The 1,153,433-nt window shown below is 44.3% G+C and overlaps 1 protein-coding gene and 3 long non-coding RNA genes across 7 annotated transcripts; 2 read left to right on the top strand and 2 right to left on the bottom strand.

Moving 5' to 3' along the window:
- Positions 1-212,293: 212,293 nt before the first annotated feature.
- On the bottom strand, positions 212,294-218,383 carry LOC142072914 (uncharacterized). Of its 2 annotated transcripts, none has more exons than XR_012669521.1 (3): positions 218,305-218,383; positions 216,642-216,814; positions 212,294-212,806 (listed from the first exon to the last, which is right to left on the bottom strand). It is a non-coding gene; the product is annotated as an uncharacterized LOC142072914 (long non-coding RNA). The 2 variants fall into 2 exon arrangements; XR_012669520.1 differs by lacking the exon at positions 212,294-212,806 and adding an exon at positions 214,886-214,984.
- A 132,766-nt stretch (positions 218,384-351,149) lies between these two features.
- Positions 351,150-583,181, top strand: LOC142072837 (uncharacterized). 2 transcript variants are annotated; one of them, XR_012669436.1, is made up of 5 exons: positions 351,150-351,439; positions 382,040-382,220; positions 518,348-518,432; positions 573,939-573,993; positions 582,716-583,181. It is a non-coding gene; the product is annotated as an uncharacterized LOC142072837 (long non-coding RNA). The 2 variants fall into 2 exon arrangements; XR_012669437.1 differs by lacking the exon at positions 351,150-351,439 and adding an exon at positions 381,789-381,872.
- Positions 469,440-483,521, top strand: LOC125640454 (uncharacterized). The gene is made up of 3 exons (XR_007357783.2): positions 469,440-469,909; positions 470,953-471,003; positions 482,961-483,521. It is a non-coding gene; the product is annotated as an uncharacterized LOC125640454 (long non-coding RNA).
- SORCS1 (sortilin related VPS10 domain containing receptor 1) lies at positions 530,707-954,616 on the bottom strand. 2 transcript variants are annotated; one of them, XM_048857873.2, is made up of 27 exons: positions 953,546-954,616; positions 820,842-820,909; positions 763,941-764,040; positions 688,267-688,425; positions 659,084-659,157; positions 632,922-632,986; positions 620,490-620,608; positions 617,910-617,999; positions 611,976-612,155; positions 608,414-608,560; positions 601,993-602,095; positions 601,643-601,719; positions 598,204-598,295; positions 596,789-596,896; positions 596,358-596,475; positions 594,702-594,832; positions 587,220-587,333; positions 585,233-585,404; positions 572,487-572,673; positions 565,988-566,121; positions 563,736-563,859; positions 559,922-560,034; positions 553,005-553,136; positions 540,020-540,119; positions 536,007-536,112; positions 535,728-535,888; positions 530,707-532,462 (listed from the first exon to the last, which is right to left on the bottom strand). In XM_048857873.2, exons 1-27 carry the CDS (start codon positions 954,164-954,166, stop codon positions 532,398-532,400), a joined length of 3,660 nt encoding a protein of 1,219 aa, XP_048713830.2. In that variant the 5' UTR covers positions 954,167-954,616; the 3' UTR covers positions 530,707-532,397. The 2 variants fall into 2 exon arrangements, with proteins under 2 accessions (XP_048713830.2, XP_048713831.2); XM_048857874.2 differs by lacking the exon at positions 535,728-535,888 and having other exon boundaries at positions 953,546-954,615.
- Positions 954,617-1,153,433: the final 198,817 nt, after the last annotated feature.

The raw sequence follows: 1,153,433 nt of genomic DNA, 5'->3' as shown, positions 1-1,153,433 counted from the left end.
CCTTCCGGGGAAAGATTTGATGAGCATTACATTCATGCACTGAGCACTTGACTGCCTTGTATATAATTTGCTGCTGGTCAGATTACCTGAGAGGAGCAGATTTGTTTGCAGTGCATGCAGCTTCAGGTATTTTACTGCTCACACACCTTTCAGCTTCGAGTGGAGCTGTGGGGGCTAGCGTTCGCACTGAGACATCTGGAAGGATATTCCAGTCCAGCTGTGGACTAATAATATTCTCCCCAGCCGGGTATATATCACCAAATGATGTTAACACCAAAAGACCAACATCTGCATCAGGTTAAAACGTGAGGCTGTCATTGTTTTCTGCCTGGCAACGGAAAGCAGCAAGAACCTCACCCAGATCTTTGCTGATTTAAAATACCCCAAGTCACACTGAGGTTGGCAAGCTGCCAGTGCCAGGTGATACGCTCCCGGCTTTAATATTTAAGAATAACTACATGGAGTCTGTTGACAGGCTGCAAACAGCGAGTGGGAATGGGGGAAAATGTCTGAAATCCCTGTTTCATTTACTCTGGAGTCTTCTGGGACCATATTGAAAGCAGTTATCTGTCTATCACGGTTTAAAATCCGCACAGCAACTTGCTACGGTAAGTAACATCTAACAGCTAGTTCACTAGGGTGTTGTGTGTGTCTAGAACTGTTGAAAGGTAAAACACAGGGAGACCGGATGGGGACTGCAAAAGACCATGGTGGAGCAGTTGATGGGGGATAACAAGAAGTGCCCTGGGCTAATGGCTGTAGGGACATTTGGGAGATTCATGCTTGGTTTCAGAAAGAAACTCACTGCTGCAGGATATTGTTGGAGGAAAAGGCTCAGGAGGGCACTGAATTTAAGACAAGAGTAATGACCTCAGTGACACTAATGAGGATGCAGATGACAACAGGTGTCAATCCTCATACATCAGGACCTGACTTGATCACCAGATTGGGTCAGGAGATATTTTCATAGAATAACAGAGTTGGAAGGGACCTCAGGAGATCATCTAGTCCAACCCCCTGCTCAAAGCAGGACCAATCCCCAATTTTTGCCCCAGATCCCGAAATGGCCCCCTCAAGGGTTGAACTCACAACCCTGGGTTTAGCAGGCCATTGCTCAAACCACTGAGCTATCCCTCCCCCCCAAAGCCTGACATTGCATAATCCATTGAGGGGAATATTGCCCATGGCACTGAAGGCTCCAGAATGGGCCTCTGTCAAGCACAGGATGGACTAGAGAGAATGGAACATTCCTCAGCTCTGTAGTAGCAAATATCTAGGGCCAATATTTTCAAAAGTGTCTAGTAATTTGGGGTACCTTAGCTTTTGGGGCCCAACCTGAGACCCAGTAAAGGAGCCTGATTTTCAGTAATTTCTGAAGATCAGGCTCCTTTGAGGAGTAAAAAGAGGACACCCAAAGTCACAGACACTTTTCAACCTCTGCTCCATAGATTGTGGGTGACGTGATGCAGGGGAGAAGAAGGGACAGCTGGGTTAGACAATCTTAGGCAAGTCACATCACCTCTCTGTGCTTCAAATTTTCCCTTCTGTAAAAGGGGGATAACACCTATCACACAAGTGTATTGTGTGGCTAATTCATTAATGATACAGCACTTTGAGATCATTGCATGAAAGATGTCCTACAGCATAAGAATCATTATCTCAAACAAACTGCTCTCTAGGAAATGTACTGGGCTGTACACCAGGGGCAATCAAAATTTCTACAACTACAGTGAAGCCTAGAACCAAGAGGCACCTGTTCCTGAAGTGCAGGCTCTTAGTCAGGCTAACGTAGAATAGCTATTAGTAGTCGAATAATCCCTAATACTACCTATCTCTTTTATAGCACATTTCATCCAGAAATCGCTAAACATTTTACAAAAGGGGGCAGGATCACTATCCCCATTTTACAGATGGAGTAACTGAGGCACAGGGAGAGAATTGACATGCCCAAGCTCAGTTGGGGCTTACGACACACAGTTGAGCAGTTCTGATTCAGTCCCGTAGAGGGCAGCAGTCACACAGCCTGTTGATTGTAGTCTTATGTTCTAATGTTTTAGCCGTTATTGTTTTGACTCAACTGTCTACCATTAACCTCTTTATTGCTATTTCCGTTCACTCTGAATGGTCTCTGCCTTTCAAAAAAATCACTATTAACTGTATGTAGAGGCTGGTTGACGCTTTTGCAATACTTGCTCTTTAGTATCTGACGCTGAGCTGGCAGCAGCTGTCTTTCAACTCCGTTGCCCTCCACTGCACAAAAGTCATTCAAAGGAAAACCTCAGAAGGATCAGCTCCCTCCCATTGGTATAGAAAGGGTGCCTGGTTGATTGATGATTCAGAGAGGTCAAGGGCATCAGCGTGTTGCTGTGGGGGATGTTATGTCACCCGTACAATACAGTGCTGTCAACAGCCCGACAGAGATGTGCTGAAGAGCGGGGTAGCTCCATTTCTAATCTGGTTGATATCAGTTAGGACAGGTGATGTATTGTTCTTTTAGCACCACTGTGACGGGCCTCATCCTTCATGCCTGGCACTACCTGAAAATCAGGTAGATAGATTCCACCCAGCCAGTGGTGTGAGTATCTGGGGAAAGCCAGTGTCCTCCAGCCTGCAAAATAGCATCTGATTTTATGATGGGGGGAAAAATATGCCAGGGCTCAGCAATGACGACGGCAGATTTATATACTGCACGAGCACCAGAAGGGCCCCGGAGCACCCTGAAAGCTTTCACAAGGGCTAGATTGTACCATTAAAGCACAGGGCCGATTCGGGGGTGGTGGGGAGCCGTATCGCCCCAGGGAGAGCTTTGGGGAGCACTCTGCCTCAGGCAGGAATGGTACTAGCTGGAGCCCTGCGGTAGCATGCATGTGGAGTGCGCTCTTTAGGCTACCCTTTAAGCTAGTGCAGAGAAGGGGCCTGGGGAACAGGGGACATCCCTGAGTCTCCGCTCTCTCTCTTACTGAGTGATGCAGAGGATGCTAGCAGGGAACTCAGGAGAGCTGTGATGCAGTGGCTCCATTTGCAGCTGTATGTGCCCTCTTCCCTCCTTTTGTACCCACGCAGAGGCCAGCTGCAATATGGCCCTCTAGATAATAATCGCTCTGACTACCACTGAAGTCAGCTTCCTCTGGGGGTGAAAGGCACCAGCTCTTTGACTGTGTGGCAATGCTACACAGCAGTAAGTGAAGAAGGCCCTTGTAGCCAACAGACGCAGGAAGGGACCTTCTGGAGTAGGTAAAATATAACCCAAACTGGAAGGGTGTCCGCACGCTGGGGCAAACTCTTCCAAATGTAGCATGCAGTCTTTAAAGACAACCGGGGACCAGATTGTCAGTTCCTTCTGTAAGGTGGAACTTCTGTTAAGACAGGGGTTTAGCACCAGGCTGGAACACTGGTCAGAAGGCCAGATTCTGATCTCAAGCACTGTGGATTTAGTGTGGATTTGCACCAGTGAAAGCAAGATCAGAATCTAACCTAGTGTGAAGCAGGGAGAATACCTGTGCCTCAATAAGAGAGAGAGTTCTCTGTGTCACTGTCACAAACAGCTACCTGCTTGGGGAAAAGGGATTTGCCCTCATCAAATATAGCTTGCTGATTGTGGAGAGTTTGTGTGTGTAGGGACCTCAAGATACAAGGCAATAGGGGACAATGTCCATGTATAATGTGCTGCTGTCACCTTGCATTGTGCTCATTGAAGTGCAAGGAGAGCTCTTCAATCTACATCTAAGAACGTAAGAATGGCCATACTGGGTCAGACCAAAGGTCCGTCTAGCCCAGTATTGTGTCTTCCAACAGTAGCCAGTGCCAGGTGCCCCAGAGGGAATGAACAGAACAGATAATCATCAAGTGATCCATTCCCTGTCACTCACTGCCAGCTTCTGGCAAACAGAGGCTAGGGAAACCGTCCCCACCCATCTTGTTTAATAGCCATTGATGGACCTGTCCTCCATGAACTTATCCAGCTCTCTTTTGAACCCTGTTAGAATCATGAAGAACACTCAGCATGCCAGCTCCTACAATGTAACCGATAAGTTGAGCTTTCCAGAAGCTGTCTGTGTCTTGCTTCTAGACCCTGGGACAAAGAGACCGACATTCATGGGGTTTCCTTTGTCTCCCTTAGGTAAGGAATGGTATCAAGGATTCACTGAGTTGAGTTATATTTACAAGGTGCTTGAGAGAGGTACAACTGCCACCCTATACAATGATACACTGCCTGACGTTCTCCTCTGCCTGAAGCCAGATTTCTATAAAAGGATGAAATTATGGCCCCTCTGCCGGAGGCTAAGAGGGCTGACCCTGAGGAAAGACAGCTAGAATGTCATGCACTTGTGATATGGGAGAACACAGTGGTCTTCTAATTCTGCACTGCAAAAGCACAGAGATGACCATGCTGTGAGGGATGGCGCTAGTGTGCAGACACCAATGCCTCCAGAGGGAATATTAGAGCTCCTTCTTTTGCTATGCTACAGGCACCATGTGCTGGAGGAAACACACACAGAGATCGGGGACTTGTGGTAAACTCAGTGCAATAATGGACAATCACCTCTGGGATTTTTTGTTTCCCTCCAGTGCTGGCCCCGTGTAGGCAAATTTGGTTATCACAATATTTCCATTATGATTATTATCATTAATATTACAGTTGTGCCTAGAGGACTCAGATGAGGTTGGTGCCCTGTTTTGCTAGGAGCTATACAAACATGTAGGAAGAGATAGTTCCAGCTATAGAGCTTGCAGTGTAAATAGAAAGGACAGAGACAAGGTGGGAGAAAGGAAATATTATTATCCCCATTTTACAGATGGGGAACTGAGGCACAGATAGATATGAAGTGACTTAGCCAAGGTCACCCAGGAAGCCTTCAGCAGAGCCAGGAACTGAATCCAGATCTCCTTAGTTCCAGGCCTGCATCACGAAGACATCCAGTCATAGATTGATGCAAGCGATACATCTGGGACACAATCAGATCAGCTAATGAAACTGTTGGAATGAAAATGTACATTTCATTTCTTTTGGACCAATCGGTTTTGCCCCAGTAAATAAGGGGTGACATCAACTCCTTCCTCATTTCTATGCCGAGGGAAAGGATTCTGAAGCAGCCAATCCCCACCCAGAGGTCGTACGCCCACCTCCTATTTGCTGGCAGTGCATCTCACTAGCAATGGAAAGAGAGGTACCCAATAATAAGGAATAAGTCACTGGTGGTTTCATGAAGGCCAACCTTTTGAAACTATTCTTTCCTCTTTTGATGGGAATAGAGTGAAGTGAGGCAGGAAATGAAATCAGCAAGGATTTCTGGAGAAATCGGGTCTCCTCGCTTCTGAAGCACACGTCCAATTGCCGTGATTATAATGCAGAGCTAGAAAGGGTCTTGTTAACCACAGTTAGACCTAGTGGTGGGTGAACTCCTCTTAGATGTTCAGGTTTGTTCTGGAGAAGAACACAAACAGTTGGGGTTGTGATCCAGAGCCAACTGCAGACTGTGGAAAGAATCACATTAGCTTTACTAAAAAGAACAGGAGTACTTATGGCACCTTAGAGACTAAAAAAATTATTTGAGCATAAGCTTTCATGAGCTACAGCTCACTTCATCGGAGGCATTCAGTGGAAAATACAGTGGGGAGATTTATATACATAGAGAACATGAAACAATGGGTGTTACCATACACACTGTAACGAGAGAGTGATCACTTAAGGTGAGCTATTACCAGCAGGAGAGCGGGGGTGGGGTGGGAGGAAACTTTTGCAGTGATAATCAAGGTGGGCCATTTCCAGCACGTCTGAGGAACAGTGGAGGGCGGGAATGAACATGGGGAAATAGTTTTACTTTGTGTAATGACCCATCCACTCTCAGTCTCTATTCAAGCCTAAATTAATTGTATCCAGTTTGCAAATTAATTCCAATTCAGCAGTCTCTCATTGGAGTCTGTTTTTGAAGTTTTTTTGTTGAAGAATTGTCACTTTTAGGTCTGTAATCGAGTGACCAAAGAGATTGAAGTGTTCTCCAACTGGTTTTTGAATGTTATAATTTTTGACATCTGATTTGTGTCCATTTATTCTTTTACGTAGAGACTGTCTGCTTCGGCCAATGTACATGGCAGAGGGGCATTGCTGGCACATGATGGCATATATCACATTGGTAGATGTGCAGGTGAACGAGCCTCTGATAGTGTGGCTGATGTGATTAGGCCCTATGATGGTGTCCTCTGAATAGATATGTGGACACAGTTGGCAACGGGCTTTGTTGCAAGGATAAGTTCCTGGGTTAGTGGTTCTGTTGTGTGGTATGTGGTTGCTGGTGAGTATTTGCTTCAGGTTGGGGGGCTGTCTTTCCACATATAGCAATTTTATAGCCCCTCAGCCTGAGCCCTGCATGCCCAAGTCACCAACCCTGGCCAGCTGCGGATGTTTTATTGCAGTGTAGACGTACCCTCAGTGAGAGGTGAATTGGGATGCAAAATGCCTTGAAGACCCAAATGTCTTTTCTAGAGAGATCAACAAAGTCAAAAGGTGAAAAGGGCCCAGAGAGCGGGCCAAATTCTGCTCTCATTTAGCATGTAATTCACCGTATACACACCAGGCCCTTACGCATCACTTTGTCCCTGTTTTCAGGGCTTACGAGGGACTCCACTGGTGCACGGATCTTGTGCTGGCTGGATAAATCCACAATGAAGTCCCCTGAGTAGCTCTGGATTTGTACCAGCGGGGTTGAGATCAGAATCAGACCCACCGTGCTCAGTGTCTCTGGAGCTAATGACTCCTCTCGTCTTTCTGCATTTGACTCTTGCATCCTCCCCTCTTCCGTGTCTTGTGGTTGCTAAGCAACCTTGCACAGAGTGGTGGGCGGAAGACCAGTTACATGCATCATTTTTGTCTTAAAGAGGCAACATCTCTGATGTATGTGAAGGTTCTGGTAGTAGTTAGTACCATTGCAACTAAGTCTCTCGCCCTCTCCCCCAGTTTTAGCTACTGCATATTTTAGAAGATGCTGGGAGTGGCTGGGGATGAATCAGAGTCTGACCCTGGTGGGGAAGGAATAAAGCAAAGTTTAAAGCCCATCTTATTTTTTTGTGCATTTGCAGCTGGCTCGGAACTGAAAGCATCAGCGGGGTCTCCCACGGTCTCTGAATTCATCATCTGATGAGCTGGAGGATATTAATGTTGGTTCTGCCCGGGGGGGCGGGTGTTATATCTGCCTTAGGGGAAAATAAATCAGACCTTTACCATAGATCTGATAGATCTCTTGCAACGATTGACATAGCCAGTGTATGTGAAGTATGGATCTGGATTAATTCTATAGGGTGACAGTAGTAGCCGCTCCACTGAGATAGAGCTTGCATTCAAAACCCTTATTTTAGCTTAAAACTTTCTTCCCTTCCCAGGATGATTTGCTTTGTGATTTACTGCCACGGAGGCCAACACTGATTATTGAACCAACCACCCTTAGGCATGATTCCCTATAGCTTGAGCTAAAGAAGCCGGCTCAATCTCAAAACTGTAATAGACCCATATTCTCTGAGGGTTGGGCACAGAGGAACACATACACACTCACTCACCAGTGGGGTTATGTTACAATTTCTGAGCCCAAAGGTAATTTTTTTTGAATATGGATGTTTCTGTTCCACACTTATTGAGCTGGGGCCAAGCCATAATATTCAGATGCAAGCTAGAATCTGGATTGAGTTCCAAAGTTATAGGCACACTGGTCTGATCCAGTATGGCAATTCTTATCTTCTGAATCTGATACCTGGCCAGTATCATGGAATTCTGTTCCCAGTTCTGCAACTCACTGCATGGGCTTGGGTGAGTCACTGTGTCTTTCTGTCTCAATTTGTAAATGAGGATCATACACATTGATCTACTTTGCAGGGGGGTTGTGAGGGTTCGTCAATGTCTGCACAAGGTTCAGATGTGCTTTGAACATAAAAGTGCTAGGGATTAACCTTTATGGGAGCTGCAGCCATTAGGAAATACAAGTCCAAAGAGTCCTAGTCCTGGCAAGACTTAATAAAGCTGTCTGAAGAGTAAACAAACTGACTCAGTAATATATTTGTGAATGAACAGATGACCTGTAATTCAGTTCTACTCATGGGATCATTCTGGGCATCGGACACTATTCAAATGACCAACTACTGGGCACTCTTGTAAATGTTCTGATGTTCCTGAATCCCAAGTTTCATGAACTTGCACCATGTTTGCATCAACTATTCATTAATTCCTGTTCATCATCCTCTTTTCAGGGAGTGGACACAGTACCCTGGGACCAATGACACACCATAAATAGTCAAAGTGAAGAGTTTGCAAGCAAGACATATGTTATTGGTCTGAAATAGTCCGTGAGTGCCCAGTATCATGACAGCTAATGGGCTGATTTGGGGAGAAAAAACTCAGATTGGCATTGAAAAGATACACTTTAATTAACTGTACTTACCATGCATCATAATTACTAAGTATGACCTTGGAACATGGAACCTTGCTTTGTTAGGAAGAGCAATATTCAGCAAAGCCTTCCTTTGCAGCAGCATCTCCCCTTAACTTTCCCACTTCTTCCCTGCGCAGCGATTTAAACAATTCTCAAGCTAAAGATATAACAAGCAAAGATAATGATAGAGCAGGTACACCCTGGATGAATCAAGAATGGGAGCCAATAAACAATTATGGGGTCGCAGCTGGGTGATTGAAAGAGAATGTTAGCAGTACTAAGAGTGAGGGAAAAACAGATCCTACTTCAGCTCAGCATGTAGCCCTACTGACTTCCAATGCAGAAGCTCCTTATTCACTAAAAGAAAAGGAGTACTTGTGGCACCTTAGAGACTAACCAATTTATTTGAGCATGAGCTTTCGTGAGCTACAGCTCACTTCATCAGATGTATACCGTGGAAACTGCAGCAGACTTTATATACACACAGAGAATATGAAACAATACCTCCTCCCACCCCACTGTCCTGCTGGTAATAGCTTATCTAAAGTGATCAACAGGTGGGCCATTTCCAGCACAAATCCAGGTTTTCTCACCCTCCACCCCCCCACACAAATTCACTCTCCTGCTGGTGCTAGCCCATCCAAAGTGACAACTCTTTACATAATCAAGTCGGGCTATTTCCTGCATAGATCCAGGTTTTCTCACATCCCCCCCACCCCCATACACACACAAACTCACTCTCCTGCTGGTAATAGCTCATCTAAACTGACCACTCTCCAAGTTTGTGTGGGGGGGTGGAGGGTGAGAAAACCTGGATTTGTGCTGGAAATGGCCCACCTGTTGATCACTTTAGATAAGCTATTACCAGCAGGACAGTGGGGTGGGAGGAGGTATTGTTTCATATTTTCTGTGTGTATATAAAGTCTGCTGCAGTTTCCACGGTATACATCTGATGAAGTGAGCTGTAGCTCACGAAAGCTCATGCTCAAATAAATTGGTTAGTCTCTAAGGTGCCACAAGTACTCCTTTTCTTTTTGCGAATACAGACTAACACGGCTGTTCCTCTGAAACCTGTCCTTATTCACTGTTTTGCTGGAATGCAGACTTCATAAATAAGGACAATCCTTCATTTCAGTTTTACTTACTTTGATGCCTTCTTGGATTCTGCACAGTATGCATCAGACTTTGCAGTAACACATGAAGCTGCAAGCACAGTCTTGTGCAACAGGGGGGCTGATCCAAACCCTATTGGGGGGGGGGGCTTGCATCAGGGCATAGCAATTGTTATTCCAGACGGTGCTAAAGCAAACTCCCCCTTGGTTTGAACAACTCTACATTTTGGATCTGGATTGGATTTTTTGCACCTTGCATCTTCCTTTTGTGTATGTATAAAAATAGACTTCAATACAGACTAACACAGCTGCTACTCTGAAAGGTGGAGATCGTTTACCTGGAAATTGATAGAAAATGCTTCACTGAGATCATAAAGAGTAGGAAAGGTTCGCAGATCTGCACAATGGCACCCTGTGTTTGGGATTAACTGGAAATGGGAAGATTCACTATAGATGCCCATTATCTTCACCTCACTGCAAACCATAGCAGGTTCTATATAGAACCTGTGTGTTACAGAAGCAATGACTGCAAAGAGTATCTATGTCTATACAATGCAGTGTGACTGCGGTAACTCAGCACACTGGGCTGCATTCTGAGGCCCTTCCCAGAGACCTTAGCCCGCTTCTTTTCAAACAGCATGGGAATGCCAACTGTCACTCAAATACCAAACATTCTCAACCGTTGCTCTCCTTTGGAATGGAAAGACCATGCTGTACCGTGGAAGTGAACTGTCTGGTCATCAGAAGAGACCCACGGCAGACCCCTCACTTTGGGGCAGGATGGGCCACTCTTTTTGCACAAGGACATCCACTGATGTCAATAGCATTCACTCAGAGTATGGTAGATGACCGAGCATGAGTAGGAGGGGGAGTACCTGCCCTCTGGTCTCTAGGCAAGACTTCTACCAAGTTAAAGGAGAATTTGCCTACTCCATGGAGACTTCAGGATTGCCCCACATATTGCCAAATGGACTGAGCCAGGGCTGGGATCTGGCCCCTTTTCCGCCTCTCAGTGTTGTGACCATTTAGGATAGCTGTCTCTTTTCTCTGGAAGAGGGATTTGCTCTCCAAGCTCTTGTGTTTCTCCCCCTACCCATCTGATCTCAGTGGTTTAATATCCTGAGGCAGCCATTAGAAGCTGGGGCATTCTGTCATGCTTGCCCTGGAGCAGTTCCCTCTATTGTATTTTAACTCCCCACCTCCTTAGCCGCCCCAGTAATGTTCACTTCCAAGTTGATTTTGGAACCCTCAGTGTTTGAATGGGTTTGAAATTGGCCTGCCACGAACGTCAAATTTCCCAGAACCTCAGACAAGGTTCCGCTAGAGTTCTGTTGTTTCAGTAGACAAAGGCTGGGAGGCAGAGGCTGCAGGGAAGGGTGTCTTACAGTGGAAGCCCAGGTCTATATCCACCTGTATATGGTGGCATTGCAGCTGAGATGCTAGAAGTTCACCACTGCCTAGTATCAACGTGGGTCTCTCCCACTACCTGGATTTGATTCGACATGCAAGTGGAGGGCTGACTCCAGGACACATGCGTAAAGAGGAAGGGGTTCTTGGAGGAGTTGTCTGGACAGAAAGCAAAGTGCTAATGCATCAGAACCGACGGGGTGGTGATCAGCCAGACCTGCTCTCTGTTTCACCAGCTCAGCTGGCTGATGACTCCTAGCGTCTACAGGATTCACAAAACCAAGATAAAACATGAGTTTTGATAAAAACCAATCTGGACACCATCAAACAGACAGTTCCAGTTTTAGGGATATGTGGTCACTCTGACCCTGAAATGACTCTGCTGACTTCTGTAGGGTTACTCTGGATTTCCCTTGGAAGAGCTGAGGTTGGAATCGGGTGTTTCATGAACTGTGATGTGGTGCATTTGCAAGGTTTCAGACATTGCTGCATATGAGGATGTGGGAGGGATGGGAAAGAGGAGGTTCTGTGCAGCAAAAATAAATACAGAGCTACAGACATCCTGCTGCGCCTCAAGGTTAATTGGTCGTTTAGTTTTAGATGCTGTCACAATAGATCAGCTATGTCCCACTGTAATCAGAATGAACACCTTCCAGTAGGCTTGTTATTTGACAATAGAAAGTAATTATTTTAATAATAATGGCTGAGGTAGGGAATGTTCCTTTGTGCACCGCAAGCAACCACAGCAGTGGCAGCGGGCGCCCTCTCGGGTTGCTAGATGACCTGTCTTCAAAGGGAAAGTCCTGGGTTTTTTTGCAATAGCCCATTCTATTGCAGACTCCCAGGTGACCTTGGGCAAGTTACTTAGGCCCAGGTCCTCAAAGGTATACAAGCACCTAGCTGCCACTGAGTTCAATGGAAGGTCTTGATTCAGGAGAGCCTGCAGGCACTTGCTTAACTTCAATCAGATGAGAGGCCTTCAGTGGCAGCACGGTTAAAAAAAAAGTGAACTTCAACTGCGGTCCTCCCTCTTGGTGAGGATAGGCAGTGCCTCATGGGAGAAGCAGTCTAGCTGGGGAGCCCAGCACACAGAGGAGAACTGGGACGTGACAAATAAACAACTGAACTAGAAGTTCCACGAGGCACTGTGACAACCTGTCAGAATTTAAATGTTTCCGTCTTCAGTCAAAGGAGTTTGGGTTTTTTGATGAAAAACTGAAATTTTCCATTGAAAGCATGATTGAAAAACAAACAAACAAACAAATCAAATTTCCCACAGAAAAACAGCTGTGACAGAAAACTGTGGATCAGTCCTCACTGGAGGAGGCATGAGGGGGACTAGTCTGGGGAAGAGAAGAAAGGCTAAGTGGGGAAGAGAAGGAGACTGGTAAAGATCAGGGGCCAGGACTAAGGGCTGGGCTACTAGGAAAGAACATATGGGGCCCATGGGGAAGGAGAAAAGAGATCATGTGCTAGAGGAGAAGCTGGCAAGCAGGAAAGGCCAAGGACAAAGCCACTGCATTCTCCATGCCCATGGAAATGATTCAGGAGTTCTGAGCATCTTACTCCTCCCCGCTCCCCCCTGCAGCTGTTTTTTTGGCAGTCACTCAGCTTCTCAGTTAAGATTTGTACATTATTGCATGGGCTGATAATGGTTTGCTAGAGAGACGGCCAACTTTCCTAGCGATTGCTCCAACCTGCCGGCAGAGTCCTAGTAGGTGGGAACGAGTTGTTTTCTTGCGAGCTGCTTTGATGGGTTTTTTGCTTCTCAAACTGAAATCATTTCAGGCAAGAGTGTTTTGTTCTTTTCTTTTCTTCTGTCTCAAGCTGTATCCCCTGCTATGCCCCTTCCCTTCACCCCCACTGGGCGTTAGTCCTTATGGATGCATCCTAGGCCCCTCTTTCCTTGATTATGGCTAGGCTGTGGATCAGGCCCTCTTCCCCTAGAGTTTCCCAATTAGCTAGAGGTCAGCTCAGAGATTTCTTCACTACATGTGCACACCTGGTTTCTTTCCATATAAAATGGGGCAGAGAGCTCCCAGCATGGAAGAAAGTCTAACAGCATCTACAGGAGACCCGCCAAAGCAGGCTGTGCTGGCCCAGGTATTCCAGTTCAGACCAGCCTCTGCCGTTGGGACAGCTGTGGACACTGCCAGTGGAAATGAAATCTCCTTTCCCCTGCTGGAAAAGCTGCTTTCCCTCTGTGGGAGTGAAGACTGCTTGAGGCACAGCTGGCATTGTGGGCAAGAAAGGTGCAAACTGTATCTCTTTGTGCCAGCACGGCAGGGGTCTAACTTCCATTGACTTCAGTAGGAATTAATTAGATGCCTAAACATAAGGACATCACAGCTGTCATACTGGGTCAAACCATCATCCATTTAGCCCAGTATCCTGTCTCTGACAGTGACCCATACCAGAGCTTTAGGAGGAATGTACTGAATAGGGCAATTGTGGAATAACCTATCCGTCTTCCCTACCTGACTTCTGGCAGTCAGAGGCTTAAGGTCACCGTGAGAATGGGGTTGTGTCCTTGCCATCTTGGCTAATAACACTACTGGACCATGAACTTATCTAGTTCTTTTTTGAACCCACTTGTACTATTGGCCATCACAACATCCCATGGCAATGAGTTCCACGGGTTAATTGTGCACTGTGTAAAAAAGCACTTCCTCTTGTTTGTATTAAACCTGCTGCCTATTAATGTCATTGAGTGACTCCTGGTTGTTGTGTTGTGTGAAAGGCTAAACAACACCTCTCTATTCACTTTTTCCACACCATTCATGGTTTTATAGACCTCAATCATATTGCCCCTTAATTGTCTCTTTTCCAAACGGAACAGCCTTAATCTTTTTAGCCTTTCCTCATATGGAACCTGTTCCAGACCCTCGATCATCTTTGCTGCCCTCTCTGGTCCTTTTCCAGTTCCACTAGATCATTTTGGAGATTGGGCAACCATAACTGAACACCATATTCAAGGTGTGGGCACACCATGGATTTATATAGTGGCATTATGATATTTTCTGTTTTATTTTCTTTCCCTTTCCTAAAAGTCCCTAACATACTTTTAGCCTTTTTGACCATTGAAGTTATCAGAGAACTATCTATGGTGACTCCAAATCTCTTTCTTGGGTGGTAACAGCTAATTTAGAACCCATTATTTTATATGTAAAATTGGGATTTTTCCCCCCCAATGTGCATTACTTTTAATTTATCCATGTTGCATTTCATCTGCCATTTTGTTACCCAGTCACCCAGTTTTGTGAGATCCCTCTGCAACTCCTCATAGTCAACTTTGGAGTTAATTATCTTGAATTTTTTTTTTATTTCTTGCAAACTTTTCCACTTCACTGTTCACCCTCTTTTCCAGATTATTAATGAATACATTGAGCAGCACATCTCCAAGTACAGATCCTTGTGGGATCCCAGTGCTCACCTCTCTTTTGTGAGAACTGATCACTTATTCCTGCTCTTTGATTCCTATCTTTCAACCAGTTACTGATCCATGAGAGACCTTCCCTCTTAGAGCCCCATGACTGCTTACTTTGCTTAAGATCCTTTGGCTCACTGCACTGTAACTGCCAGGATCTCCTCTGGAGCCCTTTTTAAAAAATTAGCTATTTTCCAGGCTTCTGGTACAGAGGCTGATTTCAGAGATAGGTTACAGACCAGAGTTAGTTGTTCTGCAAATTCATATTTGAGTTCCTTTAGAATTCTTGGGTAAATACCAGCTGGTCTTGGTGACTTATTACTGTTTAGATTTACTCTAAAACCTTTTCTCCATTGACACATCAGTTCGGTACAGTACTTCAGATTTGTCGCCCCCAAAAGACTGTCTCTGATGTGGATATTGCCCCTATATCCTCTGCAGTGAAGACCAATGTAAAGAATTCATTTAGCTTCTCTGCAACAGCCTTGCCTTCCTGGCATGCTCCTTTAACACCTTTGTTGTCCAGTGGTCCCACTACCTGTTAGGCAGGCTTCGTGCTTCTGATAAACTTTTAAAAAATACTGTTAAAATTTTGCATCATTAGCAATTGCTTCTCAAATTCTTTCTTGGCCTGCCTTCTTATACTTTTCCATTTTACATCTCTGAGGACCTGAGCTCTTGATCTTTGAGGATCACCTGGTTAGAAATTTCTAACCTAGCCAGAACGCTCCAGTACTCTGTATTTCTAATTCTCCTTTCAAGACCAGCCTGTGGTATCTTGAAACAGACAGACATTTCCACTGCAAAGAAGTGGGTAAGGGCAACTGAAAGGAGAAACCCAGGGAAGCAGGGCTCTCACTGTAATCACCGATCAGGCCTCTGTATAAAGCCATGAACAAGAGTCTGATCAAATGCAGGTACGGATAATCTCTAGGGGAAAGTCACCTGCCAAGGGAAGGGAATGCCTCATTAACAGCTCTTGCTGCTGTGCTCACAATCACAGGGTCAGAATACCTGAGCAGCAGGTCTGCTAATGCTGTCTCATCCCACTCCACTGCATCTCTGCTTTATGCTGCTTTTTGTTATCACAAAGAAACTTTGTTGCTCCGCAGAAAAAAGCAGAGGGACTCCAGTAAAGCACAGGCTACAGAGACTGCAAAGCGCTTATTTCTGCAATAGAAAGAAGCCTAAATGAGCAGTTATGGTGTGATTTTTTTGGAAGCACTTTTCTTGATGAAATCCAAGTGCAGCTAAATTAGTCTTATAATGATCATTGAGAGAAATGGGGGGCGGAGGGGCAACCAAGCAAGCACTTTAAAAGCAGAACAAAAAAACTTTTTGCAGAATTGGTAAAGAATATTGGGGTTTTAATCCCTCCACACTGGCCAGTGCACAGTTCTAGCGGTAGATTTTACTGGCTTAGGATGTTCTAATTCACCTCAGGCCCTGCTGATGGGAAAGTATGGACACACCCAGTGGAACAGAAACCTGCCTCACCATATAAGAAACAAAGGTGACCAACAAGTCAAAATAAAACGGGTTGTTCTGGGAGATGGTCCTGACATATTCCCTGCCCAAAAATGTTTCTGTTTTTTCCCCATTGGCATTTTGAACATTCCCCAACTACTCTTCATTCTGTGCTTTAGCATCTACTTACCTAACCCCCCATGACAGCTGGATCCAAGCACCTCACAGACATGAGCCCACTTTTCCTCAGACCACTCCTGTGAGGTAGAGAAATGTTAACTCCCCGCTTATACACTACTAGGGTGTAGGGGAGAGAATCAAACCCTTGCCCAGAGTAAATCGGTAGCAAGGGTGGGACTTGACCTCAGATTTCCTGAGTTCTAAGCCAATGCTTTAGACACACAACCATTGCTGGCCAGCCTACTTCAAGGGGCACGTATTGAAGCTTTTTCACTGCATCCCTTGGGAGCGTATTCCCCAGCCCAGTCGATAGGAATGTTTTTCTGATGACCAGTCTGACATTTTGGAAGAAGACCCCTTCTCCTCACCCCCTTTTCAAGTATGCAGAAGAGAGGTTATTTTCTAAGCCTTCAAATATATGCCCCAATGCAGGTTAAAGAGTCTCCACTCCAGAGCAGAGTGTGGGATATCTTTAAGAAGCCACCTAGAAGGACCACTCCATACACTTCATGTTCTGCATATCACACAGTTGAAGACAGTCACAGGACAGCTTCACTTATTTAATAAAATCATTCCTACATTCACCTGTCTGGTTCTTGTGAGCTCATCTGAAGCCACCCAGATCCCAACATGCCTGTACTAACATACCTGAAGGATCACACTCCACATGTACAAAGAGTGGCAGCCACTTCTGAGTTGGAACATAGTTGCCATATAACAGTGCGCAGCAATGTTCAAGAGGAATCATAGAATCATAGAATCATAGAATCATAGAATATCAGGGTTGGAAGGGACCCCTGAAGGTCATCTAGTCCAACCCCCTGCTCGAAGCAGGACCAATTCCCAGTTAAATCATCCCAGCCAGGGCTTTGTCAAGCCTGACCTTAAAAACCTCTAAGGAAGGAGATTCTACCACCTCCCTAGGTAACGCATTCCAGTGTTTCACCACCCTCTTAGTGAAAAAGTTTTTCCTAATATCCAATCTAAACCTCCCCCACTGCAACTTGAGACCATTACTCCTCGTTCTGTCATCTGCTACCATTGAGAACAGTCTAGATCCATCCTCTTTGGAACCCCCTTTCAGGTAGTTGAAAGCAGCTATCAAATCCCCCCTCATTCTTCTCTTCTGCAGGCTAAACAATCCCAGCTCCCTCAGCCTCTCCTCATAAGTCATGTGTTCTAGACCCCTAATCATTTTTGTTGCCCTGATTGATGCAGGACTGGATGGCGATAAAGCAGACACCATCGCCCAGTTTAAACAGTGGTGAGAATTTAGCAAAGGCACTGGAATTTGGCCAGGACACCTTGATAACTGTGAGAGTGAGAGCAATTTAGTGGCTATTGCAGCTAGGGTGCGATATGCAGACTTGACCTTAGGACTGCAGCTGTAAGAATTGAGAATCCAGGGCTTCCGCAACACTATTTGTCCACACATGGCACAGATTCACTGAAGCATTTCCTGTGAAATTTGTTGCAGCAAGAAGGTTTACTGGCTAATATTTATACGTCATTTAAGGCCTGTGTCCCCACATTTGTCTCCCCCCAGCAAACACACAGAGCAAACCGGGTTTTCATAACAGTTAATTCTTACTTGCTGCTGCTAATAAGGACTAAGCAAATGTTCTTAACTATTCTCTGAAAATAAATGTGCCAGCCTTACCAGAGGTCATTAGAATTCTATATACTGTATCTCAGTGGTAATTTATAATGTAATAGCTTTAATGAACAGGGCCAAATTGCTCTAAAATTCTTAAGAGTGTTCTTGAATCAGCCATTGCTCAGAGTCTCTCTCTGTACTTCCTCAAGCTATATGGAGAGACTAATAATAAATCATCCTGCATTTCTAAAGCATCCTTTTATCTTGAATTAGCCCAAAGTACTTTAAAAACCCTCTGTTTATACAGGAATAATTTCACCCACCACTGAAATGAAATGGAATCACCCCTGGAGTGGGACATGACAGCTGTTTAGCAGCAGATAATACAACAGGCTAGGCTAAGTGGATGATTCTGTGTCCAGTTGAAACTGGAGAATGGAATTTGGCCAGGACAGCAGGGCCAGCACCTCCTACTATTGCAAAAACTGCCCTGAGATCGCAAATGACTATGACTTGAAGAGTCCCCAGTTTTGGGTCTTACCACAAAGATGGTATGTTCCGAAGCAGTGGTCCCAAGCACCATAGCAGGTCTCCTATGTAGGTTTTGTCCACACTGTGGCTCGGAGTGAACCTCCCAGCCTGGGTTAACAGACGAGCACTAGTGGGGCTTGAGCTAGCATGCTAAAAGTAGCAGCATAGACATTGTGGCTCTGTGGAGGCGTGGGTTCGCCACCCGAGCTCAGACCCAGAGAGTTAGGTGGGCTTGAGCGTTCTGACTGCTGCCCAAGCTGCAATGTCCACAGTGCTAACTTGAGCCCAGCTCGTGTGAGTCTGTCAACCCAGACTGGGCAGCTTGTTCCCAGATGGGGTGCAGACATATCCCTAGACGTCACCCATCCAGGCTCCTGAGCTCATGGCCTGGGGTAAAGGAAAGGTCTCTCTTTCTTGGCATGGCAGGGGTGAGTTTCCTGGTCACCATTACGACAGCAATGGAGTTCTTTGCAGAGGACGCAATTTCAGCTGGAAGGAATGGATGGCTGAAGGTTATTGATGATGACTGCTTAGGCAGCTCAGTGATTTTTCAGTGGAAATGAGTCACGGCTTGGCAGCTCCAAGGAATAACCCCCCAAAATAATTAAGGAATTAAACTTACTGGAAGGGAACCTGGTGCAGAGTCAATTTTTATGTCTCTCCTTTCAGATTTAATATTCCTTTTCAGCACGAAATAAAGCACCATGAAGCTTCCATGCTCCAATGGCTATACACTGCTTTGTACCCACACTGCCTTGTCTTACATTGTGTTGGTTTCTCTTGTGCTTTCACAAGCCCTCAACAGTCAGGACCTGTTTTCTTGGTATGGATGCTCCTGCTATACATCCTATTGGGTTATCAGACTGACAGCAATCAGGAGCCAGAAGCATCTCAGTCCAAGTCTGAAACCCCCATGCATTGCTCAGACTCAGGGAGTTCCCAAGAAGCTGTGTTCCACAGGCCCCCTGGGGAAGATCCCAGGGTCTTGTAGCCTTGAAATTGGCTCCATTGTACTCTGGATCCCCCCACCATGGTTGCAGAGGTGGGGCAAGGGCTAATCCTCAGAAGACTCCAGCAGATGCAGTGAACAAGATGAAAATGGAGAGGTTAAGAGAAGCCTATTGAAAATGTAACAAGCTATGGGGAAGTACACGGAACATAGTTGCAACAGGTATTGAATCTGTCTTCATATCCAATCTCCCACCCTAGTCACCATAGTTCTTTCAATCAAATACATGCATTTTTATATTCATACTTTTCTTAAAAATTTTAGTTTTATAATCCAAAAAATAAATATTCACTTTCCCCAACTGCCCCTTGGTCCCATCATTAAGCAGTGGTCAATTTCTTGTGGGTATTATGTCAGAAGTGGGCCTTTTGAAGGTACTACAAAGAGAGGAGGGTGTCAGGCTATGCAAAATAGAATTGCACTCTCCTGTTTTGTGTAGCCCAAGGTAACAATAGGACAGCAAGGTTTGAAAGAACCTGAGGCATTGATGGATTTTGCTGAAAAGCATGGAGACCTGCATGGGTTCCTACTGCGAGGTACCCCCACAACAGGGGTGTTGGGTAGAGAAGAAATCTCAGCACTTTGCAAGGTTGGTATCAGGGCTGGGGCGTGGGCAGCTCAGTCTTGGGGTTAGTGTCAGGCATGGGCCATGGGGCTGGGAGCCAATTATCAGGCATCAGGCTGGGCTAGAATGCCAGAATTGAGAGGCAAACTGGAGGGCAGGGTTCAAGACTCAGTTACCAAGAGTCAGGATGAGAAGGCAGGAACAGATAAACACCAGATAAGCAGTCCATGGTGGGGTGAAGCGCAGTTGTTCAGACAACTTTCTGTTTCCTCCTCTGGCTTAAATAGGGGCTGCGGCCCAATCAGGAGCCTTGGAGCTCTCCAAATCTGAGCATAGCTTTGTGCCCCAGTTGGCTTCATGGACCCCAGTCCCAGCAGTTCACAGACAGTGGAGTGTGATGACTCCCAGGACCTCACCGGGGCCTGACACCTGGTGATTGTGGAATGTGGGCTGCAAAAACCCACCATCTCTTCCAGGGCAATTTGGAAGGTGATTCTATTTCAGCTGATCAAGACTGCAGGGTCCAGGGAAGTCATAGAACCAGTGTAGCTGTGAAAAGAGTCAAGTGTGCAACACAGTGGCATGAAGAACTCCAAAGGATAATTACTGGAAGGGAACTCAATTAGCCGGAACAAACAACTGATTTTTCAATTAAGGGAAAGCCTGTAAATCATTACAAAGCACTTGTCATACTGCATTTCTCTTCAATGCCATAGTAAGTGCCATCTTTATAAGCTAGGGAGTTAGGCCAGTATGGAATAGTCCTTTATTTTCCAACAGACATATTGATAATTATGATGACTTCCCTGCACTAGCTACTTACCTTGAACAAACACTCACTTCTGGACTCATTCGTTTCAGTAGGTGGTAGGTGTGTGGTAAAAAGAGGGGAATAATACAGGCAAGATTCTGCATTGAAGTATACTGGCTTGCATTCATTTGTGCCTTTGACCCTAAAGACCAGTTATTCCCAGTGAGGATCCCAAGCTCCTTTGGTATGTGGACTATAGAATGGGGATGGACAAATTCTTTTTTTTTTTTTTTGAATCCACTCAGTCTGCATGGGGTGGAAAACTTGATTTGCACTTCAATAATAAGGGGCGGGGGAACACCTTTGATTTAGGAGAAAGATAAGGAGAAAGAAGGACACGCAAAGAAAAAAAATCCAATTAAAAAAAAGAGGGCAAAAATGGAACAGGTGGACTGAAACAAAATGGAGAGAGATTGTTGGGGGGAAAGGAAGTGGAGAAGAGGAGAGAGAAAAATTATAAAGTAAAAAATTAATATAGCATATATTATAGGGTGAGCTGGTAGCTCTGTATATAGCTAAGGTTGCCTGACACGTCTTCTTATAACTGCTTTCAGTTGCTTAGAACTTTGCCCATTCTGGCTCGATCTTTCCATTCTGTGTGTCTCCCTCATGCTGAGCCTTTTTGGAAAGTTTCAGCAAAAATGGTGTTGTTGTTCCTGAAAACAACATTGTTCGGGCCACGTTAACAAAATCTTACAACTGTTTAACTGAGAACCTCTAGCACCCTCATAATTTGAAGCAATGGTCTGAAATTTGGTAGTGGGTCACCCTCATGTCAGGAATGTACTTTTGAAGTTCTTGTGGAAAAATGCTCAAATTTGGCCCACTGGTAAACTTTTGAAAAGTCTCAGTTTGCACATGCTCAGTAGAGACTTGTTAGTATGGCAGCTAAAATCTCGATCTGCACTGAGCATGCTCCAGCCCAGAGATACAGGGGCTGAGCAATATTTTCCTGGCAATTGCTCCTCCCAGCTGCCATGGTCCTTGCCAGGTCCAGGTCCGGGCACTGGAACTGAAAGTAGGGAAACTGTCTTCTCTTTGCCGCCAGTGATCCCCCAACTGGTGTCCAGGCAGCGTGGGGGGAAAAGCTGCCCAACATGAATGCAGATGGTATAAGACCTGAACCAGACTGGGGTGGTGGAGTGGGAATGGCTTGGGCAAAGGAGCCTGTGAGGTAGAGAATGGGACTGGGAGCTGTAGGGGAAGGGAGATTGAGATTGGCTGGGCAAGAGAACTTAGACTGGTGGAGGAGAAATGGCAATGAGGGATGGGGAGACATTCGGGAAGACAGAGATTAGACAAGAAGGTGAGGGGCGAGGGAATTCGTGGATTTAAACTATCTTTTCGATATCCCTTCCTCCAGCATAAGTCCAGAGACTCACTCATCCCTGCATAGAATGCAATAAAATACACCTGAATTATCCAGCCCATCCATTTGCATTAGTGCAGGATGGATTAAACCAATACATGTTTTAACACCACTGGAGAGGCTGACTCAGTGAATTCCTCCACTGGCTCATTGACCTCATTCTGTGAAATGGTTCCCAGTCTTTAACATACATTTTCCCTTTTGTAGACATGACCAACAGCTCCCTAGCTCACTTTTGTCCACCTGAAATTATTCTTCCCCTGACTTGACAATATTTTTCTATGTATTCATAGACAGGTATAATGTTCCCTCCCGATAATCCCACACCTTTGTCACCTTTCCTCTGAGCTGTGCATTTCTTTTCAACCTTTTCTGTACTGGGACAATTCAGACTGCAGCCTCCAACACCTGGGAGAGGTCACACGATGGTCGGTCCAGAATCGTGAGACTATTTTCCCTACAAACCACAGGAGCTCAGGCTAGTCAAGTCTGAAAGGGAGGAGAGTTTTACCCATGGCACCTTTCAGCCATGCAAGTAATAGTAAGCAGCGTGCTCTTGAAAGAGCAGCCGGTGATGGACCCTGCACAGCAGATCTGGTGCTCCTGAGAAATGTCATATTGATAACACTGAAGAAAGGTCCTCTGTTTATCCACTGAACAATACATGCAGCTGTTCTGCAAGCCTCCCTCATCCTACTCCCTGCCAGCGTATGTCTGCATCCCCTTCGAAAGACCACCTCTAAGAGTACGTTAATCTTCCACGATCCACTCAGTCCACTCAGTCCTTGGCCTGTTTGCTGAGGCTGTCAACAAGGGTGACAATGAGTGACAATTCTGGTGGCGGCCCTTGCAATGTGAACATCTGTCCACTTGGAACCGGACGCAGACCCACCAAACCATTTCCTGCAGGCTGCCAGGCAGCTTTGTATTCTGGGGGGCTACAGAATTGTTTATCTTCATTAAGCTAGTGTGCCTGAAACAAATAATAAATAGAGGAGAGTCTGGAAATGGCCGTAAAGAAAAGGAAATGTCCTGCAAGTAAACATAGCGTGAGCAGAGAGGGAGAGGGGAAAAGGATCATGAATGTGTTTTATTGTACACCAATACTTAGGCTCCTTTATGATGGCATCCAGGCATTTGAGTACACCCGGAGGGGTCCTAGCTATGTGGAATTAGCCCACTGGCACTTTCCTGAGCAACCGAATCAGGCCATTCCTCTGTAATGACACTATTATGCACAGATGTGCCAAGCCATCTGGATGTGTTAAAGTGAAGGTAGCTGGCACAGAGTGCGATCAGCAGGTTTGCTAACATCCCAGGTGTTGGCTGGGTTGGCACCCACACTCATGCCATTGTATTGTCAATATGTCCAGGAGCCACAGCTGTTTCTCACTGCATGCGTGGAGAAGGAGAGAGACTATTTCACACTGAAGTCAGGTTTCGAGGTTATACCCTTTCTTCTGCGTACATCCAATTCTAGAAGGATCCATGGGTCTTTTCCACTCTCATGTTTTAGATGTTCCTAGGCTACAAGGTCTAAAAATCCCCAAGGCCTTTACGAAGGCAGCTTTTTCCAAAACTCCACAATGTTCAGCCTTCAGAGGGCAGGCAGAGAACATGCAGCCAGGGAATTGTTGGCAGAAGTTTCTGAGTAACTGAACTGCAGTGAGAAACCAATCTCTATTTAATGAGCTTAATTTCCTGTGAGGACAAGAAAAGCGGAGGGCAGGATCTCTCATAGGGCTTGTCTACACAGAGAGTTATTCCAGAATAACTATCCCGGATTAACTCTCTGGGTGGACACTGATTCTGGAATAAAAGCATCCATACAAGAAGTTATTCAGGAGTAACTATTCCACTTTAAATTCTCACCTTACCTTATTACCAAATTAATTTTCCCATGAAGACAAGCCCGTTGTCCCAGTTAGTCGGACCTATCACACTATCTCTTGAACAGTCATTTTAATGCTGGATTTTCAATGGAACCTGAAGATGTTAGGTTCCCAGTTTACACTGGAATTCAAGGGATTTGGTTGCCTGATTTCCATAGGCTACTTTTAAAATCCCAGCAAAAATGAACAGAAGTAATTTATGAAAACAGGCATTTCCAGAGTGATCAAAAGAGAGTTTTAACTGTTTCCAAAGTGCCTTGCATTATATCAGACTCCAGAGTCAGCCAATGCTACAGGGAGCTTCTCACATGCTGACTGTGATAGGGTCTTCTGTGAGCAGCTTAGCAGCTAGATCACTGGGTTTTTTAATCTGTAATGCCAGAAGGGATTGTAGGGGGACCCAGACCCTCCCTCTCTACCAGGTCCCAGCCCAGGGCCTTGTGTAGATCAACCCCTAAACACAGAAGATGGGGTCTCCCTCCCACGAGAGAGTCAAGACCCACTTCCCTAGGCTACTTCCTACAAGTCTCCTCAGTTTGGGGGCATGGCCCTGCTAGTCCAGTGAATGCTGGGGTTTATTTGCAGCCTCCCCTTGGCAGGGGAGCCCTTACTTGCCTCAAGTGGCTGCGCTGGCTGGCAGGTCACTGATCCATCCCTTCAGCCAGGCAGGCAGAGAGCTCCTACCTCTCTGCCCGTCAGCCCCTAACTGAGCCTGGCTCCCTTCTTTTCTTCCCCTCCAGGCCTGGCATTGGCTGCAGGTATAGTAGGGGGTGGGGCCTAGCTGAACCCAAAGGTTTTCTTTAACCCCCGCTGTGCTGGACAGCGGTCTCTCTGCTCCCACACACTGACTTACAACCACTGTTGTTAATTTTCAAAAATGTGAAGACTTTTTCCTCCACTATATATATATATATATATAGTGGAGGAAAATGATAGATAGCTATATTGATCAGGAGAATTGTTACTGCTTCTTGACCAACTTCTAGAGAAACAAACGTCACACCATTTTTGACCCGCTCTAGTACTGAAATGCATGTGCATCTTTTGCCTGGCTGCAGGCAATAGCTCTCACTGGAGATTCATAAGTAAAAGCAGCAGGTCTTTGTATCAGCTAAAGCCTCTGAAGTTCTCCTGTGCCTGGTTCTACTAACAAAAGTTGAAAAACTGACTAGCAATAAATCTCTGCACTCCAGTCACAAGCAGAGACATCACTGACCTTAATTCACTAAAAACAAACACCTACCCCGCACCCCTTTCCCTAGCGTGGTCTATCAGTTTATGTAAGAGTCAAGAAAAGCCACCCAGTGCTTGATTTAATAGCTGTGCAATCTATACAAGCATAGTAGATAATATGCAGTGTTGTATCTGTGTTGGTCCCAGGATATTAGAGACAAGGCGGGTGAGGTAATATCTTCTATTGGACCAGCTTCTGTTAGTGAGAGAATCAAGCGGTCGAGTTACATGGAGCTCTTCTTCAGATCTGGGAAGAAGCTTGCCTCCTTCACCAACAGAAGTTGGTTCAATAAAAGATGTGACCTCATAGTACATAGTGGCAGATAAGGAGACATTCAAAATGTGGAGGACACAAAGAAAAGATATGCCGGCTGAGCCAAATGTCCTGGTATGTTCAAAGTGCCATACAGACGGTAACTAACCAATCCCAACTACACAAATAAGGGCCTTCCCAGTTTACAGATGGGAAAACCAAGACAGAAGTGAAGTGAGCTGCCCAAGAACATAGTGAGTCAGTAAAGTCAGGAATAAAACCCAGAATCCTGACTCATTCCTCCACATCACATTGCCTGATGAACAACCACAACTCCTGCAAATACTTGCAGTCGTTTACACATCATGTTAGCCTTCATGTGGCCAGGCTAAATATATTTCTCTCCTTATGAGTCAAAATATAAAATTATTCTTTTTTTGTTTTGGTGGCATGGAGCAGCTAGAGGTGCATGTGTGTGTGTGTGTGTGTGTGTGTGTTTGGAGTAGGCAACAGAGTGTCTGTAAGGCCAGAGGGAGTGATCAGGGACCCGGACCCTCCCTTCCTTCTGGGTCCAAGCTGGTAGTGAGATAGTAAAGGAAACATAAAAAAACACTTTAAATTCAGGTAGGAGCAGCAGCTCATTGTGCAAACCAGATCTGCTTCCTGTAGGAAAGTACCAGTGTTCATCCTGCAGCACTGGATACATTAGCAAGTGGATGGTGGGCTGTGGGGGAGGTGTTCCGGGTCCCGGGAGCAGCTAACAGCTGTCTGAGCCACATGCTGTCACATGTGCAATACTGCACCTTTTCCTTTTTAAGTATTGAACATCCATCGCTCGCACACATTCCCACTGTCAAAAGCGGGAAACAAAACCCCAGCGCAGAACAGCACTGTGAAGGCCCCCAGTCAAGTGATCAGAGAAGGCAGTGTCTTGTCTTGCCCAGGAGGGGCGGTACCTGCGAAGTCACAGTATAATTCACAGCTGTGTAAGCTGGGATTTCGTGGTTTGCATAAAATCACAAAGCTAGCCAATGGCAGGGCCACAGGACCTGGGATCCTGACTATTAGCCCCGCCTACTCTAACCACATAGATACTTCAGGCCACATCTTCAGCTGGTGTGCATAGCTCCACTGATTTCAGTGGAGCTCTGTTTACAGCAGCTGAGGATCTGGCCATTAGATTGTGAGCTCTTTTGGGCAGGCACGGTCTTTGAAGTATGCGTGTGCAGCACCTGGCACAGTGAGGACTCGATCCCTGATTGGGGCCCCTAGACACTACACAGTACAAATCATAGTAATAGACTTAGCTACAGCTGTGCAAATCTGGAGCGATGCCATCGGTTTTAGCAAAGCCCTTGCAATTTACACTGGTGTCACTGAAATCAGAATCTGGCCCACCGTTTTGCTATTATTTAACAAGAGGCAATCTAATAATAAAATCGAGGAAAGCTTCTAATACGCCATCTTCCCCAGACAGAATCTCAAATGTGGCTTGGGTTACAGCACCAGCTATGCAGGGGGGTAAGTTGTTCTTAATTTCTGAAGAAGCCCAGCTCCTGTAACTCGGCCTAGGGAGAGAAGGTTTTCCTAGGGGCTTTGTCAGCTCTCTGCATCTGTTTGGGGGCAATTCCTCAGAGTCGTTTATGTGAAGTGCAAAACGAATGTGTCTGTGCAAACCAGGAAATAATATTCTCCAGTACAGGTCTGAAAACAAAACATGAACAGAGCTCTGGGTAGAGCAATGGCAGGCACAGTGCCACCTTGTGGACATAAGGAGAACTCTCTCTAGTTCATAACAGTCTGCTATGCATGAATCCTCAGTTGAAGCTCTGGGATGTTACCCTGTTCAACTGGCCTTCAAATATACTGAACTATAACTAATGGGCTGCTCTTTGCCAAGCACCTGTCTATAAACAGCTTTCAGAACTGCAAGTCTCGGCTGAAGTAGCCTAATCCAGACATGACAGGAGGGACGTGTAATCAATCCATAGCTCCCTGGCAAAAGAAGAATCTCCTAAGGGCTGTTAAAGTAGAGATGGACCCGAGTCACAAAGGTCATGGCCCAGAGCTGAACTTTCCAAGCATTTGTGGTTATTCAGTTCCGGGTTTCAATGAAGCCCGTAATATAAATTGCAGTTTGAGGTGCAGACAGAGTATTGGGTCGTCTGGATTTGACATTGTTTTGAACAAGGACAGATCCAAGGAACTATGCTCCAGGAGAATAGATAGAACCGACAGCACTCTCTCCCACCCAGCTCAGCATTCCACCCCGTCCTTTATCTGCATCGTTTCCCACTCCAGTAGGGTGTCCCTTTTTTAGCTCAGTTATTTGCAGTGTGAAGAGACAAACAAGTGGGCAGAAACTCTTCAAACAGTGACCTCCATGTTCCCAAAGCTATTATAGTGTCTCCTGAGATGTGGAAAGCTAGCTGACCACCTCCTCTACTTATGCCCAGGTCATCTTGAGCTTGTGCCCATATCTAATGCACCCGAGAACACTGTGTATGTATAAAGGAAGGCATGATCACGGCCCCTAAGAGCTTATATCTAAATACATGTGTGTATCTACGCAAGATTGTATTGACTCTTGTTTTTAATGTAAGTGATTGGTGACTCTCCAAACTGGTGACTCTTTGGTGGTCCCCAAAGTTCAGATACTTCCTTAAAGCTTGCCCAGTATTGAAGGAATCCACCTTTGGTCTCCAAAACAGGTTGGGAATCTTCACAGATTTGATTCAGATTTGACAGAAAACAGATTTCTGGTGCTTTCTTATCCCAGTTTAATAGGAAAAGCTTCATAAACAAATCTTTCTTTCATAGTGTTTTGGTACCATTATTTGTAGACCTGAGCTCAAATCAGAATGCCGAGGCCTGAAAATGGTGTTGTGTATTCATCATGTTTGATTCAATTTGGTTGCTGTGGATTAAAATTTGGCTTCAGTTCATATTTTATCTGAAACCGATCAGCCATCCCAAGTGTAATTCCCTTGGAAATGGAACAATTAAATTTATCTTTCTTGTTTTTTAAACACCTTCTCTGTCATGCCCTTTATTTAAGGTTAGGCCATTTGTACTTCCAGAGCAGTTTGTGAGGTTTGGTCTGCCCCCTGTTATGTTTCACACCATACAAACAGAAATTAGATAAAAACATGCATACTCTTGCAGGAAGGTTGCAATGTAACACTACTTATTTCTTAGAATCTAGAACATCAAAGAATCCCCCAAAACAGAGCAAGACAAAACAGGCTGCTCTGAAAAAAAGACACCCCACCTTGCTTTAACCTGGCTTTTTTCAGACTGATCATCTGCTGACTGACTCAGACAACCCAGACCACATGGTTTCCTTCAGAGCCCCCTAGCCTGTAAGTGGGACCCAGACCTCCCCACCTCCCCCACACTTTTAAAGTGATAGCTTGCAATTCCAGTCCTCAGTACACCACACTCACACACACACACACAAAGACTTGCTATGAATGATAGGTTTGGCAATGAAGTGAGGAAACGAATAAAAAAAAACAACAACCAGTCATCAATGGCCTACCTGACTGATGGAGACACTGGAGTGACAGAGAAGTGCCACCAGCGATCTGCCACTTTAAAGCAGGGTTGTTCTTTTCTGTGAGAATGCTCAAGCTTTATTTCCCCATCTCTTCCCAGGCAAAGACCATTGACATCTCCTCTTTGATTCAGATGCACAGAGAGGGCATCACTGATGGAAAACAAAAGCAAGAGCGATAAGAAGGAGCCTGCGCTGCACAGGCAATGAGTCTGTAAATCAAAGTCAAAGTGCAAGTGTGCTGTGGCCACCTAGGTTAGAACAGTTTCCCCCAGCAGCTTGGGGAATGTTCACTCAGGCCCTGCACAGAGGATTCCCTGTGGGATGAATCCGCTAGGGGATGGGGAGGTCGCATTAGCAGATTGTGGCCGCAAGTGCCTTTATGCCCCAGCGAGGAAGTGGCTCTGCAATTAGTCAGCACATGTCCAAGAAATGTCTGGTGCTAGTCTGGGAGGGGCATGGTGGGAGGGCACGTCACCTTCAACAGCTTTTGCCAGATGGAATCCATCGCAGCCCCTGATCGATTTGTAAGTTGCTTCCTTGTGACATAGCCCACCTCCCCAGAGGAGTGGTGGTGAAACATCACCCTCCATCCTCTGGGGTGAATCCCAGCAGAAATGCAACGGGCCCCACTGGTGCAAGGAGGAGTAATTTGTGGTATCTCATAGCATCAGCCAGGACGGTGGAACAAGCCAGGATATCCGGAACAGAATCAATAAAGCCAGGAACAGCTGCAGGAGCTTAAATACAGTCTGGAAATCATCAAAATGCAACACCAAACTGAAGATTTATCAGAGTTGTATACTTTCAACACTACTTTATAGTGCAGAATCCTGGGGAGTAACAAAGTATGACGGGTACAAACTGTCTTCATTCCATACAACCTGCCTCAGAAAAATCCTCCCTATCTTTTGGCCCAGAACAATCTCAAACCAAGATCTATTGACACAGTGCAGCCAAGAGGATCTGAGCACCAGCACTGCCAGGTGGCGTTGGAGATGGATTGGCCATATGCTTTGGATGGAAATTGATTCCATTACCAGAATAGCAATAAGATGGACACCTGAAGGCAAGTGAAAATGTGGCCACCTGAAAACAACATGATGAAGAGCTGTGGAAGCTGAGCTGAATAACCTGGGGCACAGCTGGGGAACCATTGAAAAACTTGCCAGAAACAGAAGAAGTGGAAGAGCCTTGTCGCTGCCCTAAACACCAGAGGCATGATGGTTACTAACTTACTAATAGCATTGATGGATCAATAGCTGTAAAGCATTTTGAACATACAGCTCTATGCACATGCCCCAGACCTATGGAATGGGGTGGGAATCTTACACCTGTAACCCTAAAAGTATTCAAAATAGAGGAAAAGCCTATGCTGAGAAGGATGATCACAATGTATTTTCGGATACCCGCCCTGGCTCCACATGTTATCAGGAACCAGTTAAAAATCCTCTACAGCTGGAAATGGAAAAGTTAGAAGTGGGATTGTTAGAATTAGAGCTGTCAAGTGATTAAAAAAATTAATCTTGATTAATTGCACTCTTAAACAATAATAGAATACTATTTATTGAAATATTTTTGGATGTTTTCTACATTTTCAAATCTATTGATTTCAATCACAACACAGAATACAAAGTGTACACTGCTCACTTTATATTTATTTTTGATTACAAATATTTTCACAGTAAAAAACAAAAGAAATAGTATTTTTCAATGTATCTAATACAAGTAGTTTAGTGCAATCTCTTTATCATGAAAATTGAACTTACACATATAGAATTATGTACAAAAGATAACTGCATTCAAAAATAAAACTATGTAAAGCTTTAGAGCCTACAAATCCACTCAGTCCTACTTCAGCCAACTGCTCTAACAAATAAGTTTGGTTATAATTTTCAGGAGATAATGTTGCCTGCTTCTTGTTTACAAAATGTCACCTGAAAGTGAGAACAGGCATTCGCATGGCACTGTTGTAGCTGGGGTCACAAGATATTTACATGCTAGATGTGCTAAAGATTCATGTGTCCCTTTATGCATCAACCACCATTCCAGAGGGCGTGCATCCATGTTGATGACAGGGTTTGCGCAATAATGATCCAAAGCAGAGTGGACTGACGTATGTTCATTTTTGTCATATGAGTCAGATGCCACCAACAGAAGATTGATTTTCTTTTCTTTCATAGTTCGGGTTCTATAGTTTCAGCATCGGAGTGTTGCTCTTTTAAGACTTCTGAAAGGATGCTCCACACCCTGTCCCGATCAGATTTTGGAAGGCACTTCAGATTCTTAAATCTTGGGTTGAGTGCTGTAGCTATTTTTAGAAATCTCAGATTGGTACCTTCTTTGCGTTTTGTCAAATCTGCTGTGAAAGTGTTCTTAAAATGAAGAACATGTGCTGAGTCATCGTCCGAGTACTGCTATAACATGAAACATATGGCAGCATGTGGGTAAATCAGAACAGGAGACATACAGTTCTCCCCCTTGGGGTTCAATCACAAATATAATTAATGCACTATTTTTTTTTTAGCAAGCATCATCAGCATGGAAGCATGTCCTCTGGAATGATGGCCGAAGGATGAAGGGGCATAGAAATGTTTAGCATATCTGGCATGTAAATACCTTGCAATGCCAGCTACAAAAGTGCCATGTGAGTGCCTGTTCTCACTTTCTGGTGATCTGGTAAATAAGAAGCAGGTACCAGTATCTCCTGTAAATGTAAACAAAATTGTCGTAGCGATTGGCTGAACAAGAAGTAGGACTGAGTGGACTTGTAGGCTCTAAAGTTTTACACTGTTTGGGTTTTGAGTGCAGTTATGTAACAAAAAAATTCTACATTTCTAAGTTACACTTTCACAATAATGCACTTATATGAGGTGAATTAAAAATACTATTTCTTTTGTTTATCATTTTTACAGTGCAAATATTTGTAATTAAAAATAATATAAAGTGAGCACTGTACACTTTGTATTCTGTGTTGTAAGAGAAATCAATATATTTGAAAATGTAGAAAGACATTCAAAAATATTTAATACATTTCAATTGGCATTCTATTGTTTAACAGTGCAATTAATCGCGATTAATTTTTTAAATCGCAATTAATTTTTTGAGTTAATCACGTGAGTTAACTGAGACTAATCGACAGCCCTAGTTAGAATAATAGTCATGATTCATAGAGCTGATTAGGAAATGATTTTTGTTCCCATGTAAATATTGTTCAAATTTTGTTTTCATTGAAATTTTTCTTCAGAGTGTTTGGGTTCTCATTGAAAATCAACTGCAACTTTTTAATTGAAAAAATAAAAAGGCTAAAAGCCAGGACAGTTCAGTTTTTGGTTGCTGACCACCTAAAATTTTCCATATTTTTTTCCCAAATCTTGAAAAAATTACTTGAAGATAGACATTTCCCAGGGAAATGCAATCCAGAATTGCAACTGGCTCCAGTTACTAGTGCTTTGCACAAACTTATTCTCAACAATCTTCAAACAATTTTCAATTTTGCATACAAATTTGTCCAGTATTCAGTCACCTCTGGAGACAGTCGAATGACATTCTTCACCAAATATATAATCCAGGATTTTCCCCCCACTAATCATCAACTACATTATTTGTGGATATTTTTCTCATTATTCAACAAACTCTGCCCGGGAACATAGGACTGGGAAAGTCATCAAATCCAGTCCTCCTGTCATATAATCCCATTCATAAACATCAAGCTATATCTTAAAACCAGTTAAGATTTTGCCCCCGCTTCACCTGTTGGGAGGCTGATCCAGAACTTCTCTCCTCTGATGGTTAGAAACCTTCTTCTAATTGCCAGCCTAAATTTATTAATGGCCAGTTGATATCCTCGCTTAGAGGGCTTGGTTGGATTAAGGTCTCAAAAGTGTGTCAGGGCTAGATCCTCAGCTGGTGTATGACGTAGCTCCACTAATTTACACCCACCGAGGATCTGGGTGATAATTCATTAGAAGAATTGTAACAGCAAAATAAAGCAGCTGTCAGATTTCACCCCACATCGTGGCTTCTTCATTTACCAAGGGAAGCCCTGCACCTACAGTCACTTTGCCCCTCCACAAGTGGGACCAATTATTTGACCATGCATAGTGATGGGTTCCATTCATCAGAGCCTTCTTCTCTGCAAATCCTGCCAATTGAAAGTAGCTTTCCTGGATCTCTCTGCCCCATCCACTCTGCACTTCTTTTCCAACACAGCTTTCCTGCTTTTCTTGTGCCTTTCAGCTCCTGTCTCCCTGCATTTCTAGCCCTATGACTGAATGCTTTAATTTATTCACTAAGGAATGATTTTTACACTGCTCCTTTCTGTAATTCACACCATCCCCTGCCTGCTGTCTAGTATTATTTAATTCTGTAAATCTGTCTGGGATACAAGCCTCTATACACCACGTCATATTGTATTGGCTTCTTGCATCTTTAATAAAGTTGTTCTCAAATAATGTTTCAATAAGTGAAATGTACCTGCTGAGATGAGATGTGGCAAATCCACATAACTAGCAGCAGCACTTAATGAGACACAAGGAACAGAGAGAGAGAGAGGGTTTGGGAAAATCCCACCTTGGTTTGCACTTAGAGCTGGGGAGGGGTGGGGAATGACAACCCACCTAATATTCTCTGCATTCAGTGACTTCAACTCTCCCTGTTCTGTGCTTTCCGCCGACAAATGTCAAATGTAATTATTTGTAACACTTCTCCAGAAATGCATTAAGACTAATTCCACAAGAAACTCTCAAACCTCTAAGAAGTAGTGGCGAGAAAAACCCAGAAGGATTTTGTTTAGCACAAGTGAGATTTATGATACGAGATGTGTGTGTCCATGCTAAGGGTCTGGGCATTTAAATGTAGATATCGATCTTCCCCCCAAAGCGAATGCTAGCGAGGAGAGCAAGTGGAACTACTAAGGTATTACTGAGAGATGAAAACAAGGTGTGTGACAGGGTGAGACACAAAGTATTCAGGTTTGGCTCTACCAATCAAGCCTTCGTCACTGTGGAAGGGGAGAGAGAAGTCTGCTTAACTGTAATGGGAGGAGATGAATGTTTTATTTCTTGCAAGCATACGGTATTCTGTATCTGCTAAGAGCCTGATCCAAAATCCATTCAGGTCAAGGTGAGTATGTCCATTGGCTTCGGGGGGTTCTGGATCCAGTCCCAAAACAGTCATTCTTGCCGTTATAAAGACAGGCAGTACAACTGGCCCTTCCTACCCCACTACACCACAGCCAAGATACTGCCGCCAACATCAGGCTATAGACACAGTCCCAGCCAGTGTGTACACACCAGTACATGCAGAGAGTAACTCCATTGACTTGATTTGAATAGTATTCATCTCTGGAAAGGACAGACTTGAAGCTAAGTCACTAGGCTAAGACTCCAGTGAGCTGGGTTCAATGACTGGGTATGTCACGGGCTCCCTGTGTGAAGCCGGGCAAATCATTTCATTTCTGTGTGCTTTGTTTCCTGAATCTTTTTCATCTCCCACTCTAAGCTGCTTGGATTGTCAACTCCTTGGCAGGGACTGTCTCTCCTTTGGTGTCTGTACAGCCCCGAGCACCTGGCCTTGCTTGGGACCTCCACCTGTGAGCATAATAGAAATAAACAGCATTTATAATAATGGATGTACACAAGTGTAACTGAGAACAGAATCTAGGCCACAGAGACCAACAGATGCTGGTCAAGAAACTCAGGCCAGGCCTCCACGGAGGAAATTTGTGCTAGTGGTCACCACACGAATGTAGTTACCACTCCAGTACCAACCCAGAAGGTAGACGTGTTCCGCTGCAGGCAGCTGGGCTGAGACCAGCATGAATTAATCTGGCAACACAGCAAAGAGAACAGCACTGGCTTTCACATGGCTGCAGTGCCTCTTGCAGAGGTGTAACGCTATTAGAGAGAATGGATGGCCTAGTGGTTAGAGCGTTAGCCGGACACCTGAGTTCAAGTCACTGCTTTGCTGCAGACGTCTTGGGTGACCTTGGCAAATCAGTTAGGCACTCCGTTCCCCATCTGTAAAATGGGGGCTATAGCACTGCCATACCTCACAGGGATCTTGTGAGGATAAATGCATGAAATATTGTGAGGTGCTCAGATACTGTGGTAAGTATTTTAGATAGCTATAATGCACCACATGTCCTTTTGGGAGACAGAGGGCCAGTTGCCATGGCTGGACAGGACACAGGTATCACAGCAATTGAGAGTCTGACTAGAGCAGAAAAAGCTCATCCCCTTCACCTTTGTAATGGGGAAACCTGAACATATGGCTGAAGCCGGGCTTAGAAAAGCATGGTGAAATAAGCAAGTCATTGGTATGTGGACTGGGTTTCCTTCTTGTCTTAAAATAATGGGATTTTCACTCAGTCAGAACTGTCGGGGCTGAGGGAGAGGGGAGAGGAAAAGGCTGGAGCAGAGGTAGATTGCAGGTGTTTAATGCAGATTGCATTTTTTGATCCATAAGATGTTATCAAGCCCACCCACAAAGTGACACTCTGCCTTTCCTTCAGTTTTGCCCCATTACTTTTGGGATCTGGGGAGAGCTTGCATAATCTCAGCCAGCTGTGCCCTGTCAGCTGCCTTTGGGGTTGCTCTCCTGCAGGCTGTGTGTGTGTGGAGCTGCTCAATGTGTCTGGGTTGTGCTCAGATTGTTTCACACAGTCCCTCAGGAAGTTCAGCGCAGAGGATAATGCTGGGAGACAGCACAGATAACGTCAATGATCTGGAGGGAAACCTGGAACTGAGTCAGGTCTGTTTAATTACTGACCATTATAAAACACCCAACCTCATCACTCGCTTGACCTGAGAGTAACTTGGGAACTAGAAATGAGGAGAAGAGATCAATATTATACTTCTTGGGCTTTGAGCAATTCACTCCTGGGAATGCTCATTTCTAAAATACTGCCTGCAAGTAGAAGCAGCAGAGAGCTCTGTCACCCAGTATCAAACCGCTTGCCCTGGCTAAAAACAATCGGATGTTCTCCACATCTCTAAGCACTGGAGAGTGAGTGTTAGTTCTCCTGAAAAAGAGGGGCTAACTGCTCGCTCATGCCTGCCCTGTAACAGCTGCGACTGCCCGTGTTCTGGACCTCACTGCAGCTGTGCATTGCAACCCCAATCCTGATCCACATCTTCCATTCTGGTCCTAGACCTGGGCCCCCCAGACAGCGCTGACTTTAATCCCAAATTACAACACTAACTACTATCCCAGACCTGGTCCCTTCTGCAGCCCTGCTAATATGCCTCATTCCTACCCTTAGCTCCCAGTGCTATTCTAGTCCTGGCTCCCTCTGCAGACCTGTTAATGCACTTCCATCTATTCCAAGCTTGGAGCCCCTCACATCTGCAAATGCATCTCTGGTCCAGAACTGAAGTCCCCCTGTTAGTCCAGTTCTGAAACCACGCTCTGTTCTCCCGACAGCTCTGACCAGTACCCTAATCACTGGACCAGCTTTCCTCTCTGATACATCTTAGTCCATTGCTCTCCTGGGCTAGCATAATTGTACAGGCTAGTCTAGTTTGTATATATAAGCCTCATCTTTTCTTTTCTTTTTTTAGCCTCACCAACACATTTGCCTTAATACTATTCTGCAGTAGGGACTGCCACAGGTTAATTACACCAGGGTTATCATATTTCAGGTTCCCCAAAAGAGGACACTGCCAGAGGGGGGCGGGGAACTGGAGGGGAGTGTGTGCAGTTGAGGGTACTGGAGGGAGTACCTGCGGTGGGGGTACTCACTGGAGGGGTGGAGCAGTGTTATTCCTTGTCATGACGGCGGGGTGGCTGGCGGAAGTCCAGGATGCAGCAACAGCCACTAGTCAGTGCCTCCCTGTGGGACCCCTTCCCCAGGGTTTGGGAGCTGGGGCCTGGGTGAGAGAGATCCAGCAGCTTTGGCTGCAGGGGAATGGACCAATCAGCTGTGGATGCAGGGAAGGGACTAATTGGGAAGCGGACCAATCAGGGCTTTTTCTGAGCTGCAATGTAGGCTCTGCAAAAATCCTGGACATTTCCTGTTATTTGAAAAATCTGCCCGGCCAGAGAACAGACCTCAAAAAAGAGACGATGTCCAGGAAAACCTGGACGTATAGTAACCCTAATTAAACCTCTCATTCAAATGATTCCTTTGGATTCAATGGATTCAATGGATTCCTTTGGATTCAATGGTTACAATGGCTGGCAAAATAATACCATAATGGTCAAAGAACTGGGAAAATCAGAGTTAAATGGGAAAAAAAATAAAAGTGAATGGTTATCTTAAAAGTCTAATAAAAGCGCATTGCCAATATCTGCGTACTTAGATCTTCCCAAATCCCAAAGTCTTATGGGAGCATTACACATATGTAGGAGCCATCTTTTGTCGCTACTTGAAATCTGGAGTGAAATTAGATGGAAGGTGCAGTTTCCATCTGTTCCATTATCTCTTGACACAGGCATACGTACAGAATTTCCAGGATAAATTGGTGAGCCTTAATTAGCCAAAAGAAAACAGAAGCAAAGCCACGTAAATGTCTGTAATATGGATGGGACACTGGAATCTCAATGGAGTTTTTAAAGTATAAGTGTCAGGCATAAAAAAAATAAATACGTCACAATGCAAGTACCGCTGAAAGCTGAGTTTGTATTTGATCTCTCTCTCCCACACAGAGATGGAGAAGAAAAAAAATATTTCACCTCTAAGCACTGAGAGATGCAAACAAAGCAGATTCAAATATAAGAACAGCAAGACTAGACCAGGAATGTGTTAAATCCCAATGCTACTGCAGCCTATAGAGTCAGCTGTGCAGTTTAGGGACCTGTCTATGGGAATTTATGATTTCCAGTTTGATTTTATGAACTCTCTGTATGTTTATACCTTGATTGATGCATTTTCCCTGAGTCCTCTTAAGAGGAGTGGCAGCTGGGTATCTGTCTGTGAATGGAACAGTCATTAAGTTACATCAACAATTGACAGGTTTCAGAGTAGCAGCCGTGTTAGTCTGTATTCACAAAAAGAAAAGGAGTACTTGTGGCACCTTAGAGACTAACGCATTTATTTGAGCATAAGCTTTCGTGAGCTACAGCTCACTTCATCTGAATGCATCCGATGAAGTGAGCTGTAGCTCATGAAAGCTTATGCTCAAATAAATGTGTTAGTCTCTAAGGTGCCACAAGTACTCCTTTTCTATCAACAATTGAATAACCCTGCCCTAGAAGAACAATGGAGAGTAATCAAGAGTCATTAATTTGGGTGATCTTCCACTGAAATGGAAAAATCCTAGAATAATGAGCTGGTTGCAGCAGGGGGTGGGGAGGTGGGGCGTGGATGAGGACCAGTTTTCCCATTCTGGATTGCAGATGGGCTGTAACCAAGCAATGAATCACCTGACAAAGGTCTTGAAGCTGCTCAGAGACATCACCTGACAGGGGAAAATGGAACATTCAGAACATAAATAAAGTACAGTCAACCTGTGGAACTCGTTTCCAGGCAATGTTGTGAAGTCCAAAACTTTAAGTGCATTCAATAAAGAATTAAATAAGTTCCTGGATGACAGGTCCATCGATGGCTATTAGCCAAGGTGATCAGGGATGGAACCTCATGCTCTGGGTGTCCCTAAGCCTCTGAATGCCAGATGCTGGGACTGGATGACAGGGGATGGATTACTAGACAATTTCCCTGTTCTGTTCATTTCCTTTCAAGCATCTAGCATTGAACATGGTTGGAAGACAGGATACTGGCTAGATGGACCATTGGTCTGACTCATTATGGCTCTCTCATTGGCCATATAGATGAGAAAAAACAAGAATACAAAATGGGGCAGAAGAAGGAGAGTCCTGTGAACCTGATAGGACTAACACTCAAAGGACTCTCAGAGCGATTAGGACACAAGAGGGACCATTTTGTGTGCAGGTCTTTATTATTTCCCATAGATCCATATATATCTTGTACTTTGCTTATGAGTTGGTTTGGAAATTCCTTTACAAAGTTAGAGTGTGCCTTCCCCTTTAACTGTCATCATCTCCGAAGGCTTGGGAGGGCCAGCACTGATTTCAGGATGTAGGCAGTTGGACTGTGAAGTCTAATCTCTCAGAAAGGTATGCAAGATAGAGGATCTGCACCCTAAGTGTCAACTGTGCCCAGAGGTCCAGAAACAGTGCCTGGACTCTGTCCTAACTGAGCTAGCCTATGAGCATATGGGACCAAGGTTTGAGTTTATTTCAGCAGCTGGGTGAGTACCCATCTGGGGGATCTCAGCCAGGGTTGTAACACATTACATTAACCACCTGAAGTAACAGAGGACTTTAATTTTGCTCTATGGATCTGAAAAATATATGATAACCAGAGATGGAGCATCCGGATTAGGTTTAGTCTGGGATGTGGGCTCGTGTTCCTAGGATGGTTGCAGATTTGGATTCAACAGCTCTAAAATCTGAAGAGATTTTGAAGGAGGCTGATAGCTATAGGCTAATAAATAGAAGCAAATCCACATAACCTCCAGGGTATGGGAAGGACTTTCCGAAGGGGTTCTATTTGGACAGATGCTTTAGCCTGCTCTGGCCCCTACTTGCTTCTCTGGTGGCATACAGGGGTCTGAGATGCAGCTGACTGAGGGACAACTCCCTCAGTGCAGACACAGCTTCGGGCCATCTTTCTTCACAAGCCCAGGGTAGGAAGTGACCCCGCGCAGGCCAGTAGCGCACAGCACTATGAGAATTCTGGGCTGCACTGCAGCCCATAGGCAGTGTTGTGTGGGATGCTGTGAGTTAAAGCCGACGCTGCTCTGACTTAGACCAGAGGGCCGTTTTGGTCCACAGCTGTCCAAAACCCAGACAGCGTAAAGGTCGTGTAAAGCTACCTTTGTCTCCCCTCTTCTGGGCTACATCTCCTGGGGCACCACATAAACATGACCCCTTTTTTTAACAACTGCTTTCTATTTAACCTCTGGATATGTCATGGTGTCCTTCTGTTTGTTGTTCTTGCCTTAACTGAGTTCCTGACCCTGCGTTCAGAGCGGCTCCCCCTGCACAGGGACAAGGACCTGCACTACTGGAGACAATTCAATTTATTTCAGGTATTTATCCGATCTCCGTCACCATAGTATCTGAGCACTTTGCACTCTCTAATGCATCTATTTTCACACTATCCCTGTGAGGCAGGGCAGTGCTGTTATCTCTATTTTCCAACCAGGGAGTTGAGGCTCAGAGAAATGAAGTGTCTTGCCCAAGATCACAGGAGTCCGTGTCTGGAGTAAGGCCCTCAGCTGCACCTGCACAGTGCTTCTGGTGCCCTAACAAGCCAGTTAGGCTGCCTGCTGGACCACCCTGCTTCATTGGCCGAGGATGCCAGCAGGCCGGTTCTTAAACCTAGCAGCGGCAGCAGCTCGCTGGCTGCTCAGTGCCCATGCCCACGCACTCTTTGCCTCTCTGTGCTCATCTCTCCAACCCTTGCTCCTAATTTGCTCCTCTACTGCTCCAGCCCAGATCCTGCCCTGCAGCAGGCCTTGTTCCCATCATGTTCCAGTCTTGCTCCTGCCTTCCCTGACTCCCTGTAATCCAGTTCCGACCCTCAGCTTGGACTCCTGAGTCCGACTCTTCCTCAACCCCTGGATCTGGCACTCAGAGTCCAACCACTACGCCTGACTCCCACTCCAACCACTGGGCCTTACTGCCTATCACCCAGTCTGCTGACAGTCTGTAGGAGAGCAGAGACCTGAACCCTAGATTCCAACTAAACCATCTTACCTCTCAAATAGGTGTAGGATAAAGGACCTTAGATTGTAAACTCTTTGAGCCACGAACCCTTTGTTTCAAAAAGCCACACGCATACCCATGATGTGATATAAACCATCTCATACAATTTTTTCCATTTCAGTTTGAAATTGCAAAAGAGATTCTAGTTAGATTTTGACTCTTTTTAAACCTGAAACGCAGAACAGGTCTCCCAATCTGAACCACAAGCATAGTGTGGTTTTTGGATCGTGGGTGCTAGAACCCGCCACTCACAATTCAAAGGGTTTTAGACGTGAGGTTTCATTAGGCCCACGTATTTTTGGTTTTCACCTTAATGTTTATCTGAATTTATGCATATGCCTTGTTAGTATTGGCCAGCACCTGTGTGTAACAGATATTTGTGACATGCAACAAAAAGGAATACATCTATTTATAGTACAGCTGCATTTGGTGCTTTCTATTAATGGCTAAATATAGTTTTCATCTTCTTTAAAAAGCAACATTCACAATGGCTGTCAATACATATCCCAGCCACTGACTGCTGCGAGGCTAGCAGAGCTGGTCAGAGAAACTTTGACAGATCTATCGGAATGTGCTGTTCCATTGAAACTGAACACTTAACAAAATTGGGTTGATTTCACTGGAATTTCATTTCAGAGAAAAACTGGAGTGGGGGAGGAGGAATCTGACAATGTTGAAGCATCCTGTTTCAACATTTTCAGAACAAAACATTTCAATGTTTCATTTAGAAATACATTTTGGTTTTGAATTTTTTTGTATTTTATATAATACCAAAAATTGAATTTGAAAGGAAATTGTTTGCTGCAAGAAGTGATTTGATCTGCCTCTAAATAGTAATGAAACATTTTGATTATGTCAAAGCAAAATATTTTAGATTACCGCAAACAATTTTTTCCCTGAGTTTCCTTCGTAGAGAATTTCTAAATTTTCCTTTTTTATATTTGGAACGAAGCCAAGTTTTGAAATCTCAAAATCTTTTGTGAAATGGATCTCCTGTCTCCACATATCTCGAGTTATTATTGCAATTTCTTCTCCTCCATTCTCCTTTTTGGTAAGCATCTGATATGGCTGCTGGGAGTTTTTACCATTTACCTTACTTCATGGGCCATCTTTTAGTGAACACGTAAAAGATGCTTTATTTCATCTATTTACTCACAATGTCTCTGAGACTGCAAGACCAAGAGAATGCTGCAAGGCATTTTGTAGCCTGATCTAGTCAGCTGGAACTACTTTGCAGATGCACTGCCAGCTGACTAAATTGGCAATGTGATTTGACTGAAATGGGTTAAGCCTAATGATGTTGTCTAATGACCTTCTGACCCAGCCAGTGTCCCACATCACCAATGGCTTGCTGAGAGAGATGATTTGGTCTTCTGCATCTAACTAATAATTTCTAGAATCCAAAATGGCTCCTGATCTTGAAGATTACTCAGCAAAGTTTACAAGAAAGTAGCTTTGAAGTGCTAGCTCTGGGAGATGTGTCTCTGTTTCTCAATCATTCCATACCTATGCCTTTAAAAAACCCCATCAATAATGCTATGTGACAGGGTCAGGCCAGATGGCTACAGGAGAGTGATAGAAGGCAGATATATTAGCCCCAGGTTAAGTAGGTCCCCTTTCCCTGGGTAAGGTAACAGGGAAGGTTCCAGAACTATCAGGAACCTTCTGGAAACAATTAAGATAGACAGGCTGATTAGAACACCTGCAGCCAATCAAGAAGCTGCTAGAATCAATTAAGGCAGGCTAATCAGGGCACCTGTGTTTAAAAAGGAGTTCACTTCAGTTTGTGGTGCGTGTGTAAGGAGCTGGGAGCAAGAGGCGCTAGGAGCTGAGAGTAAGAATGCGTACTGTGGGAGGACTGAGGAGTACAAGCATTATCAGACACCAGGAGGAAGGTCCTGTGGTGAGGATAAAGAAGGTGTTGGGAGGAGGCCATGGGGAAGTAGCCCAGGGAGTTGTAGCTGTCACACAGCTGTTCCAGGAGGCACTCTAGACAGCTGCATTCCACAGGGCCCTGGGCTGGAACCCGGAGTAGACGGCGGGCCCGGGTTCCTCCCAAACCTCCCAACTCCTGATCAGACACAGGAGAAGTTGACCTGGAGTGTGGGTTCACGAAAACGGCCAAACTGAGGGCTGCTGTGAATCTCCGAGGCGAGCAAATCTGCCAATAAGCACAAGACCCACCAAGGTAGAGGAAGAACTTTGTCACAGCGATCAATATCAGGTTAAAAGAAATTCCCACAGTGAGCTTGTCTGTTCACAGACAGACCTCTATTATTAGTCTAAACACTCATCTGCCTTAGGCTTAGATCCTACCTTAAAATTTTATAGCAGTTGCTTTTCATCGTTTATTTTAAAGTCTTTTTTTGTTTGTTTGTTTTACCAGCTTTTCTCTGCTCTGTTAAAGGAGAGTTATTTGCACATGGACACCCAGAATACTATTTGTCTTCTGGGGCTCATCTGCAACCAGCAACGATGGCCCCAGCTTTGGGAACAAAATTAAAAGCTGGCAGGATGCAGCAAACTCCTTTCTGGTGAAGCCAGGACTATGGAATGTTTGCCCAAGGTTCACTAATTGCAAAACTTTCAATACGGCACATGCCCATGGGGAAGTGGTAAGGTCATTTGTCTGGCTTACTTCATTCTCACTGTACCATGGTTCTAAGCATGGATCTTTGGGAGCCGTGAGCTTGGGTTGGGTCAAGCATAGTTCCACTAAATATAAAATATTCCAAACGCACAGCAACCATTAGTCTGTAGTTTTCAGTCATCACCATTATTGACACAGATTGCAGCTTTGTGTGTGAACAACTCCAGTGCAGTCAGATCCTTTTCTGTCATGTTTTAATCCCTTTGGGCCAGAGAAATCTTGTCCCTCTGCTATATTATCCCATACAAAATAAACCAGTCCTACCCTTCCCAAGTCAAATACTTGAGCAAGAAAACTTACAACTCACTTTGCCCAAGCACTCACATGAATAAGCTTCCAGTCACTCCAGGAAGCACACACACATGGGGTATGTATGGAACTCATTGATCTCTGTGTGTTTTGCATCCTCTTCTGTGCCCCACCAACAAAGGATAGGAGACTGTTACATGCCCCAGCTGCAGGTGATTTTCTTTTCTCTCACGCTGCTCTTTTAGGTCAGGATGTCCCCAGCTCCATCCTCAGTAATGACCAAGATGGCAGGGCTCACACATGCACAGCCCAAAGCAAATTTCATTTTTAATTCCAAGCAAATAATTGTGGAAAATTGTTGGTATGCTCTCCAACTCTAATTTCCATAGGCCAGATTCGTGGCTGGTTTAAACTGGTATAGCTCCATCGCCGTCAGTCGAACTATGCTATTTTACATCAGCGGACAATCTGGCCACATCTCTTCATTGTGCTGAAGTAATCTATGTTGTTGAATGTCATCCTCTGGAAAGATCATTGTGTGTGTACAGGAGTCAGTTCAGGAACAATTTTGTCACTTTGACTCTCTGTTGTCCTGAAAAACAATCAGAGATGCAGAAAGCATCTCTTCCAGCAAAGATGGACGGGCAATAGAGAGGAGCTAGGGCCTTACTAATAAATCTAAAAGATGGCATCTTTTTCTGTAATATCTGTGTGTTTGCACTGGCTGGCGCGTGCTTTTAAAAGGTTTGGGGCACATGACATGTGTGTGTGTGTGTGTGTGTGTGTGTGTGTGTGAGAGAACTTTAGAGCCGGCCAACATTTAATTTTTTAAAACTATTTTTGTCAAAATTCTGATGGAAAAATTTTGATGAACTCTTTGCAAGCAAAAAGTCACATTTCTTATCAGTTCTAGTAAATTCCAGATGTGAAAAGGATGTGTATTGTGAATTTGACAGCTGAATAGATATAGTTTGGGGTTTGTTATGTATTGCTTAGGTAGCTACATACATTGTCTAATCAGGGAACAGAAAGAATACCATGTGGTTTATGTAACTAACAAGCGCAGTGCAGATTATCCAGTTGATTGTAATAGTCACAATTTACAATTTACAAGTATACAATTTACAAGTATTTTTAGCAGAAAACCAGTCTCAAATAATTTTTGAACGAGAAACAAATTTGAGAAGTTCCAGATCTCTTCATGGGCAATTTGAAATCACAGAAAAATGGCAAAATTCATGAGAGAAATTGCTGTGGGTTGGTTACATCAGACATGCCATGACCTGAAGGGGTAAGGAAGACTGAGCTATCATCTCATCCCTAGCAGTAATCTGCATATTCAGATGGAGGTGCCTCTTGGGTGGAGGAAACATGCTTGTTCTGTGCATAGAGAAATTCAGTCTTAAGAGCCATCCACCAGTGACTTGCATCCTACTCCCTGATTTTTCATTTTTTTGTCCTCTGTAATGTGTTAAATTCTGGGCTTTTTGACCTCTCCCACACTGGAGGGGTTGGGCCTTTCATAGATTTGTGGGTTCCACTCATCCAAACACATGCATAGTTCAAAATGGAGTGGCTGCTTTTGGTAATGACATTCATGGATATGCCGATTTAACAGGAGGTGGTATGTTCATCAGTCAAGCCTCCATGATAAGTAAGGGGCTCTGAGTTTGGATGGGCCCTTTCTGAATCTCTGCTGGCAGGGTACTACATACTTCCTCAGACAGAAAGCTGGTATGGTTCATGTTAACTCTGTCATCCCCCAACACTTGCTAATTCATGCTTACAAACTTTCCCCACCCATATTTCTGGAGCTAGGGGATTAACTTATCCTAGGAGTCCTGGAGTGCATCTCCATATCTGATGTGGGTAGATACCCAGTGTATCACGTTGAGGCACAGATACAGACCAGGCCCTTTCAAATTCTTCCTGTACATCAGGTATCTTTCTTTTCCACATAGAAGCTCCACATTCTTGAGTGTGTCATAGTGTGACCTCCTCTGGAACACACCCTTGTGGCCTCCAGGTGGCCCTTCAAGCAGCTCCTGCCTCAGTTTGCCCCTTCAAGGGGCCTCTTCAATAACTCACAAACCCTTTTGCCTATTCGCAGCCCCTTTCCAGTTCTGAGTTGGTAAATTAACAAAGATTCAAACTAGAGTTCTCAAGTCCATCCGGTCACCTCCTTACCAGGCCTCTCCCGGGCCTTTCCTGAAGCCTCCAAACTCCCAGCAGACTCTCTGTCCTGCTCTATCCCCCATTCTGGTCTCCCTGGAGATCCTCTTTCTGCAGCTTCCTGCTCCTCTTTCTAGGGGAGTCAGCTGATCCCTGCTCAGGTATGCCACCTGAGTAACTAGGGTTGGCTGGCCCTAGGCCTCTAACCCTTAAAGAGGCAAGACATCCTGTTACACTGTGGAATTTGCTGTGTCTGAGACTCTGCAGCACAGGAGGAATTTGAAAGGGCAGCACTGTTTTGGAACTCAGAACAAAATGCTCATGCTGTTAAGTCCAACGCAAAGAGATTTCCTGGCCAGCAAACATGCCCCATGCCTGTGATTTTCTAATGGGAGGCAGGAACATAGCACATCATGAAAACATCAGTAGCCAGCCTTTGAAGAGACTATTTATTCTCCCTCACTTTAGTCAATGCTCCTTTATGTCAGATTCGACCCTTGTCCCTCTTTGGATATGTCTACACTGCAATAAAGACTTGCATGATGGTCATGGTTGACGCAGGGGGCTCAGGGAGCTTGGGCTGCGGGGCTAATAATTGCAGTGTAAACATATGGGCTTGGGTGGGAGCCTGGGCTCTGAAACCGTGCCTGGGGTTGGGGGTCTCAGAGCCTGCCCAAATTGCAGTTTTTAGCCCTGCAGCCTGAGCTCTGCAAGCCTGAGTCAGTCGAACCTGGCTCTGAGACTTGGAGCCACGTTTTGGTGTGTGTTTTTATTGCAGGGTAGATGTGCCTTTAAAGGTCTCATTCTCCTAACACCCAAAGCCGTTGGAGTCTAAGTTGCTGATGCAGGAGAATGGAATGGAACATGGGCAAAACTTCCTAGATGTGAGCTGGCAGTCTGGGAGTTTAAAGCGAGAAATTCAGCTAGTCCAACTTTGTTAACAGTTCTGACCTGATATTTTCCCTCTCCTGCCTGAAGGAAAAATGCAGTCACCACCCACATGTTTATAGGGCACAAAATAACAACTTGGCCATGACATTTTCAGGTCAGAACTGTTCAATTGTTTATATTTAAGAGGTTAAGGGAGAAAGTGCCGCATGTATGTTTCCCCCCCCACCCCCATGCGGAGGATTTGATATCACTTCATTGCCTCCTATTGAAGGCAAGCTGCATTCTTCTGCCATTTGAGTGACAAAGCTGCCAAAATGGTGATGAATATTCCTTTCAAGGTTGATAAAATGATCTCTCAATATTGGCCACCGTCCAGGCACTGGGGACTCTTTGAATGCAATTTACACTATGTGAGGTTTTATTTATTTCAATTTTAAGTGAATTGAGCTTTTTCAGATAGAAAATGAAAATCTAGAATTGGCTCTGTATGAAACTGCCACATCGGAGAGGTAGAGAAAGCAGGAGCGGCTTAGCCAATCACAGATGCACTGGGTGTTTGGTTTAATACCATGGTATATTCTGCATGATGAAGCGGGGAAATCAATTCCATCTACAAAGAGTTGGGGGGAAGGGGGTTTAAGGGGTAAGGGTGAAAACCTTGATTCAATCTGGTGAAAGCATGATGCACAACTGAAGCCAGGTTCTCCACCGGTGTAATTCAGTAGAGCTACCCTGATTGACGCCAGTTGAGAATCTGGCCCAATCACGTCCTGCATCTCTCTCCTTTTCAATATATTAAGCTCTGAAACATGACACTTAAATGAGGCTATTACAAGTTCCATGTTGATTGTCTCTCAGTAGTTTCCAGGTCAAATTTGCTTATTTTACAGGGAAACATGATGTTATTCTTCCCCTAGCCCTGGAAACTCACCCTGGGATCTTAAAATTAAGTTGGTTCTTCCTGCCTTGCTCAACATCCCCAGTAATAAAGACAGTAAATGCCGTATGTTTCCTTGAGTTAGACCTTATTTTGGCTTGTGTGTTCTTTCCCCTTGTTCAGGGACATGCGGGGGGGGGGGGGAAGCAGGGGCATGCCCCCTCCATCAGTGGGGGCACAGAACTCCTCTGGGGCTGGGCCGAGGAGAGCCAGGGCGGGAAATGACAGTTCCTCCAGCCATGGGACCACACGGAGGAGATCCAGCTGTCTGGGAGAGAGTGAACTCCACTACCCTGAAGCTGTACCGGGGAGAACCAGGTCCTCCATCGCTGGGGAGAGTCTGCTTCTCCAGCCACAGGTCCCATGCACGCTCCGGCCCTTGTTCTTAATTGTGTTCAGTATCTGGTCACTATTAACCTTTTTAGTGAGGTCTGAAGCAAAACAGGCATTAAAGACTCACAGGAGCAATAATAAACGACTTGAGCCTTTTCCCATTGCAATCAATGGCAAAATCCCCCAGGAGGAGGATCAGGCCTGACAATTTTCCAGACCCATTTATTTGACAGAGACCAGCCCTTGAGATAAAAGAGGTCTTATGTTTACTAAGTTGGGATGGTTATGTGGCTCTTTTGCAACAACAGAAATATTTTGCTGATTAAAATCCCTTTTTTTCTACCGCTTGAAGGTAATGTAAGCCCTGCACATTGAGATCTTTTGGTTTTGCTCCCACTGTCCTAGGCATTTGCACATTGCACTCAGGCCTTTCACTGTTACTAATGGAGGGTTTTAGTATATTTAGAAATGCAGCAGCTCCCATCCCCACCGGGATGCCGCTGTCCCAGCGAGTCATTCCCACGTTAAAACTTCTGTGCTAGCTCTGCTCAATTTCAAATTGATCTGAAAGACTTTTTAAAGGAAAAGTGAACCTCAAAGACTGGGAGCTTTAGCCAGGCTCAAAAGCCAGGCTCCTAAGCCAGGCTCAAAAATTCATTGTAATTTGCATTCTTGGGTCTGATTCTCCTCTCTCTTGCACCAGGGGAATAGGATAAATCACATTATTAATTACTATTACTAATTATTCATATTACTGTAGCACCTTTTGTCATGGAGCATGACGCCATTGTGTTAGGTGCTGTACAAAGAACATCCTCCCTCTATTCTAGTCTGGTTCTTAGCACAGTCCCATTGGTGTTTTATCTGGGTATCTTTCCATAGTGCACTGACTGTCAGGAATCAGAGCCTGCAGCAGAGCCAATCTCTGGGCTACCTAATGAGCAGTAGGCATGTGATTGGCTGGAAGACTCAGCAGGCCAGCTCTTAAATCCAGCAGTAGCGGCAGTTCAGTGGCTGCTCAAAACTTGGGTGACCAGACAGCAAATGTGAGAAATCGGGACGGGGTTGTGGGGGTGATAGGAGCCTCTACAAGAAAAAGACCCCAAAATTGGGGCTATCCCTATAAAATCAGGACATCTGGTCACCCTACTCAAATCTGCAATAGCTCTCATGCTTGCCTTAGCCCCAGTCCTGCCCCACTGTAGGTAATCTTCTGACCCTTGGCTCTGGCTCTGACCCTGGGCACCATTTCCTGCTCTAACCACGAGGCGTGACTCCTGTTCTGACCACTAGTCATGACAGCCCATGCCCTGGTCATGTGCCATTAACCCCTAAACAGGCTGCAAACCCAGAAACATTTGAGTTCAATTTTCAAACCTTTGGGCTCAAAATGAGGCTCAGCATGTCCCGCCCCACTCCTCAAGTTCATAGTTTTGCAGATTTTAAGGCCCAGAGGGACTGTTATGATCATCTAGCTGACCTCTGCCCCTTTTCTGTTTTAACCCATCATCTTCTGCCTTGTATCCTTAGCTGTTTCCCATGACTGGGTTTGACTGGTGACTCAGTTTACCCAAGTTCTAATTTTACAACAGTGACAGCCAAGGTTTTCTGCCACTTGGCCCATTGAATTTGAAATCCTCATCCCATCGCTGTTAGGGCAGCCTCATTGGGCATTCAGAACTAACCTGACAAGGTTGTAACTAAGGGACTGACTGGACTGAAGCAGTGGCTTTTGCACTGATGATGCGCTCTGCCCCTGACAGTGACCCATCCCTGGGCAAATACACAAAGGGAGGAAGAGAGGGAGGTAAGAAGGGCCCCTCCAACCCCGCCCCTTGCACAGCGAGCAGCCAAAATGGGTATGTCTACATCGCACAGTAAGCCTAGGCTCTAACTCAGGTTTGAGCCTAAGCCCTGTTTTCCATCCACACACAAATCAGGCTGACTTGGGTCAGCAAGCACTCAGGACCCAGGACTCTGCTAAGTCAGATGGGTCAGAGCCCAAGTCTCATTGAGACTTAGGTCCAAGCCCTGTCATTTTGCCGTGTGGACACAGAACAAGCCACAGACCTGAGTCAGAAAGTCAGCACGGTGCAGTCTGGACACATTAGCATGGCTGTGAGACCCGGGTCCAGCAATTGTACTTCCTCTCTAGCTCAGGCCTGGGAACACCAAGCCCACAAGTCCAGGTCCCACACACCTGGGCTTAGTGTGCAGTATAGACATGCTCAGTGTGGTAGGGGAACTCACTCCCTGTCCCCTCACAGCACCTGTATGGATGCTAGATACCTGAAAGGGATGGGGTGGGGTGGTGGCTTACCTGTGGGAGAAGGCTGAGCAGAATTCCTCCTGGGGACTCTGTCTGCAATATGGTGCTGCCATTCAGCACCCCTGAGGGCACCAAGGGTCACAGCCTAGCTCTATATAGAGCTCTGTGTAGAGATCACTTGATCCACCAGGGAAAGGAACCTAGTTCTGGGATGGAATCTAGCACCTGCTGGACACTGGCCAGCAAACTCTGCATAGCTCACGCTGGAACACTAACACTTTTTGTCTCCCTCCGAGGGCCTAGTCCGTGATACGAGCCTGCTTCTGCATGGGGTGAAAGCCTGGCCCCGCTGAAGGCAACCGCCAAACTCTCATCCGAATCAGTGTTTCGTGCCTGGGAGGGAGGGGGGAGAAGTGGAGCGGGACGGCGCGCTCAGGGGAGCAGGCGGAGGCGAGCTGGGGCACATTTCGAGGGGCGGCATGGCCGGTGCCAGAGCACCGCCCCGGAAATGTGCCACCCCAAGCACCTGCTTGTTTTGCTGGTGCCTAGAGCCGGCCCTGGCCGTCGAGGCTCATGCTTTTAGATCCAGCGCTCCTGGGTTGAGTTCTTCCAGATGGGACAAAGTCACACCTGGAGAACAGGTTAGGAGAAGAAGGGAAGAAGAGTACCATGTCCAGCAGGGGAATGAAATACCACAAGACTGGGATTTGACTGGATTTGACCAGTTACGCCTGTGCTTTTCCCCATCGGCAGAGGGACAGCCCATCCACCAGCAGAGTGCCCCTGAGCAGCAGGCCGAGGCATCACTGCCACCCTGCTTCACAAGAGTGAATAGTTCATATCAATTCCGGCAGCACCCTGGGGTTCCCGGGGAGTTCTCTTCTCCCAGTCCTGACCTTTCTCGGTGTCTGAAATCTGAGAAGATCACAGCCCGAGGAAATACGGCTGCAGGCAGAAATGCACGTGGGCTGCTGGTCTGACGGTTCTTAAAATAGTGAGGGACAGCTTGTAAATCAATGAAGACAGTGGGACTCCGTGGGCGTGAGTAACGGGTGCTCACTGTGAGTGAGGGGCTCACACTCTGTCACTATTGTGTACTATTACACTCGCTGCTAAAGGCCACAACTGAGATCAGGACCCCACTGTGCTAGGCCCTGTACAAACACATAACAAGCAACAGATCTGATCCCTCAAAAGCTTATAGTCTAAATAGATGCTAGGCAGATGTATCATAAAACAACCACAAATCACTGGGCTCAGTGCATGAGTAACTGAGGGTTATTCTATGGCCTGCGGCATACAGGAGAGCAGACCTGGTGATGTAATGGTCCCTTCTGGCTTTAATCCACGCCTTGAATTTGAAAGAGGGCTCACTAAGGCACAGAGAGATGAAATCTGGGCATTGAAACCAGATCTTCTGAAACCTCAGTCAGCTCCTTTAACCACTGGCTCCTCTTTCCTGGCCCTAGCGATGTTTATACGCTTTTTGGAGCGGGGACGTTCTTTTCCCATGTGCTTGTATATCACTAAGCACAACGTGGCCCCAGGCTCATTTGTGCTTGCGGGGTGGAGCGGAAGCTCCCTGTGAATGTGGGGTGGAGGGATAGGACGGGGAGGGAGGGGAGCTATTGAGACTCGGGGGGGGGGGACCAGTTCCTGCCTGGGGAGGGAAATCCTAGTTGTTCCTCCTGTCATTCCTATGGCAATTCCTTGGCAGCTGGTGACCTGTGAGCCTCTCCCCCTTCCCTTGGCAGATGGCTTCCGTGTGCTAAGCTTCAAGTGCCTGTGTCCTGTTCTGTCCCCCCGCCCCACCCTGCCAGCTGGTACACGTGCTTCTGCCCCTCCCGGAACCCTCAGTGACTGGAAGGTGGGATCAGGCTGGGCCGGGGAGTCCTATCTGCCCCCCGGCGGCTGACCTGATTTTGCACCCTATGACAGCTGCTCCAGCTTCTTCTCCAGGTCCCGCTCTCACCTTCACCAGATGTTGTGGGGTTGGAAACATAGTTCCACCCCCTTGATATTGCCATTGGCAGGGTGCTGTTGGCCTTCTCCACCCCCACCTGGTTCCACCGCTCCTGGGGGCTCGTAAGCCCTTCTGACACACGAGGCATCAATGCTCTGTGTTTTACTGTGATTCTCATGAGAGCCAGGCCTTGAACTCCAAATGCCAGGCTAATACAGCCAACTCCTAAATTCACTGGATTACTTCCTCTTTCATATAACATGGTACAGTGAAGTCACGAGGAAGAGTTCTTTGTTATTTTTTAATGATACATGTACATGATGTCCCAGTTAAGCTTGACAGCTTATTAATTATGAAGTCTTTTCCCAAGGAGAACCTGAAACCATCACACAATGCACGTAACAGGACAACCCAGTTACAGTGCTGTGCAAGGTAAGTACACGGTAAAGCACGTCAATGCCGAATGTGACAGTGGTTTCAGTAGCTAGATACGATTTTCATAAAATATGCCCAGATCATTTTCTGAAATGTAGTTACAGGGGATGGACTAGTTGGGACCCGGAGGAGGCAGAAGGCCAAGCCTAAGCCAGCAACTTCACATACCCAGAGAAGGTGAAGAGTCGCAAAGAATCATTGCTTTTCGATGGTCCTTTCGTGGACTCATATGAAACGAATTTGTGGACTCAACTAAGTTCCCAGTGGATGTGAGTTATCCAGGTTGCGAATTCATCACCACCAACGTTAGCTCCCCTGCTGGCAATCTTGACCATGCTGGTGAGGCAGTTGGGTGGAGCAATGTGGGGTATGCTCACCCGACGTTTACCTACACTGCACTAGTTCTGTGACTATCAAAGGACATGAAGGGCAATTCCTTAGGTGCTAAAGGAGGCGCCCAACTCCCATGGGTTCTACCACATTCTCTTGGGCTGTCAAGGTAGCACCGTTCTGTGAGACACGAGTGAAACCAACCTACACCTTTGCTTTGCAAACATACATTAAACCCTCACAATTCCTCCCCAGGAGGCAGATCAGTATCACTAGACTAGTTTTATAGGGGGGCACCGAGCAGTGGACCCAGGGCAGTGTCTGCTCAGCCGGTGTATACTGTCATCACTCCAGGGACCTTAATGAAGCATTGGTGGTTTACACTAGCTGAGGCTCCATCGCAATGAATCAGTGTCAGAACCATGATCAGGATCACAACCCTGTCCCACCGCTCTGCTCTCACTACTGGTCAATGCTCCTTTAAAGACAGCCAGGGCCGGATTTCTAATTAGGCAAGTAGGCTCATGCCTAGGGGTGCTGGCATTCTAGGGTTGCCTAAAAGTGAAAAGTGGGTTCAAAGTTAAACAGTTAATACATACAGCTCCCCTACGATCAGCCAGGCTCCTGGCGTGGGTTGGCTGCCCAGCATGTGTGGCTGGAGCAGGGGGAGCATCTGAGTCAGGCCACCTGGGGGCGCTGTGAGCCACGGCCTGGTGGGGTGGTTGCTGAAGGAGCTGGGAGTATCCCAGCCCCTTCCCAATCTTGGCCGCCCCGCTGCCTCCACCCCATGCTGGGGAGGGAGTGGGAGGGACGTGGCTGACACCCCATTCACATGCATGGGCAGAGCCGGAAGGGCTGTGGAAGGAATGGAAGATACCCAGGGACCGCTCGCCATGGGAAGAGGTACAGTCCCCCATCTTGCACCCCACCTGGGGCAGGTGGGCTGTGTCCTGGCTCGGACTGGGAGCACCGTGAGTGGTGGAGGGTCTCATGCCTTCCCGGGAAGGGTATGTTTATATTTCTTTTCATTATTATTATTATTTTTTTTTTACAGAAAACATAAAGGTCAGCTGTAGGCCGAGGGTTGCTGAATGTGCTCTGCATAGGGCCCTGTAAGGTGTAAATCTGGCCCTCAGGACACCAGAGTCTCATGAGAGAGTTGAGGGTTAAGCTTGTTTATTTTGTTCCTTAAATTCTTTTAAAAACCTAGCCACTAATTATTATGGCTACTTTATCTTCCTCATGGCAGGGACCTGTGTGAACAAAGGAGAGGCGTGTTCCATACAGACAGAGCTCTCTGATTGCAAAACTGCTCCCAGAACACAGAAGTGAACAAACAAAGAAACATTCCGAGAACTGACCCCTACGGCCACACCAGTTTCAGCCTCATTTACCCTCCAGTTGTCTATTTCCAAAGCCATAATTAAAAGATTCAGGCCACTAAATTGCAGGAACACACACATCTGGGACACTATCATTTAGTGCAGAGCTTATAGGAGTAGACAGCACCAACTGTGCTCTTCACATCCAAAAACACAGCCCCAGACTCATGTCCCCTAGCTAAAACATAATAAGATAGCGTATGACCAGCTGGGGAGAACAGGCGAGGTTACATGACACAGAACAAAGCACTTGTGTGTGTAATTATAGTGGTTACTCACACATCTTGCATCCAGGCTGAAGTCAAAAGGTCTTAATTAGCCAAGCAGCAGCCTTCAAGATAACAGAACTTCTTGAAGACCTGTTCTTATTTCAAACAAACATTACTGCTGGTTGTTTGTACTGTTGGCTAATGAAATCAAGCAATTATCATGGCTAATGGCTCAGCTAACACCTTTGTCAGTTGGATTCTTCTGTTCATAACACCCATATTCTAAGCAAAGTTCATCATAGAGGCTTGAGATTTGCAATTAATCATTTGATGTGCCTTTTAGACTGAAATATCTATCCCAGAAGGTGCATATTTCTACAGCATTTGTAATGTATCTTTCTCAGTTTCTTGTCTCCAGGCATGTAGAAACAGGCCTACTCGTCACTGCTGACTATTGACAGTGCAAAGTTGATGTCAAGCTGTCTACAGCGACTCAAGAGCGTGAGTACTAGCCTCAGGGCAGACTATTAGGAAACAGAGCACAAACCCAAAATGGGTTGTGAGTTCTATACTTAGATTTCACCAACCAATTAAAACTCCTGAGGCACTAGGACAGCCTTAACATGGACTCACAGACATCCCTTGGGGTACTCCAATCTGTCTTGCCACCTTGGCGAGCCTATCTTTGTGATAGATGGTCCCTTACACCAAGAATCACAGCAATATTCAGGTTAATCCCAATCCCCCCAAACCAGTCACTTACCCCAGGTCAATTGCACTTTAGATCTCACACCAAAGACAACTGGCTTGTAGCCAATCCTATACTTTTGTAGCAGGCAAGCAGAGAGGAAGCTGCTGGACTGTAATCCTGTTCTATGTTCTTTACAGAATAAAGCCTTGTTCCTGGTGGTTTGTCTGAGAGGATCTGGTCTGAGGTGAACACACACTGACATACAACGCAGAGCACACAAAGGAGCCTCACGCCCAGTTTCTCAAAGTTGTGTAAAAAGTCTCAAGGCAGGCTTCCCCTCTCTGAAACAGCCTCATACTGGGGCCAGTGAACAGGGGAGGGGGAGCTATACATGACTTGTCTTCATGAGGGGGAAGAGTAGAACAACAAGGCCTTTTGTTCTCTTTAATGTTCCACAATAGTCCATCTGATATTGATAGACCTTTGCTGCTGGACAGGACATGACTCCTTCAGTTAGAGATTGGCATTTCACACTAGTTCATGTCTCTCTCCTCTCTGGTTACACACAGTTACAGAGGCTTACAATACCAACATTCAAATATGACCTTACAATGTGGATTACAGATATCTAAGTGAGATCAATGCATGCAGCAACTCACAGACATTCAACAAAGTCTAAACACATTCTCATCATTCGAATACCTGCTAACACACAGGTGAGCCAGATTGTCTTCTGCCATGTGTTTGTCAGTGTTCAGTTGAGGATATGGGGACCTTGGTATGAGCTGGCATCTGGTCTGCCAGCATCACAGTTGAATTCTCAGAGTTTTCTATCTAATTCTATCTAATAGGCAACAGTTTTTCTTATGCTCAAAGAAGGGATGAACCAGCCTTGACTCTGCTTCATGAATGAGCAGCAGACCCGAGTTAAGACACTGTGGTGACATGGGTTATTTATTGAGTTAGTGTGAGGCTAAGCAAGCTTTAGGTCAGCAATAAAGATCTATGATTCAAAACAATGAATATTCCATCCTGCAGCTTGGAGTGATAGCTCAAGGTAATTGTAATCCACTGGCCTGTATGTATTACGTGTCCCCACACAGTGCCCAGCTCACAGAGGATGTGGGGTTGTTGCAGCCACCCACGACAAAGCCTGGCTCTTTAAACTCAAAATGTAGCAGCTCATAATTTCAGCTTTAGAAGTCCCTGGTTCCGTCCTTAGTGTGGCCAAGATTTTGACCACTTCATGCTTCTATTTGACTCATAACTTCTTAGCCTATGGCCTAGTCTCCAAAGGGAAGTGTTGGTTGACCTTTGGTTGAGACATACAAAACAAGAGGAGACAGAGCACTAAGAAAGCTGCTGTGGGAGGTAATGCTGTGCCAGAGAGGGGAACAGACTAGATGAACTAATTTCCATGATTCAATTAAATGGCTCAGAAAGGTCTATTAGTTTCCCAGAGGAAGTGGTAGAAGCCCCATCATTCGAGTCACTGAAAAAGCATTGGATGGGACAGTCCTTCAGTGGTGGGGGTGGAGGACAAGTTGTCCCTATAGGTCGTTCCCATCTCTGATTCAATCTGCGGTAGCGTTTACAGACATAAGTCTCTTGCCTGCTATTGCAGCTACTGGATGATCTGGCCACTAGAACACTGCATATTACACAGGGGAGAGAGTGCCTTTTCCATTGTCACCTCCTGCCCCCAGCTTGAAGAGCCACAAATAATGCAGGATTAGTACTGCTGGCCATATTTTCATATTTGATCCTTCCTTACTAGAACAGCTGATCAGAATTTTTCCATCGGAAAATGCCAATTTGATGAAAGCAAAACATTTTGTGAAAAGGTGTCCCCTTTGTCAAAAAATTTGTTTTGAAACGAAAATGGGAAGAAAGCACTTCGGTAAGGTGGAAATGGGTTCACTCACCACTCTGGCGCCTTCTCGTGGTCGATACGGGAATTAGCTCAGGCAGCCAGTGCGCCTTGCTCTGGTGGTGCTCCGCCCATCACCGCTTCTGCTCCTGGACCCACGTCCCTCCAAGGACTGCAGTGTCCTCTTCAGTGACCTATCCCTTCGACTGTGCCACACTTGGTGCTCCCCCCTTCCGGGGGACGTCTCTGCAATCCCTGTCCAGCCACTTCTCTCAGTGGCCACTGCAGTCTACTGTCTAGCCACTTCCACATGGGGGATGGGACTCCAGGCCTGCCCACTACTCTAGGTCCCAGCCCAGGGACCCTGTAGAAGGCAGCTGCTTGCCGCGCCCCACTCCGACTCCTCAGTACATTTCCCTGGGACACTTCCTCATGGCCCCGGCACCCTCTTTGCCCTTGCTGCAGGGCCACAGCCTGCCAATCCCTGCAGCCCTCCAGGAGCTGCCTTTAGCTCCCTGGGTCTCTGCCTGCAGCACTGCGCTGTCCAGGGTCCTATCTGCCTTCAGCCTGCAAGGCAGCCAGTCCTCCTCCCTCCTCAAGCTCCAGGGTGTGAACCTGCTCTGCCCTGCAGCTCTTCTTATAGGGGTCTGCCAGGCCCTGATTGGCTGCTCCCCTGAGTCCTTCTCTGACTGGCTGCCTTCTGCACAGCCTCCCTAGGGCTCTATTAACCCCTTAGAGCCCAGTGTGGGGCAGGCACCCCATCAAAATGTTTCATTTGATTTGTTTATTATAACATTTTAAATTTAAAAGAAAATTAGAATGAAACATATGGATCAACCCAAAGTGGCTTGGCATTTTTCAGAAGTTCATTTTGCAAGTGTAAGCAGTGTCAGGATGAGCTCCACCCTGACATCTGGTGGTGAGGTGTGGCAAGTTGTGGAAAAGAACTTCAGGGGCCGATCTCATTTGCATAGGCACACCCACCCCGCCTAGAATGAGACCATAGCTGCCCAAATGGTCACTTTGGCTGCTGTGGGATCCCCAGTGTCTCTGTTATTGGGGCAGGAAGAATAAATTGTTATTACCCTGATTATGGGAACTGTGCTTGGAACTGTACGTGGCCTTTTGTTATGATGGAGGGATTCACCATCAACTAAGTAGCACTCGCTAGGCAAGGGTCATGGGTTCCAAAACTGTGTGAATGGAGAGAGGCTGGGGACAAGTACTAATACTTGGGGGCATGGGCCCCTTGGTGAGGGCCTTACATGCTAATTGCACTTCCTCCTCTCTCCACTGTGGAATATCAGAGCTAATTTTGATTTAATTAGAAGTCTAGTTATAGGCTGCTGAGCTCATTTTGGGCTGACAGTGCACCAGCACTGGGGCTCCCCTACTACAAGCTGAATTCACCTAAGAGCTGAAATCACTGAGTGTTGTGTTAAGTAGTGGGGGAGCCGGAAGATATATTGTGGAGCAGTTGGCGGGCCGGCTGGAGTGCCTTGCGGACCGGCTGGTGGAGCAGTTTGTGGATGGCAGGAGCTGCTTGTGGGCCGTGGAGCTGAGCAAAGGAGTTCGTGGGGTGGCTGGCGGAGCGGAGCGCAGCTGAGCGAAGGAGTTCGTGGGGCGGCTGGCTTCAGATCATGTAAGGTGCCTCTTACCCCCGTCCCATTTCCACCCAGGTTGGGAGGTAAAGCTCCGCAGATAAACTTTCGAACTCTGGGGCGGCCCTGACCAGGGACAGAGACTTTTGGGGCATTGGACTTTTGGGACTTTGAGTGATTTGGGGTTGCTGGACTCAAGAACCAAAGGGAAAAGGGCATGCCCCAATTTGCTTGGGGTGGGTTTTTGCTCATGGGTTTTGTTATGAATGCTGTTGGTGGTGTTTCCCAAACATAATGCCACATTGTTTCTCTCTGTTATTAAAAGGCTTTTGCTACACTCAGACTATGTGCTTGCGAGAGGGGAAGTATTGCCTCTTGGAGGCGCCCAGCGGGGGTGGTATATATTTGTCCCAGGTCACTGGGTGGGGGCTCGAGCCGGTTTGCATTGTGTTATTGGAATGGATCCCCTAGATATTGAACCCGGCCCTTGTTGCTGCCAACTCTGACGGGCAGAAGGGTTACACAAGAAATGTCACAACTTTGTTTTTGTTCCGTGCCGGAATGGAAAAAACTTCAGAACTGAGAAATTCCCTCCAAACCAAAAATTTAGTTCCCACACAGCTTTATTCACCAGCCCTAAGAGGCACTGGGTCCTGCCATTGGCTGTTTCGTTGATGACAACCTCTCTTATCTCTTGTTCACAAAGGACACAACCCTTTCTTGTCCTGGCTTTTCCATATTAATCACAATCCAGATCCTGGACTGACAAGGAAGACTAATCCAGGCCCTTACAGAGTTTAACAATCCAAACAGCCATGGGAAATAATACAAGAACCCAAAGACCATGCTGTGCATAACTTCAGATCCAGGGTTTCATCTCCTGAAGCCAGCAGGGGCTTCTTCCCTGTCTTCGCAAGATTACAAACCCCTCAGTGATCTAGAAGTAAAATGCTTCATTCACAAGATGCATGGCAGGAAAAGGCATTTCAGTATAATATTGTCTTGGTGGGGCTGTTCGAGTCACAATGACATTGGTTGTTGCTGAGACAAGCAAATCTTTCACTAGACCCAGATTTCAGAGTGAGAGTTTGGAGATATTTTCAGACAGGCCGGAGAAGCCTTAGAAAAGAAGGAGCAAGCAATGATCTCTTGGAGTGACACTTACTCTGACAACACTGGAAGCATACCCACTGGGAAGGTTGTTGCATGATATTAGTATACACAGAGGGGCAGGTACAGCCAAACAACACCATTCTAGAGATTTGAATGACAGTGCCCTTTTACACTTGCAGAAGCACTTTTTAAAACAACAACAACTCAATAGCACCAAAGGTCAGGTGAAGTCACTTGACTCAGGTCCACAATCACGAATGAAACTTGAAATGTCACTTGCTGAGCAGACTTTGATCCACACCCCTGTACCAGGTGCATATATATGTATGACATTGACACCCTGATGGGTGGACAACAAAGTTAACAAGAGACCTGCTGCTACTTTTAACTAGGAGTATTCTCCTTTCATTCATGTGAAAGCAAAAGGACAAGGGTGACCTTCCCGGTGTTGTTGTACAAAGTAATGGTGTCTGTTGTCCGCAGCACATGGATTCATCTCCTCTTGGCCTGGTTTACATTCATGGATGTGGCTTCTATCAAACACGGGTTGCCATTCCCTGTAGCAGTGAGGCAGAAGGCAATGGAAACTCCATGTACCCCAAAGAAACATTCTGAACCCATGGCTAGTGGCAGAAAATGTTGGATGTGCTTTTTTGTATGGGTATTCCCCCTACATTAACACTGTCATTTCAGTTCAGCGTTTAGGGGCTCAGTCCTGCAAGGTGCTAAGCTCAAGGGTGAGGGTGCCCAGTGCCTACTCCCAGGATAAATCTCGAAATGACTGAAGGCAAGGGTGCAAAGATAGAGACATGCTGCCAAAGTCCATTGTACCATTTACCTGATGGAAACTAGGTTAGCTCCACTGAAGGCAATGTCCATTGAAGGCAATGGAGCTCTGCCAGTTTACATCAGCTGAGCATAGGGCTCTTAACCATTTTTCAAATATTTTTTTTAAATCAGCACAAGGAGTCTCCCTCATGTTCCTTTTTTTCCTTTTTCTTTTCTTTCTTAAGGCAACCAGACAATTTATGAGGTTTAGCATATTACTAAGATATAAAGGTCACTTTGATATTGGTAGCCCTGCCGGCAATTTGAAGATGATTTTTGACATGTATTTCTACAGGCGTGTATATACATCTTGCATTTCTTGGAACAACTTTGCCATTCTCTATCCTGGTGAGTGTCATATTTTTGTAGCTTAAATCACAGTACGAGATCCCATTGTCTTTGGCAATCCAGCAAGAAACAAAGACAAAGAAATTATATTGTTAGAACAGAGAGCTGCAAATTGGCTGCTTTCTCCGTATGTCATCCCAAAAGCATTTTTAAAAAATTAATAGACGTTACTAAAGAGAGATTCCTCACAAAATATTTTAGTCTCTGCACATCATTTTACAGACGACATATGCCAAAAATGTACAGCATAGTCATTTACTGTGGCATATTAATTTGACACCCACAGGAATGTGTTTTGCAATGGACAGTATTCTTTTCTGAGGATTTTACAGTATTTTTATGAACGTTAATGATTTATCAAAGCTCTTCCTCCCCCTCTGAGATACAGAAGTATTTCAATCCCCATTGTACAGACAGGTAAATGGAGGCATGGACCGGTTAAATGAATTGCCACCGTCACGCAGGGAGTGAGTGGCAGAGTGGGGATGACAAAACAGGTCTTTTGGCTCCCAGTCCAATGTCCTACATAGAATCATAGAATATCAGGGTTGGAAGGGACCTCAGGAGGTCATCTTGTCCAACCCCCTGCTCAAAGCAGGACCAATCCCCAACTAAATCAACTACCTATTGGACCACATTGTATAACTCAATTGCTTATTAAAAATAGCCTAAATTTAGTTCCTTGTTGTAACTAGTCAACAACAGTCACTGCCAGAGACAAGTCCTCAAAGGGACAGGACATTATTTTGGTTTTGAAATGGACAATGGCAAGAAAGAGTTAATCCATGTTATGTATTTAGAGAGTTATGTTTGGCTTTAGGGCCATGACTGGTAAGTTTACACATTAGCTTTTTTCATCTGCATGCCACTCCAGTAGATAATGGGGAAAAGTGTCATGGTCTATGCATTTATTTTCATAAATACAAAAACCTGGGTGTATTTTGCTGTACACTTCCAGCTTCCCAGATTAAGCCAAGAAGGATATTGACAAATGTAGCATCGGGCAGCCCAGACAAGCTGTTCCCCTCAACCATTTCTGCTGGTGGAAAAACAACAAATGGAGACATTGCTCTGCAAAGATTGTAAAAGGTCAGCCTCCGGCTACCACAGGAAAGTTCATGGCTTAATAATTGCATCCTACACCACCCACCAGTAGTGGGGCAGATTCTCAGCTGATGTAAATCAGGGTTGTTCCATGGATTTCAGTAGAGCTACCGGGATAAATCCTCAGCTGGTGTGAGTCAGGGAAGCTCCATTGACTTACTTACTGGCCCAGATTCTCAGCTGATGTAGACCAGTGTAGCTCCATAGACTTTCGTGGAGGTTGTACGTCAGATCCTCCAGTGGTGTAAGTCAGAATAGCTCCATTCAAGTCAATGAAATGACATGAATCTACTACTGTTGAGAAGCTGGCTCATGGTGTATATCCAGTTCCTTAATATCCCTGCGATGAAGGTGCCTTCATCGCTCTCCTCTCATATCTGAGTGCAAATAATTTTTCCTATTGTCTAGCCTAAACTTTTCCTTACTCAGCTCCAGGCCATTGCTTCTTTTTCCCACCATCTTCTGAAGCTGTGAACAATTCATTTCCTTCATTTATGCTGTTGCCATGAAGGTATATATAGACTGTGATCATGTCTCCTCAAGTCCTCCACACCATATAGGTTTAGCTCCCTCAGTCTCTCCTCATGTGTCTTCTCCTCTAAGCTTTGTACCATTCTCGTTGCTCTTCCTTGTTTTGCAGAACTGAGTACAATGTTCAGTGTAGTCCATCTTATTTAGTGAAGAATTATTAAGTCCCTGGTGTCAGGCAACCAGGATGAGGGCAGTCTGTCCTAGTGGTCAGAGCAGGCATCAGAAACCAGGCATTGGAATCAGGGACTAGGCTCAGAGCCAGAGTCAGTAGCTGGAGCCAAGGGACACACCAGAGGTCAGGAACTGGAGCAAGGAGGGGTTCAAGGCAGGGGCAGGACCAAGGCAAGGTTGGGTGCAAGTCAGGAGCAGCAGGAACAAGGTAACACAGGAACAGTCACAAAGGTTGACATGAGCATTTGGCAGTCACTGAACTGCTGCTGCTGACTTAAGAACCAGCCTGCGGCTGTGACGGAACACACCCACATTCACACCCTAGACACTATTGTAATAATCTTTGCACAAAGTATGTCTTGTGAGGTGTCATTTGAAAACTCATAACTTACTGATCAATCATATCATGGTAAAACATGCATAGAAACTTTAATGTATAAAGTTTTACATTTCCCCTGTATGATGTTAAAAATACAGGTTCAGATTCAGACTCATGTAGCACCAACCTGACCGGTCTGGAACAGTGGAGTGTATGCTTGTCTTAATTTGCATTTAAGCAGTAAACAAAGTCATCAAGCAGAAAAGAGGAAGGGAGAAAACAAAGAAAGCTCACACAGGTGAAAAAATGCAGCAGGGAACACCCTTCCTTCAGCAGACTGCCTGTTTGCTGGTTCTCAGCTGGAAATGCTTCTCAAGAAGGGGACTGAAACTATAAAAAGGAGGGGCAAACAGCTCAAGTGACCCCTCTCTCTTTCTCCCTGCCCACCTCATTCTCTGCACCAGCTAACACAAAGGTAACAGTTGTTAGAGTCTGGAGGAGGGGGCCTGATCTGAAGAGTTTGGTCAGTAATGCTGCTAGAAACATGTGGTGAGAAATTTTGCTTGAATCTAATCTAATTTAAGTCAGGCACTAGAAAGTGTCTTATCTTTATTTTTCTTTTAACCGTTTCTGACTTTAATGCCTCATTACTTTGTACTCACTTCATTGCTGGTACTAGCCCTGTGGGAGCCCTAAGCAGCAATATTTTTGCTCCCGCCCCAGGCATTCTAAAAAAGTGAATAGGGGGCCCCCTTGAGCTTCTCCTGGCTCTAAGCAATTGCTTAGTCTGCTTATGCCTAGCGCCCGGCTCTGATTCACTTGACATCTATCTCTTTGTAGTTAATAAACTTGTTTTAATGTTTTAATTAATCCAGTGTGTTTAAGTTAAACTGTCTGGGTAACTATTTGAGATAACAAGCTCATGTATGTTATTCCCTTAAAGGACTTAATACATTTGAACCATTGTGTGAAGGGCTGGGCAGTACAAGACATACATTTTGGGGTGGAAATCTGGAACTGGGAGTGTGCTGGGGTCATTCTGCAGAAGTAACCCAGGCTGGTAAAAGCCAGCATGTAACCCAAGTGTGGCTGGCAGATTGCAGTTACACACTGACACTCAGGGTGTGGGTTGCATTCAGAAAGGCTGTTTGTGAGGAGCACATGTAGGAGCTACTACCAGAAAGGCATTGTTAAGCACCTAAGGTTGCAGGGCAGGGGTGACACAGTGCCCGCACTGGATTGTACCACGGTATGTCAAACTCATCCCTCCATTCAATTCGGTGGCATGGCCAATCAGGCTGCAGGCTAGCTATACAGGGGAGGCTTGCTGGAGACTAGCTCTCTTACAGGCCCTGATTCCTGACACCTGGTTTATCCAGTGATGCTAAATCTATGCTGTATTGATCACCAGAGCCTTTTTGTTTTTTGGTTATACAGATGAAATACACTGGCCTTTTCGCAATGTCATTACACTAAGGACTAATATTTAGTTGGTTAATTTCCTCTGCCTTGGTGTATAATTGTACCTTAATTATTAATACTTGTATGCACATTGAACATTTAAAGCACCCTGTAAGTGTTAACTGTGATATTCTGTAGCTCAGGAGAACACCCTACACCCCCATATTCATCCTTATAATATGTTTGTGTGGTATCTAATGCAAAGTTTGTCATGTTGGGTGTCTTTGGAAGGCTCGTAATGTACTGAGCATTGTTGTTATGGTAATGTTATAGTAATCGTTGTTATAGTAATCTTATAGTAATGTTATAGGTTGTAACTTCTTGTATATAGTTATGAGGCTGAAAATGTGTCCTCATGGCTTAAAGCAAGCCCAGGCAAAAACTCTCCAGAAGCATTGGGGCAGTTCACACCTCATCAGGGCATGTATAGGACAAACCCAGCCCAGCCTCACAGGAACAAAGGACACTGGCCTAGGCAACAACAAAGGACCTGTTGGACTCTCGAGTGAGTCACCCCCCTTTCTTTGGTCAGTTTGGGACTGTAATGAGGTAATGCTCACTTGACTCTGAAGGGTGGGGGACAAAACCAAGAGAGAAGAAAGGACATGGTAAAAGGGAGAGACGTTTGCCATGCTCTTCCTCTCTCTTCCACCTCCATCTACAGACATCACCACCAAGCGACTGAAGCACTGATCAAAGGGGAGAGCCTGGCTGAAGGGCAACCAGCCAGCCTGTGGTTAGAAGCATCTAAGTTTGTAAGAGCATTGAAAGTGTTAAGATAAGCTTAGAATGTGTTTTGCTTTTGTTTCATTTGACTTGTTGTGCTTTGACTTATAATCACTCAAAATCTATCTTTTATAGTTAATAAATTTGTTTTATTCTACCTGAAGCAGTGCGTCTGCTTTAAAGCATGTCAGAGATCCTGCTTGGGATACAACTGGACACTGCAAGACGGAGGTTCCTAGGGTTGTGTCTGGGACCGGAGATATTCGCTAGTGTTGTTTGGTTGCACAGTCCAACGAGCAGCTTACTTGCCAGAGGCTGTGCGTGAACAGCCCAGGAGTGGGGGTTCTCACAGCAGAGCAAGGTAAGGCTGGCTCCCAGAGTCAAGGATTGGAGTGACCTAGCAGATCACCGGTCCATATAACACCAGAGGGGAACATCACACTAACTATCAATTAATTATTTTATTATATGTATTATGTGTATAGTGCTGAAAGGACCAGGTTCTCAGTGATGGTAAATTTACATAGTTCCAGTGAAGCCACCAGAGCTACAATGATTTACATATGATGAAGTGTGATAAAGTGCAGGTTAATTTGGTCAATTACCCCAATAGGCTTCACCTTGGGGAGATCCAGGGCTTGAACTAATGATGAAGCCCAGCTGGGCAGGGATAGGCTGAGCTTGTACAAAGCCAGCAAGCTGAGAACAGAAAAAGGTTGAATTTAAAAGAGGAAGGGCATCAAATTTGGATTAATGAAAAAAGAGGAAGATTTTTCTGAATTGGGCCCTAGAGTTGAGGATTACAACATACTTCAAGGCCTGGATAGGACTACGGAAGCAGTTTTGTTTGGATATCTTTTGTTTGGATATCCAAATATCTTTTTTGAATAAATAGACATAAAGATGAACTTTGTGCACTCTGTGAGGTGGAAGAAACAATTCATCACCTTTTATGGGCATGTAAGGGCTTTGATGAAGAAAGAGAAAAGCTTTTTGAGGCATTCAAACAACTTAAGCTAAAAAAGAAATTGCATTATTAGCTAGTAAAAACATCAGGGAAATGGAATGTTATTTAAATAGTGCTGTTACATTACCTGAAAGTCACAGGGAAGAGTGTGAGGATATAAACCACTAAGTATTGAGGAATTATAGCTGGTGGCAGTGATAGACTATTATCAAGTCTGCTTTGCCAGAAAAAGGAGAAAAGAGGGCTGAAGGAGAAGTAATCTGCAGTCTCTCCCTGGGAGAAGGAAGGTGTGTTTGGGGCTATGAATTAAGTCATCTGCAATTACTCCCTAGGAGGATGGAGTCTGGACAGGAAAATCCAGAAGGGCCGGGAGGAGGGGGGGGAACAGGGGATAAAGCAGGAAGGTAAGGAGTCAAATGAAATAGCCACAGGATCTGGGAGCAAGCAAATCATAGTTGCTGGATATAGGGTACCTGGACTGGAACCTGGGGTAGTGGGTGGGCCCAGGTTCCCCTACCAGCTTCCAGGAAAATGGCATGGGACATGGCCTTGTACTGGAAAAGCATGAGGAAAATCAATCAAGTGGGAATTTCATACCCCAGAAGGGGAAGACAACATAGTGAGCTGACCAGAGGGCTGAGTCACGGTGAGTTCTGGGAGGGGGGTGTTCAGTGTGAGCAACCATTGCGGGTGGGGGGCAACAGACCTGAGTGGAGCTAATCCTCAAAGGGAGCCAACAGAAGGTGCCCAGTGGTGAGTATACCCTGTGATAAGAAGTCTTGCCCCATCTGGCCCTTACACTTTAAATAAAGGCTAGAGAAGTGGGGGACAGCAAGTGAGCGGCTCTGGGGATAGGGTTGCCAGGTATCTGGTTTTTGACCAGACCACCCAGTAAAAAAGGACCCTGGTGATTCCAGTCAGCATTGCTGATCATGCCATTAAAAGTTTGGTCGGTGGCACAGCAGGGCTAAGGCAGGCTTCCTGTCTGCTGTGGCTCCATGTGGCTCCCGGAAGCAGCGGCATGTCCCCCCTCTAGCTCCTACACTTAGGGGCAACCTGGGGATCCGCATGCTGCCCCCACCCCAAGTGCCAGCCCTGCAGCTCCCATTGGCCAGGAACTGCAGCCAATAAGAGCTGCGGGGGCAGGGCCTGCAGTCAGGGCAGTGCGCAGCGCCACCTGGACATGACTTGGTGTAGTAGCTGAAGGGGGGACATGCCACTGCTTCTGGGAGCTGCTTGAGGTAAGCACTGCCCAGAGACCATCACCCCTGACTGCCTCCCGCCCACCAAACACTTTGGTCCGAGGCCAGAGCACCCTCCTGCACCCCAAATCCCTCATCCCTCACCCACAGCCCCACACCAGAGCCTGCAACCCCCAGACGGAGCCCTCACTCCCTGCACCCCAACCCCCTTCCCCATCCTGGAGGCCCCCCACACCCTGGACCCGTCATTTCTGGCCCCATCCCAGAACCCGCACCCCCAGCCCAGAGCCCGTATCCCTCCCATACCCCAACTCCCTGCCTCAGCCTGGAGCCCCCGCCCATGCTCTGAACCCCTTGGCCCCACCCCCCCAGCCTGGAGCCCCCTCCTGCACCCCAAACCCCTCATCCCTGGCCCCACCCCAGAGCCTGCACCCCAGCCAGAGCTCTCACACTTCCCCAACCCCCTGAGCCAGACAGGAGAAAATAAGCGAGTGAGTGAGGGTGGGGACAGCAAGTGACAGAAGAAGGGAGGATGAAATGAGCAGGGGGCAGGGCCCTGGAGGAGGGGCAGGGCAAGGGTGTTTGGTTTTGTGCGAGTAGAAAGTTCACAAAGCTGCCCTGGGGAAAGAAGGATTTACAAATTCATGAGTTTGCTTTGATGAAGATGTCTCCAGACATCTTGCTGGTGGTGTTGCACTGATATGTGTTGTGGGGAAGGTTATTCTAATGGATGTCCTTATATTTTATGGACCTGCTGAACTGCATCTCACTCAGTCTGTCAGATCCCACAGTCTGATCTCTTTAGGGGACTTTGAGGCTTGGGTCGGTCCTCCTTGCCTCAAAAATCCACCTAAAATGATAAAATTTCACCATGCTGGCAAAGAAAACGCGGGTCCTTAGTCTAGTATCCAGTATTCACATCACAAAACACAGTCATTTTTACGTGCCTCCTTTTCCTAGCAGACTCAGAGAACTCAGGGAGTCCTCCTTTCATTCTGCAAGGTGGTCCCTACAAGGCAAAATTGGGACTCACAAGTAGGCAGCAAACTGCACCGGATGAAATATTGGCTCAAGAGGCAGAAGACATAAGTTCTATTCCTAGAATTACCTGTTGAGTGATTGCGGGCAACGCACTTGATGTCTTTGTGCCTTTGTTTTCCCTCCCACTCTTTGTCTATTTAGACTGTGAGCTATTCCAGACAGAAACTCTCTCTTACTATAAGTTTGTACAGTGCAAAGGACATTGGGGTCTTGCTCCATGTTTGAGCCCATAGGCACTGTCATAGTACAAATAATTAATAATAAAATATTCACAGACAGAGCTGGGTGACCCTTTTGGACCCAAACTTTTTTGGAGGTGAAAAATGCAAACCCAACGACACTGAAATGTTTTGTGAATTCATGCAGATTTCACCACATTGTTTCACTCTGAAGAAAATTGAAATATTTCATTTTGATATTTTGGAAGTGAAAGATTTTGAATTTTTTATTTGAAATCATGCATTTGGGAATTTCCTTTCATTTTATTTTTTAAAAAAACATAAAAAATTAAACAATTTTGTGGCAAATCATGTTTTTTTCAACCTGAAATTATTACTAAAATTATTATTTAAGTCACTGCCATGTTCAAAAATTTGATTTTTGGTTTGACTCAAATAATTTTTTTTTTAATTGCCGGTGACTGAAAAATCTGTTGTTCGCTCAGCTCTTTTCACAAATATGTTAGACAAGGAAATGAGGGATATATGTACCCAGACATCTTTTACCACCCTCTCGCATCTGATTCTGTGGTGATAAAATGTCTGAGTGAAAACTAAGTCCTATCTTTTAGCATTTCCTTATTGTTTTCTGGGATTCAAAGAATCTAAGGCAGTGAGATCTTAAGTCATGAAGCAACGACATACCTATTCCTCACGAAATACTCCTGTCTAGAAGAGCTGAATGTAGAAGGGGGGACAATGTAGAATAATGACCTAATCATGGTTCTTTTTCTTGGTATGTACTGTCATAACACTAATTCTGATGAACCACTCTGTTATTCATGTAGTTGTCAAAAGTACTTCTATAGAATTTCAGCTTCGATTCAATGTTAATTAACTAGGTCATTAACTTAAAGTGTAACTGCATGAAGATAATAGAATAGGTTATGACCCAGAAGGGGGAAGAAAAGACATCTCAGTTGCTGTGAAGGTATAAAAAAGCATTAAATGATCTTCTTTCAACTTTTTCTTCTCAAGCACTGTCAAGTTTCAAAACATGGGGCATTACTATATCTGTTAAAAATTCCATTTAACAGCCTGATATACATGGTTTGATCCTTTTTTCAACTACTCCCTCATACGTAATGGGTATCAAGTGCATGGATTCATTTCATTACACTGCCAAAGTGTAAAGGAGCCTTAGTTTAATTCAGAATCAGATCCGTAATTCTTTCTGAATTTTCAAAGTATGGACCAACTTGGATTTTTGTTAAAAAGCACCAGCTCCTCCAACTAACAGTTGCAGGTGTGAGAAGAAAAGTGTTGTCCACTGGTTGCAACATGAAGCTAAGGACCGTTGGATTCTAGTCCCAGTTATGGTCCTTAACTTCTCTGTTTATCAGGTCATCAAACGATATTTTAATCATCGAAGATGAGTGAATAATTCACGAAATAGGCCACATTTTCCCCTAGTGTAAATGTGCCAGTGTATCCGTTTGCACCAGCAAATAATTTGGCCCAATAAAATTAGCCTCTTCTTTGTGTGTAGATCACAATTTACTCCCTGAATTTTGTTACAGGTTTTCTGCTGTGTGGATCCATTGTGAACAGTTTACAGCACCAGATCCTCCATAGCCACAATTTGAGCTGGGTTGGTTTAATATTTATAAACTGGAGGAAGGCTGGAACGAACAACTGTGGATTTGACTTTCTCAGAGAGAGGAAGCATTCGGTGGGAGGTAAAGGATACAAAGGATTAGGGAATTTTAGCAGGTTTTAAAGCTTTTCCTTTTTGGGCCTGTAAAGGGGCGAGCCGCGGCTCGACCCTCTCCGGGGCGGCGGGGAGCCACACCGACTCCCTACACACAGTTGAGGTTTGGGGAATTAGTTCGGCCGCGGGAGTCTCCCTCGGCAGCCCTTGCGGGAACTGAAATAAGCACCGTAAGCCCGGGCCCCAGGGTGGGGCGGGGCAACAGTGAATCAGGCGCTCAGGCCCTCAGGCAGGGGCTGAGCAGTAGTAGTGCAATAGAAACAAGCCCAGGGCCTGGGTCAGGGCGTGGCAACAATGGGTCAGCCCTCAGGCCCCTCAGGCAGGGGTGAGTAGCAGCAGTGTGAATGTAGCCCTAAACCCAGGCCCCCAAAGGCCCTGGGAGAGGGGGAGATGGCCACCCACGAGTCGGGGGGCAGGGGGGACGCAGGCCCACCCACTCCACTGTGTCCCAGCCCGGGGCCCTAGCAGTGGCAGAAGACCGCAACACACTGACATAGGCACTGGCCGTGTTACAGCCAGACTAGGGTCGGCTGCCCCCGAGCTACTTCCTAACTCTCCCTCGGGTAGTACCTGGGTCCCGGTGGTGTCCTCTGGGGGGTCCAGCACCACGGGTTCCTCCGGGTAGCTGGCGCGGGACAGGCCCGGCAACTCCTCCGGGTAGCTGGCGTGGGGCAGGTCAGGCCAGTCCTTGGGTGCAACTAGGGCCACAGGGGCTTCTCAGTTGGGGGCTAGGACGGAGGCGTCTGGCCTCCCCGGCGGCTCTCTCTCCAGTGAGTTTGGAGGTTGAGCCTTTGTACTTCTGCGGCCCCGCTTGACCGTCTGAGGGGTGGGCTCAGAGTTCCCTCGCTCTGCCCACTCTGGCATCGGGAAGGGCTCGTCCCCCTCTGGGGTGGTGGGGAGCCACACCGCCTCACTACGGGGCCATATAGGCCCATGCAAAAGACATCACAACTAAAGAATTTAGGCTCCTGTAGGATTCATAGACTGAGTACAGGGTTTAAATTTTTCTCTTGACACATCTACACACAAAATAACCACATGTGTGTGCTTTGTCCTAGCTGAGAAGTGTACAGTCCAATCCTTGTCTTGTTCATGTAAATGTCTTTTTGCCTGGCTTCTGGTGAGAGGTTTGGGGAACCCCATGCTCCTGCGACATCAGTGTCCCATCCCATATAAAATGTGCCATGTGCATTTACTGGTCTGTAATCACTGGTGTCATTGACACAAAGTTAAAGCACCTGATCCTGTCTGTGAAGGGTGCAATCAGATATTTGTCTGGCTTGCTTACCAGCCTGTGTGTCAGGGCTCTAGAAAGGGGTTGGAGAATTCCTTTGCTAGGCTGTGTCAAGCTTTTCTCCCATCCCATATAAAATTTGGGACATGGTAAAGCATAAGGATAGGACACAGTGTAGGCATCACAAAGGGTCCTCCTAGGTCATCAAATCCAGTCCCCTGCTAACCCAGGCAACCCATCACATAATCCCATTCAGAAATTTACCAAGCTCCACGTTGAAATTTGTTAGATTGTTTGCCCGCACTGCTCCGACTGGAGGTTGTTCGAGAACCTCTTTCCTGTAATGATTAGAAGCTTTTCTTCTAATTGTCAGCCAGAGTTTATTCATGGCCAGTTGACACCCATTTGTCCTTGTTCCAACACTGTCCTTTTGCTTTGTTAGCTCTTCTCCCTGGAGTTTACCCCCCACACACACACCCCGTGTCCTTACAGAAAGCAATCAGATCACCATTTTGCTAGGCTAAACAACCCACGTTCTTTTATCTCCTCATAGAAGACAGGCTCTCTGTTCCCCTGAGCCCCCTAGCAGCACTTCTTTGCACCTGTCCCAATTTAAATTCCTCTGTCAGGAACATGGGTCATGAGAATTTGATTCAGTATTCCAAAAAAAACATCCCTCTGGTTTGAATACTATAAAATAGACCCTTTCTGGAACAAATACTCAAGTACATCATTTTAAAAATGGCTATGCATGAGCAAAGCTCAACCATGTGACGGAATAAATATGAAAGGGTCATGAGTCCACCCCAAAGAACCTCCATTTTAAAATGTGGGTGAATGCTCAGATTATTCTTTCCTGGGAAGTATCATTCCAGCTCTAATAACATGTGCTGTAACATCCTCCCAGGCTTGTGAGTGAGGCTCAGAAAATAAATGCTGTGAAATGCTTTGCCCTCCTCCCCCGGAAGGCACAACCTGTGTATAAAATAATAAGAAGAACTTAAACACACTGATTTCTTTAGAGATGAAAGACACTACCAAGACCATTAATTAGTAACCAAAAGATGTGATGCTAAGTCCCACCTTCAGTGATAGATAATGGACTGGATCAATTCAACTGATGTCCTCACCCCTGTAGAAAGGATTTAATGTTAAAAAACGATAAAGCTTTCTAAACAGCATGATCCCCTATCATCAATACCTATGACCATTACACAACTTGGCCACATCCTTAGCTGCTGTGTTAATCAGCGGAGCTCCAGTAAAGTCAATGGAGCTATGCAGATTTACACCAGCAAAGAATCCTGCTGTTTCTCCTGTTAGTTCCTATGCCCACTCTTGTATTAATTTAGATGGCAAATATGGGCCAAAGGTGTTATCAGAACCCAGAATATGTCCAAAATTAAACAGTGTTAAACAAGGTTTGGGGTTTGGTATATCAAAACCTCAATCTGCTTAGTACCCTGGTAAACACACCATTAAAAACTCTTTTAAACCTTTTGTTAAAGATACAGAAAAGAAGGGAAAACAATTAAAGTATTAAATAAGGTGTTCATTTTAACAACATCCCTTGTTCTCTTTAGATGGAGAGAGATTTAGAAGGGAAACCCTCCCTTGTTTGACAGTCTTAGATGGCAGCAAAGATGGCAGTAAGTGTCCTTTCAAGGGAAAGAGAAGACATATCTGAGATGGGTTGGAGCTGCTGCTGCTGCTGCTGCAGAAGTGCAATCCCATTTCATCCCAGGTGCTATTCGGGATTCAGCTAGAGCCGGGCAATGTCATCTGGATCCCTCTCTCCGGCCCAAGCTGGTCAAGGCATCTCTCAGGATTCGACCAAAGAAGGTCCAGGGTCCCAGGAGACAGTCAGGGTGGCAGCCATGATGATGAAGCTTGTTCCAGTAGCCTCTGTCTGTTCTTCCATTCTTTCCCCGCAAAAGTCTCTTTAAGGAGCCACAAATGGAAGGGTGGGTGAAATAGCCTATCCCCTCATTATTTTGTCCACCCATTGGGCCTTATTTCCAACACACCAATATTGGATTTCTGGACCCACATTTTCTCATTTACCAAGCATGAGATTAACACAATTCTGGAGGTATAGTAGTAAGCCTTTTTGTTTAGGCTAATTCAGTTTGTCTTATTTGTGTACCTTTTCCCATCAACATTTGTTGTGATATCTTACGGACTCTGAGCTGACAATTAGGGTACATTTGTCAGCCCAGTTATCACAACACCACCCCTGTGAGGTGTAAGAGGTCTTGCAGTGTTGCCACCTCTCACAATTTTATCAAGAGTCTCATGATATTTGGTAGTTTTTCTGAAGTTTCAGCTTCTGGAGTCATGTTATTTTTCTAAGAATCTCAGTTTTCATTTAAAAATACACTTTTAGTCCTTGTGGTTGTGGAGGAAAGCTTGAAAATGCCAACCTTAAAGGTTAAAAATCAGAAGGAAAATGAAAACCCCAAATACATTATTTTTTTTAAATTGCATGTTTTTAAGCCAATCTTATGATTTGAATGGGGGCATAATTAATTATTTTTGAACACTTTGGGGTGGCAATACTGGTATAATTAAACTCTGTATGTGATAGGGGAACTGAATCAGAGAGAGATTAAGCAACTAGACTGAGCCACAGATGTGTGAAGTGACCCAATGTAGGGATAAGACATGAGGAGTTGCTGGCTCTCTGTCTATCCAGCTACATCTATGGCTCCCCTTCCCTTAGTATGGGAACTGCACACACACTGTGAGTGGTGTTGTAGTCCAAACACTAAGGCAACCCTTCAATGGAAAATACAAGCTTGGTGCCCCGAACTGCTTTCTCTGCATCAGCCCCTCCTGTGGAAGAGCTGTTCTGTTAACTTAACAGCTGTGAATGGCACCTCAAATGAAGAAGAAGGTACATTTGTTATACGCTGATTTTATTTTCTCATTTTGCTGAGTCAGGCAATGCTTTGATGGAAGGGCCATCACTGCTAATGCCCCTGTCATTGCCTGCCAGGAAATGCCTGCCGTATCGGTTTGTTACCGCTTAGACATTGTCATAAAGTGCTGGGGAACGTAGCCTACGTTTTACTTATTGTGGATGTAGCCAATTCATAATCATATACTGCCTTCTGCCGTAGAGAGAAGCTGTGTTTGGGGTCCTGCTTTCTGTTGCCTTTCCTACATTTCCTCCCCACATGTGCAGCGTGGAGACATGCACCCCTCCGTGCTTTATACAATGTTCGCACTCAGGCTAATTAAAAAGGGCTTATCAGGGTGAGCTCACCATGACTGAAGGATCCTTTCTCCCCTAGCAGTGTTTGAACATTTGACTACTTGTCAATGTTCTTACTCTTTTTTTAAAAGGAGAGATTAAAAATGAAAGAAGGGGATTTGATATGCAGCTTGGGGACTACAGCTGTTTTGCTTATTTTTAAAACAGACTAAAGGGGCTGTATTCTGCTTTCATTTACACTGGTGTAAATCAGGAGTAATTCCACTGAACTTATTCCTGATTTACCTGCTGATTTAAAGAGTTACCACTGTGAAAATGAGTGCAGGATTTGTCTAGGCATTTAATCATCCGCAAGTGCAAATCAGCATAGCTCCATTGAAATCAGCGGAGCCACCCCCTGTAAATCAGGAGTCCTTTCAGCGGAGTTACTCCTGATTTAAAGCAGGCTAAATCAGAGCAGAATCTGCCCCCCTTAGTCTGTGTTTAAAAATAGGTGAAGTTACACCTGTTTGCACGATTTATGGATCTGGTCCCAGGATCTTTAAAAGCCACCAGGCTTGAGTCTCCTCTCACCTACCATCCCTCGTTTTTTCACCAGTGTAAGTGAAGAAACCTGTACAAGCCTCACAGGTGTTGAGAGCGGCACAGGAAAAGTGGCTACTTAGTTTTCAGAAGTCTATTTATTTTAACATCCCCTGTCAATTGTAATAATCCATCTGAGCACTAAGGATTATCTTGAGATAATTATCCTGGAGGGTTTTTGGTGCCCCAAGCCTTTTTTCTAAGCACTGGAAAGAACCTGCTGAGTCAGTTACGTATGGTATCTCTTAATAATGTCCTCCTCCTGGCACATCATTGTTTTAATTTATGTTTATTTCAAGAGGTTAAATTAAACAAGAGACGGGAGATAAATCCACATTATGAATGATAAGAAGTTAGGGCATACCTTGGAGAATGCCAGGTGGTTTGATGGGGAGGCATTCTAAAGGAACCCAATGCCACAAGAAAAGGAGTACTTGTGGCACCTTAGAGACTAACCAATTTATTTGAGCATGAGCTTTCGTGAGCTACAGCTCACTTCATCAGATGTATACCGTGGAAACTGCAGCAGACTTTATATACACACAGAGAATATGAAACAATACCTCCTCCCACTCCACTGTCCTGCTGGTAATAGCTTATCTAAAGTGATCAACAGGTGGGCCATTTCCAGCACAAATCCAGGTTTTCTCACCCTCCACCCCCCCCCCCCACAAATTCACTCTCCTGCTGGTGCTAGCCCATCCAAAGTGACAACTCTTTACATAATCAAGTCGGGCTATTTCCTGCATAGATCCAGGTTTTCTCACATCCCCCCCCACCCCCATACACACACAAACTCACTCTCCTGCTGGTAATAGCTCATCTAAACTGACCACTCTCCAAGCTTAAATCCAAGTTAAACCAGAACATCTGGGAGGGGGGGGTAGGAAAAAACAAGAGGAAACAGGCTACCTTGCATAATGACTTAGCCACTCCCAGTCTCTATTTAAGCCTAAATTAATAGTATCCAATTTGCAAATGAATTCCAATTCAGCAGTTTCTCGCTGGAGTCTGGGTTTGAATGCCACAGAGACAGAAGGAGGCCTGAAGAGTTGAACGCTACCACTGGGAGTGTGTGACATGGCCCCTGCTGTGCTAATCCACAGCTGATACAAGTTGTTACAGACCTCCCCTATAAAGGTTTGGCTCTTTAACTCAAACTGCAGCACCTTGTCCTTTTAGCTGCTAACTTCTCTGGTTCCATACCTGGTGTGGCAGCTAAAAAGACATCCATCAAGCAGGAGCTTGTCTGGAACATAAGAACAGCCATGCTGGGTCAGACCAAAGGTCCATCTAGCTCAGTATCCTGTCTTCTGACAGTGGCTGGTGCCAGGTGCTTCAGTGGGAATGAACAGAACAGGTGATTGATGATTGGCGATCCCTCGATTCGAGGATGATCTCTACCACAGATTTACATATGGGTCCTGAGATGACTCATGAGTCCGATCCTGGAACCACAAATCCACCTGCAGTAGGTACAGACATTTTTTGGCAGGCCAGCTGCCTGCTGGGAGAAAGTTATTTCTTTTTCCTTCCTTCTCTCTCTCTTTTCAGCTTTGAGGGCAAGGCGCTTCTCCTCAAAGTGGGCCACTGCCTGATGGAGGATATGGCGCAATTCGGGGCGGTTGACGGCTTGCTCCTCCCAGCTTGCGATGTCCACATCAGTTGTCTTAAAATACGCTTTCAGTTTGTCTTTGTAGCGTTTCCTCTGACCACCATGGGATCTCTGATCATGGGTGAGCTGAGAGTAGAGGACTTGTTTTGTGATAGCACAACTCTGGCATCCATGCACAATGTGCAGCCCAGCGAAGTTGGTGCATGAGCATCATTGCTTCAATGCTGGTGTTATTGGCTTCAGTGAGGATGCTGGCGTTAGTGCGGTGATCTTGCCACTTGATGCGAAGGATCTTCCGGAGGCAACGTTGGTGATACCTCTCCAAACTCTTGCGGTGCTGTTGATAGGTCACCCAGCTTTCACATCCATTGAGGAGTGTAGGAACAACAATTGTCTTATAGACCTGGATCTTGGTGTTCTGCCATAGGTCACAGTCCTTGAAACCGTGTCAGAGCAATTTCCCAAAGGAAGCACTTGCACACTGAATCCTCTGCTGGATCTCATTGTCGATTTTTGCATTTTGAGAAAGTTGGCTACCGAGGTAGGAAAAGTGTTCAACTGTCTCCAAAGACTGACACTTGATGGTGATTTGTGGTGGCTTGTGGAAGCACATTGCTGGAGCACTTTTGTCTTCTCAATATTGAGTGAAAGTCCTAGGCTTCAGTAAGCCTGTGCAAGAAAATCCAGTTTGGACTGAAGGTCACTCTCAGTGTTTGCGAGGATGACACAATCATCAGCATACTGAAGATCAGTAATGGACACCCTGAAGACTTTTGACTTTGAGCGGACACGTTGAAGATTAAAGAGCCATTCATCCATTCTATATTGAATGTCAACTCCACTGGGGAAGTGATCTTTAACAAGGACCAAAATGACTGATAAATAGATGGAAAACAGGGTTGGGGCAGTAAAGCATCCTTGCTTAACCTCAGTTTTGATGATGAAAGGTTCCGTCGCAAGGCTATTACAGAAAAACGTGTACAGAGAACCATGCTGGAATCTCAGTGCAGTTTTAGACCATCCCACGGAACAACCAACATGATCTTCATTGCCCGCCAAATCCAGGAAAAGTCTCGGGAGCAAAATCAGGACTTGTACATGGCTTTCATCGATTTGACAAAGGCTTTTGTCACGAAGCTCTGTGAAGGGTGCTGGCCAGATATGGCTGCTGTCCAAAATTTATTAAGGTCCTAAGATCAGATGACTGCCACAGAAAAGGTAATCATCACGTGGTCCATCCCCTGTTGAAATTCAAACTGCTATGTGCCTCTGATGCTAGAGATGAGCTTCCTTTGAGCAGAGGAAGTGTGTAACCCACTGGAAAGTGGGCATTAGGGGTTTCCCCTCTGTGCTGATCTGGAGAGGAGGAGTCCAGCGATAGAGCATTGGCAGCTCATGCTTTTAGTTCTAGGGGTTCCTGGTTCAGTCGTGACAGCATGTGCCACGTGTATTGGATCACTTTGCATTGCTGGGGGTGCTTGCACCAAGGTGTTGTGTCCATCAGCTTGTCAAGCCTGCAAACTTAATTTGGCTGTCACTAGACACCCCTCTGATAGTGAAACAAGCCCAATAGGGCCAGGGCAGCTGAGTGCTGAGAGAGAAGCTCTATTGGGTACATCCAGGCACTTTAGAAAATAGTGGTGGTAGCTCTCGGGATATCACTTTTCCCTTTTTTTGGTACTGAATCAAATAATGTCTTGAGGGGCACTGGGCTGCTGGAGTGCAGTCGTGTGGATGAGGCATGAAGCAGAAGCTGTCTTGTCCCTGTGTGGCTAATCAAGATCACAGGGCATGTTTCAGCAGAGAAGGGATATGATGCATGAGCTGGTGGCCAAATTCCAAGAAGTGCATCTGCATTGTTGTCCCAGCCACTTGGGGCAATTTGTGAGCATGGCTGCAAAGATGCAGGAATCTCACTCCGAGTCTCCCCCATGCACATGCGCACACTTCCCAGACAAGTCCTGTTGATCACATGGCTTCCCCCTCTGCATTCTGCCTACCTACATTGGGCCAGATCCTCTGCTGTTGTCAATTAATGCAGTTCTCATGACTTTATTAGCACTACACCAGTATATGCCAGCTGAGGATCCAGCCTACCATCTTTCAGTTGCTCTGTTAAAATTTAGTGAGGTCACATGGAGTTGTTAAACAGCTGCCACGTCTCATCCAGAGATTGCTGCATATCAGTGGTGGATGAAACGCTCCCTGTACATCAGTTTATCAAATTTGTAAAGCGCCTTGTGAGCCTTTCAAAGAAAAGGCTCTGCAGCTATATAAACATAAATGGATTATCACATAACTGGAAAATAATGTCTTATTAGAATATTAATAGTCCTTACTGTGTTTATATATATATATGTGTTTGTAGGACATAAAGAAAGATAAAACGTATGAGCCCATCTGATCAATTCAGTGTCAGTGCAGCATTATGCCTGTGTTTTTATAGTATATTTTCTTTTGTTTCCATAGTTGTTCCGACTTACTGATAGACTTCAAGGTCAGCAGGGACCATCACGATCATTTAGTCTGAGCTCCTTCTCATTGCAGGCTACAGAACCTCACCCACCCTCTCCTGCAATAGACCCAGAACCTCCGGCTGAGTTGCTGATGTCCTGAATTCTTGATTTAAAGACTTTAGGTTAAAGGCAATCCACCATTTACTCTAGTTCAAATCAGCAAGTGATCTGTGCCCCAAGCTGCTGAGGGAGGGGAAAAAAAAAATCCAAAACAAAACAGTGTCTCTGCCAATCTGACCTGGGGGAAAATTCCTTTCTGACCACAAATATGGGATCAGTTAGACCCTGAGCATGTGGGCAACACCCACCAGCCAGATACTTGGGAAAGAATTCTCTGTAGTAACTCGGAGCCCTCCCCATCAAGTGTCTCATCTCTGGCTGTTGTGGATATTTGCTAATAGCAGTTGCAGATAGGCCATATGCCATTGTAGGCAATTTCATCGTACTGTCCCTTCCATAAACTTATTCAGCTCTGTCTTCAAACAAGGTAGGTTTTTTGCCCCTACTACTCCGCAGGAGCTCACCAGGAACTTGATCCAAGGTATAATGAAATCATTCGAAAGATGGGACTTCAGTGGGCCCCAGATCATCTGCAGGAAATTAGCATTGCTCCTTTGATTTCAGTGGAACTACTCTGGTTTAAAAGCCAGCTAAAGTTCTGGATCCATCGAACTTTTCAATGGTGCCTGTGACGGGGGCCACTCCCCTTTTGTGAGTATCTCCTGTTGGTCAGGTGCAAATCTGCACTCTCTCTCTCTCTGCTCCCCATGCCCCTGTTAGCTGTTATAATCATCAGCTAGGTCTTCAGTGCCCCAGCCTTCCAGCCAGGTTACACATAGTCAATATGTGAACAAACAAACAAACCCCTTCCAGGGTAAAGGGTCCAGCAGGGCCTGTCCCTGTGCCCTTGGTAATGTCTGCTGCCCTGTCTCTGGGCTCAGTTCTCAGCCCCTTTTGGGCTAGGTTTAAGTCCCTCTTTGCCCTAGTATAGATCATTGCCCCCAGGTCTTTCTCCCGGGACACTCTAAGTCCTGCCCTTCACTTGGGCCTCAAAACAAGCCTTATCCCCTTCTTGGGGCATAGGCCACTTCCCCAGTGGGGAAGGATTCAGGGCTGCTCACTACTCCAGGTCCCAATCCAGGGACCCTACAAATAAGAGCCATGAGCTACTTTCTTTAATAATTACTACTGCTATTCCCTGGGCCACTTCCCACGTAGCCCCTTCCGCTTCACCCTGTCCTCAGGGCTGAAGTTCTTCCTCATGGAATGCCAATGTCACCATAACCCATCTTCTGGTTCTCCCTTTTGCTCCAGCAAGGAGCATCTTTCTTGCTTCTCTGGTCCTTGCCAGGAACTGATGTGCTTATTCCCTGAAGCTCTTTTTATCTGAGCCTGATGGGCTCTGATTGCCTGCTTCTCTGCAGCCTTTCTAGGCAAGCCTGGAGGACCCACCTTTATTGCACCTTTTCTTGGGTGGGGTGTACTAGGACCACAAGACCTCCAGCAGAGAGGGCGAAAAAGGGCCTGGTACACGCGGTCACAATGCCCATTCAGAATTACCAGCAGCTTCCAAAAGGATTGACTTTCAGTTTTCTTTTTATTTCACTGTTGTATGATGGGGAAACTACTTGCGTTGGAGAAGGAGAGAGGAGTTCGGGATGTGTCACGTTAGGCATTCTCACAGGCCCATTGAGCTTCCAACCTGAAGCCACTTCTAGGCGCTTAAATCCATATAATCTCCTACCCACCGGTACCACATCATTATTTAGCCACATACAAGATGAACAACTTCCCACGGGATGCTGAGGCTTCTCCATCATTTCAAGTCTTCAAACCAAGATTGAAGGTCTTTGTAAGAGATGTTCTTGCTCAGGCACAAGAACTGCATTGGGTGGGTGGGGGTGGAAATGCCACTGAGTTTTGATATTTTTGGAACGGAATGTTTCAATTTTGTTTCAAAATGACTTTTTGTTTCGAAACTTTTTCTTTGGTATGATACATTTTTAAATGAAAAAGCCCAAATTAGAATGAAACACTTTGATCCAAAACAGTATTTTGTTTTTCAGAAATTTCAAAATCTTGGTCTCGTTCTGTTGCAGAAAGGATTTGTTTTTAACTCACTGAATTTTCCACCAAAGAGAAAATCCAGGTCCTGCTCAGCTCTAATAGGAGCCCAGTAATGGCTGAACTTTCCACACCTACTGGTCCTGATGTTTTGCCCCTCTACAACACCTTTATGCCACTCCAGGAGAAAGGGTGCCAAACGGACCCCTGGGGAATTCACTTGGCATAGAGGGTGTTCCCTGGCAGTATAGAAATCCCTAGGCCACTTTCCAATGCAACCCATGGCATAGGAAGATGACAAAGAGGGAGTGGTACTGTTGGAAGGTTTCAGAGGAACAGCCGTGTTAGTCTGTATTCGCAAAAAGAAAAGGAGTACTTGTGGCACCTTAGAGACTAACCAATTTATTTGAGCATGAGCTTTCGTGAAGTGAGCTGTAGCTCACGAAAGCTCATGCTCAAATAAATTGGTTAGTCTCTAAGGTGCCACAAGTACTCCTTTTCTTTTTGTTGGAAGGTTGAGGCATAAGAGAGGTTTGCACTTGGGCTATTCTGGGCTACAGTCAGAGGCAGCCATGCAAGGCTGACTAGAGGAAAGGAGCCTGTGGGGCTGCTCTAGATTCTACTTGGACAGTAAACAAGGTCTCGGCAAGACCCATAATTTGGAGGGCATAATGGTGGCAGAAACCATCCTTTGCTCTCCCCAACCTAGGCTGCCCCTACTATGCTAGCTGTAAGATGCAACACAATCTGGCTCATGATGTTCCAATGGGTGCAAAGTTAGATGGAACAAGTTCTTCCATCTCAGGTAGAAAATCCCCATTGAAAAACCATCTTCCACCCTTCATTCCATTAATCCTTTCTCTCATGGTGCACTGGATGCTCTAAAGCCAGCCCGGGAACAGGTACAATTCAAAGGGACTCCAAATTTTGACCCTTCATTGCCACGCTCAGAGCTCATTGATGTTCATGAGCTACTGTCAGTGCATTAATATTCACTACAAGTCAGAGCTGTGAAATGACTTTAAAAGACTGAAAATTGGCCCTGCTAATGTACACTGATAATTCCAAAAATAACAGGTGGCTGCCTGAGATTTTCAGCAGCCTTTAAAAGATGACAAACAATGCTTAGTTCTTCTCCAGGAGCTGCTGAATTCCCATATCATCTTTTACAGGCATGTGTCCTTTCCTGTTAGTTAATATTTCATGGTCTGCTGGAACATTCATAAGATGTCACTTCGCTGTTTAGCAAAGGACAGAGGAGGATGAAAGCCATGAACAGTGAGGGATAATGGCACCTAAAAAGGTCAAATGATCTTGAAAATAATTGTTTAGCCTAGGTTAAGGACCACCTTTCCACATGCAGCCTCTAAACTTTGGAGGCGCCATTTTTCATGTCCAGTTTGGCTCCCAACTGCCTTAAATCACTTGTTATGATTGCACATATGGTCAGATTCCAAAATGTCCTATACCTGGAGGACCCTGCCATTAGAGATGGCACATGGGTGTCGATTCGAGTGGTAAGAAAGTAACAGAATGGAAGTCAAGACTACAGCTGGATGAATAATTGATTTTTTGGTTCAGTGGCAGTTCCTATAACTTGGGGGTGGGGGGAAATAGTTTGGATTGAACTAAATCTGAATTTTCGGTGAATTAAAAAAGTCCTTCTGGGTCTGTTCGAGGACGGTGATTTGAACCTGGGTCTTCATAGCCTAGCTGAATAGCCAAACCACTGGGCTAAAGGTTAAATGTAGGAAGGCAAAAAGAACCACCAGCATCTCCTCCTCTGTTTTGTGAATGGACAAAACTATGTTTGTCAAATTCACAAATAGCTTCAGGCTGCAAACTGCATTTTTCATCAAATCAACTATTAGCTGAAGAATTTCACAGAATTTACACCCCTCCCCCGCTAGTCAAAACACATGGATTCTATTTCTTGTTCTACCATCCCTTTCTGTATGAGTTTGGGCAAATGACAACTTCTCTGCCACTGTTTCACTGCTGCTCTATAACCTGTGTTATTTACACCAGTGCAAAGCGGGCGGTAATGCCACTATATCAAAACGCTTATGCTTTTGCACCTGCTTTATACTCACGTTGCACCGGTGCAAGTGACTATACAATAGTATGAAAATGGGTGAAATATTTGTTATTTGTATTGTAGTAGCACCAAAAAAAGCCTCAGCTGAGATTGAGTTTTTGTGCTAAGAGCTGTAAGGGCTTGTCTTGAGTGACGACATTACCTACGCCAACAGGAAGATTTCTCCTGTCGACGTAGGTCATCCACCTCCTTGAGGAGCAGTCGCTACATCAATAGTGGAATTCTCCCATTGACCTACCGCTGTCTACACTGGCGGTTAGGCTGGTTTCACGGCATCATTCAGGTGTGGTGGATTTTTCACACCTCTGAGCAACGTGATTATACTGACCTAATTTCCGAGCGTAGACCAGGCCTAAATAGACAGCACAGACTCAGTGCGTGAAGGGGAAAGAGGTAGAGAGAGAACATAAGAACGGCCATACTGGGTCAGACCAAAAGTCCATCTAGCCCAGTATCCTGTCTTCCAACAGTGGCCAATGCCTCGTGCCCCAGAGGCAATGAACAGAACAGGTATTCATCAAGTGATCCATCCCTTCACCCATTTCCAGCTTCTGGCAAACAGAGGCTAGGGACACCATCCCTGTCCATTTGGCTAATAGCCATAGCTATCCTCCATGAATTTATCTAGTTCTTTTTTGAACCCTGTTATAGTCTTGGCCTTCACAACATCCTCTGGCAAGGAGTTCCACAGATTGACTTGGCGTTATGAAAAAAGACTTCCTTTTGTTTGTTTTAAACCTGCTGCCTATTAATTTCATTTGGTGGCCCCTAGTTGTTGTGTTATGAGAAGAAGTAACTTCCTTAATTTACTTTCTCCACACCACTCCTGATTTTATAGACCTCTATCATATCCCCACCCCCCATTAGTCATCTCTTAGTCAAGCAGTGAAGTGACTTGTCCAAGGTCACATAAAAGAAAGATTAGAAGCCCTATCTGGCTATCCCTGTATTAAAAAAAATACCTCCTTAGATAAATTGTGCTATATATGTGTGAGCCCTCCCTCTTGCTGTGTTTCTGATAAGGAAAGGCATAGCCTAGATCAATGAAAGGGAACCTTAAAGACAGACTCATTACAGGGGATACAAGCAAATCTCTGCTAAATGACCATTTGATCAGTACAGAGCTTACCATTGTTTTAGAGCTAAGATTTCTTACTTCTGGCTCCATTTATCCTAGTCATATTGTACTTGATGGAGCTCTGAGGCTTGGTAGGATCAATAATTGCAGCTCAGATTCTACCAATCAAAACAGAATTGGTGTTCTTGGAAGTCCTTCATCACAGGCAATGATGTTTCTTTTCTGAGTCCATGCCTTGAATATAAAGATGGGCCTTCAATGGCAAAAGCAGAACTCTTTTTAAGGGCAGCAAAGTACACACACATGGCAGCCATGTGGACTTGTAATCAGCACGTAACACTCGTCTTTCATTTTAAAGGGGATAATCTTTGTCCACCGAAAAGGGGAAAGAGTCCTAAATAATTAATCCTCATAATTCATACAAACAGGTTTTCCTCACATGAGTGCTCGCATTGAGGTAAGTGAAAGGGTTCACGCGATTAAGGTTTTGCATGAGGAGGACCCTTGTGAAAACAAAGGAAGGTGTTATTTTGATTCACAGCCCACAAGGATATTTACTGTCTAGAAATTATTTATTTTTTTCTCTACCACATAAAGAATCTATGAATCTCATAGAGGCACTAAGGCCAAAAGGAACCATGAGATCATCTAGTCTGACTGCCTGTGTAATGCAGGCCAGAGTATTTCACCCATTTACCCCAAAACTTGAGTTTGGCTAAAATATATCAACCAAAATGGCACCTAGCCTTGATATGAAGACTTCATGAGATGGAGAATCCACCACTTCCTGTTCCAATGATTAATCACCCTCACTGGTAGAACTTTGTGCCTCATGTCTCATTTGAATTGGTCTGGCTTTAATTTCTAGCCATTGGTTCTTGTTATGCATTTGTTTGCAAGATTGAAGAGCCTGGTATGTCGCCGCTGTGAAGGTACTTGTACGGACACTGTCAAAATGGTAATCATCGAATATGCTGTCTATTTTTAAAAGCATAGCATTAGCTCAGTAGATGGGAATCTCATTGACCCCAGCCATTCTGACATTGTCACAGACTCCAGGGAAATCAGAGGTAGAGCTGGAAACAGAACCCAAATCTCCAATTCCTGGTCATATGCCATAATCTCTAGCTGAGCCACAAGACAAGACTTACCTACTGCAAAAAACACAATGTGGTTGAGTTCATAACTGACTGTAAGTAGAAGAATGGCCCAGCGGTTTGTGTATTAGCTGAGGACTTGAGAAACCCAACATCAATTCCCTGCTCCACCACAGACTGCATGTGACATCTTGCATGAGTCTCTTAACCTTTGTGTTCCTCTTGAGACATTTGAGGGTCAAGTACATCATGCTTGCTGGGGCCCCATCCCTGCTCATTTCATTGTATTTACACAGACATTGGGGGGGGGGGCTTCTGAGCTTGGGGCTCCAGTACAATTGCCCCCTCTTCCCTGGTTCCCCATCTGTAAAATGAGGATAATGCACTTTCTTTCCTCACAGGGATGTTGGGAGGATAAATACATTATTTATTAGGAGGTGCTTCAAATACTGTGGTGATCGGGGCCATATAAGTACCTAAGATAGATAGATAAGGTGTTTGTTATCCTTGCCCGAAAGGTGAATAGAAGGGCTGACAATGGTCTGAACTCCAGTGTGATGCGGGTATTTTAACCCTAATTCATATCATGTGGCTGGAGCAAGCAGAGTTGCTAACTCTTGTGACTTTCAATATTTGGTGTTTTCTTAAAACCCCTGCTGTTGGAATGATGTAATTACATGAGAATCACAATTTTAATTTAAACAAAAAGACATTTCCAGCCTCATGATTGCAGAGAAAACATGAGGGCCAAAGACTCAAAGACTAATAAAAAGAACCCCGCATGTATTATATTTTTACCCAGAAAAATCTCTTGAGTTTTTCAGGTCTGACTCATGGTTTTTGAACATTTGGGTTTGGTAATACTGGGCTAGGAACTAAAAATTAGTCTCTTACCCTTTGATTTGTCACATTGTAGTAAAGCAAAGTGGCCTCCCTCCAGTGCAGAGGGGGTTAACTTCCCTTGGGAGACACAGCTAACCCCCACCCTGCCCACCTCACATGAAGCGCAGGGGTGGGCAGGAAGTTTAAGAGTAAGGCCCAGCTAATCCATTGTGGGTGGACTGGGGAAGGAGGCAGATGTCTCTCCCAGAGAGCTGAGCCCTCATGGAGGTCCAGAAACCCACCACAGAGACAAGATCAAAAATCTACTGCCTGAGGAAACGGAAGACTCCAAGGAGAGGCTGGAGGAAGGGCCACCTGACCACGAGCCTGCGAGCCAGAGCCCAGCTGCGACAGAACAACATCTGCAGGAGCTGGTAGTAAGCAGCCCAAGGAAAGCGGACACTGGTCCAGTTGGGCTGCTTGAAACTGGTCCAGCTGAGTTAGCAACCACATGTTTCCCCGCTGACCCCCTACCAGGATCATCCACCAACATTAATGCCATGGGATTTTTACTATTATTTTAATTAGGGATTCTCTCCATACGAAAGTGATTTATTTATATAGACTAATATTTCTCTTTTCTGTTACCAAAACTATCCCTTAGGTTATTGGAAGAATTTTGAGAACCTAATTTAATTTTTACCATTTTTGCCTTTCACTCAGTTTACACAATGAAATCAGATTGATCAGCTTCACTTTTGATTTCTAGTCACTTTCATTTTCTCATTCTCCTGTTCTAGCTTGATTCCTTTTGTGCCTTGCTTTCTGTAACTCCATGGGGATGTTTTAAACTATACCAATAATTATAAAAAAAAAACCCTGACCTAATTTTTAAAAAAGCTACTAGTGAGTTTGGGGTGCCTAGTTCGAGACTCCTTAAAGAGGCCTGGTTTTCAGAGAGAGGGTGTACAACACCTTCTGAGAATCGTGTGCCTGTACGGTGCAGGAGGTTGAGCATACAAAGCCCATCAGGACTTTTGAAAGTGTAGGGTCCTGATTTTTCTGAATCATGTCTTCCTAGTCCCATTTGGCTTTTTAACATCCCAATCCCAGTTTTTGGTTTAAGAGAACTAGAACTACATTATTTAACTGCTTGGCAATGTCTCTTTAATGGAAAAAGATGTATTTGAAATAATTACTCATGGGAGAAAAACAGCCTCAAAAAAGCCCTAATGCAGAAGTTACTTCCAATTTTGTCTGAACTGCGTCTTACGCTATGCTCTATATAGCTGGATCACCAGGCGTGAAGGAGTGACGGCCTTCTCTAGAATTAGTGGGACTGTTTATTTATTGCTTTTCTGCATATTTGTTCGTCCAGATCATAGTTCTTGGGAACATATGTTTTTACCCGCCTCTTGGTTCCTGGTCAGGCCATTCTGGGACCGAACAAATGATAATTTTCTATTTCCCAGGATCATTTCATTTCTAATCAATTAGCGTTTGTTTCATAGCGATCTCAGCACCACTACCGTGTTCCTGCTTCAGAAGGCTTCCTTCTAGACATGTTTCAATTAGAACTGTGCATGCACTGAAGTGTGTATGTTTGCAAATTGGTCATGTTAAATAAGAATTACCAACTGCGCTAGATATCTGATCAGCTAATTATCTTAAAATAATCATCATACATTCTCTGCCAAGCCATACACCATGGGAGCTTTGTCACAGTGGTAGGTTGTTAGCATTCTGCTGGGAAGTCATCAAGCTCCTTTCTTCTGGGAATCTGAAAGCACTTTACAACCATTAATTAGCACAGCATCATAACACCCTTAGGATGTAGTTAGGTATTAAAATACCCATTCCAAAGATGGATACACTGAAACAGAGGGAGATTACTGACTTGGTACAGGGTCATACACTGAGCCACTGGCAGACCAAGAGAGAACCTATGGGTACCAATGCCCAGTTCCAGGTTAGTATCACTGGAGAACACTACCTCCTACTGCTCAAATATAAAACAACAGTGTCTAAAGATGCTTGATATTCTAGGCAAACTGAAGTCAGAATCAAATATTATTTATTTTACAATTACAGCTAGAATCACAAAACAAGATCAGGACCCTACTCTGCTAGACGTCGTATAAACATAGTAAGAGACAGATTTTGTACCAAAGAGCTGACAAATCTTAATGTACAAGACAGAAAAAAGGAAAACAGACAATGAGTAACTTGCCTGGTATAACATGGCAGGTTAGATGTACAGCTGGGAATAGAATCCAGGTCTTCTGAGTCCCCTGTTAGTACCCTAACCACTGGGCCCCACTGTCCTGAAACATCTCTTGGAATACAGAGCACAGCAAGAGAGATGCCATGGTGGACTTTGTTTAGTAAATAACGTTATTATTCTCAGTCAAGTTTGTCTTGAAATGATTTATAGGGCATTAAACAAGAAGTTATTCTAACAAAACACTACATCTGAGCACTTTTGAAGGCCCTTTTACTTCATCCAATCTATAAAATGGAAAATTTCCAAACATTTTACATTTCAACAGCCAGATCCTTCACTGGTGTAAATCTGCATAGCTCTGTTGACTTCACTTGCATTTCAATAGAGCTATGCTGAGTTACACCAGGTAAGGATCTGGCTCAATGGGTTAACATCTCCTGTTCCAATTTTTTCCTCTTTGCAGGTCATGCTGTGATCGTACCGACTGTGAGACCATCTTTTTCTTTAGAGAAATACACACACAAAGAGTTTAAAAAAAATAATCTAACCTCTATTTTCAATCTTCCCATATGCCAAAGAGGCAGTGGTCTGGAAAGCTGTGCTGTGTTACCACAGTGCAACGCTACTGACTTCTTTGCGGAGTTACTAAAAGAGGGAAACATCCATGTATCCATCCATCATTTTTGTTTTCAAAGACAGCTGCTACCTATAGAAATGGCTGGGCGGAAAAATCAAAGCTTTTTCATGAAAAATGTTGACATTTTCAACATAATTTCCATTCTGCAGGTTTTGAAAATGGTCAAACTTTTGTTCATTAATTCCTGCCCCCCGCCACCCCACAACTTTTTTTATACCAAATCCCCCCTCCCCCAAGAATTAGTTTGGGCATTTTTTTTTTGAGCAGGGAGTTAGTTTTCACTCCCGCTGCCACTTCTCTGCCATAATTATTTCTTCTTCTCTCCACATTTTACCACTGAAAAAGGAAGGGAAAGGGAAGGGGGGAAAGAGAGAAATGGAAAGAGAAGTGTGCTTCACTGAAAACAAAAACATTTTGAAAAACAAGCTTTTCTGAAAATTGGTTTTTTTTAAAAGGCCGTCTTTGGATTAGAAGACCTTTTGTTGGTAAAATTTCAACCGCCTCTGATTATCAGCGGGACGCCTAGGGACCTTTTGCAATGGCGTGACACAGGGTTTACCCACTACAGACTTTGGCTTGGTAACTTTTTTTTACTTGTAGGTGGAAAGCATAAGTTACTTAAAATATTAAGATTGCATATAGATTTTAGTTAAATTAAAACCATATGATTAGAACCTTGTCATAAGAAAATATTGACTGTTTGATTTCCAGTATTGTGTTGATGATTTAGGGCCTATATGGAAAAAAATGAATGAGGCATGGAAAGTTGGGTTATTTTTGGTACCATGGGATTGTTACTTACTAGATAGAGGATGGGTGTTGAATGAGACCAGAGTTAAGGTTGTCTGTGGAATCTTAATTTGAGAGTGGCTGATTCGTTTTAATTAGTGAAAGAAAGGATTTCATGAGCATGGATTTGGATAGAATAAAGAAGGGCAAATCTGGGAGGCCAGAGAGGACAAAGATTATGGCAATCAAGGCATAAGGCACTATCATATTTTTTGAAGACTTTGTATGCATGTTAAGTTGTATAACTATGAACCATATGCCCAGGATGCCTTGCGCTTATGTTGCGCTTTACTGTGGATATATACTAATAGGTAAACTATCGGTAACTCCTGTTCCATGCACATGTAGCTACCGTCAGAAACAAGATGTATATTCTTCTTAAGAGTGTGAGATATGAATTGTTGGGTACCTTTAGCACAGAACAGTTCATGTCACTGCAGTCTAATGCTATTTGTACGCTTTGGTCCACTAACACTTAGAATGTTATTGTACAGATGTCTTTGTACCTTGAAAAACAAGTATGAAACTAGATAAGGAAAAGGCAGCAAAGTGGATTAATTTTCTGAGGTAAACAAGTATACTATAACTACAAGTCAAATTAAATTCACACTTGGAAATGATGATTTACTTGGGGATTGGTCCTGCTTTGAGCAGGGGGTTGGACTAGACGACCTCCTGAGGTCCCTTCCAACCCTGATATTCTATGATTCTGTGACACAGGCAGATGATGTGCGCTGTAATTGAGGGAAAATAGTCCAGCTCATAACCTAGCCCTCATGGACCATGGGAAATTTAACTACACTCCTACCCCAAAAGAGGGGCCCCCCACCAGAATGTTGAGGCACATGAGTAGGGCAGGGTGGCAAAGGCTGTTTATCCCCAGCATTGCGGCTTCCTGTGCTCTACTTGTCCTGTGGATAGAGAATATCTCACTCTCCCAGACGGTCAGTCTGACAGACTCAAGGAAGGATTTTCACCCAGGTTTCCTGAAGTCAAAGGTTGCTGCACTAGTCTGCTGTGTTGCTTAGCCTCCGAGGGCCAGACTGGGTTTGTGCTGATTTACACCAGCTGAGGATCTGGCCCAATGTCTTTAGAGATTTACATTGACTTCTAGTTGTTACAAGGGCAGAGAATAATACCCTTAGTTTATTACATTGTATCTGCAATGATCCCTTAAAGTGCATCTAAAATGCAGTGTTTTGATGCATTTTGTTTTTTTCCCCTCAGATAAAATTTGGATTTTTATCTCTTTTTACTAAACTGTAAAACCTTAAATGAAGAGTAAACATTGCTCTATAACCAGACAGAGATTTTGGAGAGGAATCTAAGTGATCCTGAGGGAAAAAAAAAATCAATCATTCCAATTTAGTTTCAACATGGACCACCTTTATTGTATATTGATTTTCTACCTTCACAATCAACTGCACTCCAGAAAGTGAGATAGGACTCTGACCTGGGTCCTAGTTCCAGCATCATCAGCATTCAGAAAATCCATATTCTACAGCATCAGTGAAACAAATATTGCATAAAGACCGTCGCTGATGAAACTGACTGGGCTTAAAAAGGCTCATGATAAATCTTATTTCCCATTGAGATTTGTAAGAACGGGGCATTTTCTGCATATTCAATATAGGAGCATTACCATTCCATTTCTTGGCAAGACGCTGAACTGCTTAGCATTGTTGGAGCAGGAGGAGGTGACAGAAACAACAAAATGTAAACAAAAGAATGTTTCTCCACCACTTAAGGCCATTAAGGAACTTTTCCAGGGCTGAACTTGGGCGCGCCAGAAAGTTTGGGGGTGCAGCCAAGTCATGCATTAGGGATGGCACCACATGCTTCTTTGTACATAATGGGGCTCAACAAATAGGAGTTACCTAATAATAATGGTGCCTTGTGGTCATATGAAGCCTTTAATCCAGCGGAATATGTCACAGATCTAAGGGGTGAGGACCTCAGTGCTAGCGGGAGGAAGAGGACTGGGAAAGCCGACAGCAGTGCAAATATGTAGCTCAGGTCAGGGGTGATTAGGGGAAAAGGGGACTCCAAGGTTCATGGGGTAGCTGGAAAGACTGGACAAGCATGGGAAGTCGAAAGAGGTTGGAGGAGCCAGGGGATGATACTGTAGGGTTAGGGACTTAGTGCTAAGGGGGAACCAGGGTGGGTTGGGGAATGCTAGGAATGCACTTTGTGGTAGCCTTGGAAACGGGGCTGGTATCCCTCTGTATGGTCACCTGTGTGATGTGAGCAGACTCAATCGCAGAGTCTCACATGTCCCAAGCCTACTGAGCTTGGGCAGTGTCTAGTCCAGAGCTGTCCAAAAGAAATTCGATGCTAGCCACACTGCTAGCCACACTTGTGGTTTTGAATTTTTCTTATTAACCACATTATAAAAAAGCCACATTAAGCCACATTATAAAAAAGCCACATGCGTTAGCCACAATTCAATAGCCTATTAGCCACATGTGGCTCATGGTGAACGTATTGGACACCACTGGTCTAGTCTAAAGTTTGCAGCTCTGGGTCTCTGTGGGTATGCGTACACTGCAGTAACAGGCCTGTGGCTGGCCTGGGTCAGCTGACTAGGGCTCAGGCTGCAGGGGCTATACAATTTAGAAAAACTGGACATGCACAAGTCCACGGGGCCAGATGAGTTGCATCCGAGAGTGCTAAAGGAACTGGCGGCTGTGATTGCAGAGCCATTGGCCATTATCTTTGAAAACTCGTGGCGAACCGGGGAAGTCCCGGATGACTGGAAAAAGGCTAATGTAGTGCCAATCTTTAAAAAAGGGAAGAAGGAGGATCCTGGGAACTACAGGCCAGTCAGCCTCACTTCAGTCCCCGGAAAAATCATGGAGCAGGTCCTCAAAGAATCAATCCTGAAGCACTTACATGAGAGGAAAGTGATCAGGAACAGTCAGCATGGATTCACCAAGGGAAGGTCATGCCTGACGAATCTAATCGCCTTCTATGATGAGATTACTGGTTCTGTGGATGAAGGGAAAGCAGTGGATGTATTGTATCTTGACTTTAGCAAAGCTTTTGACACGGTCTCCCACAGTATTCTTGTCAGCAAGTTAAGGAAGTATGGGCTGGATGAATGCACCATAAGGTGGGTAGAAAGCTGGCTAGATTGTCGGGCTCAACGGGTAGTGATCAATGGCTCCATGTCTAGTTGGCAGCCGGTGTCAAGTGGAGTGCCCCAGGGGTCGGTCCTAGGGCCGGTTTTGTTCAATATCTTCATAAATGATCTGGAGGATGGTGTGGATTGCACTCTCAGCAAATTTGCGGATGATACTAAACTGGGAGGAGTGGTAGATACACTGGAGGGCAGGGATAGGATACAGAGGGACCTAGACAAATTGGAGGATTGGGCCAAAAGAAATCTGATGAGGTTCAATAAGGATAAGTGCAGGGTCCTGCACTTAGGACGGAAGAACCCAATGCACAGCTACAGACTAGGGACCGAATGGCTAGGCAGCAGTTCTGCGGAAAAGGACCTAGGGGTGACAGTGGACGAGAAGCTGGATATAAGCCAGCAGTGTGCCCTTGTTGCCAAGAAGGCCAATGGCATTTTGGGATGTATAAGTAGGGGCATAGCGAGCAGATCGAGGGACGTGATCGTCCCCCTCTATTCGACATTGGTGAGGCCTCATCTGGAGTACTGTGTCCAGTTTTGGGCCCCACACTACAAGAAGGATGTGGATAAATTGGAGAGAGTCCAGCGAAGGGCAACAAGAATGATTAGGGGTCTGGAACACATGACTTATGAGGAGAGGCTGAGGGAACTGGGATTGTTTAGTCTGCAGAAGAGAAGAATGAGGGGGGATTTGATAGCTGCTTTCAACTACCTGAGAGGTAGTTCCAGAGAGGATAGTTCTAGACTATTCTCAGTGGTGGAAGAGGACAGGACAAGGAGTAATGGTCTCAAGTTGCAGTGGGGGAGGTTCAGGTTGGATATTAGGAAAAACTTTTTCACTAGGAGGGTGGTGAAACACTGGAATGCATTGCCTAGGGAGGTGGTGGAATCTCGTTCCTTAGACATTTTTAAGGCCAGGCTTGACAAAGCCCTGGCTGGGATGATTTAATTGGGTATGGGTCCTGCTTTTGAGCAGGGGGTTGGACTAGATGACCTCCTGAGGTCCCTTCCAACCCTGATATTCTATGATTCTATGATTCTATGAATTTCAGTGTAGATGGTTGGGCTCAGGCTGGAGCCATGACTGTGAGACCCTGTGATAAGGAAGGGTCCCAGAGCCGGAGCTCCAGCCGGACCCCACACATCTACACTGCAATTTTATAGCCCCACAGCCCAAGCCCCATGAGCCTGAGTCAACTGATCAAGCGCAGAGACATGGATTTTTTATCACAGAGTAGACGTACCCTTAGGTACATGTCTGGGTGCAGACCTCTTGCCTGACACCCTTCCTTGGGACATGGGATGCTGCTATCCACCTGCCATAGACCCTGAAAACAGCGTCTGAGACCCCTCCTTCTAAACGCACTCAGTCAGAGCTCCATCCCTGCCGTGGTCACTCTGGGCTTCTTGTTTAACCCTTTCAGAGACACAAGAAAGCAAGGAACAGAGGCTCAGGAGAGGATATTCTTAACAGCACTGGCTTTGCATTCAAGCACTTGAGAGTTACAGATCATTGAAAATAACAGAAGACCTGAGGCACCCTCTCCCCTCATCTGAGCTCATCCCTTTCCTCCAGTCTGAACTTCGTCAGCATTTCAGACTGGGTAGAATCCCTCCTGCAAGTGCTTCTTACAATGGTTAGCCAACTCAGCACAGACAAAGCAGGGTCCCCCTCCTAAATACGCCCCCTGTCTCTGTGCCATGTACTCAAACGCCAAATCCACATTGTCACTTCCCATCCCAAATGGTCCTGCTTGCCTCTTCCCTCCCTTGCAGGCCTGAGGCCCGTGTATAGAGAGTCCATTGTTCCATGGAGATGGGACCAGTAGTTAACAATCATTCAGAGCCCCTCAGACGGAGGTCTTGATTGCTCTCCATTATGGTCTTTCAGTGAGGTGTCTAACACTTTTCCCAAGTAGGCCAGCACAACAGGCTGCCCCAGAGAACTTGTTCAGCCTCAATGCTAGCCCTTTGGCACATTGTACACCAGGCCATGTGTATGCTGCCTCTTTTGCTGATATAACTTATGTCACTCAGGGGTGTAACCCCCCCCCCCACACACACACACACATCTCTGAGCAACATAAGGTGTGCTGACACAAGAGCCAGTGTGGACAGCGCTATGGTGGTAGGAGAGCTACCGCCGCTCATGGAGGTGGTTTTATTATGTCGATGGGAGAGCTCTCTCCCATCGGCATAGAGCGGCTACACAAGCGATCTTACAGCGGTGCGGCTGTGACGCTTCAAGCTCTCCAGTGTAGGCATGGCCCAAGACTCCCGAAGCAGTCACAGATATATACACTTCACCTTGTTGCCGTAAGGAAGTCCTCTTCTGGGTAACAACAGAGGTGCTGAGGGATCTGGGGGGATTTTTTAGGTCTACACTACAAACGTACATCAGTATAACTACGTCTCTCAGGGGTGTGAAAAATCCACACCTGTGCGCGATGCAGTTATACCGACCTAACCCCCGGTTTAGACAGCGCTAGGTCCATGGGGGAGCTTCTCCTGTCAGTGTAGCTACTGCCTCTCGTGGAGGTGGATTAACTACGTTGACAGGAGAAGCTCTCCCGTCAGCATAGTAGTGTCTTCACTGAAGCACTACAGTGGTGCACGGCATCTTTAAGTGTAGACCTTCCCTTAGTGCCTGTCCACTGGGAAAGTGAGAGGGGAATTTGGGGAACTTGTTGGGCAGGAGGAAGGGCTGGTTGCTGCTTCTCTCCTAGTGACTGGGATCTGAACCAGGTCCAGAACTGAACCTCTGTGTGTTACACATCAGCCCCAGAGGCAAAATGGTGAGGACAGGTGGAGATCTAGCTACTTAAATCCAACCTGAGAAATTCAGTTTGAATTTGGGGCACCAGAGCCTTGTTCACCTTGTTCAACATCTACCAATGTGTTATATGCCATAATGTGCCAGCAATGCCCCTCTGCAATGCCCCTCTGTACATTGGCCAAACCAGACAGTCTCTACGTAAAAGAATAAATGGATACAAATCAGATGTCAAGAATTATAACATTCAAAAACCAGTCGGAGAACACTTCAATCTCTCTGGTCACTCGATTACAGACCTGAAAGTGGCAATTCTTCAAGAAAAAAAACTTCAGAAACAGACTCCAATGAGAGACTGCTGAATTGGAATTAATTTGCAAACTGGACACCATTAACTTATGCTTGAATAAAGATTGGGAGTGGATGTGTCATTACACAAAGTATTTCCCCATGTTTATTCCTCCTCCCCCCACTGTTCCTCAGAAGTTCTTGTCAACTGCTGGAAATGGCCCACCTTGATTATCACTACAAAAGTTTTTTTTTTTTCGCTCTCCTGCTGGTAATAGCTCACCTTACCTGATCACTCTCCTTACAGTGTGTATGGCAACACCCATTGTTTCATGTTCTCTGTGAATATAAAATCTCCTCCCTGTATTTTCAACTGCATGCATCCAATGAAGTGAGCTGTAGCTCACGAAAACTTATGCTCAAATAAATTTATTAGTCTCTAAGGTGCCTTTTCTTTTTGTGGATACAGACTAACACGGCTGCTACTCTGAAACAGTACTTTGTTCACCCAGTTGCTGGCAAAGGAGGGGGCCTTGCTATTAAACAGGGAGTCATTACAGAGAGCTAAATGGCAATTGACAAGGCATTCAGATCCCTGGGAAAGATTACAGTTAGTGAGGATGAAAGGGGGCATTTTTTAAAAAGCCTTGTTTAAATAATAAATTAATTTCATGTCAGCAGAGAAAGTTAAAAAGGAAAAAAAGAAAACCCACATCCCAACTTGGTTGTGTCTCCTGCCTTTAAACTACTGTAGTGTCTTCCTACATATGGCATGTCTTTGGGAAAACAACTTTCATTAATAAATTGTTCTATAGTTCAGTGGAAGGTCATTCAATTAAATACTCCCTGCTGAACACCGCAGCCCATGAAGGTTAATGTAGAAAGGAAAGTAGCAAAAGGAGGGGGGCTCAGGCAGCGAAGCTCTGATATCTGCCCCGGAGTCTCTTCCTTGTATTCTTTCTGCTATTTTTTGTTGGGAGGGGGTGGGTAAAACTGCTTACCTATTAGTTGTATATAGTTTTTCAGTCAGTGCTTGATTGATGCTCCCCAAACAGTTACAGTCTGTCTCTGGTTTAGGGCTATTCTTCATCAACCCAGATCTTTTATCCCAGTTTTTGTGTGCAAAGGGGGAAGGGCTGGGATGTCAGCCAAGCACAACCAGCTAGTAAACAGCTGGTACTAATGAGGCCTTTTAAACTATTAAGCTGGTGTCTCCTTTGATGGGGCTTGTGAATAAATCTTAAAGGATATAAGTCCTGCTAAGTAGGCACATTGGGAAAGACTTACATTTGACATGGACAATTTTTCTCCCCTTCTATCCAGCTAACTACAGTCTCAGTGCCTCCCATGCCGCTGATCAGGATCCTAAAGAAGCTGCCCAGCTAATGGAGAATGCCGAGGAAATAGCTTTCTTACAGCAGCCATGCAGGTGTTTCATTTTGTTTATTTAAACGGACAGAATAACTAAGTGACCCTTTATATGCTGCCTAAAGAAAGAGCTGAGTGGAGCACTTGTAGAACTGGTCAGACATCACTATCTTCTCATGGGTTCTTGTCCTTGCAACTCTTGGAGCAGGGAGAAGAATCCCTTTTGCTGAACAAACCTGTTTTGGCTGCCAATCCTGCAGAAGGGTTCTGATCCATTTGCAGACAGGCCCAAGAGCAGTGGTGTCGTGTGATCCAGAGGGAAACATGAACAAACAGATGCTGGCTATAAGAAATGATGATACATTCTCATGTGTGCCTTATTGGGTCTGTGAGCTGGGTAGTGGAGTCACAGTTTTGTATTTTATCTTGGGTATTTTTGAATGTTATGTAGTGCCCGTCTTTGGGGGCGTGGAGGGAATACAAATACAGTGGTATAGTATGTTTGTGCATATGGTTATTAATTGATCCAAACCAAATATCACTAAAACAAGCCAAAAAATATCTGCCTACAAGAAACGACTAAAGTTACTCCTTCCTCTGTGCTTTCCAGTGCATCCTGTCTTGGCAGTTTGCATTCCTTAAGGGGACAGATTGTGCACTCCAGTCCCACTGATTTCAATGGCACTTCATGCATAAGTTGGTGCTCGCCAGTGTGAATAAGGACCCCACAATCAGGGACTTGATTGTACATTTTTCAGGGTATGGATTGCCTTCATCTGGGGATACATTCTGCAACCCTTGCTCATGCAATAGAGTATCTTGCTTTGCAAACGGCCCCACTGAATCCATGGGCCGGACTCAATAATCCTTACATTAGTGAACATCATTCCCATACTGAAATCAATGGCACTGCCCTCATGAGTAAGTGCTCACCAAGATGAGTAAAATTTCACATCTGGCCTATTGGGACTACTAAGGGACTACTCCGTAAGGGTAGGAAGATTTGACTCCAAGAATCTTGTACAAAATTGGGGAAAGATACCTTGAGTAGGAAATCTTAGAAAATGGTAAAGATTTTCATTTCTGAACCACACATCCCAAACCTCCTCACCTGGAGTGAGGGCTCAGGCAAGGGAACTCTTATCATGCAGTTCCAGCCAGTATCAAAAACATACCATGTCTGGGGCATTTACTCAAGTGAGCAAATTGAAAATCTACTTACCCTAAACATTCATGTGAGTGACACGTCCCAAAAAGTCCCCACAGAAGGGGGATGAACAGGGGAAATGGAAAGTTGTTTTTAAATGTGCACAAGTATTCACTGAAATTATTTTGGAGTATCCATCCAGCTTGGAGTATATTTGACAACTGAGGTGGCTTCCGTAGGCTCCATCACAGCTTGTGTAGGAAAGCCACAGTATTGTGTTGCTTGTAGAATGGTCTGAAACAAAAAAACCCACACTTAACCCCCAAAAAACCCACACTTAACCCACAAAAGACCCAAACCACACTTAATATCTGGGATTGTTTAAATCCAGATTTAAATGTTTCATTCTCTAGATTTTTTGGTAACTATGCATGATTGGCCTCATCTAAAGAATTAAAAGACTTCAACGGGCTATTTTAGTGGAGGATAGACCTAACCTACAAAGCTTGAATCCAGCTCTGGATCCAAGGGTTTCCCAATGTCAGAGTGTTTTTCCCCCCCTGGAGTTTGGTTTGGTTCGTTCTCTTATTTCAAGGGAAAACTACTCATTGCCGATTCTCCTCTGATACCCCTGCAAATCGGGAGTAATTGAATTGAAGTAAAAAGAAAAGGAGTACTTGTGGCACCTTAGAGACTAACCAATTTATTTGAGCATGAGCTTTTGAATTGAAGTAAATAGAGTTACAAAGTGGAAAACTCGTGTGAAGTGAGAGGGGAATCTGGATCTCACTTATGATCAAGGAGAAAACATTCAAGTTTTCCCTAAGAAACAGAAATTGTCAAGAGTATGGGACAGATATTCCTAAAGCTCTGTGAAGTCCACAGAACAACACCAATTTACACCAGCAGGGGATGTGGTCCACTGTTGAGCAAAATCCTGCTGACTTTATTTGTAACCCGACACCACTGAAGTCATTTGGGACTCCTCACATAAGAATATGTGCAAGATTTGGTCCATATGAAGGCAAACCATGAGGCCTGGAAATATACACAGCATTCAAGGCTAAAGATGACAAAACCAATTTAAACCTTTAGACTACCCAAAAAACAAAGAAACAAAAACAAAAAAACCCACCACCAGGAACAAAAAACACCTGCTGCTCACTGGGTGCAACTTACAATAACAGGTCATTATCAGTCATTTCACACACACTGGAAAAACAACTTGAGGGTCAATATTTTAGGGTCAGAAGCTACGTGGAAAGGAAGCAATTAGCAAACAGCCAATAAAAATGCAAGGTGCACAAGAGTTTTAAGTGAGAAGGTGGTTTACTGACAAGGTGTCATGAAGGTCTCCAGGGCTCTGTTTGCAAGCCAACCAGTCTGGTATTGAGTTGCATCAAGGACCAAGAAGCCAAAGCTGGGATGTGATAATTGGTATCGTGCAGAGTGCCTGCTGTTCTGCTGAAGCAGTGACATTTGCGGCTGACTCCTGTAGAGGGACAGAGACAAATTGTCCTGGAATTAAGAACAACAGCAAACGCAGGGCACAAAAGTTTGTCAGTCTTTTCTGAACTCCACTTATTTCTGTTCTGTTACAAGTGTTAAAAGTTATTAATGAGCCTGATTCTCTTCCACCTTACAATGGCGGTACACTGGGACAGCTGCAGTGGAGTGACTTCTGATTCACACCAGGGGAAGTGAAAGGAGAATCAGGCCCGAGGTATTGCAAACCCAGCTTACACCGCATATGAGCGGAGGATAAGCCTTGACTATGTGGATTCTGGTTCAGTTTATCCATTCTATGCAGCTACAGCATCAGATCTTCATCTGGTGTAAATCTGGGTAACTCTACTGAATTTAGTGGAGTCCAGTATTTCTAAGGTGCCTGCCATTGTTGCACATTAGATGTAAAAACTATGAAAACTCACCTCATTCTAGGCCCTGATCTCATAGTTTGGTCTGTCAACTACCCTACTTTTAATACATTCTAAAAGAAATGAGACATAGCCCTTGAAGTACTACAATATTTAGATTTTTTTTATTCGAGTTTGAGCTACACAAGAACAATATTGGTTGAGGCAAGATCAATTGTGTTGTGATCACAAAGCTTATCACACACATCCTGGTCCAGCTGCAGACACTTGACCTTGAACAAGGTCAAAGGAGGAACAGCTACAGTTCATATATAGTAAACATTTTAATAGTCATGGGGGGCCATAATAGAAAGAAGGAAATAGACATAAAGAGATCAGTTCAATTCTACTTCCTCAGCAATTTGTTTAACTCACTGCATCGGCTTCCATGCTTCACATATAGGAAATTATTATTCTGCAGATGGTATGTTTGGAAAACAATATGAGTTTAATGTTGCATAATATTAAGCATCACTACTATCCCTAAAGGGAGAAATATTCTTTAGATATGGCAGAACACATCAAAGGTGAATCAGGAAGAATGGAGGGACTCAAAATGCTATAAGAACTTTGTTAATTTTCACCTAGAGCTAAAAGAACAGCTGCATTTTGCAAGTTTATGAATAAAGCAAGTTGAAGATTTCAGTAAAAACAAAATTTCAGTGCAAAATAAAAAGGAAATTTTGTTACAATTAAAAAAAAAAACCCACCACCTCCTCTTGCAACCAGTTCTATCTGCAAGTCACTGAACCAACAATACATAAGGATCTCCACCACCGAATATACATTGCTCATTTCAAGATTGATCCTGTAACTACTGAAAGGAATGGTGGGGTTAGGCATTAGCTTCTATGGGAACAAGATCAGGCCCTTGTTAGGACAGTTGTGTCTATTTGTATGTCTAAGATACTTCCACAGTGTCTATCACCATAGCATCTATAGAAGAATGCCTAGAGTGCCCCCTTACGAGTGGGCATCGCAGTTCTTTCCGGTGTCATGCCCCCTGCTCATGGTTGCTCCAGTGCCATGGTAGTTTTGCCTTTTGTCATTTCCCCTCTGACTCAGCCCTCCAGCCAGGCTGTGTTTTAGTCTTCACCCCTTCCAGGGTAACAGAAAGTCCAGGGGGAAGTAACCAAAAACACAACAGCCACGAATGTCTGATGCTTCTGGCCAGCCTGCTGCTCTCAGTTCTTGGCCCAGAGATTCACATACCTTTTCTCAGGGTTTCTAGTGGTCCATGTCACCTTCTAAAGGGCTTCACCTTTCCAGTGGCTGGTAGGAGAACCCAGGCCTACCCTCTACACTGGGTTCCAGTCCAGGGACCCTAGCTCAGGCAGTCAAGGTTCACTCCACTCAATTCTTTGCAGCCACCTCCCTGGAATACTTCTGACCAAACCCTTCTCCTGGGCTTTCTCCTCACAGTGCAAGAGCTTTCCTGTTCCCTACAGGCTCCTTTACTCCAGCTATTAGAAGAGTGGCTACAGAGCTTCTCCCTGCAGATGGCTTCTGCTCCAAACTTCCTCTGTTTGCAACACCACCCAGCCCTTTCCCAGCTGGGTTCCATCATCAATTCGATGTGGCACATCCTCCAGGTCCAATCAGACAAGGCAATTGAACTTTCTGACTCCTGTTAACCCTTTGGTTACTTGTGTGGGATAAACAACTCATCACAGTATCCAGATATCCAAAAGTATTCTGTGACCGCTAAATATTTTCCCCAATAAAAACGTACACATAAGAACGGCTATACTGGATCAGACCAATGGTCTATCTAGCCCAGTATCCTGTCTTCCAGCAGTGGCTAGTGCCAGATGTTTCAGAAGGAATGATCAGAACAGGGCAATTTTGAGTAATCTGTCCCATCATCCTATCCCAGTTTTTGGCAGGTGGAGGTTTAGGGACACCCGCATCATGGGGGTTGTGTCCCTGACCATTTTGGCTAATAGTCATTGATGAACCTATTCTCCATGAATTTATCTAATTCTTTTCTAACCCAGTTATATTTTTGGCCTTCACAACATCCCATGGAAATGAATTCCAAAGGTTGATTGTGCATTGTATAAAGAAGTGCTTCCTTTTGTTTGTTTGAAATCTGCTGCCTATTACTTTTATCGGGTGCCCTCTAGTTCTTGTGTAATGCGAAGGGGTAAATAACACTCCCCTACTCGCTTTCTCCACGCTGCTCAGGACTCTATCATCTCTCTCTTTAGTTATTGCTTTTCCAAGCTGAACTGTCCTAGTCTTTTTAATCTCTCTTCATCTGGAAGCTGCTCCAGACTCCTAATCATTGTTCTGGCCCCTCTCTGTACCTTTTCCAATTCTAACATAGATTTTTTGAGATGGGTTGACCAGAACTGCACACAGTATCGAAAGTGTGGGCGTACCATGGATTTATACAGTGGCATTATGATATTTTCTGTCTTATGATCTATCCTTTTCCTAATGGCTTTTAATTTGTTTTTCCAGAGAACAATCCACAAGGACTCCAAGATCTCTTTCTTGAGTGGCAGCAGCTAATTTAGATCCCATCATTTCCCATGTATAATTGAGATGATTTTTTCCAATGTTCATTACTTTGCACTTATTAACATTGAATTTCATCTGTCATCTTCTTTCCCAATAACTTAGTTTAGTGAGATCACTTTGTAACTCTTCGCAGTCACCTTTGGACTTAACTATTTTGATAAATTTTATATTGTCAGCAAATTTTGCTGCCTTTCTGTTCACCTCCTTTTCCAGATCATTTATGAATATGTTGAACAGCACAGGACCCAGTACAGATTACTGGGGGAATCCCACTATTTAGTTGTCTCCATTGTGAAAACTGACCATTTATTCCTATCCCTTTTTCCCTATCTTTTAACCAGTTACAGATCCAGGAGAGGACCTTCCTTCTTATTTAAGCTTACTTCGCTTAAGAGCCTTTGGTGAGGGATCTTGTCAAAGGCCTTCTGAAATTCCAAATACACTACATCAGCTGGATCACCCTTGTCTACACGCCTGTTGACACCCTCAAAGAATTCTAGTAGATTGGTGAGGCATGATTTTCCTTTACAAAAGCCGTGTTGACTCTTCCCCAACATATTGTGTTCATCTATGCGTCTGATAATTCTGTTCTTCACTATAGTTTCAACCATTTTTCCTAGTACTGAGGATAGGTTTACTAGCATGTAATTGCCAGGATTGACTCTGGAGCCTTTTTAAAAAAAACCTTAGTTGCATTAGCTACCCTCCAGTCTTCTGGTGCAGAGGCTGATTTAGGGGATAGGTTATGTACCAGTTAGTTATTCTGCAGTTGCATATTTGAGTTCCTTCATAACTCTTGGATGACTTCTTACTGTTTCATTTATCAATTTGTTTCAAAACCTCCTCGACAGCCACCTCACCTGGGACAGTTCCTCAAAATATCACTTCAAAAGAATGGCTGGGGTGTGAGGATCTCCCCCGCATCTTCTTTAGTGGAGACAAATGCAGAAAATTAATTTAGCTTCTCTGCAATGGCCTTGTCTTCCTTGAGTGCTCCCTTAGCCTTGATCGGCCAGTGGCTCCACTGCCTGTTTGGCAAGCTTCCTGCTTCTGATGCTTGTTTGTTTTTTTAAATGCAATATGTGTTTGCTGAAGTTTGGAGACTGACAGGTGTTGCTATAAGTGTGAAAGAAAGGTTTTCCCAAGACTTTCCTCTCAGATCGTGCTCTAGCAAATGCTTTTAATGCCTCACTTTCATGACCACAAAGCAATGGAGTGATACTGATTTACCCCAGCTGGGGGTCTGTCTGCTAAGACTCAAACCAATGCAATAGCTGACTTTACCATAACCTGCTGGAATCATTACTTCCTGCCTGTTTTCAGTGTGTTGAAGCTGAAACTGCAGTGCAAAAGCACCGTTTCTGGCAAGTAGCTCTAATGAGAGGCAGTAAAACAATACACTGTATTTCTGTAAGAGTTGACTAGAAGATTTGTTGATGTCACACTGAAACTGGATGCTCCATTCATTATTTATTGCTATGTTAACTTAATGGAAGATTTTTATCAGCCACACAATAAAAATGTTTAATTAATGGACATATGCAAGACTTAAGCAAAGATTTACATGTTTTATGGGCTTAGCAAACTCTCTTAGCTATCCAAAGCACAACCGCTTCCTCGTGAGTTTGCTTTAATTTACAATAGACTGGCACCACATAAATCAGTTCCTTATTATGGGGATCATTTTTTGAGAAGCTCAACATAGAACCTCTGCCAAAATAACTGGAACTGTGTCAGATTTCTCTATCGCACCCTACTTAAACTTTACAAAGCTCCTTTCCAAAATGTATGTTCCCTGCTGGCGGTTTACTGCATCTCAGAGTTTCTCCACTGAGACTAGAGTTGGTACAGCCAACTCCTATGGCAGTCTATCTGCAGTCCCCTTCATAAGAGAGGAAGTCTGGGGTGGAGCAGGTCTCCCAAGTGCTAAACTAAAGCCCTGAATTCCAGACCAGCCTTCCTCTTTTAGTGTTGAGATAAGGATGAAGAGTGGAGATGGAGGGGAAACTTACAAACAAATGGGAACCAGGGATGAAGGAAACGGAATGAAACTAGCTAAGAATAAGCCAGTCTGGGCAAAGAACCCATAATACAATTTGCATCATCAAGTGTACAAGTCACAGTGTCGTACTTGTCCTGGGGAGGTATAATCTACATGACTGATACCTGAACTGCTGAAGACCTTGGAGGCATTACAGCCTGGAGAGATATATTCACTAGGATGATCTAGCATTGAGCCGCTTCTGTCTTCAGTAGCAAGCACTCAGGTCTCCTGACCCACCTCTTATTTTCTCTAGCTCCCGTTGCTTTCTATAGCCTGCTTTCCAGGAGCTTGGCTCCTTCTGATTCAAATGAGAGTCTGACACGGCAAGGTGCTGCTGAGCATCTGCAATTCCTATCAAAGGCAGTGAGAGCTGAGGGCGATCAGTACTTTGCAGGATCCAACCCTATGGATCTGATCCAAAGCCCAGGACACTTAGTGGGAGTCCTTCCATTGACTTAATCTGGCGTATGTTAAGAGCTGTTTAAGGCTTACTGAATAAAAGTAAAAGAGGAGAGGAGAGGAGGGGGCAAAGAGGAAGTCGAGGGCTCAGAGGAAAAAGGGGAGCATGGAGAGAGTTTTCTCTTTCCCGCACCTATAAAGGGTTACAGGACAATTTTTGATCTCAGTCTCCTGGGCTTAAATCCAAGGAAACTCTGTCAAAGACACTAGTGATATTCTGCATTTACAGCTGGGAGGGCACCAGAGATCAGAGCCTGGCACAATGACAGTGAGACTTTGTATGTTTAGGTAAGTGGTGAGGTCCCAGGTGTGCAGTAGCAAGTGTTGGTGCATGAATGTGCCATCAACAAAATACCCCCAAGCAGCAAGTTAGGTGAGACATAGGTGAGAGGTTTTTCCCAGGAGTGGTGGGTGAAATTCAGTGGACTGCATTGTTCAGGAGGTCAGACTAGATGATCATAATGGTCCCTTCTGACCTAAATATCTATGAATCTATGAATGTGGCTTTGGACAATCAGCAACCAGAGTCATGCTCTATACCGAGGATTCATTTTGGAGCAACTAAATGCTTCTTGATCAGGTTAAGGTTCAAACCCCATGTTATACTTTCCAATAAATACATCTGTCCTTTGTTGTTGGATCATTTAAAATCAACCAGAAAGGAAATGAAGCATGAGACCACTTAGGGCCAGATTCTGAACTCCTTATTCCGATGGAATTGCACCTTATTTTCCAAGTAGCCCTGCTGACTTTGGTGAGCTGCTTGTGCAGAAAGATACTATTCAACTCGAGTAAGAGTATCCGAATCCAGTCTGTAAGTTGGGAGGAACCTCTCACATGCTATCTACTACATTCCTTTGCAATGTGCCAGAATTGCTTTTGATGGCTTTAAACCATCCCTGATTTTGTAAAATGTCTCTTAGACTTTAAGGATAGAAAGGATCACCATGATCACCTAGTCTGACCTCCTGCACATTGCAGGCAACAGAACCTCCCCTACCCACTCCTGTATAGACCCCCTAACCTCTGCCTGAGTTACTGAAGTCCTCAAATCATGATTAAAGGATTTCAGTTTACCCTGGAAAGTTAATATTACCCCATGTGAAGTGTCTTCCAGAATTCACTCCTTTTCTAAGGAGGCCACATTCTGACATATGACAGGTGTAATCACATATCTAGATCAGACCATTGGCCAATCTAGTCGTGGTATATGACTCCAGGGGGAAGCGTGCAATCCCCACGTACCCGGGACTTCAAAGAAAGCAGCACTGTCCACCTCAAAAATCCCTGGATCATTAACCTGCAACACTTTGGTTTAAAAAACTCCCAAGAGTCCACATGCTCCCTGGCTCGTGCTCAGAGTAAGATTCCCATTTCCATAAAAGATCATTCAGAAGATGAGTATTTATGTACAATATGTCGTTGAGTGGCAATATAGCTTCAGAGTGGCCACTGGGGAGCTTTGTTTGCAGCAGCTGTAACTTGATTATTAAGAAAATAAAATTCAATAAGTACGGAGACAAACAAAGCCAAAAAGCGTAGAGTTTCTTTATGCCCAGCAAGCCACTGGCAGCCTTCACAATGATGGATGGTCTTCTATGTCTAATTTGTTATATTTAACAAGTGGCATTTCATGCTCCGGCTTCATGAAAGAAAATTTTTTTATTTTCTTGTTAAAGAAAACAAATATTATATTAACACACAGTTGCTGTTTCTATGCATAACTAAGCAACAGGGGTGAAATCATGGCCCTATGGAAGCCGATGGCAAAACTTCTGTATATTTTAATAAAGCCAGGATTTCACTCTATGTTTATAATAGCTGGACTATAATGGAAATACAAGTTCAAATCCTGGCTGATGCAATTTGGCCTCTAGACTTCTAAATAGAGCCTAGTTATTTAGCAAATAAATTTAACTAGAGCTGGTCAAAAACCAATATTTTTGTACTTAAAAAAAGATTCTTGCTATGTTTCGCAATTTCAACCAGTGAATATGTTTCCTTGATTTCAAAATAGCCTTGGGCAGATTGTATTTTTCTCAGATTTCTTATTTCAAATGTAGACAATTCATTTCTTTCTTTCTTTTGCTAGTGCATTTGTGTTTTATGACTTGAGCATGAGCAGTTTGCTGTGAGTGTTTTGTACTCTGGATGCAGTGTCCCAGCAGTGAGATGAGTTAAGATTGGTTTAACTACCCGAGGGAGGAGCAGCAGTTGAGAAAGACAAAGCAGACAAGGAGGATCAGGGACTTTTAGGCATTTTGGGTGGGATTTTCAAAGAGCCTACAGCTTTTATTTCCCCAACTCTTATTGAATTTCTCATCATCTCCCTCCATTGCCTTTGGAAATCCCAGCCTAAAAAACGGAGCTGATCAGAAAATTGGATTTTTTTTCCCCCATAGAAAGTTTTGACTTTTCGGTAAAAAAATGAAAACCTTAAATATTTCAGCCCAAAACTAGACTGAAATATTGCGGCACCTCTGGGAAGTTGCAATTTGCATGCCTTATGCTTCCATGCTCCTTCATTGGTTAGTCTCCCAAGTTAGACTACATCTCCTGTGATGCACCATGGTCTCCCCTCATGAAGAGTAGAGGGGATGAGTCATGGCTGGCAATACATCTTCTAAAACAGTCTGGTCCTAACCTGTTTAGGGCCTTGAAGATTAGTATCAGGATGTTGGATTTCCTCTGGAAGTGAAGAGGGATTTAGTGGTGTGCCTGGAGCAGTGACATGTGATACACATTCGCTCTTGTTTAAAAAGCAGGCAGGTGTGTGCTGAATAAGTTATAGCTTTTGCGTGGTGCTCTCACACACGCCCAGATAGGAGATCTTTCATAGGTCTAGTCTGGTTGTGAAGATGGCAAGGTGTCAGGACTGAGGGCCTGCAGCTGCAGCTTCCCACTCGTCAGGCAGCCAATGAGTGCAGCTGGGCCACAGCAGAACCACCTGATTGGCTACAGCAATCAGGTAGCTCACTCTTAAGCGCAGCAGCTGCAGTGGATCAGTGGTTGTTCAATGCACTCATTCAGGGATTCTCTTGTTCCAGTCCCATGCCAGCCTCGCTCCTGCCTTGGAACCAGCACTGCTGCTGCCTTCTCTGACTCCAGGTAATCTGGTTCTGATCTCTGGCCCTGATTCCTGCTCTGACTCTGTCTCGACCCTTGGCTTGAGCATTCGGACTCTGACGAGGGTTCTGCCACTCAGCCTTGGCTCCTGGTTCTGACGCTGTCTTCAGTTTGGACCTTTAGCTCTGATCCCTGGTTCTGACTCTGCCTTGACCTTGGGCTCTGGCATTCTGACTCCACCACAAGGCCTGACACTTGCTCTGACCACTAGGTATGACTGCCTACAGCCTGTCTCCTGACACAAGGTCCTCATCTGAGAAGCACAGTCTATTCACTAGCTGACATTAGGAGAAGTGCAACATCTGGAGGCACCCAACCATGATCAGGACTCTGTGGCCCTAGGCAGTGTATAGACACATAGACATTGACAATCCTTTCCTCGGAGAGTTTACATTCTAAATACACAAGATAAAGGGTATGAGAAAGAAAGTATTCTATGCATTTTACAGATGGGTATTCAGGCATGGTGAAATGAAGTAACTTGCCCAAGGTCACATATGGCATTCATGGCAGAGCCAGGAATTGACTCCCAGATCACCTGAGCCCTGATCTAGGTTATTAATGCCAAGCCCATCCTGCCTCACTAACTGTACTGCAGAAGTGCAATATATTTATACTAATAATTGCATTGATCACATCACTTTCCTTTTGGTTGAAGAGGTTTTGGAGGGTTATGCTCAGGGTTGGAATGGCAAATACTTTAACCAGAAGAACTTCCCCTGCCCTTGGGATCCTATTCTCCTAGATATAGTGAACCCACCAGCTTATTATATTGAGAGCTGCAGAATTCTTCCCTCCTGCTGAGACCTGGTTACATCCAGCATATTCAAAGCTTCTGGACAGCGCTGACTGGAGGAAATGAAGAGGCCGATGTTCTTTTCATCTCAAGCAGCTTGGTCATTTGAATTCTGCTTTTGTAACCCAGGCCTGTGCAGTGTGGTGCAATGTCCCCTTCTAGTGGCATCTAATTCAGCTAGCAATTGATGAGTCTGCAGCAGCCTTGGCTAAGAGCCAGATGGCTTTTAGCTCATGCAGTAGAGGCTCATGCACTTAGCTCCAGAAGTTGCAGGTTCAATGCTGCTCACCGACAACCAGAGTCTGTTAGCATTACATCTTCAAGGCAACGGACATCAAGCTTTAAAAGCTTAATGATCTCCCCAACCACCAGAATGCCCTAGGAGGCCACTTCAGTCTGGCTCCCTGAGCTCCAGTCCAACTGCTGGCATTCATAGATTTCTTCAAAGGAAAACAGTGGAAATCTAATATGCTTGACTTTATAACCTCTTCTCCTTCAATATTCTCCCCCCCACACACACACCGCATGCCTCACCCACACAGCTATTTCTGAGAGATGTGTGTGGCAAAATAATTAGAGTTGAGTATCTCTAAGCTTGTGAATGGAAACCATTTGGCCAGATGCCTCAGAACAACCAGTTGCTGTTGCTATCCATCACTGAGCACACCAGCCTGGGCGCTTCCCAGGGGTTGAAGCCCCTGATGAGTTCAGCAATTACCTTGGAACAAAAGATTGGTAGAGGGTGTCCTTTTAAAAAGGAACTAATTTTGTTACTGGCCATGAAACAAATGAAACAAATAAATAAAATAAGAATAAATAAAATAAATAAAAATAATACATAAATAAAAATAAATAAATACATTAGAAAAATAAAATTAAAATAAAATAAATATCAATAATAAATAAAAATAAAAAATAGAAAGAATGAAATAAAATAAACTTTTTTGGCCGCACAGAACTGGAATGCTGACTTTGGCTGAAGGATCATGGTGAAGTTCGGAGCAGAAAGCAGCTAGGAAGCTTGCTTTATCTAAGCTGGTTTGCCCATCCCTTGTGTGACATGCTGGCTCAGAGCTTTAGAGTTTAAGGCCAGAAAAGACCATTATGATAATCTAGTCTGACCTCCTGTACAACACAGGCCAGAGAATTTCATCCAGTTTACTCCTGCATGGAGCCCAATAACGTGTGTGTGTTAGAGAGACAAGGTGGGTGAGGTATATCTTTTAATAGACCAACTTCTTTTGGTGAGCAAGACGAACTTTGGAGTGAATATTTGCCATTATTTCTGTACTTTGTGAGGCTGGCACAGAAGACAGAGATGAGGCAGGTCAGGGTTTGACTGATGGGAAGCAGAACAGAATTGGCAAATCTCTTCTTGTTTTTAAAAGATTTGAAGAAATGTCTGTTAGTCTTTCAAAGGACACTATCATTTTTAGACCTACTTAAATGCATCTGATGATGCACTGAAGCAGGAGTGAAAGCATTTCGTTGTTTAGTGTTGATGAAATGTGCCGACATTACAGCCCTGACAACCTTTATCTACAATGTAGGCACCAGATGGACAAACTTCCCAGGCATCACAGCACCCCACGAGTGACTGGGCAAATATATTTTTTCCCTTTTCAACAAAAACAAAACAGAATTCATTGTCACCCTGTATTATTTTAAATGTGTGTGATTTTTGTCAAACAAAGCAAAACCCGTTTTCAGCACCTGAAATTTTTGTTTTCCTTTTTTTTTTCTTCTGCAAGCTGAACATGGAGATTGTTTTATGTAGGAACACAGGCCCCGACCCAAACCCCAATGGCCTGTCTCTGACAATGGACAGTGCAAGAGATTTCAGCAAAAAATTCCATTTAATCAAAAAACATTTTTTTGTTTCCTTTGTTTTTTAAAGGGAAAAACATCTGTGTACATTTTTGGTCTAATTCCAACTACCCATTTGCCTCCTCTCTTAATTTCAGGAAATGGTTCTAGCAGTGAAAAGGAAATTTTCCCCATATGCTTCCACTCCTTAGTCTCAGCAGAATGTCAGCATACACTGGTTGTTATGGGATCTGCAACTGCACTGAGATCACTTGCATAGTTAATTGAAAGCCACCAAATAGCCGTCGGAAAACCTACTTTTGAGCATTGCAAGCCTGGGCTGGTTTCAGATTGAATGACTAGGGGATCAAGAACTGAATATGAAGCTTGCATCTTACCATGTCATCAATCTCCCATCTGACCTTTACTTAAAGTAATGATGAGTCAAGCATTCTGTAGGTTCTGCTGATCTGGTTTTTCCTAAACAAAGAGAACTTCAGTTAAAAAATTAAAAAACAGCCCAAACATCATAGCGCATCACAGTGGATCAGTTAATTGCAGGCAATATTTTCCAATCCCTCTGTAATCAGGGCAATACTGAGCAAGCCTATGGATAGATCATGACCTCTAGGGCCAGTCCTTGGACAAAGGAGGTGCACCTGCCCAGCATGGGGCTGTGAGTTTAATGCCAGCTTCAAGCTGGGAAAGCCTCATTAATTCATCTCGAAGGCCACAATGTAAATGAGGAACAGGCTCAGTCAGACGCTACAGGGTGCCGTCGCAGCTGTCTTCCCCCCCTCACAATCTGTTTCACAACAGAATGAGCGAAGCACAAGGCGAGCTAGTGTGCAAGCTGAATTATACATTCAAATTGCCTGTACTTAAAACCCCCTAAAAAAATCTTAATGGCTTAATTAAGTTAGAAACTTTGTCAAATGTCTCCTTAAATCCTAACATCAAGCTTTGTCTTTGTAAATCAGCAGGCAGCACAGCAAGGAGTTTAGAGTGTAACTAGAAAGATCTGCGCCCCTGGGGTTTGAAGGAAGGCAAGAAGTTTGAAGACATGGTGGAACATCCAACACTTCCTCTAGGAAGGTGAATTTCACTTGTAGATATATCACCTTGAGCTCTGATTGCTTTCCATCCTCATTCACGTTAAGCAGCATCAGGCCACCTCAGACTGGATGGAAGCCCTCAACGGGACACCTGCATGCCAAACAAAGTGATCCTGGTGAATCAAAAGGTAAGTGGTCTTCCATTGTGGAACCGATGTCCCAGGTGCAAAGTTGCAGGCTGCTGGAAGGGTCATCCTTCAGATTTGGCTCATTAAAGATCAAATGGAACTTTTAAAAAAGATATGGGAAGTGAGTCCAATCAAGTGTCCATGCAGGAATGTAGACACACTGTAACTCCTACAGTTCCCTGGATTTTCAATGGTTAAGGGGGAGAATTTGTGTTGAGTAGTCTTCACTTTTTGTTGTGGCATGAAGATTAAATGATATTAATTTGTGGCTGCCTTTTGTCCCAGCAACGGCTCATATGTGTGGTGAAAACATTAATTAAGGTGTATTGTGTTTTGGAGCGGGTCAGTAGGATTATTTTTTACCCACAAAAAATGCAATGAAAACAAACATTTGCATTTTTGTCAAAATTTTCTTAAATTTTTGTTTATGGCAGATCCCCTGCATCCCAAAAACTGATGCATTTTTTTTTTGCAGGGGGACAGGGGGGGTTTCAGCATTAGAAATATTGTTCTGAAAACCAAAACATTGTTTTCAGTTGACAAAACTGGGGGCAATATTTTCAAATAACAATCTGAACATTTTTTGTCGAAAATGCAGAAATAAAATAGCAAATTATTTGGTTTTTTCGGGGGGGAGCCATTTTTAATCAAAAAGCACTTCAGTGGAAAATTTCAACCAGCTTTAGTATGTTTATAGCATACATGCTGTGTGTGTTTGCATACATGTTTCTATAGGAATCAGTAATTTGTGATGTGTTACAGAGACATGTCAGTTATCATTTATAAGCCCAGTGATTGTGACGAAGCCTGTCCCAAAGGAGCCTGTTTACTTTAGAAACCCTAATGCAGCAGTCAGAATGGACACCTGTCCTAGGCAGTACTGTTGAACATTGCCTTATTCTCCGTAAGGCCCAGTGGAAGCAGGTAAGCCACCTGTGCACTGTGCTAGACGGTAATACTTTGCACTTCTACAAGGGAAGACTGCATCATGGTATTTTGTTCAGAGTCAAATTATCCCCCGAGTGTCTGTCTCTGACATATAGATGCATCGTTCTGAGCACAAGGCAAGGTTTCTGGCTTTCAAGTGGTGGGAGTAAGTTGGGAGTCTTAAGGCATGTCGACACCACAGTCATGGGATGTGATTGCAGCTCCGGTACACGTACATGAAGGAACTAGCTCAGGTATAAGAGGAGTCAAGCTGTGGCAGCACGGGCTGTACAAGCCCACCAATAACCCTGGTAATTACGAGGAGGGGTAATTACAATACCATGCATACTGCTGCAGCTTCACTCCTCCGGGACCTGAGCAAGCTAGATTAAAGCTAGTTGGGGTATGTCTGCCTGAGCTGCGGTCACACCCCATGACTGCAGCGTGGAGATGCTCTTAAAAGGGGCTAATCCTAACTTGTCTCTGCTCTATCCTTCAACCCCGACTATGCTATCTAAGTGATTTATCTTTCCCCACCTCCCACGGCTAGCTCCTAATCCCTTCATCAAGATGGCAGACAGGGGGATGTGGAAGAAGGGCAGGTATGGAACCAGGTGTGGCAGGCAGGCAATGAGAATAGGGTAGGAATCAAGGGGCTCTCTGCCTGCTTGGCAGAAGGGGAGGCCGGGTGGCATGGGAGGACTTTTCAGACAGGGTCACTTCAGGAGAAGAGGGGGGCAAGAATAGGCCTGGAAGGGGAGGACCCTAAAGGGGAAAGAGAAAGGTCTATCTACTGCTTGTTGGTTTGGAATCATTACTTGGACTTCTCATGGCCATTCAAACTCTAAGTTGCTTCTGAGAGAAGTTAAAACTTCCTCGTGGCTTCGGAGCCTGTCTAAAGCAATTAATTAGGGTGGCAGAGCCCAGGCTGGGAGAAGAGGCCCCTGGCAGTCAGCCAGATATGGCTCACTTATTCCGGTGAGATGGTTAATGGGATGCACCATCCGCTAATCCACACTCTCATCACATGTTAGCAAATCCAATGCCTTATGACAATGTGAAAGCCCCATAGTATTAATGACTTTCCAAAACGTCTCATTAGATCTTTGTAGCTTTGTAAATTAAGCAGGGCCGGGCCTGCCAGCAGAGGAGATGCTCCCCGTGCATGTGGATTGTGCATACTGTTTCCTCAGGAAGCCATGCCACTGAAGCTGGAGCTCTCCTGCAGTGGCTTTTTTTCTGCAGTCATTTCACCACATTGGAAATGCCCTGGTTTCAATAGTTGCTGTATCAAAGTTACACGCACTCTCCCCGCCCCGCCCCCGAGTGAAAGTATCTGCTCTGATACATTACTAACTACAATACCATAGAGAAAGATGAGAGAAGGAGAACAACCAGAGGGAGGGGACCATCTTGGCTGGTCACTTGCCATGATACAAGCACAAGCCAGAGTCAATAAAGCTTCATTCCCCGAGCACAGATACCCAACCCATGCTGATTTCCCTCACCCTCTCCATCTTCCCAGCCATCCAGTTCCATAATGCAGATCCCCCACTGTCCTCTTTACCCATCTGGTGAATGACCTGTATTTATTCCCCCTAACTGAGCATGATTCTAAATTTTCCCTGAGAGGTCAGGATGACTTCAGCATTCCAAACCCACATGGGGCCAGCACATCCCTGACTTGACTAGTACCGCTAAAGGTCCTCCAGAGTGCTTTGAATTGAACCTTCAAATCTGAACCAGCCTGTGTGGTTTTGGTTCCTGGCCTGCTCCAGACTGGTCAAGCTCGATGGCAGAAATGGGTTTCTAAGAGGGACTTGAATGTAGACAGGAGAGGGGCTCTGATGATGATCTCTGGGAGGTGGTGCTATGCATAGGGGATTGTGCAGAAAGAGGGATGGGGCAATTGTGTAAGCTCACAAAAAGCAGATGAGGGTTGCAGTGTAGGGCCACCAGGGAGGTGATGCAAAGCTCAGCAAGTGAGAACACAGAGGAAGGGTCAGGGTTGTTCATGTGTAGCCTATGCCAACACAGTGTGTCTTTTAGACCCTGTGTAGCCATTTGAGTCTGCTAATGCACCTGGTTCTTTAGCTCAAGTGGTAGTTTTATGCCCTTAGATTCAAAAGTTTCCTCTAGAGCTGTTGCCATGTTTCCCTATATTATTTCTAGATTGTAAGCCTTTCAGGGAAGGGACAGTGTATTTCATTTGTATGTAAAGCCACATGCCACCTTTACCATTGTATTAATAATAATAATAAATACAACACTATCACTCTCATATTAAGCAATGCCCCAGAGTTTCCTCATTCCCTAATAAGTGATGCTGTAATGTATTTCCTAACTGTGCACGAACTCCCACAAAAATGACCTGACACAAAAGCATGGTGAATTGCATGATGTTGCTGGATGACTTTTTGTCATAACGCTGCATTAGTTAATAGAGAGCTCACTGAGTTTAGAGCTAACTAATTCCGGTGCAGGTTCATTATTAATGTCCCCTTACCAAGGAGGTGAGCAATGTGACAAGTTAAATGGTGCTTTGCCTCGGCCGTGCTGCTAAATATAATGGAGAAATGCTCCAAGAAAAATGGAGGTGTGCTACTGAAAATGGTTTCTCCAGCCGCAAATCACCATGTGGAATGACCTCACCATCTCAGTCAACGCCAGGGGTGATGGAACCAGCCTGATTTAAAGGGAAACCTCACCATGGTATGAGAGATTTTCCAGTCGTGACATTTAATTAACAAAGAAGAGTAAATCACTAAAAACATTTTTAGTGCTAATCCTACCTTTTTTTGTAACAATTAAAGTGGAAACTGCCATCATGATACTCCATCAACGTGGATTATGACATGGCAATTCAATGCTCTTTTGAATTATTTAAGCGGTGGCCATGAAGTTCAGACTTAGATCTAAACGTTACATTTAGTGGGCTGGGGAGGTGGGTGGTTTGAAAGGTACATTTGGGTCTCGGTTTTGGTGTCTACTTTACATGGTAACGGCCAGCTGTGAAATTCACAACTGTATTTGAATTTTCACTGATTTTGAAAGGTGTTTAGATTGAGGGTTTTGCGGAAGGCCCGCCCCCTAATTCCAATACATGATAAAGGCGGAGACATTTAGAGCAGTATTACACCTAAAGAATAATAGAGCATGTCATATAGCAACTCAAAATTTGCCTTCTCGGGTCCAATCCTGCAGAGACTTACAAATGTGCTTAACTTTGAGCACACAAGTAGAGTAGTCCTATTGATTTCAATGGAAATTTGGGGGTATTCAGAGTTAAGCACATCTGCAAGTCCTTGCAGCATTGAGGCCTTGGATGTTAATTAAGTTATGAGCTGTGCTCCTCCTAGCAGCTGACCAGAGTCCTACTTCTGCTCACGGTCACAAGGCTGGTGAAACAATGAGAGAGATTTCTGAACCCAGGTTTTTAAAATATAAGAGAAACCTGTGTAAGAGATCAAGTATCAGAGGGGTAGCCATGTTAGTCTGTAGCCACAAAAACAACAAGAAGTCTGGTGGCACCTTAAAGATGAACAGATTTATTTGGGCAGAAGCTTTCATGGATAAAAAACCCACTTCTTCAGATGCATGGAGTGCAAGAGACCATCCTGTGGCATAAGAAACTGCCCCAAACATCTGGAGCACAGCAACTCTTTGTCAGAGCTTTAATTCGTCAGACCTTTCCCTGTATACTTTAATTCAGAATTAGTGAACTATCTATGGTATTATCCTTTGCTGGCAGGAGCTGGGGAAAGACTACATGACCTTCAGCTCGTGACTCAGAAGGAAACATTTACCTCATTGAAGTATTGATTTTCTCAGTTTGTCTTCGCATTTACCCTGGAGAACTGTGTCACCTTCCAGTCACAAAGCTCATCTAAGAGCGAAGAACAGCCTCCTCCATGTACACCAGATGACAGAAAAACTATACAGTCTGCTGTGGTCTTGGGCCAGAACCCTACTCATTCAGCTCCAGATAGGCCTCTTCCACTTGAACTAGTGGAGATCTCCTTTAATGTTTTTAACAAGTCTCTTATCTTTCTGGGGGAACATTGCTTACCCAGAACCAGCCTATTATGCATGCACAAAGAGCAAAATAAGTGGTTCCAGCATGCAGTGTGTAAGGCCCGTCCCTTTAAAATCCATCACTCTGTGGAAGGAGTAATGATAATACTTTGTGCTCCTGAGATCTCTAAGCACTTTACAGACATTGGTACAGGTGTGGTGGAACGGCAGGGACACAGGAAAGAGATGCAAGCTCACAGCTGCGGAGTGATGGCAGAACAGTGGGGCGGGGAGGGCAGCTCTGGGTTAGAAAAGCAGGGGTGGTGAATGGCAGGAATGCACTGGCAGCGTCAAATGGGGAAACAGTAGCACCTGGTCCCAAGTGACTGAGGGGTTATCCTCAGCTCAACGTACTCCTCCTCTTCAAGGCGCTCAGCAGGCGAAAGGCATATTTATGGTGTGAAAGCCTTTGGAAAAGCTGGGTTCTATACATAGCATCATAGGGCTGGGCTAAGGTTTCCTGTTTCCTGCTGTGTATGGTAACTCAGAATTTCTATTAACATGCTGTCCCTGTTAAGGAAAAGGCCTTGCTGACTCTGGCTGTGGTTTTCTCCCTAGTTTATATTCCCTAGTTTACATTCTGAATGACTGGAGAGCAGAGGGCTCTTCAGTCTATCAGACAAAGGCATAATGAGCTCTAATGGCTGGAAGCTGAAGCTAGACTAATTCAGAGTAGAGATAAGGCACTGATTGTGAGGGTGATTAACCATTGGGGCAATTACAAAGGTATAGTGTGGATTTTCCACCATTTGGAGCCTTTAAATGAAGATTGGATGTCTTTCTAAAAGCTGGTTTCAGAGGAACAGCCGTGTTAGTCTGTATTCGCAAAAAGAAAAGGAGGACTTGTGGCACCTTAGAGACTAACCAATTTATTTGAGCATGAGCTTTCGTGAGCTACAGCTCACTTCATCAGATGTATACCGTGGAAACTGCAGCAGACTTTATATACACACAGAGAATATGAAACAATACCTCCTCCCACCCCACTATCCTGCTGGTAATAGCTTATCTAAAGTGATCAACAGGTGGGCCATTTCCAGCACAAATCCAGGTTTTCTCACCCTCCACCCCCCCACACAAATTCACTCTCCTGCTGGTGCTAGCCCATCCAAAGTGACAACTCTTTACATAATCAAGTCGGGCTATTTCCTGCATAGATCTAAAAGCTCTAGCTCAATTACAAGATATGGGCTCGATGCAGGAATCACCGGGTGAAATTCTGAGATCTCTGTTATGCAGAAGGTCAGACTAGATGTTCACCAGGGTCCCTTCTGGCTTTAAAATCCATCTCTCTGTGGAAGGAGTCTAAGTGCCCATTGAAATCCATTTGGATTTGGGTACCTAAATTCCCTAGGCTTTTTGAGAATCCCAGTCTAAATTCACCCACTATATACAGTAGAGAAAACAGAGGAGTTCACAACTCCTGCAGGATACATTGTACACAATGCAACAGCTTCTGCTCTCACGTACATTGCTGTAAACCTGAAGTAACTGCACCAATTCACAGGGCTGTAGGCAAGAGCAGAATCTGGTCCAGTTGTTCCCGCAGTGACACATCTGGTGGTAATTCAGCTCCAGCAGCCAGGAAGCCAGTGTCTGGGTCACCAGCTTGTCTCATCTCTGCCAGCATGCCTGAAAAACAGCATGGTCATTTTTTCCTCTCATGGCTGCTCAGTGGCTAGGAATATCAGCCTTATCTCAGCATGCCAAGTTCTGTAGATGAATTTATGTTGGCAACACATATTTGTTACAAGAAATTGTCCTGTGTTCAGAAAGGCTCTGTCTTAAAACACAGCTGATGTGCTGGCTGGAGGGCATCAGATTTAGAAATCATATGGCACAGTGGCTTATCAGCCACCTTTCTGTTTTCATTCAGATTGAAATCTTTGCTTGAGCAAGGTCTTTCACACCTCCCGTTTGACAATGCTGACAATAAAGGAGTTTATCTTCCCAGGTGTGTCGATTTCACTGTTCACAGAAAGTAAGAGCCAGGTCTAGCACAGAGTACCTTAACGCAAGACCAGCAAGCATGCGAGATGGGTCCAGTTCATTGGACCAGAACTGGCTGTGACTAAGAGCTGGTGATACAGTGGGTCTGATTCTTCCATCAGCCAGTACCATGTGTAATTATTGACACTAGGGCACAGTGAGTGTAATAATAATAACAATCCCGGACTCTTAAACAGCACTTTTCACCAAAACACTGTACAAAGAAGGTCAGTATCCTTCTCCCCATTTTTACAGATGGGGAAACCAAGGCACAGAGCAGTGAAGTGACTTGGCCAAGGTCACCCAGCAGGCCAGTGGCAGAGCTAAGAATGAAGCCCAGCTCTCCTGGGTCCCAGTCTAGCTTTCGATCTACTAGGCTATGCTACCAAGCCCATCAGCTACAAATATAAAACGGAGGTTGGAATCAGAGCCACGGATCCACCTGTAGCAGTAGGATTTTATCAGATTTATTTGTCTGATTTAGAATGAAGGATAAAGAATGAGATAATAATGTAGCATGTATTAAATGTATTGGTGTATGATTTGATCGTACTCTGTCAGCCACCCTTTCTGAATGGCAGAAAGGAATGGCCAAATGGGCCATTTGGTAAAGATGCGTCAGCCAGAATCTGTGTCTGTGCTGATTTCAAAGGCAGTGACAGACCTTAGAGGGTCACCAGTTTGTTGTAGGTTTAGCATTTTAAAATAAGTAAAAGAATGCCATGATTGGTTTTCTTTTGCACTGCAATTTGATGTTCCTGTTCAAAATGTTCTGTGTACATTTATTTTGTTTTGTGTGTGAATGAGGAATGTGTGTGTTAAGAGATAAGTGTGAAGGCCATCACTGAGCCACATGGTCTACAGAGGAACCAGAAACAGACACAAGGGCACCAGGAGGCACCTATCAATCGTGACGAGATAGCTGTGATAAAGAATGAGAAGGACAATTTAAGAAAACCATCACATAACAATTGATTACAGCATGACATTGCAAAACTCATTGGTCCCAATGACGGAAAATCACTATATAACCAGGGTGCCTTGTCATGAAACTTTGGGTTTGTCCTGTCAAGACTTCCCCGGCGCATCGTGTCGTGACCAATGGAACCCGGCTCCTCCCTATCAGTGATCAACCTAGCTGGTCACTAGGTTGATCCAGACTCTGGACTGGTAACTATAACATCAACTGGTGGGACTGTGTGTGTGTGTGTGTGTGTGTGTGGTGTGATTGAATGCATATGCTAATTGTTGTATCTTCAATAAATGCGGCGTATTGCCTTTTCCCATATAAAAGATCCTGTGTGCTTCTTATAAGCATAACACCTCCCCAAAGTTTAAGACAGTTGAAATCTTGATCTGAAAGTTAAGGCATGACTCTGTGGGTATGTCTACAGTATAGAGACTGGGGTTCTCAAACTTTTTTTTGCTGGGCCCTCCCTTGAAAATATTTCAGGCTGTGATTACCCCCACCCCCCAAAAAGGGATGCCGCCCTCATAATGTGCTACCCTTACTTCTGCACTGCTGCTGCTGGTGATGCTACCTTCAGAGTTGGGCAAGTAGCCACCGCTCTCCAACCGCCCAGCTCTGAAGGTAGCCCTCCCGCCAGCAGCAGGGCAGAAGTAAGGGCGACCTGGTATGGGGTGGGATGTCACTTTTTGTAGATGTTTGGGGTAGGGCTGGAGCCTGGGCTCTGGGATCCTCCCTCCTCGTGGGGTCCCAGAGCTCAGGCTCCAACCTGAGCCCGAGCGTCTACAATGCAATTTTACAGCCCCACAGCTTGAGCCCTGTGAGCCTGGGTCAGAGGACACAGGCCAGCCCTGGGTGTTTAACTGCAGTGTACGTATACCCTGTGTCTCGCCAACGTGTCAAGAGGAAGTCTCTGATCGGGACCATCCTGAACTCTGGATGCAAGTCCCAAGGTAGGTGAGTTTCAGGTGCTTGGGGGTTTGTAACATCTGAACATCTCCCCTACCCTACTTTGAAACTCTGTGTGTGAAGTGACAGGCTTGCAGTGCTACCCAGACATCCCTGCTCCTGGGCACAGCATGAGAACGGATGAGAGCACCTAAGAAGGTAAAAGCCTGCATGCAGGAATGGAAGGTGCTATAGATTGGTGAATTAAGGAAGGCTCTCAATGCTGGCAGGTGCCCCATCTCCCTTACGGCTGCAGGTAAAGGGGTTAGTAGTCCCCTTTAGATCACAGATCCCTCTATTGTTTGCCCCTGAGCCCTGTCCTGGGCCTGAGTCCATATCCATTATAGATCTGCTGCAGCAGCTGTGTTGCTCATTTACCATGCAAAATGAGTCGCTGTACTGGGATTGGGAGAACATGGGGATGCTTTTCTCCCACCATTGCCTTCTAATTCCATTCCTGGCGTTAGAGCAGTCCCTAGCCCTGACCCCTGCCCTAACCCCATCCCCTTCCAGGTGAATCTCTCTTCGACTGGCGATCATGCATGGTACTTTACATTTGTAACACTGCTGCTGACTGCATGACACTTATCCTGGAGTGTGGTGTCTCTCTCTCTGGTTAGAGCACAGGATTTATGCAGTGCAAACAGATGGGCGAGGGATTAGTTGGGCTTCACTGATGCTTGTATTGCTGTGTAGCAGCACTGATTAAATTAACATTAAAGTGAAAGGGTATATAGGAAGGAATACAGAAAGAAAAAAAACGTGAGGAAGGTGAGGAAGTTATTTAGTACTCACTACAAAAATGCTGTGTGTTTGTTTGCACTTCTTTTCCAGCTGGGTCCTAACGTCCAGATCTGGCATGGATATTTCCTTGCATGAACTCGAGTAAGTCACTTAACCTCTCAAGTGTCCTAGTTTCCTGGACTTTACAATAGGGACACTAAAAACTTCATACTCTGTAATGATGCGCATTCACCACCAGGGCATCTCCTTGTGTCAGGGTACAATGCTGCAGTGTTTTTCATCTCCCCTGCTCTCTGGCAGCCATCTGTCTTTGTGCACCACTCAGCCCTCCACCTGAGAAGTGGCCAGACCAAACCTCTTCCAGGATAACCAGATATCCAGGTATAGTCCAAAGTCCCAAAGAATCACCCTATCCTCTGGACCCTTTGTGTCTCTGGCATTTCAGCCCTTCCCAGAAGCCAGTCTGCTCCTTAAGGCTTCTCCTCCCCGAATGAACGCTCTCAACCTATTTATAAGGCCCAGGTGTCTGAGTTATCCCCTGAACCTTTTAGCACCGCCCTCTCTGGCTGACAAGTAACTACCCAGTTACTGCCCAGCTGAAGTAAGGGTGACTAACAGTGCCTTTAACCCTTTCTTTCCTGTGATAGGGATGTCAGTATATTGCACCAAATTTGCAAAGCACGTTGACGCCCTGCAGTGAAAGGTGCTGTACAGATGTCTAGGTCCTGCTCACTGTCGTGTCGTACCTCCCAGTCATCATGCTGGACTCCATGCAGAGGTAACTGGGTGAAATTCTATGGCCTGGGTTACCCAGGAGATCAGACTAGATGATCTAATGGTCCCTTTTGGCCTTAAAATCTATGAAGTCATGAATGTCTAGCCCAGTGAGAGGAAGGGAAGCATTATGACCATTGTACAGATTTGGAATTGAGTCCCAGGGCAGGTGAAGAGGCTTGTCCAAGGTCACACAGCTATGGCTGGCCTGGAAATGGAGTCCAGGTCTTGTGTTGTAGTCCAGTGCTCTATCTACTCAATGCTGGGCCTCTACCTCTGGCTGCTGAGGCCTTGCAGCTGAGGATTTCTCCCTGCCATGGGGGGAAGATGCTCTGAACAGGTGTTGGGTTAAAGGTGGGGACAAGCAGAATGCCCAGAGTGCTGTAGACCCCTGGAGGTTAGGTACACCAGAGGACATTACAGCTGCCTGCCATTCCAGGAGCAGTCCGGGGAGTGGAAAGGTAGCTCCTAGAGCCCACCTTTCCCTTCCTTCTCCTCAGCTGCATTGAGAGTAAACTCAGTGCAGAGCAGAGCAATCATCTTTGTGATGCAGAACTATACCTCCTAGTGCAATGGATTGAAATGTCCGTGCTTTCAACCACAAGAGAACCAGAGATGTTATCTCCAAATCTGTCCAGCCAGTGGCTCAGCAACCCTCACCAAATGTTAATCAATTAATTAGTTTATAGCCATTGTTACAATGCTCATCACTTTAGTATCTGGGAGTCAAGTGGAAGTCTGGGGGACTCAGAACTCTGTGTGTGTGTGTTACAATGATATAAAACAGAGTACATCCAGGGTTCTAGTTACAATAACTTTTTGTGGCTGTTTTCTTTAAAGAGGATAATGGCTAGGGCTGAATGTCAAAAGGCTCAGAATTTGTCTTTAGGCGGGATACATATCCAAACTATCCAGATCTCTCGAGTCGGCAGTCTGACTGAGAATCCCCCAAACTGGCTGAGATGTCCTGCAGTTGTTGTTAACATGTAGCCAGAAACACACAAACAGCTTCGCTCATGGTATTTCAGCACTTCTGCTTCAACATAATACCCTGGAGGTTCCCAATCACGGAATAGTTCCTGTTCTGGAGTTGTTCTAGAAATGGGCCAAGGGTCACGAGATGGGGGAAGGGAGTTCATATTTATTTTTCCACACAAACATGTATCTGCTGAAACTAGGGATGGATAAACATCATGGAGCTGGAGGCTTTGGAAACATCACAATTTTGAGTTCAGAAAACTGCTCCTATTAGTGCTAGAATTATTGAATATTTGTATTACAGCAGCTCCAAGAGGCCCCAGCCAAGACTGGGACTCCATGTGCTACGTGCCGTTCACACATATAATGAAAAAAACCAGTGTCTGCACCCTAAAGAACCTAAACCCTAGGTGTATGATGAGAGATACCAGGTGACAGTTCTAGCCCAAGAACGCATTGAGCCAGACCCTCAGCTGGTATAAACTAACGTAGCTCCATTCATTCCCCTGGAGTTATGCTAGCAAAGAATCTGGGCCGTGCTGTCTGCCATAAGGGTGATTTCATAAAAGGTTAAGGTATAGATGGGCCCTGCTGCCCACCACAAAAAGTTTGCCAGGCACCAATGGGTGCCGGTTTCTAGATATAGATATTGGCTTAGTTTCTCTCATCCACTGAGCTCAGTGCAGAAAGGTGGGTGGCATCAGGGAATTAGTCACAGTTCCATGATTCTGACAGCTACAGAACAAGGTGTGCAGCTTTAGCTTATGGCTTTGGGACAGGGTCCTTAAGCAGTGTGGAACTGGGCCAGGCCCAACACTTCCCGGGGCGGGGAGGAAGACCCACATCTGGCACAGATGCACCAGCAGGGAGCTTTCCTACACTGGGGGTAAGTGCAGGGGAAGCCAGAGCTCAAAACAGAAGGATTCAATTTTCCATTTCAAAATGCCCGTGTTTCAATTTTTTTAAAAAAGATATATTACATGATGCAATACACAGTTTTCTTAAATAGTCAAAATTGGAACAAAACATTTGGATTGACCCAGAACAAAAAAATTAATTGGAATTTCATTCATTTATTGGAATCTCCACATTTTTTGTTTTCATTATCGTTAAGAATTTAAAAAAACCCTGAAACTGCAGATTCTCCGGTGAAACAAAAAATCCAGCTCCTCCTAGCTGTCGGGAGGAATTCTCTGCTGGCAATTTGCAGCCACAATCTGGACCTTTTACAACACTTCTGAGCAGCATAAAGAAGACCTCTCAGAAGAGAGGCAGGCCCATTGTATATATGTTGTATTTCCTCTCTTACCCTCTCTTCTCTCCTCTCCCCGCCCCCCCACCCCGTCTCTATATTTTCTCATTCTGCCCACTCTCTGATCCATTTTTCACTCTCTTGCCCCTTCTCTGACCCTTATGTGGTTTTATTCTTGCCCAGCCAAGAATCCAGATCACAGTAACCCATAATGCCCCGCAGTGAAGCCATCAATATAAGTTAGGAATGCAAGCAATATAGACCTTCAGCACTGTCATTCCCTGCAATCAGCCTCCAGTCTCTCTTCCCTTAATAATACCTGGATAAACCATTTCACTTCACTTTACAGATTTATAATCTCAAATCCAAGGCAATTTGGGCTTGATTAAATCCTATCCTCTATCAGGTCTTTTAAGTCACAGAAGTAACTTGGCTTCCCCCCTTCATTACAGTTCTGGTCCTTGGTTCTTAGCTCTAAGAATGAGCTTAGTCAAATACATTGTATGACAAAAATAGCTAATGAAAGGGCCGAGGTCGGACTCGTAACACTGACTCATAAAAGAGCTATTAACCCCAGGTTAGCCTTGCTCAGTGCCAATCTCACAGCCAATGTGTCTAAGTAGTCATAGGTGGAGGAACTAGGGTGCTACCGCACCTCCTGGCTTGAAGGGGTTTCCATTATATACAAAGTTTACAGTTTGGTTCAATGGCTCTCAGCACCATTACACTATACAAATTGTTCCAGCACCCCTGTAAGCAGTTAATATTGAGACACGGAGGTTAACGTTTCAGCAGAAGGTTCGCTGCATGCGGTTCAAATGAGAATGTCCAGACCCTGTTCCTGCCTTTGACGGATGGGGATGATATTTATAAGCTGGATGCAATTCCCTTTGCCCAGAGGGAGAGTAATACTTGTAATGGGAAGGCTCCAAAATCTTTATTAACTGCTGTTATTTCTTAGGGCTGGAGTGTGTCCTTTTCTCACTTGGCCAAAGCAGGGGCGACTGGCAATAAGACGCCATCGTGACCCTGCTCCCCTGAGTAAGACCCCCCCATAACTCTTCACTCTGGATACTGACCATAAGCTCAAATGGGTGAGGAAGAAGAAAAGAGGGGGCAGAGACTCTCACTGGTTTATCTGGCTGCGTGCAAAGGGTAAGATGCATTCTTCCAGGGGCTGCAATAACATTTCCTTCCTTGCAGCACGGGCAGAAGGAATTAAGCCACAGTTCCTTCCCGGGGCAGCATAGCTACATCTCACCCCTTACTAAGGGCAGAGGCTAAAGGCTCAATCTTAGCAGTAGGAATGATACAGCACCACACATTTGCCAGCGTAACGCCAGCAGACCCCGGTAGTCGGCAGGATCGAACCTGGGACCTTAATGCATGAGCCTCTACTGCATGAGCTAAAAGCCATGTGGCCCTTAGCTAAGGCGGTAACACACTCATTAATCTCTAAGGGGTCTTGGTGCCACTGGGGGGACAGAGCACCACACCCAGGAGGTGTGTGGGTTACTCCAGCACTCACACACTAGGGCTATGGGAGCCATATTAATATCTAGAAAGACAGAATCACAGCATTCTGAAAGACATGATGCCAGCTGGTGTAAATAGGTAAAGCTCCAGGGATTTCTGTGGAGCTATGCTGGGTTACACTCACTAAGAATCTGCCCCCGCTTCTCTTCCCTGACGCATTTAGGATCTAAATGAGACAAGCACAGGGACTGATGACAATAGGCAAAGGGAGGGAGGAGGGTTGCATCAAATAAAGAATGATGCAAAGAAAATATAGTGATAGACTCATGCAGCTCAATCTATTTAGCTTACCAATAAGAAGGTTAAGGGCAGACTTGATCACAGTCTGTAATTATCCACATAGGGGACAAATATTTAAAAGTGGGCTCTTCAATCTAGAGAAAGGTATAAGAGGATCCAAGGGCTGGAGGTTGAAACTAGACAATTTCAGACTGAAAATAAGGCATAAATTGTTAATGGTGAGAGTAATTAACCATAGGAACAATTTACCAGGTGTTGTGGTGGATTCTCCATCACTGGCCATTTTAAAATCAGGATTGGAGGTTTTTCTAAAAGATCTACTCAAGGAATTATTTTGGGGGAAGTTCTCTGGCCTGTGTTATGCAGGAGGTCATACCAGATGATCACAATGGTCTCTTCCAGCCTTGGAATCTATGAATCTATTTAGCATTAAAGAATATTGTGAACAAAGGGCAAAAGATGGCATAGCTAGCAGTAGAGAAGAGTCCGAGTCAGCTGAGAGAGTGTGACTGAAGGAGGGTTTAGAAGATGTCAAATGAGAATGATCTGTGCACAAGGAGAGGAAGTTTGTTCTAGATAGAGGGGCCAATACGAATACAGGCTTGAAGATCTAAATGGAGAAAGGGAGTGTTGAGGTGAGAAGAGTGAGCGGGATGGGCAAAAGGCAGAAGCAAGAGCTAAGCATCCAGAAAGAGTGGATAGATGGTCCAGTGAGTTAGGGTGTTAACAGGAGATCCATGTTCAATTTCTTCCTCCATCCCAGGCTTCCCGGGCAACCTTGGGTAAGCCACTTGGTTCCAGATTTCAAAAGTATTTAAGCGCTGCTGCACTCAGGTTTGCCACATCCAACTGATTTAGGAGCCTATATTTCATTTTCACAAGTGATTTAGGCACTTCAGAGCCTAAATTCCATTGATTGTCACTGAGATTGTGGATCCTAAGTGCATTTTAAAATGAGGTGTAGGCTCCGAAGTCGGTTAGGCATTGCCATGCTAAGCGCAGCAAGGCTTAAATACCTTGTGGCTCTCTGTCCTCCAGCTCCGCATGTGTAAAATGGTTCCCTACACCTAGCAGGGGTGTTGTGAGGCACTCGGCTATTATGGTCAGAGGGTCCATACAGGGACCTTGGGTGGGTGCATTGTCAATATGTCAGCACCATGATGGACCCCAGCACAAGGTGCCACAATTGGAAAGGTGTAAGTAAGTGGGAAACAATAGAACCATTCCCCCCCCTTTTTGTTGCAGGCTGCCGGCCGTTCTTGAGACAGCTGTTGTATTTGTTGTCTTTCTAAAGGAGATGGGAATGTGGATATAAGAGGAGGAGGAACAAGGGTGCAGGTTATGTTTGGGTAGAGCCACAAAACTGTGCAATAGTTTCCCAAGGGAAATAGTAGAAGTCCCGTCATACTGGGTCAATTAAAACTAGCCTGGATAAGGCTCCGGGGATTGTACTGAAAACTCGCCTGGACAAGGCACTAGATTGTTCATGAACAATCCTACACTGGCTGAGCTCTGGGACTGGGTGAGCCAATACGTCTCTTCCATCTCCAGTTACTGTGATCCTGTGTAATGTCCTGAGACAAAGAAAGGGAATGCTTTATCTAAACCAACCAACATAAAAGAAGATACCCCATGAAAAGCATAGGCAGGCACCAACCAACCAACCAACCAACCAAACAAACAAACAAAACCATTAGTAATTGCTGCTTTGCAGAGCAGAGCTCCAGGGTCCACAGACTTAATTATGCTAATCACACCATCAATCTTAATGCAGGGGAGAATGCGATCCTTCTCAGAACTTAAGCTATTGATGCCTCTGCAGAATTCCTGTTTTTCTCACATTTGCTAAGGTCATTGATCACATGGCATCGTTAAAAGGGTATTCGTTATGAGAGATAGCCCAAGCCGGTTCAGATACAGTCAAATGGCTAGGTAGCTGCCTTCTTTTCTTGCATTGTATTGACTGCCACCTGAGATCATTAGGACTTTTACTGAAGCACAGATCTCATGGAGGTGAAAAAGAGCAAGGGAGAGAAAACTTAAAAGGGCTGTGAACTCAATCTTCCCTCCTACTCCTTCTTATGTCACCTCCCACTCCCTTGGTAATTTTCCTACTTTAAGGTAATTTCAGGTATAAATGTGAAAGGGCCATCCTCCTACACAGTACCAGGGACTGAACTTGAGACTATGAGCCCCTCAAGGACTAAGTCCACTAGCTGGAAACAGATTTATAGCCTGTGTGGATCAGGTGCAGAGGAGATATACACATCCTTTGAACAGTGGATTATGTATGGACTCTGATCTATCTATATCTGCTGGTATTTCTCTCGCTCCTATGTTTTTCTGTCTGAGTTGTATGGCTACATTGCTTGTTACCTATAGATTTCTGGTTTGAAGGTAGATTGCATTCCTGTTGATCAAAATTAATTGCCAAATGATGGCTGTTGATGTGAGATGAGCTGATGAGCTTAGCAGCACCTGGCAGATAAGCATCCACATTCCCCAAAGAGTCATCCTGACTGCTCTTTAATTTTGGACTTATTCAAAGTCTGTCTCCTATGGGGTCTAAGCCGCAGGTTTGAAATACCTATAGAAGGCTCAGGGCTTTATAGCTATGGGGCAAATCCTGCTTCTAGTGACACAGTGACATCAGTGTGGTCTGCATGTATAACACACTTTGTCTCACACATATACATTTCTCATAACCTCAGTTTTCTCTGGACACTGCTATTTCATGTCATCCATTATCAGATGTGAAGCATCCGTCCAAGTTTAGAATTCTTCCCTTTAATGGTTAACAGATTTTCCCATATCTCTTCCAAAGGGAATTTTCAATAAACAAGACACATTGGATTTGCTTTTCTGATCAGCCACAAGAATTATCCAGTGTGGCCCAATGGATCTATCCTGATTCCCTGATCCAGTTTCTGATGCTTCGGTGGAAAGCAAAAAAATCCCCATTTTACATTTAGCCAGTTGCAGGGTAATTTCCTTCCTGGCCACCAAAATTGAAGTAACACCCTGAAGCATGGGCATGGATTGATTTGATCTTAGTGCACATAGCTACAGACATTATGAGTTTTCAGGAAATTACCCGGTCCTTTTATAAATCTAACTAGTATTTGACTCTATGGCCTTCTACAGCAGTAAATTCCATAAGTTAACTAAACACTACTTAAAGAAGTATCACTTTCCGTTTGTAATAGATTAATTGCTCTCATTGGAAAACATGGCCTCTTGTTCTTGAGTGATAGAACAGGATAATAAGGAAGGATTAACCAGTGTTTATGTCCTTGGTAGTTTGGAATACCTTAGTCAAATGCCGATCTGTCCCTCTTCTTTCACAGCAAATGGGATGTGGATTAGCTGGAGAAGAGAATTGGGTGACTGAACTTTATTATGTGATTTCCCCATAGAGATGACTGATCTACCTAGTAAGAGGCAAGTAGTCTTTCTTCCAGTACTAGCCCACTTTTAATAATCACACACATCTTGCTTCAGGAGATGGCACTGAAATAAAGGATGACTGGAAAGAGTAGGTTGTAAAAGCCTTTAATACAATGGTTCTTTTGCTAGTTATTCAGCAGTCTTTTTTTTTCGCATTAGTTAGACAGCGAGACGTTTCACGCTCCGTAGATAAAAGGATTTTTTTTAACACTATAGTAAGGGAACAAAACTATGATTAAACTATGATTTCCACCCTGGATAAAAGGACTTGCTTATATAAGGAAAGATAAATCTGAGTGGATTAAAATTGATCACTCTAAGGACATATTCTGCAAACAGACTTTTTAACAACTGGAAATGAGAATCTAATGAGGAGAAAGAACTCTGAAGGAATAAAATGGTCCAGATCAGTACAGCTGAGTCCTGGAGAGATGTGGTTCACATCAGGGAGGTTAGCACCTTGCCAATAGGCTGCAAGACAAATGGAGCAAGATATTGGACTTTAGAGGAGTTAAACGCAAAAAAATAAAATATTCACTTAGCTGGAGTTGTGTAACTTTGGTCAATTTACCGCAGTAGTGTAGATATAGCCTAAGTGACTTGCCCAAGGTCATCATGGAAAAAGCAGGTATTGAATGTATATTTTCAGAATTCCAGCCCAGGGCCTTAACCAAAAATCCTTCCAAGTACTCTTCATATAGCACGGACTATTGGATACTGAAGTCAATGGGAGCTGAGAGTGTTCAGGAATTTACATAAAGTGTTTACTGCCTCATGCTTGGAGAGGTTTAATGTATCACTGATTATGCAGTTCCCGTTTCAGTGCAGAATATGCTTAAATGACTGGGTTGGTTGCTGAGGAGATAAACTGCATTTTTCTGACTTTCATACACGTAAAGATCTCAACTACCACACATGCACTAATGTAGAGTTTGTTTGCCTTTTGGCATATTTACGCTGGGCCTGTTGACGTTAAGGTGGGTCAAAGAAGAACACGTTTCGAATCCTTGCTGCAGAACGAGAGGCTATTCCAAATACAGAGCAAATACAGAGCAAAATATGAGTCAACAGTGTAATACTCTTCCAAAAATAAAAAAGCAACAAACATAATTCCTGGGTGTATTAGCAGGCATGTTATAAGCAAGACACAAGAAATAATTCTTCTGCTCTGTTCAGCACTGATACGGCTACATCTGCACTCCTGTGTCCAGTTTTGGGCACCATACTTTGGGAAAGATGTGGACAAATTAGAGAAAGTCCAGAGGAGAGCAACAAAAAATGATTACAGGTCGAGAAAATATGACCTATGAGGAAAGACTGAAAAAAAAATGAGCTGGTTTAGGCTGGAGAAGAGACAACCAAGGGGGGCAGGATCACAGTTTTCAAATGTGTAAGAGATTGTTATAAAGAGGAGGGTGATACATTTTTCTCCTTAGCCACTGAGAAGAGAACAAGAAGTAATGGGCTTATATTGCAGCAAGGAAGATTTAGGTTAGGAAAAATGTCCTGGCTGTCAGGGTCATTAAGCCCTGGAACAAAAGACCGAGGGAGGTTGTGGAATCTCTGTCACTGGAGGTTTTTAAGGGCAGGTTAGACAAACACCTGTCAGGCATGATACTTAGTCCTGCCTTAGTGCAGAGGACTGGATTAGGTGACTGATGGTGTATTCACCCCCACGGTTTCCCTGAAATGGTTAAGGTAGACTGAGAAGGGGGCTAATTAACCCAAAAGGCCACAGCTGTGGGGACTCAAGTGGCTAAGCAATCCCCCAATTGAATGAGGAAGACCAGCTGAGGAGGAACTGGCTTGCCTGGGACTATAAGGGCAGGAAATTGGCAGCAGAAAGGGACTGCTGGGAGAAGTCTGCAGTTGCTCCCTGGGAGAAGGGAGGTGTATTTGGGCTGGCAAACCTACAGAGGTGGGGAAGCCAGGAAGGTAGGATGGGGCTCAGGGAAAGGCAGTAAGGCCTAGAAGAGAACAGAGCTTGACTGCTGGCTAGAGGATCCTTGAGCCAGAGCCCAGAGTAGAGGGTGGGTCTGTGTTCCTCTGCCAGCCACAGGGGGAGTGGCACTATGAGGTGGTGAGTGGGAGGACTGACACAGATTGCAGGGGAAGGACTTTGGTGCCCCAGAAGGGGAAAACGTGTATAGCGACCCGGCTGGAGGGCTGAGTCGTGAAGAGGAGGCAGCCGCTTGTGGAGCCAGAGGAGGGGCTGTGGTCTGTCAGAGAGAGATGAAGTGATGCCCTGCAATAGCAGGAAGGGGCGCTGACTTGGTGAGCTATCCCCCAGAGTGATCAGGAGAATGTGCCATCCTAGCGATGGGTGGAGCACCCCATCACAGTGACCTACGGAGGTCCCTTCCAAACCTACATTTCTGTGGTTCTATGATATCGGCGTGATCATGATCGCTGTCATTAAAGTCTCATTCTTAACAGCCTTTTGGGACTGTACACCCTCAATAGAGTGTGAAACTTGTGATCTGTAGTGACAATGCATGGGAGCAGAACAGACAGGTCTCCATGATCATCTATCATCTATTGATTTAACTGGGAATTGGTCCTGCTTCGAGCAGGGGGTTGGACTAGATGACCTTCTGGGGTCCCTTCCAACCCTTATATTCTATGATTCTATCCAGCTTCAAGGCAAGGGAGGGTGAGGTTTCTTATCTTCAGGTAGTGAATAAGTGAGAGATTTTCACTTAAAGGGAGAATATTTTCGGAAAAAAGCTACATATAACAAAGGGATCCCAATGGGATCTGCTTTTCAACCATAGCTATAGCATTGCTGGCCCAACACCCTCATAAATTCTCAGTTATGTAGAAGGATCCACATGTAATTATCTGAAACATTTACCATGGTAATTAAAGGCAATTACTTTTATTACAGCCTCAAACACAAACATTATCTATAACACATTCCCTCATTTCCCTATCGCTCATGCAATATAACTTGGTCACAGTAACTGCTGTACTTCACTGATATCCTACAATAATTTACTCTGTGTTGCTTCACACTATGGCAGTGGATGAATACATTTCCTGTGAAGTTGATGGCACTTCTTGGCTAGTTAGTTATAGAAAACTAGTCGTGTAATGGGGTCAGAACACCTCTGGGTAATTATGAACATGGCTTGGATCATTGCTGCTGAATTATCATCTCCTTAGAGATTCCAGGCACATCCATTGGAACACTGTGGAAGGAGTTCTGCTTGGAGCTGGGCAAATAGCGGATTGTTTTTCCCCCCCGTTTGCTGGCTGTCCTGAAGAACTGAAGGGAAATGCGGGGAGAAATCCTCTCAGATTGACCCCAAATTAAAATCGTTCAATTTTTTTTGGCAAACCAAAAAGTTTATCAATAAAATTGTTTTGGGTCAAATGAACCTAAATACTTTGGTTTTGAGATTTCTTGGGGAAAAAAAATAAAATTGAAGTAAATGCAAAATAGCCATTTTGAATCAAAATCAAATATTTCATTTAAAAAAAGTCATATTTTTTGTGAGGCAGGGGGAACCAAAACAATTTTTGAGAATTGGTCAGTTTTACTAATGTTTGTCATCCCAAATCTGCATATAAATATTTTTTTTGGTGAAAAAGTTTCAGTTGCAAAATTTTGCCATGCTTTTGTTCAGATACTAGTGACCAGTGTGATATAAGAACCTGAATAGAATACAAGGGTCCCTAGAAACGTTATCAAATAAACCACTTCTCATGAGATTACATTAGGGCATAGGAGGATAACTATTGATTATAAAGTTTTAATTTTCAGGCTTCTAGTTAAGTGTATCAACTTAAGGCAGGGAATGGGGACTGGGTTTGGAAAAGGGTACTCTAGGGTTCTATACCCTGCATTACTATTGACTTGTTATGTGATGCTGAACATGAGGCTGAACTTTCTGTGCCTCTGTGGACCCATCTTTAAAATGGGAATAATAGTTATTATTTATATTACAATAGCATCTCCTCAGGTCCAATCAGAGATTGGAGCCCCACTGTGCGAGGGACTGTGTGCGCACACACACACAGAGTAAGAGCTTGTCTCTGCCCCAAGTTGCTTACAGTCTAAGGCTATGTCTACACTACACACCCTTTAGCGATACAGCTGTGCTTCTACAGCCATGCCACTAAAAGGCACGGAATGTAGCTGCCGTTTTGAGAGAGCTCTCCCGCTGACAAAAAAACTTCCACCCCGATGAGCAGCATTAGCTTTGTTGTCAGGAGAGCTCTTCTGTTGACACCAGTGCTTGTCCTTGGTAAAACTTTTGGCATTCAAAGGAGGAGTGTTTTTTCACACCCCTGAACGACAAAAGTTTTACCGACGAAAGTCCAGTGTAGACAAAGCCTAACTAAACATACCTCAAAAGCAGTGTTGTGAGGCTTAGTGCAACGGGGTCTCTGCAGGGCCCTCCTGGCTCCTGCCCCCGCTAGGCTGAGAAAGTTGCACAGAGACCTTGGTGCAGTGCTCACCTGATGCTTTTATTTACAGGCTGTGTTCCCACCACCTTTCTACCATATACACGTAGTCCCCTTCTTACAGTCCACCGGCAAGAGAGAGGGGACAAGCTATCTCTCTCTACTTCCCCTGGCTGCCTTTCCTCTATTGCAGTTTCCCTCTTTCCAGCTCCTTCTCCTGGCTTCCTTGCCCTGGGGCTCTTATCCAACCCCAGCCTGATGAGGCAGCTGCTGTTCCAGCTTCCCCAATGAGAGCCAGGTGATCTACCCAGCTCCAATTCACCTCCCTTACTTGGAGCAGCAGTGACAGAGGGTTGGCTAAGCAGTTTTCTGCTTAGCACCCTGTCACACTTAGATAAGCACTCCTTGGATCAGGGAACTATATCAGAACAGAGATGTTATTTAACACAATTGTACACAGTAGCTCATCCTATTTTCAGTCCCTGAGATGGAACGAATGCATGAAAACAGGAACAATCTTTCCAAGCCTCAAAAATACCTAGAATTGAAGATATCAGCAGGCTATGGATCGGATGCCTGGTGTATTTAATACCCTGGACTGTCAGAGTTGCTGGTTAGCTTATGAATACAGGTAAGCTTAATGCCAGTGGGCAGAACTTCTGCTGGTATGAATTGTCATTGTTCCATTGTGAAGCTCCACTAATTTACTCCAGCGGAAGATCTGGCTAAATTTGCCTATTAAATGTCTTTTTAAGATTAAAATTTGCATAATCTCTCATTGTATTATGATTAGCAGTAATATGTCATCAAGTGGCCTTTCCCAGGTGCCCCCTCAAGGCAGCCCAGCCAGCAGCCCTCTGCTCATTTTCCCCTTTTGGTTTCTCAATAAACTTTAAAAAAAAGAAGGCTATCACAAGTCTAGTAACAACAGCCCTCCTTAGGGTCGGTTTATGGACTGTTCAAAATGCAACACAAAACTCTTCCCTCCAGCCTTAAATTGGGCACCACCCCCAGCTCCCCTGGTCTGAGTCTTCCCTACAGACTCCGAAACTTCCCCCTTCACTGCAGCCACATCCTGCTCCTTATAGGGAAGTGACCTGACCAATCCCAGGTGTGCCAGTAATCAGGGTTGGCTGGTCTCAGGCCTCTAGTCCTTAAGGGCAAGACATTCTGTTACACAGTAGTGGAATAGTAGCATGCAGAAGACCCAACCAACACAAAGGTCCATATTATTATTGTGCTAGGCACTGTACAAACATATAAGAAGAGACATCCCCTGCTCCCAATAGAATACAATCTAAACAGACAAGACAAACAGGGTGTGAGTAAGGAAATATTATCCCTATTTTACAGATGGGGATTTCAGCACATTGAAATTAAGTGATACACAGAGCATCTGTGGTCAAAGCAAGAATCAAACCCTGTCACTGTCCAATTCTTTCCTCTTTAAGGAAGGTTTTAGGATTGTGTTTTCCGCAGGTCTCAAAGACACTATCATTAATTACAGTTTTTTGGGGGGGGCGGTTATTCCCAGTCACCCACCCACCACGCACACTGTAAATCCGACATTGTATATCATCAGCAAACCAGTACTGCAGCATATCAAAATCGACAGTATTTCTAATGTGACAGACACATGCAGGAAGAATGGAACTGTCAGGAAAATGCCTCAAGAGGATAATAAACCTGTGTGAAAGAGGATAGCATGTATACCAGGTGATGGCGCCATGACGAGACATTGATTGTAAATCTGAATCACCATTTTCACAGCAATCACATTTCTCTCCACAATGAGCTTGTGGCATGGGTGTGTGTGAACACTCAGCTCCTGTAAGCATGTTTCGCTCAAGGAGACAAGTAGGGTGGTAACTGGAGAAAACAACCCCCAAGGGAAGATACTGCAGAAAGACAAGAGGAGGGGTCAATCAGAAGAGAAGGTGAAGAGAGATGAGCTGAGGCAGGGAGGGGACAAGTTATCCTGCCAAAATTGAGGTAGTAATAATCATAAGATGTGTATAAAATAACATTCACATCGAAGGACACCAAGGGGGTTCTGCGGGAGATGACTGAGGTGGGATTTTGACAAGGAAGAATGATTGTGAATAGATTATACCAGGGAAATTGTGACAGGGAATAGGGGATGTGCTCAGTGTGAATGCTAATTTGTACCCCTAAATGTGGAGTAGGTCCTGCATTTCTGAGAGGGTGTGTCAGAGGGACCAGTGTTATCACATACTGCCCCTCAGATATAGACACCGCACAAGTGACAACAAGCCATTAAACAGACAGAATGGGTCTACATGCGGAACAATGGAGTCAGAAGAGTCATATTCTCTGCCACACCATGGCTGGCCAACTGGATAAAAAACAAGCCTGTAACAAAGACTATAGAACAATATGGTAACTGGCCCTAGACACATCGGGGTTGGGGTCCAAGGGCTTTCAAGAGAATGGAAAAAACTTACTGCAAGAGACCCTCACAGAGGGTATAAACATACTGCAGTGTGTACCCCGTATCCAGGCTCCCATGTATATGGATCCATGGTTGCCAAGTCCTGTAAACATCCACACTGTAGCCACGTCCACACTGGCGCTGCTGTTATACATGACAAACTTAGACCAAACTAGGACCCAAGAGCTCGAGGATGTAAGTTGTTTCTGTTTTTTTCTGTAACTCAGGAGGGAAGTCTGTATAATTGAGCTTGCAGTGAAAGACAGGTTGAGATGAGACTCTGTGTGTGCAGGCCAATAGTTGTTCTGAAATCTCTTTCTCTAAAGCTTTGTTCCTGCTACTGAATAAAACAATTGGATTAAAGGAGTCTGTTGGTCACAGGTCCCCAAAGAGAGGTGCCAGCATCCCTGTCAGGGCTGCAGAGTGATAAGTGGACAGTCTAGACAAGGTGTTGTATGCGCATCCCAGTCTAAGAGTGGGAGAATTGCAAGATTCCACTCCCAAACAGGTAAGGGAAAGAGACCCAAAGCCTGCAGGGCTGCTCTCAAAGACCAAAAGGGGTCAGAGGTGTGGCTAGCTCTGTAATTATGACAGAAATTAAGTAAAATAAATCAATGGAACAGACAAGAAAACCATTATGGTTTGGAGGACGTGCATTTAGGCTGGGCAGGGCTGCATCTAGCTCCCTAAAGTACTCGTATGGCCCCATTGCTGTAGTATTTGAGCTCTGCACAATCTTTACTGTGTTCATCGTCACAACATTTGTTGGCACAGGGCAATGCTGTTTTCTGTAAAATGGAGATCTAGCTTACAGAGAAGCTAATTAATTTCCCCCGGTCCCATCGGCAGTGTGGCTTAGAACTGAACCAGTATATTCTCAGTCCTAGGCTAATGTCCCTAACTGCTGGAGCATCCTTCCTCTCCTCACACAGTCTCCCAATTAACCCTCCAGAAAATCCCTGAAAGTATTAATACAGCCCAAGCCTTGTGCTTCCCCTAGTCAGGGCGTTGTTTGGTCCCCAGCAACAGTGTGTTGGGTTGAAATTCACCATTTAGCAGGTGAGATTAACAAATGTGTATTAGTAAGACAGAACATCAGCAAGTAGGGATCAGTTACTTACACGTGGGAAGCTTATTGGGATGATACCACACATGCCTCCAGGACCAGTTTATTCACAGTTCCCCGATCTTTTGTTAGGCTGACTATATATAAGTGTTATCTTGTCCTATAGAATCATAGACTGGAAGGGACCTCGAGTGGTCATCTAGTCCAGTCCCCTGCACTCACGGCACTACATATGTAGTAGTTCCTCATTACCCTGTTCACTTTCCTCTCCCGTCATACAGGTTTTGTGTTAGCTTAAACCAGTCTTCCCTAGCTTTGTGGTTACATTATCTTCCCATGATTACTCAGCATCTTTCCTGTCCATGCACAATTGCACTTATGCTGAGATGTTAAACCATTGTCAGAGTTGCGTAAGAGTCAAAGTTCTATCCCCTACAGCAAGTCCTGTCAGACATAAATATAACTTTGCTCCCAACACAATGATGCTCTAGGTTGTGCCCAAGCTGCAGGAGACTCTATGGACAATTACAGGAGTGTATAAATAGCTCCTCACAGTGAGGAGGGGGATTATCCTTTAGAACAAGTTCAAGGGAAGCGGTGGATGCTCCATCTCTTGATGTCTTCACACCAAAACCAGATACCTCTCTGGAAGAGATGCTTTAGTCACACCCACATTATTGAGGTCAATACCGGGGTAACTGAGTGAAATTCAATGGCCTGTATTATATAGGAGGTCAGACTAAATGATCTAATGGTACCTTCTGGCCTTAAAAATCTACGACTGTATGGGAAGTCTGACCGAACCACCTCCCCTACCTTTCCGTGCGTCAATATCTATCCCACACTGGTGTATCCTGCTTAGCCCTGTTTTCCAATCAACCAGTCCACTTCCTCACACCATGAACAACTCTACAAACTAGCCCCGGGTTCGTTTAGTGGAGTCACTTTTAAAAATAATCAGAAATTAGATAAATATATCCAGGCCCCCTTTAGCAATGAAACTGCTGTAAACACCAAAGTCTTCAAACACGGATTAATGAATCTAATCATTCCCATAGTAAACACCATAAAGAATGAATGGCTCATTAGAGATGGGGCTCTGGAAGGAAATATTTAGCATGGTGAGGTTTCCTGGGGAACGCTGAAATCTTAAAGATCAAAAGTGACATCAAATACATTTAGCACCACTTACATTGTAACCATTTCTTTATTACAAAGCCATATTATTTCAATGAATAAATATGGGGGCATTTATGGGGAGAAAGCAGCATTTTGTATCACTACCTATTCTCTATAAATCCCCAAGAACAAAACCTCTTGTTGCCGTTGCTGCTGCCAAGCACCAAATGCTATCATTTTGGTCACAGCTAGAGTGCCAGAAACGATCCACATTTTGCCTTGACCCCATTCCTGCAATTGGTTCTGCTCAGATGGGTCCCTGGCTCTCTGTAGAACCACAATAGTTCAGCCCACGCAGTCACAGTTGCCGAATCAGCCTCGGCACCCGCCTAACTGTTAATTCACACTGATGTTTTCACTGGTCTTTGTGAATTTGTCCTGAGCAAGGTGAAATTATAGCATTTTCAGCAGCAGATTTTCACCACGAGGTGGGCAAAGCTGCCATTTCTAGCCAGGATTCCCACTTGTTGCACAGCAATGGCATAAGAGGATTCTGCCTACAAAAAAATGCCTATGAAAGTTACCGTTCTCAGCTACTCGGCCACACTGCCTCTCAGAATCAACTTGGCAAATCTATGTGCTTGCCTCTGTTGTCTGCTCAATGGGGCTATGCCTGCATTCTGACTTTCAGAAGGTGCTTTGAGAGCCACAGAAGAATGAGTGCATCCTTACCACACAGCACCGTGGGTGGTGAGAATGAGAAATGTTTTGCCCATTTCATAACCCCACAAAAATGATTTTTTTTTTCATTTTCACGGACAAGATGAGATTTTTCACCCATGGCATCTTCGAATTAACCTAGATTATATAGGGACGGGACTGTCACTTTAAATATGTGTGTATACATGCCTAATACAAGGGACTGATAGAGACTGGGGTCTCAAAGTGCTGTATAAAGAAGAAGAACTAGCCAGCTCTGCCCTTCATTGGCTGGGGCTTAGACCCATCTTATATGATGCTGCTGGAACTTAGTACTCTTGTGCAATTTTCATTAGCAGGAGCTGCTGTATTCAAGGGGATATTCATTGGTGGGTGTACCACCATCTCCCAGTGGATGGCTTAGGGAGGGTATATGGGACTCCATTGAAATTGAGCTGTTGGAGGTTGCCTGAGAGATGTACTGATGTTTTGGGGTCTGTGCTGGCCAGCTCAGGACCCCTTAACAGAATGGGGCTTATGAGTATCTTGGTTCCACTGTTTCTGAATGGATTCCATTACCAGGAGCTTGCAATCCAATTTCTATCGATGCGTCTTATACCGCTCCCTAACACCAGAGTATCTGAGTGCCTTCTATATAAAATCAATAGCAATAGCAAAGTCCACTGTGGACGTCATGGAGTCTCTGGCATTTCTCTTCTTATAGGATAATAATTTTGCCTGGGATAAGTGGTTTGTTTTTTGTTTGTTTGTTTTGGGTTTTGGGGGGGTGGAGTAGTAAGGTTTGGGGGGATAAAAGGGTATTTGAATTATGAGCATCACTTATGGGGGAAGGGCTTCCTCAAAGAAGAAGGCTTTGCAACTGTGACAGAGTGTCCTGAGCTAACAGATGAACCAAGTCTTTGCTCACTCAGGCACTAATCAGTTATGGAATCATAGAATCATAGAATATCAGGGTTGGAAGAGACCTCAGGAGGTCATCTAGTCAAATCCCTTGCTCAAAGCAGGACCAACACCAACTAAATCATCCCAGACAAGGCTTTGTCAAGCCGGGCCTTAAAAAACCTCTAAGGATGGAGATTTCACCACTTCCCTCGGTAACTCATTCCAGTTCCCCTGGAGAAGGCTGTTTGGGGATATGCAGCTAATTAGCTGATCAGGCCGGGAGGGCTGGTGAACCAGTCATTGGCTGAGGGGTATAAAAGAAGACACAGGAAGGAAGTGAGTGGGGAGGATTTTGGTTAACCGAGCTCTGGCCCTGTGGGGGAAGGTAAAGAACCAGTAAATACTTTGCTGAATAAGACTGTATTGGTATTGGGAATATAAATAAATTCACATGAAATTGCCATTTACTGGACAGAGTCTGAGAGTTTTCTGGGGCTTCAGAGGATGGGAGCGAGTGTGCCCAGTTACAGCAATGTTTACTACAAACTGGTCCGATTCTGGATTCGCCTGATTGCCTCTGGAAGTTTGTTCCATAGCCAGAGCCCCTTAATTGAAAATGCTTTATCCCCAGCTCTTATGTATTTTATTCTGGACTTTGAGACCTGCATTGTCCGAGGGGAGAGTTGCTGTCACCATGATTCATAGATCAAAATTTGGTCTTTGATGCAGCTGGAGCTTGATCCATTAATTGCTTTGAAAATTAAACTGTCATTGGAAGCTAACTGGAAGTCAGTGGACTTGTGCTCACAGCAAGATAAGCCATGGAAGAGGGGCACTGCCTCATTCTGTACCAGCTGGAGCCTGAGCATTGTCTTCACATTCAGCGTGGATACAGTGACTTTCAGCAATCCAGCTGAGTGGTGATGTATGAATAGCTTACTGTAGCCAGCTCTTCCTCTGGGAGAAAGGAAGGAAGATTCCTAGCAAGCTGAAGGTGAAGAAGGCACTTTTGGAAATTGTTGCTAATTGGTGATCTAAACATAGTGAGGTGTCAAACAGGACACTGAGACTTTGCTCCATTCTGATGTATGGGGGCTGCGAGACTTCAGTGGAAAGTGGAGATGGCCCGTTCTGACTAGCATAACTTTGTTCTGGGCTGGGTTCAGCTTGGGCCAGCTGTTCTTCATCCAAGAGCAGATTTCCTGTTGGCATTCTGACATTTTAACAGAGGCAGTGATTGCATCAGTTGAGAATGAGAAGTTTCAATAGCTTTTTTTCCAGTAGAAACCTGGGAGTGAATCAAACCTGGGGTTTATCACAGCTTATGGATGGGTGAAGTTTGTGTTTTGAATTAAAAATTCTGTGAAACTTTAAGCAGGCATCATGTAATTAAGCAGATGGCATTTAGCCAGGACACGGAGGCTAACACTTCTTGCTGGACCTCTGTATTGAACAGACTATTTCTGTTCTAAGACTTTTAGTGCCGGCAGAAGCTGGGGGGGGAAGGAGGGAGGGGAGTTTCTTACCACTTTCGTGCAGTCAAATAATGATGACCGGAATGCCGAGAAATGAGATCAAATGTATTCTGTGTTGCTACTGCTCTTTTACCAAAGTGCCTCTGATACTCCATGGCTAGAACAGCCCATCAGCTCCTATCAGAGGTTGAAAAAAACGTAATAGCTTGGGTGCTGTATAAACTGATAAGAAACACAAGCAAGGAGAAGGAAAGCCAGATAGAAATGTTGGGATCCAACGTTATTTCCAAAGGTTAGGAGAGAATGCATATTTCCCCTTTAAATGTCAATTTAATGTGAAAGACACTGAACCTCGAATAACATTTTGAAGTTAATGCAGAATTTCTGGAAGAAAGGTAATTGCTGATCTGGCAGCTGGGGATTTCATTTTCAGCTGATTGTGAGCATCAATACTGTTTTTGTTTTACAATGTAAATATATGCTTCTGTATAGACAGTAGAAGCGGGTAACAAATCATTTCTGACCAGGTGTTGTATCTCAGTTTATTGCGAGCTGCTTAAATCAAAGTGACATAGATCATTATCTGTCTAGGGGATTTTGTCGTCCCCATCACCAAATAGCTGAGCACTCACATTCATTAATACATTCACTTCCTTTGGGAGGTTCTATGTCATTTCTAGCAGCAAATGCAGCTTTTTGCTGTGATGAAAAAAATCCGGTAGAAAGCACCATTTTGTATCTGTGATTCAGGACATAATCCCGGGGTAAAATTCTCAAAAGTGACTTAGGAGCTGTGAAAGAGTGCACTCACCTCTGGCATGTCCCCTCACGACTGGGTGTGGCATATGACTCTTTCCTTGCTAGTGTCCTCTGCCAATGGCCTCCCTGGTCCTGAGGTGGTCTCTGTTCCCTTACTCTGCCTGTAACTTGGCCCTCCAGCCAGGTCATGATTACGTTCACCCCCTCTGGGGTAACAAGAAGTCCCACAAACCAAAATCCCAGACTTTGCATTGGGTCTGTAGCTCAGATCCATGGTCCTCAAGACCTTCCTTCAAGGCCAGGACTCACAGGGATCTCCCCTGGCATCCCCAGATCAAAAGGTAAAAATTAGAACCACTCCTGCTCTCCTCAGGCTTGACCTTTCACCCCTCTGTTCCTCTCTTGACCAGTTCTCAGAGGTCTTTCCCTGGAAGTCCAGTTCCTGCCCAGGTGCACCACAAGGACTTCCTGAGTCTGACTGGACTCCGTAGATACTTTATGGCTTAGTCCATCACCTCTCCCAATAGTTTTAAAGAGCTGCAGAATCTCTTTTTAAATTGGGCCCCCCTTTCCTTGTATTCTGGATAGGTGTTGCAAAGAAAACTCTTACTCCAAGGCTTCTGAGTTTTCCATATCAATATGTCCTTTACAAGTCCATAAGAGATGAGCTGTGATTTCCTGGATCTTATATGTCTTGCATAGTCCACCCTTGTATTTATGGATTAAATAGTAATCTATTTCTAATAAACAATGGCCTGTTAAAACTCTGAATAGTCACTTTGCCCTTCCTCTCAGAGCCTTTGACTATATCCACATTTTCAACTGTTGGGCATGCTTCATGGCATTTTTCCCCTTTCGTTTCATACGCTCACAGTTCCTGCCATTCCTTCATTGTCAGCTATCTCTACATATCTTGGGATCCATGCTATTACTGTGGTCACACCCAATTGCTCCAATTCATTTGTTAGCAGTAATATTTCATATATTTCTGCGGTCAGACTTGCAATTGTATAATACCATCCCTTTCTGCTCCAGGCGTCCTGCCTTTAAACTAACCAACTAGCTCCTCTCCCTGCTGGGACTCTGTGGCAGACTGCACCCTTGTATTCACACCCTATACACTATTGTAATAATGGTTGAACAAAATATGGCTTGTAAGTTATCATTTGAAAACTAAGAATGTGCTGGTCAGTAATATCAGAGTGAAATGTGTGTAGTAACACTGCATGTAAAGTTATGAACATAAGCTGAAATCACGACTGAAGTGCGTTTACCAAACAGATCTGGGGAGTGAGTAAACCTATTTCTTAAAGACAAAGGACATGTTGACGCCTCTAGCCAGGTGTCATCAAAGCTGATGGGCCATCACCTATCAAATAGACATTCTTTGGCAAAGAAGGGGGGCAGGAACAAATAGATGTATATCTTAGCAAACAGCATAAAACCTCTCCCCCACCATGTCTCCTTTCAGCTGGAAAGAACTTTATCAAGAGGTCACTGGTCAAACTGGACAGTCTCTACGTAAAAGAATAAATGGACACAAATCAGATGTCAAGAATTATAACATTCATAAACCAGTCGGAGAACACTTCAATCTCTCTGGTCACGCAATCACAGACATGAAGGTCGCTATCTTAAAACAAAAAAACTTCAAATCCAGACTCCAGCGAGAAACTGCTGAATTGGAATTCATTTGCAAATTGGATACTATTAATTTAGGCTTAAATAGAGACTGGGAGTGGCTAAGTCATTATGCAAGGTAGCCTGTTTCCTCTTGTTTTTTCCTACCCCCCCCCCCCCAGATGTTCTGGTTTAACTTGGATTTAAACTTGGAGAGTGGATTTAAACTTTGGATGAGCTATTACCAGCAGGAGAGTGAGTTTGTGTGTGTATGGGGGTGGGGGGGATGTGAGAGAACCTGGATTTGTGCAGGAAATAGCCCGACTTGATTATGTAAAGAGTTGTCACTTTGGATGGGCTAGCACCAGCAGGAGAGTGAATTTGTGTAGGGAGGTGGAGGGTGAGAAAACCTGGATCTGTGCTGGAAATGGCCCACCTGATGATCACTTTAGATAAGCTATTACCAGCAGGACAGTGGGGTGGGAGGAGGTATTGTTTCATATTCTCTGTATATATATAAAGTCTGCTGCAGTTTCCACGGTATGCATCCAATGAAGTGAGCTGTAGCTCACAAAAGCTCATGCTCAAATAAATTGGTTAGTCTCTAAGGTGCCACAAGTACTCCTTTTCTTTTTGCGAATACAGACTAACACGGCTGTTACTCTGAAACCTCTCAGGACAATGCATTTCAAAGGGTGACTGAACTGCAATAGTGATGGGCAAAAACATCCCAAGTTCTCTCCTTTACCCATCTCTCTTTTTTCTTCCTAAGATGACAAAAAGAAACAGCCTATGGACTTTGGGAGCAGATCCTGGCCCGAGAGTTTGGTCAGCAATGTACTGAAAACACATATTTCAGAGGAACAGCCGTGTTAGTGACATCTGATGAAGTGAGCTGTAGCTCACGAAAGCTCATGCTCAAATAAATTGGTTAGTCTCTAAGGTGCCACAAGTACTCCTTTTCTTTTTGAAAACACATAGTAAGGGACTTCACCTTAAATTAAGACTAGGGGCGTAATCCAGAACTGGGAGTGTATTGGAGTCACCCTGCAAGTAGTAACCAAGGCTGCAGGAAGCCAGAGTGTGGCTGGTGTTTGCTGACAGGCTGCTGGGGTCAGAGCTGCTGGACCACAGCTGTGGCTTTACACAGATACTCAGGGTGTGACCTGCACACTGTTTGGCTGCTTGTGAGGAGCCCAGGGTGGCAGCTACAGTAGCAAAGCATTGAGAAGCACCCCAGTTTGCAGGGCAAGTGGTGACAGCCTCTAACTGGTCTGGATTGCACCCCAGATTGTCATAGACTCATCTTCAATTGGATCTGGTCCATCCTCCAGGTGCAGCCACATAGCCAAACTGGCCTCTCAGGCCCACGTTAACCCTTGCAGTGCTTGTGTGGGGTGCACACCCCAACACAGGAACTTAAATCCCATTTTCAGCAGTGACTCAGGCACTTAGGAGCCAAAGTCCCACTGTCTGTAGGTATCTAAAGTCACTTTTGAAAACACAACTTAGGTTCCTAAGTCACTTAGGCACATATGGTTTTTTAAAAATTATTCTTGTGCTGCGGTCCCACCCAGTAAAATAGTTTATTATCCCCATTTTATTTATGGGGAACTGAGGCACAGTTAGATTAAGTGACATGCCCAAGGTCACAGAGGAAGTCCAGTATAATAATAATACCTATCTCATATATAGCAAATTTTCATCCATAGGTCTCAAAACCCTTTACAAAGGTGGTCAGGATCATCATTCTTACTGATGGGGAAACAGGCACACAGTGGCAAAGTGACTTGCCCCTGATCACCCAACAGGCAAGTGGAAGATCTTGGAACTGAACCCAAATCTCCCAGTCCAGTATTTTACCCACGAGACCATCCATACTTCCAGTGAATTTTATTGATCATGTCTACAGTGTGTCAGCATTCGCTACTATTCTAAAGTGTCCTCCCAGCATGCACTAGGATCAGGGTAAAACATGGGACTATTCTTCACAGAGAAGCCTTTGGTTCTTCTAAAATCATGCTTGTGGACCTGGAGGAGAAGTGATCAGCCACCATTCTGTAATATGCTGGGAAGTTCCTCTCTAAGGATACGAGCTGTCAATAGAGCCATCAAATCCACCTGCTTTCTTCACTCCTATTTATTACTGGCTAGAACTAGGCAGTTGATCAGAAGCTTCAGTGTGGCCTGCATAGAGTGGCATCAGACGTAACTCACTCATTGTAGGCCTGGGATGTCTATTCATGCACAGCGATGGAAAGGAAGTGCATAGTGAAGCCATGAATAAAGAGGGGTTGGAGGTGGGCCAGCGGTCTGCAATGGCATGATTGCAGATTTTCTCTCTCCTCCAAATGACCGGGAGCTGTAAGGGTGCAGGCAGCCTGCACCTGAAGCTTGGGGAAGAAATGTGTCACATGCACCAGTAGTGATCCATCCAGGCAGTTATGGTGTGACACTTAGAGTATGTCTACACAGCAGTTAAACACCTGTGGCTGGCCCGGTTCAGCTGACTTGGGCTCATGGGGTTCAGACTGTGGGGCTGTAAAATTGCTGAGTACCTATTCAGGCTCAGCCTGGTGCATAGGAGCCAAGACAACGTGATGGGAGAGGGTCTAACTCCAGCCCAAGCTTGAACATCTACCCTGCAATATTTAGCCCATCAGCCGGAGCCCCAAGAACCCAAGTCAGCTGACCTGGGCTAGCCATGCTTAGGTCTTTTATTCCAGTGTAGATGTACCTCACGGATTCTAAAAGGATATTTACTGGAGATGTGATCTTTTTTTAAGGGACAGAAGAAAGCATAAAGTGAATGAAGACTGAGAGGTTCTTACAAGACACAGAGGACTAACTGCAAAAGGGTAGTGGAAGTTGCTCATCAGCAGATTTACAAGGTCAGACGTTTGAACAGTTCTTCTGAACTGCTTTGCTTTGGGGACGTTACAAGAACAGAGTCCTTCTCAAGACTATCCCAGCTTTCAGTCAATGCAGAAATACAGTGATAGTCGATTTCTCCAGGTCTTTCTATTTTTGATCCAGATACAGAAAACAAGGAAACACCATAAAAGATTTGGGTTTTCATCAACTGTGAGCCACAAAGGTTGGAGTCTGACTGTTTTCGTCATCTAACCCCTCCCAGCAAAGCCAAGCTCCCTACTCAATACATAAATAACATGTCCAAGGTTTGAAATGATCTCCATGCAATTATGTGCTACAAGTGCCCTAATCCGGAGATCCACTGTGGAAACAAAGATTCTCTCATCTAAATCACAATATGGTTGGTGTGCCTGTGTATAGGGCTTCTCTGTCTGCCTAGGTAGCTGCTTGTTGCTGCAAAAGTCTAATATTCTTTTCATCCACTTGCATTATTGCAGCCATGTTAAGGGGCTAATACCCTTTTAATACTTAAGTCTGTTCAAAATGTGCTTGTGCATAATTCAGTGAGAAGTCTGTGCAAGCTTAAATATTCAAGCAGCCATTTTTCTGTTTAAAAAAATAATCAGCTGGTGGTATTCGTACAGCGTTGCTGGTACTGTAGATTCAGGATCATTTGAAATGCTATCTACAAACTCGTGACTGGCAGTAGGGAATTCAGAGACCAGAGCATTAAGCTGGCTGGCTGTGACCCTTGTCTCCTGCATAAATCCAGATGGTAGCTATCCGGAAATGAAAAATAAACTGTATGGACAGAATGGGTCCTGGACAGTGCTATTTGTGTCAGGGATATGACGAAAGCATCTACGCGTGTTTAAGGGTGAGGGGGAAGGCAGGTCAGGAAGGCTCAGAAGGGAAGAGAGATGCATAATGCATTGGTCGAATTTGGATGTATAATTGAACTGCGAACTGAAGTGAACTTTCTCCTTTCTTTCTGTAGTAATTTTAGGGCTCTGGAGAATGTCAGCCTTACTGAGTGAAGTCCTCCTCTTTATCCCCATAACAGGGACTGCACTAAGAGCTTGTTTCCGAGCCAACAGTGCTCCATCCCGACCATCGATAGAGACAGAAGCTCTCTTCCGTGCCCATCAATTCCTGAGCCTCTAGGCTGACATTTCTAACACGGGTGTCAGATTGAAGTGCTGGTGGCTGTTTGTGATATAGGCACTTGTACCCTGATAAGTACACTGAGACCATGGATTCATTTCATGAGAGCCTCCAACTAGCCACCAGTCACTACAACCTGGTCTGGATTTGAAACAGAAAACAAGGAGCGGAAAGCTTCCTATCTCCTTCTCAGTTCCCAGAACCAACCTGTCCCTGACACTGGTGCCAATTGGGGGTGGGGGAGAACGGGTGGATTTTGCACTTGCTGAAAGTTCCATGGTTCTTACAACCATGGGGTAGCCATGGACCGACCACTTTTAAACCGTGGTCCTGGACTAAATCAGTACAGTTTCTGCCAGAGCCGTCTGGTGTGGTGCTCTGGCTGCGTGGTCTCCATACCACCAAACTTTGACCAACCTACGCCTCCATCCAGACAGAGAGAGGGCCAGGCCAAATTGCAGTGAGTGGTGTTGCACTCAAATTTGGCTCAGCTGCTCCTCTGCCCAGACGAAAGGGCAACTGGGCCACGTGGTGTTGCGACCTGACACATTGGGAATCAGCTTCTCTATAGTGGAGCTCCAGGGAATCCACTGAGAACTCGACCCCTGAATGCATCAGCTCATGCACTGTGTGGATAAAAGAGAAGGGACACTCCCCAGCTGAGGGAGAGAACATAAGAATGGCCATACTGGGTCAGAACAAAGGTCTATCTAGCCTAGTGTCATGTCTTCTGTCAGTGGCCAATGCCAGGTGCCCCAGAGGGAATGAACAGAACAAGTAATCATCAAGTGACCCATCCCCTGTCGCCCATTCCCAGCTTCTGGCAAACAGAGGCTAGGGACACCATCCATCTCCATCCTAGCTAATAACCACTGATGGACCTATCCTCCATGAATTTATCTAGTTCTTTTTTGAACCCTGTTATAGTCTTGGCTTTCACAACATCCTCTGGCAAGGAGTTCCACAGGTTGACTGTGAGTTGTGTGAAGAAATACTTCATTTTGTTTGCTTTAAACCTGCTGCCTATTAATTTTATTTGGTGACCCCTACGTCTTGTGTTATGAGAAGGGAGGAGGAGGTTAGGGATGAGCGCAAATCGGCATGGCAACCCTGCTGGGGGGGCCAGGACTGGAATTTGCCTCCCCCCGCAATATTTGATTTGGTGCCATGGCCTTCTGAGCTGGATTTTCTTCTGTGTTGATAAAGATAATTTTAAGAATTGTTTTAGAAACAAATAATTTTCAACAAATCTGTATTTTGCCCCCGGATCACAGCAGGCACTGCTGCCTTCAGCAACCAGCTCTGAGAAGTATTGTGGGAGCAGCTGGTTGGCTTGGCTTCAGTAAAATCTACACACACACACACTCCTTTCTATCTCATACACGAGAAATTAATAAATACGACAAACAAATGAAGCTACTGGCTTGGAGAACAGAGTTCCTATTTCTATTTTTAAATATTGGAGCGGAGCTTAGATGCAACAGTGATGGGGATCATAGGTAGATAAGGACAAATAAATACATCTGCTCTATCCTGTGGAAATGCCATTCCCACAAAAGACCTTTCAACCCAATTGTAAACTGTGTTCTGCAGGGAGACTGGATGGTTTAGAAGGTTATTTAATAGGATGTATGGTTTATGACACCAGGATACTAGTTCTAATCTAATCCAGATTGGTATTAAGCCAAAATTGCCTCATTACCTGATGACCTAAAGATCTGTGAAATAAACTGGAGGTCACAGTTCAAGACCTAGCTGACAGGTGTCAACCGCACAAAGCCACCATCACACTTGTCACTCTATTAGCAGGCTCAGCAGAGTCATCAAGGTCTGAATAGGTATGGAGAATGAACTACCCTTTCAATGTAACGAATAGCATAAGGGAAGTCTGCACTCCTGTTTACTTGTGCTGCAGCTGGCTCCTTTGGTCAGTAAAAGACTTCGGTTCTGGGACTTTTTACAAGCAACAAATTTCATGTTTGTATGATAAAGACTATGGGCTTGATCAGTGAAGCCAATGGGAATCTTTCCACTGGCTTTGGTGGGCTTTGGAGGAGCCCTAAGCGATTCACACATCAAAAATCAGGAGGAGGAGGAAACTTGGGGCGACGCAAAATTAATTCCTTTAGCATGTGTTCAACTTCATGTAGCCTGCACTTCATGGTTTTGCATTGCTGATCTTAATAATTCACAGTGATAAATGGTAAGAACACCAAAATTTGAGTGGGACAGAGGTAAATTCAAGTCATAAATGATTGATGTAATGACCTTTATAATTTGATACATTTGAGAGGTATGCACTTAATCAGATACAGTTAGAATCTGAAGGATTTGAAGGGTATGCAGTGTAATTGCATTTTTAACCCAATAACACATCCAAGTCATAAATGGTGAATGCAGTCATTTTACACGCTCTCTCTCACACACACACACACACACGTGTGTGTGTATGTGTGTATATATATATATATATATGTAATGACAAAGTTCCTCCTCTACCTTGGTGGGTCTTGCACTTATTGGCAGATTTGCTCGACTTGGAGCTTCATGGCAGCCCTCAGTTTGGCTGTTTTCGTGAACCCACAGTCCAGGTCGACTCCTCCTGTGTCTGACCAGGAGTTGGGAGGATTTGGGGGGAACCCGGGCCCACCCTCTACTCCGGGTTCCAGCCCAGGGCCCTGTGGAATGCAGCTGTCTAGAGTGCCTCCTGGAACAGCTGTGTGACAGCTACAACTCCCTGGGCTACTTTCCCATGGCCTCCTCCCAACACCTTCTTTATCCTCACCATAGGACCTTCCTCCTGGTGTCTGATAATGCTTGTACTCCTCAATCCTCCAACAGTATGTGTTCTCACTCTCAGCTCCTAGTGCCTCTTGCTCCCAGCTCCTTACCCGCGCACCACAAACTGAAGAGAGCTCCTTTTTAAACCCAGGTGCCTTGATTAGCCTGCCTCAATTGATTCTAGCAGCTTCTTGCTTGGCTGCAGGTGTTCTAATCAGCCTGTCTGTCTTAATTGTTTCCAGAAGGTTCCTGATTGTTCTGGAACCTTCCCTGTTACCTTACCCAGGGAAAAGGGATCTACTTAACTTGGGGCTAATATATCTGCCTTCTATTACTCTCCTATAGCCATCTGGCCTGACCCTGTCACACTATATAGAGATCAATAAAATAAAATGATGCACGTGGAAAAAAAAAAAAAAAAAAAAAAAAAAAAAACCTTCCCTGTTACCTTACCCAGGGAAAAGGGACCTACTTAACCCGGGGCTAATATATTTGCCTTCAATTACTCTCCTGTAGCCATCTGGCCTGATATATATATAAATGTTTCTCTGGCCAATCAGGGAAGTGATTATCTATTGTTTTCTTTGACTGTAAGTGCCAGATGTCAGGGGAACATGTCCTCTGGATTCTATGCAATGCTGAGCGCACTGCTGATCCTTTATAAATATCAGTAACTGCCTTTCTTAACTATCAGTGTGTGTATTTTCTTATAAACTCATAGGAATTAGGGATGGAAAAGTTTTAAGATTATTTAGTTCCCCTCAGTTCCACCTATGCTAAATCATTCCTGGCATTCACTAGAGCTTGGTCCACCAGAATAGCTTATCCCTTGGGAAGATAAGACCCATAGCGACACACGGTATAAGCAAGGAAAATTTCCATAGAAGACCCTGCTGCAAAATTCAGCAGTGACATAAACAACAGTGTGAGGTGCTAGGGTTATATAACTTGGTCTCCTATGGCACTACTAAGAAACAAAACTAAATAAGAAACCCTATGAAAACCCGTGCTTACCATTGACTTGTCCGTGAGATCTCAGCCTGGATTTCTTAGACCGACGGTGTATCTTTCACCTTATTTATCTATTTTGCCTGCAGCAAGAAATCTGCTTGATAAAAATGTTTTATAGTTTCTGCAACAGGACACAACGCATAATAAGGATTTAATGCACGTGGCATGCATTGATTTGTTACCTTGCTGCATATGCAGAATGCTGACGGGAAGTCTGTGCTGTTGTATTTAGACAGGAATAAAAGGGGGCAGCCTCTGTTTCTTACTTAGTCTAACTGTTGAGAGGTACCTAGGTTAGATCCATTAAACGGTAAATTATGAAAGGTACAATGAGAATGAGGTAAGGCATTATGCTATCGCTGCAAAAACTTTATTGGAAGTGAGTTATCAAGATGTCTTCTCTACATACTTTATTAGATATGTATCAATGACAAATGTGTACTGCTGATAGACTTATAAATGAATCCAACTTGCACGTTCATTCTTATCTCTATGGAGATTAGCATATCTCATCAATATTTGTGTCCATGTAAATGTATGGGCTCATTAATAACTGCCAGGAGAAGAATTAAATCATGCTGTGTTTTGTTTTGTTTTTCCTTAGAGAAAGAATATTCCTGGAATTAATTAGTCAAGTTCCTATCAAGCTTCGGTCAAGTTCTTCCCATTCTGATGTGTGTGCGTAACAAGTCTGTGGTTGAAAGGATGGCTGGCAGAGTTGCTGATTGGTTTCCAAGGAGGGAGGGGAGCAGTTGGGGATTGTCTGATTTGCACATCCTCCTCTTGTCATGGATACTTTTTTAGCAAGCTTTCTGTCAAGCTGCCAATTCTCTCACTGTCCTCTCATTTCATGTAAATAAACTGCAGCTCAATTTAAAAATGAGGCAGGAAATGGGATTCCAATCACAGTGGGTTCTTGTTCCAGGCTTGTAAAGAGTGTGTGGTTTGGAAGGGCACTATTAAGACTACACAACATCCCTCATTTTGGCTTTAGAGCCTGTCATAAATATAAAGGGAAGGGTAAACACCTCTAAAATCCCTCCTGGCCAGAGGAAAAATCCTTTCACCTGTAAAGGGTTAAAAATCTAGGATAACCTCACTGGCACCTGACCAAAATGACCAATGAGGAGACAAGATACTTTAAAAAGCTGGAGGGAGGGAGAGACAAAGAGTCTGTCTATGTGATGCTTTTGCCGGGGACAGAACAGGAATGGAGTCTTAGAATTTAGTAAGTAATCTAGCTAGATATGCGTTAGATTATGATTTCTTTAAATGGCTGAGAAATTAAGCTGTGTTGAATAGAATGGATATTCCTGTCTGTGTGTCTTTTTGTAACTTAAGGTTTTGCCTAGAGGGATTCTCTATGTTTTTAATCTAATTACCCTGTAAGGTATTTACCATCCTGATTTTACAGAGGTGATTCTTTTATTGTTACTTCTTTTTTACTGTTTCTTCTATTAAAATTCTTCTTGTAAGACCTGAACGCTTTTTTCATTGTTCTTAAGATCCAAGGATTTGGGTCTGTGGTCATCTACGCAAATTGATGAGGATTTTTACCAAACCTTCCCCAGGAAGTGGGGTGCAAGGGTTGGGAGGATTTTGGGGGGGAAAGACATTTCCAAACAACGCTTTCCTAATAAAATAAACCCAGATAAACGTTTGGTGGTGGCAGGGGAAGTCCAAGGGCAAAGGGTAAAATAGTTTTTACCTTGGGGAAGTTTTAACCTAAGCTGGTAAAAGTAAGCTTAGGAGGTTTTCATGCAGGTCCCAACATCTGTACCCTAGAGTTCAGAGTGGGGAAGGAACCTTGACAGAGCCAAGGAAGTGTGTGTCTACACTGGGCTACTCCTGATTCAGTATCATCAACTGCTTGATGTGTGTTCTCCCATCTAACACCTGATCTGAGATGTCCTCTGCAGGGCCCCCTCTCTCCTCTTCATGTTCCCCATGGGAATGGAGGAAACTCAGAGGGTTTGTGCTTTGGTTAAGCAGATCCAGGTCCTATTGGTTAGGGGAAGCTGAACAGAAACATTCTGAGGACCTGCAGTTGCAAGTTTTGCTCCCATTCAGATTTGCCTAGAAGTGATAGGAGTCTTTGTGGATTGATCTGTAGGTCAACTCCTCTCAGCGGCTCATTCTTATTGTGGGAGGAGTTTGTAGAGCTTCTTTTGGGAAAGATCATTGGGATTTCTGTGGCCTCCCTTTCAAATTTACTCCTATTCAGCCTTGATTTGAATCCGAGCTGTGTTCATGAACCAGGAGCGACTGGTGCTGATTTGATGTCAGAGCTGGATATGAATTATCTTTGTTCCTCTGGGACATCTTCGGATTTTCCAGGCTATTACTGGCATTTCAGGTTTGGGCTGTATTTGCTGGGAAATGCTACATGAGGCAGGTCAAGAGACGTTTTGTAATATGCCCAGTAGTTGCAATGAAAGTGAATCTGGGGCTATATTTGGTCACAGTTAACTACAGTAATATTATGGCTGACCTCCGTAATGCTCTTTCTCAGTACATAATATCACTGGTCAATTTATATGCTTCTGGATGTGGTCTGTCTGTGCTAATAACACTGAATTCTGGTATCACAGGAGCAAGAATGATCATGGATGGTCTCTCCCTGTGGTTTTTACTGGAGGGAAATGATTAACAGCACAAAGGATGGGTCCAGGGCAATTTAATGAGGCTTTATAGAAAGAAGCCACAGCTACAGCTGCACAAAGCAGATGGGGAATGGGAGACCTTGAATGAGAATGCCGTTGTTCTGCAACTGCTTTTAGGAGCACATCAATGGGAGAATAATATTTTGGTGGAGCCACGTGTATTTTACAAGAGGTTTTACCCATTTGTGGCTCACACAAATACTGTATCAGTAGCAAAATACCATCCTGTTTCACTGCTGCAGAGTCCAGAGCAGATGCATCCAAGTCATGGAAGGGAGTGACACAAAGAAGCTTGCTGTGTTAGTTGCACAGAAACTTGAAGTAGCCCAAGGTCCCCAAGGATATGTTTGCAACCATCTCCTACGGGATACATTAAACCAGGCTGTCATTAATCACGGTTCTCATCACCTTGGCTCAAAGAGATAGTGCAGCCGCTGAGCAGCATTGACTGATTTTACATGCACACGAGACAGGCAGAGTGTTAACTCAACATTGTAAGGGTCTTTCTTTTTTCAGAGTCGTAGGCCTGGTCTAAACCAGGGGGTGGGGAGAGGGGTGGATCGATCTAAGTTACGCAACTTCAGTTACGTGAATAACCGTAGCTGAAGTCGTGGTGTCTTCACCGCGGTGAGTCGACTGCTGCCGCTTCCCCGTCGGCTCTGCCTGCGCCTCTCATGGTGGTGGAGTACAGGAGTCAATGGGAGAGCACTCGGGGGGTCGATTTATCGCGTCTAGACTAGACATGATAAATCAACCCTCGCTGAATCGATCGCTGCCCGCCGATCCAGCAGGTAGTATAGACGTACCCATAAAGTGTAGGGCTAGAAGACACCACCAGATCATCTAGCCTGACCACTGTACACCACCCAGCACCCACACACCAAACCAACAACCAAAGTATTACAACCCTAAGCAAACTGAACTATTGAGTGCACAGGCAGAGAAGGGGAGGGACCAAGGCAGACATATACCTGTGGCTCTGGCAATGGCAAGGAGTTGATTTAGTAAGATATATTCACATGATCCTAGCAACTCCCCACACTGCAGAAGAAGGCAAAAAGACCCAGGGCCATTGCCAATCTGACCTGGGGAAAAATTCCTTCTAATTTTCTTGCTTATTTATAAACTATACAAACCTGATAGAGTTGTCTGGCAAGAGAAAGTGAGTGGAGGCCACATGGAAGCATAAAGGCCACACATTTGGAAAGATCTTTAAGGAAGTGATGACAGGAGGAAGGTGGACAGCCCACCACCCATGCCTCGACATTGTACTCACTGACCAAAGTGACGAGCAACAGAATGAAGCTGAGCAGAAGAAAATGTAGTGTGATTAACAAGCAAACCTGTGCAGAGAAAAATCTTCCAGGAGTCTCCTGAAACAAGCAGTGGACGACATGTTTCTTTAAAGACACAAAACTGGACAAAGCACTGGAAAAATATATCCATGGAACAACACTGCAGTAGGTATAGGGATGGTCTGAAGGGTTCTATCTGTATTTAGTGCCCATGGTATCATTAGAGTGGCTAGAGATATTGGGGCCACGTTATGCAAGGTACTGTAAGTACAGCTAAGAGACAATCCGTGCTCCAAAGATCTTACAGTGAAAAATACAAGACAGACAAAGGCTGGGATGAGAAGCATAGGCACGGAAAGGTAAAATGACTCACACAAGGTCACTTAGCTGGTCAGAGGCAGAGCTGAGAAAGAGTGCGCTTTGGTTTGTGTACCTATTGTCTTTTTATAATGAACAGAGATCCCTTCTCCTACCCACATCTGCAATATTTGGATCTGGTGCCAAATGGCCACAGACTTCTGGGAATTTATGAACCCAGGGTTTTGGTTCAGGCTTATCTCTAAAAATAATAGCACAATGGCTTTCAAAATTAAGCTTGGAAAACATCTGCAGAGAGCTCAGAAAAGACTGTATGCCCATGCACAAAAAAAAAATGTTTTGGATATTAATATTTGTATGTTTTCCTTCCTTTGTAACTACATCAGAAACTTTCCTGGTATCTCATTAGCACTTTTTTCCCTATATCACAGCAGCTTGTGCTTTTTTGCTAGTCCGCTTAGACAGAAGGATCAGATAAGCCGCTTAGAATCTTCTTGTAAAAATGAATTCTAAATGAGAAAACTGTGTAAAATTGCCCTTTGGCAAAAAGCTAACAAAGAGCATTTAGGTGGTTTTCTAACATTTCTCTTTCAGGCGCTGCTCCTGGTAGCTAATTTTAGGGTCGGAAACAACACATGTGGAGTCAAGCTGCAAAAGAATGAGGTGCAAAGAGAAGAGCAATTACATCAAATAAGCCAGGAGGGCATTTGACCATGCAGCTCAAGGATACGATTTGTGATTTGAAGGAAGAAAGACTGGATTTCAGACTAAAAAAGTGACCACACTAAGACGGGCAGCTGAGGCAGGCAGAACATGTACCACAGCACTGCTCCAGCAAAAGAGCAATTAACTCATCGGGTACGGAGGGTGTCATCAGGCATCACCTAATGAGATAATGGAAAGACTTCCAGCTTTGTCACAATTACATCACTGGGAGAGCAGCCATCCTTATGTATTTCATAGAGCTGCATTTGAGGTCTCCTTTTGGGACACTGGTACAACAGATTTTCATAAGCCCATGGCTTCCCTCTGCTCCCTTCCTTCAGCAGTGAAATTCCGTCATTCGATCCAATTCCAGCTATAATTCTGATTTCTTGAGAGCATCGTATATTCATCCTGTTCATCAACCACTGGTGCTCTCTGATTTCCCATGAGTTGGATGAAAAGAGTCGCGGGCAGCAATAAAAGTTTTGATTCATTAAATTCATGTGCATTTTCCATTGAGCCTGAACAGTTGTGTAATAAAGCAGCATGACTGTCCTTGACCCAACTTCCCCTCGGATATCAGTGGAGTATTTGGCAGCCAACAGACGTCCCATTTCATTATACAGATGTTCTACCTACCAACAGACTAACCTATCTACTTAGTGATGTCTGTACTGTGGTTATTTCCACGGAGTTGACAGAGTTACCTTAGAAGTTAAACAAAAAATGTACATATTTGTTTGGTCTGCCTTAAACAATGCCTGAGATTAGAAATGTTTCAGAGTAGCAGCCGTGTTAGTCTGTATTCGCAAAAAGAACAGGAGTACTTGTGGCACCTTAGAGACTAACCAATTTATTTGAGCATGAGCTTTCGTGAGCTACAGCCCACTTCATTGGATGCAACTGTAGCTCACGAAAGCTTATGCTCAAATAAATTGGTTAGTCTATAAGGTGCCACAAGTACTCCTTTTCTTTTTGAGATTAGAAATGCAATGTTTGGTGTAGCCATGTTGGTCCCAGGATAGTAGCAAGACAAGGTGGGTGAGATAATATATTTTATTGGAACAACTCCCATAGGTGCTGGAACTAGGGCTGCTGGAGGTGCTGCCGCACTCCCGGCTTGAAGTGGTTTCCATTATATACAGGATTTACCGCTTGCTTCAAGGGCTCTCAGCACCCCCACTATACAAATTGTAATATTCCTTTATGTATCTATACAGTTATGTCTCCTTTTCTCCAAACTGAGGATCTCCAGTCCTCTTAATCTCTCTTACAGATTCCACTTTCCAAACATTTTATCATTTCTGCTTCTCTTCTCCGTATTCTCACCCATTTGTCTAGAACTTCTATGAAAGTACAGTGCCCAGAACTAAACACAATCCTCCAGCCTGAGTAATGTAGCAATGACAGTGACTTAGGTGTGGGCAATCTGCATTCCAAAATACAAGATGATTGGGATTAGAATTCTTCCAGCTTGTTACAAATGTAAACATTCTTCTGTTTATCTGAAATTTTCCCCCGATTTGTGGAATATTTTTTCACTGAGAAATGGGACACTTTCTGAGTTATTTTCCAGCAGAAAAAGAAGATAGGTAAAGTAGCATTTTACAGACTTTTCAACTTCCCACTTCAGAGAATAAATAAAATAAGGCCACTTACAAGCTTACAGCGCCACAACTGTACCGATAAAGGTGTGCGTCTACCACAGCACTTGTGTAGCCATGTTATGCCAGTGGAAGAGAGCTCTCCTGTCGACAAAATAAAACCAGCTCAAGGAGTGACAGTAGCTATATCTGTGAGAGAGCCTCTCCTGACAACAAAGCATTGTGCAGTATTTCCCACTGTATGCATCGGATGATGTGAGCTGTAGCTCACGAAAGCTTATGCTCAAATAAATTTGTTAGTCTTTAAGGTGCCACAAGTCCTCCTTTTCTTTTTCCTCTTAAGACACTAAAATTTTATCAAAATCATATTCCATTCCTATAGCATAATGCAAAGCTGCAGGAGTTTAATATCAGAATATTACAGCTTTAGCATAATCACCCACCAACAAATGTCCCCCCAAACAAGCTCAATCCTAAAGACATGAATGCTGAATTCCTCCCTGGTGTAAATGCAAAGTATTCAGACTCCACATGATTAACACAAAAAATGACGTCTTTTCCTCTGTGACATTGGTTAAATTGTTGCAAAAAAATGCTAAATGGTGAATGTTTACATTTTTAAAAAAATTGTGCATTAGAACCCAGGTCCAAACTGTGGATAAATTAATACAGCTCCTTCATAGCAGGATTATGGCGACATGAAAAATACACTAATTTACCACTATGTTGTTCCAGTTTTACACCACAGTAATGTCACTGAAATCAGTGGAACCAGAGCAAGGTAAATCTGGGGTAGCACAGATGTGAATTACCCCATGTTTCCTAAAGTTTCCAGAATCCCACTATTAAAAAGTGCAGTTCTAGGGTGTATCAGAGGGTCTAAACTACTGCAACCATGGTGTTGTCTTGAGCTGCATTAGAAAGGAGCATTTAGGACAGAATTTGTTGGGGAAGTGTAGCAGTGATCAAAGTGCCTGTACAAATCAAAGTGTTTGGATCATATGTGTGTCTCTATCAGTGAAGTTACAGCCAGAAGACACAAAACAGCCATTAACAAGTATTTTGGAACATTTTTTTCCCCCATGTATTGAATTTCCCACCCACTCCCAGTCTTCTGTGCCATTTTGATTTCTCTTCTTTGTGCTTTTGTCTTTTGATCACTAAATGTGACTCACCCGCCCCAAGGGACTGTTTAAATTACTTTTGAGAAGGAAAATTACTGTAAGAGGAGGGGAAATTATTAGAACTATACATCAAGAATTGTAGGATCATAGAAAGGCCCCTTGAGTATGCATGTAAAACTTTTCAGCACACTTTTAATGCTGATTCAGTATCCAAGGGGAAACAAAGTCATTTCCTAAAGTTTGTGTGTTTGTGTACTGATTTCATGTCTTCATAGTCCCACCCCTCACTTTCTCTCCAAAGGAGTCATCTGATTGTTGGATTTCCTTGTCTGCAAAGGACTATCCTGTTAAATTTTAAGCTGCCCAAATGAGCTCTGTTGGATTGTTTTAAATGCCCAATATTGCTGCTCACATTTTGCATCAGCACCTTGTCAAAGAGGCTTTCTGAACCTGGTTGGAATGGGCAACACTGCTGCTGGTTGTTTCTGGAGCCACCGGAAAGCTGAACTGAAAGTGTGTGTCCATCCCGGGCAGGGTGATAATCCCCAGGTGGCTGCATAATGAACAGTTTGCTCTGCTGCCTGGGAATGGGTTGATAATCTCAACCTTGCATTCAGCTACGGTGATCATGGCTACTGTAGTTCACAAACATCAGACTAAGGTTACAGGGGGAATGAAGCATATAAGATGAATAGCACTTGCCAAGACACACAGATTCTCAGGTCCCTGTTGGACAGTGAATTCAACAATCGCACGAAGAACGATCTGCAAAGCTATAAATCAGTGGAAGTTACATTCTGCTAAGGAAAGTGAGAGATTTGCCTTCCAGCTATAAGGAAATAATAGAAGCTGTCTGTACAATTTGTTCTATGTTTTATAACAGACATTTGATGGTATAAATAATATATTTACAGTATAGTGAAACTGGCCAGAATTCATGGCGATTGCAATAGGTGGCAGCAGGACATTAAGCATTGCTTAGCATGGTACTTGAGGGTGTAACTGGGAGTAGGTGAGGGGGGAGGGTGAAATTAAGGGCCCTTATCCTCAGCTGGAGTGAATCACCATAGCATCAAAGGCAATGGAGCTACACAGATTTAAACCCGATGGGAATCTGTCCAAAGAAATGGAAAATACAGACAGATTTTTCAGGGTAAAATGGACCCTAAGATCTAGTTGACTGTAGATTAATCTCCCAAGAGAATTGGTGGCAACCACATCAGGTGAGATATTTTAAATTTACCTGGGCAAAGCAGTGGAACGTTCACTGGGCCAGATCCTCAGCTGGTGTAAATTAGCATCACTCCATTCAAGTCAACGGAGCTACATTGATTCACACCAGCCGAGGATCTGTCCCGATATCTGTAAGAGGCAATCCTGCATTAGCAGAGCCATGTCCTAGATAATCATTATACAGCCACTTCTGCCAGCCAGGTCTTTTCCGTTCCTAAACCCTATGGTGCTTCAATAGCTCACTATGTGACCCTCAAACATTAGTCTAGCACAGTGGTACCTAGGGCTGAGAAGGCGTTTTGTTATATGATGGAGCTCAGCAAAAAGTAAATCAAACTGTGTCTCCAGTTTCATAGATTCATAGATATTAAGGTCAGAAGGGACCATTATGATCATCTAGTCTGACCTGCACTACGCAGGCCACCGAATCTCACCCACCCATTCCTGCGAAAAACCTCTCACCTATGTCTGAGCTACTGAAGTCCTCAAATCCTGGTTTAAAGACTTCAAGGAGCAGAGAATCCTCCAGCAAACTGGAAAACCAAGTTCCTTCAATTTTCACTGAGGTTTCCAACCTTGGAAGTCCCTGATTCAGCCAGGTACTTACGCAAATGCATAACTTTAAGCATGCAGGTAGTCCCACAGAAATCATTGGAACTACTCCTGGGTCTAAAGTTAACTAGTAGAGCTGGGCAGAAAAAAACCCGTCAACTGGACCATTTTCCATAAGACAATGCAGTTGGATCAAAATCGAACTTCTTCATCAAATCATGTTGCTTTCACCACGTCATAAATATAGAGGGAGGGGTAGCATAAAATTCCTCCTTGGCAGCTGTATTGAATCACCTTACCTGTAAGGGGTTAAGTAGTCAAATAACCTAGTTGGCACTTGACGAGAAGGACCAATGAGGAAAGAAGATACTTTCAAATCTGGAGGGGGAGGGAGGTTTTGTTTGGGCTCTCTCTTTGTTGTTCCGTCTCTGGATGGAGGGAGAGTCCAAGCAGCTACAACGCCTCCTGAAAATATACCTGGAATAAAGATCTAACACCACAGAAATTGTAAGTAGGCAAGGAAATGTGAAATACGTTATCTTTTGTTTTAGATTGTGAATTTTCCTATGCTAGAGGTAGTTTTATTCCTACTTTTGTAACTATGAAGCTGAGCCAGAGAAGAATCATCTGTGTTTTAAATCTTTTTATTTACCCTGTAAAGTTACCTTCCATCCTGATTTTGAAGGTGTGATTCTTTTACTTTTTTTTTATAAATGACGTTCTTCTTTTAAGAACCTGATTGATTTTCAGTGTCCTGAAGACAAAGGGTCTGGTCTGTGCTCACATTGCTAACCAATTGGTTGGTACATTATTCTCAAGCCTCCCCAGGAAAGGGGGTGAAGGGGCTTAGGGGGGATACTTTGGGAAGATAGTGATTCCAAGTGACCCTTCCCTGAATTTTTGTGTAAATCACTTGGTGGTGGCAGGAATACCGTCCAAGGACAAGGAAAGGAATTTGTGCCTTGGGGAAGTTTTTAACCTAAGCTGGTAGAAATAAGCTTAGGGGGTCTTTCATGTGGGTCCCCACATCTGTACCCCAGAGTTCAGAGTGTGTGTGTGTGGGGGAACCCTGAAACACCAAAATTTTATTTTGGAAAAATAAACAGTTCCAACAATATTATTATGTCTCATTTCACATTTTCAGATCAAAATATTTATTTTTTTAAGTAACTTTTCAGACTTTTTGTTTGGAAGTCTTTTTCTTTTGGATTGCACTCAGAGGTGAAAGTAAGCTGGTACGGGCTGGTACGGCGTACCGGTAAAAAAAAGGGAGGCAGCATCCTGGAAGAAAGCAGCTGAAGCATTCAGTACCGGCTTATTTTCACCTCTTTTAGCTGCATTACAGTTTAAACTCAGCTAATGGTCCACCCCTGGAGAATGTTCCTGGCCGCTGGAATAGGTGGCCGCTTGCTTGCACAAGGACAGTATGTATGTGTATGTGTCACCATGCAGCTGCCACCGACCAGCAGCGACCCCAACAACCGGCCCTCACTGGCTGCTGCCTGCAGGGATCCAGCAGCTGCCGCTGCGCCCGGGGTTGGGCTGGATCTGCCAAGGAGTAAGTAACCAAGGCAAAAACCACAGCCAGCCAGCCGGGGGTGGGGACAAGGGACTGCACTGTGCCATGCCTGCCAGTGGCCTGCCTAGACCCTCCCTATTTCCTAGCAAGTTAACAGATCTCAAGGATTGTTTAATCTCCCAGGTGCATAAAAGGGTGTAGAGGGCACACCAATGGGTGGCTAGTAGAAGGATGAAGCCAGAAGTGAATGAAGGACATCTAGAATAGCCTTCATGAAATATACAAGATGCTTAGAGAAAATTTTGTCAATTTCAGCCTCCCCAGGACACTAAAACAAAACAGAAAGAGATCTGAGATTGTGCCCACCTGTTCTAATGACATTTCAGGTGTTTAATTCAATATATAAATAGGGTAGAATGGAAACTATTTTTTCTTTCAAAGGCAGAACAATAATTTCCCTAAATATCCAGTTTTCCCCTCCGATCTCTTTGTGGTTTTGTCTATCAGGCTAATTGCTTTCTTTGTGATTGTTTCAATGCTTTAGCAAAATTCGTTTGCCAAAAATAAGCCCCGATCATCATGACAAATCTTCCCACCACGTTCTCCATTTTTTTTTAAATAGTAACGTTTCAATGAGGATCTGCAAGCAGTTTGGGCATTTCAACCATCCTCTGATGGGGAGGGATAGACTTAAACTCGGAAATGGTCCCCGATTCTGATTGTATTTGTGTTTTGGATCCAGGGCAGAAAAAACCTGCTCCCTGCTCACACTAACAACGGTAAAATAAACAAGGATGCCAGAAATGGCCCCTAATCCTGTGGGTTGAACCGTGGATGGAACATTAGCTGAGTTTAAGTTGTTATGCAGGTGCCCTGGGCTTCTCCGTCAGCCAGTCCACCTCCTCCCCACCGCAAGCTGGAGAGGAGCCGCGGCCACTGCTGAGTGCGAGGCAGGGGTGAAGCGCGGAAAACGAGGAGAGAAATGTGACAGAGTGAGTTTTCACTTTTCAGGCTTTTATTCCAATATTACAAAAAGAAAAGGAGTACTTGTGGCACCTTAGAGACTAACCAATTTATTTGAGCATGAGCTTTCGTGAGCTACAGCTCACTTCATCGGATGCATACCGTGGAAACTGCAGCAGACTTTATATACACACAGAGATCATGAAACAATACCTCCTCCCACGCCACTCTCCTGCTGGTAATAGCTTATCTAAAGTGATCATCAAGTTGGGCCATTTCCAGCACAAATCCAGGTTTCATTAGAGACAATATTAGTAGTAGTAGCTTTAATTTCTATATCAAAGTCATGCGAAAGGATCCATGAAGTTAAGCGTGTAGGAGAGGTGGGTTACTTGTGATATGACCGTACTGGTAAAAAATGTAAGTTACTTTCACCCCCGATTGCATTCCATTTTATAATAACATAAAATTTAACACGTCAAAATCCAACTGGCATGTTTCCAAGGATCCATAACAATTTTTCCCCCCAGAACTTTCTTTCTTGGATAATTTTGAAATGTTTTGATTACTTTCTGAATTGGAATGAAAACCAAACATTAAAATCCTGAAATCCTGCAAAACTTTTTTTTTTTTTTTTTGTCTTCCACACAGCTCGGTTAACTATGTACCTTCCTAATTCTGACCTGTGTTTGATTTCTGGTTTTTCATTGAGACTGAAATTCCCTGGTTCTGACATGAAACAGCATAGTTTCAGATAGAATTGTGCTTGAATATAAACTTCACCAAACAGTAGATTGGTCAAACTCCAAACCCAGATCCTAATCATGCAAGTAGCCCATGTTTATATTATGAGCTGAACCAAAATCCAAGATCCAAACCACTTCCAACACTGGCATGTTTAAAATCTGAATCCAGCTTTCGCACCCATCTCTTTATACTCAACTAAATTTTGCTTTGAGTTTGTTTGAAACCAGAATTCACAGGGAACTCAAAGGAGGCGGTACTGATCAAAATATATCTATGTATCCCTTTGATGCTTGACTATATGATACACCTATATTTCCAGGGGGCCCTTATCAGAGGCCAAGAAATGTATGTATTGAACATGTGAGATTGAGGATAATTTTCATTTTTATTAGCGCTTTTTGTGACAAGATCTGAAAGTGCTTTGCAAACTTTAATTAGGCCTCACAGCACACACTGGAGGTAGGTGTTGTATTTTATGCTCATTTGACTTCAGGTCACCCAACTGCATCCTCCAGGGAATCTCTAGCCCTGTGGAGTTCTATCTGCCCCTGATGCTTAATCTACTAACAGCTTGAAGAGGCGAGTGTGTTTCTTCCTATGCTGCTGTCTGTGGAGGTGTACAGCCACTTCCTAAGAACATGATGGCCTGGGGCAGCGGGCTTGTACTCATCAGACTTTCAGTCTAAAAAAACCTCTTAGGTTGATATCCAACCAGCCACACAAGCCAGCATGCAGGTAAGTGGTGGGGGTAAAATCAGATTTTACACACACACACACACACACACACACACACACACACACACACAGACACGCACACACACGTAAGTGGTGGAGGTAAAATCAGATTTTACACACACACACACAAACCTGTTGTGTCTTTGGCCTCTGCACAACAGTAAGGATATGAGGTACCCACATGGACACAGCTGAGTTCCGAAATACCCCTGTATTCCAACTCTAAATGTATAAGGTCTAGCTACAAATATATCATGCTGCTCTGTTAGGTTTTGGTCCACTCTGATAGAAAACGGGGAGGCCAGCTAGAGGGGCCCCAAACTATTTAGAGGGATACTACCCAATTCCTGCGCACCACAAGACCATGCTCACAAAGGAGACAGACACGATATATTTGAGAGGGTCTCTAGAAGTGGATGAAGGGGGCGTCGTGGGAAAGGCATGGAGTCAATAAAGGTCTTGCAGAAACCAGGCTGGCATCAACCTCCCCAAAAGAACTCTGCAGAGACCAGCCTGCACAGCTCACTCGAAATGAAACCGGAACAGGTCCGTTCTAGCTCCATCCTTGATTCCCTGGCCCCTTTACAGGAAACATCCCTAGCTGATAAAAAGTATCTGCAGGAGCTCCAGAAAGTTTCAAAAGCAGACTCAACAGGAGTGAAAGAAAAGGAGTTGGGCACACCTATGACACAAGGGCAAAGGCAATAAAAGAGAGCATTGCTAGGCGTGGCCTTAACTGAAATCCCAGCATTTCCCAAACAATGCTATTTGCGGTACGGGAATTATTTCCTTCTCTAAATATAGGGACACACCATGACACTTCAGAGACTACCCCAGAGAAAGAACCATTGGCAACTGTGGATTTTTAATGATGGCAACCTCTCTATGTAGGGCGTGGTTGGCAACACCATCTACTAATGGCCCATCCAGGGATGGTACAAGAAACACCATAAATAGTGCCCGAAATCTGAGGGTTTATAGCATTCAGATATATTTATGGGGGGAGGTATAGCTCAGTGGTTTGAGCATTGGCCTGCTAAACCCTGCATTGTGAGTTCAATCCTTGAGGGGGCCGTCTGGGGCAAAAATTGGGGATTGGTCCTGCTTGGAGCAGGGAATTAGACTAGGTGATTTCCTGAGGTCCCTTCCAACCCTGGTATGCTATGACTTGCACATTTGTACCCTGTCTAATGTAACTCTGGATGTTCTTCATGTTGGTATACATTTTGACTCTGACTAAGCTCTTAGCCTCACTAATATCTGGCAGCCGTGAATTCCACAGCTGAATTTACAGGTTTGCTGCTCCTTTTCAAGCTCACTAGGCATATTCCACCTACATGCTGAACTGCCTCAAAGATTTTCTTTAGCAGCTGACCTGTCTGAAGAGCCTGCCATTAAAGACAGCCAGCTGGAGCATGCTCAGTGAAAGCTTTGAGGCTCAGCAGAACAGTAGCAAATACCCTTTCCCCCCAGTCTGTTTTTGTTTTTCCTCCTGTGAGTGGGAGCCTGAAGGGGAAAGGCAATGCTCATGGTGGGGAACGTACATTTTCAAAAATAAAATTATATAGTTGGCTCTCCTGTGTAGCAACACATGATAAAACCTGGAGGCTTAGAAAACTCTGGTTCCCCTGACCTAGATCCCTTGGCTGGGCTAGGCTGGGGAACTGTTGCACAATGATATGCGCCATAACTCTGGGTTAGGGTGTTCTCCCCACACTTGCCCGGGAAGGGTTAAGGCATATTGAGAAAAGAGCTAATTAATCCAACAGGCCGCAGCTGAGAGGAATCAGGAGGCTAAGTAATCCCTGGACTGAGTGAGGGAACGCAACTGAGGAGGAATGAGCTGGGTTGGGTTTATAAGGACAGAAAATTGGCAGCAGAAGGAGGTTGTGGGGAAAGTCTACAGCCACTCCCTGGGAGAAGGGAAGGTGTGTTTAGAGGGGACAGGGATAAGTAGCGACAGTTACTGCCTGGGAGGAGAAAGTTGGGAGGCTGGTTAAACCCAGAGGAGGGGGACAGAGCTATGGAGGTAGGAGAGGAAAGGCGGTAAGATCTTAAAGGGAACAAACCTTGACTGGTGACTCTAGGGTCCCTGAGCCAGAACCTGGAGTAGAGGGTGAGCCGTGAGAATGATTAAAGCATTAGAAACCATGTCTGAGAATGAACAACTCAAGGAGCTCAGTCTAAATATAGTTCAATAAAGAGATAGTTAAGGGTGAATTGATTAGTCTATCAGTACCTACATGGGGAACAAATATTTAATAATGGGTTCTTCAATCTAGCAGAAAAAGGTACAACAGGATCGAATGTCTGGAAGTTGAAGTTACATAAATTCAGACTGGAAATAAGGTACAAATTTTTAATGGTGAGAGTAATTAACCATTGGAACAATTTATAAAGGGTTGTGGTGGATTCTCCATCACTGACCATTTAGAAGTCAAATTGGATGTTTTTCTAACACATCCTCTAGGAATTATTGGGGGGACGTTCTCTGGCCTGTGTTATATCAGAGGTCAGACAAAATGATTATAGTGATCTTTCTCTAGCAATGGGATCTGAGTCTGATATTAAAAACCCACAGAGAGAACTCCTGAGATCTGTTTCTGGCTCTCCCATTTAACTCCTCTCTGTCTAAGTTTACCTATCTATACAATCTGTACCCTCTTGCCCTCTGTGTGTGAGTTAGCTCATAGCTGTTTGATTCCAGGAATCTCAAAGCAATTTACAGTCTAATGTGTGTGATAACAAATATTGCTATTTACAATATTCCTATATACAGAGAGTGCAAAATTAGCAGAATTAAAAACTCATTCCTCCTCAGCTGCGTTCCCTCACTCAGTCCAGGGATTACTTAGCCTCCTGATTCCTCTCAGCTGCGGCCTGTTGGATTAATTAGCTCTTTTCTCAATATGCCTTAACCCTTCCCGGGCAAGTGTGGGGAGAACACCCTAACCCAGAGTTATGGCGTATATCATTGTGCAACAGTTCCCCAGCTTAGCCCAGCCAAGGGATCTTGCTGCCTGGAGTCTGAACAGAAAAGCTACCTAATTCTCTCTCTCTCTCTTTTTTACATTCACTTATAGACCTTCTATTTGCAGTCCATGAGTCTAAGATTTGGCTGTTTTGCCACAACTTAGATCACACAGACTGGGAGCCCTTTCTTTCCAGCAAGGGTAATTACACCAGGTCTAATCAGTGCCAGCAAAGTATTTGCAATGATACTGTATTTGTCAGGTGAGGTGCATCCCTTGGAAGACAGAACTGATCAAACTCTTTATGAATTCGCAGCTGTCTCACATTTGTGATGGGTAACCTTGTCAGTAGGTGACAGGATGAGAGACTTATAAGAAGGGAAAAGCAACATCTGTATAGAAAGCCCAGTGAAAAACAATGTCAAATTCTGAATGGTTAAATGCCTTAAATAATATTACCATTACAGAAATCGGAGCTGACTTTCAAAAGAGAAGGCTTTACAGCATAATCACCTGTATTTCCTCTGGGGTAATTACCTCTGATATTACACCTAGTGTATCATTATTTCCTGTTCTGCTACCCGTGATCAATACCTCCCAGAGCTTGAGACATTCTGCTACCAGCACTGAAATACTCTTTTTACATCTTTATGCTGTCATGCGAGCCACTGTCATTTCTAGCCTTATTTAACCAGCTGTCGTTTGTCTAAATCTTTCTCACTAACCATCCACTACTGCTGGTAGCAGGGGAAGAAAAAAAGAAAACCCCACAAAACTGTCAACTTCTCTGATGATGGTTTCCAGCGTTGCAGCAGCATACATATATCACTTTTTCTTTTTTTCTTTTAAAAATTCCCCACCTATAACCATGCAACAAAGACTAGTGACCTTTCAATAGTCACAATTCTGTATGGTTAAACTCAGCAGAGGGAATCAATTTAACTCATGAATAAGAGAGTGGCCCCCAAAGGTATTGTGTGAGACCTGGTGGTCTCCTCTTGTTGCCAAGCATCATTGATAAAGTCCTTGCTGGCTTTGTCTGGCTGAAAAAGTTCTTTAGTCAGAATCTCTGTTTGTGATTTCGATGGATGTGGAGTTGCTTGTAGTAATTTGTGTGTGTTTGTGTTGATATCAGTATTGTGATGTTCACCAGGTTCCTGGATTGAGTTAATTCCATAGCAGGAGTGTCAGGGAATTCACGCAGGAATCTAGACCCTGATGTACACAAATGCTTGAGAGATGATGCAAGAACTATTCGCTTTGAAACCCTGCCTCAGCTCCCTGGCCAGCACGCAGCACAGGGTTCCCCAGGAGTGACTCTGTCCTGGCAGGGAGGGGGATCAAAGGGAACCATAGCAGGCTTGAAGGAACACATACTGCCTCAAGGAGAGAGATGTTTTTGAGACTGAGATTTGAGAGCCTGATGAGGAAGGCTATACCTACCAGGGTCCCCATCAGGAGGATAGAGGCGTGTGTAGGCCCCTTTGAAAACCTTTTCCTCCCATGCCATGCATTGCTCCTATGGCTAACTAAACAATACTTTTGTTTTAAGAAGGCTGTTTTGGGTTACTAGTCAAAGGCTCCCAAAGGGGAGGAGCACAAGTACCAACCCCAGTCAGACTTGCTGGAGAAGCTCAGTTGATCCAAGGGTACTGCAGCCCAGAGGCCAGCCAAAGACTGGGAGACCTGTGTGGTCCCACCTTAGAAGTAAGGGTACAGGGCCCCATTGCTGTGGGGGTGCACTCAGAAACTGGAACAGGGGAGGAGGAGCAACTAGAAGAGATACAGCTAATGCAGGAACCATGACAGTGATGTTGAACAAGTCACCTCACTGCTCTGTGCCTCAGTATCCCCATTTTACATATGGGGAAAAGGATACTGACCTTCTTTATAAAATACATTGCAATCTGCTGTGTAAGAGCTAGCTCTTCTTATGTGTGAGTTTTGATCATCTTATTCTTTCTACCTAAGCGATCATAACTGGAGACACCCAACTGAATGCTCCATGGTCCAAGTTTTCAGAATAATTCAGCTGCCATGTAGGCACTAAAATGAGGGCAGAGTTTGCAGAAGAGCTCAACACATTGGTGGCCAGATTTTCGAAGGAGATCAGCTGCCAGTGTCTGGAAAGGGACTGGTGAGGGCTGAGCACTTTTAAAACATCTGCCTAAATGGAAGCTAAACTTAGAAGATCTGGCCCCAGCTGTGGAGTTGAACATTTGACAAGTTAGCCCTACCACTAACAGCAGGTAACAAACAGGGATAATTTGGGGTGATCATGATGCGGAAGAGATCGTCCTTACCGTTTGAAGAGGAATGGATAATGTATCACCCCATCTACTTTGAGATGAAGCAAAGGAAAGCAGACTGCCAGAGAGATTCAGGAGTTCTGATCTGCCTCAAAGATCCAGGTTCATGGGCATCGGGGTAGACAGGTTTCTGGGTTACCCAATGAGTCGGATGGCAGAACAGTGCACCACTTTGCAACACAGCACCCAGAGCCTCCCAATTAAACTGCATTTTTAATATCACTGAATGCAAATCCTTTCTTCATCCCGCATGTCAGGTATGATATAGGCTGTCTCTCTGAAATGTAAGTGACAGTAAAAGAGGTAACAGATATGCAAAACAGAAGAAACCAGAACACTGGGAGTGGAATGATACTAAGAGGATGTGGCAGGGATATTGCACTGAGAGTACTCATCAAATTGCTCTCAAATCTCATCTGGCTTCTGCTCACGCGCTCTCTCTCTCTCTCATTCCTCTTTTACCAAAGGGCAGGACAAATCCATCGCTTTCTCTGAGGCTTGGGCTCCTGGAAACTGTATCCCTATTGCAAGCACAACCATTTTGCCAGCGGAAGTCTTCATGGGAGGGAGGGATAGCTCAGTGGTTTGAGCATTGGCCTGCTAAACCCAGGGTTGTGAGTTCAATCCTTGAGGGGGCCATTTAGGGATCTGGGGCAAAAATTGGGGATTGGTCCTGCTTTGAGCAGGGGGTTGGACTAGATGACCTCCTGAGGTCCCTTCCAACCCTGATATTCTATGATTCTGGGTGTCTAATCACTCTGTATAGCTGACTTGCAGGCTTCACTTGTGGTTCCACTGAACATCAGTTCTTCTGTCAGCGAGGCCTTAAACGTTATAGCCCACTGTCAGAATCCAGCCAGGCACCTGGGGTTCTGGAAGCTTCCCCCTGCCAACCCCCCTTCCTCACAGCTGTGACTGAACATGGTCAGAAAAGGGGAGGAGGGTTCTTACATCATTAGTTCATGTAGGGCCTGATCCAACCCCCACCCCTTGAAGTTAATTCCACTGGCTGCTTTGTGTTAGGCCCTCGCCTACAGTGGCAGGGCCATTACACATAATGCCATCGTCACTGCCAGAGGCGTCCAGCAGAAACGTGTTCTGTGAAGGTGAGGAAGCTCAGCAGCAGGGTCAGGGCACCGCTGTGCTTTCTGCCACGCTGCCCCCATGCCTGGGGGGAGCTCCCCACAAATATCTGCACTGCTAATTCATTATCTTCTTTCAAAACCCTCCTTGGCTGTGAGGCCTACAAACAGCTTGACAAGGGTTAGGCTGGCAGGCTGACCACTATTGTTTCGCTGCTTCCTTGTACTCCCCTGTCTGTATCCATCTATTGTCTCTTGTCCAATACTTAGATTGTATGCTCTTTGGGACTGACTCTTTGTTCTGTGATTGTCCTGCACCTAGCACCTGGGGCCCTAGTCATTGATTGGGGCTCCCAGGTGCTCAGATAATACTACTAATAATAAAGGTGTCCAACATGGGAGTCCTTTGGCCGAGAAGACAGTATTGTTATCCCCAAATGAAAACTCATGGCGAACGGGGGAAGTCCCGGATGACTGGAAAAAGGCTAATGTATTGCCAATCTTTAAAAAAGGGAAGAAGGAGGATTCTGGGAACTACAGGCCAGTCAGCCTCACTTCAGTCCCCGGAAAAATCATGGAGCAGGTCCTCAAAGAATCAATCCTGAAGCACTTACATGAGAGGAAAGTGATCAGGAACAGTCAGCATGGATTCACCAAGGGAAGGTCATGCCTGACTAATCTAATCGCCTTCTATGATGAGATTACTGGTTCTGTGGATGAAGGGAAAGCAGTGGATGTATTGTATCTTGACTTTAGCAAAGCTTTTGACACGGTCTCCCACAGTATTCTTGTCAGCAAGTTAAAGAAGTATGGGCTGGATGAATGCACTATAAGGTGGGTAGAAAGTTGGCTAGATTGTCGGGCTCAGCGGGTAGTGATCAATGGCTCCATGTCTAGTTGGCAGCCGGTGTCAAGTGGAGTGCCCCAGGGGTCGGTCCTGGGGCCGGTTTTGTTCAATATCTTCATAAATGATCTGGAGGATGGTGTGGATTAAACTCTCAGCAAATTTGTGGATGATACTAAACTGGGAGGAGTGGTAGATACGCTGGAGGGCAGGGATAGGATACAGAGGGACCTAGACAAATTGGAAGATTGGGCCAAAAGAAATCTGATGAGGTTCAATAAGGATAAGTGCAGGGTCCTGCACTTAGGACAGAAGAACCCAATGCACAGCTACAGACTAGGGACCGAATGGCTAGGCAGCAGTTCTGCGGAAAAGGACCTAGGGGTGACAGTGGACGAGAAGCTGGATATGAGCCAGCAGTGTGCCCTTGTTGCCAAGAAGGCCAATGGCATTTTGGGATGTATAAGTAGGGGCATAGCGAGCAGATTGAGGGACGTGATCGTCCCCCTCTATTCGACATTGGTGAGGCCTCATCTGGAGTACTGTGTCCAGTTTTGGGCCCCACACTACAAGAAGGATGTGGATAAATTGGAAAGAGTCCAGCGAAGGGCAACAAAAATGATTAGGGGTCTGGAACACATGACTTATGAGGAGAGGCTGAGGGAACTGGGATTGTTTAGTTTGCAGAAGAGAAGAATGAGGGGGGATTTGATAGCTGCTTTCAACTACCTGAGAGGTGGTTCCAGAGAGGATGGTTCTAGACTATTCTCAGTGGTGGAAGAGGACAGGACAAGGAGCAATGGTCTCAAGTTGCAGTGGGGGAGGTTTAGGTTGGATATTAGGAAAAACTTTTTCACTAGGAGGGTGGTGAAACACTAGAATGCGTTGCCAAGGGAGGTGGTGGAATCTCCATCCTTAGAAGTTTTTAAGGTCAGGCTTGACAAAGCCCTGGCTGGTTTGATTTAATTGGGGATGGGTCCTGCTTTTGAGCAGGGGGTTGGACTAGATGACCTCCTGAGGTCCCTTCCAACCCTGATATTCTATGATTCTATGAAATGTTCAAAAAGCATGAGTTAGGCTCACCAAAAATAATGAGATTGGCTTTAAAAGCATGATATCATCTAAATAGAATAGATTTAGGGTTCTTTTTATTTGTCTTCTGCTTTCTGAGCCTTTACGGTGCACTTGGGTCACATTTTGAAGCTTTCTTCACAGCCATAAGCTAGAAACTTATTTATTCTTTCAGAATGATGGCTGAAATCACCAACTATCTTTTTCGCTCCAGGAGCTGGGCCTTTAAGGAAAACAATGATCATGAGATTCATGACAAAATCATGAGAATTGGCAATGCTGAGCAGAGAAACTCCTTGGCAAGCTGCCAACAGGGATTCTCCTTTCATGTATGTGACTGAGGGATCAGAAGGACAAAACCTCCCCATGAATCTGGACCATTATCAGAACAGGGTCACAATTAGCATCTTTGTCGTCAGACCCCAACAGAGGCTAGGGAATGAATAGGAATGGAGATCTGAAAGCTCTGCTCACACCTATGAGGTGTGGTTCTTCAAGATTGCCAGGGCAGTGTGGGGAAAGTTTTCCCTGTCACTGTCCGTGCTGTAGGTAAATAGAGGGCTTCATAATCCAACAGTCTTTCACCAGTGCTAAAAATTCCTTAATTTCTCTGGTACTGAGTTTAGTCAGCATGCAGCCTTCCTGTGACTATCACCGCACTAACCGCCTTAAATTGCCATACTTAGAGTAAGGTACCAGAATGCCACAAATACTGTGTTTACAATGGCACCGAAATTCATTCCAGCCTGGCCATTACAGACCCTAAGAGTCACCATGAAATTCACATTTAGTGTGGATGGGGGATATTAATTTTAGGACACTCTCACTCTTTAACTAGGGCCGTACTCCCTTTCCTCACACACGTGATTTTTGTCATCATGCGTTTAGAATAAAATCTTGCAGCTGCTATCTCTGGCCCCGTGGTTAGGGTGTTGGGTTTGGGAGATATGGATACAGCTCCCTGCTCTGCCACAAATTTCCTGTGTGCTTTTGGGCAAATCACTTGGCCTTTCTGTGCCTCAGTTCCCCATCTGTAAAATGGAGATAGCAGTCATTCCTCACAGAGGTGCTGTGAGGGTAAATGCATTAGATTGTTAGCAGCTCAAATGTTATGGTCATGGGGGACATAAGGACCTTAGGTCAACCTCTCTGGAAAAATGCCCGTCATGGTTTGCTTAATGACGCCACTCTCTTTTTCCTCGTCTGGCCTTAAGCGTTAGGCACATCTATTGCCATGTGAGCAGAACAATGAGCTTTTGCTGAATAAGTGCCATACCCATAATTATTATTAGTGGCTATTTTGCTGCTCTTTTGATTCACTTAACGTTGTCAGTTAAAAACACACAACAGAGGAAGAAGCAACTAGATCCAAGGTCCCCTTTCGCCCCAAACAATGACCTATGCTCTGAGCCATCTCTGTCCATAAATATTCATAAGAACGACCATACTGGGTCAGCCCAAAGGTCCATCTAGCCCAGTATTCTGTCTTCTGACAGTGGCCAATGCCAGGTGCCCCAGAGGGAATGAACAAAACAGGTCATCATCAAGTGATCCATCCTGTCCCCTAGTCCCAGGTTCTGGCAAAGAGAAGCTAGAGTCACCATCCCTGCCAATAGCCACTGATGGACCCATCCTCCATGAATTTATCTAGTTCTTTTTTAAACGCTGTTATAGTCTTGGCCTTCACAACATCCTCTGGCAAAGAGTTCCACAGTTGACTGTGTGTTGTGTGAAGAAATACTTCCTTTTGTGTGTTTTAAACCTGCTGCCTATTAATTTCATTTGGTGACCCCTAGTTCTTGTGTTGTGAGAGCCAGTCATGATTTTATGGACCTCTATCATATCCCCCATTAGTTGTCTCTTTTCCAAGCTGAAAAGTCCTAGTCTTATTAATCTCTCCTCATGAGAAGCTGTTCCATACCCCTAAATTTTTTTGTCACCCTTTTCTGAACCTTTTCCAATTCTAATACATAGTCTATGATTCTATCAGGGTTGGAAGGGACCTCAGGAGGTCATCTAGTCCAACCCCCTGCTCAAAGCAGGACCAATTCCCAACTAAATCGTCCCAGCCAGGGCTTTGTCAAGCCTGACCTTATAAACCTCTAAGGAAGGAGATTCCATCACCTCCCTCGATAACCCATTCCAGTGCTTCACCACCCGCTGAGTGAAAAAGCTTTTTCCTAATATCCAACCTAAACCTCCCCCACTGCAACTTGAGACCAATACATCTTTTTTGAGATGGGGATACCACAACTGCACGCAGTATTCAAGATGTGGGTGCACCATGGATTTCTATAGAGGCAATATGATATTTTCTGTCTTATCTATCCCTTTCTTAATGATTCCCAGCATTCTGTTAGTTTTTTTGACTGCTGTTGCACATTGAGTGGATGTTTTCAGAGAACTAGCCACAATGACTCCAAGATCCTTCTTGCGTGGTAACAGCTAATTTAAACCCCCATCATTTTATATGTGTAGTTGGAATTATATTTTCCAATGTGCATTACTTTGAATTTATCAACGTTGGATTATATCTGCCATTTTGCTGCCCAGTCACTCAGTTTTGTGAGATCCCTTTGTAGCTCTTCACAGTGTGATTTGGACTTAACTATCTTGAGTAGTTTTCTATCACCTGTAAATTTTGCCACCTCACTCTTTACCCCTTTTTCCAGATCATTTATGAATATGCTGATTCCAGTGCAGACCCCTGGGGGATGCTACTATGTACCTCTCTCCATTCTGAAAACTTACCATTTATTCCTACCCTTTGTTTCCTATCTTTTAAACAGTTATTGATCCAGGAGAAGACCTTCCCTCTTATCTCACGACAGCTTACTTTGCATAAGAGTCTTTGAGGGACTTTGTCAAAGGCTTTCTGAAAATCTAAGTACATTGTGTACACTGGATCCCCCTTGTCACATGCTTGTTGACCCCCTCAAAGAATTCTAGTTGATTGGTGAGGCATGATTTCCCTTTACAAAAATCGTGTGGACTCTTCCTCAACAAATCGTGTTCATCAAGGTGGCTGACAATTCTGCTCTTTATCATAGTTTCAACCAATTTGTCCGGTACTGAAGTCAGGCTGACTGGCCTGTAATTGCCAGGATTGCCTCTGTGGCCTGTTTTTTTAAAATGGCATCACATTAGCTCTCCTCCAGTCATCTGGGACAGAGGCTGATTTAAATGACAGGTTACCTCTCTCAGTGAGTAGTCCTGCAATTTCACATTTGGGTTTCTTCAGAAGTCTTGGGTGAATCCCATCTGGTCCTGGTGTCTTATTACTGTTTAATTTATCAATTTTTTTCCAAAACCTCCTCTAAGGATGTCTCAATCTGGGACAGTTCCTCAGATTTGTCACCTAAAAAGAATAGCTCAGGTTTGTGAATCTCCCTCGCATCCTCAGCCATGAAGATCAATGCAAAGAATTCATTTAGTTTCTCCACAATGGCCTTACTGTCCTTGAGTGCTCCTTTAGCATCTCGATCATCCAGTGGCCCCACTGGTTGTTGAGCAGGCTTCCGGCTTCTGATGTAATTACAAATTTTGCTGTTACTTTTTGAGTCTGGCTAGCTGGTCTTCAGATTGTTTTTGACCTCCTAATTATAGTTTTACACTTCACTTGTCAGATGTTTCCTGGGTCACTCAGACATATCAGCCTCCTCCATTGCCCTGCTTATTGGCGAATGTCTGCACAGCTAAATTGTTTGGATTAGCAGCTGCAGCAGTCATCACATGGAGTTCTTTCAGAATAAATACTCCTGTGCTCATGGCTGCGTAATGACATGTTCAATCTGCAAATGGTATATAATGGTAATTTATGTCACAGGTGCAAGGGCCGGGATTTCCTGACATTACACATGAATGCTGTTTGCTGCCACTAAGGATCAGGGCCTCCACACCCCATGGTCTGGTATGATAATGGGCTAGCCGCTATATAATAGACAAGCCACTTCAAGAATGGCCAGATCATTGACACTGTGCAGTTGAGTCCACACCTTCCTTAGATTGAAAACTGCTGGGTGAGACCTATTCTCTCTCCCTTAACTGCCCTTGCAAAAACATCAATAAGCCCTAACTTGTTTTCTAGCTGGGCTTTATAATACCCTATGTCCCACAGTTTCTAAACCCCTGTCCTTCCTCTGGACTGCCACCAAATCCTGCCAGTTCCTCCTCCACATCAGCTCAAACCTCTGTCCTTTTCCTTTTCTCTTTCTAGAGCTGGATTACCTTTCCCAGTTGCTTTTGTGGTCCCTTTCACAGGGCTGAGGGTACATTCTCAATCTAGCCCAAAGACAGGGCTTGGATATTTTGCCTCACTTAACCCCCACAAACACTGTGGATTTCCCTGAGCAGTGAATTACACCTTGCACAACAGACATCCTTGGTTTTTAGGCCATCTTTATACTACAGATTTCTGCCGAAAAAGCTGTGTCAGGGAGGGATTTGAAGAGGCTTGATCCCTGACTGACATAGCTTTACTGGCTAAAGCCACCAGTGTAGGTACAGTTATACCACTATATGTGCAATTTTGCTGTTATGGCTTGTTTCTGGGGGCAGATGGTGGGGGGCACAGAATAAGCTTCTGCCTCCACACTAGGAACGGTTGCCAGAAGACTATACTGCTATATCTATACTGGTAAAGCACTCCTGCTGTAGACATGACCTGAATTAGTTTGCATATTGTGGAAATTGCATCTTTAATAGTTTTTTATATCCTCTTATTGTATTTAATAGGGAACCACTGCTCTGAGTGTTCTGTATTTGAAAAGCTTGTTGTTTAAATAAGTTGATTTAACACAACATAATAGGAATAATTTAATTTCATTAGGTTAGAGGGAAGCGATAGGGAGGTCCTGGGGAGTTTCATTCTAGCATTAGCCACCGATTCCCTCTAACCTTGAGGCAATCTCTTCTCAATGTTCTTGTGTCTCAACACCCCCAGAAAAAGCGGGTCAAATGCAGGAACATGACTGAAAAGCAGATGTTGCGTGGGGGGTGGGGGGAGAGGGTATTTCAAAATATCCATAACAAATGAAAATGTTGCAGAACTCAGAAGTGAAATGTTCATTTCCGTCTGCCCATGTCATAGCTTTGCTGCATAAACAAATCAAGCAACTAGACTTTGGAACGCAGTCATAGGGCCAGATTCGACTGTTTGTACTTCCATTGGGTTATACCTTGCATTGAAGTTGCTAGGATTGTAACAAAGCATGCCATTATTCAAAGCATGGTGAACTGAAAACCAGTGTGTATGTGTGTGCTGTCTGCAGCTGTGAACATAAGAGGAGGAGCAATTTTGCATAGGAAATCAGTTCACTTCCATCAGTGGTTAGCTGGCCCAGTTGCATGGGTGTGGGGCAAGGCGGTTTGGTGTGTGGGGAAAACTTGATTCCTTTTGTTAGGACAGACACTAAAGGGAACCAGCTGCCTTGTGTAAAGAGTCAGCTCCTTTCCAGGGCTCTCAGATTTCATTAGTCAGGCTCATATAAAAACCAACGACTAGTATGTGATGTTAGACGTAATCCTGAGCCGGGGCGGTGCATTAGGCATATTCCCTCAGAAGTAGCCTTGAGGGGCACTGAGTACCGGACACACCTTGAAGTCACTATTCCCCACCTGTGTTCCCCTTGCTCCAGGGAATGAGGTTTCAGATTACTATCCACTTGTATCAATGACAGAGTAACACTCACCCAAGCTGGATCAAATGCTCTGCCAGAACTCCATCCATTCTCCTGCCCACTCACAACACATTTGGTAGCCCTGCTTACTCCTATACCCTGACCCACATCCAAGTGGCATAAGAGAGATTTTCTCCCTTGCATGGGTGATAGATCAAGACACAAGCTAGACCTTTTATAATTGTTTGTTTTGAATAGAGCCATGGCCAATAACAGAAAGGGAAGGAGAGATGACAGAGTCTACTGTCTGAAGGTAGCAGCAAATCCTGAATGCCTATTAGATGAGCTATGAAAGAGAGAAATTTGCACGACCGACCAGCGGTCTGAAGACATGCTGCACTGATATCCCGTCACATTTTATTCCGGCAAAGCATTACCCTTGGGAATGTTGGATTTGCTTTTGTGATGGGGAAATCAGTCACTTTCACAAGGAAATGGTTTGAAATTCCAAGGCAGGACTTTATTTTTAATGCCATTCCCTACTGTGGCTAAGCCAAATTCAAGATCAAAGTGAGCTGGCCACCCATGTCTGTTAATAACTAATTATAACCCATTTAATTCTCCCCGAGCATTCAGTAGATGTGGAGTGAAAGTGGTGACAGTCTCCCACCTCAGAAACAATCTTAAGACTTACATAGAAGTCGTCTAGAATGCTGACAGGTGAATTGGCGAAGAGACTGGTATTTGCATCTTTAACAAAGTGCAAGGGCTGACTTTACAAATCAGAAATATTTGTATTTAAGAAGTGTGGGGGGGGGGGAATGCCAGATCTTCAAACCAACGCAGTACCCCATAACTTCCACTTAGGCTTGTAAATACGTGGCCAGATATTTCATTTGAGAACGCGGGGAGCTGTTGAAAATCTGGCCCAATGTATCTGAAACCTGGTTTTCTTCATTCTACCTTCATTTCAGCATTCAGTTTATCTCCCACAAGAGCTGATGGCTGACACGTCTAGCCATGTGGAATATGCAGGCACGCCAGATCCCTTTCAGCTCTGCGTGTTTGTGCTGCCACCGACAGTTGCAAGAGGAAAACAAAGATCTTGAATCTTTCATCCTGGAAGGTAAAAGGAACTTTTCAGGCAGCGTCACTGGGCTGGGCTTCTCCCCAACTCCAAAGCATGCACGGCCATGCCCACTCTTTCCAGGAAGTTTGTTTTCTTAAATAGAAACAAACAAACAGACTCTTCACTAAGTCCTTCCCTTGTAGGTTTCAGCTCCACCCCTCTCTGGCGCCTCTGACAGCTTCCCAGTCCCAACCAGCTCTGTGAGCACCTGGCCTCCTTGCACCACCAGGGGACGTACCACAAGAGTTAGCACCGTGCACTGTGACTTTCCCTCCTCCCGCACAGCCTCTCTCAATCAATCCCCCCTTCCACCTGCCCACTACCAGGTGCAGCCCAGCCCCCCTTTAACTGGCTGGATTGAACTCACCTGCTCTGGTCCGGGTGGGCTGGCCTAGTCTATCCACAGGGACCAGCTATCCTGTGACAGTCAGTTTTTAAAAGGAGATTGTCTTTCTAGGAATGTTGAATCGAAAATAAGTTGCCTGATGTGAATTCCAGGCTTAGGATTGGATGCAAACTTTTACAAAATATTATGGGGCTTGGGACCCAAAGACAAGGCTGAGATCGTCAAAGGTGATTAGGGGAGTTAGCTCCCATTTAGTTCAGTGAGAGCTGTGTCGCTATGCGGCTCTGGCTAAATAGCCTAGTGACAGTCCGCTTAGGAAATCTCTTCCCGAGCTTTTGGCCCACAACAGAGGCTAGGGCCTGCTGTGGAGTTCCCAGTTATAACCTGTGGTATACTGCTGGCACTTCAAGCGAGAAGGATTTCCTGGTCCTGCTTGCAGGCTGGGGGGCCTCTGAGGGAAGCCATGTGATCTTGGTCCTCTGAGTCCTTCAGAATCTGCCTACAGCCAGTCTGGAAAGAGTCAGCTTAAAGCAACTTGGGGATAGTTGTACTTCTCTGCCATAGGAAGCAGCTTCTTTTTCTCTTTTTTTTTTTGGGGGGGAAGGGGTTCTCGTGTCATCATTCTGAATCTTAAAAATAGTGACAGGTTTCAGAGTAACAGCCGTGTTAGTCTGTATTCGCAAAAAGAAAAGGAGTACTTGTGGCACCTTAGAGACTAACCAATTTATTTGAGCATGAGCTTTCGTGAGCTACAGCTCACTTCATCGGATGCATACCGTGGAAACTGCAGCAGACTTTATATACACACAGAGAATATGAAACAATACCTCCTCCCACCCCACTGTCCTGCTGGTAATAGCTTATCTAAAGTGATCAACAGGTGGGCCATTTCCAGCACAAATCCAGGTTTTCTCACCCTCCACCCCCCCACACAAATTCACTCTCCTGCTGGTGATAGCCCATCCAAAGTGACAACTCTTTACACAATGTGCATGATAATCAAGGTGGGCCATTTCCTGCACAAATCCAGGTTCTCTCACCCCCTCACCCCCCTCCCAAAAACCACACACACAAACTCACTATCCTGCTGGTAATAGCTCATCCAAAGTGACCACTCTCCCTACAATGTGCATGATAATCAAGGTGGGCCATTTCCAGCACAAATCCAGGTTTTCTCACACCCCCCCTCCCCCATACACACACAAACTCACTCTCCTGCTGGTAATAGCTCGTCCAAACTGACCACTCTCCAAGTTTAAATCCAAGTTAAACCAGAACATCTGGGGGGGGGGGTAGGAAAAAACAAGGGGAAATAGGCTACCTTGCATAATGACTTAGCCACTCCCAGTCTCTATTTAAGCCTAAATTAATAGTATCCAATTTGCAAATGAATTCCAATTCAGCAGTTTCTCGCTGGAGTCTGGATTTGAAGTTTTTTTGTTTTAAGATAGCGACCTTCATGTCTGTGATTGCGTGACCAGAGAGATTGAAGTGTTCTCCGACTGGTTTATGAATGTTATAATTCTTGACATCTGATTTGTGTCCATTTATTCTTTTACGTAGAGACTGTCCAGTTTGACCAATGTACATGGCAGAGGGGCATTGCTGGCACATGATGGCATATATCACATTGGTGGATGTGCAGGTGAACGAGCCTCTGATAGTGTGGCTGATGTTATTAGGCCCTGTGATGGTGTCCCCTGAATAGATATGTGGGCACAATTGGCAACGGGCTTTGTTGCAAGGATAAGTTCCTGGGTTAGTGGTTCTGTTGTGTGGTATGTGGTTGTTGGTGAGTATTTGCTTCAGGTTGCGGGGCTGTCTGTAGGCAAGGACTGGCCTGTCTCCCAAGATTTGTGAGAGTGTTGGGTCATCCTTTAGGATAGGTTGTAGATCCTTAATAATGCGTTGGAGGGGTTTTAGTTGGGGGCTGAAGGTGACGGCTAGTGGCGTTCTGTTATTTTCTTTGTTAGGCCTGTCCTGTAGTAGGAATTATAACATTCATAAACCAGTCGGAGAACACTTCAATCTCCCTGGTCACGCAATCACAGACCTGAAGGTCGCTATCTTAAAACAAAAAAACTTCAAATCCAGACTCCAGCGAGAAACTGCTGAATTGGAATTCATTTGCAAATTGGATACTATTAATTTAGGCTTAAATAGAGACTGGGAGTGGCTAAGTCATTATGCAAGGTAGCCTATTTCCCCTTGTTTTTTCCTACCCCCCCCCCCAGATGTTCTGGTTTAACTTGGATTTAAACTTGGAGAGTGGTCAGTTTGGATGAGCTATTACCAGCAGGAGAGTGAGTTTGTGTGTGTATGGGGGTGGGGGAGTGTGTGAGAACCTGGATTTGTGCTGGAAATGGCCCACCTTGATTATCATGCACATTGTGTAAAGAGTTGTCACTTTGGATGGGCTATCACCAGCAGGAGAGTGAATTTGTGTGGGGGGGTGGAGGGTGAGAAAACCTGGATTTGTGCTGGAAATGGCCCAACCTGATTACTTTAGATAAGCTATTACCAGCAGGACAGTGGGGTGGGAGGAGGTATTGTTTCATATTCTCTGTGTGTATATAAAGTCTGCTGCAGTTTCCACGGTATGCATCCGATGAAGTGAGCTGTAGCTCACGAAAGCTCATGCTCAAATAAATTGGTTAGTCTCTAAGGTGCCACAAGTACTCCTTTTCTTTTTTTAAAAATAGTGTTATGTTGCAACCTTCCCTAGAGAGTATTTGTTTTCATCTACCTGCTCTGTGTGCCATGAACGTAACAGAATCAGATCCAACCTTTTACAGAATGTTTGTTTGGATCTGGTGTTTTAGGTTGTTTTAAAGGAATCTTTTGCTTCCTTAGGAGTAAATTAGTAGTGGGTACTAGAGGCAGTTATGGCATTTCACACCCATCTCACTTTTAAGAAAATGTGAAATATTTGGCTTTATGAACAAAGATTTAAGCATTAGATTTGAGTAACACAGTCAGGGTGGCCTTTTGCGAATCCTCCCCAGGGATGTTAAAGAAATGGGGAGAGACAGGTTTGGGGTGTATTTAGTTCTGGTAAGTGAAAGACAAGCTTTAGAAATGAGATTATTCTTGTTGTGTTTCTGGGTGAGATCCCTGACCATGACTTATATCCCTAGAGGCTGCTTAAGGCCCACATGCTTTACTAGATCTTAGGACTACCCGCCCCCCCACGCACGTAAGAAATGTATTACTATAAGGTTATAAACCAGAGAGGTTTCAGAGTAGCAGCCGTGTTAGTCTGTATCTGCAAAAAGAACAGGAGGACTTGTGGCACCTTAGAGACTAACCAATTTATTTGAGCATAAGCTTTCGTGAGCTACAGCCCACTTCATAGCTCATGAAAGCTTATGCTCAAATAAATTGGTTAGTCTCTAAGGTGCCACAAGTCCTCCTGTTCTTTTTATAAACCAGAGAGTAATTGGAAATCTTATAGGGCCTGACCTGAACGGGCTTTAGCCCAGGCTTTACGGAATGGGAGACCCCAGACTTAAGCTGTCCTGCTCCTGATTTTTTACCAGTCTCTGAACAGAAGCGCACGATTGGAAGTGCACTTCACTGGCACAACCTGAGCAACAGAGTTACAGGCAACACTAACGTGAGAATTGCAGGAGACCATTGCAAACAAGGGGAACAGCAGGGAGTCTAATCCTGTGTAACATGTAAATGAGCACGCCGGCGCCGAATGGAAATGTAAGGCCCCAAAACCAGCTGAGCTCAGTAAACAACAGAGGGGGAAATGGGCAGAAAAAGCCTTTTTAAAAGGAGAGTGTTTTAACTGGATTTTCACTCACATTGGGCTGAATAAAGCAGTTAGCAGCGTGCCTATGTGAGGCATGCAGAAGTGGACTGGAGCGCAGCTAAATTAGCCTTGTCACATTCATTTCCCTTCTTGCTCATCTGCCATCTGGAGATGAGCCACCCCACAATGGCCCTCATTTATTTCATTTCAGGCATCCCAAGGGATTTTGAACAAGACATCCAAGAAGCCCTTTTACCGCTTCTGTTTCATTACTATGCACATTAGGAGAGCTGCTTTTTCCTCTCCCTCTTACTGGAGACTATATATCTCAATCATCCAAGTATCTCTTACATTTGGGCATAAGAATTTTTGCACCTTAGCAATCAGGGTGTGGGGTGAGGAGTGAGAAATGCAGATCTCAATGTAGTTACCACAACTGCCACTCATAATTACCACAAGCTTTGCTAATTTGATTAGATGTTCTCAGAGTCCTATACTGTAGATCCGTTTGTGGCAACAAAAAAGATTTAGCATCGGGCAGTTACGGCAGGGGGCAATGAGTCGGTGCTCCTGGGGTCTAGTCCCACCACTGCCACCAGTCCAACCTAGGCTTACCCATTTGCAACATGATGTTTATACCTGCAGTGCAGTGATGTTTGTAAGATTTAGACCCAGGTTCTGTCATAGGGTTGCCAGGCGTCCGGTTTTTTATCAGAACGCCCTGTAGAAAAGGGACCCTGGTGGCACTGGTCGGCACCTCTGACCGGGCCATTAAAAGTCTGGTTGGCAGTGCAGCAGGGGCCTGGGGCTAAGGCAGGCTCCCTCGCTCCATGCAGCTTCCAGAAATGGCTGCCAAGTCCTTGCAGCCCCTGCCCCCAGCACCGGCTCTGCAGCTCCCATTGGCCGGGAACTGTGACCAATGGGAGCAGTGGGGGCGGCGCCTGCAGGTGCAAGGGCCATGCGCAGAGCCTCCGGGGCTGCCTAGGTGCCGGCAGGAACTGGCAGCCGCTTTCTGGGAGCCACCAGGACCCCGAATTCCCTCCCACACCCCAACCCTCCACCCAACCCCTGACCCCCCTCTTCTACTCCAACCCCCTCATCCCCAACCCCACCCCAGACCCCACAGCCTGCCCCAGCCTGGAGCCCCCTACTGCACCCAAACTCCTCATCCCTGGCCCCGCCCAGAGTCTGCACCCCCAGCCCAAAGCCCTCACCCCCCTTGCACCCCACCCTCCTGCCCCAGCCTGGAGCCCTCTCCTGCACCCCAAACACCTCATCCCTACCCCAGAGCCTGCACCCCCAACCTGGTGAAAGTGAGTCAGGGTGGGGAACAGTGAGCGATGGGGGAAGTGGAGTGAGCACGGGGGCAGGGCCTCAGAGAAGGGGCGGGGTGGATGTGGGGCAAGGGTGTTCGGTTTTGCGCGATTAGAAAGTTGGCAACCCTATTCTGTCACTATTGCTTCTGTTGAGTAGCACCTTATTCTGCTACTAGCCCATAGGACTCTTCAGAATCAACGTGCCAAATCTGTGTTGGGTTCTGTCTGTAACCTCTGCCCTAACCACACACCACTCCCAGAGCTAAGAATACAACCAAGAAACTTGATCTGCCTAACAATCCACTGCTGTCTCACAAGTAGTTAAATAACCCATTGGTGAGTCACATGATCATCCCCTTCTAAATGCTGATCCACATAAAGGATAACAGTCTACTTCTGCTGATAGTTACTCCTTCCATTCAAGTAGCAGAGGTCTGTGCTGTGCAATTGCCGGTCCCTGGGCTGTTCCCTGTAAGGGTAGCAATATCTGGCCCCCAATTAATATTTAAATGCTTTGGAGATCCTTTGCTAACAGGCAGCACAAAAATATAAATGATAATCATTGGGCTGAATCCCTAAGTTCCAGGTCAGAGCTGGGTTTTTTTGCACAGTCCTTAGTTAAGTCTCCCACTGATTTCAATAAAAACAGTTGGCCTATAATATTTAACGTGAAATATTTAAGACAAGGCCCCTCTATATGTAAGGAGAAAAGTACAGGCTTCCACGCACATATTCCGTAGTCGTGTGGAACTTGCCAGAAGATCAAGTTTGGGAAGCTTCATTTGTCCACAGTTATCACGCTGCATGGAAGGGTCCATATACATGCTATTATTACGAAATTTCCTTCCATCACACAAAAATAAATGATGTAAGTAAATTACTTGGCTCACTAGGAACTGCCAGATAGAATGATTCAGAGATTAATCAATCTCATTAAAATGCTGAGCGGCCAATTAAAATGTTCATTCAGCTAAAAGCTGTTGCAAAATTAAAATTTAGCAAATCTAATTCCGTGAATGATTTAGCGAGAAGAACAATCAAACAAAAAGATTTTGTCAAGACCATTATTATGTAAAAACAACAATCAGTTCAGTTCCGAGGGTATTTATACAGCGTCTCTCGCAAAGGAAAGAAGCCGCAGTAGTGTAAGCTGAACAATAATTACCTTAATGAATGCCCGGAGGAAATATGTAGGGCCAATTATAATAATTTCCTCTCCCAACAAAAAGGAACAGTTCTTTAATATCCAAGCTAATTGGAGTATGTGGTACATTTTCCAATAGGGAGGCAAAATGGCATATTTTAATTCAAGACAAATTCTCTGCTGGTCTAAATAGGCCCATTCTGTTGATGTCAATGCATTTCAGCACATTTACTCCAGCAGAGAATTTGGCCCATTAAGATGAAATTTGCATGGGTTTGGTTGACTGGATGTCTCACGATACTGGCATAGGCTTAGAGTCTTTCACCTGCGAGGGCTGGTTTACAGGACTCTAATTGTGCTGATGGACCTGATTATAAGAATCGTGTTGGGGGACATGCGTAACACACAGGTTTGACTTGCAGGGTCTTTGGGACCAATTTGTGGTTTAATGTTCTGCAGCTCAGCGGTGTCCAATATGGCAGCACATTTCAGGGACATGGTGAAAATATGGTTGAATCCTGACTGGTCTCCTGAAAAGAGCTCTGTGTGGCTCAAAATATTCTCTCTCTCTCTCTCTCTCTCCAGCAGAAATTGGTCCAATAAAAGCTAATATCTCACCCGCCTTGTCTGTCTAGTCTCAGCCATGAATTAGTGTTGGCTGCGTACAGCCTTGTTGTAACAGAGTTTTTAATGAGCCAGGAGAGCTGGGCTTTATTCCCAACTTTGCTACTTACTCGCCTTGAGCCAGTTGCTTAGCCTAGTGTTTTCAGGCTTCTGTGAATTCATAGTGTGGTAGGTAGGCACCTTATTTTCTATGAGAGCTGGAAGACAGCTATTTTCAGCTGGTTTTTCAGGTGCCTTTGCTGGCTGAAAGCTTGCCCAAGATAGTGCAAAGATAATGAGTGTGCTTGGCTCTGGGATTTTCCAAAGGTACCAGACTGGGGAGCTACCCAGCACCTCTGCAAGCCCCGGAGTACAGATCAAAAAAGTAGATGCATGCAGCTACCTGGCTGACTCCAGGGGCCTCTCTGAGGGTTTTCATCTGGGACTCAGGAGATCTCTACCACAAACTCCCAGTAATTTTGCTCAAGTCACATGTGGCCAGATTTTCCAAAGAACTTGGCTCCCATTCCGGCCCCTAAAAAAAGGGCCAGATTTTTCAGGGTCCTCACAGCGGTTCCCATTCTGACACTCGGTGAGCTTTTTAAAAATCTGGCCATTGATCTCTCTCTTTGCATCAGTTCCCCGTCTGCAAAATGGGGACAAAAAATACTCCCTTTAATCTGCCTTGTCTATTTCAACTGGCCATTGATCTTTGGGGGCAGGGACTGTCTTGCTAAGTGTTTTATACAATGCCTGGTACAATGGAGTCCATATATCAGTGGGGGTGGGAGGGTTTCTAGAGATTACACATGCAAAAATAGTAAAAACATACCTGTGTTATGTTGGTGTAAGATTGGAAGAAGTGCACAATGGCTCTGTTTTTTGCCAAGCCAGCCAGGCAGGTGAGTAATAGTGCTGTATGGCACCAACAACACTCAGATAAAATGATCAGATTGGTATCACTTGTTAGGATTTTTTTTTTTAATACCTGAGACGGGAGCACTGCCATAGGACTGATGCCTCTGGCTCTGAAAGTACAGGCTGCAGCATTTAGGTAGCAGCAGAAGACCATTATTCCATGGCAACATGTTATCCCTGTGACAAGTACATCTTTCTGCTCATGCCTGAAATTCCATTGATTCCCAGCTCCCTTCAGCGGCACATCTTCCCATAGGTGATTACAAAGCAACGTGTGCGTTGCTGGGCTTTGTCTCACTGGGTCAGGCTGGATGACAAATGTGACATAACCCAGCAGGGTCTGTCACATGCTTTGCCAATTAAGAAAGGGAAATTACCTGTTAACTGGAGGCAGGTGCTTCTGCTGCAATGGGCATATTGTTGGCCTAGAGAGAGCTTGATGAGCACCAGGCATTATTCACTGTAATATCTGCAGTTCAAAAGGAGTAATTCTCTACAGCGTAGAGGTCTGACACCAAACCCTGTACACCAAGTGCAATTTGGAGATGCAGATGGTCTTTTGCACTATGGTGAATTTCACCCTATGCTGTCCCTAGTCTGCTCTGTGTAAGGTAGACCAAGCATGACTTGCATATGAGACAAGCTCCGTATGGCTCCTCCCAGCTTGCACAGGGCTCTGTTTCGGCTCACTCAACAGATCTGCCACTGACAGACAATGAGAGGTCTCCAGTGGGATGCACACTCTTTGTCCTGATGTGCACACTGCAAGTGCAGGGCAGCTCTGAATTCAATCAGGTGCCAGTGAGGTTGCAGACTGTCCGTGATGTTCACACTGCCACTGCGGTAACAAAGGCTGCATGCAGTGCTGATGCATACATGGTGCGGGTGGAGGAGTTTTTATATGTTGTGCCCATGCAAGCAAAGGGGGGAGCTTCTTATTTTGAGGCAGTGACTGATTTACAATCAAAGAGTGTCACAAAGCACAGGTCCACGCTGCAAAAAAAAAAAACAAAAAAAAACCAACCAACCAACCCTGCATCAGTCAGTCTCAGAGCCCGGGTCTAATGACTCTGACTTACGGGGCTCGTGCTGCGGCACTAAATATAGGAGTGTAGATGTTCCCGCTTGGGCTGGAGCCCAAGTTTAAGACTTTCTACCCTTACCAGGTTTCTGAGCCCAAACAGCAATGTCCATTCTGCTATTTGTATCACCGAAGATCAAGCCTCGTGAGTCTAGGTCACTTGACTTGGACTCTGAGACTTGCTGGATGGGGTGTTTTTATTTATTTGTTTTTACAGTGCAGACATATTCTTAGAGAGGTTGATGATGGGATGGAAAGAAGCCAAAAAAACCCCCACATGATTCTGCTGCAGAGATACCAGCTGGAGTCATAGCTCCATTTATTGTGGGGCTATCGGATATGTTGTCTGGTTGCTTTAAGGTCTACAGTATATCATGCTTCTGTGGTGGCTGAAAGGCCACTATAGCCTGCAAGAAATTCAGGCACTTGAGCAGATGTTGCCACAGCTGGTAGCACCGTGCCATAGCTAAACTGGTGCTGGGGATACTACTTCAAGTACTTAGTTCTCATACAGCACTTGTCATTCATACAGCTCCAAGTGCTTTGCAAAGGACTGAAAGAGCATTAGCCCCTTCTTTCAGCTGGGGAAACTGAGATACGGCAAGGGAAGGGATTTGCCCAAGGTGATCTATCAAAGTAGTGGTAGAGCTATGATTTGAACCCAGGTCTCCTGAGTCCTAGTCCAATGTACTAGCCACTACACCACACTGTCTCATATAGTAAGTTTAGTGCCCTTGCTGACCATACTCCCCCACTATATGAGTTCAACTGCTAACAAGGGCAAGTCTGTAATGACACAGACTCCATCCTATTTCTCATCTGCACACTGCCCTCCTGCTCTGACCTCAAAGGATTTCAGGTCACATTTACACTAGTCTGCAAATTACCCTTCCATCTCACTTACACCTCCCAGGTGACTACTTAGCCACATCTAAATCATCACACCACCCTTTACACAGCTAATTAATTGAGTCCAGTGACTTGCCAATAGGCGGGAGACTTCGCTAATTAGATAGGCTTGCTCTAATGCTTGGCTGCTGTGTGGCCCCCATCTACACTCATCTCATCATGCTTAAAGCTCTCTGGACTCTATTTTTTTTCTACCAAATAGTTGTCAACTTAAAAGAAACAGTAACTTACCCTTGCTGCTCCCATAGTAACTGGCTTCGGTCATCTGTTCACTATACTGTACTGTGAAAAAAGAATTAGGCTAAATTATAGTTTCTTTAGCTCTTCTCCTTTTATCAGATCCCGAGTTTAGCTGAATTGGCAGCAGCTATCCTTTTTCTTTTTAATTCCCCAAATTTATAAGGGTAATTAACCATTGGAACAATTTACCAAGAGTTATTCTAGCAATTTTAAAATCAAGGTTGGATATCCCCTAAGAGATGTTCTCGTGCAAACAGGAATTATTTGGAGGAATCTCTCTGGCCTGTTTTTAGACAGGAGGTCAGACTAGATGATCACAGTGGTCCTGTTTGGACTCTATGAAAAACGTTAGCATATGTCCGTGAGCTCCTTTCTTAGAGGCTGATGCTCTACCCATTGAAGTCAATTGGATTCTTAACGGGCTTTGGCTCAAACCTATTATTTCTATTTATCTCCCCTCAAAAGTATTTCAATTCTGATCTCAGTCATTCACTATACCTGAGGTTTGTCTACATGGGAGTTAAGGTGAATTAACTAAAGTCTTAAATTAAAGCACACACAACTCCTATGTAGACACTTTTATTTAGAAGTAAAGTGACCTTAAGCCTGGTCAACACTACAGGGTTAGGTTGACATAAGCTGCCTTGCATCAACCTAGCTGTGGAAGTGTCTTCACCTAAATTTGCCTCCCATTGATGTAAACACATCTCTATGCCAATTTAGTAACACCACCTCCCCGAGTGGCATAGTCAGTCGATGTAATTAGGTCAGTGCAGTGTCAGTGTACACACTGTGTTCCTTATGTCAACTGTCGCTGGCTTTCAGGAGCTATCCCACAAAGCCCCACACTGACAATACAATCAATACAAGTGCTCCTGGTGAGGACACACACTGCTGACACAAGGAGCTACGTGTGTGCACACAAGTGATTTAACTGTGGTGGTTTTGTAGGGTAGATATGGCTTCAGTTTGCCATAGCTCAATCCAGAGGAGGAAGATATGGTGAACTAAGGAGACTTCAGATGACAACATCTATGAGGGGGGAGTTTAATGTGCTTTAATTTACATACTTTTTTTGCTGCTTCATCTTAACTTTTCTGAGTGTCCCCATGTACATAAACACAGAGATTAAACTGAATCTAGTTTTTATGTCTGACGTCTCACAGGATTATAGAATAAGACATAATGATGGAAAATATTAAGGTCGGGTGAAATTTTTCATGAGACTTTGTTGAAAAATGAGCTTTTTTTAAAAAAAAACCTGAAAAATTTCACACACTTTTTGTTTGTTTTTGTTTTTCTTTTTTGTTTTTCAAAATATTGGAGGTGGTTTGGATGAATTTAGAAAAAGCAACAACTTTTCCCATCATTTATTGGGGTTCTTTGTTGATTTGTTCCATTTTTTCCAGTTCTTTCCATATTTCTCTCCCATCCCTTTTTTATTCTAAAAAGAAAAAAATGAAGGGAAAAAAATAACAAAAATTCTCAAATGATTTTTTTGAGGAAAAGATCACTTTCTTGCATAAAAATGGTTCCTTTTTTAAAACTGAGAATTAAATATGATTTTGACCAGGTCTAGAAAATACGTATTTGGCTATTTTAATCATCAGAGCAAATAACTGAAAATCTGTCTCTACCTTGTACGTTACTCTGATGCAATGGTGTTGAATTCCAGTGGACATAACTCAATAGATCCTCTTGCTAATGCAGGTTTGTTACAGAATAAATGTGATGGGGGGGCAGTTTAGATTTAAATGGCTCCGACAACCAGGCTTTCACCACTTCCTCTAGGAGAGACTATTTCACGTCTAATAAACTTCACAATTAGGAAATATTTTCCAATAATCAACCAAAATTTTCCTTTGCATAATTTCATCCAGTCACTCCTAGTTATGGAGCTGTGGGCCATCTCTTTCATTCCTAGCATTTTGTTTCCTTTCACCATTGCTTCTAAGTGATGTGCTGTAGATTTTGGAATTCTGGTCATAACTCCCAGATCCTTGCACTGACCTGCATTCTGAGTCGATAGGAAATCTTTGGTTGGTTTCAGAGTAACAGCCGTGTTAGTCTGTATTCGCAAAAAGAAAAGGAGTACTTGTGGCACCTTAGAGACTAACCAATTTATTTGATCATAAGCTTTTGTGAGCTACAGCTCACTTCATCGGATGCATCCAATGAAGTGAGCTGTAGGTCACGAAAGCTTATGCTCAAATAAATTGGTTAGTCTCTAAGGTGCCACAAGTACTCCTTTTCGTTTCACACACACAAACTCACCCTCCTGCTGGTAATAGCTTATCCAAAGTGACCACTCTCCTTACAATGTGTATGATAATCAAGGTGGGCCATTTCCAGCATAAATCCAAGTTTAACCAGAACGTCTGGGGGGGGTAGGAAAAAATAAGGGGAAATAGGCTACTTTGCATAATGACTTAGCCACTCCCAGTCTCTATTTAAGGCTAAATTAATAGTATCCAATTTGCAAATGAATTCCAATTCAGCAGTTTCTCGCTGGAGTCTGGATTTGAAGTTTTTTTGTTGTAAGATAGCGACCTTCATGTCTGTAATGAAGGTAATGAAGGTCGCTATCTTACAACAAAAAAACTTCAAATCCAGACTCCAGCGAGAAACTGCTGAATTGGAATTCATTTTCAAATTGGATACTATTAATTTAGCCTTAAATAGAGACTGGGAGTGGCTAAGTCATTATGCAAAGTAGCCTATTTCCCCTTGTTTTTTCCTACCCCTCCCCCCCCCCCCCCCCGACGTTCTGGTTAAACTTGGATTTATGCTAGAAATGGCCCACCTTGATTATCATACACATTGTAAGGAGAGTGGTCACTTTAGATAAGCTATTACCAGCAGGAGAGTGGGTTTGTGTGGGGGGGAGGGGGGGTGAGAAAACTTGGATTTGTGCTGGAAATGGCCCAACTTGATTATCATACACATTGTAAGGAAAGTGATCACTTTAGATAAGCTATTACCAGCAGTAAAGTGGGGTGGGAGGAGGTATTTTTTCATGCTTTGTGTGTATATAACAAGATCTTCTACACTTTCCACAGTATGCATCCGATGAAGTGAGCTGTAGCTCATGAAAGCTTATGCTCAAATAAATTGGTTAGTCTCTAAGGTGCCACAAGTACTCCTTTTCTTTTTAGGAAATCTTTGATCCATCCATAGCCCTGTAAACCTTACATATATCTAGCCTGAATTGCATAAGCCACATATATCTCTTTTCTGACTCTCTCCATATCACATGCAGAAAGACCTTCACCTGGGATAAATTATCCATCAACTTCAATGGCGATATGACTGTTTATACCAGCAAAGGCTCTGCCCCTAGGAATCTGATTATCTACTGTTGAATTGGCTGACCCACCAAAGTGCCATTCTGTCTGCAAATGTCACCTCCTTGCTGCCCATTCCTTCCTCAAAGAAAATGAGTGAAATTCTATCTAATATGGAACCTGGTAGAAAGCTCCTTCTTCTTGTTCTCTATCCTAAAAGGCTTTTACTGTTGGTGCCCAAGCTGAATCGCCTTCCATTCATATGGCTAACATTTAACTTTAGTAGCCCTGTGACCTTTTGCAATAACAAGGCCTTCCTTTGAATCCAGGGAACGTGTGTCCTCAGCATCCCCTGGCCACTTCTTCGTGCTATTTCTGAAAAGTGATTCTTCTGGATTGCTTAAGCATGATCTCTCTTTGTAAATCCTTCCCCACTCCATATCCCTGAGCACCTCTCCAGCCCATCTCTGAGTAGGATAAAGATAGTTATGGAGGTTGTACTTTTTGTGTGCCGTTTCTGTTGCCAGTCCCCTGTTTGTCCGTGATTTATAGAGTAACACCCTGAACACGTCATTTGTTCAAGTGCTAATGCTGATGTGGATGAGCTCCTGTCGTCTGGGCCTTTTTTGCCCATCAAGCCACCAGACCACAGCAATTGTAGCATATAATGAAGATTAATGACTTTTGGGGGGCACAAAACTGACTGGATAAGGCTAAAGTATGAAAAATGAGTGGTGTTGGATTTTTTTCTCAATTGACATATTAGAAACTTCCAAGGCTGAATATCTAAACCCAGCCATATTGATATGAATATTCAAGAGATTTTAAAAAAGAATTGGCTTAATTTTATTTTCTGTTCATATCTCGAAACCGCAATACACATGATGCAAGAGCCCCACGTTTGTCCGTTACCAATAAAGTCATCACTCGCCTCCGAATCTTGGCTGCTTCACTGATGATACCTACAGAGCCATTCATACCGAAGCTGAAACCTGGGGGACCCTGCCCCATTCATCTCTCTCCAGGGAACAGATCAATATAGCCAACTCCAAGCGTTCAAAAATCACAAGTCAGACATCCACACAATCATGAGGCTGGCTTAAAATGCAGAAGGTGGCATTGCTTCATTTTTTGTTCTTTAAATAGTACATTTTTGAGGATTGGTAACTGAGTCCACTCACTGCTGGGTCAAACATGGCATAGCAGCTCTCCCATTTCTCTAGTGCCCCCTACTGATGGTGGCTCTGCTGTTGTGATGGTTTCTCTACCAGTGACTAGGCCCTCTACCAGTGACTTAAGGCCACCCCTTCTGACATCACAGTTGTCACAACTAAAAGTCCCAGAATATCTTCCACACAAACAAAATCCTTCTGCCCTCTCTGGGGCTGTTCCTCAGCCCATCTTCAGGGCTTAGCCTGCAGCCCCCTTGCAATGGGTTTGTAGGTTCCTTTCTTTGTGTCTGGTAGGGGAACTCAGTCCCGCCCTCTTCTGTGGGTTCCGACCCAGGACTGAATAGCGAGGTCTTCTCCTTTTTCCTATGCTGCAGTTTTCCCTGGAACAGCCCCTTCAGTTCTTCTCTGGGACTCTACATCTCCTCCATGTTTGAGCCAGGTCTCTCCCAGGCCCCCCTGATTGGAGAGCTTTCCTCCCTGCTCTGAGCTTCCTACCTACCTCTCACTCCAGCTCTCTCCCCAGTTGGGTTTTATCACCACTTAGAATATGTCTACATTAGAAATGATGCAGCGGATGAAGAGTCAGGGGCATTGAGACTATAATAAACTCTCTCTTTGTATTTTTCCTCCCCCCCCCCCTTTTTTTTTCTTTTTGAGGGGGGACATTCAGAAACCTGAGAAATCTACAGCTTAGGGAAAGTTAGTAAAATAGACAAGGGAAATAGGGTGACATTTATCTGAGCCCCCCTGTGTGTTGTGTTCCAGTTTCTTATACTCTTACTCCATATCAGTAACACTTTACTCTGTAAGTAGCCTGTGGAGGGAAGTCAGAGTAGTCAGGGTGTAAGATACTACTGAATGGAAACCAGGCATTACACAGTGACTTTCTTGCTTCATTGTCACCTCCTCATTTATCCCAACCCTCGGTTGGTTGTCTCATTATCCTGTTGTCTCTTGTTAGATTGTAAGCTTTTGGGGCAGTATTATTCAGTGACTGTCCAGTGCATAGCACAATAGTGAGCCTCTGATCCTTGGCCAGGGCACCCTACGTGCTGCTGCAAGATAAATAATAAATTAACACAATGATGATGCATTTGGAACTGACCAGTTTAGTATTTGGTAACTGCAAGGGACAGATGTGGGTAATTAGGCATTAGCTAGATCTTTCTGTGTATTTCTAAAACACATGTCAAAGCAGAATGAGTTGGATTAATTTAAAAACCAACAGCAACAATAAATGTGTGTGCTTTGGATGTGGAAGAAAGGAACTTTCTTTCCAGATCAGACCAAGGGGCTGTGTAGTCCACTATCAGAAACAAATAACCTCATTACCTGATTGGCTACAAATAATGGAGTTATGATTAATGGGGAAGCATAAAATCATAGAAGATTAGGGCTGGAGGAGACCTCAGGAGGTCATCTAGTCCAATCCTGTGCTCAAAGCAGGACCAAAACATGGTCAAGTGGTTCATGCCGGAGCCGTAACTAGGCAAGCCGGCATACTTGCGCCCTCTACTGGTTTTTTTTCCCATCATTTTTCTGCCCCCTGGCCTTGTGTCCTGGTGGCTGCTCCGCTCGCCTGGGCCTGGTTCATGCAGTAGCATAGGACTCAGGAGACTTGGTTCAATTTCCTACTCTCACAGCCATCCCTATATGAGCTTGGGCAGTCACTTAATCTTTCTGGGCCTCTGGTCCCCATTGGTGCAATGCAGCCAATAACCTTGCCCTACCTCCCAGGGGTGTTGTGAGACATTAAAGACTTTGATATTCTGTTGGTGGCAGATATTGGATATTATGTTGATGGCAGACAGATAAACTTGGATATTATGTTGATGGCAGACTGATAAACACCTAAAAGAGAGAGATGAATTAATTATATGACTCTTCTGCATGGTGAATTCTCACAGCCAACTCTCAGGCTGTAAATAAGCACCTGTGCACTTCCTAGCCCTGCTTAGTTTCAGCAGATTAGACAAATCTGACAATGAAATATAGGCAGCCAAAGAAGATTTTAGTATTTGGTTTAATATATACGTCTTCTACTCTACTGCCTGTTCCTCTGGGGGCGCCTTTATTGTAGGCATCAGGGAACTGGTTCTAATTCACCCTGGAATGAAAACCTGATGGAAGATAAGTTGAAGTGATCAAATGGAATGGATTTAAATTGCTCACCTTCCTCAATAACAGAGCCCAGTATGGCAAACTGAGGCTTTCCCATGAATATTTTTGGTGTCAGCGGAGAGTGGCACAAAAGTAGCGGTCAGTTAAGGCTCCAGTAACTATGGGCTGTTTTTTTTTTCCCTTCACTTCCATTGATTGAAAGTTTAGAAATACACAAGTTTTTATTAACCTGCAAAAGTATGTTAAAAATGATTTCTTTCCTAAGCGCTTGTGAGGAGGACTGGGGATTAAGAGGTCAAAGGTTCCATTCTGCACAAAAGTAGACTGTCTGTAAAACTGAAATTACCAATCACATAGTAGGTGGAACAACTCTCCATGATGAGTGCTGTGTAGGGGGGCCACTGGCTGGCAAAGCGGCAAATAACAGAGAGAGGAACAACACCATTCAGCTGTGCAACTAATTAATCCAGACCAATACTGGCACTGTAGTCAACCACTGGGGGGAAGCTGCTCCAAATTGGCAGATTTGTACCTCTTGGTAAAGTATCTTCGGCTTGATTTGGATGGGGGCATGCTTCAGAAATAGTCCTTCCCCTTAGTTATGTATTTCAGTACATGCTAATTAACATGGCAATGCTTCCTCCTGTTGCATGTGTATGATCTGTCAGTAACTAGAGATGGGAACTAAGAATCAGGACTCTCTGAGATTCTCCTCCTTAGAAGTGATGTCTTTCTTTGGCACTTGGGAGAGGCCACTCTCTTCTCCAACTCAAGAAGGAGCCAATCTTGAGAAGCCCAGTGGATCATGCAAGACCTCTGGGGCAAGCCAAGTTCAAGGAGGCCAGCAAGCAGGCTTGCTCATAGTCTGAAGATCATCATGATCCCAGTGTGAGTGGCTCTTATTTTGATGTCTCAAGTAGGTGGAGCTCATTTTTATGAGCAGAGCTGGGGAAGGAAAAGGTTACCCTACCTCCGATTTTCCAGTTCAACCCCAGTCTTCCTAGTTGGTCTACCCACTTGCTGAGTGACCCCGAGCAACTCACGGCATCTTCCTATGCCTCTGTTACCCACCCATAAAAGAAGTATAATAATACTTCCCTGTCTCACTAGAGTTCAAATGCAGCAATATTTGTGTACCACACTGGGATCCGTTCCTCCCTAATGAACAGTGTCATTAACAACAAAGAATTAGAATCTTTTAATGGGGGCAGGGGATCAGCATGTGCCAATGCAGAATAATACAAAACCATGCTCTGCTGTGCTTGGTTTGCACTGAGGTTACAAAGTTACATACAGCTTCAGTGATGTGCAAGGGAAGAAATTAGAACCAATGAATTTATCTACTGAAACTCCATATGTGAACTCCTGGCTCCAATGAAGACAATGGGAATTTTGCTACTGATTTCAGTGGGGCCAGGATTTCACCCCATAGATCAAATTCAGCCCTAAATCCATGGGATTCACACTGATTTGTGCTAGGGCTAAATGTAACCCCCCATTTCTATATACAAAGAAAATGCATATATTTGCATTTCCCACAAGCTTGGCCAATGAAAGTCAGTGCCATTTCAAGTTTGCTCATGGCCTTGTTTTTATTAAATGTCACTCTCTCTGATTCTCCTTCATTAGCGTCACATTTGAGCTGCAAACACTACGCGGGGAATGTTTCCCATCCAAACATCATAGATCAGCTCAGCCATTGTGTGGCTGTGCTGGGGAATATGGTGGAATAAGGTGTGATACCAGCAGTGGAAGGGAGAATAGAAGCTCCTTGTCTGAAATTCCCTGCTTTGAACAATGGGGCCTTAGCTCTGCTCCCTGGACTCCCAATTACCCCTGTTTCCCACACATTGGTCTGACTGGTAAGAGGCTGCTCTACTGAAAGTGGGTGAAGTAACTTATTTCCCCACCCAGAGCACTGTGGGAGCAGGGGTGGAATTGTGACTCAATCCCTGGTCTGTTCTTGGTGCCGCTAAGTGTCTCCCCTCACTCAAGGCAGATTTTAACATTCCAGTCCAGGCCCAATTGTTTTCGCTGTATTAATCAATGATGAACATTCCATTAATACAAGACTCTTTTTTAAAAAAAAACTTTTCTCTTTTATCCAAATCTCTCTGTTCTGGGGCTAAACTCTCTGTCAGTGTCCCTTACTAAAAAGAGAGAGAGAGAGACAAGACACATTGAGGTGAACCAAGGATTCAGGAAATATTACAAAACACTGCTTGATCTTCCAGCCAATTCCCCAAAGATCTTTCCTTATGAATCCAAGTACAGCTCTGGCTGTTGTCACCATTGTGTGGTGCTAATGGCTGCCTTTCCTACCTCAGGGCTGTGACTCTCATTTCTGGGCTTTTTCTGTAAATATGGAAACCTTGAAATCTGTGTGACTTTGATATGACTGATTTTTGCATGGAGAAATTCTCTTCTTTGCCTCTCCAGGGTTTAGATTGCTACAGTAGCTAACAGCTTTTCACCAAATGACACAAAAAGAAAAGGAGTACTTGTGGCACCTTAGAGACTAACCAATTTATTTGAGCATGAGCTTTCGTGAGCTACAGCTCACTTCATCAGATGTTTACTGTGGAAACTGCAGCAGACTTTATATACACACAGAGAATATGAAACAATACCTCCTCCCACCCCACTGTCCTGCTGGTAATAGCTTATCTAAAATGATCAACAGGTGGGCCATTTCCAGCACAAATCCAGGTTTTCTCACCCTCCACCCCCCCACACAAATTCACTCTCCTGCTGGTGCTAGCCCATCCAAAGTGACAACTCTTTACATAATCAAGTCGGGCTATTTCCTGCATAGATCAAGGTTTTCTCACATCCCCCCCACCCCCATACACACACAAACTCACTCTCCTGCTGGTAATAGCTCATCCAAACTGACCACTCTCCAAGTTTAAATCCAAGTTAAACCAGAACATCTGGGGGGGGGGGGTAGGAAAAAACAAGAGGAAACAGGCTACCTTGCATAATGACTTAGCCACTCCCAGTCTCTATTTAAGCCTAAATTAATAGTATCCAATTTGCAAATGAATTCCAATTCAGCAGTTTCTCGCTGGAGTCTGGATTTGAAGTTTTTTTGTTTTAAGATAGCGACCTTCATGTCTGTGATTGCGTGACCAGAGAGATTGAAGTGTTCTCCGACTGGTTTATGAATGTTATAATTCTTGACATCTGATTTGTGTCCATTTATTCTTTTACGTAGAGACTGTCCAGTTTGACCAATGTACATGGCAGAGGGGCATTGCTGGCACATGATGGCATATATCACATTGGTGGATGTGCAGGTGAATGAGCCTCTGATAGTGTGGCTGATGTTATTAGGCCCTGTGATGGTGTCCCCTGAATAGATATGTGGGCACAATTGGCAACGGGCTTTGTTGCAAGGATAAGTTCCTGGGTTAGTGGTTCTGTTGTGTGGTATGTGGTTGTTGGTGAGTATTTGCTTCAGGTTGCGGGGCTGTCTGTAGGCAAGGACTGGCCTGTCTCCCAAGACTTGTGAGAGTGTTGGGTCATCCTTTAGGATAGGTTGTAGATCCTTAATAATGCGTTGGAGGGGTTTTAGTTGGGGGCTGAAGGTGACCGCTAGTGGTGTTCTGTTATTTTCTTTGTTAGGCCTGTCCTGTAGTAGGTAACTTCTGGGAACTCTTCTGGCTCTATCAATCTGTTTCTTTACTTCTGCAGGTGGGTATTGTAGTTGTAAGAAAGCTTGACAGAGATCTTGTAGGTGTTTGTCTCTGTCTGAGGGGTTGGAGCAAATGCGGTTGTATCGCAGAGCTTGGCTGTAGACGATGGATCGTGTGGTGTGGTCAGGGTGAAAGCTGGAGGCATGCAGGTAGGAATAGCGGTCAGTAGGTTTCCGGTATAGGGTGGTGTTTATGTGGCCATTGTTTATTAGCACTGTAGTGTCCAGGAAGTGGATCTCTTGTGTGGACTGGACCAGGCTGAGGTTGGTGGTGGGATGGAAATGGGAGACAGGCCAGTCCTTGCCTACAGACAGCCCCGCAACCTGAAGCAAATACTCACCAACAACCACATACCACACAACAGAACCACTAACCCAGGAACTTATCCTTGCAACAAAGCCCGTTGCCAATTGTGCCCACATATCTATTCAGGGGACACCATCACAGGGCCTAATAACATCAGCCACACTATCAGAGGCTCGTTCACCTGCACATCCACCAATGTGATATATGCCATCATGTGCCAGCAATGCCCCTCTGCCATGTACATTGGTCAAACTGGACAGTCTCTACGTAAAAGAATAAATGGACACAAATCAGATGTCAAGAATTATAACATTCATAAACCAGTCGGAGAACACTTCAATCTCTCTGGTCACGCAATCACAGACATGAAGGTCGCTATCTTAAAACAAAAAAACTTCAAATCCAGACTCCAGCGAGAAACTGCTGAATTGGAATTCATTTGCAAATTGGATACTATTAATTTAGGCTTAAATAGAGACTGGGAGTGGCTAAGTCATTATGCAAGGTAGCCTGTTTCCTCTTGTTTTTTCCAAACCCTCCTCCCCCAGAAGTTCTGGTTTAACTTGGATTTAAACTTGGAGAGTGGTCAGTTTAGATGAGCTATTACCAGCAGGAGAGTGAGTTTGTGTGTGTATGGGGGTGGGGGGGATGTGAGAAAACCTTGATCTATGCAGGAAATAGCCCGACTTGATTATGTAAAGAGTTGTCACTTTGGATGGGCTAGCACCAGCAGGAGAGTGAATTTGTGTGGGGGGGTGGAGGGTGAGAAAACCTGGATTTGTGCTGGAAATGGCCCACCTGTTGATCATTTTAGATAAGCTATTACCAGCAGGACAGTGGGGTGGGAGGAGGTATTGTTTCATATTCTCTGTTTGTATATAAAGTCTGCTGCAGTTTCCACGGTAAACATCTGATGAAGTGAGCTGTAGCTCACGAAATCTCATGCTCAAATAAATTGGTTAGTCTCTAAGGTGCCACAAGTATTCCTTTTCTTTTTGCGAATACAGACTAACACGGCTGTTCCTCTGAAACCTGTCATTATGCAAGGCACTGCATTTAGCCGTATGGAGTGGAAATCTATCAACTGCATGAAGAAACTTGTACAGATACAGACAGACATCATCTTCCTTTCCAAATGCAAACAGATGGACATCGTACCAAAAGGACTGAAGGTCAAAAATCCATTACAATCTACATACCACACAGACTATGCTGACAGCTTGTGCCTCACGCTCTCAAAGAAACTGCGGAATCACCTGATCAAGATCCTCTACAGCAAACAGGGAAAGATTAAGAATGAGCTCTCAAAAATGGATACTCTCATAAAGAACCAACCTTCCACACAAACTTCCTCGTGGCTGGATTTTACTAAAACTAGACAAGCCATTTACAACGCACACTTTGCTTCTCTACAAAAGAAAAAAGACACTAAACTTTCTAAACTACTACATGCTACAAGGGGCCACAGCAATGGTTCCCTCACCCCACCTAGCAATATTGTTAACCTATCCAACTATACTCTCAGCCCAGCAGAAGCAGCTGTTCTATCTCGGGGCCTCTCCTTCTGCCCCTCCACCCCCACGAACATGATACAGTTCTGTGGTGACCTAGAATCCTATTTTCGACGTCTCCATTTCAAGGAATATTTCCAAAATACCTCTGAACAACATACTAATCCACAGAGGTCTCCCTGCCAACACTACAGAAAGAGGGATTCTAGATGGACTCCTCCTGAAGGTCGAAACAGCAGACTGGACTTCTACATAGAGTGCTTCCGCCGACAGTGCTAATAAACAATGGCCACATAAACACCACCCTATACCGGAAACCTACTGACCGCTATTCCTACCTGCATGCCTCCAGCTTTCACCCTGACCACACCACACGATCCATCGTCTACAGCCAAGCTCTGCGATACAACCGCATTTGCTCCAACCCCTCAGACAGAGACAAACACCTACAAGATCTCTGTCAAGCTTTCTTACAACTACAATACCCACCTGCAGAAGTAAAGAAACAGATTGATAGAGCCAGAAGAGTTCCCAGAAGTTACCTACTACAGGACAGGCCTAACAAAGAAAATAACAGAACACCACTAGCGGTCACCTTCAGCCCCCAACTAAAACCCCTCCAACGCATTATTAAGGATCTACAACCTATCCTAAAGGATGACCCAACACTCTCACAAGTCTTGGGAGACAGGCCAGTCCTTGCCTACAGACAGCCCCGCAACCTGAAGCAAATACTCACCAACAACCACATACCACACAACAGAACCACTAACCCAGGAACTTATCCTTGCAACAAAGCCCGTTGCCAATTGTGCCCACATATGTATTCAGGGGACACCATCACAGGGCCTAATAACATCAGCCACACTATCAGAGGCTCATTCACCTGCACATCCACCAATGTGATATATGCCATCATGTGCCAGCAATGCCCCTCTGCCATGTACATTGGTCAAACTGGACAGTCTCTACGTAAAAGAATAAATGGACACAAATCAGATGTCAAGAATTATAACATTCATAAACCAGTCGGAGAACACTTCAATCTCTCTGGTCACGCAATCACAGACATGAAGGTCGCTATCTTAAAACAAAAAAACTTCAAATCCAGACTCCAGCGAGAAACTGCTGAATTGGAATTCATTTGCAAATTGGATACTATTAATTTAGGCTTAAATAGAGACTGGGAGTGGCTAAGTCATTATGCAAGGTAGCCTGTTTCCTCTTGTTTTTTCCTACCCCCCCCCCCCCCCAGATGTTCTGGTTTAACTTGGATTTAAACTTGGAGAGTGGTCAGTTTGGATGAGCTATTACCAGCAGGAGAGTGAGTTTGTGTGTGTATGGGGGTGGGGGGGGGATGTGAGAAAACCTTGATCTATGCAGGAAATAGCCCGACTTGATTATGTAAAGAGTTGTCACTTTGGATGGGCTAGCACCAGCAGGAGAGTGAATTTGTGTGGGGGGGTGGAGGGTGAGAAAACCTGGATTTGTGCTGGAAATGGCCCACCTGTTGATCATTTTAGATAAGCTATTACCAGCAGGACAGTGGGGTGGGAGGAGGTATTGTTTCATATTCTCTGTGTGTATATAAAGTCTGCTGCAGTTTCCACAGTAAACATCTGATGAAGTGAGCTGTAGCTCACGAAAGCTCATGCTCAAATAAATTGGTTAGTCTCTAAGGTGCCACAAGTACTCCTTTTCTTTTTGCGAATACAGACTAACAGGGCTGTTCCTCTGAAACCTGCCAAATGACACAGTGATCAGTGGTCTCAGCTATGACATTGAATATGGCAATTTTGCAACAGAAAAGCTTAAAAAAAAGACTCCAGGGACAAACTGCTGAGCTTGAATTAATATGCAAACTAGATACCATTAACTTGGGTTTGAATAGAGACTGGGGGTGGCTGGGTCATTACACATATTGAATCTATTTCCCTATGTTAAGTATCCTCACACCTTCTTGTCAACTGTCTAAATGGGCCATCTTGATTATCACTTCAAAAGTTTTTTTTTCTCCTGCTGATAATAGCTCATCTTAATTAATTAGCCTCTTACAGTTTGTATAGCAACTTCCACCTTCTCTGTATGGTGTGTATATATCTCTTCTTACTGTATGTTCCATTCTATGCATCCGTTGAAGTGGGCTGTAGCCCATGAAAGCTTATGCTCTAATAAATTTGTTAGTCTCTAAGGTGCCACAAGTCCTCCTGTTCTTTTTGCAGTTACAAACTAACATGGCTGCTACTCTGAAACCATTGAATATATGAGGACTATAACCACCAGGCAATTAAAAAACCCCAAATGATAGTGATCATTTTATCATAAACAGGTATTTCTTTTACTCAAGATTGAGACTTTACTCAATAAAAGGTAATGGGCTGGTAGCTTGTCTTGGGTTAGAAACTTAATAGCCATATAAACTGAGTCTTTATATTGGAACAACAGGATGAACTGATGAAACACTTATTGGCTTCTTCTCTCCTTTGGTGCACACGTAATTCCCGTTAACGTTAACTGGAGTTATGTGCTAGTGCTGAGTGACTAATCGATCCCCGTAGAGATTAATCGATTTTTTTTTCCCACTGAACATTACACTTATTTTCTTTACAAGGTGGATGCATTAGCTTTGTGTGTGCCACAAGCCAGGCTGTGTAACCGGGTGAGCATTTGTCATTTTATCTCTAATTGGCATTTCTGAATATTGCTAGAAAATGTCACTTTTCTCTAGAAGTAATTAGGAGATAGAAGAACCTATGAGATCATCAAGACCGTTGTTCTCTGAGAGAGGTGTACATTCCCTCCAAAAGGATGCAGCAGACACAAAAACCACACACACAAACTCACTACCAGCAGGATAGTGAGTTTGTGTGTGTGGTTTTTGGAGGGGGGTGAGGGGGTGAGAGAACCTGGATTTGTGCAGGAAATGGCCCACCTTGATTATCATGCACATTGTGAAGAGAGTTGTCACTTTAGATGGGCTATTACCAGCAGGAGAGTGAGTTTGTGTGTGGGGGGGTGGAGGGTGAGAAAACCTGGATTTGTGCTGGAAATGGCCCAACCTGATGATCACTTTAGATAAGCTATTACCAGCAGGACAGTGGGGTGGGAGGAGGTATTGTTTCATGGTCTCTGTGTGTATATAAAGTCTGCTGCAGTTTCCACGGTAAACATCTGATGAAGTGAGCTGTAGCTCATGAAAGCTCATGCTCAAATAAATTGGTTAGCCTCTAAGGTGCCACAAGTACTCCTTTTCTTTTTGCGAATACAGACTAACACGGCTGTTACTCTGAAACCTATCTGGCTCATATTATTTTACCTTTGCATGCCGGGTGAGCTATTCTAGCTGGGTCATTGGATGGCGTGCTGCCAAGGGTCTGCGCATTCCCCACCTTGCCCACTCTACCCTGCCCCCTAAGCAGAGGAGAGTTGTATTTCCCCCCCAGGTTATTGTCTGTAATGTGGGTAGTTTATGCAGGGGAATAAAGAGACACTCTGCCCCCCTTTCTTTGTGTGCGTGAGTAAAGGGGCTCACAACGGGAGCTGGTGGAAAGTTTTTTGGCTACAAGCTTTTTTTTCATTCAAAACTTCATGAAAAACTTCATTTTTTATTAAAAGTTCTGTGTTGCTTTTTTTGTTTTAAGAACTTGAAACAAAACTAAAAACCCAGTAATGCCCGTTTGGGGAAGTTTTGAAAGTTTTATGTTCAAAATTATTGTAAAACTCCCACCTTTTCTTGTGTGTTTTTACCACACACCCACCAAAAATTATTTTTTAAAAATGGAAAAAGAAAAAAAGCGAAATCCCCTCTTTTGTACAAATGTATAAATCCATTCTGAAATGAAGAACTAAAACTTTTCATTCCACAAGAATCAAAATGGGATATTTCTGACATCTTCTAAATGTATGTTTGTTCAGGTGTTTTTTTCTAAATGCAATGCTGTCAAAAGCAACACAACTTTGTGAAAATGGTATTTTCTGAAGGGAAAACTGTTTTGACAAAAATTATCCAACCAGTTCTAAGTACACACAAAGGCCATGTCCTGCCCTGTCGTAAGAATGATTTGTAGCCAAATCACTAAACAGTTCTAGGGAGCAATCCTGATACCAGTAGCAACAGTATATATAAATACTCTACTATAAATATCTGACACAAGAGCTCCACATTTGTGGAAAGAAAGGATGGATGTACCGACATCATTCATCGCTGGGTTGTCTTGACTGAATGTGGAAGAAGCAGTGGTAGGTGAACAAAGGCAGAGAATGACTTTGGGTTGGTCTAGCCTGAAAACTTACAGCAGCATACCTTCTTTTCTCGGGTGAAAAAAAATCCATACTCCTGAGACGCATAACTATGCTCACCTACCCCCTGGTGTAGACAGTGCTAGGCGGATAGAAGAATTCTTCCATTGACCTAGCTACTGCCTCTCGGGGAGGTGTGTAACCCTCTGCTTGCTCGGAGTGGCACTTTGCCCCGCCAGTGGTGGCTAAGACTGCTAGAGATTGATAAGCCTGATACAACCTCGGCTAATAAAGTGGTGTCTTTTGGCCGAAACAGTAGAAGCTCATGCATTAAGCTCCAGAGGTCCCAAGTTTGATCCTCACTGCTGATGCCCCTGTGTGGGTCAGCATTTGAAGTGGCCACTAAAGCAATAGGAGCACCCCTTGTTGCTGGAATGTCTGTACTGAAGTGCTACAGTCTTTTAAGCGTAGACATAACCTTTGAGAAACAGGAATTCCTCTTCTGCTGTCCTTCCAGGTAGATACAGTTACAATCAGAGAAAATTAATGAGCATACTATTCCCATCGTTCTTAAACGGACCGTCAGAAGGACTCATCATGTTAAATACGATTGCCTGGCAGAATTCGGTTAATAATGTTTATACATTTGGAAATGTTGCTGGTAAAAAAGAGATGGGTAACACATCCGTTTTGCACAACCATCCCTATTTTTTACAGCATACTTAGTGGGGGAAGAAGCTCTTGAAATGAGCCTGTCTCTGTGTCATAAATTCGACGCGACCTTGGATTGCACAGCCGTCCTTTAACGCTTGTCACCGGTTCCTTGCCATTTGCACAACGTTTTAAAATGCTGCTTTTTGTGCTCTGTTTTGCAGTGGGAAGAGACAGCAAACGTATGAAAGGTGCCTCAAGGCCAGGTCGTGACCCCAGCTGTGCTCCCACACAGGAGATTACGAGGATGGAACAAGACCCATTGTGCCCCTGCGAGAGCTATGCCTGTGGGGACCAGTATATGAGAGAGAGCAGCTAGTGTAACTGCTACTCCTGCTCTCACACGGGTGGGTGGGTATGGTCAGGCAGGAATGGGCTTGAGCTGCCCTTCTCAACGGAGCAGCCAGCACTGCTGACCTAGCACCATTCAAAGGGGTGTTGCAGCTTGTTTCCCTCGTGAAGTAAGTAAGAAACGGAGACTGAATTATTACTCTCAGTCACAGTTCTGCTTGTGCTCTGGGGCCGTGAGTACACCTATGTGCTACCCTTTGCCCAGGGCGGACTGCAAGCCGCTTTAGGAGTTCCAGTCTGGCTGCTGCTTTTCCGTTGCTCATAACTGTCCCAGCCTTTACCTTTTGGGGATGAATGTTTCTAGTCCCTGGTGAGCTATTTTAAAAGCTTGAACACAAATAATTTAACGATTTTTAATATAAGGGGCAGAATTAAATAATGGGGGATGTGGGCTTTTATTTATTTAATTGTCCTGCAAATTACTGTAGTGCCAGAATAGATTTCTACCGGGATGTCTTCTTTAAAACCGCAGCTTGTGATCTGTCAGCAAGGGACGGTTCAGGCGCGTCCTTCAGCACTCATTTGCCAGTTGCCCTACTCAAATGGATTCAAGGAATTCACAAGGCATTCCATCCATTCTGAATACAGTAAGTTTACCAAGGAGATGGCGCTGCCAGATATCATGTTCAAATATACGGCACTTTTGCTGGTCTCCCTTCATTCTGCACAGTTGAATTTCTTCTGGGTAGCTACACACTCTGAACAAATTTGTGTTGGGTGAAGGGGAGCTGCGTACATTCCGTCCTTCCTGAGAGCATTTCAGGAGTTCACTCCTGCGTACAAATCTATCAGAACTACCAACTGATCTTTTTTCCCCTCCCTACCCCTCCTTGAAACGTTCTCCTTCTCAAGGGTATTACACAAGCAAAAGCAGATGAGCGTGCAAAGTGGGGATATTTATAAAGACGCCCGTTTACTGTGGCACTGGCTGGGCTATCCCCATTGTCTTTCACAACCGTACCCTTCTCTCTCTCTTTCTCAGTTCTAACAATGTCCCGCTTATCTAGCATGACATTTATGGTCTCCATTATGATAATGACTGGCCACTGCATGGCATGTCAAAGAGTGTCTTCTAAACGCGTTCTTGCCAGAGTTTGTTTTTTCTGCTCTTGCAGGATAAAATAGGCCTGGCTGATGATTTGAAATGAAATGTAACTGGGTGATCCGTCAGTGACAGATATGCATTACGTACACTTGTCCTAGGCCAGAGGTCCCTATTATAGATGCTATTTCTTTCCCTTCAGCCCTGTATTGATATTCAGCTTTAGTATATTTTAACTTTTGTAAAACTCCTAGCAATCTTTTTGGGCTGCAATAAGAGAGATCCTAGCAGTGGTGTAAGAGAGGTATAGCATGCCCTGTTGGGCAGTGCACTGCAGAAGTTGCCAAGGTAGCCCAAAAAAGTGAATTTCAACTTACAGTTTTTAAGCTTTTTTTTTTTTTTTTTTAAAAACAAGTTGAAGCCTGTAGGATCGAATAGGTTGCATTTTCGATGGGCTTTTATTTGTGCTTTAAGCATACTCTGCCCCTCAACTCCCGGCCCAACGAGAGCGACGAACACCACCCACGCACACCCGCACCTGAGGGTGGCTGTGTGTTGGGTGGGATATGTCCTTTGTGCAGATGGTCGGTTGAAGGTTGGCACGTGTGTGCGCTGTTAGGATATAGATATTCAGGCCTGTCTGTAAAGGCCTATACTCTAAGAATTTAGGTGTATTCTTATCACTTGGCTAGTGATAGAGGTATAAAAGAAAGAATCAAAATCACTGTTTGCCTGTGTAAGGGCCTTCTCTTACTGTGACAGTTTGTGGCCCTGTGCTTAGGCTCAGGCCTTTGGCTAAGCAGCAGAGGCAGCCATAAGCTGGGAAGCGAACGGTCACATCCTCACATTCCAAACTAGTCACATTGAAATAAGGTGCTATTGGGCTGTTAGGCACTATCAGGACAGGATGGTATTCCTATCACCTCCAGAGAAAGGGAAGTGCCTAGAAAATGTAAAAGGAAACTTAGTTTGATAGCATCCTGTCTGGCAAGAACTCACTTATCAATAGCTGGGATGTGAAATCCTCACTTCTGTATTGTTTTGTCATTATAGTTCCCACTTTGCTGTTGTTTGTCTGTATAATCTCTGTCTGGTTCTGTGATTGTTCCTGTCTGCTGTATAATTAATTTTGCTGGGTGTAAACTAATTGAGGTGGTGGGATATAATTGGTTACATAATCATGTTACAATATGTTAGGATTGGTTAGTTAAATTTCAGGAAAATGATTGGTTAAGGTATAGCTAAGCAGAACTCAAGTTTTACTATATAATCTGTAGTCAATGAGGAAGTGACTGGGTGTGGGTGGGGGTGGGGATGTGGGTGTGTGAGATGGGAACAGGGAATGGGGGTAAGAAAATTGGAATCATGTTTTGCTAAAGGGGGAGATGGGAACAGGGAATGGGGGTAAGAAAATTGGAATCATGTTTTGCTAAAGGGGGAAATGGGAACAGGGAATGGGAGTAAGGAAGTTGGAATCATGTTTGGCTAAGGGCAGGAATGGGAACAGGGACACACGTGTAAGGCTCTGTGGTGTCAGAGCTGGGAAGGAGGATACTAAGGAAGGAAACTGGAATCATGCTTGCTGGAAGTTCACCCCAATAAACATCGAATTGTTTGCACCTTTGGACTTCGGGTATTGTTGCTCTCTGTTCATGCGAGAAGGACCAGGGAAGTAAGTGGGTGAAGGAATAAGCCCCCTAACATGCGCTTGTTTTCAGATTTCGGGGCTGCTTTTGAGACCCGTTTCAGCTTGTGGGTTTGGTTTTTTTGAAAAATCTGGCTCCCAGTCCTGGGTCTTAACTGAGCAGGAATCTGCATGTGCAAAACTGTGTGTCCATCAGATTCTTAGAAGTTTACGGTACACAAGTTTACTTCCGATTTTCTTACAGAGGAAAAGGTGAGATATTCTCCCCCCGCCCCCCAATACGGTCTATAATAATAAATAATAGCAGAAGCACCACCAGCAGGATTAACAGGACTCTATTGTTCTAGGTGCTGTACAAACATGGTAAATGATCTGTGCCCCAAAGAGAGATGTGAGGCATGGTTTCATTAGTTTATTCATCAGCTTCTAACCCTAGTAGTTTAAAGAGCCATGTGCTACTGTAGGACTTCCCAGGGACATTTGAGGTCTCACCAGGAAGCAGATAATACTTAGGAACGTGTGGAGTTCTACTCACCCCCACACATACTTCTGTAGTAAAGAAAAAGAAATTAAACTTGGATCTTACATCCGGGACCAAATCCGGTTAGTTTGGACCAGATCCTCAACTGGTGATTTTTGCCCGCTGTGGTTTTGGTCTGTCATATCACTATGCAGCATGAATGCCAGCTTGGAACTGCATTGTTGACTGTTTGGATAGAACTCATATTTTCTTCCTACAAAAACCACTCCATCGACTTGAACTAAAGGAGACTCTCCATGAGTTAGGAACAGTGTGGTGTCTATGACACACAATGGGAGTTCTGATTCTACCCTGCAGAGAGAAGAGATATACATCAAAGATGCTTGGAAAATGGTATTTTACATGCAAATGTCAAAAGAAATGAAAACCTTTTTAAAAAAAACAGAAGGATGTTTTCCTTTTATAATGAAAAATCCATTTTTCTTTTCGGTTTTTGAGAAGTGAAAACAATTGGAATGAAAACCTGTTTTAGTATATGGGCACACCACCCAATCCACTGTGCTGGGATCAGGGGCTGGTGGAGGAAGCAAGTTTCACAGTTGCTAAATTTTATGATCCTTTTTTTGATAATGAGGCCAAGAACTTGGTTATAGAAATCTTGCAAACTTGAGTTGGTCAGAATATTTTTGACTAAATGAAATTTAATTTAAATAGGCTGTTTCACTGAAGCTGAAACATTTTTCCAGATGTCCAAGTTTCAATGAAGTTTTCCTCAGAAAGGTTTGGTGAGATCTGGGACCCTGTGGGCAACGCTGACCAAGGAGGGGGGGGGGGGGTGAGAAGAACTGGAAAAGAAAACCTGAGCCTTTTAATCTGAAAACAGCCACTGCAACAGAATTCACTTTTTAAAAATATTCAAAATGCTTTGGGTATTTTCCAATGTGCAATCAAAACAAATTCTGAAACCTCAAGAATCGTTGTGAAGCAGCATTACTGTCCTCCGAACAATTCTCTTGAGTTTTCCCAAGAAAAGCCCAGCGTTCTGAGGTCAGAATGAGCCGTTTTGCACAGCCCTAGTCTGGGAGAGATTCTCACTGCATGGCTGCAATAAAAAATAAGGCAGTGTGAGAAGACAGTAGGCTCTAGTTATTAATTAACAAGCACAAGAAGAAGAATTACAAAGCAAGCTGTGAAAGGTAAATGGATTTATGCTTGTCAGAAATATTTGAAAGACCGTTCACCCCAGTAGGGAAAGTCTCTTTCTTTAATATATGACTAATCCTCCTAAAAGTGCTGGAAGGACTTTTCATAAGAGAGGAAGAAAATTGCTGAGATTTGAATAGCAAATATTTGCTGCAGCCATTTATTTCCCCCAAATATTTAAGGTGGGCTTGAAATGGGGAAAGTTCCTGTACAACTCTAGATGAGACCACATTGCCCCAAACATGACCAGTGTGGAATGCTCTTAACAGGACCTATATGTTAAGTGTCCGATGGTAGCAAGATCAAAATACTCGAGGCTGCGCGCAAGCAGGGACTTGAATGATTGTCAATTAGTCAACTGCAGTCAGAGAGAAAAGAGGGGTGAAAAATGACATTTTTGCAGAACGAATAAAATTTTATATTTTATTCCTTAATCCCTGTTTGTCATAATTCACATTGATGGCACCTGCTCCATTTAATTGCAAATAAAACCTGACAAGCTGTTTGTTCTCCTGCTGGCGATTTTACCAATAGTTTAGGAGCGTCTGGCGTACAGCTTTCTTTATAAGCCTAGCGCTTCTGGGCACATTCTGTCCAAAGGGACATCATCTTTATTTTTCTTTCTAAATGAATGGGATTTTTAACAAATTGTATCGAGACAACAGAGCTGTGTGGCAGGGAAACCAAACAGAGCTCTCTACAACGGACTGCCTACATTTCCTGAAAGTAAAGCATGAGCCATGTATCATATCTACACAGTGGGAGTACAGTAAAATATAATAAGGTTTTGTCTACACTGGAACCTGAATGACAAAAGTTGGTGGGTGGGAGAGCTCTCTCCTGCCAACAAACAGCGTCTACACTGCGCACCTTTTAGCAGCAAGGCTGTAGTGGCCCTCCTGTATCGCTAAAAGGGTCATAGTGTAGACATAACCTAAGAATGCAATGGTTAATGATGATGACTTATATTTAGGCTTGGAAGGATTAAGTGTTTATTGGTAAATGTCAGCAGATGTCAATTTCACTGTAAACACACAACGTGGCAAAAAAAATTTCCACTGATAATCAAAATTTAGAGAGACTGAGTAACAGAAACGCTCCTTGAGGCCTCAGAGTCCGATTCAAGGATATTTATTTTGTATGGTTGTGATGTTTGTGTGTTAAGGGTTACAAAGCTTAATCTGCAAAAGAGAAGAGCGAGGGGAAATTTGATAGCAGCCTTCAACTACCTGAAGGGAGGTTCCAAAGAGGATGGAGCTCGGCTGTTCTCAGTGGCGGCAGATGACATAACAAGGAGTAATGGTCTCAAGTTGCAGTGGAGGAGGTCTAGGTTGAATATTAGGAAACACTATTTCACTAGGAGGGAGGTGAAGCACTGGAATGTGTTAGCTAGGGAGGTGGTGGAATCTCCATCCTTAATGGTTTCTAAGGTCCGGCTTGACAAAGCCCTGGCTGGGATGATTTAGTTGGGGCTGGTCCTGCTTTGAGCAGGGATTGGACTAGATGACCTCCTGAGGTCTCTTCCGACCCTAATCTTCTATGATTCTATGAAAGCTGTAACTTGTTGAATTTCAGTGTCTACAGTCATTAAATAATTGTCTGACACCCCCACCATAATTTCACAGAGCTGTGAGAATTTAAATCCAGAAAAATATAGGAAAAAAGCTTAAAACCTAAAATTTCTCAATTGTGAATATTTAAATAGATAAAATTAAAAATGCTTAAAATAATATACTATTATCCACCGAAATTGTAAAAAAATAAATAAATCAAATTCTGTCAATCCCACTTATATTTGTTGACATGGCTAAATGAAATTTGGGTGCAAAAGGCTTATCATTAGTAATAGAACTAATGATACCTAGCTCGTGTAGCTCTCTTCATCAGTAGATTTCAAAGCACTTCACAATGTTTAATGTATTTATCCTCACAAGTATAGTGGAAATACTCTAGTATCAGCCAGAGACGCCAGGTGAGATCAGCGACCCTTGGTGACGGGCACTATATATACACGGAAGCTCAGCCTGCATATCTCCTGTGGACCTGGCTCAATTCTTCCTCAGGCAAACTCTGACAGATGCTGAAAGCAGCCTGAATAAGGAGCTCAGGATTTGGCCCCCTGTGTAAAGCACTATGGAAGGTTTACTGTCCATGAGCAGTAGCGTTGCCGACTTTCTGATTGCATAAAACTGAACACCCATGCCCTGCCACGCCCCTTCCCTGAGGCCCTGCCCCCTGCTCATTCCATCCCCCCTCCCGCCATCGCTCACTCTCCCCCACCCTCACTCACTCACTCATTTTCACCAGGCTGTGACAGAGGCTTGTGGTGCGGGAGGGGTGAGGGCTCCGTCTGGGGGTGCAGGCTCTGGTGTGGGGCTAGGGATGAGGGGTTTGAGGTGCAGGAGGGGCTCTGGGCTGGGGCTGAGGGGTTCGGCGTGTGGGAGAGAGTGTGGGGTGTAGTCTCTGGGAGGGAGTTTGGGTGCGAGAGGGGGTCCAGGCTGGGGCTGAAGGCATCAGAGTGCAGGAGGGGGCTCAGGGCTGGGGGAGGGGTTGGGGCACGGGAGGGACTTTGGGGTGTGGGCTCTGGGTGGCACTTACCTCAGGCAGCTCCCAGAATCAGATGGCATGTCTCTCTGGCTCCTAGGCAGAGGGGTGACCAGGGGGCTCTGAGTGCTGCCCTTGCCCACAGGCGCTGCCTCCAGAGCTCTCATTGGCTGGGCGCTCAGGGCAGGAGCAGCACGTGAAGTCTCCTGGCAACCCCTGCACCTAGGAGCCTGAGGGACAGGCTGGCCGCTTGCAAAAGCCATGTGAAGCCAGGGCAGGCAGGGAGCTTGCCTTAGCCCTGCCGCGCCACCAACTGGACTTTTAGCAGCCCAGTCAGTGGTGCTGACCAGAGCCACCACGGGCCCTTTTTGACCGGGCACTCTGTTAAAAAACCCAGATGCCTGGCAACCCTAATGCGTAGTAAGGAGCTTGGTTCTACCTTTCATTCATAAGACACCACCTCCAGCAGCAGAGAGATCCTGAATAGCACGGTGTGGGGTCAATGGTGAGTCTGAGGGAAGAGCGCCATCTGTTGACTTGAATCGCCATCACTAGTTCCTACCACACAGGTTTTCCTTCCAGATCTTTCCTTCCAGATAAAACACCAGCAATCTACATAGCAGAGACCAGATAGAAAATCAAAAGTCCCATCCAGCAAATTAATCCACAGTCTTTAGATGAAACACGTAGACAGCTCTAGCTGTTTCCAATTTAATGTCCAATTTCCAATTTACTGCCAACTGGAAATGAATCCTTCATCTCCTTTATTATAGACTCAGCCCACAAGCCTTTCAACTGCTGACCAAAGGAAGACTTGAAACTTTTCAGCTACGTTTATGTTGCTTGTAACAAATACCAGGTGCAATAACTGCTCTTTAATTACACTGAAACTTAACACTGCTTCCTGGTACATGCAGTAATTATATGTTCCTAATAAGTGAGCTTAATGTTATATAATTACAATCAGTAGATCTAGAAGTTAAGACAGAAATAACTATGCATTTAACCTATAATGATATGGAACTTACTATGTAAATAGCTGGTCACGGTAAGTGGTAATTACCTCACAATTAAATGGGCAACATTTACCCTCTATGTAAACAGAATTTATTGGATATCTTTACCGTGTAATTTAATATATCAACCATTGCTACACTCTTGATGGTAGCGGGACAGAAGTTTTGACTTTTGTTTCCATACCTTCTGCTAATTTTGAGAAAGGAAGCTATTGGCCAGGACGGCATGCATGAATGTAAATGCTAAGCAAAGATCTGTTCTCTGTAACTACGTGGTAGAAACGGGTTTTTGAACTCCTGCTTTGACTTCTTCTTGATTGGTTCTGCTTTTGAACCAGTCATGCCATTAGCTAGCTGGCGATGCGAGTTTACTCAGCTCATTTACAGCCCTGCCAAGGAACTGCCTAGTGCTAATTTGCCATTTAAGACATTTATTTCTGGACAAGTGGTAATTTAGTATTTATTTAAAGAGGAGGGAATCTACTGATCATTACTCTTCTGAATGTAATTGGTAATCTGCTGGTATGCTTGAGCTCAAGAACTGTGGTAGTGACATCAATAACAACAACAATAATGATCTTCTTTGCGCATGTGCAACGTGCCTCAGGTGGGACATGACCAGACGTTGGTCTGCTGATTGGATCATGAGCTTGCCCAGCCTGGGCCAGGTACCAATGGGGAGTGCAATGTGAATGCTGATCTATGCCCCCCCGCATAATAATAATAGTAGTAATAATAATAAGTATAGTGCCATGTGACCTTAGGATCTAAATTCCCAAACACTAGGTGTCTGAGAAACTGCTCAAAGAAACGGTGGAAATGTTTCATGAACAGTTTTCAAAAAAAATCTTGAAATTTTGTTTTCAATGTTTTGGAATTTCAATATATGTCAACCCACGTTTACATAAGACAAAAGTCAGAATTTCAAAAACTAAAAAAAAAAAAAAAAATTGACCCATGTTCACATGTCAGTATTGGGCCACAAAGTATTCCTGTGTGAACAAGTAACTGCCCACTCAAAATATACATTTTCATGTCTACGTGCTTATTTGGACACTCAAATAAGTATAGAAAACATGCAGTTACCTGTTTGCTGGGTGCAATTTTCTTTTGAGGGAATTGCTTAACACTCAGTGTTTCTAAACCAAGTCCACAGTCTTAGTCTAAGACAAGATATAAAATAGAGCTAAATTGTAAGAAGGGATGGGGAAACATAATCCTTGCATATTTTTTCATGGATTAGCTGAATGCACAGTTGACACTTTTTTAATACTTAAAGGCATGTATCCATAATACTGCCCATTGTCATGAGTGTTATTATAATTATAGATTTTCCCCCCTCCTTGTTTTATTGCTACATCACATATGTAAGCTGGAATTGTAATTCATTAATACCATCTCTGAACTGGTGCAAGCTTAAAGCCATTGAACTTGTCTGCACATTCGTTCCAGGAAGTGTTAGTTTCCTTCTAATTATCTTTTTCTAATTCAATCTCTAGTAGCCAGGCTTAGCACTGTTCTTTGTCTATTCAGATCGGCTACTGTTTTGTTTTGTTTTTTTCTTTTTAAGCTTTTATTAATCTGTTAATCCTTAAACTATATACATATATATACAGTGACCAATTGTGGAAAATGTCATCTTCCAACATGTATGACAGTGGGATCCCAGTCGATACTCATTGTGATTCCTTGCTTGGCTAGAGCTAAGGGAGTCCATGTTAAGGTTCAAATACCATCAGTTTAAAGGTTTCAGAGTAACAGCCGTGTTAGTCTGTATTCACAAAAAGAAAAGGAGTACTTGCGGCATCTTGGAGACTAACCAATTTATTTGAGCATAAGCTTTCGTGAGCTACAGCTCATTTCATCGGATGCATACTGTGGAAAGTGTAGAAGATCTTTTTATACACACAAAGCATGAAAAAATACCTCCCCCCACCCCACTCTCCTGCTGGTAATGGCCCAACTTGATTATCATACACATTGTAAGGAGAGTGATCACTTCAGATAAGCTATTACCAGCAGCAGAGTGGGGTGGGGGGAGGTATTTTTTCATGCTTTGTGTGTATAAAAAGATCTTCTACACTTTCCACAGTATGCATCCGATGAAGTGAGCTGTAGCTCACGAAAGCTTGTGCTCAAATAAATTGGTTAGTCTCTAAGGTGCCACAAGTACTCCTTTTCATCAGTTTAAAGGCATTCTCATTAGGAGCTGAAAACAATTGGATGGTGCCTGAAGCTACCCAGTGTTTACTGGATTGTGCAAATCATAGAGCTGGCAAGTGGGTTGTCCTCCTTCTGTCCCTCTAGATATGGATCTATCCGCTTGTGTCAGGGTATGGCATAGTTTTTGCAGGAACCTTGGCCCAGACCCTCAAAGGTATTTAGGTGCCTAACTCCCGTGCAAGCAGGTCCCATCTCGCGTAACATGTTAAGTGCACTGCATTTATGATTTGTAATTTCCATGGTCATTCATAGAATCATAGACTATCAGGGTTGGAAGGGACCTCAGGAGGTCATCTAGTCCAACCCCGTTCTCAAAGCAGGACCAACCCCAACTAAATTATCCCAGCCAAGGCTTTGTTAAGCCAGGCCTTAAAAACCTCGAAGGAAGGAGATTCCATCACCTCCCTAAGTGACCCAAAAACAATTATACAAAACAACTGCCTGACTGAGGAAAGTCCCAGCAGCAAGGGATACAATGAGATCGGTGTATGGCTTTTTTGATGGCCTCCGCAGGGGGGCTCTGGCAAAGATTCTCCGCACCCTGTCTTCCATATAAAATAGACCCCCTCCCCTTCTGGAATAAGCATGCAAGTTGAAAATGTGCTGCCAGGATATTTGTCCAAGAACAATTTCTCCTATTAAATGTTCATGCAACAGAAAAGGGGTGTGAGCACAGCTGAAGCAAATTCATTTTTCAATTGCTGTAGAAGATTTATTGTGGAGTATGCCCAGCTCTGTTTCTAACCTCATCTTTACAGCAGGATATTAAAGCAACTAGCTAGTTGCCCCAGATAGCCAGCAGACATTCCTATATGTGATTTCAATTCATTCTTGTTTTTAATTCCATATGCATATTTCTACTAGTTTATACTGGAAATGTTGACTTTGTTTCCAATCTTCCTCTGCACAGCACTAGAAAAGTGAAAGATTACCCCTCTCTTGCTATGCAGTATATGATGTTATTACTCTGTTCTAAGAGAGACAATAGAGCAAGCACTTTCATCAGGAACATAGTATACTTGACTGATGATGATGTTGCCAGAGCTTATTGAAATAAGGTCATAATGTCATGGCTATTTTACCACGAGCTAGTATGGCTCATTTGACAATACACCTTTGACTATGGATGTCTAGGTTTAAAGGAGACACTCATGCATAGTTCTGGGAGAGTAATCCAGTAATCTGCATGCAATGTATGGATCTGAGGATGAGATACAGTCCTAAAACAAAGGACCTTCTGTGTTGCTTAGCTTCCACTTCTGACCAACACTTAGGGACACTGGTATTTCAATATTTAAATACACATAGGCCAAGAAAAAAATTCTACACAATTCCCCCAACTTCTATCCCACCCATCCATTTTTGACCGTTGGAGAGCTAGTTGTAATCTTCAAAATTTCAACACCATTTAGAATTTCAGAATTTTGAATTTTAAAATTTGGAGGGAAAAAAGTGGAGAGTTTTTTAAAAAGTCATGAAAAGGTTTTTTCCCCTCCCTCCCCCCAAAGAATTCTACAGGGAACAATTTCCTGGTGATCGATGTACTCAATTGTGAGAGTCGTTAAATGAAAGTGGTAGAATTCTCCTGGTTTCAGTGATTTTATACGTTTATTTCCATTAAAACTTTTCAACCCATCCCACTGATGAGGTTTTTCCTGCTCTGGCTTCTATAGGCACAATCTGATATCAATGAGAGACTTTCCATTGCAGTCAGCAAGCTGTCTAACAGGAACCAGGACCCGCTACGTAGAGCTGGTTGGTAATTCTCGAATAAAATATTTTTTCTCATCAGGAAACACTAATTTGTCAAAACCAAAACTGTTTGCGGGAAAGTGTCAGTTTTGACAAATCTCCCAAATTGAAATTAAAAAGAAGTTTTGAAATTATTAAAATCTCTCTTTGACATTTTTCAAAGGGAGTTTTATTTTTCAATTTCAAAAGGCTTTTTGTTTTGAAATTTTTGATAATTTATACTAAAAAAAGTTTGTTTTTAAACAGTGGAAATTGAAATATTTCAAAATTATTGAAACAAAACATTTTGATTGACCTTATCCAACCTTTTTTTAGTTTGTGTTTGTGAATTTTTTTTTTTAGATTTTGACTTTGTTCTATCTCAGTAGGGAGAAAAAAAATCAAAATCCTGGAAATCCTCGCGGGATGGGGAAACTATTCCTGCCCTGCTCTAACAATGCTTTTTTGTTATGGTAAAAAAGTGCAAGTGGTAGGAAACGATTGGCAGAAGGATGCCAAAATAACCACTATATTTTAATACACCCTTTATTCTTTGAATGGCAAGCAGCCATGCACCGTGTCTGGGCAATTTTGCTGTCAACTATTTGGATAATTCATCTCACAAAATTGATTGCATAGCTCACTGCATCAGTTGTTAGTCAACAAAATGCACTCTGGCATACAGTGAAGAGCCTGTAATTATTGACTGGTGGCCAGCCTCGGTTGCACCTGGGAGCCATAAATAGTATTTAGCGGTTTTATAAAAGCTTTTTAATTTGTTACTCCACAGTTCATTTCCATTGTCCACTATATGTCATGGAAAATGCCCCCTCTCTTTGCCGAACATTATGCAGCGCATGGTGTGTGGTATTAAAGTTAGGTTTCTAATGGACTCCAAGGTAGCAGTATATAGCTAATGCAGGAGACTGTTAAAGTCAAATTCAAACTAATGGGGTTATTCTAGATTCACACTCATTTAAGTCTGATCAGAATCTGGTCGCAGTACTTAATTCACAAACTGAGTAGATCAAAGGTCCTCTACCAGAGGGTTGGTCTCAAACAGCTTTCAGGAGGTCAATTTGGCAACCTTTCCTTTCTTTCTGGCTAGACAAGGGGCATGTGTCCTGAAACATCTTTCTCTTGCAATGTGGGATCACGATATGGAAAAAGTTGAGAACATGTGGCTTCAATACTGTGGTAGTGGATGCGAGAGGGGTCGCCTGAGACAGAGGGTTAGCACGGAAATCCCTTCCCATACGTGGAAGCAGTTTGGTTTAATTTCTCCTAGATGGCAATTAACTGAAGCGGAGAAGGCACATTCAATGTGTTTTTGTTTTAAAACATTCTTTTTGAAGCCCAGATGTCCTTTTAAGAGTTAACACCTAAGCCCAGAAGAGAGATCTGGCACAGTTCCAGGGTTCACTGTACTTCTGCTTTCTCCATGGTCTACTCAAAGGCACCTCTTTGGGTCTCAGGCCTCCTGCTGTATGGGCAGGAACTGGTATCACTCTCCTTCCACCCTGCGGAGTTAGGCCTGCAATACTCTGTGCTTATCACAATGGGTCTGACCTTAGTCCAGCATCTATGGATTGCTGTCTCTTAAGGACAATGACAAAGTTACCGATGACCAGCTGAAAGGATCCAGGGGTGTGGGTTCTCAGTTGTGGTGGGTCTAGAACCCAGGGTGGCAGGTCTCTGACACTTCCTCAGCACCACCACATGAGATAAAGCACCACCTCACCCATCCTGTCAGGCCAGGCCCCACAGGAAGTCCTATCAGAACCCCAATGCGTGTGGCTGCCTAATTGGCTCTCACACCCTACTTAAGCCAGGAAGAAAATTGGTGGGCTGTTCGAGCAACTCTGTTGTGTTGGATCCTGCTCTTGCTTGTCTCCTGATCTCTATCCAGTTCCTTACCCTGGTTCCTTACTCCTGCGCTTGCCCTCAGTTCCTGTGCGGCTCCATGCCTCAAGTTTGCTCCTTCTCTGGCTCCTGCCCCTGCACTCTGCTCCTGTCCATCGGCGACTAGTCCTGGCTCCAGCCCCAGCTTGTCTTCTGGCTATTGATGCTAACTTGACTCCTGGCCACTTATCCCAGGAGGCCAGACTGCCTAGGCCCAGTTCCTCACACAGCTGGCTTTCACAGAGCAAGGTACATGTATTTTAGGACAAAAGCATTCCAGCAAAAACATATAACAAAGCAATAAACAGTCTGCATGCATGGTAGTGTGATGGATCTGCTAAACAGGGGACTAGGTTTCCCATCAAACCGCTCCCCACTGCACTTCCCTTTCCCCTGGGCAAGTAAGGGATGGGTTCTGAACCAGGAAGTGGCTGTGGGTTTTTGGGGATTGGCATGACAAGCAGGGAGCTGCAGAGAATCCGGATGCAGAGAGAAACCCCCAGGACCTGTATGTAGAGTAACATGTGGAACAGGGTGTGACTGGATGATTCAGGTGTGTGCAGCTCTATGTGGGTCTTCTGGGGTAGCAGCCATTTGACAGGGAACCATTGCAGAAAGGTACCAGTGAGAGACACCATCTGAGCCTGGCCTGGAAACCCACCAGCTCATATTTGCTTGAACAGAGATTGGACTCGAGTGGGAACTACAGGCACTAGGCCTGAAGAGCCCTCACTCTCGACTGGACTTCCCCAGGGACCCAAACATCGACCGCTATTGCTCACTTTTAACAACATCTGTTTAAGCCTCTGTACTTAGGGTATTTTCAACCTTTCCCTTAGCCATGTGTCTGAGTGATTATTGGGTCTACAGGGCCTAGCTGCTGAAGCACTGAGAGAGCTTGTCTTCTAGTCGTGGTATTACTGGCACCATAGAAATGTGCTGTTATCCAGGTGGTCCCAATAATTACACTAGATTACCAGGTGGAGAGTCCAACAGGTTCTCATCCTTCAGACCCTCCCAACAGGGTTTTATCCTGTCGGTTACAATCTCATGTTCAGTTTTTTGATCAAAATGAAGGTGTTCAGCCAGTTCAGGCTGACCCTTTATATCACATGCTCTTTCTTAGTCTCTTTGGTGTCTTGAACCCAGGCTGAACCCAGTATATGAATTCATCTGAGGGAGTGGTACTTCTCTGGAGTTCTTTACTTTCCTAGGCTAAGCAGTAATGACTGCCCACTATTTTCAGTTCTTGGGAAAGCTCAGTAACCCTTCCCATATATCTAAAATACAGTTCCTAGCTCCCAAAGATCCTTTTCTGTACTATTCCCAGTACGGGGAAGTAATTCGCTTCCGTTGCTTTGCTAGTCCCACAGTGCCCTGACGGAGCCTGCTAGACCTACACAATCCTGTGCATCCTAAATTAAACCTCCTGATACGCAAATCCTTCCGTTGCAGCTAGTGCCCAGAGGCTGAGGAGCGGAATCAGTTCCATGGAGCAGGTGTGACTTCCTGATTTCATTCATTTGGAAAATTGCAGCACTTCTTGAGTAGGACCACGGTTGGCCCTAGCCGATGCTGCAAGGAACCAGTTTATGGATCATATCTTTGAAGTTGTTTGGAAGAGCAGATTTATAAACCCTTCTTTCTTTCACGCATATACTTGCACTGTCTCTGTGGCCCACCACCCACCTGCCCAATCAAGTTCAATCTGTTTTGTAACGAGCTCCTTGAAAAGTGCTGAAATATACATGCCAAAGGTCGACTGAGGGTACATCTACATGGAAAAAAACAAACCAAAAACCCAGAGCAGCGTGTCTCAGAGCTAACTCGACTGACTCCAGTTTGTGTGGGGCTAAAAATAGCAGGGTAGCCGTTACCACCCAGGCTGGAGCTTAGACTCGGAGACCTTGCCATCTCACCGGGTTTCATGGGCCCGAATGTCAACAACTACACTGCTATTATTAGGGGTTTTTTTTAATCTGTGTAGACATACCAGGAGTTACTTCACTACATGACTCGGAAGGAGATTCTCTTCTTAACTCACTTCATTATACTGGAGTATCCCAAGTGGGTCAGATTCTACACAGGTGGTCATGACTATGCAATGAACAGAGAAGGAGTGGGTCATTTGTAAATAATAATTACTGTGAGACTCCACTGTGCACATCTGATAACGATGAAAGAGCCTGATCCGAAGCCAATGGAAAGACTTCCAATGACTTCAATGGACTCTGGATCAGGCACATGGCAAATATTATTACTAGGTATCATTGAACTGTGGTAATGCCTAGGAGCCCAGGCATGAACCAGGACCCCACAGTGCTAGGTGTGGTACAAACATTGTACAAAAAGACAGCCCTCGCCCCAAAAGAGCTTACAATAATAGTCACTTCTATTTAATTCTACATAGAGGCCTGTTATTCCACACGGGCCTCTCCCCAGGCTCTAATTGTGCAGGCAGAATTTGCAAGCATGAAAACTTTCACCTGCATTTTCCAGCTGCAAGCAGTTGATACAATGTTTAACGCTTGTACTTGCCCGTTAAAGTGCCCATCCATTGCATATGCGCATAGCTTAGAATTTGAATTGAACAGCCCATTGGGACCAATTATTTAAACCTAATTCTTGGAGCCAATAGGTTATACAGGTTCACATTGTAATGCTTGCCATGTGTGCAGATGTTAGCTTATTTAAAGGGCAAGCACACACATTAGTACTCCTGTATTTGCATCTTGTTGACGTTTCCTTGCCTAAAAGTGGCGGCTGGCACTGGTGGCTGATAATCTGAACCACCAAGACTTTTTCACTGAGAACTTTTCATTTTGCTTTTATTTGAATTATTCTTTTGGAGAGTTTTGTAAATCCGCTTTGTGTCTCTTAGAGCGTTCTCGGAAATGCGCCTTTATTATTGGTGTGGTAGGATTCAGAGAAATGGGTTACATAAACACAGTCCCAGAGTTTATTTAGACAGAGAGAGACAGAAAAAAGCAAAAACAAAAGGAGGACTTGTGAAACCTTGGAGACTAACCAATTTATTTGAGCTCAAATTGGTTAGTCTCTAAGGTGCCACAAGTCCTCCTTTTCTTTTTGCGAATACAGACTAACACGGCTGCTACTCAGAAAAAAGCAAAGCTGTTGAGCATATAAAACACAGTTTATCTCTTAACAAAGAGTCTTTTTCAGCCACATTAGTTCTCTCTTTCTGTGTCTACTTAGGTTTATTATGCAGCTGCAACTAATCATTCTACAGTGTCAGAGTAAGAGCCGTGTTAGTCTGTATTTGCAAAAAGAAAAGGAGTACTTGTGGCACCTTAGAGACTAGCCAATTTATTTGAGCATAAGCTTTCGTGAGCTACAGCTCACCAAATAAATTGGTTAGTCTCTAAGGTGCCACAAGTACTCCCATTCTACAGTTGAAGCTTCAGCATCGTTTCTGTTTATAGGTGAATTTTGCATCCATATATTGTCTGAGCAGTTTTGAAAACTAGAAGGTCAGGTCACAGTCTAGTGTATTATATTTTGGGGGGAAATTTGAAGGCATTTGATCAAGGTGTTTCCTGAGATATGTAAATAAATATACTAAATTTTACCCCTTGTTGCAAGGTGGAAATCCTGCAGGTGAGCAAAATATTCATAATTAAATACAAAACTATTCCAAATTGAAGGATCTGGGCACTTTACTATGAATGCAAAAATGGGAGCAGTTTTTCAGTGAAATATATTAATCTCTTTAATGAGAACTCGATATTTTCAGAGCAAAACTCCGCCCCTTTTTGTGCAATGTCATTGCTTCTATCCAAAACGGGTGAAAATCTTCATTTCTACACGTTTTGGATTAAAATATGGCCATGATGTCAAAACTGTGGATAGAATAAAGCAGAAAACTGGGGAACAAAACGTCACCTAACAAAGTTTTCGTGAGAAGGTTTTCATGTGTCCCACGGAGCTTCATGGGCCTGGTTCTACCGCCGTTGAAATCGGTTGTGAAACTCCTGTTGACTTTGAAGGCACCCGATCAAGCCTTATGAGCCTGATCCAAACCCCACTGAAGTCAGTGGAAAAACATCAATGGGCTTTGGATCAGACATGAAGTGACCCATCAGTGCTGAGCAGCGTGGTGCAATGAATTATTCAGTGATCATGAGAAATGACAAATTCTTGCCTATTCAGCTAATGTTTGACTTGGGGGGGATTTCACAGGATGATTTTATGAGTGAGGAAAATTGGAGGCTCTGACCTTTAAAGGCAGTTCAATGGGAAGAAAGGTAATAGAGTATGGCATATCTTGCCCAGAAGAGACGAAGAGTGATCCGACATGCCCATCTATAACACAGCCTAATGAGATATCATAATTAAGAAACCAGATAGGATAGAGGGTAAAGAGTAAAGTGGGCTTATCTATCTAATCTTTCTCTTGAAAATGGCTAGGGTAAATGGTAAAGAGTAAAGTGGAATTTGCTGTTATCTTATCTATCTTATCTAATCTATCTAAGGTTTTATATGGCTGCTTATCATCTTAGTATGTGAGCTCCTTCCATGTAAAATCAATAGCAATAGCCAAGTCCCTAGTGGACTTCATGGAGTCTCTAGCTCTCTTTCTTTTTCAAGGTACAATCTTTGCTTGGGGTAGAGTTGTGATTGTTATATAGATTTTATTTATTTCCCTTGTTTTTGTTTGTTGAGGGGGGGGGTTGGCGGAGGTATCAGTGTTGTGTGATTCTTATGGTGGAAAGGCCTTTTCACGGGTGAAAGTTTTGAAGCATTTCATAAAGATGGTCAGACTCCGGATTTGCCTAATCTCCACTGGAAGCTTATTCCATAACTGGATTCTCTCCCCGGTTGGTTTCTGTGACCACCTCCTGACGGATTAATAGCATTTATCTCAGAGGAGTGTGTTTGCCAGCACCCTTCCTAGGAAGCCAGAACAGGAACTGGCTGGTTGTATCAGACCCATGGTCCATCTAGTCTGGTGGCTGGTGTCTTGTCTCTGACAGTGTCTGGTACCAGATTGTCCAAAAGTAGAGCTGGTTAGGAAAATGTTGTCCCTTCCGCCCCGCTCCCATGGAAAATTGGGACTTTGAACAAAAGCACAAAATATTTTTTCCAAAAAAACAGTGCCTCGAGGGAGTTAGAATTCAGTTGTCTCATATTCTCATTCTCCTACATACGTTAGGCTCCCTGGTCAAATTACATCTCCCATTATGAACCACAGTCTCAACACTTGATGAGGAGTCCCATGGCTGCAGTGCATCATGGGAGAGGAACTCTGGCTGGAGAGTCCAGCCCCTAGAAGAGAATGAGGGCATGAGAAAACTGAACTATAACTCCCATGATGCACCATAGGTTATCTCGGAGTAAAAATATTTTGGTTTTCAGTAGAAAATCAAAGATTTTTCACTTTTCAGGCATTTGGGTTTTTTTGATGAAACATTAAATTTTTCCACAGAACACAGATACTTCTGGCAAAATGTTTCATTTAGTCAAACCCGAATTTTATATCAGAAAAAAATTTTTATGGAAAATCTTTCACCTGTCATACTTCAGAGGTGAATGGAGGATCCCCTGCATTAGGCATTTATAAAATGACCAGCCACAGAGACTTTTTCCAACCCCCTCTAGTTCGAGGTTGGCTTGTACCAGAGAAAGATTTGTGAATTGTATTTCAGCAGAAGGAAGAGTCTGGAAGTAGAACTGAGTGGATAATTCACTGAGAAAATTCAACCTTTCTTACTGTTTGTGAATAGGTCACAAAATTCTTGAGTCTGTTCATTATCCAGTCCTACCTGCATGTCCAGCCCATCTTGACTGGCCTCATTTAGGGCATACATGGAGAGTATTTCTGCTCGAGCACCTACATAAGGGGAATACTAATATTTGTTCTTGAGAAGAGGAAGGGAGACAGGAAAAAAAAGGAGCATATGTGATAGATGCTGGTTAAGTTAATTAATGCTGTATATAGGAAGGTGCTCTGATACCATGGTGATGGACATGGAATAAGAACCTGAAAAGAACATCAACAACGCACACCCCACAGCCACACATCTTCTCGTATTTTGAACCTCTCAATAAATATATGGAAACAAAAAATTGGTATAAAATATTTTGAAGCACTTAATAAAAATGCAAAGACAGATCAATTAGCATACCAGCTAGAAGATCTCATCAGTTAAAAAGGAAATAAGAAAATGCAAATGTAAGCTTAGTTTCAAACATTGTCAATTGATCCCTTGTGTCACAAAGTGTATTTATAATTCATCCAGGTATTTCTTGCTGAAGAAAGTTAATCCTGCTATTTTCCCTTAGCATTTCCATGCTCCTCTCTCTCTCTCTCTCTCTCAGAAAATTATCCAGGTTATTTTCAACATAAATATATACTGACTGCCACTTTTGTGGTTTTAGGATTTCTCCCACTGCTAACGTGGCTCTTTTTTATCTATTCTATAGTGTGATAACTTAGAACCTGCAATTGAAGAAGTATTTTAATTAAAAAAAATCTTTAATATAGCAGCATAATTCTAAGATATTGGTCTGTGCTGCGTAGAATTTAATATCTCTCTGTGTTAGAAATTACAATGCATTGACATACAGAAATTCAGTGGTTGCTGTGCATTAGAAATAAGGTCAGAGGAGAAAGTGCTCTGAATACTATAGGTTTTTGCTACAATCTTTTATTGAGCCTTCAGTTTGTGTAAATATATCATCCAAAGGAGATGTTTGATTCTCTTGCTCTCTCTCTAGATTTTTCTCTTAGGAAATGTAGGACGCAATGGAACAGAAGGACTTTCTTCACCCAAAACTTATATGCAGGGACATTTTTCTTCTGGGTCTTTGCGGTAGAAGGGTTGTCTTGTGGTTACGGTGCTAGACTGTGACTCAGAAGATCTGAGGTCATTCCTGGCTCTGTCACAGACTTTCTGTGTTACATTGAAGAAGTCACTGAATCTCTCTGTGCTCCTGTTCTCTGCTTCCTCCTTGTCTGATCTGTTCCTTTCACCTACCCCTTTGTAAAAAGAAAAGGAGTACTTGTGGCACCTTAGAGACTAACCAATTTATTTGAGCATGAGCTTTCGTGAGCTACAGCTCACTTCATCGGATGCATACCGTGGAAACTGCAGAAGACATTATATACACAGAGACCATGAAACAATACCTCCTCCCACCCCACTCTCCTGCTGGTAATAGCTTATCTAAAGTGATCATCAAGTTGGGCCATTTCCAGCACAAATCCGATGAAGTGAGCTGTAGCTCACGAAAGCTCATGCTCAAATAAATTGGTTAGTCTCTAAGGTGCCACAAGTACTCCTTTTCTTTTTGCGAATACAGACTAACACGGCTGCTACTCTGAAACCTACCCCTTTGTCTATCCTGACTCTTCAAGCTTGTACATTCTTCAGGCCAAGGACACTTCATATGTATTGGTCGTGTTCCTAGCACAGCAGAGCTCCCATGTTGGCTGAGACCTCTGGGCACTTTTGCGGTATGAATAATTCTGGAGAGTAACAGGTCTCTCCATGGTATGTAGGAGAACATGGTCTCTTCAAAAAACAAACACAGTGGGTGCTATCCCCAGCTAGTGTAAATTGGCCTAGCTCCATTACAGTCAGTTTTTCCACCAGGTGAGGACTTGGCCCACTATTTTCATGCAAGTAACCTGCAAATTAGCACCACTGCCCTGGCAAAAGTTGATGCAAATGCACTGCGCTAAATGTGCAAAGCAATGCAAATGCTTATGGGATTGGACCAGCCTACTCATCCAATGGAAATGGTGGAAGCATTGGATAAAGCACTAGAAAATATAATGTGGAGAATAGTCCAGCTGCATCAGAGGAAGTTTCAAGAACCCTCTTAGTGCACAATTATGGAATAACCTGCCTATCAGAGAAAGATTCTTTCTGAATTAGAGGTTGGCTTAATATCATGGAGTATACATTCAGTTCTGGCAGGCAGATTCACCACCCTACACCAATACCCATTATCTCTAAACTAAAGTACATCTTATTAAAACCTAGCCACCAAACTATATGCCCTGCAAAACTCGTTGTGATGGTGTATAGACCCCATACTGATGAGGAGGGCACTAAAGAAGCGCTATGTGTAGGGCTAGCCCCACCTCTCTGGCCCTGTCAATCATGTATGGTAGCGAGGAGCATTGAAAAAGGAGGAAGTGCAGTCAGCTAGAGGCAGTAATCACCCTGAGCAGGAAATGCCGGAGTGATTCTGAAGCGGCAGGGGGAAACTCCCATCCAGGAGAACTCCACCCTGATTCCATGCGGAATGCAGTGAACTCCCAGGGTACATCTGACAGAGCTAAACTAGTTCAGTTCTCTGATTGAAAGGACTCCTAGAAAACCATTAAGTAGACATCCCTGAAGTAAGAAGGTACTGCTGGGCTTTTCCTCTTTGAATTGGCTCTGGGAAGAAGTTATTCTTGTGTATGCTGGAACATTTATTTTCCTTTTGGTCCCCCATCAGAAGAGACACAAGAAAGACTAAGAAACTGGGACCTGAACATAAACCACCCAGTGTAGATATCTTACCGAAGGCCCATCATAACAGAGAAGACTTCTTTATCATTCACCTTGCCACTGGCCCTGAACTAGGTCCCGAGATTCCAACAACAGAAATGCCCAGTGCCATCAAGTTGGGGGAGATGCTAAGGGCTGAACAAAAGACCCATTCAGATCAGCTGATACAGGCATTCCCTCAGGTGTTCTCTGCCCTTCCTGGACGTACTGACCAACTTACCATCACAATGAGACCAACCACAGACAGACAGTGAGAGAGTCTCCTCGGCTCTTACCCAACAGGATGTGGGTCGATCTTGAAAGCAGGCCTGACTATCAACCCGGCTAAGTGCAAATTTGGAAATAATAAAACTATGTACCTGGGATATACAGTGGGACTTGGATATATACGCCCACTTGTAGACTAGGTGCATGTTGTGACCACCATTCAATATGACCAAAAAGCAAGTTAGACAATTTTTAGGGTTGGTCAGATACTTGAGTTAAGCTTTTTGCCTAACTTTGGCACCATCACAGCCCCCCTTATGGACCTGACAAGTGATGAGAAACTGTGGAAAGTGCAGTGGTCAGACAATTGTGATACAGCCTTTAAAACGTTGAAAGAGACCTTCTGTTGTGATCCGGTGCTCTTCAACCTGGACTTCTCGAAGGAATTTATACTGCAGACAGACTCATTGGAAGCAGGACTTGGGCTGGTACTCTCCCAGACCTTTGAGGGAGAGGAACACCTCAGATTGCACTCAAGTCAAAAACTATTTCCACATGAAAGAGCCTATTCAGTAGTAGAAAATGAAGCCCTAAACATGATGTGGGCAATAGATGCCTGACACTATTACCTTTCAGGGAACCCCTTTTTGCTGGTTACAGATCATGCACCCCGCTGATGGCTACATGAATCATGCTGGTACCTAGCCTTACAATCATATGATTCCAGATGCTTCAATGGGCAGGCCAGGCTTATACTAATGTCAATTTATTTTCTCTGAGTGCAGATGCTAGAACAGACCAAGAAACAAGTCTACCTCTATAGAAAACCACTGCTTGAATCAAAAACTGACAAATAACTTCAAATGCTGCATAAATTTCACAAAGAATATTCAATTGGCAGTAAATATATCAGCACCTTTAAATGAAAAACCCTAGGCCTCTTAGAATACATTTGTACCTCCTGAAGCCTCCAATTCATAAAACAGAACACCATCTATATTTATGAGTAATTCATATCAATTCATAATTATCTTGTGTAAAATGCATTCTCTGAGTGTTCCAGTAAAGTAAAATATTCTAAGACAAAATGAAATGGTCATAATAAAAAGAAGCATTCATAATAAACAGAGAGCATAGATTGCACTGTGTAAACAATCTCCAGTGCCTTGAGTAAGATTGCATCTCCTGTTCTTAATAGCCCACGAGTTTACGTGTTAGGTGCCATTCAGATGAGAATGGTGTCTCCTTGTAGCTCTGACTTACCCGTCACTTCATAGGTAAAGGTGATTCTTGTAGATTGTTGAGTTGTGAAGCTGGCTCTGAAATGTTCTTCAGGTTGAGTTTATGGGTTCCATTGCTGCTTGATATTTATATGCCTCTTCTCTATCCAAGTCATGGAGCTGCCCCTTAAGCTACAGGCAGTTAAACTTGACTCTGTATTAGCTAAGTGATCTGAGAATATGCAGCAATGTTTGTAGCCACAATCAGTTTTTCCAAATGCTGGTTAGTGTTACACTATGCTGCACAAGTGATCTACTGACGGTTGGATTCCTTATATGGATGGCCATCAGAATCCTGTTATTCTACAGCTCCTTTCATTGGAAGAACTCAGCATGCTATACAAATATGAATGAATCCACAACACCAGCCAGAAGGAGGTAATGATTATTTTTCCCAGATTGCAAACGGGGAAACTGAGCCAAAGTACATTTAAGGCCAACATTTTCAAATGTGGCTTTGGATGTCTCAATTTTTCGTTGCCCAACTTGAGACATCCCAAAGGATGCCTGATTTTCAGACATTGATGAGTGCACAGCCTCTGAAAATAAGGCACCCTTTAATAATACCAAGCTCTTCTATAGTGCTTTACAAAGGAGGCCAGTATTATTATCCCTAGTTTACAGATGGGAAAACTGAGGTACAGAGAGGTGACATGACTTCCCCGGGGTCACCAGCAGAGAGAAGAATAGAACCCAGCTTTTCTCAGTCCCAGTGTACTGTGCCATCCACTTGGCCATACTGCCTCTCTTTAATTTGCCTCAAGGAAGAGCTGGCTAGGCTGTTAATCTTGATGTTCAATAAATCTGGGACCACTGTGGAAGAAAGGAATGTTGTGCTAGTATTTAAAAAGGATGGCCCAGGTAATTATAAGGCTGCCAGTCTGACATGGATCCTGGGCAAGATAATGGAGAAGTTCATATGGGAATCAATTTAATAAATAATTAAAGGAGGTTAATAACATTAATGCCCATGAACAGAGGCTTATGGAAAATGGATGCTGTCAAACTAACTGTGATGGGGCGTCCGCCCCACACTGGCCGCTAAGGGTTTAATGGAGCCTCAGGGTGGGTGTGAGGAGCACCCAATCAGGGACAGGCAGGCCCATAGAAGAACAGCTGCAGGGCAGCTGTTCAGTAGCTGCCTGGAGCTTAAAGATGGAGGACTGGCTGCCTTGCAGGTGGAAGAAAGACAGAAACCTGAACGGAGCAGTGCTGCTAGCAGGGACAGGGGGCTAGGGAATTGCTACCGGCTGGTAGCTGCAGCCTGAGGCCCTGAGGCAAGTTTCCAAGAAGCTACTAGGGCTGCAGGGAAGTAGCCCAGGGAAATAGACTGACAGTTTGGGGGGACACAGCACATGGCTGCTATCTGAAGAGGACGCTGTAGTCCTTGGAACAATACGGGTCCAGGAGCAGAAGTGACAGTGGAGAGACTCCATCAGACAAAGGTGCACCGGCCAGCAGAGCTAATCCCTGGGACAGCCAGCAGGAGGCCCGAGTGTGGCGAGTGAACCCCGTCACACTAGCTTGATCTTTTTCTATGAGACTTCTTTATCAACCAAACTTATAACAGTGTTGATGTAATAGATTTCTGAAAACTGTTTGACTGGTACCACATGACAGTTTGATTACTTAGGGTTGAAAATCTTGGTCTAAGTGACTAGCTCAATGTCACCGAGTGAGTCAGTGGCTGAGATGGGAATGTAATAATAATACTAAGCTCTTATATAATGCCTTTAATCCACAGATCTCCATGCCTTTACAAAAGAAGTCAGTACCATCATCATTAGAACCCAGAAGTCTTAATTTCCATGATCACCCAGATCAAACTCTGTCTCAGTTATACCCCTGTCATGGACAGACTAGCAGTTAACGACAGTTGCTCAAATAATACAGAGTGCTGTGCAAATATTTCCCGAAATGAAAGTGATTATTTGGTTTCCCATTATTTAAGGGGTTTCATTCTCTGTTGTTTGAGAAGCTAGGCAGCTGCACAGCATTTATGAAACTGTTTGCAAAGTTGCAAAGTTCCACAGATTTTAGTAAACATAACTGTCCAGAAATGTGCACTTCAATCTGTGTTTTACATTATTTACCATTGATTGTCTGATGGTCATTATCCTCATGTCAGAAAAAAACCAGCGTGTCAATCAGAGAGCTGCAATAAAACCCTGCTTTTCAAGTAACCAGTCACAACATGGGCAGTCAAAGTGGATAGTTTGTGAACCCTTCACAAGTTAATCACATCTTTCCGTATAAAGTATTTGGCAAGTGTTTATGAACAATAAGTCCATGTATAGAGATCCAGGATGGTTTGTGAAAGGGAGTACGGGACCAATGCTGCCAAGTGCTGAGCAGCTCCCAGAGGTGCTGGGCCAGTCACGATTCCCATTGTACTGCTGCTGAGTAATGCTGTATGGCCTGTGTAATGCAGAAGGTCAGATTAGACTATTGCAGTAGTCCTTTCTGCTTTAAAATCGATGAGTCCATGAACTGATGACTGTTGGAGTTAAGGATGCTCAGTGCTTCCAGGTCCAGGTTGTGAAATACTGTACCTCAAAGTAGCACCCTGTAACCCCCATATCCATCATTCATATATTGGTTGTGATATTTCATATAAAGCATGCCATGTAAGATATTGTATGAAAGATCATGATCTGCTGAAGTCCATTGTTCTGTCAAAATATGCATATCATTACTGTGTATGAAGTTATGAGATTTTAGCTGTCGGATTGTTACTGAAATACGTTGTAAATTTGAGGGTTGTCCAGTGCCAGGTCTCCAGTGACAACAAAGGAAGTGATCCACTCCCAGGAGTGTGTTACATAACCATTACCCAGCATAGGAGCTGTAAACAAGGAATTTACAATTCTGTAAGAGAAGCACCACACAATGGGGATTGTTCAGCCCTGTGCCTCAGCAAAGCCCATCAGGACATGTCTGAGCTAGTGTTTTCCAGCCATGGACTGAGGATATAAAATAGGGGACAGTGACACTGTGCTTTTGCCTTTCTCCTCCCGCACCTACGCCGGAAGCAACAAGAACTCTGGGAAGACAGACTTGAACTGAGGCTTAAAGGAGAAGCCTGTGTATTAAGGACTGTAACCTACTTGCAACATCCAGTGGGGTGAGGAAAAACTGCTTAATCCAAATACTGCCTAATCTAATAAGGTTTAATATTTAGGCTGTGCGCTTACCTTCTGTTTTCTTTGGTAGCCATCTCTGACCTTTTGTGCCTACCACTTCTTGCAGCTCTGTCTCCTGGTCTGGCTCGCCTTGCAGAAAACCCTAATCCTGACGACAGACAGCATTTTGCTGCAGAATTGGGAGCAATTTTTGTTTCATTTTCAGACTGAATCCAGCTTAGTCTGGGAGTGGCAATTTTATATCACCTCTAACCCTGAGTGCAGCAGCTCAGAGCTAGCAGCTGTTTTACTGGGAGGTTGGAACCTGGCCTTCAGCAAACATGCTTGACGCTCATAATGTATATGATTCTCTTGGCTCCTATTTTCACACCCATCTTCTAGAATGGCAGGGCTCCCCCTCAGAAGGTTGTATGCCACTTTTATTCAGGCACAAGTGCCAAGCAAAGTGAGCATGAGATGGGCAGAAAGTGTTATACCAGTGGGTCTCTTCTGCTGCCTATCTGTGGTAGGGTAGTGTGTTGACTCTCCGGTGGCCAGATGGAACCAAAGGATCCTGTTCTCTATCTTTTCAAAACCAAAATTTAAATGATTGATATTTTGGAGCTTTAGCGGAAGGAACAAAGTTTGAGGTTGTGGAGAGACTCGTAAAAGGTTCTGTTTTTAGCCAATCTCCACTCAGAATGAGTTGATATTCAGGGCAGTGCAATTCTGGGGGAAGGAGCTTTCACTGCTAAAAGGACACATAAAATTCCAATAGGTATTTCAAAAACCTCTTAAAGCCGCAAGAGGATGCCAAAATACAGAAGGGCTTGTGGGTCAGCTAGCATGAAGGCAAGTTCTTTGTACACTCTGGCATCAGGGAGTCAAACCCAAAAGGATACACATAGGCCAGGACCTGTATGTGTGTGCACGCACACACACATATTCCATCTTCTTGGAGCATCCAGTGCTCAGAAGCTGTGTGAAACTCATTTAACTGAATGGAACATTCAGTGAAACTGAAAGGCAGAAAGTTGAAAACTGCCAAAGAGGAAATGCTCTTTCACACAATGCAAAATGAGACTGGTGGAACTCATCGCCACAAGATGTTGCTGAAGCCAAGAGCTTAACAAAATTCAGTGAAGCAGTGGATATGTACATGAAGAACCAGAATAGCATGAATTTTAATAGTAAATATAAAAGAGACAGAGAGAATTTTGGAAAGGTAGAAATACTTCTACTTTAGGGCTTAACCACCTTGAATTATTAGACGGTTTGATTAGACCTATTTGGGGTAGGGGGGTAGAGTATCCCACATTTGGCTCCTGTGGTGTTGTACCAGCATCTGTTGGTGGCCCCTAGGGCTGCGTGGGAAATAGGCTTCCCATCCCATGAGAAACTTTGAAATTTTGAAAAATTTTCCCGTCCGAAATTGGGACAAAAATTGAAATGTCAAAGATGTTCATAATCTGACAAACCAAAAGAGCAACCAAAATTATTTTGTGTCAGTTGAAACATTTCATTTTGATAATTTTGAAATGTTTAATTTTTGATTTAGACCTTGAATCCCAGTTACATCTTTGTCTAAATTTTCTAACATTTAAAAAAAAAAAAAAGATTTCTTGTCAAAAAACAGAAACTGTCCAGATCATAGGTGACAAATTTCAAAAAACAAATTTCCAATTTTTTTCAAGTGGGGAGATTTGTCACTGGTGACCCTCAGGAACATTTTCAGTTTTGATGAATCAGCATCTTTAGGTGAAAAATGGGTCATCGAAAAATTCCTGACCAGCTGCACTGGCCACTATTGATGAAAAGATACTGGCTGAGATGCCCCTTGGGTCTGATTCAGTTTGGCAATTTGGTTTTCCTGTGGATCTATTACAAAAAATGCAGGCTCGAAACATATGTTGGGAAACCATTTTTGAGTTTTTAGAAAGCACTTCTATTGAAACAAAAAGAAAAGTCAATGGCTTTAAAGGGTGACTTGCACTAAGAGAACTAAAGAAAAAATATTGCTAAAGTGACAGTAATATTAGCTGCCACAGACAAAATCAATCAATGAAAGCACTTTGGAGAGTTAAAAGCCAAATGAGTGAATAAGCTTTTTCTCTAAATTCAATATTCCCTTGTATAGAATATTAGTACTCGGACTAAAATCTCCTCCGGACTATAGAATTCTTTTTCTTTTTGTTTCATCAGCAGTCTCTCTCTCTTACTCCTAGTAAATTCATTTATTTCTTCAAAACTGCAGTATATTGCCAAAAAGAAAAGGAGTACTTGTGGCACCTTAGAGACTAACCGATTTATTTGAGCATGAGCTTTCGTGAGCTACAGCTCACTTCATCGGATGCATCCGATGAAGTGAGCTGTAGCTCACGAAAGCTCATGCTCAAATAAATCGGTTAGTCTCTAAGGTGCCACAAGTACTCCTTTTCTTTTTGCAAATACAGACTAACACGGCTGTTACTCTGAAATCAGTATATTGCCAGTATTTTCTGATGCACTGAGTGTCTCAATATTATACCGTTTGTCTACCCTAAAGCTCCCACCCCACAGGTTGATGCTTGTCTCCATCTGTAAACTCTCACAACCAAACTCTGTCCTTTTCCATCAGGCTGAGCACTAGCAGCTGAGCAGAGTAGATACCTGGGTGGTTCCCATTCAGTGAAATTAACCCACATGCAGAGAGCCATTTAAGCCCATAAGCAATGCATAGACTCTGTCCTGGCCCTCTGCATAAAGGTGAGTGTTACCCACTTTGCATCACAGGGCAATCCAGCAGTGCTGCTTCACAAATGAGCAACACATGTGTCCCCCAGTGCCTGCTGCCAGTGACAACACATGCACAAGGGATAGACAAGTCTGTCCATATCATGTTCCTTTTGAGGGTTTGGAGCACTATCAGGCTTGTTAGCTATCCCCACCAGCTAGTCTTCAAAGGAAGACTAGACCTGTATCCTGTCATGATCTGCATGTGTTTGCTAGACTGCTAAAATGCTACCTGCCCCCTTCTTTTCCATTCAGGACACACCCAGATTTTGCCCTGAGGTGGGTAGCAAGGATGCAGCCTGCTAGGAAACTTCATCCACTCCTCCGGGACGAAGATCTGGTCACAGTGATCCATGCATTCATCACCTCCAAACTGGATTGCTGTAATTCACCAGCGAATCTGAAGCTGAATGTAAAGATGACGTGCAGGCTCCAGCTTATACAGAATGCGCCAGGGTTTATGCCTTTGTGAGCACATCAGGCCTGTGCTCATCCCTCCAGTGGCTCCTGGTCAGCTTCTGATGCCAGATGAAGGGTTTGGTCTCAATTTTCAAAGCAAATAATAGATCAAGCCCTAACTACGTCAAAGACTGAGCCAATCTGTGAGCCGCCATGACTGCTGAGTTCCTCTGGGACAATGCAGACCACAAAGCCCAGGCTGAAGAATCTGAGAGCTGGGGACAAAACATTCTCTGTCAAGAGGATCCAGCAATGGAGCAAACCTCCAGGGGAGATCAGGCAAATGCTGAGTCTGATCATCTTTAGGAAATACGGCAAAACCTTCCATTCTGAAAAAGCCTTTCCGTTATAAGAATGACACACACCTCATTGGCACCCCCTTCTGCTCCTAAAGCCCCTACTAACCACAAACAAAACCCAAACGATCAAAAAAGCCACCCCCGCCAACACCCTACTACAAGCAGAATTTTGACCTTGAAAAGAGAAAAGTGCCAGAGATTCCAGAAAGGCTACAAGAGATCCCGCTCTTGCTATCATATTATAAGGAAGGTGCTTAGCTATGACATGATGGTGAACAGTATGAAGCCCTAAGGCAGACAGATGTTTAAGCTCATACACAAGAACTGTGTATGTTTCTGCTTTGGGGGAGAGGTTAGGGATATTGTTGTGGGTACAAGGCTGGGCATACAGATTGCCAGCTGCATACCAATGATATGACTTCAGTATTGTCTTCACTCCTGCAACTCCCTTCTCTACAGGTGCCTGTTTGTCCTATTCTGGCATGTGCCGAACGCTGCTGGATGAAGGTGTGCTGCATGCATAAAGAAGTATGACTGCTTCCCATTTATATTAGGATCCAGTGCAAAATCAACCTAGCCTGTCTCAAACTTTTCCTTGGACCTGCTCCAGCCACCTCCCCGAATTTACCTCTTTGCTCTACCCTTGGCACCTCCCACATGACTGGCAATTAGTGCATAGAATGAAGGCTTTGCTGACCTCTACAGCTGCCCCCTTGTCTCAGCCCAGACTGGACAGTGAACACAGATGGTGATGACTTTCAGTCACCACAGACTAGCACCAAGGCAGGATTTGAACCATGACTTCTACACAAAGAGCTTTGGATTCCACAGCCACTCCACTGTGCTGTCCCACAAAGGTGCATCACTCTTAGCATTAAAAGAAATCCTGGCTTTTACAAATGGTGTGACTGCCTTAACTTTGCTTAAAGATCAGCTTTGGGTGACCATGTGGCATTTATAGTTTAAAAAATCAGCCAGAGGCCTAACAAACGTCAATCTTTTTTCTTGTAGGCATCTGGGGATGGAGGGGTATGACTGGACTGGGGCACATTACACTCTGGTATTCTTCCCTTTCTAAGCTCAGCCAGCACACATTTAATATCACGTAGATCTGATTTGGAAGCACCATCATTTCATGTTGTATGCCAATATGACTGTTTACATAGTTGTGAGTTGATTGATTAGGAAATAAGTGCTGTTCAAGTCAACAGTGTAAAACTTTATTAGTGATATATGTGACACGTTTAACAACGCTAATTTTCTGAACTGCTCTGTGTAATTCACTTTGCTTTTTCGGCAGGATGTAAACAATAGAGGGAAATCTGTAATTTGATGGTACTTTTAAAAGAAAACAAACAGATTCAAAATTTAGGACTATCTCCACAGTGTCACCTAGTGGAGAAAGAAATGAAGTAGCAGGAGAATCCATCTCAAGTATCAGAGTAAAAGCCGTGTTAGTCTGTATTCGCAAAAAGAAAAGGAGTACTTGTGGCAGGTTAGTCTCAAGTATATTTTTGCAAAATATGCCTTTATGATCATGCCCGTCTGTTTTCATCATTTTTAGTATAAATTAGTTTACCTCTTTATTCGACTTATCTAGTTTAAAGGTGCATAAGAATCAGTTTCTGGAAAGGTTGAAAAAGGAAATCTTCCATTCTCTTAACTTTTGAAAATGTATAAAAAAGCAGAATCCAAGAAGATAGTGGCCAGAAACCAAAATAAGATTTCTTTAATCATCCCCTATGCTCACATCTCAATAGACTTATATCAGTAAATCTTGATGTTTAATTTCAGTATTAAAAGGACACCGACACTTTCAGATTAAAAATCATACTTTAAAAACAAACAAACAAACAAACAAAAACTTGACCTATTACAAAAATCACCGGAGAATGATTATTACAACCAAAAGAATTGTAAGAATCTATTTGATTTCCCACTGTAGCCAGCTGTCATGATTTAATCCCAAATGATAATTCTTGTTTTTGCTCAAAGCCTCAGCTCCTGCAGCCATATGATTATGGGAGAATCTCAGCATTCATTGAAACTTACTTCATGTTTGCAGAATAAAGCTTGAAAAATCAACACAAAAAGTTAAAGAAACTAGATCACAAGTAAAAGAATACCCTAAAAAAAAGCCAGCTTCATGTTTTTTAAGCCAATCTTGTGATTTTTTTTTTTTAAGTTTCAATCTGACTAATGATTTTTGAACACGCGGGGTTGCCAATCCTGATGTCCTTTCATTCTGTTGGTACTCAGCAATAATTCTTGCTCTTGGTGAGTTACTTATGTTAGTTACGCTGGAGTAATATTGAGTAGTTCTGTTGACTTCCATTATTGAGGATTCATGCTGGTATAAATGAGAACTATATTTATTCCAGTATTTTTTCATTATTTTAATTTCCCTCAGTTTGGAACAGTAAAAAAAGTAGAGTTTCACTTTCCTTTGCAACGACTTTCTAGTTGGTGTCACACTCAGGTTCTCCTTCATTAGTGTAACACTGCAACGATGGAGTTGCATACTTTATGGAGAAATGTTGATTAGTTAAAAAAAATAAGCAATTTCCATTGGAATTAGAAATGTTTTTTTAAAAAAATCAAGCTTAGCTATGCTAAAACTTATTTTTACACGGTCTATATTTGGGCCAAATATGATATGACAATGTCCCTTTAGACAATACAAACCGTCAAGCAGTGTGTGATGAGTAAACTTAAATCATCAAGAGAAGAGGCTGTTAGCAGAGGGAAAGAGGAATTAAGCAGAATGGGGAGCAAATATGTTTTCCTTGGGTGTGACAGGAAAAGCAATGTAGAGATGAGACAGAAAGATCGCTCTGCATTGCTCAGGTTGCAAAGGAAAAGGCTCTCACACCAACAGAAGATTGATTGTGGACAGGGATAGGGCATCTCAAAGTACCTGTTCCGTTTGTACAAAGGAGAACTACAATTAACTCCCTTCAGGCTCTGCCTCTGCCCCTCTGGGTGAGTAGCAACTGCAGACTTGGGAAGTGCGGCTAGCTAGCAAGTACCATGGTGTGTCTGCTCAGGGATTGCTAATGGAAGAGGGACAGGCTTAGACAGAGTGTTCCGGCTTAGACAGAGTGTTCCATTTGGAGCTCTCTGCAAATGCACCTCTGAGCTGCTGCTTGCCGTCAGGGAGCAGGCATAGTGCTAGCAAAGGACGGGTGCCACAAGGGGTAGTCCTGCAGCTCCGTCAGGGTGCAGCAAGAGTCCTTCTGCTGCATGGGGTAGGCACATTTGTTGCCTGGAGCAACCCCTGGCTCCTGCCGTCAGTGACCACCACATCCCAGCGAGTTGGGTAAATCGTGTGAAAAGCAGCAGTAACAGGGAACCCAGCAGAGGAGAGTTGGGAAGGGAATGGTCTGCTGCTGGTACTCAGCTGGCCCAGGGCGGTTGAAGAGAACAATGTTAACTAGCCCTGGTGCCCTGCTATGAGTTAGAGCGAAGGGGCAGAACTAGCGGTCTGAAGGTAATAGGACGAGATCAGTCATTTCAGCTGGAGACCCAACGTGCTGCAGAAAGGCCGATTAGCTGGGAAGGCCAGACACAGACTCGTTGATATGGGAGAAGCAGGAAGCTTCCAGGAGGAACCTTTAATGCTCTAAGGGAAGGTCTACACTGAAATTAGACCCCTTCAGCTGGACCGTGTCAGCTAGGGTGACCAGATAGCAAGTGTGAAAAATCAGGACACTTTTCCCCGCCAGGTGGTAGCAGGGGGATATAATTAGAATCATAGAATATCAGGGTTGGAAGGGACCTCAGGAGGTCATCTAGTCCAACCCCCTGCTCAAAGCAGGACCAATCCCCAACTAAATCATCCCAACCAGGGCTTTGTCAAGCCTGACCTTAAAAATATCTAAGGAAGGAGATTCCACCATCTCCCTGGGTAACGCATTCCAGTGTTTCACCACACTCCTAGTGAAAAAGTTTTTCCTAATATCCAACCTAAACCTCCCCCACTGCAACTTGAGACCATTACTCCTTGTTCTGTCATCAACTACCACGGAGAACAGTCTAGATCCATCCTCTTTAAAACCCCCTTTCAGGTAGTTGAAAGCAGCTATCAAATCCCCCCTCATTCTTCTCTTCCGCAGACTAAACAATCCCACTTCCCTCAGCCTCTCCTCATGAGTCATGTGTTCCAGTCCTCTAATCATTTTTGTTGCCCTCCGCTGGACTCTTTCCAACTGTTCCACATCCTTCTTGTAGTTTGGTGTATTGAGTATATAAGACAAAGCCCCTAATATTGGAACAGTCCCGATAATATCAGGATGTCTGGTCATACTGGTGCCAGCGGACTTGGCCTAAGGGTCTGTTGAAATGCGGTGTAGACATTCAGGCTAGGGCTGCAATCCAAGCTCTAGGACCCTCCCACCTCAGAGGGTCCAAAAGCCCAGGCTCCAGCCTGAGCCCAAATGTCTACACCTTAGTTAAACAGCCCCTTAGCCCAAGCCCCATGAGCCCAACTCAGCTGGCACAGGATAGTTGCAGGTGTCTAATTGCAGTGTAGACATACCCTAAATGCCCTCGCTGTTCAGTGAAACTGAACTTCAGCTGTGGGTCACAAAACAGGATAATCAATCACATGGGAATTTATCTCTTTGGCGAGGGCCTCAGGAGCATCATGACACATGGAATATGAGTCTGTTTCAAGCAGGCAGCATTTATTAAAGTTACCCACAAGAGAGCACACAAACAAGCTTCCACACAGCTTGAGTTCCAGCTTAATCTACTTTTTTTTACCAGGGACCACACCCGTTTTTGGAACTTTATGTAGTACATGGAGATATCTAGTGGCTGGACAATACACTGCAAGTAAATATGTAATTACAAGGAGCAGCAGGAATTGGCAGAGTAATGATACCTACCAAAGGAGAGGAATAAGCAGGTCAAGCTTGGATTTAACTAATTGGAGGTAAACTCAAGGAGAGACCTTGCGTGTTCAACCATGCAGGACTGGTGCACATGGGCCAAAAGGAGTGTGTATAATGCCTCCTAAGCCCTGCATCCACTAGTAAGTCTGCTACAGGCGCCCCGCTGTGGCAGATTCACAGAGGCTCCAACTGGAGAATATTTGCTCGAGCTGTAGCAGCTTATGATTTTTTTTAGCAGAGGAGGTTCCCCAGTTTCAATTCCCGGTGTGTCAGCTAAAATGGTGGCTGTCACATACATAGCTGGATTAGCGTTGATTAATGTGTAGTGGAAGGACACTAACAGGCCACATCTACGGACTGGGTGAGCAGTGGCCATTAATTAAGAGCAAAGCCTCCTGTTGCCAGTGACATGACTTTACCAAGTCTGGAGCTGTGCAGCCAAGAGGAGGATAGCAGGCAGGCATGGTTCCAGGCATGCCCATCGTGGGATTCCACCTCACAGCCCATGACTTGGGTTCCTCAGGGAGCCATATCAAGTAGCTTCTGACTTGTCCCTCTGGGCCCGCTGTAAGGATTGGGCTACAAATGTTCTGTCTAAACTAAGCCTGTCCATTATGGAGGCAATTTTCTTTTCATTTAGCTTAACTGCTGGAGAAATTATGTGCTGCTTTCTCTGTGAGGAAAAAATTACAAAAACAAAACAAAATGAAAAGAAAAACAAAGCCGCATGCACACAGCCCTCTTCCATTGAACTCTTGTAGACTCCTGCATTTGCCTTTTATGTGAAAAGAAGAAAGTATTTCCTAGTGTCCCTACAGAGCAACTGTAGTCACCCACGCCTGAGAAGAGATCCCAATTAAACACACGGTTCTCTTTGCAAAGCAGAAGCGGACTTTCTGTGCAAGTCATTGTTCTATGTAGATGCATGTCTGTCTTAGCAAAGCCAACGCCAAGCATTCACAAATTGTGAGATTGCCCCTCCTACCCAAAATCACAAGATTGGCTTAAACAACTTGATGAAATTTAAAAATACATATATACACACTTTAGATTTTTTTCTTAATTTGCCTTCTGCTGTTTGAGCCTTTTTTGGCACCTATGAGAGCTAGAAATTTACTATTTTTAAGGGGGAAAAAAACACAACTTACTCACGTAATCACTACTCCAAGAGCTAGGGATTTAAGAAAAACAGCAAGTATCATAAGACTGGCAAAAAACCTGACAGCGGTGCCGTCTCTTCCACCGAGCTGTATCATTCGCTTGGTTCTCAGGTTGTCTCGGCATGAGTTGCTACATTTTCTTGTGATTCTAGGCACCAGAAAAAAAAATTAACTTGTACTTGCAATGAAAAAGAGAAGAATGTAAATGATAGCCATGGATGACATTGATGTATAGCTGTGAGACACACCTCCATTTGTTTAAAAATAGAAATAAAGGTCCTGAAACGGAGAAAGTCAAGGGCGGAAGACACTCGCCTTGCAGGTGTAATTGCATCTGTGCAAATGCCTATTGGTGAAAGTCATTTGTAAATTATACATACACACATGCATAGATCACATATGTGCTGGTGATATCTATTTGAGCAGTTGCATGTATTTAACATTTGCCTTCCAGGGTCAATAGGTTCATGTTGTGAGGATGTTTATATCTGTGATAAATGGTCAACTGTCCTTGTTGCTGAAAACACCAATAGTTTTTCTGTAGCTGGGGCAAAAATGATCAATGTAACCTTGCAGAAGGTCCGTTCTAGTATGCTACATGTTGACGGCAAATGGAAAATGGGTGCCTGGATGACATATTAAAGTGTGTTTATCAAGGAATGCTGCTAAATGGCCAGTGATCACGTGGCCACCAAAAGCTTCAGTGGCGCAATAAGACCACCAGTGACTACAGAGAGAATATCCAACCAGGCCACTTTAAGGACCTAACTAGAGATCGAATCAAGTGGCATTTGCTCTGCAAGGAGGCTACGTCCCTTTGGGATTTGCCACAATGCTGTGACTTATCCAGCATATTTAACCATCTCAAATGCACTCTGCCCCCTAATTCCTCTCCTCAGTGTCCTAGAACTCGAGAGCAGCTTTAAACAGACACCATTATTTTCTAAATCTACCTGTTAGAGAAATGTTTCCAGGCTACCTCCGTCCCCCAAAATACCCCACCTCAGGACCGAGGTTGGGTTAGTGATCTGATTTAAAGTATACAGTAATTCTATAGAGCTAGCAACCGGAGCTTTATGCCATAGGAAAAGAGAAATTCTTAGCTTCCCATTCGGATCAAAAACAATTACTTCGAGCCCTGGAAGGTCCTGCAACATCTGGTGTTAAAGGTGTGACAACTCTGCTGTAGAAAAAGACCATTTTAAGTTATACTTAGAGGTGTTTCCAGTTTATTAGTTGTATTTCTTTTCATTCCCTCTGAGGCCTATACAGTTGGGCTCATGGGAACGAAGGCATTTGCCGTTACAGGTGGAAAGATACAAAAATAGTCCCAACAGAATTTTTTTACATCACTCCCAAATATTTCTAAAATCGTTTTTTCTTTTTTTTTCTTTTCTTTTTTTTTCTTTAAATGTGGTTTACACATAATACATGATGGCCTGGTAAAGCATAAATGCTGCTTGCCACAACCTCTGAATATCTAAAAAACAACATGTTACTGTGAATCTTGTGTTGTCTAACTTCATAAGTGTAGGCGTGGGCTTGACATATACAACTAGATGTGGGTGAGGCCACATTCCTCAATAAGCATAACTGGAGGGGTAAATGGATTGGTCCACTAGAAACTGGATGTCTGCACTAACTAAGAAAAGGGGGAACACCTAGTACCGTTTACATTGGACAAGATCACAATGGACCAGATAAGCCTGGAATGTAAAATGAGGTAAAGAATAGGTCATGCATGGACAGAACATGCTGTTCTTACAAGGTAACCAAACCAATCATGAAGCATGTGATGTAATGTATAGTAATGCAATGTATGTGTAAATGTACATAAAGGAAGAGGTTGTCTGTGTAACTTGGGGTCTGTGATGTATCCTGCATCCACCCACTGTGGCTGTGTCTGTTCAACTCAGCATAGCTTTGCTGTATGCCGAATAAAGACACCTGAGACATGAGAACTGGAGATGAACTGAGTGGAAGAAATCTTGGAAGGAATCCCAACACTAAGCTCGCTAATCCTCACCAACTTTCTTTCTCAGCACTAATATGGCAGCCATCACCATGCTATTTGAGTGCCTATTACTCCAGGGCAAGGAAGAGTAAAATGCCTTTCTCTTTCATAGTTACTATTAAAGAACTATGAGCCAGATCCAGAATCCATGGGTATCTTTCCATTGACTTCCATATGCTTCCATACGAGTGTCAACTATATAGGGCCTATTTATTTCAATGGGTCTTGGAGCCCCATCTTCCCCCGAGACCAGCCAGTGCAAAACTGTGGGAATGTGAGCTGGACATATGCTAGGGAGGAGCAGAGTTCTCCTTAAACTGAATCAGTTTAATTTTCTCATTTGGTTTACAAACATGGATATGAGAAGAGACATGTTAACCTAGGGGTTACATCTCTTTAATTACTCCAGTGTATATGAGAAAAGAAGTCTGCCTGATAAATATTTCATTAGCGCCTGTAATAAAATTTTGATTCTGTTTGCACAATTAATCCATATTGCGTTGATCCGTACCTTTTGGCTTTCAATAATTTAGCAAAATCTATTAGTTGTCCGTCCCTCCCTTCTCCCCCCCACCCCCCGCTTCCAACTAGCTCAGGATGGAGGAGAAATTCACATTTGTGGAACAGTGATCAATTTTTCATTCGGTACCATCGCTTTTAATTCAGTTATTTACGCATCACAGCATAACCTCTCTGATTTCTTTTTTTCAGACATTAAATTACTTTAAATACCTGGCCTCGTTTGGAAGGAAACCTTCCAGAAACCTTACGCTTTTGGAACCGCTGTCTCAACAAGAACTAATTAGCAGAAGACGACATCCTTGAAAGAATAGCATGCTAAAAAGGGTCCCAGAATGCTCTAAAAGGAAGGGCAGGACATTTATATTTCACAAGTATGGGTCAGCCTAATTAATGAAGCCAAAAGCTTGTGTCCAAAGCCAAAGTAAGAATCGGAGAGAAAGACGAGCAGTTGGCTAGGGAAAGTGCAGGTGCTGAGATGTATTCTTGCGTTTGCTGCTCTGCACTCTGAAAAAGGAGAAAGTGACAAGGTTGCCTTATTGTGTGATACCTTAATTTAGTATTTCTGTACATGTGTAGTTTTAAATCAGTAGGGTTTCCCGTTTGTAATAAAAAGGGAGCCAGCTGAAAATGTTTCCATCAGATCTTTTTTCAATGGAAAATGGGCTTTTTGATGAAAAATATCCTAGTAGATAGGGCACTAGACTGGGACTCGCACAATGTGGGTTCTATTCCCTGCTGTGTTAGTGGCCTGCTGGCTGATCTAGGACAGGGGTTCTCAAACTTCATTGCACTGCAACCCCCTTCTGACAACAAAGTTACTACATGACCCCAGGGGGGAGCTGGACCCCAAGCTCCGCCACTTTCCATGGGGAGAAAGGGGGCTGCAGCCAGAGCCCCACCACCTTGGGTGGGGATGGAGCTTGGGCTTCAGCTTCAGGCCTGGGTCCCAGAAAGTCTAATCCTGGCCCTGACAACCCCATTAAAATGGGGTCACGACCCACTTTGGGGTCCTGACCCACAGTTTGAGAACCGCTGATGTAGAAGGAGCCACATCACCGCCCTGTGCCTCAGTTTCCCCATCTGTAAAATGGGGATAATGATACTTCTCTCCTTGTGAAGTGCTCTGAGATCTACTGATAAAAAAAACTATATAGTAGCTAGGTTATTATTTTATTTTATTATTAAATCTAACTAAATAGCTTAGTTATACTAAGTTTATTGTTGGAAAACCAAAAACTGTAAAATGTTTCAGTTCTTGGTAATTTTCAGATAAAAATGTTCATTTTCCCAAGTATCTCCTCCCCAGCCAAAAAAAAAAGGTTTTTTTGGGGGGGTGTTTAAGAAAAATTGAAAACTTCCACTGAACATTTTGACAAAATAGTAAAAGATTTTCAGTTTCACCAAAGTTTTCCATGAAGAAAAAACCCATATTCTGACCAGCTCTGGTTAGAAATCTGTGAAACTTTACTGAACCAAGCAAATCTGAGAACTCTTTTTTTTTTTAAATATTAATCTTAATGTCACCAAAATGTATCATTTTTCCATGGGTGGAAATTATTGGTAGAGGAGGCTGACGGGCCATAGAGATCCCATGGGCTCACTGGAAACTCTGTAGAGTGAGTCACAGCTTGATTACTATTATGTGGGTATAGACTCAGAGCAGTCACTGTGCTTAGCCTTTTCCAGACAAAGAAATGGTCCCATCCCCAAGGAATTTACGGTCTAAGGAGCCCATCCTGCTTCCAGTCATCTCAAAGGTAAAATTCCCATTGACATCAATGGGAGTGCAACAGTCGCCACTGGGATTACAGGTATCCTCAGGGCCTGATCCTGAAAGGTATCATAGATTTTAAGGCAAAAAGGTGTCATCATAATAATTTTGTCTGACCTCCTGCATGCTACAGGCCACAGATTGCACCCAGTGAAAACACAGGAGTTGCAGGAAGTCAGCAGCACACCTTAAAATCAGGCCCTAACTCAGACCACGTAGTTTAGATGCACTATACATGGGATAAAGGTTCATCTCAGAGCAGTTGGATGTTAATTTTAGGATGGTACTAGATTATCCCAGGAAGTCTTCGCTAATGAAATTTACTAAAAACAGTGATCTGAAAAAAACCTAGCAGTTTTTTGGAGGCACAGGAGGAAAAAAGGGAATTAGCAGTTTTGATCTGGTTCTAGGGAAATGATTTGACCATGGAAAGATTGAGGGATACTTTGCATATACCAACAGAAATCCGTAATGATTCTTTCTATGAGCATACTGGGCACTGATTTTACATCACTGACCTCAACTCTTTTATCAAGCAAGCAGCCTGTCTGGTGGCATTTTAAATCACTATTTACATGTTAAATCCCATTTACTGGGAAGAACCTACAATTAGCTTGGCCTTCTAAAATGCACTGCTGAAGAAATGGCAATTCCCTACAGCAGTATGTTATTTTCCCTCCTTAAAATTCTTCAGGTGACTTGAATGCTGGTGAAAGGTGCTGGACTGACAACCCTGGCATCTGAAGATTACAGAATTGATACAGAATGGGCATGGCAGGATAAGTCTCTGCTCTACCTTCACAAGCAAAGGCTTCTAGTGGTTAAAGAGTTATTCAGTTTTCATGGCCTATTCAACCCTCCGTCCCTGCACTGAGAAGGTCAACTAACATGGCAGTGAATGCCCTCTGGATACTTTTTGTGATGTGGGCACTTGTCCCTTAGAGAGTCAACTGAGACCGGGCCAACTCATGACACATAGGTCATCTGGTGTAAACAACTTATGGCCACAATCAATCTAAGGGCCTTACTGGAGCCAAGAACTTAGAGAAGGGAAAGATTTTTGTGCCACGTAACTGAGCCTCCTGAGTTACAGAGCTCTGCCAAGCAGGCAGTTTACTGTATGGGAAGGGTGAGAGAGTTTATCCAATCCCTATGTCTGAGTTAAGCTGCAGCTGGCAGATGTGACATCTGACTTGGGGGTTGAGTGAGATGCTAATCAGTAGGTAGACCAGGCCTCAGCAGACAATGTCCTCGCTAAGATCCATTAGTATGTGAAATAGTCTCCTGAGGGAAGTGAGGGAATCCCTATCACTTGAGAGTGCTGGAGCCGATTCTCTGGCCTGCTCTCTTCCTTCTCTCTCCGCTCAGGAGGCACCAGAAGTGGAAACTTCCCTCAAGTCTTCTGCTGACCATATTCCCCCCTGCCACACACACAGACTATGGGAGTCCTCAGAAGGCACAGAGCCAACAAAGCCATTTTCATTGCATGGGGCATACTGGGGGCAGGGAGTGGCAGGAAGAATAGTGTCTCAGAGTGTGTTGTGCTCTGATGATCTCCAGCTGGGGTACATTCCCCAGGGGAGCATTACCAGCTGGCTCAGTTGAGAACAGAATTGCCTCAAGCCCAGTGTGGGCAATCAAAGACTCACAATCCGCCCCTTGACAGCTGCCCTCTCGTCTCTGCCCAGTGTAAATTGAATGAAGCAGAGAATCTGGGCCTGAAAACTGATCCAGGCAGAGCATTTCAGGGAACAGCCCTGCGCTGCCAGGTCTTTCTTCATCTCCACTATCCACTATTTCAAGAGACAACCTCTCTCTATGTTTTCTCTTTGGCTGTAGAAGGTCCACTTTTTCTATCAACCAAAAGGAACATGGGTGATGAGAATGAAAAAGGCCAGTGTTTAGATTGACAGTGTTAACCAAATGTCATTAAGTGAGGAGCTACCAGAAAAAGCAAAGATCGCTGAAGACGATATGTACTATGTAGGTAAGCTAGTCCATATCCGAGCAAATGAAGGTTTATCATGTCCATGTTCCCTGGGTTTGTCAGACTAATTTTTGGCAGAGCCTCTTGTATATGTAAGTTACACAAACTCATCTGCAGGTCGACTGTTTGACTTTCTGCTTCTATCACCCACCATCTCACTTTTACCCAGATGCTACTCCACTGTGTAGCTCCTCCTGATACATAGTCTCTTTCCTCCATTGCAGCCTGGCATTAGTAATGAGTGAATGGGAAGAGGAAAGCTCCACACATCACAGATGCAACCTAGTAGAAAAGGATGTTACTCATTAGTCAAAGCACCAGAAAGCCTGATCAGATGGATTACGAGGGCACCTCAGGACACTCTGAGGAGGAAAAAGGAAGATTACAAACAGAGATGGCTCCTTGAAGATGTAGAAACCACTTCACTCTGTAGCAGAAGGCAACAGATAAGTCTCTCCTTTCACAGTGGGTAACAAATGCTTCCATTTAAGGTTCCTATTTTATCCAAGGAGGTCTCCTGTCTCCCATGTACTGAGGTGAAAAGAAGAGAAACAAAACAGCTCTGTCCCAGTCTCTTCCACGGGGCAAGTCACTCAGGGCAAGTGAATCAGGGCAAGTCACTCAGGCCAAACTTTTTAAAATTTGTGTGCCTATGTTTTGGCACACAAATCCAGGCTTAGGCACCCAAATGAAATGGCCTGATTTTTCAGAGTAGCTGAGCAGCCTCACTGAAATTAGCTGAGACTCGCTCACCCTGAGTTTGATTTGAAGGCCCTTTTTAAGCAGTGTCCTGAAGCTGTGAAGGCAGTCTATTAAAATCTCACTTCGAATTCTGGTCTTGCAATTTCATCTGTGTAAACAGCCACATCTGGATCCGTTCAGCACCGCCGCAAGCCCATGCCCATCAGACACACACCTGATCTGTTCAGCAGCAGCTGAGGGGAGAAGCCCCACTGAGGGGCAAAAATCCAGAGAATTCAGATGAACTTGATGAGCGGTGGGTAGAGGGAACCTGCTAAATTGATCCAGCAATCCCAGAAGGAGCAACTTTTGTCATGGGATTTGCGCTGCATTTTGTTTCCAGGCACAGTCAGACACATCAAGAGATCAGCCCTTCTAACAGTACAATGGGAATCCACAGTCCTGCTCACTTCTCTGCCTGAATGATGCAGGACATGCCGCATCAGTTACATTATATTACTGACACAGGGGGGCACCATTCATCATTAACCTACCTCTACTCTGCAATGACACTGGTGGGCTGGTATCCAAGCAGCAGCACTGAGGGACTCCAGAGGAAGCCAGCCCATTTCCTTGCCCTCCCTCCCTGCTGTGGAATACGAAGAGGGTTGGGCTTTCAGAGAAGTCATAGCTGAAGAAGACCTATTACTTTGGCTAGTCTATCCCCATGCCCGAGTAACAATTTTACCTTCAGGATATTTTCTGGTACTTTGTCCTTTCTAATTTTAAACGCGTTAGAAAATACAGCTACTACCAAACCCCATGGGAGACTATCCCTAAAACTTAATTCCTCCAAGTTAGAGATCTCGGCATCTGAGACTTTTCCTTGCTATTCAACTCTAGTTTCCTGAGTTTCATTCTATTTATCCTACCACTAGTTTAGAACAATCCCCCTCCCTCAATGGCATTTATCATTCTGCTCCCTTGCTGGTTTTTATAATCTTTATTATAAAAGATATTATAAGCTTTATTATTCTGGTAGCTCCAAGCAGCTTCCGCCAAAGCAAGGGCCCTGTGGTTCTAGGAACTCTACAAACACACAAGACTCCATCTTTGCCCTAAAGAGCTTACAATCTAAGTAGACAAGACAGACAAAGGCTGGTGGGAAGGCTTATTATCTCCATTTTACAGTCCAGAGAGATTAAGGCCGGGATTTTTAAAGGTATTTCAGCATTGCTTCACTCAGTGATTTGGGAGCCTCCATCTAATTTTCAAAAGGGATTTAGGCTCTTTGGATATCAGAATCCCATCTAGACTCCTGTAGGGAATGTCTACACAGCCTGTGGCACTGAGCCTCCCAGCCCGGGACACCAGACTTGGGCTAGCAGGGCTCACTCTAAAGTGCTCTGAAATTAGCTGTGTAGACAGTGCTTTGCAGTTGCAGCTCGGAAACCTAGCAGTTTTAGGCTCCTAAACCAGGGAGTTGTTGCAACGCCGAAAGCAGCAACACTTAAATACCTTCTAAAATCTGGGCCTGTGTGACTTGCCCAGGTCCCACAGAGCGTCTGTGGCAGAGCTAGGAGTATAACCCAGGTCACCTGAGTCCCAGCCTTACCCACAAGCCCGTCCTCCTCCTAGTTCTCCCATAGCTGTTTTTATGTCTTTTTATCACTTGCCGTGGAGAATTGCAATGAGGCTCGTGAATAAGAAAGAAGCCAAGCAGCAAAATGTAATCTGTCGTTTCCCATTCTTCAGTTTTCATCTTCCTTTTGTTAATACTATATAAGAATCGGTTCAGAGCATCTTAATGAATGCAACACTTTTATATAGTGCTAATTACTTTGATGTAAATGTCTAAAAACACAGCCAATCTGTCTTTTATAGGGTTTAAATGCAGCTGAAGTGATTATTTCTCCAGTAAATCTTCTACTGATCTAACGGAAACTGATTTTAAAATAGAGAGGAGAGGAAAAAAAACGGTCATTGCTATTCTTACAAGCTGTCTGCATAGTATTATTATAAAAATTGCATTTTGAGCTAATCAAAGATGTGTTTAGTAGGACTCTACCTGTAAGAGTTACACATTCAGCAGGATGCACAAGGAATTTAAAAAAATAAATTACATTATTCCTTTATCAGTAGTCATGTATTTGTGTGAATGGAGCAGAAATGTGCCATTTAATGGTATAGGTTCTTATCTCCTGAGTTCTCCTGTAACAAAAGGACCAGAAGCAACTAATAGGAGTTTCTGAGGGAGTTTGGAAGGGAGCATGAGAGGCTTTCCTTCCAGGTTCAACACTATGTGTGATAGCAAGATGGCCAGCGATGGAACAGTGGTGGCGATCTGCAATGGATGTGCTTTGTTCTTTTTTCAGACTGAAGATGGAAGGGATTTCCTGTGCATGAAGTAAGTGCAAGGTGGTGGCTCTGCTGCAGGAAAAGATTATTGGATTGGAGGGGCAAGCTAAGATGCCACTAAGAATCAGAGAAGCTGTAGAGTTTCTGGAAAACCAGGGTTGGGAAACCCCAGTATCCCAGGTTCAAGGAAGAATGGAGCTAGCCACAAAGGAATTGGTGAGAGAGGAAATCAGAGAGGAGGCCCGGCAGTTTGTAACCACCAGAGGCAAGAGGTCGGGGCAGCATTCTCCATGGTTGGTGACATGGATGAGGATAGGCAGACTGTGGCCACCAGAGAAAAGAGAACCAGGAGGAATTCCACACAGCTAGAAGTTTCAAATCAATATTGGGTCCTCAATGTGGCAAATATGGAAACTATTGCTCAAGCTACAACAAGTCCAAGGGAATAGAGAGATGTACAGGACATATGTGTGGATGGCAGCTTAGGCCAAGCGGTAAGAAAATCAAGCTTACCCCCAAAGAGTTCTCCAGTCACCCAAGGTAGACAGGTTTCAGAGTAACAGCCATGTTAGTCTGTATTCGCAAAAAGAAAAGGAGTACTTGTGGCACCTTGGAGACTAACCAATTTATTTGAGCATAAGCTTTCGTGAGCTACAGCTCACTTCATCGGATGCATACTGTGGAAAGTGTAGAAGATCTTTTTATATACACACAAAGCATGAAAAAATACCTCCTTCCACCCCACTCTCCTGCTGGTAATAGCTTATCTAAAGTGATCACTCTCCTTACAATGTGTATGATAATCAAGTTGGGCCCTTTCCAGCACAAATCCAGGGTTTAACAAGAACGTCTGAGGAGGAGGAGGGGTAGGAAAAAACAAGGGAAAACAGGTTACCTTGCATAATGACTTAGCCACTCCCAGTCTCTATTCAAGCCTAAGTTAATTGTACCCAATTTGCAAAGGAATTCCAATTCAACAGTTTCTCGCTGGAGTCTGGATTTTAAGTTTTTTTGTTGTAATATGGCAACTTTCATATCTGTAATCACGTGACCAGAGAGACTGAAGAGTTCTCCGACTGGTTTATGAATGTTATAATTCTTGACATCTGATTTGTGTCCATTTATTCTTTTACGTAGAGACTGTCCAGTTTGACCAATGTACATGGCAGAGGGGCATTGCTGGCACATGATGGCATATATCACATTGGTGGATGTGCAGGTGAACGAGCCTCTGATAGTGTGGCTGATGTTATTAGGCCCTGTGGTGGTGTCCCCTGAATAGATATGTGGGCACAGTTGGCAACAGACTTTGTTGCAAGGATAGGTTCCTGGGTTAGTGGTTCTGTTGTGTGGTATGTGGTTGCTGGTGAGTATTTGCTTCAAGTTGGGGTGCTGTCTGTAGGCAAGGACTGGCCTGTCTCCCAAGATTTGTGAGAGCATTGGGTCATCCTTCAGGATAGGTTGTAGATCCTTAATAATGCGTTGGAGGGGTTTTAGTTGGGGGCTGAAGGTGACGGCTAGTGGCGTTCTGTTATTTTCTTTGTTGGGCCTGTCCTATAGTAGGAGACTTCTGGGAACTCTTCTGGCTCTATCAATCTGTTTCTTCACTTCCGCAGGTGGGTATTGTAGTTGTAAGAATGCTTGATAGAGATCTTGTAGGTGTTTGTCTCTGTCTGAGGGGTTGGAGCAAATGCGGTTGTATCACAGAGCTTGGCTGTAGACAATGGATCGTGTGGTGTGGTCAGGGTGAAAGCTGGAGGCATGTAGGTAGCAATAGCGGTCAGTAGGTTTCCGGTATAGGGTGGTGTTTATGTGACCATCGTTTATTAGCACTGTAGTGTCCAGGAAGTGGATCTCTTGTGTGGACTGGACCAGGCTGAGGTTGATGGTGGGATGAAAATTGTTCAAATCATGGTGGAATTCCTCAAGGGTTTCTTTTCCATGGGTCCAGATGATGAAGATGTCATCAATATAGCGCAAGAAGAGTAGGGGCGTTAGGGGACGAGAGCTAAGGAAGTGTTGTTCTAAGTCAGCCATAAAAATGTTGGCATACTGTGGGGCCATGCGGGTACCCATAGCAGTGCCGCTGATCTGAAGGTATACATTGTCCCCAAATGTAAAATAGTTATGGGTAAGGACAAAGTCACAAAGTTCAGCCACCAGGTTAGCCGTGACATTATCGGGGATAGTGTTCTTGACGGCTTGTAGTCCATCTTTGTGTGGAATGTTGGTGTAGAGGGCTTCTACATCCATAGTGGCCAGGATGGTGTTATCAGAAAGATCACCGATGGATTGTAGCTTCCTCAGGAAGTCAGTGGTGTCTCGAAGGTAGCTGTGAGTGCTGGTAGCGTAGGGCCTGAGGAGGGAGTCTACATAGCCAGACAATCCTGCTGTCAGGGTGCCAATGCCTGAGATGACGGGGCGCCCAGGATTTCCAGGTTTATGGATCTTGGGTAGTAGATAGAATATCCCAGGTCGGGGTTCCAGGGGTGTGACTGTGCAGATTTGATCTTGTGCTTTTTCAGGGAGTTTCTTGAGCAAATGCTGTAGTTTCTTTTGGTAACTCTCAGTGGGATCAGAGGGTAATGGCTTGTAGAAAGTGGTGTTGGAGAGCTGCCGAGCAATCTCTTGTTCATATTCCGACCTATGCATGATGACAACAGCACCTCCATTGTCAGCCTTTTTGATTATGATGTCAGAGTTGTTTCTGAGGCTGTGGATGGCATTGTGTTCCGCACGGCTGAGGTTATGGGGCAAGTGATGCTGCTTTTCCACAATTTGAGCCCGTGCACGTCGGCGGAAGCACTCTATGTAGAAGTCCAGTCTGCTGTCTCGACCTTCAGGAGGAGTCCACCTAGAATCCTTCTTTTTGTAGTGTTGGTAAGGAGGTCTCTGTGGATTAGTATGTTGTTCAGAGGTGTGTTGGAAATATTCCTTGAGTCGGAGATGTCGAAAATCGAATTCCTGGTCACCACAGAACTGTATCATGTTCGTGGAGGTGGAGGGGCAGAAGGAGAGGCCCCGAGATAGGACAGCTGCTTCTGCTGGGCTGGGAGTATAGTTGGATAGGTTAACAATATTGCTGGGTGGGTTGAGGGAACCATTGCTGTGGCCCCTTGTGGCGTGTAGTAGTTTAGAAAGTTAAGTGTCCTTTTTCTTTTGTAGAGAAGCAAAGTGTGTGTTGTAAATGGCTTGTCTAGTTTTAGTAAAGTCCAGCCTTGAGGAAGTTTGTGTGGAAGGTTGGTTTTTTATGAGAGTATCCATTTTTGAGAGCTCATTCTTTATCTTTCCCTGTTTGCTGTAGAGGATGTTGATCAGGTGATTCCGCAGTTTCTTTGTTGCTATATTACTACAAAAAAACTTCAAATCCAGACTCCTGCGAGAAACTGTTGAATTGGAATTCATTTGCAAATTGGATACAATTAACTTAGGCTTGAATAGAGACTGGGAGTGGCTAAGTCATTATGCAAGGTAACCTATTTCCCCTTGCTTTTTCCTTAGCCCCCCCCCCCCCCAGACGTTCTTGTTAAACCCTGGATTTGTGCTGGAAATGGCCCACCTTGATTATCATACACATTGTAAGGAGAGTGATCACTTTAGATAAGCTATTACCAGCAGGAGAGTGGGGTGGAAGGAGGTATTTTTTCATGCTTTGTGTGTATATAAAAAGATCTTCTACAATTTCCACAGTATGCATCTGATGAAGTGAGCTGTAGCTCACGAAAGCTTATGCTCAAATAAATTGGTTAGTCTCTAAGGTGCCACAAGTACTCCTTTTCTTTTTCCAAGGTAGACAGATGATCCTTGTTGGAGATTCAAGACTCAGAAGAATTGAAAGAACATTCTGCAAGGGACAGGTGGACAACAGGAGCCTGTGCTGCCTTCCCAGAGCCAGGACATGAGACATAACTTCAAGATTGGATCGGCTTCTGAAGTCTGTAGGCAAGGATCGATTGGTGATGGTTCATGTGTCACAGGATACCTCGCAGACAGTAGATGCCTTCAGGGAACTCAGAGGCATGCTGTAGAAGAAGAATATACAAACAATCTTCTCTGGGATCCTTCCTGTCCCACTAGCAAAGGGAGACAGAAGGCACAAGATTCTGGAAGTGAATCACTGGCTAGGTAAGTGATGTAGGGTGAAGGGCTTTGGTTTTGTGGAATATGGGTCCACCTTCTATGGAGAGAGGGAAATGTATAGTTCGGAAGGTCTCCACCTCAGAAGAAGGGGAACTGATCTTTACCTGGCCTGTCCCTAAAGAGTAGCCAGGAGGTGGTTTAACGCATAGTAAAAGGGGAACTTAAAAAGAATGAAGATATGAGCACTCTGCACAAAATCAACATGCTGAGAACAAAATTAATCAAGAAACAGATGGACATGAAGAGAAGATATTCTTGAATTACCTGTACACTAATACTAGAAGCTGAGGTAACAAACAAGAGGAATAGGAATTACTTATTTATGAGCATAAATTGGATCTAGTTGGTATTACTGAAACTTGATGGGGTGATTCACATACTTGGAATGTTAAAATCAATAGTTATAACCTCTTTAGGAAAGATTGAGTGGGCAATAGGAGAAGGGGGAGTGGCACTCCGTCAAGAATGGCATTACCTGTTTCTGAGTCATGGACAACTCAGATGAAAATGATTTGGAATGCTTACGGATCAATGTCCTAACAGATAAAGAGCAAGATGGGGTATTATTTGGTGTCAGTTACAGAGCACAAAATTCCACTAGTGAACAGGATGACCGGCTCCTTATGCACCTATCTCTAATGTATAAGAAAAAAACCGTGTGCTCAGGGAGAACTTTAATTTGAGTGACATAGACTGGAGGTCTCATGCTGCTAGTACTAACACATCCTTGGAATTTCTGAACATTCTAGATGACAAGTTCCTAAATTAAAAAGTTTTGCAACAAACATGGGGGAATTTTATATTAGACTTTGTCCTAACAGATCAAGAGGGAACCAATCACAGAACTGAAAGTTAATGGTAGCTTAGGTACAAATGACCATGACCTGATCACATTTATAATGTGGTTTAATAGAAACCTGAAAAAAATTATGAGTCAGATCAGCTGGGAGGCAAATTTAATCAGAAAAATGTGAATGATAATTGGGAATCATTTAAGAACACCTCACTAGGTACCCCAAAAGCCACAATACCACAACTGAAGAAGAAGGCTGTGCTGATTAAACCAGATGGTTGGGGTTTTTTACAGAGTAAATTACTGCAGCTGTAAAACAAAGAAATAAATAATATACTGCTAATGAAAGAAAGGGGAAGTTGGTAGTAATGAATATAAATCATAAGTTAGAAATTGTGGAAAATTGGTAAGGGAAGCCAAGGGACAAAAGGTGTAATCTATGTCTAGCAGAATTAAGGACGCAAAGTTTTTAAAAATATATTAGGAACAAAAAGAACCCTGACAATGGTGTTGGTCTACTGCTAGGTAGAAATAGTAGAATTATCAATAATAATGCAGAAAAAGCACAGGTGTTCAATAAATATTTCTGTTTTATATTTTGGGGGGAAACAGATGCTGCCGTCTCATTATATGGTAATGATGACACTCTTTCCATTCCACTTGCATCTCTGGGGGATATGAAACAGAAGCTGCTAAACTGAGACATTTTAAAATCAGCAGGTCCATACAACTAGCATCTGCGGGTTTTAAAAGAGCTGGTTGAGAAGCTCACTGGCCCGTTAACGTTGATTTTCAATAACTCTTGGAGCACTGGGGAAGTTCCAGAAGACTGGCAGGAAGCTAATGTTGTGCCAGTTTTTAAAAAGGATAAATGGGATATCCCAGGTAAGCATAGGCCTATCCGTCTGACATTGATCCAGGGCAAAATAATTCAATTTGATTAATAATGAATTAAAGGAGGGTAATGTAATTAATGCAAATTTGTGTGGAAAATACATCTTATCAAACTTGATAATCTTTTTTGATGCAAGGACGGGTTTGGTTAATAAAGATAAGTATTGACATAATATGATTAGATTTCTGTAAGGCGTTTGACTTAGTGCCATACAACATTTTGATTAAAAATCTAGAACAATATAAAATTAGTATGGCACACATTAAATGGATTAAAAACTGGCTAACTGATAGGTCTCAAAATCTAACTGTAAACAGGGAATCGTCACAGAGCAGAATCTGTTTCCAGTGGGGTCCCGCAGGGATCGGTCCTTGGCCCGACGCTATTTAACTCTTTACTAATGTCCTGGAAGAAAACATAAAATCATCACTGAAAGATTGCAGATGACCCAAGATTGGGGGAGTGGCAAATAACAAAGAGAACAGGCCACCGATATAGAATGATCTAAGTCACTTGGTAAGGTGGGAGCAAGCAAACCATTTTGATGGGGTATAAAAACACCGCACTGGTGAGGCGAGCGTTTAGGAGTTACTCTAGGCCCAAGAGGCCATGCCCCCTCACCTCTGCTGGATGTGCTCCCCAGTGGAGGGAGCGTTTAAAAGGGAGCCACTCAGCTCAGTCTGTGCTGACTGCAGAGGAGAGCAGTCAAGTGCAGCAGCCTTCCACCGGGAAGCCACCAGGACTCAAAGCCACTGGGATCGAGCCTCATAGCCCAGCCACTGGAAGACTGTCAAGGGCTGGAATTGAAGGTGATGACTCGCCGTTGCCAGCGGAGGAGACTAAGGAGATGGCTCTGTGCAGAACACAGGAAGGACCTTGAGTTCAGCCCAAGATGATGCCTGAGGGACTGGAACAAGAGTAGGAAGTGACCCAGGGAACATGTTTAAGGCTATAAGGCCCTAGGCCCTGTACAAGGGCTACTGCTTTGAAAGGTCCTGGGTTGGAACCTGGTGGAGTAGGGTGGGCCTGGGTTCCCTTACACCCACACACTCTTGACAGTGGGCAACACTACTCTGAGCTATTGTCACTAGGCAAGGTGGCCTTTGGCTCTCACCAGTGGGCGAAACTACGCTGAGCCATGACTGCTAGGGAAACTGATCCTTGGACTCTCACTGTTAGGTGTTATGCCCAAGAGTATAACCATTAGGTGGTACTGCCGGCCCAGAGCACACAGCCAACCTCACAACAACCATATGTATATTAATATTGCTAAATGTAGATGCATGCATCTAGGGACAAAGAATGCATAGGGGGCTAGGATAGGGGACTCTATCCTGGGAAGCAGTGACTCTGCAAAGATTTGCGGATGATGGTGGATAATCAGCTGAATGAGAGCTCCCATTGTGACGCTGTGGCCCCAAAACCTACTGCAATCCTAGTATGCATCATCAGTGGAATCTCAAGTAGAAGAGAGGTTATTTTACTTCTGTATTTGGCACTTGTGTGACCGCTGCTGGAATCCTGTGTCCAGTTCTGGTGCCCACAATTCAAGAGGGATGTCGATAAACTAGAACAGTTGCAGAGAGGAGTCATGAGAATGTTTAAAGGATTAGAAAACATGATAATGATAGACCCAAGGAGCTCAAACTATTTAGCTTAACAAAGAGAAGATTAAGGGTGACTTGATTAAAGCCTATAAGCACCTACACTAGAAACAAATATTTCTTAATGGGCTCTTCAATCTAGCAAAGAAAGGTATAACACAATTCAGTGACTGGAAGTTGAAATTAGACAAAATCAGTCTGGAAAGAAGGCATACATTTTGAATGGTGAGAGTAATTAACCATTGGAACAATTTACCAAGGGTTGTGGTGGATTCTCTGTCACTGGAGAATCATCAATTTTTAAAAAGAAAAGGAGTACTTGTGGCACCTTAGAGACTAACCAATTTATTTGAGCCACAAGTACTCCTTTTCTTTTTGCGAATACAGACTAACACAGCTGTTCCTCTGAAACCTATCAATTTTTAAATCAAGATTGGATGTCTTTTCTAAAAGATCTGCTCTAGGAATTATTTGGGGAAAATTGTATGGCCAGTGATATACAGCAAGTCAGATGAGATGATCAAAATGGTCCCTTCTGGCCTTAGAATCTCTGAATAAGAGCAGAGCTAGTTATGGGCAAGCCACCAGTCCTCAGGACTTTGGGGGAGGCTAAAGGATGGTAGGCAGGATGGTTACTTTATAAACCATGATATCTTGATCCAGTACTGATAAGCAGTTGGAATAGATCTGGATGGCCAATCCCCATTCAAATGGCATCCCTGGTGGCAATGCCAGATTTTCCATACTGCACCTCACTACAAGAAGGATGTGGAAAAATTGGAAAGTGTCCAGCAGAGGGCAATAAAAATGATTAGGGGACTGGAACACATGATTTATGAGGAGAGGCTGAGGGAACTGGGATTGTTTAGTCTGCAGAAGAGAAGAATGAGGGGGGATTTGATAACTGCTTTCAACTACCTGAAAGGGGGTTCCAAAGAGGATGGATCTGGACTGTTCTCAGTGGTAGCAGATGACAGAACGAGGAGTAATGGTCTCAAGTTGCAGTGGGGGAGGTTTAGGTTGGATATTAGGAAAAACTTTGTCACTAGGAGGGAGGTGAAGCACTGGAATGCGTTACCTAGGGAGGAGGTGGAATCTCTTTCCTTCAAGGTTTTTAAGGTGACAAAGCCCTGGCTGGGATGATTTAGTTGGGGATTGGTCCTGCTTTGAGCACGGGGTTGGACTAGATGACCTCCTGAGGTCCCTTCCAACCCGTATAGTCTATGATTCTATTGAGACCTCCCCGACTTGTTGTCCACAGGTCTCCCAGAAAGCCACTTACTAGCGTAATGACTTTTGGCCACTACCCGATCGAGCTGGAGACCTGATGCAGGTCCTAAAGCCATCCAGTCCTATGAGCCATGTTGTGTTAGGGCCTGACCCAGTGCCCATTAAAGCCAGTGGGAGGTTCTGAAAGAGCATCTTGATGGAGGAGAAAGAGAAATCAGTACCAAGCACAATCCCTTTATTTTCTGTGGGTTTGCAGAAAGGTCAGGTGAGTGGAGCTTTGAATCCAAACCAGATTTCACATGCCAATAGCTCGACACCTAATTGTGTATGAGTACTACCCAGAGATAAACCTCAGCAGTTCACTCCCCTGTTGTTTGTTCTGGGCCAAACATGAACAGCAACGATAATCCAAGCTTAAGTAGGCATTACAATGGAAATCCTTCGTGCACCGCCCATAGATCAGTGGCTCGTCAGCTGGCATGAGAAAAAAACATTTCCTCCTGCAATTAGAGCCAGGTTTAAATATATACGAATGTCTAGAAGTGCAACTTGCTCTTCGTGTCCCTTGAGATAAGAGTCTGCTGAAGTGCCAGCTCGCTGAGCCTGAAGTGTCTGTATTTTTGAACCTGAGAGTTAATCATCATCAAATTATCATCTCAGCAGTCGCTCAAGAATTTTGTTTTGCTCGCTGGAGGGGGCAGACTGCAGCACACCTGAGGCGATAGTGACTGCTGTGCTGGGCAAACTTCCAGGACTGCAGTGAGGTCACTCCCCCCACCCCCCGCCTTCCACTCCCACGTTTGTAGAGTGTTTTCAGTTCAGTGACTTTTGTGCTGGTGACAGACCCTTGTGCGGGTGGCCTTGGGAGTGAAGCCGCCTAGTCACCTGCAGAGGCATCACGACTCACCGTGCTCCACGCTGCACAATCCATGTGCCTTAACACGCTTCTGGTGAGACTGGAGGGGATGCCACTGCCCTGTTCTGGCCCCTCTCAGCTGCACAGGGGGCTAGGGAAGAATTCCCTTGGCACAAGCACTGTGCTGATTCTCTGTGAGCTGATTCCAACACAAGGCCTGCTGCTCATGGCGGGGCCAGAAGGGGGAGCATCAGGTTGGGAAGGGGTGTGGCTGTATTGCATACATCTATGGCCATTCTGGCTGGCACCACAAGCTATAGACAGCCTTGAGGAGGCTGCTGTAAGTTACAGCAGCCTATGCAGCCCTGGAGCAGCCCATCTACGGGAAGGCACAAAGGTAGAGGTGAGAGCACAGGACAACCTCTGAGTCCATTCAGTCTTTGGTCTCTCCACCGGGACTGTCAGAAAGGGTGTCATTTGTGCCACGTCTTTTTCCCATGCTGCCTCTTCGAATCTAGACTCAGACCATCAGCTCATGCCACATAGGCCACCAAAGAGCTGTCAGGAGGTGCCGAAGGGGCTGATTCCTGCTCTGACTTACACTGTTGTGAAGCCGGAGACAATGACGTGTGTGGAAGTCAGTGAACTCCATGGAGGCGACACGGGTGGTTGACCCACCCGCGTGCAGAGGGGCCAGCACATGCCCTGTGTTGAACTTAAGGCTCACATAACCCGTTAAAGTAGCCTCTGGACAGGGCTAAATATAGCCTCAGGGTACGTCTACACAGCAGCTGGGAGATGTAATTCCGAGCACATGTACGCTGACATGCACTACTTCTGCTCAATCGAGCACCTCAAAATAGCAGTGTGGCTATGACAGTGTAACCCACACACCTCCTGGGTGTGGTGGTCTGTCCCATTTGGTGACACCGAGACCACTTAGAGAGAGAGTTAAATGAGTTTGCTCGACAGCCTCAGCTAACAGCCTGCTGGCTTTTAGCTCATGCAGTAGAGGTCATGCACTAAGTTCCAGAGGTCTCCGGTTTGATCCCACCTGCCAACGTCCGGGGTCTGTCAGCATTACACCAGCTTGGGTGGCGGCGTGGATAAACTGCCCAAGTACAATTCTGGATGCTTGGGAGGCTAATCTGAGCTGCTCCCTCTGCAATTCTGACCACACTCTATTTTAGCTTGTGTCTGTCTACCTGAGCTGGGAAGCACAGCTCAGAGCCGCTGTCTAGACATGCAAATAGTGGCTTCCAAGAGGGTTTTAACTCAACCTGATACCTAAAAGATGAAAGACTTTCCATATCCCAGTCCCAATCTCCTATCCCATCCCTGAACATATAAGGGATTTTGTATCTGACACTCTAAACAACATAGGCATGCCTGACTTGTTCGTTCTTATAAAAATACAGTGACACATTTATTGCTCATTAATTAAATTACCCACTGGCTTTATTATGTAGTGTCAATTAAAATTTACTACCAGTCTACCAAATGTCTTATAGAGAATTACTTTATCTCATAGGTATTAGTTTTAGGCAAGAATTAGCTGGAAAACCTCATATGTTTTATTTTGCTAGTGTCTAGAAAACGAAGGAAATCATGGGCTGTTAAGGGTATAGGCTGCATGACGATGCTTTCAGGTTGGTTATGGTTCAAATTATTTTGATTCTGTCTCATGATAATAAAATGGAAAGGTGGAATTACGGGGCTGGATCCTGGCACCTTTGACTTCCATGGGGCAGGATCACAGTCACAGTGAGATTTCACAGAGCACTAGGACAAATTGCAAATATTTGTGATTTTTCTTCCTTTAACATTTCTGTGAAAGTGCTATTGCCCCTTTGGCCTGAGTGGTTAGCCCATACATGGGGCGTTGCTGGGTAGTTTCCATTAGGATGAGAAAATGACACAAGTCACACAGAATCATGGATCAGGTCCTCAAGGAATTAATTTTGAAGCATTTGGAGGAGAGGAAGGTGATCAGGAACAGTCAACATGGATTCACCAAGGGCAACTCATGCCTGACCAACCTGATTGCCTTCTATGATGAGATAACTGACTCTGTGCGTATGCGGAAAGCAGTAGATATGATATACCTTGACTTTAGCAAAGCTTTTGATATGGTCTCCCACAGTATTCTTGCCACCAAATTAAAGATGTATGTATTGGATGAATGGACTATAAGGTGGATAGAAAGCTGGCTAGATTATCGGGCTCAACGGGTAGTGATCAACTGCTCAATGTCTAGTTGGCAGCCGGTATCAAGCAGAATGCCCTGGGGGTCAGTCCTGGGGCTGGTTTTGTTCAACATCTTCATTAATGATCTGGATGATGGGATGGATTTTACCCTCAGCAAGTTCATGGATGACACTAAACTGGGGGGAGAGGTAGATACACTGAAGGGTAGGGATAGGGTCCAGAGTGACCAAGACAAATTGAAGGATTGGGCCAAAAGAAATCTGATGAGGTTCAACAAGGAAAAATGCAGAGTCCTGCACTTAGGACAGAAGAATCCCATGCACTGCTACAGGCTGGGGACCGACTGGCTAAGCGGCAGTCCTGCAGAAAAAGACCTGGGGACTACAGTGGATGAGAAGCTGGATATGCGTCAACAGTGTGCCCTTGTTGCCAAGAGGGCTAAACGCATATTGGGCTGCATTAATAGGAGCATTGCCAGCAGATTGAGGGAAGTGATTGTTCCCCTCTATTCAGCACTGGTGAGGCCACATCTGGAGTACTGCATCCAGTTTTGGGCCCCCCACTACAGAAAGGATGTGGACAAATTGGAGAGAGTTCAGCGGAGGGCAACAAAAATGTTTAGAGGGCTGGGGCATATGGCTTACGAGGAGAGGCTGAGGGAACTTGGGTTATGTAGTCTGCAGAAGAGAAGAGTGAGGGGGGATTTGATAGCTGCTTTCAACTACCTGAAGGGGGGTTCCAAAGAGGATGGAGCTCGGCTGTTCTCAGGGGTGGCAGATGACAGAACAAGGAGCAATGGTCTCAAGTTGCAGTGGGGGAGGTCTAGGTTGGATATTAGGAAAAACTGTTTCATTAGGAGGGTGGTGAAGAACTGGAATGCATTACCAAGGGAGGTGGTGGAATCTCCATCCTTAGAAATTTTTAAGGTCCGGCTTGACAAAGCCCTGGCTGGGATGATTTAGTGGGGGTTGGTCCTGCTTTGAGCAGGAGATTGGACTAGATGACATCCTGAGGTCTCCTGACCCTAATCTTCTATGATTCTATGAAGTCAGGTATAATCTTGGTGTCATTTTATTTACCCAAAATGCCCACAAAGTCCTGCTTCCCTTCCTGCAGTGGAAACAAACAACAGGCAGTGTCCTTACTCAGAAATTCCCACACTTGCCACCCCGATGAGCCCTGTGCCCAAGAAGCCCTGTGTCTTTGCTCAGGGTCACACTCGCAGTTCCTTCTCTTGGCTTGCTTTGCCTCCTACACATACAGCCTGCAACCCCTACATGTGCAACCAGGGAAACCCCGCAAGGTTTAGCTCACAGAAGGTTTAGCTCTGATCTGCCATGTGGGCTATCACCTCAGGTGCCTGCCATCAGCTATTTTTACTCCATAAAAGACTTGTTTGTTCCTTCTGTTGAGCCTGAAAGAGAATGCCTGGCACCCCTGTTGGCTTTAATAAGCTCTGTGATTGTCTTTGGATTTAAGATATAACCTGGAATAATTATTATTATTGTCTTTGGATCTAATAGAATGGCAGCCATTAGCACCTTTCAGCATAACAACAGTGGATTGTTGTTGTTGTTGTTTTAATTTAAAGGGACATGTGGCAATTGAGCCTACAAATTTACCCGAATTGTAAACTCAGCTGTGAAAGGTGAGTGAAAGTTGATAAGAGGCCCCAATAACCTATAAGAACAAATGTCGATTGGAAAAATGAGGCAGACTGAAATAGTACAAACAAAAAGACTTCTTGACATAACACAAAGGCTGCGTTAAGATCATGGTTGGTAAATAAGGAGTGTGTGTCCGGAAATCAATGAACCAAACTTGGTGTGTTGGAAACTAGGCTGAACTGGGGGACAAAATAATGAAAGGACGGCTATTATACCCATTATTTCTTATTTTGGGGTTCTCAAAAAGAGACTTGGGGGGGCAGGGGAAAGCTTGCTGAGTGAAACATGAGAGACAAGGACGGAGCAAGCTTCACCATCATGATCGGCCCCCCACCCATCTACCCTGGGACTCTGGGCCTCCTTTATGTTAATCCTAAGAGATGTCCCAATGAGACACAGCCAAAAAGAGAGACCCAGATAATATCACCACCTCTACCAGCTTCTGTCTAATAAAAGTCTGGCTTAGCTGGCCAAGACTGCATATTTTGCAACATGGTTGTAAGTCTGTGATCAGAGAGGCAGCTCAATGCAGGGCTCTAAACAGCCCAATGTAGGTACAAATTTGCCAGGTCTCGGAGTGGCTGATTAGACCATGTGCCGGGCCTGTATTTTTCCAGCAGCGAGGTTGTAAGTGAAAATCAACCTCACAGACAGAAGCTGCATGGTCTATCTTTGCTCTTCCTTTCCTTCCCCTTTTGTGAATGTTTGTCTTGTTTTGCCTTCTAGGAAATGGGATCAGACCTTAACAAGAACAGCTTTAGCTCATCTCATCTACCTTCTCTTTTCCCCAAAAAGACAGCTCTTACCACCTTTAATACCACCTAGGAGATTGCCAAACAAGGGGGATTTTCCTTCTAAAATCTCTCTCCAGCTAAAGAGAAAGGGAACAAGAAATGTTTTTAAAATAAAAGCCTTACTTAATACTTTTCATTTCAAATGGTTATATTGTTTTTCCTTCTTTTCTGTATGAAAAGGTGACAAGGATTTTTAATGGTGTGTTTGCCATGATACAAAGCAGGCTAAGGTCTCTATACCAAACCCTGAACCACCTTTAAAACTTTTTAATGTTGGACAGTGATTGGATTATGTTTACATAATTATTGTCCCTGGGCTGCCCTCCTTGAAGGGGACGCTCCAATCACAGAACTCCAATGAAACAATGGCTTCATCACAGAAGAATCGGGCAGTGTATCTTTTATGACTGGTGTTTGAGTCATAAAGAACCCAGCTTGACTCTCAGATTCCAGATAGAGTTTGCAGGGCTGGCATCAGCAAAACCAAACTCTTTTGCCCTGTAGACTGAGTGCTTGAACAGGTCAAAATGTTTTGAATGTTAAAGTACCAGTTCACTCTGATGTCTTGAAAAAAAAAGAAGACATCACAGCCAAAGCGGCATCTGCTCTGTTATCCAGCAATTGAAGTCTCTGTAATGTCCTGCCTTTAAGATATTTTTTTAAATTAGTTTTTTTCCCCTTCCCTAGTGCATGGATCAATAAGTAATTTGGAAACTAAAACACTAGGTCTGGTTGAATGGTTTGTATACAACAGTGGTGACAAAAGACAAAGAGAAAACAGCCTGAAAACGTTAGGCAAAGAAAATCCCGAACAGCGCTCACACTTCACTGATCCCATCAGCTCTGTGTTCTATATGTCTCTGCAATATAAACAATCCCAGGGAGCTTTACAACATTCACATAGTGTGTTTAACTTTACACACATCATGGGCTGGATTGGGGCACATGCAAAGACAGAGGTGGAGGGAGACAAGGAGAGTTTCCTACCCCTGAACATGGTCTTAGTCACTGCCCTCTCCTTACCACATGGATACTTCCTACCCACAGTACTTGGGGCTCAGTACACCCCAATGGGGCAAGGATGGTGTGGTGGGGCAGCTGCCCCACAAGGGGAGAAGAAGGGGTTAAAAGCAGCACCAGAGACACTGCACAGTTCCCACAAATCAGGAATAGGCTTATTGAGCCCACCAATAGGGGGAAGGCTTGCTGGAGCAGCCAATCAGGGCCAGTGAGGGCCATATATAAAGGGCTGCCCAGCAGAGCAGAGGGGAGTCTCTCTCTGGAAGGCAAGGGAGGAGAACTGGCTGCCTGAAGAAGTGCCGGGCAGGGGCAGGGGCAGGGGCAGGGGCAGGGGCAGGGGCAGGGGCAGGGGCAGGGGCAGGTGTGAGGTTGAGCTGGAGCTGGTGGCTGACCACTGCCAGGCTAGGGCCTTGCTACCAGGGCTGAGAGGGTGCTAGGGCTACGGGGGAAGTGACCCAGGGAAAAGAGGCAGCAGGTTGGAGGAGGGCAGCAGGTGGCTGCTAGCTGTAGGGTCCCTGGGTCAGGACCCAGAGTAGCGGATGAGCCTGGGTCATCCCCCCACTTTGCACCCCACTTGCCATTGAGGAGAGTGGCCGGTATCCAGACTGCAGTTTTCTACTGAAGTGAGGAGCTAGACCTTAGTCTGAAGTTGGCTGCTGAGACAAGTGGGGGGACTAAGGACTGCTGGTCCCCCCAAAAGGGAGGAGATAGTGGAATGGGGGCACAGCTGGAGGACTATGCCCAGAAGAAGACACTGCGGTCCAGGGAGTGATGCGGGTCCAAAGAGTGTAGACAGCAGTGATGGCTGGCATGACACCACTAGCTGAAGGTGGATTGGAAGGGCCGAGAGCTAATTCCCAGAATGGCCGGCAGGAGGTGCTGTGGTGATGAGTCTCGCCTTGTCACAGAGGGACAGAGAGGAAAGGGGGCAAATCGATGACTGGGAGGTACTCTTCCCTAGAGTAGTGTCTCCTATAAGCCATCCCCACACTCAGTCTCGCCAACTCTAAGCATTCAAAAATCACGAGTCAGTCCTTTGTGTCCCCAAAAGCATGAGATTGGCTTAAAAAGTCATGAAATTTGTGGAAAAAAATGCATTTGTGGTCTGCCTTTGCCTTCTGTTTTTTGAGCCTTTGGGTTACAGTCAGTTCATGACTTCAAGCTTTCCTCTGAAACCAAGCTGTCCAGAAAATTTATTCTTTTGAAAAGTGAAAGTTGAGCATCTCCCATGATCACCTGATTCCAGGAGCTAGAGCTTTAAGAAAATCACCAAATATGGTCTGTGTTGTGATAAAATTACAAGAGTTAGTAAAACTGCTATGGGCCAAGGATTAGCTGGCAGTCTGGTCCAGGCCTATAATCAAAACATTTTACACATGACATGGTGAGAGGAAAGGGAGGTAGCTATAAAAACGGAGGAAAGTTTTGAACTCTATTATAGGAAACTTCTGCAATATCTGATAGAGGTTTCCAGGTTAGAGTAAAAGAGGTTATGGAATTATTTTTATACATTCATATGTATTACAATACCATCCAGGAACCCTTGTCATGGGCCAGGGCTCCATTGCACTAGGCGCTGTACAAACACAGAACAAAAAAGAACAATCCCTGTCCCTAAGACCTTACAGTCTCAGTTTTGCTTTCTTTTTGCTGCTGTACTCATGTGCTTACCTGATTTTATTATGCCATTCATGGAATGATCACTTCAATGTAACCTTCAATTTGTGGTGATACTACAGTGGGCTGTTGAGAGTACTATGTAAAGAACTGCACAGAGTGTCATCTGCAATGCACAAGAAGGTGTATTATTTATCATACAAAACTCAGGAATGGCATCATCTTGGGTGCCATCTACTGGTCAACGTATGCAGACATGTCATTTACAGAGCACTCCTGTATCATGAGTAAGGCTGTCATTTAGTCACGGCGGTCACAGAAGTCAGGGAATCTGTGACTTCCAGCGACGTTCGTAACTTCAGCCTGCGGTGGTTGGGAGCTGCAGGATCCCTCCCGCCCCTTCTGGAAGCCCCCAGAGCTCCAAGCCGCCGCAGGCGATGGGGGTATCCCGCAGCTCCTGGCAGCCACGGGTGGTGTGGGAACCCCCGAGCTCCTGGCCAAGGCAGGCTGTGGCGGCCCCCGGATCTGTGGGCAGCAGGGGAACCCCCAGCTCCCGGCTCCTGCAGGCTCCCGGAGCTACGTGCAGCAGGGGCATCCCGCAGCTCCTGGCTGCTGCAAGCAGCGGAGACAGCCTAGCTCCTGACCACTGCAGCTGGTGAGGGGATCCCTGGAGCTGTGGGCGGCTGGGGTACCCCGCAGACCCCAGCTGCTGCACATTGGAGGGTCCCCGGCAGCTCCTATCCGTAGGTGGCAGGAGATCCTGGAGCTCCGACAACCAACCTGCGGTGAGGGCCCCCAGAGCTCCTAACCGCCGCGCAGCTGCCCCACTGCAGGTGGTGTGAACACCTTCAGATCCCCATTTTTGTCACGGATATTTTTAGTAAAAATCAGGGACGGGTCATGGCTTCTGCAAATTTTTCTTTATTGCCCATGACCCATGCCTGACTTTTACTAAAAATATCCGTGACAAAATCTTTGCCTTAATCATGAGCAACTCTTATTTATTTCAGTTCATATGTGAAATTCATAAACCTGCACCTACCCAATGCTACAGGGGCTTCTGAGATGTATTAGGAGTACATTTCATACAAATGGCCATCCATACTGTACAGAAATTCAGCACCCCCATAGGTAAAGTTAGACCCCTGTAGATGGGACAGCATTCTAATGGCCCCATTCCCTTCTCTCCGAGGGTGCCTATGTGCCTATTATTATTGATTTGTATTACAACACTACCTAAAAGCCTGACCAAGGTGAGGGCCCCGCTGTGCTTGCTGCCGTACACGTACACATAGTAAGAGTCCCTGCTGTAAAGAGCTCCAGTTTCAATAGACAAGACAAAGGAAACATTCCTATCCTCTTTTTACATTTGGGGAGCTGAGGCACAGAGAGATTCAGTAATTCAGACAAGGTCACACAACATCCATGTCAAAGCCCCTAGCTGAACCCCACTATTCTGCATCCCAGTTCAGTGGCATAATCCTAAAACCACCCTTCCTCCTGATCCTATCTTGGCTCCCTCCTTGTTCCACATTAACACAGGGCTGTGAGGCAGGCTAGTGGAAGAAATATAGGTTACAGCACCTTTTCTGTGATGATGGCACTCAGGTGTGTGTCTCGGTTTCTCCCACCTTCCTCCTGTCAGTGAAGCTGAATGCCTGACCTAAGCAGAGCACAGATGAAGGTTAGCTGGCTGGCGTCTGCCCAGAGAAAGCAGCAGTGATGTTGGCAGCCTGAGGGGAGCGACCAATGGAGTATCTCTGCCTTTGCAGGTCTGCCCTTAATTACTCATGTTCACACCCCATAGCTCTGGAAAGCATGCTGGATTTGTTATCTACATGGTTTGAAGGAGGGCATGGTTTCATATTCAGAATGTGATTTATTTGAGGAGCAATTATTTTTTGGATGCTGTCTCATATTCCCTACTATGATAGGCTTCAAGGAGACCATGTTAAAAATTGGCCTCCTTTATGGTTTGCATTATTCTATCAGCACTACATGTTACAATATAGTGGGAGATGCACAAGGCCTTGAACATAAATAAACACGATAAAGAGATGTGGGGGGAGGAGTACAGTGGGATCTCAGTACTGCTCCATTGAACGTTAACACCCTTTTAAATGTTGGAAGGTTTCAAGCCTTGTCTCTCTTCTAGATGTACGTAAGCAGAGTCAGAATGAGCTCTACCCTGACAGCTGGTGGTGAGCTGTGGAAAAGGACTTCAGGGGCTGATCTCGTTTGCATGGGCACATCCACCCTGCCTAGCATGATGGACTGCTTGCCCAAATGGTCACTTTGGCTCCTGTGGGATCCCCAGTCTCTTTTTTTGTTACTGGGGCAGGAGTAATAAAGGGTTGTTATCCTGCTTATGTGAATCAAGGACAGTGGAACTGTACTTGGCATTTTATGATGGAAGGACTCGCCCTCAACTAAGTAGCACTCGCTAGGCAAGGCACATGAGATCCAAAGCTCAGTGAATGGAGAGAAGTTAGGGACAGGTATGTGGGTTTTCAGTGCCACTTTGATGCCTTCTCTTGCTTGCCATTGTGTAATAACAGAGCTAATTTTGACTCAGTTAGGAGTCTTATTACGTACTACAGAGATGAAATCACTGGGTCCTAGGTCTAAGCGTCAGACCTACTTTGGACTAGTGGTATGGAGCATGCTAGTACTGAGGTGCACCCTGCTGAGAGCTGAAATCACTAAAGAGCTAAAGTTGCTAAGAGCTGAATTCACTGAGAGCTGTGTTTTGGGGGTGGGGGGCTAGCGAGCGGATAGTGGAGAGGCGTGGGTAGCGGAGAGGAGCGGATAGCAGGACAGCTGGTGGAGAGGCACAGCTGGCGATGAAGACTGCAGCAGAACCCCATGGAGAGGTGTGGCAATTGGCTGTCAATCCGAGCAGTGGAGCATGTAAGATGCCCCCCATACCTCCCCGCACTTCCACCCAGGCTGGGAAAGGTGCTGTAACCTATATTTCTTCCACTAGCTGCCTCACAGCCCTGTGTTAATGTGGAACAAGGAGGGAGCCAAGATAGGATCAGGAGGAAGGGTGGTTTTAGGATTATGCCACTGAACTGGGATGCAGAATAGTGGGGTTCAGCTAGGGGCTTTGACATGGATGTTGTGTGACCTTGTCTGAATTACTGAATCTCTCTGTGCCTCAGCTCCCCAAATGTAAAAAGAGGATAGGAATGTTTCCTTTGTCTGCAGATGAACTTCTGAAATCTGGGGCTGCACTGGCCAAGGACAGAGACTGTGGGCAGGGTGACTGTTGGGTTGCTGGACTTAAGACCCTGAGGGGAAAAAGGACACTGTCAAACTTACTTGAGGGTGGGTCATTTGCTCATGGTTTGGATTATGAATCCTGTTTGTGGTGTTTCCCCAACATAATGCCAAATTGTTTCCCTCCTTTATTAAAAGGCTTTTGCTCCACTCAGACTCTGTGCTTGCAAGAGGGGAAGTATTGCCTCTTTGAGGCACCCAAGGGGGTGGTATGTAATTGTCCCAGGTCACTGGGTGGGGGCTTGAGCTGGTTTTGCATTGTGTTATTGAAACGGAACCCCTAGATACTGAACCCGGCCCTTGTTGCTGCCAACTCTGATGGGCAGAAGAGTTACATGTATACTAACATACGGGCCCAATTCTGCAAGACTTTGGGTCCCATCTTGGTGTTGCTGAGTGCATGCACCTCCTGCCAAATTCAAACACAGCACTTGGCAGGATCAGTCCCTGAAAGACAAACCACAGTCAGGAGAGATCAAACTGTATTTAAAATAAATCTGGGACAAAATGATCTGCATTAGTGGGCAAGGAGAATAAATCAATGATGATACATTTCAGCTAGCATTAAAGTTTACTGAGCTTGTGTATTTTTCCAGCAGTACTGTTTGATGAACCACCTATGTGATAGACCCTTTGTGCATTGCAGTGATCTCCTGTTGTGTATGCATACATGGGGCTATTCCCTCCTAGGGCACTGTACCAAACAGCTCAAATTATCCCCAGACAGTTTAACTTCCATATGTATCTCTTTTGCCTGGAATTTGTATTCCGTGCATTCGTTATAAATCCAGACCCATTTGAAGAGTCCATGCTGATTTAATAAAGCACCATGAAACTCATTAGCATAAGTAGCAGATATTAATTGTGAAGCCATTCTGGCTTTGGGACCTGGATAAATCTTGTCAGTGATGAGCCTTTTGTTCTATTAAATGCAAACCTTCACTTTACACCTAATGTCAGACATTGAAACCAAGACACGGGCTAATGAGGCTGAAGACACCGGCTGGGTTTCAAACAGAGTTAGAAATGGACAGCCAGCCCTGACTGCCATTTAAACACTTTCACTGCACACAAATTCTAAACAAGGTACAGCTGTCTGTATTAGAGACTGAACAGAGCCGCAAGCATAAATCCATCTCTTTGCTAGCCTGGGTTTGTGGTAGCCTGAATCACATACTTATGATCACAGCTATAATAGAGTAGGAAATTCCACCTAAGGAATAGAATCTGGGATATTTATGTCAGGGAATATATCAAAGGGTGCCTGTCCTTTCGGACCCCCTGCTGGCCAAGAATGGCTCTACCGAGGCCTGCTTCAATTCAACTCAGCTCCCTTACAAAGTCCACCAAGTCCTGATATTTAAAACATCCCTCTTTCTGGGCTTCAGTTTATTAAGTCCTGTGCAAACTCTTTCAAAAGAAGACTCACACGTACAAAGCCTTCATTCCAGTTTCCATCAGGCCCCGGCCCTCCTCCTCAAGGGTCTGCCCGCTCTTTAATGTTCACTTCTTTCTCCCGAGTCCCAAACTCGGCATAGCCCCACTGCCCTGAGGGTCTGTCTTCCTGCTCTCCCAGCACCCCTTGCCTAGAGCTTGGTCTTCTTCACAGGTATCTCCCCACTGCTGACTCAGGACCCTGCTGGAGCCTTCTTACTCCCTACAGCATCTGCAGGCATTAGCCAACAAGCACCTGCAGCTGCTTTCCCCTTTATAAGGTCCAAGTGCCTTCTCTGAAGTCCAGGTGGGGAGCAAGCAATCAGTCCGGGTGCCCTGGACATGCTTAAAGGAGACTGTCACCCTCTGAGAGAGTGGAAGACTGGTCTTGTGGGAACTCTTGGCTTCGAAACAGACCCCCTGTATGAGCTTGGGTGAGTCACGTCAACTCTCAGCTCCTCTTCTGTAAAATTAAGATAATCAACCTCTTCTCTCTGCCTTTGCAGATTCTAGCTCTTTGGGGGTCTCAATAAGACCCTGGTCTCAGTCAGGGGTTTTGGTCCTACTGTCATGCCAATAATGGCGAAAGATTGATTGTGTAAGTAAGTCATCTCATTGATAGGGGACCACTCTGGAGACTGAAGTCCTCTGTTTCTGGAACCAATGCAATATAGGCAAGGGCTGTGCAACCTGCCTTCACTGCACCCCACCAAAAGACTCCACCCTGCCCCAGAGTAACCCCCTCTATAGGATAAGAGAGTAGGTCAGTCTCTGTGACCTGTTTGTTGGCAGTTTGAATGGTTGTCAAAGGGGCCTAGGGCCATAATGGTTTGTGGATGCACCAGACAACCCTGGTGGGCCATTCTGTACTCCACTCTGGTTCCTCAGCCCACCGAGGCCATTAGCTGGTGACTACTCCACAGAGCAGTGAGCATGGACGTGTAGCTGGTGCAGTTCACAGAACTCCCTGACCACTGTCCTTCCTGAAGCAAGTGGAAGACCCTGGTACATATTGACATAGAACGCATTCAGGCTTTGGCTCCTCATCCAGCTCTCCCAGTACCTAATTCATGCACACTCTATTCATAGCCCCACAAAGTCGCAAGACCTCCTCGTTGATCTCCTCCTCCTGGCACTAGCTAAGATGGCCGTCCATCACACAAGGAAGAGGCAGCTGGATGGGGGAGTGTTCTGTGTCTTTGGGGCCAAATTCCAGGACAGAGTTCCTCTGGGTGGTGCCCACTGATTCCTTAGACACCTTTGAGGAATGGTGGGTGCTGTCTTGAGTCCTCTGCTTGGGCTGGACTTCCACTGGTAATTAGCGGTGAGAAAGCCTAGTCCCCACAGACACCCATCCCCTCTAGCAACAGGAATTATTTAAAAACTGTGGAGTATTGACTTAAAAAAAACCCCACAGTTTGGCTTCAGCAACTCTCCCCTTAACCCCCAGCGCAACAAAGCAGCACATCATTAAAATTACGTTGAAATCAGATTGATCAAGGTCTCAATTCAATTTCCCTTTTTGTCCATGTTACTGGCTGTTCCTCCCTGGGCTCTGGATTGGAGTTCCACAAAGCCCCAGAGCTACAAAGCTGGATTAATTGCACCCAATATGACTTGGCAGTTTCAGGGGGAGAAAGTGAATTTTCCAAGATGATACATAGAGCACTAACTCTGCTCTTTTTTTAAGTGTGCCATTACTATCTTAATTAAACCGTTATAACACCCTATCTTTTAAATAAATTATATATATATATCCCATTACTACTACTTAAAGATTATTCCTTCTTTTATGTCCCCATTGCTGGGAAATGCAGAGGAAGCCAGGTGTTGATGACCTTGTTGGCTTATAAGGTTGAATTTCCCCATGGCAGTAGGGGAAAGCACAATCCTTGATAAGCCAAAGAGGAAATAATTTTTCCCCCCACCGCCTGCATTCTGGCATATTTTCCTCCTCCTTCTCCTCGGTGTCCAACGTCACTGTCTGTTTTCAATATGACAGCTAATGCTGAGGGGACAGGTGTTGATCCTGAATGTCAGTTAAATGTGGCACACCTAAAAATATATATATTTTTGAAGACTTTGATCATCGGGGGGTAGAATCGGGCATCCAGTCCCAGGTGTTCAATTCACTGCTCGGCAATGCAAGGGCAACACATGTTGAGGAAGCTCAGATACTACTCAGGTTCCCAGCCCCAAGGGATACGTCCATTCACTATGGGATGCTGATAGGGAGATGCTGAGCGGGGGGGGGGGGGGTCAGTAGTGGCAGGATTTATGATGTTCTTGCTAAATAGTGTAGGGAGTGAGCCAGCTTGCTCTTGCTGATACAGGATTGTGCCACACATTAGAAGCCCAATGTGGGAGACAGGGCTACCCTGTAGTGCCCCCTGTGGGGCCATGGGCGGTATTAAGTGCTGCCTGTCTGAGTCGGCAAGGTTTGGCAGCCTGTGCCATAAGCGTCGTGTCAGCCTCTAAACAATCAAGTAAGAAAACACTGGCTGCGTGCACAGCTTTAACCAAAGAGAAAAAAACCCTTCAAATGCAAGTACTTAGCTGCAGTGTTTAGGGCAAGGCCCTGGCCTGAGCTCTGGGTTAGCCCTGAGGTGTTCCTCCTCTGTCCCACTCTCCCCCAGCTGGTTCCCTGAGCAAGCACAGGCAAGCCTTCTTAACTGGCCTCCTGGATCTTGATTGGTCCTCTAGGTCTGGAGGACTGTCTTGTTGATCACCAAATCCGAGTGGAGTTCTCTCGGGCAGGGAGTGTCAGGGTGCTGATGCTGTCAGCAGGGGGCATAGAAGGCCTGATAGACCCCATCACACCCAGTCATTAGAGATGTCTCCAATTGCCTCCCCAAAACAAACCTCTTAATTCACAGCTATAGATGCTCAGGTGGGTGTCCAAACGGAGCAGCCATCACTGACAAAAAGTTCTGCATTTATTTCTTTAGCGGAGACATTTCACCTCTAAACCTTGAGTGGCTTCTAGAGGCTGCGCCGGTTGCTACATTTAACTCTGCGGTCCCGTTGAATTGGGCCCAGTCATCTGCAATCCCTCGAGGATGATCTCTTCCACAGGTTTTATTTTTCATGGGCCCTTTGGTGACTAAGGAGTCCATTTCTTCAGCCACAGTCTCGTTGGCAGATGTTGCAGGTGGTGCTGGAAGACAGGGTTAGGCCATGATGGCTGCATGACCTTTTCCTTTCCTTTCTTCAAGGGTTTTTTAAAGCTCCAGAGAAGCAATTAAGGGCTGTTTGAAGATCCTCCTTGTAGTTTGCCACTACACACAGTCATCTACGCACTGGACTTCGGCTACTGTTGCCGATATTACTTGAGTTCTGGCATGGAGACGAGAAAGGTTGAAGAGGTGGCGGTCAGTCCTATATTGGATGCCAATGCCCTGTGGTAGACGGTCTCGGGTTAACGTTTTCATAGCTGCTAAGAAAATGGAGAAAAGGGTGGGTGGCAGTACACAGCCATTTTTAACTGGTTCAGATGACAGAGGGCTCAGAGGCAGAGCCACTGGAGAGGATGGAGGCAGTCATCTGGTCATGAAAGAGTCTTACAATGGTGATAAAGTTGCTTGGGCAGCCAAATTTTGACATGATTTTCCACAAAGCCTCACAGTTGACAGAGTCGAAGGTTTTGGTCAGATCAATAAAGGCCATATACAGCTCCAGGTGTTGTTCTTGACATTTTCCCTGGATGTGCCTGGCTGCAAAAATTATGTTGGCGGTGCCTTGCCATGGTCTGAAGCCACACTGGGATGCTGGAAGTACTTCCTCTGCAAGAAGGAGCAGGCGATTCAGTGAGATTCTAGCAAGAATCTTCCCAGCGACGGAGAGGAGGGCAATGCCTAGATAGCTGCCACAGTCGGCCCTGTCTCCCTTTTTGAAAATGGTCATGGTGTTAGCGTTATGTAAGTCAGCAGGGATTTCTTCGGTGAGCCAGATTTTGAGGAGCAGCGAGTGAAGCTTGTTAGTCAGTGTTTCTCCCCCCACTTTCAGTACTTCAATTGGGCCCAGTATGAACATTATGAAGCCATGGTGCTTTGCTCGAAAGATCTCAATTTGATTCATTTCAGGGAATTAAATGGCCCAGCTACAGAAAACCCAGCAGAACATCAACCACAAGAATAGAACAAATCCTTATTGCATTGTTGGATCTTAGCACCCTCTAAATCCCATTCCATCTCAATCCTGCCTCTCATCTGGATATGTGCATGAACAAGGAACACCTGTCTACCTTGGAAAATGTGTGTCATTGTTAGTTTGATAGCTTGAGCCGTATCACATGGTGTCTCTGAAGCCTGAAAAATTCACCCTTCAAGGCTGGTTGTCACAGTACATCATAAATATTCCATGCAGCATTTTGTGACCCTGCCTGCCTTGAGGTCTTTGAGTGGACTCAACAAGCTGTGTTGGCTTAATGTCACACAGTGATGCCGAGGTTAATTTTGTTTGTGGAGGCCAGAAACTGCCAAAATGGGACAGAGACCGATGGACCGGCTAGTCCAGTATCCTGTTTCCAGCAGTGGAAAATGCTGGTTGCTTCAGAGGAATGTGTAATTCACCTTTTGTTCAGTGCTGGATCATGGGAGGAAATGTCTGCCTGACTGCAGATTGTGATGAGTGTGTGCATGAAAGGCCTGATCCTAAGATGAACAGAAAGCCTCCTGAGAGGCCTTCAACTCCCTACCTATTGGAGCATCAGACTGAAGTATGAAATAAATAATATGGGTGATTTATATACTTTCTGGTGTCCCTGCAGATTCTACAATTTGGGCCCAGCTCTGCATCCCCAACTCATGCTGGTGAGTATCTTTTTCATTTCTCTCCAGATTCAGCCATGCTTGCTAATGCTGAATAGTCCTTTACCCCACAGGTTCCCATAAACCAATTTGCCTACTTGCAGGGTGAGGTACCATGGCAGATTGTGGCCCTCAATGTCTAATCTAAGAGTTGTAGGTGGAGAAAGATGACTGAAGGGGAAAAAAAATAGTTTAGGCTTGCGCTCAATGTTCTATTCTGGTAAAACTGAAACTTTTCATTCCGATTTTTGACACGGTTTTGTTTCTAATTAAAATGTGAGAGAAAAGAAATTTCAAAATTAAAGTAATTTCTAAACAAAAAATGGAACCATTCCATTCTGAAAGCATCAAACCTAAACGCTTTGACAGTATCACAATGCTGCTTCCGTTTCTTCTTCTTTTTAATGAGACTTTGTCGAAATGAAAACATCTGACTTTCAACAAATTGGCATTTTCCCGTGGAAAAAGTGTTCCACCTGAAAATTTCTGACCACCTCTATGGACAGAGGGATTTTTGTCCCCCCTCCCCAGTTCTTGGCCTCTGCAAATACTGCTGGCAATGGGACCAATCGGTATTCAATGTGGTGGTAGTTGCTGAGATACAGACACCTGGCAACTGAGAAGTGGGGGATGAGACCAGCCAACTCACTTCAGATCTGTAACCGATCAGCTATCAAAAGCCAACAGTTGTTGCTCAGTATCAACCTGGGATGGATTTGAACTGGGGCCTTAGCAAGAGAAGGTTCCATCCCACTTAGAACTCAGTCACACAAACACATTATTACACTGTGAAACCGACTACCATCTGAAGTTGTTGAGGCCAGAAGCATGGCAAGATTAAAAAAGGGACTGGACATTTATATGAATAAGAAGAATAAGAATCGGAGTTACCATAGTTAATTAAAACATTTTTGGAAAGATGTTAAACCTCACATCGCATATCTGTCTATTACAGGATGTTTCCTCTGAAATATCTGGCCACTGTCAGAGACAAATTATTGGATGAGATCTGATCCAGTATGGCAGTTCCTATGATCCACCATTGTTTTTCTGTTCTGAAATCTGTGCTCCTTTTAGGAAACCCATCTACAACAATTAGCCGGTGAGATCTAAAACCTAGACAGTCTTCGTATTGAGAGTGTATATTTTCCACTTGGAACAAGATTAATCCAATCTGCTTTCATCAGGCATGTATAATACAAAAGAAACATAAAACATACACTGTTATGCAAGCAGATGGCTCTTATACTTAGTTCAGCAGAGAACCATTCTAATTTGCAATTGTCAAGGAGACCTTTGTGTATTACTGACTTTTGCTGTACAGTCAAATTACATAAACTCCATTGATCAAAGGCAATTTTGCTGCTAGGAAATGCTCTTTCATATCCTGAGTGGGGCCAAGCTGATGGCAATCACAGCAGTGAAGGAAGTGCTGGGAGCCTGCATATTTGAATCAAGCAGATCCAAAGTCATTGTGACTTGTGTGCCAGCACATGCTAACAAATGATCAAAAGGGGAATTAATGAGAGTGTTGCAGGTATCAATCTTCTACCAGGCATTGCAAATAATCCTTCTTTCACCGGGTCTGCCACTCGACAAATCTTTGTTGTTTTACGGGACACAGCTTTGATTTGATACACAGAGAAGTGTATGTTCTCTGTGCAATAGGCGTGCAGAAATAATATGCCTGGAATATTCCTGTCAAAGAATCCAGCCCCTTAAACAACAAGTGCAGGTTTCTCTGCAGCGCTGAGTGCTCAGCCTGTTACAGTTAGACACCTAAGAGAGATACTGGGTTGCATCCTTGTGACCTAATCTAACTACATGCCTATCCACTTTTCTGACCCTCATCACCATTGTATCTTTAATCTAAGGGACTGATTCAAAACCAGTTGAAGTCATAGATTCATAGATACTAAGGTCAGAAGGGACCATTATGATCATCTAGTCCGACCTCCTGCACAACGCAGACCACAAAATTTCACCCACCCACTCCTGCGAAAAACCTCTCACCTATGTCTGAGCTACCGAAGTCCTCAAATCGTGGTTTAAAGACTTCAAGGAGCAGAGAATCCTCCCGCAAGTGACCCGTGCCCCATGCTACAGAGGAAGGCGAAAAACCTCCAGGGCCTCTTCCAATCTGCCCTGGAGGAAAATTCCTTCCCGACCCCAAATATGGCGATCAGCTAAACCCTGAGCATATGGGCAAGATTCACCAGCCAGATACTACAGAAAATTCTTTCCTGGGTAACTCAGATCCCACCCCATCTAATATCCCATCACAGGCCATTGGGCCTATTTACCATGAATATTTAATTACCAAAACCATGTCAGTGGGAGCCCATCCATTTACTTCACTGGGCTATGGAAAACTCCCTATTTCCAGGACTAGCTCAGCCCCTAATTGTCCAGGCTGGCAGAGCCTAGGGACTCTAAAGCCCTGATCCTGTAAATTGTTCATGCAGAGCCCCAGCTGACGTCCATGTCTCTCTTGCTTGGAGCAGAGTTGTGTCTGTATGGATAAGTCTAAGAAGGATGGAGGCAGAGGTGAAAGTAAGCCGATACGGTCTGGTACAGCTCCGCTGTGGTAGTGATGGCCGGAGCCCTGGGCCCTTTAAATCGCCTGCAGAGCCCCGCTGCCAGAGCCCTGGAGTAATGGCGTCGGCCTGGGGCTCTGGTGGTGATTTAAAGTGCCCAGGGCTCCCGGCCGCCGCTACTGCAACCGGAGCCCTGGGCCCTTTAAATCTCAGTTTAAAGGACCTGGGGATTTAAAGGCCCGCCCCCATCTGGTTGAGGCCCCCACCCCCATCTGGTTGAGGCCCCCGCCCCCTGCTCAGGACTCCAATGAACTGGTAAGTCCTTTAAATTATTTTCATCCCTGGCTGGAGGCTCACTCCTAGAGGCATGCAAGGAACAGAAATTCCATTTTGCAGAGGCTTTCAAGATTTTGGACAACTGTTTTCATTCTAATTCAGGACGAAACCTGGAAATTTCAAATTTTTCTGTGAAAGAAAACTCCAGAAAACAAAGATCATTTTGGTCAATCAGAATGCTGTTGTTCCCCCAAATTTGATTTTGTTCGGCGCTTTTTTTTTAAATTATATATGTTGTATTATAATAAAATACAAAATAAATCATGTTGAAAGGAAAATTTAAAAAACTTCATTCTGATACTATCAACAAGCAACTTTGACATTTTTAAAGCCTTTTCTCCCCTCCTTCTCTCCTCTGAAAAACTATTGGTGAAATTGACCTGATTTGGCAATACATTTTGGATTTTGCTGGAATTGCATTTTCCAGTGGAAAATGGGGGTTTTGAAGTGTTTCTGACTGCCTCTACTCAGCCCAGGGGCAGGAGGCAAGGCCTCATTGTTCTCAGGTAGATCTCCTCTGGGTAACTCGCACTGGGCCGTGAAGAACTCATCAGGAAGAAGCATTAGGCTCTCGACAGCTGGGTGCTCAGATACAGTGGTGATGGACACAGCATAAAAACCTAAAGAGACGAATGTAGAGTGTGACAACAAGGCACACAGGGCAAAGTAAAAGAGCATCTGAGGAGATTCATGGAAAATATGTCAGGCGTAATATTGCTTTTACGGGTGTACCACTGCCGTCTAGTGCTTATGTCACCATCTAGTGGCCAGGAACAGGTGGAGCATTGATAAAGACCATCTTCTTGGTCATCATTGATGTTTGAACCCAGACCCTCCAAAGTAAAGTTTATGAATCTCTCTAGCATGAGCACTGTAAATTCACACTAGACAACCAGTTACAACTTTGATGATAGAGATTTCTGTTTTTAAACCAGAAGGTCATGAAATGTGTTTCCCACTGCTGAACATATAAAGTTAGCTGTTGACTATATAGCCATGACTTGTTATAAATTTGCCTTTTTAGTCAACTACCTGGAATTCTGCGACTCTTGAGATCTATGATGGCGCTATAATAAAGTTGTGGCATTCAGGAGTCCTAATCTGAATTTTCTGGTCCCAGTTGCATGACCTAGTCTCACAGTAGCTCCTAATAATCTTTCAGTCTATGGTGCTCTAAGCATAAAAGAGTTCAATTATGGGGAAAGTTAATCCAAGCTGTGAAATGGTCAATAGGAAACTATGTTAACATGTTACACTGGAAGGTTATGGCGACTTATATGCTATCACTACGTTAGCTAGCTATTTGCATGCTGTGATCATTTATATTGCAAGCAGACTGGCTCAGCAGAAAAGAGAAATTACTCAATTAAAATAAATAACATTAATTGTCTATGTATATCTTAGTTAAATCTTTGAAATGTAATATAAAGAGACAGCTTAATGGTTATAGTTTAGATTGCACATAAAACCCAACTAATAAGATAGCACCTTAATCTCCTGCTTTAAAGGGAATTACACCTGGCTATTAATAAAGCACAATAGATGTTAATGTACCTTTATGTGGAAGAAATCGTGGTTTGATGGGAATCCGGTGCATATGGGTAAATTTTGCTTTCTCTCAGACTTATTTTGGGTTATTGTTACTGCCCAAGGGCATTATCACTACTGTTGTATTTTTTAATGGGAGCTGGCATGGTTGATAGCCCATCTGTGCATCTTGGCAGAAACATTGCCAGAAATACTCCACAAGTATGGATCGGGGACTCCTGGGTTCTATTCTTGGCTTTGCCTCAGACCCACACTGGTCTTGATTCAGGAAAACCCTTAAGCCACTGCTTAAGTCCTGCTCAAGTCAGTGGGACTTAAGTCCATCCCTATTCAAGAAAACACTTGAGTGTTTAAGTACATCCCTGAATTATAGCCTTTGTGAGCTGAGAAAAAGTCCATTAGACTCTATGCCTCAGTTTCTTCATCTGTGAAATGGGGATATAAATATTGGCTTACTTCCTGGGGATGAAATAAGTGAGGCTTATTTCATTCATGTTTGCAAAGCTCTTTGAGGTCACTAGATGAAAGATACTCGGTGGCTGCCAAGCTCTGCTATGTACCTTATTAGTACTGGGGGCCATTTTCAAAACCCATGAGGTGACCTAGGTGCCTACATCCTGGCACCTCAGGCATTTAGGCACTTTTGAAAATTTTCCCCATGAAGTTCTTTGTTGGATTGAAGGACTTTCGAACAGGGTCATGCCATGCTATGCGTTTGTATAATGCTTAGCAGAAGGGGGTCTGATCCTAATTGGGACCTTTAGAAGCTACCAGAATAGAGACAATTTTATCACATTGTACAGTTTTGAAGGTCCTGGGCACAAGATAGATTCATTTTGTTGAGAAGGCATGTATTAGCTAGATACTGTTGCAGTAACTCTTTTACAGCTATATAATGCAGGAGGATGGACTAGATGGCCTCTTGAGGTCCCTTCCAACCCTACATTTCTATGATTTAGGGACAATCCTGTACTGCCTCCAGGGGGAACATGCGAGTCATTCTGGTTCAGGGAGGTGGACTCTTCCCACAGTGCCCTGGTGCATGGGGGCGTGCTATTGCCCCAGAAGGGCTGCAGCATATTCCCTCCACTGGCAGGCAGAACCATGGCTCTGTCTACTCCTTGACCCCTTTGGGCTACCATCCACCTTTTGAGGTAGCACGTAGGGAGCAGTCCATGCAATTTATATAAAGTACAGGAACTATAATTCTTCCCAGCCCTTAAACAGGTTGAACAAGGTGGGGAGGAAGGTCCTTGGTCCCTTTTGTGGTTCCCCCTGCCACTGCTGACCCTCCTAGAGCGAAGCAGGCTATGGACCTTAGCGACTAAAGTGTGCAGTGACCTGTTTGCCGCAGAAGATTATAGGGACACTGGAATTGGGGGTACCTATAAATGTGCTTTGTGTGAGCATGCAGATCTGACGGTAAGCCAGTCACGGCCAAATCAAGCTAAGACTGAGCAACTAGCCACTTCTTTAGTCTGGCGCTGTTCTACCACGTTGCATGCTCCTGGACTAGAAGGATCTGCTGGGAAAATCCTTCCCCTCCTCCTTCAAAGCCAACCTCAGTTCTGTGCCACTGCTCCAATGGAGTTCTGCAAGAGAAGAAAGCTGAAGAAATGGGTCTCATTTTCAGCCCATGCATTGCAGAGGATGGGACAGGGTGTGAAGCTTGGCTATTTAGAGCGCAGTAGGTGGTGTTTCCAATGCCCCATTCCATCACCCGCCCTGAAAATCAAACTCTGGAAAAAAATCCCAAGTCTTTTCATATTTAGACCAAGCTAATGTGCTCCTGCCCCTCCTCTGGTCCCTCCCCCTTTTCAGAAGAATCAGCTTTGAGATGAACCAGCACAATACTGGTGAAAACATGATTTAAGACAGTTTACACAGAACTAAGGCAGATACCCGGACCATGGACGTTACCTGTTCCCTCTCCAATATACCTGTCTCCCTCCACCATCTTCCTTTCAGTGTCACTGGTAATTGTCCCTGCAGGGCACTCTGATGAGCAGGTATAATAAGTCCCTAGGTGCAAGGAATATACTGAATGTACATGAAGAGCTGGAAGTATGAGTACATAAACTAAATTACAACTTAACTGGCATCACAGGGACACGGAGGGATAAATCTCATGATTGGAATATTGGTATAGAGGGGCATAGCTTGTTCAGGAAGCACAGGGAGTATAAAATGGGAGGAGGGGTTGCATGATACATCTAAATGTATACACACTTCTCACACCCAGGAGGAGGTGAGCAGAGGAGCATTTGAAAGTCTCTGGGTAAAAGGATTAAAACCAGGGGTGATGTCATGGTAACCATCTACTATAGACCACTGAACAAGGAGGTAGAGGGATGCGGTATTTCTAGAACAAATAGCAGAACTATGCAAAACAGGAGAGCTGGTAGCAATGGGGGACTTTACCCAGACGTCTGCTGCAAAAGTAATACCACAAAACTCACAATGTTCAGTAGTGTTCTTGGAAGGTATAGGGAACAGCTTTTTGTTTCAGAAGTGGAGGAAGTAAGTGAGGAGGAGGAGAGGGACAGCCATTTTGGACTGGATTCTGATTAAGCAGGAAGAATTAAACATAAGAATGGCCATACTGGATCAGACCAAAGGTCCGTCTAGCCCAATATCCTGTCTTCCGACAGTGGCCAATACCAGGTGCCCAGAGGGAATGAACAGAACAGGTAATAATGACTGATCCATTCCCTGTCACTCATTCCCAGCGTCTGGCAAACAGAAGCTGGGCACACCATCCCTGCCTATCCTGGCTAATAGCCATTGAGGGACCTATCCTCCGTGAATCTATCTAGTTCTTTTTTTAACCCTGTTATAGTCTTGGCCTTCACAACATCCTCTGGCAAGGAGTTCCACAGGTTGACTGTGCATTGTGTGAAGAAATACTTCCTTTTGTTTGTTTTAAACCTGCTGTCTATTAATTTAACTTGGTGACCCCTCGTTCTTCTGTTATGAGATTGGTTGCAAATTGGAAGGCTGATGGCAATTTGGGTGAAAGCGATCATGACATCATAGATGTCATGATTCTAAGGAAAGGAAGGAGTGAGAGCAGCTGAACAAGGACAATGGACTTCCAAAAAAGCAGACTTTAACAAACTCGTAGAAATGGTAGGTAAAGTCATGGGAAGAAAATCGAAGGGAAAAATGGAGTTCAGGAGAGCTGGCATTTTCTCAAGGAGACAATATTAAAGGCACAACTGCAAACTATCTTGATGAGACGAAAGGTAAGAAGGAAGAATAGCAAGATGCCAATACAGCACCATTGGGAGCGCTTTAATGACCTGAAAAATCAAAAAGGAATCCTACAAATAGTGAAAACATGGACAAATTGCTAAGCATGAGTCAAAAGAATAGCACAAGCATATAGGGATAAAATCAGAATGTCTAAGGCACAAAATGAGTTACACCTACCAAAGGACATAAAAGGTCAAGAAGAAGAGTTTGTATAAATACTTGTCAAGGTGCTGGTATTGATGCAAAAAGAAAAGGAGTACTTGTGGCACCTTAGAGACTAACCAATTTATTTGAGCATGAGCTTTCGTGAGCTACAGCTCACTTCATCTGATGAAGTGAGCTGTAGCTCACGAAAGCTCATGCTCAAATAAATTGGTTAGTCTCTAAGGTGCCACAAGTACTCCTTTTCTTTTTGCGAATACAGACTAACACGGCTGTTCCTCTGAAACCTGGTATTGATGCAGTGGCTAAGGGCTTGGGTTCATCACAATGCACTGAACCGTTACCCTTGACCAACAGCCTCACTGCTAAAGGCCAACAGACCCACAGCAGCCGCACCCCAGGCCCCTGAGTGGATGGACAGGCAGCACGCTCATTGGGTCCCTGGCTATATAAAGACCCCAAAAGGCAGAGGATGCTGTCTAAGCAATAGACCATTGCTGGTTGCTACCTAGACCACTTTGCCCTGCTGCTTTGCCTCATTCTACTTTGCTGCCTAGGTGCCTTGCCTGACCCTGCCTTGCCACCTCATCTTCCTGCCCTCTTTCAGGGGAGGGATAGCTCAGTGGTTTGAGCATTGGCCTGCTAAACCTAGGGTTGTGAGTTCAATCCTTGAGGGGGCTATTTAGGGATCTGGGGTAAAACTTGGGGATTGGTCCTGCTTTGAGTAGGGCGTTGGACTAGATGATCTCCTGAGATGCCTTCCAGCCCTGATATTCTATGATTTTATGACCAGGCCCCTTGGATTGGATCTCCTGGCTACTCACCCCTGAGACAACTCTGACCATTGCTCTGTACTGTCTCCAATACCAATTGACCTCCTGGCTACCCAACCACCTGTGCTCTGGGCTGCCCCCTAGCTGGCCTCGGTCACTGGACATCATCTTTCTCTTAGTCCTAAAGTATTATAAAGGAAAGGGTAGGTCCTCTACTTAGTGGGGAAGGAGAGCTAATAACTGATGACTGGCTGAGGGATTTCTTGCCTACTTTACATGAGTCTTTGCTAAAAGGGTAAATGGTGACCCAACCATTGATATTAAAAACAAGTGGAAATTAATATAAGCCAAATTAGGGAATGAAATGGTTAAAGAATATTTAGAAAAGTTAGATGTCTTCAAGTTGGCAGGGCCTGATGAAGTTCATGCTTGGGTACTTAAGGAACTAGCTGAAGCAATCTCGGAACAATTAATAATTATCTTTGAGAACCCACAGAGGATTCGTGAGGACCCACAGGACTGGACAAGATACTATATGTGCCCTGTCTTTAAAAAGGGGAACAAAGAGGGCCCAGGGAATTATAGACTGGTCAGCCTAACCTCAAGACCTGGAAAGATACAGGAACAAATTATTAAACAACCAATTTGTAGGGAACTAGTGGACAATAGGGTTATAAGTAATAGCCAGCATGGATTTGTCAAATCACATCAGCCCAAACTAATTTCCTTATTGGCAGGGTTACTGGCCTGGTGGATGGGAGAAAGCGTCAGATAGGCTATCTTGATTTTAATAAGGCATTTGGCACAGTTCCACATGACACTGTCATAAGCAAACTAGGGAAATGTGGTTTAGATGAAATTCTTGTAAGTAAGGTGCACAACTCTTTGAAAAACTGTACCCAAAGAGTAGTTAAAGGTTCACGTTCAAACTGGGGACACATATTTAGTGGGGTCCTGTGGGAGTCTATCCTGCCATGGGTCCAGTACTATCAATATTTTCATAAATGACTTGGATAATGGCATGGAGAGTATGCTTATAAAACCTATGGTTGACACAAGATGGGAGGGGTTGTGAGCACTTTGGAGGACAGGCTTAGAATTTAAAAGGACCTTGACAAATTGGAAAATTGGTCTGAATTCAGTAAGATGAAATTCATTAAAGACAAGTGCAAAGTACTTCCCTTAGCAAGGAAAAAAATCAAATGCACAAAAATCAGAATGGGGATTAAGCGGGTCGGTGGCAATACTGCCGAAAGGAATCTGTGTGTTATAGTAGATCACAAATTGAATAGAAGCCAACAATGTGATACAGTTATGGAAAAGGCTGATATCATTCAGGGGCATTGTGACAGGGTGTACCAGGCCCTGAGGTCCCCTACTGGAGGATTCCCCACACTATCACACCCTGCCCCAGAAAAGAGCAAAAGAGGTAAGTCTTCCAGGCTGCCTAGAGAGGCTGTGAGGGAAGCAGCCAATCAGAGTCCAGCAGGTTCATATAAAAGAAGTTGCTGGACAGAGCAGTTGAGTTGTTGGCTGGAGCCAAAGAAGCAAGGACAATGCTGCTGGCTGGCTGCAGGGCTGGACAGATCAATACTGGCTGGAGTCAGGCTGTAAGGAAGGTACTGGGGCTAAGAAGGGAAGTGGCCCAGGGAAATGCCATAGCAAATAGTTAAAGAAAAGCAGCAGGTGGCTGTTACCTTTAGGGCTCCTGGGTCAGAACCCGGAGCAGTGTGTGGGTCTGGGTTCTCCCCTACCAGCCACAGTTGGAGTAGCTAAAACTCTGAGCAAGGGAGTAGCTCAGACAGGGGGCTGAAAACCCAGACGAGGGTCAGTAATTGTTGAACTTTGTTTCTCCTCCCTCCCCAGGAAGGGGGCTGAACTATAAGCAGTGACTCAGGTGCAATGCCAGGAGATGAGTCTCCACAGAGGAAGCCCTGGGGGCACAGGGACCATACTTGAGCGAGCACAGTAGGGGCTAAGAGACAATATGAAAACTAGGCCATGAAGGGCAATAACCAGAGTACTGTGATAGGCCCTGCTGGACTGATTGAGGACCTGATCCCAGGACTGGGTTGCAGGCAGACATCAAAAGAGAGTCTTGTGATAAGGTCTGTTTGATTAGAAATAAGTCCAGGGAAGGCTGTGGGTGAAGAGACCAACAGAGGGTCCTGTGATAGGCCCTGTTGGACTGTTTACCCCAGAAGGGGGGGGGGGCGGGTCTGTTTTCCATTTGTTTCACATATGGCCTGTGTGTGACTTCTCCAGAGGGCTGAGTCACTGAAAAACCTGCCTGTGAACGTTAGCCGCCAGCAGGGGTCTCAGCAAGCGGCACAGTGCAGAGGGAGTGCAGGGCCTGACACACCTGGTTGGTTGGGGCATTCATGAGAGGCGAGTGTGTCTCATCACAAGCATATTCACAGGAGTGTCATTTGTAAGACATGGGAGGTAACGGTCCTGCTTTACGGTGAGGGCTCAGATGGAGTACTGTGTCCAGTTCTGGCTGCAGTACATGTGACAAAGTGAAGGAAGTCCAGAAGAGAAAGCAACAAAAATGATAGAGGTTTAGAAAACCTGACCTAGGAGGAGAGGTTAAAAAACTGGGCATGTTTAGTATCAAGAAAAGGAAATGGAGTGGGGACCTGGTAACAGTCTTCAAGTGTTGTAAGAGGCTGAGGACAAAATGTTCACGGAAAGTTAAGGAGTGTTCAGCTTCCTCAGGAGCAAGGGAGATGTGGGTTAGCTATGAGGAAACCCTTGCAAACTAGAAGGGTGGTTATGCTCTGGTGGGGGCTTCCAGGAGAGGTTGTGTAAAAACCTGCCCTTGCAAGTTTTTAAGACCAGCCGAGTAAACCTCTCAGGAATGTACTAGGTTTACTCAGCCCTGCCCTAGCACAGGGGGATGGTCTGGATGACCTCTCAAGGTCCTTTCCAGCCCCTACATTTCAATGAAGGTCATTTGCAGGGTTTGGATCTTTAGCATTGCATCCTAGACCTGAACCACATTAGCCTAAAGAACTAACCCCATTAACATGACAAAGAACCAGGGGGATATTCTCTGTGGGTCAGCCACAGAGGGTGTGAGACCGAGGTAGCTCAAAGCCTGAGTTGACCAGACACATCCAGAGGTCTCAAACATGTGCATCTAGTTTTGCTCAGTCAGAGGGGGAGTTGAAAATGTTGAGGACCTAAGGGGAAAATTTGGGGGATACCCTTTGTGGTGTGAGGGTCGAAGCAATAGAACCTTTCCATCCTGCCTTCATCCACCCATGCTGCTTCCATTCCCCCTGGGTTCTGCTGAGTTTTAAAGTTAGCAAGCTGCAGGTGCTGCAAACAACAACACTTCATCTGGGGACAGATTGAAGGACCAACCCTGTGTGTGGGTGGCGCTCGGATGGATTTTTTTTGTTTGCTCAGCTGCTTTTCACAGCCTCCTTTCTGGTGTAGACCAATCTGAACATCTCTGGGAACAAAATGACAGGAAGATGGAAGTATAATATGTGTTTAAATATCAGTGACCGGCTTCTCTTGTGGCATTCTCAACATGGGGAAGGCTTGTTATATAGTGCCTACTTTAATCATTTCAGGCAGGCTTTTTCCTGCCTATCTAGCTAGCTATCAGTCAGGAGGAGAGAGGCTCTTCCTCCAAGAGTTAGTCAGAGTGACGGATGGCTGCATTATTAATATTGTTTGCCACTGGTTCTCCACGTTATCTTTATTTGTAAGTCTACAGCCAAAACCCAAACCAAAAGAAAGAGCCCATATTGCTGGCCCGTTTAAAGCCTAGCCCATTGGCACAAGCATTCAGGAGGCATGCAGTAATGTATTCTTCATGCTCCGCAGCCACATCTGAACCTGGAACGTTTCAGGGAGCTCAGAGTAAAAAGGCAACTTCAAGGGAATGGGGCTGAGACACACACAATGGAGAGAGAGACTGCAAGAGAGTTGATAATGCACAGCCTACAGATAACAAACTGCCAAAAATCCTGTGTCCACAGCCTCCTGGGGGCCTTGGCAAATGTCAGAATAAAAACCATACAACAAATTACACCTCTGTAACAGCTAACACGTCAGATTAAATTTAAAGCACTTAAAGGATTTGGCTCAAGTGGAAGAGGCTTATCATTTTAGTTGGATGTTGCATTTGCCTTCCCTTCATGTCCCAAATTCCTGTGGCCTCTTAAGCAGAAGAGGTGGTTTCTCTTTCACAGTGTGATTTTTTTTTTAAATATATAGCACAAAACAGTCTTAAAAGAATGTTAAGGTTGCAAAGTCAAGTATTCAAAAGTTAGGAAACAGCAGCAGGAGGACTGTTTGTGCCACCCCCTTGTGGCATATTCATTATGATGCAGTCTCTAACCACCATTATGGTATCAGAGTGCTTCAAACACACACTAATCAATGTGTTTACACAACACCCCTGGAAGACAGCATTAGTACTCCCCATAATACAGATGAGATTGAGGGTATGTCTACTCTTACCAGGAACTGACGCTGTGGCGATTGATACACTAGGGTCGCTTTAGCTAAATCGACCACAGATCGCTCTCCTGTCAACTTTGGTACTCCACCAGAACGAGAAGTGTAAGCTAAGTCGATGGGGGAGTTTCTCCCATCAGCATGGTGTAGACACCGCAGTAAGTCGACCTAAGCTATGTCGACTCCAGCTATTATTCATGTAGCTGGAGTTGTGTAACTGAGGCCGACTTGCCCCCATAGTGTAGACCAGGCCTAAGGCACAGAATGATTGAGGACAAAAGTGTTCACTAATTTCAGGTGCCTGTTTTGAGACCGCCCTAGGGCCTTTTTTTTTTAAGTGCGCTTAGCATGATTTTGCATTTAAGTTTCAAGTAGAGTTCCCATAGATTTCATGCATGCCTACCACTTCTGCACATCAGATCCTAGGGTCTCAGGTCAGGCACCCAGAAAATGAGGCACACACAATTAGTTGCCACCTGTGAAAAGTTTGCTTCAAATGACTTTCCCAGTATCCCACAGAAACTTTGAGGCAGGGAAGAAACAATTCTCCAGGACAGCAGTCAACTGCCTTGAACACAAGGCTGTCCTTTCGCATCCTGCAACCCTGCCTCATTTACCATGCACCTCCCAACTTCTGCAACAAATGAGATGGGTTCTATGAACAGCCTCCTTCACTGCACAGCCCTTCACCCCTAGTGTACTGTCCATGCTGTGCACTAGATGTGGCAGGGGGTCCTGTGGACAAAAACACTATGCAATCTACACGACATATAATCCATACTACATGCATCTGAAGTGGGTATTCACCCAAGAAAGCTTATGCTCCAATACGTCTGTTAGTTTATAAGGTGCCACAGGACACTTTGCCGCTTATGCAATAAGGTAACTAACCACCATATCATAACGAGTGGGATCTTCTTTCATCTCAGACCCACCCCCCCCAATTGGCTCCCAGTTTTCCCCTCACCCAGTTCTCCCTGTCCCTACTGCTCTCAGGTCCAGTTTCTCCTCCATCTTCTCCCCACCCCCCAACCCCACCGCTCCTTGTCCTAATCTACTCCTTCCTTCCTCGGCAGCAGGATTGGCTCTTGTCTCTTCTGCATGCAAGTCAGATAACTTTCTTCTCTATGCTGCCTGGGCACCAGCCAGTCCTTGCTTTCTGTTACTGCTGAAAACATTCCCCAAGATGTCCACATGGGGCAGCCACTTGGCATGGAAAATTTCAGCCCAAACAGTTATAATTTGGCAATGTTAAAAGCAATTGAAAGAGCCTTAAAATGAGAAGTGTTGGGAACCTTAAGTATAGGCAACACTACCAGTTCTGCCTATAACATGTACATACCTGTGACAGTGCCCCCCATATTCTTCCTCATAATATTATTATGACATAATTAGGCTGCATCTTAGACAATACATGTCTTGTGAGGTGTCTATGGAAAAGGTCTGATTTAGTTAATGAGTATCCTATTTGTGTGCATGTATCTTTTGTATCAAGTTATGAATATTGACCTATGTATCTGTATTTCAAATGTAGTCACACCCGGGTGACACCCACTAGGCAAGATGCTTCAAGTCTAGATAGTTGGTTGTGAATGGCCTATTCAAGGTAATGAGCTATTAAGGGAAACAATAGGCCTTAGGAGAAGCTTATTCCCTACCTGGTGAGCCTTCCTGAGAACACTCCAGACAGCTTCTGGATAATGGCTGCTATGACTCAGAAACGCAGACAAGGGCATGTGACCAGACCACATGACTCTGAACTCCATTTTGGTACTTGTATTTTTCCACAAACTTGTCTGGGAACTGAAGTTGAAACAAAGGGTTCCTGCCATATGGAAAAACTATACTATAAGGCAAGGAGTGACAATCTCTTGGCCTTACGTGTTTGCTTGTGTGGGGAGTGAGGATCAAAGATGAAACTGGGGGAAGTGCCAGACCCAGGCTAAAGAGATTTCTAGCCTGTGTATGGAAACTTGCATACAAGTTAGTATGCTGCTTGTATCATCAGTCAGGGTGAGAGGATGTGAATCAGCAATATATCTAGTATTTTAGGCTTAGTTTCTGTTTTTGTTTAATTTCTTAGGTAACCTGCTTTGATCTGTTTGCTATCACTTAAAATTATCTTTCTATAACTAATCTTGTTTTATGAATTATTTAAACTAGTGCACCTTTAAGAGAAGTGTCTGGGGAAAATCTGAGTTCTGTGAGCAAAGGTGGCTGCATATCTTTCCCTCATTGAGGGGAAGGCAAACTTTATTAATGAGCTTACATTGTACAGATCCCTGTGCAGTACAAAATGATATAATTTTGAGTTTATACTCCTGCAAGGTGGGGGAGCTGGTAAATTGGCTGTTTGTCCTTGAGTGGCTTAGATAAAGCGCTCTGGTAACTGAGTTGGATGTGTGGTGCCACCTGCCGTCACATTGAGCGATAACGGGGCCTGGTGAGGCTGGCTGAATCTCCGGTGTGGAAGAGGCCTTTCTAGCTGGGGGCTTAAAGCCCACAGCAGTTCCCACAGCTCCCAGGCTACACGCCGGGGGTAACAACCTGTCACAATACCTATATATGCCTAGATTCAATAGTGCATTCCTATTCAGCAAAGCACTTAAATGCATGACTAAAGAGAAATGTGTTTAAGGGTTTTGCTAAGTAGGAATGGACATAAGAGCATGCTTAAATGTTTCATGGAATAGGGACAAAGTAGGTAATAACTATACTGAGCATTTACCATATGACAATGTTTTCCAAGCAGTGTCCAAAAACTGTCAGCGTAAAGTAGCAGGGATGGAAGGTGGTATAAAAATGTAAAATATTTTAAGAATTTGTGTCCAGCTTTTATACTTTCACCCAGCCAAGTTCTGCCCTCAGTTACATGGGCAGAGTCTAAATGTATCTGACCTGACTGAATTCAATGACTCAAATAGAGAATGTAGTGCAAAAAGTTTCGGTTTGCATGCAAAGAATGGCCTTAAAAAAAAAAAAACCACCCCTTAACCTACTGTACAAATCTTACCTGACCTTAATGGTGCCCCTCCGAGATCCTTAATAGATCAAGGAGAATCAGCCAAAGAGTATTCCTGGCCCTAGAGTAATTTACACCAATCCACAGAGGGTCAAATTTGGAAAAGGTTTTAAAGATGTAGATACCTAAATTAACACTGCTCAGAACAAGTGGAGTGTGTGCAGGGACCCTTAGCATTAGTATTTAATTAACCTCCTTAAAAACTCCATTAAGCTCACTGGTGCATGACCCACAGGCAGAAGTTGAGTACCTGACAGGATGTGGGCAACATCAGAGAAGCTTGAGAAGCAGAACTAAATTAGTTAGGGGAGAAGTTTGCCTTTCAAAAGTGTTGTAGTCACAGGTCCTATTTTGCAGGCCCAATGAAAAGGAGCCTGTGAGCAGTTTGGTTAAGCCAAGCACAGGAAGGTGAAGGAAGATGTCTATATTGCAACTGGGAGCATGCTTCCCAGTCTGGGGAGACGGATCCTGGCGGGTTTGTACTCTGACGGCTAACGTGAGCCGCAGCCCATGCTAAAAATTCTGTCAGCTTGTTTTTCCACTGGAATATTGGGGGTTTCAATTAAACAAATTTCCATGGTGTGTTTGGTTTCCTCGAAGGGTTTTTTTAAATGGAAAAAATCACAAATATGAAAACTGAAACACTTAGGTACTGGCAGGGTTTAGCCATTTTCTGTAAATCTTTTGGCCAAAAATGTTTTCAGCAGTTTTGAAAAATTTCAATTTTCGGTTGCCAAAAACTGAACAGGGAAAGGGGGCAGGAGGCTTGGGTTTTTTGTATCAAAAAATCAAACATTTCTGTGGAAGATTTCTACAAAACAAAATTGTTCATTTTCTATGTGGGGGTGGGGTGGGGGAAGCTCCCCTTTTTCCTCTTAGGCTTTATACCAGAGAGTGTCTCAGAAAATGGAACAGATTCATTTGAATGATAATCAGACTTTTACATGACAGCAAGGAGGTTATCACCATGTCCATCCTTCAGCCATTGCAGGATGGTTTCCTCATAGGTGCCAACTTTCCCTCTGCCTGGTCGGTGTTTGACCCCCACCCCCAGCCCCACCCCCACTGCCCCACCCCCATTCCGCCTCAGGGAGGGGGAGGAGCAGGGATGCAGTGCACCCTGGGGAGGAAGAGGAGGCAAGGAGGGGGGAGCTTGGCTGCAGGTGGGTGCAGAGCACCCTCTATTTTTTCCCCATGGGTGCTCCAGCCCCAGAGCACCCATGGAGTTGGCACCTATGGGTCTCCTCCCTTCAGGGTTCTCCAGTTTTTTCTTAATTCCTTCCCCTTAATGACTCACAGGTCTCAAACACAAGCCCTCCGGGTTTCTGGGTGCAGCCATGCTCCAACTCTGCATCTAGCAGCCTGTTAGCAATAGTTTACCTGGGGCCCGTGAAGCCCTGCCCCAGTGTAAGGCTCTGCCTCCGAAGTCCAATTAGTGGAGTCCCAGAGCAGCTGATCGGCCTGCTAGCCCTACTTCAGTCACCATCAGGAACATGAAGCTGTCTAAGTGGACCCCATCATGTTCTTGACTGTATGCCTTGTGCTTCCCTGGTTTTATGTCCTGGCATCCCCATCCAGCTTGACTGCAGGCATCTGAGATGTGGTTTCCAATCTCCAGTTTGGCTCCTGCTTCTGACCTTCCGGTATCCCAATCCAGCTGATTCTCGACTCCTGTCTTGTGACTGCAGACTCTGGCTCTGACTACTGGGTCTAGCTTCCCGTGACTTGTCCATGATATTCCCTTATTTGCTCCTCAGACACTCTCCCTCTTCCCTTATTCCTATCCTCCTCTTCAAGTCCCCTACCTGTCCTCCTTCCCCTTAGAAATTCCCATCCTCTCCCCAGATTCCTTCTTTCTGCCACGTGTTTTGTGCCCCCACATCCCTTGCCCCTAGAGGGAACTGAGCAGGCAGCTTTGAAAATCCCAGCAGTAATATTGATTGTTGGGAATACCTGTTGCCTGACCCTTTGAAGAAGGAAGCAGTGTCGTCACGTTGCTTCCACAATCTGCTTATACTGTGTGCAGACATCCAGTCCTTATGCTGAATGGGCAAGATAAAAAGAAACACTGCGACCTTTACCAGGATAAGTGTCCTCAGAACAGAAACACCAGCCTGTTCGTCAGACAGCTCCATGACATATTAAATAACTGTCAGTTGCATTTGCCTTTGACAGAACAAACAACTGCGTTCGCACTGTAGAGACCTGAGTGTGGACACCCTGCAGCCTTCCTTTGGCTATTTGCTCTTAGGCTAGGTGCAAAGCAATTTCCTAAAGGCATTACATCAATCAGATTTGGCCCTGGAAACCTAACTGGCATTGCCTGATTTAACCATCAATACACACATCGAATACTAAGCAGTGCTCTAATTCCGTTATTTAATGCTCATTAAGGACACAAGAGACGGAAGCTGATTATACTGGAGCTAACAACTTTTAATTAAAATGGGAAGAAGCAGTGGTTGTAATTTGCAACTGCCTCAGACAGGAAACAGATAGTAAAGTTTGTGCCCTGGTGAAATACTCCCGCTTTTAATTAAACTTCACTCCTTTTAGTCCTGGAGGTCCCCACATTAGACAAATTCTGCATTACTCACATCCCTGCAACTTTAGTAACAAGACTCCTTAGAAGGCACACAGACCTGGTCTACACCTAAAACTTAGGTCAACCTAGCTACATCACAGGGCGGGGTTGAAAAATTCACTCCTGAGAGATGCAGTTCAGCCAATCTAAGCCCTGGTATAGATTCAGTTAGATTGATAGAATTCCATCAACCTAGCTACTGCCTCACGTGGGTGGATTTGTTACAGTGATGGAAACTCCTTCCATTGTTGTAGCAAGTGTCTACGCTACAGTGGCATAGCCGCATCACTGCATCTGCCACTACAGTGCTTGCAGTGGAGACATACCCTTACACTTTGATGGGATTCCCTGGGGCACAACCTGGAACTGGGGTACCACTGTGCCCTCTGAACTCTCCAGCCTGGGCTGGGTCTCAATGTTTTGCTAGTGACAAGCAGCAAACCCCTCCAGATTCTGTTATCACTCAGAACAATATGTGGAGCCCAACATCCAGCTAAATTGCATGAATGCTCCCAGAGCCACTCACAAATCACAGAGAAAAGCACCAGCCAATGTCCATCGGCTCCCCAGCCTTGCAACCCTGAGCTGTACCATCTAGCCCTGGTCAGATGTCTGACTAGTGTAAGTTTATCACCCAGTCTGCCTCTCCCTCAAGGTGGAGAGGACATGCACTAGCCTTGTAAACTGAACTGAGATTTCCCAAGCAAGTTCAAGCAAAATACACTGTTTTAAGTAAAAACTAACAGATTTATTAACTACAGAAATAGATTTAGTGATTAAGTGGTAGGCAGAAAAGGTCAGAGTTATCAAAGAAAATATAAATGCACAATCTAAATCTTGAACCTTATTGCATTAGGCAGTATTTTAGATCAAGCAATTTTCTCACCCCAGGAAGATGTTACAGTCCTTAATACATTGATTTCTTCCTGAAGCCTGGACCAATCTCCTCCGCATTATTGGTGCTTCCACTGTAAATGGAGGAGGAGACTTGTGGTATCCTGGCTTTTTCCTGTCTATTTTATATCCTTAGTCCATGTGCCTAAAAGACACTTGCCCAGACATGTCCTGGTGGGCTTTGAGTCACTGGGCTGGGCAATCCCCCCCCCCCAAGGGGGCGGTGTCTTGTGCAACTGAGTCATAGTTGAGCAGTCCCCATTGTGTGGTGCTTGGGCATCTGTAACTGAATTGTAAATCCCTTGATTATAACTCCCCTGCTGATGAATGGTGGTTGAACACCCTCCTGGGCAGGAGTACTTTGTATGCCCTAGCAAATTTACAGCTTAGTTTAGTAACAACCATGCAGCAAAACTCCACTTCATACACATTAATGATGTCCAGATTGGGATAGAACAACTGGTTTTGGCAAATCCCAACCTTTCATTACTCATAGGCATAGACTTATTTCCCATGACTAGGGCAATGATCTGGGGCTCAGGAAACCTGGCTTTTGTTGTGGTTAGGCTATTGATTTGTATTGTGGCTGTGATGGGGTCTACAAACACTGCACCAGTAAGGAAGGTGCTAAGCAATGGCTCTGGGCCCAGGAAGCCCCATCCTGCCACATCTGCAAAGCATGCACAGCTTGGAGGCAGAGCTCAAAAGGAGAGCAGGCCAGGGCAGCAGACAGAGTGTAGGTCAGCTCACTGCCACTGAGTTTCTGGGCTGGAGCTCCTGTTACCTGAGGTCTGACTATGGCAACATAGCCAAACCCAAAGAGAAGAGACTTGGGATTCTCAGACTTTACATTTGATTTCCAGTTATTTAATATCTTTACTCACTGGGGAAAGGGGACTGGTGGGATGGGATCCAGCATGATGGCACTTAGGTGATGCAGGACTTAGCTGCCTTCACTAGGCCCTGGATTAGAGCCCAGTGCAGAGAGTAGATCCGGGTTCCCCATGTAAATCACAGGGGGTGTGTGACAGGGTCAGGATTCACCACCGCCGGCGCCTCCTGCTGGTTGCTCCGGGAATTAGCTCTTCTCAGCTACAGAGTACGCTCTGCACATGGTGTCTCACCCGTTGTCAGTTCTGCTCATTTGGGATACACATCACTCCCCGCTTGGCGGTGTCCTCTCCAGGATACTGCCCTCCAGCAATGCCCCCTACTCCATTCTCACCCCCTTCCAGGGGTGGGATTAACAGCAGTCCTTCGGTTTTCACCTGCCTCAGTGGCCAACCACAACCCTAAAGTCTAGCCCCTCACCACAGGGGCAAGTTGCAGTCTATCTCAGGGTCACAGCCTGACAGATAACTGGGCTGGAGGTCTCCTCTGCTTGCCCAGCACTGCTCTGTCCAAGGTGCTATCTCCTTACCTCAGGAGCCAGTCCTCCTCCTTTGCTAGGCAGCCTTTATATAGGACCCAGCCTGACCTTGATTGGCTGCCTCTCCTTTTGTCCTGATTGGCTCTCCACAGGCCCCTGCTGATTGGCTGCTAGTCTGCGCAGCCTCTCTGGCCTGTTCTAGCCATTTCCCTCATGGAGTGGGGCAGCCACCCCACTACAGGGTGCCAAAGGCACCTGCTGACACCTTTATAGGGCTAGTCTAGGGGAGAAAAGACCCTGAGGACTGAAGGGTCAAGACCACAAGACCTCAAACCAGTGAGAGATCAGGAGAGCCTCACCTAACCCAGAGGGCTACCCCACTGCTGGACGCTTCATTTTCTCCAGATGGGAAAGACATAAAACATTGCTTTCTTTCAATATTTTAAAACAATATTTTCTGAAAATTGACACCTTCCAGCAGAAGGTTATCATTTTTGACATATGACATTTTCCTATGGACAAAAGTTCCATTAGAAAACTTTTCACCATGTCTAATTTTAAAGCTTTCTTTCTTTAGATCTCTTTGAACAACTGCTTATTGGAATTCTGCCATCACAAGACACAAACGTGAAAGCTGAGAGGGGAAGGCAGTTTTAATCAGACCGTTTCAAACTCTTTTGTGGAAAAGGAAGGATGTTCTTATGGGTAAAGTTAGTGAACTGGAACTCAAGGAATCTGTGTTCTGTTACTGGCTCTGCCAGACTTCCTGTGTGGCCTTGGCTAAATCTCTTAATCTCTCTAAAACTCAGTTGCCTGTCTGTAAAATGGGTATGACAATTCCTTTTCCAACCCTATCTGTTTTGTCAGTCTAGATTGTAAACTCTTCGGGGATGGGACTGTCTCTTACAATTTGTATGTACAATGCCTAACACAATGGGACTCTGATCTCAGTTGGCTACTATAATACAAATAAATAATAACAATTTCTTAATAAACATTGGGGAGCAAGGACGTCTCCGTTACAGGTTCACCCATTCTAAAGACTGAAATAGAATAGACATCTGACTCTCCTAAGAAAAATCTTCAAGCAAAGCCAGGGAGGATCAAAGTTAATAGTCCTCAAATTTCTAAGGTAAAGAAAGGAGCAAAATTTTGTTTTAAAGAAAACCTGGTCAGGCCTTCCTTATATCACAACAAAGAAAAAAAAAGGTGTATTTATTTAAATTTAATTTGCTGGTCACCTTTAAGACAAGGGATTATATATAAAAAGAAAGCTAAACATTCACTCGTATGATATATGAGCAGCATCCGCCTTAACTCTGAATTCCTCCAGCCAGATCCTGCTCTCTGAGAATATAGCGGTAAATCTGGAGTAAATCCTCTAAAGTCCCTGAGGATCTACACTGGTGTGTCTGAGAGCAGGAACAGGCCCCCTGGTTATTTATTCATGGATGTCACAACCCCAGCGTTACTTAAAAGTAGATTTTTGTATTTCATGTTCTTGATTTTCATGACTGTAAATCATTTATTGAATGTTATCAAATATTGATATGCTCTCTATTAAAAATGCCATAAATAAGCTATGCATGCAATCCAGAAATACAGAACCAGCCTGATGTTAGATAACTATCTAGCACCAGATACAGCATTTGTCAGTTCAAAAAAGTTCTTGTAAGACTTCAGAAGATTTCCTGCTTGACTCTTGTGCTAGAAATCCTTCCTAGAATATACAGCAAATAATTACTGTTTGTTCAGAGTAAAATGAGTTTTGGATGAGGGACTCTCATCTGATCTTCCTTATCTATGTCTTTTTATACAAATGGCCTTCTTATTACCACTTTAGGTCCACCTGCTGCAGTCCCATTGACACACAGCTCTTGGGAAGCATCTGAACCTAAAAGCCGTTAGCTCACAAATGTTACTTGACTGCCAAAGTCTATTTTAAAACTGGTGGGTTTTGTTGTTGTTGTTTCTTTGTTTTATTATAATACACCAAGTTCAAAAAGTATCTCTGCTAAAAACTGCCACAGCTATTCAAATAAAAGGAGAAAAAGTCACGTGCTTCATTTCAGCTCAGAATGATTATTTAGGACTAATTCTACATGACACAAACTTTTCAATTAAAACTAGTTATCAGCTACACAGGGGTGTTAAGAAGGATGTTCAGGTAACTGGTTGTACAGACCTTGAAACATGCTGGCACAAATCAGCATAGCTCTTTTGAAGTCAATAGGATTACAGAGGTTTATGTGAGAGGAGGATGCAGCTTGTTAAGTGTGCTGGCTATCTATCTAAACTGAAACATGTTTCTAATTAATAATGAATAATACCAACTGATCTGAACTTTCTCTTTGTACAGCTCTAGGGCTAGATTGTGCCATACAGATGCATGTAAGGGGGGGAATAAGATCTAGTGTTACCGACTTGTGTGATATTTGCTGTCTTTCATAAAATCCCAGTTGCTGCAAGGAAGCTGGTTACATGAGAACCTCAGCTTTCATTTTTTTTAAAAAGGTTCATGACTGTGAAGGAAAGCCCCAAAACATGACCCAAGTGCACCCTAAAGGCTCAGAAACCAGAAGGGAAATGCACATGGCCCCACATTGTTTTTAGAAATAATAAATCTCCTGCTTTTAGGAAAGTGACATATGATGTTGGGACACTAATGCAGGATCCCTCCCTGCCTTACACTGCTGCACAGTCTTCTTGGACCTTTGATTTGGGAGAGTGGGAAGCAATGGAAGAAGCCAGCTGTGTGTTCCCCCCTCCTTCCCACCCTGCAGAGGGGGAAGTGTGTGGGTGAAGCTTCGGCACCACTCCCTTTGTGCACCAGCCAGCCCCGATGAATTAGCAGGAGGCCCAGCTGAAGTGACTACCACTCTTGAGGAGAAAGGAGGAGTTCGGTACCATCCCATACACAGCTTGTGGCCAAGGCCCAGTCTAGCACTGGGAGCAGGAACTTAATGTTATTTAGTGAATTCACCCTCCAAAGGTGGGTGGAATTTTAATTTTTTTGAAAAGGTCCTGGACTGCCAACCTTTCACGGTGCCTCTGTATGGCAGGTGTTAATGGCACTGGCTTGCATCTGTCTCATAGGCCAGATTCTCATCTGGTGCAAATTGGCACAACTGCATTGAGCACTGGTGATTTACACCCACTGCGGATCTGGCCTCCCCCATTTGATCAGTGTCCCGTTGTACAAACATCAGCTGATAGGTGGCTACATGAAATGGCAAAGCCACGGGATTGGGGGTGCCCCACACGGTATCTGAGGGTTGCTTCATTCCAAGGCATCTTGTGCAGACAACCTGCTCCTGCTGCTGTTTTGTTTTTCTCCCTGGCATCTTCTCTGTCTGGCTCAACTCTGCAGCAAGAAGCCAACTGGCTGGCTGTGCTTCCTCACTTTACACACTTTAATCTTTACCCTCAGTTCAGCACTGATGCTTATAGCCACAGACAGGCGATTTGCTGGGATTTCTGTTCCTTGTCATGCTCAGCCATGGCATGAAAATTTCATGTTGATTAATGAGAGCTGCTAGCCACCATGAGCTATCCCATGGTGAATCATGCACTAATTAGTGTCAGCCTTGATAAAGGCTGTCAAAAGAGGGGAGATGGCTTACAAAATGAAAACATCAAGTGTGAGCTGCCCCTGATTTTCCTACTTATTTTGCTGTCATTGCATGCAAGCAATAAATGATTAGCCCAGTGTCCTCCTTGCCTTCATGCCCGGTGGTGCTGATTTCACCTTAATTAATGAGGTGAAATAGCTGACTCCCTCTCCTTGCGCTGGGATGCAAGGACTTCTCTCGCTCCTTCCAATGTGAAACTCGGAGAGCTTTGGTAAAACACTAGTGCTCCAAAAGGTAGGATTTATTCATGCCGCTGCACACCTGAGCTCTCTGTTCATTGATTGGCCAGGTTTATTGCAGAGGTACCTAGCTGTACAGGCAAACAGAAGGCTGGCCTTGCAAAGGCAAAGGACATTGTGAACACTCTTTGGATTCTTGGGGCCTGATTCTTATTTACACTAAGAATGCACTGGTGCTCAGAAAGGTAGAAACAGCCCCCTTGGACACACCCTGTGCAGAGGCCTACATAGCTGGCATAAAGGCTCATCATGGCATCCTTGCTCCCAGCCCCAGCACAGAGGCAAGTTGGGAAAAGGACAAGGTCAGGTACAGAAAGGACGAGGCTGACCAGAATGCACTGCACTGCAACTATTGCCATAAGTGAAATAGAGCAAAAATTATAGAAGCCCTGAGATTGCTCTAGCTTACACGAGGGTCCGGTGGGGTGGGCTCCTGTATAGTGCCGGTGCATATGGAGTGCAAAGGTTGCTTAAAGCCACAAAGCACAGGCCCCTGGGTGTATATATTGTTTGTGTCCCAGGTTGCTGGGAGATCCTTCAATCCAGGGACTGAGATGTGACAATGGAGCACATAGCGAAGTCCGTTGTTGCACGTGTATCAAGCCAATGAGATTTGTTTTGTTTTATTATTTGACAGAAACGAGCTTGTCCTCTGTAGTTAGAAGTTCCGCAGCTGTGAAGGGCGGGGCCTGTCTACATGGAAGTGAAGATCCATTGAAGTGATTGGGAGTCTTTCCATGGACCGTCCTGGCCTTTGTGTCAGGCCTGTACTTAGTAGCCTCATCCCAAGTCTGTTCCTTGTCATGCTCAACTGTGGCGTGAAAACATCATGCTGATTAATGAGAACTGCTAGCCACCATGAGCTATTCCCTGTGCACCAAGCATCACCAAAGCCAACCACTGATTATCACCCATTTTAGCAATCTCAGAAGAGAGTTTGATGACCAAATGGGGATAGTCTGGCTTGTCTTGTCACCTCTAAAAGTGGTAGTGACAGAGGACAATTTCCTGCACTATTCTGGACAAACCTTACTGAATTAAGTTTAATGCCTTTTGAGCTCCACTGTATTAGAAATGCAATGCTATATGTTTTATGGGAGGATTGTATGTAACTTGTCTAGAAGCCTCACTAATGTAAACCTTGGGAAAATGTTAGGAATGTCAAAGAACCGGTCGGAATAATACATGTGAAGTGGGTTTCCTGGGAAGGACTTGGGAGGCCTTTTGAAAGAGAGAGACAAACCCATTGTTCACTGATTATCTGCTCCAGATCAGACTCCTGAACTGTAGAAAGGATGAACTAAACTTTTCATGAGTTCTGAGCAGAGGTTGCTCTGAACTTGTGACCACAAAAAAGACCCCTTTGTGGGGTGTGAAGGACAACTGACTTGTCAGAGCCCATGTTAGAGTTGGAGTGATCTCTGCTACGCTGATTAGACTGCATATTGCAGATTTTATTGTTTTGAATATGTTTTCTCTAATGTCTTTACCCTAAAAATGCATGAACTTGCATAGAAAGAGCTGTGTGGTAGCTTAACTAGGGACAGTTGCACTGTTGTTTAGTCTCTGAAAACAGAGCAAGCCGGTCTGCTTAGGTAGCCAGTCTCTTGCTGGGAATCAGACAGGGAAGGCAGCGAATGGTTCAGCCTGGAGATACCAAAGTCAGAAGGGAGAGAGTCGCAGGTCTCCATGCAAGAGTGACGGTGCCGGGGAAGCTGGAAGCCTGAGAGTCGGCACCCTTGATGGACCACTGAAGGGAAATATAGGTAAAATTGCCTTGCATTCTCCAGAACAAAGCTGAAACATGGTGGTCAGGCAGCTTACTGCTTCCATCGAAGATAAATAGGAAAACAGAGGACTCCTTACTCCAGGAGTGTCAGTCCAACAATTTATCCCAGCTCTTAAATTCCCCTGAAATAATCACAAAGGCAATAAACTATTCATAATATGAAGTGCTTTTGAACTTTCATACAGATGAGCTGGGCAAGAAAGATGCAGTTTCCTTTTAAGAACAATCTCCCATGATACAGTACCAGGGCCTGGATTTGGGTCTCATTTACTTCGGTGTAAATCTGGAGTAACTCCACCAACAGCATCAACATTAGTCCACATTCACATTGCTGCAACTGAGTTCAGAATCTGGCTCTTATGTACCTCTTTGTTTAGGGTAAACATTTTTGGTTATGAGCCTTCATCTGCCACCAGCAGTAAATTCTTGCAAATGGGTCAATTTATATTCATTATATTCTGTATGCTATGTCTAGACTATAATAATTGTTATTAAGGGAAGTAACTGTTGCTGTTAAAGCAGGTAAGGTGCATAGAAATTAATGCAGGGTTACAACTCGCACATGTTCATTCATCTGCACAAGACTCAAATTACCCAGCTTCAGGAGAAACACACAAGCCTGTGCCCAAATAAATCTGTTAGTCTTTAAGGTGCCACCGGACTCCTTGTTGTTTTCTTTAGTACTGTCTCTTTCACAGCATCGTCTGTGGAGGGGGAGAGTCCTGCAGAGCCCTATGAGATACAAGGATGCTGTGCTTGGTGGAACTGGTAAATGACCTTTTAATCCGACCCCCAGCACTTACGCTGTGCACCAGATGTTGCTCCTTGTGATGGGGTTTACAGACCCCACACTAAGGGTTGGTCTACACTGAAAACTTACATGGGCATAGCTGTGTCTCTCAGGGGTGTGAAAAATCCATACCCCTGAGATATAGCTAGGCTAACCTAACCCCCAGTGTAGACAGTGCTAGGTCAATAGAAGAATTCCTCCATCAATCTAGCTACTGCCTCTCCGGGAGGTGGATTAACTACAGTGACAGGAGAACCCCTCCAGTTGCTGTAGCGAGTGTCTACACTGACGCACCACAGTGACGTAGCTGCAACTGTGCAGCTGCATTGCTGTAGCATTTTAAGTGTAGACATAGCCTAAAGCTAAAGGAGTTGTGTAGCAGTACTAGAGTGTGCCAAAGAGTGGACCTGTTTAAAAGGGGACTCTGGCAGTCAAGCAGGGGGAGACTGTCAAGCTGGCAGCCAGGCTGTAGCTTCTGGGACAGGGGGATCTACAGAGGAAGGGTCTGGATCGGGGTAAGACCAGATTGGGAGGTCAAAGGCCTGCCACCCTTTTCACCCCACCCTTCTCCCTGACAAGGTGGAGCAATTGGACACTGAAAAGCAAGCTGGGAAGCCCCAGTTGATTGTCTGAGTTGTTGAGACTTTGTGGGCAACCCTCTGCGGAGTGGGAAGCCGAATGCTGGGACCATGCCCCAAACTGAAGAGAGAACGTGGTGGCTGATCTGTTGTACAGCTAGTGGGGATGAAGACTCTTCTCCCCCCTTCCTCCTTGGGCCCAGGGCCAGAACCTAGCAGAGAGGGAGATCCTGGCTACTCCCACCTTCCCCCCCCCCACTCCAGTGCTCCCCAGGTTCCCCCAGTCAGCCAGAGAAATACTGTGGACTCCTGCCTTCTAGCCCCCCAAAAAACGTTCAGACTCCACCAGGTAGGTACCCACGCTGTGCTGGTTCAGTTCCCTTTACCAACTGATCTACAGTTACATGCAGTGATACTATTTACAATGCCCCTTGTACCTTCAGCCCTTTCCCCAAGGGCCCAAGAGAAGGAGCAGTCTCCCTTCCTCAAGCTCTCTCTAAATCTCAGCTTTGACTCAGCTGTGTAGGGCCAAGGTGAAAAAATACCCTCAGAGGTCTCTGGCTTTTGAGCAGATTTCGCAGCCTGGGAAGCCCCTGCATTGAGACAAATGCCAACGTTGCTGCACTGGGTTGTGGAAGCTCAGATTTTGAGATGAAGCTTTTGAATTTAGCTAAGGCTAAAATCAGGGTTCCGAGTGGATGCCTGGATCGCTTCCTATGTCATCCACATGGGTCTGTTGGAAAGTGGTTTCAGAACAAGAGTAACAGCCACCAAAAGCTTCCCCCCATACATTATTAGTTTGTGATTACCAGTCTCCTTTCATCTTGCAAACAGGTCACCTCTCAGTCACGCACCAGTGGGCTGTCAGCAGCATCCAAGGGTCGTGTTGAGGGTTCACAGGCAATCTACACAGACTGTTGAGGAAACAAGGCCTTCAGAAATGAGGAGAGAAACAAGCACAGGGGAATATATGCCGTAACCTGGAGCAGCATTAGCCGATTTCCACTTGATAATTTATGCCTGGTTTGGCTTGGTTTTGTTCATCTCACATCAGACAACACTGGATTCACTGTTATTTTTCTCAGAGGACAGACTCAGCCAGTTAATGAATTAGCATCTGAGACAGCTAATTGTAATTTGTAACTGCTTAGGTACTCCTGAACATTTCTTCAATGAGACCTCCTCCTCCTCCTTTGTCTGAACATTGCTACTAACAAGGGCTGCAAGATCCTTGAAAGTCCATGAGCTCTGCTCCTCACTGCTGGGACATGAATCCAGATCTGCTGCTCCTCAAAGCTAGATGAATCCAGATCTCTCAAGTCCTAGGTCAGTATCGTAACCACACAAATATCCTTCCTAACCTGCCCCAGCCTTATACAGAAATCCTGATGACCCAAAGTTCCCTAAAAGCTTATTTGTGATTGGCAGGTTATTTTGTTTGGCTTTTCTTGTGTTAGGCAAAGAATTTTACTTCTAGTGCCACAGTATGACCCAGAGGCTAAGTACCTCAACAATCTCTTGGCCATGTCTCCAGTACTGAAAACCAACAAAACACAATTGGAAGGGTACTACCCCATTATTTCTTGCTGAGTTGTACCATTGCAAATACATATTCAATACCACTGGTTTAAATAAAGGCCAGTTGAATTGCAGTGCCAAATATTCAGAGTCTCAAGGTGGGTGAAGGCAGGTAATTTTCAGAAGACACCCCTGCAAAGGCAACAGCATCAATGAAATGATGGTCATTTCCCCCAAAGTAGGTCAGCTACAATGCATTGGTTCTGAATACAGTCCACTTTGTATTTTTTTTTTAAATACAGGGTATAACAAAAGAATACAAGGCGTATACATGACACCTACTCAAAGCAGCAATCTGTTTTCTAAAAGGCACTTTAGTTCTTATCAGTCATGCCCCCAAAATTCTTATCCCTTTGAAAAAAGAAAAGGAGGACTTGTGGCACCTTAGAGACAAACAAATCTATTTGAGCATAAGCTTTCGTGAGTTACAGCTCACTTCATTGGATGCATTCAGTGGAAAATACAGTGGGGAGATTTGTATACATAGAGAACATGAAACAATGGGTGTTACCATACACACTGTAACGAGAGTGATCACTTTAAGGTGAGCTATTACCAGCAGGAGAGTTGGGGGGGGAACCTTTTGTAGTGATAATCAAGGTGGGCCATTTCTAGCAGTTGACAAGAACGTCTGAGGAACGGTGGTGAGGGGAATAAACATGGGGAAAGAGTTTTACTTTGTGTAATGACCCATCCACTCCCAGTCTTTATTCAAGCCTAAGGTAATTGTATCCAGTTTGCAAATCAATGAGAGACTTCTGAATTGGAATTAAAGTCTGTTTTTGAAGTTTTTTTGTTGAAGAATTGCCACATTTAGGTCTGTAATCAAGTGGCCAAAGAGATTGAAGTATTCTCCGACTGGTTTTTGAATGTTATAATTCTTGACATCTGATTTGTGTCCATTTATTCTTTTATGTAGAGACTGTCCAGTTTGACCAATGTACATGGCAGAGGGGCATTGCTGGCACATGATGGCATATATCACATTGGTAGATGTGCAGGTGAACGAGCCTCTGATAGTGTTGCTGATGTGATTAGGCCCTATGATGGTGTCCCCTGAATAAATATGTGGACACAGTTGGCAACGGGCTTCGTTGCAAGGATAGGTTCCTGGGTTAGTGTTTTTGTTGTGAGGTGTGTGGTTGCTGGAGAGTATTTGCTTCAGGTTGGGGGGCTGTCTGTAAGCAAGGACTGGCCTGTCTCCCAAGAACTGTGAGAGTGATGGGTCATCCTTCAGGAGAGGTTGTAGATCCGATGTCAAGTGGAGTGCCCCAGGGGTCGATCCTGGGGCCGGTTTTGTTCAATATCTTCATAAATGATCTGGAGGATGGTGTGGATTGCACTCTCAGCAAATTTGCGGATGATATGAAACTGGGAGGAGTGGTTGATACGCTGGAGGGCAGGGATAGGATACAGAGGGACCTAGACAAATTGGAGGATTGGGCCAAAAGAAATCTGATGAGGTTCAATAAGGATAAGTGCAGGGTCCTGCACTTAGGACAGAAGAACCCAATGCACAGCTACAGACTAGGGATCGAATGGCTAGGCAGCAGTTCTGCGGAAAAAGACCTAGGGGTGACAGTGGACGAGAAGCTGGATATGAGTCAGCAGTGTGCCCTTGTTGCCAAGAAGGCCAATGGCATTTTGGGATGTATAAGTAGGGGCATAGCGAGCAGATCAAGGGACGTGATCGTTCCCCTCTATTGGACATTGGTGAGGCCTCATCTGGAGTACTGTGTCCAGTTTTGGGCCCCGCACTACAAGAAGGATGTGGATAAATTGGAGAGAGTCCAGCGAAGGGCAACAAAAATGATTAGGGGTCTGGAACACATGACTTATGAGGAGAGGCTGAGGGAACTGGGATTGTTTAGTCTGCAGAAGAGAAGAATGAGAGGGGATTTGATAGCTGCTTTCAACTACCTGAGAGGTGGTTCCAGAGAGGATGGTTCTAGACTATTCTCAGTAGTAGAAGAGGACAGGACAAGGAGTAATGGTCTCAAGTTGCAGTGGGGGAGGTTTAGGTTGGATATTAGGAAAAATGTCTTCACTAGGAGGGTGGTGAAACACTGGAATGCATTACCTAGGGAGGTGGTAGAATCTCCTTCCTTAGAAGTTTTTAAGGTCAGGCTTGACAAAGCCCTGGCTGGGATGATTTAATTGGGGATTGGTCCTGCTTTGAGCAGGGGGTTGGACTGGATGACCTCCTGAGGTCCCTTCCAACCCTGATATTCTATGATTCTATGATCCTTGATGATGCGTTGGAGAGGTTTTAGTTGGGGGCTGAAGGTGACGGCTAGTGGCGTTCTGATATTTTCTTTGTTGGGCCTGTCCTGTAGTAGATGACTTCTGGGTACTCTTCTGGCTCTTTCAGTCTGTTTCTTCACTTCAGCAGGTGGGTATTGTAGTTGTAAGAATGCTTGATAGAGATCTTGTAGGTGTTTGTCTCTGTCTGAGGGGTGGAGCAAATGCGGTTGTATCGTAGAGCTTGACTGTAGACAATTGTAAGCGGGGGAATAGTCCCGCTATTGTGGGGAACTTTCCTGGCTACTGCCTTGCCCCGGTGAAGTGGGCTAGTGAAAGGATCTGAGTCCTCGCTCCTACTTCCTTTACCCAGTGGCCTCCCTGCCCTTGAGGACTCCCCTTCCATTCTCCTATCTGGCAGAGTCCTCGTAACCCCAACAAGGCTGGGCCCAGGATTCCTGGGGGACTCGACCCCCAACCCTGCTGTGGTCATCTAGGACAGGGGCGAGGGTGTCCCCACTCTGGGGTACTCTTTCTGCCGTGGGCACTTCTCTGACCCACTGACCATTACATACAAGTTAAAGCAAATGCAAGTTATTTAATCAACAATTAATTTTAAAAAGAATAAGGAAAAATGGGAAAGGTTAAAGGAAACACATCATCCCACTCTGTGGCAGGGAACATCACAAACAGTGTCTCTGGAACGTCAGGGCAGTTCACAGTCTGTTCCTTGCAAGTCCCAGGCCTCCTGCTCAGGCCCTGGCTGCGTGGCAGGGATGTTGTGGGTTGGACACTCGCTCTGGTGGTGGCCACACGCTCTCAGGCTCTAAGTGGTAGGACCCTTCTTCCCAGTGTCGCCCCCGCCCTGTCGGGGTTACAATCCAAGCCTGGCCTGCAGAACCTCTTGGCTGAGGCGTCTCCCTGTGCTGGGCCTGCTGCCCAGAGTCCCCCTCGGTCTCCCCAGCTGCTCACCGCACCCAGCTCCAGACCGCTCCAGCCCCAGCTCCACCACTCTGCCTCAGCACTGCTGCTGCTGCTCTGCCTCCAGCTCCCTGGGCTGCTTCTCTGGCCCCTCTGGCTCTGGTTGCTGCAGCTCTGCTCCCAGGACAGTTCTGCTCTCTCTGGGCTGCTTTTCTGGTCCCTCTGGATCTGGCCCAGCTCTGCTCCCCAGCTCAGCTTGGACCCCTGCTTTCCCCTTAGCTCAGCCCCACTCTGTCTGACCCAGGCAAATCCAGCTCACACAGAGGACGGGACCTCCCTGGCCTCCTGACTCCCTGATTAGCCTGCCCGCCCTGTCATTCAGGCTTACCTGGAGCATTGGCCTCTCCCCGTTGTTCCTGGGGGCTGTCAGTCTCAGGGTCCTGATTCCCCATCAACCCTTCCCCCTTTTTAATACTGGGAGCTAGCAACTAAAACACCCACACTGAATGTTAGCAAGGGGGCAACAGTCCCCTTACACAATGGATCGTGTGGTGTGATCTGGATGAAAGCTAGAGGCATGTAGGTAAGTATAGCGGTCAGTAGGTTTCCGGTATAGGGTGGTGTTTATGTGACCATCGCTTATTAGCACCGTAGTGTCTAGGAAGTGGATCTTTTGTGTGGACTGGTCCAGGCTGAGGTTGATGGTGGGATGGAAATTGTTGAAATCATGGTGGAATTCCTCAAGGGCTTCTTTTCCATGGGTCCAGATGATGAAGATGTCATCAATGTAGCGCAAGTAGAGTAGGGGCATTAGGGGACGAGAGCTGAGGAAGTGTTGTTCTAAGTCAGCCATAAAAATGTTGGCATGCTGTGGGGCCATGCGGGTACCCATAGCAGTGCCGCTGATCTGAAGGTATACATTGTTCCCAAATGTGAAATAGTTATGGGTGAGGATAAAGTCACAAAGTTCAGCCACCAGGTTTGCCGTGACATTATCGGGGATACTGTTCCTGACGGCTTGTAGTCCATCTTTGTGTGGAATGTTGGTCACTCTCATCTCTGAATAGCACAACTGTTTTGTTAATTCAGCGTGAAGTTAGCCTGTTGACATGAAACCCTTTAGCAAAAGGGATTGGCATCTTTTGCTTTGTGTAAATACAGGGATCTTTTCAGTTAATTATATGCAAATAAGCTTTGCTAACAAACACCTAAATAACTCCGCCTTGTCTTCATTAGCCTGGCAGCTACAGTACATTTCTCAAGGGATTAGACAAGGAATATTAATCACAGCAGCTAATAAGTCTTACTGAGTGTATTGATTGTTGGCCTCTGTATTTCCAAGGAGTGGTATTAAACATAACAAGTGACTGAGGAATGTTAGTAGGATAGAATTATACAGATATATATGCACAAAAATTCATGGTCACATTTGCATTGTGTTTTTTTTTTTCTATATATCTTGGAAACATATCACCACGTAGTTTTTAACCAAATAGAAACTGTATTTTGGCTGTTGAGAGTCTGAGCCTAGTAGAGCAACAGCTGGTATTTTGGAGTTATTTTGGTATTGTAGAGGTGAGGCTTTGTTTTACAAAATCTCATCAACCAGGTTCTGTATTTTCTAACTCAGTGGTAGCTCAGTTCTGGGTTGCTTCCATCCAGACCCCCAGAAGTTAGGAGGTTTTGATAAAATGATTTTAGGTTTGGACAATCTTGAATTGCACATTTAATTTTGCAAACAAACTTTGAAAACCAAGCAGAAACTAAACTTTGGGGGGAAATGTTATTTTCTCCATGGACAATAACCCCTCCCCCACCCTCCGATGCTAGCAATATCACAGGGTAGACCTGTCAAAACAAACAGTATGATCACTAATGGCAAATGTGATGGGATGGAAATGGAAGGCCCAATCCTGAAGTCTTTGCACTGAAGTTCATGGAAGTTTCACATGAGAACCTTAGTAGCATATAGGGTGACTAGATGTCCCGATTTTATAGGGACAGTCTCGATTTTTGGGTCTTTTTCTTATATAGGCGCCTATTTTTTCTCTCCCCCCCCCCCCGCTGTCACGATTTTTCACACTTGCCGTCTGGTCACCCTCGTAGCATAAGAGATACTAAAGTCCACTAATGCCCACTCCTTCCAATAGCAGGAAATCCCCATATATGGGACATACTGTCAGAATTATATAGTTAATTCCCTCTTGATGTACTAGCAGAAGGTAAAATCCCCTCCCAAATTCCCTTCTGATTCATTTCAGGGGGAATATACTTTTCTGACCTCAAATCTGGTGACCGTTTCAATGCCATGAATGGGAGTGAGATTCAGTTTGATTAAACCTTTAATTCCATTCTAATGGCTGTCCAGTCATGTGTCAATAAGAAGACAGATGCACAACAAGAAGAGCAAACAAATTGCAAGGGCAAAACACCTACCAGAGCAGCATGGCAGGTGATTTCAGAGAGTTAGGCAGACAAGTGGACAGTCTGGAAATGAGGGAAGCCAGGGAATGATGGAGTCAGGAAATGGGCCTATGGAGGGGAACTTAGATAGGATCTAAGGGGAAGATCAGAGACAGTTGCAAGGACATTATGGATACCTGAAAAGGGTTAGGTGGGATGGTTCAGATTAACATTATTGCAGCACCTAGAGGCTGTAATTTACATTGAGGATTGGTTGTGTTAGGCACAGTGTATAAATATAGTAGCTGACAGTCCCTGCCCTGATGAAATTACAATCTCACTAGTGGAGCAGGTTGGAAAACAGATTTTCCATTTTGCAGCAATTTCTGATATTTTGTGCCAAATTAGGGCTGACGAACTGAAATCTCAGTGTTTCCCAGAATGAAATTTTCTAACATATTTGAATCCAGAAACCTCGCAATGAACTGGTTGAAATGAAACATTTTGATAATGCTGCAATGAAAGGTTTTGACCTTCTCACATGCTTTCTGCTACTGCTCACCCGCTGAAGCCATCTCCCACCCTTCCAGTTGGCAATCGTCCAATGAAAGAACACACGAGGCAACATGTGACAAGAGTGACCCAACCACAGAGTACTGTATATTGAAGCTTGTTCTGTTTTGACTTGATGTGGAAAAAAAGTAGAGTTCGAAATGAGATTAATATACTTTTGTTCAAATTATTCTTCCATTTTGAAACTTTCTATTGAAAATGTTGAAAAAGCTATGTGTTTTTGTGAAATATTTTGATATAGACGAAACAGCATTGTCTGATGAAATATTTTTAGTGGAAAAGTTTTCTAACTGTCCCTACTCAATAGATGAAACAAAGGATAGTAGAGGATCCAGAGGCACAAGGATGTGAAGTGAAATGCCCAAGGTCAGGGAAGAGAGCCCATGTCTTCTGAGCCTTCGTGCCCTGTCCTACCCGCTGGACCACTTTGCCCAAAGACAATTTGGCCCTTTAGCACTCACAGACAGTCTTTGTCTTAGCTTAACCCTCTTAGATTTTAATATTTCCCTCCATGTTGGGGCCAAATGGTCAATCTTGGCCACTATAGGTTTTGCGGTTAAGTGCTTGGGCCAACGCTGGAAACTACAGAATCACATTGAGCAGTTGCATGTAGTGGTTATTCCCCTATATAAAACATTTTGCTCTCAACCAGCTGAAATTGTGCTGGCAAGTTTCAGAAGGCAATTCTGTCTGTTATTTTCCATTTTAATCAGCCCTTTCAATCAGCCTTTTCTTCCTAGCATCCTCACTGACATTGATTTATTTCAATTAAGAGTCTTATGTTCAAGTACCATAATTATCTTAGGTTTCAGAGTAACAGCCTTGTTAGTCTGTATTCGCAAAAAGAAAAGGAGTACTTGTGGCACCTTAGAGACTAACCAATTTATTTGAGCATAAGCTTTCGTGAGCTACATGCATCCGATGAAGTGAGCTGTAGCTCACGAAAGCTTATGCTCAAATAAATTGGTGAGTCTCTAAGGTGCCATAATTATCTTAAGCACAAGATCCAGGTAGCCTATGAAGGAGTATAAAAAGGATTCTAATTCACCTGCATAGACTAGTTAGGGTGACCAGATGTCCCGATTTTATAGGGACAGTCCCGATTTTTGAGTCTTTTTCATATATAGGATCCTATTACCACCCACCCCCTGTCTGGTCACCCTAAGACCAGTAGTCCAAGTCACAACCTAGCCCTTAGCCCATACAGAAGATTATTGGGTGATATTCTATGGCCTTTTCTATGCAGGAGATCAGACTTGTTTCATGAACAATAAGTGATGTGGCAGGCAGAGATGTGGGAAAGAAATCTGGATTGAGTACTCTGAGAGGCCTGCTTGTGTTTTTGTGGTAGCAGCCTGGTCCAGCTTGCAATCTGATGCCCCATTAAATTTGGTCCCTCCTGAAACTTGACCCTCCTCTCTGTTTTTACTTTTTACTTAAAAAAAAATAAATTATTTTCTCCTCACTTCCTCTCCATTTTCAACTTGTAACCCCACCCTTGCCAGATGAATAAAAGGGAGATTGTATGTGAGCGAGAGGAGTGTGGCACAGGGATCCTCAAAAACTAGAAAACAACCTTTTAAAAAAAAAAGTGAATCAAAATGAAAATTTTGATGCAAAACCAAAAAAAGCGTACAGTTTCATTTCAAAAACTTTCATCCCAACTTAAATGAAGAAAAACAAGGTTTCATTCCACATTTTTCCCAGAAAAAAATGTTTTGGTTTAGTTTTTATGACCCTCTAGATCCAGTTTTGTTTCCTTTTATTACCAGAGTCTCCACCCTCACTGGAACTCTGCACCAGGCACACAGACATCTTGTGGCTGAATAATGTACTGCAAGTAAACGTGTCATTACAGCCTGTAACATTTGCAAATCAAAGAAAACACCTGTCCACAGAGTGTTGTCAGGCTTTATAAAGATGGAGTTCTGCATTGTAACATTTGAGGCCTGCAAAACATGCATGCAGAAGGCTCCGGCGCTCTTTAGGAGGAGGAATGTTAAGCTTCAGAGGTCAGAAATTCAGTGAAGCATGAAAGTGCTTGTTAAATTTCATTTTAGTGTATTTGTGAGTCTTTGGGCGCTTGCTGTTTGCTGTGAGTTGAGGAAATCTGGTGTATAATGAACCAGGTCTCGTTTCGAACCTCAGATGTTCAGGTTCAGTTTGTTCTGCATAATGCTTCTTATGTCACCTGAATGAGTTTGCTGAGCCCTAAAGTAACCAGATTTGAGATAAAATACTAGCTGAAGGGCTAAAATATTGAACAGATTAGTAAATGTCTTAACAGATAAATTTCAGAGTAGCAGCCGTGTTAGTCTGTATCCACAAAAAAAAAAAGGAGTACTTGGGGCACCTTAGAGACTAACAAATTTAAAGCAGAGGACTATATAGGGACCTGGCCAAAGTGTGAGTCACCACGAGGGAGCACCTCGAGCTGTAAAGACAGAGGGAGGTCATAGGAACAGTAACTGATTGGAAGGGGGCACTGGATGAGGCAAAAGCTAATTCCCAGACCCGGCCCTGGAGAGATGCTCCTGTGGTGAGTGGAACCCCTTTTACAGAGGGTAATATAATTAATGCCAATCAACAAGGCTTTACAGAAAATAGATCCTATCAAACTAACCTGACATCTTTTTTATGAGATTACAAATTTGGTTGATCAAGGTAATAGCATTGATGTAATATACTTACACTTTTGTAAGGCATTTGACTGGGTACCACATGAAATTCTGATTGGAAAAAAAAAATAGAAAGATATCAAATTAACATGGCACATGTTAAATGGATTAAAAACTGGCTAAATGATAGATCTCAAGATGGAACTGTCTACTGTGAATAATCATTGAGTGGGTGTGTTGCTAGTAGGGCCAAAAACAGATCCTTGTGGGATCCCATGTTATTTAATACCTTTATCTGTGACCTGGAAGAAAACATCAAATCATCACCAATAAAGTGTTCAGATGACAGAAGGATTGGGGGAGTGGTAAATAACGAAGAGGTCAGGTCACTGATACAGTGTGAGCTGAATCACTTGGTAAACGGGGCGCAAGCAAACAATATGCATTTTAGTATCACTAAACGTGTACATCTGGGAACAAAGAATGTAGGCCATACTTACTTCTATCAGCGGCAGCAGTGACTGTGAAAAAGATTTGGGAGCTGTGGTAGATAATCAGCTGTAATCCCAGTGTGATGCTGTGGCCAAAAGGCCTAATGCAATCCTTGGATGCATAAAGAGGAAATCTCGAATAGGAATGGGGAGGTTATTTTATCTCTGTATTTGAATTGGTGCAACCGTTGCTGGAATACTGTGTCCGGTTCTGATGCCCACAATTCAAGAAGGATATTGATAAATTGGAGGAGGGTCAGAGCATAGCCATGAGAATGATTCAAGGATTGGAAAACATATTTTATTGTGATAGATTCAAGGAGCTCAGTCTATTTAGCTTGCTTAAGAGACAACTCAATTACAGTCGATAAGCACCTATGTGGGGAACAAATATTTGATAATGGGCTCTTCAGTTTAGCTGACAAAGGTATAATAAGATCCAATGACACAAATTTGAAGCTAGACAAATTCAGCCTGGAAATGAGACACAAACTTTTGACAGTGAGAGTATTTAACCATTGGAACTATTTACAAAAGGTCATGGGGGATCTTAAATCACTGGCAATTTTTAGATCAAGATTGGATGTTTTTCTGAAAGATCTTGTCTCGATCAAACAGGAATTATTTCAGGGAAGTTCTATGTGGTATGAAGGAGGTCAGATTAAATGATCACAGAGGTCCCTTCTGGCCTTTGAATCTATTGATCTCTAAAGAGTTATGGAACTGTTCCCCTCTCTAGGGATAGGCTTGTGCCCAGGCGTTTGCATCAAAATATGAGTATGAAAATTAGGTCATTAAATCCCCAGTTGCTCAGCTTGTGCTCAGAAATGCCTGTATTCATTAGAGAGGAGTCAGAGCAGCAAAGTACAGATCCAGATTTTGACCCCTGAATGCACACTGCGTGAGACTTTTTTGATTCAGCATCCTAGTTTTGGTCCCTGCAAGGGCCTCCTCTCAATTTTGATATGCGTAAGGGCTCCAAATGCCCCTAACTTTGGGAGTGTTTGAACCAGGATTAAGAAAAGGAGAGCGGCGGGGGTGGAGGGGACTTTTGTAGTGATAGTCAAGGTGGGCCATTTCCAGCTGTGGAGCCAGGTACAGGCATATTAAAATCAATGCCTCTGCATCTGAATTCTGGTGAATGGCTTCCCCATGCATTCGCTCATGCAAAAAACCACAGAGATCGGTGGCTGGTGGAAGTTGGAAATGGCCCACCTTGATTATCACTCCAAAAGGTTTTTTCCGTCCCCTCGCCCCCGCTCTCCTGCTAGTAATAGCTCACCTTACCTGATCACTCTCGTTACAGTGTGTATGGTAACACCCATTGTTTCCTGTTCTCTGTGTATATAAATCTCCCCACTGTATTTTCCACTGCATGCATCCGAAGAAGTGAGCTGTAGCTCACGAAAGCTTATGCTCAAATACATTTGTTAGTTTCTAAGGTGCCACAAGTCCTCCTTTTCTTTTTGCGGATACAGACTAACACGGCTGCTACTCTGAAACCTGAACCAGGATTTTGGTTCAGGCATGTCTGGCTTGCATGAGTTCATGCAGTTTTGCAAGCTATGAAGATAGGTGGAAAATGTGGCCGGGTGAAGGAGCTCAATAAATCTGCTAATGCGTGAGTATCAGGTTCAGATCGATAACTATAGCCTTTGTTAAAGTAAATTCTCTAGCAAATAAGAAAGCAAGGCTGGAGTGCTCCATCTTTCCTTCGAGGAATCAAAAAATGCAGAAGGGGTTGGATTCAGCAAAGAATTTTCAGTCCAGGAGAGTTTATTGGTGGAGTCAAACACACCCACGCCCTAGAGGTGCAGTCCCCATGCTCTGAGAGTGAACAGAGCTAAGGGCAATCATCCCAGGAAAGGAGAATGCATAAAGATATAAAATAAATAGTCCCTGGAGAGAGCCTTTTCATGGACTCTTTCAGTCAGTGAGGCAAAGAAAACCATTTGGTGTCATCTAGTGCAGTGTTTCTCAACATTTTGGATACTAGGGACTGGCTTGCTGCCTTCCTACACTGTGCCAGGAAGATCTCAGGAACTGGGACCGACCCACAGACTGGTCATTGAGAAACACTGCTCTAGCGTAACCTCCCAAAATATAAAAGCAAATTGGTAGCTGTAGTGGATCAATGGGAGATAGAGGGTGAATTAAAAGGGTTGAAAGCATTTGAATAGCACTTGTGTGAGCACAGCACATGGTGCAGAAATGACTGCAATTAGCACCAGGGCAGTAAACTTCCACCAGCCACCAATCTCTGTGTTTTTTTGCACGAGTGAATGCACAGGGAAGCCATTCACCAGAATTCAGATGCAGAGGCACTGATTTATATTCCATTGATTTTGATATGCCTGTACCTGGTTCCCCAATCCCGTGCTCAAGGCACCCTTTCCAATATGTAAAACAACACAACGATCAATAGCTATACTGGACTATTAACATTTACTTGGGACCCGTCCTATTGTCTTAATTCAGTCTCACCCTTCAACTCCACTAGCAGGTTGTTAACACGCACACACACCGTTCAGTCTCTGTCCCACATCCTTCCCAAACGGCTGGATAAAAGGGAGATGCACCCCTCTGTATTTGGACAGTCTCCTGCTTCTTGTTAACCAAGTTTCTTCTCACTCCTCCATCAAGTTCCTCCGTCAAATCTACTGTTTCCTCCCCTCATTTCATCAATAATCTCTCCTTTCCCTCTCACATTGAATGTGCGCTCCTGTCACAAGTCTAGCTTCTCTTAGATTCATGTCTCACCTGAGACTGCAAACGTATTACATCAAGGAAGGTGGCTTTATTCTATATTTAGCAAAGCATCAAGAGCGTTTACAATGACAAAAGCAATGCAGGACGGGCTAGCTTTCATCCTGGTCTAGTCTCCACCAGGTCAGAGGGTGTCAAGACCTAATAATTTATTTTCTTCTCAGTCCTTTAAAAGCTGCTTTGGAGCAGCCCTCTCTCTCTCTCTCTCTCTCTTTGCACCATGAAAAGTGCACAGTGGGTTTGTGCACTAGTATTTCATCTCTGGAGCCTGGACTCAAATGCTAATTTAGGTGACTTTTAGGTCTTCGTTTAGTCACTGCACATCTCACATGTCCCTCTCTGTGCCTGATCCACAGAACATATAAGCCTGCATTTAGAGACTGACCGAAAGTCTGTCGAAATCAATGGAAAGACGCCATAAGTCAGGATCGAGATGCAGCAGCAGGGCTATGGGGAAGCTCCAAGAATGGAGTGGCCGGGTAGCTCAGGACATTCAGGACGCAGCTGACTGTCAGGGGGAAGCTTGTAAAGCATGTGCCCACATTGTGCCTGACTCATGCCCACATCATTATCCCTCCTGTTCAGAGGCAGGAAATCATCAGCCCAGCCCTCCAGTGCAGGAGGCAAATGAACGCCCCGGCTTAAGGCAGGTGATTTCTTCATCAGTCTTTGCCTGGCTCAGGGCAGGAGGTGGTGCAGGAAGCTGGCATGTTGGCTCCCAACAGATTTTGTACCTGCAAGTTACAGAAAAGAGCAATCTGCTGGCTCAAGGAAGAGGCACTCCGGAAGGCATCTGGCCCGTTGCTGAGCACTTACGACAAACCTGTGACAGCCTCTTAGCCCCACAGCCAGGCTTTAAGGGGACACAGAATGCAGCATAAGAAGAAGAGCAGCAGCTGCTCACACGGGGAGTGGGTGGTTCAGACGGGCACAGACTCCAGGAGTCCTGGATCCTAGTCCCCTGCTTAAATCATAACATCCCACTGCTGTTCAGGAGTATCTTTAAACTAACCGAAGGAGGGGAGAGTGAAACATGGGGTTATGATGAAGATAAAGTCCCTCCCTTTTGCCCATCCGGAATCTAGCTTCATTTTCGGCCTGATCCGAAGCCCACTCAAGGCAAGGGGAAGATTCCTGTTGACTTTAGTGAGCTGTGGCTCACAGCATTTGCCAGCATTATGCAGTGTCATAGCTCCCCGTGCTGGAAGACTTTTTCTCTTCCGGGAGCGGTACAAGGTACATTAATCAATGCCCTGGTGTCCTCGTCCTTTCTCTCCTCCTTCTCCACCTCCTCCTTGACAGGCTCCTTCCATCTCCTGCCAACTCCCCTCCCCCACCACCTCCTTTCCCCTCCTCCTTATGGTGACGACATTTTTTCTGACCTACACGTTCCCTGTTTCTGTCTTTGCCCCTTAGAGAGGCGAAGGGGGTGCCTAGGCTATCTCCATGCCATTTTTTAAAGTCCGGATGGATAAGCTGCAAAGTTAAAATCTGGACCTGAATTTATCCAGAGGTAGCTGTTTGGATCTGAGGTTCTTAGAATGGAACATCATAGAATATCAGGGTTGGAAGGGACCTCAGGAGGTCATCTAGTGAAGTCCAACCCCCTGCTCAAAGCAGGACCAATCCCCAACTAAATCATCCCAGCTAGGGCTTTGTCAAGCCTCACCTTAAAAACCTCTAAGGAAGGAGATTCCACCACCTCCCTCGATAACCCATTCCAGTGCTTCACCATGTAGCTCAGACCCAAGTATTCCCCAACCTTGGTGGCGGGTTCGGATCCAGGGTTTTGTTTTGGGTCCCTCTCTAAAGTTCTTCAATCTTAAAGCTGAAAGCGGTTGGATCTGGAAGGAGATGCCCAAGTGTGCATTGTAATGTTCTAACGTGCTCTCTCAAAGTGACATCTGGGATCAGAGCCTGAGCTAAGGCCGAGAAAGCAGAGGGAGCCTGTGCTGATATACCTAGGATCCAGCCTTCTGCGGCAACACACCAGCCACAGAATAAAGCAGGCTTTCTCCAGGAGCTTGCATAGAGGATCTACCTGAACGCACTGCAGTGAAAGGCTGAAGCCTTTCAGGGTCAAAGGAACGTGATTCTGTCAATACGCAAGTTCTCCTGTGCAGTGCAGGGGCAGGAGAAAATACAGCTAGAAAATTTGAATAGTCCTTTTGAATGTGTCTGTTTCCTGGATGCACAGGAATCCACTCAGGGCTCTTTTTCCTTTCAGAGAGGGGCTTAAAGCTGCAAAATGTGGGGTGAGGCTGAATTTTGAACATCTCAACGTTTGCAGGTGTCTAGATCTGGGTGAGATCAGCAGGGGGACAGATACAGACTAGAAGGGACTGCTGCTGAGACGGGGTTCTCCGGGAGAGCCCCGCAGTGGACGAAGTCACTCCGCCCCCTCCCTTTGTCTGATATACACCCAGTCTGATGATCTTCAAGGCACGCTGCAAGGATCGGCTTTTTACCAAGACATTTGAACAAGGGGGAGGGGCGGGGGGATTATTGGGTAGGGAAGAGGGATTTGAGCGTCTCTGTTGCCTGGCTTGCTGCTGGTGGGCTATACGGCATATTTTCAAACCGCTCTCTTACACTTCACAAATAAGGCAGCATCTGTTGGTTTCACGTCGGAATTGTGTGTACCTGTGAAGTCCTTTGCAGGTGCCCGTGCAGTGTTGAATCATAGGGATTTACCTTTCCCTGCCTAAAATGTCATGTAGTGCGGATGCATTCTGTCACACGCAGCAGGCCAAATTCAGCCCTCATGTAAATGCCAACGCCATTTGGGATCTCTGGGAGTGGCACCCACTTCTCCAGGGCGAATGTGCTCAGTGGCAGCTCATGTCAGGGTCTGCAGCGGTGCCAGCCCGTGGGCCATCTCACGAGTGCAGCTGTCCTGGAGGAGGCTGCCTGATTGTCTCCACCATCTGACTGATGGGACGTCAGCAGACCAGCTGGTAAACCCAGCAGCTGTAGCTTGGTGGCTATTCAGATCATGTCCCTGTGGATAGCTCCTGTGTCTGCTCGTTCCCAACCTTGCCCCTGCCTTTTCTACTCCTTCCCTGTCCCCGCATCACCTCATTTCAGCTGACCCAGCTCTGGGTTCTGACCCTGAGCTCCTATTCCTGGTTACTGACTCCTGCTCCAACCACTAGGCATGACCACCCACGACCTGGTTCCTGAAGTGACTACATTCCAGGGAAGCATAAAGCGATCACTAAATTCAGCCTTTAAAGCAGCCTCAGGTCCCTTTTGAGGAAGGCCCTGTATAAATGCCAGACCTCATTAGAGCACCTGTTCCATATCCTCTTGTATGGGAAAATAAAGTATGCAGACTTCACACAGCATGGGGCTGGTAAGGTAAAATCAATATCCACTCCAGTTCATGCCTGTGATTAGCTCTAAGCATAATATAGTGCTAGAAGAGTTTTAGCATATTCATGGCCCTCCTCTCCTAGAATCAAAAGCTAAACACTCAATTCCCTGTATTCATTCCCTGCAAGATATTACCACTGCACACTGATAACACAGCACCTTCCATCTCAGAATCTTGGAATGGTCATTAATCCTCGCACCACCTTTGCACCTATGTAGAAAGCTTTGCACCAGTACAGGTAGGGTAAACCAATGTCCAGCGATGTGCAGCTCCACATTTTCAACAAGGCCTGTGTTGAGTGCCCAGCTTGATCATGCCAGGTGCAGAGCAGTCCCGGCAATGGGAACTGAACATCGCTGAAAATCAGGCCTGGCATGGCATGAGTTTGCCCCTCTAACATTCAGGCACCCCATATTAATGGCTACTTGAGAAAATTTGCAGATAAGTCACTTACCCCAAAGCAACTCAGTGAGTCATGGCCAGAGGTAAGCTTAGAATCCAGACCCCCTGACTCCTACAACCATTTACAATTACTGGACATCACTGCTTCTCTTCTATGTCTTTTCTATTTGCTCGGAGCTTGGGAAAAACGTCCAACCTGGGGATTTACTGGTGTTTGCATGAGGTGAGAATGGTTAATTAGTTATTATAATGCATGCTAGTCTCAAAACACTAGAAGATGTGCTCCTGTGGTTAATTCATTTTTTTTTTTTGCTGGCAATTAAATAAATAAGGAGACCCCTTGGGACTGTCACCTGATGTGCTGAGATTACCTCTGAGCCCATTTTCCCTGCCAGTTTGGAACTCCAGAACCCTGCTTATTGAGCCAGACATGCTAGCCTGCTGCAACACAGACGCAGGTCTGGTCCGTGCCCCCAAAGCTGCAGACTTTAACTAAAAACTGCTCAACAGGTCACCTATCTCCAGCATCCAGCACCTATCTCCAGCTCTCAATGGGATCCAAACCTCAAATAAATCCGTTTTACTCTGTATAAAGCTTATACAGGGTAAACTCATAGATTGTCCGCCCTCTATAACACTGATAGAGAGAGATGCACAGCTGTTTGCTCCCCCAGGTATTAATCACTTACTCTGGGTTTATCAATAAATAAAAGTGATTTTATTAAGTATAAAAAGTAGGATTTAAGTGGTTCCAAGTAATAACAGACAGATGTGCATGTTTTATTTTATTTTGCTTGGTAACTTACTTTGTTCTAAGCCTAATACACTAAGAAACTGATTATAGTTAAATCTCACCCTCAGAGATGTTCCAATAAGCTTCTTTCACAGACTAGACTCCGTCCTAGTCTGGGCCCAATCCTTTCCCCTGGTACGGTCCTTGTTAGTTCCAGCAGACATCTTAGGTGGAAACTAGGGGTTTTCTAATGACTGGAAGCCCCCTTGTTCTATTCCACCCCCTTTTGTAGCTTTGGCACAAAGCAGGAATCCTTTGTCTCTCTGGGTCCCCACCCCTCCTTCTAAACGGAAAAGCACTAGGTGTAAGATGGATTCCAGTCTCAGGTGACATGGTCACATGTCCTGTGAGACCCCTAATCTCCATTCTTCCAGGGCTGGCCACAAGTATCCCAGAAGGTTTGCAAGTAAACAGAGCCATTTACAGGTCACTGATCTGATGCACCCTTAATGGCTTTCACGTAATATGTTTACACCAGTAATATGAGTTTATATCTTATTCTCTTAACTCCAGACATGGAAATAATCCATGCAAACAAATGGGATGAACACACTCAGTAGATCATAAGCTTTGTAATGATACCTTACAAGACACCTTCTGCATAAAGCATATTCCAGTTACATCATATTTACACTCATAAGCATATTTCCATAAAATGTTATGGAGTGCAACATCACAAAGGGTTTACAGAGCAGTGCGTAATGTGTTGGCCAGACTTACTGGGTCATAATATTGTTTCACCTGCTTCTCAAATGCTGGGTTCATCTCACAGAGCAACTGACGTTGGATTGTAGACCTGCTGCCTCAGAGTACTTACATAACGCAGGGAGCTGGCTTTGCTTTCTCCAATTCTAGGTCCTATATATTTTGGGACAAATTATGTGGTTCTTAAATAAGTACCAGTCCCAGAGTTTGGCCCTACACTACGATGAAATATCAACTGCCACAGCCAGTTGTTGCTGATAAAAAAAAAGAATGCCAAGACCAGTTTGTACCCCTAAAGAGATTGTAGTGATAGCTTTGCTGTTTTCAGGCACCTTTTGCTATTCTACAAAAACAGTCACCATGAAAAGTCCATACTCAATTCCTTCCTAGAGTCTGTGTTTATACACAAAGAATGCAACAAGAACAACCTGAAGATCAGCATAAACAGTCACCCCAGTCTTGGCTGTTGTCAGGGCTCCTCCCTCATGACTGCTCAGACCCCACCCTAGATCATCTCTCCGCAGAGAACCTTATATCCAGGTGGGGTAATGTGTCACCAGAATGCACTTAATTATTTCCAAGCAGGATCAAAACCTCCCAACAGGACAGGGTATTTCAGGCAAACACCATGAGCCTGTTACACTTGCTGTCACTTCTTTTGTCCTTTATTTTAGGAACTTAGGAATTACCACACAGGTCAAACCAGTGGCCTTTCCTGTATTGTATCATGCCAAGATTTGGACAAAGACCAGCAATGGCTGTACTGAGGAGAACCCAGCTGAAGATGGTGCTAGGATTATCTCTCTGCTTGTACTGCTTTCCATATGAAAGTAGCTCTTTGTAACTAGCAAGAGGCCGGAGAGGCAACAAGCCCTAAAGAGTTGGTTACAGCAACTTACACAGAAACAATATAGCTGTGATTGATGTTTAATGTTATCCTCAGATAGTAATCAGGAAGATCTATAGAGTACACTATATTTGATTAGGTTTGTACACTTTCAGTCTGTTTACTTTTTTTTTTTTCACTTCAGTATTCCAAGAGAAATGTTGAAATGTGTTTTGCTAATGTGCGGTTTATAACCGAGAGAAACGCAGAGGTACAAATATTACAGGAATTATTATTAGATTTGGCCCCATTAGCTCTCCTCCTACTCCCCTAGCTCATGATGCAGCCGTTGTCAATTGCCAATATTAATAATGTTTCGGAAGTACCTCTACCATTGTACAAAAGGATTATAACCTCATCAATAAAGCTGTAAGTTGTGCTTGTGCACACACAAAAGCATGTGAGATTTAATTTTCAGATCACATGAATTTCTATTGATTTGAGAGTATAAGGCTAGGACTGGTGAGAAAGTAATCTGCAATTTGTATCTCCTGTGCCTAATTCAGCTGCCTCTGTGTTGCAGGAAAAACAAACAAAGTAAATAGAATGGCTGGTGGCAAACTCATGAGATTCCTCCCAGAGCTATTTCTTTGTTTTGTCCAGTGTCAGTTTCACACAGAAAAAGAGGTAATATTGATCACTTTCTACTAGATGAACTTTCAGATTTATTCAGTGCTATAAATGGTCCCATGACTGACTAAATAAATTATAATTAGATTGGCCATGTCTGACGAATTATGTTAAACAACAAAATATTTTCCTTAGTAAAAGAACTAACTTCCCTATTGTGGACATTTGAATCTTATCTTATTTTTGCCATAGGAAAAAAATGCAGCCTGTAAAAACCTAAGCCTAATTGCTCAAAGATGCAGTCTCCCCACTTCTCACAAGCTTAAGTAGAGTTAGAAAGAGTCAGTATCTTTAGTGGGATACCTGTAGAGAGAATCCAGGTGGTTCACTTCACTCAGTGTCATTACTGAACCAGTGCTGGGTGCTACACCTGCAGGTGCATTCATCTTTTGGGTGATCAGAACATGGAAGTCCTGGCCACTTGGTTATTAAAAATCTCACAATGTTTTCTTTGCAAAACCAGACTTTTTAATCCCAGTGTTCCAGCACATTGCAACTTGGGTAATTTGCTGTACCTGAATTTCCCTTTCAGTTTCAATTGTGTATAGTATTCTTCATGTCAGCTGTTTACAATTACTGTGTACTGTGAAACAGCTGCCAAGTTCCTCCCCAGAGGTGGCTGCACTTCAGGGATAGGCAGAGTGGTCCCTGTACATATTTACAGTAGGATTTCCAAAAAATGCCACATCTCTGCTCTCAATGAAGTCACTGAGAGTTTTACTTCAGTGGGAGCAGAGCCAGGCAAATGCTGAGAACCTTTTGTGAATTAGGGTTGGGATTTAAAGAGTTTCTGATCCATCTCGATGAACAATACATTTATATAGCAAGATTATTGTCAATTAATATTTTAAAACATCCTTTCCAAGCCCAGAGAACAATAAAACAAAAACAATAAAACAAAAAATCTTTTCCCAGCCTTAACTGGAGAGTAAATAACTTCAGAACATATTTCTCGAATGAATGTTTAAATGTGTTGTTTTGCCTCTTTCTATTATAAACCGCATTGTCACTGAAACATACCACCGTGACATTATAAGGGACTCCAGAGGCTTATCTTGTTTAATACTGATCTTCAAGGCTGCCTTGCGAATGTTAATCCTGTAAATGAAGGAGCTGGGATGGAGATGATTGGTGCCAGACTTTGACATACATGATGTGCTTTTCTGATCATCTCTCTTCCATGGAGATCAAAGGCCAGCATCTCCAGCTGGATTATCCACGAGCACCAGCGTTCCCTCTGTCAATCAGAGATCGGTGCAGGGAGGGAGAACTTTGAAAAATGATGGCAAGGGAAGTAATGTGGATGCAATTTAAGTTCTTTAAGATTCCCAGTGCTAGAGCCATCACAAAGGCATCAGCTCTCCATTGGACTCTGCTGAGGAGTGACAGGTTCTTCCAGTATCTGCACTGTCTTTTCTTTTCCCCATCTGTGGCTTTTGCAATGCAATTAAGCTGTCTTGCAGCTGTGATGGCTCATCCTGTAAGATGTTAAAGTTCCCACTGAAGTCCATGGGACAAGTCGTGGGAGTAAGTGTTTGCAAGTCGTCCTGCTCCAGAGAAAGATTTCAAAAGCACTTAAGAGATTGAGAAGGACAAGTCCCATTGAAAGCCAGTGGGGTTTGTTCTTTGACATCCATTAGGTGTTTCTGAAACCTTTCCCGCTAAAAAGCACCCAAAGGATCTCCGTTCATGAGCAAATTAGATGGTGTTTGAACATAAACTGAGGAGTCATGGTTATAACTAACACAATGTTATACGTCCAGGAGTTGATGCCCCCTGATTCAGAGCTCTGCTTCAGGTACAGGTCAGTGATGGGGAAGTCACTGGCTAACAACAGTCAGCTCCCAGATTCTGCACCAACCCAGCCCCTTACAGAACCTTGTGATATGACTTGGGGAATCAGCACAATTTATGAACTCGATATGAGATCATGGACTCTCTGTCTCTCTCTTTGCCAAGCGGCAAACTCCATTTGGACAGTGCAGCGCTTTGCCTCCTCTGTTGTCCTTTTAACTCCATCTTAGACTGAAGGGGTGGTGAAACAGGACTGACAGAAGAGGGCTGCTAAATCTTGGAACAGCTTGAGGCAAAAGGCTGCCTCCTACTCAGGAGCACTGGTTTGTGAGGGGAGAGGGGGTCTGGCAATGAAGGCACCTGGTAGAAGTCTGTGATCACCTGAGTCTGATCGGGAGGTCACATGACAGAGAATGGGAAAGTGCTAAAAGGCCGAGAGCTGCTCTGCTCTGGATTTTCAGTCATTTTCACCAGCTCAAGCTCAGGGCAGCTGCTGCAGGACCCTGCTGAGGTCAGTGGAGTGCTGCTTACCTGAGCACAGCTGGACCACCAGGGAGTGGTGAGCTAGGGTGAAGGGCATGGCAATCAAGGTGTCTGTTGTTTTCTAAATGATCTGTGCTCTTGTGTGCTCTATCTCTTAAGTAAAGAGTCATGCGGGGGTTAGAATCCTGTGCAAAGTCTGTCTGTGTTGGCTGGCTTTCCCTATTGCATACACCTGAAGAGAGAAATTACTCCAGAAGGCTCACCCCTTTGATGGGATTGCAGGGGATGTGCTGGGGCTGCTGGGGAGGCTTGGAGGAGATGGCACTTGTTTCGGGACCTAGGCCTGGGATGACGCTCTCACTCAAGTTTGGCCAGGCTTGGCCCTTGTCACACCAGGTTTAGCCCTACCAGCCCTTTGAATGGGCAGTGGGGTGGCCAGTGCTGGTCCAGCTCCTGCACCAGGGCTGCCCCGGGGGCCTACTGGCCCTGCTTCCAGCAGTCCATGTGTCTTCTCATTGGGGATGGGGATGTGACATTGCACCTGGGTGGCTGGGCTGGAAGGCTGGGGCTGAGCATGACACGGGGTCGGTGGTGAGGCGCTGGGGCCAGTGGCTGTGTCAGGGCTGGTTCCACAGGGATTGATGGTGACTGCCAGGGGACAAATGTCTGGGGATGCCCCTGGCCTGGCGGTGATTGGATTGTGGGGGGATCTCCACTGCCAAGAGGGGTGGACATGAGGTCTGCACTGCGAGTGTGTGTCTTGAAGCTCAAAGCCAGGGACAGTACGTAGACTTTGCCCAGCCCCACAAGTGAAGGGCACGTGGGATTCAGCATTTGGATCCCCTTGCAACAGTCTGGTCAAGCACTCTCCTGCAGGGGGAGCTTGACCAAAACTGGATCACCTTGTTCCAACAGAGTATCCGTGTAGAGTAGTTCCACCGCTCTTCCCTTCCGATTACCTCCATCCTGTATGCTGGGGGTGAGGGTGGAGATGGCCCAGGACCCAGCTCCACTGGTTTGCCATGGACATCTCTGTTGCTGAGTTACAGCCGGAATCTAGACAGCGTAACGGAGACCAGCCTCCTGTGCCGGTAACATGGGTTAACCACACCCTACTGGGAACATTAAATGTCCCTCCCTGTTTATACAGAGTTGTAATTCATGTTTTGTATGGTGCTAATTGCCACTATTCTTCAAGGCTATGTTCTAACATGGCCTGACCTTCTTCTGAAGGCCAGAGTGCTGCAGTTTTCAGATTTTAAAGAGTTAATGGTGTCCTCCTACTCCCTTGTAACCTGCTCCCTGCTCCAGACCAGTTTTCTCCCTTCTACCCCCAAACTAGAAGAGGAGCAGAGGAGAAAGAAGCCACTGGAAACAAATGTGTCCCCTTGTGTCCAGTCCTTCCCGAGCTGCAAATACGACTGGCACCTGAAAAAAACCTGGGTCAATTGGTTCCCAGCCATGCTGTGAAGGAATAGTTTATTTCCTTAATGACAGGTTTCAGAGGAACAGCCGTGTTAGTCTTGCAACAAAGCCCGTTGCCAATTGTGCCCACATATCTATTCAGGGGACACCATCACAGGGCCTAATAACATCAGCCACACTATCAGAGGCTCGTTCACCTGCACATTAACCAATGTGATATATGCCATCATGTGCCAGCAATGCCCCTCTGCCATGTACATTGGTCAAACTGGACAGTCTCTACGTAAAAGAATAAATGGACACAAATCAGATGTCAAGAATTATAACATTCATAAACCAGTCGGAGAACACTTCAATCTCTCTGGTCACACAATCACAGACATGAAGGACGCTATCTTAAAACAAAAAAACTTCAAATCCAGACTCCAGCGAGAAACTGCTGAATTGGAATTCATTTGCAAATTGGATACTATTAATTTAGGCTTAAATAGAGACTGGGAGTGGCTAAGTCATTATGCAAGGTAGCCTGTTTCCTCTTGTTTTTTCTACCCCCCCCCCCAGATGTTCTGGTTTAACTTGGATTTAAACTTGGAGAGTGGTCAGTTTAGATGAGCTATTACCAGCAGGAGAGTGAGTTTGTGTGTGTATGGGGGTGGGGGGGATGTGAGAAAACCTGGATCTATGCAGGAAATAGCCCGACTTGATTATGTAAAGAGTTGTCACTTTGGATGGGCTAGCACCAGCAGGAGAGTGAATTTGTGTGGGGGGGTGGAGGGTGAGAAAACCTGGATTTGTGCTGGAAATGGCCCACCTGTTGATCACTTTAGATAAGCTATTACCAGCAGGACAGTGGGGTGGGAGGAGGTATTGTTTCATATTCTCTGTGTGTATATAAAGTCTGCTGCAGTTTCCACGGTAAACATCTGATGAAGTGAGCTGTAGCTCACGAAAGCTCATGCTCAAATAAATTGGTTAGTCTCTAAGGTGCCACAAGTACTCCTTTTCTTTTTATTTCCTTAGTTCTCAGCAAACAGCATCACATAATTGTTTATTATTTAGGCATCCTGCAGTGGGATGTGTGTCTTGGTTAGAGCAAGTTCAAGGCTCAGAAACCTTACCATCTATCACAGATTTTGTATTTTGCTAGTGAATATCCACTGAGAGGTGCTAAAGACTGCAAGCGGGTGTGCCTTTGATCTAAAAGACAATCACAGACCTCATTAAAGCCAGTGGGGGTGCCAAGCACACTCTGTCAGGCTGATCAGAAGGAGCAATATCACCCTTTATGTCAGGGGTAATCCATTTATTTTTTTGTTACGGTCCAAATTTTTTGGTCAAGGTATAGTCAAGTTCCAGATTCCAGAGAAGAAAATACAAAACTAATGACGATCATAGAATAGATAAGTACATAAAGATTTTTGCAGTCCATTGAAAAGCATCTGGCAGTCCAGATTTGGCCCATAGTCTGCCTACTGACTACCCCTGCTTTATGTAGTAAAAACAGCTGCAGACCATCATGGCTGCAGACCATCATGACTGCTGCTGGAGGCACTAAGCCAAATGTCCAGTCAGAGCTGAGACATGTGGGGCTAAGGAATTTTCCCAGTTGTCAATGCCGGGCTCAGGCTATTGGTTGTGGGATGTCTGTGTGGGAGGCAGAAAGTCAGGAGAAAAAGTTGAGTGTGACTCTCAGAGCGCATAGAGACCAGGCTACTTGGGCACAGAGCTTGCTATTGGGGCAGACGTGGGGATTTCTGAGCACGGAAACTGTGTGCCATTGTTTGTTTCCACTGTATTCAGGGAAGCGGGACTTTGTGTCCAATTTTAGTGAATAAACAAAATGACACCAAAGAACATACCTGACTCATATAATCAATTTCTCATCCTAAGGGCGGAAACCCTACAAGGCCCCAGACATTGGCTAAACTGCTTGGACCATAGGGGCAACAATATTTTGCAGGCCTTCCCCCACCACCACCCCAAATCATCTGCCACTAATTTAAAAAAATACTAAAGTGTCACTCAACAAATATCAGCTCTTTCTTAAGGCTGTGAGTTTAACTTCTTTAACAGACTCAGGCTGATTCTACACTTAAGTTTTGCCAGTTTAGCTATGTCTGTTAGAGGTGTGATGGTGTTTGTAATTTTGGCAACACAGCTATGTCAGTAAAAGCCCTACACTACATACAGTCATACCAACAAAAAATAAAGTCCTTTTGCCAGTGTAGCTTATTTCATTCAGAGAACTGGTCTAATCTATACCAACAAAAGGAATCTTTGCCTACATTAGAAGGGTGTGCCGGTATACTTACCTTTTAAAAGTAGACAAGGCCTCAGAGATGCATCAAAACTGAAACTGTGACATTTGAGGATTGTAATAAAATAAAATAAAATCAATCATAATGATACAAACTAGTTATATAGCGCTTAAAATGTTCAAAGCACTGTACAGACATTAACTCGTTAAATAGAACCAGGATCTAAAGCACTACTGGTCTGGATTCGTTAAACTTCCAGCCATGCTCAGTTTAATCCTAATAGATTAGAATTTAATTTTCTTTGCACTGTAGAAAATTTATAATATTTTATTCTGAGAACTAAAAATCATGGGCAAAATTCTCTGCTGGCATAACGCCATTGACTTCAGCAGTCTGAGTGAGAAACAATGCCAAATGTTAGTAGATTTGTAAGACAAGTTGTACAAAAACAGCACTTCCATTCAGTATCAGTGCACAGTTATTTTGGGGTCAGAATCCGCTTGTATAGCTGTATTGGGATAAACCACATGTACTCAGAGTGGCGCTCTGTCCCCCTCAAGTGGTGGCTGAGCCAAAGACCGAGGCCGAGGAGCCTGCTACAACATTAGCTGATAGAGATGGGTCTTTAGCTCAGGCAGCAGAGACTCATGTTTTGAGAACCAGGTCTGATCTCCACAGCTGAGGACTCGCCAACTGGCCAAGTGTTACATAACATCTTCAATTCTGCTAGTAATGACTCTGGTTTTGCCACAGCCAGATTTCTTTGGGAGCCCAACAATGTTGGTGGAGGAAATGGGATCAAGTACTTTCGCACAATCCTGTGCATCCATAAGGGGTTTGTTGGTTTCCTGGAAATGGGACTATACGAGGTCCAATGTGAGTTATCGCATGTAACTTTTTTCTCTACCAACACGGTTAGAACTCAAAATATCAAGCAGAACGCAGCTTCAGAATGACCATGGGCATTCAGAGCAACTCAGCTCTGTTCTTTTCTGTTCGGGTTCTGCCTCCGCAGCCAGCACTGTGTTATCAAAGCACTAGCATTTGTGTCCAACACTGATGACCAGTTTGCAGACCCACACAAAATTCTAGCAGGCCACTGTTGGTTAAAGAAACTCTCTCAGCTGGGGAGAGGCTAGGAATGGACTATATGAATATAAAGAAGAGTGCAGGAAGAGACAAAGGTGGTGGGAGGAACCACAAATGTCATTACACAAAGTAAAACTATTTCCCCATGTTTATTCCCCCCCCCCACACTGTTCTTGTCAACTGCTGGAAATGGCCCATCTTGATCATCACTACAAAAGGTTTTTTTTCTCTCCTGCTGATAATAGCTCACCTTAACTGATCACTCTCCTTACAGTGTGTTTTAGCCCACGAAAGCTTATGCTCAAATAAATTTGTTAGTCTCTAAGTTGCCACAAGTACTCCTATTATAGTTGTTGAGGACTATAACAAAACCCCAGGATGGGAAGGACTCTTTGATCTCTTCACTTCTCAGGGAACTCTGTTGGTGAGGAGGGAAAGCCAGTTGGCACGAGAGAGGCATAAGCCTTATGACTGACAAGTCTGGATGAACAGCCAACAATGAGAATTCCCATCAGAATGTCTGAAGTTGGGCCTTGTGGACTTTTCATAAAGACTATGGCTTGGGGAGGGACTGGAACCCTGTAAACCAACAGGGGAGCACAAGGATCAATTTTCTGTTGACAGAGTGGTTTCTGTAGTGGTTTGCAAGACCTGGAGGGACATCTACCTGCTGCTGGGGTGTCAAGGAGCCTTTAACTTGCGGACACAATCCCTTCTGGCCTTCAAATCTATGGGGCAGATTCTCAGCTGGTGTAAATGATTATAGTTCCAGAATGTACCTCATCCCTTTGTCTTGAATATTTAATCTGTTCACAGCATAAACTGTTGTCTTATTATATGTGCGCACAATGCCTAACAGAGTGGGGTCCCATCTGCATTCAGGGCCTCAAGGCAGTACCATAACACAAATGATGGATAATAACAATGCGTTTGCAGTACATTTGCCACACTGAGCAAAACAAGGGAAGCCCTGCAACCGGATTTTATAGCGATTACTTGCCTACACTTTCGCCGTAATAGTGTGCTTATTCTTTGCAGCCCCCACTCCCATTCTGGTATAATGTGCCTTTCTTGGTTTTATAGCTCTCGGAAACATTCATTTTAATGAGAGCTGAATTTCGGTATGTAGATGATTCCCCAAGGGCCTTTTTCTTTTCGTTCTCATCCAGACACCCCAAAGAACAAAGAAAGCTATAAAATGCCCTAATAGGACTGGCAGAACTGTGTCTTACTAGAAGCCTTGCATAGTATTTTGCTTAACAAATAAAGCATTTTACTAGTGAGTGAGAGAGAGCAGAAATCCCCACTGGGTTTGCAGGCTTCAGGAAGCAAAGAGTCCTTCCCAAGCCAAGTATGCTAATTTCACCTTTGGAGAACAATTTCTTTTTTTATGCCAGTTTTGGTATGGGTAGATACAGCAATAAAACCTGGGATTTATCTCGCGTCTGATGAGCTCGGTATGTCAGTTTTAAAGCTGTTTTGAAAAAAGCTGGAGGAAATGAGAGCATTTGTGTTTGTTAAAGGGATGCCATCAAGATGAAAAACATTTTTTTTCAATCTAGATCACTGATAACATTTTAATTAGTGGTTTCAGAGTAGTAGCCATGTTAGTCTGTATTCGCAAAAAGAAAAGGAGTACTTGTGGCACCTTAGAGACTAACCAATTTATTAGAGCTTTCATGAGCTACAGCTCACTTGTTACTCACGAAAGCTTATGCTCAAATAAATTTGTTAGTCTCTAAGGTGCCACAAGTACTCCTTTTCATTTTAATTAGTGGCACTGAAATAATTGTAAAAATCTGTTCTCCTTTTTGCCATGGCTGTGTCTACGCTGCAAAGTTAACCCAGGTGATTTGCACCCAGGTCTGAGAACCCAGTTTAGCCTTGCCTGGGTGTAAACCTCCCCACTGCAAAACCATTCCTGCATTACTGTGTCCTTGGAACCATTAGGAAAGGGACATGACTGGTGTGGAGAAAATGAATAAGGAAGTGTTATTTACGCCTTCACATAACACACAAGTCAGGGTCACCCCATGAAATTAATAGGCAAACAAACAAAAGGGAGTACTTCTTCATTCAATGCACAGTCAACCTGTGGAACTCATTGCCAGGGGATGTTGTGAAGGCCAAAACTATAACTGGATTCAAAAAAGAACTAGATAAGTTCCTGGAGGAAAGGTCCATCAATGGCTATTAGCCAAGATGGCCAGGGATGCAACCCCATGCTCTGTGGATGTCCCTCAGCTTCTGAATGCCAGATAATGGGACTGGAGACGGGGGATGGATCACTCAATAATTCCCTGGTTCTCTTCATTCCCTTCGAAGCATCTGGCATTGGCCACTCTCGGAAGACAGGATCCTGGGCGAGATAGACCATTGGTCTGACCCAGTGTGGCCGTTCTTATCCACACACCAGTTTGGGAGCTGTCTGAGACCTGAATGTTATGTGTACACACCGATTCTTAAGGGATCTTCCTGATCTTTATCACTGGCTTATCCAAAAGTGCAGAAGCAAGCTGTACAGTAGGGCTTTGGGTAAAAATTTGGGTTGTCTAAATGTGGATCTCAAATTTGGTGGCTTGAGCTTCTCTTGAAAAACAAAAGAAATACTCCAAAACGAACAAACAAAACCTTTTAGGACCTCCCCCTCAGGTAGTGTAAACTGGCATAGTTCCATTCACCGCAGCTGAGGATCTGGCTGCCAGCTCGGGTTCAAGGAGGATAACAGGGAGTGATTCTTTTACACCTCTGCCTTAAAGTGGGTGAGCTCTAAGCCAGATCCATTCCCAGTCTCTAGCAAAACAGGCATGTCAGGGGGGTCAGAAACCAGGAGGAAGTAGGTGGGCCAGAGGTAGGTGGACAAGTGGGCTGGGGGAACCAGAGTGCACTGCAAAACAGGTAGCCTCTGCTTCCTAGAGGGCGATAAACAGAGTGTAAATTAGGGCAACTCAGGGTGTCGACACAGCAAAGAAATCACCACAATAGCGGGTCTCCAAGCCTGGATGAACTGGCTTGGGGCTGTGAAGCTAAAACTAGTGCTGGAGACCAGGCTCTGAGACCCTCCTCTCTTGCCAGGTTTCGGATCCCAGGCTTGAGACAGAGTGTCTAGATGGCTATTTTTAGCTCTGCAGTGTGAGCTGAGTCAGTCGACCTGGGAGTTGTGTCTCAGGCTGAGGGTCTTTTTTTGCTGTGTAGATGCTGTACAGCCCCTGAGGCTGATAAAGGTTAACCTGTTAATTTTGCAATGCTTGATCACAGCTGAAAGGTCAAGAAAATAATCGTTGGGGAGCTGGCCAAAAACTCACGACAGTCAGTTTTTAGTTTGTGCCTTAAAATCCCTCCCTTTATACCTCAGTTTCCCACTGAAGTCAATGAGAGTCTTAGGTGTAGCAGAAAAGTCAGATTGGACACTTTATATGGTGAACCACCTATCCCTCAAGTCCACCCTTGCCTCTAAACAACGCAAACAAACCGCTGAACCGGGAAATCCCAGCTAATGTAAGTTGTGTCTGTACTTTTCCTTACCCTGTGGGGATAAGAATGGAGCAGCGGAATTGCTGCTGCCAGCTGGTAATGAAGTGTAAGGGCCTGATTCTCCTCTCACACTGCTGTAAATCAGGAGTGATTCCTTTGAAGTCAATGGAGTTATGCCAGGGTGAAAGCAGTGTCAGAGGAGTCCTAAGGCCTGAGCGTGCAATGGTTACTCACTTCCTATAGATCTGTCACTAAGAGTAGATGAAAGGTTGCTGCTCAGATGAGAACTGCTTTTTAGATTGCAAAGGCCCCATTGATCTCTGGCATTTATATGACTAGGCTGCTGCCCAGCAGTGCTGGAAGTTTCCGCTCCCTATTGAGAGCTTTGCAAACATCCCATTTTGCAGCTGAATTTCCACCCTGTAAACTTTATACTTTAGATCCTATAATATTGGTGGGACTTTAATTCTTTCCAGGCCTGTCTCTGTTTTCATCAGAAAGACAAAACAATCCTCCGGCCCTCATGTTCACCAGGGAAATTCAGCCTGGCTCAGATGGCAAGAGCCTAGGAGGGGGTGTATAGACTCTGAGCCATTTCAGGAGGTCAGAAAAGCAAAAAGGAAGTATGTCCATATCAGAGGATCCAGAGTGGGAGGGAGGCAGACTCTAGCCAGGGAGATAGTGTCTTGCATAAAAGTAGTTAGTTTGGGAAGCAACTCTCTCTTGCTGGTGCTATTTATAGAGCACTTTATTTAGTGCATGTCTTCACTCCAAGAAACCCAGGCTCTTACCTGGGTTTTAGCCCAACGCCTCACCCCCACCATCCACACACACAACCTCTGACTTGACCTAAGCCCAAACTAGCATGTATGGCTGGGGACGTGGGTTAGAGCATGAGCTTTGGTTTAACTCGGGCTAGAGCCTGACCCCTTAACAGTGAGGATGCAGGCTAAATCACCCATGTGCAGATAGTCCTCCACTGCCCTTCCCATCATTCCCCCTGAAGGACAGACAAGTTCTCCCACAGCTGACCCTAAAGCATCTCAGCACAGAATACCTTTGGATGTGCCCCGGACACACACACACACACACATGTCCTCATTGTTTCTGCACACAGTAACACCAATTGTCTCCACTGCAAAGCACTATCACACCCAACTAGAGTAACTGGGGTGCTCAGACCAAGGGCCAGTTACCTGGGTTAACTGCCATGAAGACCTACCCTTTGTATAAGAGGGCATCAGGAAGCAAAAGAGACAGACACGGGAAGGCTGAGGGTGATTGCTCTTTCTGTGCTATGAAAGGAAACGGGGTTGTATGTTTGTACAGCGCCAAGCACCCTGTTGGTGCTTAGACAACCACAAAATGCTTAATCCCCAGCTGTTGTCTCCAAGAAAGTAGACCTCCCTTAATACCCACTTCAGAGTCCAGGATGTCTTTCCACCGGGTGCACAGGTAACCCAACCCCAAAATGAAATGACCTTTCACCCTTCTGATTATTTAGGCAAATCAAGGGTCCCTTTAGTGAAATGACACTAACAAGTGTCTCATGAGAAGCCATGTTCAAAGAGGGTTGCAGAGCAATTACTAGTGGAAACTTGGATGCCCTCGGAGACCCCTCCAGACTGTGGCAGATGAAGGATGGATCCCACTGATTCATGGATCAGAGTCCTGACTGGTGGAAGACGAGTATCGGGTCCAAAGGTATTTCAATCCTCAGATCCATGAAATCCTCTAGGGAATCCCACCTCTGGAGAAGGTGGGGCTAAGAGGTAGGATACAGGTGAGGGTGGGGTGTGGCTGGCTTCAACCGCTTTCTGTTTCCTCTTGTGTTAGAATGTAGGTCACTATAGAGCTACACCAACTTCAAACTCACGGTGCGCTAAATGACAAGAAGGCAGTGCATACAGCAGCAGGTCAAGCACCCAGCCAGCTGAATACATCAGAGAATCATGATGTGAAATTGAGCAATTTCCAAACACAGCACCTACAATTAAAATACTGTACCTATGGCCCAGCGGTTAGGGTCACAATTAACTGCTTTGTGACTGAAGCGGGTTGAAAAATGATGGGTTTTCCATGGAAAATGTCAAAATAATGTTAATTTCACTGACTTAGGAAAGGAACAATGTTTGTGTATTAAAACTTTTTCATGAATTTTTATAGAAAATGTTGGGGTTGGAAAATTTTCTGGGTTTTTAAAATTTTCTTTATTTCCTTTTTTATTCCCTATTTCCCCCCCCCCCTCTTTTCCCACTGAAAAGGAAGAAGGGACAAAAGGATGGAACATAAATCAACCCTCCTCCCCCCCCCCCCCCCCGGCCACGTATTTGCTTGAAACATTTGAGAAAAAAATCTGAAAATGCTCAGTTTTGATAAAACAGCCATTTTCAACCCAAGAATTATTTAGAACTAAAAAATTTCAACCAGCTTGATGCATGACCTTTGCCTGTTCTCTTTGTTTCTCTGTACCTCCGTATTCTGATCTGTAAAATGGGATGATACTGAATGATCAGATGGGCCAAATGTCACTTCATTATGCTGCCAGGTCATCTGTGCAGCAACCTGGGACCTTGGTGCTTTGAGGTCTGTGGATGAAAAGTGCTAGGTAAGAACTAGGTATTGTTACCCCTGGTAGTGGTGGCTAAACTGAACAAGAGCTACCTTTGCCTGGACCACCCTGGCAGACCCCTCTCCTCTCCTTTCTCTGGAGGCCCTGGTCTTCACTAGTCTGCACCACGAGAAGCACTAAAGAGAATGAATCCCATAATGCTGGACCATTGCTAGGAAAATTTACTTTAAAGAGTCAGAGAGCAACACACTGTTCAACAATGTCAGAGAAAATGAACCTCGAAGAGAGGAATATAGAGGATGGTTATTTTGTCTCTGCTACATCATCCAAGGAATGAGTGCACTCCTCTAAATGTGCATCTTTCTGACAATTGCGTTTGCCTGGTTGGGGAGAGATCCCTTTGCAAATACCTTTTTGTCTCTGAAATTGCTTTCAGCAGTTGGTTGATCCCTTAATCTCCTGTTTAAAGGATCACAGCATATATATTCCACACATGTTCAGTAACAATCCTGCTCTTCTGAAGTGCTAGTTTGTCATTCAGATCCCAATGTTGGTGGTAATACAAAGGGGTAGGAATGATCTGGGCTGTGGAAATGCAAATGAGCTTAATTGGAACATTTGGCTATATGGCACATCAGACCAGATATTGCAAGACTCCAGTGGCTTGATTTTTATTTTAAAAAGAGAAGGTTTCATATAATTTGATCCTCTTAATTATTTGTTCCTCAGAGTTACTGATAGGGGAGACAGTAGGGAATACAACACCAGGTTTCTCTAGCACAATGAATTATTCACTCCCACTGCTGTGCAGAAGTGGATGTGTCATCCAATTTAATGCAAACAGCTGAAACATGTATATTCCCAAAGATAGTGTGTCCTGTAGAGACAGGGAATTTAGACTCCGGGGTTCGATTCCCATCTCTGCCACTGACTCAGTATGTGACCTTGGGCACATCACTTAAACACTATGAAAGGCACTTCACCCATCTCTAAAATGGGAATAATGCACACAGTACAGAAAGGAGTTTTTAGCCTGATCATCAATATGGCACTTTGAGATCCTCAGATGAAACATGCTGTGGAAGTGCCACCTATTATTACTGGAAAGGTCCTTGCTGCAGATCTAGAAAGTGAATTTCGTGTTTGTGAGGAAGGCAAAAATTTAGGGCCTGAGCCAATGCCCAACTGAAGTCAATGGAAAGTTGCTCAATGACCTGTGGCTCAGGATCTTCAAGAGGAAAGATGGTGTCCTCATTAAAGTACAGGATTGAGAATTCAGGGACATGGGTTCTAGTCCAAGGTCTGCTAGAGGCTATTGACCTGATCGGAAGTCCATTGACGTCAATAGGAAGATTTCACTGATTTGGATCAGGCCGTATAGCCAGCACTCATAAGTGGGGCCAGCGTTTTCCAAAGAGCTCCATTCCCATTCAGCCAAACTTTGAAGAGGTCAGCAGATTGGAGACGTGTTGGGTGCTGAGACCTTCTGCAAAACTGGCCAAATGTATCTTCATGCCTCCATTTCCTCATCTGATGTTTGGACCTGGGATAGAAGTTTTGAGGCATCTGTACTTGAAACTGAACTTAAAAAAAAATTGTAGGGTAAAAGGAAGTGCTCAGATCAGTATCATTTACAAAGGGCTGGCTTCCTGTGGCTTCTCACAAAGTTTGATATAACAGCAGAGAAGTCAGTTGAGTTCAGTGGCCTGAGAATCTTTTCCAAATCACTGTCCTTGTGCTTCATGATGTCCTGCCATAACATCAAGTGTTCACCTATAAATCTCTCTTTGGACCATTATCTTGTTGTGGTGGAGAGGCTTGTGTCCCCAGTGACCCTCAGAATTATGTCGTCCGGAGTCTTGTACTCCTGATGGGGCCACTCTGGGCGAACAGTTCTGAGGTGTGCTTCCAGATGAAACGCGGTCCAAAGTTCTCAAAACCCTGGTGTCAGAAGAGGCATATTCGAGAACCTGTCAGCTCTCTGAGGCTGTGAAGGCAGATGGGGGCTGCAACAGGACAGAGACTTCTGGTTGTCTCAGACTTTCCTGCCGCTGGGTCATGGCTCTTTCCTGTCAAGTTTTGTGCGGTTGCTGCCTCCGCACCAGCTCCCCCAGGTTAAAAGATTTCATGTGTCCTGCCAATGGCGTTAACATCTCCCACTAGCAAAGTCCTGCAGCGATGGATGAGTTCTGGTAGGGACGGGAGCAGTGATCTCTGGGAGTACCTAGTCACAAATCTGCACGCAGCCAGTGGCTGTGTGTTGGTTGACTTGCGCTTGGATTTGTGAGACAGAAGCGCATTTTGGCAAGAAGAAGTTATATGAAGAACATAAGAATGGCCAGACTGGGTCAGACCAAAGGCCCATCTAGCCCAGTATCCTGTCTTCTGATAGTGACCAATGCCAGGGGCCCCAGAGAAAATGAACAGAACAGGCAATCGTCAAGTGATCCATCCCCTGTCACCCGTTCCCAGCTTCTGGCAAACAGAAGCCAGGGACACCATCCGTGCCCATCCTGGCTAATAGCTATTGATGGACCTATCCTCCATGAACTTATCTAGTTCTTTTTTAACCCTGTTAGTCTTCGCCTTCATAACATGCTCTGGCAAGGAGTCCCACAGGTTGACTCTGCGTTGTGTGAAAAAATACTTCCTTGTGTTTGTTTTTAAACCTGCTGCCTATGAATTTCATTTGGTGACCCCTAGTTCTTGTGTTATGAGAAGGAGCAAATAACATTTCTTTATTTATTTTCTCCACATCACTCATGATTTTATAGATCTCTGTCATATCCCCCCTTAGTCTTCTCTTTTACAAGCTGAAAAGTCCTAGTCTTAGTAATCGCTCCTCAGACGGCAGTCAATCCATGCCCCTAATAATTTTTGTTGCCCTTTTCTGAATCTTTTCGAGTTCCAATATGTCCTTTTTGAGATGAGGCGACCATATCTGCACGCAGTATTCAAGATGTGGGCGTACCATGGATTTATATAGAGGCAACATGATATTTTCTGTCTTATTATCTATCCCTTTCTTAATGATTCCCAACATCCTGTTCCCTTTTTCGACTACCGCTGCACACTGAGTGGATGTTTTCAGAGAACTATCCACAATGACTCCAAGATCTTTCTTGAGTGGTAACAACTAATTTAGACCCCATCATTTTATATGTATAGTTGGGATGATGTTTTCCAATGTGCATTACTTTGCATTTATCAACATTGAATTTCATCTACCATTTTGTTGCCCAGTCACCCAGTTTTGTGAGATCCTTTTGTGGCAACTGAGAAACCCTTTTCAGGATCCCATCCCCATCCTGAATGGGGAAGGGGCAAGAAAAGGTGTTCTCAATGCAACACAATATATGAAAGCAGGAACAAAGCAGGCTAACAGAAAGAGTGTACCGTGTTAAGATATAGATATTCAGGCCTGTCTGCAAAGGCCTATACTTTAAGAATTTAGGTATATGTTTATCATTTAGCTAGTTATAGAAGTATAAAAGAAAAAGAGAATCAAAATCACTGTCTGACTGTATAAGGCCTTTTCTCACTGTGACAGTCTGAGGCCCTATTCTTAGGCTAAGGCCTCTGGCTAAGCAGCAGAGGCAGCCATAAGCAGGGAAGCGAATGGTCACGTCCTCACCAGTCACACTGAAATAAGGTGCTATTGGGCTCTTAGGAATACAGTCCTGTCCTGATAATGCCTATCACCTCCAGAGAAAGGGAAGTGCCTAAAAGATTTAAAGAAAACCTAGTTTGATAGCATCCTGTCTGGCAAGAACTCACTTATCAATAGCTGGGATGTGAAATCCTCATTTCTTTGTTGTTCTGTCACTGTAGTCCCCATTTCGCTATTGTTTGTCTGTATAATCTCTGTCTGGTTCTGTGATTGTTTCTGTCTGCTGTATAATTAATTTTGTTGGGTGTATACTAATTAAGGTGGTGTGATATAATTGGTTAAATAATCATGTGACAATGTTAGGATTGGTTAGTTAAATTTCAGTAAAGTGATTATTTATTAATAAATAATTTATTTATAATAAAGTGGTTAACATATAGCTAAGGAGAACTCAGGTTGTACTATATAGTCTGCAGTCAATCAGGAAGAAAGCGGGGGAATGGGAACAGGGAATGGGGGTGGGGGAATTGGAATCCTGTTTTGCTAAAGGGGGAATGGGAACAGGGACACAGGTGTAAGGCTCTGTGGTGTCAGAGCTGGGAAGGGGGACACTAAGGAAGGAAACTGGAATCATGCTTGCTGGAAGTTCACCCCAATAAATATCGAATTGTTTGCACCTTTGGACTTCGGGTATTGTTGCTCTCCGTTCATACGAGAAGGACCAGGGAAGTGACTGGGTGAAGGAATAAGCCCCTAACACACTGCACCTCACCTCACCAGTTTGGATTATAATGTCCACTGAGGTCTCTCTTCTAACCTAGCAGAACCGATCGTGACCACTCCACATGCTTTATTCAGTCACTCTAAATGTGTGGGCTAAAACAAGACTTATTCACAATTCACACATGGGCTAACCTATGTCTATCTCTTGTGTCCACAGCATAGACAAACGTGTCAATTTTTGTCTGCTGAGGATGGCTCCGTGATTTTTAAAAAAGATGTTTCCTGCAAAGCTCATTAAACCAGATTCTCTTTACTTGAGATCATTAGCAGTTCAAGACTGCCCGTGGCTTGAAGGGGAAGAGTTCGTGGCCATAAATGCACCTCACACGGGACCAAATTAATGATCTGGGATGTCGGGCTGGTGTAGGGATGTGAGGTGAGAGTCACAAACCCTGGGTTATAATGAAAATTCACGGCTATAAAACTTCCTCGGCATTCTTAAAAACAGTTAATGAAGATTTCTTTTAAAGATCTGAAACTTTTTTTTGGATTCTTACACATTAGATTATTTCTTCATAATCCAACCCAACCATTTAAAGCAAAATACTGGGCCTGATTCTTGTTTACACCAATGTCCTTCTGCACCACTCCAGCCGTGAAAATCAGCCTTAAAGTGGATAGAAATGGCCCCCATCTGTGCAAAGGGCTTCCACTGCAACTGTACTGATGGCATCCGAGCTCGATGATGGTTTTGCTCCCAGCCCTCTGTGAAGGGGCAGATAGGAGGCATGTCGGGGTGTGATCAGATCACATTGCACGACAGCTATTCTCTGCTTCCCAGGGCCCACAGGGAGTCAGAGAAGCATAGAGCAGTTTGAAATGTTTTGGGTGAATCTTTGTGTGTGTGTGTGTGTGAAAAATGGCTTTTCAACCAAAACCAATTTTGCAGAGTATGTTCATTTTGGTCTCCATATTTGAGAATAAAAGCCCAACACACTTTGCAGTAATATTTTTTGGTTTTCAGTCCCCAAAAAAATAATTGGATTGTAATGTCCATAGAGGTGTCTCTCTCCTATATTTTTTTTTTCTGAAAATAGTTTTTGGAAATTAAATGTTTTTCAGGTTTTGCCTTTTCTTTTTGTCTTTGTTTTTTTTCAAGAAACTAACAAAAAAACCCAACCACAATTCCCAAGAAATATTTACCATTCCTCTCTAGCTCTATCTAATAAAAAAAAAAGAGAAGCTCATGTGCTTGTCAAATGTTTATGCAAACTTCTGGGATTCAAAAATAGGACCAGAAATCACATGGTCAGACTTTTTGGCAAGATTTTCTGAACCCACCCTGATTTCAGGCAATCCCAAAGCCTTGTTATAACAGCACTTAGAGTTTCCTCTGTTGTCTCTTGTCATACTTAGATGGCTCCTCGGGACAGGGACCATCTTTTGGTTCTGCGTTTGTACACCTAGCATAATGGGGTCCTGCTTCATGACACGGGCTCCTGAGTGCTGCAGTAATATAAATAATAACACATTTCCACTTCTGCCTTCATAACCCCAACCAGAGAGTACTGAGGTGTGAGAGAGAAAAGCTGGTACCAAACTTCTCACCCTAAACAGATTAGATTTAAATCTGGGGCAAAAGTTAGTCTGGGCCAGCTACTCGGCTGATGTAAATCAGAATAGCTCTATCGACTTCAGGTATGGCCGAGGATCCGGCCCTTGGTTATTATTTAAGCCAAAAAAGCATGCTTGTCCCTAGTAATCATGTATTATAAATACCCCGTGTGACATTGCACCCCATAATGCTTTACAGAAATATGCTTATAAGTGTAAATATGACATAACTGGAATATGTTTTATGCTAGATATGCCGTGTAACATATCTTTGCAAAGGTTATGATCTACTGAATATATTCATCCTATTTTTGTATGCATGTATCTTTTTTATATTTGAAGTTAAGAACGTTGACTCCATGCTTGTATTTAAAGTGTTTGCTGTAGGAAGTACATAAGGGAGATTTGGTCAATATAGTGTGAAGGGGTTATTCAAGTAATTGGGAGTGCTTAGTGAACAATGGACCTTGAGATGTCAATCCACATCTGAGCTTTCCTGGGAACGTTCAAACTAACTTGTAAACAATGGTGACAACCTGCAAAAAGCTGAATCATAGACATGTGACTTGCCCAAGTGACTGCAAAACTTCATCTTGTTGGGGGATTTTACACAGGAGAACAAAGGGGTTTCCACCCACGAGAGAGACTATATAAGGCCCTTGAAACGCCTCCATTTTGTCTTCAGCTGGCTCAAGAGAGAGCCTCTCCACCCCAAAGAGATGCCTGAAAGAAACTGAAACAAAGGACAATAACTATGGGGGTGTGAGTGATTGCTGGACCCAAGACTAGGAAGGAGTCTAGTCTGTCAAAGAAGCTTATTGGAACATCTCTGAGGGTGAGATTTACCTGCATTTAGTTTCCTACTGTATTAGGCTTAGACTTGCGTGTTTTTGTTTTATTTTGCTTGGTAATTTACTTTGTTCTGTCTGTTATTACTTGGAACCACTTAAATCCTACTTTTTTATATTTAATAAAATCACTTATTAATGAACCCAGAGCAAGTATTAACACCTGGGGGAGCAAACAGCTGGGCATATCTCTCTATCAGTGTTATAGAAGGCAAACAATTTGAGTTTACCCTGTATAAGTTTTATACAGAGTAAAATGGATTTATTTGGGGTGTGGATCCCATTGGGAACTGGGTATCTGGGTGCTAGAGACAGGAGCACTTCTTAAGCTGTTTTCAGTTAAGCCTCCAGCTTTTGGGGGACGTGGTTCAGACCTGGATCTGTGTTTGCAGCAGGCTGGCAAGTCTGGCTCAAGACAGGGCACTGAAGCCCCGAGCTGCTAGGGAAAATGGGCTCAGAGGTAGTCTCAGCACATCAGGTGGGAGTCCCAAGGGGGTTTCTGTGAGCCAACCCGTCCCACCCTGCAACAAAACAAAGCTGAAACATTTTAATACATAAGCTAATGACTTTTGGACTTGCTGGAGGTCTCATCCTTCAAAACGTGGTGTGCAAAACCTCTAATTGACCCCAATCAGCATTCTGAGCATGGAGTACTTGAAGTATCAGTCTGTATGTGTAATTACCATTGTCGAAAACTAACCATATAGGGTCAGAGTTCAACATCCTTAACACCAGACATCACTACTGAATGGGAGTAAGGTGTCAGGATTTGGCCCTATGTTGTTAGACCTGCAGAGCCAGAGCCTTATGAGCAAATGTGTTTACATTGCCACCTTGCAGAGCAAAATGCTACTGGCTTCAATTTAGATGCTGTTAAAGCTTCAGCGTGAGGGTGTTATGTGACTTTTTTGATTTTGGGATGCACAGCGTATTGTAACTCAGTGGCAATGTCTGCTCTCCATATCGTTCCAAGGCAAAATAGCTCTTGGCTGTGCAGGTGTTGATGACAGATGTTTCAGATCAATTGCTGGAAAGAGATAACAGGAGTGTCTGGGATCATTACAGGACATGAATCTTTAAAAGTAATTATAGGTGGTAACAACCGAGATGACCATCGAATCCCTCCAGTCTGCAGTGCGCAGCCGAAAACAACCGCAAATGCTCTTTCCCTCTGGGAATGCGCCTGCTGATTGCGAGATCCCGCTGCCGTTTGATGTGAAGTCACATTGTGCATGCTAACAAGGAGCAATTTTCTTCTTCCACATTTCTTCTTAGTATAGCAGATCTAATTGGAATCTGAGGAAGTCTGCAAAGGAATTGGGTGGTAATTTTCTTCCTTGGGCTTAATTAAGAAAAAAAAAAATCTTTGCGTGAGGTGGTATTGACTTTTCATATTTAGCATTTCACACACTAGTGCTGTTAAAATATTGTGATGAGGCAGGAGCCTCGTGCCAGCCCATGGGCCCAGGTAGCCCCTGCAGCCAATGCCAAGCCTGGAGGGGAGTGAAAGGATTGAGCCTGTCTGAGTTCAGAGCTGATTGGCCAGGCAGGAGCTCTGCCTTTCCCTAAAGGGAGCTTTGCCAGCAGAGTTGCAGAGCCAGGGACCTGCTAGCTGGAGCAGCCATGGAGGAGCAATCGTTAGACCCCAAGAGGCAAGCGCTGCATAAGTCAGAGACTATTTGGGAATGAAGCCGGAAGGAAAGAGCAGGTAAGTCCCATAGGAAGGCTGCTGGGTGGCTCCATATTGAGTTGGGTTTGCTTTTTATTTTAGAACAGTTTGGGGCTAAGCTCCTCCAGGGCCCAGAAAGGGATAGAACTGAAGGGACAACTAGCCAGTGGACCAGAGCGTACCTCAGTGGACAAAGGAGACAGAGCCTTCTTCCCCCTGGGGAAAGCCATGGTCAAGTTGGGGCACCTGGAAAGTCCATAAAGGGGTCCTGCTCCAGCCCATAGCACTGGATATAATATCTCTCACCAAGGAAAATCAACTATATTTATCCTTACTGGGGCTAAACCTTCATTGACAACACTGGGAGTTGGCCCGAACACCGACTGAAAAAAAACACTGCATGAGACTTTTAGGATTTGGCCTCATATTTGGAAAATGTAGAAAGATTCTTATAAAATAGCTGGGGGTGGGGCGGGGTGTAGCTTAATGGATTTTCAGGCCACACGAGACCATTCTGATCTTCTAGTCTGACCTCCTGCATTGCACAGGGAAGTGTGTCCACTACTGCCTTCTACCGAATGGCATCTGAACTGTTCAGTGGTGTGACATACTGCTAGCAACTGATTTAGACTCTTTTTCAACCCCAAACTAGTCTTTATATTTTAAATGAAAATGTTCATGGAGATTTTTGATAGTTTCTGTGTGATCCCTTTTGTTCAGTGTAAAGCTTAAAAAAATAAATTCACAGGGTTTGGGGGGTTTCCAGTTTTACAATACCAAATTTTTGTTGCTTTTAGGGATTTTGTTGGGGGGCAGGGGGAAGGAGTTGGCAAAAAACTGGAATATTTCCATTAAAACCCCCCACAAGATATTTTGTTTCTTTTGTTCAACACTTTTTGCAGAAAATGTTTGTCATTTTCTTACGGGTTCTGTCACCCTGGTGTGGAGGTCTTGGGAGCACAAAGTAGCCTCAACCTCCCTTCCACCAGTGGGCAAGCTGCAGAAGGTCCGTGCAGTCCTTCGAGTAGTCACTGCTGGACAGCAAATGGCCTACTGATGGGGATGCTATGTTGAATTCCCTATGGAATTTCTCTTCCCCACCCCCAACCTCCGTGCCCTGCCATGGATGCTCCAAAAGCAGGTTATTGACTGCAATTCCATCTGCCCTCCCATGTGGTGGATGCCCCCCCTTCCTTAGCCAGCTTCAGTAAATATTGACCTCTCAGCTCCATCTGCTTGCCTCCCATTCTGCGCCTCTCCTCCACCTCTCTGTTCCATCCAACAATCTCAGGACATATCTGCAAGATCTTTTGTGCTGCAGCTGTTGCCATCTGGAACAGCTTTGCTCAGCCTGTCTGCTTTATCAACACTCTATCCCTTTCTCAAAGCGCATCTGGAAAAATGCCTCTTGCGTTTACCTCTTAATCTCTCTCCCCGTCTCCTATTTATTCTGGAACTCTTAACAATCTGAATTAACGCCGTGAAGTGTGTTGGACTGCTCCTCAAGAAAGAGTCTGCAGACTGAAGTTGGATTGCCTGGTGAGCATTGTTATCGGGGGCTTGACAATGCCCTTTTTTTCATGAAGAGTCCTGATGTTCAGTGCAGAGTTTATTGAAAGGGTTTTAGTCAGAAAGGAGATCAGTGGCTGGGGGGTGCTGGGCTGTTGAGCTGCTGATCTCCACCTTGCTGGATAGTAGGAATGGAAGAGAGCACAGTTCTGGGAGCGACGTGGCTCATAGAGAAGGGCTGATAAAAGGAAAAGATTCTGAATCTGGCATATTTGTTAAAAGCAGCCAGAATCGACTCTGCTCCTGTTGCAGGGAAGAACATGCTGGAAAGATACTGGAAACAGGTCCAATCTTAAGCAACAATGAAAGAGGGTTATTTGCATGGTTACAAGGCAGGACCAGTTACAGTATTTCTGTACTATGAGTTACACAGTCTCAGACCACATGTCTGTGCACAGGAGTAAGAATCCCCATCTTGCAAACCTGCACAGGATACCTAGACCTTAGAACAGGTCATCAGCTCATGAAAATTGAAGATGAACAACACAATGGCAGATAAAATTCAATGTTGATAAATGCAAAGTAATACACACTGGAAAACATAATCCCAGATATACGTACAAAATGATGGGATCTAAATTAGCTGTTACCGCTCAAGAAAGAGTCCTTGGAGTCATTGTGGATAGTTCTCTGAAAACATCCACTCAGTGTGCAGCGGCAGTCAAAAAAGCAAACAATGTTAGGAACCAATAGGAAAGTGATAGCTAATAAGACAGAAAATATCACAATGCCACTATACAGATCCATGGAACAACTACAGCTTGATTACCGTGTGCAGTTCTGTTCACACCATCTCAAAAAAGATATATTAGAATTGGAAAAGGGGCAGAGAAGGGCAACAAAAACGATTAAGGGTATGGAAGAGCTTCTGTATGAAGAGCGTTTAAAAAGACTAGGACTTTTCAGTTTGGAAAAGAGATGATTAAAGGGGGATATGATTGAGGTCTGTAAAATCATGACTGATGTGGAGAAAGTGAATAAGGAAGTGTTTACTCCTTCACTTAACAGAAGAACAAGGGGTCACCCAGTGAATTTAGTAGGCAGCAGGTTTAAAAGAAACAAAAGGAAGTATTTTTTTCACACAAAGCACAGCCAACCTGTGGAACTCATTGCCGGGGGATGTTGTGATGGACAAAACTATAACTGGGTTCAGAAAAGAATTCAGTAAGTTCCTTGAGGATAGGTCCATCAAAGACATTTTTAGCTAGGATGATTAGGGACACAACCCCATGGTCTGAGTGTCCCATCTCCTGTTGTCTCTGGTAGCCAGAAACTGGGAGTGGACGAGGATCACTTCCGGATTGCCTGTTGTGGTCATTCCCTCTGGGGTACCTGGCATTGGCCACTGTTGGAAAACAGGATACTGGGCTAGATGGACCTTTGGTCTGACTCAGTATAGCTGTTCTTGTGTCCCTATGTTAACATGATGTCCAGAAGATGTAATTGTAACCCACATCTACTGTTTGTGGCGCTTCATCGCCCTCCACTGGTGGGCAGTCCACACCCACATACAGGTGGATGAGCTTGCTACAGGCTTGGCTGAGTGAACTGTCTTTTGCTCAGGCTGTCGAGGATTAAGGCTGCCAGGATTCCATGACTTTCCGGGACTTCTGCTGCTGGCAGGTGTGACTGACCCCAGGGCTGCCCAAGCAGCACCCCCGCACCAGCAGCGGCAGTGGTCCCGGGCTGGTGGGGCAGCCCCCCGCCAGCAGCAGCAGTGTCCTCGGTCCTGGGCTGCCCCAGACCTTCCGCTCCAGAGCAGCAGCTGCACCCCCAGAGCCCCCCAAACAGGTATATAGTACAAGACATGGACAGGTCACAGGGCCATGAATGTTTGTTTATTGCCCGTGACCTGTCCATGAATTTTACTAAATCTTAGCCTTAATTATGATCCCCACTGCTGGTGACCCTCTCAGGGCTCTGGGTCAGAGTGGTGTTTGAGGTATAATGCTTTTCAGGGCTATTCCTGGGATGGGGTAGCTTATGCATCTTGCTTTGCTCACAGCCTAACCTTAATAAATTGTTGTGCTTTCCAGTGTGGTTATGAACCAGCAAGACTCAAGCATGTCAAGGGACCCCTTATGAATGGGCTCAGCGGAGGGCCTTTCTCACATGTAATCATTCAAATCCCCCCCCAAACCAAGCTTATAATTAAAGCTGGGGGCAGCGGTAAGAAGATTGATCCAGAGGAAAGAACAGAAAGTGGCCAGCCATGTCCAGGAAGCAGTCAAAGGGCCCTGACGAAGCGTCAATCATTATGGCCGCCTACAACCCTAATCAATCAATGCTGACCGCCCCCCCCCCCCACACACACACGTCATTTCTGCCTGCCACCCACCCAAAATCTAGTAGCATTGCATCTTCAATAGGGTAGTAAAGTAAACTTCCTTAAATGATTTTTCAGTGCAGTGGTTCAGCCAGGGAATAGGGCACAAAAACTGAAGGCTTCAGCATTTGCTTGCATGGAATGACATTTTACTGCATGACATTGGGATGAGAGAGCCATGGTTTCACAGCTGTCGTCTAATATCCCTGGGCACTGACCTTAACCTAAATAAATGTTGTTGTTTAACAGTCGCACGCTGTCAATGTACATGGTGCTTTAAGGACAAGGAAAAAGCCAAAGTCCTCACCTTTAAGAACTTGCAGTCAAATGAAGTTAGTGGTATTCCGTCTTTTTATTTTAGGGATGAATTTGGCATAATCTCCCTAGTCGTGCATGGCACTGTGTGTTAAGATATGCTGCAACCTGAATTAAACTCTAATTCATTGTAGATCTAAAGAAACAATTTGCAAAAAATAATTTATTAGACAAATTTAATCCCTTTTTCTTTTCAGGAATGGTTTGCAACCAAGTTACCTTCCCACCCCCTCCCCCGGTCTATTAATTATACATGCACCCATTAATGTTGGCAACTGTTTTATGGTCTGAATTTGAAAGGCGACCGTCAGTTTTGATTGGACATGTAAGTCTGTTATAAATATAAAGGGAAGGGTAACCACCTTTCTGTATACAGTGCTATAAAATCCCTCCTAGCCAGAGGCAAAACCCTTTCACCTGTAAAGGGTTAAGAAGCTAAGGTAACCTAGCTGGCACCTGACCCAAAATGACCAATGAGAGGATGGGGGTGTGGGGGGGAACAAAGGGTTTGTCTGTCTGTGTGTTGCTTTTGTCGGGAACAGATCAGGAATGCAGCCTTACAACTTCTGTTAGTTAGTAAGTAATCTAGCTAGAAATGCGTTAGATTTCCTTTTGTTTAATGGCTGGTAAAATAAGCTGTGCTGGAGGGAATGTATATTCCTGTTTTTGTGTCTTTTTGTAACTTAAGGTTTTGCCTAGAGGGATTCTCTATGTTTTGAATCTGATTACCCTGTAAGGTATTTACCATCCTGATTTTATAGAGGTGATTCTTTTACCTTTTCTTTAATTAAAAGTCTTCTTTTAAGAACCTTTTTGATTGATTTTTCATTGTTCTTAAGATCCAAGGATTTGGGTCTGTGTTTACCTCTACAAATTGGTGAGGATTCTTATCAAGCCTTCCCCAGGAAAGGAGGTGTAGGGCTTAGGGGGATATTTTGGGGGAAGACATCTCCAAGTGGGCTCTTTCCCTGGTCTTTGTTTAAGACACTTGGTGGTGGCAGCATACGGTTCAAGGACAAGGCAAAGTTTTTACCTTGGGGAAGTTTTAACCTAAGCTAGTAAGAGTAAGCTTAGAGGGTCTTTCATGCAGGTCCCCACATCTGTACCCTAGAGTTCAGAGTGGGGAAGAAACCTTGACAAAGTCACATGGTTTTAGTTCCCTGATTGGATGAGCATGATTATCAGAATCAGGTATTCAGCATGGAGGCTCACTTTTGCCAGCCCAAAATGTGCTTTCTATTAATTTTCTGCAACATTTTCTTAAATGTTGTTTCCATGATCATTCTGGCCAGTAATCCCATTCCCTGAAAGCACACAAAAATATTGCAGTTGCAGCAAACTAATTAAAAAAATGAATATGGAAATTCCTTCTCAGGATTCATTCAGCTGCTCATATTTTATTGGAGATGGAGTCAAACACCGATTAGCAAAAATATAAGGCACTGCCATCATTACAATATTTCCAGCATAGTTTGCTCAAAATACTGTAAAAAGGCAAACATACTCGAAACCCACCAGATAAAAGGCAGTCTTTCGAAATTTTGTATTATTTCAAAGCAGTTTTGATCGTACTTAGTTGGTGGTGGTTCATGCAGGGATAAAATTGTATTGCTGGGAGGGACAGGAGAAAACAAAAATAAGATGAGAGAAGGCATATGAAACTCAGAAAGACAGGGAGAACAATAGGGGAGGAAAACAATGTTCTCAGTACAAGCAGCTATAGCCACAAATGGATATGAATATTGAATCCAACCTATTTGAAACAGGATAGGAATATAAAAGTTCCAAGTACCACCCTGAATAGTGGTAGCCATGAAAATCTAAGAAACTTGCAGTAAAATTATAAACACTTTGTATTCTCCGTGTGCAGATGCTCTGCTCCCAAAGTTGTACCTACTCTTAACATTCATAGCAAAACATGTCCTTTTGTTTGCAATTACCATAATCAATGGCTCTGAATTACTCACTTGGAATACATATAGGCTTGCTAAATGGGGAATGCCCTTTGGTTTCCATGTTCAATAGATAAAAGCAGCCCAGCTTCTCTAAAGTTTAGGGTGCTTAGATCTGGGGTTCTCGTTCTAGCCCTTCTCGAGTTAACAGCTAGATTGTCACTAGCCTTACATGCAAGTGTAAGGGGATAAGGAGGCGCAAGGTGCCCTTTTACACCCTTGTGCAGATGACTACCTATAGAAAGGCTGCAACAGAGGAGTGGAAGCAGGTTCTACAGAGTTGCTATTTCCTCCCTAGGCAGGCAGGTGAGGACTGAGCAGAAAAAAGACTCCGTCCCAACACGGGGCCAGCACAGCAGTGCCAACACGCCAAGTGATGTATTCGGCGTGAACTTCCTTGAGTCACAATATTGTTCCCAGGCTGCGTCTGAGGCAGGGCAGCAACATGCTCCCCCTTGCTCAGAGTGGATCATAAAATGATGCTCCACCACTGAAATAGTAATGCCCAGGAAAATGTAGCAACCAGTTGTATTCAGACAACGAATCAAGTCTGTCTCCGTTTGGGACCCCAGCTACTTGTGGAGAGAGCTTGTTTTTCAAATGTGGTGCAACCTCGCCTGAAGTCATCATGGATATCTGAGTCCAAATCAAGCTTCTTGTCCTTCTTTTTATACTCCAGACTGACACCCCTATGACCTGTTCTTCTTGACTGACCTGGGAAGTGCGTCTTTGCTTCCCACCTCCATCAATCCCATTCTAATAAGTAGGGATGGATGAATTTCAAATGATTCAACTTAAGTCAAATAAACATGCCCCCAAAAGTCAAGATCCTTCTCTAAACTTTAGTCAAAACTATCCAGACAGACTTCTTGGATTTTCAAGAACCTGGTCAGAGAGCTTCTTGGCATAGGTGTTTCTGATGATAGCTCTTATGTGGTAAAAAGAAAAGGAGTACTTGTGGCACCTTAGAGACTAACCAATTTATTTGAGCATAAGCTTTCGTGAGCTACAGCTCACTTCATCGGATGCATACTGTGGAAAGTACAGAAGATCTTTTTATACACACAAACCATGAAAAAAATGGGTGTTTACCACTACAAAAGGTTTTCTCTCCCCCCACCCCACTCTCCTAGCTTATCTAAAGTGATCACTCTCCTTACAATGTGTATGATAATCAAGGTGGGCCATTTCCAGCACAAATCCAGGTTTTCTCCCCCCCCCCTTTTTTTTTTCCTTATGTGGTAATTTCTGCTTACTGATGAATAAGAAATTACCATAGATGTAATGCGTATTTCGCAATCAGATGCAACACTTGTTTAGCAATATTTTAGCATTTCTGACCAGAAACAAGTCCCACAAAGGGGTATAACAAAAAGATGAAAAAATAATACAGAAAAGATATTCAAACTTTATTTTTAAGATGAAGAAAGTTCAGTCCAACATTTTTAGGGGCTAGTTTGCTCAGGCCTAAAAATAAGAATCACCATTCAACTTTGTATCAGGTCATCCCATGACAATCCCCATGTAGAGAGGATTCTCAACCACCTGCTGGGAAGGGGAAAATTCTTTGCACATCACCATCCATCCAAGCACACTGGGAGGTCCTGCAAGTGTGGTGTGGAAATCCGCTAGAGAATCCCTGCAAGGTGCAGGTTCCGGGGACTGAATCTGCTGGAAACTCCCTGCCTGCAGCTTTCCTCTCTTCTGTGAGTTTTTAGATGACCTCTTATAAAACACTTCCAAGGCTACAGAACCTATGCTGATAGGGCCTCCGAGGGTAGACTCAGTGTGAGGCAGCTGGAGGAGTTCTTCTGCTGGCCCAACTGCACCACCTCCCTGGACAACGTTAGCTAAGCGGATGGAAACACTCTTTTGACAGTTTAGCTGCATTTACACCACGGGTTTTGTGGGCATAGCTATGTTGAGGGGGTGTGATTTTTTTCCCCACATTCCTAGCCAACATAGCTATGCCAGGATGACTTTGTAGCTAAGATCAGGCTTTACGGAGTCAGATTAAGGCTATATGGGGCTCACATTGGTCACAAAACTGTAGCCCCAACCTGCGTGTAATTCTTCCTGTGAGAAGAGATTCCTGTGTTGCCCTGGGCTTTGTTGCTTTCCAATCTTGCAAACCCCCTGTAGATGATCTACTCCATACAATTTTGCCTGGAAGTCCCTCTAGCCTATTATTACACCAGGCAAGCAATTGAAAATCATAAACCGCCTAAAGCAAAATGCAGTAAGACGCATGGGAAAAGTTCTCACCTGCCTTCAAGTCCTCTGTTTTCACCAGTTTGTTAGCCCTTTAATTTGTCTCCTTGGTATCAGAGGCAGTCTCTCTAGTGTGAGCTCTCTGAGGCCCTTTCCAGCAATCCATTGCTCAAAAATGATGGACCAAGGCTGGCGGGAAGCAGAACAGGATAGACCCAGGTTAGACAAGGCAAGGGAGCCGCTGTCTCTCTTTTTCCAAGAATTTGCAAGAGCAACAGCAGGGAATTCAGCAAAAGAAATGCCATGCCTGGAAATTAAGTGACTCAGAAGCTTTGCGGCGACATTGGAGGCTATTATGAAAGTCTGAAGGCATGTCCTCACCTTGGAGAGCATAATTAAGCTTTCACTGCTGAAGCATCTGGGGCCAGTCTGAAGCAATCTAATGGGTCACTAATGGAACCCCTTGCTGCATGTGTAGGAGGGATCTGGGGATTCAAAGCACCAAGAAATATCTTCTAAAACTAAATGGAGAGCGGACTTTGGAAAAATCAATGCAGCTGTTTATTAACTTAGCAAACTTTTAAATAGGATATTGTCTGTTTCCCCCGAGTTAGCTGGTCAGCAGCATGGGCACCTGCAAATTTTTTTATCATTTGTAATACAATTCAGAGTTGTCTAGGCACTGTACAAATACAAAGGGAAAGACGGACCTTGTTGGCCTGGGAAACAGACAAGACAGACAGCGGGTGGGAGAACAGCAGACGGGGACCAGAGGCAGGAAGAGATTAATTTCAACTGCTTTAATCACAAAATAATGGTGGATGCTTAGCTAGTTTTTGTCCAGAACCAAAATTCCCATTTGACAAGAAAATCCGATATCTAAAATAATTGTTCTGAATCAGAAAGAAAAGCCAACATTTTGAAATTTCCTGTGAAACCACATTTTTGAAAATTGTTTGGGGTTAATCAAATGCTGCATTTTGATTGTGGCCATGTAATTGTATATTATTTTAAATTGTTACATTTTATATTTAGTTTATTTTATATTATTTGTTTAGAATGTAAAACAAAATAAGTTTTACAACAAGAAGTTGTTTCAAAACCAAAACTCAATATTTCTCTCCCCCCCTCACCCACCCCCATGAAATTTTGTGAAACTGACACATTCCCGGAGAACATTTCGATTTTGATGAATGCTCATGGGAAAACGCTGAGCCAAAAAAATTCAGCCAGCTCTACTAGTTAGTCATTATTTGCAATTTAAATACTTATTTTAAACGCTGTGCTCTAATTGCTGGGGTCGAGACACACCAAACAGAAGCACAAGTCACTACCGACTATATTAGGGTTGATGCATATAATGTTTTTTTCCATTTTTTTCTCTTCTTTTGCTGATCAGTAACTTTTTTCTTAGTTTTAGTAAGATCTGAAGTAGTCCTGAAACATATGGAGTAGGGCTGTTTCAGTGTAACTCAACTTAATTTTTTTTTTTTTAGAACTTAAAAGTTCTATAGGACTTCAACACAGTTAGTGGTCTGCTTAACAAACAGCATCAGTTGTGTTCCTGTTGACATGCTTCTTATATTTGAATTATTTTAGTATAGCAGTATGTTCTGTCACAGATCCGGCCAAGCACCCTCTTGCTGGCCATTCGCTGGACTGTTGTGAGGGGAATCCAAGCCTCTGTCTCTGAGTGTTTTTAAACCTCTGGAGTCTGAACAACAAAATCCAGTCACTGCCCCAATCTTGGGGTCCCAAGGCACACACTCAGAGTGCAAACCTGCCGTCATAGAATCATAGAAGTGCAGAACTGGAAGGGATCTTTTGAAGTCTTCTAGTCTGGTGCCCTGCACTCAAGGCAGGATTAAGTATTGCCTAGATCAGGGGTCCCCAATGTGGTGTCTGTGGGTGCAATGGCGCCCGCCAGGGCAGTTGTGTGCGCCCGCAGGACACTGTGCCGCACAAATGCCACCGCCGAGCCCGGCCTCCGGAGAACCGCCCGCTGAAATGCCGCCGACAAGCCTTGCCACTTCTTGGGGGCATTTCGGCGGCGGCGGTGCTTGCCATTTCTCGGCGGCATTTCCCACAGAAAGGTTGGGGACTACGGGCCTACATCATCCCTGACAGGTGTTTGTCCAACCTGCTCTTAAAAATCTCCAGTGATGGAGATTCCAACCTCCCTAATATAACACTGTGGATCCTGCTGTCCAGCAGCCTAGTTCCTCTTGGCATAGCGCTGACCTTTCAGACTGCCCTGTACCTAAACACACCCTCTCTCAGAACTCAGTCACACCCATGCCATTCTCCAGTTTGAATGATGGTGCCATATATTTGTCTGCCCTATTCGAGACAAATCGCCCTTTCCCATTGAAACTATCCTCAAAGCTTTTGACAAAAGATGCTTTGCATCTAAATGATTGCACTTTCATATCCTGGTTTTAACTGAACGATTAGGTAATTGAACTAGATCTTCTTTTTAAAAAATAGAGAGCTGGAGTGCTTATTAGATTAATCTGAGAAGGGTCCACACCAGGCAATCCATTTCAACCTCATTACCTGGAGTATTACTCTGGAAGAAAAGAATATATTTAAGTGCCTGTTTATTAACTGATTGTCAAAGTGGCCTGATTATTTCAAGGAGATGATGTAGCACAGCAATAAGATGAACTGAAGAGTAACCGGATGATTGATTAATTTCCTTTGGAGAAAAAAATAACGAAACATAAATTTGTCAGATCCCGTTATGTGGGATGGATATTTTACATAACCCCTTTTGAAGTTGAAATCAAGTTTCCTAAAAAGGTAATATTAAAAAGGAGATGGGATGGAACCTTCTACTGAGACACCATTTCCCCTAATAAATCTTAAAACATAAAATTTTGAAAACTTTTTTGAAGTGTGCTGCTAAATTGGTGTATGCAGTTCTAAACTGTAATTCTGAAATGTGCTTATCTCGACTCCCTCCATTTCTATTGATCCTATGTGTCCTTCTGATGAAAAGCTCATAATTCATAGCTTTCTCGATGTTTAGAAGTGTTGGAATTATTTATATCTCGCAATCCAAAGGTGCTGCTAACCGAAATGGAATTCGAGACTGATTTGTAATGCAGTGAACTGGCTATTTCAAGCGTTGAGCATAGACAGTTACAGCATCATGCTTTGACACTGAGAAATGGAGAATGGAGCACCCTAGTGGGAACCATAAGGATTCAAAACATGTGGCCTGATCCAAAGTGCATGGAAGACACCATAGGGTGTAGCAAGGGGATTAGAAAGCTTCTTGATGTTTGATAGGGATGGTTTCATGGTTGACCTGAAAGAGAGTCTTTGGCTACCTGTGCTCATAGCAGATGAAGTCTCACATCCTGTGAAGGAGGCAATGTACCTGTTTCCCCTGGAGGACATCAGGCTATTAGTAAGTCACTCACTCTAAGATTTTGCCCCAGCCAGAGTTCCCCAAAATGTGGCGTTTGTCCCCCAGTCTGGTGAAGTTCTGAAGAAGACAAAAGTTCAAAGCAACTATCACCCATGCAGCATTAGATCTTGTGATACACTGTAGCACCTAGCCCAGGGAAACAGCAAAGGGAAGAGCTCCTAGAGGTTGTGGGAAAGAAGGAAGCTCTTTTATCCAAGTCAATCCAATATGCAATTTACGTCTACACTAGACACGCTACAGTGGCACAGTTGTCCCTATGCTGCGTATGTGATGCCGCTCTATGCTGACGGGAGAGAGCTTTCCCTTCGGCATAATAAAACCACCTCCACGAGAGGCGGCAGCTCTGTTGGGTGGAGAAGCTCTCCCACCGGCATAGCGCTGTCCACACTGGTGCTTAGATCAATGTAATTTGCATTGCTCAAGGTGTGTGGTTTATTCACATCCCTGTGCAACGTAAGTTATACCGACATAAGCTGTAGTGCAGACAAGCCCTGATGAGACGTTTCAACTGAAGTTATAAAAAGGGGACAAGGCAGCCATTCCTCGGCTGCGGTGATGTGAATGAGCTCAGAACCAGAAGGTGATGCAGATGAATGGGGACCCTCTTGCCCCCAAATCCACCTCTTGAGGGCTTCTATCCTGACAGCTGTAATAAACCCAACTGAATCAGCGACAGCGTTTCAGATCACTAAGCAACTGGCAAGATTGCAGGCTTATGCCTATGGATAGGTCACTGAGGAGACAAAGAAATAGCAATGCTTCCAAAGCAATCTCTGTCTGGTTTAAACATTGTAGAATAATGGAACTGGCTTTTCTTTATCTTTCTTTCTTTGCTCATGCGATGATATTACAGGTATTTCAGAATGTCTTCTTCACAGCAGCTTAAACTGCTACTGATGCAGCTGAGGGGAAGATTTGTGATAAGCCCTTACATTAAATCAAGCTTTCCTCCTCAGGCAACATCCCTCACAGCTCCATAAACAATCTTCAGAGGGAAAAAGAATAGGAAGGTCCTGGCTAATCACTGAACTATGCTACCTCCTATAGGGCACCATTTTTCTACAGAAGACCCATTCTTGTGGGTTGTTCTCTCTCTCCATGTGTGGCGCTGCAGGGAGCAGAAATAGGCTCCTGTATTTGTCAGGTGTGAGAGGGCAGAGAGTCTATTGATTTACCTAGAGAGAGTAGACTGCCATGCAAACAGGGCCTGCCCAGACACTCCACAAATCCAATTGACTGCAGTGGGAGCAGAGCACTTTCCAAAATCACACCCATGTTGTTTCCTTGAATCTCTCATAAACAGGCATTGAGACTAGAGCTAGAAAAATGAGAATCTGGGGGCGGGAGGGAGGGATTTGTTGTTGTTGTTAGGATATAGATATTCAGGCCTGTCTGTAAAGGCCTATACTCTAAGAATTTAGGTGTATTTTTATCACTTAGAATCAAAATCACTGTCTGCTGGTGTAAGGTCCTTCTCTTACTGTGACAATCTGAGGCCCTGTTCTTAGGCTAAGATCTCTGGCTAAGCAGCAGAGGCAGCCATAAGCTGGGAAGCGACCGGTCACATCCTCACATTCCAAACTAGTCACACTGAAATCAGGTGCTATTGGGCTGTTAGGAATACAGTCCTGCCTTGATAATGCTTATCGCCTCCAGAGAAAGGGAAGTGCCTAGAAGATGTAAAAGGAACCTTAGTTTGATAGCCTCCTGTCTGGCAAGAACTCACTTATCAATAGCTGGGATGTGAAATCCTCACTTCTGTGTTGTTCTGTCACTGTAGTCCCCATTTCCCTATTGTTTGCGTGTATAATCTCTGTCTGGTTCTGTGACTGTTTCTGTCTGCTGTATAATTAATTTTGCTGGGTGTAAACTAATTAAGGTGGTGGGGTATAATTGGTTACATAATCATGTGACAATATGTTAGGATTGGTTAGTTAAATTTCAGTAAAATGATTGGTTAAGGTATAGCTAAGCAGAACTCAGGTTGTATTATATAGTCTGCAGTCAATCAGGAAGTAAGTGGGGGAATGGGAACAGGGAATGGGGGTGGGGAAATTGGAATCATGTTTGGCTAAGGGTAGGAATGGGAACAGGGACACAGGCAAGGCTCTGTGGTGTCAGAGCTGGGAAGGGGGACACTAAGGAAGGAAACTGGAATCATGCTTGCTGGAAGTTCACCCCAATAAACATTGAATTGTTTGCACCTTCGGACTTCGGGTATTGTTGCTCTCTGTCCATGCAAGAAGGACCTGGGAATAAGCTCCCTAACAGTTGTCAATTGTTTTCATTCCAAGGCAGAATAAAAGAAAGAGAGAGATTTACCTCAGAATAGCCAGTAACTTGGTGGTTAGGGCACTGACCTGTGAGGTGGGAGACCTCCGCGTTTTTTTGGTTTTCACCAGCAATTCCATCCTGGCCCTGAGAAACCTTCGCAACAAAAAAACATTTTGCCCCAAAATCCCTGACCCGCTCTAACTGTAAGTAAAACTATGTGGCTTGTGTACGTGCATAAGAAACTTAACAGATCTCCACTCTTGCTTAAAGGGCATTTTTCACCACGGCTTAAGCTCCGCCATACGGTTATCAACAGGCAATATGTGACAATGATCCCTCCCGTAAGATCACAGCATAGTCAAGGCAGCTACCAGAACAGAGCACCTGAGCTCACTCTGTGTCAGACGATCTGATTCTTAGTCCAACGCTCCAGCCTCTTGTAGAAGCCACTCATCTTTCTCCGGCTGACATTCAGAGCAAATCAACAAGCATTGCCTTGGAGTCAGGTTGCATTTTTTGTCGTTTTCAGTTTCAAGTGGAACGGAAAGCCTTTGTATTAATGCTGTGCTTTTCCATCACGTTGCCTAATTCTGTCCTCGGTGGAAAATGAGTGACTCAAAAAGGCTTTGGTTGATCTCTTTGCGAGAAACAGAAAAGGTCACTCACAGCGCAGCCAGGGAAGAATAAATTTGGGAGTGATTTGCCAGCACAATGTATTTTTGGGAGTGTCTGCAGAGTTTCGCAGCATGATCTAAGCCTGCTGTAGGTTTCAGAGTTCATCCCTGGCTGTCCACCTTAACTCCTCCAAATGTTTTGATACCAGGAAGGGGTAGATGGAGTGGAAGCAGCATAAGAAAACCAGCAAAGGGATGCACAAAGCAATCACTGAAGCCTGAATCTCCAGCTTGGACAAACATGCTGAAAGCCAAATTGTGAGATTCAAATCCTTCTCTGAATCCTTGTTTACATGAGGCAAGCTGGTCCATTTCACATCACTAAGGCTACTGGAAATGTACAGTGATCTGTATTGGCTGAGGAGGATTAAGTTTTGCACTGAGGCATGCTGATGTATGACAGCAGTAGAGGGGTGTGGGTGTGTGCGGGGGGGGGTTGTCTAATGGAGGTTATGAGTATTGCTGGAATTGAGCTGGTATGTGCCAGGATAAGGTCCAGGTATTATGGACTCTGCAGCTGGTGCTAGTGTAACACCATGCCCCTGGATGGGTCATTGGCAGCAGGAATGAACTGTGAGTGTTGGATCTAAAAGTGTGAGTCTCTATTACCGGAGTTAAAACCCAACTTTGATTGTCCCAGCCATGGCAGACACACTGAGGCTGCTGAGGGCCTGTCTCCCCTAGAGGGAGACAGAGTGCCATATTGAGAATGCGTAGGCTACGTCAGCCCATGGTACTAATCCCCAAATGCCCCACCCATCCTCAGCGCCTGTGAAAAATGCCAAGAATGACTGCGCGTGAGAAGAAATGTTGTTTTGTGGTTCAGGGACTGGACTGGGATCCAGGAAATCTAAGTTCAAATCCTGGCTTTGCCACAGCCTCCTTCTGTGACCTTGGGCAACTCACTTAATCTCTGTGGTTCCTTATGTGAAAAAATGGAGATAATAATCTTCCCTTTATCTGATTGTCTATTTGGATTGCAAGCTCTTCAGGGTAGGGACTGCCTCTTACTATACTATTTTGTCATGCAAAAAGCATAATGGGTCCCTGATCACCTGTGATACTTGTCGGTGCTGCTGAAATACAAGGAATAACTGACTTTCCTTAGCTAGTGTCTCTAAACAGACACATTGGCAGGGCAGTGTGTGGGGGGATATTTTGGTGGTGCTTGAGCTGCCAGGGTTCTAAAAATACATGGGGAGCAATAGTCTCCGGGGCTGTCAATCATTCACCTTTTGACACCAGTGAATTCACTCTAAAAATACAGCTACAATTCTAAGTCCATCTACCAGATGATACGGGGCTTTTGCTTTTCTGAAGCTACATTCTAACTCTGTCATTATGATTGCTAGCCTGGGGCTGTATCCATCTATGGCTTTAAGAGTCGGACTGCTCAGTCACTCAGCATTGGAAAAGATACCGCCGTGCTGCCAGCAGGGCAAAATGGAACAGATCGGAATCACGGATGAGCTTCTGTCATCTTGCATCATGCTCCTGTGTCAGGCCGGGCAGCCTGTATTAGCACAGTCCACAGTCCACGAATTAGCTACGGTCCTTTGTAAATGAGAGTGCTTCTGGATATCCAGGGGGCCTAGGGCAATGGTGGGCAACCTGCGGCCCACATGCAGCCAATCAGGGTAATCTGATTGCGGGCCGTGAGATATTTTGCTGACGTTGACCATCCGCAGGCATGGCCCTCACAGGTCCCAGTGGCCGCGGTTCTCTGTTCCCGGCCAATGGGAGCTGCGGGAAGCAGCAGGCCACAAGGACGTGCTGGCTGCTGCTTCCCTCAGCTCCCATTGGCCAGGAACAGAGAACCGCGGCCACTGGGAACTGCAGGGGGCCGTGCCTGCGAACAGTCAAAGTCAGCAAAATGTCTCGTGGGCTGCAATCGATTACCTGATGGGCTGAAGGTTGCCCACCACTGGCCTAGGGCATATCTGACAAGCCTTCTTTGTGCAAAATTTGCCGTTATCTTATGTCTATGTCAGGGTCACCTTCCTTTGCAAGTCTACAGACAGCATGCTGTTTTCTCTCCAAGACGTTGGGGGAGATATATTTAGACCATCCATTGTAGGAAGAAGTACTTTTCATGACTGACATAACGTTTGCCCACCCCAGTGTGTCTCAGCACCTGTTGCTGTGAGAACTATTACACAATAATATCTAAAGAGCTCATTCCAGCTTCAAGGATCCCAAAACACTCTACAGCCATTGGGCCAAATTCTGCCCTGAACATGTGTAGCTGAGGTCATCACTGTGTGGTGTCTGCAGGTGCTCGGGCACCATGGTGATGACTGCCATATAAGCATGTAATAGATAGTAGTGGTAGTTGAAAAATGCCTCCCAATTATTTTTCATGGGAAATTTATGGCGAAAAAACCCCCCTTTTCCCCCCCAAATCAGCAATTCTTCCTTTTTTTGGCTAGTGGAAAACTGAAATTTTAAAAAACATTTTCTGTAATAATTTTCAGTTAAAAAAAAGTAATTTTTTGAAAATGGGAAACCCTGCTTTTCACTGAAAACTGAACATTTTTGCCAAACACCAATTTTTTTTTAACAAAACTGGAAAGGTTTTCTGAAAAATGCTTGGGTTTCACTCAAAAAATGGAAAAAATTTACCACTGTGGAAATTTTTTTCCAAATTTTTTACTTTTGCTGGAAAGCCATTTGTTGTGTAAATGGATTAAAATGTTAACCAGATCTAGAGAGATCACTCCTCCATTACTGCAGTTCTGCAGCTTTTTTTTTAAGTGGGGAAAAAAGGAAAATGTCTCTAATTTAAGGAGTTTAGGATACCAGAGTTAGTAACCCGTATCTCATCTCACCTCATAAGGAGACCTTTCCTCTGAAACACAGCCTCCTCCTACCATGGCAGGTCATTGGTTCAGTGGCATCTCAAGGGGAACAGACCATCTCATGAAGCACAAGCTGTACTTGTGTTCTTTGGAAATCTTCTGTCCAAATATTGATTCTTATTGTGCATCTCTCTTCCCTTCCCACTGTCCTCCAGATATTGGAGTTGAAGCCAAAACTTTTATCAGGATCAGAAATAAAGACCCTGCATATTTAAGCATTTTAGACATTTAGGACCAAACCTGTACGAAGGCAGGAATGGTGTCCCTAGCCTCTGTTTGCCAGAAGCTGGGAATGAGTGACAGGGGATAGATCACTTGATGATTACCGTTTCTGTTTATTCCCTCTGGGACACATGGCACTGGCCACTGTCAGGAGACAGGATACTGGGCTAGATGGACCCTTGGTCTGACCCAGTCTGGCCGTTCTTATGTTAAGTCCTGTCCAGTGTCTAACACAGTTAGCAAGAGTCTGGTTCTTGAGGTCCTGGTGTCAAATAGTGGCCATGTCCCTGGATTTAAATAGAGACCTTGATAACCACTAGAGCTGACTGAAAATCTTTTATCTGTTTTGTGACGAAAAATATCTTTTCAACTAAATGGATTTGTTGTCAAACATTTCTATTTTCATTGAAAAATTTTAGGTTTAAATAATTTAAGTAATTGCCTGAAATCGAAAATTTTGTAAGGAAAATTGTGATGGAAAAAAAAAAGTGTTATCATGGAAACTTTTTTCACAAGAAAAACAATAATTTCCCAACCAGTTCTTAAAAGCTCCCTTTCACATTCTGTCAGAGCACCAGTCATTAAGGTAAAAATGAAACAAGGAGATACCAAAATCAGGATATCTGTAGCACTCAGATTTACATTGGGCCAAATGTTCAGCTTCATCTTCTAAGGGTGTTGCTTTTGTACCTGCAAAACAGTGCGAACGATCACCTACAGGTGCAGTATAAGTCACTGGGACAGTTAAATGCTGAGTCTGCAGGGGATGCTGTGCAATGGTGCTGGCTCGTTGCCAATGCTGGTGGTGTCTGATGTCAAACAGCGTCTCTCTGACTCCAAACCAATGTAGTAAAGTGTCTCTTTTGTAAATCAGGTACTTGGAGGATCAAATGGCAGAATCATAGAAGATTAGGGTTCAAAGAGACCTCAGGGGGTCATCTAGTCCAACTCGCTGCTCAAAGCAGGACCAACCCCAATTAAATCATCCCAGCCAGGGCTTTGTCAAGCTGGGCCTTAAAAACCTCTATGGATGGAGATTTCACCCACCTCCCTAGGTAACCCATTCCAGTGCTTCACCACCCTCCTAGTGAAATAGTTTTTCCTAATATCCAAGCTAGACCTCCCCCACTGCAACTTAAGACCATTGTTCCTTGTTCTGTCATCTGCTACCACTGAGAACAGCCGAGCTCCATCCTCTTTAGAACCACCCTTCAGGTAGTTGAAGGCTGCTATCAAATCCCCCCCTCACTCTGCTCTTCTGCAGACAACAGTAATTGATGGTGGAAAATAATTATGAAGGGAAAATTGTACCAAGTGTAAGGGGTGGGGGAGTGGAAGGAACTTAGTGTTGGGGAAAAAAAACAAGACCCTTTGTTTTAGTTGAGTTTAAAGGCTAGAGAAGCTCTCATTTCTTAACCTCCATGTAGGAAGCAGTTTGGAAATAAAGATAAACAAACAATAGACTTGAAAAGACTCCCTACACCAGTAATATACACAAATTACAGTGCTTGTTCTCCTGCCACAGCATCTCTCTTTACTATTTCCTGTTACATTTCTACTGAGTTGCACTGAATGTGTCCAGCAAAGATAACAAAGGAGTTATAATTGTCTGTTATCTGCTGAGACAATCTACGGCCTGAGCCAGAATTCTGATTTCATAACAAGATTTACTAGCGGCAAGGCTAGAGTTGAAAAGCTGTTTCCCTCTTGTCGCTCTGTTATCGTCAGCAAGAATCAGGGAAAGGTCTGTTTTCCCCGCTCTTTCGTCCATCAGGACAACACAGGGCCGCTGTGCTAGCAGTCTTATCCTCTTTGAAGATGAGCAGAGCTCTGTTTGCTCTTTGTTCTGTTGTGAAAAGTGTAATGGAAATGACAAGGTCACAGAACATCAAACGTACCCAATTTTCCTTCCAACTTGCATTGAGAGGGGCACAGAACTGTATCTCCCAACAATCGCATCTGTTGGATAGGAGGGCTCAGAAGATTGGGAGTGGAATACAAACCTCCAGGCCATGCACAGGGACTAGCCATGGGGTGGATGGACCTGGTGAAAAAACAGTATGGAAGGAGGGATCTGATGCTGTTACATTTTGTCCCAGGCATAAGCGCCCACTCCGTGGGTGCTCTGGTGCTGGAGCAGCCATGGGAAGAAAATAGTGGGTGCTCAGCACCCACCAGCCTCAGCAGTTTGGCAGCACCCCCAATCAGCTCTTTGGCAGTGCCCCGATTAGCTGATCAGGGTGCTGCCAAACACCTGATTGGAGGTGCTGCCATTGGCGGCTGGGGGAGGGACTTGGAGGAGGGCATATTGCAGTGAGTGGGGGGGGCTCAGGGAGGGGGGGTGGGAAGAGGCGGAGCAAGGGCGGGGCATTGTGGGGCAGGGCAGGAAGAATCAGAGTGAGGGCGGGGCCTTGGGGAGGGGGTGGAGTGAGGGTGGGGCCTCAGGGCAGAGCAGAGGTGGAGCACCCCCGGGGGAAAAGAGAAACTCAGCACCTATGTCCAGGCCTCTGCTTCAGATACAGTTCAGCGTGGTCATGACATGAAAGTGAAATGAGTTGAAGGGTCTCAGCCTAGTTCCTTGCGCACATATGTTCTTGTTTAAAAAACAAAAACAAAACAAAAAAACCCCAAATCTTGGGTTATGATTAGCAGTCTCTGTTCATGTGCCAAGAACAAAAGTGCTGTGTATGGAAAAATCTCTAACCATTGGTAATTACTACTGTCGTTATGGCTGGTCAAAATATTTCTATTCATTTTTTTTTTAATATGGAATTTTGGGTTGACTAAATGAAAATTTTCAAGGAAAGAGTTTGCTCCCCCCACACACACACGCACACACTTTTTTCTTCTTCTTCTTCTTCACTGGAAAACTGAAAAGCTGAAAAACAAAAAATTTTCAGCAGTTTTTGGCCAAATATTTTCAGGTTTTGTTTTTCCAATGAACATTAGAAAATGTCCACAGTTTTTCTCCCAACCAATTCTATTTATATTATTTTATTAAGCAAATATGTGTAATTGCATCATTGGTGTGCACGACACTTCGCATATATAGATAAAAACAAGAAGGGGTGAAAATCCTGACCCTGTTGAAAAGTTTGCCATTGACTTCAATGGACTAGGATTTCATCCAGGGTCCCTGCCTTAAGGATTTTACAATCTAAATCAGGGTAGGCAAACTTTTTGGGCCGAGGGCCACATCTGGAAATAGAAATTGTATGGTGGGTCATGAATGCTCACAAAATTGGGGTTGGGGTATGGGAGGGGATAAGGGATCTGGTTGGGGGTGTGGCCTCCAAGATGGGGCCAGAAATGAGGAGTTCAAGGTATGGGAGGGGGCTCCAGGCTGGGGTGGAGAACTAGGGTGTGGGTGGGTGAGGGCTCTGGCTAGGGGTGTGGGCTTTATGGTGGGGCTTGGGATGAGAAGTTTGGGGTGTAGGAGGGTGCTCTGGGCTGGGACTGAGGGGTTTGGAGGGCAGGAGCGGGATCAGGGCTGGGGCAGGGGGTTGGGGCATGAGGGGAGGCTCAGGGGTGCAGGCTCCGGGCGACGCTTACCTCAAGCGGCTCCCGGAAGCAGTGGCATGTCCCTTCTCCAGCTCCTATGCAGAGGCGTAGCCCGGTGGCTCTGCACACTGCCCAGTCCACAGGCGCCAGCCCTGCAGCTCTCATTGGAGCGCCGGAGGGGGCCATTGGAGAGGGGCCATTGGAGCATGTCGGAGCTGGAGGGGGCCCATGCTGCTGCTTCCAGGAGCCGTGTGGAACGGCTCCCGACCCTGCGCCCCGGCTGCAGTGCTGGAGCATGGCAAGCCCCAGATCCCGCTCCCCAGCAGAAGCTCGAGGGCTGGATTAAAACAGCTGGCAGGCCAAATCTGGCCCGCGGGCCGTTGTTTGCCCACCCCTGGTCTAAATTAAGCCTATCACACTGACCTTAGAATACGAGTGCGTGGGTCTGGGGGAAGGGAAGAGACAACCGTATACAATGAGCTGGAAACAATGGTCTTGAACAATGGTCTTGTTGCGAAGCCAAACATAATTTCATGTACCTCCTAATGCAGGATTTAAATAGCGAGGACAGATTAGATAGAGATGGATGGATAGATTAGACAGATCTGACAGACAGATATATAATTAGTGGTAATGACTGCAGTGCAGCCGCTAACAGTTTATCAAACCCCCTTGTGACAACTTTGCAAATGATGCCACGGACATGCTTTAGGAAAACAGGTTTTTTCCTAGTCAAAGCTAATGGAAGTAGAAAACTGCTCCTTGTCAAACAAAGCCGGAGGGGATTTGTCCTCAAAGTCACCCAGAAATAAATCTTTTAAGGTCTGAATGGCAATTATGTTGGGCACTGGAAGTAGTTAATGCGATTTATAAACTTGAAATAAAAAATAATATTAAATGCAATGTTTAAAGGCTAAGCCAATTGTCCTACTGTATCACTGGCATAAATAAGGAAATCCTGTTAGCCTTTAATGAAATTAGCAAAACACAACAGTGTAGTCATAAGCACCTTTCCACATGTTTCCCCTTTCATTTTTGGAAAATGAGGGAATCTTGGGAGGACTTTAGAACCTGACAATTTGCAAGGATATTGAATGACCAAAAATTAATGGAACTGATTCAATTCAATGAATCCTATTAGCTAATTCACATAACTGCTAACCTCTGGGACAGGAGGATGGCCTACCCTCCATACTGGGAAGTGACATCAGTAACAGCAAGGGACCTGAAATTCCTAACCACAGCTTGAGCTCACAATCTTTTCTGCTCTGCTACTGAACATCTTGAATTTAATTACTCTATTTCTCAGCCAGCAAAAGACAACCTTGGGAACATTTTCAAACAATAAGTGCACCCAGAGCCTGATCCAAAGCCCACTGAAGTCAAAGAGAACCTTTCCAAAGACTTCAGTTGGCTTTGGACCCAGTCATTTAGGTTTCATGACATTTCAGCATTTGTAAGCTAGTATCATTCATTCCCACTGGTAGTAGTAAATTGTATAGAGAGGAGGATATGGGCATAAAAGCTAGCAGCAGCTAGGTAGCTAGATGTTATGAATTTTAGAAGACTGCAGGGTATCAAGGGATAGTAATTGTCATGCTGTCTGCAGTAGTTTGACCATAAGTGCCAATCCCAGGGCAGACTCTCAAAAGCAGGGCAGACACCCCAAACTGGTGGTATGTTCTATAATTAGATTTCACCAACCCGGGAACAAATGGGAACAAATGGATCACTGCAACAGTCTTACTGTCCCTTTGGGCACACCATTCTATCTTGCCACCCAAGCAAGTTGGATATAGTGATAAATGGTCACTTACATCAAACATCACAATATTCAGGGTACTCCTAATCCCAAGAAACCAGTCACTTACCCCAGATCAATTTATCTAATCAATATCTTAGATTTCATACCAAAGACAATGCTGGTAGCTAATCCTATAGTAAACTAATTCAGGATTCATTAACTAGAAAAAAGAAATGAGTTATTTACAGGTTAAAGCAAGCAACATACATGCACAAATGCATTCTGTGTATGGTTCCAAAAGGTGCCAGAGATATAGTAATGTGTCAGCACTTAATGTGTTGTAAGGGCTAATCCAGGTTGACCCTGGGGAGATCTGATTTTGTATTTCTTAGCTCCAGTCCTTGTAGGAGTCTAAACAGCAAGGAGATGAAGAAATCTTCATGTCCATTATCTTTATTCCCCTCTTCCAGCATTCAAACCGAAGGGACAAGGCCTTCTGCATGTAATTCTCTGTGGGTGGAGAGAGCAATCAATAAAGCTTTTGTCCTACAATGGTCCACTTAATTTTAATAGTCCTCCTGCTTGCGTGGGGGGGAAGTCACTCTTCCCGTCCGAGCTCACAAGTTCAGAGCAGGCATTTTTACAACTATAAGACACTTATAATTTATCTTGTAGCATGGACTACAGACATTATAGATAAGGTTAATGCAGGCAGCAATTTACAAGTATTTTATAGAGCCTAAACACTAAGCACATCCTTACATGTCTAACACCTATCTTGAATAATATTAACCTATAGGAGACCTGGTCTGGTTTCCTGCTATGAATTTGTCCGTTTTCAGCTGACTCCTACAGACCTGGCAAGAGTTGGCCCCTGGTTTACCAGCATCACAAAAATGACAAAGCAAAAGCTGGGCAAAAATGGGAATTTCCATCCTGCAGGAAATTCCAATTTTGTAAAACAATTGTTTTTATCCCAAATTGGGACAGAATAGTCAAAATATCGAAACTTTTCATAGAACAAAACATTCTGAAAAAATTTCAAATGTGAAAATGTTTTTTGTTTGTTTTTTTTATTTGGGGTTGGTTCAACATTAAACTGCATCTGCCTGAGCTCCTGTGGTGTATCCTGGGAGAAGTAGTGTGACTGAGAATTAGGGTATGAGGTAGCTAACCTACAACTATCGCAAGGCGTTCCTCTGGGATTCCTCACGGACGCAGAACTTTCACATAGTAACAGCCACGACTAATGCTTTCTCCCATCTCTGGACGGCGAGGGGACTCCTTCCCATCCCGACAGATGAAGACCTGGCTTCAGTTATTCATGCCTTCGTCATCTCTCGGCTGGACTAGAGGAATGCAGTATAGTTGGGCATGACTCTTCAGCACTTAGGAAACTTAAACTGGTACAAAACAAGACAGTATGTCTCCTCAGCAACACAGGCTACTGTGAGCACCTCGCACCTGCCCTCCATTCCCTACACTGGCTTCCCATAGAATACTGAATCAAGTTTAAGGTCTTGGACCTTATCCTGGACCCAGGAGAGCTAAAAGACCATAAAGCACCAGGATGAAGACTGTGATCAGCAACTTCACTCCTCTGTTACAATGGAACTCTCAAGAATAAGAATAAAGCTTATCTGTTCAGGAGACAAAACCTTCTCTGGGGGGCAGTCTGAAACTGTAATGAAGTGCCACAGGAACTGAAGACCATCACAAACCTCACTACTTCCTGCTCCAAGTGCAAGGTAAATTTCTTTGATCTTACCTTCTCTAATATAAACATAGAGCAATGGAGATATATAAACAAACAAGCCTTCAAAACAAGACCCGCCCTGCTACACATACTTCTGCTGTTGGGAAGCTCAGCGAACAAACCACACGTGACAGACGTGTATTCATGTTGCTTAATGTACTACTGGAAGAGGCTCAGATACTATGGTGATGAGTGTAGTATTAAAACCTATATGGAATAGAATAGTCACTGCATCTCAAGCGGATGCAGATTAATGTCAGCTCTACCCAAAACAAAATGTTTCATTTTATTTTCCCAATGGAAAATTGAAAAAGGTTGACAAGCTCATAATTTTCTTGGGAACAATGTCAATTTTGTGGAAACCAATATTTATTCTTGAAAAAAACGTTTCAATGAAAAGTCTTTGATCAGCTCTTCGTCACAGTAACCAACTAAATACAGTAACTATCATGGATTGGTACATATGTGCATTACGCACATCTCTTTCTAGTCTTCTTTGATTCCTGTCATCAGCTCAAAAACTGTCATTCATCAGCTTTCCTCCTGCCCCAGCATTCAGACCCGTACAGCAGTACTGGCATGACAGTTGTCTTATATATGATGGGTTATGTTTTCATTGAAATGCCCTTAGCCTGCCAGATCTTGAAGAGTTTTTTTTAATGCAGTAGCAAGTAGTCCAATTATTCTTTTTATGTCATCTTCACAATTCCCTTTCTTTGATAATAGTCCTCTAAAGCACACACATTTTTTCCACTGGTTCTTGTTCTTTGTCGTCAAGTTTGATCTTTATCTCTTTCTCCTGTCTTCTAATTTCCATAATGTTTTTCTTCTCTGTGCTGATCTTCAATCTGAATTTTCTGCTTGCCCAGTCTACCCTGTCGGCTATTCTCTGTAACTCCTCCCTGGTCAATGTTGTGAGGTCAATATTGTGAGATCAATATTGTCTGTGAATCTAAGGTTATGCACTGTCCTACCATACAAAATGACTCCTTTGGTTTCATCTCTCAGTGCTACAGCCGTTATTGCTTCCAGGATTCTTTTGAACAAATCTGGCCATAGCTGGCATCCTACAGTCATCCTGAACCAGCTTCTTGTTTACTCTCACTGCACTCATTGACTTGCTGTAGATGCTTTCTATCAGCTTAATCAATTTTTGAGGATGCCATCCATTCTCATAACTTGCCATAATCCTTTCAGCCAGATTCTATCAAATACCAGTTTTAAATCTATAAAGTTGTTGCAGCAGGTTTGATTGTTCTTCTCACATATCCGTCTTATCAAAAGTAACTGATCTATTGTACTCCATCCTGGTGCAAATCTGAGCCGTTCACCTGCAGGCTCTGCTTCTGCAGGCATCTACTTTCTCCTCTGCAATGTGGTGGTGGTTGCTTTTCCTGGCACACTCAGTAAATAGACTCCTCTATAGTTCTTGCACTCACTCTTTTATCTGTTTTTTTTATAAATCAGCACTATTATCACTTTCTCCCACTCACTCAGCACTGGCTCTTGTTTGTAAAGCTTGTTGAATAGCTTGTGCATCATTTTTACTATGTGCTCCTTGCCTGCTAGCAGCAGGTCTGGAGTTACACTGTCATTTCCTGGCATCTCGTGTCTTTTTTGAACTTTCTATTGAGATCTTTATTACTCCTTCTGGGAATTCCGGCATCTGCTCTGCCTCACTTTTGCTGGCAAAGCTTCTCCAGGACCATTTCAACGTGTTCTGCATGTTGCACAGCTCTCCAAAGTATTCTTTCTATTGCGTATTCTTTGCCAGGACCAACTGCAAGCAACTCACTCAACTCTCCCTAGTGGCTCCAAGTAGCTGCATGTGTATAACAGCACCACATCCCAGGACCTCACCTCGGCTGGCATGATAAAACTAGTGAGGGTAGCTAGCAGCAATAACTGATGGGGAAAAGGGACATTTGGCTTTTCAAGTGCATGAAGTCTCCTGTGGTGAAGCTGGCAAAACAATGTTCAAAGTATAACATTGGTGGAAATGGTGCTGGATCAAGCAAATGGGTAGATTAAAGCAGTGTTGGAGATGGATTACAATATACCGGGCAACTACAAAGCCAAGCGTTCTTGGTCAAACACTTGTGAATATTGGAAGCCAAATAAAGAACGGAAAAAGAAGAAAAGTACACCAGCTTCGTCATCACCTGGGCAAACAAGGGCCATGTTTTCCGCTCAAAAACTGTGTCGAGGCAAAAAGTGTGCAGTTGGAACCAACACAAAGATAACACGCAGAATAGAGAACTATGTGATGAAATCAAAGGATAAGGCATTTTTTGGGATGCAGGATGTAGGACCATTATACCAGGCAGGAGCATTTGGGCAACGATGCACAAGTTGAAAAGAGACGAGTGGGAAATCGTTGGTTTAAGCAGCATGAGATGAGAAGAAAAAGGAGAATTCTACCGGGACGAACATAGGATGCGGACATTGGGAGGAGAAGGTAGTGGACGCCAGGATGGGGTTGCATTGGTATGAAAGCTGGAGTAGAGCTAGGCTCTTATGGTACGTAATCCAATATCTCCTCGTACGTGAAAGGTGAAATTCAGAATCAAATGTAGTGCAGTTATAATAGTACAAGTAATACGTGCTGACCCCAGCAGCACCGAAGGAAGAACTCGACAAACTTATGCTAATCTACAGAAAAGGATACAAAGGATCATTTCGAGACAAGATGTGTTACTGGTGACGGAAGGTTTTAATGAAAACAGTACGACTGGACTGGAGCAATGGTCCGATTTTGGACAAGGTGACGAAATGAAAGAGGAGAAAGGTGGCCTAATTTCTGCTTCAGCAACAACTTGATGGTGATAACAAACACACCGGTCTCACGAAGAAAGCCGCATGTATATCAGCTGAAGGTGATAGACTATGCACTTGTGAATCACAGGTGGAAATCGTGTGTTATCATGCAGATAACATGCAGCCAATATCTGGTCAGATCATGAATTAACCCTGGCATCCACGTCCCAGCAAAGAACTAATCACAAAATGACTCATTGGTCCAAAATGGCCCTACCATAAATTGGAGCAAATTTTGTGGACTTCCAGCATTCTCTTTCTTATAGAACTGGTTCTAAAGTGCCTGCCTGTGTGAGTTACTGTTGCTGAGAAGAGTAATAGTTGATTTGGTTGCCTCTAGACGGTCACTGCGCTCTCAGTTCCTAACTCATTGCTTTGTAAAGTGCTTTGACACACGGCGAGTATAAAGGCACAAGGCACACTCTTATTGTACAATATTTGGAATATTTATTATACACAACCAAGTGCAAACATAATATTTCAGGGAGCCAATTTCATCCAAGAACTGTGTGAATTTTTACACAGGGATAGAAACAAACAAAAAAATGCCTTTTTTTTTTTATTCCAGGCTCTTAATGCATTTTCAGATCTGTCATTCTAGCATGGGCTTGAATACAGTGCCCTCAACAGGGGATCAAAGAGAGTGCTTTAACCCCCACACTGAAATTCATTCCTGTGCAGTGGGTCTCAGCAGTGATTTTTTTCCTGCATGCCGGCGCAATGGAGTAAAGGGGCAGAAGGAATTCCCTGAAGGGCCTGTGTGGGCTCTCTGCATTGTCAGGGCCTGCCTGAGGGAAGGAGCAACAGCGGGTGGGCTGCTACTCCTCTTTGCATAGCCGGGAGGGGTAGTGGGCACAGCGTTGGCTCTCGCATCCATCGTGCATCAGACTATGCACAAGACCTGGCACAGAGAGGGGAGAGGTCTGTGCCAGCAAAGGGGATGGTGCAGATTCACCATTAGGTTCCTGCTGTGCTCCGGGAGCCAGTCTCGCTATGCATATATCCTCACTCAGGGTGGATTGTAACGGGTTTTAATTCAGCCCAGGGTCTTTGTACCATGAAGTCCCACTTCAGCTCTTAGAATAGGGTTCAAGTGAGCCGTAAATTGCAGAGCTCAGCAAATAACAGATTTTTCTGTTTGGTGTCTGAATTGAACGAAAAAATAAAATTGAATTCCTGAAACAAAACATTGTGTTTACTTTTCGAGGGACTGTAATTAAAAAAAAAATTCTTTCCAAAACAAAAGTCAAAATGTTTCGTTTTACAAATGTCAAAACAAACTCTCTTGATATTTCTGAATTCTTGTCCCTTTTCTCCTCCTGGCTGAAACAACTTGCTGAATTCAAGCCCAGTGTGCAAATCATTTCATTCAACCCAAATCTGAATTTTTAGTAAAAAGAAAAGGAGTACTTGTGGCACCTTAGAGACTAACCAATTTATTTGAGCATGAGCTTTCGTGAGCTACAGCTCACTTCATCAGATGTTTACCATGGAAACTGCAGCAGACTTTATATACACACAGAGAATATGAAACAATACCTCCTCCCGCCCGACTTGATTATGTAAAGAGTTGTCACTTTGGATGGGCTAGCACCAGCAGGAGAGTGAATTTGTGTGGGGGGGTGGAGGGTGAGAAAACCTGGATTTGTGCTGGAAATGGCCCACCTGTTGATCATTTTAGATAAGCTATTACCAGCAGGACAGTGGGGTGGGAGGAGGTATTGTTTCATATTCTCTGTGTATATAAAGTCTGCTGCAGTTTCCACGGTAAACATCTGATGAAGTGAGCTGTAGCTCACGAAAGCTCATGCTCAAATAAATTGGTTAGTCTCTAAGGTGCCACAAGTACTCCTTTTCTTTTTGCGAATACAGACTAACACGGCTGTTCCTCTGAAACCTGAATTTTAAGTGCCTCCCCCCCCCCCCCCCCCAAAAAAAAAAAAAGTGATTTCCAAAAGCAAGTTCACCCTGCTGTATTAGTTCATCGGCCTTCCTCTGGTTCTGCACAGATATGAATTGGAACCTATGAAAATAACTCTTATTTTTCTAAAAAAAACCCGAGGAGTCCTGCTGATGCAGACTAACACGGCTACCACTCTGAAACCTGTCACCATGCAACCCTCTTATTTTTCTGTATAAATTAACTTCCTCAACTTGATCCTAAAACTTTCCAGATGAGGAGATGATAGTTGTTGTTAATTTGTTACAAATTATCGGCTCAGTGCTTATGCTACAGCACAATGATACGATTCTGGTTATTACCCTAGACTGTTGTCAGAGGTAAAGGTATAAAGCGTGTTATTCATCCAGGCATCAAAGCTATTCTCATTTTGAAGCTTAACAGTGCCAGGCAAAGCGGCTGCTTTATCCCACGGAAAATGAGGCTTCACATGTGAAAGAATAAAAAAGCCTGTTTCAGTGAGTAATGACTAATTAAGAGCATTTTGACAAGGGTGTAATTTCAATTGGTAACTCAGCATAGAGATAATTTCACAGGGTGTGGAAACCATTGTGTGAAAATGGAATCCAAATCTAAAATACAATACAAAAACATATTTTTGGGGCGAGATACTCCTCAAAGTGATATCACATTGGTTAATGTTCTCCTAAGTAACAATCCACATGACAGTCCTGTAGGGGCAGTACAAAGGCGCCAAAATGGGGAAAAAATAAAACAAACTGCTTTCTTTGACATTAGCAGGGTATAAAAGGCTCCAGCAGCTGTCAGTAGTTATGGAAACACAAATCTCAGTAACAGCTCTGCACAAGAAGCGGAGGAAAGATCCCTGGAGTGGCTACCTGTAAGCTGTTTTGTATGTGAGTAGCAATATGTTAAGCAGAGTGATCATATCTTCATTCACACATGCAGCTAAGTAGGTTCTTTCCCTCCCACACCAGCCCGCCCTCCCTCGCCAAAAACAGGTTAAAACAATAGCGAAAAGCCTGCCACTGTCTACCTTGCTAACACAGTCATTGTTTTTTAGGGCCAGAAGAGACTTTTACGATCATCTAGTCAGACCTCCTGAATAACAGAGGCCATAGAATTTCACCAAGTGATTCTTGTATCATGCCCATCATTTTTGGCTGAGCGAGAGCATCATTTTTAGAAAAACACTGATATTGATTCAAAGACATCAAGAGATGGAGAATCCACAGCATCCCTTGGTAAGTTCTCCAATGGCTAATTACCCTCGCTGTTAAGAATGTATGCCTCATGATGAATCTGAATTTGTTCAGCTTTAGTGTACAGCTATTGGGGCTTGTGATAAATGAAGGGGGGTGTAGCTCCCTTTTATGGACATCCAGCCAGCCAGTTAGCTATAAAGTCCCTCTTGGTGTCTATTCTCTGCTTCCTTTACATGTAAGAGAACCCAGGAAGGCGCACTTGGGAATTCCTTCCTGTGGGGTACCCTCAAGCCCTTTCACCCCCAACTCCCCCGGTGAAGAGCTGAGAAAGAAAGAAGGAAATTAGCTGTTGCCACCAGCTAATTAAACAACATGTACACAAACCTCTTAAGACACAAAAATCCAATTCTGTTCTTAAAAAAGGTAAATTTTATTAATAAAAAAAAGAAGAAAATACATCTGGGAACTTAGGCTTTTGCTAGATTTTAAAAAAAACTACACAGACTAATCATCAAGAATAGCTCTCTTGAGGTCCAGCCTAAAGGTTACAAATAAAACAAAAGCACCTGGCTTTAGCACAGAGGAGTCCACAAGCCATAAAGAAATAAAAGGGATAAACCTAATTGCATCTTCCTAGACATTTCCTGATCCATCTACATATATGGGGTTTTAGATGAGTAGTTTCTAGGTATGATGCTGATGATTTTTCATACCTGGCCCAAGCTTCTCACAGTGTAACCGCTCCCTGTCTGCCTCTCCCCAAGAACAAAAAAGACAGACAAAAGGCGAGCCTTGTTTCAATTTTAAAAAGTTCTAGCTTTCCCATTGGCTCTTTTGGCCAGGTGCCTACTCACTTCCTTTTACTTATGCATAGCAGTGAGACTTTTCAACCCTTTACAGGTAGAGGAATTAGAGAACAGCTACTAAGATGGATTTTTATAGCTACCGGCTGGCTGGGTGTCCATAAAAGGGAGCTCCCCCCCCTTCATTTATCACAATTGTCAATTACTTTTTCAGCTCTATTAGTTAGCCAGTTTAACATGCATTTAAGATGTTTGCATTCATTTTGTATAGTGCTATTTTTTTAATCTGAATGTTGTGTGGGACTGAGCAAAATGCCTTAGACGTCTAAAGTATATTATGTCCGCTCAGTTACTTTTGTCGACCAAACTTGTAATCTCATCCAAAACCATAAGTTATTTGACCAGTTTGTTTTCCAGAAAACTATATCAACTGGCATTAGTTATGCTACCTTCATTTATTTCTTTATTGATTGTATCCCATATCACCCTTTCTGCATTTTTTCCTGGGAGCACTGACCTATAGATATACAAACTGGCCTATAAATACCTGCATCATTTGGTTTACCCTTTTTAAATATTGGTAAAACTCACTTCCTGTTCACTGGGATTTCCCTAGCATTCCAAGGTTTATTAAACATCAACATCAATTGCTCAGAGAGCTTCTTGGCCAATTTGTTTATAACTCTTGGATGCAAGTTATCCGGTCGTGCAGATTTAAAAATGTTTTACTTAGATCTGGGTTCTGTGCTCTGGTATGCTACAGATTTCCCATATGACCTTAGGCAAATCACTTAATCTTTCTCTGGTCCCCATCTGTATATGGGCACAATAATGCATCCCTACCTCAATGGGCTGTTGTGGGGATATATTTGTTGCTGATTTTGAGGCTCTAAAACGTTGAGGGCCATATAACTATCTAATTATAAACCACACATTTAGATGCTTATTTAGGACTTTTGGGATCTGACCGATTATATACATACATAGTTAGGGCTTGATTTTTCAAAGACATTCTCCACTGGGGTGGGTAAAACTTTGGATCCCCAAACTCCCACCTACATTTTTCCCAACTACACTGAATTTTAGGTTCAGTATGAGACCCCGCTCCGCAGGCCTGACACAAAGAGCACTATGCAGCAGAGTTCCTCAAAGCCGATGGGAAAAGTGCTCCAAGTAAGACTGATTGTCAATCAGGTAGCCAATGAACATCTGCTATAGCAAGCAACCCTGAGCTCGAGCGGAATTCAGCTCTGTCACCTCCGAGTTCTTTTTTATAGACCTCAGGGAAAGGTTTGTTCTATTAGGCCGTAATTCCTCCATTATAAAATGTCACCCAAATGGTTCTGATCTTTTGCAAGATTTTCAGCACATTAGAGGGTGATGGGATGGCGGGAAATTTACTGCATGCTCACAGCCATGTGGTAATTGACAGGGATTCAGTGACGATGAGATGATGCTACTTACTGAGACTCCATTAGCTGAGTAGGGCAACGATATGGGAAAAGTTACAACAAAAGTTACCACAACAAAGACATGGTTTCAACTGATGATTAGAATGGGCAACTTGCTTCTGCTCAAAGGAAACCCCCAAAACCTGAACCTGGCGATGAAGTGAACAACATTTAAGAGGTACAAAAAAAGCCTAGATAAAAGCAAAAGATAATTTCAGTTACTGTTAGGGATGCGGGGGGGCCTTGTTTTGCCTAGTTTTAAACCCATCCCGCGGCTGTGGTCTCAAAAGCTCAATCAGATTTGAATGTTATTGGGTTATGTTCCTCTTAGGAGAGGCTGTCGATAAGTGAACAGAATGAAGAAACCCACTGGGAAACCAGAGTGAAAAAATAAAGCAGTGAGTAGAAAGAGTGAGAATACAGCACACACAGATTGTGAAAAATGGTAACGGATTAGAAAAAAGGAATATTGTAGTGACAAATTTGATGGGTGAGTGCGTGTGTGCGTGTGCGCGCGCGCGCACACAAGAGAGAGAAAGAGATGGAGGTTCAAAAGCATCCATGTATTAAGATTTGGTTTTTCACTTAAAGCAGGGATTTAACCACTTTTTTTTTTTGTTTGTTTTTTACAACTGCAGTAACTGCACCTGAATTGTTTGGTTTTTTCACTTCAACAAATTGCAGGCACAAGTCCTACAAGTTAGGCATTTAAGTACCTGAACTGTGAATCCAGATAGAGAACTAAGCTTTTAATAACTGATATTCCACGTGGCTCCCAGAAGCAGCGACATGGCCCCCTCTGGCTCCTACATGTAGGGACAGCCAGTGGACTCCACTCTGCACACTGCCCCGCCCCAAGCACTGCCCCCGAAGCTCCCATTGGCTGGGAACCACAACCAATGGGAGCTGCAGGGGCAGTGCCTGTGGATGGGGTAGCATGCAGAGCCATCTGGCCGTGCCTCCACATAGGAGTCAGAGAAGTGATATGCCACTGCTTCTGGGAGCCGCTTGAGGTAAGCACTGGGCAGAGTCTGCACCCCTGAGTCTCCCCCCACACCCCAATGCACTGCCCCAGCCCTGATTTCCCCTTGTCCCTCTGAACCCTTCGGTCCCAGCCTGGAGCACCCTCCTGCACCCCAAATTTCTCATCCCCAGCCAGAGCCCTCAGCCCCCATCCCCCGGACCCCCTAGCCCAGAGCCCCCTCCGGTGCCCTGACCTCATTTCTGACCCCACCCTGGAGCCCGCACCCCCAACCAGAGCCCTCACCCCCTCCCGCACCCCAACCCCAATTTTGTGAGCATTCATGGCCCCCCATACAATTTCTATTCCTAGATGTGGCCCTCGGGCCAAAAAGTTTGCCCACCCCTGGATTAGGCCCTAGAGTGCTACAGCAACACAGACAGACCCCAGTCACGGGCAGGTAGGATCAAACCTGGGACCTCTGGAGCTTAGCGCATGAGCCTCTACCGCATGAGCTAAAAGCCAACCAGCTGTTAGCTAAGGCTGTAGAGCAGACTCATCATCTATCTATCTGTCTTTTCTTTCTCCCCCTCACTAGATAAGACAGAACCCCACACTCAGAAGGTGTGTGGGTTACACCACGTATGACAGAATCTGGCCCGAAGTGTAGAATGTGCCCATGGGGACGGGTTTAGAATTCCTTATCCTTGCAGGCAATCGCTTTACATTCTGAAGCATAAAACATGATTACCCTTACCTTACACAGGCATAACTATAAGTGATATTATGGGTCATAAATTATACAGTCCTTTCTAAATTCCAGCAACAGTATTTAACTAGCTGACCTCCCGTGAGGGGACACTGAATTATTGCTCAGGCTGAAAGAGTTTCCTTTTCGCTCTTCTAAATTTCCTGGCCATTAATTCCATTGAGAGAACAACTTCTTTATTACCATGTAATAATCACGCCTTAAAGAACGAAACATGGGCCAGACTGAAAGTCATTCACCACTTCGATGCAAAAAGGTATGGGCCCAGGTCTCATTCGCACTAGGGTTTCTTTATCCCTGTCTGGCTGTGTACAGGGACTGTAAGGGGAGCATAAACTAACTACCTTTACACCCATACTGGGGAGAGAAAGGAGCCATAGTGGTTAGGGCACTGATATGGGAGACCTGGGTTCAAATCCTAGTTCCAGCACAGACTTCCTGTGTGATATGGGCAAGTCACTTTGCCTCTCTGTGCTGCAATCCCCCACCTGTAGCATGGAAATAATAGTACTTCCCTCCCTCACAGGTCATGCAGGCCCAGCTTCTGGCAGTCAGAGGCTAGGGACACCCAACACCTGAGGTTGCATCCCTGGGCATCTCGGCTTTTCACTCCCTTTATAGTATCAAAGTAAGGAATGTACATGAGAACCAGGCTTTTAAGCTCACACAGATCACACTTGAGGAATAGGAAGCTATGAGATATTTAAGTTTCATGGGTAGGAAAAAACTACAAACCCAGGCTGACAAAACCATCAATCAGAGACACCTCCTTTGCTGCAACCTGCATGTGGGTCTCTGCCCAGTTAATGATTGTCTTGTTTATACGACATGATTGGTTGACATTTTGAATTGGTTCTATGTTATCCATCGGCTTTGGATTTCATTGTTTCCTCTTTCTCCCAGGAGTGGCTGTGGGGAGCCAGTAAAGTCCCTTTCCTGTGACACATTTAAAGAATGAAGCCATTACATTAAAAGAATAAGGGACTTTAATTAAAGCTATGGATCTGCCCCCATGCTCTCCTGCCATGTGTTTCCCATCGTACTGTTTAGAAGCAGCTTTTTTGATATGTTTTAACAATGAGAAATGGCCTGTGTATTATTTAATTATTCAGTCTTCTCACAGGGGCTGGCTGGTGCTGCTTGATGAAGGATCTGTTGCATGAGGCATGAGTGCAATAATAAAAACTTTATATCTAAATATATTTGACTGTAAAATAGATGTACTCACGTTGTTTTATAAACCATAGTGAAAGAAATGCCAGCACCTTGCAGGGTATTGAGCCTGCCGTCTAAAGTCATGTCTATGAGTTTAATCATTGGGGAACAGAAGGAAAATATGAGTTCAAATATATTTTCTATAGTCTGTGAACTTTGATAATATACAGTACATGGCGTGGCTTTTCACTGTAATTGCTCCTTGGGTGCTCAGCCTGGCAAGGGACTCAGCTAGGGTGATCAGATGTCCCGATTTTATAGGGACAGTCCCAATATTCAGGGCTTTGTCTTATATAGGCACCTATTACTCATCCCTTGCTATCTGATCACCCTACACTCAGCACTCCATCCAAGTGCTGAGGTGCGAGCTTAATTTAAGCATGTGTAGTCCCATTGCCTAAAATGCAAACTGTTGAGTGTGCTGAACTTTTGAAAAATCAGTCCAATGTCTCCCTGAGCTTAAATCAGAATTCAGGAGCCTAATTTTAGGCATCTTTTTATCTTGACTTTTATTTCCAAGTATGTTTTGGACCTGCATTTTGACAGTGGTGTTAGTAGATAGGTCTGTTTGTTAGCCTGGGATAGAATTTTGGGGTTGACTTTTTGATACTCTTTAATATTATACTAATATCTGTAAACAAAGACTGTGTATGCTGTTTCTGCCTAGTCAAGTGGGTTTGTTGATACAATGGGAACAGATAAGAGCAGTTAAAGTGTTGCTCAAATGCACACTTAAAGACTGCCTCAACCCCTATCTCAAGACAAGGTCAAGCAACCAGTCGGGAGGGGCAAAGGGGGATTGCGGGGAAGGTATAAAACACTAAAAGGCCAAACAATTCCCTGTCCCTGACCATAGCACACCCTCACTCCTTACCCCTCCCATGGGGTACAAAAGGGGTGGGACTGTCGGTGTGTATTGCAGGTATATTTGGACCTGCTAAGAAGGAGGAGGTGGGAATAGGGAATATGGAATAAGGAATGGGCAATGAGAATAGGGAATGAGGACACAGGCAATGAATGCTCTGCAGCATCAGAGTTGGGAAGGGGGACATGGAGTAAATGCTTTGTGGAGTCAGAGCTGGGAAGGCAACACTGGGAACCAGACTCTGCTGGTGTGTCGAGCTCTGGATATGCTTATTTGGAACTAACTTCAATAAACACCACATTGCCTGCACTTCAGACTTCTGGTCTTCTGCTTTCTGTCTGAGTGACAAGAACCAGAGGACGGGGTGAAGGGAAAGCCCTCTAACAAGTGGTATTCGTAGAGTGCATTGAACTTGTAGGACCAAATTCAAGAGTGATGTGTCAAGAGGTGTAATTGAGTCTCTTAGACTCAGACTTCTTTAGACCTGCCTACACCCATTCTGCTGATGTGTAAACAGGTTGCAGTGGGTGTAACTTACCCCCTGAGAAGCCAGATAAAATGTGTAAGTTAAAGTAGCACCACCCTATTTACACTTTTGGCATATAAATAACACTAATTTAACACACTTACGCAATAGCAGAGTGGGTGGAAATAGTGGAAGTCTACCAGCGTAAGTGGGTGATATTAAATGGCCTGAGGCATAGATTAAATGATCTACAAATTAGTGGAAGGGTGTCTGCCTTACACATCATCTCTGATCCTGGCCTACAAAAGTGTGATATTCATGTTTATGGTGAAACGCTACCTTTACTGGGGCGAAACCCCCGTTACTGGTGAGAAAGGGTTAAAGATGCAGGTAGCCACATTCATTTCACCGGGGTTGTGATCAGCAAGCAACACTGATATTTTATAAATAGGCCAAGAGGGTTCAGGCAGGGAGGGTAAGCAGTCAGGAGGGGTTTGGTTGGTAAGAGACCACTGGCAGTTAGAGGCCTCTGGAAGATTTTGGTTGGGCAGGATGGTGCTTGGCACCGGAAATGAGGAAAGGCAGTAGGGTTGAGCACAGGGCTTAGATGATAGGTTGACTCTTTGGGACTTTGGACTTTACCTGGTTATCTGGACACCCTGGAAGGGGTTCAGCCTCACTGATTTTCAGCTGGAGGGCTGAGTGGTGCACTAAGACAGATGGCCTGCAGGGGGCACTGGAGATGAAAACTCCTGCAATGTCACACCGTGACACAAGGGGCGCACTGGGGGTGAGTGTGCATCATAGCAATGCCGGCAAGTGACACACCCCTTAATAAGCATACCGTATCAAGCCCTCCCCAAATCATCCAGCCAGGACTCTGAAAGCTTGGGGTGCACCACCCATGTCCTCTGGGGAGTAGGCAGGGGGTAGTAGTTAGTTATTCCCCCTCCTGTGCACTATACACGGTGGATTGGTCGCTGTTATCCCCAGCGGCCCTCCACCCTGTGTAGAGATGTTGGGTAGAGGAGGTAACCCATCCTCCAACAAAAGATCTGATGGTGTTAAATTGCTGGGACTTTGCAATAGCCGTGCAGGACTGTAAGACAGCTTTACAAAGCAGGGGCACATGTGGGATGTCCCACACAATGTGGGACACTGGAAAGATCTGCCCCTTGGGTCCACAAGCAGCCCCCGCCCACTCCCACCCCTTCTTGAGTACTAGGTAGATGCTCTGCTGTTGGATGCATGTAGCTCACGAAAGCTTATGCTCAAATAAATTGGTTAGTCTCTAAGGTGCCACAAGTCCTCCTTTTCTTTTTGCGAATACAGACTAACACGGCTGCTACTCTGAAACCTAGCTTTCTCCTGACTCCTAACTGCAGCAAGTTAAGGAATATGAGAACAGTCTTCACTATTTAGTTTTCTGGTTCTAGCTAAACTGCAAAGCACAGAGATCAGCAAAATCCAATTGAAATAAATGAACTGACTGTGCAGATTGGAGTCAAGTTCAGAGTGAATTCTGAGTGAAAGCTTTGGGTCATATTTTATTGTAGGTGTCCTAGTTCACCCACCCTGGTTTCAAATGGCCATTTCATTACTCTGCTTGGAGGTTTATTTTTAAAATGCTGCTTGAGATCCTTGCATTTTCCTCTAATAGAAAAGATGAGGACAGAAACACAAGCATGGCACAGCATGAAATGCCAAGGGAGCTCCATGCGTCAGTGATAAAAGTAGTTATGGTCCTGGAGATATTTGGAATTCCTTTCTTATATGGCAAATGCAGTTTTCCACTCTTACTGCATCCATCAGGTCCTGCACTACTTAGCTTTCAGGGTCTCTCTGGAATCTATAAACCATCTCCAGACCTGTTGTTTTCTAAATGCACCAGCCTAAGAAACATAAACTTTGATGGTGAGGACGTCTGACGTGCTGCTCTTCAAATGCATTTGAGATTGCTACCCACAGACCACTAATCACTCCTAGCTCAGCTTCTGCTCCTGCTATGCTTCTTCCCACTACGCTGCTTGTTCCGAAGTTTAATTAATTCTGTTTGATAGTTTTGTTCCTTTCCCTGGAGTTAAGAAACATTTGAGACATTTAAACATTTGAATTCTGACAGTCCTGTCTTCTCCCTTTGGCAACACAGGCTGCAGGAAGAAGAGAATGTGACTTCAAATGAATTCATCCCCGTGACAAGATTTCAAACAGCCCACCATGCAGCATGTGACAGCAGGCTTTGTAGCAGCAGCAGCAGGAGGGACCATCAGGATATGGCAGCATGCCGTTCAACCCCTACCTCCCCATATTCCTATAACCCCACCAGATCTTTAGGGGGGATGGCCTGATTCCCTTCCCTGACACATCATCACTGAGGCTGAGACCTTGGGATGGATAATAAACCCTGGCTCACTCCCCAGGGTGTGGATGTCCACAGTTCAGGGCCCTCACTGCTTCTGACACCTTCCGGATGTGGCCTGCTTTCTTTCTGCCTCACCTGCTGGAGCCGAGCTAAAGAACTGAGATTTTTAGGCAGAGAGCAGCTTGCAGCCCATCCCTGTTCAAGGTGTGTCTTCAAGGATAGGCTAGACAACTTCCCCCTCCCTCACAGGATCCTTCAAATGAAATAGCTCTGGGCTTTGCCCCCTCTCTGCCAACAGGAATCGTGTGGATTTTCTCCAGCCCACCAAAGAAGACTTCCAGGGGCGTTCAGGAGCCCCACCTGGTTTACTGTTCAGTAATGCCCCAGAATGCATACAACATCAAGGGGCTTCCTAGGCCCCCTATACACGCTGGAGGAAGCATCATACAAGATATGAGTGGGAACCATCAGAAAGTCTCCTGGTAAGAGAATGCTGGTGCTTGAGCAACTGCACATATCCGATGCCCTGTTTCAGAGCTGTGGCCAGCAGCTTGGACAAGTGATCAACGTCATGTGATGGAAACCCAGCAGCAGCGCTGTCTTTAAGAGAGAGTTGGTCCGGACAGATAAGGGAGACCCCCGGTTAGGGCAAAGGCCTGGGAAGGGACTCTGCACCAGCCAGGAGGAAGGCCTAGTTGGAGATATCAGTAGGGAGCAGAAATGGAAGCCTCAGAAAGGCCAGGGAGCAGGAGCTGTAAAATCTATGGGAAAGATTTGAATTTCAGTTGATGCTGAATTGTTGTTAATAAATGAGGCCGAACAAATAGGATACGTGTGAACCACAGTAGACTATGCGCATTCTTTAAGAGCTGAGCTGGGGAAACGGAGGCATCAGATACATGACGAGAGAGGGAAACCAACCCCATGAAAACATCTTGTCTCAAAAGAAAGCCCGGTCCAAAATCTCATTAAAACATCAGGTTTGCTTTATGGGTTGATGCATGTTTGAGCTGGGTTACAACACAGACTGACGTACCTGTGCTCCCAATTCCATAGTATCCGAGAACCTCGCAACCTTTAGTAGTAGCATTAATTTCATAGCACTTGGTCATGGACCAGGACCCCACTATGCCTGGTGCTGTACAAACACAGAACAAAAAGTTTCCTGCCCCAAAGAACTTAAAACCTAAGTATAAGATAAGCCATCAGAGATGGATACAGAGATCTTGGGGAGTACAAGGAAATAATGAGGCAATATTGGTCAGCATGGAAGGCACCGGTATCAATGCACCAGCCACCTAACCATTGTCATGTTTTTTTGTGGCATCACGGCAAAGGAGGGATTTGAAAGAGGACAATGAGGTGGCCTTTAACACATTTATGGGGAGCCCAGCCCAGAACAAGGGGCAGCATGGGAGAAAGCATGAAGGTGCTTGCTTGGGAATTTGACAAGTGGGCGATGGAAGCTGCCATCACTGGCAAGTGTTGACTTTACGATACTGAACGAGAGATGAGAGGCAGGGGAAGGACCTTGGAAATGAATGAATTTTATCGTCACTGCATCCCAGTCTGATAGGAAAGCCCTGTTATTATTTATAGATTGGGGAGCGAGGCACAGAGAGACTAACTTGGCTGCACAAGGTCATGCAGGAAGTCTGCGGAACTCAAGCTGGGTCTCCCAAGTCCCAGGCTAGCTCTGGACAACCCTTACTCATGAAATGACTCGCTCATGCCTACACATTACCCATCTTGATCTACATGGTGACAGTCAGCAGTTTTGAGCTTGGGAGACATCAGAGTGTTCACTACACTACTGGAAGACACCAGGATCCCCCACAATATGGGTGATGCATAAGAACCTGAATGGACTAGAAGAAGAATATCTTCAGAGGATAGGTGAGGGGCATTGTACAGAAAGAGAGAGAAGGAGGATGACTGGACCACCCTTAAAGTTGTTGCTTTAGTGGATGCAAAGTAAGATGTTAGAATCAGGATCGTTCAGTTTGTCTGAGCACAAATGCAAATCCACGGGGCACGATGTTCACGCCGCAGTTTGCTGGCAGGTTTTGAACAAATGAATCTAAAAATCAAGCAGGAACATTTGTAACACTCGTCTTGGCCATAGCAGGAGGAGGAGGCTGATCCTCCTTTCACTGCAGGAATTTGTGCAGGGGTTGATTTAATTATATCATGAGCCACAGGGTTGCTCTTCCAGAGAATCAACCAAAGAAATGGCACAGTAGGAAGGTGCATCAGAGTCAATGAGGCTCCTTTCACCAACCTGATCTTGAAAATTTAACATCAAGATTAGAGAATGGCTGTGGGAAAAGATTAGTCATTTAGGGATACAGGAAAATCTCATTTCCTTTCCTGCTCATAAATCGTTGGAGATCCATCATCTTTCCTTTTACCAATAATTTGAGCAGTTTCATGAATAAAGGATACGGTTAAAAAGGATTTTAATGGTGAATTCTGTGTTCAGGAAGGTCCATCCAGGGTGAGCCAAGGGAGTAATAGGATGAAATTAAGGAAGCAATTATTTACACTGAATATAAGGAAGCATTTCCTAACTGGGGCTGGTCAAAAATTTTCCATCAAAACTGTTTTTTGATGGAAAATTCAGTTTTCAATTAAACAATTTTTTTTTCAAAAAGTGCCTTTTTTTTCTGCCACAAAATCAACCACCCAAAACCTGAAAAATTTGGACCAAGCCCCAAAATATTTGCATTTTTGACCAACATTTTCCAACATTTGGAAAATTTAGACAATTTCGTTTTGTTTTCTCATTGAAATTTTCTGGGGAGGGGGACTCATTTTTTGTCCCAGCTCTATTCCTAACAGTGAGATGTCCTCAGAGAAGTGGTGAAAATGTTACCTCACGGTATAGGGAGAAAGCTTTTATTTTACTGTTATCTCCCTTGTGCCATCTTGGATCCCTTTAACAACAACAGGGAATCCATATTGGTTGCCCTTCTTCCTCAGCCCCAGTTACAGTTTTCGTGCCCTTTTTGCCCTAAGGCAGGAATCTAGGTAGTGGGACCTACCTGTAATCTGCCCAGCAACCGTACATTATAAAAGGGTCAGCACGTCTTGGAGGTAGCGAGTGCCACGGCTGCTGCCCGTCTGAGAGGCAGAGTGCTGCAGTGTGCTACTGTTCACCCTGGAGGGTGGACATTAGTACCACGCCCAGGTGGTTTCTCACCTGCATGCGAGAACAGGCCGTCACCTGCCGTTCTGATCCTGCCTCAGACATCCACCCACAATGACGCAGGGAAGAAGAGCTGCAAGAACAAGACAGAGCTTCCATCAGCTTCCTGTCGTGCTGGTGCCAGGAATAAAGCTGTAGGATATGGTAGAGACTCATGTGTCCTGCATCTAACCTATCCGGGATCAACCTTGGGAAGGGAGCTAAGCCCTTTTTGTCACAGCCAGTGCCCTTGGTATTTGGTTCCCTTGTTTTCTCAGTTATAGTTTGGGAGTCCTTATAGTTACCTACCTGTTACTTACTGAGTTATTCTTCCAATAAACCTGTTCCTGTTTTGCACCCTATCTGTTGTCTGTTTTTCCACTGGGGGAAATAAGACCGCAATGATAGAAGCGGGAGAGGGGAAACATTCCTGAGCCCTGGTCTACACTAGGACTTTAGGTCGAATTTAGCAGCGTTAAATCGATGTAAACCTGCACCCGTCCACACGATGAAGCCCTTTATTTCGACTTAAAGGGCTCTTAAAATCGATTTCCTTACTCCACTCCTGACAAGTGGATTAGCGCTTAAATCGGCCTTGCCGGGTCGAATTTGGGGTACTGTGGACACAATTCGACGGTATTGGCCTCTGGGAGCTATCCCAGAGTGCTCCATTGTGACCGCTCTGGACAGCACTCTCAACTCCGATGCACTGGCCAGGTAGACATGAAAAGAACTGCGAACTTTTGAATCTCGTTTCCTGTTTGGCCAGCATGGCAAACTGCAGGTGACCATGCAGAGCTCATCAGCAGAGGTGACCATGATGGAGTCCCAGAATCGCAAAAGAGCTCCAGCATGAACTGAATGGGAGGTACGGGATCTGATCACTGTATGGGGAGAGGAATCCATGCTATCAGAACTCCGTTCCAGTTTTTGAAATGCCAAAACCTTTGTCAAAATCTCCCAGGGCATGAAGGACAGAGGCCATAACAGGGACCCGAAGCAGTGCCGCGTGAAACTTAAGGAGCTGAGGCAAACCTACCAGAAAACCAGAGAGGCGAACAGCCGCTCCGGGTCAGAGCCCCAAACATGCCGCTTCTATAATGAGCTGCATGCCATTTTAGGGGGTTCAGCCACCACTACCCCAGCCATGTTGTTTGACTCCTTCAATGGAGATGGAGGCAACACGGAAGCAGGTTTTGGGGATGAAGAAGATGATGATGATGAGGAGGAGGAGGCTGTAGATAGCTCACAGCAAGCAAGCGGAGAAACCGGTTTTCCCGACAGCCAGGAACTGTTTCTCACCCTGGACCTGGAGCCAGTACCCCCCGAACCCACCCAAGGCTGCTTCCTGGACCCGGCAGACGGAGAAGGGACCTCCGGTGAGTGTACCTTTTAAAATACTATACATGGTTTAAAAGCAAACATGTGAAAGGATTACTTTGTCCTGGCATTCGCGGGTCTCCTGGATGTACTCCCAAAGCCTTTGCAAAAGGTTTCTGGGGAGGGCAGCCTTATTGCGTCCTCCATGGTAGGACACTTTACCACTCCAGGCCAGTAACACGTACTCGGGAATCATTGTACAACAAAGCATTGCAGTGTATGTTTGCTGGCATTCTTTATCTCTCTGTGTTATCCTCAGGACAGTGAGATATCATTCATGGTCACCTGGTTGAAATAGGGTGCTTTTCTTCAGGGTCACTCAGAGCAGCCCATTCCTGCTGGGCTGTTTACCTGTGGCTGAACAGAAATGTTCCCCGCTGTTAGCCACGGGGAGGAGGGAGGGTTGAGGGGGTAGCCACGCGGTAGGGGGAGGCAAAATGCGACCTTGTAACGAAAGCACATGTGCTATGTATGTAATGTTAACAGCAAGGTTTACCCTGAAAGAGTGTAGCCACTGTTTTATAAAATGTGTCTTTTTAAATACCGCTGTCCCTTTTTTTTTCTCCACCAGCTGCATGAGTTTCAATGATCACAGGATCTTCTCCTTCCCAGAGGCTAGTGAAGATTAGAAAGAAAAAAAAACGCACTCGTGATGAAATGTTCTCTGAGCTCATGCTGTCCTCCCACACTGACAGAGCACAGACGAATGCATGAAGGCAAATAATGTCAGAGTGCAGGAAAGCACAAAATGACCGGGAGGAGAGGTGGCGGGCTGAAGAGAGTAAGTGGCGGGCTGAAGAGAGTAAGTGACGGGCTGAAGAGAGGGCTGAAGCTCAAATGTGGCAGCAGCGTGATGAGAGGAGGCAGGATTCAATGCTGAGGCTGCTGGAGGACCAAACCAGTATGCTCCAGTGTATGGTTGAGCTGCAGCAAAGGAAGCTGGAGCACAGACTGCCACTACAGCCCCTGTGTAACCAACCGCCCTCCTCCCCAAGTTCCATAGCCTCCACACCCAGACGCCCAAGAATGCGGTGGGAGGGCCACCGGCCAACCAGCCATTCCGCCACAGAGGATTGCCCAAAAAAAAGAAGGCTGGCATTCAATAAACTTTAAAGTTGTAAACTTTTAAAGTGCTGTGTGGCATTTTCCTTCCCTCCTCCACCACCCCTCCTGGGCTACCTTGGTAGTCATCCCCCTATTTGTGTGATGAATGAATAAAGAATGCATGAATGTGAAGCAACAATGACTTTATTGCCTCTGCAAGCAATGATTAAAGGGAGGAGGGGAGGGTGGTTAGCTTGCAGGGAAGTAGAGTGAACCAAGGGGCAGGGGGTTTCATCAAGGAGAAACAAAGAGAACTTTCACACCGTAGCCTGGCCAGTCATGAAACTGGTTTTCAAAGCTTTTCTGATGCGTACCGTGCCCTCCTGTGCTCTTCTAACCGCCCTGGTGTCTGGCTGCGTGTAACCAGCAGCCAGGTGATTTGCCTCAACCTCCCACCCCACCATAAACGTCTCCCCCTTACTCTCACAGATATTGTGGAGCACACAGCAAGCAGTAATAACAGTGGGAATATTGGTTTCGCTGAGGTCTGAGCGAGTCAGTAAACTGCGCCAGCGCGCCTTTAAACGTCCAAATGCACATTCTACCACCATTCTGCACTTGCTCAGCCTGTAGTTGAACAGCTCCTAACTACTGTCCAGGCTGCCTGTGTACGGCTTCATGAGCCATGGCATTAAGGGGTAGGCTGGGTCCCCAAGGATAACTATAGGCATTTCAACATCCCCAACAGTTATTTTCTGGTCTGGTAATAAAGTCCCTTCCTGAGCTTTTGAAACAGACCAGAGTTCCTGAAGATGCGAGCGTCATGTACCTTTCCCGGCCATCCCACGTTGATGTTGGTGAAACGTCCCTTGTGATCCACCAGAGCTTGCAGCACTATTAAAAAGTACCCCTTGCGGTTTATGTACTCGCCGGCTTGGTGCTCCGGTGCCAAGATAGGGATATGGGTTCTGTCTATGGCCCCACCACAGTTAGGGAATCCCATTGCAGCAAAGCCATCCACTATGACCTGCACATTTCCCAGGGTCACTACCCTTGATATCAGCAGATCTTTGATTGCATGGGCTACTTGCATCACAGCAGCCCCCACAGTAGATTTGCCCACTCCAAACTGATTTCCGACTGACCGGTAGCTGTCTGGCGTTGCAAGCTTCCACAGGGCTATCGCCACTTGCTTCTCAACTGTGAGGGCTGCTCTCATCTTGGTATTCATGCGCTTCAGGGCAGGGGAAAGCAAGTCACAAAGTTCCATGAAAGTGCCCCTACGCATGCGAAAGTTTCGCAGCCACTGGGAATCGTCCCAGACCTGCAACACTATGCGGTCCCACCAGTCTGTGCTTGTTTCCCGAGCCCAGAATCGGCATTCCACAGCATGAACCTGCCCCATTAGCACCATGATGCATGCATTGGCAGGGCCCATGCTTTCAGAGAAATCTGTGTCCATGTCCTGATCACTCACGTGACCGCGCTGACGTCGCCTCCTCACCCGGTATCGCTTTGCCAGGTTCTGGTGCTGCATATACTGCTGGATAATGCGTTTGGTGTTTAATGTGCTCTTAATTGCCAAAGTGAGCTGAGTGGCCTCCATGCTTGCCTTGGTATGGCGTCCGCACAGAAAAAAGGCGCGGAACGATTGTCTGCCGTTGCTCTGACGGAGGGAGGGGCGACTGACGACATGGCTTACAGGGTTGGCTTCAGGGAGCTAAAATCAATAAAGGGGGTGGCTTTGCATCAAGGAGTATTTCAGGCAGGACTTCACGGAGGGTTCCAATAAGAAATGGTGCACCTAAGTTATTGTTCTTATTGGAAAAATGAGGTTAGCCTGGCCTCTGATTGATACATGGCTAGATTTACCTCACTGCACTTTCTCTGTGAGTGACTGCAGTGTGACCTAGAGGAATGAGTCCCCTAGACAGCGGAGGGGGGGAAGCAAATGAGTACAAAACAAATCTGGTCTATTTCTTGTTTTGATCCACTCCCTCTATCTTTTACATCTTTGACTGGCAGCAGACGGTGCAGAAGGACTGCATGCCATCCACATCTCATGGCTGCCCGGCAGAAGATGATGCAATAGGACTGCTAGCAATCCATATCGCCTGCCTGCTCACCATAAGACGGTTCAATAGGACTGACTGCAGGACTAAAGAGAATGACCTGGTCGAGTCGCTCCAAATTTAGTCCCTGCGCCCATGTCTGCCCAGGCGCTCCTGGCCAACGTGGCCAGGAGCACCTCGGACATGACGATGACAGCTACCAGTCGTACTGTACCATCTGCTGCCACAAGGCAAGGGGTTGATGCTGCTGTGTAGCAATGCAGTACCGTGTCTGCCAACACCCAGGAGACATACTGTGACGGTTACCTGAGCGGGCTCCATGCTTGCCGTGGTATGGCGTCTGCACAGGTAACTCAGGAAAAAAGGCACGAAACGATTGTCTGCCCTTGCTTTCACGGAGGGAGGGAGGGAACGGGGGCCTGACAATATGTACCCAGAACCACCCGCGACAATGTTTTAGCCCCATCAGGCATTGGGATCTCAACCCAGAATTCCAATGGGCAGCGGAGACTGCGGGAACTGTGGGATAGCCACCCACAGTGCAACACTCCGGAAGTCGATGCTAGCCTCGGTACTGTGGAAGCACTCCACCGAGTTAATGCACTTAATGCACTTAGAGCATTTTCTGTGGGGACACACACACTCGAATATATAAAACCGATTTCTAAAAAACCGACTTCTATAAATTCGACCTGATTTCGTAGTGTAGACATACCCTGAGACTGATCCTCTGGCCAAGTATATAATCCAGTCAACAATGGGTCACTTTATGACAGTTCAAGTCGGTTGTAAATTTTAGTCTAGGACATGAGCAGGAGGTTGGGCAAGGTGGCCTAACAGACATTTCATTTTTTTAATATCTTCTGATACCATTGGCTTGGGCTACACATGGCATAAGAAGACTTGCTGTAAGCGCCCCCTCAATACCTCTGCCTGAACCCCTCAAGAATGATCAGGATCAGCAATACCATCTGAGAAATTTTATAACATGGGGGAAGCATTTCAGCAATTTTTGATTCCTCTTGTCTGTATTACAGTTGTGTCAGAAGGCCCCAACCAAGATTTCTGTGTGTGCACATAGTAGCAGACCATCCTTGTCCTGTAGCGGAAGGAGATGAGATAGTAGCCAGTGCAGGTGTGTGGTGGTGAGGTGGCTTGGGCTGAAGCCACAGAAAATAGCAGACTACCTGAGGGACTCTGGTGAAACCCCTCTACTCTGCAATCAAAACGGAAATCACTTCAGCTGGGTCAGGTGCTAGAGTCCCTAGAGCAGAGCATCCCAGCCAGTACTTCCTTTAGGGGCTGCAGACTGACCTGCCAGAATTTGTGGATTCCACCAGCCCTAGACAACAGCCCACAAAGGGGGAAACTAGGGTGGATGGAAGTGTCTAGAATGCATTTGCCACGCACAGCTGCAATAGGAGGGCTGAGGATGGATTATTGCTAAAACAACTGGGGTGGGGTGTGTGTGTGTATGGGGGGGGAGTTTTACCTAATAATGTTAACTCACTAATTGCGGGCTTTCCTATGTTTATGCTGTTGTGTGTCTTCCCCTCCCCACCTTTTGCCTCCCTAATTAAGTTCTCTTTGTTTAAACCCCTGGACGCAATATGTGCAAATGGGGAAGCATCGCCTACTAAGGAGACGCAGAGTGGTGTACATAGGTTTCCGTGTTTCTGGATCAGAGCTCAAGCTGATGTTGTTTAAGTTTTCAGAAGGAACCCCTAGAAAATTGAACCCAGCCCTTTTTGCCCAACAACCCCTGGCAGAAGGGTTACAGTAACAAGACATGTCAGATTCTCACCTGGCATAAATCAATGTACATCAGCTATAAATGTGGCCCAGTGGCACTAGTTGGACTTGCGACTTTTAAATCTTCACAGGGAGTTGTTTTTGTTGGCTTGTCCTCTGTAGCACTAACGGTGCCAAACAACTACCTCAACCTCTGCAATCAGTTTAGAGTGAAAGTTTGATGGGGCTTCTCTTAAGTCTCACTGTTAACAGAAATCAAAGCAGCATACCCACAGAGTATACAATCATTTAGTGGTTGGGACACTCTGCACCCCATATTCACCATAGTGATATGATTATGATATAATTATGGTGTATCTTGTACAAGATATGTCCTGTGAGGTGTCTATGGAAAAGTTATAGTTTGCTGAATATGACTATCCTATTGGTATGAATGTACCATTTCTGTATCTGGAGTTATGAATATTGACTATGCATTTGTATTTCAAATGTGTTTGCTCTTGGGTAATACCCAGGAGCTCGTTTACATGCAGTCTGCCAGCACAGGGTGAGTGGCCTATTCAAGTTTAATGGCCCATCAACAAAGACAATGGGCCATGGAGAAAGCTTATCTTCACCAGATGAACTGTCCTGAGGATGCTTCCGTCAGCCTATGGACAATGGCTGCCATGACTTATCAAAGTATGCAAGGACATGTGACTAGATCACATGATACTGAACTCCATTTTGGTACCTGTATTTTTCCACAAACTGGGCTGGGAACTTGGCTTGGAACAAACGGTTTCCTGCCATATGGAAGAACCTATAAAAGGGGGGCGTGAATCATCAATGGGCCTCACTCCCCACACAAGACAACAACTGGAAATACCATAGGAACAAAGACTGAACTGGGGGTAGTGCTGGTCCCAGACAAAAAGAAGGAAGCCTGTCTATGTATGAAACCTGGTGGACTGTTTATACTATTTAACAGGGTGAGACACTGCTTAATTCAAATTCTATCTAGTATATTAGGCTTAGATTGTGTTTTTGTTTATTTGCTAGGTAATCTACTTTGATCTGTTTGCTGTCACTTATAATCACTTAAAATCTATCTTTCTGTCATTAATAAATCTGTTTTACATTTTACCTAAAACAGTGTGTTTTGGTTGAAGAGCATTCATGAACACAGCTGTGTGTGGCCCCTGCCTTTGGATATTTGTGTGAGGGCAAGGTTGGAGAGCTTTGCATCTTGTCACAACGTCACAGTGTGAGAGGGAACCCAGATTGGTAAGCAGAGGACTCAGCAATACCCCAGTTCCAGGTTGCACCCCAGGGGCTAGGGGGAACCTGTGACAGTGGTATTCTTTTTCTCGTCTATTCCAGCCAGGATTGGAAATTCTCAAAGATTTGCTCCGGGTTACAGAAGGAAAATGTAGGCCCAGAGTCTAGGGGAATCTTCCTTGGCCTCCAAGACCTTAGAGCCCACCAACAAAATGTTTATCCAAATCAGCAGCAACCTTATCTCTGTTTCTCTGCTTCTCTTTCAGTTTCCTCGGCCTTGCTTCCCCTTCCCCTTTTCTTGTTCTTTAAGTCTCGTTTCATGTCATGGATACCCTACAAAGCTAACTAGCAGGATAATTTGGTCATACTCAAAAAAATGCTTGATCCAAAGTCCAGTGAAGGCAAAGAGAAGGCCAGGTCTCATAAGCTACTCTCTCCAAACATCAGTGGAAAATAAGCGCTCCAGAACATGATATGCCCAGCCCACGTTGTGTTTTGCCTGATGTCCTGGGCCATGATGGGTGAACGACAAATCTTCCTGTTCTGATCAGCTAAGCAACCCAAAGTTCACTTGTTCAAACAACCATGATATCACCAAGACAACTGTGCTGCTCTGGGACAATACAGATCATAAAGCCCAAAAGAGAGGATGTGAGACAATTTGAGTGACGTGAGACAGTCAAAGTGTTTGTCATTGAAGGGATCAGGCTGCAAATGAACTACCCAAAGATATTAGATATGGCTAGTGTCTAGAATGACCCTTTTAGGAAATGCAGCAGACTGTTATGTTTAGACAGCTTTCCTATCATAACCAGGACATCCACAATTACCCTCTCACTTAACTAAAAAGAAATCAATCCCTAGGTGACGAAGTATAAAGGTGTGCTGTCTAAGCCACAGTCTGTAAAGGTAACACGAGAGCCAAAGTTCCCTGCCTGTCACAGGAGTGGGGTTATAAAGCCCGGGAGAAGCTGCTGCAGTCATGGCTTAAACTTAAACTAACAATTTGTACTTTAAACTAACTTATTGCTCAACTTATTGCAAAGCCTGTCTCAAATCTGAGCAGTCATACTGCTCCCTTACATACAGTGCTACTCCCCCACCTTTTCTGCCCTGCCTGTCCTTCCTGAACAGTTTATAACCATCCATGACAGTACTCCAGTCATGTGAGTTATCCCACCAAGTCTCTGTTATTCCGATCACGTCATAGTTCTTTGACATCACCAGGACCTCCAGTTCTCCCTGCTTGTTTCCAAGGCTTTGTGCATTTGTATATAAGCACTTGAGATAACCTGTTGATCGCCCCTCATTCCCAGTATGAGGCAGGAGCCCTCCCCTCACAGACATTCCTGCCTGTGCTTCCTCCCGGTATCCCGCTTTCCCACTTACCTCAGGGCTTTGGTCTCCTTCCCCTGGTGAACCTAGTTTAAAGCCCTCCTCACTAGGTTAGCCAGCCTGCTCGCGAAGATGCTCTTCCCTCTCTTCGTTAAGTGGAGCCCGTCTCTGCCCAGAACTCCTTCTTGGAACACCATCCCATGGTTGAAGAATCCAAAGCCTTCTCTCCGACACCACCTGCATAGCCATTCGTTGACTTCCACGATTCGACGCTCCCTACCTAGTCAGCAGTGTGCCCTTGTTGCCAAGAAGGCCAATGGCATTTTGGGATGTATAAGTAGGGGCATAGCGAGCAGATCGAGGGACGTGATCGTTCCCCTCTATTCGACATTGGTGAGGCCTCATCTGGAGTACTGTGTCCAGTTTTGGGCCCCACACTTCAAGAAGGATGTGGATAAATTGGAGAGAGTCCAGCGAAGGGCAACAAAAATGATTAGGGGACTGGAACACATGAGTTATGAGGAGAGGCTGAGGGAGCTGGGATTGTTTAGCCTGCAGAAGAGAAGAATGAGGGGGGATTTGATAGCTGCTTTCAACTACCTGAAAGGGGGTTCCAAAGAGGATGGCTCTAGACTGTTCTCAATGGTAGCAGATGACAGAACGAGGAGTAATGGTCTCAAGCTGCAGTGGGGGAGGTTTAGATTGGATATTAGGAAAAACTTTTTCACTAAGAGGGTGGTGAAACACTGGAATGCGTTACCTAGGGAGGTGGTAGAATCTCCTTCCTTAGAGGTTTTTAAGGTCAGGCTTGACAAAGCCCTGGGTGGGATGATTTAACTGGGAATTGGTCCTGCTTCGAGCAGGGGGTTGGACTAGATGACCTTCTGGGGTCCCTTCCAACCCTGATATTCTATGATTCTATGAAATTTGATTAATATTTTATGTTCCACTACTTGTGTTACAGGGTGAATAGCTTTCATTTGCCATTTTAAAGCATTTTAGCATGCCTTAGTACATGATGTGTAGCTTAATCTTGCATAACAATCTTCCCTAAAATCAGGTCAGGGCTCACAGGTCAACCGTGAGAGTACAGACAGTCCTGAGGAAAGGGATTTGAACTGAGCTATAGTTTTGAGGCTTTACTTCACCATTTGATTAACCAAAAATGTTAATAAAAAAACTAAACATATTTGGGGTTTTGGCCACTGGTTTCTGGCTGAAACTCTTTATTTTTCAGTTATTGAAAACTGTTTTTTTTTCTGATTTAGGGGGGTGGGGAGGTTGGTCTTTCAAAGGAAACTCAGTTTTCTGCAGGATAAAACCCAATTTTCTGACCAACTCCATAACCTGAAAACCGAGGAGAGTCACATTGTCTATGAGGGACTTTACTATTGCCAATATTTTGAATGCGAAAGGCATTGAGATAACATGGTGAGGGGCAGCAGTAGAAAACCTAACACAGATAAATTAACAGAATCATGCAAAATGGAGTGGAAATTCTCACGATAGGCTAGCAGTCGTGGCAGAAATATTACATCAACAACCTTTCTCATTCTCGTATTTCTGCTCTTCTTTATCTGGTCTTAGGTGCAACCAGGAAGGGCAGAGACTGTGTGTATGAAAAGTAACAGGAAGAAAATAAATTAATCCCACATTTGTAATAAAAAATGATTAGGACATGGTTGGAATTTTGGGAGGAGTTTCAGGAAGGTCCATTTTATAGGAATAAGTTTGCCACTTCTCTAATCATAATGTCTGGGACTCAGGAAACCTAGCTCCACCACTGTGCCGCTGGGTGATCTTGGTCAAGTCATTTTCCCACTCAGTGCCTCCGTTTCCCCATTTGTAAAATGGGGATAATGATACCAACCTTCTTTGTAAAGTGCTTTGAGATCTACTGATGAAAAGAGCTGGAAAGTATTATTGCTTACACAGTCCTATAGATGGGCACAGTGCTGTACAAATGTATAATTTAAAAATGGTTCCTGTCCTGAAGCAAAGACAGGACGTGCCGCAGGGAAAGAGACAGGCAAGAGCAGGGTGGTGCAGCAGGGAAATTGAAACAATAGACAGCATTGTGATTTTTAATCATATTTAGCCATTTTCATCCATAGATTTCCATGCACTCTACAAAGACGAGCAAGCAGCATTATTCCTATGTTACAGATGATGAAACTCAGGCACGAAGATGTGAAATTGCCTATCCAAAGTCATGCAAAAAGTCATCATCATGGCTGGGAAGAGAAGCCAGGTCTTCTGACTCTGTCCAACATATACTGTGCCCCACGCCATGCTGGTTCTGTATTATCCAGTTCATTATTATGAAGTTGGAGCTGGGGGTGGGGAAGAATGGTGTTTGAGAGAGAATTGAAATAAGTGGCTATTGAGGAGGGATTTGAAGACAAAAAAAAAAAGCCAGATAGGTTCTTCAGCGGATGAGTTCAGAGGATTGGCAACTGTCTTTAAAAGGTTACTCAGCTATTCATGATACCTAAATATTTGGCTCCCAGACATGGCAACACGGTACCATGAAGAACACTGTTACTTTCAGTTCCCTACACTTACAAATGAAATGGGACAGATCACTGGCCTCTTAAACCTAGGGTGAGCAGGGGCCTTTTCCCTAACGCCACATAGATCTCAGAGGCATTGTGCTGAACAAACCTTTCCCTTAGGAGTTAATGACTTCTTCACTTTATAACCCTGGCAAAGCTGGTTATTTCAGCTCAGTTCCTGCTACTTTACCTATTGTTCTGTAAAGTATTATTCATTCAGGGCTTTCTATAGCCCTACAATGCATTCTCAGAAATCATTTCGGGAGGATAGGGATTTGATTAGGGTGATGCATTTGAAATGTCAGCGATATCTCTACCTAATCTAAAAGAAATGGATAGAGGTGACAGATGGGCTCACTGATAATGGTAATAGCACCATTCTTACAATGCTTTTATAAACTACCTCTGTTTGCTCTTTTTCCTTCTGTCTGCCCCACTCCACAATAAACAGTGGGGATGATACGAGTGAGTAAATAAGGAAATAGATTTGACCGGAGTCAGCTAACTTAGTTTCTGATGAGTTTTCATTTTTTACATAATCTTCCTTCCCTGCTCCTTAAGACCCTGCTCCTGTTAGGTCTGTGTGTGTGGTCTGTGAATGCGTACACACACAGACACACACACACACACACCAACACTCCTCTTCTTCCTGAACTTTTGCCCATTTGTGGAACCAAACGTTCAGCGGTATGCAGCAAATTTAATTTTTGTTCACCGTTATTTTTGTGCTCCTTTGTCTCTATGAATGTCTAGCCTCTGGCTATTGAGTGAATGAAAAAAATCACTCAAGAAAGATTGGCCCAGATCCCAGCTGAGGATTTGGCCCAATATTCCTGGATCAGCCAGAGGGAGACACTGGAAATCATATTAAAAAAACCCGTTCCTATGAAATTTCCAGCTGAATTCTGCACAGCCAAGAGAAGTGTCTTTGGAGAAGGATCTGAACCACAATTAAGCTCCGAAGGGGCTAAATTTAAATTTACTAATTTTCTTTCATTTCTAATTTTTCTCATTTCAATTCTTCTACTTTCTAATGGGAACTGGGCATCCAGACCCTTGAAATGGCTTTGAAAATGCCCGTCTTACAATCAAGACTCTTTGGGAATGTCTGCACTGCAGGTGGGTGGTTCCTAGTGTGTGTAGATAGACTCGTGCTCCCTCCGTTTGGACGTGCTAGAAGTAGCAGTGCGGATGCTGCAGCAGAAGAGGCCACTCAGGTTAGCCATGTGAGCTTGGACCCAAGAGGTCAGGCAGGCTTGGACTTGGCCAGCTCTTGGAGTCTATCACCTTCCTCTGAAAGCTTATCGGGTGCAAGCCTCCTCTCAGCTATGCACACACAACTCTCATTGATGTTGGCCTTCCACACTTAAATCCCCACTTCCCAATTTATGCTCATCAATGGCCCCAGTAAGAGTGCATAGCATAGTGTCATTCTGAGGGACTGCCATTTGTCTCACAGGAAATAGGTTAGAGGGAGGCATGAGGTGGGCACAGCAGGGGTTCTCTGAGTCAGACACTGACTCCAGCTTCATTTTTAGTTGGCTGATGCAATTGTTAAGTAAGAACATTTCACTGAAACTGGAGACTCCCTGCTTCTCCTAGGAAACACCACAAGCTACCCTGGAGCTTGTTCAGCTGGGCAAGGGAAATGAAGCTTCATTAGGATCTGCTTTGGCTGCTGCCAGACTAGCGCATTCAAAGGTGACTACTCTGAATGCGGGCCACGCTCAGGGCTAGATTGTGAGTCAGACTGTGCATTGCCCAAGGGAATAAGATGGAGAAGGAATTGACGCTATCACCTGGATACTAACTTCAAGGGGGCTCTGCTGATTTACACCAGCAGAAGGCTATAATGCCCATCTTGGTGGACAGAGAAAGGTCTTAGAAGGAGAAAAATGCATTTGCTTTGAGCAAATCCATATTTCCATATTCTATCCACATGTAAGAATGTGCCTAGTAGGTGTCTTGACAAGGGAGACAACACTTAAGGTGCACCTAGCTCAAGGAAAAGGGGCAAGTTTTTAGGACATAAAAAAACAAGTATAAATATATAATAGATGAACATAAATATACAGTATAAGTGGTATAAATATATATTAAACCACTTCACAGCTAGCACTTTGAGATGATGGTTCTTAATCTTTTCCATAGTGAGACCCAATTTTCTACACCAAGAGGCCCCAGAATCTGCCTCCCATCTAGCTAGAATTGCCGCCTCTCTTCTATTAGGAAGGAGAGGGTGATTGTGCCCCCTGACAATGGCTCATGATCTCCCTAAGATGTTCACAATCCCCTTGTTAAGAATGCTGTGATGGGATGGATACCTCACACCGATACCGAGAGGGTTAACAGGAGCTTCAGAACTCGGTTAACCCACCTGCTGGCACCTTGTAGGGATGTTGAGTACCCATCCTAAAGGAAGGCTGAAGTCTGAAACCTCGGAGAGCCTGGGAGGAGTACAGGTACGCACTGGCCCAGGAAAGGGGTGTGGGAAGGCCTGTTGACAGACTGAGGTCTGAAGAAGCCTAGGGAGGTACCAGGGGCGTAGGTCTGAATAGCCAGACCTTGACTATTCACTTCAGGGTCTCTGAGATGGAGCCCAGAGGAGAGTGGGGGCCTGGGTTCCCTGGCAGCCATGGGGAAGGTGGTGTGAACCCCCCCATCCTCCTTATATAAAGGAGTAAGGACTCATGAAAGCCCTGGGACAAGAGGCCATAAACACCACAGGGCCCCAGGGTTCGGGCCTGAAAACCTGAGGTAAGGATGTGGGACTCTTTGTTGTGCTGGTCTTTCTGCTACCCTGGAAGGGGTGGAACAGAAACATGACCTGGCCAATGGACCTAGTCACAGACTACCACAGGACCAGCATGACTGTAAGCAGGGGCGCTAGAGAGGAGAGAGCTGATAGGCCGTGCCCATCCACGGAGAGGACATGCCAGCTGTGACTCAACTCTTCCACAGACCCGAAGTTGAGATTGGCCTGCAGAGATACTGTCATAAATATAAAGGGAAGGGTAAACCCCTTTAAAATCCCTCCTGGCCAGAGGAAAAATCCTCTCACCTGTAAAGGGTTAAGAAGCTAAAGGCACCTGACCAAAATGACCAATGAGGAGACAAGATACTTTCAAAAGCTGGGAGGAGGGAGAAAAACAAAGGGTCTGTGTCTGTCTGTATGCTGCTTTTGCTGGGGATAGACCAGGAATGGAGTCTTAGAACTTTAGTAAGTAATCTAGCTAGGTATGTGTTAGATTATGATTTCTTTAAATGGCTGAGAAAAGAACTGTGCTGAATAGAATGACTATTCCTGTCTGTGTGTCTTTTTTGTAACTTAAGGTTTTGCCTAGAGGGATTCTCTATGTTTTGAATCTAATTACCCTGTAAGGTATCTACCATCCTGATTTTACAGAGGTGATTCCTTTACTTCTATTAAAAGTCTTCTTGTAAGAAAACTGAATGTTTTTTCATTGTTCTAAGATCCAAGGGTTTCGGTCTGTGGTCACCTATGCAAATTGGTGAGGATTTTTACCAAACCTTCCCCAGGAAGTGGGGTGCAAGGGTTGGGAGGATTTGGGGGGGAAAGACGTGTCCAAACTACGTTTCCCAGTAAACCCAGTTAAAGTTTGGTGGTGGAAGTGGATCCAGGGGCAAAGGATAAAATTAATTTGTACCTTGGGGAAGTTTTAACCTAAGATGGTGAAAGTAAGCTTAGGAGGTTTTCATGCAGGTCCCCACATCTGTACCCTAGAGTTCAGAGTGGGGAAGGAACCTTGACAGATACAGTAAAATGGAGCTGAATCTTACTGTAATGTTAATGGATGTCACCAGATGGCGTGATAGCTGGTAAGAGCTGATGTAAAGATCTGCCAGAGGAAGCCATTTTTCATATACAAGAAGAAGATTTACTGGGCCTGCAAAGCCTAGGAATATGCTCCATATTCATGAGCACCATCTACTGGCTCCTTATTTACTGACTGACTATGTGTATACAGATAGAGCACTCCTGTAACACTGACCTGTTCTGTTTATCTGACTATGTGAGAGTTAGATCATGGATTATTGTCAAGTTGATGGAGCTCTGTTTAGAGGCTGAGTATATCACCAGAAAAGTCTGTTCTCCCTGCCTGCATCTGCTCTGCTTTCATCTGTTTCTCACTGAATCACGTGCTTAAATGCAGAGCTGCTGCCTGCAGGGTGTCTCCATGCAAGCAAACACAAGTTGCACGGTGCGACAACGTCCACAATGCACCCTCTTTCTTTTAGCCATCTCATAATACTCTCATCTGACCTGACGACAGCAAATACTGCTGAACTGTGTGCGCACAATTCCTTTTTTTTTTCTTCACAACACAGCCATGGGTCGACCATGTTTAGGCATCTATGCCACCCATGCTGCCGAGCCTAGTTTGTAGCAATGCATCTGTGTCAAGCCGCTTTCCTGCAATCTTTGGGAAGGAATAGAGTGCCTGGAGGAGATACACACACACACAGAGCAGCACCTGGAGTAATGCTTTCTGAAATGGCGCACCCCAGGCATATCTGGGAGAAAGGTGGATGGGCCGAACTGGTTACATAGAGACAGTCTAGTCTGTTGTGAGAGAACTATATAAAAGATAGATATTTAAGAATATGTAGCATTGTTGGTTCAATAACTTGTTAGGCACTACAAATGGCTCCCTAATTAAGCTTCTATTAACATAATCTACAACACACTCACAAAAAATACCCCAAATTAGAAAAGATGGTCTAGTAGATAGGGAACTGGTCAGGGCCTTAACCGCAATCTTCCTGAATGACCCTGGGCAAGTCACTTAATCTACCCTATGACTTAGTTTCCCATCTGTAAAAATGTGGATAATATTAATGACTGTGAAGTGCTCATATACTTCAACGATGAGGATCAAAAAGTAGAATATAGGAAGGCAATTGCAGGCTGGCTACGGCAGAGCTATCAGCATGTGCTGATACCCCTGTTTTTAAATCTATCCACTTCGGGGGGGGGGGAAGCACCTATATAAGCCGATATTACTGGCATTACAAGGGTGGCAGTTTAAGGTGCACACATATTATAGGACACAGATAAATTGGTAAGCGGTTGAAAAGGCCCTAAGAGGCAGTTGTTCTCCGTCTCTGGAATTCCCATTGAGATAAATAGCTCAATGCATTTGAAATGAGATTTTTTTTTTCTTTTTGTCTCGGATGTTCATTACACAGGCCCATGTTTTTGCTGGCTCAAAGAGTAGGACAGGCCAATGCCAATGGCCAGCCTATCTACTACAGATAATCAAATGAACCTCCCTTTCAACCCAACCTCAGCTGAACGAGGAAATACTTCATTCAGCTTATCCATAAAAGCTACATTAATTTGGGGTTATTTTTTTTTAAATGTTCACATAACATGACACACAAATAGGTATCTGAAATCAGAGATTTAGGATTTTTAAATTGCCTAACAGCAGAGTATTTTGCAAATATTCTCATACCCGGACTCTATCTATCTATCTACTTTAAAATGAAAAAAATAAAAATCACAGCAGCCACTGACACAAATGGTTACTGTCAAGAGAAGTCTTAAATCCATTTGCCGGCTCCAAAGAGGTGCTAAATGGATTTGATCGCTGAGAAGCAGCCTGAGCCTACCCTCCTGCCCCAGCCCTGGTCTCATGAACAGAGCAAACAAATTCCTGTTTGGTTGGTGACTCGCCAATTGCAGGCTCATCACAGAGAAATGGTGGTTGTCTTTTCTGAATCACCTTTCCTTTATACATTCTGCCCCTGTAAGTGAATTGATTGGCCTCTGCCCTCTCTGCCTGTGCAATAGTTGAAATGTACCCTGGGTTCCTTTGGTTGTTGTTCCATCCATGTTTAGCCTGGTGGAACTGGTGTGTGTAGGTAGAGTGGAGGAGAGGACCACAGTGGAATGATGGAAGCTTCAGCTAGATGCTTGTCCTCCTTAGGTTATGGGCCTATCCCAGAAAGTCTGAGATTTCTTCTCCATTATAAAACAGGGGACTGCTGTCGGTCAGTGTGGCATCCAAGCATCTTGGAAGCAGGGCTGAGCGACCCACAAGAAGAGGGAACGTCAGCGTAGCCCAGAGCAGCCTAGCCAGGTGGAATGAAGGATGAGGAAGCATTTCTTGTTAGCTCTGCAAACGTATGTGTGGGTGACTTCATGGGGTAGGAAAGTAAGATATAAACTCCCAAGGAATCGTGAGTCACTCTGATTATCCAGAAGCTCAGGGGTGTAGAGGGAGACAAATAGGTGACTAGAGCAAATCATGCAAAAGGCCAAGAAAAAGTCCACACAAAGCTGTGACTTTAAGAAAGAGGTGAACAAATTGGAGAGATATTGCAGAGGAGATAAAATAAAAGATTTAGAAAACGTGATCAATGAGGAAAGGTTGAAAGAACTGGGCACGCTTAGTCTAGAGAGGAGAAGGCTGGAGGGGCATGTTAAGAGTCTTCAGATATGTAAGCTTGTTATAAAGAAGACAGTTAATTATTCTCCACATCTACTGAATAAGAAGTAAGAGGTTTAAACTGCTGCAAGGGAGCTTTAGGTTAGATATTAGCAAAAAAAAAAATCAAACTATAAGGATAGTTAAGTTCTGCAGTGGGTTACCAAGTAAGGTTGTGGAGTCCCCATCATTGGAGGTTTTTAAGAACAGGTTAGACAAAGACCTGTCAGAGATGATCTAGGTATACATGGTCCAGCCTCACTGCAGGGGGCTGGATTAGACAACTTCTTCCAACCCTACATTTTTATGATTTCTATGATAAGCGCAAGAAAGGGAAATATGGAAGCCTCAGGTGTTTGCCATCTTGTTGATATTCCCCTGAACCCAGCTGGAAGGTCTCCCATATTCTCATATGTGCTCCCCAAACTCAATTTTTTATGGGGCTACTTGAGATGATTAATTCTCACCAGCGAGAGTTAGACTCGCATCAAAACTGTTTTTCAACGGAAAGTTGGGGGTTTTGACAAAATAAAGTTTGTCACAAAAAGCGTCAGCTCTTTTTTCATGAAAAAATCGGACACCACACAATTCAAATGTTTCCATTTGGTACAGGGCCCCATGGAAATTGTAGTTTGGTGGCCTCATGTCCTCATTGTCTTCAATGGGGTGGCTCCTCAGCCAAACTACATTTCCCTTGATGCACTGTGGTCATGGCCTCCCACGTAGTCTCATCCGGGAGCCCAGCCCACAGGGGAGGATGTGAAGCATGATGCACCTGAACTACAATGGCTATGAGACAACAGCGCTTCCAAACGGAAACTATTCAGGTTTAAGGCAAACAATTTTGGTATTTGAACATTGACTGAAAAATCTTAAGTTTTCCTTGGAAAATGTCTCAGTATTCCAACAAGCTCTAGTTATAGTCCCCCTGTTACCACTCAGGAGGCATAAAGGGCCCACAAGCCCCAAATGTCGAGCACAGTATTTCCCCTTACTTGTTCCTCTGAGCTGCAGCTGAGCCTTGAGCCTCCATTTCCCACCTCTCTTCCCTGCATAGGAGGCATGTGAGGGTTGGGGGCCAGGTATGATGGAGTTCCACTCTGCTGCCTTAGGGGCCATCAAAAACCTGACGAGAGCTGCCTTGACAATCAGAGAGCTAGAATGGTGTGGAATGGTTGCCGTTGTTGCACAAGGATGTGGCTGCAGAGACCACAGGCCAGCTTTCATTTTGAAAGGTAAGGTAAGGTACCAGGCTACATCAGATCAGAAAACAGACCGTAACAGCCTGCATCCTGTTCAGACCGTAACAGCCTGCATCCCGTAGGTTCTCATTGCTGTGTTATATAATGTTTAGTCCTAGCGAATCTGAGGCTATGTCTACGCTACCTTGGGAAGTCAACCTACGCTACGCAACTCCAGCTACGTGAATAATGTAGCTGGAGTCAATGTACCTTAGGTCGAGTTACCCTGGGGTCTACCCCGCGGGGGGTTGACGAGATAAAATCTCCCTTTGACTTACCTTACTCTCCTCTTCCGGGGTAGAGCACAGGGGTCGACTGGAGAGCGATCTGCAGTCAATTTGGTGGGTCTTTACCAGACCCGCTATATCAACTGCCAGTGGAGCGATCTCAGAGCGTCGATCCCTGCCGTAGTGTAGACCTGCCCTGAATTGCTAAGTCCAAGTTATCTGCCCCTTTATAAGAACACCACATGATGCCAGGAGTGGATGGATTTGAGAGCAACAAGGAAGAATTTTCACAGCAATTTCAGACGCCTGCATTTTGATCTCCCCCACTCCCGTTAAGTGTACTGTATAATCAATATGCTGGCAGTGTCCCTTTAAAACTTGTTGATCCCACTTCACAGCTGTTTGATAAGGCTGTTCAGTTGCAGAATAGCATTCCCTGTCCACCAGTATTTTCAGGTTAGAAAATGCACTGGAACAAAAAAATAACTCCTGGTGTTGAATTGTACCTTTAATGAGGTTTACAAACCCCATGTTGAGCAGAGGCTGAAGGGAGAGGAGAGTCTTCCCTGCTTACAAGCAATCAGCATGATTACACGACCTGCCAGAATGGCCGGTGCACTGCTGCCATGCATGCACGGTTGCGAGCAATGATGAAAACAAGCCCAGCTATAAAGGAGAGAGAAAAGAGGGGGCAAGGAAGGCAGAAATTCCTAGGACGGCAGAGTGGGTAACTGCACAATGCCAAACTTCCTTTGAGAAACCAACAAGGAGACTGCAAGCCCTGGAGGTTAAGGGCTGATAGACTCAATATAAATCAAGGGTTTATGGACTGGTCTAATGGCAGATGAATTGAAGGGGAGTGAGTACTTGGGAAAAAAGCTGGGACCCATAGAGAGACTGCACCAAGAGCAAGTGACCATACCTATTAATATTTGCATTTCTTCAGTCACTCTGGGACCAGCAAACCGGATGTGCCATTTCTTATAACTATATACAAGATAGATGTATTCAGCATTCATAATATCTGAAAGAGCCATAAACGGGCCTGTTGGTGGGAGTATGATCTTAATGATATATGATGAGATTTGTGTTACAAAATAACTTCACTTACCTCAGGTGTTAAACCACCTTGCTGCTGCTCTGGAAAGTTGCGAATCGATTTTAAGTAGACTTAAAGTGAAAATGGACTGGGGTTCATTTTGAGGTGGGATCTGGCTAGTCTTCATCCCAAAGGCCCCAACTTCAGCCAGAAATCCTACAGAATTCCAATAGGTCAAAGGGCGTAGAAGGGTTACGTATTATTACGACTTGGAGTACCTTAGACGGAAGATAGAAACAGAGGGGGAAATTCTAACAGTGAGAGTTGTTACAGCAGAGCAATGGTTCTCAACCCCTGGGCTGCTTGCGGCCCATCAGCACACAGCTGTGGCTCATGTGACATCTTGCTAAAAAAAATCTGATTGCCATGCAGATTGCCTAGGTCCTGGCCGGGGCAGGGCTGCGGCCGTCTGAGAGGGAGGCAGTGCCCACAGATCCCTGCTGGGGCGCTCCCTGCCCTGCCTGGGGGGATGGGCATGCTCTGGGCTGCAGCACCCCCTGCATCTGCCCCGGCTGTGTCCCAGAGTTGAGCCCCACGTGGAGCTGACTGCACCCTTCTGGTGCCCACCGCACTGAAGGGGACTCAGAGCAGCCCCCTCAATCCCAGCTGCACCCCCTCCGTGGTCACTACCGCCTGCTGGAGGTCAGTGCCTGCTCGCCCATGCATAGAGACAGCAGCTGGGCAGCCTTCAGCAGGGCTCTGCCCCCACCTCTGATGAGCTCAAGGTGAGAGGTGCCCAGGGCACAGAGCTGCTGTGTGCCACGTGCCATGCACGCTGCCCCCTGCACTACATCACATCAGTCCAGAGGGGGACACTGCAGCTGATTTGTGGGTCCAGCTCAGGCAAGGCTTAAAGCGAGCAGAGTGGCAAGGGCTCACAGTCCCGGGTCACCGAGGGATGCACTTTAAGCGCTGCCCTACCAAGTGCATGAATATTTATTTCAGCTGGGATTATCATAGACACCTTCTTCCCACCTTCCTCCACCCCCAACCCCACTTTTTCCTGGCCACTTTAAGCTCAGGGATTCACAATTATCTTGCAGTGCTCAACACCCCAGAACAATCCTGACTATTGTACGGAACCCGGTTGATTCACAAACACCCCACCCCAAGTATTGTATATCATGGGCACTGGTAATGTCCCCCATCACTCTCTCACTGCCTCTCTCTCACACACACTCACGTCTGCTTCACCCAACTTTCACCTACATACACTCATTCATTCCCATTGCTGTCAGATAACAAATACTAACCCTTTTTTTTTGTACATGTACAGGTAGTCTATATATATTTTATGGATGTGGCCCACATAACACACAGAGAGCTGCATACATGGCCCACAGTAGTAAATAAGTTGAGAACTACTGCAGTAGAGAATAAGGGAGACAAGGTAAGTGTGGCAATAGCTTAAGAGCTCTGTGTAACTCGAAAGCTTGTCTCTTTCACCAACAGAAGCTGGCCCAGTAAAAGATGTTACCTTACCCACCTTTTCTCTCTAACAGTGTGGGACCAACATGGCTGCAACACTGCAACCACTAGAGAATAGTCTCCCAAGGAAAGCGGTACAAATACCAACATAAGGATCACGTGAAATAGGAAACAACAGTAGGAAATTAATTGTAGGGAACCATCTTGCACCGACAGAGGAATACACTAGATCAGTAGTTCTCAACCTTATCCATGCTGGGGCCCAGTTAGCTCTATGGGAAAGGAGGAGGAGTCGTGACTTATGAACATCTGTTATTGATCTTCCTGGTGGACGTGATCCTGGGTTTGAGAACTCCTAAATCAGTTTATAGTCATAGGTCTTTGCCATTTGTAACTTCTGATTCTGTATCTGCTGTTTCATGTACCCCATAGAGATCAGGCTTTTATTTACCGACAGTGTCTCTTCCCCCTTCACCATGCCACCATTCTATTTAATCCTGCCTCAGTTTGGGGATGGACCTCTGGAGGTCCTTTCCAGCCCTACAGTTCTATGATGTGGCATGTAGACTGCATCTGTTACACAGTTCATATGGCACAAGGAACCTCCAGGATATGGGATCATGCAAAGACAGCAGACACATGTGTAATAGGTTTGTCTGTCTGCAGAATTTCTCACCAGCTCCCTTCCTGCAACACCCCATTCCCCAATCTCTTATTTTTAAAGCCATTGTAGGAATAGTGCAAGTTTTCATAAAATATCAATTTAATATTCAGACAAAAAATGATGAGATCCTAGTGAGGCCCTGAGCATATGCGAGCATTTAAAAAATTGATTGCACTGTTCTTAAGAGTAGGGATATTAACCCAAATTATATTGTCTCCTCCTGAATTTCACCTTCTCTTTCAGTTGAGTGCTCAGTAGGGCTGCTAATGCTGAATGGTTGTCATGTTCCTCTTCAGAGGTGGCTGTATTACAGTGTTGAGTGAATGATTCCTGTGCACATAGGGCCAGATCAGCTCACTCAAGGAAAATACTTAAACCAAACACTTTTTGGAGGCAGGCATTGTCTCTTTGTTCTATCTGTACAGCGCCTAGCACAATGGGGTCCTGCTCCATGCCTAGGGCCCCTGGGCCCTACAGTAATACCAATAATAAATAAGGGTGGGAGTAGAAGTGATTGATAGAATCATAGAATATTAGGGTCGAAAGAGACCTCAGGATGTCATCTAGTCCAATCCCCTGCTCAAAGCAGGACCAACCCCCACTAAATCATTCCAGCCAGGGTTTTGTCAGGCTGGACCTTAAAAACTTCTAAGGATGGAGATTCCACCACCTTCCTAGGTAACCCATTCCAGTGCTTCACCACCCTCCTAGTGAAAAAGTTTTTCCTAATATCCTCCTGCACTGCAACTTGAGACCATTACTCCTCGTTCTGTCATCTGCCACTACTGAGAACAGCCGAGCTCCATCCTCTTTGGAACCCCCCTTCAGGTAACTGAAGGCTGCTATCAAATCCCCCCTCACTCTTCTCTTCTGCAGACTAAATAAGCCCAGTTCCCTCAGCCTCTCCTCGTAAGTCATGGGCTCCAACCCCCCAATCATTTGCGTTGCCCTCCACTGGACTCTCTCCAATTTGTCCACAACCCTTCTGTAGTGGGGGGACCAAAACTGGACACAGTACTCCAGGCGTGGCCTCACCAGTGCCGAATAGAGGGGAATAATCACTTCCCTCGATCTGCTGGCAATGCTCTTCTCAGCCTTCCTGCTGCTTGACCCTGGGGGTTGTTTTCAGAGATTTCAAGGTCAGAAAGAACCATTAGGTCATCTAGTGTGACCTGTATAACACACTGGGCCGGCTCCAGGCCGCAGCTTTCCAAGCAGGTGCTTGGGGCGGCATTCCGAATGGGGCAGCTGTCCGTGTCCCGCGGCGGCAATTCGACGGAAGCTCCACTGCGCTTCCCGCCACGGTGACTTTTCGGCAGCAGCTTCGCCGCTTTCCCGGGCGCGGCGGCAAATTGGCGGCGACTGCTTGGGGCGGCCAAATTGGTAGAGCCGCCCCTGATAACCCAGGCCGGAGAATTTCACCCAGCTGTTCCTGTGTCAAGCCCACAACTTCTGGCAGAGTTAGAGCATCTCTTTTTGAAAAACACCCAGTCTTGTCTTGGAGACTTCAAGTGACTTATTGTCCTGCTGGTCCAGGAATTCTGGAGCCCAGTGCACTCCATCCAGATGCCCCTGAACCAAGTCGGAGCAGATGACATCGAACCAATTTTGTCAGTTTTATGCTACTTGCGGATTACCCTAAGCTAGTGTGCCCCTGCAGCTGGTTCTGCAAGCCAGTCCTCCACACCCTGCCAGAACAGCACAAGGGGGACAGAGAGCAAGCCTGCTCAGGCTCAGTGAGTCACTGTGGTATCCTTCAGTATGAAACATGCTCCGTCAGTTATTACTAATGACTGTGGCAGAGGGCTGGCAAAGCACTGGGAACACTGCGTTATGCTGATGCTCTTGATTCTGCCACTTTTGCTGCCTGAATAGCAGCTGCTGCTCTCGCATCCTTGTCTGTTGGTGCCACCCCTTATCCCAACAGAGGCCGTGCTCAGAGGAAGCCCGCAAGGCTACACTGGGATTGCTGATCCTCCTTAGTAATGACAGGGGCTGTAGAGTGGTGCTGAAAGAGCCATCCAGGGAAGATGTAGGAGTATATTTCGGGCATAAGGAGGCTGGTGAATTGTGTCATTATCAGCCCATGATTGCTAGAGTGCTATCTCCACTTCATTAAAAGTAGCACTCCGAAGAGCTGTGGCTTCCAGTGGACTGAGGCCGAGCTGTTCTGATTTTTCTTAATGTGTTAATCAAAACAGCAAATGATGGTGGCACTGCTCCCCCCAGCGGCCTGCAAACGGGAGAGAAGTGACAGCACAGCTTAAGTGGATGCATATCTGCATTTGCACCTCAACGTCTCCTCACTGGTTCTCAAATCCTAGCTAGTAGAGGATTCTTTACAGCCTGAGACGATGCTTAGTCGAGCACAGGGTTATACCTAGGTTGTCCATCAGTTTGCTGCTGAAGATTGCTGGTGTGCTGCAAGAGGTCTGCCAAGAAGCCCCTCGCTGGTGCTCCACCAGCAGTGGGTTCCTTTGGGACGCTGACTTGTGCTGCTGAATTAACATTAGCAGCACTGGCTCTTCTTCAGTGATGCTTCAGCTGTTTACACAGGAGCTGATTTAAGTCCAGATTGGGGCAGGACGCATTTTGGAGCGGGGACGGGAGGGGGTGCACAGCACTGGGAACCCATGAAGCAAATCTGACATGGTAGGACAACAAAACTACCACCTCTTCAAGCCCACGTTCGCCCCTGCAACGTGTTGACTCTGTCGGTCAAAGCAAGGGGGAAGCCGTGTGGGACCAGAACCCTGCAGTCTCACACCTCTCCCTGATTTGAGGATGCTGGTGCTGCTAGCAGCAGATCGGACAGCTGCTCTCCAGCTGCATCGTGGCTGCCCCCAGTACAGGAGTACAAGGGGGGATGGGAGAAAGGATCACTGCACCAGCTGCTTGTATAAACAGTGTGGCCAAAATGCTGTTCTCCTGTGAGCACTTTGGCCTGACCCAACTGGGATGGAAAACTCATGGGAACAGGCTGTTTGGTAGCATTCACGGGTTCCTATATATATATATATATTTTAAGGCCAGATGGGGATATTCTGGTCATGTAGTCTAACCTCCTGCATAACACAGCCCAGACAACTTCACTAGTAATTCCTCCATTGAGCCGAATAACTTGTGGTTGAGCTTGACATCTCTTCTAGAAAGACATCAAGACTCGACTTAAAGACTCCAAAGGATGGAGAATCCACCACAATCCTTAAGATGCTCTTTCCATGAGAATTTCCGTGCCCATTTTTCAGAGGGAAAAAACTGAGGCATGGGGAAGATTGAGTGACTTGCCCAAGGTAACATGGAGTCTATGGCAGAGCTGGGAGTTGAACCCAGATCTCTGGATTATATAAGACAATCCTGGGATATGAAAATTTAGAAAACAATTCTATCTGGTGTTAGTTTGAGAGTGAGGCAAAAATTCAGATATCAACTGTTTTTATGTGTCAGCTGATTCTTCCATCATTAGTAGTGTAACATGCAGAATGTCCCTTTTCTCCCAATATCCAGAAACCTTATCCAGCAAAGTTTAGTCCTGTGCATTTGTAGGACTCCTTTAAGTTTTCCCCAATTCATTTGGCTCAGCCAGAGCTGAAGGAGTGGATAGCTCCTGCCAAGCATCAGAGACACCAAAGTTAGTCACCCAATGTCATTTAAATAAATCAAGAGAAGTCTTGAAAAGGTGGCAGGCAAAGTTGGGCTTTCTTTCAGGCCGAATTAAAGTGTACTTTGGAGAGAAACCACTCAAATGAATAGCTCATGTTCTGGAGGTAACATGTATTTACAGAAAATGAAATCTTGGTTAAAACATTTTTGAATCATGTCGAAGTGTTCATTGTAAACTGGAAAGATCCTTCTTGATTTACTGGGCTCAATTTCTGGGCTTTATTTTTTCTCTGTGCTAATGGCAAGCCATAAATCACCGGTGCAGTAATCAGATTTTGCAGACGGCCATGGGCATCATTTTCAATCACTTAAACTTTGCCAGCCCACCTCAATTTCTTATGAATCATGGAGATTAATGCCAAAGGATATTTTTCTCCTTTAAAACATTTTTTTTAGCAAATGTTGATTGCTACTCTCTTCTTCTTGCACCTTCCCCTCTCACTAACTTTTATCCACCAGTTTGAGTAACCATTTTTGCTATCTTGCACATGCAATTATACCAGATCATCCATGAGGAACAGTAGCACTGTTGTATTAATTTAGATGCAATGTATGGGATGGAGGATTAACATAACCCAGTCACTGTGCAATATTAAACAGTGTTAAACCAGGTTCGGAGTTTGGTACTAAGCAGGCTCAGGTTTACCATGGAGCAAACACCATGAAAAATCCTTTTATTAAAGATACAGGAAGAAGGGGAAAACACTTAAAGCATTTTGAAATATTAAGTATTGATATGAATCATTTAATATTAATATCCCATTTTCCCTTTAGTTAGAGAATGCTAGAAGAAAGAGCCCCCTTGTTTGACTGTCTCTGAGATTATAAGAAATATGGTAATAACTGTTCTTTCGAGGGAAAGAGGAGAAATTAGTTGAGATGGGCTGGAGGTGTTGTTGTTAGTCCAACCCAATTTCAACCCAAGTGGTGTCTGGGAGCCAGCAGAGGTAGCAGTGACTTCTGGGTTACTTTCTCTGGCCTGAGCTGTTCAAGACAAAGAAGGTGTGGGGGCACAGGAGGTGGTGGGGTGGTAGCCATGATGGGGAAGCTCTCTCCAGTAGCCAATTTGTCTCTCCACGTCTTTTTCTTTGAGGACCCTGTGGCACAGAGGCCCATTTGTGGTTCACTACCCTGGGCTTGTCTACGGCGGAAATGCTGCAGTGACATAGCTGCAGCACTTCAGTGGAGACCCTACCCATGCCGCAGGAGGGGTTCTCCCATCAGCATAGGTAATGCAGCTTCCCAAGAGGCAGTAGCTAGGTCAATGGAAAGATTCTTCCATCAGCCCAGCCCTGTCTCTGCCGGGGGTCGGGTCAGCTTTGCTATGTCGCTCAGGGGTGTGGGTTTTTCACACGCCTGAACAATGTAGCTGGATCAAACTAACTTTTTAGGGTAGGCCAGGCCTCTGTGTCAGCAGGTCTGCTGAGGCCTGACATACTCACTGCACCTAACACACTATTGTCCTAACCGGTATCTGAAAGATGGTATGCAAGTTAACACTGGAAAGCATCAATAATATTTGTGTGGGTGATGTATGCACAGGGTGTGTACAAAGAGTTATGACTATGTGCTAGAATTTTATGTTCTTAAAATGTGTTGTGCAAGCCACCCATAGGCCCAGCCTGCCCTAAGAAAAGGAATGGGTAGTTGTTTGTCAGCCAGAGACAATGAAGGCTCATTTATGTATAAGGTAAACAAAGCTATCCAGCCAGGGAGTAGACAGCATGGTGTTTATACCCCAGCAGGAGAGAGAAACTTTATCTAGACAGTAAAGTCAGGGTCTGAAACTCAGCTAAGTCACAGTGAATCAACTGATTGTATCCTTTTATGATGCAATAATGCTGTATATCATGTGAGGTCTTGCCTGAACGCTAGTGACACACTGGTGAATAATATCATTATGAAATGTATGTATTAACATATATAAGGAAATGTGGATATTTAGTGATATTATGCTTTAATGTCCACAGCCAAACAGGGGGAAAGCAGGTTCCCTACCAAATAGGAGAGAAGGCAGCTATTTACCTGTCTCTGATTAAATTAAACCACGTCTGACTAAAACCAATAGAATCCTCATTTACACATGAATCAGCATGGGGATGGGAAGTCCACAGGAAGTGGGGAACAGCATGAGGTCATCCTGAGTTTGGGAAGATATAAAGAGAGAGGAGAAGCCATCTTGGCATCTGTCACTAGACAGACAGAAGGGGACAGAGCTCTTGCAAGCAGACATGCCAAACCCATGGAAAAAAAATGTAGAAATTGGGCTTGTTTTTGGCTTAATTGGCTTGTGAGTTGCTTATTGGCTAGTTTTTGGCTTGTAGCTTGTTGGGCTTGTAGCTTGTTGCTGCTTTATTATTTTTTTTTTTTTATTGGCTCCTGGCAAGCAGGGGCAAGGGGCAAGTGGGGAGAGAGTCAGGGGTGTACAGTGGCCCCACCACAGTCCCAGACTGCACGCTGGTGGGATCTAGTCACATAGAGTGTTGGGGTTTTTAGGCATTGGCTTGTTTTGGCCTTGTTTTGAAATGGGATTAGCTTGATTTTTGGCTTATTGTGAAAGTCGGGGTGCTTATTTACCACATGAAAGTTGGCAACTGTGCTTGTAAGCTGAAAGAGATGGATACTTTATCCAAGGGGGCTAAAGACTCTGGGAATGGAAGATTGGTAAGGAAACTACCTGTCACAAAGACTGCATCTTAAGTTAGGTATTAGCAATTAGAGAGCATTGCTTTACTTTTGTTTGTAACCCTTTCTAACTTTATTCCATCTACTTGGTATCACTTAATTTATGTCCTTATGGCCAACACTGTAGCCAAAAAGGCTACATGTGTTCTTGAATATATAAAAAGGGGAATCTTGGGTAAGAGTATAAAGGTTATTTAACCTCTGTATTTGGCATTGGTGTGACCACTGCTGGAATACTCTGTCCAGTTCGGATCTTAATAATTCAAGAAGGATGTTGATGATAAATTGGGAAGGATTCAGAGATGAGCCAGGAGAATGATTAAAAGATTATAAAACCTATAGTGAGAGACTCACAAAGCTCTATCTATCTATCTATCTTAGCAAAGGAGGTTAAGGAGTGACTTGTTCACAGTCTATATGTACCTACATGGGGAACAAATATTTGATAATGGACTCTTCAATCTAGCAGAGAAAGGTATAACACAATCCAGTGGCTGGAGGTTGAAGCTGGACAAATTCAGATGGGGAAAGAGGTGTAAATTTTTAACTGTGTAGGTAATTAACCCTTAGAACAATTGATTAAAGGTTATGGTTAGGGTGACCAGATGTCCCAATTTTTATAGGGACAGTCCCAATTTTTGGGTCTTTTTCTTACATAGGCTCCTATTACCCCCTGCCCCGGTCCCGATTTTTCACACTTGCTGTCTGGTCACCCTAGTTGTGGTGGATTCTTCCTCACTGGCAATTTTAAAATCAAGATAGCATGTCTTTGGAAAAGATCTGCTCTAGGAATTATTCTGGGGGAGTTCTGTGGCCTGTGTTATACAGGAGGTCAGACTAGATGAGCACAAGTCTCTTCTGGCCTTGGACCCTATCAAAGCATTGTGCAGTACTTTTTCTTTCTACCTTTTGCACCTGTAACTAGCTCCAACACAAGTCAGATGGTTGAAATAGCCCCCATCTAATGAAGCCATCAGTCAGCCTCCGTCTGGGGTAGCAGCAATTATTCATGGGATAGCTGATGACCTTTCTCCTAGCCTGTCTTCGTGAATGATGTATTCCTATTGAGTCTCTTTCCCCACTGGGAGAAGCATGTGAGCAATATTTCATAACTGCTAAATGGTAACAATCTCTGTGCATCGCTATTTCCTTTTATCTTCACTGCCCTTTAGTTTCAGGTGCCATTGTGGATGAAAGGCCTCCTGGCAACAACGTGCGTTGGAGCAGGCACAGAGCCAAGGGACTTGCATTGGACATGAATAGCTACCGTAAATATAGCTTCACTTGCCGTAAAGATCCTTCCATTGCCAGACAAATTGGCAGAACACTGCTGAGCACCTGAGTCTAAGCCCTGCTGGAATGTTACGCTCTCTGGATGCATTATCATACATGGTATTTCCTCCCCTGCATTTGTCCTGTCTTTCAAATGTCCCTTTTTCTTCTTTACTGGGAGTCGCTCTGGAAACTTGCATCATTTGAAGCAAGACCCCACCCATGCCCTGAACCTCTTCTGCTGAGTCTGCTTGTATTCAGCAACATTGTAAAGTGATATTAGCATGCTGAAAGTTACTGGGCAGATAACCTGGTGGAATTTAGTCTTCCATTTATTCAAAGAACAAGCAGGGGAAGTGGCCCTATATTTGCACAGCTAAAGTATTTCCACCCTGCCATTGGAGGGACCATTTGTGGGGCTATTTGTAATTTGGTCTCTCTGGCCCATACCATCCTTGGCTTCTCAGGTTAAACTGTCAAAGCAGTGCTCATTAGTACCAGCTGCGATGGATATTTTTTAAGGAGGTCTCAGTTAAGGACACTCTACAGTCTTGTCAAAAAACAGCAGAGCTGGTAAATTGCAAGGAACTGAAAAAGACAATGAAATTAAAAATGCCTCTTTTCAGGGTGGCTGACTTAAGAGCAGTTAAGTTAAAAACCCATCACAATTAGTGAAGAAACAGATTTATTTCCACCGTGCAGTCCAGCATGTGATCTCTGGCAGTAGACTGTAAAGGATGCTTCAAGGAAGGCCAAGTGTCTTCAGAAGGCAGCTCACTGAATTTCCAGTCCTGCCATCTGATCCATCAAGGTGGACCCTATGTGAAGCCCCATTGATTTCATTAGGACTCTCTGTGAGGGGCTGCACACATGGATATGACTTGTAGAACTGAGGCTCACTTGTGCACTGTTCTACCAGGGGAAATTAGAAAGGAATTTGCCTAAGTTCCATTTCAGCAAGGTATTCAAGCATGTGTGTAATTTTAAGTACATGCCAAACTCTATAAAAGTCACTGAGATTTAAGCATGTGCTCTGCTGAACTGGAAGGGACTGCTGAATTGTGGCCTAAACTGCTGTTCCACTGCAGTTGATCCACTATGCCTTGAGGCATAAGATTTTATTTCCCTTCTGTCTGGTTGCTGCAGGCAACCCACAAGGTTTTTTCCCCAATATTAATTAAGATGGACTTCCATACTCAAATAATCTGAAACATTTGTACTAGACCTAAACTCCCAGATCTTGTAGTCTCTGTAGTCACATTCCACATGTGGTGGCTTACATATTAAAGGATATGTAAGAGATGGCCTTTGCAACAGTTTAAAAATAGAAATGCTAAGGCAGTCATCTGGGACATGCATTTTTTTTGTTGTACCTGTAGAATTACGATGGCAGAGGTAGAATATCAAGTGTATGTTTCAGAGTGATCAGTCAGAGTCATTCATTACCATAACTGAATTAAAGGAAAATAAGTCAAAATGGTTTTGGCTTTCAACAGCATAGCTCTATTCATAACCAATCAGCTCATGCTTCGAATGGACTACAAATCAAACTGGAAGCATTATTCATAGGCTTGTCCTTTGCATCCATTCAAGGAAAACCTAGCTTGAATTCCTGTGGTTTTCCCCCTCCCCCTTTCATTGTTAGGCTAACAAAGCCAGTGGGGGGAGGAAAGGCAGAAGAAATCTCTGTTGGAAGGATGGTTTGTAGCTTTCTCACAAGCTGATATTTGTGTTTTGCGTATCAGGCCAAACAAGCTTTGGAACATAATAGATGATGTTGTTCAGGTTTTATTACATTTGTTGTGATTTAATTGTAAATCCCTGATTTCCATAATTGGAAACACATAATTACTGTCGTTGTTACATTGTCTATATTATGGTGGTGCCTACAGCTCCCAACCAAGATCAGGGCCCCATTATGCTAAGGGCTGCACAATACATAGTAAACAAACTTACAATACAAATAGTTATTCAGAGTGCTCAAGTGGAGCTAGAAGTGCCCATCCTGTGCTCTGGTTGGATAGGCCGTGAATTAAAAGATGATCCAGATATACACCCACCCCTCCTCAGCTTTAGGTAACCACATGAAGGAAGTATTAATATCCCCATCTTACAGGGCTGAGAGAGAGAGTGACATCTGTGCTGTGAGTCTAAGATAGGGGCCATTTTAAGCCACTTTTGCACCCTTCTGATCCTCAGCTGCTCCGGGGACAGGAGAGGCCCTGGCATAACTTCAACAGCTCTGGGCACCTGTCTAAGTTACAGCAGCCTCCCTAGGCTATAGACTGCCTGCCCCCTCCCACCCAACGCCCCATCATGCCTCCTGCTCCAGGGATTCTGAAGCATCCTGAGAGCTGCCTTCTGCAATGTCTGCAACAGAAAGTCTCCCTCCCCTAGAGTCTCTCTACAGTGCTCACCCAGGGGAGATTAAGTAACTTCCCCAAGATCCCCTGGAGAGTCTGAGGAAGAGCTGGGAATTGTGTACCAACCCTGAGTTGCAGTCCAGTGTTTTAACCACCAAGCTATCCTTCCTTTCACATCAAGTATCCCCAGCAGGGGAGATCTTAGAATCTGGGTTAATGATGTGATGTAACAGGTGGATAAAACCAATAAACCGATCGGCATGGACAAAGAAGGTCTGAGGATCTGGCCCATAAAGCTAGATGCCATCTGCAGAGTGAGTGCATTTCCAGCCCTGTCTTCTCACTAATTCTCCTACACATTGAATATGATGGCCGAAAGAGCAGAGAAACTGGTGTCCTCTTCTGTCTCAATGACTACTTCACCCTCTGTGAAAAGAATGGTGCCGTTAGGTATCAGTTCTGTTTGCTCTTGCCGGGGCCACAGGTACGTTGACAGCCCCTCATGCTCCATAGTGTCTACTGTGGCTGATGGCTCTAATAATAATGTTATTATTAGATCCATCCGTTTGTTCTGTGTTGGTACAGCACCTGGCCCAATGGGATCCTGGCCTGTGACTAGATCTCTGAGGCACTGCAGCAATACAAACAATTAATAACAATATCAGAATGGGCACGTGGTCTTTGGAGAAGATCATCATCCAACGCAACTTCTGTTCTGTTCCCAGATTGGAGCCGATGAAAGCGGGAAAAGGGGACATCAAGAACCCAAATTAAAACTCCCATGAGGCAATGTGCCACAATAGAATAATGCAGTTTAATGTTGAACTCGCACAAAACAAAATACGCTGGCCAGTTCAACACACCCAAAATGAAAAAAAAATTGTTTCAGGAATATCAATGTTCTGATTCAAAAAAATTTTGGAACAGTTTGTTGTATGAAAAACTTCAGTATTTCAGCTTTTCGTCCTGTTTCAAGATGGAAAGAAAATGTGGAAACATTGGAATTTTCCTGGGGATGCAAATTCCAATTTTCACTCAGCTCTTGCCTAAAGCATGCTTTGAGTGCCCCCTGCTCTCCTCAAAGGAAGTCTTGACGGTGTACATCAATTGAGGGCCTCATATTTCCCAACTGGCCTTCCCCAGTCAGAAAGGACAAGGGTGCAAAGCTTAGGTTGTGATTCAATGTTTTCTCAACATATTCAGAAACTTTGTGACCAACACTGTCCAAAACCCAAACAGAAAAGACCCAGTATATGATCCCAGCTGATACAGTCCTTCCTCTAAGGACAAAGGGAATTTGGTCCATATCTACTTGATTTCATCCACAAATGAACCTGAAAATGATTTTGCTGGGACTCAGAGCCTTTGATGCAAATAAACTAATAGGAAACCCCGCTCCATGTGACACAAGTGCACAGATACATGTGATAGAAATACCTACCTAGATAAATTAGATTGGTGGAGGCAGAATTTTTTCTCAGTTGAATATTTCTCTTATTTCCACAAATCATCAGAGTCTTTGAAGTTTCTTCTAAGTATATTGAAGGGAAGTAGATCTCTCTCCCTTCTAGCAGAACAGACCTGCTTTCTGTTAGTGTCAGAATGAGTTAAAAATCCTTTAGAGGATTTTTAAGGAGATGAAGCTAAGAGTAACTTGAAAGGACTGCGTCGTCTATAGTAGTTAATGCAGACTCTCTCTGTGGTGCCTAATTGAATTCTGCATGAAGCGGGTTGTAACCTTTCTTCCAGCAGCTGATTGGAAATATATTGTATCATTGTCCTACCTTCAAGATCAAGACTCTTTCCTTCAGCTCTCATGACAGAACAGTGAGTAACAAGGATGAATGAATTATCAAGTCACAGAAGCCTAGCCCCGGTAATGAATTCTATTGTTGCCATTCAAAGTGCTTCTTGGGGAATGTAGAATGGGGGTGGGGGGAATACTTTTGTGGATGAGAAGTGAAGATTATCTTATCTCCCATGTGACAGCCACTTATGAGCAATGCTGTATGGAGTAATATAGTACTAGTTTGTAGCTGAAGAAAGGAAAATATGAGAGGATTTTATATATTAAGCTCCACTATAATAAGACTATAGTGGAAAAATGGGAAAAGAATGCTATTCACCCACACCACTAGGAATGAGAGATGTATTTGTAGCCAGTGAAATTCTGGTTGTAAAGGCCATTCAGCTGTGTAACATTTTTAGACAGGTGCACGCAGCTAGTTACTCAGGTCTTTTCTTCCCCAGTGCTAGAGGATGCTGCTGTGTGATACTAAAAACACATAGCACAATTGTTCCATGAATGGACCTGGTCCTGCACACATGGAAGAAGTAGTCCGCCACACCTGGGACACTAAACCCTAAGTTTCCCAGATCCTGAGGGTGGCTCTTTGTGTGGTTCCCACCCTGTTCCAGGCCCCCATGGAAAGTTCTGTCCAGGGTGCGGTATCCACATATGAAGAAAAGGCATGAGTGTCCTGTTCCTACCTCCACAGTAACCAGCTCAGGAGGTTAGAGCATAACCTTGTATTAACTCCTGAACAGAGGCCCTCCATACAGTGGAAACCCCTTAAAGAAGTCTCCCGGGGTCACTACATTACAGGGAAAGCACTGATCTGCCAGAGCTGGTCTGAGAAGAGCTGGGAAAAAGCAGGAGAGACCTGTGAGTGTCTGATAATCAATATAGGGCATCTATGAAGCATGGTCCTGCGGACAGGGCATTGCACTGCAACTCAAGAGACATAGGTTCTATCCCCAGCTCTGCTGTGGGACTATGGCTGTGTCACTTCACCTTTCTGTTTCCCCTCCGGTTCTTTGCCTGAAAAAGATGTAACCAGGAGTAACAGAATAAACTAATTACAAGGAAACAGTGGTTGGATATCAGGAAACGTCTCCTATGGCCAGGTAGTTGGATTACTCTGACTGCTAATTATGATTGCTTCATGGTTACCTCTTCCTCCTTCTATGATTTACTTTGTTTAGCCTCCAGTCATGCCTTGCCATATGCCAAGATCTTTAGTGGGCAGGGCTCATCTTTTTAAAAAATTATTATTACATGAGGGTATCATGGTGTGGGCCTGATCCCTAATTGGGAGGGCTAGGCGCTAAGGCAACTTAATACAGCTGGAGGTCTACTGTGCTATAAAATAGTTTCTCTGGAAATAGGGTAGAAGCCTCATTACTTGGATTACTTAAAATTAGACTGGAGAAGGTACCAGAGAATATCTTGTAAATAGAGCTGAGCAAACTTTTTGGGGGGGTTCAGTGGCTGCCAAAAATTTAAAAAATATATTTTCTGTTGAAGAAACAAAATGCAAAAAAATTCTTTGGGTCACACAACACATTATGACTATCAGTTCAAAATGATATGCAATGTCCATTTGAAACCATGTTCTCTAAATGTCAATTAGAATCAATGTTTTGTTTTGAAAATGTCTTTTCAAAACAAAATGGTTAAAAGGTTCATTTTGAAAATGTTGAAATGCCTCATTACATTTCCAAACTTTTTTTTTCGTTCCATTTTTTGGCCCTGACTGTTCACTGAGAACTTGAAGCAAACATGCAAATACCTTTTGATGCCCGCCAAAAGAGCATTTTTGATTAATTTACTAGTTTCATCTGTGATGGGGTGTTCACCCCCACACCAGCCCTGAAAGGAGTTAGGAAATTGAGAGAGGACCAATTAGAGTGATAGGCGTCACATGTGGGGATGGGGATTAGGCTGAAGAAGCAACCCCTGATTGGAGGATGAAGCTCAGTTGAACAGGTGTGGGCTGGCCTAGTATAAAGCCAGGAGGCTGGCAACAGAAATGGCTACAGTGTACAAATTTGCAGCCACTCTCTGTGCATTAGAGAGGGAAGGAAGGAGCCTGTACCAAGAAGAGTGTACTTTAAAGACTGCCTGAGGTGATTTGTGTAGAGAGACTGATAACCCAAAAGGGGGAAAATGACAGTGACTTGAACTAAGGGCCAAGCCACAGAAGAACGCTACAACTTGTGGAGCAGAAGAGAGGCCACCAAGTGAGAGACTGAGACAGGGGCCTGAGACAACACAAGAGGAGGTGTCAAACCAATAGTGAGCTAATTCCCAGGGGACCCAGGAGGAGGTGCCTCTCCACAATGGGTAAGTACCCTATGACCTGGCCAAAACAATTCATTCAACTGTAGTTGTAAGTCAAGGGACAATTCTGAAGTTAGCAGGTGGAGGAGGGGCACTTGACAAGTGTCTCTTCTAGCTTTAATCTCAGAGAAGCCAGATTCTGAAGACGTTTGAGTCTAAGTGCCCATTAAAGCCAATGGCAGTTTTGCCAGAGTATAGACTGTGTGAAAACTGATTCAGGACTTCAAGTTTCTGCCCAGTGGTTTTGTGACTCACTTGGATGTCATGTCATGGATGTCTAGCTTTGGGGTGCTCAAAGGGATCCTTTGTCTGATATGTACATAACATGAAAGTTACAAAATCATCTGAGCATACCAGCTTCCTTTAATGCTTCCTCCAAAGACTATTTCACACTTTTGTTTATAAGCTGAACAAATATTTTCTTGTGGCTTTACCTGAAGGTAGATATCTGCAGCAGTCGTTCTTTTGATTCCAGGTATAATGTGGAGCAGGTGGGGAAATCATCCAACTACATAAATATAGATCTCTTGACCAGAAAAGCATTTCTTCTATCTGTACAGGATTGGAGAGAATGTAGGGGATATCCGCTAGAATTAAAAAGTGATAGTTAATGTATTCTGCTCGCTGGTGAAATACATTATTTCTGGGAGAGAGAGAAAGAGCATTTGAATGAGCTGGGAAAATGGCAATTCATGTTTGATGTGATAGCCTGGCTAAATGACAACCAGGTAGTTAGGATGATGGAGCTAATCCTATTTTATTAGTTAGGGTAACAGTTTGGTGACCAAAGGACTGGCAGAATTCCCCCATGTGTTTGCTGTGGCTAGAGACTGACGTGCCTTTAAATAAAGCTGCCTTGCTTTGTACTTACTTTTCCCTCTGTGTGACTCAGGACTCCTTTTATGATGACTAGAAAGGGAATCCTTTACAGAGGTCCATGGATACAGACAGACCATATAGTTCTCCCTGGCTTTCTAGCTCCCAGAGTAATCTGAATAGCCTTTGTGGCCTAAATCCTAACCTGGACTGAGCAGACTTGGAAGAAACTCCTGAGTACCCTGCACTACTGAGGAATATGTGGGTCAGGTAATTGATAGCGAAGCTCAACAGGTGGTTGGGCTACTTTAGGGCTTTCTTTAATGTAATACATAGTACAGGAAAAAATACAAGATCATCTTCATTAAAGGTCAGATCCTGCTAGGTTGATGGCACTCATTACTCTGCAGGAGGTAATGAATACCATGCAGGTCCAGACCTATGATTCCACATTGTAGTCAATTCTCCAAGTGTCACTAGACACAAAACCAACATGTCTCCAGGTATTAACACAATGGGCCTGATTCATGGCTGCATTAGTCCATTTTCCCACCTTCACAACTCTGCTGGCAGTAATGGAATGATCAATCAGTCCCTGTGTGCTGAGAAGATGCAATTAGAGCTCTTCCACATCAGAAAAGGTTACTAAAGTGACAAACAGAGTTAGTATCCAAGATACATATGTACCAATATATTAGGAAACCCATGTTCTGCACCACAAAGAGCATTTGCAACTCATACAAAGAATCGTATGAATGGAAGGCACCTTGAGAGGTCATCTAGTCCAGTCCCCTGCACTCATGGCAGGACTAAGTATTACCTAGACCATCCCTGACAGGTGTTTGTCTAACCTGCTCTTAAAAATCTCCAGTGATGGAGATTCCACAACCTCCCTGGGCAATTTATTCCAGTGCTTAACTACTCTGACAGTTAAAAAGCTTTTCTTAATGCCCAGCCTAAACTGCCCTTGCTGCAATTTAAGCCCATTGCTCCTTGTCCTATCCTCAGAGGTTAAGGACAATCACTTTTCTCCCTCTTCTTTGTAACAATCTTTTTTATGAAGGAAAGATGATTGTCCAGCTTCTCCATAAGGAACGAGCTATGGTCACTTGGATGCCTTGTTTGAGAAGTGAAGCCTTAACGCTATCTCCTGGATTCCAAATATTTTAAATTTCTATACACTTAAATGCTCTTGAACAGTGATATGCACTCCATTCACTGATGTTCTCATTCTCAAACTTCACTTCATCTTAACGATATGGCTTGCATGGTAAATACCTAGGATCATTGGATGCTTCCCTCCTTGCATCCTCAAAATCCCAATGAAGGCAGTAGGGGCTCAGATACCTTGGTGATTAGATCACAGAGCAGAAGTAATGCATCATTTGCCCACACCTCCTGACCAGCATATGCTCACTCTTCAATACCACTCCAATCCTGGCCCTTCTGTGGTAATGTGGATTTACAGTTGTGGTGTCTGTTTTTATGAAAACTCCTGTCCACTATGGTATGAAACCCCCAATGTGTGGGGTATCAAACAGTCATCAGATGGAGTCATTGGGGGGGGGGACCCGAGCCCTTTAAGAGGGAACTGCTCCAGCCCACCTGTGCCTCACTAGCAGCCTTGTTGTAGCCTGATAGCGGACAGGTGTCTCTTAGAAAGAGCCACAGAAAGTCGGGGAGGAGGAAGCTGCAGTACAAACGAACAGATGGCTCCTGCAGGGGACTCTGACTAGGAGAAGGATCGGAGCCTGGAAGCCAGGGCAAGGAAGCTGGGCTCCAGTCAGGAAGGGCTGGGAGTAGTGGCTTCAGGAAGAGAAGACTGAGAACTGCAGGTAGGGTAAAAGACCCAGAGCGGAGTGTGAACTTTTGAACTGTGGACATAGACTTTGTGGGGACCTTGAGGACTGCTTTGAACTTCCGGTTATTAAACAAGCCCCAGGCAGGGGGTATGGTAGCCATGTGAGTTCTCAAGGGGCCCTGAAAAGGTGAAACTGAGGCAGGGTGCCACAGAGTCACCCCTGGCTTCAGGGCAGACAAGGGGCACTCAAGAAGCAGCTGAGCCTCCAACATATGGCAATGAGTTTTGCCTATTTAATGAGCTGTGATTTTATACTTGCAAAAGGCTCTGTACACGATTACAACTTCCCTGAGATATGCAGGTCCCCGCCGTCTCTCTCTCTTTCTGTGAGTGAACAACAGTCACACTTAAAATATGTCTTCTCTTTGGAGAGAAAGGTTACTCGTTCCAGAGAGATCCCACATTTTAAATATAGGGAATCCTCTCATGACTGTTAACCCAGGATATTTCAACAAAAGCAACGTATTGCCATGTGTATAGCTTGAGAAGTGTTGCTGTGAGGAGCAATACTGTACCAGCGATATGTAGCAAATTGAGAGATAACAGGTGACCTTGTGAAGATGGGAGAGCAGATTTGTTGTTTCATTATGTAGCTATTTTGTTTGTTCAGTGTCAGATTCCTCATGCAGTATCGGACCATCAGGTCGCCAAATTACTGGCATCAGCTTATTGATCTACAGCGTCTTTCCTCCTAAATCCTCTCTAATCCCCCAAATCCTCCGGCAATTGTCCTCTTTCCTGCTTTTTCATACGTTTTCCCTACTGCAGAAGGCTAGGCAATAAGGAATAGCAGCTTTTCTGCTTGTTGCTACCTGCCAGAAGGTAAAAGGCTCAAGGCTGCAGGATTTCCCTGTGCCCTGACATTGTTTCAGAGGAGAGTGTTTCCTGTTGTGTTTTTGGTCACAACGTTAAACACCGCTACTGCATCAGAGAAGTTATAAACTGATCTCAAGGGGAACAAGTCCCCCAGATTTACCCAATTTAAAATTTGGTTACTCAGACCTTCAGCTGATGGGAGCTCCTTTGAGGTCGATGGCACTACACCAATTTACACCACCTGAGGATCTGTCCAAAAGTTCACTCCCATCCCCGAGCCAGGGAAGAATTGTTCCTTATGATACATTATTTCCAGTGTCCTAACTGGGTCTCCTCTTCAGTGACTGCTTAGTTAAAGGGTCAGTTCTATTTTTTCCCCCCACAGCATGCTGGGATCAGACAAAAGATTGCATTAATTAACCCTTTACCTTCCATAGGAATGCAGTAGTTTCCTTAATCTTTCCCAGTGTGGGGCTAAGTGGTGTGATTTACACACAGCCCCATGTATGGCATGGTGCAGAGCTGCACTCAGCCTGGGGGAGTCCCAGAATGCCGCAGAATGTACAGGAGGTAATACACGCTCTGAGACATCCATTGGTGCAGAGTGGGGTGGGGACGGTGGCCCTGCTTCTCTGTTGAAACAGCCTTCAGATGATTTGTTCTTGGGGGGGGGGGGGGAGGAAGTGATGAATCCCTACCCACAGGGACTGCTGTGTTGATGACCATGCAAGGCCAGGGGCTAACATAAAGGAGAAGTGAGAGCATAAAACACCCTCCTCTTCTTGGCCTAGCTGAACAGTATCTGTTTTCCACCCTGCTGGGGATACCCAGAGCTGTGAGCTATTGTCTTACCTCTCTGCCTCAGCAGAGCTTTGCTGGAGATTAGACTGTGTGTCGGCTCCCTGCTATACCAGCCTGTCTCTCCCAGCCCAAACCTTGCCTAGAAGGTATCAATCAGTGAACTCCAGCCCCTGAGCTCCGCAGAGATATGGCTTTGCCTTGCACAGCCCCTACCACTGTGTATACACAAAAGAGATCAAGTTTGCTGCTCTGTTTAAAGGGTCAGTACTTCACAATTTATCAATATAACTGGGGTAAATACACCCTACCCTTCAAAACCCAGCACCAAATTGGTTTATAGTAAAAATAAAACACATTTATTCATGAAAGAGCATGGATTATGTGGTCCTAAGTAAAAGGGATAAAGGCAGAGATGGGTACAAGCAAATAAAAGTGAAATCACACATCTAAAAGTCTGAAACTTAATCTAGCAAGATACAGTCTTGGTAAAAGATGGTTTCTCTCACCCGCAGTCTCCTTTCCAGCTTCTTATTGGTCAGTCTGGCCAGGACCCATCACAGAGATCAGATCAGATCTTGATCTCTTTGTCTCCTTAATGTAAAGAATAAACATGGAGTCTCTCTCTGTTCCTTATATCCCCAAAGGGATGTCTTTATCTGACAAGCCAGGAAGGCCTCCTGGGGAGTCAGTCTCCTGTGTCTCTCTGGGGTGCAGGAGCCATGTTAATTCTCCTGTCTCTTGAATTCAGGATCAGGCTAACTCCCACTGGCTTAGCTTGATTGCCTTGTTTACTGCTAATATGGAAGCAGAGGTAAACCCCCATTCTTTTGTCTAGGACTGACCTTTAGCTAGGCAGTCTGGTCTTAAACATCTATCTAGTAACATCAGAAGGTATTCATTACATCACATATAAAGTTAACACATGCATTTTACAATAATATTGATAACCAGTGTGGTGTTAGCTTTCATATGAAGTCTTGCAGGACATATTTTGTACAAATATTATTTCAGTACTGTCGGGTGTGAATACAGGGTGTCACTTCTGCAAAAGCACTGCACCCATTAAGGTGGTAGGGAAGCAAGTCCCCCCACCCCGGCCTTTTTCCCCCCTCAATCTTCTTTAATCACTGGCAAGAGCTGATGAGCAGCTGGTCCTTTCATAGCACTTCATCACCCACAGACACTGGTTTGTAATGGCAGGTTCCCTTGCAAATGAACTGAGATCCCAGAGCCATGGGGAGCAGCTGACATGGGGTCCTGGAAAAACAGAAATGGCCCAGGTTAGTAGCAACACAGATACCAAGAGAACTGATTCGCCCACAGCTCTATGGAGGACTAGTGCTGGATCCATCAGTCAAAATCAGAAAGGCCAAATATATCAGTTTTACTGTTGAAAACTGCTGTTTGCTTTTGTGGGTCCCTCTCTCCCTCCCCACACAATGATCCTGGCATTTATTCAGTCTGGAGCACAGGGCTGGAATAGCTCTTATTCTAATGTACCACTTATTCCAGTAGAGTGTGTGAGAACCTCAGAGGTTACTTATCTGGGTTTTTATTTTGGGTCTTGACGTTTTTCTTCATTAAAAGCTGCACTGATCTTCTGAATGTAATTAACTCTGCCTTCCTGTAATTATTAATTTCTTAATAGCTTTATAGAGGGCTTCTCACTCCATCTCAAGTGCCATTTTGATGCCCTTTTTCCTCGTGCATTGAGTCAATCAGTAATAAGAGCTTGCATTTTTATAGAGCCCGTGATCCCAAAGGTTCCCAAAGTGCTTTACAAACATTACATTCTGTGATCACTTCATTCACCAACCACATGCAGCCACCCCTGGAGTGGAAGCAGCTGCTACTTTAAGAGGGCCCAGAAATACTACATGATACATTCAGTCCTGTTAGGATAAGAAATGAAGATTATTGCATACAAGTGAAACTGCATGGGGAGTTTAGAAAGGAAGAATGTAGCTAGTCAACTGAGCAGTGATTGAGCAAGATTGTTGGCCGCTGCCCTACAAGCCCATTCAGGGAAGTCAGAGATGCCCCTTAACTCCCCTGCACCAGCAAGCCATATTGTGAGTAGCAGTGTGGAGGTGCAGAGGGAAGAACAGTTTATGTAGGGCCACTTTTCCTCCTATGCATGGGTGGGGGCAGGAAATGGGTGGGGGCTAAGGCCGGAGCAGAGGGGAAAGCAATCTGTGCTAGGTTTAGTGCTGACACAGATCGTTTCCACCTTGGATAAAGAAGGAAACCAAAGGTCAGATTATTAGTCTGAGTAGTAACAATATGGCCCCGGCTTGTTCCGGGGCAGCTCAGGGATCTGCTATCCCTTGCCTGGGGCTTGTGGTGGCTGCAATTGAGATTGAGCACTGTGAATCGCTTCCTTTGTTGGACCGTCTCGAAGACATACTTTGGGGAAATAGATGCAGGACTCCAGATAATCATGACTCATTCCAACTGCTCTGTTAGTTTATTCACTTGGCAAACCCAGACTGGTGCAGGAAAATAAGAACCTGCTTACCCTTAAAACAAAAATAATTAAGGGACAATGCAAACTAAATATTGGGTAAAACTTCCACAACTTTCGTAAGCTCTCCCGGGCCAGGCTTGCCGCATGTTTTATTCCACTTGCAAGATTGTTCTGTAGCTGAGTCACTATACTGGTTGGATCTGTGTGTGTGGCCCATCCAAGGACAGCCGTGGAATGGTGTGACTCCTCCCAGATGGGAAGGACCCCTGTCTAGGGAGGTAACTGGGACAGAAAGCTTTAGAGAGTTTCCTGCCTCAGCCGGGAGAAGGAAGAGCAGCAATGGAAGCTGGCGGGAGCTGCCTCTGTATCCTCTTCCACTAATAAACAGATGATGTTAAACTGAGTTTTTGCCATTGTCCTTACTCTGAGGACTCGGCTAACCCATGCCTCAGGAGGCCACAGAGCAGTTCTTTAGGATGCCCACAGTGTTGGTGAAAAGGTCAAACATCTGACAGAAACTTTAGTTTAGTGTAAAAATTTAACAAGTCTCTTGATCTTCCATTTGCATCTCTGAGTGCTGCTCTCTTTCTTGTGCCTCCAAAGGCACCGTACCAATTTTTGCTCTGACTTGCTGCCTCCCAAGAGATCAAAGCAGCTAAAGACTCCTGTGGAATTTTCTCCCCCATCCTCCTTAGATACAAGTCTCCAATCACCAAGAAAGCTCCAGTCGTGGCTGTTTCTCCTTTTCCCCCCCACCACCAGCAAAGAAAGCAATTATAGTCACTGGCAGCCACAGCTACGAGTGGCAAATTCACTGTGCTACATCCCCCAAAATCTTCCCTCGAGCAGCAGAGAAGACAGGAACCTCACACCCTGTCAGCAGTCTGGCTGAGTGGTTTAATCAAACTGACAGTTTCTCCAATACAGCCCTCTCTTTGCAGAACCATTGTTCCTTATCACAAGAAATCATTTCATATGGGCTTGTAGCAGCCATCCAGAGACCATGACTCAGAAGAAAGAGACTGAATAGCAGAAGGCAGGAATCGTACATTGGGATTGACACAAACATTGTTTAGATTATTTATTATTGCAGCACATAGGAGCCCCAGTCATGAACCAGAACCCCATTGTCCTAGGTGCTGTATCAACACAGAACAAAGAGACTGACCCTGCCCTGAAGTTCTTCTGTAACTTGCTGTCTTTAAATCAAGAGCTGTAACCATTGGCTGAGTTACTGAAGTTCACAGCTTTAATCCAGGAGTGGGTGGGCGAGGTTCTGTGGCCTGCAATGTGCAGGTCAAACAAGATGATCATGATGGTCCCTTCTGACCTTCAAGTCGGTCTATAATCTAAATTACTACTTGCTCTCAAGTGAGGACAGGTAAGTAATGTATAGCTAATTCATTTGAATGTTGCTTCCTTTTCAGCTCCCCAATTGTCCACAGAGTGCAAAAGTTTTTCACCCTTAATCATGATTATTGACTAATTGCTTCCTCATGGTTTGCAGATAATTCACAAACAGATTATTGTGAATATTTTAAACTTGAAATTCAGGCACTCTGTTGCTGGGTTACGTACACCAGGCTACATTATTTCTGTTCCCTTCCTGGATGATGTATGTGTAACCCTTCTGCCAGGCCAAGTTGATAGCAGCAAGGGCCGGGTTCAGTACACAGGGGTTCCCTCTCATCAAAGCAAATGCAAAACTGGCTCGAGCCCCCACCCAGTGACCTGGGAAAATCTTACACATCCCCTGGGCGCCTCAAGAGGCAATACTTCCCCTCTCGCAAGCACGGCGTCTCGGTGTAGTAGAGAATCTTTAATAACATGAGGTAAACGACATCAGCATTAAATTGGGGAAACACCACAACTAGTGTTCATTAACCAAACCATGAGCAAAGACCCACCCCAGCAAATTGGGCCACATCCTTTCCCTCAGGTTCTTGAGTCCCAGAACCCAAACGTCTCTTGAGTCCAGCAATCCACAAATCACCCAAAGTCCAAAAAGTCCAGCCCCAGAGTTCAAAAGTTCATCTGCATAGTGTTACTCCCCAGTCTGGCTAAAATGTGCCTGTGTGTGGGGGAAAAGAGGTAAGGGGCACCTTACGTGTCCTGAAGCTGACTGCCCCACAGGGCTGTGCTCTGCTCTGCTGTCTCACGAACGGCTCTGCTCCACCACGACCGGCTCTGCTCTGCACAGCTTGCCGTCTCAAGAACAGCTCTGCTCAGCTCGCCTCGCCGTCTCACGAACCCTCCGCTGTCTCACGAACGGCTCCGCTCTGCACAGCTAACCTCGCCATCTCACAAACACTCCACCAGCCTATCCACGAACAGCACCACTACACTCTAGATCTTCCGGCTCCCCACTACTTGACACAGCGCTCAGTGATTTCAGCTCATAGTAGTGGGAGCCTTAGTGCTGGTGCATAAGGCCAAAGTGAATTCAGCACAGTACCTGTAGCAAGACTCTTAATAGACCCAAAATTAGCTCTGACATTCCACAGTGGAGAGAGACAGAGGTGCAATTGGTGTTTCAGGCCCTCACAAAGGTGCCCACACCACCAAGTACTAATACCTGTCTCAAGCCTCTCTCAATTCACAAAGTTTTGGAACCCATGTCCCTTGTCTAGCGAGTGCTACTTAGTTGATGGTGAGTCCCTCCATCATAACAAAAGGCCAAGTACAGTTCCAAGCACAGTTCCCATAATCGGGGTAATAGCAATTTATTCTTCCCGCCCCAATAACAGAGACACTGGGGATCCCACAACAGCCAAAGTGACCATTTGGGCAGTTATGGCCTCATTCTAGGTGGGGTGGGTGTGCCTATGCAAATGAGATCAGCCCCTGAAGTTCTTTTCCACAACTTGCCACACCTCATCTCCAGATGTCAGGGTGGAGGTCATCCTGACTCTGCTTACATATGGAAATCATAAACAAACAAGTTTCACATGGCATTTGGAAGAGAAAAACTCTAAACTATTGTTGGTTGTGCAACTCATGGTTCATTTTTGGCAAATAGTCCACACTAAAATTTGCTTTTTCATAGATTTTTATTGTTTTTTTTTTTAATTCCCTTGTTCAGAAGGAACCATTATTATCACCTAAGGTGACCTCCCTGCATAACGCAGGCCACCAGATTTCAACCAGTAATTCCAACATCAGTCCAGGCAATAACTCATTTGATCTAGGGAATGCATTTTTGGACAAATGGCTCCTTTAAAACTTGTTCACTAGAATATTGTCTCTTTGTGCTCCCACATCTCTGTGCTCACCTGTTGTCTCTCATCTTATACTTAGATTGAAAAACTTTGGAGACAGGGACTGTCTTTCTTCCTCATCCCCTTCTGCATTTGTACAGCACCTGGCACAATGGGGTACAGGTCCATGACTAGTAATTTGCCCAGGTGCTCCTGCAGTAGTTCTAATAAATTGTCACAGAAGACAAATACTAAAAAGGATCAGAAAGTGAGGGCTGGTCTTCCCTGTGGGGAGATCAACGCTGCTGCGATCGATGCAGCGGGGGTGATTTAGTGGGTCTCGTGAAGACCCACTAAATTGACCACAGAGCGCTCTCCAGTCGACCCCGGTACTCCAGCTCCCCGAAAAGATTAAGGTAAACCGATGGGAGAGCATCTCCTGTTAATGCAGCACACTGAAGACACCGGGATAAGTTGACCTAAGATGCATCAACTCCAGCTACGTTATTCACATAGCTGGAGTAGCCTAACTGAGGTCGACTTACCCCTGTAGTGAAGACAAGCCCTGAAAGTGATTTTTTTTAAAATGCAAAGTGATATTGGGGGACAATGTTTTGCACTAATTCCCTCCCCACACACACCTCTATTGCAGGATAACAATTATTCTGGGTAGGTGGTGGTTGTTTTGGCTGCTCACATTGAAGCATTTTATTTTAGCAGAGAGGCACTCAAGCCTTGTCTGATTAATGTTAACTTACAATTGCTTCAGAAGCTTACATCTACTCTCAGTGGTGTGGTGTTGCTTCATTGACCCAGTGGAGTTGCTCCTGATTTATGCCAGTGTGTGAGAAGAATCACACAGTGTTGCCAACTCCTAGAATTTTGAATTTAGCAATACCATCCCCTCGCCCTTTTTTTAAATGGAGCTCTAACTCCTGGAGTCAGGTGATTAAAGGAAATTCTCCTTTAATCTTTAAAAAGTTAAAATGCTAACACTCGTGATTGTGAAGAAAAGCTTGAAAATGTGAAATCCCAAGGGCTCAACAACCAAAAAATTCAAAATGTATTTTATATTCTCATAATTTTTAAGCTGATCCCTTTATTTCAGTGGGCTTGACTCATGGTCTTTGAATGCTTGTGGCTGTCAATACTAAATCAAATCCTCTATTTATAAAGCAGAGAAGATTACGGCCGTTCTCTTCAATAATAAGTAGGAGCAGCTTGGTGAATTGAAAAGCTCTGGAATTCAATGAACTGAGAGACCAAGCTCTTCAATTAAGTCGGAGCATTGCATGGGACTTTAGTCTCCATGCCTTTGCATTATAGACAATTGAGGTCACAGACTACGTTATAGAACTCTACAGATTGCACTTACTTTGTGGGCTCTATTTTGGCCTGGATGCCGCCTGCTTAGTACATGTTTGAGAACTCATGTCTGTAGATGTTTATAAAAACTATTTTGATTCAATGTTGTATTTTTTTTATTCCCCATCTGAGGTAATGAAGTGCAAAGTGCAGTTTCCTATCAATCTATTTCTCATTATCCCTATAATCATGCTGATGAGGACAACAAGAGTAATGGATAAATAGAAACATGGCAGGAAAATAATTAAACAGCCAAAAGTGGCATGTGTGTGTTTTTTTGGGTTTTTTTAATTGAAGTACATTGCTGTCTTCTAGTAGCCTCTATCAAAGTACTTTCTAAAGATAAAAAGATTACACCCCTGGAAGACAGGTGTTTGGTGATCTAAAGAGCCTATGTGCAACTTACCATTTCAGAACGTCAACTGGAATTCATATCATGGCTGTTACTCTGAAACCTGATATCATGGAATGCCTCTCTGTAGATGTGGAATCCAGCATTTGCTGAGAGGGACTGCAACATGTCCCTAAAAACAATGGTTAGTTTTTGGACTTGACATGGTCACCTTTTCAGGTGGAAACACCTTGAGATAAAAGGTTGGCTCCTACCCTGGACAACTGGTTAACCAGGGGAGAGGTCACCTGGCAACCAAGCCACCTGGTAAGAGTCTGTGCACAGCCATTGAGGCAGCCGACACCGGAGAATATAAAAGAGGGTCTCCTGTCTGCTATTTTGGGGGGAGAGAGAACAAAAGCAGAGATTCCATATTCTGACTGAGAAGGTATATGAATGCGGGGGAGAGGAGTGAAGGCGGCCTATGCCCACAGAGCTCCCCAGGTTAGTGAGAAAGCTGGGTGTAGGAGGGTATATTATTTTTGTCTATATCTGTGTATTTCTTGTGCTCTCCGTAAAAAGCAATCGTGGTATTTTTTAGAATCCTGTGCAAATTCTGTGTGTCTGGTTTTCATTATCACATGCCTCTGACAGGAGAAACTGTAACCCAGAAGACTTACACCTTTGGTGGGATTCTGGGGAACATTCAAATGCTGCTGAGGAGGCTTGGAGAAGATGGCAGCTGTTTCAGGGCCTTGGTAATTGGGCCATGATGTGCCTGCCAGGAGGGGAGTCAAACATGATGTCTACCTGTAGTGTGTGCCTAGATGCTCAAAGCCAGTGGCAGTGTCTAAACACCACTCAGTCCCAGCAAGAGACACAATAAGACACTTACCTGGGAGATAGTATATCTAGATTTAAATCTCACCTCTGAATCAGCTAGAGAGAAGATTTGAATCCCCATTTCTGTATCCCAGGTGAGTGACTTTATAGGCTGGTGATGGAGGTAGTCTCTATCTTTGGCCTAGTGAATATTCAAGTATTTATACAAAGTGGAACAGCTTCAGCAGGAGATACTGAGAGTAACCCACACCAGAATAGTATATAGCCTGGGGGTTAGGCTGCTCACCTACTGGGGAGAGCTACGTCCAAGTCCCTGCTCCAGAATGGGGATTCAAACCTCAGTCTCCTACAACCCAGGCTAGTGCCTTAACCAATGGGTTAAAACACATACGTTCATTTTGGGGCCAACAAACTAGCAATTTGCTGACCAATTCCAAATATTTACCAAACCAAATATTTCCCCGGACTTTTCAGTCATGTATGAATAAGAATATTCATACATGAAGTGCTCCTACAGATCTTTGGAGAAACTTTTATTTATCCATGGGCTAGTATTCATTGAACTATTCTGAATGTTCCCAAATAATTTGCAGACATTAAAAAGTCCTCCTCTATACCAGCTTTATCATTTGGATAAACTAATCATTAGAATATCATCTCTTCAAAGCAAGTATGCCTTGAAGCAGCCTGCCTAGTGGATAGAGCACTGGAATGGGAGTCAGGAGATCCAGATTAAATTCCTTGCTCTACCACTGACCTGCTGTGTAAATTTGGGCAAATCATTTCACCTCTGTATTCCCCATCTGTCTTTTCTCTGCCTTGTTTTAATTCTCCGAGAGGGACTGTGTCTCCTATTAGAACTGTGTGGAGAATGGAAATTCCATTTTGTGGAGGATTTCGAGACTTCACATTTTTGTCCCAATTCGGACCAAAATCCAAAAACTTCAAAATTCGCAGCAAAAGAGAAATTAGGAAATAGTTTGGGATCAATCAACCTATTTCATTTTGACAATATTTATAATATTGGTTTGATTGTTTTTACTTGATTTTTGTTCTAATATATATGAGGCGAAAGCTTAAAAGAAGTCATTTTGAAACAAAACTCAATGCTTCATTCCAGAAGTGTTGAAATGTGTCAGCTTGTTGCTCTTTTATTTTCTACAGTGAACATTTGGCAAAACGGACAAGATTTTGCAAAGCATTCTGATGGAATGACATGTCCCTGTTCTATCAAAGTGTTTCTGGTCAGCTGTGTTTCTGCACAGAGCACATCAGAGTCTGTAAACATTTCTGTAATCAAAATATAAATAATAATAGTGCAAGCAAATGTCTGTGCTTGTTTATCCTCATGACTCTTTCAATGCACTTTAATTCTACCACTGCTGTTCCAGTCCTGAACAGTGTTTGTTAGAAATCAGTAACCGGAACAAAGCACTTCTTTCCTTTCCCATTCCTAAAATAAACTTCACTAAATGAGACAGTCATTCTGGAATTATAAGCAGAAAGCATTCTTTGCAGCTCTGTAATTTCAGTATAATGCTTTTTATATTTGCTACTAATATTAAGTAGATTTATTATGTTCTGGCCATTATTGTTCCTACTCCAACGCTTTCTTTTCTTTTTTTTTTGGCATGCTTTTCTTGGGAATATAATCCATGTGTAAATGCAGGTTTTTACAAATGTAATTTATTTTTAATTGGTTTATCAAAAACAAACACCATCCACCTGGATTAAATAGACTCATTGTGAAATTAAAACTTTTAGCTGCTTTATAACACAGTTTATATTGTTTCCAATTAACTCTTCATTTGCTTCCAAGTCAAATTTTTTGGTTTGTAATGTAGCTAATTATGAGCACAGACAAAGGAAATGAGACAAGATGTTCTTTTCCCCAGAGTAAATTAAATTTTCTGTGTGCTCTCCCCAGTCTGTTCTCACATTGATGTATTGTAGAGATAAGAGGGAAATTTATCTGATGGACCCATTGAAAGGGCTAATGGAAGTTACATACATTTCCCTATCTTCCTGGGCGCTGAGGGGAACAAAGTCCAAAAGCTGAAAAGCACAATCTGCTAGAACCAGTGGGCACACTGTTGGTAAATTCCCAAGTATTTCCAGCCAAAGGGTCATATACTCACTGGTGGAAGTTCCATTGATTTCAATGAACGGCTTATCACTTCAATCACTGTTCATAAGTGAGTCACACACAGGATGTACCCAAAATTTGGAAAAGAGGGAGTTTGGGATCATTATTAAAAGAATTCCCATGACTAGAAATTAACCAGTGTGCTTAGCCCATCTCTCTTTCTCATTTATATACCCTGCATGATCGTATCTGAGCATTTTTGTAACAGTTACTGACCTCTTTTTATTCTGCTAAATTGCTTCAATGCACAGATAAACCTTGAGAAAACAATGGCACATATCAGGGAGCTGTAATGCTGCAGAACTTTGCCAAAATGGCTCATGTTTCTGCTCCTAAAAGTTTTTTTTAGATCTTGTTTTTTGTTTTTGTTTTATGAAATAAGTCAACTGTATCCTATCTTCCCAGTCGAAGTGAGATTCAGCATTTACTGGTACGGTTATGGCTCCGATCACTCTTTGACTATTAACATGTATCAGACCAGTAATCTGAGAAGCAATTTCACCTTGGCTATCTTTATAGACCACAGTCCAGACTGCTGTATGCACAGATGATAGTCTGTGCACAAGACAATAATGACAGTCGGGGATGAGTTTGAAAACTAAGAAGTGAAAGGTGTGTTTGTGTTTTTTATGGCTGGTTCAGAAGCATGGAGAAAAAAATATAGTTTAGATCTGTAGCAGAACTGCAGCAACCAGACATGAGACCTTGTCTGGTGTAAAGTGGCGTGACAGTCACCAGCGGTTCTCAAACTGTGGGTCAGGACCCCAACTTAAGTCGTGACCCCATTTTAATGGGGTTGCCAGGGCTGGGAATTAGATTTGCTGGGGCCCAGAGCTGAATCCTGAGACCCATTGCCTGGGACCAAAGCTGAAGTCTGAGCCCCACTGCTCAGGACCAAGGGCTTCAGCCCTGGGTGGGAAAGCTCAGGTTACCTGCCCCCCACCTGGGACTGAAGGCCTTGGGCTTTGGCTTTGGCTCCCCTGCCTGCAGTGGTGGGGCTTGGGCTTGGGCTCCCACACCCGGGATGGCGGGGCTCAGGCTTTGGTCTCCCCTCCTGGGGTCATGCAGTAATTTTTCTTATCAGAAGGGGGGTTGCAGTGCAATGATATTTGAGAACCCCTGAGCTAGACTGATATATGTCCATTGAAGATTGGGGCTGAACTCTAGGGTACAGATGTGGGGACCCGCATGAAAGACCCCCTAAGCTTATTTCTACCAGCTTAGGGTAAAACTTCCACAAGGCACAAACTCTTTGCCCTTGGAAGGTACGCTGCCACCACCAAGTGATTTAACAAAGAATCAGGGAAAGGACCACTTGGAGTTCCGATTACCCCAGAATATCCTCCCAAGCCCTTATACCCCCTTTCCTGGGGAGGCTTGAGAATAATATCCTAACCAAGTGGTTACAAAGTGATCACAGACCCAAACCCCTGGGTCTTAGGACAATAGAGAAATCAGTCAGGTTCTTCAAAGAAACAGAACTTTGTTAGAAAGAAAAATTAGAAGGAAAGTTAATCTCACAGGGCAATCAGATTTAAAACACAGAGGATTTCCCTCTGGTCAAAAACTTTAAAGTTACAAAAAGAAAACCAGGAATACACCTTCCTCTCAGCAAAGAGAAAATCACAAGCCAAACAAAAGTAAACTAATACATATCCTTGGTAGTACTTACTAATTCTAATGGAGTTGGATTGCTTGCTTTCTTGATCTCTCTCCAGCAAGCACACAGAACAGACAAAAGCCTTCCCCCTCAGATTTGAAAGTATCTTATCCCCTTATTGGTCCTTTTGGTCAGGTGCCAGCTAGGCTACCTGAGCTTCTTAACCCTTTACAGGTGAAAGGATATTCTACCTCTGTCCAGGAGGGATTTTATAGTACTGTATACAGGAAGGTTGTTACCCTTCCCTTTATATTTATGACAGGGGCCTTGGAGTTCCTGGATTTATAGATATTTTATTTTAGTCAATGGGGATTATTAGATCATCTAATCTGACCTCCTGTATAACACAGGCCATAGAATTTAACCCGGTTACTCTTGTATCAAGTGCAAAAGCTTGTGTTGGCTAAAGCATACCAAGGCATCTGGTCTTGACTTGAAGTCACCAAGAGATAGTGCATCCACCACTTCCCTTGGTCATTTGTTCCAGTGGTCAGTGCAGTGAAACTTGTTTTATTACTTGCACAGTCAAGGACGGTACCTTGAAATATGCAGTTCTTTAACAAAAGATGAGCTATCTGGTTCAGTTAAAATAAGAACCTTCCTGGCCTTTCATCTAAACCTCAAATGACATACATTTTCAGGTTCAAAAAAGTGCTTACAGAGCTTTATTATCCATTATCTTTCAGGTGTGTGCTCTTCTGCTCAGTGCCAGAAACTCCAGAACACCACTATTTTTGCAATGTTTGTGGCCTGGTCAGAAAAAAAATTCCCAAGACAGCCATTCTTGGAAGGTTTCCACCATAGCTTTTTCAGAACCAAGAGTGTGTGAAGTTCAGATCTGAACTTTTGGCTGGTTGTCTGAACCTGCCATTCCTTTTGAGGTTCATCTACAAAGCCAGGTTCACAACCATCCTGGATTCTTCCTAATCTACTCCTCCATAAAACATAATTCATCTGTCACTGAAGTTAGTGGACAGACTCCCACTGAATTCAAAAGGAGTTGGATACCTTTTTAATTACATAGCTGCAGTGCCTTCATGCAAATCCACTATCAATGTTAACACCCTTTTTAACACACTAGGCATTCATCATACAATAGAATTCAGATTGAATAGAAAAGGCCACAATTTGGTTTTCCACAGTGCCTGTGCTAATCAAGGTATCTGAAAGCCACCTGACTACACCTCCATGAGCGTACCATTCCCTGAGCTCCACTCTGTTAGTCTTTTTTTTTTAATCCATCTCTTTCCTGCTGTGGATATCAATTTACCACAACTCCCAGGTCCAGAAATGAGCCATGCTGTCCTTGACTATAGTATGTATTATTACCTCTTACTTGTAGAGCACCATAATCATGCAAGTCATTTTAGAACCATGTATGAAGACAAAGATCCTTCTTCGAAGACCTTTACATCTGAAATTACTCTAATAGATACAAGGGGCAGGGGAAGAGATTAGATTAATCAAAGGTCTGTCTGGCCACCCTGTTGACTCTTGTCTTATACTTAGGTTATAAGTTCTTTGAGAGCAAACCTATGTTTTTGTTATGTTTTCTCAAGCGCAAACACATTGGGGTCCTAGTTTACCAGTGGGCTTCCTACGCACTACTTGGTGAAATAAATAGTAACTAAATAGTTGGGTCTTGTTGGTTTCAAGGATTTTTTAAGTTATATTTTCCAGAACAAAATTATGGCATGACAAGCTGGGGCAAAAGAGCAGAGGGCAGAAAGCTAACGATGGAAAGCAAAGCAAAATCAGTGGCTTTTTAGGAGGGGTTTGGAAGACGCAAAGAAGGCTGGTTTGTGGAATGGGGAGATTGTTTGTAGTGAAACAGGTGGGAAGCCAGGGGGAGAGCTGAGAAAGGGAGAAGCGTAGAAGGAGACATGATCAGAACAACAGGTAAGGAATAGAACTATGGCACCTCTTCAGCAAAGTATTTAAGCAGGAAGGATTTCACAATGGTTAGGGAGCTGATCAGGGACTTGCAGGCACAATGTGATGGAGGTCAAGTGTTCCCCCCCCCCCCCCCCCCACAATTTCTGCTTGGCCTGCCCCCCGGCACTATTGGCCCCTGTCCCTGGCATCCAGGATCGGGTGGGGAGCGGAAGGGGAAGGACCAGCCACTTCTCACTCTGGCTGCTCTGGCTCGCTGCTCTGTGCAGCATGGCGGCTGGCTGCAAGAGCCTGGCTAGGGAGGCAGCAGGCCACCCTCGGCCCGGCTGCTGGGAACAGAGGCCAAGCAAGCCAGAGTCCTCCTCCTCCGCCCAGGTAGCTGCTGTACCGCACAGAGCAGCGACCCAGAGTGGCCAGCTTCAGCCACGTGAGAAGTAGCTCCATCCTGCTCCCCACCTGGGCCAGTTGCCAGGGAGAGCAGCCGAACATGCCAGGGCATAAGCACAGTGCAAGAAGGGCAGATCCCCGCCCTGTCCCCGCAGGTAACTCTGTTATGGGGATAGCACAGCCGTCGCAGGCTAGGTGGAGGGGTCACCAGGCAGAGGAGACACGTGGGGCAGTCACGTGTTCTTCCCCCTTTAAATTGCGCGCCGTCCTCCGAGTAGGAAGAGGCACACGTCGTCTATGGGGACTTGCGTTCCAGTCCCTGCTCTGCCATGGACTTCCTGTGTGACCTCCGGCACGTCTCTGAAGGCCAGAGGTTCAAAGGCCTTTAGGTGCCTAAAGATGCAGATGGGTACTTAGTGGGATTTCCAATGGTGCCTATGTGCACCTTTAGACACTTAAAGACCTATGAAAATCTGGCCTCAGCCTCTCTGTACTTCACTTCTCCATCTGTATAAAAATGGGGATAAGAAAAGTCAGGGAAGCTCCCTTTGATGGACACCCAGCCAGCCAGTTAGCTGTAAAATCCCTCTTGGTAGCTGTTCTCTACTTGCTTGTAAAGGGTTAAGTCCCTCAGCCCTGGTCTACACTAGGACTTTAGATCGAATTTAGCAGCGTTAAATCGATTTAAACCTGCACCCGTCCACACAATGAAGCCCTTTATTTCGACTTAAAGGGCTCTTAAAATCGATTTCCTTACTCCACCCCTGACAAGTGGATTAGCGCTTAAATCGACGTTGCCGGCTCGAATTTGGGGTACTGTGGACACAATTCGATGGTATTGGCCTCCGGGAGCTATCCCAGAGTGCTCCATTCTGACCGCTCTGGACAGCGCTCTCAACTCAGATGCACTGGCCAGGTAGACAGGAAAAGAACCGCGAACTTTTGAATCTCATTTCCTGTTTGGCCAGCGTGGCAAGCTGCAGGTGACCATGCAGAGCTCATCAGCAGAGGTGACCATGATGGAGTCCCAGAATCGCAAAAGAGCTCCAGCATGGACTGAACGGGAGGTACGGGATCTGATCGCTGTTTGGGGAGAGGAATCCGTGCTATCAGAACTCCGTTCCAGTTTTCGAAATGCCAAAACCTTTCTGAAAATCTCCCAGGGCATGAAGGACAGAGGCCATAACAGGGACCCGAAGCAGTGCCGCGTGAAACTGAAGGAGCTGAGGCAAGCCTACCAGAAAACCAGAGAGGCGAACGGCCGCTCTGGGTCAGAGCCCCAAACATGCCGCTTCTATGATGAGCTGCATGCCATTTTAGGGGGTTCAGCCACCACTACCCCAGCCGTGTTGTTTGACTCCTTCAATGGAGATGGAGGCAATACAGAAGTAGGTTTTGGGGACGAAGAAGATGATGAGGAGGAGGTTGTAGATAGCTCACAGCAAGCAAGCGGAGAAACCGGTTTTCCCGACAGCCAGGAACTGTTTCTCACCCTAGACCTGGAGCCAGTACCCCCCGAACCCACCCAAGGCTGCCTCCTGGACTCAGCAGGCGGAGAAGGGACCTCTGGTGAGTGTACCTTTTAAAATGCTATACATGGTTTAAAAGCAAGCATGTGAAAGGATTACTTTGCCCTGGCATTTGCGGTTCTGCCTTTGCAAAAGGTTTCTGGGGAGGGCAGCCTTATTTCGTCCTTCATGGTAGGACACTTTACCACTCCAGGCCAGCAACACGTACTGGGGAATCACTGTAGAACAAAGCATTGCAGTGTATGTTTGCTGGCATTCAACCAAAATCCGTTCACGCGGTGGGAGGAGGCAAAATGCGACCTTGTAACGAAAGCACATGTGCTATGTATGTAATGTTAACTTTCAAGGTTTACCCTGAAAGAGTGTAGCCACTGTTTTATAAAATGTGTCTTTTTAAATACCGCTGTCCCTTTTTTTTTCTCCACCAGCTGCATGTGTTTCAATGATCACAGGATCTTCTCCTTCCCAGAGGCTAGTGAAGCTTAGAAAGAAAAAAAAACGCACTCGCGATGAAATGTTCTCCGAGCTCATGCTGTCCTCCCACACTGACAGAGCACAGACGAATGCGTGGAGGCAAATAATGTCAGAGTGCAGGAAAGCACAAAATGACCGGGAGGAGAGGTGGAGGGCTGAAGAGAGTAAGTGGCGGGCTGAAGAGAGTAAGTGGCGGGCTGAAGACAGGGCTGAAGCTCAAAGGTGGCGGCAGCGTGATGAGAGGAGGCAGGATTCAATGCTGAGGCTGCTGCAGGACCAAACCAGTATGCTCCAGTGTATGGTTGAGCTGCAGCAAAGGCAGCTGGAGCACAGACTGCCACTGCAGCCCCTCTGTAACCAACCGCCCTCCTCCCCAAGTTCCATAGCCTCCACACCCAGACGCCCAAGAACACGGTGGGGAGGCCTCCGGCCAACCAGCCACTCCCCCACAGAGGATTGCCCAAAAAAAAGAAGGCTGTCATTCAATAAATTTTAAAGTTGTAAACTTTTAAAGTGCTGTGCTTAAAGTGCTGTGTGGCATTTTCCTTCCCTCCTCCACCACCCCTCCTGGGATACCTTGGTAGTCATCCCCCTATTTGTGTGATGAATGAATAACGAATGCATGACTGTGAAGCAGCAATGACTTTATTGGCTCTGCAAGCAATGATTAAAGGGAGGAGGGGAGGGTGGTTAGCTTACAGGGAAGTAGAGTGAACCAAGGGGCGGGGGGGTTCATCAAGGAGAAACAAACAGAACTTTTACACCGTAGCCTGGCCAGTCATGAAACTGTTTTTCAAAGCTTCTCTGATGCGTACCGCGCCCTCCTGTGCTCTTCTAACCGCCCTGGTGTCTGGCTGCGCGTAACCAGCAGCCAGGCGATTTGCCTCAACCTCCCACCCCGCCATAAACGTCTCCCCCTTACTCTCACAGATATTGTGGAGCACACAGCAAGCAGTAATAACAGTGGGAATATTGGTTTCGCTGAGGTCTAAGCGAGTCAATAAACTGCGCCAGCGCGCCTTTAAACGTCCAAATGCACATTCTACCACCATTCTGCACTTGCTCAGCCTGTAGTTGAACAGCTCCTGACCACTGTCCAGGCTGCCTGTGTATGGCTTCATGAGCCATGGCATTAAGGGGTAGGCTGGGTCCCCAAGGATACATATAGGCATTTCAACATCCCCAACAGTTATTTTCTGGTCTGGGAATAAAGTCCCTTCCTGCAGCTTTTGAAACAGACCAGAGTTCCTGAAGATGCGAGCATCATGCACCTTTCCCGGCCATCCCACGTTGATGTTGGTGAAACGTCCCTTGTGATCCACCAGAGCTTGCAGCACTATCGAAAAGTACCCCTTGCGGTTTATGTACTCGGCGGCTTGGTGCTCCGGTGCCAAGATAGGGATATGGGTTCCATCTATAGCCCCACCACAGTTAGGGAATCCCATTGCAGCAAAGCCATCCACTATGACCTGCACATTTCCCAGGGTCACTACCCTTGATATCAGCAGATCTTTGATTGCGTGGGCTACTTGCATCACAGCAGCCCCCACAGTAGATTTGCCCACTCCAAATTGATTCCCAACTGACCGGTAGCTGTCTGGCGTTGCAAGCTTCCACAGGGCTATCGCCACTCGCTTCTCAACTGTGAGGGCTGCTCTCATCTTGGTATTCATGCGCTTCAGGACAGGGGAAAGCAAGTCACAAAGTTCCATGAAAGTGCCCTTACGCATGCGAAAGTTTCGTAGCCACTGGGAATCGTCCCAGACCTGCAACACTATGCGGTCCCACCAGTCTGTGCTTGTTTCCCGAGCCCAGAATCGGCGTTCCACAGCATGAACCTGCCCCATTAGCACCATGATGCATGCATTGTCAGGGCCCATGCTTTCAGAGAAATCTGTGTCCATGTCCTGATCACTCACGGGACCGCGCTGACGTCGCCTCCTCGCCCGGTATCGCGTTGCCATGTTCTGGTGCTGCATATACTGCTGAATAATGCGTGTGGTGGTTAATGTGCTCCTAATTGCCAAAGTGAGCTGAGCGGGCTCCATGCTTGCCGTGGTATGGCGTCCGCACAGAAAAAAGGCGCGGAACGATTGTCTGCCGTTGCTCTGACGGAGGGAGGGGCGACTGACGACACGGCTTACAGGGTTGGCTTCAGGGAGCTAAAATCAACAAAGGGGGTGCCTGTACATCAAGGAGTATTTCAGGCAGGACTGCACGGAGGGTTCCAATAAGAAATGGTGCACCTAAGTTATCGTTGTTATTGGAACAAGGAGGTTAGCCTGGCCTCTGATTGATACATGGCTAGATTTACCTCGCTGCACCTTCTCTGTGAGTGACTGCAGTGTGACCTAGAGGAATGAGTCCCCTAGACAGGGGAGGAGGCAAATGAGTACAAAACAAATCTGGTCTATTTCTTGTTTTGACCCACTCCATCTATCTTTTACATCTTTGGCTGGCAGCAGACGGTGCAGAAGGACTGCATGCCATCCACATCTCATGGCTGCTTGGCAGAAGATGGTACAGTACGCCTGCTAGCCATCCCCATCTCTTGCCTGCCTGGCAGAAGATGGTGCAATACGACTGCTAGCAATCCTCATCTCTTGCCTGCCTGGCAGAAGATGGTACAGTACGACTGCTAGCAGTCCGTATCGCCTGCCTGCTCACCATAAGACGGTTCAATAGGACTGACTGCAGGACTAAAGAGAATGACCTGGTCAAGTCACTCCAAATTTAGTCCCTGCGCCCATGTCTGCCCAGGCGCTCCCAGCCGACGCGGCCAGGAGCACCTCGGACACGATGAGGACGACTACCAATCGTATTGCACCGTCTGCTGCCAGAAGGCAAGGGGTTGCTGCTACTGTGCAGCAAAGCCGTACCGCGTCTGCCAGCACCCAGGAGACATAGGGTGACGGTTACCTGAGCGGGCTCCATGCTTGCTGTGGTATGGCGTCTGCACAGGTAACTCAGGAAAAAAGGCGCGAAATGATTGTCTGCCCTTGCTTTCACGGAGGGAGGGAGGGAACGGGGGCCTGACGACACGTACCCAGAACCACCCGCGACAATGTTTTAGCCCCATCAGAGCGCTCCATTGTGACTGCTCTGGACAGCACTCTCAGATGCCCGATTGTTTGCCATTGCTCTGACGCTGGGAGGGGCGCTTACAGGGTTGGCTTCAGGGAGCTAAAATCAACAAAGGGGGTGGCTTTACATCAAGGAGTATTTCAGGCAGGACTTCACAGAGGGTTCCAATAAGAAATGGTGCACCTAAGTTATTGTCCTTATTGGAGCAAGAAGGTTAGCCTGGCCTCTGATTGATACATGGCTAGATTTACCTCGCTGCATCTTGACTGCAGTGTGATCTAGAAGAATGAGTCCCCTAGACAGGGGAGGGGGGGGAAGCAAATGAGTACAAAACAAATCTGGTCTATTTCTTGTTTTGACCCACTCCATCTATCTTTTACATCTTTGGCTGGCAGCAGACGGACTGCATGCCATCCACATCTCATGACTGCTCGGCAGAAGATGGTACAGCACGACTGCTAGCAGTCCGTATCGCCTGCCCGCTCACCATAAGACGGTTCAATAGGACTGACTGCAGGACTAAAGAGAATGACCTGGTCAAGTCACTCCAAATTTAGTCCCTGTGCCCATGTCTGCCCAGGCGCTCCTGATCGACCTCACAGAGGCGACCAGGAGCACCTCAGACATGACGATGACGGCTACCAGTCGTACTGTACCGTCTGCTGCCACAAGGCAAGGGGTTGCTGCTACTGTGTAGCAATGCCGTACCGCGTCTGCCAGCACCCAGGAGACATAGGGTGACGGTTACCTGAGCGGGCTCCATGCTTGCCATGGTATGGCGTCTGCACAGGTAACTCAGGAAAAAAGGCGCGAAATGATTGTCTGCCCTTGCTTTCACGGGGGGAGGGAGGGAACGGGAGGCTGACGATATGTACCCAGAACCACCCGCGACAATGTTTTAGCCCCATCAGGCATTGGGATCTCAACCCAGAATTCCAATGGGCAGCGGAGACTGCGGGAACTGTGGGATAGCTACCCACAGTGCAACGCTCCGGAAGTCGACGCTTGCCTCGGTACTGTGGAAGCGCTCCGCCGAGTTAATGCACTTAATGCACTTAGAGCATTTACTGTGGGGACACACACACTCGAATTTATAAAACCGATTTCTAAAAAACCGACTTCTATAAATTCGACCTTATTCCGTAGTGTAGACATACCCTTAGGTAAAGAAAAGAAAGTGGGCACTTGACCAAAAGAGCCAGTGGGAAGGCTAGAACTTCTTAAAATGGGGAAAGAAACTTTCCCTTTGTCTGCTGTTCTCGATGGGTGGCAGGGACTAGGAGCCGTATTGCTATCAGCAGGAATACTGTGTAAGTTTGAACCAGGTGTGAAAAATGATCTTCCATACCTAGAAGGAATCATTTAGATGGGGAATGTTTAGATAAATGCGATCAGGTTTATTTTGGCTTGTGGTTCTCCTCTGTACTAATCCCAGATACTTTTTGTTTGCTTGTAACCTTTGAGCTGAACCCCCAAGAAAGCTATTTTGGGTGCTTAGTTTTTGGAATTGCTCTTTTAAAAATCTAGCAAAAGCCTAAGTTCCAGATGTATTTTCTTTCCTTTTTTGTTTTTAATAAAATGTTGCCTTTTTTTTAAGAACACGATTTCAATGGTTGTGTCCTAAGAGGTTTGTGTATATGCTGTTAGATTAGCTGGTGACAACAGCTAATTTCCTTTGTTTTCTTCTCCGTTCTTCCCCGGTGAAAGAGCTTGAGGGTACCCCACAGAGAGGACTTCCCAAGTGCGCCTTCCTGGGTAAAAGGGGTTTTTTTGCATTTGGGTGCTGGCAGTGTTTACCAAGCCAAGGTCAGAGAAAAGCTGTAACCTTGGGAGTTTAATACAAGCCTGGAGTGGCAAGTATTAATTTTTAGAATCCTTGCAGGACTCCACCTTCTGCATTCGAAGTGCCAGAGTGGGGCTTCAGTCCTGACACCCTGCCTCACAGGGGTGTTGTGAGGATAACTACATTAAAGACTGCAAGGTACTAGATACACGGGTAATGAGAACCATATCTGTACCTTGAAAGACTCTAATTAGCAGAGCTTTAACTCCATTCCTGTTCTGCAAATCAGTTAAGCATGTGCTTAACATTAAAGTGCCTTGCTGGCCAAGGATGAACTTAAGCATGTGCTTAATTTTAAGAATGTGCTTAAGTGCTTTATTTCAAATAGGATCCCTTTTAATTACAGGCCCTGATTTAGCAGACTATGCTTCAGAATTTTTATTCTCCTTCATTTCTGCCTGCTCTGAGCTACACATACTTTAATTGTATAAAAACTATTGAATATTGCCAGTTAGCTCATTGTAGGGTTGTCAGTTTGGGTTGGACATATTCCTGGAGGCTTCATCAAATGACATAATCCTTAATTAGAGATTCATCTTTAATCCCTGGAGACTCCAGAACAATCCTGGAGGGTTGGTGACCCTAGCTCACTGATGGGCAATAGGTGATATTCCACAGCCCTATTGAGTGCTGCAAACTTCCAGTTAGCAAAGCAACTGAGTGAGTGTACCTGTAAGTCTACATAGAGAGTTCATGGCTAATTGTGTGCTCGGAAGTGGAGAAAGGGGTTCCAGACAGATAGTTGGCAACACACACATAGCTGCAATATCCATGTCCCAATTTTTCAAACCAGGGGCCAGAAGATGGTGGGGGGGCCCACCCCTCTATTTAGGCACTTGCATACAAGCGGTGTGGTGATCAGAAGTGCCGAATGAATTAACCCACAAAGCCTACCGGAGTGACTGGGAAAAGCAGGGGCAGAGAATTACTTGTTTTTATTTAGGGGCCTGACTCTGGGGTTGAGTGCCTAAAGTAAGGAATTGTTGGCCTTTTTTAGTAGAATCTTAACATTATGAAGGTAAGAAGAATCGAGGTATAAATAAGACCCTAGGTTAATTCTTACCCATATATAGGAGGTTTGATTACTTTTTAGAAAGCTCAATGTATACAGGGAACTGGATCCTCAGTTGGGCTTAGTTTCCCTATTGGTGCTGCTGTGGCAGGGGAGGCAAAGATGGCTTTAAGGCATAGGGCTACTCTAATTGAAGCTGGTGGTGGGAAAGATCCCCTAGGTAAGTACAGGCAGGGATCAGGCCCTAAGCAGGAATCAGACATGCCAGATGGGTGTAGGGCTCAGCAGAGTCAGAGAGGAGGAAGCCTAGGTGACAGTAATAGAAATACAAGGTGGCATGTTAGTTACAGCTGAGATGTTTTAAAGGTAACAAGTGCATTGAGATACCTGGTTCCCATTCATTTTACTGGGAACTGCACTTCCAAATCTCCTAAGCAATTTTTGAAATCTTAGGTCACACAATTGGGAGGCATCATAGGTTTTGGGTCACAGACTTGCTCTATGAAAATCTCTAATTCCCTTAGACTGTGCAGTTTAATTGAACTTCCTTTGAGGAAAAATGATATTAAATTGATTTGAACTAAAGTTATATTGCAGGAACTCCTAGGGGGTCAAGCAAGCTGTGTGTATGCCTAACACAAGGAGGCCACACAGAGAAATTGACAGTCCACACAGAGAACTTGAGATCAAACAGAACCACTCCACTAGAGATTTCAATCCTAGGACTGGAAGGGACCTTGAGAGGTCATCTAGTCCAGTCCCCTGCACTCATGGCAGGACTAAGTATTATCTAGACTACGCTGTATTAGGATATAGATATTCAGGCCTGTTGGTAAATGCCTGTACTCTAAGAATTTAGGTGTATTCTTATCACTTGGCTAGTTATAGAGGTTATATAAAAGAGAATCAAAATCACTGTCTGCCGGTGTAAGGCCCTTCTCTTACTGTGACAGTCTGAGGCCATGTGCTTAGGCTGAGGCTTTTGGCTAGGCAGGAGAGGCAGCCATAAGCTGGGAAGACACGGGTCACCACCTCACATTCCAAACTAGTCACATTGAAATCAGGTGCTATTGAGCTGTTAGGAATACAGTCCTGTCCTGATAGTGCCTATCACCTCCAGAGAAAGGGAAGTGCCTTGAAAATGTAAAAGGAAACTTAGTTTGATAGCATCCTGTCTGGCAAGAACTCACTTATCAATAGCTGGGATGTGAAATCCTCACCTCTGTATTGTTTTGTTATTCTAGTTCCCACTTTGCTATTGTTTGTCTGTATAATCTCTGTCTGGTTCTGTGATTGTTCCTGTCTGCTGTATAATTAATTTTGCTGGGTGTAAACTAATTAAGGTGGTGGGATAGAATTGGTTACATAATCATGTTACAATATGTTAGGATTGGTTAGTTAAATTTCAGGAAAATGATTGGTTAAGGTATTAGCAAAGCAGAACTCAAGTTTTACTATATAGTCTGCAGGTTTCAGAGTAACAGCCGTGTTAGACTGTATTTGCAAAAAGAAAAGGAGTACTTGTGGCACCTTAGAGACTAACCAATTTATTTGAGCATGAGCTTTCGTGAGCTGTAGCTCACGAAAGCTCATGCTCAAATAAATTGGTTAGTCTCTAAGGTGCCACAAGTACTCCTTTTCTTATATAGTCTGCAGTCAATCAGGAAGTGGGTGTGTGGGTGGGGGAGATGGGAACAGGGAATGGGGAAACTGGAATCATGTTTGGCTAAGGCCAGGAATGGGAACAGGGACACAGGTGTAAGGCTCTGTGGTGTCAGAGCTGGGAAGGGGGACACTAAGGAAGGAAATTGGAATCATGCTTGCTGGAAGTTCACCCCCCAAAAATCGAATTGTTTGCACCTTTGGACTTCGGGTATTGTTGCTCTCTCTTCATGTGAGAAGGACCAGGGAAGTATGTGGGTGAAGGAATAAGCCCACTAACACCCTGGAAGAGGTGTTTGTCTAACCTGCTCTTAAAAGTCCAATATTAAATATTCCAAAGAACAGACATGATGTTTTACCTTCAGACTAACTAGAAGGTTCTGGATGCACAACAAAGGCACTATGAAAATGAGGTTTAGAAGCTGGAGTTTTATCCTAACCTAACTATGGCTGTTGAAGAATGCAAACTGGCTCCCCTTGATAAGCTTAAATTAAGTTTTGATGAAACACACAACTGCCGATTTGCATATTTAAGATTTCCTGTGTAAGCAATGTCAGACAAGACAATGCATCCAGGCATATTGCTCTCTTCATCATGCGACACTAATACATTTAAAATGAGCCTACTTGGGGGTATGCATTATGTGGGAATTGACAATTTTGAGGTAGGTTCATCATTCATTTCACCACAAAGAAAAACACAGGGGTAATGCGATTAAAATGGTAACTACAGACACTCAAGACATGTTTAATGCACATGATTACTGATTTTCTTCAGTCTTGTAATGTAAAGTGAATGATGCTTTACATCTGGGTAGTGGCACCTTACCTAGATTACTGTAGCACACAAATGCTTTAAAAAGATTGAAGGTGGGTTTTCCCCCTCTTACTCTGTGGATTCTGTACATTTTGATATGCTGCACTATACTTAAAAGGTGTGTAGGTGCTGTCTTTAAGATGAAATGTGCTGTGATGAGGTATAGACTCCACTTTGGCACTAGAAGGGTTAACATGGGCCTGGCAGGCAAATAATGCTACCTTGCTGCAGTTAGAGGATGGCCAGGCTTAATTAAAGGTGAAGCCTAGGTGGGGAAGGAGCTGGGTGATTAGTGAGGGAAGCACGAATTTGAAGGAGGATTCGGGGGCGGGAGGGGAAACAACTCTGCAGTCCCTCTCTGAGTAGATTAGTCTAGGAAAGAAACTCATGATAGAGGAGGTCGGGAGTTCCTTCTCTCAGGAAAGGGCCTGTGGAAGACAGACTGAAGAAGACCACAGGGATAGACATGAGCCCTGGAGGGAGGGCACAGGGAGGCAGGCCTGAGGGGTCCGTCCGTGTTCCAGCACAGAAAGAAGGAGCTAGGAGGATCTAGGGAGAAGTCAGAGGCCTCGGAACCAGAGAAGAGGCTGCATGATCGTGGTATGAAATGGCCCAGGGAAGCAGAAGTCCTAGCTATTTATTACAAGGTCCCTGGGATGGAACCCAGAGCAGAGAGCGAGTGTGGGTTCTCCTACCTGCCCCTGAGCCCAGGGTGGAGCTGAAGACTAAGCCTCAAGGCCAGGACAAGGTACAGCCCCAGATGGGGCAGGAGGGTCTTTGGTTTTGGGGACTTTTAGTTGTATTTTTGGTACCCGGGAATGGGAGAGGCTTTAAAGTGACCTGGCCAGAGCGACGAGTCACAAGACGAGGGAGGCCCTCAGCGGGTCAGAGCAGCCATCAGCACAGGGAGCTAGATGAGGAGAATCTGTTATGCCCCATCCAGCCATGAGGGAGCATTGTAGGGGTGAGTCCACCCTTCTGTGTATAGCCATATGGGCCCGCTATCATGTACATCCTCCCCTTTCACACGCGCATACATAAACTGCTCAGATGCCCACATGCCTCTCCACAGACAAACACGCTATTCCGATCTTAATGGTTTTGTACTCTGCCCTTTTTGGTCCTGATCCAAAGTTCACTGATGTTCATGGAAAGACTCCCGTTGATCTTAATGGGCGTTGGGGCAGGCCCTTTGCTCTCTGAGGCACCACTGCTCTATGGCACAAGATCAAATGGCTATAAACTGGCCATGAACATAATCCGGCTGGAAACTAGAAGGTTTCTAACCATCAGAGGAGTGAGGTTCTGGAACGCCTCCCAGTAGGAGTTGTGGCGGGGAAGGAGGCAAACAGTGTAATTAGTGTTGAAAGCCGGACAAATTTGAGTGCAAATGATGGGGTTGCTTCTGATGATAGGAGACGGGGCTCAGCAGTCCTGGGGCTCACTTCCAGTTTGTCTTATGTTCATGCTTCAGGGTTTTAGCTGGGCACCTGCAGGGGTCAGGAAGGCACTCTTAACCCCCCCCCCCGACCCCCAATGTATTCTGAGATTGAGAGTTTGTTGTGGTTTTTAATTTGCTTGTTTTGATTTTTAAATCTCCTTCCTCTAAAGCATCACAGATGGCCACAATTGGAGATGGGACCCTGGATGATAGGACCCTGCTCTAAGGTGGCACTAAGCAATCTCTCTCTTAGGTGCTTGGTTAGCTGGTTCTTGCTCACGTGCTCAGAGTCCAACTGATCGCTATATATGGTGTCGGGAAGGAATTTTCCCCCGGGTCAGAGTAGCAGTGACCTGGCGGGTTTTACCTTCCTCTGCAGCATGTGGATGTGGGTCACTTGTTAGGATTAGCTGAGTATATCTCATTTAATTGCTTCCATGCCATTGCAGGGGGCTCAAACACTGATGTGTCGCAGTCCCTTCTGTTCTCTGCCTGTGGCACGTAATAGTTTAGTCTCCTGTGGGTCATAATACTAGGGTCTCATTTCTGTGGTTGGGATTAGTGTGTAGGTGCTGGGTGTTGTCAGTGGCTTGGGACATACAGGAGGTCAGACTAGATGATCTGGTTGTCTCTTGTTGACCTGAATTTATAGGCTTGTTTATTATGGCTCACCACTGATCTGATCAGAAGATATATTTAGGTTCTTGTCTCAATTCAGGCTACAGAGTGTTCAGTGTTGAGAGCACTCTCAGGTTGTGTGGCAAGGGCACTTACACAGAGGACAATACCAAATTGATAAGCTCTTTATTAATTGAAATGAAAGAATAATAAATGCTATTAAACACAGTCACAAATTCTGTGACCCCCGGTGGTAAGATCTCTATTCTAAAAGGCTACTTAAGCTAGCATACTCACACCCTTCTCTGAAGACCTGGTAGTAGGAGACAGAGGACCAGCCTTGTCTCTGGCATGCCCAGTGAATTGATGGTCCAGGCGTCCCACGTTGGTAGGGATTCGGTTCGAGTGTTGAGTAGCTAAACTGTATTGCAAAGCTGAGCTGATCGCTTTTTCCTATCTTCTATCAAGCTACCAACCTATTTGGTTGTTTGCCCTTTTATAGGGTCCTGACACTGCCTTAATCCAGGCCCAGCCTTCCATGCCCAAATCTTATTTCCTCGCCCAAATAAATCTTAAGGTACACTTACTCTATAGCTTAACATGTTATGACACATATTCATACGTATTAAGATGTATGATCTCATCCCTGAAATGTTACCCTGGGCCTTACTTATAAGTTCTGTGATGTACCCTGCAGTTACAGATCTGTTCCAGACCTATGATAAACAGAATCAGTTCTTTGTTCGGTTCCCCCATTCAGTTTCCCAAAGTTAAGAGGGGTAACCGGTTGGCTATTTATCGATACTAAAGGTTACAAACACTCATACTGACTTGCTCTAGCTAATGATACAGACCTGTAGGTTGCGTGCATTACTTATGAATACCCAGGAATAACTATTAGGAATAGCACATACTGGAATTCAACATAAACAAAACTCAAGAAAATAAGATGACTCAATACTAAGTTATGAGAGCAAAATAATATGAATCAAACCAATGAAGAAAACACATGGAATATAGCAAGCTAACAAACTGGTCTTATGGACAACACCCTTCTGGCCTTAAACTCTCTGACTCTATGTATCTTAGGCACTTGTGGCCCATAACAATAGTGCCTGAGCATGTCACAATTGTTAATGTACTTATCCTCACAACGCTCGTGGGAGAGTGGGTAGTGCTATACTCCCCATTTCACAGATGGGGAAGGGGAGACAGAAAGGCTAAGTGACTTACCCAAGATCAGAGGAAGTCTGTGGCAGCATAGGGACTTAAAACCAGGTCTCCTATAGCCTAGGTTTCTGCTCTAACCACTGGACTATCCTTCCTGTCCTGAGAGACTCAGTGATCCTAGCTCTTCCTTTTAAAGTGTGGCAGGGATTTTCTCTGACTGCCTGGCTTAGCTACCTGCCAGAAAGCACGCACCTCCCCTCAGCCCCAGAGCAAACTTGACCAGGGCAGGCTAATTCACATAACTGAGCACTCAACAAGATGAATGTTTAAAGACAGGCCCAAACTCTCTGGAGGAAGCAAAGCCAGGCAAGATGAACAGGTGCTGTGAATTCTAGGGCCTGTTCCTCGGGTGCCATTACAGCAAATGCCACTGGTGAGGCGCCATTAGGGAAGTGGTAAAGGAGACAAATTTTCTGTTAGGTCAGCATTCAGGATTAAACACCGCTGATAAGTATATTTAACAGAGCAAGGTGAATAGAAGGATACCCAGTTCCCCTTCACCCTCATCTTACTAGCAGGTATTCCATAAATCCCTAGATCAGCAGCAGCCAGCTGGGGCTACTATCTTCTGTTCTATCACTTGAAGAAACCTCAATACCAAAAGCAATACTTTGTGGGAGGGTGCTGTCATTGTGTCAGCCAGACCAGTAGGCTCTAACGCACAAACTGTGGAACTATTTGCCAGGGGATGTCGTGAAGGCCAAAACTATAACAGGGTTCAAAAAAAACTAGATACGTTCATGGAGGATAGGTCTATCAATGGCTGTTGGCCAGGATGGTCAGGGATGCAAACCTATGCTCTGAGGGTCCCTAGCCTCTGTTTACCAGAAGCTGGGAATGGACAACCTTGGATGGATCATTTGATGATTGCCTGTTCTTTTCATTGCCTCTGAAACACCTGGCATTGGCCACAGTTAGACAAGATTCTGGGCTAGATGGACCATTACTCTGACCCAGTATGGCCATTCTTATGTTCTTATTGTATTGAGTGAGGGTGTATAGACAACCTTTACTTAGTTAGGAACATGTTCTGATCTCAGTTATGCTGGTGTAAAGATAAAGTAACGCCATGCATAGCAGTGGATGCTCTAAGTTACACACCAGAGGCTACGTTGGCCCTCAGGAAAATGCAGAATCTAGGAGTCAAAAAAGGTGGCTTTGAAACATAGAATCATAGAATATCAGGGTTGGAAGGGACCTCAGGAGGTCATCTAGTCCAACCCCCTGCTCAAAGCAGGGCCAATCCCAAATTTTTGCCCCAGATCCCTAAATGCCCCCTGGATGGAACTCACAACCCTGGGTTTAGCACACCAATGCTCAAACCACTGAGCTATCCCTCCCTCCCATGACATGACTTCCTGAGACACATGATATCAAATCTGGCCTGATGTGATTGTCTACAGGCACACAAACCGCCTGTGGCGGAGCCAGGAATTAAATCTCTTGGCTTCCATTCTGCTGCCTGAACCACAACTTTTCTCTTCTGTTAGTCACTACCTCTAGGTAGCCCCTGGATCTGAGTCCAACTGATGGATTTAATCAGTTTTTGCATCCATAAGGGAAACTCAGATAAATAACTGAAAGGAAGTGAGGGCATGAGAAATCACCTATTTGTACAACAATGAGTGCTCAAATAGGTGTGAGTTACTATCTTACCTTGTCTGTTCCTTTGTATTTAAGCCTTTGCAGTTTTCTGTGATGACCCTGTCTTCTGGCACCAGTGTTTTGTTTAGAAGTGTTCTAACTGGTTACATCCGACTGCTCTGGGACAAGGTGTTCCAGCATTTGATAGCATCTGGAGTTTCTGAGCAAGTTTCTTAGGCTGCAAAGTGACTAAGATGAATTAAATATAACCAGACAACACAGATGAGCAGATGCAGCTTGTGTTCCTGCTTCACCCATGTTGCCTTCAAAGCAATGAAGGGTTTGTTTTTGGTTTGAGGCTTTGTCCCCCCTAAACTGGTCATTATTATCATTGCCAATGTTGTTGTGGGGGTCTGAAGTGTTTCAGAAAACATATTAATTCCTGTCCAGAATCACCAGTGTCTCCAAAGTTTACCCCTCTGCTCTAATTGAGACACTGGGTTAATATCTCAGAAGGATGTGCATGTAACAGTCATTAGGCTGGTATTACACTGGACGACTTCCTATTCTATTGCTGTGCAATAGTCTAGGTGTGTATTTCAGATTGCCTTTTCTTTGTGCCACTTCCAAGGATTTTACATCTTGGAGATGACACTGCAGCAAAGAGAAATAGAAGCTTCTGATGGTGATGGGATTTCTATGGGGATAACGTATTTTTACCACTTAATCAAATCCCAGCTGAAATGATATACTGGTGTAAAGTGAACCCTTCGGTCACTCTAGATTTGTGAGCTGGGAATCTGCCCCTTGCAGCTTTGGCTTTAATAGCGAGTTGAATAATGGAAATGTGAATGCAGCAGCAAGTAGGGCCAGTCTTCCTTTCCAATCTGGAACTGCCAGTTTCTCTGAACTATTTTCTATGGGTATGAGATTTGGGCTCTTAACTGATGGCTTGAGAAAAGTCTAGATTTAATTCCAAGGCACTGCCTGATTTATTTCATGTGCTTTTATACTATAACCCTCAATCCCTTAATTGAAAGGAGACACATGAACTAATGGGAGACTCTCCTCTGGCTCCTTCATCAAGGACACAATGGAGACGTTGTTTTGTCTATTAATTTTTTCCTCCTGGACTTCTCCACTCCTCTCCGTGCCAAGTGAGATTTGAGAGATTCCTTCAGTACAACTCCTGTTGTCGGAGTCAGCAAGGAGATGACACTTCTTTGCATATGTCTACTGTCTCTCCAGCCCAGGTGTCAGCTCTAAAACATGTGTGGACCCTAAGTAGTTCTGGAAACACAGGAGGCCCCTCTAGTCCAGTGTTCTGTCTCTCTGACAATGAACAATGGTGCCATGTGGGGGGTGATAGTTCAGTTAAAACCCAGGAATATGTACGAGTAACTCAATTTCTTCCTCGCAATGGCCATTACCTTGCCCTTGTCCATGTTGCCCAACAGTTTAGGTGCCAGGTGTTTGTGAAGTTCCATATAATTCTCTCTAGTCCTTCCTAACCTCAATAATTAGGTGTTATCTGCAAATGTTGCCACCTCACGGTTTTACCTCTGTGTAGAGAATCATAGATTTTTATGGCCCGGTGGGATCATTAGCATGATCTTGTCTGCATAACACAGGAAATAGAATTTCACCTAGTACTTCGTGCGTAAAGCCCGATTAACCTTGAGCTTGAAGTAGACCAACATCCACATGCGCCGACTTTCCAAAGTGCCTGGGGGTGCTTGACCCCTGGCACTGTCCCAGACCCTACCCCTTCTCCCAATGTCCCACCCTGCCTCTTCCTGCCCAGGTCCGCCCCCTCCCCCAAGAGCACCATGTCCTCACTCCTACCCCCTCCCTCCCAGCCTCCTGCACACCGCAAAATACCTGTTGGCGGTGGGCGGGAGGCGCAGGGAGGGAGGAGGTGGTGCTGACCTGCGGGGCCTGCTGGCAGGTGGGACGCAGTGGTGGGGAAGCTGATAGCAGAAACTGCCGGTGGGTGCTCAGCATCCACCATTTTCCCCCTGTGGGTGCTCTAGCCCCAAAGCACCTATGGAGCCAGTGCCTATGGCAACATAATTGAGAAGGACATCTAATCTTGATTTACAGATTTCCACCACAACCATTGATAAGTTGTCAATAGCTAATCTATTTACTGTCCAAAATTTGCACTTTACAAATAATATATTTTATCCAACTATTAACCTCCTTCCATGTTGAAAATGTTGTTCCTACTCTTTATTTTTCTACCTGCCGCTTGTATTACGAGATCTTGCATCTCGTTACTACAGAGTTTCCTTAACAGCCTTTTGCCAGGGGCTTTATGGAAGTCTAAATCAAGTATAAGTACTTTCTCCTCTATTCTGTTAACTGCCTCAAGAAGTCTTTAGCTTTCATCCCTCCTGACTTTGTCACAACTTGTGTCCTGCCTCAGAGCTTGAGAGAGGGTCAGCTTCTCAGCACCTCTGGATTATTTCTCTTGGCCATTTTTAATGTCACAATAACTCTGGACTCCAGCCAGGTCTGTTTGTTTAGTGCCTGCTGCACGGTGCATCCAGAATCTATACTACAATGTTCAAGTTAATGGATTAATAGATCTCAAGCCCAAAAAGGACCATATGAGTTTCTAGTCTGACGTCTGGTGTAATACAGACCACAGAATTTACCTCAGTATTTCCTGTATCAAGCCTGTAACTTCTGGCTGAGTTGGTTGGTGATAGGATTACAGCCTTAAACAAAATCATGGTGTACCCATACTATTGGGAGAGGAACACTAGTGGGGCAAGCTTTTCCATCCTCCTTGGGTTAATGAAGTATTTCTATCAGTGTTCATAGGGCTTCTAACCTATCCTGTCCTCTAGAGGGTGACACAATTACACATATTGAACGTTGTTGTGAGAACAGCCTTTCTGGAGAGTTTCTGATACTTTTCCAGCCAGGTTGGAAACCTTACAAGAACAGCCATATTTATGGGATTTGGGGAACCTCTTATTTCACTCCCAGAGAGGATTCGGAAGTCTCTGGATTACGATGAGCAGGGGGTTTAAAAATAAGATGACTAGTGCGTAAACTTAGAAACTGACTTTGGCTTTTGGACAAATGACCTGAGTTGGGGGCTTGTGGTTTGCCTGTCTTTATGTGAACGTGTTTCCCCTTGTCAGTCAATGATCACACTTCTCGATTAATCGAAAGGGAAAAATACTCCATTAAATGATGTAAAGCATCTAAGATATTCATCCAAGCACAATAAACAATTACGAGAGAGTCAATGGGAACTATAGCAGGTAATAGACTGTTTCCTAGCATTGTTTGTAAACAGTGGATTCCTGCTCCGCACAAGCTGTGCTTGTGCTGTTCCTCTGGACAGGAATCCAAAGCAGCCAGGCTTTTCTCTTTGAATTCCTCCATGGGTTATAATGATGTGTGCTCCCAAAACTTACACAACACATTTAAGGCTCTGTTTTTAATCTTGTTGTCACTAGAATGTTTCAATCTGCCCAAGCTTCACCCTCATGGGTTTTAGACTGTCAACAGAAAGACTTGTTGAGAACTGAAAATCCCAGCTCTGTATCATGTAGACGGGTGCCCATTACGCTCCTCTGGTTGATACACAATGGGAACAACTATATGACAAGGCACTTTGTTGTTGGTGGTTTTTTTTTTGTTTAATAACTTGGATAAAGTTCTCACTGGAGCCATGTTTATGCAGGGTAGGGAAGTCTCTCTTCATGGTGAGGGAGACAATTGCATCATGGGAGTCCCTGGCTGTGGTGCATTAGGGGGGTTGTAGGCCCTGCTGGGGAACTCTACCCATAGAGGAGAATGGGGAGATGAGGAAACTGAACTACAGCTCCCATGAGGCACTGCAGCGGGATATCCGAATACAAGGCGCTTGTGTACGGGCGAAGAGTATGTCACGGGCCCCTTTTGATGCTGTGTGACGTTTCTTGAGAGCTTTCAAAACATTAGTCCATACCTGCCATTGCCATTGTCTCTCTCAATGGGCTACTGATTCCTCCTTGAGGCTTTTCACATCCAAGAGAGACCAGCAGAGAGGCTGCTGTTTCATGCTTTCTTGTCTCTCTCATTTTGGGCCAGATCTTGGTGGTGGTCCCCTGCAGCTCTCTTCAATATCTTTGGGAACTTGGCAGCATCTAGGAGTAGGCCGTTGGGCAGAGTACGGGTAAATGACCCACAAGATTGAGAGGCACTGGACTGATCTGACCATATGCACAGGGGCTTCATTCATCAGCTATGATGCACTGGATGAAACTGCTTTTAACCCTTGCTTTCCTCCTCTGACAGATGAAAATTAGTTCCTGCTGTAGAACCAAGGATCATAATGTGAGGGACCTAAATTAGCATTTCCTAAGGTGTGCCTGCCATCCCTCGCCTCATGAAATCTCCATTTATTCATTGTGTTCCCTCCACCTCCCCCTGCTTTTTTTTTGGGGGGGGGGCACTTTTCCATCTAACTGACGCAGTATTTTCCATTGCAATATTGTATTTTATTCCCTAAAGCCTTTATAGTGTGTGTGTCACAGGTTTAATAGATTGGGAGCGCAATTATTCTTAGCCTATTAAAACTTTGAGTGACAGCCTTGGCTGTGGGTTTGTTTTTTGTTTAAATGGTGAATTGCAAGAACGTCTCTTAAATCTTTGAAAACCTGGCAGGCTGGACTCCTCCTGTCAGACTCCACTGACGTTTCCCTTGAGATTCTGGCTGATGGAAAGATGCCTGGAGGGAGATTGGAATGATCAAGGCAGAGAGAGGCTAACTTCCCGCTGAGATCTATCGTGTGGTTTTGGTGTTAATCTAATGCTGTGTAATCTTACGCTCTGTGCACCTGTGCAACAGAGAAGCTTGGGCACTGGGAAAAGCTTCCTGTTTTATTTTAAACAAAGATGGGACTAATGTAAGCACTCCTAAACTTGGGTTTTAATTTTTATAAGGCAAGCCAAGACCTTTCCTATGTCATTCCAGCGACAGTGACTGTGAATGTGGGGGAATGCATTACCTAAGCCAAGAGGCATTAATTCTGATGGGGTGATTTAATGAAGCAAAGTATATTAATGAGCTCAAAGAGACAAGAAGGACAAGAATGAGGAACTGGAAGAAAGAAGCTCCATCCACCCACCCACCTGCAGAATGTTTTCCTGGTATGGCTTTCTCATTTCACTTTCCCCATTTATTTGTTTAAGAATGATCCTAGCTCTTTGGCACAGGGTTACACTGCAGTGAGTTTCTTTTGTGTCTCTCAGTGTTTTTAAAGTACTTTATTCTTCCTCAGCAATTAGGGTGACCAGATGTCCTGATTTTACAGGGACAGTCCCGATATTTGGGGCTTGGTCTTACATACAGTCCTATTACCCCTTTCCCCCCCCCCCCTCCTGATTTTTCACACTTGCTGTCTGGTCACTCTATCAGCAATCTACAAGCAGGGAGGGCCTGTAAGGGGATTTGAACTGCTGTGAACCTCCCAATGAACTTCCCTGCCCAGAGGGAGTGTGTCCCCCATGTTTGTGAGAGTGTAGGTCTTTGTACCCCCTCTAGTGGCTGGACTATGTAAGACATTTGTCGTCTGCTGCCTTCCAATTAGTGGAGTTGATCTTTTGTCTCCAACAGACGAGACTTGTGCTTTTTAGATCCAGAGGTCCTGGGTCTAATTCCATTGGATGACTCAATCGTGGGGAGTTACTAGTATCCCACAAAAGGAGAATAAAGTCTAATTTAGTGCTGCTGGACTGTACCAGATCAACAATTCTGCACAAACACAGTTCTCTGTTTAGCCACAGCATCAGCAGCGCATGGGCCACAGCATTACAAGTAGTGCTGGTAGGAAAATGGGTTTGCTCCCCATGGAAAACCTAGATGAAAACCATGTTTTGGTTTGGAAAAATCCAGCTTTGCATGAATAGTCAAATATGGAATATATCTATTCAGAAATGCTGTTACGGTGCCTTACGGGAGTTGTAGTTTGCTTCATTCTCCCACTTTCTGTTTCAGTTTTATTGAAACATTTCATCTTGATAAGATCACAATGTTTTGTTTCAGCTGTCATTTTTACTGTCTCTTTTGTGATGAACTGAGGGAATCTGTCTGCGTACAATTTACGAATTCTGTTTTGACATTCGGAACTGTCTGTATCTTTATCAAGCTGCAAACTCCATTTTGATGGTAAGGTTGATTTTTGCCTTCTCAGTTGTCCAACATGGAGGTGAATGGACTGAAGTTTCAAGTGGTGGTGACATAGGTGAGCAGAACCAATATGTCTGTCTTTGAAATACAGTCATTATGGCCTGTTGCTAGTCTAGAATAGAACTAGAACATTAGGATGACAGAAGGCAATTTGTTCCAACTTCTCTGCAGGGGATTGGGGTTTGGGGAGTGCAAAATCCACAGCAGTAGAACACATGAACCGGATGTTGGTGGTGGGACATGTAAACTCAAGGGACCCAGAGAGCTGGTAACAGGAAGCTTTGGGCAGGAGAGAGTGTCAGAGGGACATCCTTTCATAGGAGAGGGTTTTGTACCTGCAATCCTGTGAGGGAAGACTCAGGAATCTCAATAACAGCAAAGTTAAGACTCTCTTCACAGAGCTCACGCTTTCTTTTTTTTCCTTTTCTTCTCTCCTCCTCCTTTTTTGCACCTTACCTCTGGTGCATCCTGGGAATTGTAGTTCCTGGACCCAAGGCTACCGGAATCACCTAGTAACAAAATTACAAACCCAAACTAGTGTAGCTACCTGCTTCACCCATGTTGCCTTCAAAGCAATGAAGGGTTTCTTTTTGGGTTCCCCCCTAAATTGGTCATTTTCCTTGCCAATGTTGTTGGGGATGGGGGGTTCTGAAGTGTTTCAGAAAACGTGTTCATTCCTGTCCAGACCCCCCCCCCTGTAGGATAACTGTTATCAGACTCCACTGACAATTTGAAAGGGACTGTTTAAAGTTGTACAACAAAGTTCTCCTATCTCTTAGCAGTTTCCTTTATCTCACACTTCTCCTAACACCTGGAGAGGCACAAACGAAACTTCACTGTGGAACCTTTCCCCCTATCATAGATTGTTCATCATCACTATCAAAGGAATCCTTCTCTGGTCCACAGTAGAAATCTGCTTGCTCTTCAGCTTTCTCTGATGAGCTGTGGACAATCTTGAAATGTTCAGTTTCTTTCCATCTCTTAATACAGCAGAATCTCCTTGGATTTCTGTTATCTGTAAAGGATACGAATATCTTGAACCATCCTTTTGACTCTGTATGGCAACTTCAAATGAACAAAATCTCCAATTTGGAACTTGAGGTTTAATACCTTTCTTAAGATCTACATGCTGTCTGTGCTAAGAACAAACAGGATAAACCCATTCTTGAATAGAAGTTTTTGGTTGAAAAGGGGAAACATAAGGCAGGGGAGTCAAGGGGCCATGGCTCTCCTACTTTTTGCCCAGTCCTCTGCCCATCCTCTTCCTGCCCCCGACCAGGCCAGGAGCTGGAGCCAAGCCTGGGGAGTCTGAGCAGCTGTGGGAGCTGCAGATCCTCCACCTGCTGGACTGCAGGCTGAGCGCAGCCCCTGGCTCATGACCTCGGGACTCCCACCCAGGGCAGGTGGAGGGTCTGTGGCTCCCTACAGCTGACTGGGCTGCTCTTATCGTGGCCCAGCTGCAGCTCTTTGGGCCTGTCCCCAGGCCAGGTCAGAAGCCAGAACTGGGTCAGGGTAAGACAGGCAGCTATGGGAAGCTGAGGACCCTCCACCTGCCCGACAGCAGGTCCCAACCCGGCTCCAGCTTTTGACTTAGGTGGAGGCTTGGGAGGAAGAGGAGGTGCAGGGCCTTGTGCCTCCCCACTTTTAGGCAGACTCCATTGCCCTGATGTAAGACCTTAACAGATAGTAAGTCATCTATTGGCCTTGTTCCCTCTTAATGGTTCAAAGGGTAATACTCCTGTTGAGTGTAGAGTGGTCCTGTAGGCAAACAGTGTTTCATGTAATGCTTCTTTCCATGGTCCTGCTTGCAAACTGGTAAGCTGCAAACTTTCTTTCACCAGTCTGTTCATTCTCCCGACTAGAGTATTAGCTCTGTGTATGAAGAAACCATTTTGTGCTTTATACCATTACAACTGAAGTATTGCTGCATTTCAGTGGAGGTCAATTTTATTCCAGTGACCGTTACCTGTTTCTTGGGAAATCCTTCTCTGGTGAAGATTGATGACCTGAATCGAATCATTATTTCAATGGTAACCTTACCACTGAAGGTAATTTGTGACCACTTTGAATGATAGTCTGCCATTACTACGGCAAATCTTTGTTTAACCGGATGATCCTCAAATGGTCCCATTCTGTCAAGAGCCTGTTTCTCCTGTGGTCAGTTGGGATAGTCAAATGGAGCGAGAGAGATACTGAAGGTTTTCTGTGATTTATTACTACTAGCATAAGCCAGGAAATTCTTGATTACCCCCTGAACTTGCTTGTCCTTTCCTGGCCACCAGAAATCTTGTCACAATTGTCTTTTGGTTAGACACATCTCCAGATGTTCTTCATGTGCCAAGTGAATCAACTGTTTTCTCAAACATGTAAGCACAACAAGACAATCAGTTCTCAAAATCCATTCATTTACAAGGGACCAATCATGTGATACACGTCTATACTGTTAGAAGTGATGCGGTGTCATTGTCTTTTAAGGCCATCTATTAACTATGTCTGTCTTTGAGTCCTGAAATACCATGTCTTCTCTTCTAGCTGTTGCCCACTCTTAGACTGTGGCCACTCCTTGAGTTGTAGCAGTGATTTGTGCAATGACAATATCTTCATCGCTCTCTATTGCATCCTCATGATGAGGTATAGTCAGGTGAGAGAGACATATCTCCGGTGGTGCTTTTGGCAGCCGGAAGAGACACGGTCTGGAAATCCTTAGGGCCTTGTGTTGTACAGGTCCCACCTCATGGATTGAAAGAGAATTCCATAGGCCAACAAACCACTCTTTGCTGTGATTACCAGTAAGTAGGCCAGTTATGATGTGCATACCGTTTGAACACAAACTGGATTAAAACCATTTCATATGGGTCACTAGACATAGCAGTGATCACTAAATCTGGACCAGCTTGCAATCTGATAACCCACAGATGCAAATATTATAGCTTGTATATCCCATGACAGCTTACTCTCTTGTAATCTATCCCAGGTGCTTTCTGCTACGTTAAGAAATTTCCAGGTGAATGTTAGTGACAAGCTGTCTGGAGTAGCTCACGAGCCCGAGTGCAGACTGTCAAGAAGCAGCACACAAACCCCAAACTAGTTGCGTGCTCTATACTTAGGTTTCACCAACCAAGTCACAAGTGTGAACTCCTCAGGCACTATCTAACAGCCTAACCGTGTAATCACAAACAGTCCACTTGGGTACTGCGGTCTATCTTGCCACCCAGGCAAACTTGCCCTTGTGATAGATGGTCCCCTTACATCAACAAAATAGAACCATATTCACGTTACTCCCAGTCCCAAAGGACCAGTCACTTACCCCAGGCCAATTGCACCTTAGACCTCCCAGCAAAGACAACACTTATAGACAGTCCCTATAATGAACTAACTAAACATTTTATTAACAAAAAGAAAAAATGAGTTGTTAACAAGGTTATAGGAGCTAAACAAACACATGCAAATAAGTTACCTTTTGGAACCTAAGACTGTAACAAACTGCTGCAATATGCAAGCTTTCTGTGTCCTCTAGAGGACACAGAAAGCTAAGCAGCTTGGGGATCCCTTGCTTATGCTTAGAAATATTACCCTCTCCAAATTCCAAGCAGCATAGTGATACTGTTCCTTCTGGTCAGGGGTTGTTATTCCTTTCCACCAGAGTTCAAACTGATGGAACAAGTAACTGCTCCTATCTTCTCTTCTGGGAGCTAAGGGCAATCAACAAAGTCTTTGTCCTTCAATGTTTCACAGTGGCTCGTTTGGGTTCAGTGGGCCTTCTTGCGTTCAGAAGTAGCACTTTACATTACTTAATGCTGCTTTCCTGTTTGAGTTGCACAGCTGCAGAGATTTACAATGCAAACACTAATTATGACCTGATTCCATGGGTTACAGATGTTGTAAGTCAGAGCATTACATGCAACATCCCTCAAGCATTTCATCAAGTCTAAATACATTGTTATAAACCTAATACCTATTTTAACAATATTCACACCAGTTGGCCAGACTGGTCTCCAGCTATGTATTTGTCAGTGTTCAGTGGAACCTAGGGGCTTTGGCATGAGCTGGTACTTGGTCTGCCAGTGTCAGTTATACTCTTTCCTAACAAATGATAAAATCTATACATTATGCTTTAATTTACCTGTTATTGGATGGTGCATTAATCTATCTCTCTCTAAATCAATTTTAACAAGCCCCTTCTTAAATTGAAAGGTAGCAATTAACACCACGAAGTCCATCTTGTTCTTACTGGAAAAGGAGTGAGTCTTAGTCCTTTCTCATAGGTTTTAATCTTTTAGTATTGTCATCATTACTGATACAATTATCTGGCGAAAGATCTATCGGGTAACTCCGTAAGAATAGTGCAGTTGTAATGAAGTACCGTGTGTGCACCTAATGTCTTCTGGTGGATAGAATATATCAGACAATTAGTTAGCATCACCAGGATGGTCTACAGAACCAGTTTGACCAGGGAGGGCCACAAACACTTCAAGAAAACTCCTGGAGGGTACAGAACCCTGGTACAATTAAAAGAATGTTCTAGGGAATTCAGGAGAGAGAAACCAGTCTGAGACACTCGGAGAACAGAACCCATTGTGGGTGTCTGAAGAGGACGATCCTTTCTAGGTTGTCATTATGGGATGGTAGTACTGTAGGTAAGACAGAAATGCATACAGGTTGTTTTAAAATCTTGTTCCAATTGCCAAATATAACTTTTGTTTTTAAGGAGACTGTGGGTCAATATATCAAGGGTTACAAGTTCCCAAAGGGGAAAAAACAGTCAGATCTGCAAGGTGCTAAGCAGGTAACATACTTGGGTCCCACTCTAGGTGTGGAAGACTCTCGAGCCTATCCCAAGGGGTAAAGGCAAGAGGCCCCAAACCTGAGGTGAGCCCTCTCAGAGAGCAGGAGGAGGACAGAAAGGCAACGAGCCCCATAACCATGATAGTTCTGTAAACTGTCAAATCACCTAAAGAGGTTGTTGTAGAGAAGACCGGAGGCTGCCAATAGTGGGAGGGGACAGAGTGAGGGCAGCTGGCTTCAGCAGTGGTACTGAGCATGCTCAGTACAAGCCAAGCAGAAAGTCGTGGGAGGGGATGTGACTCCACATAATGCTCCTCGCATGCATCTCCTCTTTGAAAATTATCCAACTACATTAAATATTCTTCCTACACCTTCCCCCCCCCTTCACCCCCCACTGCAAAAGGGCCAGATTTTCAGACCTGTTAGGGGACGTCGTGTTCACAATTATGCACCTAGTTGGTGTGCTTAGTCAGCACCACATTGTGCAAATTGGGGTCCGCTTCAGAGGAAGCAAGATCAGGTTCTATGCCCTTTAGGCATGGTTTTCTGATGCGCCTAGCACCTAGAGCTCCCATGTGAGTCAATGGGCCATTAGCCTTTGTGTGATCTGCTACTGTTTTGGGCAATTGCTATAGAATATGGCAGCCTTTTGTCTATAGGATTGATGTCTGCTATACCTTTTTGTCACTGAAAGATTTTCCTACGTTGCAGCATTTTGCCATCCTGGTCTTTTTACCGCAATGTCTCCTCAATTAGTACTTTTAGTCTGTCTTCTGCTACTTTGAATATGCTGATCTACATCTTGGGGAATCTGCCACCTTGTAGACCACACACTGAAAGAATCAAAATCTCTCTGTAGCCCAAAAGCCTTTTGCCTTTCCATTTCTGTTTTTTGTATTTGTGCGCGTGTGCAGGGATGTGTGCTTCCCAAATTAGAAGGGGTTGAAATTTCAAGGTCTGTGCCATGCAGCAGTCAGATGACGACAGGTAATACTATACCTCTGAACAGAACTGCATGAAACTATTAACTACTTGTGCGTGAAAACTGCTTTTTAATTATGTATTTGTGAATATGATCCAGAGTGAACATTTTTGCCACTTTGGGCAAAATCTTGGGGAAATGGTTAAAATTGACTGAGCAAAATCGAAAGTTTTCATGGATTTGGATGAAAATTCAGCATAGTCTGTAAAACCAAGCTTTAATAAAAAGCTAAAATACCTTCTTAAAGTACTCCAATATTGCCACTCTGCCCCTTGGGTATTTTTATTAGTAGACATTATTAATTTGCAGTAGCATATGGCCAGATACCATGTGTTGGGCATTCTTCAGATGTGCAAGAAGAAAGAGTCCTGGCCCTTAGGAGCTCGTGGTCAAAGGACAGACAGGCTGGTAAAGAGAGGTCAGGGAAGGGGAAAAATAAAGGAAATGGTCTGTGCAAAGCATTAAGATTCAGTATAGGCAGCACAGTAGAATAAAGAGAATTTGTACAAAGGGGTCTTCTAAGGGCTTGTCAAGGTTCCTTCTCCACCCTGAACTCCTAGGGTACAGATGTGGGGACCTGCATGAAAGACCCCCTAAGCTTATTCTTACCAGCTTAGGTTAAAAACTTCCCCAAGGTACAAACTTTGCCTTGTCCTTGAACCCTATGCTGCCACCACCAAAGTGTTACACAAAGAACAGAGAAAGAGCCCACTTGGAGACATCTTCTCCCAAAATATCCCTTCAAGCCCTACACCCCCTTTCCTGGGGAAGGCTTGATAACAATCCTCACCAATTTGCATAGGTGAACACAGACCCAAACCCTTGGATCTTAAGAACAATGAAAAAACAATCAGGTTCTTAAAAGAATTTTAATGAAAGCAAAAGTAAAAGAATCACCTCTGTAAAATCAGGATGGTAAATACCTTACAGGGTAATCAGATTCAAAACATAGAGAATCCCTCTCGGCAAAACCTTAAGTTACAAAAAGACACACAAACAGGAATATACATTCCATTCAGCACAGCTATTTTACCAGCCATTAAACAAAAGAAAATCTAATGCATTTCTAGCTAGATTGCTTACTAACTTTTTACAGGAGTTCTGAAGAGCATTCCTGATCTGTTCCCGGCAAAAGCATCACAGAGACAGACAGACCCTTTGTTCCCCCCCTGCCCAGCATTGAAAGTATCTTGTCTCCTCATTGGTCATTTTGGTCAGGTGCCAGCGAGATTATCTTAGCTTCTTAACCCTTTACAGGTGAAAGGATTTTGCCTCTGGCCAGAAGGGATTTTATAGTTCTGTATACAGAAAGGTGGTTACCCTTCCCTTTATTTTTATGAAAGGGCTGCATTGGAAGGGATCCCTTAATGCTTCCCCATCAAAACAAGTGGACAGCATGAAGATCAGCTGTGCTGCCAATATTTCCACTCCTCAATTGTAGCAGTGGGTGCGGCCACCGCGCCCCTCTCATTGCTGCCCCCGGCTCACTCTCAAAATTATTGCGAGGAGCAAGTGTGTATTCCTGCTGTTCCCCAGTTCAGGGCATCTTCCTGTGATGGGACAGGCAGTATATTGCCCCATATGTGCAGTCGCTGTTGTTTGCTCAGTGCCCCATTGCCCGTTCATTGCCTCTTGAGGGTTAGAGCCAAGTTGCAAGGGCTGCACGTCCCCATGTGGGCTTCAAAACCTGATGTGACTGCTGCCAAGACTACAGGATAAAGCCATGTTGCTGGGCTGCTCAGAGTATCAAGTGCAGCCTGGAGTTGTATTGATTTCATGGACCAACAGTCAAATGCCATGGCACAGCAGGTGGGGCCAGCAGCACAGATTTGGCCACAGGTGAGCATGAATGGGTTGGTGTCATTTTGGTTCCTTTTTGCTGTGGACTGCAAAACCATGTAATGTTTCACCACAATTTGTCAGTCCTCCTCAGCCTCTACTCATGAGGGGTTCAGAGCTGGAAGAGCCAGGGGTACTCGTATCAGAAGATTGTAAACCGGGCAGAAGTAGATGAGGTTCACAAGGTGGAACTTGAGTGCCTCAAATCAGCAGTCAGACAGTAGAGCAGGCTGAGAATCTGATTTCTGGTTTCACAGGAAATTCTAGGATTAATGTTTTGTCTGTTCCTGAAAGGAAGGGGAATGAAGATTTCCCATGAAATTCCATAAAAAGTTGTTTTGGGTCACTCATAGCATTTGGTTTCCATGAAATCAAAACATTTTTTCTGATTCAACCATTTTGAACGTCTTCCTTTTAAATTTTTTTTTATTTTAAAATGAATATCATTTCAAACAATTTCCAAAAAATGGTTTCAGAATAAAAAAAAAATCAAAACTTCCCATTCTGAAAATGTCAAAATGGGACACTCTGACATTCTCAAAATGCTTTGTTTCATTTATTTTAAAATGAAATATCATGAAAATCACATTTTTCAAAACATGTTGATTTAGATGAAAACGATATTTTTCATCAAAAATTAAAAGGTCTCCATGAAAAAGTCTGACCCGATTTAATGGACAGAACTGTCGGTAGTCTTGGGCTGGAACACCAGGCAGTGCTGCAGCTCAAAATTGGGGTGAATGGGGAAGCTCGCATAGACTTTGATTGTGCAATACCTCAAAACATCACTCTTGTCATCATTGGCACTGAAGTTGTGACTACTAAGATCACTGTTATGACTAAGTTATGCATATGCAGTGGTCTCCACTGTTACCTCGTTGTCGTCCTTCCTCTGTCCCCATTTGTCTGCTATTCATCTAGTGTGTTTTGTCAAAATCTTAGATTGTGAGCTGGCTGAAGCAGTGACTGTCTGGATGTTACTTGTGGAGCTGGTTGAGAATTTTCTGTTGATGATTTTCCAGTGGGAAATGCAGTTTCTAAAGAATCAAAATTCTCAGAGGGAAAATTTTGATTTTGGTGAAATTTGTCAGTGTTCCATTAAGAAAATAAATGAATGAATAAAAATACCTACAGTCAACTGCAACTCCTTTGGTGCTGTGGTGCCACAAGGGAGCTGTAGAATGCCCTCTATTTTCCCCTATTGGGCCATGCTGCTATGGACTACATCTCCCGTGATGCACCACAATCTCCGCTCTGACTAAGGTATGTAGTGCATCATGGGAGTCACATGATTACCTGGGCATGATGGGAAATGTAGTCCAGCTAGGAAGCTTGGCTTATATGAGAGAATGGGGGCAAAATGCATTCAAACTACAACTCTCATGAGGCACCCCATCATCAAATGCCACTTAATGCTGAACTGGCTCAAAATGAAATGTTTCAGCTCAGAAATGGCAAAACATTGTGTGTGGATATTTTTAATTAAAAAAAATTCGATCTTTTCTCTGCAAAAACTTGGGCAGTTCAGCTTTTTGGATGAAAACAAATATCAGAATTTCCCAGAGGATGGACATTGATTTTCACTCACCTCTAGTTCTGTGTGTACTGCACCCAGAAGAATGGGGGCCAGGATACCTGATTGTCATCCTTAGGTGCTGCTGTATTAAACATAAAAGAAATTGCAGTGTCTGGTTTGGTGGGCAGCTTGAAAACATGTTACAAAGATTTATAAGCAATTCCTCATTCCCATCTATCTTTTAATCCACTTATGCCTACTAACAACTAGAATGAGGACAGATAGATACCCTTTAAACATATAGTGAGTCTGGCAGTGTCTAGCAAATCAATAATCTGCCTTAACTAAAGATTTGAAGCTTAAAGAGAGTCAAAGGCTTTCATTAGGGAAGCATCTCTGTTTGAAAGTTCAAAGCTGCTATTTTGATAAAATTTGTTTTACTTAATGCTCCTCTGTGTGCTAAAAGGCATCCTGAAGGTGCCTTTTTTCCTATTTTTCTTACTTCATGGTTGATGTGTTCCCTTTTTATTATTTTAAAGGAATGGTCATGAGTAATTTGAAAAAGTAGGAAACGATCAACTGTGAACTGTGTGGGGATAGTAGAAGGCAGGGGGAAAGATCTAACCCTTCCCGTCCCCTTCTGCGCCCCTCCCCCTCCAAAATATATGCTGCAGTGAAGGCCCATTGCCCTGTTCACAAAAAGTAGATGTGAGAGCTAGATGCCAAACAGCTGTCCCTGGCGGCACTACGCTGCAGAGAATTGGAGGGCACTGGACACACCCAGCAGTGGTGGGAATCTACACTTCAACCCAGCCATTATCAAGCCAGTTCTACTTGCCCAGTCCTTGAGCCAGATAGTCATGCATTTCTGGAGATGATACAGTCCGTAATCTATTGTGATGGATCTGCTGAGCAGCAAATTCATTATTCTTTTCCTTTGATCTTTGGAGGGTCACTGGTTACCAAGAGCTGGGAAAACAGACACACTCTGTTCTCCTGGCCAGATAGGGCAAGGGGGTGGAAAGACTTTAAAAGGGTCTGTCTTCAGCTGAAGTGTAAGAGCTACAAGCTGCCCCCATTCTTCTACATGGGGTGCTGACTCTGAAACCTAATGATGATTGTTTTAGATTCCAACGTTGTTAAATGTGATGTTCTTGTCTGCATGCCAGGTTGTAAATACTGTTTTTTGCAACAGCTCTAAACCTAATGTATTCCAGACATTAAGGTTCAGGAAAGGCACAGACTATTACTGATGATATTCTTAGCTTCCAGAAAGAAGCCATCCCAGCCAACAACAAGCATTTCTCCAAGATCCACCTTCCTATACATTCAGTTAAAGTAAACTTGAAACATGCATAATAGCACCATCTGGTGACACTCAGTAATGTTACCTTAAGTACTTTGCTACTTCAGCAAAAACATCAAGCTACTCTGGAACGTTGAGCAGACTTTTAGATTGGAGCCGGGTTTGAGTTGAAAAACACTTCTTTTTCTTTCCTCCATGTTTAACTCCTGCCTATGATACTGGTACCAAGTTCAGCTAACAGGCAAAACTTTAATACGGACAGTCTCCATGATGCATTCCTAACTCGCAGTTTTGACCACTGAGCGTTGTCACTTGTTTACCATTACCTTGACTTACTCCATTGACTTCATTTTAATCAAATGGTTAATGCATCCCAGGGCTTTTGCAGTACACAGCAGCAGAAATGCACACCAAAGACAGGGCTGGGGAAGTATCACCATTTCCCCCTCTCCTCCAACCTGACTATGAAATCTACTTGTATATTTGTAGATCCGGGCAGGTTTTTCGACCGAAACTTTTTTTCTGCAAAAAATGCAGATTCAGTGACCCATTTAATGCATTTGTGTCAATTCCAGTCAATCCTTATGGCCAAAACAATAAAATAAATTAAATCCATAAATGTTGCACTTTCAAAATGAATTTATTTGATTTGAAATGACTTTTTTCATTGTGAAAATTCCTTTTTTTAAAGTTAAAAAATGATCAGCATGAAAACAAAATATTTAGTTTGATCCAAAACACATTTTTTCAGGTTTAATTTCCTCAATTTTTTTTAAACTTTGGTTCAACCTGAAACTTTTTTCAAATTTTGTGAAATTGCCAGCAAACTGAAAAATCCATTATTTGTACAGCTCTCTATTTGTAATCTCTGAGGCAAATTTTCAGAGAAGCCTCAATTTTGTGTACCCAGTGTTGCATACACAGTAGTGTGTACGGACAGTTCACCGGGTACCATAACTAGAATTGCAAGCACAACAGCCAAGAGGCCACATCTTGAAAACTTCGCTTTTCATGCCACAAAATAAGGGAATGTGCTACTTTTCATTCAGACACTCCCATTGCTCTTTCACATATTGCACATATTTGGTAGCAGACAGTGCAGAACCACCCAGCTGTGTATGTTTTAGCCCTGCTATGTTTTCTGTTTTGAAGCTATGTTGCCTAGTGGTCAGAGAGACATGGAGCCAGAACTCCTGGGTTCTATTCGTGGCATCTACACAGAGATGCTGTGTGACCTTTAGCAAATCGCTTAACTCCTCTGCCTCAATTTACACAACTGTAAATTGGATAAAATAATGCTCCTGCCATCCTGGGTTAGGTAGATATTAATCAGTTAAAGCTTGTAAAGTGCCTTGAGATGCTCATGTATTATTTCTGTTATCCCAAGGAACACGCCGGGGGGGGGGGGAATCAAGCTTGCGGCAATGCAATTATTCTGTGCTGAGATGCTATAAACACTTAATTCAATCCAATGCCATGAGAAGTGAATGAGAGTCATCCCTTTGAAATCACAGGTTAGGACCCTAAACAAGGATTATTTCTCTTCCCTTTTATTAAATAAGAGATGCTTTTATATCTCCACAGCTAACCTGATCCTGAATGCCCAGATCCCCAGGGATATCAACAGGAGTCGGGGGTCGGGGGGAACAGCACTCGGCACTTCTCAGGATTGGGCCTTCTATCAAGATATGAATCAACTTTCTCCCCTTTTTACCGCGTTATTGTCAGAGTTGTCTTCTGTACCCATGCTTTAGAAAGAGACCTCATCATACCTGGTGGTGAAGTTGTCAACAAATGTCTCTTCAATGGCTGTGCAAGATTTCTGTTACAATGAGCAATTTCTGTCTCTGGGAATGATAGTCGAGAGGGGAAGGGAAAATACAGATGAACTCTGAGCCAGCTTAATGCCTGCTAAACAAAACTGTGTTTGAGTCTAGGGACTCAGACAAAGGAAGTTAATTATAAAATCATTTTATGCCTGGATTATCAGCTTTGCTTGCCTAAAAACACAGCACACTTGCATGGAAGTAAGTGGAATGTAACTTTAGTACACTTGTGTTGTCAATTACCTACCTAATAGGCTTATAATTGAAATTATTATCATGTAGTTTTCATAATAAGCAATAAACGCTGTACAGTAACTTACAGAGCTGCTGTGAGTCTATGGAGACAATTTCTGAATCATGTAATCAAGTAGAGTCTACTTTGTGAATCCTGAAAACCTGTTAAATAACAATGGGCCCCCATGGAACCCTACATATGAGCATCCCCAAAATTCAGGGAAGTTTGGATGAGGATCTGATTAAAATAATGGAATTAGGTTTGGTGTTTCAGAGCATGATCCCAAGCTCCTTGGAGTCAATGAAAAAGCCTGCATTGGTTTCACTGAGCTTTGGATCAGGCCCTTAAAGAAGACAGCATGTCTAGCAGTTATACGGCGTTTATCATCCCTAGATCTCAAAGCACTTTACAAAGGAGCTAAGGGTCATTATCCCCATATTTCAGAGGGAGAAAATGAGGCCAAATGACTTGACTTGCCTAAAGTCACCCATTAGATCAGTGGCACAGCTGAGAATAAATACAGGTCTCTGAAGTCCCAGTGCAGCATTCCATCTGCTAGACCACACTGCCTCTCAAAGTGCAAATAGATATTTCCATATCTGCCTTCAAGCAGGGAAAATATCCGGAAGGAATTACATGACCTGAGATGCATGGGCCTCCTTTCTCCCCCATTCATCCAAATAAAGAAGGGTTAGAGTCAAGCTTTCAGAACCTGCAAAGGTCTGGGTAGGATTAACAGCAGCACCACATAGCCTGCACCCCTCCCACTGCATGTTGGAGGTGAGAAAACTACCCTCCAGGAGAGAGCAGGAAAGTGGGGGGAGCTTCTGAGGGCCATGGACTCCTTGTCAGACATGCTTCTAACTAAGGTCCAGGCCACACTCTCTGTGATGTCTGTGGGAGTTTGGCTGCTGACTGCAATCGGAGCAGGAAGTCCCTTGTGGGAAATGCCTCATTCTCAGACTTGAGTTAGTCTGGGTGGTAACTGCTTTCGTTCAGGGATTTTCCCTGATCATCCTAGCTGCGCTTCCAGACTATGATTCACGGTGGGGGCTGTGCACCAGCCCTTGTTTCTGAAAGACAGACCTACCATGGAGGAGGCTTATGGGGCACCTAAGCAGGTTGTGGATCACTGTTGCCTGGCCCTGACCTGGTAGTTTTTAGCTGTTTGGCCCAGGTAACTGCTCTGTTATACCAATCAGCCTTTAATTTAGTCACACACAACTGTCCGGTTTTGCTTTGCGATTTACCTGCTGGAGCTATTTGTATCCACACAGTGCATCAGCAGTTTGTTTTTGTTTTGTTTTTCAAATGGGTCCTATCATCCTCCCTTACCCTTTCTCACCTATTATCTACCTCATCTCACTACCCTTAGCCCTTCCGCCGAGTGGAGTCTTTTCTTCTAGTTAAACAAAAAACGCCTTAACTTTTTTTTTTAAATCAGTAGACACTAGGGTTGCCAGTTTTGGTTGGACGTATTCCTGGAGGTTTCATCACATGACCATCTTTAATTAAAGATTCATCTTTATTTCCTGGAGACTCCAGGACCATCCTGGAGGGTTGGCGAACCTAGTACTAAATGCATTCTCTGCTGCTTGAGCAGAGCATGCCTGTGTAAAGGGAGTTATCGCGAATGTAGACGAGTGGGTGTGAGCAGCGCTCATTGAAACTACTGCCACCATCTTTAAAAACATATTGAAATAACCGGTTTCAGAGTAGCAGCCGTGTTCGTCTGTATCCGCAAAAAGAACAAGGGGACTTGTAGCACCTTAGAGACGAACAAATTTATTTGCGCATAAGCTTACGTGAGCTGCAGGATGAAGTGAAGTCCTCCTTTTCTTTATACTGAAATAATACTTTCTGGGAGGGGGGAAGAAGCATTCCAACCAGTCAGTGGAGTGTTGCTAAGAAATCAAGCCCTTGATGCTTTAGATAAGGTAGGAAAAGGTGCTGATTTACCCATTTCATCTTTCACATGGAAACTTGACTAGTTAAAAGAAACGGAGTTCTTGTGGCATCTGTCCTCCTTCTCTTTTTGCGGATACAGACTAACACGGCTGCTACTCTGAAACTTGACTAGTTAAGAGCCCTTGATGATGATCCTCATTCTAAAGGGCATTTGTTTAGAGGCAAACTCTCTTCAGAAATAGGCTTGGTAAACCATTGTGCCCCCTCTTTCTTTCTCCATTCTTTTTTAGTGCATTCATTTTAGAGCTGAGCTTTGGTTCATAGAACATTCTTTCTTGCTTAAAAATCCTGGACACACACACATCCATATGATTAAACAGAATATATTATTCTGCCTGGGTCTAATTTGGGTAATAAATCAGAAATCTCACTGTAGGTTCTCCAATGCCAGTTGAGCCATCTAACAAGTTTCTCCTTCCATTGCTCTGTTAATTCTTTTCTCCAAAGAACTCCTGGTTATCTACTAGACTTTGATTGAGGGAAAGCTGCAATAATGAATGAATATGTACATAAATTAAGGTTTATTTTCAGATGACCTGGCCTTCTGTGTCGTTTGTTTTTTCTTTTAATTTCGAACAGAAGGGTGTTCATTGAACACACCATTATGTCATCGTCGTAGCTCTGTAAACATAGGTGGAAATCAGAGTTGGAAGACTTTTTTTTTTTTTTTTTTTAGGCCAACCTCCATCTTGTGACAGTGGCCTTAATTTTATCACAGAGTCCATAGGAGTTAAAGACAGACAAGAACAATTAAGTCCTCTATAGTATCTGCTGAACACAATGTGCATTATTTGGATAGGACGGATGGTCTTGTGTTAAAGGCAATAGATTGGGACGAATGAGAGCTGGGTATAATTCCTGGCTCTTCCATTGCTATTCTACATGACCTTGGGCAAAATCACTCAATCTCCTTGTGCCCCCATCTCCTATTTGTAAAATGGGGATAATGATGTTTCCTTTCTCCTGTCCTATGTCTGTTCAGGTCAGGAGCAAACTTTTTGGCCTGAGAGCCACATTGGGGAATAGAAACTGTATGACTGGCGATGAATGCTCACAAAATAGGGGTTGGAGTGCGGGATGGGGTGTGGGCTCTGGGGTGGGGCTGGGGTTGAGGAGTTTGGGGTGTAGAAGGGTGCTCTGGGCTGGGACCGAGGGGTTCAGCAGGCAGGAGGGGGATCAGGGCTGGGGCAGGGGTGCACGTTCTGGCTGCAGGTGCAGGCTCTGGGGTGGGGCTGGGGATGAGAGGTTTGGGGTGCAGGAGGGTGCTCCGGGCTGGGATCAAGGGGTTTGGAGAGTGCGAGGAGGATCAGGGCTGGAGCAGGGGGTTGGGGCATGGGGTAGAGACTCGGGGGGCGCAAGCTCCAAGCGACGCTTACTTCAAGCAGCTCCCGGAAGCAGTGGTATGTCCCTTCTCTGGCTCCTATGCAGAAGTGCGGCCAGGCAGCTCTGAACGCTGCCCCCTCTACAGGCACCACCCCTGCAGCTCCCATTGGAGTGCCTAGGAGCCAGAGCAGGGCCATGCCACGGCTTCCGGGAGCCGTGTGGTGTGGCCCCCGACCTGACGCCCTGGCCAGTGTGCCGGGGCCGAGCCACGTGGTGTGGCTTGCGGGCTGGATCCGGTCCATGGGTCATAGTTTGCCCATCCCTGGTTTAGGTAGTCCCTACCTTGGAAAGAATACAATCTCAGCACAGCACCTAGCACAATGGGGTTCTGATTTCAGTTCGGGCCTCTTGGGGCTGCCATAATTCTGATGATGATTAATTCCAGGCCATTTTCTAGCAGTCTTCTACCAAAGTCTGATTTAAAATCTAGATGTCTTGGCTTCCATGTAAAGTAGCTAATACTACACAGAAGGCAGGTATGCTGTTGTGACAGATGCCATCAATGTGTTACAGTATCACAGAAGGAGGCTCAAAGTTTTCCAAGTACTCTCTGCTGCTTCCGACTGGTCATTTGGGAATAGCTACACACAGTGGTGGGAATCACCATAGTTCCATTGACTTCAGTTGCAATTCTTATTTGTAAATGTTACAATGTTCCCCTTGTCGTCGTGATCAAGGTTGAGGGTTCCTTTCTGCCTGATTACTCTCTTGCATGGAGCCTGCCTGGCTCCAGGAGGTGCTGCTCCGCTTCTCTGGCACAGGAGTGGGCAGAGGTGGGGAAGGGGCTAAGCCTTGGTTCCACCACTCTTTCACAACACCAAGCCAGCACAGCTGATCTGGCGCACCAGGGGATGTAACCTGTGTGGCGCGCAGGCTCCTCCCCCCACTCCCCGCCACACAAGTGGTGTGTTTTGGGGGTGGGAACCAGGTACCATATGTGGATTTGAAACAATTTTCCAATGAGTAAATGTCATTTTGACTAAATCAGCATATTTTTTTTGCAAAATCTTCTAGTCTTCATCCCATCTCGATGAACCTCCCTAACGCATAGATCGACTGTGCACATGATATGGGATTTGTCCCCAAGACGCTCCCAGATGTGTGTCTCCTTCTCCCTCTCCCTTCCCCCCACAAACACACATGCAGCTGAGACAGCCGTCCTTCGACAGCGTGCTTTTGGAAATTGCTGTAATGCTTTTCCCCTTCCAGGAGAAATCCATGTGGTGACCTTTGTGATGTGATTTTTTTTCCCATCGCTATCACGATGAAGCTGGAAGCAGAGGCAAAATTATAGCTGTTGTGAAGCTATTCTGTTTGGTCCCATTTCTGCACCGGTTAATTCACTATTACAGTAACTGCCAGAGCCTTGTCATTTGCCATAGAAAATGGTCTCTTCCAGGATAATCCTTCTATGGTTTTCTAGCTAATGTCAAATCCAACAAGCTTGTCAAAAGGGTTCAGAAATCCACCCTCATTAAATGCAAAAAAACCCAAACCTATTATTTTATTGCAAAGAAGTTATAAGACAGTGTTTGTGTATGACTGAGACGTAACTAAATGATTGCATTGTTTTTGCAAGAGTTAATGGGTGTTAACAATCTGAGTCAATGGGCTTGTCTACCCAGTGAGGCAATGCAAACCAGTGGGGTGTGAATTCAAATACACATCAAGGTATGCTCTAACTAGCCCCTGTAAATCCTGCTGGCACACATTAAAGGTTTCCTAGTGCATGTTAGCACAATACCATTTCAAACGGTATTAATGTGCACTAAGTAACTACAAGAATTAGTGCACAACACATTGGTGTTCACTAAAATTCACATGACTGCGCTGTACATCGTGTAGCCAATCTCCATGAATTTGGGGTACAAAGAAGGCACATTGGGCCTCTAGTTAGAATCTACATTCAAATGCAGTAGGGAAGAACATAAGAATGGCCATACTGCGTCATACCAATGGTCCGTCTAGCCAAGTATCCTGTCTTCCGCCAGTGGCAGATAGTTCAGAGGGAATTAACAGAATAGGGCAATTATCAAATGATCCATCCCCGTTGTCCAGTCCCAGCTTCTGGCAGTCTGAGGTTTAGGGACGCTCAGAGCATGTGATTGCATCACTGACCATTTTGGCTAATAGCTATTGATGGACCTGTCCTCCATGGACTTATTTAATTATTTTTGAACCCAGTTACACTTTTTGTCTTCACAACATGCCATGGCAGTAAGTTCCACAGGTTTGACTGTGTGCTGTGCGAGGTACTTCCTTGTGTGTGTTTAAAGCCTGCTGCCTTTTAATTTCCTTGGGGGTGACCCCTGGTTCTTGTGTTACATGACGGAGTAAATAACACTTTCTTTTTTCACCTTCTCCACACCATTCATCACTTTTATAGATCTCCATCATATCTCCCCTTAGTCACCTCTCTTCCAAGCTGAACAGTCCCAGTCTCTTTAATCGGTCCTCGTATGGAAGTTGTCCCCTACTCCTCCTCATTTTTGTTGCCATTCTCCATATCTTTTCTACTTCTAATATCTTTTTTTGAGATGGGGTGACTAAATCTGCACACAGTGTTCAAAGTGTGGGTGTCCCATGGTTTTATATAGAGGCAATGTATTTTCGGTCTTATTATCTATCCCTTTCTTTATGATTCCCAGCTCTGTTCGCTTTTTTTTGATTGTCGCTGGACATTGAGCAGATGTTTTCAGACCACTATCCACAATGATTTCAAGATCATTCTTGGGTGATAACAGCTAATTTAGACTGTATGGCAAAAAATAATCCTAGCGATACAATATGCATTACGTTGCATTTATCAACATTAAATTTCCTCTACCATTCTGTTGCCCACTCACCCAGTTTTGTGAGGTTTCAGAGGAACAGCCGTGTTAGTCTGTATTCGCAAAAAGAAAAGGAGTACTTGTGGCACCTTAGAGACTAACCAATTTATTTGAGCATGAGCTTTCGTGAGCTACAGCTCACTTCATCAGATGTTTACCGTGGAAACTGCAGCAGACTTTATATACACACAGAGAATATGAAACAATACCTCCTCCCACCCCACTGTCCTGCTGGTAATAGCTTATCTAAAGTGATCAACAGGTGGGCCATTTCCAGCACAAATCCAGGTTTTCTCACCCTCCACCCCCCACACAAATTCACTCTCCTGCTGGTGCTGGCCCATCCAAAGTGACAACTCTTTACATAATCAAGTAGGGCTATTTCCTGCATAGATCAAGGTTTTCTCACATCCCCCCCACCCCCATACACACACAAACTCACTCTCCTGCTGGTAATAGCTCATCTAAACTGACCACTCTCCAAGTTTAAATCCAAGTTAAACCAGAACATCTGGGGGGGGGGGAGGGGGGGTAGGAAAAAACAAGAAGAAACAGGCTACCTTGCATAATGACTTAGCCACTCCCAGTCTCTATTTAAGCCTAAATTAATAGTATCCAATTTGCAAATGAATTCCAATTCAGCAGTTTCTCGCTGGAGTCTGGATTTGAAGTTTTTTTGTTTTAAGATAGCGACCTTCATGTCTGTGATTGCGTGACCAGAGAGATTGAAGTGTTCTCCGACTGGTTTATGAATGTTATAATTCTTGACATCTGATTTGTGTCCATTTATTCTTTTACGTAGAGACTGTCCAGTTTGACCAATGTACATGGCAGAGGGGCATTGCTGGCACATGATGGCATATATCACATTGGTGGATGTGCAGGTGAACGAGCCTCTGATAGCGTGGCTGATGTTATTAGGCCCTGTGATGGTGTCCCCTGAATAGATATGTGGGCACAATTGGCAACGGGCTTTGTTGCAAGGATAAGTTCCTGGGTTAGTGGTTCTGTTGTGTGGTATGTGGTTGTTGGTGAGTATTTGCTTCAGGTTGCGGGGCTGTCTGTAGGCAAGGACTGGCCTGTCTCCCAAGACTTGTGAGAGTGTTGGGTCATCCTTTAGGATAGGTTGTAGATCCTTAATAATGCGTTGGAGGGGTTTTAGTTGGGGGCTGAAGGTGACCGCTAGTGGCGTTCTGTTATTTTCTTTGTTAGGCCTGTCCTGTAGTAGGTAACTTCTGGGAACTCTTCTGGCTCTATCAATCTGTTTCTTTACTTCTGCAGGTGGGTATTGTAGTTGTAAGAAAGCTTGACAGAGATCTTGTAGGTGTTTGTCTCTGTCTGAGGGGTTGGAGCAAATGCGGTTGTATCGCAGAGCTTGGCTGTAGACGATGGATCGTGTGGTGTGGTCAGGGTGAAAGCTGGAGGCGTGCAGGTAGGAATAGCGGTCAGTAGGTTTCCGGTATAGGGTGGTGTTTATGTGGCCATTGTTTATTAGCACTGTAGTGTCCAGGAAGTGGATCTCTTGTGTGGACTGGACCAGGCTGAGGTTGGTGGTGGGATGGAAATTGTTGAAATCGTGGTGGAATTCCTCAAGGGCTTCTTTTCCATGGGTCCAGATGATGAAGATGTCATCAATATAGCGCAAGTAGAGTAGGGGCTTTAGGGGACGAGAGCTGAGGAAGCGTTGTTCTAAATCAGCCATAAAAATGTTGGCATACTGTGGGGCCATGCGGGTACCCATAGCAGTGCCGCTGATCTGAAGGTATACATTGTCCCCAAATGTGAAATAGTTATGGGTAAGGACAAAGTCACAAAGTTCAGCCACCAGGTTAGCCGTGACATTATCGGGGATAGTGTTCCTGACGGCCTGTAGTCCATCTTTGTGTGGAATGTTGGTGTAGAGGGCTTCTACATCCATAGTAGCCAGGATGGTGTTATCAGGAAGATCACCGATGGATTGAAGTTTCCTCAGGAAGTCAGTGGTGTCTCGAAGGTAGCTGGGAGTGCTGGTAGCGTAGGGCCTGAGGAGGGAGTCTACATAGCCAGACAATCCTGCTGTCAGGGTGCCAATGCCTGAGATGATGGGGCGCCCAGGATTTCCAGGTTTATGGATCTTGGGTAGTAGATAGAATATCCCAGGTCGGGGTTCCAGGGGTGTGTCTGTGCGGATTTGATCTTGTGCTTTTTCAGGAAGTTTCTTGAGCAAATGCTGTAGTTGCTTTTGGTAACTCTCAGTGGGATCATAGGGTAATGGCTTGTAGAAACTCGTGTTGGAGAGCTGCCGAGCAGCCTCTTGTTCATATTCCGACCTATTCATGATGACAACAGCACCTCCTTTGTCAGCCTTTTTGATTATGATGTCAGAGTTGTTTCTGAGGCTGTGGATGGCATTGCGTTCCGCATGGCTGAGGTTATGGGGCAAGTGATGCTGCTTTTCCACAATTTCAGCCCGTGCACGTCGGCGGAAGCACTCTATGTAGAAGTCCAGTCTGCTGTTTCGACCTTCAGGAGGAGTCCATCTAGAATCCCTCTTTCTGTAGTGTTGGCAGGGAGACCTCTGTGGATTAGTATGTTGTTCAGAGGTATTTTGGAAATATTCCTTGAGACGGAGACGTCGAAAATAGGATTCTAGGTCACCACAGAACTGTATCATGTTCGTGGGGGTGGAGGGGCAGAAGGAGAGGCCCCGAGATAGAACAGCTGCTTCTGCTGGGCTGAGAGCATAGTTGGATAGGTTAACAATATTGCTAGGTGGGGTGAGGGAACCATTGCTGTGGCCCCTTGTAGCATGTAGTAGTTTAGAAAGTTTAGTGTCTTTTTTCTTTTGTAGAGAAGCAAAGTGTGCGTTGTAAATGGCTTGTCTAGTTTTAGTAAAATCCAGCCACGAGGAAGTTTGTGTGGAAGGTTGGTTCTTTATGAGAGTATCCATTTTTGAGAGCTCATTCTTAATCTTTCCCTGTTTGCTGTAGAGGATCTTGATCAGGTGATTCCGCAGTTTCTTTGAGAGCGTGAGGCACAAGCTGTCAGCATAGTCTGTGTGGTATGTAGATTGTAATGGATTTTTGACCTTCAGTCCTTTTGGTACGATGTCCATCTGTTTGCATTTGGAAAGGAAGATGATGTCTGTCTTTTTTCCAGTTTTGTGAGATCCTTTTGTAACACTTCACAGTCAGCTTTGGAAGTAACGGTCTTGACTAATTTTGAATATCCTTTATAAACATTGCCACCTCACTGTTTACCGCTTTCCCGGTCTGTTTATGTTGAATGTTGAACAGCACTGGTCCCAGTACAGATTTTTGGGGGAACCCACTGTTTACAATATGCCAGTGTGAAAACTGATCATTTATTCTTAAACTGTGTTTCCTGTCTTTTAACCAGTTCCTGATCCACAAAAGGACCTTCCCTCTAATCCCATGACTGCTCACTTTGCTTAAGAGCTTTTGGTTTGGGATCTTGTCAAAGGCTTTCTGAAAGTCCAAGCATACTGGGTCACCTTTGTCCACATGCTGGTTGACCTCCTCAAAGAATTCTAATAGACTGGTGAGGCACAAGTTCCCTTTGCAAAAGCTGCATTTACTCTTCCCGAATCTATCCTGCTCCTCTATGTATCTGATCATTCTGTGTGTTACTATTGTTTCAACCAATTTTCCTGGGACTCGAGGCTTATTAGCCTGTAATTGTCAGGGTCACCTCTGGAGCATTTTTTTTTTAAATCAGTATTACATTAGCTATCCTCCAGTCTTCTGGTATAGAGTCTGATTTAGGCGATAGGTTACATACCATAGATTCATATTTGAGTTCCTTCAGAACTCTTGGATGAAGACCATCTGGTCCTGGTGACTTATTACTGCTTGATTTATCAATTTGTTTCAAAACCTCCTTGACAGCCATCTCAATCTGGGACAGTTCCTCAGGTTTGTCCCCTAAAAAGGTACCTCGATCAATTCGCCCAATTCAGTCACTGCTGAAAAAATACAGTTGCAAGTTTTATAGGTGCAAGTTACACCCATTCCAAGGGGGCAAACCTGTTCCTAAATGGACTTGCCCCACAAGCTCCTTCTCTTGTCTCTGCTCCTGCATCCATATTCTCCAGTCTTCCCAGGGGTATAAAGTCCGTATAGTGAAGAGTAAAAAGAAAAGGAGTACTTGTGGCACCTTAGAGACTAACCAATTTATTTGAGCATAAGCTGTGGATCCGATGAAGTGAGCTGTAGCTCACGAAAGCTTATGCTCAAATAAATTGGTTAGTCTCTAAGGTGCCACAAGTACTCCTTTTCTTTTTGCGAATACAGACTAACATGGCTGTTACTCTAAATAGTGAAGAGTGCATTTCTGCTTATTGCTGTTGGGCCTCTTGGCTGTTCTGTGATTCTGATGATGCATTGCCAAGAGGAGAGCGTCTTTCCCAACACACATCAAACTGGCTGCTGTAAGAAGATCTCGATTTTAAAATGAATATTAAAAAGAATTACTATTATAACTAAATAGCTTTTTTTTTTTTTTGAATGACAGGGCCTTTTTCTATGACACCATGTTCTGGAGGCAGTTTGTGTGCACCAGACTGAGGTTTTTTTTTTTTCAGCCTCTGTTAGACAAGCCTCCTCTTTTCTTAGCTACTGTGGGGAATGTGTATTTGGAAGAAGGTCTGTGTTGAGAAGGCATTGGGAGCTGAGAATTCTTGCCTGGGGACTCCAACTGTTCTCAGAAGTTCTCTTCCTAACCACAGTATCAAGTACTTAGTGCAGGACAGCAGGTTTATTGCTTGGATTTAGAGGAGCATATTAATGCCACTGAATTATGTCTAAACTTGGGGCTTAAATTCTCTGAGTATTACCCAAAGCCCCCTCACCGTCAACATGCTATAAAAACTCCAGGGGGGGTGGGGTGTCAAAATATTATAGTGCTGGCTGAATTTAAGCCCTGTTTAAACTCCTAAGAAGATGTCAAACATAATCATTCCCAAGCTAATTAAATAAGCTTCCAAGCTTCTAAACAGAGCTGGTGGAAAACTTTCCAACATAATGCATTTCCCGGCAGAAAAAATGTTTTGTCAAAATAAAGACTTTCTGTGGGAGTGTCAATTTCAATGGAATTTTATTCAGAAAAAAATCAAAATAAAGATTTTTAATGGGATCAAAACTTTCCATTAGAGCCTTATTGGAAGAGAACACTTTGATTTTTTTAGTAAAATTTAAAAATTACTGTTTGCTTAGAAACTTTTTTTATTATATAAAATTTTTAAAACAAAATCCGAATGAAACACTTTCATTGTATCAAAATGGAAACTTTTGTTTGACCCAAAATGAAATGTCTTTGAAAATGTCATTTTGCGGGATAGTTCAAAATTCTTTGTTCAATTCAGAATCAAAACAAATTTCAAATTGTGGAATTTACCATGAAATGGAAATTCCTGTTCCCACACAGCCCTTCGTCTGGGTGCATGTTCAAACAAATCCCCAGAAGCGTCTCAAGTTCCCCCATCACTGAGTATGTTGCAGTGTCTAAATCTGATCTGTTCTGCCTGGCATTTTATCATTAGAGTGGTGTGATACTATAGGGGTTCCCCCAGACCAGGAAGGGGTTGTGTCTGCCCTATAACCCTGGGTGCCTCTGTGATGTTGTCACAACTGGGACATGGGCAGTCTGACCCAGTGGTTGGAGCAGGAGTCAGGAGTCAGGCCAAGTCAGATACCAGGAGGTCAAAGTCCAAGACAGGCCAGAGGGCAAACCAAAAGTCTAGTGTCAGGAGGCAGGCAGGGTAGGATTTACCTGTAGACAAAATTGAGAGCAGAACCCCTAATTGGTGACCAGAGTCAGGCCAGGATGCCTGGAGGGAAGGAGCAGAAAGCACAAGACACACTGTCCATGCAGCTGGGATCCATCTTGCTCAGGACGACTTCCTGTTCCTGTGCTGGGTTTATAGAGAAGCTGTGAACCAATCTGGACCCCCAGCATTCTGCCAGTCAGATTCCTGGACTGGAGTCCCCCGTTGAGGTTCAGCTTCTATTCTAGCGATGGTTAGCTGGTGACTGGGTGGCAGGCTGGAACCTACTCGCTCCCAATAGCCCGCCCTGTAGACCAAGTCCCAAGACTTGTGGTTCCTGGCAGTTGTGCAGCGTTGGCTCAGAGCCCTGACACCAGTAGCCTGCTCAGAGCATAATGATTTTACCCTGGCTTTGACCTTGCAGAGAGTCACCAGCACCCCTTCCAGTCCTGAGTCCCTGCAAAACCATCTTTTCTGCAGTGCTCAGCCCCTCGGACAGCAGCACTCACAGGAAGGGGTTGTCTTATCAAGTTCGCTGCTCCTTTAAAGAATCAATATGCAGTGCCAGCCTCGTAGTTTGGCTGAGGGTTTTACTCCTCAGTTTGAAACACCACATTGAGATGGTTGTGTAATAAAGCAAGATTCCGTTTGTTGGATAGGTCAGTGATAACAAGTAGACATAACTGGGACAGAAATGGTTACAACCAAACAATAGTAAAAATACATTTCTAAGACTAAAACCAACATAACAAACCAGAGTCTTTTCTTCACAGTAGACTTCTTACTACAGTCATTCTTCCAGCATGGTTGGCCAGTCCTTAGCCAGAATCCAACACAGAGCCCAAAGCCCTTGGTTTCTTTGTCTCCTCCGGTGAAGGATGACTAAAATGTCTCTCTGTTCCCCTTATAGTACCCCAAACTTCATTGTCTTTGCTCAAGAGCGAGAGGAGGAACGCCTGCTGTTCAGACTCTTCCTGTTTTTCCTATTCTCCACTGACTTGTACGGAAATGGGCCTTCCATTGTTTTGGTACCACAGTGCTTAATTTACATTGGAGACAGGTAGACGGCTACCTTCCTTCCTGCCTAGGGAAGAGCCTGTTTCGCTCTTTGTTTGGTGACAGACTTTAAAATATAATATCAGTGAGTATTCATAATTCCTCCTATAATGCATAATACATTTCATGATGATATTAATCACCGGTGTGTCACCTGCTTTCATAAGACCTCACTCCATACACGTTTACAATATACACGAATATTGTATACAATCAGTTGATTCAATTGCTTATTCTTTGGGGTTCACCCCCCTGGGGTGGCTGGAGGCTAATCGTCTCAACCTGGTCATAGATGGTTTTGTTCAAAACATTTTATCAATGGAGGGGAAAAAATGACCTTTTCATCCAAATAGAAATTTCCATGGGAAATGTCAGATATCAACAGTTTTTTTCAGGTTTTCTTTGAAAATCTGGTCAAAATGTTCACTTTTCAGGGTTTTTTTCAGGAAAAGCAGAAAACTTCTGAAGAAAACTTTCAAGGATTTTTTTTTTCATAAAACATTCTTACAGGAATCAACACCATCTCCCCTTCAGCTCTGATAATCATGAAACATGGAATTTTGCGGGGAATCCCATCTGGATTTGCACTCAGTGCAATCTTGGTGACTACATAAGAGAAGGTGATATAATAAGAAATACATCTGAGTGCCTAGAAGACTAAAAAGGGGAAGAGATAAATGCAAATAAATGCAAGTAGAGAGGATAGAGCTCTTAATGCATGATTTCACCCTTCGTTCCAGTAGGAGTCTGAGCAGGGACTAGTTTCTGAACAAAAATAGTCTTGTGGCCTCGTTAATGGTTTCCTGGGGCTTTGAAAAACCTCAGGAAAACATCACCACAAATGTAAACATTGAGATCTGGCTTTAGTAAGCTTTGGCTATATCGGTCTATTTTTGGCTTTATGTTCCTGCACAGCCCCAGTTCAGAGTCCCATATTACCAGCTAGAAAAAAGCCTTCAGAAGTGCAGAATTAGACACAATGGGCCATATCCTTAGTGGATGTAAATTGGCATAGCTCCATATGAGGTTCTGGCCTAGTTCTCGGTCGTTCTTCTTTCCAACAATACCATTCACACATTAATATCTAGCACTTTCAAATAGTATCTTTTACCCAGGGGTCTCAAAGCTTTGAAAACAAGAATCCATTCTTCCAACATCCTTATGAGATGACAGGGTCCCTATTGGGTATCATCAGACAAGGCATGAGCCAGAGTCTTTCCATTGACTCAGTGCTGGCTTTGAATCTGCCCAAATCCATCAGTAGAGCTGGGAATAGAAACCAGACCTTAAGGCCCAACCCCAGTTTGTAACCATGGTATTAAATTCCCTATAAAACTGGTTTAGGGATATAACATGATTGAGGCTGATTCTATAGGCCCTTGGTCACTGGAATAGACCCCTGAAGTAATCATGGACCAGGAAAGTGTCATGAGTTCTCATAAATGACTTTTCCCTCTGATAAAAATTCTTCTGATACTTTATTAAAGGTGCCAAAGCACTTGTTGTACCTGGGATCAAATACAGCACAGTGCTGTACCTTTTTCTCCACGCACTTCAGATCTCTGTGCTAAATAATGGATCGGAAGAATCCAAAATGTGTCTCATGCCGGGCTGTGGAAGTTAGACTCAATCCCTTATGGTTCCTGTTCAAACAAAGCTTAATGGAAGCATAAAGGAAATACTGAAATAAACCTAAATTAGAGTATTTTAATCTATATATTTATACCTGCTAGGTTGGTTTCCTGAACAGCAATAGGAACCTGCCTCTATGCGAACGCCTTTCTCACTTTTCTAGTCTTTCTATCCAAATGTCAATATGCAATGTTGCAAGATGGATATTTATAATTATGCTAGATTTCATTAGCTAAAAAGCCAGAATTAGATGGTAAAAATTAGATTTTAATGAACAATTCAATAGGAGGAAGTTATGAATTGGTGTCTTGAGGATATCATCATGACTTAGAAATGAGGCAAATTTAGATGAGTCCAGGAGAGAGAACGAGGGGGAGGGAAAAGGACGGTGTGTAGATTAAAATAACTTCAAAAGCAGGAGAAGGGTGTGTGGGGGAAGAATTTGGAATTAGTTTTAAAATCTTAATCCACATTTTAATATTGCAGAATAATTCTGAATGCCATTGTCAGCAATTGTGATGCCAGCTGCCAAAGAGAGCACTTCAATAGCTGACAGAAAAAGGATCATGATGACAGGGGAATAGAGGCATCCAGCTGAGAGACACATTCCACTACTGCATCCTTCATTGCTTTGAAGTCAGTGGGTTTATGTGGACACAAGTGAGAGCAGATTTTGAACCTCTCCATATCTCAGCCAGTGATTCTTCCAGGTGTAGTCCTTAGTAGGTTGTCATTTCGGCCTGTAAACTTGGTAGCTCTCAAAAGCTAAGCAGATTTGTGCCTGACCAGCATCTGGGTTGGAGACCCTCTACCAAGGAAAATAGTAAATAGAACTGGCACCAGTGGCTCCACATCCAGAGATGAAAGGCTGCTATTTATATTCTAGTGACTCCTACTGGCTCCAACTCGGATCCTGGGCCCCTTGTGCTAGGTGCTGTACATGCCCTTACTAAGGGTTTGTCTACACTGGAACTGGAGGTGTGATTTCCAGCTCTGGCAGACACACTCTTGCTAAATACCCCAAATACAATCCTGTCCAAAATCCTCAGTACGTACTCTGGGTGGCCAGCCTGTTCAGCCACGACTACACTGCTATTTGTAGTGTATTGGCTTGATCAAAACAAGTGTGAGTGTGTCTCCCCAGGCTGGAAACTACACCCCCAGCTCCAATGTAGATGTACCTTAAAAGACAGCCGTTGCCCTGAAGAGCTTACAATCTAAATTGACATGACAGATGAAAGACAAGAAGGAAAACAGAGACACACAGAGGTGAATTTACTTGCTGAAGGTCAGACAGCCAGTCAGCAGGGAATAGAGGCCAGGTGTCCTAGTTCCCCATCTACTCCCTAGCCAATATACTATTCCTTGTATCTAAGACTATTGCTCTGAATAACCAGATTATACCATGCAGCCTGTCTGTTTTGAGAGGACAGCTTTTTTGACATCTGCATGTCTCCGCTTGTTGTATATAGCCACACGAGCCATGCAGCTGATGTCTGCCAGTACCCTCTCTCCAACTCAACTATTAACTAAAGTCAGAAATTAGTTACCTTAAAAATATCTCTAGCTATTTTATGCTGATCATTAAACCAAAATATTTCACTCTGGAGGCTTGTGCTAGTAGGGAGCCTTGAAATTACTTAGATCAATTAACTGCATTATCCTTTATACTGATTATAGAAATGCTTCTGTTGCTACTGTAGGGAAATATAAATAACAAAAACAAGGCAGCTCTCCAGCAAACCCCTCTCCTCTTGCTGTGTTTCCTCTTCTGATTGCTTTTCCCTTGGCTGGAATTGCTTTATCTTTCCTTGGTCACAGTCTGATACGCCTCCAGCAACTGAGAATCTGACTTTAAAAGTAGATCAGAAACTTTAAAAACCTGAGTCCCTCACTTCTTTTGCAGCCTTCTTGTTCTTTCATGCACCTCTCTGGAGCTACAGAGCTACTTCTTGGAGAATAAGGATGTTCTTGAGGTTACGGCACTGAACTGAGACTCAGGATCTGGGTTCAATTTCTGGCTCTGCCACTGAGTTCCATTAGGACCTGGGGGCAAAGTTCATAGTTTCATAGACTCTATGAACCACTAGATTATCTAATCTGACTTTCCATCTACCACAGGCCATCAATTTTCACCCTCTATTAAGCTCAAAGCCTTTAGTTAGGCCAAAGCAGTTCAGTCCTTGGGAAATTAAATGGTTGTGTGCCACAGGCAAAGAATGAGAGAGACAGAGGTGCCATCAAGGCCCCCTAAAATGGCAGGGAATTGATTAGGTGAGTTATGCCCAGATGTTCCCAGCCTGTAGTCTGTGCCCCATCCTCCAGAGGAAGGTGTTAATATTAAGCCCTTTGACTGAGAATCTTTCATTTAATCTCTCTCTAATATGGGGATGAGGCCCATTCCCTTTCTCCCGGCCTTTGTCTGTGTTTGTGTAGATTGTCAACTCTCCTGATCAGGGCCTGTGTCTCCCTCACTCTGTGTTTGTACAGCACCTGGCACAATGGGGTGACCATCTCAGCTGGGGCTTTTAAGTGCTACCATAATGCAAGTTAATAATACTGGGGTACCTTGACATCTTTTGTAGGGTTAAGGAGGCCTGATTCTGTGCTGACCTGTAGGGGCAAGGAACAGTTAATGAGGACGCTTTTCACACTGGGCTGGGTGTATAAAGAGACTCCACTTGTAAAGCCCAATCAATCCAGCTCCTGCACACACAGCTGCTTGACCTGGGCTTAGGCGCTAGTCAGATGTGCAGGAGGCAGAATCCACCCCACTCAATGTGCAGAGCAGCCAGTCGATGGAGGCCACCACTATTCATTGGCTGGAGTAGCCACTATTGCCCTTATATTGCAATACCACACCCCCGAGGAAGAGGTTGGCAGTTTCCACACACGTTATCAGGTCCTCTAGCCCCACCTCACCACTGGTCCCACCCCCAGCGGCCCCCCCCCACATGCTGCCACACTGAGTGTGCCAATGGAGTGGGGCAGATTTTGCACGGACCTCAATCCATATCCCACCATGTCCGTGCACAGCACAGCTACGCCATTTCTGCTGCCAGCAACCGTGCGGCCATAGCAAGGGCAGGGCTTTCCCCTCTGTGGGCTGCTCTGCCTCCTATGCTCCTTTAGATTTGGACCATGGCGCATGATAAAAGAAGCGGGCCCAATGTGGCTCGGGAGTGGGCCCCACATACCTGTGTGCAGGAGCAGCTGTCTGGGGAGGGAGGAGATAGCTATCCCTGTACATTTGTTGTACAAGAAATCATATCTACTTGTGAAAGCCACTGGTCAGTGTGTGTCACGTGTCCCCCCTGTACCCGATCTACCAAAAACGTGACTCTACTACAGCCCCTACATAGAGCTGTAGAGAATTATGCTTTTTGGGTCTGAAGGTCCCTGGTTCAATCCCCAATAGGTCAGCTAAGATGGAGGCCATCACACTTGAACCTAGGCCATAACTGTGACGAGGGACTTGGCTTTATTCAAAGTTGCACTGGTCTTGTCTTCAATTAGTTTTTAAAAAGATCTGCTTAAGCCTCGTCCTCATCATCAAGTCCAATCCCAAAGGGCAGCAGCCTCCTTGTAGATGGGGCCCCACCCAGGTCAATCTGTAGCTGGGTCTTGAAGACAGTCTGACTGGAGGTCCAGTCTGTGTCCACCATTGCACCATCAAAGCTCTTTGTGAACACTCTTAATTCAATTGAAACCTGCCATCTACTGATTTTTGGTTTACTTAGCAAGGAAACATGGTAAACTCAATCAATATCAGCCAGTTTTAAATCAGATTAAAAGTGTCCACACAGGGTTTTGGTTAACCTTTAGTTAAACCAGTGCCACTTTGACTAGAAAGGAGGCCAAGGAATAACTATGTATAGTTCTAGTATTGTAGGGAACACATATCACTAGATATCACTTATCCACCACATCAGTACAGCTCCTCTTACACTTTCCTGTCAACGGAAAACAAGTCCTAAGGGAAGACTTTTCAAGTTTGCATTTTTTGGAGTTCATCAGTTCTCAGTAGGAAAAAGGGGAGGGGGGGAATCTACATATTAAGGAGGTACCTTAGTATGAACAAAATATAGACTCACTCTAATGAGGGGGAGAAGTTCTACACCTTTGTCATTATTTATATTGCAATTGTTATTTGTACTATTGTAGCTCTGAGAAATCTTAGGACCCGAATGTATTAGGCGCTGCACAACCACAGAACAAGAAGGACCCTGACCTAACGAGCTTACAATCAAAATAGAGAAGACAGACAAAGAATGGGAGGGAAAGTAGGCACCAAGAAGTGAAGTGACTTGTCCAAGGTTACCCAGCAGGTTAGTAGCAGAGTAAGGAATAGAACCCCGGATTCCCTTGTCCGAGGCTAGGAGAACTTGTGGCACGTTAGAGACTAAGAAATTTATTTGAGCATAAGCTTTCGTGAGCTACAGCCCACTTCATCGGATCTAATAAATTGAGCTGTAGCTCACGAAAGTTTATGCTCAACTAAATTTCTTAGTCTCTAAGGTGCCACAAGTCCTCCTTTTCTTTTTGCGGATACAGACTAACACGGCTGCTACTCTGATACCCTGTCCGTTGGACAGCATAAGAAAAGAAACAACCCTTTGGTTTAAGAATTAGCATGTTAGGAAGGTAAGTTTCGCTCAGGCTACAAGGAGCCAGATGTTTTCTCCGTGGCTCTTAATGGGGAAGTAATTATATTGATTGATCATGAATTATTGATTAATATACTCATAATGTATTCATTTTATTTTCATTTATAAACCGTGTTTACAATACCAACAATAGTACTCTGTATTACTGCTAGTTACCAGTTTGGGGGAGAGTTCACAGCCACCGCTGTTATCTTGGGGCCTGACCTTGCGAGCAAGGTTATTGGTCATTAGTTGCTGGTAACAATTAGTATCCAAATAGGATGATTATTAGGCCAAGCAGAATGTAAGGCCAGCTGCAGAGAAAACATTATGCTCTGAGAAGAAGTGGGGATAAAAGGTAGTTTTCTAGCTTAGGAGAGAGCTGACTGAGAGGCCACATAATTAAATTAATTATGGGCAGTGACTATGCTGCAGAACATAATAGGACAAAACCAGAAATTGGAGGTGATGGCCTGGCTTTCCAGTGCCATGTTAATTGTCATGCCGCTGTGCTACCCAGCAACCAAATTATATTTATGTGGGATTAATTAGTACAATTCTCCATAAAACTAATGTTCAGTGTAAATGAAGCAGATTAGCATGGCATTAGACGGTAGCGTATGAGAAAGGCGACACATTTTCAAAGGGGATCTGTTATAGAGTATAAATTAAGAACCTGGGGATTGAAATGCAAATGTCAATCGCTTGCTGCAGTGCTGACGGGGTTTCCGCTGCTATGGTGTGGAGTGTGTTTGCAGAGATAGGGCCCCGCTCCTGTATGTGCTGCTGAGCATCCTCATGTCCCGCTAAAGTTCATCTCACTTAGTTTTGTTTGACTTACAGCTCCATTAGCTACAATTGCACTGATTTTGTTAGGAGCGGAGGGCACTTAGAACCGTGCAGGATCAGGTCCATAAACTGGAAGGGCTAGATCAGGGGTGGGCAAACTTTTTGGCCCGAGGGCCACATCGGGGTTCCAAAACTGTATGGAAGGCCGGGTAGGGAAGGCTGTGCCTCCCCAAACAGCCTGGCCCCTGCCCCCACTCAGAACCCCTGACCCATCCAATCCCCACCCATCCTTGTCGCCTGACTGCCCCATCGCGGGACCCCCACCCCCTATCCAACTCCCCCTGCTTCCTGTCCCCTGACCACTCCCTGAAACTCCAGACCCATCCAACCCCCCCTGCTTCCTGTCCCCTGGCTGCCCCGAACCCTATCCACACCACTGCCCCCTGACAGGCCCCCCGGGACTCCCACGCCTATCCAAACCCCCCTGTTCCCCATCCCCTGACCGCCCCTGCCCAGAACCTCCACCCCATCCAACTGCCCCCTGTCCCCTGACTGCCCCCCAGGGCTCCCTGCCCCTTATCCAACCTCTGTACCCCCTTACTATGCCGCTCAGAGCAGCATGTCTGGCAGCCGTGCCACTTGGCCGGAGCCAGATGCTCTGCCCTGCATGAGCGCGCAGCCCCACCGCCCAGAGCGATGCCTGCACGGTGGCGTGGCTGTGGGGGAGGGAGGACAGTGGGAGAGGGACTGGACTAGCCTCCCCGGCGGGGAGCTCAGGGGCCAGGCAGGACAGTCCCGCGGGCCGGAGTTTGCCCACCTGTGGGCGAGATTCTAACGCAGGCTGTGCATCTGCACAGGGGCAGTCAGAAAACCCCTCCACGGGCTACCTTGGGCAGGCACATATGACTCAGCCCAGCTGATCACCTGCTTAATCCTCTCCAGAGCAGATGGCTGGGGAGTGACTAGAGAGTGACTCAGCGTAGCAGAGCTAGTGGGGGAATGGGCGGTAAATTACTACCCACAGGCGCAGGCAGGGCAGGAACCGCAATTGGGAGGGGTGATTGCCATGGAGAGGGGTGACACAATGTTACTCCTAGGTCACTCCTAGAGTTCCCCCCCCCCCAGCCTTGCTAAAGCTGTACACAGTCGAGTCCTGTGTAACTCACTGCCTTGCTGAAGAATACACACACATGTGTAAAAGCAAAGAGGAGTCCTTGTAGCACCTTAGAGACTAACACATGTATTTGGGCATAAGCTTTCGTGGGCTAAAACCCACTTCATCAGATGCATGAAGTGGAAAATACAGAAAGCAGTATAAATATTACAGCACATGAAAAGATGGGAGTTGCCTTCCGAAGTGGGGGGGTCAGTGCTAATGAGGCTAATTCAATTAAGGTGGAAGTGGCCTATTCTCAACTGTTGACAAGAAGGGGTGAATATCAAAGGAGGAAAATTACTTTTGTAGTGCTAACGCATGTGTGTGTACCCAGCAGGCTCTAAAGCTGGTGGCTGGAAGAGACTCATTCTCTGGATCAGGGACACAATCTCTACCAACCAGTGAGTTACAAATATAAGCACATCTATGCTTGTTAGACCCATTTCACTTTAGAGTCCCTTCTGTGTAGAGTAAGTCAGAGGAGATAGAGGGAACATGGACCCAGCAGCCTAGGTGATGTTTAAGTAGGGAGGACTGCGAATACCTACTTTTCAATTTAAATCCACTTCCATCTAGATTCTAGTCTGATTTTTTGTAAGCCATTTCAGAGCAATTGAAATAATCTCCCCAGAATAATACCTCTCCCTGCCACCCTGGAAATTTAGCAATTACACCAAATAAGGAATTATCAAGGTAAGCTATTTTTCTAATAGACGTAATTGCTGTTGTATTTTTTAATATAGTTAGGATATATATATATATTAAATGTTCTATGAATATAAAATTATGCCCTCCCAGGGCATGTCTGCAAATGGATGTGGTTTGTGATTTAATGCAACTTATCAATCATTTGTTCATGAGCAAATAGTTTTCATATTAAAAGGAAAGAAACATTCTAATGTATTCATGCTATTATTGTTCCTTGGAAAAGCTCCAGACCTGCAATAAACCAGTGATTGGAAATGCACAAAGTATTTTAATATCCTAATTATTTTGATTTAACTTCCTCTAATAGTTTAAGCTGATACTGAATTTATTTAGAAGCCATTAAAGAAGAAGTGTGTTTGTGGGGTTGGGGAGGGGGGGTTGTTGGTTTGGGGGTCCCCCCCCAACAGATCATAAACATAGACTGAACTTAATCTCTTAATTATTCATATTCCACATCCCAGTGAATGTTTTGGGAGGGAAATAAAGAAAAAACACCCCACAAATCATCACTCACTTTCAGTGATCCTTTTAATTTCAGCCACATTTTCAGAAACTCATCAGGATGTCAATTCTTCTATCTTTCACAGACGATAATCAGACACCCACGAGCATCCTACACTTCTGGCGTTAAAACAGGTTTGTCCAAGTGTAAGGATCTATTCAAAATTGTATCCCTCTCTGCTTATATCGCCGCCTCCTTCTGTTGGTTTGGCTGAGAGGATTAGTGTTGTTTCTTTGTTCTTCTTGGTTATTATAACAGCACTTTGTGCTTCTTTAGTGCCTTTCATCAAGGGATCTGTAGATTTTTTCCAGGCCTTTGTTTATTATTGGCATTATACATAGGTCCAGATCCTGACTGGTATTTAGGTACCTCACTCCCACTGAAATCAGTTGAAGTGAAGCACCTAAATACCTTTCAGGATCTGGGCCTTAGAGACTCCAGATGAGATCAGGATCCATTGTGTTAAGTTTCATAGAAACACCTAGTAAGACACTGTCCCTGCCTTGAAGAGCTTACAGTCTAAGGACATAATCATGACCCTGGCTACAAGCCTATGCAGAGCACCACAGGGGTGTAAACATACCCTTGTTCCCCTTCGTGGGCTACCTATCTTGTTGGTAGCAGTGCAGAGGTGAAGGGGAAAAATACCCTCTGTGGTGTTGCTGGTCTCCCCAGCCCCACTACGCAGGTGGGTGAGGAGTGGGTCCTTAGGGGCAGGAAGTGGGTGCAGCTAGAGCTGGCATAAATGAGATGCCACGTATAAGGCTAATGCAGATTCTCTTCTCTGCTGGAGCAAGGGAGGGTGTCCTTTCTGGGGGCAACGTTTTTTTGGATGAAGACTTTATTCACCCCTCCCAAAAAAAAGTTTGGGATCAAATTCAGCAAACAGTTTCCACCCGGGGAGGAAAAAGAGAGACAGAAAAATGAGGAAAAAGTCAAAACATTTCATTTTGACATTTTCCAAGTGAAACAATTCAGCATTTCATCTTGAAAGGTTTTGTCTAGAAATTTAGCTAGATTTATTAAATAAAGATAAACACCTGAAAACTAAACATAATAAAAACCTGGGGGGGGGGGGGAGAGTTTGGGGTTGAATGAAATGTTTTGTTCATTTTGCGTGTTCATTTGGACGGTGTTTGCGTGTTGTTTGTTTGTTTTAGAGAGGAAAAAACAAAACAAAAAATTCATTTTGGGTCAACTTAAAGCAAATATATTATATCTATATTACTCAATTTGGCCCCTGAACCAAAAAATTAATTATTGGCTCCGCTCTTGTCATAATCTTCTCCCTATCTGCTCCTGGCATAACCCCGCTACCCAGTCCCTCACTTAGGACTGTGACAATGTCACACTTAGACCCATAATGGCTGAAACAGATCAAGGGTGGGAGAAAAGAACCCATTTAAGAGCTCGCATTGAGGCATAGAGAGATTAAGAGCCTATCTACATTGCCCCACAGTTTGGACTAGGGGTGTACAAACCAAAGTGCTACACTGTAACTCCCATTACACTCTGTGTACTGCAGATGTGAACTACAAAGTTCCTAGTTCGTATTAATGCAGTCCTCTGAAACAGGACTATATCTATGTGATGCAGAAACCTTTCCATTTGCACCTGCAGCAGCCACATGGGGGAGTTCTGTGGGGCAGTGTAGACAAGCCCTAAGTGACTTGCCCAAGATCACACAGGAAGCTTGTGTCAGATTTCATAATTAAACCCAGATCGCCTGAGTCCCAGTCCGGTCCCTGAACCACAAGACTAGCCTCTCACAAAAGGTGTATTACGAGTGCTGGTTTGTGTTGTGTTAACCAAGCTATTTATTTATTTATTTATTTGGACTGTGGTAACAGCTAGGAGCCTGAGTCCTGGACCAGAACCTCACTGTACTAGGCTCTGTACAAATGAGATTTAAAAGACAATCCCTGCCTCAAAGAGCTTACAATCTAATTTAGTTTTCTTACCCCTTGTAGTTGTAGAGAACATTCCCCAGCAGGATGCAATGAGCATCATGGAGCCTGATTCACCACACCCTTACTCCAGTTTTACACTGGCTCAACTCCAGCAAAATCACTGGACTGAAACTGGCATAAAACTGCAGTAACACAAAATTGAAGAGCGTCCTCTATGAGTAGAGTATCTGGAATTAATGGAGAATTTCTGCCCTAGAGTCATTTCCCAAATACGACGGCTTGAATACCATCTGCCTTTCAGCGATGAGCACCCACAAACACTGTGTTACTTACGTTATAATTTCCCAGTTAGGCTTCCAAGCAGCTTGGCAGAACCCTGTTCGTAAAATTAATTTTGAAGCTCTAATTTGGCACAATTTTGTATGCATAACATTAATTCATTACATTCATTTTGACATGTCCATTATTTTTTAAGATTTCCAACTGGCGCTGTAAAGTGACTTTGAGAAATAGACTGGACAGATAAACATGATTAGAATCCCGAGGTTTTGCTTAGTTGTGACTAAAGGTCACAAGCATTTCGTGTCATGCTGTGGGTGATTATGAAGCACTTTCTTAAAGCCATTGGGCCAGGCAGATCATGTTTCAGCATCTTGGCATCTGATTTTTCATTGCCTCCTTGAGTAACCATTTACACCACCCTGAAATGCACGCAAGTGTGTAAAACATTACAACTGAGTTTCAGCACGTGGAAAGACTTTTTCGTGTCAATGGTTAAACATCAGACCTGTGACCCTGTGAGGGAATGTAGGCTAGGGGTTGCAGTTAGAGCCAGCGGACCAATGAAACTTTCCTCCCTCGGAAAATTTTGATGTTTGGAAAATAATGAATCCCGAATCAGGATGCAATGTCAAACACTCTTCCCCCCCCCCCGGAAGAAAATCCCAATATAGGATAACTGGAATAGAATTTTTCATCTTACTCCCAGCTGTCCAACTCTTCAGGAAGCTGCTTTCCTGGGTGCTGGACTCCCCAGTCAGCTAGATCCCCAGGAAGTGGGCAGCCCCTGGAAACCTCTACCCAGTGAGACAGGGTGCCCAGGCTGGCAGGGAACCACCCGGGCAGACAGGCTGATCAGTTTTGATGGAATGGATTTGCTACTGCAAAACATTTCAATTCCATGTGTCAAGGTTCCTTCCCCACTCTGAACTCTAGGATACAGATGTGGGGACCTGCATGAAAGACCCCCTAAGCTTATTCTTACCAGCTTAGGTTAAAAACTTCGTCAAGGCACAAACTTTGCCTTGTCCTTGAACCCTATGCTGCCACCTCCAAGCGTGTTAAACAAAGAACAGGGAAAAAGCCCACTTGGAGATGTCATCCCCCCAAAATATCTCCCCAAGCCCTACACCCCCTTTCCTGGGGAAGACTTGATAAAAATCCTCACCAATTTGCATAGGTGAACACAGGCCCAAACCCTTGGATCTTAAGAACAATGAAAAAGCAATCAGGATCTTAAAAGAAGAATTTTAATGAAAGAAAAAGTAAAAGAATCACCTCTGTAAAATCAGGATGGTAAATACCTTACAGGGTAATCAGATTCAAAACATAGAGAATCCCTCTCGGCAAAACCTTAAGTTACAAAAAGACACACAAACAGGAATATACATTCCATTCAGCACAGCTATTTTACCAGCCATTAAACAAAAGAAAATCTAACGCATTTCCAGCTAGATTACTTACTAACTTAACAGAAATTCTGAAGAGCATTCCTGATCTGGTCCTGGCAAAAGCATCACACAGACAGACAGACCCTTTGTCCCCCACTCCAGCTTTGAAAGTAACTTGTCTCCTCATTGGTCATTTTGGTCAGGTGCCAGCAAGGTTATCTTAGCTTCTTAACCCTTTACAGGTGAAAGGGTTTTTCCTCTGGCCAGGAGGGATTTTATAGTTCTGTATACAGAAAGATGGTTACCCTTCTCTTTATATTTATGACACCATGTAATCAGTATTTTCTGACAAACTTTATTTATCTGAAAACTTTCAACTGGTCTAATTACAACACAGTCTTGAGAATCAGGATTCCTTATCTATCTACTCTCAGCTAAAGAGATATAACATTATCTATAACTATTGACATAGTCTCTGATCTAAAGTGTTCCATCTGTCTGATCATCTTCTCTGATCTTGGCAGAGACAAGGTGGGTGAGATGATCTCTTTTATTGGATCTATATGGCTACAAGAACACTGCAAACATTCTCTGATCTAAAGTCATCTAACATTACCTAGCTCTCTCCAATCTTTATAAAGCTCCAATCAACTTGGTAACCAAGCAGAAAATTTCAAGCTGGGTCAGTGATCAGAGAAGTCAGTTCATGTCCTAATGCTTCTGTTTACCCATCTATAGCATTTCCTTCCACTTACCAGCTCTCACAGCCCTCAACAATGCCATTTCAGCCAACCACTGGCACAAGTGATGGCATCTCTCACCTTTCAGAGGAACAGCCGTGTTAGTCTGTATTCGCAAAAAGAAAAGGAGTACTTGTGGCACCTTAGAGACTAGGTTAGTCTCTAAGGTGCCACAAGTACTCCTTTTCTTTTTGCATCTCTCACCTGTCTCTTTTCGCTCTGTTGCATACCCAGCTGGATTTCAAGACGCACCTAAATCATCCATTGGGTTGAATCATTTAGAGCCCAATTCAAATCCCAATGGAAAGACTCCCATTGACTTCAGTGGGCTTTGAAGCAGGGCCTTACGTAGTTCTGGAGTTATTTAAGGGTAGGCGGTGCATCATTATTCCACTTCTGTGACCCATTGGCAGCCTCAACTCCATCCCCCGGATTTACACAAAGTGATGCTGCGGCCATAACACAGGCTGACTTATCTTGGAAAGCTAAGGGAGCATAACCAAACCCTAGGTGTGGTGCTTGAGATCATGGTGAGTGATTGACGGTAAAGGGAGTTTTGCCATTGACTTCAATACAGCAACAATTTCCCATTTCTTTCCCAGTCTTGTAAAACAGTGGTTCTCAAAGCCGGTCCGCCGCTTGTGCATGGAAAGCCCCTGGCACGCCGGACTGGTTTGTTTACCTGCCGTGTCCGCAGGTTCGGCCGATCGCAGCTCTCAGTGGCCACAGTTTGCCACTCCAGGCCAATGGGGGCTGCAGGAAGGGTGGCCAGCAAGTCCCTTGGCTCACGCCACTTCCCGCGGCCCCCATTGGCCAGGAACGGGAAAGCGCGGCCAATGGGAGCTTCGGGGGAGGTACCCACAGGCAAGAACAGCTGCGGAGCAGAGCAGCACGGGGCCAGGGCAGGCAGGGAGCCTACCCTGGCCCCAGTGCGCACCACTGCCACCCCGGAGCTGCTCAAGGTAAGCGGCGCTGGGCCGGAACCCGAACTGCTCCTGCACCCCACACTCCCTGCCCTGAGCCCCCTGCCTGTACCCCAACCCCCTGCCACACCCCGCACTCCCTCCTGCACCCCTGCCCTGAGCCCCCAGCTACACCCCGCGGGCAGGCGCGGGGGTGGAGCGGGGGGCGGGGGCAGCGGTGGGTGGGGGGTGATGCAGCCCTTGGGCCAACGTACAAGTCCTCATGTGGCTCTCCTGGTGATTCGAGTTTGAGACCCCTGGACTAGATCTTTGATTTTTTTTAAATTCTCTTTACCATTGTTAAACTCCTATGCACACTCAAATACTATGTTCCATTGTTATTTTGCAAAGAGTGTTAACTTTATTACCTTGACATTTCGATAGCAAAGCAAAAATAAATCAAGGAGAGAGAGAAATTCTCCACAAATGAAATAGAAAAAAATTATGCCAAAATCTTGACTGTTCTAAAGAATAACCAGTAACTAACCCTACTCGTCTTTAACTGGACACAATGCCTGATCTACAGCTCATTGAAGTTAATGGAAAGACTCACATTGACTTCAGTAGGCTTCAGATCAGAGCCATAGGGCCAGACCCTTGGTTGGACTACATTTGCAAATCTCCAATGAAGTTTGCAGTCACATATGTCCTTGGAGTTATGCTGATTTGCATCAGTGGAGATCTGGCCCATAGTGCATAGAACCCTAAACATCTGTATGCACAGCTCCTGTTGTGTCACTGAGAACTGTGCACATCGACTGGAGGGTGTCCATGGCTCTCCAAGTAGATTCTCTGGTCACCTTTGACTGATGTTTTTTAGAGAGACTCTCTGGATGGACTGTCCTTCGGGAATGTCATGAGGGAGCTACACTGAAAGATCTTTGCTAATGTGCTAATTGCGTAAGATTAGCTTTAAAGACGCAGGATAAAACAATGAGGAAAGAAAAGGGATTAATCCTAATTTTCAAATTAAGGAGGCAGCAGAGACAAGGAATGTTTTTGCAAGATGCATGATTTTTCTCTGACCCTCTTACTTTGTTTTGGTTTTGGAGCCTGAGTCTTATCAAAGTTCTGGTCCGAATGTTCATCAGACACGGTGATTCATTAATATAGGAAAAAGAAATGGAAGAAAAGAAAAGGAAGGATGGCGGGTGGTTAGGCCACTGGTTTGGGAAATGAGGGTTCAGTTGTGTCCTCTGCCACAGACTCCTTGCGTGACCTTGGGCAAATCATTTAGCCTCTCTGTGAAATGGGGATAATAACACTTCCTTACCTCATGGGGGTGTTCTGAGGATCAATATATTAAAGTTTGTGATGTGCTCAAATACTGATATCTTTCTATACAAGAGGCAGTGTGGGCTAGTTTTCAGGCCTAGGAATGGGTGTCAAGATGACTGGATTCCATCTTTTGGAAAATGCTCACACAAAATGCTTTTGTAAAGATCAAGTTGACTTTGTGTGTGTGTGTGTGAGAGAGAGAGAGAGAGAGAGAGATGGATGGATGGATGGATGGATGCGCCCCAGATTGTGTCCTCATGACATTTGTGGATTTGGTTGTATGCCCAAATGTCTCAGAATTCAAGAGAGGGTTCAGTCTGCCTGCGGTCTTAGAGCCCAATTCCACCTTAAGGAGCACATGGATGATTATTTATATCAATGAGTGTGTGGTGTGTGCATCCAGATGGAGTTTCACCTTCTGTAATCGGATTGTCTCTGCCCCCGTGTGTCTTAAACAGGGTGCAGGTCTACCGCCCTATATTGAGCCAGAGTTGACGTCTCTTATATGCAGGAGTGCGAGAGGTATGTCAGTGGGTAGGGCTGGGCAGAGTTGTGTGACCTGTATGCATTTAATTCAGATATGCAGCAGCTATGGTGCTGCAAACCTCACTCTGCAATGATTCCTTGTAGGTGAGTGCTCAGCAGCAAACCTTAGGCATTCTGAAAAGCTCAGTGCAAAACCTGGCGCAGTTTGCCTGGAGAGCTTTGGCTGCATACAATCCTAGCTATGGCCTTAGAATTGTTTCTGCAGCTTACTAAATGTGCTTCTTTTTGGCAGTCTCGCTGTCTGTTTGCAATACGTTGGCTTGGAGCAGGTGATCACATCTCCCTCTGGTGTCTGCCCCCAGAGAGCCTGCTGACAGCTAATGGAATTACTCTTATTTCAGGGGGTAAAGACCTGGGATGAAATCCTAGCCCGTCTGAAGTCAGTGAGAAAGCTCCCATTGACTTCAGTACGGTCTGGATGTCACCCTTGTATTTTTGGTGTTCAGTCACTGCTAATAACATGGCCATGGTCTCATTCCACATAACTGTCGTCAAAAATGCAACATGGCTTCCTCTATAGATACCTCACTGGGAATGCAGGGATAGTGCAGAAGCATCTCACTTCAAACACTGAAGCCATAAGGATCAGCAATTTGTGCAGAGCAAGCCCCACCGAAGCATGCATAGGGCATGAAGGGTAACCTAATAAAGGACCCTCTGAGTTAGACTGATGGCCACTTTAGCAGCCCTGCTATAATTTAGCAGATCCTCATGGTTTGCTGAGCGAGATGGATTATCCATCTTGCTGAAGCAGGAGCAAGCAGGGACCATCCTCAGTATGATTGGCAGCTTCTATACCCAAGCCTTTTCTGTACCCCTGCAGGATCGAATCCTTCCCAGGAGATTTCTTTATATCATTTCTAACCTTTATGGTGACTTGCTGCAGATCACTCAATATATTATAACGTATGAAAATCTCCCTTCCTCTTTCCCTTGGGGCAATGCATGATTCAACACGCCTGGGCCAGTGACTCATTTACTTCCCATTTAGTTGTCGTGACTGAATAGCCTAATTAGATCCAAACTTTAAAAAACTAGGTGTTAGTTTAGAAAGGTTCTTGCATAAAGGAGCAGTATCTTCCCCTGTACTAAGTTCTGTTTCCCTGGTTTTTACTCTTGAGCTGCTGATATGACAACTTACTGCAGCATGGTTTTCTTACTCTGTGAAGTGATTAAAGCAGTATCACTCTGGAGACTTACTGTTTGTCTGCACATATCACCATGACCATCATGACTGCCCCCGAAGCAAGTACAGAACTGTGGTGTGTAGCAAAATCAACAGGGAGAGATTTATTGCTCTTTGGATGCAGGAGACTTGTCTCTCAGGCACACTGAGTTTTCTTTCTCCAAGATGCTGACTTGTGCCATAGGCAAAGGAGAAAGGAAATGAATTATGATTTAGAAGCTTACCATTCACTCACCACACAAAATAATGAAGCCCAAGCAATGCAGGATGCCATTTGGAGAGGGTAGGTATGGTCTAGGGCACTGGTTCTCAAATTAAATGTTTAGTTATCCCGAAGGAAGGAAGGAAGAGAAATGTGCAAACTGCGTTAATTTTAGTAAAAGCCTCAAAAAACAACAAGCTGTATTTCATGAATCATTGATGACCCATCCATTGATGGTCCACGGTAGAGTTGCAGATGACCAAAACACTGTTCACGGCACTTCTATGGTTTCCCAAAGGCTTTTGTGATCCATCAACCTCAGATAAAATCACTGTCTTCTCTGCACCCTGCCTGGCTGCTACCTGTCAGGTGTCGCCTGATCATAAGTTCAACTCTGATCAGGTGACACCATCACTGGACAATGGTAGCAAACACACAGGAGGACAGAAAAAGAATTATCAAGAGAAGTGAAAGCCGTGGTGGCTGCAAACATCCAGGAGAGAGTATGACCTAGCTCTATAGCCAGATTCTCAGCTAATGTAAATTGGTGTAGCCCTTTTGAAGTCAATGCAGTTCTGCCAGTTTAAACAAGCTGAAGATTTGGCTTGTAGAGTTCTGTAGACACCAAATTGGGGAGGTGGAACTAAGTAGCCACATACATCACAATAAAATGAGTTTATCATCATCTTACCTTCCTTAATAGTGCCCTGATTGTTCCTTTTTCATACAATGTCACATATTACAGTCATGACAGAGAGCAGGTAGGGAAGATGGAAGAGGTCCACAAACACATTGTTGTCTTTGAAAGTATGGAGCCCCACTCCATGTGGCGGGCATGTGAAAAGGCCAGCTCTTCTTCCCACAAGCACTGATCAATTAGGCAGCAGAGAGGAGGAGCTGGCTCCTCCATCCCTATAGCCTTGATAGGCCAGGAATACAGCAGGAAATCCCACTCCTCTCCCCCAGCTGCCCACCTACCTCCCTCTGGAGGATGTAGGGCAGCACCAGAGGCAGCCCCATAGACATTGTCCACAACATGAGAAAACTGGGAGAGCCACCGGTCTGGAGGTCTAACAGTGAGCCTGGAATTCTAATTCCATCTCTAACACTTGTTTCCACTGTGACATTGGGCAAGTCCCTGTCCCTCTCACAGTTTTACCATCTTTACACCTTTGGAGCAGGAAGGTGCTACGTACACTCAGTACTTGATAATTGTGTGGCAAATAGAGGTGAGCCTACGTCCACACCTTGGTTCAAAGACCCCCCAAGGCTGGGGTAGTTTAGCTCTAGATCTATATCTCAACTTTTCCGGTCTGGGGTATCTACAATGGGCTGACCCTGAACTTTGGATCTGAACGCTCCAAAACAGTGTGACAGGTTGCCCCAAGAGCTGAGTGTCTGTGGTGAACTGCTCTCTGGGGCTGATCAGGACTGGGATCACTTATGAAAGCAGTTTAACTCCTTTGGCTTCAATGGCGTTACTCCCAATGTATGGTAGTGCATGGGTTCTCAACCTGGGGGTGAAAACGCAGCGGCACAACCAATCTCTCTCTATATGCCTAACAGGGATGGTCAGTGGCCTATTTTCTGCCGTAACATAGAATCATGGTATGAAAAATGTTGAGAACCAGTGCAGCAGTGTAAATGGAACCATAATAATTCCAGACACTGCCACGTGAACAGTGCCTCTTCTCCCATTTCCTAGTAATTTTTGCCCTGCATGGATGACTTTTGGAGTGTCCATTGAGCAGTGCATTGGCTGCCTGTTGACACAGAGGAGTTATCTATTTACTAGCTGAACATTTTTGTACCAGTACCTAAAACGACACTACAAGTTCTGGGCATGAAAAATACAGGAGCAGGTGAATGCCCCCAGGACAACTGCAAACACAGATGTAAATATCCAAAGGATGGCTTTGAAATAACCCTTCCATTGATTTTTCCCATCGTTAGCCTAAAACAAAAAACCCTGTTACGTTGTTGCCTCTTAAATGCAAACCCAGACAAGTTGCAGTGGCCATTAGATCTTCTGTGGGGATTCAGCCCCTTTGCTTGGCTGTCCTGGCGTATATGCTCGTGAGCCAAGCTATTGATCATCATCAGGCTGTTGGATGGGTGATTTTGAGTGAAAGATTCTCTTTTACTATGTACTGGGTTTGTGGGTTTTTTTTAAACTTTTCTCATAGTTCTCTCTTTCTGATACAAATCTGTACACCACAGGACTAGACTACACATGGGGGATCTCCAGTCTTTCATTGAGATTGGATGTCTTCCAAAAAGAGAGTACTTGTGGCACCTTAGAGACTAACCAATTTATTTGAGCATAAGCTTTAGTGAGCTACAGCTCACTTCATTGGATGCATAAAGTGGAAAGTACCATGAGGAGATTTTATATACACACAGACCATGAAAAAATATACATTGTAAGGAGAGTGATCACTTAAGATGAGCTATTACTAGCAGGAGAGTGGGGTGGGGGGAGAGAAAACCTTTTGAAGTGATAATCAAGGTGGGCCATTTCCAGCACATTTCCAGGAGTTAACAAGAACGTTTTCTTGTTAACTCCTGGAAATGTGCTCTTGTTAACTCCTGGAAATGTGCTGGAAATGGCCCACCTTGATTATCCTTGATTTATACCTCCTTTTCTTTTTGCGAATACAGACTAACACGGCTGCTACTCTGAAACCTTTCAAAAAGAGGTGCTTCTCACTTACCCAGAGGTTTTAGGGCTTGGTGCAGTAGAGTTCTCTGGCCCGTGTTATGCAGGAGGTCAGACTAGATGATCATAACGGTCCCTTCTGCCTTGAAAAGCTATGAACGTGTAATAGGCTATAGAACATTCTGACTCTAGGTCATCATTTTGAAGATGGATCCTAGCTGCTAGTGCACCATATGAACAGCTGGGAGGATCTTTTTCAAAGTAAGTAGTCTCAAAATAGTTTCAGCCACTTTCCTGTTTACCTCTGAGTGGATCCCCAGATCACCACTGGCTGCCATGAATGATGTCACTGCAGGAAGCGAGCGACTGAATGAGCCATGGACTCTGACCTTCCAAGGCCGTGTCCAGGTATATTGCTTTGATGTGGAATAAACTTGCACTGCTTGGGTTTCTATTGTGCAGATAAATGGAGGATGCCAGGCTCCGGGGCTGTCAAGCCACCAACTTTCCTTTAAAGGAATGTTACTTTGCCAGCCGGGAGGGTCAGGAACATTTCCTCAGAGGATACTGTAATACCATTCAACCACACTCCCTGGGGAGGAAGAATGCTTTCAAATCCTGAATAAGATATTTGATTGAAAATTAGTTGAGTGGTTATTTGGCTGAAAGGGATTTGACAAACAAGATCTACATCTGAGTCTTCAGGTGAAGGAAATATTCAGTCGAATTTAATTAGCAAGGGGATTTCACACTGGCTTCCATCCGTCTGCAGGTATCTCAAATGCTCATTAAAATATCTGCACGTTAATAATGATACTCCTCATAAAGTTTGTAAAAATTCACATTTCTAAACAAAAGTGCCTCATGCTCAATATTCCTAAAGCTCTGTTTTTGGAGACTTCCAGCAACATGATGGCTGTGCTCGTGCATTTTATTACTCACGTGGGTCTTGACCCGCTCGTTTTAAAATCAAAAACTGTTCATACACTGTGGTTGTATGGTTGGTAAAATGGTGGACAAGAAAGGAGCTGGCCTGGAAATGATTTTTTTTCTGTAAAATCACCATGATCGATTGGTCCATCAGCCCTCACAGAGAGAGAGCACCGATCACTACACGTCATTTGTGTCATTCTAGCCAGTCCTTCAGCCACCCGCTAGCCTGGTCAGTGGCACCAGACACCCGACTGGCAAAGTGCAGCCCAGAACCTCTGAGTGATCTGCCATCCTCAGCCTCCCAAGTATCTGGTGTTACAGGTTTGCGCCACCGCACCCATCTTCTGTAAAATATTTTAGTGAAAAGGATTTTTTTTTTTCATTTTCAGGGGAAGATTTTCATGAAACAGTTTGGGATTTCGTAAAAGAAACAAGCTTTCAATCTTACACACAGCCCTTCTTCAGGTCTACAAGGTATGCTATATCTCAAAGGCTAAACATGATGTGGTCTGGTACGTTTGTAGAGGGGAGACCTCCCAGGGTAACCTGCAGTGGGCAGAAAAGTGGTTTGATGATTCCCCATGGGTCAGCTCTTTAACTGATGCTCCAGTGCAGTATTCGAGGGACTCTTTTGCTGAATGTTTTACCTTTTGGATAGTTTGGAGTTATTAAAGATTCCCAGTGCACTTTTGTCATAAGTGGCATGTAAATCGCAGTGTCCTCCTCAAATTATATGCTGCCTGGGTGCCATTGAGTATTAGTATTATTATTTAGTATTGTTCCATTTTCCCCACATTCTCCATTGGCTACGACATTCTTCTTTGTACATGGTAAAGACTCAGCTGGTGCATTGGCTTCACTATATTATACCAACCAAGGATCTGGACTAAGCACCTGGCCCATGGAATTTGTAATCTGTGCTGAGTAGGACAAAAACATCCTGCTGGAGGAAATACCATCCAGCAAGTCAGATGAAGGAGGGGTTGCTACATTTGTGGCAAAGAGTCCTGTGGCACCTTATAGACTAACAGACGTATTGGAGCATAAGCTTTTGTGGGTGAATACCCACTTCGTCGGATACATTTGTGGGGTTACCGGTGAAAAGGTGGCTTCCGGGATATTGCGTTTAACTATAGCCCCTCCATGCAACTTCTCTTTCAACATGCTCCAAACAGCAGAGAGCACCAGAGGAGCAGAATACTTCAAAGTTTCAATTACTGAGTGCAGAGACCCAAAGCCAGGTTGTAGCTAATGGAATTGCTCAGGCCTGACACTAGTGCGAGTGAGAACAGAATCTGGCGCACAATCACTGTTATCAGGTAAACGGGCCTCATCTTTCAGTCCTGCTGCTGAGTTCAATAAGACAACATTCCCCTACAACACCATCAGATTGTTTCTGCAGCCCATTGATGCCCATGCTTGCATCTTGCCTTTTTAGATCCATGTGCCCTGGGAGAATGGAACCTTTCCATTTTTTTGTAGATATGATGCAAAGCCTCACAAATCTCTCCAGGGCACCTTGTACTAGTCTAAAACTCTTCTTTTAACCATACAGTTTTCTGCCCAGCATGAAAGTACAAAAACATTCAAAGTCGAAGGCTAGTTAAGAGTCTTGTTAATCCCACTGGCAGGTGTCTGGAGACAGCTGGAGAGATTCTTTAATAGGCTTGGTGGTAATGTTATTTCATGTGTCATCTGATAAAATAAGAGCTTTTTTCTAGTGCTCAAGTGCTAACTTCTCTGTCACCTCAACTTATGCATGATTTTCAGGAGCACCGCAGGGAAAACCAGTAATATCTTAAAAGGGAATTTAGTTTCAGAGTCAGAAATATTCGCTATTTGACTCCTTCTGTTCTGCATTTGCTTGTCAGAAGCTGAGCCTTTCTCTTTATTTTGTAAAGGTCTGGAAGAATCTGCCCTGGTACCTTGGCAGGCACAATGTGGAAATGGGAATTTGAAAGGCGAGCCAATATGACTGTGTCTAATTTAGGAACCCGGCACACTGTCAAACAAATCAACAAAATAAGGCTTGTTTTCCTTTGCACGGCCACCCCAATTAAAAAAAAGAATGGCTCGCGAGGGGACAAATGATACAGACAGATGAACAGCTGCATATAGAATAACAGAGTCTAAATACTGACCCCAAATATCCTTCAAATTTTTTGAAGCTTGAAATAGTTCAGTAATTAAGAAAAAATATAGGATTGCTTATTTAATTAACTGCAGTGGGATAATACCAATGCAAAACTGGTGTAAGCAAGATCAGAATCTGGTTTAAAATACAGAGGATTTTCCATTCGGTGTCCATAAACCTGGTTCTACTGAATTACCTGTTATGGGCAGTACTTGCAGAGTTCTTGTAACAAGTATTAACCTTTCATTTCCTTTCATCACCGTGACCATGGCTGTTTCCCAGAACAAAAGAACTATTCTTTAAAAACCTCTTGTATGTGCTGGGTCATATCATGGGCTTAAAACCACCATAAAGGAAGTGACTGCTTCTGTGTTATTGGATAGTCATTGTGGTCAACTGAGAGCTGTGGGTTAAGTCTCAGGTTACTCATGGAAATTAAAAGGAATGGCCATGTAATCAGAAAAAGCTAAAAGTATGAGTTTCTGATTGGCCCCATTAACACTCAAACATAAGAACAGCCATACTGGGTCAGACCAAAGGTCCATCTAGTCCGGGATCCTGTCTTCCAACAGTGGCCAGTGCCAGGTGCCCCAGAGGGAATGAACAGAACAGGTAATCATCAAGTGATCGATCCCCTGTCGCCCATTCCCAGCTTCTGGCAAACAGAGGCTAGGGACACCATCCCTACCCATCCTGGCTAATAGCCATTGATGGACCTATCCTCCATGAATTTATCTACTTCTTTTTTGAACCCTGTTATAGTCTCAGCCTTCACAACCTCCTCTGACTAGGAGTTCCACAGGTTGACTGTGTGTTGTGTGAAAAATAGTTCCTTTTGTTTATTTTAAATCTGCTGCCTATTATTTTCATTTGGTGGCCCCTAACACAAAGTAAATAGCACTTCCTTATTTACTTTCTCCACACCAGACTTGATTTTATAACATCACCTTCTCAAGTAAGCATGACATTAGTACATGGAATATGTCTTCAGAGCCCCACGCATCAACATTGTATCAGGGAAGAATGCTCATTTTAGCCTGTTTGATGGGTTGGTGTGCAACTTACACAGGCCTCCATCATGGCCAAGTCAATGCTTAAAAGGTCACGCTGGGCCTAATTCTGATCTACCCCAGTGTAAATTGGAGTAATTCTGTTGCTTAAGTAGAGTTATTCCATTTTAATACCAGTGAAAGTTAGATTTGAAACTGGCCCACGATATGTACATATGAGAGACACAACTCTGTTACAAGAACAATAAGGCTGCAAAGTCAAGCACTGAATAGTTAGGAAATGCCAGAATTAAGGTTGCCTATGCAGCTTAATTCAGCCCCTTTGTGTGTATGGATTATAATACAGTCTTTAATTATATTATCTTATTCTATTTTTCTCTCTGTCCTTCTATGCTCCTATTCATCCCCTGGCTCCTGTCCCCCTTTGCTGCCCTCCCCTCCCCATTTCATAATTGCAACTGCAGTAGTATCATTGAGCACACAAGAGATGCTGGCTGCCAGGAAGAGTAATTGAAGGGAAAGTCCAGGCCAGCCTCTGCAGTCCCCGAATGGCGAGTGCTTGGTTACTTTGTCGGACTGGGACATGCACAATCTAGTCAGCATTTCAGAGTTGTGGGGAGATGGAGCATGTCCAGTGCAGATGGAATGTCTGGAGAATTTAGCGGCTAACCAAGACTTTACTGAGCATGTGTGAACAATAAGTTTTTGGAGGATTGGCCAAATTTGATTGAATGTTCACAGGAGTAGTAAAAGGTGCACCCCTGACACCAGGGTATCCCTCCTACCAAATCTCTAGTCTTTGCTCCAAAGAACGGAAGCACTAGATCTTCTAAACAAATCGAATGTAAGATTATTTTTTTAACATTGGCTATTTCCCCCCAGTCTTATTCTTAGAACTGGCTGAATCCTTTTTCCCTTTTTAAGAAAATTTCAGCCTGAGGCAGGTATCTGGCATTGGAAATTTCAGCCCAAACAATTAAAATTGGGAAAGTTATGAGCAACTGTAAACAGGGTCTTATAATGGGAAGTGTCAGGTAACCTTACAAATAGGTGCTAATATCTGCCTTGCCTATAATTATAGAAATGGCTCAGAAATACAGGCTGTGTGGAGTTTTGTACTCAGAGCAGGGATTTTTCATTTCCCCTAAAATGACAGCACTTCCTGAGTACAACATTTTTTTTTTTTGAGAATTTACCAGTAATTCACTTAAATCGGCTAAATAGTTTAGAAATTAAAATGAATTTTAAATGGATCTGTTAAATGATTTTTTTTCTTTTTGTCCCAATTCATTTTAGTAATGGAATAAAGCAGACCTTGTGCATTAGCTATATTTTGTGAGTTTGAGGATTTGGGGGAGTAGTTTTTAGGATTAATGGTCAAATAGTATGCTTCAATAATAAATGTCCCTTGTAGCAGGGACTGACAAATAATGTTCTATAAAGAATTCAACAAAAAAGTGCCCTTTTTCAAAATGGCTGCCATGTTCCATCATTCTCAGTGAGAGAGAGGCTCTCGGGAGTTGGGAATTAACTCCTTGGAAAACCCCATCTTTACTTTCTTGATACCCCAGTTCCCCTTCTATAAACTGGCGATGACAATACTTTCTCCCACACTTTGTCTTGTTTCTTAAGGAGACGATTTTCAAAGCCACAAATGGCAGTTAGGCACCTATCGACTGCTGTGTCTTTGAAATTTTCCCCCTTAAATTGTAAACTCTTTGAAACATGGACTGGCTCCTATAATATATTTGTATAATACTTATCATGAAGGGGCGCTGATCTACTGGAATGTAAATAACAGTAATGTTCTGTCCGCACTGTGAATCACTTTTAACTCTTCAGCTTATAATTGGTATAGAACAGTAGTTCTCAACCTCTCCAAACTACTGTACCCCTTTCAGGAGTCTGATTTGTCTTGCGTACCCCCAAGTTTCACTTCACTTAAAAACTACTTGCTTGCAAAATCAGACCTAAAAATACAAAAGCGTCACAGTGTACCATTACTGCCAAATTGCTGACTTTCTCACTGGTACCATATAATTCTAAAATAAATCAACTGGAATATAATATCGAACTTACATTTCACTGTATAGTATATAGAGCAGTATAAACAAGTCATTGTCTGTATGAAATTTTAGTTTGTACTGACTTAGCTAGTGCTTTTTTCTGTAGCCTCTTGTAAAACTAGGCAAATATCTAGATGAACTGATGTACCCCTTGGAAGATCTCTGCATACCCCCAAGGGTATGCGTACCCCGAGTTGAGAACCCCCGGTATACAGGAATTCCTCCTCCCCCAACAGCCACTGTTTATCCCAGTTCAAGGAGTAAATATAAGTTATTTCTGGGGATGGCTCAACCCTTCTTTGTGTCTTTTCAAATGAAGTCAAAGGTAATTTCTCTTTAGTTCTGTGATCCCTATAACAGGGTTTAAAGAAGGATTCTTGTTTCATCTTTATAGGATAACATGACTGTGTTCTTTGAGCAAGTGCCTTCCCCAGACAGACATGCACGCACAATTCACCTCACCTCACCTTGTCTGAAGATTTGTGACTCTGGGGGTATTTAAGTGCAGCCTTCTGGAAAAAAGAAAATGAAAAGCGGGGGGAGGTGGAAAAAGGGTGGCTGCAAAGGAAAGCCGGCAACAGGCTGTCCAGATATGATAGTTCTAATCAATTCCTGCTTTTCATATGAAGAATTAGTGAGCAGTACCTGAGTTTTTGGGTATATACAGGCCCATGCCTATAGAGAAGTCTGGTCCCAGATATGAAAGCTCCCCTGAATTTATGCAACACAATTTGCATTATACAGTTGGGGATGGGGGTCAGAGAGTTGGCTGAAATATTTCATAACTCAAAGTTTGCGTGCTCCCTTAAATAAGTGCTGGCAAAGTACGCGTGGACTTTCATACCCATTTCATGACCAAAGTCTTTGGTCTCATGGGTGTGTTGTCCCTTGGAGCCGGAGCCTGCAAGGTGCCGAGCTCTTTCTGAAGTGAGCTGAAAGATGCCTGCACAACCCAAAGCCCATTGATGCCAATTCTTTCCGCAGATTTCAGTGGGCTTTGGATCGGGTGCTCAGTATGGCCAAGCGCAGTCCACGCAGCCTCTTTGTGTTTTGGCACACGTGTGTGTACGTGTGCGTGCACTCCCCCACACCCTGTCCACATGGGTTAATCTTCAGATTTCATCCAGGCTGGATTTATACCAGACTGCCAAGTGATCTAGGTAGAGCTAGAAGGCCAGTTCCGCCCATACGGAGTACAGCATATTGTGGTGTGCTTTCTGCCACAAGATGTAGGGGGCCATAACTGAGATTGGTGTCCTGCTGCCTCCTCCAAGACTGTAGACCCCCTGCTTGCTCAACAAGACTCCGATAAGCACCCTCAAGGCCTGTTGGGGATGAGATCTCTCTCACTCAGGCCCTGACATTGACTCTCTACTGCCATGGCAGCTGAGAGCTTCAGTGCGTGAATCCCGCTTGACTTTCTGCCGTAAACCTATAGAGACATGGGCCATTCCCACTGCACGGGGCGGACACTTCCTAGTAACAGATGTAAGAACAGGGGGGTCTGGTGCTCCTTTGTGCGCAGGCCCTTTTATGCTGTTGTGGCAGTGCAAAGGGGCCCTAACGTGGGCAGATATGGTGCCCTGAGAGGGCTTTCCTGGCAGGCACAGAGTTGGTACATGGGCTGTAGGCTAGTCCTGTTCTTAGCCTAGGGATCAGTTTGGTGCAGCGTCAGATGTGGCCAGAACGCACTGTGCTTTTGCTCTGCTCTGCTCGGCAGGGCTCATAGAAGAGCATAAATTAGAGTCACCCTGAGGTTGCTCTAACATACACCAGGGGAAGGCAGACAAGCCCCTACATGGCCCTAAAACACAGAGCACCCCTCCCCTCCGTCCTTCATCTCAGTGCACAAACTGAGGGGGCCGAGAATCAAGCCCACTATCTTTACAGGCAGGCTTGCAGACAGCTGGACAGTTGCCAGGGCATAACATTGAAAATCTTATCTGCATCCCCTGGTTGTATCTGCATGCTCCACGGGCTGAATCCAGGCTCTTCCCATCACAGCACCTCCTCCCTGTTAAAGTAGGGTGACCAGATGTCCTGATTTTGTAGGGACAGTCCCAATATTTGGAGCTTTGTCTTAGATAGGCGCCTATTGCCCCCCCACCCCCTGTCCCAATTTTTCACACTTGCTGTCTGGTCACCCTATGTGAAGGGCCAGTCTGGAGGTGAGAATGGAGGAGGGATAGGGCTTTAGTCTTGCAGGAGTTGGGCTGTTTGTGGGGACCTGCAGGTGCTGGTGTTTCTGCCCTAGTAAACCTTCCCTAAAATCTAATATATGGACGAGGAATTATTGTTCATTAGGTTGGCCCTTAAATGGCAGTAGCTGCATTTCCCACTTCCCTTCATTCAGGGAACCAAAGGTAGGCAGACTGTTCGAGTGGATACCTGGCCTAGGACTCAAACAGACCTGGGTTCAAGGCTTAGCTCACCCAGAGATTTCATGTGTGACTTTGGGTCACTCCCTTAATGTAAGCTGGACCTTAGTTCCTATCCATAAAATGGAACGAATCCTCCCCTACCCGCGAGGGAAAGCTTTGTAGGAATAAAAGTCCCATTAATGAATGTAAGGTGATGAAGGCTAACAAAGTGCCTAGGGCGAGCTGCACTGCTATAGCCCGTCTGGTAAAGACTCACTATGCTGGTGGGAGGGTGTCCCCTGTCCAGATAGCGCCGATGCAGACAGCACAAAACTTGCGTCCTTCAGGCTTTTTTTCACACCCCCGAGCCACGTAAATTAGATTAACGTAAGCAGCAGTATAGACCTGCCCCCGAGGTAGCGCATCAGGGCGTAATCAGAATCTTTCCGAAGCAGGTGTGCTGGAGTCCACGGAGCCGAACGAAACCTGGGGCAGCTCAGGCTCCTCTGCCCTGCATCACCATGATGTTTGCTTTCCTAATAGTGAATAGTGCTTTTTAACAAATGTGTTCTCAGTGCCTTGCATCATAGTAGCATCCCACAGCTCTTTACAAACGCTTGCTCGCTCAGCCTGCAGCATTAACAGTCTACCTATCTCACAAGAAGGGCAGATTTCAGTGTCATTCAACGCAATGCATTCTGAAAGGAAGGGAATGTCCTGGAGGCCAGGTTCAGATCGCTCTCCCCTCTGATACACAAGTGCAAATCCATTGATGCAAACACCTCAGTGGTTCAGGAGCCAAATTAGCGCTCAACGTTACCCAAAAGAGCCACAGTCGTGCGAAAGCATTGCTTGTTACTATCATGCTATATATTTTATAGATAGGATTCTCACAGCAAATAAGTGAATGACTTAATCAATTAATTTATCAACTTGCACTAATAACATCATACAAGCAACCTGATTGGTTAATAATTAAATCACACAGGGTTTTAATAGCATGGGCTGCAAAGAGCCACAGGTGACAGAGTGAAGAGCTATTTGCGGCTCGCAAGCCTCTGCTCTAAGCCACTTGTTTAGGTATTGGCAAAACGTCTTGCAGGCGAGTATGTGTGGCAAACTAGAACTCACTTTGCCACTGCTGAAATGCAGCAACCTCTGGGCTGGAACATACGCATTCTGTAACCACCCTGGTGCGGCATCTCATCTGAACTGCGCTTCTTCCAGGTAGATGCCTTTGCAGATTGTATCCGTCCTCAGAAGGCTCTTTCGCGCCAAGGTGCGGATAAAGGCAGACCAAATCGCCGGCAGCCTGTGTGCTGTCGGTCGTCGCTCTCCTTCTGAAACATGACAGTAGTTATTGCCTATGAGAGGAGGCGCTGGGAGGTGAGGGTCACCACCGAGCTTGCTGGCCCAAACTATGTGTCAAGCATATGGCTGCACACAAGGCCTCAGAAGAATTAGGGCCTCAAAGGAGAAATAAAGCGCAAGGTGGCCAGATAGAACCAGTGTCCAGTGCTTTGTTTGGAGCTGCTGTTTTCGGGGCTGCTCTAGGCAATGCAGCTGTATATTGTCCCTTACTGAAGAACAGGGATCTCCTGTTACTTGGAGTTTGGATCGATGCCTGGTGTCGCTGTCCGGGCTCTCCCTGCCTAAAAGCAGAAAGGGATGAGCCAGCACAACTGCTGCTGCTGCATAAAGGAACGCTGTTGTCCACTATCCCCAACGCAAGGAGAGAGCTCACAGCCAGGGCGCCTCTTCATTCCAGCGGGGTCAGACTCAGCACCCTCCTCTGCCTGTAGATCAGAACGTTGGGCGCCGGTGTTTTGGTTCAGCGCCATCTCAAATATTAGCATGAAAAAGAGCTAATCCTCAGAAAGGAAGAATAGGGTACCTTGTGGCTAAGTACCCAGATACTGCTGAAGATGCAGTAAGTAGGATATAAGTTTCAAAATCATTTTGATTTAGGATTCCAAGCCTCCAAAGTGAGTTAGAAACCTAAGACATTTTTGACTTTGAGCCTTAGGGCATGGTTTTGTTTTGTATTTTAAAGGTGTCTAGGGACCTAAAGATGCAGCTAGCTGCCCGTAGGATTGTCAACAGCATCTGTGTAGCTAGGTATCTGCATACTTAGGTGCCAAGATACCGTTAATAATTTGGCCCTTAGGCATCTAATCACATAGTTGGGTTTTGTAACTGTTACCTGTAATCTTGCTGTACCGCTGTTCCCAGGCTCTAAAAGGGGGCTAATAATTGCTTTCATCCCATTTGTTTTGTCTAGTAAGATGGCATGCTCATTGGGACAGGGACTGTCTCGTACTAGGTTATTGTGTAGGATGACCAGACAGGAAATGTGAAAAATCGGGACAAGGGGCGAGGGGTAATAGGAGCCTATATAAGAAAAAGACCCAAAAATCGGGACTGTCCCTATAAAGTTGGGACACCTGGTCACCCTATTAACGTGGCACGCCTAGCACAGTGGAGCCCAGCTCTCTGTTGGGGCCTATAGCCTCTACCACAATACAGCTAAAGTTTTAAATTCTAGCAATGCGAACACTTGACTTAAATCATTCCTCTAGGTCCTGCTTTCAGGGTGCTGAAACGTAACAGGTAACTGCGTTGTCCCAACAGAAAAGGAAGCACTCGCGTTAGTGGCAGCCTTGTTAGTCTGTATCAGCAAAAACAACGAGGAGTCCTTGTGGCACCTTACAGACTAACAAATTTATTTGGGCATAAGCTTCCCTGGGCTAGAACCCACTTCATCAAAGCATCATGTGAAATATTTCACAACAGTTGTGGGCTTGGTGTGTGCTAACACTTTGATCTTATCAAGCAGAAAACAATTTGATGTAAGTCTTTTTTCTTATGAGTATCGGGGCAGGATTTGTCCCAGCACTCTAATCTCAAGGTATCTATTGTAACTGAAGTGTTATCTATTCACATACTTTGTTGTTCCGTTTCATAAGGCCAGGCAGTGACAGCATCTCATTAGCTGAAGGGAAACCATTGTTTGTGTGTGTTTGTTTTACACCGTTTAGCATGTGGTTTACAACAGTAGGTAATGTTCTAAACACCAAATGGCATGAGAGATACTAATAATGAAGGGATAATATTCCACCCATTCACTTAGAGACAGCCGCACACTGATTAAAATGCTAATTGCTAGTTATGATCTATGGGTAGCAGCATGACTGCAACTGTCAGCAATTCTCGGTATGTGAATTGAGAGGTTTGTTTGGGGGTCACTGGAAGTTCTTCCCTCACATCCCCAAAATATTTAAGCAAGTACTTAAGACTATTCCTGTCCAGTAAAGCGATTAAGTAAATTAGACGTAGGCATAGACAAAGTTAAGCGAGTGTGTAATTCCCAGATCCTCAAAGGTATTTAGGTGCCTAACTCCCATAGATGTAATTGATTTCACTAGGTGTTAAGTGCCTAAAAAGTGCTTTATTCACTAGGGATGAAGAGGCTGAATTAAGGGCCCCTGCATAGTCATTGTATCCAACCCAATCCCCATAAGACTCTGGGAGTTTGGAAGGCTGAAGACCATACTTAGAAAATACGTCCTCCTACTGTTTAACTGGATCTTTCCCTCCCTGCTTTTTTCTACCTACGACTATTTATTTCCCTCATTCCCATTAGACACAATGATGTCCTCATACGGTCAAAGAATTCTGAATGATGATTATTTGTACTGCTGCAGCCTCTAGGAGCCCCATTCCTGGACCGGGACCTCTTTGCGGTAGCCACCGTGCAAACACAGAACAGAAAGACGGTCCCTGTGCCGAAGCGATTACAGAGTAGAAAGAGCTGACAGTGTATTTTAAGAGACTTTCCAAGCCCTGGGCTTGATCCTGTTGCCCCTATTCAGCCAAAACATCTGTCCATTTAGGTGTCAGATCACGCTCGATCTAGGCACACAAGAATCACGTTGTCCAGTGCTGTGTCGGGGGGCATGTACAGCAGCTGTTTAATAGCTCGGCAACATTCAACAGAAGTTCAGTAGAGGAAGGACACTGTGGCCAATTGAACCTGGATTTTTTTCGGTACGGCAGAATGTAATTTGCCAAATAGCAATTTGTCTAGGAAGTGAAACACCCCTCTAATAAGTACATTTATATCAAATTGTTGTTAATTTAACAGTGTGCCCCCTGGGCGGGTCATTGGCAGCGGGGATAAAACCTGAGCCATTTTGGATGTCCAATCTAACCCTCTGCTTTCTGAGCTAAAAGGCCCAGCTTTCTCCGCACAAAGGCTGTACAAACTCCTGTAGTTCTGTGGCCCAGCCACTAGCGTGGGGCAGCCAGCCAGACTAAGCATGGGCTACCAGAGGAAGGAGGATCTAGTGGCTACATCAGACACTGGCAATTAACTTCTTGTGCCTCAGGCAGGATTCGGTGCCTGATGTAGCCACTGACTTCCTTGGTGATCTGGCAGACAGCTCAACCTAGCTGTGCCTCGGGTTTTTCATATTTAAAATGGGGACAATCGCAAGCCACTTACCTTTCAGGCATATTGCAAGTCTTAATTGAGTAATTTTTGTAAATTGCTTTGAGATCCTCCCCGTGTAAGATGCTTCTATTGTTGTAAGCCAGCGTGGTTGGGGAGAGGGCATTGGGATGGGCCTCAAGAGACCTATTCACAGCTCTGCCACTGGCCTACTTGGAGATCTTGGGCAGATTACTTCACCTCTGTGTGCCTCAGTTTCTCTGCCAAAAGGGGATAATTGTGCTTGTCTGACTTGTAAAGTGCTTTGCCATCTATGGATGACAAGTGCTAAGAGCTAGGAAGAGGTGGTGTCACGGGAGGGAGAGGGGGGTGGTTTTTTAGCAAAATACAGCCCCTCCCTTGCGACGGGGCCTGTGAGTTAAATGAGCAACAAACACACACACACAGTCCTTTTGAGACAATCTGTTTAATAAATATGACTGTAAAAGCAAGAAACAATAGCAATTGTACAGAACACTACATTATCTTTAACCAAGAGAAAAATACATCAAAAAAGTCCTTTTAAAATCAGCAGTAGTTCCCATACTATAAGAAAACTTTTTAAGTGGCTGCTTATAAAAATAAGTTGGCTAATGCCAGACTTCAAGGGCCAGTTAGAATCCTGGGGGCTATTATACAGTGACTGCAAAAAAACCCCTTTCCCACCTTGCTTAAAGCAGTAGTTGCAACTACAATAGTGAGTTGATGTCAAAGCCTGTGGCCAGTGGAATCCTGTAGCTCCACAGAAAGGATAAAAAGGCAGCGAGGGCGCCCGGTGGGTGAGGGTGGGATTGACCTTTTCCCTGTTGGCATCCCCTTTTTTTCAGAGCCATGGGCCGTTCCTGACGTTTGCTCCCTGGTGCGTGCTGTATCTGCGTTCCCGTCCCTCCCGGGGCTGTTCTGAGGGCTGTGCCTTTGGATAATTTGGATTTCAGCAGACTTTGAACCCAGCCCCCCCATGGGTCTGAGGTGGCACTGGTCTCTCATAGGGAACATGAGGGGCCCAATCCTGAAACCTTTATTTGGGCTGAGCAGGTGTGGCAGGGTTTTACAGTCTAGACGCTAAAAGTCCCTGCTGGAAGTGGTGAGCAGACATACTGTGGCCAGCCAATTACCTTACACAGGGCCAAGAGCCAGGCTAACGGACATATTTAACCGGGGTGTTAAGGGCTTGGAAATATAGTTGGAATGTGCTTGATCTAGCTACATGCTGTAGCGTGAGGAACTGCCGCCGGGCCCTTGGGTGTACTGGATATGGCGAGGCAGTGCTGGTAGGCCACGCACTCAGACATACAGCAGTGAGAGACCTGAGGAAGGAGAGGGACCGGACAGGTTGTCAGGGGGTTGAGGCTGGGGTGGAGGATGTGCTATAGGCTAGAGCCAAGCCCTTGACCCAGAAGCAGGAAATTCACGCTGCTGAGCGGCCGGGTGTGCAGGTGGGGGTCTGAATCCACTTTTGCTGTGCAGTCATTTAGACCATGCAAAGTGGGCATGAAACCATTACCAGGGTGATCGGGCAGCATTTTACCCCCACTCTGCACTGGTTTAAATGACTGCACACATGATGGAGAACGAAATTCAGGAGGGGTAGTGGGAGGCAGCTGGGGTCAGGATATTTGCAGGGCAGGACTGCGGGCAGTAGAAGCTCATACCGCATTGTGCCATGCCGTGAGATTGGGTGGCCTGCATGGCGGGGGAGGTGCCTCTGGATCATGCCACTTGGGCAGGTGCCTCAGTGTGAATGGGCTAAACAGTCTTTTTTAAAAAAGCATCTGGCATTGCAGCTTAGGGGCTGATTTCCTGGCTTCGCTGCAGGGAGCTACGAGCCGTCACAAGCGGCAGAATGAAGGATGGAGAAGGTGAAGGTATGAACGAAGGCAAAAACCAAACCAGCCCAGAAACATTGCCGTGTCTACTCCTGTGTATTTCTGTGTGGCTCGTGAAAGTTGGCTGGGGGTAGCTACCTCACCCACAGCCTGCAGTGCTAAAGAAGCAGTTAAATCTAAAGCCAAATACCCTTATTCCCTCACCACCTTCCCACCCCTGACCCCTCAAAAAGACCCCATGCACATTGCTGGCCACTATCATTATGAACTTTCTACAAATAAGAGATTGATCAGAAAAGAGAGGAAAGTGAGCAGTGGGGAAGGGGAAAGGCTATGGGGGCAACAGGTCATTTCCTTTCCCCCTATTAAAATAGATCACCTGTACACTGCAATTCCAACCACAGTCTGGGTATAATGTCCACATGCACAGGATTAAAGCTAAAAACCTTTTGTCGTCTGAAGAATTAAAAAGTCCAAATGCAGTGAGTTTTTCTTTTATATATATATCTATATATATATCTATATCTATATACACATGTTCTGGTGTCCTTGGTTCAAACATTTACATAGGTAGGGATTTCTTTTGTGCTTTGAGCCTCAGCAGCTATGGACATACTTCCTGTGGCAAAGAACAAGAAAAACAAAAGCAAGAGTTAGCTGAATAACACAAGTGTTTCCAGAGAATGAAAGATTTTACGGCGCCTCGCCATTTGGTGTGAGGGTTTATTTGGTCCAGCCTGACATCATCTGCCCCGAAATGTTCTCTTGCCACTTAAGAAGGTTGAATGGAACGTCTTGTTCTTCTTTCTACAAAGGTGATTCACCCACGTTGAAAAGAAGTGATGGAGGGAAGGGAGGATGTGGGAAACTGTTTCTACGAGATAATGTAGAGCACTGACTCATGTACTGGCATCTGATATGAAAAGGTGTCGGAGACTTGACAACCCACTGTATGATTTGCCTTTGCAAAAGAAGGGTTTGCTGCGACAAGTAGCTACTGTGCTCTAGGCTATGGAGGCGTGCGTGGGACCCAACGCCCCCAGCCTTTGGATTTCCTAAAGGCACAGGGCACGAATGTTAGTCTCTGCTTGCAGAGGGGAAAAAACTGCTTCAAAACAAACCCCACACCGACAAGAAACATCCCACTGTGTCTATTGCTTGGTTTCCCTGAAGGAAAATGCCCTGAAAAAAATGCTGAACTCCAGAAAGACCTGGGGTTATCACACAGGACAAGAAAGGGTGAAAATGAGATTCGCAAGGGGCGCCACCCTGCATTAGGCACCCATGCTCCCTATTTGCTTGAGGAGACAGGTGCCTAAGAATGGGCTTCATAAAAACCAGCGCCCGCTGAGCCTCCCAAACTAGCCAATAAGAAATGCTGAGGAGAGGGGTGTGACCTAAACTTGCCCTTCAAGGGGACTTATGCATCTAATTCAAGGCCGGACGGAGGCACCAATCGCAGCCATGAGCCCTCTCCTGGAGTTAGGTGCCTATGGCAGATGCGTCCTTTTTCAAGAAAAACCGAGGAGGCTCTGCCCCTGTAGGAGCTCTAGCCCAGTGACTAGGATGTGGGAGAGTCAGGTTTAGTTTCCCCCCTTCTGCCTGATGTGGAGCTGGGGTCTCCCACCTCTCTGGAGAGCACCCTCGCCCTCTGGAGATGGGGGTATTCTGGGGAAAGGTGCTCTCAGTCTCTCCTGCTGGAGCTGTCTGGGGCTAGGGCATTGTGGTGGAAGACCCAAGTTCAAATGGGAGGGATGGGAGGAACTGAACACGAGTCACTCACATGAGGGCTGCTCTAACCACTAGGCTAAACGTTATGGGGGAAGGGTTGCACCACCACCTCCTCCAGCCATTTTGTGTGGGTTTAGGCATGCTCAGAGCACATCTACTGGATTGGGCCTCAAAGGCAAGACAGGCGGGGAAACGCCGTGCCTGCGAATCCTGCTGGGGCTGAGGAGTGAGTTAGCCTCTGAGCTGTGTCAGGACTTTGGCCACAGAGAATGAGGTGCCTGAGAGACTTTTAATGGCAGACACGTAGGTGCTATAGGAGCCCGCCGAGCTAGGCAGCAGTTGAGCGCAGTGGCTTTGTGAATGCCAGTGGCAGATGGGTGGCCACTGCTGCCGTCCCAGCATACCAGACATTCCAGCACTTCATAATGTGGGCTCTTCAAAAGGGCATCCCCCGTCCAATACCGGCCAAAACCACGTCCGGTTTTATCTCATTTTATCCGGTTGTTTGGGGGGAGCAAACTAAGAAGAGGACAGTCGGTTTAAAACCAGGAGAAAGGGCCTGCCTATACCTAAGTCTCCCTTGTGAATCCCACCCTATGAATCTTTGTGCTTTATGGTCCCCTCACACACAACTCTAAACCTATTCCTGTCACCAGAGCGCTCCAATCTGGCTGGCTTGTTCTTCTCGCTGACAGGATTTTCGGGTGTGTCTCCACCGCAGCTGGGCGGTGAGAGGCCCAGCTGGGTCGACAGCCTTGCTTTCGCTCTGCTCCTGCTAGCGTGCTAAAAATAGCCGTGTGGCTACCGTGCCACTGGAAAGGGCTCAGGCTAGCTGCTCGAATCCAAGTCCACCTGATCCCTTGGGTTTGAGCTCGAGTGGCTGGCGTGAGCTGCTGCCTGTGTCACAGCGACCACGCTGCGATTTCTTAGCATGCTGGCTCGAGCAGGCTGCCGACCCGGGCTGGGAGGCGCACCTCCTGGGGGGTAGTGTAGACATACCTAGAGGGGCTTATTGGGTTGTTTCTTTAGGATCACCTATTAATCCTTCCCCAGTAACCCTACGGACCTCCACAGGGTTCCACAAAGTCTCAGGCAGGGCAATATTTAAAATGCATCTGTGGTGCATTAGTCATACAGCAGCCAACAGCTCAGGCTGGAACCGGGAAAGTACCACCGCAAAATTCTGACTTACGTAAGAGACACAAGCTGCTCTAGCTAGACCTAGTAACGCTGTAGGGCTACATCCCCAGCTCACCTGTAGAGGAAACGCATAGTTGGCTTGTTGCTGCCTGTCCTCTTCCTTGATCCGGGGCGGGGGGGGATCAAACTGGCCCCCAGCACAAGACAAAGCAGCCTGGGTGCTGCCCTGAATCGAGCCAGCTCCCAGGTCGCTCCACTGGCCAGAATAACATTCCCTCTCCCCTTAATCTCTGTGCGGTGGCCCCTATGCGAGGCCTTCTCCAAATGAAGGTTCCCATTCACGAGGGGACTGCTCAGTTGGTGCCTCAGGTCAGTTTTAAATTCCCTTTGGGCCACTGGAGCAGCTGTACTCTGTCTGTTAAAACATAACTCGTCTCTGCTCAAGGCCAGGCAGCTAAAAATGGATGCTCCCCTAAAACTGGGGCCCATTCTCTAGCCCTTAGTCACAAGAGTCATTCTTAGTCATGCAAGGAGTCTCAGGGACCTCAGTGGGTCTACGCCTTAGGCCAAGGATTGCAGGAGTGTCACTTTACAAGCCACATGCAACACTGCTCCAAATATCTGTAGACACCTGTCTCTCTCCTGCCCCCGTGTACTGGAAAAAGGGGACCTCTTTTTATGCATTCAATCTAGTGCTTGCCCCAGAATTACACAGGTGCCAGAAACGAGATGACATTTCTCTGACAGCACGTTAGTGATGACACGATTACAGAGTTTTTCGGGAGGAGAGAGGACTACACAGAAAACTACATGGGCAAAGACTCAGGTTGTTAAATTTCTTTTTCATCATAGGGAGGTGAGGGGGAGGAGGAGTTAGCTTGGTGCCTTTTAGAGACGTTAACACAGCAGTGGGAGGGAGAGTGCTCTGGGAGGGGTGGTGGGAAGGTTCAGAATAAGTCTAGCCAATTAGATCTTAGAATCTGACCAGCTGTTGGCTGCTGGAAGTTATTTACCTATGGGCCGGGTATCCAACTTCTCATCTACTAGTTGCTCAGGGCTCATCAGTTCACTTTGAGGGACATTAGGCATGCTTTCCCTTTGACTGACTGGACTGACCATCTCTTGATCTTTCTCATTCTGCATCTGTGCATATACATTAATGCCCGGAATCTTCCTAAAACATTAACAGAAACCATCATTGTCGTGTACGCTATGGATCATGTCTCGTCATACTTTTTAGACCTGAGTCCGTAGACGACAAGAGGGGAGGGAGGGAGAGGGGGAGGTCGTACCTTTTGAACTTGTAAATTACAAAAACGGCTAATCCCACAAACACCACAGATAGCAGCATCAGCATGGCCGAACCACTGTGACTGGGCGTGAGGTCCACCAGGGGAGCTACAAGAGAGGAGATCTTTAGAATATCCACACAGCATGGACTGGAAATAACTCTCTAAACAGATACTGTGCATCCACCACCCCTAGCCATGTACCTTTGTAGTGACATCTGTCTAACCATCGCTCCATGGTCTCACTCCAGGGCACATCCCCATCAGGCGTAAGGATCACCTCCAAGAGGCAATCAGTTGTTTGAAGTGTAGCTATTCCTACAGCTTCCTATAGAGTTCTGTTCAACCTTGACATACAGACCCACTCTACCAGGCCACTGATTTGTACTGGACACCTGAGTGGTTGGAGAGGGAAGTGCCAGCTGTATTCGATAGGAGTAAAAAATATTGCAACCAAAATAATGTGTTGATCTGATGCTATGTGCTCAGTTGTGTTCGTTATCTGGATGAATCCTGGCTTTCCCACTCTGACAGTGCCTTGGCATCTCTGCTTTGTGATGGTGGTCACTCCTTCCACACCCTATGGTCTAAGAAGTGTGGCGGGAGTGATGTAGGACTCCTTTCCCCATTCCTAACCCCGCCTTCCTCCCTTTCCCCCTTTGAGTAGCACACTCCTCGTCCTTCTCTCTCTCCACCTTCTATCATCCCCCATGCTGTGAGTTTTCCATGGGATGGAAGCGTATAGGCAGAAAAAAATAAAGGAGCTTACTCTCTGTGCCTCTCCCTCAAGCCTCGTGCAACTCTTGATAATGCCCCTTGCAGGATGTGTGTGTAAGACAACACACAACAGCCTGATGCTGATGCGATGGCTACCCCAAACATAAATGACAAATTACACCAAATCAGAGAGACGGACACACTCAGTCACTCATACATGGACACACAAAACAGTGTGCATGTGATTGCGTGTCCGCATTACTCTGTGTCTGTGCGTGTGTGCATGCCCCCATGCACATTTGCCTCTGTTACAGAAAGCAGTCACACTGTAGTCAGACCAGACACACAACTTGCACAAATTATTACATACAACAGATACAGAAAGTTGTGTGCTCATCAGCAGACACATACACAATAAACAGAGGCGACAAACACATGTGAAGCAGTTGCTCACACACAACCACGCTAGCACATGCTTATGCACATACTCGGAAACACAACACGTGCATACACACACAGAACAGTCACACAGAGCCAGATAAAATACCGAGAAATCTGTGTTTTGGCTGCTATCTAGCTAAGGCTAAGTGAAACATTCTGCTTTGATATTCTGGCTTCAAGAAAGTTACTTTCATGAAGGATAAGCATCATTATTAAATAATACTTGATTATAAACGCGTTTTGTCTTCTGAGCCTGTCTCATTCCTTTGTGGATCTGCAGCTCTAGGTGACGACAAAGTTAAGTTCAGTGTGATGACATGTCTGTGTGATGATGTGTCTCTGACTAGTTAAATTCAGTGTCGCTCAACATTCTTGTTATAATGCTGGGATTAGAGCCAGGTTACCAACAGCCCTTTTACTGCTGGGTACAGAATATTGGTATATTTTACTTTGCCTCATATGTGTGGGTTGTTCTGTTTTGTTTTTGGCTGAGACGTAGGGATGAATGGGCCGCAGCCTGTTGTCCAGAATTTCCATAAATTAATCCTGCTCCTGTTTAGGCCTGAGCCACAGGTGCAAAAATGCTGAGCCCTCCAGTGGTCATTATTCATCTGCGTGAGGGAGCAATGTGTGGGCAAGGTTCCTGAACATTCACGCAGCGTGAGGGTTGACAATGCCACGGAGGCTCCAGTACAAACAGGAATGAGCCGCGGCGTGGGCGTACACATACGCCACCACTCAAAGGCATCGTTACAGATGATTTGAAGTACTGCAGACGGGGGACTGGTGTTACAGAGGGCGAGCTGGTGCAGCTGGGGGAGCACCACTTATGGCTACCAGCCTTCAGACCTGGCTCAGGTCACAAGTGTGAGTGATTTGGGTGGTACTGTCCTCACCTCATGGGCATCCAAAAGCCCGCCAGAATTGCCAGTGTGCTATTGCTACAGTGCTGTACATACACCTAACGCCCGATTGATAGATCATGGCCCGACTCTAGGTGGGTCTTAAAGGTCTAAAACAAAATTCAAAACAGGTGGCAGCCTTAATGGCTTGACTGTAGTAAGAACAGTGCACATTTGGATGGACGTCTATTGGGAAAGCTGTGTGGAGAGGATAGGTTTCCTGGGGCCTGCCTGCATGACACCTCCCTGGATCTCTTAGGTTTGAGGTTTTGAATCTGGTGCTAGATTCTCTGAATCAATTCCAGGCTTCCCACCCTTCTCTAACTCTGGCTTTTTCTGATCAACATCTCATCTGGCCACCAGAATTATTTCCCTGCTTCCTTTTCCACCCAGTCAGCAGCATTCACACTGTCCATTTGCTGGATCAGAAAGAAGGCAGTTAAACACAGCCTTTGTTGGTGTCAGGGTTCCCTCCCCACTCTGAACTCTAGGGTACAGATGTGGGGACCAGCATCAAAGACCCCCTAAGCTTATTTCTACCAGCTTAGGTTAAAACTTCCCCAACGCACAAATCCTTCCTTGTCCTTGGATGGGTACTGCTGCCACCACCAAGTGAGTTAGACAAAGATTCAGGAAAAGGACCACTTGGGGTTCCTGTTTCCCTAAAATATCCCCCCAAACCCCTTCACCCCCTTTCCTGGGGAGGCTTGAGAATAATCTACCAACCAAATAGGTAAACCAGATGAACACAGACCAGACCCTTGGGTTCTTAGGACACTAACAACCCCAATCAGAGTCTTAAAAACAGAACTTTATTATAAAGAAAAAAAAAAGTAAAAGAAACACCTCTGTAAAATCAGGATGGAAGGTAACTTTACAGGGTAATCAGATTCAAAACACAGAGGATTCCCCTCTAGGAAAAACTTTAAAGTTACAGAAAACAGGGATAAACCTCCCTCTTAGCACAGGGAAAATTCACAAGCTAAAAACAAAAGATAATCTAACAAACCTTGCCTTATTTACTTACTCTGTTTGCAATATTGAGACTCATTTTAGGATGATTTTAGGAGAAGGAGTTTTTCTGACCTGATGCTTCTCTGCTTCCCCAGAGAACACAAAACAAAGAGCACAAATAAAGCCTCCTCTGTCTACCCCCCCCCCCCGATTTGAAAGTATCTTCTTTCCCCATTGGTCCTTTTGGTCAGGTGCCAACCAGGTTATTTGAAAAGGAAGACTTGTGGCACCTTAGAGACTAACACATTTATTTGAGCATAAGCTTTCGTGAGCTACAGCTCACTTCATCGGATGCTGTAGCTCACGAAAGCTCATGCTCAAATAAATGTGTTAGTCTCTAAGGTGCCACAAGTCCTCCTTTTCTTTTTGCGAATACAGAATAACACAGCTGCTACTCTGAAACAGGTTATTTGAGCTTCTTAACTCCTTACAGGTAAGGAGAAATTCTAGGCTACCCTTAGCTGTATGGTTATGACAGTTGGTCTTTGGGAAATCCAGTTTCAACCAGTATATGCAAGTCTCCCCAGTGGATGGTACCTCTCTGGAAGTGTTTATAACTGGAGTGATTCCCCTGAATCACCCCACACTGTTCTTAGTTCTGGTGGGGCTGTTAAAACCTTCTTCCCTTCCCCTCCCCCCCACCCTGGCGTACAGCGATACATCAACCATTCATACACTTAATAAAACACGGTCCCCAGACATACTGCATGCAGTTGCACTAGCTGTCACTAATCACTAATAAAACTTTGGGGTATGATGGATAAACGTAGACTTGTGTGGCACTGTAATGTATGCCCCTTCACCGGAGTTATGAATGCTTACTACAAATATAAAGTATTTCGAGTGTGATGGCTGGTAGATCCCACCGTGCTGCTAGCAAGGAACTTACAATAGATTTTGCTACTCAACAATGGGCAAGACTTTGAGGGGGTGAACACTGACCTGCTGATAAATGGGCCACATGGACCAAGACTCGAACCCCAGGCTTCAGCTCAAACTGGACCAAGTTTTGGTTCAGTTTGTGGATCAGTGTTTCTGAAATCTGGAAGAAACAGGGAAAAAAGGGTTAGTAAATCATATGTGGTCATGGCTAGAGAGGAAACAGGGCTACCTACAAAGCAGCGGTTTTACATAGAAAAAGTATGTCCAAAGTTCGAGTCAACAGCAATTTACTGTACCTTCTAAAGAAAAAAGATAGAGCAGCTGGGTACAGCTGTCAGGACGGTACAGATATTTATGTACTACTAGTAGCTACTGATACCAACAAGTTACATGAGCAACCTTACTCATAGAGGTAGTCCCATTGACATCAAAGAGACTGCTCACGTGAGTAATAGTACTCATGTAAATACATGTTTGCAGTACCAACCCAAGAATAGCAAATGAGTGCCCTGCAGTATTAGCACAAGCAAAGCTAAGAAAAAGAGAGGCTAAAATTCAGTGGGTCAAATGTAATGGTCTGTGCTATGCAGGAGGTTAGACTAGAGCTTCATGATAGTACCTTTTAACCTCAGCATTTATGAATCACCCTGGTATAACTCTGCTGAAGGCAATGGAGATCCACCAGACAAGGGTTCCTCGCACATCAGGGAACAAGGCAGAGACGAGATACTACTTCAGGATTTGAGCACCACTCTGCTGGCATGGAGCCCATCCATGGAGCCCATCCCATCCATGAGCCCATCAATGCCTGCAGAGCAGGAGAATCAGGCTTTGGCGTCAACTCTATTTGAAGATTGCTTTCCTGAACCACAGCGAGGCAGGTTTTCCTTTTCGTGATGCTCTTGATGATGATTACAGTAACTCTTTTTCTAGAATATACTATTATTGTTTGTATTCCAGTAGTTCCTAAAGGCTCTCAACTGAGATCAGGGCCACATTGTGTTAGGTGCTTTACATACTCATAATAAGTGAAAAGTTTACTGTCTAAACAGACAGGGCAGAGAGGATGAAAATATTGTACATGTAAATGATGTATAGAATTTTGCAGCATGTTCTGTTTGGATACTTACAGCCTCAGTTTCTCCAGATATTTCATCCATCCTATCAGTTCTCAGGGTAGTGAACAATTTTCCACTTTATTAACATGCACAAGATTAGTGGGGGATGGGGTGTGGTGGAGGAGAGGTGGTTGGAAAACTTGAAAATAACCCAACATGACAGTGTTGGATTTTTACAACCAAGTGAAATTCAGGAAGCGCTATACATTTGTGCCCACTATTTAATCTAATTTGGTTTAAATAAATCTTTATTCCTTTTCAAAGATTAACAAAAAAATTGTCAGGGAACCATACATGCCCATCATTTTTAGACCATCTCTGTTGCGTTCCTGGTTTTTTTCAAGTTAGGCTACTTCAGTAATGCTACAGAGATGTGGTTAGGTGTTCTCTAACGCTCATCATGGTCTGAGATTGATCAGTTTGGGTTTTTTTTAACATTCTTAATGATTTTTGTCAATACTGTTGGATCCTACATTTCATTTTGGCCACTGCTTACTTGAATCGGTGCCCTTGATCCAATATCTATTTGGCAACAGCTAACAATGGGCCTTTTCTTTTTAAAAATCTATCTCATTTATGTTTTTAAATCTTGTTAGTGGTACCAGAACGTGTCATAAATATATTTCTATCAAGAGGAAGAATAAATAACATGAAGCTTGTCAAGATTCATTTGCAGATGCTATGGGTGTGATTGAATTGCTTAGCTCCAAACAGCATGGTTGGAGAGGAGATGCACCCCAGTACGCGAATGGAGCACAAGTTACACTGGTCTTGAAGCACTCAAGTAGGCTAGGTTTCAGAGTAACAGCCGTGTTAGTCTGTATTCGCAAAAAGAAAAGGAGTACTTGTGGCACCTTAGAGACTAACCAATTTATTTGAGCATAAGCTTTCGTGAGCTACAGCTCACTTCATCGGATGCATACTGTGGAAAGTGTAGAAGATCCTTTTATATACACACAAAGCATGAAAAAATACCTCCTCCCACCCCACTCTCCTGATGCTAATAGCTTATCTAAAGTGACCACTCTCCTTACAATGTGTATGATAATCAAGGTGGGCCATTTCCAGCACAAATCCAGGGTTTAACAAGAACGTCTGGGGGGGGAGGGTAGGAAAAAACAGGGAAATAGGTTACCTTGCATAATGACTTAGCCACTCCCAGTATCTATTCAAGCCTAAGTTAATTGTATCCAATTTGCAAATGAATTCCAATTCAACAGTTTCTCGCTGGAGTCTGGATTTGAAGTTTTTTTGTTGTAATATCACAACTTTCATGTCTGTAATCGCGTGACCAGAGAGATTGAAGTGTTCTCCGACTGGTTTATGAATGTTATAATTCTTGACATCTGATTTGTGTCCATTTATTCTTTTACATAGAGACTGTCCAGTTTGACCAATGTACATGGCAGAGGGGCATTGCTGGCACATGATGGCATATATCACATTGGTGGATGTGCAGGTGAACGAGCCTCTGATAGTGTGGCTGATGTTATTAGGCCCTGTGATGGTGTCCCCTGAATAGATATGTGGGCACAGTTGGCAACGGGCTTTGTTGCAAGGATAGGTTCCTGGATTAGTGGTTCTGTTGTGTGGTATGTGGTTGCTGGTGAGTATTTGCTTCAGGTTGGGCGGCTGTCCGTAGGCAAGGACTGGCCTGTCTCCCAAGATTTGTGAGAGTGTTGGGTCATCCTTCAGGATAGGTTGTAGATCCTTAATAATGCGTTGGAGGGGTTTTAGTTGGGGGCTGAAGGTGACGGCTAGTGGCTTCTGTTATTTTCTTTGTTAGGCCTGTCCTGTAGTAGGAGACTTCTGGGAACTCTTCTGGCTCTATCAATCTGTTTCTTCACTTCCGCAGGTGGGTACTGTAGTTGTAAGAATGCTTGATAGAGCTCTTGTAGGTGTTTGTCTCTGTCTGAGGGTTTGGAGCAAATGCGGTTGTATCGCAGAGCTTGGCTGTCGACAATGGATCGTGTGGTGTGGTCAGGGTGAAAGCTGGAGGCATGTAGGTAGGAATAGCGGTCAGTAGGTTTCCGGTATAGGGTGGTGTTTATGTGACCATCGTTTATTAGCACTGTAGTGTCCAGGAAGTGGATCTCTTGTGTGGACTGGACCAGGCTGAGGTTGATGGTGGGATGGAAATTGTTGAAATCATGGTGGAATTCCTCAAGGGCTTCTTTTCCATGGGTCCAGATGATGAAGATGTCATCAATATAGTGCAAGTAGAGTAGGGGTGTTAGGGGACGAGAGCTGAGGAAGCGTTGTTCTAAGTCAGCCATAAAAATGTTGGCATACTGTGGGGCCATGCGGGTACCCATAGCAGTGCCGCTGATCTGAAGGTATACATTGTCCCCAAATGTAAAATAGATATGGGTAAGGACAAAGTCACAAAGTTCAGCCACCAGGTTAGCCATGACATTATCAGGGATAGTGTTCTTGACGGCTTGTAGTCCATCTTTGTGTGGAATGTTAGTGTAGAGGGCTTCTACATCCATAGAGGCCAGGATGGTGTTATCAGGAAGATCACCGATGGATTGTAGTTTCCTCAGAAAGTCAGTGGTGTCTTGAAGGTAGCTGGGAGTGCTGGTAGCGTAGGGCCTGAGGAGGGAGTCTACATAGCCAGACAATCCTGCTGTCAGGGTGCCAATGCCTGAGATGATGGGGCGCCCAGGATTTCCAGGTTTATGGATCTTGGGTAGTAGACAGAATATCCCAGGTCAGGGTTCCAGGGGTGTGTCTGTGCGGATTTGATCTTGTGCTTTTTCAGGAAGTTTCTTGAGCAAATGCTGTAGTTTCTTTTGGTAACTCTCAGTGGGATCAGAGGGTAATGGCTTGTAGAAAGTGGTGTTGGAGAGCTGCCGAGCAGCCTCTTGTTTATATTCCGACCTATTCATGATGACAACAGCACCTCCTTTGTCAGCCTTTTTGATTATGATATCAGAATTGTTTCTGAGGCTGTGGATGGCATTGTGTTCCGCACGGCTGAGGTTATGGGGCAAGTGATGCTGCTTTTCCACAATTTCAGCCCGTGCACGTCGGCGGAAGCACTCTATGCAAGCACTCTATGTAGGGCGGAAGTGAAGAAACAGATTGATAGAGCCAGAAGAGTTCCCAGAAGTCTCCTACTACAGGACAGGCCTAACAAAGAAAATAACAGAAGCCACTAGCCGTCACCTTCAGCCCCCAACTAAAACCCCTCCAACGCATTATTAAGGATCTACAACCTATCCTGAAGGATGACCCAACACTCTCACAAATCTTGGGAGACAGGCCAGTCCTTGCCTACAGACAGCCCCCCAACCTGAAGCAAATACTCACCAGCAACCACATACCACACAACAGAACCACTAATCCAGGAACCTATCCTTGCAACAAAGCCCGTTGCCAACTGTGCCCACATATCTATTCAGGGGACACCATCACAGGGCCTAATAACATCAGCCACACTATCAGAGGCTCGTTCACCTGCACATCCACCAATGTGATATATGCCATCATGTGCCAGCAATGCCCCTCTGCCATGTACATTGGTCAAACTGGACAGTCTCTACGTAAAAGAATAAATGGACACAAATCAGATGTCAAGAATTATAACATTCATAAACCAGTCGGGGAACACTTCAATCTCTCTGGTCACGCGATTACAGACATGAAAGTTGTGATATTACAACAAAAAACTTCAAATCCAGACTCCAGCAAGAAACTGCTGAATTGGAATTCATTTGCAAATTTGATACAATTAACTTAGGCTTGAATAGAGACTGGGAGTGGCTAAGTCATTATGCAAGGTAACCTATTTCCCCTTGTTTTTTCCTACTCTCCCTCCCCTCAGACGTTCTTGTTAAACCCTGGATTTGTGCTGGAAATGGCCCACCTTGATTATCATACACATTTTAAGAAGAGTGGTCACTTTAGATAAGCTATTAGCATCAGGAGAGTGGGGTGGGAAGAGGTATTTTTTCATGCTTTGTGTGTATATAAAAAGATCTTCTACACTTTCCACAGTATGCATCCGATGAAGTGAGCTGTAGCTCACGAAAGCTTATGCTCAAAATAAATTGGTTAGTCTCTAAGGTGCCACAAGTACTCCTTTTCAAGTAGGCTAGATATTGATGGAAATGCTCTAAAACTATGGGCATTAATGACTTGTGGCAGTAACAGACATAGCATCAGGCAAGCTCCAACTAGCCCCAGGTGTGACCTAGTAGCCATCCTCTCATCCTTGTAAGGTTGTTCTTTGTCCTTTGCAATTTGAGCCCAGGCCTGGCAGAGATTGAGCATGGTGTAGTTTTCATACAAGCTGCAACAAATATCATAACAGACCTATTATGTTATTTCTGATGCAGAGCATCCAGCAGTGTTGAGTGGGAAGAGAAGTTGTGGAGGTGGGCATCATGCAAGTCTCAGTCCAGCTAAAGATACACACAATGTGCAACCACTATGACTGAGCAATGGTACCCCAAGAAGGAGAATGTGGCTACTGACCTGCTGGCAGGGAATGGTTTAGTCAGTGATATGGGCGGAGGATGGAGGAGGATCAGAACCTGGCACGGATCAGCTCAGGTATGAGAATGCCCCAGAGTGTTTGCCTGACACAAGTACAGTTCAGAACCATTAAAATCCCATTTTTCCTGCTGCACACCCTGGAGAACACTGAATTCCTGTATAGAAGAAGCCCTCTTCTTGCAGAACAGGCAAAGCGTTATGAGGCCAGGGCTGTTGTGGAAGCCTCACGGCACACAAGGGACGTGAGCAGCCAAGCACGGCCTCTTTTCCTGGACTTACAAGCACAGTGATGATCATTGCTTCCATGGACAGATGGAGATGAATGAACTAGAGGTCATCCGAACAGAGGCTTTCTTAGCCAGACTTTGGATTTGTGGATCCTGCAGGTGTCGGCTTTGATTCCTCAACCATAGCTGCCTGCCCTTGGTTTTGTTCATACTTGCCCATCCTGCAGTGCAGATCAGAGCTCTAGATTTCTAGAGTGTTGCCTCGGGCAGCGTGATCCTACTGCACATCTTTGTTCCAAACACAGATGGGGAAAGGGAACACAGAGACCTGGCGTCTGTCCTCACTGAGGCAGAATGAAAGCACCCGTGGTCTGAGTTCAGGTGGTTAGCCTGAGCCGCTGCCCGTGCTGCAACATCCACATGGGTATTGTTAGTGTGCTAGCTTGAATCTGTCTGCCCGTGCTGGGAACCACGCCTCCCAGGTGCAGTGCAGACATACTCAGAGACAATCCCTATCCTGGAGGACTTGCAGTCTAGAAAGACAAAGGAAGGAGATTTAATTGAGGCTGAGATAGGATGGACAGGAATGGCAGGAATGAGGGAGTTAGTAGGAGTACAGAGGAGAGGAGAAAAGGGACAGTCACAGCTCATCACCCCCCTTAGCCGGTTGGGCTTTGTAGGCATTGCAGCAAAGGTGAGTCTTAAGAAATCATCTCTGTTCGAGGAATGCTCTGTAAATGAGAGATGTCCGTATGTAAACAGTTAGTTAATAGGTAAAATGCCAGTAGGTGGCACTGAAAAATAGCTCCTGGGTTTTGCAGGACCAATAAAACTTGCTTTTATACACTGCAGAAGGTTTCCTGTCCATAGCTCTTTCCAGGGAGCTCTGAACAATCTGGACAAGGATAAGGAGATCTGATAACACACTCTGAGGAATTCAAAGACATCTGAGCAATATGGAGGCTCAGTTCACATTGGCGTTAGATATCCAAGTCCATTACCCAGCTTTGAAAACCTCGCTCATAATTGAGGGAGAGGGGAACTCATTTAGAAATATTTTAGAAAGTTTTTTGTTTTTTATTGCCACTGTTTTTCATGTATGTAAAAGCAGGCTTCCTAAGTAGTTCCAACTGCACAGGGGTCAGAGGAAGGGAGAAATGATAACCAATACATTTTAGAAACTTCTAAAAACGACTAAAATAATTAAGGATATGGAAATATCCGTATTTTAAGAGCCAGTATTTGGGACCTAATACAAGGCTAGAAGAAGCAAGCGCTTCATAGCATGAAGCAACAGAAATAACCTCAATTAGAACTGGGCACCTCTTCATAGATTCTGGCAGCCCTACTCAGAGGGCTCCAAGTAGTACCTTACTCCTTGTGGGAATCAGTGGGACTTCTGGAGTACACTATTGCTCTGTGTGAGCAAAGGTATCCAAAGCCGGCCATGGGTTTGGCAAATGGGAGTTTCTTTCTTTCAGCATAAAGCACTAACATCTTGTCCGGATGGGTCACAAGGATCTCTGATCCTAAAACCAGGCATAACTCCAGACTCAACCCATTGTGCTTTCGAGGAAATTCCACATTTGAGGTTTGAGCCAATTCCCAATGAAGTCAATGGAAAGACACTTTTGATTTCAGTGAGAATCACATTGGGGGTCTTGTGTCCTCTTTTGTATCTCCTGGGTGGAACAGTGCTCGGGATGTGTTTTGCTGGAAAGGTAGGTGAGGCAACTTCAAAGCGACTGTGTCTAGTTCAGAGAGGCCTACCCTTTTCTGACCAGTTTAACCCACATATCCTTATTTGGGGAAATGATAAGCCTAAAAAAATGTCCTTCTACATCCTTTGCCCTTAGGATACATAACTAACTAAACTGAAGGTGAAGCTTCTCAGAATAACGAACTCCTAATTTATAATCTTCAAGAGTCTCCCCTCTGAAAATAATTAGCATTCAGAATTCGTTTGGGTTCTTAACTGAGCCTCATTGACTTTTATCTGCTTCATTTACAGAATTAAGCATGAAGTGCAACGATAATTCTGTAAAAGAAATCATTCTTTCATCAAAGAACATAAAATGAATAATAATAAAAGACAGGTGGTGAAAAAAGAGATTCCAGTTTACCCACAGAAAAAAACATAATTAATTTGACTTCTCTTGGAGTTTTCTTAGTGAGGACTGGGTGAGATCTGAACTACAAGACTCTAAAAGGGCATGTTTCTACAAATAGATCTAAATACTGGGTATCAGGAATTTGGAGTTACATCCTCGACTGGTCTAAACTGGCACAGCGCCTTTAATGTCAGTATCTGTACGAGTTTTTTCATGAAGTTGATAGATTTCCACTCCATGCGGCTAAATTCATTGCCTTGCATAATGACAGGTTTCAGAGTAGCAGCCGTGTTAGTCTGTAGTCTCAAAAAGAAAAGGAGGACTTGTGGCACCTTAGAGACTAACCAATTTATTTGAGCATGAGCTTTCGTGAGCTATAGATAAATGCTCAAATAAATTGGTTAGTCTCTAAGGTGCCACAAGTCCTCCTTTTCTTTTTGCGACTACAGACTAACACGACCGCTACTCTGAAACCTTTAATGTCAGTGGAGCTGACACCGATTTACATGAGCTGAGGATCTGAATGTTTCCATGGATTTTGTGCAGGATTTGCAATTAGTACATAGTGTGTGACTTGTTAAGACTTTTTCAATTCACTGGATGAATCAGTAAACAACTAAAGAAAGAATTAAACATAGACGTTGATGGGAAGGAATTTAGTCTAGTGCTTAGAAGAGTAGTGTGGGAGTCAAGACAACAGGAATCTGCTTTCAGCTCTGCTACAGACTCTCTGTAACTTGGGCTGGGTCACATCGTGTTTCGGTACCTCACTTTCCCCATCACGGACATGAGCATAATCATACTGGGCTAATTTATGTGGGGTGTGATGAGGCTTTGTAAATTGTTTTGAGATTCCTTAATGAAAGATGAGATGTAAGTGCAAGGTATTATTAATACCAATTGTTGCATTGACAACACAACAGAGATGATCCCAAGGGATACTGTACTGTTGCACTAGGACAATGCAAGCCATCAGTGCTCCCAGGTGAACTTGAGAGGTCCTGAACACTAATACGACAGCTGAACCTCGGATGGAAAAATACACTGGGACAAGAGGCGAACTTGAGAATCATAGGATGTTCTTGACACAGGGCCAAAAGTTGAGTCTGTGAAAAGGAGAGAGGCTGGTATTCACAGGGGCAATAGGTGATCTTGACAGACATCTGGGCATTATGGCAAGAGAGTAAATTTGAGATTCACCTCTAGGGCATACAAGCCTTCACCAAGGCTGAAAAACAACTTGTCATCATTTTGCACAGACAAGTGACCCTGAAGAGAAGAGAGAAAAAAAACCCACCTCTCTGCAACAGCAGCTACTCAAGGAGCGTGGAGGGATAAAGTCCTTTTACAAGCACTTCTGGTGAATTTCATGGTCAGATATTTCAAAAAGTGAGTGCAAATGTCTCTGAGTGTCCTCAGGGCTGCCAGCACAGATGTGTGTGCAAGCAAGTCCCTGACTAGCATCCGTACAGACTGCAGTTAATGTGGATCTTTAATTCTGTGTGTGGGGACTGATTTTCAGAGGTGCCTTCTGTTCAATTTGCCAATGCTCAGTGCTTCTGAAAATCAAGCCCTGGCTGCCTGGACACGGGTCAGGATGGGCACTTTAGAATATAGTTGAACTGTAAGAAGGCGAATATGGCAAATAACACCTGAACAGCTGATTCGCGGGAAGCCGGGGGTGGGGGAGTGGCATAGAAGCAGAGCAGGGTCGTGTGTTCAGGGGAGGAGGCGGAGGTGAGGTGAGCTGGGGCCGGAGGCGGGGCAGGGAGCTGCCTGTGGGTGCTCTGCACCCACCAAATTCTCCCCGTGGGGGCTCCAGCCCCAGAGCACCCAGGGAGTCGGCGCCTCAGGTGCCACCTTTGATGTGATCAGTGGGGGGAGCAGCCGCTCCCCCTGCTCCCCAGGAGCCAGAGGGACCTGCCGGATGCTTCCTGGGAGCTGCCCCAGGTAAGCACCGCCGGGACTCCCCACCTCACCCCCCGGCAGGTGCCTCTGGCTCTTAGGGATGGGGTGGGCACCCACTACAGTGGCCCACGAGACCCTCCTGCCTGGTTCTGGGGGCAGTCAGGGAACAGGGGTGGATGGGGCAGGGGTCCTGGGGGGGGCATCAAGGAATGCGGGGGGTTGAATGGGGCAGGAGTCCCGGGGGAGCAGGGGTGCATAACCACCCCCTAGTGGGGTGAGGAGGGAACCTGTTGTTAAGATTTTGACAGCTCATCACTGTATCTAAGTAAGTAGGGCTGGGGCCTGTAAGATTTTAGCTTAGCCATACTAGAACATAGGCTTAAAAAATGCTTGATATAAGTAAGTGACCAAAGAACGACCCTATGCCCCAAGATTACGGGAAAAGATGTACCAACGGGGGACACTGTGCAAAATTAGCAGTAAGAGTAATTTTCTGCTTACAAGATACCCGGTAGTTCCATTTTTCAAACACATGCCCTAACCGCAAGGTGCACTGTGGGAATAAATGCTAATGAGATATAGTCAGAATGCCATTATAAAAAGAGGGTGTCCAGATTAGGAAAATTGAGCTCCTGAGGGAAAACTCCAGCAGGAACCATCCCTCTACTGATGATCAATTGGCAAGGCAGCCATTAGACCTTAAGAATATCATTAAGATGTGAGTTTGACTGTATGTATAACTTGTGCATAGGTTTTATAGAATTTCTATATGCTTGGGTAATCATAACTTTAATTGTAACTTGAATAAAACTTGTAAAACAGACTAGACCTTGTACTTGTAAATGTCCTCGGGGTCACTATCCTTGGTCTTTATGGGTTTCTAGAGATTCTAAATCTGAGGCAAGTAGCAGAGGTGACTTTCACTCTGTTGAGCTTGGAACTGTAGCCACCAGAGCTGAACCCACGATGGTGTAATCCAACATTACAAAATTCACTTTAAAGAAGATAAAAGGCGACATCAGGTTTTCTAAACCTTTCATAATTTTTGTTGCTCTCCTCTGGACCGTCTCCAATTTCTCCACATCTTTTTTAAAGGCTGGCACCCAGAACTGGAGACAGTACTCCAGTTGAGGCCTCACCAGGGCCAAGCAGAGCAGGACAATTACCTCCCAGGTCTTACACACAACACTCCTAATACAACCCAGACTGATCTTAGCCTTTTCAGCAACTGTGTCACATTGTTGCCTCATATTCAATTTGTGATCCACTATAACCCCCAGATCCTTTCCAGCACTACTACTGCCTAGCCATTTATCCCCCATTTTGAAGCTGTGCATTTGAATTTTAAGTTGTGCATTCAGAAACCTCCTGTAAATGAAAAGCAGAAGATCTGTAGTATAAAGAGAATGAAGCAGGTAAAGTACTAAGGGAGTAAATTAGGCCAGCATCAGAAAACATCAGCATAAGATGTTCAGAAATGAACTCGGGGACAATCCAAATGGTGCCACAGGGGTTTAGATGCAGGTTGACATCATGCAGGCCCTTATAACAACCAGGGGCAGCAGAGGACCTGTGATTCTGTACAGCATTAGAGGAAGTCTCAGGAGGTCTGAATGCTGAGTGAGACATACTGAGCCTGCGTCAAACAGTTCACACTGAAAACAAAATGCCAATTTTATGACCAACTAGGGAAGGGGAGCTATGTCTGCCCCTGCAAAACAAAATACATGTTTGATCATCCACGTGGGAAACAGCGAAGATGCAGCTCCATAGGAAACGGCTGGCTATGAATTGGCAATAATTTCTATAACAGGAGAGATTACAATTTGACCTCCACAGGATAAATAGCAGAGATGCTGCTGGCACCCCACTAAAAGCATTAGCTCTCCTCTCCCCTGAAAAGGCTTATGGCAGCATGACAACGTTTCCTTTCTTTACGACCGTGGAGATTTCCGGATTACCAGGGAAAAAATATATATAGATATAATGATTTGTAGAATACAATAAGCAGCAGAGTGACAGAGGGGAGCTGGGTCACAGTCTATGCACTGCCTTCCTTCCCAATTTAGAGTGGAAAAGGAGAGGGGAGGGGTTGCGGGGTAGTAAATCTCCTTCCCGGGTGTTTACTAATTGCACAGGGAGAAAATTAGTAGTTTGTTAAGGAAGATGGAGGCTGAGCAAGGGTAAGCATGAGAATGTAGGTGGCCAGGTAGTTCTGAGCCTTGGTAACAGGGTGTGGTTAACAGAGGTTTTTCAAAGCATTGCAAGAGACTGACACTGGTGAGGAAAAGTTCCAGGCCCCTCTGGGTAAAGACCTCAAATTAACAGAAAGGGAGGGGAAAAATAAGGTTGATTTAGCTGCCAGGAGGAAGAATTAGTTTATTCATTCCATGGACCAGTCGGCAAATCCTGAGGGGTGCTGGGCCCCGTTTGCCATCCAGGAACTCAACAACGCCAGGGTTTAGGCCCTAATGCAGGGGATGAGGCACCTTCAAGTCCTGTCCAGGCCAGATTTGGCACCCACTCCTGTGCAAACGGACACAGCAATAATACCTCGCAGACCAGCCAGATTTCACATTTTGAAATAAAACCCGCAGCAAGTTATGCCTCGGATTGGTTTTAACGTATTTTAGCCTCACAGAGACGGAACGTTCCACACTATCTAATTAGCTGGCCTGTGTTACGCAGGAGGTCAGAGGGCATGATCCGATGGTCCCTTCCGACCTTAAAAATCGATGCATCTATGAACTATCAAGTTCCACCAGCCGCTTCTGCTTTCCACTGCCTGGCCAGGCTCCCTGCATGCCTCACCAGCTGTGCTCCTCCCAGGGCTGCTCTAACTCCTGTCAGCAGGAACAGTTCTCTAGCGATCCCGGCCATGCCCGCTCCCATCCCCACCCACCTTGGAATGCCGTCTAGGAGGCGATGTGGATTTCTGCCAACTTTACATCACTGGGGGATCCCCTGCTGCATGTCCCCAGCTGCACCGTTAGGGCACCTTCATCTCCCCTTTGCACTGCTGGGGCAAAGCGACAAGGACTTAACCTGGCCCAAGACGATGGTTTTGATCCCAATGGCTCGAATGTAACTGCACCTTAGTTATTTTTTCAGGCCTGCACTGGAAATCTTTTCCCTGCTGCCCTTCCCACCGCCGACCCGCACAGAACGGAAACAATACCTGTTCTAGGTCTTCGGCTGTTCTTTTGTTTTCTCCCGTGGTCCCGTGATACGGTAAAACGAAGAGCTCAGCGGATGTGGGCAAACCAGACAGGACTGCGACCAGGATATGTTTGCTTGAAATACTTGTTGCCTGGTTATGTAGACAAACAGCAACAGGTGAGTTGCAGAGATAGTCCGGAATGCCGAAGACGTATGTGTTAAAGCACCACCGTACGTACATGTAGGTATCTGCCGGTGATGGGGAAAGTCGGGGGGACGGCATTCTACTGTACTCTTGCTCTGTCTGAGCTTTCATACCATGCTCTTCAATGTGGTACGTGAGCCCCCAGCGGCACTGACTATAACCAGACCTACTAAAAGCAGGTGCTGAGTAACTCTGCACACACTCTGCAGTGCTGACCCAGAGCACCTCCCACTGTGCCCGTCCAGTGCAGCATGTTCTAGAGCTGCTGAAATAACTGGAGCTTTGGTCATGAGGCAGAGTGCAAACAAACTCATTTTTCCTTATTGTTCCCTCCGGCAGGGTTGACTGTCTCCGTCTCCTGACACAGGAGGGTGAGAAACGTAGCTGTGCATTTATTATTGCAATCCCGTGGAACGCCGTTGTTTTCTCTCTCAACAACCAATGAAAGGTGTCAGGAGAAGCTGGTAGTGCCTCCTTTGGATCTCACACTGGTGTGAATCAGCAGCAACTCCCCTCATGTCAGTGGATCAAAACCAGGCCCTTTAACTTGAGTCAGCAAATTGCATTACCTGCCCAGAGTAATTCATTATCCTCTGGGTTTGTGGATGGACCTTGCAAAACAAGATCAACCGAAGTGAAATGAAACAGCAGGGATCCATGTACAGTGACGGTCTCTATATTTAATCAATATTGCCAATTTGATACGCGCAGGTTGCTTTGGGAAGTAGACCAGAGACCTTGCTTGGACATTGCGGGCTACATTTTCCAAAGGGTGACCGCCCTTCCTCCTACGCACGCTGTGCCCAAAAGTTAGTGCCTTCCCGTTGTCACATGCAGTTGTCAGGGTAAACCTGAGCACTTGCACGCCTACCTCGCCGATTGCGGTGGGTGTGCATCAGGCAGTCACAGACACAAATGCCCAGTTTGGTGGTCTCTGGTCATGATACGGGTATATTTATGCGGGCGAAAAGGGGAGGGACATAGGGTTTGCCATGCCAGATCAGACTGTGAAGTCTGGTGTCCTGCTTCTGGCAGTATCAGCAACTGATGCTTGAGATGAAGATGAAAATAACCTAAAGGGTACCTCTTTAGTTGCTCAGTAAATGCACAGTGGGGGAGCACTGATATTTCAGGATGAGCACTGATCATATTTCAGGATGAGCACTGATATGTGCACATCCTGAAATATGGGGCATGGGACTACCCTTCCTCTGAGCACGACGATTACCTTCAAAGATAGCCCTTACCTTTATTGTTTAGCTCCTGTAAAATACAGCTGTGTGTTTGCTCTGAATGAGGCACCAGCTTGAGCTCCACGGGTGCTGGCACACCGACACCACGCACAGAACCATGACAGAGCACAGAGCTGGCCTCTGGGGTTGGAGTCTTGTAGCACAGAGCTGTCCCACTGGGAGGTCGGCCTGTTCTGTCCCGATGGAATGTAGCGTTGGCTTGTCGGAGGGGAGGGGAGGCGGTAGGGAACCTTGTGGGGGCATAACCTTGGAAAGTGGAGCTGACCCAGGAGTGGGAGGGGTCTTTGAGCTGTCCCATGACAGCCCATGGAAGGTCGGGCCTTCTCATGAGAACATGGAGCCAGCCAGTGGGGGGGATGCAGATTGGGCAGTCCCATCTCATTGGAGCGCAGAGCCAGCCTGCAGGGGGATCAGGCTGTCTCATCCAGCTGATGTGCAGAGCCAGCCTTCAAGGCACTTATGAACATGTGGAAATTTCATAAAGTTCAGCTTCTGGGCCAGATTCATGAATGGATGGGGCCTATTTTCTCCTTTCGATGCTTCTGAAGTCTTATCTGGTGAGATTTTTGCCATGTTGGGTTGAAATCTCGTGAGAGCACCATCTGTTTTAGCCTTGAGCCCACCCAGTCCCAGGGATGGACACTTTTGTCTTGGCCCCTCCTCAGTTATTATTTCACACTAGGGTTCAATCACTGTTACCGATGCACTAACAAAACCCTTGGTGGTGTCACTGTTCAGAGAATGGGCTGGCAACCCGGGGCCAGTCTGAATTTCAGGCAGCTGTGGGACAAGAAAAGGGCAGCTGCAGACTGCTGAATTGTTTCCCCTACCTCCTGCTTCTGTGGAATTATCCAGTGCACACATTTTAATTCTAAGCCAGTGGTCTGAATGAGCTCTCTCCTCAAAAGACCTCAGGAGCAGACTGCATTTGCATAGACATGCCTACTTTATCTAAGTGATGACTACATACACCTTCTTTGCCAAAATGATCCATTTTGGCTGGTTTTGGTTAAAATTTACTTAAGTATTGTATGCAAGGCTAATGAAATTTTGTTATCTTTATTGAATGACTAAAGGAGAGCGGAACTGTGCAATATACAGCCTGATTGAAGGGGTCACCCTAACTTGAACTTTGCTCACTAAGTATGGGGTAATAATGCCACATCCAAGTGTGTTGGGGATGGAGGTTGCAGAGTCTGTTTAAACAGTATTTGGGTCTGTCTGCATGTCAAAAAATGTGGCAGCACGTCTCAGAGCCCAGGTCAACTAAATGATTGGTTTATTCATTCTGCTGACCAATAGCTGTATAGATGTTCATGTTCAGCCTGGAGCCTGGGCTCTGAAACCCAATGAGAAGGGAGGGTTTCAGAGCCTGAGCTCCAACCCAAGTGGGAATGTCTACACTGCCATTTTTAATCCTGTAGCGCGAGCCCTCCAGCGTTTTACGACAGCGCTGAACAGACTCAACTGAGAGTCTGTGTTTCTTCTCAGTGAACTGAAATTGCCAATACCTTGGTCAAGCGGACTGAGTCTTAGACCTGGTGTGGGGACAGTGTTGCAGTGAAAGAACACAGGGGTGGCATGAGGATCTGCACAACCCAGCGAAACCACCAAGAACTGGGCTAGGTGATAGAAACCTCAGAACACAGCATTGCAGCTAAAGGCATAGCAGCAGGAGTGAAAGCGTTAACTAACTAAGATTAACCCCCACCCATAGAATCCACCTGACCTACAACTGGACTGACTCTAAAGACTTTGCTGACCCCAGTCAACAAACAGTAAGTATGGTGCAGTGAAGGGAAAGGGGACAGTCATCCATTGGACTTTTACACAAGGTAGAAAACAGGCAAAGGATTACTGCCCAACATATCATGGGGGTGAGGGTTTACTTACTATTTGCATACTTTCAAGCCACTGGTAAGGTGTTTCCCCAATTAATGCTGTTGTTTCTCCTCCCCTTAGATAAAAGTTTTCTTTTGTTACAAACGGATTCAGAACTTGCGAGTGGGAAAGTGTTGCCTCTTTGGCTAGGTCTACACAGTGAGCTAGCGGTGTGATTCCCCTGCTCGTCTACACAGCTTGATTAGAGCTAGCACTAGTATATAGAGCAGCATAGCAAGAGGATGTGTACATGAGCAGGGGAAATCACACCCCTAGCTCATAGTGTAGATGTAGCCTTGCAGGCACCCAGGGTCGGGTTTAGTTAAGTGGTTCTCAACCAGGGGAGAACCAGGGGTACGCAGAAGTCTTCCAGGGGCTACATCAACTCATCTACATATTGTCTAGTTTTACAACAGGCTGCATAAAAGGCATCAGCTAAGTCAGTAGAAATTAAAATTTCATACGGACAATGACTTGTTTATATTGCTCTATATGCAATCCATTGTAATGCAAATATAATATTTATATCCCAATTGATTTATTCCATGGTAAAAATGAGAACGTAAGCAAGTTTTCAGTAATAGTGTGCTGTGACACTTCTGTATTTTTAAGTCTGATTTTGTAAGCAAGTAGTTTTTAAGTGAGGTGAAACTTGGGGTCCGCCAGACAAATCAGACTCCCGAAAGGGGTACAGAAGTCTGGAAAGGTTGAGAGCCACTGGTTTCGTTTTCCCAGACTTCTGGGTGGAGGCTCAAGATGGTTTCGTTTTGTAATTTTAAGGGCCTCCCCTCCCAGAAAATACCGAATCCAGCCTTGATGCTGCCAACAGCACCTGACTGAGGGTTACATAACCTTAGGAGGCTTTTTACATTTCCAAACACTGGATTTTGTAGGTCACCTTTAAAATAATCAAACCACTGCAGCACAGCAGACATCAGCAGTGCACAGAGCTCAACCTGTAGTGAGGACCCTGCACCCAAAAGACTGTAGCTCAAAATCCCCAAACCATTAATTGGTGCTAAGATTCCAGATTTTCTACCCACTCTCCATAGGGGCTACGGCTTGCAACACCTGCTTCCCGGAGAGAAAGACGAGGGGGACGGGAGGGAACTGAAGTCCGAGTGATTTTCTGTTGCTGACCTAAGGTAACCTGTCTGATTAATGACCCACACTACTAGGCATCAGCCATAGGGCAGCCTGCAGTGACCCTGCCATCTTGCTACTGCTGGTATGCGTTTTGCTGTAGGTACTGTCACTGCTGGATAGAATGCTAGCGTGAAGCCGCATAAATATGGAAATATGTTGAGGAGGGGAAGGTGAAAATGTAGGACCCTCTCCCTGGCCTGGAAAACAATATGTTTGACAAGATTTGCTTTTAATGCTGAAAAAGAGAATCTGGGCAGAGAAAAAAAAGCAGAGAGGGTCCCACATTTAGCTTCATACATTGCAGAACTCCTATGAAGACAGGCCTTGTATCTAGAGCATCCGTTGATGTGTGCATAATCACCTAAGAGGCTTAGAAAAGGACTATCAATGCTCATGCTCCAGGGTATTAAGAGATCACCTGCAGTGAACAGGAAGGAATTTTCCCCATGTAATGTTTCAGATAATTAGCTAAATGCATTTTCACCTTCCTCTGTAGCATCAGGTACTAGACATTGCTTGAAGGGATGGGACTAGAGATCGAGGGACCAATGGTGTGAATGATCATGATAAATAAAGTTATATTGGGATAATCCCAAATTAGGAACATCATAATCCAACACAGAGAAAAAACCAGGAGCATTTAGTAGAGAATCATAACATTTCTACAGAATTTTTACACTAACATATGGAACTCTATAGTAAGGATATAATCATCTATTGACATTTCTAGTTTGGTATAAAAATGTAAAACAAGGAGATCATTTTCTATTGAATTAGTTTGTTTTTTAGAGTAATTGTGCAGAACCCTATTTAATTTCTATAGCCCATCCTTGAGTTTTATCCCTAAATTCTATAGGACTTTTCCATAAAGGTTTTTTTAAGTGTGTCATACAGCCATGTGATCAGCTGTCAAAGGGTCCTTCTTTTCAAGTCAACACTGATACAATACCGCTAGGGTTTTTGTTTGTATCACTCTGGTTGTGATAAGTAGCCTTGACACCCAAGGTTTATAATCTATTTTTAGTGAATTGATTTTGTTTTATTGCATTGTTGATGTTGTGAAAACCAATTTAGAAGCTGAATGGACCATCAGATACTTGATATAGACACACAAAGGTCTAAAGGTTACAAACCAAAGCCCATAGGAAGATTATTTCTTCTTCCTCCTCCTCCATGTTTTGATGAGGTTAGAAGAAGAAATTGCATTACGTGTTGTTCATTGAAAAAAACTTTAAAGATAAAAAGGAGATAGGGGACAGATTTTTAGAAGTACAGCCCCCAGAATGGACTCACACAGTTGGTGCGTGCCTTCAGCAAGACTGTCTGATCATTTGTGGCACCAGCTGTGCAAACGGCTGGTGTGGCAGTCGGATATTTGTGCATGAAGTTACTGTGATCACACACAGGAACACAATACCTGTGGGTACACATTCCATGCATGTATTCTCTCTCTCACACACACAATTCTACAAATCAGTTGCACAGACCCTTTTCCATTGCTTCAATTTGTATCACAGTGGAACACCGACACACCCCAGTCATTGGCGGGCAGGATCAAATCTAGGACCTCTGGAGTTTAGCGCATGAGTCTCTACTGCATGAGCTAAAAGCCATATGGCTGGTAGCCAAGGCTGTAGAGCAGACCCATTAACCTCTCTCTCTAAGTGGTCTCTGTGCCACTAGATGGGACAGAACACCACACCCAGGAGGTGTGTAGGTTACAACAGCAGCACTTGCGGTCTCCACTAACTGGTGTAACGTTTGTCAGCCTTTTACAAACCCTAATCTCCAGCCCCAAATACTATTTCTTTAGGCCACAGCTCTTGATAGTTTCCAGTACACCAAGTATGTAGAGGAAAAATGCATCTCCAGCCCTGGCCCGTGTCTCCAGAATGCTGTATGTGGAGTACAATGCACTTCCATGGCAGGACCATGTACCTAATGTTGGATACAAAGCACTTACAGTCCTGCCCTTTGTATGTGAAAAAAAAACACACCTTCACTGCTGCTCCATAAATCTGGAGCATCCTTTTTTGTGAGTTCACATGGGACAACTCTGCATTTTGCTGCTGTATACAGACCACAGCAAAGGGGAATAATCATTATTATGCAGTGTTAAAACTGCTCTCATTGTTACTACATAGGCGCAACTTGGGTCTTATATACACTTTCCTCTGAAGTATTCTGCTTTGGCCCCAATAATAAAAAAGTGATGCTTCCCAGAGGTGAGACCTATGCCCATCAGGCCCACCCACATTATGCTCAACCACATAAAAAACGGGGCTGTAGAGCATAGCATTTCAACAGACCTCTTCATCATCTCTCTCTCTTTCCAAGATCTTGGCTCCTTTGGGCAGATCATTCTGCTCTTCAAATCAAGGTCCAGGATAGACACAATGATGACAAAGGAAATGTAGCAATAAGGAATAAAAAACGTATTCCAGTGCTTACCTCCACTAGAGCTCTCTTGATCACTCTGCTGACGTCCCGTCTCCATTCAGGGATATCTGGGTTGTACTCATCCAGGTTTGGAGAGAACGACAAGCGGAGAGATTGAAATCGCTCTGGGGATACACAAGGGCACACTTGCTGTGAATAAACTCATTGACAGACCGTGGAGTTTCAGTGTCGGGTTGTCAATCAAATACAATGTACTGCAGTGGATTTTAGCCCATGTAATTGGATAACACATTTATCCCAACTGAGTAAGAATCAAATGCGAGGACTAGAGCCTCAGCTTGTGTACACTGACATAGCTTCAGTGAAGCCAATGGAGCTATGCTGATCGATGTCAAATACGCCTACAGTTGAGGGATCCACCCAAAGGCTATGGGCACCTGAGCACCACATACAAAACTGTACGAGGCAGGAAAATGTCTTCGTCATCCTCTCCCCTTACCATTCTCTAGCCATACTCCAATATTTATTTGTTTACATTTGTACCATTCCGCTGTAAAAGGGCACTCGTCCAAAAGCTTGACCACGTTCCGCAAAGATACTAATACAGAAACTGGCCTGTCAATCATCCTCAAAAAAGGACCTCAGCAACTTCTTAGATACAACAAAATTTAACTAGCTCCCCTTGCCCACAGTATCCCCATCAGGTACTACACACTCTGCTACCCAGAGCTACCCATCTCCTTGCTCATGAGGGATAGATGGGCATTGTTATGGACCTGCAGGTTAACAAATTTGGGCTGTTATGGACCAAGGGAGGGGGAAGCGAATTCCAAAACAATGTCTCAAACACTGCTCCATAACGTAACTTCTCAGGAACAGCAATGAGAACCTCTCCCACCGCAATGTTACTAGAGTACATCGTTCTAACGTTCCCCTGTTTAGCAAAGCACTTAAGCACATGCTTAAATGCAGCGTCCTCCTTCCAGATTTTTACCTATTGTGCTCAAGGTCATTGACACTGAGTAGTGCCTTTCAACTTCTGAACTTTATAACCGGTCCTACATTTATAGACTGGGCACATGTGGCTCAAACTTTCAGGGTCAGATCCTTAGCTGCTGTACACTGAGGTAGCTCCATTGAAGCCAAAGGATCTACGTTGATTTACAAGGATCTGGTCCTTGTTTCATACAATTTGTGTGTGTGAACTTTGCGTTGGAGAAAGAATCAGATCAAGCGGCCCAGAGATGGAAGTTCATGGTTGATCTAAGAATAGGCACAGCACAGGTGCTGGCAATGCAAGGGTCTTCATGTTGCCTTGCCGACAGACCCGAAGCTTGACTTGTCGTAACCATTTCCAGGGATGCTAGGGTAATCCAGACTGGCCTATCCAGTCCTTGGAATTTCAGCTGAAATTTCCCAGAACGATGTCAATAATGATGATTTTCTTTTTGCCATGTGGATACTTGTCCACCGGGACTTGGACTGAAACCTAAAAAGCAATTTAAAATGTGTGCTATTCACAGACTGACTATTTGTATATGCCACTGGCCACTTCCACTAATTTCAGCATGTCATTCCCACAAAGGCTAATGAATGATCAAAGGTTTATCAAAATGGAACAGCGCACAGAGCCGGGAAGACCCTCACTTAGGCTGCTGTGTTGTTTTTTTTCTTTCCTTTCCAAAATGCAGGTGACTTATCTAGCCATTAGGATGTTTACCTTATGAAAGGATGCAAATGAAACACTCAAAAGCATCACTTGAAAGAAGTGAGGCAGCCTCATAATTACTTTACCATATTGAGCAGCAGGGGGCTGGAACGGGGAATTTAACTGAAATGTTACACTAAAACAGGACTCCTGAAATATGGAAGAAAGCTGCTGCATGGAATTTGGATGGGATTTTAACAGATGCTCTGATAGAGAGACACTGCACATTTATATTTGCTACTTAGAGAGAAGCTTTCACACTGAAACAACTTTGGGATAAGAAATAAAAAAGAGCTTGGACAGCTTCTACCCCCCAGCCCAGCCTGTGAGTCTAGGTAGGTCACTTCATGAAAAGAGGCACTGCCAATATTTTAAAGAAGAGTTGCCCCAAATCATTTCCCCTTTAATCTGTGATGAATCCCGTTTCCCAGGGCTGGAGCTAAGGGTTGGGGAATCTCCCATGAGCAAGGTTGGAGGCAGTTAGCCAACCTACTGATAGTATATACACTTCACTGGACCCATACGTACCTTGCACTAGAAAACTACCCCGTGCCAGCATCTCAGCCATGATACAACCTCTTTACCATGCTCCAGCAGCATGAAGGGGTTGTAACGCTGACTTTACTAGTTTCTTGGGTATTTCCCCAGCATAGGGGTATTCTACCCATCCAACCAGGCACCCCCTGGCTCCTTCCAATTCCTAGGGCAGGGAGTGTGTCAGAATTACCACCTGTTCCCAACCTCCAGCAGAGGCATGGTAGGGGGTTGACGTCATCCCCACCACCTCACCTCGTGGCCCTCAGAAAAAAGTTGTGTGGCGGATGGGGCAGGGAAAGAGGGTGTGATCAGAGCACTGAATTGGCTGCTGGAATGACCCCTGGGGGGGGGGGGGGGGGCTGCTGCCATCAGGTGCAACTGAAAGCAGCTCTAAGGCTGCCCTAAGTTTGCACAAGGGCCCAAATGACCTGGAGAGCGCTCCAGCCTAGCCGAGAATCCAGCCCATGCAGGGTGTTGGTAACATAGCACGGTTCTTAACAGACATAACCATCTGAATGGAGAGTGAGTGTGGAAATGTCTGTGAAAATACCGGACACATGGCCTAATCTGCTCCACTCCACAGGGGAAACAAAACATTGCTATCAGGAGTATTTTTGTGAGGTCCAGGGATAAAAGCCTGATTGAATGGTATCTAGAGAGGAGGTAATTCCACTGGAGGCATGAAATAGCCCAAATCTGGGAGACCATCCAGCATATCACTGTGATCTGTGCTTGCAATACAGGGGAAAAGACAATAGTCAATTGTGCACACTAAGATGTATGTTCTAATGGACACAGATCCATGCAGCTTTTGCACATACCGAGACAAAACATCTGCTCATCAGTGGAGTTCAGCCAGTCAGTAACATAATCCACTTTTCCAATGGCCACATTTGAAAATATTACAGTAGAACTTCAGAGTTCCAAGCACCTCCGGAACGGAGGTGGTTCGTATCTCTGAAATGTTCATAACTCTGATCCAGACTTTATGGTTGTTCTTGCAAAAGTTTACAACTGAACATTGGCTTAATACAGCTTTGAAACTTCAGTATGCAGAAGGAAAACGCTGTGTTCCCTTTATCTTTTTAGTAGTTTACGTTTAACAAAGTACTGTATTGTATGTGCTTTTTATATTTTTGGTCTCTGCTGCTGCCTGATTGCGTACTTCTGGTTCCAAATGAGGTGTGTGGTTGACTGGTCAGTTTGTAACTCTGATGTTTGTTAATCTGAGGTTCTACTGTGCAGTAATCATCTAGAAGTGGCTCTACAGTAAAATGCAGAGCAAGTACGAATCCTCTTGAGACCGGTGTAAATCTGGATTAACTCCAATTGCCTTCAGAGAAATTATTCCTGATTTACATCAGTGTAATTGAGAGCAGAATCTGCCCTAAAGCATTTTTGGAGCAATACTGCAAGGCTTCTCTTTTTAATAAGAGTTGGGTCCAGTACGTTGCTGTAGGGACTACTGATGTGTCACAAACGCAGCACACCGTTGTTCTGGGTACATCTGTGCAGCTAAATTCTCACCCTGCATCCCGTGCTGAGCAATGCCATCATTGCTTTGCTGGGGGGGTGGGGGGCGGAGAAAAGCAACAGAAAAATAAAGGGGTAAGAGCTCACCATATACTGCAATAGTCTTTGTGTCCTGCAGAATGGTGTTCCCTGCCGAGACCTGTACCGTGATCGTGTTCATCCCTTCCACAGAGAACGTGAATGTGATGCTCCCCTCCAGGGTGACCAGTGGCTGCAAACACATGAGAAAAGGGGCAATTAGGCTGCCATCTGATCTTCCCGATTCCAGAAGTCCTAGCTCTGGCTACTCCAAACAGGAGGGAGGTTAGGCATATGGTGTGTTGGATGGACGGGGGAGGATGATTGAGAGACTCTTTACTCCTTGACTGGTTTCTCCATCCTAAGTTTATAACCAGAGAACTTGAAAGGTTTTTTTGGATGGAAAAAAGAAATCTGTCATTTAGAACTCTCTTCTATCAGTTGTATTACGGTGGCACCAAAAGTCCACAAACAAGACCAGAGCCCAATTGCGTTAGGTGCTGTGTACAAGTAAGGTGCCATCAAAGGGCTTACAGTCTAAACAAGCAAATGGGAAGAAAAGATCATTATCCCCATTGTACAGCTGGGGAGCCAACAGAGAGAGGAACAAAGTGGCCTGCCCCAGGCCGCACAGAGTCGGTAACAGAGCTGGGAACTGACCCAGATTTCTCCCTCAATAGCCTAAGGTATTCTCCAGGACACCACTGTTACTAGAATGAAGGGTTTAGGGCAGATATGGGCCTCCTATACTTGCCTCCTTGTGAGCAATGGAGTGTCACCATTTATCTGAAGGAGTTGCTCACGGTTACACAATGTCTCCACTCCAGGAACTCTAGGCTACCATTTACGTTTGTTAAGACACTATACTAGTGCTTGCCATACGGCCTTTCTGACCACACCCAGCAGCCGCTGCTATAACCTCCCGTATTCCTTTACTAGTTTGGATTTTCAAAAGCACCCACAGTTAGTCTAACTCTGCTCCCATTGTGGTCAATGGTAAAACTCCCCTTGACTTCAATGGGAGCCGTTCGGCCAGCACTAGTCACTAATGAGCTTGATTTCTCAGACAGGAGGGTAAGAGGTGACAATCACAGTCTGTAAGTACCTCCATGGGGAGAAGATATCTGACACTACAGGGTTCTTCAATCTAGCAGATAAAGGCAGGACAAGATCCAGTGACTGGAAGTTGAAGCTAGATAAATCCAAGTTAGAAAGAAGATGCAATTTTTGAACAGGGTAATTAACCATTGGAACAACTTGCCAAAGGATGTGGTAGATTCTCCACATGTGGTAGATAAACATTTGGATGTTTTTAAATCAAGATCAGATGGCTATCTAAAACTATGCTCTAGCTCAGTCACAAGACACAGGCTAATGTAGAGATTACAGAGTAAAATTATAGGGCCTTGCTATGCAGGAGATCACACAAGATGATCTAATGCTCCCTTCTGGCCTGACCATCTATGCATTTATGAAAATCTCATCCTCAGAATCTAATCGGGGCCTTTGGGTACTTCCGCAATACAGATAAATAACAATTACAAAGCACCTGGTAAGATTTGCAAGCATCCTAACTAAAGAGACAGCAGAAAGTTGTATGTGCTCTATTTATGGTAAGTAGCGTCCGTAGCCAGACAGATGTACTATGTATCATTTTGCATCCCCAGAGTGTGGTAATGAAGAATTCTTGCATACATAGTTTAACAGACAAAATGAGAACTTTGCATTGGTTTAGAGCAGGGGGTCCCCAACCCGGTGCCTGCGGGCGCCATGGTGCCTGTCAGGGCATTTTTGTGAGCCGACAGGACATCTCACCGCCAAAATGAACAGAAAACTTCAGCATTGATAGTTTTGTAAAAATTGTCAAATTTGTATTTTAGTTAAAGGAAGAAAAAAAACTTTTTAGCCCACTTTGCAATAAGATCCCCATAGCATTATTCAATAGGGGGTTAGGAATTTGCACACAATTCAAATGATCCTTACACAGAGATAGCTAAGTAGTTTAAAAAAATGCTGATTTGCATAGATAGGGGAGGGGAGTTTATCCCACATCTGCCTGCTGTGGGGTAGTTTACATCTTTCTCTGAAGCATCTGGTGTTGGCCACTGTCAGAGACAAGGCACTGGACTAGAGGGACCATGGAACTGATCCAGATTGGCAATGCCTATGTTCTTATTTTTGTAGAGCAAAGTGCCGAATCCTGACTGCTCTGACCTGTAATGGGTTTATTCACTATTCAAGAGTATTCACAGGCCCTGCCCACTCCCGGACACATATTCCTCCTGGAATAGTTTGCTACAGTTCTGTAGGGACATACAAACCTCGGTGTTGTTCCCGAACCACCAAATGTAAGTCAGCGTGCCCACCTGGCTGGGCCACAATACCGCCGTAGCGTTGACCTCTTTGTTCTTGGTAGTAACAAACGGGAGAGACAAATGAACATGTTCCAGGGGGCCTGCGGAGACAGAAGCAGTGGCAAATGGGGTGAATGCCCTCTCTTAGGCATCAAAATGTGGGTCTGACACTGGATCCTCCAGCTTTTCGGATGAGAAATGAAGAGGAAAGTCACATGGGGCACCATATGCAAAGTGTTCTGGTTTCGTACTGTTGCTGGGGAAGTCATTTGGGACCCATGCATCTAAAAATAGGAATTGCTACTACCTGAACTAAAGAACCCCACCTCCTACAGCTCAAAGACTGTATCAAACTCATACATCTATATACATGGACTACCCATTAGAGGGAGACAGTCACACTATGTGGGCTACCTGGGAAGACCCTAGAATTTGCATGAATAAGCACTAATAGAAGTATAATAATATTACAAATACTTGGATCCATTCCTAAGGAGCCAGATATCAGGTGCTGGAAATTGGTATCGCTTTGTGAACTTCAGTGGAGCTACATGGATTTGTATCAGTTTAGGGCCTCCACCAAAGCATCTATCCCACTTATCCCTTCCTTTTAACTCTCACTTTTCCTCTCCCCTGTGGTCCTTTTCTCTCATCTACACTGTGCCTTTTATTTCCTTAGCGTAGCCACGTGTTGTAGTTTAATGGACAAATAACATTTACTTTGAAACATGCCCTGGCTAGGGTGACCAGACAGCAAGTATGAGAAATTGGGACAGCGGGTGGGGGATAATAGGTGCCTGTATAACACAAAGCCCCAAATATCTGGACTGTTCCAAAAAAATCGGGACATCTGGTCACTCTAGCTGGCTGTTCCTTTCTCCCATTTGTCATGGGAAAATGAGGAGACATGGGTCTGTAATCACAACTTGTTTTATGGATTGTTTTCTATGTCTGTCACTGTCGTTCTTCTGGAGAACAGAAGTGTGGTCCTTAAAGAAAGAGAGAGAAACCCAGAACCACAAGGTAATTTGGGGGCACAGTTCTCCAATACAGGCTCAGTTCAAATTCCTTACCCAGAGGCTCCAAACACTGAAATGGGCACTTGTGGACTGATTTCAGTATCCACACGTGATCTGGCTGCTCTATTAAAAGGAGTCAATATTTGACACAAGGACTTCCCAAATGATTTACACATATATAGCATCATTTATAGTGCGTTATTCACCCTCAAGGATCACCAGAGGATTCCCCACTTTTTACACCCGTGCAGAGTGGGTGCAAAATGGTACCAGCTCAGAAGGTGTACATTACTGTTCATAAGGTGTGGAATGCGGCTCTGTGACACACCCGTGAAATGCAGCCCTCTCTGGGGTATAAACATGGCAACTGTTTTAACACCACACAGCACCACCCTATGATCCAGGGGCATTCAGGATCAGACTGCCACGGGGTTGTTGCAGGCCAGGATTATGGGTAATCTGTATTCTGATGGCTGCTGATGAACTCCCTGCCACACCTCCAGGAGTGGCTGAATGCTCCTGTTTTTCTCACGCTTCGGAAGCGCTGCAAGATTTTGTCCTACACCTCTGTATATTGTCAAAAGTATTCCCCTACCAGAATCCACAGCCACAGGGGAAATCACTAGTCTAGTCTAGTCTCAGGTAGGAGGTGAGAACTGAAATTAATCATTATCCAGCCCTTTGTGTATTTCAGATGAGGTGGCCTTGTTTTGTATTCACTAAGTGTCCAGGGGCAGCAGAAAGTGCAAAGGAGGGAGAATGTCAGGCATCCAAAGTGGCAGTGGAAGAGCAATTAACAGGACCATACCCTGGGTCAGCTCCAACACCTAGTTCTCACTGATGCTAGCTTATCTCCTGCACTGCTGGATGGAATAGTGCTGAGGAGGCCACGCAAAGGGCCCGGCCCTGCATCGAGTCTTTCATGCCCTTTCAGGCCTTCACTGCTTCCTTGTTATGATAGAAAAAGAAAGGCTCATCCACAAAGGCCCATATTATTTTAACATCTGCATTCCAATATAGAACTGGAGAAAATGGACAGGCTGTTTGGAGTGCATTGGTTGAACAGCAGGTGGTGCTGTATCACTCCATATATAGGTCTATGTGATAGGAAGAGAAATCTTGTCCAATTACAATAGAATTGCACTTCCAAGTTTTACATGCAGTTTATGAGCCATTTCATTACTACCACTCTGCATCTTGCCCCAAAACACCATCCGTGCCCTTAGAAGACTCTTTGGGTACACACAATTGGTACTGAGAACATAATCTCTGTAGGATTGGCCTGTACCTAGAGTCTCTTTAACAGGTGTAAGCGGGGAAATAGTCCCGCTATTGTGAGGAACTTTCCTGGCTTCTGCACTACCCTGGTGAAGTGGGCTAGTGAAAGGATCTGAGTCCTCACTCCCACTTCGTTTACCCAGAGGCCTCTCTGCCCTTGAGGACTCCCCTTCCACTCTCCTGTCTGGCAGAGTCCTCATAACCCCAACAAGGCTGGGCCCAGGATTCCTGGGGGACTCGACCCCCAACCCTGCTGTGGTCACCTAGGACAGGGGCTAGGGTGTCCCCACTCCGGGGTACTCTCTCTGCACTGGGCACTACTCTGACCCACTGACCATTACATACAAGTTAAAGTTATTTAATCAACAATTAATTTTAAAAAGAATAAGGGAAAATGGGAAAGGTTAAAGGAACCACATCACCCCGCTCTGTGGCAGGGAACATCACAAACAGTGTCTCTGGAACGTCAGGGCAGTTCACAGTCTGTTCCTTGTAAGTCCCAGGCCTCCTGCTCCGGCCCTGGCTGTGCTGCAGGGATGCTGCGGGTGGGACACTTGCTCTGGTGGTGGCCACACGCTCTCAGGCTCCAAGTGGTAGGACCCTTCTTCCCAGTGTCGCCCCCGCCCTGTCGGGGTTACGATCCAAGCCCAGCCTGCAGAGCCTCTTGGCTGAGGCGTCTCCCTGTGCTGGGCCCGCTGCCCAGGGTCCCCCTCGGTGCCCCCAGCTGCTCACAGCACCCAGCTCCAGACCGCTCCAGCCCCAGCTCCACCACTCTGCCTCAGCACTGCTGCTGCTGCTCTGCCTCCAGCTCCCTGGGCTGCTTCTCTGGCCCCTCTGGCTCTGGTTGCTGCAGCTCTGCTCCCAGGACAGGTCTGCTCTGCAGGCTGCTTCTCTGACTCTGCTCCCAGCACTGACCTGCTTCCTGGGCTGCTTTTCTGGCCCCTCTGGCTCTGGTTGCTGCAGCTCTGCTCCCAGGACAGGTCTGCTCTCTCTGGGCTGTGCCTCTGGCTTGGGGGCTGCAGCTCTGCTCCCAGGACAGGGTCTGCTCTCTCTGAGCTGCTTTTCTGGTCCCTCTGGATCTGGCCCAGCTCTGCCCCCGCCCCAGCTCTGCCCCTACTTTCTCCTTAGCTCAGCTCCACTCTGTCTGACCCAGGCAAATCCAGCTCATACAGAGGACGGGACCTCCCTGGTCTCCTGACTCCCTGATTAGCCTGCCCGCCCTGTCATTCAGGCTGACCAGGAGCATTGGCCTCTCCTCATTGTACCTGGGGGCTGTCAGTCTCAGAGTCCTGATTCCCCATTGACCCTTCCCCCTTTTAGTACTGGGACCTAGCAACTAAAACACCCCCACTGAATGTTAGTAAGGGGCCAACAGTCCCCTTACACAGGCTACATCATTTTCAAAAGTTAAAGCAACAGGCAGGGAGACTGAATAAGTTTGTTGCTGACCTTAAATGCCTGCTGAGATGACTCATAGATGGCCTTGTTGCTAGAGAAATGGCTTACAATCAGAAATGGCCTACAACCACTGGTGTAATCTGGGCCTCAGACCAGTTTAAACAGCCCATAGGTCTCCGGTGGAAAGGAGATTCTAGTGGTGCAGAGTAGGTGGAAGGATTCTTATGCCATGCCAGTTCCCTGCAGCTGGCATAGCAGGGGAACTGGGGCCTATAGGAAAATGTGTGGCAAAAATGTCCCCGTTCCCCTTGAATGATCTTTGTTTCCAGCCCAATGTGGCTGTTTGCAGCTGGTAATAGCTAGGGCAAATTAATGCTATTCCACCTTGGCCCAAGGGGACCAGGTCTGCACAGAGACTGCTGCAGGATCAGTTAAGTGCCAAGGGTAATGGGTGGTGAATGAAATATACATGTTATATCTAATCTATTATACGGGTGAATTTAATGGGATAAAGGCATGCCACAATGAATGGCCCATCAGAAAACCCTTATTGCATACAGACTTTTAATGACATTTCAGATTATCTAAGTGATTCTAGTGAATATTGGGCTTATTTCTATTACAAAAATAATACATTTTTGCTACATTACATGACTTAGGCCCCTAAGTCACTTAGGCCATTTTGAAAATTATATCTCGTCTCACTTAAAAAAGATACAAAGGCCACCTTTTTAAGTATCACTTTGTAGTGTCCAAAAACTACAGGCTCATTAGATCAGCTGGCCAGACAGCTAATTAGTGCAGGTGGCTGAATTAGACAACTGCTTTCTCTTTCCCGCTTGTAGCCTGCATAAGAAAACAGCTATTGTATCATGTGGCCTCATTAGTTTGCAAACAAGACAAGCACAATGATGATCATCCCTCTGAAAACTCCTCTTGTTAAGCTGCAGCTGATTACAAAGCCTGTGTGCGGGAAGCTGTCAGAACCTCCCTGGAAATATTACCACAGAAACAATTCTCCATTTGTTTCCAGGGATCTTCACAAGCTATTAGAAATGACGCCTGGCTTGCAATCCACTGACCTATCCATAAACAGGAGCAGGCAGGGGAGGCTCAGAGGGAGCAAAGAATTGGCTTTTCCTCAGAGAACAAGGTGTAGCCAGCTGTTTGTCTTGAGATCCAAACCTACACCACGACTGATCAGTCAACGCTGCATAGGAGCGTTAAACAAAACTCGAACACCGCATCTTTTGCCTTCACAGAGGCCTCTGTCCGTCCAATTGCAATAGGGGTCACTAGCTCTACGCAAGGGCAAATATTCTGCCAGCTAAGAAAAAAAATACAACTCAGCATTGGCCCCAAAACTTAGAAATTCCCTCCAACTGTCAACGCCTCAGCGTAAGGAACCACATGGCTTAAGTCCCAAAATGTGACTCCCAAGTTAGAGTAGTTTAAGAGGAAAGGAGTTTTGTTTCTCTAAGGCATTATTTTTGGACTCAATGCCCCAGGATGATGCCAGGAAGTGCCATGCTGCAGAAGGTGCCATCTTTCACAGGAGGCATAAAACTGGGTTCCTGATCACCTGCGATCATTAAGAGGGGTGATTTTCCAAAGACCTTCCAGGGGGCTTGGACTCCTAAGTCCCTTAGGTAGCTTTTGAAAAAGCTCACCTTAAATCTACCATGACACCTTTCACAAGAGAAGAGCTGTAGCCCCATTGTTCCAGCTAAGTTCCCCCTGCAGTTTTCTGTAACTATAGGATTATACTTCACTCTGCCCTGAACTGTTTGGAGTGTTGTTGGGCACTGTTAAACAGCTGCTGCCTTGCACCCTAGGAACAGCTGCATTCCTGGTGATTAAAGTAACCTCGAAGTTGCAATCTCTGTATAGGAACTTATTGAACGCTTTGGGATCCTCTGAAAGAAGTATGCTATAAAAGTGTCAGGTATTAATTAAGAACAATTTCTGTAGCCATATTTCCAGGGTTTAGCACTTCCTTTCTAAACAACATGCACGTACAATAAAAAACAACAACCCACAACTCCGTTTTCCGCCCCCCACCCCCACACAGAATCCTCGAGTTAAACCTTCAGGAGAACTCTGGGAAAGTTCAGAGATGGATCAGAACTTTGTGGCTTGAACCAACGCTTAACCAGACTAAAAGGGAAATAACATGAACTCTATCTAGGGGTATAGGAAAATTTGGGTTTTAAATTGGCAGCAATTGAGATATAAGGAAGTTAGAAAGAAAAGCAGTGGAAGATATTATTTTTCTTGTAACTTTCTCCAGATTCAGAAATTTGGTTTCCATCTTGACAGAAAGGGTGATTTCCACTCCAGAAGTGGCTGCATTTCACCAGTGGGCATATGATTCCTATGTATACATACAGGTCAAAATTTTTAGAAGTAGCCAGCGATTCTGGATGCCTCCATTTTTGGCTTCCCATTTTGAGACATCTTAAAGGAGCCTAATTTTCAGAAAACATTGGGCACCTGCCCTTTGAAAATCAGATCCCTTTCTTTAAGGCATCTCAAGCTGGGGACCTGAAATTTGAGGCACTAAAAATGAAGAGTTGTTTTTTTTAAAAAAAACTTGGCCATTATCTGTGAATAGTTTTTGGATTCTCTGGCTCTCAGTTTGGGGAAGGACAAAAGTTCATTCTCTCTGACTCTGCACATGTCTCAGAAGGTCTTCTCTCAGACAGGGAGCCTCTAAGAGAATGTAATGTTTCTTTAAGATATGTTGTAAACCAAACACAGTAATAACATACAAGTTACATGTAAGTACAGGACAGTGCTGTCCAATCCCAGGCTGTTTGCCACCTGCACGGTCACTCGGAATATGCCCACATTCTGGTAGACGTGCTTGATCCCGTCCTCCGTCGAGCTGAGATTGACGTACGACACAGCGATGCCATCTCCAAAATCCACCTGAATGATCATCCTTTGGACGTCACCCTATGACAATGGGGAAGAAGTCAATAAGGAAAACGACTCTTCTCTGACTGGACTTCACTAGTGGCCTGAACCTACTCCCACGGACTTCAGACCGGGGAAAAGATTGGGCTGAACAGCTACAGGGAGTGATTTCAGAGAGCAACTCAGGATGGTTCAGAGATTTTGCAACAGCCTGTGATCCCTTTCGCCTGGCTCGTAATGACTGTTACCTGGCTAAGAGCTGTTCAGTGGCCTGTTTGAAATGCGCTGGAAGTTCTCTACTACACAGGTGTCCACCTCATAAAAACCTCCAGCACTAATTGGTCCCCATGTTGGCTGGGTCAGGCTGAGGACTGAACAGGCCTGGTGACTAATCTCCCCTCCTCCTGCCTAGAGACGGTCCCAGCAGTACAGGTGTAGGGTATGCCTGGTGCTGCTCTTCTGTGGGTAAAGCTGAGGATATTCGTCCCCTGGGTTGCCTACCTGGCACTTCTGGTTATCATTAAAAATAAAAAAGGAAGCACATAAGCAAAAAAACACAGCCAGGAGCTCCATGTTCCATGCAAGAGCAGAAACCCCGTTACCTGGAGAAAGCCTGTTATGTGGGTTGATATTCCACACTAGTGACTGGACTTGCTTTTTGTACACACAGCCACAATGAGCTCCACATCCAAGACATTCAGCGGGGAGCTCTTTGTGTAGGAACAGGCAGAGGAAATGAACAAACCTAAAACCCAAGGACCCACATGGATTTGTGTCTTTACACACAGCTTTACCGACCAATAGCATTTTTGATAAGCCAGTGCTCTTTGAAAAGGACAAGGAGCAGAGACGTGATTCAGACATATGCTTGCAGGGAGACCCTGTTTCTCATGCTCTGAAAACATCAATGGAATGCTCTCATCTCACTGCTGTGGTGTTGTATCCAGTACGGTCCATTTTCAACAGGCTGACAAGACACACAGAAACAGCCAGTGACTGTTGTAGGCCAACCTTCCAGGTGGGACACTGTAACTCGTCTTAACTCTGTACATAGTCACTACTAAAAGCCACTTTTGAAAGTGCCTCTCAATAGGACCGCTGTGATTACTGGGCAATGCAGTTACACTCTCCTTCTCTTGCTACAGAGCCACCTCTTATACAGTCTGGCACACTGGAGCCTTTGCCGGTGCCTGGATCCTTCATCTGGAAGAAAGCCATTAGATTAACAATTTAGGACAGTGCATACCATTGGGATGAAAGTATATGGAATTTACTTTAATTTTGTTTCCTTATTTTTCCAAAAGGGGCTGTCACCTGGATGCCCTAATAAAAGTTATTAAAAGAAGCACCTGTTTCCAGGTAGGTCTAATTTTGTATTGTTTTAAGTTGTTGGGCTGGGTGGGGAGGCAGAAAAATGACATTTTGAGCTGAATCCCTCACACTTGTTCTCCGCCCAAAGATTTCACTTCCAGGGTTGTGTGGACAGAAGTGACAAGGTCAATACAGACCTGCTGACCTAGTTTGGGGGAATCAGGTTTGAAGATAGGATAGTCTTGTGATTAGGGATGGGTCTTGTGGACTGGGGCTTCTGTATCACATTCCTGGCTCTGTCTGAGTTCCTGTGTGATTCTGGGCAAATCATATAACCTCACTTTCTAGGCAGCGTAGCACTGCCCTACCTTCCCAGGGGATTGTGAGGGTAAAAATCATTGCTCGTGAGGTGCTGAGATACTTCGATGACAAGGACAATATAAGTGATTAGATAAACAAACAAACAAACAAACAAACCACTACAACAGGTTTTCTCTATATATACACATGCAAAATGCTGGGGTCTAAATTAGCTGTTATCATTAAAGACAAAGATCTGGAGTCATTGGAGATAGTACTCTGAAAATATCTGCTCAATGTGCAGTGGCTGTCAAAAAAACTAACAGCATGTTAGGAACCCATTAGGAAAGAGATAGATAGTAAGACACAGAATATCATAGTGCCTCTACATAAATCCATGGTACACCCACATCCTGAATACTGTGTGCAGTTCTGGTCATCCCATCTCAAAAGAGATCTAGCAAACTAGGAAAAAGTACAGAGAAGGGCACCAAAAATTATTAGGGGGATGTAAATCTTCCATCTGAGGTGAGATTAAAAAGACTGGGACAGTTTAGCTTGGAAAAGAGACGTCTAAGGGCGGGCTGACAGATCTATAAAATCATGAATGATGAGGAGAAAAAAAGTGTTATTGACCCATGCACATAACACAAGAACCACTGGTCACCCAATAAAATTAATAGGTAGCCAGTTTAAAACGAACATAAGGAAGTACTTCTTCACATAATACACAGTCAACCTGTGGAACTCGTTGCCAGAGGATGTTGTGAAGTCTAAAAATATAACTAGACTCAAAAAAGAACTAGATAAATTCATGGGGGATAGGTCCATCAATGGCTATTAGCCAAGATGGTCAGGGATGCAATCCCATGTTCTGACTACTAGAAGCTGTCACTGGACTACAAGGGATGGATCTCTCAATAATTGTCCTATTCATTCTCTCTCAAGCATGCGGCACTGGCCAAAGTCAGAAGAGAGGACACTGGGCTAGATAGACCACTATGGCCATTCTTATGTTCTCATATGTTAAGAAGAACTGCAGGTGCTCTTAGCAAACTCTATGGGCTCGTGTGTGCAGGAATTTATTCTGGAATAGCTATTCCTGATTAACTGTATTTGTGGATGCTTTTATTCTGTAATACAGGCATCCAAACATGGAGCTAATCAGAAATTGTTCATCAGGAATAGCTAATCCACTTTAAATACCTTATTCCTTACCTTATTCCAGATTAATTTTCATGTGTAGACAAGCCCTTAAATAAATTTGCTTTATGCCCAGTCTACACTTAAAACTTATATTGGCATAGCTGAGTTGGTCCAAGGCATGAGTAAAACCCACCCCCTAGCAAAATAACTATGCTGACAAAACCCCTGCTGTAGACAGACCTATGCCAGCCGAAGAGGGCTTCTGTCCATGTAGCTAACGTCGTTCAGGGAGGTGGGGTAGCTATGCCGGTCATATGCTATGTCTTCTGTTGGCATGTGCAGTATCTACCCTAGCACAGGCTCTGTAGTACAATCAGAGTGTTTTTATTTAACTTGGCAGTGTACATAGTCGTCAGTGAAATGTTGCTACGCTTGAGAAGATTGGCTGAGAAATAAGTTATGGAATAAGTTTTGATTCAGCAAAGATCTTAAGCATGTTCTTAACTTTAGATCTACTGCATTTAAGCATGAGCTTAATCTACCTGGAATTCAGTAAGGCATCTGATACAGTTCCACATGGGAAATTATTAGTTAAATTGGAGAAAATGGGGATTAATATGAGAATTGAAAGGTGGATAAGGAACTGGTTAAAAGGGAGACTACAATGGTTAATACTGAAAGGTGAACTGTCAGGCTGAAGGAAGGTTTCTAGTGGAGTTCCTCAGGGATCGGTATTGGGACTAATCTTATTTAACATTCTTATTACTGACTTTGGTACAAAAAGTGAGTGTGCGCTAATAAAATTTGTAGATGACAAAGTTGGGAGGTATTGCCAATATGGAGGAGGACCGGAATATCATACAAGACGACCTGGATGACCTTGTGAACTGGAGTTCTAGAAATGGGATTACATTTAATAGTGCAAAGTGAAAGGTCATACATTTAGGGATTAACAACAAGAATTTTTGCTATAAGATGGGGATTTATCATTTGGAAGTGACAGAGGAGGAGCGAGACCTGGGTGTATTGGTTGATCACAGGATGACTATTAGCCATCAGTGTGATGTGGCCATGAAAAAGGCTAATGTAATCCTACAATGCATTAGGTGCGGTATTTCCAGTAGAGACAGGGAAGCGTTAGTACCATTATGCAAGGCTCTGGTGAGACCTCAGCTGGAATACTGTGTACAGTTCTGGTCTGCCATATTTGAGAAAGATTAATTCAAACTGGAACAGGTGTAGAGAAGGGCTCCTAGGATGATCTGAGGAATGCAAAACCTACGTTATTAGAGGAGAATCAAAGAGCTTGGCTTGTTTAGCCTAACCAAAAGAAGGCTGAGGGGAGATACGATTGTTCTCTATAAATACATCAGAGGGATAAACACAAGGGACATAGAAGAATCATTTAAGTTAAGCGCCAATGAGGGCAACAACAAATAGCTATAAACTGGTCATCAACCGATTAAGACTCAAAATTAGCCATCAGAGAGTGAAGTTCTGGAACAGCCTTCCAAGGGAAGCAGTCGGGGCAAAAACTTAACTAGCTTCAAGACTGAGCTTGATAAATTTATGGAAGGTAGGGTATGATAAGATTGCCTACAATGGCATGTGACTCATTGGCGATTGCCAGTAGCAAAAATCCCCAACTGGTAGAGACAGGACAGGAGGGCTCTGAGTTTCTACAGAGAATTCTTTCCCAGATGTCTGCCTGGTGGATCTTGCCCACATGCTCAGGATCTAACTGACTGCCATATTTGGGGTTGAAAAGGAAATCCCCCCCACCCCAGCTCAGATTGCCAGAGACCCTGGGGCTTTTTTGCCTTCCTCTGCAACATTTGGCATGGGTCATTTGCAGTTTAACCTAGTGTAAATGGTGGATTCTCTGTAACTTGAAGTCTTTAAACCATGATTTGAGGACCTCAGTAACTCAGCCAGAGGTTAGGGGTCTATTTTAGGAGTGAGTAAGGTTCTGTGGCCTGAGATGTGCAGGTCAGACTAAATGGTCCTTCTGACCTTAAAGTCTATGAGTTCATCCTAGACATAGGAATTACTGGGTGAGATACAGGAATTAGGTGAGGTTCTCTGGCCTGTGTTATGCAGGAAGTCAGTCTAGATGATCATATGGGTCCCATCTGACTTTTAAAATCTATGAAGATCATTAATACCAATGTGACTTAAGTAGATGTTTGAAGTTAAATCACTTGTGTAAGGTCTTTGCTGAGGGCAGGGGAGACCTACAGCAAAACCATACTGCTGTGTACAAGCAGCTCCCAAGAGTAGTTTGCACACGGCGGTATTATCAAGAGAGATTTTTGCAACAATATGACATTTCCTTATGTCAGTGACTGGGATGTGTGTGGTCATGCCTACTGGTTAGAGCAGGCATCAGTAGCCAGGAATCAGAGCCCAAGATGAGAGACTTAGTCAGAGGCCTGCGCCAAGGGTCAGAGAGGAAGTCAAAAATCAGAGCCCAGAGTCAGAACCAGGCTAAGTGGAATGAAGCAGGGCATTGGCAAGGCTGGAACAAGGCAGGAGCTATCTTGGCTGTGGGCAAATGCTTTTAGCAGCAGCTGAACTGTTGCTGCTGCTGGGTTTAAGGGTCAATCTGATGACTCTTCCAACCCATCAGGCGGACCGCGGTGTAACAAATCAGGCAGTTTACAAGCCAGCTGCGCTTGTTAGGTTACCCAGAACCTGGCTCTGCCACGGGCTCTCATCCCTGACACTGGGCACCAAAAATAAAACACCCAACTCCTCCAACCCTTTTTGCTATAGCCTTGCCTGTTGCCTTTTCTAGTGTGTACTCGGCATGTTGACAAGGGTAGTGGTAGATTATATGGATCCGCAGAACCCAAGTAAAGCGAACAGTAAGCCCAGTGCACTTCTCCTGTGGCTTTGCATATGGGCATCAATGCAATGAGCATTAACCCAAGTCCAACTTCTTGAATGAGCACCATCTTCCAGCTCCATCTCTAGAGGTTTGTAATGCAAACTCTCTTAGGAGGCATGGCCACAATTTGCAAAGGTGGCTACCTATGGTTAGGTCCCCTAAACTCAGTCCCTGTATATTCGTCACGCTGGGGTAGGCAGATACCTGTTATAATAGCCAGGAAAAGAGCAGTCCTTGGGGTTGGCATTGCTAACCTGATTTAATGTATGTTACCTACAAGGTGTGGCATAACCGTCAGATGGTACACTGCAATCCTAATAAGTGCTTTGCTAGATCAGAGCCTATAAGTATCTGCTTAGCTTTTAGCACATGATTAGGTTTGTTGACCTCAGTGAAGCATGTGGCAGAGCTAGTTGAATCCAGATCTTCCAAGACCAGTGTCTTGAGCACCAGACCATTAAAAAATAAAAGCACTTTGACATAAGTAAGTAAGTTTTCAAAGTCATTCTAGTGACTAACAAAACCCGACCTCTGGGGATTTAAACACATATATAATAGCACCTTCTCTATGCACAGCAAACGTACCTATTTCTTGCAAAAAATCTAGAACAAACACAGGACCTAAATGCTTTCAGCAAGATCTCTGAATCTTTTCACTTCAGCATTTGTTAGCAACATGCCATGCTGTTTGCAAAATATTGTTACACTTTGGTTACTTTTATACTGCCATTAGAATTTTGGTATATGTCTGATTATGGCCCATCCCAATCAATCTAATAAGGATGCAGCCTTCCAGCTTTCCATTTAAATTTCACCCAGAAGGTTGTAATCATGGATTTTCCATATTAAGTGCTAGTCTTTGTATGTAAATTGAAGTATTAAAACAATGAGATACAGCTCAAAGTTTTTAATTTTAGTCCCATGCCTCAGATTTAATTTAAAAGTCTTCAATTATGCATTGGCTTGCGTCTCTTTTTCCTTAAAGATGTTTAAAACGGATTTAATTATCCACTGCAATAGGCAGACACTGCTTCTGTTGGGATGTCTTCCTGAATGAATGTTTTAAAAATGTGCTTTACACAGTCTTTATGCAGATTCACCCATTTTCCCCCATGGCACTTTTCCACTTGCATCCAAAAATGTGTCCTTGAAGACATTTCTTTATGGAAGACATTCCACTGAATTCCGGGGCAAGTCTGTCTGTAGAATGCTCCTTAATATGGCTCACAGTTCAGCAATCATTAAGCATATTCTTAACTTTAAACAAGTTAAGTCCATCCTGATTCACATGCTTATCTTTAAGTGCATGCTTAAGCACTTTGCTGAATTAGGGCCTAAGGTACTTTGTGCATGCTTAAGCACTTTGCTGAATTAGGGCTAAGGCCACCGATTAATAATGATGCTTATTGGTGGTTTCTTGCAGTTTTCCTCCAAGAAGAATATTTGGATGACTACATGTAAAGTCAAATAAACTCAACCATAATCAAGTTCAAAGATGCTTGTTTCAAGTTGATTTTATTAACATTTATTAATAAGTTGTACGCAAGTTGATTCTTGGAACATTTCAAAGTAGCAAGTAACAGGAGAACTGGTGTTTAGGTATGCGTGGAAACATTTACATTAGGTGGTTGAGACCAGTCATTAAAATATGTGTGTATGAAAAATGTGGCCACCTTAGAGTCACCTCCAGGAAAATGGCGTTATGACTGGGTTGCCTCTGCAGCAACCCCTAGTGGCCCATCAGGGCCTGACTCCCCCCAAGTCTCCACTGGTAGGCTGCTGTGAGGTCCAAGGTAGCAGTGCTTTGGCCCTCTAGCCAAAGCAAACTTCAGTCCTACCCCATCTGGGGTGATAAGGACCAAAAGAAATGAGGAACACCCCACCCCCCCAACTCATAATGGAATCATCCAACAAACCTTCGGTGGGACCCCACCCCCTATTCAGGGCTTGTCTCCAAACAGTCTGTGCTTCTGCTGATCCCCTAGGGTCTGGTTGTCCCTTCCAGCAGGGACTTGTCCAGCCGGCAGGCTAGTTCAGTCTCTCACACCAGGAAAAGCAGAATTCCGTCCTAGGCAGCCCTTGATTGGGCTAGATCTCCTCCTTTTAACTCCCCTCTCGATGCCTGACATTTGCCACAGGCATAATGGGGCCAACTGGATCCAGAGTCTCTCATTAACCCTCTTGTTGCCAGTGTGGGCCATCTGCCCCATCACAGGCACACGAGTTTTTGTATTAAAAAAAAAAAAGAATGGGGCGAGATCCTCACCTAGTGGAAATCAGCATAGCTCTACTGACATTAGTAGAGCTACAGTGATTTATATCAGCTGATGGACCAGAAATACTTGCTCCCAGATCTTGGGAAGAAGAGGCAGACCTTTTGGGGTTCTCCAACCTCTTCACTAGGTCAGTGGTTGTCAGTACTTAACCAGAGGTTCACCAATATTCCTCTCTGCGAGCCCCATATGATCGCAGGCTGCTTTTGAATTGCTTTTCCTTGTTCCTCCCAGTGACATTGTTACACCATCAGAAAGTCATATTCCACTTTGCTGAGTTTGATCATCTCTGTGAGGATAACAAGACCCAGTGCTATGAGACGTTTTCCTGATTGTCATCATGTGCTTCGTGGAGACATCATACTTTTCACTGCTAGCATTTGCTCCTTCCTTCCTCTTGTTTTGCTGTTGTGTTAAACTATGAGACTAACTGATTTTTCAGGGACAACCACGAGTTTGCATCCAAAGCTCTCCTCTCTCCTGCTCAGTCTCAACTTGTTCTTTAGAGAAGGCAACTAGACCTAGAAAGTTAACAGTTGTACAGGTCTCTGCAGATCTTCTCTTTGCTCATCAGCTTTATAGCTTTCTTGTCCTCCTTGTTAGCCCTTTTGTGTCAAGTGGAACTTGAGTATGAACACAGAGTTGGAAAGCTACAGTACGTAGGGTGACTATCTACATCTCAGAACAGGGGAAGCTCTAAAGCAGCAGTGTTCTGAAGGGCCAAAGACATGAGAAAAGGTCTCTGTCTTTTACCGCACAAGAGTTGTACATGTGGCACAAGTGAAGAAACTGGTCCATCTTGGATAGCTTAGTCATTAAAATTATTGACCATCGCCTCCGGAACTGAGGGACTGGCCTGTCTTTATCTCTGGGTGCACTAATTCACATATCCTCGAGCAAAATCACACATGCATGTCCACATTATCCAGCCCATTTTGACATGCCTGATGTCCTCCTCTGATGTGAAGAGCTAACCAGAGAACACTTTTGTTTTTGATACCTACCTCTCATCTGCATTGGAAGGAAATGGATCTCAGGCTTTGCCTATGCACAGCTTTGGTACCTATTTAACTATTTGCATTAAGGATGTGACTTACAGAAATGATTAAATGGGTATAATCCCTACAATCCTACACTGCCTTATAGGTGCCTTATAGCAGTACACTCGATTCACTTAAACTTAGGCCATGTCTACGACGGGTAGTGATCGATCTATCGGGGATCGCTCTGCTGTGAACTCCGGAACTCCACCAGGGTGAGAGGCGGAAGCGGGGTCCGCGGGGGAGTGGCGGCCATCGATCTCGCGCCGCGAGGACGCGAAGTAAGTGATTCTAGGTCAATCTAAGATACGTTGACTTGAGCTACGCTATTCTCGTAGCTGAAGTTGCGTATCTTAGATCGATCTCCCCCCTTAGTGTAGACTAGGCCTTAGGGAAATAAGCTATACCAGTATAAATACCTTTATACCAGCATAACTGCATCCACACTAGGAAGGTTGTACTGCATCAGTTATCCCAATATACTTAAAGCAGTACAATGTGCATTAAAAGGCTCCTCACACAAGGCCAGACCTACTGAAAGCAGCTTGACTTTTCAGGATGCTTTCAAGTAATTCTCTCATTCCCTTTTGATAGCTCCACCATTTGTGTCAGTGGTGAGCAACTGAAAATAGGTTTGCAGGTGACAGGAGCTCCCATGGAGCTCCCATGACCTCGTGCAAGAAGTATTTCATTGTTTCTTTCGGCGTCAGTGAAACCAAAGGACCTGTAGCTGGCCAGTTTTCTCCTACCACTTCAGCAGCCAAATGATTAAGGCTCGTTGTGCAGCTCATGTGTCTAGCATTTTTGGAGAGAGCATCAGCGGTAGCTAGCGCTGGTTGAAATTTTCCACACAATTTTTTTTTTGACCAAAAATGCCTGTTTAAAAAAAAGTTGTTTTTTTTTTTTTTTTTTTAAATTCCCATATTTCAATGAGTAAAACTGAAAACTGCAATTTTTGGGAGGCGGGGGAGTTAGTTGTTTAGTTAATATTTCCGCCTACTTCCTCTCCTTGTTGTTTCCTTTAATCCCCCTTATTAGTGGCAATATGGACAAAAAGGCAGGGGAGTGAGTTTTTGTTGTTTTATCAATATTTTGAATTTGTTTGTCATTTTTTTTTCCAGAGAATGAACATTTAGATGCACCAAAGCACATCAGATTTGCTAGATGCTGCTTCCTTTGCAAATCAGTATGCGAGTTTGTTCAGAGAAGAAAAAGCCTTGGTCTGCACCTACAACTTTTAGCCACCGACGCCAACAGTACCAGATTTTCCTCATTATATCTGCTTGTCATAAATATAAAGGGAAGGGTAAACCCCTTTAAAATCCCTCCTGGCCAGAGGAAAAATCCTCTCACCTGTAAAGGATGAAGAAGCTAAAGGTAACCTCACTGGCATCTGACCAAAATGACCAATGAGGAGACAAGATACTTTCAAAAGCTGGGAGGAGGGAGAAAAACAAAGGGTCTGTGTCTGTCTGGGTGATGCTTTTGCCGGGGACAGAACAGGAATGGAGTCTTAGAACTTAGTAAGTAATCTAGCTAGGTATGTGTTAGATTGTGATTTCTTTAAATGGCTGAGAAAATAGCTGTGCTGAATAGAATGAATATTCCTGTCTGTGTGTCTTTTTTGTAACTTAAGGTTTTGCCTAGAGGGATTCTCTATGTTTTGAATCTAATTACCCTGTAAGGTATCTACCATCCTGATTTTACAGGGGTGATTCCTTTACCTCTATTAAAAGTCTTCTTGTAAGAAAACTGAATGCTTTTTTCATTGTTCTAAGATCCAAGGGTTTGGGTCTGTGGTCACCTATGCAAATTGGTGAGGATTTCTACCAAACCTTCCCCAGGAAGTGGGGTGCAAGCGTTGGGAGGATTTTGGGGGGAAAGACGTGTCCAAACTCCGTTTTTTCAGGAACCCAGATAAAGTTTGGTGGTGGCAGTGGAAATCCAAGGGCAAAGGGTAAAATTAATTTGTACCTTGGGGAAGTTTTAACCTAAGATGGTGAAAGTAAGCTTAGGAGGTTTTCATGCAGGTCCCCACATCTGTACCCTAGAGTTCAGAGTGGGGAAGGAACCTTGACACTGCTAGAGGAGTGTTTCCCAAACTTGGGACGCCACTTGTTTAGGGAAAGCCCCTGGCGGGCTGGGCCAGTTTGTTTACCTGCTGCGTCTGCAGGTTCGGCCGATTGTTGCTCCCACTGGCCGCGGTTCGCTGTGCCCGGCCAATGGGGGCTGCGGGAAGTGGCGCGGGCCGAGGGACGTATATGAATTGTCAGTGGGCAGGATTGAACTGGGACCTTTGAAGTTTAGTGCATGAGCCTCTACCGCATGAGCTAAAAGCCAACTGGCTGTTAGCTATGGCTGTAGAGCAAACTCATTTTATCTCTCTCTTTCAGTGGTCTCAGCGCCACTAGATGGGACAGAACACCACACCCAGAAGTATATCACTATACAAAGAATCAGAAACCACCAACATGAAGATCCAAGTTAGTCCCTGTAAGCCGCCATGCATTTTGTGTTTTTGTGCAAACACAGATCAGTGTTTAGCACTTTCTTGCCAAACCACAAAGGAAAGCAAATGAGACAAGGGAAGTGGGAGGAAAAGGCAATCTGGGCAGTGAGGAAATCTTACTTGGGAGCAGAGAACACAGGATGGGAGATTTCATGGATTCTCTCCAATGACTTAATAAAATACTTTCGATACAAGAGGAGCCAGGCTAGGGGGAAATGTACTTGCAGATTAGAGATGTCCTGAGGATACCGGGTTTTTTTAACCTCCTTTCATCCAAGAATCTCAGAGCCTTTCAAACATATTAATCAAACTTTGGATCATTGCAATGAGGTATGTTTGGCATTATTAGCTTACCTATCTGTATAATGGGTCTATCTTATCAAGAAGCCACAGAGTGAGTCAGTGGCAGAGCCAGGATTAGAATCCAAGAGCCCAGATTCCTAGTTCTCCGTTCTACCACTAGGCCACTTTGTAAACTTCAAGTTCCAGAATCTGAGCTACAAATGCACACAGCTCAGGAGGAGGGGTGTGTGTGTGTGTGTGTGCACATGCGTGCACGCGCGGATGACTTTAAGACCACCCTTGTTCTGGTGGAAACTGAATGAGGCTAGGGTTCACATTCACCATTGGATTCCATCGTGATGAAATCTTGAGATCTTTTCTTGGGAGATTTTAGCCCTAAGCGCCTAAATGGTGGAAACACTCAGCCATCTCAAAGGGGGGAAATCTCATAAGATCAGACCTGTATGTGAGATTTCCGCCATCTTGGGCTGAACTGCAGCAAGGTCTAATTGGAACCAATGATCAGTCCATCTTGCACTTTCAAATCCTGTTGGGGATCCAAACCAGAAGGGACAGGTTGGCATCAGGATTCAAGTCTGCACCGCTTTTGAAATTTGAAGTGGTTTGGATGTGAGGTTCTGGTTCTGAACTGTGGTTGATGCATGGAAAAAAACTTTGTGTCCCATCATCACCTTATATCACGTATTGCCTTTCAATAACATTCAGACTAAGATGCATTGTTAAGTGGATTTAATCCCCTACTCCAGTGTCTCAACTCAATGTCTTTGCAAGCTTGCATGATTCAGATTAATGTATTCCCAGGGGGGACCATAAAAATAGACCATACCTCCTCCAGCTGCACCATGAGAGTAACGTTGTGCCCTTGTTCTGCGGTCAGTTTCCCATCCGAAGTGATGATACGCAGTCCACGGGGGGCCTTGCCAGGACACTGCTGGGGTTTAGCTGTGTACTGTTCTCTCACGCCATCTGTGCAGTTATTAGACACAACCTTTCTGTACCTGCAAAGAGAGAGATCTCTGTGTAAGGAGGAGATGCAGGGAATCAGAAGTTCAAAATAGGCATGGGAAGTTTTCAAATTTGCCTCAGGTTGGTGAGGCTGAGGGCAATCTGGCTTCTAAGTACTTTGTAGATAAGTGGTCCAGTCACACTTTCCACATGCCTACAGTGCACAAGCAGCCTACAATATAACGTTTTCAGCTGGATACAATATTCTCATTCATTGCTCCCCTAACGAGTTGCATAATTTTGCTGGACACAATTAAACCGCTGCTGTCCTGCACTGCAGAGCTTTCTGCTTCTCAGTTGGGCATGAGCCAATTCTCTCTAAGAAGCCAATCTTGCACTTTAACCATCTTTCACCTGAGGATCCCAGAGCTTTTAAAACACATTAATTAAGCTTAGGATCACTGCAGTGCAGTACATTCAATATTATTAGATCCATTTTACATAAAGGCAAGCTAGATCATCAAGAAGTCACATAGTGAGACAGTGGCAGAGCCAGGATTAGAATCCAAGAGCCCAGATTCCTAGTTCTCTGTTCTACCACTAGGCCACTTTGTAAATTTCATGGTCCAGAACCTGAGCTAGAGCTGAACACAGCTCAAGAGAGTGTGTGCACACAGATGACTTTAAGACCATATGTTTTATCACAGCAATTTTGGGCCCATCAGAGTTACAGTTTGGACCCAGACCCAAGACAGAGCAGCCTGAAGGTTGCTCTGTCGTGCACTGGCTGCTGAGACTCTGGCATCTAGAGATGAGCAGAATTTAGAAGGTGCTGGAGGGCAGGATCTGGCCCCAGGCATCTGAAAAATGCTTTGGGATTTTTGGAACACAGACAGCTGTAGAAAGATATCGGTTATATTTTTATTCTAAGGTTAATCTGTTAAGTGCAGCACAGCTGTGTTTATCTAATGCACAATACACTGTAAACCTCTTGAGAAAATGTGTTCCTTTCCCTTGTAAGATGCCATTGTTAACCCCAACTTGCCTCTATTTAGTTTTTCTCTTTTAAGTGGATTTTTGGTTTTGCCACCACATTCCAGGGAGAGGACATTGCTGTTCTAAGGCAGATTGTGTTTATGAAGTCACAAACATGGCTACATTATATTTACCAGTGCTGAAGGAAATGGGCTAGATCCTTGGACCCATTTGTGCAGCTTGTGAGCTTACGAGGGGCTGATGTATAGCTGTCAGTTCTTTGTGCCTGTTTTATGCACCTTTTACTTAGCAAATACAATTAGAACTTGACACCTGCAACTCCTGTTGACCTTAGCTGCAACTGCCACTGATTTTAATGGGGCTGTAAAGGATCATGGAGTACTCAACTTCAAGGGTTATCTACTTATTATTCTCTTTCTTCAAATTTAAACCCAATTCTTATTGCCTTTCTCTAGCATGTATCCCACTCTCAGCTTTAATCACTTGGATTTTCTTCAGGATTTAGGGCATGACCCACAGTCCACTGAAGTCAACGGCAGTCTTTGCACTGACTTCAATGGATGTTGGATAAGCCCATAGATCACATTTGTCCCATGCTCTACAGTTTGCTTGTAGCATCATTTTTCCAGAGCAGGTTTAAAGAAGAAAATAAGAACAAACAAACAAAAACTAGAGAATTACGGGCTTGATCCAAAGCCCACTGAAGAAGTCAATGAAAAAACTCCCATCAACTTAATCAGTTTCAAATTGGACCCTGTGTGTCTCAGGAAAAGTAGGCTTTAAACAACTCTGGGATGACAGCTTGGAGATCCCATGTGGCTGAGGGCTGCAGGGTTGGATTTGCTAAAATCATCTTCTGTAAATCCACTTACCCAGTGCTGTTGAGATAACTCTGTCCAAAGCTACAGTCTTTTGACAAGGACGACGGGTTATACCAAAACGCTGGTAAACACTGGCCATTGGTGTGACGCTCATATCCATAATCACTGTTTTATCAGAAAAATAATTGACAAGGAAATCAGACATTAACTCATCCTCGCTAATATGGATGTAATGACTCCGGGTCCCTTTCCTGCCTTTTCAGCTTGAAATGATATAATAAATACAGCACCTGGGCCTGATTCTGCTTTTGACTTCAGTGGCGTTCACCTAGATTTAGGTCCGTGTAAGCATGAGCAGAACTAGCCCTGTTGTTTCTAGTCCTGGTGGTTTATGAAATCATGGCTTGTAAAAGGCAGGCCTAGATTGGTTTCTCGGTCGAGCATGGCTTCGTGGTTACAGACAGATCCAGGAGCCAATGTAGCAAATCCCAGAACTGCCAGCAATTTTCAACTGCTGCTGACTCAGTGATGCTTTAGGAGCTGAACAGCTTAAGTTCAAACTGATGTTATTTGGACAGAACACCGCCTGTGGCCTAAAGCAAATTTGACAGCCCTGAGAAAGCTTTCTAGAGGAACAAACTCCTGCACAGGATTTTTGGTATGGAACAGAAGGCGGCTGGGTTTTTTTCATTTCTGCATTAGTTTGGAAAAGGAGAAGTTCTCCATAATGTGTGTGTCAAAAGGAGGAAGAGGATTGAGCTGGTGGAAAATGGAAATTATTTCTCTCTTAATTTTCCCCTTGGACCGTAACTGGAATGCTGTTGAGACACTGGATCTGTACACATTCATCCAGTTGCATCATGGCTTTACAATGGGGAATATTAATTACATAATGCTTTTGGTTGCCTTTTTTAAATTTTAGAACATGGTCTTCTTAGCAGATCTCCTGTTCTAAAATCCACTCTCCTTTGTAGAAAGTGGCCTGATAACTACCTCAAGGAGGAGAAACTTCTTAGAGGAGGCTTGGATGGGAGTTAAGACCTTGAAGGAAAGGAGACAGGACAGGAGACACAGGAAGTGGAAGGAGCCAGGCTGACGGGATTGTATATAAAGAGACCCAGGGAGTTCTTCCTGTAACTGGACCAGAGATGGCGTTCCAGGAAAGCGACTTCTTTGTTTTTAATTCCAAAGAAGAGATGGTCAAACGAGAGTAAAAATTGTAAAAACCTTTTCCCTGCTTTGACGTCAAAATGCTGGCTTTCCAAAGTTTCAGTTTAATTAAAATTTTGAACTATAAGCAACGTTGCAAAGGAAAAAGTCATGAACAATTTACAATACTTTTTGCTGGAATTCCAGCAAGATTTGCCATCAAAATTTGAAAGCTTTAAACATTTCAACCAGTTCTATTCCTGAAGGCCTAGAAAAGAAATGGTGCAAGGTGGCTTAAAAGGATACAACTGAAAGTAAAGGAATGAAATTGGCCAAAGGAAAATGTAGGCTGAATATCAGAAACATCTTAGTGAGGTCTAGTTGACTACAGAATAGTGTTCTTGAGTGATGCATTGGAAGGCCCATTGTCTGGCATATTTAAAACTGGATTGACAAAGTATTTGAGGATATAATCTAGGAAACAGTCCTGCAATTTCCAAGCGATGGACTAGATGACCTAAAATGATCTTTTTCCACCCTTAGTTTTTATGATTCAATTTTCAGGAGCTTAGTTCCTAACATACCAATGACTGACCATTGCTTAAGGGCTTTAGAAGTTCAAGCCAGGCTTGCCAGGCTGCCAGCTGCTCCTGTAATCATCCTGATTGGAAGGAAGACACCAGGGCTATGGAAATATTCTATAAGGAGAAGTAAAATAATTTTCATTTGCCTAGAGAGAACAAATATTTATGTACAAACAGGACCTCGTTTCTTTGTAATTCCATTGTTGCCACGTTGAAACGCTATATTCCTGAGTTATCATGTGTCAATAAAATTAAAAATCTGTAACACTCTACACACAGCTAGTCCATAATCAGTTTTGTTTTTCACCTAATAGTGAAATCTGCCCAGAGGGGATCAGCATCCAAAGTCCAATTTAATCCAACAATATTGGTCTGTAATTTCATATTACACACACACGCACACACACTCTACAAGTCTGATTACAGTTGAAATCATTTGGATACTGTATTCAGGCATCTGGATGGACCAAACCTGAATTAACTAGGTTTGGCTGTGTTTGTTCCTCAAAGTCACACAGTGAAATTATATGTTCCGGAGCGGAAATAGTTTTCCGAAGTATAGAAGTTCTACTGTGACCTTCTGAGCTTTGCAAGTCTGTGCTGCCTTGATACAGACATACAGAAATATCATACTGGTAAATGACATAAACTGCTCTTCCATATCTCTCTAGGGATGCACCAGCTCCTCTTTCCCCTCTGCAAACTTGGAAACTAATGAATTTCTTGGTTACTGTCTGGTGCACACAGAGCACTGAGGATGGCAACAAATTTCTGCCTACGGTTTGGCACAACAGGCTTTGTTGCAATGGAGAAGGAGCAGCATCAATTGGATCACCGTAGCATAATCTAGACTACTGAAATCTGAATGCATCAGGGATGGACTGCAAGCAACTAGCAGTCTCATTGCCAGACATCTGGTGTTCAGACTGGCTACATTTTGTGCCAGACTCAGAACAGCACAGGTGAGAGAGATGAAGTGCTCATCAATGACAGTGCAGCATATATTAAAAGGGATTATTTTTATGAATATTAGAGTTCTGATTCTGCTCTCAATTATACTGGTTTTTCTGTGCTCACCTCCACTGGCTTAACTCGAATCACACCTAATTGGTGGTGTAAATAGATAAAAATCTTGATTGCAGGGATCTATAATTCGGCTTCTATTTAGGGTCAAAGACTAGAAGGAAATCTAAAAATATTGTAGACTCCCCAGACCAAAACCAAAAAACAAAAAAACAACTCTGCAAACTGGCGTTAAGGTTATAAATACCATTTAAGGGAAAAGAAAATCTTAGAAGAACTTCATAGTTTACATTATCCTGTCTCAGCAAAATATACATACACACACACACACACACACACACACACACACACGGAAAGTTTCAAGTTAAGATTAAACTATTAAAAGTCAGATCTGAAAAAGAAAGATTTGATTTTCAGGGCCCATTTTAAGAAAAGGAGAAGTTATCAATAATGTCTGTGTCAAAAGGAGGAAGAGGATTGATGGGTGATGCATGGGTGATGCATGTTTACAGGCACTGGAAGGGAAAGTTGGTGGCAGAAGAACATGAGGAAGAAAAAAGAAAATCTTGGGTCGATGATGTGATATTCTGGATGGTTCAAAAGGACTATTCATCCACAGAGATTAGCGGAGGATCGTACAGAATGGGGTACCATAGTTGCAAACCTCCAGTAATGGAGATGCCACATAAGAAGAAACTATTAACAAATCCGTCACTGCAAACGATAGAAATGTCCAACTAGGATCGCACTCAGATAACAATAACCCTGTCCATGGACCACTCTGCTCATGTCATCCAAAAATCAGGAGACATCTTAATGCCTGAACCCAGGATCTCCTCCACACTAATCAGCTGACCTTAACAATACAGGTCAGTGCTGTCAGAAATTGAAAATGCCACCTGCCTTTTGACCTTTAAACCTTACATCCATTAAGTGACACAAAGTCAAGGTACCTGGGGATACAGGCATCTTTAATTCCATACGGCCATGGCTCAGCTAGCTAAATCCCCTTGTGGAAAAGTCCTACAGAATTTAATAGAACTTGGTAACCTTTCCATGGAATTTTTAAAGTGTCCTTTTGAATAGGGATCTAACTCTGTCTTAAGAGTTTTATATTGCCACCCTTCACTGTAGGATCCAAGACGTAGATCTTTAAAGGCATTTAGGCACCTTTTGAAAATCCCACTAGGTGCCTATCTGCATCTTTAGGCACTAAAACACCTTTCAAAATCTGGCCCCAAGTGCCTAAATAATATATCTGCTAATAAACCATTACTTAAATGTTTACAAATTCTACAGAAAAAAAGAGATCATTCTCTATTTAGTTCTATAGGTGTTCAGAGTAATTTATATGCACACATATTCTAATATCTATAGAACCCTATTAGTTTCATACCTATCAATTAATTAGGACTTATTTGGTTCATTTAACCTCAGATACTGTAGCTGCAGCCACACGGACAAGCCTTCTTAAAGGCCCCAGGAAGACTCCAGAAATATACGTGTTTTAAAGTAACTACAGACAGCTTAAACCCCTCAGTGTAAATAAGAATCAGGCCCAATGGGAATACTAATGGAATAAGTCGCTAGAAACTGGCCCGAAGTTAGTTGACCAAAGAATTGACCCAAACAAGGATTTCTTTCTGTGACTACAGGTGTTGCTATGGGAGAGACACTGCTGTGAGAGAGTGTTCAGGCTGTAGAAAGGACTAAAATGTCAGGTGAGCTGTAGCTCATGGAAGCTTATGCTGAAATAAATTGGTTAGTCTCTAAGGTGCCACAAGTCCTCCTTTTCTTTTTGCGAATACAGACTAACACGGCTGTTACTCTGAAACTGGTAAGTTAGTGCTTTAATAACATGTGATTCGCGGTGTAATCCATTTACCCAAATGAATAAATACAATCTAGTTTCTAGGCAGTTGCTAGGAAGGATTTGCCTTAGGAATGGAAGCTAAGTGCAGGTTTACCTCATTTCTGAAGCACTATTGCCCTCTGGCTGTGAGCCACAGACCATGCAAGTACCTGCAGCTTTGCCTTTGTCCCCTAATGTTTTCTTCTTTAGCTAATTACAGGGGAGGTTCCCTAGCAGGAGAGCTCACCAAAGCCGGAAGTTACTCACAAGGTTGTTCAGCCTTGTTGAGGGGGAAACAGCCAACCTAGCCTCAGCCAGTAGTTCTCTGTTCTTGGTTAGATAAAGATTGTAAATGTCCCCCAAATTCTATGAGATTTCTAGGAGAGAAGCTTTACAAAAATTATTTTATAAGGGCATATTTGTTGCTTTGGCCAGGGGAGACACACAGAAGCACCCACACACAATTTTAGATCCTAAGTCAAGATTGACCTGTGTTAGCACAACAAAAAAGGGCCACAACATCAGTGGAACCAGCAGAATTGCTGTCCTGATGCCATCTCCTTCCTCCAGATCAAGGCTTGCTGTTAGTCACTAAATTCATTTCTTTCTCTTTGGCTTCCCAAGGTTCTCTGGGAAATCTAGGTAAAACTAAGTGACTTTTTATATTAAAAGGAAAGCAAATCAAGTGGCCTATTTTAGTTATTGCTACTGAGCTGGGCTTTTTCCCAGGACAATACGGTGGGCTGTGCGGACACCAAAATGGATCAAAATCCAATTCCAGAAAGTGAATGAATCAAAAAAGGAGAGAGAAAGAAAAAGAGGAAAAGAGGAGGGGACAGCGATATTTGCCCCAGTGACTGTATGTTTGTATCTTCTGTGCTACAACAAAATCATAGTCATAAGAGCTGGGAAAGTCCTCACAGCCAAGCTAGACCTGTCGCCAGCCAGCACAGCATTGTTTTAATAGTATTTTGTCCAGCTTGCTTTTAAAGGTCTACCGGGATCCTGGCCTGATTTTCAAATTGTACTGAGCGTCATTGACTCCCACAGATTTCAGTGGGATTTGTGGGTGCTGATCAGCTCGGAAAAGAAAGCTGCAGGTTCCAATGCTGCAACATTTCCTTGGGAGACTACACCAAATCTAGCAGATGTCTCTCTCTCTCCCCTCAGGAAGTTTTCTCCGTTGTTTTTTTTTTTTTTTAAGTAAACATAGAAGAAATATGCTTTTTTCCTCTTGTAAATTTCATCACATTGCTCCTAGCTCTACAATGCAGTGCCGTGCCTGGAGCCCCAGATTTTCAGTTTAAGTGAAAGACAACTAATAAAACCCACTGATTCCGTTTTAAGGAAATAAACAATGAAAAATGAGAAAACACCAGAGGGGAGGGCAGGGGGTGGGGGTTTGGGGGGTGTAAAAGGATTTTCAACAGAACTGACTCCCTGTGTCCACAGTAAATTACAACTGGTCAACCCCAGGGGCAGTCCTCACTTAAACCTTGGCTGTTATGGTCCCCAACAGACATTCAGCAATCCAGAGTAGCTGGAGCCCTGGCCACACCCCAGTCACCCCCTAAATTCCTCCTTAGCCTGAGCATGCTCCTGGCACACCCCTATGTTGGAAAGGGGTCAGGTTATGATAAGGCCATTCCACTGGTCCTACCCACCCAGGCAATGCCCTTAAACCCATGATATTCCCCAGTGGGAAGATCTGGCTGGTTCCTGTCTTCTTTACACTGCCAGAGTGATGTAAAGGAGCTTGGATGCAGCTCAGAATCAGGACCTCTATGTGCATGAAATGTCAAGAGACGCAAGGAACCATATGATGCGAAAATATTCTTAAAACCAGCTGGAGCTCAATGGGATGTGAGGGAGTCACAATCCCAATCCTTGGGAAGACATATCCAGACAAGAATAGCTAATGACAGTGCCCAGCTGCACTGAATGATCTTTTCATGGTTACACATGGAGCCGCTCCTCTCTGTTAGATCACACTGCCCTGTATTCCAGAATCCCAGCACGCCTGCCACAAATCTCTTTGGGGGACAATGCTCTTTGAAGATGAGATCATTAAAGCAGCTTATCAGGTTTGAGTTACACTTGCAGAGTTAATTTATGGCACCAGTTGTTTTTATTCATTTGTCTTGGCTTTTACTGGCTGTCTGTTTTATACTGAAAAAAAAAAATCAATTATAAGAGAGGACAAAAACAAGTAAAAATCATCATATCCTTGGAGCAACACATACAACAAGGCTGCAAATAGCGTATGAGCTGAATCTCTTAGGCCCCATGTTACAGCTTATGGGTTTCAGAGTAGCAGCCGTGTTAGTCTGTATTCGCAAAAAGAAAAGGAGTACTAGTGACATGCGATGAAGTGAGCTGTAGCTCACGAAAGCTTCTGCTCAAATAAATTGGTTAGTCTCTAAGGTGCCACAAGTCCTCCTTTTCTTTTAGCTTATGGGTTGAATTCACAACATGTCACAGATCCTGGTGGAGGGCCTCTGGCAATGGAAAGGGCACCCGGAGATGAGCTTGGAGCAGCACAAAATAACCACAATACCTCTCTGCTCAGGAGTTCACACCTAGACAGTTCAGCCCCCAAAGTGTGCAATGCTGCACAGGATAGGGACATGAGCTAGACAACAGGTGATTATGTCAATTCAGCCTCGTTGGAGCCTTTGCAAATGGTGATCCTGACAATTTCTTCGGGGAGGTTAATGCTGCCTTTTCCAGCAGATCTCTGAGTCACTCTTTTCCTGAGCTGTTGCTTTTTCCTTACACCAGCAGGGGGTGATCGATCTACATACCTGCCCAAACATACTCCTCTATATATCTGCAAGGCTAACCCTTTGTATGCAGATCAAGTGAGTCTCATGTTGGCATGGGCAGAAGCACATCTCTCATGTGTATCCCATCTGCATTGCTCACCAATCAAAGTCTGCCTCTGTGCAAACACATGGTTCCGATGCCATGGCCCCAGCGTATTTTCCCTGCATGCACTTCTTCTCCGATTTGCGTTTCCTGTAGATCCGTTTTGCTCCCATAATGCATGCTTCTCCCTGAAATCAAAAACAAAACAGTCTATCTTTACGCCATCGTTATCATTTTTGTCACCCCAATTTGGTAAATTTTAACAGTTGTGTTGACTGTATTACAGGATGATTCTGTGGGCCAAATTCTCTATTGGTGTAGAGGAGCAGCAACCACTGTTGAAGCCAAAGGGGCTGCATAATGTATACCAGCAGACAATCTGCCCTATCGGCTAATGTGTGTATCCAAATGTGGACCAAAAACTTTTCCACAAAGTCCAGGAGTATTTGAATCCAGAGTTTTGATTTGCGGATCAGATTGATTTGTACCGTAAGTACTATAACAACTGACAGCACAGACTGATCCCTCTGATGTCTGAGATACTGAAGAGACAGAGCTAGTCCATTTTTTAAGTCTTCTTTTTCAGCTAACCAGCTCTACTGAACTCTGTCATTTGTTTGTACATAAAGCTACTCCAAACATTTGGAGTGCAGGATGAGCGTATTGTCTGTTATGTACTGAACTCAAACACTTGTTATATAACTGACTCAAGCACCCTGCAAAATATTTTTTTTCTCTAGGGAAATCACAGAAGAGAAGGCTCAGACTTGCACTCTCAATAGGAACCCAATCTAGAGGCAAGAATTTGGGGCAGTCTTCCATTAATAGTTTCACATGCTCAGAAGCAGACGTAATCAAAGATGGACTGTGCAGACCTTGGCTTTTTAGCTTATGCAAGCACAGAAAGACAAAAACAAAATACATTTGTCAGGCTTGTTATATTTTACTCCCATTTGAATTCCTGGATGTAAATGGAGTTTTTTTCACAGCTGTGCCTGGCTCATGTAAATGAAGGGCAGAACAGTGCCCAGTGTAAAATAGTGTTGCTCCACTGATTTCACAGGAGATGTACATCAGCTGACCATCTGACCCACAGTTGGGACTTCAGGGTGGCATGTGTGTCTCACTGGAATAGTCAATCTAAGCCCAGCCCACTTTAATTTTATATTACCTCTTAAACCCTTTCCCAAGAAGTTTATAAATAGATATGCCCTATTCTCTGACAGTGTAAAGGAGTTCAGCTCTATTGACTTCAATAAGCCACTAGACCATTTGGGCCATAGTTTATTCTAACCCTACAGAATATAAAACACCATGTAAAAAGTGTCATGAGCTAGGAATTATACTCTAGGGCCTAGATTCCCAAAAGTATTTAGGTGCCTAAGTCCCATTGACTGTATTGGCACTTAGATGCCTATTTACTTTTGAGGATCTGGGCCTACATGACTATCTGAGCCATGCTTGCAGGTGTCCAGGGAAAACTTGGAACACCTGCTTCTTTCTAAGCCCTGGCTTGCATCCATAGAGATGGAAGCAGCCCATAGGCTGCAGCTTGAAGTCAGTGTATAATTGAAATGAAATATTACAGACCAGTAATAGTTTCATCCGGTGACTCTGAGCCACCAAGTTAGCAGGAAAAGAGCTTGGTCTTCACCAGTGTTCAGCTGCAGAATCATCAAGACCTCAACTCACATCCAGTTTCATGCTTCTTACCTGGCTATGGAGCTGCCACGGCCGGTAGTCCTCTTCTGCACATCTCCTGTCAAAAATGGACTTGTAGTCCACTTTCACCAGCTGCCACTCGGAGCGATGGCTGAAGTGTCCGAACACTCTACAGAGCACAGGAAGGAAGAGTTTATACATTCAAAGGCATCGCCAATGCAGCCTGCTCAGTATGGCATTTACCCAGGGTCAAATTTTCAGAAGCATCAGAGGGTACATCCACACTGTAGACTTCCCAGTTCAGGGAGATGTACACGTGCTAGCTCTTTTGGAGCTAGCACCTAAAAATAGTAGCATGGTCCCATACATAGCCTGGACAGAGGTGTCTTTACAGAAGGATCTGGCCCAAGTAAGTGTTTATGGTGCAGTTCTCATCAGACTTTACTTGATGTTGGCTGTTTTCCCTTTACACGGTCACTTACGTCATGATCAGAGTCTCCTCCCCGGGCTCACCCAATACCCCATCAACAAAGAGTGGGATGGACGTGAAGCTGTACTTGCTCCAGGATCTCCCTTCATCGAAACTTAACCTAGTGGGAAAAGCAGAAGCGTCACCATCTCTCAGACACAGCTGCAGGAAATGGAGCTGCTCGACATAAAGAGACAAAAGGTAGGAGCAGCCTCAACAGCGAGGCAGGCCAAGTTTTAAAAAATATGACTAAGGATTTTGGGTGCCTACTCCGAGTTGCTTTAAAGGTGCTTGATTTGCAGCACATTCTGAGCACCCGCCCTCTGAAAATCAGGCCCTTTTCAGATGTCACAGGGCGAGCATCATAATGCTGAGGCTTCCAAAACCAAGTCGCTTTTGATAATCTTGATTTTAATGCCCCACACAAAGATTTCTTCTGGTTTGGCTAAAAGGTCTCCATCCCACTGCTGCTGAATCCTTTTAGCCTGCCAGAGCAAACAAACAGCTGTCTCTGCTCTTGGCCACCGCAGTCTAAGTCCTAGAAAGAACTACTTGTTTTGGGCATCATAAATCAGAGCATTGATCAAGCTAGTCTGGCATGATACTGCTAATCAGTGGCCAATACTTAAGTGGTGGTAACTCATGAAGTCATGTGTGAGACTGTAATTTTAAGGGCAATCCACAGGACTCCACAGCCAAGATTTTTAAAAAGTGACTTGTGATCTTTCAGCTTGAGATACCTTAAAAGGAGCTATTTTCAGAGTGCAGGAGCTTGGCACTTTCTGAAAACGGGGTCCCTTTCAGGCGTCTCACGATGAAAATCCAAAACCACTTGTCGCTTTCTAAAACCTTGATCTGTGTGTGTTCGATATTGGCAAGACACTGACTGTAGGGCTGGCTGCGTAAGGATAAACAGCACAAAGCGATGCTCTGTCCGGGTAGTACAACAGCTGCTCCTAGTGGTGACAATGCTACTTTATGCGTTGGATAGCCCTGATGCGATCGAATAAAGTTGTGGCCGAACTGCTGCCCTCCATCTCGGAGATAATTTCAGCCACTGATTTGCAAATAAAGCACCCATCAGGAGACTGAGCCTACTCCAAACTCCAACTTAATGGCCAGACTCAAGGGGCCAAACCTTCACCTGGGGCAGATCAGTGTAGTTCCACTGATTTTAATGGAATGATGCTGATTTACCATCACTGAGGATCTGGTGCCAGAACTAAATAACCTGTTTCCCCACTTGCACTTACGTGTGAAATCACCGGCACCGCTTTAGCCTTATCGGAGTGAATGCCTGTAAATTTCTTAATTGACATATTCCGGCATGTAGCTGAACAAAATTAGTCACAGTTTAACTGCCAGCAGCACATAATCTGGAATGAAGGACTCCCTGACAAATGGGATCAGCACGGTCACAGTCATTACCATAGATGTCTGATAGGCAAAGATGTGTGTTTCATGGCGACCAGGACTCCACCTTGATCCAGGTACAAAACACTGTGCTCCTCTTCAAAGATCTGCAAAACATACATATACCCAGGTCTGTTTTCCTTAGCCTTGATAAAAGGCCACACTCTTATTCAGGAAGAGGCACTGGATGGGAATATGTTTACTAAACTACGGAGCAGGGGAAAGACACGTTATTACCCAGACAGTTCCGATTTTTTATGTTGCTATCTTGCTGCCCCCTTGTCAAATGAATTTCATCCTGCTACCTGGTAGGGAGAATCTATTTGAAATATGATACTTTTAGATCATCACTCATCCCTACCCTGCAGAGTGGGGAGCTTTGTTTGAGGTGCAGGAAGCTTCACTTTGCAGGTGTCTTACAAAGACCATATGGGAGGGGTTTGAGAGAACAAAGAGAGCTGGGCAAACAATGCAAAAAATTATTTCCCTCAGTATTTGTTTACATATTAAAACAGGTTTCCTTTGGCCGGGTCCCTTTTACATTCTTCTTCTGCAAACATCCATGTAGTCCAGTTTTGGTAGTAGTCCTCAGATAGCACATTTTAAGATCACTGCTTGGCTAATTTAGGAATTCAGATTTTAGGGGTCTAATCTCATGTCCATTGACCTCGATAGAAAAGCTTCCATCCACTTCAATGACACAAGACCAGGTTCTAAATGTACACACCTGATCATAAGAGTTGCACTCTTCCAATCAGAGAGAAGATATGCTACTCTGTGACCGATCACAACAGAGCTCGAATTTTGGATTTCAAATAGCGAGCCATGGAACGAAAAGGAGTTTTGTAAAATGCTCTTGAATAGCAAATAAATGATGGAGACCCAGGATCTGTTTGCAGCCATTTCTCCAACAAAAAGGTGAGAAGATCCATCGAACAAATTATTCATTTTATTAATTATTCACTCAGATCCAGCAAGAATAAAGGCACATTTCCAGTAGAGAGGAAAGTCAGTCCAGTGGTTCATGCTTGCTTGGGACTTGAGAGACATAGGTTCATTTCCCTAGTCTGCCCTAGACTCTCTGTGTGACCTTGGACAACTCAGAGTCTCTCTGTGACTCAGTTCCCCACCAGTTCCCGTAGAATGGAAATAACAGCACTTCCCTACCTCACAGGGGTGTGGTGAAGAGGAACACACTAACAGTGTGAGCACTCAGATACTGCAGAGATGCGGGTCAGGTAAGTACCACAGAGAAATAGTTTTGCGAGTGTCCCTGGAAATCCCTGCCATTTTCTCCCTCTATTCACCTTCGGAACTCCTCTCCACCGCTCATATCGGCTTGACTCATCCTTCCTTTTTTTAAAATGGGAGCAACATCCAGACTCCATAAATGTTGATCTCTGGGGGAGGGGTTGCGGGGAAGGGAAGTGCTCTATAGCAACATGAAGGACTCTGTTCTCCATTTCCCCACTGCTTCCAGCCCATGCGAACACTGGAATGCTGGAATATACAGAGTGAGTCAGAACAGTGGTCCCTTGAATCCAGCACCCTTCAATCATCAGGGCCAGTATCAGACACTTCAGAGTCAGGGCCCAAGCAATGGCGCTCCCCACCCCCAAACTCATCTCTCCTGCAAGGCAGAGCAACTGCCAGTCCAAGACTGACTATTTGCATTGTCAAAAACATCTAACTATACACTTAATTTCAATGTATGAGAATTATTGCATGTTAAATAAATGCCAGCTAATTATTACAACATATTTAATGGTGCACAGCAGCCATGCATTAGATTATCCAGCCTTCTACCTGATTGCTAAATTTCATTAGTTATGTGCTCTCAGAGTAAGGGATATTTAAGATGCAGAACAGTGGGGAGGGAAGGGGGCAAACACATTTGTTTCAGTAATCACAGTGTCTAACTCGTGTGTCATGAGGCTTTGCTTCTGTGTGTGAGATTTATAGTCCGAGCAGAACACGAGATATTTTTCATTCTCATCCATCTTCTTTCAGGTTAAGTCCTTGGCTTGATGTGCTCCATCAAGAAGAAAATATGCTCATGATTCTGCTGTGCTGTTCGGGTCAGAGAGGACCTTGTATTTTAGAGACTGTTTGTCTTTGCAGTGGTCGTGCTAGTGACCAAGGACTGGATGGGGATCCTTGATAACTGTTTGGAGGGTGTAATCATCAGAAGGGAGAGGAACTGTTGAGGTTCACACAAGGGTATAACTAAGAGTAATATGAAAGGAATAAGAGACAGCACTTGTCCTCTCATAATAAATGAAAAAAGGTGACTGCCAATGAAATAGGAAGGCAGAAAACTTAATAAAAGTGAAGATTTTTTTTTAAACTAAACACATGTTAACCTGTACTATTCAGTGCCATAGGATATTACTGAGGACAAAAACTTAAACATATTGGGGAAAAAACTAGACATTTATATGGATACTAAGAATATACACCGTTATATTAGACAGGATACAAAATGTAAGCAACCGAAACATTCATGCTTAGGAACATAGGAATGAAAGAACCAGCATATTGGATCAAGTCCTGTAGTTCAATATCCTGTCTCAGGGTGGCCAGCACCAGATGCTTCAGAGAAGAAACCCTGGAGTAGGCAGTTATGGGATAATGTGTCCAAAGGCAAACGTTTCCTCCTAACCAAGTTTATTAGAAGTGGGCTAGTAATCTAAGGCCCTGATCCAAAGCCGATTCAAGTCAATGGAAAGGCTCCTATTGATTTCAACAGGCTTTGGATCAGGTCCTAAAGCATGAGGGTTTATATCCCCTTCCCGGAACAAGCCAACCACTTGTTGGCAGGGGCTTGGTAGAATTTTTCTCTTTTGGATGGGTCCATGGACACGTGTACATTTCCAAGGTTAACTCCTTCCTTAGAAGCAACTGGTCCAACAAGGACAACTGGCCTGATCCACTGTGGCAATTTCTATGCCATAGTATCTGAATGCCTCACAATGTTTAATTTATCTTCACAACACCGCCATGAGGCCGGGCAGTTTTATTATCCCCATTTTACAGATGGGACACTGAGGCACAGAGAAGCTAAGTAATTTGCACACACACACAGAAAGTCTACGGCAAGGATTGAACCTGGCTCTCCCAAATCCTATGCAAGTGCCCTACCACTGGGCCTTCCTTCTCTAGATGTCTGCTCCAGCCACCCAAAACTCTAGTGCAGCTAAACTCCCATGGAAAGCCACAAACAAACTCCCTTCAGCTGTATTTGAAAATACCAGCCTTGGTGGCAGGGACACATTCCCACTTTTTAACAAGAAATAGCATCAGAAAAAAGCCAGTAGGAATTACCCTTCGCTTGGGTTAGTACCAATTATTCTGCCACCAAAAAGGGAAAAAACAAAACAAAAACAGATCGCCTTTTTAAAGCAACTCACCTTCCCTTCATTTGACACTCAAGGCTGTGCTTCACGTTATTTACCTGTCTCCACGTGTTCCCAGCGTCCGATGAAACAAACATGCTGATGTCATTGTCTGACAATTCGGTACCGATGTTACCTGTAAGGAGAACCTGATTCAGTGCAACAACAACATTTTAGGACATCAGAAAGCGAGCTGCCTCAGTGGTACAAATGGATTTTTACCTTTTCCTAAGCAAAGGATTTCAGTGTTGGGGAGGGGGAAGAATTGTGATTTCAGTTTGGCAGGGAAACTTAATTACAAGATCAAAGTCCAAATACTTCTATTTCCATACACAGTGGGAATGCAATAGGTGGAATCTGATGTATACAACAATTTATGGACAACAGATAGTAACTGAATGTTTCATACCAGAAGCCACGATAATGCTAGGGGCAGTATCTCGGCTGGCGATGTTTCCTGAAGTGTAGGGGTTCTCTGAAACCTTTAGGTGAAGATGCAGCGAACAATAGGGCTGGAGAAAAAGAGTGGGGTGGGGGGAAGAGACAAGTCATAAAGGGCATCCCATTCATTCTCCCTTCCCAATGGTCATTCGTACATCAGAGTGATGACCATGGAACATCAGAACAGAGGACTGGAAGGGGTCCCCTGCTATTGTGGACAATCCGTGAGAACCTAGCTTTCCTTACTCCTTTCCTGAAGGCTAAAAAAAAAAAAAAAGCTAATTGCAAAATAGAAAAAAAAACCCAAAAGCTGGAAGCAAATGGAACGCCAGCCCGAGGGACATATGCCAGCCAGTCTGTGAACAACAGTGTAACAAGGTCTGAGGATACCATTAGCACAGCTCTGTGAGCGAAGCACTGCAAGCCGCTATGTATTGACACGGGCAGTCTAATGAAAAGGCAAACCCCAAACTGTCTTTCAAATCCTGGCAGCGAAAAGCTGGTTCTCTCTCCCACTCTTTTGATTCCTTTTATTTAAAGAGATCTGTTCCATGCCATAGTAACAAGGCAAAATTGTAAGGACAACAACAAAGAGGAGAGGAGTAGGAGATGCCACAGATACATTGTGCATGCAACTGCTGGTATTATTCATCATTCATTATTATTATGATTTTAAAAGGGACAGATATCCTGAGCCAAGGAGCTTACAATCTCAGGGTCCAATCTTGCAAACAGATCCCCACTCAAGATCCCTCGCTCCCATGCAGTGTCCAACCGGAGACAATGAGCCTCTGTGAGCATGGATCTCTTTGGAGGATTTTACACAGGTTGCAAAAAGACAGAGCATCAAACCCAGAGGGGATGAGAGTGCCGAATAGGGAAAGGGCAGAGGAGGGGTAGAACAGCAAGACTGAGAATCTGGGTGGTTTGGATGAGAGGAGAGAGTGTGTTTGGTGGACTGGAACTAGGGGCAGAAGGCATGAAGATCTGTGGGTGGGAAAAGGATGTAGAGGGGCAGGGGATGGGTCTTCTATGTTTGCAGAGTGCCTGGCACACAGACAAACTAGAGAGGTGAGAGCACATGAAGCCTCCACTGAAACTAACAGGCACTGGAGTTGCTCAGCTCCTTTCTCAGGATTTGGTCCAATAATAACACATGCACTCTGTGGTAGTGTTGTAAGTACGATCTCTACCACGTGCATCTGCAAAGACTGGAGGAACCCCACAGAGCATACGTGAGAAACAAAGGTACACCCACTGCCCTCCAACACCCTTCTAGGAGTGGGAAGAAGATCATGATTAACCAGAGAATGGGCACCGTGCCCCAGAACGATTCATAGAAGTTAGACATGGATGAGACCTACAGTGAAGACTAGAAAGGTTGTGATTTACTGAGTGAAAGGATGTATCTGCAATGCTGTAGCATAGCAAACTTTTTTCAAATGCCAACCTGTTAATGGTAGGCCTTCCTTTGGCTAGTTCAGGATGGTCACTTGGAGCATAATATTGCCCCTGTTGTGGACATACTTATGCCTCTCAGAGTTTGAAATGCGAGTCCCTCAATGAGGATGTCAACCACCAAAGTCAGCAAGTACCACTCCTGCAAAGGTGAGCCCAATGGCCATGTCGGGAGGAGATTAGCTCGCTTCTTAGACTTCAATCCTTTTAGATTATGCTGCTTGAGGTTTCCTTTTATCTTGTATTTGTATCACTTCATAGTTATATATTGTATAGGTGTAAGCCCCACTGATGAAAAGTGCTATATAAAAGCCAGCTATTATTGCCATCATTATTACATAGATTCAGGGTATATAAAAACAAGTACTAAGACCCAGGCCCCAGTGCAAGAGCTGACATCCTGCCTGTCATAATGCAGTAATGCCTAGATGCCCCAACCAAGATTAGAGCACCACCTAAAAGCTGACCTTTCCTCTCCACCCACACAGCTAAAACTATTGTTCAGCTTCTCATCATCTTGCATCTTGACTACTGCAACCTTCTCCTCTCTGGCTTTGACAAATGCATTCTTGCCCCATGTACATCCATGCAAAGGTATCCTGGCTTGTCACTTTGACCCCCTCTTTGCTTCCTTCCACTGGTTCCCCCTTCTCCACCGCATCAAACACCAGCTTCTGGTCTCCGCTTTTAGGCCTACCCCTGCACAGCCTATCATCTCTTCTATGATACTGAGACATCATTATTTGTTGTTATGATTGATTCGTTCTGTGGTAGTGCGTAGGAGCCCTAGTCATGGATTCAAACCCCATTGTGCCCACTCAAAGCTGGGTAACTAACACCCCGAGGTGCTTTTGCAAGCCCCAGCCTAAAACCCTGCCCCATTGGGCACAATAGCCTATTTCTATAGCACTTCCACAAGTCCCTTTTCCTGTGCTCCTTCTGATCAAAATGTCCCCATGGAGCCCTGGTTTATTTTCAAGCCTCTACTACATTTCTAGCAGTTCTGCTCAGCCAATCTCGGTGCTCTGCTTTCTGTGACTCTGTGCAGCGTGAGGACTCAAGACGTGCCAATCTCACTGCCACTAGCCCCAAAATTGAAAGAAGATTTTTAACAGCTTGGGTCTCTCCTCCAACTCAAAGCTTGTTGCTCTCTTACTTCGCATCACCGGTGCATTTTCTGTACAGTTCCCCCCTTCCTCTCCCCTGCTACAAGGCTCTCACTTTTATTCAACCAACGAAAGGAAAACTGGCAGCTGGCTCTTTCAGAAAGAAGACCTGTCCCAGCACGTGCTAGTAAGTCAGTTTAGTTCAGGTTTCTTCTAATTCCTTCCTTGCACATTTCTAGCTCAACCTGTGATCCAGACCTTCTGTGCCCTAGTTGGTCCCTGATCTTCTGGTATTCCATCCCTTGTTAATACCTAAGCATGAAGAAGTATCCATACTGGCTCAGCCAATGGGTGTGGCATCCTGCCTGTTTCTATAATTTGACACTCCAGGGGAAGGCTGAAAAACAAACAAGCCCCTCTGACCATGTATTTCACCTGGCCAGTTTGTGCAATGCTGTAAGATGAGTGAGGGAGGGCCCCATTCCTTCCCATTCCCTACTCCTACAGGCAATGACCCAAAGCCGACTGAAATCAGTGGACAGAGTCATATGGACATTAGATCAGGCCTGACATTTAGGCCTAGATCATCCAGTTCCCAGCCCAATGCGTGACAGGGAGTGCAAGGTTGCTGCTCTCCAGCACCGAGTGGAGGCTACATGGGATGTAGGTTAAACAGGAGACATAGTCCCCTGCACAGACTGGAAATAAACAAACCAATGATGTGCTTGTTCCATTAGTCAAGAGAGCAAATGGGGAAAATGGGGCAAGATTTGGATGGAGAATGGGCACTTGTGAAGAAATTTAAATGGAATCCAGAGTACAAAGAGGTGCTTGGCTGGGCAGTCCCCCCTTGACTTTACTGCTCATATTAGTCAGGAGTAAATTAATAGCTGGGGAGCAGTATGGCCATTTCATGCAGGACTGAGTTCCCCAGCTCTTGTTCCTGCCCCATCATCTCTCAGCTTGCTGTCAGATGACATGCACTCAGCCACAGCACTGTATGGGATGAAGCCGGGTGTTGCCTTTGGCTTGCATAGCTATGATCCTGTTGATAATCATGAGGTTATCCAAACCTTTGCTATCCAGTTCTTAAGAAGAGAGTGTTTAAGAACAGCAAAAAAAGAGCAACCACTCTTTGTCATCAGGAGCTGCTCTCTCCCCAGTGTAAACGGCTCATAACCATTGCACTACAGTCAGTGTTACTAGAGTTGTGCGCTTTGTAAATCCTGTCTCTAGCCCAAGGGCACAGGTAACCTATGTTGTGGCTACCGGCGACTCAGCTACAAACTGGGAAAAGCTGTGGGCTGTTTCTACAGGTATCATGACAGCTGTTACATCTCTGCAACAGGATGCAAAGCAAGCCCGGATATTGGTGAGGCAGTGTAGACCAGTGGGCTGACCCTGGGGCCAAGGGTAAATAGCTCTACAGGGATAATTGGTGCTGTGACACTGTCCGGATGCATGACCTTGAGCAACTCACTTAACTTCTCTAGGCAAAATTCTGCTCTCGTTCACAGCAGGGCAACCCCACTGAACTCAGTGCAACACTTTCTCCAGCTGTAAAATGAGGAGCATAACAACTATATACCTAACAGAGTTTCTCCAGTACCATGAAACTCCCATACTGATTGGGTGCTACTGTAATATATAGAATAACAATTAATAAAAATATAAATACTCAGTATGATTACATGTAAAATTCAGAAGCTGAAACTGCTGTTGGTTTATCTTCAGTCTTACAGGACTGGGCTCCCAGACCAGACCCCAAACTCTCCAAAATCCTAGTCCCTTCAGTCTGCCAGACATTCCTATAGCTCTCGGATTCCTTCATTACTTTGAAGATCCTGTTGCAGGACTGCTGCTCATTTCTACTTTGGCTCTCTGGGGAATGGGAGGCAAGGAGCATAGGTGGAGTGGGAAAAACATAGGGCTCTGTCCACTAACTTCCCACCTCTTATGTGCCACAATTAGGGGCTAGCTAAATGGTGTGGATAAAGTAAGAACCTACCTTGCTCAGAACTCAAGTCTCAACTTTTCTGAAGGCCTATAAAATCCACTTATTTTTCCTTACGTGTCATTTCCACTCCCCCTCTGCCCCCAATTCTTGCCAGTTTTGCAGAAACAGAAGAAGTACTAAAACACAATAATAATAGGTTACAGAGTAGCAGCCGTGTTAGTCTGTATTTGCAAAAAGAAAAGGAGTACTTGTGGCACCTTAGAGACTAACAAATTTATTTGTTAATAATAACCACCTTACTCTTATACAGCACTTTTTATCAGTAGATCTTAAAGAGCTTTGCAAAGGATGTCAGTATCATGATCCCCATTTTACAGATGGGAAAACTGAGGCAGAGAGGGGAAAGTGACTTGTCCAGTAAGAGTTTGGGGTTCTTGTATGTATTTTTGTAAATACATTTTGTAAATTTTGTAAATTTTTGTATTTTTCTTGCCTTGACTAGAAGCAGCAAGTCCTGAAAATCTTACAGGAGAAACTGTTCTCATAAGATGCCCTGCTCGGTTCTGCACACCCAAGAGGCTCAGATAACCTTTGGAGAAATATCTGCATTTTGTTGTGCTGATCTAATCTGCCCCTTGCCCGCCACCCTAGTAACCTTCTCCTCTTGATGTCTCCGTCATTTCTGTGTGAAAGTCCCACTGTCCTGTAAAAAGGCTAGTAAATCCCTAGGTACCCTGTTGAGAAAGTACATACCCCCACTGCAAATGAGCTGGGCTCTTCTGCTGGGGTACATCATTTGTGTTACAGGAGATGAACCCAAACCAAAGCCCTGACCCAGATCTGAATTTTGCAAATGGCCACTATATTTATAATGGGCTGAGCCAGAACCCTTTGATCTAGATGCACTTGGATTTGACTGTAAGCACTTCCAGGCAGACACCATGCACCTACCACAGGTGTTTATTACATACTGTTGCCGTAGCACTTTGGGGCCCCGGCCAGGGATCAGGGCCCCACAGTGCTAGAGGCTGTACTCGCACAATGAGAAGATGGTCCCTGCCCCAAAGAGTTTACCATCAAAGCCGATGATGAGAGACAGCAGGTGGCTACAGCAAAGACACAAGTACAGCAAAACCATTATGGGAAGTGCTTCCTGATCCTGACTCGCTCCCAACAGTCGGAGCTGTGGGGGTGTCCAGATTACTATCCCAATCTCTGTATGGGCATGGGAGGTGAGACTAGGATATTTATTTTGAAACAGTTGCAAAATTCCATAGAAACTCCTCTGAGTTGGTTTTGCTAACGATTTTATACATAAACACACAGATTTTTGTAATGTGTTGACTGCCCTAGTCTCTGGCTATGCAACATAAGTGAAAAACAAGAAACATCTAATAATAAATTACCTACAATAGACACGGCAAAGCCCCCGTCCCCCTTTTAATTCTGCAGCTTGTGCCCATCTCTGGTGACTGCCATATCTCAGGAAGATCCTTCCTGAAACCTGCACTGGTCCCCCGCTGGCATCTACAAATAGCTCGTTTGCCCCACCTAGTGTGCAGAATTTCAACAACACTGTGACAGAACCGGCTGCCTCAGAGGAGATCATCAGCTCTACAGAAAGAAGCCTTATTGGAGAACATTTCCTTCATTAAAGATATATAAATAAATAAAATAAAATAGCCTGGCTCTTCCCATAATGTCTGGCTGCCCAAGCCTAGCATCACTGTGCCCTTGTAATGAAGCTTCCTGTCCGTGCCATACAGCATAGCCATGAAGACCAGTCCTATTTATTGTTTAAAAGCCTGTATCATCTTTGTGTTGTTACCTGGGGGAAAGTTGTTGTTGTTTTTTAAAGCAGTACTTACTAGGAGGCAACGAACAGGGTTTCCTCTCAGATCAGTGTCTGGAGCTTGCAGCAAGCGCCAGTCTCTTCCTTTGTTGTAGGTGATGAAAGTTTTCACTTGGTTGTCAATCTTCTTGTTAGCCAAGAACATTCCCTTTATCCCTGCTACCTAGGAAAAATTGACATGGCTGAAAAAAAAATATCAGTTGGACTCCGATCTTTGATGTGCACATGTGATTATCCATCAAACCCTGTAGGGACTGAGTCACAGCATCTGTGTGATGGAATCTAGGGGGAGAATTGCCAATGGGTGTTAAAAGGAGGAAAGTTATGGGCTTTATTGGAACAACACAGAGAAGTGCTGCAGATGGGAGAGAAAGCCTGTGCTTTCAAAAGAGTGTGGAAACCTGAAATGATGTAGGTAACACTCAGTACAAGGTGACAACCTCTCTCTTTGGTAAGAGGAAATACACAAGGAACAGTCACTCATTTCTCTCTGCTGAGTCAACCACAGCAACTGCTCCCTTGGAAACAAAACAATAATAAATTAATACTTTGCATTTCTATAGTGCCCTTTGTCCAAGGATCTCAAAGTTCTTCATTAATCACTGGTATATTAACCTTAGAATCCCCTGCATGTATTTTTATCCCAATTTTGCATGTGGGGAAACTGAGGCACAGAGCAGTTACAGTGGCTTGCCTAAGGTTGTGGTAGAGTCAGAAATAAGAACCAGATCTTCTGACTCCCTGTCCAATATTTTACCCACAAGGCTATGCTCCCAGACCCAACATCCCGTCGGCGTTGTGAAAAGTTGCTATGTTGCGTTGTTAAAAGGTGGATTACATATAGAGTCATGTGAGAATCAAGCAGGAAAATATCTTTGTTTTGCTCAACGCCCCTTGCAAAACATTCCAGGTTGTTCAACACACTGAAAATCAATAGTGCAATATCCACTGTAGCTTGAGAGCGAGTCTGTTAGGCTGTTGCTTTATAAACTATGAGAGCTATGATGGGATTGGAGGGGGAGGGAACATGCTATCTGCCATCGGGGTGGTTCAAGTGTCCACTCCACCCCTGTTCTGACAGCAGGGAAGTGAAGGAATTGATGCACAATGTCAGCTTCAGTACAGACTGGCAGGGAAAAGATACGGGCATTTGCAAATGTAATGGAGGGGGGGAAAGCACTATAAGGGAAAAAAGATCTATTAATAAAGACAGAAGGGGATGAAAAGAATGATGGCTCAGAAACAACTGGTACACCAAATATTTTTCTATAAAATCAGTGTTTAGCAGAAAAAAAATTTAGACCATTTGGGAATAAAAAAATAACTTAGATGTGCTTTAGTCAAGTCCAATAGAGGGGTAGCTGGGTGAAATGTCATGGCTCATGTTAGACAGGAGATCAGACCAGACGATCTAATCGTCCCTTCTGGCCTCAGACTCTGTGAATCTATGCTGTATTAAGAGAGCTCTGAAAAGCAATTCCTTTGAAAATATGAACATTTACTGGCGGAACTGACCAAAGATATCGTGGCTGCATGATTCTGATGAAATGTTTTGTTAAAATTTTAAATTTTGACCAAAAAACCAAAGAGTGAAATGTTCAGTGAAAATTACACCATGTTTTCTGCATGTTTCTATATACTAGTGAGCTAGCCTGGATGATATAGATCTTGGGCATTTAAGGGAACTAGTGAAACTAGTTTTGCTAAGAGCAAGTAAAAAAAAATTGTCCCAAAAATTGTGTGAAAAAATTGGTTCTCTTTTGTTGGGAATTTTGAAATTTGAACATTTTTCCATCATCTATACAATAGCAGTACTCATCAGGCTCAGTCCACCTCCCCTTTGAGGAGACGTACCCAGAGAGAGGATCTGGCCTAATTATTCTATACACACTGCCACCCTCACACACTCCACTGAAACCAGACAAGATTACATGTGACAAACACCCCCGCCCCAAACACACCAACTTGACCCCATCCCAGCACCAGTACCCATGCTGCAAAAACACCACAGACACTCTTTTCTAGATGCTGCTGTCCTCACACCTGCACAGAGTTTATAGGATTTCAACTTTTTTAATTTGCCTTTGGATTTTCTTTCTGTTTTTCATCTCCATTTATCCCTAAACACTTACTGTTTGCAACAATCCTACTGGGAGATTCACACTGGATGGCTTCCAGCTCTCCTCCAGCCAGAACATCAGATTTCAAGGGAGGTTTGCCAGGCTCAGTGTCAGCCAGTATTCTTTCTATCTAGGTAATCAGCAGATCCGACGCTTCCCAGTTCCTACCATCTGTCAGCCTAATAAAACAAAGGCTTTTCTTTCCCCCTGGGATGTAGGACACCTTTATATAATGCAGTGAAACTACTCCTTGAACTGACAGTAATAAGAGGCAACAGCCTTTCCATGGGCTGCCAAAGTTGCAGATCAATTAATAGTGAAGACTTCACCAGGATGATGAAATGGCCATGCCCGTTCCCTGCAATTCATCTGCATTTATACAGCACCCGTTCGGGCTTTCTACATTGACATCTCAAGGTGGTTTCCAGTTAAAGGATATTCAAAGTCAATCCAGCTCATGGAGTTAATACTGAGGTAAAAGTGTCTTCCCTTTTAGAGGGACTCAGTGTTATTCAATGGATTTCATCCTTCAAGGTGGGAAACCACCTGTAGGACACCTAGGGTGAGAACTTTGCCCTGCTCCAGCCTCTTTGTGCCATGCAAATGAGCCAGAGTGCCATAAAGGGGCCCTAAAAGCCCAGGTACCATCCAGGGAAGATTCCCACCATCCAGACACTGCAGAAGACAGCTACTAGTCTGCCTTCCAAGGACACCTTTGCAAGGTCTGGCATAGGGAACATGCTAAGAGAAAGTCAGGGTGGGGCTTCAGCACACAGCTCTGTGGAGATTCTGGGGTGCTCAGGGAGGTAGTCATAATCTAGATAGATGCCATGGGGAGTCTAAGTAACACCAGGGGCCACTCCAGTCCCCAGAGCAACTCAGAATCAGGAGGGTGCTACAAGTGGCTTAAAGCTGCCATTCCTCCCTCACCTCTTGACTATGAGTTCTGGGCTGTGACTCTTAGAGGTGCAGCATAAAGACCCTCAGCCTTGGGATTCTATGGCCCTGGGACTTCACCTAGGCAGGGTGTTGTGTGTTTTATGTGATCACTAGATTATGGCTTTTACAGTTCCCACAGCAGGAATTCTGGCTGAGTCAGCTAAAATTCCTTCTGGGGGTTCCCAGGTAGTGAATGGTTGCAACAACTGCAAGGTGCCGTAGAGCTGTTGAGTTAGGCATGGGCTCCCCTAAGTGTATGGCCAGTTCTGTTGAGGCCAGATCTTACAAGGAGATTCAAGGGTGAACCTTCTTGTACAACAGTACAAAATCTGGGCTCTTTGAGGTCCTTGGATAAAAGGCATTGCACCAGTCCAAAGTTACGTGATGGTGTTCAGCCACATAATGTCTCCACTAATCACACTCGTGGTACAAGGTTGTGAACGTTCATCACAAAAGCAATGTTATTGGAACAGCACGAAGTGCCAGGGTGGGATTGCATCATTAGCACTCGTGACATACCTCATAGAGGTCGATCATCACATTACCCTCCAGCCGTCGGCTACTCTTGACATTCTCCAAGGCCAGCGTGAAGTAGACCCCTCTGGTGTCAGATATATAAAGGTTGTACGTATCGTTCTGGTTCCACTCCTGCACAGCTGCAAACACTTGATTCTCATCTGTGCTGATAACATGCATATCCTGGGGAAAGCACACAGAGGCATGATATTGTAGGACAACTCAGTTGTATCAATTCCAAGGTCAACAGAGGTTAAATCCTGGAAGATCAAGGGCTGTATTCATTCTAGAATCTAACCAGAAATTGTAGACAACATTCCTGCAAGCAACTCTTCTGCCGGTTTGCAAAGTAGTAATTAACCACAGAGGTGTTAATTGAACATTCACATTGGCAACACTTTTAAGCACATTGTTGTACAGCAGCAGTTTGTGAGGAGGGAGGGTTCTATAAAAATGTATAATATCAGATGGGTTTTCTTCCCCCTTGCTACATCTTAAACATGAAATGTGATTGAAAAGGAAATCACTGTACATTACTGAGCTAAGATAAGAAAGCAGCAACTTCTTATGCATTTTGTGGGAGTTCAGTGTCCCTCAAAAATTAACAGATGCCAGAATGGCTAGTGAAATTCTATGGCCTCTGCAGTTATTAATTAATTATATTGCCATAGCACCTAGGAATCCAAGTCAAGGATCAGACTCCAGTGTGCCTACACACCGTGCAAACATATAACAAACAGATGACCTCTGCCCCTTAGATGGAATAGAATTTCAGGGTTCTCAAACTTCATTGCACCGCGATCCCCTTCTGACAACAAAAATTAATACACGACCCCAGGAGGGGTGAACCAAAGCCTGAGCCCACCCAAGGGCTTCAGTCCCGGGCAGGGGGCCTGTAACCCGAGTCCTGCTATCCAGGGCTGAAGCCCTCAGGCTTCGGCTTTGGCCCTAGGCGGTGGGACTCAGGCTTCGGCTTCCACCCCCAGGCCCTAGCAAGTCTAAGCCAGCCCTGGTGACCCAATTAAAACAGGGTTCCAACCCACTTTGGGGTCCCGACCCACAGTTTGAGAACCGCTGGAATAGATCATCAGAATGTTCCTTTCTGGCCTTAAAAAAAAAAACACTATGGAGAAAAAAATAATCCAGATTTCCTTGGCACTGGCTAACCCTCAAAAAGCGAGGACGTTCCCTCTTGCTCTGGACTGACATCCCACTGTTTGGTCACTTATTCGAAACTCAGCCAACCTTTTTGATCTGCAAAACTGGGGAACTTTATCTGAGGTAGATTTCTTTGGCTATGATATTTCCTCTTGCTTCTGTTAATTCTATTAATACCTCACAAATAAAATGTCCTGATGGGTTTTCACACTTCTTGCTGAAGCATGGAAGCGTGAAAAACAATAGGGGAAAAAATTCCAGTTAAAACCCTTTTTTTAGTACATTCACTGGGAATGTCAAGTAAAGGTTAAGCTCACCTTATCTCAACTGGTTCCTCCACCCCTAGATTTTATATCTGAGGGATGAACATCCACTTTGACTTGCTTAATTACATCACAGTAATGAACATCCCAAAATAATCTGGTATTTCGGGCAAATAGACTGGGTTACATTCTGCAATGATGTAGAAGGTGGGATAAATCACACTGGCTTGCAACGATTTAGGGCATATCTGTGTGGCAAAGAAAGGTGTGTTTGTAACTGGGGTTAGCTAATTTGGGTTCAAACAGCAGTGAAGACACAACAGCTCAGCTTTTAACTCAAGTTAGCAACTCAAATTTTAACTTAGCACCCAGAGTTAAACTCTAGCTGCTCAACCAAGTTATAAGCCATGTCCTCGATGCTATTTTAATCTGAGTTAACTATTGTGGAGCAGCTAACCCAAGTTTTTCCCCAGTGTGGACATATACTAAGAGTCCCTTATGTGTATACGCACAGACATACACCCTAGGAGTGGCTCAGCCAAATTCAGAGATAATGCATCATTGAGGTTGTAAGTAGAGCTGGTCAAATAGTATTTGGCAACTATACTCTTTCAGGAATTTCACCATTTTTGATCAAATAGTTTATTCACCGAATACTGATTTTTCCCCGATATCTGACCAGCTTTAGGGAATGCTGAAGGCCGTTTCATGAATGCCAGTGAAATTAATCAGGTCACTTATTCACTGAAATCTTTTCTTTCCAAACTGGGGTGAGTCTCAGTGAGTAAGAAAATCCAATTCAGGCTGAGGGAATCTAAGGATATGTCTAGTCTGCAAGCACAGGGTGTGATTGCATTTTTAGTAGACATACACGAGCTTGGTTTAATCTAGCTGTAGACAAGCTGTGGCAGCTGGTGCTTTAGTGGGGGCTGTCCAAGCCCGCCCAGAACACTGGGCGATTACTTGTGGTGCTAATCCGCTCAGAAACTTCACCTCTCTGGTGCCCAAACAAGGTAGATTAAATCTAGTTTGGGTATTTCAGCTAACGCTACATCACACCCTGTGATTACAGTCCAGCTGTTCCAATAGTCCAATGCAGTGTAACGTGAGTCTACATTGGTATAACATACACATTACAGGGGCCAGAAGGAGGTGTACATTACATCAACTTACATTTGCCTCTGCATGTGGGTCTGTTGTCCTATATATGCACTAAGCACATGACGGACAGAGACTAACATAAATGTATCAATTGGGTGCTGTGTTAGTCCAAACCCTTCTTGGGATTCGGTCAGCGAGTTTCCCTCGATGCAGCATAGCCTGGTGGATTGGACATTAACATGGGTTTCTAGTGCCTGCCCTTCCTGTCTTTCCAAAGACAAGAGAAAGAGCAATGTTATGCCTGAGAATTTGATCGGGTGTCTATGAAAGTCTAAAGGCCAAAGCTTTCTGAACTGTTAACACGACGTGACTGCCCTTTTCTCACTTGGTCGGGGAACTTTGCCTCTTGGCAAGTTTAGCAGCAGGAATGCAATACCTGATTTATCCGGTCAATTGTGGTCACTGTCAGCTGTTTTTAATGTTCTATATCTTAGGATTTTTCTGGCTATTGCTTCCTCCACAGGGCTACAGACTCACACGGTAAGACAGCACTGATATAAAATGGATGAACAACACCGATCCTTTCCATCATTATCTAACTTAGAACTATATAAATGACTTGACTATATGACAATCACATTGCTTTGTCTGCCTTCATGTTTACAGCTGATGAGTAAGCTACTCCAGATCCAGCACAAGTTGGTGGCTGGAGATTTAGGTATGTCTAGAAATGGGGTGAGTTTAAGTGGACTGCACTAGTGAAATGTTAGGTGTACCTGTGCTATTCTGTGCTGAACTCTATTAGAGAGATCATGAACCACCCATTACAGATCATGATGCCATAGTACAGAATGGGAATTGCAACTCAAGGTTTCCTCTCATTGTATCAATTAATGTTTCTTAACCCAGTCTCAGAGATACGATCTCCAAGGGCAAGACAAACATATCAGGTAAGAACCAAGGGAGTTAAGAGTCCACAACCCATTCAGCCCTTTGCTCAGACGATAATTATTAGCAGCAGTGATTGTGGGGTTTATGGCATAAACTCTGCCCACACGAGCTGGGCTGCAACCCATCAACTCATGTCACCAAAGCCACCAGTTGTCAGGTGGCAACTCTCTTCCCTGGTACAAATTCAAAAGAGGTGACAGATGCAGAGGTGAAAATGTCTGTATTCCATTCCTCAACCCCACGAGCCATTCGAGAGCTTAGCACTGTCAGCACTGTTTACCACGTTTGGGCCCAATTTCTTAGTGGAGAGAGATTAAAGAGAATCTAGGCATAGAAGGAACTGTTTGTTTCAATTCCTTTGGCTAGCACAGCACTTTGTACATTTTTAATAAAGGCAGCTCTCCTGCTTTGATAGCAGCATCCCAAATATATGCATTTTTCCTGTTAGTTTCTTCTACACCAAATGTAGCTCTTCATCTTTTGAAAATGTTATGAGATTGTAATGAAGCATTTTTTCTCCTTAAACATCATACTCACACTTGGATCAAACAGCATTTACTGTTCCAATTCTTATTTCATTTACAATAGGCTAAAATTAATCATAACTTTACTTTCCCCAGTGCTCCGTAGATCTCAGAGAAAAGACAGATGGAGAACTAAACATGTAGTGGGAACACAACTCAAACCAAATATCTCATCACAGATGGTCTGAGCTAGTTGCAAGTGGGAATTCTAAGGGTCATTTTGCATGGGCATTACAATCACTGGTCTGAAAAGATTCCAATTATTTTTTAAACTTCTGTTTCAAATAAGCGCTTATTTGAATCTGCTCTGCCTTCATAGGATAATTCCTCCTGGTTCTTTAGGATGGCGGGAGTTTCATTCTGTGAAAGAATACCTGGGCCAAGATTTGCAAAAGTGACTAGAGCTTTTGGGTGCAGCACGGGGGCGGGTTCTGCATTATGAAAAAGAACTTGCTGTGGGATGGGAGGAGAGACTGCTGAGGACATCATCCCCCAACCCACACACCCAAACCTGCAAGGGTAAATTAATGCTGACCTTGTTAGTTGTAACTAGCTTAGATCCGCTTACACATGTTGGGATAGCCCTGTTTTGGAACAGTTCAGGAGGATTCCATGGCATGGTGGCCCTTGAGGTCACCACAACAGACAGACCTGTACCTTCATGGATCCCTTTAAAGACCCACCCACATCTTAAGAACATAAGAATGGCCATATTGGGTCAGACCAAAGGTCCATCCAGCCCAGTATCCTGTCTGCCGACAGTGGCCAATGCCAGGTGCCCCAGAGGGAGTGAACCTAACAGGTAATGATCAAGTGATCTCTCTCCTGCCATCCACCTCCACCCTCTGACAAACAGAGGCTAGGGACACCATTCCTTACCCATCCTGGCTAATGGCCATTAATGGATTTAACCTCCATGAATTTATCTAGTTCTCTTTTAAACCCTGTTATAGTCCTAGCCTTCACAACCTCCTCAGGCAAGGAGTTCCACAGGTTGACTGTGCGCTGAGTGAAGAAGAACTTCCTTTTATTTGTTTTAAACCTGCTACCCATTAATTTCATTTGGTGGCCCCTAGTCCTTATATTATGGGAACAAGAACTAGGGGCCACCAAATGAAATCTCAGGGGGAATCTACAGGTAGAGGAGATGGGATCTGGAGAGAAGGCCAAATGCCACCCAACAACAATGGAAGAGTTCCAGGAACCTTGTGAATTTGGATGGTCACTGCCCTGTGTAGCAGTAACCCACATCTGGCCCTAAACATCTGATTCCAGATAGAACCTGGAAGGCCATACCATTGATAGCTACCTAGCAGGCCACACAATTGAATTCTAGTAAAGCAGGTGACATTGTTTTGAGAAAGAAATAAGACTGATGTTCCTTTTGTTTAAGAAGATGTTTGAAGTCCAGCTGCAAAGCCTTGACCTCTTCCCAATGGAACACAGGTTTTCCACCCCCCCAGAATGACATTTTTTAGATAGGCATCTCAAAAACCCAGCTCCATAAGGCAAGGATAACCTTTCAGGCTCCATTGCTCGTTCTCCATTGTTCTTCATTAGGGAAGATATGGAGCAGACACAAAAAAACCCATCTTTTTGCTTGCCTCCCATTAAAATCTGCTAATGAGGCAAAGCATAAAAAAGTGACCCACACTGGGGGGGAAGGAGAATTTTAAGGCAAACCGCCCCCAACGGTGTTAATTGAATAAAATGAAATAGCAATTTACGCAGACTTGAGCACAAATGTACATTTCATACTGATGTCCTTGACTGACTGAAATGCTGACACAGCTGTACGCTCTTTTCAGCTTTCAAATATTCTTTAAAAACAAGTTTTGTTAATTAAAGCTCATTCTGAAGTTACCGCTTGGCATCAGTCACCTCTGAATTGATTGGGATCCATCTGTGTGAGTGTGAATATATCAGCAATAATAACATACCTTGGGCAAAGCATACTTTGGCAGCTTCATCTGTGCAAATGCATTCCTCCTATAGGACACGTAATAGTGTGGCCGTCCTCCCGATGTTAACTGCAATATAAAAGGGAATTTTATAACCAGGGTTACCATCATCATTCATTTTTCTTTGAGGCAAGAGGAAAATATTAGGCAGACTGTAAAGGTGAATGAAACTGTGTAGCAACGGTTTAACATAGCAGCAGTTGCCGGAGGTGACAACATATCTATCAAACAAACTGGCAGTGACTGAAATTGACAGTCAGTGGCACAACCTGTCCCTATTGTTTGTACGTAAAGTCAAAGGGTGAAATTCTGGGTGATTTCAATGTGGCCATGATTTCACCCTCTGATTTTATATCCATATTGCAGATTACTATGGCACATTCAGGTCCTTGCTACCTGCAGAGGTATCAGGTGGTCAAGTGGTTAGATCAGCAGATTGCAATGTAGGACCCTTGGGTTTTATTTCTAGCTCTGGCACTGACTTCCTGTCTGACTTTGCACGTCACCATACTTCAGCATCTAAATACGTGACCTGACATTCAGACTAGCAAAGCGTCTACAGCTCCCAAAGTCAATTGGGCTTTGAAAATCAGGCCACTTATATAGGTCCTGAGCATGGATTGAGGTGCCTGACTTTAGCAACTCAACTTTGAAAATGCTGGAGTTCAACTGTATGTGTTTCATTTTTTGCCACCTGTAAAAAGAACCTGGTCACATTACCTGCTCACAGGGATGTCATGAGTATTAATCAGTCTTCATAAAAGCTACCGAAATCCTTGGATGGACGGTGCTAATATATGTGCAAAGAATCAATATGTTAAGAGCTCCTCAGGGCAGAACTTTATGTTAAGTATGGTCTTACGAAGACTTTTTGCAATTGTGGGGTGTTTTAAAAGGCATTATTGTAAGTGATCCAAGAACATAGAGGTCATGATTCACAACAGAAAAAAGAAATGAAATTATGACCATCTTTCATAATAGCCATCTCTAATGCATTGATTGACAGCTAGTATTGACAGCAAAAATTGTCCACAAGCACTTGCTTTTGGTTTTGTTCCCCCCCCCCTTCTGAAAATGTAAGTTATCAAGGATGGGCAATTTTTTCTCCAGCTTTTTAGGCAGCTAGAGAAGTCAACCATTTACTGATTAAAATTAAATCCTTTAAAACCTAAATATAACATACTTCTTTTCTGTCTTTTCTCAACTGATCTCACAGCACAGTAAAAAACATCAACAAATTAATCTACACAATACCCCTCGATGCTGAGGGTTTTTATAGGGATCTCTTCACACGACCATTGAAATGCTGCCAGCTCTGGGGTGGAATGCAGCATACTTTAACAGCACAGAATAACACCCTACAACTGTTGAAAACAGGAAATTGAAATACACTGTATCCTACTTAAACAGAAGGATAATTTGAGAAGGAAGAATGTAACTAGCCAGAATGGAATTAACATACCTATTGTCACCGTGTGCACCATGGGATCTGGCTGGACTGTTGGTGAGAGGCCAACTCCAGCAGCACCGCACCAATGTGATACTAGAGCAATGATTCAGTTCTGACACTGACAAACGATTCCCACCTACTGAGCCGCCCCCAGCACCAGTACCTCATTCGCAGCCAAAGGGTATGTCTAGACTACACTTTGTGGACCTGCTTTAATTTGCATTACCTAACACATAAATGCTAGTATAGACACCTCCCCTATGTTAGTTAACTCCTTGTGTAAACCACAAGTGCTTATATTCTGGACCAGACCATCTAAACTAGCATTTACAGCTGTGTTAGTTACCTTGAGTCAATTAGCAATCAATTAACTCAAGTTAAAACAGCAGCACAGACTCAAGTCCAGACCAACCCCCAAAGGATCAGGTATCCAGTCAGACAAGTCAGAGATACTGAAGGTCTCAGAAGGCATTCTGAAACCAGATTATTTCCAGTTCATGTACACTGTCCCTGCCCTTCTTTTCTCCAACTCTCTTATTAAATAGACAGTGGCAGCAGGGTAATGAAACCCTTGGCTGTTCAGATGCCTTCTCCGGCTCTCATCTAGAACAGAGATTGGCTGAATACATCTCATCTCCATCCTTGTCTCAATAATCATAGTCCATGCATGACAATAATGGCTGATTACTCTGCCCAGCCCTTCCCTCTATCTCCCCCCACTTTTTCTATTCCTTTCTCTCACTCAGTAAAAGCCTTGATTAGTCTACTGCACTTGTCATATCAAGTGACTGGCACATCAGCTTAAAGACGAGTGGTACGAGGTCTACTCCTGGAATGCATGATGAGGCTGGTTGATTGGCAATGAGGATTATTCCAGTATGCATCCTGAACGCTCCAGGCAGCACCTCCATGACCTCATGTTGATAAGATACTTGAAATAGAGTCAGAAGGAACCAATTAGCATTCTGATGGGCTGATGCACTCTGGGAAGCTCCTTTATTAGGCACTCCGGGCTAGTTGCTTGGTTGTGTGTGCGTATGTATATATAAGGAGCGGGGTGGGAGGGAGGAGAATTACTTGGAATCAATCAGAGAATGCATGTTCCAAACCTGAACAAACACATAATCGTCCTGCACAATCAGGGAATCGGAGTCAATGTAGCCTGGAAATGGTTTGCTCCGGGTGGCTTCGGTGCAGTTCTGCATCCTGCAGGTGATGTACTGAGCATCTGAAATCATAAGGACAAAACAAAACAATGGTCAGTTATAGGGCACAGACCTCTCCCATTGCTGCAGTATCAGTAGCAGGCTCTTGCCTTCCTCCCCAGTTACCTGGCCCATTCCTTTGCTACTGATGCAGGTTTATTTTAAAATATATCCCTGCAGAGCTCTGGGTGCTGTATATTATTTATTTATAATGTGATAGCGCCTAGGAGCCCTAACCATGGACCAGGACCCCACTGTGCTAGGTGCTGTACAAACACAGAACAAAAAACAGGCCCTGCCCTGAAAAGCTTACAATCTAATTAAATCAAATCTAATGTAAACTAATGAATCGAACAATTGAGGAGCAGACAGGGCCAGATTCTCAGCACTGCATGAGGAGCGCACAGTGCATCTGAGCAGTATGCGCATCAAGATGGCTACAAGTAACCCCCCTGTCCCAAACTACCCTCCTGGGGACATCTTTGTGCCAGTGCCTAGAGCTGTGCATTTAGCCTCTGGCTGCCCACAGGCCCCAAGGCGCTACTCCAGCCTTCTAGCACTGCTGGGAGGCAGGGGGCCCCAACGGTGCCTCCTCTTTCCTGGTCACACCACAGATATAGGGGGAATACAATGGCAGTTACTGTGGCTCTAAGGTGGGTAAACTGGCTTTGGCTAGTCTAAACAACAGGGATTGTAAAGCACAAAGCCCCGACACTAACTTCCACCCCTCTGATCCTTGCTTCCTTATCCCCTGCTTATGGCAGCATTGCTCAGCATTCTCAGCCACCCTAAGTTGGGGCACAGCTGCTCCTGCTCATTTGCCTTCAGGGCCAGCTGTCGAAGCTATCTTGATCTCACTTCATAACACTCTTCCATTCTAAGGTGTTCAGGATGGAGGCTGCCTCTGAGGACAGTGATGTATAATGCCTACAGCCCTGACAGTGTAAGCTTAGCCCTATGCTTAACTTTAAGCATGTGACTAGAGCCGCAGAGTTCAAGGGGACTACCCACATATTTGAAGTTACGCACGTGCCTAGTCTTTTAAGAATCAGGGGACTTTGCAATAGAGAAGAGTCAGGAATCAGCTGTAATGACCGATAGGCAGCAGGTTTAAAACAAACATAAGGAAGTACTTCTTCATACAACACACAGCCAACCTGTGGAACTCATTGCCAGGAGATGTTGTGAAGGCCAAAATTATAATTGCATTAAAAAAATAATTAGTTACATTCCTGGAGGATAGGTCCATCAGTGGGTATTCACCAAGATAGCCAGGGTGCAACCTCATGCTTTGGGTGTTCCTAAAACCCTCCAACTGCCAGATGCTGGGACTGGACAACAGGCAATGGATCACTCGAAATTGCCCTGTTGTGTTCATTCCCTCTGAAGCATCGGGCACTGGCCACTGACAGAAGACAGGATACTGGGCTTGATGGACCATTGGTTTAACCCAGTATGGCCATTCTTATGACTACAGAGGGGATTCTTTATTGAGGTTGCTGAAAAAGACAAACCCTGTGGTTCTTCTGGACTCTCTAGCTCCCAGACTAACTAAACCAGCCTGTGCGTGTCACACATAGTCTCACAAACCCATGAGGACTTCTGGCCACACCTCAAGGGGCTTGCCAGCTATACATTATGTCAAGTAAAGTACCACGTACGAGTCCCCTAGATTAAATGCTTTAACCACAGTGGAGAATTAGGGCCTCAGTCATAAATTTAGTCAAAACTTTTCCAGCTCAATTAAGCAGTTGCAGTTTGTATGAGGACAAAACTCATTCACAGAAAGAAGGATTTTAGCATTAGCACTGGCTTGACAAACTCTAAATGGCATTTAATCTTGAAAGTACTTCTAATCATCTTCCTCTTTGGAGTAGCATAGTCCCTTGCTTGGTATAATTACATCCCTCTGAACAGAGAAACAACATTTTTCCACTGAAATTGAAACCACTAGCTTTTCATCATTTTCTATTTACTCATTTAAAAAAAGAATCCATCATTTAAAAGTTTTTTTTTCTTATTATTTCTAAGGATGATGTCTTCTATTTAAAAACAGACACACAGAGTACAAATCCATGGGCTTTAGTAAAGTTAGAGTGTGGATGATTTTGGCCCTATGTTTGCAGAGCACTTTGGATATTTAAAGTGCTAATTATTAGTCCATACAGTATAGAATTCTTTGCATTTTCTAAGCTCATTACAAAAGACTAATTGATATAATCCAGATATCATGAACAGAGTACCTTTTCGTTCTCTGCCATGTGCTTTTCTTTAGACCAGCCACTTGGGGGCAATAGGAGATATGCACACTAGCCAGCACATCAAATAAAATCAAGAAATCTCCCTTTCAAGGGTCATTGCTCCATTGTCCCTGTTATCAGGAAACCACAGAAGGAAGAGGAAAAGGAAGGAAAAGAATAGGTGGCGAGGGAAGGTTGAGGTCTTTCCTCCTTACAATTACTGATCATTTGGAATAAATCCACCTGATCATCAAAGATGGCCTCAACCCAAAGCCCCAGAGAAAGACAACACATCCAAAAGGCAATATGCCTTGGGGAAAATTCCTTCCCAATCCTAAATTTAGCCATTGTCTTAGCCCTACCCATGTGATCAAGGATCATGCTTCCCAGAACTGCTGATCCTACAAAATGCTTACTCCTTTGAGTAGCCCCTTTCTCTCCAGGTCTCCTTCTGCCATGGTTTGGATGACTTTCTGGAGTGAAGACAACTTATTTGCCACACCCACTCCTTCCCTTCTACTTCTGCTTTGCTCCCAGAGTCGCAAGCTGTCTCACATGCAAGGGGAGACCATTCTAAAGTGTTCTTAGCTCCAGCTGACCTGGCTCTCTGCTACAGCATGTGCAAATATTGACCACTGTTCTAAGACAAGCCAGACAAGCCAGTGGCTGGCTTTAATATAGGTATGTATATCAGATCTGACAAGGAAGGACTGCAGGCTGTCATTGCAAAATGCTCCTAACTACTAATAATGGGCTAAACCCCTGAAGTCATCATTCAGACTACATAACCCTAGCGGTCAATCGACCAAAGCAGAAGATGCATATTTTTTTACTCCAGCCAAACGTCTTTCGTCTTGGAGCCCAGAAATAAAGGGAACCAGGCTTCGCAATAAAGGGCCAACCATTCTTCTTTACACTGTGTCAACATTAAACACAATCTCTTTTGGCATTCTGTTCATGGGGACTTTTTATGCAATTCCATAGGAAGCGCCTTGTAATTTAGCATTAATTAAGGTCAATTAATGTATTCAGTTGCTAAGCTCTGGAATTAATTTCATTACTTTTCCTACACAGATGTTTTCCCTGCCATAGGTAATTAGGATATTATGCTTCTCATTTCCAGCATCCTCACTTCTAACAACAGCAGCTGATTTTAATATACAACCACCACAACAAAGCCATGCTGTGCCTAGAGAGAAGAACACAGCAATTGCCATCTTTGATCAGAGCAGTATCCATAGCACTGTGAATTAGACCATGATCCTTGGCATTGGCCAATACTAGATATTTCTAATGAAAGTGCAAAAAGCCGAGTGAAAAACAATGAGAAAATAGTCTTCCCATTTCCATAGGGGAAAACACCAGGAACTAAATCTGCTCTTCTCAAGGAAAAGCATGCAATACAACTGTAGCTGCAACTGGAGTTTGACAGCTGTGAAGGCAGCATACTGAGATGTCTCAATCCCTTCTAGCTCGATCTAAAGCTGTGCTGATAAGCTCTGCAGGGAGTGGTGTCCAGCCCTTCTTGGTGATGTGGGTGTGTCACTGGCAAACCCCATGCCAGCTCTTGCCAAGTCTGTAGCCATCAGCTGATAAATTCATAGCTGGAAACCAGACCAGCTCACCTGTATGTTAATATTGTTCGAGGTAGGTGTTAGACTAGTAAGAATGTGTTTAGACTCTATAAAATGCTTGTAAGTTGCTGCATGCATTAATCTTCCGTGTAATGTCTGGATCCCTCGCTATGAGGTAATATGTAAGTTTTGCTTTATAATTGTAAAAATGCTTGCTATGAACATCAAGAAGAGCCATCAAGACTAAATGGTCCATTGTGGGACAAAGACTTTGTTGAGTGCTCCATCCACCCCTGAAGAAGTTACAGAAGCTCTCATCCTATGGGTCTGAACTCTAGGGGAAGGCCATGTAAAGATGCTCACAAGAAGAAATGGTTTATTGTTTGGACTCTTTGAAGGGCTGGAGCTAAGAAACAAAAAGCAGAGATCCCCAGGGTCAGCATGAGTTAGTCCGCTTGAAAAGACATTCCGTGGATAAATTACTACATCTCTGTCACCTTTTGGAACCATCGACTGACTCACTGTGCTTATATGTTGCCTGCTTTAACCTGTAATAACTCTCATTTTTTTTCCTAATTAATAAATGCTTAATTAGTTTACTATAGGATTGTTTACCAGCATTGTCTTTGGTGTGACATCTATAGTACAAACTGATGTGGGATAAGTGACTGGTCTCTAGGAACTGGGAGCAACCTGAATATTTTGCGATTTTTGGTATAAGTGACTATGACTAAGGCTAAGATTTTGTCATGGTGATGTTTGGTAAAAGTTACAGACAGGTCACTGTCAACAAACAAAAATTCACAGAAGCCATGACCTGTCTGTGACTTTCGCTGCTGCGGCTCCATGGTTTTCCCTGTAGGGTTCCCCCCTCTGCCCAAGGCAGCTGGGAGCTGCAGGGTGACCATATTTCCTCCCTCTTCCCCTTCCCCGTGCAAGGCTGTCACCCGTTGCTGAAATCCTGAGGAGGGCCCCCTCAGGAGTCTGTCACCTGTCACTGGAATCTTGCAGGGGGAGGGGGATCCTATTGCTTGAACCTTGCCAGGGCCCCACAGGTTGCCAATTCCAGAGTCCTGCAGCCCCTGGGGCTGAAGCAGAGAATATCATGGAGGTGTGTGGAAGTCACGGATTCCGTGACTTCCATGACATAAACGTAGCCTTAACTATGGCTAACTCTAGCTTGTCTGGGTGGCAAGATAGAAAGGTATGCCCACGGGGACCGTCTGTGACTCCATCGTAAGGTTGTTACTGTCATCCAGGAGTTCACACTTGTTACTGGGTTGGTGAAATCTAATTATAAAACATAGAGCCAGTTTGGGGTGTCTGGCCTGCTTTGACAGTCTGCCCTGAGATTGGCGCTCCTGGTCGTGAACCCTCCCGACAGCGTGACGGTAGGCATGGCTTAATAGAAGGTGGTGGGGTAGGGGGAGTTTTGGGGGCTTTGAAGGACCCCTGCCAACATGAAGAGAGTCAAATCCCTTTTATAAAATGGATTCAGAAGCCCTGTGGGGCACACTGCTACAAGGTATTATTTGGGCTAATAACTCCAGGTTCTGCTCCACCACTGAAGTCAACAGAAAGCCTTCCATGGATTTCACTGGTGGTTGGATCAGGTGGCTGGATAGTAAGGTGAGTGTGACAATTTATTTGTAACGAATAACATTCGTTGTTAATTTATCCCGTTTGTTTCGGTTTGTAATTTGTTCAGGAATCAGTTCCAATTTCTGCAATTATATCTAGTAACCGTATGGATTAGCCAAACAGCTGGACAACCAGCGTCCACCAAACAGACACAATGAACAGTTCGCAGACAACCTATTTAGTATGCCTTGTTCAGGATTGTGATTGGCCATCTAAGTCATAAGGCATTGTTTCTGCTCCTGGACTGGAATATTGAAACTTTTTAAATAAGAGAATAACAAATAATGAATAACTTACTTCCTAGTATGAAGGTTCAGGTGAATAATCATTCATGGAACATTCAGGATTCACGAGCATTTTCACAAGCAGCCAGCAGCATACTTACAAATAACAAATGTTAAAGAACAGTGAAATAAAGCCAGTTCATTTTTGAGGGATATAGTAACCAATCTGGTTTCATCCCTATTATTCCAACAGGATTTAATATTTAAATGAATGAGGGCACCATCTGCAGTTCCAATAACTAGGCTACAATTAGAAGAGCTAACAATCCTCATTTTTAGGGCAAATTCTGATAATCAACTATGGTTGGGAAGAAATTGCCATTTGCCTTATCCCCATGACACACTTTTGCCCAGTCATAGGGCATTCTGGGGATTCTTTGAAAGAAAAGGCCATTGTCAAAGGCAGGATATCAGATTAGATGGAGTATTTATCTGCTGCCGGGTAGTAATTCTTATGTTTTTCTTTGCAATGCCTACACAGGAAGAAGAAAGGAACACAGCCATGTAGTTCAGAACTATGGGTCAGATTCTTGGCTGCTGAAAATCACCACAGCATGCTGATTAACACCAGCTGAAGATCTGGCCCCACCTGTGATAACAAAACAGCACAAGTAAAATTTAAATTAAAAATCAATAAACAGATCAATGCAGCAGAAGAACAGTAAAATGGACAGAGATACTTATTAAATATCCACAAAAGCCAGAATTTCTGCTACTACTTCATATTTCTTCTTTACTTTTTATCAATCCCTTCCTTTAAAACAATAATTCTCTGATATCCAGTTTATTGACATCTATCCAAATATATGCAAGTCCCTCGCACATACTCATTCAAGGACCTGATCCTCCGACCTGTATTTATAATAAGTAGTTATTGTACTATTGTGAGTAAGATTGTGGCAGCCGTAGAACTGTTCAGGAATTAATCAATTAATTTTTTTTTGTTGGACAATACTGATTTGTATAGATCAAAGTTTCCCAGGGAACATAACAGAAGAACAACCACAATGGGTCAAGTCAATGCTCCCTCTAGCCCAGTATTCGGTCTTCTGACAGTGGCCAGTGTCAGATGCTTCAGAGGGAATGAACAGAACAAGGAAATTACCAAGTGATCCATCCCGTCGTCCACTCCTAGCTTCTGGCAGTGGAAGGTTTAGGGACACCCAGAGCATGGGGTTGCAACCCTGATGATCTTGGGTAAGAGCCGTTGATGGACCTAGCCTCCATGAACTTATCTCATGCTTTTTTGAACTCCGTTATTCTTTTGGCCTTCACAACATCTCCTGGCAATGAATTCCATAGGTGGACTATGAGTTGTATGAAGCAGTACTTCCTTATGTTTGTTTTAAACCTGTTGGATGACCCCTAGTTCTTGTGTTAGGTGCCATGGTAAGTAACACCTCCCTCTTCACTTTCTCCACACTAGTCATGATTTTATAGACCTCGACCATCCACCCTCTTCGTCGGCTTTTCCAAGCTGGACTGTCCCAGTCTTTTTACTCTTTCATAAAATGGAAGCTGTTCCATAAGCCTAATCATTTCTGTTGCCCTGCTCTCTATCTTTTCCAATTCTAATATCTCTTTTTTGAGATGGGGCAAGAACGGCTTGCAGTACGCGAGGTGTAGGCGTACCCTCCATTTATATAGCAGCATTATGATATTTTCTGTCTTATCATCTGTTTCTTTCCTAATGGTTCCTAACCTTGTTGGCTTTTCTGACTTTTGCTGCACATTGGGCAGATGTTCTCAGGAAACCAACCACAATGACTCCAAGATCTCTTTCTTGAGCAACAACACATAATTTAGACCCCCATCATTTTGTATGTATAAGTGGGATGATGTTTCCCAATGTGCATTACTTTGCATTTATCAACATTGAATTTCATCTGCCATTTTGTTGCCCAGTCACACAGTTTTGTGAGATCCCTTTGTAACTTTTCAGTCAGTTTTGGACTTAACTTTCTCGAATAATTCTGTATCATCAGCAAATTTTGCCACCTCACTGTTCAGCCCCTTGTCCAGATCAAATTTATCGATTTGTTTTAAAACCTCCTCTATTGATACTTTAATCTGGGACAGTTCCTCAGATTTGGCACCTAAAAAGAAGGGTTCAGGTGTGGGAATCTCCCTCACATCCTCTGAAGTGAAGACTGATGCAAAGCATTCATTTAGCTTCTCTGAAAGGACCTTGTCTTCCCTGAGTGCTCCTTTAGAAACTTGATTGTCTAGCAGCCCCCCTTATTGTTTGTCAGGCTTTGTGCTTCAGATGTAGTTAAAACAATTTTTGTTGTTAGTTTTTGTGTCTTTTGCTATTCAAATTCCCTTTTGGCCTACCTAATTATATAGTTTTATACTTGACTTACCCGAGTTTATACTCCTTTTTATTTTCCTCAGTAGTATTTGACTTCCAATTTTTAAAAGGCACCTTTTAGCCTCCAATCACCTCTTTTACTCTGTTCTTTAGCAAGACTGGCTTATGTTTGGCCCTCTCACTGTTTGGTTTTTTTGTGGGGAGGGGAACGCGAAATGGGGATACATTTAATTTGAGCCTTATTATGATGTTTGTAAATAGTTTCCATGAAGCTTGCAGGAAAGAGTGGGTTTTGACAATTTTTTTGACTCAGACATTTTTCGAAAAAAGTTTCAAAATTGTTGAAACGTTTTGACATTTAAGATAAATACATTAAACAACAAAATCTAAATAAACATTTCAAATTTGTTGGCTTGTTTGTTTGATTGCTTGCATATAAAAAAATCAAGATTTCAACTTTTCATCCCAATTCAGGATGGGACTTTTCTTTAAATCTGGTGAATTTGTGTGTGATGGGAAATCCACTTCCTGCCCAGCTCTGAGCAGCAGACTCATATTCTAGATGTCCCATTTATTCAGTTGCCTGCAGGTGCTGTGGTAGTATCCAAACGTAATGTGGGCATTCATCTTTTGAACTACCTACCAGTTGACAATATTTTGTTACAGGAGTTACGCTACCTGAATGAACTAGAGTTGAGAGTGCAGGAGTTCAGCATCTTTCATTTGCTTTTGTGTGGGTGCCTAGCCACACACCCATGGTTGAAATTTTGCCCTCACTGACTTGCCCAAGTTCAGGCAGCAAACCAGTGGAGGATCAGGAGATAGTACCCAGGTCTCCAGATTCACAACTATTTACCTCTCATGCAAAGCAGAACAAAGGAACACTATGTATCAAGCTGATTATATTAAAAGCCCAGGAGGGATTAAAACTACAGATTTTGGGTGTGAATCCTGATCTGAACTGTGCAGAGTGTTTACATTCAAGCACTAGATTTGGCCCCAGCCCCCAATGAAACATTCCTAACTTAAAGAACCCCCAACACTTTAAGAAATAAAAATAAACTGTTGCCAACTCTTCAGATTTTAATCCATCTAAGGTCCCCAGCAATGAGGTAGCAGAGCACCTCAGAATCTCTAAAGCATTTATGCTCACAACACACCTGTGAGGTAGGGCGTGCTATATCCCTGCATTACAGATGGGGAACTGAGACAAAAGGAGATCAAGTGACTTTTCCATGGTCACGCAGGACATCTGTGGCAGAGTGGGGAATTGAACCCAGTGGACACTGGATCAGGCCCTTAACCAGTCAATTCTTAAAGGCACAGTCCTAAGACATCTTAGGGGAACTAGCATGTTTCAGGCCTTGATTGTCTAAGTCTCACAAACGAGAGCTGCACAAACAATTAGCTACAAAATTTACATGCTTTTTTTCATAAACGTAATGCCCAGCTAAGTTTCTCAAAAATTTAGAGACCTTTCAAGGGATTTTGGTTAAGTTTTAATCTAATTTGGCTCTAGGGTCTAACAGCATACTCCCTGCCCTCTAGTTACAGAAAAGAGCTTACGGTGTTAGTCAGATCTACAGCATTGACTTGAAACCAGGCAAAAATCTGTAGTTTCTGCTGACTTTTTTTGTCAATGAGTTTCTGATTTTATTCCAAACTAAAAGTGGAACCCCAGGGACACAAAATTATCTGAATGGAAATGTAAGATAAGGCTCAGATGAATTTCTTCCAACTGAAAACACAGTGATTGCCACTTGGCTCTTACTTAGAGTCTGGCCCAGATTGGACTTTAAGAGAAACCACTAAATATAAACCTCACTTTCTATGTACTTGGATTTTATACTGGAGACAAAAATCCGCTACAATTGGCACTCTACAGAAATTAACCAAGAGCATTTAAAACTTTAATCACATCAATTAACACTGTATAATAATCGAACTGCCACATAACTCCCATACCAAATTAATCACATACCCAGCCGCTTTTTGGGGACTCTAGTTCAAGCGCTAGCATTGATCGTACAATTTAACGTATGACATGAAAGGCCAGATCCTGAGCTGGTGTAATTGGGCATAGCTCCACTGAAATCAGTGAAGTTATATAGATTTATACTAGCTGAGGGACTGTTATTTTTTCCTTGTTAATCTTTTAACATTATGTATAGAAATACAATAAATAAAAATATGAAAACAGACCATGATCAAGGATCAGAAGGCATAGACAGAGTCAGGAAAAAATGTTATCAGTATTCCGGCTGGGAATGCCCAGGACTAAGTCAGATGATGATGATAAATGCCCTCACAATCCTACCAGCCAGATTTTCTAATACCGTACTGCAGTGACATCTCTATTCTCTCTCATCTGAAGCCATGGTTAATATACTGCTGAGCTTCTGCTGGGAAAGATATAAGGGACAAGAATAAAACTATCTTGTTATTTGCATTGAAGTTGGGTGCTTTTGCTTAGATACTGAGTTTCAATTGCTGGGTGATTTTTTTCTACTTTGTTTCGATAGGGATACCTTTTCAAATTAAATCCCTTTATTGAATTTTCACCCTTGGTTAGCTCCCGAACATGTGGTCCTTGCCAAAGATTAGAGAAATAGTTCACAAATTGTAACTCCTGGGCTGAGCCTGAAAAAAGGCATTTTATTAACAACCCCTTGCCTGCTCCAGTTACATGTTACTCTCCTCCATTGGAGAAAGGTTTGCTCACCAATCAGGGGGTGGAAATTATCTTCTTCAGGGAAGGCAAGTTTGCTCAACTATCTGGTTCTAGCCTAGGTTTTATTCTCAACTATGGTAATGACTCATCATGTGACTTTAAGCAAGTTACTTCACCTACCTGTACCTCAGTTTCCCCATCTGTAAAGTGGGAATAATAATGTTTATTATTTTTGTCTCTACATTTATAGAGGCCTTTTCTTCTAAAGTATTCTTCTTCTTATGTCACAAGAACTCAAATTGGACGAGAAGAAGAGAGAGGAGGAGAAAAGAGGAATTGGGGTTTTGAGCATGGAGCATACCATGAAGTGAATACACCTTAGTGTCACTACAAGAGAATAGCCCTTAATGAACACTTACTACAGTTTTACACAGTAACAGTCCAAAACACAATACAACAGTGTAGCTGCTCCATTAGAGGGTGTCACAGTAGAATATTTTATTACTATTTAGTACTTTCAGAGGAGCAGAAAGGACGGATCAGACTCCTTTCTGTGTCCAGGGAATGTGAAAGTTAAAAAAAGGAAAGAAAAAACAAATGGTAAAAAGCACAGATATTTAAAATTCTTTCAGTTTTAATAATCTAATGTGTTATTAAATGGAAAGGACATTAAAAATATATACAATTTATATTCCAATGGTGTCTTTTAAAATTCATCCTCTGAAGAATCATTTCTTACCCATAACGCTAAGCAAGTTAAAAAAAAAATTGTCTTGAGACAGTTCCCTCCCTGACAGTTTCTGGGCTAATCCTGCCCTCATAAATCCGGCAGAACAACACTGACTTTAGCTGTGTAATTGAGAGCAGAATTTGACCCAGTGGGATTTTTCAGAAGTTAATTTACTATGTCATAAAAACAAAAAATAAATAATCCTGCAAATGGCGCAAATCTATTATTCACATTGCAGCAAAGCTGACATTTTCAGGAGAACCATCATGGAATTAAAAATGAGAACATTCAGGACATTTGGGTGGTTTTTCTGAGGTACACAACTGCCTGAGGCAATTGAAAGCTGCAGGGAAAAAGCCACAGGGAAAGACCTGCAGAGGTGGGGAAGCAGAAAGATTAAATAGCAGGAAGCAGGGGAGTGGAGAAAAGATCAGCAAAGGTATCAGCAGACCTGAAAAAACTTCTGTCTAACAAGGAAAGCTCGAGAAAGGAATTTGGAGTTGTAAGCACACGGAATATTGGCCACAAGAGCAAAGAAAGGTGGCTGAAGGGTTAACACAATGGAGGAGGAGCAGGTATAGAGATAAACTGGAGAAGAGAGTATCTTTTTACTGACTACCTTTGAAGGCTGCACATCCCATGGGAATCCCCCCTCCTGTAAGTAAGCTCCTTCCACAGCCTATTAATACCACCCTTTCAGCTAACTGGAGGAGCTGCTGCTCTGCCTTGAACTGAGGGCGCTGCTCTTAGACCCTGCCCGTGAGAGTCTGCACAGAGAAGAAAAGTAAGATCTCTACTGTAGCATGTTGTCGTCAGAATGGCAGGCCAACCCAGAGCACGACGGAGCTGGTAACGACAGTACTGTTTGGAAACTAAGGTACTTACGGCCATCCACTGTCTTTGCCTCAAGGTGTACAAGGTCTGGTTCTTTACTGGAACCCATCACAGACCTGCAAAGGACAGACTGAAGTTAAAGCATTAAAATGAACAAAGCACAGGCAGAGACTGTCCACTACATTTATTCCACAGTAGAAGACCTCATTTAAGTGGAGTTAAATTTGTATCAGTAACGAAAAGCTAAAGATCTTTGAAAGACCATACTAGTGTTCCCTAAAATAACAAACCTTGGAAATTCTAGCCATGCTGACCTTTGATAAAACCAGGGTTCACATCCTTCCAACAGCCTTAACTCTGCCCAACACTTCATCCCCACCACCTTCAGAGTGGGGAATGTTGGTATGTTCTTTTCTTTGATTGGTGATGGATATTTTAGTGTGTAGAAAATGGTGTGTCCTTTGCTTTGATATCTGCAGTGCGTTTCAGTGCGTGGCGTACTGATGTGCCTTGTGTTCTAATTGGTGGCGTATGCCTTGGTGTTCGGTGCTAAAAATCAAGCTTCTATTATGAGTTGTGTTATGAGATTGGTAAAAAAATCAATTTGTAAGCACCTGGAGGATACTGGTGTTATAAGGAATAGCCAGCATGGATTTGTCAAGAACAAATCAAGTCAAACCAATGTAATTTTCTTCTTTGGCAGGGTTATTTGCCTATGGAATAGGGGGGAAGCAGTAGATATGGTACATCTTGATTGTAGTAAGGCTTTTGACACAGTCCCACATGACATTCTCATAAGCAAACTCACGAAATGTGGTCAAGATGAAATTATTATAAGGTGGATGTGCAACTGGCTGTAAGACTGTATTCAGAGAGCAGTTACCAATAGTCTGTTGTCCAACTTGGACAGCATATCTAGGCAGGTCCTGCAGGCATCATTCCTGGGTCTGCTACTATTCAATATTTTCATTTATGATTTGGATAATGGAGTGGAGAGTATGCTTATAGAATCTGAAGATGACACCATACTGGGACACCATTGGTCTGAATTCAGCAATATGAAATGCAATAAAGACCAGTGCAAAGTACTTCACTTAGGAAGGAAAATCAAATGCACACCTACAGAACAGGGAATAACTGGCTAGGTGGTAGTGATGCTGAAAAGAATCTCGTGGCTATAGTTGATCACAAATTGAATAGGACTCAACAATGTGATTCAGCTGAAAAAAAAGGTTAATATTCTGGGGTGTGCTAACAGGAGTGTCATAGATAAGACATATGAGATAAGTGTCCCGCTCTCCTCAGCAGGGGTGAGCACAGCTGGAGCACTGTGTCCAACTCCAGGTGCCACACTTTAGGGAAGCTTTGGACAAATTGGAGAGTCCAGAGAAAAGCAACAAAAACGATAAAAAAATTTGAAAATCTGACTGATGAGGAAAGGTTAAAATAACTGGACCTATTTAGTTTTGAGAAAAGATGACTGAGAGGAGACCCGATAATAGACTTCAGATATATTAAGGTCTATTACAAAGAGGGTGGTACTCAATTGTACTCCATGTCCACTGAAGGAAGAACAAGAAGCAATAGCCTTAATTTGCAACAAGGGGGACTTAGGTTAGATAGTAGGAAAAACTTTCTAACTATAAGATTAGTTAATATCTGGAACAGGCTTCCAAGGGAAGTTGTGGAATCGCCATCACTGGAGATTTTTAAAAAGAGGTTGGACCTGTTAGGGATAGTCTAGGTATGGGCTGGATTTGATGACTCGAGGTCCCTTCCATCCCTAGATTTCTATGATTCTGTGTAGAATCCTTGTCATTCCTCTATATCAGACTTTGCATGCACATTAGTTTAATTCACACCCGTAATGACCAATATTCTCTCATTAATTAACAAACATAAAAAGAAAATTCCCTGTCCTGTCAGACATTTCATTGGCTCAAATCTAATTAAAACTGTGTTAAATTAATAAACCAGATGGCAGTCTGGCTAAGAAAATCCTTGTTTGTTCACTGGATAAGAAATATCAAAGTAAGGCACTCCATACTGCACGTAAGGGATTATGAAGTACACCTTTGGTAAAAAGTCCCATTTAATTGTTAACATCTATCTGGAGAATGTCACTGAACAGGCCAAAGGGCCATTAGTTTGATGTCCTCTCTGAATTACAGTACTGCTAACTCAGCATCAATTCTGAGGGCACAGTCCTGTTATTGGTTTTGAACCTGTCACCTCTTTCCCGGAGGCAAGAATGAGAGCAGATGGGCCATCCTCATGTGTCTCCATTAAGGATTTGCCTGCCTCAATGTGTACCATTTTCTTAACAGTAGCCTGAACTATGGGTTAATACTAGATTAAAGCAAGAACATTCATTTCCAGTGATGGACAAGTCAGATGCTATTCTGTCCAACGCCTCATTATTTGCAGGCAATCAAAACTGAAGTTGTAATTCAACTCCTACTTATACTGCAATCCGAGTCTGATCCAGCCCTTAATCAACACTAGTATTAACTAAGTAACTAGCAATAACCATTTTAAAGATGTTATGAAAAATGGGACTATTTGTTTTATCATAGAATCATAGAATATCAGGGTTGGAAGGGACCTCAGGAGGTCATCTAGTCCAACCCCCTGCTCAAAGCAGGACCAATCCCCTCCTGATTGTCTCTAGATGGATTATCTCTAGCTTCACTTGAAGAATCCTATTGCAATTCATCAGCTAAACAAGCTTCTTTTTCTTTGCTGGACAGTGTGAAACATTTCCAGAGAGGCTCAAAACCTGTTTCCTGTCTCAGAGCTAGTTTGCTTGTTCTGCACCAGCACATTTGGTCTCTATTTTTCAGCAACGGTCAAGCTACACTGGTAGTAGCAATGGTTTTAGTGCAAGTGTAGAAAGGGGTATGTAATGAGCCAGGTTAAATTTTTCAGGTAAATAGTTTCTTCACCAAAAAACAGTTTTGGATGGATAAAAACTATTTGTGAATTCAGTGAATAGTTTCAGCCAAAAAAACTCATGTTTTTTAATAAGATTAAATATTTGTTTCAATATTTTAGAAACAAAATGTTTCAACATCTCTTGTTTTGAAATTAATAAATTTTGTTTCAAAATTTAGCTAGATCTTATTCTTTAAAAAGATAAAAACCACCCCAAGTCAAAATGATATAAATGCTTGACCCAAAACAGGATCATTTCAAGATTTTGTGAATACTCATAATTTTAAATATTTTGTTTCATTTTAAAATTTTACGTTTGATTTAAAAAAAAAATCAAACACATTAAAAAAAAGGTCAACATCAAAACAAAGTGTTTTGCCTAAAGAAAATGTTTCATTCAAGCCAAAATGAACATTTTTTCAATTTTTTGATTCACCACAGAATTTGAAAATATTTGTTTGTAGTCCAACAAGAAGCAAATTTCCCCTTCCACCTCCAAATTTTCAAAATTGCCAAATGTACCAAAACAATTCCAATATTTACTCAGTTCTACTTGCAGCATCATCATTTATTAACCATTTATAAAGGTACTTCGAACAAAGTGTGACCCAAATTAATAAAGAATGATTAATTATTATAATGGTAGAAAGGGATTGCCAATCCTTGCTGGAAATCTGTTGAATTATATGGATCAGAGCAGCAGAATATATGTTGGACTGCCTTTAAACCAAACTAATTTTGAGAGAGACAAAGTGGGGAATATGGACCAACTTCTGTTGGCGAGAGAAACAAGCTTTTGTGTTTACAAAGAACTCGTCTTCAGAGAGTCTACAGACTCAGTGGGCTACAGAAGCACTTTTCACTTGTGAAAGATCTTACACTAGGATTTATTTACATCTTGTCCCCACATAATAATGTGGTTACACATCTCTTTCCTAGAGCTATTAATAATGAAACTTTTAAAAGAAATGTTAGGATGAGATAGTTTGCTCAAAGAATAATGACCCCGGGCCTCCAACACCCATTTTTAATAAATTCTTTATCTGGATTACCCAGATTACGGAAAAAAATGCAGCCATTTTTAATGGCACTTTCTTTCAGTTACCATCCTTCAGAAAAAAAGGGATTTAGGGCTTATTTTGCCAAGTATAAATCAGTTAACCTCTGCCTCCCATCTCCAACTACCTTGCAACTTTAGGATGTTGTCAGTGGGAATTCAGTTCAACAGGAACAAGATTTGGCTCTTAATGACAAAGGATATGAAAACCAGAGTCCATTCACTAAACAGACCAAAAATTTACTGTGGGATATCATTCCTTTGCTGTTATTTATTACACCGACTTCAAGTGTATATGGAAGTGGATGGTTCATCATAATGTCACTATGTAAATCCATGGCACAATCACACCCTGAATACTGTGTAAAGTTCTTATTGCCCCATCTCAAAAATTATAGATTAGAATTGAGAAAAGTACAGAGAAGGGCAACAAAAGTGATTATGGGCATGGAACAGCTTTTATATGAGGACAGAGAAGAAAGAATGGGACTATTCGGTTTAGAAAAGATAGGACTAAGGGGTGATATGATAGAAGGCTATAAAAGCTGAATGGTGTGGAGAAAGTGAATAAGGAAGTGTTATTTACCCCTCCACATAACACAGGAACCAGGGATCAACCGATGTAATAAATAGGCAGCTGCTTTAAAACAAACAAAAAGTACTTTTTCACACAACACACAGTCAACCTGTGGAACTCATTGCCAGGGGATGTTGTGAAACCAAAAGTATAACTGGGTTCAAAAAAGAATTAAATAAATTCATGGAGGATAGGTCCATCAATGGCTGTTAGACAAGATGTTCAGGGATGCAACCCCATGCTCTGAGTGATCCTAAACCTCCAATTGCCAGATGTTAGCACTAGACAACAGAGGATGGTTCACTTGATAATTGCCCTATTCATTCTCTCTGAAGCATCTGAACAAAGATAGAGTGACTGGACAACAGGCAAAGGATGGATAGTGTAGGGAGCCCGGGTGGCTCCCCTCCGAACCAGAGGGTAAAGAGCCACCCTCTCAGCCTGAGTGGGCGGGGCCAGACCAAGCTTCCGCCAATCCCGGGAAGGGGAAGGGTGGGACAGGAAGTACAAAGGGCGGGGCCCTCTGCCCAGTGAAGAGAGCACCAGGGAGGGAGACAGACACAGGCTGCTGGCTGCTCCCTCGCGATCCTGCTGCTGACCCAGGCGAAGCCCTGGGCAAGGAGGAGCCTGACCGGGAGGAAGGCCTGTGGCAACCAGGACTGCCAGCCACTGAATAAAACACAGAGGACCTGGAGGGGCCTGACTGCAGCCCGGGCCAGCATGAGTCCGATACAGAGGGGGAGTGGGAGTGGCCCGCAGTGGAATACCCGGACGAGATGGAGGGACCGGAGCTGCCCGCAGCGGAATACCCGGCCGAGATGGAGGGACCGGAGCTGCCCACAGCGGAATACTCGGATGAAATGGAGGGACCGGAGCTGCCCGCAGCGGAATACCCGGATGAAATGGAGGGACCGGAGCTGCCCGCAGCGGAATACCCGGACGAGATGGAGGGACTGGAACGACCCGCCTAAGAGACCGGGTAGGAAGTAGCTCAGGGGCTGAACTGCACCGTGGGGTGGGTGTGTTTGGTCAGTGGGCGCAGACGGCCCCGCTGACCCAGCAGCGGGACTTTCGCCTCCTGCCACTGTCAGAGCCCTGGGCTGGAACGCAGTGGAGTTGGGTGGGCCTGCGTTCCCCTACCCCGGCCAACCTGCCTGAGGGGTACGCTACTCGTGCCGGCGCTCCCCTGCCTGAGGGGCGCGCTACTGACTCCGGCCGGCACACCTTCCCTGCTAATTCCCCAACACCCGGAAGGTGTGGCTGAGGCCTGCCAGTGAGACCATAGCTCTCCATCGCCCCTAGGGGCTCGGAGGACTGACCGAAACCTGTCACAAGTGGTGGAGAATGCGGGCAGGCGATCCCAAACCCTGCCGAAAGGGGTTAGTGCGAGGGCGCCTCTGAAGCTCCCCTACTGAAAAGATGGAGATGGAAAGGCTTATCAAGTTCCTGGCTGAGAGCCAGCAACAGCAGCATCACAAACTCATGCAGCAGCTGGGCGCCCACCAGCAGCAGTTGCTTCAAACCCTGGGGGCCCAGCACCAGGAACAACAAACCCAGTGCTTCCAGCAGCTTGCAACCCTGTGGCCGGGCCACGGTGGTGCTCAACCGGAGCGGGCAGCCACCCCGACCCCTCCCGCTCCACCGATCCGTCTGGTCAAGATGGGGCCTGAGGATGACCCGGAAGCCTACCTAGTGACCTTCGAGCGGGTTGCCTCAGTGGCTGGCTGGGCGCCTGACCAATGGGCGACGCTCCTTGCCCCATATCTGACGGGGCTAGCCCAGAAGGCTTACTGTGGACTCCCAGATGATGAGGCCCGCATTTATGCTCGAGTGAAAGCAGCTATCTTAGATGCCTTCAACATTACCCCGGAAACCTTTCGGCGATGGTTTCAGGAAAAGGTCTACCCACCGGGCGCCAGACCCCAGGCGGTGGCCCAGGAACTGAAGGACGCGGGTACCCGATGGCTCCAACCCGAGCGTCGAACCGCAGCTGAGGTGATGGAACAGGTCATCCTCGAAAAATTCGTGCACATCCTCCCACCCCAGGGGAGGGCTTGGGTGTTACGGCACCGGCCACAAAGTCTGAGCACGGCCGTTGCGCTTATGGAGGACTTTCTCGAGGCTGAGGCCCCGATAGGACCGGCCACCTGCCCCCCAAACCCGGGACCCAATGCACAGAAACTTGAACGGAGGGGGCCCACCTCCCAAACCAACGCACCCCACCGTACCCGACGACCAGAAGGCGGCAGGACCGAGTTTTCCCGACGGCCCGAGTCAACACCACTCTCCGGCCCTGGACGCTTAACCCGACCACCAGGCCCCAGCCCACTCTGCGGCCCCACTGGTGCCCCCACGCGGCCGGCGTGCCCAGAGGTAGGACTTTGTTTCCGATGTGGCGAGTATGGGTATCTGCAATGGAGCTGTCCTGCAATGGACTGCAACTTTGGCCTGGTGTGCACCGGGGAGCGATGGGCCCGTCTGCCCTCCGTGGCCAAACTGGCAGCTCCCATGGAAGTCGCCGGGGTCCCCATGGTGGGTCAAGTCGATTCGGGCTGTGGGCAGACCCTTGTCCGCCAGGCGCTCTTCTCGGACACCAAGCGGACCGTCGGGGAAGTACGGATTCAGTGCATCCACGGAGATGTAAAATCATACCCCACGGTGCGGGTCCCCATCACGGTGCACGGAGTAACTCAGTTAATGAATGTGGCGGTGGCGTCATCCCCCGCCTATCCAGTGATCCTGGGCTGTGACTGGCCAGACTTCGTCGAGGTGCTCCAATCCCTACCCATCAAAGAGGCGTTCGAGGGAGCCCCGCCTGAGAAGAAGACAGGACCTGACTCGAGCTCCGACCCTGGAGCTGACCCAGGCCCCACCCCCGGGCAGGATGGCCTGGAAATGGCGGGTCCCCCTCCTGACCTGGTGGACTTTAGCCGAGATGAAAGGGAGGATCCTACGCTCTGGTTTGCCTATGAGCAGCTGGCCCGGGTGGATGGTGAGGTCGTGGGGGCGCAGCGCACCACCCAATGGCCCAGGTTTGAACTCAACCACGAGCGGCTCTACCGCCTTGACCGAGACCCCCAGACCCACAAGGTCCGGACACAACTCGTGGTCCCCCGCATCCATCGTCGGGCTGTCCTGAAGCTTGCACATGATATCCCAGCTGCCAGCCATTTAGGGCAGGAAAAAACCGTGGCCAGGGTCTTGGCCAGGTTCTTCTGGCCCGGTGTCCACCGTGAGGTGAAGAAGTATTGTGCGTTGTGCCCGGACTGCCAACATGCAGCCCCGGCTGGGGTACGGAAGGCCCCCCTGGTCCCGTTACCAGTCGTAGGTGTGCCATTTGAGTGGGTAGCAATGGACCTGGTCGGGCCTTTCCCAAAAAGCAAGGCGGGCCATCAATACATCCTCGTCCTGATGGACTACGCCACCCGCTTCCTGGAGGCCATCCCCTTAAGAAGTATCACCGCCCACACTATCGCTGCGGAACTCGTGAAGATCTTCGCAAGGGTGGGCCTCCCACGGGAGATACTCACTGATCAAGGGACAAACTTCATGTCTAAACTGTTCCGCCAGGTATGTGCCCTCTTGGGGATTAAGAAATTGCAGAACTCGGTCTACCATCCCCAGACTGACGGATTGGTTGAGCGGTTTAACCGGACCCTGAAGGGAATGTTGCGGCGTTTCCCCACCCAGGACCTCCGCCAGTGGGACCAGCTGCTCCCTCCTTTACTACTGGCGATTCGAGAAGTCCCACAGGCATCCACGAAGTTCTCCTTGTTCGAGCTCCTCTATGGGCGGCGCCCCCGCGGGGTGTTGGACCTCTTGAGGGAGACTTGGGAACACAACCCATCCGCAACACAGGGTCTCTTGAAATATGTCTTACAACTGCAGGGGCGGCTAGCGCGGGCGGGCAAGCTCGCAAGGGAGAACTTAAACACCGCCCAAAGAGCCCAGGAGTAGCACTACAATTGGGGCGCCCAGGCTCGATCATTCAGGCCAGGGGACTGAGTACTCCTCTTGCTCCCCTCGGAGGAATCAAAGCTTTTTGCCCGCTGGCAGGGTCCGTATGAGGTCCTCCGCCAGGTAGGGCCGGTAACCTATGAGATTCGGCAACCTGGTCGCCGTAAGGAAAAGCAGATTTATCATGTAAACCTCTTAAAACCTTGGCAGGACCGGGAAGGGCTCCTAGTGGCCCCATATCCCCCCGAACCGGACCTGGGGCCCCAACCACCCAAGGAGTTGGATAATGGTGAACCCCAGCTAGCAGAGACACTCACCGTCGAGCAGCGAGAACAGGCACTCTGCTTAGTGAGGGCATTCCCCAAGACGTTCACCACGAAACCCGGGCAGACTACGCTCACCTACCATGTGATTCAGACGGAACCCGGGGTGGTGGTCCGAGAGACAACCCGGCCATTGCCTAGGTGAATGCGGGAGGCCATAGAGGAGGAAGTCCAGAAGATGTTGGAGCTGGGTGTTATTGAGCCCTCCCAGAGCGAGTGGCGGAGCCCCGTCGTCCTCGTACCGAAGCCCGATGGGAGCCGGCGGTTTTGCATTGACTTCCGGAGGGTAAACGCCATCTCAAAATTTGACGCCTATCTGATGCCCCGCGTCGATGAGCTCCTCGACCGGCTTGGGGAGGCCTGTTATATCACCACTTTAGATCTCACCAAAGGGTACTGGCAGATCCCCTTGGATCCCAGGTCCAAGGAGAAGACCCCGTTTGCCACCCCTTCAGGTTTATACCATTTCACCCGGATGCCTTTCGGCCTACATGGGGCCCCGGCAACCTTCCAGCGTTTGATGGACCGGTTTACACGAAATACACGGCGGTTTACCTGGATGATGTGGTCATCTATGGCAATAACTGGGAGGAACATCTTAACCAAGTAGTGGCAGTCCTCCGGGACCTCCACGCAGCCGGGCTTACAGCCAACCCGAAAAAATGCCGAATCAGGCGGGAGGAAACCACTTACCTGGGGTACACCTTGGGCCGGGGACAGGTCTGCCCCCTCATCGGGAAGGTCCAAGCACTCCAGGAATGTCCGGTGCCGACCACAAAGAGGCAAGTACGTCAATTTTGGGGCTTAGCTGGTTATTACCGTCTATTTGTACCCCACTTCGCAAGCATTACGGCCCCGCTAATGGAGCTCTTGACCAAGGACAATCCCCGCCGGGTGCATTGGTCCAACGAGTGCGAGACGGCCTTTCGAACTATCAAAGTACGGCTGTGTAGCGATCCAATACTCTTCAGCCCCGACTTTCATTGTGACTTTATTGTCCAGACAGATGCCTCAGGCGTTGGGCTTGGGGCGGTCCTCTCGCAGGAGGTGGACGGGGAGGAACACCTGATAGTTTACCTCAGTCGCAAGCTGTTCCCCAGAGAACGGAACTACTCCATCATGGAGAAAGAGGCCCTAGCCGTTAAGTGGGCAGTCGATGCTCTTCGCTACTACCTCCTCGGGGCCCCCTTTATACTGGTTACAGACCACGCACCCCTGAAGTGGCTTAATAAGATGAAGGACAATAATGCCAGGCTGATGCGATGGTATCTCGCTCTGCAGCCCTATGCCTTCACGATTCACCATCGGGCGGGATGAGACAACGCCAATGCGGATTTCCTATCCCCAGCTCCGAAGATCGAGAGCTGGATTTGAGGGGTGGGGTATGTAGGGAGCCAGGGTGGCTCCCCTCCGAACCAGAGGGTAAAGAGCCACCCTCTCAGCCTGAGTGGGCGGGGCCAGACCAAGCTTCCGCCAATCCCCGGAAGGGGAAGGTTGGGACAGGAAGTACAAAGGGCGGGGCCCTCTGCCCAGTGAAGAGAGCACCAGGGAGGGAGACAGACACAGGCTGCTGGCTGCTCCCTCGCGATCCTGCTGCTGACCCAGGTGAAGCCCTGGGCAAGGAGGAGCCTGACCGGGAGGAAGGCCTGTGGCAACCAGGACTGCCGGCCGCTGAATACACAGAGGACCTGGAAGGGCCTGACTGCAGCCCGGGCCAGCGTGAGTCCGATACAGAGGGGGAGCGGGAGTGGCCCGCAGTGGAATACTTGGACGAGATGGAGGGACCGGAGCTGCCCACAGCGGAATACCTGGACGTGATGGAGGGACTGGAACGACCCACCTGAGAGACCGGGTAGGAAGTAGCCCAGGGGCCGAACTGCACCGTGAGGTGGGTGTGTTTGGTCAGCGGGTGCGGATTGCCCCGCTGACCCAGCGGCGGGACTTTCGCCTCCCGCCACTGTCAGGGCCCCGGGCTGGAACACAGTGGAATTGGGTAGGCCTGCGTTCCCCTACCCCGGCCAACCTGCCTGAGGGGCACGCTACTGACTCGTGCCGGCGCTCCCCTGCCTGAGGGGCGTGCTACTGACTCCGGCCGGCACACCTTCCCTGCTAATTCCCCAACGCCCGGAAGGTGTGGCTGAGGCCTGCCAGTGAGATCATAGCTCTCCATCGCCCCTAGGGGCTCGGAGGACCGACCGAAACCTGTCACAATAGGATAATCATTTTTATTTATTATCTAACTAAGCCAAGATTTGCACCTAAGTCTTAAATGTCTTAAGATCAGTGCATCAATACGCTGCTCCACCAAACCCCTAAAATTTAAAGGCCATCTTCCATGATAACTGACACACTGTGCAACTTCATGGTGCGACTCAGGACAGAATTTGACTCATTATTTGTCCCAAATATAGACAGAGCAGAGCTATGTAGGCATAGATTGGAATTGCCTTTATAAAATTCTTTGCCACATGAGGCATTAATTATATCTACTGACCAGGGGATCTGAAAACAAGGGGCTTATTATCATGCAGTTTATAAACTGAGAGCCATGAAGCTAGAGAGGAATGGCTGAGCTCCATAGCTGTACCCAGCCTGTTGCCACCTTTGTCCCTATGGAGTGGGAATGTAGGAAACTGTTCTCTAAAATAAGTGTCAGTCAAATACTTGTAACTCCCCATGATCAGCTGTGTTAGGCAGCTATGGCTGCCACCAATCTATTTTGCCCACTAGGCTTGTGTTGCCTTATCTTCCAGTTTCCCTCCATTCCCTCTGTTCTCAAAGCCTGAGTGCTGATCCTTCCATCAGCCTTGTATTGCCGGCAGCGGACTTACTCTCTGCCTTGGCTTATCATTTTAACTTTGTGATGAAAACCCACCCTGCTGATTGTGATCCATCCTTTTAATCACAGGCCTTCTTGAATACACAAACTCCCCCTGGACTTTAATCTCCCTGGGGAAAGGACTGTAGCATACTTATCAAACTGCACCCATTATATTTTTCCAAAGAGTTTTTTTTATGTTAACTGATATAAATGTCTTGATGCATTTTAAAGCAAAAGCACAAAATAAAAATTACAAACTTTGGGGATAAGCTAAAGTGGAAATGCTAATGGGACCACAATCTAATGTTCCCTGCTGCCTTTATAGAAAATGGTTGTGTTATGAAATATGTAAGACCACGAACCTTCCGTTACAAAGGAAGGCTTCCTAAAATATTCATCAACTCCAAGCCTGCTGTGTAGTCATCTGGGCTTGACAGCTTCAAAAGCCTATACGGAGAGCTGTGGAATTACAGTACAGCAATGGCTTTGACTGCAGACTATGTGTGTTGGAAGCAGGATCGGAAACTGACTAAAAACTATCCCCTTTTCAGAAAGAGACAATGGCAAACAAAAGAGTTGGGCACTATACACTGAATAGCAAAGGGTATCTCACCAAGTGTTTCTGCAGTCCCTGCCCCGCCTGTGCCATCACTCTGACTGCTGGGTTTCTAAAAACCTGTCTCCCCGTGCACTTCCAGGAAATCCAGTAAAGACCATGTCACACAGGGTCTTTCACTCATGTGAAAAAGCCTAAAATTCATGGGTGTTGGGAGTAAATGAGATGAATGACTGAGTCAGGCTTCTCAGCTGCAAAGAGACCCCATCACTAGGGTTAATACAAAACCTCCACACTTGGTATTTTGTAATTTCTAACACATTGTTTGTAAGCAAAGGTAATTATGAGCTGCAAGTGCCGATCAATAATTCCAAACACGGGCAGCTGGGCTAACATTTTCAAATGTACATATGGATCAAGGCCAATATTTCCAAAGGAAGTTTCTGGTCTTGGATGCCTTCATGATAAGTTTCCCAGTTTAAGACACCTTGGATCTCATTTTCAGAGTCAACTGGAATTTTCAGTGGGCAGCACTTTCTGGAAGTCAAGCTCCTTTCAGGACCCCCAAGGCGGGCATCAAGAAATGGAGACGCACCAAAGAATCAGAGACCGCTTATGAAATTGTTGCCCTTAATGCTGAAGCTGAAGCAACCAAGTTTGAAAATGTCACCATTTATGCTTTCCACTGAGCATGCCCAGAAGGCTGTGGGCTCCAAGATGCGTGCATGTTGGTTAACACCCAGTTCCCCCCCCCCCCACCATGCTAAATCCCAAATAAATCAGAGACAAACTATCAGATAATGCATAAAACTGAAGTTCTGACCATGTTTGGTCATTAACATCTTGGGAACCAGTTAATACCTTGGGAACTGGGTGTTTTCTCAGGGATGCCATGCATAGCAGGAAACAAGATTTCGGGTGACTGAGAGGTAAGTCCGGATCAGGACTTCGATCCCAACAGGCTCTACCTTGACTCTGTCACAAACCCCCTCCTGCCCTGGCCTCTTCATATGACCTTCCTCCCAAATGCCAATTCTCAAGGCTCCCTTTAGGCTCAGAACCAACAGTAGGGGCTGCATTGAGAACTGGGCACTGGGGCAGGGACTATGCAGTACAGAGCCAACAACATATTGGTCAGGTAGATGTGGATGGAAACAAAGAGAAAAGGACGGAGAACACGAGTCTTTCTGTCCACTTGGAAAATACATGTTCTGGTGCTTGTGTGTGGCACAAGGGGTTTAGATGGGAGGAAAAGGCAGAATTCTTACAGGGGCAGGATAAGAGATAGGAAGAGAAGAACTGGCAAGTGGAAACTAGTTTCCTTTCATTAAATTTTTAAAAAGAAATGCTTCTTTTTTCTTCTTCATTAAACCAACTTTGTAACCAGTTGAAAGACAGGAATACTTTCCCCCCAAAATCATTTACATTTTAATTAAAAAAAAACCCTAAACTTGAAATTTTGCAAATGGCACCAACTCTACCCAGTAGATGCATAATTCCCTATATTTGCACCAAAACATAGGCAGTTACATATTCATTTTGCAAGAAAGTTATTATTAAGTATTACTTATGTGTTACAGTAGTCCCTAGAAGCCCTCACCAAGATCAAGGCTCCATGGTACTAGACATGATCTACCTAGTAAGAGACAGTCACAGTCTTGGAAAGCTTACAATCTCAATAGACAAGCGAGACAAAGGAAGTATTGTTATCCTCATTTTACAGGTGGGGAACTGAGGCACAGATGGTGAAATCCTTGCCCTACTGAAACCAATGGGAATTTTGCCATTGACTTTAGTGGGACCAAGATTTCATCTAGAGAGATTAAGTGACTTGCCCAAGGCCTGACCGTGTCAGAGTCAAGAATTGAGCCCAGCTTTCCTGAATCCAGCACTTTAAGCCCAAGATCATCCTCTCTTTAAAAATGCTCAGGCAACAAAGGCCTGATCAAAGTCCATTCAAGTCAATGGGTAAAAATGATGGACCATTTGAAATTAATGGGAGTTTTGCCATTTCAGGCCAAGATTTCAGCCACTGAGAAGACTCATATGGACTCCAATGGGCTTTTGATCAGGCCCCATGTGGGTGTAGAGCTATAGTTAGCAGTAAAAATGCAGATGAGGATGCAAATGGACAGCTTGGAAAATCCAGTTCCAAATTTGATGCTTGAAAACGACATCTGCATACCTGCCCCTGTCCCCCTTTCCAGTCATGAGACGCCAGCAGCTGTCAGTATGTATCCCTTGGCTGGCTCTGTGCTTAGTAATATTTATTTTGAGATGGCTCAGTGCAACATTCCTTCAGTTCCTCATTTTCCATTTCTAATGTTTCTCCATTTCCTCATTCATTACATTACCCAGAAAGGCTAATGAGCCGTAACAGACAGGTGGAAAAGCATGCTTGTTTTTTGAGATCCTTACGCTGAAATCGTCCTATGAGCATAAATATTCTAACAAGCTTTATCCTGTCACAACACAGTCATAAAGTTGCTCTGTTCAGCACATGATAATGGCTTTGTAATTCAATTATTGGGAGTATTTGTCTATGGGGATTTATCTTCTTTTAGCCTCAGCACTTGTGTGAATCCCTTATCATAAATCTCACAAACGCTAAGCCAGCTCCCCCACTCCTCCGGGGCATGTCTTGTCACTTCTCGTTAAAAATGTTGACAGCTTCTTCCAAATTACTCAATGGCAGGAGCTTGTTTTATTTTTAAAGGCCAGAAGCACAACAAAAATGAGATGACGAAGGTAGATCCCTAGACATTACCATTCCCCCCCCCCACACACACACACTGATGATCTTGCAGTGCCTTAAATCCTATCTCTGAATAAGAATTGTAATGCTTTGCACTTATTACAGGCCTTTTTGTCCCAGGTTGTCAAAGCATCTTGCAAACAACAGTTAAGTAAGTTTCCCCAACACTTCATTGAATTATCTGGGTATTATTGCACAGTGCCTGTTTTACAAATTGGTAAAGTGAGGTGGAGAAAGCGGTTTAGGGCCAAATTATGCTCTCAACTGTACAGTTGTAAATCCAGAGTGACTCCACTGATTACACAAGAGTAAATGGCTCCAATTGACTTGGCCAAGGTCACACCGTTATTATGTGGCAAAGCCAAAAACAGAATCCAAGAATGCTGGCAGCTAGTCCTCAAGTCACTAAAACAAACCCCTTCGCAAGGATGGTGGGCACCATTACAAACAATGCTGTTGAGTGCAACTTGGTGAAGATGCAGAAAGTGGTCATTAACAATAAAATACATGGGTCAGATTCTCTTCTATGATCACTTCCCCCCAGCCAGTGCTTTCTACCCCAACAATCTCAGCTGCTCTGGGTTCCTCTAACTTTACACTCTCACCACATGCTGCCTGGGAACAGTACTGAAGTGCCATGAAACATTTCCAAATATAGGGATATATTTTGAACGATAAAAAGATGTCCTTTTTATAGCCTAGTATAAGCATTCTTTTGTTTGGTTTTTGTTTGGGCAGGAATGGTGTCCCTAGCCTCTGTTTGCCAGAAGCTGGGAATGGGCGACAGGGGATGGATCACTTGATGATCACCGATTCTGTTCATTCCCTCTGGGTCACCTGGCACTGGCCACTGTTGGAAGACAGGATACTGGGCTAGATGAACCTTTGGTCTGACCCAGTAGGGCCATTCTTATGTTCTTATGCTTCTCCTCTTTTTCTATTTTTTCCTCTCAAACAAATTCTCTTTTGTGTCAAATATAATGTGTACACAGAGGTATGTAAAATAACTGAGAAAATCCCTTGAGCTCTCTTGACCTAAACTCTGCCTTTCATTTTTGCACTCCCAACCATTCAGCTAGATCTGCTTTTTCACAATTACACACACATGACACAGATCACTTCAGTGAAGGCATTAATTGGCACTGTTGTAAATGAGATCAGACTCAGATAGCTTTATGCAGACACTGGCTAGGGACTCAGGATATCTAGGTTCAATTCCCAGCTCTGACCTAAGCACCTTGGACAAGACCAAAAAAAGGCCATATTTTTAGTGGGCAGCATGGGCCAGAGGAACCAGACCCCAGGATTTGTCCCATTGTTTCTCAGATCAGACAATATAATATGATCAGTTATTCCCACAGCTGTCAATGCACACACCTGGCAGGGCTGTGTTCTGCTCTGTGTGCGTGCTGGACAGAGTCCACAGAAGGCATTTACAGGAAAAATGCAAAGGAAACCATGCTTATTCAGTGAGCTACTCATTAAATATACAACAGAGAGTAAGAATAAAACTTTCCTGGCATGTATCCAGACAGTTAAGTTCACACCAAGTTAGCTGTGTAGCTAACTGCCTCATTTAATGAAATGCAGCTATGGAAGGTTACCCCATGCATGTGTGTGAAGGCAAACTAGCTTCTTACTCAAATACCTGTAGAAGATAAGCATGTTCTTGGGCCCTGGCTAGCAACACAGGGCTCTTCTGCTGAATCACCTCTAACATCAAGCTCTTGTATCCTACGTAAAGATGTATGCATATTTCTGTTGATGAGTGGATCCTATTAGCTCCAGTCCAGGATATAGGCATGAGTTGGAATGAATAGGATTCTGCCCTCATCTAGACAGTATCACTGCCAGCCTTCCCTCGAGATGAATCAGCTGGCATGGGTAGAGTACCCTCCACACCAGGTACCAGGATTACCCACAAATAGTGTATGTCTCTCCTCCCCCATCCCTCACCCTCACCACTCCTAACATGGAGGGTCCGACTTCAAGAAGGGTCAGTTACAAGAATAAGAAGAGCACGTGCAATGAGCCAGCTCAGGATATCATTGCAAGCATTATTATTTCAGGGCCAACCCAGTCAAGAGCTGGGCTCCTGAAGTTCCCTGCCCATGTTAGAATACAGCAAAAGTAGGGGCAACACTAGGTGACAGATGTTCTGAAGCATCTTGACTTGGCTCCTGCCAAAGACAGGCTTCCTGCATACACAGCTATCAGGGATTCAATGAGCTCCAGTTATTAGTGCACTGGACCCAGTCAGGAGACCTGGGTTCAAGTCCTCTGTCTGCCAGACCTGCTATGTGCCTTTGAACACCTCATCTGTGAAGTGAAAATAGAAACAAACAAACACTTTACAAAACACTTTGAGCACCACAGTTGAAAAGTGCTCTATGGGCCTGTTTTAATGACATGGAAGTCAATAGAAAGCCTCCCATTGATTTCAGGGGGCTCCGCACATAGCCCTCTAAGAGATAAGTATTATTATGGCAAATCCGATGGGCCCAGTGGGAAAAGGAACAGGCTTCGTGTGTCTTTGAGCTCCCTCATCTGCCCCCTTCAGGATGGCATGCATGTCCCCACAAAACACAATAGGGATAGGTTCCAGAGTAACAGCCGTGTTAGTCTGTATTCGCAAAAAGAAAAGGAGTACTTGTGGCACCTTAGAGACTAACCAATTTATCTGAGCATAAGCTTTCGTGAGCTACAGCTCAGATGCGATGAAGTGAGCTGTAGCTCACGAAAGCTTATGCTCAAATAAATTGGTTAGTCTCTAAGGTGCCACAAGTACTCCTTTTCTTTTTACAATAGGGATAAAGTCCTAAATCACAGGATTGAGCTTAGAGGCTCCAGCACCCCAGTTCCAGATGGATGGCGAGGACTCAGGGTGTACCAGAGGTCTTCGAACTGTTATCAAAGATTTTCACTGAACATACTGAAATACGTTTGGGATCTTAATTCAGAGAAGAATGCCAACATGGGCATATGCTCCCCTGGTTACATCAGGAGGCAGAGATGTTATACGGACAACGCTGGCTTGCAAACAAAAGATGCCAGAAGCTTGGAATGTTGCCTGTGTGCATTTAAGTAGGATGCACCCTGGCAGAAGTAACTTTTAAGGGAATGTTGAACCTTGTTTTCAGGTGTCCTCAGCACAGTGGTACCTGGGGGCACTGCTTGTCCACCTCCAGGTGCTATTTGCCATATACTTCTATTGCCCTGGAGATTGGGCCTGCTCAAAACTATCAGCAATGGAACAACAGCTCCTGCCCTGGGGCTCTGACCTTTCAAATGATGTTTTTCCAAATCCAAAATCCATTTGGAAACAAACACACGTCGGTCGCTTTAGAAAACCACTAGCCGTTACCCACCAGCCAATGATTTCATTCATTGCCCCATGAGCCTTCATCTGCCATGTGCATGTTTGCTTTATGTCTAAGTTATTAAATGTCTCTTTTTAATTAAATTTTCTGTGCAGCTCAGCTCATCCGCTGTGGCTTTTGAGTCACATCAAGCAGATGATTTTCTGGACACACTGTTGTGCTGCACTTTGATTGGCATCCTCTCCATCAGCCTACAGCAGTCGCCCCACAGTGACTGAAAGGTTTTGTTTGGTGATGCCCAGCAGCTCTTGGAAATAACCCAGACACGACGCTATTCAAACCGGCTCAGCCCACCTGATTTCACCCAGCCAAAAAGCTGACAAGAGCCACTGGAATGGTTTGCTAGATGAGCTCTGACCGCTTGGGTACAATGGAATTTTTAAAAAGCTGTTAGTAGGCTTTTGATGCTGCTTTTCAGTTCCTCTAGAGGCTTCTTTAGTGAACAGAATCCTGGCTTTTAAAATAATTTGCAGTTTCTTTCCCTCTGGAATAACTCACGCAAGAAATTTACTTTTAAAGATGATCTCCATTTACTTTTACCCAGAAGAGGTAAGCTTTCCATCATCCCAAACACATGCCATCCTCCATCCACCCACCCACCCACTCACCTCTCCGTCTGTCTCTCACCCCCTGTCCCTTTTCATACATACATATAAACACAACTCTCTCACCTTCTGTCTGTCCACTTGTCTCTCTTTCTCTTCTGGGTAAAGTGTCAGCTATATGCAGCAGTCAAATTGGAGTCAAACCAATGTCCATTTCCAAACTAATTGATACATAGGATTCTCCTCCAGATGACAGCAAGTTCATAATATTATGGACATACTATTCCCTTGCTGCAAGAAGCAGGACCATATCAATCCATCATCACCTGCTTTGGCTTCTAATCCATCTCCGAATCCAGTTTAAAAATGTCCTTTTATTGTCAAAACTCTCCACGGACTCCCCACCTTCCTCCACCTATGTCCACTTGTTTTTCTGTTGGCTTCTTCTCCTCTTGCAGTCTCCTCCTCCTCCACTCAGCCCCTCACAGAGGCTCTCCTTATTAAGGGGGGGAGGTTCTATCACTCTGGTGCTGTTATGAAACTAGATATGAAACTATCTGCCACCCCTGCACCATCCAATTTAATGAGTCACTTTCTCTGTTATAGAACCTGGACTTGTGATTACTTCCCTTTTCCCCTCACTCATGACTGACTCTTTCTGTGAAACATTTGATGACAATATGTATTAACTAGAGATGAGCTCGAGCTGTAATTGAAAAAAATGGATCTGGATTTCAAACACTCCAGAATTCAAGTAAACTCTGGATCTACTCTAAAGATAGGGGGTATTTGTGAAATTTCAGACATGGATCTGAGGTCAGATTTGGAACCCCTCCTCCGAAGTCTCAGGGTGTCTTAATGTAGCTCCATCTCATAGTGCTAAGGATATTGTATAAAAATAAACTGGACTGTATTGTAGGACAACGTTAGAAGACATGTGTAAATGACCAAAAAGGGGACATCCATTCTGCTTGGAGAGACGACAGTCATGTCCATCCAGAAGATTAATTGTTTGAACTGTATTTTCTCTCTAATTAAGTCTAAACTCTTTGAGGCAGTGACTGTTTCCTTCTCTGTGTTGCACCATGACATGGTTTCATGCCTTCTTTCCCCTTGATACCATGTCAGTAAATATTACAGCTCTCTCCAGAAACTGCCGTTGCAGCATTGCTCTAATGAAAGTGGACAATAAACATACAGTTGACCGCATTCTCTTTGCGGTGGGAACTGTCTTTTCTTTTGTTTCTACAGCAACCAGTACAATAGACTCCTGGTCCATGACCGGTGCTAGATAATACAAATAAGAAACATGAATAACATTGATAAAACTAATGGTTGTATCTGGGCACAAATAATTGGCAAATTGAATTCTTCCCCCCCTCTGTGTACTAATTGCTTACAGCCTTTTGATTTGTCCAATTTAGTAAGTCATTCAAAAATATTCAGAGTTGGATTATGATTCAACCTAACTGAAAAATTTAAATAAAAAAAAATCACATTTTCATATTTTTTTTTACCTTTCTAATCATCTCTAATTATGCTACTCCAACACATTGACTTCAATGGAACTACTTGAGGTGTAAGGTATTACTTTATGTAAATAAGGATATCAGAATGTATCTTTCAATGAGCAATTTTAGGCTGACAGTTTGTTATTTGGATAGGTCATCACCTGTTTGCTAGTATGGGTGGAGTGTAATTGGCTGTCAGAGTAACAAGGTATTGTTGTTGCTCTTCGATTGGATGACTAAAACGTTTATAAACAGGAGGAGGGACACTAAAGTGATTTCAAGATGGCCGCTCCAGATACTTTACACCAATCTCATTCACATTTGTATTTGTGAAACTTTCACTTTCTGCGAACATTCTTACCAAAAAACCACACTTCTGTGAATGTGTGCAGAACATGGCTACAAACAGTCACAAATGTCATCAAAGAGAATTCAGGTGGGTTATTCAAACTAATGTTCCCAAACATTTTAATGAAGCATTTGCCCAGCTGTACTAACCATGGTTTCACGCCTTCTTTCCCCTTGATACCACGTCAGTAAATATTGCACCTCTCTCCAGAAAACTGCCAATGCAGCATTGCTCTGATGAACTGGTACTGCCCCGATAGCGTTTCAGCAAAATATTGAAAACGGAAATACTTCATCAAAAAACTGCAACATTTTGATACAAAATGGCGCTGGGATGCCTCCTGGTAGTTGTAGTTGGATGCCTTATGCTCCCATTCCATGGGCTGGGCTCTCCAATGCACTACTTTCTCCCCTCTTGTTGAGGGACTGCATCAGGCTGTGGTGATCATGGGAGATGTCGGTTCTTAGCATATCACCACACTTAGAGCACATCAAACGTATTAATTAAATTTTCCTCAAAGCGCCCTTATAAGAGAGAGAAGTGTCAACCTCATCCCTCTTTTTTCCAGATGAGAAAGCCCCAGGCCTCTGTTTGTTGTAGAGGTTTGAGTTCATCTGAGCACCCCTCACCTGATATCTCCCACCGTGAGGTAACATCATAATCCGTTCCACAGCAACCAGTCTGGATGTCAGAGAATGACTTTTAGCTGCAGGTGAAGGGATAAACAGGGGCAACGATAAGCCCTGAAGAATCAAAGATTCTGTTTTTATGGTAATGACTCCCTTCTAATGAAAGAGAGAACACAGGAATACAGAGTTCATATGATCTACAAGCAGCTGAATTCTCTCTAAGTGGAACATTTTCTCAAAGTTTTGGAGAAGGTGTCAGCAGATTACTTTAATGTTGTTTTTCTGTGGTTTAAATTCCTCTGGGGACTTTCACGTAGCAGCCAAAAATAAGAAAAAGAAAATTCTCTTGGAAACGTATACAAAAAAGGCAGTGGGAAAGATGAAATGGTTTCTCTGGTAACATTTACAGTCAGATCTTTTTCTACAGGAACATTAGCAGCCCTTGGTGAATTCATTCATAAGACTTTTTATGTGAGGACTATTTATGTGAGGGCCATAGCAGGGTCAAATGGCAATTAAAATATAATAGTGAGCAATTAGGAATTTAAGCTTTGATCTGATTAGCAATAGAGTGTGTTTTAAAAGCCTATAAAGCCTCCTGAAAGTTTCTTTCCTGTCAAATAAAACATAAATGCATGATGTATATAACTGCAACCCTGAGAGGGCCCAAGGCCCAGGGTTAAACTCAATGCTTTGCCTCGCAGCCCATCCTGGTGGCTTTAAGCCACTTTTGTGGCTTCCTGATCCTGGACCATTCCAAAGGCTGGAGAGATCCTGAAGTAATTTACCAGCCCCAGGGACCAATCTGAATTACACCATCTCCCCAGGATGCTCCACAATCTCTGTAGCACTGTATGATGTGGCTCCACCCCTGACTTGTTCCTCCCACTCCCAGCCCAGTCCCTGGCTCACCTCCTACACCTGGGCTGCAATGGGATCCTCAGAACATAGGCTTACCACGGTCTTCTGTGGTTCCTGCTCAAGGGGAATCCTCCTTCAGCCTGAACCAGCGAGGATCTCACCCAATATTTTCTCTGTTGAAGGACTGTAACTCTGAAATGTTATCTCTCAAAGCACACTTCTGCTCTGAAGAGTAACTGTAAAAGTAGCATCATGGGTTTTGAGCTGATCCTGTCCCAGTGATTTCTAGATCATATCTGCTCAGTTTAAAATGATTAAAAAATAAAGATAGGTTCTCACTAGCTGTCACCACCATAAACACAATCTGGGATCTAAGAGTCAAGATGGGTTCTTTCTGGCTTGCACATCACCACCAACAATAAAGGTTCTGCAGAACACGTTCTGCTCTGGGTTACGCATGTGCAAAACCCCCTGGGCTTGACTCTCTGTTGCCTTGCTCCTCATGGAGTCATTTACACTAAAATGATTCAGCAGAGTTTTGCCCTGGTGGAAATTATTGAATCGGAAAGCAGGCCAATGGAGAATCAGGTTCACTGTTGTCATATACTGTCATCAATAATCCCAGTTTTTTCTAGTGGGGATGCAGAACTCTGAGGGTAGAATTTGGCCATTCAATGGAAATTAGTGAGCAATTCTGGTTAGAATGCGTGAGCCAGAGTAAAATCTAACTCCCCTTTCTATAACTGTGTTAGTTTCTCGGAAAGCAGAATTACAGTTTAGCATGCATCAATGACCAAAATATATCAAAGACATCCCATTCTAGGTGAAGCTAACAGCTTTTGGTTTCTTGTTTAGTTTGTGTTTGTGGGAAGATTGGTAGGTGATTGGAGCCGTTTTTAATCTTATTTGTTATTCTTTGATTTGCAGTGCTTTTGAAATTCCTGGTTTTACTTCTCTTTTTTGCTAGACCCTCAGAGGACTTCAAGGTTGTATCTCTGTGGAAAGGAACATTAATCATTATCATCATTATTCTCATTGCTGGTGTCCATCAGTTCAATATATGATAAATCTCTCTTATGCCTAATGACAGGCAGACTTCAAAACACTTGGATTTTAGTATGGATAATAAGCATTTAAGAGTGTGGATGCTCATTCAAGCAATATAGCTGGACAGCTCTTCTTACAAGGTTCTCTGCTCTTTCTGCTTTTATCAGGCCAGAAATACCATGGGAAATCGTGGAAGCTTCTGGTCCTGTCTGGAAGCCAGAAGGGCAGAGATGAGTGAACATTTTTTTTTAAAAATGGAGAAAAAATTTCCAGGTGGCAAAAGTTTCAGCAAAGTCCAGGTTAAAGGGAAAGAGGAAGCTTTGGAATAGAGACAGGTTCAAACCAAAATCTTGGATCTAAAATTTGGGGAGGTGTTCAAAATTCAAATATGGAGCTGGATCTAAATTTGGCCTATGTCCTTTACTTCTATTGTGGTTCGAACTAAAACAGTGGACCCAAACACCCTTGAAGCATTCAAAATCTATGGTTTTTGGCCTGGGATCATCTCTAATTTGGGGTCAAAGAGGGGTCCTATTTTTGCTGACTGAATTCAGTTGCTATACTATTTATTAATGTATCTATCTGTAACAGGGTTCATGACCCACCCCTCTTCCTAGGGCCTGCTTGCCCTCCCCAATAAGGCTCAGAGAGGCTTCAGGGTTGTGCAACACCTGTGTCTTTATTAACTTAATTTCGTCCCACCACAAGTGTCCATCTATGTACAAGCTTTACAGGATTAGTCACCTCCTTTACAGGCAGAGTCAGCCTTCCACTAGGAGACTTCCAGTTCACTGACTCACTGACTGATTGCTCCCTGGATACTGCCCCAGCCTTCTGGCTCCCTCCCAACCTTCATAGCCCTTGGCTTGTCAGGCCAGCAGGTGTTGCCAATCCTTAGGCAGGCATCAGGCTTTTTCCATCAGCCCTAATCTGCTTCCCCTGATTGCAGCTGACTGGGCAGGGGCTAATTAGGTGCTTTTGCACTGGCGCCCTGCTACACTATCCCACGAAGAATGTCCTTCTAAGGGCCAGATTCAAACGTGATATGTAAGGTGATGTAAACCAGACCTCGGAGTTTCTGCTCTCAGTTAAACTACTACCTCCATCTGAAACTGATGGAAGTGACTCCAGTTGCATAGGAGTGTAACTGAGAACAGGGTCCAGCCTCCATACAATAATTTAGACCTACCTCTGAATTTGTCCTTTAGTACCATCTGTGCTGGAAAACAGACCAGCGCAACTTATTGTGCTCAGTCCAATGTGCTCATGCTTTCCTTTTCACGCAGGTTTATGTTACACTAATTGCTTGTTGCCGGAAGGTGAGGAGATATTTAGTGATAAACACTTTAGTGTCATGCAATTCCAGTGCATTATTTCAGATATGCAGTGTAGAGACAACTGTCTGCTGTCCACTGAACAAAACAATGGGAGCTGAACAATCTCAAATGTTAAGGAAGTTTGGACCCAGATCCAGATATGACCCTTGAGGGTGGCTGCAGTCTCTATAACAAGCTGATTCTAAAGCCTCAGTTGAAACATCGATTAAAGACATTCAATACATGAAGATTGTGAGATGAACAGATACTATGGCAACGGGGACCATAGTAGTACCAAAGAGAGGTAAAACCTGTTAAATTAGAGTAGGGGTGGCCAACCTGAGCCTGAAGGAGCCAGAATTTACTAATGAACATTGCCAAAGAGCCACAGTAGTATGTCAGCAGCTCCCGCTCCCAGCGCCTCCCGCCCACCAGCAGCCCTGCCAATCAGCGCCTCCCCCTCCCTCCATCCCTGCACCTCCCAATCAGCTGTTTCTTGGCATGCAGGGGGCTCTGAGGGGAGGAGGAGGGAGAGGAGCGAGGGCATGGCAGGAAGGGGTGGTGGGGGCAGGGCCTGCAGCAGAGCCAGGGGTTGAGCAGTGAGCACCCCCCGGCACATTGGAAAGTTGGCACCTGTAGCTCCAGCCCCGGAGTCGGTGCCTAGACAAGGAGCCGCAGATTAACTTCTGAAGAGCCGCATGTGGCTCAGGAGCCATGGGTTGGCCACCCCTGAATTAGGGGATGGGTGGACCCATTTCTGAATTCAAACTCTGTGGCACAGGCTCCTGCCTACTTCACAGTTTTGCAGTCCAGTAGTATTCCCAGAAGTGGTGAAACATTTATGCAGTAGGGCTGATCCCATATGTATACATCTATCTTTGGCCTTGAAATTGGACTAGAAATCTTGGAACATTTGCCACCTGTTTAGTAGAACATGGCAACAATGCACAATGATTTAAGAGTGGAAGTGAAGAAAAATATTGTCTGTCATAGTGTAATGATGTCCGACATCCTGGTCGCTACTGGGGTTTGAACCAGTGATAACCTGAGCTAAAAGCATGAGCCTACACAGCTTGAGCTAAAGGACTATGGGTGAAAGCCTGGCTGCTTAAGCCAGTGGCAAAACTACCATGGACTTCAGTGTTCCCAGGATTTTCGGGAGCTGAAGTAGATTCATATTCTCCATGGCTTGGGTGCCGAGGGGAACATATACATGAGAGACAGTTGCCCTGCACATGTCAGTCCTGCACACGTAACAGCACGGCAGAAAGCAATGGTCAGCACTAAGAAGATGAAGGCTACTTCTCAAAGTGTTATGATTTGTGCTAGTGTGGTGGCTAGGAGCCCTAATCATGCACCGGGACACCATTGTGCAAGGCGCTGTACAAGCCCAGAATAAGACGACAGTCTCCGCCCCGATGGGAAAAAATTAACCTCAACACTAAAACAGAAGAGCAAAAGGTCTGAGTGATGACGTTTGTCTCCTTCAGCAACGCCTCGTCAGCCCCAGAGCTTTCATTTGAAAGCACCACCACCTCCACATACACATGGTGGAGCTGTGTTTGTGAAACCAAAAAATGTGCTTTGTTACTTACCAGTAGAACCTGTTTGGTGCGACACCCTCCTGGAGAAGCTGCCATCTTCTGCCAAACTCAACCGAACTGTATAACTGGAGACAAAACAGAGTACAATCACTGTACCTTCCTGACCTCTTTCTTTTAATCTTCAAAAATCACATTAAAGTATGAGAATAAACATAGCCAACAAAGGAACAGAACTGCGACCCATACCACTTTGCAAGTGTTCTCTGGCATCCCTTGCTCCCGAGGCAGGGCCTCCAAAGTGAAAGGGCTGATCTGTGGACAGCCAGGAGACTCTGACTATAATGGAAAGGAAGAGCACGCCCTACAGAACAGAGTGTGACATTCCCCAGGCCCTTTCATGGTTTTGGAAAGGCTATGGGAAGTGAGGGGTTCTGTGGCACTGGGTGGGGGGTGGTGGGAAGTGGAGGGGCTACACCCAGAATTATGCATTTATTCCTCTTGTGTGCTACAGATCCGAGCTCTCCAGTGGCGCGCTCCACCAGACAGCACAGCTAGGGGCTGTAAGGGTTCTGGGAAATGGCAGAGGTGGTTCCCAGGAGATCTGTAAACTGTGCGCCTGCACTTGTCACAAACTACTCATTAATGGGGTACAGCCTGTCATGGCCACTACTACAGCCCATGGGTTGCAGCTCAACTGCACAAGTGCCCTGCCTCCTGGATGGGGAGGAGAAATTGACTCAAGTTTGTCTACTGTGCAAATCCTATTTTACTTGCTCTTTGCACAGGGAAACTGGGAACCATCTTTCTATAGACCTGCCCCATATTTTATGATACTTTAATTACTCTCACCTAACTTACATCATGCTCTTGGGGATTTCAGGCACAGGTCATTCTCTGCATGCACTGTTGCCCACTACTGAATAGAATCAGCGGGTAGCCGTGTTAGTCTGTAGCCACAAAAACGACAAGGAGTCTGGTGGCACCTTAAAGATTAACAGATTTATTTGGGCAGAAGCTTTCGTGGCTAAAACACCACTTCTTCAGATGCAAGAATACTCTACTGAATAGAGTATCTCTGAAATGCTGGAACTAAAACATGCCTGTGTACCATTTGCAATTCTCTCGCACTTTGGTACCTGACTGAAAGGAAGCAGAAATAACCCTTGGTATCACTGACAGCCCCTGGAGATTCAACCACGGTTCCAATGGCAGAGGCCAGTGGTATTCAGAGGGGAAAAAATACTTGCACGGACTGTTGCAAATGATGCATATAAGCAGTTAGCTGCTAAACATAGCGATTGTGTCTGCATGCAACTGCAAACAGTTACCTACAGTTGACGGAGACATGTAACTCAGAGTCTAGCTCTTTTAGGTGATACCAGATAATAAAGGTTTCGGGGTAGTAGCATTTTTTACTTTCATCCTAAATTTATGCTTGCAAAGGCTGCTGAATTTACAGCCATACATAATGGAGATATGAAAGTTACTTACCTGTAAGCGAGGTTCTTCGAGAGGGACTCTACATATTCCCACTCTTGGGAGAGTTTAGAATGTAGTATGCATATTAAGTTGGCTGGTGGGTAAGGAGCACTAGCTAAACAAGGACTGTGGCATCCATCTACCAATCTGTGCATTTTACCTAGTTGCAATATCTAACAAATAATGGCTTGGAAACATGCGTATTGAATGCCACGTGACTGCTCTAAAAATTTCTATTATTAGAACCTGTTTCAAACATGCCACCAAGGCTGCAATCTCTCTAGTGGAGTCTACAGTCAGATTAGGGCCCCGGGGCGGGGGGGGGGGGGAATAGGAGGGAGAGATTGTGAAGCTTGCTTGTAAGTTTCTAGTATACACTCTCTGACCCATCTTGATAATGGATGTGTGGAAATAGGATTTCCTTTACAGTTACCAGCATATGAAACAAACAATTTAAGTGAAAATCTAAAGTCTTTAGTCCTATCCAAATAGAAGAATAAAACTCTTTTTGTATCCAAATAATATAGCTTTGATTCTCCTCTTATTCGAATGAGGTCGGGGCGGGGGGGAAGAGAGGGAGGCAACACTGGCAATGTGATGGACTGATTGATAAGGAAATTTGAGATGACTTTTGGTATGAATCTAGGATGTGGATGAAGAACTACTTTGTCCTTATAAAAGGTTGTAAATGAAGGGTCAGCCATTAAGGCATGAAGTTCACTAATCCTCCTAGCTGATGTTATTGCTATAATAAAGACAGTCTTAATTGATAAATGAAATAAGGAACACGAAGATAAGGTGGAGACATAAGCTGTGACAGCACTAAAGTGCCATGGTGCCACAGGTGGGGTACAAACTTAGTAACTCTTTAAAAACTTAATACCCTCATGCAAGAATACCGATTTACCATCTATTGGTATATGAGAAGCTGCCAAAGCAACAAATAAACCTTTATCCTTTAAATATAACAAATACTCTAATATAGATTGAATAGGGCATGACACAGGATCGATATTCTATCAGATATCCACAGTAAAAACCATTTCCATTTTGATTCATAATATTTTCTAGTTGATTTTCTTCTGGCATTAAGAAGAACATGTTGAATATCCATAGAGAAAGACCTCTCCAACTCTGTTGGAGACTGATTGCTTATGCTCTCAGATGAAATGATAATGGATCAGGATGGTAAACTGTCCCTTATTGTTGTTTCAGAACGTCTGGAAAAATCTCTAGTTTCTTTTGGAAAGAAGAAGCAACCCCGTGAACTACGGCTATCAGTATCATTTTGGCCGAGACCTGTCCTATTTTTCTCACAGTCTTCAACACCAGAGGAAATGGTGAGAATGCATACATTAGTTCTGCATCCCATCCACGGAGCAACGCACCTGCCAGAGAGTGACATGGTTCACTCACCCCTGTGGCGCCTTCTGGTGGCTGTTTTGTGAATTAGCTCTGCCAGCTGGTGGGCCCTCTTCTGGTGGCATCTCACTGCCATCACTTCAGTTCCCGGACCCACGTCGCTTCCAGGAATGCAGTGTCCCCTTCATGATACAGCCCTCCGGCTATGCCGCACTCTGTGCTCCCCCTTTCCAGGGGACAGTATTGCAGGACCTCAGTCCAGCCACTTCCTCAGTGGTGAGTGGGGGCAAGGGGAACCCAGGCCCGCCCAATACTCTGGCTCCTGGCCCAGGGACCCTGTAGATAACCTCCACTTGCTGCATCCCCTCTGACTCCTCAGTTAATTTCCCTGGGGCACCTCCCCGTGGCCTCCAGCACCTTCTTCACCCTGACCTCAGGGCTTCAGCCTGCCAGTTTTAGCTAAGCCTGCCAGTCCTAGCATCTAGCCAGGAGTCCTCTCGAGCTTCCCCAGTCCCTGCTAGCACTCCTTCCTCCTCCTAGGAGTCTAATTTTCCCTCCTCAAGCTCCAGGCAGCTACTGAACTTGCTCTGCCCTGCAGCTCTTCTCATATGGGTCTGCCTGGCCCTGATTGGCTGCTCCTCTCAGCCCTTCTCTGATTGGCTACCTCCTGTGCAGCCTCCCTAGGACTCTATTAACCCCTTAGAGCCCAGTGTGGGACAGTCGGCCCATCACACAAAGATTGAGTATCCACTCCCACTCTGGAACAAAAACAGCAGCATTTCCTGCTGAATCTTATAGCAATTAGATCTATCTTTGGCGCACCCCAAAGAGCAAAGATGTCTCTGATTACAGAGTCTTTCAAAGACCCTTGTGCATCTGTGTAGATTCCCTGCTTAGTTCTGGCTGAGGGATCCAGTCTGCTGTAAAGCTATCGGACTCATCCTTTGGGCTATACACCAGTCTCAAAGTTTCATTGCCTCCTTGCAAAGCTGTGGTGATAGGGCGTCCCCTTATCTGTTTACATAGTACATTGCTGTCATATTGTCTGTGGCCACTTGAACCACCGACCCTTGAATCTGGGGGAGAAATGGTCTGAGTGCCAACCAAATTGCGCTTGATTCCAGAATGCTACTATGAAGACAACCTTCCTGTTGACCCCAGAGTCCCCTTGTTACAAACTTCTCGAGCTGTGCACCTTAGCCTATTTTTGTGGAGCCTGCTGTGATGATCCTAGATAGGACTGGATAACACCCCTCTCAGAACATTTCCCTCATCCATCCACCACCAGATGGATCTTTGGATTTCCCTGGGAACTGTAATGATCATATCCCTACTGGGCGCCTGCAGTCTGATGTTCTTTGATAACCAGTGCTGGGGCAGTTTCATCCTAAACCTTGCATAAGTTGTGACATATGTACCGTTATACCCATTAGTGATAGAAAAAATATTTACTCTTTGAGATGGAATCAGCAGCAAAGATTGAAAGGTACACTTTATCTTCAGGGACTTCTCCCTCAGAAGGTATGCTTTTGCTGTTTGGGAATCGAGAAGAGCTCCTATGAATAGAATTTTCTGTGATGGGGTCAGTAATGATTTTTTAAAATTTATTAAAGAAACCAAAATTTCAGAATAGAGGGCATGCAAATTTTGTGACTTCTTCCAGCTCATCCTCTGAGGTTGCTAGTAGGAGCCAGTCATCAAAATATGGAAACACAGAAACCCCTCATCTCTTGAAGAATGCTGCTACTCCAGATAGACATTTTTAAAGACTTGAGGTGCCAAGGAGAGGCCAAAAGGGAGGGCTCTGTATTGGAAATGGTCCTGCCCTACAGCAAAATGAAGGTACTTCCTGTACGATGGTCTTATTGAAATATGAAAGTAAGCTTCTTTGAGATCCAGAGCAATAAACCAATCTAGAAAGGATAGGGAAGGAATATAGGATCTTAGGGTTAATATTCTGAAATGCATCTTTCAGATGTACTTGTTTAGCTTCCTTAGATCTAAGACTGGACGAAGATCTCCATCTTTCTTTGGAATTAGAAAATAGCAGGAGCAGAACCCTTGATTCCTGAGATTTATTGGAACCTTCTCTATTGCTGTCTCCATTAGCAGAGAATTGATCCCTGATCTTAACAATGTCCCTGTGTGGGGTTCCTGAAAAGAGAGGGAGAGGAAGGTTGGTTTGGAGGAAGGGTATCAGCCTGGATGGTATAACCATTCTTTATAGTATCCAATACCCATCTGTCTGTGGTGATCTTTAGCCACTCACTCTAACATTGACTTAAAAGGTCTCCAAATGTAAGGAAAACAGGATTCAACATTGCTTTGCTGCTCTCAAACACCACTGAAAACCTGCAGTCTCACTGCAAGCAAAGAAGCCGTGATAGGCCAATTATTTTGCTTCATTTTGGGCTTGAATGACCATCTCTTGTATGACTGAGAAGCAAAAGACTGTTGTTGTTGGTATTGGTAGTGATGTCTATTTTTGTTGAATGAAGAAGAATAAGGTGGGTTATACTGTCTTTGGAATCTGAAAAGGTCAAAAAGATCTCCTTTTGAAAGTCTGCAAAAGACCCAGGGACCTAGATGTAGATCTAGTCTCTTTCATTTTTTCCAATAACTCATTGGTATTTGAACTACACAAGCAGTTGCCTTCAAATGGAAAGTCCTCAACTTTAGATTTTGTTCCCTGTGGAAAAGAAGAGGAGCATAGCCAGGCATGTCTTCTGAGAGTTCTTACTGTTGCCACTGGGCTTGAAGACACATCTGAGACAGCAAAGGACAGCCTTTATGCTTGCTTACCAATGTTTTGACCCTCCTTAAAGAGGGAATTAGTGACTCTGGGAAAGGAGAAGAGCATAGCACTTCTTCTGCCAGGGAGGAGAAGGGAGAATTTGAGAAGGACGGGAGATGAACTAGGGAAATATAACCTAGATGGAGCTACTATAAGGTGGATGAATAACTGCTTGGAAAATAGTTCCCAGAGAGTAGTTATCAGTGGTTTACAGTCAAGTTGGAAGGGCATATTGAGTGGAGTCCCACAGGGATCAGTTCTGGGTCTGGTTCTGTTCAATATCTTCATCAATGATTTAGATAATGGCATAGGCAGTACGCTTATAAAGTTTGCAGACGATACCAAGCTGAGAGGGGTTGCAAGTGCTTTGGAGGATAGGATTAAAATTCAAAACAATCTGGACAAACTGCAGAAATGGTCTGAAGTGAACAGGATGAAATTCAATAAGAACAAATGCAAAGTATTCCACTTAGGAAGGAACAATTAGTCACACACATACAAAATGGGAAATGACTGCCTAGAAAGGAGTCCTGTAGAAAGGGATTTTGTGGTCATAGTGGATCACAAGCTAAATATGAGTCAACACTGTAACACTGATCCAAAAATAGCAAACATCCTTCTGGGATGCATCAGTAGGAGTGTTGTAAGCAAGACATGAGAAGTAATTCTTCCGTTCTATACTGTGCTGATTAGGCCTCAACTGGAGTATTGTGTCCAGTTCTGGGCGCCACATTTCAGGAAAGATGTGGACAAATTGAAGAAAGTCCAGAGAAGAGTAACAAAAATGATTACGGTCTAGAAAACATGACCTATGAGGGAAGATTGAAAAAAAATTGGGTTTTTTTAGTCTGGAGAAGAGGAGACAAAGGGAACATAACAGTTTTCAAGTACATAAAAGGTTGTTAGAAGGAGGAGGGAGAAACATTATTCTCCTTAACCTCTGAGGATAGAACAACAAACAATGGGCTTAAATTGCAGCAAGGGCAGTTTAGGTTGGACATCAGGAAAAGCTTCCTAACTGTCAGGTGGTTAAGTACTGGAATACATTGCCGAGGGAGGTTCTGGAATCTCCATCATTGAAGATTTTTAAGAGCAGGTTAGACAAACATCTGTCAAGGATATTTTAGATAATACTTAGTCCTGCCATGAGTGCAAGGGACTGGACTAGATGATCTCTCGAGGTCCCTTCCAGTCCTATGATTCTATGATTTTAAATCTTTCAGTTGAACAGAAGGAGTATTGTTACAGTACAAAACAGGGAATAAACAGACTTGGCTTCTATTCTCAGCTTGCATGACCTTGGGCAACTCACTTAATATTACTCACTTAATATCTCTCTCTCTCAGTTCCCCCATTTTATAGACAGGATAATACCTCACAAGGATGTTTATAAGTTACCTACATTAACTAGAGCTCTTTCAAAAACGGTAAGTTCTTTTAAACATTTTGAAATATCCTTTGAAAAAGATATCCCTTTTCCTTTCCCCTTCCTTTCTCAATTGCAAAAAAAGAAAAAGGAAAAAAAAAAAGAAGGGATGAAAAGAATGGGGAAATACAAGAAAAAGATGATAACAAGGGAAAGGAAGGAGGAAAACATTTTTGGTTTTGATTTGAAAACCGAAATATTTTCAATTTTCCATTTTCAGGATTTTGTGTTTAAAAAGTGGAAAATTTTAGATGCATGTGAAAAAAAAATCAGAGAAGTTTCCTTTTATCAAGAAGGAAAGAATGGAGGCACCTTAACAAACATCTTTATTCAGTCACTAGTGAAAAGGGGGTACAGGCTTTCCACCCTTGTCTGCCTCTCATTCTACAGCTTCTCTAGACTGTCACAACAAAACATTGAGCACTATTATTATTGTCACATCACAGAAATCTCCAGTTGTGTTAACAGTGCACCAGCAACAGTGTGTCTGAACTGAGAGGAATAAAAAGAAAACCTTGATGGAATTGTTTTAAATGGAGGAAATATGCATTGCTCTTCATTGTATCTGGTCTTTCACACCTCACTACGTTCACATCACAACTTCTAGTTACACCTGCACTAAATGCAGGGGACGTTTTATGTGTTCTTAGGAACTGTTCTTGGTTCCCTGGAAGCCAGTGGCAAAAGCTCCCATTGTGTTTGGTGGGATTGACTGGGATTAGGCCCATAGAGAGTTGCATCTACATAGGGCATCGAGGGATCCTCCTCATTTGCCAGCAGCTGAGCTTCTATAATACGCAATTATTCATCTTGGTTTCCAACGTGCAAAATGGTGACATGTTAACTGGAGAGTTATTACAGATTCTCCTGACACTGGCTGTGGAACATCTCACGAGTGTTCAAGGTAATTCCACTTCAGCCAACAGCACAAAATAAATACTTTTACCATGAAGTAGCGTGAGATGTGCACGTCCAGCTTTTTAGAAAAGCTGGACGTGCACAAGTCCATGGGGCCGGACGAGTTGCATCCGAGAGTGCTGAAGGAACTGGCGGCTGTGATTGCAGAGCCATTGGCCATTATCTTTGAAAACTCGTGGCGAACCGGGGAAGTCCCGGATGACTGGAAAAAGGCTAATGTAGTGCCAATCTTTAAAAAAGGGAAGAAGGAGGATCCTGGGAACTACAGGCCAGTCAGCCTCACTTCAGTCCCTGGAAAAATCATGGAGCAGGTCCTCAAAGAATCAATCCTGAAGCACTTGCATGAGAGGAAAGTGATCAGGAACAGCCAGCATGGATTCACCAAGGGAAGGTCATGCCTGACTAATCTAATCGCCTTCTATGATGAGATTACTGGTTCTGTGGATGAAGGGAAAGCAGTGGATGTATTGTTTCTTGACTTTAGCAAAGCTTTTGACACGGTCTCCCACAGTATTCTTGTCAGCAAGTTAAGGAAGTATGGGCTGGATGAATGCACTACAAGGTGGGTAGAAAGCTGGCTAGATTGTCGGGCTCAACGGGTAGTGATCAATGGCTCCATGTCTAGTTGGCAGCCGGTATCAAGTGGAGTGCCCCAAGGGTCGGTCCTGGGGCCGGTTTTGTTCAATATCTTCATAAATGATCTGGAGGATGGTGTGGATTGCACTCTCAGCAAATTTGCGGATGATACTAAACTGGGAGGAGTGGTAGATACGCTGGAGGGGAGGGATAGGATACAGAAGGACCTAGACAAATTGGAGGATTGGGCCAAAAGAAATCTGATGAGGTTCAATAAGGATAAGTGCAGGGTCCTGCACTTAGGACGGAAGAACCCAATGCACAGCTACAGACTAGGGACCGAATGGCTAGGCAGCAGTTCTGCGGAAAAGGACCTAGGGGTGACAGTGGACGAGAAGCTGGATATGAGTCAGCAGTGTGCCCTTGTTGCCAAGAAGGCCAATGGCATTTTGGGATGTATAAGTAGGGGCATAGCGAGCAGATCGAGGGACGTGATCGTTCCCCTCTATTCGACATTGGTGAGGCCTCATCTGGAGTACTGTGTCCAGTTTTGGGCCCCACACTTCAAGAAGGATGTGGATAAATTGGAGAGAGTCCAGCGAAGGGCAACAAAAATGATTAGGGGTCTGGAACACATGAGTTATGAGGAGAGGCTGAGGGAGCTGGGATTGTTTAGCCTGCAGAAGAGAAGAATGAGGGGGGATTTGATAGCTGTTTTCAACTACCTGAAAGGGGGTTCCAAAGAGGATGGCTCTAGACTGTTCTCAATGGTATCAGATGACAGAACGAGGAGTAATGGTCTCAAGCTGCAGTGGGGGAGGTTTAGATTGGATATTAGGAAAAACTTTTTCACTATGAGGGTGGTGAAACACTGGAATGCGTTACCTAGGGAGGTGGTAGAATCTCCTTCCTTGGAGGTTTTTAAGGTCAGGCTTGACAAAGCCCTGGCTGGGATGATTTAACTGGGAATTGGTCCTGCTTTGAGCAGGGGGTTGGACTAGATGACCTTCTGGGGTCCCTTCCAACCCTTATATTCTATGATTCTATGATTCTATGTTAAATTAAATCTGGCAGGATCTTGGGCAGCATTAATGACCTTCAGTGATCAGGCCAAAAAAAAAAAAAATTCCCTATAGGGTGCTTTGTCAAGTGTATTCTACTGAGATGACATTTTGGAGTGGAATGGTGGACCAGAAGGAAAAGAAGAATATCTGGGGGCTAGGCTTGATTTTTATCCAGACAGGACACGGGGATATTTCCCCTATTTATCATGTATGGTGCTTTCATGAAAAAAAAGATGCACAGCAGCTTACTGCCATGTTGTAATATAAGCTTTTTCTCTCCCAGGACTGTTATGACAGGCTCATCCATGTAGTCTCTTAGGGGATGACATTTTATTTTTTTTTGGCAAGCATTTCAGTCTGATTACAGGTAATTTTCATTATTAGATCGAAATGATATAATGTTCTTCCATTTTTCAAAGCACAAATAGAAAAAGAATCTTTGATCAGTTTTGATCTAAATTTTCATCTAAGGGGCAAATGTTGATTTGTCACTCTGTTTTTATATTTTGCTCCTGCTCAGGCAAAATTTCTATTGAGTACAAACTGAATTAAAAAAAAACACCTCTGAATTTTATTCTTGTTGATGAGGCAATAACCTCATCCTTACTTTTTCTCTATCCTTTCACATTCTTCTTTCATCTGTCTATGTAGGTACATACATGGCCCTCAGTACTGTAATATTTGATAATCTCACAGTCCATAGATTTTTTCTTCACAACACCCTTATGAGGGAAAGAATAGTCAAGGTGGCTTCTCCATCACTGACAACTTTTAAGGCAAGACTGGATGTTTTTCAAAAAGATATGCTCTAGGAATTATTTTGGGGATGTTTTCTGGCCTGTGTTATCCCACCCACATTGTCTCTCTAATATAAGCAGTCTGACTAGACGACCACAATGGTTCCTTCTGGCCTTGGAATCTATTACCTCCATTTTCTAGATAGGGAACTGAAGTGCCGGATAGGCTAAGACCCAAATTTTAAAGGTATTTAAGTGTTGCTGGATTCAGCATTGCAACATCTAACTGATTTAGGAACCTTAGGATATGTCTACACTACACGCTTAAGTCGACTTAAGTTACATCGATGATCATAAACCATTGTAGTTACACCATTTGTGCATGTTCACACAATGCTCCTTGTGTCAGCAGAGCATGTCCACAGCTGCTACTCTAGCACCAACAGAAAGAGCAGTGCACTGTGGATAGCTATCTCACTGTGAAAATCATCACCTTCTCTTGCTAGCAGTTCTGGGAATGGATCGCAGTGCATCTTGGGGGCGGGGTCACCACCCCATGATGCAGTTTTCTCTATCCCATAATTCCAAGGGCTTCCAACTATGTTTTGCACCATTTTCAAACTACTCCAGTAAACTCTGCCTGAAAGCATGGATCTCGCCACTGCTCACCAGGGTTGTGACAAGCATTATGAGCACAATACAGCTGATCCTGCAGTACTTCATGAGCTGCAAATCTGACCAGGAAGCCATGGAGACTCCCTTCCTGTGTGCTATGGAAAGAAACAATTCAAGACTGAGGTTGGCATTCATGGAGCAGCAGTACATGGTAGACTGCTGTGACTGGGCTTAGGTAACAAGCACTGAGTGGTGGGATTGCACTGTGATGCAGGTATGGGATGATGAGGAGTGGCTGCAGAATTTCCTTGAACTCTGTGTGAAGCTCACGTCCACCCTGCGGTGCCAGGATACCAAAATGAGAGTTGCCCTGACAGTGGGAAAGTGAGTGGCGATTGCTGTGTGGAGGCTGGCAACTCCAGACTGTTGCTGTGTGGAGGCTGGCAACTCCAGACTGTTACCGGTCAGTCATGAATCAGTTTGGAGTTGGGAAGTCCACTGTGGGGGTTGCAGTGATGCAAGTGTGCACAGCCATTTATAGCCTCCTGCTACAAAAGACTGTGACTCTGGGCAATGTGCAGAAAATAGTGGATGGCTTTGTGGCAAAGGGATTCCCTAACTGTATCCAGTCGACAGATGGCATACGTATCCCAATTTTAGCCCCAGACCATCTTGTGATGGAGTACATTAACAGAAAGGGCTACTTTCACTGACATCAACACAGGGTGATCAGGGAAGGTGCATGATGCACACATCTTTAGGAACACTGGCCTATATAGAAAGCCACAAGCAGGGACTTTCTTTCCAGACCAGAAGATTTCAACAGGGGATGTCGAAATGCCCCTAGTGATCCTGGGAGACCCAGCATATCCCTTCTTTTCGTGGCTTATGAAGCCATGAACCAGAAACCTTGACTGCAGCAAGGAGTGCTTCAACAACATGTTCAGCAGGTACAGAATGACCGTTGAATGTACGTTTGGCAGATTAAAGGGTTGCTGGTGCTGCCTTTTGGCAGGTTAGACCTCAATGAGGAAAATATTTCAGCCTGTGGTGCTGCGCATAACATCTCTGAAGCCAAGGGGGAAAGTTTTCCCAGGGATAGAGCACTGAGATGGATCACCTGGCAGCTGATTTGGAGCATCCAGACACCAGGGCTATTAGAGGAGTTTAATGGGGGGTGAGGGACGCTATTCAAATCAGGGAGCTTTGAAGCAGTATTTTGACAATAAGCCCCAGTAATGTGTTTTTCTGTAATAAATTGAGCCAGGAATTGTTTACCTGCCACCGTAAATGACCCCTGTAATGATTCCTGCCTGAGCGTTAATTGTAGTCTGCAAATGTGCCGATGGCCACTGTGTATGAATTTCTGTTGCAACCCTACAGTGTAGGCCACAAATAAAGAATCACTGTCTTTGTAAGACTAAATTTTTATTAAACAGCAATACACAGATTAACATTTCTTACAAGGGACATGACAGTGAGCAGCACTCTTTGAAGTGAGGATCTCACAGCTGTGTGCAAGTCATGCTGTCATTATGGAAAATGTCCCTAGGGGTGGAGTGCAAGGGGTACTGCAATGGGCCGGGAATGTGAGAGGAATGTGTGAGGAGTTTGGGGAGGGCAATGAAGGCAGTTCTGTATGGACTGCTGAGGGAGTTGAGCAGGCATGTGTTCCACCTGCAGCAAAATCAGGGACCTCAGCATCTCTGTTCGGTCCTCCATGAGCTTTATCATCCGCTCCTTATTCTCTATTATCTACTCCTCCTCTGTCTCCTCTCTTGGCTATCCATTTCTAGTTTTTCATTTGTTGTTTCTCTCTATGATCTGTGCTCACTATCGGACGATTGCAGCGCTTCGCAAAACATGTCCTCCTTATTCCTTGTTTGCCTCCTTATCTGACAGCGGCACTCTGCCGATACGTAGGACCTGGCCCCCAAAGGCACATCTGCAGAAGCAAAAGAAACAATACACAGAGTCAGTATTATGTGTGCACTCACAGTCTTGAATCATAGAAGTTACATACACTCCTTTCTCACTTTCCCTTGACAAACATGCAGCACAGCCAGAGCACTAAACATGGTGAGTTCAGCCCAGGGGAGGGGGAAGGGTGGTGCAAGATGGGACAAAGGGTCTGAGTGATTTCAGAAGGGGATTACTACAAGCGCCTAGGCACACTATTCTGAACACTGGTACCATTTTCCACAGGCAGGGGCGATCAAAGTTGAAATCACACTGCTGAGAGTAACTGAAGATGCAAGGGTGCATCTCCAGCATGCGTGTGGCTTCAGACAGGATCCATCCACAGCTCCCCTGTGTGCTGCTTTGGTTCCTGCAGAAGTAATTGCTGATTGGCACGGCAAAGTTTCCTACAATCGGGGAAGAAACAAAGCAGCTCTGCCAAAGAATGTTCAGCAAAGGATTGCAGAATATCTTCAGGAAAGTTTCCTAGAGATCTCTATGGAGGATTCCCAGAAGATCTCAGTATGCATTAACAAACTTTTCCACTGTGTTGCTGCACAGGGGAATGTGAAGTAGATGCAAACAGTACCTAGTGTTTCAGAGTAGCAGCCGTGTTAGTCTGTATCCGCAAAAAGAAAAAGAGGACTTGTGGCACCTTAGAGACTAACAAATTTATTTGAGCATGAGCTTTCGTGAGCTACAGCTCACTTCATCGGATGCATTCAGTGGAAAATACAGTGGGGAGATTTATATACACAGAGAACATGAAATAATGGGTGTTACTGTATGTAGCTCACGAAAGCTTATGCTCAAATAAATTTGTTAGTCTCTAAGGTGCCACAACTCCCCCTTTCCTTTTTGCAGTACCTAGTGTTGTTAATTTTGATTCCTTCTCCCACGTGCACCATGTAACAAAATAAAGGACACCTCTCCTTCATCTCACTGTGCACTATCAAAGCAAAATAGTACTTACCAGAGCTCTCCTCTCCTGCTTCAGGCACACTAGAGCTGGGCAGCTGGGACTCCAGAGTCAAAAAGAGGTCCTGGCTCAGCACGCCAATGGAAGAGCCTGTTGCTTGTCCCACATCTTCCTCCAACTAGACCCCCTTGTCCACCACTTGTCCTCAGGGTTGACTCTGCTAGCTGCTGAATGCAGTCCCCCCAAAGTATCCATGAGGCTTTTGGCAGTGCAGGTGAGGTCGCCTCTGAGGATGTCATGCAGCTCTTTGTAGAAGTGGCATGTTTTTGGTGCCACACCAGAGTGATGGTTGGCCTCCTCTGCCTTTTGGTAAGGCTACATCAGCTCCTTGATCTTAGCACAGCACTGCTACATGTCCCTATTGTGCCCCTTCTCATCCATGCCATGAGCAATCTGCTTGTAGATGTCAAAGGTCCTATGGCTGGATCAGAGCTGCAACTGCACAGTCTCCTCTCCTCACAGACCCAACAGATCCAGCAACTTCCGTGTACTCCAGGCAGGAGCGTGTTTGCTGCCGAAAGCCAGCATGGTCAGCTGGGAAGATGCAATCTGAGCTGTCCATGCTGAGAAAACAGGAAGTAGAATTTCCAAAATTTCCGGGGCTTTAAAGAGGGAGGGGCGCATGCCCGTGTACCTGGCTGCAGGGCAGAGAAGTAGAAACTGCTTATCGGAGCGGTTATGATGGGCATTGTGGGACACCTCCTGTATGCTGCTTAGGGGGACATAAGCAAGTGCAGTGTCTACACTGACACTGCGTCGCTCTAACTTTGTTGCAAAAAGCTCCATGCTGCTCATTGACGTGGTTTTATTATGTTGGTGTGGCAGGGGAGTTAAATCAGCAGGAGTATTGTTGTGTGAAAACTTCAATTGTTTTGCTGATGAAAGCTGACTTTTGTTGACAAAACTGTGTAGTGTAGACAAGGCCTAAATCTCATTTTCGTAAGGGAGCTAGGCACTGAATCTAAATCCTATCAACTGTTGATATGAATAAATGGATTTTATTTATTTTAGATCTAAGCCAATTTATACCTCATGAGCCTGTACCTTGCCACCATCTACAACTAGAGATGGTTGAAATGTTCCTTGAAATTTGAATGTGATTTAATATATTATATGAAGACCTTAAATATCTCTTCCGCATGGACTCAATGAGCAAGATTCTAAAGTAGTGTAAATTGATATATCTCCATTGATTTCATTGGAGCTAAACCAAATTACACCAGATGAGGATCTGGGCCTATATTTAATTTATCTGTAATCTTATTTGGTTTTGTGTTTTCATTTATTGGTCTGTACATTTTAAAATCTCTATAATAAACATCACCTAGAAGAGATTGAAGGGTTTAATGTTCTTTGAGCATCAGACAAGTTTAATACCTGTAGCTTTAATCACCTGGAGTTAAGAGATTATACCCAATAGGTCACTGCCTTCCTATCCAGATTTGACTGAATTACAATGCTGAAATCTCCCAACATTATCTTCTGTCCTCAGGTTAAATGAGCTGAGCTGTGAGAAGTTTCATAAAAATTCCACCTTAGGGAATTTGGGGTAGATACATTAATAAAATTGAACTGTGAGCCGCCTGTCTTCCATAAGAACACTGAATTTACCCTGTGGTTCAGAAAGTTCAGCTCTCATAACAAAAGGCACAGATTAATGTCTTGGATAAATTACAGCTTGTGGGTGTTGAATCTTGCAATGCACCGAAGAAGAAGAAGCCTCGCTCACAATTTTGCTGATGAACACAAGGTATGTCTTAAAGAAACCAGTTGTCATCCATGACCTGTGTCACACTGTCTGGAGTGGCTCACAACCAAGAGTGCTTACCTCAGGGCAGACTGTCAGAAACAGGGCAGATACCTCAAACTAATGGTGTGTTCTATAATTAGATTTTGCCAAGCCAGTAACAAATGTGAAGTCCTGGATCACTACAACAGTCTCACCATGGAGTCACAAACAGTCCCGTTAGACTTTCCAGTTTATCTTGCCACCCAGACAAACTGGATTTAGTGATAAATGGTCACTTACATGAAAAATCACACAATATGCAGGTTGCTTCCAGTCCCAAGAGACCAGTCACTTACCCCAATCAACTGATACCCTAGATTTTACACCAAATACAAGGCCTGTAGCCAATCCTCTAATACACTATCTAAAGGTTTATTGACTAGGAAAGAGAAATAAGAGTTATTTACAGGTTAAAGCAAACAGACATATGCACAAATGAATTGCAATCTAAATCCTAAGAGTGGCACGGTTGTAGTGATCTGTCAATTCAAAGTGTTTTCAGGGCGGACCCAGGAGGCAACCCTTGGGGAACTCTGGCTTCAGTTTGATCTCTCTAGCCCTGTGAGAGTTCAAACAGCAAAAGAGATGGAAAATGTTCCTGTGACTTTGTTTTAGTTCCTTCATTCAGCTTCCAAATCCATAGGACGAGCTTCCTTGAATATAACATGTCCAAGGTGTGATAGGGCCATTCACCCATCCTTTGTATTGTAATGTTCCTTGATGGCCCATCTGATTTGAAAGTTCTTCTTGATGGGCAGGTGGACGACATTCTTCCCATCTGGGTTCACAAGTTTAGAGCAAATATTTTCAAAGCAAAAGTTGCATATTTTTTATAGCATGAAATATAGACATTGCAAGTGAGATTAATGCAGGCAGCAATTTAGAAGCATTTCATAGAGTCTAAACACTAACTACATCCTTATAAGACAAATTCCTATTCTGAGCAACACTAACATACAGGTGAACTGGTCTGGTCTCCATCTATGAGCTTGTCAGTTCTTAGCTAATGCCTGCAATCTTGGCAAGAGCTGGCGCCTGGTTTGCCAGCATCACAACCTGATTCATATGAAGTGTGTGACGTCCTCTGTGATCCTGAAAGCTGGCTGGTGAGTCTACCAACTCAGTATTCATCCAGCTTGCCCAAACAGGCCACTCAGCTCCTGATAGTCTAAGCATCATCCTGCAAGATAGAGGGATAACCACAGTCTTTGTATCTGACCTCAGAAGCAAGGAAGGTAACCCTGCCAAATCCAAAGCATTTGAAAGGCCTGTTTGAATGGGGCAAAATGTGTTCACCTTTTTTTTCCAGTGGAAAATGCATATTTGGGTTAATGGAAACATTTTGCAAATTCATGTCTAATTCATTGAATTGTTTTGGCTGGGAACAAGGTAAAATCAAAATGTTTGGAAAAAGTCAAAATGTTTCTATTTGAAATGACTTTGTTTTGAAATTTCCTTCAATTTTATGTTAAGAAACAAAACAACAACAACAAAAAACCTTCAGGAAAAAAAGCTTGAAATTGAAACACAATTTTTGTGCAACCCAAAATAACCTTTTTTTCTCCCAAGAACTGCCACTGAACCCCCAAATTGGCTTTTTGCATAGCTCTTGTCCTGGGACATCATCTCAGGGGATCACAGTCCTAGGCAGGCCTCCTAAAGGTGGCCTACCATTCCATCAGTCTTGAGAGGCTTCTTCTCCAAGAGCCCCTGTGATGTGGAAACCTGTCACTATTTCTTTTTAATATCCACAGACAATCCTTAGGGATTACAATGAGATTATATGGGCTGCAAGGCCTCATGCTTCAGTATTTCTATCAATCTCTGAGTATTAAGGATTAGGCTGAGGACTCCATGGGAGGAAACTTTCCCACATCCCACAAACTTTCCCACTGGGGGCAAGTGGGGAGAGGTTCTGACACCTTCTGCTGAAACATCTGGTGCTGACCACTGTCAGAGACAGGATACTGGATTAGATGAACCATGGGTCTGATCCAGTCTGGCAGATTTTGTATGCTAATGAGGACATACAGCTCTGTACATTGATTTCATCCTGTGGAGCTGTGGGAGATGGGAGTTTAGAGAAAGAACAGCTGTCTTGAACTGAATCCAGGAAGTGACATGATATTAACTGGAAGAGATGATTATTTGTAGGAGCTGGTAGGCACCACAATTTTGCCCTCTTCTGAGGACATTTCTTCTAAAAAAAGTTATATCAATGCACAGCCTCAGGTTGAACTTGATTTATCACTCACCTCGGAGAATCAAATAATTGCAGTCACACAAAGCAACTTCTCTCACCTCCAGCTTCCAGGAAGTCTTCACTTATTTCCCTCAGATATAGCCCTGATCACAATAATCCAGACATTCATAAAGCCATCCTGAATTTACAAAAAAATCCCTCTATCTTGACCTCGCCAAAAATACCTGGCTCAGATCTGGATCGGAACTTCCCCAAAAGAACTGAGATATATGGTCCGAGGGTTGCGTCAAACCCTCTTCTAATTCCTTCATGGAAATCCTACAGAATGCTAATCTTCATGCCCATTTCTTCAGTTCGCCCTAATTCTTTCCCCTTCGTGTGTGAGCTCCTTAAAGCTATTCATGTTCCAAGTGCCTTCCCCCCTCCCGCAAAAAAGATAATCTATTCAGATAACAGTCATTGCACTTACACCACAGATTTCTCATTGTGTCTCTCTATGTGAGTCTATAAAGAGCTTTTACAGTTACTTTCCTCTCCATATGTGGCACAATGTTGCACAAGGCACCATACAGACACGTGTAACAATCTCTGAAGCATTGTTAAGCTTAAAGTGTAAACATAACAAAGTCAAACTGAACGCAGAAGCTGGAATAAAATCAGCCCGTTCCTGCTACTAACCCCCATTCATTTATACTGAATAAGTTTATTACTGGTATATTGCACATTATTACCACCACAGGTGTATTTGAAGGAATTCAGCTCCTTCCATTAATGTTTTAGTCATTATTCTTAGTGTCTATCTGGGTACTATTCAAATATTATTCGTGTGTGAAGGAGTCTACCTGGGAGTGATCCAATACATCCAGGAAGGCAGAGGATAGCAGGACAGATTTCACATTTGTCTCTCTTGATCCGTTCCTCTCTTCTTTGGTGCCCTCCTTTTATTCAAAGCTGCTGAAGAACAATCAAGGGAAAACAAGGTTCTCCTCCTCGCAATCTGGGTTTCTTTTTCTTTCTATGCCTCCAGGAATAGAATGCTGTTGACTTCCTGTTGTGTGAATGGGTCAAATTGAGGGCCACCTTGTGGCTCAGCTTGTACAGTGAGTGTGGGGACATAAAGCATTCCTTGATAGCCTGGTGCTGGCAACGTGTACTGCAGGTTGAAGCAAGATGGGGAAACCAGGCTATGCAGAAAGGATATATGCCCCTTACACAGAGAAGAGGCTGGAGTGGGTGGAGTTTTTAGATCCACACCTCCTGCCAGCACACTAGCTAGTGTGCTTACATGAACATTGCAAAGGAAGTTAGCTACAGCTGGTATAGGCCTGGAAAAGGGTGCTCCTGCTGCAGAGCAGCTGGAGACGGGGAGCTATATTGGGAAGCAGAGTATGATTCAGAGATTGCACTGCCCATTGATTGGGGCTTGTGGCAAAGCCAAGACTCCACCCCAACTGAGGGGAGATATGCAATCAGGTCAGTGTCTATTGTCTGGCTCCCAGTGTCCTGACAGGCTACCTGGGGTGCAAGCAATTTTCTCAGAGAAGTTCCTCCCAGCAGGAGGTGCAGGATTCTGGAGTAGAGAAGAATCGTTTCAGGTTAACAATATATACATACTTCTTGGTCCACATAATTCTTGGTCTACAATAGTTCAGCAGGGTGTCACTTAGGTCCTTCCCCCGTTGTTTGCAATCTAATTGCAAGTGTCATACGTGGACACTTAAATGATTAAATAGTCATGAGAGGAGAAAGTAAATACAGTGTTGCAAAATATCAAGCATTTTGAATTGTGCATCACTTACATTGAACATAAGGCATCAATATATTTAGCAAATAGCTGGATGTTTGTTTATTTAACACCAATGGGAACAAGTGGAAGTGATAATGCCTTCAGGTATCTATCCTGCAGTCATTCCAAAAGCCACTGAGATTTGCATATCAGTTACTGACTTTCCTTTCCATTTCATTCTGTTTCTGATTCTTCACCAGTATCATGAGGAACCTTGTCCTGGGAGAGTCTTATGGCTAGACATGAAGAGATTCCCTTTGTGTATGTGTGCTGGAGGTGGAGTCCTGGGGATACTGCCTAGTATGTACAGGCAGTTTTACTCTTCTTTTTCCGTCCTTCTTCCCAGTTCTCCCTTAATATTCTCCACACATTCTCCTAAGAGGCACATTGGTTGGTGTTCTAACTCCAGCCCAGTTTGAATGGAAGTCTATCAGAAAGATTTGACTCATGCATGAAACCCAAAAGCAAATGACTTATAGTAACACATTTTTACCAGCACACCTTTAAAGCTTATCTGCATAACATACCCAGTAGAATTTCCCCTAACAGTTCCTGCAGCATGGGGAATTATTCTTCCCTCATATGTAAAGGAACATGACTCAGCCCAGTAACCTGTCGCTAAAATAGATTGTATCTTTTGGAAAGAGGTCCAATCTCAATTTAAAGGTTCCAGGTGATGACGAACTTAACACTCCTCTTGGTAAGCCATTCCAATGTGTTGTAAATTTCGTAGCTACTTGCATAGTAGCCAGGAGAGCTGTTTGAAAAAATAAATTGCACTGCTTGCAAAAAAACTGCATTCCTGCCTGTGTGCTTTTGTTTTGTTTTCGGGTATTTTATGAAAAATCAATTATTTTGGAGGTGGAAGGGAAAGTCTGTCTTTCAATTTTTGTATTTTCCCCCTTAAAAATTACCATTTGCAGGAAAAGAAAACAGCTAATTATCACACAATTCAGGGCAAAAGTTCCCTAGTTTCACACACACACAGCTTTTCATTAAAAAAACCCACAACAATTATTATTTATCATTTGCATAATGGTAGTGCTGGAGGCTCCAGCTGATTTCAGGGTTCCATTGTGACACATTGTACATAGTAAGAAATAGTAGCTTATAAATAGGCAAGATAGAAAAGAAAGTGGAGGGAAACAGAGGCACAGACAGTTGAAGTGACTTGCTCAAGGTCACACACAGGTGGTCAGTGACAGAGCCGGGATTAAAACCCAGGTCTCCAGATCCCACCTCACCCATGGGAGTACACTGCTTCTGAGATGGCAAATTGGTACGTTTTCATGGAAATGTGTGAAAATCTCTAGACATCCGTAGGGCAGTAAAAATTTATGGGAGAAGGGGTATTCTCTCACTGGTTGTACATATGCATCCAAGGATCTCAAAGCAATGAACAAACAAATCCCTTATGCTCATAGAAGCAGGCTTAAGGGGGATAAGCATTATTGTTTGTAGAGATTGTGCACTTGAGCAAACTGAGGCATACAGACTTGCCTAAAGACATGAACATCAGTGGCAAAATCAGTGATGAAAATTACTCAAGAGTCCTGCCTTACAGCACCCTGACCACACTCCTACCAAGCAGAGCCCCTCTGGGGACAGGCTGATCGAAGGGGATGTGTGCAGTCTACAGAAGAAAAGGGGGTAGGCGGAGAAAGGGTAACAGGCATCAAATATGTAAATGGTTGCTTTAAAAAAAGATGACGATCAATTGTGCGTGTCCACAGCACAGAGGGCAGGACAAGTGGCCATAGGCTTAGTTTGCAGCAAGGGAAATTTAGATTAGATATCAGGGAAACCTTTTTAACATTACGGATCGTTAAGCAATGGAACAAGTTATGTAGGGAGGTTGTGGAATCTCCATCGGAGATTTTTAAGAACAGGTTAGGGCAACACCTGTCAGGGATGGTCTAGCTATATTTAATCCTGCCTCAGCACAGGATGGATGAACTAGATCAGCGCTTTTCAACCTTTTTGGTACCAGGGACCAGCTTACTGCCTTCCTAAACTGCATCAGGGAGATCTCAGGGACTGGTGCCCAGTCCATGGACCGGTCATAGAAAAACATTGAACTCGATGACCTCCTGAGTCCCTTTCCAGCCCTACATTGCTATGATCCTATCTTCCTGTTTGGACTGACTGTGCCATCTGCCTGTTACTGGATCAGCTGTTTGGGTTTGGGGGTTTTTTTTGTTATTTTTATTGGTTATTCTTTTATTTCCATCCACTGTTTATTTCCTTTATTTTAAGTTGTTTCCCTACACATTATGCTTAGTGAGGTGTGTAAGAGACTGAAGGATGCACTTGGAGGGCATGTTTCATCACAGTTTGTACACCAGTTTATGGCCAAATTAAAAGAAAAATACAATCTGACAGCTTTGCCCCGATTGCTGAATTAATGCTGGACAGCTGACTGTACAGGCAAGAAAGAAAATAAAACAAAGCAACTGCAAGATGAAGGATCTTCATAGCTTTCCCCTGTTCATCCTCAGAACAGCATAAGGATTGGCTATCCATTTGCTGCTCAATTTGCCCCATAGATTTCATCCCACATTTGAAAAGGATTGTGTGCAAAGGCACGTAAGCCAAATGCCCGGTGCATGGATATAACTTAAGGATATATACACCTGCATGGTTTTTTCATGCACACACCATGCATAAATACACACAGGCTTTTAAAAATATGGGTCTGAGTTCACATATCTTTTTTTAAAAGCCTTCATTTAGCTGGGATAAATTCTTGTGGTCCTCCAAGAATTTCTAAGGTCTTCTGAAACATTCCACATATTTTGGTACCAGGGCAGAACACCTTCTGCTTTGCAAATACACTATTACTTTTCATGTTTTGCCATACCAAAGGTCATCAGAAATAGGCAGGCTGAACGAATAACTTGTTTTGCTGATTGAGCTAAGGACTCCATTAAACATTAGCACACAAACTATATGTTATTTTGTCTTTTCACCCCTAATATTGCCAGTGGGTCCTCAAAACCCAATGAAACTTTATTCTATATAACTGTGCATCTTAATCTTAATTGGAGAAAATATCTCCTTGTAACAGAGATGCAGGTCTTGATTCCACCTTCACTTATTCTGGTGTAAAGCAGGAGTAACTCCCTGCTGTCAATGGAATTAGAGCAGTGTGAAAGCAGCATAACTGACAGCAAACTTAATCTCCTGGTTTTTGAATGAGACACTGAGCCCAATCAAGCCCACATCTAAGTCAGATGCAAAAATCCAGTACATCTCACTTAAGATTGGATGCCTTTCAGAACGATATGCCTTAGTCAAACACAAGCTACTAGGCTAAATAGAGGATTGATTGGGTGAAATTATATGGTTTGTGTTACACATAAAGTCAGATTGGATGATCCTTCTGACTTTAAAATCTATTAATCTCAAAGCTATTAAAAGAGCATGATCAGGCTCACGGCTAGGTTTGATTTAAACACCGGACCTGATTCTCCTCTTACTCCAGTTGTACACAAGGCAATTCTATTCATTCCTTTCTGTTCCAGTCTGGTTCTTATACTGCCGCAGTACAGGAGGTCAATAGAGTTGCTCCTGATTTACACTGGTGTGAGAGAAGAATCAGCCCCAGAGAAACCAGTAAAGCTCAGTTTAAAAATGATAGGAGAACACAGAAGAGACAAGTGAGGGGGGATTTGATAGCTGCTTTCAACTACCTGAAAGGGGGTTCCAAAGAGGATGGATCTAGACTGTTCTCAGTGGTGACAGATGACAGAACAAGGAGTAATGGTTTCAAATTGCAGTGGGGGAGGTCTAGGCTGGATATTAGAAAACACTATTTCACTAGGAGCGTGGTGAAGCACTGGAATGGGTTACCTAGGGAGGTAGTGGAATCTCCTTCCTTTGAGGTTTTTAAGGTCAGGCTTGACAAAGCCCTGGCTGGGATTATTTTGTTGGGGATTGGTCCTGCTTTGAGGTCCCTCCCAACCCTGATAGTCTATGATTCTATGAACACAGATGATACCCTCTTTTCCTGACAATGGGAGACATCCCCTGTGCTGAGCATTCTCACCAGATATGTGAGCCACTGATGTTCTATTAGGAGGTTATAGGAATTTAAGTGATGTCTGGGCCTTGTTCTACCCTCCCACTCCCCATACAGGGGTTAATTAGACCCAAAGAGACCACAATCCACTGTTTTGCTTAATACCTTAACAACTGGCCTGCTCTCCATGCACACCCTTGCTTCTCTGACATATATCGGTTTACACAGGCAAGCGATTCTTCTGTCACCCCTGACTCTGAACACCACTGTTGCCACTTGAATGCCTGATGGATTCACATCGGTAAATCCACTCCCCATTACTGTTAGTGGGTGCAACCTGAGCAAATCCTGCTTGCTCACTGATCAAACAGCTTCCCTTCATCATGGGCCCTGCAAGAGTTTACCAAACCTTATTTTGTGTTCTCTCTACACTGTGGATTATTTTCCCCTTTGAATGAACAGATAAACACAAGTACAAACACACAGAGATATGGCCTACGTAAAATGTGCCCCCGTCCAGCTCCTGATGGAAAGATGACTGGTGATTTCAGTGGGCTTTGGATCAGGACCTAGAGGACCTCAAAAAGTCCACTGTCAGAATTAGTGCTAATTAGCAGTCTCACCTATACAGTGATAAGCCTCTCTGCTGAAGAGACAGAGCTACTGCTCATCTGTCAAAGCAAACCATTCAGGCAATGGGTTAAGGAACATGGCTGGGGCAATGTGTGGGAAGCTTGCACATCCACTACCTGTTCCTGTGCTTTATCTGTCACATTGTTCTATAAATAGAAAGCTCTATGTATCTACTTAAACAGCACCCATCACCTTCATATTTGAGCACCTCTTTCATTAATTAATTTATCTTCAGCACCTCTAGGAGGAAGGAAAGTGTTACTATCCCAGTTTTACACATGGGGAACAAAGGAACAAAGAGAGATTAAGTGATTTGCTCAAGGTTACAGACGAAGTTTGTTGCCCACTAGAAAGAGAACCCTGATCTCCTGAATCTAAGTCAAGTGCCTTTACAACATGACCAAATTTCCATCTCCAAGGCTCTCAGTTTGGTACTTTCCCCCCAGGAACTAAACTCGCTTTTTAAAAAAACAGACAGCTGAAATCAAATAGTAAGGAAATTAAAAAAAATAGTTTCATTTAGAGATGCCTCGTTGGCAGAAACTGTTCCCTTTAACCTGGCTGTCTTGATTTCACAATCCCATTGAAAACATCAAAGGAACAAGAGGGAATCTAGGAGGACCATTTTAAAACAGCTTCTCCACCACCGCTGGTGTCGCTCAACACTTGAGTGTATTTAGACAATTTCTTCTGAGCTGTGCAATTCAGACTCTACATTTCCCCCCACATCACTTACACCTTCCATTACCACCTGCATTTCATCACCTCAAAGAGCTCAGCAATTCAGGGATGAGTACCAGCCATTATCTCTGTGTGGCTGATCCATCTGAACAGGGGAAGGAGACTCTGCATGAAGTGTAGACTCTTATTTTCCAGCCCCTAATTACACCTCAAACCACTATTTAAGACTATATAGCAAAAAGAAACAGGTAACACACCCACAAAACAGCCCCTTACCATATAAGCCATGTGATTAAACCCACCATAATTAAAATGTACAGGACCTCCAATGAGCTTGTGTGTCCCTAGGAATGTTTTACTGTATCTGGAGTTTTCTTCTGAAAGGTAACTTTTCTTATTCAGAAAACGGAGAATCACACACTAGCTCCACAATTATGTGATGGGGGTTCACCACGGAGCGACTGTACTTTCAGCTGGAAAAATGAAGGTAATCATAGAACAGTTGGAGCAGGCAGCAGCTGATTTTCTGATATTCTCTCTAAAATCTGTCAAGTTAATTTAATGTGTGTAAAAGGCACTGGATTTTCAGCCCTGGAAACTAAAGTCCTCTGCCCAGAGAAGATTCACAGCATGAGCAGTGTAAGCTCCCGCACATTGCCCAGGCAATCTACCTAAGTCTTCAACTGGAGGAAATTCCTCTGGGGTGCAATGGTTCAGTCTGCATATTCATTCAGTCACCTCTCCTGTTCATTCTCCATGTTCCTTGAAGCCTTGGTCTCTCTTCTGAAGCAAGGGTGCAAATGAATGTGACTAGTGATGGGGTTTTGTGATGCTGGGAACCTGTCTACTAGGAAACAAACTCGGATGGCAAATTCAGTTCAAGTTGGCCACCACACAGCTGTCTACATCTTGGGTTGCTAGGGGGGACTCTTGATCAATAATAAGCCTATGCCGGATTGCAACCAATGACTATTGGGTTCTCTTGCCATTACTACAGCCTTAGCACAAGGTCTCAAAAGAGCAAGTGACAGTCATTTGTTGTGAACTACTCCATGACTTCCATAGTATAATAAATATAAAAACCTGCAGGATCACACAGTTACTCCAGGCCAAATTCTGCCTGGAGAAATGAAACTACCAGGAACCATTTGCGCTCAGCCACAGAGAGAACCTGACCCTTTTGTTTTATTTATTCCAAGTTGATTTATACTTTGTGCTTATCATTTACCCTCAATGGGTCTGATCCAAAGCCCACTGAGGTCAAGGGAAACACTCCAACAGGGCTAGGATCAGGACCCAAGGCTGTAATTCACCCCTATGCAGGGTATAGCACATCGCTAAGTCCCACATAAACTCCATTTCTGAAGGCGTTAAGTGGGACATAAGTGGCTTTGTGCCAGCCCTCTGCATAGGGGTGAAGCTCATCCTAGGTAACATAATATTCTAATCACCAATAATGATCACATTTACTACTCTCTAAAATATTGTTTAGATAAAGCTCCATCAAGCACCCTCCCACATAAAACCCAGATAAACCCCACCATCATGACCAATCCCACCATCCCAGCTAACCCCTCAGGACCCTCCAAAAAGCCTGCGTTCATATTTGCAGGCAGTTTTGTGGCCCTGTAAAATAAAGCAATAGCAATTACTCATGGAATAACTGCGTAGAGATAATTTGCTTGTTGGAACTAGGAAATTATTTCTCCAGCTGTCAGGCTTTGTCCCCTTAAGGGGCTGCGCATCATAAATCCACTCAAACTTAGTTATACATTGTCTAACTCAGGATCTTCACTCACCTTGGCAGGCTGACTAAAGCACGAACAGAAATTTATATTCCTCCCATCCCCTATTTCAAAATGGGAAATCTACTACTACAAGCAGCACTGATCTTCATCAATTATTAGTGCATTACAATAATGCAATTCCTTTCATCTCAAAGGTCCCAAAATGCTTAACATGCTAGAGGCCAAATCCTGTCCTCATTTGCACCTGTGCAATGATTTCAGTGGTGTTTCATGGCCATACATATGGGCAGAATTTTGGCTCTTCCTATTTAACATATGCAGTATCCAGGAATCATTTCAGCTACTACTAGAATGAAACTTTGGATGGAACATGGCTGCAGCACGAACTATAACAACAATTTAAGACAAAAGACGAATGAGGAACACTGTATCTGATTGAGACTACAGAGGAAATGTAGTAGGCAGAATTTACTCAAATTTTAATTCTGTATGAACATTAGGCTACAACCTTGGAAGGACATTGGTTTTCTGGTTAAGCACAGGTCTTAACTTCTATTCCCAATATTTCCTTAAGCTTCATTTGTGACCTTAGGCAAGTCATTTAGCAACCCTAAGAACTTGTCTACGTGTGAAATGCTACAGCGGTAGGTAGGTAGACACTACCTACACTAATGGGCTCTCCTGTCAGTGTAAGTAATCCACCTCCACCTTGACGCAGCTCTGTCTACACAGGGATTTAGGTAGGCTTAACTACGTCGCTCAAGGAGATGGATTTTTCACACCCCTGAGCAATGTCGCTAGGTCTAGTGTAAACCAGCTCCAAGACACCGTTTCCTCAAGCTCACAATAATACCTACATACGTCATACAAGTATTGGGAGGATTAATTCTTTTATGTTTGTAAACCACACTGAAAGTCTTGAATGGAAGGTGCTTATGATGGGCTATGTATCCTACACAGGCCCTTAATGGGTTAATGTGGACCTGAAAAACCAGTTATGTTCCCTGGCTGCATCTGGAGGGAAACTCAGGCTTGACTGATCATGAAGCCCCGGTGGGCAGGAGCAGGCTGGTTATTATAATGAGAGGAAGTTTGTAGCAGAAGGGGGACGCAGGGCAGGAGTCTGCAATCACTCTTTGGAAACAGAGAGGTGGTGAGGAGGAAATCCAGAGCAGAGAATAAGCCCTGGGATTCCAGCCCTGAAAGAAGGATCAACCCGGAGAAGTTGCAGGAAAGAAAGCCTGAGAGAGGCTGTGTTGGAAGAAGCCCAGGGAAACAGCAGCAAGGGATGGGACACTGCAAACCTAGGCTGACAGTAAGGGTCCCCGGGCTGAACTCAGTGTAGGGAAGGCCTGAGTTCCCCTACCAATCACTGGCAACATGGCATGAGCCCAGAGTCAGGGGCCAGAGACCTGACACAAGATCTCGGAATTAACCGTTAGACTTCTGTTTGTTGAACTTTGTTACCCCAAAAGGGGCAGACATAAATATCATGTGGTTGGAGGGCCAAGTTATAGAGCAGAGACCACCATAGTGAAGGAGTGACTGTCAGAAGGGGTTGCCAGAGTGAAAGCCAACTGCTATGCCACACCTGGCCACAAGGAGATGCTCCTGTGGTGAGTGAACCCCCATACAGGACTGTAAAGCTTTACATTACATTGAGATTTAGATTGACACACCAATCTGAACAAGCACCATCTGTCAAGATGTTCAATTTTAAATATTTATCAGGCCCCAGTTTAGTGATTATTGGTGCCTTGGTTTTTCAGAAATTGCTGGGAGAATCAGGCCTCTTTAAGGGGTCTTAAGTAGATCCAAAAATTGAGGTACCCAAAAGTACTAGATGCTTTTGAAATGTTAGGGCATGTTTCTGTAGCTATGACATGATCTGCACCAACAGAAGCAGACTCCAAAAGGAATTCAATTCACTTATTTTCTTCCTTGGACAATCAACATCTGGTTTATAATGTGCCAAGCTGGCAGGATCAAGAAGAACTGTATGTTATTCTGAAGCAAGGAGGGTACCACCATTTGTTTCAAGTGCCAAGAAATATATCCATATTGTGTACCATTATCCGAGTACTTATACTGAACAGCTTCGCACATTATTAAGGCTACTGTCCTGGCAAAAACATTAGTTAAAAAGAAGAAAACACAATGAAGGGTCTAATCTGGAGTCAACCCCTAAACCCACTCTCCATGTTTGGGGGCACAATCATGTTCCCCTCGAACAACTCCCCACAATTAATGATCATTGAGGGTGCAAATATTACCAAACTTGACATCTGCCAGTAAATACCTGATTTATAGTCACAGATCTTGCCGGTGTGTAAATGAAATCATAATTATGGTGCATGCAGAAACAGAGGCCCTCTAGAAAAAGCAAGTACTAAATGTTTGTCTAGGCCCTTGTGAGGGAAAATGCCACATCATTGGTAAAGAAGGTCACAAAATCTTTTCTTGCCTTCTGATCTTGACTGTATGCCAGGATCCAGTCCTCCTGTTTGGGGTGGAACAGCAGGCTCTGGATGTAGAAGTTCAGCCGGTACTTTTGATAGGTGGCCCCTTCATCCGAGCTGATCAGTAAACTGCTCTCAATCTCTGGGTCAGTCAGCAACATAATCTGTATGGATGGAATAGTCACAATTAGTTAGAGAGGAGTCAAACAGAAGGATGAGGAAACAGCCAAGACGTGTAGGTAAACATGGTGAAAACCGATGCATTTTAGTAACAGTATAAAAACCAGACTACACAACTCAAGTGTAACAAACATGTTAGAACAAACCAATGGTGACCAACCTTCCGGAAAGTAAAGCAATATATGATAACTGTGTATGTGTATCTGAAGTATGAAGCAATCAAATAGACAGTGGGATCACATAGAATGAGCATAACTAATTACAATAGGTTAAAAGTTAAATCCAACAACCCCTTTTGTGATCATCAACAAGATCTGAACCCTTGACAGCCAACACCAAAGCACAAACTTTGCTAAGGTTAACAACAATAGTTGGTTGTTATCCTTTTCGAGATCTAGTCATCAGAGGAGGTAGACAACCCACAATGTGCAAGCACGTTGCATCAATAAAGGAAAATGAAGACTGCAAAAAAAAAAAAAAGGAAATTGAAAATAAATCCCAGTGGTGGAATATGTTAGATTGCAGAAGAGTCTGAACATAGAAGGTGGCAAGAAGTTTCATTGCTTGAGATTTTATAACCTGGCTGACTGCAGGGAGCAATCTTGCTTTAGTAGGGGGATGTTTGGTAACCCACTAGGTTCTTTCCATCTCTAATTTCCAAAATAGTGTGAATTATGGCTTCAGTAAGGTATCAGAAACAGTCTCTGCTCAGTGAAATTGCTCCTTTAGCTTAGTGCAAGGGTGTTCGCTCTGGAAATACAGTAGATGTCTGGCTTGTAGTTCTACTAGTGGCCACTTGCCACCACTTAACTTATTAATTGGTCTGTATTGCTAAGGAATCAGAGAGAAGTGTGAGAGCCTAGCCTCCTGTCCCTGCAGGAAGGAAATAGGGTTTGAGAACTACAGAGAGAATGACTGCAGTCTTCCAGCAAGAGAAAAAAGCAATGTCACAAAGGAATAGAGTAGGAGGCACCACAAATGGCAAATGCACAGCGCTTTGAAAGACCTTTGCCTGCAACAGGATTAAAGATCTGTATCATTAGTGTCATTTTTAAATATACAGTTTATGGTTTCTGAAAATGCCAGGCATGAATCAGCTCCTAGACAAGCCCAAACTGAAAAGAACAGTGTCTAGCATTTCACAGTGGGAATTTTAATCTGTGTTCAGGCATTTCAGAATTTCTCTCTCTTTCCCCACCTACCATTCAGTAATAAAAGGTATTCAGAGTCACAAAGAAGAGGTGGGGGTGGGGGTAGGGGGGGCCTGTGAGACATCATTTAACACAAAGATCACTAACAATAAATTAGGAGATACCATAAAGATCTAGAGAGATACAGCAGATATAGATATATTAATCCAGCTATGCATATCCATGTGTATACATATGTAATATACATACAAGATGTTCTGCGTTTCTAGATGGATGACAAGCAATCCTCTAAATATGCAAAACTCCATGGGAGCATTGCCTAGTGGATAGCTCATTGGATTGGGATTCTGCTATTGTTCCGCTTGTGACCTTGGAGGAGTCACTTCAGCTCCTTTTTTCAGTGCTCCCATCTGTAAAATGAGGGGAAATGATAGCTCCTTTTCTAAAGTGCACTGAGATCTACTGAGGAAAAGGACTAGGTATGAACTAGGTATTATTATATTTAGTAGAAACGATTAGGTCATTATCCTAAGGTAGTGACTTCACAGTGGCTGGCATACAAAAAGCATTACTATTAAAATGGAAATTCACAGATCATCTGCTACCAATGGGCCAAGTAAAGCTGTTTTGTTTCTCAGACCAAACCATCCAGACTTATACTAGTGTCTCCCTCATTCTCCCAATGTTATTTCTTTGATAATGCAAGTACGGTTAAGCGTATCAACAGGCAAGATGAATTCTCTATTCTTGTGTGACTTTATGCACTGAAAAAGAAACATTGTTTATGCTGGTCTTTGAAAAGATCACACAGCGGAACACTAATTGTACCAGAGCAACTAGAGCAGAAATGAATGCAAATCAATGGCTTGATCCAAAGCTCATTGAAGTTAATGAGTCTTTCCATCAACTTCAATGGGCTTTGGATTATGACTCTCAGGAACATTTGTTCCCCCCATTCACTGGCTCCAGTATGAGGTTGTTCAAGATAGGGGAAGCCTGCCTTGAGACTTTTTTACACACCTTTAGGAAAATGGGCCTGAGGCTCCTTGTTGTGCTCTGTGTTGTGTGTCAGTGTGTGTTCACCTCAGACAAACCACCAGGAGCAAGGCTTTATTCTGTAAAGAAAATAGAACGGGATTACAGTCCAGGAGCCTCCTGTCTGCTTGGTCAGTGCTGAGACTTCCTGCTGGTGGGGGGCAGAGGGTACATCTCGGCAAGAACCAGGAAGTTCTCCCAACATGCCCCATTTTGTAATCCACAACTTGGAGTTCCCATGGCTGCTGTTGAAGCTTGGACCTTGTCCTACACATTGTTAGCCAAGATCAGTCCCAGTCTCACATTCTTTTATCTTAGATACTTATATGATCCCCATTTCCATAGTATCTGTGCACCTCACCTCGCAATCTGTAATGTATTTATCTTCACGACACCTCCATGAGGCAGGGTATTGCTATTTCCCCATTCTACAGCTGGGAAATGGAGGCACAAAGAAGCTAAGTAATTTAGCCAAGGTCACACAGGGAAATCTGTGGTGGAGCAGAGAGCTGAACATAGGTTTCCCAAGGCTAGTGCCGTAACCACTGGACCATCTTTCCTTGATTTATGTTGTTTTATCCTTGGTTTCTACATCGTCACCCACTGTACAAGACCTCTGTGATGGGGTGCCTGCCCCACACTGGGCTCTAAGGGGTTAATAGAGCCCTAGGGAGGCTGCGCAGGAGGCAGCTAATCAGAGAAGAGCTGAAGGGAGCAGCCAATCAGGGCCAAGCAGGCCCATATGAAAAGGGAGCTGCAGGGCAGAGGAAGGCAGTTTTCTGCTGGGAGCCTAGGGAGAAAGGATTGTGTCTCTGGAGGGCTGAGAGAACTGCCAGCACCCTGGACAGAGCAGTGCTGCTGGCAGGGATGGGGGAGCGAGAGGCAGCTCCTGGCTGGCTGCTGGGGTTTGCAGGCAGAGGCCCTGAGGCAAGGGCAAAGAGGATGCTGGGGCCACAAGGAAGTGGCCACACAATTTGCTGCAGTAGCCACTAAGGGAAGTGGCTGAACTGCGGAGTGCAGGTCCCCGGAAGGGGGGAGCACAGTGTGTGGCAGGGCCGGAGGGCTGTGTTGCTGAAAAGGGCGTTGAGGCCCATGGAGAGATGTGGGTCCTAGAGCAGGAGTGATGGCAGCGAGGCAACACCAGAGGAGGGTGCAGTGGCGAACGGAGCTAATCCCCAGGACAGCCAGCAGGAGGTGCCACAGTGGAGAGTGAATCCCATTACAACCTCATTTTAAAAAGACAAAACAAGTTAGAATTCCCTAAGGTGACATCTTCAACACAGTCACCATGCACAGTGGAATCAGAACCCCAAGCTGCTTACATGGAAATTTGAAAGCAAACTTATTACAAAATTTTTGCATGTAAATAGTCAGGGCTAGGAGCCCAAAGACAACAGCTAAAGCATGAGAACTAGAAAGTGAAACTGATTGGAAACCACATGGGGGAGGGAGGACAGGAGGGGACAGGCGGAGTGGGAAGGGGGAGAGAGAGAGAGATTGGTCTAGATTTATTTTCCAAACTGACAGAAATAAGAATGGTGAACAAATGTAGGCAAGTTCACCTGATTTTTAAAATTCTTCTTGTCTGGATAATCTACAGTGTTTTTAGTAACACAAATCAAACTTTTCTTTGATGTACAGAACACCAAATTCTGCTCTCAGGCACAGTATGACCCCATTCACCTGAGAATAGACATTATGAAGGCATCCACACTTTCACTGGACAGGATTAAACACACAAAAAAATAAAAAAAAAAAACCACCAACAATAATAAAACAAGTCATAATTTGAATGGAGTGTAAAACCTAATGGTCCAGGGAATAAAGTTAACCTCTCACTGAGGAAGTAAGGAAGAACCTGCCTGTATGGCCCTGTTATTCCATAACTGCCCACTTCATGGTTTCTTGCATCTTCTTTTGAAGCATCTGGTACTGGCTACTTCAAAGGATCCTGGAGTACTTAGACTCTACAGTCCTCAGGGCAGGGACTGTCTTTGTGTTATGTGTTTGCACAGCACCTTGCAGAGTGAGGATTGGTCTGTGACTGGGAGCTTTCATCCTTTCCTCAAAGCAGTAACAATAATCAGAATGGAATGCATGGTCAGATCCAGGTGGGCAATTCCTAGGTGACGAATTTGGCCATAATTTTTAATCTTCAAAATTTCCTTTTACATAATCTACTATCCCATCTTCCCATCACGTTAGCTACTGAAAATGATTTAAAAAAAGTGAAAGCCATATCCAAAAATATTCACATTTCCAGAGGGAGACCTTTGTTAAATGGGTCTTGGCACTGCTGATTTTTGTCCACGTGGGACAAAGAGCGGGGTATGTGAGGAGTCAGCTGCTCCCAGCAAAGGTCATTACTTTCTGTTCAGATCAGTGCCCAGAAGCACTCAGAGCCTGTTTACTTATACGAGGCACAGTGAGCACCGGCAGCACTTGCTGATGCTCCAGATGAATTGTTTTTTTTTGCAGAAAGTCAATGGAGTCGACACATGCTCCAGCAACCAAACACAAGGCACCCATTTATCACCCCCTCCCTGAAAAGGCAGAAACTTTATTTGCTTTTCCTAAAGGTGACAAATGAACATGAAATGCAGCTTATAGATTTTAAAACACTTCACACAAATCTGGTTGTTTTTTTTCCCCTTCCTTCTTTGATATTAGCTAGTGACACCAGACTGACTTGGAAAATGAAATGGATCCTTGTTCACCTCCTGATGCAGCTTCGAATGCCCTGTAAGATGATTCTTTATCTACTTCCAGGGATGGAATTCTGATCCTTAGATGGCAACAAAAAAAAATGGTCTGAATGACTGGAGTTCTGAGGCTTCTGTGACTGAGTCAAAGCAAGAGCTTGTGTATGGAGTATGGGTAGGGAGTTCACGCAATGGACTATTGACTCCTGCATTTCAAGCAAATGTGGGACAAGGCTCTTTGCCCCATATGATGAAGTTCCTCTCCTCTTGCATCTTATACTGCTTGGTATTGGTGGGGGTGTGCAGGAAGCACTGAAGTGGGGAGAGATTCTGAAAAAGAAAGATCTGTGGACAAACAACAACTTCTGGTTCACTTCAGAGTACTGTGGACTCTAGCTCAGAAAAAACACATCTGAATGGCTGAAATGAACTAATACAGAGGCTGTTCTGGTTGTCAGTGAATTCTGACACAGGGCAGTGCACGTACACACAGGTCATTACCATGTGCTAATCAATGTATAATGTGCATCAAGTAGAGGGGCAGGAGTATAGGAGCTTTTCCTCTCTCGGTTTGGTCTTCTACAGATGTAATGGTCTCACAATTCCCCACTTTGTGCCAGGTCCTGAAAATCTTGGCATACCCATAATTCCCTCTGAAGTGAACAGAAACTGTTCTCTTAGTATCAAGTCTTTATTTTGTTTGTCTTTACTGACTACCAAAGCTCTGCTTGGGTCAGCACACTGAGAGAGTGAGAAATATCAACCTTCCCAAGAAACCAGCTGTTTTCCCTACAGCTGGAATGAATTCTTATAATAGATCTCTTTCCTCAAGGTAGTCCTTAACTAGAAAGAAAAAAAAAAGCCACCTTCTCCTTGAAGGCTTTCTGCATGTAGCTTCAAAGTTTCTTATTCAAGAGCTGAACAAACACAAAAATTTTATTACCCTTTGTTTTTATTTGTGGCAAGCTGCCTAACAACTTAGCAAGCTCTGTGAAAATTACTCATCTCCTCAAACTTTATTACTACCAAAATAGGAAAATATAATCGAAAACAATAGCAACCAGAGTTCTCTGACTTAGCACATTAATTATTGCACAGTGTCAGTACAGGGCAGAGTTAAGGTTGTGGAGTATTTCCCTACTTTACCGTGTTTGTATTTCTTTTAACTTTCACCTTCATTCTGAATGTATTATGCTTATTTTGGGGATAAATACACCACCCCTGTAATGTATTTTATCCTAAGTTACTGAGATGTGCTTTCAGGTACAGAGGGAAACAATTTCTCATCCCACAATATTTTCGAGATTTCAGAAATGGGTCCCATTCCGCACTGGTTGGAAATGGAAAAAACAATGAAAACAATGAAACAATGAAAAAACAGGGAGACAGCCCTACAGCCCTGAATAGCCAATAGCCTGGTACTTTGGGCACTTGCCTAGGATGCAGGAGACCTGGGTTTGAGTCCCAGTGCCGAATCAGGCAAAATAGGGACTCAAAGTGAAGTCTCTCACATTCCAGATGAGTATCCTAATCACTGAGGTTATTACATGGAGGGTTGTGAGCTGTCAGCCTCCACCTCAAACCCCGATTTGCCTCCTGCATTTATACTGGTGTTAAATATATAAAGTGTTTTAATTTATTTATTTTAATTTACTCAGAGGTTTGCTATGTGAAAGGGGTCACCAGTACAAAAGTTTGAGAACCATTGTAGCATTTGTCTGGAAAGAATATTACTTAGCTGATTTATTTGTATCCACTTGCCTAATTACGCTGCAAGCTCTGTAAAAAGAATAATCTGCTCCATCCCTGTATTTACCAGAATAGAAGCATATTAAAAAACACTAAAAAACAGGTCCCTTGACTTATGTGACATTTCCTATTTGTTTGTTTTCTATAAGAGCGTCTTATACCTTCCTTCTGCCTGGTCTCTCAAACAAAATGATTCATGAAACTAAGTGCACCCCCACCCACGCTTTTGCTTTCCCTACCCAGCCTGGCACGCTATTTCATATGCTAAAACAGTGAAGAGATTGAAAACTCTAAACTGTGTCTATTTGATTAATGGGCTATATCCTGTAGATTTAAGAGAGAGAAGAACCATCATATTCCTCCAGCACTGACTTGTGCATAAATCCAGGAAGATAGAACCCTGCTTTGTCAAGCACTGAAAGAAACTGTACCCAGTATTCCTTCTGGTAGCCGTTAACTGGATTTCATAATAATACTTTTCCAATATCTTATTCTTATTTTTATTGTAGTCGTGTTAAGAGAAACTGAGATCAGGGCCCCATTGTACTGCTGAGTGCTGTGCAACGACATCTTAAGAGACATCTGAAGAGCTGAGACCACGTCTACACTCGAGACCGTACAGTGGCATAGCTGCAGTGGTTCAGCTGCGCCGCAGTAAGATCTCCCACGTAGCCATTCTATGCAGATGGCAGGGAGCTCTTCCGTCAACATAATTAAATCATCTCAGTGAACGGCGGTAGCTCTGTTGGCAGGAGCGTGTCTCCTGCCAACATAGCACTGTCCACTCTGGTGCTTCTGTCAGTGTAACTTATGTCGGTCAGGGGGGTATTTTTTCACACCCCTGAGTGACATAACTTAGACTGACAAAAGTGCTAGTGTAGACATAGCCTTAGCCTAAATAGACAAGGCAGGAGAAATGAAGTATTATATCCCCATTTTACAGATGGAAAAACATCACAGATCACTTGTGAGGTTCTGAGAGAGCAACTGTGGGAGCTGAGCACTTTTGAAAATCTGGCTATAAATGGCTTCCCCAAGGTCCCCCAGGGAATCTGTGGCAGAGTGGGGAATTAACCCCAGGCCTCCTGAGTTGCCATCTAGTACTTTAACAACAACACCAGCCTTCTTTTCACTTTCAATCAGGAGCTCTGTTTAAAAAATGATGGCACAACATGGCCCTCGTAAATAACATGACTACTCATGGAACAAGGAACTACTTACTCCATGTCAGTGAGGAAGGAAGACCATGACTCTTAATTAAGGAATGATGTTGGTAGGTGATTCTATTCCCATGTTATGGGTGGGTAAACAGATGCACACAGGCACAAGGTTAACACTGGGCAAAATTCACCCCTATGCTTAGGGCCAGCACAAAGAACTATACAGCACCTAAGCCCCAGTGCGGGCGTTAATGGCATTTATGTTGTGCTGAGATTTTTGTATAAGCTTTAAGCACACAGCTAAATTTTATCCACAATGATTCAGTAGCGGGGCTGGAAATAGAATTCAGCAGTCGTAGCCCCTAATCACATGATGTAAACATTAGCTCCAGGATCAATCAGTTCCTAGCTACGGAACAAGGTATGATAAAGCTTCCCACTTGTTGAAACACTTGTAAATCAAATTCTAGATCCTTATCCCTTTATTCTACATATATTTAGCGTTCCATTCAGTAGCTCGGCCGTGAATCAGATGCTGCTACTGCTGTTTCCCATTATTACCTACCAGCCTATTTTCCTTATATACTCTGATAATAGAATCCGTAGCTTGAAACAGTTTAGAAAATGGTTGTGACCATTCAAGTGCAGTACCATAGAACATTGCCAATTTGAACGAATTCAGCCCTTTACAGATTATTATATTTTGTGAATAAGTAAATAAACAAACAATAAAAATACCAAGGAATCTATACCATATAATGTACTGTGCAATTTTGGAGAGTGTAGTTTAGTTTCAACTACGTATTATCTCTAGTGTACCAGCAAATGTACTGCACCATATTTAGTAAGAGTAATTAAATCTTGGAAATTTGAGACCTTGCTAGAATGCTCCACTATGAATTATTTGCTCAGACACTGGTTTAGCTTGGTTCTACCATTTGACCGTGTGTAAGTGAACAGCTCATGGGCAGTCTTGCCTAATGGTGGGATCAAGAGTCCAGCCTACTAGTTAGAGCTAGATCCAGGTGGGGTGGGTCCAGAAACAAAGTCAATCGTCAGAGCCAGGATTCAGGAGCCAAAGCCTAACCCTTGGGGTTAGCCAGTGTTGCAGTTAGAAGGTGTAGCAGAAAGTCCGAGCCAAGAATCAGAAGCCAACATATTAACCAGAGTCACAGGCAGAAGGCGGAACCAAGCATCTGAGCCAGGTGTCAGGAGAAATTTGGGGGCTGCAGCAGGTACAGGCGGTGGCTGGAGAAAGGCGAGAGACAGCAAGTATAGGACCATGCACAGCCGCAGGCTAGGAATGCACTAAGCAGCCACTGGCCTGCTGCTGCTACTGAGCTTAAGTATCAGCCAATCAGGTGGCCCAGTTAATCAGACAGCTTCTGACCGACTGGCTCTGCTGCAGGTTGGGCCTGACACTCTGCATCCCAATAAAGCATTTCATTCAAAGCACTTCCCAAACAGTAATTAGCAAATCCTCACAACACCTTGATAGACATACTTTGCAGAGGGCTAAATTAAGACAAGAAAGATTAAATAACTTGCCCAAGCTCATAAGTGTATCGGTGGAGCAATAGAACACGTCTGTGCTTCTAGTAGTAGTAAAGTAGCAACTAACAGCCTCAACCAATTGTGCTAAGCACTGTGCATCTACATAGTAAGAGACAGTTACTGCCCTGAAAAGACTGCAGCCTTAAAATATGGACCAAGGCTAGATGGGAAAAGAGAGATACAGAGAAGTAATGTAACTTGCCCCAGATAAGTGGCAAAACTAAGGCTAAAATCCAGGTGTACTGACCCCATTTTCTGTACTATCCACTAGTCACTACATCCTCCGTAAAAGCCACTGAAAATGGCGTTACAGCAAAGATATTTGATGTACCTACTGCATAGAAAGTTAACACAAGTAGTCTAACTTGGCTTAAGTACATGCAGACACCACTGGAATATAAACAGAGGATTGCCTGGGGTGACACAGAGTTTAGTACCAGTAGTATATTGTCAAGGTGGGTGAACTGATGGCCAGACAGCCGCTGAGTAGGTTTCACCCCAGCTATGGAGAATCTGGGATTTACATGGACTGAGAGATTCATAGCTGCAGGAGTTTCTAGTCCATTTATTTTTAATAGGCCTCATAAACACTCAGCTCTTGGAATGGTTTCAGAGTAACAGCCGTGTTAGTCTGTATTCGCAAAAAGAAAAGGAGTACTTGTGGCACCTTAGAGACTAACCAATTTATTTGAGCATAAGCTTTCGTGAGCTACAGCTCACTTCATCGGATGCGTACTGTGGAAAGTTTAGAAGATCTTATTATATACACACAAAGCATGAAAAAATACCTCCTCCCACCCCACTCTCCTGCTGGTAATAGCTTATCCAAAGCGACCACTCTCCTTACATTGTGTATGATAATCAAGGTGGGCCATTTCCAGCACAAATCCAGGGTTTAAAAAGAACGTCTGGGGCGGGGAGAGGGGGGGAGGAAAAAACAAGGGGAAATAGGCTACCTTGCATAATGACTAAGCCACTCCCAGTCTCTATTCAAGCCTAAGTTAATTGTATCCAATTTGCAAATGAATTCCAATTCAGCAGTTTCTCGCTGGAGTCTGGATTTGAAGTTTTTTTGTTGTAAAATAGCGACTTTCATGTCTGTAATCGCGTGACCAGAGAGATTGAAGTGTTCTCCAACTGGTTTATGAATGTTATAATTCTTGACATCTGATTTGTGTCCATTTACTCTTTTACGTAGAGACTGTCTAGTTTGACCAATGTACATGGCAGAGGGGCATTGCTGGCACATGATGACATATATCACATTGGTAGATGCGCAGGTGAAGGAGGCTCTGATAGTGTGGCTGATGTTATTAGGCCCTGTGATGGTGTCCCCTGAATAGATATGTGGGCACAGTTTGCAACGGGCTTTGTTGCAAGGATAGGTTCCTGGGTTAGTGGTTCTGTTGTGTGGTATGTGGTTGCTGGTGAGTATTTGCTTCAGGTTGCGGGGCTGTCTGTAGGCAAGGACTGGCCTGTCTCCCAAGATTTGTGAGAGTGTTGGGTCATCCTTCAGGATAGGTTGTAGATCCTTAATAATGCATCGGAGGGGTTTTAGTTGGGGGCTGAAGGTGTCAGCTAGTGGAGTTCTGTTATTTTCTTTGTTGGGCCTGTCCTGTAGTAGCTGACTTCTGGGAACTCTTCTGGCTCTATCAATCGGTTTCTTCACTTCTGCAGGTGGGTATTGTAGTTGTAAGAATGCTTGATAGAGATCTTGTAGGTGTCTGTCTCTGTCTGAGGGGTTGGAGCAAATGCGGTTGTATCACAGAGCTTGGCTGTAGACGATGGATCGTGTGGTGTGGTCAGGGTGAAAGCTGGAGGCATGTAGGTAGGAATAGCGGTCAGTAGGTTTCCGGTATAGGGTGGTGTTTATGTGACCATCATTTATTAGCACTGTAGTGTCCAGGAAGTGGATCTCTAGTGTGGACTGGACCAGGCTGAGGCTGATGGTGGGATGGAAATTGTTGAAATCATGGTGGAATTCCTCAAGGGCTTCTTTTCCATGGGTCCAGATGATGAAGATGTCATCAATATAGTGCAAGTAGAGTAGGGGCGTTAGGGGACGAGAGCTGAGGGAGCGTTGTTCTAAATCAGCCATAAAAATGTTGACATACTGTGGGTACTGGCCATGCGGGTACCCATAGCGGTGCCGCTGATCTGAAGGTCTTGGAATGCGTCTCTTACTGTGTCTAGTGGGTGACTAGTCGAAAATCTAATAATGCTCATTATAACAGAGACTTTGCATGATATTCATCTTAAATGTACCTGTTCTTACTTTTATGCCATTCCTCCTAGTTATCCCCTCTTATACCATCCTACAATTAATGTTTCTTCTTGCTAGGGATGCTTTTAGACAGTGCATAGTCATCATTTAGCCAAAGTGCCAGGGGGAACTTTCCTTACATTAGCTAGGAGATCTCTGTAAGAGGTCATTATGAGAAGAGAGACTCAGGCTTGTCAAGATATTCCTTTCCCACTCTGGAGCAAAACAAACAAAAAAAGTCTCAAATTGTCTGTGTGATCCACAGTCATAAATTATGGCACAAAGCTTCTGACAGTCCCAGCTTCCAGTGATGCTGTTATTCTTGGCAGAAAAGTTTTTAATTCATCTCTTCTGCGGCACCTGTTCTTAGAAGACGTTTCATAAAATGACCTGGGGTTAGGGTAGGGAAGCGTGAAGATAGGATGATGACATCGTCCTAGTGATCTACAGTATTATGGAAAAAAGAACAGGAGTACTTGTGGCACATTAGAGACTAACAAATTTATTAGAGCATAAGCTTTCGTGGGCTACAGAACTATTTACACTCACACTACTTCTGAAAGTAAGTAGATAGGTGGTAGGTGTGAGGTAAACTGGTGTTACTTCCCTGCTGCCGCCCCCATCTTACAAATGGGTAAACTGAGATACAAAATTATTAAGTGACTGTCCAAAGGGGACACAGTCAGTAGCAAAGTGAGGAACAGAAATTCGGAGTCTTGGCTCTTAGCCTCCCACTCTGACCACTAGCCACTCTTCCACAAAAGCTGACTAAGCCCAGAGGTTATAGATTAATGAAACATTAAAACAGTTTTTTTCTTCTCTTGGGTGAGCACAGTACAATCCCGTGCAGCGGAATAAACCTGCGAAAGGAATACATTTGCGGGGAACAAAACCAAAGCCTGCACAGAAACACAGTCAGAACCGTTTAGATTAATATGATGCAGTGCTGGATTTCTTAATTATTATTTCCCTGTCTCTAGCAGCAGGAGAACAATTCTCCTGTGACAATGTTCTATCCTGCAGGAAAATAGGAACTACCGTCTAGCAGAGAGCTACAGTCCACCTAGTCTGATATACTGTGCAATTCTTGATGCCTTGCAGAGATGTGTCATCAAAACCCCACTGTGCTCATAATAGAGTGAAGAAAGTTCTTCCTGACCCCAGCTAGTGATCTGTTTATGCCCTGAAACCTGACAATAAATCACCTTTGTAATTTTGCCGTAGCTAGTGCAAGTGTTGAAGATATTCTTTTTCATATAACTGTTTAATCTTCTTACTGAGATATTTGTCATCCTCATCCACTCCACTGTCATCGTAATAATTAAAGCTAGCTAAATACTAATTGAGAAATTTGTCAATCAGCAAACATTGCTCTTTTTTCACTGAATAATGTATGTGATGAGTATTTTCTTCCTAGCATTCAAACAGTTCTAATGATAATACAGTATTTGTGTCTAATTCACCAAAGTAATAACAGGGTTGTCTTTTCCATTTTCTCCAACTTTTAATAAATGTATGATGTTATCATTTGTTCAAATTTAAAAGCAGAAAAATGGTGAACAGTTTTACTGCTAATTAGCAAATATAATTAAAAATAAACAGCATCACATTTTGGTGCTTACAGAAAAATTACAGAGATAATTATATCTGTCTGCCTATGTGTGTATACAGTATCCATTACCATGGTACTTGATCACCTCAAGTTTATTAAATAATTTAGTTTCAAAACACTGCTGTGAGCCAGGCAAGTGTTATTACTTCTATTTTGCTCATGGGGAGCTGAGTCACAAAAAGATTAAATGATTTCCCAAGCGTCACACAGTGAGTCCGTGGCAGAGCCAGGAACTGATCCCAGACCTTCTGAGTCCTAAACTATTGTATTTGATACAAGACTACTCTGTTATATTCATATCCTCCTGTTCTATAGCCATGAACTACCTCTCTTCGCCTCAGGGTAAGGACAATACATTGTGGATAGATAAGAATCTACCTTAGTCTCCATGCAAGATTCAAGTCCAACCCCAATCTCCGTGCAGCTATGAAAAGTTGCGGTATGCATTTTTGTAACTTTCTTTTTAAATTCCACATCCTTGGCCATCTAGTTGGAGTAAGGACCAGAAGCAGTAATCACAGGCTTGTAGAAGTTAGAGCTGGAAAAATCCTATGAGGTCATCTACTTCATAGTCCTGTCAATTTCCAAGTGTTTTGTCCGGTCAGGTTTTAATTGGCCCAAACAATGGGTGTGTCCATCACATCCCTCAAGAGACTTCCACAGACAGAAGATGACTTGGACAAAGCCTCTCTGAAATACTGCAGAAGAGGACATTTTGCAGTACTTCTGACCTTTCTCTGGACCTGTCATAAATATAAAGGGAAGGCTAACCACCTTTAAATCCCTCCTGGCCAGAGGAAAAACCCTTTCACCTGTAAAAGGTTAAGAAGCTAAGATAACCTCGCTGGCACCTGACCAAAATGACCAATGAGGAGACAAGATACTTTCAAAGCTGGGTGGGGGGAAACAAAGGGTCCTCTCTGTCTGTGTGATGCTTTTGCCAGGACCAGAGCAGGCATGTAGGTCAGAACTCCTGTAAAGAGTTAGTAAGCAATCTAGTTAGATATGCGTTAGATTCTGTTTTGTTTAAATGGCTGATAAAAATACGTTGTTCTGAATGGAATGTATAGTCCTGTTTTTGTGTCTTTTTGTAACTTAAGGTTTTGCCTAGAGGGATTCTCTATGTTTTGAATCTGATTACCCTGTAAGGTATTTACCATCCTGATTTTACAGAGGTGATTCTTTTACTTTTTCTTTAATTAAAATTATTCTTTTAAGAACCTGATTGCTTTTTCATTGTTCTTAAGATCCAAGGGTTTGGGTCTGTGTTCACCTATGGAAATTGGTGAGGATTTTTATCAAGCCTTCCCCAGGAAAGGGGGTGTAGGGCTTGGGGGGATATTTTGGGGGGAAGATGTCTCCAAGTGGGCTTTTCCCCTGTTATTTTTGTTAGACGCTTGGTGGTGGCAGCATAAAGGTTCAAGGATAAAAGGTAAAAGTTTGTACCTTGGGGAAGTTTTAACCTAAGCTGGTAAGAATAAGCTTAGGAGGTCTTTCATGCAGGTCCCCACATCTGTACCCTAGAGTTCAGAGTAGGGAAGGAACCTTGCCAGGACCTTTATCCAAAGCCCACCAAAGTCAATGAAAGTCTTTTTGCTTACTTCACTGGATCTGGCTCAAGCATGTGGAGATTAAAGTAATCTATTCATTCACAGAACGGGTATAGTGCCACTGTATGCTATCATCCCAACACCAATCCTATACGTGTGCTTCCCCCTTCATCCAAGATGACCACTTCCGGGGAAAGAGGGAAATTATTATTAATCTCCATGACTCATTCAGGCCTGAGCCTCTCTGCTTTGACAAGGGTACCACTATTTAGTGCCAATTGTGATGGTGCTTTTGAGGTGGACACCTGCCAAACAAGACCACCAACTAAATTCACATAAACCACTGAGTTGACAACAGACAGTAACATTGTTCTAAAAAACAACAACGAGGAGTCCTTGTGGCACCTTAAGAGACTAACAAATTTATTTGGGCATAAGCTTTCGTGGGCTAAAACCCACTTCATCAGATGCATAGAGTGGAAAATACAGTAGCAGGTATATATACACAGTACATGAAAAAGATGGGAGTTGCCTTACCAAGTCGGGGGTCAGTGCTAATGAGACAATTCAATTAACAGCAAGATACCAAGGGAGGAAAAATCACTTTTGTAGTGGTAATGAGAGTGGCCCATTTCAAACAGTTGACAAAAAGGTGCAAGTAACAGTAGGTGAAAATTAGGTTTTGTAATGACCCAACCACTCCCAGTCTTTATTCAGGCCTAATTTGATGGTGTCCAGTTTGCAAATTAATTCCAGTTTTGCAGTTTCTCATTGGAGTCTGTTTCTGAAGTTTTTTTTGTTGAAGAATTGCCACTTTTAAGTCTGTTATTGAGTGACGAGGGAGACTGAAGTGTTCTCCTACTGTTTTTTGAATGTTGTAATTCCTGATGTCAGATTTGTGTCCATTTATTCTTTTGCAAAGAGACTGTCTGCTTTGGCCAATGTACATGGCAGAGGGGCATTGCTGGCACATGATGGCATATTGTCTCATTACCACTTACCTCCCACTTGGTAAGGCAACTCTCATCTTTTCATTTACTGTTTATATATACTTGCTACTGTATTTTCCACTCCATGCATCTGATGAAGTGGGTTTTAGCCCACAAAAGCTTATGCCCAAATACATTTGTTAGTCTCTAAGGTGCCACAAATACTCCTCGTTGTTTTTGCTGATACTGACTAACACGGCTACCACTCTGAAACCTAACATTGTTCTGTCACTCTTGGGCTGGCTTCCTATGCAGCCTAGATGTGCAAGGCTGTGTAACCCATTTCAAGTTCTTCAAGCCATTCATTCCCCCAATCAATTCTTTCCTTAGGGCCTGATTCAAAGCTAATTAAAATCGGCGAGAATCTTTCCATTCACTTGAAGGGGCTTCAGATCAAGCCCTTAGTAAACAGCTGATATTTTGCTTCACATACCTCAACTGCTCTAGTAAGTCTAAGTGAAAGGTACATCTGAGAAATTTTATCAAGCGAGGGAGAGGAGGTTAATCAATGAACTGGGTTTTAGACAAGAAGCCACTAAAGAGAATAGCATGATCCAGAGTGCACTCTTTCGGCTTTGGTTTCTGGCTAGGTTTATGGGTCATCATGACTCTTAAAGCATTTGAAAATCTGTTCTGACAGGAATGTTAGACTGCTATAGAGCGATAGCAGATAATTCACCAGAGATTTTAAACTCCAGTGAACACTCAATATTTGGATGAGCCCTGGACGAGTTAGTTTTTATGTCAGTGCTTGGCTGATTCTGAAAGCTCAACCGGCTTCTCTCACCCATTAAAATGAATTTTAAAAGCCTTTTTAAAAGTTTTTCTCTGTGCTAACCAACTGTCCAGAAACTTTGCTGTCTGATTTTTTATTAAATAAATGAGTTTATGTTATAAGCATCTATTTTTAACTAAGCAAAAATAAATTGCACGCCTAGGTAAATAGTACACAGCTGGCTGACAAACTCAGCTTTTCTTCTTATTTCTGTCTTGGGATTCTATGAGTCATGCCTAAATCTAAGGACAGCTTCCTTCTAATCAGCTCCCTTGCTGGAATGCTAGACCAAAGACCAAATGAGCCATGCCTGGGAATGAACTACTGCTTTCTCAACCTTGGATATAGTCCATCCAAATGAAGGTTGAGGCACATTTGTGAGGCACTGCCAGAACCTCTAAAGCAGGGATGGGCAAAATTTTTGGGCCAATGGCCACATCTGGGTGGGGAAATTGTATGCAGGGCCAGGGCAGGAGGTTGGGGTGTGGGAGGGAGTGTGTGGTGTGGAACGGGGTGCGGTGTGCAGGAACGGGCTCAGGGCAAGGGATGGGGGCACAGGAGAGGTGCGGGGTGTTTGAGGGGGCTCAGGGAAGGGGGTTGGGGTGCAGGAGGGGTGTGGAGTGCAGCAGGGGCCTCAGGGCACGGTGCAGGAGGGGTGCGGACTGTGGGAGGGAGCTCAGGGCAGGGAGTTGGGGGGCGGGGTGCTGGAGGGGTTCGAGCTCCAGCCCGGCACCACTTTCCTAAAGTGGCTCTGGGGTGGCAGCAGCACGCACCAGGGCCCGGCAGGCTCCCTGCATGCCTGCCCTGGCCCCACTCTGCGCCGCTCTGGGAAGCGGCCAGCACCACGTCCCTGTGCGGCTACTGGGGGGAGCGGGGGGCACAGGGCCCCACACGCTGCCCTTGCCACACCTCCCGGTACCTCCCCCGAAGCTCCCATTTGCTGCAGTTCCCCGGTCCTGGCCAATGGGAGCTGCGGGGGGGTGGTGCCTGGAGGCAAGGGCAATGCACAGAGCCCTCTGCCCCCCCTCTCCCTCAGGGCCCCAAGGACATGGTGCCGGCTGCTTCTGAGAGTGGCACAGGGCCTGCTGAACCACGGGGGGCAATCCTGTGGGCTGGATATGGCCTGCAGACCGTAGTTTGCCCACCCCTGCTCTAAAGGCTACAGGATTTCGCTTGTCCCTAGAGCTGTGTGAATAATGGATTTTTCTGTTCATTGGCAATTTTGAAAAAGAAAAAAATCAATAAAATCATTTTGAGTTGGACTGAATCAAACATTTTCAAAAATTCTGGCTAATCAAAAAAAGTTTCATTTGACAAAAGTGAAAATGTTTTGTTTAAATTTTGAACATTTTAAAATGTTTTTGAACTTTTAAAATAAAACTAAAGGAACAACTGAAATTAAAAGTTGTTTCAAATAATTTTAAAAAATGTTTCTGTTTGCCAGAAGCTGGGAATGGGCAACAGGGGATGGGTCATTTGATGATTACCTGTTAATTTGGGATCGGTCCTCCTTTGAGTAGGGGGTTGGACTTGATGACCTCCTGAGGTCCCTTCCAACCCTGATATTCTATGATTCTGTTCATTCCCTCTGGGGCACCTGGTATTGGCCACTATCAGAAGACGGGATGCTAGGCTAGATGGACCTTTGGTCTGACACCATTTAGCCGTTCTTATGTTCTTAGAAAATGTCAAAACAAAACAATTTTTTTTAAATGAACAATTCAGCAAAACTGACAGAAATTTATGAACCATTTCACTGTTGCCAAATCTGCAGTTTTCAATAACAACAATGTATTGACAGCCAAAAACTTTTGCACAGCTCTACTTTTCAATTCTACCAAACTGGCATCTTTCCTGGTCTGAAATTCAATCTGAAAAGCCTCAATACTACTTCCTAATTTATCCTTATAAATACATTTTCCATTTCTTAAAATCATGCCTTAGCAAACTCAATTCAAAGCATATTAGGGCATAACGTTTCTACTCTCTTCAGAACATAACACACATATCACGCTTATTTTTGAGGTCAGCGGCAGCAGTTGTGTGCACATGATTCTCTCTCTCTCTCTGGTTCTAAGGTTTTTAGCCAAACATAACCCTGATAAATTTCCACATTGTAACTTTAGTGCCACATTTAACTCTCTTGTAGCCATAGATCTCAGCTAATTACACAATTTGTTGGACGAGTGGAGCAAAATGGGCATCAAATGACAAAATACTTCTGTGATTCAAATGCAGATTTGGCTCTGCTCATTGATACACTTTGATCTTCCTCCTCCGTATTCTCCAGCAATAGAGTCAGTGGGACAAATTCAGATCCAGCATAAGCAGGCGCAATGACCAGTGAGGTTAATGGATTTCAAGCTGCTGACATCAAGGCATTCAGAGAGCACTAGCAAGATCCAGGAGCCAAGTGCGTGACTAGAGCCAGTTTCAACATTTGCATTTCCTCTGCTTCAAAGTCTGGGTTATGCTGACCTCTGTGAATTTGGTTTAATTTGTGGTTTTGCTGGGAGTTCTTCTATTCACCACAGGCCTTTAGGAAGTCAAGGGAAATGACAAAGACTCACGCTTAGTGTATCTGATACGATCTGTGCCCCTCTAAATGTAATTCTAGAGCCAGCTAAAAAGAATGAAATCAGGAAGGAAAATGCAAAAGGTCTCTGATTGTGAGTAGAGCTGGATGGGAAATGAAACTTCAGAAATGCCAAAAACATTCCCATTCCACACCGGGACAAAACAGAGACCTTCTGAAGATTTTCAATCAAAAACCAGAGAGAAACCTGTTGTGATAATTGGGGCCTGGTAGCCTCACCCCACTTGTGAACCTGACTGTGGGAAAGTGGATACAAGTTTATAAAGTGTCACAAAAATCCATATCTGATGTTAGCAGATCAGGTGCCAGCTCATGGCAAGGCTCTTAGGTCTCAAATGAACACTGACAAATACATAGCTGGAGACCAGGTTGGCGCATCTTTGTGTTAACATTGTTAAGATAGTGTCAGCATTATAAAAATGTGTTTAGACTTTCTGAAATGCTTGTAGGGAGCTGCATGTATTATCTCGCGTATAACATCTGTACCCCATGCTATAAGGTGATATTAAGTGTTTGCATTTTACCCCTCTGAAATTGTGTAAATCATCAATCAGGAAAGAAGCATTAACTAATGAAGAATGCTGGTTTCCTATAGAAGGTTTCGGTCCTGCCCACCAAGAAAGCCCATTGAAACTAAACAAGCCATTGTGACACATCGAAGAACAAAGACTTGTTAACTGCATTCCTCCCATGCCACCCACCCACTAAGAGGAGACAGGCAGGTGAACTTATCCCATCAGATTGAACTCTGGAGGGATGGGGAAAAAATCCCTAACAAGAAGAAACTGGATCTCTATACTTCCTGGACTTTGGGAGGGCAAAATTTCTAAGCACAAGCAAGGGATCCCCAGTGCTTAGCCCTTAAGCACATATAGAGCTTGCATATTACAGCAGCTTCTGTCACCTTTTGCAATCTATGACTGTAACTCATTTGTGTGTTTGTATTTATCTGCTCAAACCTTGTAAATAACTTTCATTTCTTTTTCTTAGTTAATAAATCTTTAGTTAGTTTATTATAGGATTGGCTACATGTGTTGTCTTTGGTATAAGATCTAAAGTACCACTGATCTGGGATATGTGACCAGTCCTTTGGGATTGGGAGTAATCTGAATATTGTTGTTTTTTGATGTAAGGGATGATCTATCACAAAGGCAAGCTTGCCTGGGCAGCAAGATAGACCAGAGTACACAAGGGTACTTCTGTGGCTCCATGTTAGGCTGTTGTAATGCCTGAGGAGTTTACACTAGATACGTGACTGGTGAAATCTAAGTATAGAACTCACAGCCCATTTGGGGTTTGTGCCCTGCTTCTTAACAGTCTGCCCTGAGGTTGATACTCGTGCTTTTGAGCCACTGCAGGACAGCTTGCCACTATAACCATAAACATTGATGAGAACATGTGCAAAAGAGAGCGACTGAGTTGGTCCAAAACAAAGGCCTCCTGATATAATTTAAGGACAGTGTTAAGGTTGTGTCTCGTAAACAAGAGAAGGGTGGGACTGGAAACCAATGAACCAAAGTTGGTGTGTTAGAAACTAAACTTGAGTGATGGACAAAATTATGAGAGGATGGGCTATTCCACCCATCACTCTCTTTTGGGGTCCTTAAAAGAAAAGACTTTTGGAGGGAAAATCAAGGACGGACGGATGTTAACACTGGCTGACTAAAAGATGAGAGAAGGGGAAGAAGCAAGCTTCACCATCATGGCTGTCACCCTCATGGTCTCCTGAGACCCCGCAATGCAGCATGACACCATTGTGCTTTCTTCATCCTAATTTTGAGAGATGTCCTGACCAGACTGGGCCAGAGAGAGGGAATCAGATAACACCACTAGCTCCACCCGCTCCAGCTAAATCCCAAATACCAACTGAGAGTGAGACTATCACACCTTGTGTGTTATTTTCCTTCTCCACCTTATTTTCTCTCTTTCCTGTCCCTCTTCTTTTGACTTCTGTTTAGTAAGAGTCTTGCTCAGCTAGACAAGACTGCATATTCTGCAATACTGCTGTAAGCCTGTGAGCAGAAAAGTAGATAAAAGCAATGCCCTTCAAGATCCCAAAGCTGCTACAATTTTGCCAGGTCTTAAAATGCCTAGGAAGACTGTGTGCCTTGCCTGTCTTTTTCCACCACTGAGATTGGATGTGAAAGCCAACACCAGAGACAAAAGCTATTGTTGCTGATCTCTTCTCTTCCCTCTTGTGTGTGTATTTGTCTTGTTTTATCTTCTAGGCAATGGGATCGGACATTAACAACAACAGTAACAACTACTCCTGCCCATTTCAACTGACTTTTTCTCTTTTCTTCACAAAGAACAGTTATCACCATCTTTAATGCTATCTAAAACACTGTCAAATAAGAGTTATCCCCTCTTCTAAAGATTCTCAACAACTAGAGAGAAAGGGAACAAGAGAGGTTGTTAAAATGAAAGCCTTACTTAATACTTTATGTTTGAAATGCTTTCACTTTTTTCTCTCTTCCTTTTTCCTGTATCTCTAATAAAACATTAAAAAGGACTTTTTAATGGTGTGTTTGCCATGGTTCTAAGCAGGCTGAAGTCTCTGAATACTAATCCCTGAACCTTGTTTAAAATTGGACAGTAACAGGGTCATGTTAATACCTTTGACTCTTTGGACCATTTATTCCATATAAATTAAATGCAACAGACCCCAGAATAGAATCATAGAAGATTAGGATTGGAAGAGATTTCAGGAGATCATCTAGTTCAACCCCTGCTCAGAGCAGGACCAGCCCCAGCTAAATCATCCCAGCCAGGGCTTTGTCAAGCCTGACCTTCAAAACCTCTAAGGATGGAGATTCCATGACCTCCCTATGTGACCCATTCCAGTGTTTCACCACCCTCCTAGTGAAATAGTTTTTCCTAATCTCCAACCTAGACCTCCCCCACTGCAACTTGAGACCATTGCTTCTTGTTCTGTCATCTGCCACCACTGAGAACAGCCGAGCTCCATCCTCTTTGGAACCCCCCTTCAGGTAGCTGAAGGCGGCTATGACGCCACTAGCCTGGTGATTAGGGCATTCATCAGGAAGTTGAGAAACTCAGATACATAATCCAAGAGCAGGGACTTGAATCTGTCTCCCCCACATCCTAGGAGTGAGCCCTAATCCCCAGGCTCTCTGTCTCTCACACTCTGACCAGAAATTCCATCCTGGATCTGAGAAACCTTTCCCCAGAAAGTTTAGTCTACACTTTTATGTTCCCATGAAAAGATTCGGTTTTGACAAATCGGCATTTTCCGGCAAAAAAAACAAATACAAAAACAACCATTTAGTTGAAAAATTCCTGATCAACTCTAATCATGAGCTTGTTTTGTTTAGGTTGTTTAGCTTCTGAGGGGAGACAATAGGACTATTGCATCCCTCACTTTGGAGAGCTAATTCTTGGTTGGTTACCAAGCTGAGATAAATTTTATAGGGAGGCCTGTCACCTTCTTGGCCTGTCACCATTGTCAATATCTGCTTAATCTAAAGACATGCCTTTTCAGTCACTGAAGAATCAGCTGCTACTGGGATCTGAACTAAAATTCTTGGCTCCAACAACACTAGCTTTTTGGACAAAACATTTAAGGGGTATACGGCTCAGGACTGGATACATTAAGCCCTGGATCAGAGATTAAAAAAAACAGAGCTACTCTGAGGAATAGGGATAGATTTAGTGTCTACTATCTCTCGAAGTGCCATGTCTGGAAGTAATTGCTTTATACCTATGGAACCTTTATTCCCTGCCTTCCAATGATTTTATTATTTATACAGTTTCATAGGCACTCTCTCTACACATAAAATAATGGTTCCTTGTCCCAAAGAGTTTACACAGTGTAAATTAGATTCTACATTGAGGGATTGCAAAAAAGCAAAGGAACAGGGTACTTATGGAAGGGACAGGATTACAGGAGTGAAAGATTGTTAGATATCCTTAAAGTTATGTTCATACCTCGTTAGTTGCTGTTTCTTATGCAACATTTGTTTCCATCCCTGCCCTTGCAAGTTGTGAGATACAAGATCTTAAAAACATGCCATCCTAAAGAGGGAAATCATGTTCCCACAGCTTTAATGCTAACTTGATTTTAGTGGCCAATTGTCAAGAACAACTAGTGCTATACTAAAAACCAATGCTTTGTACATTTGAATCCCAGCCTTCAAGATGGTTTAAAGCATCATGCTCTGATTCTGATCTCAGTTACACTGGTGTAAATCAGGAGAAATTCCTCTGGAGTCACTGGAGCGTAAAACTTGTTTAAGTAAGATCAAAATCAGCCCCTAAGGGACAGATCCTTGCTGTAGCTCCACTGAAGTCAACTGATGTACATCAGCTGAGGATCTGATCCTAAACCACTGTTTCTATTCATTTGCAGTGTTGTTGTAGCTGGTTATGAGAGAAACCAGGTGGGTGAGGAAATATATTTTATTGAACCAATTTCTGTTGGTGAAGGGATGGGCGTTCGAGCTTGAAAGAGCTCTTCCTCAGGTCTGGAGAAGGTACAGAGTGTCCAAACTAAAGAGAAGATGGGACAGATTGCTAAACATAAATCACTTAAGCTGAAGTAGGCAATTACGAGTCAGATTGTTAAGCATAAGGAGATGACACGTGCTATAAGAGGACATTTAAAATGAAGTTGGCAACTAAGACTTGGCAGGTAGTGGAGTGAGTTACACATTGTTGTAATGAGCCGTAAAACCAGTGTACCTGTTGAGTCCATGGTTTTTGGTGTCAAGCAAAGTTATGAATTTAAGATCCCTGGCTCGCTGACCTTGCCTATTTCTAGTCAGTGATTTATGAGATTTTGTTTATTAAAACAAATAGGAAGGCTCTAGGAAGAAGGATAAAGGAGTTGGAGGCGCAAGTGGTGTTCTCGTCCATCCTCCCCGTGGAAGGAAAAGGCCTAGGTAGGGAGCGTCGAATCGTGGAAGTCAACGAATGGCTACACAGGTGGTGTCGGAGAGAAGGCTTTGGATTCTTCGACCATGGGATGGTGTTCCAAGAAGGAGTGCTAGGCAGAGACGGGCTCCACTTAACGAAGAGAGGGAAGAGCATCTTCGCGAGCAGGCTGGCTAACCTAGTGAGGAGGGCTTTAAACTAGGTTCACCGGGGGAAGGAGACCAAAGCCCTGAGGTAAGTGGGAAAGCGGGATACCGGGAGGAAGCACAGGCAGGAATGTCTGTGAGGGGAGGGCTCCTGCCTCATACTGGGAATGAGGGGCGATCAACAGGTTATCTCAAGTGCTTATATACAAATGCACAAAGCCTTGGAAACAAGCAGGGAGAACTGGAGGTCCTGGTGATGTCAAAGAACTATGACGTGATCGGAATAACAGAGACTTGGTGGGATAACTCACATGACTGGAGTACTGTCATGGATGGTTATAAACTGTTCAGGAAGGACAGGCAGGGCAGAAAAGGTGGGGGAGTAGCACTGTATGTAAGGGAGCAGTATGACTGCTCAGAGCTCCGGTACGAAACTGCAGAAAAACCTGAGTGTCTCTGGATTAAGTTTAGAAGTGTGTGCAACAAGAGTGATGTAGTGGTGGGAGTCTGCTATAGACCACCGGACCAGGGGGATGAGGTAGATGAGGCTTTCTTCCGGCAGCTCACAGAAGCTACTGGATCGCATGCCCTGATTCTCATGGGTGACTTTAATTTTCCTGATATCTGCTGGGAGAGCAGTACAGCGGTGCATAGACAATCCAGGAAGTTTTTGGAAAGCGTAGGGGACAATTTCCTGGCGCAAGTGCTAGAGGAGCCAACTAGGGGGGGCGCTTTTCTTGACCTGCTGCTCACAAACCGGGTAGAATTAGTGGGGGAAGCAAAAGTGGATGGGAATCTGGGAGGCAGTGACCATGAGTTGGTTGAGTTCAGGATCCTGACGCAAGGAAGAAAGGTAAGCAGCACGATACGGACCCTGGACTTCAGGAAAGCAGACTTCGACTCCCTCAGGGAACGGATGGCCAGGATCCCCTGGGGGACTAACTTGAAGGGGAAAGGAGTCCAGGAGAGCTGGCTGTATTTCAAGGAATCCCTGTTGAGGTTACAGGGACAAACCATCCCGATGAGTCGAAAGAATAGTAAATATGGCAGGCGACCAGCTTGGCTTAATGGTGAAATCTTAGCGGATCTTAAACATAAAAAAGAAGCTTACAAGAAGTGGAAGGTTGGACATATGACCAGGGAAGAGTATAAAAATATTGCTCGGGCATGTAGGAATGTTATCAGGAGGGCCAAATCGCACCTGGAGCTGCAGCTAGCCAGAGATGTCAAGAGTAACAAGAAGGGTTTCTTCAGGTATGTTGGCAACAAGAAGAAAGCCAAGGAATGTGTGGGCCCCTTACTGAATGAGGGAGGCAAACTAGTGACAGAGGATGTGGAAAAAGCTAATGAACTCAATGCTTTTTTTGCCTCTGTTTTCACTAACAAGGTCAGCTCCCAGACTGCTACGCTGGGCATCACAAAATGGGGAAGAGATGGACAGCCCTCTGTGGAGATAGAGGTGGTTAGGGACTATTTAGAAAAGCTGGACGTGCACAAGTCCATTGGGCCGGACGAGTTGCATCCGAGAGTGCTGAAGGAACTGGCGGCTGTGATTGCAGAGCCATTGGCCATTATCTTTGAAAAGTCGTGGCGAACCGGGGAAGTCCCGGATGACTGGAAAAAGGCTAATGTAGTGCCAATCTTTAAAAAAGGGAAGAAGGAGGATCCTGGGAACTACAGGCCAGTCAGCCTCACTTCAGTCCCTGGAAAAATCATGGAGCAGGTCCTCAAAGAATCAATCCTGAAGCACTTGCATGAGAGGAAAGTGATCAGGAACAGCCAGCATGGATTCACCAAGGGAAGGTCATGCCTGACTAATCTAATCGCCTTCTATGATGAGATTACTGGTTCTGTGGATGAAGGGAAAGCAGTGGATGTATTGTTTCTTGACTTTAGCAAAGCTTTTGACACGGTCTCCCACAGTATTCTTGTCAGCAAGTTAAGGAAGTATGGGCTGGATGAATGCACTATAAGGTGGGTAGAAAGCTGGCTAGATTGCCGGGCTCAACGGGTAGTTATCAATGGCTCCATGTCTAGTTGGCAGCCGGTATCAAGTGGAGTGCCCCAAGGGTCGGTCCTGGGGCCGGTTTTGTTCAATATCTTCATAAATGATCTGGAGGATGGTGTGGATTGCACTCTCAGCAAATTTGCGGATGATACTAAACTGGGAGGAGTGGTAGATACCCTGGAGGGGAGAGATAGGATACAGAAGGACCTAGACAAATTGGAGGATTCGGCCAAAAGAAATCTGATGAGGTTCAATAAGGATAAGTGCAGGGTCCTGCACTTAGGACGGAAGAACCCAATGCACAGCTACAGACTAGGGACCGAATGGCTAGGCAGCAGTTCTGCGGAAAAGGACCTAGGGGTGACAGTGGACGAGAAGCTGGATATGAGTCAGCAGTGTGCCCTTGTTGCCAAGAAGGCCAATGGCATTTTGGGATGTATAAGTAGGGGCATAGCGAGCAGATCGAGGGACGTGATCGTTCCCCTCTATTCGACATTGGTGAGGCCTCATCTGGAGTACTGTGTCCAGTTTTGGGCCCCACACTTCAAGAAGGATGTGGATAAATTGGAGAGAGTCCAGCGAAGGGCAACAAAAATGATTAGGGGTCTGGAACACATGAGTTATGAGGAGAGGCTGAGGGAGCTGGGATTGTTTAGCCTGCAGAAGAGAAGAATGAGGGGGGATTTGATAGCTGCTTTCAACTACCTGAAAGGGGGTTCCAAAGAGGATGGCTCTAGACTGTTCTCAATGGTATCAGATGACAGAACGAGGAGTAATGGTCTCAAGCTGCAGTGGGGGAGGTTTAGATTGGATATTAGGAAAAACTTTTTCACTAAGAGGGTGGTGAAACACTGGAATGCGTTACCTAGGGAGGTGGTAGAATCTCCTTCCTTAGAGGTTTTTAAGGTCAGGCTTGACAAAGCCCTGGCTGGGATGATTTAACTGGGAATTGGTCCTGCTTTGAGCAGGGGGTTGGACTAGATGACCTTCTGGGGTCCCTTCCAACCCTTATATTCTATGATTCTATGACTCTATGAAAATCATGCCTCAGAATAAAGCTAGGCCTAAAAAGCATGAAGATAACTCGATTGATCTAATTTTCAAGCATTTTTGTTCTTAAAAAGTTAAAAGTCAACAGCACAACAAATGACTAAAAACATCTTTGAATGCACTGTAATATATATATATAGTATTATTTTAATAAACACCATATTCCTTTTATAACGTCGAACATATTTGAAGGTGACATGCCAGGGCTAAGAATATTTGTCAGTCAAGTACAAACAGCTTCAGGACCAGTACACATTTTTTCAGGAAGAAAAACATATGGCCTTTGCACTTTAACTAAAAGAGAATCTCAAATTGCTGCCAGAATTCGCAGCACCAATCCATAGTTGCTGGAACTAGGGATGGTAGGGGTGCTGCTGCACCCCCTTTCTTGAAGTGGTTTCCATCATATACAGGGTTTATCGTTTGGTTCAGTGGCTCTCAGCACCCCTACGATGCAAATTGTTCCAGCACCTCTGTACCAATCCCTTCTTTCTAAGCATATAACCACTAAAATGTGAGATCATCACAAGTCATGTGGTTGAGCAACCTTTAGAGATCTGAAATTTAATTCCACTGAGAGATTTTTCCGTCGCTATTTAAAAATAAGTGACAACAGCACTTCAGAAATCCTAGGAATAGTCGTGTGGCATTTTAGCAGTTTTTTTCCCTCCCTCACTACAGCTTCATCATATTCCAGAGTCAGCCTTAACCATCCTATACTGGTTTAGCAGCACATGTCCAGAAGTACTAATGAGGTAAGCTACAAGCTGTACTGCCCAGACCCTTTAACAGATTATTTAATAAACAGCAGACACAAGAATCCAAACTTGAGTTCGGAACAGGGAGACTCTGAATGCTTGGCTGCACCACAGAGAATTAGAACTGATTAATACTGCAAAAAGTGTTCATGAAATTTGATGAAATCACAGGAGCTGCTTGATCTGACAATGCCCATACCCCTTTTTATTTGCTGATCAGAGTCTTTGAGTGAACGGGTTTTTGTTTGGTGGAATGTCTAAGGAACAGCTGTTTCTTTATACAAATACCCACACTCATGTGTAAACACCAGTATTCATGCATACACTACAGTGTCTGCTATTCTTTAGGAAGTGCCCATATACTGAGCATATACTGAGCAATACCCACGCAATGACTAATACTGTAGTCATACTCATATCCCCAACAATATTCTAGGGTCTGATGGATCTCTCAACAGATGAGCATTGATAGAAAGGTAGTTCCTGCTGGGGTTTCCTGTGGATCTTCCCTTGATAAATTCCCACTTTTACCCAACCAGAGAACCTTTCATATTGTTGTTCTAACTATGTCTAACAACTTTGCTGATCACACATATGCATGAGAGTTTCAACCCTATTCTCCTTATCTACGCTTCCACACCCCATGAATATTCAGGTACCCCATTTTTCATAGGTTGTTGTCTTAGTTTCCCTTATTCATATTATCATCTACACACGTGTCCATGGTAACCTATGGTCAGAACAGAACTTTCCATGAAGTTACAGTCAGGTGCTTTGTGGTCTAGGACTGTACATTGTGGACTATTTTTCCGTAACATCACCTACTGGCACATTCTTTCCCGTAATCTCGTAACCTGACTGGCATTGGGTTATTCCTAAGTCACCCACTCATGCAAGGGTTCTAAAGCCTACGGCCTAGTATGGCTAAGCTAAAATCTTACAGGACTTGGCCTGTAGGCCTTGTATTACAGCCATGCTTCACTTATATACCTCATACACACTCAACAGTCTTAAATACTTGTCAATCTTATACTATAATTGTACACCTGAAATCTACTTAGCATACAAGGATTATATATGAAATATCACATGAGATGACTGTAACCCTAAATAACAATGATAAATGGATGATAAAATGAACAAATTCGCTACCCACCCTCTCACGTTCAATCTATCAATTCCCTCCAACTGCTGCCCCTATACCTCCCTCCGTCTGGCTCTGCCCTTGGATTCCCCCTGTCTTCCTTCCCCTGTCATCTCTCTTTCTCTCTCTCTGGTTCCCTCCTTTCCTTTAACTTTCACCTGTCCTCTCCCCCTCTGATTCCCTCCTTCCTCCAGCTACCTCCACATCCTTATTATTATTATTTGTAGTGTGGTAGTGCCTAAGAGCCCTAGTCACAGACCAGGACCTCATTGTGCTAGGTGCTGTACAAACACAGAATAAAAAGATGGCCCTGCCCCAAAGAGCTTACAATCTGAGTATAAGATGACATAAGACAACAGACAGATGGGAGAGTACAAGAAAACAGTGAGACAATATTGACAGTATATTGGCAGCCTCACCGCCATCAAGTTTATTGTAGGCCCTCCTGCAAAGAAGGGATTTGAAGGAGGATACTGAGGTAGTTTTGTGGATGGGTACGGTATAGTGAGCTCCTCCCAAGCGTGAGGGGCAGCATGGGAGAAAGCATGAAGGTGATTGTATGAATATTTAACAAGTGGGCAGCGGGCTGATCGGAGGCAGGAGTCAACATTTCAATAGTGAATGACAGATGATAGGTAGCATGGAGACAGCCCCTGGAGGGCCTTGAGAGGGGAGACAAGTAGCTTATGTTGGATGTGATAGCAAAGAAGCCAGTGGAGGGATGCAAAGAGAGGGGTCACGTGGTCGAAGAGATGGGTAAGAGAATGTTCCCTGCAGCAACATTCTGCATGGATATGAGTGGGGCAAGACTGCATTGGTCAAGACCAGAGAAAAGGATGTTGCAGTAATTGAGATGCAAGACTATGAGAGTTTGGACGAGAGTTTTGGCAGGGTGGATGGATGAGACATAGCTTAGAGATGTTATGCAGAAATGTTTAGACAAAGCCGTGATGTGAGGCCCTTGCTCCCACCACAGCCTTATGTACAGGGCTCCACGCCTCCCACCTACTCTGGGTTGAGCCCCTGCTTCCCCCACTCCCACGTTGGCAATTGCCTGTTTAGTCAGCTGTCTGTGCTGCTCTGTAGGGGGAACGAGGTGGAGGTCCTTGCCAGAGGGCAAATTTCAGGCCCCCTCTCCAAGTCCTGAGCCTTTCAAACATGAGCTTTGGACAGCCACTCAGGTGCCCACAAAAGGGCACCAAAAATTGGGAGTCTCTGGGGAAACTTAACAGGTTTGGAGAATTGCACAAACAAACAGGAAGGTCACTTGACACTGGTCCTTCCACTCCAGCACCCAACTAACATTAGCACCTCTCTAGCATAAAGTGGGTCCTTTTCAGCTCCTCAGCAATTCCTTTAACTAACGGCATTCCATTATAGCAACAACTCCCTTTAAGTTTACATATGGGGTACGAAAGATATTTTTCTCAAATGCTGCCAGTTCCAAAAAAAAAAGTCCCAAATACACAAAAAGGGCCTGATTTTCTCCATTGCCTTGCACCTTGCGTGAATCACTCAGCACTGGCTCAAATGGGCGTGAAATGCTGCCAACTCAGAATAGGCATGTGTTCCGCCAGCTTTGTAAGTGAGGATCCAAGGTTCATGGCAGCGGAGAGTTAGGCTCACGGAGTGTACATAGGTATAGATGAGAACTGCATTACAGCTCGTGTGTGCGTCTATCTAAGGCCATGTCTACACTGCATGGCTCCCTAGCATGAGGATAAGTAGCAGTGTAGACGGTGAGGCACTGCTTCGGCAAGTAGGGTAAAGACACGCCAGAATCTTAGCCCTGGTCTACACTGCAGGGGCTCGACCTAAGATACGCAACTTCAGCTATTCGCGTAGCTGAAGTTGCGTATCTTAGGTCCACTTACCTGGCCGTGAGGTAGGCCGCTGCCGCTCCCCCGTCGACTCCGCTTCCGCCTCTCGCGAGCGGGAGTTCCAGAGTCGACGGGGAGTGTGTTTGGGAAGCGATTTAACGTGTCTAGATGAGATGCGATAAATCGATCCCCGATAGATTGATCACTACCCGCTCTCTCCATACCTAAGCAGTGCATCCCACGTCTATTCTGCTATTTTTAGCAGTGTAGTGTCCCACCGCCTCCCCGCTGCTGGAGCCTTTCCCTGCAGCAGGGAAAGACTCTGGCAGTGGGGAGGAACAGGGGGAAAGGCTCCTGCAACTCCCCGGATAGCTGTGGGTTCCTTTCCCCTCTGCCTCCCCCGCCAGAGCCTTTCACTGCCTCCTGTAGCTATACAGCCCAGTGTGGACACAGACTGCTTTTAACTGCACCTCCATCACTACGAGAGGTGGTAGTTAGGTTGATGGAAGAATTCTTCCATCAGCCTAAAACTGTCTACAACAGAAGTTAGTTTGGATAACTACATCACTCAGGGGTGTGGATTTTTCACACCCAAAAGCGATGTAGCTGGGTTGACTGAACATTTTAGTGTAGATATGACCTAAGAGACTTGCTCAAGGTCACAGAGGAAGTCTGTGGCAGAGAAGGGAACTGAATATGGGTCTCCTGAATCCCATCCTAACTCCCACTGGAGCATTTTTCCATGCTGTATCTATGTACTGTACCTATTAGTTTTCTATTTATAATGTTTTAATAAATGGTTACCAGGTGTTTTATTAATGGTTAATCTATTGTTAGTTTACAGTTAACTTATGACCATCTACAGCATCTTCTATTGATTTGCTTATAACCATTTGTGACATGTATTACTCGTGTCCGTAATATGCTTATAACACCCATTAATCGTTTATAAATGGAACCTTAATGCAAAGTGCGACCAGCATCAGTGTATACATGTATACCAGATTTCATATAGAATATATACTCCATCATCGTATAGAAGCCACTCTGGTGTCCCATTGCTAAAGTGGATTAGCAGCAGAAAGCACATAGGATGCCTTGATTTGAACTGTAAGAGCTGTTTGTTTTGATGACTGTCCCCAAGGGAGAAGATGAAAATAATGACAAAACAGAGACACCCTTGAGTTATCTGAGGCTGCCGCATCAAGGCTTGGCAGCAGGCAGTCTGCAGAGCAGTCTTCGTTCTCTTGCTGCCAGCATATGTTGCTAAGGGGAAGTGATGCAGAGCAGCTACAACCAAGAAGCAGGGAGTGGGGGGATTAATATCCCATTATGGGTTCCCTCCCACCCCCCCCCCCATTCCACATGCTCAAGCTTTTAGAGACACAAGAGTTGTTGAGTGCAACTTGGCAAATTATGAACTTTTAGTTTACTGTAATTTGTTGTGGTTGTTCTGAAAGTCCTATTTAGCAGTGACAGCTAGAGCGGGTCAGAAATTTTCCAAGAGCCCAGTTCTTTGTTGGAAAATGCCGGTCGGTCTAAATTGAAAAGTTCCAGGGGGAACGTGTAGACTTTGATGCAGTTCCAACAGAAACCTGGCAGAATACCTGGGTTTCCTGCCAGCTTGCCTGCTCAGCAATCCACCTAGCAGGCTGCCGAGAGCCTGGGAGCACAAGTAATCCTGGCTCCCAGGCTTGTAGCTCCTCAGTAGTCCGGGCTCCAAGGATACCTGGCTCAGGGGCAGCCTACCAGGTAAAGCCCTAACCTACTAGGCTGCAAGAGTTCTGGGGAGACACAGCTCCCACGGTTTCCCGCAGCGGAGGGCAGCCATTTCCACCCCCACCCTCTCAGCTGCCTCCTCAGGATGCCCTCTTGGTGGGCAGCCAGGCGAATGGGCTACCTGCCTTTCTCACTGCCGACTGTGCAGCTGTTCTGTGAAAATTTCCCGGACTTGTTTTTTGTTTTGGTTTTAGTTGGTTTTGTTTGGGTTTGGGGGTTTTTTTTGTTGTTTTTGGGGGTTTTTTTCATTTCACAAAGGAACTTTTTTTTTTCCAAAAACTCAGAATTTCACCACTCACGTCTGATGCTCGCACTTCACAATTATAGGCCACCTTGCATCCCAAAAGATCCGAAAGCCTTTCCCTTCACTCACCACTTGAAATGCAGCCGCCTCTGTGCCAGAACACAGCGGTTGTTTAACAGTGGCCAAAGTAACATGACTAACCTGCCCCTGCCCTTGTGAAAAATGTAATGGGGTTTTTAGGGATAATAGATCAACATCTCCTTGAAAATATGTCCCTTCTAGCAGCATATTGCTGGGGCACTGTTTCAGTACTGACTCAGAGGGAAAATTTGCTGCCATCTGGTGGATTAGGACCACCAATCTCTGCAGTACTTGGCAGTCAGGATGAGGGCCCCATCATCCTAGACACTGTACAAACACAAAGGAAGACACATTCCTTTCCCCAAAGAGCTCATAGTCTAAATACAGACAAAAGGTGGTGGAAAGGGACACATACATAAACAGATTGATCAGAATGATGGACACATGGCTTGCTAGTTCCAATCTTTTGTTCAGCATTAGATGTTTTGGGGAGCCTACCTCCGGAGTATAGTTCAGGCCCAAGCTTGCTGAACTTGTTAGATAAGATTAGTACAAAATCTAAGATGGTTGGTATGACTGTATTAGTTTTTTCAGGCCATAAGTGTTTGTTACACTGTGTTTCATTTACACCTTTTTTTTTTTTTTTGGTGGGGTTAATATTTTTCATTTTTTAAGAAGTGGCAACTTGGTGAAAAAGTTCAGTCCAAAAAAGGCTAAAGACAATGCAAAGAACTGTGAAGCAATGCCCTGCCCTCCGATCCCTCCCTGCATGCCTCCTACAACACGGGCAAAATTTCTGGGTAGGGCAGAAACCCGTACAGTCTTTGTTCCAGTCAAGGCACCACCTTCATCTGGATGGACAGTACTGCCAGACAGCCATAGTGTGTGCAGTGAACAGGGCTGGCTCCAGGCACCAGTGAAGGAAGCAGGTGCCCGGGGTGGCCAATAGAAAGGGGCGGCACTCCATCCGTCATTGGGGCGGCATGTCCGGGTCTTCGGCAGCAATTCGACGGCAGTCCCTGCAGTCCCTCTCTTCCTCTTCGGCGGCAGCTCAACCAGGCTGTTGTTTTTTTCCTTTGCTGCTTGGGGTGACAAAAAAGCTGGAGCCGGCCCTGGCAGTGAATGGCTGATGATTGCGCCAGTCAATTCACCCTTCACAGCTGTGGGGACCAAGGTTTCATTCAATCAGTGTAGCAATATATGGCTCTGTTTTGTGGGACCGATTTTGTTGAACTGAACTTCCTTTATCCTCCCTCTGCCCTGTTCCAGCTTGATAGGCCTGGTATGTTGGCCCATCTTCCTCTTGGCCAGCTGGGCCACTTTTCTCTGCTCTGACTTGATCTTTTTCCTGGGAGTTGACTCTGTACCTGTCCCTGGGCTCATTTCTTTCAAAACCAGCTAGCCTGTTAGCCTCTCCTCTACAGCTCCTTCCATGGAGGCTGCATCTCCTCTAGGCTTGGCCCATTGCCACAGACTGCTCTCCTTTAGACCCATCTTACACCCGATTCCCAGCTTCAGTATTCATCCCACTCTTTGTTTCACCACTCACGGGAAAATAGACACTTGACCTAATTTACAACTGTTTTCTAGGCAGGGAATTGCTTGCATGACTGCTATTTAGGGGCAATTAAGGAGCTATACTGGCGTTCCTGTGAATAGCTACTAATAAAAGTCTGTGTCGTTCCTCCTTTATTAACTAGTTGGATGATATTAACTAGTTATACGGTTCATAGGAAACAGGCATTTCGCTCCCCTGATAAATATATCCTACAGCATTTTGCAGCAGTAGCCCATAGCACTAGCCACTGTGTTGTCTGTTGTAGTGTTTCCCTTACTAGAATACAGCAGAGCTTTGTGAGAAGGACAATTATGTCCCCGAGGATATGTCTACACTGCAATAAAAAACCTGCAGCAGCAAGTTTCAGCGTCCAGGTCAACTGACTTGGGCACATGAGGCTCAGGCTGTGGGACTATAAAACTGCAGTGTAGACATTTGAACTTTGGCTGGAGCCCAGGCTCCAAGACCCCAGGGAGGATCTCAGAGCCTGGGCTCCAGCCTGAGCCCAAATATCTACACTGCAATTTTATAGCCCCATAGCCCAAGCCCGTGTCAACTGAGCCAGGCTAGCCATGGCTGTGCTGTGAGTCTTTTATCACGGTGTAGAGGTACCCTTTGTGATTAAGGCACGTGCGCTAAATGTCAGCATGGAGGCCTGGGAATGTGGGCTATTAGGTTATGTCTACATTGCACACTACGCCCAGGCTCTGACTCAGGTTTGAGCCCAAGCGCCTTCTTCTGTCTGACTTGGACTGTCAAAATCAATCTGACTTGGTTCAGCAAGCACTCAGGACCTGAGTCCTAGGATCCTATTAGGGCCCTGGGTCAGAGCCCCAGTCCCACTGTGACTTGGATCCAAGCCTTGTCATTTTGCAGTCTGGATGCAGCTCAAGCTGCGGACCCAAGTCAGAAGGTCTGCATCGTATAGTATGGACGCGTTAGCATGGCTGTGGGCTCTGGGTCCAGCAAGTCCACAAGTCTGGGTCCCACCAGCCTGGGTTTGCAATGCAGTGTAGACATAGCCTTAGGTTCTATTCAAGGCTCTGTCATTTACTTGACCCGCAATTGTGGGAAGGTCACCTAATCTCTTTGTGCCTCAGAGTCCACATCTGGAAAAGGGGGGGGGGGGGTGATGGCATCAGTCTCACACGGAAGTTCTGATCTTTCATCAGTTAATGCCTATGTAAAGCTTCAAAATCCTTGGACGAAACTGGCAAAGCGCAAAGTATTCTGTGTTTGGTTTCAGAGTAACAGCCGTGTTAGTCTGTATTCGCAAAAAGAAAAGGAGTACTTGTGGCACCTTATAGACTAACCAATTTATCTGAGCATGAGCTTTCGTGAGCTACAGCTCACTTCATCGGATGCATACCGTGGAAACTGCAGAAGACATTATATACACACAGAGACCATGAAACAATACCTCCTCACACCATACCGTGGAAACTGCAGAAGACATTATATACACACAGAGACCATGAAACAATACCTCCTCCCGCCCCACTGTCCTGCTGGTAATAGCTTATCTAAAGTGATCATCAAGTTGGGCCATTTCCAGCACAAATCCAGGTTTTCTCACCCTCCCCCCCACACACACACACAAACTCACTCTCCTGCTGGTAGTAGCCCATCCAAAGTGATAACTCTCTTCACAGTGTGTATGATAATCAAGGTGAGCCATTTCCTGCACAAATCCAGGTCCTCTCACTCCCTCACCCCCCTCCAAAAACCACACACACAAACTCACTCTATCTAAGAATCCTGTTGTCTTCCTAAGTAAAATGAATTTAGCAGGACTGAATTCAGTGCCCAATTAACTGTAGTTTTCATTAGAAACTTAACACTTATATTTTGGCATGGGCTAATGTCACTGACAGTCTCTAGGGAGAGAAAGAACTAAAACAGTGGGCATTCCTGCTGCATAAGCTAGAGTAATACTTGAACGTCTTTGCTCTCACCGTACTCTCCAGTATCAGGATGAAGTAATTAGCAGAGCAATGACTCAGGGAGCTTCCTTTGACCTGTGTAACCATCAGACCAGAAAAAAGCAGAAAAAAGCTTTCCTTCCTGCTGCTTGTCTGCCTTGCCTATAATCAGAGCAGGGATTTTAAGGCTAAAAGAGACCACTGTGGTCATCTAGTCTGACCTCCTGAACCTAATACAAAAAGTATAAAAGGACAGAAGGCAATGCCTGTGACTGAAATGTTGAGACCAAGCATCCATTCAGCTTTCTAAAACATCAAGAGCAAAGCTACTGACACAGGTGCCAGCCACAAAAGAAGCTGAAATGATTTCCCCTAGGATTCAGATGGTGATGAAATTCTCACCTCCTTAAGAGTATACGCATGATGGGAAGGGAGGAAGGAAGACACTTCCTTAAGAGTGAGCCGCAAACTTGCAAGACTTTTCTTGCCATTGTTTCAGATAACACCATTAACAGTTGGCGGATGCATTATACGCAAATACCCACTTCAGCTGACACATCTAAAGCGCAGCTATGATTTTCAATTAGTAAGTAATTAAGTGCAAGGGATTCCATTCACACATTCCCACAACCATGTAACCTGCTTCTCTGCATGTCCTCCACTATACTTGTTACGTTGCCACATTCCACTGAATGTTAGGATGTATGTGATCTGCCCAGCAGCATTCTTCCCGGAGGTGGAACACTTTGGAGAGAGCATTGTCCAGTGGATAGAGCACTGGGCTTGGACTCAGCCCACCTGTCTTCAGTTCCTGGCTCTGCCATTGACCTTCTGTGTTACCATAGTCATTTGACCTCCCTGAGTCTATGGTTCCCTTCCTGCTACTTGTCTGCCTTGTCTATAATCGGAGCAGGGATTTTAAGGCTAAAAGAGACCATTGTGGTCATCTAGTCTGACCTTCTTGAACCTAATACAAAAAGTATAAAATGACAGAATTTCAGTGACACACAGGCAAAGATTGAGTGCCCATTTGCAAATCAGCTAATTGCACACATAAATGGCCAGTTAAGCATATACCTGGCATTGTGAATGTGCAAATATGCACTTTAAGTATTTGCATATAGTTACTTGTATATGCCTACATTTAAAATGTTAGCTCTAGAGTGTCACATGGTACTGCCTGGGTTTTGTTTTGGCCAGCGGTAGGGATATAATTCTGCAACATGCTGTAAATCCTTTGCAAGTGGCTCCCCTTGACTATGTTTTTTGATGAATGTCAGATATACAAAGAACCACCCAGAAGTAGTATACAATACATTAAATAATGCTGACTCCAATATTGACTACCTGATGCATGTGCATTGTCGATTGCAGTATTACCCATCTACATCTCTGCAACCAGGAACATGCTGTATACATTTAATTATTGTTAACCCTGGTCTGGTTACATCTGGGTACGTTGCAACAGCTGTACTGCAGAATGCACCATTTGGCAGTACTGGACCGGAACAGCTAGGTTGTATAAATATGAAGAGAGCTGGGAGTTGGGGGGGAGGTCTTTGAGATAAGACCTTAGGAAGAACAGTTCCACATGCTGTATGTGGACTTTGCATCGCCTCTGTCATAAGAATAAGTGTTTGTCCCAATGACCAAAATGTCACCTCCCCCCCTAGTATTTTGCTGTACTCCAACTGACATATTTAAATGGTGGCATATGCACAGACGGTCTCATTCTGATCGGCTGATTCAAAGCCTATTGAAGTCAATGGGGTTTGGGTCAGGCCCTGAATATGGTAAAATTAGTATAAATCCAGTGCAACTCCACTGACTCTGCGTTTCTGAAGGGTTAAAATCCATTGCTGATGTAATCACCTGGTATATAAATTTGTGTACAGGCCCAAAGTCCAGAGTTTGGTCAAGAGGTCAGATGCCTAGCAATAGCTAAGAGAAAGCAGAATAACCAAAGATAATCTTGCTTTTGCTAAGATATGCCTGGTCAGAAAAACGCCAGATGTTGGGGGCAATAACTGTATCTTATTCAAAATTGCAAATAGAACAAAGAAGCCCTGTTTCTGTTGTGTTAGTTTCTTCTGTAGGGAGATGTTCTTCCCACACATCCAACCTTGAGTTTATGAAAGTTTGGAACATATCAGTATAAGATATGGCCTCCTCCCACCTCCCTTGCCCAGGAACAAATGCCTGCCTTAAAACACAAATAAGCAACTTGAAAGACAATCTTTATTGCCATATACTTTCACTGTTTCTTTGCTTTTACCCCTAGCTATGTATCTGTTGGACAATCAAAGGAGCTACTTCATTCCTATGGACCCCAAATTAAATCTAACATATATTCTATACTAATACATTTATTAAAGTATTGATTAAATACTAAATGTTAATTTGTTAACATTGAGACCATGGGCGGAGACATTATGTAACCTTTTGACCATTGGCTATTGTGCTATCATGTCTTGCAGCTAGACCTATCCGGGGGTGTGGGACTGCCTACCCCATCACTTTCCCCACCCATGGAAAATCCATATATTCCATTGTAATCAATTAATTGACAGTGTCTCTGAGCCTAATAAGCGAGGTGACACTCCGTCAGTGCTGTATGTAATAAACTCCTATGCTTGACCTCTACACGGTGTGGATTTATGTCCTTCGGTTTCCAACAGTGGAATGGAGATCAGAGTCTGGCTCATAGTTTATGAAGCATTTTGATATCTTTGCACTGAAAAGCAATCCATAAATGCTAAACATTTCAGATACGTAATTGTCTTAGTTTCTGTTCAACTCATGTATTACTTTTCTACAACATACCACACACTCTTCATTTTAATTTACAAGGGGACTTATTCTCATTTGCACTAAGGCAGTGTAGAGTGGCCTCAAATTGGTTGTTAAATGTAATCTAAGCAAGCGTAAATGACAAGCAGGCATGTGTTCTTTAAGAGAGTCCAGCTACAACTACAATAAATAAAAAGCAATACACACAAATTATTCTGCTTATCTGCACCACTCAGTCTAATGAGGTTAAATTCTAATAGCGAGCTTGTATCACATAAATAGCTTTCAGTTTTCTTCATTCCTAGTTCCTTCTCCCCTCTTTCCTGTCTTTTTCTCCACTCCAGCCATGCTATCTAGCACAGTAATGGCATTTAATGATACAGCATGGAAAAGCTAGAGTATAGCACAACAAGCAGCTTTTAAAAAGGAAAACTCTTGATGTTTCTAGAAGCAATATCGCTGAGACGAGCTGGTGGTAGGAAGGCTAAAATGTCTCTCCTTTTAAGGTCCTGGATCGAAACCAAGCAATGGCATGTTAATCTACCGTGGTCTCACTCATATGTGCAAAGTTCTATTTAAATGACGCTTTTAAGACTTGATATAATAAATCGTTCAGTTGACGGAGTACAGAATTATAAACCAATGTGCCTTTGAGTGATTGGAAAATGACTTCATCCTCCATGCGTCTCCTAATCAGAGTGCGCATATTCATGAAATAAAATATCTTTTCCTGGCTAACACTTCTTACCCTACAGCTGGTTTTGACTACTTCTGTATCAAACATGAAGCCAAAACCTTGACCACTCATGGCTAGCGCTGGGTGAAATTTTTAGAAGAAGGGTTTATTCACTGACAAATGCAGGATCAATTGATCTCAAATTGCAGTTATGACACATAGTTTCAGCCAGTTGCCAAATGGCCATAAGGAGAAGCTGGTGATCATATGCATGCTCCCGTCTCTTTAGCCCAGTGGTTAGGGCACTCAAATGACATGTAAATGACCCAAGTTCAAATCCCTTCTCTGCAACAAACCCACATTGGAATTTTTCACTTCACTAGAAATTGTGAAAAAATTCAGATTTGGTTCATCCTAAACCAAACCATTTTTTCAATGTTTTTGAACAGTCATAGAACCAAAATACCAGTTATTCAACCAGTTCTACCTGTAACTCTTGAAGATCCCACAGCACTTTGCTCAAGGGTAGGGCTGGCAACTTCATTACCCTAAACACATTTGAACTTAGGTTACTGCATTCTCACCACCTACATCACCCTTGATGCTTCAACTGGATATGATTTTCTTCAATTTCTCCTATAACCAGTTGTGTAGTGTTGCTGCAAGCTGTGACTAGTCCCTTGTTACACTTCACCCCAGAGGTGGATGTATTTCAGGAACGGGTGATGTCATTCTTGTATATATAGAGCTATTTTAGTTTGTAAAGTGCTTTACAATCTTTTGGGATGAAAAGGGTCTAAATAAATGTAATGTATTATTGGTAAATTTCCTTCCCTCCCAGTTGCCCTTTTCCCTGGTGTCTTTACTCTCTGTATCTCTACTTATACTACATACAGAAAACAGTATGACTCCAGTTTTTGACATCCATTTTCTATTATAGTAACTGTTACCCAAGAGACAGATAGACAGCCACCCCCACTGAAAGCACCATTAACCAAAGTTGACTTTAAAGGAATTTCTCTTTGGAATACATAACTTCCCTGATGACACAAACTCTTAGCCTCTTACACACAAGTAGATAACAAATCAAGTCCAAATAAGCATAACTTGTGAGGACACGTAGTTGATTTCATTTATGTGAGACAGAATAAAGATGAATATTTACATAAAAGGCTATGCTCATGCTCCATAATCCTCAAAGGCAGGAATGGAGATAGGGATTGCATTAGTAGCAATGATACTACATTGAGTAGTTGGCTAGGTTGATAATGGGTTGACGTGAGGAAAAAAACACATGAAGTTGAGATTTACATCGAGAGTTCATTTTTGGGGGTTTTACTCCTCAAACACCTGGTACTGGCTATTTCTGGAGATGACACACCAGACTAGCAGGACCGTCAATCTGTCCTAGTATTTCAACTCCTTGCCTTGCTTTCTTTCCCTCCTGCCCTATTATTGCAACTGTATCTCACTGGCTACATGTGTCATGACCCACTCAAGTACCAGAGTCATACAGAGGATAAGAGGACAAGAGCCTGCTACTAACACTAATGGAGTTATTTCTTCAGCGCAAGTAATAAAGGCCTGTCCTTTTGGTGCTGAAGGTCGAATGTTCTACGCCCGGCTGAGACTCATTACAGATCTGTATGATGGAAGGAGAAAGCAGTAAAAATAAAACAAAGAAATCCAACTTGTGAGGCGAAAACTCAGGAGGCTTACATTAATTCAGTTGCCCCACACAAGGGGAACAAGTTTTGGGAGTCATATCAGCCTGTAAAGACTAAAGGCCAGATCATCAGCTGGTATAATTTTGCTTAGCTCCATTGACTTATTTTTATTTGTGGTAGCTCCCACTATGTTTCTAACTTTTCAAACATACAAGAAAGATGGCCCCTGCTGACTATCTAAAGAATGGAATTATGGCGCCACTTTGCACCAGCTGAGGATCTGGATTTTAGGGCTCAGATTTTCAAATCCACCTAGGGTATTCAGATCATGAAAGTAATGGGAACAGAGTGTCAAACACGGCTTTGAAAACCACAGTTTAGATTTTTGGACCAATTTTTCTTCCATCCGTAACCATGTTGTTAGTGTTTGGGTTGGGGCGGAGGGGGAACGCTACACAAATCCATTTAAACCTACACACTCAGTGTCTTCACCAGCCTGCCTACCCCAGAGCACCTACTCTCACTAGCCAGTGCATGTCTAGTTCCAAATCATGGAACAATTCACTTCTGTCTGATGTGAGATACTGAAAACTCAACTTGCCTCTTGGGAGGCCAGCATGATCTTTTGCATGCAGAAGCTTCGCAGCACCAAGTGCCATTTAAATGTGCTTGTTGTTTGGGGATTTTAAAAGACAACAATCAAAACGATTAAGCAGAGAAGAGCTATAGCCAGTCCATTGACTGCTGGGTTTTGGGCAACACTTGGAAGACAGGAGCAATTAGCCATTAAGAATGAGACAAGTCAGTCAGCTGCACAAAAACCCTACCATTCTTTGCTCCATTCCCTAAGGATGCCAGCATTCTTCCTCGCTTACAGGGGAAAGTGCCCAAGACACCTCACAGAGCACCAGGCAGGCACGCAACTAACTGGGCAGGCACTGTGGGACCAGTGTCTAGCTCTGACAGTCTGAGTGTGAACAATAAAAGTTGCAGGGCCCTGTTTGCAAATGGGCTTAAGGAAGTCATGGGGCTAGAGGCAGAAGAAAGAGTTGGTGGTAAAGGGGCCTGCTGTTGCTGTTACCAGTTTAGCCTTCTTCTGCTCATTGAAGCTCTTACCCATTTCACTAGGTCCATTTAAACCAAGCTAATTAAAAGCTTTAAAGGCTTTGATAATGCACTGGTTTTGTAAATTAGCTTTGGGAACAACGGAGCAGGATACGCTTTTTTCAAGGAGCGTTGATCAGAGCCTCTAGAAAAGGGAAGAGGGATGTTTTGAGGTGAATGTGAAGATGGATGGCCCAGCCAATTGGTAAGGGAATATTGAGCTTCCAAGTTACATAGTGCATGTTTCCTGGGTCGGTAGCGATTGAATACCACCATTTCCCATCACTGTTTGGTGGACTACGTCTAATAACTTGGTGAGTCTCATTTCAACTACCAATGCCCAGGTGTTCACATCACAAAACCCACCGCACTTGTGCTAATTGACCTCCTGGTTGACAAGTCTTAGCAGAGGGATCAAGAACCAAATGGACCATAAAGATTGTACTACACTGCCTGCTTAACGATGACACTTCCAGGACAGGGTTGGCAGAAGGAAGCTTACCCTGCTGCCTTCTCCCCATATCGCTTCTGTAGATACAGCAGGATCCAGAACTGTCAGATCAACACCTTTCACCTGAACTAAACATACATAACTTCTGTGTAAGGTCCAAGAATTAGGGTGGACTTTAACCTAAAGCCCTTTCAGCTTGTCCAGACAAGTAGAAAGAAAAAGAAAGGAAAAATCCCATGAAATGGGTTTAAATAATGAACAAAGATTCTTTTCTCTAATTAGGGTGGGTTAGCCTTTGTCCATGCACTGTTCTGCAGGCCCTCTGGGGAAGGCAAACGGCTCTTAACAATGGAAGCCTGAAATTCTGTAAGGTTGGTAATGAATTTTGGACCAGAATCTGCAGAAGCTATTGCACGCCTAATGTATGGGTCTCCAGAGTCTTCCTGCTTTCCTCCTTGGGACCAATGGAAACTACATATCTTCAAGGGATTTTGAGATCTGTGGGCAGGTCTCATAGGGAGCATGGTTACAAAGAGAAGATGCAAAAAGGAGGCAGTCTAGAAGCAGCTCAGCACAACGCCCTTGACACAGATAACTTGATGTTGTCTGTTCATTAACGGGTTACTCAAAGGATTCCCCAACTTCCTGAAAACTGGCCCCATTCTCAGTGTGCCTGCACTGCCAAACACCAATGTGGGAGTCATAGTCATACACACAAACCACCCAGAAGAGGGGAGTCAGAGAGATGGAAGCTGCACTCATCTTGGGTTACCGCTCCATGGCTATGGCACTGGTAACCCCGTGGGGCTGGTCAATCTATAAGGGACCTTTTTTTCAACTTCCTGCTAATGCCCCATTGATGTCTTCTCTATGTGGCTGGGCCTTCCTGTCCTGGGGGAATAAGGACAACTTCAGAATGAGCAGCCTAACATGGTGTCTGCCAAATTCAGACTAGCAGAGTGAAATATTGGTCCAAGTGGAGTCAATGAGAGTTTTCCCATTGAGTTCAATAGGGCCAAGATCTCACTCATAGAGTTGGGCGGCGTTCAGTCTTGAACACAAGTGATCTGCATCAGTTCCAGCTATCTCCCAGGCCATGGCTGTGCTATTACTCCAGTGGCTGGGGCACTAGATATTCATGAGATCTGGATCAGGAGAGAGACACAGAGACAGAGAGATGTTTGTGTATATCTGGCTGGAAGAAAGGGTCATTCCATCTTCGTGTGATCCTTTGTGCGCCCTGTTCCTTGAACAGCCAAGAATCAGTACTGATGTTCAAGAGACCTGAGCTCATCTGGTTATGCTTGGGAATGTTACAAACCTTCCAGAAAACTAAGAGGCCTCACAGAGCTGCTTATATCAAACAGGGGAATAAATTCATTCTTGCCACTTCCCATGGATCAGTGTGCCTGGGATAATTTACCTGGTTTTAGGCACAACATGGGAGAGATTTTCAAAGCCATAAATGAGATGTAGATGCTCAACTCCCATTGACGGCCGATGGGGCTTACGTGCCTAAATGTCCTTTGTGCCTGTGAAAATCTCCCCCGTTGTATTGGACATCAAACAGCATCATGACCTCCCCAGGAAAGCCCAAAGGAAAGATGCCTGATGGGAAGACAATCTGTGCACTGAAAATGTAGGGGGAGACCCTGCGTAGTGCAGAGCTGGCATCAAGACTGGATTCAGGCAAACGGAACCCCAAGGCCAAAATTGCCACAACAGCCTAAATGTTACAGCAGGAAGGGCGCATGGACTAATTTCGCTTTGCGTTAACCTCAGCCTGGGTCCCAGCAACCGGCAGGGTGAATTGTTCAGGGGCTTGCTGAGTAATATTTTAGGATATTTTGTGATGCATTCATCAAAGGGATGAGGCACATTTTTGGTTTGGGCTTTTGCATTTTGAAGTGTGAAAGGGCTTCCTGGTACTGTTTTGGGTTTGTTTGTTTTTTTAATATTCCTCCCTCACACCAAAAATAAAAGAATGATTTGCTCATTATCCTTTGGATGAATCTGCCGCATTTCCTCACGTATTCATGCCGTGTCTTCCTTTAGGAAATGTCTTTAAACTATAAGAAATGTTTCCCCATGCCAAGTACTAAAGGCACCATCTCTCTCCCACAGCAATGATGTACCAGACTATACACTGTAATGTAGCCCCTATTCAGACAGTTCCAAATAGAATCTGTACCTGCAGCTTTACTACAGTTGTAATTTAGATATATTGAGTAACAGAACCCTTTTTATAGGATGAACCTTTTTTATTATGCACATGAATTGACGATTAATACTAAAAATTGTTTGCACTTACGTGGCACGAACTCTCTAGGGATATTACAGCTCTTTACAAGCATAAACACATTAAGGGGCACAAAACACTGGTGAGGTAGGGAAGCAGCTGTGTAGGAGGGGAAACTGAGGCACAGTCATCCTTATTAACCCTTGAGTGTCTTTACATTAGGAACACACAGATGATGATGACAGAAGATGATGTCTGTAGACATTATGCCCAGGAGTTTTAAATGATCTCTTTTGTGTTGTTTATGTATATACACAAACTGAATAGGCATTTCATAGGCTTTAACATTATAGATACAGAAAATGACTGGTGAATAAGTACTGCTCTTTGGAATGTGCCCAAACATTATTTGTCTTCTTGGACAGATTTTGGGCACCTGTCTTATTAAAATCCCATTAGTGCTATGCAGTAATTCTTTTCAGACTCCATGCACAACATATGTATCCACTAGTCTCCCTCTGAGCAGCTGAAGGCATGATCCTAATTATGGGGCCAAGTAAACAGGCTGGTTGACACAGCTAATAAAACAATGATACATACAGCATTATTAGTTTATTGCCGCTGGGTCTGTAGGTCTCTGCTGTGACAAGAGGAGAACATGCTGCTAGCCTGTTATCACATAATGTTGGATAATAATTACACATTAGGAAAGAAATAAACACTTCTGTGCACCTTACTTTCCTGTTTATTAGAGGATTGGATGGCAGAGTGCACAAGTACAATGGGGAGGAAAGTTGCTATAGTCATTTACAATGATCATAGTTAGAGCTTTAATCTAGTGACATTCACTCCAAGATCTTCCATTTGCCTTCTAACCTCTGCCCAAAGACACCTATTCCTCTTATGATGTTAGCGGGGAAGTTTCTGATGATGTTTGATCGGCTCGACAGATACTAATATGCATACCACCAGCTAGGGAAACCATGTTTTCAGTTGCAATGCCCTTCACACCAGCCCTGGCAACATGAAGGGGCTGATACTGCCCCGAAGGAATTTCCTCAGCAAAGCGGGAGACACTGCATAGTGCAGAGCTGGCATCGGGACTGGATTCAGGCAAACTGAACCCCAAGGCCAAAACTGCCACAGGGTTCTTGTACCAACACTCCTGTATGGAAACCCCACTCCCTATTAGAAGGGTAAGTGGCAACGGCCAGGGTCCTGCCCTCCAAGAGAGGCAGTAGCATGCAGCCCCTTTCACTCCCTCTGGATCATCTGTAGAGGCTCCTTTCTCCTCATAAGCAACGGGGATCCCTTTTCCCCTGGGGTTGTAGCAGTGGGGTCCTGCAGTATTTACAGCAACAGGCATTGTGGGTCTGCCTGGTAGATAGGTCAGTTCCACTGCATTCTTTGGCAACATATACATCTTAACTAATTAGCCTCTCACAGTTTGTATGGCAGCTTCCACCTTCTTTGTATGTATACATATATATTCTTACTATATGTTCCATTCTATGCATCCGATGAAGTGGGCTGTAGCCCACGAAAGCTTATGCTCTAATAAATTTGTTAGTCTCTAAGGTGCCACAAATACTCCTGTTCTATACATAGGAGTGGCACTGACGGGGAACCTGCAGCATGGGTCTCAAAGGTCACACCTTATTGAGCTGCATAGGGAAGTTTGCACCTCTTAGAGCTATTGTTTCAGACTGTTTTCAGACTCAGGCGGTCATCGCTGCATCCATTTCACTCAGATTTACATTTCCAAGCTTCTCTTTGTCACCATTTTTAAAAAATGCATATTTTTATTTTGATGTAACTCCGGGGTTCCTAAAGCAGGGTTCTCTGGCACCTATGTCTTAATCAAGCTCTGTCTAGCATCAACTCTCTGGACAGTAGTTCCTGGTGCAGGGGGCATCCTGAATTAAAAGTGATTGTTTCCAGAACACTTGCATTCTGGCTATTCCTGGCTGCCACTGCAGCCCTTTGGGGCCACAGATATCCTGGTGCAAGTTAGGCAGCAGTTGAGGCCAGAGACAAAACCAGCTCTTGGCTAGGCCCACGCTAAATGAAGATACCCTATCCTTCCATCTCAGGTCCTGTGCCAGACTCCAAGGTGAAATCAGGCCTTCTGCGCACATTCAGCTTCCACTGAAGTCAGCAAGACTCAGCTCTTCACAAAACCAGACCTTTGGCTGATTTGGTTCAATTAATGTTAATTAGAAACAGGCACTCACCACCATCTACAGAGCTTATTTAAACTATAAAGTGAATAGTTTAGCCTGTGAAGAGGAATAGTGGGGTTCTATTCCCTTCACTTATAGGGAAGACCTCAACATTTCACATCTCCCCATGGTGCCTGTGGTGAGTCAGGAGTTTTCTTTCACATGAAAGGAATTTAATAATCAGTTGGTAGTGCTTTGGATTTGTAATATCAAAGCACACAACTGCACCGATGATAAACCATCCCTCTTTATCATGCAAACTTAGCTGGCTCATGCTGGCATCAGATGGAAGGGTTGCATGGATCCCTGGAGGATGCCTTCTAACTCACAATCTTTTACTTTCCAGAAAAGGGGAAGTGCGTGTGGAGTTTAGTTGCCCTCCAGGGAAATTTCAAACCCTTCATTAAAATCTTTTTCTTCTCTTCCCCAGACTTGTGAAATAGTACCTAGCCGGGTTTGATAAATCCACTCACCAAACAGTAAGAAGGTAAATTTCTCTGCTTCTGGGATGAGGAGAGAAGGGGATATTCAGCCTCTGGTTCCTTCAGAAATTAGGTTTTATTACAAATAAAAGTAACCAATATAGAACCCAATATTCATTTTGCACTAAGGACTCTAACAGTGGGAAAAAGGCCTTAAAGCGAGCGTAAATTACACCCATTTTCAGGTCTCTTTATACTGCCAGAGCTGTATAATGGGGTCTAAGCGAAATGAGAATCAGACACAAAGTTTCGAAGCCTTAACTGTTGCAAAGGAAGCCTCTGATCTGTGAAATGAACACAACTGGTACCACATTATCCTCCAGAGGCTGCAGTCACCTGGAAACAGTAGAGAGGCGTGAACCCAGCACAGTGCCGGAGCAGCCACAAGACTGTACGCTGGGTCATTCGATCCCGGACGACCAAGCTTTCTCTTCCTCCACCCCCCAGCAATGGAGCCGCTCTGTAGCCATGATTCCCACCAACCACATGGCTGGAATAGCTTCAGCTCTGTCTGTGCCCATTGGTTAAAGGAGATCAGAACAGGAGGAAGTGGAGCAGATCAATTTTGTGGCAGGTCAGGCAATGAGATGCTTCATCAAACTGCAGTAACAGGGAAGAGAAAGTATGGACAAGAGAAGCAATATGTGCATGTTCCCACGCAGGCTCATAGTAAGGCGCTGTCTTTGAGCATGTGCTTAATACTAGGGAACCCCTGGCCCTCCCTAACCTCATTTATATATATACCATTATTTAGACCTTTATTGTTTGCAGTGTTGTTTAGCTGTGCTGGTCTCGGTATGAGAGAGACAAGGTGGGTGAGGTAATGTCTTTTATTGGCCAACTTCTGTTGGTGGAGGGAATAAGAATTCAAGTTCAGAGCTCTTCCTCATGTCTGGAGGAAGCAACCAGAGTGTCCAAGCTGAATGCAAGCATAACGGTTCACACATGTTATAGGAGACTACTTAACATGGGCAATTCACACCTCTGCAGTCCTAGGACAATGGAGGGTTAGTAGATAGCAAGGTGTTACAACAACTTGCAATGGTTCATAAAACCAGAGTCTCTGTTAAGTTGTCGGTTTTTAGTATCCAGCAGAGTTATGAATTCAAGTTCCGAGGCTGGTGTTTGAAGAGGTTGTACAGGTTTCCTTTGAGGATGAGGACTGAGAGGTCAGATATGAAATGATCACTTCGTGAAGCAAGCTCCCCACAGACCAGGACACAACAACTCAAAATGGCACCAGCCCCTGCCAGAACAACAGATGCAAAATCTGCAGACATATCTCCACTGCTATGATGATCAACACCATCTACAACACAGCTTTTAAGTTCCCTGGGTCCCACACAAGCTTGTCACAACATGTGGTGTACCTCATTCAGTGCATCAAATGCCACAACAACAATTATGTGGGTGAAACCAGTCAATCACTAAACTCTCGAATGAACTCAAGCAGCAAAATGATAAAACCCCAAAACATCCCATCACAAATGGGTGAACACTTTTCACAAAGCGAGCCTTCCATATCACCTCATACAACACATGTGAAACCTTCTTGCTTAACAATCTGTTCCATCTTCTATTTAGCTTGGACAATCTATTTACCACCTCTGGACCTTAGGAAGAGCTCTGTGGAACTCAAAAGCTTGTCCCTTCCACCAACAGAAGTTGGTTCAATAAGATATTGCCTCGCCCACCTTCTCTGTTTCCTTATTTAGACCTGACCAGAATACAGAATCGTTCTGAGGACTGTTTAAAATGGGACATCCAGGAAGGGGTGAAGGAGGCACACAGCAAAGGAAAATAAAAATGGCTGCCTAACTGCTAAATATATTTCCCAGGGGTCTGTTGGCCTGTAGCTCACTCAGAGGAAACTGAAGATAAACCAGACAGACACCATGCTCATTATCCACATCAAAACCCTGTATAAACAGACTTGGACAAACTGATATATAGTAACATTTTGAAAAGAATGTAAATGACCCAGGAGCCAAGTCTCGTTGGAATTTAAGTGGTTTTGAAAATTTTTCCCATATATTTTTACACTCTACATCCGTATGGGTGACCTAGTACTTCCTTTAGCAATGGCACCAGAGATGGAGAGCTGGTCAGAAAACAGAGTTATGTTCAATGGAAATTTTCAATGTCAATGAAAACAATATTTTGTTGTCAAAAGCTTTTGGTAAAAAAAAAACCAAAACCTGACTATCTTTGGCCAAAAACCTGAAATATTTTGCTCCAAAACCAAATTTTTTTATTTGGAAATTACGCTGTAGTGCCTTGTCGGATCTCTAGTTTGGCTGCCTCATCTCCCTATTTTCCTCTCAGGACTGGGCTTCCTGGCCAGACTACATCTCCCATGATGCACTATAGGTCTCTCTTGCTGTGCAGATGCAGTGCATTATGGGAGTCCCTGGCCGCAGTGCAGCACGTGAGATGTAGTCTGCTGGGGGACCCACTCCCACAGAGAATGGTGATATGAGGCACACACACACCAACTCCCATGAGGCACCACATCGGCATTTCTGGATGCAAACTTTCCAATTTTCAGCTGAAAAATTTTTGATTTTCAGACAAAACCCAAAACTTTTCTATGTTTGAGTGTTTCATTTCACGGCGGCAACAACAAAAATCCATTTTTTTCCACAGAAATCTGATGCATTTTATGAAAAATTCATTTAGTCAAGAACCTTCTTTTCCCTCAAAAAACTGTTGATGTCCCCAGCTCTACAGTGATGTCCCCAAAGGGGCATGTAGCTCTAATGTCAGTCAGAAGCCTTCCCAGCTTTTCACATCTTCCATTGACAGAGTGAGTGTAAATTGGTGTAAAAGTTAAAAAAAAATCTTAGAATAATGCTAGGGCCTTGTGTATAGCAAGGAATTTTACGAAAACATTCAGCACTGGAGTTATCAGCAATCAACTCCAGCACTATTAGCATCTACAGGGGAGTCTAGTGACATCCAACATGAGAGTAACTGATATACAGATCTTCTGCCTGAGTTTTCAAAGAGTCTGAGAAAGTCGTGAACCACTTCATTCAACTTTTTGGGATGTTAACTTGGATGGCAATGATGACATTTTAGGTGTCAAAGTTGTTAACTGTTTCAAAGCTCAAAGCATGGAAATATGAAGAAGAAGGATCATATCACAAGGAAGGATGGTCCAGTGGTTAGGGTGCTAGACTGGGGCTTGAGGAACCTACTTTACTGAGACCCTATCTACCAAGAGCAGGGTCATATTTTTGCATATGGAGTGGGTGGGGTTTATTTTGTGGATGGAGCTTGGAAAAGCACCAACATACAGGTACATATCCCTATGCAATTGCCCCTCAGATCTGGGATCTCATCACCTGAATCAGCCTGATAGTAAAGCAGTCCTGGCAAAGCTTGCAGCTCATTCTGTCCTGCAATTATCAGGCACATCCCTGGTGCAGAATTGGGGCACTTGAGCAGGAAGAGAAAAACAAAGACAGAAAAAAGGAAGTAAGCCACATTGCCTGCAGGATGTAGCAAATTATTTTCCTTCTTTTTTTTTCTAGTCCTGCTGACAAGCAAAAAGATTTGTTTAATTAAAAATCTTTGTTAAAAATTATGTCCCCTCCCCCCCGCAAAAAAAAAAAAGAATAGTAATTTACACTTTATTGCCTTTTCAGTAATAAAGAAAAGGAGGGGGGAAACCCACAAGTTATACCTGGCAACGAGCCAAGGCTCCAATTACAGCAAGCACTGTAGGAGTAAAAGCAATAGATTTTAATTGGTGCCCAAGGGTAAAGGTCAGCTCGCTCCGAACAATGGGTGTCTTTGGTGATAATTGACTGAATCATCTAGTGGGAGTTTGTAAATGTCAGTAACACACTTCAAATGGGAGCAAAGAGAAAGGTCTGGTACCAGGGAATGACAGAAGAGCTTTGCCAGTGGGAAAATTACAAAGAGATTGGTTAAACAACACCTGAATGAGGAGCAAGATCTCAAACATAGCCCTCAACCTGCCGAAGTTCAAAATGTGGGAGTCAATGAGTGACAGAGACTCTAGAGGGAGGATTTTGAAAAGTTAATCATGCTGGAGACTTGAAATGCCACAGGATTCCTTCCATTAGCAGAAATAAGAGGAGGTTATTTACCTGTAACTGGAGGTGCTTTGAGACTCGTGGTCCCTATTTATATTCCAAACGCGGGTGCGCATGTGCGCCATGTACCGACCGGAGCGGGAAGTTTTCAGCAGCAGCATCCGTTGACCCACATGGGCATCTTACATTGCCATGTGCACCAGGCGAGGTTATAAGAAGCCGTGTGGGGCGACGCATCCTCAGTCATCATCTTACCACTCAATTGACAGTCTGCAGCAGAGGGGATGGCGGGCGGGTATTGGAATATAAATAGGGACCACACATCTCTAGGAACCTCCTCTTCTTCTTCAACTGATGGTCGCTACATGTATTCCAAACGTGGATGAGTATGAAGCCATGATCATCTCGGAGGCACGTGCAAGGATGTGATAGGGATGGCACATCCCATGGTGACCACTGGTCCATGGTGTAGTGTGCTGCAAAGGCATGGAGAGAGCGCAAGTTGCCACATGGCAGATCTTGTGCCAAGGGACGTCCACTAGGGAGGCAGAGGTGGTTGCGTGCACCCTTGTGGAGTGGGTTGTGATCCTGCTGGACGGTGTGGCATTGGAGTGCACATAACATTCGGCAAGGCCTGGTGTGGGCAGATAACACAAGATTAAGGTCCCTGGGGGTGGGGATGGGGTAAGAACTGACAGGAAGCAGTAAGTCAGGCCCTTTAGAAACTGGGTAGCAGTAGGGTGGGTAAACACCGATCGTCCGTCCAGTGGGGGAGGAAGATGCTCAGTGATGCAAGGTCAACACAAATTGAGCCAAGTGCAGAGCCTGAGTTCTTACATCCCGGGAGGTAGTCTAGGATGACGGGCACAGAGACTGCCAGAGGGGAAGGTGGTGGTGTTGCACCCAGGAGGGGAAGTGCCTCCATTTTGTGGCATAGCATGCCCGTGTGGAGTCTCAGCTGCTGTGCATCAGTATATGGCAGACGGGTGTGCAACAAGCATTGTCTGTGTGGGAGCCCCGTCCAAAAACCAGCTGAAGCAGGCCTGCGTTGGGGTGTCGAACCCTACCGAGTTCGTGGGTGAGGAGGCCAGGCAGGGTGAGGAGGCTGGTTGGTGGGCGGGCGGACAGTCTAAGTAGATCAGGAAACCAGAACTGTTGGGGGCAGCATGGGGCTACCAGGATGACTGGGGCCTGGTCTCAGCAGATTTGGCACAGGACTTGAGGGAGGAAGGGAAGAGGGGGGAAGGGCATACCAGAGCCCCTCATGCCAAGGAAGGAAAAGGGCATCGCCCTTGGAGTCTCCACCCCTGGCCCCCTGGAGCTGGAGACGGGGAATCTGCAGTTCTTGTGGGGGGCGAAGTGGTCCCAACGAGGGGAACCCCAGGCAGAGCAGATGGGGTGGCGTTGTTGAGGTACCAGGTCCAACTGAGTGTGTCTGCCGGGGAGTTCTATGCCCCCGGAAGGTACGCCGCATGAGGCATGACGTTGTGGTGGATATACCAGTTCCAGAGGCGGATGGCCTCCATGCAAAGCGACCGGGACCTGGTGCTGCACTGAGTATGTATACCACTGCAGTGGTGTTGTCCAAGAGTATCTGGATGCGTTGATCATGGAGAAGAGGCAGGTATGCATGGCTAGCCAGGATGTTGCAGTGCTTGAATGCTTCTTGAGGAATCCACGTCCCTTGCATGGCATGGCTGTCTAGGTGTGCACCCCAGCCTACTAGAGAGGCGTACATGGTAAGGCTGGCTGTAGGGACAGGAGTGGCTGACAGGGTGCCACAGAGTACCTTGGTGAGATCAATCCACCGGGTGAGAGAGGTGTAGACCCAACTCAGGACTGTCAAGGTTGAGTACAAGCGGGTGATGTGGGGCCTGCAGACTGAGAGGAGCTGCAGTCGTACACAATGCATGTGTAGGCAAGCATGTGGTGTCACACAGGTGCAGGCCTCCATGTGGCCTAGGAGGCAGAGACAGCGGCATACTGTCATGTGCAAGTTGCAATGCAAGGTTGCCATAAGAGCGGCAAAGCAGTTTGCTGAGAGGAGGGGTCGCACTGCTAGAGACTCCAGGCGCGCTCCAATGAAGTGGATCGTCTGCACTGGGAGAAGCACGGGTTTCAATTTGATAACATAGATGCCCAGTGAGGCGAAGAGTGAGCAGATAGCAGCGACGGCCACCACCATCTCGGGGAGGGTTGATGCCACTAGCAGCCAGTTGTCCAGGTAAGGGAACAGAGAGTGCCCCATCTGGTGAAGGTGGGCTGCAACTACTGCAAAGACCTTGGTGAAGACTCTGGGGGTTGAGGCAATGCCAAAGGGAAGGACTCTGAACTGTAGCAGTTGTCACCCATCTGGAAGTGGAGTAATTTGCCATGGGCCAGGTGGATATTGATATGAAAGCAAATATTTTTCACATTGTGGGATGCGAACCACATCCCATGGGGGAGGGAGGGAATGATCAATGTGAGCACCATGATATGGAACTTGGTCTTTCTGATGAGTGTTAAGTGGAGACTGAGAATAGGGCAGAGGACCCCTACTTGAGGATAAGAAAGTAGGGGGAGTAGACGCCCTTGTCTACAAAGGCGGTGGGCACGGGTTCAATCGCACCGTTCATTAGAAAGACATCTGTCTCACATTGGAGGAGGGTGCGGTGGGCGAGGATCCCTGGAGGCAACTGGAGGGCTGGGAGGCAGTGGGCGGGAATGGTGAGGAACTCTATAAAGTAGCCATGTCGTAATCTCCATGAGCCAATGAGATCTAGTGATCTTGCCCCAGTGGTGGGTGAACAGGGAGGATGGCCCCTGGGAGGTGACGGAGGGAGGGGGCAGAGGCAATGACACAGGGGGTTCGCAGTTCTCAACAGATGCATCAAAATTGGGCCTTGGTATGGTGCCGGGACGCAGCAGAAGAGGTGGAGGTGGCCGACAGACGTAAGTGCTGGGGCGTCATCAGGGCAGTTCCTGGTACCGGGTGTAGGTGGGCTGGTACGGGGGGTGGAGGCGTAGGTGGAATGGCAGCTTTGGTTGCCAGCACGGCCTCTTATAACCTCACCTAGAGATCATGGCAACAGAAGATGCCTGTGCGGGTCAATGAACACTCCTGCTGAAAACTTCTGGCTCCGGCACATGGCACACAGGCGTACCCACATTTGGAATACATATAGGGACAATCACTCGAAGAAAAACTCCTGTTATGATTCTGATATAAATTGTTTTTCAGTAATAAAAGCAAGGGATGCCAAATTTGTGTGGAACGTGTATAACTTTCGGATTCAACTGAGGGTCATTTGAGAGGTATGATCTGCAAAGTGATGGCGGGGAAATGTACCAATGGGCTTTCCACCGGACCTCAAGCAACTATCTCTGAGGCTTTTCTTCACTAGACAGTTACATCGGCTAAGATTATATCCTTGAGGAATCTTGTTCACTTACACAAGGCTGACCACAACTTTGCAGTCACAGTACACAAGTCATATTCAGGATTATGCCAGCTGGCCTTGGTAAATCCTACCAATACCTGGTGTACCCACAACTCGAACCTCTCTACACCAACTGCAAAGTCAAGGGCATGGTCTAACTTCAGAGAGATTTCTAGTTCGAGCAATCCCTAAGGGTAAGAGGGGAGGCTAATCTACATGCCCATTCCACCCTTGACATCTCTGCTACCATTGCCAACAAAACAAGATGCCAAACAGGATGGCAGCATCTATCATCTTTCGTGCAGTTTGACCTGTGAGGGTATAGATTTCATTTTCAGGCATTTGTCCCCATCCATAACCTAACAGTTCCATGCACTCGCTTGAATAAGCCACTTACTCCCCATACACTTTGTGTATTCAAGCCACTCAGAATTTGGTTGCAACTCAGCCTTACTGACATAAACCCATTGTTCTGCAGCCCCCTGATCACGAGCCAGTAGAAGAGGTGACACAGCAGGGAAGGCCCACTTCATGACTTGAAAATATTGCAAGGTTACAACTGTCACGTGTGCTTCTCCAGGAAGGATTCCTGCTTCTTTCTAGGGGTTTCCCCCTACATCAGGGCCCTGTCTCATCCATCCAGTGGGGCTGTGCCTTAAGCCACTATCTAGCCTTATAGTTGGAGATAATTGCTCTTAAAACGTCCTTGCATTTTGTGGGGCTTTCGTACAGGTTTGCTGTTTTCATCTTTTTCTTTCTTTGCTTTTTTGACACCAGAATTTCTCTCCTGGTCTCTAGGGCTGCCTTGTAATTTCGATTCTCTTCCCTACTTTGATAGAGAAACCAGGAATTTGGTCCTAGAGACTTTGAAGGATTTTGTTCTCTTTTGACACCTGTGAATTCAGTGCCTTTTACTACATTTAAACTGCTCAGCTTGGATTTTCTGTCCCCCATTCAGCAAAGTACTTAAGAATGTGCTTTAAACACCATTATTAAAGTCCTTTGACTCCACTGGGACTTAAACATGTAAGATATCACTTAGCAATTACTATTTTTTGTCAGATAATTTATTTGATTAACTCCCCCCCCCGCACACACACACACTATTCCACCAACTCTAGTTTTAAATGCACTCATGGTAAATAAAAAGCCACTAAAATACATAGCTTAAGGTCTTGTTTCAAAGTCTATTGGAGTCAATAGCAAGGACTTCACTGGGAATTGGATCTGGGGCTGAATTGGTTACCTAGTTAAAATGCAGCCTCTCAACACAACATACATTCTGTCCCAAACTATTTCCACTCTCACTGGTACCTTTGGCCTTTGTTTCCTAGGTGGCTCTTTCTCCACTCACTTAGTTTGCCCCGATGCATTACCTCAAAATTTTCTGCTGTGCTTTTTGATGGAATCAACAGGGACAAGTGCTAGGTCTGGATGAATGGAATGGTACACAGAGGAAAGGCTGCACTCCTGGACCTAGTTCTTCTGTTAATCCACCTCTAAAAATCAGGACTCAATTTTCTATCAAAGCGTGATAAATCTCCCTAGGATTCAGCAATGCCTCTGAGTACAGTACTCAGAGTATTTTATGTAGAACTCATATTTAAATATCTATGGTACATAGTTTTCCAGTTCTTCCCTAAGGCAAGCACAAGATTCAGGACTAGCCTTACATGCAAGTAGCACATGTGTCTGTGCCCAGCTTTGCAACTGACAAAGTGGCTCTGAGACCCAAAAGGTAAAATGCATAGCCCAAGCCCCCGACTCCTTCTCTAGCCTATGGCAGTATTAGCATTCTCTCTGTTTTTTATGTCTCTCCTAACTCCTTGGATTCCTTTTTTTGCCAAAGGTGGGGGAAGAAGTGGCAAGGAAGGGATCAAAAGATTTAGGAGAGACATAAACATGATTTGGAGAAAACACTGGGAAATGGTCTGGTACTGCGGCCTTGTCATTCTCAATAGCTTCAATTCTTTTATCCCATGTTCCATGTTACAATGAACACTTTCAAGATCCCCACACACACCCTTCCCCAAAAAATATATTTCTGCTGATGTAGCAGGAGCATCTGTTCCCTCTCACTTGTCAGCATTAAGGGGAAATAGTTCATTTCCATTTCCTGCAGGGTCCATCACCTGGCACCAAATTCCCCCTGCTCTGTTCAAGAGGGCTGGCTGTGTCTTGCAGTGACCTCCTGCTGCTTATGCAGTATACATGAGTCATTCCTTATGGTGTCTAATTCTCATACTTAAGTTTCAAGTTCTAGCTTTTCTCAGCATTCAGACACACTTTCAAATCCCATCTGTTAATCTTTGCCATCTTCCCTCTCCCCTTGGTTTTCTAGTCTTTAGCACTCAGATGCTGCTTTCCTGTCTTAGGATGTTTTTCCACATCTTTGTCCATCTGCTTCCCTCCTTTTCCCCCCTGTACTTTGTGTATTGTTAGACAGAAGGCATAACACTTGAATATACACCATTTAGGCATTCAGATCACATACTAATACACATTCATGCTGCAGAAGAGAAGAGAATTATAATTCACGAGTGAGTGTGTTACAGGGTCTCCTCTGATCTACAGAAGATCTGTTCTAACAGAACAAGTCTGTTAGAAACCAATTTACAGAGATTTAGCTCAAGTTGTAGAAGCTCATATTTTCAGCTCCTGAGGTCCCTGGGTCAATTCCCAGTATGCTGAATATCACACAGCATTGTTACCTCTCCCAATTTTATTATGAGTCTCATGATTATTTGGTATTTCTCTTAGAGCCCTCACTCCTGGAGTCATGATATGATGTGAGAATCTCAGCTTTCATTCCATCATGATTTGTGGGTCTTTGACTCAGGATTGTGTTGGATGCTTGAGGTTGGCAATATCGGAGGAGGGAATTCTCTGTTATGGAGACCATTCTTTGTACCAACAAAAATGGTCTCTCTACTGCGCTAACAATCTTTTTCAGGGGAATGAGTGGATTCAGGGCTCGGCCATGATATATAGACCTCTTATCTGTAGGGTCCATCTCCTACAGGTTCTGGACAGACCCCAGCACCACCAGCACAGAGCCCCCCTGACTTCAGTGGAGTGGCAGGTGAGCGCAGGGGGCCACTCCTACAGAGCAGCTTGGAGGATCAGGGCCTAGCTTTCCAATTTCAACATGGCCCAGGTTGGCGAAGACCAAAAAGTCTTACAGAAAATGGGCCAGGACCATATGAAACAAATGGGCTGATCCTAGTCCAGTTTCTAGTGGAAAAACCACCACCACAGTCAGCAGTCGTAGAAGAGATGGGCTATAAACCAACTTCTCATCCTCCGCGGAATAGAGAAGTAGGCCATTGGTGAATGGCATTGCTTGCACGAGTGCTATCGTGTTTTGGAGACGTGACTATAAGAATGCAGTGTTTGATGTTGCCAGACACCATTCAGAAATCACGAAATTCACTCCAAAAGGTCGCTGGCAGCCTGCCAACGCCTTTTAGAAGGTGGTTCAAGTTGGTTGGGGTGCATACACGAATTATTGGTTTTCCACAGCCACAATAAAAATGACTGAAGAGATAGGGCCAGACCGTCAGCCAGTGTAAATTAGCTAAGCTTGATTGATTTCAGTGAAGCTGCACTGATTTACATTAGCTGAGGATCTGCCCCAAGATGTGATATAGCTTTGCAAAAGACAAAAATATTGAAAACTTTGAGCGTCACCAAAAATACACACATCCATGGGGCAGTGCTATCTCCTGGCCCTAAGCAGCCTCCTGAACTAGTGCCCCACCCAGAGTCCACTACTAACTGGGCCTTGCCCTGCATCTCCCATGAGAGAAAGCGACAGCGACAGGGCTGCTTACTTTGTCAGAGACAAGACATAAGTAGATTGCATGAGAATCCTGGGCTGCTGGTGTAACCACTGCTGAGTGGGTAGGACAACTCCTCATCTGGGACCAATCCACAGGAGAGAGGAGTCTGCTACAGCATCAGTCTCGTTCAGCTCAAGCTGTAGCAGCTCCTGCTTTTAGCTATGGAGATCCCTGGTTCAAGCCCTTAGAAGACAGACACAGGAAGAAGAGACCAGTGGCTGGATTGCATAAAAGCCATTCGTGCAGAGGGAAAGAATGTGAATTACCCATACATTGGTATGTGATGCACACCTTCACTTCATTAACTACAACCCTTTGCTTTCTTACAAAGGAGAGAAGTAGCTTCTCCCCGTGATTTATTGCTGTTTGTTTTGGATTTTTGATAGGATCCAAATTAACATTAGAGCAGGGCAAAGCAGGCTTAGGGTATCAGAGTGAAACAGCTCCTCCCTAGAAAGATACCAACTATGACTGAAGTCGTTCCCCATCAGCTATAGCAGAGTTCACTGGGCTTAATGATGGAGGGCCAGTATGAAGCGTCCTCTAGAAACAAATCAGGCAGGAACATCTGGAGCTACAATGACACAAAAACATCTGAGAGGCTCCAAGATGATACAGCTCAGACCCTGGCACTGCAATGACCTCAGGTTTCATTTCTGTGACCAGTGTCAGGACTGGGGGAACCAATTGCTGAAGTACTGGAAATAGGGTCTGGAGACATTCACCTCTAGGTAACTGGTTGCCACAAGGATGAAATTCAGAGGGTCAGAACAAGGCATTACGCCCTTAGGATACATCTGCACTGCAGCTGGAGATGCAATTCCCAGCTTTGCTCAAGGTAAATAATTACAGTGCAACCACAGCCAAGCAGGTGGCGGCACCGATTACCTAGTGCCTCAGACGGGATAGTACTCGGACAGCTAGCCTAAGCTGCCATCCACCCCACCGCATGCTATTTTTAGCATGGTAGCTCAATCAAAGCTGGTAGGGGTATGTCTACCCATGCTGTAAATTACACATCCATATGCAGTGTAGGCACACCCACAGCCCTCACGCTGGTCCTCTGCTCTAGTGAGCAGTTCACCTTCAGGAGAAAATCAGACGGACTCTGTGCAAACTATTAACTCTTCCCTCACCAGTGCAGCATGGAAGCGGCACTTCCACTCACCAATAAGGGTTAATCTCAGTCTGCCTTGATTAGGGGATAGAAACATTAACGTTTATGCTAGAAAGAAGAAAAAGCCAGGCCACATTATTCTCTTTCGCTTTCATGTTTAAAATGCATCTAGTTAATAGAAATAAATGTGAAGGAATGATGTATCTTGCCAGCCGCGAAACCGATGCAATTATAGTCACAATAAACACTCCTTATCTTGGAAATGCACACACAACAGGACAGCGGATAACATGCCAGGATAAAGGTGTTAATCATGCCCTCTAAATATAAAGGGGCGAAAAAAGGCAGTTGTAATCCATTTATCTCTAAGGAGGGAAAGGAATTTTATAGTGCAGCAATTAAAATCCAAACTGTTTGGAATAGGGAAAAAGCAAAGTTTAATGCAGACATGCAAAAAAGAGAGGGGAAAAAAAACCCCAAACTCAAACCCACAGGAAATAATCAATATCTCATGAGATGCCGCAGCACTATTAATAGCATGAAAGTGCTGGCAGATACTATCAACCCGAGTTTTATTAATTAACGGGAGATACACAGAGACAAGGATTTCTGAAAGTACAAAGAACAAATGTGGTGCAGAACTGGTTCCTTGCAAAGAACACAGTGTGCAATTTACAAGGATACAGGGTCTAAATTAGCCAGCAGCTCTTTGACTCAAAGAAATATGCTCTCAAACCAATTGTAAATTTCCTCCCCTTTCGTTTCCATATCTCTACGATTTTCCATGAAATGCTGAAAGGTAACCTACTTAGAACCTTTTAGAGCTAAAGCTCATAGAACTTATTTTCTGTGATGCTGAATGTAAATGGATTCCAGAAGGGATTTGGAGATCTCAATCTAGGGTTTTTTTTTAACCCACCATTGTATTATTCCCAAACACTCCCACTCCTCAGATGCCTGCTAAATCACTTTATTCTCCTCACAACAGACTGTATGCATGTAACAAATAAACCACTGTTTTCACAAACAAGGCCAGCGATTGATTGCACATCAGGGATTCTCTCTTCTGCAGACTTGTTGACAAATAACGAACCAGGCTTGATTTGTTTGGCAGGATCCATGTGTTCAGACTTTTTCCCCCCTGGCCTGTGTCATCAATCACAGGACCAGGTGGTATGGTGTTTCAGTGAGATGAGAGAGACTCCCCAGGAGCAGGTTTTTCACAGCTCTTCTATACCCAAAGTTTACACACAACTATTATTGGATTATAGTTTTCTTTTATTACAGATTGAGCCTAAAGAAGATGCTGTCATTTATAGTAGCAAACCCAATGGCGACTGATCAACAGAGTAAACGGTAAATAATGGCTGGCTTTGTTCTTATCTTTATTTCCAATAAAACCATTCATAAAGTGACATTGTCCGGAACCTCTTGTTACAAGAATTTGTTTTGTTGAATAAAATGAGATACAAGCACTGGAATATAAATGCTTTAAGGAGAAAATTGGCATTCATAGACAGTAGGGAGCTCTGCAAATCTTGGAGTGTCTGTTTATAGCTATACAAATATATATATGCTAGATAGAGCTAAGCAAATAAATTGTAACAAAGCATCTGCTTGATGCATTTTACTCTTCAGTGGAATGTTTGTGAACTTATGATGATTTTCACAAATGTATTCATGATCTGAACAAATCCAATTAAATGTCTTCTACAGTTTATAATTCAAACCATGTTGCTTAGTTGTGAGGGGCCAGATTTGTCTTTCACTTTTTACAATGAAAGCATGAGCTCCCATTTTGTGTTTTATCTACATTAGCTACTGATGCGGGCGCCACATGAAGGTAGAAGACTTGATCAGCTGCCTTGTGTTCAGCTGGATTCAGGAGAACATAAGAAGGGCCATACTGGGGCAGACCAATGGTTTATCTAGCCCAGTATCCTGTCTTCTGCTGGTGCCCACTCCCAAATGCTTCACACTGAACGAACAGAGCAGTGCCCTTATCAACTGATCCATCCTCTGTCATCCACTCCCAGCACCTGGGAGTCAGAGGTTTAGGGATGAGGTTGCCTCCCTGACTATCTTGGCTATAATCATTAGGGGACCTATACTCCATGAACATTTCTAATTCTTTTTTGAACCCCATTACAGTTTTGGTCTTCACAACATCCCCTGGCAATGAGTTCCACAGGTTCACTGTGTGTTGTGTGGAGAAAAGTACTTCCTTTTGTTTGTTTTAAACCTGTTGCCTGTTAATTTCATTGGGTGACCCCTGGTTTGTGTGTTATAAGAAGGGGTAATTAATCCTTTATTATTCACTTTCTCCACACCAGTCATGATTTTATTGACCTCTATCATATCCTCCTTTAGCTGCCTCTTTTCCAAACTGGACAGTCCGAGCCTTTTTAATCTCTCCTCATTTAGAAGCTGTTCCATACCCTTTAATATTTTTTGTCGCCCTTCTCTGTTTCTTTTCTAATTCTAATATATTTTTTGAAGTGGGGTGACCAGAACTGCACGCAGTATTCAAGGTATGGACATACCATGGATTGAAATAGTGGCATTATGATATTTCTGTTTCGTAATCTAGCCGTTTCCTAGCATAGTGTTGGCTTTTTTGACTGCCGCTGCACACTAAGAGAATGATTTCAGAGAACTATCCACAATGACTCCAAGATCTCTTTCTTGAGCAGGAACAGCGAATTTAGAACCCATCATTTCATGTGTATAGTTGGGATGATGTTTTCGAATATGCATTAGTTTGCATTTATCAGCATTGAGTTCCATCTGGCATTGTGTTGTCCAGTCACTCAGTTTTGTGAGATCCCTTTGTAACTCTTCACAGGTCTGCTTTGGACTTAGCTATTTTGAGTAATTTTGTATTGTCTGCAAGCTTTGCCACCTCAGCGTTTACTCCTTTTTCCAAATAATTTATGAATATGTTGAACAGCACAGGTCCCAGTACAGACCTCTGGGCGACACCATTATTTACCTGTCCCCATTCTGAAAACTGACCTTTTATTCCTACCCTTTGTTTCCTATCCTTTAACCAGTTACTGATCCAGGAGAGGACCTTTCTTCTTATCCCATTACTGTTTACTTTGCTTAAGAGTCTTTGGTGTCTAGAAACTTTATCTCTGCATCCTGTCCTGAGGTGACATGTACCCAGTCAGTATAGGGATAGTTGAAACCCTTCATTACTACTGGGTTTTCTACTTTTGTAACGTCTCTAATCTCCCTGAGAATTTCACAATCACCATCACTATCCTGGTCAGGTGGTCTGTAGTATATTCCTATTATTCAAGCATGGAATTTCTACCCATAGAGATTCTATGGCAGTGGTTCTCAAACTGTGGGTCGTGACTCCAAAGTGGGTCATGACCCCATTTTAATGGGGTCACCAGGGCTGGGTTAGACTTGCTGGGGCTCGGGGCCAAAGCCCAAGCCCGAGGGTTTCAGCCCTGGGCAGTAGGGCTCAGGTTACAGGCCCCCTGCCTGTGGCTGAAGCCCTTGGGTTTCAGCTTTGGCCCCCTGACTGGGGAGGTGGGCTTTTGGCTTTAACCCTCTCCCACCCCAACCCAGCGGATGGGGCTTGGGTGGGCTCAGGCTTCGGTCCCCTTCCTGGGGTCCTGTAGTAATTGTTGTTGTCAGAAGGGGGTCGTGGTGCAACGAAGTGTGGGAAGCCCTGTTCTATAGTACAGTTTGATTCATTTAAGATTGTTACTATATTTGACTGTGTTTTCTTTCACATATAGTGCCACTGCCCCACTAGCATGACCCATTCTGTCATTCCTATATATTTTGTACCCATTGATTGTCATCATGTCACTAGTTTCTGTGATGCCAATTATATCAACATCCTAATTTAATACCAGGCACTGACGTTCTCCCAGCTTAGTAGGTAGAAGGGGATGATGACCCAAGATCAGGTACTTTGTCTGACTCATGACATAAAACACCCATTTGAGTCTGGAACGAAAGTTGGTGCAGTTCTTACAGATTTGATGGCAACCGACAATAATGTGGTATGCCAGGCTGACTGCCAAGATGCTTCATGTTATTCTTTGTAGGCTGAAGGTGAGGTGTATCCAGGAAACGATTAGGAACTACAGCATCCTCCTGCAACTCCGGGAGGAAATCAGTTGCCTTAAATATCTCCACAATGGCCTTCCACAAGGGTCAGTTTTGGGCCCCCGTTTGTTCAATATATACACATACCATCTTTCTGAAAGGCAGGCTGAGAAGTATGTATAGGCTGATGACATCTGTACTGCTGGCACTGGAAACAATGCTCATACTTTTTAAGGGAATCTCAGCCAAGAAATGGAGATTTTGATCACTTACTTCCAGCAGTGCAGACTAATTCTTAGTGAACTCAAGACAGTCACAACTACTTTCATTTAAAACAATTGCCTGCCAATTGGCACATCCATGAACAAGGATGGCTACTGCCATTCCAACCCAGTTGTCACATATTTGGGAGTAAAATTCAACCATTGCCTTACACACCAGCTTGACCCGGAACACCCGAAAATGAAGATATCTTCCTGTACCGGAACAAAAACTATTGGGATACAAATACTATTGGGATCCTCCTCGGGAGCACCTGAACTGCCCTTGTCAGCTTGTCAACATGGAGCTGAATCTGGCCACTCGTATTATTAGTGCCTGCTTGAATTGTACACCAACCTCCAGTCTGTATGTGCTAGTGACATAGCTCCACTGGATCTCTGACGAGATGCCATTACTGTTAAGTCTGCCTTGAGATCTTTGACATTTGAAACCAACCTATTACATCTCTGGTGAGCTAATGCCCCATTTTCAGATAGGAAACAACATACAGAGTCAACTCAAAGGTCTCATAATATTCAAGAGAGGAATCCCACTCCTGGGGACCACGGTGTGACACCAAAGCTGATCTCCTGACACCTTTTTGCTATGGTAGCCCACATACTCCTGGAAAAAGAGTGCTACTGGCCTTTTACCATGCACAGATGATCAGCACTGCCAGGGAGCTAAAAACTATGCTCCGACAGATTGGAAGTGTCAGTGGGAAAGAGCCTAATACACTAAGTAAATTCAGGACTCCATCACTCCACCTGCCTGCTAAGTCCATTTGATTGTAGAGCCTGGTCCAGGCTCATCCAGAGTTGCCAAAACTGTGCACTGCTGTGACTGTGGGGCAACATTCCAGACAATAACTCATGTGGTGGAAAAGTGCCCAACTTGACGCCTGTATTCTCTGGTTACAGAGCCTGGACATTGAGCTCTGATGCTGTATATGAGAAGAAGTGGTCAGATTAAGTACAGTGTATATGTTCAGTTTTGTGATTAGATGATAGCAACAGCAATAGGCCCTGTTATCAGCAAAGCACATGCTTAACTTCAGCTTTAAGGAGACTACGCATGTAGTTAAACTTAAGGAAGTGCTTAAGTGCTTTATTTAATAGGGATAGGCTTACACATGGGTTTACAGTTAAATCCATGCTTGATTGCTTTGCTGAATCATTGCCTTAACCAAGTTTCTTACGCAAATACTCACAGGAAAAAATATAATTTGCTTTCCATGATTAGGCAAGAGTACAAGCTTAAAATTTATTTTCCATTAAACCTTACTAGAGAAATGTTTGTGGAACAGAGAATATTAAAGGTTGAGAATGCAACCAAAGAGAATTCATTTGAAATGTCAGCCAATATTCATGGGGAAATATTTGCAGTATTTACCTAGTAATAATAGACAGATAGTATACTCACCCTCCATCTGGTGTGTGTGTGTGTGTATGTATAAAATATATCTTTAGAGAAGTTGAGATTTCTAGTGAAAAACTAAGGCCACGTGGCTTAAAAAGGTGACTAACGATCTTTCAGGGCACGGTGTTATTTCTAAAGTAAACAGGACTTCTCTCAACATTTCACCAGTTTTGGGGAGAATTTGTGCCCCTTTAATCAAAGAGTTTTCAGTGGAAACATTCTCAAGTGAAAAATTCACAAATATTCCCCCCGCCTCCTTTTACAAAATTAACGCAATTTTCCATTCCACATGGAAACACAAAACCTGTCCAGTTTCAAGTCTTTGTGCATTTCACTACAAATTTCACACAGCTTTAAACTATTACTCTCTTTCTCTTGCTCTCTTAGTCAATGAGACTACTCCATATGCTTAACTTGATGCATATGATTAAGTCGTTTGCTGCATCAGGGCCTTATAGTATAAGGATACAGCTTTTGATAAGTCAACCCTATCCTTTAAAAATGCCCTTTTGCCGAATGTGCTGCATCTTCCGTTGCTCTCTGCTGATGCTTCTCTATAAACCAGTAGTTCAGAGGTCATACAATCCTGTCACCCAGTAGCCAAGCTTAGCAAAGGAACAACAATGGGAAAATGGGTAATAAATGTATGTCCAGCACACATAAGGTACAATTACTACATAAATCCCCTCCACTGGGAGCTGGGACCAGAACCCTAGTCTTTCTACCATAAAATGAGAAGGCCCTTGTTACTCGATGTGAAGGAGAACTTCTCCACCTTCTAACATAAGCTACCATATCTTCTTTCTGGGCCAGCCAGAATGAGATAATATCACTCGTTCATTCACACACAGATCTGAAAAGTTATTAATATGCCATCAATTAACTTTTGCTTCCGGTGGCACGCAAAATCCAAGCAGTACTGAGGCTCTTGAGAACTTTAAAAAGAAAACAAAAATTGTCCAAATGTTTAATTCTGCAAAAAGTTTCAGACTCAGTTTGACTTTTGGGGAAGAACGTGCTGGTCAATTTGATCTGATATTGGTATTTGATCTGAATTGATCTGAACCAGTTCACCAGTCCTTAGTATTGACCAACAAGTAGGACAACTAATTTAGATCACACAAACTTGCAACAGACCATCAGCCTGTGTTTGGTATTCCTGGGATGCTGTGGATCAATATACCCTGGTCCAAATCTTGTAAGCTTTAACACATGTTACAAAGCAACGGGAGTTTTGGATGCTTAAGAGATGCACGAATGGGCCAACCCACACCTCACTAGCTTGTGAAGGAGTCAGGAGCAACTGATGCCACTCCTGACAAAAATTGCCAACACATTGTCCACAGAAGGAATCTTCCTTTCCTTCTTCAAACACACAACAGTCCAACCAACACTGAAAAAAACCCTATCCCGACACATTAATTCTGGCCAACTACTGCCCAGTTTCAAACATTGCATTCCTGAGCAATCTCTCAGAGAGGCTAGTCAAAGCACAACTACAAATACATCAAGATTTTCAGAAATGACTAGTGATTGTAGGTGCCTCCGTCTTGAGATGTTTTAGCGGGGCCCTGTCAGTACTTAATTTGTGCCAGGGCTTTGCACTTCACAGCCCCAGCACCTCTAAGCTTGGCAGTTCCTCGCCCCGACACCTCTGGGATTGCTGCATCAATTATGAAAATTTAAAAAAAAAAAATGCTAGAGCCCCGGCACCTAATTGCTTAAGCCCCAGCACCACTTTCATGACAAATTAAGCACTGGGCCCTGTAGGAATGAAGGAAAGTAGATGTGTTTTGTAGTTTAAGTAAAATAAAGAGGTTTTATCAGCCATGGAAAGGCTTTGAATATAAAGTGGGAAAATGTAACAAGGCATTGAAAACGATTGCTTCTAATTTTTGAATCTATGTGGCATCTGGCAAGATTAGTTTTGGGGAAAATGCTGAGCTCAAAGTTTGGTTGATCAGAAAAGAGAAGCCTCTAATTTTCAGGAATAGTTCTAACTAGTTTGAACAATAAAGAAGAGCTGTTCTGTGATGAACTGGTAGTAACCTTTAACATACCAATGTTGTCTTAAAGAAGGAGCACATTCATAAAATCTTGTCTACTCAAGGCCAGGAAAGGGGTCAACCCCAAACTGCCCCATACTGGTTCTTAACTAAAGCTAGCCATTGGCAATGACATCACTTGTTTGTTAAAGAGTATCAAAAGATAACCTATCAAAGTATTCGTTACTAGTACCTGCTTATCCAGTTGGAGCTAGCCAGCACGGGTTTAAGCAACCCTGGGTCTAGGCCTTTTGTGAGTATTTCAATCAAGTGCTTATGAATTTGTTGCTCCATGGGTAATAATAATTGCTTATTATTTGGGCTTTTTAGACATGTTTAGAATAAATTGTATAACTGTCAGGTGGCCCTTGGATTTAATAAAGGAATTTATGGCTGAATTGGTGTCATGGTGGCACCCTGTGTTAATAAGTCAATAATAATTCCAATGGGCCCTGATTTTCAGAATTCCCCTCAAGCACCTACCTTCTGAAAAGCAGGTCCTTTTACGGGCATCTCAAGTTGAACGTACTAAAGTAGAGATGCCCAAAATCTCTAGTAACTTTTGAAAATCTTGGCCCAAGTTTCCAAGGATGAATCAGCAACAGACCAACTTTGAGACCATCAGAGGACTTTCATGATACCCATGCAAAGTATTAATATTTATTTATTCAATGTGCTTTTTATTTCTCAGAGATAACTGATTAGGAAAAAATATCACAAAAGGACTTTTCAATGGGCCTAGATCCAGGTTTTATTCAAGTACATCCCTTTCTCCATATATCAAATGCCTATTTCGTTGGAAAATATCACGATACAAGGAAAGAAATTGTACACAAATATACTGCTGTGTCAACGTTATTGATTTTCTCGCCATTTGTAAAGACCTTCATTGTCCTACCATGTTTCTTAAATCTATCAGCATTTCAAAAGAAGACCCTGAGAGCCCCATTTATCTGCAGCTGCACATTCATTTCATTTCCATTTAACAATCAAAATCATGATTTAAATGCCTAGGACCCCTCTCTGCTTCCATTACGTTAAATGTCCGAGAACAGTCAGTCATCATCTTCTCTCAAAGTACTGTACTCAGTTTCAATAATTTGTGTTGAACCCCTTTGTGGGACTAGGAGAGCTACAAGCCTGTGTGTTTATTTTTTAAATCAAGATCTCATTATCCAGCCTGATTTTCTGAAATCTTAGCAATTTAGTTAAGTATGGTACATTAATCAGGTAGCTCTGCAGCAGCCAGGGTAGACCAGTCTTCTTTTTGGGTCTTCCAGCAATCATTCAAACAATGCAAAAACTCAAGTCCATTGGAGTGGGGAAGGAGTGATGCTCCACATCCTAAATCCCCTGTTGTACATACACGCACAGCTCAAAGGTCAGCTTCCAAGTGGCAACATTGCTTTCATACAACTTGAGAGAGAGAGAGAGAGACAGTCTTTTGATGATCCCAGACATGACACCAGTTGCTATACTGTCCCAGCATCAAGCATATTTGGAATAATCCACCACTGTATCATGGATAACTCACATTTCGCATTGTTCCCCAAACACCACCCACAGCATTAACAGAACAGGTGTCAAAATCCCCAGCTCCATGGATCTCTCCTCCCCAGAACCGCCTTGTTCTTCCCCATTCTTCTTAAAGCAACCATGTCCCAAACATCAAAATGGACAGAATCATAGACTCATAAGAAAATAGAGTTGGAAGGGACCACAAAAAGTCATCTAGTCCACCCACTTCCCATCCACGCTAAGGTAGGACCAGGTATACTTAGGGCTTGTCTACATTACCCGCTGGATTGACGGGCAGCAATCAATCCAGCGGGGGTCAATTTATCATGTCTAGTCTAGACACGATAAATCGACCACCGACCGCTCTCTCTTCGACTCCGGTACTTCACCAAAGCGAGGTGGAGTCAATGGGGGAGCGTCAGGAGTTGACTCACCGCAGTGAAGACACCATGGTGAGTAGATCTAAGTACGTCTAAGTTATTCACATAGCTGAAGTTGCGTAACTTAGATCGATCCCCCCCACTAGTGTAGACCACACCTTAGACCACCTTGACAGGTGTTTGTCTAGCCTGTTCTTAAAAACCTCCAGTGATAGGATTACACAGCCTCCCTAGGTAACCTGTTCCAGTGATTTCCTATCCTGAGAGTTAGAAAGTTTTCCCTAATATCTAACTCAAATCTCTCTTGCTGCAAACATACAGAACAAAGGCTAGGCCTACATCTGGAGTTGGGAGTGTGATTCACCGCTCACATAGCCATACTTGTGCTAGCTCTTGAGAGCTAGCACGCTAAAAATAGTAAGGTAGCCATGGTAGCATAGAATCATAGACTGGAAGGGACCTTGAGAGGTCATCTAGTCCAGTCCCCTGCACTCTAGGCAGTACTAAGTATTATCTAGACCATCTCTGACATGTGTTTGTTCAATCTGCTCTTAAAAATCCCCAATGATGGTGATTCCACAACCTCCCTAGGTAATTTATTCCAGGGCTTAACCACTCTGACAGTTAGGAATTTTTTTCCTAATGTCCAACCTAAACCGCCCTTGCTGCAATTTAAGCCCATTGCTTCTTGTCCTATCCTCAGAGGTTCAGAAGAAATTTTTCTCTCACTCCTCCTTGTAACAACCTTGTATGTACTTGAAAACTGTTATGTCCCCTCTCAGTCTTCTCTTCTCCGGACTAAACAAACCCAATTTTTTCAGTCTTCCCTCGTAGGTCATGTTTTCTAGACCTTTAATCATTTTTGTTGCTCTTCTCTGGATTTTCTCCAATTTATCCACATCTTTCCTGAAATGTGGTGCCCAGAACTGGACACAATACTCCAGCTGAGGCCTAATCAGAGCAGAGTAGAGTGGAAGAATTACTTCTCATGTCTTGCTTACAATACTCTTGCTAATACATCCCAGAAGGATGTTTGCTTTTTTTGCAACAATGTTACACTGTTGACTCATATTTAGCTTGTGATCCACTATGACCCAAGATCCCTTTCTGCAGTACTCCTTCCTAGGCAGTCATTTCCATTTTGTATGTGAACAGTGAGGTGAGTGGCAACCTGGGCTAGCCGCCCCAAGTACAAACCTGCCTGGATCCCAGGGGTACGTACCTGGGGAGGGTAGCCTGTTAGGGTTGCCAACTTTCTAATTGCTAAAATCAAACACTTTTGCCCATCCCTTTCCTGAGGTCTCACCCCCCACTCACTCCATCCCCCCTCCTGTCACTTATTTTCACGAGGCTGGGGCAGGGGGTTGGGGTACAGGAGGGGGTACAGGCTCTGGGCTGGAGGTGCGGGCTCTGGGGTGGGGCAGGTGTGCGGGATGGGGTTTAGGATGTGGGCTCCAGGAGGCACTGACCTCTGACTGCTCCTGGGAAGCGGTGACGTGCCCCTTTGGTTCGTAGGCAAAGGCACAACCAGGGAAGCTCCGTGTGCTCCATGTGCTGTGGTTCTCGGCCAATGGGAGCTATGGAGCCAGCGCTAGGGGTGGCGCCTGTGCACGGGAGCAGTGCACGAACCCTCCCTGGTTGTCCCTCCGCCTAAGAGCCGGACAAGCCGGCTACTTTCTAGGAGCCACGCAGATCCGGGCAGGGAGCCTGCCTTCCTCTCTGAGCCACCAATCAGACTTCATAGAATCATAGAATATCAGGGTTGGAAGGGACCTCAGGAGGTCATCTAGTCCAACCCCCTGCTCAAAAGCAGGACCCATCCCCAATTAAATCATCCCAGCCAGGGCTTTGTCAAGCCTGACCTTAAAAACTTCTAAGGAAGGAGATTCCACCACCTCCCTAGGCAACGCATTCCAGTGTTTCACCACCCTCCTAGTGAAAAAGTTTTTCCTAATATCCAACCTGAACCTCCCCCACTGCAACTTGAGACCATTACTCCTTGTCCTGTCCTCTTACACCACTGAGAATAGTCTAGAACCATCCTCTCTGGAACTACCTCTCAGGTAGTTGAAAGCAGCTATCAAATCCCCCCTCATTCTTCTCTTCTGCAGACTAAACAATCCCAGTTCCCCTCAGCCTCTCCTCATAAGTCATGTGTTCCAGACCCCTAATCATTTTTGTTGCCCTTCGCTGGACTCTCTCCAATTTATCCACATCCTTCTTGTAGTGTGGGGCCCAAAACTGGACACAGTACTCCAGATGAGGTCTCACCAATGTCGAATAGAGGGGGACGATCACGTCCCTCGATCTGCTCGCTATGCCCCTACTTATACATCCCAAAATGCCATTGGCCTTCTTGGCAACAAGGGCACACTGCTGGCTCATATCCAGCTTCTCGTACACTGTCACCCCTAGGTCCTTTTCCGCAGAACTGCTGCCTAGCCATTCGGTCCCTAGTCTGTAGCGGTGCATTGGATTCTTCCATCCTAAGTGCAGGACCCTGCACTTATCCTTATTGAACCTCATCAGATTTATTTTGGCCCAATCCTCCAATTTGTCTAGGTCCTTCTGTATCCTATCCCTCCCCTCCAGCGTATCTACCACTCCTCCCAGTTTAGTATCATCCGCAAATTTGCTGAGAGTGCAATCCACACCATCCTCCAGATCATTTATGAAGATATTGAACAAAACCGGCCCCAGGACCGACCCCTGGGGCACTCCACTTGACACCGGCTGCCAACTAGACATGGAGCCATTGATCACTACCCGTTGAGCCCGACAATCTAGCCAGCTTTCTACCCACCTTATAGTGCATTCATCCAGCCCATACTTCCTTAACTTGCTGACAAGAATACTGTGGGAGACCGTGTCAAAAGCTTTGCTAAAGTCAAGATACAATACATCCACTGCTTTCCCTTCATCCACAGAGCCAGTAATCTCATCATAGAAGGCGATTAGATTAGTCAGGCATGACCTTCCCTTGGTGAATCCATGCTGACTGTTCCTGATCACTTTCCTCTCACTTTTAATGGCCCGGTCAGCAGTGCTGACCAGAGCCACCAGGGTCCCTTTTTGACTGGGTGTTCCAGTCGAAAACCAGACACCTGGCAACCGTACAGCCCATGCCACTGCTCACAGCTGCCCATGCTTTCACAGCTATACGACTATTTTGAGCATGCCAGCTCAAAGACAGCGAGGGTGATTATGTCTGCTTGAGCTGGGAATCACACCCCCAACTTCATGTGCCGGTGTAGTCTAAAAGTACTGCTAATGGTACGGTTGTCAAGCTTGTCCATGAGGCATAGAAACTACAGGATCACTTAAACTGAAATAATCTGAATTAGGCCCCAGTTCTGCAAACACATCTTCACATGAGTCACTTTACTTGCATGTGTCATCTCGTTAAAACCCATGGGGTGACTCGGTGCATAAAGTTACTCAAGTATGGAGGTGTTTGCAGAACTGAGACCTTAATTTGCAAATTCCATTTTAGTTGGGGGATGAAAAGTTACTTGAGTAAGAGATACCAGAGTATCAATGGCACATTGTACAAAAATTGGTTCTGTTCAGACTACATGGACATCCTGGGTAAATATGGGTTTCAAGTCATCTAAATGACTTCACAAACATCATTCTTCTCTGTTTATTTGGAAGTGATGTTTATCCCCTGCACTCAAGTCACAGACGGGCAATTCAATGTGTAATGTGGAAAACCAGAATGTGGTTGATGAATGCAAAACATGGACGAGTCAGACCTCAAATGAGCAAGGTAGAGATACTCATAGACTTAAAACTCTGAATATTTTCAAAAGACAGAAATTTATGCTGCCTCAAGGGAATTTAGCTTGTGCAAATGGTAACTTCTTTCTGGCACATAATAGGTCACAGAAGTCATTTGTGGAAAAGGCAGTCATATAAAATGCAGGATATCAAACCAGATGACCCAAGTGATCATTTCTGCCACTACTACATATGACCCTTCAGTCCCTCATTACAGCACAAGTATGTAATAAGGGCGAAATTCGCTACTGTGCAAAGGGCCAGCATGAAGCCTGTGCAACATTTATATCCCAGTTAAGCCCTACAGACAGGATCCCACCCTAATTTATCACCCATGCTGTGGGAGGAAGAAGTCCTAAGTGATTAAATAGTTCTTGGTACCTAGCCTTGTACTGACACTCTGCACAGGGGCAAATTTCACCCCAAATGAACAATCCCTGAACAACTGTTCCCATGCCTTGGCCAACACAGACTTTAAGATCAAAAATGCTGGTGTTCCTCATCTTTTTTCTTATGCAAGCATATATTCTGTGTATACTGCATGGAAATTCCCAATCTATATGCACTCTCTCAATTTCCCTAAACCAGTTAGGTGCCTTGCAAGTGCAGAGGAAAATGAAGTCCCTGCCTCAAAAAGCAAGCTGTCTAAAAGGACACACACGACAGGCTGAGATGAAGCAGCAGGGTCTGCAGAGAGGAGGTGAATGGTACCACCAAGACAGCTGAAACCCTGCTTAATATGGAATTTGAGGGAGACTCTGCGTGGGGGGTCCCCCTTAATCAGGGGTCTGTGTGGGACAATCCAGGACATTATTCCCAGTAATCACCCTGCTCCTTCATATCCTGTGCCCTATGCTTCCATACAACAAGAGACCCCTCCAGAAATGTACAGAAGAGAAGGTAGCCTCTGCCTTTTACAAGCATGTCGCCATTACAAACTCTCACTAAAATTGTAACTCAGTGGAGTGCTTGTCTAAGTAAAACCTTTTGGGCTTTGGGAGCATTTTCTTGTCAGGGTTTTGTCAGATCCTGTTCAGCTGGCTAGTGGGCAAATAACCTTTCAAGGCAAATAACCTTACATGCAATCTGGCCTCCAGAGATCCTAACATCTCAAAGAGTCTCTCCCCTTCTAAACAATGAAATCATCCCCAGCTAGAAGGTATAAATATGATTGGATATTCGATACCTTTTATGCCCATCCATGTCTTGTAGACAATCACAGCACCAGACCCTCAGCTGTTGTAAACCAGCATTTATTCAATAGAGCTATGCCAATTTACACAAACACAGGATCTGGTCCATGGTACTTATATTAGCAGTAATGAACATTTAGGGAATGGATGAAGATTAACCAGTCAAGGCAGAAGTCATATCTTAAACTAACAAGACACGAAAAGTCTTTTCATTTACCTTGCGCTTGTTGGTTGGGCAGACGTACAGGTAGCTCAAAATAGTCTTCAGGCCAACCTTATCGTTCAGTTTCTCATATGTTGTCCCATAATCTGTTGACCTATAAATCAAAAGAGAGCTTTAATAAGTACAAATACTTAATCACAAAAGGCACAAGCCACTTGGCTGCTTTTCAGTGTAAAGCCTATGTTTTACATAGTGGAATGGCTCTCTGGAGCTTTTTGAATGATTCATGTAGTATATAATGATGCTTAATTATGTACACACAGCATCATGTGAGTGGTTAACATTTGCATTTAAATTGGATTAGGAAACATTAAAACAGCATCTTCCCACTGCACTTTAAAATAAACACGTTCAATAAGAAACATTAATTCTCGATAGAAGAAGAGATGATGATAATTATTGTAAATGCCAAATAACTGAGAGCGAGGGGCTAAATTATCACTTCAGTATATTATAAGCTCACTCAATTTTTTTTTACATGAGATACTGCATCCTTTCCAGGCACAGCCAAGTGCTGTTACTTAGTAAAAACAGGCTTCAGAGTAGCAGCCGTGTTAGTCTGTATCTGTAAAAGAAAAGGAGGACTTGTGGCACCTTAGAGACTAACAAATTTATTAGAGCTTAAGCTTTCGTGAGCTACAGCCCACTTCATCGGATGCATGCAGTGGAAAATATAGTGGGGAGATTTTATATACACAGAGAACATGAAACAATGGGTGTTACCATACTCACTGTAACAAGAGTGATCAGGAAAGGTGAGCTATTACCAGCAGGAGGGGGGGGGGGAACTTTTGTAGTGATAATCAATGTGGGCCATTTCCAAAAACAGACTCCAAGGAGAAACTGCTGAATTGGAATTAATTTACAACCTGGATACAATTAACTTAGGCTTGAATAAAGACTGGGAGTGGATAGGTCATTACACAAAGTAAAACTATTTCCCCTTGTTTATTTCCCCTCCTACTGTTCTTGTCAACTGCTGGACAGTTGGGTGGAGGGATAGCTCAGTGGTTTGAGCATTGGCCTGCTAAACCTAGGGTTGTGAATTCAATACTTGAGGGGGCCATTTGGGATCTGGGGCAAAAATTGGGGATTGGTCCTGCTTTGAGCAGGGGGTTGGACTAGATGACCTCCTGAGGTCCCTTCCGACCCTGATATTCTGTGATTCTGTAACACCCATTGTTTCATGTTCTCTGTGTATATAAAATGTCCCCACTATATTTTCCACTGCATGCATCCGATGAAGTGAGCTGTAGCTCATGAAAGCTTATGCTCTAATAAATTTGTTAGTCTCTAAGGTGCCACAAGTACTCCTTTTCTTTTTAGTAAAAACAATGTGTTCTCAGAGTGAAAGCCACTGATTTCCTTTATGAAAGCCCAACAGCATGAGTATTACAGTTAACATGGGCTTGTTGTGTGGGCCATTGGACAGAGGATGGTAAAAAATGCTTAACAACCATACAAATTGATGTGCGTCTTTTGAAAGTATCTCTGATATCAATGTTGCCAATAGAGACATCAGCTATCTGTTCTTAAAGAGGACAAATAAAGAAAACATTTAAGGCTATCTAATGTAGCCAAGAACTCTATTCTGACACTTGACTGAAACAGAGATCAATTATTAGCAAAAGATGCAATTCGTTATGTGGAACTTGTTTAAAAGAATTATCTTCTAGTATCTAGAAGAATGTGGTAGATGATGGAACACCACTTAGTACTGTCTGGGACTATATACCACAAAAGAATGCAATGTGTTTCTGGACGAGCATAAATATTTTAAAAGAAGAACGTGTACCTTTAAAACAAACACACTACTATCACTAATTTTGTCATTATAAGGCATGGATGTATCACTAAAAACTTCCACTTCCGTTAGCAGATGGCCAGAACATCGCCTCCCATCCTATCATTCTGATGCCTGGCTACCGACATCCATGATCTCCAGGTTTGGCTATTACATCTCATTGTATCTAGGAATTAAACCAAGGGCTGACCAGAAGATGGCAATTCCATTTCTCAGCAACCTTCGAGGTTTCAAAATTTGTTTTAATTCCACATTTTAAAGAAAACAAAACCTTTCAAATATTTTTTTGCAAAAAACGGAATTGTGTCAAAGTGTCCGTTTGGGGATCAAAACACAAGCTTTATAATAAGACAATTATATGTTGACGGTTAGAACGCTGTCCTGGGATGTGGGAGAACCAGGTTGCAGTCCTTGCTCTGTCTGATTCATAGCCGAGTTTTTCATCCTAATCAATGCCCTAACCACTAGGCTACATAGCAAGCAGGCATATGTGTCATCATCCCCCGCCCGCTCTCTCTCTTTGTTTTTGCCAAAACGGATACCGCTCTGAAAACCATTTCAGTTCCGTATATTTTGGCAAAACTGTTCCCACCAGCTCTAACTAAACCGCACACCCAGAAAAAAGCTCTACCTGGTACAAAATGCAGCCACTTCACTGCCTGGCAACCCAGCTCAACATAAGCATGTTACCCGAGTGTGCCACTCTCTACACTGGTCCCCCACGGAATCCAGAATCCAGCTGAAGCTTGCTGGATTCCAAGCCTCCCACGGGATTGGCCAAAGAGTCCCCCATCCTCGGTGACTGTGCGCTCCCAAAACAGCAATATTCCACCAGAACAACGAAGCCATCAGCAAGTCGGAGGCGGCTTGTGACAACAGGGGATAACTGGGCCTAAACTAGCACATTCACTCCCACAAAGACATAAGCATGACCATGACCTTGTGTTAGTGGCTAAACTTATGTCGATGATCTTCTCTCACACATGCACAGCCCCACACAAACGATTTCCCCGATGGGCTGAGAAGAAAGGAAGGGGGGGTATCATTACCGTTAGTTCTTCTTCTGAACGAATCGGAGATGCTGTAATGCTATGATGCTGGAAGCCATACGCAGTAGGTAGAATACAACAGAATCCTGAATTCCTGGCTTCCCTCTATTACACCAGCCATTTCTTAACACTGCCTCCCCGTGGCCAAGATCTGCATATGCTCTTTATTGATATTTCTGCTGCAAATTGTGTGTGGCGCACATTCTGCCTCTGTTTAAACTGAGATGATCAGTAAAGATGAAAAAGTATAAGTTACCAAAGGGCAGAATTTGGCTCAGAGCCTTAGGAATCTGTATATTGATGAATGGGTGAATGTCTCCCTTTAATTGCACTAATGTTATCTCATTTATTTTGATAGAGTGGCACCAGGAAAATGGCCAGGAGAATTCACCACATAAATTTTATTATGAAGATATTAAAAACAAAAAGCCACACAGCAAAACAAGACAAAACAAGAAACCAACCACTAAACAGATATTTCAGGTCTATTGTAAGTAATAATCTTATATTCAGAATTACTAGCCATTTTTTCTGACTCTCCAGGCAATTATTTTGCACTCATGGCTTTATTTACAAGGTAACATTATATACAGCTGGAAGAGAGTGCTTCTGTCAACATCTATAACAGCACTAGAAACAGTAGAAAGCTTGGGGAAAAGAACAAGATGTTTTGCAGATGAACAAATATGCAAGTGATCAAAGTAGCTAGCATCTGATTTCAGTCTTATCCATAATCCATGCTTTTCGTGATTCTGCCTGAACTGACTAATAATCACACACTCCAGAAAACATAACTAGACATATCTTATTTGCATCTGTTTTTTCCTGTTCCTCTCATGCCATTTGAATGCTGCCTTTCTTTTTTATATCTGGACTAAATATTATCGACAGAGCTGGTCAGAACCTAGAATTCTGTTTTGCTGGAAATCCTCATTTTTTCCTTCATTCCCAAGTCAACGTGAAAATTCAAAATTTCACGTGGAACAAATATTGTATATCAGAAAACCTGAAACTTTTTTTGGCTGTCTCAATGATTGGTCCTGCTTTGAGCAGGGGGTGGGACTAGATGACCTCCAGAGGTTCCCTTCCAATCCTGATATTCTGTGATTCTGTGATTCTTGTCTATATGGACAAAACTTTTCATTTTGACTGTAGTGTTTCCCCTTGTTACATTATAACAGAAGCCAAAATGGTGAAGTCAAAACAAGATGCTTCAACTTTATCAAAATGAATCTTTTCAATAATTTTCTATCAAAAATTCCAGCAACATAGATAGATCATTCCCATGGAATGCTTTGATTTAGTTGAATGAGCATTTTTGGAAAGAAAACTGTTCTGATGGGAAAAAAACTGACCAACTGGGCAGAAAAACAAGGTTTTCTTTCTTTACTGCAATATTTAAATTATATACCAACCATGGTTCCAAGTGAACAAGGTACTTAAACACACGTATAACTTTAAGCGCAACAGTAGACTCACTGACTTGCACTATAAGGTGGGTAGAAAGCTGGCTAGATTGTCGGGCTCAACGGGTAGTTATCAATGGTTCCATGTCTAGTTGGCAGCCGGTATCAAGTGGAGTGCCCCAAGGGTCGGTCCTGGGGCCGGTTTTGTTCAATATCTTCATAAATGATCTGGAGGATGGTGTGGATTGCACTCTCAGCAAATTTGCGGATGATACTAAACTGGGAGGAGTGGTAGATACGCTGGAGGGGAGGGATAGGATACAGAAGGACCTAGACAAATTGGAGGATTGGGCCAAAATAAATCTGATGAGGTTCAATAAGGATAAGTGCAGGGTCCTGCACTTAGGACGGAAGAACCCAATGCACAGCTACAGACTAGGGACCGAATGGCTAGGCAGCAGTTCTGCGGAAAAGGACCTAGGGGTGACAGTGGACGAGAAGCTGGATATGAGTCAGCAGTGTGCCCTCATTGCCAAGAAGGCCAATGGCATTTTGGGATGTATAAGTAGGGGCATAGCGAGCAGATCGAGGGACGTGATCGTTTCCCTCTATTCGACATTGGTGAGGCCTCATCTGGAGTACTGTGTCCAGTTTTGGGCCCCACACTTCAAGAAGGATGTGGATAAATTGGAGAGAGTCCAGCGACGGGCAACAAAAATGATTAGGGGTCTGGAATACATGACTTATGAGGAGAGGCTGAGGGAGCTGGGATTGTTTAGCCTGCAGAAGAGAAGAATGAGGGGGGATTTGATAGCTGCTTTCAACTACCTGAAAGGGGGTTCCAAAGAGGATGGCTCTAGACTGTTCTCAATGGTAGCAGATGACAGAACGAGGAGTAATGGTCTCAAGTTGCAGTGGGGGAGGTTTAGATTGGATATTAGGAAAAACGTTTTCACTAAGAGGGTGGTGAAACACTGGAATGCGTTACCTAGGGAGGTGGTAGAATCTCCTTCCTTAGAGGTTTTTAAAGTCAGGCTTGACAAAGCCCTGGCTGGGATGATTTAACTGGGATTTGGTCCTGCTTCGAGCAGGGGGTTGGACTAGATGACCTTCTGGGGTCCCTTCCAACCCTTATATTCTATGATTCTATGACTAAAGTTGGTAAAGAAAAAATATTATTTTCTGCAAAAAGCTTAGAAGAAAAAATGTTTTTTGCAAGAGTTTTCAAGTTTTCACTGGAAAACAAAAAATGTGAAAATTTGTTGGGGGTTTTTGTTGTTGAAATCATGACAAATTTTTACAAAACACATTAATTGTCACAAAACTTACTGTTTTGTTAAAAAGCCATTTTGTTGACTGGGAGAAAAATGGTAAATTATATTTGATTAACTCTCTCTGGACAACTCACATGCTTAAGAGTACCCACATGCTTAAATAAGATACTGAACTGGAGCATATTTTGACCTCTGCAGCACTGAATGGAGGTCAAGACTTCCACCTGCATCCCGGGAAGGCAGTGCTTTATTCCACGTGTGAAGCGTTAAGTGTGCCTGGATAAACTCTTGGGATGCGGCTGCTCTACCCCTGCCCAGAGGAGGCCACTATTGTCAAGGTTCCATATTCCCCTGACTATGTAGGTGTGCAGGAGAGCTGGACTGGTAACCATGGAGAGTAAAATCTTCCATTTGCTTACAGGACAGGTAGAGTAGAGGCACATTAGGCTTGCCAACTTCGTACTCACACAAAACCGAACGCCCTTGCCCCGCCTCTCCTCAGAGGCCCCGCCCACACTCATTCCATCCCCCCCTGTCGCTCACGCTCCCCACCCTCACTCACTTGCTCATTTCACTGGGCTAGCTCAGGGTAGTTGGGGTGCGGGAGGGGGTGAGGGTTCCGGCGGAGGTGCAGGCTCTGGTGTGGGGCCAAAGAAGAGAGATTTGGGGTGCAGGATGGGGCTCTAGGCTGGGGCAGGGAGTTGGGATGCAGGGGTGCAGGCTCTGGGGTAGGGCTGGGGATGAGCAGTTTGGCGTGCGGGGGGGGGGGGCTCCAGGCTGAGATCGAGGGGTTTGGGAGATGGGAGAGCGATCAGGTTTGGGGTGCGGCAGGGGGTTGGGGTGCAGGCTCTGGGAGGTGCTTACCTCAGGCGGCTCCCAGAAGCAGCAGCAGCATGTCCTCCCTCTGGCTCCTACGCAGACGCGCGGTCAGGAGGCTCTGCGCGCGGTCCCATCCGCGCGGTCAGGAGGCCCTGCCCCCAAGGCTACCATTGGCCGCGTTTCCCGACAAATGGGAGCTGCAGAGCCGGTGCTTGGGTGGGGGAAGCACATGGAGCACCCTGGCTGCCCCTATGCCTGGGAGCCGGAAAGCACACATGCTGATGCTTCTGGGAGCTGCACAGAGCCACGGCAGGCAGGGAGCCTGCCTTAGCCCCACTGACCAAGCTTTTAACGGCCCAGTTGGTCCTTTTCGAACAGGCAATCTTAGGCAGGATGGAGACTTAGCCCTATATGAACAGTCAATAAAAAGCTTGTTGTACATCTTGGTAACCACTGCTTACCAGAATCTCCAAATTGGTAACATGGTTGTTCAACTGATTTACTCAAATTGCTGCAAACCCTTGTGCGGACACTCTAGTTCAAGTTCAGAGTGCCTTATTTTGATTTAGCTTAAATCTATTCCCAATCAACCTAAGCAACACCAAACTAAGCCACTCTGAAAATAAACAGAGTATCCACACCGGGGTTTGCACCAGCTTAACTAAACCAGTTTAAAAATCACACCTTTAATTAAAGCAGTGCAACTTTCTCATGCAGACAAGCCCTTACTGCAGTTACGCTAACACATAGTGGGTGCTACTGGAATTCAAATACTAACGTGTGTAATATTCAGAGACAGAGCATTTGGCTTGTTCCTGATCTGATGGACACCCATTTTGCACCATACAAATTTCATTAGCTTCAGGGGTGTCAATTCTGATTTGTACCAATGAATATTTAGAATGAGACTCTTTAATGTTTATCTGAAATCAAACTTATTTTTGCACGCAGCCAGCAAGACAAACACTTTTACTTTTTACCCAGCCTAATGACCTGACAATAATTAAACAGCACCAAACATCCAAACGGGTATGAATCTGACTTCTCTGTGTAACTAGCTGAAAACATCTAGAATAATTTATGTTTTATAAAATGTTTGAGAAAGTTGGCATTTAAATAACTTCATTATTATTCATTGACAGCTTTTTTTCTCCCTCTCTATTCCCATCAGGACAAATGACATTTCTATTACAGTATTATAACAAACTCCTGCACATTTTAAATAGTCACAGAATTCCATTAGTCCACCTACTGTCATGAATATCTCAATCCATTCCTCACAATATTTCAGAATAGGCAATCAGCATCAACCGGTGACATGAACCCTAAGGAAATTATCTTCTACTGCCTTAAATATTGTGCACTGAAATCCAGAAGCCTGGCATTATAAATGTATTGTTTTAAATATATTGCTTGATAAGTTGTTATTTACTTGCTTCTGTCAGAAACGTAGGGGCTGCCTGTATTTCTCTATTTTACCTTAGCTGCTGCAAACATGAAAGTCAGCCAGTCACCACACAGCCATGCAGAGAGGTCTGTCTGGGGCACTTGAACAAGAAAAATAAACTGTACTTGGATTCTGGCCCATATAAATATTGTCAGTTTCTCCTCTGACAGCCTAGCAGTTTGTCCAGAGTCCTGAAAAGGAACACCATCAGAATAGAATAAAATAAAGCTCATATTAAGATACACAAAATTCTAGCTAACAACTCAAAGCATCGAATAAAAAGATTTTTTTTTAACATTTAATGTACTTGGTACCATTTATGCTGTTTGTTTCTTTTTCCGCTTCACTCCACTTGAGTGGTGAAACAGATTGGTTTAATTTTCTGCTTCTTGTGCACCGATACAATACAATTTTATTCTCTTGTTTGATTTCTTTTTAAAATCATGAAACTATTCGTATTTCTATTTTGTTTTGTAATCTATTTATTGTTCCAGTTTGCTGCTTTGACTCCTTTCAAAGCTGTGCTCACAGCAGGCTACATTCATAGATTTTAAGCAGGGGCGTCATTTCAGAAAAATTCTTGGGAGGGGGTCTCCTGGCATCAGCATCACAGTATCTGCCTTCCTGCCCATGACTGCTCATGAGGGGGATTAGCAGGCCAGTCCCATCCCAGAGGGGCGGTGCACCAGTCCTATCCTAGGGAGCATGGAGCAGAGGGGCGGCCTAGGACAGGGCCCCGCTTTCTCCGCACTCAGCTCCAGGCTAAGCTGCACCATTGCTGCCTGTCCAGCTGCTGAGGAGAGGGGGCAGTGCTGACAATACGGTGATTAGTAGCCACAGCGTGCCACACAGCGACCCCCTCAAGCCCAGGGTAGACACCACAGCACGAGCTGACAAGGAGCTATGAAAAGTCAGAAGGGGGGGTCAACTGCTGCCTGTGCCCCATAACAAATCATCTCCCTGGTTTTAAGGCCTGAAGAGACTATTAGGTCATCTGGTTTGACCTCCTGTATGACACAGGCCATAGCATTGCACCCAGGTACTATGGAGCTTACACAGGTTTACACCAGCTGAGGAGTGAATCTAAACCACTTTTCAGCAGCAATGTTGCTGGCATTTGGAAGACAGGGCTCATCTCTGCCGGGGCAGAACAGGGTGTGGCAGGCTGGGGCTTACAGCAGACTCTCATAGCTGTATTTGCAAAAGAAAAGGAGGACTTGTGGCACCTTAGAGACGAACAAATTTATTTGAGCATAAGCTTTCGTGGGCTTCAGCTCACTGCATCCGATGAAGTGGGCTGTAGCTCACGAAAGCTTATGCTCAAATAAATTTGTTCATCTCTAAGATGCCACAAGTCCTACTTTTCTTTTTGCGGATACACACTAACACGGTTGCTACTCTGATAGCTGTATTTGTAATGCTTGAATAAAGGAATCATGAAATTGTAATGAACAAGCTGTCTGTGCCTTGTGACAAAGAACACTGGAGCTGGTAGAGGAGACGACCCTGATTTTAAGAGACCCCCCTCCCGCCTTGTGCAGTCTCAGACCATGGGCTCTGGCCCAAGCCTGAACATCTGCAATGCAATTTCATAGCCCTTCAGCTCAAGCCCAAGTCAGCTGACCTGGGCCAGCCATGGGTCTTTTACCACAGTGTAGACATACCCTACAGGATCATTTTAGGTACAGTGCTAGTCTCCCATCCCTTCAACTGAATCTGTCTTTCCTGATTGTTTATAGCTAGGTACCCCAGTATCCCATTGATTTTTGTCATTCAACCCGTTTCACAAAAGCCTATTATCTCACGGTCCTCTTCCATTGTTAGACAGTTTAGTTCACCGCGTTTTGCTATTAAGCTTCTCACACTCCTATATGGCCATTTACAGCTTTTCCTTTTGGCCTCGTGCCCACTTTGATTTAACTCCTTTGTCCATAACCCTGTTACTTGTCCAGGATCTCAGCCTCTTCTGATCTTAATTTCCTCCTCAGAGTTCAACTGCAATTTCTCGCCTATCCTTTATTACCAGAGATAGCTACTTTTGAGTGACAGACACCCCCAGCAGATGGTCTTGTTTCACTTCAATTCTCCTCTGCAGCTGAGCTTTTCCCAAGCTTCTGGTTTAAATAAAATCCCCAGTCCTGGCATACTTTCAGAGACAAGTGCTTCAATTTGATTTAGATGGAGTCAAGTCTTTCTGTATACCCACTCTCCCCTACTTAACACATTTAAACCCTGCTTCTTTACACCATCATCCGACTATTTGAACCCTTAAATTTGCCCTGGCCCAGCTCACGGAGACAAAAGCATGTCCAGAAAAGCTTCAATAGGCCCTAGACCTCATCCCCTTTCCAAGTAATCAGTTTAGCTTCCAGGAAATGTCTGAGGTTTCCCTATGGGCTTGATCCTGCAAAGGGTTAAGCACTCTAGCCCACAAGAAGTCCCATTGAAGTCAGTGGGTGCACACATACACCACCTGGCTACAAGCCTTGCGTTCTGCACTCTGTGCAGCAAATGGGCTAGCACCTGCCCTGACTAATCTGCTGTATTCCTACCTTCATAGTTCCTCTTTCTGACTGGGTACTATTCCCCAAAGCATTCAACCTGGGCCAAGTGCTTCAGTTGGAAGTCAACTCCCATTGGGAAGCACTGTGCCTGGGTGGAGAAAGCACTCAACTGTGATTTAGGGCTCTATTCTTGGCTCCGCCACTGGCCTGCTGGGTGACCCTGGGCAATTCACTTGGTCTCTCTCTGGCTTGGTTTCCTCATCTATAAAATGGGGATACTGATACTGACCTCCTTTGTAAAGAGCTTTGAGATTTAAGAGCTAGCAATTATTATTAATTGCAGTGGGAGCAGAATTAGGCCAGGGTTGAGCACTTTTGGAATTTTACCCATTGCCTTTAAGACAGAAGCAAAGTGGTTTTACTTTTGTTTATAAGAGTAACTGATATTCTTTACTCTATTCCACTGACCAGCCTGGCCCCCTCAGTACTGGACTCATTCGGTCAGTGCCTTTTCACTCTGTCCTAGGCCTCCCAGTTTGGGATTGACCTTGCTTTGTATTTATGCCTTCATGGCTCACAGCACAGGCCCTTTGCCCTTCCCCCACACTCAAATACCCGTTTCTCAGCTGGCTTTCCCTGTGGTCATTCACTTCAGACATGGGCTAACTTGCAGGCTACAGAGAAACTAGTTCAAAGTTTTATTACCTTCAAAGAGACTCCTTCAAGAGGGAGGTTTTATTACCTGCCCTGACAGCACTGACAGCTCTAACAATTAGACAGCACCACTTTAAAAGTCTATTTTTAAGTGGCATGGCTTAAATTCCACCATTAAAACATCGTAAATTTAGTCTGAAGGGTTGGAATTAACTTTTAACAGGCTCAAGTTGTGGAGGGGGGGGGGGAGGCGATGCAGAGACTTGCTCACTAGGATCCACACAGAGTTCAAAACTTCTGAGGATGAAACCTTACTTGTATGGCCCCCATTCCCCAGTATCTGAGCACCTCACACTCTGGAACGCCTTTATCTGTGAGGCAGGGCAGTGCTATTATTCCCAGACAAGTCTCCCTAGTCCCTAGCTAGTACCCCTAGCCATTGAGACATCCTTGCTCTCCTTAACTGTATGCATAAACACAGGCTCTTATAATCCACGGTTAAGCAACTGCTTTTGTCCTTCTTGCCCCTAGGCTCCAATTCATTCAATTCCATGAAAGCGCCACCTACAAAAACTTCCTTGAATACTTTATAGCGGGGGGGGGGGAGGTGGAAAGACAGTGTAAAATGTTTGGCTTTTTTCACAAAACTGTAGAAACTTGACATCGTTAGGGCTGAGAATAACTTTTCCCCACATCGATTTCCTCTTTTTTTAAATTTTTTTTTCATCAACTTTTATTTGAAGCAGGTTCAAGGAATAAAAGTGCTGCCGCCCACCTCTCTCTCCAAACCCTTCTCCATTTTTGGTTTACACGGTCGGCAGGCAGGAAAAAGGACACATTCTAGCACAAATACTCCTGCCCAAGTATTGGGCTGTAGGGTTACCTAGACTGTCAGATTTGGGGAGCAGGGACCATATCTTTGTTGTGTGTTTGTACAGCGCCTAGCACAGTGGGGTCCTGGTCTGTGACGGGTGCTTCTGCAGTAGCAATTAATAATAACAGGATGTGGAGTTTCTCTGCCTGCAGTGTGAGGCGAGAAATCCTCCCAGTCAGGCTGCACTGGGCTCTGCTGTTCCACCCGTGTCATGAGAAGCCACAGAGCAGTTCACTCTTCAGCCCTATCCCCGACCCATATCCAGCCTGGCCTTCTTGCAGCTGCTGTGTGTTGGCTTGTACAGAGCCGAGCGGCACGCGGGACGTACATGCCCCAAACCCTGCTTGTCCCCAGATTGGGCAACACAACTGCACTGGTTTCACTGTCAGCTTGTGACTGCAGAAGCGGTAGGGTTGCCAACTCTGACTGAAGCTATTCCGGTAGATTTTTTTTTCCCCCAACATGACCGAATGTCATTAATTGAACTGTACCTATTAAAATCTCCCGGATTGCTTGCAGTAGTCACCGGGAGATTGATGCCGATTCCGGTAGACTCCTGGCCAATCTGGGAGCATTGGCAACCCTAAGAAGTGGTGGCTGTCTGCGACCGAGTCCTTCATACATAAGTATCCCTTTATCTTCCAGCCTTGCCAGGGAGCCTGGATGGGGTTTGCTGAGTTGCCTGTGTACCCCTGTTCTTACGCCACTGAGATGGGCTGAAGTATCACCATTGCACGGATGTCCGTCTGGAAAAATGAAACGTGCAGAATAAATGCACATCTCTGTGTGCAACCAGGGCAATAAAACCTCAGAACTATCTTACTCATTGCTCTGAATCAGACACTTCAGAGGACGCTGCCAGGAAAGCATGTGGGGTTTAGTGAAATGTACATAGCCCTTCTCATGATGAGCCCCCAGCAATGCTTCTTGCTCCTCAGGTAAACAGCCCCAATAGGCTTCTGAGACAGTATTACCTGAACACGCAGTAAGGAATGCTGAATAGGGCCTTACGGATTCAGTTGGGTGCGACAGCCACAGCCCTGTGTAGAGGGTAAATTCAGGGGGAGATTACAGAAACACAAGCCTTGCTAGAGCTCCCAAGCACACAGGGCTAGTGCACATGCTGACCCACCCCTTGCAATGGTGCAGCATGCTCCCAGCTCTGCCGGCCAGTGTGGGTGCATTGCCCCTGGGTAGGCTCAAGCCCCAGGGCTCTCGTTGGGAGCAATCCCTGCGGTTGAGAAAAGCGTAGGGATTGATACTTTAACAGCTGCTGAGTGTGGGGATTGCGATAGGTTATACCTGTCTGGTACCCCCTTGGGGCAAGGCTGGGTACCTCTCTTATCCCGGACATCCTTCCCTGGCTGACAGTGTTACTGTAGATTGGTTTCATAGCCTCAGTCTCAGCCATTCAGTAAGTGCCTCTGAGGAAGTCTGGTCCCCTTCCAGGGGTGCCAAAGAGTCCAAACGAAAAAGGCAAAATACTTCTGCAGCCCACAAAGGCAGGGTCCCTGCAGTCCCATGCTGTGTCAGGGGTACGCAGTCCCCAGGAAGGGGTCCGGGCTCCTACCCCTCATAGAATCTCAGGGTTGGAAAGGACCCCTGAAGGTCATCTAGTCCAACCCCCTGCTCGAAGCAGGACCAATTCCCAGTTAAATCATCCCAGCCAGGGCTTTGTCAAGCCTGACCTTAAAAACCTCTAAGGAAGGAGATTCTACCACCTCCCTAGGTAACGCATTCCAGTGTTTCACCACCCTCTTAGTGAAAAAGTTTTTCCTAATATCCAATCTAAACCTCCCCCACTGCAACTTGAGACCATTACTCCTCGTTCTGTCATCTGCTACCATTGAGAACAGTCTAGAGCCATCCTCTTTGGAACCCCCTTTCAGGTAGTTGAAAGCAGCTATCAAATCCCCCCTCATTCTTCTCTTCTGCAGGCTAAACAATCCCAGCTCCCTCAGCCTCTCCTCATAAGTCATGTGTTCTAGACCCCTAATCATTTTTGTTGCCCTTCGCTGGACTCTCTCCAATTTATCCACATCCTTCTTGTAGTGTGGGGCCCAAAACTGGACACAGTACTCCAGATGAGGCCTCACCAATGTCGAATAGAGGGGGACGATCACGTCTCTCGATCTGCTCGCTATGCCCCTACTTATACATCCCAAAATGCCATTGGCCTTCTTGGCAACAAGGGCACTCTGCTGGCTTATATCCAGCTTCTCGTCCACTGTCACCCCTAGGTCCTTTTCCGCAGAACTGCTGCCTAGCCATTCGGTCCCTAGTCTGTAGCGGTGCATTGGATTCTTCCATCCTAAGTGCAGGACCCTGCACTTATCCTTATTGAACCTCATCAGATTTCTTTTGGCCCAATCCTCCAATTTGTCTAGGTCCTTCTGTATCCTATCCCTCCCCTCCAGCGTATCTACCACTCCTCCCAGTTTAGTATCATCCGCAAATTTGCTGAGAGTGCAATCCACACCATCCTCCAGATCATTTATGAAGATATTGAACAAAACCGGCCCCAGAACCGACCCCTGGGGCACTCCACTTGATACCGGCTGCCAACTAGACATGGAGCCATTGATCACTACCCGATGAGCCCGACAATCTAGCCAGCTTTCTACCCACCTTATAGTGCATTCATCCAGCCCATACTTCCTTAACTTGCTGACAAGAATACTGTGTATTCAAACCAACAGGGTGGAGTCCTAGGGCTCCCAAAAGATAAAGGCAAGAAAAGAAAAGCCAAACCCTCTTCTTCCTTGGAGGGCCTCGGTGGTCAGAGCTCTGAGCCACACAGTTCCACAGTAAATAAACCCTGCTTCCTGGGGCTGGGGAGTCCTGTGCTCCAGCTCTGCTGGCTTCAGAACACTCTACCTCCCTGAGCTAGGATCTTCCCTTTCAAGCGTCCTCCCTCCCCAAGCTTGACAACCTACACACGTGCAGCGGGTGGGGGCTAACTGTGACCTGAGGAACTCTTTAATCCCTTCCTGACCGCTGAGTGGATCTGCCCCCCCAACAAGGATGAAAGAGAGATGCTTTTGCACCTTTCACCTCCTCCCCACCACCCACACCTATGCAGAGGCTGGGCATGATCGCGGAGGAGAAACTTGACCGATGAAGCCTGAGAGTACCATTGGTGAAGGGAAACCACATGGGAATGGCCTATTGTCAGCTAAGAACAGAGAGCAAAAAATCGTAGCCACATTGGAGGTGGGCAAATGAAACTAAGCCAGCCACAAAGAGGGGTAGATTGGTCCCACCAGAGCAAACCAGGGTAGCTCAGGGACAGGAGGGTTAATACATGAAGGAGTGCACCCCACGGATAGCCCACAAAGGAGCAGACTGCTGTATGGCCCCTAATCAAAGCTGCTAGCCTCAACACATGCAGGAAAAGTATCAGGGGCCTGACCACAATCACAAGCCAATACCCTGGTGGCAAGCCTGGGCAGTAGGTCTCTGCCTACTATTCTGCTGAACACTAGATTCGAAGCCCTGCCTTATAGAGAGGGGAAGAGGTTATCCCCTCTGCTGTCTTGTCCCCGTGTCAGTGCAGGATAGAGAGGTAGAGGCACTGTCTTCAGTTACTCAGGCAGTGCTGGTGAAATATCCCTCTATCGGGTCACTTCAAGTCCCCCCACCCTGCAGCTCATCAAATTGGCCACAAGGCAGCATAGCTCATTTAAAGCCTCCATGTTTAACAATCCAGCTGTCTATTGTACGAGCCTCGAAGCTGTGATTTAATGGGCTCTTTTACACCTGGTTCTGATGTCCCTGTCTTTTTCAATAGAAATAACATTTCATCACATTGCAAAGACAGGCTTTCTTCTCGCCTGGCTCCGAGTAGTTGCAAATTAAAGGTTGGGAAAAAATGGAAAATTTCACACACAAAATGTCAAACCTGGATTTGGTGGGAGTGAATCACTTTTGATTCCCTTTACTGTCACTCTCATTTTGCTGAATATCTGTCCTTTGTCATTTGAACAAAGATTTTCCTTCATCCATTGTACAATGACTTCTCTTGCCTGTAGGCTAGAGCTGGTGAACACAAGACATCAGTCGTTCATAAAATCTGTATTCAAATGCCGTACCCCCATCTCCCCTTGTGATCTAGGGTCATATTCTGATCTCACTTCCACTGGTGTAAATCTGGAGTATCTCCAATTAATTCAGTGGTGTTACACCCGTGTGAAAATGGAGTGAGACAGAACGACTAGGTGACATAGCTCAGAGCTTTCCCTGTCTTTCAAGCAGCGGCTTCCACAAAGATCCCTGCTGTCAGTGTGCAAGACTCAGAGTAGCTGTTCTTTTCAACATACCTTGCTCACCTTCTGAATGAGAATTTATACCGCTGCCCTAATCACTCAGTCACAAAAGAGGCCACACGCCACTGTCTGTAAGAGCAGGGATGTAAATCCAGGCATCCTGGCCAAATTCCATTCTGGGGTACACTGCTGCCTTGCTAAACCCCTCTTTTTCAGGAGGAAAATTTTCCTTCTTCACTTCCTGTTTTAAAGTTCTGATGTGCACTGGGGGGGGCTGGTTCAGTTGATACTTCCAAGCGTGTAGCTAAAGGCCCCCGCCAACCCCCCGCTATGTGCAGGCTGAAATGATAGTGTGTTTGTTTCTGCATCTTCTGCAACGTGCGCCATGCTGACGGAGCTCAGCAGCACTGCATCAAGTCCCCCGAGGGATAAGCATGTCTCCTCATTCTCGTGAGGCTGGAAACATGGTTCTCAGAACTAAAGAAAATGCAGCTACAAAATGCTTGGAAATTATGTTAAAAACGGAAAGAAAGAAAAAAAAGTTGTGAATTTTATTAAACTGGCTCTAACAATTTTCTCCTTCCTATCGGTTCTTCCTATTGCCTGTCAAAGTTGAGTGGATTTCCTTGCCCATCTTCCTGGCTTTGTTCCTATCCACTTGTGTGTGAGGGCAGTTGGAGAGGCAATCCCCTTCCGAGAACATCCAGTGCTGCTCTTTAATCACATGCATGGGTGGTTACTGAATGATATAACCTTATAATGCATTCCTTCAAGGAAAGGAAGCCCATGCCATGTAGGTCCTTTCCACTCCTGCTGGGACCTACAGAGCCAATTTTCCACCATCCATCCATCACCATTCTAGCACACCCATCATTGTAGGATTTGTGTTACTATTGCAACATCGAAAGATAACACAGCTTCTGGGTTAGTAGCAGCCGTGTTAGTCTGTATTCACAAAAAGAAAAGGAGTACTAGTGGCACCTTAGAGACTAACCAATTTATTTGAGCATAAGCTTTCGTGAGCTACAGCTCACTTCTACAGCTTCACTACAGCTTCTAGGCCAGCCGATTCAATGCCTTTTGAGGTCAACACAAAGACTCCCATTGACTTCAACCAACTTTGGATCCGGTCCCTAATTCTTCTTCTTTAAAATTACATTTTAACAAGACTTCAGGAGCCCAGTAGGCTACATGCTTCCAAGAAAACACAGATTAATGATTTCACATGACCATATTATTTACCCTGGGAATGTCTATATCATTGCAGTCAGATTGCTCAGCACTTGCACATTAAAGGAGTTCCTTTTGGTGTTTTGTCTCCCCACTTCAACCCCATTCCAGCTAAAAATCACATTAATAGCTAGGTTTGGGGGACAATAATAATAAAAGTATTAGCTTTCTAATTGATGGCAATGGCCAGAATAATTTCAAGCAACCCTTGTGGCCGGTTAATGGGTTCTGTAGTTTGGGGGCAGAACAGCACCTCCATCAGTGAGATGTGACATAGTTTGATATCCCCACTCACCCACAGAGATTGTAACCCTGTGTCAGAGCAGTGCCATTGAGAAGGTGAGAAATGGAAGGTCAAAAACCACCCTGCAGTTGGCTCAATGAAAACGGGCGCTGTGCCCACCTGGTAGAATTCTATTTCCACCTGTATTAATGCCACAAATCAGAACAACTGCTTTAACAGTCAGGGGCAGGAGGGAATTCTGTTGCATGGCAAAGAACGGTAGCTATGCTACTTCTTTTAGCGGCATGCCTGCAAGAGATGCTTGTTCTATATTTCTATGTCCATATATCTGAATCACAACTTTGTTGTGCTAGCCTGAAATAATTTCATGATGTTTTAAGGGTCCTGAAAGCTGCAGAAAAGTCCTGTCAAAGCCATGAGCCAGATCCTCAGCTGGTGTAAATCTAAACACAGGAATGCCATTTTATAACTAGCTAAGGATGAGTCTACTATAAAAAAATTGGGAGTGATAGAAAGCTGGTAGAGCTGGTGAGTAAACAGAATTTCCACCCCACTGCAAATGTTAACGTTTTGAAATTTGTTTTCATCCCAAATAGGTATTTCAAAGATTTTGGAGTATTACAAAATTCCCCCAAAAAATCTATTCAGAAACATCAAAACCTTATCAAATCACTTCATTTTAGTAATTTCAAAACATAAATGGCTAAATATCAAATTATAATTTTAATATATGGGAAATTTAGAATGAAATACTCCATTTCGATTTTGAGTCATTTCAAAAATTTCCCATTGTAAATTTCATCAGAATTGACACATTCCCATGAAATATTTCAGTTTTGGAAAGCTATTCAGTTGAAAATGTTTGAACCAGCTCTTTGAGCTATAGTTGGAAATAGGACAGGATATTAGATGGAGCTTTAACTGAAAATAGCAGTAGATACAAGCCTAAAAAATTAAAACACATGGTACCTCAAATCTATATTCCTTGTGCACTCAGGACTCTTAGGGTGTGTCTACATAGCATTTTGGAGTAAGCTTCCAGCCCAAGTCCACGGACTCGGGCTAGAATGGCTCCTGCTAGTGCTTTAAAAGTATCTGTATAGACAGTGCTTTGAAGCAAGCTCACCCCAGTCCCTACATTTCAGAGCCTGAGCTCCAGCCTGAGCCACAATGCCAAAGCCATGTCTACACAGCTATTTTTCAGAGCATTAGCGCAAGCCTTACTGCACGGAATTTGTTGACCAGGAAGCTCGCTCCCAGTTGGTCCAAATTCCTGTGTAGACACACTCTTAGTGACTTTCGTATGCCAGAAATCAAAGATTTCACCAAAGAAGAATGAGTTGTTGCTTTAAAACTTACAAACGCACCCTGTTAATTGTTGTTGTTTAGTGTATGAATAACTCGGCCTATAATTTCTGTGCCTCTTTTAAAGATTATGCATCAACTAGAGTTGCAGAGAGGCAAGTCAGCTTGACCTTTTTCTTCTCTCTCTCTCTTTTTTTTTTTTTTGGCAGAAGTATATTTATCACTGTGTATCTGAAGGATCAGCTGGGATGTAAAGCATGCTATTTATAGGTACTCTTGGGATACGGAGCAGGAGCCAGTAAATTGTTCCCTTGACATCTAACCTTAGGTCAACTCCAGCAACAGAAGATGGATTTTCACAGGAAATGAAATGAAAGCATACAGCAGAAGATTAATACAGTTTCTAAGCCCGAGAATAAAGCATGCCGCAAGCCACTCTGGAGAAATATGGCCAGTGGCATACATCATCTTTTGAGAACACAACAAGAGGTGGTCAAGGTGAGGTGTTCCAGCAGTCTATTAGCGAATTGAGAGACTGGTGTTTCTGTGTCAGGCAATTATAGTCTAATATTCTAGAGATGAGCTTCATTCTTCCCATGCCATGTTTCTGAAAATGATCTTTATAAGTCAATGCCTGCTACAGATAAAATGGTATCTTAGCTTATGTCATTGGTAAATGATAGAACACAGCTAAAGCCACAGCATGGATCCCCATACAGAAGCATCTTGTCTCCTACAATGTCTAATAACCATTTTGCTCTAGGTTATGAGAGTATCTGTTTTTAGTGCTCAAAGGAAATTTTTTTTGGGGGGGGAGGGGCGGTGTGCAGGAAAGCCTATGAATTGAAGCACTGTAAATATTCCTCTTTACTAATATTCTCTCACTGATGGGCTGTATTCCTCTGTTACTTGTACCTTGTATCTCAAATTCTTTACTGACTTCATCAAAGAAATTGCATCGGGGGGTGGGGGGATTCAAAACAACCTATTTTTATTTAGTTAGATTTAAAAGGATAAAGAGAAGCCTATCCAAGGCTCCAGGTGTACCCAACACATTATACCATACAATGAAATGCCACCAGGATTACAATTATGATTCCAACGGCAACTCAGCCAGCCAGAAGCCTTCTGAGATTCCTACCCACCCCGTCATCACTATAAGATGCAAAGCCTCAGCCCTGTCAAGCTAGGCTCTTGTGCAACATGCCTGGAAGGTCAGCAAATTCAGGATATTTTGGACCAACGGGAGAAGCAAGTTCCAGAGTCTCATCCAAAGGGATCGGGATGTTCAATTCTCATTAGTTAGTAAACAAAATTAATAATAATTGTAATGCCAAGGGGAAAATGGTCACCCAAACCACTTATGTAGCCTCAGCAGGAAACCCTATCTTTTTATATTATACAACACGAGACTTTTTTGTAACATCCCTAATGGTCTTTTTGAAAGATCCAACAGGACACATTTTTTATCTAATTAACGTTGGTGTAAACCTAGAGTAGCTTCACTGACCTCAGTTGAGTTGCACCTGACCAGACGAAGACAATTCCGTTTCATGGCAACTTTCAAGGTTTCTAAATTTGTTTTCCTTCCACATGGCAATGGAAACAAAACCTTTCAAATGTTTTTATGAAAATGGAATTTTGTTGAAATGCCTGTATTCGGACCAGAACCCAAGAAACGGGTGGGGAGCCATTGGCTTTAGATGTGGGAGACCCAGATTAGGAGTCCTAGGTCAGCCTCATTCTGAATAGGGTTTTAAAGCAGAGATCACTGTGAATCAGGCAGAACAAGGGTGCCCTATCCACCAGTTTACAGAGAGTCAGTCTGTCTCTCCAACCCCACCCCGCATGAAATCTTTGTCAAAAAGCATATTTCAGTGAAACTTCATGGCTGAAAATGGTCCAACCAGTTCTATTCCAGGTTCACCTATGTGAGCTGAAATAAGAACCCTAGCACCATATCTATGCTATGCAAAGGGAAGAAATATTCCTTTCCCATATAACACAGGGAAATTGACTTGTACTCTGTCTAGTGAGCAGATCATATAGATTTATCTACACAGTACCTTCCAATACAGCAGAGAGATGCAATGTGCCCCAAACCAGATTGGCTAAAGGCAAGCTAAGGTGAACTATCTAGAAGCCAGCCCTGCTAACCTGAACTGTTAACAGTTGTAGATTCCAGATTACCTCACGAAGGACACACAGATACATGAAGATAACATAAAAGAAAAGAACTTTCATAAGTCTCCCTATGCTTGTTCCGGAGACATTTGCCAACTGCAGTTCTTCTGTTTGACAAAGTCACTGATAAATGTCAGTAAAGTGGAAGGCATTCAATTTAGTCTTGATTTAATACGACCTGCCTGGATCAGATACATTAGTGACTGTCATCAGAATAACCAAGCGTTGTAACTGCCACATTGGGATGCGGGGGCTGAAAGAAGTGTAGAGTATGACCCAGCTGGAGAATACAGCTCTATTTCTGCATCCCCCAGCAATTCCAGTCGCTCCCTCACCTCCTCCACACACACAGTTTCTCCATCTATCATATCTGCACAGTGTTTGCTCCCATCATCAATCAAAGGGGCTGTCAGAGCTCTGAAATGAGGTCTGATTGTTCACTTCTCATGAAGGTCCAGAAACAGGTGAGAAGATCAGGCAACTGTGACCCACCCTTTCAACCTGCCCTGCACCAAACCCTGTGGGGAAATGAACTGAATTCCCTTTCCTCAGTGGAGCACTGAGATAGGGAGGAGATCCGAGAATTAGGCCACGGTAAATATACTGAAGACAGTCTATGCTATTTCATGGCTCTGGAATAATGTATCCAGTTCCACATGCAGAATCTTTGGGTGTATAAGGCACCTTAACCTTCAGATCATGCTTTCCCCCCTTCCATTTAAATTTATGATTACCATTTAGGCTGATTTCAATTTCCATTAATAATACATGCAACTGATGTACATTTAAGTGATTTTAATCATGTCTTGGTGACAGGTTTAGCTTAAAGCAGGGCTCCACTTAGAACTATCAAGTAAATTTCCTTTGAAAAGGTCAGTTTAACATTTAACAGGACGGTCCATTCCAGACAAATTAGATTTCGCTCCGCTTGTCTGGAGTGCAAACACTTTTCACGTCAGAGCCAACAGAGGGCTGTCAATCAAGAGCGAAAAGCAACCAGTGCTTGTGGAGGAGGCTGGCTGACACCTTCCTCCCATGAAGTCTGGTCCTCAGCTGCATAACTTGCTCAGTGTAGTTTTTCTGTTTATTGAAGGGCTCTAGCTTCCCTCCATGAGTCAGGATAGGTGAGAATACAGGTATCAAGCATTTATCTTCTGCAACTGAGTACCCTCCCTAAGCTGGACAGCATGTGTTGGGCGGAGTCAATCCACTGACTACCAGCACCAGAGGGGAGATGAGCAGCCTCCTCTCCCTGCACTGAAATCTGTGCTATGAGTAACCTGTGCAGGAGAACAATTTATGCCCTGTTCAGGCATGTACAGTGAGCTACGACCATGCCCTAAAAAAGTGTCACCAGATCCTTTCCTCCGCCACACATCCTTCAATCCAGACAGTCACAGATTCCCTTTCTTACACCATTTCTGACACTTGGTATTACAAAGCTCAGGAGAGTACAGCTAAGATGTTTGACATTAACTTTGGCATCCCAGGTGTAGCAGTGAACAGTAAATGACTCCAAGAACAGGCAGAGGGTGATGCTGACATGCAAAAACACAAGTTCAGAAGCCAAGAAGAGGGGAGACACTCAGGGTCATATGCTCAGCTGGTGCAAGTTGGCAAAGGTCTAGTGACATCAGGGTTAGGGTTAGGATTTACACCAGCTGAGGATCTGGCTGTGCGGTCTCTGGAGAAGATGAAGTGCTGTACTCATGTCAAAGTGCAACTTTCTGCAATACAGGGTTAATCGGATCTATTCCCCTGTTCCTCCCCTTAACTGCCTTACAGAGCCTTGTTTGCAGCTGAATGGCTACAGCTACTACTGCATGTTGCTGTCGGGTGTACAACCTGCAGCCTATTCCCTATATAGCATAAGCTATAGAACATCCTTCTGGGGATGGGATCACTGCATGGATGGGAGCACAGTCCCCTGGGCCTTCATTCCATGCTGATAAAGGACCTATGGGTTTAAGACTGGTGTGCTCCATTGGCTTCCCTCCTTCCAGGGGGGATGGAGGGACACAGCCATGTAACCAGCCCTGAGTGGCTTTGTAGCTGCTCTAGAGCCAAGGAGTAAGATTATTTCCTATGCTGGGTGTACAGAATCCCTTTATGCCAAGCACTTGGTATGATGGGGTAAAATTTGGCCTCCTGAGAGGAAAAGATGAAGGGCCAGATTTTTAAAGGTATCTAGCTGCCTAGAGGAATTTTCAAAAGCACCGAGGTGCCTAACTCCTAGACCTTTAAAAATCTGTAACGTGCCCATCCCACAGTGGGAGAGAAATGTGATTTCTGCTGCTTTTGGCAATAGCGGCGTTTGGAACCACTGGAAATCAAAACTCAATAAAAGAAAGAATTGAGGCCCCTGCTGCACAGGCTTTGCTGCCACTTGGAACCATTTGCCCTACAGCTGGGGTTCTCAAACACCCCCCCCCCCATAAAAGGCCCACTTGCCACAATAACAGGTTTTCTGCATATAAAAGCCAGGGGTGGCGTTAGGGGATAGCTCATTCTTCGGCATCAGCACTGGGTGGCGGGGTTCAGGGCCTGGGCTTCAACCCCAGGTGGCAGGGCTTCAGCTTTCTGCCCTGGGTCCCAGTGAGTCTAATGCTGGCCCTGCTTGGCGGCCACCCTGAAACCTGCTTCCAGCCCAGCAGGGGGCCTCAGACCCCTGGTTGAGAACCACTGCCCTACAGGACAAAATTCATTAGGCCAGACCCTACGCTGGTTTAAATCGACATTGCTCCGCTGAAGTCAATGGAGCTGTGCCAATTTACACCAGGGGACAATCACAATGTGGGACATTTGGATCCCACATCAGCGTTGTGCTACAACATCCCAGTTCAGCACAAGGCAGGACGTGATTTTATCAAGTCTCCAGGTGAGATGATGAGGTTGGCTTCATTGGGAGTCTTCTTAGAGTATGCACAACATGCCTCAGGTGGCACGTGACCAGGATTCACCACTGAATTTGGTTCACTGGTTCAATCATTAGCTTCAGCCAGGTACTGACGGGGAGCGTGAGGGGAATGCTGATCTATGCCCCCCATTTAGAGTCACTGACTCTAATAGTGGCTACGTTCTTTAGCATCCACATGTGATTGCAATTCTTTTTACCTGACTTTGTAACCTAAGAGGTAGCTGCTAAAGCTGGTTGAAAATTTTCTGACGGAACAGTTTTAAAGCAGAAAACACTGATCTGACAGACTCACAATGTTGCATGGGAAAAAAACCTCTCTCTCCAGCCTGCCTGGCTTCTCCAGAAACCCCGGGAACCCAGGATTGTCAGAATTTTTTAAAAATAAAATCCTTTTTACAATTCCAGCTTTTAATTCTAATTCAGAATGATTTTTTTTTTAAACGTGAAATTTCCCATGAAATGGAAGTTCCCTTTCCTGCCCCTTTTCTAGAGCTGCAGTGCAGGAAATAATTCTCTTTGTAGTCCATAAAGGTCTTTAGGATTCCTTAAGGTGAAGAGTGCTATGGAAGTATTAGGTTTATCTAGTGTGTTGTTGATTGAGTAACCCTCATTATCACTTGGCTCTGGTATACTTATCACCAGAGGCGGTGAAAAAAGTCAAAATTTTGACCAAAAAAATTGCTGAAATTTCAAAATTTTGAATTTGAATAAAAAAAGTGATATTTTCATGAAAAAGTCCACCCATTTTCATCCACTTATAAGATGGCATCTCATTCATCTGGTCTCCTTTTTGTGGACTCACCTTCAAACCTTGCTGGGACTGAGATATGTGTACTGCTTTAATAAAGCATTTGCTCTCATAATTCGGGAAGGTAATAGACTTGCTGTCAAACAGCTTGGGTTCAGAGAGGGAAGGATTTCCCCAGCTGAAGCTCATTAGAATAAAAATGAAACCCTATTCATTTTGAAAGTGAGAGTCCAGAGCTGCTAAAAGTATGTGGAAAAATAGCCTAGTAAGCTTAACCATCAGTAAGCAAAAGGGTGCAAGAAAACTGGGTACAGGTTGCTGCTCATGTGTGCAATTGCAGCTAACCATCCGTAAGCTAATGGGTGCAAGAAAACTGGCTACAGGTTGGTGCTCCTGTGTGCGATTGCAACTAAGGATCTATCAGATCTTTCAGGTTTCAGAGTAGCAGCCATGTTAGTCTCTAATAAATTTGTCAGATCTTTCAGCTTCAGTACAGAGAATCAGCAGGGAAGGTTAGAAAAGAAGAGGTTTATGGTCCTAGAGGGAGGCTGTGATGAGAGGACAAGAGGTCAGGTGGGTGTGAAAAGCTGTTTAGGGAGATGAATGATTTCCTAGAGCAAGAGAGCAAACAATGGGTCAGAGAGAAACCTGGAGGCTGGAGAAGGGGCTTCCTGAAGGAAGGGAAGGCTAACAGATAAAGGCCATTGTGGAAAGAGAAAGAAATACCTGTGACCTAATGGTGGCCCCAGCACAAGTGTGGGCCTTGTGTTAGGTCTCTAGGAAGCCAACTCAGGACTAGTGGGAACAAACACGAAACTGACTATATTTTCATAAGAGCAGTTTGTCCCTAGATAGTGAAATGGGAGCTGTATGAGAGCTAGAAATAAAACTTGTAATTTTTTAAAATAAGACTTTATGGAAAAGCCCTAGAGAATTAAATGGAAAAATTATACCCTTTCTATAGGTTTTCTGAGTTGCTATACAAGGATGGTTCAAAACAGACTTTAGGAAGGTGTGACAGATTGGTAGCAGTTCTGTAATAATGTATGAATATTGTACACTGGCCAATTAGGATGTTTCTTGTATGACCATATTGGTGTAGTTCAATAGGGTGTTGTTGGGGAAAAGAATCAGATAAGAAAAAGAATGGCAAACACTTGAGAGCTGTTAAGGGATAACGCCAGAGCCATTGGCTCAGTGGACTCTAGCTCAATCTCTTGCTGAGCCTACAGGACTGGTTTTGTCCGGAAGGGCCAAAGCTTGGGAACACAGAAGAACAAAAGGACTACTGGAAAAGCTTAAAAAGGTCTGTCTCTCAAGAGAGGGGGATAGTTTTGGAGGGAACCTGTTAGACACACAACACCCCACTGGGGGGTATCTGAAGAAGGTAGGACTGCTTAAGTTGCCATCAGAGAAAGGTAAGCCCTTGGTAAGCTAAATGTGTGCAGGCTGTTGTTTTAAATTCCCTTTTTCTCTAAATGCTTCGTTCCTATTGTTAATAAAGAATACTTTGGTTTTAAGAAGGCCATTTTGTCACTGAATACCACTGGTCAATGAAGCTAGACAAGTGGTTTTGAACCTGTGGTCCATGGACATCAGAGGGTCTGCAGACTATGTTTAAGATCTCCAAAGGGATCCACACCTCCATTTGAAATGTTTAGGGGTCTTCAAATGAAAAACGGTTCTAAACCACTGAGCTAGACAAATTCAGACTGAAAATAAGGTGTGATCTTTAACTGAGAGACTAATTATGCATTGGGACAATTTACCAAGGGTAGTGGTGGATTCTCCATAATTGACAGTTTTTAAAATCAAGATGGGACATTTTTTTCTAAAAGATCTGCTCTAGGAATTATTTTGTGGGAAGTTCTACAGGCCTGTGCTATACAGGAGGTCAGGTTAGGTGATCACAATGGTTCCTTCTGGTCTTTGGGATCTATGAAATCTATTGTCAGACTCCCAAAGAGAAGAGCTGCAAGCATTCAAATTCAGTCAGATCTGCTGAGTAAGCATGAGCCCAGGACCTGCTCTAATAGTGGGAGAATTGTGGGATTGCCCGGGAGGGAAAAGGTAAAGACACGGGGCCAAACACCTGAGGAGGTGCACGCAGAGAGGGGTGTGCAGCGAGCCCTGTGACCATGACAGAAGGGGATTCTACTGTTACATTTTACAAGCCTCTACAGTAATTTCTGGAGAACCCTGATGGTTTGATCCCTGTTCAATTTTAACAGGACACATTCCATAAGGCAATGAAGTTAATACCAGTGAACAGTGTCAGACTGGCAGCCCTGGAGGTGGAAGTCCCTTGATTATCCATAAAGCTGTTACAACATGGGCAGTATCCAGCTTCCTCATGCTACCTTGTCAGTGTGCCTCAACCTAAAGGGATACCTGTAGGAGATAAAAGGGGGGAAATGAGCCTCATTCACTCCACAGGGCAACATCATGCTTCAGAGGTGACTCCAAAATCTCCACAGACCATCCCCTTGTTTGCTGTCTCTTCTCTTCATGAATTATCCATCCTGGACTACAGCAGAGACTGGCCTGCCTTTGCCCACTGGACCTGAAAAGTGAGGGTTAACTCCCAGCTATTCTAAATAAAAACCTATTGGTAAAAGTCTCCTTTGGGAATAGAGAGAGAGACCAACTCGGCTATTTAGGCCCAGCTGTCCCTAGAAAGCACACTTACATTTAAGTCCTGTGACTGGCTTGGCTGGGGAGCTATTCCTAAATGCACTGAGTGGAACAGGATAGATGAAGGTGCATTTGTTCTGGACCCAGTGGAGTGTAGCCTTAGGCTGACACAGACCAAGTACAGGGTGACCATATTTTCCCAAAGGAAAAATGGAACACCCCTGGGCTGGCCCGAGCCCCCACACTCTGCATAGGGCCTGCCCAAGCCCTCCCTGCCTCCTGCCGGCCCAGGGCCGGGCTGAGGTCCCTATCCCCCTGAGGCCAACCCCAGCCCCCCTCCTCCCCCCAAACCCCTACTCTGAACAGTGAGCATTGTAGACAAGAGAGTGAAGACAGGAGACGACTGCAGCAGCTTTAACTCTCTCTCCCATTCCTTTTCTGCTTAAGATTTACCCACATGTCCCATATTTTTCCCCACCATGAGACTTATATTGTTGTTCTACCCTGTTCCTCAGCCAGGCTACCGCTGTCTGGTTCCCCGAGCATGACACACAGCCCTTTGGGCTAACAACAATTTCTTCACTCATGCTCTTTGGAAATGAAAGTGAGATTGGAGAAATGGGAGAGAGAGGGATGAAGTGACCTCCCAACATCAAACTAATTTAAAACAGAAAGGAGGAAAAAAAGCTGTTAACTCCCCTGGACGTTAAAGCGGAGTAATGGCCCAACAAAGTCCCATTGCGAATCCAAGCACACCAAATTAAATAATATACATGCTGCTTTGAATTGTGGGTCCCAAGGAGCAGAGTCCTCCGAGCCAAGTTCTCTGCCTTTATATGCAGACAAACATATAGTGGACGGGGTTGGTAGGAGAGTACAACAAACTAGTTTAGGACTAAGGCAGTACTGCATACCATCCAAGAATACAGCGGCTTTATTCTTCCATGCCCCGTGGCATCTTCCCGCCAGCAGCATAGCACTGAATTGTAGATCACAGTGAGAGCCTTGCACTACAGCCCAGCAGCTTGTTGGTAAACAGGAAAATTGAATTACTGATATTAATTGGGGCTTTCAAAATTCTGTGTTTAATTTCTATATTAACAGCAGCAATGGAAGGTTTAAAAGCAAGTGATTCAGACATGAGGCAGCTCACCTCTCCGGCTGACATATGGAACTGCCTGCCTTAAAGGCCACACACAAGTGTAACTTTCAGTAAATTAAAAACTTTTTAGCATCCAGAGGGCACCCAATCAGAAGTGGCATGTGGCACATGTATTTTCCCCAGCAATACACTGCCGGCTGACATTTCTTTCCTATCACAATGTGATTTCACGAATGAACAAGAGCATAAATGGCGAAAGACATAGGGGGAGTGGCTGGATGGTTCAAGGGACTGGTGACAGAACACAGGAAGTTCCTGTCAGGAACATTCACCTCTCTAGGCCATTAGTTCAACTCTGCTCCAGGTTGGTACTGGCCAGAAGCCTTTTCAGTGGCCTGAGATAGGACAGTTTCCACATAGTTGCTAGGACAGAAGGACCCATATAATAACTGCCACTATAATAGACACCCTCAGTGATAGTCTCAGAGACACTAGTGATTGAATGGGCCATGCTACCTTCTCCTCCATGGAATTGCTGGCAGGGATAGCAGCAGAATGTGGGAAGCTTACACAGCTGCTGCCTATGGTTTAAATGGAGGACATCCATCTCCTGGGTTGTAAAGCTAGCACCTTTCACCAGTGCTAAATTCACTTTTAAATAGAAGGAGGAAAGATGTAGCAGCGATGGAGGCAGAATGTGCTTTCTAGAGGTAACTTCAAGCCCTTTCAAGGTCTTGATCTTGCTGCTACTTAAGTCAAAGGTAAACTCTCAATGACTACAATGGTGCAGAAGCAGGCCCTTCTATTGCTGTGTATTACAAGTTGTTAAGGTTCCTTCCCCACTCTGAACTCTAAGGTACAGATGTGGGGACCTGCATGAAAGATTCCGTAAGCTTATTCTTACCAGCTTAGGTTAAAAGCTGCCACCACCAAAGTGTTACACAAAGAACAGGGAAAGTGCCCACTTGGAAATGTCTTCCCCCCAAAATATCCCCCCATGCACTACACCCCCTTTCCTGGGGAAGGCTTGATAAAAATCCTCACCAATTTGCATAGGTTAACACAGACCCAAACCCTTGGATCTTAAGAACAATGAAAAGCAATCAGGTTCTTAAAAGAAGAATTTTAATTGAAGAAAAAGTAAAAGAATCACCTCTGTAAAATCAGGATGTAAATACCTTACAGGGTAATCAGATTCAAAATACAGAGAATCCCTCTAGGCAAAACCTTAAGTTACAAAAAGATACAAAAACAGGAATATCCATTCCATTCAGCACAACTTATTTTATCAGCCATTTAAATAAAACAGAATCTAACACCGATCTAACTAGATTGCTTACTGACTTTTTACAGGAGTTCTGACCTCCATTCCTGCTCTGGTCCCGGCAAAAGCATCGACAATCAGACAAGACCTTTGTTTCCACCTCTCCCCCCAGCTTTGAAAGTATCTTGTCTCCTCATTGGTCATTTTGGTCAAGTGCCAGCGAGGTTATCTTAGCTTCTTAACCCTTTACAAGTGAAAGGGTTTTTCCTCTGGCCAGGAGGGATTTAAAGGTGTTTACCCTTCCCTTTATATTTATGACACAAGTATAGGTCACTTTGCTGGCCTTCTATAAGATAGTTTCCATTTTGCACTGCAGCCAGCTGCACATGGTGTAAGGCAGGTATTCCTATATGCAACATAAAGCTGTGTACACACTGGAAGGTTGAGGTTTCTACACTTTGATAATATCATATTAGAGGTAGCAAGGCCTTGGTGTTTTTACCGATGCAGAAAGAAAAGGAGTACTTGTGGCACCTTAGAGACTAACCAATTTATTTGAGCATAAGCTTTCGTGACCTACAGCTCACTTCATCGGATGCATACTGTGGAAAGTGTAGAAGATCTTTTATACACACAAAGCATGAAAAAATATCTCCCCCCACCCCACTCTCCTGCTGGCAATAACTTATCTAAAGTGACCACTCTCCTTACAATGCGTATGATAATCAAGGTAGGCCATTTCCAGCACAAATCCAGGGTTTAACAAGAACATCTGAGGGTGGGGTGGGGTAGGAAAAAACAAGGGGAAATAGGTTACCTTGCATAATGACTTAGCCACTCCCAGTCTCTATTCAAGCCTAAGTTAATTGTATCAAATTTGCAAATGAATTCCAATTCAGCAGTTTCTCGCTGGAGTCTGGATTTGAAGTTTTTTTGTTTTAAGATAGCGACCTTCATGTCTGTGATTGCGTGACCAGAGAGATTGAAGTGTTCTCCGACTGGTTTATGAATGTTATAATTCTTGACATCTGATTTGTGTCCATTTATTCTTTTACATAGAGACTGTCCAGTTTGACCAATGTACATGGCAGAGGGGCATTGCTGGCACATGGTGGCATATATCACATTGGTGGATGTGCAGGTGAACGAGCCTCTGATAGTGTGGCTGATGTTATTAGGCCCTGTGATGGTGTCCCCTGAATAGATATGTGGGCAGAGTTGGCAACGGGCTTTGTTGCAAGGATAGGTTCCTGGGTTAGTGGTTCTGTTGTGTGGTATGTGGTTGCTGGTGAGTATTTGCTTCAGGTTGGGGGGCTATCTGTAGACAAGGACTGGCCTGTCTCCCAGGATTTGTGAGAGTGTTGGAAATCCTGGGCGCCCCATCATCTCAGGCATTGGCACCCTGACAGCAGGATTGTCTGGCTATGTAGACTCCCTCCTCAGGCCCTACGCTACCAGCACTCCCAGCTACCTTCGAGACACCACTGACTTCCTGAGGAAACTACAATCCATCGGTGATCTTCCTGATAACACCATCCTGACCACTATGGATGTAGAAGCCCTCTACACCAACATTCCACACAAAGATGGACTACAAGCCGTCAAGAACACTATCCCCGATAATGTCACGGCTAAACTGGTGGCTGAACTTTGTGACTTTGTCCTTACCCATAACTATTTTACATTTGGGGACAATGTATACCTTCAGATCAGCGGCACTGCTATGGGTACCTGCATGGTCCCACAGTATGCCAACATTTTTATGGCTGACTTAGAACAACGCTTCCTCAGCTCTCATCCCCTAACGCCCCTACTCTACTTGCACTATATTGATGACATCTTCATCACTGGACCCATGGAAAAGAAGCCCTTGAGGAATTCCACCATGATTTCAACAATTTCCATCCCACCATCAATCTCAGCCTGGTCCAGTCCACACAAGAGATCCACTTCCTGGACACTACAGTGCTAATAAACGATGGTCACATAAACACCACCCTATACCGGAAACCTACTGACCGCTATTCCTACCTACATGCCTCCAGCTTTCACCCTGACCACACCACACGATCCATCGTCTACAGCCAAGCTCTGCGATACAACCGCATTTGCTCCAACCCCTCAGACAGAGACAAACACCTACAAGATCTCTATCAAGCATTCTTACAACTACAATACCCACCTGTGGAAGTGAAGAAACAGATTGATAGAGCCAGAAGAGTTCCCAGAAGTCATCTACTACAGGACAGGCCTAACAAAGAAAATAACAGAACGCCACTAGCCGTCACCATCAGCCCCCAACTAAAACCCCTCCAACGCATTATTAAGGATCTACAACCTATCCTGAAGGATGACCCAACACTCTCACAAATCCTGGGAGACAGGCCAGTCCTTGCCTTCAGACAGCCTCCCAACCTGAAGCAAATACTCACCAGCAACCACATACCACACAACAGAACCACTAACCCAGAAACCTATCCTTGCAACAAAGCCCGTTGCCAACTCTGCCCACATATCTATTCAGGGGACACCATCACAGGGCCTAATAACATCAGCCACACTATCAGAGCCTCGTTCACCTGCGCATCCGCCACTGTGATATATGCCATCATGTGCCAGCAATGCCCCTCTGCCATGTACATTGGTCAAACTGGACAGTCTCTACTTAAAAGAATAAATGGACACAAATCAGATGTCAAGAATTATAACATTCATAAACCAGTCGGAGAACACTTCAATCTCTCTGGTTACGAGATTACAGACATGAAAGTTGCAATTCTTCAACAAAAAAACTTCAACTCCAGACTCCAGTGAGAAACTATTGAATTGGAATTCATTTGCAAATTGGATACAATTAACTTAGGCTTGATAGAGACTGGGAGTGGCTAAGTCATTATGCAAGGTAACCTATTTCCCCTTGTTTTTTCCTACCCCCCCCCCAGACGTTCTTGTTAAACCCTGGATTTGTGCTGGAAATGGCCCACCTTGATTATCATACGCATTGTAAGGAGAGTGGTCACTTTAGATAAGCTATTAGCAGCAGGAGAGTAGGTTTGGGGGGGGGGGTGAGAAAACCTGGATTTGTGCTGGAAATGGCCCACCTTGATTATCATACGCATTGTAAGGAGAGTGGTCACTTTAGATAAGCTATTGCCAGCAGGAGAGTGGGGTGGGGGGAGGTATTTTTTCATGCTTTGTGTGTATAAAAGATCTTCTACACTTTCCACAGTATGCATCCGATGAAGTGAGCTGTAGGTCATGAAAGCTTATGCTCAAATAAATTGGTTAGTCTCTAAGGTGCCACACGTACTCCTTTTCTTTTTGCGAATACAGACTAACACGGCTGTTACTCTGAAACCTTACTCAGGTAGAACTTCCAGCAAAGATACTGAGACTTTTGCCTGAATAAGGGACTCAAAGATTTGGCCCAATGTGCCTGACAAACTGGCCAGGCACTTAGAGAAATATGTGCCGCATCAGGTTTCATTTTTCTTGATTTTCCATTGAAAACGGAGAGTTTCTTTACCGCCCACCCACCACTCTGCTCGGATGTCTAGCAACATCCTACTGTGTGCTGGGTGAGTGCAAAGAAAGCGAGATGAGCCCCAACCCTTCTCCGTAACCCATCCATCCAGTGCACCCGCTGGATACACTCAGAGCTCCACGGAGTGCAGTACGGGAGGCCTTGTTAATGTGTCTGCATGCTGGTTTTCTGCCTCTCCAAGAGGGATACAATATTCGGTGATTAAGGGCAGAGTTTTGTCTCTAATTTGGTGCAATATTTAAGCTTCGTGCTATTTTCCATCTCTTTAGTAACTTGCAGCTGCTCAAGATGGGACAAACTTTCTTCTTAAGGCCAGATTTTCAAAGACATTCATTGCCCCACGGACAATGATAGAAAATCTGTACCTCTCCGCTCTCCCCACCACCCTCTTTTTCTCTCCATTTCCTTCGAGAAGAATGGGAGCTGCCAGGTGCTCAGCACTTTCGAGTATCTAGCCAGAAATTAATCAGTTCTTTTTCGATGGCCTTAAAGTGCTGGACAATAATTTCCACCCATCAGCAAGAGAATCAGACCCACTTGTTCCTATAGCACAAAGAGGCTTGTAGAAGCTGAAGAACAGTACTGCAGCCTTGAAGTCCCATTTGCTCTGCTGGAAGGAAAAGTCTATTACAAGAACTCACTATTAATAATAATAATTATTATTATTATTAACAATAATAATACCTAGCTCTGGTAAAGCACTTTTCCTCCATAGGTCTCAAACCATTTTACAAAGGAATCAGCATCATTATGCCCATTTTACAGATGAGGAAACGGAAGCACAGGGAGGAGAAGTGACTTGCCATAGCTCACCCAGCTATTCAGTGGCAGAGCTGGGAATAGAAACCAGTCCCCAGAGTCACAGTCCAGTACTCTCAATATTATTCAACAGCTCAGATGAACTGGAATCAGATTTTCCATATCAGGGGAAATTACAGCATTTCAAAACTTTTCCCATTCTGAAACAGAACAGAAACAAATATTTAAATTTTCTGTAAAATGGAACTTCAGCAAAAGGTGTTTCGGGCTGATCAAGACATTCTGTTCCAATTTTGGCCTATACTTTTTATTTTTAATACAGGAAATAATTAATTTCATTTCGAAAAGTCACTTAGAAACAAAAAGTCAAAACATTCCATTCCAGAAGTGTCCAAACAGGACATTTCAACATTATCAAAACACTTCCTAAATTTCATCAAAATCAACCCATTGATTGATGAAAATGGAATTTTTTGTCAAAAAACAGTTCTAAGAAAAATCTCCAGCCAGCTCTATTCAGTATCATTCATTCACTCTGCAAGGTACGTAATCTTCTAAAGAACAGGTGGAACCTTAAAGTCCCAGGGCTATACTACAGTGATGGACAGGCTATAAAAACTTAGATAAAGAGAGATGTGTCTGCCACTACACAGATTTGAATATTTTTTGAGAGCAGTCTTTATTTGAATCAACACAGGCTGGGCAATACATCTGGTGAGAAAACGCATCCCAGAGCGGGGACAAATGAATTGCATTGTGATTGCCAATTGCCTGTTGGCATCCCACAAGTTACTGTACAATGCGAAGACAATTAACACACACAGAGCTTAGCTATTATGTCTCTCTACAATTTCTTCTCTAAGCAATTTCCATAGAAATCTTGCAAATTAACAAGCATTGTTTTGTTTTTTTCTTGACTCAGCAAGATTTTCTGAAACAACGAAAAGCTTTTGAATGTAAAAGATGGCAACTGCCCAACCCAATGACTGTTTAATTATCTTTAAATTACATTAATAGAGGGGCTGAAAGATGAAATTATATTTGTTTACAAAACTGACTATTATTTTGTATTAGTGCACTTGGCTGAATGGACTTTATAAATTTACTATTCTATATTCCTCCACCCGCTCTGTTTACTTGGCATTTTGGTGCATGGAATTGCTAAGCAGCAATAGCCACTGAAAAAAAGATATCATAGAATCTCAGGGTTGGAAGGGACCTCAGGAGGTCCTCCAGTCCAACCTGCTGCTCAAAGCAGGACCAACCCCCAATTTTTACCCCAGATCCCTCAATGGCCCCCTCAAGGATTGAACTCACAACCCTGGGTTTAGCAGGCCAATGTTCAAACCACTGAGCTATCCCTCCCACTCAAACATTGCTTAAAAACTATGTATCTACAATGGGGCCACTGTGATCTTATGTCTATGGCCAGAATTTACTTTCAGACCAGGTCTACACCGAGTGTAAGTGGTGTAACTTCACTAGCTTTAGTCAAACCATGTCAGTGTACACCAGCTGAAGATCTCTCCCTTCATTCATGCTCTTATTCTATTCTCTGTCCAGTCCAAGCGTCTCTCCCTTAGAGGTCTATAATAAGCGACTCCAGGATTTGCCCTTTTACACATTTCCACTTGCTTCTCCTTGCTCTGTGCATTCTGCCCAAGTTTGCCACCTCACTGCCCCATTCGCCAACTCTTGTCTCTCTGCCTTTCCCATAGGCATGGAAGGACATTCCCAGCAACCCAGACTCACTTCATCTCCAGCTTCAAGAAGCTATTTAGGCACACCCCATTTAATGAAGCATTCAAGCTTTAATGATTAAATCTCCCATAGTCTGTAATTGGGAAATTATAGATTCATAGATTTTAAAGCCAGAAGGGAGATCCTCTAAGTCTGATCTCCTGTTTATCATAGGGGCATTAAATTTAATCCAGTTACTCCTGTACTAAGATCAGTAAGTTGGGTTTGACTGAATCAATGTGTTTGGCTAAAGCAGATCTTTCGGAAAGGTACCCAGTCTTGATCTGAAGACATCAAGAGATGGAGAATCTACCACTTCCCTTGGTAGTTTGTTCCAGTGGTCAATCAGCCTCATTGCTAAAAATGTAAGCCTAATTTCCAGTTTGAACTTGTCTGGCTTCAGCTTCCTGTTATGCCTATCTCCAGTATTTTCTCCCCATGAAGATACTAATACACCATAATGAAATCTCCTCTCAATCTTATTTTTGATAAGCTAAACAGGTCAAGCTCTTTGAGTCTCTCACTCTAAAGCATTTTCTTTAGCCTTGATTCATTTTTGTGGCTCTTTTCTGGACCCTCTCCAATTTTGCAACATCCTTCTTAAAATGTAGACACCAGTAACATACACAGCATTCTAGTATCAGTCTCAGCAGTGCCATACAAAACACCCCAGTATCGGTCTCAAAGTGCCATACATAAAATTAAAAATCACCTCCCTTGTCCTACTCACTAGTGTCATTTATACATCCAAGAATCACCTGGGTCCTTTGTTGCCAGAATATGGCACCGGGAGCTCATGTTGAGTTGCTTGTCTATTATGATCCCTAAACCCTTTTAAGAATCACTGCTTTCCATGATTCAGTCCCCCATTCTGTAGGTCTATCCTGCATTGCTTGCTCGTAGGTGCATGATTCTGCATTTAGCCCAGTTTACCCACCTATCCAGATTACTCTGTACAACTGCCCTGTCCTCACTGTTTACCATTCTGTTTGATCATTCACAAACTTTATAAGCAGGGATTTGATGTTTACGGCCAGATCATTGAGGAAAATGTTGAATATCCTCAAGCCTCATACCGATTCCTGCGGAAGCATTCCCATTCAATGATGACTTCCCATTGAGGACTCCTTTTTGAGATCTCTCTCTTAGCCAGTTCTTAATTCAGCTATGCCAAACTGCAACCCCAATTATAGCCCTATCCACTAAACCATCCTAGAGCCAGGAATTGACCTCAGGTCTGCTGATTCCCAGCTCAGTACTCTCATCCACTGGACCAAGCAACTTCCCTTATATTACAACCATAATGTTCTCCTACATGATCATGTGAAAACTGGGCTGATTAACTCTCAAAGATAACATCAAATAAAGGATGAGATCCCTGTTATGCATTCAGGTCCACAAATGGCTATGTTAGAAGAAAAACTCGGAGGAAGGATAATGAGTAGTCCAAGTGTCTCCCAAGTCTACTATTGGCTTCAAAAAACTGTCATTGATCATCCTAATAAGCACTTAAGAAAGTAAATCAAAGGCTATTAAATCACATCTGACATCAAGCTCGCTTCCCCAAGTGATGCATAAATGTTGGAAATTTACAGTATATGTGCACTCGGGGGGGGGGGGAATCCTGGGTTTTAATACAAAATTTATCAGCTCACTTCTTGTTTTCCTTGACCAGAGATGAAATGTGGTGTAATGCAATGTGCTTTTCACAAATAAATAGCTAAGACCCATCATAGCATTAACCTATCATGAGAGACTACAAAGAATAGGATTATTTAGCCTGGAAGAAACTAACATTTAGAGAGGGAATTTACTGAAGTTCTTAAGATTATGACAAGCACAGTGAGAAATAATTGGTCTCTCCATTTTATGCTGCCCCATAACAAAAGAACATGTCACCATTCGAGGAAGCCGCAGAATGTTTTCCTCTTTGCTTGTGGGCAATCTGGCCAGTTCGCTGCAACGAGAAGTCAGAGACTTACATGCTGCAGATGGCTTTATAGGGAATTTTAGAACCTATAACCACAATTATAGTTATGTATGCTAATCTGCTGCATGGGCAATTAAACCTCATGCTTCAGGGAAGACATTGATTTCCCAGAGGTGTCAGGAAGAAATTGACCTAGTGACACCAGGTTAGTAATTGGGAGGGGAGTTGAACATTCATAAGTCGCATCAGTCACTCTTAGAGGCAGGTAAATAATAATAGCGGGCCAGATCTTGAGGCATTTACTCGGTCAAGCTCCCTTTGACTGAGAAAGGACCATGTAAAACCTTTATGCTTCCATCCACTTCCTTGCATGGAGGGGAGAATGGCCCCAGGTTCACTGCTGTTGGAGAGCTGGAGGTGGGGAATGATGCTGTTCCATAGCCCCCATCCCGCAGAAGTCCCTCTGTAAAACTGCCACAAATTTAGAGGGCTTGGGGGGCAGGGCCAGCCCTAGGTCTTTTGCCACCCAGAACAGCAAATGTCTTTAACACCTCCTGAGCTAAGCAAAAACAAGGCCAAGCAATGTGGTGCACCCCTTCACCCAGATGATAATTTGCCCCTCCCCAGAAGTTGGCACCCAGGGAGACTGGCCCCTAAGGCCAGCCCTATTGAGGGGATATCCTTTAGTTGTGTTATCCCCCTCTGAGTCTGCAGGCTCAAGCAGAGTAGCTTCCTGAAAAGAGGGACAGAAAAGATTTTTTGTGGCTGCCGCCTCCATTCATAGGAGCCCTTTACCCTCTATCCCGCTCTGGAGGGGTGTTCTAGGAGCAGCCAGCCACTGGGGGAGATGCTGATATCACAGCTCTCTCAGAAGCCATGTTGTCCATTTATACGCACTAGTGGAGCTTTAAGAGGAGGGCATTGTTTGTTTCTGGACCTCAACAAGCAAGACAATCAAAATGCTGGGACTGTGCTACTCTTGGCCATGCTCCTAAAGGAGCAGAACCCAATCAGTGTATGAAATTATGTGGTTATCACGTCTCTTTTGTTTACCCCACCCCCCCAAAAAATAAAGATACTTATGATTGCCTGTTCCCCCCAAGTGCTTGCAAATGGGGAAGAGTCACCTACCACGGTGACCAGGAAGGTTGTGTTTTAATTTCCTAGGGCCAAAAGATAGGAGTATGGCTGTGGGCTCGAGCCATGGATTATTTATTTTACAGAAGGACCCCTAGACAGATTGACTCCATCCCTTGTTGTTGCCATTTGCAATATACTTGCATTTGTCTCTGTGACTCAAATAGTTGTGTGTACTAAATGGAGACAAGTAATGTGTTTCAGCATGTCTCACAATTCCCATTGTGCAGAGGGGTGAAGAGCCTTGCCTAAAGCTGCACAAGGCAGGGGCAGAGTAAGGACCCATGACCCCTGGCTTTCAATCCCCAGCTCTAACTAATAGACATAGTACCTCCCATAAGCAGGGGTAAAAATAACCTGAGAAGAGCTGAATGTGTGTTTTTCAGCCTCATCATAGATCCTCTAGGTATTAAAATATCCTGGGAAAATGTACACACCCATACTTGAGCCATCAATATGAATACAGTGACCCATTGCCAAAACACAATGAGAGATCACACATACCCTTGGTTCCTCCAGCTGCTTTTTATCCTCTTACCACACCGAAGGAGTTTTAACACACAGCTCCCCGCACAAGTCTCCGACATCCATTTTTTATTTAAAAGCTAAGAGATGATTTGGGTCTGATTTTTATGGCTATGACACTCAACAATTAATGGCTCTGTCAAACTGGCAGTTGAGCATTATGCCCATTTTAAAGCCTTCAGCTTAACAAAAAGCTCCTAGAAACACAACCCTCTGCCAGCCACTGTGCACTGGGGAAGGCTGATGGTTTGTAATTAATGACAAGAAATCTTCAGTCTGATCAGACTATTATCAACATCACTTTGTCCTTTCCATCATACTGTGTTTCACTTTGGAACGTGAAGATGACTGGCAGGATAAATCGCTAGCTATTTGTTTAATTCTTGATGCCCTGTTTTATTTCTGCCCCCTGCTATACCAGGTACTTGGAGCTAAATCCTGTCAGGGGAAACTATACAATAGTACCAAGCGAGCTGGCCGGAAAACAACAATTCTGCTTGGTGAAAGAGATCCAGGCTCAGGTCTCTGTTCTGCTTCATTCAGAGCAGTGAGTTGAACCTGGCTCTTCCACCTGCCAGGTGAACACCTTAACCACCAAGGCTATAGACTGAGATTGTGTCTCTCTTTCTTTCTATCAGAGATTACATCCTAGACCAGAAAGCCCTTCCCTGCAAAATTGTTGTCAAATGTGTTTCATTTCTGCAACAGATTTCGGTTTCTCCAGAAAATTTTTTTGTGGAAACTTCTTTGACCCCCTTCCAATTTACCAACCCCATGCATTCAAATATCATGAAGTAGGACCCTCCCACCCCTTAAGAAAAACAAATATCAAGAGGTTATATTTTTTAAAAGATATACATTTGGGGTTCTCTTTATTTGCCTGTTGGTTTGAGACTTTCAAGCTTTCTCCCCCCCCCTCCCCCCCACACATATCTTGAGGGCTAGAAAGTTATTTTATTTGATGAAAGAAAAAGTCTGAGATTCTGATGCAATCCCCTGACTCCAAGAGCTGCTACTTTAAGGGGAAAACACACACCACAAACACAAATTATCACAATACACACAATAAAAAAAATCACTAGATTGGCTCCATTGGCTTTGGCTTTGTGAGGATTTTGCCTTCGGGGACAAATGGAGGACATCTAAACCTCTCCTTACCTTTCTCCACAAAGTCATGTAAAACACAAGAGGTCGGGGAAATGCTTCCCAGTTACTCACACTACCTCTCAAGTCAGACCACTATTCAGTTTGCAAGATAATCAAAGCACTGATACAGTTTTCATAACTAACTATACAGCACAGCACACACTGTTACCAAAATACACAGAAAAGGCTTACAGAATAAACCCCTTGGGCCAAGGAACACATCTGACACCACATTCGTAAAGCACTGTATCAGTTCCAGTGCGACAGAAGTGATTTTTATAATAAACTTACCACCCCTTAATAAGTTCTCCCAGGTAAACTGGGGGCACGACTCAGCAGAATTAAAAACAAAATGCAGTCAGGTCTCAAAGAAAGAAAGGAAACAAATTGCCGGAAGCAAAACTGCCTCAATCTTGGGTGGAGTTCAGCTCAGTCCTGTGACCCCAGGTGCCACATCTCCTCCTTTGACAACCCAGCCAGCCAATTTAGAGCCCTAAACTCCTGACTGAACTGTCGTTAACCCCCTGCTCCCCAGGTACATCCTCTGACAGTGCTTTAGCTCTTCTAGCAGGCCTGCATCTTGGCCCTCTACACTTGTTGGCCAGTGCGGGTGTGCCGACAGCTGACTGGCACAAGGCATTCGAGTTGTATTAAACCCCAGATAGCCTAATTGCACTGGCTTCCTGCAAAGTGCAAAATTGACTTGAAATACTGTTGCTCATAAACAGATCTATTAGCTGCCACAGCCTGGAGCTCAGTTATTCCCAGGCCTTGCTGTCTGTCAGTGCCCCCACGGGGTGCACTGTGGGCCTTTTTGCTGAGCAACGGGTGGTCTTGCTTTTTATTTTTCCCCCCTCGCTAAGCTTCTGAGATGAGAAAAATTGCTGCCAAGAAACATTTTATGTTCTGAGCCTATAAGCTACCAGCAGCACAACACTGAAACAACAGCTTTTCTGTTAACCCGTCGAACGTTAGAACGTCTCACTCTTGGGGTTTATTATTGTTCATTCGGTTTGTGTTTCTTTTCCACTAGCAGGGCAATCTGAGATGATTCTCTGTATAACTAACAGACTCTGTGATGGACCCCCTGCACAGGGGACTCACTGATTTTCAGTTGGTAACCCCATTTGTCTAAGATCAGGTAGAGAACCAGTTTAATATCTGATACGGTCTCTATCTGGAGAATCTGTTCTGACTTTGCATGAGATGGATCTGATGTCCTCTCACCCACCTTGTCTCTTGATGTCCTAATAGTTCTTTTCCCATCCCCGGTGACTAGTAGTCCTCCATCAGTCACACTGAAAGCCGTTTAAGATGACAAATGATCCTCAAAATAAAAGATGGCCTTGTGACTCGGGCACTGGTCTGGCACTCAGGAGAACTTGGGTCAACTCCCAGGAATTGGACAAGTCACTTCAGACCCCCCCGCCTCCCACCCCATGCCTCAGTTCCTCACCTGTAAGAGAGGGGATAACACTCCTGTCCCTCGCCTATTTAGACCACAAGCACTTCAAGGCAGGGACTGCCTCTCACTGTGTTTTGGTAGAGCACTGTGTATTAGCAAAATGGGATCCTTGATCTTGATTGGAGCCTCTAGATACTACCACAATACAAATAGTAATAGATGCTTTTGCTGACATCTCCCCTCTTACTAGGATGCTATTAGGGAGGCAAGCCAAACAAAAAATGAGCTGAGCCCTACGTAATTCAACAGGGCTGCTTATTTAAGGGGTGAAGCAATGTTCTGCTTGCACAGAGCCGCTTGCTCAGTAAGGACCCAATTTTCCATTTACCTAACGCAGTGATTTCATTCATACCAAACAGAGCTCCAGACTACAGAAATTCCCTTAATACCAGGGATCAATTAGCCAAGATGCAATTGCACATTTTGTTCATAAGAAATACAGTGGGGATATTCCCTAAAAGTCCGTGTGTTACTGTTTGGTTTTTTCTTCAAATGTGTACCTTCTTGCATTTTTCTTTGCCTTATTTTGTCCCCAATACCATATTTACTGCTGTAGGCAGATGTTACACGAGAAAAGATACATCAGTATTGTACTATATTAATGGTGACTAGTGATCACCTTACCTTTAGGTGGGCAAACAAGTTTGGATAAAGTAAAAAACAACCCACCATCCAAAACCTTCTTCCCATTATTTCTCATGAGCACCGGGCAGCTCAGCACTTCCCAGGGCCCACTGGGAATGGAAGCAGCATATGGCAAGTATGGGAAGCAAGTAATAATAAAAATCACCTATGGAAGCATCTTCCCAAAAGATTTCCTGCCAGTTTCTGCAGGCGCAGGACACAGAGATACAGCTGGTAGGCAGATGTGTTCTTTTTCCATAGTTTCAGAGAAAAAGAAAGTTTCCATGGAAAATCTGACTTTTCAGTGAAAAGTCCCCTCTGTCAGGCTCTTTACCAGAAAGACCCTCTCGTTCAACGGCCCCACATCTGCGTCGGGCCCCTTACCATCACCCAGGGAAGGGTTCCAACTGTGGAATCAGGGTCCCTGTAACCGTCACACCCCTGCCGCTGACCTGTGGGGTGGCATATTGTAACCACTGCAATGCAGAATGTCCGCCACTGCCTGCTAAGGTCCTTTCACTGGGATCAGGTTCCCTAGGGGTTTGGCACTCATAGACTTTAAGGTCAGAAGGGACTACCATGATCATCTAGTCCAGGAGTGGCCAACCTGTGACTCCGAAGCCACATATGGCTCTTCAGAAGTAAATATGTGGCTCCTTGTATAGACACCGACTCCGGGGCTGGAGCTACATGCACTAACTTTCCAATGTGCCGGGGGGTGCTCACTGCTCAACCCCTGGCTCTGCCACAAGCCCTGCCCCCAGTCCACCGCTTCCTGCCCCCTCCCCTGAGCCTGGCCTGCCCTCGCTCCTCCACCCCCCGCCCAGCCTCCTGCATGCTACAAAACAGGTGATTGGGAGGTGTGGGGAGACGCTGATCGGCAGGGCTGCCAGTGGGTGGGAGGCGCTGGGAGCGGGAGCTGATGGGTGCTGCTGATGTATTACTGTGGCTCTTTGGCAATGTACATTGGTAAATTCTGGCTCCTTCTCAGTCTGGCCACCCCGATCTAGTCTGACTTCCTGCACATTGCAGATCACAGACACTCACCCACCCACTCCAGACTCCTAACCTCTAGCTGAGCTACTGAAGTCCTCAAATCAGATTTAAAGACCTCAACTTACAGAGCACTCAAAGCTCTCCCCTTTTGGAACCGCTTCCTTCCAGGAGATATCTTTGCTGTTGAGTCCCCCTAACCAGTTCCCCTCAAAAGTCCCTCTCAGAAGCTTTCTGTGTTCTGGGGCTTCCTAAGTGAGCCCGCAGAACTCTTGATTACGCCCAGGTGTTCGTTAGCTAATTAACAGCACCCAGCCATCTAGGCAACTAACTCCTCACAGGTGGCTCGGGATCAGTTCATTCTCCTCAGCAGAGTCTGTCCTAGGTAAGCGAAGTAAGTGCTTGACTCCCTCAGGAGCCAACTACCCTGCGACAGCAGCACAGTCCAGCTCTGCAGGAAGTACCTGATTTGGACTGACAAAGGCTTTCGTCTGTTGTTATTATTTAGCATTCATCTTGTGGTAATTCCTCATGGCCCACTGGGCTGGGCACTGTATCAATATATGGTAAATGACTCCCCCTTGCCCTAAAGACCTTACCATCTAACAGGCAAGGTACGAACACGTAGTGGAGACAAATGCAGCAGGGTGAGAAGGTGGGATAACAAACACAACAGGATGTGCATGACTCTTAGCCAGGCAGCAGTGGCAATCACAGCTCTCCACCTGCCTAAAGTAGGTTGTACCTTACTCTATGAATGACAGGAAAGGTGAGTTTTGAGGGAGGACTCGAAGGAGGACAAGGTGGTGGCAATGGGCGGCATGTGAACCACCATTCGGGGAGGTTAGCCCCTGTACCTGCCCCTTCTGCCTGAGGCCCTGGCCCTCCCTCTCCCCCTCCCCCACGCCTTCTCCCACTCCTTCTGCCTTTGCCTCCCCCTGCCGGAGCCCCAAGCCCCGCACCGTGGCCGCCGGCCTTCCCACCCCAGCCCTGGACTGCCCCAGTCGGCCCAGCAAAGCGCCCCCAGCCCCAGAGCACTCCCAGCCCTGGTGTGCCAGGCGGAGAAGCCCTAGAGCTCCCAGTCCCAGAGTGCCAGGCAGTGCAGTCCCAGTGGCCCCAGTCCCGGAGCACCGGGTGTCCACAGCGCCCCCAATCCTGGGTGGCCCGAGCACTGGCCCCGGCTGCCCTGAGTCCCAGGCCACAGGCCAGCCTGCTCTAGCCTACTTCAGGGAAGAGGAACAGTCTGGGTTGGGGCCACTGGGGAAGAGCAGGAAGCAGGAGGGAGCCCCGGGGCAAAGCATGGACAGGGCCATGCCTGGCTGTTCGGGGAGGTTCAGCCTCTCCTGACCTGCCATACCTGCAGCCCATGGTGGTGGCTTTATGGATTTGGACAGGGAGCTTTTCTACCTGTAAGGGGCAGCGTGAGGCAGAGTGTGACAATGCTTGTTGGTGAAATGGAGAAGTGCTTGATCAAAACTACTCTCATAGGCAGAGCGACAGTGGAATTGGCAGAGACGCCACAGAAACCGGTACTCTTGCCAGCATGGCCAAGAAAGGCAAAGCTGTGATTTGCACTGGTTGAAATTTCCCTTCACTTGCAAGCAGGGTAAGCTCGACCAATGCAAATCACAGCTTTGCTTGGGACTTGTGGCGTGGCTGGAATATACCAGTTGCTGACCCAGTGATTGCTGATTTGGAACTATTCCCAAATACAGACCAAGAGTGACAGGCTCTGATATAACATCTGGTATATTCCCAGTGAGGCACCAGTCTGGACATTCCCACGAACAAGAGTTGCTTCGTGTTCCAAGCACTGAGGTTTATTTCCCAACTCCCCGGCAGTGTATAGCATGACAAATGTGCAGAAAGCCAAATGGCATCCCTGATAGTCCGCTAGCCACCACTTTCCTGGGAGAGTTTCAAATCCAGACAGCAAGTTTCCCAGGCAAGCGCAGGGACTCAGCAAAGAGCACTCAGACAACGAGATGGCAGCAAGATGGATGAGACTAAATTGCATGTGGTCATTAAAATTCTTCAACTAAGAATTTTGAGAGCGGGGAAGAAATGAGCCATTACTGGAGAAAGGCTTTCAGGAAATTAATGAATAAAAGGGTTCAGACTGGATGGTTAGAAAATCATGAGACAAAGGTCAGTTTGAACTGAGCTATTATGCTTTAGAGTAAACAGTCACCAGCTTACACTGCAAAAATGTGTGGCAGAGCCACTGAATGTTTGAATACAAGTTATTTGCAGCACCCAATCTTCCGCTGTCTCTCCATCCCCTCCTCGAAGAGCACAGCAGCAGCGTACATGTGTTTGAACATTTCAGTTTTAATAACGGCTTTAGTAGCAGGCTTTTAAAACTGAATACAAGTCACTCAGCAACAGGTCGTAGCATTCTGCCCATTCACATGCTGTCCCTACGTGCAGCTATCTCCCTACAAGTTCATTAGCGAGTGAGCAGAGTTGTGCAAAACCTCTCTGGTTTTATGTTTGCAATAAAGATTGGCGGCACATCCAACCGGGCAGCTCCCAGGACAGATCCAGGGCACGGGATGATTCTGTCCAGCCCCTGAACACATCTTCCCTCTCACCCCAGCAGACCTGCTCTACAAAATGGCTTCATCCATGTCGCGTAACTTCACACACACCATATATGTGAGGTCACATTGCGTGGTGGATGCCATTTTATAGAGCAAAATGGTGTCCTCCGCACATGACCTTGCACACGCTATAGGTGCGAGGTCACACTGCATGGAGGATGACATTTTGTAAGGTATGTATTTCTGCATATGGCTGATGGAGATGCTTCAGTACGAACGTCTGGACCACAGCACTGAAAGGTTGGAGCACCCATCATATGAGGGGTCGGGAAGGAACTTTTACGAAAATCAGATTGTCAGGAACCAGGGTTTTTTTTTTCTTCATCCCTTAGACATGGATCACCTAGTGGGAACATCTGGGCATATCTCACTTAACCAATTCCCTGCCGTCACCTGAGTCTTGGGCATTGGCAGCACCGGAATTTCTCCATTCTCTGTCCATGGGACACAACAGTTCAGTCTTCTGAGGACTGAAATATTTTAGTCCAGCTAAAATCATTGGGTTCAACATAGGGGTATTTTGGTGAAATTTAGTGGCTTGAGATATCCAGGAGACTAGACTAGATGATCCAATGATCCTTTCTGGCCTTAAACGCTAAGAAACTATGAAAGCTCCAAAATCTGGATCAAGATTTCAGGATCATTTTGAATCTGAGGTTTTGTTCTATTACAAAGATAGGAACCATGGGCAAACTTAAGATCCAGGTATATGCTTGTATTTCAAACAGTCCCAAAGTGTTTTTCATTATTATTTTGGGGTGTCGGTGGGGGGAAAGTTAGATCCAAGACTTTGGTGTGGGCCTGTGTTTTATGAAGCTATGTAACTGGGAAAAAATGTTCTGTTTTATGTGTGCTATACCTTTAAATTTTAAGGAGTCTCCCTGCCAGCTGCAAGGACAGTTGCCATTTTGTGTTTGGTTCTGAGGCTTGATCCTGTTTCCAATTAAATCAATGGCAAGACTTCCATTAACAGCAATAGAACAGGATGAAAAATGTTAGAGTGAGTGTCTCTCTCTGGGAGACTTTACAAGACAGATCCTCAGCTGACATAAATCAGGGCAGCTCCATTAACTTCAGTAGAGCAATGCCGATTTACACCAGCTGAGGATCTAGCCCTGTATGTGTTCTTTCCTTTTTTGGATCTGTGCAAAGCAAGTACAAAGGGGTGTAACTCCTCCCCAAAGAAAGATAGTAAAGTTTTACATCCCCTTTTCCTAGTGTAAATGACATCATAACATGCGAAGCAGTGGAGAATCAGGACCTCACGTATAACAACCTGCATGGATCATGGAGGAAGTGGCTCAGGTTGTAGGATCCATATGCACATGAACTGAGTCCCTGGTGCCTCCTACAAACTCTTCCCTCCCACAACCTGTGCTTCTCACCCAATGTTCCATGCAGGTTGCTACATAAGGTGTACATATGACAGGTATGGCCATTTCCTGCAATATACTGGACAAACCTTACTGAGTGTATGTGCGTTATTTTGGGATTTTATGTAACTTGTCTAGGAAATATGACTAATGTAAACCTGGGGAAGAGTTACGCACTTCGAAGGACCCTTTTTAACAATGGGCTAAGACTAGAATGAACTGTTAATTGTGCAGGTTTCCAAGGAAATACTTGGGAGGGGGAGAACGCAAATACCTCTGGACCCAATATCTTCTGAAGCTTTGCCTTGGGAAGGGGACCTTTGTCTGGAAATACCTAATCCCAGGATCAAAAGGGCCAAACAGCATATGGGAGTAACTCACAGATTCATGGGTGTTCTAGTTCTGAGCAAGAGGTGTCATGAATTTGTATCCACAGGAAAACCCCTGCATGGTGTTTGAAGAACTGTTCACTGGCCAGAGCCCCGGCTGGAATCAGGGGGTGATCTCTGGTAAGCGTCTTAGCACATATGTAGGTTCTTCTGTTGTTTTTAAAGTTTTCTCTGTAATGCTTTTATGTTGAGAAGAAATGTGCTTGCTTAGAAAGAGCTGTGTGGGGTAACTTAGAACATTGGGCAATTGCAACTGTTTATAGGCTTTGAAGACTAAGCAAAGCATAGACACAGGCCTCGTTAGGTGGTGTCTTTTGCTGGTAAATAACACAGTGTAGGCAGGGAATTGAATGCAGCCTGGAAAAACCCCAGAAAGCAGGGCATAAGAGGTGAAGGCTGGGGAGCTGGAAGCCTGAGAGTGTGGGCCCCCGCTGAACTGTTGCCCTGAACTGTAACAGTACATTCCTCCACCTTTAGGCTTCTTGAGAACCACTAACCGTTGTATACCTTATACCTTATGCATCATCTCTGAATCTGGCCCAGTGTGTGAATGTGTATAAAATAATATTGACTTCAATTGAGTTATACCAAGGAACATTTTGCCCCATTGGGCCTGTACTATGTGCTGTTCAACTGCACGCCATGAAGTTGTGTAGGGACACCCGCATTGATTGGATACCACATGGACAGATTCCTCCTTTTATTAGCCCTTTTATAAAGCAGAAGAACAACTGACAAACCCCATTTAAAGTGTTATAGGCCTGGTCTACACTGGGGGGTGGAGGTGGGATCGATCTAAGATACGCAACTTCATCTACGAGAATAGTATAGCTGAAGTCAACGTATCTTAGGTCAACTTTGAATCACTTACTTCGCGTCCTCGCAGCACAGGATCGACAGCCGCCACTCCCCCGTCGACTCCGCTTCCACCTCTCACCATGATGGAGTTCCGGAGTCGATGGCAGAGCGATCGGGGATCAATTTATCGCATCTAGACACGATAAATCGATCCCCGATAGATCGATCACTACCCGCCAATCCAGTGGGTAGTGTAGACATGGCCATAGATCTCTGTGAAGCAGCATGAACATCGTACATCTGTTATTTACAGTATATTGATAATATATGTCAACATTCATATTCATAATCATGATTTACATATTGGCTTTCACACTGCAATGGGATCGGGGGGGGTTGATTTACATGGTTGCACTACTACATTTCATGACTGGATGCTACAGAGAACACACTTTTAATGTGCATAATAAATTTGCATCTTCATTAATGCTGATTATTTTATCCACGCAAACCAGGTGATGCAGAAGGCACTAGATGAAATTCTAAACCAAGTCACATCTCAAAGGTTGCGGGCTTGATTTTCCTCTCACTCACCCCATGGTGTAAATCCATTAGCTTAAATGTAAGCGAGGTCAGAATCAGGACCAGAGAATTCAGGTGTGGAAGAGGCCTGTGTTTATATGGCCCTGATTCAGCAAAGTGCTGAAGCAGTGAAGTCATTGGGACTTCAGCACATGCTTAAGTGCTTTGCTGAATCACAGCATATGAAAGCATCTGCTGGAAGTTGTAGGTAGGCTTGGCAAAATTCAGTTTTTATTGTTTTGTAATTCTGATGGCTAATATCAATATTTATTGTATTGGTGGTCAGACACTAATTATTTAATGACTGTAGATGTCAAGATTCAAAAAGTTAAAGCTTTATAACACAACGTGTCAACATCACAAGTCAAAATATACAAAGTAATAGAAATCCTTAAATCAAACTCTAATAAATTCTTAAGCAGCATTTTTCTTACTTTAGCTATCTGTAAATTTCAATTATTATTGATGGAAATATGTTTTTCATCATTTTGAGTGTATATGGTGAAATTGATGTTTACTGACATTTACCAATAAAAATATAATCCTTCCAAGCCTAGTTATATACCAGTGTCCATAAGACTTCGCTAACATCACTGAAATTCACATTGGTAGCATGCAAAGTACCCCAGGAAGCCCCTGTCTAATATCAACTAGGGTTGCAAGAAACTGACTGTAGGTTTCTATCGTAAGGTTTTACTCTGCTGCCCATCAGCTTTGTACCTGATCACCTTCCATGTAAAATCAATAGCAACTGTGAAATCCCTAGTGGACTTGGGTGCTGAACACAAAGCATCCAAACCTGAGATGGAGGGCACTCAGCTCCCACTGAAGTTGGCAAACCAATCCTGAGGTCGTTATTGAGGCCCCATTCAGGCAAGGATCCCACTATGATCAAAGTGTAAAATATACAGCTTCCTGTGTGCAAAACTGAGCATGTGAACTCAAACCCACAGGCATTCACATGAGCGACAGCCAAGGGTTTGAATGTTCACAGGAGGGAAAAACAAAATTCATTTTTAAATTCAAGTGAATTCCCCTACGACAGTGGTTTTCAGACCACTGGGGTCCGCAGATTATGTCTAAAATTTCCAAAGGGGTCCGCACCTCCATTTGAAATTGTTTAGGGGTCCGCAAATGAAAAATGTTGAAAACCACTAGGAGATATGTGGCAGCATTTCCCCGGCTCTGATATTCGGGTAAGGAAACTAACTTAGTCACACAGTGTAATTGAAGTACTGAATTTAGTGATAAAAATATTTCAAATAGCTCTTTCAAGTCCCTTTTCCCCAAAACTGCCAGTTAGAATGTATTCAATAAAAGGTCTTTCTCTGTCACTTTTCTGAATTGATTTGTTTCTCCTGCTTTCTCCAGCAAAAACACCTTAATCCTCTGCAGCTGCAACTTGTGCCATGTCTCTAAACCACAGGTTACGACCTTATTAATGCAGCTCAGCAGGTGGAAAATAAAAGTGCATTGAACCAGCATGAGAAACACAGGAGATTGATTTATGGAATAATGGGGTATCTGGGAAGTTGCATTCAAAACAGGCAAGTATATATCACAAAGCTTTAAAGTGCTCTGGTATAACATAATTCTTGTTTGTAGCAAGTATACTCCATACAGTTAAAAACAGAGAGAGGATATTTAACATCACCTATAATGAGACAACATCATGTGATCCAAAAGGGGAAGGGAAGGTGAAATTGATCATGGTCAGTTTTGGTCCTTCCTCTGCTGACTCACAAAAACAAACTGAGGAGAGAGCAAAGGGGTGATGCCTGGTGATGGTGATGACACATGCACATGCCTCTACAAACACAACATTATAGAATCATAGAATATCCCGGTTTGAAGGGACCTCAGGAGGTCATCTAGTCCAACCCCCTGCTTAAAGCAGGACCAATCCCCAACTAAATCATCCCAGCCAGGGCTTTGTCAAGCCTGACCTTAAAAACCTCTAGGGAAGGAGATTCCACCACCTCCCTAGGTAACGCATTCCAGTGCTTCACCACCCTCCGAGTGAAAAAGTTTTTCCTAATATCCAACCTAAACCTCCCCCACTGCAACTTGAGACCATTACTCCTTGTTCTGTCATCTGCTACCACTGAGAACAGTCGAGAGCCATCCTCTTTGGAACCCCCTTTCAGGTAGTTAAAAGCAGCTATCAAATCCCCCCTCATTCTTCTCTTCTGCAGGCTAAACAATCCCAGCTCCCTCAGCCTCTCCTCATAAGTCATGTGTTCTAGACCCCTAATCATTTTTGTTGCCCTTCGCTGGACTCTCTCCAATTTATCCACATCCTTCTTGAAGTGTGGGGCCCAAAACTGGACACAGTACTCCAGATGAGGCCTCACCAATGTCGAATAGAGGGGAACGATCACGTCTCTCGATCTGCTCGCTATGCCCCTACTTATACATCCCAAAATGCCATTGGCCTTCTTGGCAACAAGGGCACACTGCTGACTCATATCCAGCTTCTCGTCCACTGTCACCCCTAGGTCCTTTTCCGCAGAACTGCTGCCTAGCCATTCGGTCCCTAGTCTGTAGCTGTGCATTGGATTCTTCCGTCCTAAGTGCAGGACCCTGCACTTATCCTTATTGAACCTCATCAGATTTCTTTTGGCCCAATCCTCCAATTTGTCTAGGTCCTTCTGTATCCTATCCCTCCCCTGCAGCGTATCTACCACTCCTCCCAGTTTAGTATCATCCGCAAATTTGCTGAGAGTGCAATCCACACCATCCTCCAGATCATTTATAAAGATATTGAACAAAACCGGCCCCAGGACCGACCCTTGGGGCACTCCACTTGATACCGGCTGCCAACTAGACATGGAGCCATTGATCACTACCCGTTGAGCCCGACAATCTAGCCAGCTTTCTACCCACCTTATAGTGCATTCATCCAGCCCATACTTCCTTAACTTGCTGACAAGAATACTGTGGGAGACCGTGTCAAAAGCTTTGCTAAAGTCAAGAAACTATACATCCACTGCTTTCCCTTCATCCATAGAACCAGTAATCTCATCATAAAAGGTGATTAGATTAGTCAGGCATGACCTTCCCTTGGTGAATCCATGCTGGCTGTTCCTGATCACTTTCCTCTCATGCAAGTGCTTCAGGATTAATTCTTTGAGGACCTGCTCCATGATTTTTCCAGGGACTGAGGTGAGGCTGACTGGCCTGTAGTTCCCTGGATCCTCCTTCTTCCCTTTTTTAAAGATTGGCACTACATTAGCCTTTTTCCAGTCATCCGGGACTTCCCCCGTTCGCCACGAGTTTTCAAAGAGAATGGCCAATGGCTCTGCAATCACAGCCGCTAATTCCTTCAGCACTCTCGGATGCAACTTGTCCAGCCCCATGGACTTGTGCACGTCCAGCTTTTCTAACCACCTCTATCTCCACAGAGGGCTGGCCATCTCTTCCCCATTTTGTGATGCCCAGCGCAGCAGTCTGGGAGCTGACCTTGTTAGTGAAAACCTTGAGCAAGTCACTTTCCCTCTCTATGCCATCTGTAAAATGCGGATAATGGTACTGAGCTCCTTTGAAAAGCCCTTTGAGATCTACTGATGAAAGGCACTATACAAAAGATAGGGATTCTTATCAGAAGTCATCCCACTGATTTCAATGGGACGGCTCAAGGGAATAAAGTAAAGCGTATGCCTAAATGTTTGCGGGCTGGGGCTAATGGCATGCAGTTAGCTGTGTTTCCTCTGCAAGCCCTGAAGGAAAGGTTCAACGCAGGGCCCACCAGAACTCCGGTCACAACAAAAAAAGAAAAGGGAGAAGATTATTTCCCCTCACTCCTCACAGACTCTACTTCTGTTATTCTCTATATCTGTTATTTTATTTATCTCAGACCTAAGCTTATCTTGCTCCTGTAGTAAAAATCACGATCTTCTCCCAAGTCTCAAAGTGTAATCCTCTTTGTGAGCCAAGAGATAACTGGGAGAGGAAGAAAAATAAAACCTCAAATAATTGCTCAGCATGAGATAATCTTTGCTTCTCCCTCTTTTCTCTTTCTTGACTGAATAAAATAAATAAATACAACCCAAGAATGGTGGGAAAAAAAATCTATCGAGAGGATTAGGGTGTAGTTAATGCCAGGTCCAGCCGGCAAGAAATGTCATTCACTTGCTTCAGAGGCAGCATCTCACTTGCCACCAAGAGTCTATTGATCCACTAAGGGTATGTCTACACTACAGCCGCTAGAGTGGGACAGCTACAGCACTGCAGCTGTAGGGCCATATTGTAGACACTTCCTACCTTGACGGAGGGGTTTTTCCATCAATGTAGCTAATCCACGTCCTTGACAGGGGGCAGCTAGGTTGACAGCAAGAATTCTTCCATCGACCTAGCTGCATCTACAGCCAGGCTTTAGGCTGACTTTACTATAGCACTCAGGAAGCAAAATTTGTCACAGCCCTGAGCGACATAGCTAGGTAGATCTAATAATTAAGTGTAGACCAGGCCTGAAGCTTAACTTCCAAGATCTTCACCCTATTTCCTTGCCTCTCCCTTTTGCTGTTTTTCTCACATACACAAGTCAGCTGCCAGTAACTTTTTTACTCACTGGATTTGTGACACGCTCCATTCATTATCACTGCAGAAATAGGATGGGACTGAAGTTAAATTGGCTGAGGAATTCAAAAGAAATGCCATCCTGCCCAATATTAGTATCTTTATAAAGAAAGTAAATCTGTATGCTATGATCAGTAGGCGGTGTGTGTTATAGATTGCTATAGAGCCCAACTGGTCAATAGACTGCTCATGACCATCGATAACATCTTCGACTGCCGAGTTTATAACTAGAACTGGGAAAAATTTTTCAGCCAAAGGTTTTTTAACATCAAAACACATTTTGCAAATTCATGTTAATTTCTCTGAATTGTTTTGGTTGAAAAAAATACTTGAACAATCTGAAAAAAAAACCTCAATGTTTTGTTTTGACATTTTTTAAGTTTCATTTTTTTAAATTCAAAATTCCTTTTGTTTTGAAATTTCTTTGCATCTTATTAATGAAAATCTTTCACTTCGTTTGACCCATAGCAATTTTTTGACTTTTCATTTAGCTGAATATTTAAAAAGAAAAATGGTTTCAGGTCGACCCAATCCAATTTGTGTTCAGTTTTTCAGAACTGTGAGTGAACCAAAACATCAGTAATCCACATAGCTCTACTTCTGACCAGTTATAACACAAACTACTCATAAACAGCTCTACTTATAAACAACAGCTAATCATTTTCCAGCACTTTATTAATGTACCCTTAATATGAAGTGTGTTATTTGTATGCCATGTATCACAGAGAAGACACTTTTCCTAGGTTGTGTGTAGATACAGAAAGACCTCCCTTTCTCCTCTATCTTTTGGAAACAGTCACCAATGTGTGAGAGCAAAGTAAACCAGGGATAGTGTGGTCTTTCACTGGCCAACATCAGCTCTCACAGAATCAAACAAATCAGAGAAATGAAGGATATTTTTTTCCTCCTTCTTATTTCTATTTTCCTTGATTTTTTTAAACAAGTGTGTCAGATGCTTTAAATAATAAGTGCTCTTCCATCATTTTCTCCCCTATTACACCAAAAATGGGAGACCTCCAATGGGACCATCACAAGGATCCTCACTCATGGCCGCCGGTGAAGCAAAGAAAATGGATTTCACCAGGAAAGAGAGGAGAAAAAAATAGAAAAAACCCCATACTTGACACTTATATGAACATTCTTCCTCTGAAGAATGTTTTTTTTGGCGGGGGTGTTGGGTGGGGGGAGAAAACCTGGATTTGTGCTGGAAATGGCCTACCTTGATTATCATACACATTGTAAGGAGAGTGATCACTTTACATAAGCTATTACCAGCAGGAGAGTGGGGTGGGGGGAGAGAAAACCTTTTGTAGTGATAATCACCCATTTTTTCATGGTTTGTGTGTATAAAAACGTCTTCTGTACTTTCCACAGTATGCATCCAATGAAGTGACCTGTAGCTCACGAAAGCTTATGCTCAAATAAATTGGTTAGTCTCTAAGGTGCCACAAGTACTCCTTTTCTTTTTGCAAATACAGACTAACACGGCTGTTACTCTGAAATTCTTCTTCTGAGGCTCTCGAAGCAATTGACAAACTTGAGGGTCAAGCTGAAGCCCACTGAAGTCAATGGGAAGCATTCCCAGATAGCTCAGAGGCTGAAAAATCTGACGCAGGTCCTCAATGTGCATGTGAGAGTGACAACAACAATGGAGACAGCAGGATCGCTCATGAGCTTCAAGTTAAGCACGTGCATCAGGAGCCCAAGAGAGGGCTTTAGCTGTGATCACTGCACAAAACTCATGAATTGCCCATAAGAGTTCAGCAGGTGGAAATAAGGTAGCATATGCCCTTAACTAATTAACCCTCCGAAAAGACTACACTCCTGTGAGGTAGATAAATATGCCTGTACCCTTCTTACAAAAGGATAAACTGAGGCAGCAGCAGCTTGCTCATGCACACAGAGCATGTCAGTAACAACTTTGGGAAACAATTCAGGGGCTTACTGCTTTTCTCTTCCCTCACAGCATATGAGCAACTTCTGTTGACCTCAGCAAGAGTTACTATAATACAACCAGAGAACTGGGAACTCAGGAGTCTTGACTAACAGGCCATCTGCTCTAACCACTAAACACTCGCAGTCAAGCAGTAAGTGTAGGCAGACAACTTCATTTCAACCTGCATAATGTGCCTGGTCTATTCATAAACCTCTACAAGAGCGTTTTGTTCAGAGTCACAAACATTTCAGAGTGACGAACAACCTCCATTCCCGAGGTGTCCCAAACTCTGTGGTTCTACTCTAGGATCACTGGGGCAGCTTTGTGGGATGGAGCTCTTGCCATTGCAAACTGAAATTCAAGGGTTACAGATCAAAACAGGAGGGTTGTTGGTTGGGTTTTGATCAATTGGTTTATTAATTCTGAACAGGATTGTGTGTAAAACAACACAAAACAAAGAAAACCCTAAGTGACATTTACATGAAAGGTTTCAGAGGAACAGCCGTGTTAGTCTGTATTCGCAAAAAGAAAAGGAGGACTTGTGGCACCTTAGAGACTAACCAATTTATTTGAGCATGAGCTTTCGTGAGCTACAGCTCACTTCATCAGATGTTTACCGTGGAAACTGCAGCAGACTTTATATACACACAGAGAATATGAGAATATGAGGAGGTATTGTTTCATATTCTCTGTGTGTATATAAAGTCTGCTGCAGTTTCCACGGTAAACATCTGATGAAGTGAGCTGTAGCTCACGAAAGCTCATGCTCAAATAAATTGGTTAGTCTCTAAGGTGCCACAAGTACTCCTTTTCTATTTACATGAAATGCACTATCTAGCTAGTTGAACAAGACAATCAGACCTCAGTCCCATCATCCCCAAGAATGAGAGAACAGAGGACTAAAAGGGAGAAAGAGCGAGAGTGCAAGAAAGAGCTTAGCTGTGAACCTTCCAGCATGTAAAAAATCCAATTAAATTCAATAAAAGAACTGTACCGGAGTGTTCGTGTTTAAGTAAGACGATAATTATTCCTTCAATTTATCTACATACCTCCAAAGCGAGCTCTCCGTGATGCTCCCCAGGCTGTAGTCATACAGCTTGGTCAGAATTAGAATCACCTGGAGGCAAAAGAAGAAATCGTGGTTAGTCTGAAACAATTACAATCTCCTAGAACTGAAATGACCCAAGGGAGGGTTTAGGATTCCTTTAATGGGTGCTTAACATAATTGAACGAATTGTTAAAGCATTTGGCTAAACTGACATGAGAAGTGCTTGCAGATGCTGTATACTGAGCGGACCTTTCCCTGTTCAGTGTTGCTGTAACATTTTACAGTGCCTTCTTCCACTGGGAGGCAAAGCTGGTGAGGGGGCTGATATGCCAGCCAAAATACTTTTAGATACAGGAGGATATCTGCAGTATGTGGCAGAAAGAGTGATTGCCTTCCACTGGAACAACAAGGAATCCAGTGGCACCTTAAAGACTAACAGATTTATTTGAGCATAAGCTTTCATGGGTAAAAACCCTACTTCTTTAGATGCATGGAGTGAAAATTACAGATGCAGACATAAAACGAAAAGCTTATGCTCACATAAATCTGTTAGTTTTTAAGGTGCCACTGGACTCTTTGTTGTTTTTGTGGATACAGACTAACACAGCTACCCCCTGATACTTGCCTTTCACTGGGATTCCTGAGCATGGGAACCACCAGCCTGGAATGGAGCAGAGGTCCTTTTCAGCCAGAATCTTGTCTTCCATGGTGGTCAGTACCAGAAGAAGATGTAAGAACCCAGAAGAAGGCCAATGTGGGCTAATTTGCCCTCCATTAAGGCCTCAGTCTAACCGCTAAAAAGCAGAGAGTGCCTTAAATTCCAAAGCATGAGGTTTGGGATACCTTCCAACATTTTGCTTAGGGATCAAAAATCTCTGTCAGGCAACCTAATCATACCTTATGGTTCGATTAACTATGCTGAGTTTTGCTTTAAATTAAGGATTTCTGGGCCAGATCCTTCACCCTTTACTGACATGAGTACAATGTACTAACACAAATGGTCCCATTGTCCTCGCATAGAAAGAGGTGTAGGCTTAGCTCCTGGGCATCCCATGTAAGCCTCCTATTATTGTGTGTGAATATGATGATGATGCCCTCTAGTGGTGGGCCAAAAAGATGAGAAAGAGACCTACGGTATCAGAGGAACAGCCGTGTTAGTCTGTATTCGCAAAAAGAAAAGGAGTACTTGTGGCACCTTAGAGACTAACCAATTTATTTGAGCATGAGCTTTCGTGAGCTACAGCTCACTTCATCAGATGTATACCGTGGAAACTGCAGCAGACTTTATATACACACAGAGAATATGAAACAATACCTCCTCCCACCCCACTGTCCTGCTGGTAATAGCTTATCTAAAGTGATCAACAGGTGGGCCATTTCCAGCACAAAGCCAGGTTTTCTCACCCTCCACCCCCCCCCCCCCCACAAATTCACTCTCCTGCTGGTGCTAGCCCATCCAAAGTGACAACTCTTTACATAATCAAGTCGGGCTATTTCCTGCATAGATCCAGGTTTTCTCACATCCCCCCCACCCCCATACACACACAAACTCACTCTCCTGCTGGTAATAGCTCATCTAAACTGACCACTCTCCAAGTTTAAATCCAAGTTAAACCAGAACATCGGGGGGGGGGGTAGGAAAAAACAAGAGGAAACAGGCTACCTTGCATAATGACTTAGCCACTCCCAGTCTCTATTTAAGCCTAAATTAATAGTATCCAATTTGCAAATGAATTCCAATTCAGCAGTTTCTCGCTGGAGTCTGGATTTGAAGTTTTTTTGTTTTAAGATAGCGACCTTCATGTCTGTGATTGCGTGACCAGAGAGATTGAAGTGTTCTCCGACTGGGGGTAGAACCTCAAAGGTACGGACCCCAGAGTTATGGACTGACTTGTCAACTGGACACCAAGTGAAACTGAAAGTAACCAGTCAGGCAGCAGCAGAGACCAAAACATTTTTTAAAAACAAATACTGTATTGCATCTTAAAGGTGGGCACACCTGGGCTGCTTGTCCCTGTTCTCACCCCCACCCCTATGCACGGGGCAGCCACTTACAGCAAGATGCTGGGGCTGCCAGCCCAAAGCAGCTGGAGCCAGCAGAACAGGACAGCACTGGGGTCTGCACTACTTTCATCCCTTCCTTCCTGCCGGGAGGGGGACATGCTGTTTTTACCCCATCACCCAGGAGGACGCACACACACACACTGCAAACTCATGCAAGTGCTGAGTAGGGAGCTCAGCTGCTGCTGAAACCTGGCCTGGACTATCAGCTGCTGGATCAGGATCCCAAACTTTGTTGAGAGTTACAAACATTTCAGATTTCAGAGTAACAGCCGTGTTAGTCTGTATTCGCAAAAAGAAAAGGAGTACTTGTGGCACCTTAGAGACTAACCAATTTATTTGAGCATGAGCTTTCGTGAGCTCGAAAGCTCATGCTCAAATAAATTGGTTAGTCTCTAAGGTGCCACAAGTACTCCTTTTCTTTTTGCAAAACATTTCAGAGTTACGGACAACCTCCATTCCCAAGGTGTCCGTAACTCTGAGGTTCTACTGTTGTTAAGAGACATCTTGTGTAGCTCAGCTGGTAGATGCCTATATTTTTTTACAGCTCAAGGCCCAGAATCCTACTTCCAGCCCCATGAATCACAGAATAATAGACTTTTAAGGTCAGAAGGGACCATTATGATCGTCTAGTCTGACCTCCTGCACAACACAGGCCACAGAATCTCACCCACCCACTCCTGTAGCAAACCCCTAACTTATGTCTCAGCTATTGAAGTCCTCAAATCATGGTTTAAAGACTTCAAGGTGCAGAGAATCCTCCAGCAAGTGACCCATGCCCCACACTGCAGAGGAAGGCAAAAAACCTCCAGGACCTCTGCCAATCTGCCCTGGAGGAAAATTCCTTCCCGACCCCAAATATGCCGTGGGGTCAGGCAAGGAAATAGGGTGAAGATCTTGGAAGTTAAGCTTCAGGCCTGGTCTACACTTAATTATTAGATCTACCTAGCTATGTCACTCAGGGCTCTGACAAATTTTGCTTCCTGAGTGCTATAGTAAAGTCAGCCTAAAGCCTGGCTGTAGATGCAGCTAGGTCGACGGAAGAATTCTTGCTGTCAACCTAGCTGCCCCCTCTCAAGGATGTGGATTAGCTACATTGATGGAAAAACCCCTCCATCAATGTAGGAAGTGTCTACAATACGGCCCTACAGCTGCAGTGCAGCAAAGTTGATTATTCTGTATGTTAGTACAAGTACCTCTTAAAGAGAATGCTAGCATGTAGTAGGTGCCGGCACCCTACTGGGATGTCAGTTAGCATTCCCACAGAGGGTGCATATGCTTAACAAAGACACATGCCAATTAAGGCTTTATAAGTGCTAAATTTCAATCACAACCCTCTCAGGAATGGTTATCATTGGCAGCAGGCAGCTGTGTGTTAAAGATACAGAATTATGTTGTCACTGTCCCTTAGCGTGTTCAGCAAAGTGACATCCATTCTCCACCCAGCTTAAGTAGTGACCCAAAGGACAAAGTGCTCTCGTAGGGTGGATAATGATTACAATCCCCCATTTTGCAGATGGGGAAACTGAGGTCCTGAGACTTTATGCGACCTTTGCCAAAGGCACATAGTGAGCCAGCAGTAAAGGGGGAAAAGAAGCCAGGTTTCTTGCCCTCTGTATCATCTGCTCTAACCACTAGACTTGCTGCCTCTAAACCAGTTGAGTAAATCTACCAGATCTCCAAAGGGGGAAGCAGTGCAGCCCACACTCCCTGAGTTAAAACAGAGAGCTCTCCGGTTGTCTACAACTGAACAGGAGCATAATGAAAGGTTAGCATGTCTCCCTTCTTTCCCACTTGTCCTCTCAAAACAGAGAGATTACATAGATTAGTTGGAGCAGATCCTCTGTCAACACTCCAGGTGGAGGCCCTGCTCCCGCTTGGCCTCTTCCCCCAAGGCCCTGCCCTCGCTCTGCTTCTTCCTGTCCCCTTCTTTCCCCCAAGGCTCCCTCTTCCACCCACCACTCCCTCCTCCCTGCCCCCTCCCCCAAGCTCCTCTCACCAGCCACTCGCTGATCGGCAGCCAGCCCCGGGGCAGAACCACTGTGGCTGGTGGGTGCTGAGCATCCCTATTTTTTTTCTGTGGGTGCTTGAGCCCCGGAGCACCCACAGAGTCGGTGCCTATGTTATATGCAGTTTTGTTGTAGCCATGTCGGTTCCAGGATATTAGAGAGACAAGGTGAGCAAGATAATATTTTTTTGTTGGACTGACTTCTGTTGTGGAGAGAAAAGGAGTACTTGTGGCACCTTAGAGACTAACCAATTTATTTGAGCATGAGCTTTCGTGAGCTACAGCTCACTTCATCGGATGCATACCGTGGAAACTGCAGAAGACATATACACAGAGAATATGAAACAATACCTCCTCCCACCCCACTCTCCTGCTGGTAATAGCTTATCTAAAGTGATCATCAAGTTGGGCCATTTCCAGCACAAATCCAGGTTTTCTCACCCTCTGCCCCCCCCCCCCCCACACACACACACACAAACTCACTCTCCTGTGGAGAGAGACAAGCTTTCGAGCTACACAGAGCTCTTCTATAGGTCTGGGAAAGGTACTCACAGTGTCACTGCTAAATATGCTAAACTATTTGTTTGATCTCATAAGTAGTTAGCACATATTCTAAGGGATCACTGAAAGTTAAGTGGCCCATTAACACCCCTGTAGTTATAGGAAAAAGGGGGGAAGATAGTTGGTTACAGATTGTTCTAAAAGCCATAAATCCAGTGTCTTTATTAAGACTATAATTTTTAGTGTCTAGCAAAATTATGAATTTAAGCTCCCAGGGTCGTCTCTTGGAAATGTTGTGCAGGTTTCCTTTGAGGATGAGGACTGATAGGTCAGAGTTTGGCTTGGTCTACACTACCAACTTATGCTGATATCACTGCATTGCTCAGAGGTGTGGAAAATGCTGACCTAACACCCCCCCCCTCCCCCGTATTGACAGCGGTTGACGGGTGAGCTTGTCCCCTTGAAAAGGCTACCGCCTCTAAGGGAGGTGGAGTACCTATGCGGAGGGGAGAAGCTGCAAGTCTAAACAATTGCTTAATGAAAAGTGTTCACCCACAGGTGATATGGTGTTTTTGTCTTTTATCTTTTTCCTGTGTGAGTCCATTCGAGTGATTTTCTAGTTTCACCCATTTAGTTGATATTGGGGCATTTAGTGCATTGGAAGAGGTACACCACATGTAGGACCCATGGATCTTAAAAGGTGTGTTGCAGGCAGTGTTGATCATTGTTACAGTGGAGATATGTGTGCCAGGTTTTGCATTTGCTGTTCTGCTTCTTTAAGATGGCCTATGAAGAGGTTGGCATATTGGGACACCATCCCAGTACCCAGTGCTGTTCCCACTGTTTGGAGAAAGTATTTGTCATTGAATGTAAAATTGTTATGGGTGAGGATGAAATGGATGAGTTTGGCAATGTGTTTGGGGTGGATATCTGAGGGCCATTCATTGTCGTGTAAATACTTGTGGCAGGCAGCATCCGATGAAGTGAGCTGTAGCTCACAAAAGCTTATGCTCAAATAAATTTGTTAGTCTCTAAGGTGCCACAAGTACTCCTTTTCTTTTTGCGGATACAGACTAACATGGCTGCTACTCTGAAACTTTTCACAAAGCAATCACTCTGTATCTAACCTATCAGTCCTCATACTCAAAGGAAACCTACATAACACTTTAAAAAGATGAGCCAGAGAGCTTAAATTCATGACATGACATCAGGAAATTTCTGCTTTGTTGTAACCTTTGTTCCCTCCAAAACAAAATTTCAGCAAAACTGACACCATATCACAAAGGATTTCAGTTTCAACAGAACCGTATTTGCTGATGACAAACTGTTTTGTCAAAATTTTTCAAACCTGTTCTAGGAATTACTCTGCATTCTACAAATCTGATGAAAAGCTCAAGAGAGTAAAATCCCATTTAGGGAAGTGGTTCTTTGCTCCTTAATAATATTGTGCTGGCACACGATGGCTCCCAGTGGTGGATGGGTAATCTCAATACAAATTATATAAATTCTCTTTGTCCTACTCCCATCTATGTTAATGGGAATGCATCCACTGATTTCAATGACAGCAGGATCTGTTATTTGCAGGCTTGGCAGAATTCAATTTTTTCTTCTTTTTATTTTTATAATTTCAACAGCTAAAATCAATGTTTATTTTAATTTTTTTTTTCAATTTTTGGCAATTTAAATGTTCACAACTGTTTAAAACCTATAATTGCATGCATTTTTTTACATTTTCATCTATTTAAATTTTCACAGTCACAGGAGATTGGGAGGGTCAGACAATAATTATTTAATTATAGTGGACATTCAGATTCAAAAGGTTAAAGTTTTACAATAATTAAAACACAAGTTGTCTACATACATCACATGTCAAAATATACAAAATAAATATCCTTAAATCAAACTCTAATGAGTTCTCAAGTGGAATTTTTCTGACTTTGCCTGTATATAAATTTCTAATGTTATATATTGAATTTTTTTTCAGTTTGTTGGTGTATGGTGAAATCATAGACTATCAGGGTTGGAAGGGACCCCAGAAGGTCATCTAGTCCAACCCCAGCAGGACCAATCCCCATTTTTTGCTGTAGATCCCTAAATGGCCCCCTCAAGGATTGAACTCACAACCCTGGGTTTAGCAGCCCAATGCTCAAACCACTCAGCTATCTCTCCCCCCTCCACAAAATCAACGTTTACCAACATTTAGCAATAAAAGTCTAATCCCTCCAAGCCTAGTTATCTGTGAAACACATTCACATCTGGATCATTATGAGGAGAGCACTTTCAGATCCTTCTTGGGAAGGGACACCATACAAATAGAAGGCATTTTTGTTATTTCATTACTTGGTGATGTCCATTTAGGTTCTTAGTCTATGCCCATCACTGTGGTATCTGGTCACCTTATACTAGTCAATCGCATCTTATTCTAGAATCATACAGACAACCCCCTCCCATCATCGTAGATGAGAGATTAAAGGATTTATCCAAGGTCACGCAGTGAGTCCGTAGCAGAGCCAAGAAGTAAGGCCAGCGCTCCAAATTCCCAGTCCAGAGCCTTGACCACAAAACTACTTTTTCTGCCATCTCTCCGTGTAGGGATTCTGACTTCAACACACTTCTGCACCGGATGCTGCACACATAACATATCTCTTAGGTTTCATCAGAGAACATCTCCACAACAGTCTCTCTTTTCCATTCACTTTTCCTGAAGCAGCAGCAGTATGGTTACTCCAGACCAAGACACACAGGCAATGTGAACACGTGGGCAGCAAAACTGCTTATTTATGCCAAATTCCCTTATGCACTTTTTGTTAAACTGTTATTTCAATAACCTGTGCGAGTCCATCGTTTTTTTTAAAAGTATTATTTCTCCTTTGCTGTTTTCATTTCTTTGTTATTCAGACTGCAAAAGGTTAGTCTGTGTTTAATACTGTGGTGGTTTTTGTTGTTACAGCAGTTGGTTTTTTGCTTTGTTTTCCCGGGCTGTCGCTAGATAGCTTAGAGGAACCTAATGATCAAAGACATGCATATTATGTTGTTCTAAGTGTCAGAATATGGGCTGTGATGGAACGCAGTAATGAAATGAAACAGAATTTCTCACCCTTCACCCTTGTTCTTTTTTCCCTTTCCCGCTCTCCACATTTACCAATCAATACAAACGAACAAGTGCAAGAAGAAAAGAACAGCCAAAATAGTGATGCGTCACATACACACACACACTCGAGCTGAAAATCGGGTTTTTATGCCTGCTCTGATGTGAGCTCTTTTAAAAAGTGAGATGAAAAGAGAAACTTTACTCTTTGGTTCTTTCCAGACATATAAACTCTGTTATTAAAGGCAAAGATACAGCTTTGCTTCCACGCCCCTGAAGTAAGGTGGTTTTGAAATGGGTTCCTCACCTTTCCCTGGTTAAGGGAAGTGGCACAGGATGGGATGGCCCTTTGGCAGAGAGGGGCTTAGCTCCACCCGTGACTAATTGGCTGCATACCAGGTGATGTTTTGAGGCCCAGATACAGGTAATGGCCTGCAGGTCATCTGGTCCTCAAATGACAGGGCAGAAAGCAGCTCAGTTAGAAAACTTCCATTTTGGTTGAAAAGTGATTGTGCCTCACAACCCAAAACATTTTCATGAACAAAAATTTCAATCAACTCTACATTATGATGGCCAAGTTTTTGAAACTTGGGAGCCTAGAGTGAATTGCCAACACTTTCTAAAGAACCTAGTTGTTTTGGACACCTTGGATTTTGGGTCCTCAACCAGACATACACCTTAAAAGGGCCTGGCTTTCAGAGGCTGAACACTCAGCGCTTTCTGAAAATCAGACGTCCCCGCTTTGGGAGCACAAAATCACTAATAACTTTGGAAAATCTTGGCCTAAATCTACTCACCCAAATAACAGTGGCTGGCAGTGGTGTCTGATGACTTTTTTGAGAGGTGATGGACCTATCACAAAGTCTCATAAATTCCAGTATATGTCCATCTCCTTGCAGTCCTGGCCAGGGGAGATGTGTGTGTGGGGAGGGACTCCGCTTTGCCCTACCAGGACCACAGCTTCCCCCTGCACCTCGTGACTGCAGGGATCTAGCATCACTGGCCCTGCAGCAGCGGCTCTGCTGTCACAGCCTCTCTCACCAGTCAGGAATGTAGGAGGCATCCCTGGGCCAGAAACATTCATCCGTGGGGTGGCCTATCCCGCAGCTGGGGGCTTGTCCTTGCAGTCCTGGCCAGGGGTCTCTGTTCCACTGGGCCAGGAAGACTGCAGGCTCCCCCACACCTTGCATTCTGGTGTCTTTGGCCCCTTGGCTGTGCTGGGAGCCCCCTCCAGGCCCGCTGTCAGAACCAGCCATAGCTATTGCAACAGTGCCGCAGCCTCACCAAGCCGCGTCTACCACGGCAACGCCCTCATACAGTGACTCCTGGGTATGGGAGATCGCCATGGTAACAAGACAGCATCCCAAGGCACTATGACCTATACTGGGATTTGAGTCTCATCCACAGCAGTAGACTTTCTGGCTCTGCATTGCACTGTGGAGATGGGAGAGAGAGGGAGTAACATGACAGATTTAAAATTTGTGTCGACTTGTGTTGCTTATTGAATAGGTACACGCTTAACTGTCCTTAAAAACCTGAATATAGACAAAAAATGTCGCAAGGCCTGCCCTGAATTGCTTAAAATCCAAATGGACAAGAGATTGGCAGTCCCTTCCTGTCACATTTGTATCTAGCATAAATTTGTTTTTTATGCAAATTAATTCTAATATGGGCACCTATCGCCCCGGTAGCTGACAAAGGGCTTGTCTTTCCCTGCAGGGTTACCTCCAGGAGTAACTTAAGAGTTGCCCCTAACCCAACTCCCTTCCACACTCATAAATCTCACGTTCAAGTGAAGTGGTGCTTCAAACTCAATCTAGCTAGCACGTTTAAGGTGAACGCCAGGGGAGCAAGTTGAAGCTTGAGTACAGCTAGCTACCAGCTGCAACCCACCAGAGGCTAATCCAATCCCAGTTTGAGTGGTGTTGTGCAGTTGCTCTCATTCAAGGTAGGCTAGGTCGAGTGGAGCAACTTGAGCTATTTGTTGCTGTGAAGACAAGCCCAAAGATGCTTTTGTTTTTCCAAGCCACAGGCAAGGCTGGCTCCAGGCCCCAGCTTTCCAAGCAGGTGCTTGGGGTGGCATTCCGAATGGGACGGCAGTCCGTGTCTCGCAGCGGCAATTCGCCAGCAGCTCCGCCGCTCTTCCCGCCACAAAGTCAATAAAAGGGTGTTTTTACCCTAGGACAACTAATGCATGTTAATTATCGTGCTGTAAGAATATAGTGGAGACAAGGCACTGTAGGTTTACCATGCAGTAAACTACATGAGGTCAGCTAGGAGCAGCGAGTATAGTGAAGACCCCATCTAGCTACCTCACATCAAAAACTACAAGTGCCTTGTCTCCATCTAGGATTTTACAGTGAGATAACTATTCCCTGTTATACCTTCAGATCAGCGGCACTGCTATGGGTACCCGCATGGCCCCACAGTATGCCAACATTTTTATGGCTGATTTAGAACAACGCTTCCTCAGCTCTTGTCCCCTAAAGCCCCTACTCTACTTGCGCTATATTGATGACATCTTCATCATCTGGACCCATGGAAAAGAAGCCCTTGAGGAATTCCACCATGATTTCAACAATTTCCATCCCACCACCAACCTCAGCCTGGTCCAGTCCACCCAAGAGATCCACTTCCTGGACACTACAGTGCTAATAAACAATGGTCACATAAACACCACCCTATACCGGAAACCTACTGACCGCTATTCCTACCTGCATGCCTCCAGCTTTCACCCTGACCACACCACACGATCCATCGTCTACAGCCAAGCTCTGCGATACAATCGCATTTGCTCCAACCCCTCAGACAGAGACAAACACCTACAAGAACTCTGTCAAGCTTTCTTACAACTACAATACCCACCTGCAGAAGTAAAGAAACAGATTGATAGAGCCAGAAGAGTTCCCAGAAGTTACCTACTACAGGACAGGCCTAACAAAGAAAATAACAGAACGCCACTAGCGGTCACCTTCAGCCCCCAACTAAAACCCCTCCAACGCATTATTAAGGATCTACAACCTATCCTAAAGGATGACCCAACACTCTCACGAATCTTGGGAGACAAGCCAGTCCTTGCCTACAGACAGCCCTGCAACCTGAAGCAAATACTCACCAACAACCACATACCACACAACAGAACCACTAACCCAGGAACTTATCCTTGCAACAAAGCCTGTTGCCAATTGTGCCCATATATCTATTCAGGGGACACCATCACAGGGCCTAATAACATCAGCCACACTATCAGAGGCTCGTTCACCTGCACATCCACCAATGTGATATATGCCATCATGTGCCAGCAATGCCCCTCTGCCATGTACATTGGTCAAACTGGACAGTCTCTACGTAAAAGAATAAATGGACACAAATCAGATGTCAAGAATTATAACATTCATAAACCAGTCGGAGAACACTTCAATCTCTCTGGTCACGCAATCACAGACATGAAGGTCGCTATCTTAAAACAAAAAAACTTCAAATCCAGACTCCAGCGAGAAACTGCTGAATTGGAATTCATTTGCAAATTGGATACTATTAATTTAGGCTTAAATAGAGACTGGGAGTGGCTAAGTCATTATGCAAGGTAGCCTATTTCCTCTTGTTTTTTCCTACCCCCCCCCTGCCCCCCAGATGTTCTGGTTTAACTTGGATTTAAACTTGGAGAGTGGTCAGTTTGGATGAGCTATTACCAGCAGGAGAGTGAGTTTGTGTGTGTATGGGGGTGGGGGGGATGTGAGAAAACCTGGATTTGTGCTGGAAATGGCCCACCTTGATTATCATGCACATTGTAGGGAGAATGGTCACTTTGGATGAGCTATTACCAGCAGGATAGTGAGTTTGTGTGTGTGGTTTTTGGGAGGGGGGTGAGGGGGTGAGAGAACCTGGATTTGTGCAGGAAATGGCCCAACTTGATTATCATGCACATTGTGTAAAGAGTTGTCACTTTGGATGTGCTATCACCAGCAGGAGAGTGAATTTGTGTGGGGGGGTGGAGGGTGAGAAAACCTGGATTTGTGCTGGAAATGGCCCAACCTGATGATCACTTTAGATAAGCTATTACCAGCAGGACCGTGGGGTGGGAGGAGGTATTGTTTCATATTCTCTGTGTATATATAAAGTCTGCTGCAGTTTCCACGGTATGCATCCGATGAAGTGAGCTGTAGCTCACGAAAGCTCATGCTCAAATAAATTGGTTAGTCTCTAAGGTGCCGCAAGTACTCCTTTTCTTTTATTCCCTGTTACTGTCAGTGAAGACAAAGCCTTAATCTCTCTCTCTGCCTCCCTTTACCCTCCCACCCTTTGTCTGTCTTGTCTGTTTAGATTGTAAGCTCTTCTCCTAGCACAATGCCTCCCCCCCCCAAAAAAAAACCTAGGTTGGGGTCTTTAGATGCCACCATAAGACAAATCAATAAATAACAGTAATAATGGACATCAGTGTTGACAGTACTATATGGGCATCAGTTGTCTACACCAGTGGTTTTCAAACATTTTTTCAGGGGACCCAGCTGAAGAAAACTGTTGATGCCCATGACCCAATGGAGCTGGGGATGAGAGGTTTGGGGTATGGGAGGGGCTTGGGGTGTGGGAGGGGCTCAGGACTGGGGCAGAGGGTTGGGGTGAGGGGTTGCAGGGTGGGGCCAGGAATGAGGGGGTTCAGGGTGTGGAAGGGGTCTCTAGGCTGGGGCAGGGGGTTGGGGTGCGGGAGGGGGTCAGGGTTCTGGGTAGTGAGTGCAGGCTCTGGGGTGGGGCCAGGGATGAGGGGTTTGGGGTGTAGGAAGGTGTTCTGGGTTGGGGGGGCGCTCAGGGCTGGGGCAAGAGTTGGGATGCAGGAGGGGGTATGGGCTCTGGGGTGGGGCTGGGGATGAGAGGTTTGGGGTGTAGGAAGGGATTCCAGCTTTTGGGGGGGTTCAGGGCTGGGGCAGGGGATTGGGGCACAGGGTTGGGGCATGGACTTACCTCCAGTGGCTCCCAGTCAGCAGCGCAGCCGGGGTGCAGAGGCAGGCTTCCCACCTGCCCTGGCACCGTGGACCGCATTGCGCCCCGGAAGCAGCCAGCAGTAGGTCCGGCTCCTAGGCAGAAGCGCGCTAGCAGCTTCGCAAAACTCTCGCCCGCAGGCACCAGCTCCCATTGGCCGGTTCCTGGCTAATGGGAGTGTGGACCTGGTGCTCAGGGCGGGGCCAGCGTGGGGACCCCGTGGCCCCCTGCCTAGAAGCTGGACCCGCTGCTGGCCACTTCCGGAGCACAGCACAGTGTCAGAACAGGTAGGCACTAGCCTGCCTTAGCTGGGCAGCACTGCCGATGGGACTTTTAACGTCCCGGTCAGTGGTGCTGACCCGAGCGACCCAGTGCCTTACATGCTGCAACCCAGTACTGAGTCGCTACCCGAAGTTTGAAAAACGCTGGTCTACTTAGTGTTGACCACACTATCATGACCAGGTATGTGGTATATTCCACTAGGGGGCAGCCAAAATCAACTTAGCTGACTTGCACATATGTTTCTGGCTGTTCACTGTCCTGTGAATCCCGTAGTAAACTATGGAGACCAATTCTGTGCCACTCTCAGCAATAAAATGTGCCAATAACTCAGATACACCAATGAAAGCTAGTTTGAACGTAAGTTTTCAAAAGCATGCTGGCCGTCTATGATCATGCAGCTTTCAGAATGACTTGAAGTTTTCATGCATTGCATTTTAATAGCCAAAATTCTCAGTTTGGGCTGTACGGTTAGTTGCGTACGTCATCCAATCAGAGAATAGAAACAATACCACCTGACTTATGTAAGTCCCCCACACAGCATGTGTTTTGAAGTTTGAAAAAGAAAACATTCTCAATGAGTTGTTTTGGCAGTCTATTGACACGAGGATTTTCAAAGATTTTCACAAATGATTCTGAATAACTAATTCAACCGAGAATTTTCCAACCAGCACTAGTTCTGAGTGCTACCATACGACAAATAATTAACAGAGATCATCATGAGTAGGAGAAAAGCAGTTAAAAGGAAGGATCCGGAAAATTAGTTGTCATGAGGGCCAGAAGCAGAGACACTTGGATTCCCAAAGAAAAGGTACAATAGCTTTCGTCTCACTGGCAGAACATCACATCTGGGGATCAGGTTTCAGAGTAGCAGCCGTGTTAGTCTGTATCCACAAAAAGAAAAGGAGGACTTGTGGCACCTTAGAGACTAACCAATTTATCTGAGCATAAGCTTTCGTGAGCTACAGCTCACTTCATCAGATGCATTCAGTGGAAAATACAATCGGGAGATTTATATACACAGAGAACATGAAACAATGGGTGTTACCATACACACTGTAACCAGAGTGATCACTTAAGATGAGCTATTACCAGCAGGAGAGCCGGGGGGATGAGGGAGAAAAGAAAACCTTTTGTAGTGATAATCAAGGTGGGCCATTTCCAGCAGTTGACAAGAATGTCTGAGGAACAGTGGAGGGGGGGAATAAACATGGGGAAATAGTTTTACTTTGTGTAATGACCCATCCACTCCCAGTCTCTATTCAAGCCTAAGTTAATTGTATCCAGTTTGCAAATTAATTCCATTTCAGCAGTCTCTCGTTGGAGTTGTTTTTGACGTTTTTTTGTTGAAGAATTGTCACTTTAGGTCTCTAATCAAGTGACCAGAGAGATTGAAGTGTTCTCCGACTGGTTTTTGAATGTTATCATTCTTGACGTCTGATTTGTGTCCATTTATTCTTTTACGTATAGACTGTCCAGTTTGGCCAGTGTACATGGCAGAGGGGCATTGCTGGCACATGATGGCATATATCACATTGGTAGATGTGCAGGTGAACGAGCCTCTGATAGTGTGGCTGATGTGATTAGGTCCTGTGACGGTGTCCCCTGAATAGCTAGGTGGACAAAGTTGGCAACGGGCTTTGTTGCAAGGATAGGTTCCTGGGTTAGTGGTTCTGTTGTGTGGTATGTGGTTGCTGGTGAGTATTTGCTTCAGGTTGGGGGACTGTCCATAAGCAAGGACTGGCCTGTCTCCCAAGATCTGTGAGAGTGATGGGTCATCCTTCAGGATAGGTTGTAGATCCTTGATGATGCGTTGGAGAGGTTTTAGTTGGGGGCTGAAGGTGATGGCTAATGGCGTTCTGTTATTTTCTTTGTTGGGCCTGTCCTGTAGTAGGTGACTTCTGGGTACTCTTCTGGCTCTGTCAATCTTTTTCTTCACTTCAGCAGGTGAGTATTGTAGTTGTAAGAATGCTTGATAGAGATCTTGTAGGTGTGTGTCTCTGTCTGAGGGATTGGAGCAAATGCGGTTGTATCCTAGAGCTTGGCTGTAGACGATGGATCGTGTGGTGTGATCTGGGTGAAAGCTGCAGGCATGTAGGTAGGAATAGCAGTCAGTACGTTTCTGGTATAGGGTGGTGTTTATGTGAACATCGCTTATTAGCACCATAGTGTCCAGGAAGTGGATCTCTAGTGTGGACTGGTCCAGGATGAGGTTGATGGTGGGATGGAAATTGTTGAAATCATGGTGGAATTCCTCAAGGGCTTCTTTGCCATGGGTCCAGATGATGAAGATGTCATCAATGTAGCGCAAGTAGAGTAGGGGCATTAGGGGACGAGAGCTGAGGAAGCATTTTTCTAAGTCAGCCATAAAAATGTTGGCATACTGTGGGGCCATGCGGGTACCCATAGCAGTGCCGCTGATTTGAAGGTATACATTGTCCCCAAATGTAAAATAGTTATGGATGAGGACAAAGTCACAAAGTTCAGCCACCAGGTTTGCCATGACACAAATTGTAGACGTCTGTCTGTCTTCTTGAAGCATATTAATGCAGAAGACCTGTACAGGTGAATGCAGTGAAGAATGTAGCAGGCTGCTTTTCAAAGACCAAGTCTCAATGGGTAGGATCTATCACAAACCGTCTATTATTTTCTTGATGCTTAATGTCTGTTAGTATAAGAGTTAAATGTATGCATCAAGAGGAGAATATACCCTTCTGTTTATTCATTTCATTGTATATCAACATGGGCCTTTGGGGGATTGTTTCTGAATTAAGATCAGAGCAGGCTGAACCCGGAAAGCATTCTGAACAAGATTTCTGTGTCAATCAACAACTTTTACTGAGTGACAATTTTATATGCTGAGTAGAAATTTTTGAAGTGGAAGTAGCAAGTCTGCATCCTCATGTGAAAATACACCTGCGAGGAGCAAGTCAACCACCTAATTTATGAGCAAACCAGACTGCCCCTCTAGCCACCAGCAGCTAAAAGAAAACAGCATGCAAATCTCCAAAGAAAATGGTATAAAGAGACATTTTGAAAAGGTACACGCTGTTTGTGAGCATCATAATTCGCAAGAAGAAAAGGAGGACTTGTGGCACCTTAGAGACTAACCAATTTATCTGAGCATAAGCTTTCGTGAGCTACAGCTCACTTCATCGGATGCATACTTTGCAGGGTGTATTAGTAGCTGTGCCTTGCAGTAAGACCCAGAGTATTTATTGAAGGGGTTAGTAGCACCCATAAACTCCAGACATAAAGCATCTCCCCTGCTGGCCGTCAAACCTCCAACCAGGAGCTCCAGGCATAATTCATCCGATCCTTTCTGCAGAAGAAATGGAAAAATATCGCAAAGATATTGCATAGATAAAGGTTGAAGCAAAAGACCTTCCTCGGGAAAAGGACTAACAGTGAAAAATCACCCAGGATTAATGTGAGATATATCATGCCTCACAGACTACTTATTCTGAAACTTACTACTGCACATAAAAGTGAAAAATTAGCATGCAATGAATAATTTATTTAGCGCTTTACTGTTGTTTAAACAAATCGCTTTCATGAAAGTGATGTGTATTCAAGCAATAAATCACTCTTTAGCACTCTGTCACAAGGCAAAGATACCACTTGACAGAATTACTGAATGGCACTGCATGGCCATGAGGCAAGTACAACCAAGATAAGGGTGATGTCCTTGAGTAATAGACTTTTGCGGGGGGGGGGGGGGGGGGGGGAGCAAGGGGAAAGGGAATTGCATCTCTGAAGTGAGACTTTCATACTGGGACAAGCCTAAGAACAGCTCTGTGAGGTAGGTAAGTATTATTATAGATACGGTAGAGAAGGGGCACAGAGAGTTTATGGGACTTTGCTGTGTACACAGAGCCAGGAAAGAAGCAGCTGTTCTATCTCGGGGCCTCTCCTTCTGCCCCTCCACCCCCACGAACATGATACAGTTCTGTGGTGACCTAGAATCCTATTTTCGACGTCTCCGACTCAAGGAATATTTCCAAAATACCTCTGAACAGCATACTAATCCACAGAGGTCTCCCTACCAACACCACAGAAAGAGGGATTCTAGGTGGACTCCTCCTGAAGGTCGAAAGAGCAGACTGGACTTCTACATAGAGTGCTTCCGCCGACGTGCACGGGCTGAAATTGTGGAAAAGCAGCATCACTTGCCCCATAACCTCAGCCATGCGGAACGCAATGCCATCCACAGCCTCAGAAACAACTCTGACATCATAATCAAAAAGGCTGACAAAGGAGGTGCTGTTGTCATCATGAATAGGTCGGAATATGAACAAGAGGCTGCTCGGCAGCTCTCCAACACGAGTTTCTATAAGCCATTACCCTATGATCCCACTGAGAGTTACCAAAAGCAACTACAGCATTTGCTCAAGAAACTTCCTGAAAAAGCACAAGATCAAATCCGCACAGACACACCCCTGGAACCCCGACCTGGGATATTCTATCTACTACCCAAGATCCATAAACCTGGAAATCCTGGGCGCCCCATCATCTCAGGCATTGGCACCCTGACAGCAGGATTATCTGGCTATGTAGACTCCCTCCTCAGGCCCTACGCTACCAGCACTCCCAGCTACCTTCGAGACACCACTGACTTCCTGAGGAAACTTCAATCCATTGGTGATCTTCCTGAAAACACCATCCTGGCCACTATGGATGTAGAAGCCCTCTACACCAACATTCCACACAAAGATGGACTACAAGCCGTCAAGAACACTATCCCCGATAATGTCACGGCTAACCTGGTGGCTGAACTTTGTGACTTTGTCCTTACCCATAACTATTTCACATTTGGGGACAATGTATACCTTCAGATCAGCGGCACTGCTATGGGTACCCGCATGGCCCCACAGTATGCCAACATTTTTATGGCTGATTTAGAACAACGCTTCCTCAGCTCTCGTCCCCTAAAGCCCCTACTCTACTTGCGCTATATTGATGACATCTTCATCACTGGACCCATGGAAAAGAAGCCCTTGAGGAATTCCACCATGATTTCAACAATTTCCATCCCACCACCAACCTCAGCCTGGTCCAGTCCACCCAAGAGATCCACTTCCTGGACACTACAGTGCTAATAAACAATGACCACATAAACACCACCCTATACCGGAAACCTACTGACCGCTATTCCTACCTGCATGCCTCCAGCTTTCACCCTGACCACACCACACGATCCATCGTCTACAGCCAAGCTCTGCGATACAACCGCATTTGCTCCAACCCCTCAGACAGAGACAAACACCTACAAGATCTCTGTCAAGCTTTCTTACAACTACAATACCCACCTGCAGAAGTAAAGAAACAGATTGATAGAGCCAGAAGAGTTCCCAGAAGTTACCTACTACAGGACAGGCCTAACAAAGAAAATAACAGAACGCCACTAGCCGTCACCTTCAGCCCCCAACTAAAACCCCTCCAACGCATTATTAAGGATCTACAACCTATCCTAAAGGATGACCCAACACTCTCACAAATCTTGGGAGACAGGCCAGTCCTTGCCTACAGACAGCCCCGCAACCTGAAGCAAATACTCACCAACAACCACATACCACACAACAGAACCACTAACCCAGGAACTTACCCTTGCAACAAAGCCCGTTGCCAATTGTGCCCACATATCTATTCAGGGGACACCATCACAGGGCCTAATAACATCAGCCACACTATCAGAGGCTCGTTCACCTGCACATCCACCAATGTGATATATGCCATCATGTGCCAGCAATGCCCCTCTGCCATGTACATTGGTCAAACTGGACAGTCTCTATGTAAAAGAATAAATGGACACAAATCAGATGTCAAGAATTATAACATTCATAAACCAGTCGGAGAACACTTCAATCTCTCTGGTCACGCAATCACAGACATGAAGGTCGCTATCTTAAAACAAAAAAACTTCAAATCCAGACTCCAGCGAGAAACTGCTGAATTGGAATTCATTTGCAAATTGGATACTATTAATTTAGGCTTAAATAGAGACTGGGAGTGGCTAAGTCATTATGCAAGGTAGCCTGTTTCCTCTTGTTTTTTCCTACCCCCCCCTGCCCCCCAGATGTTCTGGTTTAACTTGGATTTAAACTTGGAGAGTGGTCAGTTTAGATGAGCTATTACCAGCAGGAGAGTGAGTTTGTGTGTGTATGGGGGTGGGGGGGATGTGAGAAAGCCTGGATTTGTGCAGGAAATGGCCCAGCTTCATTATCATGCACATTGTGTAAAGAGTTGTCACTTTGGATGGGCTATCACCAGCAGGAGAGTGAATTTGTGTGGGGGGGTGGAGGGTGAGAAAACCTGGATTTGTGCTGGAAATGGCCCACCTGATGATCACTTTAGATAAGCTATTACCAGCAGGACAGTGGGGTGGGAGGAGGTATTATTTCATATTCTCTGTGTATATATAAAGTCTGCTGCAGTTTCCACGGTATGCATCCGATGAAGTGAGCTGTAGCTCACGAAAGCTCATGCTCAAATAAATTGGTTAGTCTCTAAGGTGCCACAAGTACTCCTTTTCTTTTTGCGAATACAGACTAACACGGCTGTTACTCTGAAAAGGATTCTGATTGATTCCTGAGCGTTAACCCCAAGATCTCATGCTTCCTCCTCCTCGGACATAGGGGCAGATGAACTGCAGAAGGTTCAGGTAAGTTCTGACTTTCAATCACCAGTTCACCCTCTTTAGCAATAAAGGGACCAGGTCAAAATCCATCTTCCCACGATGCAATTCTATTGCATATTCCGCCTTGATTACATGAGTGACTTTAGTGGAAGTGAAGCGCATGAAACCCGCAACAAGGGAGTCTTGGTGCAGGTAAGAGGGCAGAATTTTGCCTGCAGTCCTCAGCAGTCTGGTTTCCCCAGCAAGCTAAAGATCTCAAAGGCATGTCCCAATGAGCATGAGGAAGCAAACGTATTATTCCTCACAATGGTTTGTTCCACTGTGTAGGGATAAATGTGGTCTTCTGACTAAAAATAGGTGCCTGTAACAATCCCCCTGGTTACTACACTAACACTCAACAATATAATGTACCACATGACAGATAAATGAATATATTGGATCAGGCCCACCTATAGTGTAACTCCATTGATGTTAAATCAGGTATGAACTTGGCTCAGTCATAGGATCAAGAAAGTCTTTTGTGAGCTGTATGGATGCCAGAACTGCTTTGTCTAGTATTGCCTCTCCACAGTAGTTGAGAGAAAATGAGCCAAGCTGAGCCTTCATGTACTCAGGTGCAAAAGCATTTTAGTCAATGGCGTTATATCAGGGCTGAATCTGGCTCCATATTCTTATTCTGTCTCATAAGGCATGACCTAGTATAGCACACGAATAACAACAGGACTGGAATTTAGGTCATTCATTTTTCCATAAACACCCATGACTAAAGGAGCCAATCGGCCTCCCTTGCTGATCTCCGCAAGGTTGTAAGAGGAACTGGAGGAACTTTCTGCTTTTCTGCTATTTCTACATGCACTGTTTCTGCCTGCTTTAAAACAAAACAAAACAAAAAACAAAAAAAGTGCTAAGTCTACTCACTCCAGCTAATTATTTCATGACTGCAAATCAATTACAACCCAAAACTTCTACCAGTTTCACCCCATCTCAACAGAAGCCGCATCACCCCCACTCCATTAGATCTCCTAGATCTTGCAGAGATTTGCCTGAATATATAATGAAGTTCTTCAGTTACTCGCATTCCCTCATTCTCTCAATCTGCAACAAAATACACCAGTGACAGCTGTTATAACAAACTACAAGGCATCTCGAAACCAATTGTGATGCAAAGGTCATATTTTCCAAGCTGTTTATAGATTGTAACCCTAAGGTTGTAATGTCACCTGTTGTCAATAATTCAAGGTGGGAAATTACAACTGTTAATAACTCATCAATTCTTCATTCTTCCTCCTTAACTTATCCCCCAAGTGTTGTCATTTAAGGTTTTTCCTTGAACCTTGGATGCAAAGGTTTTATTTGTTTATGGGAAAAGATTTAGGATGGTAATCCCTTAACAAGTATCTAGGAATAATAACCAATATAAAGTGCACATTTCAGACGTGAATAAATTCCTCTTAAAGGTCTATTCTCACTGGGCCTCTATATTATGCAGAATGTGTTGATGTTTACAATACAAAAACTACTTCATTTCAGGCAAGAGAGGAGGGCTCGGATGAAAATCCCTAGCAGTTGCTAAAAATGCATCTGATTGGTAAAGGGAGAGGAAAATAATCTCGCTTGTGACAAAAGTGAGATTCCCCCTCCTTTAGAAAAAAGTTAATATCTCAAACACAAATTATTTTACTAAAGCTCTTGTCACCAGTTAGCCGAAAACCAGTTCCACTTGTTCGCAGCAAGTTTGTACAGGTCAAGGGGATTTTACAGTAACGAGCACTGAAGTACAAGGGTCAGTTGGGTTACAACAATGCTTTATGTTAATGCCTAGATTGTATCTATACAGGTTTCAGAGTAACAGCCGTGTTAGTCTGTATTCGCAAAAAGAAAAGGAGGACTTGTGGCACCTTAGAGACTAACCAATTTATTTGAGCATGAGCTTTCATGAGCTACAGCTCACTTCATCGGATGCAGTGAGCTCACGAAAGCTCATGCTCAAATAAATTGGTTAGTCTCTAAGGTGCCACAAGTACTTCTTTTCTTTTTGTATCTATACAGTTCACTTTTGGAGTCCATGAATCCTCCAAGGCTTATTTCAGACTTGTACAGAAATTAATAAGGTTTGTTTTTTTGTTTGTTTGTTTGTTTGTTTTGACTGGCAGCCTCCCTGAAATAAAACAAGAAACATCCAAAGCCAAAGAGCAGTTGAACATTCACGGAGAAATTTCTGAGGGTATATGTCTCGACCTACACACTGCATGACAGGACAGCATTGGAATTTTCCTTTAACACTTCACCCCGCCTCTGCTTTGCCTGCTTTGGAGCACAGGAGGTAAAAGAATGAGTTGAAAAGACTAAAAGATTCTGGCTCTTTGACATTAAACCCTGTCCACTATTCTTGGGGGCAGGTAAATGCCACCCAGCAGTTAGAAAAGCATCCAGCTACCATTACCAAGCCTGGGTACAAATCCTGTAATGGAAGGAATCATTCTCACCCTTGAATGGAAGTGTTTTAGTAGCTCCCATAAATGTCAGCCTTTGAGAGGCAGGTTAGGCCTTGGCTTTAGAGCTACTGAAAGTAACCATGTGGCAATGCGGACATAACCCTTTAAACCAAAACAACTCTCCGCTATTTTTTTGCCTCGGAGGGGAATGTCCATGTTTAATGCACCTAGTCATCCCAGGCAGGGCCCAGGTATAAAATAGGGGTGTGTGAGTGATAGGGTGTAGAGAAATTACATTGTCCTCTGGGAACATGGGATTAACTTCAGCCCAGATCCCCCCTCTCCCCACTGCCCCTCATTCTAGTATTGATGCTGAAGGGAAATACAATAAAGGCTCCACTTGGGAAGCACAGAGAATGCCTAATAGTGCTCCACACCCGGGAACATAAACTAGGGCCAGATCCAAAGCTGAGTACCTTTCATTTTCCCTAACAGCTGTTGTTACTCATCAGATGGGGAAACCGAGACACGGAGAAGTAAAGTGACTTGCCCAAGGTCACCCAGTAGGCCAGTGTCAAAGCCAGAGATAGAACCCAGGTCTCTTGAGACATAGCTCTATCCACTAGCCACTTGCAGAGGGGCTGGATGTAATCAATCCTGTAGTCAAAACAGCAGGGGGCAAGAGATGAATACAGTAATAACAACAATGGGCAGCATTAGGAAGGGAAAAAGCAAGGATTTCCAATAACCTAGTTGGTTCTAAAGGGAAGCTCCATATAGTGAATAGGAGTTGAACATAAAACCCCTACCCTTGTTTTACTTAATTTTATAAATAGTGCGCACTTGTAATCACTCTGTGTGGATCATCCCTTAAAATTAAAGGGCAGGACTGTGACAAGAACTGCACGTCAATTACATCTTCTGTTTCCCCGTGTGCACTTTTCACCACCAAACCGCCTAACTCAAAGGGATCTACATGTCCAAGTGTATTGTAATGAAATGCACAATGATTCCAATCTTATCAGCCCAGTAAGATGTGTGTATAAGATCCCATTATCTGAAGGATAACAGATCAAGACTGCCTTCTGTCTATGCCTTCAAGGTTTCAGCTGAAAGCACAGCACAGACGCTATCATCCCATATGACTGGTGATCTTACCAAGCAAATGAAATCAGCTTTTGCCCTGTTGCTTCTGCTTTAAGATCAAGTGAGGTGTGTTGCTGGGGACGTGTTCTGGGGGCCTTTTCCATCAGGATGGCCAAGCTCCTATTGCCTGCAGTGCCTTCTGCCACTGCTGGGAGAACAGAAGGAAGAGACACACTCCTGAAGATTCCTGGAAAGCATCAGTTGTGATATAGGAATATCTGGCTCCCTAGTGCAAAGGGGTTGCCACCCTCATTTTACTGTTACAACATCTTCAGCTCGCCCTAGGGACAGCTCATCAGCTACGACCAAAATACATCACATCAGCAGGCGGGGTGCAAAGGGCAGTGAAAGCTCTCCTTTGCACTGCTCTGATCCTGGAGCTCCATGTGCTGTGTTAGAGGAGGCTGCAATGGCCACAGGAGGCTAAAAACACAGTAAGAGTTGGCATCCTGTCCAGGCCCCCTTTCTCTAACCACATCTACTCTCCCATGCTATGCTGGCAGCAGGTTAGTTGTATTTCATTAGGGGATGTGGCTGGCAGAGTTGCAGGAAAGGTCTTTAACAAGGATGCTGAGGCTCCAGTGTTACATGCTGAGGTTCCACCCGCCTAAATCCCAGCGCCCCTGGTGCCACTCCAAAATATGTCCCTCCTGAAACCTGACTCCCTTTCTCCAGTTCCACTCATCACAGTACAGGGATGTGGTTTATAAGCCCCTATACTGCATCTCTGCCACTGCAGGATCACACTGTCTTTATGACAGGTTTCAGAGTAGCAGCCGTGTTAGTCTGTATCCGCAAAAAGAAAAGGAGGACTTGTGGCACCTTAGAGACTAACAAATTTATTTGAGCATAAGCTTTCGTAAGCTACAGCTCACTTCTCATGAAAGCTTATGCTCAAATAAATTTGACTGTCATTATGGTGACCCTTCCTGGGCTGGGTAGAGAGGTTTTCCAGTACTTGTGGTATAGTGCAAAACAGACAGACCACACCCAAAAAAACTGACCCTATTCTGTTTAGATGAGAAGATTCAGGCAGCTTACTTTTGGCATACACAGGTTTAATAGAAAGCAGAATTTAATAATGGGCTCTTCACTCTAGAGAAGAAAGGTATAACATGATCCCATGGCTGGAAGCTGAAGCTAGACAAATTCACACTGCCAATAAGGTGTACATTTTTAACACAGAGAAGAATTAACCAATGGATGGGTCATTACACAAAGTAAAACTATTTCCCCATGTTTATCCTCCCCCTCCCCCCCCCCCACACACACTGTTCCTCAGACATTCTTGTCAAGTGCTGGAAATGGCCCACCTTGATTATCACTACAAAAGGTTCCTCCTTCCCCCCACCCACCCTCGCTCTCCTGCTGGTATTAGCTCATCTTAAGTGATCACTTTTGTCTTCAGATCCTATAAATCTTTCGCCTTTCTCCTTACAGTGTGTATAGTAACACCCATTGTTTCTTGTTCTCTGTGTATATAAATCTCCTCACTGTATTTTCCACTGAATGCTTCTGATGAAGTGAGCTGTAGCTCACAAAAGTTTATGCTCAAATAAATTTGTTAGTCTCTAATGTGCCACAAGTCCTCCTTTTCTTTTTGCCAATGAAACAATTTACCCAGGGTGGATTCTCCATCATTGACATTTTTATATCAAAATGCTTGTTTTCTTCTGAAAGATCTGCTCTAAAAATTATTTTTGGGAAGTTCTCTGGCCTTTGTTATATTGGAGGTCAGACTAGATGATCACAGTGGTCCTTTCTGCCCTTGGAATCTGTGAATCAGGTCCTCTTTCTATAGATTTGTTTGTACCTACCTAGGTATAGAAATACTGCTAATAAAACAAATAATATTAATATACCCAGCTCTTTTCATCCCAAATCTCAAAGCGCTTTGCAATGGAGGAAAGTATCATTATGCTTCCCGAGTCCCAGTCCAGTGCTCTATTCATTCAGTCATTTTAATAGGGTGGTCTGCCTCTTTAAGGTAGGAAGACCTTTTGTCTGGTTTTATATCGGACAGTTCTCTTTTTGACTGCTTTGTCCCGCATCCAGTATTGGAACAAAACCAAGGTGGTTTTGTCCACTATCAGATGGGGGCCACCGTTTTTAACTGCATGCTGCTCCACCTCCACTGCATGGGACATCAGGCCAGTGTCCTCTTGAAAATGGCATCCCCCATGCAACATAACCTTGCATGTGCCATACACACAAGGTCGCTCTGGCAAGGGTGGGGTCACACAGGAAGGAGGAGGTCCGTGCTGTTTCTGCATGTGCTTGAACGTCTGGTATTCTGGGAATGTGTAAGTGGCCACCCTACTTTAAGGTCCAAGGGCTTGGAGTCAGCCATCCCTGCTTAATTATCAGACCCAGGTGGGATGGGGTCAAGTGATTCCTACGAATGGCAGGAAGAGCTCAACTGAAGCAGCTGGTGGGCTCCTGTGGCTAGCCCTCAACTGGGGAGGGAAGAGACACAGTGGCAAAGGCTTCTGGGCTCCTGAAATCTTTTGGTCTGGGAGTAGCTTTGCTTTGGTGTTACTTTGTGAGCTTTTTGCTTGAAGAACAAACTGCGCCCTGAAGCTAAGGCCTGAACAGACTCTGGGTGTGGTACTGAATCCTTCCTGGGTTGGGGAGTCAGGCCAGCAGCCTGTGGGCATGCTGACACCATCATGTGGCAAAGCAGTTTGCACCTGCATTCAGCTGAAATGTGCAACTAGAACCTGAGCTCTCCCAAGCTCCTCTTCTGCACCCAGTGTTACATGCTAAGGCTCCACCTGCTTAAATTGCTGAGCCCCTGGTGCTACTCCAAACTTTGCCCCTCCTGAAACCTGACTCCCTTTCTCCAGTTCCACTCATCACACTGCAGGGTATGTGGTTTACAAGCTCCTATACCGCATCTCAGCCACTGCAGGATCACGCTGACATTGTGGTGACCCTTCCTGAGCTAGGCATTCCTCTTCTCTGCAGCACTCCCCAGACAACATGCACATTGCAACCCTGCTGCCGTGTATTCATGTATAACAGAACAGAACCTTCCTGAATTATTTCTAAAGGAGACTTGCAATCTTGTCACCAGTTCAGTGCCCCATGTACTACACTAATTTGACTTATACTTATGGTCAGCCATTTGTCACGGTGGAGGTAGGGAATGGAGTTTTATGTTCCATTCCCTTTGACTTACGTTTTACTTTTGACATCTGCGCCTCCAGGGAAACACACAGCATCCATCCCTCCCACCTCGGATACTTGTTCAGCACCTGTTGCAGGAGAGAATGGTGTTGTTTGTGTTTTTATGGCTTCAGGCTACTGGCAACAAAAAGCCCATAATGTCAATCACCATCATCATCCTCAAATTCCTGCAGAATGAATCTCAGTTAGAAACCCAACTTATTATTCTTTAGCGTTTGTTCAGTACTAAGAGAGTACATGCAAATAAAGACATTATAGTCCCTAAAATGATTAGAGTCTGAGACCCTTTCTATACTGCTCAAAGGTGTGACTGCAGCTTGTGTAGACATACCTAAGCTGGCTTTGATCTAGATAGTGTGAATATCAGTAGCCATGAAACCATGGCACCAGGGGCTAGCCTCTTGAGTACAAACCCAGGGTCCCAACTGAGGATCTGACACATAGGAGATACCGGGAAATTCTGAGAAGCACAGGTGTAGTGGAGCCAGAGCAGGGCCCTTTTGCAAGGGCAGGCTGGGCAGAGGATGCCAGCTTGTTCGACAAAATGGCGTATTCTGTGCGAGGTTACAAAATGATGTTCCTCTGCACAGCTTGATGTTATACAAACCATGCATGCAAGGTCACAACAGAGGGAACACGGCCACACCGTTCCGGTAGTACCAGAACTTGCACATTCCCTTTATTAGCAGGGGTGTTGGAAGCAAGACACGAGAAGTAATTCTTCCGCTCTACTCTGCGCTGATTGGGCCTCAGCTGGAGTATTGTGTCCAGTTCTGGGCACCACATTTCAGGAAAGATGTGGACAAATCGGAGAGAGCCCAGAGAAGAGTAATAAAAATGATTAAAGGTCTAGAAAACATGACCTATGAGGGAAGATTGAAAAAATTGGGTTTGTTTAGTCTGGAAAAGCAAAGACTGAGAAGGGACACAATAACAGTTTTCAAGTATGTAGAAGGTTGTTACAAGGAGGAGGGAGAAAATTGTTTTTCTTAATCTCTGAGGATAGGACAAGAAGCAATGGGCTTAAATTGCAGCAAGGGCGGTTTAGGTTGGACATTAGGAAAAACTTCCTAACTGTCAGGGTGGTTAAGCACTGGAATAAATTGCCAAGGGAGGCTGTAGAATCTCTATCATTGGGGATTTTTAAGAGCTGGTTAGACAAACACCTGTCAGGAATGGTCAATACTTAGTCCTGCCATGAGAGCAGGGGACTGGACTAGATGACCTCTCAAGGTCCCTTCCAGTCCTATGATTCAGGACTGTACTGTTGCTCAGAAGTGGGGATAATTCACTTTGTGGGCCAGATTTTCAGATGGTGGAAGTCAGCATAACATCATGAACCTCAGTGGAGTAAGAACATTTATACCTGTTAGGATATAGATATTCAGGCCTGTCTGTAAAGGCCTATACTCTAAGAATTTAGGTGTATTCTTATCACTTGGCTAGTTCTAGAGAGAATCAAAGAAAGAATAAAAGAAAGAATCAAAATCACTGTCTGCCGGTGTAAGGGCCTTCTCTTACTGTGACAGTCTGAGGCCCTGTTCGTAGGCTAAGGCCTTTGGCTAAGCAACAGAGGCAGCCATAAACTGGGAAGCGACCGGTCACATCCTCACATTCCAAACTAGTCACATTGAAATAAGGTGCTATTGGGCTGTTAGGAATACAATCGAGATTGCCTCCAGAGAAAGGGAAGTGCCTAGAAGATGTAAAAGGAAACTTAGTTTGATAGCCTCCTGTCTGGCAAGAACTCACTTATCAATAGCTGGGATGTGAAATCCTCACTTCTGTATTGTTTTGTCATTATAGTTCCCACTTTGCTATTGTTTGTGTGTATAATCTCTGTCTGGGTCTGTGATTGTTCCTGTCTGCTGTATAATTAATTTTGCTGGGTGTAAACTAATTAAGGTGGTGGGATATAATTGGTTACATAATCATGTGACAATATGTTAGGATTAGTTAGTTAAATTTCAGGAAAATGATTGGTTAAGGTATAGCTAAGCAGAACTCAAGTTTTACTACATAGTCTGCAGTCAATCAGGAAGTGGGTGGGTGAAATGGGAACAGGGAATGGGGGTGGGGAAATTGGAATCACGTTTGGCAAAGGGCAGGAATGGGAACAGGACACAGGTGTAAGGCTCTGTGGTGTCAGAGCTGGGAAGGGTAGACACTAAGGAAGGAAACTGGAATCATGCTTGCTGGAAGTTCACCCCAATAAACATCGAATTGTTTGCACCTTTGGACTTCAGGTATTGTTGCTCTCTGCTCAAGCGAGAAGGACCAGGGAAGTAAGTGGGTGAAGGAATAAGCCCCCTAACAACACCAGTTGAGGATCTGGCCCAGAAAAGATAGAGCCACACTGAGAAATCCCCAGAGGAGGGGATAATTTATACTTTGTGGCCCAGATTTGCATTTGGTGTAAATCAGCATAGCTCAATCAACTTGAATGGAGTAATGGTGATTTATATCAATTGAGATCTAGCGTGTTTGTTTTTTAATTCCTAAATAGAATACAGTTCAGGTCTTATGGGCTTCATGGAAGAACTGGCTGCTGAGGAGCAATTTCAATGAGGAGAGCACGGTGACTTGGCCAACAGAAATTTGGAGTTCATTCCATGGAAAAGGACAGCATGAAAAATGCACAGATAAGAATGGAGGTGATGAACATAGGTGTAGTTTGATTTCTATATTTGGGGGGTGGGCAGCTCCAGTCAGGCCATGCACGAAGGGGCAAATTCCGTACCTTCCAAAGGGTTCCAGTTTGGGGAGGCAATGCCCCTCCTATCCCCATAATCTACTCCCATGGTGATGAATGAGGCATTTAGGCTGTTGGTGGAGCAGAGGGTGAGGTGGAGGAAGAGGGCTATTGGGCTAAGGTAAAAGACAAGATCCAAGAAGAATTCCAGGGAGCTATTTTGTAGGGGCTTGAAGGCAAGAATGAGTTGGTACTGGAGGAAGTTCCGCTGTCTTTTGGATTTTCTCCAGTAGTGTTCAACAGTGCAGTAACAGAATCAAAAGACGTGGAGGTTGGGCATGAAGCAGGATTGGGGTGGTGGAGGTCTGATGGGAGAGAGGAGCAAAGGAGTCAAGGACAGAGTAAGGCAGGAGCCGTAGGAGTCAGCTGTGAAGTTATTTAAACTTCGGGGCATTTTTGTATATAAAAATAATAAATAAGAAGAAGTAGTGAATAGCAGCAAAACTCTCAGTCCCTCAGCAGAGCCACTAACCCCACATTTTACCTCACGTCTGTAACCAGCTTCAGTGTGCAACTTTATGAACATCTTCTATGATCTTTTTAAAGGGATATGGCCAGCTAACATTAGGATCCACATTTAGAGGGGAGGAAGGAAAGGAGAGTTCAGAAGATAAAGAGAAAGATTTTCATGGAGTTCTTTTTTAAACTTCAGTGAAAATCCATTTGTTTTTGTTTATTTCATGTAATCATTCCATCCCTTCCCTGCAGTGATCTCAACACTACAGCTTTGGGCTAGATCAGGGGAACCTGAAAGTGACACTTATGCCTGGTCTAAAATGTAGATCAACCTAACAACATCACTCACGGATGTGAAAAATTCACACCCCTGAGCGCTATGGTTACACCGACCTCACCCCTAGGTGTAGGCACAACTAGGACAACAGAAGAATTCTTCTCTCATCTCAGCTGCTGCCACTCAGAGAGAGGTGGATTAACTACAGTGAGAGAAAAACCCCCTTCTGTTGCTGTAGGTAACATCTACACTATGATGGGGCATTGGCACGGCAACTGCATGGCTGTCGTGCCCCTAGTGTAGACATGGCCTTACTAGAAACTCACCAGCGTGACTGACAAACCTGAATGAAACACAAAGGGCTTGTCTTCACAGCTGTGTTAGCTCAAGGTAGAGCTCGAGCGTTGCCCCTGTTCACACATACAGATCTCTCCTGGGAGTTAACTGGGGCTTGAAACGCAAGCTAGCTAGCAAGGCTGGGGGCGTGGGTTGAAGTTTAAGTACCGCTAATACTTGAGCTACAAATTCAGTGAGGAAGGAACTACGGGGTACAGCTTGAGTTAGCACACTAATCCAATCCATCTACTAATCCAGTGAGTCTAATCAGTTCAGCCTGTGCGGCTCCAGGGGAGTAAATTTAGTGTAATGACAGGTTTCAGAGTAACAGCCGTGTTAGTCTGTATTCGCAAAAAGAAAAGGAGGACTTGTGGCACCTTAGAGACTAACCAATTTATTTGAGCATGAGCTTTCGTGAGCTACAGCTCACTTCATCGGATGCATTAACTGAAAGCTTATGCTCAAATAAATTGGTTAGTCTCTAAGGTACCACTAGTACTCCTTTTCTTTTTGCTTGCTCTTGCAATTTTATTGCCAGTCTTGCAATATTTGGTGTTCTTCTTTTGCCCCAGCTTCTGGAGTTACATGATTCCATGAAAAAAAATCAACTCTCATTTTAAAAAAGCTTCTGACCTGCTGGTGGCAGAGAGAAGCAGGAAAGTATGACTCCCTAAAAACTCAGAAACCAGAAGAAAAACAAACAGGCCCAACATTTATTAGTTAAAAATCATTTATGATTCTGAAGCCTCATGACTTCTGAGTACCTGGAATTGGCAAGACTGTGACTTTCATCTTAGCAGTGCCCCACTCCCTTTAACAATCTCAGTGAAAGGCAATTCCTGTTCTGGAGACTTTACGTGGAACACCTCAAAATAAAATTCAGCTCTGAATGAGATCAGTATGATATCCTTCCAGAAGGGATTGCCCTGCATAAACTGCAGTTTATGATTAAAAACCTCTCCGCTGTTACGGCGACTGACATGTTAAACCAATAAATGGTGCCACTGAAAGATTCCTAGCCTTTTTAAACTAGCCTATTTTTTTTAAATGGCCTCAAATTTTAAACATATGATTAAAGCAATTTCACGTAGGGGGGACAAAACGTCATGTATTTGCCCCTAAGAAGGAACACTTTTTGTAAGGAAACATAGTATTTAGTATTCACACCATATTAAAATTCCAAGCAGAACTTTGCAAAGGCAAAGAAAATATCACTCTGAAATGAACCAGAACATTTTGCTGGAGAAGAACTAGATGAAGAGCCAATAACTCTGGCTCCTTGATAGCAATCTCACTACGAAGAGACAAACACCCTGGAGTCAAGCACAGAGCTGGGGATTTTTTTTTCCCTATTCTTTTTGTCTTTCTTTCTCCCTGTGTGCATAGAAAGTAAAGGAATTGCTCACGTCAAACCGGCAAGTGACAGGGGACTCCATACCTGATAGAGAGAAAGGCACAAATGAAAGAGGATGCTTGTCAGTGGCCACATACGCCATTCAGCTCAACCGACTGCATCAATGTTTGAAACACCAGATAGCAAGAAAGTTGCATTTGCATTGATCACATTAGCAATAAAACTCAGGGCCTGTCAATCAGTTCAGTCCCAGTTCAGCAGGAGGCCTTCTGCATCATTTAAGTCCACAGGATGGTACAGATGGTTTGGAGGGGGTCTGATTTGGCCCGGGAAGAGGAGAAGCTTTGGGTACAGGCCAGTACCACCATCTCTGGACCTGTAGGTACACATGGAGCTGAGCAAATAATTGGTGTTAGGGATCAGAGGCTGAGCCGACTAATCACAAAAGACTCAGATTGGTTCAGTTCCAATTGAAATTGATTTTTTTTCCTTGCCAAAATGAAAAAAAGACCCTCTGGAAACAAATTCATTTTGGGTCGAACAAAACATTTTGTTGGCCCCCAAACAAAATACGTTGAGGGTTTCATTTAGTCTCAAGTTATTTTGGGGGTGCTTTGCACCTTTTTAAAATAGTTACATTTCTAAAGAAAAATGTTGTTTTAAAGCTAAAAGCTGAATTCACTTTTTATTTTGAAATGGTCAAAATGAACTGATTTTACTTCTTGGACCCCCCTCCCCCATTTTTTCAGTGAAAACTGTTCACCGAATTCAACCTGATATAAGTCAACAGCTTCAGTGTCCCGAAATGTGCATGTTTCGGGGAATATTTTACTAGTTCGGCTACCACCCACCAGTCCCCAAAAAATCAATCAGCTCGACTGACATGGGTCTAGTACTTAGAAAACCTGCATAGCAGATTCTTGGCCATATTCTGTGAGTTGACTGGTGTGTGGATTCAATCCCTCTACATAACCTGTGCAAAGCCTGGTGAACCAGGGAGCACTGATCCTGCAAACCAGCACACGGTGCAGAGTAGGGAGGACAAAGCTGCCGTGCTTCATGACAAGCATGAGCAGCATCTAATCACTGGGGCACTGGAACAATTTTTACAGTGGGGGTGCTGAACGGGAGTGCACTACATCACAACATCAATCAAATTTGGCCCATCCGCCAATCTGTCTTCATCTACAGGGTTGCGGATGGGCCAAACCTTAGCAACACTGCATACCTGTGTACCAGGTCGTAACACATGGAGCGGGGAGCCAGGCAGGTGCACAGCACTCCTGTACTTTAAGCCAGATGTGTACTACAGCACCCCTCCTTCCTGAGCCTTTGCCTACACATTAGTAGTCTCAAACCCTAGGCAGCCCATTCCCCCAAGCTCAACTACTACTAATCAAAAGCTGGATTTTTTTCTCTGGCAGGAAATTCCAATATTTTGACATTTGTTCTTGTCTCCAATCAACATACACACAAAAAAAATCAACATTTTTCACAGAGTGAGAAGTTGATTTGGGGGATTTTTTTGACAAAACTTTTGTTGTTGGAAAATGCCAATTCATCAAAACCAAGAACTTTTCACAACGAAGAGTCAGTTTTAACAGATTTTTCAAGTTGAAATTTGTTTGGAAAAAAAATGTGAATGGCCAAATTGTTTCGTTTTGATATTTTGAAAGGAAAACAAATCAGTTTTTCTGGTTCAGAATGACTTTTTGCTTTGAAATTTAAGCTAGTTTTAAGCAAGAATAGAATTTCTAAAAAAAATAAAAATGGTCAACATCAAAATGAAGTGTTTCAAAATTATCAAATGTTTTCATTGACCTGAGATTAATAAAAAGTCTGAGATTTTGCCTTTTCAGGAGAAGAAAATTTTTCAAGATCCCTTAAATTTTCACTCAGGAAAACTGTTTTCCATCTAGCTCTAATTTAAAGTTCAAAAAAATTGATTCAGAAACATCAAAACATTTAATTTCAGTTCAATGTTAAACTCAATCTTCCTGAGTGATCAGAGTGCCTCATGGGAGTTGTAGTTTGGGTGCCTCATAACTGCATATTTCTCCTTACTGCCCAGACTCCCCATCTGGACTACATCTCCCATGATATACCAAAGGTATGGTATTATTCCCAAAAGGCACCACAGTAGCTCAAGCAGACACAGATTAATGTTGACTCAACATGAAACAAAACATTTAATTTAGACTTTCCTTGATGGAAAATTTTAAACAGTTCAACAATATCAACATTTTCCTGGGTAAACTGGCAATTCTGCGAAAACCACACTCTCCATTGAAAAAACATTTTAATAGAAGATTCCTGACCAGCTCTACTCTCATGGGACAAGGTGAATAAGGTACATTGTGTAGGCAAGGCCTGGAAGTGCCTGAGGATACATAGGCTTGAGTATTATCCTCATATTAACGAGGTACTTAGCTATGCTACTAGAGTGAGTAATTTGGCTGCCATTCAGCCATGCTCCCATTAATGCAGGTTCACGTTCCTCTGCACATCACTTTTTACTGTGCACTTATCCAAACAATATCACACTTGCTGTGGACAACATTAAGCTTCAGATGTCTGTCGTCAACCTTCTCCAATGCAGAGAAGTTAATCAGGAACTGCACGTATAGCTAAAAGTCCCTGACTGTAAGCGGTGCCTTTAGGCATACATAATACTGTTGACCATACAGGTCTGATGTGCATAGATCATATTCTGTGTTTCCTCTGTGTGTGTGCACGCATACACACAAGCACACCTCCATGGAAAGTTGTCCCCAGTTGATCCTGTGAAAAGTCGGGGAGGGGATTCTCACAATCAGAGGATCCTCCCTCCCCATCCCCCCCAGCTCCACAAACCTGCATAGAACCAGTTGCAGGATTGAGACCGTATTTTTTCACTGTCCTGTATCTCCCTAGCACATGTATTACCATACCAGAGTGTTACCTGGCCCACTGTGAGTTGATCTGTCCAGGTGCATAAATGAATATGGAATTAGTTATTAACTATTTATTATTATAATTATTATTATTTAAACTTTAGGAAACGACTGTGCATCAGTTTTGCCCATGTTAGGTAAGTATGGTCATAATTTCCACAGCCTATTACCCAATTTACATATGCAGTCATGCTAATTCCATACACAGATTAAGCATGAAATTGCATAGAATCATAGAATATAAGGGTTGGAAGGGACCTCAGGAGGTCATCTAGTCCAATCCCCTGCTCAAAGCAGGACCAATCCCCAATTTTTGCCCCATATCCCTAAATGGCCCCCTCAAGAATTGAACTTACAACCCTGGGTTTAGCAGGCCAAAGCTCAAACCGCTGAGCTATCCCTCCCCCCAGATGTTGCTTCTGTATTTAGTTGCATGTCCAATTTTTTAATCTGGTCCTAAAGTTCCAGTGTTTCAGATTGGCAGGGAAGAGACTATTGTCTAACAGGTAGAGCACTGGACAGGGAGAGCTGGGAGATGTGGGTTCAATTCTTGGCTCTGCCATTGTCTTCTGGGTGACCTTGTGCAAGTCACGTGCCTTCCTATGCCTCAGTTTCCCCATCTGTAACACGGGGGTAATGATACTAAACTCCTTTGTATAGTGCTTTGAGATCTAGTGATGAAAAGTGGTCTAAAGAGCTAGGTATTATTATTATTATCTGAAACTCTCTATTGTGAACCTGATCCTGTGGTTAATGGGAGCTTTGTGTGAGTACAGAGTGTGGGATAGGACCCTATGTCCAATCTTGGGTAGATAGTGGAGGTGGTAAAAAAATCAAAATTCTTTCCTGCTAAGTAAACCAAATGAAATGTTTGTTATAAAATTTCTACTGAAAATTTTTGATTTTTCAACAAAGCCATCAGAAACAAAACATTTTTCATCTTATTTCAAATGTGCAATTTTTTTAATGGGAAAATATCAAAAGTCTTGATTATCAGGGTTTTTTTCTTCTCTTTTTCTCCACTTTTAAATTCCCACACATGCCCGTTTCCCAGTGGAGTTTTTGCAAAACTTTTCAAATTCTCATAAATTGAAAATTGATTGAAAATGATAAATGGAAAACTTTTTTTTCAGTCAAAACATTTCTCTACCACATAGCAACAAGTGCTGCTGCTTTTCTTCTCCAACTTGGCTACACTGAAGTTGTATCAATGTCCCATTGATATTCTAGATTTTTAATAGGTTTGCTTTGCAATTAGGCAAAATGTTCTATTCTATTTAGTTAATAGAACATATTTCAGTTTTCTTATCTCTCTCGCTCTCTTTTTTTTAAAGGAAGCACGCTGTACTACGATTGCAGGTTTTTAAACTGCATTTAAATGCTGATGACTTGACCTAGAATAAAAATAAGCAGCATAAACTGCCTTCAAACTATCCTTAGCAGTTAAAGCTAAACTGCAGTTCTCTCTTTTACAGTAAGAGAAAAGCTCAATGCCATTCTCTTTCATTTCTATAGTAAATCACATTGAATTATTCATCAGCACTAAATGTCTCCCAAACTGTTTTTTCCCCATTACTTTTTTTAATTTTCTTTACAAACCCCTACGCTTTCCACCCAAAAATATAAACAAACCCAAACCCATCAGTTTCAGATGCAATTCGCATATAAATAAACTATGATTCTTGGTACTTCAAAAGTTATGACTTCCATCTCAGCCTTCAAAACAGGCAAAGGACTTATCATAGCCCCGAAATCAGATATCATCAAAACAACATTTGTATTGTTCCTGTGGTCTAATCTTGCTGAGATTGAAGCTATGTGGCTGTCAACAGTAAGAGCAAAGCCCCCTATCCTTTAGTTTTAAAAAAGCAAGGTTCTGCAGAAACCAAGCCATCTTCAGACCTACAGCATCCTTCACCAGGCTCCTGGGGCTGCATAGCAATGCAATATGAAAACCCTAGCCATCTCCCCTTCCCTTTGCCTATTTAAAGTATTTAAATAAAAGCCATCGGTCCAAGGTCAACGGTCATAGAACCATAGAGTTTAAAGCCCGAAGGCACCACCAGATTTGTTAGTATGACCACCTGATAATCCCAGGCCACCAATGCCACCTAGCACCCGCACACGAAACCCAACAACGAAATTAGACCAAAGCATTACAGGAGACTAGATTATTCTGTGCCACAGGGAGAGACTAACATGGACCAAGGTGCACCAGGAGTCGAGAGCCCTGCAATGGCAAGCAAATGATTAAGTAAGCTACACCAAGAAAATCCCGGGAAGAGTCTCACATCCACACACTGCAGAAGAAGGCAAAAAAGTTCACTACCAATCTCACTGGGGGAAAAATGCCTTCCCGACTCCACGTGGTGATCAGTTAGATCCTGAGCATGTGAGCAAAAACCAGCCAGCCAAACAGCTGAGAGAAAATGTTCAGTGCCACCTCAGAGCACTGGCCCATCCCTCCCAATGTCCCATCTCCAGCCATGGCCATCCCTGATGCTTCAGATGACTGATTTAAAAAAAAGAAAGAGCCCAGAGTACATTGTTAGAGTCCCTTCCTGACCCCTGTAAATGGCCAGCTGAACCCGGAAGCATGAGCTGTAGGAACATAAGACGTAAACTAGAAGTGAACCCCAGGACTGCTGAACCCTCCCCGCTCCTCTTGTAATATATCAGTATAGGAACCATAGAATCATAGAACTGAAAGGGACCTCGAGATGTCGTCTAGTCCAGTCCCCTGCACTCAAGCCAGGACTAAGTATTATCTAGACCATCCCTGACAGGTGTTTGTCTAACCTGCTCTTAAAAATCTCCAATGATGGAGATTCCACAGCCTCCCTAAGCAATTTATTCCAGTGCTTAACCTCCCTGACAGTTAGGAAGTTTTTCCTAACGTCCAACCTAAACCTCCCTTGCTGCAATTTAAGCCCACTGCTTCTTGTCCGATCCTCAGTACTTCTTCCTAGGCAGTCATTTCCTATTCTGTATGTGTGCAACTGATTGTTCCTTCCTAAGTGGAGTATTTTGCATTTGTCCTTATTGAATTTCATCCTATTTACTTCAAACCATTTCTCTAGTTTGTCCAGATCATTTTGAATTATAATCCTATCCTCCAAAGCATTTGCAACCCCTCCCCCAACCTTGAGATTGTCTGCAAACTTTATAAATGTACTCTCTATGCCATTATCTAAATCACTGATGGGAGGGAAAGCGATGTGTCCTAGAACAGGTATGGGAACCCCTGCACCGAAATTTGACCAAAGAAGCAACCATGTATGGAGCAACCAAGCCCTGGCCATAATTTTAGGAAACCACAAAAAGAATCTATTTCTGATGCATTCAAGCAAGCAGGCTACAAATTTGTAAACAAAGAGACACTACATCATCAATGTGTGAGATCACACTAGCCCAGTGAACAGCCAGGTGAAGGTCAGATATGTCACAAACACAGAAAAGGAATTCACTAAGCAAAGATGTGCAAATCCAGAAGACTATGCAGGGTGAGCCACCAGCTACAGACAATATTTTAGTGAAAGGAGCCAACCACCCAAGGACAAAAGTAACAATTATATCAGCTACAGCAGCCCAGCCAGACAAAGCTTTCATAAAGGACAGAACTTGGGGAAAATGTTCACAGATCTCATGTCAACTGAATTCTGGTGCACATGTCAATGCAATACCCAGAAAACTGTATGAACTGCTGAAGTTCTCAGACCTCATTGTATCCATCATCCAGAAATTATTTGGTTATGGAGGTCAGCAGCTGGATGTGAAAGGTACAGGTATTGCAACATGTAAGCACACAAAGGACAAACGGTCTACATGCGTACACTGCAATCCCAGAGGCACTACCAGTGTTTGATCTCAGAACATGTCTGCATCTTAAATTTGATTGAGTTGGCCATGGCAGTAGGAGATGTTCTATTTCAGTGCCACTGGCATCTGCCAAGCCAGACATTCTAATGAAAGAATACACAGATGTTATTTCATGGAGGGTGCGGCAGTTTCTGAGGAGCTCAAAATTAAAATGGATACCACTATTGAGCCTATGGTACAGACCGCAGACAAATAAAATAATTGTTAAGGTGGATGATCCAACGGTGCTGATAAACTCATTCCGGGTACAACAAACCCACACACAGACAAGCTGAGATTATGTCTTGATCCATTATGAGATCCGAACAAGTAGGACATGCTGGGTGCCCAGCAATTTGGAAAATCAGGCTCCCTCACTTCAGTTGCTATGGGACAGATTCCAGCTTCCTTAATCATGTTGAATAGAACCTCATTCCACAAGTGGTTCTACTGAAGTCCACGGAAGCTTTCTTGGAGTAAAGTGCTACTGCACAGAAGTTAAGGGGATCTGAATCTGGCCCTACATATGGATTTAGGAGCCAAACTTTTTGCACTCAAGTTTGAAAATCTTGTTTGTAAAGCAATTCAGGACCCTCTGGGAAGAAAGGTGCTGTATAAGTGGAGAGTTGTTCATTTATTTAACAATGACTCAACTGCAACCATGCAGGCTGCTGTATAAAATGTTACACAGGGCACATTTTATCCTGGAGTTAGTACCTCTGACTTCTGTGTAGTTTGACTTTATGGCGTGTTGGAGGCAAACTGACTGAAACAAAGAGACGCAACTTGGCAACTTCCCTCAGCTCTGATACGGACAGGCATGGTTTGCTGCAGTTTTAGCAAGAAGGTCACATAATCAAAAGTAAATGGCATGTAAAGGTATTTGATCATCAGAAATACAATAAAGACATCACACTGGTGGAGCACTGCTCTGCCAAAAGTAATTAGTGCTGTGTGTATCTGGAAGATGTATATTTACCAGCAGTAGATCTATGATTACTTTAGCTAGACTAATGAAAGACCAGTGCTTATCCATATTCCAGTTCATTTCCGTTCTCCCCCATCCTGCCTTATCAGCTTTGGGATTAACATCTATAATAGGGCTGTGTGCGTATTTACACATTGTAATTAAGTGTTGGGTGGAGAATAAAGAGAGCTCTTTACAAATATTTATTGGAAAGGAGAAACACTTCTATGCAGGGTCTAAATTCAGGCTGCAGTTATTAAAAAGAAAAATCCACACAAAGATTAGAACACCACTAGGAACTCCCTGGCGGCCTTCCTTGTTCAAACGACTTGCAGCAATATTCACTCTATGAGCTCCAGGGGATCCCAGAGGAAAGGCTGGCCTAGCCACATTGCTGTTTTTAAGAAGTCTATTGGAAAGAGAATTTGCATAAGAAATTGTCAGATGCACTAATCCATATTATGGACCAGATATGTCCACTAAATTGTCAGATGCACTAATCTATATTGTGGATCAGCTGTTGTAAATCACCGTAACTTCAATTGAGCTATGCTGATTTACACCAGCTGCGGTTGTGGCCCAGGGTAACCTTCATTTAGCAAAACACTTAAGAACATGCTTAAGTTCATCCCTATCAGCACAGCACTTAAGCATATGCTTAACTTTAAGCACATGTTTAACTCTCATTGATATCAATGCGAGTTAAGCTGTTATGTAACTTTAAGCACCAGTAAGACGCATTGATCTACTCAGAATATTGGTTGATAGGGGTCTCTTACCACCTTTTCCCTGAAACTTTTTTTTGACATTGTAAAAGCCGGTAAAATTCATATGTACAGTATATTTTGGGATTCCTTCAGTCTTTAGCATAAATTAAATGTCAATCTAACATGCCCAAGGCTTCAGAGGAACAGCCGTGTTAGTCTGTATTCGCAAAAAGAAAAGGAGTACTTGTGGCACCTTAGAGACTAACCAATTTATTTGAGCATGAGCTTTCGTGAGCTACAGCTCACTTCATCAGATGAAGTAATAAACCAGTCGGAGAACACTTCAATCTCTCTGGTCACGCAATCACAGACATGAAGGTCGCTATCTTAAAACAAAAAAACTTCAAATCCAGACTCCAGCGAGAAACTGCTGAATTGGAATTCATTTGCAAATTGGATACTATTAATTTAGGCTTAAATAGAGACTGGGAGTGGCTAAGTCATTATGCAAGGTAGCCTGTTTCCTCTTGTTTTTTCCTACCCCCCCCCCCCCCAGATGTTCTGGTTTAACTTGGATTTAAACTTGGAGAGTGGTCAGTTTAGATGAGCTATTACCAGCAGGAGAGTGAGTTTGTGTGTGTATGGGGGTGGGGGGGATGTGAGAAAACCTGGATTTATGCAGGAAATAGCCCGACTTGATTATGTAAAGAGTTGTCACTTTGGATGGGCTAGCACCAGCAGGAGAGTGAATTTGTGTGGGGGGGTGGAGGGTGAGAAAACCTGGATTTGTGCTGGAAATGGCCCACCTGTTGATCACTTTAGATAAGCTATTACCAGCAGGACAGTGGGGTGGGAGGAGGTATTGTTTCATATTCTCTGTGTATATATAAAGTCTGCTGCAGTTTCCATGGTATGCATCTGATGAAGTGAGCTGTAGCTCACGAAAGCTCATGCTCAAATAAATTGGTTAGTCTCTAAGGTGCCACAAGTACTCCTTTTCTTTATGCCCAAGGCTGAGTTCTATTAGGTTCCCCTGAATTCAGATAATTGCTATAAAATGGTTTGGCACTGAATGCACAAATCTAGCTACAGTACTTCTATAGCCATTAGAGTCTGTTTTACACTATGATTTGTGTGAATTATTTATTCCTTATTAACTGAATTGATTTGTAATAAATCCATCATCGTAGCACCTGCTGTAGTGTAAATACACATTCTGGATTTCAATTACTTCCATGGAGTTACTCCAGATATGCATCACTGTAACTAAGACCACATTCACCCATCTCTGTGTGCGCATGCATATGTATGAAACTCTATAGCTCTATTCTTTTCCTGCATGAGCCATATACTACCCTTGCCCTATTACATACTGATCGGTAGCTCTAAGTATCAGCATAAAAAATCTTTTTAGTCAAAATGATAAAAAACTGCTTTTAGGAAGCAATCACTGAAATAGGACACAAATAAACTGTTTCAATTTTTAAGGCAATAAAAGGAGCCAACTACATAGATTTCGGATTCTCCCGACTTAACTAATGCACCTTTAATATTGTTTTATTCTCAGTTACCTCTTCCCCTCCCCACCCCCCATTGTAAAGGATAATAAGATAATAAACAAAAAGAAAAGGAGTACTTGTGGCACCTTACAGACTAACTCATTCTGTGGCCAAATTCTTATCTCTAAGTCTCATGGGAGTGAATCTGGAGTAACAAAGACAGATAAACAGACTTTAAAGACCAAGATCCTAAAGATCCCCTGGAACTTTCGGTAAGGGTTTGATTTTTCCCCTACCACCACACAGTACTGTGCAGTCTCCGGTCAGCTTGTTTGGCTCATTACCCTCAGCCTAACAGTGGCTGCATTTCACTGTCAAAGCGATTCCTGGATGAGCTTGTGCATTGGGGTCCTTTGTGAAGAATACCATTTACATAATTAGATTTAATCTGCCATACATAGATTTTTATTCTTCAGATTGTGTGTTGCTTCCATTTCCATTGGAGCTAACTTTTGATGCTATGGATAAATAACAATACTTGGCAGTACTTCTGCAGCTTTGTCTGGGATCTCAATATACCATACACATTAATTAATTCCAGCTACACCTCTGTGGAGTTGCAAAAAGAAAAGGAGTACTTGTGGCACTTTAGAGACTAACCGATTTATTTGAGCATGAGCTTTCGTGAGCTACAGCTCACTTCATCGGATGCATACTGTGGAAAGTTTAGAAGATCTTATTATATACACACAAAGCATGAAAAATTTACCTCCTCCCACCCCACTCTCCTGCTGGTAATAGCTTATCTAAAGTGACCACTCTCCTTACAATGTGTATGATAATCAAGGTGGGCCATTTCCAGCACAAATCCAGGTTTTCTCACACACACACACACACACACACACACCCCCGCGCCACACACACACACAAACTCACTCTCCTGCTGGCAATAGCTTATCTAAAGTGACCACTCTCCTTACAATGTGTATGATAATCAAGGTGAGCCATTTCCAGCACAAATCCAGGTTTTCTCACCACCACCACCCCCCCCCCCCCCGCACCACACACACACACACAAACTCACTCTCCTGCTGGCAATAGCTTATCTAAAGTGATCACTCTCCTTACAATGTGTATGATAATCAAGTTGGGCCATTTCCAGCACAAATCCAGGTTTTCTCACCCTCCCCCCCCCCCCACACACAAACTCACTCTCCTGCTGGTAATAGCTTATCCAAAGTGACCACTCTCCTTACAATGTGTATGATAATCAAGGTGGGCCATTTCCAGCACAAATCCAGGATTTAACAAGAACATCTGTGTGGGGGGGGGGGAGGGGGTAGGAAAAAACAAGGGGAAATAGGCTACCTTGCATAATGACTAAGCCACTCCCAGTCTCTATTCAAGCCTAAGTTAATTGTATCCAATTTGCAAATGAATTCCAATTCAGAAGTTTCTCCCTGGATTTGTGTTGGAAATGGCCCACCTTGATTATCATACACATTGTAAGGAGAGTGGTCACTTTAGATAAGCTATTGCCAGCAGGAGAGTGAGTTTGTGTGTGTGTGTGTGTGGCGCGGGGGGGGGGGGGGGGAGTGTGAGAAAACCTGGATTTGTGCTGGAAATGGCCCAACTTGATTATCATACACATTGTAAGGAGAGTGATCACTTTAGATAAGCTATTACCAGCAGGAGAGTGGGGTGGGAGGAGGTATTTTTTTCATGCTTTGTGTGTATATAATAAGATCTTCTAAACTTTCCACAGTATGCATCCGATGAAGTGAGCTGTAGCTCACGAAAGCTTGTGCTCAAATAAATTGGTTAGTCTCTAAGGTGCCACAAGTACTCCTTTTCTTTTTGCGAATACAGACTAACACGGCTGTTACTCTGAAATCTGTGGAGTTGGTAATTAATATCCCCACTTAGCAAAAGAGGAAAAACTAAAGGGGATTTATGCAGTGTTGCTGTAGCCCTGATGGTCCCAGGATATTAGAGAGACAAGGTGGACGAGGTAACATCTTTATTGGACCAACTTCTGTTGTGGAGAGAGACACGCTTTCACAGAATCACAGGGTTAGAAGGGACCTCAGGAGGTCATCTAGTCCAACCCCCTGCTCAAAGCAGGACCAATCCCTAATTTTTGCCCTGATCCCTAAATGGCCCCCTCAAGGATTGAACTCACAACCCTGGATTTAGCAGGCCAATGCTCAAACCACAGAGCTATCCAAGCTTAGTATAAGCTCCAAAGCTTGTCTTTCTCACCAACAGAAGCTGGTCCAATAAAAGACATTACCGCTGCCATCTTGTCTCTCTGAAGGGAATTTTGTGATTTGCCCAAGGTCACACAGACAGTATAAAACAATACCAGGCTCTAGTCTACAAAAGCACCCTTCTTTTCATGGACAGGACAATGAACCTACTTCAGTCCAGTATGCAAATAGCAGGGCAGCATCCAATGGGATGAAAGGCAGGGGATGATTTCTTTGTCAAACATAAATAACTGATCCCAATTTTTGTTCAGATACTTTTAGCACTCACACGTATATTCAGATCAGAGTCTAGCTCCCACCATGCGCTGCAAAAAAAGTAAATAAAATCCAGGGACCTACCGCAGCCCTTATTCACTTTTATGTGATTATCTGCATGCGTACAGCTCAGCATGAGTACAGGTCACAGGATCAGGTCCAAAGCCAATCATCTTTGATGATAAAGAGGTACATATATTATGAAACACTATGAGCTGCATTAACAACATGCCAGGACTCATTAACAACAAAGGGACTCATTTGCATATATATTTGGATAGTTTTTAAAAATTAAAAAGAACTCCATCTTCCTGGATCAAGGGAGAGAAACAGTTAGCTGATTTCATCAGCAATGAAAACCCAGCAGCTGATCAGGTCTCTCTTCATCCTGTGGATACAGGAACTAATTACAGCTGATGGGTTGATTCAATACAGGGATAATGTGATCTTAAATAAAGTATAAACAAACATCACCCAGGCATCCACAGAGCCATTAGAGAGGAACAGCAGAGTTAGGCTCCATTGGAATCAGTCTCTGTAAGCTCTGTACATCTGTATCAAAGATGAGAGCATAATAGGATATCGGGGGGGTGGGGCTAGGGGATCTTGATTCTATTCCCAGGTCTGCCACTGACTCACTATCTTAGGGAAGTCACCTCACCACTCTGTGCCTCAGTTTCCTCATCTGTAAAACTGGAGATGATGATTCTTACCCACCTTTGTTAACACTTTGGTCATTGATGGATGAAAAGAACTGCATGCTGTTTTAATTATAATTATCACTGGGATACAGGAGACCTGAGTTCTACTTCTGGCTCTGCCACTGATTTCCTGTGTGACCCTGAGCAAGTCACTTCACCTCTCTGTGCCTCCATTTACCCTCCCAACTTTTGGTCTACTTAGATCAAAACCTGCTCAGGACAGAGACTCTCTCTTACTGTGGGCTTGTACAGCACCTTGCATGAGGGGACCTTTTTCTCATGAGAAGTCTGTCACCGATACCATAATCCAAATAATACATATGAATAATTAGTATTGCAGATATAAAGATGATGGCCAATAGCTGCATTTTAGGAGGTCATTCGACCCTGCGGGCTGCATTTGGGGCGTGCCCCAATTTACAAAAATACCTTGTCATAATAGTGCTCTTAATACATTGGCAGACTCCACCTCAGACTGGGCAAACACCAAGGTCTGCCATCAGCTGCACGTGTGCATTTCTCACTGAAACCAATGGCGTCAACTACTGACTTAGCCCAATCTCTAAAACTATGGAAAAGACACACCAATCTAACCCAAGGGGATTTCCAGGCAACTCGGTGTCCGAGTGGATAAGTGCAGGATGGTACATTACAACAACAATACTGTCAGCGACTGATTGAGGACCTTGGCTGTGTGATCCTGCTCTTCAGGTCCCTGCTAATGTCTTCATCCGTACAGCCATTTTTTATTTTCAATATCCTTGATACCACTTCTATTTACATTGAAGCAGAATTAACCAGCCAGGAGTTTGCAGCGGCAATCCATGTAACTCAGCGTGGCAGCATGACATTATCACTAGCAAAGCAATATTAGTTTTGTATGATTATCCCCTCCAGGGAGCTTGCAGTCTGATAGGTCTTCAGGTGATGGAGTCATAAACCATTATATTCATTCCTAAGCATCTGTATGACAGCCTCACTCAAGGACAGCATCAGAAAATAAAACAGTGGCTCCATCCTGATTTATTAGCAGGAACATCTAGGGCGTGAGAGTTTTTAAATCACCATCTCATCCTCCTAAAGGAAACCCTGTCCCAGGTTAACCCTTTTGTCATGCAGTTCAGGGCTCTCATTAAGAGACTCCGTTGCATTATGAGTCACCCTCATTAGTTATTCACAACTACATTTGTTACATGCCCAAGGTCAGACTCTGTATAAGGGACATTGCGAAGGTATTTTTCATAATTGTTTACATGTTTTTCTTTGAAAATGTAAAGGAAATATCACTGTTTGCTGACACATAATTTCCTTCCATATTATGCACATGCTAGCTTGTTATTGTGTGGCAAGGGTTGAGCTACATACATTGTTTTATTATGGCAGTTTGTGAGTGAGAGGGGCAGCGGATACTAGTTTGTAATTGCAGTGTGGCTTACAAGACAGTTTGTCACTGCACAGCTGCCAATGACCCCAGGTTAGGAGGGGCCGTCCTGGATTTTGAACACCTGCCCTGGAACTTTCAAGCGCTGATCTGCATTCTGGACCCCTCTATCTCTGCAAACGCTGGCCAGGAATGCCAGTAGACAAAATCAAAACTTTTCACTTTTTTACTTAAATTGTTTCTTGGGAAAAAAAAGAAATTGCAAAAAAAATTTCGATTCTATATTTTTAAACAAAAAATAGAGCAGGAAACAGCAGCTCGGTGACCATATTCCTGGCCTAGCCATAGGCTGCTGTCCTGCAACAGTAGCTCCCCCAGCCCTTACCACTTGCTTCCCAGCTGTGAAGGGAGTGTGGGCACAATCTCCACTCGTCATCTTGCTGATACCTGAAGACTCCTTCCCTTTCCTACCAGACCCTTCCCCAATGCCCAACCCAGATATTCCCCAGCTGCCTCCCCAACCCAGTCAGCCCCATTCCTTTCATCAACCCAAATTCGCTCTCTACCTAGTCCCCAAACTACCCCAGAGCCACTGGTCCCCCCCACCCCTATCGTCTCTACTAACCGAGATCCACCTTCCTCCCCATAACCCCAGCCACCTGCTCCCAAACTTTGTCTGGCTCCAAAGGCCCAGGCTTCCTTCCTAAAGACCTCATTTTCCTAGCTCCCTGTCACCCTAGCATCAAACCCACCACTGGCTGAATCCCCCCTTCAGTCCTCAACCCCAGACTCCTCCAAGTTCCCCTGGCCCTAACAGTCCTTGTCTGTGGCTGTCCCCACTCCTTCTCCCCAATTCCCAGCTTCCCTCCCAAATCTGAGGGCCCGGATCCTGCAAACCCACTCCCAGCTATGATCCCATCTACTCCCTCAAGCATTCCCATATGTCTCGATTCAGCCTCAGCTGTCTCACTTCATCTTGGAATCTTCAAAGGGTGTGGGAGAGTGACCTTTCCCCCTGCTGTCACGCATCATCTGGGGATAGCCAACTAGTCCAACCCCCTCATCTTCCCTATGAGGGGCTAGTGCCCATCCCCAGTGGAAGAACAGAGGCACCAGTCTCTTCAGAAAAAGGGCCTACAGCTTTTCCCTCACCTTGCTTGACTCCATCGCAACTGGCATGTTCATCTGGCTATTCCCTGACTCCTCTCCCTAGGTTCAATAGCAACGTCCACAACTGATTCCAGGAAGTTAAATGTTGGCAAGTTTGTTATTACAGGGTTGTTCAAAAATATACCAATGCTGCAGTTCTGTTTTAGGTTGAGGGGAAGTGCCAAAGGGAAAGGAAAATCCAAAGAATGACATTCACTTTGCTAAAAAAACACGAACCGAGAGGGGCAGGGCACATTTAGGGCCAACTAACCTTGATAATGCCTTCTTAATTGTACCCTTTCCTCCGCCTATGGAGCGGATTTGTGCTCACTTTGGAAAGCTACCAAGAGCACAGCGAGTAGAACAAGGCACAGAGCTAGGAAGGATGCATGGTTCTGATCTAGACCCAAGTCACTGAATCTTAGTACAAACAGTTATCAAAGGGATGAATTTGGTCCATTATGTCACATCCAACAGCAAAGCACACCACTTTGGTTACAGACAGTGACACTTTTTAAATGTGCATGGTGTATATTCACCAAGATGATAGGCATCTTACAATTAATAGTGATGGATACACAGATAAGAGTCACATGGACATCTGGTGTGTGACAGGGCAAGGCCAGATGGCTATAGAAAAGTAATGGGAGATAGATATATTAGCTCCAGGCTAAACAAATCCCTGGTACCAGGATAAGTGAAATGGCAGCTGCTCCAGGTCAATTAAGACACCTGGGGCCAATTAAGAACTTTCCAAAAGGCAGGGAGAATGCTAGGTGGATTGGGACACCTGAAGCCAATGAGGGGCTGGCTGAAACAAGTGAAAAGCCTCCCAGTTAGTCAGGCAGGGGTGCATGTCAGGAGCTGTGGGAGGAAGTTGTGCTGTTGGAGAGGCTGAGTAGTACACACCATATCAGAAACAAGGAAGGAGGCCCTGAGGTAAGGGTGAAGTGGAGCTTGAGGAAGTGAGGGCTGCTGTGGGGGAAGTAGCCCAGGGAATTGTACATATCATATTTCTAAAGGTCAGCTACCATAGCTGATACTATTAGGGTCCCTGGGCTGGAGCCCGGAGTAGAGGGTGGGCCTGGGCTCCCCCCCCACCTTTGCCCCCTGATTAATCACTGAGACTGGGAGAGAACAGAGACTGTACAAGGAAAGATAACTTCTCCTCATCTCCCTCACTGGCTTATGATGAAAATGGCTCAGTAGACTGTGACCCTTGTCTCTAGAGAGAGAAGAGTTACGTGGAGGGCCACAGTGAGCCTCCTAGGCTCGTGAAATCCGCCAGGAAACACGGGACCCACAGAGGCAAGGACAGAGCTTTGTCACAGGTTCTATTGTCAAAGCTCTGTGGAATACTGGACAGAAAAGGCACAGTGCCTGGATGAGAACAACCAGATAACCAGATGTTCTGTAAAGATCTGAGCATCCTGAGTAAGTAGCACAATGCTAAACCACCTCTCTCCAATGCACGTCCAAGGGCTTGTGATGCGGGGGAATGTTAGTACCTGCTCCAGCATGAAACTCAGGAGAGATGTTTAAGGTGGCATCAAAATCCCCAGGGCACCGCTGACTACAGGTTGTACATTATAAACTAGGACAAGCTGCTTGTCTCAGCAATTGGGAGGCTGCTTTAAGGTGTGTTTATGCCCGACTGGAGAAATGTCCCTGTCACACAGTAAATAGAGCCAGACTCAGACACCCAAAGCCATTAGGCTGCAGCTTACTGACAGTTTTCCCCCTTAAGCTAAAAGACAGCCTTGGTTTTGTTTATGTTACGTGCAGTCTAGGTAGACTCAACTGGAAAGGGACAATGTCCAAGGAAAATATTCATTTCTTACTGCTAATTTCAGTGTTTTCAGAAGAAACAGCACGCTTTTGACACGGTCTCCCACAGTATTCTGGTCAGCAAGTTAAAGAAGTATGGGCTGGATGAATGCACTATAAGGTGGGTAGAAAGTTGGCTAGATTGTCGGGCTCAACGGGTAGTGATCAATGGCTCCATGTCTAGTTGGCAGCCGGTGTCAAGTGGAGTGCCCCAGGGGTCAGTCCTGGGGCCAATTTTGTTCAATATCTTCATAAATGATCTGGAGGATGGTGTGGATTGCACTCTCAGCAAATTTGCGGATGATACTAAACTGGGAGGAGTGGTAGATACGCTGGAGGGCAGGGATAGGATACAGAGGGACCTAGACAAATTGGAGGATTGGGCCAAAAGAAATCTGATGAGGTTCAATAAGGATAAGTGCAGGGTCCTGCACTTAGGACGGAAGAACCCAATGCACAGCTACAGACTAGGGACCGAATGGCTAGGCAGCAGTTCTGCGGAAAAGGACCTAGGGGTGACAGTGGACGAGAAGCTGGATATGAGTCAGCAGTGTGCCCTTGTTGCCAAGAAGGCCAATGGCATTTTGAGATGTATAAGTAGGGGCATAGCGAGCAGATCGAGGGACGTGATCGTCCCCCTCTATTCGACATTGGTGAGGCCTCATCTGGAGTACTGTGTCCAGTTTTGGGCCCCACACTAGTGGATAAATTGGAGAGAGTCCAGCGAAGGGCAACGAAAATGATTAGGGGTCTGGAACACATGACTTATGAGGAGAGGCTGAGGGAACTGGGATTGTTTAGTCTGCAGAAGAGAAGAATGAGGGGGGATTTGATAGCTGCTTTCAACTACCTGAGAGGTGGTTCCAGAGAGGATGGTTCTAGACTATTCTCAGTGGTAGAAGAGGACAGGACAAGGAGTAATGGTCTCAAGTTGCAGTGGGGGAGGTTTAGGTTGGATATTAGGAAAAACCTTTTCACTAGGAGGGTGGTGAAACACTGGAATGCGTTACCTAGGGAGGTGGTAGAATCTCCTTCCTTAGAAGTTTTTAAGGTCAGGCTTGACAAAGCCCTGGCTGGATGATTTAATTGGGGATTGGTCCTGCTTTGAGCAGGGGGTTGGACTAGATGACCTCCTGAGGTCCCTTCCAACCCTGATATTCTATGATTCTATGATTGATTCTATCTACAGAAAACTCTTTGTGATGGATGTACAAGACCTCTGATCTGCAGAATTACTAGATACTCTGGACAGAGGTCATATTTATCGGGTGCAATTCTGAGCTTATTTACACTGGTGTAAATCAGGCATCATTCCTGTCAAGTCAATTGAAGTCACACCAGCCCAAAACAAGGGTAGCAAAAAACAGGATCTGGCCACTGGCCTGCTTAGGATGATGCCTGCTCACACAAGGGAATCAGGTCCAGCCACATTCTTGGGATTTCTCATCACATCAGGAGGCAAGTAAATGCACAGGAGTTACCCCAGCCCCCCCCCCCCCCCCTGTAAGGGCAGGATACTAGATTCAGATCACTACAGATGCCTGCATCTGCATTTGGATTTCACACTATTCAGCATTTGCTCTAGGTTTCAAATGGGAATGGGATTCATTTTCTTTTCTGTACGCCTCCTACTGATACGAGCTTGTGTTCGAGATCCAGAGTGAATGAGGTGTCCATAACTTTGATAGCCCTGGGCTGTTGTACAGTGATGTGATCTATGACGGGTTGTCTCAGAGCCTTCAGAAGCTTCAGCTGGTGCCAAAGATTGTTCTCTCGGTGAGGTGGGCTGATATGATAATAGAACACTCTGTTCCATGTCCTGTGCTGGTGGGGGGTAATCTTTAAGAAGTTTTATTGTCTGGGACACAGCACCGCAGCCACCTGAACAAGCAGTTGCCCACTGGTTTCCAGCCTCAATCATGGGTGGAAGCTTTAACTAGTAGAACTGCTGGCCTGAGCATTTTAAGTGAACCTCTGTAACAACTTTCCGTCTCTGCCCCAAAACACATTTCACAGCAGGCTGCACAGAGCTGGCTTGACGATTCTGGGGGAAGGTCAGTAAGCTTTTGGGGGGGGATACACCCCAAACTTAAACTGATTCATTGTAGATGAAAGGGGTGTGTGTTTGCATGGACATGTGGGCCCCCTGAGCCTCCTGCTGCAGAAGTGGAACCCAGCGGCTTGCTCCTTTCTGTGCAAACTTTCAATTTCTATCAGTTTATGTTTTCCAGGCTTTGTGCAGAGCAGAGAGCTGGAAACATACCTTTTTAAAAATGCAAATGAAAGATTCCCCTAAAAGCTGCTCTATTGGTAAGCGATTCATGCAAGCCCCCTCCAACACAGCACTGGTTTGGTTTGGAGTTCCTACCTTTCGCTGGTTTTGAGTTATGCATCTGCAACATTGCTGAGTGGAACGCACAGGAAGGAAACCATTTCTCTTCCTCACTCAGACATAAAAAAAATTGCGCTCATGATTGCATGTTGGAACGCAGCCTAAACTCAAGCAGTCACTGTCACTCCCACTGTGAGATCAGTGCCTTCTGAGTGGCAACTATTTGGGGCAGGGACTGTCATTTACTATATGCTTGTACAGAGCCTAGCCCAGTGGAGCTCCAGCCTCTTTCCTTCCAGCCCACCTGAAACCTCTAGATGCTCCAAAAATACCAATGATGATAATAATATAGTACTTGTCATGAAAATGTGTACAATTTTGTCTTGGCAAGTGGATAACTTTATTGAGGTATTTGCAATTTTCCCTTAACTAGAAGAATCAAGGCCTTTTATCTCATTGTTTATTCCAGATCATATTCATGTGGATTTGACTGGAATACATTGTCTTATATTTTGAGTTATCTATGATGCGGGGGGTGTGGGGGGGGGGGAGAAATGTTGTTATTGGCTCCTTTTACTTGAAGATTATCTACCTAGATTTGCCATGTCCCTTTCTGCGAGCACAGAGCTCGCTGACAGTGAGCAGTGACTGAGTCAGTGGTGGGTGGGTGTGCAGACTAAGATAATGTTTTACAGAGCAAAGCATGCAAACCAAACGTAGGGCATAAATCACTCTGCTTGTCTTGCGGAACATGATACGCAATTATAAAGCCGTTAACCTACTCTTCTTTTGGTGCAGGGGAGGGAAAAAAATAATAAACACAGTCAGTGTTGCCACTGGACAGGTGCCCAAAGAGCGCTTGGGGACCCTGAAATGTACAGCTCAGACACACTGGGGCATCTTTTAGTCCCGCCTACTAGACATGCCATCAACCATTTTTATCAATACCTAGCATAATGGATGGTCTTTTAAAACAAACAAACAAAAAAACGCCCCAGTACTTGAGCTGTGTTAATGCTTAATAGAGTTCCAGTCACAGAATCATAGAACTACAGGGCTGGAAGGGCCTGGCTTGACGAATGATTTAGTTGGGGGTTGGTCCTGCTTTGAGCAGGGGCTTGGGCTAGATGACCTCCTGAGATCCCTTCCAACCCTGATATTCTGTGATTCTAAGGGACCTCAAGAGGTCATCTAGTCCACCCCCTTGAAGCTGAGGAAGGAGTAGATATATCCAAACTATCCATGACAGGTGTTTGGATAGCCTGTTATTCAAAATCAGCCCACCTTAACATTTAAAGAACTGAAAAGGACAAGAGCCACAAACCAAGGAACAAGAGAAGTATGGAAATGTAGTGATGGAAGGGATCTTGAGAAGACATCAAGTCCAGCCCCTCCCCACTCCCACCCCCATTGGCAAGGTAATGCCAAGTACATCCAAACCATCTCTGACAGGTGTTTTTCCAACCTGTTTTTAAAAACTTCCAGTGATAGGCTTCCACAACCACTTCTGGAAGCGTATTCCAGAGCTTAACTGTCCTTAGAGTTAGAAAGCTTTTCATAATATCTAACCTAAATCTCCCCAGCTGCAGATAAAGCCCATTTCTTCTTGTCCTACCTTCAGTGGACATGGAGAACAATTGATCTCCATCCTCTTTATAACTACCATTAACATATTTGAAGAATGTCATCAGGTCCCCCTTCCGTCATCTTTTCTCAAGACTAAATAGGTCCAGTTTTTTTAAACCTTTCCTCAGAGGTCAAGTTTTCTAAAACTTTTATCATTTTTGTTGCTCTCCAGACTCTCCAGTTTGTCCTCAGCTTTCCAGTACACAGTACTGGACGCAGTACCCCAACTGTGCTCACCGGTATTCACCAATGCTCAGGACTGTGGGACAATTACCTCTGGTATCTTAAATATGACATTACTTTTAATAAAATCCAGAATGATATTTGCCTTTTTTGCAGCCGCATTACATGCCTGACTCATATTCAATTTGTGAGCTACTATAACCCCCAGATCCTTTTCGGCAGTATTCCACCCAGCCAGTTATTCCTCATTGTAGAGTTGTGCATTTGATTTTTTCCTTCCTAAGTGAAGTACTTTGCACTTGTCTTTATTAAATTTCATCTTGTTGAATTCAGACCAATTCTCCAATTTGTCAAAGTCCTTTTGAAGCCTAATCCTATCCTCCAAAGTGCTTGCAACGTCTCCCAGCCTGGTGTCATCCGCAAATGTTATATGCATATCCTCTACTGCATTATCCAAGTCATTAATGAAAATATTGACTAGTTCTGGATCCAGGACAGCGCAGACCCCTGTAAGACCCCACTAGATGTGTCTCCCCAGTTTGCCAGCAAAGCATTGATAATGATTCTGAGTATAGTCTTTCAAACTGCAGTACACCCACTAGGACCCTAAGGGCACCCCCATGTCAACTGGAACATATGATATATACCCAAAAGGTAGCATGTAATATCTCACTGGAAAACTAGTAACTCGCAGATCATTCATATTGTTGCATGATGTCTGTATGGTAAATCCACAAAGAACTTTATAGATATGTACTGCAGATATGCTCTTAACATGTATTTGGTCTAAGCTATGCCTATTCCAGACAAAGGAAAGTGGATCCGCCTCTGTCTACAATGTAAGCAAGGTGTGACTAAAGACAAAGAAAAGCAATTTTACCTGCAAGGTAAAGAAAGCCATAAGGGGAGCAAGTGGGAAAACATGACTACTTAACCATCTTAAAGGGGGGATGCAGGTTGCACCCCCAGGAAGCCTTCCTGTCTCTTAAAGCAAGGTTAAAGAACTTTGGGAAGATATAAGGAGAGAGAAAAAGCATTCATCATGTGAGGGACTAAAGGGGCCAGAGCTCTTCAAATCACAGAAAAATGGATCCTTTATCCAAGAGGGTTGAAGTCTCTGGGAATCTGCTTAGGCAAAGATTGTAACTTACTGAAATTAAGTTTTAGTCTTAGAAGTGTGTAAGTGTGTTTGCTTGTAGACCTCTATGTCTTTATTCTTGATACTTGGCATCACTTAAATCTATGCTTTTTTGATTAATAAACTTGGTTTCACTTTTACTATAAACCAATTCAGTGCTTTGATTAAAATAGGGTTTGTTAAGCTAATGAGCTGCTGGCTGCTGTCTCTTAAGTGAGCAGCAAACTTAATAACTTCTGTAGTTGTTCAAAGAGGGTATTGGATGCTAGAGGGCAGATGGTGTTGGGGAAATTTAGGACTGGGGGATGTTAGGGTCACCCTGCCAAAAGTAGCTGGGCAGTGGAAGCCAGCATGTGACCCACATGTGTGTGTAGGCTGACTGTTGGTGTCAGAGCTGTGAGCCTCAGCATCACAGCACTGACGGCACCCAGAGTTGCAGGGTAGGTTGGGTTGAACCACAAAGAGGCACACCCACTTACAGAGATTTCATTTAGACCATGTTTCCCTGGTTTGCTTATTAGAATGTCATGTGCGACTGGGTCAAAAAACTTACGAAAAATCAAGATATAGCACATCTACTAATTCCCCTCATCCGCTAGGCCGCTAACCTGGTCAAAGAGGAAAATTAGGCTGGTTCATGATTCCTATTCCTTATAACTTTATTATCCTCGGCTCCTTACAAATTGATTGTTTAATAATTTGCTCCAGAATCTTTCCAGATATTGAAGTTAGGTAACTGGTCTATAATTCCTAGGGTCCCCTTCGTTCCCCTTTTTAAAGATAGGTACCATATTTGCCCCTTTCCAGTCTTCTGGGACTTCACTTCTCAAAGATGATTGCTAATGGTTACAAGATTGCTTCAGCTAGTTCCTTAAGTACCTTAAAATGAATTTCATCAGGCCCCGCCTACTTATTTAAATAGTCTTTAGCTTGTTCCCCCCTCCCCCCTATTTTGGCTTGTGTTCCTTCCCCCTTGTTGTTAATATTAATTATGTTGAGTATCTGGTCACCATTAACCTTTTTTATGAAAACTGAAGCACAATAGGCATTAAACACTTCAGCATGCTTGATATTATCAGTTATTAGCTCTCCTTCCCTGCTAAGTAGAGGATCTTCACTTTCCTTTGTCTTTCTCTTGCTCCTAACGTATTTAAAGAACCTCTTCTTAATGCCTTTTATGTCCCTTGTTAGGTGTGACTCCTGTGCCTTAGGTTTTCTGATTTTTGTCCCTACATGCTTGTTCTACTCTTTTGTATCCCTCCTTAGCAATTTGTCCATGTTTCTACTTTCTGTAGGATTCCTTTCTGATTTTCAGGTTATTAAAGAGCTCCCGATGGAGCCACATTGGCCTCTTACTAGTCTTCCTCTTTCCTTTGCATTGGGAATGTGCAAAGAACATTCAGCTCCACCCTACTGTTTTTATTGGACACAAGCACCATAGTTGGCATTCATGAGTGAGCTTGTTAGTTGTCTCAAGGAAGACAGCAAGGACTGAATGGGTCACGGAAACTAAACGACCATGTCATTTCCCAAAAGTCAAGGTTGAAGGCACATTCTTGGAGAAGTTTCCACCTGTACTGCATGTGTACTATAAGGGTGAGACTATGCAAAATCTTCCTCTCATTGATGAGCACTTACTCACAAAAGTAGACCCATTGGCTTCAATGGGATTGCTCATGTGAGTAATCACTCACCAGTGAGAGTAAGGGGATGACAGTCTGGTCCTGGGTGAATGGAAGACTTCAGTCTTCTAGTGCTGAATTTTCCATCACCATCAAAGATACCAATACAAAGCATCACAAAATAAAGCCAATGCCAACAGCCCAGCACCTGGAACAATCCTACAGTAACAAACCAGCACATATAACCCAGTGTACAAGATCAACTCTGTAAGGGGGGGCAGGGGACGGACAGACGGACGGACATGTCTGCATGAGATGCAGCGAACCAGATATTGAGAAAGGAACTGATTTTAGTTTTAAGCCTCAAGAAAATTGTCCCAAACAATATAGAGTAGCCACCACTCCTCTAAATCAAATAATAAAAAATGTCTTTACTAACAATGTGATTTTAAAAAACCCTGAAACGCTGTTGCCACAGACCAACCCTGTAGGTATCTGCAAATTGACAGAGAGAGAACACCAATCTATCATCAGATTGGATTTAAACTGGAGGAGGATGGAGAAAGCCATTCACGTTTGTCATTCACACCGGGGTGGGGGCGGAGGGAATCATCAGTGGATAGCATCCTTAGGAACATGTTTCATCTGTTCTGTTTCCATTTCAAATAAAGATAAGTCCATCTGAGGCAGGATTTATGCTGGCTGATTGAAAGCATCACCTGGATTTTGAGCTCCCCCGCCCCATCCCAAAAGAAAAGGCTCAATGCTCATTAGGTATTTATTGCATAGACCAGCTTTATCAAGGGGTTGAAGTGCTGCAAAGCAGGCTAAATCATGGTGCTACATTTATATTCAGGCTTAGAGAGCTTGCAAATGAATTGATCCAGTACACAGAAATCTTTCAGTAGAGGTGCTTTGCAGTACCGTGCCCAGAGAAGTTTCAGCTCTCCTACGCTTTACCTACTTATGTATATTAAATGGGAACTTCCCCAAGGTTAGAATAAGCTGCTCGCAATTGTCCTTGACAGACGAATGAAAAGATAATGAGTTCACGGAAAGTCTCACAATGGGCCCGGATCCTCATCCCTGCACGGCTGCTGAGCTCCAACACATTCTCAGCCACAACACGGCTTACACCCGTATTGCAGTGGTGTAAATGATCACCCAAATTGTGGGGCAATGAAAACTCAGTCCCGGGCAGTCTGATGTTGGCAGCCGTACTTTGGCTGTGAATGCATCAGAGCTCAGAAGCAACACAGGGTTGCGTATTCCCAGGACTTGGTTGACAGTCCTGTAAGGAAGTCTTCCCAAGCAGCCGGCAGTGATGTTCAAGATATAATAGACAGCACTCTTCCTTCTAAGGGAATTCTGAATCAATGCCCCATCCTGCTGTTAGGGAACGCTGCATGGCTGGAGTTATCTTTTCGGTGAGATATAAAGCCAGTGTCCTGACCACAGATAGTCATTAAAGATCAATCCCAAAGCACCTTTTGCAAGGGAAGGATTATACTAAGCTCAGCGTCCTGGCCACATTCCAACTCAGGTAATTATATTCGGCCTTTGAAAAATCCCTCTTAAGTTTTAACTGGGCCAAAAGGACCCAATTCATCCTCATGTAACTCCACTGAAGCTTGTGGGTTACCGTGGGGATGACTTTGGCCCCAATATTCTTCTTTGTTTCCCATCCTAAACTGTTGGGGGTGTAGCTGTGGAGTATTTAACAGCTACCAAAGTCCACCCCAGAGGTGGCTGCATTTCAACAGTGGGTGATGAAGTGATTCACGTACACATAATATGCAGTATACAGCTCAAAAAAGTCTTTTGTGTTCACTTGGAATGAATATTTCCCATATATGTGGCAGGACCGAAAATTCCCAAAGTGACTTGAAACCCCAATGTCTGAAGTTATTCAATATCCTTCTGCAATTCAGAAAACGGAGGTCATACTGTAGCTCTAGCATAGAGCAGAGAAAGATTGAGTCCAGCAGGACTTTTCAGCAAATAGGTCGGGATATAAACTTTTTTTTCCCCCATTGAACAATCAAAATCAAAATATTTTTCAGGTCCAAGATGGAATTTCTGCTCAGAGAGAGAAAGACCCTGCCTGATTTGGGGAAGTTTCATCTGGTTCTCCCACTCCCAAGTAGGTGCCCTAGTCTCTGGGCTATTCTCTCTCGTGAAACATTTTGAAGGGCCTCATTTTCTTTCCACATCAGAACAAAAACAAATGTAAACCTTACATTTTTTGATTAAACCTGTTGTTTTCCAGCAAGCCCTACAGCGGACTATTGTATTGCACTGGATTGATCCCTTTCCAGGAATTCTAATCCTTGCCAGATTCCTACAGTTTTCAAAGATCTAGGCAAACTGTGACACTTACAATCCTGTTAGAGTTGCCTGAATCCAGACCAAAAAAAGGGGAAGGGATGTGAAAATTCGTTCACATGCAGTCTACCCGTGCTCATGTTCCCTGTTGTTCATTATTAGTGAATATTCATGCAAACTGGATTTAGAATGCATAAATAGTTGGAGAGTGGTTGTTTCTTATACCAATATCCATACGTGCTTTCAAAAAAGAGGTATTTGTGTGAGAACAAGGGCATTTGCTATTCATTTTTCGCTATTAATTTCTCACTGTTCATTCTCTTGTTTAAAAAGTGTCTGTCCTCCAACCAGGCAATAGAAAAAAACCCCACACCATGACTTTGATGACCAATCACTTACCAGGAATAATAAACAGAAAATGAATAATTAAAGTGAGGAACTTGCAAATATTCCATAGACTGAAAATTGTTCATGCAAACTATTTGGCAAATACCAGAAAATAGCAAATCCAGATGCCGAAATCAGAATCAGTTCATGATTCACAGGGCGGGTCTACAATAACGGGCTAAGTCAACCTAAGTTACACAACTCCAGCTACGTGAATAACATAGCTCGAGTCAACGTACCTTAGGTCAACTTATTGCGGTGGCTACACTGCACTGGGTCGATGGAAGAACCTCTCCCGTCGACTTACCTTATGCTTTTCATTCTGGGAGAGCACTGGAGTTGACGGGAGAGCGATTCTTCACTAGACCCACTGAACTGACTCCGGGCGGATTGATCGCCATGTGTCGATCTCCCAGTAAGTGGAGACAGGCCCACAAACAGAAAAAAAAAATGCTAAATTCATTGGATATTTGATTTGCAAAAATAACTTGACCAGAGCATTTTCCATTTTCCATTATCAGTTTTTTTTCCCCACAGCAAAACTAGGAAGGTTCAGACAAAATGAAAAATTTCTGCCAGCAATTTCCTTTGGAAAAAAAGGCCACTTTTTATGGGTGGGCTAGAAATGGCTTCAATGGTATATTTTCAACCAGCTCTGCGTGGTGGCCTCTGCAAGTTTAGATGAGCTTAGAATAAACTCCAAACATCTGAAGGCTTGAGTTAACTGGGCCTTCAGAGGCTTAGCAATTAGCCTGCTGCTGCATAAGACATTGTTGGTTGTGTTTTCTATTGTGCCAAAAAGGATCGGAAAATCAGAGTCAACTGTCCATTTGGTAGGTTTATTGTAGATGACAGATAAGGGCAAGAAGCCACATACCTGCTGGGGTGCTCTGAGAGGGACCAGAAAGGGGGCAGAGGGGAAGCTAGCCTGGGAATCATGACAGTAACTGTGTCTACTGTAAATTCAGAAATGTATAGGGGAACAGAGCTACTTTGCTTTTGTTACTTCTGCTTCAAATTGTGGATGGGGAGGCGAGCATTATTGATCAGGCCATTTAAGAGGTAAATTAAAAGGGGAAAAAGGGCCCAGTGGGAGGTACTGGGGAGTTCGTACATGGCCTTTCTACACCAGAGCAAACTTCTTCCCTATGCTTCAGGCAACACTGATAGCGTAACCCCCAAAGGTAATAAATGACAATGCTGATTTTGAACTTGCAGGCATTCTCAGTAAGCCCTTTTCAAAACCATCCACCAGGCAACAGGACACAAAATCCTCCCCAAAAGCCAGATGGGTTAGAGAATTGCGAACCATGTAGGGAGTGGCCTATGCGTTGAAGGATGGTCCAAAGGTTAGTGGGCTGGGGACACAGGGAACCCATGTTCAGTTCCTGCTCTGCTGCAGGCTTCCCATGTGGCAAGCCACTTAGCCTCTTTGTGCCTCAGTTTCCCATCTGTATAATGGGGACATTAGCACTGCCCTGTCGCAGAGTGGTGTTGTGAGAACAGCCACATCAAAGATTGTGAGGGGCTCAGTTAGTACGGTCCTGGAGGCCACACAGAACCCAAACTGGTAAAGACCATTTGATGGCTGTTGATTCATATCCTAGGCTTACCAGTGTCTATAAAACCACTATCATAGTCAGCAGCTGGCCTTAGCAGAGAAGCTAAAGACTAAATGCAGGCAAACTGCCCTCTGGTCCGCCAAAAGTGGTGCTTCCAAATTATTGTTGTGGGAAATCCTTGCCTGCCCTGCCCACCAACCATGTTGTACAGGCTCTAGAAGGGTCAGATTTTGATCCCTTTATTCACCAGTAAGAAGCATCCATTAAGTCAATGGAGCCACGAGTGGAGCAAGCTGCTATTATGCAACATCAGGCATCAGAATCTGGGTCTACAGGACAAGATCACTCTGCTGTCAATCCTGCACTTCCCAGGAAACCGGCAGAAATGTTAAAATTATTTAAAGAAGCCCTAAGTGCCCATAGCCAGCTGCAGAGAGTGCGTTGCATTAAGCAATATTCGCTCAGCTTAGAAATGCAACGTTACTGAAGCGAACAAATCAGATGTGGGCTTTTTTTTTTTTAATTACTGAAATGATCTCTCTCTGTTTTCCAAGCTCTCTCTTGCCATATTAATTTTTTCCAAGTGCTTGTGCTTGATCAGTCAGGACCTCAGTAGCAATTTGTTTTTATTGACTTTTTGTTTTACTCAATATTTAATTATGCCAGATGACAACTGTGGAAATACTATATGGAATCCCAAAGTCCTAGTGGAGAGTAGGGGGAAAGAACCTGCATGCACTGACCAGCTAAGAGGTGCTTGACTAATTTTCAGGCCCCACATACAAATGCACAGAGGTTGTGTTCTTTTCCGCTAGAAGCTGGAATGGTCTAAGAAACCTACATTTTCACCTTCTGTTCACCGGACTGTAAGTGCCAAAAGCTTTTCAGTTTCTGGGCCAATGGCAGTGCTGGTTTGTTTTTAATCTACACGCAGTGTACTTGAATCACTTAATGCAAAACATAACACGCTCTTTCTGCAACCTCATGTGTCAATGAAATAATGAACACAAAGTAAACAGGGTCACCGTCTAAAGAGGTGCATTGCTCGCTGTTTCCCCCCCGCATCCAGCAAGATTCGGCACTGTTGATGTATCAGTTGAATTTCCCTTCACCAGGGCTTTCCTTTGCTCAATCAAGATTAAAATCTCAGTTTAGGTTCCCAATTGTAATTTGGGAACAAAGACAAAAAACAAAAGAAAACAAACAACCCACAACCCTTCAAAGCACTTGATTTCTCCTTTTATCTCCAGACAACAGCACACAAACACAAAACAAAAGAAAACGATGTTCACACGTTAGACTGAAATGATCCTAGTGTGTAACTGCCACATGCCCAATATTAAAAATGTAACAACCAAAATGAGGTATTAACAAGAGACCAAAGGATTTGTTGTGCATTTACAACAGGGGTACTCAACTCTTGCCATAACATTACAGGGATGTCAGCATTTCTGGTTATTACCTGCTAGGTGGGGCCGTTGCGGTGTCATTGTTTTGAAGGGTTAGAATCTGACAATTAACATTCCCTCTCAGCTAAAACACAAAGGTTGTATTTTCTGCATAATGCATGGGGGTGTCCAAGCCATACAACTTACATCATATCTTTTGCTCTGGAGGATCCCAAAGCACCGTACAGACTGGATAATTACAGGGATCAGCCAGGGCTCATCTATACAGAGACTCAGTGCCTGGGAAGCCGGGCTGGATCTCTACAGTGTGTTAGCATGCCTCACATTAACTGGCTGTGAGGACCCTGCTACTGCTCACTAAAAATTCTGTAGTGAGCTCAAAGCAGAGTCCACATGGCCAGCTAGCGTGCAGCAAGCTAGTGAACTGCAGATTCACGCCCAGCTTGGTGTGCAGACAAGCCCCCAGTTACTGGAGAAATTCAGACACGTCTCGAGTGGAAGGTGGCAGACAGAACTTTGGGAAGACAATGGGAATAAATTTCTCTAATGGGAGTTATACAGTGAATCCCCAACCCATGGTGTTTGAAACTCATGAATAATCAGAGACAAACACAATGAGCTGGAACATTTGAAAATTCACTCTTGTGAGTCAGCTGATTCCCAAGCAGGGTCCCATTGACGTCAGTGGGATTACAGTAACATCAGGAGCAAAGGCCTGAAGGAGTAAATGTGTGCACGACTGGTCTCAGAGTGTTACATGTGTCCAATAGCAGGTTTAATGTCAACCTCAGAAGAGAATGTGCAGGGAGTAAGTACAGCTCAGAGCTCAGAAGTAACAGGTTGGCACAAGCCTCTAAAATTCAGGGATGTGTAAAAACCCAGGACCTGATTCTCTTCTCACATCCACTGGTTTGACAAACATTGTAGGTCCACTCTCTCCCGTGAACTTAAATCCATTTTAACCTGGTCTAAGTGGGGTCAGAATCCTCCCACATGGTTTCTGGTTTTCCGTGTTTTATTGTTCCTTTCTAAACTGAAAATGCCTTTAAAAAAAGAGAGAGAGAGAGAGAGAGAGAGAGAGACTCTTCCCACCACCAACTCATCCATGTTGACCCTCGATTCAGTCTCCCCTCTTGGGAGAAAATTGAGCAAGGGGAAATTTACATTAATTATCGAGTGAGAGTTCCCTCACCGTGAAATCCTAAGGCAGTAGTTCCCAAACTTTAACCTGTGAACCCCTTTCACTAAAATGTCAAGTGTATCGAACCCCCTCCTAAAAATGAATATTTCCAGGGATTTTCTCCTTTACCTGAGTATAAATTATAAAAGCAGTGATCTTTGAAATATAAAATTTGGTTTTTATGACATGCTTATTACACACTATTTATTATTAATTATTATTTATCATTACAGCATTTTTATTACATTATGAAAAAAGCAAGACTCTTCCAAGATCTCACTTTCGTAGCTTGTATCACTTTGAATAAGCCTGTTATAAGACAAGGCTCCTAGGTTTCATCAAGGAGTATCATATGTGAAAAATCATGAAGGGATTTAAGAAGCCAACTCAAACAGTTCCTCCTGCACAAACATTCAGATGTTGAGCAGTCCAGGCAAACAACGCACGTTCCAACAAAGCTTAAACTTGTTCTTCATAATAATTTTAAAAACAATACTAGCTGCCAGTTTAATTTTAAAAACAGCAAAATATATCCACCTCCCTTTCCATTTCTTATAAGGAGTCTTGAAGTTTAAATCTCCTCAGTGTGATAGATATGCTTGCTTTGATCTGCTTAGCTCTTGGAAGTCCAGGGGCTCCAGGCTGCTGGCCCCAGCTCTGTCCACCATTAGGGAATTTTTCCCCAAGAACCCCCTGTAACATTTTGCGAACGCCCAGGGGTTCATGAACCCCAGTTTGGGAACCGCTGTCCAAAGGTGATGGAAGCTCCACCACTTAAGTCATTTAAAATTGAAGGGACAAAATGACCGAAAAAGTCTTTTCCAGCCTAGGTTGGACTGGCTGAAAACGTGACTTCTTGGACTCATGACTAAGTATCAAGTAGTTGAGACCTGAGCTCTGCATGATTCAGGTTTTATCCCATAAGGAGTTACCTGAATGTTCACAGGGAAGACGCTGCAAAATAATTGTAGGCTGAGCACAGATGGCTAATTGGATTTCTTTCTTTTTTTTTTTTTTTTTTTGCTAATGTTAGCAAAATTACAGCTCCTGAAACCTTTCTTATTTTTCCCTTTAGTTCAGAAGCCAACAGCAGGGCTGCTTTAGTGATTCTGCTGCTCTGGGCATACCAGCACATAGAATCATAGAATCATAGACTATCCGGGTTGGAAGGGACCTCAGGAGGTCATCTAGTCCAACCCCCTGCTCAAAGCAGGACCAATCCCCAACTAAATTATCCCAGCCAGGGCTTTGTCAAGCCTGACCTTAAACACCTCTAAGGAAGGAGATTCCACCACCTCCCTAGGTAACCCATTCCAGTGTTTTACCACCCTCCGAGTGAAAAAGTTTTTCCTAATATCCAACCAAAACCTCCTCCACTGCAACTTGAGACCATTACTTCTCATTTTGTCATCTACTACCACTGAGAACAGTCTAGATCCATCCTCTTTGGAACCCCCTTTCAGGTAGTTGAAAGCAGCTATCAAATCCCCCCTCATTCTTCTCATCCACAGACTAAACAATCCCAGTTCCCTCAGCCTCTCCTCATAAGTCATGTGTTCCAGTCCCCTAATCATTTTTTGTTGCTCTCTGCTAGACGCTTTCCAATTTTTTCACATCATTCTTGTAGTGTGGGGCCCAAAACTGGACACAGTACTCCAGATGAGGTCTCAACAATGTCGAATAGAGAGGAACGATCATGTACCTCAATCTGCTGGCAATGCCCCTACTTATACAGCCCAAAATGCCATTGGCCTTCTTGGCAACAAAGGCACACTGTTGACTCATATCCAGCTTCTCGTCCACTGTAACCCCTAGATCCTTTTCTGCAGAACTGCTGCCTAGCCATTCGGTCCCTAGTCTGTAGCGGTGCATGGGATTCTTCCGTCCTAAGTGCAGGGCTCTGCACTTGTCCTTGTTGAACCTCATCAGATTTCTTTTGGCCCAATCCTCTAATTTGTCTAGGGCCCTCTGTTTCCTATCCCTACCCACCAGCGTATCTACCACTCCTCCCAGTTTAGTGTCATCTGCAAACTTGATGAGGGTGCAATCCACGCCATCCTCCAGATCATTAATGAAGACATTGAACAAAACCGGCCCCAGGACCGACCCTTGGGGCACTCCGCTTGATACCGGCTGCCAGCTAGACATGGAGCCATTGATCACTACCCGTTGAGCCCGACAATCTAGCCAGCTTTCTATCCACCTTATAGTCCATTCATCCAGCCCATACTTCTTTAACTTGCTGGCAAGAATACTGTGGGAGACCGTGTCAAAAGCTTTGCTAAAGTCAAGGAACAACACATCCACTGCTTTCCCCTCATCCACAGAGCCAGTTATGTCATCATAGAAGGTAATTAGATTAGTCAGGCATGACTTGCCCTTGGTGAATCCATGCTGACTGTTCCTGATCACTTTCCTCTCCTCTGAGTACTTCAGAATTGATTCCTTGAGGACCTGCTCCATTATTCCACATGTCTTCCCCATCCCAACCCAGAGCCACCCAAAAAACCAGTGTCACTGACTATGCAATTTTTTGTGTCATTAAATAATTGTCTGGCTCTCTCCCTTCCCCCATAATTTCCTGCGACTGTGAACATTTAAATAGGTCAAAATGAAAAAAAAGTGCTTAAAACCCATAACTTTTCACAGCTGTGAATATTTAAAATAGATTAAAAAAATTAAAAAGCTTGAAAATAAACATCCATATTATCTGTCAAAATTACAAAAAAATCAAAATCAAAATCAAATTCTGCCAAGCCTATATATATTTAATATTATGAGTATCCAGCATCCTGAACCAGATAAACAAATTCTTTGAAAGAAAATGAGCCACGTTCTTTATCTGTGGGAGGAAGTAGTGAGTGCTGTCCTGTCTGGCGTACAGCAATGGAGATAAGGCTGTATATACTCTGTATGCATGTCATTACTTGAACCAGGATTACACTGTAACTGACAAGCCTGCAGTGAGGACCTCCAGCTGCCGGTGTTTACTAAACTGCAAAAGGTCAGAGACATAAAACTGACCTTTTCTCACTGGCCTGCTCTGCAAACATGAGATGCTGCTAGGCTTAAAAATGGATAGTCAAAAAACAAAAAAGCCGGTGCAAGAGCCTCAACTGGACTGATTTGGCAATAGTGCCATAGAGGAACCTGGCTAGATCTCACCGGTCAGCCCTGTTCCTGCAGGCTCGACCCTCTGGCTTTCAACGCAGAGTCTTTTCAATGAGTGCACAGACCCTGCAAATGATATCAAGGGAGGAGCTGCTGTACTGGATTGGTATGTCTATGAAGGCCCCCATCCTCCGTGGGGTGAGACCTCTATGGAGTGGAGGGCACTCAGGACCCTGCAAGATTGGGGATCTGGATAAATGGACAAGTGGGATCCTAGCACCTTACAACCTCTGCAAATGGGCTCCCACACCCAGCTGGTCATAGTGACCAGAATTTTCAAGAGATCAGCTCTCATTTGGGCACTCAGGATCGTTTTGCATCTTTTTCTCCGTACATACGAAAACCAGATGAAGAAGCCACATCGGCACAGTTGGATCCCAAATAACCATATTTACTGAGCATACACAAACATGTGAGGCCTATCTCCATAGTTACAGCTGCTCTTAGTGGTGAACACAGTAAGCACCCCTAGAGGGATCACAAACTATTTAAAGGGCTACTGCCCTACACTACAAATTGGACTTTCAGCAGCACTCAGTGTTACTGTAACTGCTGCCATTGAATTCAATGGGAATTTTGCCACTGAATTCAATGAGAGCAGCCAAAGTGACCAGATTTTAAAGAGTTGAGCACGCAATGTGATGAGTTCTTTTGAAAATCTGTGTGTGTGTTTAACAGGAGCTGCTGAACGATGTACGCTTTGGGAAATCCCAACCTTAATTTGGTGCTCAAATGACACCACCTAAAATCTGGTCATCCTCTGGCTGAGCTCCTGAAGATACAGCTCCGAAGTCTTTTGAAACCCTGGCTTATTGTGTGAGAATGTCCTGTTTTTTTCTGGTCTCCAAAGAACAGCTGATGTATTGCAAAACTACAGAGAAGCATGTGTAGTAGCTACCTAAGGTTGTGTTTTACAACCATTTATTATTTTTTTTAATTGAGCTAATTGTTGACTCAAAGGTTTATTACTCACAACTGTATCAGCCTCTCGCTTTGTTGTATTAAAGGATCACAACCCTCAATGACTTAACAGCCTGCTGATGTGGAAATGACTATCACCAAATCTCATGCACAGGAACCTCTTTGTGCAAACAAACGGCAAGAGAGAGATGGGTTTGCAAAGAACTTATTTACCTTTACAACTCTCTCACCATTTGGGGACCACATCCTTTCAGTAATAAGAGCAACATTCCCCTTTTGTTTTGCACCAAGCGTTCAAGTTTATTTTTAATGTATTATTCAAGCACAAATAATGATTAATTAATCAGCACTCTGTTGTATTGGGAGAACAGAACTGGGCTCAGTGCAACCCCCGTCCAGATGCTCCAAGTTAAAGAGAGAGTCATAAGGGAGAATGTGTCAGCAAGTGTTGTTAATTATGCAGTAACAATTACAGGATTCCAGAGACAGCTTTCATATTGTTCTGGCAGATCCTTTCATGGTTTCTCTTTGCTGTATATAGGTTATACATTTCCTCTCGCATCCTGTCTGTTGGAATTACCGCAGTCAGAGAAGAGGTTACTCTCAAAACTCATTCAAAGGGGCTTGGATAGCAGCATGGGCACATGGACTGAAAAGCCCATTAAAAATAAAATAAAGGGGTTGTGATAAATGGCTGATGCCCTCACTGAACGAGTATTGTATATATTAAGGAGGTGGCGTTGTCTAGTGGATGGGGTACTAGACTGGGAGTCAGGGGACCTGAACTCTATTTCTCACTCTGCCACCTTTTGGGACCTCTTTCCCCTCCCACTCATTGTCTGTTTAGATTTCAAGCTCTTTGAGGAAGGGACTGTCTCCCACAATGTGTTTGTCCATGGCCATAATAGCCCATGGCCATAATAGCTCAATGGAAGTCTGGCTACACACACAGTAACTAGCTGCAAAGGGCCCAGCCCTATACATTGTTGAGGGCCCATTTATTAGAGACCACTGAATTTGTGCAATGGGGACCCAACTTTGGTTGGCATCTGTAGCACTGTTGTAATACAAATACAAATATTACTACTGGTATTATGCCCATGTTACTGATGGGTAAGCTGAGGCACAGAAGGATATGAAACCAGACTCCCACTAACTTCATTAGGCTTTGTATCAGGTGCTAAGTAACTTGCCCCTTGTCAGATGCAGGACTGTGAACAGAACTCGGGAATCCTTATTCTTAACGCAAGCCCCTGTTTAACCACACTCATTCACTGACATCTCAGGGGAGCACTCGGAGGAGAATTTGGTCTGTTAAGAGCCATGTCCATACATCAGAAAGAGAAAAGAACACAAGTCCAGCTGAATTTCTTTGCAATGGCAATAGCGGAAGTGTAGAAGCTTCGGAAGTTGTAATCTTTCCAAAACATTCTACATACTTTGCAATCTCCATTCATGGCAGTGTCTTTACTCTGGCATGGGTAAAAAGTCAAGAAACAAGACTGAAAAGCATAATTAAAGCAAACGTGTTTCCTCTTCGTTAGGAACCTCTCACAGCCCAAGAAAGGATTTTTCTTCTATTATTTCAATGTACAGTTAATTTGACCAGACTCAAACCTTTTCATTTCAAATCAAGTATTTGTGTCAGTAAAAAAACCAAAGAAACCAAAAGCTAGTAACAGCATAGCAACTGCCAAATAGTCCTTAATTCTAGAATTCAAGTGCTATCAATCAGTTCTGAATTTCACACTCTTAGTTACGCTCATAACCTTTATTTGCAGCGCTAAAAAAAAAAATAAATAACCAGAAGCCAACCTTCACACACACCCACCTGCAAAAAACCGAACCCCCCCTACTTCTAACTTGTGTTAAAACACAGTCAAACTGTGGGAAAGAAAATCTTTTTTAAGTTTTATATTTTATTAAACGCTCAGTAATTTCTTTTCTGCACATCTTTTCCCCCCACATTCTGCTGACTGTGAGTTCTAGGTGATGATGGCCTGTGATGTCAGAACAATCGGCTTGTGATGTCAGATTGCCAGAGCTCAGTAAAATCAAGGAAGAGGCTGGTAAGCAAAGGGAATTTCTGTGCATCAGAAACAGGCAGCCATAAGAACAGCAAAGGAAAATGCAAGAGTTTACTAGGATGCCGGCAAAATATTTGGCGAGAACAATATACAAGAGAAAAGGAAACAGACGGAAACCAAAAAGACTTGGAACCTTAGTCCATTTTTATTTTATTTTGGATATAGAGAATACACTGTTCCAGAAAGATCTCAGCGACCTCTCCCCAGGAACTGGGGTTTAGAGCTGCTGACCACTCAGATATGATGATGGTAGCAGACCAGAAGTCTCCACCTATACATTCACATTATGTTATTAAATCATTTCCATTTAGATTCATAGCTTTTGAGGTGAGAAGGGATCATTATGACCATCCAGTCTAATCTCGTGCGTAACACAGGCCAGGAGACATCACTTTGCAATTCCTGCATCGAACCCAGTATCTTCTGGTTGAGCTAGGGTCTCAGTTCCTGAGGTAACTGCACTTCTGACCCCTTAGGGCCCCCTAAAGGGGCACACCACTTGGGATCCTGCCCTGAAAAAGGTGATGGGGAGCAGCCTGAGACCTATCATGTCTCTCTCCATACCAAGGACTTAGGCTGATCACTGATCACCTCAGCAGATCTGACTTCAGTTCAACACTGGCTGTTTTGTTCTCTCCCAGGCAATGACAGGGTTAACCAATGACCAGCCAGCTCTGAGAGAGCAAAGTACTATTTAGTCAGAACCACAAGCACATCAGAAAAGATATATACAAACAATAAACCGCTTACGTGCATGCCTAGCTTACCAGGCAATCACCCCTCTTCTACATGGAGACCCTGTTAGGATTAAAGTACTTAGAATCATAGAACATTAGGGTTGGAAGAGATCTCAGGAGATCATCTAGTCCAACCCCCTGCTCAAAGCAGGACCAACACCAACTAAATCACCCCAGCCAGGGCTTTGTCAAGCCAGTCCTTAAAAACCTCAAACGATGGAGATTCCACCATCTCCCTAGGCAACCCATTCCATTGCTTCACCACCTTCATAGTGAAAAAGTTTTTCCTAATATCCAACCTAAATCTCCCCCATTGCAACTTGAGACCATTACTCCTCGTTCTGTCATCTGCCACCACTGAGAACAGCCTAGCTCCATCCTCAGACCTTCCCTCAGCATCTGTTTCTCCTGGTCACAGTTTCATGGCAATTCTTGGATCAAGTGTGAGTGTGGATCTCAGGTCAGAACACTCACTTTATATAGTTTCAAGTCCTTTGTCTCCTTAGGCTCCTTGAATCAGGTCAAACCAGCTTAGATTATTACCCCAGCCAGTGCCACTTTGAAAGACTGGATACTTGCATTGATTCAGTATTGGGGATTTGCATTAATTATCCCCCCACACTGACTTAAGTTCACACAGGAAATATCTATTGGCTCACCCAGTGAGCCAGGAATACAGTCACTAGCCAGCCTGTAAGTGTTTATAATATGAATGCAATAGTCTTTGAATAGTCCATGTTTCCAAAGCATCTGTAACACAGAGCATCTCCTTGAGAAAGGCATCCAATCTCGACCAAAGACTTCACATGGTGGAGAATCCAGCCCAGGTAAGTTGTACCAATGGTTAAAAAAAATATGTGCCTTACGTCTAAACTAACCACCTCTATTCAGGATGGTATCCTCTTCTGGTACATAAAAGACCATTACACTGGCCTTCTCCAACCAGCCACATACCCTATTGTGAGATGAGCAAGAAAAGAAGAAAAAAACAACAACAACCAGGAGTCAGCAATATAAACAGCACTAAATATTCACGAGCTAGAAGGAAGTGCAGCCTGCGGCAGTCAGAGGCAAAATGACTACCATTAACCCTGCAGCTCAGGCTCCCTCCTAGATTTAAAGGGCCAGCAACCAGAAGAGTATGCTGGGAAAAGCTCCTACAAAAGGGTCACACCAAGGCAATCAAATGTCTAGGAAAAAGGGGGCCGACTTCCCACGTTTCTGAAGGCCTTTGGGATGGTGAAAGACTAAGGGCTCGATCCACAAAGAAATGTAGGTGCCTAACTGCCCGTTTAGGTGCCCGTGTCCATAATTTAGATCCTCAAAGCACCTGCTCATCATCTGCCCTGTCTCTCCCCTTATAACCAAGAGCTTACAGCGTAGAGCACTTGCCTGGAATGTTAGAGACCTCAGTTCAAATCCCTTCTCTGCCTGATTCAGAGTAGGGACTTGAACCCAGCTATCCCCTTTTCTAATTGGGGGTCCTACCTACTGGCCCATGGAGCATTCGGGGCCTCTCAGTCTCTCCTGTTGAAGCAGTTTTACTGTGTATAAACTATTTAAATAGTCATTGAGCCAGAGAGAGTCTGAATGACCCTACAGTGGTTCGGGCACACAACTGGGAGGGCCCGCTCCAACTAATATTTAAAGTATTTTATGCAAAGTGCAGCAAGAGAGGCTGGGAGCCACCTACCCTGGAATACCCATAGCCCAGAAATCAGGCACTCATCTGGGAGGTGGAAGATCTGCGTTCAAGTTGCTGCTCCAAAGCAAGCAGACTGGAGATTTGAACTGTCTACTTCCCAAGTGAGTGCTCTAACCACTGGGCTATTGTGTGGTGGGGGGTACGGTACGGTGGTCATCTCCTCCTCAGTTTTTCCACAAGAAAGGGCTCACCTGTTTTAGGCACCTAATTCCAGGAGAGGGCTCATGACTGCAAATCCCAAGCAGTGATAACTCTATTACTCTAACCCAGATTTAGGCTCCTAATTCCCTTTGAGGCATTTCCTACTGACCAGTTTAGGCAGCACCCCACTCCACATGCTGCTGTCTTTAAACCAATTCAGTGCTTCGGTTAAAACAGAGCATTTGTTAGCCCTGGTCAGGGTAATAAGCTGCGGGGTGCTGTCTCTTCAAAGAGGCAGCAAACAATAACTTCCGTAAGTGTTCAGCGAAAGGGCTGGACATTACATGGCAGGCGGTTTTTGGGAAACTTGGAAATTTGGGTAAGGTGTGGGGGTAACCCTGCAAAGAGTAACTAAAGCTGGTAGAAATCAGGGTGAGACAAGTATGCTGTGATGTCAGGGCTCTCAATGAAGGCTGCACAGCACAGAGACACCCAGGTTTTCCGGGCCGATGGTGACACGATCCCTTCCTGGTCTGGGTTGGGCTCCAAAACTTCACACCTACCAGACAGCTGAATCTGAGTCTATGTCCCCTCTGCATCTCATTCCCAGCCTCACTCCAAAATCAGGGTCGCTTGTATCCCAGCACTACCTTCTCAGTTTAGACCCAGCCATGAAACAGGCCTGAACAGTCAGCCTACTTCTGAACACTTCAGAACTTTCGGAAACACCAGATCAAACCGTTTAGGTTGGGTGGTCTCTCTAATATTTAAGTCTCAGTCTCCAGGAGGTCCTGTGTGTGATTAATGGTCCCAGCCAGTGAGGATGGCTGTTGCCAGAGCATCCAAGTGTGCATCCAGCAGAATATATACCACCTAGTCCAATACCAGCATGCCCATGGTTTGCTCTGCCAACGCATTCCAGCCTTGAGCCAATATGTTGCCTTATTCCATCAGTAACCAGGCAAGGCACATGCCTGTTCATTTAAGGAAGAGGGTTCACTCAGAATCCTCTGCTAGTACGTCTCCCCCAAGATCCCGGACTGGTATCAATAACTGCCCACTGGGTTTGCTGGCACTTCTGTTGGACTGCTGCCTGAGCTAGTCACTGCAGCTTCTGTTGTTGCATGAGTCAATTCAAGATTTTTTCTATTTCCCCATCTCCATGCAACAGGTACAAGAAATCCCACTCTCCCTCCAAATATGAAAGGGCGCGCTGTTGATCCAATATATGCTCTTACAGTTGGGTGACCAGATGTTCAGATTTTATAAGGACAGTCCCAATATTTGGGGCTTTGTCTTATATAGGCACCTATTAGCCCCTGCCCCGATTTTTCACACTTACTGTCTAGTCACCATATCTTACAGGTACACAGCGTTAGTATCCAGCATTCACTCTCCTTCCTTGGGATTTTACTTTATATGTAGTTTAAGAACAGCAAACATAAACCTTATCCTGTACCAGCTGTTTTCTGAGATTATCTCCTGTCTCATTCTGTAGCCCTTCTCTTTCCCTAAAGATTTTTTTTTTAAAATCCTCCTGAGATGGAGCTAATGAGACCCACACCTGGTCTGTTTGCCAAGACGGGTCAGCAGAATAGCCCTGCATCTCCATTCAGGGTCCTAGAATCTGACTATTCTCCCTGTAGTATGTTTGGTGATTACATGGAAAAAGTAAAAATACCCTTTTTAACTCATCTCAACATTGCACCTGTTGAACCTCACCACATCAACCTATGGCTGCAGGAGGAGATAACATGGTGCCCACAGTGGCATCATTTTTAGTACTCTGTGCTATTATCTATAGAGAAAAGGGATCGTGCCTTTACCTCCGCTATGAGGTCAGACACTAAAGGCAGACGCCATTCTATATTTTAAAGTATTTATATTGCCCCTCCATCACCAGAGGAGTATGCATGGAATTAAATGCATGCTTCTTTAACCATTCCCCCCGCCCAAATTATCTGCCCTGTGAAACTTAATGGCAACATTTTATGCATGGCCTGTTATGGGCATGTTCTGTCCATGCACTATCCAACTAAAGGCAGGCAGAGACACCCAGAAAACCGGAGGCTTGGAAGCAATGTTGCTGGAGTTTTATAGTACCTTTCACTTGATCAATGGTGCATAAAGATATTGAGGAGGCTCAATCGAGTTGAAGAACGGCTTTGACTGCTAGAAGCAGCACCCAGAAAAAGTGTTTATTAAACCACCTTCATTTTGTCATTTACTCTCTTGCCCTCACTTCCAGTGTATCCGACTGCAGCATCCTCTCAGCATTTAATTATCCCATTCCCCCAGCCCCGCTGAAGGGCTGAGCCTTGACCTTGGACCTCTCTCCTGCTCCATCTCAGCTCATTTAAAACATGGTGTGAAATAAGTGTCGGGGCAGAGGAGGAGGAGGAGGAAGACAAAAATTGCCACCTAGAGCTGAACAAAAGATCAAGATGAGGTGAAGATGAAAGCCCAAGTCATGTATGCTGTTCTGGAAGCTAGTCCTTACGTGTGCACAGAAAGACAGCGGTGTTTATTTCTCACTAACCTTTCTGGCCCTTCTTTTTCTCCACTAGCTTGAGAACGTGAACTCCTGAACTTCGTCCAAGGAAATAATAGTATTCTGCAAGTATAGGGCATTTCATATGAGCTTTCCGCCAACCTGGCTACAAGAGATAGCAAAGGTTTAAAGTATCCAGAAAAGGCAGAAGTTGGGAACATTTTTGAAAACCCATCAAAAACACCCTTATTTAGAGTTTCCTTCATCTTTTTTCATGCCTTTTCCAAAATGGCAGCAGGGAAGGTACTTCACAGATGCCCCTGAAAGAACCTAAAAATGTACATTCATACAGTACAGCTTGGGGGGCATACACTCATCTTTCACCCAAAAATAGGGGCACAAGAATAGGGATGGGATGAGCTCAAGAGGGTTGGATCACTAAGACTCAGATCCTGAAAGGTATTTAGGCTCCTAACTTACATTGATTTCAAGCAATTACTCAGGGTAATTTGTGCCTAAAAGTTTTTGGCTGGGAGTTTCAAAACAAACTGACGGGAGTTAGGTGCCCAAATCCCATTTAAACCTAACTCACTTAGGACATTTGAAAATCACAGCCTAATTACATATCTGCACCTTAGCGATCTGAAGAATTGGGTTGGATGTCCTGGGAAGTTTCTGGTACTTCTTGATTCCACTGAAGTATCTTGAGCTGTGTGCCCGAAATCACAAATTTTTTGAAAATATTGGCCATAGTTCTCTTTTCCCAGACAGAAAACAGGCAGCAACATTCTCCTTGTGCCCTGGTGGGGGGGTAGGGGGGTTCTAGAAAACCAGCCCACTCTGCAATCATCCCACAGTGGCGGCTCTGCCCCATGCGTCTGGGCCCAGCACCTTGCTCTGGGCATTGTTTGCTGGCATGCAGGGTCAGAGCATTGCTCAGGTTTGCCCCTCCCCTCCCTTGCCCCCGCCCCCATCATGACAAAAGGATCAGGTGGGTCAAACCTGAACAGTGCTGCAACCCGCTCCACAAGGTTGCAAAGATCAGAGCAGGGAGCTGGGCCCCACCCCATGGGACAGGAGTTGTCACTCGGAGGAAAGTCATGAGCACAGAACAGAAGTCCTGGCCAAACAGGAAAATCACAGAACCAGAGGGACCACAAGGGTCATCTACACTCACCCCTGGCCAAAGTGCAGGATTTGTTGTGTCTAAACCGTCCAAGCAGATGGCTATCCAGCCTCTTCTTGATACCTATCTATGGGTTTTTTTCCCCCTCAGAACAAACCTGCAGCCCTACCCTTAATTCAGATTTCCAATGCAAAAGCTGTGGCTCTGTGTTGCAGAAAGAATAATGTAATTACAGGCATTTTAATTTATAGCAACTCTTTCCCATTTGTTGGTCCCAGAGGAAGGATGCAAACACTTCATATTTTTATTGATTAGAGTTCAGGCTTTTCACACTCACTGTATGCAATGAAATACTTCTCACATAGTCCAAGTCATCTCTAACCTAGCAGATAAAACTTTTGTTTCCTTTCTGCCTGTCAGCTTACTGTCACATCACCAAACAGGGCTTCGGAGGGGAGCTCTGGGTTTGGAGCAGTGGCTTTACAGAAGTCTCTGCTAAAACGAGGTTGAAAACAAATCCCATTAGCAAATTATAAAGATGCCCTTTCAGCCGCAAATGACAAAGATGGGTTTCTGTTTTCAATGACACCATGAAAGAAGACAGCTACAATTTCCCAGCACGAAGCCGCGTTTTTCAAAACATTTTCCATGCATTCAAGAGAGCCTCCTAACAAAAGTAATTACTCAGGGTACTTTGTACATTGCTTAATGGTATTAGCCACGGTCAGAGGGAGGTTGGCATGGAAGCCAGTGGCAGTTCAAGTAAGAGAAAAAGACATTGACGAGTGCAATGAAAAGAGGACTGGTTTCAGAGTAATAACTCTTTGAATCCCAGTGGGGGAGGGGAAGGGATGCCGCTGATCTTCATCATGTACGTTAGAAACGATTAATCTCATCACCAGTGAAGTAAAGATTAAAAGGGAATTCTGCGGAAGGACACACAAGCCATGAGGATGAACCTGTAGGATTCAGTGGCTAATCGGTTTTGAGGACAAAGGTCACATTGAGGGGTTGGGAGTGGGCATCACAAGATGGCCCAATGGGTTCTTTCTCAAACATCTAATATTAAAGTAGAATTTGTATCGAAGATAATTTTTTTTTGCAATTAAAAAAAAGCAAATACATCCTGTGGATATAGCATGTGACTTCCCCAGCGATTAATTTCATTTGCTATGGAAGCGGAGCGTGTTTGGAATATTCACAGCAAATTACGCCTGGCATTTTGGGCAAAAGGCACCAGGCTGCTCATGAACGGTTCTCTTCTGCAGCTGCCGAGCACTCCTGTGTAGTGCTAATACCCATGAGCTCTGGAGATAAGTGCCTCGCAAAGTGCCGGAGTAGTAAGCACCTTGCAGGGCTGAGCCCAGAACACCCAACTGGAGTTAACACGTTTTAGATCAATCATTTGTAACAAACTCATTGCCTGGCTTTCACCCACTGTTCTGTACACACTTTGGCCATGAGCAGATTATAGTTCTCATATATAGTTGTTCTTCAGAATTATTCACTGATTAGTGAACAGTTCTGGTCTATAACTTGTTAGCATGTGATTCATTCAGAATATTCAAATTCTTTTGATTGGGCAGATATATCATGTGCCAGTCTCTATAAGTTTGGATAAGCATAATGCTTTGGCCTGGTCGATGCACACTTTATATACTGCTATAACTCTATTGGTTTAGAAGTCAATACAGTTGAAGTATACAACTCCGAAGTGCGGATGTAGTTATACCTGTATAAAGGTATGTATGCCACTATAGCTAGATTCCAGTAAATTGATTAAAATAAGTTCTGTCACCACCTTTTTCCTGCTATAACTGCAATGAAAAGAGTTTAAATTCTGAATATGCAGAATGAATCCCATCCCAACAATTTGCAGACCAAGAATTAACTACTAACTAATCCTGAAAAGCCATGACACATTTAAGGAAACTCTGATCTGCTCATGAACAAAATGTCGCAGTATAAAACTTGTGTGTGGATAAGTTCTTAGAATCAGGTTGCCAGTCTAAATACTCATGACTACAAAATTGAGATCTGATCCAGCAAACACTTCTGCTCATGACTGGAGATGCTTACAAAATGGTGGAGGGGGGAGGAGAAGGTTTTGCAGGAAATTTTGAAATTTCTCAACTGTTTCCACCTCACAGGGTTCAAAATGGACTCGCTTTCCTTGAAAATTTCCAGGACATTTCTATCAATATTTTCCAAATTGAAATTACTACATACAGAGTCTTCACAAATCATTATTGAGCATTTTCCATTTACCAATAAAGAAACAAGTAAAACATGTTTTGTGGGAAGAATGATTTAAAACATGATTTTGATTAAAAAAAATCAAATTAAAAAATGATTACAAAGATGCAAAAAAAGAGGAAAATTTTGAAGGTGTCGACAGTTCTTCATGAAAAGTTCCGTTTTCTAAAAAGTGTCAGTTTTTGATCAGCTCTAATCGTGAGTAGCTTGACGTATGTGAGTAGTCCCATTAGCGCAGTGCATATAAATGTTGGCTGGACTGAAGCCATAAAATTCACTTTGTGAATATTTTGCAAAATTTTGTCATCTTACTGGGACCATTCCAGCCCCAAAACTTGTTCGCTAAAATATTTGCAGACACAAAAGGGATTGGGAATGAACCGATTTAAAGTGAATTTTAAGAAGTCCGAACGTATGCTCATGGATAATTCTTTGCAGTTTGCCCCTCGTTTTAGAATTCACTGTGTCTAAATGCAACATATTTAAAAAATAAACAAAAGCAAGCACATGGTTGTGTAAAAACCACTTGCAACAGACTAACTGCTGTTATTAATGTTCCGTTTTCCTAGGGGACACTGCAAAAGAAAAACAGATGATACAATGCCAAAGGAAATAATGCAAACATATCCAAGATCAGTCAGACCTAGAGGCCAACCACTGACTAGATGGTGGGACAACATTGTACACAGACATTTGACTGGGCTTAAAGGAGGAACAAGCCCAAGGACAGGAATGCATGGTGATTCTGTATTGCTCCTTGTGTCTGCAAAAATACTCTGGATTGAGAGACTTTCATTGGAATTCACACAGCTTCCCTTTGAAAATTAAAAAGCACATTTTGTTTAAAATATAAACAGGCCAAAACGAAGGGAACAAGTCTCATTTCAGTAGCCTTTATTTCTGCTACTAGTGCCAGTTCAACTCATTTACAGAGCTCATCCGCTGTATCTACTTTAGAGACAAGGTGGGTGAGGTAATATCGTTTCCTGAATCAACTTCAGTTGGTGAAAGAGACAGGGTTTTGCACTTGCAAGAGAGCGCTCCTATTATACGCTCTCATTTCTGTGGGCTCACAGAAGCTAAGCAGGTCCAAGTTTGGTCAAAATTTGGCGGGGAGACTTCAAAGGAAGACCTGGTAACCTCTGGAAGTGGTGTTGGTAATTCAGGAGGCAAAACCATTTATGTTTATAATAAAATGCCAGTTTGATTCACAGGGAAGGCTCCAGCCGTAAAATAAAATAAAATGTGTATTGCTTCAAGATGTTCACACAGTTTGCTGCTGATAGTCCTTAAAACTTCTGGTTTTGCAACCAAGTTCTCTTAAAACACTAAGATTAGCATCACATTTCAGATCACCTGCTGTTCGCGTTTATTGAGCAGGCATATATAAAACTGAGGAAAAGGGGGATTTATGCAGCTAAGCTATGCTTTTGTAAGTATTTGACACTTTGACAAGCTCTATGACAGCTTCTGTTTCTACACTGCAAGTCTTTTCTATTCAATACACAGGTCACCTCAGGCCCAGATTTCCAATTAAAACCAACAGTGCTGCTTATTCAGGACCAGTGGTGACACATATTTCAAATATTTACTGTTACCAGTAGCTGGATGGGCGACCTCTCAGAACAGCTGGTGGCTGCATGAAGTGATGGTTGTCCTTCTGGTTAAGTAATAAGCTAATGCCCCTTCCCAGAGGTGCTGATTTCCCTCAAGTTCCATTGAGGTTAATGAGGGAGCTTGGATGTTTGCATGATTATTGCATGTATATAACTCCTGGGGTAAAATAATTTCAATAATCCAACCCAGCGATTGTTAAAGAGACCCATGTATATACAGTCTGGCAAGCACTTAGGGACCTATGGATATAGGCAGGAAGTTGGTTATCACTCATATGCAGTAAATATCATTTGTTAATTGACGTTTTCATTTATTATATTGGTATTAAACATGAATTGGAAAGCATGTTAAAAAAATGTAAGTGGTTTAAGATTTCAGATCAGTGACCAGGTATTTATATGCAGCAGTCACACTTCAAAGGTTTTCATCTCTTTGGGGGAGATCACTGGTTCGACCGGTATTCCCCATTTCAGGGGAATCGTGCTCAAAACCAACAGGACCTGCCAAATTGGAGAATAATAGCTTGAATGAATAAATAAGCCTTGCAAACAGGCCGTGAAGATCGACAGACTCGGGCTCAGTCAGACACGCATGAACTGTGGGCTCAGCTTGAGACTGAGAGGTAGGCTCTTGAAATTTGAATTCCATATCTCGGTGTAACTTTCTTTGTGGCCTTGGACAAGTCACTGAGGTCAATATTCTCAAATGTGGAAGCCTGAAGTTAAGCATCTATATAAGAAGCCTTATTCCCATTGAAGTCAAGGAGTGCTCAGCACCTCTGCAGACTGGTTACTTTTATTTTGGTTCCTAACTACGCATTGAGGTGCCAGTCTTTAGGCACCCAGGATTGGATGCTTTGGCCTTCACTTAGGCCAGGTCTACACTACAAACGTAGATTGGTATAATTACATCGCTCAGGAGCGTGAAAAATCCACCCCCCCCCCCGAGTGACGCAGTTACACCAACCTAACCGTGGTGTAGACAGCTCTACACCGACAGGAGGGCTTTTTCCCTCGCCATAGCTACCCCCTCTTGCAGAGGTGGGTTAACTACGCCAATGGGAGAAGCTCTTCTGTCAGCATAGTAGCATTTTCACTGAAGTGATGCAGTGGTGCAGCGTGTTAAGTGTAGATCTGCCCTGGGACTCAGAAACAAAGCCTTTAAGGGAAAAAGGGACCACCACGATCATGGAGGCTGACCTCCCACCCATTGCAGGCCACGGAATATTACCCGCCCACTACTGTGTTTGATCCATAGCCTCTGACTGAGGCCATGTCTACTCTACCAAATTAAGTCGACCTAACTTATGTTGGCATACAGTCGCCGCAGTAATTAAATCGCTTGTGTGGGTCTCAGGGCCGGCCCTACAGTTTTTGCCGCCCCAAGCATGGATGGCAAAAGGGAGAAGCTGCCGCCGATTTGCTGCCACGGCCGGCACAACAGAGAAGCTGCCGCTGAATCGCCGCCACTGGGACAGAGGAGCTGCTGCCGACTTGCCGCTGCTGTGGAAACACGGCCGCCCCTTGCTAACTGCCACCCCAAGCACCTGCTTGGAACGCTGGTGCCTAGAGCCGGCCTTGGTGAGTCTACACTTTGCTCCTCACCCAGGAGTGCTTGTATCAATTGTATGGTCAGTGTGGCACGTTGAGGGAAGGCTCCTGAAAGCCGCTAACAGTCGATATAAGCAACATAATGTCTACACTGACACTACATTGACCTCACGTCACTAAATCTCACTCTACGCGGCGCTTGGGGGTGGAGTTATTAAATCAGTGTAATGGGGCAGTTACTTTGGCAGTAGCAAAATTTAAATGTAGACACTTCCATAGTTAGGTCGATGGAAGCTGCCTTGCATTGACCTAACTGTGTAGTGAAGACCAGGTCTGAGTTACTGAAGTCTTTGAATGTCTATCTCAGTTTCTCTATCTTTTTAATAGGGTAAATATACTGAAAAGGGTGTTGTGAGGATTAATTAGTTACTATTAACAATATGCTTTGAAGATTGAAATGACTACATAACTGCCAATTAGCATGATCATCCTACGTCTGGGGAGAGCCAGTAACTGATCAGACTTGACTTTAAAAAGACAACAACCCCCCATTGAGATGTGAATAATTAAAGCAGGGTGCAGTGTATACAGACTTTTTCAGAGGAGCTATTCAGAAGATGAGAACACAGAGGTCCACAGAGAGAAGAAATCCAGTCTTGTTGTTAAGTCAGGGACTTTGGAGAGCTTGGTTCAATTCCCAGCTCTGCCCCAGACTTCTTTTCCTGAACTTGGCCAAGTCATTTAATGGCCTTGTGCCTCAGTCCTCCCATCTGCAAAATGGAGAGATGACAATACTGCCTTGCCTGTTTAGAATGCAATGTCGTCGGGGCAGAGACTGTGTCTGGGCTGTACAGCACCTAGTACAATGGATCCTCAATCTCGTTTGGGACCTCTATGTATGACCATAATTCAAGTTCTTTGTGTAACAGGCTTTGCCAAGTTCCTTTACACTCCATCAATATTTCATTTGAATAATCCTATTTAGTCTTGCAGTAGCTGAATGTGTAGTAAATTTAATACTAAAAAAAATCTAGCTAAATGTTTTAATATTAAATCACAAAATTAAATTTCTCTCTTTGCCACCATCGATATTGCTGCATATCAGCCCAAGTCCTCTAGGACTGTTTCTCGTAAAACGTATGAATGTCTCTCAAGTAATTTCTTAGGGGAATAATTATTAAGGAAGTGCTATCGCCTATATTTAATTAAAGATGAAGATCTGGCCATAATTAAAGATAACTAAGACCTCACAGCAAAAAGGAACTTAATACATGTTTGTCAATGATAAGTTACAGAAAGCAACACAATGCTACCTCATCAAATATGACCTTGGCTGATGTGAGAGGTGGGAAACTGGCCTCATAGTGTGTCAAAAGCGAAACTTTGATTGAGAAACTCTTACCTTAATTAAGGCCTCATCCAATTTTCATTTGGAGTCCATGGGATTTCTTTCCATTAACTTCAATGGGCTATGGATCAGGCTCTTAGACGAGGAATACTTTCTCACTGACCCATGTCTTCAAACTACAAGGAGTTAAATCTTGGACCAATTGAAGTCAATGGCAACAATCTCATTAACTCCAAATTTTGCCTAAGGATGTTTGTTCTCACCCAGAGTTAGGGGTAACTTCTATGGAGAGTAGAATCTTGCTAATACTCACTTCACTGTGATCCCTCCATCCTGTAATTGGCACACGTAAATATGGTCTCTTAGGCCTGGTCTGCAAAACACAGGTCATCGGAAGGCTGCTTATGTCAACCTAATTATGTCAGTGTCTACACTACAGCCTTGCTCCCGCCGATGTAAATGCCCTACTACAATTACATCATAACTTCACCTCCATGAGAGGCGTAAGGCTTATGTGGGTGTACTCAGGACAACAGAGTACCTGTGTGCACACTGTGCTCCTTACATTGGCTGTTGGCTGTCTTGTCAATTTCACGGCTCTCACCCCCTTCCAGAGAGCTGGGTGACTGGACTCCTCTCCAGGCTGGGAGCCAGAGTGAGACTGGACTGTGACCTTGACAAGGCTGAGAGCACACAGTGGGGGGCCAAGAAGCCCCAGGCAGCTTCCCCTCCAGGCTTCTGGGATGGGGAACAGGGAGGCGAGAAGCCCTGAGTGGCTTCCCCCCACTCCTGGCAGCCTAAGAATTTGTGGGCCAGCCGGGCTCCCAGGAGGGAGCTGCTCGTGGAGCAGTCTCTCAGCTCCCCACACAGCCCCTCTTAGGGCGGTGGAAGCACTCCTAGTGAGGACACGCACCACTTATCCATGGAGGGTAGTGCAGACATGCACCACAGTAGTAATTACTACGGTGGCTGTAAGTTGACCTAATATAGGCCCTTACTGGAGACAGCATAATGGAGTAGACAGGCTACTGGTCTGATCCAGTATGATAATTCCTGCATTCTTATTGTGACAATGTAAAGGGTTAAACTGGTCCCCTGGGGCGGGGGATATATAAAAGGCAGGCAAAGCGGAACTCAGAAGCATCCCAGCTTGCTGGTGCAGAGAAAGAGAGAGAGAGAGAGAGCGCGCACCTGGCCTGTGGGAATCATTATCCTGTTTGGTGACTGTTTGCAGATCACAGAACAAGGCCTGAGGAAAGGGCCTTAAAAGCAATGAGGCTTGGAGCTTTCTTTTGCTGCCCTGGCTTGTGAAGCAACCACCTGTTTACACCTTTGTTTGCTACATGTGGGTCATCACCAGTGAGGGGATTACTCACATGTTTAATGCTGGGCAGGTGCTCAAGTAACTTGCTGAATCAGTGTCTGGAGGAAGAGAAGGATGTAGTATCTATGTAGATGTAGGCCCAACTGGCTATTACACAGTAGTTGAACAGTGCATTCATATCTACCAGTGCAAGGGAAGTTCTGGTACCTCACCAACTTGTGGGTATAAGGAGTCCACAGAATGTCACCCATTCACTGCTATCTCCAGGCAGTATAACCTGGATGCACCTCCAACAGGACTTGCAAGGAACCACGGTGTTTTTCCATTATGATTATTTTTTCATTTCCTTGCATGGTCACAGCTTAGTTTGACACCACTTTGAGCATTCTGGGGTTGGAGGCAGCATGCGCTCAGTTTAAATCATGAAGCGGTTGCTGGAAGAAGTGGGAAGTGTCGCAGCCCAGGTACACACATCTTGAGCCTCCTCTAAGCATCTTCTGTTAGCTTGTTTTCCATACACCCCCACTACACTGAAGGTGTTACAGTTGCAGCATTAAACTAGTGTTTACAGAGCACACGGGGTTCCTTTTTATTTCTTTGAGTGATTGGCAGGGGAAGAGTCTCCGTGGAAGAAAATGATTATTTTTTAATGACTAGACCTCCCCCTGGAACACACACACACACACAAACTCAGAGAGAGAGAGAGAAAATGGAGAAGGTGGGAGAGGGAATGGGAGAGCAAGAGGAAGAAGTGTCATTCTTCTGTTTCCTCCTCCCTTTCTTCTCTGCCTCTGACACACTGGCAGCACATGTTGTAGCACCTGATGGTTGTTCAAGGACAACAGTCTTCTACTGCTGCATGATTATTAAACTACTCATTTAGCATAGGTGGTGGAGGACTGTGCCATAGTGGGGAGGATTCAGAATTCAAATTCCACTGATGACCAATGAAGGGAAACTGCTTCCTTTTCCTGTTGCTTTCTGTTTTCCATTTCCCCTTACCTGCTTTCTCATCCTTTGTCTTTCTCCTTGCTTCCGTTCCACCTTTCTTCCATGGAAGTTTTTCCCTTCTATTCTCCATTCACCTTTCTGCCCTTCTAACATTCTGCTTCTTCTTTTTTCCCCTCTTCTCCTCCCCTCTTACTTCGCCAACCCCTTCTTTTCCTCCCCTTTCCTTCCCATACCTCCAGTCTTCTCCTCTTTAGCTCTCACTCCCCTACTGTGCCTCCCCTCTCCTTCCTTGCTGCCAGCTCACTGTGAATTGTGCCAAATTGCCCCTAAGGGACAGGTTTCAGAGTAACAGCCGTGTTAGTCTGTATTTGCAAAAAGAAAAGGAGGACTTGTGGCACCTTAGAGACTAACCAATTTATTTGAGCATGAGCTTTCGTGAGCTACAGCTCACTTCATCGGATGCATACCGTGGAAACTGCAGCAGACTTTATATACACACAGAGACCATGAAACAATACCTCCTCCCACCCCACTGTCCTGCTGGTAATAGCTTATCTAAAGTGATCATCAGGTTGGGCCATTTCCAGCACAAATCCAGGTTTTCTCACCCTCCACCCCCCCACACAAATTCACTCTCCTGCTGGTGATAGCCCACCCAAAGTGACAACTCTCTTCACAATGTGCATGACAATCAAGTTGGACAGTGATTCTTCTTGGTGGGTCCATGTAGGTAAGGGAGGTGGCATTTATAATCAGCATGCCGAGAGCCAGTCAGAGCCTGCCCATGAGAATCTGGACTTGCTTGTGCTAAGCAGCTTGGTCGTATTTTATTGCCAACCTTAGCTTCCTTTTAAAAGGCTCCAGCAGATAACGTAGGCAAGCGAAAATGTCGTCTCAGGTGAGAAGAGCAGATGTGCTGCAGACAGTATCTCAGGGCTTCTTGTCCATGTTCCATGGGCGATAGAGGCTAATTCTCTGTGTACTTGTTTTGTTGGTAACATTTTGTGACACAAGTTGTACTTGTTGGGGGAAAAAAAAATCACTGATGCAGCTCAGCGTCTTCTTCGGATTCAGGATCCAAAAGTTGGTTTAAATGTGAACTTCCGCGGTGACACCATTTCACCGATTCCGGCTATAACGGATCTGGTCTGTGCACACGCTCTCACGGAGAGCTAACGTCAAGCCCCGTTGCACTGGAACGCAAAAGCTTCATTACGCTGGTGCAGTTTACACCAGTTGAGTTACACCACCTTTGTATTTCTGGTTTTCATTGGACGGAATTAACATTTCTGAGCAAATGAGTGCTGGCTGATGGAACCAAAGGATTATCAGCCCCAGAGACCTGTGTCATAGATCCACAGGACAGATACAGTGCAGGTTGGCATACACCACCCTCCTCATGCACAGTACCTCAAGCCTGCCCTGGAAAGACCATCTCCATGGGTGAAAGTCTTCCTGGGCCATTGATTCCTTAGACTAGGAGTCTGATCATAGACCTACTGGTATAAATCCACAGGAACTGTCATTCAGTTCAATGAGAATCTGACTTTGGGTCTCCTTGCTGGGACTGCCAATTGTGATGGTGGTTTGTGTGTAAAAATACCCTGTTTGAGACCATAGATCAACAGTATAATATACACATGAACTTCAAAATATACTGTCTATGTTGTAGAAGAAAGCATTTGAAAATGATGTCATCCTTTGCTCACAAACAAAATGTGAGTTTAGAATCCTGGGGCTTCTTTGGGGGGGTTTGAATTCTGATCCAATTCCAGACCCGAAACTGCATAGTAGGAGCATTGCCAGCAGATCGGGGAACGTGATTATTCCCCTCTATTTGGCACTGGTGAGGCCACATCTGGAGTACTGTGTCCAGTTTTGGTCCCACCACTACAGAAAGGATGTGGACAAATTGGAGAGAGTCCAGCGGAGGGCAACAAAAATGATTAGGGGGCTGGGGCACATGGCTTAAGAGGAGAGGCTGAGGGAATTGGGCTTATTTAGTCTGCAGAAGAGAAGAGTGAGGGGGGATTTGTTAGCAGCCTTCAACTACCTGAAGTGGGGTTCCAAAGTGGATGGAGCCAGGCTGTTCTCAGTGGTGGCAAATGACAGAACAAGGAGCAATAGTCTCAAGTTGCAGTGGGGGAGGTCTAGGTTGGATATTAGGAAAAACTATTTCACTAGGAGGGTGGTGAAGCACTGGAATGGGTTACTTAGGGAGGTGGTAGAATCTTCATCCTTAAAAACCTCTAAGGCCCACTTTGACAAAGCCCTGGCTGGGATGATGTAGTTGAGGTTGGTTCTGCTTTAAGCAGGGGTTTGGAGATCTTTTCCAACCCTGATAGTCTATGATTTTTCTATGTTTCCCAATCCCATCTCTCGGAGTGAACAAAAGTCATTACTATTTGAAGGTTGCGATGTAAAATGAGATTGGTGGGTCCCAGTCTAGCTCCCAATGGACAGGTGTCCCCATCGCAGAAATCATAAGTGGCATTGTTTCTCCCAGTTGAAAAAGCCCACAGAGAATGGTAACCTTTTGATTTCATTATAAACCAACATAAAGAATTCTATAGCAGGAACATAATTCCCCTTTAAATTCTATAAAATGTCTCAGTTACATAGGGATATAATTTACCGTTCTTAAAGTAATTTCTGTAGTCTCATTATACTTCTTCCATTGAATTTATCCCTTTGAAATTCTATAGGACATTTTCATAATAAATATTAATACCACCTAGCTTTTATATAGCACTTTTCATTAGTAGGTTTCCAATAACTTTACCAAGAAGGTCAGCATCATTATTCCCATTTTACACATGGGGAAAACCAAGGCATAGGGAGGTGAATTGACTTGCTCAAGCTCACCCAGCAGGCCAGTGGCATAGCTGGAAATAGCTGAGTCCCAATCCTAAACTCCATCCTCTAGGGAACACTTCCTGGGAGAGAAATTGTCAAGAAAAATATAGCATCCTGTGTCTGTCTTTTTTGCTTCCATGGCTCAGGGCAGTGGCATACAAAACATTTCCCTGAACAGTCTTGATTTGGTACCAGCTGGCTGGCATTCTTTTATCAGTGCATGGGTGAATAATTAGTGGGTTCTTTTTTCAATCTAACTAACTGGCTGGGTTTTTAATTATCCTATTCTTCATGTCTAGAATCGCCCTGTTTGTCCAAAGCGTTGTTTCCCCTCCATTTGTCAGGAAGACTTATCATTCCAACAATGAAACAGAACGCTTCACTCCTCTATCTCCCAAAAGAGAAGGATCAGGGTAACTCTTGGCTTCTCTCTCCCTCCTCCCCCATCCTCTGGATCTAGAGTAACAACGAACAGGAACTAAATGAAAATTAAGCAGATTAATGCCCTTTAATAAATTATGCTGGATACATATTGCTGGTGATTGTGCTGCTGACGATACCAAGACGTGCAGCTTACTTCATCCTGTCCCATCAGTCTTCCCCAGAAGGAGGATGAGGTCTGCTAGTGGCTTTGCATCAGGCAACCCAATGGTTATACAAACAGCATTAGCTCCAACTAACTCCAAAGGAGTGGAGGGGAAAGGGTTTCTGCCAACATATTATGGGTTTGGCTTCACAAGCAAAACCTTTTTTTCCCCACTAGGGGGTGCAATTTGGCACTATGTGGCACAGCTGTTGGGTCCACTCAGCAGCGAGATGACAAATAGATTTAATCACGACAAGGAGGCTCCTTTTTCAAATAAGGGCTTGCCCCTTAGATAGTTCGAGACTTTTTCCTGTGCGGCTCCAATCCAGGAAATTATTCAAAACCTGCAGACAAAGAGTGATTTAACTTCCAAACGGTAATACAAATTTACATAGGCAATCCAAATAATTCTTGCTACTCTCATTCCTTGGAGATGCAACCGCATATATTACAAAAGGCTTGGATATTAAAAGTCCAGGTTTCCAAGCAATGAAATTGCTGCTGTAAACATCTCAGGTTCTTTTCCGTTTTTAGATCAATTCCAAACAGCCTGCCTCTGCCTCACTGTTTCGGCTGCCTTCAAGTACTTGAGAGCCCCTTTATCCACACTCTCCACTGATCTTGCATAGCTTACCAGTGGGAAGGAAACAACCGCTCAGGAGACTTGGGTTGTATTCCCACCTCTGCCACGGACCTGCTTTGTGACTTTGAACAAGTCACTTCAACTCCCAGTACCTTTGGCAGTCTTGTCTATTTAAAAGTGTAAGCTTTTCCAAGCAGGGACTGCTTTACTGTGTTTATGCACCACACTTAGCAAAATGGGCCCTGTTTTCAGCTGCAGCGTATCCGCACTACAGTAATATAAATCGTAACACACACAAAATCTACCCACTGTTCCTATGGCATTTCTGAAGTGCCCGCCATCATAATATCTAGCCACTAAGCAGTCAGTAGGGAAGCAGTCCTAGCCCCTTTCCATGTGTTCCTTGTCCCACCAAGAATAAATTTAGTGAGCCTCACTGAAATAAAATCTCTCTGGACCACATCTTCTCCAGCAGACTGATTCAGATATTAGTGAGTCAAATTAGTACTAATTCTATCAGAATGATTTTCCAGTGGGAAAATGCCCTTTTTGCGAAAATCAAAATTTTCCAGGGAAAAATGTCAACTTTGCCCCAACAATTCAATATTATGTTGGGGAAAAAAACCAAAACCAACAGCTCCCAACCTAGAAGGCTCTTGTCAATTTCACTTTCTGTCTGAGAAACCCCAAATGTGTCATTTTGGTTTTCCTGAAATAGAATTTTCTGAAAAAATCCCTTCCTGCAAAAAATCTCAGGTTTTGACTTTGTCCTGATTTGGGATGACATTTATTTTTTAAAATGCAAATTTTTACATAGCAATGTAATTTAATGTAGAATTTCCATTTTCCATCCCGCTCTACTAATTCTAGGAACCCAAATACTTCCTCCGTTTGACATGATTATGAGACTTTCAACACTATGAACACACATTGACAGAGCTAGTTGCTTGATAACCATATTACAGCATTAGTTTATACGGAGCTTTTGATGTCATAGGTTGTCAGCAATCCCATAATCAAAATATTAAAGTTTTATTACATGGTCTTCTCTTATCTCACCTGCGGGAGGCAATTTCCCCATCTCAGTGAAACACTTTCCTGCTTCTATAGTTTGAGACAGGACAATTGTAACCATGAGGGTAATTAAGCTCTGGAACAATTTACTAAGAGAGTCATAGTGGATTCGCCATCACTGACATTTTAAAATCAAGATTGGATGTTTTCTAGAAGTTCTGGGCTAGGAATTATTATGGGGAAGTTCCACAGCTTATTTTATAGAGGAGGTCAGATTAGATGATCACAAGGATCCCTTCTGGCCTTGGAATCTATGATTTATAAAAAAAAAGTAGAATGTAACCCAACCAAAGTACTTACCATTATTAGCAGTATCATAGATTCGTACTGTGCATTTTATCCCTGATTTAGCAGAGTACTTAAGCACATGTGCAGCTTTAATTATGATTATGTGAGTGGCTCCATTCCTGCCAAGGGCACTACACACATGTGCAAGTGCTTTACTGGATCAGGGCCTTTATTCCAAAATTTTCAGAAAGGGCTTTACAAACTACGCTTGCCCGACCCTGCAAGCCCTCCTTCACTGGAGTATCCCCGCTCGCTTCATCCTTCTCATGAGTAATGACGATTTGGTGAGGAAGAGTTTTTGCAAAACCATACTCTATATATGCAAGAATCAGTTCGCCCCACCACTGAATTCTGATATGGCAGGAGTTGAATAGCAACACCACAAAACAAGCTTAGGTACGGAGACATAAGAACCAGTGTTCCCTCCTAACTTGGGAATGAAATATAGGCCGGTAGAATAGAATTCCCTACGCTGGAACTGAGCCAATCAGCAAGACTAGCCTCAGGGGATTCCACTTGATCTCTGATGATGATTGGGTTAGAAAGAGAGGGGATGAGTGAGGCACCCTCATTAGCTGCCTGTAGGTGCTTATAAAGAACTGTTCAGGTTTAAATTAAATACCTATTTATTGTTCATTTTCTTTGACGCCATGGTTCCTAAAGCCGAATGCTGCACCTAGTTACACCAGGGTAACTCCCCTGAGGCCAAAGGACTTCGCCTCTGGATTTACACCAAGCAATGAGCCTGGTGCCCAGCTCCAGCTGAGCCCAATGAAATCCAGCTCGAAGGAGTTTCTCACACTCTGCTTCACCAGAATGGTGCTTGTAACAGAGCGAGAGTGTGTGAAACCCTGAATCGACCAGATATCAAGCTTAACTACATGGGAAGGGCTGCCCAGGAGGAGAGGATGTAGCGATGGGTGAAGTCCATTTTACTGAACTTCAAGAAGGAGGCCACCAAGTATGCTCCCCTCTGAGAACAAGATCGGACGCCACAGCCATGGCTAATTTACAGGGGGTATGCCAAGGTACAGCTGCCACCCCTGCATTACCTCCCCCCTTCTGTTCTGTTCCTAGAAGTCCCAGAGGCCAGTGCTCACAAAAGCTTGGACTGCTGAAAATCCTGCTGAGCCCTTAACAGTACAGGTGTCAGCAGGCAGAAGTTATGGCCAGGGGAAGCTCAGCAGAGCCATCCGTGCAAGGGACCTGGAATGCAGATAAGTGATTCTGACAGGCTCCTCTTGACTTTAAGCATTACCAAGGCACACGTGCAGAGTGCTGCGTGTCCCCTCACTGCATCTGAGGCTGAAGGAAGACACTAAATAAAAGAAAGACACCTGACAGAATCAGGAGTGTTTCATACTGAACAGCTGCATGCAAAAAGCCCTGGGGTAAAATTTTCAAGCACATCTACTTAGCAACTGCAATCCCATTGACCTTCAGTGAGATTTAGGCTCCTAAATCCCTTCTCAAAATGGGACAGGCACATTCGAAAGCCCCCCCCACACACACACACACTTTTTTTTCTATGCTGCTTTGCGTTTTTCTAAAGCACCCTTCACCTGAAGGTCTCAGATATTTAATTAAGAAATAGCCCTCGGAGGAGGGCAAGTATCAGGATGCATATGTTATGGATGGCTTACATGGAAGCAATGAATGGTTACGAGGTTTACTCAAGGCCACACACCACAGCCAGGAATGGAGCCAGAAGTCCTGACTCCTTTCTCCAACAGAGAAACACTGAACCTGATTTATTGTAAAGCCCTGTGAAGCCACTCTTGCAGCATAAAAAGCTGGAAAGGGCCACTTGAGAATACTCTCTACGCAGAGGGCCCTCCTGGCCAGTGCTAAGCTCTATACTGGCTTTGCTCCCAGCTTCTGGAATAAGGGATAGATCAGAGCTATGCTGGGACCATGCTCTGAGTGCACAGCATTATGGCTATTCTCTACTTCGCACTGCTCGCACAGGGCCAAGGGAAACACAGCATAAGTTAGAGCAGTCCAAAGGCTGCTCTGATTACACCAGGAGCCCAGTAGACAGCGCTCGTTCCCTATTCTGAGGCCATACAAAGGATTGCTTACTATAACCTCTGGCCCAGCCCCAAGCACTGGGACAAAATAACAAGAATTGGGCCCCCTGTCTTCTTTTCCCTCCAGCCTTGCTTGAGTGAATCTTTGTACTGATAAGGCAGTTTTAAAATAAATAGAATTGGTCTCATTCATTGCCATTTTTTAAAAAAAGTTTTAATTTCTGTTACAACTATTTTCTCCCTTGGCTCCAAGCAAAGATATACCTAGAGTCAGAGCATTGTTTTCCAGCTATTGGAGATAGGTGTTTATCACCTTTGAGGCCACCAGTACAAATATAAAATACAAAAATACAATAGATCCTACAATTCCTAAGCTTACATCTCCCAGTACTAGAACAGACATTAAATGCTAGTTACAATCTGCCTCTCCTGGCAGCTAGAAAGTTGATTGTGTATAATTAAATAAGAAGTTGAACCTGCCCTGCATGGAATAATTTCATTCTAGAAGATCAGAGTTATAAAAAGATACACCCCAGCCATGAATCCTTCCATTCATTAAAATGTCATGTATTATAACATCATTATGACTAAATAACTGTGGGGAGGGGCCAGAATAGCTTACTAATATCCAGAGGATGCAAACACAAGTGAGAGAGAGAAAGGAATTTCTGTATGGTGGCCCAAAGTAGCCTAACAAATGACAAAGAGGAACTGAGCAACAAAGAAGCATTTAAGCAGAGCGTCTTGGAATGCCTCCTATGGTCTCTCCAAGGAAGAGGTGGAAATCCCAGAGTTTGTCATTTAAAATCTGGAGAGGGCAAAGTAGGGGAGAGCTCACAGGCCTTAGAATCATAGAATATCAGAGTTGGAAGGGACCCCAGGAGGACATCTCATCCAACCCCCTGCTCAGAGCAAGACCAATCCCCAATGTTTGCCCCTAAATGGTCAATCCCTCAAGGATTGAACTCACAACCCTGGGTTTAGCAGGCCAATGCTCAAACCCCTGAGCTATCCTTCTCCCCCATTGGTTGAGCTAAACATTCATTATTTGCAATGGCGCATCTAGCTGCATCCATCCATGAGACTTGAACTCCGCGCCTCTGGATCTAAAAGCACAAGACACCACTTGAGCTAAAGGGAAAACTCTAGCAACTGGGAGGTGGTAGCAGACTTGTAGACTTCAGTACAGGGTTCGACCACTGGAGGGGGACAAAGAGCCATATGATGTTAATGTCAGTTCCTAATATTATTTGCCATGGGATGCAGGTGTTGCTAAGGTGCCTTTTTCATAACGACTCTCTGTGTGCCATGGATAATGAGACAGAATTCCCCATGGCTTTCAGTCGGCTTATTTGTGGCAAAATATAGCCACAGTGAAGCTTTGAAATGTAGTATACCGGCAGCACTAGTAGCTGCTGAGGGTAGAAGTGCCGTGTAATTCTGTCTCAGGTGGACAACTAGCTGGAAGGCAACCACAGGACAGTACATTCATCCACCAGAGTAAGGCAAGACCGGGTGATCAGCTCACTCTTATAGCTCATTTGGGGGCCTGTTGCCTGTTTGGTTGCTCTGCTGAACAAGTGGGCAGGGGATGGCATGTGGGGAATACATTATAGGGTGTGAAAACTACCTTAGGCTACTGTAAATGTTTGCCAGAAGTTTCATCAGAGAGTCGTGGACCAAAAATTGCACAATCAAAAATTCCAATTGTTTTGCTTAGAGCACAGAATTTTCCATACGTCCCTGAGCCAGACCGTCCCCTTTTGGCTATTGAGGTCCCTAAAACTTTCTGTTCTGACATGGTGTCACAATATGGAAAGGGGAGGAATGATAAATTATGATTCCTAGGCCCACAGGGTGCTGTGTGTGACAAAGAGAGGCCCTAAGCTCTCTCAGCTCAAGCCACCAGGAGCCAGCAGGTGCATGACTAGGGGCACGAGCAGCCAGGCCTCATGGTTGAAGCAGGAGTCAAGCAGAGGGTCCATGGTGGAGTCAGAGGCAAGCAGGGCTGGAGTGAACCCAAACAAGACAGGAGTGAGGCAAGAACAAGGTTGGGGCAAGGGAGACACAGGAGTGATTGCAGCTCCAGGCACGTGTGCTGAGCAACCAGTGAGAGGCGGCTGCTGCGCTTAAAAGCAGGCCTGCTGGCTCCATTCAGCCAATTAGGCAGTCCTGCCACAATCCAGCTGCGTCCATTAATCTGCCTGGAGACTGGGCTGGCTAGTCCTCAGGCTCAGCTGAAGGAGCTCCCTCCTGCCAGCCTGGCCATATGCCACCCCCCTTGCAGCCTTGAACATTGCCAAGAGACAGCTCTCTGTGCACAGAGGGGGCGCAAGGAGAAGCAGGTTTTGGATGCCTCTTGTGTGGGTGTTCTCTGATGCTCTTGCAAACAGACAGACAACCACAAACTGGCCCTAATTATCAACATTGTGCTCAGGTTTGGATGGTGTATGCTCTTATTAAAATACTAATAACAATTTAATTACAGAAGAAGAAAACCTTATCTGGACATTGCACCCATGGAGCTGTAATGCTACTAGTGTGAAATTTGCTTAGCCAATTGTTTCAATTAAGCTGAAGGAAGTTGGCTTTTCTTTAGCTCACACTTGTCCAGTTCAGTCGAACAAGGGGTAGTTTAGGGAAATGATTGTTTCTTATCCCAGAACCTAGGATTGAGTTTGAAAAGTCTTTCAGAAACCTGAAGAAACCAAAATAATGCCACTTTCAAACAGCATCTGGATGAAACGCTGGATACAAAAGGAGTCCCTCATATTGTATTGAGTCAACTCCATTACCTCCATGGAGCAGCTGTTTAATATCTATCCAATTATCAAATGTGTCTATAAAGGCGCTCTGTTCAAGAAGAGAAAGGGGTTGCATACTCGGCCGGGTAGAACTGAATTTAGAACATTTCCAGTGCAAAGATGATTTCCCCACACACACATATTTGTTTTCACAGAGCGTCAAGTTGCTGAGTTGGAGAAGCGCTGACTAATCTGCTGTAAGCACAGCAGCTAGAGGGCCCATTGCTTTCTAGAGACGTATAATCATTTAGTGGTTCAGCAGACCACACAGCATTCACAATCCATCTCATATTCCATGAATGCCAACAGAGACCACAAACCAGGATAAGTTATGTATGCAGTGCAGGAACGTTACAGCGCAAGAGGAAAACTGGAGCAATCAGATATTCCCCGAGACCAAATTCAGACGTGGTGCAAATGAGAACAACCCCATTATGCTTACCTGCATTGCATCGGATTACAGCAGGTCCCTTTGTAAGACCCAGGTCCACTAACATAATTGTTTCCCCTGAATTTGTTTTCCAATGCATCTCAGAATTCTGATTTATCGTAAAGTAAATATTTTGTTTGTTTTTAAAGCTTCATAATCAGACATGTGCCCAAACTGGAACCTAAAATCTAAAACCTTTGATCCCAACCCAATCCTATGATTTCGGTTCCAAGCTGGGTCTGAAGCTAGAAGGATTCTGATTATCCAGTTCTGGTTCAGACAAAGCAGAAATCTTAGAGGATTTCAACCTAATAGGGCAGGTATCTTGAGAGGATAACAGATCTTGTGAGATTTCAGCCACTGTATGTTAAAATCTCATGACCTCATTAAATTTTTTTTACACCTTCAAATCCAACTTCATACCTTAGGCCAGCCTACCTCTCTTTTGCTAGAACGCATTTTGAAATGAAAATTAAACATGGAAAACTTCTAGAGATGATTTTGCAATACAAACAGTTTCTCAAAAGGGAAGTTAAGATCTAAAACGTAAAAGACCGACCAGCCAGTGGAATTTGCAGTTGAGAGCACCTCATATAATTATCTCATATGACCAATTTTGCTGCAAGACAATGATAGTTCTTAGCACGTCTGTTGCACCATTCACCCTAGGATGTAACTAATGCTCTACAAACATAGCTAGTTATGCTCCCAACAATATTAATGCTCAGCGCATAACATGTTTTAAACGCTGTACAAATGTTAATCCTCTCAGTTTCCCTGGGAGGTAGGCAACAATTTATCATACCTTCATTTGTGTGTGATTGGAAGGGGGCCTGGGGCTCAAACCTGAGATAGAGACCGAGTTTACAATGCAATGTAGACATAGCCTGCATGGCCAGAATGTAATGATCCATACTGAAGTCTGGTCAGAATAGCATAGTTAGCAACCCTATTCATATGAGAAGTATTAATAATCACAAGTGGTCAGAGTCTTGGTGTTCATGTCTCATCGGAATGACAGCAGCACCATGTCCAATGGTACATGAAAGAATGCCCCCTACTAAACCACCACTTTCTTCAGCCTCAAACTCAAGTACTGACCCACTCAACCCTACCGAGCTTATGGAAGTACTTTCAGACTTTTAATGTTAACGTAAAATAGACCGAAAGCTTTCAGAGGAGTCACACTGGATACTGTTAGTCTGAGTTTATTTCATTTCAAAATGGGAGCTACAGTGTAAAAGTTGGTCAATCAAATGCAAGTGAAGGAAGCAAGGCTGGTTAAAATGGATCAGGAGATCTATCAGGTAGAGGGATCCTGTTATCTCTGGAGCGGGGCATACAAGTAACCCACCTGCTGCGGTTCCCCAATGCTGTTCTTAACAGCTATTTAGAGGAAGTTCAAGAGTATTTGAAGGGCATTGATAACTTCAGGTCTACCTCCTCCTTCACCATCCATCTCATCATTCAGAGGTTTCTTCTATTCCACTCCCACACAAGGTTCCCGCCCCCTCATGTCTTCCACCTTCTTGTTACAAAGAGAAGATCCTACTGTGCTTTATTGCTGCTGATTCTGGCTCCAGTATTTCAACTATTGAAGGGGCGCCACAGTGTATGGAAGGAACACATGCAGCCATCTTCTTCTTCTTCTGCTACCAGACTAGGCTGTTTTCAAAGGCAGTAGTCTACCTCTGCACCTCCCGGCAGAATCACATTATCTCCTGGAGATGGGGAGAAAGCCATGAGCATCCTTCTGTGTCTCAGATGCACTGGCCTCCCATGAAGAGCTGAGTTGCTCCAGAGACTGGTAGCACATACCACTTTATGCTTATCTTGTTTTGATAGAGCTAGCCTCCCCAGAGCTTTGCAAACATTTTTATGCACCAGGGGTTGGTCATTCCAACCACCTCCAATAAATCTTATCCACCCTTCACAGTCTCAGCAATACCAAGATGAATGATGTGCTAAGAGCTGGTATAAACATGGAGAGAAACATCTGCCATTCCTTTTAATTCCACCCTCTTTTTTTTAAAATGGCATCAGCATTCCAAATGGGGCAACCCTTTGTTTCATTTTTAATGCAGCTGTTACAAAATGGCCTGAGGAACAGCTGGGGCTAAGATGCAGCATTAATCTTCACTTGTTTCGGGGACAAACCTGGACAACTCACTCCCACCCAGGCCTCCTTAAGACATTGCCCCTACAGATCATGGATGGAATGCCATTTACAGCTATAGGATTAGTACCATGAAAGTAGCACTTACAGGCTCCCACTAACAGAGGGGTTGAACTTTTTTGGCAAAGAACAAATTTATAGTACAAATGCCTGCCTCTAAGAGCTTACAAAATAAATAGACAAGAAGCAACTGCCCAAGGTCACAAAGCAGGTCAGTGGCCAACCCATTAATAGAATCCAGGTCTTCTGACACCCAGTCTGCTGTCCTATTCATTAGGCCACGCTGCCTCCTCTTGGCATAGGTAACCAGCAAAGACCAACATTTGCCCTCAGCAGGTGAGCTCTTCCCTGGAGTAGCCTGTCAGGCTCCACTTTCAGACCCCAACATACTTTTCAGCTCTTTAATGGTGGCACAGAAATCCTTACAGCCTAAAATGAAAAGCTTAGCTCTGATATCATTTTACTACCCAGAGTTCATTTTAAGAACTACCTATAAATACACAAGGTAATTTCTGGCATCCTTTCCCACATTTGATTGTGTATTTTTTTCCGCTCTGTGCATCTTGGCAGCAGAAAGATGTTGATAAATTGGAGGGAATTCAGGAAAAAAAATGTTAAGGAGCCCCAAGGACTGGCTTATGAAGAGACACCAAAGAACTAAATATTAATATTTGGCAAGCTGACTGAACTGCTACATTTCTAGCAGCACTTCAGTAGCATCTAGAGACCCCAACCAAAATTGGAACCCCATTGTGCTCAGCACCATACAGACATCCAGTAAGAAACCATCCCTGCCAAAAAGATTGACTTCTCCAAGGTTTCAGACAGTCCCTACGCAAAAGAATAAATGGACACAAATCTGACATCAGGAATCATAACATTCAAAAACCGGTAGGAGAACACTTCAACCTCTCTGGCCACTCAGTAAAAGATTTAAGGGGGGCAATTTTGCAACAGAAAAGCTTCAAAAACAGATGCCAACGAGAAACTGCTGAGCTTGAATTAATATGCAAACTAGATACCATTAACTTGGGTTTGAATAGAGACTGGGAGTGGCTGGGTCATTACACACATTGAATCTATTTCCTTACGTTAAGTATCCTCACACGTTCTTGTCAACTGTCTAAATGGGCCATCTTGATCATCATTACAAAAGTATTTTTCTCCTGCTGATAATAGCTCATCTTAACTAATTAGCCTCTCACAGTTTGTATGGTAACTTCCAACTTATCTATATGTATATCTATATATCTTACTGTATGTTCCATTCTATGCATCTGATGAAGTGGGCTCTAGCTTATGTTCATCTCTAAGGTGCCACAAGTCCTCCTGTTCTTTTTGACTTATCCAAGTTCACCTGGGAAGGTCTGGACAGAGCAGGAATAGAACAGATGTCTCTTGTGTTCCGCTCCAGTATCTTCATCACAAGATCATCCGTCCTCTCAAAAAAACAAACAAGCAACAGAGAATGGAAAATAAATGTTTAAATTGCTTCCTGCTCTGATAGTGTACTTTGTCATTAGTAATTACAGGTAGCAACAAGGGGACAGTGCCCATGCAAGAGCCAAAAAAGGTAGAGTCTTGTACTCATTAGTAGGATGATTTATATTGCACCAGAGTACTATGAAGATAAGCAACAAGATTAAAATGGCGTGTGTCCCCTAAAGACAGATCTGTTTACTACTCTAACAAAAATACCTTTTACTTCTTTTATCACTGAAGTGTGATGAGTTCTTTCCTGCTTCATTTACTGCTAGTAAAATGGGTACCGATTTCAGAACCTTTAGCACTGATGTAAGAGGCAACAGAAGGAATACACCTTGTTTTCTTACATATCAGTCAGATTTGTGAAACACCACTTATCTAAGTACCTAGGTGTTAATAATAATGACAGCTGATTAATTTTTTTTCCCAATTAAAATTTTCAAACAAAACATGGCTTCTTGACCAAAATGAAAATGTCACACCTTCCCTGCCTCTCCAGTTTTGTTTTGTTTTTGTTTTGTTTTTTCAGTGAAAACTTGGAAATCAAAATACTCAGAATTTGGAGGCATACAAATTTGGCATTCAGTAAAAATGTCTTGTTTTTGAACATACACGCACACACACTAAATGGTTTTCAAAAGATGATTTTTTTTCAGTTTGGGGATTTTGTTGAAAAACTGAAATACGACTGGCCATACTGGGTCAGACCAAAGGTCCATCTAGCCCAGTATCCTGTCTGCCGACAGTGGCCAATGCCAGGTGCTTCAAAGGGAATGAACAGAATAGGGAATCATCAAGTGATCCGTTCCATGTTGCCCATTCCCAGCTTCTGGCAAACAGAGGCTAGGGACACCATCCCTGCCCATCCTGGCTAACAGCCATGGATGGACATGGGAAGTGAAAATAAAACTGAAAATAGCCATTTTGCCAAACAGCTCTATTACTGATTTCTGTAGTGACTTCCAGCCAATGTTCTCAAAAGACTTTACAAATGATAGCCTGCTTTAGTCAAACTAAAGTTATTGGGCTCAACAGAGGGATATCTATCTGGGTGAAATTTTATGGCCTGTGCTACACAGGAAGTCAGATTAGATGATATAATGGTCCCCTCTGACCTTAAACTCTATAAAGCTTCATCTTTGTTAGATTTCATAACCTGACTCTATGAAATATTATATTAATAAGTATTACAATGAACTGACTAGTGTTTATGTGTACTGCTGCCCTCTACTAGATAGAATCAGAAGCGTTATAGACCGTCTCCTGTAAATAGTGATCCTACTGTAGCTCGGTTGGCTAGGGGGATGTACTTTAGAGCCCAGAACCTCCTGTTCCAAACCACCTTTTTCACTGTTAAGATCCAAATGGCCATATTTATAGCATATATAGTGACTGTGAAGTTCTAAATGGCCAGAGATTTGTATTATCCCCACGGGTAGAGATGAGAATGAAACCTAGATAAGCACTCAGATACTGTGGTGATGAGCTCAGTGTTAAAAAAGGTAGACAGATAAATTATTATATCTCCTGACTCCCAGTCTTGTGCCTTGTCCGTGAGACCATGCCAGGTTCACTGTCTAGCACTGACAATCGGTTAAAGCATCTTTTGGCTTATAAATTGATCACATTGAGCCCCAATGAGCAAGATCAAACATGATGCCTCCGAATGCCACTTTGAGGAAAAATACTCAGAAGCCACACTCATCACCGTAGTATAAGTTCCTGGGTAGAAAGCAACTTTCTTATACTGTGTCTGTGGATGAAGCTGTTTCAACACACAGGTACCTTGCCTTATTGCTACCTGGCCAGCCCAAATGGTGGAAAGGAAAAGTGAACTAGTGTGGGGAATTGAGAGAGAGAAAGAAAGTAAATTAGTGGTTTGGTAATAATCCTCCAAAACTAGTGTAATGAGACACCAAAGCCACCGATCTCACAATCCTACTCCATGTGGGTCGAATCCAGAGTCACACTGAGTACGTACAACTCCCATCCACTTCAGTGGATGCTTGGATTTGTCCCAGTAACTGGAGGAGTCTTGGGAGCAGTAAAACCCGCAACCGTTTGTTTTATTCTTCTTGGCTTCGTGTCATCTTTAAACTAAATTAACCATCAGATGGAGGGAGGAGGAGAAGTGCACAACAATTCCTTGTTGCTCTTCAAACATCTGAACATTCCCGTGGTGCTGCTCAGCAATCCCATTAGGAGATCTGAGATTAGGAGGGTTGAAATGGTATAATCCTGCAAACACAGGAAGAAGAATCTTCCTAAAAGTCAAGTGACTTGCCTAGGGTTACACTGCAAGTGAGTTGCACAGCTGGGAGTAAAACCCAAGTCGTTCCACTCTGGCTATTTTGTGCTATTCAGGGACATAGGGGGTGTGTCAATGCAGGAGGAGTTGGGTCTGAGGCATGGTGAAGTTCACCAGCATGCCACCAATTCCCTACTGGGGTTTGGTCACAGAGTCCATAGCCACCTGTTGTAAATTGGAGCACGCTAAGGGAGCTTCTCTAACTTCAACCAGGCCCAGGAGAGTCAGTCTATCAGGGAGGTGAACTGGTCCCCTAGTGCCCCCTTCCTGTGCTGAGTGTATCTTGGTGGGATACTGAATCTGGTCCGAATTGTCCGAGCTCATGACAGAACCCAAGTTTCCCAGCTCTTGGTTCCACGCTCTTAATATTACTGCCGATCACAAGGTGCAAGTACCACAAGGCCAGTGATGGAATCCCAGGAGGTTTAATCAATCAACCTCTCACTGAATGAGCGGTAACTATTGGCTAGGCGAGATAAAAATCCAACCGTCTGAGTGGAACAAAAAAGAGATTTTTTTAAATGGGCAGCATAAAAGATTCAGAACCTCAGTCTTTCTTGTCCATGGCCAGCTCCTGCCAGTCTCCGTAACAGTGAGGAGAAAGCACTTAAGCTGTCACCTCTGATGGCCACAACAGGCACACACCTCCACACGGTCACATTCATAAATGCGCACACATTCAGAGCAATGGAGGAGCTAAAAGAGATTGTGCCTTGCGAAGATCCTGGCAGCTTGGAGGTCATTTCATCAAGATGCTGTGGGTTTGCTTTGGCAGCAAAAATAAGGAACTTGCAAAAAACACACCCTCGCTAAAAATAATCCTCCACTATTATACCCAAAAGTTAAATAGTTTACTAGTGCAGCTTAACACATGGTTTTAATCTATTAGCAGAAAGCTAGATGCTTTCTTAGATTATAAAAATTATACACACACGTGTACATATTTAATATATATATAAAAATAAAAGCTTTCCATTTTATGAGTGGTACAGCAGGTCTGTGGTCTAGCAGCCTGTATTAATTTATTAACTTTAAGCTTGTCCACCTGGGAATCTATACAAATCACTGTAATTTTACCTCACTAATGCTTGTTATCAATCTTCTCTCCTCAAGGAAATGGTGGCAAAATATTGCATAAGTTTCTTTCACCAAATGTATTCTTTTTTCTTCTCTCTCTCCCCCTCTCTCATCTGGGCTGGTATCCAAAGTCAGAATGGGCTGAGAATAGGATGTTCAGAAAGTATTTTTTAATCCTTTAATTACCATGACTTGACACAATTTAGTAATTTATGCTGGGACATCCCGATTTAAACAGATCACAGGTAAGGACAGAATCAGGTCTGCAGTGCAATTAATCATTTCTATATTACATTTTCTACCAAACAATTCCAGAAACAAAAGAACAGAAAGATCAAGGGGTCATCATAACCTAGCCTTGATGGGCAAATAATTGGCTTGACTTGGCTTCTGTGGTCACCACGGAGAAGCACACAACTCAAGTTTATTAATACACTTACATCGCTGGCCTCTGGTCTGTAGGTAGCTCACTCTGAGCCCACTACAATTCCTACAGCTGCAGCAATTTTCAGAGTTTATTATTTCTCTTCACCACAGCTGTCTTTGCATAGATAGGGGCTTTGAGTCCTAAAATACAGAGTTTGATCCTTACAATTTTTAAATTCTGTGTGTTGCCTATGGCTTGAAAAGTACAAATTTCATGCTGTTGGTTCAATATGCTCAGAGGGAGAAATAATTTGCTGTGGGAGAGTTTGCTATTTTGGCAGAATAGAGAAATCTTCCCCCACCCTCCACCCTGACACACACAGATCTGTTACTTAAGAGGAGAACTGCAGCATCAATTTTGTTTTTTTTAATAAAAAAATCACTCCGCCATTTTGTTTATTTGTGTTGCTAAGAGTGGACTGAATGATGGTACCTTATATAGCAGGTAGTTCAGAACAGTTTGTAAACATTCCTCAGTTAAATCTCAAATAAAAAAAAAACAACCCTCTATAAAGTAGGTAGGTATCATTACAGCCGTTTTAGGATGAGTAAAGGGAGGCATACAGATGTGATTTGCAAGAGATCACATTTCAGGGGTGGGAAATGAATGCTCAGTAATGCTCAATCCCCTGGTCTAACCAGCAGACGACGACACTTTCTCACCAATAACAGTGTCACTTCTTGTAGATGCTCCAGAACACTCTTGCAATCTGATGGAGCACCACTCCCCATTTACCACCACCTACAGTCCCCCCATCTTGCATCCTTCCAGACCTCCTGAGTCCCTTAGGCCAGGCATTTCAAAAGCAACCTCTGGTTTTGGCTGCCTGGCTTGACACCCATTTCCACTGATTTTCAGGGGTTCTGAGCACCCACAGTTCTCATTGACATTAGGCTGACAAATCAAGTCCAAGATGCACACCCAAAAGCTGAGGTGCCCAGTTCAAAAAGTCGGTTTTTAAAGTGTCATTCCTCCTGGTGGCCACACAGAGCTGCAGCCGGGATTCCTTCCCCAGCGCTCTCTTATAGCCACAGCCAGATCCAGATATTCGAGCCAGAGACCAAGAAACCAGCTTCCGTCTCTGGAGAAAGATGTTCGTGATATTACTCAGCTGGCACCAAGACAAGCAAGTTAATACAATATTTCTCAGGTGAGTTAAGAGCCAGCTATATAAAGCTACAGTGAGGCAGGAATGGCTTATGCAGATTTGAGGGGGTATAACTAGGCATGATGGGATGAAATAAGCAAAGGAAAATTTTGGCTGAATAGCAAGGAGAATTTGCTTTGCTAATGAGGAGATCAGTTAGACTGTGCACTAGTCTCCCAGGGGAAGTGTTGGAAGCCTTGTCACTAGGATCGTTTAAAACTGGACTGGGCAAAGCCCTGGAGAATGTAATTTTGTGAACAATTCTGCATTTGCATTTCTGGAGTCTTACAATTCCACATGGCCTGCAGTAATTTGATGGCAATTAGCCCACAGATCTGTCAAACATAGACATCTACAGGAGTCTGGGTATTTGCACCGAGGCCCTGGGCCAATGCACCAGTCCCTATTCTCCGGGGCAGCATGGCTCCTGCAGTGTCCCTTCAGAACAGTGGCTCACTAGTGTAACACCCTAGCCCAGTACATCAAATCTGGTCTCCTTGTGGTGATTGGCCCCATACACTGCAGGAGGCCAGACTAGATGATCACGATGGTCCCTTGTAGCCTTAAAGTCTAGGAGACTACAACAGCATAATGCTTCCCTAAAGCTTAGAGCTCTCCTCTAGATCAAGAAACCTGTGCGTTTGCTGCTGGAAAATCCAGGTTCAATCCCTGCTCACGACCATGGTGTCACTACAGTCACAGCAATGGAGTGTTTTGTGTGGCAAATGGACAAGCCATTGCTCGCAGCAGGAACGTAAAAGCAAAGGGAAAACCTATAATGTTGAGACACTAGACACAACTGAGGAACAATGTAGGGGGGAGGGAGGACGGGTAAGAGAGACAGGGAGGATCCCATAATATTGCAGAGCAGATGATAACTAGTATAAGGGATAATTTTACACACGAGGCCTTCACACCCATGATACAGACCGTGAATTTATCTTACACAGATTTACCTCAAGACAGCTCCTGCCTAGTCCCACTTCTGTCAGGACATTTAATTGTCATGCCATTTCACTATGGCCATTCTTACCCTGTTACTGTGTTATGTGATAGACTCTGCTATGGTTGCAGTGTAACTGACTGACTTTTGAATCATCCCATCTTCTTGCACACTTTATTTTATGACAGGTTTCAGAGGAACAGCCGTGTTGGGGGGTGTTGGGGTGTTGGGGGGTGGAGGGTGAGAAAACCTGGATTTGTGCTGGAAATGGCCCACCTGTTGATCACTTTAGATAAGCTATTACCAGCAGGACAGTGGGGTGGGAGGAGGTATTGTTTCATATTCTCTGTGTGTATATAAAGTCTGCTGCAGTTTCCACGGTATACATCTGATGAAGTGAGCTGTAGCTCACGAAAGCTCATGCTCAAATAAATTGGTTAGTCTCTAAGGTGCCACAAGTACTCCTTTTCTTTATTTTATGGTGATTCTTTTTTATTCACCTCATTAATTCAATTTGATTTGGGAAAGGAGATAATTCCCCCAAAATACAAACTCCCGGGAACATCCAACAAAAAGAAACTGGTATAGGAACATTTTAATTATAAGGTATACTAATTACATTTTTAAAAACAGCAAACAACAATATGTTGCATCTGCAAGTTTGTAATATCATTCAATTACTCTTTCCCCTCTTGCATAACGATAGGTTTCGGAGTAGAAGCCATGTTAGTCTGTATCTGCAAAAAGAAAAGGGGTACTTGTGGCACCTTAGAGACTGACAAATTTATTTGAGCATAAGCTTTCGTGAGCTACAGCCCACTTCATATCCGATGAAATGAGCTGTAGCTCACGAAAGCTGATGCTCAAATAAATTTGTTAGTCTCTAAGGTGCCACAAGTACTCCTTTTCCTTTCTCCCTGTAAATGATGCTGACAACTTCATCCTTGATGCTCATTATAAGGGGGCTTTTCTCTGGTAATGCTACAGTGAGGAACTGAGCTGTGAAATGGAACATAGCTGGGAAAGCACAGAGAATACTAGGCTACAGGATAGCCCTGAGCTGGGGAGCAGACTCCCCATAAGAGAGATGTGCCCTACATATCCTCAAAATTTCTTTCATTCAAATTTAGTTTCCTTGAAACTTCTTTCAATCTTTGCTGCATTTTCTCCTTCAAGCGACACAGTATGATGCTTTTTGTTCTTTGGGGTTCCCCTTCCCCACCCTGCAGGAAAAAAAAAGGGTGTGGAACTCACAAGGAGGAAAAAGGAGCAGGACCGATAGCTCTCATCTGCTATTAACCTCCTTGAGTCAAGTTACTGGTTGCAACTGAGTAGACCCAAAACTTAAGTATCTGGTACTTCATACCCAAGATATAATTTAAACCCAAACTTTCACAAAGAACTTTGCATGGACAGAATTGTTCCTTGATTTTTTTTTAACTTTAGTTATATAAAACCAGGTGTTTGAGTCGGGGGGATAAGATGCCAAGTGCAGCTGACTAGCCTAGCTCCATTGTATGAAATGCAATGTCACAAAACGTATAAGAAAACTGCATTTTTAAAATGCATTTCAGTGTTTGTAATCTATGCTACTAGTAATAGCTGTTATTTAAAAAAGTAGTTTTTGTCTTGACAGATTCTCAATTACATTTATCCCAGCAAACTGCCTCCCATCCCTGGCTCAAATTATTATCCAGCTACTGCTGGATGATCTGTCCCAACTTCCCTTCCCAACAGGCTGCTTTAATACCCTTTTAGTTTCTTGCTGTAGTTTCTTGACACTGAAGGAGTATTCTATTGTTTTAGATGCTGTAAGCAGGGATGAACCAAACATGTTAAAAAAGAGTGACAGGGTCAAGTCATTCCTAAGCACAGTATAGTTTACTCCGCTGCTCTTGTTTATTCATTAGGACTAGGAAACTAATGGGAAACCCAGGCTGTCAAACACAGAGTGGGTTTTAGCAGCAGAGTTGCTAAGTCTGAACATAATGCTTTCTTTTGAGAAGGTGCTAGCATGAGTTGGACAGAAAACACTCCTAAGAAGAGCAAAGTATAATGGAGATTGCATTATTGACCATTTCCATTTCTCAGAAGTGAATCAGTGCTGATGGAGGGTAGCAGGGGGAGAACGCTGGAGACCAACACCCTTTTGTGCAGAGAATGGTTAGGGTGTGGATAGCAGTGAGAGCTACCACAAGCCACTCCCCCACTGGGCCTCAACCCTGCTCAGGAGGGATAAGTGGCCATTGGCAGTTCAGTCTTCAGGAGCAGCAGTCTCTCTGCAGAGGCTGTCCAACTGTCCACCAGCAAGTAGATGGAGATTGCCAACCCATTTCATGTGGGCCTAGGGTGACCACATGTCCCGTTTTGGCCGGGACAATCTCCTTTTAAGCCCGGCCCTGGACGTCCCGACTTTTTTGGCAAAACTGGGCATTTGTCCCATCAGCTCTTCCCAACTTGATCAGTTGGGACAAATGCCCAGTTTTGCCAAAAAAGTGGGGTGTGCCCCCCTAGCAGGGTGCAGAGGAACATTTGGGATGCAAGTGATAATGCCAGCCCTGTATGGCAGGGCTTGGGTGAGCAGCAACCTCAAGGAGCTCAGGCCTGCCCTGTATGGCGCGGAGGCATCTTGGGCAAGTGGCTCAGCCAGCGCCATGCAGGGCTAGCCCCATGCGGGTTCAGTGAGCAGCTTGGGCCATCCCTGCATAGGGTGGGGGCTCAACAATGCCAGCCCCACATGGAGGGTGAGGGGGCTTGGGCGAGCAGTGACACCAGCCCTGCATGGGGGGGCAGGGCTCAGGTAAGACTTGAGTTGGGGAGGGGCTTGGGCGAGCAGCGACACCAGCCCCACAAAGCATTTCATTCTAGAGAGTTTGTGTACTAGACACTGACTCAAATTTGCACTGTGAAGCCCCAGCATAAATTACTAAATTGTGTCAAGTCATAGTAATTAAAGAATTAAAAAATACTTTCTGAACATCCTATTCTCAGCCTGTTCTGACTTTGGACATCAGCATAGCTGGCAAAGGCCAGACAGTTGAACTCCGCACATGACGGCATGCTAGCGAGATGTGAACCTCAAAAGGGGGAAGAGACTTGGATTGGTTGATGGATTCTCATGTAACTCCTACTGAAACAACTGGAAGACTCCCATTTACTTCTACTGGAGCTGGATCAGGGACCTAGATCTGGGCCCTGGAGCACATTCAACCTATAGAGTCATAGAATTTAAGGCCAGAGGGGACCACCAGATCAATTTAGATCCTACCTATCACAGGCACCAACCCCACCCAGCACCCGCACACTGAACCCAACAGAAATTAGACCAAAGTATCAGAGCTCACGGGAGACTAGACTGTTAAGTGCCACAGGCAGAGACTAGGAGGGACTGAGGTGCACCAGTGCCCGAGGCCCCTGCATTGGCAGGCAAATGATTAATGATAATCCTGGCACGTGACCCACACGCTGCAGAGGAAGGCAACCCCCTCCCCCCCAAGGTCACTGCCACTCTGACCTGAGGAAAAATTCCTTCCCAACCCCATATATGGCGATGGGTTAGGCCCTGAGCACGTGAGAAAGAACCAGCCAGCCAAGCGTCTGGGATAGAGAATGCTCGGTGCCATCTCACAGCACTGACCCTCACAGTCTAGCATCCCATCTCCAGCCACAGCCTCCATCCCTGATGTGTCAAAGGTAGGACTTCAGATTAGATTTGCCCTTCTTCCTGCACGTGCCCCACCTATCAGATACCACAGACGCCATGGTGTGCTGGGCACTTCCCCGACATGCAAGAAGCACAGACTCTGCTCTGAGGAGCTCACAGGTAGGCAGAGAAACAGGCAAATTATACACAAGTCAGCTCAGTTCACTGGGAGCACCATACTAGAAGCGGGTCTTTAAGAGTGGCACAGATGTGGACAGGGACAGGGCATTGCAGATGGGCTCAGAAAGGTCTCATCATCTATCTTAGATCCTCAAATGGCTCCCATTTGCATAGCATCTGGGCACCTCACAATCTTTACCACCTTCACCACCACAGCCCTCTCTCCCCAGTGGTATTCTCCCCATTTTACAGGTGGAGAACAGAGAACAAGTGACTTGCCCAAAGTTGGACAAGACTGTGGCAGAGTAGAGAATTGAACCCAGCTCTCCTACGTACCAGGAAAATCTTCTCGCCAGCATACCATCCTTCCTCTCTTCTGCCCAGATGTAAGGGCCCCACGGAAGAGGTTACAGAGGTGATAGCTCATGCACCTGGGGATAGAATATTACCCTAAACCTTTGTTTTACATAACAGAGATGAGCAGGCCCCGTGAATTCAGCATGGGGAAAAAGCATTAAGTGCAGTTGAGCTTGAACTGGATACGAAGCCAGCTAATGTGCAGCAGACATTGCTGATTTTCACATGCCCGCATCCAAGCTGTGATCCAAAGTGAAAATGGCTCTAAAATATTAACAGTAGCCATTACGGGAGGCTCGCTTTTGGCGGAATGTCTTATGGTTCATTTACTAAGAGAAAATGGAAGCAATGTTAGCCAGTGTTAAAATTAATCTGCCTTTATCAGAGAAAGAAAATTAATCCCTCCCTTCCCACCCCCGGTCCTCTGCTGGTGTTTCAATGGAGCCTCACACGGCTTTGGTGGTTTTAAATAACAGCTTTGCAGGGAATTTCAGTTTTCACAGTCTAATAAGCGAGAAATGGGAAAGCTCCTCTGATTTCTTGTTCAGATTCCTATTGAGGCAGGTGTACTCCCTACAGGGCACTTCCTAGTCGCTAGCATTTTGCCCAGTCTGATTTCCAGCACGCCAAGCAACGGGGCTTTCAGCTCTTCCCGTTGAGATTGCTCCCCAGCCTAATCCATCCCACTCCTCTGAAATCCCTGTGCCACCCCCAGTACCCTTAATTCCACCCCATTATCCAGTCAGCCCCTTGTGCTGCCCTAAATAATTCTTCTGGGTGGGGCATTTGTGCACAGCCTCAAAGCCTCCGGGGGCCCTGCAGAGCAGCTTGCACCTGCGGGAGACCAAGCCCCGGCTTGCAGGACTCCCTGGAGCAGGCCTCATTTCAGAGAAAGGCAGCCACTGCCACAGGCTGGTGGGACATGTGCGGGAGGGGATATGGTCACCTTCCTCCTCTCTCCCAGTGGGACAGTTTGCAGCCCTGGAAGTGAATGGAGGACGTGGTCCTTGCTCTCTCCTGAGCTCAGGAATGGAGAATAGCTCTGGCCCTCGTATGGAGCATGCAGGGGGGCTCTGTCTCTGCCACCCCCACGGAGCTAGGAATAACTTGGTGCTTATACCTTTTAGACACTTAGAGATGGCTCCCGCCATGGCCTACCACCCCTTTAGCCAAACTAGCTATTAGCAACTCCATGGCCCTTCCTCAGGGCCAAATTCCCTCCTGCAGTAGGACCCTGGCAGGGGGCTGCTGGAAGTGGAACCTTTCCTCTTCCAGGGGGATCTGCAACAGCCTCAGTGGCAGTGGCTGGAGACAAAGCGTGGGTGTGACCGGCCAGGAGGTGTATGAATCGGTGCAGCCCCCGGACAGCCTCTGCCAGCAGCACGTGCTGCCATGCTGCTTACCCTCCCCTGGGAGGCGGCAGCCCAGGCTGGTGAAGGGAGGTAGGATTTGCTCTCCTGGCACCCAGCAAGAGGGATTTTGCCCAAGCAAAGGAAAAAAGGTGGCAAAGGAGCAGGGAGGTGGGGGGTGGGGAGGGCCAGAATAAGGCAATCCAGGGAGATAGGCATGCCATGCCATGCCATGCGGCCCCCTATAGCTCCATCTCTCACTTGGCATGGCAGTAACACCCCCTATCCCGGACAGATAGGAACACTGACATTATTTATTTGTATTCTGGTGGCATCCCATCATGGGCTAGGCACTGTCTGTACACACCCCACGCCCGAGAGGGCACAGGTCCTGCTCCAAAGAGTTCGCAATTTAAGGAACAAAATCTTAGACATAGTAAGAGTTGGCTGGTTAAATTTCCTCTCCTTCTAAAGCTGTCACAGTTACTAATTTAGGCCCCAGTCCTGGGGTTGGAACCACTAACCACCCAGCACGAGGAGCAGCCCCAACTGGATGGAAATGAGGAAAGTCCATTCGGGCACACAGATTTATGCTAGCAGGACCGGATGCATATCAGTGCCCTAAAAACCTCGGGCCATATCTTCAGCTTGTATAAGTCAATGGAGCGACACCAGTTTACGCCAACAGAGGATGTGGCCCTTAATGACTCCATGGATCCCTGTAGTCCCTTCTCCACAATCTCCACAATCCTGCGTAGCCTCTTTTTGCATCTCGAAATTTAGAGAACTTTTCCCTGCATCTGTTGCCGTTACAATGTTGCCTTTTGGTCACACTTTAAAAGTAAAATCTAATTCTCCACAAGTTGCTAAGGTGCAAACACAGGTAAATCACGGTCAGGATGAAATATTTTGCTAATTAAGAAAGTTACACAATCTCCAGCCACTTCTCCCTAATGAACAATGCAATTGAATCATCATTAGAGCTGGAATGGAACCTTTTGATAACAATGGAACGATTTGTATTGAATTCGACTATATTTTGTTATTCCACTGAGACCCATCGTTTTGTTTCTCATTCTCTGAAGCCATCAGCAGCTGGCCCCCAGCCCCACCCTATCTGCTGGATTTACTTCAGACTCCCCACACAGTTCCTAAACTGTAGTTACTTTTGTTTCTAAACTGACAGAGATTCTCTTTAAATGAAAGATGCCAGGCACTTATTATGACTCCATTCATCTACTTGTATCTAGTTACTGTATCTAGAGAGCTATTATCATGTATGCAGTTCTGGCAAAATAATAATACTAAATCTGTCCAAGAGTCTTCTGTCAGTAGCAACAATCATTAGAGAACCGAGGCACGGAAAGCTACCGATGGCATCTTTAGCGGCATTGCCAACTCCCATGATTTTACCAAAAGTCTTGGTGGTTTTCATAATGCCTGGAGTCAGATGGTTACAAGATTCATTCATAGATTACAAGGCCACAACGGACCACTGCAATAATCTAATCGGACCTAAAAATATGGTCCAGAATCTCATCTTTCCTTTAAAAAGTTTCTAGCCTCATAGTTGTGGAGACAAACATGAAAATTTGAATCCCAGAACCTTAGATGGCAGGAGGCAAATAAAAGAGAACCCAAAGTGGATTACTTTTTATAACCATGAATGTTTGTAGGCAACTAGCTGATTTTGGGGAGACCTGACTCATGGTTTTTAAGCGCTGGGGTTGGCAATACCCAATGCATTGACTTCCATCCGAATGACATTGGGGTAAGAGGTGAGTGGTCAGATGATTGTGATGAGATCACCTGTCTACTAATAATTGGAGTGAGATTGCCTCCTCCATCACTGCAATATACTCACACTTCAACCCCTTGCAAATAGGCCGAGAACCAGATTAGACTAACAAGCATGATGAGCCAAATTCATCCCTGGTGTAGCTCCACTAAAGTCAATGGCCAACAGGATATCAATTTCTTATTGTGGGACGCACATCACAGGAGGTCCCATCTGGCCTTAAAATCTCTATATGAAAATCCACAACATGGAAGTAACCAGTGATTTTGTTATCCCACCTGACTACCCAACTCTCTTGCAGGGGATAAGCAGTATGAAAATGGTAGATTTTCTTCCACGAATCTTGGCCAGGAAGATGGTGTTTGTGGCTTATGAAACACAGGGGATAAGGTTTGCCGCAGGCCTTCCTTGGAATGGAGTAGCTGGGCTTCTGGATGGCTCAAGACAATTAATCTGATAGTGTCAGAATGTTTTCCTGAGAATGTATCGCCGACTATGGGACAAGTCACGTAAGAGAGGCATCATCGGGCTGTGCTCTCAGAAAAATGATCTCCGATAAGATCCACAAGGACTCCATGAGCAATGAAGTCACTCAGTATCACTCCATGTAATCTCTGATGCCCCTGAGCCACTGGGCTGATATCTGCCGACATGTCTCTTTTCTTACTGCTTTACTCATAAGAGCAAAGGAACAAAATCGCTTTGTGTTCTCTTCAGTCCCAGACAATATAGTCTCTGGGGTAGAGTGCTGGAGCTCTTCTGTAACAGAAAGCCATTCCCTGCCAAATTCAAGAAGGTAAACAAACTACATCTCCTCTGGCAAAGTTTCTCCAATATAATTTGCTTAATTACCTAGTTCCCTGATGAGGTGCTTGTTTACAGATTAAAGCTATGAGTCTAAGCGCAGACATGCAGTTAAACCAGATGAATCAGATGGACACATCAGATGCTCTGGCTGGTTGGCTTTAGAAGCTCCATTGGTGCTGGCTAGGTGACAAGATGTCTTTGATTCTTTTCCATTTTGAGATCAAGTACAAATAGCAGGGTGTATTTGGAGGAAATTGTAGCATGAAGAATCCAATTCAGATCCACTCTTCCCTTTATGCCCTACCCCTGAGACACTTATCTGCCCACATGGTATCATCTCCCTCTTCCAATCCTGCAACTCTGCCACTCTCAGACATCTCTTCTGGGATGGCTCACCAATAACCCAAGATTAACATGGCTAAATCAGAGCTCCTTAGTTTTCCATCCAAATTTTCCCCTCTTCATTGTTTCTGCTAACAGCAGTATCTTCCCTGTTCCCCAGGCTCAAAACTACAGAAGTCCGTTTTGACTGTTACCTCTTGTTCTCTCCTCATATCCAGTTTTTTTTCCTCTGAACATTTACAAGATCAAGGCTTTCTTCTCCATCTAAGAACTAAAACTCTTGTCACCTTCCACTTCGATACATGCAACAGTTTTATGCTCTGGTCTTTCCTGTCCCCACATTTCCCCTCTACAGTCCATTCCAGATGTGGCTTCTAAAACCACCATGGACCTCTCCACTGCCTCCCCCTTCTCCATCACAACAGATTTAAACTTTTCACCCTCACTTTCAAGGTCACACATACTGTAATATGCCCCCCCATACTCTTCCCTGATCTCACTGTCCCCATTGCTCCCCCGGTTTCACCAGTAACACCAGCTTCAATACCCCATTCACCAATGTCCCCCATAAGCATGATTGCACTTTCTTTCACGGTGCTGCCCTACATGCAGGGCTCTTTCCCAACTCTGGTTTGCCAAGCCACTAGCTTCTCCTCATTGGAAACCCTCAGTAGCAGGGACTTACCTTGTCTCGGTTTGGGCCCTTGTGTTGCCAAAGCTTTGCCTCAGAGTACGGCCTCCGTTTCCCCCTTCAGATGGTCAACCACCAGCTTCTAGTGCTTTTCAGTTACAAACGTCCACCCCTTCCAGAGTTAATCACAGTCCAGTGGAAGACATAAATATCAATTTCCTCTCTTCCCTCAGATTCTTGCCCGGCACAGCTCTTCCTCCACAGGCCTGTGCTGTTCTCAAGCTGTTTTAAACTTTTCTATTGCTCCAACTTCCAGCTCTCCTATCAGTCCCTTCGTCCCCTTGTTGACAGTAAGAGGCTATACCCCCTCGTGGGGGAACCCACACCCACTCTCTGCTATGAGCCTCCTGCCCTGCCACAGTTGGGTTGTCTGCTCTGTCACACAAACTTTCCTTCTCAAGATCTCTCCCTATGCACCCAGTATAGGCCCCTTCCTGGCTGCTCTCCCACGATTTAACAGCACATTGTGAAGGGGAGCCCTTACCGGCAGTGTTGCCCAGTGGTCAGGTCTGGGTATGGTAGGTTGTCTTCCTCACAGGTGTTCTCTTTTCTCACTATAGATCGGCTGTGTGGGGGTCTGTCCTGTTAGCGAGTCATTCTTAGTCTCCTGCTGCCTTTGCCATGCTCTACATCCATTCCCTTCACCCGGGGAGGCAGTTAAACCTGGCACAGATGAGGCGAAGCCCCAACCCCCATAAGGTTACGTCTACACAACAAGTGGCAGCCCACGGCAGTCAGCCTCTGAGCCTGGGTCGACAGACTCGGGCTTGCGCCACCATGCCACACACAGCTATGTAGATGTTGCAGCTCAGGCTGCTCTGAAGCTGAGGAAGCGGGTGGGCTTCAGAGCCCAAGCTCCATCCCAAAATGAAATGTCTACACAGCTATTTTTAGCATGGCAGAGTGAGGCGCACAAGCCAGAGTATGTCCGCCCTGGCTCAGAGGGTCGCGGGCTCTATATACTTCTGTGATTCCTACAACAAGGGAATAAGTAGTGTTCTGCAGCCCATCTCTTCATTGTCCTTATTTTCAATTTAAAAAACACATTAACTAAACCACCAAGGTGTTTACCTGGCTAAACTGAGTAACCACAGGATCATAGTACTATAAGCCTCACCCATCCACTCCTTACTGCCTGTAGCAGATTCCTGAGTGTGCCGAAAGGGAATCCCTGTGTCACCATCTAGTCTGACCTCCTTCTCATGGTCCGTTCCAGCCCTACATTTCTATGAGAACACTGGCCATAGAATTTCTCCCAGGAGTTCCTGCAGTGGACGGAATTACCGCTACTCGCTACCTCCTGTCTAAACATAGTCTGCCAACTGTTTGAGACAGGGATTGTGTGGGGAGCTGGGCAGGAAATGTTTGACGGAACTTTTTTCCTGAAAAATGCCAAAGTTGCCAAAACTGAATCTTTCCACAGGAAGGGGTCACTTCTGATGAATTTCTCAGCTTGAAAACTTTTGAAAAAAGTTTCAAAGTTGTCAAAACTTTGAATTTTGATATTTTGTAAGCAAAAAAAAATGATGGCTTTCTGGTTCAAAACAATTTTTCGTTTAGGAGGTGAAATACTTTTTTAAATTTTAAAAATAGTCAGGCTAGAAACAAAGTGTTTCCATTGACCTGAATCCATTTTTTCCATGTTCTGTTGGAAAAATTTTCAAAAATTTCAATTTTTGTTCCAATTTGGAATGGGAACATTTTTCAAAAATCTCAATTTTTTTCACGGGCTGGAAAGACTGTGCTCTAAGTGAGTGTTTCTTTGACTTCTGAGAAATGCTTGGTATACTTTTCAGTGCTTCAAAATACTAAAGATGACTGCTTTGAAGGAGTGAATAACATTGTTAAGGTTGTTTGGGGATTTGCAGTTATAAGGGGATTAAATCCACTTATTATGTATGGAAAATACTGCACATCTAACAACTTACAATACTTATTCTTAAGGAAAAGATTTACATTCAACTTTCCAGAATATGCAATCTGCTCAGTAGTTCAGGGTTAGAAGCAGTGAATAACACCTCCCTTTTGAAAGTTAGCCTTGCAATCTAGCATTCCTCTGTGCTCTCTCTAGCTATTAAATGGCTGAATTTCAACAATTCTAACCTTCCATGTAGCGCTTGACTAAAGCTCAGATAGTTTCAGAAAAGAAATAAATAAAAATAAAGTTGTTTTTCATCTCATTATCAGAATTGCTAGGGAACCAGTGAAGAAGTGCATCTTTGTAAAGCAGCCACCTTAAAAATTGCCTAAAGGAATCTGGGATTTTCAAATAAACCTGTTTGCACACTTGTTAGAGCTGATCAGAAACAAGACTTTTGGTTCCCTGGAAAAGTACAGCAACATTTTGAAAACAAAAAGCAGAAAAGTCAGTTTCTCACAAAATAAATATTCTGAAAAATTTTGATTCTGAACTATTGAAATGTTTAATTTCATTTTGTTTTGACATTTGAACCTAGCAATATAATTAAATGATGCTAAATATAATATTTCTTCCATATTTTCATGTAATATAAAAGTCAAAACAAAATCAGTTGAAATAACAGAGTGAAAATAAAACATGTTGACATTATCAAAACAAAATGAGGACAACAAAATGATTTTTCAACTTTTCTCCTTCAAATACTGACACAGTCCTGCAAAATCTTTCAATTCCAGTTAACCTGCATTTTCAAATGGTAAAAACTCTTCCAACAAATTTTTTTCAACCAGCTAAAATGCCTATGTTTGAATATTCAAACATGCTTCCTAGGAGAGGTTTGGCTTTAATGACAGTGCATTTTCTTTGTCTGTACATGAGAGGCAAATATCTGAAAACATATTTGTCAATCTCATTGTGTCCTTATGTGAGGGATTAATTTTTCCTTTAATGCCGTTTCCTACACCTTATTGCACCATGTTTTTTCTATTAGGAAATGTTTTCATCTTCCAGCAGTAAGCAAATAAAATCCAAATTGGCTAACTATATGTGGACCATATTTTTGATCAGCTGAGTCAGTTATAGGTAAGTCTAACAAAATTACGAATGGGTCATTGTCTAATTCACATCTCATTAGCAAGTTTCACTAATGTCAGTGAGAGGGGGCTCACCTGTCATAGTATCCTAGAAATATAGGGCTGGAGGAGACCTCAGGAGGTCATCTAGTCCATCCCCTTGTGCTGAGGCTGGACCAAGAGACTATCCTTGGCATGTTTGTCTAACCTGTTCTTAAAACCATCCAATGATGGGGATTCCACAACCTCCCTTAGAAGCCTATTCCAGGCTTATGCTTGGGCCCCTTGAAACTATACGCTGGCCCTTGCTCTCTTGGCTTTTCAGCTCAGCTCCCACGGCCTTCAGCTCCCCATCACATCCCTCGTAGGCTTGGTAGCCGCAGCACTCCAGCACGTCCAGCCTTTCTCTAGCTCTTGGAGAGTAAGAGAATGGAACTGCACTTAGAGTGGGAGGGTCTCCCCAGGAGTCTCACCCTAATCTTCAAATGATCTCAGGTTCTTCTCCTTGAGCAGCTTCCAGCTTCCAGTCATTTGCAAACCACTCTGCCTAGTCCTCAGCCTCTCTGGCAGCCACCCCCTTCTGTTTCTTGTCCCATCTCCTGTTGGTCAACCAATAGGCTGCTGCTGGGGAGGTAGCTACTCTGATGCTTCATTGCCAGAGTTGAAGGGGATTTATACACCCTCCTCACAAACAAACAGATCTATATATTTGAACATGACCACCAAAGATGGAGATTTTGTCCTCTTTCCAAATTCCCTCCAACACAGCTCACCATCTGCTTAATCATTTCTTTAGCCTTCCTGGAGTCAAGTACCATTTACACAAGAGCTTAAAATAAATGTCCTTTGTAACATTTCATATTGAGCTGGCAAGTCCTTTAGGCCACGTTGTTTGCTGCTCGTTTATGGCGATTTCTCAATTTATGTCTCTTGCCAATTTTCTCATAAAGGTGCATTTCTTATTGAGATCTACCATTGTCAGAATCTCATCTATTTCAGAAATTATTCCTTTTAAGCCTGGTCTTTCAATAGCTAAGAGTCAAAAGGAAATAAAGAGATGGATTTACAGTGTAACTCCATTGCCTTCATAAGAACTGCTCCTGATTTACACCAGTAAAAGGAGTGGAGAATCAGGCCCAAGATTAATGCTAAACTTCTTTATTTTGAGATTTTACCGAGCATAATGAAAATATGGAAATAATTGTACCACTAAGGAAGTGCAATACTTTTCTCTCTCTGATTAGCGCACTGGTTAATTTTAAGCTATATATATATAGTTAGGTCTGATTGATCAGAACTTTTCAAAGTTATTTTCCTCTTAAAACTCATCACTGAGATACCATGGTGATGGGCATGGCATCATAACCTTAACAGTAGTGACAAAAAATTCACGGCTGCTACATCAGGCATAGGTCTTGGCAGCATTTTAAAAACACCTTAGGAGAGGCCAACCACATCCATGTACTGGGCTATCACATTTTCTAGAAGTCCTGACTACAGTTGGCATTGCTGAAAAGGTCAAAGAGCCCTGAGGAAAATGTCTCCTGTTAACTCTCTGTTTCAAATGATGGGTGAAATTTACCTGTGCATCATATAGACCCCATCTTCGTGATGGATGAACACAGTGGACCTGCCATGTCAGGGGCCCTCTGCAATCCCTGAATGACAGGAAGGGGGCTGAGAGAGACCAATACACAGAGGAGATCTGAGCACATGACGGGGCCGGTGAGGGGAAGCAGTCACATATCATTCATTCTCCCCAGGAAGGAGATTTTCAAAAGCACCTTGAATTGAGTAGCCCAAGTCCCATTGTTTTGTACTCCCTAAACCTCCACACAGAGGGTGCAGAATGCTTTGTGCATGGGAGAGGAATCCCACACTGCAGAAAGGACCTACAATGATTTGCTGTTTACTGATCGGGAGAGTCCATCTGGCTGTCCTGTGCATTTACTGCCATTCACAGGAAAAATAAGATGATAAACCAAACTAACAATTTCTTGCAAGTGACAGCATTAAAGTCCCTTGGAGCCTACCTGATATTATAGGTCCTGCATGAAATGAGTTGTTGAGAGGCTTGGCTTGGCTTAATCATGAATACAGACAATGCTAACTTTGTGACAAGTGCTTTGGGGACCTCCCAGTTTAATGGCCTCCTGGTAATGGAACTGTCCTCTACGTTCTCATTTAGCAGCAGAGGGTGAAGAAGATACTCTGAAACCATCACTGGGCAGAGAAGTTTGAATGCAACACAGAACATGGGCCAATATCTTTGGGAAAACAGCAGCAAAGTGAAAAGGACACAGGATTTCCCCTCCTCACTGCTTTATAGCAAATTCCTTGAAAGTTCCAACCTGAAATATATTTCTTAGCAGATTTTTTTCCTCCTTTGCTCACATACTAGTTTGTTATTGTAGGGCTGCTGATGAATGTTGGGGTTCCCCCAAGACTACTTCCTCTGCACTCCCCAAGAACTCAGTTTCACTCTAGTCTCATCCCTCACGTTCCTTTATTTCATATACAGCAAAGCTATGCTGAGTTGATTAGACTCAAACATAAAGATTAGGTATAAGGTGTACCAGCCATCCAAAGTTTCACAGCAAACCTCTTCTTTTATATACTTTACATTGCATCACGCGTTTTGGGATTGGCTTGGTTACTTTGCAGGAACCAATCCTTGTAGAGCATGCACTGTCCATGCATGACTCTTTAGCTCATCTTACCTTCCAGGCTTATCTTTATTCACTGTTATCTTCTCCATTGTAAATGGCTCTTGGGTGTTCCCCCTTATCTTAGCTAGCACAGATGTTCTGTTCCCAGCCTGCTCATCCATTTGCCTCCCTAATCCTATCTCCCAAGAAATGAGGCTTCACCCACATTCAATTACTCATGTCAAGCCTGGCCTACAATGAGCACACACTGGCTTGCACCTTGGCACTGGGCTTGTTATTGCAAGATTGCTCATGAATACCAATGGCTTGTCAGCAGTGGGGGTTTGTTGTATTAGGGTCGTTCATGGGTAGTAGGCAGCACATGCCTTATTGTTGTAGAGATGTTCGTGGCCACTGAGCAACACACTCTGGTTTGCCATTGCAGGGTTTCTCATGGGGGCTTGTGAATATTTCTGTGCTACTGTAGGGTTGTTCAGAAGAACGTGCTGAATAATTATTTTAGTGTTACTGATGTGTGTGGAGAAGGGGCCTGAACCTCAATCTTCTGTATCCCAGCAGAGTGCCCTGATCACCAGGCTTATTCAGATCTCTCATTTTGCATGAAAAATTTCAAGAGGTCTCAGTTTTGTCCTGATGCAGAATGGTAAGTTTTAGTTAATCTCGGATATGTTCGCAGGATGAGCACTGCTTAGTCCTTACTACAGAGTTGGTTGTGAGCAGTGGGCACTGCAGAGTTACATATGCCTCCCTTTATATGAGAAACCAAAGCAAGATCTCTTGCCTCGTTCTGGTGTTTGTTAAAATAGACATTGAATAATCCATTTGACTTTTCAAAAAAAGCAGGTAATCCCTGAATCATGGATAACCGTCTCTTTCTCACTCAATAAAATGATTTCTAAAGTCAACATTGTGTCATCTCTGGCTGAGTGAAAGCAAGCTAGTGTATCAATGGCTATTAGCCAAGATGGTCAGGGATGGTGTCCCTAGCCTCTGTTTGCCAGAAGCTGGGAATGAGTGACAGGGGATGGATCACTTGATCATTGCCTCTGGGGCACTTGGCATTGGCCACTGTCAGAAGACAGGATACAGGGCTAGATGGACCTTTGGTCCAGCCCACTATGGCCATTCTTATGTTCATCTGCCTATTCCGGTAGGTCAGATTCTCAGCCGGTATAAATCAGGGTAACACCACTGATTTTGATGAAGCCAGGCTGATTTACACCAGCTAAGCAATGGCACATACTGTAATTGTCAACATTTTGTTCAATTTGCTGCTTTGGTTGAGTTTTTTTTTCTATTAAACAAAACCAGGCAAACACACACACACACACACACAAAAAGTGGGGGTGGGTAGATTTGGAAAGCAGAATTCAAAAAGGGATTGACAGATTATATGGATAACAAGAATATCCAGAGTTATCATCATCAGTATCCCTTCCAAAAATTTTGTTGTTAAACCTCATGTTTCAGGGAGCTAACCTCTATTAGAGATCATCATGAGACCTCTGTCTGATTGTCCCACATCTGCCAGCTGTAGGGTTCTTATACATTCCTCAGAAGCATCTGGTTTTTGCAGCATCACCAACCTCATGCCATCAACAAAAAAAATCACAATTCAGGCTTAAAAAACCAGAGTCGTGCCCCTCAAAAATAATGAAATTGGCTTAAAAACATGATTTTTAAAATATAATAAATGTGGGGTTCATTTTATTTGTCTTCTGGTTTAAGAGTCTAAGGGTGTGCTCAGATCATGTTTTCAAACTCTTTTCTTCTCTCTTTTTCTTAAAAGGAAAGCTGAGATTCTCAGGCAGGCACCTGACTCCCGGAGGTGGGGTTTTAAAAGACAAAACTTTAAATATCACAAGACTGGTGAAAAAATCGTGCAAGTTTGCAACACTGGGCTTGCTCATTATAATGCTAGGCCGTATCTGTCCCAGCTTCAGATTTCCAGTCCACCATCCTGCCTCCGAAATTTGGCAGTATTTGGATCGGAGGTTTTGGTTCAGACCCATCTCCACTCACAATTGTTATTTATTTGTTTTACTATAGCACCGAGGAGCCCTAGTCCTGGACCAGGACCCCATGGTGCCAGGCGGTGTACAAACACAAAATAAAAAAGACCCTTCTTTCCCAATCTCGGTACAGCCAACTCGATCTTAGACTTGAACAACACTTTTCACCCACATGAGTCCCAAGCAACTCACAGATTGTACAGACTGTATATATAAGAATCACTTCACCAGCCAGAGAAAGACAACCCCCTCTGGGATGTAACATGGCAGCTCATTAACAGCACACAGCAATGCTAAGGAATAGTTTAGGACAGAAAATGAAAAGCAACTTGGCTCAAATTCTCACCTGATGTATTTCCACTGACATCAGGGATAAATTTGGCCCTCACTTTTTGGTGCAATGCAAACAATGAATAATCTAACTGAAAATGACAAGAGGAGTTTCAGCTAAGCAGAATGGAACCACTATATTCAAATTTGGACTGACATTCACTGTTCCTGCAAGAATTGCCATGGGAATTTTCCTACTCACAATTGGCTCGAGTTTCATTCTACTACATCTCATCTGAAAGGCAGCAACTCCGGTAGCACAATGCCATCGCTCAGAACTAATTCAGAGTGAAGAGTGCCATCTGCTGAATAACCAGCACCATCCAGCAACTGGAGCTCCCCCTATCTAATTACTAACGTGGCTCAGCCTGCTCAGCTCATGCGAGCTACAGGATCACAATCGAAGGTACATTGTTGGATTGTTTTTCAGTGTGATAATTACTAAGCTAGTTGCGTATGGAGACATTTTCTCACCCATTAGTAGAAACATGTGCCTTCTACAGCCCAGAGGTGTAGTGGGAACATGACAACTTTTACACCTACACTTACAGGTATATAGCATTAATTATTTATTTATTTTATGAGTCAAGCCCTAACTTGCTGTCTTAGCTGTTGCTGCTTGTCACATTATGGTGATGATCTCAGCTTTAAGATGACAATTCAGATTGTGTAACTCATTGTTTCTATTGCAGTCTGTCCATTTCCTAGTGGTATCCAGGGAACGGTGTCAACATTTGGTGGTTGTGGGTGGCACAGGGAGAGGGGATCTGAAGAGCAGTGAATGGAAACAAAGTATTTTGTATCAAGGGCACAGAGAAGGAAAAAGTAATATTCCACCAGGGAGGAAGAAATAGAGAACTGCCAAGTCCATCAGATGAAATTGCTGTCTTTAGCATGAAGAAAATGACTAAGGCATTTCAATGCTCTCTCAGTGAAACTCTGGAGGAAGAAAGGAAACAGATAAGCGGTCGCTGGAGATTCTAAAGATTGTTTTGAATGATAAATAACACAAGTCTCCCCAGCTTTTTCAAGGGGTCTAAATTCAATGTCTGTCACTATTTAAAGTGACACCGTCAATCTAAACAAGTGATTAAACATGTGACCAGGGATATTTGGAGCCGGGTAGATATTTTCTGGAGGGGGGGGCGGGGGGGGGGAGAATAAAACCAACCCAAAATGAAAAATTTGGGTTGAGGAGTTGAAATTCTTAGCTTTTGGGACCAAAAAAAAAAAAAAAAAAAAAGCCTAAAACTTCAGTTATTATAAACCAAAAATAATCATAAAACAAACATTTTCCCTCAGGTTTTGGATTTTTCCATCAAAATCCGGAAAAAATTAAATTTGCTAAACCGTTAATTGTTAAAAAAGGCCATTTTTCATTCAAAAAACAAAAACAAAACAAAGCCAACTCTCTCTACTTGCAACAAGGACCCAGAGCTGCATCCTAGCATCTCTTTGGCCACTCTTTTAGCTTGCGGGCTGAAATAGCGGCTGCTGCCCTCAGTGCCTCTTCTGCGGGGCTTTTAGGCCGCTGAGTCAGAGTTAAGCACAGATCCTACGTTCCCTACCCTAGCCCAGCCCGGCCCTGCCCCCCCTTCAGTGTCTTCTAAGCCAGTGTAGAGCTCTCCTTTGCCATGTATGGGAGTGAGACAAGGCCTAGTCCATCACCACCTCTTTACCACTGTGCTCACCCTATACGCGCTCTTTATATTCAAAAGCAATGTTGCATGCTCTTTGGCCGGGTGTGTCTCCAGGATAGACAAAAAACACCCCAGCACCCCATGTTCTCAGGCGCTACATCAGGTCTAAGGGGTGCACCTGGCACAACTCTGATTTTTTCCAAAAATGATTTATTTAAAAAAATTATCTTTTTTCCTATAAGCCCAGTTAAATCTTCACAGTCAGCAAATCAAATTTCCAGGTCAAATCCCTGTGCAAACATCGCATGATCTTGACAATAATTATAATTTCTAGCATTAAATACCTATGTTTAAATGAGATCTGGGTAAATTCTTCTTTTAAAAATATGTCCCATGAATCTTCACTTGAGCATAAAATAGCATTCGTTTTACCTGTGTTCATGCCTCTTTTGTGTTTGTTTTCTGAGACTTTTCTGGCAAAGGAATTTACTGGCAAGATTATTGGTGGAGACAAGGACCCTTAATCCAGTGTTAGAGAATTACACTGATCCAATCAGGGAACTGAAAACTGATCTACTCACCCAATTAAAATACAGTTTTTATGACAAAAGTCTACAGAGCAAGAATTATTCATGGTGATTAGCTGGGGCCTTTCAAAGCCCACTGAAGTCATTGGGAAGCTTTTCATTGATTTCAGATGGGTTTTGGATCAGGAACTTGGTGAGTAATTATGAACAAAAACATCTGAGAAAACCACGGGATGATCATGGACAATTTGTCAACAGAAAAAGAGGCTAAGTTTGTTGAATAAATTATTTCCTTTGAATTATTCACTCGGCTCTAGTTTAAATGCACTTAAGGAAATACAATTTGGAAAAATCCAAGGAGATTCCTTCTTGCTCATCCTTGAAACTTAACGATTTTCTGAAATGCCTATTGCCATCATACCAAAGCATCTCAACATTACAGGTAACACTGATTGCATTGATGGTTATAAGTTATCACTGGCCAAAATGACATTGAACTTAATGCAGATATGACGTAGACATAAAAATTCAATCAGGATTATATCGTGTAAGGTGCTAAGAGCCTCGTGAATGTTGCTGAATGCCCTGCACCTCATACTGCTGCATCAGACCCATAGCTCGCTGGAAGATGTCTGCATCCAAAAGAACGATTGTGAATTATCTTCTTCCATTCCCCTCCCCCCCACCCTTCTTTCTTGCTCTTGATTGGGCCGATCTGTGCATAGCATGAAGATACTTGCAAATGTGCGCTTAGGTTATAAGAGACAACAAAAAGTGATCAGTCAGACACTAGTTGATAAGCAATGAACTGCCTATTTCTGGCAGCAATTGGCAAATCTCCTTGATGAATGAGCTTCAGCTGCACTCTTTAAACACCAGCAGTATATTTTGGGTAGTCGAGATGCTGTGGTATTTATGCCATCCCAGACAGTCCAATAGTTTCTACTGTACCCAGCTGCTTCAGCATTCGAGAATGTAATGCTACGGAAAGCACCTTGCTTTGTCATGTGTTCTCTAATGTCTCCTAATCTCGCGTGAGATCTGCAGCTCTGCTGGGAGGAAGGAAACCTCCTCCAAATTAGCAGCAGGACACACAGCCCCGTAGCCTGAAGCAGCTTCCAGTCCCACCCAGACATTCTGTTCCCACAGGGAGAGAGGCACAAGCCTTTGTATAAGGTCCAGATTCATCAGCCAGAGTCAGAGCGAAGTAATAGTTGTGGGAAGAATTTAGAGGCCAGGGAGAAGCAGTCAGTTTGGGATTGTTTCGCATACCTAGGGCCTTTCCTGAGCTTGGCTCTCTGGGGGATTCCCCTCCTCCATCTAGCTCCCTTTCCCTCTAGAGAACCACTCCCATCTCCCTTATATTCCAGGCAGAGATAATAAGCACACTTGCCACAAAATCAGCAGAACTTCAGTAAGGTTTTAATGCTTTCTGACAGGGGGAATCAACAGAGAAGCCCCGGTTCCTTATTACAGGGGATGATGTACCTCAAAGGGTTGATGGGAGGTTTAATTGATTCTGAAGTGCTTGGAGTTCCTCAGAGGAAAGGAAGTGTAGTACCAACAAACAATAATTGTTGTGTTACAGACCCTGAGCATTATGGATTAAATGATCCTATTCCAACTATGGTTTGATTTTAGAAGAGAGACTGCAAACTATGCAGATTGGATGAAAGTAATGTTACAAAAAGAACAGGAGGACTTGTGGCACCTTAAAGACTAACAAATTTATTTGAGCATTAGCTTTCATGAGCTACAGCTCACTTCATCGGATGCATGGGCCATGGGGGTCTCCCCGCCCCCCGTCCTCAGACGCCACCTCCCTTGGCTGTGGTCTCGGCTCGGCGCCAAGCCACAGGCTCGGAGGGGCAGAACTCGAAATGCTTCTTCAGCTCGGCTCTTCCCCCAGGACTCAGCCCTCCTGGATGTTTCCCTTTGTCGTGCTTTAGCTCACGAAAGCTTATGCTCAAATAAATTGGTTAGTCTCTAAGGTGCCACAAGTACTCCTGTTCTTTTTGTGGATACAGACTAACACGGCTGCCACTCTGAAACCAGTAATTTTACAGTTTCAGGATTTATATATACAATTAAAGATCCCAAATAATTAAAGTCTAACACCCAAAGCTCCCACTGGGAATTGGAATCAAGGCCCATTTTCATTTAACAACATAGAAATGTAGATCCCTATTGCATGGATACCCAACCTGACCGTCATGACTTCCAGTGGGTCATGAACAAGTCTAGCCTCAAGAATGGCAGTTTGGGTGGCAAAACTTTTTTTCTTTGGGAATGTAGAACAAAGTATGAGAAACTGGAAGCCACTGGCCATGACTATCCAATCTGGATGGGAGCTCCTCAGTTTGTCAAGGTCTCCCACAGACTTCCTCAGAGACTAGATATTCTCTAAGACAATCCTTTCTCCCAATCACGTTAAGTCTTCTTTGCTTCATAACTTTCTGTCATCACATGGCCACTCTTGAAAAATATTCTCTGTGTGTATTATAGTTGCTGTGTATTAAAAACTTTTGTTTTATCCCACAAGGAAATATAGCTATAGATGGATGACAGTAGACAGAAAAATTTTTATAGCTATTTGATTTGTTTGGAAAGATGAAAATCTCATGCATTTGTTGGAGAAATAATTTCCTAATTCAAGGTTTGAGTGGAGATGTTGATGTTTTCTCCCACTGAGATCTTGATATATAGGATATTATTTAGATCTATAGTGCAAATAAAGGATTTTATGAAGTATAAAGAGTAGCAGGTGTGAGCCAAAAGAACAGAAAATGAAACAGGGATTTATATATATCTATTTTGTGTGTGGCATTAATGTTGTTGAGCTAAATCCTCTCTGTTTTCATTCAATCTTTATACAGACATTTCCATTGACATCAGTGAGAAGTTTGCCTGAGTAAAAATAACTTCAGGATCTGGCTTATTATTATTTTTGTCTGTTAATGAACATTACATTGCAGACGTTCTTGTTAAACCCTGGATTTGTGCTGGAAATGGCCCACCTTGATGATCATACACATTGTAAGGAGAGTGATCACGTTAGATAAGCTATTACCAGCAGGAGAGTGGGGTGGGGGAAAAAAAAAACCTTTTGTAGTGATAATCACCCATTTTTTCATGGTTTGTGTGTATAAAAACTTCTGTATTTTCCACAGTATGCATCCAATGAAGTGAGCTGTAGCTCACGAAAGCTTATGCTCAAATAAATTGGTTAGTCTCTAAGGTGCCATAAGTACTCCTTTTCTTTTTGCAAATACAGACTAACACGGCTGTTACTCTGAAACATTACATTGCAGTGTATTTTAATGCTGCCATCCGGCTTACATGAATTCACCTCTAGTTTCAGCTCTATTTCCTGTACACCAACAACCATACAAAAGACAACATGACCTGAATCAGTTAGGTAGGCACGTCCAGAGACAGAGATATCCATATAAACCTGGACATAACTGCTGTCTTGACACCCACCTGAAGAATCAAATGCTCAGAAAACAAATGAAACTTTGTCAACATTTTCTCTGTTTCTCTTCTGAAGAGAGGCTCATAGGCAATTTACGGTGATTTTACCACATGACTGATGCATTACATTCTTTTATATTCATTTGTGTGTAAAATGGAATACATTACATTGTAATACCCAGAGTGTTCCAAGACAAAGGCAAAGCTTCATTCCAGTTCAAGCTATTGGCAATTTGAATCCCAACAATTCAAGTTTCTACTTATTATACTTGAGAATGTATGAAATTGCCTTTAGCATATATGTTTAAATTCCAAGGATAATTAACTAATTATAAATAATTAATGCAGAAGTTCTCTACCCAGGTCACTTATACAATAAAATCACACTATTGTTCTGCCTTTCAGTTGTTATTGGAAAGGCCAAGCTAAACATCAGGCAAAGTCTGCTGTGGAGTCTCAAAACAAACTCTTGTCTGTACACTCGCTCATAAAAAGAGACCTTGTTTTTCCCCTCCTATCTAATTGCTTCACCTGACCACTGAGATGACAATTTTCACAGGCTGCATCCTCCACAGATTCCACCTGCCTCATGGATTTTATCCAATGGATAGAATTAAGAAGTGGCCCAGACAGGCTGCTTTGTATTTGACCTAGAGTCCACGTCCAGCAGTCTCAGAATGACTGTTCTCAATGATGACCTAAAAAAAATCCACCTCTGCCTTTCCAGCAATCTGAAGAGAAGCAGTACGGCCCAGTGGATGAAGTACTGTGCTAGGACCCACAGTATATAGGTTCTGTTCCCAACTCTGGTGCTGGTTGATTGACTATGAACAAGTCGATTTCTCATCTGTAAAGCAGGGACCAAACTTATCCTCTTTGAGGTCTACCACTAAGTGCTGGGTATTATTATCAACTCTTCACCTGTTCCAGCTGCAAGAAAGCAGTAGCAGACCCTCTCCAGTTCCGGGCAACTTACTACTGCATTACTAGGGACATGTGCTGCATTCCTTCACAGGAGGATCCTCTAGCATGATATTAAGGCTTTTCTTCCCATGGACCTCCCATGGACCTTCTCAGCTCTTCCTGTGCTTTGCTCTCTGGCTGTCTTTCCAGCAAGCTATAGATTCACTAGACTCACTCACAGCAAATCTAGGGCAGAGGCAGATTTGAGGCTTCAGCAACTCTGTGCAATCTTCTGAAGACCAGGTGGTTGGAACCACCCATAACCTAATGCTCCTGAACCCCACAGTAAAACTATCCTCAGGGTTCTCCTCTGCAAGATGACACCCTATCCTGTGAGAACAATAACCTGCAGGCTATTGTAGCTCCACCTTCAAACTTCACCCATCTTTTACAGCTGTGTGACAGCAGCCTGAGAAGAGGCTCAAGGGAGCTGTGGGGACACCAAATCTACACTGACTTGATACACCAAACTGGAAGACACTTGCAAAACTGCAAGATAATTGCAAAATAATACAAGAGGTCACACCCAGTAGCAGGTTCCAAACCGGTGGCAAAAATCCCCCGTGGGGTGGAGGACCAGCACAAAGCCTTCACCCCCACTTACACCCCATCTATGGAATCTGTGTGTTTGTGGTGAGGGAGAAGCATTGATGACATGGTCATACTGAAACACTTGCACAGCCCCTAAATGCTACAGAAAGAGTCTCCGTGCCAACCATTCGTTAGCTGATTGCAGAAGGCTTCCGTAGGGATGGGTCATGTTTTGGAATGGTTGTCAAGAAATGATCCTGTGTGCCAGACCCAGGATAGGGGCATGGATTTCAGCAACCCAAACTCTCTGCACTCTGCCTGTACCGAGCATGAATTCTCCTGTGTTTTATCAATATGCATTTATATGCAGTTACTAAAGACGAGTCTCTATTTACTCTTAACTAATATTTGTTCCCATTAGGAGCATTAAAGTTTGCTATATTTCCAGGAATCCTAGATTTCCATGTGTCTGGTTCAAAATCACCTCTGATGGCAAGACAATCCCCGTCTATATGGGAGTTTGACTGCAAGCTTTTGGAGTAAGAATTTTCAGAGAAACCTCATCTTACCAGGGCCCAATCCTCCAGTTCCAACTGAGGCCAATGGAAAGACACCCATTGATTTCAATTGGAGAAATGGATCATGTCCTTAGAGGACACAGTGAACAGTACAAATATGGATCAATAATGCGCCAAATTAGCCCCTGATGTAAAACTACTGACTTCAACGGAGTTACACCATGGATGAATTTGGTCATTATTATTTATTTGTATTGTGGTAGTCCCTAAAAAGAGCCCTAGTAATGGACCAGGACCCCATTGTGCTAGGTACTGGACAAACACAAAACAAAAAGTCAGCCTCTATCCAAAAGGGTTTACGATCTTGTGCCTTTATTCCCTTCAAATAAACAGCCCCATCTGTTCTTGAAATCAAAGCTATATTTGTGGGTACTTTATTCAGTTTGAGGCAGGAGGAAGGATTGGTTTTGTACGGGTTATACCTTGATGTAATAGTGTCCGAAGTAAAAGAGCCAACTACTGAAATACTGAAACATACTCCAAAATACTGAATTAGTCTGGGGTCAGTAGTAATGGTTGCTATTTACCAGTGCAGGGGTGGCCAACCCGTGGCTCCTGAGCCACAGACAGCTCTTCAGAAGTTAATATGCGGCTCCTTGTCTAGGCACCGACTCCGGGGCTGGAGCTACAGGTGCCAACTTTCCAATGTGCCGGGAGGTGCTCACTGCTCAACCCCTGGCTCTGCCACAGGCCCTGCCCCCCACTCCACTCCTTCCTGCCCCCTCCCCTGAGCCTGCCGTGCCCTTGCTTCTCCCCTTTCCCGCCGCCCAGAGCGTCCTGCACGTCATGAAACAGCTGATGGGGAGGTGTGGGGAGGGAGGGGGACGCGCTGATCAGCGGGGCTGCCGGTGGGTGGGAGGCGCTGGGAGCGGGGTGGGGGAGCTGCTGACATATTACTGTGGCTCTTTGGCAATCTACATTGGCAAATTCTGGCTCCGTCTCAGGCTGAAGTTGGCCACCCCTGTACTATAACAACTCTATGGCAACAAAGTTACATTTTTATTACAGCATTTTTCATCTAAAGGGATCCCAAAGCGCTTTCCCAATGTACCACAGACACACACTACAGCCAGCACTGAAGTGCAGCCATGTCTGGGTGAGGTGTGAAGGCTCTTTAACAGCAGCACTTACATAACTGTTCAGGACAAAACGTGAAGAATTATATTGCATCCCACTAAAACTGCAGTAGGAAAAATAATTACCCAGATTGGAATCTGGCCAGGACAATAGGGTTAACAGCCACTTCTGCAAAAAAAAAAAAAAAAAAAAATGCCAAGGGATCTTCACTGTCCACACAGAGAGGATCATATTGTACCTTTCATTCAAAAGACTGCACACCGCACAACATAATGCCCAAAAGCACCAGGTGGGACATTGGCTCTGTGCTGCTCTAGGGAAAAAGGGTGCTACCTACTGAATTAACACAACCAATCAGGTTTGCCCTAATCATTTCCCAACCAATTACAGCTGAGGCCCAACATTGCTCTACTTATGTGAGGTTGGAGGTGATCATAGCACCGGATGGCTTGGCTTGGCATCTTCCTGGACAGCATAAGCCAGGTGTCTGCATGACCCTGACAGACAGTTGTTTGGGAAGAATGTCACTAATTAGCCAAAGCACTTCCCCACCCCATCCCAAAATACGTCCTTCGGTTATAAAGCCGGAAGGGACGCTTGTAGTCATCTAGTCTCACCTCCTGTAAACCAAAGCTATCATACAGTAAATTGATTTGTATTATTTTACACTTCATGTTGGAGTATTGGACCAAAATATTTTTTAATGTAAAACTAAATATCTAATTCCATGTACCACATGCCCAGAATGCTTGATGGCTTTTTCTAAGTCACAAGCCCTTGCTCAACAAATGAATCCCTTTAAAAAAGGTGGCAAACTCAATCAGTTTTAGAAGACTGGAGATCAAACTAGAGGATTAATTTTAGTAGCACCTGTGAGAGATCTAACAGTTAAGGTGGGTGGAAAGGTCCTGAAAACCTGGCTGGTGAGAATTTCTGCTTCAATGATTTGATTAAAAAGCTCCTGATAAGACTATAAAATACTGGTCCAGTCAATGAAGGCTGAATCACAGAGAAGTGCTTATGACATCTACATGAATACGAAATGGACTCATGTGATGATTTACCTTAATACCAAAAGGAATTCATAATGATCAGGCCATTATTTTTAAATGATACCAAAAGCTGAAGGGAAGCACACACATATCCCTGCAGCATAGCCAGAAATTGTATTCGAGAGCAGCGTAAGAGCTGAAAACAGCTCGGAACCTGTTAGCCTGAGTCCCTGATCTCCTCGATAAACAAGAAGAGCGTGTCCCTGCTATGACTGCATCTCACCCTGAGGTGCTCTTCTGAGCATTCTCTTTGCTCCTTTTAAGAGAACAGACACAGAACTTTGAACCTTTAATCACCCAGCGATGTCCAAACCTCCGCCTTAGCAGGACTAGATCTGACACAAGAAAGCAAAACAAGGACTGTTTCTCACGGGTATAAGATCCCAGCTCCAGGGCCCATTGAGCCAAGGCTCAGAGGGAGCAGAGCTCAAGCTAACTTAATAATAAAAAAAAAAACTTCCGCACTGTGTGGCATGAATGCTCCTTTGGGCTTGGAAATGGAGTCACCTACTCTTTGTTGTTGCTATTCCCAGGGAAGAAATCTGGGTTCCGGGAGATAGAGGGACTGTCTCGTTTTACCACCCCGGGGACAAACTAAACAACCGCCGCTTTGTTCCTCTGCTGGAACCCTCTCTCTGCTGCGCGCACACCCCCCCCCCCCCCAGCTTCAAGTTTGGGTCTGATTCATTTCCCGCAGCATCTGTCCGCCCCTAGGGAGCGGGTGGCACACACTGGACTGCAGACCCGAGCTGTGTAGGGAAAGGGGAGGGGAGGACCGAAGGGAACTCCGACTCTGCCATGTAACTTGCATCTTCGCTCAATCGCGGTTGCTCAGGACACCCGAGAATGCATCGCACGCGAGCTGGGGAGGATTTGGGGATTTGAGGACTACCACTGATTGCTCCATGCACAGTGAAGACACTGCCCTCTCCTCTCCAGTCACAGCCCTTCTCTCCCGGTGCCCTCTCTCCAAACCTCCCCATGGCCTCACCCTGATAAGAGCAACGAGAGTGCAACTCAGGTGGCTGGTGGAGGGGGAGAAAACTTTTCCCACAGCAGAAAGACGCTAGCAGGACTTTTGCCCGGCTGCAAACTGCCGAGCGACACCCGATGCGAAGGGCCAGATCCCAGAGACCCGCTCGAGCCACGCGCCCGGCCCCGCTTTCTGCACCGTGCCCACCACCCGGCGCTGCATCGCCCCCGTGGTCTGGGCATCCCGCCGCCCACCCCGGGGCTGGGGTTACTCACGCTGCTGTTGTGGCCCGACCAGTGCACCATGGCTTGGTTGTGCGCCGAGTCCCCGGCCAGGGCGAAGGTGGTGCTGGTCAATTTCAGCTCCTCCAGCCTGAAGCGGGTGGCTTTGCCCTGCGGCTGCTCGGGGGATGCTGCCGCCGCCGCCGCCGCCGCCGCCTCCCTGCCCTGCTGGTCCCGCTCCGCCGGGACCCCCCTGGCTCTCCTCCGCTCCGCCTGGCTCCTTCTCAGCCTGCTGCTGCGGGGCGCACGCCCAGCCGGGCTCCGCTCTGCGCCCCGCCGGCCCGGCAGGGCGGGCGCAGTCCCCCGGAGGGGAGCCCGGGCCCGGCCGGGGCCAGCGAGGGATGCGCGGGGGTCGGGCTGGCCGCTCGGTTTCTCCTGGCTGGGAGCAGCGGGGCCGGTCGCTTTCCCCCCAGCCGCCGGGAACCTCCTCGCCTCTTCCCCGCGGCCCGGCCGCAAGGGGATGGACAAGAATCCCGGCCCAGGCGGCTTGCCCGGGGCCAGGCAGGCGCGGCAGGTTATTGCCGCCTCGCTGGTGCCGAGGAATTGGAAGAGCCAGGTCCCGGCCAGCAGAGCAAGGCGCCAGCCCGCTGGGGACCGGCCCGTAACTTTTCCCATGGCTGCGGATGCTGGCGAGGAGGGCGAGAGGCTGCGAGACTCACACACCAAGGGGGGGCTGCAGATTTACCCGGAGCAGAGGGGACACGGCACCAACTCCATGCAAGTTTCAGGCAGGGCTGGATTTGCTGCAGGCAGGGCTGGATTCGCTGTCTTCTCTCTCTCTCTCTTTTCTTATCCCCCCTCCCCACCCAACCCCCCCCAGGGCTGGCTTTGCTGATCCGGCTTTTGGATGGAAGGCAAAGCCACAGCCACCCGGGGGGAGGAGCTGGATTGAAGTCAGAGCGAGAGAGCCCCGGCTGGTGATTTCCTCCTGCTTCTCCTTGTGCAATCAGTCACAAATCGCCTCTTCTCGGCTCGCCTTCGCCCCAGCAGCTCCGCCAGGGTGCTGAGCTGGTTTGCAGCGGTGGACGATCTGTGATTCTCCAACACAGCACTAGGCACTCGCCTTAACTTTTATAGCCTCCCCCCCGACACACACATACACGATCTCTGCCTTTGCTCCCGCCCCCACGCCTGGCTTTCCCTGATCGTACGCCACCTCCCCAGACCGCGTCTTGTTGAAAGTTCCGATCCGCCCCGCAACTCCTCCGAAAAGACTTTGCAGAGCCACAGACATGTCCCCCAGGGCGTGAAGGAGCAAACATCCCCCCCCCCCCCCCAGCCGCTTCAGTGGCCTCCTGGTTATTTTTTTCCTAACAGGGATTGAGCGGCTGGATGGACTCTAATTTGCAACACCTGCCTCTTCTCTACAGTGGACAAGAAGCTGGAGATGAGTCAGCAGTGCGCCCTTGTTGCCAAGAAGGTTAACCGCATTTGGGGTTGTATAAGGAGGGGCATTGCCAGCAGATCGAGGGATGTGATCCTTCCCCTCTATTCGACATTGGTGAGGCCTCATCTGGAGTACTGTGTTCAGTTTGGGGCCCCACACTACAAGAAGGATGTGGAAAAATTGGAAAGCATCCAGTGGTGGGCAACAAAAATGATTAGGGGTCTGGAACACATGAGTTATGAGGAGAGGCTGAGGGAACTGGGATTGTTTAGTCTGCAGAAGAGAAGAATGAGGGGGGATTTGATAGCTGCTTTCAACTACCTGAAAGGGGGTTCCAAAGAGGATGGCTCTAGACTGTTCTCAGTGGCAGTGGATGACAGAAGGAGGAATAATGGTCTCAAGTTGCAATGGGGGAGGTTTAGGTTAGATATTAGGAAAAGCTTTTTCACTAGGAGGGTGGTGAAGCACTGGAATGGGTTACCTAGGGAGGTGGTGGAATCTCCTTCCTTTGAGGTTTTTAGGGTCAGGCTGGGATGATTTAGTTGGGGATTGGTCCTGCTTTGAGCAGGGGATTGGACTAGATGACCTCCTGAGGTCCCTTCCAACCCTGATATTCTATGATTCTCAGTCTGATGGGGGGGGGGGGTGTAACTTCAGGGGAATTGGTTACTCCTGATTCACAGCAGGGTGAGTAAAGAAGCAGCCCCGCTGCCTTTAACAGACATGGATTACATTTGCACAGAGGGAAGTCGTGGTCCCCTCCTGCTCTGTTGGATACAGTAACTGCGGCATTGTATTAAGATAAATCACTCAGGCATTGCAAAGATTTGCTCAGACTAATACTGTCAGGAAAAGGAACATGATTTTGGAAATGAAATGACAACGGATGGGAGGGAGAGATTCCCACCAGTGATTTAGTGGAAGCCAGAGATAGCCCTGTGGGCTGAGCTAGCTGTCCCTTAGCTCTAAATAATCAAGTTCTCAGGGAGGGGACTGTTCCTTTCCCCTTGTCTTTCTCTGTATTTTTTCTGCAGTTTTCATTATCATTTGCCACAGCATTACTTATTGAGGTTATTTTTACCTTCCCTTTTAACAATTTAACAATGTTTACATTTATTCCCTACTTCAGTCATGTATTAGTAAATATATAACATATCCACATTATCCATTTAGGTATGTAAATGGGCACAGTACAGACAGGGATTCTCTAAGCTTGTTGAGAAGTGCATACATTAAGTTTACTCCAGTGAGCCATTCCTATCTGTTCATTCTCCCTTGTTCCAGTTTCATTTTAAAGGGAGTTTGTTTATTTTTAAGTATCTCGTTCTTGTGGAGAAGGAGTGCTGCAGTGTATTTCAATAAGACATTTACAGTTACATGTGCTCATTTCAGAAATCTAACTCAAATGTTTGCTGCTTGGAAGCCTTGCAAGTGGTCGCACTAAAGTAAGACTTGGATTAATAGAGGTTTGGCATGACTCTCTGTGATACTTAAACAATGATGAATTGTCTGCAATCTAACCAGCAGACCCCAGCTAAATCTACTGTAAACCAATTAACTTTATACCAGCTTGCATTTCTCCCAAATAAATGGTTACAATTAAGCACATATGCTGTCAGTAATAATTAATACAGTGCATTTATACAGCTCCTTCCAGCTGTTGATCTCAAAGCACTTTACAAAAGTTGACTAATATTTCCCCTGTTGTACAAATGGAGAAACTGAAGCATGGAATGTTAAATCATTGCCCAAGGTCATACCTCAGGCCTGCAGCAGAGTGAGGGCTGGAACCCATGCTGGTCAGTCTTTCAGATCACAGCTGTCCGGATGGTTTCCTGGTTGTGTAACAAGATCCAAGCGAAAATGTCTCCTAAGTAGTGGTGGGAGGGCTCAGTAGTTGTACAGAGAGCTGTGCAGAGGTTGATATTTCCTCTGGTAATTAGGACAGTTCAAGAGGGATTTCTCCAAAGATGACTCTAGCCTGCAGTGGCAATGTCAGTGCAACCCCCATGAGGAGGATTAGTTTATGCTAAACAGAAGAAAGAAAAAAAAAGGAAAAGCAATAAATAAGCTCCATGTATTTAGATATTTACCTTATGACTGTTGGTGAACAGTACTTGTGCAATCTAGATTCAAAGTCTTGAATACAATTTATGAGAAAAGACTGAAAACCCTAGGCTTTGTTTAGTCTGGAGAAGAGAAGACTAAGAGGGGACATGATAACAGTTTTCAAGTACCTAAAAGGGTGTTACAGGGAGGAGAGTGAAAAATTGTTCTTGTTAACCTCTGAGGATAGGACAAGAAGCAAGGGGCTTAAATTGCAGCCAGGGAGATTTAGGTTGGACATTAGGAAAAACTTCCTAACAGCCAGTGTAGTTAAGCACTGGAATAAATTGCCAAGGGAGTTGTGGAATCTCCATCATTGGAGGTTTTTTAAGAACAGGTTAGACAAACACCTGTCAAAGATAGTCCAATTGTCACCTAGTCCCTTCCAGATGGGCAGCTTTATCGCAGAGCCTGTATGATGATCCTCTGACTGGGCCATCAGTGGGCTCCGAACCCAGACTCTTCAGCATAAAAAGAACCTTCTACTGCATGAGCTAAGGATTAGCTCTCCACATTGGTAGCTAGAGTAGGCTCTTATCCTGTTAGGCAGACCAGTCACTAGAGGGGGATAAAGATGTGCACTCAGCCCAGGTGGCTTATACTTAGGAACACCCAGATAGTGATTGTGTAGAGAAAGGATTCCCAGGCATGCTGCTCTCCAAAAGCCATGCTTTAAAAAGGGAATTAGCATCACTCATGAAAACCATCATGTCCCAAATGCTACCTGCTTTGACAACACACAAGGCGTACTATCGGAGTGGAGTAGATGGTACCACGTATCCAACTCCACCCCTGCTGTTGGAATGCTGTGCAGCTTCCATCAGGGGTGGCAGGATATAACTGGGTCAATAGTTTGCTCTTTCATTTCACACAACTGTGGCCAATATTCGCAGGACTCATGGAGCTGGGCTGATCCCTTTGCTGCGACAGGCAGCAAGGGAGCTGAAGGTGGTGATTCGCACTACAAAGCATTTTACTACCAGAGTGAACACAAAACAAGTCCCCCATGGTCCCCTTGTCTCTGCTTCTGGCTAAGCACACTCAGGAGATCTGCTACTACTGCTGTACTGCCAGAGAGGAATTGGTGGTAGCGGGGGCAACCTACAGGGTGGGGTATTCGCTCAAGCTGCCTGCAGCGTTCCTGGGTTCAGAAGTCCCCCCTACTGCACAACACCTCAAACTGAGAGGCCCGTTGTGAAAATGTGGGCCTAAAATGCTTGTGATGTTTGGATTATCACAATCCAACCTGCGAGGGCCGCAGTCTAAACTGAATTGCATGAGCGGAGCCCTGCTTTATTTGAATGCTGTGGTCCTACTACAGAGTTTTCAGCATGGGACCAGGGCGTAGGATTCACTAACCCAATCCATGCCCAGAGTTGTGATGCTGAGCTGTAGCAAGTTCCATTTTCAGACTTGTAAAATAACTTCCACAGAGGATCTAAGTCATAAGTTTAACGTTTGCAAGTCACAGTTTAGGAAATTACATCTTCGCAAGCAGGCTGGTTAACCTAGTGAGGAGGGCTTTAAACTAGGTTCACCAGGGGAAGCAGACCAAAGCCCTGAGGTAAGTGGGGACATGGGATACCAGGAGGAAGCATGAGCAGGAGAGCGCGAAACATCAGGGCTCCTGCCTCATACTAAGAAAGCAGGACAAACAGCAAGTTATCTCAAGTGCCTATACACAAATGCAAGAAGCCTGGGAAACAAGCAGGGAGAACTGGAAGTCCTGGCACAGTCAAGGAATTATGATGTGATTGGAATAACAGAGACTTGGTGGGATAACTCACATTACTGGAGTACTGTCATGGATGGATATAAACTATTCAGGAAGGACAGACAGGGCAGAAAAGGTGGGGGAGTTGCATTGTATGTAAGAAAGCAGTATGACTGCTCAGAGCTCTGGTATGAAACTGCAGAAAAACCTGAGTGTCTCTGGATTAAGTTTAGAAGCATGAGTAACAAGGGTGATGTCGTGGTGGGAGTCTGCTATAGACCACCGGACCAGGGGGATGAGGTGGATGAGACTTTCTTCCAGCAACTCAAGGAAGTTACTAGATCGCAGGCCCCGCTACTTATGGGAGACTTCAATCACCCTGATATCTGCTGGGAGAGCAATACAGCGGTGCACAGACAACCCAGGAAGTTTTTGGAAAGGGTAGGGGACAATTTCCTGGTGCAAGTGCTGGAGGAACCAACTAGGGGCAGAGCTCTTCTCGACCTGCTGCTCACAAACCGGGAAGAATTAGCAGGGGAAGCAAAAGTGGATGGGAACCTGGGAGGCAGTGAGCATGAGATGGTCAAGTTCAGGATCCTGACACAGGGAAGAAAGGAGAGCAGCAGAATACGGACCCTGGACTTCAGAAAAGCAGACTTTGACTCCCTCAGGGAACTGATGGGTAGGATCCCCTGGGAGAATAACATGAGGGGAAAAGAGGTCCAGGAGAGCTGGCTGTATTTTAAAGAATCCTTATTGAGGTTACAGGGACAAACCATCCCGATGTGTAGAAAGAAGAGTAAATATGGCAGGCGACCAGCTTGGCTTAACAGTGAAATCCTTGCTGATCTTAAACACAAAAAAGAAGCTTACAAGAAAGGGAAGATTGGACAAATGCGCAGGGAAGAGTATAAAAATATTGCTCAGGCATGCAGGAGCGAAATCAAGAAGGCCAAATCACACCTGGAGTTGCAGCTAGCAAGAGATGTTAAAAGTAACAAGAAGGGTTTCTTCAGGTATGTTAGTAACAAGAAGAAAGCCAAGGAAAGTGTGGGCCACCTTACTGAATGAGTGAGGCAACCTAGTGATAGAGGATGTGGAAAAAGCTAATGTACTCAATGCTTTTTTTGCCTCTGTCTTCACGAACAAGGTCAGCTCCCAGACTGCTGCACTGGGCAGCACAGCATGGGGAGGAGGTGACCAGCCCTCTGTGAGGAAAGAAGTGGCTCGTGACTATTTAGAAAAACTGGATAAGCACAAGTCCATGGGGCCGGATGCGCTGCATCCGAGAGTGCTAAAGGAGTTGGCGGATGTGATTGCAGAGCCATTGGCCATTATCTTTGAAAACTCGTGGCGATCGGGGGAAGTCCTGGACAACTGGAAAAAGGCTAATGTAGTGCCCATCTTTAAAAAAGGGAAGAAGGAGAATCCTGGGAACCACAGGCCAGTCAGCCTCACCTCAGTCCCTGGAAAAATCATGGAGCAGGTCCTGAAGGAATCAATTCTGAAGCACTTAGAGGAGAGGAAAGTGATCAGGAACAGTCAGCATGGATTCACCAAGGGCAAGTCATGACTGACTAATCTAATTGCCTTCTATGATGAGATAACTGGCTCTGTGGATAAGGGGAAAGCAGTGGATGTGTTGTTCCTTGACTTTAGCAAAGCTTTTGACATGGTCTCCCACAGTATTCTTGCCAGCAAGTTAAAGAAGTATGGGCTGGATGAATGGACTATAAGGTGGATAGAAAGCTGGCTAAATTCTCGGGCTGGCAGCCAGTATCAAGTGGAGTGCCCCAAAGGTCGGTCCTCGGGCCAGGTTTGTTCAATATCTTCATTAATGATCTGGAGGATGGCGTGGATTGCACCCTCAGCAAGTTTGCAGATGACACTAAACTGGGAGGAGAGGTAGATACGCTGGTGGGTAGGGATAGGATACAGAGGGACCAAGACAAATTAGAGATTGGGCCAAAAGAAATCTGATGAGGTTCAACAAGGACGAGTGCAGAGTCCTGCACTTAGGACGGAAGAATCCCACGCACCGCTACAGACTAGGGACTGAATGGCTAGGCAGCAGTTCTGCAGAAAAGGACCTAGGGGTTACAGTGGACAAGAAGCTGGATATAAGTCAACAGTGTGCCCTTGTTGCCAAGAAGGCCAATGGCATTTTGGGCTGTATAAGTAGGGGCATTGCCAGCAGATTGAGGGACGTGGTCGTTCCCCTCTATTCGACATTGGTGAGGCCTCATCTCGAGTACTGTATCCAGTTTTGGGCCCCACACTAAAAGAAGGATGTGGAAAAATTGGAGAACGTCCAGCGGAGGACAACAAAAATGATTAGGGGACTGGAACACATGAGTTATGAGGAGAAGCTGAGGGAACTGGGATTGTTTAGTCTGCGGAAGGGAAGAATGAGGGGAGATTTGATAGCTGCTTTCAACTACCATTCCAAAGAGGATGGATCTAGACTGTTCTCAGTGGTAGCAGATGACAGAACGAGGAGTAATGGTCTCAAGTTGCAGTGGGGGAGGTTTAGATTGGATATTAGGAAAAACTTTTTCACTAGGAGGGTGCTGAAACACTGGAATGCGTTACCTAGGGAGGTGGTGGAATCTCCTTCCTTAGAAGTTTTTAAGATCAGGCTTGACAAAGCCCTGGCTGGGATGATTTAGTTGGGGATTGGTCCTGCTTTGAGCAGGGGGTTGGACTAGATGACCTCCTGAGGTCCCTTCCAACCCGGATAGTCTATGATTCTATGAAATAGTGATTTGGGAGTTTGTTTTGGCTTCTTTTAGTAAAAAAAAAAAAAAAAAGACAGTTTTCAATCCTAGTTATGAACAGATCTTTCCATTCTCTAGATAAACCAGGCAATAATTATTATAGATCAAAACAACCATTTTCAAGAGCTTCTTATTCTATTAAGCAAAGGGAAATGTACCCAACCCAATTGTTTTTCCAGAGGATTAATATGTACACAAGTGTTAACAAGATCAGGTCTCATGACTTCAGATAGGATTAATACATTTGATACACAAGAATGTTAAATTCCCAGGACTTGTTTCAAATCAATCTACAATTGGTATCTCCTTGCCACTGGATTTAATTTACCTAAAAGGTGATTGCAGTTTTTAAACTTTAATAACTCATCCAAAATTAATTTACAAGAAAACTCCCTTGCTATTTCAAATAATCAAATCCCAAATCAGTGCCTTTCCAAAAATAATCTACATTGATTTTAACAGTGGCTTCCTCTAGCCTGAAAAAAGAACAGGAATATTTGTGGCACCTTAAAGACTAACAAATTTATTTGAGCATAAGCTTTCGTGGGCTACAGCCCACTTCATCGGATGCATAGAATGGAACATATAGTAAGAAGATATATATAGACATACAGAGAACATGAAAAGGTGGAGTAAGAGGCTAATTAATTAAGATGAGCTATTATCAGCAGGAGAAAAAAACTTTTGTAGTGATAATCAAGGTGGTCCATTTAAACAGTTGACAAGAAGGTGTGAGGATACTTAACTTAAGGAAATAGATTCAATATGTGTAATGACCCAGCCACTCCCAGTCTCTATTCAAACCCAAGTTAATGGTATCTAGTTTGCATATTAATTCAAGCTCAGTAGTTTCTCGTTGGAGTCTGGTTTTGAAGCTTTTCTGTTGCAAAATTGCCACCTTTAAGTCTGTTACTGAGTGGCCAGAGAGGTTGAAGTGTTCTCCTACCGGTTTTTGAATGTTATGATTCCTGATGTCAGATTTGTGTCCATTTATTCTTTTGCATAGAGACTGTCTGGTTTGGCCAATGTACATGGCAGAGGGGCTTTGCTGGCACGTGATGGCATATCACTTCTACATTGATTGCTTCTGTCGACATGCACGGGCTGAAATTGTGCAAAAGCAACATCACTTGCCCCATAATCTCAGCCATGCTGAACACAACACCATCCACAGCCTCAGGAACAACTCTGACAACATAATCGAAAAGGCTGACAAAGGAGGTGCTGTCGTCATCATGAATAAGTTGGAATATGAACAAGAGGCTGCTAGGCAGATCTCTAACTCCACATTCTACAGGCCATTATCCTCTGATCCCAGTGAGGATTACCAAAAGAAACTACACCATCTGCTCAAGAAACTCCCTGAAAAAGCACAGGAACAGATCTGTGCAGACACATGCCTAGAACCCCGACCAGGAGTATTCTATTTGCTACCTGGAAATCCTGGACGCCCCATCATCTCAGGCATTGGCACCCTTACAGCAGGATTGTCTGGACTAGACTCCCTCCTCAGGCCCTATGCTACCAGCACTCCCAGCTATCTTTGAGACACCACTGACTTTCCTGAGGAACTACAATCCATCGGTGATCTTCCAGAAAACACCATCCTGGCCACTATGGATGTAGAAGCCCTCTACACCAACATTCCACACAAAGATGGACTACAAGCTATCAGGAACAATATCCGCGATAATGTCACGACAAACCTGGTGTCTGACCTTTGTGACTTTGTGCTCACCCACAACTATTTCACATTTGGAGACAATATATACCTTCAAGTCAGTGGCACTGCTATGGGTACCTATCCCTGCAACAAAGTCCATTGCCAACTCTATCCACATATCTATTGAAGGGACACCATCATAGGACCTAATCACATCAGCCACACCATCAGGGGCTTGTTCACCTGCACATCTACTAATGTGATATATGCCATCATGTGCCAGCAAAGCCCCTCTGCCATGTACATTGGCCAAACTCAGTAACTGACTTAAAGGTGGCAATTTTGCAACAGAAAAGCTTCAAAACCAGACTCCAATGAGAAACTGCTGAGCTTGAATTAATATGCAAACTAGATACCATTAACTTGGGTTTGAATAGAGACTGGGAGTGGCTGGGTCATTACACATATTGAATCTATTTCCTTAAGTTAAGTATCCTCACACCTTCTTATCAACTGTCTAAATGGACCACCTTGATTATCACTACAAAAAAATTTTTCTCCTGCTGATAATAACTCATTTTAATTAATTAGCCTCTTACTCCACCTTTTCATGTTCTCTGTATGTGTCTATATATATATCTTCTTACTATATGTTCCATTCTATGCATCCGATGAAGTGGGCTGTAGCCCACGAAACCTTATACTCAAATAAATGTGTGAGTCTTTAAGGTGCCACAAGTACTCCTGTTCTTTTTGCGGATACAGACTAACATGGCTGCTACTCTGAAATCTAGCCTGAAAGTGTGTGAAGTAGCTTTAGTTCCTATAAATATTAACAGCATGGGCTTTCTGTTCTTTTACCACCACCACCACCACCCACCCCCTTCACAGTCTATTGGAAAGGCTGGGGTTTAAAATAATCTCAAAACAGTGTAGAAGAGTTGACTTATAATTTAACTAGACATTTTACTTTGCTAAGACCTCAGATAGAGAGGTGAAATTTAGCATCAGCTGGCAGGTGAAGCCTGAGATATGGGTGTTAGGTGCATTAAATAAAAGTCCTTGCTTATAGGGCCAGATAGGCGCTCCACACCCACAATTGTTGCTTGGTGTTTAAGAGCACTCAGCTTCCATTTAGGCACTTAATAGTGCCCGTCATCCAGCAGGTCTCACTGAGAATTATAGGAGGTGCTGGCCACTTTATTCAGGTGCCTAAAAGGGAACTGTTGGGTGTTGAGCTCTATTGAAATTCTAGCCCATGCTGTCCCTGCTGATTCAGCTTCACATCTGAATTCAAAGTGTTTTTTCTCACTTGTCCCTAAGAGCTCACATTTATTTCCTCTTTGATCCCGGTCCCTGCTCTCACCCTCACAACTGCTGAGTCTTCATCATGCCTACATTAAAGCGCCTAGGATTCTGCCTTTACTCACACTGCCCCTTTACCGGTCACTTCTGCTCATCCATTCCACCTTGGCACATCGCTTGTCCATGCAATTTATAGTCATTGGCAATCTTGGAATCTTTGAAATCCACCTTGAACATGTGCTATTTGTGTTGCAGCAGTGCCTAGAGCACATTGTGCCAGGCATTCCAAATACACCTAGTAAGACAATCCCTGACACAAGCCACTTACAATCGAAACAAACAAGACAGATAAATGGTAGGAGGAAACAGAGGCACAGAGTGAAGAACGGATTTGCCTATGGTCATATAGCAGGCCAGTGGCAGATGTGGAACTAAGACACAGCTCCCCTTAGGGCACTGGCCCTGGACTATCTACTATAGTAGCTATGGGTACTCGCATGGCCCCACAGTATGCCAACATTTTTATGGCTGATTTAGAACAACGCTTCCTCAGCTCTCGTCCCCTAACGCCCCTACTCTACTTACGCCACACTGATGACATCTTCATCATCTGGACCCATGGAAAGGAAGCTCCTGAGGAATTACACCATGATTTCAACAATTTCCATCCCACCATCAACCTCAGCTTGGACCAGTCCACACAAGAGATCCACTTCCTGGACACTACGGTGCTAATAAGTGATGGCCACATAAACACCACCCTATACCGGAAACCTACTGACTGCTACTTACCTACATACCTACTTACCTAAATGTCGGAGAACATTTCAACCTCCCTGGTCACTCAATTTCAGACATAAAAGTCGCAATTCTCCAACAAAAAACCTTCAAAAACAGACTCCAACGAGAAACTGCAGAATTGGAATCAATTTGCAAACTGGACACCATTAAATTAGGCTTGAATAAAGACTGGGAGTGGATGGGTCACTACACAAAGTAAAAACTATTTCCCCATGCTATTTTTCCCCCTACTGTTACTCACATCTTCCTGTCAACTGTTTGAAATGGGTCATCCTGATTATCACTACAAAATGTTTTTTTTCTCCTGCTGATAATAGCCCACCTTAATTAATTGGTCTCGTTACAGTTGGTATGGCAACACCCATTTCTTCATGGTCTCTTCCTATTGTATTTTCCATTGCATGCATCTGATGAAGTGGATTTTAGCCCACGAAAGCTTATGCCCAAATAAATTTGTTAGTCTCTAAGGTGCCACAAGTACTCCTCATTTTTTTACTGTACCATGGTATCTCCTAGTATTGGCCTTCCTGTGCACGTGTTCAAATGGTCCCTGTTTTTCTCCCATGCTTTCTCCAAAGGTTTACTCATTGTTATGGAGTTTGTCTGCTGTAAAGCCAACTTCCCACGTAGCTTGTCTCTCTGTCGCCCGGCCCATTCACAAACTCATTCTTAGTTTTGTTGACATGGGTAAGAACTACTATTTTCAGCCAACCCAATTCCTTCAGCAGTTGCTTGGTGCTCTCCAGCAAGGTTTTGCCACTGCATTGTGTTTCTTTCCATTCTAGACCCTACTGCCTTTCCCATCTCTTAAAAGGGCAATGGAGGCTGTATCCTTATTGCCTTCAAGAAGCAGCATCAAGTTCTTCCTTTCATTACAACCTTGCAAATCTGCATTTTGAAACATGTAAGTCAAAAGTAGGCGATAGCTTTCTGTGAATACTAAATATCATTCAAGCCACTTTCAGTAGTCAGACTATTTGAGTAATGTAAATCTTCCAAAGAGCCTAAAATGCATACATTTATTTCTATTTTATTTTAACAACCCCCCCCCCTTTTTTTTTAGAGATCACTGAATTTTAGTCATCCTTGAAAAAGTATCCTGATTTATCAGCTCTGGACTTATTTGTATTGTCAAGACAATAAAAATTCTTGTCTATCACTGTCACCTTTAGCTCTTCACTTGACTCTGGAAGAATTTAATAGAGGCAAGAGAATAATGATGAAGAAAAAAGATTAAAAATTTAATGGTCTGTGAATGCTATTTGCAGTTTGTCATCGTTATAGATGGTATTTTTTTCTCCCCTGTGTTTTCCATTGAAATTCTCACTGCCCGGAATGGGCACCAACTTAAAGTTCTAGGTGCAAAATAAAGTTTCTGCTAAAGAGAAAGAGCAAAAACGTTTCATTCTCGTTTGATTGAGAGCGAGGGGAAGGGAGCGGGGAAGCTAAGAGAGACACACACCTGAGGCTGACTGAAGACATGAGCCTGCTGTTGCTGAGTGTTTTTTATTCTTGGACCAAACTAATAGATGGACAAACATTTTGCACAGTGTGAAAGATTAATCTGAAAATAATCTGCTTAACTCTGCTGTGGTATCCTAAGTAGCAAGAGATATAGCAGGATGAAAGGGGCAGGGAGGAAGGATGCTTTTGAGCCCACTCCTCCAAGCACTACTGGCGTGATAGCTTTATTTTACTCCCAGTAATATTTCAGGTCCCCTTGTGTTCATGATGAGATGGAAAGTTTGGGGTCATCTTGACAATCTTCATGAATCCATTTTTTAAGAAACCCACCCAATTATGTTACTCCAAAGTCTTCATTTAATGCATGAGACCTCGTAAGTGAAACCGATTAGAAACTGGTAAGATATGCAGGCAAAATGCAAACAAATAGCACAGATGGTGAAAGGAATTTAGAACTAAGGCAGTTATCCCAAATGCAAACCTTTCTATCACCCTACGCTACCATTCTTGCCCCATACACTGTCTATATAGGGTGAAATCTTGGCCCCCATTGAAGTCAGTGGAAAAACTCCAATTGATTTCATTGGGGCCAGGATTTCACCAATAATCTCCATTTAAATTTATACATATTACACAGTATAATTCCAGCTACCCAAATTACCTTTATCCAAACATCCTTGTTATCCAAACCCATAGCATGCCCCCCATCCCATGTGAAATTGCAGCTCAAAATAGCACTCCATTTATCTGAATAGCTGGTCATCCAAAACTTTTGGATGTCCCGTCCCCCAGCTCAGCCAATCACGTGAACAGAATGTACTGTAAATATGCCAGATGACACTTGCAGTCTAATATATAAACTTAGGAGATCATTTGGATACAGTTTCATTACATTTAAAATAATTTGGTTTGTGCTTTTCTTCTACCCAGATTTCACTCCCCAAATTTTGTCAATATCCAAACTAACTTTCTTTAATGCTCTCCTAAAAGTTGTACAGCTACAAGACAAGTAACATTTTACCTCTTGAATTTGTAAATGCTTATTCAAATCCAAATCCAAGTGTAGGCTTTCTCTACACTTGAAAATTGAATTCTATTCAAACGTGCGTTAACTTGCAGGATGTTAAAGAAGATTTGAACTTGGGTACACTTAGTTCAAAGTCATTTTTAACATCCTACAAGTTAACACAACTCCTAAAGGTCACGTTTCAAGATTACCTAATCTTCCCAGTTTGGACAAAAGCTTGAATTTCAGCTCATTTATGACTTATTGACTTCAATGGGCTTTGGATCAGGTCCTTCCAAAACATAATGCAGCATAATCAGCCATGAATCCCCCCAACATTGACAGTGTTATCTTGAGCTACAGCAGTTCCCCATGTCTACATACAGAGAAGAATGCAGGATCTCATATACCACAGGTAGGGAACTCACAGCAAATACTGACTTCTTTATAGCAACCACTGCATTATAACTTCTCTCCAGTGTGTCTCCTTTCATAATAGGAAGAGCCGCAGTCCAGATTCAAACTCTGAGCAGTCAGTTAGCGCACTTCAATTTATATGGCTCCTTTCTCTCCAGGAAGATTCCCTTATCAGGATTTCACATCCTCACCAGTTATTCTCCAGAAAAATATTGACACACCTGAGGCGTTCTGTCTCCCCTTAACATCTGTGCAGCTGAACTCTTAGCGCCAACAAGCTATCATATTTTCTTATCTAAATTTGTTCCTTTGCAGCTTTCAAGAGGAAGCAAAAAAATAAAATGGAGCTGAGAGATCATATCTTTTTTACCATGTAGACCTTATCTCTGCAAAACTCTTTTTGCCCTTTATTACAGTACACTCTTTACAATGGAGCAACCAGCACAGTTATTGTGATTGGTTGGTGGTCGACAAACTTAATGAGGTCTGGTGGGGATTTGAACAGGACTGTGAGATACTATGTTACTAGAAAGAATAGGAGTACTTGTGGCACCTTAGAAACTAACAAATTTATTAGAGCATAAGCTTTCGTGAGCTACAGCCCACTTCATCAGATGCATAGAATGGAACATATAGTAAGAAGATATATATATATATATATATATATACAGAGAAGGTGGAAGTTGCCTTTTTTCTTCTGCTGATAATAGCTCATCTTAATTAATTAGCCTCTTACAGTTTGTATGTCAACTTCCACCTTCTCTGTATGTGTGTGTGTATATAGAGATAGATAGATAGATAGATAGATATTCTTACTATATGTTCCATTCTATGCATCCGATGAAGTGAGCTGTAGCCAACGAAAGCTTATGCTCTAATAAATGTGTTAGTCTCTAAGGTGCCACAAATACACCTGGGTGTTTTTTGCAGATACAGACTAACACGGCTGCTACTCTGAAACCTATGTTACCAGAATTATTGCCTGTTTGCTATGGAGTCTTCTGTAAAAATATGACGCCATTTGCTTGTATTCCCAATTTTTGTACCATCTCTTCTTTCCTTTGCTCCCTCGTCTGGCTTCTTTGGGCTGCAGTGTCATCTGCTTCCGGAGGCATCATTGCAAAGCTGTCACTGTTGCTATACGCCTGGCAACATAGCGCCAAATTGTACTATTGATCCACCAGCCTGTGCCAATTCAAAAGCATGCAATGATGTTTATTCCTTTTCCTTTATGGGGCAGCAGCTCTCGAAGCAGCTGCTGGTCTGGAGCACTCAGCAAACGGGGAAGGGGGAAGGAATGTACCTTTTTGACACCTCGCCTACTGATTCTGAGTTTTAAGTGGGAAGGTGGAGCCACATTCATTCATGTGTCCAAAACCACCCCCATAATGGATTCCCCCTGGAAAAAGGGCCGGGGGAGGGAGAGAAGGCATATTGATTTTCTAAAAGGACGGAATGCTGTTTTTTTCCAATTAATGCTCCACATTAGAGAGCAATCCAGCTGGAAAGAAACAGCCAAGCAAGCTGAAGAGCTGCTTTCTGCACTTTTTCCTGAAGTGATTTGCTTTTCCTCAAACTTCTTTAAAAAACCCACCACAACTACGCAGGCCAGATCCTCAGCTGCCATAAATTGCTCTCGCATTGGCATCAGTGGGGCTATGCAGCCTTGTACCAGCTAGGGATCTGGCCTATCAGGCTTAAGCAAAAAGTGCAGTCTAGTGAGGACTGGTTCATTGTCAGACCAATTATGATAATACCATCCAGCTCTTATATGCACTTTTCATTCGAAGCTCTCAATGCTGTGAGATAATCACCTGCATTTTTACAGATGCGGAAACAGGCACAGAGAGAGGAGGAGACTTGGCCAAAGGCCCCCTGCAGGCTAGTGCCATAGCTGGGAATTAAACCCAGGGCTCCTGAGGTCTAGCCCTGTGGGCTATCCACTAGGCTATACTAACACACCGGTGATTATTGGCATTTATATGCTGCCTTTTATCACAGCTCTCAGAGCACTTTAGAAAGGTGAATAAGCATTGTTAACCTGAGAAGGAAACTGAGTCACAGATGTGGTGAAGGGACTTGCTGTCTAAGGTCAGTGGCAGAGTCAAATAGAACTGCCAGTACTTTAGGGACTAGATGAGCAGTGAGGGTCTGGGGCCTGATGGATCCGCATCCTTGGAGCTCTAGGGAGCAGCCACCCACTAAATGGTATGTGAGGGAAGTCAAGGGAAGACATCAGCCATGGAGGATACAGCAACCCTGACAGGCTGTGGGGTAGTGTATGGTGGAGAAATCCTTCTCTGCTGAACCCTGCAGAGCACACCTGGGCACACTCAATTTACTCCAGCTCTGGGTAGGTTCCAGGAGCTGCACCACTCTTGGATAAATCTTCATTTCTCCCTAAAAACACTCCATCTTTGGGGGCTCAGGCAGGGCACCTCAGTTGTGAAAACACAGCCCAGAGGGGTGTGTTGCTACGCAAGGTACCACCTGCGAGTCCTGCTCCATGGTGGGACCCACAGTGGAGAACAGCCAGAAGATTAACTGATTCAGGCCATGGCCTGGGCTCAGTGGCCTCGGCTGCTCTCCCTTGAAGGATCGTAGTGGGGAGTAATAGTGTACGCATAGCCTCCCCTCCTGCAGTGAAGAATCTTCCTTTGGGCACAGCAATCTCAACTTGCATGCACAGCTGGAGGGGGTGAGGAGAGAGAGAGGAAATCAAGCCTTTGATCTTTAAAGCAGCCAACAAAATAAGAGAGACAAGATTTTCTACTCAGCCTCTGCATATGGGAACTAACAGACAAGCATGACCTCGGGTCATAAGTATAAAGGGAAGGGTAACCACCTTTCTGTACACAGTGGTATAAAATCCCTCCTGGCCAGAGGCAACATCCTGTTACCTGTAAAGGGTTAAGAAGCTCAGCTAACCTGGCTGGCACCTGACCCAAAGGACCAATAAGGGGACAAGATACTTTCAAATCTTTTGGGCAGGGGGAGGGGGAGCTTTTGTTTGTGCTTTTTGTTTATGTGGTGGTTCTCTCTTGGGACTGAGAGAGGCCAGACAGAAATCTTCTCGAACCCATCCTAATCCAAGTCTTCAATATTGCAACCAGTAGAGGTAAGCCAGGCAAGGCAGATTAGTTTATCTTTTGTTTTATGTGAATTTTCCCTGTGTTAAGACGGAGGTTTATTCCTGTTTTCTGTAACTTTAAGGTTTTGCCCAGAGGGGGATCCTCTGTGATTTGAATCTGAATACCCCGTAAAGCGTTTTCCATCCTGATTTTACAGAGATGATTTTTACCTTTCTTTTTTTTAACAAAATCCTTCTTTTAAGAACCTGACTGATTTTTCCATTGTTCCAAGATCCAGGGGTTTGGGTCTTTGATGATTTTGTAACCAATTGGTTAGGATATTATTCTCAAGCCTCCCCAGGAAAGGGGGTGTGTAGGGCTTGGGGGGATATTTTGGGGGAAGACGTCTCCAAGTGGTCTCTTTCCCTGTTCTTTGTTTAAAACGCTTGGTGGTGGCAGCATACTGTTCAAGGACAAGGCAAAGTTTGTACCTTGGGGAAGTTTTTAACCTAAACTGGTAAGAAGCAGCTTAGGGGGTCTTTCATGTGGGTCCCCACATCTGTACCCTAGAGTTCAGAGTGGGGAAGGAACCTTGACACCTCGGGTAGGTCCCTGTCCCTGGGCTTCCTTCCCACCCATTGTCTGCCTCCTCTATTAAGATTATAATGTCTTTGGGGAAGGGGCTGTCTCTTACTGGGTGCAGCCAGGAACTGGGCTGGGACCTCTAAGATATTCTGCAATATAAATAGATAAATATGAAGTCTCAGATCACATAATTCATACCACGAATCATGGGAGGTAGTTGTCACACGCTGCTCAGCACTGATAAGGCACCAGGTAGAATACTGTGTTCAGTTTTGCATGCCACACGTTAGGAAAGATGTGGACAAATTGGAGAGAGAATTCGGAGAGTGACAGAAATGATAAAAGTTTTAGAAAACCTGACCTAGAAGGAAAGACTGGGTATGTTTAGTCTTGAGAAAAGACTGGTGGTGGTGGTGGTGGGAGGACCCAATAACAGTCTTCAAATATGTTTAGGGCTGCTATAAAGATGGGGATCAATTGTTCTCCGTGTCCACTGAAGGTTAGTCAAGAAGTAATGGGCTTAAATCTGCAGCAAGAGAGATTTAGGTTCAATAGTAGGAAAAACTTCCTAACCATAAGGAGAGTTAAGCACTGAACAGGCTTACAAGGGAGGTTGTGGTAACCCTATGGTTGGCGGTTTTGAAGAAAAAATTAGGCAAACAACTGTTGAGGACGGATTAGGTTTCTTGGTCCTGCCTCAGTGCGGGATCATGGATGAGATGACCTCTCAACATCTCTTCCAGCCCTACATTTCTATGACACTATGTATGCATGGCTTGATATACAGCTATCATAGGTAATTAGAGACCTGGGCTGGATTAGAACAGGTGATATGTGACCATGCATTGCACACTTAGAAAATGACCACCTTATGTGCCTGGGATGAGCTCTACTGTGAAAACTATTAACCAAGCTTTATTTTTCTCCCTGGGATGCTGTCTACATGTTTCTTAGAGAAGGCTGACTGGGGAAATTCCACTTTGGTATCTTCCATGTGCATTAATTTCTAGAAGGGAAGAGCACATCACCCATAGGCTTAGTCTCTGATCAATTTATGGCCTTTGTATCAGAGGCATAGAATAGTGAATTGCACATCCAGACAGACAAACCATGGCAAAGATATGATTGGTTATCAAATTACTTAATCCGTGGCAACACCAGGGTCAAAGGCCAAAAGTCTTTGTGCTCCGACCACATAGTCGCCTAATGGAAATACATTTTAATTTTATGCAACCCAATGTAAGATTTAAGTGTAGCATTCAGTCTTAACTTCCACATCGCCTGACTTTTGAGTCTCGCCCTGCAGCATTAATGTTACAATAACTAATCTGACTGAATTAGGTATGTAGGTAAACACTGTGGCAGAAGGGGCTGAGAACCTCCACTTAGTCTTTAATGTACAACATTCCTGTAAGGAAGAGGAGTGCTGCAAACCCCATTTCAAAGATGAGATTATGAGATGAAGGGCCAGAGATTAAGGGCCAGATCCTCCCAATGGGAGTTATGTACCTCACACCTTTGAAGATCTGTGCCTAAGTGACTTGTCCCACACCACATAGCACATCTGTGGCAGAGCTAGGAATTGAAGCTGGGTTTCCCTCATCTGTGGTTACCACTCTAACCACTGGACCAACCTTCCCCAACGGACTGTTCTTCGTTTAGTAGTCTGAGCATAGGAAAACGAATCTGCAGCATAAAATAAAATAAACAACTAGGCAGAGGTGAAGAAGAGATACCAGCACCCTTTAGTGTTGTGCAATTACTGAAACTGTGCCAGCTATCTCTAAATGCTGTTTTCCATTTATTTCAATATATATGGTCTCATTTAGCAAATGTTTATTTAGCTATTGCTGCAGTTTTCCTTTAGGGGCTAGACCAAGGGCCTCGGGAGAATGGCAGAAACATGAGTTTCTGCTGAGAAATGATATGCCCTGAAGTCATTCAGCATATTTGGACTCTGGAGACAAATTTTAGGGCCTAGGTTTATTTATGGAGCCTAATAGATGCCTTGATAATTATGTGCATGGGAAGGGAAAACAAATTTTTGAGATTAAAAGCATAAAGAAGACTTATTTGGATTAACATGATCTGAACGCATCAATTTGATTCTTACTATATCTATAATTTACTGAACTGTGGAATAAACATACTGTACCATTCTGCTGCTGAGGGCTCCAGGCAGTAAATATTTCATTACTTTAAAGAAGTATTTCTATTAGGTACGTGGTTTAGTATTCAGCAGAATAAAGTTTAAAGTAGTAAAATAAAATTGTTTTCTCCTCTATGACCACATTATTCCATTTGAGTGAAAAAATATGCTGCCACCTACTGGACACTAGTGAACTGTACCAGGAACAACTGATTTTTGCCCCCTTAGCGAGGTGAAAATCATCCTCAACATCCATGGACTCTTAGCCAAATTCATTCATGCTGCATGTGTCTTTTGCCCCACACCTGTGCAATTAGACTGTGAAACTCATTGCCACAGGAGGTTGGTGAGGCCAAGGATAAAAAAGGGATCACATATTTCTATGCACAAAATAAAGAGTATCTGGAGTTATAATGACAGGTTTCAGAGTAGCAGCCGTGTTAGTCTGTATTCGCAAAAAGAAAAGGAGGACTTGTGGCACCTTAGAGATGAACAAATTTATTTGAGCATAAGCTTTCGTGAGCTACAGCTTACTTTGATTATTGCCAACACAAATTTTGGTAGGGATATGAGACTTCATGCCTCATCCAATCTCTAACGATTAGATATCCACATGAGGATTAATAAGGGGGGCAGATTATCCCACATCTGCTTACTGAAGTGGAGGGGAGCTCTTACTCCTTCCTCTCAGGCGTCTGGTGCTGACCACTGTTAGAGCCAGGACACTGATCCACTCTGGCAATTCCTGTTTGTGCTGATACTCAGCTGCCTCCACAGCACTGGCCAGCCTGTCCCGCAGGCTCTATGGGTCTGAGGATCGGTATGGTGGGGAGGGAGTGAGGACTAGGTGGCCCCTGAAAGGAGTGGCTGGGTTGGGAGTGAGGTTAGCAAAATGAACCACATCTCCCTCTGCCAGCTACCTGGAAAAGGTAACAGTCTAGAGAGGCAGGTATTTCAGGGTGCTATACATCTGTGAGAATATATAGATGGGCCATATACAGAGCACAATCGACTGGCACATAATATAACATTGTTCAGTTTGTAAGACTAATACAGTTAGTGTACCCTTCAAATGACTTCTGGATTACACAGCTCTTAATCGGGGTTGGGGGTCAGAGAGCAGCAAGGGAGGGTTGGTGCCTTCTTGCAGCTCCCTCAAGATTTGTGAGGCTGTGGGTGGGTTCAGTGCTGAGCAAACCGGACCCAGCCTGACAGATCTGTAGAGGGAACTGCTGTGAAGGGACTCTCATGAAGATTCTCCTCCCACTCAGTCTTGGGACAGCAGGTTTTTCTGTGGGAGGGGACAATCCAGCTGCCGAGAGATGGAGCATTCCTCCATTCTATTTTTCTTGCAGAACAGTGTTTTCCCCTGTTCCTGCCCCCCATCTGGCTTTGATAACATTTAGCAGTCAGCTGTTTGATGGCTTTAAAAACAAACACCAGTCTCCAGGCAATCTACAACAGCTGTTCATAGAATCATAGAACTGGAAGGGACCTTGAGAGGTCCTCTAGTTCAGTGGTTCTCAAACTAGGGGCACAGCTTGTTCAGGGAAAGCCCCTGGCGGGCCAGGCTGGTTTGTTTACCTGCTGCGTCCGCAGGTTTGGCCAATCGCAGCTTCCACTGGCCACATTTCACCACTCCAGGCCAATGGGGGCTGCGGGAAGGGCGGCCAGCACGTCCCTCGGCCTGCGCCACTTTCTGCAGCCCCCATTGGCCTGGAACCTACGATCGGCCAAACCTGCGGACACGGCAGGTAAACTCTCCTCAGTCAGCTCCTTGAATATTCTAGGATTCAGTTCATCAGGCCCTGGTGATCTGAAGACATCTAACTTGTCTAAGTAATTTTTGACTTGTTCTTTCCTTATTTTAGACTCTGATCCTACCTCATTTTCACTGGTATTCACTATGTTAGACGTCCAATCACCACCAACCTTCTTGGTGAAAACCGAATCAAAGAAGTCATTAAGCACCTCTGTTTTTCCACATTTTCTGTTATTGTCTTTTCCCCCTCATTGAGTAACAGGCCTACTCTGTCCTTGGTTTTCCTCTTGCTTCTAATGTATTTGTAGAATGTTCATTTTGTGCCTTGGCCTTTTTAATTTTGTCCCGATATACTTGTGTTATTTGTTTATATTCATCCTTTGTAATTTGATCGAGTTTCCACTTTTTGTAGGACTCCTTTTTTAAGTTTTATATCATTGAAGATCTCCAGGTTAAGCCAGGGTGGTCTCTTGCCAGACTTCCTATCTTTCCTATGCAGTGGGATAGTTTGCTCTTGTTCCCTTAATAATGTCTCTTTGAAAAACTGCCAACAGTCTTCAATTATTTTTCCCCTTAGACTTGCTTCCCATGGGATTTTACCTGCCAACTCCCTGAGTTTGCTAAAGTCTGCCTTCTTGAAATCCATTGTCTTTATTGTGCTGTTCTCCCTCCTACCATTCCCTAGAATCATGAACTCTACCATTTCCTGATCACTTGCACCCAAGTTGACTTCCACTTTCAAATTCTCAACCAGTTCATCCCTATTTGTCAAAATCAAACCTAGAACAGCCTCCCCCCATAGCTTTCTCCACCTTCTAAAATAAAAAGTTGTCTCCAATACATTCCAAGAACTTGTTGGATAATCTGTGCCCTTCTGTGTTATTTTCCCAACAGGTGTTTGGATAGTTGAAGTCCCCCATCACCACCAAGTCCTGCGCTTTGGATGATTTTGTTAGTTGTTTAAAAAATCAACTCAAACTGTGGACCATGGAGCACTTGCTGACTGGTCTCATAGTGCTGGCTGGCCTCTGTTTCCAGCCAGCACCCAGCTCCCCTGTACGCTCCCTGTAGAGGGGCAGGAAAAATACATAAGCTGATCCTTGAAGTAATCCTATCAGGTGCCCTCAGCACTGGCTCCTGGACCTTTAACTCAGCTACTGCCGAGATCCCACCACAGTTCCCCAGCCTGGGTTTGACCAGTAGCAATCACATGCAACACTTAGAAAGGAATAATCAATTGCACAAATATGAAATGGGAAATGGCTGCCTAAGAAGGAGTATTGCACAAAAGGATCTGGGGTATATAGTGGATTACAAACTACATACAAGTCAATATAACTGTTGCAAAAACAAACCTCCAAATATAATTCTGGGATGTATTAGCAGAAGTGTTTAAGCAAGACACAAAATGTAATTCTTCCGCTCTACTCAGCACCGCTCAGGCCTCAACTGGAGTACTGTGTCCAGTTCTGGACACCATGCTTCAGGAAAGTTGTGGATACATTGGAGAAAGTCCAAAGGAGAACAACCAAAATGATTAGAGGTCTAGAAAATGTGACCAATGAGGAAAGATTGAAAAAACTGGGTTTGTTTAGGCTGAAGAAGAGAAGACTGGGGGTGACATGATACTTAGTCCTGCTTTGAATGCAGGGGACTGGACTAGATGATCTCTTGAACAGTGTTCCCTCTAATTTTTTACATCCAGGTGAGGAATGAATTTTGTTATGTGCACCAATATGGAGGTGATATGTGATACATCACATTCATATTGGTGCACAAAACAAAACTCATGGGGTGGGGGTGGGGCTGAGGGGTTCGGAGTGTGGGAGGGGGCTCAGGGATGGGGCAGAGGGTTGGGGTTCAGGGGAGTGAGGGCTCTGGCTGGGGCTGCAGGCTCTGGGGTGGGGCCATGGATGGGGGGTTTGGGGTGTAGGAGGGGGCTCAGGGCTGGGGCAGAGGGCTGGGGTGAGGCCATGGATGAGGGGTTCAGGGTGCAGGCTCTGGGATGGGGCTGGGGATGAGGGGTTTGGGGGTGCAGGCTGCCCTGAGGCTGAGGTGGGGAGAGAAGACTCCCCCCAGCCCTCTCTCACCGCAGCTGCTTAGGGCAGGGGGAGAGGTGCCTTTCCCCAACTGCGGCAGCTCCGGTGGGCCTGGGCTGGGCCAAGGGAGGGTCTCCTCTCCCCTGGCCATGGAAAGTCCAGGGCAGGTCCATGTTGGGGCACCTCTCCTCAGGCTGCGACAGGTCCGCACTGGGGCCAGGGGAGGGGCGCCTCTCCCCACCGCAGTAGGTCCGTTCTGGGAGAGAGGCATGTCTCCCTGCTGCAGCCCTAAGCCCCTGCATGGGGCTTAACAGGCAGCTGCAAGGCCATGCGGCTTTGAGGGAACTTCTCTCTTGAGATCCATTCCAGTCCTATGAGTCGATGATTCTACAACAGTCTTCCAGTATGTAAAAGGTTGTTATACAGAGGAGGGTGATCAATTGTTCACCAAGGATAGGACAAGAAGTCATGGGCTTAAATTGTAGCAAGGGAGATTTAGGTTAGGAAGTTTTTCCTAATGTCTAACTGTCAGGGTAGTTAAGCACTAGAACAAGTTACCTAGGGAGGTTGTGGAATCTTCATCATGGGAGGTTTTTAAGAGCAGATTAGACAAACACCTACCAGGGAAGGTCTAGATAATACTTAGTCCAATCCCCTGCACTGAGGCAGGACTAACCCTACTAAGGTCCCTTCCAGTCCTGAATTTCTATGATTCTATGTTAGTGCTCTGCCCTATGGAAGAACGTCCCTAAACTTAATCAAGGGAGATACAACTAGGTACAGACACATCCCTGTGTAACGAGGCATACAAATGCTTTTTATTACAGTAGTTGGGTCTGTGGAGAGCATGGGGCAAACCCTTCCTGGAGCAACAGATCATACCACCACCTACATCTCAGCCACCAACCTAAGCTCCCTACTTCAAATAGCCCCCAAGGTTTGCTGGCAGTGCAAGCACCAGTTCTTTCGGTTTAATGCCTCAGCTGCTCAGACCAACTTGGCAACCATCGTTCTCCATTTCAGCCCCAGTCCCCTCTGTGGCTTACGGCTGCATCCTCTCCTCTCTCAGCCATGGCACTGAGTCACTCCGCACGCTGGCATGGGTCCAAGCTTCTGAAGGCAGGACTCTGCGAGGACGCTGTTTGATAGACAGACTCTCTTGGAATAATGAATTAGCCAGTACAGTGACTTGGTTTACGATTGAAACGTTAGAGAGAACAGCTTCATGAGGGGAGGAGAAGCAACAGTCTAACGAAAGGAACAATGGAACCCAAACACCTCTGCTAAGTATATACCCAAGAACATTAACGAAGGGCTGAATAGTCTGACAATCGCTAATGGCCAAGTTCAGGGCCCTTGGATAGGAGGCCACATAGGAAGGCAGACAAATCTAGCTATGGTACTTACGTGGCCCCCTCATTTAATATTATCTGAAATCCTCACACTCTTTAATGTATTATTAGCGCTGGCTGGAGGATAACAGTTATTCATGAAGAATTTCTAAATTTGGCTTCATTTCCAATCGGCATGAACCCCCAAAATGAAGTTCTCTGTGAAGGATTTTTTTTTTAATTTCCATTTTGGATCAACTGAGAGATTTTCAACAACAACACAAAGAGCCAAAACATTGTTTCAATTTTCTCATTTTTAATATTCTAGGAAATTTTAAAAAAAAACTCAAAAAGTGAGAAGTCATTTCAAAATGAAAAACCCAACAATACTGAAACAATGAAGTTTTTTATCTCTCCCCCCCTCCCCCGCATCTTTTCCCTCCCCAAACAAATTTTGGTGAAACTGACATGATTCCAGCAACATTTTCCAGCCAGCTCCGGTATTTTGCGTGATTTAGGAGGTTAATATTATTAATTTGGATAATATGGGTTATAAAGTCACCAATTAATCTGATTAGAAGATAATAAATTTCTTGTCCCAGAATCTGGCTACACAGAGCATGCAATGGACCCTCGGGGGTATGACAAGATGCTCACACTGAGACCCATATAGTCAAAGACTTCTATTGAGATAACTGGAATTATGATCAAATAGTAATTAAATGGTAAAATAATTAGAGTTACAAATGCAATACTATTATTCTAAAGATAAATATGGTATAATATACTATAAAGTTTTTGATTAATATACTCACACCCTTCCTTGATGACCTGGTGATAAGAGACAAAGGACCAACCTCGCCTCAAGTTTCTCAACTTTTGAGTGGGAGATACAGAGCTTAGAAGAAGCTAGAGAGCTAAGAGCTATTGAAGCTAACTTAGAATTTCACTTAGCTAACTGACTTAAAACTTAAAATTAAACCAATAGACTAAGAAAGATGCTTAGAGCTTAGAAACTTAGATGCCTAGCTTTTTTTAGATGCTTTTTGGCATGGTGGGTCACCTCACTTATAGGGCAAGAGTGTTTGAGCCCTCCTTCTATGTCCAAACTTAATTTCCGTACTCAAAGTGTTGGGGTACACTTCCTCCATAGGTTGGTATGTTTGTACATATTGGTGACATATACATACATATTAATGAGATTAAATCATTCTCACATTTGTTATTTTTGTCCTCCAGGTTCTTTCGGTTCTTTCTTGTGATGTACCTGTTTACAGAGGACATGAACTTCGGAAAGTCCCCTATGCCCACCTGCTTTAATGCATCCTTTATTTATCTAAGTTAAAGGTCGCTGCCATATATGGACCTTATGCTTTAACTTATCACTATCTAGGTGAAATGTCCCAGACATATGCATGCTAATTTTGCCTTGGCTCAACATACAGGATATGGCATGTAGGCCCCTTGTGTTACAGCCAAACTACTTTAATATAAACCTATTATAATAAAACAATCAAAACCATATAAAAATAAGAAACCTATAAGAAAAGATATATAGGCAAGCAAGCAGGCTAGCCCTATAGGCTACACAACCACTGTTAGATGGGGATATGCTATTATCCCCATTTTACAGATGAAGGACTGAGACACAGAGCTAGACTAGTATCCAAACCATTGGACTACCTGTCCTCCCTAGATATACAGAGAAATAGAAAGCTTTTGGTTCAGGCCCATCTCTAATTACAATAATCAAATCTAATATGTCAAAGCCTAAAACGATCACGAGTCAGGGAGGTTTTTCCCTTCCCCCTCTCCCAGCTGTGTAATATTGCAAGGTTGGGTATATTTAGCAAGTGGATTTACCTCTTCCTTGGAGACATCACCCATAGGTCACTTTTAGAGACAGGCCACAGGATTATGGAGACTAGTGGTCTGATCCAGTCCTGAAATAGCTCCCAGAAGCCTTAGCGGAGATCAGGGCCCAATTGTACTTGGCATTGTATACACAAAAATAATCCCTGTTACTAAGAGTTTACAATCTTAGTGGTCACTGGGACTATGCAGGCTCAGCAGTCCACACACACACACACACACAAAATCCTGGCCCTACTGAAGTCAGTAGGAGTTTTGCCATTGACTTCAACGGGACCAAGATTTTACCCTATGAAGTTTCATGATTAAGGCTTTAGTTTACAATAATGCCATGTGCTTTCCAAAGAATCCCTGTCCTGAAGAGCAGTCAGTCAAACAAAACAAAGGAGAAAGGGGTTGATCTGAAAATTTACAATTTCTCCCAAAATCTTAAAAATCAAAACAAAGCTCAACAAAAATGATGCAGAAACATTCTGATCTTAAACATTAAATATTAATATCTGTGAAGGTAATGCCTTCAGTGTCCCCTCCCCGATATTTCCCCCATCAGAATTTGATATTTTGCTGAAAATTTTCAAACACATACATACAGTTAGTGAAAATTTCATTTGTTCCATTAAAATTCAAAATTGAAATGATATTTCTGTTAAAATATCAAATTTGTGAAATTTCAAACCAAGTCTATTCACATGCAATATGTACTAGGGCTGTCGATTAATTGCAGTTAACTCATGTGATTATCTCAAAAAAATTAACTGATTAAAAAAATTAATCACGATTAATCACATTGTTAAACAATAGAATACCAACTGAAATTTATTAAATATTTTTGGATGTTTTCTTACATTTTCAAATATACTGATTTCCTGTTCTGTTTTACCTGCATTCTGCCATATATTTCATGTTATAGCAGTCTCCGATGATGACCCAGCACGTTATTTGTTTTAAGAACACTTTCACAGCAGATTTGACAAAACGTAAAGAAGGTACCAATGTGAGATTTCTAAGGATAGATACAGCACTCAACCCAAGGTTTAAGAATCTGAAGTGCCTTCCAAAATCTGACAGGGAGAAGGTGTGGAGCATGCTTTCAGATCTCTTTAAAGAGCAACACTCCGATGCAGAAACTACAGAACCAGAACCATCAAAAAAGAAAATCAACCTTCTGCTGGTGGCATCTGACTCAGATGATGAAAATGAACTTGCGTCAGTCCTCTCTGCTTTGGATCGTTATCAAGCAGAACCCATCATCAGCATGGACACATGTCTTCTGGAATGGTGGTTGAATCATGAAGGAACATATGAATCTTTAGTGCATCTGGCACATAAATATCTTGCGATGCTGGCTACAACAGTGCCATGCGAACGCCTGTTCTCACTTTCAGGTGACATTGTAAACGAGACATGGGCACCATTATCTCCTGCAAATTGTAACCAAACTTGTATGTCTGAGCAATTGGCTGAAGTAGGACTGAGTGGACTTGTAGGTTCTAAAGTTTTATATTGTTTTATTTTTGAATGCAGTTATTTTTTGTACATAATTCTATATTTGTAAGTTCAACTTTCATTATAAAGAGATTGCACTACAGTACTTGTATTAGGTGAACCGAAATATTCTATTTCTTTTGTTTTTTACAGTGCAAACATTTGTAAACAAAAATATAAAGTGAGCACTGTACACTTTGTATTCTGTGTTGTAACTAAAATCAGTATATATGAAAATGTAGAAAGCATCCACAAATAGTTAAATAATGGTATTCTATTATTAACAGTGCGATTAATCGCTTGACAGCGCTAATATGTATAGAAAATTTGTCAGGTCGGATCACATACATATATTTTCCAGGTGCCCAAAAGTTGACATTGAAAAGTATGTGTTCAGATTAGATAAAATATTTGGAGCCCATACATTTTCAAAGTGATGCATATTAAAAGTGAGCTAGCACAGACTTTGCAGATTGTCCAATTATCTCCTCACTTTCTTGATTACTTTATCAAGCAGTTAGTGACCCTGGTGCCATCTTACGAATAAGGCCAGAGAATTAAGCAACCACCATTAGCCTCAGGTCCCTGATCAAATTCCAGTTTGGGGACTCACACTCTGCTGCCCCTTCCTCAGTTTCACTTTGGATGCAATGCTCATTACTTCCTGTCTTCATTTGACTATATAAAGTGTTGCAACGGTCTCTACCACGGTTGCAATGTTTGATGATGCAGATTGGATGAAGAAAGCACTTCAACAGCACAAGCACTCAATTAATCACACTGCTATATCCACATTATATTTACATATATATACATACACACTATAATCTATGAATCTATCTGGGAAGTATGTGAGGTCCTTCTAATGAAAGGCAATATGGGTAGATCTTCAGCTGATGTAAATCAGGGTCAATGGAGCTACCCTGATTTAAAGAGCCAGAGCCTGAGCTGGTGTAAATGTAAGTCACTACCTTTATTATGGCCTCATTCAGTTTAGCATTTAAACACATGCTTTATTTTAAGCATGTGGGCAGTTCCAATGGGACTATTTACTGGCTTAAAATGAAGCACGTGCTTAAGTGCTTTGCTAGAAGAGAGCCCTCCTACTACTGTGCAAACGTGACAAGTATTTATGCAAAGTATTTGCAGTTTCCTTCTGGGCCATTTCAAGAGCCAGCATGTCACATATTTTAGTGTGAAAGCCCGTCCTCTTGGAATGACATTTAATGAAAATGGATGGATTTTTACTTCAAAAACACCAATTTTGAGTGCTCTTATGTCCTGAATGTAAATACACGACATTGTTTCATCGGCTTGCACACAAGCCTTCAGGTCTCTAGCTGACTAAGCCAAAACCCTATCTTCACCTGAATCAGACTACTTATTTTCTTCAATGCTGAGGCTTAAAATTGATTTATTGCCCCCAAACCCTCTTCAGATGCTATGCTGTTTCATGGCCCTTTTAAAGTCTTCTGAGGAGAGTTTAAAACAGTGCTCCGATAGAAGCACTGTTCACGCCCTGATGTCTAGCAGCATTTGATTCCTCCCCTTATTTGTATTCTCGTCAGTGTCACATTTAATGCCACGGAGCGCATTTTTAAGGTAATAACAGGCCTGAAGTTTATGAAAGAAAAGATTGATATCAGCTTCATAAAACTCCGGGGAAGCAATATCTTTCCTACATCTTGCCATTCCCTTAACTGCAGGCACCTTCACACAGTGTGGATGGAGAGAAGTGTTTTCGAAAAAGGAGATATCTCCAGACAGCCACGGGGTTTGAGAACCTAGTGTGGTATTAATTTCTTTATCGCTTTAATGCAAAGAAGTTACAGTTACAGTTACTGCTTTCTGTATTTCACATATGGATTTCTTTCAAAGGCCTGGGAATACTTTATTTAAATGCCACTAGATTCTTAAATGCTTATGCTGTGTAACCAGTGGTTCATTGTCACCACCTCTTAAGAGGCCAGCCCATGAAGTCATCATCCACCACTGCAGATACACAAGATAATGAGAAGCCCTATATGTCTGGGTTTTCATGAGCACACCCATCACAATGGCATCTGAGCACCTTTTGCAAAATATAAGTGATGGGAACTGCATGATCTCAGTGATCTTTCTAGACATGGGTCACATTTCCTAAATATAGAACCAGGTCCAGATATTCAGGCTCAGGGCGTGTTTTGACCCATTAATAGACCTAGATCTATCTCTAGATTTCGCAATCAACTCTGAGTGCTGATTCCAAATCTCCCTCAGGATGGAGGGAGATGTTTGGATCTAGGATTTTGGGTGGGGTCCATCATTAGTCTATTCTAGTTCTACCAGATTAAGCCATAGAGATTCACCCACCAAGATTCTCAGCTGCATCCAAACTCCCCTGGGTATGGCTGTGGAGAGTGGGGGGATACAGGCATTGCTCTCCTAACCCACTTTTCTGCCCCCGAATGCTGTAGAGGCCAGGGCCCCGTTCTCACTCCTGCCAGCTGTAACAGCTCCCTAGGGAATGTGACCAGCCAAGAACTGGAACAGCGCTGAATATTCTAGCTACACTCTCTCTTTGGCTGCTCTTCTTGTATACAGAGTGTGTGTGTGTGTGTGTGTGTGTGTGTGTGTGTGTGTGTAAAGCTTTACTGACATTACATCACGTGAGGATCCTCCCACATCAGGGAAGTCTCCAGGTGCCTTATTAGGGCGTCTTTAGAGTCCCTTTGCACCACAGCAGTGCAATAAGGACTATGCTGGGGCCAAAGATCTGTCCCTAAAGACTCTTATTTTAGCTCAACCATTTCATCCTTCCCCATGTGTCACCACACCCTCATTTTAGAAAGCTAGAGGACTGACATAGGCACATTTAAGCTTAGGGAAATCTTTTTTATAATCTTGGTTAGTGTGTGTCTTACCTTTGGTAAGAGATCTTAAATCAGACAAAAAAGCCATTGTATTTCAGCCCTCTGATTCACTGTCTGAAAATAGTGGGAGTTTTCTTATTTTTTAAATGCTGGCAATTTTGGTAAAGTCGCTGAAATGAACAGACAAAGTGGGGAGCGGGGGGAGAATCCTGGGGATGGATTTTACAGCGCTAGAACATACAGGTAATTCCACCAATTTGTCAGTGTTTGAAAAAAGCAACTGGGAAGTAACAGACATTTCACAAAGGACTGGTTCATAATAAAGGCCCACATCTCTCTGCCCATATTTTCAAAACAACATGCAGTCAACTTTTGTGAGCACATCATGCCCAGTATAGGCCAAAGCCATGGCCTAATGAGTTCAGAGGGAGTTTCTCCTTAGATTTCATAGGGCTGTGGATCAGAAATGTTCACCTAACACTGAGTTTCTACACATGCATATTCAGAGTAGAGCCCATCAGGAATTTCTTGACAAAAATGTTTCTGCATTTAAAAATGCCAATCTGTTGAAGTTGAAGCTTCTTGCAGGAATGGGGTGGTGCTGATGAATTTTTCAACTAAATGAAGTTTTGTAGTTATTAAAACGGAACATTTCAGATACACCAACTTTTCTGAGGGAGGAGGTTTGGTTCACCGAAATTTGGTGTTTCAACTTTTCATCCCATTTGTGATGGGAATGTTTGTTGATATCTCAAAAATTTTCATGGGACAGGAAAAATGGTTCCCACCCATCCCTAATTCAGATCCTGGCATACAGATATTACAGTGGTGGGTGACAGTACAACAGCAACCTAAGATGGTAGAGAAATGTATGACTTGCACTTCAAGAGTTGAAAAGGCACAGTGCGATGAGTGCAAAAGAGCATGCTTTTGTACTTTTTGAGTTCACATACAACAGCGGGAGATTTGCCAAAGTACAGGTTCATGGCTTCATAGATATTAGAGCACATTAACCTAGTCTGAACTCTTGGCCATAGAATTGCACCCATTAATTCCTTTACTGAGCCCACTAACCTGCAGTATTTGCTACAGGTACCAAAGAACAATGAACTAACGAGAATGACTAACAAGCAGTGTGAGAAATGCCTTTCATCCCAAAGGATCCCATAGCACTTTGCGAAGAAGAATCACTACATCCACCCCTGACCTGTATCCATCTCTGGGGTGTCATGATGTGGTTTACAGACCCCTGCCTCAGACTAAAGGAGTAATGCAGCAGCATTGGGCCAAGAAGGCCCCGACCCCCAGCAGCTGCAGAGCATATAGCAAACCAAGGGCCTGCTTAAAAAGGAGACTGACAGGCAAGCAGGGGGAGAGTGAAGGTGAGACTGGCTGCAGGCAGCAGCTTCAGGGACAGAGGGATCTACACGGAGAGGGTCTGGCCTCGGGAGGGGGACCCAACTGGGAGGCCAAGGGCCTGACCCCCTTTTCTCTCCCCATCTTCTCCTTGACAAGGGGGAAACAAGTGGACACGGGAAAGTGAGGGAGGACCCAAGGGACTGTTTGAACTCTTGAGACTGTGGGAGCAACCCTCTGCTGAGAGAGAAGCCGAGCGCACAGACCACAGCCCAACCTGGGGAGAGAACAGTGGGAGGAAGCTGAGCTGTTGAACCAGCTACAGGGGACCACCTAGGATACAGTGGAGAGGGAGGGCCCATCTCCCGCTACCCTTCACCCCTCATACAGCAGATGGGGAGAACCCAGGGAACAGTGGAGTGTAACTCGGCCACCAGGCCTTCAGGCTGCCTGGCAAGGCCATCCCAAGACTCTGACTATTGAGCCACAGCCTGCCGGCCCCAAGTGAACCCCATTACAGGTGTTAAGCAGAAGTTCTTTAGCAGCACAGGTTTCAGGACTTGGAGTATGTGATGGGGTGCTCCAGTCACCAGTGGGCTGGCATCTCCGCCTGGTCCCTCTGGGGATTAGCTCTTGAAGTAGGCACCCCCTTCCCTAGGTGCTAAGTTTCTAATCTGCCGGGGGTGCCCTCCCCCAGCTCTGCCCAGGCCCTGTCCCCATTCCATCTCTTCCCCCAACGTCCCACCCCCATCCTGCTTCTTTCCACCCCCGCTCCACCCTCACCCTTCATAACGCTATCTCGCTTTTATATAGCATGTTTCAGCAGTAGATCTCAAAGCACTTTACAAAGATCAGTCCCATTATCCCCAATTTACACATACGTAAACCGAGGCCTAGAGATGACATGACTTGCCCAAGATAACCCAGCAGGCCAGGAATAGAATCCAGGGCTTCTGAATCCCATTCCTGTGCTCCGTCTCCTAGGTGGCACTGTTACTTGTCACCATGGGAAAGAGAAGAGGGACAATAGTAGAAACATGGTGTGAGAGTTTACCGATTTATTTTTTGACTCTGCCCAGAGCATGTCTAGAAGACACAGTGGTGAAAATATTGGTTACCTGTCCACGATAACTATTCCATCATTGTTACACTGTTGGTAGTGCCTTAGCATCCAGTTTTCACAGAAATACCAATGCGGACAAGGGACACACTACTTGTATTATCTAGGACTAAGGTGGTCATCTTTAGTTCAAGGCCAGATTTCTGGATATGAAGAACCAGGATTTTAGTTCTGATCCTGCAGATGTTTGTGATTAATAACAAAGATCATATTGGTTCCTTTTGGCCTGGAATCTATGAATCTACAATTGACTTAGTGATTGCATCTGCAAGCTGATTCATTGCCAAATGATGGCACAGCTGGTTGGCGAGGGTGTTTTAAGTGAAGTGCCACATGGCAGCCAGGAGACATCCATGGAAATGCTGGAAACTGGTTCCCATATGTAACTGGAGACTGGCTAATAAACAAAGACAACTTCACTTCATGCTGGTGGCCTGGTTTTATTCTACTACTGGAAGAAAGATAAAAGTTGTCTAAATCCATCGTGCTGTTGAGTTATTGATATTTATTTATTGCTGGAGGATGGCTGAAAAGACACCAGTACTGTGAGAGGATAGGAAATTGTCTCTTGGTAAAGATTAAAACGGTGATTTGGGATATTGCACCTGTTCCTCGAACTGGTCTAATTAAAAAAATTCAATTAAAGATCTACAAAAAAGATCTATGTGTCTAGTCATACATTATTAAAATAGTTCCATAGGCCATTTGCAGTACTTCTGTCCTTGTGCTGGTTACTTTAAAGAGGACAAAGTCAAGGACCTTAGGCATTTTGTAAAGGAAAGTTTGTGAAACCTAATAGCGACAGATTTGTTTTCATAACAATTTCTTTTGTTCATTAAAGATTTTTAAAAAATTGTCATAACTAGCAAGCGGACCAAACCCCTGAATCTGAACTCCTTGAATTTCAAAATTCCTGGATCCTAAAGTTTAGATTCTGTATTGCATCAAGAATTGAAAGGAGCCTAATTTTTCAGGTTCAGGTACGGCAAAATCTCATTGAAGCACCACCTCTCAATAGATTTTGACTCAACGTGGCAGAAGTCACAGGAGATCAAGCTGCTCCGAAACATATCTGCCATGCTACATTTCCAGGCAAGATTTCCACTATTGGGGGGAGGGGAAGGAGAATGTTGCATCCTGAAACCTAACCTTGATTTGGCCCCAATCCTGAACCCTCTAGCCAGCCTGCACCTACTCTGGTTCTGATGCATCTTCCTCAGGTCACTTTTAGTTTAAATATTCCATGCACTGTGTCTAACCAAAATGTAAGAGGTCAAATACTATGGCGATGAGCACCACAGAAATGTATACATATAAAATAATTCCTTGAGGAACAGTGCTATAGAATGTATTCAAAAGAGATTTAAGAAAAAAAGAGAAAAGTTCCGATCATCCTATGGGTTTTAATGAACTATTTATGTCTCAGCCACAGAATTCCATTGGGTAGCATGGAAGGATTAACATGTTTGATTACATTCTTTAGGTTTTAAAAGTCATTTCTATAGAATGCCATTTGTTTCATCTCTATCAAGTTCTATAAGATTTTTCCATAAAGATTAAAAAAAAAAATCAAACGTTCTGGAGCCAGAAAGTGAAAGTAATTAAAAAGGCCAGGATGATTGACATTCAAAACGTAAAGCAGCAGCACAACTGCTGAAGTGTAAGTTAGATTTTAAAGATTCTTCCAGCTTTGCTAATCTACGGTATTATATGGAACATGACAGAATGTTTCTCTAAAAAAAAAATTGTTTTAACCTGCCAGTTCCTTTTCCTTTGATCCCACTCTCTGATCCCATCTGTTGCCTGTTTTAGGGAACTTCAGCCCTTTAAAATAATCTTCTCTTAGATTCTGAATTCAAAAAGCATCTGTTGAGTAGGGGAAGTAAGCAGGGCCAATTGGAAAATGCTAACTTTTCATGGGAAAATACTTTTAAAAAGAAATGTCTTGTGAACATTTTTCAGTTTTTTAATGGGGAAGAAGAAGAAGAAGAAGAAGCCAAAAGCCCAAAACAAATTCAGATTTTGAAAACCATTTTTGCCAAAGCTTTTCAGGTTTTGGTTTCTGGAAACTGGAAACTTTCAACTAAAATTAATATTTCTGTTTTGGTTAACCAAAAAAGCTATTTTTCATAGAAAAAATATTTTAACCAAAACATTCAGACATCTGCAGACTGAAGTACATTAGAGTTCTTTGTCTCTGGACTAGAGAAATGTTTATGGACTGTCTGTTCTGATTATTTATTTAGGGTTATATTATTATTATGTTTGCACCAAAGGCCTCAGTCAGGAACAAGTCCCTTTTGCTAGTTGCTGCACATTGGGTAAGTCACAGCCTTGCTCTTTGTGGTGAGCACATCGCTCTTCACATTAATGATGGGGAGCTTGTGTGAAACAAATAGTTTCTCTTGTTTTCATCTTTACATCCACTTCACAGCACACACACTGGAGCCTTCTCTAAGTTGCAGCAGCATCTCTCTGCTCTGACTGGCATTCATAGCCCTGCTCTGCTGTGTGAGGAGTGACTCTTTCAACTCTCCAGCCACCTCCTGCATCTTAACATAAAGAAGAACCATTAGGAGAAACATCTGGACGCTAGCACACCACAGCCAGACACTGGGGATCTGGAGAACTGGAACACTATACAGTCAAAGGATTTGCAGCCCAGTGACCCTATATCCTCCCCACTCCTGATTTTCACTGGGTTGAGGAAGTAGACCACCATGCATTAGGACAGATCCAAAAGCCAGTGAGTTCACACTTAAGGACACAAGCCCTTGCAGGATCAAAGCTGAATGGCTGCTCAGTCTAGCCCATAGAGACCATCTTTGCCCTGAAACACTTGCAATCTAGGTATGGGGTGAAATGAGTTTGGGAGAGGGAGAGAGACAAGGATGGAAGGCTCATTTCAGGATTTTGTTTCCATTATTTAGACTGTGGTGTATAAAGAAGATGACTCAAGCAAAGCTGAGATATCCTTTGGACCAGAGAAACTGGAGATATGGTGGGGAGAGGGGAGAAAGATCTGGGCCACGGACTCTAATACCATGCTTTGGTCAGTTAGAAAAACTATATAGATTAAAACAAGGATTATTTTTTTAGCAGTAAAAAGACTCACCGTTTATTACTGTCAACCGATAGAAGCCAGAAGCCATCATGCCAGATGTCTTTTCTTTTACGGTATTTAGTGAAATTAAACTGTCAGTCTTCATTTCACCGGATGACTCCACCATGTATCATGCTGCAGTTAACAGAGTTTGAATTCAAAGTAATTCTCTTGGCATTGCAGTCTCATTTTGGATTGGAATCTTTTGATGCAACCTAGGATACTGCATGTGAAACATCAGGGCAAATGACGGCTGGCAAGTGACACGGGATTATTTTTTGGCAAAGAAATACTCCCATTAGAAAGATGGAAAATCATCCAGCTCCTAAAGCTCTGCTTTCTCATTATAGAAGGAGAGAAAGCCAGACTGCTCAAAGATTAAGCCTCAGCCAGAAAGGAGAGAGAACTTTACACGGGGGCAAATTCATCCCTGGTGTCTCTCCATAAAACTCAGCAGAGTAATGCCTAAGATAACTTTGGCCCATTGTGCCTTCTTTAAAAAGGCAACAGAAAATAAGGGTTTAGATTGTCCGAGAGTATAAACTCCCTTCCCTAAATCTACCATACATTTAGCGGTACTGATGCAGTAGGGTAATAGTGACACAAAATGTTACTTAATTCTCTGAGCCAGGAACAGGATGACTCAAGCAACTGGTAATGGGATATGAATCTTACTGTCTGGAGATAGATTAGGCAAGTGCATCCCCACAGTCCAAGTTTGGGAGATCTTTAATCTGGATGGTTTGCAATTTGCTTGGGAAGAAAAAAACACTTAAGCCAAACACTGTAGGGAGAAGATCTTCTGTGTTCAACTCCCAGTTGGCACAGAACTCATCACACTTAAATGGACACTATCACTCTTAGCTCAGGACTGGCCACAGCTTCCAGCGCTACTCTCCACATTCCACACACATTACAAAAAACCCTTTGAAGGGCATTAAGAATGGTAGGTTGTTGGTTCGAATCCTGTACAGGTCAATACTGACTATTAATCATTACTGTCTAATGACTTCTTGGCAAACCACAAAATGTGTTATTAGTCAAAAACTCATTCCACATTATTCCAAGTGTAGAACAGTGGACTCACCACTGGAGTGTCCCCTTGTGGCAGTGCATGGCACAACTGGTCCTCCTCCTCCAGTACCCCTTGTCAGGGATTTCTCTGGTTCTGCCTCTTCTCATTATTTGGCCCTCCAGCCAGGTCACTGACAGTCCCCCCACCACACCCTTCTGGGGTAACAAAGTCCAACAAATAACTGTCCAATGTCTGCACAAAAGGTCTTCAGACCCATGGTCTTCACACCCTTATCTGAGTCATCCTTATCCCCTTCTCATGAGCTTCACGCTAGGACCCTCCAGCAGGCCTGGGATTCTGTGGGTCCTTCAGGACCTGCTGCCATAATAGCGAGAGTGAGTAAAATCTTTGTTGCAGGAAGGATCGGGTGGCCAAAAACCCAGACTGCGGTAATTTGCGGGAAAGCACTAAATCTCTTGTCAATTTGTCATAAATAGAATTTCAGCAATGTAAAGCAAGCTTTTCTTTTTTGTAAATAAAGGGTTTTATACTTAAATTTAAGCAAGGGATAGAAAGAGATTTGATGTCTATTATAACAGGAGTTAAAAAAAATTCATGGTTTAAGCAAGATTTGTTTTCTTCTCTTAGTGGTAAAAATTGTGTCTGAATTTCATATATCTATATTTTAACTAGCTTTTTTTCAGTAGCATGGGAGAATCTGTTTCTCCTGCAGGATTTGCACCATCTACAGTTTTTGCAGATGGGAATGGGATAAAAATGCAAGAAAGAATGTGGGAGTGAGTTTTGGGGGGTGGGATGGAAGCAGGGCTAAACAGAAATAGTCCCCCCCCGAGGGCTCTACTTCACACCACCTTACCAGAGGCTGGTAAAGGAACCCAGGGCTGTCATCTATAGTGGATTTCAGTCCAGGGACTTTAGGACAGGCAGTCAGTGTTCACTCTGCCAGACTCCTTGCTGCTGCCTCCCTAGACTTGTTCCTGTCGGCATGCCTCTCTAAGTTCACCCTTCTCTCAGGCTCCTCCCTGGAATCCCCAATAAGTTCCAAACCAAAATCAGGCTTCACTTTGCATCCCTTCTCCACTTCAGGGGTCTCTCCCTGAAAGTCCAGATGCTGCCCTATAACCAGGGCTCCTCAACAGAGCCTGCTCCAGCCACTCCATGTCTCTCCTGGCCCCTTGCCAGACTTTGCTACTCAGGAGAGGATTCCCCAACTCTCCCCCAAGGCTTCCTCCTTGACCTTGTCAGTCTCTTCACTTTCTAGCCTTAGACAATGACTGCAGAGTTTCTCCCTACTGCCCTTGTCTGCTCCACATCTCCTGCCTGTATAGCAGCCACACAGCTTCTCTTCCAGCTGGGACTCATCTTTAATCAGGGCTGGCCTATCCTCCAGATGCAGCCCAGTGGGTTAATTGGCCTCTCAAGCCCACATGAACCCCTTTGAAGCCAGAATGTACCCCATCACACCAAGATTCCTGCTCTACTAATTTTTAAAGGCCAGTGTCACACACTGGGGCCTCAGAGGATTGAGCGCTGTGCATGGGGGGAAATGTTTCTTCCCTATTCTCTGAAGCATAAGGATTGATAACCCTTGTAAATGTTCTCTTTGCTAGTGCAACTGCTGGTGCTATTCATACTCATCAAAGTGTCAAACCCTTTTCCGAGTTTTCTGCCTCCATATTATTCTCAGTTCACAGGTTAATTTTAGATGACACTCAGTGACTGCCAGCTCCATCCCTAAGCTCTCCAAGGCTCTCCAGCAGTCACCAGTCCATCGGGATTCCAGTGGGAGGCTGCCCATGCCCTGTAGAAATTCAGGTATAACTAGTACTACTGCTTGTTCAGCCAGGAGGTAATAACACTGCTACTATGTCTGTTACTTTTGGCTTTCCCTCGGCGTCACACACACACAAAACCCTAAAACCACGGTTTTCTATGTGAGATATTTACCCAGTGGTTTTCCACTGACTTCACTGGGCTTAAGATCAGATCTCAGGGGACCAGAGATAATACGAATGTACAGTAGAGAATCATCCTGCACTGAGAGGGGAATGGATTAAGGGGCAGATTTTCAAAGTGTCTTACAAGTTTAGGAGCACGAACCTTATAGACTTGGAATGGGACTTCTCCTCCTCCATAGACTTTAAGGCCAGAAGGGACCAGCATGATCATCTAGTCCGGCCTCCTGCACGTTGCAGGCCACAGAACCTTATCCACCCACTCTTGTAATAGGCCCATAACTTCAAGCTGGGTTACTGAAGCTCTTAAATCTTGATTTAAGGACATCTGTCAAGGTTCCTTCCCCACTCTGAACTTTAGGATACAGATGTGGGGACCTGCATGAAAGACCCCCTAAGCTTACCAGCTTACGTTAAAAACTTCCTCAAGGTACAAATTTGCCTTGTCCTTGAACCCTATGCTGCCACCACCAAGCGTGTAAAACAAAGAACAGGGAAAGAGCCCACTTGGAGACATCTTCCCCCAAAAATATCCCCCCAAGCCCTACACCCCCTTTCCTGGGGAAGGCTTGATAAAAATCCTCACCAATTTGCATAGGTGAACACAGACCCAAACCCTTGGATCTTAAGAACAATGAAAAAGCAATCAGGATCTTAAAAGAAGAATTTTAATGAAAGAAAAAGTAAAAGAATCACCTCTGTAAAATCAGGATGGTAAATACCTTACAGGATAATCAGATTCAAAACATAGAGAATCCCTCTAGGCAAAACCTTAAGTTACAAAAAGACACAAAAACAGGAATATACATTCCATTCAGCACATCTTATTTACCAGCCATTTAAACGAAAGGAAATCTAACATATTTCTAGCTAGATTACTTGCTAACAAGTTCTAATACTCCATTCCTGTTCTTTTCCCGGCAAAAGCATCTCACAGACAGACAGACCCTTTGTTCCCCCCCACCCGCAGCTTTGAAAGTATTTTGTCTCCTCATTGGTCATTTTGGTCAGGTGCCAGCGAGGTTATCTTAGCTTCTTAACCCTTTACAGGTGAAAGGGTTTTGCCTCTGGCCAGGAGGGATTTTATAGTTCTGTATACAGAAAGGTGGTTACCCTTCCCTTTATATTTATGACAACATCAAATTACAGAGAATCCACCGTTTACTCTAGTTCAAACTAGCAAGTGACCAGAACCCCTTGCTATAGATGACAAACACCCCTTCCCCACCAGGGTCTCTGCCAATGTAACCTGGGGTAAGATTCCCTCCTGACCCCCAATATGACAGTCAGTTAGGACCTGAGCATGTGAGTGAGAGCAGACATCCAGGAAAGAATTATGTGTTGTAACTCAGAACCCTCCCCATCTGGTGTCCCATCTCGAGCCATTGAAGATATTTGCTAATAGCTGACACAGATGGGTTGTATGCCATTGTAGGTAGTCCCTTCATAAACTTACCAAGTTCAATCTTGAAGATGGTTAGGCGTTTTGCTCCCACAACTCCTCTTGGAAGGCTGTTCCAGAACTTCACTCCTCTGATGGTTAGAATCCTTTGTCTAATTTCAAGCCTAAACTTGTTGATGGCCAGTTTATATCCATTTGTTCTTGTGCCAGCATCAGCCCTTAACTTAAAGAACTTCTTTCCCTCCCTTGTGTTTATCTCTCTGGTGTATCCCTTGGGGCTTTTGACCATCTCCCCCTAAACTGGTCTTTTGCATCTCTCACATCTACAGTATCTTATTTATATTGGTCCACTTTTCTGATTGCACAGTAATACTTAACTCTGATATAGCCCCTTTCATCCAAAGCTCTTCACAAAGGAAGATAAAGTATCATCCTCGTATAGATGGGAAAATGGAGACACAGACATGCGACACACAAAGGTCACACAAAAGACCAAAGGTCACAAAAAAACCCATGAAAGAGTGAAGAAGAAAAGCCAGCTTACGTGACTTCCCATCCAGTGACCACCACATTGCCTTCCCACGCTGGTTGCTTAATATTGCATCTAACATTGGCCCTCACTATCTTCTCCTTTTGTATATCTATGCCAGTGTTATTTGCTGCATCTCATTCACATTAATGGAAATTGCACACGCATCAGGAGAAAACATTTAAACAATGTGGGTGGCACCAGATTTGTTTGTATGGCTGGGAGTTCATATAAATCAGTATTGTGACAGGGAGAAGGGAGTTAACAGATGAGCCTGCACTCTGATCACTCGGACACCCGTTAGTTCCCCTGGAGAAAGTTGATTGTGGTCACTAAAGGTAATTAGCTAATCAGGATACAAGGATATTGACCTTTCACGCATGACCTGAGCTCAGGTGTAAATAATGTAAATATGTAAATAATCATGTATATCTTAGAAAGAGTTAAGGTACTTGCCAAATGAGTGCAAATGAAATTAAAAGCTATAATGCAAGTAGGAATAAACAAAGAAACCTAAAGATTGTTTTAAAATGAGCTTTTCAGTGAGCCTGAAGCCTAGTATTTGGCTTGAGGCCAGTGTTAGTTAGCATAAGGCCACAATAAACATAATAAAACTGAGCATTACTATGTAATCTTGCCTCAGAAGATTCACAGTATATATCTTTTGATAAACTTTCCAAATTGGAAAGGCTTTATCTGGCCAGACCCCTTTACTGCATTGTATGGAGAATCTTCTATCTATGCCAATTGTTTGAACTCCCAAATGGGTAGCAGGAATGGCAGATATAAACAAGAGGCCGAGACTTAAACAGATAGAGTCTCAGAAATAGGTGGCGATAAGGAATACAAGCATAAAAGGCAATCAAACCTGACCCACAGCGGGACTTGTGGATAGCGGGATGGTGACAACCTTAACACTCGCACCTTAAGCATGAGCTTAATATATGATGCAGATTCTGCTGTTCTTGCTTTTTCTAGTTCTGTGACTTTTGCTTATATGAAGTGTGGTATTAATAATACTCAGAGTGTGTGTGTGTGTATCTCATTAATCATCTTAATTAATCTCTAAGTAGCTAGAACGAAGCTGTTATTAGTGATAAACGCATTTTGCACCCCAAATTAACCTTAAGGCTACAAGGAGCTGGAATATTCATACAAAGCCACCAGTATCCATCCACCTCACGAGGTGCTTCTTTGCCTCCCCTGGCCGTAAGGGACATAGACACTGTCAAAACCAATTAGTATAAATATGCCAATGAATGTGTGCAATTTGCTTTCTGCAGTGTTCTAGCCAGGAGGTACCTCAGTGCATTTAACGGGAAAGCTTCTACTGCTGTTGTCTGTGGGGTCAGATTGCCAGAGCCTTGCCTCAACCTTTTACTCCCCTTCTGATTCCTGCTTAGATTGGGTGCGTCTACACAGCAATTAAACACCCACAACTGGCCCATGTCAGCTGACTCAGACTTGCGGGGCTGTAACATTGTTGTGTAGACACTCAGGCTGGAGCCTGGGCTCTGGGACCCTTCCTCCCACCCAACAGATCCCAGGGCCCAAGCACCAGCCCAAGCCTGAACATGTACATAGCAATTTTCAGCCCCATGAGCCTGAGTCAGCTGATGCAGGCCAGTCGTGCTGTGGGTCTTTCATTCCATGGTAGACATACCCATGATGACTTCCGCCCAATAGGGTTGGGAGAGAGAGCCTAGTACACCCCTCTGTTGGCAAGTGGGAGGCAGTGCTTAAAGCATGTGTGTGGTGGGGAGACCCAGACCCACCTAAATCAATAAAAATCAAGCCAGGTCCCTGAGGGGTGCACTTAAACTCTCTTACGATGGACACCCTTACTTTTTTCAGACCCCAGGGAGGCGGGGAGTGGAGATGGTGGTGAGGAGTGGGAGGGGCTATGACTCCACCACAAGTTGCCATCATAAAGGGGGAAGTAATATACTCCCCACCAGAGCAATCGGGGAATAGGGGAGTAATTGTGACTCTCAGAATCGCGGCTAATTGTCTGGTGCTGGTGCTGATGCTGATGCCGGTGCAGTGTAGCTACACACCACACCTGACTCAGGGCAGACAGCAAAGCTACAGTTTGGCCCTGTATGAAGAGCAGTGCCTCTTCTGTGTACCAACAAACACCGCAGACCACTGCAGTTTGCCAGGCTGTTAATCCAGCAATATTCAGAATTAAATTTATTTTTGGTGGGGGAAAAAAAAATCCAGAAAGCTTTGTTAGAAAACAGGTCACCAAAAAAAGGAGCCCATCCTCTAATTTATCGTTTCAGATCCATCCAGCACCCGAGACTGTAAGGCGCTGGGTGCTCCCAAGAGACCAAGATTTTGCTTTTGGATATCTCAATTTTTGGTGCCCAATTTGAAACACTTTAAAGGGGGCTGATTGTCAGAGGTTAGGTGCTCAGCCCTTTCTGAAAATAACGCCGCCTTAAGGAGTCTTTATCTGGGCACCCAAAATTGGAGACAATGCAACACTTTAAAAAATCTTGGCTGATGGGAGTTAAGGACACCCAGAAGCATTGAACAGTGCATAAGATGAGCCAGTGGTGAGGAGATCTGGTCAAAAAACACTGTTGCCTCTTTGGCCCAATATTTGGGACCCTGAAGTGTTGTTTCCATTGAGATAAGAAATTGGTGACATAAGTCAGATATATTCTTGGTGTCATTGTGTGTGACTTACAAAAAATGCCCACAAAGTCCTGCTTCCCTGAACATAGTAGAAACAAGCAACAGCTGGTATGCTTCTTTAGAAATCCCCAACTCTGCCACTCCAGCAAGCTCTGTGTCCGAGAAGCTATAGCCCCCTGTTTCCTCTCAGGGTCGTGCTCAACAGCTCCTTCTCCTGGCTTTCCCACAAAGCCTGAAGCCACTAGCCACTGTCTCTGCAACCAGGGAAAGCCTTCAGTCCACACACCTCAGCTCTGACTTGCCATGCAACCAAGTGTCACAACTGGTAGCCCTCACTGTCCGCAGTGTTTGTATTACATAGAGGGACTTAATTGCTCCTGCTATTGAGCCTGACACGGAGTGCATGGCACCTCCATTGGTTTAACAATTTCTGGGACTTCCAACTTTTATTTATCCCATTAACACTGCGCTGTCACTGACTTCTTACAGTTACAAGAAGTGGCCTGTTTTATGCAGACTTGCTCCCCGTTCTTGTGAGTGAGAGAGTGACGTTAAGAGCGAGGGAGAGAGAAATTTGTCCAGAGAGAGGAATGAATGGGAGGTTGTGGAGAGGAGTGTTTGCATAAGAAGGGCAGGTAGCAGTGCAGCTGTTTACCAAATAAATAATAAGTAATAAACGAGTGACTGGGGAATTAAAAGAGGTTTCAGTCTGAACCAATTGCCACACTAAAATAGTTATTTATGAATTAATTTTAACTAACCCGATCTGCTCTGGCATATGTGTTTATAAATGACTCTTGGCTTGTTTTCCAAGCCAGAGCACAAACATTTTCACATGCTCCAATTAAGCATCTGCATTCGTTCGTATTTTTTCCTAACCAGATGCAGGAACAAAAAGTGGGGGAATGAAACACAAATCCTCAGCTCAGTCAATCAGTGCTGACAGTCAACAATTGAAAAACGAAGCTGTCTCCAAGTTTGGATTGAATTAGTACCTATCAATGAAGGGCATTCGATTAACTGTGAGCCATTGTTAATATCACCATTATCATACCATTGTTGCAGTTTACTGTCACACAGGAAGTTTCCTTCTGTTCACCCTAAATCAGGCATCTCAAACTCAAATCACCATGAGGGCCACATGAGGACTAGTACATTGGCCCGAGGGCCACATTACTGAAACCCTTTCATACAATGATACAAAAGCCCCCCCCGCCCCATCCCCAGCCCCGCCCCACTCCACCTCTTCAATGAGGCCCCGCCCCTGCCCCACCTCTTCCCACCCCTACCCACTCCCATTCCAACCCCTTCCCCAAATCCTCGACCTGGCCCCACCTCTTCTCCACCTCCTCCCATGAATGTGCTGCATCCTCGCTCCTTTCCCCTCCCTCCTGGAAAGTCCTAAACGCCGCCAAACAACTGTTTGGTGGCAGGAAGTGCTGGGAGGTAGGCGGAGGAGCGGGAACGCAGCGTGCTGGGACAGGGGAGAGGTGGAGGGGCAAGGGGTGAGGGGATCTTGGCTGCTGATGGAGTCAGTGCTGCATGTTTGAGACCCCTGCCCTAAATTGTCCTGTTGGCCTTCATTCTGTTGGCCAAGAGTTTTAAAAGTCACTTTAAGCCACCCTAAGTATGTGTCAGCACTTTCCAAAAATCTGGCCCCTTTAAGGCATCTCAAGTGTGGCACCCAAAATCACTAGTCACTTTTGAAATTGTTGACCAGTACTTTCAGTTACACTCCTTCACATAATAGAAGAACCAGGGGTCACCCAATGAAATTAATAGGCATCAGGTTTAAAACAAACATAAGGAAGTACTTCACACATACTGGAACTTGTTGCCAGTGGATGTTGTGAAGGCCAAAATCATAAATGGGTTATGATAAGTTTTAGATATTAGATAAGTTCATGGAGGATAGGTCCATCAATGTCTATTCGGCAAAATGGTCAGCAACCCCATGCTCTAGGTATCCCTAAATCTCTGACTGCCAGAAGCTGGGACTGGATGACAGGGGATGGACCACTCAATAATTGCCCTGTTCTGTTCATTCCCTCTGAAGCATCTGGCACCAGCCACTGTCAGAGACAGGAAACTGGCCTAGATGGATCATTTGTCTGACCCAGTATGATTGTTCTTATATTCCATACCACACTCCAAACTGTTCTTGCCCATTCTCCACCCTTTAGCTGATGGTGACTGCATTCAGACATATCCTATTGCTCCATGGCCAAACATCTCATTTACTCATACATGGACCATCTCTATTCAGGAATGTATTTCCTGGTGAAATGTAAACGTAAGCATTAAGACTCTTACCCCAATGGATTACACTAAATGGCTTTTCTCCACGGGGCTGAACATACAGAACAGTCTCTTGTGATCTGACTTCTCTTTGAGTAGAAAGTAAAGCTAGTGGCAGATTTAGGTTTGCTGCCAGCCTGAGGCCCTGATTCAGAAAAGCAGCTAGATTCAGGCAAACAGAATCACTTGTGTGAGTCCCATTGAATATGAATGGACAAAAGCATAAGTGCTTGCCTGCATCAGGGTTTAAGCCCTGATGGTACCTCTGTTTGAAGGGTTTGATCCTGCAAGCCACTGAAGTTGATGGCAATTTTGCCATCAACTTCAGTGGCAGCAGATTCCATTCCCAACTGCACAGTCCATACCATATCCCTCAAGTTCTTCCTGTTTTGTGATGGGCAGCCCCAGTCCTTTAACAGATGCTGAAAATCGTAGGGGCAAAGGCTCTGCAGACTTACAGGGATGACCTCCCCTAGTGTATTTCTCCTATTGTTTGAAACGTCTGTGCTCTCAGTAATTATTGCTTGACACCTTGCACATACACTCAGACATCCCAATAAACTAGCTGTTTCTAAAATGATAAACAAATGAATAAACTGCAGAGAGAATATTTGCAGTTAATTATTTACTTTTGGGTTTTGTTTTTTTTTATAATTTGTCTTATGATTGCTAAGGCAATAGCAGCAAGCAATCACTTACTCCAGTCCAGCCTTAAGCACGGCTCAATGCTTGTGTGTAATTAGCAGAAGCCATATGTGCCCCAGATTATGCAGCTATATAATTGCATGTCTTGCCTTTTTTCTTTTCTTTTTAGATGCACTTTGGGATTCTGTGCTAATCCTTTCTGGTCAGTGCTCCCGAACTCAGAACTTTCTTTAGTGAAAGGGGCAGGGAAGATGTTCACCTTGACTGCAGTATTTGAAAGAGTCCATTTGGGATGACAGCTAAAGAAATTATAGAGGTTGTTAAATCAGACTGCAGTCCTTTCCCCCTGGAATGGAAAAAGACATAGCAACAATCCCAGGAAGGTGATATGCCCTGAATGTAAGGACACAGGCTCAGGTTGGAATGAACATTTCAATGTGGTGTCGCTCCGGCTTCTCTTGTGACACGGGCATGCCTCAGAAAGGAAGATACAGTAGCTCCCATTCTACCTACCCAGAACACATTCTGAGTTCCTGTGAATTCACATTTTTAGAAGCTTCTGGCTGAGTTTTTATGATCTCTTAAATGGGTGGAGTTTATAACCACAGGGACAAAAAATGTCTATATTTGATGAGGCATTTGTCATGAATGAAAACAACAGCCTATGCAATCACAGAACTGATTGGTGTCCTGATATTTAAACCACAGAGCATGACTTTTGGTTGTTGTCAAACAGAGGGTGAAATTCATAGCTATGCAGAGGGCCAGCATGAGAACTATTCATTACTTCACTCCCATTTAAGCCCTGTTTTGAGGACTGGAGTGAGACCTGTCCGCACAGGCCTTGTTCTGGCCCTCTACACAGGGTGCTTTCCACCTAGAGTGAATTAAACCCAATCAAGGCAAAGACAAACTGAGCTGCCTTCAGCTCCCTGGGAAGAGTTTTTGCAGGCTGTCAAGGAGGGCAAAGATTGCCCTGCGGCTGCCCATGTGTTCTGTGGATTAACAGAGGTACTCCGGTCTTCAGTGCTGTCAGTCCAACTATTTCACTAAATCTAGGGACAGCCTCGGGACTCTCCTCCTAGCATTAGCCAAAGTGGCCTTTGATTAGTCTGGAGGAGGAAGAGGCTCTTGTGACTGTAGGGAAAATCTTGCTTTGCCTCAGACATGCACACATCCTGCCCGAGTTCCATTAGGTGGCATCCACCGCCCCCCTTGCGACATTTTTTGGAGCGGGGGCTGGGGAAAGAAACTGCAGGGTTCTCTGCTGGGTCTCCCCCATTGCCACGCTGCTATTATACCTTATCCCCTCCCTTCCTGCTTTCTTCCATTGCCCTCCATAATCAGGGGACTCCTGTTTTTGGGGGGTTGCTCACTCTCCCCAGAAGGAGATCATTGTTGTTCTGTGTTATGGCCCATTCGGGGGTCCTGCCACTTTCAACTGGTGGTCAAAAAGTTCTGAGGCCACACTAGTTACAGAGATCTTCTTAGAAACCTCCAAATTGGCCTTTTGTAAATCCAGGAGGAGGAAGCTTAGTCCTGGGGAGTCTGTCTGTGACTGTGGGTCCATTTTCCTTGCACTCATCTGGGCAGAATGCCACTAGGAGGCATCCACTGACTCCCTTGATCACTTCTCAGAGCAGTGGCCACCCATGATCCAGGGCTCTCTGGTCAGCATCCCTCTCTGAGACCCTAGTAGTGACCGTTTGATCTCACTACTTTCTCTGCACTTTTTGATTTTTAAGTTGAACCCAATTACTTTTCTGCCTCTCCCCCGGTCCTGGGAGTGAGCCAATGTCATCCTTTGGGTGATCCTCTCACCAATGACTGGTGGTCAAGTAGGCCAATCGCTTCCATAAGCACTACCTAGCAATTTAAATATAACACATTACATACAAGCACACATGACATACAGATAGCGTACCATTCTATAGTTATGAAGCCCAAATGATAAAGCAATAAATATCATGACAATTTTATCATTCCGAATCTTCCAAAAGTTTCACCTGTGCTCCTACTGCCACGTGTTTTTAATAGATTTAGGAAAACTTATCACAAGTCTATGCGAAAAAAAATCTGTTAATGCTCCATGGCCTTTTCTCAAATGTCCAGTGTAGCAAGATGTTAATATATCCTCTGTTGGGAGATGACATCTTTTCCTTGCCAGGGGATTAACTCAATGATCTAATAGTTCTGGTCAATCACAACATTATTTGTATTACAGATGGGCAGAGTTCCCAACTCAATTTCAGTCCCCACTGTGGTAGGTGCCGTACAAACACAATGAAAGACAGCCCCTGCCCAAAACGCCTTGTAAACTAAACTGACGAAACAGACAAAGAGCAGGTGGGGAAACAATTGTGCAGAGATTTACAGAAGGCCACACACAGAGAACAGATCAGTGGAGGAGCTAGGAATAGAATGCTGGTTTCCTGACTATCCGTACAAGGCTAACAATGCTGCCTCTCCATTTGTAAGCATCTGCAACTGCTACTATGATCCCTGACTACTAAGACGATGTCTTTTATCCTAGGTGCCCTCCTCACATGCTTGAGGTCTTATTTCCCTCCACTTATGCCAATGTAAGTCTAGTGACTTCAATAGAATTATTCCTGTTTTACACCAGCTTGAGATCTGAATCAGATCCTGGTGCATCTGCTCTCTACGGGAGGGGACGTGCTCACATATTATGCATCCTGAGCCCCGAATTTGTCTAACAAGGATTTTCTCCTCCTGAATGGAAATAATTTTAATGTCGTCTTGGAAAATGATCCTTTTTACAGTCCGCTGGCACATTCTTGTGAAGAGAAATGTATATCCAGCTTCATGAAAGTATAAATTAGGGACATTAACTCCCTGCCTTATGAGCCAGCCCTGCATCTAGGCAGCAAAGCATGTCAGTGCTATATAAAATACCAATGGAGAGAACAAGTTCTGCCTTAAAGTAACAGCCAGGATCTGACTTCGACAGAGAGGAGGAAATTTCATGTCTAGGCAGGACACTGTCCTGAATTCACACCCCTGCATTTTGACAGTTGGGGTCTCAGAGCAGTGTGTGGTCTTAACTATGCTATGCTGCCATGGTTAAAAAAAAATATAGGGTAAGTTAATCAGTCTGCAGCAGGGAAGCTCTTCTAGTGGCCAGACCTCCTCTTGTGCAAAGCCTAAATGAATGGCTTTTTCTTAGGGGTTTGCCTCATGGGATTAGACAGGGGATCCTCCTCTCTCCCAGCTTCATGGTACACCCTGGAAATGCTCTGCAGCTGTTAATGGGGCCCCAGGGCTGCAGGAGTAGATGCAGGCTTTGTGTTCCTGCCTCCGTGGGCTATTCGCCAGTGGATCTGTATAGCACGTAGTCAGTGACCACATCCTCCTCTGTCTCCTGGGTATCTTCCCCCGCCCCCCGCAACATTGACACAAAGACAAGCACTGCGGTGGGACAAAGCAAGACGCTGATCACCTTCTGTAAGATCACATCAGTGAACTTTTGATAGGAATTCTAGGCTAGATCCTTGCCTATGGCTGAGGATCCCACAGTACAAGTGCTCATGCGCATGCAAAGGTGGGGGGAAAGACCCTGGAGCCACTGTGTGCAAGACTCGTTTCCAGGCATAAATTAGAGCAACCTGAAGGCTGCTCTAGTTTATGACAGCCCAGAGGGCAGAAACTGCATCTGGGGAATGACGCTGCAAAGAGGGCATTCCTCTAGCCACACACTCTCTACATCAGCAACAGGGAGAGAAGTGATGCAAGAATCTCTTCCCCAGATCTATTTCCCCTTGCACTGGATGGGGGAGTGGGAAGGGGGAATCCTACCACCCTTGAAAATCTGTCCAATCCATTGCCATGCTGGCTGCTAAGCCATTCAAAGCCCCTACCATTTCCTTTCCGCCCTCTGATGCCACGTTCAGCACCTCTAACAGCGCTGACATTTTATGAACAATTCCGTCAGTCGCTTACATCTTCACTTCCTCCTTGATTCCTCTCCACGGTCTCTCACTGTGTCCATGAAGGTGGAAGCCACGTGGCCATCCTCCTTTGCCATTATTGTTTCCTTTTGGCTCTTGCTGCATGTATGATGTGTTAACACCTTCACTGGATAGGGTGTTTTTGTTCTTCTTTGCCTTCCTGCAAGTCTCACTGCGCACTCTTTTCAGTGTTATTGGTCTGTGTCTGGTGTGTTCAGAGTCTAATCTCTAACCCAGACATTAAAGGTGGGGGTTTCAAAGGGATTTACAAGGAGTTAAACATCCAATTGCAGTGGGGATGGAGGGGACTCCTTTGAAAATTTCCTTTGAGAAATAATCTCTAGCCTTCACATAGACCTTTTATCTAGAGATCTGAAAGCACTTTACAAAGGAGGGATCGTTATTCCCATTGTATGGTAGGGAAAACAAGTGACTTCCTCCAATCACCGATCAGAGAAGCCTCTGTCCCAATAGAACCCAGGGCTCCTGGTGTCTTCCCAGCCCTCTGACTACTAAGCAACACTGCTACCAGTCAAAAATGATGCCCAAAGTATCCCTAACTCTGCCATAGTGGGAACCAGCCCTCTTGACTGTCTACAGTGCATTTGGTGGTAAGAGGGGGCTCCCTACTCACTCTCAAGTCTTCCCCAAGAGAAACATAACACTAAATGCTGAGATTTTCAAAGTCAAGTAGGGGCTGTGGAGGCGCAATTTCAATTAATATTAATGGGAAGCTGGTATCAAAATCTCCTATGCACTTTTGAAAATCTCAGGCAAAATGTGATGAGACTCTCCCACAGAATTGTCGGTAGGATTTCTTCCCATGTTTTAAATGATCATGCTGGATTGTTCCTTGGATTATTAAACCCTGGTCTTAAAAGTTTTTAAGTGGATTTGGTATTTGTGAAAGGTGTTGCTCTGACAATGCTGGAGACTGAGGTTAGAGGTGGGTGAGACAGACCTACTCCAGAACAGCGAATAGCCCAGTGTTTGGAGTGCTCAACTAGGAGACTCAGATTCAGGTCACTGTGTCTCCCACATCCCAAGTGAGTGCCCTAACCACAGAGCTATTGGTTATTCTGCGGTCTCTCTCTCTCCTTGATCAGAAATGCCATCCTGGGCCCAAGAAACCTTCCCTATGAATTGTTTGTTGAAACTGACCCTTTCACAGGAAAAATTGCAGTTTCGACAAAGTGGCATTTTTCGACAAAAAATATTTTGTGGAAAGATTCTCAACCATCTCTAACTAAAGTCTTCTTTATATCACAAAAGATTCAGATCTATATTTTGCAAGTGTCTAATACCACTATAATGGGTCCTGAATCACCGCAGCAATACAAGCTTCCCCAGCTGTCCCCATCCATGCATTCCAGCTCTCAACTGGAGGGACCATCTCTACCAGTGGAAAGCCAGTTCGTCTCCCTATTCCTACAGGGCAAACTTCACCTCTGTCCCGAGATCCAGCATGAAGCCTGTACATCACTTAAATTCTATTGACGCCATCACAAATGGCTAACATGGGAGTTAAATAGAACTGGTTGAGAATTTTCCATCTGAATGATTTTTTTTTTTGTTTTTGAATAAAAATGCAGTTACTGAAAAATCCAAATTTTTTGTAGGGAAATTTTGATTTTGCTAAAATTTTTAAATTGTCCTTCATGAAAACTGAAACAAAATATTTAATGTTGTGTCGGTTTGACCCAAATCTATATTTTGATCCTTTGAACTGATGGAAAATGTTCAAAACATCAAACAAAATTTTCCTGTGGTGATCCTATGGGCCAGGTGCCATTCATTTTTAACCATCTGTATCTCTACTCTTGATCAGTAGAAGACTTCATTCTCTAGAACTGTAAATCTGGAACCTTTCTCTCGCACTAAAAGCCCCCTACATCTCCCAGGAAGCAGCACAATCTGCCTTCTGAATAAGCAGCATAGTGCATCATGGGAGTCACAAGGCTACAGGTGCATCATGGGAGATGTAGTCCAGCCTGGGAACCCAGCCAATAGATAATAATGGGGGCATCGGGCATCTGAACTACAACTCCCATGGGACAATGTGGCACCATAGGTGAATACATTTTAATATTGAATTTACTCAAAACTTCACATTTCGAGTCAGTTCAACAACTGAAATTAAATGTTTTTATTCAGGAATATTGAAATTTTTTTTTCAGCAAAATTTCAAACAAAATTTCACCATTACGAATCAATTTTTTTGGAGTTTTTCGTTTTATGAAAAAGTTTATAATTTTTTAAAACTTTTCGTCCTGATTTGGGATGAAAGCAAATGCTGAAATATCAGAACTTCCTGCGGGATGGAAGTTCCGATTGTTTCTCAGCTCTAAAGGGCATAGAGGCCTTGTGTCTGATCTCTACACAGGGGTGAAGTTCAACTACAGTCATTTTTGGCCTCTTTGATGGGGCTGTCACTTAGCACCTATTGTGATGCAGGGTGATGACGTAGATAAGGCAGTGCACTGAGGATCTACCGCCAACTTTGACACCATCTTGCTGTATGATCACAGGCAAGTGAATTTATCTATCTGTGCCTCTGGCTTGCTGTCTCTTATGACACATTTATACAGGCCATAACAAATAAGGTCCTTGGGCCAGATTTTCAAAGGTATTTCAGTTCCTAAAAATGAAGATAGGTGCCTATTGTGATTCTGAAAATTGTCTAACCAGGTTAGAGGCACCTAACTCCTATTGATTTCAAAAATCTGGCCCCTCATTTCAGCTTGAGCTTCTAAAAGTTATTGTAACATGAACAATAAATAATAAAAGCAATTGTGAAAAGGAGGATTTTCAGACTTGGGCACCTCTCTAAGAACCGGACTAACACCATCAGCTTATTACAAATAGGCCACCAAACAGCTGAATATTCCAGCCCTAGTAATAACATGCAGACACTTCTTTTTCAGAATGGGACCGCTTGCAAATGTCTCTTACTAGTGATTTATGTGCTACCAATCTTACTGCCACTGAAGACAATGGCAAAACTCCCATAAGAATCTTCCTTTGTGAGCACAGATGAATATTGTACATTAGAAAGAGGCTCAGAGTCGGGAACACGGGTGGTAGAAACCCACCATATACTGCTTATTGAAAATAAAGAGAAATAATTATTTGTAATTTGTAGTGCTCTGTGAGGAAAACGCTGATATACCTCAGTAAGCCATAGACTAGGGCCTACTTATTACAAATATATTAAGATCGATACAGGGATATTAAAGCATTTCCATCAAATATAGGAGACACACATAGTAATATAATTGAAATATATTTTCTGTCCATATGAGTAAGAAATAGAGAATTTCAAGCATATAAGCCACAGAATGATGTTGTTCACCATTAATTATCCAGCAAATGGGATTATAATTTTCTATTTAAGTGCTTTTTGTGTGTGTGCGTGTGCACACATGCACTAGTGAAAGGATTCAGATTTACAGCTCGGGAGGATGAAGCCCTTTATTGAGCCACAGAACTGGAAGAGACAGCTGACGGCACAGCAGGATTCTCCCACACTGCACATTTCCTTAACCCTGTTATGGATGGACCATTTTTAGGGATGAGAGGTTAGTTCCATCACACTGACCCTTTCAAATCTTTAGGCTCAGCAAGTTTAACAGTTCTATCAATGGTGATGGCTTTTCATGATGTGAGTCTGTGTCTACTAGAAACTGGACTGAACCAGTACCATTTCACATAGGCCAACAGACAGCTCTCTGGGGGTAAGGACTTGCAGTCATTACTGACGTGGGCTGGATCTGGACAGCAACCTAGAAGTTCGCTGAACCCAGAACTAGGATTATTAAAACCTGTGCCAAGGGTATCACATTAATTTCATAAGTTTTTCCCCAGTGGAAGAGCCTACTGACTATCCACATACTGATCCCCTCAATGTTATTTTTTTATTATCCTTTTCCTGAACTTCATCAAGGCCCAGTTGCACCACCTTAAGATGTAGGAAGTAATGATCAAAACTGAACTCCTTTTACTCTCTATTAAGGGCTGTGCATATGACTAAAAAGATGACCTCCCTGTGTAGTGAAGGGGCTAAAGGACAACACTTGACTAACCAAAGCATCCCCAAGTTGTGGCGGTGTTTGAAATCTAAACCAAGATTCAGATTGATTGATTTTTCTCTTGGGCATGGAGTGGACTGAGATATAGCATACCATGGCATCTCAGGAGATGTCTGGCAGGGAGGTGACAACACAAGAGAACAGTGGCCACAAGTTGTATGGGCCTGTGGTGCCCGGGCTCCAGCAAATTCAGGGCCCAGGGGGCCCAGCACCACCAATGTCCAGAGTCAGATCTCTCCTCTGGCCCTGCCTGCCGACCCGGCATGCCTCCCCGGAGCGTCTTTGCTTGCCCTGGACAGCGGGCAGCTGCCCTGCCACTCCGCACTGTGCTCCCTTGCCAGCCACTGCTGGCTACAAGGAAGTGATGCCGGGGGCAGGCTGAGGTGGCTGCTGCACCTGCGGAGGGAGGAGGCGCATGGCAGCCCCTCACTTCCCCAGCAGGCGACTCCGAATTGACTCCAGGGCGGGTGGGGGGTTATCCTGGCTGGATCTCCTGAGCAGCACCCTGGGGTAGCTTGGGTGAGTGTCATGCTTGGGGGGGCTGGGGAAGGCTCCCCCCTCGTTCTCTCCTCCCCTGGAGCTCACTGCTCCCGGTGAGGAGAGGGATGGGGGGAGTCCTCCTCTCTGGCCCAGACTTCTTCCCAGAGCCCGCACCGAGCATCCAAACCTCCTCCCGCACCCAGCACCCCAAACCTCCTCCCTCACTCTCTCCTGCACCTCAACCCCCTACCCCAGCATGCAAACTCCGTCCCAGAACCTGTACCCCTCCCACACCCAAACTTCCTCCCAGAGCCCGCACCCTGCACTCCCTCCTGCACCCCAACCTCCAGCCCCAGCCCAGAGCCTGCACCCTGCACCCAAACTCCATCCCAGAGCCCACACCCTCCCGCACCCAAACTTCCTCCCAGAGCCTGCACCCCAAACCCCCTCCAGCACCCAAACGCCCTCCCAGAGCCTTAGGCAGGTGTGTGTGGTGGGCGGGAGCAGGACTTGGACCTGTTCTAGGCACCACCAAAAATTATACAGACCTACCGCCCCTGCAAGAGAACAGAGGTCAACTTTAAAAGGCCGAGGTTTCAATCAGCAATCAAGTTTGCCATATTTTCTAGAACGTGAGGGGCACGCCTCAAGAAGCACCTGCATTACTTTAACTCCATCGCATTTGGAAAAGTAAAAGATCTCTGCTGCAATTTTAAAATTCTCTCTCTCTCTCTCCCCCTTGCAGCAGTATCTGTAAGCTCTATGGAAGTTCTAGGTGCAGGTGTTTTCCTGTACACCACCTTATCCAGAGTGTGGAATAGCCATTTTACAAAGAATCCAGACACCTAAACTCTGGAGAGCCAATACAAAAGTTTCATAAGGCTAAATATGAGTTTGTTTTTCAAACGGGAAAGGTAGGTTAGTGGTTAGAGTGGGGGCAGGAAACCAGGACTCCTGGATTTTCTCAGAGCTCTTCCGCTGACTCACTGTCATATGACTTAACCTCCATGCGCCTGTTTACTCCTCTGTAAATTGGATATAATAGGCACATCCTTCAAAGAGACGGCGGGTGGGGACGAGATCAGAGACTGAGGCTGTGTCTACACTACAGTTTATGTCGGCATAACTTATGTCACAGAGGGGTGTGAATAAACCACCCTCCATAGCAACATAGGTTACACCGACATAAGCGCTCATGCGCAGAACGCTAGGTCAGCAGGAGAGCCTCTCCCACCGACACAGCGTTTGCCGTTTGCGGAGGTGGTTTTCGCTGCATTGTACAGCTGTGCCACCTCAGCACTGTATGTGTGCCCCGAAATAATTAATGCTGGAAAAGTGCAACAAGGCCTGGAGGCTTGTCTACACTTACAGTGCTTAGCAAAGAATCTACCAAAGCCAACAAGGGAGATTCTCCCATCGGTATAGGTAATCCATCTCCCGAGAGACGGCTGCTATCTCAACAGGAGAAGCCCTCCCGTTGGCATAGTGCTGTCTACACCTGGGGTTAGATCAGAATAACTACATTGCTCAGGGGTGTGTAGTTATACCAACATAGTTTGGTAGTGTAGACCACGCCTTAGATGTATAATGCTACAGAAGAAATTAAATTATGAATGTCTTAACCACCATTTAGCCAGTGGACATTGGAGTCCTCTCAGATGTAGGGTACTAACTAAAACAAAGCCCATTTTAATCATGCTTACAGGCTCAATTAAAGAAAAAGGGGAACCGTAGGAATCAAAATTCTGTAATATTTGTCTTTGTGAGGCTGAAACTTTTGTCAACACAAACCTAGAATCAGAAAGACAGCATAGATCCCTGGCTGAAGAAATGTACTGAAGCACATCAAAGGTACGGAAGCTACCTATAATAATGACTTTGGAAGATTACAAAGAGAGAGAGACCTGCCTGCTGCAGAGACACGAGGGGTAGATGTAGAGCATTTTGCCCTTGAAAGGCAATTGACTAAGGAACTTGTTAAGATCCTTGATGAGAGCAAAAGGGAGAAAACATTATGCACATTTTCCTCTTGAGATATGTTCAGTATTAGTCTGGTTTGTCTGTTCATTTGTAAAGCCGTGTTTTCTGGCTTGAGATTGAACCCCAGCTGGCAGCAGCATGTTGTGCAGTCAACTGTGGCATCTACTGTGCTTACGCTTAAACCACTGTGATAACGCATGCCTGCTCCATGCTTTCAGTTATATCTAATCACCAGGAAGTTACTGTTGTAGCCTCAGCCAATTATCCACAGAACTAAATACACTATAGAGCACATGCCAACACAGAGCTCGGCAAAGGCCAGGGACTGAGCATATCTGCTCCATATGCAATATCAAGACTTGACACGTAGGAGGTGGCAAAACAATAATAAGGAAAATATTCGTTGGCAATTCTTTAGTACGTTACATTCAAGCGTCTCAAGCACTGGGCAAAATCCTGAAGCCCTTACTCCTGCAAATTTCCCATTTACTTCAGTGGGAGATATAGACACTCAGCACTTCTAAAATTCAAGCTGTTTATTTATGTGTGTAAACATTCTTTTATGTGACTAGTAGTCAGGTTGACTACTTTCCATCAAGCCTTTTTTTTTTCTAATGAAAAATGGCCTTTTATTCAAAAGAAAAATTTTAGACAGAAACTTTCCTCTTTTTCAAGAAAAGGACCTAAAAAAAATTATTTGGGGGTTTTGAAAACTGATTTTTTTTTGTTTAAAAAAACTGAAAAAAATTTGCATTAAAATAATATCTGCCATTTTCCAACCACCTCTAGACACCGAGGTTTGGAATTTTTTGCCTATAGGTACACAGGGCAACTGTAGGAGAGACGTAAGTAGAACTTACGACTTCTGGCCCTTTGTCCTGTGCAAAAGATTGTTACGCTTCTCCTGGACAAGTATGAGCATGCATGACTCCCAATAGTGTCCTTAGATGTTATGAACAAATATGGGGGAGAAGTGCTTATATACCGCAGTGATGATGAGAGCTGCAATTGCCCAGACAAAGAAATATGATAGGCAGCAGTAGACAGATAGATACTATTATACAAGTAGAAGAGAGCCTTCAGTGACAACAATTATATTGAACCTGAGAAATGTGTATCTAAATTTAGCAATGAACATCTCGGTTTCACCTTCCTGGGAGACGCATCTCTGCCCCACCGAGCCATGACACATGATTAGATGTGAGCCTCTAATTGACAAGGTTTGGGGTTAAAGCAAAGCTTTAGAAGGCACTGCATTGTCTTGTTTTTTCTGCACTGTGGAATAGTTTGTTGCACAGGCAGGCACAGAGTCATAAAAATCAGAGGAGAAGATTCTTTAGCTCATCTCTGTCATCCCAGTGCTTGGCTATTCCTTCCAGTATATTTTCCAGAATAATATTAAATAAGTCAGCAGGGCTCACACCACTTCTGCTCTTGGGAGATCACTGTTCAGAATCATGGATGTCATCGCTGGAAGGTTTTGCTTGATATTCAGTTCAATTTCTCTTGGCTCAATTTCATCCCACTAAGGAGTCAACAAGAAAAGAAAAGAAAAGAAAAGAAAAGAGTGGGAGGATGAAGAGACATTGTACAAAAAGGAGAGCAGTGTGAGGTTATCACAAATCTTTGAGCAATAAGGGGACTGCCTCAGTGGTAGCCCAGAATCAATAGCAAATTTCCCTTTTAATTCTGAGTGCTATCTGTAGTGAAATGTGTCTTTTGATGCTTGTTTCATTAATCTATGGATTTGATCCATTCTTAGGTTGTTAATTTCAAATTGATATTTAATCCATTTTAAAATCAATTTCTACCCATGTTAACTTACGTGGCAACACTTCAGTTTCAAACGGGTTCCACTGAAGGAAGACACATATAAAAAAACACATACAAAAACTACTTATGCTGCCTTCTACCAAAGCCGCATCCTTTCTCTTGTTGTTGTTGTTTTTGGACACTCCACCATTACTGTGTTTTCTGGTGTTGCTTCCTCTAGAGATCTGAGATTGTTGGATAGAATTTTTAAAACCACCAGTGGGTAATAGTGAATGGTGTGAAGATTTTTTTTTCCAGTGAATACATTAGCAATTTGAATATTTATATATTTATTTATATATGTATATATGTGTGTGTGTGTACCCACATGCACATGTGAATATGCACAGACACATGACTGTATTCTGTGTATATAGAAATACATGTATGTGTCAATAAATGCATATACAGATAGAGCTGGGTGATGGGTACCATCTTGGCCAAGACAGGAGAGTGAATGATTAGGTTCTTTCTGGGGGTGCCTGGCTTTGGTGGGGGAACGGTGCGTGGTAGGAGTTTTATGTGAATACAGGAGGGTGATTTTTAAAGGCCTATCATGCTTTTGGTTCACATCACTTTGCTGCTTCAATCGCATACTCTTTAACTTAATGATCTTTTCCATTGTCTGTCCCACTTACTATATATTGATTCCACACCAAGGTCCTGATTCAGCAAACTACTTAAGCACATGCTTAAGCCCATTCCTATTCAACAAAGAAATCAAGCATGCACTTAACTTTAAGTGTGTGCTTAAGTCCCAGTTAAGGACATATCTAACATTAAGCACGCACTTACATATTTTGCAGAATCAGGGCCTAAGATCAGTCTTGTTGACTTGGAAAATGGCCAAAGATCTTCACAGGAAAAGATTGTAAACCAACAGAAAACCAAGACAAATTTACTATTCCCATGAAAATTATTGGAGCACTTTGATAGTGCTTTAGGACCTTGGAAATCATTGGAAAGATCCACATTGCTACTGCTTCAGTGGGTGCTGGATTGGAGCCTTTAAATGTAAAAGGAAGGAAATAGGTTTAAAAAAGAAACCACTAAGTCTCTGGAGAATAGGTCAGGTGAAGACAGACAAGGAGCAATGAAAGATTGCCTGCACTGCCCAGCCTCGCCTTGGATGGATTCCCCATGCACATGTCCTGCTTTCTGACTTACTCTTTCAGTCTTGATCTTTCTGCTGAGACTACAAAAGATGTTAATTCGTACTGTCTGTGTTTGCGGAGATGTGGGCCTTTTGACACTGGGATCTGACAGAGACTTACCAACTCATTTCACAAAGGTTGGACAAAGGAGGGAATGACTCCTGGTCACTACAGACACACGTATTACTTCCTCCCTGTGGCTGCAAGGTGGGGAGCTCTGGGAATCTTGGCTTTGTTTTTTTCATGTTGCCTGAGATGCTTAGTGTTCCACCCATGCTGTTGTTGTTGACTGAGTGTGCTTGGTTATAATGGAACATGCAGGATCTTCCTTTCAGATGTTATTAGAAAGTACAAAAAGCCATAGTGCACAGAGGTAAGTGTGTTTCTTCAAAAGACACAAGAATACAGACTACAACACTGAATATTCATGTACCAGATTGCTTGATAGTTACCACTTACTATCACTCACTTTTACAATCAAACCCTTGCCTCCCACATGGCCTTAAGAGAAATCAGTGAAGTCATTTACTGCACATGGACGAGAGAGCGATCTGAGCTGCAAAATCCAAATCGGGGCTTCTTCAACATTTGGGAAGTTTATGGATCTGAAGGTTTTGATTCAGCCCCATTATAAAGACGTGGCCCATCTATGACATTCCAATCCAAATTCTAATTTTTGCAGTAGAAGCTAGAGGCCTATTAAATGCGCAGAAACACATTATGTAGAAGACAGTCCCATCCCCAGAGAGCTTACAGTCTAAACAAAGACAGACAAAGAAGCCCCATTTTACAAAGTGGAAACTGAGGCACATAGGTTAAATGATTTGCCTAAGGTCACACAAGGAGTCTGTGGCAAAGGTAGGCATTGAATCCAGATCTCCCAGGTGCCTGACCCACAAATTCATATTTCCTCATATTGAGAGGGCAGACTGAACTCCCCACGCTCAGACTCCTACTAACTCTTCAGGCCTGTTCAGACCCCCAGGGTCTCTTTTTAACCCTTTGTTAGCCTAGTCTCTTTATCTCATTGCTAGCTTTTGTTTACATTTCACAAAAGAAGACTGTCAGCGTCTGTTCAATTGCTATTATGTTTCTGCAGGTGCTTGGAATTTTAGATGAGAATTTAGGCTTTTAACCCATAGTCAGCACCGGATGAAATCTCAAGAAGGTATCACCAACTAAACAGATGTTATCCAGAAAAAGAGAAGGGATTACTCTAAGGGCTGATTGCCTCTTACAACGGAAAGTCTGCCTTTAGGGATTGCTATTATACCACATGCAGCATACCAGTAGCAGGGTGGTTTGAGCAGTTGTGGGGGAGCAGGAAGGCCAGCAGTAGCAATACGCTTCCATGGAATAATGAGATAATGTTTTAGCAGCATTTCAACCCTTTGGGCGGGGATGGGAAGAAGGCAAGCTAAGAGACAGGCAGAGGAGCTACAGAATTATTTACTGTCCAGGGAATAAGAGGCCTTTTCTTAAACAGGCGGTGGAGCAGAACAGGCTGACTAAATTACAACCTTAGCCCCCAGCAGCAATCAAAGAACAAAAGAGGAAAAAAGGAAATGGAAAAAAAACAGAGACAGAAATTTATGAAAAGCAGCTAAGAACATGGGGAAGACAGCCAGGAACTCAAGAAAAGAAAATCGGAAGACAAACAAATTTAAAGAGAACCGAGAACAAGATAAAAAAGGAGAAGCCCTGGATACATACAAATGAAGGGTATTTTTATAAAAATTGTGAGAATGGGACTATGCAGCTGGAGGAAACGGAATTATGCAGGGAAATTCCCACTGATAGTTTTTGATTTAAATTCAGCTTGTATTCAAACAAAAGCATCTTCAAACCTTTCCGACCTCAGGGGACATGCCAATGCATTCCAAATCTAGGATCTGGCTGGGGATTTGCATTGTGGTGGCTAAAAAAGAAACAAGAAGAAGTACAGACAACACATAGGATAAAACCAGCACAAAGTTCCTTTCTTAACTGAGTATCAGAGGGGTAGCCGTGTTAGTCTGTATTCAAAAATCCAACGAGGAGTCCAGTGGCACCTTAAAGACGAACCGATTTATTTGGGCATAAATGATGCCCAAATAAGTAGGTTTGTCTTTAAGGTGCCACCAGACTCTTCACTGTTTTCTTAACTGACTAACTTCAATGTTTTCATAAAAGTTTGGTTCAACATTTAGTTAAATTGCACCTCTATTAGGTGGCCATGTGTCATTGATATATGGTCTCTTAAGAGATCTTTTGATCTGATCGAATCTTGAGCTCTTTACTCAATTTTTACCCAACCCTGGGTTGCGATTGTAATAATATTACTGCAGCTGCTTCTAATAATGTCTAATAATCAGCAGCTGTCCAAAGTCTTTCTAAAAGAGATGCTATAACTCAAACAGAAATTATGGGTTTGATGCAGGAATTACTAGGTACAATGGTCTGTCATGCAGGAGATGAGACTGGATGATCAGAACGGTCCCTTCTGGCCTTAGAAATCTATGGGAATTCTTTCAATGTGTGGATGCACTTGACCTTCTATTGAACAGGCTTTGGAAGTCTAGGGAGTGTGGCTGGATGGATCTGGACTCTTTGATTCCACTGCCATCACTTAGTTCCACTCCCAGAACTGAATCTATTGAGACCTGATGTCTATAGTTAGTGGCTCCAGGGGAAAAAAGGTACTAAAAATGACAGTAAACACAGAGGGCCACAAAATTGTTACCACCACCTAAGAGAATTTCCAAATACTGCTAGATTCATGGTCAACTCAGCTCCCTTCTACCTATCAACCATCTTTGTAAGAAAGAGGAAGCAACTAGATGTTACTATATTTTGTCCCGTTGGATGCCAATCCCCAACAAGAAGCCTTGAAAAGGCTCCTAGCCATTTCCAATAAAGAAAATCCTTTGAATATTTTCCATATCTTTATTTCTGTGTATTTAGAATTAGCAGAAATTGGGAATGAAAAGCACACCAGCAAAAACTAGCAGAATGTATTCCCTACAGTTGTTAGCATCTGCTTAGTTTAAAAAAGAAAGATCCCGCTGCTTCCCAGACCAGAACTTTGGAACAATCAATCTCTGAAGAATCCATGCCAATTTTTACATGCAATGCCATTCACACTGGGACTGAACGCTCAGTTGGGGGTTGTTCATGTTATTTTGTTTATCTTCACATGATTCAAAATACATCCAGCACAGACCTGCTCTGGGCACATGTACAGAAATGATAAAACATGACACAAAATTGACTAAGAATCAACTCAAATAAATTCCTTCACATCTGCAAATGAAACTCAACCTTCTCAAGTGACCAGCATCCAGCAAAAGTCTGAGTGAATAGATAAGGTTTGCAACATGCCCTGAAAGTTTAAAAAACAAAACAAACAAACAAGCTTTGTCAGACAGAGAGAGAAAATTCCACCACTAAAGGCCCTCTGATTGGAATAGTTAGCATAATGAACGGAACCATTAAACAGGAAAGATGGCCTCGTGGTTCTATTCTATCCTATACAGGTTTTTATACTGAGCTCATCACCTTTTATCTGAACACCTTCCTGCTCATTAAACAACATGACTTATATCCATTATGTTTTGTTTTCTTAATAAAGTACTGGAATAGATTCTGAAATACTGCTGCAGTGTTACACAGAAGTTGTACTTTGGATGTCTAAGGGTCTCATTCTCCTTTATAGTTGAGGCTGCCTGGCTGGACTACGCCTACTATGATGCACCATGGTTTCCTCTCTCATGAGAGGAGACCATGTATCATGGCAGTCGTATGACTATGGTGCACGATGGGAGATGAAGTCAGCTGGGGAGAACAGCCTAAAGAACTGTATCTCTCGTCATTTAAGATTGTAAGCTTTTCAGGGCAGGGTCTGTCTCTCCCTTGGTCTGTGTACAGCACCCTGACCAATATTGATCAGGGCCTCTAGGAGCTACAGTAATATCAGTACTAACAGACAATCTACCACATACAAATGAATTTGAACCAGCTTTGTATGCACTCTTCCTCATAACTTTAGCCATAAATCACACGACCACGTCAGGACATTAGTATTTCCAAGTAATCTCCGAAGCTGCTAACCAAAATACCGATGTCGGGGATAAATCATGCCAGGTTACCTTTCCTAAGACCCTTCAGGTCTGGGCAAAGGCCCAGAGGCTTACTTTAACGTGTGGGACGTATTTCCTAGTGATTGATTGCTTCCTCAATAAATTAGGAAAATGCTTCTCCACTGGAACCAGTGACTTAGTGAGAAGCCCTTAAAGCAGTAAATCCACTCCCCTGTCGTTTTCTGGACAGTAATGGTATTTCTGTAGTCATGGAAACATACGGGGCTGCCCTTTGCATAGATAAGGAGGACTTGTGGCACCTTAGGGACTAACAAATTTATTTGCGCATAAGCTTACATCCTCCTTTAACGCAGAAGTTGCAATTGCTAAAGGGGCAGTTTGTGATGTGATGGGGAAAGAGTTTCTCACTCATGATTGTCCATGATTACACCCGTCTGGGACTTGAGCGCTGCCAGCATTGCAGAGCTTGGGAAACTACAGAGGTAAAGCTGCCCGGGTTGCAGCGAGATTCATTAGGAGATTCACAACTCCTTTCAGCTCTCCTGGAAATCCGAGGTGCTTGTAACAAGCGTTTCTGAAATCCTCTGTTCTTCCCATGCTGAGATCACTAGAAACAAATTTAGCGAGGCTGATGCAGCTACTATTGTATTTGGAGAGCGAGGTACCACTTAGATTGCAGCAGGAACTGTCTTTTTGTTCTATTCGCACAGCACCTGGAATAACAGGGTCCTGTTGCACGATTAGGGCTCCTAGGCACTACGGTCAAACCATTAATATATAGTAATGTAGGGCATCAGATGGATGCCAGATGCACGGTTTGAGGACACCTGAAAAATTATCATCATATCAGCAAAAGGGATGGAAAAAAAAACAAACCCAACACATTGGCAACAAAATTGCAAAGCATCAAAAAAACCAAAAACCTGATGTCCCCTCCTTGTGTTTCCTGCCAGGGCAAAACTTACTGGGCCAGATCCTCAGGTGGTGTAAATCAGTTGATACCAGTGGAGCTACACTCAGTCCCACCAGCTGAGAGATAAGGCCCATTGTCACCACTCCTACTGTGGTAATGCCTGCAGTTGCCAGTCAGGACTGGGCTCCTGTTACGTGAGATGATCTGCAAGCACATAGGAAGACACTGCATCCAAGATTTTTAAATCTATGATGAGGACACTGTGTTTTCATTTTCCCAGCATGAGGAAGCTATTGTCCCTGGGGAAAAAAAAACAGGCCAAAATAATCTTGTATTCACTAAAAATGGAAATATACAGGGAAATGAATATAGTTTTAATCATCCTTATGTATAGGAATTAAGTCTGAATGAATCCGAGTGACTTTTAGTTCTCATGAAGGAGGCTGGCCTACCTGACAGTCCTGTCAAGTGAAACCCTTTAATTTCTCCCAGTCCCCACTCTGGAACAGGTACAGGACAGGGCCTGTCTGTGCAAGCTTCTTGACAATCCCCTGCATGACCTGAAGAGACTTCCTCTAATAACTCCATTTTTAAGATCCCTCCCAGTCCTACAATTCTATGACTTTGTATTCAGCCTAAAAGTTCCCTTTCTTAATTTCACCACACTAAATAATTCCTCTGTAAACTGTCCATGATCCAGTCCCCATAAAGATGAATATGTTCAAGAGTAGAGTTTTGGGTGTCTCAGGAGAAGATCTCTAATGCATACAATACACGTGGCCTCAGCCATCCACTAGTTCCATGCACTAATGTGCCTTGTGCTGCTTTTGTGACTAGTGCAATAAAGGAAACAAAATACGCTGATACTGCCCGTAGTGCGATGCCACTGATATATCTCACGCCAGAGGCTTGGTTTTGTTTGGTCCTTTGAACCATTTTAATCCATTTAGTTATTTTCTGCCATCCCCTTTTTCTTTTGCCTGAGAGAATAGCCCAAATCAATATCCAGGTCTGAATCCACCACAAAATTTGAAGGATTTCTGATCCAAACTTCAGTAGGACCTAAATCTCACATTTCATTTTTATTTTTTTATTTTTGTAAGTAAGTTCTTTATCCCTCATGGTTGCAGGGGAGAGTTTGAAAATGTGAACTATAAGGGTTCACGAGGCAGGAGGCAAATAAAAATAACTCTAAATATACTTTTTTAACATTTCAGATTTTTAAGACAGTCTCGTTATTTTGGGGGGGGCAGACTCCTTATTTTTGAACAGTTGGCGTGGGCAATGCTGAAACCTGTGCTTCCAAACACCCATAAACTTCAGGGAAGTTTCACCAGCTCTAGATTGTAGTGATATGTTTATGAACGACTGTGATTTGGAGACACTCCCTCATAAGTAGGGTGACCAGATGCCACGATTTTATAGGGACAGTCCCAGTATTCAGGGCTTTGTCTTTTATAGGTGCCTATTACCTCTGACCCCCGTCCTGATTTTTCACACTTGCTATCTAGTCACCCTACTCATAAGGGACAGTGTTGTGAGTGTGGGAATTTGGAGAGGTTCCCTGGAGGCAGGGGTTGGGAACACCGCATGGCTGTGTGCAGCAGCTCACTACAGAAGCTCTCTAGTTGGTTTTATTAAAGTTTTATTCCTTTCTCATTCACTGGTTTGTTATTTAACGAACCCCCAGATCGTTTCCTGGGTCAGACGTTTGTACCTTGGGTTCATCTCTTTAATGGGCTGAGCAAAACTGTTGGATGCTTATCAGGAGTGGCAGAAGCACCCTAAAAGTAGGGGGGGCCCAGGTTCCTGAACCATTCTTCTGCCCCCTGAGGCCCCTGCCCTCACGCTGCCCATTCACCACCAAGGCCCTTCCCTTGCACCACCCCTTCCCCTGAGACTCCGCTCCCATGCCACCCTTTCCCCCCCAAACCCTGCTCCCCTGCTCACTCCTCTCCACACCCTCCTCCTGCTGCTCGCCCTTACAGCCAGTAAAAAGTGCGCCTTCACCCACCCCATTCTATGCCCCTGATGCAAATGATCCAGCTCCTCAGACTTTGGTCAGCTCCCACCTCCAATCAGCCCACGTTGCCAGCTTCAATTGCCCACTTGTTCAATTTTCAAACAAGCTTCTCAATGCTTTCTCCCATCCTGCTCTTTCTTTATGCTTGGGAGGAGCTCCCTGTAAACATCCGCAAAGTCATCTCATGGTCCACCTTCAAATCCCTCCTCAAAACTCTCCTGTGCCACAATGCCTACAGAAAACTTGACAATGGCGAGGCTGCTGGTGTCCTGAGACCACGCTGACCAATTCTGTCTCATTGTGTCCTTGTGCTCCCCATCTGGCTGTATCCATCTGTTATCTCTTGTCTTATACTTAGAATGTAAGCTTTTGGGGGCAGGGACTGTCTTTTTTTCTGTATTTGTACAACATCTAGCACAATGGAACCCCGGTCTATGACTGGGGCTCCTCGGCACTACAGTAATATCAATAAATTATTATTATTTTTATTATTTACTCCTATGATCTTTGTTGTGGAGAAGCAAAAAGATGCATGTTAGGATATAGATATTCAGGCCTGTCTGTAAAGGCCTATACTCTTAAGAATTTAGGTGTATTCTTATCACTTGGCTAGTTATAGAGGTATAAAAGAAAAAATCAAAGTCACTGTCTGCCAGTGTAAGGTCGTTCTCTGACTGTGACAGTCTGAGGTCCTGTTCTTAGGCTAAGGCCTTTGGCTAAGCAGCAGAGGCAGCCATAAACTGGGAAGCGAATGGTCACATCCTCACATTCCAAACTAGTCACATTGAAATAAGGTGCTATTGGGCTGTTAGGAATACAATCGAGATTGCCTCCAGAGAAAGGGAAGTGCCTAGAAGATGTAAAAGGAAACTTAGTTTGATAGCGTCCTGTCTGGCAAGAACTCACTTATCAATAGCTGGGATGTGAAATCCTCACCTCTGTATTGTTTTGTCATTATAGTTCCCACTTTGCTATTGTTTGTCTGTATAATCTCTGTCTGGGTCTGTGATTGTTCCTGTCTGCTGTATAATTAATTTTGCTGGGTGTAAACTAATTAAGGTGGTGGGATATAATTGGTTAAATAATCATGTTACAGTATGTTAGGATTGGTTAGTTAAATTTCAGTAAAATGATTGGTTAAGGTATAGCTAAGTAGAACTCAAGTTTTACTACATAGCCTGCAGTCAATCAGGAAGTGGGTGAGTGGGTGGGTGAAATGGGAACAGGGAATGGGGGTGGGGAAATTGGAATCATATTTAGCTGAAGGGGGAAATGGGAACAGGGACACAGGTGTAAGGCTCTGTGGTGTCAGAGCTGGGAAGGGTAGACACTAAGGAAGGAAACTGGAATCATGCTTGCTGGAAGTTCACCCCCATAAACATCAAATTGTTTGCACCTTTGGACTTCGGGTATTGTTGCTCTCTGTTTATGCGAGAAGGACCAGGGACATAAGTGGGTGAAGGAATAAGCCCCCTAACAATGCATGTGGAACTGACCCTAAGAAGAAACAATGGAAACGCCTTTGTTTCTGTATTGATGTGTCAATTTAACTTAGAGTTCACCTAGAAGCAAATATATTTTAAAAAGAGAGAGAGAGATAAACCTGTCCACAGTTGCCAAAGGGAACCCAGGCAAACATCAGCTCAACCAGAAGTCCAACCAAGTGTGTCCCAGTGTGATGGATTATAATGCAAGTCTATTCTGCAGAGCAAATTCATTTGCCCGTTGATTGCTTTTCACTCCCTTCTGCACACATTCTGCTTTCCCCCCTGGAACAATCACTAACAATAATAACATGCAGCAACAGAAGCAAATACATATTACTGGGGGGTGAGTGTGAGTTATAAATGCACTTGGGATTCCTTATGTATCCATCATACACCAATATCACCACCAGGCTCCTCCAACTGCAAACAGACTGGTGCACTAGCATCTGTTGATGTTACAATCAATGCGATCTGTAGTCAATTTCATCATTGCTAAGGCTGATTTGTTTTTCCTCTAACATAAAACCAAACACCCTTTCCCTATAAACTCTTGGAGAATCTTGCCTGATAATTCTTGGAGAATCAGCCTGATAATTCCTATATGACTCACTGTCTACAATTCAGTGTAGTACTGATGACATACCTGCAGTAAAGAGATCCACAATGCCCTAGAACTCTGTCTGATGGCGCTGGAATACTGCCATATGCACACTAGAGCTGGTTGAAACTCAAACTTTCCATTCTGGGGAAAATTACAAAATTTTGTTCTGATTTGGGATGAAAGGAAACTTTGAGAAAGTGAAATTTTGAAATTTCCCAGAAAACAAAAATTGTGGGGGGAAAAATATGAAATTTCAAAATGCTCTTGTCAAAGAACTTCACTTTGATAAGGCTAAAATGTGTAATTTTATAGTACCCTGCAATGCTATAGACATAGTGATGGCATTTAAATGAAGCAGTCTGATAAGTTTTCATCAAAAATTTGATGGTCAATATGTTCTTGTGAAACATTTCCACGCAGTTGGAACAGCATTTTCCAGCGGTAAATGGTTCCACTGGAAAATCTTCAACCAGCTGTCATACACACACTCTTGTAGGCCTCCAGGAATTGAATGTAGTTCTGATGAGGGATAGGTCACATACTTGGCCCAACTTCAGAGCCAGAGCCACAGTGGGATGGAAGAGGAGACATTTTTGTTCTGTCTTGGTGCTTGCAGTGGAAGTCCAAAGTTATACACTTTTATGTAAGATAGATAGATAGCTTAAAAGTGTATATACACACACGCACTTTTGAGAGAATAAAAATGAACTCATTGTAGGGCAAAAATCTCAGATAAGTAACTGTTTCAGGCCTTAGGAGAGTCAGGAGCTGAAATGGAAGAGGAATGCCTGACGAGACTCACAAGCTTTTTAGGGATTGATTTTAGGGATTAATCTTGTGTTGTACACGGCTCCAGAAAAAAAAAAACAGGAATCCTGACAAACGTTGCTTTCATCCCAGCATTGGCTATCACACTGAGAAGCCTGCGTCGGTAGCAACTTCGTAAGCCTATGGTAGAAGCCTTAACTCATCACTGGTGTGCCCCCTCAAGGCTGGGCATGGAGTAGCAGGCTCTTTCTGCTGATGGTCGCTCTGGTCCCTACTGTTGTTTGCTTCTCCTCATGACTCAGCCCTCTGGCCTGGTCACTTATAGTCCTCCTCCACCTTCCCGGGGTAACAGAAAGTTCAACAAATAACTGTCCAAAGTCCTCAGAAAAGATCTTCAGACCCAACACTGTGCCCCATAGTCCACACCCTTCTCTCAGGGCTTTCAGTCATAGATTCATAGATTCCAAGGCCAGAAGGGACCATTGTGATCATCTAGTTTAACCTCCTGTATAAGACAGGCTAGAGAACTTCCCCCAAAATAATTCCTAGAGAAGATCATTTAGAAAAAACATTCAATCTTGATTGGAAAATTGTCAGTGATGGAGAATCCACCACAACCTTTGTTAATTTGTTCCACTAGTTAATCACTCTTGCTGTTAAAAAATTACAGCTTATTTCCACTCTGAATTTGTCTAGCTTCAGCCCATCAGATCATGTTCTATCTTTCTTTATCTGTTAGTTTGAAGAGCCAATTATTAAATATTTGTTCCACATGTAGATACTTACAGACCCCTTAACCATCTCTTTGTTAAGGTAAATAGATTGAGCTGTTTGAGTCTATCACTATCTGGAATGTTTTCTAATCCTTTAATCATTCTCATGGCTCTTCTGTGAACCCCCTCCAATTTATCAACTCAGATCCTCAGACCCCAAACACTTGGGCTAAAAGGAGAATCTCCTCCAGTGCTGTTACAACAAAGCATCAATGACATAAAGCTGAGCATTTTTCACTTCATCCACAAAAGATAAGTAATTATCTCTCTCACACACACATGTACAATGGCCTGGAACCATGGTTGGTTGCTGTGTCCACACTGCCACCTCTGGCAAAGTGGGGAACAGCAGCTTATGAGTCCTGTGGGTTCAAGCACCACTGGATATCCCGCCCACAGAGGTCTTGACTGGCGGAGCCTACTGTGTTTCCTGATTGGCCCAGGCACACTATTTAAGGGCTAGGCAAAACATCTGGAGACCACCTGTGCGGCTAGGGGGATCCCTGGTTGGCTGCTGCAAACAGATTTTGCTGGGCACTCCTGATCCCTTGCTTTTCTCCTGGCCCCAGACCTACTTCTGAGATCTAGCTTCACTTCTTGTTCCTGGCCCCTGGACCACTGCTCCGCTTCTGACTCCTGACCCTGCCTCGGTTCCCGGTCCCCTGCTCCACACCGGATCTGCTTTGCCTTGCTCCTGTTCCACTTCAGCTGACTTGGCTCCAACCCAGTGCAGCTCATCAATCTTGACTCCAACCTGACAGTGTGATATTAGTACAGGCTGCTGTTTCTGGCCTCAACCCTATAGACTGAACTCAGACCACGTCCCCTTCCAATCCTGGCCTGGATCCGTGCCCTGTACCTGGCATCTTGACACACACTACAATATATTCTCTTATTATCTGCATATTTTCTCCTGTACATAGTGAGGCCAGGCAGTGGCTTGATATATATCAGAGAACATGACACCATTCCCAAGAAGGATTACGCTGAAGTGCAGGGATCACTCACATTCCGCGTTCACTTATCACATATTTCCTTGGGTAATGCCAAGTCAGTCACATCTTGCACCCTCACAAACACATAGATCACCCCGCACTCTATAGAGCACACTCGGAGGTTACTTTTCCTATGAAAAAATGAGGATCGTGTGCGCCAGTCTGTTTATTAATAGCACACCCAGTGCCCCATGTGACTGAGCAATAATAAAGTGTTATTTAAAAGCGAAGTGCAAACTTTGTAATGAATTATAATGTTTTCAAAGCATGTATAACAAAAATGATAAACGGATACTGCCACATTGATCTCAGGGGTGGGTTGAATGCAGCTCAGAGTGGAAGTTAGAAACACCCAGGAGCCAGGAACACCTTACAACTCTTTTTTTTTTTTTTTTTTTTGGCTGCTATCTGATGTGTGCATCAACTTCACCAGAGCAAGGGTACACTTCCTTGTAAGTACACACTCCATTCCATTCCTAACGGTAGGTCTATTTTTCTCAAGGGCTAGTGTGTTAGCCTCAAGATCTTGGCCAACTTCTAATTTATTATAATTCCCCCATCTAATTTCTCCCTGTGTGGATATGGTATTCATTGACTCTTCTCCTAAACTAGTATACAGCATAACTACTGATTAGCTACTGTGCTCCTGCCCAGCAGTGACTGCATTTTAGAGGTGAGTGAAGTGGTAGGTGACTTGTGTGTATGGTTTTGTCTAATACTTTGGGATCCTTCTTCATGAAAATTATGGGTCCCTCCAATTATAGTCACTGGAAAAAGCCTTTTATAAATAAATGCAATATAATATTGTGAACCACAGGGACTTGCCTATAGTCAATACAAGAACACAGGACTTCTGGTTTCCAGTTCCTAACTCCAACCACTAGACCATGCTGCTTTGACAGGAAAATCTCTACATATTTTGCATGGAAACAATGTACTGCACTTTTTATATGTAAACTGCAGAGAGGATGGGCATAAATGATGCAGAAAATATTCATTAATCAGGCCCCAAATGCCTATTCTTCAAAGAGCTTGCTGACAATGTTCTCTGAATAGCCAATCTTCCCCAAAGTCTCTCCTACTAAGGATCTTGAAAAATGTTTCTCTTATGGACAGTTTTCCCTGTAGATTTTCCTATTATTGTTTTTTACATGCATTAGTATTGGTTTCTCTAACCTGTGAGCAGGTGAGAGCATAATAATCAGGTAGATAAGTTAGATTCTCAGGGAACCAGAATACGTGTGACTTTTTATCCTCTGATAATATATTGTTCTTGCAATTTTGTTTTCCTTTTCCTGGTTATTGAAAAGTTTCATCTGCTTGCTTTTCAAATGCAGGCTTATTGAAATGTATATTTATCAAGTGTGCCATCCTCTAGTGATTTCCCTGTAGACTCTTCTATATTTCTCTTATTGTACACAAAAAGCGACAATAAAAGAACATTAAGATTACTAAGTCATGCACTGAAAATATATTAGGAAATGCCAGAATTCAGGTTGCCTGTGCAACCTTAATTCAGTGCCCCAATGTGTATGCATTATGCTACTGTCTTTAACTACATGATCACACACTATTTTTCCCACAGGACCCCTCCCCATTCAGTTGACAGAGAAATCACAACATTATTGGGCACTTAAATACACACAGACTTGGGAAGGATTAGATTTAATTGTTAAATGTTGGTAACTGTTGATTTTCACCACACACACACACACAAATAATGAAAGAAAGTTTCCATTGACAATAATCAAAATTTACAGATAGGCAAAATAAGAAAAAAAAGACACTTGAGAACGTAGTTTAATTTAAGGCTATTTACTTTGTACATTTTGTTGTGTGATATTGACAATTTGTATATTAACGGTCATAAAGCTTTAACTTTTTGAATATCAATGTCTGTCAAATAATTATTTTCTGACTTCCTCCTTTGTCAGGCCCCTATAACGTCCCACAACTGTGGACATTTAAATTGATCAAAAAAATTAAAAATGCTGAAACCCTATAATTTCACAGAACTGAAATGGATAAAAATTGAAAAAAACTTACAAATGACCTGCCTTTGCCATGATGCCTACACACACAACCATATGAGATTTGTTAAACTGGTGGCAAATACAGTTCTTGAGATGACTGTGATTACTGATTTATGCATATGCACCTGTCTTTACTTTTATCCTGCCAACTCCTCCCCACACCTTTGTCTGTGTATATACCTATTGCATATTGTCAAAATCCTAGACTGCAAACTTTCCAAGGCTGGAACTGTCTTGGTGTTACTTGTTTGTACAGTGTCTAGCACCATGAGGCCCAAATCCCAGACTGGGGTCCTTGGGTCTTTTGCTGCCATAGTAATAACCCCACTCTTCCAAAGGGGAAACTGAGATTAAGCGACTTGTGCAAGATCACAGAGAAAGTCTGGGTCAGAGCTGGAAACAGAAGCAAGATCCCCTTGTTCCCCATTCTGTGCGTTCAGACACTGATCATGATCAGGGCTGTGAATCAGTGATGGGGAGTTGGATAGTGACAAAGTTGGAAATAAATCCCATGACTCCTAACTAGCTCTTTAAGGTACTACATGACCCCTATTACCCTAGTATCTGATCACCTCCTAATTTTTTATGTATGTATCTTCACTACACCCCTGTGAGGTACTGCAGTGCTATTATCCCTGTTTTACAGATGGGAAACTTGAACACAGAGATGCTGCATGAATCACCCAACATTATACATGAAGCCTATGGTGGAGCAAGGGCTTGAACCAGGGTCTAAGCTAGTGCCCTAAATACTGGACCATCCTTCCTCTCTAACTGCCATTTCCTAATCACTAGACCCTACTCCTTTATATTTACCATGGTGACCTTATTTAGGCACTCCCTAAATGGGTAGAGGTTTTCATAAGAACAAGAGGTTTAATTTGATCTCCAGGTAGATATTTCCACAAGCTCCCATATCTCTTATGTTCTAATGTTCTTACCTCATGCTCACAATTTCCAGTTTGCAGTATTCTTTTTCTGGCTTAATTTCCTCTCTGCGTTCCCCTTAGCCCTTGAGATTTCTGATTGAATGAGATCTCCTCAGTTTTAAGATTACCTGTCAGGGTTTTATCAACAGAGACCTTTCAATTTCTAGCACTTTCTTATTTCATGGATTTTGCCCTTAGATGCGATAAGATTCAGGTTGGAATTTTTCAACAAGGGAAATAGCTGATTTTTATTACCGCAATTCATAGTCTTGCTGAATATTGCAAATATTGAAGAAGAACTAGTAAGAGACACGATAGTTGTTGGTATAAGACACACCAATTGATCAGCACAGCTTCAGTTAGGCCCAGCTCCCACACTAGCAAAAGCTATAGAAAAAGTGAGAATGCAAGAAATACCATAAAGAAACAGCAATATAACTTCCATGCTAGAAGCATATGGGAGAATGCATCAGACAATATTTACACAGTAAAAAGAAAAGACCCAATAAGACCAAATTTACAACATAACAGTGTACAACTAGAGAGTGGGAGACCAAAGAACCTTAATAGAAGGAAAGCTTGGGAAAGCTGTGGAAGATGTGGCAAGATACCCACACAGCTGGCAACAATGCCCAACTAAGGAATGTAGGAGGATATCACAAAAATGGGACCATTTCGCAGTAGCAGGCACGTCACCTAGAGTGACTGAAACAATCCAAGAGGGAGTGTTATCAGATGACAATGAGACCATGCGTCTGGGGATAGTGTCCTCAGTAGAACAGACAACACCTTGATCCACAAGCATGAAACTAAAAACAGTCATAATCTTAAATTTAAAATTGATATGGGGTCAGCAGTCATGCAACTGCAAGAAAAGATTATAATTGATCCCAGGATGGAGATCTGCAAATACAAAATAAGATTCTACATGGGGCTAATAATATATTGGATGTTTGTGGCCAGTTCCTTGTGAAATTGGAGGAAGGATGGAATGCTCTTCAAGAAATAATATATGTAAGATATGGACTGACAATTCCTTTTCTAGGGTTGCCAGCAATACATGGATTATACCTAGCAGTGAAACTGCAATGCAGTAGTAGCAAAAAGTAAACTATACAGGAGAGGTTTCCACATATCTTCACAGGGCTATGACCCCTGTCAGGGCAGTACAAAATAAAACCGATGCCATCAGTGACTCCCTTCACTCTCACAGCTCTGCACCACATCTTTATGCCCTTGCTAGGGAAAGTCAAAGATTAATTAAAGAGAATGGAAGATCTGAGGGTTATTTTCCAGATAGAAGAACCCTCTGGGTGGGTGTATGGATAAGGTTGCAATTCCAAAGCCCAATGACAAAACTCTGGATTTGTGCTGACTTTACACACCTAAATGAAAGCACGTGCAGAGAAAGACACATGCTTCCTGCAATTGACTAGATGTTAGTACAGTTATCAGAAAGCTAAGTCTTCTCAAAGTTAGATGATACTGCAGGACACTGGCAAATCCTTCTTGCTAAAGACTCTATACCGATACCTATATTTATCACCCCACATGGAAAGTACTGTTTCAATCATCTTTCATTTGGCATATCTTCAGCACGAGAACATTTCCAAAATAGAATCTCCCAGATCATGTCAGTTTTGCCTGGCATCCTTTGCCATGCAGCTGATGAGTAGGTATATGGCAGAGATAAGAAATGAACATGATAAGCGACTGCATGCCGTTTTGAGATGCTTCCAACAGGCTGACTTTACTCTGAATGAGAAATGTGAATTTGGAAAAGAGCAGATAAAATGTGTAGGACACATTATTAGCAAGCAGGGAATTCAGCCAGACTCAAATGAACTGAAGGAATACTTGCCTTACCTGAACCCAGAGATGTTTTTTCTGTAAGAAGATTCCTGAGTATGACAAATCACTTTGGGAAATTCTTACCAAATGTAGTCATTTTACAAATCCTTTAAGAGATCTCCTGAATGGTCACAAAATACAGATCTATGGGAGCACACAAAACACAACATATAAACTATAAAAACAACTGACATCCCCACCTGTTTTGACACAATATTGGGTGAACTATCCCACAACAGCAGTGACGTATCTTCATATGGTTTTGGACCAGTGCTTACACAAAAGGAGCCAGAGGAAGACCAGAGACCTGTTGCGATCATATCAAGAAGACCTAGAGGTATGTTCACATGAAAAAGGAAGTTCCAGCAGTCATTTGGGCCTGTGAATGGCTCAATAGATACCTGTTTGGCATGAATTTTAACACAGAAACAGACCACAAGCCCTTAGTCACTTTACTGGGTTCAAAACCACTAGACCAGAGGTTCTCAAACTGTGGTCCGCGGACGCATTCTGGTGGTCCGCAGATAGTTCCCTCTAAGGTGCGTGCCTGGGCAGCTGCACACGAGACAATGAAAGGCCACCCACCGAATTAGTGGAGCTGCATAGTTGTGGCTCCACTAATTAGGTGCCTGGACCCTGGAGAAGACGCACATGCAAGGTGAGGTGGTGGCCTTGGAGGGAATAAGGGGTAAGTAGGAGGGGGCACTGGGGTGAGAAGAGGGGGTGGGGGGAATTTGGGATGTGCAGGGCTGCAGCAGCCAGAGAAAGAGGTGACTTTCCCCAGCTCCAGGGCTACAGCTGCCGAGGAGAGACGGCCCTCCTCTCCAGCCTCAGCTCTGTGGCAGGGGAGAGACCCCTCTCCTTCCCAGCCCCAGCTCAGGGGCTGCCGTGGTGGGGGAGAGAGGGAGAGACCGCCCCTCCTTGCTACCCCAGCTCGGGGGCTGCCACGGCGGGGGAGAAAGGGCACATCCTTTGCAGTAGAAAGGTAAGACTACTGATATTAAAATATGAGCTTTTATTTGTAGAACAAAGAAGTTAATTATTATTAAGTTTTTATATAGCATTTTTATCCAAAACACTTTACAATAATTAGCTAACTGTACAAACAACATTTGGAAAGATCATTAAGTGGTCCGCTGAGACCCTCAGCAATTTTCAAGAGGTCCATGAAAAAAAGGTTTGAGAACCACTGCACTAGACGACCCTCAACTTAGGATTCTAAGTTTATGACTACAGCTAGTGCAATTTCTTTCGACATTGAACACGTACTAGGGAAAGCACTCACAGCTGCAGATATTCTCCTTAGATCCCCAACTGAACAGCCACCAGCAAAAGAAAAAAGACTTTAGAGAAAAAGATGTCACCATCCATATTGATCTTGTTCTGGCAGCAATTCCAGCATCTGCCACCAGACTTCAGCAAATTAGAGTTGAATGAGACTTGCCAGAAACTGACTCAACTTTGACAAAGAGGGTGGGATCAAAAGAGCCAACTTCCAAAAGATCTACTACCCTATTGGCAGGACTGAAAACCTTCACATGGCTGATTGCCTGCTTTTGAAAGGACAACACATTCTTGTCCCTATAATGCTTCAGAAAGAGATACTTCTCCAAAATCCACAAAGAACACAAAGGTATAAACAAGTGCAGGGCATGAGCCCAACAATCCATATGGCGGCCCAGTCTCGGTGGGAAAATTTGGACCTTAGTAGAGAGCCACAAGGTATGTAGTTTTAGCAAAATTCAATTTCTTTAAAAATTATTTTGACAGATAAAATTGATATTTAAGCATTTTTTCTATTTTTATCAATTTAAATTTTCAGTTGTTGGATTTTAGGAGGCAGACAATAATTAGTTAAGGATGGGCATTGAGATTCAAAATGTAAAAGTTTTAAAACCATTAAATATACAAAATAAATATCCTTAAGTCAAACTCTAATAAGTTCTCAAGCAGATATTTCTTACTTTACCTATCTAAATTTGGATTGTTATCCGTTTTCATCAGTTTGTGTGTGTACAGTGAAATTGATGTTTACTGACATGTATCAATTAAAAATCTAATCCTTCCAAGCCTAGAAATATGTAACAAAAGGTGGTGGGGAAACATTACTCTCTACAAAGCCACCTGACAGATGCTGGTGGCAAGAAGCCAAAGATTTGTTTTTCTGGAAAGGACACAAATACATTATTGTAGCTGATTACTTCTCTGGATATAATGACTTGGTTATACTTACACAGCCTTCACTGGAACAAATCATCCAGAAATCAAAGTCAATATTTGCAATAATGGAGTTCCTGAAGTCATTATACAGTGTTTGATAATGGGCCTCAATGTACTGCTGAAACATTCCTAGCATTTGCACAGGACCTTGATTTTGAACATTGGACTACTTTACCCCCAGCAAACAGGAAGATAGAGCAAGCAGTGCAGACTTTTAAAAAAAATCTGCAAAAATCTGCAAAAATCAGCCAATTCCTGGCATATCAGTCAACACCACTTGCATCTGGACTGTCTCCAACAGACTGTCAGATGGGAAAACAACTAAGAATGCCTTTACCTGTGACACCAATACAGCTTAAACCTAAGTGGCCTGATCCGAAGGAATTTTGAAAACAGGACACCAAAATAAAAATTCCACAACAACAAAATTTCATTGTTCAGCACAGGACAAGAGCACTCCCTGAACTGAAACGAGGGAATAACGTTTGGCTCATCTGGGATCTGCAGGTACTCTGTCAGGAAGCAAACCCCCTTCACAGGGAATTCCATGCACAAGTTCAACAGAAGTGAGAACATGGCCTGGAAGACTGATCAGACCCCCTCGAAGATTTGGTCTTTCGAATACTGCTCAGGACTATTTAAATGAAATTGATCAGGAGACTGTGATGGGGTATACAAACACCGCATTGGAGAAGAAGGGGTTAAGGAGCCACTCTGGGCCCAGCAGCCTCATCCTTCCACACCTGAAAACCTGCACAATCCGGAGGTGGAGCTTAAAAAGTGAAGCAGACAGTGAAAGGGGGCAGACGTTTGCTCTGAGCTCTCTTGAAGGAGCACCCCAGGAGCTCTTGTTGCCGGAGGCCTGGCAATGTTGACCTAACCAAGCATGCAAAGGAGGGACTGGTGATCATTTCTGAAGGTTAAAAACCTTATTTTGTGTTCAGTTTTTTAATTTACCCTGTGGGGAAAAGAGGACTGCTCACGCTGTCTGGAGTGGCTCACGAATGTGAGTGCCTATCTCAGGGCAAACTGTTAGAAAACAGGGCACCCATCTCTCACAAGCACCCCTTCTGGTCGCATGTGTCTTCAGTCTTTAAACAGTCCCAGCACTTACCCCAAGGCTTTCCCCCTGGAGGCAATGGTTTTGCCTTCTTGGTCTGTTCTGGCCCCAGCTGGGATTCTTAACAGTTCCGGGGCATTATAACTGTCCAATTCTAGGCCATTTCCCCAGTGGCCTATGGGGGGACCCAGGCCCACCCACTACTCTGGGTTCCACCCCCCGGACCCTCAGAATAGCAGCCACATGCTGCCGTGTCCCTTTAGCAAAACTGCTTTCAGTTCCCTGGGCCACTTCCCCACAGCCCCAGCCTTCACCGATGCTTTACCCTTAGCTCAGGGCCTTTCCGTGTTCAGGCCCAGCAGCCATCCAGGATCTCTTTCCCGCTCTCCCAGTCCCTGCCAGCACTGAGCTGTCCGCAGTGCTGCACTTCCCTTTGGCCAGCCAGGGGCACCATCTGCACTCCTCTGACTCCAGCAAAGAACTGTCTCTGGTTCTGTAGTTCCTTTTTATATGGCCCTCCTGGGCTCTCATTGGCTGCTTCCTGCAGCCTCTCTGATTAGCTAGCCCTCGGCAGTCTCTCTAGGCCGCTCAAAAGATTTAGCTAGGATGGGTGTGGCAGGTCCCTGATGCATACAGTCCACCCTGTCACACACCCCAAACTGGTGGTGTGTTCTGTAATTAGATTTCACCAACCCAGTAACAACTGTGAACTCCTGGATCACTATCCCATTCTTACCATGGAGTCACAGATAGTCACCTTAGACTCTCCAGTCATCTTGCCACCCAGACAAATTTGACTTTGTGATAAAAGGTCACCTAACCAAAAATCACACCACATCAGGTTGCTTCCAGTCCCAAGAAACCAGTTACTTACCTCAGATCAATTGGTACTCTAGATCTCACACCAAAGACAATGCTGGCAACTAATTCGAAAGTAAACTAACTAAAAGTTTATTAGCTAAGAAAAGGAAGTGAGTTATTGAGAGGTTAAAGCAGGTAAAATATATGCACAGGTGAGTCACAGTTTGTCATTCCAAATGGTGGCAGTGATGTAATAAACTGCCGGTTACCCAATAGCCTTTTCAGGGTACCCAGATTGTTTTGGGGGATCCCTACTTTGCCTGAGGTACACTTCCCTCTAAAAGTCCAAACAGTCCAGAGATGTAGGATGTTTCCTTGAATCCATACTTATAGCTTCTTCTCACAGAAAACAAACTGACAGTGTCACTACCCACATGGGCTTTTCCTTTGATGATGGTGAATGAGGAATGCATTTTGAGTCTTTGACCTCTGGTCATCTCACACAATGACTATTTGCTTTGAAATCAGCACTTTTCTGTTCATTTGCATTCCACAAGGCTTCTTTCTCATGTGATAGATTATTTAGTTACGGGGTATAACACTATGTAAATGTTTGCTACTACATTGTAACAGGATACAGATAATTGAAAACAATGCAGGTTAGAACCCATTAGTTTTCATTAAGTTTAAACACCAAATACACTCTTATACATTTAAAAATCACTTTGATCTACACTAACACACAAGTGAATTAGCCTGGGGCTTCAGTTTTAGCTGGCACCTGGTCTGCCAGTGTCACAGGGACTCTGGTGCCAAGTGATCCAGGGAGGCAGTTGCTTTGCATCCCAAGGTGCAGAACTTAGTTGCCCAGCACTGGGCCCTAGACCAGAGCCTGGTGGAGAGGGAGGGCCCAGGCTCACCTACCAAACCCTCAAGAAGGGGCTATGACAGAAGACTATCAGTGGGGAACTCAATATGGAAAGGCCCCGAATGCACAAGGGTCCAGACCCTAAGTCCCTGACCTAAGGAGAAATACCTTGAAGCCCTTGAGGCATCTGAAGATTTCCTCATTATTGGACTTGATCTGGCTGGAAGGCTGAGTCACATAAAAGGGACAGACCACCACAGGGTGGACCTATAGAAAAAAAGGGGATGTCCAAAAGAGAGAAGTACAACCTCCTGCACCTCTGCCTGACCACTAGGTGACACTGGCAATGAGGGCTTCTCTTCATAGGGATATAATAATGCAAACCGTTTTAGGGAATTAGACATTCATTTTAAATGTTTTGTGTAAATACATTGGTTTCTCATTTAAGTTTTAATCTTTTACGATAAGGAAAGGAGATCTGGAGTGCTTATAGCATTTCTGGTCCTCAGCTACAAGAGAGCTGTTCCAGTGGGGAGTTTAATAAACATAGGAACTTTCCGGTTGGAGAGTTCTCTAGTTGCTTTTCAAAGCATGGCTCTTTGTGTTTATGTCCTCACAATACACCATTTACTGCACCAAGGACAAATGAGGCCAATGGCTAAGGTATCTGCTTTTGCAGGTTGGCTGTCTAATCAGCAGAGAGTAGCTATAGTCAGAACTATACCTGCTAGCCAGCTCGCAGAAAGATGGCTCTGCTCACAATCTCACCCATGGATCTGGTTACCAATAAAGAGGAATATATTGCTTGAAATCCCAATTTGAGCAATATGGAAAGAGTTAGGCACCTTTTCAAATATGTTTTTCCAACTAATACTCATGCGTGGCTTAAAATTATCCTGGCAGGAAAACAATTGCAGCTGCTTTTAAACTAATGATACAATCCCATGGATAATTTCCCCTAAATAGCTCAGAGATGTGACTGAATGAATCATATGTCATTGCAGGAAGCAATTTCCTTCCATGAGTTCTACCTGCCGGATATCACAATGCATTACAGATAGAGTAAAAGCTTTCATTTGAAATAAGACTCTGAAACTGGCTTTGGAGCAAAACCTAAACCCTGAGGATGAGGCAGCTATGAATATATTTTGAACTTTCCCATGGCATTTGTGTTCCAAATGTCTCTGCCCATGCCAGGCTACTTACTTTGAGAAGTAATCCCGTGACATAAGTGACTTTCAACAATTCTTCCCAGGCATGGTGCCCCTTAATGTGGGGTTTGCTCTCCCTGATGCGTTGCCTAGCATCTTACAAATGCCTTAACAACGTTCCTCAAAGCTGTGGTTCTTTTTAGCTCTTCAATATGCTACAGCCTTAGTGAACTTCTGTAAAGAAAAAAAAAGCAGTATCTATTTATAAGCCAAATCCTAACTATCAGAGAGTTGCACTGAAATAGAAAATACACCGCCCAGCTGTGTGCAAGTTTCCTATGCCTTGAAGAACATATATGCACTGCAGCTAGTGCACAGTGCTGCAGCCTGGATAAGATTAATACCCACTATGGTTATGGCCACAGTAGGGGTCTGATCTAAAGCTCTTTACAGTCAGTGGAATGGCTCCCTTTGACTTCAATGGGCTGTGGATCAGGCCCTAGAAGAGCAATAAATACAACATGATTACTGGGAAATGTATCCCAGCAAGAGTTGCTGACACCCATTCGCCACAGTTTACTGTCTTCTTGTACTGTCCAGCATGTATTTTTCTAGGTTTCACTTTAAAACAAGGTTTCAAATAGCATTGGAGCAATGTACCTTAGAGCCACTGACCAACTTCCTTTTGCACCGTTGGGTTTGGAACTGATGAACTTTGCAGTATTGAGAGGCTGGGAGGCAAAGCATTTGACTTTAGAATGTTCTCCCCATTCACACAAGACAGAGTCCATCAATGGCATTTTATTGTGCTTCTGGCGGATGAGAGCTTCTTAAATCAAGGCCCCGAGCCTCCACAGCAAGAGGCAAAACTTGACTTTTTTTTTTTTTTGATCCTGTCTGCATTGCATCAGCAGAGCACAGCATTGACTGAGTTCCCAAATGACTCTCGCATAAAGCACTGGGCTGTGGGTAAATCCTGGGCTGAATTTTCTGGGGGAAAGCTCTTCTTTGGTTGTTCCAAAATCTTCCTTGGCAGTATGGAGGGGATAGCCCATCACAGCAGCCTTTCAGGAGAGGAAGGTGTGTTTCTTTCCTCAGAGAGAGAGAGAGAGCGAGAGCGAGTGAGAGAGAAAATTTAGGTAGTAGAGTTTGTTGATTAAAACATTTAACAATAAAATGTCCTTCTAGGCCTTTCCTTCAGGGGACAGCACTGGAGACTGAAGTCCTTTGACCACACACAGAATAGATACAAGAAGGGCAGTTCAGAGTCCACAACACAGCCCTGCCAATATATTTCAGACTTGCCCCAGATTGAATAGTCCCCTCCAAAGATGAGATGGCCATTGGATCTCCTTTCCATTCAGTCCTTCTCCTTTCTGACACGATGAAGCTGATATGCCTCCTCTTAGGGAATGGTTTCAGTGGTGTGGTCTGGCAGACAGAGCATTGGATTAAGAGTGAGAAGCTAACCCCAACTTGATGCCTGTCTCGCTGTGTGACCTTGGGCATGTCACCAATCTGTGTGTCAGTTTCCCCATTCTGTAATATGGGGATAATAATAATTTGTAAGTGCTGTATGATCTGCAGATGGAAACCACTTCCTACTATAGATGCTACTTAGTATTAGAGGATGGATGGAGATCACCAAGCCCATTTGACATGGGCTACAGCCCAGTCCTGAGAGGGGAAAGACTCTTTTATCTAAACCTGGAACCCAGAGCTACAAGGCTCAGTACTTCCCATCATCAACATCCCTTGAACCAGATTTGTTCTCTTCGCAACAGTGCTACAATGGTACAGCAAACTGAGAAGCAAAGAAGAGCTGAAATATTAAGTGAGATGGCCATTTAGAACACAAATAAACAAGGCCTTCCAATTTGTGTTTCCATCTGCTGAGGCTCAAGCAAATCTCACAAGTCAATAAATAGAGATGATAGAACTACTTTCAGGTCTCAAGAGAGATCAGATGTCTTGAGACAGCTAAGGCCTTAGGTTCTGTAAATGTACCTTTTATACTGCACATTTCACTGGCTCTGGGGAAAAACAAAAATGCACTCAGAGCAAGTCTGGGCATTCTCTGCCATGCTAGGTTCCCTTCTGGCCTGTCTGTTTGAGTCACAAATAACCAGTCATTTATGTTGTGGTATCCAGCTCCAGCAAGAAGAAACATGATAACAATTGCCCATCATTTTGTCTGTATAGATAAGATTAGCATTTATTTTAGATGACAATTTTTTTTGCCTGATGGGATATTTTTCCTGTGCTTTTTATGAAACTGATGGATGATATTGCTTTAGATTAGGCACTGCATTGCTGACCTTAGATTCTCATTTCAGATCCAAAGTGTCGTGGATTCGCTTTCTCTTTTACTTACTTAGATGCAGATCAAGGTTGCAGTGTGGGGTAAGCCAAAGAGCAATAAGCACTTGGGCTGATGGTGGGATTAACTTGGAGTCGGCAAGTGGAATAATGCCATGTTGGGGAGTAAGTTGGAGGGGCATTCTGGGATGGTTCTATGGGGTCCATCTAGTGGGCTGAAAACCATTCCCCCAAATAAACCCATGGAATCTACTTTGCAATCCCCTTCGTGTGGCTCTTTTGCCATTAGGTGGGGATTAGGAGGCCTGGGGTCAAGTGGAGATTATAGAATCATAGAATCATAGAATATCAGGGTTGGAAGGGACCTCAGGAGGTCATCTAGTCCAACCCCCTGCTCAAAGCAGGACCAATCCCCAATTAAATCATCCCAGCCAGGGCTTTGTCAAGCCTGACCTTAAAAACTTCTAAGGAAGGAGATTCTACCGCCTCCCTAGGTAACGCATTCCAGTGTTTCACCACCCTCCTAGTGAAAAAGTTTTTCCTAATATCCAACCTAAACCTCCCCCACTGCAACTTGAGACCATTACTCCTTGTCCTGTCCTCTTCTACCACTGAGAATAGTCTAGAACCATCCTCTCTGGAACCACCTCTCAGGTAGTTGAAAGCAGCTATCAAATCCCCCCTCATTCTTCTCTTCTGCAGACTAAACAATCCCAGCTCCCTCAGCCTCTCCTCATAAGTCATGTGTTCCAGACCCCTAATCATTTTTGTTGCCCTTCGCTGGACTCTCTCCAATTTATCCACATCCTTCTTGTAGTGTGGGGCCCAAAACTGGACACAGTACTCCAGATGAGGTCTGGTGTGTTCTAATGGCCTCTTTGGTTCTGTTGTCTTCACATGTGATTTCCTGCCACCAGAACTCCCATTAAACTGAAACAGATTGGAAACTTCACTGTCAGAAAAACGGGAGCTTGAGTCAAATGCTGAAGCTATGGCTAAAAGTAAAGGGAGTTTTGAGCTATGGGGTGATAAAGTAGCATCTGAGATGACACCCAGCTGAAGCCTGGAAATAGATGATTCAAGCTAAAATAATATTAGATCTTTCTTCTTCCCCTCCCCAACATTCAGAAAAATATTCCGGACCTGACTGTTTCCCTGCATTGTGTACGATTTAACCGGGCTAAGCTGGTTTTTTTCAGCTATTTGATCTTCATATTTCCTGCTCGCTCTTGACATTGTTTACGATGGTTGGTATGAATAGCACTTGCAGAAAACACTTTTGTGGTTCTAAATTTTAACAGAGATCTGGGAATGAGCCATATGGCAATGTTTCAAAACAATGTGTCTGGTTCCCATTGAAGCCGGCAAGACTGCCCAGCTCCTTTAGTCACACAGCCGATTTAACAAGAAGAAGGAATACACCTACTGGAGACTTCATTAAACCCACAAATTAAAACGTTCAAATGCCTTCCCAATCCCAAAACTCTCCCCCTAAAGCATACTCGGGTCAGAATGGGCCTGATCCCACCAATAGGAGTTCTGCCATTGATTTCCAAGGGAGCAGAATCTAGCCCATAGAGCAGAGCCATGGTCCCACTGCACCATGGCTAGCGTCAGACAATTATACTTCTTGTAATATATATTTCAATGAGCCTGATTCTGCCCTTACTTAAATCTGTTTTTACATAGGTGTAACTCTCTGGACTTCAGTGAAGTTACACCAGTCTAAAGGAGGGCAGAATCAGGCTCAGGGTCTTGTATATCACAACACACGTGAGCGCACATGTACTCAAGTGCGAATAAGCCGTTGCTCTGGCTCTCCAGATGTCCAATAGGTATTTAACTCCATGGTGAGATTATTGCAGCCATTATCCATTGCTGGGCTTTCTGTACACTGTTTAATGATGAACATTTTTAGACTTGTGAAGCAAATGACTATGTGAAACAGTATACTCCCTGTTTATTTTAACTGGAAAGCACATTTCTGTCACTAACATTAAAAGACATTTAGCATCTGGGTTTTCTTTGTTTTTTTTTAAAAAGGCTGCACATTAGTCACCCTTCTTGCAGCAAAACTATGTTTTGACCCAAAAGACCCCTATTTGCTATTTACTTGTGATCTGAAGAGACGACGAAGAGAGAGACAGCTATCTAGCAAGTTCTCATGAGCTGTGAATGTGGATTGGAATAATTTTAATGAAGATTGCTTGACTTTGGAAAGGATCATAGTAGTGGGAGAGAATCTTATTATATTCTAATGATGAGTGGGATTTGGTGCTGCTAGGACATGCCATTCCAAAACAGCATTTAGAAGTGCTTAATTGCTATGGGCCCAGATACTCAAAGGTATTTAGGAGCCTAGCTCCCATTTCAATGGTGATGAAAATTAGAGGAAGATAAAGAGATAGGGAGCGATATTGAGAGAGACACTTTGGCTTTTAAACTATTTTTGATCAAATCAGTACATAAAACACATTAAAAATAAAGAAAAAAAATAAATTCAAAAACAAATTGCCTATCCCTAGCAGTACAAAATGATTTCCAATAGCCTGCCTGTGATGGGGCAGTTGCCCCTCACTGGCAGAAAAGGGGTTAAAAGCAGCCCTTGGGAGGCTGCACAAGAGGCAGCCAATCAGAGAGGGGCTGTGAGGAGCAGCCAACCAGGGCCCGGCTGGCCCATATAAGAAGAGCTGAAGAACAGAGCTAGTTCAGATACCCTCTGGAACTCAAGGAGAGAGGACTGGCTGCCTTGCACCCAGTATGAAGCTAGCACTCTGGACAGACCAGTGCTGGCCAGGAACAGGGGAGCGAGAGAAGGCTCTTGGCTGACCACTAAGGCCAGTATGCTGAGGCCCTGAGGCCAGGGTAAAGAGGGTGCTGGGGCCACAGGGAAGCGGCCCAGGGAGATACAGAGGAGTCAAAGGGAACGCGGCAAGTGGCAGCCATCTACAAGATCCCTGAGCTGGGACCCAGAGTAATGGATGGGCCCGGGTCCTCCCCGCTTCCTCACCACTGAGGAAGTAGCCAGACAACTGGCTGCAGTTGCCACTGGAAGAAGTGGCTGGACAATGGACTGTAGGTCCCCCGTAAGCAGGGAGCACAGAGTGTGGCACAGCTGGAGAGCTGTGTCCTGAAGAGGATGCTGCAGTCCTTGGAGTGATGCGGGTCCTGGAGCAGAGGTGACAGCTGATGAGACACAACCAGAAAAGGACACAGGGCTAATTCCTGCGACAACCAGCAGGAGGCGCTGCAATGGTGAGTCACACTGCCACTGAATAAATTGATCTAAATTATGTATAAGAGTATATTATCAAAACCCCAAATGAAGGCATAACACCATTAAAAAATGAAGAACATCAGCAACCCCAACACCAAATAATTTACACTGTCTAATTTTCAAAATGGCCATCTTTGCTTGACCCAAACTATATTTGACGCATACCACATTTGTGAACTTCTACTTAACAATAAAAATAAATACAGTGTGAGAAAAATCAAGGGGCAATAACCAAAAAAAAAATAGTCTAAAGTAAAACAAATAATGGCTGGAACCTGGAACAAGGAAGAAACCGGTGAAAAACAAACATTTTCCTCTGCATCACAAAAAGGACATGACACACCATGGACAACTTTAGCATCAAATGATGTACAAACACATTCATGGCAATAGTCCTAGGAAGAATTTTCCATTGGCGACCATCCATCCCCTTTGCAGACGGAGACTTGTATATAGTTCACCCAACTGGGTGGATGGAGACCACCAACAGAAGCTGTCTTCTCTACACTGAATCAGGACTATCAACAAGCATCCAAAAATAACTATTTACAAGCATGTACAAGACTTATGTCCTAAGCCAGTGGTTCCCAAACTTGTTCCGCCGCTTGTGCAGGGAAAGCCCCTGGCGGGCCGGGCCGGTTTGTTTACCTGCCGCATCTGTAGGTTCAGCTGATCGCAGCTTCCATTGGCCTGGAGCAGTGAACTGTGGCCAATGGGAGCCACGATCAACCGAAGCCACGATCAACTGCGGACACGGCAGGTAAACAAACGGGCCCGGCCTGTCAGGGGCTTTCTCTGCACAAGCAGCAGAACAAGTTTGGGAACCACTGTTTTAAGCCATTAAAAGTAAATTCATAAGAGCCACTGAAGGTAAACCAAACTGCCAGGCCTATCATCATCTTAATCCATGGCAGAAGCAACAGGCAAAGAAATAGAAACATTATTGGATAGTTCAGGGCGGCAACTCTCCAGACTGGCAATACCGCCCCTAGGGTGGACTGATTTCAGTTTGGATAAAAACCAAGAATCCCAGCAAATGGAGTGAAAACCAAACTTGGCACCTGCTGCAATAAGGGAAGATACTAGACTTGTAGAAACAAGCTTAGCAATCCTCATAGCAGAGTTAAAAACAAGGAGTTCAGCAAGCAGCCTTCCGAACTCCAGGCACCTAGCCTGCAGCCTTGGCTTAAAAACAATCTCCATGCATTTAAAAGACTTTGATAAAAAAAATAGGTAACACCTCAAAATGGAGGCACCCAGGATTGAGCAAACAAAGTTCCGGATCAAAACCCAAGCCCCATACCTGGTGATGAAAAGCAAAGGCCAGTTTCCTCTCAGGAATAGGCTTATCCATAGAAAACCACTGCTGTGGAACCTGAAACTGAAAGATCAATGAGACCTTGACCCCATTCCACAATAGGCAAATACAAAATACTCTGCCTCAGCCAATGATGGCCATCCCATAAAAAGTCCAAAAATAACCTTCTGAATACTTTCTAAAAAGAGTGGAGCGTATTCCAAAACCATCCACTTATGCCACAACACAGAGGCAATTAAATTATTAATGACTATCACCGCTCTTGGAAAGAGAATCAAGATGAATGCCACTTCTGCCTCTGCAACCTCCTCTCCAGCTCTTCCATAACTCCCTCCCAAAATTTGACTGAAAATATCATCCAGTCCCAGTGCCTTGAAGCCAGTTCAACTCCACAATAGTCCCCTTGGCAAAGTCAGGGAAGGGCGGGGGCAGAAAGTCACCCAAGTCCCTAGCAGGAGTGTGTCATTATTCTCCCAATAAATGCAAGCTGAGGAAGCCTGCTCAAAAGAGTGCTGACATTCAAGGTACTTCTCCATTTACGGCAGCGTGTTAAGTACAGACACTGCACACCCAGCTAGCATAGGTATAAACAGCAGTGTAGATGGTGAGACAGAGCTTCAGTGAGTAGAGTGGAGTGCCCCACACACCTGAATCCCAAAGGTGTATACCCTACATGATCTCTCTACACACCCAAATACACAGGTATAGGTACTCAAAAAGAGCCATATTTTGAATGTTCTTGCACACATTCCCATTCAGACAGCCACACACAAAATTACTCATCAGAAAAAATAAGAAGGTAGAAATAAAACAAAACAAAAAAACTCAAACAAAAACACCAAAATGTCCTATATCCATTAATGCCCACCATTACCACTGGTCAGAGACAACCCTTTGGTCATCAGTCTTTCCAATCTACCCTGCTTCTGTTTGTCAAACTCAGACACAGAGACACAACTCATAGTGTATTGAACAGACGGCAAAAACAGATTAAGGTCAGGAATCCAGCCTGCTGTCTCTACCCCACATTTCCCTTTAGTCTCTTCCAGAAAGTTACCAGCAGTGTCCAGGGTGTATTCCCCCAACTCAGGGAGTTCAGGACCCAAAGAATCTGTGAGTTCCTTGTCCCCCACACTCAGCCTCAGTCACTACCAGCCTTGGAGATGAGGGGAAAGGAACTTTGCAGAGACAGGAGGGAGGGCGTTGCTCGGACTTAAGGGGCAAATCTAATAGCTGAGAAGTCCCCATACCTCCAACCAAAGAACCACCACACCAGCATCCTCAAACATGTGCTCTGACTGCATAGCACCCTCAGAAATTCGAGCCCCCTCCGCCGGGCACTGCTATTTTTTACTCTGTTTTTTACTCATGCCAGAATCCACAGCCAAAGCCATGGACTCCATAGCAACAGGCTCAGTCTCCATTTCACCATCAGACTCAGGCCCAGAGTCCGCTGATTCCGGAACCACAGAACCATCTCCCCCTGCTTGTAAACGGACCCCACCCTGTGCTTCACTCACAGAACCGCCCACCTTTCCACACACAGGGTCACCACACTGTGAGGTAGCCTGCCTCTTAGCTTAGGGCACTGAGTGACCAAATGTGTCAGATTCCCACAACGAAAACAGACCAAGTCCTCAGTGGCCACAAACACACTGCAGTCGCACTCACGAAACCTATGCTGAGGGGAATCTTTCAGAACCTTGGAAGCATTGTTTGGTGTCAGAAAAACCTGTCTGCGAAAGGACAGGACACGCCAAACCTCAGGGGTGTTACAGCCCAACTAAATCAGCCTAGGAGGGCTAATGATCTAACCATAACTCGCCAGGTCTCTAGCCAACTGCTCATTTCCTAAAAAGAGGAGGGACATTAGAGAGAGTGACTTTAACAGCAGGTGTTGAGCGGGGCATTACAGGGGCAAAGCCACCCTGCTCACTGGTCCCCTCCACAACCACCTGCTCAATAAGGCTAAGCATGACAACAAACACAACAGCCTTGCTCAGGAGGGAGGCATACCGCACAGTTTTAAACGCAGTCACCTTCCCCATAGCTACACCACACCCCTCCACAGAGGCAGGGTCTGGAGGCAATATCTGTAACCCATGGCCACAGGTTAAACCCTCCAAAACTGCAACAAACGGGGCCCTTAGTCCTCCCAGACTGGCCGTCCCAGCCTAGGGGGGACAGACAAAAGCCTGCCCAAAGAACCTAACCATCATAGAAACCCTGCCCAAAAAAATGGTATAGAAACCCTGAAACTAAATTCACAACAACCACAAAATGAAACAAACCCCTCAAACCCTGAACCCCTTTCCGCAAAACAGAAAGAAACATCAAGTGAACAGCAAAGCACACCCACTCTCCACCTCCCTCTCAAACACTCCCACAATCCTTAACAAGAGAAAGAGAGAGGGACAGAATGGGGGGAGGGGGGAATCCACTATAGCAAAAGCTGACTCCTTGGAAACCCTGGGAAATGAAGGACAAGGGTGAGACAAACACACACAACATTAAATATTTAAAATAGCAAAGCAAAAAACAGTTCATCTAATTTGTAACCCTGAACGATCCCACAAAAAAGAAACAAGCGAGGTGCAGAGAGGATCTCAGCCGAGTTTTGAGTGGGTTCCAAATTAAGCTCAGGAGACACCTCTCTTCCACGCACCTCTTTGAAGAATTTTCTTCTGTTGAATCTTGAAAAATGCTCAGAAACTGAAATGAAAAACAGAAAGGAGGGGCGGGGACCAGCAAAGAGTGTGGTGTAGATACATGTAGGTGGGGATTTCCCAAAGCACTCAGCATAGGCCCAACCCTGTTCCCATTTTGAATATCCCATCTGCTGTATACACTACATGGTGATGAAGCTCACACAAGTGATTTTCCCTATAAACTAACCCCAATGCTGCTGGTTGAGCTGGAGGAACTTTTCTAACACCATCAAGGGCTCTTGAGTTTTAACCCAACTGTCATAGGGAAAGTAAATCTCTCCCAAACTAGGAAGGGAGTGCAAAGACATTGATATTTTCAAGTGGAGGTGATAAACGCAAGCTCTAATAGGAAAAGTGCAAGTGACGGAACCTGTTCATGGGGGGCCCAAATCCTGTAGGGACCAGACTCTAATGAAGAAATGGGAATGCTTTGCAAGAGGCTTGAACTGGAGATATAAACTCCAGTAATAAAGCAGGCAAAACAGTGCGACTGAGGAACAGTCACCTCCATCCAGGGAGGTCAAGGTGCTTTCAAAGGTGTGGCTCACTAGCCTTAGTTGACACATGGAGAAAGTGAGGTGCAGAGAAGCTAAGCAACTTGCACACGGTCACAGCACAAGTCAGTAGCAGAGCCCGTAGCAGAGCCGCCTATCCTTTGGACTGCATATTCTTTGCTGGAATGTAGAGGTTATTTAGCCTACCATCACTGCAAGAATATCAGCAGATGTTACTGTATGTGTTTGTTTCAGGTATTATTTCTAGGTCCCAAACGTTATTCTTATTTTCTTTAACTGGAGAGGCACCAAAGCCACTCTCAGAATACAAAACCACACATTCCAGTTCTCCCCTTTTATTTTCTCCACTCCTCTGCTGCTTCCTTGACCTCTCACCTCCAATCTTTACTGGGCCTCACTGGACACTATCATCCACAGTAACATATGGTCTACATTCCCCAAGCAATGAACTCTCTGTACTGTTTCCTTACAATACCCATTCATCTGAAACCTGAGTTTCTCCATAATTGACTGTTGGCTGGAATGGCAAAGAACAGGCTGTGGTTATCAACATGGTCTCCTTGTTAACAAGGCTGATTGTTATCCAGTTCAGAGACTTCTGGTGCTTCCTGTATCCTCACATCTTTAATATCCTGTTACATTGTGCCAAGGGATAATAGCTGCACATGTTAACAATATTCCTGTTGTGAGTATGGAGGATTTGGTAACAATGGGTTTCGACTTGCTATTTTCTAGCTGTGATATATTAATACCAAAGCTATACATGTTATTATAAACAAACAGTGCCATTTTTAATGCGGCAAATAACCATCACACATCGTTTTACAATGATTAACTTTTAAAGTAACTTAGATTGTACCCGGAGTGGAGAAAGGCACAATCAAGGAGATGCAGTTTAGTGAGGCGGAACCCATCCTTGTGGCTATGCCATGGGAGACGTCCAAAGGGAATAGCAGCTAGATCCTAAATTGGTGTCATTCCACTGGCATCAATGGAGCTATGCTGATTTACACCACATGGGGATCTGGCCCTGTTATCATTCATTGATGCAAACAGCCCCCTTCCCTCCCATGGCTCCCAAAGCACTTCACTAGCTATGTACATTGTACAATGCCTTTGAAATGCAGCCATGCCTGGGACAGAGAGGAGGATTCAACCATTGCACAGCAAGGAGGGGGAAGGGGAAGCTTTAGACCCTATTCATATATAAAAGTGACACGGGATTCAAAGGATCAGCTTGTCACTGGCTCTTGTGTGAATGCACCAAAGGGCAAGTGGGCAAGGCTGCCAGCTTCAACTGTGGTCCCTGTCTTTCCAGACCACAGAGACTGCTCCCTGCTGGCATTCTCAAAAGCAGAGCCCAGATCATGGCCTCACCTTCTTGCTTATGGGTGGTGCAGCTGGCAGGCTCTCCCACTGTGGCCCAGCGTCTCCTGTAGGGGTGGCCCAGCTCCACCCACATTACCTGCCACAATCTGGCCTGCAGCAGTCACAGAATATTAAAGGGGTTATCTATAAGAACCACCCCTACCCATGTCCACTAAACTCATCTCCTCCAAGGAGATGAAAGGCTGAGCTAAGCTTGTGTAGATTTGAACCTGGCACACCAGCAAGTCTAAATACAGCAAACCCCGTAACTAGACACAGGGAGCCCACTGAGGGAGTTGAACAACTGCACCTAGCTTAGAGCCGCCCTGAGGGCTGGGGAGCCACAAAATTGACACAAAAGCTCCTTCACCCCACACCAAGCGCAGCACCTGTTTCCAGCTATGTTTTTGTACCACAGTGATTGAGGATCCATTGTGCTAGGCATTGCACAAACACTGAGTGTGAGACAGCCCCTACCCGCAAAGACCTGACAGTCAGAAGGGATAAGATAGACAGAGGGTGGCAGGAGAGATGGACAGAGACTTCTTGAAGGTCCCATGGCAGGTCAGCGGCATAGCTATCAACACAACCCAGGTCTCCGGGCTCCTAAATGGCCCATTAGGCCATATGACCTCCTGGCACTAAACAGATCGTCTCTCAAGTGAGGAAATAGCCGCAACTCATCTGAGTGAGCAAAGGCACTTTCACATTTCAGCACCAACTGACAAGCAAAGGGTCCAGCTTTAACAAACCAGCCTTGCTGTGGTGGGGTTTTTTCCCCCTCCCTTCTTTCTCTTTTGCCTACCGGGAAGAAAAGGAAATAACATTCATGCTATTATGAGCAGGAAGTAAGTTTATAATGTTAGTCAACAGGGTTAGTCAACAGTGTTCTCTCTTGCTGTGATGAGTGAGCCCATTTGCAGTGCGGACGCAGCTCAAACGGACAGTTGTTCTGGGCTTCTACGCCCACTTAAATGGATTTCTGTTTCCTTCTCTTGATGATACTGATAACTATAACCCACATGCTACTACTATATTCTCATGCAAGCCTATCAGCCTACAGGCTGCCCCTGAGACACTAACAAGGGTCTTTCCTCCAAGCAGAGACGTCCTGTTGATTTTCAATATGAAAACCCGAATCAGGATGCAGGGGTTTTTTCGTGCTACACAGCTTCTCTCTTCCTTGTTCGTATAAATTGTGCTTTAAGGGCTGTCTGCTAGTTCTGCTACAGGCAGGTAATCAAGAATGCTATTGAGATACAATCCCCAGAAAATCATTAGCGATCCATCTATCAGGGTAATGTTGAGAAACATACTCTGCTTGCTGGTGAGCAAATTTTCATTACACACCTTTGAGAGTCCTACTGGGATTTCAGGACAGTTTGAGGAAGCACTTTGGATAGCCACAGACATATCAGAAATATTCATCCAGCTCCATGCTACTGTAACAAGCAAATATGAATTCCTAACTTGCAGCAAATATTACAAACGTCCAACATTCACTTGCATACACTTGCAGAACAAAATCCGGCCTCCCTTAAGAAAGAAGCTTTAAGTGATTATTTCTATCAAGGTACTTACCTGGCACTCATCACTGTAGGTTCTGAGCACTTCGCAACCATCAATGGATTTTATCTGCAGAACACCCCTTTGAAATAGGGAAGTACTCTCGGCATTTTACGGAGATGGGACAGAGGCAGAGGGTAAATTAAGTGACTAGACCAATGACATACTGTATGTTTACAGCTGAGATGGAAATTGAAGCAGGTCTCCTGATGCCCAGTCCAGTGCATTAAACCATTGTTTCTATAATTCTCTTAAGGACCTAGTGTTCTCACACTGATTTTACACTGTTATAACTCCATTGACATAAGAAGAATATCTTCTGATTTACACTAGTGAGAAGAGAATCAGACCCAAAGAACCAATTCTCCACTGACTTGCTCCTGATGTTTTCATTTACACCTGCACAATGGCCAGATGCTGCCATTTGGCCAGACTCCCGATTGGTGTAAACGGACATGGGACTATGAAGTAAGTGACACTAAATGATTTTGCACCATCTAAGGACCCATCCCTCCATCTAGCAACATATTCACCCTCACTTTACACAAGTGTAAAGGACTGCATAAAGTGCTAGGCAACGGTGCATCGGGCTCTTTGTGCTTACAAGAGGTGGTGCTGGTTTGCAGTTCTATACGCAGTCAAATCCAACAGACCTATTACCTACTGAGCAAGCTTCCTGCCCTACCCAAGTGTCTCAGTATTGAGCAGGAGAGAAATCATGTCTACAGCAATAGGGTGGTGCAAACTCCGAACTCACTTTGTCCATGGCTTCCCTAGTGAGATGGCCAGCAAGAAAGCAATCCTTGTCTCCTAGGAATGGGAGTGGGAACCAGAGCTCATTGTGCAGATGCTGCAAAAGAGCTTGGAGGTGCTTTTCCTGTACATGTCTTAAAGTTTTTTTAAAGTGCCTGTCCTGGAATTGCTCCTCATACACACTGCCCGTGGGCTCACCCAGCACATATTACGTAGAAGTGTGGTTACTTATTGCCTCTCAAGCACCCCTTTGTGGGCAGAGGCCGCACAAGACACACTGACTCTGTGGTTATCTTGTCTCTTCGGGGACCCTTTTAGAACCCCAGTTCACCAAGTTATTCCAACAACCCTCAAGAGTGATCCTGTTTATTCAGTTCTCAGGTCCCCTTAGCTCAGAGTCTCTCTCCCAGTAATCCAATACGAAGTCTTTCAAAACAAAACACAAACATATACAGTCTTTCTCTCAGTTTCCCCTGTGCACAGACCCCTCTTCCCTGAGGGTCTGCTGTCAGTCTCTCCCCTACTTCTTGGGCAGGATCTCTCCCAGGCCTTCCTGCCTGGAGAGTTTTCTCCTGCTTCTTGCAGTCTTATTCTTTCAATGTGCACTCCTCCCTGCAGCTTCCTGCTGCCTTTTACCCTGCAATCACTTGATTCCCCTCAAGTGGGGCTTATCATGTATCAAGGCCCTAGGGCAAGCCGCCCTGCTACAGTTCACATCTAACGGCTGCTCCACTAGAGGATAAAAGCCTACTTCAGCTGCCTGCTAATGGAGTTAGGTTGGGATTTTCAAAAGTCCCTAAGGGGGTTAAGCACCCTACTCCCATTCAAAGTCAATTGAAATTAGGCTCCTAACTCCCCTAGGTGCTTTTGAAAATCCCATTCATAATCTTTTAGCTCAAGTGGTTGAGGTCTGTGCTATGGGTCTGAAGGTTGTAGGTCCAAAGCCAGCTGACGACCCATGTGGAGGGAAATTGCACATGGAATTCCCTAGAAAGCAAAGGAAACTCCATATGTGGCAAGCTAGCAGGAGGCTGGTCCTGGTACCAATCCCATTGAAGTCAATGGAAAGATTCCCATTGGGAGTCAATGGGTTTTAGATCAGGCCTTTGGTGCATAATGAGATGACATTAGTAAGAGAAAATTACTGGATATCCTTCAGCAGATTCTTGACGTAAGTAAATAATTGCTTGAGACAGAATTATGTATGAAGTGAAATAATTCTTTAGTAGACATATTTCACTCCAGATATGAAGTAATAATTTTTTATTGCTGTGACACAGAAAATCATTGTGGAATTAGGAATACATTTGTCACTCTTGGGAGTAACTATTCTACTTTAAAAAGTAAAACAAATGACTTTTTAAAAGAGAGCATAAAGAAACTTTATTAAGACTTTTACCGGGTCAAATGCAAGTTTTCACTTTTATGGAAGAGAAATAAAGGGGATTTAACTGAAAATATTGATATGCAAATGTAAACCTGCTAAAATGAGTAGTTTTTACCAGCTTTGGGAAAAAATAAGAAGTGGCCCTAAATGTCAAATTGAAACACAAAATGAGCTCACCCTTCTTTAAGGTTCAAATTGGTTTGAATAATCTGGCTCATCATCTCTACCCTTTATAGGCCTGCTGCTAAATCTACCCTGAGATCTTAGCAGCTCTGGCCATCTCTGTTGGGGTAGGTGGTAACCTCAGTTTATTATACATGTCTGTGGATGTCCCAAGCGTATGGGAACAGAGTCTTCTAGTGAAAGGTTTGACCCAGACTGATCCTAGGATCAACAACACAACATCAACCAGTTGCAGCACAGTAGAAAGAGCATCAGACCTGAGCTCCTATGAGAGCAACAGCACCAAAGTCAGGGGATTATTGGGGGAAAACAAAAAAAGGCCGTGTAGAGATTAAGAGGAAAGTGTCAACAGTGAATGGGCCCCAGGAGCACATGGCTCTTATTTATTGGCCAGATCTTTCCTGACTCTCACACTCCAAGGATGGCCATCTGTGGAGTGAGCTCATGTGACTACCTCTCCTATTTCATGCTGCAGTTGAGGGCCTACTCCGTTCAAAGCTGCAGCCTTCAGGCTGGGTTAAGCAGGCTCTGAACAAAGCGCATTCAGCAAACGAGGTTTCTTCCAAATTCTTCACCCAGCCTGATCACGACTTAATGGCTGTGCACATTCATGTGTCTGCCTTAAGACAACATTTGCACATGCAGAATGGAATTAAAAGGGGAAGTTCATTATTATATTAACGGGGAGGGTGAGCATCTCTGCTTGCAAAAATAACCTCTTACCAAAACTCAAATAAAGCTACAATATTTTTGAGGTCCAAAAACCAAAAAGCTGAGCTGGCCCCACAAGTCCACAGTGTCTCTGTCTGCAATCAGCACTATATACCCTAGTGTTTGCTCACTCCATCAGGTGACAAATTTTGTCCAGATCAGAGATCTGACTGGGACTCAACAGCAGATGACTCTTTATCTGGAGAGAAGAGGATAGGAGAGGAGCACTGATTGTGGAATGTTCTATATGTGAGGAACTCCCATTGAAAGAGAATAAGAACACTGAAATCAATGGGCATTAAGTACCTAACTACCTGAGCCTTAGGGCCTGAAACAAAGAGCACTGAAGTCAATGGAATTCCTTCCATTGACTTCAATGGCTTTTGGATCATGCCCTTAGACTCAATAGTGAGGCACATAACTGTGAGCTTTATTGGTCATCTCTGTACTTCATGAATACTTGCACAGCACACCCAATATGCACTGGGCTCAGTGTAAAACCTGTTCATTTGGAGGTATTCCAAAGTCCTGGTCAACTTCTGCATTACAGTTACCTGAGTTGCACCCTTGCATAACTGCTATCCAGGATATCATAACATTATCCAGTCCATTTTAAAATCTCCAGCCTAAGCACTCAGTACAGCCCCTGACGGAGCTGCCATATTGATAACAGAATCACAGTCACTCAAAACAGATTGATACCTGTGTTCATCTTGCTGAGATCTGTCTTGTTCTCCCCATTTTGATAGAAATTTCCTTTGTGGTTCCTATGGAGTGCTATTTGCCAGGCACCATAGACAGCAATGTTTAGGCAAGTGCAGACTGTTGCCTGGCAAATATATAGGAAACTACATATGTCTCCCATTAACAGATGGAACTTTCTCTGAGAAACACTACTGAGATATGCAGCCCCCTTTGAAAACAGCAACAACAATGGCAAAGGAACAACTTTCACTTCGCTGTTCCTCCATGCCCTCAGAACTACTTGTAGGCTTCATCTTCCCTTCACTTCCCCTCCCCACTCATTCTTAAACAGGGAAGCCCAAGGCAACAGTGATAAAACAGAAACCGTCATTAGCACACATTGAGTTCTCCCCCATGAAGTTTTCAAGATAGAGCATATCCTGATCTTCACTGTACAGAATATAAGATTCATCAAATCTTTACAAAGAAGTGAGTTGGGATAAAACAAAAAACCTTGCATCTGAACAACCCCACATTTGGGAGAAGTTCAGATTTGAAGCCAGGTACAAACGTTATGTCTGGTTGTTTTTCTGCAAGTGGTTGAGTCAATACTTCTTGGGGGAAGTTTCAATCCACAGCTAGATGCTAGTCTAAAATTCATAGCACAGGAGCAAACTCTTGTTAGAATCATCTCACTTCCTGGGTTTAAATTTTGCCAAGAAAAAAAATGTCTAAAGGAGAAATAAAACCATAAATAAAACTCAGCTGTATTGGTGATTCATTACATATTAGAAATTCATTAAATTGTTGACCTGGGCTCTCTTTTGAGAAAATCTAGGCTTGGTTTAAATTGATAAATTAAATAGGAATAAGTCACCAAGACCAGCTGGTATTCACCCAAGAGCTCCGAGGGAAATCACATATGAATTTGTAGAACTACTAATTGTGGTATGTAACCTGTCACTTAAATCAGCCTCTGTACCAGATGACTGGAGGACAGCGCACATAATGCTGGTTTTTTAAAAAGGCTCCAGAGGCGATCTTTGCAATTATGGGCTGCCTAACTTCTGTACCAGGCAAATTGGTTGAACTATAGCAGAGAAGAGAATTACCAGACACAGAGAAGAACACAATATATTGGGAAAGAGACAACACAGCTTTTGTAAAAGGAAATCATGCCTCAACGATCTAATAGAATTATTTGAGGGTGTCAACAAACAAGTGGACAAGGGTGACCCAATGGATATAGTGTACTTGGACTTTCAGAATGCCTTTGTCTCTCAAAGGTCTCTCACCAAAGGCTCTCAAGGAAGTAAGCAGTCACTGGATAAGAAGGAAGGTCACCTCATGGATCAGTAACTGGTTAAAAGATAGGAAACAAAGGATAGGAATAAATGGTCAGTTTTCACAATGGAGACAGGTAAATAGTGGAGTCCCCCACGGACCTGAACTGGGACCTGTGCTGTTCAATATATTCATAAATGATCTGGAAAAGGGGGTGACCACTGAGGAGACAAAGTTTGCAGACCATACAAATGTATTCAAGATAGTTAAGGCCAAAGCTGACTGTGAAGAGTTACAAAGGGATCTTACAAAATGGGGTGACTGGGCAACAAAATGGCAGATGAAATTCAATGCTGATAAATGCAAAGTCATGCACCTTGAAAATCATAATCTCAACTATTCAAAATGATGGGATCTAAATGATCTGTTAGCACTCAAGAAAGAGATCTTGGAGTCATTGTAGAGGGGTCTCTGAACATATCTGCTCAATATGCAGCAGCAGTCAAAACAGAAAGTTAGGAAACATTCAGAAAGGGGTGGATAAGACAAAATATCATAATGCCACTATATAAATCCATGGTATGCCCACACCTTGAATACTGTGTACATTTCTGGTCGCCCCATCTCAAAAAGAAATAATAGAGTTAGAAAAAGTACAGAGAAGGACAACAAAAGTATTAGGGGTATGGAACAGCTTCCGTATGAGGAGAGATTTAAAAAAACTGGGACTGTTCATCTTGGAAAAGAGATGACTAAAGGGGGATATGATAGAGGTCTATAAAATCGTGACTGGTGTGGAGAAAGTGAATAAGGAAGTGTAATTTACCTCTTCGCATAACACAAGAACCGGGGTCACCTGATGAAATTAATAGGCAGCAGATTCAAAAGAAATATAAGGAAATATTTCTTCATACAATGCACAGTCAACCTGTGGAACTTGTTGCCAGGGGATGTTGTGAAGGTCAAAAGTATAATTGGGTTTAAAAAAGAATTGGATAAGTTCCTGGAGGACAGGTCCATCAATGGCTATTAGCCAAGATGGTCAGAGATGCAACCCCATGCTCTGGGTGTCCCTAAACCTTTGACTGCCAGAGCTGGGACTGGACAACAGGGGCTGGATCATTTGATAAATTGCCCTGTGCTATTCATTCCCTGTGAAGCATCTGGCACTGGTCACTGTCAGAAGACAGGATACTGGGCTAGATGGACCATTGGTCTGACCCAGTGCGGTCATTCTTTTGCCCTTATGAAGCTGGGCTGATTTGTGGGTTGGTATTGAAACTAGAGGTGTGCCTAAAGTGGTGGTTTCTGGGTCGGGAGAATTAGACTCTGAGGTTCTGCTTTAAAACTTAGAATCATAGAATCATAGAATCATAGAATATAAGGGTTGGAAGGGACCCCAGAAGGTCATCTAGTCCAACCCCCTGCTCAAAGCAGGACCAATTCCCAGTTAAATCATCCCAGCCAGGGCTTTGTCAAGCCTGACCTTAAAAACCTCTAAGGAAGGAGATTCTACCACCTCCCTAGGTAACGCATTCCAGTGTTTCACCACCCTCATAGTGAAAAAGTTTTTCCTAATATCCAATCTAAACCTCCCCCACTGTAACTTGAGACCATTACTCCTCGTTCTGTCATCTGATACCACTGAGAACAGTCTAGAGCCATCCTCTTTGGAACCCCCTTTCAGGTAGTTGAAAACAGCTATCAAATCCCCCCTCATTCTTCTCTTCTGCAGGCTAAACAATCCCAGCTCCCTCAGCCTCTCCTCATAACTCATATGTTCCAGACCCCTAATCATTTTTGTTGCCCTTCGCTGGACTCTCTCCAATTTATCCACATCCTTCTTGAAGTGTGGGGCCCAAAACTGGACACAGTACTCCAGATGAGGCCTCACCAATGTCGAATAGAGGGGAACGATCACGTCCCTCGATCTGCTCGCTATGCCCCTACTTATACATCCCAAAATGCCATTGGCCTTCTTGGCAACAAGGGCACACTGATGACTCATATCCAGCTTCTCGTCCACTGTCACCCCTAGGTCCTTTTCCGCAGAACTGCTGCCTAGCCATTCGGTCCCTAGTCTGTAGCTGTGCATTGGGTTCTTCCGTCCTAAGTGCAGGACCCTGCACTTATCCTTATTGAACCTCATCAGATTTCTTTTGGCCCAATCCTCCAATTTGTCTAGGTCCTTCTGTATCCTATCCCTCCCCTCCAGCGTATCTACCACTCCTCCCAGTTTAGTATCATCCGCAAATTTACTGAGAGTGCAATCCACACCATCCTCCAGATCATTTATGAAGATATTGAACAAAACCGGCCCCAGGACCGACCCTTGGGGCACACCACTTGATACCGGCTGCCAACTAGACATGGAGCCATTGATCACTACCCGTTGAGCCCGACAATCTAGCCAGCTTTCTACCCACCTTGTAGTGCATTCATCCAGCCCATACTTCCTTAACTTGCTGACAAGAATACTGTGGGAGACCGTGTCAAAAGCTTTGCTAAAGTCAAGAAACAATACATCCACTGCTTTTCCTTCATCCACAGAACCAGTAATCTCATCATAGAAGGCGATTAGATTAGACTTGTTAGAGCTCCGTTCAGATTCAACTGCCAAATCAAAATGGCCAAAATCCCTTTCCCCTTTTCTACTCCAGACACTCACCAATGGAAGGCTCCAATTTTGTTATTACTATTTATGTGTATCGTGGTAGCACCCAAAAGCTCCAGTCAGTGTCAAGGATCTATTGTTCTGTATTCTGTACAACCACAGCTCCGCAGCCCACCACCCTCTCCTTTCTGAGTTCTTGACATCTCCCTCCTTCCCGCAACACATACAGTAATACAAATGCAAACCTTTGTTCCTCCAACCACATATAGTGTTCTCACAATGTTCTCACCAACGCCTGTAAAAGCAAGGAGACAGTTTTCCTCCCTCCTCAGTTGCTATAGATCACATGCTTTACATTAAAGCAGTGTACAAACTGCATACACTTACTCACATATCTGCTACGTACCTGTTCCTTTAACAGTGTAGTCAGGAGGACGTTAAATAAAGTGCACCACCATCTGATAGTTGCTTCTGAGGAAAATACTGTGGACAAACCTGCTTCAGATAAACTAAGAATCCAGCCAGCCACTCCCAGGCCCTACTCAAGCCCAACAAGGAAAATAACAGAACACCACTGGCCATCACATACAGCCTCCAGCTAAAACCTCTCCAGCACATCATCAATGATCTACAACCTATCCTGGAAAACAATCCCTCATTCTCACAGACCTTGGGAGACAGGCCAGTCCTCGCTTACAGACAGCCCCCCAACCTGAAGCAAATACTCACCAGCAACTACACACCATACCACAGAAACACTACCCCAGGAACCAATCCCTGTAACAAACCTCGTTGCCTACTCTGTCTCCATAACTACTCTAGCGACACCATCAGAGGACCCAACCACATCAGCCACACCATCAGGGGCTCATTCACCTGTACATCTACTAATGTGATATATGCCATCATGTGCCAGCAATGCCCCTCTGCCATGTACATTGGCCAAACCGGACAGTCTCTACGTAAAAGAATAAATGGACACAAATCGGAGATCAGGAATGGTAACATACAAAAGCCAGTAGGAGAACACTTCAATCTCCCTGGACATTCTATAACAGATTTAAAAGTAGCCATACCTGAACAAAAAAACTTCAGAAACAGACTTCAAAGAGAAACTGCAGAACTAAAATTCATTTACAAATTTAACACCATTAATTTGGGCTTGAGTTGGGCCTGGGAGTGGCTGGCATTGACACCTCCTCATCAGTTATTGGGAGTGGACTATATCCATCCTGATCGAATTCGCTCTCTCAGCACTGGTTCTCCACTTGTAAGGTAACTCCCTTCTCTTCATGTGTCAGAATAATAATGCCTGCATCTGTAATTTTCACTCCATGCATCTGAAGAAGTGGGTTTTTTACCCATGAAAGCTTATGCCCAAATAAATCTGTTAGTCTTTAAGGTGCCACCGCACTCCTTGTTATTGTCCCCAAACTGACTCTCAAAAGCTACTGGTCTGGTCCTATCCAGAGAGGGGGGGAAAAGGAAAACAAAAAAGAAAACTAAAGGCTATGGTCACTTGCTTAGTGATTCTACAGATCCCTCTGGTTCAACAAACACAACTCGGGTAAATTGGCATCCCATGTGGTCTCCTGTCTTTGTTGTTGTTGCATAAGTCATCATCACTGTGCATGTCAAGAGCAATTGTTTTACTCCCACACAAGGGTGCTGTCAAAATTTGCGCTTTTTATTAAAACGTTTGCCATAATCCGAAAGAAACAAGCACAGCATGGACAAACCCTGCTCCTGGAGACTCTTCCAAATCACAGTAGAATACTGTACATACCACGGTGCACTTTCTCTACTGACAGAACCTCTCACAGTTTGACCCTCGTCAGTGGTTAAAGGGAGCACAGCTTAGCTGAAAACCCATTTTTGTTCCAGATGTCGAACTTCCCTATAACAATACAAATTTTGTATGTGGGCTTGTCGTGGTGTCTGGGCCTGAGGATTAAATAAAAAAAGCTTAACCATTGTTACTTGTACATATGACAGGTTTCAGAGTAGCGGCCGTGTTAGTCTGTATCCGCAAAAAGAACAGGAGGACTTGTGGCATCTTAGAGACTAACACATTTATTAGAGCATAAGCTTTCATGGGCTACAGCCCACTTCATTGGATGCATGATAGTCTCTGAGGTGCTACAGGTACCCTTGCTCTTTTTGTACATATGAGTAATTAGTAATTTACTTTTCATTTCAATGTGATTTGAAGAGAAAACATGCACAAAAAATGATACTGTCAAACAAAGCTCTTAGATTTTCAGCAACAAGAATAAACAATACCCCTTGCTGATCAAAGCTGTGCGTGCTGCTATCAGGCTCTTTTAGTTCTGAGCTACATCCCCTAACAGCTTTTGTATTGCACTCATCCATCATCCTCTCCGTGAAGGAGAAGACACAGACTGATGGGTGTCCCAGGAATGGCTTTAAAAAGAGACTGTGCACAACTCCGAATTCTACTTAATGTGCGGCAATCGGTGTTTAATTTGTGCCAGGGCTGGGCCCTGGCACCTCTAGGCTTGGCAGTTCGTAGCCCTGGCACCTCTGGGCTTGCTGCATAAATTATGAATGCAAAAAATTTGCTTGAAGCCCAGCACCTCTTTCATTACAAATTAAGCACTGGCTGCAGTGTGGCCGCTACAGTTTTTCATAGATTAAGGAAAAACAGACTAGAGTTATAGAGCTTTTTCCTTGAGAACCAAATAGGCTTACTTGGCAATCAAGTCCCTGAGGGAGTGAAATTAATTTCACTAGAATTTAACTAGCTGCTAGACACCTGCAGCATCTGAAACATTCAAACTCCCCTGGAAGGCATTTCTGAACTGACCCTTTATTTATTTAGTGTCCTCCTGATTTCCCACTGACTTCCCACAGGATTTGGCCCTAGGTAACATGTGCAAACATTGCACGTTGGATATTCGTTCTCCAATATTCTGATCTCAGCACTAGTCTTTCACTTCAATTGGTTCTGACCAAGGACATTTAGGAAAGAAAAGAAGCCTCTGTTTAGTCAAATATCTATATTTATGTCTCCTTGCAGCTTGTAAGGATCTCTCATTCAGACTCCAGTCCTGTAAAAACTTATGCACCCACTTAACCGTAAAGTCATAAAGTTAAGCACATGCATAAGAGTTTGTAGAGTCAAAACTAAAAACATTGAAGGTCAGAACAGGGACCACATTTCTTGCAGAATTTATTAATTTCATTGGAAGGTTGTTTTTGTTTTTGTTTTCAAAGAAAATTTTAAAACACAATGTAACTTGCATTTTTTATTGTGTGACACCTGAATCAGTGTTCAACTGTAAATTCAGAGCATGGACGGAGGGACAGACAGAATCTGCTTCTTCCTAATGAGATCAGAGATACTACAATTGGGGCAGGGGAGTGGAAAGATAATGGGAATAAACTTACCATAAACCCTGGGATAAGCACAACACAACAGCACACCATCTTTCCTTCGCAACACGGACAAACTTCTGTTTGAAACCCATGTTCTTCAGGCTTGGAAGACTATCACATAAACAACAGACTCATTCCAAAGCTTAGAGGAAAGTTTTTACTCCTCTCCATAATGAATGCAATATCTGGAGATGGTATTGCGTGCATCTGTGAATTAGCCATTTTTTAATAAAAAAGTTGCTAAATTATTAACTTTTTCCAAAGTGATATTTGATGAGAAAAAGTAATATCCATATGAAGTATTAAGTGTTTCTTATGAAAAAGCGATATAAATCTGACAGAGCATAACAATTATGCTGTCAAAAATACAAGATTTCATTTTCCCGGAGCCATCCAGATCACTGGGTTTCACTTTCACAGGCTGTCATTGGGATGGGGAGATTTATTTTGTCTCTGATTGCTCTGCAAAAAGTGTTGTTACTGAAAACACACATCAAGAGTTAATTTTTTTCACAACAATCCCAAAATCTCGTGCAGTGTTCAATGAGGACTATGGGCTAGATTAGCCTTTCTCCTTGAAAACCCACAGAAGGAAAAATCTTATCTGGTGCTTGTTTAACTCTTGAACCATCATCTTGACAGTGCAAAAGGCTGCAGAAGAGACAATAGCAATGGGTATTCCATAAAGCAAGGCCCAGATATTGAAAGGTATTTAGCCAACAAACTCCCATCAATGTATATGGGAGATAAGTGCCTAAGTATCTTTGTGGATATAGGCACGTGTTTCTATTTATAGCATGCCTTCTCTTCTTTGGTTCTAAGGATCTGCTCCAAAGCCCATGAGTCTACGGGGGTCTTTCCTTTGATATTAATAGGCTTTATGCAATAACAACTGAATGTATATTTCACCTCTTCTGTGGAATTTGGATAGACACACCATCATTAAGTTTCTTCTATAAGAGCATAGCCAACTAAGGTCTCGATTTGGCAAACTTTAACTTTTCTCATGAGCAGACCCGCTGGCGTCAACGGGTTCAACTCACATGCTTAAAGTTAAGCACACGTTAAAATGCTTTGCTTAATCATAGGCAAAACACCTGGGCAGATGAGTTACACTGGCCATAAGAAACATAGCTTTAAACTATCTTGATTTTCTGCATATTGCATTACAGAAAGGCTTGGAATGAAACATTTTAATAAGTTATGGATGTTATTAATGCCTTCATTCATGCCATTTATGTTGACATTTATATCCTTTTCCTAGAAGAGTTTTGTAAACGTCTTTAATTTGTAAATGTCTCAGAAACAACTCCTTAGTGACTTGCAAGTTTCTTGTAAACCCAAAGTAATGGGATGGAAGCACAATATTGGAATAAGGAAGAAGTCTCTTCCTTCGGAAATGAATACGTGGCATCAGTCTGAGTCAGAGGGAGCTGAAATAAGGAATCGCTTTGCCAGCCTCCCTGTGGCTCTGATTCTTGAAATTCAAAGCCCAGAGTTACTTGCATATATAAGGATGCAGGATATGGCAAACTATGGAATTAACACTGATCTGAGACACATTCAGGCTTATGAAAAAATTAAGGCATTTCTGTAAATACCACATGCCTGATTTTTATCCCACGTACAATGGTGCAAATCAGGTGTAATGCCACTGAAGTCAATAGAGTTATGCCGGTTAGTGTAAGTGACAGCAAAATCAGGCTCCAGTAGTAGGGACTAGTTTATTCTTTACAAGAGGAAATCTATCACATAGTATCTGAGTTATCACATCGGCAGTATAATGATCCTTTTTGTAATTACAGGGGCTAACAAGTGGTGGAATATCTAAGCCATCCACTGCAACCTCACCCTTTTGCTTTCCTTCATTTTAACCACCTTTCGTTGATGTACAAAATATACAATCCTCAGAGTCACCACAAAATTATAGGTACATGAAATAAAAATACATCAATCAAAATTTAATTTCCTGTTAAGATAAACTTAATAAGCCATCTCCCTTAAGTCTACCATTTATGGGACTAAAAAGAGTTTGAATTAATCCATTTTCTGCGGAGTAAAACTGCTTAACTATACATCACGACAGCATTTATAAAAAATGTGACAAATCGATCCTGTTGAACAGCTGTGACTCAGTTCCACCAATAACTTGACTACACAATTCATCTTTCTGAAATTTGATGGTATTATTTTTGATATCTCAGATCTTGAAATTTCACATATTTGAATTTAAAATGGCAAGATAAAGGCCTAAGCCAACCTCCAGACATATTTAAAATAAAGCTCCCATCATGTTACAGTTTTCTAAATGATCACAATAATGGATATCACTTATTTCTTCATAATTCTTGTTGAAATTATCATTGCACAGTCCTCTGTTTCTATTAATAACAACAAATGCTCCGGGCAGTTTTTGTCCTCTCTGTTTTATATTACAACAGCAAGATCACCAGGAAAACTCACCAGGACATTTGGGGATCCAGACATATTTTACTGTTAAGCCCCATCTAGTCAGAAGGTCAAAAGGTTGCAGCGATGAAAATTCGAGACATGGAAAACAAACGGGAGGGTAAGTGTCCATGGATTTAGGAGAGCGAGCATCCTGGTGCTAGGTAACAGGATCTACATGGCAATTATTCTCCTTTCTTAAAGAATCAGGCTGTGTGTTGCTTTTATTTAATAACATGAAAGAAGTTATTTAGGTGGAAAAAATAAGCCATCACATGAATAGGAATATTAGATAGGAAGTTTGTACTTATTACCACCTTAGCTAGAATTTGGCTAGGATATTGTGGTAAACCCCGCAATTAGTGTGGAAAGTTCCATGGAGTCTTCAGTGATCACCAGTATTAGGGTCTCTGTTTTAAAGGCAACATTTAAGTTTATTGTCTACAGCTTTACCACCTACTGATGTGTGGTTGTCAGCTTTACAAATTAAAAAGAGTTAGGGTTTGATCCTCCTTGGATTGGAGATCGCCAAGAAGCAGCTAAATGCTACAAGAATTAATGTTAGTGACCTCTGTGACCCTATATATGCTGTCTTTACGAAAAGATGTAAAACGGAGGTCCTAACCACTCATGATTAGGGCCCTACCAAATTCAGGTCCATTATGGTCAATTTCACAGCCATAGGATTTGAAAATACGTAAATTTAAAGTTTTCAGATGTTTAAATCGGAAATTTCACAGTGTTCTAACCATGGGGGTCCCAACCCAAAAGGGGATTGTGGGCGGTCCCAAACCTGTTGTAGGAGGATGATGGGATTGCCACCCTCACTTCTATGCTGCCTTCAGAGCTGGACTCTGAAGGCAGCAACCACGGAGCTTCCTGCAGCTGCACGAGATTCCCAGAGGCGGGTCTTAGCTCCCCCCAAGAGCGGCTGTGCAAGGGATGGACAAGTCCTATCCTTCCCCAGCCCAGCTGCAGCTAGGAGCCCACTTGGCTGGGGCACTCCGAGCAGCAGAGGGAGATTGGACCCACCTCCACAAGACTCCTCCAGTTGCAGGAACCCCTGGGGCTGCTGCCCAGTCCCAGAGAGTCCTGCAGCAAGGGGAGGCACCCGAAGATGGGTCTGATCTCCCCCCCGAGAGCGGCTGTGCAGCGGATGGACAAATCCTGTCTCTCCCCAGCCCAGCCAGAGCTAGAATCCCCCTGGGTGGGGCACTCCTAGCAGCAGGAGGAGATCAGATTTCACAGGGAAGGGCTTATTTCAGGGTCCATGACATGTTTTTCACTGCCATGAAATTGGCAGGGCCCTACTCATGATCATTAATGATCCCATAGCGCTTTTCACCAGCCTATATGGATAGGTGCTTTGGCCAAATTCCACCTTGAGTGATTATTAGACCTGCTTGGGAAATTGTGAATGTTTTGAAATTTTGATGATAAATGAAAACTGCATTGAAGATTAGCTGCAAAAAGCACAGCTATAACTTCTCCCCAGCTATCTCCTTTCACGCTGAAGTAACTGTTGGGAATGAATTGCACCAATGTTGGTCCAGCAGCAGTGTCCAAGCAGATCTCAGTTGTGTTTGCAAAGTTGGGGGCTTCATCCAGGATCAGATCATAAGCCACAGGAGCTTTATGCACTACTGACTTTACATTTAACAGCACAAAGCAAAGACCTGGTCAAAAGTCTGCACAAGCTGCATGATCCATGTATGCGCCTCCATGCTATATATCATTGGTTTCCAAACTGCGGGGGGCATGGAGAAAATTTTTTTTATCAGTGTAAACATTTATTTAATTAATTTATTTATTTAACAGACCAGAGGTGGGCAAACTACGGCCCACGGGCCACATCCGGCCCGCGGGACCATCCCGCCCAGCCCCTGAGCTCCTGGCCGGCGAGGCTAGCTCCCAGCCCCTTCCCTGCTGTCCCCCTCCCACACAGCTATGCCGCTGCAAGGGCAGCTCAGCTTGCACCCACCCACCTCCCAGGTTTTCCAAGAAGCCAGTCCTGCAGCTCTGAGTGGCCTGGTAAGGGGGCAGGGAGTGGGGGGGTTGGATAAGGGGCAGGAGGTCCCGGGAGGCAGTCAGGGGACAGGGAGTGGTTGGATGGGGCTGAGGTTCTGGGGGGGCGGTCAGGAGACAGGGAACAGGTGGGGTTGGATAGGGGGTTTGGTCCCAGGGGGAGGTCAGGGGACAAGGAGCAAGCGGTTTAAATTAAGAATTGAATTTGTTGAAAAGGGGGTTGGATGATGGTAAAGGAGAGATGGGGGGGTGTGATGCCGAAAAGTTTGGGAACCAATGCTATATATCTAGTCAATAGTGTCCTCCTCCTCAGCATCTTCTCACATGAACCCAATTTGAACAGTCCATTCACACCACCAACTATCATTATGCTGTAAAAACAACAATAACAACAATACAACTAAAGACACAACATAAAACAGAATCGTAAAAGATGGGGACAGAATGACCATTTTTGAAATGGAACTGTAAATAAAAAACATGAAGCAGCCAACAATAACCACTAGCTTCCTTCTGGACCAGAACCTGGACCAGTAAAGTTCATTTGAGAGCAAAGTTATACACCCCTCAAAGAAGGTTGCCATTACACACACATGCACACACTTAGGGCTGATTGACATTTTTTTAAATTTTAAAAATATCAATGAATTTTATTTACAAAACAGTGAAAAATTATCCTCTTCTTTGTTCATTTATGACTATTTTACTCGTGTTTTTTTTAATCAAAAGTATAAATAATTGGATTCATAAATATTTTTGTAAACAAAGGCAGCAGAGAGTTCTGCTTGCTGCAATACATCAGGTCGCATTATTCAGATGACAGCTGTGTCGTTTTAGAAAATCTCCATGGAGATCGAAAGTTTCACAACTGGTAGGCTCAATGGCTTATTCAGCTGAAAGTTTGTTATTCATCACTTCAATTGTTTCCACTCATCCTGTTAAGAAGCAGAAACAATAGCATGTGACTTGAGGGACCAATTACACAACAGCTAAAGCAAATAATTTAGGAATATCCCATAGGTGGAAGATTTTGTCTCAACTCTTCAGCAAATACTTAGGAGCAATGAATACTTTTGCAGACATGAGGTCAGTTCATCAGCAAGTCGCTAACCATATGTGGGGCTAGAGTTGGGTTTTAGCCTAGATTTAGGGTCTGGACATCTCTAGTTTCTATAATGGTAACAGCCAATGAAGATTCTTTCTTAACAACAGTGACATGAACGGTCCACTCTAATAAGAGATTTTAGTGGGAAACTACACAGTGACTGAAAGGGTTTTTTTTACATCTGCCAATCAGCAGGAGAAACTTGAATTGAAGAAGCCGTCACCATTCAGTCCCATCCGCCACTCCTCATTCCCAATCAAAGTAATCAAGCCCTGCACTTCGAGGAGGCTAGCTGATCAAGAGAAGTTTTAATAGTAGGCTTCCTTTGTGCATTACTGTCACCGGTGACAAGGCAATTTTACAGTTAACGTAAAAAATGTATTTTGTTGCCAGAATGAAAGAGAGAGATTAAAAGTTAATCTGGTGGGAAACCTTGAAAAACATTCAGTTTAGTGACACTTCTGCTGAAATAGCATATTTCCAGGGGGCCCCTTCCTTGGTTTCTTTTCATTCTTATTTCTAGTGACTTGGGAATGAAAACAAGATCTTTGTTGCTCAAAAGTTCCTCTATGCCTGCTGTACATTACCTACCTGAAGTCAACCATCTTTGATACCATAATCATCTCCCATGAAACTAATTGTGACAACATCATGGGAGGATCAATAGTGTGTTCATTACAGCATGATGCTGGGAATCAGGATTTCTGGGCTCCTGGGGTGGTTTTGCCAGATTCACGGTATGACTGCATGCTGGTTGAGAAATTTTTGTTTTTCTCCGTGTGAAAAATTTTGCCAGCTTTGAAAAATTATTGGTTCCGTTGAAATTTTTCTTTTGAAATGTTAACTTTTCATTGAAAAACCAAAACCCCCAAACCCAGATATTTTTGGACCAGGTTCACACCCATGTGACTCTATTGCCTTCAATGAAGTACAAAAGAACAGTGTAGCAGTGTGGAGGATGAGGGGCAATTGTCTCGTTATTCTTATTTATGATATTTTTATATAGTATAGAGTGCCAAAGAGTTTAGAGTCTACCATTGTGACATCAGGTGGGTGACACAGAGCAAAAGAAAGTAAACTGCTAAGTAATAAAGATCCTTGTAAAGAATTGGGGCCTACCTTACATCTCATAAGAATTGGGGTCTCCTACGGGACCAGGTTTTGCTCTTGAGGAGCCCTCACTCCCTGGGGGTAATTCTGCCTGAACTCTCTGACAGGATCCAGGGAAACAGTTTCCAGCAGGGTTAGTTGTTTTTATTTCAAGCCTTCTTAACCAAACAAAGCCTCACGGACTCTTCCCTCAAAGTCTGTGCAGACTGAGTCGTCCCTTCCCCAAGTTTGTCCCTCACACCAGTAAATTCAGCAACAGCAACGTTTCCTGGCTCTTATCTCAGAGCCTCGGTAATAAAAGGACTTCACACAGTCTCCCTTCTATTTGGTTTCTGGAGCAATTCCTCTCTGAAGTTGCTCCAGTAGCAGTCCACTGAGAGCACTGCCCCCCGGCCTCTCAGCTTTCTGGAACGCATTACCATCTCCTATCTACATTTCCTGCTGCCTTTTTTAATAAGGATTGACCAATTGAGTTCCAGCTCTTTTCCCAGGTGCAGTAGGAGGGGCTAATCAGCCAGCCAGCCACAGGCCTCTGACCTCAGGCAAATGGTATCCCCCATATCTTCACAGTCTTGTTTCTGTGCAAACTACCTCGTAAGCTTCACTCCAGACTACAGTTTGGCATAAAGCCTGAGTGCGAGTATTTCTGTTCAAGACATAGCTGCCTCTTTTTCTTTCACAGAGGTTTGGTTGCAATTCTTTGTGCTTTCAACACTGTCAAGGTGCCTCCCCCACTCTGAACTCTAGGGTACAGATGTGGGGACCTGCATGAAAAACCTCCTAAGCTTATCTTTACCAGCTTAGGTCAAAACTTCCCCAAGGTACAAAATATTCCACCCTTTGTCCTTGGATTGGCCGCTACCACCACCAAACTAATACTGGTTACTGGGGAAGAGCTGTTTGGACACGTCTTTCCCCCCAAAATACTTCCCAAAACCTTGCACCCCACTTCCTGGACAAGGTTTGGTAAAAAGCCTCACCAATTTGCCTAGGTGACTACAGACCCAGACCCTTGGATCTTAAGAACAATGAACAATCCTCCCAACACTTGCACCCCCCCTTTCCTGGGAAATGTTGGATAAAAAGCCTCACCAATTTGCATAGGTGACCACAGACCCAAACGCTTGGATCTGAGAACAATGAAAAAGCATTCAGTTTTCTTACAAGAAGACTTTTAATAAAAATAGAAGTAAATAGAAATAAAGAAATCCCCCCTGTAAAATCAGGATGGTAGATACCTTACAGGGTAATTAGATTCAAAACATAGAGAACCCCTCTAGGCAAAACCTTAAGTTACAAAAAAGATACACAGACAGAAATAGTTATTCTATTCAGCACAATGCTTTTCTCAGCCATTTAAAGAAATCATAATCTAACACGTACCTAGCTAGATTACTTACTAAAAGTTCTAAGACTCCATTCCTGGTCTATCCCCGGCCAAGACAGAATATAGACAGACACACAGACCCTTTGTTTCTCTCCCTCCTCCCAGCTTTTGAAAGTAACTTTTCTCCTCATTGGTCATTTTGGTCAGGTGCCAGCGAGGTTACCTTTAGCTTCTTAACCCTTTACAGGTGAGAGGAGCTTTCCCCTGGCCAGGAGGGATTTCAAAGGGGTTTACCCTTCCCTTTATATTTATGACAGACACAAGGTTTTTTTCTTCCTTGGAGACTAAATTTTTTGCATCCTCATTTGAAAAAGTAAAACTATTGCCAGAAAGGCCAGGTACTTAACAGGCATGAAGACTATACTACTCATCCTTAAAAGCGGTCCCTCCAAGTCAGGGTTGGGTAGTATGGGAGAAGCTTGTACTGCAGCTGTTCATATTGTATCTGCCTCCTCAGTAAATGGAACTTTCTCTTGGAAAAAAAAAAAACAATTTGCTAAGCAGGAGAGGAAAAATAGGAAAAAAAAATTTAAGATCTACTGTATGTAAGCACAGCTCTGTCTGTGCTTGCAGTGGTGCATAGGCTGTGTGTAACTACACGCCACAGTGAAAGGCAGGCTGCTACACATGGCAGTGAAAGGCTCTGACAGGAGGGGAGGCAGTGCGGAAAGGCTCTGGCAGAGGTGAGCTGCTGGAGCCTTTCCCTATTGCCTGTTCCCTGCCAGGGCCTCTCCCCACGACTAGAGCATTTTTCACTGTGGCAGGAAAAGCTCTGGCAGCAGGATGCTACACTGCTACGTATAGCTCTGTAGATGTGGGAGGCACTGCTTGGGCATGTAGAGAGCCCTGTAGGACATATACGCTCGGGTTCTGGCATTTCTTTCTATTCTACTTGCCTAAGCAGTGTCCCACCGTCTACACTGCTATTAATACCCATGCTAAAGGGGCCGGCAGTGTCTGTAATCTATAGCCAGTAAGTGTAGAGCTAGCCTGAATGGGGAATGTTTTCAAAGTTCTCCAGTGAGGCTAAAGTGAATCTGTAAAGTTATGTGCTGCTGTTTGGGAGGATGATGGGACTAACTACCTTTCAGTTACAGACAAGGAATATGTGTTTTAAACTTTCTCTAGGGAAATTTCCAGCTGGCCAGTTACTGCAAGCACAGATCTTTCTGTAGAAAATGAAATTCCTCTAGGGTCAACTGGGTACTTAATGTATGTTTTCAAAGGCTGGAAGTGCATAATTATTGAAAAGGACTTTTGGACCTCACTTGCGGTTAGGTCCTAAAATAGATAGATACTTTTGGATAGTGCATAAACACAAACAGATGGGCTGACTTCTAAGATCTAATTATCAGATGAGGTTCTAGTGCTTCTTATCTTTGCAGCTGACAAAAACTAAGCTTATTTATAGCTTTCTACCGTGGGCAGCATGGAGGTGCGTGGGAGGAAGGGGCCTGGAGAAGGAAAGTGTGATATTTGGAGACCCTCCTTTCTATAACACCAAGTTTTTTGACGTACCTATAAAATATTTAACCAGTTGTCTTCTTGTAATAGCCTAAGTACTCAGAGTATTCTATTTCTATTCTAGATCTAGGCCAGTGATTCTCAGACTTTTGTACTGGTGACCCCTTTCACATAGCAAGCCTCTAAGTGCAACCCTCCCTTATAAATTAAAAACACTTTTTTATACATTTAACACCATTATAAATGCTGGACGCAAAGTGGGGTTTGGGGTGGAGGCTGACAGCTCGCAACCCCCCACACAATAACCTCATGACCCCCCGTTTGAGAACCCCTGATCTAGGCACAAGCCACCACATTCAGATATCAAAGCCTACAAGATAGCGTACATGCTAGGGGAGTGGCCAGAGTACTACTGAACTTCTGCAACCCCTCGGTGACAGAATAGCTCCTTCAGGGCTGTTTCCAGCAGCCCGGAGGCTGCTATAAGTTGCGCCAGGGCTGAACTGGTCCTTGACCAATCCCAGAATCACCTTTGTGCCCCATCCTTGCTCTTGTGCCAAGCATAGCTTTGCAGGATCATTGCTAACCTTCATGGATAATAAATTATTATCCTCTTGTGGAGTGTAGGCTCACCTGCTTGTAGCAAGGTCCTGAAAAGCAACTAATGATTGAAAGGTTAATATAAGCTTGTAAAATCCTAGGTTTGTACTATGGCAGGCTTCTCACCAGTGCTGTTCCCTGTGAGCAGGGAGAGGAAAGGGAATTGAAAAGTGTGCCTTCATCTGATCAAACCCTGTCATCCTTGCAGGAACAGTGGTAGAAGCTCATTTATCCAGTGTATAGGGGCGACCAAGGTTTTTTGGAAGCAAAACCATTATCCTCTTCTGTCGGTTAGAAGTGTCTCTCCCATTCCTAAGCTAGTATGAATGGCTTGATACACTGTAGCTACTATGCCCCCTGCCAGCTGGCTTTTGGAGGGGCACTGAACATACCCTGGGGGCCAGTAAGGGGGTCCTCGTTGCCCCCCAGGAAATAGCTGTCAGGAAGCTCGGACAAGCCTACTGCACACAGGGAGGCTGTACCTCCCAAGGGAATACTTTGGGACTAGAACCGGGGTGGGCAAAGTTTTTGGCCTGAGGGCCACACCGGGGAATAGAAATTGTATGACGGGCCATGAATGCTCACAAAATTGGGGTTGGGGTGCAGGAGGGGGTGAGGGCTCTGGTTGGGGGTGCAGGCTCTGGGGTGGGGCTGGGGATGAGGAGTTTGGGGTGCAGGAGGGCGCTCTGGGCTGGGACCAAGGGGTTCGAAGGGCAGGAGGGGGATCAGCGCTGGGGCAGGGGTGCGGGAAGGGGTGCAGGTTCCGGCTGGGGGCGTGGGCTCTGGGGTGGGGCTGAGAGGTTTGGGGTTCAGGAGAGTGCTCCATGCTGGGATTGAGGGGTTTGGAGAGTGGGAGGGGGATCAGGGCTGGGGAAGGGGTTTGGGGCATGGGGAGAAGCTCAGGGGTGCAGGCGCCGAGCAGCACTAACCTCAAGAGGCTCCTGGAAGCAGTGGCACGTCCCTTCTCCGGCCCCTAGGCGTGGAGCGGCCCCCAACCGTTGGAGCGGGGCCATGGCACGGCTTCTGTGGCCCCCGACCCAGCACCCTGGCTGGAGTGCCAGAGTGGGGCCAAGCCACGTGGTGCAGGCCCCGACCCGGTGCCCCGGCTGGAGCTCGTGGGCCAGCTTAAAACGACGCGCAGGCCGTAGTTTGCCCACCTCTGCTCTAGCTCATAGGATTCTATCATCTCCTGCTCTAATATGTAACGCATCATCCCAAAAGGACAGTGAGTATGCATTAAAAGTAAGAAGTGTTACCAACCAGGTAGTGATAAAACTCCCCGGCTCTTTATCACTCCTCAGAGCTTTCTGACTGCCGGATCATGAAGTGGGTATGGGACATGAATGACACCCCACCATCCAGTTCATGGAAAGACAATGGAGGGGCATTGAAGAGACAGTCTTGACCCCTTAAAAGTCCTCTTCTCTGCAAGTAAGACTTTTTTTTAAAGCAGGAATTCAATGTTGTTCAATGGAATTAACTCTGTAGGGCTGGAATTGAGGTGGAATTTAGAGGAGCCAGGACTAAACACTTACAGTGCTCCTTGCACTGGAAGGACCCTAACATCTGCCCCGGTGAGCTGGATTATATGGCATCAGTGAATGATGGAAGAGGCAGGGGCATATTACTTTCTTGTAAACTGGAGGTGAGACTACAAAAAAAAAAAAAAAAAAAGCAGGCCCTTAGGGCCAGATTGCCAGTTCCTTACTCCTATTGGTTAGCACAAGTAATTCCACCGATATCATTGGGAGTCTGAGTGGGCCAAGATGCTATTCAACGCAAATAAGGGGATCAGAATCCAGGCCTTCCTGGGTAGAAAGTGGGGATGTAGTAACATAGGAAAGCGATCCCCAAAATAAGATTTATCACTCATGTATTCTCTTCAGCAAGATACCAAACCAGAGCCAGAGTTTAGCAATGCTTTAAAAATTGTATTAGTCAGAATTTCAGTATTTTGTTCTCCTAATCTCCTATAAATGGCAGAAAACATTAACTTGCTCCTATTGAGAGTTTCTGATGGCAATTGCACTTAACACTGCTTTAGTGAATGGTCTGTCAGCTTCTCTATCATCGTCTCACTTTATTTCTCAGCTGTAAAAATTGGCTCCAGGCTAAAACTTATCTTTCATAGTCTAAGCCCAGAAGTACTTTTATTTCTGCAGTTTAATAATAATAGAAAAATGCTTTAATGAGGGGAGAAATCAGATATTTTGGAGACTGCATTTGCTGTAGTCAAATTAGCGCTGGTGAAAGATACCAGACAGACGGCTCTACCAACTGAAATTCATTTGCTGCAGGACAGTCTGACCCGCACAAGCCAACCTTCTTGCCTCAGTGCTGGAAGAAACAGTTCTAAGAATAAATGTGGGTTCAAGTCTCCATGGCCCATTCAATCCTTTCAGCTAAGCTCACCAACAGTAGGACCATATAGTGGCCATGGAGGAATTTCTTATGGGTGCAAATGGCAGCTAAGTGTCTAACTTTAATTGAAAGTCAATGGGGGGAAGGCTCCTACATGCCCACTTATGCATCTGGAAATCTCTCCCTATTGAAATTCTGTGTTTTGTTTTGTTCAAATTGAGTCTCTATTAAGTTTTTAAAGCCCTGATCCTGATTCCACTGCAGCCAATAGCAAAATTCCTAATGCATTAATTTACACGGGAGCAGGCCCATATGCATACAGAATGCAGTCTGGTAAAACACACGCATTGGGTATTATATAGTGCACCATACATGCCTTTAAAATCCCTCCAGTTTGCAGAACAATAGAAGCTTATTTTAGAGACACTCTGAATGACTCGATAGAATTCACCCTGCAGTTCAAAAAATGCCCAGCAGGGCAAGAAAAATTTTAAAGGGGGAGGACCATATACATTATTGCCAGGTTGTTGTTATGCATTTTGGTTCAGTTCTTAGAGAGCTGAATATCTTATGCGTAAGTTGTTTAAAACAAATGAAAAACAAATCTAAATAAGGTGAGATCTCCCCAAACAGCGTAAAAAGAATCCACAGCAGCAGCAAATATGCAAAACCTGAGCAGGAAATGGGGTGTGCAATACATAAGAGATCAGAGGAAGAGGAAATCCCACTTTGCGCAGCACAAGCAGGGCGGAGCCAATATGTGCATGACCCCGCCCATATGAGGGGTATAATACCAGTGACAGAACTGTTTGCAAAAGCAACAGAAAGCACAGCCTTGAGGAGCAACTTAGCACAGCTAGTAAAGGCAATCACAGATAAACAGCTCTCTCAGGCACGATTCTAGGGATGGATAATGGTGGAGTGGTTAGGGCACTAGCCTGGAACTTGGGATACCAGGGTTCAGTTCCCTGCTTTGCAACAGACTTCCCGTGTGACCTTGGGTCTGTTAACTAGCCTTTCTGTGCCTCAGTTTCCCTGCTGTAAACTGCAGTTAACAACACTGCACTATCTCACAGGGTGCTTTGAGGCTAAATAAATTAAAATGTGTGAGTTGCTAAGATACAATAGTGGAGGGGGGGCGCTGTAGAACTATCAAAGATAGACAGAGGGCATCTTGCCCCAATTCCGGGCAGGACTAGAGTAGACATGGGCAAGCAATACCTTTGTTCTGGATGGCTGCAGACAGGGGATGAGGTTGGGGGCAGAAGACGCAGAAAATCTACAGTTCCTGGGCCTGGCCAACCAGCTCCGGGAGGAATTTGTATGTTCAACTTCAGTTCCCTCTTTCAGATTTACCTGTATTTTTGCACCAGGCACCCAGACCTCAGGATAAAGCAAGCAGAGCATCGAGAGCCAGCCAAGACCTTGAGCTTATTTCCTTTTGCAGGTTCAAGTGGCCTTTTAGGACAGCTGACTATCTTTTTGGTTTTGTTGCCTAACAGAGTTGAGTTACATGGTTATTCAGGATCTCAGGGGAAAACTTAAGCCATTCCTCACACTGTAAGGCCAGATCCTGAACAGCTATAAATTCGTATAAACTCTTTTGCAAGGGGCATCTCTCAGTGCAACACAAATAAATCTACTCACAGGATTCCAGGCTGGGAACTCACTGCTTTATTTAACTGTATCACAACTGAATGGGGATGGTGGTCTCCTACAAACTAAACAGGAAGTAAGTGAGACAAAATGGCTCCAGCTCATAGTACTCTGAGTAACGCAGTTATGGCCACATAATTCAAATAACATCATAGGCTTCATGGAGGAGGAAGAAATATGGAGAGATGGGAACAATGCTGTCCATTGGCTTCAATGGAGCGACATCGATTTATACCCACTGAGGATCAGGCCCGGAATCTCTATGTGAACTTTCTTAGTTTGATGGGAAATGACTGTTTCTGTCTCCGTCTCCAGCTCCTCTCTCTCTGTCTTCCATGCTGAAGCCACAATCAGTGTTATTTCTGAAATTACAGGTCTACTGAAAAGCCTGTGCTGATAGCGGTCTTTTGAGCTAGGCTATGCTGATCAATTCTGCACTGTGAAAAGGAGGAAGCTATTTACACACAAAAGCGATGCCTAGGGCCATAATGGGTGCAAAGACACAGGGGAAATTGAGATCAATTTGCCAAGGGGTCTGTTTATTGGCACTCACACATGTTCCACTTTCTAGCACCGCCTGGCCATTGATTTTGTGCTGTAATATAGTGATCTCCCTTGCTGTCATGGTGGGGGTTTTGCTCTCGCATCGAGCATCTGCCAAGCCTGGGTAGGATAATCGCATCCATGGCTTAACACAAACATCTACAATCAAAACCTTACTTCTTTTTCCTCTGGCAAGAAGTTAACCAAAAAAAGTTAACTTATGTTCTTATGGCTTCTCCTGGTCCCCTTCTGTGGGTCAGAGCTCTTTTCATTCCCTCCCTTGGCACCAGCACCATTGCCAATGCACAGTGGATGTAACATGCATGTCAATGGGCTGAACCAGGATGAAGTCTACTTTTTCATCCCATATTTGTTTCAGAGTTAAGGGTAGGAATTAAAAATCACAACCAGTGCTACTAAGCAGAAGCTTTGGGGAAGTGAATTCTGTGCTGGTGAGGGACCTAGAGACAGAACAGGTCAGCAGATGTGCAGGCTCTCCACATATTGCATCTCATGAGCGGTAGTCCAGAGACCATCTCTAGGTTTGAAATTTGCAGCTTTTAAACTGTGCATAGACTGAGGATCCTTGGAAATCAGAGCTCAATTCCACAGATTCATGTTGATGGGCTCCTCTGCGGATGTTTGGCCAATGGAAGGATTTGAGCAAAGTGGATATGGGTGTCTGGTGACTCATGGAGAGGCAGGGAGTCCAAGCATAAAGGGCCATCATGGAGGAGTTCAGCAGAAGGATTTGAAAGAGGTACAGGGTGGAACAAAAGCAGTGGGTGATGTGGAGGTAAATGCTGTATAGCTAACTCCAACCATTCAAAAAATCACAAGTTTTTAAAAAATAATTTAAGGTTCTTTTTTTGGACACCTTCAGGTTGCTGAGCCTTTACAGTGCACTTGCTTCACCTTTTCAAATCTCTTCTCCTGTGGCCAGGGCTATCCTCCCAGGGAGTTAGTTCCAAAATCCCATCCCATGCCTTGGGGTGGAGGCCGCTCCAATGGCCATAGGCCCTCACCCAGAGATCACCCCAACACCTTCAGCAATAACAGAACAAAATTCAACATTGTCAGCAACATTCACATTGGTCAGCAAGCACGCAGCCCCACTGCTCCCCACCTCCCAGCATCAGCCTCTCAGTCACCTCCTTTCCTTTGGACTCCAGCTGATACTTGCACGCGCTGCCAGGTCATCGTGACAGACTGTTCCCTGGCCTGTATCCAGCCCCAAGCTCAAACTCTCCACCTGCTGTGTCTACAGCAGCAACCACTGTGCCACCCACAGTTTCTCCCTGAATGGAAATCCCAGCCTCCAATCAGAGAAGAGCTGGCAGCAGGAAGCAGGGGTGGGATTTCCCAGCTATCTAGGAAACCAGTGCGTGGGGAGGCCAGATTCTTCTACCTGCCCATCCCCAGCCAATCAGGACTCCAGGGGCAAAGCAGGCTGGTCTTCACAGCATTGCAGCTGATCTGTGGCATGGGATGTTCCATGCTCCCCACCCATGAGGGCAATGGAAAGCTGAAGGTCTCCTGATTGCAGTAGATGAGGCTTTAGGAACAAACACCAAATATTTGCAACACCACTGTGGATGAACTGTGCAGACCCAGGAAGGGAAGGCAAGAAGCGTGAACTTCCTGTGGAAAGTGAGGGAGAAAGAAAACTTTAGCAGTTGTGTAGACTGGGGGCGGGGGTAAAGCTGAGGAGAGGAATTCCCTTCGCAGATGTTGCATATTGTGCAGTGGGACATGCTCCTTTGCATGCTCAACCTCCTTTTGGTCTTCATGGTGCCCTGCATGGAGGAGAAGGGATAGAATTTGCTCTGCTAGGTTCCACCCACTAAAGTCGTGTCCAAGGAATCTGAGGTGGAGTACAGCAGCTCTGACTTCACCACAGTTGGGCTCTTGAACTTTGCTCATCAGATAGTAAATTACTACCAAAGAGAAGTGACAATTTGCTCCCTTTCAGCGCCCTTAATTTTCCCTCAATAAACACACACAAAGAAACAAAAATGTCTCGTAGAGATGGGGCTTGCTGGTGTCCTTATAAGAAAATATGTCTGCCCTCATCCCTTGGTTAAATACAAAGTGGCAGGATTATGCAAGTTAATGTGTAAGAACTAGAGAGCCTCAGCTAATGAGATAGAGCACTTGGGAAAACGGAACTGTCACCACTCCATGCAAAGCATTGAAATGGGAACTTTGCTTCCAACTGCCAGTTACAATGCGTTAAAACAACCCAGGACAAATCCGACTGTCAGCTACACCAGATCTACTTGTCTGAACTCAACAGGAGGTAAAAGGGAGTAGAATTGGGCACCATGCCTTCGCACTGTTATATGATCAATCTGCTGATAAACAGACGACCCATTTAGTATCCATCACGGATCCACTCCTGTTCCCATTGCCACTGGCAAAATTTCCAAACAAAATTGGACTGTGTTTTTCCCCTTCATTTCAGTTCCATAACAAGTGGCAGCTCAACACTGTGTGTTAAATTTTTTAATAAAAGCTGAAATGTTTTTGCACGGTCTGCTGCATCCAGCCCAGGTCTGTTATATTTAAAATTGAAAGATCTTCCTTCAGAAGGAGTAGGTAAAAACATAACAGCCATACTGGGTCAGACCAAAGGACCCTCTAGCCCAGTATCCTGTCTTCTGACAGTAACCAATGCCAGATGCTATAGAACAGTTAATCATCAAGTGATCCATCCCCTGTCGCTCATTCCCAGCTTCTGGCAAACAGAGGCTAGGGATACCATCCCTGCCCATCCTGGCTAATAGCCATTGATGGACCTATCCTCCATGAATTCCATGAGCAGGTTAAGGTGCAATTGAAAGACAAAGAATTTCCAAGGTTCTCCATCAGCTGAGGTTTGGATTGTACCTTTTTGAAAACATTTCACTGAAAAGCTCCATTTTAGTTTATATTTTCAATTTTTTTTCATGAAACAACAAAGCTGAAAAATGTTCCTGTTGGAAAAGGGCAGGGTCAGAGGAGATGAGAGAAAGGAGGACAATAAAAAATTGAAAATGTCTCCATTTTTGTGTCATTGACAAATCAAAAGATTCCATGGAGATTGTCATCAAAAATTAGAATTTTTCATTCTGTTCAAATTTTTTCAGCCCAGCTCTAGGGCAGAATTTAAAAAAAAAAAAAGCTCTGTGTTGGTGAGCCCACAGTTGATCTGTGTTATGCATCCCCCTCTGCCTGCAATCCACAAACGGGGAGAATCAGTTACAGTCCTCCCTGCAGAGCCTAACTCTTGGGTTCAAGCTGTGGAGACTTGTGTCTCAAGCTAGTCAAAAAAATTGACAACATCCCCCCCCCCAATCAAAATATGCCATTTTGTCAAAAACAAAGCATTTCATGGAAACATATTGATTTCAATGACAGTTTTGTGGGGAAAATTTCTCAGGTGCAGGATGGAATTTAGTGGTGAACGAGAGGCTGACTCAATAGCCTGGTGGTTATAGCACTCACGTGGGATGTGGGAGATTCAGGTCTAAGTTCTACCACGTTGTTGCTCATACAGTGGTAAGTGTCTCGTATTTTTCATGAACAATTTCAAAAGGCCATGTTTTATTTTTCACTGAAATGAAAAAAAAATTCCAAAACCTCAAAATGTGGGTGTTTGTTTGTTTTTAAGGAATTGTTGTTTTTCCGGTCTGCCCAACTCATGTCTTTAGCTCTGGAGATCCCCACGTTAATCCCCACTATTGGCCACAGTCAGGATCAGATTCTCAAGAGCTCAGCACTTTGGTTGCACAGTGGGTAGTGAGCTATTTTGAAAATCTGGCCCTGATTGTGGGTGCTGAGCATGGAACTATCTGGCTCTGAGCTCTTTGGAAAATCTGTCCCATAAAACATAAGGCTAGAATCAGATAAAGCTGTTTAACAGCTACTTCCTTCCAGCCTAGAGGTGGTCGAACTTCACCAACAGATGAAGGGACAGCCCAAATTGCTGGAAAATAGAAAGAGACAGGTAAAGGAATCTATTCAAGGTAGGTATTGATGACATCAGGAGGACTTCCAGGTGGCTGGTCCAGGACCTCAGTCTTCTTCTTTCCAGTTGTCTGCAGATTTGGGGAAGAGATATACTGAAAGAGACAGGGCATTTTATCCTATTTCAGTTGGGTGATCCACAAAGGTTGCCCTCTTCTTGGAGTCTTCCAAAGATTTCAAAATGTCAAAACAAAATTAGAGTTGTCTTCTTTCACCATCCACTCAGGGAATAAGGCATCAGCTTTTGAGTGCTTGCAATTGGGACTGGAATTTTCCCATTTCTTTCTGAATACATCTTGTCACACCAGCTTGTGTAAAATAAGTTAGTCTGTAAATGGTGGTACAACCATTTCTGGACATACCCTGAATGCCAGCTGGTTTGCTCTGGTCAGTAATTAACCTCTGAAAAAAGAACAGGAGTACTTGTGGCACCTTAGAGACTAACAAATTTATTTGAGCATAAGCTTTCGTGGGCTACAGCCCACTTCATTGGATGCATAGAATGGAACATATAGTAAGAATATGTTTATATAGATATATAGAACATGAAAAGGTGGAAGTAGCCATACTAACTGAAAGAGGCTAATTAATTAAGATGAGCTATTATCAGCAGGAGAAAAACACTTTTGTAGTGATAACCAAGGTGGTCCATTTAGACAGTTGACAAGAAGGTGTGAGGATACTTAACATGGGGAAATAGATTCAATATGTGTAATGACCCAGCCACTCCCAGTCTCTATTCAAACCCAAGTTAATGGTATCCAGTTTGCATATTAATTCAAGCTCAGCAGTTTCTCGTTGGAGTCTGGTTTTGAACTGAGAAACTGCTGAGAACGAGAAACTGCTGAGCTTGAATTAATATTTACTTATTTACAGACAAGGGGTGGGTGAGAAAGAAATGGCAGTAGCACCAGCGGTTCACTCTTGCAAAAGGCTGCAGCAAGTCTGGATTTCCTCAGACTACTGAAGAAATTAGTCATTAGACCTTAGTTTTTTATTCTTATAGCCCTCTGTTCTCTCTTTCCTAACAGGCCTCGATGCCTGCCTGGGCAATTCTCAAATAGTATTAACTCTTAATTTGGGGGCGTTAGTTACTCTGTTATCTGAAAAACAACTTGTCCTACCCTCTAATCACCATGCTGGTAGACTGGTTCAGAAACAACTCAAAGATCAAAATGCCACTTATTAAATCACCATCAAAACCAGCAAGGACTGATTTAAGATGTGGTCAGATCCTTTGATGCTGTACATTATAATAGCTTCATTGTGTTCAAAGCAGGAATACAGGATCATGCAGGCGAAGGATCTGGACTATTTTTTTTTCTGTTTCATTGTCTGTTACATTTTCCCTTTTTCAGTTCAGGTCTGTTTCGTGTTGCATCTCTCTATTAGTTTTCCCAATAACTGTTTTAATATTGTCCCATTGAGAGGGCAATGCTTCTTCAGGACCTACCCATCTGTATTTGGTCATCCATAATACCGTATATTTGGGTCATGTAAAATCAGGTTATCTACCCTCCAAATATTTAGTTTAGAAAAAAATATACACCCAGATATTAAGGTCCATGTCTCCTAGTGCAGCACAGTCAAAGCAAGAAATGTGGTCTACCTCTCAAGAACAGTGCAGCAGCCAGTAAATCCTTAGCAATGAACAAACCATACGTGCTGGAACTAGAGGTGCTGAATTGAAGTGGTTTCCATTATATACAGGGTTTACAATTTGGTTCAATGGCTCTCAGCATCTCCACTATAAAAGTTGTTCCAGCCCCTCTGGAAGAAACCATAAATTCTTGTCTCTATACGTATGAGAGAGGAAAGTTAAATCGCAGCTCTCTGGTTTGGTGGCATAATCCCCATACATCTGGATGGTGCTTTCCATGACTGTTCACTCCAGTTTCAGGAACACCTGGAAGGTCTATCTTTAAATCCATCGTTTACCAGCTCCCACCCCTCCAAGCTCAAATAATTGGATCATCTTTATAATTAGTAAATGTCAGTGTATATGGAACCGTAATCCCATTGTCTCAAAGACATTTGATGTGCACAACAATTAGCTACTGTAGCCCATCCTACTCTTCCCAAGTTCCCAGCATGCCCTGTTGTCTCCTGATGTATCTTCTTGTGACTAAAGACAGACTCTGCTCTGACACTTGTTGAAAAATGGAGAAGAACAAATGTGTGTATGTGGCTGACCCCATCTCTTCAGTTTTATGTGCTGTTGAGCATTGTGATAAATGGGTTTCCCGGGGGATTTGATTTTGCCAAGATGTCATTTGCAATTTGTCTGCTCTACAAATGATTTCCTCTGCAAATTTCCCAAGAACATAGGCCTTGTCTACACTACAAAGTTTTGTCTACAAAAGTGAGCTTTCGTCAACAAAACAGTGGAGGTGTACACACTGAAATTCTCCTCCATCCAATGTCACTCCCCTGCTACTCCGACAAAATAAACCCACCTCTTGAGAGGCACCGAGCTTTTTGCGATGTAGTTAAAACAACGCAGCGTCAGTGTAGACACTGTGCTTGCTTATGTTGCCATAATTGGCCTCCAGGAGGTGTCCCACAATGTCCAACATGACTGCTCCGGTCAGCAGTTTGAACTCCGCTGCCCTGCCGGCAGAGCCGTCCCTTGGGTACGGCGAATCGGGGCGACCGCCCCAGGCCCCGCAGGCGGGGAGGTGAGGCGTGAGGGCAAGCGGGGTGAGGAAGCGAATGGGGAGGCAAGCAGCAGGGGGGCCAGGAGGGGCCCCCCTAACAGAACCTCCCTCTCCCCCCAGCACCTCCTGCCCACTGGCGAGCCCCACCAACCAGTGCCCCCTCCTCCCTCTCAGCGCCTACCGCGGATCAGATCAGAGAGGCCCACGGGCGCAGCGCACTCGGGGGAGGGGGTGGAACTGGCCAGGGAAAAGGCAGGGTGGGGGCAGGGCGGGGTGGGAAGAGGCAGGGTGGGTGGGATCTTGGGGTAAGGGGCGGAGTGGGGGCAGGAGCTGGGGGGAGCACTCCCTGGCAATTTAGAAACTCGGCGCCTTTGTCCCGGGCCCCGCACCCTCCTCGGGATGGCCCTGCCTGCGGGTTCACAGGCATGTGCCCCTCCCCCATTGAAAGGCCTGGGAATTATCGAAATTCCTCTTCCTGTTTGCTTGGCATGGGCTGTTCACACAGCATCTTCACAGCTGGCCACGCTGGCTTTTCGCAGCTGACGCGCTCCGGCCCGGAGTACCCCGGAGCTGTTGGGTCTGTGGGGAGCAGAGGCTGTGCAGTTACAGGTTCACTCAAGCTTCACTCAAGCACTTACAGCTTCACTCAAGCCCTAGGAACTTTGATATCTATGGGCAGATTGCTTGGGGCATGCAGGAGAAGGGGCACGAAAGGGACACCCAGCAGCGCCATGCTAAGATCAAGGAGCCGAGGCAGGTGTACCAGAAGACAAGGCTGGCCAGCCGTCACTCTGGTCCAGCGCCGAAGATATTCTGTTTCCAGGAGGAGCTGCACATCATCCTCAATGGCAATCTCACCACCACCACCAAGAGCCCCACGGATACTTCAGGGGGACTGCAGGCCAGTGAAGAGGACAAAGTGGTGGATGAGGAAATGAAGTTGGAGGAGGATTTGGGACATGTGACAGGGTCGTCTGGTGATGTGGCAAGCCAGGGCCTATTTTTGACTCTGGCTCAGGCACGCACAAAACAGGAGAGGTGTAAGGGGACTGTTGCCCCCTTACTAACAGTCAGTGGGGGTGTTTTGGTTGGCTAGCTCCCAGTACTAAAAGGGGAAGGGTCTGTGGGAAATCAGGACCCTGAGACTGACAGTCCCCAGGAACAATGGGGAGAGGCCAATGCTCCTGGTCAACCTGAATGACAAGGCAGGCAGGCTAATCAGAGAGTCAGGAGGCCAGGTAGGTCCCGTCCTCTGTGTGAGCTGGAATTGCCAGGGTCAGACAGAGTGGGGCTGAGCTATGGAGAAAGCAGGGGCCCAAGCTGAGCTGGGGAGCAGAGCTGGGCCAGATCCAGAGGGACCAGAAAAGCAGCCCAGAAAGAGCAGACCTGTCCTGGGAGCAGAGCTGCAGCAACCAGAGCCAGAGGGGCCAGAGAAGCAGCCCAGGGAGCTGGAGGCAGAGCAGCAGCAGCAGTGCTGAGGCAGAGTGGTGGAGCTGGGGCTGGAGCGGTCTGGAGCTGGGTGCTGTGAGCAGCTGGGGGCACCGAGGGGGACCCTGGGCAGCGGGCCCAGCACAGGGAGACGCCTCAGCCAAGAGGCTCTGCAGGCTGGGCTTGGATCGTAACCCCGACAGGGCGGGGACAACACTGGGACGAAGGGTCCTACCATTTAGAGCCTGAGACCATGCGGCCACCACCAGAGCAAGTGTCCAACCCGCAGCATCCCTGCAGCCCAGCCAGGGCTTGAGCAGGAGGCCTGGGACTTACAAGGAACAGACTGTGAACTGCCCTGACATTCCAGAGACACTGTCTGTGATGTTCCCTGCCACAGAGCGGGGTGATGTGTTTCCTTTAACCTTTCCCATTATTCCTTATTTTTTTTAAATTAATTGTTGATTAAATAACTTGCATTTGCTTTAACTTGTATGTAATGGTCAGTGGGTCAGAGAATTGCTCATTGCAGAGAGAGTACCCTGGAGTGGGGACACCCTTGCCCCTGTCCTAGGTGACCACAGCAGGATTGGGGGTCGAGTCCCCCAGGAATCCTGGGCCCAGCCTTGTTGGGGTTATGAGGACTCTGCCAGACAGGAGAGTGGAAGGGGAGTCCTCAAGGGCAGGGAGGCCACTGGGTAAAGGAAGTGGGAGCGAGGACTCAGATCCTTTTGCTAGCCCACTTCACCGGGGTAGTGCAGAAGCCAGGAAAGTTCCCCACAAGAGCGGGACTATTCTCCTTCTTACAGAGGCAAGCTCTGGTGAGCACGCATTGTGCTTTGATACTGCACAGTGATAGGAGATTGAACTCTCATTCATTTTGTTATATGGTAGAGGAGGGATAAGGGAGAGAAACTAACAGAGCATGTGCATCTACGCAGTGGGGAACCAATGGAAAAGTTTGTTAATGTACAGCGGGATGTCCCAGGAATCCTCCATAGAGATCTCTAGGAAACTTTTATGTAGGTACTCTGCAATCCTGTGCCCAAGATTCCTGGACAGAGCTGCTACGTTCCTCCCCCGGCTATAGGAAACTTTGCTGCACCAACTGGCAATTATTTCTGCAGGGACCAAAGCAGCACACAGCATACGGACTGAAGCCGCACACATATAGGATACGTACCCTTGAGTCCCGGGTTACCCTCAGGAGTAAGATATCAGGTTCAATTACCCCAGAATGTAGAAAAGGTTGCCAATATTCAGAATAGTCTCCCTAGGCTTGTGGAGTGACCCTCTTACCAAACCACCCAGACCCTTTGTCCCTTCTAGCCCAGTCCCCCTTCCCAACCTCCCACCCCCCATCCCTCCATGCTGAACTCACCATATTTAGGACTCTCCCTGAGCAGTGTGCTAGCCAAGGGACAGTGAGAAAGAGGTGTATGTAACTTTGATGATTCATGGCTGTCAGTGCGCTCACAATACTGTCACTGTTTATTTGGCTTCTGCCGATGTGCCCTTGAGGACCTATTCCTCCACACCAGTAGAGTGTCTCCATCAGATAAGGAGACGAACCAGGTGGAGTAAGGCGGATATGTTTCGCGAAGTGCTGCAGGCCACAGATTCTGCAGACAGCGAAACAAAAGGGTGGAGGGAGACAGTTAACGAAAAACTCAGGGTGGATAGCCTGGAAAGGAGACAGGGGCAGAAGTAGATGATAGATGGACAGGAGCAGATGATAAAGCTACTGGAGGTCCAGACAGAGATGCTGAAGTTCCTCATAGCCCTGCAGTCTGAGCAAATCCATGCATGACTCTCATGGGCTTCGAAGAGAGCTGTGTTTGCTTAGCATCTCCCAAAAGATATATAGCACCTCAAAAGCTGGGACTTCTGTTGACTTCAGTGAGCATTTGGTCAGCCCCATGCAGAGCTACTTTCCCTAATTACTTATCCTTAATTACTTATGCAAGCCTACCTCCCTTACCATAAGGTACCTGATAACAAATTATCCTCTTGCCCTCCTTAGTTTAGAAATGCAGTGTACAAATTTGATCTATATTTGTACATTTGTTCGCAGAATTTTGTCACCAAGCTGCCAGTTATATTCACAGCATACAGAGAAGTTTTAAATAAAAAACATAAAATACTCTTAAGATTGCAATGTAACACTGTTTTATCTCTTCAATCCAGAACTTTAACACATAAGAAACAAAAATCAGAGAGAGAGACAAAGCAGGCTGCTCCCCAAGGCAGAAAGGTGCAATTCACCCCACCTTGTTCTAGGCTGGTTCTTTCCATGCTGACTGCTACTAGGTCTCACACTTCACTACAAAGCTCTTTAGCCTGCAAGCAGGAGCAGGAACCCCCTGCCATGCACACTCTTTAATGGCTTGCAAATCCAACACAGTCCTCGATACATCACCCTTCTTCCCTTTATATTCCTTATTTAACAAACAGGATATTTTTTTTTTTTAAATCACTGGGTTAGCCTTATGGGAGATCTGCAATTTCATGGGGGCTAGTGGTACCTGCCAGGGAGAGAAAGGGACACACAGTCTTTCTCCAGCTCCTTATTAGATCACCCCACCAGGAGCACTCTTGCTTTCCCTCTCTCAGCCTCCATCTTTCGATGCCTCCTCCTCCTCTGGCCAAAGGGATACCCATCTTTACTAACTTTCGGGGCCACATCCTGTAACTGAACTGAGCTTTGATCACCTATTACCAGATAAATGTGCCTCTTCATTATCTCCCCTGTTACCTCTACCTTATATGTCCCTGGTCCCAGTATCTGCTTTATCACAACTTTTCCCCACTTCATCTCTCCCATGTAAGTTTGTAGCAACACTGTCTATCTTAGGCATAAACACCTGGGAGGTTTACATTGTGGGTTTTCCACTATTTGCTTTTCCACAGATTCTCACAGGACACAGGCTGCCTAGCCTTCAGGAGTGGCCTCGTCAGACACAACCAGCCTCGCTGTCATGGCTTTTACCAAACTCATGTCTGTACTAGATACAGCTTTGTATTTCTCTTTCAATTCCGCCACTCTGGCTGGCATATAGGGTACCTTGCTCCAATCCAATTTAAGCTTGTATAGCCATTTTCTGCCCATTAGTGGGGGGCAAGGCATTTCCCTCAGTTATAAGTAACTCTAACCTTTAGAAGTTACAGTGACAGGGAGACTACCTAATACTCTGCTGCCCGTGACAGGGCCCACCTCCATGGTGCACCCTTGTGGCCCAACAGGGCACTATTCTCCCAGTCACAGGGTCTCCAATGGTCAGTTGCTGCCTCTCATGGGTTTCATGCTATAGCCCTCCAGCTATGGTACACTTGAGTCCCACTCCTTCCAGGGTGGGAAAGTGCAAAAATAAAGGAATATTACAAACTCACAACCAAGTAGTCTTTGGCAGGACCCTGCCCTTCAACTCAGAACTTCATAGAGTCTCCCCGGCCAGGCTACTCTCACCAACAGATAAACGGAGCTCTGTTTTCCTTCCTGGTCAGCCCCAAACTGAGCTGGGCCTTCTCCTTTTAACACCCCTCTCCACACCTGAGCTCTGCTGCAGGTGTAGTGGGGCAGGGCCAATTGGATCCATAGGCCCTCATTAACCCCTCCTTGCCAGGGTGGGGCCCCACCACGCTGCCTTTCATTGTAATTCTGTAAAGGCATATTAGCGTCTTTTAATCTTACCCCAGGCAATCATTTTTGGTATGCCCCTGGTGACGGGGTGCTCTGCGCACCACGGGAGGGCACCGCCTCCTGGCGGTTCAGGGGATTAGCTCAGCCAGGCTGATGCCCCTTCCAGCAGTTGAACTCTGTCACTTTCTTTCTCTGCAGCCAGGCCGCCGACAGCAATTCCAGGCCCCAGGGCAGAACAGTCAATGGGCCCCCAGCCCACGCGGACGTGGCCCGCCTGACATTTGGGTGGTGATGTGCCTGTGCTGGCTGGTGCCCAGCGAGCTGCTGTCGGCTGTGCTGCTGGGTGTGCTCTTCCGGCACGGCCAGGGCTTCCACATGCCCGCCCCGCAGCCTTTGCCGGTACCACTCCGCACGCGCCTAGGAGCCCTGCCAGAGGCGACGACTGGGAGGGACACAAAGGGGGGCACCAGCTAAGGGGGGGGGTGGCATGTGACACCCCCACGTGACCCTTCCCGCGTAACCTCCCACGTGACTCCTCCCTGCCCTGCCCCCAGCCCGGGGCCCCTGAGCTCTCCCCATTCCATGTTACCTGGGCGGGGGGCTCTGTCCTCCTGCTGCGCCAGCCCAGTTCCCCCTGGCTGTTTGGCTGCTCTTCTGGCAGCCAGGCTCCGGAGTCACTCCTGGCTGCTGCCCGGTGCAGCACAGCAGCTGCCTGGGAGAGCGCCTGCCTGCAGCAGCAGCAGGCCACCCCCCCAGGCTCAGCTTCTGGTGACAATGGCCGAGCGAGCTACAGCGGCTGGGAGCCCCCAGGCCCTTTTAAATCAGCCGGGCCCCTAGGCAATCGCCCCCTTTTGCCCCGTCCCCCGTCATCAGGCCTGTCTGCGGCCCCTCTCTCATTTCTGGAACTGCAGTCTCCTCTTTGTGACTCAGCCCTCAGGCCAGGTCACTAAGTGGTTTCCCCTTCAGGGGACGTATCAAAAAGTCTTTCCTCCTCAGCTGCCACAGGAAGTCTTCCCATTCACTGCCCCAGGTACCACTCCTTCAGTGGCTGGTAGGGGAACCCAGGCTCACCCTCTGCTCAGTGTTCTGGTTCAAGGACCCTCTAATGATGGCTCATTGAGGCGAATACAAACACTCACAAGGATTACCCCAGGAACTGTGTACAATGGAAACCTCTCTGAGATAGCACGGACCCAGTGGAGACTGTTTGACTCATGTCATAGCAAAAGATCATTCCAACAAGCTGGAAGAAGATATAAAGGGAGAAGTGACATCATCACTTGATCTACTCCCCCTACAACACAGCACCTGAAAACACCTAAGGAACAAAGACTAAACTGGGGAAGGAGGGGTCCCAGGCGGGAAAGAGGAAAGCCTGCCTGTGTATGGAAGCTTGGTGGACTGTTTGCACTATCTAACAGGGTGAGACACTGTTTGATTCAAATCCTATCCAGTTTAGAGAATTTAGGTTGTGTTTTTGTTTATTTCTTATAGTAATCTACTTTGATCTTTACACTATTACTTATAATCACTTAAAATCTATCTTTCTCTAGTTAATACATTGGGTTTATATTTTTACCTAAAACAGTGGGTTTTGCTTGGAGTGCTTGGGGAAGCTACTTAGGAACATAAACACGTGCATTGTCTTCTCCACACTGAGGGAGGGGCGGACAGGAAAATAAACTTAGTGGTCAGGCTTTTGACCTGGGCAAGATGGTATAGCTCTGGGGTCCTAAGCTGTGGAGCTGGGGCGTGAGCTGGCTAAAATCTCTCTATTGTTAGTTCATGAGTGGCACAGGGGAAGCCTTCATGTAACTGCATCTGGGTGTGTCCCTGGCTGTGTAAAGGTTTGTGTAAGTGTAGGACCAGGAGTGGTCTGCAGCTTGCCACAGCAGCACAGTGAGTAAGGGAGCCCAGGCTGGTATGCCAGACGGTTCAGCAGTACCCCAGTTCCAAGTTGCATCCTGGGGGACAGGGCGTCACAGAGACATTTTTCAAGTGCATTTAAGTGTTGGTGAACAGTGTCAGTTTGAAAGTGTTGGAGACTTCTAGGGCATGATCCTCAGATCTAAATCAGCATTGCTCTAATGGCTTCAATGGAGCTACACATTTACAACCACCGAAAATTTGACCCACGTACTCAGCATGAGCAGTGGCCATACAAGCTTCCCAGTCAATGCACCTCAACCCTGTCTTGGATGGATCCTTCTCTGGAGGGGCTCAGTCTTCATGACCCATTTAGCCATTGGCCTCTGTGCTGGGACTATGAATATGGGTGCCAATTCGTACCAACTGTGTTAGAGAAAAGAGGACAGTAAACAGCCCTTTTCAAGCTTTTATGAAATTAAATACTTCCCCATGGGTTTTTCCTTCTCCTTGAGTTAATTAGAAAATACAGGAACATAAGAATTGCTTTCCCAGACCATTGGCCCATCGGGTCTGATATTCTACTTGTAGCAGTGGCCTCTACCAGATGGTTTGCAGGAAAGTGAAAAATTTCGGGCTGCGGAAGGAAGGGATTATACTGGGGATTTCCATCCTTTCTAAACAAAGGAAATAGTCAATAAGGATTCTACTCCCATCTTGTTATCTTTCTGCTCCCTGACATAAGGGTAGTTTTCTGATACTGAAGTAAACCCAGAGTGAACAAATACAGGTTCAGTGCCTACAGTTGTAACCACTATTTATAAATTCTCTCAGCTCTGCATTGAACTATATAACTATCTGCTCTGTGAGTGTTTGAGTTGATTGAACAGCCACATCTCTACCCCCTTTGGGTTACCAAATTCAGCCTACAAGATATTCAAGCATATTATATTCTTTCTTTGGGCAGGTCTACACTACGGGATTAAGTCGTCCTAATTACGCAACTCCAATAATGTAGCTGGAGTCGACGTAGCTTAGGTTGACTTATTGCAATGTCTACACTGCGCTGGGTCAATGGGAGAAACTCTCCTGTCGACTTACCTTGTGCTTCTCATTCCGGTGGAGTACTGGAGTCGATGGAAGAGTGATTGGTAGTCAATTTAGTGGGTCTTCACTAGACCCGCTAAATTGACCCCCCGGTGAATCGATCTCCGCAGCATCAATCCACGGTAAGTGTAGACAAGCCCTTTCTGTCCTTTGCTTGTAACAAAACCAGTCTTCTTCTCCCCTAATCTCAGTTTCTCTGTCTTTCCATTTCTCTGTCACAGCAATCACCCAGTTCCAGCTCCTTGACTTTGGCCTCATCATCAGAACATTGCTGACTTAGAAGCAGAAAAATGGTAAGATGTCTCAGGTGGTAAGATAAAAGCAATTTGGAATTCCATCTGGTTTCTAGTTGCTATCGTCCTCTTTCCTGTCTTTCCTGTCTTTTTACCTTTTGATGTCAGCTCAGTTAGGCAGACATTTGTTGATGAATAAATGATTACCCCATTTATAAAAGGAGTTCTATGGTAATTTCAATAACCTCCCATTACATCTGTTTTATGTGTTGGGATTATGGTTGATACCTTTCCACATAATGACCTGGTGTGTTGCACTGCACTATAATTGCTCATTAAAAAACTATTTTAAAAAGTAAGACATGGGGGTGATTTACAGCAAATCTCCGTGTCAGTCCATCAGATGCTAACACTGCCTAAAAAACAAAACAAAACTGCCAAACTGTTTCTGAACTGGATTGTTGGGAGAGAAGGTAATGAACTAGTGCCTCAAGCGTGACACCGATTTACAGCAGCTGAGGATCTAATACTTTGAATGCAAGATTCACACAAATCAGGCGATCAAACAAAACAAGACTCTGTATCCTGAAAATCTATGGAGTCTACTAGGGACTTTACTGGAGCTCAGATGCTGTGATGATGGGTGGCAGTATGAAACCCTACAATAGTCAGACAGGGTGTATCTTTTGCCCACATAACACAATCTAAACATCGCTGGGCCCTAGAAATGCAATGTCACTTGGCAGATTGTTGGCAACAGGGAGTGAACAGGAGATCTCTGGATCTTAAAACATGAGTGTCTATTACCTGAGCTAAAAGACCCTGCTCTATTAACCAAGGCTGAAGCAAGCTCTATGTGACCTGCCACCACTAGCTGGAGACAGAGCACCACATTGTGTGGGTATCAAATTGTGCATAACATAACCTCACCAGGCTGATCCTTAGTCCTGTAGTATGAATTGGACCGAGCATTCACTTGTGGGATAAGCAGGCAGAATCTCAATGCAGAGTAAACAAGATCTACTCAAAGATTGTTTTACAAGTCTTCAGACATTAGGTTCTCAGACACTGGGGCAAGGCAGGTATAAGTTACACTTTCCTGTCCCCTACACCTCATGGGGTATGCATAGGAAAGTATTTATCACTGTCTTCCCTCATTGGGGTTTTCTGCTATGGGAGGAGTAGCTTTAGGTCATAGGGGGGACTCCATCAAAGGAAGCTGATCAGCACAAATGCTAAATCACCACATTGCCCTACAACCCACTTTCAGAGCTATGCAGGACTCCCACGAGAGAGAGAGAGGAGGTGATGCCCTCCTCTCTCTTTCATGGGAGTCCTGCATAGCTCTGAAACTCTCCACTGCTGGAGTTTCCCCTGGAGTTTGACTTCCCATCCTTCAGGACCTTCTGGCAAAGAGCTGGTGTTGAGTCAGGGCTGGTTCTAGCACCGTATAACCTTCGTGGAAATGCAATGACTAGCTCATGAGGACAGCCTGCCCAGCAACATCATTTCCCCCATGGCACACTACACCATTTGTTAACACCTCTGATATTATCCCCTAAAGCTCCAGCACGACTAGAGCAGGGAGTTTGAAGAGTCTCTAGGCCAAATTCTGTTCTCCCTGGCACCAGGGTTACCCCGTTATCTTCAAGGGGTCCCTCTGAATTTACACCACCATCACAGACTTTTCCCCCTAGTGTTTACAAATAAAGATCAAACGCTCAGCTGACTGGTTGGTGTAGGATTTCTTTGTCCTTCCTAGGAGGTTTGTATCGAGCAGCCATGCCCCCCTGTTGCTTCACCTCGAGCACAGCTGGGGCGGGGAGTACATGGCATTTTGTTGGATGCCTTGCTAAGTTCTGAGTGAGTTTAGTTCTCCTGGAAGGAGATCAGACTCACTGGCCTGGAAAAAAAAGAGATTTCTCTGTTTACCCTCCGATTCCCATGCACAAAACAGGCAGTGGCAACACAAGCTTCCCTCATACCACCCTGTTCCTCAGTGCCTGCCCGGAGGCTCCGCCTCTAGGACCGCAGCAGCCATGACAGCCCGGAATCCTTGGCCTCCCCGCTGAGACTCGCAATAGGGATCCAATTAGCATCGACTGTTCGGGTGGTTAGTGCTGGGGGGATACTTGTCACCGCCCCTTTCACACAGGCAGGTACACAGCTGTTATGTGATAATGACAGCTGACCATTAGCAATGAAAAGATCTGTATCCCTGCAGACTACCAATCCCAGGGAAGGGTAGGCTTTTAAAAAGCAGAATTTGACATACTACAGCCTGACATTCTTCCACCTCACATGACTGGATTATGAGGGACAAGCTAAAATCATCCAGGAAGGGTAAGAGTTCCACAACAACTCAAAAGTCTTAGCAGGGGGATCAACTCATTGGATCACGTACATCTGAGCCTGATAATTCAAATACTAACTGGGCTACACTTTTACAGGTACTTTACTGTCCTGACAGAAATCAAACACAAATATCCCCCTACATTCAGTGGTCATGTGATGATTTAAATACTAATGGTTACACAAGAGCATACCTACTGCAGGTTAGCAGCATTTGTCTCCCTGAGACAGCAGTTACACATCAGCGTGTATTTTTTAGTGATCAGCTGACATGTTTCATGTACAGTAACAGGCCTATTAAACTGAAAATAACTTTGTAGTTCAACAGGCAGCACTTAAGATTTATTTTATTCCACTTAGAAAATCGAGTTAAGGTCCAAACCCACAATCTCTCCAATGGCAACACTACCTTCTGAAGCCAAGAAAATAGAGCACAAGCACCTAGCACATTTTTAGATGCAATACAAATAAATCCTCACTATCATTAAGGGGCAGGCCCAAAATGTAACCTCCCTTGACGGTGATCTGCAAAGGGAATAAAAAATGATCCACACATAAATGCATGTGCAGAATGCCCCCAGTAAGCAAGATTTGTGGAGGTCATTTGGCAGCTAGATAAGTATAAATTAACCTTTAAACAACTGTTTATAGTCCTTGCAAAGTCTGCCAGATAGTTCCTGATTTACTACTGTCCCTCAGGGATGCACCAGAGCGGCCAAGGGAAGTTGTGTTTTATTCCAAAGTGGGGAGGTTTTCAAAGTTTCTGATTTAAAAGAAAATTTTGAAAATGATGCCATACTACTAACCCGAGACCCTGTGGTCTGAATCCTTGTCACAGTGGAATTTCCCAGTTCTCTCTGTATTATTAGTGCATTTGTGCGGGAGAGGGGGTTATACTCAGATTGTAAGCTCTTTGGGACCGGGATAACCCTTTTGTTATATGTGTGTACAGTGCTTAAAGCAATGGGCCTGAGGTCCCTGTCTAGAGATTCTAGGCACTACCTCAGTGCAAAGGACTAATAATATTCATATTGAACATGGGTGGTCTGAGTGGAATATATATGCCATGCCAGTATAAGACTGACTGTAGAGGTCAAACTTCTATAATATAAGATTCAGAGATTCCAAGGCTAGAACAGACCATTGTGATCATCTTGTCTGACCTTCTCTAGAGCGCAGGCCACAGAATTTCCCTGAAATGATTCCTGTGTGAACAGGAGCGTATCTTTTAGAAAAACACCCAACCTTGATTTAGAAGGAAATAACTCATTGGGAGTTTTGCCTGAGTAAGGACTGCACGTCTGGAACCATTAATAATTTTAACCTTGTCTGTGCTCTCCGTGTAACGCCAAGTACTTTTCATTCTCTCTAGTCTGGAGAATTAAATGCACTGAAAATCAAAGCGAAAAAGGCCCCCATTGCAATTCAAACAGGTACTTTTGAAATAGAAAAAAGTGTTTGAGAAATTCTGTGCACCTGAAGCTTCCATGTTCCTCTGTGGAATAAATATCGTCTAATTAGCAAGACAACTGACAACATCTATTATTTATTATTATTACCATAGCACACAGGAACCCCAGTCATGGACTAGAACCCCATTTTGTTAGGTGTTTTACAAACACAGAACCAAAAGATTGTCCCTGCCCCATGGGGCTTACAATCTAAGTAAATGCTAAGATACCAGGCTGGTGGCCACTTTAAAAGCATTTAGAAAGATAGGCTGACAGATTGATAGTTGGATAGAATATATAAATTAGGGTCATATTCTCTCCTTGAATACATGCAACAGCTCCCACGGGCCTCAATGGGAGCTGTGTGCTCATACAATGGCAGAATTTTACCCTTAGAGTGGTTTGCAGACTGGCTAGTCTAGTCAGTTACCATGCTTACATATGGGGACCTCAAAGAAATGTATTATTTCATAATATGATAGTCCCCTCATTCAGTCCAGGAAGATCATTAGGTCTAGAGATAATAATAAAATAATTAACCCAGTGGAATGTATTTAGAGTTGCTATTAAACAACAATATTGAACTAAGCAATAACCAGCTCTCGTCTCCGCTATTTATGGTTCCATAGCATATTATATGCATCGCTGGCTTCCTCGTATGGCATCTGTAAACTGTTCTGACAGGCTAAATGCTCCAGCATTGATACTGGAAGTAACAATCGCTAGCTGTTGATTTGATACTAATGAAGAAAACAGAACCAAGATCTAGGTGACCTTCCTTTATCCACAAGGCATTCTAATTTCTTTAAAATAAGGTTTGCGGGAGAAAAAACACAGTTGATTTCATTGTGCCTCTCTAAAGGGAAGAGGAAGGAGGGAAAAGATAAACAGATAATCACTGTCTATATTCAATTTGCAGGAGACCACTCGTAGCAGCTATGTCCACAAAAACATGGAGAATTGAAATTTACATTACAGAGCATCAGTGACCCTTCATCCTGAATCAGGTCACTCTGTGTGTGTGTGTGTGTGTGTGTGTGTGTGTGTGTGTGTGTGTGTATTAGATTATAAACATTAGTTTTGCAGGCCAAATGGTCTTGGTTTTTAAACCCTTCAAAGAATGGTAAAAAATGCTGGATGTGGAGAGCTGTAATCAGATAAATACCATTCAGTAAGGAAGAGGGTGTTTTCATCCTTTCTGCTTCCTTTCTCCCCTTTGTACTAGTTACCTGTAGAAAGAGCCACAAGAGATGGCAGCTATGTGCTCGCAGTAGCATTCACTGTAAATCGATCAGCACCGGACAGCTCCACAGTGCAAGCTGTTTGTTAATGCAATTTATGCATATTTTTCCCCATTGAAGGCAGGTTTCTTTCATGGAAACTGGAGAATGAAAATCTTAAAGCACGTGGTTTCATTTCTAAAACTTCAGGTTTGCATTTAAAGAAACGAAACACACAAACAAAGCACATTAGGCCATATGTGATCACAAAAGCCATATATATCCCATCTAACACCTTTTCAGCTGAGGCATTGACCACTTATGGGCCTTAAGGACTTAAGGAGCACTTTCAGGATAGGGCCTGACCTTATTGTCCTGGCTGGCCAATTTCGAGCTCTGTCTGCTTATTTTCCCCATGCAGTTTCAATTGGATTCCATAGTCTTCCACTCTCCCTGTCCTGAACTGTTGTGTAATATTGCTGGAGATAACTGCCGTTAAGGTGGGCTGATTCCTGGACACAGCATGTGCAGTACTTTTTAATCAAAAGGTACCATGTGTAAAAGTAAGTTATTTGTTATTATGTATGTGAATGAAAAAAGATGTCAGAGGATGAATAAGGACATCGTCAGCCAAATTGTAGGCACTGCAGGTATTTGTCTAGTTCTTCCCCTTTCCCCGCTATGCCAGAAGTGAACCCAAGACCCACTCACAATGCAACATAGTTTTAAGTATTCGATGCTTCAATGCATTAAGTTAAGCAGACGGGCCTTCCTCTGGAACATCGACTGCTGCAGGCAGGATAGCAGACATTATGGCCAATGGTTTGTCAAGTCCCATGTTCCTTCTGTAACAAGGTGAAGAGGCAACCAGGATGTATGGAGGCAAGATCATTGTGAAAATTAGTCTATTACTGATGCCAGGAAAGAGCGGATCTCTTGCTTTCTTTAGTCTCTGTCTAACTGCTTGTTGCCACCCAGCCAGCCAGTTGCATTGACTGTCCTTTGCAACACAGCGACAGACCTCTTTCAAAAGTCAGTCACCAACTGAAAAAAAGGACTGCTTCTGTGGGTGCATAATTTAAACCTGCACTGGGCAAGCACCAGCAAGATGATCCAACAAAGCTAGAAAAAGGGTAATTGGAAAAAAAATGTGTGTGTGAATTTAGTGCTGGTGGGAGGCCTGAAAGCCTGGGAAATTGGTGTTTTCTTTCTCCACAGAGGAGGCAGAGCATAGGCATTGTACGGCTTAGTGAGAGTAATTCAAGACACACAGAAGTATGGGTTAATGCTCTTTTAGTCGAAGTAATATCATAGCACCTAGGAGCCATGGACCAGGACCCCATTGTTGTAAAACACAGAACAAAAAGACAATTCCTGCCCCAAAGAGTTTACAATCTAAGTATCAGGCAAGAGACAACAGATAGATGCAGACAGATGGGGGAGTACAAACAAACAATGAGACTATATTGGTTAGTATGACAGGCAGTAGTCTCAATACACCAGCGACTTAACTATCGTCAAGATTTTTAAAGGAGTCATGGCAAAGGAGGGTTTTGAAGTCTGCTGTACACGCCAGGAATCACTGTGCTGGTGGGGGATGGTGGCTTCAGTTATAATTAGGACTGGTCCAAACCACAAGCAAACAATGAAATTGATTTTATTTATCTATGGTTTTGGTTTTTTGTTAGTTTTTTTTTTTTTTGAGGAAAATGTGGAAATTTTTTGGAGAAAACATTTACTCAAAATGCCATAAAATTTTAGGCAACTGTAGTTGCACTAAAGTGGCCTTAAAAGGATACATTATTCATAGATTTCAAGGCCAGAAGGGACTCCTTGTGATCCTATAGTCCGATCTCCTGAATAACATAGGCCATAGATTTTTCACCCAATAATTCCAACGTTGAGCCCAGTAACTTGTGGTGTAGCTAAAGCATATGTCTTAGAAAGACATCTGATCTTGATTTAAAGATGTCAAATGAGGTGCAAAATCAACCTCTTGCTTTGGGAATCTGTTCTAGTTGCTAATTAGCTTCACTGTTAAAAATGTACACCTTATTTCCAGTTTGAATCTATCCAACTCCAACTCCCAGTCATTGGATCTTGTTGTGCTTCTGACTGCAAGATTAAGGATTCCCTTAGTGTCGCATATGTACTCCCCGAGGAGGTATTCATAGCATGTGAACAAACCACCTCTTGACCTTCATTTCTACACTGCCTCTGCATTCACCTTATCCCTGACCTGGAGGGAATGCTTCCTCAGATGTGAGAGCAATTAATTCTCCAGGCCCATTCAGGCCACAGCCTCTCCTTGACAATTCTGCAATTTATGCGTAATATGATGGGAGTTAGTGAGACAGGCAGACTCATGTATTTGGAAGAGCACTGAAAACACCAGCTTGTTTTTATGTAGCTCAGCAACCATCCCATGGAGACATCTTTTCCATCACTAACGTCCCAGGTTGGACCAGAACTCTCAGCCTGGAAAAATAAGGCTCCAATCTTAGTTCCCGCAGACAGACATTCACTGGAGCCACAGGCCCTTGTAAAGCAAGAGAAAAAATAAACTTAGAAAGAGAGTGAGAGGGAGTGGAAAGAAGGAAAGACAAGGAGGTTCACCTGCCTCCTATCTTTACAAACTTGACTCCTGGGCTTTCTTCCCCTGCTTTCAGAACCCAAGTGACACCTCAGCCAAGATCCCACATGTGTGCAGGATCAACTTACAAAGCTTATCCACATAAAATATTGTTACAGAAATGGAAACTGGCAGTCTCATTCATTTTAAATAAATCTAAAACAGAGAATCACATTCTTTGTCTGCGGTCCAGATTCCATTTAATAATTCTTATACTAAAGCCTCTATCCGTAGGAAAAACCAGCTAGGATTACATGTATATTTTTTACATTTCCCCCCCTAATAAACAGCAATAAATTTTCACTCTGATTGGAAAAAAAACAATCAGGTGGGTGTTATTCCATTTACATCATGGCTGAGTTTCACAAAGGGCTCACAAGATACAGATGGAAAGAGACATTGAAAGGGTCTTGGGGGAATGGTTCCCTAAGGCATTGTTTGCCTTTCCATTTGGATTTTTTTAAGCGCTATCCAAATGCTGTGTGCACACAAAACACTTTTCAGTCATTGTTCAGCAGTGCAGTATGTATAGCTGGCTGACCATCTTCTTTTTTTCTTTCCAAAAAGGGGGAGATTTTCATAGATTCTAAAATCAGAAGAGCCCACTGTGATCATCTCTTGTATAACACAGGCCAGAAAACTTCCCAGAAATAATTCCTGTTTGAACTAGAGTAGGGGTTCCCAAACTTGGTTCGCGGCTTTTTCCGGGTAAGCCCCTGGCAGGCCGCGAGATGCTTTGTTTACCTGGAGCATTCCCGGAGCTCCCATTGGCCAGGAATGGCAAACAGCAGCCATGCCTGCGGACACTCAGATAAACAAAGCGTCTCCCAGCCTGCCAGGGGCTTACCCTGAACGAGCCGTGAACCAAGTTTGGGAACCCCTGAACTAGAGCAAATCTGTGAGACAAATACTCAATCTTGATTTTAAAATTGCCAGTGATGGAGAATCCACTTTGGTAAATTATCCCAGTGATTAATTACCCTCACTTTCAAAGGCATAAATGGGAGCTATGTGCCTATCACCTGTCAGCGAATGGGAGTTGGGCACTTAGCTGCCTTTTTGTGCATTTCAAAACATCTGCCAAATTCTCCACTGTTATGAAGGAGGAAAACTCCGCTGAAGTTGCATCCACTTACACCAGCAGAGAATTTGGCCCTTATCCTGAAGCATGTTACTGAACAAGAGGTCACTTTACGTCATGTGCGTATGCTGATTGGTGCACACCTCAAAGAAATTTAGAGACTTGCAATCCAGGATCCCAGTCGGGTAACTGACTTCAGTAGGGGTCTATGAGTGCAAGAGTCTGCCCGCCTGGATCTGATTGCAAGATCAGCACCTAAATATGTGCTTATAAGGATCAATTCTCCCATGACTGTCCCGCAGCCACCTCTAGAGTAGAACACACCAGCATTCCAGTAGTACAAGAATAACTATCCAGTAGTTTAGGACAGGAAGTGAAGATGACTGGATCTTTTTGAAATTGCAGCAGAATTCAGATATTAAGGATTCAATTACCCAAACTGGAGTCTGGCCAGGACACCATGACTTACACCCCTAACTCTTGCAAGAGGTGCCAGGGGATCTTTAACGACCACCCGTGCACCGGGCTGCAGGTTTTACATCTCACCCCAATCCCAAAAAGCAGCACTTGCAGCAGCATCGTAGGTTATAACACCATGCTGAAGCATTGGGCTGAGAAGGCATCAGAGGGAAGCGTGCCACTTGGTGAATCGCCAGCACCAATAACAACAGCAACAGCGAGGAAAACTGGACAAATAAGTTTTTCCCCCAGATTGTGGGAATTGACTCATTGTATCAGCTCCAAGAGTCATCTCACGTCGCCACTATTTAAATGCTAATAAACTACAGAAATAAGGAGGACTCTGCATTTTTCCAGCTCTTATTCTCAGTGACTCATGCGGAGAGTCCCAAATCGAGCACTGCAGAGACATACTGTTTCCTTTCCACTTTACTTAAAAAGCTGCTTGCATATATATATATATATATATATTTCCCAGATTATTAATAAAATTCTTATTGAACACCCTGGGTGGGAAGCCCTTAATCATTGCGCTGATCTTAACTGGGATTGATTTCTTGTCCAGCTGATAGTTCTACCCCTTCCACAGGAGATGCCTTTTTTCAGGGGAGGGGGAATGACATAAACCCAAAAAGAAAAGGAGGCTAAAATTAGGCTTTTGTTGTGCTTACTGCGGGAGGATTGGAGTATTTATTGCTGGGGGGAGCATGAGTCATAATTAAAGCCTCTAAACCCAGAAGCCAGTCTCCTAGGAGCAATTAATCTAAAAAAATGCACATTTCCCCTTTCATTCTATCTTTCAGGCAGAAAGAGTAAATGGAGCTTCCTAAATATGTTCTCAGCGACGTGGTCACTCCTCGGATAAATTGTTGTCATATGGCAATCCTATTGGGCACCTTCCTCTGGCAGACTGCGGCACAACAGGGATGTCTGCCTCAGTTTCCCCATTCTTACACCCATGAAAGCAACATATTCTCTCAGTATCTGACACAAAGACTGCCTCTGTACATAGTTTATTTGTATATGCCAGTGCAGTAATTCTCCAAGAACCTTCACAGGAAAAAAAAAATCTAACTCCCACAGTAAACAAAAAGGTACTATGGGTTTTCCATTCCCCCCTCTCCAGGGACATCACTTCCAAGTCACCCAGCTGAGAGTCAATATCAGCACTGTGTTCCCAGAGAAATCCCCACCATTTTCAACTCCCCAGGCCTCTCTCCCTGGGAGTCTTACCCCTCCTCAGGGCACATCCCTCCTGGGTCCGCCCTCTTGTGTCCAGGTTCTGCTTTCTCTGACCCAGCCAGATCTTCCCGTTTTGCTTAGGGGCCACAGCTTGGGCCTTCCATTCATCAGACACCCCTGGTTTGGGCCGTTTTCACTAACAGTTCCATTTCTGCTGTCCTCAGGACTCAGCTTGCTCTACTGGATCTCCTGTCACTCTCTCCCAAGCATCTCTTGCCAGCTCTCTCCTGCTGCTTCCGGTCTCTGACTCCTTCCAGCATCAGGCACCTCTCACCTACCAATCTCCTCAACCTAGGGCTCAGCTCTCTCAAGCTTAACTGAGGGTCAACTGACCACTCACAGGGGCACTGGCCTCCTCCCTCTTAAAAAGCCAGTGTCACCCCATGACATTTATCTGCTTGGAAAGGCAATCTGTGTCCCCAGTCCTGCAAATGACACTGCATGGGCTGATTAAGAGCCAATAAAGGGATCTTCTTCTGGGCAGCTAATTTCATTTTCTATTTGAAGGTGACTAAATAACCATAGGAGGCCAGGAAACATTGGCAGACATCACCACGCAGATACAGAGAGAGCACTATCTTTAAAGCAGATGCAATGGGTCGAGGATACTGACCTCATAGCCAGCACTAGAGGGGAGACTTCATGATGCTAACTCCAGGCACTGGCCACTCTTAAAATTCTTTACACTCAGGACCTGATCCAAAGCCTGCTGAAGCCAATGCAAAGACTCCTGTTGAGTTCAGCACACTTTGGATGAAGCCCCCAAAGCACGCAGCCATTACACTATGCATTCATTTAATGCCTCCATAATGACGCTGAACCTAATCCAAACCTCACTGAAATCCATGGAAAAACTGCTGTTGACTTCAGTGTGCTTTGAATCAGGCCCACTGTGATTGGAAAGGCTGGAAAAACACTGGTCTGGCCCAACTATTTGGCTGATGGTTTGTTTGCAGCTCGCACTCCATTGCCTCAGTGAATAAGTCAATGAACTAGTGACCCCTGAGTAGATAAGCCAAGCATTTCAATTCTTCTGGAAATCAGAAAGATTAGCAGTCTCCAGACTCCTGTACATGGACTGTGATTCGATGTGTGGATGCATGGAGCACATTTCAGTATGTGGGAGTCTATAATCCTCACAAACACTCATTAAAAGAAAAAAATATATAATCCAGGGAGATCATCACATGCTTCCAGACAGGAGGCCAATAAATGTAGGCCTAATCAATTGCTCTATCTACTGTCCACTGTAATAATTCTCTCTGCTTTATGGCAAACAGCACGACTGGAGCTTGACCTCCAGTTAGTTATTTTATTTAGATCCGTCCCTTCTAACTTATCGGGTAATATTTAGAAAGCTTTTTTGGGTTCCTCAGATTAAGAAGAAAGCCAATGAACACTGAACTTTGCATACACACTGCCTAAAGATTTACCTCTGTTTAGAAAACATGTCTGAAATTTCAGGTGAACCCCCCCCCCCCCCCAGCTCTTTTGGAGGGAGTCAAATTCAGGCTTATAATACAAAAGGCTTTTTAATCTAATCTTGCTGAGCACCCGTGACTCCTATTGTGACAAGGCCTGATCCAGAGCCCACTGAGGTCTATTGGCTTTAATGAGCTTCGGATCAGGCCCATAGTGCTCAGCATTTCTCAGGATCAAGACTTTATCCGTGGAGTTGTGCCCGGAGGTAAGGCAGTTGTATATGTTCTGTCCTCGCTTACAAACAAGATCTAGGAGCCCCTGGTGACCTCCTCGATCAGCTCTCTTACTATTCCTTTCCCCATATCCCTGCATCTGCAAACAGCTTTGGAGCACGTGGGCAAGTCTCTGGTAACGCTGCGTCTCAGGGCTAACACAGTCCACCCTTCAGCTGTGTTGACCGTCAGTTATGCCCGACCGCATCGGACATCTCGGCTCTGTCTATATGACGGGCGAGGGGTGCGATTCTCAGCTCGCGTACGCACACTCACGCTAGCGCTCATCAAGCTAGTGTGAGTATAAATAGTGCAGCCACGGCAGCAGCTCCACAGCTTAGCCCTTTACAGTCCTGCCTGAACCCCATGACTGCCGCCCGTGCTACCACCACTGCACTATTTATGCTTGTGCTGGGGCTCACGGACCGAGCGTGAACATGCATGCACAACCTGGGAATCAAACCCCTAGCCCGTAGCGTAGATGTCGCGTGAATGAGAGGAGGAGGGAATAGGGCTTGATCTAAAGCTCACTGTGGTCAACTGGGAATCTATCCTTTAATTTCAATGGGCTTTGGATCAGGCCCAGGCTGCCCACTATGCACTAGATTGCAATCAAGAGCTGTAATGAATCTTAGGTGGCAAAGGGGCTATTAAGGGGAGAAATGGAAAAATCGGTTTAAGTTTAAATCCCGCCAAGAACATTTGCTTCTTTCTTGGATCTCGTGCTGAATAATTTCAAAATCCCAGAGCTGGTAGCATATGATTTGTGGGTTCAGAATTGTCTGACTTAATGGGAGAAATAATTTAAACTTTCTGCATTAAATATTTATTTACATTCTGTAATAACTTCTCTCTTTTTTTTTTTCAGACCATGAGTCATCCCATCCCAAGGAGCTGCAATTATCATTTCCACATAGAAAACGATATTTATCCTAGGCACTAGTTTCTTTGCAAAGTTCCTATTGCCCTTCTGAAGACAGGTGTGAGGTCCAACTCTGAAGCAGGCTCCTGGTGTTTGCACGATGATGTGGCACAGGAAGAGGGCATTGTGATTTAAGGAAAGTACAACTGGATATTTAGGGTCTGACAGCATGTTTGATCCAGGCTGGGACAAATCCAAACAACATCAACAGAACAGCTACCTCAAAGGGGGTATATTCCCATTGTATCTGTAAGGCTGAACAAAATCAACTCAGAACTCAATTTGAGGGGAGAGGAAATTAATTACTCTAATTGACAGTCACCTGTTTTTAACCCGTATATCGATAGTACATAGCAGAAATGTTTGCATTGTGAGGTACAGCATGGAATTTGGGTGTCCGTACCTTACAATACACGCTGACACAATGTCATCTTGTTTCTGTAGTGTGGTCCTTCAGCTGATGTAAAACATTACCCTTACATCGACTGAAATGGAGCTACACTGATCTACATGAGTTGAGGATCTTGCCCAGCAATTTTTATTATAGACAGACAGTAACTGGAAACCCTTAATCTGAACACTCTCAGATCTCTGGAGTGAGAAATCCAGGCCCACCATCTCTGATTTTCATGGCATTTTAGTGGTAGACTGACACCACTAAGGGCTGAAGACCACTATCAATCCACAAAAGTGCACCTTATCAACCTGTACCTCCATGGTCCATTCAGTCCTGAGGCTCTCTGATGAGACTGCTGAAAAAGCAGCAATTTGTGTCCATTGTGGTGGGTTTTGTTGTGATGTGGACACCAGTCCAGGTAGAAATGGACTGAGACCACCAACACATTTTGCTTAGATAAATGAACAGCCGTGGTGACAGCTTTTGGTCAATGCCAACAAGGCTGAATCTGAATTGATAACCAACTTTAGGAGGTGAAAGGCTTCATTCTCTAAACCTGGGCCATTCCAACTTTATTATACTTGCTCTAAAAGCCACAGGACCTTTAATGAGTGGTCAGTCATGACTTCAGCTTTACATCCCTTTAGAAAAACAGAAACTGTGTAGCACAGTACCTCCTAACGCCATTTTTTAGCATTCATTCAGTACTAAACAAAATACATACTACTTACTGTCCCACTCCCTCAACCTTTCTTCCTGATGCCTCTTGGATTTTCCTTGGAGGTCTCCCATCCAAGTACTCATGAGGCCCAGCTTTGATTAGTTTATGAGATATGACAAAAATCACAGGCTAAGCTGATCTGGCTAGTTGAGCAAAGTTAACATTCATCAACTTGACCTGCTGCTCAAAAACCGGGAAGAATTAGTAGGGGAAGCAAAAGTGGATGGGAACCTGGGAGGCAGTGACCATGAGATGGTCGAGTTCAGGATTCTGACACAAGGAAGAAAGAAGAGCAGCAGAATACAGATCCTGGACTTCAGAAAAGCAGACTTTGACTCCCTCAGGGAACTGATGGGCAGGATCCCCTGGGAGAATAACATGAGGGGGAAAGGAGTCCAGGAGAGCTGGCTGTATTTTAAAGAATCCTTATTGAGGTACAGGGACAAACCATCCCGATGTGTAGAAAGAAGAGTAAATATGGCAGGCGACCAGCTTGGCTTAACAGTGAAATCCTTGCTGATCTTAAACACAAAAAAGAAGCTTACAAGAAGGGGAAGATTGGACAGATGACCAGGGAGGAGTATAAAAATATTGCTCAGGCATGCAGCAGTGAAATCAGGAAGGCCAAATCACACTTGGAGTTGCAGCTAGCAAGAGATGTTAAAAGTAACAAGAAGGGTTTCTTCAGGTATGTTAGCAACAAGAAGAAAGCCAAGGAAAGTTTGGACCCCTTACTGAATGAGAGAGGCAACCTAGTGACAGAGGATGTGGAAAAAGCTAATGTACTCAATACTTTTTTTGCCTCTGTCTTCACGAACAAGGTCAGCTCCCAGACTGCTGCACTGGGCAGCACAGCATGGGGAGGAGGTGACCCTTTCTCTATGGAGAAAGAACTGGTTCGGGACTATTTAGAAAAGCTGGACAAGCACAAGTCCATGGGGCCGGATGCGCTGCATCCAAGAGTGCTAAAGGAGTTGGCGGATGTGATTGCAGAGCCATTGGCCATTATCTTTGAAAACTCATGGCGATTGGGGGAGGTCCCGGATGACTGGAAAAAGGCTAACGTAGTGCCCATCTTTAAAAAAGGGAAGGAGGAGAATCCGGGGAACTACAGACCAGTCAGCCTCACCCCAGTCCCTGGAAAAATCATGGAGCAGGTCCTGAAGGAATCAATTCTGAAGCACTTAGAGGAGAGGAAAGTGATCAGGAACAGTCATCTTGGATTTACCAAGGGCAAGTCATGCCTGACTAATCTAATTGCCTTCTATGACAAGATAACTGGCTCTGTGGATGAAGGGAAAGCAGTGGACATGTTATTCCTTGACTTTAGCAAAGCTTTTGAAACGGTCCCCCACAGTATTCTTGCCAGCAAGTTAAAGAAGTATGGGCTGGATGAATGGACAATAAGGTGGATAGAAAGCTGGCTAGATTGTCAGGCTCAACAGGTAGTGATCAATGGCTCCATGTCTAGCTGGCAGCCGGTATCTAGTGGAGTGCCTCAAGGGTCGGTGCTGGGGCCAGTTTTGTTCAATATCTTTATTAATGATCTGGAGGATGGTGTGGATTGCACCCTCAGCAAGTTTGCAGATGACACTAAACTGGGAGGAGAGGTAGATACGCTGGAGGGTAGGAATAGGATACAGAGGAACCTAGACAAATTAGAGGATTGGGCCAATTTTTTGATCATTCCCCTCTATTCGATATTGGTGAGGCCTCATCTGGAGTACTGTGTCCAGTTTTGGGCCCCACACTACAAGAAGGATGTGAAAAAATTGGAAAGTGTCCAATGGAGGGCAACAAAAATGATAAGGGGACTGGAACACATAACTTATGAGGAGAGGCTGAGGAAAGTGGGATTGTTTAGTCTGCAGAAGAGAAGAATGAGGGGGGATTTGGTAGCTGCTTTCAACTACCTGAAAGGGAGTACCAAAGAGGATGGATCTAGACTGTTCTCAGTGGTAGTAGATGACAGAACAAGGATTAATGGTCTCAAGTTGCAGTGGGGGAGGTTTAGGTTGGATATTAGGAAAAACTTTTTTACTAGGAAGATAGCGAAGCACTGGAACGCGTTACCTAGGGAGGTGGTGGAATCTCCTTCCTTCGAAGTTTTTAAGATCAGGCTTGACAAAGCCCTGGCTGGGATGATTTAGTTGGGGATCGGTCCTGCTTTGAGCAGGGGGTTGGACTAGATGACCTCCTGAGGTCCCTGATATTCTATGATTCTATGATTCTCACTGATTGTTTTATCAACATAAAGGTAGTTTCCTCATTTTCAGTTATACATTGAAAACATCTGGGTAAATTCTATGTCAGGAAGAATTCTATATGTTGTCTCTCTCACCACGAGAAGTTGGTCTAATAAAAGATATTATTTCACCCACCTTGTCTGTCAAAAAGAATTCTGTGTTGAGGAAACACACTGCAATAGACCAGTCAAAGTCAAAACAGAGTCATTCTACTACAGTTTCATAATAACAATTTGCTCTTCTATAGCACCCTTTATGCAAGAATCTTGGTACTCTTTACCAACATTAATTCATTCTCATATCACAACAGGAATTTCCACTAAAGGTGTAATTTCAGGAAATCCACTGGATAAGACATGCCCTGGAGGAAAACAGGTAAGGATCAACCATTGATCTAGGTAAAGCCTTCCAACTTCTCAGGATCCTTTCCAATATGCCATAGGAGAAATTCCCTCCACATGTGTGCTGTATCTGGCAGTCAGCTCAGAACAAGGCATAACAAGATCCAGTGGTTGGAAGTTAAAGCTAGACAAATTCAGACTCAAAATAGGCTGTATATTTTACCAATGAGGGTTACTAGCCAATGGAACAATCTACTAAAGATTGTGGTGGTTTGCTGGCAATTTTTATATGATGTCAGGATTTTGTTGTTTTTGTTCACACATGCTCTAGTTCAAACAGGAATTATTTTATGGAAGTTGTATGGCCTCTGTCATACAGGAGGTTAGACTAGATGATTACAAGGGTCCCTTCTGGACTTAGGATCTATGAAACCTGGTGCATGTGATTAAGAATAATCATGATGAAGCATCTTATCCCCATTTATACACTGAAATCAAAACATTTGTCCAATTTTTTTTATTGACTCCAAGTAAGGAGTTCACCAGCCTTGCAAATGTTGAAAGGAAGGCTGGGCAATTAAGGTTATAAATTCTTCAGGACAGGGAAGATCTCATCCCATGTATAGCTGCTAGCTCAATGGGGCCCTGACTGAGTCCTCTGGGTGCTACTGTAATAGAAACAAGTAAATAATCATCATCAACTTGAAGGAGGTATAATACCTGGAGCTCTTGCTTTTCGTCCCATGTCTGCCATGGACTTCCCATGTGACGGTGGCAAGTCATATAGTCGCTGTATGCCTCAGTTTCCTCCCATCTGGAAAATGGGGATAATACTTATGGACCTAACAGAGCTGTTGCAAAAGTTAATACAGCAATGTGCTTTGAGATCCTCAGATGGAAGGCATGGGCAAAAGTGAAAATGTTACACAGAAAGCTTGTGCCTGACTGGAGCATTTCATATTTTTAATGCTGCCTTTTTCTGTTGCAACTTTTCCATTCTCTCCCTGTTGCTACTTGGTTCAACTAGATCTACCCGCAGATCAATGAGAGTCCCTTTGAGGGATTTGGAGCCTGCATGAAGATAGATTCCCAGCACTCTGTACTTTGCAGCTCTCTCTTTTCTGGAGTCATTGAGAATACATGTTTTATGCTGCCCACAGCATGTACAAACAGAGATCGTTCTGCTAAGGAAGGGGCAATGGAGAGGACAGCAGGAAAAATCCAATGTACTGCACAGACCAAAGGAAGCTTCTGTTTCTGTGATTTCCCTTCTTGCTTTACAAAGAGCCCATGCATTTTAATGGGCCACCGATCCTTTGGGTGCAACTTGAGAACTTTGCACAGACACCAGTTAGGAGTGGCTGCAGTGACATGGGCAAGCTGGACCTCAGCCTTTAATTATATAACTGCAATTTCATGCGCACAGAGAGTGTGTTGATTGGATCGTCATCACAAGGGCAATTTGTATCTTTTTTTTCCCTCTCCTCAACACTGTCTGCATCCTCGTCACCTTTCAGAAGTGCAGCATCCACAACTTGCAGACTGTTGAGACTCCGCAGACAGTATTGCCAAGGACATCAGCCCAGCTGGCTGCTATCATCTGACCCCTCCCCCAAGGTCACTGCCAGTCTGACCTGGGGAAAAGTTCTTTCCCAATCCCATGTATGGCGATGAGTATACCCTGAGCATGTGAGCAAAACCAGACAGCAAGCACGCGAGACAGAATACTCCCTGTCACTGCAGAGCCCTGTCCCTCCCCACCTGTCCCTCTCCAGCTGTAGCCATCCCTAATGCTTCAGAGAAAGGAGATCAAAAGGGCGCTATCAAGGCCCACTTCCACCATGAATATCAGCTTGTGTCCAGTTCAAATACACATTTTCATCCAAAAGTACATTGCACTTACTTCCCTATCCATTTTCAGTAGGACAGATGGTCTTCACTTCCTGTCCTAAACTGTGTAGTGCTGCTATGCACTCTTAAACTGCCATCATGTTCCATACCAGAAGTGGCTGCACTTCCCTAGGAAGGTGAAGTGATTCTTGTTCATGTAGTAAAAAAAAGTCTGATCCTTCAACCCTTTCTCACATGAGTAGTCCTTACTCATACTAGCTCAGTGGAACTGCTCCTTTGAGTAAGGGTTGGCTGTGTAGAAGTGGTAGTTTGGGGCCATTGGGTCTATCTGGGTTTCCTTCAGAATGAAAGGTACTATGAGAAATGCAAAATAACAGGACTGAGTCACTGTGCCCATCAGAAGACAAAATCGTTGACACACTCAGCCAAATCCTTCATCAAAAGAGGTGGAAGCCTGAAGAAGAATGACTACGAACGAATTCAAAGTGACGGAGTGAATAAGTGAGCCAGGTCGGAGTGAGTTCTTTTATTACCTATGACTAGTGTTTCCTTTTACGTGCTACATACTTGCTTTTTATTATGTACATTCTATAGCGTGTATACTTGATAAGACCAATAAAAGGGAAAGGGCAGTATTCGGACACAGATCTGGGTATAAAAATTACTTTTTTTTACAAACCTATCTGAGATGAAGGGAAAACAGAATATATACACCCACACCCACATATATGAATGTAAAACAGAATTTTAATCTACCTATCTATACCTATCTCAATATAGGTATACAAAATACCAGGTAATGCAATTTGTTTTTATATCTTAAATTGGACTGGATCTGAAGGCTAGCAATAACAGTAAGCTATTTCTCAAAGGACTTGGCTTTATTACTAAGATGGTCTGTAATAATAATGCCTGAATCCTTAGGTTTATTTTCATGGTCTGTTGCCTGCTTGCATGAACTATTGACCATCTGTGTGTGAGTTTCCTGAGCAATGGATTGAACTCAAACATGTGATGATCCCACACTGGCAATAATAAAAAAAACAAAAAAAAAGGTTTTTTGTTTTTCTTTTCCCAAATCAAAGGCTTACTAAAAGTAACTCAACTTGAACTATATGCTGTTGCCAGTAGCTACTGAGCGACACAGCACACAGGGAAAGATTAATAAATTCACAGATTTTTCCGAGGATTTTTTTATTGATAAAAATACACAAAAAATGGAGAAGAGAGAAGAACAAAATAAGAACAGGATCATAATGAATCATAGGTACATATGATTCACATAAACAATAAAGTCATAATCGCCAAGGACCTGCCTGGTTTGCAGAAATACCCCCCACTTTATGGCCACTCTTCAGTGTTGGTGCAATTTTGCAAATGCAAATATTTGTGTGTGTGTTTCATTAAGTACCTGACTTAGCCCACAAACCAGGCACTTAGGCCTTGTCTACACACCAACAAGTACCAGTTTAACTAAACCATTTTAGAAGAGAGAAGAACCATTTTAGATAAACTGGTTTAGTTAAATTAGTGCACACACCTTTGGCCTTGTCTAAATGAGAAAATTACACCAGTTAAACCAAAGTTTAACAGGAGGGATTCTGCCATCGACATCGCTACCACCGCTCGGGGAGGTGGAGTACCTATGCTGATGGGAGAAGCTCTGCTCTCAGTGTAGGTAGCATCTTCACTAAGTGCTAGAGAGGCAGAGCCGACCCGATGCAGCTGCAGCACTGTAAGTGTAGACAAGCCCTAAGATATGGAGAAGCGTACACCAATTTGAGGAAGCAGATAAGGACCAGAATGATACACAGTAAGCATAACCAGGGCATCATTGCCCCTAAATCACAGGGGAAGTAAGACCAGAGGCAGAATGGACACAGGCTGTCAGAAACTACAGGGAAGGTCTTCCACACCTATTGGTAATTGTAAGCCTCTCAGTGTATGAGCTGTCTTTAGTATTTGACTAATTCATCCAACCACAGCTGGCGAGAACACCGCTCACTAAACATATCCCAGTTAAAATTCCTACTAAATTATTGGCTACTGATTAACTGGTTATCGATTATTGACAAATTATTGACTGGTGATTATCAACAGCCCTGAAACACAAGGTTTAATATTCCTACAGAAATGTTTATCACTGTTAATTATGATACTTCTGGATATTCATGTCATCCGTAGAAATACCCAATTTCCTTTTTTAAATCTTGCTAAAATTCTTGGCCCCGATAACATCCTGTGGCAGTGAGTCTGCTGTTTAATTGCACATTGTGTGAAAAAAAGAATTTCCTTGTATCAGGTTTGAATCTGACAGCTTTGAATTTCATTGCATGTCCCCTTGTTCTCATGTTATGAGGTAGGGAGAATAGAAGCTCCTGGACCACTTTCCCTTGGACCATTCATTATTCTATACACATTTATCATTGGTCCTTCTTATTCATCTCCTTTCTAAGGTAAACAATCCCAGTCTTTTTAATCTCTGTTCATATGAGAGTTTTTCCAGACCCTTGATAATTCTCATCGCCATTCTCTGAACCCTCTCTAATTCTGCAATATCCTTTCTGAATACGGTGGCTAGCACTGCACACTGCCTTCCAGATGAGGCCACACCATTGATTTATATAATGGCATTGTAATATAATAATATAATAGAAGGTAGTCTTTCAAGAATGTAAAATTAACTCATTTGAGACATTTTTCTTCACAACTCTCCCTATAATCTAATATTCCTGTGCATACAGCTCCAACTGTAAAAATTACAGTAGAATTTAGCCATTTCATTGTAGGATTAAGGAGAGGATAACATCAGCAGCTGACAACCTTCCACAAAGTTGGAAGGGGGAAAAATGTATTTTCTCTTTTGTTACCTAGATCTAGTTTTGATCCACAGATTCCAAAATTAGAAATATTGTGGAAAGAGTCAAACCTTGGTGATGTGGTGATAATACAAATAATTATTGTATTATAAATATATATCTAGTGATAACAAAAAAACCTTTTTGATTTTATTCATTATTGCTATTATTATTGTAGTATCACCTAGATGGCCGACCTAGATCAAGGCCCCATTGTGCTATGTACATATAAGAAACTGCCTTGAAGAACTTCCTGGCTAAATGTACAGGACAGACAAGCAGTAGGTGGGACAACAGAGACACAGAGAGGGGGTGTGATTTGTTCAAGGTCACATAGCAGGTTGGTTGGGTCCACAATGTATTTTATTGACGGAGTGCAGCACATTCCCACAATGGTCCCTTCCCACCCCTGACACACCATCTATGCCTGGAGCTGTGAGTCAGTGGCATAGGAACCAGCAGTATCAGCTTTAGAACAGATGGGGGTTCCCCATGTCAGAGGAACCCCAAGTTGGAGAGACACGGATGCTTTCTGCTCCTTTGGCGCCATGGCACTGGGACAAAGAGAGCAAAGCGGGGCCTAAGATCAAGCCCTGGATTTACATGGGTGCAAGAAGAGAATCAATCCAAGCTGGTTGGAAAGCAGAGTGCATCGTAGCCAGTGAGGTGACGAGAAGGACAGCCCAGGCTCTGGGGTAGGATCTGGTGCTGCTATCCACTCAAAAGGTGGCAGGGGAGAGAGTACTGGGGTGACACTGTACCTCCAGCTTGTATGCTACAATTATTCAAGTACCCAAGATGCCAGTGTCCCTAGATACCTGCATGGCAGCTTCAGAGTGGGTTTGAAGTCAAGGAAACTGATTCATTTTTGTTGACATCCTCTAGAACACACCTGCCTGTGATTACTTTAATCAACTCAAGCAATGACTGCTGCGAGTGTTCTTTAGACAGCAAGTCAGCTGGAAGAGTTTACAGGCACATTTCTTCCTGGCTAATCGAGCTTCCTGATCTTGCAGGAGCTAGGAAGATCAGAAGGGGTAGGGTACTGGGGATGGACCTTGGAACAAGCAGCATCTAATTCAGAAAACCCTGAAAAAAGCCTCCTCAAGATGAGTTTCTATGGATCGATTCTAGGGAGACAGCAATCCTGCATGCAATGTACACAAATCCCTGGTATCCAAGCAATAGGCCTTGTTAATAACCCATTTCTCAGCTTGAAGTATGGCCCATACAAATAGGCATTTAAAAATCATAGTGGTGAAGTAAATTAGAAACAGCCACAAAATTCAGATTTCCATCCTCAACTGGCACAGAGTTATTGAAGTCAGTGGAGTTACACCAATTTACACCAGCAGAGGGCCGGGCCCTCAGATTTCTAAATCCACAATGTTCCTTGGTGTTCAGCTCTGGGGTGCATTGCTACAGTCCACACCAAGAACAGATGGATCTGAACTAACTATTTCGAGAGGTGTAGGTGATTTTGGTAATCTCACACATTTCACAAAAGAGCTGGAAGGTCAATTCTTTGTGTCTGAACAGGACACCTGGGTTCAGTTTCCAACTCTGCCAGTCTGCTGGAAGTCTTAGGCAAGAACTGTGATCCTTCTATGCCTTAGCTTCCCTATCTGTAAAATGGGGATAATTATCAACCTCACAGGGATGCTGTGAAGATTGATTCATGTTTGTCAAGTCCTTTGAGATTCCCAAATAAAAAATGCACAGTTCTGGACAATTCATTTTCTGTGGACTTTGTGTTTGTTGTTTTTTTTTTCCACTTAACACCACGTTCTGGTTAGCGATTTTTTTTTTAAAAAAAGATTGCCCTATAGTTATTACTGTTTCAATCACCTTGAAATGGGAGCTGCGAGAACTCTATTTAATCAATGGGTTGAGAAGTTGTCTCAGTTCACTGCACACAGTCTACAAGACCTGATCAGAACTACAGCTCCAGCCACCGCAATGCTGCTGAGCATCTCATGAGAGCTGCACCAATTTCCCCTGCCATTTCAACAGGAGGTCACACTGAGCTTAACCCATGCGACCCTGTTCCTTCTCAGCAGTCAGGTCAATAGTGTATGTGACCACCTCAGCACAGCCTTTGTAACTTTCCAAAGAAGTGCTCTTCAATAAATATCCTTCTGCCTTTTAGCATGGGAGTGCATTGCAAGGATAGCAATGGAAGAGCACAGATATAGCACACACAGCCACAATGCATGGCGCATTGGCCAAAAGGTCATAATTCTGTCCTCTGAGCTAACATGCGACTCTTCCTTCATGGGGAGGGGGGCTCTCGCAATAACAGTGGGACTATATGTGACGTTATCTGATTAAAATATGACCATGTAGGTCATTGTTGCTACCACTGTTATATAAGTGCAACAAATCTTGTACAAAGTATGTAAAGTAAGGTGTCTATGGAAAGGTTATGATTTGCTGAATATGATTCCATATGATTCCATATGCTAGTTGACTGCATTTATCATTGTTGTATTTGAAGTTGAGTATTGGCTTTATATCTGTATTTCAAATGTTTGCTCATGTAGTAACACCAACAAGGTACTTAGCCTGCACATCTTGAAGGGACTATTCAAGTCAAATAGCTTATTAACGAATATTTAACTCACAGTGGACCATGGATGATGCCTATCTACACTGAATGGATTTTCCTGTGATGGCCTCTCCTATGACTAAGCGAAATCATGCATGGACATGTGACTTGCCCATGTGACTCCAAACACCACCTTGTTACTGTTACCTGTAATTTTCCCACAGTGAAAAGAATGGGTTTCCCTTCAGTTGGAAGAAGCTATAAAAGGCCCTGGAAACACTTCCATTTTGCCTCTTTCCTGCTCAGACCTCTGGACTATGAACTTATACTAAAGGGAGCATTCTAACCAAGGGACTGAGGTCCTTCCAATGATTTGGAAACAACCAGAGACTTATCAAGCCAGCAGTTTATTCCATCACTGCTACAAGCCTGAACCAAGAACTTTGCAATTATTGTATGTATTTGATTCCTTTAGCCAAGTTTAACTCTCATCTTTCTTTCTTTCTATAAATAAAACTTTAGATTTTAGATACTAAAGGATTGGCAACAGCATGATTATTGGGTAAAATCTAAGTTGTACATTGACCTGGGTACATGGCTGGTCCTTTGAGATCAGAAGAATCCTTTTGTTTGATTAAATTGGTTTTAAATAACCACCCATCTTTAAGTCTAGTGTCTGGGTGTTGAATTCAGGACTGGAATGCCCAAGGAAACTGCTTTTCTGACTTCTTGTTAGCCAGTGTGGTGAAACAGAAGTTTACTTTTGTTGCTGGTTCGGTATATCTTATGGGAGAATAATCACCAGTTTGGGGGGGGTGTCTGCCATATTTCTCAGCAGTTTGTCCTGAAATTGGTATTCTCAGTTGTGACCCACGGAGGCACGGTGACACTATAATAAATAATAATAATAAAGTGTTTTCCACTTATATAGCACCTTCCATGCAAAGTTCTCCAAGGGCTTGATCCAAAGTCCACTGAAGTCAATGGAAAGACTCCCATATATTTTACAAACTTTAATGAATCTTCCAAAGAAAACTCGGGGAAGCAAATGCTTTAGGGAAATCAGACTTTCAGAACTGAAATATGCTATGTGAGTTGAAGAGCCAAAATGTGCACTCGGGAGCCCAATTAAACAAAGCACATGCTTAAGTTTAAGCACCAGCGTACGTGCTCTTAAAATCACAAATCTAAAGCCAAGATTTTTTAAAAAGATACCAGTGATTTTTGGCACCTGAGTTTCTGGGTGCCCAACATGGGACACCTTAAAGAGCCCTGATTTCCAGACATTGCTGAGCACCCACCCTCTGAAAACAAGCTCTCTGCATCTGGGCAAACAAAAATGGAGGTCTGCAAAATCACTAGATGCTTTTGAAAACCTTGGCCCTAGTTACTGAGAGCAGAGCCCATGACATGACCCAGTTGTCACTGCTGCAACCTTTGCATAAAACATACTTTTAAAAATTGGATCCCTCCAGTCCCATAATGTGCTGCTGAACCCCCGCAATCTCTGGAAGAGCCTGCCACCAGATCTTAATTCTGCCCCGGGAAGCAATTACTGTGGCCTCAATTAAAAACATGTCACAGCAGCTTGCATCTCAACACGGTGCCTGATTTTACTGTTACAAGTTCGGCGGGTGGTCCAGCTGACAATGAGCACCACACCCTGTCACACCAATCAATCTTTCAACCAGCACTAAAAGGTTGAGATGTGGGTTTGGAGTGGGAGTTTCCATCAGGAATGATTGCTGTTTCATTATGAGACTGACGGTAGGTCTTAGACACATTTCCATATGCCGAACTTCTTTATAAAAAGCAATTACAAACTAAGAGAGGTAGCAAGTAACCTCAACTTCTATTGAAGCCCGATTACACTTAATACCCACCAAGAGGTGTTCAGCACCCTGAGCCAGAGGAACCAGGCACCTTGCAGGATTTTACCTCAAACCATTACCTCAATCGTGAACCCCAGATTTAGTGACAGAGGAACTTTTATTTTTAACTGATGCCCACCTTTTGCAATGTCCGCATCTCCAGGACATGTACTGTGATTTCATTCTCCAGGGTTAAAAAAACAAAATAGCTTCACTTCACACTGTATTAAATACAGTCAAATAATTAGCAGCAGCAACTGCCATCTTTATCTCAAGTCCGCAAAGGTATCTCCAGCTTGGAATACTGGAGCATCCAGTACACGTTATCGTATCAGACTGTTGGTCCATTTATTCCACTATCCTGCCTATGGCAATGGACAAGGCCTGAGGCTTCCAAGAAAATCCAGTAATGCACCTGGCTATTTCATCAAGGCTATACATGGTGGTATCATCCAGCCTATGATCTGAGACAGGGTGTTTGATTATCCAGCTCTTTATTAAATTCACCCATATTAGTTGGCTCTAAGGTTTCTGTATGAATTTTAGTGGGATTATAGAGTGTAGCAGATCGGGCACCCACTGCCGCGCCGCCTCCTGCTGGCCATCCAGGAATTAGCTGAATTCCAGCACTCAGAGCACCCCCTGCTGGCCAGTGTCTCACCTGCCACAGGCCCTGTGTCCCTCCCAGATCCCGGTGCCCCTTTCCTTGGGGTTCTGCCCACAGCTGTACCCCCACACTCTGGGTCTCCCCTCCCAGGGGAACCCCCTCCCCCTATGCCCACCTTGCCCTAGTGACTACTGCCAGTCATCGTCTAGCCCCCTCTCACTGGAGCAAATTGCAGTCTGTAATGACCACTCATAATTGGCAAGGGGGTTGGACCTGCTGCCTTTCCCTGCAGCCCCAGTACCTCCCTTGGCCTTTGGCAAGGCCTCAGCTCCCCAGCTCGGCCTGCCCTTCCCCAGCACGGGTCTATTTCAGGTACCCTGAGCTCCCAGGCAGCTAGGCCCTTCTCACTCCAAGGCTGACCCAGTTCCTCCCCTAGCCCTTATATCAGGGCCAGCTGTGGCCGCCATCTTTGGGACTGCAGCCAGGGACCTCCAGAGCTAAAAGTGTGAGCTGCTACAGCTTAAGCTAAAGTTCTTTAGCTGGGGCTATAGCAGACTCATGTCCTCGGTGAGAGGAGCACAGAGACGGGCCTGTGAGATACACCTGCAGAGTGCTTTCTCTTTACTAATTCTCCCCTGACAGGTTGTGCCACCAATTCAGCCCCTTTTCACCATGAGGCTGGCATATAGGGGCCAGAGCAGGAGGGTAGAATCTCTCCCAAAGTCTGTCAAAAAGACTTCTTCCTCCACTCTGAAAGCTCAGAGGTGAGCCTTCTTCACATTAGAGATTCCAAGTCATCCTTCTTAGAGCACTAATTGTGCAAGGCTGATGAGTCAACTGAAATCACTGGGGGAATAATATAAAAAAAAAAGAAAAAGCCCAGCAGAACTCCAGATTGAATACCAATACCGAGCACTTTGGCAATCACTTCCTGGGAGTAATTACATACATCCGCATGGGTGACTAAGTGACCTGTCAAAGTGTCAAAGGAACCAGTGATGCAACAAAATCCCTTGCTCATTACAACAGGCCATGTCAGCCCCTGCATCTCCACTGTTTTTATCTGTGTGATGCAGGAACTGGCAGGCTAGAGACTCAGCAGGGTCTATTGTATGCTGCCCGGTGCTTGGGAACACAGCACTAGGGTTATGCGTGTGAAGCCTTATTTTGAGGATTTAAGTGAGATTATAGAGATTTTCATAGGCCTTTTATGGGCCCTCTGCACAGGGATGAACTTTACCGACTGTGCCCAAACAAGCAGAAGGCATGCTGACATGCTAAAGCAAGGTGAAAAGAACAAATGATTTACATTAGGGCAAAGCCATGATTATTGTGCTGGTGGCAATCGTTTTTCTGCACAGAGCGATTCATAATCGTCAAGGGCTATAAACTGCAAATTAACTTAATTTCACAAGTTAACCTCAATAAGTGAAGACGCATGTCTTCTACCTCATGACACTAGTGTATGTCTCCCAAGCTAATTACCACTGACCTATGACTGTCATCAGTGAATCCCAGACTGAAATTTTTTCACTTCCCCAACAGGAACCCTAGGAATAAATGACCATTAGGAAGACAGAACAGAAATAACATTGGATTGCTAAACGTTAGACTGTAATAACCCTGAGAACTAGAGGCGGGTTTGAACCAAACCCCTCTGATCCAAGTACCTCTAAGTGGCAGTGAAGTTTGGCCCTCAGTTCTGAGTCAAGCTAACCAGCAGGTATTTGTCTCAGTTTCAGATCCTGACATGCAATGTGCTGTTGGTACCATCTCTAGTAAGAGATGGGACTGTGATCTACCAGCAGGATGAGCATTTCCTGAGAGACATTCAGCACCTTCAGCTCCTGTTGACTTCCATGGGAGGGCATTCAGAGCCTAAAATTTTGTCTATTGACTGTGGACCTGATTCAAAGCCCATTCAATTCAGTGAGAGTCTTTCCATTGACTTAAGTGGGTTTTGGAGCAGGCCTAATATGACATTGTATACATGGGCCATGGAGACTACAAAGCCCATCATGCCATGGCCTACAGCTTCCCTTATGGTATGTGGTCCACGCTTGTATTCTTCCAGTCATATCAAGATGGAGCACTGCACTCTGGGAACAGTAGTCTGGCTTTTACCTGGAGCAGTGCACTCTGGTGAGACTGGCTTTTACCTGCCCCCACTTATCCATACTATGTGCAGACTCCAGGCACCTGGCAACTTGTCAACATGGCCCTCGGTTGAGCCAAATGTGGATGTCACTATCACAAAATAAATTGACTCAGAAGAAACTGGCTTAGCCTTATAAACTATTTTATCTTTGTCTTAGAGTAGCACATATAAAAGGTTCATTATCAGTCCCAAGCAAATTACGGACAGATTACACATATATATACTGCAGACTCTATTCTGGAAGAGAGGAGGTGCTGCTATAAACTCATGACAGATTACTGTAGTCCAAAGTGGAGAGCTAAGGGAAAAATTACTGACCAATGTACAGTAAAGCGCATCTACATAAAGTGTGGCTGAATAGGATTGAACACATGGAGTTATATAATGGGCCATAAAATTGTTTGCTGCATGAATAAGGAGACTACTGATTCCTGTCTGACTTGGATAGGCCATCAAGTAATGTTGTGAGGTCTGGAACAGGATTGCCTGCCACTCCCAGGAGAGCACGGATTGTTGTGACACTTAAAATGTTTCCCCACTCCTCCCTACTATAATATCTGTGAGGAGCAAGTTTCTTCTACTCCAAAGGACCTGGCCTGACATGAAATAATATATCTTATTCCTTTATTCCCTGCTTCAACTGCATTAGTAATATGCTAAAATAATGTGAAGTGAGAGGGTTGCCTGACTCAGACTAAGGTGACAGAACTTTTAAACATTATGTGCTTTGATCAAGTCCTTGTGTGATTGTTTTTACCCTAATTTTGGGAGCAGTTCCTTTCACCACAGTTAGGCTATTGATGGACCTATCCTATCCTCCATGAACATATCTAGTTATATTTTGAACCCAGTTATAGTCTTGGCCTTCACAACATCCTCTGGTAAAGAGTTCCACGAGTTGACTGTGTGTTGTGTGAAGAAATACTCCCTTTTATTTGTTTTAAACCTGCTGCCTATTAATTTCATTTGGTGATATAGCAGGTGCTGCCACTCCACATCCTCTATGCAGGTTGAGCACTCAATCTGCAGAGTCATGGATATGGCTGCTCAAAAAATTTCCAGCAAAACTGTTCAATGGAATATTGGGGGGTTGACTTAATGAATTTTTTTGTGAAAAGTGTCTGCTTTTGATTTCAGTGTTTAATCAGAAAGATAAATGCCCCAAAACTGCAATATTTTGATTCAGCAACAGTGTTGTGGTATCTTATGGTGCTGATAGTTTGGGTGCCTCAGGCTTCCATTCTCCTCTATGGGCCAGGCTGTCTGGCCAGCCTACAACTCCCATGATGCACCATGGCCAGGGACTCAAATGACATACCCCTTCTTTCACTAAAAGGATAGAAAGTGGTGTATCGTAATGGAAAATAAGAGCATAAATCACTCTAACTACAACTCCCATGAAGCACTGCGGCAATATTTTGGGTTTCGGGCATTCAGTTTTTCCACAAATCAAAAGCAGACAATTTTCACTAATAGAAATATTTCAGTTTTTGGCCAAAATATTTTAGTTTTTCTGCAGTTCTGTTTATCTCAAAATTTTCCATGGAAAAAACTATTTTTCAACCACCTCTAGTCACAGATACCATGCTCCCTTATCCATACACACTGGCCGGTCCGAGCCTGGTGCACAGATGTCTGCAGACAACTGACCCATTTGCCACTCCACCTCCCTGCAATGCTACATAGTCTGGATGACCTGACTCAGTGGTAAAGTCAGACTGTTGCAGTTGTCCAAATACTACTCCCACTAAGTTAATTGTGTAAGTCCATTTCTGTCATATATAATTTACAAATATTTAAAAATTACCAAAAAAATCATATTAACCACTTAAAAAGTATCTTTTTTAATTCTAAACTACAGCACAAGCATCAATTGGACCAGCAAGAAAACGGTGTTTCACATCAATTGCTGACTGGCCTTTATTATGCATTCCATCAACTCCATTGTGATTTTTTAAGAAGGGATTTGTCTCTGAAATGATGGAGGTGGATGTACCAGGGTGAGTGGGGATGGAGCCGGAGTCTGTTTACCGTGTGATAGACAAGCCAGCCATAGCTACTCTGTTTTTCTGTCTATTATTAAGATTGCACAGCACACAAATAATACCACACTGGGATTTTGCTGGACCTCAGTAGGTCTGCCTTTGTGCTTGAGCACTCTTATGGTGCTGAGAGATATTAATGAAATAAATGCCTACCCAAAAGCAGCTGCCATAGGGGAGCACTCAATATATCCATGTGGAGCATTATGAAGTGTCAATAGAGCTTGGCAAAGACCTTCAAATGTATTGGAGCAGTGATGGGAACATCATAGCAAGCAAGTCTTTGTAGAACAAATGTTGCCTGGAGAGTGTTGGGTGGGGAATGAGGTTATATGCCAGTTAATAGACAGTGTTCGCCATTACTGCTGAGATGACATCTGAACTATGACATCCCATCATTGCTGGGTGAATGGTTTGAAAAGTATATGAATCAGTTCAAACCCACTGTGTTTGAGTTTGCTCAACTAAAATTCAAACATTTTGGGTTTCATGGACCTGAGTATCACAATTTCATCATATTATGTTGCTGGGGCGGACACCTCATCATCAGGATGATTTTGCATTGCTACATCATGACAACTGATGGAATCAAACTGCAAAGTCAGTTTCAAGATCCAAATGTTAGGAAAGTCTGGGGGACTGTTATGCTTATAAGAAGCACATGGAATCTTTTTAAAGGGGATAAGGCAATACACTGTGTTTATTGAGAGTACAATTTAAGCATTGAAATCAGCATATACTTCCATTCACACACACACACACACACACACACACACCAAAAGATTCTGCAGCTGGATCTTATAGTTACCAGTCCCTAGTGTTGCTCAGTCAGTTCCAGTGGCCAGCTGAAACTGCACAAGAGGGAAGGGAGCTGCGCCTCTGTAGAATGTGTTCGAAGCTCCGATGTTGATGCAGAATGAACCCAAAGTCCCATGGCAATACATCCTTCTTTTATAGTGATAACTTCCCATACAAGTCTATGGACCTTGCTGTGTTACACCAGAGCTGTCAATTATGATGTATTCAAGATTGCTCTTAATTAGTATTATTTTGAGTTGTTACCGGGAGGATCCACTGCTGTTTTTTATCTTGTTCCTTTGGCTCAACTCCTTATCTCATCCTTGGGGCATATGCCTTTGCTTTAGGGTCGTCAATCTGCCATCCGGGTGATTGATAATAAAGTTGGTGCCTCTTGACTTCTCCACTCCCTTTTTGACCATCCAGCCCAGTTGTTCTTTCTCAGTCAATTACCATACATTCTTCACTCGCACCAAACAGTAAATAAGGAAATTACAGACATAAAACTTCAATCCTTCTAAGAACAAATGTTAACACAATCAGCAAAAAATAAACTCAGAACAATTTCTTCTTACTAATTCAAAGCTAGCAAAATGGAGTATAAAGGCAAAATAAGCAAAATGTAGTACAATTTTACTTGAGACAATTTCTTCCAATTAGGCTTTTGGCCTATAGGATGGGGGTTGGTTTAGGCCCAGCTCTAGTCAGGATAACGATCTAGAAAAGCTCTGCACCCTGGAGACTATTTCTGGCTTTTGAGGAGATGGTGAATTGCATGGTAAAACAGGTGGCCAATAGCAGCACCATGATTGAAAAACCCATCTCCACATACTGGGAAGGGAAAGCTGCGTGCCTACCTCCCACCCAGTACCCAGAAGTGCCTCTAGAGGTGAAAACAAAAGTATATGGAGGGGAAGAAGTAAATCAAACTTTTTTTGTGAGCAGACCATTGCCTGTGTATGGCAGAGCTCTCTGGGGCAAGAGGAACATTTAATCATCAGGTGTTAAATAAGAGCTCTTGGATAAATAGCACCATCTATTCCTTTTACCAAAAGTCTTCCTGTGTGGAAAAAGATCCGGGATCTGATTTTACTTGAATTTTATGATGCAGGCTTCTACCAGACACTCACATGCACAAAGAAACATTCTGACACAAAAATACATAAAACTATGCACAAATAAACAAACCTTCACCACACAAAGAAACAGGCCATCACATGGACAGACATATTCATACACAGATGCACACAAATTAGTCTACAAATACACAGATATGGACACATTCATGCAGAAACAAACACACACACCCCTTCATGCACAGACAAGCACACCCTCATATGGACATGGACACACACTCATGTGAAAGCACGTACTCATTCACAAATAATACAAACTACACACATCCACACCCTCCTATGAACACACATGCACAAACACAGCTCAACACTCACACAAACCATCACCATATCACTCTGTCTTGCACCTAACTCTAACCAATTTATTTCAGTTCCAGCTTCAATCTCTGAACGTAGTAAATAATGCTTTTTGAGTCTGGGAGACACAAGCAATAAAGACAACAATGTAAGTGACATAAAATTAACAGTGCAAAATCCTAACAAAATAGGAAAATCCTAACACTCCCCATAAAAGCATATTAGCCTGATCATATTTACTCTTGTTTTCTGGGGAAATTAGTGCATTTCTCAAAGCTTATGGGAAACACTAACAGAAATGAACCAGAAAAAATGATGAATGTTTAAAAAAATTAAGGTGATCCATAAGTGGTTATAAACTTGCCCCTCTTTGTTGCCCATTCACTTTTGATGAGCTTGCAAAGTTTTAAATCTCTGTAATTTAAGACGGAGAGGTTTTATTTCTTTCAAGCTACAGTGGAAATAATTTAGAATGGTTTAATACTTTCATTAATCCACACATCATAAAGCAGAAAGTGATTTTTATACCTATTCCAATCACTCATTGTGCCTGCCTGCAAATGGAAAATGGCTGTTTTCTGCTGATTCCAAAGTTAAACTTAAAGCCAGTATCTTTACAAGTCAGAGTAATTATGAAGGCAAAGATTTAAAGGCAGATAGAGCAGATGCTCTCTCTCCGTGCCATTACTGGGCTTATTGCTAGTATTTGGCATCAAATCAGGAAAATTTGACCCCATAGAAGGAAGCAGCTCCCTCATCCGCTTGATGGGATGTAGAGAAGTCATTGTAGGCTTTGGCCAGGGTAAGAACTGCTTGATTAGCCACAGGTTCACTAATCAGCCAGGCAGAGTCTCCTGCTTTCCCCTTTCACCCTCTTCACCTCTAAGGGGCCCCCTCTTGTTGATTCACTGCAAGTCTGCCATGTCATTTCCCAGACTAATTGGCAGCACTGGGATTCGGGTAACAGGGCCAACTGGAGGAGATCAGCTGCCTTATGCCCTGGAGAAGGTTGACAGACTTTACTCTTATGCAGTGTTGGTGTGGTTGTGTCTGTCCCAGGATATTCGAGAGACAGGGTGAGTGAGGCAATAGTTTTTATTGGACCAGTTTGTGTTGGGGACAGAGAGACAAGCTTTCGAGTTTATATAGTCTCAACTATGTGGGTGAAACCAGATAATCACCACGCTCTCGAATGAACGCACACAGGAAAATGATAAAAGAGAAACATACCACATCACCCGTGGGTGACCACTTTTCACAAAGGATCACTCTAAATCTGACCTATGAGTCCTCATCCTCAAAGGGAACCTGCACAACACTTCCACAAGATGAGCCCGAGAGCTTAAATTCATAACTTTACTATACACTAACAAATCGTGGGCTGAATAGAGACACTGGATTTATGGCTTATTACAGCAATCTATAACACACTGTCAACTGCACCTCCAACTGCTTCCCTCACCCCATGCCCATCCTTTCCTCCCTATGACAAGAGGGGTGTTAACAGGCCACTTCACCTTGAATGGTTCCTTGAAATATGTGTTAACTACTTATGCTAAACAATCTGTTCCGCCTTGTCTTTAGCAGTGATACCCTGAGGGCAAGTCTACACTACAAAATTAAGTCAACCATTACATCGTCGTACAGCCATCGCAGTAATTAAATCGCTTTTGCAAGTCCACACTACACTCCTTGTGTCGGCAGCGCGCGTCCTCATCAAGAGCGCTTGCACCGATTGTACTGTCAGTGTGGGCCATTGTAGGACAGCTTCTGAAAGGCAGCAACAGTTGATGTAAGCAACACAGTGTCTACACTGTGTCGACCTAACTACATCAACCTCAGCACTATGCATCTCGCGGAGGTCGAGTTATTAAGTCGATGTAGTGGGTGAGTTACATAGGTGGGAGCTACAGTTTAGTGTAGATGCTTACAGAGTTAGGTCAACGTAAGCTGTCTTGAGTTGACCTAACTCTGTAGTGTAGACCAGGCCTGAGTAAGTTTCCCAGACCTGAAGAACTCTGTGTAAACTCAAAAGCTTGTCGCTCTCGCCGACAGAAGTTGGTCCAATAAGAGATTTTTCCTCACCCACCTTGTGTCAGGCTTTAGTAACAGTCCCAGTTGTCCGCAGACTAGTTAATAATATTTTATTAATAATAAAAATGTTTCTGTCTGAGGTTTGATGGTTTGGACCATGATGGTCTTTTTGACCATTCTCAGGTTTTGCATTTTTTTAGTATCCAATCTTCACATGAATCTTCAGGCGAAAGGGGTGTTGCAGATTTTAGTCAAACTGTTTCCTCAGCTGCTTGTCCTTAATCAAAGCAAATCTTTGTTTCTCAAGTAGGTTCCATTCAGCCTGTCAGTCAGCACAAAAGGGCCTAATGATTTCATCTGAGATTCTTAAGAGACATTGAGCTCCTTGACTTAGACTCCTTTGGCTTTGGCATTTGTCAGACAGCAATTTGCCCATTCCAAGGGCTTCGACAGTCGCTGAGGTCAATAATGATTTCCAAAGGCAGAATTTTATGATTAATGTCTCAGAGTTACATCAATTTAAGCCATGTATATATGTATATGTGTGTATATGCGATTCTCTTCACACTTTACATCACTGCAAATTAGACAGTCACTTCACTGAAGTTAATGGGGTTGCAATAGTATATGAGGAGTGCCAGAGGATAATCAGGTTTACAGGCCCACATCCTCAAAGGTACTGAGGCACCTAATTCCCATTTATTTCAACAGGAGCTAGGCACCTTTGAGGGTCTGGGCCATAGTTCTTACTATCAAAGTATTGTTCTCTATATTTTGTTTTATTTTTCCAAATTCTGAGGTCCTTATTGAGTTTTCACTCAGTCAAAATTCCCACTGTTTTAATGGGAACTTTGCCTAAGTAAAGACGTTAGTATCTGGGTTCAATATTACTAGATCTGGAACTGGAGCACGACTTATGTATGACTAGAGCGTCGTTGCTAGGAAATTACTGGAACGGGAGTAGTACATGGAGAAACAGAATAATAAACCAGAGCAGCTAATTACCATGAAGCTGGGAAAGAGTTTAACAGCCATAAATATGTATTATTAATAATAATATTTGGCACCCTCTGATAATCTCAGTGCATTTTACATGCATTAATTAGCCATCCCCACTCTCCATGGTGGAGCTGAATATTATTATGCTCCATGTACAGATGACTAAATCGAGACACAGAGAGGTCAAAGAGGTGACTCTTCCCCCACAACCACTCATCACTGTGCCTGGGCACTGTTTTGAAGGAACAGTTAGGGGATGAGAGGGCAATTCAGTCTATTTGGCATCACATCAAGGGGTATGCAGATACCATAGCGATTGCCTCACCTGCCAGGAGAGCCTATAGTCCTGGAACCTGAAAATTCCCTCAGGAAAGAATTGTCTTTTTTACAGGAACAAAATGTTATTTAGTGTGCTGGTGGGTTCTGTGCTGGGGACACCTGATCACCGGGAACTGGAATAAGATCCAGTAATTCATTTCTGATCCTGTTAGGTGGGTTGTTTTTTTTAATTTTCAATATTTTGTGTGTTTCTTAATGATTAAGGGTCAAATTCTCAGATACAGAGAGAGAGAGAGAGAGAGAGAGAGAGAGAGAGAGAGAGAGAACTCCACAAACATATGAAAAAAGAGATGAAGGATGGCGTAGTGGTTAGAGCACTAACCTAGAACTTGGGTTCAATTGCCTGCTCTGCTACGGACTCCCCATGTAATCTGGGGCAAGTCATTTAAACTCTCCATTCCTCCATTAACACTAGAAATTAGGATGATCATAAGACCTAATGTGCAGGGCAAATTACTGAACATCGACCTACTGTGGGGTTCTTATGCCTACCTCAGAAGCATTTGGTGAATAATGAGCTAGATGGACCTTGGGTCTGATCCAATCTGACAATTCCTAGGTTTCTCGCTTCCCCATCTGTATAATGGGATAATAATACTTAGCTTGCCATATTAGCTGACCCCATTTAGATGGGACTAGGGCTAGAAGAAGCTTCTGTTATGAGGACGGGTACAATAAAGGGCCTGAGATGGTCAGATACTAATGGAGTGATGTAAGTACCTTAGATAAAGATTTTATGTGGATCTGGCAGGATTATTTTTTCTTCCATTTTGACATTTGCAAAGCGATAAAAATTGGAGATGGGCCAAGGAGACTATGGAAGGAACTTGGATTTGAGGTCAAATCAGCATTTAGATTCAGGGTCAAATTTGATGGTGCCAAAAGTCTCATGAGCTGTTCTTGCAAAATCTCGCTAAATGGCAGAAATCCTGTGGGATCTCAACTATCTTGAAGCAATATCTTCTGAAAACAGCTGAGATTTCTGGTGATTCGGAACCAGGACCTGCTAAGTTTTGGATCTACCCCCAGAACCAAAAGTGTAAAGATCAGCATCCTGTTGTTTTAGGGAACCTCCCAGACAAGTACTGAGCAGGTCTCATTCTGTTCACTTTCAGAGATTTGATGAGATCTCAAGCCAAGGTAGTATGGTTCATGTAATTTTAATGTGAAGCTAGAAAGTTATTCAGTCCATTCCCCATTTCTCTTATAAATAACAAGCTAGATGCTCTTATCAGTGGGTACAATATTTATTCTAAAGTTATTCCATTTACAAAACTCTAAGTCTGTCTTTTGGCTGGATAATTAGTAAGCCAAGTCTGACAAGCAGTTCAGACACATGTTATTATTACCCTAAGGTAGGTCTCTCATTTTGTATTCCAATATATATATTTCTCCCCCCCCCCTTTTTTTTTTGAACTAGCAAAGGTCTCATTCACTTTCAATGAATAATGGGCTTTTTTGTAAAGCTCAGCCATGCTACAGTAATATGGAGAAGAGTTTTGAAATGAAAAATTATTTCTTTCCTACGAAGTACTGGAGGGAATAACTACCATTACAAATTGTTCATGAAAAATTAGCTTTTCTATCTCCCATACTAATATGTAGGCTACCTCAGTTAAAGTCATAAACATAAGAGATCATTTTTTGCACTTTACCTTGTGTTGAAATGCTGCAGGAAACAAAAATAGAAGCCACATCCATTTTAGGAAGCATGTTGCCAATTTGGTGCTTCTGTATAATTTGCTCACCTAATTGTTCAGTCCCAGTGTCAAGGACTTTTCTCTCCCAGTCACTTCAACTTTCCATCCATTCTGTGTTCACCCTAATGACTTTGAAAATGATAATGGACAGTTACAACATGAAGGTTATGCCACAGGGCAAACTCATTGGCTTGTCAAACTTGAAGCAAGAGGATCTCTTAGGTGCTGGGTCTGCAGTTCAAACACTCTCCAGTTTATCCCAGCTAAGGAGAGGCAAATAGATCAACGCGTAACAAGCAGCCTTGCTTTGGACATACTTTTTGGACTCCCCTGGGAAGACTTCCTGTAAAAATGCAATCAAAGAAGATTGTAACTATACCCTCGCTTTACACTACTCTACTGTATGTAGAAAGCCAAACAGCCCAGAGCATGTATGAAAATAAAATGCATTATATAGAAAAATCCATTGCTGAAAACTAGTGAAAAGGCTTTAGTAATATGTAGAGCAGTTCAGAGGGTAACAATTCCACTTTATAGCAACTTTTGAGATTTCAAAAACAAAAACAAAACTTGTGGGATGTTTTTTTGTGAAGCAGAGTTGTGTTAAAGCATTCATTTTTGGATCAAAATCTGAGTTTTTCCATTCTCGCTCGCTCATCAAAACTGATCATAGAGCCCTTGACCAAAAAACTCTTCCTGCCAAAATACTTACATTAAACATATGTCTCCATAAAACATTTCAACTTCAACAAAATGGCTTAGTTAGAGAAGGAAAGTTACAGATGCTTATTAACACTCAGAATTCCTTCTCTTGAAGATCTCATCTAGTTCTCTGTGTCTAGAATTTACTCATGTCTCAAGTCTATATCCAGACAGATGATCGGAGCCATGCATCCTGCTGAACTGCGTTCAACACAGAGAACGAGGTTGGTTGGGAGGAAAAATATAGCTCGCCTTTCTTCTCCAGTGATCCTAGGCCAGACATGGGCCAAACCAGTCCCTGGTGGTCCCTAAAGGGTCCCTAAAGGCTGGTCTGAAGTTTCCCAGCAAAACAGTCTTCTAAAGACTACTCTGCTGGCTGCGGAGTCAATGGGGCAAAGTGCCACAGACACTTTCATGCCCAGGGAGAGAGATAGTGTTAGGCCTGCTTGACACCACCCAGGAATTCCTTCCAGGAGAGGAAACCTCAGCTGCACCACCCCATCCCCTCTGTGCCACCAAAGCAATTTAAAGAGGATGAAGCCAGGAGCTAGGTTGGAGACCATTTGAAAAGGATGTTCTGGCTAGAGACATTTCATCCTTGGAAGGATGATTGTACTTGGCCACCTTGGCAAACCCAGAAGAATGATCATGCCTGGAGACTTTTCCGCCTGATCCAAAGCTCAGAGAAGTCAACAGAAAGTCTCCCATTGACACCCAAGAGCTTTGACTCAATTACTTTTCCATCTCCAGCAGTGTGCCATGACAAGAAACTGTTTTTTCCTGCCTGGTTTGCTTTCTTTTGGTTTACGTTTCATTTCAGTCTATCATTAAAAAAAGATCAACTCTACCTCAGAAGCTTCTTGGGATCTTGAAAGTGTAACACACTGGTCAATGTGTTATCAGTCCCAAAACTGTGTCAGAGGGCTGGTCTACACTAATGCTGTAAGTCGATCTAAGTTACGCTAGTTCAGTTGCGTAAGTAACTGAAGTCAAGGTAACTTAGGTCAACTTACAGTGGTGTCTACTCCCGCTATGTTGATGGGAGACACTCTCGCATTGATATAGCTTCCACCTCTCGGAGTGGTGGAGTACAGACATCGATGGGAGAGCGCTCTCCCATCAGCTTACTATGTCTTCACCAGACTCACTAAATCAATGCCGCTGCATCGATCGCAGCAGTGCCGATTTAGCCGGTAGTGTATACATGGCCAGATTCACGGGGGTTATAAACCCATTGCAGCTCCCAGCTGGAGGATTTACTCACTGTTGTACCTGAGCACCTCACAATCTTTGATGTATTTAGCCTCACAACACACTTGTGAAGTAGGGCAATGCTATTATACCTGTTCTACAGATCGGGGGACTGAGGGACAGAAAAACTAAGTGACTTGCCCAACGAGTCACACAGGAAGTCTGTAGTGGAGCAGGGAATCAAACCTGAACCCTAGAGCCCTAACTACTTCCTCCCCATTTGCATTTTAGCTCAAGCTGTGTAACCTCATGCTTTCAATCCTGAAAGTCCCAGGTTCAATCCCTGGGGATGCTCAAGGTGATGATTGTTACCTGAGCTCATTACTGTTCTGTTTAGATTCACATCTTGCTCACCCTTGCACCTTCCTGTAGTCTGTGCTCATCTCCTCACAAAAGCGGGGTTGATGGCTGCATTTTGCTTTGCAACTGTGATGGATTTTCACAACTCTTACATTTTAAAACATTGATGATTTAAATCTATTTAGAATGTAAAACAAAATCAATAATAATTCTCATTTGGCCTCAGCACCCAAGAGCATGTAACTATTTAATGTGCATTTAGACATGGTTTATGGCCTCATGCGATGTCCTTCCAGCATGATAAAGTTGCAACACAACAATCGCGTTGAGGCAGGAGAGGAGACTGGGCTGCAATTAGATTTAAGAGTATTTTCATTGATCCACCAGCTCATCACAGGGCATTTACTAATGAGCAAGGTTCTATTCTGACTTTTCAAATAACTTTTGCTCCTGAATTACTTTTTCTCCAATGTATCTTTGCTTCGGCAGGGTGGGTGTACTAGGCACAATGCATTTTGTCCAAAGAATATCCAAAAAATATATATCCATGGACTGGCAACTAGCCAGGGGTCTGCTGAAGATCTGTCACAATACACATTTTAAATCCAGACATGTAATATTATTATTGATAGTAGCAGATATTTTAGCATACCCAACAGTATGCTAGGAGAACTCACATTGCAAATAAGAAAATACAGCTGAGCTTTTCAAAAGTGTCTAATGATTCTGTGTGACGTAATCTTTGGGTATCTAGCTCACAGGACCCTGCTTTTCAGAGGGCATTTCCTGAAAATCAGGCCTCTTTAAGATAACTTAGGCCATGTCTACACTACCAGATAAATTGGCACTGTTTCAATCGATGCAGCGGTATCAATTTAGTGGGTCTGGTGAAGATACGCTAAGTCGATGGAAGAGGGCTCTCCCATCAACGTCTGCACTACACCTCCCCGAGAGGCAGAAGCTATGTCAATGGGAAAGCATTTCCCATTGACATAGTGCGGTGAAGTCGACCTAAGTTAGGTCGACTTCAGTTAGGTAACTTACGTAACTGAAGTAGCATAACTTCGATTGACTTACAGTGTTAGTGTCAACCAGCCCTTAAATTCGGCAGCAAATGATTAAGACACCCAAAAATCACTAGTCACTTTTGAAAATTTTAGTGAAGCTCCTCATCTCAAAGAGCTTAAAACCCAGGCCCTGCTCCTGCAATCAGCACGACATGAGTGCAGCCCCAGTGACTTTAATACGGCTGAAGAAAGACTGTTATGTAAGTGGCTTTGTTGGCTTGCCTCTGATAGGCTTTGTGGCAGAAATAGATCTTGAGGAGGGAAATGAATGAGGAGAGGGTAGCGGCCTGAAGTACTAGCTTTGGAAGAGTGTTTTGCGCATGGGGCAATGGGAAGATTCCAAGAAGTGGACAAATGGGGCATTGAGGCAGACATCACTGAAGGAGTAAAGGGGGCAGGGAACAGTGAGAAAAGAGATAAGGGCACCTAAGTGGTGGTGGAGACAGCTGGCAATTGTGCATAGGCAAGGTCAAGGAGCATGAGTCTTCTGTGATGGCAGCCAGTGGAGGGAATTGAAAGAGAAAGGTGAGGTGGTCAGAGCAATGGGCTAAGAAGAAAAGTAGTTGCAGTTTTGGGAGCAAAAAACCTCAGAAGAAGTACTAAGTGAGCAATGTGGATGCACTGCGCACCTAAGTGGAGAGGATTCCAAACCTTCCAAATCTCTGAGGAGGGGCAAATAAAATCTTGTGACCACTTTTTAAAAAAAAAAAAAAAAAGAGCCAGAAGCAATAGACCCCTTAAGCAAAACCAGTGGCTACATGTATTTCTGATGTGCTGCGTTTCATGCTGAATAAAAGGATTGAATTACTTGATGGGACCTCCATCAATGTTCCAGTAATGCAGTAATTATGAAGTGACTATAATTAAATCCCCACAATGAACATGGACAGAAGGGAAAAACTGAGGCAAAAAAAAAAATAAAAGTTGCATAATTCAGGAGTGAAACATTTTGGCAGTGGAAAAATTAATTGAAAAAATGACAAACGGATGGTTTTAGTAAGTCTTCAAGCAGCGGTGTGTCAGCAGAGTGAAAGTTCAAAGAGACGGCACTCTATTCTGCTGTCACTTAGGCAAGGTGATTTCACACATTGTTTCAGACTGTACATGGGCCCTTTATGAAAGTTAAACAAAAGTGCCAGTCAAAAGTCATGCATGTGAAAAGGGCTGCGGGGGGGGGGGTTGTAAATGGGGCAACATAGGGGGCCAGAACCACTGCTGGTGTAAATGGGCATCACTCCATTGACTTCAATGAAGCTATGCTGATTTACACTTGCTGGAGACACATTATAGTCCATACTGTTATTTCAACCAAATGAATTGCTGGAGAGACAGAGAGCCCTGGGGAGTTGTACTTTATGTATGTTTGACTGATGCCTTATGGACTAGATTGTTACTAGCCCTGGGCAGGAAACCAAAGGCTGTGAGAGATCACAAGAAACTCTGATCCCATAGGTTCTTGGATAGGGGCTAGTTACATTCACAATCATGGTCCTTGCACTGGTGGGAGGTTAGAGCCACTGAAGGGTCAGGGATGGGATGTGAGTGTGGGACTGTAACCCCCACTTGCACTGGCTGTTGGAATTCAGCTGGTGCTAGTGGGTGCATATGAGGCTGTGTCTTTATAGCCACAAGCTAGTCCTATGATGCCAGAGGAAATTATATCAGTCGATCCCTCTTGATTTGCCACCTCTCTGAATGGGTTCTGCCCACAACCACAGTAAAATTCACAGTAAAATTCACGATATTAATTTCGTTTTGGCATTGCAGTCTCAGGCATGGGCTAATGCCCTGTGTTTATTTTCCTTGACAATAAGCAACTTATGAGATGAATAAATAGTAAGAAACCTCTTTCTTTGAGGGTATAAAGTTATTTGTGGTGATGAAAGACTCTGAATCCACCACTCTGCAGAGAGACCTACTCTGTCCACAGCGCAAGTACAAAATGGGCCGTCACAGTACAATCTTTCCAGTGCAGTCCATTGTCTCAGCATGCCTCTTACATTCCTTGGCATCACTACCTTTCCGGGTGAGAGGGTAATTAAGTCTCTGCATCCATTTGATCTCTTCACTGAGGCTGTCAATAGGGGTTAGCCCCAGCTATGATGTGGAGTTTTGTGAGACAGATATTAAGAATAACACTCATCTCCCAGAGGCTCCCCAAAGGCCAACAGAAAGTAAAGACTTTTTCCCTAGCAACTTGAACCAGGTTCAATACTCATGACCTACAGCTGAAAGGTTTCAAGTATCATTGCTAATCTCTAGAGCTATTCTGTCTCTCAAATAGAGAGAATATTGAATGGTAAAAAAGGATAACTCTTCATCAGTATCTGTGAGGGATAAACATGAGTCAAGTAAGTCCACTGTAGCAGACCAGAATTATAGAAATGCTAGTCATGGTTCCATAATTAAAGTTGAACTGAGTTTTGCACTTAAAGCAGGGATTCAGTCCCTTTGTTGTATCCTGCCTGAAAATTACAGCACTTCTTTAAGCAGAGAATGAATTTTCTAAGATTTTACAAGTAATTTGGTTCCATTGTTTAGGGGTTAAAGTTCATATTACAATGAGTCCTTTGAGAAATTTGGCACTCTATGGGTATGTCTACACTACCCGCCGGATTGGCAGGCAGCGATCAATCCAGCGGGGATCGATTTATCACATCTAGTCTAGATGTGATAAATCAACCCGTGAGCGCTCTCCCATCAACTCCTGTACTCCACCGCCATGAGAGGCGCAGGCAGAGTTGATGGGGGAGCGGCAGCAGTCGACTCACCACGGTGAAGACACCACGGTAAGTCAATCTAAGTACATTGACTTCAGCTATGCTATTCACGTAGCTAAAGTTGGGTAATTTAGATCGATTCCTCCCCGCTAGTGTAGACCAGGGCTATGTTAGACTATGTTTTTTCTCCTAAATAATCTAAACAGTGAAGCACAGACTTTTCAAACATCCCAGTGTTAACATTAACTGAAATCTCATGTGTTGACTACATTTTTTAGGTTTAATGGTTAAACTTAAAATAAATCCAAACATTTTAAGATGTGAAAATTCAACCTTAACTCAGCCCTGCTGTGACCTTGAGAGAATAAAAAATGGGGAAAAAAATTGAATGTGTCTTTAAAAATCAATCGTTTTCATTTAATTTGGGACTACAAACACTATTATACATTATGACAGGTTTCAGAGTAACAGCCATGTGAGTCTGTATTTGCAAAAAGAAAAGGAGTACTTGTGGCACCTTAGAGATTAACCAATTTATTTGAGCATAAGCTTTCATGAGCTACAGCATCCGATGAAGTGAGCTGTAGCTCACGAAAGCTTATGCTCAAATAAATTGGTTAGTCTCTAAGGTGCCACAAGTACTCCTTTTCTTTTTATTATACATTAATCATACTTGTGTGGTTATTGCATGGCATGACTACAGAACAGAGTTAAGATTATTGTCTTAACCACATATTTCCACACCTTAACAGGTTTGACATTTTTTTAAGTCTAACTTGAACTCTGAATTTCCTAAGGTGGAATGCTTGCTTTTGGGGTAATTACAATAATTCCTGTAATGTTTTTACCCTTAAATTACTAATATGTACCCAACCTTAACTCCAGTTTAATGATGTTTCTGGGAATCCATACAAGATTTTTGCAAGTGATTTCACATCTGTTGTGATATTGATGAATTTTGGCTTCCACATGAGAAATGGACATCCTAACCTTTTGCTGGCGCCAATGCTATCGGAGATATTTTGTTTACCTTCATGAGGGATCACTGGTGAAAGCAGAAACTTTTTCCATATTGTTCTTTGCCCCTGTTCCATGAATAATATGTATTTGATCCAACCCCAGGAATGTCACCTGCTTTTAGCTTTAAGATTTAACAAAGGATGAACGTGTAAGCCATGCTTACTTGGTGTCTCATTCTGTTGCCTCTGCTGATGGCAAGGCCCCCTAAAGATTGATAAGCATGGTACAGTCTTAGCTAATAGGGGTGGATCTCTCAGCTCTGGCAACAGAGACTCATGCATTAACATCCAAGGCTCGGTCCCCATTGTCAACAACCCACGCAGGGCATCATACATATCTCCTCCCATTTCAACCAACAAAAAGGTGGAGAGGAGAAAGGGCAGCTGAAATATTGGGAAAGAAGATGGGATAAGTGGAAGGAAGCCCCAAAGATCATCAAGTTATTCTTTGTAAACACTCTGGCTTACCTTGGTGATTCCCAAAGCAGTTGTCTTATATACATCTCTCCTGACCTGGGTCAAATCCATTATTGCCTTGTTTCCTTGTGTTCCCCCACCTACCTTAGGTCCTTATGTGGCCTCCGTTACCACAGTATCTGAGCACCTTACTGTCTTTATTGTATTTATCCTCACAACATCCCCGTGAGGTAGGAAAGTGCTATTACCCCCATTGTACAGAGGGGGAATTGAGGTGCAGAGGAACTAAGTGGCTTGCTCAAGATCATACAGGAAGACAGTATTCATCTGCTGTTTCCTGTCTTATACTTTGACTGTAAGTCCTTTGGGGCTGGGACTGCCTTTTTGTTCTGTGTTTGTACAGCACCTAGCACAATAGTGCCCTGGCCAATGACTGAGTCTCCTGAGCACTAAATTATGCAGTGCAATTATTCCCTTGTAACTCATACACATGTATGTAAATTAAAAGTTTTCCTGAAAACATTAAAAATTTCAAAGCTATATTCATTCCACACATTTCAGAAAGGAATGCTTTTTTTGTTTAATGTGAATTTTTTTGACAATTCAGTGTTGAAAATTTTGGTTTGTAAAATTTCTCAAGGTTGATTTTATGTTTCCTTTCCCTCTTCCCTTTGTTAATCCCCTTTCACACTCCTTTCTCCTTTCACCATCTGTCCCTGACAAAGGTGGGAGAAAGGAAGAAAGAAATCTGAAAACAAAGCAGTAAAAGGGTGCTAAAGTTCTCTTTTTTTCTGATCTTGAAAAATGGAACACTTTGAAAAAGAAAAGAAAATACCCACCCACCAGAACTTTGTGAAAGGGTCACTGCCTCCAGAGTACCCCCTCATGGCATGGGGTGTCACTGCAACATCCCTGCCTCAGTTCCCTCACGTCAGGGCTCCTCAATAATCTCATGAATTTTCTCATAGCCAACAACATCCTTATTTAAGCTGGCTTATTCCCATAAACAGTTCCAAAATAGAGTCCTCAAAGACTAAACCAAAAGAAGTTTATATATTCATCCTTCCCCACGCTTCATCAAGCCACTCCTAGGCTTCCCTGCCTTGGCAGGCCACTCCCAGCCCTACCTATGTGGAATTATGTCTTTGGTGTTTCAGGGTCCACTTCTAACTCTCTGCAGAACTCTCTATCTTCCCCCTCGTCTGTCACTACCCAGGCCTTTCTTTCCCTTACTATCCCAGAGGACTGAGAGAGTCAAATGATCTTCTTCATTTTCCCCACCTGAGGAGGAGTTGGCTGTGCCTCAGGTGGGTTGAGATCCATCTCCCTTTAAAGGGCCAGCCACCTAGTGACACTTCTAATTTAGGACAAAGGCCATTTTTTAACTAAAATACTTTGCATATGAAAAATTGTGACTAGCTTTAACATACAGTAAGTACAAATCATTGTATAGAAATAGGGACACATGAGCCAGAAGCCACCCTTCTAAGGAAAGCTCCCCCCCACAACCAAAGCTTCCTCAATCGTATTGAGTATAAAACTGCCTGTTGTGGGGAGGGATATGGGGAATGCCCCAAAGCCAGCAGTACCACCTAATGCAGTGGTGGGCAAACTTTTTGGCCCAAGGGCCACATCGGCATTGCAAAATGATATGGAGGGCCAGGCAGGGAAGGCTGTGCCTCCCCAAACAGCCTGGCCCCCGCCCCCATGCATCCCCTCCCACTTCCCACCCCCTGGCTGCCCCCTCAGAACCCCCGACCCAGCCAACCCCCCCTGCTCCTTGTCCCCTGACCACCCCCTCCCATGACCCTCTGCCCCTAACCACCCCCCAGCACACCATCCCCTATCCAACCCCCCCTGCTCCCTGTCCCCTGACTGCCCCGACCCCTATCCACACTCCCCAACCCCTAAGAGCCCCCCAGGACTCCCACACCTTTCCAACCCACCCTGTTCCACAGCCCCTGACTGCCCCCCCAGAATTTCCACCCCATCCAATCGCCCCCTGTCCCCTGACTGCACCCAGAACCCCTTGCCCGTTATCCAACCCCCGCCCCCTTACCATGCTGTTCAGAGCAGCAGGAGCTCACAGCCCCGCTGCCCATCCGGAGCCAGCCACGCCGCCCTCACTGCCTGGCAGGAGCGGCGGGCCAGTGTGCTGGCAGCATGGTGTGCTGAGGCTGCGGGGAAGAGGGGACAGCAGGGGCGGGGCTGAGGGCTAGCCTCGCCGGCCAGGTGTTCAGGGGCCGGGCAGGATGTCCCTGCGGGCCGGATATGGCCCGTGGGTCATAGTTTGCCCACCTCTGACCTAATGGCAATAGTCTTGGGCCATCTCGCCTAGTGGCTGTAGGTCAGGGAAGTGTGATGGGGCGGGGAGGGGAGCAGGGAAGGGGAACCTGGGTCCATGCTGCTTCACCAGGTTGGAAACCTTATCTATGGCCTAGGATCTGGTATCCTTACATGCTCCCTAGGTCACTTCCTAACCTTCTTCCTGTCCCTCCATCGACACCATAGGCTGAGCTCTCCTGTGCCCCTCTCTGGTCCATCTCCAGAGTCCCTTACAGTGGCGGTAGCAGTCACCCTCGCTGCCCACAGTCAACAGCGTTCCAGCAGCTTGGCTGAGTGGTCTGGACCCAGTTGTTCCAGGTCCCAGTGTCTCCCCCTCCTCCACTAGAAAGCAATTCCTGGATGTCCAGTTCTTGGTCCTGTCTTAAGGCATCAGTCTCCAAATTTCTCTGAGGAACATGTGCACATGGCACTCTTTCGTGGCACCCTAATGAGGGTACAGCATGTGTTATTATGTACCAGTCTGAGGGAAGGACTCAGTTACAACACTTATTGTGGTCAATGATCAGTTAGCACTGATAAGCCATTAAGAGGTTTAACTCAACATACATTAAAATGCAGACCCTGCCATCATCTGCTTCCTGAAAAGACCATGGGACTTGAATGATTTTGTAGTCACCTCCATACAGGTTCTAAACTAACCATATTCATCACCAATCAGAATGTACTCATGAGTCCTCAGTGACAGCAGTCCTATCTTCCTATACTTACCTAGGATGGTAATTTAAGTGGTGAGCTGGTAGCCATGTAAGCCAGAAGGCTGCTGGGAGAAAGCCCTGGCAGTATAATTCAGGTGTCAAAGGCTATGTCAAGGTCACCCATTGGGGTCAAGGAGGCACCTCGCTTCCTCATACACCATTCTCTGGGAAACAACTGTCCTGTGGTCCAGTCCTGGGGAATGGGGTGTAGCCCTCCAGCTGTACCTCATAACAAGTTCACCCTCTTCCAAGGGAAGGTATAAAACAGTCCCCACCAAAAAAGAAAAAGGCTTCCACAGCCAGCAAATGGCTGGGCTCCCTCCCTCACACAAGGCAGGGAAGCAGTTTTTCAGCCTCCACAACAAGCCTCAGCTGCTGTTGGTCAGCATTTTGACCAAAGATGCAAACTGGTCCATCTACTTATGCCAAAGGGCTCAGTCTGGCAGAACTCTCAAGCTGTTCTTCAGCAAGTCTAGGCACACACAGGGCTGAATTCCCCCCTTTTAAGGGTCTGCTCCCAGGACTGACAGCCCCACAAGTGCAGCAGGGTGGTGCTGATTGTGACCATAGGAGTTCTTTAATTCCTTCTTGACTGCGCGGGAAGAGGGCTGGCAGCATGCCCCACCACCTCAGGGTAAGTGGTAGAGAATTAATGTGCTGCAGGCACAATTACAGACAGACCCATAGACAGAGAGGGACCTGGGATTACAACCCTGGTCCTTCATTTCTAAAAACACAGGCCTCTCATCCTTGAGCAGATCCTCTTTAGCTGGTATCAGTAGCAAGTCTTTTATCCTCTCTTGTGGGCAGGCCACTGGAGGCCAACATCCTTGCTCACCCCTACACACATATGTCATAACCATACACCTCAGGGTAGCCTAGAATTCCTCCTTACCTGTAAGGGGTTAAGAAGCTCAAATAACCTGGTTGGCACCTGACCAAAAGGACCAATGGGGAAAGAAGATATTTTCAAATCTGGGGAGAGGGAGGCTTTGTTTGTGCTTTTTCTTGGGGGCTCTCTCTCCTGGGACTGAGAGAGGCCAGGCCAAAATCCATCTCCTCCAACCAATCCTGAACCAGTTTCTAATATTAAAAAATAGTAAGTAAAGCCATGCAAGGCATGTTAGATTATCTTTTGTTTTAGCTTGTGAATTTTCCCTTTGCTAGAGGGAGGTTTATTCCTGTTTTTTGTAACTTTGAACTAAGCGTAGAGGGAGTTCCTCTGTGGTTGTGAATCTTTTGTTACCCTGTAAAGTTATCTTCCATCCTGATTTTACAGAGGTGATTCTTTTACCTTTTCTTTAAATAAAATTCTTCTTTTAAGAACTTGATTGATTTTCAGTGTCCTAAGACCCGGGGGGAGTGTTGATCTGTGCTCACTTTGTAACCAATTGGTTAAGATATTATTCTCAGGCCTCCCCAGGAAAGGGGGTGTAAGGGCTTGGGGGGATATTTTGGGGAAGATAGGGCTTCAAGTGGCCCTCCCTAAATGTTTGTTTAAATCACTTGGTGGTGGCAGCATACCGTTCAAGGACAAAAGGGATTTGTGCCTTGGGGAATTTTTAACCTAAGCTGGTAGAAATAAGCGTAGGCGGTCATTTATGCGGGTACCCACATCTGTACCCTAGAGCTCAGAGTGGGGAGGGAACCCTGACAACATACAAAGCCAATATTTTACACAGGCCAACTGCTTAATAGTACAGCAAGAACAGCAACCTTCACCTGCCCCAGGAGACTCAAGAAACATTGACTTCACAGTCTGGCAAACAGTGCATTGGCTGGGAGATGGCTCACACCACCCTGCAAATTTAAATATTTATATATACCCCACCCTACATTTTACAATGCTCTTTCTCTGAGCGCAACTGTCAGCCTTGCCACCTTCTTATGCACATGCTACCCGTGTTCATTTTTTCACATAGTTTAAGCTACTTTCCAACAGGAATTGCAAGGGTTTGTATCCTTCCGCCCCAGCTCACTTTGCACAGCACTTGCGACAAGAAGGACCCCAGACAGCAGAATCCTAACCTAGTTCTTGAGCCACAGTAGGGAGCTGCAGCCCATGTCAGTCCCATCCCAGAGAGATATGCACCTGTTTGCTGCGGGGGGGTGGGGGGGTCTATTCTCTTCTTGTCACAGGCTATATAACTCCTGTTGACTTTAATAGACTAGACCCCAGTCTCTTTCTAATCAACTGAAAAGAAAACTGATGGTTTTGGATGGTGCCAGACAAAGGGAGATTATGACATATTTCACACTACAGGCTCAGGCTGGAAATGTGAAATAAATTTTATTTTTTCAACATAAACAGCCTACTAATAAAAACCACATTTGTTCCAAGGCTAGATGATTTCCTACCAAGAGTAGGCTGCTAACTAGAAACCTCATTCTTTGATCTTTTTCTTTTATGCCACAGACATTAAGAAATATGGTAAAAAAATAGATTAATAATTTATCTGAGATGAGCTGAATATTTTCCCCCTTCCTTTGTGTATAAGCAGCTTGGCAACAATGCTTCAGAATCAATCTTAACCTTATTTTCTATTATGTATTTCCTGTTGTTCCAAAACAAGATTAATTTTATTTTATGCAAGTCACTGGGCCATCTCTACTCAACTAAGATTGATTTTGAATTTCTTTTTTTCTCTCTCTCTCTCTCTTTCGGTTTTTTTATTTTATTTTATCAGTGTTAATAAAACCACAGTGACTTGTAAAATTCATTTTTGGATTATTTTCCACCTGGGGAGGTTTAGGCACTTTCCTTTAACTGCAGAATCATTCCTTGTACATGCGGGTTAGAAAGTAGATCTTTTAAGCAACAGTTTTCTAAAATAAATATTCTGAAAGGATCCAAGGAAAAAGAAGCACCATGCTATTCTGACATAAATCCTCTTGGTGCACCAAACAGTAATTGGTATTGTTGAATTCTTCTTCTTTTTTTCATTCATAAACTTAATTCAAAATGAAAGAGACATCATGAGCAATTTCTGGACTGTTGGCAAAAAATGAGTTTGTCAAAGAAAACTGAGGATTTTTCTCATGTAAAGTTTTTAAAGGGCTCTTATAGATTGGGGGAGGGAACTCTTTTTCCTTACCTGGGATAACACCTGAGATTATAGAAATTGAAGAAATTTTTAAAATCTAATTTAGAGTTCACCATTGAGGCTGTTCGTAGGGGTTGCCAACTTTCTAATCGCACAAAACCTAACACCCTCGCCCCACCCCCTGCTCTGCCCCGTCCCCCAATCACTCCATCCCCACTCCCTCCATCACTCGTTCTCCCCACACCCTCACTCACTTTCACTCTGGGGGGAGGGATAGCTCAGTGGTTTGAGCTTTGGCCTGCTAAACCCAGGCTTGTGAGTTCAATCCTTGAGGGGGCCATTTAGGGTTATGAGGCAAAAATTGGGGATTGGTCCTGCTTTGAGCAGAGGGTTGGACTAGATGTCCTCCTGAGGTCCCTTCCAACCCTGATAATCTATGATTCACTGGGCTGGGGCACGGGGTGAGGGCTCCGGCTGAGGGTGTGGGCTCTGGAGTGGGGCCAGAAATGAGAGGTTCAGGTTGCAGGAGGGGGCTCCAGGCTGGGGGAGGGGATGTTGGTTGGGGTGTTGAAAGGGCTGAGGGCTCTGGCTGTGGGTACGGGCTCCACAGCCAAAGGAAGCTGCAAAGCCGGAGCATGAACAATACACGGAGATTCCCTGATCGCCCCTGTGCCTTGGGATCACGGAGACATGCCAACTGTTTCCAGGAGCACGTGGAGCCAGGGCAAGCAGGAAGCCTCCTTTAGCCCCACTGTGCTGCCAACTGGACTTTTAACAGCCCGGTCAGTGGTGCTGACCGGAGCTGCTACGGTCCCTTTTCGACCAGGCATTCTTGTTGAAAACCGGATGCCTGGCGAGCTGTTCATCTTATTTTTCCATTACACTTAGTGGGGATGATGAAACTAGAGTGATCAGTTTCGTTTATGGATGTGCTGAGTTCCTCAAGTTCAGGGCATTTACATTTGTGGTTTTGGTTTGGGCCCCTATGCCATTTCAATTTCTGTTTCTAGTCAATTTCTCTTCCTGGTTCTCAGAGGGTAGCAACAACAATGCTGTATATATCTGTGCAACAATTCTTGGGGCATTTTTTTTTAAAGTAAGACTTTTTAAAAACAATCATGATAATATTATTATTCAGATTTTAATTCTGGGCCTAAACTACAATAAAATGAGACTGTCTCTGCAACGTATTTACAAAGAGAAATGGTACATGTTTGAACTGCTAAACCCCAAATGTTCATTTATCTAATTCTCATAAAATCCAAATATGCCTCTGAATGGGAGATAAATGTTGAATAAAGTGCAGTATTGCAAAGTGCAAAAAATATTAAATGAAGGAAATGTGGGTGCGCACAGGCTAGAATATTGCACACAGTGTTGTATATTTACACCAAGGCACACAAGAATACAAAGTGAAGAGTGCTCATTGGTTAGAATGCATTAATTCCATAGAGCCTAGTCTGCAGAATGTCATCTCTAGTGGACCAAAATATTACACTGCTACAGATTGCTTTTGGTCCTAAACAGGTAATAGCAGACCATAACAGGTAAGAACATAAGAACAGCCATACTGGGTCAGATCAAAGGTCCATCCAGCCCAGTATCTGGTCTGCCGACAGTGGCCAATGCCAGGTGCTCCAGAGGGAGTGAACCTAACAGGTAATGATCAAGTGATCTCTCTCCTGCCATTCATCTCCACCCTCTGACAAAGAGAGACTAGGGACACCATTCCTTACCCATCCTGGCCAATAGCCATTAATGGACATTAATGGGTGAATCTCAATAAGATCTGTCTGTCTGTCCATCTATCTATCTAACCATATGGCCCATATTTATCACCACAGTATCGGAGTGCCTAGGCTATTGATATAGCCTGTCAAGAAGAGGTTGGCATATTGGGGAACCCTCCTAATATCCATGGCTGTTCCCATAGTTTGGACAAAGTATTTGTCACTGAATGTAAAACTTTACTGTTAGCCACATCAGAGTTCACTGTAAGGAGGTTTCACTGTGTTTAGAATGGAGAGTCGTGCTGAATACAGATCACATGCTGGTCCCCACTTACCTTTACTTTACAGACAATGTATTTTCTTTGTTAAAGTGGGGAAATAACCTATTTTTTTCCACTTCACTGAAGGAAATTGCCTTTTTATTTCCAAAAATCTTTGGATCTAGAAAAATCCTATAAGCTGGTAGAGCTGTCAGCCACATGTGGTTTTGAGCAAGGAAAGAGCCTATTTATGAACATGTGAGGCTGAGACAAATCTCTTTTATCAAGGTAAAACATGCAAATTAAATATCCTTACCGTATGGCAACTAGGTTCAAACGAAAAAGGCTTATGAGATGCACAAGGAATCGGCATCCTGGGGCTGGTACAAGATGAGATGGCAAGCTGGTGACTCAGGATTAGTCACAGGGCTGCCTGCTTCCAAAGTGTTGTTTCTTCCAGTTCATAGTAGTGCCTCAAAGAAGAGGAAGGATGGGTCTTGTGGTTAACAAAGAGGACTAGGGCTCAGGAGATTGGGTTCAACTAATATTTGTTTTGTGGTAATCCCTAGGAGCCTCAATCCTGGACCAGGATCCCATTGTGCTAGGTGCTGTACCGACACAGACCAAAAAGACTGTCTCTGCCCCCCAAAGAGTTTGCAAACTAAGTAATGCAAGGTCTGTGCTCTGCACCTTTGCATAAATTACATAATATCCCTGTGCCTCGGTTCCATCTGTAAAATAGTGATGAGTACATCCTTTGTCTGTCTTGACTATGTAAATTGTAAACTCTTAAAAAGTACCTAGCCTTCACACCCCTTTTCATCAATAGACCTCCAAGGCTTTCTATAGGAGGTCAGTATCATTATCATTATCCCTTTTTACAGATGGAGACACAGAGAGGCAAAGTGTCTTGTCCAAGGTTACCCAGCAGGCCAGTGTCAGAGCTGGGAATAGAACCCAGGACTATTCTTGTTGGCCATGATGGACATTGTCTGTTTCCTCCTTTGTATGCAGTTAGCACAATGGGGCTGTGATCTCAGCTGGGGCCTCTAGCTGTGACTGTAACACAAATTGACAACAATAGTAAAGAATGCCCTACACACTGGAATGAGTCAGATTCTAAAATGAATTATTGAGCATTATGAATTCACTTTGGAAACCAAGAATTTGCAAAGGAGATTTACCTTCCTTTCATATATGGCAGCACGAATTCATAGAATCAACACTTTGTTATGATGATAATATCAGCATGAAACAGGCCAAGGATGTATGCACGTTGTGTACTTTGGTTACTGGAATCCCAATCTGTGTTCAGGTGAATGGGATGATTGTGAAAACCACTCCCACCTTTAGGGAGCAGGGCAACCTTCAGAATCCAACCCTACAGTAATATGAGCATTAGACACCAGCACATAATTAGAAAAAAGAAGGAAAACTATCCCCTAGAACACAAGTGAGTTTGGAAACAGTGACAAGGTCATATGTCATGAATGCCTTTGTTTATTGTGTTGCATTCTAGTTTCAAATGGGGAAAACTGACAATGCAGTTGCAGTTCTGTATTCACTGGAGATAGCCTAAATCCAAGAGGTTTAATTAAGAGGGCTAGCCAAGAATTTCAGAAATGCCTAATGGTTTGGGGTACCCAAACTAAGACACCTTAAATGGGCCTGATTGTCAGAAAGTATTGTGGCCCCTTCTGAAAATGTGGCCCCTTTTGGGTGTCTCAGATTGGGCACCCAACATTATTTGTCTCTATGAAAAGCATCAGGCTTGTCATGTAAACTGAGTTTATAGACCCAATAGTAGGAAAGACCCACCTTCTATTACTGCATAATCAACAGTTATATATGGATTCCCTACCCAGACTGATTCTCATGGCACTACAGATATAAGTTACATTTGTCAGTCTCATCCCACATACTTCCTAAGTGGCCTCTGGACTCTGCTTGTGAGGTGACAAAAATATCTTTAAATAAGTCTTTTGCTATGTTTCCTGGTATGTGACCACAGCATGTTTCCCTTTCTTCTCTTTCCTCAGAGATCCAGACTACATTCACCCTTGATTTTATTCCTCTAATATGTTGTGTGCCTTATACTTTCATCATGTAGCTTTAAGTCAAGTGAGCATGGCCAAATGAGCTCAGGCCCTTCTCTTGCTGAGCAAGGAGAGTCAAAATAAAAGCCTGGTTGACTGCCTGGAGAGTCTCGTGTAAGATAGAGCCTTGTATTTCAAACACAAAATAGTGATTTACATGAGAGATGAGGAAATCAGCTAAGAGGCAGAAAAAGAAACAGGAACTTGAAAGTCGATAGTTCAAACAACACCAGTAACATAGGAAAGGGTTTGGTTCCATTCCAACCCAACCCAACCTTCCCCCATACTTACTCTCCATCTTTCCTCTGGCTGTCAAGCTGCCAATTTATAGACCTTCTCCTCAGCAAGGCAGGGATGTAGCTGAGCTAATGTTAACCCCTTGCTTACCGGGACCCCGATAGCTGCTCTGCATCATGTCATGACGTGTTGCTGTATTTCTGGACTCCAGCTCTTCTCACAGCATTTCTTGCAGGAAATTCCAGGAACCTTTTCATGGTTTTATACGACCACCAAATCTCAGATGGTTCAGAAAAGCATGCAAAGTTTTAGCCACTAGCTTGAACAGAACTAGCTTGTGTATGTCTACCTGAGGTGAGAATCACAACTCCCAGCTGCTGTATACACATATACCCGATCTCCTTCATCAGTTAGAAGAGGACAATCTTCTTTATCTCACCCATCTTTTTCTGCCTTGTCTATGTAGTAGTATATGTTTGTACAGAGCCTAGTATAATGGTGTCTCGGTCTTTCTTGAGGCCTTTATGCATGACTGTAATAAGAATATATTGATATAGCTATAGAAGACACAACCTGATTCATGAGAGAAGAACTAAGCCATATAATGTTACCTATCTGTTTGGGGTGCTTATATGGCCTTCATTACTAGAGTACCTGAGCACCTCACAAACCTTAATGTAGTTATTCCACCAGTACCTTTGTGAAGTAGGGAAGTGCGGTTCTCCGTGTTTTATAGGTGGAGAACTGAGCCACAGAGGGACTGATGTGCATAGGCACTAAAGATGCACCTAGGCACCTACTGGGATTTTCAAAAGTGCTTAGGCCTTGAAATCGATAGGAATTAGACACCTAGTTGCTTTTGAAAATCCCACTGTGTGGCTAACTGCACCTTCAGTGTCAAAAGACCTTTAAAAATCTGGTCCTAAGTGACTTGCCCGAGCTCACACAGGAAGTCTGTGGAAGAGCAGTTAACTGAACCACATCGCCCAAGTCCCAGGCTAACTATGCCATTAATACATATGCCAGAATGCACTAACATAGACAGAGCATTTAGCTCACTGCTGTGAGGTCTCCTTTTTATACCCACCTTTTGAAAATTCCACAGCCCTTTGCTTTTTTGACTCCTATAACACAATTGCCTTGAAGGAGGCTTTCAAAGGTACAAAGGGCAAATATGACAGGTTTCAGAGTAACAGCTGTGTTAGTCTGTATTCGCAAAAAGAAAAGGAGTACTTGTGGCACCTTAGAGACTAACCAATTTATTTGAGCAGAAGCTTTCGTAATGGCAAATAGTCTCCCAACTCCCAAGGAAAGGCAATGGGAATGGGCGCCTAAATCCTATTTGAGCCTCTGAGTACTTCCCCAATTCCTTTTCTCTCTCTGGTGCAAGCTATGAATAGCATTGGACCTTATAGAACAGTCTAGCCAGACATTTGCATGCAAATTGCACACTGGTGTTGCCACAACGATGTTGAAGTAGACTTTATTTTTTTCCTAGGGCATTAAAAATAAAATAGGGGTCAAATTCAGGGCCCAGTAATCAGGATTTGAGAATAATTTGGGTTTTGTATTTTTAATGAAAACACAGACATCCTCACAATGATTCCCTTTTCCTGGCAGCGCTTGGCAAATCTAATCTCCTAAACCTTCCCCTCCAGCTCAGAATTCGCATGTTTCTTTTTAATTTGACCACTGTGACATTTTGCTCTTTCATTTACAAAATGCATCATCTGTTTTTTAGTTGTAAATTACCTTAGGATTTTTATTTTCCCTCGCAAAGAAAAGAAAAGATGATTTTCGCCTCCTGGAGGACTATCGCCCTTGGCAAACATCATCATCATCACCGTCAGTGCTGAAAAAGAACAAATATTTGCTTTAAAGAGCTGCCACTGCTTGGTGGAAAACTTTAAATAAAAAAAATCTGTTCCAAAACTAGTTGGAAAATACTGCAGAAGGTTTTCCATTTTCCTGCCCTCAATCCTTATTGCAATTGATATTTGTTTCTTAGAGAGTTACGGGTGCCTCATGGAAATACTTGAACAACACGCTGTTCAGAGACAGTTCTGCTGATATGGCATATATATATATTTTCCCTTCCCCCCCCCCCAACTTTTTTTTTAATAAGTGAAAATAATTCATTCAAACAGGATTGCTATTGCCTGGGAGTTCATTGGCTCCTGCTGTTTATTCTTCACCTGAAGTCATAACAATCTTCCCTTTTTTTTTTTTAAATTTGGCAGTTCATCTTTTGGTTTTAATAAAATCAGAGGAATGCAGAGCACATGCGGCACTAGCCTCTAAACTAACGCAATAAGCAATTCCTAAACCTACTGTGGCTTGACGCTCAGACTTTACATATTCAGCAAGTTGAAATCCCTGCTTTGCATAGGGAGTGTTGAACCTGAACTGAAAATACTGCTGGCTGAGAACACTTGCTGAAATGCTCTCACTGTACATACAAGTGGCATGTCACCGATTATGCTCATACAACAAAGATGAGAACACGGGGGAACTTTGAGGGCCCAGACCCAGCCACACCATGAAATAAAAGCCATGCATTGTACACTTCACATCAAGATTTGGGGGTGTTTCATTAAACCCTTTGAGACAGGTGTCAACATGTTAGCATATTTCACTGTACATTGCCAATCTGCCCTTTATGAACATCAAAAATGTACAGCCCCACGTCTAATGCCATAAGGTGACCAGACAGCAAATGTGAAAAATTGGGGGGTACTAGGAGCCTATATAAGAAAAAGACCCAAAAATCGGAACTGTCCCTATAAAATTGGGACATCTGGTCACCCTATATGCCAGGATTGTTTAACTTAACAAAAGAAACAAGCAGAAGTTTTTAGTGGATGTAAAAGGATCTTGTCATTACAACACTGGATTGGGACTCAGGAAATTTAGGTTCAATTCCTGACTCTGCCATAGTCTTCCTGCGTATCACTTAGGCCTGGGCCCTAGACTCCCACTGAAATCAATAGGAGTGAGGAATCTAAACACCTCTGAGGATCTGGGCCTTAACCCCGAGCTGGCAATGGGTTCCATTTGGGCACCAGGGGTCCGCTACTAGTCATCAATTTGCAAGAGACCAGCAAAGTGCTTTCTGCATCAAAAGTCAGGTGCTAGCCAAAAAAAGAAAACAGCAGGACTCTGATAGGATCTAGCTGTGTGTATTTCATTCACTTGGCAGGGAGAGGGTTAACACTCCCATTGAGTGGTGGAGTTTCTTCAGGTGTCTATGCTTACCCTAGAGACTGCCAGAGAGCAATCTTGGTTAGCTGCAGTGAGTTCATGTAGATCAGACTATAAATAAGAGAGCATTTGGGTAGTTTTCTCTTTAGAATGGATTGCTGTAAGGGAAGTCTTGTCACAGAGTCAGGGGTGAGTCTGACAAGGAAGTCCTTGTGCTTTAATTGAGGAAAAAGCCTGACCTTAAAAAATCCTTGTGACTTCTGAGAAAGGAAGTGTGGTTGTGAAAAGCACTTGGGGTTTTATTTATTTGAGCCTCAGATGTAGGGGCTTTTCTTGTCCTTGTGCTGCAAAACGTAGACCTGGATCAGGATTTTGAATGCTCCAGGGCAATGGTCTATGCAGATTATATTCTTCTTCTGAGCCTTGTGCAAACTTTGGATCCAAGTTCATATTAGGTGAAGGTGAATATGTAGGTTCATATTTTGCATGCCTTGCAGAAGTTTGGATTTGAGTTCAGGCCCTTCTTCTTTTATTTTTTCCCCCCCTCTGGCCTCAGGTTGCATGCCATATATTAACACAGGGACTTTTACAATCCAGACCAAAATGCAAACAATAGAAAGCAATTTCTTACTATGGTGCTCTGGGGAAGGGGAAAGGGAGAAAAATTCCTTCTCTAAGAAAAGCACTTTGGCCAAAATCTCAGTTTAGGCTTTTTTTTTTTTAATCCTGAATATGGTAGACCACTCCGTTAAGCAGAATGCTTGGTGTAACAAAAATTAATTGAGTCTTCTGCTCACAGTGTGTCCAAAACGCTGCATCTCAGATTTTAATTATACTTCAGAGAATAGGGGTCATACAGTATCAGTCTTAAAATTCTGTTATCTGAAGAGGCTTCTGAGACAGCAAAGCATTTTTTCTTTTCAAACTTTTATTTTTTGCGTGAAATAGGGAAAAGATGATTCCCCCATGAAAACAGCAATGTTTTGACTGCTGACAGCAAGATATTGCCCATTTCATCATTAGCACAGCAAGAAAACTTCCCTTAATCCCTGGTGGGCAACATTAGGGTATTTTCAGCATGAACAATGGGCTGAACACTACTGGAAAATGGCAAACATTTCACCCCAAATTAATGAATAAGACCAACAAGACAGCGGTTATAGAGTGCCCTTCACAAGGAATTGCAGGGCATTTTTCAGTAAAACATTTAAAACAATCAGAATATTAGAGGTGATAGCAATCAAATATTTTAGCTGGAAATGTAGAGGCAGACTAGCAGCTGCGAGCGGAAGTAGGAATTGAGTTATCCTACAATTAAAGGATTAGAAAACATGCCTTCTAGCGATAGACTTAAAATCAGTCTATTTAGCATAACAAAGGAAAAGTGTAATCAAGTCAGCCCTTAAATCTACAAATATCTACATGGGGAACTAATCTTAAATAATGGACTCTTCAATCTAGCAGAGAAAGGTCTAATATGATCTAATGTCTGGGAGTTGATATTAGACAAATCCAGGCTGGAAATAAGGTGTAAATTTTGCACATTGAAGGTAATTAATCTTTGGAACAATTTACCAAGGGTTTTGGTGGATTCTCCATCACTGACAACTTTTAAATTAAGATTGGATGTTTTTCTAAAACAGTTCTAGGAATTACTTTGGGGAAGTCCTATGGCCTGAGCTATACAGGAGGTCAGACCAGATTATCACAATGGTCCCTTCTGGCCTTGGAGTCTATGAACAATCAAAGTTCCATTAAGTGCAGTAGAAAAGGTGCATGGTCATAAAGTGGTTTGCAGATGAAATTTGTGAAGTTAGTCTAGAAGTATTTTGGGAACCAGCAAGGGGATTTTAAACTAGGGCAATGTATAAAGACAATGTCTGGTGAGCACTCATGAAAAAGATCTGGTACTGCCTGAAAAGCATTAAATGCTATCTAAAACAATCCCATCAAAAGATACCAGTACACCTGACTGTGTTTGGATGGGAGGAGGAAACCTTAGATCTATTAGATTCATTTGGCGCAGGTGACTGAAAACAAATACGAAGCATGCGTACACATGGCTAAAGCAAACTGGAATGAAACAATGTAGAAAATGCCTTCTAGAAACTAAATCCATGGTGGGTAACTTCACTTTAAGAAAGAGAGAACTGAGACTGAAATAGTCCAGAGAAGGACAACAAAGGTGATCAGAGGTTGCAACAGGACTTCTTTTCACTAGAGCTATCTAGCCTAGAAAGAGTTATGATTTACATCGTACGTTCTCCCCTGCTCATAACACTGAGAACAAGGGGACATTCAGTTAACATGAAGGGTAGCAAATTCAAAGCTGATGAAAAGAAACTTTATTTCTACCCAAAGCACAATTCGTCTGTGGAACTCCATTGCCACAAAATACCATTCAGGCCAAGAGCTTAGCAGAAAAGGATAAGACATTTCTATGGATAATGAGAATATCCAGAGTTGTCATAATAAACATTTAAACCAAAAAAGAATAGCTTCAGGGTATGTTAACAATGAACTTATGGGTTAGGAGGAAAGCTTCCCTGCAAATAGGTTATCCTTTCATTACATGCTGTCAGGTTTCCTGTACCTCCTTTGGAAGCAGTTGGTGCTGGCCATGATTGGAGTATGTCTACGCTGCACAGTTAACCTGGGTTATTGACACCTGGGTTAGCCTCGCCTAGGTGTGAGTGTGCCCACCGCAAAGCCCTACCTGTGTTACAGTGTCCTCACTGTTTCTCCACTCAACCATGGGTGTCGGGGGGCATATCCCATGGTTCTTTGTGCTGAGATGCTCTAGAATTCTTTTCCCAGTCATTGTGGAAGAACTTGTCTGTTCTTCAGGGGGCATTGTGGGAACGGCTTTGGAGGATTGTCTGCACTCGAGTGACCTAGGCTGCATCCTCACTGCAAAGTACGTGGATTCTAGCCTGAGTGAAAGCAACACTCAGACTCTAACCTGTACTGCCAGTGGTACTCAAACTGTGGGTCAGGACCCCAAAGTGGGTTGTGACCCCGTTTTAATGGGGTCACCAGGGCTGGCTTAGGCTTGCTGGGGCCCAGGGCCAAAGCCGAAGCCCGAGCCCCACTGCCCAGGGCTCAGGTTACAGACCCCCTGCCTGGGGCTGAAGCCCTTGGGCTTCAGCGTTGGGCCACTCGCCTGGGAT

The sequence above is a fragment of the Caretta caretta genome, chromosome 7, assembly GCF_965140235.1.
Source record: "Caretta caretta isolate rCarCar2 chromosome 7, rCarCar1.hap1, whole genome shotgun sequence".
In the NCBI taxonomy this organism is placed as follows: domain Eukaryota; kingdom Metazoa; phylum Chordata; order Testudines; family Cheloniidae; genus Caretta; species Caretta caretta.
Note: the sequence above shows the minus strand (reverse complement) of the source record. Positions and strands in the feature narration are given on the sequence as shown.

Excerpts from the sequence above, each read along its gene's own strand:
- SORCS1 (XM_048857873.2), bottom strand. The coding sequence starts at position 954,166 with ATGGGAAAAGTTACGGGCCGGTCCCCAGCGGGCTGGCGCCTTGCTCTG. Across the intron at positions 632,987-659,083 it reads GCACCAAACAGGTTCTACTG|GTCTGTGATGGGTTCCAGTA; the intron begins GTAAGTAACAAA and ends TGTCCTTTGCAG. Across the intron at positions 612,156-617,909 it reads CAAAGTATGCTTTGCCCAAG|GATATGCATGTTATCAGCAC; the intron begins GTATGTTATTAT and ends TGCTTTCCCCAG.